This window comes from Ovis canadensis, chromosome 2 (genome assembly GCF_042477335.2).
Source record: "Ovis canadensis isolate MfBH-ARS-UI-01 breed Bighorn chromosome 2, ARS-UI_OviCan_v2, whole genome shotgun sequence".
In the NCBI taxonomy this organism is placed as follows: Eukaryota; Metazoa; Chordata; class Mammalia; order Artiodactyla; family Bovidae; genus Ovis; species Ovis canadensis.
Genome location: NC_091246.1, coordinates 119,357,007 through 120,510,439, shown reverse-complemented (window position 1 = coordinate 120,510,439; position 1,153,433 = coordinate 119,357,007). Strand labels below are relative to the sequence as shown.

Below are 1,153,433 nucleotides of genomic sequence, written 5' to 3'. Positions count from 1 at the left end.
AAAGCCTACATTCTGGACCCTGGGCAGGCTTGTTTCTGACTCTGTTGTTCCCATCAGTATTCACATGGCACTTTCTCACCAGAGTTCAGTCTCCCTTCAGCTGCCCCGACTTGGGCCCTGGGGATGCAGAGGTGAATGGAAAAACAGCCTCCCTCCACCACTGAGCAGTACCCAGGCCAGCAGACCAGAGCTACTTCCATTATTCCTAAGGTTGGGAAGGGCTTGTGAGCAACTGAATGCCAGATTCTCTTTGGGGGACATGTACTCAAGAAAATAGTTGTTTTTGTTCCCAGAAGATCAAAGGGCAACACAAAAAGTTCTTAGAAAATATAAAACACTAAACAAGCGTGTTCATTATTGGCCACAACTTTGCTTTCCACAAAACCACCCAGATGTCCATGCCTCTAGCAGATGTTCAATAACCACAGACCACAGGGCCACACCCAGAATCTCACACCAGACCCTGCATGAAAGGTTTTATGGTTTCTTTAATTCTCACAACAATCCTACAAAAAAGGCCTATAGTTGCCCCAGTTTGTAGAAGAGAAACTGACAAGCAGAGAGTCAAAGTGACCTGCCCAGGAAGGTTATGCAGCTGAGAAATGCAGAGCAAGAATGGAGCCGAGCACATGGCTCCAGTGACTGAGTGCCTAACCACTCTACAACACTGTCCTTTACAAATGCAGCCTGCAAGATACTGCAGAGAACTGCTCCTGCTAGAAAACATACATTGGGCAAACACTATGTAGTCCTGCTACATGCCAAGTCCAGAAATGAGAATATCCAGCCCAGGCATCAAGGAATCCTCATCACAAAGACCAGTCAGATTTGCAACAAGCCAGGATGACTTGGATTGTTGGTGGACTGGCAGTGCTTATCCACACAAGGTTCAGGTGCTTCCTCACAGTTTACATGTGGAGCTTGGCTCACTGATCTACACACATCAAACCTGATCATTTTAATAGAGTTATCTCCCTTCTCCATGGTCACACCAGCAGCCTCCAATTTCCTGTGGCCACTGGGAAGCTGCCCCTGCCCAGCTCAGGCCCTGCAGACAGACACAGAAACACAGAGTATTAGGATGTATCCCCCTCTTCCTGGTCTGAAAAATCTATGCTTTTTACAATTTATTGTTTTTAATATTACCCCAGAAGTGGCAAAATCGCTTCTTTAGTTGGTCTGCAAACAGGAGTTAAATACTCATGAAGTTGTAAGAAAGAATAAATATGTTATAAAATTGATTTTAATAAGCTTCTTTCCTCAAAAAACCAATTTAATGAATACAGTTTGACTTCTATTCCATTAATAATATGCCAAATCACTCTTGCCTTGTAAGAAGTGACTGTATGTAGAGGATATTACTGTAGGACTACATTTTTTTCTGTACAATTAGCTGCACACGTTTTCTGACAGAGTAATTTATGTACTAATGCTTTTTAAAAGCAAAGGCATTTTGCATAGAACTGTACTCCTTGGAATCCATCTGTTGACAAATGTGTGTGTTTCTCACTTTATTTGTTAATGTCGTCCCCTGCTCTGGGATGATCTGGCAGAGGAGTCAGCCTGTTTCCTGGATGAAATAAATACTAAAGGGTAATTAAAGACTAGATGTTGGAAGGTAGGAAAGTGCCCACAAGGTGTGGTGAGTTCTTGGATTGAACTTTTTGCTGCTATTAAGTGGGAATTGAATTAAAACATGATCAAAATTGCTACTTTGGACTTCCTTGTTTGCCTATCACCTTCTCTACCAGATGGAGGTCATTGCAAGTTTGTTAAACTAACCCAAGAAAGCATCAAACCACAGTCCATTAATTTGGAATATGCTGGACTTCGTCAAGCTGGCTTGATATACAGGTAGAACTTGTCATCATCCACAGGGCACAGCTAAAGCCGTCCTCTGAGGGATTCAATCCTTTATCCCAGGAGAGGAATAAGCCTGCCTCATCACTTGTGGAGGGCTTTGAAAGTTACAAAGCACTTTGATTTCCAATATTTTATTTTGGCCCAATCTTAACTGTTGATGCTCACCAGCCAACGACCACCAGAAACAGAAACAGAATTGAGTGCTTTACTTGTTGGAACAAGGGAGGCAGCATACATAGATGACATAAGGTGCTTTGATGCAAGGGAATCCAGAGAGGCTGATTATAGGATTGGGGCTTATATCGGTGACTTTGGAAAACATTCAAGGCAGCAGGAGTGTATTGTAGGTTGAGTGCTACAGGACATGGAAACAATTCAAAAAGCAGATGTCTTGGTAAATTTTATCTGGGAGGCACGGAGAAGAGATAAAGGCTGGAGTTGTTGTGGGAGGAGAGTCAGGAGCCAATGGAGTTACCAGGTCATTGTGTGGCTGCCTAGTGTCGTTTGTCTGTCTGTTCTGGAAGGACTGGGAAGTAGAATCTTGTTCTAGCATGCTCACAGAGTGTTCAAATGTGTGTGCAGCTGGGAGCTGTGGGCTGCTGCCTATGGTCTCATAGCAATCCCCTGGGCAAAGTACAGTTCCTGGGATGGAGCACCCAACAAATGTCAGTCAGATGACAGTAGGGCAGGTAGGAGAAAATAAATGAATGGGTACCTACGATCAACATCATCAGCATATTACCAATGAGGAAATTCAGGCTCTGAAGGGGGTTGGAGGTCACTTTCCTTATTAGGCTTGGGAGGCAGAGAGAAGACCCACTCAGTGCCAACCTCTGGAATCTTATCTTAGTAAACTCTTCACAGAGCTATTAGCACCAACCTACCTTACAGGCCTGGAAACTATGGATGAAGTGATTGACTCATAATCATCACATGATTAGATACATAATTAACAAAAAGTGGCCTGTGGGTAACTCAAATATTCTGGTATTTCTACCACTCCAGCTTGCTCAGGTCAGCTCCTATCTAGACAGAGCTGGAAACTGAACCTCAGGTGACAAATTTGGTGGGTTTCCAGCATCAGTGGAGGTGAGTTTGGGGGTGCCTCCTGTCTGACTCTGCTCCAGTCGGAGTTTGGAAGCCCAGCCAACCCTGGCCCTGTCGTCTGCAGAGCCAGAGACATAGAGAAGGAAACAGGATCCCTTGATCCTGAGGAAGGCCAGGGCCAGATGGCTATGGAAGGAGCCCGAGCTCAACCAGGCAGTTCCCTAGAGGAGGTGTCCATGAGCCAAAGGACAGGAAGAGAGCAGCTGCCCCAAGAGGGCACAGAGCAGCATGATGTTCATGATATTTATGAAACAGCTGCATTGGTGGGGGGGGGGGGGGAGGTCATTCCTGTCCCTGTCACGATGTGAAAAACCTGAACTCTGCAGAGGCACGAGTCAGCAAGTTAGTGTAGCCAATGCTCAAAGTCAGGCTCACCGTGCTCCACAGTGCTATCTGGTACATGACAGATGGACAGTGACTAAGCTTTGCGATGGGAGTTAGAGAGTGCAGAGGGACCCTTCCCTAGCCTCCAACTCTCTCTGAGTTCTGAGGCATCTCTAGGTCTGAAATGGAGCCCTGCCCAACTGAGCACTCCCCAGGCCAGGTTCATGGAGCCCAGGGACACACAGAAACTCAGAGACCAGTGAGGCTTCTTCACCAGGTTTGTCCCCTCTCCAGAACTGCTGCCCTCCAGGCTGGTTTCCAGGTGGGAATGAACTTTGGGTTAAGGTTCTGTTCAGCTGCCATCACTCTAGGATGTTCCTACTCAGATGAGATGCCTCTGGACTGGCTTCCCCACCCCCCAGTCAGGCTCCCCAAGTCTGCAAGGTTTGCCAGTGGGGCTTGTGGAGCCACCCACAGGTTCACCCACTCTCCTTGGCAGCACTGTGGGCACTAAGGAAACACAAGCTACCTCTGCAGCTTTCCTGCCCACGCCACTGCTGCTCTCCACCCCAATCTGGGGAGGGATATGAAGGAGCAGCTCTTCACAGCAACTTCAAATACCCAATTTCTTTACCTGCTCACCTAATACTTGCCCTGCCACCCAGATGGGGAAAATGCACCTTCAGCCAATGACATATGCATCCTCCCACCCTGCACTGATAGGCAGTCACTGCTTTCTGAATCGCTCTCATCTTGACATCCTGGGACATAGGTACACCCTGTCAGTTTTCCTCTGCTTGCTTTGAGACTGAACTTAATCTTATAATTACATAAGATAAACTGATAAACTATTACTGACTTTGGGTAAAAGACCACAGTTAACTTAGAATCCTGTTCCCTCTCACTGAAAGATAGTGCATTTTGATTTGTTTGTGGTTGTTTAGTTTTTTTGTTTGTTTATTTTAAGCAATTGAATTACAATTTCACTGAGCAGCTGGCAACTGTGAAGCAGAAGGTAAAGTGTGCATGTATGAGAAATCACCTTTCATTTTCCTTCCAAACGATCGAAAGCATAAATTTGCTTGAGATAGCATCTTGCAAATAGCAGGACAGCAAAAGGCAAGGAAGTGAATCTTAGCAGCAAAATCCTGGTGATTCCAAGACATGAATTTACCAAATGGTTCTCGTGAACTCCCTCTAAACACAGGTTCCTCCATCTTCTTGAAGACCCACCAGCAGAGGCCAACTCAGAGGAGGAGGAAACCAATGTTTCCAGGGAGAGAAAAGCTAGCCTGTGTCCAGCAACTCTTGCACCAATCACACATCCCACCAACACAGGCTCAGGAGGATTAATCCCCAGATTGTCTACCAGTTTGCTTGCTCCTCCCACAATATGACCACTCCCAACAAAAGTGATTGGATGAGCACAGAAGAAACCAAGTGATCCATTGTCTAATCGTCCATCAATCACCTCCACCTCAAAGATTGGAAATGAGAGACAGAGAAAGCATGTGCAATTGGTGAGAGAATTTTAGTTAACAGGGTTGCATTGAACTCAGGTTGCATGATCATATTAGACAGAGACATAGAGAAAAGGCGACAGAAACAGAAAAGGAAAGAGACAGTGTAAACAAGCTCATACATGGAGGGGAAAATAAAAGCCATGGAAGGGAAGTTGTCACTAAAGGACAAATAGGAGGGTTCCAGCTCCCAGACCTGTACCTATAGTTCTAATGTGTCTCTGCCTGCAGCCTGTCCAATCTTCTTAACAGGCCTGTAGTGCAATAATGAGGAAACTGAGGTATCAAAATTTTAAGTGATTTACCAAAGTTATGCAAAGAATTGTTATTGTTGCTGTTGTTCAGTCACTAAGTCATGTACAACTGTTTGTGACCCCCATGGACTGTAGCACACCAAGCTCCTCTGTCCTCCACTGTCTCCCAGAGCTTGCTCAAATTCATGTCCATTGAGTTGGTAATGCTATCTAACCATCTCATCCTCTGCCTCCCCCTTCTCTTTTTGCCTTCAATCTTTCCCAGCATCAGGGCCTTTTCCAATGAATTGGCTCTTCATGTCAGGTGGCCAAAGTAGAATACCTGATCCCAAGGATATTCTTGATATTTGAAGCCCCAGTCATCCAACCTCAAAAATGAAATTTGTAGGAAAGATCTCTTGGCATCAATCATATGAGTCTTTTTTTTTTTTTTTTTTTTTGCTCATTCAGGCATCCACTCATCAATCTTTGAAAGAACCACCAAGCTCCAAGTCCTTCCAAGGCATTGGGATACTCAGACCCTGATTCTGCCCACTATGTTTCATGAGGAGCTTGTGTCCTGACTGCTAAGTCCCACCAGAGCACTCTACAGGCATTCATCCTTCAGCCCAGCTTGTGTCCCAGTATGGCCTGTCTGGGTCCTGGTCATATATAACTTGGTACTCTTTGTTCTGGCTCATTTTTTAAAAAATTTGAGATTGTCCCCACTTACCATCTTGTGCACTTTACATACTCTCTGTCCTTAGCACTTTCATTCACACACTCACACCTAACTGGAGAGAGACTGAGTGGATAACATACTAACCTCTGTCTTTGAACGGGGATGTCCTGTTTCCCAGCTCTGCATTCATTGGGACCACAGCTCTTGTGTGGTGGGGGTGGTTTCCACCTGGCCTGATCCCATCTGAAAACAAGTCCCTGGAGGCCTGCTCAGTCCCTGAAGGCCTTAAGGAAGCTGACAGAAAAGTGGCTGCAAAAGAGCCATGCCTCCTCCCCACCTCCTCTGTAATGAGGGGCTGTAGAATTCATCTGTGTGGTTACCTACACAGATTAAATGGCTCCCCAGTTCCAACTACAAAATTTGGGACAAGTTAAACCACCCCAACTAGGGCTTCCTAGGTGGCTCCATAATAAAGAATCTGCCTAACAATGCAGGAAACATGGGCTCAATTCCTGGGTCAGGAAGACCCCTTGGAGAAGGAAATAGCAACCCACTTCAGTATTCTTGCCTGGAAAATTCCATGAACATAGGAGCTTGGAGGTCTATAGTCCATGGGTTGGCCAAAGAGTTGGACATGATTTAACAACTAAACAACAAACCAACCTTTAAACTTTAATTTTCTCACTTTCAAAACAGGGGTAATAAGAAGGACCAACTCCTAAAACTAATGAAATAAAAGGGACTAAGCTCTTAACACTCAAGCAGGACCTTGATGGCACTACACCCTCACTCTCCTCATTCTGGCCTCATCGACATCACCCTGGGCTCTCTCCCCACAGCCTTCTGCTGAAGCTTGGTACTGGGAAGGCACTTAACCTTTTTGTGAGGGGAGATACCTCCTGCCTCTCCCTTCACCAGCAAAGAGCCCAGCAGAGTCCAGACACTGTGTCCATCCTAAACCTGCATCCAGGTGTTGGGTTTGTACATATGAAGTCCTGGAGGAGCTTCTCAACCCATGGCTTGTGAAGATGAGAAAAGTGCTTGTAACAAGGAAGACCCCACTTGGAGAACTGAGCTCAATGTATGTCACATACTTAAAATAGAAAAGCTACAGTGTGGGTTCTGACCTGTCTTCACTTTCATCCATCAGTGAACAAAAACAATATAGGTCTTAATATATGGAATTCACTGTACTCTGTCACAAAAGGAAAATCACACCAAAGGGTCACAGCTGCATTGTTTTCAGCCTACACATACCACACACACATACATACATACATACATACATACATACACAAATTCACAGTCAAAGTCCAGGTGAAAAATCAGGCAGAAAACTCTCAATTCACTTAGAGAATATTTGACAGTTAATCAAAGGTGTTATAAAATTAAAATTACCATATGCACACAGTTTTCTCTTAATTTAAAAATAAAATATTGAAGACTTTGGGCAGTGAGTGGTCAAGAAGGCATAGTAAGAAGATCCTGAGCTCACCTCCTCCTATAGGCACAAGAAAATTACAGCTATTTACAGAGTAACTATCTATGAGAACAATCTGAAGGCTAGCAGAAAAGATCTCCTACAACTAAAGACATAAAGAGGGAACCATAAATAAGCATGTAGGAGGGTGGATTCACGGTACAGTCAAGGCCCAAACTCCAGGTGGGCAACTTCCATAAAGAAAGATAATCACAACTGCAGAGGTTTTCCCCAAGGAGTGAGGGGTAGAAACTGCCCAGCCAAATGTCCTGCACTGAGAAGATAAGCCCCCAGAAGGTCTGGCCTTGAAGGCCAGGGGTTTGCTTTAGGAGAGTCAGAAAGCTGTAGGAAACAGAGACTCCACTCTTGAAGGGCAAAATCTCACACTCCAAGACCCAGTGCAGAGGCAGTAATTTGAAAAAAGCCTGGATCAGACCCACTTGCTGATCTTGGAGAGTCTCCAGGAGGCAGCTAACACTCACCCTAGGGACATAGATAGTGGTGAAGCCATTTTGGGGATCTTGCTCCCCTACAAAATCACTGGTGCTGACAAATATCAAATTGGAATCTTCCCTATAGCCTCTTCTTGCCTGGGGTTCACTGCCCACCAGCAAGCTGGAGTCAGTCCTGAGACCAGGTCTCAAGCAGCCAGCCATGAGAAGAACCACACACAGCCACAAATGGGCTGGCATCAGCCCCAGGACTCCCTGGAAGCCCCAACTAGCCACTCCTCTGGGACTAGCCCTTCCTAAAGTGACTGGCAACCTTCACATGAGGAACGGGCTGACAGCCGGTAGGGCCAGGAGCCAGCTCTGTGATTGTGCAATCACATCACCCAGACCCATGCAGCACACACAGGGAGCACCCCTAGAGCATGGAGCTTCAGGAACAGAGGGAACTGCTCTGCTGGGACACACACATCTCCCACATAAGGCGATTCTCCAGGACTGGAAAATGTAACTGATATACCAATGATGTTGTTGTTTAGTTGCTAGGTTGTGTCCGACTCTTTTGCAACCCCATGGACTCTGTTCATGGGATTTCTCAGGCAAGAATACTGGAGTGAGTTGCCCTTTCCTTCTCCAGGGGATCTTTACCAACCCAGGGAGTGAATCAACATCTCCTGCATCTCCTGCATTGGCAGGCAGATGCTTTACCACCTGGAAAACCTGATATACCCAATACGTAGAACTAAAAAGAGAATCAGGCAAAATGAAAATACAGAGGAATGTAGTCCAAACAAAGGAATAAGACAAAAACTCAGAATAGGAACTGAGCAAAGTAGAAATAAGTGATATGCCTAATAAAGAGTTCAAGGTAATGATCATAAAGATGCCCAATGAACTCAGAAGAACTGTGAAAAGTTTAACAAGTTAGAAAATGTAAAGAAGAACCAAATATAACTGTAGTGACTAAAATAAAATAGATATTAGTAAGAATCAACAATAGATTAGTTTCATCCACCTCATTAGAACTGATTCAAATGTATCCTTTTTAATGGGTGAGTAATACTCCACTGTGTATATGTACCACAGCTTTCTTATCCATTCATTTGCGAGAGAGCAAAAGAGACACAGATGTATAGAACAGTCCTTTGAACTCTGCGGGAGAGGGAGAGGGTGGGATGATTTGGAGAATGGCATTGAAACGTATAATATCATATAAGAAATGAATCACCAGTCCAGGTTCGATGCAGGATACAGGATGCTTGGGGCTGGTGCACTGGGATGACCCAGAGGGATGGTGTGGGGAGGAAGGTGGGAGGGGGGTTCAGGATTGGGAACACGTGTACACCCGTGGTGGACTCATGTTGATGTATGGCAAAACCAATACAATATTGTAAAATAATTAGCCTCCAATTAAAATAAATAAATTTAAATTTTTTAAAAAAAGAAAAAATAGATTAGATGATACAGAAGAATGGATCAGAAGGCAGAATAGTGGAAACCTCCCGAGCTGAACATTAAAAAAAAATTCAAAGAAAGAATTTAAAGAGAACTCTGGAACAACATCAAGCATACTAACATTTGCATTATTAGAGGTCCAAAAAGAAGAGAAAGGGAGTGGTTGTGGTGGTTTAGTTGTTAAGTCGTGTCTGACTCTTACAACCTCACAGACTAGCCCACCAGGCTCCTCTGTCCATGGGATTCTCCAGTCAAGAATACTGGGGTGGGTTGCCATTTCCTTCTCCAGGGGATCTTCCCAAGCCAGGAATTAAACCCAGGTTTCCTGTATTGCAGTCAGATTCTTTACCAACGGCGCTATGAGGGAAACTCCTGAGAGAGGGGGAGGGACAGGGAAATATTTGAAGAAATAATAACTGAAAACTTCCCTAACCTGGGAAAAGAAACAGACATCCAGGTCCAGGCAGCACGAAGAGTCCCAAACAAGATGATCCAAAGAGATCCTCATCAAGACACACTGTAATTAAAAGGGCAAATATTAAAGATGGTGAGAGAATATTAAAAGCAGAAAGGGAAAAACAATTAGTTACATATGCAAGTGAAAGTCACTCAGTTGTGTCTGACTCTTTACAACACCATGGACTGTATAGTCCACGGACTTCTCCAGTATACTGGAGTGGGTAGCTGTTCCCTTCTCCTGGGGATCTTCCCAACCCAGGGATCGAACCCAGGTCTCCCACATGGCAGGTGGATTCTTTACCAGCTAAGCCACCATGGAAGTTACATAAGAGGGAACTCCATATGATGAACAACTGATTTTTCAGCAGAAATTTTGCAGATAAGAAGGGAATGGGACAAGATATACAAAGTGATGAAATGAAAAATCTACAACCAAGAATATAGTACTCATTGAAGCTATTATTCAGATTTGAAGGAGACATAAAGAGTTTTAAAGGCAAGCAAAAGCTCAAAGAGTTCAGCTCCTCTAAGCCAGCTTTAAAAGAATGTTAAATGGACTCTTCTAAGCCTTAAAAAAAAAAAAGACCAAAACTAAAAATATGAAAATTATGAAGGGAAAAATCTCACTGCTGAAGGCAACATACACTAAAGGTAGAGAACAATCACTTATAAGGCTAGAAGAAGGTTAAAAGACAAAAGTAGTAACAATCATTTATATCTACAAATAGTTAAGGCATACACAAAATTAAAAAAAATACACAAAACAAATAGTTAAGGCATACACATACAAAAAACACAAAACATGTAAAATATGATGTTAAAAGCTTGAACTGTAAGGAGGGGTGTAAAAATGTAAGATTATCAGAATGAGTTCAAAATTAAGAGATTAGCAACTTGAAATAGCTATTCAATCCCTGGGTCAGGAAGATCCCCTGGAAAAGGAAATGGCAACCCACTCCAGTATTCTTGCCTGGAGAATTCCATGGATAGAGGAGCCTAGCAGGTTACAGTCCATGGGGTCACAAAAAGTCAGACATGACTGAGCAACTAGCATACACACACAAACTATGATTCTGGTGCAAAATTATTAATAGACAAATGGAACAGAATAGAGACCCCATAAATAAGCCCACAGTTACATGGTCAATTAATCTATAGCTAAGGAGGCAAGAACATACAATGAGGAAAAGACAGTCTCTTCAATAAAAGGTGTTGAGAAACCTGTAGAACTACATGCAAAAGAATCAAACTGGACTATTTCTTCACACTATATACAAAAATAAACTCAAATGGATTAAAAACTTTAATGTAAGATCTGAAACCATAAAGCTTCTAGAAGAAAACATAGACAGTACGCTCTTTGACATTCTTAGCAATATTTTGTTGGAAGTCTCCTCAGGCAAGGAAAACAAAAGTAAAAATAAACCAATGGAGCTATAATCAAACTAAAAAGCTTTTGTACAGTCAAGGAAACGTATCAACAAAATGAAAAAGCAGTCTGTTGAATGGGAAAAGATAATTACAAAGATATAGTTGTTAAGGGTTTAATAGACTAAATATACAAAGAACTCACACAACTCAACACAGAAAAATAATTTTAAAGTGAGCAGAAGAACTGAATAGACATTTCTTTAAAGACAACAAACAGATACCCAACAGGTACATTAAAATATGCTTAGTATCAATCATTATCAGGGAAATGCAAATCAAAACCACAATGAGATTTAACTTTATACCTGTCAGAATGGTTATTATCCAAAAGACAACAAATTAACAGGGGTTGGCAAGGATGTGGAGAAAGGCAACACTCTTGCATGATTTGTAGGAATGTAAGTTGGTGCAACCACTAAAGAGAACAGTATGGAGATTTCTTAAAAAACTAAAACTAGAGTTGCCATATGATCCATCAGTTCTGCTCCTGAGCATATAACTAGAGAACACTTTAATTCAAAAAGGTACATATACCCCAATGTTCACAGCAGCACTATTTACAGTAGCCAATACATACAAGCAACCTAAATGTCCATCAATAGATGAATGAATAAAGATGTGCTACATATATGTGATGGAATACCACTCAGCCATTCTTTTTTAAGAATGAAATATTGTGATTTGCAGCAACTTGGAAAGACCTAGAGATTATCATACTAAGTGAAGTAAGTCAGAAAGAGAAAAACAAGTGAAAAGGTATAATTTATCAAAATGGCTAAAATAAAATATAGTAATAAAACCTGGTGAGCATGCTAAGAAACTGGACCATTCGTGCATTGCTAATAGTGATATGAAACAGAACAACCATTCTAGAAAATAGTTTAACAGTTTCTTTTAAAACTAAACATGTGCTTACCAACTGCACTTTTGGATATCTAACCCAGAGAAATGAAAACTTACATTCAAGGACTATTCTTAGCAACTCTAATCATTATAGCCAAAAACTGAGACAATGAAAATTTCCTTCAATAAATGAATGGCAAGAATGGTCCATCCATGGTGCAGTGTAAGACTCAGCAATAAAAATTGAATGAACTAGTGATACATACAGTAACTTGAATCAATATTATGAAAATATGTTGAGTGAAAAAGATAACCTCAAAATTTTCCATCCTGTATGATTCCATTTATATAACAGTCTTGAAATAACAAAATTATAGAAATGTTGAACAGATTGTTACAAAAAGCGGGGTCCAGCTGCTTGCCCCTCAAAAGCCAGAAAGAGGCCTGATAGGTGAAAAGAAGTTTGCTTTATTTTGGACGCCAGCAGTTCGAGGGTAAGTGTGTTGTCTGTCCAAAGTCTGACTCCCACTATTCGACAATCAGAGGGTGAGAGTTATTGTAGACAGAGGGAGAGGGCTCCACGCAAAACCAGCACAGTCAGCTCTGACAGTCATCTTCAGATTGGTGACCAGTGGACTGACCAGTGTCATGTTGGTTGTTCTAGGTACATTTAATCTTCTGTTCCAGCATCAATTTGTTTCCATTTCTTTGAGGCCAGTTCTCAAGGAATTTTGGCAGCTTATGTCATACGGGCTACTTAGGTGGCTCAGTGCAAAAGAATCTGCCTGCCAGTGCAGGAGACATGGGTTAGATCCCTTTGTCAGAGAGATCCCTGGAGAAGGAAATGGCAACCCACTCCAGTATTCTTGCCTTGGAAATACCATGGAAAGAGGAGCCTGGTGGGCTACAGTCCATGGGGTCTCAAAAAGTGTCAGACAGACACAACTTAGTGACCAAACATGTCATGAGTATAATCTAATCATCCTATAGTTATCTTCTTCCACCTGGTGGGGGTTTTAGTATCTACAAGATAGCTCACAAGATACGGCTCAGAATATTATCTATAGCCCTTGAGAAGGAACTAAAAGTCCTTGACAATGCTTAGTGACTACATTATTATTATTATTTGGTCTCCTTTGACTGTTTTCCTTTGTTTCTATATGTTCTAATTTTTCTGATTAAACTTATTCCTTGGCTAAAATTTTTCTGCAGACAAAAAGGTAGGCTAAGGACATGGGAAGCAAAGACCATAGGGTCCTGCTTCATTTCAAAATTCGTGGTTGCAAGGACTGGGAATTGATAGAGAAGAAGTGGCTGTGGCCATAAAGAGAATGAGAGAGCCTTGTCATGTGGTCACTGTCACATGAAATTACACATGTATGTAACTGCACAGAACTGCATACACACATGTATATAAAACTGGTGAAATATAACAAGCTCTTGGGTTGTACCAAGCAATTTCCTTTTAGGTCAACGGTAGATTAATTACTAAATCTTGTATCTCTTGTATTATCTCTTGTACCAAGATAACAGAAAACTGTGGCCTTGGCATGGTGGGATCTGGTAGAGGGAAATCCATCACTTTTTAGCAGATGGAATCCCACATGTGGTCATGACCCACTTCAACAAATGGGTCATGACCCACTTTTTGAATAAATACTTGACCCTCCCCATAGGTACGCTTGGGTATGAGCCCAAGCAAAGCACTGATGTCTTCAGACCCAAGGCTCGGTGCTATTCTCAGCCTACCCTTCCCTTCTTAGAGGGAGGCTCTTGTCTTATGTTATTTAAATACATGACTTTGAGTTTTAATCAATGAGACATCAGAGGACAAACGTGATTTCCACAGAAATTTTCTAGGTCAGCTAGTTCAGATCAATGAGATGACAACTTCTCCAATGACTCGACTGAAACATTAGCACATTATCATGGTTGAGTAGGGAAGCTGGCCTAGGGTTTACAATATCTGTTCCAAGTTTAGAAATACTTCACTCCTTGTGGCTCAATGGTTAAAGCATCTGACTCCAATGCTGGAGACCCGGGGTCGATCCCTGGGTAGGAAAGATCACCTGGAGAAGGAAATGGCAACATGCTGGGAGCCAGCGTGAGGAATCCCACCCTTGGCAAAGGTCATGAGGAAGGAGGCTTGGCATATGCAAATGCGGGATCAAGCCTCAGGGAGTCCCCCTGGTGATTCTCGAGCATCTACCCCCGAAACCAAAATCTGTCTGTTATGCTACAGACATATATAGTATCTGTCTGTTATACTATACTCTTCTGACATTAACAGGGGATATCCCCGACCACCTTTCTCTGGAAAATTAACTTAAGAGCTCCAGATAACAGTCTCCTGCATATGAAAGGAGTGTCTCAGCTCAGACCCCTCTGGTAGCTTTCTAACTTGCCTGACAGGTCTGTCCGGACCTTTTACAACTGCGCAGGTGATTACTCACAGCCTCCCAACCCCGAGAGACACAGGAAGCTTAAAACATCCTAGGAATGTAGGGGCTGCCAAGGAGTCAAAATCACTAGAATAGGACTGATTAAGGGTTTTATTGTTGAGCCAATACTTGCTGCCAAATTTTTATATCTTTTATTTGTTGATATAGTTGGTATATAGAAAAAACAAGTAGCAACATAGATCTTTGAGTTAAGTACCTTCTTTGTTATAACCCACTGCACCTTTGTTCTACAGGGATGTAACTTTATTTAGTGCTTTAAGGGTGATGCAGATGAAAGAAAAACACTCCAGGGGAAATGAGGTTAACATTCATTAAGGAAGAGAGCCATAAAATGTTAACAGGCCTCTTGGCCAGAAGATAATGTAAATCACCTGAGACCTTTTGTATACGGAAAGATTCGCAGAAAGAAAGCCTGGTATCGATAAGGGTCAGGACTGCTGCCCCTGCATGACTCTGTATCTTCCATTATGTAAAACTTAGGGTATATAAGCACCTTTTGAAAATAAAGTTATGGGGGTTTTTGCACAAGCTTGGCCTCCCCCGTGTTGACTCTCTCTCTTTCTCCCTCTCCCTCCCTCTCTTTTTCAGGCTGATCCCTTGGAACGCAGAGGCTCTCCATGTCTACTTATTTGTCCAGGCTTCTAAGACCCACGCGAGAGGGAGCCCAAGGCGGGGCACCCTCCGCTATTCAAGCAGGTGCCTGTGGCCTAACGTAGATGGTGCAAATTTCTTGTCTTGAGACTTTATTAGCTTTCCATGTAAACCAAGGAATATGAGTCTCTTTTCTCCTCTATTTTTTCACTACATTATTCTTCTCTAATCTCTCTTTAAATTTCTAATTACTCTCTCTTTAATTGCCGACTCCTTCCCCGTTTCAAATTACCCTGGATCCACCGGGGCTGGACCCCGGCAGCAATCCACTCCAGTATTCTTGCCTGGAGAATCCCATGGATGGAGGAGCCTGGTAGGCTACAGTCCATGGGGTCACAAAGACTCGGACATGACTGAGAGACTTCACTTTCACTTTTCACTTTCAGACTTGACTAATTTGACTCTGATTAAATCTAGATGGAAACCCTCACAGATCCAAAGATAGAATAAAAAGTAAACTCTGCCAGCTTGACAACTCTGCCCAAATATCCCTGTTCCAGTTTGAACCAAATGTTCTCAGCAGACACTTCCTCACACCTAGATGAGGAGACGAATGCCATTAGTCCAGGTAACATCAGGGTCATTTTGCTCTAAGCTGACTTTACATCTTTATGTAAACAGGAATTTGAGTCCCTATTTTCCATCGCTAGAAATAACAATATCCAAAATCTATGGAGTGTCTTATATGTGGCACCATCACCATTATTATCCCTATTTTGCCAATAAAGATACCTAGATTCACAGCTATTAAGCAATCTTCCTAAGGTCACAAGCCAGTAGGTGCCAGAGCTGGGTCTAACCTCAGGATAACCTGTGTCCAAAGTGCATACTCTTTCTATCCCGCCCATGCCACTGCCCTGTGCCCAGCACCCCAAACACTGTGCAAATGAAAACAAAATTAAGTCCTTGCTATTAAAATTCCCTGGTGGCTGAGATGGTAATGAATCCACCTTCCAATGCAGGAGATGCAGGTTCTATCCCTGCATCAGGAAGATCTCTTGGAGATCTACCCACTCCAGTATTCTTACCTGGAGAATCCCATGGATAGAAGAGCCTGGCAGGCTACAGTCCATGGAATGGCAAAGAGTCAAACACGACTGAGTGACTAGCACTTCACTTTCTTTCTTTCTTAGGGAGTGCAGCTCTGCATATGCATACAACACAAGAGGAGTTGTTGCATTTAGTTACACGTGTGTTCATAAAATCATGAGAGCAGGAGAGTGTCTAAGAAGGGAGTGGTCAGTAGACTAGAGGGCCAGAAGGGAGAGAGATTGGGGGGAACAGTCTCTGTGAGGACAGGCAGCATTTGGGCAGGAATAGGTAGGTTATTGTTATTGTGCTTTGTAACAAAATATATGCACTTTCATTTTATTTCCTACCTGTCTTATTTTGACTTCCCAAAGCTAGTGTCTCTGTGCGTGGGTACATAGGTCAGTATATCAGAAAACAGTGGTTTTCATTGTATTGTTTAATGTATTTATATATTTATTTTTGAGGAAAAGTGAAACTGACTTCCCACCCTGGACCCAGAGCAGCTAATCCTCCAGGCAAGTGAGTCAGGCAGCATCTCAATAAAAACAAGCACTATTTATTGAAAGAGTATGTGGTCTTCATTCTTATTTATTTGCATCCTTTTTTTCCAGGAAGTACATCAGGGGCTGGGTATCTACCTGATGTTTTTATGAGTCTTGTTTCTCAACAACATGCTCTCAACATTCCTAGGAGATTGTTCTAGTTATCAACATGTAGAGGACCAAAATATTGTGGTGCCACTAAACCCTGACACCAAGGTAAACCATTCAATATCACAGTTATCCAAGTCTATGCCCCAACAAGTAACACTGAAGGAACTGAAGTTGAACGGTTTTATGAAGACCTACAAAATCTTTTAGAACTAAAACCAAAAAAAAAGATGTCCTTTTCATTATAGGAGACTGGAATGCAAAAGTAGGAAGTCAAGAAACACCTGGAGTAACAGGAAAATTTGGCCTTGGAATGTGGAATGAAGCAGGGCAAAGACTAATAGAGTTCTGCCAAGAAAATGCACTGGTCATAGCAAACACCCTCTTCCAACAACACAAGAGAACACTCTACACAAGGACATCACCAGATGGTCAACACCGAAATCAGATTGATTATATTCTTTGCAGCCAAACATGGAGAAGCTCTATACAGTCAACAAAAACAAGACCAGGAGCTGACTGTGGCTCAGATCGTGAACTCCTTATTGCCAAATTCAGACTCAAATTGAAGAAAGTAGGGAAAACCGCTAGACCATTCAGCTATGACCTAAATCAAATCCCTTATGATGATACAGTGGAAGTGAGAAATAGATTTAAGGGCCTAGATCTGATAGATAGAGTGCCTGATGAACTATGGAGGGAGGTTCGTAACATTGTTGAAGAGACAGGGATCAAGACCATCTCCGCGGAAAAGATATGCAAAAAAGCAAAATGGCTGTCTGGGGAGGCCTTACAAATAGCTGTGAAAAGAAGAGAGGTGAAAAGCAAAGGAGAAAAGGAAAGATATAAGCATCTGAATGCAGAGTTCCAAAGAACAGCAAGAAGAGATAAGAAAGCCTTCTTCAGCCATCAGTGCAAAGAAATAGAGGAAAACAACAGAATGGGAAAGACTAGAGATCTCTTCAAGAAAATTAGAGATACCAAGGGAACATTTCATGTAAAGATGAGCTTGATAAAGGACAGAAATGTTATGGACCTAACAGAAGCAGACGATATTAAGAAGTGGCAAGAATACACGGAAGAACTGTACAAAAAAGATCTTCACGACCCAGATAATCATGATGATGTGACCACTAATCTCGAGCCAGACATCTTGGAAAGTGAAGTCAAGAGACCTTAGAAATCATCACTACAAACAAAGCTAGTGGAGGTGATGGCATTCCAGTTGAGCTGTTTCAAAGCCTGAAAGATGATGCTGTGAAAGTGCTGCACTCAATATGCCAGCAGATTTGGAAAACTCACCAGTGGCCACAGGACTGGAAAAGGTCAGTTTTCATTCCAATCCCAAAGAAAGGCAATGCCAAAGAATGCTCAAACTACCGAACAATTGCACTCATCTCACATGCTAGTAAAGTCATGCTCAAAATTCTCCAAGCCAGGCTTCAGCAATACATGAACTGTGAACTCCCTGATGTTCAAGCTGGTTTTAGAAAAGGCAGAGGAACCAGAGATCAAATTGCAAACATCCGCTGGATCATGAAAAAAGCAGGAAAGTTCCAGAAAAAGTCTATTTATGCTTTATTGACTGTGTCAAAGTCTTTGACTGTATGGATCACAATAAACTGTGGAAAATTCTGAAAGAGATGGGAATAGCAGATCACCTAACCTGCCTCTTGAGAAATCTGTATGCAGGTCAAGAAGCAACAGTTAGAGCTGGACATGGAACAACAGACTGGTTCCAAATAGGAAAAGGAGTACGTCAAGGCTGTATATTGTCACCCTGCTTATTTAACTTACATGCAGAGTACATCATGAGAAATGCTGGACTGGAAGAAACACAAGCTGGAATCAAGATTGCCGGGAGAAATATCAATATCCTCAGATATGCAGATGACACCACCCTTATGGCAGAAAGTGAAGAGGAGCTAAAAAGCCTCCTGATGAAAGTGAAAGAGGAGAGCGAAAAAGTTGGCTTAAAGCTCAATATTCAGAAAACGAAGATCATGGTTCCAGTCCCATCATTTCATGGGAAATAGATGGGGAAACAGTAGAAAAAGTGTCAGACTTTATTTTTTGGGGCTCCAAAATCACTGCAGGTGGTGACTGCAGCCAGAAATTAAAAGACGCTTACTCCTTGGAAGAAAAGTTATACCAACCTAGATGGTATATTCAAAAGCAGAGACATTACTTTGCCAACTAAGGCCGTCTAGTCAAGGCTATGGTTTTTCCTGTGGTCATGTATGGATGTGAGAGTTGGACTGTGAAGAAGGCTGAGGGCTGAAGAATTGATGCTTTTGAAGAAGAGAACAAATTGATGTTGGGGAAGACTCTTGAGAGTCCCTTGGACTTCAAGGAGATCCAACCAGTCCATTCTGAAGGAGATCAGCCCTGGGATTTCTCTGGAAGGAATGATGCTAAAGCTGAAGCTCCAGTACTTTGGCCACCTCATGCGAAGAGTTGACTCATTGGAAAAGATTCTGATGCTGGGAGGGATTGGAGGGCAGGAGGAGAAGGGGACGACCCAGGATGAGATGGCTGGATGGTATCACTGACTCGATGGAGGTGAGTCTGAGTGAACTCTGGGAGATGGTGATGGACAGGGAGGCCTGGCCTGCTGCGATTCATGGGGTCGCAAAGAGTCGGACACGACTGAGCGACTGAACTGAAACCCTGACACCAGAGGTTCAAGGACGCCTCCTAGAGATCAGCTGTATAATACAGTTAGACCAACACAAGGAAACAAAACACCACCCTAGAGATGCAGATGATTCCTTGAACGAGATTATCTCACTAAAGACAGTAAATTACCCAAAGGTTACAGTTTATGTTCCTATAGAACTTTGAGCAGTGTTGTATCTAGCCCAGGAACTACTTTCTTTATTAAATTACCTATTATACCTAACCCCTCAAGTATTCTTCAGGCTGGCTTTGATGTTTTACTTGTTCCCTCATTAACTGGTGAGCTGAATAAGCTCTTTGATGTATGTTTGGTTTATATTTGCATCAGTCATGGTTTGTAACCTTAGGAAAATTATACTTTAACAGTTTAAACACGCAAAATATAAGATATCTCCATGAAAGAAACAAGGGCTTTGTGTCCAAAATGTGGGCTCAAACTGAAGCCTTTCTACTCATGTCTTGGGACAGAAGTTACTTCACTCTTAAATCTCCAGCTTTCACACTTGTAAAATAAGAATAATATCTACTATCCTAACTTGTTATGAAAATTAATTAAGATAATAAATGCAGGCATTTAACACATTGCATAATCCCATACATGGCATCTATTACTACTGTACATAATGATAATATTATGAATAAATCTTGGGGTATCTGCCCATAGTGTCACCTTGTCCTTGCCTATAACTGACTAGACCAAAGATGAAGACACCAGGGCCCATAAAAATTCCATCTCTCTCTCTCTCTCTCTCTCTCTCTCTCTCTCTCTCTCTCTCTCTCTAAGAATTTAGAATAAGGATTCAAAGATATTAGTTTGCTTTTGTTCATTATTTAAACTAAAGATATGTCAGCTTGGACCTGAGGCTACTTCTGTGGGGTAGCCACGTTCAGCCACATGCTTGAAGTTGTTTTTTAAAGAGACTAAATGCAAATAATGAAAGTGATAAACACTGAGGCAAAAGGAAAAGAGCAGGAAAGAAAGAAAAAAGAAAGGAAGGAAGAGATAAAGAGAAAAAAGGGCCCAGCTCAAAGAGGGTTTCAACTAAGGCAGCCCTAGGCCCTGCCCTCAGTAACACAAATAGCACTTGGGTACTTAACAATAAGTATCTCTTTATTATTAAAGCCGAAGCTATGGTTAAATTGTATCACACACAGTCAGGTAAATTTTGACTAACACTAATGTTATTGTGACTACTGTTATTACTACTATTACTATCATTATTGTTGTTTAGTCGCTAAGTCATGTCCAAATCTTTTTTCTTTTATTTATTTATTTATTTTAATTAGAGGCTAATTACTTTACAATATTGTGCTGGGTTTTGCCATATTCACATGAATCGGCCATGGGTGTATGAATGTTCCCCATCCTGAAACTCCCTCCCACTTCCCTCCCCATCCCGTCCCTCAAGGTCATCCCCGTGCACCAGCCATGAGCATGTGTCTCATGCATCGAACCTGGGCGGGTGATCTATTCCACATATGATAATAAACATGTTTCAATGCTGTTCTCACAAATCATCACACCCTCGCCTTCTCCCACAGAGTCCAAAAGTCTGTTCTTTATATCTGTGTATTTTTCTCTGTCTCACATATAAGGTCAGTGTTACCATCTTTCTAAATTCCATATATATGTATTAATATACTGTATTGGTGTTTTTCTTTTTGACTTACTTCACTTTATAGGCTCCGGTTTCATCCACATCATTAGAACTGATTCAAATGAATTACTTTTAATAGCTGAGTAAGCTCAAACTGCCGCACAAATGCATTCATCTCAAATGTTAGTAAAGTAAAGCTTAAAATTCTCCATGCCAGGCTTCAGCAATAAGTGAACCGTGAACTTCCAGATGTACAAGTTGGTTTTAGAAAAGGCAGAGGAACCAGAGATCAAATTGCAAACATCCGCTGGATCATAGAAAAAGCAAGAGAATTCCAGAAAAACATCTATTTCTGCTTTATCGACTATGCCAAAGCCTTTGACTGTGTGGATCACAATAAACTGTGGAAAATTCTGAGAAAGATGGGACTGCCAGACCACCTGACCTGCCTCTTGAGAAATCTGTATGCAGGACAGGAAGCAACAGTAAGAACTGGACATAGAACAACAGACTGGTTCCAAATAGGAAAAGGAGTACGTCAAGGCTACATATTGTCACCCTGCTTATCTAATTTATATGCAGAGTACATCATGAGAAACGCTGGGCTGGAAGAAGCACAAGCTGGAATCAAGTTTGCCGGGAGAAATATCAATAATCTCAGATATACAGATGACACCACCCTTATGGCAGAAAGTGAAGAGGAACTAAAAAGCCTCTTGATGAAAGTGAAAGAGGAGAGTGAAAAAGTTGGATTAAATCTCTACATTCAGAAAACGAAGATCGTGGCATCTGGTCCCATTACTTCATGGGAAATAGATGGGGAAATGGTGGAAACAGTGTCAGACTTTATTTTGGGGGGGCTCCACGATCACTGCAGATGGTGATTGCAGCCATGAAATTAAAAGACGCTTACTCTTGGAAGGAAAGTTATGACCAACCTAGATAGCATATTGGAAAGCAGAGACATTACTTTGTCAACAAAGGTCCGTCTAGTCAAAGCTATGGTTTTTCCTATGGTCATGTATGCATGTGAGAGTTGGACTATAAAGAAAGGTGAGCACGGAAGAACTGAAGCTTTTGAACTGTGGTGTTGGAAAAAACTCTTGAAAGTCACTTGGACTGCAAGGAGATCCAACCAGTCCGTCCTAAAGAAGATCAGTCCTGGGTGTTCTTTGGTAGGACTGATGTTGAGGCTGAAACTCCAATACTTTGGCCAACTGATGCAAAGAGCTGACTCAATGGAAAACACCCTGATGATGGGAAAGATTGAGGGCAGGAGAAGTGTACGACAGAGGATGAGCTGATTCGATGGCATGGGTTTGGATGGACTCAATGGACATGGGTTTGGATGGACTCTGGGAGATGGTGATGGACAGGAAGGCCTGGCATGCTATGATTCATGGGGTCGCAAAGAGTCAGACACAACTGAGTGACTGAACTGTAACTGAAACTGAATATTCCATTGTGTATATGTACCACAGCTTTCTTATCCATTCATCTGCTGATGAACGTCTAGGTTGCTTCCATGTCCTGGCTATTCTAAACAGTGCTGCGATGAACATTGGAGTACACATGTCTCTTTCAATTCTGGTTTTCTCTGGTGTATGCCCAAGAGTGGGATTGCTGAGTTGTATGGCAGTTCTATTTTCAGTTTCTTAAGGATTCGCCTCACTGTTCCCCATAGTGGCTGTACTAATTTCCATTCCCACCAACAGTGTAAGAGAGTGTCTTTTTCTCCACACCCTCTCCAGCATTTATTGTTTGTGGACTTTTTGATAGCCATTCTGACCGTCGTGAGATGGTACCTCATTGAGGTTTTCATTTGCGTCTCTCTAATAATAAATGATGTTGAGCATCTTTTCATGCGTTTGTTAGCCATCTGTATGTCTTCTTTGGGGAAATGTCTGTTTAGTTCTTTGACCTATTTTTTCAATGGCTCGCTTATTTTTCTGGAATTGAGATTCAGGTGTTCCAGTTCAGCTCAGTTCAGTCGCTCAGTCATGTCCAACTCTTTGCGACCCCATGAATCGCAGCATGCCAGGCCTCCCTGTCCATCACCATCTCCCGGAGTTCACTCAGACTCACGTCCCTCAAGTCCGTGAAGCCATCCAGCCATCTCATCCTGGGCCGTCCCCTTCTCCTCCTGCCCCCAATCCCTCCCAGCATCAGAGTCTTTTCCAATGAGTCAACTCTTCGCATGAGGTGTCCAGTCAGCTTTAGCATCATTTCTTCAAAAGAAATCCCAGGGCTGATCTTCTTCAGAATGGACTGGTTGGATCTCCTTGCTGTCCAAGAGACCCTCAAGAGTCTTCTCCAACACCACATTTCAAACGCATCAATTCTTTGGCGCTCAGCCTTCTTCACAGTCCAACTCTCACATCCATACATGACCACAGGAAAAACCATAGCCTTGACTAGACGGACCTTAGTCAGCAAAGTAATTTCTCTGCTTTTGAATATACTAACTAGGTTGGTCATAACTTTTCTTTCAAGGAGTAAGCGTCTTTTAATTTCATGGCTACAGTCACCATCCGCAGTGATTTTGGAGCCCCAAAAAATGAAGTCTGACACTGTTTCTACTGTTTCCCCATCTATTTCCCATGAAGTGATGAGACCAGATGCCATGATCTTCATTTTCTGAATATTGAGCTTTAAGCCAACTTTTTCACTCTCCATTTTCACTTTCTTCAAGAGGCTTTTTAGCTCCTCTTCACTTTCTGCCATAAGGGTGGTGTCATCTGCATATCTGAGGTTATTGATAATTCTCCTGGCAATCTTGATTCCAGCTTGTGTTTCTTCCAGTCCAGTGTTTCTCATGATGTACCCTGCATAGAAGTTAAGTAAGCAGGGTGACAATATACAGCCTTGACGTACTCCTTTTCCTATTTGGAACCAGTCTGTTGTTCCATGTCCAGCTCTAACTGTTGCTTCCTGACCTGCATACAGATTTCTCAAGAGGCAGGTGAGGTGATCTGCTATTCCCATCTCTTTCAGAATTTTCCACAGTTTATTGTGATCCACAGTCAAAGGCTTTGGCATAGTCAATAAAGCAGACAGATGTTTTTCTGGAACTCTCTTGCTTTTTCCATGATCCAGCGGATGTTTGCAATTTGATCTCTGGTTCCTCTGTCTTTTCTAAAACCAGCTTGAACATCAGGGAGTTCACAGTTCATGTATTGCTGAAGCCTGGCTTGGAGAATTTTGAGCATGACTTTACTAGCATGTGAGATGAGTGCAATTGTTTGGTAGTTTGAGCATTCTTTGGCATTGCCTTTCTTTGGGATTGGAATGAAAACTGACCTTTTGCAGTCCTGTGGCCACTGGTGAATTTTCCAAATCTGCTGGCATATTGAGTGCAGCACTTTCACAGCATCATCTTTCAGGATTTGAAACAGCTCAACTGGAATGCCATCACCTCCACTAGCTTTGTTTGTAGTGATGATTTCTAAGGCCCACTTGACTTCACTTTCCAAGATGTCTGGCTCTAGATTAGTGATCACATCACCATGATTATCTGGGTCGTGAAGATCTTTTTTGTACAGTTCTTCCGTGTATTCTTGCCACATCTTCTTAATATCGTCTGCTTCTGTTAGGTCCATAGCATTTCTGTCCTTTATTGAGCCCATCTTTGCATGAAATGTTCCCTTGGTATCTCTAATTTTCTTGAAGAGATCTCTAGTCTTTCCCATTCTGTTGTTTTCCTCTATTTCTTTGCATTGATGGCTGAAGAAGGCTTTCTTATCTCTTCTTGCTGTTCTTTGGAACTCTGCATTCAGATGCTTATATCTTTCCTTTTCTCCTTTGCTTTTCACCTCTCTTCTTTTCACAGCTATTTGTAAGGCCTCCCCAGACAGACACTTTGCTTTTTTGCATTTCTTTTCCATTAGATTGTCTTGATCCCTGTCTCTTCTACAGTTTCACGAACCTCATTCCATAGTTCATCAGGCACTCTATCTATCAGGTCTAGACCCTTAAATCTATTACTCACTGTATCATCATAAGGGATTTGATTTAGGTCATAGCTGAATGGTCTAGCGGTTTTCCCTACTTTCTTCAATTTGAGTCTGAATTTGGCAATAAGGAGTTCACGATCTGAGCCACAGTCAGCTCCTGGTCTTGTTTTTGTTGACTGTATAGAGTTTCTCCATGTTTGGCTGCAAAGAATATAATCAATCTGATTTCGGTGTTGACCATTTGGTGATGTCCATGTGTAGAGTCTTCTCTTGTGTTGTTGGAAGAGGGTGTTTGCTGTGACCAGTGCATGTTCTTGGCAAAACTCTATTAGTTTTGCCCTGCTTCATTCTGCATTCGAAGGCCAAATTTTCCTGTTACTCCAGGTGTTTCTTGACTTCCTACTTTTGCATCCCAGTCCCCTATAATGCAAAGGACATCTTTTTTGGTGTTAGTTCTAAAAGATCTTGTAGGTCTTCATAAAACTGTTCAACTTCAGTTCCTTCAGTGTTACTGGTTGGGGCATAGACTTGGATAACTGTGATAGTGAATGGTTTGCCTTGGAGACGAACAGAGATCATTCTGTCGTTTTTGAGGGTGCATCCAAGTACTGCATTTCGGACTCTTTTGTTGACCATGATTAATTCTTTGTCAGTTGCTTCATTTGCTATTATTTTCTCCCATTCTGAAGGCTGTTTTTTCACCTTGCTTATAGTTCACTTCATTGTGCAAAAGCTTTTAAGTTTAATTAGGTCCCATTTGTTTATTTTTGCTTTTACTTCTGTCACTCGAGTGTATGTTCCTCGAATCTTTGTCTCGTCACAACAAAGATTTGGAGTGATGGACATTAAAGCCCCCTCGGTGTGTCACAGCTCTCAGGTCTTGGATAGACCATGTTATAGCTCTCGGGTCTCCAGTGAACCGTGTTATATCTCTTAGACAAATCAGTGTTACAGTTCAGTGTTACAGCTCTATTTTATTTAGAAGATAGCAGGAAAGTCCATCCTTCAGGTGTGAGGGCATATCGACCTAAAGAGATGAGGAGAAGAGCACCCCAGTGCGCAGGAGAGAGAGAGCTGGCTCTGGCTCCTCTATTTATATGTTTATCTCTCCCTGGGCCTGTCCTATGTAAATTGGGCCAGCCAGGAGTGTTGTTTGTTTTACCTGAGGTCCTCACTCCGGTCCTCGGACCTTCTTTTGTTTCATTTTCGCAGGCTTTTCCCTTCCTTGTCTGTAGCCACCGCCATTTTGGACTCTTTTTCTCTGTTCTACCTACCTAACATTCCTGCCTCACGAGATGGCAGGCCCATTTCTTTGGGAATAGGGGCATCGAGGTCTTTCTGGCTACTTCCTGCTGAACTGGGGCAGCGAGGGGGTATTGGGCCTCCCCCTCTTGCTAGTCTCAAGCCTCAGAGTCTTTATAGCGGTGTCTATTTAAGGGTGAGTGATATTTTCTGTGGTCGGCTGTAGTTTTACATCTTTGTTGAACTGGCACTGTATGTTGTAGCTTGTTGACCTGGGCAGAGACAAAACAGGTTAGACAATTGACAGTACATGGAATAATCATAAGCGTCATCAATATAGCATAACAAGAACTAGTAGAGGCATTAGTCAGCTTTAAATTCACATCGCCAGGATTGCTCAATCCCTCCTTGTTCAGGGATCAGAAGATCTATTTCCTGTCTGTTTTGGAGTATAATCTCTGTCAAGCTGTGTTGGCTCTTTAGAGCTATCTTGAGAAATCTTATTTTCTCCAGAAACTAGATTTTGGGGGTGTTCATTAGAATGGCACTCATTGGTAGTCTTGAATAGGTGTCTGAGATGCCCCAGGGGTTCACAGGTATATTGAGTGTCCTCTTCTGTTTTTTTCCATGGCTTGACTCGTGAGTATTGAATCCAGGTGTCATGTCCTGGTACCTTGATTGCTGTGGGGGTAGAAAGTATTACAGGGTAGGGGCCCTTCCATGTGGGCTGGAGTTGAGCTTTTGTGGACCCATCTTTCCAGACTTTAATTAGGACTTGAGTCCCTGGAGCATATAGTGGTGACTCCTTAGAATCTTTTGGGTCTTGGTTTATACCCCACAAGTGTATATCCTGTTGGAATGGCCATGGTATAAGACTGTAGGGTCTGAACCTCTGGATCTAGGAAGAGGTCACTGACATAAACGAAAGGTCTCCCATATAGCATCTCATAAGGAGTAAGACCAAGCTGTTCCTTAGGGGCAATGCGGGTGTGGAGGAGAGCTATCGGTAAAGCCTCCTTCCATCCCAGGGAGGACTCCTGGGTTATCTTTTTTGTCATTGATTTTAAGAATTGATTGGCTCTTTTTACTTTTCCCAAAGATTGAGGCCTCCAGGCACAATGGAGATAATAAGTAATGCCCAATGCTTTTGAGACCCCTTGGGTGACCTTAGAAGTAAATGATGTCCCATTGTCACTTTGTAATGACCTGGGCAGACCGAATCTTGGAATGATTTCATGGAGCAGTTTTTTAACCACCTCCTCAGCCTTCTCAGTCCAGGTGGGAAAGCCTTCAATCCATCCTGTGAATGTATCTATCATGACTAATAGGTATTTATACCCTTGAGAAACTGGCATCTGGGTGAAGTCCATCTGCCAGTCCTCTCCTGGGTAGGTCCCACGTCATTGGATGGGCTGGGCCAGCTGGGGTTTTTGAGCTCCTTGGGGGTTGTTTAATTGGCAAGTGGGACAAGAAGACACCACCTGTCTTATAGTTGTTTGGGAGCCTGTTCCTCTGAAGGACCTTTTTAATAATCTCTGGAGGGCCTTTTTTCCTAAATGAGTAGTGGCATGTAAGGAGTTAACCAACTTCCATTAGAGGTTCTCAGGCAGAAAAAGGAGTCCCTCCTTTTGGAACCACCCCATATGATCTTCTTGAAAGCCCTCGCTCTTAGCTTTAAGAGTCTCACCTTCAGTATATGAAGGAGTTTCTGGCAAATTAGTCTGTGGAACTAAGGTGGCAATCCCTATTAGGTCATGGTTTTGTAATGCTGCTCTCCTAGCTGCCTGATCAGCTGCTTGGTTCCCTTGTGCCACTCCTGTGCTCCCTTTTTGGTGTCCTTTACAATGGGAGACTGAAACCTTAGTAGGCAGATGGACTGCCTCCAAGAGTCGAAGAATTTGATCACCATATTTGATTGGGGACCCTCGGGTGGTCAAGTGGCCCCTTTCTTTTTAAATAGCCGCATGTGCATGTAGCACCAGAAAGGCATACTTTGAATCTGTGTAAATGGCTACTTTTTTTCTTTTCCCAGCTCTAAAGCTCGAGTCAGGGCTATGAGCTCAGCTAATTGGGCTGAAGGCTTAGCCTCTGTGGTCTCAAAATTGGAGACTACTGCATACCCGGCTCTTCTTTTTCCATCCAAGACAAAGCTGCTCCCATCGGTGTACCAGATTTTCTCAGGATTAGTCAGAGGATCTTCTGACAATCCTTCTCGGGGTTTTGTCCAGTGGTCCAAGGTTTCTAGACAAGAGTGAAAGGGGAGAGAGCCCTCGGGGGTAGGCAGGAGGGTGGCTGGGTTAAGAACCTCACAAGGGGATATAGTAAGGCCTAAGGATTCTTTGATCAGACATCCATAAATGGCCTCTCCCATTTAGGAGTTGTTTTACTTGGTGGCTGGTAAAAATAGTTTGCCCCCATAGGAGAGTTTTAAAGCATCTTCTATCATGACTGCAATAGCTGCAAGATTTTGAAGGCAGGGAGGCAAGCCTCAGGTAGTTGGATCAAGCTTTTTGGATAAGTAAGCTACAGGCTGGGGTTCAGATCCCAACCTCTGAGTTAATGCTCCCAAGGCTATTCCCTCTCTTTCATGGACATAAAGTTGGAATGCTTTTTCTGGGTCTGGCAACCTCAAAGCAGTTGCCTGAGTTAAGGCCTGTTTTAGTGTAGCCTCTGCCTTCTTTTGAGGAGTTCTCCATATCAGTGGGATTGAATCATCTCGTCCCTTTAAGCTTTCATATAAGGGCTGGGCAATTAGACCATAGTTGGGTATCCAGATTCTACAGTATCCAGTTAGCCCCAGGAAAGCTCACAATTGTTTTCGAGTCGTGGGGGAAGGCAACTGGAGGATTCCTTGTACCCGATCAGAGGACAGCCTCCTGGACCCGTGTGTAATCTGAAGTCCCAGATAGGTAACCTTTGTCTCAATCATCTGTGCCTTAGCACGGGAGACCTTATATCTTCTTTCTGCCAAGAAGTTTAGAACCTGAATTGCATGTTTTTGGGCACTTTTCTCATCTGGAGAGCAGATTAGTAGGTCATCTACGTACTGTAATATTTTCCCATTAGGTCCCAGGCCCAGATCTAGGAGATCCCAGCTAAGGGCCTGTCCAAACAGGTGGGGGCTATCTCTGAATCCCTGGGGTAATACTGTCCAAGTCATCTGTTGGTGTTTTTCTCCTGGGGCCTCCCACTCAAAGGCAAAAAGATATTGGGATTCTTTAGCCAGTGGTATGCAAAAAAATGTATCTTTGAGATTTAAGACTGTAAACCACTTGGCACTGGGTGGGATTTCTCCCAAGATTACATAGGGATTGGGTACTGTGGGGTGGAGGGGGACTACAGCTTCATTTATGATCTGGAGATCTTGAACCATTTGCCAGGTTCCATCTTTTTTTTTCATTGAGAGGATTTGGGTGTTACATGGTGAACTGGTGGGGACCAATAGCCCACAAACAAGGAATTTATTTATTAAAGGCTGTAGCCCCTCTAGAGCCTCTCTTTTGAGAGGGTATTGTTTCTGGTTAGGAAACCGAGTGGGATCTTGGAGGACAATGAGGACTGGTTTAGCTTGGTGGGCTCGTCCAGGAATCCCCTGGTCCCACACCTGGGGGTTAATTTTGTCTTCCCATAGTTTTTGGTCCCTCTCTATTGAAGGTGCAATGGGTTCTTCAGTAGTAACCAGGAGCTGCAGGGCTCTAGGGGCTGAAAAACTTCCCATCACAAGGGTGGTTCCCAGTTTAGTGAGTATATCTCTTCCCAATAAGGGAGTAGGACACTCAGGGACCACTAGAAACTGGTGGGAAAATATTTGTCCATCACAGCAACAAAGAAGTGCTCGGGTGAATCTTTTGGTAGTTGCTTTTACTGTAGCACCCAAAATGGCACAGGTTTGGGAGGAGTAGGGTCTGGAGTAGGAGATCAAGACAGAGTAGGTAGCCCCTGTGTCAACCAAGAAATTTTCGGACCTACCTGCCACATCCAGTTGTACCCTTGTCTCCATCCCCGTGATGGTTATCTGTGACAGGTGGGCTGGCTGGAGCGGGCCGCTTCAGTCCTCTTGAACCATCATGAGGGAAGGCTTGGCGCTTGACCTTGAGGCTCTTGGGTCCCAAGGGCAGAGTGCCGCCCAATGTCCCAGTTGATGGCATTTGTGGCAAGCCGTTCTAGGAGACTTGTCATGGTTTGGACACTCTTTGGCCCAATGCCCTGACTGTCTACAGATCACGCATTTGTCTTGTGCCTTGTCCTTCAAGGACTCAGGGTTTGCCATAGGGCTTCCCTGGAGGGCGACCAGCATCTGGGCATGCCTTGTCTCTTTCTTTCTCTCCTCCTGGGCCTTGGCCTCCTTCTCCTGTTTTCTGTTGTAAAAGGTATTGGTGGCTGTCTGGACCATCTCATCTAAAGAAGCAGCGGGGTCCTGCTGTTGCAGCTGTTGTAACTTAATTCTGATATCTGATGCACATTGGGACCAGAATTTGTCCTTTAAAATCACCTGTCCCTCGTAAGAGTCTAAGTCCAGATTGGTAAACTTTTGGAGTGCCTCTTTTAGCCTTTCCAGAAAGGCAATGGGGTTCTCATTGGGTTCCTGAGTTATTCCTGAGACCCGGGCATAGCTAATTACTTTTTGCTGGGCTGCTTTCAGTCCTGCCTTCACACAGATTAGAAAATGATCTCTTTCCCAGATGTGCTCAGGGTCATTATAATTCCAATTAGGATCAGAGGAGGGGACTGCAGTTTCCCCTATTGGGTATCTATCACTGGACATGTGAAGTCCTGTTGCATACCTCCAGGCCTCCTTTAAGACCCTAGTATGTTCAGGGTCAGATAAAGTTTGACTAAATATGACCATGATGTCTTTCCACGTCAAGTCAAAGGCCAACGTAATATGTTGGAATGTATCTATATATTTGCCTGGGTCATCTGTATAGCTTCCCAGGTCTTGTTTGATCTGTCTTAATTTTAAGAGGGAGAAGGGCTTATGGACCTGGATTGGTCTGAATTTTCTTCCAGTTTTAACTAAGGGACATACTCGAGCTGGCTTTTGTGGAGGGGATGCTCCCGGGTATGGGGGCACGTTTGGATATAGAATTCTTTCCTTAATTTCTCTTTCTGTTTTCTCATTATTAGTGTATAGGAATGCAAGGGATTTATGTGTGTTAATTTTGTATTCTACAACTTCACTATATTCACTGATTAGCTCTAGTAATTTTCTGCTGGTGTCTTTAGGGTTTTCTATGTAGAGGATCTTGATTCTTCTTGTGCTTGTGCTTCTTCCAGTCCAGCATTTCTCATGATGTACTCTGAATCACTGCATATAAGTTAAATGAGCAGAGTGACAATATACAGCCTTGACATACTCCTTTTCCTATTTGGAACCAGTCTGTTCTTCCATGTCCAATCCTAACTGTTGCTTCCCGACCTGCGTATAGGTTTCTCAAGAGGCAGGTCAAGTGCTCTGGTATTCCCATCTCTTTCAGAATTTTCCACAATTTATTGTGATCCACACAATCAAAGGCTTTGGCATTGTCAATAAAGCAGAAATACATGTTTTTCTGGAACTCTCTGGCTTTTTCCATGATCTAGGGAATGTTGGTAATTTGATCTCTGGTTCCTCTGCCTTTTCTAAAACCAGCTTGAACATCTGGAAGTTCATGGTTCATGTATTGCTGAAGGCTGGCTTGGAGAATTTTGAGCATTACTTTACTACACGTGAGATGAGTGCAAGTGTGCAGTAGTTTGAGCATTCTTTGGCATTGCCTTTCTTTGGGATTGAAATGAAAATGGAACTTTTCCAGTCCTGTGGCCACCACTGCTGAGCTTTCCAAATTTGCTGGCATATAGAGTGCAGCAATTTCACAACATCATCTTTCAGGATTTGAAACAGCTCAACTGGAATTCTATCACCTCCACTAGCTTTGTTTGTAGTGATGCTTTCTAGGCCCATTTGATTTCACATTCCAGGATGTCTGGCTCTAGCTGAGTGATCACACCATCGTCATTATTTGGGTCGTGAAGATCTTTTTTGTACAGTTCTTCCGTGTATTCTTGCCACCTCTTCTTAATATCTTCTGCTTCTGTTAGGTCCAGACCATTTCTGTCCTTTATCGAGCCCATCTTTGAATGAAATGTTCCCTTGGTATCTCTAATTTTCTTGAAGAGAGCTCTAGTCTTTTCCATTCTGTTGTTTTCCTCTATTTCTTTGCATTGATCTCTGAGGAAGGCTTTCTTATGTCTCCTGGCTATTCTTTGGAACTCTGCATTCAGATGCTTATATCTTTCCTTTTCTCCTTTGCTCTTCGTTTCTCTTTTTTTCACAGCTATTTGTAAGGCCTCCTCAGACAGCTATTTTGCTTTTTTGCATTTCTTTTCTATGGGGATGGTCTTGATCCCTGTCTCCTGTACAATGTCACTAACCTCCATCCATAGCTCACCAGGCACTCTGTCAGATTTAGTCCCTTAAATCTATTTCTCACTTCCACTGTATAATCATAAGGGATTTTATTTAGGTCATAGCTGAATGGTCTAGCAGTTTTCCCTACTTTCTTCAATTTGAGTCTGAGTTTGGCAATAAGGAGTTCATGATCTGAGCCACAGTCAGCTCCTGGTCTTGTTTTTGTTGACTGTATAGAGCTTCTCCATGTTTGGCTGTAAAGAATATAATCAATCTGATTTTGGTGTTGACCATCTGGTGATGTCCATGCGTAGAGTCTTCTCTTGTGTTGTTCGAAGAGGGTGTTTGCCATGACCAGTGTATTCTCTTGTAAAAACTCAATTAGCCTTTGCCCTGCTTCATTCCATACTCCAAGGCCAAATTTTCCTGTTACTCCAGGTGTTTCTTGACTTCCTACTTTTGCATTCCAGTCCCTTATAATGAAAAGGAAATCTTATTTAACATATATACAGAATACATCATGAGAAACTCTGGGCTGGAAGAAGCACAAGCTGGAATCAAGTTTGCCGGGAGAAATATCAATAACCTCAGATATGCAGATGACACCACTCTTATGGCAGAAAGTGAAGAGGAACTAAAAAGCCTCTTGATGAAAGTGAAAAAAGAGAGTGAAAAAGTTGGCTTAAAGTTCAACATTCAGAAAACTAAGATCATGGCACCTGGTCCCATCACTTCATGGCAAATAGATGGGGAAACAGTGGAAACAGTGTCAGACTTTATTTCGGGGGGCTCCATAATCACTGTAGATGGTGATTGCAGCCATGAAATTAAAATACGCTTGCTCCTTGGAAGGAAAGTTATGACCAACCTAGATAGCATATTCAACAACTTTGCCAACAAAGGTCTGTCTAGTCAAGACCACGGTTTTCCCAGTGGTCATGTATGGATGTGAGAGTTGGACTGTGAAGAAAGCTGAGCACTGAACAATTGATGCTTTTGAATTGTGGTGTTGGAGAAGACTCTTGAGAGTCCCTTGGACTGTAAGGAGATCCAACCAGTCCATCCTAAAAGAGATCAGTCCTGGGTATTCAATGGAAGGACTGGTGCTAAAGCTGACACTCCAATACTTTGGCCACCTCATGCAAAGGGTTGACTCATTGGAAAGACCCTGATGCTGGGAGGGATTGGGGGCAGGAGGAGAAGGGGACGACAGAGGATGAGATGGCTAGATAGCATCACTGACTCAATGGACATGAGTTTGAGTGAACTCCAGGTGTTGACGATGGATAGTGAGGCCTGGCATGCTGCGATTCATGGGGTCTCAAAGAGACCGAGCAACTGACACGACTGAGCAACTGAACTGAACTGAACTGATGTAGAGTATCATGTCTTCTGCAAACAGTGAGAGTATTACTTCTTCTTTTCCAACCTGGATTCCTTTTATTTCTTTTTCTTCTCTGATTTTTGTGGCTAAAACTTCCAAAACTATGTTGAATTGTAGTGGTGAGAGTGGGCATCCTTTCTTGTTCCTGACTTTAGGGGAATTTCTTTCAATTTTTCACCATTGAGGATAATGTTCTGTGGGTTTATCTTATATGGCTTTTATTATGTTGAGATTTGTTCCTTTTCTCTTCTCAAAGAACCAGCTTTTAGCTTTGTTGATTTTGGCTATGGTCTTCTTTGTTTCCTTTGCATTTATTTCTGGCCTAATTTTTATTATTTCTTTCCTTCCACTAACCCTGGGGTGCTTCATTTCTTCTCTTTCTAGTTGCTTTACGTGTATAGTTAGGTTATTTATTTGATTTTTCTCCTGTTTGAGGTAGGCTTGTATTGCTATGAAGCTTCCCCTTAGCACTGCTTTTACTGAATCCCACAGGTTTTGGGTTGTTGTGTTTTCATTTTCTTTCATTTCTATGTATATTTTGATTTCTCTTTTGATTTCTTTTCTCATTGTTGGTTATTCAGAATCGTGTTGTTTAAGTTCCATATGTTTGCATTTTTAATAGTTGGTTTTTTCTCCCCCTATTGCTGCTGCTGCTGCTAAGTCGCTTCAGTCGTGTCTGACCCTGTGCAACCCCATAGACGGCAGCCCACCAGGCTCCCCCGTCCCTGGGATTCTCCAGGCAATAACGCTGGAGTGGGTTTCCATTTCCTTCTCCAATGCATGAAAGTGAAAGTGAAGTTGCTCAGTCATGTCCAACTGTTAGTGACCCAATGGAATGCAGCCTACCAGGCTCCTCTGTCCATGGGATTTTCCAGGCAAGAGGTTATAAGAGTGGGTTGCCATTGCCTTCTCCCACAATAAACCATAATTGTGTAAAATAACTTAATTTGTATACTTTTCCTAAGTAAAGTCTATATTACCCTCTCCTTATCTCACTTTATTCCTCCTAAGCAACCTGACCCTACCCCAAATGTAGGTGTCAGATTCTTAAGAAGTCTGGAGGAAAGCTATGAAAAAATCAGGAGGTATGCAGATTTATGGAAGAAACCAGCCAACCGGTTCAGAGAAAAACTTTCACTGCCAGCTTTATGGTCCAAAATGTAGAGTGAGAAGCGATTACATCTCAGGAAAATTCATCTAATTTTACCGCATTGTAAAATTGTAATTCTTCTCCGTTTTTTTTTTTTGCAAAAAGAGATGTTTGAGATGATTTCAATTTTTTTGAATTTACCAAGGCTAGATTTATGGCCCAGGATGTGATCTATCATGGAGAAGGTTGCGTGTGCACTCAAGAAAAAGGTGAAATTCATTGTTTTGGGTTGAAATGTCCTATAGATATCAATTGTGTCTAACTGGTCCCCTGTATCATTTCAAGTTTCTGTTTCCTTGTTAATTTTCTGTTTAGTTCATCTATCCATAGGTGTGAGTGCAGTATTAAAGTCTCCCTCTATTACTGTGTTACTGTTAATTTCCCCTTTCATACTTGTTAGCATTTGCCTTACATATTGCAGAACTCCTTGTTAGGTGCGTATATATTATAATTGTTATATCTTCTTCTTGGATTGACCCTTTGATCATTATGTAGTGTCCTTCTTTGTCTCTTTTCACAGCCTTTGTTTGAAAGTCTATTTTATCTGATATGAGTATTGCTACTCCTGCTTTCTTTTGGTCTCCATTTGTGTGAAATGTCTTTTTCCAGCCCTTCACTTTCAGTCTGTATGTGTCCCTAGGTTTGAGGTGGGTCTCTTGTAGACAGCATATATAGGGATCTTGTTTTTGTATCCATTCAGCCAGTCTCTGTCTTTTAGTTGGGGCATTTAACCCATTTGCATTTAAGGTAATTATTGATAAGTGTGATCCTGTTGCCATTTACTTTGTTGTTTTGGGTTCAAATTTATAGACTTTTCTATGTTTCCTGTCTAGAGTAGATCCTTTAACACTTGTTGAAGAGCTGGTTTGGTGGTGCTGGATTCTCTCAGCTTTTGCTTGTCTGTAAAGCTTTTGATTTCTCCTTCATATTTGAATGAGATCCTTGCTGGTATAGTAATCTGGGTTGTAGGTCTTTCTCGTTCATCACTTTAGGTATGTCCTGCCATTCCCTTCTGGCCTGAGAGTTTCTATTGAAAGATCAGCTGTTATCCTAATGGGAATCCCCTTGTGTATTATTTGTTGCTTTCCCTTGCTGCTTTTAATATTTGCTGTTTGTGTTTGATCTTTGTTTATTTGATTGATATGTATCTTGGGGTGTTTCACTTTGGGTTTATCCTGTAGGGACTCTTTGGGTTTCTTGGACTTGGGTGGCTATTTCCTTCCCCATTTTAGGGAAGTTTTCAACTATTATCTCCTTGAGTATTTTCTCATGGCCTTTCTTTTTTTCTTCTTCTTCTGGGACTCCTATGATTTGAATGTTGGGGTGTTTAACATTGTCCCAGAAGTCTCTGAGGTTATCCTCATTTATTTTAATTCTTTCTTCTTCTCTGCTTCATTTATTTCCACCAATCTATCTTCAAACTCACTTATCCTATCTTCTGCCTCCATTATTCTACTATTGGTTCCCTCCAGAGTGCTTTTTATCTCAGTTATTGTATTATTCATTTTAACTCTTTTTTAATTCTTCTAGATCCTTGTTAAACTTTTCTTGCACCTTCTCAATTCTTGTCTCCAGACTATTTATCTATAACTCCATTTTATTTTCAATATTTTTGATCATTTTTACTATGATTATTCTGAATTGTTTTTCAGACAGACCCCCTATCTCCTTCTCTTTTGTTTGGTTTGATTGGGCTTTTATCATGTTCCTTTACATGCTGAATATTTCTCTGCGTTTTTTATCTTGTTTAGGTTGCTGTGTTTGGGGTGGCTTTTCTGTAGGCTGAAAGTTTGTGGTTCTTCCTTTTTATGAAGATTCCTCCCTGTGAGTGGGGTTGGACGAGTGGCTTTTCAAGGTTTCCTCTAGGGAAGCTTGCTTCAGTGTTCTGGTGGGTGGAGCTGGATCTCTTCTCTCTGGAGTGTGATGACGTGTCCAGGAGTGGGTTTTGAGGTGTCTACAGGTTTGGTGTAACTTTTGGCCTCTTGTATTTTAATGCTCAGGGTTATGTTCCTGCTTTGTTGAAGAATTAGTTGTGTATGTCTTGCTCTGAAACATGTTGGCTCTTGAGTGGAGCTTGGTTTCAGTGTAGGTATGGAGGCTTTTGGATGAGCTCTTGTTGATTAATGTTCCCTGGAGTCAGGAGTTTTCTGGTGTTCTCAAGTTTTGGATGTAAGCCTTCTGCCTCTGGTTTTCCATCTTATTCTTACAGTTAGCCTCAAGACTTCTCCATCCATACAGCACCAATGATAAAACATCTATATTAATGGTGAAAAGATTCTCCACAGTGAGGAACACCCAGAGAGGTTCACAGAATTACATGGAGAAGAGAAGAGGGAGGAGGGAGATAGAGATGACCAGGAGGAGAACAGGGGGAATCAAAAGGGGAGAGAGCAATGTAGCCAGTAATCAATTCCCTATTTGCCCTCTATGGTCTGGAACACCCAAAAAGACTCACAGAGTTAAGTAGAGAAGAGAATGGGGAGGGAGGAGATAGAGGTGACCTGGGGGAGAAAAGGAAGAGTCTAAAGGGGAGAGAGCAATAAGCCAGTAATCACATTCCTAAGTAAAAATGGTACTGAAAATTGTATTCTTAAATGTACAAAATTGATAACAAATATCAAAAAGCAAAGATTAAAAATCTAGAGTAGAGGTTAGAGTCTCAAAACTACAATATTAAAAAAACAAAATTGCAAAAGTTATTTTTTAAATATATGAAATTTGCTTTAAAAATAGGGTCTTTTTTTCAAGATAATAGTAGGTTTTAAAAATGAAAATTAAGGAGTAATAAAGAACTTAAATTATTTAATTTTTTAATGATAATAGTAAATATATATCTATAAATTTCTCTGGAGTTGTTGACAGCAATGTGGGGTCAGTTCAGTTTCAGATAGTTCCTTGTTCAAGCTTATACTTCTTTTCAAGGTCTATAGGTCCCTTCCAATGTAGCCAACGCTAACTACAGGGTTTTAATCTGTTGCACCTGTCACTTCCAGAGTGCTTCCCTCTTCTTTGTTTATTTTGCCATCCTCTGTTTGCAAACCTCTTCAGTATCTAACTTCCACCTGATACAAGGGGGCAAAGTGGTCATTTATTTAGCCTCACTTGTTCAATTGTGCTGTCGCAGGGAGGAACAGTGCAAGCAAATATCACTGGCATGTATGGGGAATCCTTGCAGTGTCTGGGCCACACTGGGTTTGCCCCAGCTCACGGCGTGTGTGGTTTCCTGGTCTATACTGCTTAGACTCCAGATTGCTCTGCAGGGGAACTGTCTAAGGTGGGTCCTAGGTTGCATGCACTTCCCAGGTCTAAGCTGCTCAGGTTCAGGTTCTCGGGTACTTCACAAAGGCACACACTCGGTTGGGCCTGTGCTTTTTGCCCTTCCCAGGTCAGAGCAGCTCAGGCGACCAGGTGCTTGGAAAGCGCACACTCCCCAGGTGGGTGGTGCATCTTATCACCTCCCCGGTCCCAGCCTCTCAGTTTCCTGGGTGCGCAGTGGGAGCGCTGTCTCAGGTGTGCCGTGTGTCTCCTCTGAGGAGCTGATCTCTGGCTGTGACCCTCCTGGCAGATGTCAACCGTCCAGGATCCTAGGAAGAATTGGTTAGCAGCTGGGAGGCTACTCACTGTTTGGTGGGGGATGCCATCTCTGGGGCAAGTTTGCCCCTTGCCCTCTGGCTCTGGCTGTCCCATGCCTGCCTCTCTGCCTCTGGCAAGGTATGGTCCAGTCTGCTGCAGGCTAGCTTTCCTCTGTTATTCACTCAGTCCTTTGTTCTGTGAGTGGCCCGGCAGTGCCTTAGGTTAGACCTTTTCACAGGAAAGGTCTTTCTCTTTCCTCTTTTTTTTTTTTTTTTAATTTCTCTCTCTGGCTATCTCACAATTTGGGTTGCTATCTCATGGTATTTCCCTCAGACTGCCCTCAGGACATTCAGGCCCAGTCCTTACCCTAAACAGTGCAGCCCACACCTCCCTGTCCAGCCCCCACTTGCTGGTGGTAGACATGAGTGTCTGGGCTACCTCTCCAGTAGGAGTTGCAATTAGGTGCATAATCTGTGGGTTTTATTTATTTATTTTTTCCTCCCAGTTATGTTCCCCTATGAGATTCCAAATCTCCCCAAAGACCCGCCGGTGAGAGGTTTTCTCCTCTTTTACAACTCCCTCCCTGGGATGGGTCTCCATCCCTAACTCTTTTGTCTGTCTTTTTATCTTTTATATTTTGTCCTGTTACTGCTGCTGCTGCTAAGTCTCTTCAGTCATGCCCGACTCTGTGTGACCCCATAGATGGCAGCCCGCCAGGCTCCCCCATCCCTGGGATTCTCCAGGCAAGAATACTGAAGTGGGATGCCATTTCCTTCTCCGATGCATGAAAGTGAAAAGTGAAAGCGAAGTCTCTCAGTCGTGTCCGACTCTTAGCGACCCCATGGACTGCAGCCTACCAGGCTCCTCCATCCATGAGATTTTCCAGGCAAGAGTACTGGAGTGGGTTGCCATTGCCTTCTCCACATTTTGTCCTACCCCCTTTCAAAGACAATGGGCTGCCTTTCTGGGTGCCTGGTGTCCTCCTCCAGCATTCAGAAGTTGTTTTGTTGTATTTTCTCAGCGTTCAAATGACCTTTTGAAGAATTTGTGGGGGAGAAAGTGGTTTCCCCACCTTATTCTTCTGCCATCTTAGGACCACCCCTGCCATGTCCAACTCTTCACAATCCCCTGGACTGTAGTCTGCCAGGCTCCTCTGTCCATGGATTTCCAAGGTAAGAATACTGAAATGGTTTGCATTTCCTTCTCCAGGGGATCTGACCCAGGGATCCAAGCCATGTCTCCTGCTTGGCAGGTGGATTATTTACTATTGAGCCACCAGGGAAGCCATTATTATTATTAAACTCTTACTATTATAATCCCAAGGACACACAGAGGGAATGAGATGAGGCTCCCATTATCAACTGTGGGACCCAGAGAGTCACAGGAAAGGCTGGATGTTGAGTAGGACTAGATACCCTGGGTTCTTCAGCCTCAGCTCAGATTAGTCCTAGAAGCCCAAGTGGGCCTCTGGCAATCTTAGCACCAGGAAGGGTTGGCCTGAGAATCTAGGAGCCAGAGCCTCACTCATTTCTACATCAAGTAGAAATGAAGTTTAAATCCCCTTCCATCCCAAGTGCTACAGCTCACTTCACCGACATGTGCCCTTTTGAAAGTTCACCTAGAAAGGAAAGATCTGGAGGTGATTATGCAAATATCCCATCCTCTCCAGATGAACCCAACTTTAATAAATATGCATGCTCCAGCCTTATGTGTCTGACAAACCAAAGAAGGAGTTTGCTTTATAAATCTCCGTCTGACAGCCAGGTTTCTGAGTTCATTTAAACATGCATCTGGGAGCATGATAAGTTTTTATTTTGCATGCAGCAAATGCACAAATCTTAAGTGTATCTTTAACTTTGACAGATGTATGCATTCACCTAACTGTGGTCTGAATCAAGACACAGAGCATCCTGGTATCCTGAAAACCCTTTCATGATCTGGCCCAGGCTAGCTTTGGCTTCACAAGGCAGACACTGTACTGATTTTTACCAGAAGAGACTATATTTGCCAGCTCTTGAGCTTCAGATACATGGAATGACAGAAAATTGTATTGAGTCTGGTGTCTTTCACTCAGCATAATAGTCTTTTTTTTTTTTTTTGCTGCACATGTCAATAATACATTCTTTTTTATTGCTGAACAATATTCAAATGTATGGAAATAGTTCACACAGTCATCTGTTGATAGACACAAGTTGTTTTCCATTTTGAGCTGCTATACATGAACTTGTTATGAGTGGCCTTGTGTAAGCCCTTGCGTGCATGTGTGCATATCTTCAGTCATGTCCAACTCTGTGAGACCCTATGGACTGTAGCCTTCCAGGCTCCTCTGTCCATGGGACTTTCCAGGCAAGAATACTGGAGTGGAATAGCAGTCCTAAGATGGCCGAGGAATAGGACGGGGAGACCACTTTCTCCCTCACAAATTCATCTAAAGATTATTTGAATGCTGAGCAACTTCCACAAAACAACTTATGAATGCTGGTTGGGGACACCAGGCACCCAGAAAGGAAACCCATTCTCTTTGAAAGGAGGTAGGACAAAATATAAAAGACAAAAGAGATACAAAAGAGTTAGGGACAGAGACCTGTCCCAGGGAGGGAGTCATGAAGGAGGGGAAGTTTCCAAACAGCAGGAAACTCTCTCACCAGTGGGCCTGTAGGGAGTTTTGGAATCTCAGAGGGCAACATAGCCGGGAGAAAAAAAAAAGAAAAAACCCACAGAATAGGCACCTAACCACAACTTCCAGCTGAGAAGGAGCCCAGACGCTCATGTCCGCCACCAGCAAGCAGGGGCTAGACAGGGAGGCGCAGGTTGCATGCTTAGGGTGAAGACCAGGCCTGAATGCCCTGAGGACAATCTGAGGGAGCTAACTTGAGATAGCAACCCAAACTGTGGGACAGCCAGAGAGAGAAAAAAGAGAGAGAGAGAACTTTCCCATGAAAAGCTCTAACCTAAGGTGCAGCCTGGCCCACTCACAGAACAAAGGATTGACAGAATACCAAAGCAGAGCTAGCCAGCTGCAGACTGGCCCATCCCCCCACCAGAGGCAGAGAGGCAGGCATGGGACAGCCAGAGCCGGAAGACAAGGGGCAATCTCGGCCCCAGAGATGGCATCCTCCACCAAACTGTAAGCAGTCGCCCAGATGCTAACCAAGTCTTCCTGGGATCCTGGACAGTTGACATCTGCCAGGAGGATCACAGCCAGAGATCAGCTCCCCAGAGGAGACACATGGCACACCTGAGATGGCAATCTCGTGGCTCACTGGGAAATCAAGCTGCAGGGACCAGGGAGATGATTAAGACGCACGTCTCCCCTGGGACAGTACACTTGCCAAGCACCTGGTCGCCTGAGCTGCTCAGACCTGGGCAGGGCACAAAGCACAGTCCCAGCCAAGTGTGTGCCTTTGTGGAGTACCTGAGAACCTGAACCTGAGTGGCTCAGACCTGGGGAGTCCATACAACCCAGGGCCCACTTTGAACAGTTCCCCTGCAGAGCAACCTGGAGCCTGAGCAGTGTAGACTGGGAAAGCCAATGCCACTGTGAGCTGGGGCAAATCCAGTGTGGTCCATAAACTGCAAGCACTCCTCACACAAGCCAGTAATATTTGTTTGCAGTGTTCCTCCCTCCCCATAGCACAACTGAACAAGTGAGCTTAAGTAAGTGACCACCTTCACCCCCTTGTGTCAGGGCTGAAATTAGACACTGAAGAGACTTGCAAACAGAGGAAACCAAAATAAGCAAAGAAGAGGGAACCACACTGGAAGTGACAGGTGCAACAGATTAAAACCCTGTAATTAGTGTTGACTAAACAGTGTCAGACTTTATTTGGGGGGGCTCCAAAATCACTTCAGATGATGATTGCAGCCATGAAATTAAAAGACGCTTACTCCTTGGAAGAAAAGTTATGACCAACCTAGATAGCATATTCAAAAGCAGAGACATTACTTTGCCAACTAAGGTCCATCTAGTCAAGGCTATGGTTTTCCCTGTGGTCATGTATGGATGTGAGAGTTGGACTGAGAGGAAGGTTGAGCGCCGAAGAATTGATGCTTTTGAACTGCGGTGTTGGAGATGACTCTTGAGAGTCCCTTGGACTGCAAGGAGATCCAAACAGTCCATTCTGAAGGAGATCAACCCTGGGATTTCTTTGGAAGGAATGATGCTAAAGCTGAAACTCCAGTACTTTGGCCACCTCATGTGAAGAGTTGACTCATTGGAAAAGACTCTGATGGTGGGAGGAGTTGGGGGCAGGAGGAGAAGGGGATGACAGAGGATGAGATGGCTGGATGGCATCACTGACTTGATGGACATGAGTCTGAGTGAACTCCGGGAGATGGTGATGAACAGGGAGGCCTGGAGTGCTGCAATTCATGGGGTCGCAAAGAGTCAAGACACGACTGAGCAACTGAATTGAACTGAACTGAACTGAAGCATTGGAAGGGGCCTATAGACCTTGAGAAAAAGTATAAGCTGGAAACTATCTGAAACTGAACTGACCCCAAACTGCCCTCAACAACTCCAGAGAAATTCCTAAATATATTACTATAATCATTTGTTTAATTTTTTTATTTTTAAGTTCTTTATTATTCCTTTAATTTTCATTTTTATAACCTATTATTATCTTGGGAAAAAAAAGACCTTACTTAAAAGCAAATTTCATATATATGTATTTTTTAATTATTGTGATTGATTTTGTTTTGTGTTTTTAATATTGTATTTTTGACAGTCTAACTTCCACTCTAGATTTTTAATCTTTGCATTTTGGTATTTGTTATCAATTTTGTACCTTTAGAAATCCAATCTTCAGTACCCATTTTTACTTAGGGGTGTGATTACTGGCTTGATTGCTCTCTCACCTTTTGACTCTCCCTTTTCTCCCCCAGGTCACCTCTATCTCCACCCTCCCCCTTCTCTTCTCTACTTAACTCTGTGAATCTCTCTGTGTGTTCCGGGCTGTGGGGAGCACTTGGGAACCGATAACTGGCTAGATTGGTCTTTCCACTTTTGAGCCCCTCTTCTCCTCCTGGTCATCTCTATCTCTCTCCTTCCTCTTCTCGTCTCTATGTGACTCCATGAACCTCTCTGGGTGTTCCAAACTCTGGTGAGCACATAGGGAATTGATTACTGCCTGGACTGCTCTCTCCCCCTTTGACTCCCCCTCTTCTCCTCCTGGTGGCTCAGACGGTAAAGCATCTGCCTACAAAGCGGGAGACCCGGGTACAATCCCTGGGTCAAGAAGATCTCTAGCAGAAGTAAATGGCAACCCACTCCAGTGTTCTTGCCTGGAAAATTCCATGGACGTAGGAACCAGGTGGACTAGAGTCCATGGGGTAGCAAAGAATTGGACTCAACTGAGTGGATTCATTCACTCACTCTTCTCCTCCTGGTCACCTCTATCTCCATCCTCCCTCTTCTTTTCTCGATGTAACTTTGTGAACCACTCTGGGTGTCCCTCACTTTGGAGAATCTTTTTACCATTAATATAGATGTTTTATAATTGATGCTGTATGGATGGAGAAGTCTTGAGGCTAACTGTAAGAATAAGATGGAAAACCAGAGGCAGAAGGCTTATATCCAAAACTTGAGAACTCCAGAAAACTCCTGACTCCAGAGAACATTAATCAACAAGAGCTCATCCAAAAGCCTCCATACCTACACTGAAACCAAGTTCCACTCAAGAGCCAACATGTTTCAGAGCAAGACATACACAACTAATTCTCCAACAAAGCAGAAACATAACTCTGAGCATTAAAATACAAGAGGCCAAAAGTCACACCAAACCCATAGACACCTCAAAACTCACTACTGGACATTTCATTGCACTCCAGAGAGAAGATATCTAGCTCCATCCACCAGAAGACACAAGCTTCCCTAACGAGGAAACCTTGACAAGCCACTCGTCCAACCTGACCCACAGGGAGGAACTTCCACAGTAAGAAGAACCACAAACTTCCAGCCTGCAGAAAGGCCACCCCAAACACAGCAACCTAAACAAAATGAAAAGGCAGGTAAATATTCAGCAGGTAAAGCAACATGATAAATGACCACCAAAACAAGCAAAAGAGGAGATAGGGAGCTTACCTGAAAAAGAATTCAGATTAATCATAGTAAAAATGATCCAAAATATTGAAAACAAAATGGAGTTACAACAGACTAGAGACAAGGATTGAGAAGATGCAAGAAATGTTTAACAAGGACTCAGAAGAAATAAAAAAGAGTCAGTCAATGATGAATAATGCAAAAACTGAGACCAAAAGCAATCTAGAAGGAACGAACAGTAGAATAACTGAGGCAAAAGATAGGATAAGTGAGTTGGAAGATAGATTGGTGGAAATAAATGAAGCATAAAGGAAAAAAGAAAAAAGAATTAAAAGAAATGAGGAAAAACTCAGGGACCTCTGGGACAATGTTAAACGCCCCAACATTCAAATCACAGGAGTCCCAGAATAAGAAGAAAGAAAGGCCATGAGAAAATACTCAAGGAGATAAGAGTTGAAAACTTCCCCCAAATGGGGAAGGAAATAGCTACCCAAGTCCAAGAAACCCAAAGAGTCCCTACAGGATAAACCCAAAGTGAAACACCCCAAGATACATATTAGTCAAATAATGAAGATCAAACACAAAGAGCAAATATTAAAAGCAGCAAGGGAAAGCAACAAATAATACACAAAGGGATTCCCATTACGATAACAGCTGATCTTTCAATAGAAACTCTCAGGCCAGAAGGGAATGGCAGGACATACTTAAAGTGATGAAAGAGAAAAATGTACAACTCAGATTACCATCAGCAAGGATCTCATTCAAATATGAAGGAGAAATCAAAAGCTTTACAGACAAGCAAAAGCTGAGAGAATTCAGCACCACCAAACCAGCTCTTCAAGAAGTGTTAAAGGATATACTCTAGACAGGAAACACAGAAAAAGTGTATAAACTCGAAGCTGAAACTCCAGTACTTTGGCCACCTATGCGAAGAGTTGACTCATTGGAAAAGACTCTGATTCTGGGAGGGATTGGGGGCAGAAGGAGATGGGGACAACAGAGAATGAGATGGCTGGATGGCATCGCTGACTCAATGGACATGAGTCTGAGTGAACTCCGGGAGTTGGTGATGGACAGGGAAGCCTGGCGTGCTGCGATTCATGGGGTCACAAAGAGTCGGACATGACTGAGTGACTGAACTGAACTGAACTGAAAACAACAAAGTAAATGGCAACGGGATCACACTTATCAATAATTACCTCAAATGCAAATGGGTTAAATGCCCCAACTAAAAGACAGAGACTGGCTGAATGGATACAAAAACAAGATCCCTATATATGCTGTCTACAAGAGACCCACCTCAAACCTAGGGACACATACAGACTGAAAGTGAAGGGCCGGAAAAAGACATTTCACACAAATAGAGACCAAAAGAAAGCAGGAGTAGCAATACTTATATCAGATAAAATAGACTTTAAAATAAAGTCTGTGAAAAGAGACAAAGAAGGACACTACATAATGATCAAAGGGTCAATCCAAGAAGAAGATATAACAATTATAAATATATATGCACCTAACAAGGAGTTCTGCAATATGTAAGGCAAATGCTAACAAGTATGAAAGGGGAAATTAACAGTAACACAGTAATGGAGGGAGACTTTAATACTGCACTCACACTTATGGATAGAGCAACTAAACAGAAAATTAACAAGGAAACAGAAACTTGAAATGATACAGGGGACCAGTTAGACACAATTGATATCTATAGGACATTTCAACCCAAAACAATGAATTTCACCTTTTTCTTGAGTGCACACGCAACTTTCTCCATGATAGATCACATCCTGGGCCATAAATCTAGCCTTGGTAAATTCAAAAGAATTGAAATCATTTCAAGCATCTTTCTGATAACAATGTGATAGAATTAGATGTCAACGACAGGGAAAAAAAACAATTAAAATATAAACATATAGAGCCTAAACAATACGCTTCTGAATAACCAAGAAATCACAGAAGAAGTCAAAATATGTATGGAAACAAATGAAAACACAACAACCCAAAATGTACGGAATTCAGTAAAAGTAGCACTAAGGGGAAGGTTCATAGCAATACAAGCTTACCTCAAGAAACAAGAGAAAAATCAGTAAATAATCTAACTTTACACTGAACGCAACTAGAAAAAGAAGAAATGAAGAACCCCAGGGTTAGTAGAAGGAAAGAAATCTTAAAAATTAGGCCAGAAATAAATGAAAAAACAAAAACAAAAACAAAACAAAGGAGACTATAGCAAACGTCACCAAAACTAAAAACTGGTTCTTTGAGAAGATAAAATAGAAAAACCATTAGCCAGACTCACCAAGAAAAAAAGGAAGAAGAATCAAACCAACAAAGTTAGAAATGAAAATGGAGAAATCACAACAGACAACACAGATATAAAAAGGATCATAAGAGACTACTATCAGCAACTATATGCCAATAAAATGGACAACGTGGAAGAAATGGACGAATTCTTAGAAAAGTATAACCTTCCAAAACTGAGGCAGGAAGAAATAGAAAATATTAAGAGACCCATCAAAAGCAAGGAAATCAAAACTATAATAAAAAATCTTCCAACAAACAAAAGCCCAGGAACAGATGGCTTCACAGGTGAATTACACCAAAAATTTAGAGAAGAGCTATCACCTATCCTACTCAAACTTTTCCAGAAAATTGCAGAGGAAAGTAACTAGGAAACTCATTATATGAGGCCACCATCACCCTAATACCAAAACCAGAGATGCCACACACACACACACATACACACACACACACACACACACAATCTACAGGTCAATATCACTGATGAACATAGATGCAAAAATCCTTAACAAAATTCTAGCAAACAGAATCCAACAACATATTAAAAAGATCATACATCATGACCAAGTGGGCTTAATTTATCTCAGGGATGCAAGGATTCTTCAATATCTGCAAATCAATCACTGTAATACACTACATTAAAAATTTTAAAGATAAAAACCATATGATCATCTCAATAGATGCAGAAAAAGCCTTTGAAAAAATTCAACATCTATTTATGATAAAAACTCTCCAGAAAGCAGGAATAGAAGGAGCATACCTCAACATAATAAAAACCATATATGATAAACCCACAGCAAATACTATCCCCAATGGTGAAAAATTGAAAGCATTTCCCCTAAAGTCAGGAAGAAGACAAGGGTGTCCACTTTCACCACTACTATTCAACATAGTTTTGGAAGTTTTAGCCACAATAATCAGAGAAGAGAAAGAAATAAAAGGAATCCAGTGTGGAAAAGAAGGAGTAAAACTCTCACCACTTGCAGATTGCATGATCCTCTACATAGAAAACCCTAAAGACACCACCAGAAAATTATTAGAGCTAGTCAATGAATATAGTAAAGTTGCAGGATACAAAATTAATACACAGAAATCCCTTGCATTCCTATACACTAACAATGAGAAAACAGAAAGAGAAATTAAAGAAACAATTCCATTCACCATTGCAATGAAAAGAATGAAATATTTAGGGATAAATCTATCTGAAGAAAAAAAAGACCTATATATAGAAAACTATAAAACACTAGTGAAAGAAATCAAAGAGGACACAATCAGATGGAGAAATATACCATGTTCACGGATCAGAAGAATCAATATAGTGAAAATGAGTATACTACCCAAAGCAATCTACAGATTCAATGCAATCCCTATCAAGCTACCAACTGTATTTTTCAGAGAACTAGAACAAATAATTTCACAATTTGTATGGAAATACAAAAAAACTCAAATAGCCAAAGCAATTGAGAAAGAAGAATGGGACTGGTGGAATCAACCTGCCTAACTTCAGACTATACTACAAAACTACAGTCATCAAGACAGTATGGTACCAGCACAAAGACAGGAATATAGGCCAACGGAACAAACTAGAAAGTCCAGAGATAAATTCACTTACTCATGGACACCTTATTTTCTTACAAAGGAGACAAGAATATACAAGGGAGAATAGGTAATCTCTTCAACAAGTGATGCTGGGAAAACTGGTCAACCACTTGTAAAAGAATGAAACTAGAATACTTTCTAACATTATGGACAGAAATAAACTCAAAATTGATTAAATATCTAAACTTAAGACCAGATACTATAAAACTCCTAGAGAAAAACATATGCAATACACTCTCCGACATAAATCACAGAAGGATCCTCTATGACCCACCTCCTGGAGTAATGGAAATAAAAGCAAAAATAAACAAAGGGGACCTAATTAAACTTAAAAGCTTTGCACAACCAAAGAAACTATAAATAATGTGAAAAGACAGCCTTCAGAATGGGAGAAAATAAGAGCAAATGAAGCAACTGACAAAGACTTAATCTCAAAAATATCCAAGCAGCTCATGCAGCTCAACTCCAGAAAAATAAACAATCCAATTTTTAAAAAATGGGCCAAAAAACTAAATAGACATTTCTCCAAAGAAGACATACAGATGGCTAACAAACACATGAAAAGATAGTCAACATCACTCATTATCAGAGAAATGCAAATGAAAAGGACAATTAGGTACCATCTTACACCAGTCAGAATGGCTGCTATCAAAAAGCCTACAAACAATAAATGTTGGAGAGGGTTGTAGAGAAAAGGGAACCTTCTTACATTGTTGGTGGGAATGCAAATTAGTACAGCCACTAGGAAGAACAGTGTGGAGATTCCTTAAAAAACTGGAAATAGCACTGCCATATGACCCAGCAATCCTACTGCTGGGCATACACACCAAGAAAACTGGAATTGAAAAAGACACATGTACCCCATTATTCATCACAGGACTGTTTACAACAGCTAGGACATGGAAGCAATCTAAATGTCCATTGTCAGACTAATGGATAAGGAAGCAGTGGTACATATACACAATGGAATATTACTCAGCTATTGAAAAGAATGCGTTTGAATCAGTTCTAATGAGGTGGAGGAAACTGGAGCCTATTATACAGAGCAAACTAAGTCAGAATGAAAAACACCAATACAGTATATTAACACATATATGTGAAATTTAGAAAGATGATAATGATGACCCTCTATGTGAGACAGCAAAAAAGACACAGATGTAAAGAAGAGACTTTTGGATTCTGTGGGAGAAGGCAAGGGTGGGATGATTTGAAAGAATAGCATTGAAACATGTATATTACCATATATGAAATAGGTCACCAGTCCAGGTTCAATGTGTGAGACAGGGCTCTCAGGGCCGGTGAACTGGGATGACCTGAAGGATGGGATGGGGAGGGAGGTGAGAAGGGTGTTCAGGGTGAGGAACACATGTACACCCATGGCTGATTCATGTGAAGGTATGGCCAAAACCACCACAATATTGTAAAGTAGTTAGCCTCCAATTAAAATAAATTAATTAATTTTTTAATGTAACTAATACAAAAAGAATACTGGAATCAGTGGCCATGCCCTCTTCCAGGGGATCTTCCCAACCCAGTGATCTAACCCACGTCTCTTATGTTGCCTGCACCGGCAAGCAGGTTTTTCACCACTAGTGCCACCTGGGAAACCTATCTAAGTCCTTGTGTGGATGTATATTTGCATTTATCCTGGGTAAGTATTCTATTAGAGAAACATCCCAAAGCTCACCCATTGTTCATGCAGGGCCACCTGAGCCCACAGAGCTTAGGTTCATCTGGCTTCCTGGGCCTGCTTTGCTCTTGTCCTCATATCCGTCCTGCTTTCTGGCTGGCAATTATAATCCTTTCCCCAGGGACCAGTATCTTGCTCAAGGCCTTGTCCCTTCTGTTTTAGCTGGAAGCTTACTCAAGGAGGACTAATGAAAATTATAGCTATTTATCCACCACAGCTATGAAATCATAAATTATGGCTCCCAAACCCCCAGATCATTGTACTGTGACAAATAGGATTGTTTCCTTGATTGCCCAGAGTGAGAATGGCACAGAAGGAAAGGCATCACACATCTTTCTCTCTGTTATCTGATTATCAAGAGAATAAGCTAGGATATTTTATCAGGAGAATTCAGCTTATGATATTTTAAAAGTATTAATCAGCTGCTTGTTAGGCATTTCAGTGAAAAGAGGCCTCTGCATCAACATACAGCCTGCCAAATTTAACACAGAATTCCAAAGTAAACAGTACTACAGAGAGGCCACCATGAGAGGTAGAAACAGTCTCCCAAACCAGGAGACCCTGGGTTGTCATTTCAAGCTCCTAGAGCTCCCCCTACTGACAGGTTCAGGGGCTGTCGCGAGAAAAACGCGGTCACCGATCATGCAAGGGATGAAGAGCCCAGAAGGTGGGGTACAACTGGGCGCTCATGAATCAGGGAATCAGGTGATGGAGGAATCTCACAGAGTATGGGAGGGGCCTGTCATCTCAGCTGCCCCAAAGGAGGTTTCTCAGAGAAGCCAGCTTTTCAGCAGAGCTTTAACATGTGAGAACACAATTTTATATGTCAACCATATCTTTAAAAAGCTGGGGCGAAAAAGGCATGAGAACCCCATGAGAAAGAGAAATTCTGGTGAAAAAGAGTAGAAAGATCTTTCTGGTAGGAGAAGTGTCTTGTGCAAAACCACAGAATCCTGAGAGACCTATTGTTCAGAAACTTCCCAGATAATGGTGATTGGAGGACAGTTGTTGGAGTGGGGGCCGTGCACAGGAGCCAAGCCAGGTGGGGATGTATGATCCGTGATAATACAGAGAGCCTAGGACATAGGCCAGGTGAGACCCAGGCAGGAGGGTGTGCTCTGCGTGTGTTAGAGAGTAAGTATGTGAGAGTATGTGTGTGTTTCACCATGTGTCAGTTTGTGCAGGTCCATGAGTCTGTGTGAATGTATGTGTGAGAGTGTCTGTGTGTGTGTGTGTGTCTGTGTTTGTGTGCATGCGTTTCTATGGTCTCACCCCTGCTTCTGGCTAGTTTCTCTGCTGATTGCTCACTTTTTAAGATGGAACTGGGGCCAGTTTGTACTCACGGGGTCCCTGGAGAGCCAGAGCTCACGGGGTTACATTCCACCCAGCAGCATTGCTAGCACTTCTTAAACAATGTTCACATTTCTCATTAACCCTCACAGACAACTATACATTTTCACTCTACAGAGGAGCAAACTGAGGCCCAGGGGTGGTGCTAGTCAGGGAAAGAGCTCCATGCTCATTTCTGTCCCATCTCTGGCCATCGGCTTCTTAACACAGCCACTGCACCAAACAAGGACCTTAGCCGTCTCTAAATGCCCTGCCTAAAGCGGAGGGTCAGCTAGGTGCTGGCCAGCAAGCATTGTGCTGAAATGGAAAGAAGCAGAAGGTGGAGGAGAGGCCAGAGGAGAGGAGAGGCTCTACAGCTCCCTTTCTGGCTTCTCACCATCTAACAGGTCAGCCAGGGCAGCTGACACTAAGTTTATGATCCTGAGATGGCTCAGCACAAGTGGCATGAGGCGTGAGGTTGCTGTGTATCCTCAGCCCTTTGGAGCCACATTCAGTATATCATCCAAGAACAGACATCTTCTATTTGTGGGGGCCAGGGAGGCTCTGGATTTCTGATCTAGGAGTGATTGCCCCAGGCTTGGAGGAAGCCTCATGCTACCCAGACACAGAGAAAGCCAGGGCTCTTGCCCAAAAATTCAACCTCAGTCACTGTTTTCTTCTGCCTCTGCCTTTCTTTGTACTTTGGAGATTTTCATTTAAAAATAATTTTCACTGTTTTCAGGCCTGGTTTAATGAATTATTTATTGGAAGTCTTCCAGGTAACCAGGAGCATGCATGTAGATAGAGGAGGCTTGTCACCTCATAGAGTTTTCTCTGGTCTCTGAAGTTTACTGTCAGCTTCCATGGAATGATTTCAAATTCTTTGCTTCTGTGATGAAAACCCTCTGTGGAAGGAGGGCAAACAGTGTCAATGGGGCCCAGGAGCCACTAAGAGCCATGAGATAGTATAAACCCACAAGTCACAGCTATACCAATTCCTCCCCAGGGAATAAGGTGGAGGTTAATTGACTTGAGATTGGCTGGGAAACAAAGTAATGTAATGGGTCATACACTCTCCTGAAAATATATATAATTTTTTAATTTTTAAAAACACAGAGCAATCATTAACCTGCCTCAGGGCAAACCTGTCAGCTCCATCCTAAAGAACCAAAGCTCAAAAGTCAGGTCTCAGCTTCCTTAATGGACAGGATACTAAGCAAGCACCCTGTTATTCAGTCTTTCAGATTTGGCTCAGCTCATCAATTACCAGAGCCATCTGGGTTGCCAGCACAGGTAGGTAACAAACATGAAACCCAGCCTTCACATCTAGTCTTGGGAAGTGACCTGAGACAGAGAGCTCCCTTCATGCCAGTCATCAGTGAATTTAATCTAGTCAACTGATATTTATTGAGCACTTTCTGTATACTTGAGACAATTCAATCAACAGACAAACATTCTGCTCTCATAGAACTTATGTAGAGTGAGAGAAGGCAAAGAATAAAAAATAAAGAAGATAAGCCAGTGGTACAACAAAGGGTGATGTATACCAATTGGAAAGGCAAAACAGGGAAGCAGTAAGGAGTGCCAAGGAGGGGTGGGTGTCGCACATTTAAACATTTCATTTTTCCTTTTACTTTCTTTTTATATTTGCTGGAGTATAGTTGATTCACAATGTTGTATTTGTTTCAGGTAATGAGCAAAGTGAATCAGTTATATACATATATATATCCACTCTTGATTAGATTCTTCTCCCATATAGGTTATTACAGAGTATTGAGTAGAGTTTCCTGTGCTATATAGTAGGTTCTTGTTAGTTGTCTATTTTATATATAGCAGTGTTTAGACATTTTATTTAGAAGGATAGAGGAGTTTCAGTTGATAAACAACATCTGCCAAGCCATGCAAACTATTTGACCCAAGCCCTTACCACGATTTGCTCACTATTGGGAAAAATCCCATGGCCACCGCAGACACCTCCATTTCCGCTGCCAGGGCTGAGACCCGACATTGGTTTGCAAGGCCATGTGGTGCTCAGGGAGCCCCCAAACTCCTGTCATCTAGTAGAGACATGCTGGCCATTGTACTGACATACACCTTATTTTATATTAAAATTGCCTTCATGCCATTTCTCTTTTATGTCACCCAGAGTATAATACAGTTTTTTGAAACTGTGAGTGTAGGTGGGTGGGTTTCATTTCTGGACAGAGAGGAGGATTACCGAGGATTACTGGCAGGGCGAGATCCACTGCCTTAGAGCCTCTGGGCAGAGCAGTAACATATCATGACCTTGCTTGGGTTTGAGCAAAGTTACTACAGGCTGCTCCATGGGTTGGGCACATGGGCAGGAGTAGTGAGAGGTTGGTGCCAAACCTACTGACAGCAGGTAGTGGCCTGAGTGTGAGCAGTGCCTGAAAAGGTGGACAGCAGTGGGAACATTTTGGTCATATCTTAGAGGTAAAATTTATGGATTTGCTGATGGATCAAATATAAATGTGTGAGGGGAAAAAAGGAGTCAAAGACAACTCCAAAGATTTTTTCCTGGGCAATATGAAAGAGTTGTCATAAACTGAGATGGGGAGGATTAAAGAAACACAGGGTGGGACTGAGGATGGGGTCAGAGATTAGATTTGGATTATGAAATTGGGGTCGCCTTTCATGGAAATGGCAAATGGGCAAATGGAACAATTGCAGAGGAGGCTGTAAGAGCAGAGAAGGGAAGCACATGACTCAGCCTGGAAGACGAGTAGCCTCCTGGAGAAGGAGACACTTGGACTGGGTCTTTAAAGAGTCAATAAGAGTTTGCTGGAGTAAGACATCCCAGGCAGAGAAAATAAATAGCAAGACCAAAGGAGGTGACAAAGCAGGTGTGCAGGACCTTCACACCATTCAGGTAGGCAAAGATCTGTGGGTTCAGGACTCAGGGGCAAGAGTGGGAGCTGGAACTGGAGGACCACAGGGCTCAGGGGTTCATCCCACAGTCAAGAGAAGCTCTGAAGGACTCACACAGGTCAAGTTCTTCCATCTCCTTAGACAATAATACTGCTCCAGCCTCCATTTCCTCACTTCTGAACCAACATCTACTTACACATTTTAGGGCATTTTGTTTCATTTTCTCCAACCAGACTATAAGCTCCTTAGAAGGAAGGGGCTGAGTTTTAGGGAGCTTGGAAATGACAACTGCACGGCACTGGAGGGCTTGGAGACCCCCATTGCACAGGGAGCTGCGTGGGGCACAGCCCTCCAGGTGGGGAGGGTGCCCACGATTCCCCAAGTCAATGTGTGTAAGTGCCTGTGCCCAGCACCGAGTGAGGGCTCTCCCGGGTGACCTCCTTGGCTATGTGGGACACAGGCAGGGGGCAGGAGGAGTGGGGAGGGTGGGGAGGCCAGGGAACACCAAGTGCCCCCACTGTCCTTGCAGCCTGAGGACTCCCACGTGTTAGACCCCTTCTGAGTACTTCTCCATCTAACCCTCTCAGCACTGGCAAAGGACAGCCTCATAGGGACAGCCTCATACACCCTGCGTCACAGGGAGCCAGTGAGACCCACAGAAGTTAGGCCCCAGATGATGGCAGATACTAGAAGGCTGGGCAGCGTATGCAGCTGCACAGCTGGGCCACAAGCACGGGGTGGAGCGGTAAGGCCTGCAGGGCCCCATCTGAGGGGGAAGGGGAGGAGGGCTCTGACCACTCAGAGCATTCCTGCCCCCTCATTCAGCCTTCCTATTGGGATGCTGGGGCAGTGCCTGGCTGCAGTGAAGGTTGACTGGGCACAGGGGTACCTGGGAGCTGACCCTCCAGTTGGTGCCTGTGCCCTTCGAGAAAAGAGGGAGCAAGGTGGAGTCAGCCTGGCTTGGGTGCCCTGGGAGTGAACCTTGAAGGCTGAGCAGTAATGATTCTGCTCAACAGGTAGGAGTATGGTGGTTGCATATGAAGGTCAGGGAGTGAAGGCAGAGATGCCACCCCCACCCCTGCCTGCCAAGCATCCCTCCCTCATGCATTCCCTGGGCACAAGCCAAGGGCTGAGAGCCCCATGGACTAGGCTCTGAGCTGACTCCAGGGACCTTGGTGACGAGCAGTCCTGCCCACACAGCATCCCAGCCATCAGAGCTACTCACCTGCATCCATCTCCCTGGGAGGAGCCTTTCTAGACCTGGTTATCCTAATCACCCCCATTACATTTTAACATGACAGACATACTTCATTCTGTCTGCAAACCATGGGTATCTGTGCTTCATACCTGAAAGGGCACAAGCCTCTCCCACTCAATGCCCAGTGTTCACCATGGGAAATGCATCCTGGAGCCCAAGGAGAGAGGCACCTGCCTTCTGGGTGTCATGGGAGCCTTAAGTGCTGTACAAAGGGGTTAAAGTTAGTCCTTTGTCCTGGAGAGCTGGGGGTAGGGGGTGGGGAGGGTGGGCAAAGGGAGGCTGAGAAGAAAGGACATTGGAGCTTCAGTGATTGGGAGAATGGAAATGGAATGAAAGGAACAAGCTAGCTTCGATCACAAGCTGATGCCATGATAAACATTCCTCCCTGAATTCTGTCAGTGGGCCTAGGAGCCACAGACTGTCACTGTCCTCCTTCTGCTGAGAAGGGAACTGGGTGCAAAAGGCCTGGGCAACTGGTCCCTGTAGAAGACAGCCTGAGGCTGAGCCTTAGAGTCCCAGCCCGTGACTGTGAAGTTGCAGAGCAGAGTCAGACTCCAGCCCCAGAGCACACTGCCTTGAGGGCAAATAGATAGTAAACAGGTAAGTCAGGGACCGCGGAGCCCAGGGCACAGGAAAGGGCCTCTGTGAGGACACAAAGACATGTTTAAACTCCTCTGGAAGGAGAAGACTGTGTGCTGGGGGAGCAGAGAGAACAGATTTCCAGGCCAGAGGTCACTGCAGCTATGAGCTGCAGTCTGAGGTCATCCAGGGCTCAGCCAGCATACCAAGAAGAGGACTGAGAAGCCAGACTTGGCAGGACCACTGTGGCCAGGCCCAGAGGAGCAGCCCAGGAAGGACATCAGAGATTGCCAGACAACAGTGTTTCCAGGATGCAGGCATCATAGGAGACACTTGGGGTACAGGAGGGAACTCCTGGAGCTTCCCAGCAGCTCTGAGATTCTGCAGTGGTTCAGGAAACCAAACTCATACAGAGATGCTGAATCTTCCCTGGGGCTGAGTTCCCTTTGATTCAGAAATCAGACTCATGCATTACTGATTACAAATGTGATGCAAACTTTAGCAGCCCAGGGAACAGAACTTGTACAGGTGGGCTCACAAAGTAACAATCCACTGAAAAAACTTTCTGCCTCTTACATATTTGTCATTGCAGCAGATGCCCATGGTATGTGAGGTCACACCGTTTGTCACTCAGTTGTGTGCAACACTTTGTGACTCCATGGACTGCATCACACCAGGTTTCCCTGTCCTTCACCATCCCAGAGTTTGCTCAAACTCATGTCCATTGAGTCAGTAATGCCATCCAACAATCTCATCCTCTGTCATCCCTTTCTTTTCCTGCCTTCAATCTTTCCTAGCATCAGGGTCTTTTCCAATGTGTCAGCTCCTTGCATTAGGTGGCCGAAGTACTGGAGCTTCAGCTATAGCATCAGTCCTTTCAATGAGTCTTCAGGGTTGATTTCCTTTAGGATTGACTGTTTGGATCTCTTTGCAATCCAAGGGACTCTCAAGAGTCTTCTCCAGCACCACAGGACCTGGGGGGTTGCATATTATCTCATAATCCTTAGAGATAAGAGATTGGCGTGATTCCGGTGCAGGGAATAAATACGAAAGGAACTGGGCGGGGCGGGGGGGGGGGGGGTCAGACATTTCTCCAGCAGAGTCAGCAGATCCCAGCCCTAACCACCCCCTCCTGCACCGCCCCAGCCCTGAGTCCCAGGTATAACCTATACTTCTACCATTTCACTTTGCATTTTAAAATATTGCTTTCAAAGTGAGAGTTGTAAGTCACAAGTCATTTTGTCTAATTCTATGGTCTTTCTTTCACTAAACCTCAAATCTCACTGTGTCTGGAGAGACCTTCCACACGGTGGCATGATTCATACACACCATGTTTTCTCTTGGACTGGAAATGATGGGGCTGATTTCTTGAGAGAGAACACGTGGATTTTGAATGCTGGTGAGTATGTGAGTGTGTGTACATGTGCATGAGCAGGTGTGAATGCCTGAGAGTGTGTGAGTGTGTTTTTGTAGGCAGCGTTTGGTAGGAAATGAGACAGGAGGTAGAAGGGCCCCTGGGCAGAGCAGTTGGAGTTTGTCAAACAGAGTAGATTAGAGTTCTATTCTCCCTGACACTCTAAGGACAGAGTTAATGGCAGGGACTGAGAGATAGGAGGACCACATCTATCAATCCTGAGGTCAAGGAAGACTCCCTATCTGCACATGTGCAGTAAAGCTCCTTGAGGCTCAAAAAGGGAGGGGTGCCACTCCGTAATAAGTGTGGACATATTCCCACAGGCCTCCGCACTGGAATCCGTCTTGGCATAAAGTTGCACACGCATGTTGGGGAGGGTCCTGGGGCAGGGCAGGTGTGGAAAAAGAAACCAGATAATTGTCCAAAGGTAATCAAAGACCCAGAATGACTGCCCTATATAAATGATTTAACCACCTCTTTACTGTACTCTTCCTCTTCAGGGAAGATGCCCAAACCCTTTCTCTCCTGTTCTGTAACTCTGCCTTGCTTCTGTCTTAAACAAACTGTGTCTCTGTGTGCCCTCAGGTTGTGCTGTGTCTCTGATAATAAATTTTGTACCTGTTTTTGCAGGTTTTGTGTCTTAGAGAAATTGATTTTTCTAGCAGAGCAAGAGCCAGGGCTACTCTTCTTCCACACTCTGGGCCCTGGTACTCCTGACTTTCCTCCAGGCCTTGTGTGTGCATGCTAAGTTGCTTCAGTTGTGTCCAGCTTTTTGCTACACTATGGGCTGTGGCCCACCAGGCTCTTCTGTCCATGGGATTCTCCAGGCTAGAATACTGGAGTGGGTTTTTGTGCCCTCCTCCAGGGGATCTTCCCAACCAAGGATTTGAACCTGACTCAAGACCACCCTCTGCCATCTCTCTAAGATCAGAAGGTGGTCTTTGCAGGAAAGAGCTATCTGCAGGAGGTCCCTTTGGTCTAGTCACTAACCTTTAACCAGGCACCCTCTCTCCATGCTCTGCTCACATCCTGCCCCACCACAATTTTCAAATCTTTTGATCATACAATATCTTGCCTATATTCTTGGTTCTTTTCTTAGATCAAAGTAGTAGAAATGAAGAATAAGTACCTAAAAGATGATCCGATCTGTTCCCTTGCTTCCCCTTCAGTAATATCTAAACAAACTATGTGAACTTTGAAAGAAATATCACAAGAAGTCCACAGGCCTGAATACAGTGAGGAACGGTGACCACTCTGACCCCCATCTCAATGATTAACTTACTTCCTTTTTTCCCTTTAAAAACCTTCACGGCCTAAGAGAATCTTCATTTTGGAGGGGATACTAAGTCTACTATCTCCCCAGATATCTGGCATCCTGATTAAGAGCATTCTTCCTTTCTACCAACATTTGCCTCTCTCTTGGGTATTGATTTTCCATCAGTAAGCAGTCAGACCTGAGTTGGGTAACATTTTCTCTTCCATGCTTAGGAATTCAAGCAGGCTTTTCATCTCCTCCTCTACCCACAGACACTAATAACTCCACAGCTGGAGAAGTCATTTCTCAGCTGAGTACTGTGAATAACTCATTGATGGAAAGAACAAATGGGCAGTGGAGTTCCTTCCTTGGGTGCTGGGGCAGAGCTGGATGGTCAGGCCCTGCAGGGGCCTGGGCAGGACCATCAGGGGCTCAAAGCCAAAGGCCTGCACCCAGATGTTCCCTCACAGGCCTGTGCAATCCTTATAATTCCTCTAAAAGTGAGAGCCACCACTTTCTGGAAAGCAGAAAATGTGCCAGTGATCCATCTCCCAAACTTCACAATAACCCAGGTAGCAGGAAGGGGAGCCTCAGACAGTCACTGATTTAATTATTGCTTTGTTTGTTCTGGGAAGGCTTTCTGCATTCACTGCAAAGAAAGAAACTAAATGTAGGTGGGGGAAGAGGCAAGAGGAAAACAACTGACAGTAAAAAAGTGTAATGGAGATAAGAGCATACAAAGAAACATTAGTGTCTTGTTGAAAGAGAACCATGGCCAGCAGGCTAAACAGAGAGATGACCCACTAGGGCTGCCTGAAGTGAAGTAAATCTTATGGCCCCTGCTGACAGAGGCTCTTGGCGGCAGTCCAGAGGCAAGATGATGGATATTCTCTACTTGAGCTTCAGGAAACACCTTCCCCCCATGACTCCTCTCTGCACGCAAGACCCTGCAAGATGCCCCAGTGAGCCTATACCACAGAAGACATGGAATGGGTCAGTAGACTTTTGGGTCAGACAGCAGTTTGAGCACAACTTTGGTCCAGGCTTGGTCTCCTGGCTGGTGGCCTCACAGTGTGCAAAGGCTGGGGAACATCACATGAACTTCAAGATGAAGCACAAGCTAAACTGCCTCACTCGTGTCTGACTTATTGCAACCCTGTGGACTGTAGCCCACCTGGTTACTCTGTCCATAAGATTCTCCATGCAAGAATACTGGCATGGGTTGCCATTCCCTTCTCCAGGGGATCTTCTCAACCCAAGAACTGAACCCACGACTCCTGTGAGTCCTGCATTGCAGGCAGATTCTTTACCACTGAGCCACCACAGACCTGGGCTGAACCCCAGCTCCAGTGCTATTGATGGAAAAGGGTTCAACCTGGAACCTCTGCTCCACATCTCTAGGACATAACAGTAGTTTTGCCTGTGATGTCTTCCAGTAGCTCAAAAAATAGTCCTTTCCATCTGCATTTTCCATTGTAAAGAGGCAAGCTTCCAGGAGGGAATGGCATGTGTGGCTAGGGGAGCCCCATGCCTGTTAAATCTGTCTGGCTGGTGAAACCAGTGAGAGAAAATGGAGCATGTTGTTGGGGCACCTTCAAGCCCCCTAGGCATATCTTGCTCATCTCTTCCATCTCCCTGAAGCTGATGATTCAGACGACTCCCCTACTCCTTCATTTATTCAACAGGGATTTTTGAGCTTCTACCCCATGCCAGGTGCTAGGGGAACACAGCAGGGAAGAAGGCCCTGAAGTCCTGTCCTGTGAGCTCTACAGTGTGCTCTTATCCCCACTTTCCAGCCCACCTTCCCATTTGTGTTAGCCCATCTCCTGAACTGGCTTCTCCCATCACTACAAATCAAAAACCCATCTTTCCCTCAAGACCAACTTCAAATGGACCAGCTTCAGTACAAAGTCCTCCCTGACTGTCCCATTGGAAGGGATCTCTCACCCTGCTATCTCAAAAAGACATTTTTTTCTGCCCCCTTTTCATGGCTTTTAGCATTGGGGCATTTTCTTTTTTTAATTTAAAAAGAGTTTCAGCTTCTCCCATGATAGCACCTTGTAAAATTATTTGTTCATCTCATCCCTTGCTCACATCTCAGTCTCTCTCTACCTAGTAAACTCTACTGCTTCCAGAGGACTCCAGGGATCAATCAACAAGCTTGCTGTGAAGACAAGGTAAGTGGAAGTCCCTGTCCCAGTACACAGCCCACAGTGGGCCACCTTGTATTGGGGGCTGGAGAACAGATATATTAACATGGAAATATGTTTCCCCAAAAGAGCTCATTAAAATGAGAATATTAATTTACAGGCTTCTGATTCCTTGTCACAACTGTAGTTAAATAATTCTTGGTGATGATTTTGCTAAGTTTTCAAAGATTCTGTTTTGGTGGTGGGTGCACATCAGGGGCAGAACTGAGCTAGCATTCCATAATCCACAGAACATATCTATATCTTTATTAGTATTTATTTATATTTATATTTCTAGATGTTACATAAACATGTATATGGTTATCTATAACATGTCTATAGACATGTCTATAACATGTCTATATCTATATTAGTATTTATTTATATTTATTTTTCTAGGTGTTCCTAGAAATATAGGAAATATAGATAGCTCCCATTTATCTCTTACTCCCATTCTCATTCCTCAAATGCACTCAGTGAATTTTGATATATGTCCTTAAATATGCACAAATCTTTGTAAAAGATATAGTATTGTTTTATATCTGTATATACATATATCTATGTAAATTACATGAGTTATATTAGCCTTTAAACTTCATTCTGCTTCTTGTTATATTTTCACTTGACCATAAGTTTTGAATTTACATCATTTCACTCTATGCACATCTAGATTACGGCTTCTCAATGCTGTTGACAGTTATTTCACAGCAAGCTTCCTCCTTATTTTATTTCCAGTGGACACCAAGTTGCCCCTATTTCATTCCATCATAAACGAAAAGACAGACGATCTCCCAACAGGCCATCAAAGATTCTCTGAGGCACTTAGCAAGAGTTGGGTTGCTGTTCATAGGGCACATGCTCTAAATTTCACCAAGTTCTGTAGGATACTCACACAGTCCACACTCCAGAGTTCCTGTCTACCCACATCCTTATCAACACTTGATCTTGCCTCCTGTCTAATTTTAACTATTCTGTTGGATGTGAAGTAGTTTTTTGTATTGATTCTAACTTGCACTGTGAACATCTCTTCATGGGTTTGTTAGTCATTGGTGCTTCCATGTCTATGAATTGCCTACTCACTTCTTCCACCCATTTTTCTACTGGAATGTCCCTTCTTTTCCTCGTATTTTGAAGGAATTCCTATTGTCTTTTCCCGCACCTATTGGCTCTCACTACTATTACTCTCGTTGAACAGAAACCCCTAATTTAGAGGTAATGAAAAGTTCTTTTGCTTTATGGTTATTATTTGACAACTTCATTCAAGTAGTTATTTGCTTCACCTTGTTGGCCTCCAAGCATTGGAGCTATGGCAGTTTTGTGTTCCCAGTATCTACAACAGTGCTTGTTACACCAGTTCGTGAATAAATATTTGGGAATGAATGAGGCCAGCACCTGGCTTAGTGTAAGTATTTGATAAATAGAAGATATTATTTTTAGCAAATGAGGTGTTTCCCAAGCAAAGATTCTAAAGAAATGTAATGAAGCAATCTTCTTCAGAGAGAAATACAAAATCAAAACAAGACAAACAAAAGCTAAAATACCAGTGAAGCTCAGAAAATAGGAAGGGTTTCCTCTTAAGAGGTTTGAATGATTTTCTTCAGTGCAGGTGAGGAGTAGATGCAGATTTCTGACTTGGGAACAGCATTGGCACAAAAGAGTTTTGTTTGCTTTCATTTTAATTGGTATTGCTTGTTTTTTTTGATTTGGTTTGATTTGAGATAGAAGTGTTACAGTTATGCTTGAGCAACGTGGAAATTCAGGATAATGTTTCATGTCCCAGTGACTTCAGCACTATGGATTCTTATTGGAATCCACTTAGAATATATGATTAGCTCCCCTAATTTGATAATAGCATCCCATGGATATAGCATTGCCTCCTCTAGATTCTTTGGGAGTCACCTGTGAGGTCTCATGCATTACAGCTGAATTGCCACATGTCTAAAGTTTTATAGCAGAAAAAATAATTGCATCTATAACAGCTTCAAGGAGTACAGCCCTGTACACAAGTTCCCCTAATCGGGTGGGACCCCTACAGCTTTTCTCCCTATTATCTGGAAACTGTCTGAAGTCAAAAATGGACATAAATGTGGGACACAGGTCAAGTCAGTGAAGATAATGATTCTGAAGGTCTGTTCCAGTACAACAGCATGAGGCACTCCACTGAACTGCTCACTAGTAAAAATAATGCAGATTTTTTTTAATATATTCATGTAAAGCCTCTAAAAATGGTCTTAAGGACAAAAAGCCAATGAAGAATTATATATTCAAGAAAATCTATACAAGTTTGGTTAGGGGGTCTGTGGTGTTTCAACATAGACAGTTCCCTTCCTCCCTTCTCCAAGCTCAGCAAAACAAAGACTCCACTCCAGACTACTTGCAGCCAAGAACCCAGGGCTCCCTCTTCCCAGCTCCCTGTTAGAGGGCTTCTTTCCTTGGAGGAGCTGAACATCAGTGTTTCTTATCTTGTCCCCAACCACCTGTTGCTGAATGACTGCAGTTGTCGGGGGGACCTCCATTTTTCCAACCAGTTCCCACTCATGGAATCGAGGCTTTATTGTGGGGGCAGTGAACTGAGATTACCAGGCCTGTGATGGCTCTTTCTCCAGCTCATAGGATGATGTTTCCACATCAGGAGAGGCAAACCAAAAGGAACTCAGTTCACCACCACCTCTTCATCAGGAATTCAGATCCTAGAGCACATGTGTCACTTAGAGAGAAGCTTGACATTGTCCCCACCTCCAGCCCAAAGCTTTAATTAAGAAATTTTCCCTGGTGAAAAATTGGCAGGCATTAAACATACAACTCTTAATTTATTCCCAAAGGAACTGACTATTTGCAACAGAGCATGGAGAAGTTCAAGCTTAAAAGTGCTCACAAGAATGATGGAAGTTATGGTGACAGGCAATTTGAAAAGAAATGCATGAATTTAATGAAGATACTGCCCAGACCATAGGCTGGCTAGTTTGCAAGAGAGAACTAAGCAGTAAGTTAGCAGAGAGAAGCCCTCTTGGTACAGAACAGACATCAACAGACACTAGGTCTTAAAAGAAGCAACAGAGAATAGACTTATGGACATGGAGAGAGGGGAGGAGAGGGTGAGATGTATGGAAAGAGTAACATGGAAATTTACATTGCTAAGTTGCTGCTGCTAAGTTGCTTCAGTCGTGTCCGACTCTGTGTGACCCCATAGATGGCAGCCCAACAGGCTCCCCCATCCCTGGGATTCTCCAGGCAAGAACACTGTAGTGGGTGAAAACTTACATTACCATGTGTAAAATAGATAGCCAAAGGGAATTTGCTGTATGGCTCAGGAAACTCAAACAGGGGCTCTGTATCAAGAGTGGTGGGATGGGGAGGGAGATGGGATGGAGATTCAAAAGGGAAGGGATATATGTATACCTATGGCTGATTTGTGTTGAGGTTTGCCACAAAACAGCAAAATTCTGTAAAGCAATTATCCTTCAATTAAATTTTTTTAATTTTTTAAAAAAGGAGCCACAGTTTTATTGGTTTAGTTTCAAGGTTAATTTATGCCCTAGGGCATTGTTGCAATGAAGACATACAAATGACCAATAAGCACATGAAAAGATGCTTAACATCATTAGTCATCAGGAAAATGCAAGTGATGACAATAATAAATATCACTTCACACCCATTATATGGCTAGAATATAACAGTCAGATAATAACAAGTGTTGGTGAAGGTGTGAAAAAAATTAATATTCATACACTGATGGTGGGAATGTAAGATAATCCAGCTATCTTAGAAAACAGTGTGAAAGTTCCTCAAACAATTAAACCTGGAGCTACCCTATGACTGAGAAATTCCACTAGTAGGTGTATACTCAAAAAAGAAGAAAATGAATGTTCACATAAACACTTGTACACGAATGTTTACAGCAGCATTATCTATAATAATCAAAAAGCATAAACAACCCAAATATGTATTACCTGATGATGAAACCAAATATGGTCTAATCTGAAACCATAAAACTTTTAGAAGAAAACATGAAAACTACACTCTTTGGTATCAGTCTTAGTAATATTTTTCTGGATATGTCTCCTCAGGCAAGAGTGGTTGCTGTTTAGTCACTAAGTCCTGTCCAATTCTTGCAACCACATGGACTACATAGATTGTCAGCCTCCTCTGTCCATAGGATTCTCCAAGCAAGAATACTGGAATAGGTTGCTTTTCAGTTCAGTTTAGTTCAGTTCAGTTCAGTCGCTCAGCCATATCCGACTCTTTGCGACCCCATGAATCGCAGCACGCCAGGCCTCCCTGTCCATCACCAACTCCCGGGGTTCACTCAGACTCATGTCCATAGAGTCCGTGAGGCCATCCAGCCATCTCATCTTCGGTCGTCCCCTTCTCCTCCTGCCCCCAATACCTCCCACCATCACAGTCTTTTCCAATGAGTCAACTCTTCTCATGAGGTGGCCAAAGAACTGGAGTTTCAGCTTTAGCATCATTCTTTCCAAAGAAATCCCAGGGCTGATCTCCTTCAGAATGGACTGGTTGGATCTCCTTGCAGTCCAAGGGACTCCCAAGAGTCTTCTCCAACACCACAGTTCAAAAGCATCAATTCTTCAGCCCTCAGCCTTCTTCACAGTCCAATTCTCACATCCATACATGACCACAGGAAAAACCATAGCCTTGACTAGATGGACTTTAGTCGGCAAAGTAATGTCTCTGCTTTTGAATATGCTATCCAGGTTGGTCATAACTTTTCTTGCAAGGAGTAAGGGTCTTTTAATTTCATGGCTGCAGTCACCATCTGCAGTGATTTTGGAGCCCAGAAAAATAAAGTCTGACACTGTTTCTACTGTTTCCCCATCTATTTCCCATGAAGTGATGGGACCAGATGCCATGATCTTCGTTTTCTGAATGTTGAGCTTTAAGCCAACTTTTTCACTCTCCTCTTTCACTTTCATCAAGAGGCTTTTTAGCTCCTCTTCACTTTCCGCCATAAGGGTGGTGTCATCTGCATATCTGAGGTTATTGATATTTCTCCTGGCAATCTTGATTCCAGCTTGTGTTTCTTCCAGTCCAGCGTTTCTCATGATGTACTCTGCATAGAAGTTAAACAAGCAGGGTGACAATATACAGCCTTGACGTACTCCTTTCCCTGTTTGGAACCAGTCTGTTGTTCCATGCCCAGTTCTAACTGTTGCCTCCTGTCCTGCATACAGATTTCCCAAGAGGCAGGTTAGGTGGTCTGGTATTCCCATCTCTCTCAGAATATTCCACAGTTTATTGTGATCCACAGTCAAAGGCTTTGGCATAGTCAATAAAGCAGAAATAGATGTTTTTCTGGAACTCTTTTGCTTTTTCCATGATCCAGGGGATGTTGGCAATTTGATCTCTGGTTCCTCTGCCTTTTCTAAAACCAGCTTGAACATCAGGGAGTTCACGGTTCATGTATTGCTGAAGTCTGGCTTGGAGAATTTTGAGCATTACTTTACTAAAATGTGAGATGAGTGCAATTGTGTGGTAGTTTGAGCATTCTTTGGCATTGCCTTTCTTTGGGATTGGAATGAAAACTGACCTTTTCCAGTCCTGTGGCCACTGCTGAGTTTTCCAAATTTGCTGGCATATTGAGTGCAGGACTTTCACAGCATCATTTCTCAGGATTTGAAACAGCTCCACTGGAATTCCATCACCTCCACTAGCTTTGTTCATAGTGATGCTTTCTAAGGCCCATTGACTTCACATTCCAAGATGTCTGGCTCTAGATTAGTGATCACATCATCATGATTATCCGGGTCGTGAAGATCTTTTCGGTACAGTTCTTCCATGTATTCTTGCCACCTCTTCTTAATATCTTCTGCTTCTGTTAGGTCCAGACCATTTCTGTCCTTTATTGAGCCCATCTTTGCATGAAATGTTCCCTTGGTATCTCTAATTTTCTTGAAGAGATCTCTAGTCTTTCCCATTCTCTTCTTTTCCTCTATTTCTTTGCACTGATTGCTGAAGAAGGCTTTCTTATCTCTTCTTGCTATTCTTTGGAACTCTGCATTCAGATGTTTATATCTTTCCTTTTCTCCTTAGGTTTCCATCTCTCTTCTTTTCACAGCTATGTGTAAGGCCTCCCCAGACAGCAATTTTGCTTTTTTGCATTTCTTTTCCATGGGGAAGGTCTTGATCCCTGTCTCCTGTACAATGTCACGAACCTCATTCCATAGTTCATCAGGCAATCTATCTATCAGATCTAGACCCTTAAATCTATTTCTCACTTCCACTGTATAATCATAAGCGATTTGCTTTAGGTCATACCTGAATGGTCTAGCGGTTTTCCCTACTTTCTTCAATTTAGGTCTGAATTTGGTAATAAGGAGTTCATGATCTGAGCCACAGTCAGCTCCTGGTCTTGTTTTTGTTGACTGTATAGAGCTTCTCCATCTTTGACTGCAAAGAATATAATCAATCTGATTTCGGTGTTGACCATCTGGTGATGTCCATGCGTACAGTCTTCTCTTGTGTTGTTGGAAGAGGGTGTTTTGCTATGACCAGTGCATTTTCTTGGCAAAACTCTATTAGTCTTTGCCCCGCTTCATTCTGCATTCCAAGGCCAAATTTGCCTGTTACTTCAAGTGTTTCTTGACTTCCTACTTTTACATTCCAGTCCCCTATAATGAAAGGGATATCTTTTGGGGGTGTTAGTTCTGAAAGGTCTTGTAGTCTTCACAAAACCGTTCAACAAGGGGTAAGGAGATACACCTCATCCAAGGTAAGGAGCAGTGGCTGTGCTTTGCTGGTCAGCCGTGAAGAGATACCCCATGCCCAAGGTAAGAGAAACCCAAGGAAGATGGTAGGTGTTGCAAGAGGGCATCAGAGGGCAGACACACTGAAACCATACTCACAGAAAACTAGTCAATCTAATCACACTAGGACCACAGCCTTTTCTAACTCAATGAAACCAAGCCATGCCTGTGGGGCAACCCAAGATGGGCGGGTCATGGTAGAGAGGTCTGACAAAATGTGATCCACTGGAGAGGGGAATGGCAAACCACTTCAGTATTCTTGCCTTGAGAACCCCATGAACTGTAGGAAAAGGCAAAATGATAGGATACTGAAAGAGGAACTCCCCAGGTCAGTAGGTACCCAATATGCTACTGGAGATCAGTGGAGAAATAACTCCAGAAAGAATGAAGGGATGGAGCCAAAGTAAAAACAATACCCAGTTGTGGATATGACTGGTGATACAAGCAAGATCCGATGCTGTAAAGAGCAATATTGCATAGGAACCTGGAATGTCAGGTCCATGAATCAAGGGAAATTGGAAATAGTCAAACAAGAGATGACAAGAGTGAACGTCGACATTCGAGGAATCAGCGAACTAAAATGGACCGGAATGGGTGAATTTAACTCAGATGACCATTATATCTACTACTGCAGGCAGGAATCCCTCAGAAGAAATGGAGTAGCCATTATGGTCAACAAAAGAGTCTGAAATGCAGTACTTGGATGCAATCTCAAAAACGACAGAATGATCTCTGTTCATCTCCAAGGTTGCTTTTAACAAATGTAAAAATAAACAAATGAGCACTCACTTTGGCAGTACATATACCAATAAATTGGAATGATACAGAGAAGATTAGCATGGCTCCTATGCAAAGAGGACATGTAAATTCGTGAAGCATTCTATATATTTCATCACTACTCACAATAGTCAGGACATGGAAGCAACCTAGATGCCCATCCACAGATGAATGGATAAGGAAGTTGTAGTGCATTCATACAGTGGAATAATACTCAGCTATGAAAAGGAGTACATGTGAATCAGTTGAACTGAGGTGGATGAACCTAGAGCCTGCCGTACAGAGTAAGCAAGAGAAAAACAAGTACCATATAATAAGGCATGTGTATGGAATCAAGAAAGATGGTACTAATGAACCTATTTGCAAGGAAGAAATGGAGATACAGGTGTAGAGAACAGACTTATGGGCACAGTATGGGAAGGGGAGAGTTGGACAAATTGAGAAAGTATCATTGACATATATGTGTATAATAGATAGCTAGCTAGTGGGAAGCTGCTATATCACACAGGAAGCCTGGCCTGGTGCTCTGTGATGACCTAGAGGGATGGGATGGGGGGTGGATGAAAGGCTCAGGAGGGAGTGCACATATATATATAATTACAACTGATTCATGTTATTGTATGGCAGAAACCAACACAACATTATAAAGCAATTATCCTCCAATTAAAAAATAAATTCAAAAGGAAGTAAATGGGGCCTCCCTCAGACCCCCCGGCCCGGCGGCGCCCGCCTCCTTCGCAGCCACTCCGCCTCTCCCAACCCGACGTCCCTTCCTCTGCCCCTTCCTCCTTCCCCTCCTCGCCGCCGCCTAGGACCGCCGGCCTGGGACGAGCCCGGGGCAGCAGCCAGAAGTTTCCTAACCACGTAACCTCTCAGAACTGAACCAAAACGACATTGTTGCTGAAGCACTTGTTTTTAAGAAAGCATAACCCCTACTGTCGAGCTAAATGTGCTGTGCATGAAACTTGGGAAGAAACCGATGTATAAGCCTGTCGACCCTTACTCTCGGGTGCAGTCCACCTATACCTACAACACGAGAGGAGGTGCTTATCCCCCAAGGTACTTTTACCCATTTCCAGTCCCACCTTTACTTTATCAAGTTGAACTTTCTGTGGGAGGACAGCAATTTAACAGGAAAGGAAAGACAAGACAGGCTGCAAAACACGATGCTGCTGCGAAAGCCCTGAGGATCCTGCAGAGCGAGCCTCCGCCCCCCCAACCCCCCCCCCCCCGCCCCCGCCCCCAGAGGCTGGAGGTAAATGGAAGAGAGTCAGAAGAAGAAAATCTCAATAAATCTAAAATAAGTCAAGTGTTTGAGATTGCACTTAAACGGAACTTGCCTGTGAATTTTGAGTCTTTCCCTCCAAAACAGGTTGCCCGGGAGAGCGGCCCACCCCACATGAAGAGCTTTGTGACCAGGGTGTCGGTTGGGGAGTTTGTGGGGGAAGGTGAAGGGAAGAGCAAGAAGATTTCAAAGAAAAATGCTGCTATAGCTGTTCTCGAGGAGCTGAAGAAGTTACTACCCCTGCCTACAGTGGAGTGGGTGAAGCCTAGAATCAAAAAGAAAACAAAATCCACAGTCAGGCTACAGAGCCGCCCCGACTATGGCCAGGGGATGACCCCGATCAGCAGACTGGCCCATATCCAGCAGGCGAAGAAGGAGAAGGAGCCGGAGTACCTGCTGCTCGCCGAGCGGGGCCTTCCGCGATGCAGGGAGTTTGTCATGCAGGTGAAGGTGGGGAACCACACGGCAGAAGGCTCAGGCACCAACAAGAAGGCAGCCAAACGCAACGTGACCGAGAACATGCTGGAGATCCTCGGTTTCAAAGTCCCGCAGGCCCAGCCCTCCAAACCTGCCCTCAAGTCGGAGGAGAAGACACCTGTAAAGAAACCAGGGGATGGAAGAAAAGTAACCTTTTTTGAACCTGGCTCTGGGGATGAAAATGGGACTAGCAATAAAGAAGATGAGTTTAGGATGCCTTATCTTAGTCATCAGCAGCTGCCTGCTGGAATCCTTCCCATGGTGCCCGAGGTTGCCCAGGCAGTAGGAGTCAGTCACGGACATCACACCAAAGATTTCACCAGGGTAGCTCCGAATCCTGCCAAGGCCGCGGTAACTGCCATGATAGCCCGAGAATTGTTGTATGGGGGCACCTCACCTACAGCCGAGACCATTTTAAAGAGTAACATCTCTTCAGGCCACGCACCTCACCGACCTCTGAGGAGACCCTCTGAGCAGCTGGACTTTCTCTCCACAGTCCAGGGATTCCAGGTTGAATATAAAGACTTCCCCAGAAACAACAAGAACGAATTTGTATCTCTTATCAACTGTTCCTCTCAGCCGCCCCTGATCAGCCACGGTATCGGGAAGGACGTGGAGTCCTGCCACGACATGGCTACACTGAACATTTTAAAGTTGCTGTCTGAGTTGGACCAACAGAATACGGAGATGCCAAGAACAGGAAATGGACCAATGTCTGTGTGTGGGAGGTGCTGAACTTTATCTGGCCATGAATCATTGAAAAATCCCAACATATATACTGAAAATGCTGAAACTGCTTGGAACATTTGGAATTTCTGATACCTCCAGTGGGCCGAGAGACACGATGGGTAAAAGCCTGGAGATGGCAGTGGTGAAGACCGCGGGGCCCAAGGAGGCAGCGGCGTGGCTGCTGGCGCATGGCAGCGCCTGCTGGGGGCCGGGCGGTCTGCAGCCGCCCCTGGCTCCCTTGGGAAACCGCAGGCCTGTGCCCCAGGCACCCCAGTGTTGGTTTTGGTGGGGTTTTTTTGTTTGTTTGTTTTGGGTGATTTTTTTTCTTACTGTGCGAAAGAAGAAACAAAGCACTGCCCCTTCTCAGACTGGCTCACTCAGAACACTTTGGGACAAACCCTGGACACCCGCGCTAGAGAGAGAGGGCTGAAAGCCCCAGAGAAAATCACATATGCTTCCTGCTGGGCCGCAGCTGACCTCGGCACGCTCTGGCCCACGCCTCCCGCGGTACCCACACTGTCGCCACTGCTCTCTTCCAGGAGAGATACATATTCTTAGTTTCATTATTTTCTTTTGATTGAAATAACACTATATAAATTTTCATTTGAGAGTTTCTCAATTGTATCTAGTTACATAACACAGTTTAGAAGCTTGTCTGAGACTGACTTTATCAGTAATCTAACCGGCAAAGATCATATCCATGTGTATGTGGTTATACATTTTTATTTCATTGGACTTAACCCAGGACCATTTCAGTGATGCAAATTGTGTGCCCTCTGGTTTAGCTGAAACAGCCCTGGCTTTGATGAAACCTTGATGAAGTCTCCCACAGTGGTATAAATGGGACAGCTTAGGAATTTTAAACTTTAACTGATCATTTGGTTCCTTTTCTATTTAATTTTTTTGTTAATGCACCAGGATTTAAATGAACTTTGATCTTTGTTTTAAAGAAAATTGTGTGTATATAATACAACTCTTGAGGACACACAGCTCTCACTACACTACAGGATATGGTCTCCGTGTAGCACATATACAACTGCAGATTGATCTTCTGTGAGTGCTTTATACTGTTGATTACACCTCCATGAGGGCTGGAAAGAATGGCCCATGTTTATCTCTCCAACTGTTGCTTCTGAAGTCGTGTTGCTGTGCACAGAGATGTGTGCGGCGAGGTCCCGCATAACAGCCCACATGACAAGCACGGTAGCCTTGCGAGTTAAGTACTGCTTGGATTCGTTGTTTATGCTGGAATTTTTTCTCCCCATGGAATGGAAGTAAAACTTAGTGTTTGTCACCAATAAATGGTAATACTAAAAAAAAAGGAAGTAAATGGGACTACATCAACTAGAGAGCTTTTGCACAGTGAAGAAAACTATCACCAAAATGAAAAAGGAGCCTAGTCAATGGGAGAAGATATTTGCAAATGATATATCTGATAAGGGGTAAATATCCAAAATATATTTTTAAACGCTAGTGCAACTCAACATCAAAACACACACACACAACTTGATTTTAAGAATGAGCAAAGAATCTGAATAGACCTTTTTCCAAAGAAGACATAAAGATGGCCAACAAGCACATGAAATGTTCAATAGCACTACTTATTAAGGGAAATGCAAATCAAAACCACAATGAGATATCACCTCATACCTGTCAGAATGGCTATGTTTGGAAAAAACAGCATATAATAAACGTTGGCAAGGATGGGGAGAGAAGGGAGCCCTCATACACTACTCATGGGAATATAAATTGGAGCAGTCACTATAGTAGATATTATAATTTTTCCTTGAAATATTAAAAACAGAAGTACCATAGGAACCAGCCATTCCACTGACTCCTTTACCCAAAGAAAGTGAAAATAATCTGAAAAGAATATGCATCCTTATGTCCATTACAACATTTTTTACAAGAGCCAAAATATGCAAGTAGTTTAAGTGCCCATCAATAGATGAATGGATAAAGAATATTACTCAGCCACAAAGAATGAAATCTTGGCATTTGTGACAACATGGATAGACCTAGAGGATGTGCAAAGTGAAATAAGCCAAGCAAAGAAAAAGTACCATATGATTTCATTTCTATGTGGAATCTAAAAAATAATGAGCAAATATAACAAATCGGAAACAGACATAGATACAGAGAACAAACAGGTGGTTGCTGGGGGTTCCTTCCCCTCCCAGAGGGGGAGGGAAGTGAATGGATGACACAAATATGTAAGTGGGATTAAGAGGCACAGACTTCAAGTTACAAAATAAATGAGTCACACGGATGAAATACACAGCATGGGGAACAGTTATTAATGATGCAATATCTTTGTATGGCAGCAGATGGTAACTAGACTTATCATGGTGAACATTTTGTAATATATAAAAATACTGAATCACCATGTGTTCTAGGAACTAACATTGTATTGTAGGCCAATTATACTTCAAAAATAAACAAACTCATAGAAAAAGAGATCCTATTTGTGGTTTCAGAAACAGAGGCAGGACAATTGGATAGTGAAGTGAAAGTCACTCAGTCATGTACAACTCTTTGTGACTCCATGGACGAATTCTCCAGGCCAGAATACTGGCATGGGTAACCTTTCCCTTCTCTAGGGGATCTTCCCAACCCAGGGATTGAACCCAGGTCTCCCGCATTGCAGACAGATTCTTTACCAGCTGAGCCACAAGGGAAGCCCAAGAATACTGGCGTGGGTAGCCTATCCCTTCTTCAGGGGATCTTCCTGACCCAGCAATCAAACCGGGGTCTCCTGCATTGCAGGAGAATTGGATGAAGGTGGTCAAAATGTAAGAATAGTTATAAGACAAATAAGTACTGAGGATATAATATATAACATGATTAAAATAATTAACACAGTGGTTCTTTTCATGTTATATATGAAAGTTATGATAGCAAATCCTGAGAGTTCTCCTCACAAGGAAAAATCACTTTTTTCTTTTTCTTTTCTATCTATATGAGATGATAGATATTCACTAAGTTTATTGTGATACTCATTTCATGATGTATGTAAGTCAAATCATTATGCTATTCACCTTAAACTTATAAAGTGTTATATGTCAGTTATATCTCAATAAAGTGTTATATCTCAATAAAACTGGAATAAAAAATAAAATACATTTTTTAATACTTTAATATGGTCTATCCATAAAATGGTATAATTTTTGGCCATAAATACGAATGTAGTACAAATACGTGCTATATCATGGATAAACCTTGAAAGCATGCTAAGTTAAACAGCCACAAAAGACTACATATTATGTGATTTCATTCATGTGAATAGCCCAGAACACAAAAATCTGAAGAGATAGAAAGTAAAATAGTAGTTGTTTAGGGCTGGGAGATGGGAATTGGAAGATAAGAGCATAGTAGCTAACAGGTACAGGGTTTCTTTCTAAGGTGATGAAAATACTCTAAAGTTAACCAGGGCAATGGTTTGCACATCTATGAATGTACCAAAAACCAATGAATTGTACTTAAATGGGTGAATTTTATGGCATGTGAATTATACCTCAATAAAACTCTCAAAAAGAAAGCCTTGAGATGTATACACACAGAGCAGAACCTGGTAAAGTTGAGCTCAGAAGATTTCTACCAGAATTTTCAAATGATAAGCTGAGGTATGGCCGAGTCTACAGCATGTTACCACTGTGTTCAAATATGAGGATATGCTTGCATTTGTTGGTTTAAAGTATCTGCATATGGATGTATAAGAAAGACACTGGCAAGACACATGTCTCTGAAAGGGGAGCTTCATGACATGCAGACCAGAATGAGAAGAGGTACTCATTTTTCAGTCTACCCTTTGCATATTTGTATTTGAAAGGGCATATTCAAAAGAGCGGTAGCTCAGATGGTAAAAATCCGCCTGTAATGTAGGAGACTCTGATTTGATTCCTGGGTCAGGAAGATCCCCTGGATAAAGGATAGGCTACCCACTCCAGTATTCTTGGTCTTCCCTGGTGACTCAGATGGTAAAGAATTGCCTACAATGCAGGAGACCTGGGTTCAATCTCTGGGTGGGAAGATCCCCCTGGAGGAGGCCATGGCAACCCACTCCAGTATTCTTGCCTGGAGAATCTTATGGACAGAGGAGACTGGTGGGCTACAGTCCATGGGGTCACAAAGAGTGGGACACGACTAAGCAACTGAGCACAGCACAGCACAACACATTCAAAAGAGTAATGAAATCATAAGAAATAAAATTCAGTGGCTTCTTGTGGTATTCACAGTGAAACCACATTTGCAAACTGGCATAAAAGTCCTTTCATGATCTTGATTCTACCCTGTCTTCAGCTTCTCCCCAGCACATCTTCTCTTCCGTTCCCAGACTTGGACACCTCTGAGCTTTGTCTTCAGAATTTGCCCACTCCTTCAATCTCATCTCCCCCTGGCCTTAAAGGAACTACACAAGCACTCCGAGAAGACTCCGCTCACCTGCCAGACTGTATCAGATGTCTGTCTCTGAGCTCTAACATCTCTCTGTGCCCTAAAATTCATCAAAACTGGCTGGGGGCAACCAGGTTTAGAGCTCCTGGCACAGGGCCTGGAGCACAGGAAACAATTACTGTGTGTCAATGAACGAGTGAGTAAGAGAATGAGTAAGTGAGTGAGTGAACAAGTGAATGAAGGGAGAGGAGTGGATACCTCTTAGGACCCACTCCCACAGAATAACCAGCAGACACAGCAGATACACTGAACTGAACAGTCCCCATATGTCTAGAAATGTATTAACACCACTTCTGAGTGAGTCCCCAAAAGAGAATACCTTAATCTATGTCCATGTTGAGGGTTAGCAAATTCACAGAAACAGCCCAAACTACACAGCATCAGCATTTCATCATGGACACGTCTTCTTACACACTTTGCTAACATGCCCATGAAGGTAGCATTCAACTGTACTAACATACCCACGAAGGTACCATTCAACAGGTGAGGATCATACAGAGGTGAAATGACCTGCTCAAAGAGGTGTATCTGGGACTCAGAGCTGACTCCAAGGCTCAGAGTCTTTCTACTCTGCCATGCTGCCTTCCAAAAGCTCCTCAACCCCCTAAAGAAGGAAATTAACAGCTTTTAAGGGATTTTCCTTTGTTTTCTTGGGTGCTCCTCACCAAATTTTTGAATCCTCTTTTAAAACATCTGTGTACATCTTTCATCATTTGGACTGACAGAGGTTTAGAATTTTATTTCCTTAATTATTAGTCCTTTAAAATTCTAGATGGAGAATTTTCTGATAAAAATATCAAAAAATGAAAAAACTCTACTAACCAAGTTGTCAGGTAGTCAGTTCAGTCACTCAGTCATGTCCAAGTCTTTGCGACTCCATGGACTGCAGCATGCCAGGCTTCCCTGTCCATAATCAACTCCCGGAGCCTGCTTAAACTCATTTTCACTGAGTTGGTGATGCCTTCCAACCATCTCATCCTCTGTCACCCCTTCTCCTCCTGCCTTCAACCTTTCCCAGCATCAAAGTATTTTCCAGTGAGTCAGTTCTTCACATTAGGTGGCCAAAGTACCGGAGCTTCAGCTTCAGCATCAGTTCTTCCAATGAATATTCAGGACTGATTTCCTTTAGGATGAACTGGTTTGATTTCCTTGTAGTCCAAGGGATTCTCAAGAGTCTTCTCCAGCACCACAGTTTAAAAGCATCAGCTATTTGGTGCCCATCTCTCTTTATGATACTTATTTCACATCCAAACATGACTACCGGAAAAACTGTAGTTTTGACTATACAGACCTTTGTTGGCAAAGTAATGTTTCTGCTTTTGAATATGCTATCTAGGTTAGTCATAACTTTTCTTCCAAGGGGTAAGCGTCTTTTAATTTCATGGCTGCAATCACCACCTGCAGTGCTTTTGGAGCCTAAAAAGATAAAGTCTGAAACTGTTTCCACTGTTTCCCCATCTATTTCCCATGAAGTGATGGGACCAGATGCCATGATCTTCATTTTCTGAATGTTGAGTTTTAAAACAGCTTTTTCACTCTCCTCTTTCACTTTCATCAAGAGACTCTAGTTCTTCTTTGCTTTCTGCCATAAGGGTGGTGTCATCTGCTTCTCTGAGGTTACTGATGTTTCTTCTTGCAATCTTGATTACAGCTTGTGTTCATCCAGCCCAGCATTTCGCATGATGTACTCTACATATAAGTTAAATAAGCAGGGTGACAATATACAGCCTCGACGTACTCCTTTCCCAATTTGGAACCAGTCCATTGTTCCATGTGCAGTTCGAACTGTTGCTTCTTGATCCGTATCAGGTTTCTCAGGAAGCATGTAAGGTGGCCTGTCATTCCCATCTCTTGAAGAATTTTCCACACTTTATTGTGGTCCGCACAGTCAAAAGTTTTGGCATAGTCAATGCAGCAGATGTTTTTCTGGAACTCTCCTGCTTTTTCCATGATTCAATGGGTGTTGGCAATTTGCCCTCTGGTTCCTCTGCCTTTTCTAAATCCAGCTTGAACATCTGGAATTTCTTGGTTCACATACTGTTGAAGCCTAGCTTGAAGAATTTTGAGCATTACTTTGCTAGTGTGTGAGATGAGTGCAATTGTGTGGTAGTTTGAACATTCTTTGGCATTGCCTTTCTTTGGGATTAGAATGAAAAGTGAGCTTTTCCAGTCCTGAGGCCACTGTTGAGTTTTCTAAATTTGCTGACATGTAAGTGCAGCACAACCAAGTTGTATAATATGGTATTTATTCCAAAAAATAGTGCTGATTTATTTTGGTTGTTATCATTTACTGTGGCTTTCTTATGGGGTGTTCCACCTCCTGATATCTCCTAGGAGAAAAAAAATGCTCACCTGGTCACTTCTAAGTCACGGTCCCAGCCATATGAAAGCACCCTGTGATCTGGCACAGAACAAAAAACACTGGATGAATATGTTATAATGCAGTAAGTGATATCAATGATACTCAGAGAATGTGAAAGCCAAGCATCTCAGTCTAGTTGGGATGCCTCTTAATGCCACTCAAACCCCAGCACTACCTGAGTCAGCAGAAGCTGTCAGCAGCCTGCACAACACTGGATTTGTCCCCTTCCCGCTCTTTGGTTCAGTTCAGTCTCTCAGTCGTGTCCAACTCTACAACTCCATAGACTGCATCACATCAGGCTTCCCTTTCCACCACCAACTCCAAAACTTGCTCAGACTCATGTCCATTGAGTCACTGATGCCATCCAACCATCTCATCCTCTGTCATCCCCTTCTCTCCCTGCCTTCAATCTTTCTCAGCATCAGAGTCTTTTCCAGTGAGTCAGCTCTTCAATTCAGGTGGCCAAATTTGGAGCTTCAGCTTCAGTGTCAGTCCTTCCAATGAATATTCAGGGCTAACTACCTATAGGATTGACTGATTTGATCTCTTTGCTGTCCAAGGGACTCTAGAGAGTCTTCTCAAGCATCATAATTTGAAAGCATCAGTTCTTTGGCACTCAGCCTTCTTTATGGTCCAACTCTCACATCCATACATGACTACTGGAAAAACCTTAGCTTTGACTAGACAGACCTTTGTCAGCAAACTAATGTCTCTGCTTTCAAATTCACTGTCTAGGTTTGTCAAAGCTTTTCTTCCAAGGAGCAAGCATCTTTTAATTTCATGGATGCAGTCACCATCTGCAGTGATTCTGTAGCCCAAGAAAATAAAATCTGCCACTGTTTCCATTTTTCCCCATCTATTTATTTGCCATAAAGTGATGGAACCAGATGCCATGATCTTAGTTTTTTGAATGTTGAGTTTTAAAGCAGCTTTTTCACTCTCCTCTTTCATCTTCATCTAAAGGCTCTTTGCTTACATGAAAGTGAAAGTGAAGTCGCTCAGTCGTGTCTGACTCTTTGTGACCCCATGGACTGTAGCCTACCAGGCTCCTCTGTCCATAGAATTTTCCAGGCAAGAGTACTGGAGTGGGCTGCCATTTCCTTCTCCAGGAGATCTTCCCAACCCAGGAATTGAACCCAGGTCTATGACACTGCAGGCAGGTGCTTTACTGTCTGAGCCACCGGGGAGTATTTTCATTACATGAATATGTCTCAAAAAAGAATATCCAGTTGTTGCAGGAACTTTCTCTACTATATTTCCTTTGTGTTTTTGTCAAAATAAGCTTTGTCTATTTCTTGATTTTTATGGATCCAATTCCATTAACCTTTTATTCTGTGTTTATTGTTTATTACTGTAGTTTTATAATAAGTCTTAAAACCATGGAGTGTTAGCTTTTCTATTCTCTACTTTAAGTTGTTTAGGCTATTCTAGATAATTTGAATTTTAATATAAACTTTAGGATTACTTTGTCATTTTCTATCGAAAAAATTCTAGTACTGTTTTCTTTGGGATATCCTGGAATCCTAAGAATCTATTTGGGGAGAATTGGCTTTTAAGAACATTAAGCCTTTCAACCTCTAAGCATGGTATATTGCTACACTTATTTTGGTCATTTTTATTTCTTTCAGCAACATCTGGTAGTTGTGAATGTACACAGGCCTTGCATATCTTTTATTTTGCTTATGTCTGAGCATTTCATAAGTTTTATATTATGTCAATAGAATAACTTCTGATTAATTATTACTGTATATAAAATTACCATTGATTTTTTTATGTAGATCTTTTATCTTGTAACCTTGCTAAACTCTTTATTAGTTCTGCTAGCTTTTTTGTTGATTCCATTGGATTTTCTTCCTATTCAGGTACACGCCTTCTGTAAAAATAACTTTACTTACTTATTTCCAAACTGGATGCCTTTTATTTATTTCTCACAACATACTAGATGGGCTAGAAATTTTAGTACAACTTGAAGATACAAAATCAGATGTCTTTGGTTTTTAGCTCATCTTTGAGAGAAAGCATTCAGAATTTCAAAATTAATTATGCTGTCACATTTGATCAAATATGCCCTTTATCAGATGAGGGAGTTTCACTTTTATTTTTATCAAAAATGGATATTAAAGGATATCAAATGCTTAGTGATATATAATTACATATGTAATATACACTTCATATATATAATGCATATATTATCCATACATTCATTGGTGGACACTTAGGTTGTTTCCATATCTTGGTGACTATAACCAATGCTGCAATGAACACAGGGGTACATAAATCTTCTTGATTTAGTGTTTTCATTTCAGTTGGGTAAATATCCAGGAGTGGAAGAGCTGGAACCTATAGTGGTTCTATTTTTTACTTTCTGATGACTCTACACATTGATCACTATAGTGCCTGCACCAATGTACCTTCCCACCAACAGTATACAAGTACAACCTCACTACCCCTTGCTATTTGTCTTTTATTTTTTTACCTTCTCTAAATTTATTTATTTATTAATAAAAAGATAATTATTTTACAAAATACTATTGTTTTCTGTCAAACATAGCGTCAATCAGTCATAGGTGTGCATATGACTTCTCTCCCTCTTGAAACTTCCTCCCACCACCCTCTCCATCCCACCCCTCTAGGTCTGTACAGAGCTCCTATTTGAGTTCCTTGCATCATACAGCAAGTTCCCATTTTGCTGTGCTTAGTCATTCACTCGTGTCTGACTCTTTGTGACCCCATGGACTGGGGCAAACCAGGCTCCTCTGTCCATGGGGATTCTCCAGGCAAGAAAACCGGAGTGTGTTGCCATGCCCTCCTCCAGGGGACCTTCCCAACACAGGGATGGAACCCACATCTCCCACATTGCAGGAGGATTCTTTACTCTCTGAGCCACCAGGGAAGCCCAGTTCCCATTGGCTATCTATTTTATATATGATAATGTTAGTTTCCAAGCTACTCTCTCCATACATTTCACCCTCTTCACCTCTTTCTCCCATGTCCATAAGTCTGTTTTGTGTGTCTGTTTCTCCATTCCTGACTGCAAATAAATTCATTGGTACTATATTTCTAGATCTCTGGTCGTTCCCATTATGTTCTTTTCCTCTATTTCATTGCATTGATCACTGAAGAAGGGTTTCTTATCTCTTCTTGCTATTCTTTGGAACTCTGCATTCAGATGCTTATATCTTTCCTTTTCTCCTTTGCTTTTCACTTCTCTTCTTTTCATAGCTATTTGTAAGGCCTCCCCAGACAGCCATCTTGCTTTTTTATGTTTCTTTTCCATGGGGATGGTCTTGATCCCTGTCTCCTGTACAATGTCATGAACCTCATTTCATAGTTCATTAGGCACTCTATCTATCAGATCTAGGCCCTTAAATCTATTTCTCACTTCCACTGTATAATCATAAGGGATTTGCTTTAGGTCATACCTGAATGGTCTAGCGGTTTTCCCTACTTTCTTCGATTTAGGTCTGAATTTGGTAATAAGGAGTTCATGATCTGAGCCACAGTCAGCTCCTGGTCTTGTTTTTGTTGACTGTATAGAGCTTCTCCATCTTTGGCTGCAAAGAATATAATCAATCTGATTTCAGTGTTGACCATCTGGTGATGTCCATGTGTAGAGTATTCTCTTGTGTTGTTGGAAGAGGGTGTTTGCTATGACCAGTGAATTTTCTTGGCAAAACTGTTAGTCTTTGCCCTGCTTCATTCCGCATCCCAAGGCCAAATTTGCCTGTTACTCCAGGTGTTTCTTGACTTCCTACTTTTGCATTCCAGTCCCCTATAAAGAAAAGAATATCTTTTGGGGGTGTTAGTTCTAAAAGGTCTTGTAGGTCTTCATAGAACCGTTCAACTTCAGCTTCTTCAGCGTTACTGGTTGGGGCATAGACTTGGATTGCCGAGATATTGAATGGTTTGTCTTGGAAATAAACAGAGATCATTCTGTTGTTTTTGAGATTGCATCCAAGTACTGCATTTCAGACTTTTGTTGACCATGATGGCTACTCCATTTCTTCTGAGGGATTCCTGCCCACAGTAGTAGATATAATGGCCATCTGAGTTAAATTCACCCATTCCAGTCCATTTTAGTTCACTGATTCCTAGAATGTCGACATTCACTCTAGCCATCTCTTGTTTGACCACTTCCAATTTGCCTTGATTCATGGACCTGACATTCCAGGTTCCTATGCAATATTGCTCTTTACAGCATCAGACCTTGCTTTTATCACCAGTAACATCCACAGCTGGGTATTGTTTTTTCTTTGGCTCCATCCCTTCATTCTTTCTGGAGTTATTTCTCCACTGATCTCCAGTACCTACTGACCTGGGGAGTTCCTCTTTCAATATCCTATCATTTTTCCTTTTCAAACTGTTCATGAGGTTCTCAAGGCAAGAATACTGAAGTGGCTTGCCATTCCCTTCTCCAGTGGACCACATTCTGTCAGACCTCTCCACCATGACCCGCCCATCTTGGGTTGCCCCACAGGCATGGTTTGGCTTCATTGAGTTAGACAAGGCTGTGGTCCTAGTGTGATTAGATTGACTACTTTTCTGTGAGTATGGTTTCAGTATGTCTGCCCTCTGATGCCCTCTTGTAACACCTACCATCTTCCTTGGGTTTCTCTTACCTTGGGCATGGGGTATCTCTTCACGGCTGCTCCAGCAAAGCACAGCTGCTGCTCCTTACCTTGGATGAGGGGTATCTCCTTACCGCCACCCTTCCTGACCTTCAACGTGGGATAGCCCCTCTAGGCCCTCCTGCACCCGCGCAGCCACCATTCCTTGGACGTGGCGTGGCTCTTCCCGGCCGCCACCCCTGGCCTCAGATGCAGGATGGCTCCTCCCGGCCGTTCCTGCACCTTCGCAGCCTGGCACTCTCAGCCACTGCCCCTGACCTCGGACATGGGGTAGCTCCTCTCGGTGGTGCTTAGTGCGCCGGTCACAGCTGCCTGCACTTAACAGAATGGGAAAGACTAGAGATCTCTTCAAGAAAATCAGAGATAACAAGGGAACATTTCATCCAAAGATGGACTCAATCAAGGACAGAAATGGTGTGGACCTAACAGAAGCAGAAGATATTAAGAAGAGGTGGCAAGAATACACAGAACTGTACAAGAAAGATCTTCATGACCAAGATATTCATGATGGTGTGATCACTCATCTAGAGCCAGACATCCTGTATGTGAAGTCAAGTGGGCCTTAGAAAGCATCACTATGAACAAAGCTAGTGGAGGTGATGGCATTCAGGTTGAGCTATTACAAATCCTGAAAGATGATGCTGTGAAAGTGCTGCACTCAATATGCCAGCAACTTTGGAAAACTCACCAGTGGCCACAGGACTGGAAAAGGTTAGTTTTCATTCCAATCCCAAAGAAAGGCAATGCCAAAGAATGCTCAAACTACCGCACAATTGCACTCATCTCACATGCTAGTAAAGTAATGCTCAAAATTCTCCAAGCCAGGCTTCAGTAATACGTGAACCGTGAACTTCCTGATGTTCAAGCTGGTCTAGAAAAGGCAGAGGAACCAGAGATCAAATTGCCAACATCCCCTGGATCATGGAAAAAGCAAGGGAGTTCCATAAAAATATCTATTTCTATTTTATTGACTATGCCAAAGCCTTTGACTGTGTGGATCACAATAAACTGTGGAAAATTCTGAGAGAGATGGGAATACCAGACAACCTAACCTGCCTCTTGAGAAATCTGTATGCAGGACAGGAAGCAATAGATAGAACTGGACATGAAACAACAGACTGTTTCCAAATAGGGAAAGGAGTATGTCAAAGCTGTATATTGTCACCCTGCTTATTTAACTTCTAGGCAGAGTACATCATGAGAAACGCTGGATGGGAAGGAACATAAGCTGGAATCAAGATTGCTGGGAGAAATATCAATAACCTCAGATATGCAGAGAACACCACCCTTATGGCAGAAAGTGAAGAAGAACTAAGAAACCTCTTGATGAAAGTGAAAGAGGAGAGCGAAAAAGTTGGTTTAAAGCTCAACATTCAGAAAACGAAGATCATGGCATCTAGTCCCATCACTTCATGAGAAGTAGATGGGGAAACAGTGGAAACAATGTCAGCCTTTATTTTTGTGGGCTTCAACATCACTGCAGATGGTGACTGCAGCCATGAGATTAAAAGACACTTACTCCTGGAAGAGAAGTTATGACCAACCTAGATAGCATATTCAAAAGCAGAGACATTACTTTGCCGACTAAGGTCCGTCTAGTCAAGGCTATGGTTTTTCCTGTGGTCATGTATGGATGTGAGAGTTGGACTATGAAGAAGGCTGAGCGCTGAGGAATTGATGCTTTTGAACTGTGGTGTTGGAGAAGATTCTTGAGGGTCCCTTGGACTGCAAGGAGATCCAACCAGTCCATTCTGAAGGAGATCAGCCTTGGGATTTCTTTGGAAGGAATGATGCTAAAGCTGAAACTCCAGTGCTTTGGCCACCTCATGTGAAGTGTTGACTCATTGGAAAAGACTCTGATTCTGGGAGGGATTGAGGGCAGGAGGAGAAGGGGACAGCAGAGGATGAGATGGTTGGATGGCATCACTGACTCGATGGACATGAGTTTGAGTAAACTTCAGGAGTTGGTGATGGACAGGGAGGCCTGGCTTGTTGCGATTCATGGGGTCACAATGAGTTGGACACGACTGAGCGACTGAACTGAATAATGAGCAATGTTGAGCATCTTTTCTTGTGTTTGTTAGCGATCTTCTTTTATGTCTTCTTTGGAGAAATGTCTGTTTCAGTCTTTTTCCCACTTTTTGATTAGGTTTTTTGTTTTTCTGGTGTTGATTTGTATGAGTTGCTTGTATATTTAGTAATTAATCCTTTTTGGGTTTTTTCATTTGTTAGTATTTTCTCCCTTTCTGAAGGTTGTCTTTTCACCTTCCTTATGGTATCCTGTGCTGTGCAAAAGCTTTTAAGTTTAATGAGGTCCTACTTGTTTATTTTTGCTTTTATTTCCATTACTCTAAGAGGAGGGTCATAAGGAATCTTGTTTTGATTTATGGCATCGAGTGTTCTGCCTATGTTTTCCTCTAAGAGTTTTACAGTTTCTGGTCTTATATATAGGTTTTTAATCCATTTTTAGTATATATTTGTGTATGGTGTTAGGAAATTTTCTAATTTCATTCTTTTGCATGTAGCTGTCCAGTTTTTCCAGCATCACTTATTGAAGAGACCTTTTCCCATTATATACTCTTGCTTCCTATGTCAAAAATAAGGTACCCATAGATGCATGGGTTTATTTCTGGGATTTCTGTCTTGTTCCATTGACCTATATTTCTGTTTTTGTGCCAGTACCATACTGTATCATGACTGAAGCTTTATAGTATAATCTGAAGTCAGGAAGGTTGATTCCTCCAGCTCCATCCTTCTTTCTCAAGACTGCTTTGGCTATTTGGGGTCTTTTGTGTTTCCATATGAACTGCGAAATTTTTTGTTCTAGTTCTGTGAAAAATGTCATTGGTAATTTGATAGGGATCACATTAAATCTGTAGATTGCATTTGGTAGTATAGTAATCTTCACAATATTGATTCTTCCTACCCAGGAACACAGAATAGCTCTCCATCTATTTATGTCTTTTTTAATTTCTTTCATCAGTGTCTTGTAATTTTCTATATACAGTTCTTTTGTCTCCTTAGGTAGGATTATTCCTAGATATTTTATTCCTTTTGCTGCAAAGGTGAATTTCCTTAATTTCCCTTTCTGATTTTCCACTGTTAGTATATAGGAATATAGGTGATTTCTGGGTATTGATTTTGTCTCCTGCGAATTTGCTAAATTCACTGATTAGTTCTAGTAATTTTCTGATGGTGTCCTTGGGGTTTTCTATCTATAGTATCATGTTATCTGCCAATAGTGAAAACTTTATTCTTCTTTTCCAATCTGGATTCCTTTTATTTCTTTTTCTTCTCTGATTGACATAGATAGGACCTCCAAAACTATGTTAAATAATTGTGATGAGAGTGGACACCTTTGTCTTGTTCCTGATCCTGGAGGGAATGCTTTTAGTTTTTCAACATTGAGAATGTTTGCTGTCAGTTTATCACATATGGCCTTACTCTATTGAGGTAAGTTCCTTCTATGCCAATTTTCTGAAGAAGTTTAGTCATAAATTAGTGTTAAATTTTGTCAAAGACTTGTTCTGCATCTATTGACTTGATCATATGATTTTTATCTTTCAATTTCTCAGTACAGTGTATCACGTTTATTGATTTGCATATATTGAAGATCCTTGCATCCCTGGAATAATCCCAACTTGATCATGGTGTTTGAGCTTTTTAATGTGTTGTTGAATTATGTTTGCCAGGGTTTTGTTGAGGATTTTCATCTATGTATATCAGCGCTATTGGCCTGTAGTTTTCTTTTTTGTGTTGTCTTTCCAATCCCAAAGAAAGGCAATGCCAAAGGATGCTCAAACTACTGCACAATTGCACTCATCTCACATGCTAGTAAAGTCATGCTTAAAATTCTCCAAGCCAGGCTTCAGCAATATGTACACTGTGAAATTCCAGATGTTCAAGCTGGTTTTAGAAAAGGCAGAGGAACCAGAGATAAAAATGCCAACATCCACTGGATCATCAAAAAAGCAAGAGAGTTCCAGAAAAACATCTATTTCTGCTTTATTGACTATGCCAAAGCCTTTGACTGTGTGGATCACAATAAACTGTGGAAAATTCTGCAAGAGATGGGCATACCAGACCACCTAACCTGCCTCTTGAGAAATCTGTATGCAGGACAAGAAGCAACAGTTAGAACTGGACATGGAACAACAGACTGGTTCCAAATAGGAAAATGAGTACGTCAAGGCTGTATATTGTCACCCTGCTTATTGAACTTATATGCGGAGTACATCATGAGAAACACTGGGTGGAAGAAACGCAAGCTGGAATCACGATTGCTGGGAGAAATATCAATAACCTCAGATATGCAGATGACACCACCTTTATGGCAGAAAGTGAAGAGGAACTAAGAAACCTCTTGATGAAAGTGAAAGGGGAGAGTGAAAAGTTGGCTTAAAACTCAACATTCAGAAAACTAAGACTTTATTTTTTGGGGCTCCGAAATCACTGCAGATGGTGACTGCAGCCACGAAATTAAAAGACACTTGTTCTTTGGAAGAAAAGTTATAACCATAGATAGCATATTAAAAAGCAGAGACATTACTTTGTTAATAAAGGTCCATCTACTCAAGGCTACGGTTTTTCCAGTGGTCATGTATGGATGTAAGAGTTGGACTATAAAGAAAGCTGAGCGCCAAAGAATTAATGCTTTTGAATTGTGGTGTTGGAGAAGACTCCTGAGAGTCCCTTGGACTGCAAGGAGATCCAACCAGTCCATCATAAAGGAGATCAGTCCTGGGTGTTCATTCGAAGGACTGATGCTGAAGCTGAAACTCCAATACTTTGGCCACCTGATGAGAAGAGCTCACTCATTGGAAAAGACCCTGATGCTGGGAAATATTAAGGGCAGCAGGAGAAGTGAAAGACAGAGGATGGGATGGTTGGATGGCATCAGCGCCTCGATGGACATGAGTTTGGGTGGACTCTGGGAGTTGATGATGGACAGGGAGGCCTGGCATGCTGCCGTTCATGGGGTCACAAAAAGTCGGACGCGACTGAGCGACTGAACTGAACTGTCTGATTTGGGCATCAGGGTGATGGTGGCCTCATAGAATGAGTTTGGAAGTGTTCCTTGCTCTGTAATATTTTTAAAGAGTTTTAGAATTATAGGCATTAGCTCTTCTGTAAATGTTTGACAGAATTCACCTGTGAAGCCATCTGATCCTGGGCTTTTGTTTTCTGGGAGATTTTTTATCACAGTTTCAATTTTAGTGCTTTTAGTTGGATTGTTCATGATTTCTATTTCTTCCTGGTTCAGTCTTGGAAGATTGAGCTTTTCTAAGACTCTGTCCATTTCTTCCAGGTTATCAATTTTATTGCCATATAGTTGCTCATAATAGTCTTTTATAATCCTTTGTATTTCTGTATGGTCTCTTGTAACCTCTTATTTTTCTTTTCCTGTTTTGTTGATCTGATTCTTGTCTTTTTTTTCTTGATGAGTCTGGCTAAAAGTTTGTCAATTTTGCTTATCTTCTCAAAGAACCACTTTTAGTTTTATTAAGCTTTACTATTGTTTCTTTCATTTCTTTTTCACTTATTTCTGCTCTGATCTTTGAATTCTTTCCTTCTGCTAATTTCAGGGCAGTTTTGTTGTTGTTGTTGTTGTTGTTGTTGTTGTTGTTGTTGTTGTTGCTCTTCTTCTTCTTCTTCTTCTTCTTCTTCTTCTTCTTCTTCTTCTTCTTTTTCCAGTTGTTTTATGTGTAAAGTTATGTTTTTGTTTTTCTTATTTCTTTTTTTTCTTGTTTCTTGAGGTAGGATTGTCTTGTTATAAACTTCCCTCTTAGAACTGCTTTTGCTGCACTGGGTAGGTTTTTAGTTGTCATATTTTCATTTTTAAGAATATTTTTATTTCCCTTTTTATTTCAATAACTTGTTTGTTATTTAGAAGCATATTTTTTATCTCCATGTGTTTGTGTTTTTTATAGTTTTTTTTTTCTTGTAATTAATATTGAATCTTACAGCATTGTGGTCAGAAAAGACACTTGATATGATTTCAACTTTCTTAAATTTACTGAGGTTTGATTTGTGACCCAGGATGAGATCTCTCCTGGAGAATGTTCCATATGCACTTAAGAAAGTGTTTCTTCTGCATTTGGATGGAATGTCCCAAAGATATCAATGAGATCCTTCTTGTCTAATTTATCATTTAAGACTTGTGCTTTCTTATTAATTTTTTGTATTGATGATCTCTCCATAAGTGTAAGTGTTAAAGTCTCCTACTATTATTGTGTTACTGTCAATTTCTCCTTTTATGTCTGTGTTTGTCTTATTATAGAGGTGCTCATATGTTGGGTGCATAGATACTTACAATTGTTATGTCTTCCTCTTGGACTGATCCATTGATAATTGTGTAGTGTCCTTCCTTATTTCCTGTACCAGTCTTTATTTTAAGGACTATTTTTCTGATATGTAGATTGCTAGTCCAAGTTTCTTTTGATTTCAATTTGCATGGAATGTATTTTTCCATCCACTCACATTCAGTCTAAATGTGTCTTTAGATCTGAAGTGGCTTTCTTGTAGACAGCATATATATGGATCTTATTTTTGTATCCATTCAGCCAGTCTGTGTTTTTTGATTGGAGCCTTTTATCCATTTACATTTACAGTAATTATTGATATATATGCTTCTATTGCCATTTTCTTAATTGGGGTTTGTTTTTGTAGATCTTTTTCTTCTCTTATATTTCCTGACCATGTAAGTCCCATAACATTTGTTGTAAAGCTGGTTTGGTGGTAATGAACTCTCAACTTTTGCTTGTCTGTAAAGTTTTGACTTCTCCATCCATTTTGAATGAGATCCTTGCTGGGTAGAGTAATAATTGTAGATTTTTTCCCTTTCAGTACTTTAAATATATCCTGCCATTTCCTTCTGGCCTGCAGAGTTTCTGCTGAATCACCAGCTGTTAAGTGTATGGGGTTTCCTTTGTTTGTTACTTGTTCCTTTTCCCTTGCTGCTTTTAACATTCTTTGTGTTTCATCTTTATTAATTTAATTTGTATGTGTCTTGGCTTGTTTCTCCTTGGGTTTATCCTGTGTGGAACTCTTGACCATTTCCTTTTCTATCTTGGGGAAATTTTCAACTATAATCTCTTCAAAAATTTTCCTATACACTTTCTTTTTCTCTTCTTGTTCTGGGACCCCTATAGTTCGAATGTTAGTGGTTTTAATCTTGTCCCAAAAGTCTCTGAGACTATCCTCACTTCTTTTCAACTTTTTATTTTATTCTACTCTTCAGCAGTTATTTCTACCATTTTATCTACCAGCTCACTGATCCACTCTTCTCCTTCATATATTCTGCTATCAGTTTCTCCTAGAGTATTAACTTCAGTAATTGTGTTGTTTATCCCTGTATGTTTATTCTTTAATTCTCCTTAAGTTAAGTTGCTCAGTTGTGTCTGACTCTTTCCAACCCTGTGAACTATAGCCTACCATGCTCCTCTGTAATTCTCCTAGGTCTTTGTTAATTGATTCTTGCATTTTCTCCATACTATTTTCAATGTTTTGGATCATCTTTACTATCATTATTCTGAATTATTTTTCAGGTAGTTTTCCTAATTGCTCTTCATTTATTTTGACTTGTGCATTTCTAGTTTATTCCTTCATTCATGCTGTATTTCTCTGCATTTTCATTATTTTTTAACTTATTGTGTTTGAGACCTCCTTTTCTCAGGCTTCAGGGTAGAATTCTTTCTTCTCTCTTTTTTTTTTTTTTTTTCATCATAATGTTGGTCCAGTTGTTTATGTAAGCTTCGTGTAGAGCTTGACTTGTGCCTGCATTCCATGGGGAGCAGGTGAGTTTTTTCTTTTCTTCTGATGGGCAGGGCTGATTGAGGTAGTAATGTTGTGTTAAAAATTGGTTTTGTATTTTTGCCTTCTTTGTTTTTTGGATGAGGTGTCCTGCACAGGGTGCTACTGGCAGTTGTGTGATGTCAGGTCTTGTATACTTTGGTTGCCTTCATGGGAGTTATCACTATTTGATACTCACTAGGTTTAAGAGTTCTCTGGTAGTCTAGGATTGTAGAGTCAGCTCTCCCACTCCAAAGTCTTGGAGCTTGAATTCTTGCCACGAACAAGGATTCCACAGGTGGTTTATTATGGCATTAAATGGAATTAAAACAAATAGCTAAAAATAAGAGACAAAGGGCAATTACAAAATAAGGCAAATAATAATTAAAATAATGGAATACATACATAAATGCCCATCAACATAATCAAAAGAGCCCAACAAAAATGAAGTATAATAGATTGATCTGGTGAACAAAGAAAGCCAAAAATTATATCCACCAGTTAAAAGCAAAACTAACTAAACCACTGCTAGTCTGGATGAAGCACAAGCTGGAATCAAGATTGCTGGGAGAAATATCACTAACTTCAGATACGCAGATTACACCACTTTTATTACAGAAAGTGAAGAAGATCTAATGAGCCGCTTGATAAGAGTTTAAGAGGAGAGTGAAAAAGTTGATTTAAAACACAATATTCAGAAAACTAAGATCATAGCATCTGGTCCCATGGTCCATCAATTCATGGCAAATTGATGGGAAAACAATGGAAACAGTGACAGACTTTATTTTGGGAGGCTCCAAAATCATTGCAGATGGTGACTGCAGCCATGAAATTAAAAGATACTTACTCCTTTGAAGAAAAGCTATGGCCAACTTAGCACATTAAAAAGCAGAGACATTACTTTGCCAACAAAGGTCAGTCTAGTCAAAGCTATGGTTTTTCCAGTAGTCATGTATGGATATGAGAGTTGGACTATAAAGAAACCTGAGCACCGAACTATTGATGCTTTTGAACTGTAGTGTAGGAGAAGACTCTTGAGAGTCCACTGAAGTTCCAATACTTTGGCCACCTGATGCGAAGAACAGACTCATTGGAAAAGATCCTGATGCTGGGAAATATCAAAAACAGGAGGAGAAGGGGGCAACAGAGAATGAGATGATTGGTTGGCATCACCAACTCGGTGGACATCAGTTTGAGTAAACTCTGGCAGTTGGTGATGGACAGGGAAGCCTGACATGCTGCAGTCCATGGGGTCACAAAGAATAGGACATGACTGAGTGACTGAACTGAACTGAACTAAAGCACAAGCCGGAAAACAAAACTAAACCAAGGTGCCAACTGGGGAATAAAACAATGAAAACAAAATTAATGACTATGGTGATAAAAAGAAAGGAACAATAGGCCAAAAAAAAAAAAAGAATACAAATGGAAATGTAAATAGAGGTAGATAAAGAAGAGTTATATACATTAAAGATTAGCTGCAAGGAGAAATGAACAGAAGGAAGAGCAAACAAAGGAATAAAGGTATAAAAAATAATAATAAATTTTAAAATATTTTAAATTTTAAAAGTTATATTAAATTTTCTTAAATTAAATTTAAACTTGTAATTAAAATTTTATGAGAGGGAAAAAAAGAAACAAAAAATGAAAACTCCTCAGAATTGCAAAAGGCCAATGTAGAGGCAGAAGTTTATAACAGAAATAAAAAGTGTGATTTTTTAAAATCCCAAAGCTTAGATTTAATAGTACTAATAAAATCGACAATGGGGTAGGGAGGGAAAAAAATGAAAGTAAAACAAAACAAAAATCCAAAAGAAACTACAGAACAATCAAAATTTAAGAATAATAAATATTTTGGCAGTCCTAAGATGGCGGAGGGATGGGACAGTGAGACCAGTTTATCTCCCACAGGTTCATCAAAAGATCATTTGAACAGTGAGCAGATTCCACAAAACAATTTCTGAACACTGGCGGAGGACACCAGGCACCCAGAAAGGCAGCCCACTCTCTTCAAAAAGAGGTCACCTCTATCACCTCCCTTCCCCTGCTCTTCTCTACCCAACTCTGTGAATCTCTTTGGGTGTTCCGGGCTGTGGAGAACATTTAGGGAACTGATTAGTGGCTCACAGAACAAAGGACTGAGCAAATACCAGATGAGAGCTGGCTGGCTGCGGATGGCCCTGCCCCATGCCAGAGGCAGAGAGGCAGGCCAGAGACAACCAGAGCTGGAAGGTGAGGAGCAATCTCAGCCCCAGTGATGGCATCCTTCACCAAACTTTGAGCAGGCTTCCAGTTGCTATCCAAGTCTTCCTGGTGTCCTGGACGGCTGACAACCGCCAGGAGGGCCGAAGCCAGAGATCAGCTCCCCAGACAAGACACACGGCAGACCTAAGATGGCACTCCCACAGCACACAAAGCAAACTGAACGGCTGGAACCAGGGAGGTGATAAGATGCCCTGCCCACCTGGTAAGAGTGCACTTACCAAGCACCTGGTTGGCTGAGCTGCTGAGACCTGGGAAGGGCCCAAAACGTAGGCCCAACCAAGTCTATGCCTTTGTGGAGTATCTGAGAACTTGAACTTGAGTGGCTTAGACCTGGGAAGTACACGAAAGCCAGGGCCTGCTTAGGACAGTTCCCATGCAGAGCAACCTGGAGCCTGAGCAGTGTAGACCAGGAAAGCACACATGCCATGAGCGGGGGCAAACCAAGTGTGGCCCAGACACTGTGAGAACTCCCCAAATACGCCAGTGATATTTGTTTGCCGTGTTCCTCCCTCCCCATAGCACAACCGAACAAGTGAGCCTAAATAAGTGACTACCCTCAACCCTTGTGTCAGGGCAGAAATTAGACAGAGACTTGCAAACAGAGGAAACCAAAATAAACACAGAAGCTGGAACTGCTTTGAAACTGACAGGGGCAACAATTGAAACCCTGTAGTTTGCAATGACTACATTGGAAGGGGCCTATAGACCTTGAGAAGAAGTATAAGTTGGAACAAGGGAGTATCTGAAACTGAACTGACCCCACACTGCCCTCAAGAGCTCCAGAGAAATTTCTACATATATTTTACTATTATCATTTTTTAATTTTTTAAATTTATTTTTTATTTTTAAGTTCTTTATTACTTCTTTAGCTTTCATTTTTATAACCTACTATTACTTTGCAAAAAAAATACCCTATTTTTAAAGCAAATTTCATATATTTTTTTATAATTTTTGTAATTTTTTTTTCAATATTGTATTTTTGAGAGTCTAACCTCTACTCTAGATTTTTGGTATTTGTTATAAATTTTGTACTTTAAGAATCAAGCTTCAGTACCCATTTTTACTTAGGAGTGTAATTACTGGCTTGATTGCTCTCTCCCCCTTTTGACTCTCCTTTTTATGCCCAGGTCACCTCATCACCTCTGTGAATCTCTTTCTGTGTTCCAGGCTGTGGAGAACACTTAGGGAACTGATTACTGGCTAGATCTGTCTCTCTCCTTTTGACTCCTCCTCTTCTCCTCCTGGTCACCTCTATCTCCATCCTCCCTCTTTTCTTCTCTATGTAACTCTGTAAACCTCTCTCGGAGTTCCAGAATGTGGAGTGCACATAGAGAATTAATACTTGCTAGATTGCTCTCTCCCCTTTTGATTCTGCTTCTTCTCCTCCTGGTCACCTCTATCTCCTTCCTCACTCTTCTCTTCTCCATGTAACTCTGCAAACCTTTCTGGGTGTCCCTCACTGTGGAGAATTTTTTCACCATTAGCCTAGATGTTTTATCATTAGTGCAGTATGGATGGAAAAGACTTGAGGCTACTGTAAGAATAAGATTGCAAGGCAAAGGCAGGAGGCTTAAATCCAAAACTTGAAAACACCAGAAAACTCCTGACCAAGGAACATTAATTGACTGGAGCTCATCCAAAAGCCTCCATACCTACACTGAAACCAAGCTCCACCCAAGAGCCAACAAGTTTCAGAGAAAGACATACCAAGCTAATTCTCCAACAAAGCAGGAACATAACCCTGCGCATTAAAATAGCAGCCAAAAGTCACACAAACACATAGACACCTCAAAACTCACTACTGGACACTTCATTGCACTCCAGGGAGAAGAGATCCAGCTCCACCCACCAGAACACCAAAGCATGCTTTCCTAACCAGGAAACCTTGGCAAGCCACTTGTCCAACCCCACCCACAGACAGCAAGATCCACAATAAAGAAGAAACACAAACTTCCAGCATACAGAAAGGCCACCCCAAACACAGCAACATAAACAAGATAACAAGGCATAAAAATATTCAGCAGGTAAATGAACATGATAAATGCTCACCAAACCAAAGAGGAGGAAATAGGGAGTAGGGGGTCTACCTGAAGAAAAATTCAGAATAATCATAGTAAAGATGATCCAAAATCTTGAAAACAAAAAGGAGTTACAGATAAATAAGCTGGAGACAAGGATTGAGAAGATGCAAGAAATGTTTAACAAAGACCTAGAAGAAATAAAAAAGAGTCAATCAATAATGAATAATGCAATAACTCAGATCAAAAACACTCTGGAGGGAACCAACAGTAGAATAACTTAGGCAGAAGACAGAATAAGTGAAGTGGAAGATAGAATAGTGGAAATAAATGAAGAAGAGAGGAAAAAAGAAAAAAGAATTAAAAGAAATGAAGACATCATCAGAGACCTCTAAGCCAATGTTAAACGCCCCAACATTCAAATCACTGGAGTCCCAGAAGAAGAAGACAAAAAGAAAGGCCATGAGAAAATATTTGAGGAGATAATAGTTGAAAACTTCCCTAAAATGGGGAAGAAAATAGCCACCGAAGTCCAAGAAACCCAGAGAGTCCCAAATAGGATAAACCCAAGGTGAAATACCCCAAGACACATAATAATCAAATTAATGAAGATCAAACACAAAGAGCAAATATTAAACACAGTAAGGGAAAAACAACAAATACCACACAAGGGGATCCCCATAGGATAAAACCTGATCTTTCAATAGAAAGTCTTCAAGCCAGAAGGGAATGGCAGAACAAAATTAAGTGATGAAAGTGAAAAACCTACCATGCAGATTACTGTACCCAGCAAGGATCTCATTCATATATGAAGGAGAAATCAAAAGCTTTACAGACAAGCAAAAGCTGAGAGAATTCAACACCACCAATCCAGCTCTTCAACAAGTGTTAAAGGATCTTCTCTAGACAGGAAACACAGAAAAGGTGTATAAACTCAAACCCAAAACAACAAAGTAAAGGCCAACAGGATCATACTTATCAATAACTACCTTAAATGTAAATGGGTTGAATGCCCCAATTAAAAAACAAAGACTGGCTGAATGGATACAGAAACAAGACCCCTATATATGCAGTCTCCAAGGGACCCACCTCAAACCTAGGGACGCATACAGACTGAAAGTGAAGGGCTGGAAAAAGACATTTCACACAAATGGAGACCAAAATAAAGCAGGAGTAGCAATACTCATATCAGATAAAATAGGCTTTGAAGTAAAGGCCATGAAAGAGACAAAGAAAGACACTACATAATGATCAAAGGATCAATCCAAGAAGAAGATATAACAATTATAAATATATATACACTCAATATAGGAGCAATACATAAGGCAAATGCTAACAAGTATGAAAGGGGAAATTGACAGTAATACAGTAGTAGTGGGAGACTTTAATACCCCACTTACAGCCATGGATAGATCAACTAAATAGAAAATTAGCAAGGAAACACAAACTTTCAAGGATACAAGGGACTAATTAGACCTAATTTATATCTATAGGACATTTCACCCCAAAACAATGACTTTCACCTTTTACTTAAGTGCACATGGAACCTTCTCTAAGATAAATCACATCCTGGGCCACAAATCTAACCTCGGTAAATTTTAAAAAATCGAAATCATTCCAAGCATCTTTTCTGATCAAAATGCGATAAGAATAGATGTCAATTACAGGGAAAAAACTATTAAAAATACAAACATATGGAGGCTAAACAAAACACTTCTGAATAACCAACAAATCACAGAAGAAATCAAAAAAGAAATCAAAATATGCATAGAAACAAATGAAAATGAAAACATAACAACTCAAAACCTATGGGACACTGTAAACCAGTGCTAAGGGGGAGTTTCATAGCAGTACAAGCTTACCTCAAGGAACAAGAGAAAAATCAAATAAATAACCTAACTCTACACCTACAGCAACTAGAAAAAGAAGAAGTTAAGAACCCCAGGGTTAGTAGAAGGAAAGAAATCATAAAAATCAGGGCAGAAATAAGTGAAAAAGAAACAAAGGAGAACATAGCAGAAATCAACAAAGCTAAAACCTGGTTCTGTGAGAAGATAAATAAAATAGACAAACCATTAGCCAGACTCATCAAGGAAAAAAGGGAGAAAAATCAAATCAACAAAATTAGAAATGAAAATGGAGAAATCACAACTGACAACACAGAAATATAAAGGATCATAAGAGACTATTATTAGCAACTATATGCCAATAAAATGGACAACTTGAAAGAAATTGATGAATTCTTAGAAAAGTATAACTTTCCAAAACTGAACCAGGAAGAAATAGAAAATCTTAACAGACCCGTCACAAGCACAAAAATCAAAACTGTAATCAGAAATCTTCTAGCAAACAAAAGCTCAGGACCAGACTGCTTCACAGCTGAATTCTACCAAAAATTTAGAGAAGAGCTAACACCTATCCTACTCAAATTGCAGCGGAAGGTAAACTTCCAAACTCACTCTATGAAGCCACTGTCACCTAATAGCAAAACCAGACAAAGATGCCACAAAAAATAAAACTACAAGCCAATATCACTGATGAACATAGATCCAAAGATCCTTAACACAATTCTAGCAAACAGAATCCAACAACATATTAAAAAGATCATACATCATGACCAAGTGGGCTTTATCCCAGGAATGCAGGGATTCTTCAATATCTGCAAATCAATCAATGTAATACATCACATTAACAAATTGAAAGGTAAAAACCATATGATTATCTCAATAGATGCAGAGAAAGCCTTTGACAAAATTCAACATCCATTTATGATAAAAACCCTCCAGAAGGCAGGCATAGAAGGAACATACCTCAACATAATAGAAGCTATATATGACAAACCCACAGCAAACATTATCCTTAATGGTGAAGAATTGAAAGCATTTCCCCTAAAGTCGGGATCAAGACAAGGTGGCCCACTCTCACCACTGATGTTTACATAGTTTTGGAAGTTTAGAAAAGGAGTAAAACCCTCACTGTTTGCAGATGACATGATCCTCTACATAGTAAACCCTAAAGACACCACCAGAAAATTACTAAAGCTCGTCAGTGAATATAGTAAAGTTTCAGGATATAAAATTAACACATAGAAATCCCTTGCATTCCTATACACTAACAATGAGAAAACAGGAATAAATCTACCTAAAGAAACAAAAGACTTATATATAGAAAACTATAAAATGCTGATGAAAGAAATCAAAGATAACACAAATAGATGGAAAAATATACCGTGTTCATGGACCCAAAGAATCAATAGAGTGAAAATGAATATACTACCCAAAGCAATCTATAGATTCAATGCAATCCCTATCAAGCTACCAATGATATTTTTTCACAGAACTAGAACAAATAATTTCACAATTTGTATGGAAATACAAAAAAACCTCGAAGAGCCAAAGCAATCTTGAGAAAGACTAATGGAACTGGAGGAATCAACCTGCCTGACTTCCAACTATACTACAAAGCAAAAGTCATCAAAACAGTATGGTACTGGCACAAAGACAGAAAAATAGATCAATGGAATAAAATAGAAAGCCAAGAGATAAATCCACATACCTATGGACACCTTATCTTTGACAAAGGGGGCAAGAATATACAATGGAGAAAAGACAATCTCTTTAACCAGTGGTGCTGGAAAAACTGGTCAATCACTTGTAAAAGAATGAAACAAATACTTTCTAACACCATACACAAAAATGAACTTAAAATGGATTAAGGATCTAAATGTAAGATCAGAAACTATAAAACTCCTAGAATAAAACATAGGCAAAACACTCTGACATAAATCACAGCAAGATTCTCTGTGACCACCTCCCAGAGTAATGGAAATAAAAGCAAAAATATACAAATGGGACCTGATTAAACTCAAAAGCCTTTGCACAACGAAGGAAACTATAAACAAAGTGTAAAGACAGCCTTCAGAATGGGAGAAAATAAGAGCAAATGAAGCAACTGACAAAGAATTAATCTCAAAAATATACAAGCAGCTCATTCAGCTCAGTTCCAGAAAAATAAACAACACAGTCCAAAAAATGGGACAAAGAACTAAACAGACATTTCTCCAAAGAAGAAATACAGATTGCTAACAAACACATGAAAAGATGGTCAACATCACTCATTATCAGAGAAATGCAAGTCAAAACCACAATAAGGTACCATCTCGTGCCTGTCAGAATGGCTGCTGTCAAAAAGTCTACAAACAATAAATGAAGAGGAGAGGGTGCAGAGAAAAGGGAACCCTCTTACACTGTTGATGGGAATGCAAATTAGAACAGCCACTATGGAGAACAGTGTGGAGATTCCTTTAAAAACTGGAAATAGTACTGCCATATGACCCAGCAATCCCACTGCTGGGCATACACACCAAGGAAACCAGAATTGAAAGAGACGCATGTACCCCAGTGTTCATCACAGCAGTGTTTACAATAGCCAGGACATGGAAGCAACCTAGATGTCCATTGGCAGACCAATGGATAAGGAAGCTGTGGTACATATACACAATGGAATATTATTCAGCTATTAAAAAGAATGCATTTGAATCAGTTCTAATGAGGTGGATGAAACTGGAGCCTATTATACAGAGCGAAGTCAGAAAGAAAAACACCAATACAGTATATTAACACATACATATGGAATTAGAAAGATGATAATGATGACCCTATATGTGAGACAGCAAAAGAGACAGATTTAAAGAAAAGTCTTTTGGACTCTGTTGAAGAAAGCTATGGTGGGATGGTTTGACAGAATATCACTGAAACATGTATATTATCATATATAAAACAGAGCACCAGTCCAGTTTTGATGCATGATACCGGGTGCTCAGGGCTGGTGCACTGGGATGACCCTGAGGGATGAGATGGGGAGGGAGGTGGAAGGGGGGTTCAGGATGGAGAACACATGTACCCCCATGGCAGATTCATGTCAGTGTATGGCAAAAACCACTAAAATATTGTAAAGTAATTAGCCTCCAATTAAAATAAATTAATTAATTTTTAAAAAGAATGATAAATGTTTTTCTTTAGCCTCTGCTGTAAGTGTCCTTTCCCTTACTGGAAGTCACAATCCACCTCTCCTCCCTAGGATGCTTTCCAACAGTGTGATGGTCTCTGAACCTGCCATGGGGGCAGCTCAGACTCTAATCTGGTCCTACTCCCCTGTGTTCTTGCCTCCAATGCCCACAGATATCAGAATTAGTGCATTTTCTATTTTGAGAGCTCTCAATATTCTTTGATATACGCCATAGACACAGAGTCTGCGTAGTTGATGGTATGGATTTAATCTGCCGCTTGTACAGCTGGTGGGAAGGTTTTGGGTCCTTTTCATTAGTTACACTGCCCCTAGGATTCAGTTGTGGTTTTATCTTCATCTCTGCATGCGGGTTGTCCACAGGGTTTTGCTTCTGAGGCTGCTCTGGATGACTTAGATCTGCCCCAGTGAGTGCCGTGTTTGGAGGTGGTGCAGCTGCTTGGGTCACCGGTCCCTGGCAGCACCAGATACTCAGGGTAGTTGGCAGCTAGGGCAGCAGAAAATATGGTGCTCTAGAAGGGGATGGCAACCTACTCCAGTATTCTTGCCTGGAGAACCCCCCAGACAGAGAAGCCTCACAGGCTGCAGTCCACAGGGTCACAAAGAGTTTACATGACCAAAGTGATCCCGTGTGCACAGCCACAGGACTTTTCTAGCCTGTGGAAGCTCTGCCCCAGTGAGGACTGAGCATGAAGGTGGCTCAGCTGCTTGGGTTATGGGGACCCTGGCAGCATCAAGTGTGCAGGGACAAGGACTGCCTCAGCCACAGGAGCTCTGGCCCTATTAGAATATTTTTCTAGCCTCTGGCAGCTGGTGATCAGAAGGCCTCTCTGGTTAATCCTTCTCTGTTGCTCCACCTACACAGGCACTTAGAGGGCTTCCTTCCCTATGGTCCTTCTCTGTTATTCAGCGTGTAAGGCACATAAGGGGGCCCCCTTCTCTGGGGTCCTACTCTGGTGCTCTGTGTGTCAGGCTCTTAAGAGTTTCCCTGGCTGGGGTCCTTCTCTCTGTTGTTCCAAGCATCAGGCCCTTGATGGGCCAGCATCTCTATTGTTCAGCTGCCAGTGCTGGACTGTGGAGAGAGAGAGGCTAAAGTGATGGCTCCACCCTCTATGCATGACTCAGCAGTATTGCCTTGCCCCCAAGACTTCTTGGCTTTCCTCCTCAGGCATTTCCCACCATCTGCCTACAGTCAACAGCAGACCTTACCCTGTGTTTACTCCACAATCCCTACACTCCAGCTCTCAGCCCTGTGCCTTCGAGGGGACTCATGGCCCTGTCTGAGGTACAAAAGGTTGCTACAAGGATTGTTTGTGTGATTCTCATTCCATTTAGGCTGCCACAGATCAACTGCTTCACTCTCAGCCTCAAATGTTTCTCCTCTGACCCAGACAATTGCCTCAATGTGGGAATCAGACCCCTGCTTCAGTTCTCCCACCCACCAAGGGTGGGTCCAGTCCAACTAACTCTCCTATTTTCCCCCTATTTCCATGCATGGTTTTACATATTCTTTTCGTGGTCAGGTACTCTTGCCCCCTCTCAGCAGGTGTTCTGCAAGCACTTCTGTGTCTGAAGGTGTATTCCTGATATATCCATGGAAAGAGATGTACTTCATGGCTACCTACTACTCCACCATCTTGTTCCACTTCTATTTGTTGCAGCCATTATGGCAGGTGTGAAGTGCTATCTCATTGTGGCTTTGATTTGTATTTCTTAACAGAAGTAGAAGATATTAAGTAGAGGTGGCAAGAATACACAGAAGAACTGCACAAAAAAGATCTTCATGACCCAGATAATCACGATGATGTGATCACTCACCTAGAGCCAGACATCCTGGAATGTGAAGTCAAGTGGACCTTAGAAAGCATCACTACAAACAAAACTAGTGGAGGTGATGGCATTTCAGTTGAGCTATTTCAAATCCTGAAAGATGATGCTGTGAAAGTGCTGCACTCAATATGCCAGCAAATTTGGAAAACACCAGTGGCCACAGGACTGGAAAAGGTCAGTTTTCATTCCAATCTCAAAGAAAGGCAATGCCAAAGAATGCTCAAACTACAGACAATTGCACTCATCTCGCACGCTAGTAAAGTAATGCCCAAAATTCTCCAAGCCAGGATTCCAGATGTTCAAATTGGTTTTAGAAAAGGCAGAGGAACCAGAGGTCAAATTGCCAACATCTGTTGGATCATGGAAAAAGCAAGAGAGTTCCAGAAAAACATCTATGTCTGCTTTATTGACTATGCCAAAGCCTTTGACTGTGTGGATCACAATAAACTGTGGAAAATTCTGAAAGAGATGGGAATACCAGACCACCTGACCTGCCTCTTGAAAAACCTATATGCAGGTCAGGAAGCAACAGTTAGAACTGGACATGGAACAACAGACTGGTTCCAAATAGGAAAAGGAGTACGTTAAGGCTGTATATTGTCACCCTGCTTATTTAACTTCTATGCAGAGTACATCATGAGAAATGCTGGACTGGAAGAAGCACAACCTGGAATCAAGATTGCCAGGAGAAATATCAATAACCTCAGATATGCAGATGACACCACCCTTATGGCAGAAAGTGAAGAGGAACTAAATAACCTCTTGATGAAAGTGAAAGAGGAGAGTGAAAGAGTTGGCTTAAAGCTCAACATTTAGAAAATGAAGATCATGGCATCTGGTCCCATCACTTAATGAGAAGTAGATGGGGAAACAGTGGAAGCAGTGTCAGACTTTATTTTGGGGGGCTCCAAAATCACTGCAAATGGTGATTGCAGCCATGAAATTAAAAAATGCTAACTCCTTGGAAGAAAAGCTATGGTCAACTTAGCACATTAAAAAGCAGAGACGTTACTTTGCCAACAAAGGTCCATCTAGTCAAGGCTATGGTTTTTCCAGTGGTCATGTATGGATGTGAGAGTTGGACTGTGAAGAAAGTTGAGCACTGAAGAATTGATGCTTTTGAACTGTGATGCTGGAGAAGACTCTTGAGAGTCCCTTGGACTGCAAGGACATCCAGCCAGTCCATTCTAAAGGAGATCAGTCCTGAGTGTTCATTGGAAGGACTGATGCTAAAGTTGAAACTCCAGTACTCTGGCCACCTCATGCGAAGTGTTGACTCATTGGAAAAGACCCTGATGCTGGGAGGGATTGAGGGCAGGAGGAGAAGGGGACGACAGAGGATGAGATGGCTGGATGGCATCACCAACTCGATGGACATGAGTTTGAATAAACTCTAGGAGTAAGTGAGGGACAGGGAGGCCTGGTGTGCTATGATTCATGGGGTCTCAAAGAGTCGGACACGACTGAGTGACTGAACTGAACTGACTGAATAATTAGTGATATAGAGCATCTTTTTATGTGCCTGTTGGCCAACTATCGAACCTAGACTGGTGATTAAACTCTGTATGCAAGACAGCAAAAGAGACACAGATGTATAGATCAGACTTTTGGACTCTGTGGGAGAGGGAGAGGGTGGGATGATTTGGGAGAATGGCATTGAAACATGTATACTATCATGTAAGAAACGAAGTGCCAGTCTATGTTCGATACAGGATACAGGATGCTTGGGGCTGGTGCACGGGGATGATCCAGAGAGATGATATGGGGTGGGAGGTGGGAGGGGGATCCAGGATTGGGAGCTCGTATACACCCGTGGTGAATTCATGTCAATGTATGGCAAAACCAATGTAGTATTGTAAAGTAAAATAAAGTAAAAATAAAATTAAAAAAAAAGTTGTATATGTTTTTGTAATTGAGGTGTATGAATTAACTATATTTTAGATATGAATTCCTTATTTAATATATGATTGGCAAATATTTTTCCTATTTAGTAGATTACCTTCATTTTGCTGAACGTTTCCTTTGCTGTGGAGAAGCATTTTAGTTTGATATAGTTCCACTTTATTTTTCTTGCTTTGTGAATCAGGGCAAAAAGTTATCACCAAGACAAATACCAGGGAGTCTACTACCTATGTTTGCTTCTAAAACTTTTATGATTTCAGTTCTTACTTTCAAGTCTTTAATCCATTTTGAGTTAATTTTGAGTATGGTGTAAGATAGCAGTCTAATTTCATTCTTTTTCATTTGATTGGCCAGTTTTCCCAAGACCACTTTTTTTACTACCTAATTGCATTTTATTCTTTTATTTTTTAATTAGACAAACTGTTTAAAAATGTTGTGTTCAGTTCTGGCATACAACAGCCAGAATCACTCATAAAGAAGTTAAGAACATACAGTTTCTCCTTTGATATCTTTACTGCCCTTTTGATTGTTTAGTAGCATGTTGTTTAATCTCCACAGATATGTGGATTTTTCCATTTTCTCCTTGTAATTATACTCTAGCTCATACCATTGTCACTGGAAATGATATTTGATGTGACTTCTATCTTTTTTAGTTTATTGAGATGATCCATAGCCTAGTATGTGCTCTATCCTGGAGGATATTTCCCTAGAGAAAAATATATTCTGCTACTTTGGGAAGGTATATTCTACGTGTATCTATTAAGTTCATCTGATCTAATGTGTGTCTTAAGGCCAGTGTTCCCTTATTGATTTTCTATCTGAATAATCCATCCATTTATATAAGTGGGAAAGTAAAGTCTCCTATTATTACTATCAGCATTTCCCCTTCAGTCTGTTAAAATTTACTTTATATATTTAAGTGCTCCAAAGTTGCCTGCATGTTGTTGTACTTTAGTTGCTCAGTTGCGTACAACTCTTTGTAACTCCCTGGACTGCAGCACACCTGGCTTCTGAGTCCTTTACTATTTCCCTGAGTTTGTGCAACTCATGTCCGCTGAGTCACTGATGCCTCCAACCATCTCATCCTCTATTCCCTCCTTCTCCTCCTGCCCTGAATCTTTCTCAGCATCAGAGTCTTTTCCAATGAGTCAGCTCTTTACATCAGATGACCAAAGTACTGGAGCTTCAGTTTCAGCATCAGTCTTTCCAATGACTACTCAGGACTGATTTCCTTTAGGATGAACTGTTTGGATCTCCTTGCTGTCCAAGGGACTCTCAAGAGTCTTCTCCAACACCACAGTTCAAAAGCATCAGTTCTTCAGTGCTCAGCTTTCTCTATAGTCCAACTCTCATATCCATACATGACTACAGGAAAAACCATAGCTTTGACTAGATGGACCTTTGTTGGCAAAGTGATGTCTCTGCGTTTTAATGCACTGTCTAGGTTTGTCATAACTTTTCTTCCAATGATCAAACATCTTTTAATTTCATGGCTGTGATCACCATCCACAGTGATTTTGGAGCCCCAAAATATAAAATCTGTCACTGTTTCCACTTTCTTTCCATCTAAGTGCCATGAAGTGATGGGACTAGATGTCATGATCTTAGCTTTCTGAATGTTGAGTTTTAAGACACCTTTTTCACTCTCCTCTTTCACCTCCATCAAGAGGACATTTAGTTCCTTTTCACTTTCTGCCATTAGGGTGGTATCATCCATGTGTCTGAGGTTACTGATATTTCCCCTGGCAATCTTAATTCCAGCTTGTGTTTCATCCAGCCTGGCATTTCACATGATGTAGTCTGTATATAAGTTAAGCAGGGTGACAACATACCCTTGACATAATTCTTTCCCAATTTTGAACAAGTCTGTTGTTTCACGTCCAGTTCTAACTGTTGCTTCTTGACCAGCATATAAGTTTCTCAGGAGGCAGCTAAGGTGGGCTGCTATTCCCATCTCTTGAAGAAATTTCCGGTTTGTTTGATCCACACAGTCAAAAGTTTATTGTAGTCAATGAAGCAGAAGTGTGTGTTTTTTTCTGTAATTCCCTTGCTTTTTCTTTGATCCAGTGGATGTTGGCAATTTGATTTCTGGTTCCTCTGCCTTTTCTAAATTCAGCTTGTACATATGAAATTTCTCAGTTTATGTACTGTTGAAGCCTACCTTGAAGGATTTTGAGCATAGCCTTGCTAACATGTGAAAGAAGTGTAATTGTGTAGTAGTTTGAGCATGCGTTGGCATTTCCCTTCTTTGGACTGGAATTAAAACTCACCTTTTCCAGTTCTATGACCACTGATGAATTTTCCAAATTTGCTGGCATATTGAGTGCAGCACTTTAACATCATCTTTTAGGATCTGAAGTAGCTCAGCTGGAATTGCATCACATTCATTAGCTGTGTTTGCAGTAATGCTTCCTAAGGCCCATTTTACTTCACACAGAATGTCTGGCTGCAAGTGAGTGACCACACCATCGTGGTTGTCAAGGTTATTAAGACCTTTATTTTATAGTCCTCCTGTGTATTCTTGCCACCACTTCTTAATCTCTTCTGCTTCTGCAAAGTCTATGCCATTTCTGTCCTTTATTTTGCCTATCTTTGCATCAAATGTTCCCTTGGTATCTCAAATTTCCTTGAAGATATCTCTAGTTTTTCCCATTCTATCGTTTTCCTGTATTTCTTTGCATTATTCCCTTAGGTAGACTTTCTCTCTCTCTGCTATTCTTTGAAACTCTGCATTCAGATGGGTATACCTTTCCTTTTCTGCTTGCCTTTCACTTCTCTCATTTTCTAAGCTATTTGTGAGGCCTCCTCAGGCAATCATTTTGCCTTTTTGCATTTCTTTTTCTTTGAGATAGTTGTGGTCACCATCCCCTGTACAATGTTATGAAGTTCCATTGATAATTCTTCAGGCATTCTATCAGATCCAATCCCTTGATCTATTTGTCACTTCCACTGTAAGGGAATTGATTTAGGTCATACTTGAACATCCTAGTGGTTTTCCCTAGTTTCTTCAATTTAAGTCTTAATTTGGCAATAAGGAATTCATGATCTGAGCCACAGTTAGCTTCCAGTCTTGTTTTTGCTGACTGTATAGAGCTTCTCCATCTTCAGCTGCAAAGAATATAATCAATCTGATTTCGTTATTGACCATCTGGTGATGTCCATGTGTGGAGACATGTTTTGGGTTTTCGGAAGAGGGTGTTTGCCATCCAGTTTGGCAAAACTCTATTAGCCTTTGCCCTGCTTCAGAATTTATACTTCAAGGCCAAATTTTCCTGTTACTCCAGATATCTCTTGACTTCCTACTTTTGCTTTCCAAATCTCTATGATAGAAAGGACATCATTTTTGTTGTTAGTTTTAGAAGTCTTGTAGGTTTTCATAGAACCATTAAATTTCAGCTTCTTCAGCAGTAGTGGTTGGGGTATAGACTTGAATTACTATGATACTGAGAGGTTTGCCTTGGAATGAACTGAGATCATTCTGTCCTTTTTGAAATTGTAAACAAGTACTGCATTTCAGATTCTTCTGTTGACTATGAGGGCTAGTCCATTCCTTCTAAGGGATTCTTGCCTACAGTAGTAGGTATAATGGTTATCTGAATTAAATTCTCCCATTCCCATCCTTTTTAGTTCACTGATTTCTAAAATATCACATAAATATTCACAAATGTTATATCTTCTAGCTATTATTAGTAATACCCTTCATGTCTCTTACTATAGTCTTTGTTTGAAAATCTATTTTGTCTGACATAAGTATAGCTATCCTTGATTTCTTTCAGTTTCCATTTATGTGGAACAACTTTTTTCAGTGACTCACTTTCAGATTTAGGGTGTCTTTACATCCGAAGTGAGTCCATTGTGGGCAGTAAAGAGACGGGCCTTCTTTGTTTTTGTTTTTCATTTATCAGGTCTTTTGATTGGAGAATTTAGCCCATTTACATTTAAGTGATTATGGATAGGTATATACTTATTTCCATTTTGTTAATTATTTCCTGACTATTTTGTAGTTTCTCTCTGTTCCATTTTTCTTCTCTCACTCTTCTCTTCCCTTGTTCTTTAATGACTTTGTATAGTATTATGCTTAGATTCCTTTCTCATTATATCTTATATGTCTATTATAGGGTTTTGCTCTATGCTTATCATGAGACTCACATATAAGATCCAAAGGCAACTAAGTTGACAGCAACTTAAGTTTGAATGCATTCTAAACCTCTACATTTTTACTTCTCCCCCTCACATTTGATATCATATCTTTTATTTTATTTATCCTTTAACTAATTTGTTGTTATATTTTTACTACTTGTGTCTTTAACCTTCATATTGGTTTTATAAGTGATTAATTCACTACCTTTATTATATATTTACCTTTACCAGTGAGATATATACTTTCATATGTTTACTTTTTCCTAATTACTGCCCTTTCATTTTAGCTTTAATATTTTTTGGTAGGACCCGTTTAGTGGTGATGAGCTCCTTTGGCTTTTACTTATCTAGAAAAATTCCTTATCTACCCTTCAACTCTGAATGATAACTTTTCTAGGATTAAGTGTTGATGACTAGGATTGTTCTATCTGTACTTTCTACATATAGTGTCACTTCCTTCTGGACTGCAAGGTTCCTGCTGAATAACCTACTAATAGTCTTATTAGCATCCCCTGACATGTCAAAGGTTGCTTTCTTCTTGTTAATTTTTTATAAAGATTGTCTTTTGGGGACCATTTATAAAGTCTTTATTGAATTTGTTACAACATTGCTTCTGTTTTGTGTTTTAGTTTTTTGACATCAAGGCATGTGGGGATCAAAGATCCCTGACCAGAAGTTGAACTGCACCCCCTATATAGGAAGGCAAAGCCTTGACCACTGAACCACCAAGGAAGTTCTTTCTCTTGCTGCTTTTAAGATTCTGTCCTTAACTAGTGACATTTTAATTATAATGGGTTTAATTATAATGTGTAAAGATGTTTTCAGATATTATTTTTAACTTTCTGGAATTAATGAATATGAGGTCTGTTCCTCGGGTTAGAAAATTTTTTAGCCATATTTCTTCAAATAAATTCTCTCTCTCTTTTCTCCTACTGGGAAAATACTATGTGAATAGTGGTCTGACTGATGTACTTTGAGTGCCTTAAGCTTTTTAAATTCCTTTTTTGATTTTTATCTAGTTTATATATATATTCTTTTTTGTATTTGCAACTTCCAGTACAATTTTCCCAGGCAATTCCTTTCTTTTTTATTTTTCTTTTCTACATAATAGCAGGGGATTTAATTACTGACATATAGTAATTATGACAATTTTAAATTAAAACTGATGTAACAATCTTTCAAATATATACAATGGAGTCTATTACAATGCTTGGGTGCCAATTATCCTGATTTTTTTATTTATCTATTTTTTATTGAAGGATAATTGCTTAATAGAATTTTGCTGTTTTCTGTCAAATCTCAAAATGAATCAGCCATAGGTAAACATATAGCCTCTCACTTTTGAAGCTCCCTCTCATCTTTCTCCTCATCCCACCCTTCCAGGTTGATACAGAGCACCTGTTTCAGTTTCCTGAGCCATATAGCAAATTCCTGTTGGCTATCTATCTTACATATGGTAATGTAAGTTTCCATGTTGCTCTTTCCATATGTCTCACCCTCTCCTCCCCTCTCCCCATGTCCAGAAGTCTATTCTCTATGTCTGTTTCCCCATTGTTGCCCTGTAAATTCTTCAGTACTATTTTTTAGATTCCGTATATATGCGTTAGAATATGATATTTATCTTTCTCTTTCTGACTCACTTCACTCTGTATAATAGGTTCTAGGTTCATCCATCTCATTAGAACTGACTCAAATACATTCCTTTATATGGCTGAGTAATATTCCATTGTGTATATGTACCACAATTTCTCTATTCATTCATCTGTCGATGGACATCTAGGTTGCTTCCATGTTCTAGCTATCATATGTAGTGCTGCAATAAACATTGGGATACATATGTCTTTTTCAATTTTGGTTTCTTCAGGGTATATGCCTAGGAGTGGGATTGCTAGGTCATATTGTTTTATTCCTAGTTTTTTAAGGAATCTCCATACTGTCTTCCATAGTGACTGTGTCATTTCACATTCCCACCAACAGTGCAAGAGCTTTCCCCCTTTACTTCACACCCTCTCCAGCATTTATTGTTTGTAGACTTTTGATGATAGCCATTCTGGCTGGTTGTGAGGTGATATCTCATTGTAGTTTTGATTTGCATTTCTCTAATAATGAGCAATGTTGAGCATCTTTTCATGTGTTTGTTAGCCATCTGTATGTCTTCTTTGGAGAAATGTCTGTTTAGGTCTTTTTCCCACTTTTTTGAATGGGTTATTTGTTTTTCTGGTATTGAACCAGAAAAAGGTGGTATGAACCACTTGTATATCTTGGAAATTAATCTTTTGTCAGTTTTATCATTTGCTATTACTTTCTCCCATTTTGAGGGGTGTCTTTTCACCATGCTTATAGTTGCTTTTCAAAAGCTTTTAAGTTTAATCAGGTCCCACTTGTTTAGTTTTGTTTTTATTTCCATTACTTTAGGAGGTGGGTCATAGAGGAACTTGCTTTTATTTATGTCATCAAGTGTTCTATGTTGTCCTCTAAGAGTTGTATAGTTTCTGGTCTTACATTTAGGTCCTGGAATTTTATTTGTTGGAAGATGTTTTTATTACCCTTTTGATTTCCATGATTGTGATGGACCTGTTAAGATTTTCTATTTCTTCCTGGTTCCATTTTGGAATGTTATTCTTTACTAAGAATTTGTCCATTTCTTCCAAGTTTTATTGCCATAATTGCTCATAGCGGTTTCTTATGATCTTTTGTATTTACTTTGTGTATGTTGTCTTTTGTGATTTTTTCATTTTCATTTCTAATTTTATTGATTTGATTCTTCTCCCTTTTATTCTTGATGCGTCTGGCTAACAGACTGTCTATTTTATCTATTTTCTCAAAGAACCAGCTTTTAGTTTTGTTGATCTTAGCTATCGTCTCCTTAAAATTTGTTTTTCAGTTATTTCTGCTCTGATTTTTAGGATCCCTTTCCTTCTACTAACTTTGGGGTTCTTCTTTATCTAGTTGCTTTACATGTAAAGTTAGGTTGTTTATTTGATGTTTTCTTTGTTTGTTGCTGTAGGCTTGTATTGATATGAAACTCCCTCTTTGCACTGTTTTTAAGGAATTCCATAGGTTTAGGGTTGTTATCTTTTCATTTTCATTTGTTTCTTTGATATTTTTATTTCCTTTTTGAGTTTTTCCATACCAGTTGGTTATTCAGGAGCATGTTGTTTAGCCTTCATATGTTTGTGCTTTTTATAGCTTTTTTCCTGTAGTTAACATCTAATCTTCTGCATTGTGATCAGGAAAGATGCTTGAATAGATTTCAATCTTTCCAAATTTACCAAAACCAGATTTTTGGCTCAGGATGTGATCTATGCTGGAGAATGTTCCGTGTGCACTTGAGAAAAAGGTGAAATTCATTGTTTTGGGGTGAAATGACCTATAGATATCAATTAGGTCTAACTGGTGCATTCTGTCATTTGAAGCTTGTGTTTCCTTCCTAATTTTCCATTTGGTTGATCTATCCATAGGTGTGAGTGAGGTATTAAAGTCCCCCATTGGAGAGGGAGGGAAAGATGGCGGAGGAATAGGACGGGAAGATCACGTTCTCCCTCACAAATTCCTCAAAAGAACATTTCAACGCCGAGCAAACTCCACAAAACAACTTCTGTAGGCTGGCAGAGGACATCAGGCAACCAGAAAAGCAGACCATTGTCTTCAAAAACAGGTAGGAAAAAATATAAAAGACGAAAAAGGAGACAAAGGAGGTGGGGAGGGAGCTCCGTCCCGGGAAGGGAAGCCCGTCCCGGGAAGGGAATTTTAAGAAGAGAGGTTTCCAAACACCAGGAAACACTCTCCCTGCCGAGTCTGTGGCGAGCCTTGGAAACACAGAGGGCAACATAACAGGAAGGAAAAATAGATAAATAATTAAAACCAAGAGATTACAAGCCCACCAGTAACTCCCCCAGCGGAAAAGCAGCACAGACGCCTGCATCCGCCATTGGGAAGTGGGGGCAGGGCAGGGACGCGCGGGAGGCGCGGGCTGCAGAGCTTTGTAAGAATCGGGCAGGAACGCCTCACGCTCCACCAGAACGATCTAACTTGGGCTAGCAAACCAGACTGTGGGATAGCTACCACGCGAAAAGCTCGAACATAAGACACCGCCAGGACCCAGCACAGAACAAAGGACGGAACGGAAAAAGCCGGCTGCAGACCATTCCCCGCCGGGGACAGGCAGCCAGAGCCGTAAGGACTGGAAAGGGGCAATTGCAGACCCGGAGAGACTTTACTTACCTAACTGCAAGCAGGCTCCTTTGCTAAGACTTCTGGGGGTGCTGGACAGTCACAGTCTGCCTCACGGGGTGCGCCAGCGGTCCACCCAGAGAGCTGAGCGGCAGCGGCGGAAAAGGTGACAAGCCGCGGCGATTGCGCTCGCCAAACTCCTGAGCTACTCGGACCTGGGAAGGGCACAAAGCGCAGTCCCAGCCGCATTTGTGCCTCTGAGGGCTGCCTGAGGGCCGAACCTGAGCGGCTTGGACCGGGGAAGTGCACGCAGCCTAGGGCCGGCCCCAGACGGTTCCCGGCTGAGCATCGTAGAGCCGGAGCGGTTTGTGCGCCGCGAGGAAGGACAGGTCAAGCGGGGCAGAGATACTGTGTACACACGACAGTGCTATTTGTTTGCAGCATCCCCCCTCCCCACAGCGCGACTGAACTAGTGAGCCTAAAAACCAGCAAACAGAAGAAGTTAAACAGAGGGAACCACCTTGGAAGTGAGCCCACACGGCCCATAACATCAGAGAAGAGCCAGATATATTTTTAATTTTTTAATATTTTTAAAATCATTCTTTTTTTTTTTGCCTTTTGCTTTTTTTTTCCTTTTTTTTCCGAGCTTTTTTTTAATTGTTAAATCTTCTATTTCTCCTCTAATTTTTATTTCTATAACCTAGTATTACTATTTTTTTTAAAAAAAGACTTTTTTTTTTTTAAGGCAAACACCATATATACTCTTTGGATGGTTGTTGGTGTTTTGTTTTGTTTTGTTTTTTTGTTTGTTTGTTTTTTAATAATTCTTTTTTTTTCTTTCTTCCTTTTTCCTTCTGCTTTTCTTTAATATTGTATATTTGAAAATCCAACCTCTACTCCAGATTTTTAATCTTTGTTGTCAATTTTGTACATTTAAAAACCCAAACTTCACTACCCAAGTTTACCTGAGAGCGAGATTACTGGCTTGTCCACTCTCTCCTCCTCTGGCCTCTCCTTTTTCTCCACCAGGTGGCCTCTGTCTCTTTTCTCCCCCATCTCTTCTCTATCCAACTCTGTGAATCTCTGTGTGTTCCAGACGGTAGAGAACACCTAAGGAACTGGTTACTGGCAGGATTTGTCTCTCTCCTACTCATTCCTCTCTCTTATCCTCCTGGTCACCTCTGTCTACTTCCTCCCTCTCCTCTTCCCCGTATAACTCTGTAAATACCTCTGAGTGCTCCAGACTATAGAGCGCACATAAGGAAGTGACTACTGGCTAGCTTGCTCTCTCCTCTCTTGATCTCACCGCATCTCATTCCAGTTACCTCTAACTACCCCCTCCATCTTCTCTTCTCCTTGTAACTCAGTGAACCTCTCTGAGTGTCCCTCAAGGTGGAGAAACTTTTCATCTTTAACCTAGATGTTTTATCATCGGTGCTGTATAGATGGAGAAGTCTAGAGGCTACTGTGAAAATAAAACTGAAAACCAGAAGCAGGAAGCTTAAACCCAAAGCCTGAAAACATTAGAGAACTCTTGAATTCAGGGAACATTAAGCAATAGGAGCTCATCAAAAGCCTTCATACCTACACTGAAACCAAGCTCCACCCAAGGGCCAACAAGTTCCAAAACAAGACATACCACGCAAATTCTCCAGCAACACAGGAACACTCCCCTGAGCCTCAATATACAGGCAGCTCAAAATTATCCCAAAACCTTTGATGTCTCATAACCCATTACGGGTCACTCCACTGCACTCCAGAGAGAAGAAACCCAGCTCCACCCACCAAAACTCCAACACAAGCCTCCCTAACCAGGAAACCTTGACAAGCCACTGATAGAACCCCACCCAAAGTGAGGAAGCTCCATAATAAAGAGAACTCCACAAATTATCAGAATATAAAAAGGCCACCCCAAACGCAGCAATATAACCAAGATGAAGAGACAGAGGAATACTCAGCAGGTAAAGGAACAGGAGAGTTGCCCACCAAATCAAACAAAAGAGGAAGAAGTAGGGAATCTACCGGAGAAGGAATTCCGAATATTGATAGTGAAAATGATCCAAAATCTTGAAATCAAAATGGAAACACAGATAAATAGCCTAGAGACAAGGATTGAGAAGATGCAAGAAAGGTTTAACAAGGACCTAGAAGAAATAAAAAAGAGTCAAAATATAATGAATAACACAATAAATGAGATCAGAAACACTCTGGAGGCAACAAATAGTAGAATAACGGAGGCAGAAGATAGGATTAGTGAAATAGAAGATAGAATGGTAGAAATAAATGAATCAGAGAGGAAACAAGAAAAACGAATTAAAAGAAACGAGGACAATCTCAGAGACCTCCAGGACAATATGAAACGCTCCAACATTCGAATTATAGGAGTCCCAGAAGAAGAAGACAGAAAGAAAGATCATGAGAAAATCCTTGAGGAGATAATAGTTGAAAACTTCCCTAAAATGGGGAAGGAAATAATCACCCAAGTCCAAGAAACACAGAGAGTCCCAAATAGGATAAACCCAAGGCGAAACACCCCAAGACACATATTAATCAAATTAACAAAGATCAAACACAAAGAACAAATATTAAAAGCAGCAAGGGAAAAACAACAAATAACACACAAGGGGATTCCCATAAGGATAACAGCTGATCTGTCAATAGAAACTCTTCAGGCCAGGAGGGAATGGCAAGACATACTTAAAGTGATGAAAGACAATAACCTACAGCCCAGATTACTGTACCCAGCAAGGATCTCATTCAAATACGAAGGAGAAATCAAAAGCTTTACAGACAAGCAAAAGCTGAGAGAATTCAGCACCACCAAACCAGCTCTCCAACAAATTCTAAAGGATATCCTCTAGACAGGAAACACGAAAAGGGTGTATAAACCCGAACCCAAAACAATAAAGTAAATGGCAATGGGATCATACTTATCAATAATTACCTTAAACGTAAATGGGTTGAACGCCCCAACCAAAAGACACAGACTGGCCGAATGGATACAAAAACAAGACCCCTCTATATGCTGCTTACAAGAGACCCACCTCAAAACAAGGGACACATACAGACTGAAAGTGAAGGGCTGGAAAAAGATATACCACGCGAATAGAGACCAAAAGAAAGCAGGAGTGGCAATACTCATATCTGATAAAATAGACTTTAAAACAAAGGCTGTGAAAAGAGACAAAGAAGGCCACTACATAATGATCAAAGGAACAATCCAAGAAGAAGATATAACAATTATAAATATATATGCACCCAATATAGGAGCACCACAATATGTAAGACAAATGCTAACAAGTATGAAAGGGGAAATCAACAATAACACAATAATAGTGGGAGACTTTAATACCCCACTCACACCTATGGACAGATCAACTAAACAGAAAATTAACAAAGAAACGCAAACTTTAAATGATACATTAGATCAGTTAGACCTAATTGATATCTATAGGACATTTCACCCCAAAACAACGAATTTCACCTTTTTTTCAAGTGCTCATGGAACCTTCTCCAGCATAGATCACATCCTGGGCCATAAATCTAAACTTGATAAATTCAAAAAAATCGAAATCATTCCAAGCATCTTTTCTGACCATAATGCATTAAGATTAGATCTCAATTACAGGAGAAAAACTATTAAAAATTCCAACATATGGAGGTTGAACAACACACTTCTGAATAACCAACAAATCACAGAAGAAATCAAAAAAGAAATCAAAATATGCATAGAAACTAATGAAAATGAAAACACAACAACCCAAAACCTGTGGGACACTATAAAAGCAGTGCTAAGAGGAAAGTTCATAGCAATACAGGCATACCTCAAGAAACAAGAAAAAAGTCAAATAAATAACCTAACTCTACAACTAAAGCAACTAGAAAAGGAAGAGTTGGAGAACCCCAGAGTGAGTAGAAGGAAAGAAATCTTAAAAATTAGGGCAGAAATAAATGCAAAAGAAACAAAAGAGACCATAGCAAAAATCAACAAAGCCAAAAGCTGGTTCTTTGAAAGGATAAATAAAATTGACAAACCATTAGCCAGACTCATCAAGAAGCAAAGAGAGAAAAATCAAATCAATAAAATTAGAAATGAAAATGGAGAGATCACAACAGACAACACAGAAATACAAAGGATCATAAGAGACTACTATCAGCAGTTGTATGCCAATAAAATGGACAACGTGGAAGAAATGGACAAATTCTTAGAAAAGTACAATTTTCCAAAACTGAACCAGGAAGAAATCGAAAATCTTAACAGACCCATCACAAGCATGGAAATTGATACTGTAATCAGAAATCTTCCAGCAAACAAAAGCTCAGGTCCAGATGGCTTCACAGCTGAATTCTACCAAAAATTTCGAGAAGAGCTAACACCTATCCTACTCAAACTCTTCCAGAAAATTGCAGAGGAAGGTAAACTTCCAAACTCATTCTATGAGGCCACCATCACCCTAATACCAAAACCTGACAAAGATGTCACAAAAAAAGAAAACTACAGGCCAATATCTCTGATGAACATAGATGCAAAAATCCTCAACAAAATTCTAGCAATCAGAATCCAACAACACATTAAAAAGATCATACACCATGACCAAGTGGGCTTTATCCCAGGGATGCAAGGATTCTTCAATATCCGCAAATCAATCAATGTAATTCACCACATTAACAAATTGAAAAACAAAAACCATATGATTATCTCAATAGATGCAGAGAAGGCCTTTGACAAAATTCAACATCCATTTATGATAAAAACTCTCCAGAAAGCAGGAATAGAAGGAACATATCTCAACATAATAAAAGCTATCTATGACAAACCCACAGCAAACATTATCCTCAATGGTGAAAAATTGAAAGCATTTCCCCTAAAGTCAGGAACAAGACAAGGGTGTCCACTTTCACCGCTACTATTCAACATAGTTCTGGAAGTTTTGGCTACAGCAATCAGAGCAGAAAAAGAAATAAAAGGAATCCAAATTGGAAAAGAAGAAGTAAAACTCTCACTGTTTGCAGATGACATGATCCTCTACATGGAAAACCCTAAAGACTCCACCAGAAAATTACTAGAGCTAATCAATGAATATAGTAAAGTTGCAGGATATAAAATCAACACACAGAAATCCCTTGCATTCCTATACACGAATAATGAGAAAGTAGAAAAAGAAATTAAGGAAACAATTCCATTCACCATTGCAACGAAAAGAATAAAATACTTAGGAATATATCTACCTAAAGAAACTAAAGACCTATATATAGAAAACTATAAAACACTGATGAAAGAAATCAAAGAGGACACTAATGGATGGAGAAATATACCATGTTCATGGATTGGAAGAATCAATATAGTGAAAATGAGTATACTACCCAAAGCAATTTACAAATTCAATGCAATCCCTATCAAGCTACCAGGCACATTTTTCACAGAACTAGAACAAATAATTTCAAGATTTGTATGGAAATACAAAAAACCTCGAATAGCCAAAGCAATCTTGAGAAAGAAGAATGGAACTGGAGGAATCAACTTGCCTGACTTCAGGCTCTACTACAAAGCCACAGTCATCAAGACAGTATGGTACTGGCACAAAGACAGACATATAGATCAATGGAACAAAATAGAAAGCCCAGAGATAAATCCACACACATATGGACACCTTATCTTTGACAAAGGAGGCAAGAATATACAATGGAGTAAGACAATCTCTTTAACAAGTGGTGCTGGGAAAACTGGTCAACCACTTGTAAAAGAATGAAACTAGATCACTTTCTAACACCGCACACAAAAATAAACTCAAAATGGATTAAAGATCTAAATGTAAGATCAGAAACTATAAAACTCCTAGAGGAGAACATAGGCAAAACACTCTCAGACATAAATCACAGCAGGATCCTCTATGATCCATCTCCCAGAATGCTGGAAATAAAAGCAAAAATAAACAAATGGGATCTAATTAAAATTAAAAGCTTTTACACAACAAAGGAAAATATAAGCAAGGTGAAAAGACAGCCTTCGGAATGGGAGAAAATAATAGCAAATGAAGCAACTGACAAACAACTAATCTCAAAAATATACAAGCAACTTATGCAGCTCAACTCCAGAAAAATAAACGACCCAATCAAAAAATGGGCCAAAGAACTAAATAGACATTTCTCTAAAGAAGACATACGGATGGCTAACAAACACATGAAAAGATGCTCAACATCACTCATTATTAGAGAAATGCAAATCAAAACCACAATGAGGTACCACTTCACACCAGTCAGAATGGCTGCGATCCAAAAATCTGCAAGCAATAAATGCTGGAGAGGGTGTGGAGAAAAGGGAACCCTCCTACACTGTTGGTGGGAATGCAAACTAGTACAGCCACTATGCAGAACAGTGTGGAGATTCCTTAAAAAATTGCAAATAGAACTCCCTTATGACCCAGCAATCCCACTTCTGGGCATACACACCGAGGAAACCAGAATTGAAAGAGACACATGTACCCCAATGTTCATCGCAGCACTGTTTATAATAGCCAGGACATGGAAACAACCTAGATGTCCATCAGCAGATGAATGGATAAGAAAGCTGTGGTACATATACACAATGGAGTATTACTCAGCCGTTAAAAAGAATTCATTTGAATCAGTTCTGATGAGATGGATGAAACTGGAGCCGATTATACAGAGTGAAGTAAGCCAGAAAGAAAAACACCAATACAGTATACTAACACATATATATGGAATTTAGGAAGATGGCAATGACGACCCTGTATGCAAGACAGGGAAAGAGACACAGATGTGTATAACGGACTTTTGGACTCAGAGGGAGAGGGAGAGGGTGGGATGATTTGGGAGAATGACATTCTAACATGTATACTATCATGTGAATTGAATCGCCAGTCTATGTCTGACGCAGGATGCAGCATGCTTGGGGCTGGTGCATGGGGATGCCCCAGGAAGATGTTATGGGGAGGGAGGTGGGAGGGGGGTTCATGTTTGGGAATGCATGTAAGAATTAAAGATTTTAAAATTTTAAAAAATAAAAAACTAAAATATTTTATCTTAAAAAAAAAGAAAAATAAACTCAAATGATTAAATTTTTTTAAAAAAAAATAAATAAATAAAGTCCCCCATTATTATTGTGTTACTGTTAATTTCTCCTTTCATACTTGTTAGCATTTGCCTTATATATTGAGGTGCTCCTATGTTGGGTGCACATATATTTTTAATTGCTATTTCTTTTTTTATTGATCCTTTGATCATTATATAGTGCCCTTCTTTGTTTCTTATCACTGTCTTTATTTCAAAGTCTATTTTATCTGATATGAGTATTGCTACTCCTGTTTTCTTTTGGTCTCTATTTGCATGAAATCAAATCTTTTGTCTCTATTTTCATTTTTTATATTTTGTCCTACCTCCCTTCAAAGAGATTGAGCTGCTTTTCTAGGTTTCTGGTGTCCTCTGTTAATGTTCAGAACTTGTTTCCTGGAAGATGCTCAACATTCAAATGATCTTTTGATGAATTTGTTAGGGGAGAAAATGGTCTCCTTGTCCTATTCCTCGGCCATCTTGGGATTGCTCCTCCCTTTTTTTTTTTTCCTCCTCTTGCTGCTTTATTTAGTTTAGTTCTACTATCTTGTCTTCTACCTTGCAAAATTCTTTCTTTTCTTCATCCACACTGCTGTTGAACCTGTCTATTATATTTTTCAGTTCCATTGTGGTATTCTTCAGCTCTGAGGCTTCTATTTGATATTTTCTTATATATTTTTCTATCACTTTGCTGAATTTTTATCTATGTTCATTCATTCTCTCCCAAAATCAGTGAGAATTTTTACGACCATTACTTTGAACTCTTTATCAGTTAAATTATCACTGTTTTACTAAGGATTTTTTATTTTACCTTATTCTTACATTTAAAACATATTCTTCTTTTCTTCATTTTGCTTGATTCCTTGTATTTATTTCTATGTACCAGGTGAAAGAGCTACCTCTCTCCATCTTGAAAGACTGACCTTGTATAAGAGATGAACCTTATGGAACCGTGTCCTAGCTCTGGGTTTTCATTCAAACATTTGTGATTATCTAAGCAACCTGGTTCAGAGAAGGCAACGGCACCCCACTCCAGTACTCTTGCCTGGAAAATCCCATGGATGGAGGAGCCTGATTGGTTGCAATCCATGGGGTCACTAAGAGTCAGACACGATTAAGAGACTTCACTTTCACTTTTCACTTCCATGCAATTGAGAAGGAAATGGCAACCCACTCCAGTGTTCTTGCCTGGAGAATCCCAGGGACAGGGGAGCCTGGTGAGCTGCCGTCTACGGGGTCACACAGAGTCAGACACAACTGAAGTGACTTAGCAGTAGCAGCAGCAGCAGCAGCAGCATGAAAGGGAAAATTGACAGTAACACAGTAATAGCAGAGACCTAAATACCCCCATTCACACCAATGAACAGATCATCCAGACAGACAGTTAAGAAGTAAACACAAGTTTTAAATGACATACTGGACCAGTTACACCTAGTTGATATCTATAGGACATTTCACTCAAAAACAATGAATTTCACCTTTTTCTCAAGTGCACGTGGAATATTCTTCAGGATAGAACATTCTGGACTACAAATCAAGCCTTGGTAAAATTTTAAAACTTGAAAAATTTCAAGCATCTTTACGATCACAATGCTGTAAAATTAGACATCAACTACATGAAAAAAATTGATAAAAACACAAACATATGGAGGCTAAACAACATGCTTCTGAATAACCAACTGATCACTGAATAAATCAAAAAGGAAATCAAAGTATGCATAGAAACAAATGATAATATAAAATGACAACCCAAAACCTATGGGATTCAGTAAAAGTGATGCAGAGAAGAAAGTTCATAGCAATACAAGCCTACCTCAAGAAACAAGAGGAACTTCAAATAAACAACCTAACTTTACACCTAAAGCAATGAGACAAAGAAGAACAAAATAACCCCAAAGACAGTAGAAGGAAAGAAATAATAAAAGTCAGAGCAGAAATAAATGAAAAAGAATGAAGGAGACTATAGCAAAAATCAATAAAACTAAAACTTGATTTTTTAAAGACATATATAAAATAGATACACCATAGGCCTGACACATCAAGGGAAAAAAAAAAAGAGTAGACTCAAATCAGTAAAATTAAAAATGAAAATTGAGAAATTACAACAGACAACACAGAAATACAAATGATCCTAAAAGACTACATTGAGCAACTACATGTCAATAAAATGGACAACTTGGAAGAAACGGACAAATTCCTAGAAAAGTAAAACTTTCCAAAAATGAACCAAGAAGAAGCAGAAATTTTTTCAGACCAATCATAAGCCCTGAAATCCAACCTGCAATCAAAAATTCTCCAACAAACAGAAGCTCAGGGCCAGATGGCTTCACAAGTGAATTCTACAAAAAAAATTAGAGAAGACCTCACACTTATCCTACTCAAACTCTTGCAGAAAATTCCATACGAAAGGAAACCCAAATTCACTCTACAAGACCGCCATCACCCTGATGCCAAAAAAGACAAAGATGCCACAGAAAAGAACAATTACAGTCAAGTATCAATCAAGAACATAGATGTAAATATCCACAACAAAATTTTAACAAACAGAATCCAACAACATATTAAAAAGATCATACATTATGATCACATGGGCTTTATCAAGGGATGCAAGAATTCTTCAATATTTGCAAATCAATCAATGTGATATACCATATTAACAAATTTAAAAATAAAAGCCATTTACTTATTTCAATAGATGTAGAGCAAGCCTTTGACAAAATTCAATGCCCATTTATAATCAAGAAAAAAAATAGAAACACTCTCCAGAAAGTAGGAATGGAAGGAACATATCTCAATATAACAAAAACCGTATATGACAAACCCACAGCAAACACTATCCTCAATGGCAAACAACTGAAAGTATTTCCTCTAAAATCAGGAACAAGACAAGGATGCCCATTCTCACCACTATTATGCAACATAGTTTTGGAAGTCCTAGCCAAAGCAGTAAGAGAACAAGAAAAAATAAAATAAAAGGAATCTAGATTGGAAAAAGAAGAAGTAAAACTCTCACTCTGTAAATGATATGCTCTTCTACATAGAAAGCCCTAAAGATGCCACCAGGAAATTACTAGAGCTAATCAATGAATATAATAAAGTTACAGGACAGAAAAATAATACATAGACATCCCTTGAATTCTGATAAAATAACAACAATATATCAAAAAGAGAAATTAAGAAAACAATCTCATTCACCATTGCAACAAAAAGAATAAAATACTTAAGAATAAATTTACCTAAAAAACAAAAGACCTGTATACACAAAACTATGAAATACTGATGAAAGTAATCAAAGATGACAAAAATAGATGGAGAAATATACTATGTTCTTGGATTGGAATATCAATATAGTGAACATGAATATACTATTAAAAGCAATCTATAGATTCAATGCAATCCCTATCAGACTACCAATATTATTTTTCACAGAACTAGAACAAATAATTTCACAGTTTGTATGGAAACACACAAGATCCCAAATAGTCAAAGCAATCTTGAGAAAGAAGAATGGAACTGGAGAGAAAAACCTTCCTGACTTCAAATTTTCTACAAAGCTACAGTCATCAAGACAGTATGGTATTGGCCCAAAGAAAGAAATATAGATCAGTGGAAGAAAACAGAAAGTCCAGAGATAAATCCATGTACCTTTGACAACCTTATCTTTGACAAAGGAAGCAAAGATTTACAATGGAGAAAAGACAGTCTCTTCAACAAGTGGTGCTGTGAAAACTGGTCAACTATATGTAAAAGAATGAAATGAACACTTTCTAACACCATATACAAAAATTAACTAAAAATGGTTTAAAGACATAAATGTAAGACCAGAAACTGTAAAACTCTTAGAGGAGAACATAGGCAGAACACTCTCCAACATAAATCACAGCAAGATCCTCTATGACCCACCCCACAGAGTAATGGAAATAAAAACAAAAATAAACGAATAAACAATAAAATATAAACAAACAAAATTATAAACAAAATATAAAAAAATAAACAAACTAAACTTAAAAGCTTTTTCACAATGAAGGAAACTATAAGCAAAGTGAAAAGACAGTGCTCACAATGGGAAAAAATAGAACCGAATGAAACAAGTGACAAAGAATTAATCTCCAAAACATACAAGCAGTGCATGCAGCTCAATAGCAGAAAAATGAATCAAAATCAAAAAGTGGGCAAAAAACCTATCAGACATTTCTACAAAGAAGACATACATATGACTAATAAACACATGAAAAGATGCTCAACATCATTCATTGTTAGAGAAAAGCAGATCAAAACCACAACACCAGTCACAATGGCCATCATCAAAATGTATACAAAAAATAAATGCTGGAGAAGGTGTGGAGAAAAGGCAGTGAAGATTCCTTTAAAAAAACTGGAAAAAGAACTGTTGTATGACCCAGCAGTCCCACTGCTGGGCATATACCACAAGGAAACCAGAATTGAAAGAGACACATGTACCCCGATGTTCATTGCAGCACTATTTACAATAACTAGGACATGGAGGCAACCGAGATGTCCATTGACAGATGAATGGATAAGAAATTTGTGGTAATTATACATAATGGAATATTACTCAACTATAAAAAGAAATGCACTTGAGTCAGTTCTAATGATGTGGATGAACCTGGAGCCTATTACACAGACTTAAAAAGAGAAAGGCAAATACTGTATGTATCAGTTCAGTTCAGTCACTCAGTCGTGTCCAACTTTGAAACCCCATGGACTGCAGCACACCAGGCCTCCCTGTCTATCACCAACTCCCAGAGTTTATTCAGACTCATGTCCATTGAGTCGGTAATGGCACCCAACCATCTCATCCTCTGTTGTCCCCTTCTCTTCCTACCCTCAATCTTTCCCAGCATCAGGGTCTTTTCAAATGAGTCAGTTCTTCACATGAGGTGGCCAAAGTATTTGGAGTTTCAGCTTCAGCATCAGTACTTCCAATGAATACCCAGGACTGATCTCCTTTAGGATGGACTGGTTGGATCTTCTTGTAGTCCAAGGGATTCTCAAGAGTCTTCTCCAACATCACAGTTCAAAAGAATCAATTCTTTGGCACTGAACTTTCTTTATAGTCCAACTCTCACATCTATGCACGACTACTAGAAAAACCATAGCCTTGACTAAATGGACATTTGTTGGCAAAATAACAACTCTGCTTTTTAATGTGCTGTTTAGGCTGGTCATAGCTTTTCTTTCAAGGAATAAGCATCTTAATTTCATGGCTTCGGTCACTATCTGCAGTGATTTTGGAGCCCAAAAAATAAAGTCTGTCACTCTTCCAACTGTTTTACCATCTATTTGCCATGAAGTGATGGGCTGGATGCCATGATCTTAGTTTTCTGAGTGTTGCCCTTTAAGCCAACATTTTCACTCTCCTCTTTCACTTTCATCAAGAAGCTTTTTAGTTCTTTGTTTTCTGTGTCAAGGGTGGTGTCATCTGCATATCTGAGGCTATTGATATATAGTGTATGTATATTAATGCCTATATATGGAATTTAGAAAGAAGATCCACATGCAGGGAAGCGAAGAAGACACAGAGGTAAAGAGCAGACTTTTGGACTCAGAAGGAGAACACAAGAGTGGGATGATTTGAGAGATCAACACTGAAACATAAAAAATACCATATGATAAAGGAGCCATGCAAGTTCAAAGCATGAAGCAGGACACCCAAATCCAGTGTTCTGAAACAGCCTAAAGGGTTAGGGTTGGGAGAAAGGTGGAAGGAATGTTCCGGGTGGAGAGGACACATATATACCTAGGGCGGATTCATGTTGCTGTATGGCAAAAAAAAAAAAAAAAAAAAATCACAATATTGGAAATTAATTATTCTCCAGTTAAAATAAATAAAATTTTAAGTTAATTTTTATTCCAATCCCAAGGCAAAGCCAAAAAATGTTCCAACCACTGTACAATTGTATTCATTTCACATGCTAGCAAGGTAATGCTCAAAATTATTCAAGCTAAACTTCAACAGTACATGAACCAAGAACTTCCAGATATATAAGCTAGATTTAGAAAAGGCGGAGGAACCAGATATCAAATTGCCAACATCTGTTGGATCATAGGAAAAGCAGGGGGTTTCCAGGAAAGCATCTACTGCTTCACTGACTACATGAAATCCTTTGACTGCGTTCATCACAAAAAAGCAGGGAAAATCTTATAGAGATACCAGACCATCTTATCTGCCTCCTGAAAAATCTGTATGCAGGTCAAGAAGCAACAGTTAGAACTGGATGTAGAGCAACAGACTAGTTTCAGATTAGGAAAGGAGTACATCAAGGCTGTATTGTCATCCTGCTTATTTAATTTATATGCAGAGTACATCATGTGAAATGCTGGGCTAGATGAACCACAAGTTGGAATCAAGATTGCCAAGAGAAATATCAATTACCTCAGATATACAGACAACGCCACCCTTATGACACAAAGGGAAGAGCAAATAAAGAGCCTCTTGAGGAGAGTGAAATAGCTGGCTTAAAACTCAACTTTCAAAAAACTAAGATCATGGCATCTGGCCCACCACTTCATGGCAAATAGTAACGGAAAAAATGGAAATGGTGACAGACTTTATTTTCTTGGACTCCAAAATCACTATGGATGGTGATTGCAGCCATGAAATTAAAAGATGCTTACTCCTTGGAAAATAAACTATGGCAAACCTAGACAGTGTATTAAAAAGCAGAGACATCACTTTGCTGGCAAAGGCCCATATAGTCAAAGCTATGGTTCTTCCAGTAGTCATGTATGGATGTGAGAGTTAGACCATAAAGGAGGCTGAATGCTAAAGAATTGCTGTTTTCTAACTGTGGTAATAGAGATGACTCTTGAGAGTTCCTTGGACAGCAAAGCATTCAAACCAATCAATTCTTAAGGAAATCAACCCTGAATATTCATTATAAGAACTGATGCTGAGGCTCCAATACCATGGCCACATAATGTGAAGAGCTGACACACTGGGAAAAACCCTGATGCTGGGAAAGTTTAAGGGCAGGGGTAGAAAGTGGCGAAAGAGTTTGAGGTGGTTGGATGCCATTATTGGCTCAATGGACATGAGTTTGAGCCAACTCCAAGAGATAGTGAAGGATAGGGAAGCCTGGCATGCTGAAGTACATGGGGTCAAAAGAGTTGGACACAACTTAGCGATTGAAAAGCGATATCCATATGTCCCCTCCCTCTTAAGTCTCCTCCAAACCCCCCATCCCATCCCTCTAGGTCATCACAGAGCACCAAGCTGAGCTCCCTGTGTTATAAAGCAACTAACACTAGCTAGTTGTTCTACACATGGTAGTGTATATATGTCAAGGCTATTCTCTCAATTCAACCCACCCTCTCCTTCTCCTTCTGTGTCCACAAGTCCATTCTCTACATCTGCATCTCTATTTCTGCCCATAGACATAAGTTCACCAGTACTGCTTTTCTAGATCCCATATATATGTATTAATATACAATGTTTGTTTTTCTCTTTTTGACTTTCTTCACTCTGTGTAACAGTCTCTAGGTTCACTCACTTCAGTTCAACTGACTCAAATTTATTCCTTTTTATGGCTGAGTGATATTCCATTGTATGCATGTACCACAACTTCTTTATCTGTTCATCTGAGAATGGACATCTAAGTTTCTTCCATGTCCCAGCTATTATGAATAGCACTGTAGTAAAACTTTGGGGTACATTATTTTTCTAGTTTCTTAAACTGAAAGTTTATGTCATTAATTTGAAATGTTTCTTCTCTAACATAGGTGCTTTGAATACACCATTATTAATAATACTGTTTCAGCTCTACTCAACAAATTCTGATAAATTGTTTTCATTTATTTTAAATTCCTTCTAATTTTTCCTTTAATTTCTTCTTTGAGCCATGGGTTGTTTAGATGTCTGTTATTTAGTTTCCAAATACTTGGGGATTTTCCAGATATCTTTCTACTGCTAATTCACAATTTAATTTCACTGTGGCCAGAAAAATCCTCTGAATGATATAAATCCTTTCAAAATTATTGAAACTTGTTTTGTGGTCAGGGTATATTTCATCTTGGTAAATGTTCCGTGTGCACTTGAAAATCATGTGTTTTCTGCCACTCAGGAGGGATCTATAAATGTCTATTATACCACATTTGGTTTGTAGTTTGTTTTTGGTTGTTTTTTTTTTTCCATATTCTTACTGATTTTCTGTCAGCCAATTACTTAGAAACGTGGAAACATCCAGGTATATTTATAGAAGTATCTATTTCTCCTTTCAGGTCTGTCCATTTTTGCTTCATGTATTTTGAAGCTCTGTTTTTAGATGAATAAACATTTAAGATTGTTATGTGGTGATTAACTGATTCCTTCATCATTTTGGGATGACTTTCTTTATCCATGGTAAATTTTTTTTGCTCTGAAATGCGCTTTATTTGATATCATTATGATTTCTGATTAGCAATAGCAAGATATATATTTTCCATGCTTGTACTTCTTTTAATCTCAGTGTGTGTGTACCCACGCATGTAAACATGCACTTGTACAGTCGGCTCTTGTTTTTTAATCCAGTTGGAACAATATCTAACCTTTAAATGGTATGTAGTTTAGACTAGCTTTATTTATGTAATTATTGATTTGGTTAGGCTTAAAACTAATTTTTTTCTTCTCACCAAATCTGTTATTTATATTCTTTTTTTTTTTTTTGCTTTTTTATATTAAATGAGTGGGTTTTGTATTTTTATTTTATTATATTTCCTTTGTTGGCTTATCAGAAACAACTTTTGTTGTGCTCTTTTAGTGGTTGTTTGAGCTCTTACAGAATACTTCTTGACCTCCCCAGTCTGCATTCAAGTGATATTCAGTTCAGTTCAGTCACTCAGTCGTGTCCAACTCTTTGCGACCCCATGAATCGCAGCATGCCAGGCCTCCCTGTCCATCACCAACTCCCGGAGTTTACCCAAACTCATGTCCATCGAGTCGGTGATACCACCCAGCCATCTCATCCTCTGCCGTCCCCTTCTCCTCCTGCCCCCAATCCCTCCCAGCATCAGGGTCTTTTCCAATGATTCAATTCTTCTCATGAGGTGGCCAAAGTACTGGAGTTTCAGCTTTAGCATCAGTCTTTCCAATGAACACCCAGGATTGATCTCCTTTAGAATGGACTGGTTGGATCTCCTTGCAGTCCAAGGGACTCTCAAGATTCTTCTCCAACACCACAGTTCAAAAGCATCAATTCTTCAGCTCTCAGCTTTCTTCACAGTCCAACTCTCACATCCATACATAACCACTGGAAAAACCATAGCCTTAACTAGATGGACCTTTGTTGGCAAAGTAATATCTCTGCTTTTTAATATGTTGTCTAGGTTGGTCATAACTTTCCTTCCAAGGAGTAAGCGTCTTTTCATTTCATGGCTGCGATCACCATCTGCAGTGATTTTGGAGCCCCCCAAAAATAAAGTCTGACACTGTTTCCCCATCTATTTCCCATGAAGTGATGATATCATTTCAACTATATGAGCCTTATAACAGTATACATCCATTTTCTTCTCTTAGCCTTTGTGTTATTGTTGTCACATATATGTTGTAAATCTCACAATGTATTGTCATTATTCTTGCTTTAAACAATTGATTCTCTTTTTAATAGATTAAAATAATTAAAAATTGTTCCTCATGTTTAACATTTCTATTGTTTTTCAGTCTTTTATGTAGGCTCAAATTTCCATCTGGTAATTAAATCAGCCCTATTTCTTACAGCACAGACTTACTGGTGATGAATTCTTTCAGATTTTTCACAATGGGAAAAAGAATATTTTGCTTCATTTTTGAGTATTTTTCCCCAATAAAGGGGTTTTTCCCTTTAATACTTTTTTAAAAAAATTTTTGATTGCCTTCCTACTTGCACTGTTTTTAATGAAAATTTTTCTTTCATCTTTATCTCTGTTTCACTGTACATAATGTTTCTTTCTTCTTTGATTACTTTTAAGGTTTTCCCTTTATCACTGTGTTTGAGCAGTTTGACTACAGTGTTTAATATAATTTTCTTCATGTTTACTGGGTTTAAAGTTTGTTGAGATTCTTGAGTCTAAGAATTATAGTTTCATCAAATTTGGAAAATTTGAAGAAAATTGTATTCGTTCAAAATTTTAGCCACCCACTTCCCCTTTTATGACTTTAACTACTTGTGTATTTGGATATAAACCACTTGAAGTTGCTTTAGAACTCACTGATACTCTATTTGTTGTCAGTCTTTTTGTTCTTCTGTTTTGCCTTTTCTCTCTTGTTTGCATTTTTATAGTTTCTATTGCCTTGTCTTCTATTTAAGTAATATTTTCTTCTGTACTTTCTAATTTTTAACTCCCTCCCATGTATTTTTTATCTCACATATTGTAACTGTCATCTCAAGAAATTTGAGTCTTTTAAAAATCTTTCTTGTCTCTAATTAACATATCCAATCTTTTCCTCTATTGCACTGAGTGTATGAAATATTGTTATAGTGGTTGTCTTAATATCCTACTCCATTTCTGGATCACTGTTGACTGACTGATGTTTACCCTTGTTATTGGTCATATTTTCTTCTTTGCAAGCCTGGCAATTGAGTGTCAGACATTGTGAATTTGATTTTGCTGGGTGCTGGATATATAACCCTTGAACTTTGTTTGACATGTGTTTAATTTACTTGGAAACAATTTGATATTTTGGATCTTTCATTAGTGCTTTGTTAAGTGGGACCAGAAAAAAACATTTAGTCGGAGGCTAATTTTGCCTCCACCAAACAAAATTCCTAAATATTCTGTTCAATGCCATGTGATTTATTCTTCTTCACTCTGGTGGTGAGAACAGGCACAATTCCCAGCCTGGTTTGATCTGTGGAGAACGTGTCCTCTAATTCCTCTATGTCCCAAACAGTTTCCTCACACACATGCACTAATCAGTACTCAGCTGAATACTTGGTGGTAACCCTCTGCAGATTTCTTTAGGTCTTTTGCATGCAGTTCTCTCCTCTGGTACTGGTCCTTGTAAATCGTAGCTGCCTTGGACACCATAAACTTTAGCTCTGCTTTGTTCATGTCAGTGAGTCTGCTGAGCTTTGCCTGGTTTCCCTTTTCCTACTCAATAGCCTAGGAAATTTTTGCGAGTAATGTTCTGAAACACTGCAGAACATTGGGTTTACTTCACTCATTTCCCTATCCTCATGGATCACTCTGCCACATTGCCTTGTGCCCAAAGTCTTGAAAATTATTTTTTCAATCATTTGTCCTATTTTTCTTAATTGGGCAAGAAGATAAATCCACTCTATTTTTGCCTGATATGCTTTTGAATTGTGGTGCTGGAAAAGACTCTTGAGAGTACCTTGGACTGCAAGGAGATCAAACCAGTCAATTCTAAACGAAATCAACCCTGAATAGTCATTGGAAGGACTGATACTGAGCTAAAGCTCCAATGTTTTGGCCACCTGATGCAAAGAGCTGACTCAGTGGAAAAGACCCTGATGCTGGTAAAAATTGAGGGTGGGGGAAGTAGATGGCAGAGAATGAAATGGTTAGATAGCATCACTGACTCAACAGACATGAGTTTGAGCAAACTCCAGGAGATAGTGGAGGACAGAGGAACCTGGCATGCTGCAGTCCATGGGTTCACAAAGAATCACACATGATTTAGCAACTGAACAATAACAACATCTTTGCCTGTAGTGGAAGCTATAGATATGTTCATGTCAGGCACAAAATGAATTTTGGCTGTGTCCATTCACACACAGTCTCTAGAAGGTGATACTCTGCCAGAGGACAATTGCATCTGGTTTGACAGATAACCTCAGCCCTGATACGCAGATAAAAGCCTTATGCTCTCTGAGTTTGATGCTCTTTGGAAATTTGCCTTAACAGCAAGGAGAGAATGTGCAAACCAGATGGATGTGAGCATCTGGTACTTGCATTCCTCATAGGCATTAGTAAATTGGCAGCTTTGTGGTTCCAGTTTCTCCTAGGAGCTCTATTATCCCAAGTCAACCTCAGGGACATCAGGATGTGAGGATGATCATGCATCATAATTGCAAGTGGTCTGGGACAGTGTGAGCAATTGACAATGTCAGTTCCTTCCACTTCTGGAAGCACTAAATGGTTGTGTGACTGAGGCTGAGTCTGTGGCCCTTCTGGTTCTGCTTCTTCACCTGAAATGGTGACAACAGTAACTTATCTGCCTGTGGCTCAAATCCTGTGGTAGCTTTCAGTCTTTTGAGAAGCATAAGCTGTAATTCAAATATGTGATGACTCCAAAAGCTCTTGTCTTTGTTAAATGTCACATCCATCATGCCGTCAGCAAAATCAGTCAAGTCATACGATTCCACCATATCAAATAAAACACTTCCCAGTGGAGACCTTTACCCCTACCAATAGTCTGTTTTCTTAATGGAAATATCCTGTTAAATGGTAAAGCATATGGCTTTAAAAAGCAGTCACTCAATGTTGTTATTTCTTTTTCCATACAGGTTATCCCCAAAGGGATAATCTGGGATTTTAGGAAATATGAATAACCAAATAAGTATTAGGTATTTACAAACAGAATTGGGCAAAGGCTTCAGCAACTTCCCCACATGAGTGGGAAACAAGTTACCTTGAAGACATTTTATGGGGAACTCATTGCATCAAAATGAGAGATTGAGTTGATGTTTATACCTCAGAAAACTAAAATCTATCAGCTCCCCATCCAACCCCAACAATCATCTCCTCCTCCTGTAGCCCACCTCTTCCAAAGAATGGTACCACTTGTTCCAGTGGAAGACTGGGAGCCATCCTGGATGGCAGCACCATAGGAAGTGAGTCTGATCTACATCATCTCCCTGGACTATCAATCCCCCCTCACATACAGACACCACAGTCCACCATCATCTCTCACTACCACTCTACCACCTCCTTCTGTCCATCACTTGTTTACAAGTCTATCTCCCTCACCACCTGGGTTTCTCCCTATTCCCATCACACTACTGATAACCTCAGTGTTTGAAGAACACTCACCATCCAAGACAAGTTCAATAAAACCTATCTGACTCCCCTTCTGCTCCTTAAATTCATACTCCTGTGGTTCTAAGAGTGACAATCTGGCAACATCCCTCCTGCTTACCCCCTTCTATGAATCACTCAGACCTTTGGGTGATACTAAAAATCTGCTATGCCTGGTCTCTGCCTTTCACCAGAGTTGCATCTCTTTCTATGGCCTCCTTGAGGTCCCTTCACTCCCAATCACATGCAGCTTTTCAAAAACAGCAGAGCCAAGGTGAATGGAGAGATAGCCCACACTGAATAGATGAAAATGGGTAGAGAAAAGGCTTAAAGGTAGAAAGGAGCACATGTCTTTCTATTTGCAATCAGATCCCATTTACTGAGCACCTACTGTGTGCCAGGACAGGTATGGAGGTGAGGGATAAGCTGTGACTTCCAATCTAAGAGATCAATTTGAGATAGACATTAAGTTGAAAGCAATAATACAGCAATGTGACTCATGTTGGGGACTTAGATGAGGGAAATTAAGTTTGCCTTGGAGTTGGAGAGGTGCTCAAGGAGGTCTTACCATAAGAATGGTCATTGGAATTGTGTGTGAGAGGATGAGGAGGCAGAGGATGGTGGGAGCCCCATGGAGCTTGTAAACAAAGTATGGTGTTTGTGGCACATTCAGGAAAGAGTGAGCACAGGATAAGAAGAAAACTCTTCCTTGTCAAACACTTTCTTTGGCTCAGTTTCCTCCGCTTGCTTCAAGAAGCTTCCATGAAAAAGAGATGTGAAATTTCGTGGGAAAAGAAGTCCTACATATGAGATTCCAAATAACAGTACTTACAGACATGAAAATATCCACCATACAAGGGAGCGAGGTCCAGTTTTTTAAGTGAAAATACAGCAGCCTTCAAATCCTGCCAAGGTGTCTTCTTTGTCCTCTGCTTAGTAAATCAGTCATGTCCAATTCTTTTGCGACCCCATGGACTGTAGCCTGCCAGGGTCCTCTGTCCATGGGGATTCTCCACGCAAGAATACTGGATTGGGTTGCTATGCCATCCTCCAGGGGAACTTCACAACCCAAGGATTGAATCCAGGTCTCCTGCATTGCAGGCAGATTCTTTACTGTCTGAGCCACCAGGGAAGCCCAATGTCTACTTTAATGGTCCCCAAGCTTTACAATGTGAGCTACTTCCAATATGGCCCACAAACTCCTCTCTATCCCCTACCTCTCCCTCCCCATGGTCAGCTGATGTCAATGCCCAGTTGACCTTGGAAGCCTCATTTTGACGACGAGTTCCTGAATGACTCCATGGAGGAGGCCTCCTCTTTGTTGCCCTGTCATTGATCAGACCTTCTATGAGGCATAAATAAATATTGGTTTTGTTAAGCCATTAGGGTTTCCCAGGTGGCGCTATTGGTAAAGAACCTGCTTGCCAATGCAGAAGATTTAAGAGACTGGGGTTCGATCCCTGGGTGGGTAAGATCTCCTGAAGAAGGGCATGGCAACCCACTCAGTATTCTTTCCTGGAGAATCTCATGCACAGAGGAGCTGGGTGGGCTGCAGTCCAGAATCTCAAAAAGTTGGACACAACTGAAGCAACTTAGTGCACACACATGTGATAAGCCACTGAGAGTACAGGGCTTTCTGTGTATCTACTACCATTTTTTTGTAAAGACAGACAAGAAATATCCAGAAGAGCAAAGGGAAAAGGTAAAATCCATGCAGAGACTATGGGGGAATATTCATACAACTTTCAACAGCATACATAATTGCTGCTCTGCATAAGTGTGTTTTTCTAAGAAGAGAGTATGACATTTACTAGCTTTTCCAATGGGGTCAATGATTCATTGTTTTAGATTATCTCACTTAACCATGTGAGTTAAGCATTATTGAGGCTCAGTAGTCTAAGTTTACTGAGCCAGTTCATTCATCAATTCACTCAGCACCATCTATTGAGCTACCTTTCTGCCCCCATCACCCTCTGTGCTCTTGGAATGCACTGGAGAGCAAGAGAATCTAGTCCTTGTGGAGGTATGCAGGAGAGATGGCAGTGCTGGAGGGCCCATGGCCTGGGGGTGTGCCCACTCTCAGGATGATGGAGGGTACTCTGGAAAGGAAGATGTAGCGCTGACCCATTCATACCTGGGCTAGAAGGAAGTTGCCTCCTGTGGGAAGGACCTTGTGGAGGCTCAGCAACAGGAAGGCAGTCAGGGCCATCATGAAGCCAGAAGGCTCTGTGCAGGAGCCTGGAGCTCTAGGGAAGGGGAGGAGCTGGGGAGGTGGCAGTGCTGAGTCAGGGAGGGCCCTGTGGGCCACATAACAGCCCAGAAGCACTCAGAAGGAGAAACCGTGCAAGAGAGTCCTGTGACACAAAGTCAGTGCCATCACTTCTATAAACCAGCTGTGAGCCCCTCAAACCCCAGTGAGTACTCAGTGGAAGCATTCTCCAGGTGATCCTGTCACCTGACCTGAGTCCACATGGACACACTGTCATCTCCCACCCTAGGGCCATCCTGTCTCAGGGGAAAGCTCCAAAGCGACTTAGCACATCTTAGGTGCAACAGGTGTGGGTGAAACACCCAGAACTTAATTCATAATTGGCACCTTTTATCCACATTTTCCTGATCATCAAGAATGAGGAATAGCAGCCTTTTGGACTGTATCTATCTGAATTTCAGGGCTGCCACTCAGCTGCTTTGATGTCTCAGTGCCTAACAGTTTGAAATGGAAAACTGTCACATTAAGAAGATTATGCAGAATTCATTTGTCACCAGCATTTTCCCATGGCAGAGATGTCTACTTACCACCTGCTGTTAAAGTCATACTGTAAAAGACAAAAGTAAGGGAAACAAGTTAAGGTGCCAGGAGCATTGTATGGTTATAGGAAATTTAAAGAAGGGATCAAAGTCCAGTTTTTGGTTTGTTTTTTTTTAATGTGAATACAGCAGGCTTCAAATCCTGCCGTGACCTCTTCCCAACAACAAAGGCTCTGGAGAGAACACCAACCCCCTCACTGGTTACTGTTTGGCTAACCCAGCTTGCCTGCTATACATTGAATTGACAAAAAGGCACTGTGATAGCAGAGATTATCAGCCAGCCCAAATTTGAATTAATGCAATGAAGCTGTCAGGTGAAACTATCTAGTGATACTGATAAAAAGCACATTTGAAAGCTCTCCTCAAAGAGCAGTTCAGGTCATAGTTGCTGAGGCAAGAACCTGGACCCAGTCATATTGTCATATCATGCTTTGGAGCTAAGCCTGACACTAACATGTGGTTGTCCCAGAGCCAGAACAACTGGTTATCCATATGAAAAAATGAGCTTGGGTTGCTACTGAACAGTCAACTGAGGTTTCTATGCCAGGTGGATTAAAGATGTAAACATGAGCAGAGACTACAAAGCATTTAAATTATAACATAGAAGAATGTCTTAAGACTTTGGAATAGGAAAGGATTTTTTTTCTTTTTTTTTAATTGAAGTATAGTTGAGTTACAATGCTGTGTTATTACAATTTCTGCTATACAGAAAAGTGATTCAGTTATATATATATATATTCTTTTTTATATTCTTTTTCATTATGGTTTATCACAGCATATTGAATATCATTCCCTGCGCTATACAGTAGGACCTTGTTGTTTATCCATTCTATACATAAAAGCTTACATCTGCTAACAGCAACTTCCCACCCATTTTTCCCCCAACCCCATGGCAACCAACAGTCTGTTCTCTATGTCCATGATTTGTTTCCATCTCGTAGATAGGTTCATTTGTGTCATATTTTATACTCTACATATAAGTTATATCGAATGGTATTTGTCTTTCTCTTTAGAAGAGCATTCTTTAAACAAGATATTAAAAGCACAAACCATAAAAGAAAGATGGGTAATTTTAACTACGTTGAAGCTAAGAACATCTGCACATCAAATGACATCACAAAGAGAGAGAAAAAGCAAATCATAAACTAAGAAATATGTTCACAATATATATAACTGAATTATCATGGAGTACATACAAAGAATTCTTCTGACTTAATAATTAAAGGCTAACAAGCGTTCCAAAAAAAGTGGGCGAAATACATGAACAGGCGTTTGCCAGGAAAAAGATAACCATGACCCCAAAACACATGAAAATTTACTTAGTCTCATTTGTAAACAAAAATTGGTATAATGGGGCCATAAGAAAAGACCATTTCACATTCACAGGTTTGGAAAAATTAAGGAGCTAAAACTTTCAAGGATGTGGGTTTGCAGGAAGTCTTTACATTGCTTCTGGGTACCATTGGTCCAGTTAAGGCAGAAGTAAGTTAAAGATGCAAAAGTCTCTTTTTCAAAATATACCAAGAGCAGCAGTGCTCACACACTTTATACTCTTATACCATTTACATGCTTGGAAATAATTGAGGAAACCAAAGAAATTTATGTGGATTCTACCTATAGGTAATATATCTACCTATACTTACACCACATCAAAAATTAAAACTAAGAAAGTTTTAAATATGTATTAGTTTGTTTTAAAATAGCAATAATATTCCCATTTTATGTGAGATAACATTTTATGTTTTCCAAAAATATCTGACTTAATAGAAACCCGACATGGTTGGATTCTCATGTCACCTTCTGTTGTGACACATTGTTTTAGTTGACTATAAGAAGAAAATCCAGCCTTGTACAGCTAAGGAGTCAGTAAAGGAAGGAGCTATTATATCTTTCAGACAACTATGGACATTTTTCTTATTTTTATATCAAAACTTGGTCAATGACTGTTCCTGAAAGATTAGCAGTAATGTGGAATCAGAAACTGCACCAGCGAAATTTTTGTACTCAGTTATTTTAAAATCCACTGGTCTAGCTTGACTTCCAATGGCTCTCTTAGCCACATATCAGTTTTGTAACAACATGCAGCAGTCATTTGGAAAGTACTGAGTCTCGGAGTTGTGCAGAGCTTCCAAATGGATACTTAAAAGAAAATGGCAGTGAAAGGGGCAAACAATATTTTAGTTATTATGAAAATGGTTTTGACCTCAGGAAACCCTCTGAAACTGTCTTGGGAACTACAGGTGTCCCCAGACCAACTCTGAGAACCACGCTATCCAGACACTGTTGCAGATCTGCAACCAGGCAATACCAGGTATTACAATGTTCACAGAAGCAGTGTTATGATAGGAAAATATGGCAATGAACCAAATGCTTACCACGACAGCAACAGAAAAATGAATTGTGGTAAGTGCACCCAAAAGAACACTGCACAAAGTAAGGCAAAGTGAACAGCTACAGCTATATGGTCTCCAACGTGTAAAAATGAGCAGAAGGGAATCACAATGGAATACATAATGAGAGGACTATCCCAGGTCCTCAAAGTTCAAAAACAGACAAAGATTAAGCAATGTAGAGTGGGGATGCACATGTGGGTATACAAAGTACTGGATCACAGGCATCTTTTCTGGGGAGGAAGGGGACAGCAAGTTTTTGTAATCTCCTATCTCTTAACCTCTAAGGGTAGGTATGTGAGCATCTGTTTTAGCATTAGTCTTTAGACTGTGAATCCATTTTTTCACTCTTTTGTATAAATGGTACATTTCATAATAAAAAATAAACTGCTGGGGATAAGAGAAGAAAAGAATAAAAAATGAGAGAAGACAAAGGTAGTTTGCTGAGAATTGCTCTCTCTGAGCCTGTTTCACTATGTGAACTCTGTCTTCACGGACAGTTCTCCCCTTTACCTGGGCCATCTTCCTAAGTAAGCCATTAGCAAACCTGTAAACCTTGCTGTTTCCAAGATAACAGAATCTTTGGCAAATGGACCCTTTCTCAGGAATCCTGCTGTGACCTGGCTCTGGTCCTCTCATCAGAGCCCGCCCACTGATGCAGGGCATCTGAGTCTTCCCTGCCTTCCTGTGAGCTCCCCAGTGCAGGACTCATGACTCACCCAGGGTCCCTGCAGAATAGAACTGCTATTGCTGTGCCTGGAGTCCAGTGTCAAATGCAAGCCAATGAACGGTGATGAGATTTCAGAGCAGAGGTGATGCTGCTTCAGGGCAATATGCACACACCCTCTCCCCACAGCATCTCTACACTCAGTTCCACTCTGTCCTGCTCCCTGAGGCAGGGCCTAAGAGACCCCACTTCTCACCACCATCTCTCCCCTGTCCTCCTCCACAAAGGACACTGGAGGTTTCCCAGCCTTGTCTTCACCTGAGCAGGCCATCAACCTGGGCCTGGAAACCCTCTCCTTCCTCTCATCTCTCCTAGATCTAGCCACCTTCAGTTCTCAGTCATTTGTCACCTATTCCAGGTAGCCCTCCTTGTGCCCCACCTCCCCATACTTGTCCCCACACCAAGTTACAGACCATGAGAAAATATCCTCATCTGTCCCCTCTGTGCCCTGAGTTCCCCATATCTCCGGTGCTAAGCATAGGATCTGGCAGGAGTAGATGTGAAATCATTTTTGAATGCCACAAGGAATGGAAGAGACCCTTATCTCTTCTGGTCTTGTTGCAGAGAAGAAGCCAATTCTGACTCCATGTTGGAAACTGTTTCTTTGGCTTGCTTTTTGTTACTTTTGTTATTATAATCATACATAATAACCTGCCTCAAAGGATTCTGTCCCTCTGCCTGACTGTAAACTAAAGTGCCTGTGTTCAGTTTATAGAGAGATAATCTGACCCTGCCCACCTGTGAATAACTACAGCCAAAAGAAGTGATTAACACACCCCTTCCAGAGGCTGGCCATTCCTGGAGATGTTTCAAAAGACAGGACCCTTTCACTTTACTTCCCCACTGCCTCTTCCTCTCTATTCTGCCTTTTGAGTTTAGTTCCTCATTGCCCCTCCCTCTGGCTCTGTAAAAGAACTTGGAATCAAGGCCCTGAGAAGATGGTTACTCTGAGACATTAATCTGCCATCTGCTCTATCAACCAGCTTTCTGAATGCAATGGTATTCCTTGCCTCAACACCTCATCTCTCTGATTCATTGGCCCAATGGCAACCCACTCCAGTACTCTTACCTGGAAAATCTCATAGGTGGAGGAAACTGGTAGGCTGCAGTCCATGGGGTCGGGAAGAGTCGGACACGACTGAGTGACTTCACTTTCACTTTCATGTATTGGAGAAGAAAATGGCAACACACTCCAGTGTTCTTGCCTGGAGAATCCTAGGGACGGGGGAGCCTGGTGGGCTGCCGTCTATGGGGTCACACAGAGTTGGACATGACTGAAGCGACTTAGCAGCAGCAGCAGCAGCAGTGTACAGACTGAGCTTGGACTCAGTAAGTCTTCCCTGGCCCAACTTTGGCAGAAGGACCTATAATCTGCTCATCCCCCAGAGGACTGGAAGCCCAGCCAGCAGGTTCTGTGGGAAGGTGCTAAGAAGACCAAAAGCCACCCATGCTAAATTACGTGGCCCTGAACTGTAGAAGCCCCAGGCCTATAATCTGAGATCAAATCCCCCACATACACACGACTGCCGAGAGCAGCCAGAATCTTAGCTCATCTATCCCGAGCACACCAAGCCTGCATCAGGAAGACAGCCACACCTTTGCCTTCCCCACGCTCTTGTGTCACTCAGGGGACACAGACACAAGATCAGCCCTTGGGGCAGGGCAAAGACACCTCAGGGGACCTCACCACCATTCTCCTCCTCTCTGGTGTGGTTTAAAATGTAGGCAGCAGGGTCTCAGATGCACATACTGGGATAGTTAATTCTATGTGTCACCTTGGCTGGACCAAACAATATTCTGGATGTTTATGTGAGAGTACTTTTGGATACGTTTATCATTTAAATCAGTGGGCTTGAGTAAAGCAGATTGCCCCCCACCATGTGAGTGGGCCCCATCCAACTGTCAACTAGAAATTGGCACTTATCAAGAGCATTGCCAATGACTTAACAACAGAAGAATTTGCCATCTGCCTCTCCAGAGATTGAACCCGATGCTGCTATAGCTTTGACCTTAACAAACCTGAGGGAGTTCAGGGTGGAGTGAGGCACTCTGTGCTCCAGGGAATCTGGTGAGACAGGTCATTAGATAGTTGGATGTTTTCGGGAACAGATTTTATTATGATCTCAATCCTTGCATCTCCCCATATCTAGAGAAGCACGAAACCCCTTCATGGTGACATCAGATCTTCATGACTAACAAAGAAACTTCGTAAAATGAGTGCTTAATGGTATTGAACTCCCCCTTCACCAAACCTTACATATTGACCTTCCCCACCACTGCCCCATCCCCCACCCCTGCTGCTTTGGAGCAGTCTCTCAGAGCTATCTGAGATGCTGCCTCCTGGGCTGCAGTCCTCATGTTGCCCCAAATAAAGCTTAACTTGCAGCTCTCAAGTTGTGCATTTTTTTAGTCAACACATCACCTGAAAGCCCAAATAGAACAAAAGATTGCCCTCCCTCAGAAGAGAGAGGATTTCTAAGCAGGTAGTCTTCAGCCTTGAACTGCAGCACTCACTCTCCCTGATCTCCAGCATGCTGGCTTGCTCTGCATGTTTTGAACTTATGGGCCTCAGTAAGCACAGGAGGCAGTTCCTCAAAATAAGTCTCTATTATATGCATACATATACATCTTGTTTGCTCTATAGTTCTGGAGAACTCTGATCAGTTTGCTAGGATTTCAGGGCCAGGAGCAGCCTCTTTAGGCCTGAATTGCTTACCTGTTATATGGAGTAAGAACGACCTAATGGGAGATCCTGAAAATTAAATGAGCAAGCAGGGATAGCCAGCATTGCTCAGAGGGGCATACAGTGAATGCTGGGGCACTGGTGGGGAGTGGAAGAAAAGTGTGAGAAAGAGGAGTTCAGTTCACTTCAGTTGCTCAGTAGTGTCCAACTCTTTGCGACCCCGTGAACTGCAGCAGGCCAGGCCTCCCTGTCCATCACCAACTCCCAGAGTCCACCCAAACCCATGTCCATCAAGTCAATGATCCCATCCAACCATCTCATCCTCTGTTGTCCCATTCTCCTCCTGCCCCCAATCCTTCCCAGCATCAGGGTCTTTTCAAATGACTCAGTTCTTCACATCAGGTGGCCAAAGTATTGGAATTTCAACTTCAACATCAGTCCTTTCAATGAATGTTCAAGACTGATCTCCTTTATGATGGACTGGTTGGACCTCCTTGCAGTCCAAGGGACTCTCAAGAGTCTTCTCCAACACCACAGTTCAAAAGCATCAAATATTCAGCCCTCAGGTTTCTTTATAGTCCAACTCTCACATCCACACATGACCACTGGAAAAACTATAGCCTTGACTAGATGGACCTTTGTTGACAAAGAAATGTCTCTGCTTTTTATATACTGTCTAGGTTGGTCATAACTTTCCTTCCAAGGAGTAAGTGTCTCTTAATTTCATGGCTGCAATCACCATCCGCAGTGACTCTGGAGCCCAGAAAAATAAAGTCAGCCACTGTTTCCACTGTTTCCCCGTCTATTTGCCATGAAGTGATGGGACCAGATGCCATGATCTTCATTTTCTGAATGTTGAGCTTTAAGCCAACTTTTTCACTCCTCTTTCACTTTCACCAAGAGGCTCTTTAGTTCCTCTTCACTTTCTGCCATAGGGGTGCTGTCATCTGCATATCTTAAGTTATTGATATTTCACCGGGCAATCTTGATTCCAGCTTGTGCTTCCTCCAGCCCAGTGTTTCTCATGATGTACACTGCATAGAAGTTAAATAAGCAGGGTGACAATATACAGCCTTGATGTACTCCTTTTCCTATTTGGAACCAGTCTGTTGTTCCATGTCCAGTTCTAACTGTTGCTTCCTGACCTTCATACAGGCTTCTCAAGAGGCAGGTCAGGTGGTCTGGTATTCCCATCTCTTTCAGAATTTTCCACAGTTTATTGTGATCCACACAGTTAAAGGCTTTGGCATAGTCAATAAAGCAGAAATAGATGTTTTTCTGGAACTCTCTTGCTTTTCCTGTGATCCAGTGGATGCTGCAATTTGATCTCTGTTCCTCTGCCTTTTCTAAAACCAGCTGAACATCTGGAAGTTCATGGTTCACATACTGCTGAAGCCTGGCTTGGAGAATTTTAAGCATTATTTTACTTAAGTGTGAGAAGGGTGCAGTTGTGCAGGAGTTTGAGCATTCTTTGGCATTGCCTTTCTTTGGGATTAAATGAAAACTGCCCTTTTCCAGTCCTGTGGCCACAGCTGCATTTTCCGACTTTGCTGGCAGACTGAGTGCAGCACTTTCACAACATCATCCTTAAGGATTTGAAATAGCTCAACTGGAATTCCATAACCTCTACTAGCTTTTTTCATAGTAATGCTTCCTAAGGCCCACTTGACTTCACATTCCAGGATGTCTGGCTCTAGGTGAGTGATCACAATATCATGATTATCTGGGTCATGAAGATCTTTTTTGTACATTTTTCTGTGTATTCTTGCCAGCTCTTCTTAATATCTTCTGCTTCTGTTAGGTCCGTACCATTTCTGTCCTTTATTGAGCCCATCTTTGCATGAAATCTTCCTTTGGTGTGTCAAATTTTCTTGAAGAGATCTCTAGTCTTTCCCCTTCTATTGTTTTCCTCTATTTCTTTGCATTGGTCACTGAGGAGGGCTTTCTTATCTCTCCTTGCAATTCTTTGAAACTCTGCGTTCAAATGGATATATCTTTCCTTTTCTCCTTTGTTTTCACTTCCCTTCTTTTCACAGCTATTTGGAGGCCTCCTCAGACAACCATTTTGCTTTTTTGCATTTCTTTTTCTTGGGAATGATCTCGATCATTATGTCCTGTACAATGTCAGGAACCTCCATCCATAGTTCTTCAGGTACTCTTGTCTATCAGATCTATTCCCTTAAGTCTATCTCTCACTTCCACTGTATAATCATAATGAATTTGATTTAGGCAATATCTGAATGGTCTAGTGGTTTTCCCTACTTTCTTTAAGTCTGAATTTGGCAATAAGGGGTTCATGATCTGAGCCACAGTCAACTCCCAGGCTTGTTTTTGCTGACTGTATAGAGCTTCTCCATCTTTGACTGCAAAGAATATAATCAATCTGATTTCAGTGTTGAGCATCTGGTGATATCCATGTGTAGAGTCTTCTCTTGTGTTGTTGGAAGAGGGTGTTTGCTATGACCAGTGCGTTCTCTTGGCAAAACTCTGTTAGCTCTTGCCCTGCTTCATTCTGTACTCCAAGGCCAAATTTGCCCATTACTCCAGGTGTTTCTTGACTTCCTACTTTTGCATTCCAGGCCCCTATAATGAAAAGGATATCTTTTGGGGGTGTTAGTTCTAGGTCTAGTAGGTCTTCAGAGAACTATTCAACTTTGGCTTCTTCAGCATTACCTGTTGGGGCATAGACTTGGATTACTGTTATACTGAGTGGTTTGCCTTGAATATGAACAGAAATCATTCTGTTGTTTTTGAGATTGCATCCAAATACTGATTTTCTGACTCTTCTATTGACTATGATGGCTACTCCATTTTTTCTAAGGGATTCTTGCCCACAATAGTAAATATAATGGTCATCTGAGTTAAATTCACCCATTTCAGTCATTTTAGCTCACTGCTTCCTAAAATGTTGACATTCTTGCCATCTCCTGTTTGACCACTTCCAATTTGCCTTGAATCATGGACCTAACATTCCAAGTTCCTATGCAATATTGCTCTTTACAGCATCAGATATAGTAGAATTAATATACTCATCCTTTATTGTGGGACTGTTTCATCATTTCCAATTTGTTTTTCTATTATAGATGATGCTGCATTGAAAATCAATGTACATAAATATTTGATTGTATCTTCAATTACTTCTTTACAGATTGAGCCTGAACCAAGGATTATTGAGTCCAAGAGTAATCATGTGAATTTTTTTTATATAATCCCAAGCAGCTTAAAAGAAAAGATTATTATCAATTTACACTCTCACAGCTGTGTTTCAAAATATTCTTTATATCTTTACCTTTTTAAGAGGCAAAATATTGTATTGTTTCAAATATTTTCTTAGGTTGGAGAAAGAAAGGCATTCCCCAGAAGCTGCAAAGTGATTGTTTGCTATTTTGATATGTCTGTTGTTTTCATTTCAATTATGTATCCTCTGCTCACTGATCAATATGGATTTTTTAACATGTGAAAAATACTATTGCCTTGAAGTACACTGTTATTTTCAGTGTGTACCTGCCTTTAAGTTTTATTTATGGTGTTTTGGAAAAATAAAATTTTCTTTTAATTTTTATATACTTAAATCTTACCATATTTTTTATGCCTTTGGTGATGTGCTAGTAAAATTTACCCTGGCACAGTTTGTATAAAATATTCAATTACATAATCTCTCAATGTTTATGTTTTCTTTCTTTACACATAAATCTTAATTCCACCTAGAATTAATTTTGGTATATGATGCAATGTATGGCTTCTTCTTGATTTATGCCAATGGCTAGCAAACTTTCCAGTGCTATCTTTTATGAAACAGTCTATAGTCAAGTTGAAATGCCAACTTTATCATAAACTAAGTATATGTGTGTATATAACCAATACATTTATGAGTTTATATATATAAAGCATGCTCATGTTTCTGAACTTTCTATTCATCATAATGGTTTCTCTGTAGTTTTGTCCTCATAAAATAATTTCTCAACCTTGTCATGACTGTTTTCAATTTCAATTTTCTTTACAAATTAAAAAAATCTCAATTCTTTTAAATTGTATTAAAAGTGTGTACTAAATTCCATTCTCCACAATATGCATTCTGTTCATTGAGAAATATTACTATTAAGGAACATCCATTTTCTCAAATCTTGCTTGTGTTCATTGGCCAAGTTTATAGTTTTCTTCAACTAGTTTTTCTAACCTGTTTAAGCCACTATTTGGGGGATTTTCTGTTATTCTCAGCCAAACTTAGCTCTACCTAATAACAAATACTTCATTGAAGATCATTTTTATTTCTAGTAAGTTGTTCTATTGTAGCTCTTGGACTCTCTCAGTAGACAAACATGTTGCCTGCAAATGATTAACAACTCACAGAGCTATGTCTGTGCTCTGGTTGATAGAGATGTACCTGGTATCCATCAGGTTGTTCACAGTTATTACTGACTTTGATTCCATTGGAATTTAAGATCCAACACAGAGAAGGGAGGTCAGGCCCTTCTAGTGACTATCTTTGAAGGCAGAAGCCAGCCACCCCATTATTCTGATTGACTATTTTCTTGTCTACATTTTATACTAGATTAACCATTTCCTATGTCACTGACATATAGTAGGTACTTAATAAATATTTGTTAAAGGCAGGAAGGGATGAAGGAAAGAAGAAAAGGAGGGAAGGGGATAGGAGAGCTCTGCATAGAATTCATGCTCAGAATCCCTCATCTTCACTTGTAAAAATCATAGAGAATTACATTTTCCTTAGGGCTGCTATTCACTTAATAAAATAGATACTATTTTCCTGATATAAACTTGCTCATAAATGAATGTTTTAACCAGTGCCTACTTTCAGTATCTTCGAAGACCCTTGCTTTTAAAGAATTCTCTTGGGCACACACTGGGTCCAAAATGGATCAAAAGACAATTCTGGGTCTTCACAGGACATGTTTTCAACAAGGACCTCTGCCCAGAATGATGAGATTGGAGGAGAAAGCAAGAATAATACAGAAAGTTGTGGTTAGAGGTAATGAGCAATGTTTCTGTTGGTGTCTTCTTTCCTGGATTTGACTTGTTGGTGGAGAGGGCTCTAGAATGTGGTATGAGAGACCCCAACTCTGGTCCATGAAGTGAAATATGTAAAAGACTTAGAATAGGGCCTAACATCTAAACAGTACCTAGTGATTAGGGGTCCTGATCACTAGTGACTTTGATTCCATGGGAATTTAAGATTCAACATGGAGAAGGCAGGTCAGGCCCTTCTAGTGACTATCCTTTGAAGACAGAAGTCAGCTACCCATTATTCTGATTGTTTATTTTCTTATCTATATGCCATACTAGATTATAACTCTTTGGTTGCACACAGGCAATCAGTATGCTCTCTGTTGATGTTATTTCAGGAGATTCTTTGGACTATTTCAAAATATTTCTGTATAAGAAAATGCCCTCCCATACTCATAGTAAATTAAGCCAGTTCTTTCTTTCTGTCTGTCTGTCACATGTTGGCAAGTGAGTGGTTGCTCTATGACCATTCCAGCTGCTCAGCACCACTCCTCCAGGGAGTAGGCCTCCATGGAACCATGCTCACTGGGCACTGTCCTGCTGGCAATCCTGTTTTCCTTTAATGTCTCACTGATAATCAAGCTAGTCTTTAAAGCTCAATATTAAGCAAATTAGGCTTACAAAAATGATTTCATTCAAAAATATATTTATATGGCAATCAGATATCCTTGAATTCCTTGATATAATAAGTTTCTACCTTACCTGTCACAGGAGCAGGGTAGAGTTGCATGTTTAAAACTCATGTTACTGACTGCCTGCAGGCTCTGACTTTCCCATGCCCATCACATAGGCAGTCCTGGGCCTGACTATTCAACAACTAGGTGTAAGTCTGTGGTTTGAGCCAGGGGTTGAGCTTCACACTGAAGGTGGAGAAACATGTGCAGATGGTACCCAGCCACAGGGAGCATCCACTCTGCTAAGGGAAGTGAGTGGCCACAGACCATGGTGGGAGCCTAGTGGGGAACAAACACTGGAGCTTGACTGAGTGGGTGATCGGGAGACCACCTGGGAAGATGACTGAAGAACAAAACAAGATTCCCTTGCAAACAGCCAAGAGAAAGTGTCCAATAAAGGCAACCACAGAGTTCCCAGGGAAGGATGAGATCACATTCAGGAACAGGTCAGGTTCCTGGGAGGAAGGGAAGGGAAGGGCTGCTGGGCAGACATGAACAGGGTCTGAGTTATATCTGTCACAAAAGCTGGAGCATTGATGAACATTTTTAAGCCCAGAAGTTGCACAATCTGATTTATATTTTCCAAAGATGACTTAAGCAGCTGTGTGGAGGTGGATTGAAGTAGGGCCTGAGGACAGGGAGTGAGAACAACAGGTTTATTGGCTTAGAACAGTGAGAAATGGCAATGTTTTCAAACCACAAGTTTAAAAGAACAAGATTTTACACTTACACTAATGTAGCAGATGAGATACACCTCCTTCCCACCACAAACAAAAAGAAATAGTAGGTGATATACAGAAAACTGGGGCTTTCCCAATGAATCAGTGGTAAAGAATCCACCTACAATGCAGGAGCTGCAGGAGACATGAGTTTGATCCCTGGTTTGGAAAGATTCCCCTGGAGAAGGGCATGGCAACCCACTCCAATATTCTTGCCTGGAGAATTCCATGGACAGAGGATCCTGGAGAGCTACAGTCCATGGGGTCACAAAGAGCTGGACACAACTGAAGCAAGTTGACATACACACATACATACAGCAAAACGTATTTTTAAAGCAGTGTTGAATATAAACCAAAAAGTAGAGAAAATCTTCAGGAAAAAAAGCAAATGGTAACTAAAAATTAAATTGACAAGTAGGTGAGTGAGCTAATTCTATGGCTACCAGGGCCAGGTGGGTAGAAATGATTGCGCATGTTGGTAACCTAGGAGACTGGGTTTTAACAATCATGAAGAAATAAGAGGCAAAACTTTGGGCATTAGCTAGATGAAGAGTTGGGACTGAGAACCTCTATATGGAGTTAGAAACTTAAAATGGCTGTAACCTCGGGGGGCGGGGGGACAAGAAAATACATCTTCAAAGCATAAAAAGACAAGAAATTTGATTATCTTAGACTAAACACTCCCCTGAGAACTTCTAATCATTTCCCTGCCTTTATGCATGTTTAAGCTTCAAATTATTATACTTATGCAGTCTGAGGACCTCTAAGACAAGAAATGAACATAAAAGTGGTCTTCAGAATATCATATCCCTGGAAACCACCAGAGCAACAAGTGAAAGTTTCTCTGGGAGAATACACAATCAAAGCAGGCTTCGCAGAACCCCTGCAGAAGACAGAATTCTGAGATGCCGCAAGATTGCTATCTGTAGTGTATACACACAGCTTATCCCAGCTATTCAATCATATGCAAACCTACGTGCTGCTGGGAAGAGATGCAACTGTAACCAAGACCTAACTTAATGACTCAGTTGACATTAAGAAAGGGCTATTATCCTAGGTGGACCCTTAGTCAGGGGAGCCCTTAGTTATCAAGGGATAAGGCTTTTACTGGCAAAAGCACTTAAAGGCAAGGAAATTTGATGCATAAGAAATGCTCCATTGCTGATTTTGAAGGAGAAGGGGGCCACATGGAAAGGAATGTGGGCAGCCTCTAAATGCTGACAGCCAGCAGGGAAACAGGGACTCAGATCTTTAAAGAAGTGTGTTGCACCAACAAGCTGGAGGAACTTTTAAGTATCTTATTTCCTGTCAAGAGCCACATTAGGCATTACTGACAAAATGGAGGCATGGTCCCAACCCCCTCTCCTCATCCCATAGGCACGGTCCTGGGATGAAGGAGTTAGGCCTTGTGATTCTGACTTGTTCTTTCTTTTCTTCCATTGAGTTGGCTGGAAAGAATGTTAAGGTGCTTATTGTTCTTGAGAGAAGCATGAGAAAGCACAAAGCGTTCTGCAGTTGTGCCCAGAAAATAATCTATAATCTAGCCATTGACATTTGTTCAAGGATCTTTACAAAGAATGTTCCAGGATGAGCATGTAGGCCACAGCTTGAGGCCATGGAAAGGATTGTTATCTGAGACCTGTTTGTGAGGGAAATGTTTATGGCAAAGGAAGTTTGCTAAACTTAGAGTTTAGGAATAATTAAGGATAGCTAGAAGCCTTTTTAGGAGATAGTGAGCTTAAGATACTAGGGGCAAGCAGGATTTAGAAAGATAAGATATAAACTGAGGAATGTGGTATGCAGCCCAGACGTAAGCCTGAGTTACAATGTAATCACAAGTAAACACGATTCTGAGAGAATCACTGAAGCAGGAATTCTGTTTGAAGGGCAACAAGGAGACAATAAATCTGGGTGAGGGGGAGCTGAAAATGTAAAACCTCTGACCTAATGCTTTTGTCAAAGTATAAAAGAAGACCTGATGCTTGCAGTCCTGCACCTTGAGTCAGAGGCTGCATCATCCTCCGCCAACACCACTCATCCCTTCAGGCTGATTGCCTGGCTGCTGGACTCCGGCACTTTCCCAGAGCTTCAGATGAAAACTCGGCCCAGTCAACACTTTGATTTCAAGCTGGTGAGACTGAGCAGAAAAACCAGACATGCTTTGCCAGACTTCTAACCTTCCGAACGATGCTTCAAATGATTTAATGATTTACATATTTAACTATGTAAAAGATAATAAATAGTACTGTTTTGAGCCTCTAAGTTGGTGGTAATGTGTTATGCATCAATAGAGAACTAATACTGGTTTTGTTACCTGGAAGTGGCATACTGTTGTAATTAATACCTAAAATGGTGATAGTGGATTCAGAATTGGACAGCAAGAAAATGGAATAATGTTGAGAAGCATGACCCAAAAAAGCCTCAGTTGCAGTGACCAGTGGTAAATCTGTATTTGGAGTGTACTATACGTGAGGTTGAGAAGGAAGTGACAAACATGTTATTGAAACTAATGGATGGGGGATACTTACTATTTATTGGCAGAACTTTGGCAAAATTGAGTCTAACAGTTAGGTGGAAAGCAAAATTCATAAGCAATAATCTTGGATATACAGCTAAGGAGATTTTTAAGCAATGTTTAAGATTCAACCAGGTTTTTTATTGCTGCTTGTGAGAAAAGAGAGGTATTGAGAGAACTGTCAACCAAAAAGGAAACAGGAGTGATGATTTGGGAGATTCTCAGCCTATCCAGGTGGCAAAAGCTCATAAAATTAAAAGAGATTGCTATCAAAAGCATGGCATAGAGAAAAAGTTAAGGTGCAACTGTATAACCTTTTGCTCAAAAGGGCACACTGAGGAAACCAGAATTGAAAGAGACATGTGTACCCCAGTGTTAATCACAGCACTGTTTACAATAGCTAGGACATGGAAGCAACCTAGATGTCCTTTGGCAGATGAATGGATAAGAAAGCTGTGGCACATATACACAATGGAATATTACTCAGCTATTAGAAAGAACGCATTTGAATCAGTTCTAATGAGATGGATGAAACTGGAACCTATTATACAGACTGAAGTAAGTAAAAAAAAAAAAAACCAATACAGTATATTAATGCATATATATGGAATTTAGAAAGATGGTAATGATGACCCTATATCGGTTCAGTTCAGTTCAGTTCAGTCACTCAGTCGTATCCAACTCTTTGCAACCCCATGAACGGCAGCACACCAGGCCTCCCTGTCCATCATCAACTCCCAGAATTCACCCAAACCCATGTCCATTGAGTTGGTGATGCCATCCAACCATCTCATCCTGTTGTCCCCTTCTCCTCCTGCCCTCAATCTTTCCCAGCACCAGGGTCTTTTCCAATGAGTTAGCTCTTTGCATCAGGTGGCCAAAGTATTGGAGTTTCAGCTTCAGCATCAGTCCTTCCAATGAACACCCTAAGGACTGATCTCCTTTAGAATGGACTGGTTGGACCTCTTTGCAGTCCAAGGAACTCTCAAGAGTCTTCTCCAACACCACAGTTCAAAAGCACCAATTCTTCAGTGCTCAGCTTTCTTTATACTCCAAGTCTCACATCCACACATGACTACTGGAAAAACCATAGCTTTGACTAGATGGACCTTTGTTGGCAAAGTACTGTCTCTGCTTTTGAATATGCTGTCTAGGTTGGTCATAACTTTCCTTCCAAGGAGCAAGCATCTTTTAATTTCATGGGTGCAATTACCATCTGCCATGATTTTGGAGCCCTAAAAAATAGTCTGTCACTCTTTCTACTGTTTCCCCATCTATTTGCTATGAAGTGATGGGACCAGTTGCCACAATCTTAGTTTTCTGAATGTTGAGCTTTAGAAAGCCAGCTTTTGGGGGGCGGTCCTAAGAGGGCAGAGGAATAGGATGTGGAGACCACTTTCTCCCCAACAAATTCATCAAAAGAACATTTGAACACTGAGCAAATTCCACAAAACAACTTCTGAATGCTAGAAGAGGACATCAGGCACCCAGAAAGGCAGCCCATTGTCTTTGAAAGGAGATAGCCTGGAGAATACCATGGATGGAGGAGCTTGGTAGACTGCAGTCCATTGGGTCGCTGAGAGTCGGACATGACTGAGCATCTTCACTTTCACTTTTCACTTTCATGCATTGGAGAAGGAAATGGCAAGCCACTCCAGTGTTCTTGCCTGGAGAATCCTAGGGACAAGGGAGGCTGGTGGGCTACCATCTATGGGGTCGCACAGAGTCAGACACGACTGAAGCGACTTAGCAGCAGCAGCAGCAGGACAAAAGATAAAAGATAAGAAGAGAGATAAAAGAGATAGGGATGGAGATCCATCCTTGGAAGGGGGTCTTAAAAAGACAGAACTCTCCTAACACCAGGAAACACTCTCTCAGGCAGGTCTTTGTCGAGCCTTGGACTCTCAGAGGGCAAAATAAAGAGGAAGAAAAATAAACAAATAATTAAAACGCACATATTACGTGCCTAACAGCAACTCCCAATGGAGCAGCAGCCCAGACGCTCTCATCCCCCACTAGCAAGCAGGGCTGAACAGGGAGGCATGGGCTGCATTGCTTAGGGTAAGGACCCGGCCTGAATACCCCAAGGGAAATCTGAGGCAACTAGCTTGAGATAGCAACCCAGACTGTGGGATAGCTATCCTGTGAAAAGCCCTAACCTAAGACACTGCCAGGCCTGCTCACAGAACAAAGGACTGAGTAGAGCTATCTGGCTGTGGACCAGCCCATCCCCCGCTGAAGACAGGCAGGGGAGGGCAGCCAGAAGGGGCAATCGCTGCCCCAGAGAGGCATCCTATACCAAACTGCAAGCAGACTTCAATATGCTAACGAAGACTTCTTGGGATTCTGGATGGTCGACATCCACCACGAGGGTTGCTGCCAGAGATCAGCTCCCCAGAAGAGACACATGGCACACCTGAGAAAGTGGGCCCATTGTATACACAAAAAGCCAGGTAGCTGGGATGGGGAAGACGATAAATCACAGCCTTCAACTGGGGGTGACTGTGCTCGCCAAGCACCTGGTCACCTGAGCTGGGCCTGGGACAGGCACAAAATGCAGAGCCAACCAAGTCTGTGCATTTGAGGAGTACCCGAGAACCTGAAACTGAGTGGCTTAGACCTGGAGTGTGCATATAACCCAGGGCCAGCATCAGACAGTTCCCAGCAGAGCAACCTAGAGCCTGAGCAGTGTAGACTGGGAAAGCACCCACAATGTGAGCGGGGGCAAACCCAGTGTGGCTGAATCACTGTAAGCAAATGCCATTGATATTTGTTTGCAGTGTTCCTCCCTCCCCACAACACAACTGAACAAGTGAGCCTTAAAATAGTGACCGCCACCACCCACCTTGTGTCAGGGTGGAAATTAGACACCCTGATTTTTTTGCTGGAAAGAGACCAGCAAACAGAAGAAGCTAAAATAAACAGAGGGAATTACTTTGGAAGTGACAAGTGTAATAGATTAAAATCCTGTAGTTAGCACTGACTACTTAGGAAGGGGCCTCTAGACCTAGAGAAGTACAAGCTGGACCAAGGAACTATCTGAAAATGAACTGACCCCACACTGTCTGCAACAGCTCCAGAGAAAGTCCTAGATATATTTTTACTATTATCATTCATTTTAAGTCCCCTATTACTCCTTTAATTTTCCTTTTTAAAACTTACTATTACCTTAGGGGAAAAAAAAGGCCCTATTTTTAAAGCAAACTTCATATATATATATTTTATAATTTTTGTGACTTTTTAATATTGTATTTTTGAGAATCTCACCTCTATGCTAGATTTTTAATCTTTGCGTTTTGGTGTTTATCAACTTTGTACCTTTAAGAACCCAGTCTTCAATACTCATTTTTACTTGGGAGTGAGATCACTGTCCTGATTGCTCTCTTCCCCCTTTGACTCTCCTTTTTCTCCACCAGGTTGCTTCTATCTCCCCCCTCCCCCTTTTCTTCTCTACCCACCTCAGTGAATCTCTTCGTCTGTTCCAGTCTGTGGAGAATACTTAGGGAACTGATTACTGGCTGGATCTGTCTCTCTCCTTTTGATTCTTCCTTTTGTCCTCCTGACCACCTGTCTTTTTTTCCTGTGTCTTCTCTTCTTTATGTAACCCCGTGAACCTCTCTGAGGGTTCCCAATTGTGGTGAGGACATAGGGAATTGATTACTGGCTAGCTTGCTCTCTCCTCTTTTGATTCCCCCTCTTCTCCTTCTGGTCACCTCTATCTCCCTCCTCCCTCTTCACTTCTCCATGTGACTCTGTGAACCTCTCTGGGTGTCCCCCACTGTGGACAATCTTTTCACCATTAACCTAGCTGTTCTATCATCAGTGCTATATAGACGGAGAAGTCTTGAGTCTACTGCAAGAATAAGACTGAAAACCAGAGGCAAGAGGCTTAAGTCCAAATCCTGAGAACACCTGAGAACTCCTGAATCCAGGAAACATTAATCAATAAAAGCTCATCAAATGCCTCCATACCTACACTGAAACCAAGCACCACCCAAGGGCCAACAAGTTCCAGAGCAAATCATACCAAGGAAATTTTCCAGCAACACAGGAACATAGCCCTAAGATTCAATATACAGCCTGCCCAAAGTCACACCAAACACATTAACATCTCGAAACTCATTACAGGACACTTCACTGCACTCCAGAGAGAAGAAATCCAGCTCCACCCACCAGAACACTGACACAAGCTTCCCAAACCAGGAAACCTTGACAAGCCACCTGTCCAACCCCATCCACAGCGAGGAACCTCCACAATAAAGAGGAACCACAAAATGCCAGAACAGAAAGTCCACCCCAAACACAGCAATATAAACAAGATGAAAAGGCAGAGAAATACCCAGCAAATAAAGGAACAGGATAAATGCTCACTAAACCAAACAAAAGAGGAAAAGATAGGGAATCTACATGATAAAGAATTTCAAATAATGAATAATGGTAGTGAAAATGATCCAAAACCTTGAAAACAAACTGGAGTTACAGATAAATAGCCTGGAGACAAAAATCAAAAAGATGCAAGAAAGGTTTAACAAGGACATAGAAAAAATAAAAAAGAGTCACTATGTAATGAATAATGCAATAAATGAGATCAAAAACACTCTAGAGGGAACAAATAGTAGAATAATGGAGGCAGAAGATAGGATTAGTGAATTAGAAGATAGAATGGTAGAAATAAATTAAGCAGAGAGGAAAAAAGAATTAGAAGAAATGAGGACAACCTCAGAGACCTCTGGGACAATGCTAAATCCCCCAACATTCGAATCATAGGAGTCCCAGAAAAAGAAAACAAAATGAAAGACCATGAGAAAATACTTGAAGAGATAATAGTTGAAAACTTCCCTAAACTGGAGAAGAAAATAATCATCCAGTCCAAGAAACCCAGAGGGTCCCAAACAGGATAAACCCAAGGCAAAACACCCCAAGAAACATATTAATCAAATTAACAAAGATCAAACAAAAAGAACAAATATTCAAAGCAGCAAGGGAAAAACAAGTAACTCACAAGGGGATCCCCATAAGGATAATAGCTGACCTTTCAATAGAAACTCTTCAGGCCAGAAGGGAATGGCAGGACATACTTAAAAGGATGAAAGAAAATAACCTACAGTCCATATTACTGTACCCAGTAGGGATCTCATTAAAATATGAAGTAGAAATCAAAAGATTTTCAGACAAGTAAAAGCTGAGAGAATTCAGCACCACCAAACTAGCTCTCCAACAAATGCTAAAGGTTCTCTAGGTAACACAGAGAGGGTGTATAAACTCGAACCCAAAACAATAAAGTAAATGGCAATGGGATTATACTTATCAATAATTACCTTAAATGTAAATGGGTTGAATGCCCCAACCAAAAGACAAAGACTGGCTGAATGGATACAAAAACAAGACCCCTATATATGTTGTCTACAGGAGACCCACCTTGAAACAAGGGACACATACAGACTGAAAGTGAAAGGCTGGAAAAAGACATTTCACACAAATGGAGACCAAAAGAAAGAAGGAGTAGCAATACTCACATCAGATAAAATAGACTTTCAAACAAAGGCTGTGAAAAGAAACAAAGATGGATACTACATAATGATCAAAGGATCAATCCAAGAAGAAGATATAACAATTATAAATACATATGCTCCCAACATAGGAGCACCACAATAGGTAAGACAAATGCTAACAAGCATGAAAGGGGAAATTAACATTAACACACTAATAGTGAGAGACTTTAATACCCCACTCACACCTATGGATATATCAACTAAACAGAAAAGTAACAAGGAAACATAAACTTTAAATAACAAAATAGACCAGTTAGACCTAATTGATATCCATAGGGCATTTCAACCCAAAACAATGAATTTCATCTTTTTCTCAAGTGCACATGGAACCTTCTCCAGGATAGATCACATCTTGGGCCATAAATCTCAAAATGGATTAAAGATCTAATGTAAGGCTGTCTTTTCACCTTACTTATAGTTTCCTTTGTTGTGCAGAAGCTTTTAATTTTAATTAGATCCCATTTGTTTATTTTTGCTTTCATTTCCAGTATTCTGGGAGATGGATCATGGAGGATCCTGCTGTGATTTATGTTGAAGAGTGTTTTACCTATGTTCTCCTCTAGGAGTTTTATAGTTTCTGGTCCTAAGTTTAGATCTTTAATCCATTTTGAGTTTATTATTGTGTGTGGTGTTAGAAAGTGATCTAGTTTCATTCTTTTACAAGTGGTTGACCGGTTTTCCCAGCACCACTTGTTAAAGAGATTGTCTTTACTCCATTGTATATTCTTGCCTCCTTTGTCGAATATAAGGTGTCCATATGTGTGTGGATTTATCTCTGGGCTTTCTATTTTGTTCCATTGATCTATATTTTTGTCTTTGTGCCAGTACCATACTGTCTTAATGACTGCGGCTTTGTAGTAGAGCCTGAAGTCAGGCAAGTTGATTCCTCCAGTTCCATTCTTCTTTCACAAGATTGCTTTGGCTATTCGAGGTTTTTTGTATTTCCATACAAATCTTGAAATTATTTGTTCTAGTTCTGTGAAAAATGTGGCTGGTAGCTTGATAGGGATTGCATTGAATCTGTAGATTGCTTTGGGTAGTATACTCATTTTCACTATATTGATTCTTCCAATCCATGAACATGGTATATTTCTCCATCTATTAGTGTCCTCTTTGATTTCTTTCATCAGTGTTTTATAGTTTTCTATATGTAGGCCTTTAGTTTCTTTAGGTAGGTATATTCCTAAGTATTTTATTCTTTTCGTTGCAATGGTGAATGGAATTGTTTCCTTAATTTCTTTTTCTACTTTCTCATAATTAGTGTATAGGAATGCAAGGGATTTCTGAGTGTTGATTTTATATCCTGCAACTTTACTATATTCATTGATTGACAGCCTTCTGAATGGGAGAAAACAATAGCAAATGAAGCAACTGACAAACAACTAATCTCAAAAATATACAAGCAACTTATGCAGCTCAACTCCAGAAAAATAAACGACCCAATCAAAAAATGGGCCAAAGAACTAAATAGGCATTTCTCCAAAGAAGACATACAGATGGCTAACAAACACATGAAAAGATGCTCAACATCACTCATTATCAGAGTAATGTAAATCAAAACCACAATGAGGTACCATATCACACCAGTCAGAATGGCTGTGATCCAAAAGTCTACAAGCAATAAATGCTGGAGAGGATGTAGAGAAAAGGAAACCCTGTTACACTGTTGATGGGAATGCAAACTAGTACAGCCACTATGGAAAACAGTGTGGAGATTCTTTTAAAAATTGCAAATAGAGGTGCCTTATGACCCAGCAATCCCACTTCTGGGCATACACACCGAGGAAACCAGAATTGAAAGACACACATGTACCCCAATGTTCATTGCAGCACTGTTTATAATAGCCAGGACATGGAAACAACCTAGATGTCCATCAGCAGATGAATGGATAAGAAAGCTGTGGTACATATACACAATGGAGTATTACTCAGCCATTAAAAAGGATACACTTGAATTAGTTCTAATGAGATGGATGAAACTGGAGCCGATTATACAGAGTGAAGTAAGCCAGAAAGAAAAACACCAATACAGTATACTGACACATATATACGGAATTTAGAAAGATGGTAATGATGACCCTGTATGCGAGACAGCAAAAGAGACACAGATGTATAGAACGGACTTTTGGACTCTGAGGGAGAAGGAGAGGGTGGGATGATTTGGGAGAATGGCATTGAAACATGTATACTATCATGTAAGAAACGAAGTGCCAGTCTATGTTTGATACAGGATACAGGATGCTTGGGGCTGGTGCATGGGGATGATCCAGAGAGATGATATGGGGTGGGAGATGGGAGGGGGATTCAGGATTGGGAGCTTGTATACACCTGTGGTGGATTCATGTCAATGTATGGCAAAACCAAATACAGTATTGTAAAGTAAAACAAAGTAAAAATTAAAAAAATAAAAAATAAATTTAAAGAAAAATCTACTGTAAGACCAGAAACTATAAAACTACTAGAGGAAAACAAAGGCAAAACACTCTCCAACATAAACCACATCAGGATGCTCTACAGCCCACCTCCCAGAATATTCGAAATAAAAGCATTAATAAACAGATGTGACCTAATTAAAATTAAAAGCTTCTGCACAACAAAGGAAACCGTAAGCAAGATGAAAAGACAGCCTTCAGAATGGGAAAAAATAATAGCAAACGAAGCAATGGACAAAAAATTAATCTCAAAAATACACAAGCAACTCCTGCAGCTCAATTCCAGAGAAATAAACGACCCAATCAAAGAACTAAAGAACTTCTCCAAAGAAGACATTCAGATAGCTAACAAACACATGAAAAGATGCTCAACATCACTCATTATCAGAGAAATGCAAATCAAAACCACAATGAGGTATCATTTCACACCAGTCAGAATGGCTGCTATCCAAAAATCTACAAGCAATAAATGCTGGAGAGGGTGTGGAGAAAAGGAAACCCTGTTACACTGGCAAACTAGTACAGCCACTATGGAGAACAGTGTGGAGATTCCTTTTAAAACTGAAGATAGAAATGCCCTATGACCCAGCAATCCCACTGCTGGGCATACACACCAAGGAAACCAGAATTGAAAGAGATACATGTACCCCAATGTTCATCACAGCACTGTTTATAATAGCCAGGACATGGAAGCAACCTAGATGTCCATCAGCAGATGAATGGATAAGAAAGCTATGGTACATATACACAGTGGAATATTACTCAACCATTAAAAAGAATACATTTGAATCAGTTCTAATGAGGTGGATGAAACTGGTGCCTATTATACAGAGTGAAGGCAGAAAGAAAAACACCAATACAGTATACTAACACATATATATGGAATTTAGAAAGATGGTAACAATAACCCTGTATGTGAGACAGGAAAAGATTCACAGATGTGTATAACTGTCTTTTGGACTCTGTGGGAGAGGACAAGGGTGGGATGATATGGGAAAATGTCATTGAAACATGTAAATTATCACATGTGAAATGAATTGCTAGTCCAGGTTCGATGCATGATACAAGATGCTTGGGGCTGGTGCACTGGGATGACCCAGAGGGATGGGATGGGGAGGGAGGTGAGAGGTAGGTTCAGGATGGGGAACACATGTACACCCATGGCAGATTCATGTCAATGTATGGCAAAACCAATACAATATTGTAAAGTAAATAAATAAATAAAACTGAGATTTTAAAAAAAAAATTTTTTTTTCACTCTCCCCTTTCACTTTCATCAAGAGGCTTTTTAGTTCTTCTTTGCTTTCTGCCAAAAGGGTGATGTCATCTGCATGTTTGAGGTTATTGATATTTCTCCCATCAGTCTTGATTCCAGCTTGTGTTTCATCCAGCCCAGCTTTTCTTATGATGTACTCTGCATAGAAGTTAAATAAGCAGGGTGACAATATACAGCCTTGACATACTCTTTTCCCTATTTGAACCAGTCTGTTGCTCCATGTCCAGTTCTAACTGTTGCTTCCTGACCTGCATACAGATTACTCAAGAGGCAGGTCAGGTGGTCTAGTATTCCCTCTTTTAGCAGAATTCTTAAGCTTACATGCCCTCTCTCCATCCTCCAGAGCCAGATTGGGTGCTTTGTCTTCCCTAGGACAGTACTGAATGCTCAATTTTGTTATTTTTCCCAATTTGAAAGACTTGGGATGGCTTTCTGCTTGTGCTCACTGAAAGTGAAGTCGCTCAGTCGTGTCTGACTCTTTGCGACCCCATGGACTGTAGCCCACCAGGTCCTTGTTCATGGGATTTCCCAGGCAAGAATACTGGAGTGGGTTGCTATTTCCTTCTCCAGGGGATTTTCCTGACCCAGGGATCGAACCCAGGTCTCCAGCATTGTGGGCAGACGCTTTACCGTCTGAGCCACCAAGGAATACTAGCCATCTGCAAAGGTTTTCTCCTGCACTGTTGAGAGCATACACAGGAGCTTGACACAAATTGGGAATGGAGTAGTGTTTGGATGAAACGCTCACAGCAGTGGGCCAGTTGGGAGGATTTGCAGGCAAGGCACCCTTACTGGCACATAGGTGGACCTCCTGATGGTGTTTGTGATACAGCTAGTACTACTAGTAGTTCTTTTGATATTTTCTTTTCTGAGCCCTGCCTGCTATTCTTCAAGCCACTCACTGGGTCCCCAGTTATACAGTTTATGACTCAGTCCTCTGAATGGGGCAAGAGAGAAATGGGACTCTTTGGCAGCACTCCACAAAGCTGAGTAAGCCAGACATTCAGTCATATTGTTACTGAGTCCAAGCTTGCTCTGATCATCACACAACAGGCCAATGAATTAGAGACAAGGTGTTGAGACAAAGAATACAACTTTATTCAAAAAGTCAGCAGATCAAGAAGATAGCAGACTAATATCTCAAAATAAACATCTTGTCAAGGTCTAGATACAAGGTTCTTTTATAGAACTTAGAGGGGAAGGAGGTGACAAAGTAAATTTAAAATGCCATTAATCTTGCAAATATCTTCTGGAAAGGCCAGCCTCACAGAGCGGGAGGGTGTTAATTTTTTCTATTCTGCAACTATGTGCACAGGGTCAGATTTTCTCCGTGTAAGCTGAAAAAGGGGCACTTTATTAAAACAATCATACATAGAACCAGGGTTCTCTGAGGCAGACCATTATGTAATCTCACAATAACAAAAGCAAAGGTTAAAGTCAGAGAAGCAGATCCAACATGGAGTTAATATTGGCTCTTCCCTGTAATGTTTCCACACTGTCAGTGTCCATTCCACAATCTTGTGGAAAAGAGGTGACAACGATTCTAACTGCTTGTCACATGGATCCTTCTGAAAATGTCTGCCATCAGTGCCAGTGTTCCAAATACTGAAATATGTCTTCTTTTTTGGTCTTTGGAAAGTGTCCACTTTATACTGTAGACTTAAAAATATTCACAACCTAACAGTTGAGACTTGTGTTTTATTTCGCAGGAATTTTTTTGGACTTCAAACTCATGAGGCAGCATCTCAAGTTAATAAATATTGTGGTTTTCTGTGTATGAGAAGAGGCAAGAGACTGGGCTCACTGAAATCATTCCATTGCTATGTATCTCAGCTATCTGCAGACTGTAATACTAATTCTCATATCCTAAGTTCAGAGCTTAGGATAAGGAGTGGCCACAGTCTGATGGCTATATGGCAAGTATTTGCCTTCCTGCTCCTCAGGGTTCACCAGCTTATGTTGGAGGACTACAATCACTGATGACTGAGATAGCAGCATTTTTCAGATCTTCTACTCTTTGTCAGGAATTTGACCAATATTTGGGATATGTTTCATGATCTCACAGCACTCTGAGGTTCACCTCAGATCAGCTGAAAATTCTTGATATGCAATTCTCGGTGCTAAATTTTCAATTCTTCTTCTTCTTTTTTTTTTTTTTTAGATGCTAAGTCATGTCAGACTCTGCAACCACATGGATTATAGCCCACCAAGCTTCTCTATTTCTCTGGGATTTCCCAGGCAAGAAAACTGGAGAGGGTTGCCATTTCCTTCTCCAGGGTATCTTCCTAATACAGGAATTGAACCTGCATCTCCTGCAAGTCTTTTGCATGGCAGGGGGATTCTTTATCACTGAGCCATTAGGGAAGACCTTAAATTTTAGATTAGATCACCATTAATAATAAAAGATTATATGGATTTTTCATATTATGATCCAGGAGACATTTTCCCTTGTTGCCTCTTCCCAAAGGTAGAATCACCCTATATAAGTTTATCATGTTATAAATGTGATCTGTTTCCTCAAAATGTTTACCCACAGAAATTTCGTTTGAGACCTGGTTACACATTGGATATTGTAAGAGACTGAAGAGGGCAATGGCAAACCACTTCAGTATTCTTGCCTTGAGAACCCCATGAAGAGTATGAAAAGGCGAAGAGATAGGACACTGAAAGGTGAGCTCCCCAGGTCAGCAGGTGCCCAATAAGCTTCTGGAGATCAGGGGAGAAATAAGTCCAGAAAGCTTGAAGAGAGGAGCCAAAGCAAAAACAACTGCTAGTCATAGGTATGACTTTTCTGTAATAAAATTTTGTTAAAGTATAAAAGAGATAAAGAAAGTTTCTGACATAGACATTAGAAGGAGGCAGACTGAGTGCCCCCCTGCTAGTTTTTGGCAGGAAGTTATATACCTATTAGCAGGCTGCTAATTAGAGAAAGGAAATGTCTCAAAACAGAGAGTGGCACCAGGCCCCTCACCTACAACATCCATTTTGAGATAACATTGGCACAGGGTGAGTCATCCAGGGCTATAAAACGATTAATATGAATTTCCAAGCAAATACATAGTCTCATTAACATAGCTTAAGAGAACATTTGCATGAGTAAAACCTACTGGTTTGTTGAGTAAAACCTACTGGTTTGTCGAGTTGGTTCTGAGTCTTAGGTGGAATCGATTTGAAGGAAGTCAGAGTCTAAGGTAAATACATAGTTCATTAACATAGCTTAAGAAAAACATTTCCCTTTAGAAAAATGCATCAGTTAGCTCAAGGTTTGAGGAGAGTTAAGTTCACATGGAAGCAAGTGTCGTCAAACCTCCTTTTAATTTTGTATAGCGAAGGGAAAAAAATCTGACACTTGTAGTTTGCTTCCTAAGAGAGAGAAAAAAACCATCTTATACTCTTTCATCCCCTTCTCTTCCTGCCCTCAAAATTTCCCAGCATCAGGGTCTTTTCCAGTGAGTCAGTTCTTTGCATCAGGTGGCCAAAGTACTGGAGTTTTAACTTCAGCATCAGTCCTTCCAATATTCAGGTTGATGCTGTCCAACGAGCTCTCAAGAGTCTTCTCTAGCACAAAAATTCAAAAGCATCAATCCTTTGGTGCTTAGCCTTCTTTATGGTCTGACTCTCAGGTCTGTACATGACGACTGGAAAAAACATAGCTCTGACTAGATGGACCTTTGTTGACAAAGTCATGTCTCTGTTTTTTGATATGCTGTCCAGGTTTGTCGTAGCTTTTCCTCCAAACAGCAAGTGTCTTCTAATTTCATGGCTGCAGTCATCATCCATAGTAATTTTGGAGCCCATGAAAATAAAATTTACCACTGTTTCCACTTTTTCCCCATCTATTTACCATGAAGTGATGATACTGGCTGCCATGATCTTAATTTTTTGAATGTTGAGTTTTAAAACCAGCTTTTTCACTCTGCTCTTTCACTTTCATCAAGAAGCTCTTTAGCACCTCTTCACTTTCTGCCATTAAAGTGGCATCATCTGCATATCTGATGTTGCTGATATTTTTCTCTGCAATCTTGATTCCAGCTTGTGCTTCATCCACCACAGCATTTTTCATGATGTACTCTGCATATGTTAAATAAGCAGGATGACAATATAGCTTTGATGTACTTCTTTCCCAGTTTTAAATTAGCCCATTGTTCCATATCTGGTTCTAACTGTTGCTTCTTGACAGCATACGGGTTTCTCAGGAGACAGATAATGTGGTCTGGAATTCCCATCTCTTTAAGAATTTTCCACAGTTTGTTGCAATCCACATAAAGGCTTTGGTGTAGTCAATGAAGCAGAAATAGATGTTTTTCTGGGGTTTCCATGCTTCCTCTGATTCAACAGATGTTGGAAATTTGATATCTAGTTCCTCTGCCTTTTTAAAATCCATCTTGTATATCTGGAAGTTCTCAGGTCATGTACTGTTGAGACATAGCTTGAAGGATTTTGACCATTACCTTGCTAGCATGTGAAATGAGTGCAATTGTATGATAGTTTGAACATTCTTTGGCATTGTCCTTCTTTGGGTTTGGGATGAAATCTGACCTTTCCCAGTCTTGTGGCCACTGCTGAGTTTACCAAATTTGCTGATATACTGAGTGTAGCACTTTAACAGTATCATCCTTTAGGATTTTAAATAGCTAGGTTGGAATTCCTTCACTTCAACTAGATTTGTTTGTAGTGATGCTTCCTAAGGCCCACTTGACTTCACACTCCAGGATGTCTGACTCTTGGTGAGTGACCACACCATCATTGCTATTCAAGTCATTAAGATCTTTTTTATACAGTTATTCTGTATATATTTACCTTATGGGACATGGTCTTTTTCACAATTCCTATTAAACTCTTGAGCATTTAATTTACAAAGGAGAATGATGTCTGCTAGAGAATCAATCAACTTGTTCCCACTGTCAAAGTTTCCCAGGGCTCCTGTAGGGAAATTAGAATCAGATGCCTCAAGTCTAAGAGAGTACTCTGACTTTTTCCTCCAGATATAATGGTGTAAATGCTTCTACATATGGAATTTCATCTCTTTTCCCTGCTCTTTTGCAAAACATTTTTAAGTGAAGTGAAGTCACTCAGTCGTGTCTGACTCTTTGTGACCCCATGGACTGTAGTCTACCAGGCTCCTCTGTCCATAGGGTTTTCCAGGCAAGAGTACTGGAGTGGTTTGCCATTTCCTTCTCCAGAGGATCTTCCTAACCCAGAGATCAAACCTGGATCTCCCACATTGTAGGCAGATGCTTTACCATCTGAGCCACCAGGGAAGTCAAAACATTTTTAACTGCAAGATATATAATAATTGAGTGAGACATTTAGAGACTATCACACTTTTGATCTAAACATATCCAATATATGCCCCAAAGAGCTTTCCTTCAGGATAAATGAAATATTTCTCATATTTATAAGTCTGATAACACCAAAACACAGAAGATGTAGACAAATTGCAACACAAACAGCACAAACACATTCTAGTATCAGTGCACACAAAACCAATAAGCAGGTTCCCAAAAAGGGTAAACTTGCCCTATGAAAATAAAGAACCAGTTCCAAAAAAAAATGGTTCCAACTCAGGTAAGTCCAACAATAATTTCCCTCTCCAACAAGGTACCATCAACCAAATTGGTCTGTCCCATAAAGGAAAAGCCTAGACCGAGGGGGGAATATGTTTCTGGTGTGCATACTGTGGTTACTTACCCTACAAAATCCAGTTGATCAGCTCACAACATAAAAGAGCACACAAAACCAAGACAAATGAACTGGCTACAGAATTAAGTAGATTTACCCTACAAAATTCACTTTTTCTTGGGCATGGTCTTGATCCCTGTCTCCTGTGCAATGTCATCAACCTCTGTCCATAGTTCTTCAGGTACTCAGTCTATAAGATCTAATTCCTTGAATCTATTTCTCACTTCCACTGTTTAATCATATGGATTTTATTTAGGTCATATCTGAATGGTCTAGTGGTTGTCCTACTTTCTTCAATTTAAGTCTGAATTTGGCAACAAGGAGTTCATGATCTGAGCCACAGTCAGCTCCCAGGCATGTTTTTGCTCACTGTATACAGCTTCTCCATCTTTGGCTGCAAAGAATATAATCAATCTGATTTTGGTATTTACCATCTAGTGATGTCCATGTGTAGAGTCTTCTCTTGTGTTGTTGGAAGAGGGTTTTTGCTATCACCAGTGCATCCTCTTAGCAAAACTCTATTAGCCTATGCCCCACTTCATTCTGTGCTCCAAGGCCAAATTTGCCTGTTACTCCAGGTCTTTCTTGACTTTCTACTTTTGCATTCCAGTCCCCTATAATAAGAAGGACATCTTTTACGGGTGTTAGTTCTAGAAGGTCTTGTAGGTCTTCATGGAACCACTCAGCTTCAGCTTCTTCAGCATTACTAGACTTAGATTACTCTGATATTGAATGGTTTGCCTTGGAAATGAACAGAGATCATTCTGTCGTTTTTGAGACTGTATCCAAGTCTATTTCAGAATCTTTTGTTGACCATGATGGCTACTCCATTTCTTCTAAGAGATTCTTGCCCACAGTAGTAGATATAATGGTCATCTGAGTTAAATTCACCCATTTCAGTCCATTTTAGTTTGCTGATTCCTAAAATGTTGATGCTCACTCTTGCCATATCCTGTTGGACCACTTTCAATTTGCCTTGATTCGTGGACCTAACATTCCAGATTCCTATGTAGTATTCCTCTTTACAGCATCAGACTTTTCTTCGATTACCAGTCATATCCATGACTAGCTGTTGTTTTTGCCTTAGCTATGTCTCCTCATTCTTCCTGGGATTATTTCTCCACTAATCTCCAGTAGCATATTGGGAACCTATAGACCTGGAGAGTTCATCTTTCAGTGTCCTATCTTTTTGCCTTTTCACACTGTTCATGGGGTTTTCAAGGCAAGAATAATGAAGAGGTTTGACATTCTCTTCTTCAGTGGACCACATTTTGTCAGAAAATGGCTATCTCAGGAGGCCTTACAAATAGCTGTGAAAAGAAGAGAAGTGAAAACCAAGGAAGAAAAGGAAAGATATACCCATTTTAATTCAGAGTTCCTAAGAATAGCAAGGAGAGATAAGAAAGCCTTCCTCAGTGATCAGCGCAAAGAAATAGAGGAAAACAATAGAATGGGAAATACTAGAGATCTCTTCAAGAAAATTAGAGATACCAAGGGAACATTTCATGCAAAAATGGTCACAATGAAGTACAGAATGGGCCTAATAAAAGCATAAGATATTAAGAAAAGGTGGCAAGAATACACAAAAGAACTATACAAAAAAGATCTTCATGACCCATGATGGTATGATCACTCACCCAGAGCCAGATATCCTGGAATGTGAAGTCAAGTGGGCTATAGGAAGCATCACTCTGAACAAAGCTAGTAGAGGTGATGTAATTCCAGTTAAGCTATTTCAAATCTTCAAAGATGATGCTGTGGAAGTGCTGTACTCAATATGCTAACAAATTTGGAAAACTCAGCAGTGGCCACAAGACTGGAAAAGGTCAATTTTCATTTCAATCCCAAAGAAAGGAAATGTCAAAGAACACCCACACTACCACACAATTTCACTCATCTAGTAAAATTCACATGCTAGTAAAATAATGCTCAAAATTCTCTAAGCCAGGCTTCACTAATACGTGAACTGTGAGCTTCCAGATGTTCAAGCTGGATTTAGAAAATCAGAGGAACCAGAGATCAAATTGCCAACTTCTGCTGGGTCATAGAAAAAGCAAGAGAATTCCAGAAAAAAACATCTACTTCTGCTTTACTGACTATGCTAAAGCCTTTGACTGTGTGGATCACCACAAACTGTGTAAAGTTCTTTAAAAGATGGGAATACCAGACCACCTGACCTGGCCCTTGAGTAATCTGTATGCAGGTCAGGAAGCAACAGTTAGAACTGGACATGGAACAACAGACTTGTTCCAAGCAGGGAAAGGAGTATGTCAAGGCTGCATAATGTCACCTTGCTGATTTAACTTATATGCAGAGTACATCATGAGAAAAGCTGGGCTGGATGAAGCACAAGCTGGAATCAAGATTGCCAGAGAAATATCAGTAACCTCAGATATGAAGACGACACCACCCTTATGGCAGAGAGTGAAGAAGAACTAAAGAGCCTCTTGATGAAAGTGAAAGAGGAGAGTGAAAAGGTTGGCTTAAAACTCAACATTCTGAAAACTAAGATCATGGCATCAGGTGCCATCACCTCATGGCAAATAGATGGAGAAACAGTGGAAACAGTGGCAGACTATTTTGGGGGGCTCCAAAATCACTACAGACGGTGACTGCATTCATGAAATTAAAAGATGCTTACTCTTTGTAAGAAAAGTTTTGACCAACCTAGACAGCATATTAAAAAGGAGAGACATTACTTTGCCAACAAAGGTCCATCTAGTCAAAGCTATGGTTTTCCCAGTAGTTTTGAATAGATGTGAGAGTTGGACTATAAAGAAGCTGAGCACCAAAGAATTAATGTTTTTGAACTATGGTGTTGGAGAAGACTCTTGAGAGTCTCTTGGACTCCAGCAATCCTCAAGGAAACCCGTCCTGAATATTCCTTGGAAGGACTGATGCTGAAGCTGAACCTCCACTATTTTGGCCACCTGATGTGATGAACTGACTCATTTGAAAAGGTCCTGATGCTGGGAAAGGCTTAAGGTGGGAGGAGACGAGGACAACAGAAGATGAGATGGTTGGATGGCAACACTGACTCAATGGGCATGAGTCTGAGTAAACTCCGGGAGTTGGGTATGGACAGGGAAGCCTGGTATGCTGCAGTCCATGGGGTCACAAAGAGTTGGACATAACTGAGTGAGTGAATGGTACTGAACCCTACAAAAGTGAGCCCATCAACCCACAGAAGTTTGTCAGTTCCTTGTTTCATCTGCCAAGTGCTGGGGTAGTCAGTGCCATTTCAGGGAATTTTGAAGGGAAGATCCTCAGGACAAACAGTCCCAGTAGCTACTAGGGCCTTGCCCCAATATTCCCTGGCAAGGGCCAGGTAGCCATGAGCAGCATGGCTCCTGGCTGGCTCACCACATTTTTTACTGAGTCCAAACTCACTCTGCTCGCCACATGACAGGCCAATGAATAGGAGATGAGGTGTAGAGACAAAAAATACAACTTTATTCAAAAAGCCAGCAGTCTGAGAAGATGGCAGACTAATGTCTCAAAATAACTGTCTTGTCAGGGTCTGGATGTTGGCTCTTTTGTAGAACAGAGAGGTAAAGGAGGTGAGGGAGTAAAGTAAGAAGGACATTAACCTTGCAAGTATCTCCTGGGATGGCCAGACTTGAGAACAGGGTGCGTTAATTTTTTTCTTTTCTGCAATCATTCACAGATGGACAGGGTCAGATTGTCTCTTTGTGAACTGAACAAAGGCACTTCAGATTAAGTTAGGCAGAGGGGCAGGGTTCTCTGAGGCAGGCCATTATGTATGATTACAATAACAAAGGCAACAGAAAGCAAAGACTGAAGTCAAAGAAAGAGATCCAACATAGATTCAGCATTGACTCTTCCCTGTAACAATATGCTCTCTTTCTCACACAGAGGAAATCACAGGGTTTTCCTGGCACTGACCTGTGCCATTCCTGAATGGCACAGTAAGATACAAATGTTACACTTACCCTTATCAGTGCATCAATGTTGCACTAGTTAGAATGTTCAGAGCAATACTGAGTAGAAGTAGTGATAGTAGGCATTCCTTTCTGGTTGCCAATTTCAGGTAGAAAGCTTTCAATATTTCATTATTAAATATGATTTTGCTTTAGTCATTTAAGATATTTTTCATCATAGTAAGGAATTACCCATTTATTCCTGGTTAGTTAAGAGCTCTTGATATGACCTTATTTATATGTGGAATCTGAAGAAAACAAATTTATAGAAATAAATAACAAATTTATGGTAGGAGTAAGGTGTTGCTGGAGACGTAGGGTTGAGAGAAAGGGTGAAGGTGGATGAAAAGTTTAAACTTCTAGTTTAAAAAATAGAACTTTTGTCATGAAACCCCATGAAATGATTTTTTCATCTGTTTACATAATCATATGAATATTTTCTTTATTCTGATAATATAATGAATTGCGCTTTTTAGTGTTATTCCAATCTTACAACTCTTAAGCAAACCTAAATTAATGTGGTATGTTTTCCTTTGTTGAATACTTTTTTTGGATATTTTGCAACTATGTTTTTCAGTAAAATTACCTTGTAATTTTCCTTTCTTTAAATGTCTTTATCAGGTATTGGTATGAGTCCAAACTCACTCTGTTCTCTGGAGGAGTTTTATAATATTTATATTATTTCTTTTTAAAATGTTTTCAAGAAGTCACCAAAAAAGCTATCTGAACTTGTGTATTTATTTATGAGAAAGGTTTTAAGACTAAAATTTTTAAGAACTATGAGAAAATATATAATTTTGATTTTTCCGTGTCATTTTCAGTAAGCTGATTTTTTTTTCTCTTGGAAATTTATTTCATTTAATTTCCCTTCTTTATTGACATTAAATTTTTACAATCTTTCTTATGATCTTTTTGATGACTTTAGATTCTATAGTGATATTCTATTTCTCATTCTTGTTGTTGGTAATTTTCATTCCTGATATTGGTCAAATCAATCACATGCCTATGCCCAGCTTCAAGGAACCTGAGAAGTACCATTGTCTCATGTACCCAGCAGTAGACAGAGTCAGGTATCAGTGAACATAAATATGTTTATCACTACTTCCAAGAATATGGAAGTGATTAAAAGGAGAAACCAGGATTCAATCTCCTCAGCCATGCTTGCACACAGAGCACTCACTCTCTCCTGGGGGAAAAAAGCAGTGTCCCCAGCCAGACATGATCCCTGCCCTTCCATCCTCTTGAAACAAGTCCCATGGGTTGCTGCCCAGTGATTTTTGGGGCCTTAATCTGGACCCACAGACACAATTGCTTTTGGAGTAGACAATTCTTAGAATATGTTACACCTTTATTTTGTTTCAAAGGTAGCAATCTTCCCTGGCAAAGTTTTGCAGTGAGTGAGCTAGTGTTAAACTTACTGTTAGAAAATTACTCTTGTTAATAATCTGAACTTTCAAAAATCCATTTTCTATTACTGAAATGAGATATCTCAATTTCTTTCCACATATTATTTGTTTCATAGCACAAATTGGAAATAGTATCAATTTTCTACCAGCATATTAAAACATGTTTTTATTAACTAATAATTGAAATGAGACTTGGAAATCAGCAACAAAATGCTTTTGGAGAATTGAATATGTATACTTCTAATTTCATCAATAAAAATTATAACTCTATAGTTAGTTACTGTAGTTTTTTATATTCATCCTTCCTGGTACAGCAGTGCATGGCAAGAATTTTCTCAACTTTTTCCCAACACATTAATTTTGAGAAGTTCAAGGTTATAGATAAGTCTAAAGACCATAAATTAGCCTTACTGTAAGTACACTAACTTTTGGAGAATTTCATAAATATAGCTGATGGCATGGAATGACATTGATTTATTGAAACACAATCCAAACATCTCAACCAGGGAGATACAGTGGAAAAGAAAAAGGGCTAGATGTGAGAGTCTGACATACCAAACCCAAATACCAGCTACCCTGATGTGTTACCTAAGAAAAGCTCAGTCTCACTGAGCATTTGTTTCCTTATCTGTATAGATAGAAGACTGAGCTTAGCTTGCAAATTTGCCATGAAGATCAACTGTGACATATGTAAGTCAAAATAGCATAACGGTTTCTAGACCACAGTACACAACATAATGAAAGTGATAGGGACTATTGTCATTTCCCTTACAGGACCTTCTCCAGGACTGGTTGATGTCTTTGAGGATGGCACAGCCTAAGTACTTGGTGTTAGGTACTAAAGACAGGAGAGATTTATCAGTGTTAGCCAGAAAGTGTCCACAGTCCAACTTCAGATCTGAGCCCAATCAAGAAGTAATGTTGTCTGCTAAATGGATTTCCCAGGGAACAGAGGGTGAGGCAGTTCTAGGCATGTCCAGTGGAGGAGAGGATATTAACCAGATGAAGTCATAAATGCCAATTTCTTCTGAAGAATCTATGAGAAAGAAACCAAGCATCCTTAGTGAAAGTAAAGCTCATTAGTGGTGAGCTTAGGAAAGATGTGCAAGCAAAGACATCTAAAGATTTTTCTGAGAGTACTAATAAGACCTTGAATAAAAGGTGGGATATGTCAGCAGAGGGCACCTACAAGGGATCTGAGAAGAAGCTACTGGCTGACCATTACAGAACCGGGATTCTCTCTGCTGAAGGCTTTCCCCAAGTCCACTAAAGCTAAAGCTTTCTTTAGAGCTTATTGAAGAAGTGTTGGATTTTCACTCTGCTGTGTTCTTCACAAATGCTTTTTTTATTAAGATAAAACTTCCAGGTGTATGAGTCACTCCAAGTATGGACTCAAATAAATGTCTGGGGTGGTCTAATGCTGTATGACTGCTGTGAATACAAGTGTCAGAATGGATAGAGGCAAGGGCTTCATCCAGAAACAGCACATGTCCCAGAACCAAAGAGCTGTGTTGGAACATGGCTCTGCTCACCACCAGCTATGGAACTGCAGGCAAAATCATTAGATGCCAAATCTATAAGGAAATTTCTAAGAAGAGGGATATTTGCATGGTCTTAAGTTTGTCTCTCTGGAAGGCTTCAGAGGGTGCTGCCTGAAGGTGGGGGTGGGGGTGGCAAGCCCCATGTCCCTGGTAAAGAGTCACTGAGCAGGTCTGGGAATTCCAGAGACTGCCCTGCACATGTTTCCAGGTCTCAGACTAGAGAGGTGAGGCGATCTCCCAGAGTCCTTGGGGTTAGGGGCACTAAAACTGGGGTGGGGATGGGGGGACCCTGTCCCCGATCCTGGGACCAGAAGACAACTCCAGGAGGCAGCCCTCCTTTCTCTCCACTCTCTGTCCTGTCCTGAGATCGGCTTGTGATGGTCTGTTGTGATGCCCACACATGGTAAATCTTCGGGCTCCTGGAAGGCAGCTGCCAGTTTGGTGCAAGAATCATCTGTCATTTGTAGACTTTGTGCATCTTACAAAGCCACTGGCCTGTTTCATTGCTATCGTCATGGTACTCAGACAATACCCACCCTTGATCAGAGGCTGCACATGGCAAGTCAGTGGCTCTTGAGGGACGAATCTTCAAGTTTCCTGCTTCTGTACCACGAGGCGAGTAAGCATCCCCTTGGCCTCCCTTGTGGCTCAGTTGGTAAAGAATCCGCCTGCAATGTGGGAGACCTGGGTTGGGAAGATCCCCTGGAGAAGGGAATGGCTACCCACTCCAGTATTCTGGCCTGGAGAATTCCATCGTCTATATAGTCTATGGGGTTGCAAAGAGTTGGACACGACTGAGAGACTTTCACTTTCACAAGTTGGTCTCTACAGATTGCTTATCAGATGAGTTACAAGAAGAAAAAGTGTTAGTGCAAAATGGAAAAACTGGACAACACCATGACCAAATGATTAAAATCAATTTCAGCATTGAGGAATAGATGGATTCTGTATGCTTTTAGATGTAATGTCTTAAGAAGCACATAATATCGCTTTTCTAGTATCCTGACCTAAAATATGCAACCCAAATTCAGCCATGAGAAAATATTTATTCAATCCAAAATAATTATTGTATTCTAAAAGCTGAAAGAGACAGAGAAAGAGAAAAGAAACAGAGGGAAAAGATTTATTATGAAAAATTTGCACATGTGATTCTGCAATCTACCATCTGCAAACTGTTCTAGATTAAAGGACATTAAAGAGATGCTGAAACTAAATGAAATACCTGATCCTAAACAGGAGAAAACTCTTGAGAGTCCTTTGGACTGCAAGGAGATCCAACCAGTCCATCCTAAAGATCAGCCCTGGGTGTTCATTGGAGGGACTGACGTTGAAGCTGAAACTCCAGTACTTTGGCCACCTGATGCGGAGAGCTGACTCATTTGAAAAGACCCTGATGCTGGGAAAAATTGAGGGCGGGAGGAGAAGGGAATGACAGAGGATGAGATGGTTGGATGGCATCACCAACACAATAGACATGCGTTTGGGTGGACTCCGGGAGTTGGTGATGGACAGGGAGGCCTGGCGTACTGTGGTTCATGGGGTCGCAGAGTCTGACAGGACTGAGGGACTGAAGTGAACTGAAACAGGATCCTGTAATGCTCCAATAAAAATGCTATACAGAATATTATTTGGTCAGTTGACAAAACTGGAATATGATCAACACATTAGGAAAAAAGTTAAATTTAATTAAGTGAATAATTGTACTGAAGATTATATGAGAACACCATCTCTTAGGAAACACATACTTAAGTATTTAGAGATAACTAAATGGCTTAGAAATTTTGTATAGAAAAATAGAGAAAGCAAATGGATGAAAATGTTAACAGATGAATCCAGAGATATGAATGCTCTATGTTATATTCCAATCTTGCAACTTTCTGTGTGAAAAATAAAATATTTTTAAGTGACTTTTATTATCACCAGACTCCTTTAAAATCATTTTTCTGACCTATTTGGTTATATCTAAATAGAGAGCTTCAAAGACAAATTTGACCAAGCAAAAGAAAAAAAAAAGTGATTTAAAATTATCTAGTCAGGGGACCAAATAATAGCTGTGGAAGTTAAGCACCACTAGACCCACATATAAGGAATTCCAAAGTGTGTTCTTCAAGAAGAAATAAATATGCTATTTAACATCATAGAAATGTACACATATGTAAAACACATCAGTAAGTGTAAATATATAATCAAGGTAAGCCTATCTAATATTGCAATGGTACATAAATTCCTTAGACAAGGCTGTGATCCTAGTGTGATTAGATTGACTAGTTTTCTGTGAGTATGGTTTCAGTGTGTCTGCCCTCTGATGCCCTCTTACAACACTTACCATCTTACCTGGATTTCTCTTACCTTGGCATGGGGTATCTCTTCACAGCTGCTCCAGCAAGGCACAGCCGCTGTTCCTTACCTTGGACGAGGGGTATCTCCTTACCGCCACCGTTCCTGACCTTTAACGTGGGATAGCTCACCTAGGCCCTCCTGTGCCTGCAGCCACCACTCCTCAGGTTGTTCCTCCCAGCCGCCGGCCCTGGCCTCGGGCATGGGTGGCTCCTCCCAGCTGCTGCCCCTGGCCTTGGGCTCAGGGTGGCTCCTCAAGGTCACTGCCCCTGGCCTCGGGCGTGAGGTGGCTTCTTGTCTAACCTAATGAAACCACACCGTGCCTGCGGGGTAACCCAAGATGGGCTGGTCATGGTGGAGAGGCCTGACAGAATGTGGTCCACTGGAGAAGGGAATGGCAAGCCACCTCAGTATTCTTGCCTTGAGAACCCCATGAACAGTAGGAAAAGGCAAAATGATGGGACACCAAAATAGGAACTCCCCAGGTCATTAGGTGCCCAATATGCTACTGGAGATCAGTGGAGAAATAACTCCAGAAAGAATGAAGGGATGGAGCCAAAGCAAAAACAGTACCCAGCTGTGGATGTGACTGGTGATAGAAGCAAGATCTGATGCTATAAAGAGCAATATTGGATAGGAACCTGGAATGTCAGGTCCATGAATCAAGGCAAATTGGAAGTGGTCAAACAAGAGATGGCAAGGGTGAATGTCGACATTCTAGGAAGCAGCGAACTAAAATGGACTGGAATGGGTGAATTTAACTCAGATGACCATTACATCTACTACTACGGGCAGGAATCCCTCAGAAGAAATGGAGTAGCTATCATGGTCAACAAAAGAGTCCGAAATGCAGTACTTGGATGCAATCTCAAAAACAACAGAATGATCTCTGTTCGTCTCCAAGGCAAACCATTCAATATCACAGTTATCCAAGTCTATGTCCCAACCAGTAATGCTGAAGAAACTGAAATTGAACGGTTTTATGAAGACCTACAAGATCTTTTAGAACTAACACCAAAAAAGATGTCCTTTTCATTATAGGGGACTGGAATGCAAAAGTAGGAAGTCAAGAAATACCTGGAGTAACAGGCAAATTTGGCCTTGGAATGCGGAATGAAGCAGAGCAAAGACTAATAGACTTTTGCCAAGAAAATGCACTGGTCATAGCAAACACCCACTTCCAACAACACAGGAGAATACTCTACACATGGACATCACCAGATGGTCAACACCAAAATCAGATTGATTATATTCTTTGCAGCCAAAGATGGAGAAACTCTATACAGTCAACAAAACAAGACCAGGAGCTGACTGTGGCTCAGATCATGAACTCCTTATTGCCAAATTCAGACTGAAATTGAAGACCATTCAGGTATGACCTCAATCAAATCCCTTATGATTATACAGTGGAAGTGAGAAATAGATTTAAGGGCCTAGATCTGATAGATAGAGTGCCTGATGAACTATGGAATGAGGTTTGTGACATTGTACAGGGGACAGGGATCAAGATCATCCCCATGGAAAAGAAATGCAAAAAAGCAAAATGGCTGTCTGGGGAGGCCTTACAAATAGCTGTGAAAAGAAGAGAGGTGAAAAGCAAGGGAAAAAAGGAAAGATATAAGCATCTGAATGCAGAGTTCCAAAGAATAGCAAGAAGAGATAAGAAAGCCTTCCTCAGCTATCAATGCAAAGAAATAGAGGAAAACAACAGAATGAGAAAGACTAGAGATCTCTTCAAGAAAATTAGAGATACCAAGGAAACATTTCATGCAAAGATGGGCTCAATAAAGGACAGAAATGGTATGGACCTAACAGAAGCAGAAGATATTAAGAAGTGGCAAGAATACATGGAAGAACTGTACAAAAAAGATCTTCATGACCCAGATAATCATGATGATGTGATCACTAATCTAGAGCCAGACATCTTGGAATGTGAAGTCAAGTGGGCCTTAGAAAGCATCACTATGAACAAAGCTAGTGGAGGTGATGGAATTCCAGTTGAGCTCTTTCAAATCCTGAAAGATGATGCTGTGAAAGCACTGCACTCAATATGCCAGCAAGTTTGGAAAACTCAGCAGTGGCCACAGGACTGGAAAATGTCAGTTTTCATTCCAATTCCAAAGAAAGGCAATGCCAAAGAATGCTCAAACTACCGCACAATTGCACTCATCTCACATGCTAGTAAAGTAATGCTCAAAATTCTCCACGCCAGACTTCAGCAATACGTGAACTATGAACTCCCTGATGTTCAAGCTGGTTTTAGAAAAGGCAAAGGAACCAGAGATCAAATTGCCAACATCCACTGGATCATGAAAAAAGCAAGAAAGTTCCAGAAAAACATGTTTCTGCTTTACTGACTATGCCAAAGCCTTTGACTGTGTGGATCACAATAAACTATGGAAAATTCTGAAAGAGATGGGAATACCAGACCACCTGACCTGCCTCTTGAAAAATCTGTATGCAGGTCAAGAAGCCACAGTTAGAACTGGACATGGAACCAAAGACTGGTTCCAAATAGGAAAAGGAGTATGTCAAGGCTGTATATTGTCACCCTGCTTATTTAACTTATATGCAGAGTACATCATGAGAAACACTGGACTGGAAGAAACACAAGCTGGAATCAAGATTGCCGGTAGAAGTATCAATAACCTCAGATATGCAGATGACACCACCCTTATGGCAGAAAGTGAAGAGGAGCTAAAAAGTCTCTTGATGAAAGTGAAAGAGGAGAGCGAAAATGTTGGCTTAAAGCTCAACATTCAGAAAATGAAGATCATGGCATCTGGTCCCGTCACTTCATGGGAAATAGATGGGGAAACAGTAGAAACAGTGTCAGACTTTATTTGGGGGGGCTCCAAAATCACTGCAGATGGTGACTGCAGCCATGAAATTAAAAGACGCTTACTCCTTGGAAGAAAAGTTATGACCAACCTAGATAGTATATTCAAAAGCAGAGACATTTCTTTGCCGACTAAGGTCCATCTAGTCAAGGCTATGGTTTTTCCTGTGGTCATGTATGGATGTGAGAGTTGGACTGTGAAGAAGGCTAAGCGCCGAAGAATTGATGCATTTGAACTGTGGTGTTGGACAAGACTCTTGAGGGTCCCTTGGACTGCAAGGAGATCCAACCAGTCCATTCTGAAGGAGATCAACCCTGGATTTCTTTGGAAGGAATGATGCTAAAGCTGAAGCTCCAGTACTTTGGCCACCTCATGCGAAGAGTTGACTCATTGGACAAGACTCTGATGCTGGGAGGGATTGAGGGCAGGAGGAGAAGGGGACGACCCAGGATGAGATGGCTGGATGGCATCACGGACTCGATGGACGTGAGTCTGAGTGAACTCTGGGAGATGGTGATGGACAGGGAGGCCTGGCGTGCTGTGATTCATGGGGTTGCAAAGAGTCGGACACGACTGAGCGACTGAACTGAACTGAATATAAATTCCTTATGACTCTACTTCAAAAATCTGAAAAGAAATATATAAAAAATAACTATAATAATTTATTGTTGTACACACAAACAAATAAGATGCACATTGTAATATCAAGCACCTAAAATCTGAGGGGAGGTGAGAAATATAGTTTATGTACATTATCCAAGTTAAATTGTTATCAGCATAAAAGAGGATGTAATAACTATAAAATAATTTATGTATAAGAGTAGCCAGAAAAGTAAAGTCTCCACTATGTGTGCAAAAACTTATAATAAAGTCAAAACATACCGGCTAAAAAATTCATCAAAGTACAAGACAGCATGAGAAGAAGCAAGAACAACGGATCTACGAAACAGTGAGAAAGCAATAATATGGCAATCGCAAATCCTTATCAACAGTTACTTTGAAGTAAATGAATTAAATTCTCCAGTCAGAAGACATAATAGCCAAATGGATTTTTTAAAATAAATTGAAAAAGAAAAATCAGGAGAACAGGATGGCGGGGGAGTAAGTGGCCGTGGAGCATGTCTCTCTCCATGGATACATCAGGACTACAGCTTCAGACACAGAAGTGCATGCAGAACACCAGCTGAAAGTGGACAGGAGTGCCTGACTAGTGGAAAGGAATATAAAAAACCACGCAAAACTTGGTAAGACAAAGGAACTAGGGAGAAAAATAGGAGTGTTGGTGGGACTTAACCTGGATGTCCTGATCCAACATCGAGGTCGTAAATCCTATTGTCAATGCGGACTCTTGAATAGGATTGCACTGTTATCCCTAGGGTAACTTGTTCCGTTGATCAAATTTTGGGATCAATAAGTGATAGTGTGATTTGACTTGTGGGTCTAGTCTTTAAAATCGCTGAGGATTTTTTGTTCTCCGAGGTCACCCCAGCCAAAACTGTTAGTCCATAAAGAGTGTTATTACCCCCTGGTGGTTGAGTTTATTTTCTTTGGACTAATTAGTTAAAGCTCCATAGGGTCTTCTCGTTTTATTAGTCTACTCCTGCCTCTTCACAGGGAGTTCAGTTTCACTGATTGGAAGTAAGAGACAGTAAAATCCTCATGTGGCCATTCATACAAGTTCTTATTTAGAGAACAAATGAGTATGCTACCTTTGCATGGTCAGACTACCGCGGTGGTTTAACAATTTTCACTGGGCAAGCAGTGCCTCCAATACTGGGGATGCTGGAGGTGATGTTTTTGGTAAACAGGCAGGGTTTATATTTCCCAAGTTTCTTTTACTTCTTTTAATCTTTCCTTAAGTGCATTCCTGTGTTGGAGTAACAGTATAGTTAATAAATTGCTTATTATTGGGTTATCTTTATTCACTGTTAATAGAGTATTATCAGATACTAACTTAAACTTATGCAAGGAGAGGTGTTTCTTGTCACTCATGTTAACATTATTACTTCTATTTTTTAATAGATTAGTCCAGTATTAGGGATGAAGAAGTGAAGTGAAGTTGCTCAGTAGTGTCTGACTCTTTGTGACCCCATAGACTGTAGCCTACCAGGCTCCTCTGTTCATGGGATTTTCCAGGCAATAGTACTGGAGTGGATTGCCATTTCCTTCTCCAAGTATTAGGGATAGGAGTTGGTTATTTATTTGGGGGATTAGTGTCATTTTTATTGTTGAGCTTTAACACCTTCTTAATTGGTGGCTGTTTTTAGGCTTACTATGGTGTTGTTGGATCTTACTCTCTAGTTAAGATAGTATCCATTTCTAAAAGACTGTACTTTTTTAGACTAACTTTTAAAAATACAGTGGGATCTATTTGGATTTTTTGGTATCTTTAAAGCTGAACTAAGATTCATTACAGGTTCGTTAGGCGTGTCACCTCTACTTACAAATCTTCTCGCTATTTTGCCACATAGATGAGTTGGTTCTTGATAAACTGTTCATAAGTAGCTCCTCTTGTTTTGGGTCACTTATCCAAAATTTGTTTTGTTAAGTCTTATGCTAGCTAATTCATTATGCAAAAGGTACAAGGGATAATCTTTGCTTTTTTGTACTTTTTTCTTTCATCATTCCCTTGTGGTACTTCCTCTATAGCACCATGTTTAAAATTTATACCTCCTATACTTTAAATCAGAGGGTAAATGTTTTATCTTATTTTGGTCATTTAATTAGGAACAGAATTATGGGCTAGGTTTAGTTCGAGATATTCATGATATGTGAAATCTTCTAGGTGTAAACTAGGTGCTTTTTTTAAGCTATATTTTGGTTTGTCCAAGCACACTTTCCAGTATGCTTACCTTGTTACGACTTGTCTCCTCTCATATAGTTGATATATGTGAATAGATTTAAGTGCATCATTTTTATTTGAGGAGGGTGACGGGCAATGTGTGCGTGCTTCATGGCCTAATTCAACTAAGCATTCTGTCCTTAGTTTACTACTAAATCCTCCTTTGGTTATTAGTTCCATAATAACTTTTGTATTGGGTTTTCTTAAAATAGAAAATGTAGCCCATTTCTTCCTATTCCAGAGGTTACACCTTGACCTAACGTTTTTATGTGCTGTTACTGTGCTTTCTTTTATTCCTTTTTAGGGTTTGCTGAAGATGGCAGTATATAGACTGTATTAGCAAGGATTGGTGACGTTTATCAGGGTTTATCAATTATAGAACAGGCTCCTCTAGAAGGGTATAAAGCACTGCCAAGTCCTTTGATTTTTAAGCTGTTGCCAGTAGTACTCTGGCGAATAATTTTGTTTGTACAATTATTTATGTTATGGGGTCACACAGAGTCGGACACGACTGAAGCGACGCAGCAGCAGCAGCAGCAGCAGCAGCAGCAGCAGCAGCAGCAGCAGCAGCAGGGCTAAGCATAGTGGGGTATCTAATCTCAGCTTGGGTCTTAGCTATAGTGTATCAGCTATTATAGAGTTACTTTCATCATTTATTTCTGTTATAATTATGGCTTTTTACAGCTTAATTAGAATTAAACTCTATTTGGTGTAATGCTTTAGCATGCTTTATGCCATATTCCTGTTAACTTGGATTAATCTTATGACCGTGGTGGCTGGCACGAGATTTACCAACCCTAATCAATATAACTTAGTCAAACTTTCATTTATGGCTTAATTTTTATCACTGCTGTCTCCCTTGGGGGTATGGTTAAGCAAGGTGTCATGGGCTACAGGTGTGTGCTTGATACCAGCTCCTCTCAGGAAGGCTGGGACCAAACCCATGTGTTTACGGAGTTGATATACCCATCTAGGCATTTTCAGTGCCTTGCTTTAGCATTTAAGCTGCATTAACTATGCGTCATGGGGCAGACCCAGGCACTTATATACTTACTTTATTTGGAGTGGTAATGTGAGTATTGAAAGCGCAATGAATTTAAATAAGTATTTAGGGGGGAGCATGTTAAAAATGGTGGTAGATATTTAAGGTGGAAGGAGAATGGCTATGGGGAAATGGTTGATGTGTGTAACGTAATGTCTACGTCCTGTGACCATTGACTGTGATGCTTGTGCCTACCATTATGGTGGTGCTCAAGATGTAGTTAAGTCCAACTACAATACATGCTCTGGGTCAGGGCCTCAGACAGCCATAGCTGAGTCCAAGCATCCCCCAAAATTAAAAAATACCAAATGCATGACTTCACAGTTAGGTGTGAGCATGAGCTGATTACCCATTAGTCCATCGAGATGTCTCATTTAAGGGGAAAGAATGGGTGATTCTAGATGAGACGGCCCTGAAGAAAGAACCAGATGTCTGATAAAGTTCATTAAATAGCGACTCCCACAATTCATGGGCCTAGAGCGAGAAGAGGGATACCTGCCAAGTGGGTTGCTCGTTTCACGTGGCATGGTGATCAAGCTTGTGATCCAAGGGGCAAGATATGCATGTTGACGAGGATGGATTTGACTTAATGCACTATGTACGATCAATGACTACATGTACTATGTATTAATAATAATAGAATGTACTTGCTTATAGGCATGGGGCATATAATGTACTATATACATAATTATGTCCTATTACATTAATATTATGTATGTACCCATGTGCAAAGTAGCATTTCATGCACTAACATCCATGAAAATATGTATGTACTATTAAAGGTAGCAGGACTATAACATGTGGTCGTGAAGTGTGAAATTTGTGTCAGGTTGTTGAAGGTTTTGGAAAATTTAATACTAATGAGATTCTTGGTATTTGTGGGGCTATATTAATAGTGTTCCAGGGAATAGTTTAAATAGAACTTCAGCTTTGGGTGTTGATAGTGGGGCTATAGCTTCTTCCTTGAGTCTTAAAGAGGTTGGTTGTTCTCCTTTTCTGGTTTACAACTACATTTCTACAAACTACTTTGTATACTACAAAGACTTGTCTTCATTTTAAGAGATTGTTTTCGATTATGCTAGCTACTGGTATTAGTACTAGGATAAGGAGGAAATATATAATAGAAGCTAGTTGTCCAAAGATGATATATGGGTATTCGACTGGCTGTCCTCCAAGTCTCGTGAGTGTTAGTAGGTATGCTACTAAAATTCAGAATAGACATTGACTGAATGGTCGGAATATCATACTTCGTTGCTTAGATGTGTGGAGTAGGGGTATAAGGATTAGGATTAGGATGGAGAGAACTAAGGCTAAGACTAAGACTAAGACTAAGACTAAGACTCCTCCTGGTTTGTTAGGGATTGATTGTAGAATTGCATATGTGAATAGGAAGCACCACTCAGGTTTGATGTGAGGGGGTGTGTTGAGTGGATTTGCTGGGGTGTAATTGTCTGGGTCTCCAAGTAAGTCAGGTATGAATAATACTAATAGTATTAGGGCTAAGACTAGTAGTAAGGCACCTAGGATGTCTTTAATGGTATAGTAGGGGTAGAATCGGAAAAAGGCAATGGCACCCCATTCCAGTACTCTTGCCTGGAAAATCCCATGGATGGAGGAGCCTGGCGGGCTGCAGTCCATGGGGTCGCAAAGAGTCGGACACGACTGAAGTGACGCAGCAGCAGCAGCAGCAGCAGCAGCAGCAGCAGCAGCAGCAGCAGCAGGGGTGGGAATGTTTTGTCCGTATCTGATGAAATTCCCATTGGGTTGTTAGATTCTGGTTTTTGGAGAAAGAGTAGGTGGACTATGGCGAGTGCTGTGATGATGAATGGGAGGATGAAGTGGAAGGCAAAGAATTGGGTAAGGGTTGCTTTGTCTACTGAAAATACCCCTCAGATCCATTTGACTAAGCTTGTACGGATATATGGAATTGCTGAGAGGAGGTTAGTAATGACTATTGCTCCTCAAAATGATATTCGTCCTCACAGTTAGACATATCCTATAAATGCTGTGGCTATCACTGCAAATAGGAGAATTACTCCGATGTTTCATGTTTCTAGGAAGGTGTATGATCTGTAGTATAGGCCTCATCCTACATGTATAAATAGGCAGATGGAAAACATTGATGCTCCATTTGCATGTATATATCAGATAATTCAGCCATAGTTGATGTCTCGGCAAATGTGGGTGACAGAAGAGAATATTGTTATTGTGTCAGATGTGTAGTGCATTGCTTGGAATAGGCCTGTTAGGATTTGTAGAACTAGGCAGATACCTAGTAGGGAGCCAAAGTTTTATCATGATGAGATGTTTGATGGGGCTGGGAGATCAACAAATGCATTGTTTACAATTTTTATTAATGGGTGGGATTTTCAAATGTTGGTCATTAGTGTTCTTGTATTTGAATGACAACAATGGTTTTTCATATCATTAGTCATGGTTAGATTCCATGAAAGAATAATGATAACATACATTGTATTTAAGTATTATTTTTGTGATTGGTTTTATAGGGTTTTCTTCAAAACCTTCACCTGTTTATGGGGGGCTAGGCCATGAAATTAAAAGACGCTTACTCCTTGGAAGAAAAGTTTTGACCAACCTAGATAGCATATTGAAAAGCAGAGATATTACTTTGCCAACAAAGGTCTGTTTAGTCAAGGCTATGGTTTTTCCAGTGGTCATGTATGAATGCGAGAGTTGGAATGTGAAGAAAGCTGAGTGCCGAAGAATTGATGCTTTTGAACTGTGGTGTTGGAGAAGACTCTTGAGAGTCCACTGGACTGCAAGGAGATCCAACCAGTCCATTCTAAAGGAGATCAGCCCTGGGTGTTCTTTGGAAAGAATGATGCTAAAGCTGAAACTCCAGTACCTTGGCCACCTTATTCGAAGAGTTGACTCATTGGAAAAGACTCTGATGCTGGGAGGGATTAGGGGCAGGAGGCGATGGGGACGACAGAGGATGAGATGGCTGGATAGCATCACCAACTTGATGGATGTGAGTCTGAGTGAACTCCGGGAGATGGTAATGGACAGGGAGGACTGGCATGCTGCGATTCATGGGGTCGCAAAGAGTCAGACACGACTGAGTGACTGAACGGAACTGAACTGAGGGTTGATTGTGGTGGAGTTGGTTGTGGTATCGTATTAAGTTTTGGTGGGTCTTTCTTGGGTTTAATGGTTTTCTTAATTTATTTGGGGGGTATAATAGTGGTTTTTGATTATACAATGGCTATGGCTAAAGAACAGTATCCTGAGATTTGGGTCTCTAATAAGACTGTTTTAGGGGCATTTATTACTGGTTTGTTAATGGAATTTTTGATAGTTTATTATGTGTTGAAAGATGAAGAGGTAGAAATTGTATTCAAATTTAATGGTTTAGGAAACTGAGTAATTTATGACACAGGCGACTCTGGGTTTTTTACTGAGGAGGCCATGGGAATTGCAGCTTTGTATAGTTATGGTACTTGGCTAGTTATTGTAACTGGTTGATCTTTGTTAATTGGTGTTGTGGTTATTATGGAGATTACTCATGGAAATTAAATAGATTATGCTGATGAGGATTGTAACTAGGAAGGAGAGGAAATACTGTTTGATTAGGCCCTTTGGGCTTGTAACCATGGTGGATGTTTTTATTTGAATTAGCGAGGTAGTTTTTGGTAAGATATTTTTTAATCAGATTAGGTCTAGAAGGCAGGACGCTGATTTCTGGCTTATCGTTAGGTTTATGTAAGGGGTCAAGCGGTGTATGATTTTGGGAAAATATCCCAACAGGCTGGAGAATTTGAAGGCACGTGATGGATAATTAAATTTTAGGTTTTGGGTTGTGTTGCTAATTTCTAGTGCTAGAATAAAGTCTAGGATTGTTACTGCTAGAGCTATTATTTTTAGATAGTAAGGTATGGTTATTTGGGGGACTGTTGTTGGAGGAATATTGTTAGAGATAACAAATCCTGTGAAAAGCCTTCCAATTAATAGGCGTTTGATGGAGTTAATTAGAAGGGGATTGTTTTCATTGATAATGAATAGGGTGGGAATTGGGATTGTCCTAGAAGTGTGAAGAAGATAATACAAGTACTATAGATGGCTATGAAAGAGGTGGCAACTAGTGTTATTAAAAGGGCTCAGGCATTGATATATGACGTGTTGATAGCTTCGATGATCAGATCTTTGGAGTAAAATCCAGTAAAGAGAGGTATTCCTTTTAGTGTGAGACTGCCAATGATGAGGGCTGTTGTGGTTAATGGTATAGCTTTGAATAGGCCTCCTATTTTTCGGATATCTTGTTCGTCATTTAGATGGTGAATAATGGAACCAGAGCATATGAATAACATGGCTTTGAAGAAGCCATGGGTGCAAATATGGAGGAATACTAGGTAGGGCTGGTTAATGCCAGTTTTTACTATTATAAGGCCTAGTTGGCTGGATGTAGAGAAGGCAAAAATTTTCTTGATGTCATTTTGGGTGAGGGCACATATTGCTGTGAATAGCGTGGTGATAGCCCATAGGCATAGTATAATGGACTGGGCGAATTTATTGTTCTCTATTAGTGGGTAAAAGCAGATTAGTAAGAAAATGCCTGCTACTACTATTGTGCTTGAGTGGAGTAGTGCTGAGATGCGGGTGGGGCCTCCTATTGGAGGGTAGTCATGGATGTAAGCCAAATTGGGCGGATTTTCCGGTCGCAACCAGTATGAGGCCTATTAGAGGCAGGTTGGAGTTGTCTGGGTTTAATATGAAAATTTGTTGCAGGTTCCAGGTGTTAAGGTTAGTTAGGAATCATGCTATTGCTAAAATAAATCCGATGTCACTGATGCGGTTATACAGGATTGCTTGTAGGGCTGCTGTGTTTGCATCTGCTCGTCCTTATCATCATCCGATGAGCAAGAATAATATAATTCCCACGCCTTCTCAGCCAATGAATAATTGAAATAAGGTTGTTTGTGGTAACAGGATAAGTATGGTGATGAGGTCAGTTCAGTTCAGTCACTCAGTCGACTCCGACTATTTGTGACCCCATGAATTGCAGCACGCCAGGCCTCCCTGTCCATCACCAACACCCAGAGTTCATTCAAACCCACGTCCGTCGAGTCAGTGATGCCATCCAGCCATCTCATCCTCTGTCGTCCCTGTCTCCTCCCATCCCCAATCCCTCCCAGCATCAGAGTCTTTTCCAATGAGTCCACTCTTCGCATGAGGTGGCCAAAGTATTGGAGTTTCAGCTTTAGCATCATTCCTTCCAAAGAACACCCAGGGCTGATCTCCTTTAGAATGGACTGGTTGGATCTCCTTGCAGTCCAAGGGACTCTCAACAGTCTTCTCCAACACCAGTTCAAAAGCATCAATTCTTTGGCACTCAGCTTTCTTCACAGTCCAGCTCTCACATCCATACATGACTACTGGAAAAACCATAGCCTTGACTAGATGGACCCTTGTTGGCAAACTAACGTCTCTGTTTTTGAATATGCTATCTAGATTGGTCATAACTTTCCTTCCATTAAAAGTAAGTGCCTTTTAATTTCATTGCTGCAATCACCATCTGCAGTGATATTGGAGCACAAAAAAAAAATAAAATCTGACACTGTTTCCATTGTTTCCCCATCTATTTGCCATGAAATGATAAGATCAGATGCCATGATCTTAGTTTTCTGAATGTTGCTCAGCCATAAAAAAGGAACATATTTGAGTCAGTTCTAATGAGGTGGATGAACCTAAAACCTATTACATAGAATGAAGTAAGTCAGAAAGAGAAAGATAAGTATCATATTCTAACACATACATATGGAACCTAGAAAAACGGTAATGAAAAATGTATTTACAGGGAAGAAATGGAGAAACAGACATAGAGAATAGACTTAAGGACATGCGGAGAGGGGAGGAGAGGGTGAGATCTATGAAACGGGTAACATGGAAACTTTTATTACCATATGTAAAATAGATAGCCAACAGGGATATGCTGTATGGCTCAGGAAACTCAAACAGGGGCTCTGTATCAACCTAGAGGGGTGGCATGGGAAGGAAGATGGGAGGGAGGTTCAAAAGGGAGGGGATACATGCAGATAGCATATTGAAAAGCAGAGATATTTCTTTGCCAACAAAGGTCCATCTAGTCAAGGCTATGGTTTTTCCACTAGTCATGTATGGATGTGAGCTGAGTGCCAGTGAATTGATGCTTTTAAACTGTGGTGTTGGAGAAGACTCTTGAAAGTCCCTTGGACTGCAAGGAGATCCAACTAGTCCATTCTGAAAGAGATCAGCCCTGGGATTTCTTTGGAAGGAATGATGCTAAAGCTGAAGCTCCAGTACTTTGGCCACCTCATGCGAAGAGTTGACTAATTGGAAAAGACCCTGATGCTGGGAGGGATTGGGGGCAGGAGGAGACAGGGACGACAGAGGATGAGATGGCTGGATAGCATCACCGACTTGATGGACAGGAGTTTGAGTGAACTCCGGGAGTTGGTGATGGACAAGGAGGCCTGGCATACTGTGATTCATGGGGTCACAAAGAGTCGGACTCAACTGAGCAACTGAACTGAACTGAACTGAACTGATATATATACCTATGGCTGATTCACATTGAGGTTTGTTAGAAAACTACAAAATTCTGTAATGTAATTTACTTCAATAAAAAATCAATTTTAAAAAAATAAAATGACATGCTGCCCGCAAAAGACTTGTATTAGCTTTAAGGACTCACATAGATAAAAATGAGGTGGTGGAAAAAGATATTTCAGGGAATTTTAAGCTAAAATAATGCAGGAGAAGCATATACATAAATCATACAAAATAGACTTATAGATAAAAATGGTCAAAATAAATTAAAATGGTCATAAGACACAAAGAAAGTCATTATATAATGATAAAGAGTAAATTCATCAAGTATATAAAACAATCATAAGTATTTATGTACTCAACATCAGACCACCTAATTTAGAAATAAAATACAACAAAACTAAAAGAAAAAATAAACAGCAACATAGTAACAATTGAGGACTTTAAAATTTTACCCTCAACAATGAATAAATTATCCATACAGAGAAAAAAGGAAACAATAGATCTAAACAACAGCATAGAACAAATGAACTTAATAGACATACACTGCTGTCGCAACAGCAGTAGAAAAAACATTCTTCTCAAATGTATGTGAACTGTTTCCTAGAATATATTGTATGTTAGGCCACAAAATAAGTGTCAACAAATTCAAGATAGAAATTATATCAGATATCGTTTCTGAACACAAAGTTATGAAACTAGATATCAAAAAGAGTGGAAGCAACCTAGATGTCCATCAGCAGATGAATGGATAAGAAAGCTGTGGTGCATATACACAATGGAGTATTACTCAGCCATTAAAAAGAATACATTTGAATCAGTTCTAACGAGGTGGATGAAACTGGAGCCGATTATACAGAGTGAAGTAAGCCAGAAAGAAAAACACCAATACAGTATACTAACACATATATATGGAATTTCGAAAGATAGTAATGATAACCCTGTATGCCAGACAGCAAAAGAGACACAGATGTATAGAACAGACTTTTGGACTCTGTGGGAGAGGGAGAGGGTGGGATGATTCGGGAGAATGGCATTGAAACATGTATAATATCATGTAAGAAACAAATCGCCAGTCTAGGTTCAATGCAGGATACAGGATGCTTGGGGCTGGTGCACTGGGATGACCCAGAGAGATGGTATGGGGAAGGAGGTGGAAGGAGGGTTCAGGATTGGGAACTCATGTACACCCGTGGTGGATTCATGTTGATGTATGGCAAAACCAATACAGTACTGCAAAGTAAAATAAAGTTAAAAAAAAAAACCCAACACTGAATAGGATACAGTAGTGAAAAGCTGAATTGCTTTCCCTATGAGCGCATAAAAGGAGGTCTGCTCTTGTCACTTGTATTCAACATTGTTCTTGCAATTTTATTGTGTAATAAGGCACACACAAAAATTAAAATATTATTGAACTAAGAAGAGAAAGAGTAAGAAAGAGGAAAATTTCAGAAATACCTTGAAATTTAAAAACACACTCTTAAACAATTATAAAATTAACTAAACAAGAAGGTCACTAGACTGAGATGGTCAGAAGTAAACCTATGATTCTATAGTAATCCATAACAAAGGAGGCAAGAATCTACAATAGGGAAAAGACAACCTCTTTAATAAATAACATTGGGAAAATCGGACAGCCATGAAAAAGAATTAAACTGGACTATTTTCTCACATGGTATGCAAAGGTAAACTCAAAAGGATTTAAAGACTTAAGTGCAAGACCAGAAACCATAAAACTCTGAGAAGAAAACACAAGCAGTACATTCTTGGCCACTGGTCTTATTTATATTTTACTGGATCTGTCACCTCAGGCAAGAGAAACAGAAGCAAAAATAAACACATTGGATTATATCAAACTAAAATCTCTTGCACAGTGAAGGAAACTACAAAATGCAAAAGCCACCTATCAAACAGAAGAAGATATTTGCAAATCATATGTCTGTAAAAGTTCATATCCAAAATATATAAAGAACTCATACAACAGCATCAAGAAAAACCAAACCCAATTAAAAAGTAGGCAGAGGATTTGAATAGGCAGTTTTCCAAAGAAGACTTAGAGGTGACCAAAAGGCATATGAAAAAAGGCACATCAATCGTTAGCAGTTCAGTTCAGTTGAGTCACTCAGTCGTGTCTGACACTTTGCAAACCCATGAACTGCAGCACGCCAGGCCTCCCTGTCCATCACCAACTCCTGGAGCTTGCTCAAACTCATGTCCATGTAGTCAGTGATCCCTTCCAACCATCTCATCCTTCTACTTCTGACTTCACACTTTCCCAGCATCAGGCTCTTTTCCAATGAGTCAGTTCTTCGCATAAGATGGCCAAAGTATTGCAGTTTAACTTCATCATTAGTCCATCCAATGAATATTCAGGACTGATTTCCTTTAGGATTGACTGGTTTGATCTCCTTGCAGTCCAAGGGACTCTCAAAAGCCTTCTGCAACACCACAGTTCAAAAGCATCAATTCTTCGGTGTTCAGCTTTCTTTATAGTCCAACTCTCACATCTATACATGACTACTGGAAAAACCATAGCTTTGACTAGATGGACCTTTGTAGGCAACGTAATGTCTGCTTTTTACTATGCTGTCTAGGTTTCTTATAGCTTTTTTTTTCCCCCAAGGAGCAAGTCTTTTAATTTCATGGCTGCAGCCATCATCTGCAATGATTTTGGAGCCCAAGAAAATAAATCTGACACTGTTTCCATTGTTTCCCCATCTATTTGCCATGAAGTAATGGGACCAGATGCCATGATCTTAGTTTTCTGAATGTTGAGTTTTAACCCAGCTTTTTCACTCTCCACTTTCACTTTCATCAAGAGGCTCTTCAGTTCCTCTTTGTTTTCTGCCATAACGACGGTGTCATCTGCGTATCTGAAGTTATTGATATTTGTCCCAACAACCTTGACTCTAGCTTCTGCTTCATCCAGCCCAGTGTTTCTCATGATGTACTCTGCATAGAAGTTAAATAAGCAGGGTGACGAAACACAGCTTTGAAATACTACTTCCCCAATTTGGAACTAGTCTGTTGTTTTATATCCAGTTCTAATGGTTGCTTCTTGACCTGCATAAAGATTTCTCAAGAGGTAGGTAAGGTGGTCTAGTATTCCCATCACTTGAAGAATTTTCCACAGTTTGTTGTGATCCACACAGTCAAAGCCTTTGGCATAGTCATTAAGCAGAAGTAGATGTTTTTCTGGAACTCTCTTGCTTATTCAATGACCCAGTGGATGTTGGCAATTTGATCTCTGGTTCCTCTGCCTTGTCTAAATCCAGCTTGAACATCTGGAAGTTCATGGTTCATGTACTGTTGTAGCCTGGCTTGGAGAATTTTGAGTATTACTTTGCTAGCATGTAAGATAATAGCAATTGTGTGGTAGTTTGAACATTCTTTGGCATTTCCCTTCTTTGGGATTAGAATGAAAACTGACTTTTCCAGTCATGTGGCCAGTGCTGAGTTTTCCAAATTTGCTAGCATAATGAGTGCAGCACTTTCACAGCATCATCTTTTAGGATTTGAAATAGCTCAACTGGAATTCCATCATCTCCACTAGCTTTTTACATAGTGATGCTTCCTAAGGCCCACTTGCCTCCACATTTCAGGTTTTCTGGTTCTAGTTTAGTGATCACACCATCGTGGTTATCTGGGTCATGAAGATCTTTTTTGTATAGTTTTTCTGTGTATTCTTGCTATCTCTTAGTATCTTCTGCTTCTGTCTTGACCATTTCTGCCCTTTATTGTGCCCATTTTTGCATGAAATGTTCCCTTGATATCTTTAATTTTCTTGAAGAGATCTCTAGTCTTTCCCATTATATTGTTTTTCTCTATTTCTTTGCACTGATCACTGAGGAATGGCTCTCTTTTCTCTCCTTGCTATTCTTTGGAACTCTGCATTCAGATGGATATATCTTCACTTTTCTCCTTTGCCTTTCACTTCTCTTCTCTTCTCTTCTCAGCTATTTGTAAGGTCTCCTTGGACAACCATTTTGCCTTTTTGCATTTGTTTTTCTTGGGGATAATCTTGTTCACTGCCTTCTGTATAATGTCATGAATGTCCGTCCATAGTTCTTCAGGCACTCTGTCTATCAGATCTAATCCCTTGAATCTATTTGTCGTTTCCACTGTATAATTGTAAGGGATTTGATTTAGGTCATACCTGAATGGTCTAGTGGTTTTCCCTACTTTCTTCAATTTACGTCTGAATTTTCCAATAAAGAATTTATTATCTGAGCCACAGTTAGCTCCTGGTCTTGTTTTTGCTAACTGTATGGAGCTTCTCCATCTTCGACTGCAAAGAATATAATGTAATCAATCTGATTTATGTATTGACTATCTGGTGATGTCCATGTGTAGAATTCTCTCTTGTTAGAAGAGGGTGCTTGCTATGACCAGTGTGTTCTCTTGGCAAAACTGTGTTAGCCTTTTCTCTGCTTCATTTTGTACTCCAAGGCCAAACTTGCCTGTTAAACCAGGTATCTCTTGACTTCCTACTTTTGCATTTCCATCCCCTATGATAAAAAGGACTTTTTTTCATTTTTTGTGTTAGTTCTAAAAGTTCTTGTAGGTCTTCATAGAACCATTCAACTTCAGCTTCTTCAGCATTACTGGCTGGGGCACAGACTTGGATTACTGTGATATCAAATGGTTTGCCTTGGAAATTAACAGAGATCATTCTGTCATTTTTGAGACCGCACCCAAGTACTGCATTTTGGACTCTTTTGTTGACTATGAGGGCTAGCCCATTTCTTCTAAGAGATTCTTGCCCACAGTATAGATATAATGGTCATCTAAATTAAATTTGCCCATTCTAGTCCATGTTAGTTCACTGATTCTTAAACTGTCCATGTTCACTCTTGCCATCTCCTGTTTGACCGCTTCCAATTTACCTTGATTCATGGACCTAACATTCCAGGTTCCTATGCAATATTTTTCTTTACAGCATTGGATACTACCTTCACCAATCACCTCCACAACTGGGCATTGTTTATGCTTTGGCTCCATCTCTTCATTCTTTCTGGAGTTATTTCTCCACTATTCTCTGGTAGCATATTGCACACCTACCAACCTGGGGAGTTCTTTCAGTGTCATATCTTTTTGCCTTTTCATACTATTCATGGGGTTCTCAAGGCAAGAATGCTGAAGTGGTTTGCCATTCCCTTCTCCAGTGGACCACGTTTTGTCAGAACTCTTCACAATGACCCATCCATCTTGGGTGGCGCTACACAGCATGGCTCACAGTTTCATTGAGTTAGACAAGGCTGGTGGCTCAGTGGTAAGGGACCCATCTGCCAATGCAGGAGACATGGGTTTGATCCCTGGGTCACGAAGATCCCCTGGAGAAGGATATGGCAACCTACTACAGTATTCTTGCCTGGGAAATCCCATGGACCAAGAAGCCTATTGGGCCACAATCCATGGGATCACTAAAGAATTGGACACCCCTTGGCAACTAAACAACAACAATAACTATGAATGTTGAGCATCTTTTCATGTACCTGTTGGCCATTGAATCTCTTCTTTGATGAAATGTTTATTTAGGTCTTTGCCCATTTTTTGAATAGGTTGTTTTTTTTCATATTGAACTGTATGAGTTGTTTGCATACTTTAGAAATTAATTCCTTGTTTGTCACATGATTTGCAAAGTTTTTCTCCCACTCCACAGATTGTCTTTTTGTTTTGTTTATGGTTTCCTGTGTTGTGCAAAAACTTATAAGTTTGATTAAGTCCTATTTGCTTATGTTTGCTTTTATTTCTTTTGTCTTGATTGACCTAAGCAAGCATTGGTACAATTTATGTTAGAAAATGTTTTGCCTATATTCACCTTTAAAAATGTTATGATGTCATGTCTTACGTTTAAGTCTCTAAGCCATTTTCAGTTTATTTTTGTGTATGGTGTGAGGGAATGTTCTAATTTCACTGATTTGCATGCAGCTGTCCAGCTTTCCCAACACCACTTGCTAAAAAGACTGTGTTTTCTCCATTGTACATTCTTGCCTCCTTTGTTGAAGATTAATTGACCATAGGTGTGCTTGAGGACACTGTTTGTTTTGCTGCATTGGGTCTTAGTTGCAGTACATGAGTCTTTGTTGTGTCATGCGGTATCTTTCATTGCAGCATATAGACTCTCTAGTTGTGGCACCTGGGCTCCAGAGCATGTGGGCTCAGTAGTGGCAGTGTGATCTTAGTTGCTATGTGAGATCTTAGTTCCCTGACCAGGGATCAAATCCACATTCTCTGCATTGCTAGGCAGATTATTAACCACTGGACCACCAGGGATGTCCTGAGGAAATCCTTATAAACTGAAGCAAGTGCCTAAAAATCTGATCTTCATCAAAAATAGAGTCAGCATCTACTTGTACTAAAAAAAAGAAAGGAAAAAAAAAAAAAAAACCACCTGGGCATGGAGTTTTGTCTGTGTTCTTCAGCTCAGCTCACGGCCCTAACCTGAAAGCAAGATTCAAACAGATGTAGAGAATAGCTTGCTGATGTCTCTAGATGTCACATTATTCACCACTGGAGAGAAAGATCCATTTCATGCAAGCTGGGAATTTGGGCTCTCCCCTGAGAAATACAATCCCTTTGATTCAGTCGGTAGAGAAGAGACAGATGTTCTGTCTATGTGGGAGCATGAGCTGAAGGAAAATCTACCTCACTGCAGTCAGGACACCTTATGTTGTGAAAACCAAGTGCCATCATGCATTTGATCCCTCATTTCTCACAGCAACACTATGGTGGAGGCCAGTGAGCTGTTTACCAAACCCTTTCCTTTCCCTTCTGGGCACAAATAAGAATTACATTTCCCAGAAGCCTTTGTAGTTTATGCTGTGTGACATGGAATGTGAATGGAGGTGAAGTGTGTGCTCTTCTCCACTGTCTGGAGCCAGATGTCAATGCCAAGGGCATTCCAGGAGCTGAGTCCCGCCTGGGTCAGTGGATGACACAGACTGCCATCCACCCTCGCCCTCCATGAATTGACTGGACTTTATGTTAGCAAAGAGCACAGTGCTAAAGTGTTTAGCCAAGCCACCCAGAAGCTGAGGTTTATCTATTGTAACAGCAGACTTTATCTTAACTGATAAAAACTGAGTGACACCCAGGATCACATTCAGCCATAAGCCAAGGAAGAAAGAAAGAAAGTGAAGTCGCTCAGTCCTGTCCAGCTCTTTACGACCCAATGGACTGTAGCCCACCAGGCTCCTCCCTCCATCAGTTTCTCCAGGCAAGAGTACTGGAGGGGGTTGCCATTTCCTTCTCCAGGGGATCTTCCAAGCCCAGGGATTGAGCCCAAGTCTCCAGCATTCCAGGCAGACACTTTAACCTCTGAGCCACCAGGGAAGCCCTAAGCCAAAGAAAACTCAAATCACAGTAGCTTAAACATAAAGGGGTACTTATCTCTAACAATAAATCCCAAAGGGGAAAGTCCTAGGAAAGCATATGCCCCCACTTCTGGCCACAAATAGCTATTCCTCTGACCACATCTTTGCCTACTAACAAGAGGGAAGCAGAGAAAGACTAACCCCAGGTCATAAAACCAAAAGCGTTACTGGAAACCATCAGCTTGTACCTCATCAGCAAGACTGCATCGCTTGGCAGCAGGAGTTGCACAAGAGGCAGAGAAGTGAAGGCTTCATTCAGGCATATTAACAAAACCAAGATTCTGTTACAAAGGAATAAGGGCAACAGATTCTAAAAGACAAACAGCTCTGTCTGCCACCTTAGACAACATAAAGAAGAACTACTCTTGAAGAGCAGCCCAAGCCTCGTGTTGACACTCTGTGTCATGGTTGTCATTTGTAAGGACTAAGCATCTGCCAGATCTGTGGGAGCCTGGCCTGAAAGGGCATGCATGTGGGTTTTATGAATGCATGAAACATATCACAATTTCATTCCATCCTCAAGTTTCCATCTACAGGTGCTGCGTGCACACCACAGAGCATGAAAACAAAGTTTGTGGTCACCTCTATAGGTTCAAAATACCTCAGTAATTACCAGGGTACCACGCAGTTGGCCATACCTCTTGGGGGCCCTCTTTCCCTGTGAGTTTTCTAAGAGGTCCCACAGGTATGAACAACTCAGCTGGTACCACAAATTCTAAAGCTTTCTGGACCACATTTATGTTCAGATTACCTAACTGGTTTCCAAGTATTAATCATACAAGTCAACACCAAAAACAAGGCTAAGAGCAAGGCAGCCATCAAAGAGTCCCTGTGGGAAGAATTGTGGGCATGCAGGGGCACTACCCCAGTGGACACAAGGGCTATGACACCTCTTCACTTGATACCAGGTACAGAGGTTATGAAGAAAACCACTCAGAGGTCGTGCCGAGACCTCCAGGAGTGTGCAATTTGCAGGAACATCTCTGATTCAACCAAGAGAAGTCTAAAGGCAAAGGGTAAGTTCAGGACATCTAAGACAGAACAGAAAGATGAATGCAGCATCAGGAGAGGGCCAAACTTCTTCTAAAAGTGAGGAAAAGTCACAGGTCTCCCCAACATCACAGAAACAAACAAATCTGTAATCTTCTCAAAAGGAAACACACCTAAAAAGTCACCAGGTAGAGGGAGATGGAAAATCCTCTAATAAGGAGTGGTCCAAGGACCCCATTGAGAGATGGAAAGAAGATCTCATGAAACCTCCAAGGTACCCATGAGACAAAGTCAGAAACTGTGCATGACTGATGTCCAGTGCTAGGTGACAACCATACCAGGCAGGTGAGACATCCCTGCCTCTTCTGTCTCATACCAGCCCTGCAGGACCAGAAATAAAAGCTAGCAGGCAAGGTGAAGTAAAGCAAGATAATAGTGAAGATGGCCTCCTAGGCTCTGTCCCCATTTCAGGCTTACAAACCTGGTTGAAGTTCCAGGGTATGGGGAAACAAGGGAGGAAAGAAGATTCAAATTGGATGTATTAGGAGTTTACTATTACAGAGGAACTAAGAGGTATTTTGAAGCCTATCCAAAATACTGAGAGAGGGTATTGAAGGGGGCAGTGAGAAAATGAATAAATGTGATGTCTGTTTTGATTTTATGAAGTACGCTAAGACAATGAAATAGCCAAACTGAATTTACTTATAAATATCTTTCCAGAATCAAAGTAAGGTTACTAGGTTAAAAAAAAATTCTCAAAGCAAAAAATAAAACCAATAGAATTAAATAAAGCCTTCTTCATTTATATTCCAAAATTCATTCTTTAATTTTAAATGTTTCAGTTCCACAGAGTCCAAAAGCTTGAAGAAACTCCACTAAAAGGAGAGATTTTCCAAAATATCTCTACTGGGAAAATTCCAATGAGGTGTGATGCTCATACCTCATCCTTTACAACAGAACAGAGGAATTCCCAAGAAAGATGTCTCTTAAGATTTCAGTTCATTCTTGAGGTATGTGCAACCTCCAAGTATGTGAAGTGAGAATTCAGGCTTCTTTTATACTAAAAGGGGAGTGGGTGTGGTTGGTTGTTTCAGCTTCTTGGTGTCAGACTCCTTTGTTCTTGCTGCTTTCCATGTGGGTCAGGTCATGAATGCTCCTGTGAACCTCCAACAAGACAAGTGTTATTCTCTGTTCTGCAACTTTTTATCCCTATATGAATGGAAGTCTTACATCTTTAAAGGCCGGAGCCTTAAGAATGAGATATCCTGTATATTTCAGGCTATAGACAACATTCTTCAGTTCAGTTCAGTTCATATCATTCGCCCAGTCGTATCCGACTCTTTGTGACCCCATGAATCGCAGCACGCCAGGCCTCCTTGTCCATCACCAACTCCCGGAGTTCACTCAGACTCACGTCCATCGAGTCAGTGATGCCATCCAGCCATCTCATCCTCTGCCATCCCCTTCTCCTCCTGCCCCCAATCCCTCCCAGCATCAGAGTCTTTTCCAGTGAATCAACTCTTCGCAAAGTACTGGAGTTTCAGCTTTAGCATTCCTTCCAAAGAAATCCCAGGGCTGATCTCCTTCAGAATGGATTGGTTGGATCTCCTTGCAGTCCAAGGGACTCTCAAGAGTCTTCTCCAACACCACAGTTCAAAAGCATCAATTCTTAGGCACTCAGCCTTCTTCACAGTCCAACTCTCACATCCATACATGACCACTGGATAAACCATAGCCTTGACTAGACGGACCTTAGTCGGCAAAGTAATGTCTCTTTTCAATATGCTATCTAGGTTGGTCATAACTTTTCCTCCAAGGAGTAAGCGTCTTTTAATTTCACGGCTGCAGTCACCATCTGCAGTGATTTTGGAGCCCAAAAAAATAAAGTCTGACACTGTTTCCCCATCTATTTCCCATGAAATGATGGGACCGGATGCCATGATCTTCATTTTCTGAATGTTGAGCTTTAAGCCAACTTTTTCACTCTCCTCTTTCACTTTCATCAAGAGGCTTTTTAGTTCCTCTTCACTTTCTGCCATAAGGGTGGTGTCATCTGCATATCTGAGGTTATTGATATTTCTCCCAGCAATCTTGATTCCAGCTTGTGTTTCTTCCAGTCCAGCGTTTCTCATAATGTACTCTGCATAGAAGTTAAATAAGCAGGGTGACAATATACAGCCTTAACGTACTCCTTTTCCTATTTGAAACCAGTCTGTTGTTCCATGTCCAGTTCTAACTGTTGCTTCCTGACCTGCATACAGATTTCTCAAGAGGCAGGTCAGGTGGTCTGGTATTCCCATCTCTTTCAGAATTTTCCACAGTGTATTGTGATCCACATAGTCAAAGGCTTTGGCATAGTCAATAGACAACATTCTTAATTTGTAACAAAAACAATAGCATACAAAGGTTAGAGTAAAAGAAACATGCTGTACGGAATCAGATTTGTTTTTCCCTATTACATGGGCTACCCAAGTGGCACTAGAGATAAAGAATCCACTTGCCAATGAAGGAGACAAGAGACACAAGTTCAGTCCCTGGGTCATGATGGTCCCCTCAAGTAGGAAATGGCACCCCACTCCAGTTTTCCCTGATAGCTCAGCTGGTAAAGAATCCGCCTGCAATGCGGGAGACCTGAGTTTGACCCAGGGTTGGGAAGACCCCTGGGAGAAGGGAAAGGCTACCCACTCCAGTATTCTGGCCTGGAGAGTTCCACGGACTATGTAGTCCATGAGGTCGCAAAGAGTCAAACATGACTGAGCAACTTTCACTTTCCAGTATTCTTGCCTAAAAAATTTCAAGGGCAGAGGAGCCTGGCGGGCTACAATCCTTGGGGCTGCAAAGAATCAAACACAACTGAGCACACACATTACATGTATACTTGAGCACACACACATGTGCACATATGTGCTCACGTGCACACATCTCTCAGTTAAGCCATTCAAATATTACACTAAAATTATCAGAGTATTAAGTACTGTCTATTTACCTAGCTGTTATGGTAAGCAGCCCCCCTCATTTCACCACATATTAAGTATTACCAGTTGTCTCCAAGCTGTCTCTTTTACCAAGTAAGTTTAATACCAACTGGAAAAGGGAAAGCTACACACATACACAGAATTTCTTTAAGAATATTGTTATAATTATCTCACTTTGGGAAAAGAGAATGAGACTCAAGAGAAAGCTGAAAATGTTAAGACTGGATTTATTGTTTTGTGGAAAGGGAGTAGCTAAAACCCCATACTGATGAGCAGAATCTTCCTTTTTTGGTTTGTGTTATTACACTGTATTTCGCTGCATAGATAAAGCCAATAAAATGAAAATCCGACTTCTTCTGTTGCCATTCTGGGAGCACTGGAGCTTAACCTTGTGTCTGACCACAGTGATGCACACAGGGCAGAAGGAAAGCCATGGCCTCAGACAAGCCTCAGACAGGCGCCCCCTTGGTGCCTGACCAAGCAGCTGAGGCCCAGACTGGCCGCCTCACCCAAGGGTGAAGACGCCAGCAGTTAGAGATTAGGGGATAAGTGATTGGTGCCTCCTTTGTTCCCTGTGTGCCTAACAACTAGGTCTCTACTTTGAGGACCCAGATCTTAGAATGTTTAATAAATTCAACCCACACACAGGAGTTTTGAAAGGGCTGTTTCACACATGAACATGCAAATAACACCTGCACAGCACAGACACACCTAAAGCAACAATAAGAGCTCTCCTCCTGCTCTCCCCAAGGCCATGACTTGTAGTACACCACCCTTCACGACAGAGGTCCCAAAGCATCTGAAAGGAAAGCCATCCACTTCTGCCCCAACAAAGATGATCCTCATCCTCCTTCTAGAAAGAGATGTATGCCTGGAACACCCATCCCATAGGAGTCTACCCTTTGCATTCGTCTATGCTCAAGTCCCTGACACTTGCATATCTGTTTCCACATTGCTTAATTACAGGACCTCTCTTATTTTACCTTTCTTATTATTTCCACACCCAGAGAAACTACAGTGAATGACTGATGAGTTAAAGGCTTTTTGCCTCCAAATCTCACTTTGTTCCCAAGAAATCTTATTTCTCCTCTCACAAGGTTTGTGTTACAACCAGCACCCCACCCCTAAACCTTGCTAATTTCTATAGTTTACTGCCATGTTTCACACTGCCATTTATACAGATTTCCCTAGAATTTGAAAAAGAATTCATTTTTCCACTGATGGACCCAAGAAAAAAAAAATTATACATTCTAGAAAAAAAGTGCCAAACCCACACTTGAAGGCAGCCACCAACTGGCCAGTTCCTTCTCAGCAAATTGGCATCTGCCACCCAGGGAGGGTAACACTGTAATAGGGAAGAACAAATCTGACTCTATATTAGATCTCTTCTTTTTACTTTAAACTTTATGCTCTGTTGCCTGTGCTTAGTCACGCTGGCTCTGCACTGTTTGTAAAAGAATGTTGCCTCTAGCCTGAAATATACAGACTAGCCTAATCTCAAGAATCTAAACTTAAAAAGAGTCCATTCATATGAGATTTTTAAGTTACAGAACAGAGAATAACATTCGTCTTATTGTATATTTATAGGAACATTGTGACTGATCTACTGCAGACAGCTGAAAGAACAAAGGATTCCTACACAGAGAAGTTTGCAATAACTTAACCACACCCCTCACTCACGTTGCCTTTAAAATGCTTTACCCTTCAAGAAGTTCAGGCCTGTTGGGCACAAGCCAGCTTTCTTCTTACATGGCCTTGCAATAAACCTTTCTTTTCTCCAAACTGTAATGTTTCAGCTTGCTTGGCCTCACAGTGTGTCAGGCACATGAATTTGCATTCAATAACAAATTCAGTGACTGCTACTCTGCACAGTTCACCTTGGCCAAGAGTTGGCATCCTTCTGGCAGGCAAGAAACATATAGCTTCCTTGCTGCACCCAAGCTGTTGCATCTTTCAATATAAACAATTTCCTCAGGGAACAGGATCCCCACTGAATGCTAAGGGATACCCAACTTTACAACTGAGTTTATAATTTAAGTTTTTATCATGAAAATAACTTAAATAGAAAATAACATAAAACACACATTTCAGTTGAGTTCAGCTCAGACGCTCAGTCATGTCCGACTCTTTGTGATCCCATGAATTGCAGCATGCCAGGCCTCTCTGTCCATCACCAACTTCCGGAGTTTACTCAAACTCATGTCCATCGAGTCGGTGATGCCATCCAGCCATCTCATCCTCTGACATCCCCTTCTCCTCCTGCCCCCAATCCCTCATAGAATCAGAGTCTTTTCCAATGAGTCACCTCTTCACATGAGGTGGCCAAAGTACTGGAGCTTCAGCTTTAGCATCAGTCCTTCCAACTGATCTCCTTTAGGATGGACTGGTTGGATCTCCTTGCAGTCCAAGGGACTCTCAAGAGTCTTCTCCAACACCATAGTTAAAAGCATCAATTCTTTGGCACTAAGTTTTCTTCAAGTCCACCTCTCACATCCATACATGACCACAGGAAAAACCATAGCCTTGACTAGATGGACCTTTGTTGGCAAATTAATGTCTCTGCTTTTGAATATGCTATCTAGGCTGGTCATAACTTTCCTTCCAAGGAGTAAGTGTCTTTTAATTTCATCGCTTCACTCATCATCTGCAGTGATTTTGGAGCCCCAAAAAATAAAGTCTGACAATGTTTCCACTGTTTCCCCATCTATTTCCCATGAAGCAATAAGACCAGATGCCATGATCTTCATTTTCTGAATGTTGAGCTTTAAGCCAACTTTTTCACTCTCCTCTTTCACTTTCATCAAGAGGCTTTTTAGTTCCTCTTCACTTTCTGCCATAAGGGTGCCATCACATGTATATATGAGGTTATTGATATTTCTCCTGGCAAACTTGATTCCAGCTTGTGCTTCTTCCAGTCCAGCATTTCTCATGATGTACTCTGCATATAAGTTAAATAAGCAGTGCGACAATATACAGCCTTGACGTACTCCTTTTCCTATTTGGAACCAGTCTGTTGTTCCATGCCCAGTTCTAACTGTTGCTTCCTCACCTGAATATAGGTTTCTCAAGAGGCAGGTCAGGTGGTCTGGTATTCCCATCTCTTTCAGAATTTTCCACAGTTTACTGTGATCCACACAGTCAAAGGCTTTGACATAGTCAATAAAGCAGAAATAGATGTTTCTCTGGAACTCTCTTGCTTTATCAATGATCCAGCAGATGTTGGCAATTTGATCTCTGGTTCCTCTGCCTTTTCTAAAACCAACTTGAACATCTGGAAGTTCATGGTTCACGTAATGCTGAAGCCTGGCTTGAAGAATTTTGAGCATTACTTTACTAGCATGTGAGATGAGTGCAATTGTGCAGTAGTTTGAGCATTCTTTGGCATTGGCTTTTTTTGGGATTGGAATGAAAACTGACCTTTTCCACTTCTGTGGCCACTGCTGAGTTTTCCAAATTTGCTGGCATATTGAGTGCAGCACTTTCACAGCATCATCTTTCAGGATTTTAAATAGCTCAACTCGAATCCCATCACCTCTACTAGCTTTGTTTGTAGTGATGCTTTCTAAGGCCCACTTGACTTCACATTCCAGGATTACTGCCTCTAGATGAATGATCACACCATCATGATTATCTTGGTCGTGAAGATTTTTTTTTTTTTTGTACAGTTCTTCTGTGTATTCTTGCCACCTCTTCTTAATATCTGGTCCATACCACTTCTGTCCTTTATAGAGCCCATTTTGCATGAAATGTTCCCTTGGTGTCTCTAATTGTCTTGAAGAGACCTCTAGTCTTTCCCATTCTGTTGTTTTCCTCTATTTCTTTGCATTGATCGCTGAAGAAGGCTTTCTTATCTCTTCTTGCTGTTGTTTGGAACTCTGCATTCAGATGCTTATATCTTTCCTTTTCTCCTTTGCTTTTTGCTTCTCTTCTTTTCACAGCTATGTGTAAGGCCTCCCCAGACAGCCATTTTGCTTTTTTGCACTTCTTCTCCATGGGGATGGTCTTGATCCCTGTCTCCTGTACAATGTCATGAACCTCTGTCCATAGTTCATCAGGCACTCTGTCTATCAGATCTAGTCCCTTAAATCTACTTCTCACTTCCACTGTATAAGTCATAAGGGATTTGATATAGGTCATACCTCAATGGTCTAGTGGTTTTCCCTACGGTCTTCAACTTAAGTCTGAATTTGGCAATCGGGGGTTCATGATCTGAGCCACAGTCAGCTCCCAGGCTTGTTTTTGCTCACTTTATAGAGCTTCTCCACTTTTGGCTGCAAAGAATATAATCAATCTGATTTCAGTGTTGACCATCTGGTGATGTCCATGTGTAGAGTATTCTCTTGTGTTGTTGGAAGAGGGTGTTTGCTATGACCAGTGCATTCTCTTGGCAAAACTCTATTAGCCTTTGCCCTGCTTCATTCTGTATTCCAAGGCCAAATTTGCCTGTTGTCCCACGTGTTTCTTGACTTCCTACTTTTGCAGTCCAGTCCCTACATTACATTTTACAATTCACCAAATAGTAAAATGAATACCCAACCACAGCCAGCTAAAAACAAAGGACACTACAGTCATTCAAAAGCCCACAAGTCTTTTCCTGATCCTTGCCCCGCATCAAAGGTGCTCATATGAATTTTATGATCATCAATTCCTTGCTTGTATTTTGTTTTTCCACTAAAAACTAAATATGAATGAGATATGAATCTCTAAACTATTTATCATATTTCATAACATCTAAAACTCTGTTGATTATGAAATGTGTCATTATTTATGCTCCTCTCTCCATGGAATTTTCAGAATAGAATACTGGAGTGGGTTGCCACCTCTTCCTCCAGGGGATCAAACCTGTGTCTCCAGTGTCAACTGACACCTTCTTGACTAGAATTTTTATTTTATACTTATTGAAAGAATACATGGCTTATAGGAACATAGATTTTATCACATATTATCCTGGTGCTTACATTGAAAAGAAAAATTAAGCAAAATATATTGGCTAAGGTTGTCTTAAAACTTTTTTTATATTCAGATTCCACACCCATGTTGTCCACCTTTGTTTTACTCATGATACATCATCCTCTGTGCAAAAAGTGTGCTGGGAATTGGGAATTTCCTGTAATGAGCTACTTCACTGTCTCCTGGCTCTGTGCAAATCACTGGCATTCATTCAACAAGCTTGCACGTCAGTCTGTTCATCGTGACCTTCACAGTAATTACCATAATAGTCACGAATATTTGACTTCTTTAGCCAATAGGTGGCATCATCTTCAAACTTGTAACTTCATCACAATTAAAATAAATAAATTTTTTAAAAAAAGACAATTCTCAAACGCTTAAATAGATTTAATACTACTAATGAAATCAATCAATACAACACCTGAAGGGGGAAAAATGGGAGAAGAAGAAAAAAAAAATCTAGAAGTACAGAAGGAGTTAAAATATACAAATAATAAACGTTTTTCTTGAAAAAAAGAAAAAACAAAAAACTCACATAGAGATGCTGCTTGTACCTTTGCTTGATATCTGATTGAGGCCCTTTGCACAGCTGGCCATTTTGGCAGTTTAGGCTACTTAAAAAAAAAAATTAAAGTTCACTTTCTTTTGTGAGGCATTAACGGGTTATTTTCATTTATGCCATGATTTATGGGTCAGGAATTCAGACAGGGCTCAGCTGGGCTATTCTGAGTAAGCTGTTCTGCTTTCTTAGCAATGCTCAGCTGATAAACAGGTTTGTCTTGGAGGTACAAGACCGGTTCACTCACAGTAGGCCACCTTGGAGGGGATGGCTGGAAGACCAGGCTCACCTGAGACTGTTGATCACAGTGTCTACATGAAGTCTCTTCAGCAAGTCATCTTCAGGCTAGTTGGCCTTCTTACATGGTAGCTCAGGGCTCCCAAACAGAATGTTACAGGAACAAGAAGATCAAGAGATATCAGATGAAATTTTTATCTTGATTATTGCTAGAGGCTCTGCTATTATTTTTTCAAATTTTCTAAATAACTTTCTGCTCCCTGCAGTTATTTCCAAGCATGTCCTTAATTTATTAAATAGAGTAAGCAGAGTTGTTTTATATATTTGTTTGATGATTTCAATACCTGAGTCTGAGTCCATTGTTAATTTCTCAGAGTGATGGGATGATGCTTCTAATTTTCATTCATGGTATTGTATTTCCATGTGTATCCTATTGTCTTTGACTGCACGTACGCATTATAGTTGAAAAATTGCTTCAGGACTAATTTTTGAAGTCCTGGATGAAAGTATCTTCCTCCAAAGAAAAGTGAAAATACCTCCTAAAATACTACTTCATGCCCCACAATATCTGCATAACCCATAATATTTTATGTCCTTCTGCTCGGCTTTGCCTGGTGTTTGGTTCTCTTGTGAGGATAGCAGGAGCCCGCTTCTTCACCTCGCATGCTTTGTGATCAACAGGTAGAGTCTGCCAGTTCCTCACTTCCCATGCAGATCTCAGATCTCCAACTATTTTCTAAATCCCTCATAACAAAAACAAAGAAAAAGCTTGTTCCATTTGGATTAACAGCATTCAGCTAAACAATGCCCTAAATCTCAAGTGTTTTATCCCCTAGCTCTATTGTATGAGATTTTTCCACCCAACCCACAATATTCCTTTCCATCAGAGACAGGAGGGACAGGGCAGAACATAGCTGCTAGATACATGAAGAAGAGCACCACTGTTAGGATGCACTGAAAACCAGCTGGAAATCCAGGTGACTTTGAGGATGGCCTGGTCATTGATCTTTAGCTCATTATATTTCATAATAATGCTACAAATCACTCCCCTTTACTCCATGACAGGTCACAGGAAGACCATAAAAAGCCAAAAAGTGGGCAATGACCTAGTTCCTCTGAACCCCGACTCTTTCCCAAATAGCAAAAATATTCCTCTGATTCATTAGCATATGAAATAACTCAGCCGGTAAAAACCAACAACCCCAGGCTCTGAGGCCACTCTCACTTTCTGAGAAGGACCACATTTGGTCTATGCATCTCTCTAAATAAACCTGCTATCATTTTGCTTTGGCTCACTCTTGAATTCTCTCCTGCAGGAAGACAAGGAGCCTCACTTGGCAATTCTCCCTAGTGGGGCAAGCCCTGGGATCCAACATTTCCCTCTCCTGCAACACATCCAACTTCTATTTTCAACCAGAGTGATGTAAACATTTATTTACATAACCATCTTAAATTCAGTGTGACCAAAAATGAGTCCTACAAACCTGCACCCTCATCCAGTATTCCCATAAATGGTGAAAGACACAACTATTTACCCCACAGCCCAGTCCAAAAGTCTAGGCACTTTTCCTAGATGCTTCTGTTAAGGGAAACATTGACTGAAACCACCCACTCTGGCCAAGCACCACAGTAGCAATTTGCATGAGTTATTTTACTACAGGAGATCCTGGTAAAGAACACAGAACTAACAAGCCACCACCAACCAGAAGAATTCAGGAAAGGTCTAAAGGAAAGAGGAGATGCCAGTCCATATGCCCTTCCAGAATCCATCTTGGATTGTCCTTCACTGAAATCCATCTTGACTGAACACTGCCTGTACCACTGAGCCAGAGTAGTTGACCAGAGACCACCCAGAAACTAATCCTATCACCGTAAGACCTGAAGCTGCAAGCCACATGGCAGAGCAGCTACCCTGCTCTCTGCCCAGGCACCCCTTCCCAGTGAAGTCTCTAGCTTTGTCAGCATGTGTGTCTCCTCAGACACATTTCCAAGTGTCACTCTTGGGTCCTGGAAGGGGTCTCCCTTCCCGTTATATTTTCTTCCGTCTCCTTAACCTTCTAGTCAGCACCAAGTACTTTCTTTACATTTATCCCATTTACCCCTGTTCCTGTCCTCACTGCCCAGCCTAAACACAGCCTGCCCCACCCAGCAGGCTTCAATGGCCTCAGTGCCTCCATATCCCACACCCCACCCCCAGCCTCCACAGAGCCAGAATGAATTATTGAAATGAGATGGTGAACTTTTAATGACTTCAGCAAGTCAGCAATTAGTCTCCCTTGAGTTATTTTCACCCCCATTAGTGTTAGAAAACATTTTCTTTTTTTCATTTGCCTCAAGCATGACACACCCAAACACATATTCACTATCAGTATAGATATTCCCATTAAGACCAGTGGCTAATTTAACAGCTCATCTAACAGCTGTGAGTTCCAGGGCTTGGGATGGTTTTATGTTTGGGAGACCATAAGCCACTAAAGTCCTCTGAGGACTGACTGTTACATACAACACTCGCATTTTCCTGTGTGACTCTCACACAGGCTCCACTGGTGAGCAGTATAAGTCAACATTAGGAATAAGAATGTGCGATGAATCAAACCAAGACTGAGAGTTTTCCTCTGCAGCTGTGAGGTGGTCATGTTCACCCATCTGCTCAGGATCTAGCAACAGTGTGGCTGGGTTCCAGAGTTCACCCCTGCCTAGCATCACATAGGATTAGACAATAAGGTCTGCAGCCCACTGACAAGTGTCATAGGAATGTGGAAAACTGCAGTCAGGCCTGGATTCACATGAGGAAGTCAATGTCCCAAAGTCACAACCAGGCACTTTTCAAGCAGAAGCACTGCTGGTGTGATTCCTGAACTCAGCATCCAGAGTACACACAGGTGAGACAGGAGGGGATACAAGATAAACTGGTTAGAACTCACTAGGTCCAAGATGGCAGAAGGTTTAACTTCCAATGGACCTTGAGCCTCCTTTATATGATCTTTGTAATACATCAGCTAAATAACACACCCATGTGTGCCGTGGACAGTTCTGATGCTGACCATAAAAGGCCAAAAAGTGAACCATGGCACAAATACTAGAAATCCCCACCCTTCCCCAAAATAGTTGGAATAATCCTATCATGCGAAGAGTTGACTCATTGGAAAAGACTTTGATGCTGGGAGGGACTGGGGGCAGGAGAAGAAGGGGACGACCAAGGACGAGATGGCTGGATGGCATCACGGACTTGATGGACGTGAGTCTGGGTGAACTCCGGGAGTTGGTGGTGGACAGGGAGGCCTGGCGTGCTGCGATTCACGGGGTCGCAAAGAGTCGGACACGACTGAGCAACTGAACTGAACTGAACTGAATCCTCTCACTCATTAACCTATGGAATTAGCCAGCCTACAAAAACCAACCAACCCCCAGGACTTCTCTGGTGGCACAATGGATAAGAATCCATCTGCCAATGTAGGGAACACAGGTTTGAGCCCTTGTCTGGGAAGAGTTCACATGCCTTAGAGCAACCGGGCCCACAGGCCACAACTGCTAACCCTGCACTCTGGAGCCCAGGGGCCGCCACTGCTGACGCCCGCACACACGGAGACGACACTCCACAAGAGAAGCCACTGCAGTGAGAAACGTGTGCACCACAGCAAAGCTCGCCGCAGCTGGAGAAGGCCCACACAAAGCGGCAGAGACCCAGGGCAGCCAAAATAGAAAGAGAGAAAATCCTTTGAAAAGACTAACCTCCCCCACACTCCAGGGCTGCTCTCTTTGCCTATGGAATGTGTATCTCTGATTTCATTTTACTCTGGTTCACTCTTGAATTCTTTCCTGTGTGAAGCCAAGGACCCTCACTTGGCAGCCCATCCCAGGGACTCACTAGGGTTAAGACATGACCATCCTCTTGTGCCCCATTTTCTAGCAATATCTTTATAGAGGGAGAGGATGAATGCAGTCTCCTCTCCTTCCTCACTTTTCCTTTGCTTATAAAAAGGTAGCCTACTTAGTTCTCAGGGCAGAGTCACCTTGCCTGCTTACATCCTTCACAAGCATCCTGTATTAATAAATCTACTTTTTGCCTAACACTGCCTCTCACTGAATTCCTTCTGTGCTGAAACATAAACAACCTGAGCTTCATTAAGTCCTGAGATGAGTTGTGTGGTTTCAGCTGGAAGATTATGGTGTGAGGTGTGCAGATTCACAGGTAGACAAGCAGTTAATTTGGGTAAGCATAAATTTTGAGTAAGCATACCACCAACAGCCCCCTGTTCTTCTACAGTAAAGATGGAACAGTTTATCAATGAGGAGCTCCTAACACAAGTGTGAAAACAGTACTTGCAAAGCTGGAAACCTTCATTTCTTTGGACCACAGTAAGTAAGCATGAGTGATGCTTGCTGCACCACCTCTGTGAGTGGCTGAGCCTCTCAGAGAAGGCAGGGATCCTCAACGTGGTGCAGTTGCTCCTCGTGGTGGGTCGTTTCATTTGTAAAATAGGTTGGCTTGGGGATGGAACTGTTTTCCACTCAACAACTAATAACAAATATCCCAAATACTTGACATCAGTGTGACGATATTGTAAATTATCTAGGACGGTTTATGTTCTTGAGAGGCTAAAATTTTAGTAAAGCTCAAGTATCTTCTTTACAGGCACAGAAAGTGTTAACTATCTAACTAAGTTTTGGAAAATACATTTTATATACACACACAGAGTTTAACTGATAGGCAAGGGACATAAGTATTTCCTAATGGCCTTGCTTAACGACTCTAATTTACCTTGTGTCTCCTTCATTAAGAAGATGCTTTAATTTTCCCTAGGTTATGAGATGCTCTCTGAAAATTAGTTCAAACAACTCCAGTGAACATGGATTCACTTTTCAGCTTATTAATCTTATTCCAAAAAGATGTAAATTCTCCATCTGAAACATTTCCAAATTCCTTTCAATGTGGTATTTTGATATTCATTTGAAATTACTTACCAGAGTGATCCAAAGAAAATAATTTGCTTTTGTTTGAGTATGGAGGTAAGTTGCAAGTGTCCCACAATTAAAATCCCTGAAGAGGTTTAATTGCCTCAAATAGACACTGAAGAGAAGTTGAATTGGGCCCTGGTGGGTGATCAATTTAAGAACAGCACTAATAACTGAGAAAGCAAAGTAACACTTACCTGTATGCTTGTCTTTCAAAGATCTATCAAAAGATCATGTTTTATGGCCTTTTAAAGTAACTTTGCAATGGGAGCAAGAATGTCTAACACAGAAATCAATTGGTGTCCATCCCTTTTCAATGTATAATTAACAGGGAGTCAGCAAGCACTGCCCAAATGAAGTGAATTATCCAGAAAAGAACTGTAGTAATGGCCAAGGAGAAGTTTCTACAAAAGGTCCCCACTAGTGGATGGAGCCCAGAGTAGAGCACACCCAAATGCTTTCTGGCCAACTGTGATTCCTTGATGCTTCACAATGCGAGGATAAACAGAAACACAAGGCAGCAATTTTAAATACAATTGTGTCTCAATTACCACGCTGACTTGAAGGGTCTGCCACTCTGAAGCCTCTTAGGAATCATTTTTGCTTTCTGCCACCATGGAGTTCAGAACAGCAAGAGAATCAGACAGAAAGAAAATGCTATCACTGCACAACCTGTCAGAATGATTGTGAGGACACTCCAGTCAAGAGGCATCTCAAGATGTGGTTGAAAAGACAGTGTGGCCAAGTCACCTTGCTGATTCTGGAAGAGACTCAAGGGTGCCACCATAACCAGTGTTCCATTTCAGCTGATCAGGCCCTACTTTCAGCCCTGCTCAAGGAAGCAATATTGGACTGCTTGTTGCCTGTGGGTAGTTGTTTTGTGCAGCTGAATGCACATTCCCACAAAGGTAGCCCATCGGTAAGTTATCAGCTACTCCCCAGCTGGACTGCTCATAAAGATCTCACACACAAGGAATGAGTTGACTTACTAAAGTGACCAGAACAGTTCCTTCTGGAATTTGGTCTGAGAGGTCAGTTCAGAAGCAAGAGAACAAGAAGTTACTGTGAGAAGGCAAGAGAGGCTCTTCCTAAATGGTACTACAATTCCAGTTCATAGACATCCTTGCCATAATTCCCCCTGAAATTAGGTTCTTTGCCCGTATATAAGCTCAGGCTTCACCAGGGCCACTCAAGCCACGTTTCTAGGAGCGGGAAACGTACTCTTGGCTTGGACTTTAGACAAGATGGACATTTCCTTGCCTCAGATCCCACTCCCATGGCACCGAAGGGAGAGAGAAAGAGCTTACCATTCCTAGTTATTCTAAATCCTAATAGATAGACCCAGCATCCAGTGCACAAAGAATGGTAGGAAAGCAAACCCACCATGGCAATCAGGTGATTAGGTCTGAGCCCTAAGTGGCCAGGCCAGAGGCATGTGCAGAAGAAAACCAAGATCTAGCTCTGATGCCCCAGAAGGAAGATGTTGGCATCCAGCACCTCCAGACCAAGTATGGAATATAAGAAAACCTCAGAGGAATTCCAACATGCCACAAGTATTCCTTATGTTCTATATGTCCTGACTTGCCAGGGATGATCCAAGTTTATGTCTGTCATTCCAGCATAATTTTATTCTCAGAATTGTTCTAAACAAGGTGGTTAATTATATGGTCTCCCTACTGAAAGCAGATTTACAGGTTCTTGGTAGGAGTAGGAAATGTAATAATTGCTTATTGCTGCCTAAAAAATTATCCCAAAACTTATCTACTTAAAACAACAAGCAAGGAATTCTGTGGCTTCCCAGTGATTAGAACTCTGAATTCCATCCCTGATCAGGGAACTAATCCTGCATGCAGTATGGTACAGACAAAAACAAACAAAAAGGCGAATATGAACTCACAGTTTTTGCAGGTCAAGCATTCAGGTATGGCTTACCTGGGCATCTCAGACTCAAGGTCTCTCTTGAGGTCACCGTTAAGCTATTGGTTTCATCTTGTAGTCTCATCTGAATGCTCAGCTGTGGTAATGGGGTAGGGATGGTGGAGCAACCCAGTTCCAAGGTCATTCACAAGATTTTAGTGAGCTTCACGTCCTCTCAGACTACTGGACTGAAGCCTCAGTTCCTTCCTGTGGTCTCTCCACAGGGTTGCTCACAAGGAAGCTGGCTTCCCCACTGCAAGGGAGAAAGAGAAGGGCAGAGAGAGACAGAGAAGAGAGCCCATGACAGCCACAGTTTTCTTATAACCTTATCTTGGGAGTGACTTCCTAACATTCGGCCATATCCTATTCTTTAGGAGTGGATCACTAGGTCCAGCTGACACACAAAGGGAGGAGATTCCATGAAGGCCCAGCACCAGGAGGCAAGTTATGGAGGCCAGGTAAGAAGCTGCCAGGGCTTCCCCGGGGGCACAGTGGTGCAGAATCTGCCTGCTAATGCTAGAGAGCCTGGAAATGTGGGTCCGATCGCTGGGCTGGGAAGATCCCCTGGAGGAGGAAATGGCAACCCACTCCAGTATTCTTGCTTGAAGTATCCTGTGGACAGAAGACCTTGGTGGGATGCAGTCCATGGGGTCACAAAAAGTCAGACACGATTTAATGACTAATGACAAGAAGCAGCTGCCAACTACAGTGAGTATAAGTCCTTTGTGGTCTTGCATTGTCCCCAGCGATGGTTCTCACCCGTTTCTGTTTCACCTCATTGCTATCACTTCCAGAGCTCTGGATTGAAAGAATCTCTCTGGAGACCACTATTGATGTAAGATGCAACCGGTGGACATCATCTGGCTACTGGAGAGACAGAGGTGCTGTGGCATCACCCTAGAGTGGAAACCGAAATTGGACTACTAGGTTCAAACCCCAGCCCCTCACCATTACCTTTGTGACCTGACCTTGAGCACATTATATTTTCTCTGCCCATCTGTCCATCTTGGTGCTTAATAGTGCCTATTTTTCAGAACCATTCTGAAAATTAATGGACCTACCACACATAAGATGTTTAGTGGACTTTCTTGGCGGTCCTGCTGCTTCTGCTGCTGCTAAGTCGCTTCAGTAGTGTCCAACTCTGTGCGACCCTGTAGAAGGCAGCCCACCAGGCTCCACCATCCCTGGGATTCTCCAGGCAAGAACGGTGACGTGGGTTCTTGGCGGTCCAGTGGTTAAGAATCTGCCTGCCAGTGAAGGCGATATGGGTTCCATCCCTGATATGGAACGATTCCACATTCTGCAGAGTAACTAAGCCCACACACCACAACTACTGAAGCCTGCACACCTAGAGCCTGTGCTTTGCAACAAGAGAAGCCACTTCAAAGAGAGCCCTGCTCACCACAACTAGAGAAAACCGCAGCAATGAAGATCCAGTGTCGCCAAAAATAAATACATAATTTTTTTTTAATGCTTAGGATTATCAGCTCACAGGAAATGCTCAGAGGATGGTTGTCATCCTCATCCTCATCTTTATGGAAAACTGTGCCCCTCGAGTTAGAAGAGCAGGGATCTGCACCCCTAACACGTGGGTCTCAGAAGGGCCAATTTCCAAGTGAATATCTGCACTACTCACAGTGGCTCCACATTTCCTCCCCAACCCAGATGACCCATTCTCTGAGCCCTCATCTCCAGGGAAATGGTCCTAGAAGCTAGCCCTCTGTCCAGGCCCCAGTCACTCTGCTGATTTTCCTGAGATAAGCTCCCAGCTACCCCCCACCCAGCCTCTTTCTCCCCTTTCCTCCTCCCCTGCTCTCTCTAAACCCATAGTTCCCAGACCTGCAGTTTTTTCTCAGCTCTCTCACTATGTCTCTCCCCACCACAAAGATGTACACTCCTGACACCCAGCTCTGAGCTGACATCCCTTTCCAGTGTAGCATGCAAACATCACAAACGATCATCCAATCCTGAGAAGGCCCTTTCTCTGGCAACACTGACTCACTTCAAATCATTTGCCTGCATTTTATCAGTAGAGGGGTAGTTGCCACAAGAGTTCAAACTGACAGATAAGAAAACTGAGTCAATCTGTGAGGGGAATTTGCAAAGCAAAGAAACATGTGCTCCTAACCCAGAAAACCACTCAAATCCTCACCCTTCCTTTTACAGACATACAAGCTGGAGCCTCGACCTTCCCTGCCCTTGCCCCATGGGAGACACACTTCACAGCTCTGTGGGAGGATTAACCAAGGCCATGCCACCAACACACACACAAGCTCAGGCAGGTCCTAAGTGCTTCAGCAGAGCCCCAGAGCAAGGGAAGATACACCAACTCAGACAATGGGTACACTGAGTTCCCTTGCAGGTAACATGGGATTGTAGCATTAGCTATCTTGCTAGCGTTAGAGCAGAGGCCAGAGGACCAAGAGCTGCCCAGCCCCAGGGCTGTGACCCTTGCCTGCTGGTAGTCTCTGATGAGCTCCCAGAGGAATGACACCTACCTGCCCTTGTGACCTCTGCAAGCCTCTCCTAGGCACAGGGCCAGTGTGCTTCCTGTTGCTTTTTTGCTTTTAGTTTCATTTGGTATTTTATTCTAAGAATAACCTGTTTGGATATATAAAATCTAACTTTCCTCTCATTCTGGTCACTCTCCAGTAGTGCAATGGGCCTGGTTGAGCAATAAAATCCATTAGAGGACCAAGTCTGACCCCTGTGTGCTGGTGGCCAGGGCAGCTCCCTCAGTGTCAGGAAACAGGACTTTTGAGCTTTCACTCCTCAGAAACCAGTAAGGGTGGGCTGTTTGGCCACCTGTGACACCTCGTATGGACAGGGGCAGCCCCCACCAGCAGACACACGGACAGGGGCAACCTGTGCCATTAGACTCTTGGACAAGGCAGGCCCCTACCACCAGGCAGCCAACACGTTGGAAAAATAGGAGTTGGAGTAAGGGAAGGCAAAGCCCACCAGTTCCAGATTGATTGCACAACGCCACCTTTTCATCCGGCAGACTGTTTTGAGCTGTGTTCATTGTCTCTCTTTGGTACAAGGAGGCTGGGGCCTCTGGGGGACATGACATGTCCAGAGCTATACAGCTGGTATGTGGCAGATCTCAATGAGTCTGGTCTGAACTCCAAGCCCATGCTGTGATGACCAGGCTTTCTTCAGCTGGATCCAGGGTGGCATTTTCTAAAGCCATCCAGAAGTCCTCATTCTGGGTGTGGTGGAAAGCATTAAACTGAATCCACTGGTTTGTAGCCCACACACAATGCCAGCCTCCTGAAGGCTCAAAATGCACAGCCGTACACTAGCCCCTTGGCCCTCCAGGACTGAAGTCTGTGCAGACAGCAGTGCTTGACAACCAGGGCTACAGGGACAAACCCCAGCTCTGCCTTTGTCAACTATGGGATCCTGGACATTTCACTTTCCCTCCTCATGCTTTCGTTTCATCCTCTATAAAGTGAGGTAAGAACTGCACCTACTCCAAGGAGAAAGTGAGAAAATTAAGTGAACAAAATATGTACAACCCTGGCAGCTGTGTCCATGCTGTATAGCATCTGGAGGCTGGAGAATGGAAATTTATAACAGTAAGCTCGAAGCTTTGAATACATGCTTGAAAATATCCACAGTGTTAAAATAGAGCCTTCAAAATAGTAATACCATACTTCTCATACAAATATAAAATAAACACTTCCCAAAGATTTCACTTATTAATTAATGAAAGATTCAGATGTTGAAATAGTGCAAACAAAACTGACTTACAGAGATTTATATGTTCTCAGTTCAGTTCAGTTCAGTCCCTCGGCCGTCTCTGACTCTTTGTGACCCCATGGACTGCAGCACGCCAGTCTTCCCTGTCCATCACCAACTCCTGGAGCCTACTCAAACTCAAGTCCATCAAGTAAGTGATGCCATCCAACCATCTCATCCTCTGTCATCCCCTTCTCCTCTCGCCTTCAATCTTCTCCAGTATCAGGGTGCTTTCCAATGAGTCAGTTCTTCACATGAGGTGGCCAAAGTATTGGAGTTTCAGCTTCAGCATCAGTCCTTCCAATGAATATTCAGGACTGATTTTCTTGAGGACTGACTAGTTTGATCTCCTTGCAGTCCCTCAAGAGTCTTCTCCAACATCACAGGTCAAAAGCATCAGTTATTTGGCACTCAGCTTTCTTTATAGTCCAACTATCACATCCATACATGACTACTGGAAAAACCATAGCCTTGACTAGATGGACCTTTGTTGGCAAAGTAATGTCTCTGCTTTTGAATGTGCTATCTAGGTTGGTCATAGCTTTTCTTGCAAGGAGCAAGTGTCTTTTAATTTTATGGCTGCAATCACCATCTGCAGTGATTTTGAAGCCCAAAAAAATAAAGTCTGACACTGTTTCCACTGTTTCCCCATTTATTTGCCATGAAGTGATGGGACCAGATGTCATGATCTTTGTTTTCTCAATGTTGAGCTTTAAACCAGCTTTTTCACTCTTCTCTTTCACCTTCATCAGTAGGCTCTTTAATTCCTCTTCACTTTCTGCCAAAAGGGTGGTGTCATCTGCACATGTGAGGTTATCGATATTTCTCCCTGCAGTCTTGATTCTGGCTTGGGTTTCATCCAGCCTGGCATTGTCTATCTGGGCCTTATATTTTTCCCTTTTCCCCAGACAAGAATTCCTGACAGATCAGCAGAGAGACAGAGCAAGTGTGAGATATAACATGTCCTGGCCTCTGTCAGCTATAGAATCATTCATTGCCAGAGGCCAAGACCCCAGCTGTTGGCCCAGGACAGGGCTCTACCTAAAGCAGCAGCAAGGAAAAAGGGAAAAGCAAGGGCTTCATGTTCAAATAAATACAGATACAAATCCCCTCCTCAGCACAAAGGAACTGAGAGATTGTGCCACTGTCATGGAATCATATTCCAAGACACTAAATGAGGTTTTATTCCTCAGATTTCTCTGTACCCCTGGGCCACTCTCAGCCTAACAACTGAGAGAAGCATCCCACGGGTAACAATTGTGTTGGGCATTTCAAATACTCAGGTTCAGGGGAGGAACAAGAGGTTCAGAAGAATATGAAAAAAGTCAGAGCAAATCCTCCCCCCATAATAGATATTGTTTCCTAAATTGAGGGAAGAGAGGAAACCAGAGGGAAAGTAGAGACAGTTTGTTGTGGCATCTCTGAGAAGGGCCACCTGACTGCCCACCAAGTCTGAGGGCTGAGTGCTGCATAGAGGGCAGATGGATAGGCCTTCTAGTCCCATACCAACTTCCAGAGAGCAGAAAGGGGCACTCAATTCATTCTATGAGTCAACGAGAACCTGGATGTCCAAAGCAGGCAAGAACAGTATGGGAAAAAAAGGGAAACTTAAAGAATGATTTCACCTATGAACATAGATTATCTTAAAACGATCATTCATTTTGACCAAATGGGTCTATGCCAGAAACACAAGGTTAGCATAACAGCAGAAAATCAAAACAAAATCTACGTAATAGATCAAAGGAGAAAAACTATTATCTTGTTAAAGTCAGGGGAGAAGCATTTTATAGAATCCCTAAACCTATTTAGTATAAAAGTCTTATAATAATTGGAATGGAAGGGAACTTTTTGGCCCAAAGAGCTCATCCACCAAAAACCCCACAGCAAACATTATTCATCTGTGTGATACAGTCATAGCTTCCCCTTTAAAATTAGGAATAAGACCAGGTTGCCATTATCCCCATTTCATATTTGATTTTATACTGTAGTCAAGGCAGAAAGGCAAGAAAATGAAATTTAAAACTATACAAAATGAAAAAGAAATGGGAAAAATCTCTTTTGATAGCTGACATAACTGCCTTTATTTTTAAAAAGACACCCTCAGATAAAATTTTAGAAATATTAAGGCTTTTTCAAAGTAGTGGTGAAAATAAAATAAAATCAATTATACTTCTTCATATCAGCAACACCCTGTTCAAAAATGTAATTTTTTAAAATATATGCCATTTCCAACAGATATAAAACATATGAGGTACATAAAGATAGATCTAACAAAAGATATTATAAACATATAAAGAAAACCATATAGCTATTAAAAGGAAGTAAAGAAGAAATATCTAAATGGAGAGATATACCATGCTCCTGATCAGGAAAACTGAATATTAAAAAGAGTCTGGTTTTCTCTAAACTGAACTATAGATTCAATAAATTCCAATCAAAATCCCAATATGGTGTTGAAGGAACTTGACAATTTGATTCTAAAGTTTTCAGAAGGTCAGCAAAGACCAGGGAATTCACGAAGAATTGGGAAGGGGAGTTTTCTCTATCAGTTATCAGTTCAGGGACATACAAAATGACCAGTAGAACACAATAGAGCATTCAGAGAAAGGCAAATTATCACAGACTTCATAACTGATGTTAGTGAAACCATAGATCATTGGGGACTATTCAAAACATGGAATAAACAATTCTAAGTTTATCTGTATGGGGGAAAAAACTGACATCTCTTCACTCCAAATGACTTAGTTATTTAAATTTTAAAACTTTTCATTAAAAAATCATAGAAGACTCTTTTCATGACTTTGGAGTAGGAAAGACTTTCTTAAACCTGAACAACAAAACACAAAATATAAAGGGAAAGACTGGTAAATATTGTTGCATTAATACTAAAATTGTCTGACATCAAAAGATACCATAACAAAGGTGAAAAGACAAGACACAAGTTTGGAAAAGATATTTGTGACACATACAACTGACTGATGATGAGTATGCAAAATACACATAAAAAGAATTTCATTAAAGCAAAAAGAAAAACAACCCATAAAAAATAAACAAAAGACATAATAAGCATTTCATAACAAAAGAAACACAAATGGCAAATAAACATATAACCTTTATATATTTTCATATAGATACAAACATATACGTATAGCATCTTTAATCATAAAGTAAATAAAAATCAAGATCACACTGAGATATTACTCTACTCCCACTAGATTGGTAAAGAGTTAGAAATCTGATAATTCTATGTGCTGAGATGTGGAGCAAGCAACAGTTCTATATGCCACCAGAGGGCGAGTACATTAGTTCAACCACTTGGCAAACAATTTAGCACCATCTGATAATGCTAAGAGCACCTTTAAAAAGCAAAATAAAATGACATTGTTTAGTGACAATATATTTAATAAAACTGTTTTAAATAAGGAAATAATAAACAGATTTCAGAATGATGTTACCTCTGGAGAGGCTGAGGATTAAGAAGACAGACATGTGACCCTGGAGACATTTTAGGATGAGCTATGAAGGGCTTCAAGGAAAGTGGTATATTATCGTTGTACTCCACAAACTACAGGTATGTTGCATGTTTTATTTTGTGTACTAAATAGTACATAGTAAATACCCTTTCCTTTTAAAGGGTATCCTTTACCCATAGTAAATACCTTTTCCTAGAAAGTACCCCCACTTTCTAGCTCTGAGGGACACCGTCCCCATCACCCCACTGCAGAGTCTGCACCAGACCCCAGACATGACGCCTGCTGTTCTTCTGCCTCTCCTCCCTGGTCTCACTCGCTGGTTCCTCCCAGCGTCTCACTTCCAGAAGACAAACTTGGCCCCCCTCCTCTCTGGCCGCTCTCAGACCTTTCTGGGGCTCATCCAATCTCCTGGCAACCACACTCACTGAAAACTCCCAAGGCATGAGTCCAGCAGGTGGCTCTCCCTCAATCCATCCCCCTGTCCCCTGAGTCCTTCTGTCTGCTCTCCACCCACAGGCATCGCAGCCCCACAGCCGGAATGGCCTGCCCTGTCCATCCTGGCCATCACCACTCCAGGCAGCCAGCTGCTCAGCCACAAACCACGGTGTTTCAGCTTCAGTCCCACTTGGACTCCTGTACAACCAGACAAGGCATCAGCGCTCTCCGCATTCAAATAGACTCGGGTTTCAAATGCTTCTCACCACCCCTCTGCTAACCCCTGGCCCGAGGCACCTACTATCCTGCTGTGTTCCTGCTCAGCACCCTGTTCCTCCCCCCACCCTTGCACTTTAGTTTCCTCTTTAAATGAAAGTCAGCTCATATCCATCCTATCTGCTCTCTGGAGACTTCCTATTTCACTGACAGCGAGGGCTAAGCCTCTGAACTGGCCCAGCAAGCCTGGTTAATTCTGGCCTTGCCCTCCCACACACTCACCACAGGGCCTTTGCATGTCTCTTTGCCTGGAACACTCCTCCCAGACTTCACACGGTGTGGGGCCCTAAATGGGAAACCTTAAAAAAGAAGGGCTAGCTTTGCCGTTGGAAACTAAGATGGCGCCTGGCAGAAGAGATAGGGGCGTGGTCTGTTACAGCTTTTGATTGGCTCTCTTGATTTCCGTGCACGTGGACAGCACGTGATCACCATAGACTCCTGTTACAATGAAGGCACGTGACGATTTGACCTTTAACGTGATTGGTGCAACTATGGCATATTACAATTTGAGCTTTAACGTGATTGGTGCAACTATAGAAAGTCCCTAGCAAAGCCCCCTTGCTTGCCTATATAAACCAAGATTTCGTGGCAATAAAGCAGAACTGCTTGTATGGAACCCCTGTTGCCTCTGATTGTCTCTCGTTTGCTGAGGGACTGGGTTGGCGGACAGCAGGCTCACGTGAGGGGAAGTTCCACTGCCTCTCTTTTTCCGCGGAGCGCCCCCTGCAGCACCCCCTGCAGCACGGCTTCCTTCCTCATCTTCTTCAGGCTTCTACTCAAACAACTTTTCAGGTCACCTACTTGTAGTCACAAATCTCCTACTTGACACTCCACTCCCTCCACCTTTCCTTCTCTTCTTAGCATTGGGTTGGCCCAAAAGTGTGTTCAGGTTTTTCCATAAGATGTTACAGAAAACACGAGTCAACTTTTGGGCCAACACAATATTATTTTCCATGTCACCTGTTCTACCTTTTATTGACCTGTTTGTTTCTGCACAATATGTCGGCTTCTGGAGGGCAAAGGTGTCTGTTTTGATCACTGCTGAATCTCTAGCCCTTAAAGTGGAGACCTACACCTGGAAGGCCCTTAGTGTGTATTTGCTGGACATGGAACAGCAGCTAATTCGAGCTTTGGGAATGTGATGCAACATCAGTGCAAGCCCCACCCTGGCATCCAGGGAGAATAGGCATTGGGTGGTCATTCCCTTCCAAACTCCCCTCAAAAGACACAGAACTACAGGAGGGGCAAGTGAGACAATGGAGGGGAGGGGGAGAGGAAGGGCAGGTGTCTCAAGAGCCCTGCTAAGAAGCAGAGATCATAGTCAAAATTTTGCAAAGTGAGAAAACCAAGGCTGTGGAAAGGCAGGACCACTCAGACAGCCCATGGACAGGTCACCTTTGCCCCAAACTCTGTCAACAGCAGAGTCTATCAAAATGCACTCATCGCACTCTGCCCACCAATGTCTGGGAAGCTGGTCATCTGTAAGGGAATATTGAGTCTTTTTACACAATCTCATGCAGACAGCTGACCTTGGTTCAGAACCAGAAAGTCTATTGGAGGGAGCATACTGATGGAGAGAAAGCCACAGATTGGGAGACATGTGGCCTCCTTGGACCTGAAAGTCCCTGTAAGACAGGGTGTACATGTGCACCTCACAGGACTTCCCTGAGGACTCAGTGGGGCTGTGTATGGGAAGGGAGGCCAGCTGGCCTCACTCCTCAAGCATGAGTGCAGTCAGCCTCTTGGGCTCCACAGGCCCAGCCTCGTCTCCAGGTGAGGTATCCCCTGGGAGTCAGGAGTCCAAACTCCTGACAGTCTTCATTCAGCCCATAATATTCCACTGGCCCCTCAGTTCATGTCCTTCTTGCAGACAAAGTGCATTCATAATATTTCAACAGCCCCAGAACTGAACTCCAGCATCAATGCTAAAGGCCAAAGTCTCAACTAAACATCATCTAAATCAGACATGAGTGAGAGAGCTTGATAAAATGGTTGGATTTTCCACATCTCAGATGCAGGGGAACCTGATTTCATAAGAGAAGAGAGCTGAAGCAAAACTCTTCTCCAGCTTGACATATGAAACCAGACAAGTTATGCTTCCAAAATACAATGGTAAGACAGGCAGAGGATAGACAATCCCATTCCAAAACAGTGAGGGGGGGGGAGGGTAATGGGAGAGAAGGAAGGGGTGATGGGTCCCAAAGAAGTACAAAACCTAGCAAGGAAGTTCCACCAGATCTCAAGGCTGGGGAACAGCCTCCTTGGTGTGATACTCTGCCCTCCAGGCTCACTGGGTGGCAGTCCCTTCCACAGTGCTGCCCTGAAGGTCTTGTGACCCCAAGGCTGGGACCACCTCTCCCCTAGTGTTCCACAGAATGGTCGCACAGCTTAAGCCAGATGCCATCTGGCCTGTTGAAATGAAGCCATGATCTCTGAAAACCTATAGTTTCTTTGCTGTCCTTGAATTGCTCACATCTGCATCCTAACAGGGCTTCCCTGGTAGCTCAGCTGGTAGAGCATCCTCCTGCAATTCAGGAGACCTCAGTTCGATTCCTGGGTCAGGAAGCTGCCCTAGAGAAGTGATAGATCACCAACTCCAGTATTCTTTGGCTTTCTTGGTGGCTCAGATGGTAAAGAATGTGCCCGCAATGCAGGAGACCTGGGTTCAATCCCTGGGTTGGGAAGATCCCCTGGAGGAGGGCATGGCAACCCACTCCAGTATTCTTGCCAGGAGAATCCCCATGGCAGGCTACAGTCCATGGGGTTGCAAAGAGTCAGACAAGACTGAGGGACTAAGCAAAGCACAGAAGCCTAATAGCTCTAGGTCAGTTCCCCTGAAATACGACTCTTAGTTACATGGCTTACAAAGAAGGAAGAAAGCTTGATAAAAAGACTGGATTTTCTGCCACTCTGGAGGAGGGAAAACTGACTTCATAAGAGGATAGAGTCATCAAGTTTCTGTATTCCAATGCTTTTAAAGTGTGTTTCATAAAAACAGAGGCAATTTAAATAAATTCATGTTAAGAAAGGAGGATTTGGGAGAAGCTTAGCCACATCTCCATGGGAAGGCTCAATCCAATAACAGGCTCCACTTGCAGGAGAGATGTTTATGGCATTTGTGAAACATTTCATTTCAAGGGACTCAACCCCAGAAATATCTAACATTATAACTATAGGAAATTGGAAAGGTCTACTTTAAAAGATCGGTAGTGAGACAGGACATGAAATTAGCAGAGAGAAAAAGTATCCCAGAAGCCACAATATGATCACCTAGGAAATATGGTTATCAGAGAAGTTAAATTCAAATGAGCTCATCCTCTGGGTCTGGTGGTTGTCACCACCTGGATTCTCCACAGTCTCATCAGCGTCATTTCTCTGCAGTTCACTGAAGGACAGCCCAGGCAGGAGGGGCTTCAGTGGAGCATGTGGGTGAGACATGGCAGGTTAAACTCTCCCACCATTGATTTCACTGCATGTGTATCATTGTGCTTCACCCAGTCTTCTCATTTCCGTTTTGAAAATGCACCTAGGCTTTTAGAATCTGCAGACATGTACACAATATTCACAAAGACTAAAAAAAATTGTATGCCCTGAGTAACGTTCTCTGGCAAACGTAGGCCTGGTTGTGAGAGCATATACAGAGATAGAGACTTGACTATTCTCACAGCAGACCCCAGATCACACCTCGCAGAGGCAGGACTTCTCTGGGACCTTGAGTTCCTTGCACAGTGACTGGGCAATCTTAAAGCAGGACTGAATGAAGACCACACAGGGATTTGTTGAAATGGCTGAGCCCAAGTTCTGGAATGAAAACTGTATCATGGTGAGTCTTGCAAACTTAAGCTAGTTAAGCTCTAAGACACTCGGGGCACACCTGGGGCAGTCTCAGTTAAAGTGACTTCATCAGGAAGACGCATCAAACCCAAGGCATTGCTAACCTCACCCCCTACCCATGCATCCTTGGCGGTACCCTCTGCCAAGTGTGGCATCACCAGCAGGCTGAGAGCAGGCCACATCTAGATGTGGAAATCCCTTGAAGCAGAGAGGGGCCTCCTTGCTTCCCTTGCATGGAAGGGGCCTTGACTCAGAGCTAAGACACTTTCCCAGAGTCCCAATATCTGCCTCCCCCACCCAACCCCACTGAGCCTAAACAGCAAGCAGTGGGAGGGCAGCCCCCACATGGGTACTGCCATAAGTGACAGTGACAGCAAGGTTTCTGCTCACATAGGAAGCAGGTCAGGGGACAGGAGCTGAGTGAGCAGAACTTCCCCAACCACCTGTGCCGCTGACTAGTTTTGGGATCTCACATAGGCTAGTTGTCTGAAGGTTTGTGAGATAATGTACAAGAAGTGCTGGTTTATTTGTAAACACTCAAGAATGCATGGCTTCATATTGTCATTTTATCACAAAAAGATCTCATTTAAAAAACTATTTATTATTGTTCAGATCCTCCAATTATTCTCCTACCTGCTGGCTGAGGGCTCAGAGTTTTCTGTAATCTAATCAGGCATGAGACTGTAAATAGAAATCCTGCAGTGAGAGCCTGATGGCTCAGAGGGAGGAGTAAACCTAAGTGATGACAGTAACCTGTAACTGGTCAAAGCAAACCCCACATGAGCCCAGCCCTGCTCCACAAATAAGCCCAACTGGTTCCTGGGCAGGATGTTGTCAAACCCTTGCCTGAACAGATTTATACCTGTGGTTGGGAATGAGACCATCAGAGAAAGGAGGACTCCTGAAAGGGAAGGACAGTGACAGGGACAGTGGTTCTGGTACAAGCCTGAGGTGCTTCTATTTCTGCTGTTTGTGCATTGGGTGGACCGTGGGCTTGCCTCTACCCCAGGTTCTCCATCTCTGAAGCTGGACTTAGCCTGTCCTCTTCCTCCTGCACTAGTGACTATAAGTTGATAGGTTAGAGGGTCCCTGGAGAAAGAAAACCAAGCATGGCTTTCTTGACATAAGAGAAGCCATTTTGGCCTAAGTCATTTGGGAATGGAATCTAAGCCTGGTCATAATGCTTGCCCTTAAACAGGTCTCAGTAATAAAGGATCTTTAAGAGAAGGCAATGGCACCCACTCCAGTACTCTTGTCTGGAAAATCCCATGGACGGAGGAGCCTAGTAGGCTGCAATCCATGAGGTCGCTAAGAGTTGGACACAACTGAGCAACTTCACTATTACTTTTCAGTTTCATGCATTGGAGAAGGAAATGGCAACCCACTCCAGTGTTCTTGCCTGGAGAATCCCAGGGACGGGGGAGCCTGGTGGGCTGCCATCTATGGGGGCGCACAGGGTCAGACACGACTGAAGCGACTTAGCAGCGGCAGCAGCAGCAGCAAGGGAACAAAGGAATGCGGGAATAAAGGGAAAGCAGCCAAGAAACAATAGTTCAGTCATAAAACAGAGTCCTAGTTCCTCCTTAAGTTCTATGTGCTATTCAGGTAGCCACTGTCTTTTTCAGGTGCTAAGTTGCTTCAGTCATGTCTGTCCCTTTGCAAACCCATAGATTGTAGCCTGCCAGGCTCTTCTGTCCAAGGGATTCTCCAGGCAAGCATACTGGAGTGGGTTGCCATGTCCTTTCCTAGGGGATCTTCCCAACCCAGGGATCAAACCCTCATTTCTTATGTCTTCTGCATTGCCAGGTGGGTTCTTTACCACTAGCACCTCCTCTTTGTGATGGAACCAAGGCCCTGACCCAGTGGAGGAGGCAATGATGATGTTGACCCTCCTGATGTCAATCAACTAAAGCTTGGACTCTAGAATTTTGCCGCAATTTTACTCTGAATTCTCTGCTCAAGCCCCGTTCATGAATATGCATGGGCTTTTAGCTTAAAACTTCCCCAGTTTTGATGTTCAGTAGAAGTGACTTAGCAGCAGCAGCAGCAGCAGACACTGCTTTACGAAAGATCCCCAGTGTTTTCCTTACTTGCTGCAAGTCATAATAAATGTTTCCTTCTCACAATTTTTGGCTTGATTTTATCTTTTGGCTTGACACTCACCAAAAAGAAAACCCAGTTTGTGGGGTAACATAACTTGACTGCTCTTTTCTGTCTGCCCGACCAGTGGGGTCCACTGGCTGCAGTCCAGGGAGGTCCTGCCTTCCTCTGGTTACCCATGGAGCAGCTCTGAGTCAGGAGCCCAGCCCTGAACTTCTGCTGCAGCCTCCAGGGTTCTTATCCCTAGAAATTTCCCTGCCGTTCCTGGAGAAGGGTGTGTAACCTTGCCAGGGCCCACAGAGTGAGAGCAGGGAATTGCAGTCTGATGCTCTGGGCCAGACGCCCAGCCAGCCCTGTGTCCTGGGCCCCACACCTGCCCCTAAATCCTTAACCCTTCTGCTTGCATAAGATAGAAAGAGGCCATCTCTTTCTGGTGGATCTGGTATGAGATTTACCCTCTGGCTGTGGGCTGCTTCTGACTCACTGGAAATGCCCCAGCTCATCTTCCATCCACCATTGCATGCTTCTGGGCTCTGCCTGGAGGGCTCACACATCTAGGCAAGCGTGGGGAGAGAGCAAATTAGCCAAAATGGCGTGTTCAGTCTCTCTCACCCCATGTTTTGTAAATAATGACTATGTAAGAGCTGAGATCATTTGTAGCACTGTGCATGCACGTCATGAGGAAGTCGTTTGGTCACGAGATACTTTGTGCTGTACAGATATGTGAGCTCCACCTTAAAAAGCAGCAGCAATTACTGCTGGGTCATGGCCATGTCCACTGTGTCAGCCAGGAGAGAGGTTGTGTGGTGTTATGTTATGGCTGCTGCTATGGCTGCTGAGTCAGCCAGGAGAGAATAAACGTGTCTGCAGTTCCTATGGCTCTTCACATCTCCTTCCAGCCTCTGAGCTTGCACCTTGCCTACCCTGGGTTCAACGAACAGAGTGCACAGGGTGAACAGAGAGACAGTTGGCCTCACAAACAGGATGAGAGACAACACAACTGGTGTAGACGGCAGGATACCCGGCGGATGGAGGGACCTGAGTTTCCACAGAAGAAGAGCCAGCAGAATGCCCAAGATAGGGGAGCCTGAGGCTCCACTGGATGTAGGAAGCCAGTGGCCACCATGTAGCATGTGATACCATTTGGCCACGATTCTCTCAGTGTGGGCTCCAGTTGAAGACTGGGAGGAGGTGGATGGGTCACTGGATAGCACTGAAAAGGCCTTAGAGGCGGTGAGTTCCCATTTGCTGAACAAGGCAGCGTGGACTGCCACTGGCACCGTGGGGTGGATTTTCCTGACTGCCCTGCATGTGATATGGATAGTGCCCTACACGATGCCACACCAGTGCTCCGTGTGCAGTAACACTTGGAAGAACTAGAGCAACATATATTGGTGTTAGAGCAAGAACCCCATGGCCCTGGGCACCCAGTGTCTCTGACAGAGAGGAGGTAAGTGACTGTGATGATGAACGTTATGAGGCTGCGGGTCCCCATTTGTCAGTGAGACCCATTGTACAGCAAAAAGTAAGCCATGAGCAGCCTATGGCCCAGGGCCAGGGGCATCCTCAAGGGGCCCCCAGTGTGACTGAGTTCACGACATATCAACCATATACACAGGCAGAGCTGTTCGACTTGGGTAAGCAGTTTTGGCAAAAGCAAGGGGAAACTTGCCAGCTTGGCTTCTGCGATTCTGGGACACAGGGGTGCACCCAGAACCTGTGGGGGGGTTTGCGGGTCCTTATTGAGAGAAGTAGAAGAATGGCATGAGAGACACCATTTAGAAAGTGTGAAGATCCCGAAGGGGGCCCAAGCTGGCAGGGGTCCCATCCAGGTTATGCAGATACAAATGTGGGCTGATTTGTGAGGAGGTATACTGTATAGGCTGTGTCCTATATAGAACATTGCCATGTCCTCTCTTGCAGATTTAGAACAGAGTACTGTAAAGTCTGTATAGAGCAGTGTATAAAGGCCGTGTCCTATGATACGCTACTACCCTCTAATTCTCTTGCAGATTTAGAACAGTGTGAAAGCATTTTTAATCCCTTCCTTGAAGGGGTGGGCCCAGCACCTGTGGGGGTGTTTTCAGGTCCTTAATAAAAACCCTACAGGGTTGGAGTTGCCCCTGTGGGGCTTTCCCGCAATTTCACAAGGACAGATGGTGAAATGGACTTGGCCATGGAAGATAAAGGCACTCCGCATGTAGTGATTGGCTCTTCTAGCCCCATGAGGGCGAGGACTGCAGCATGAGTTCACGTGATACCTGGCACTGGGTTTTATTATATATTGGGCATGTGTTTGCTGTTGTACCACTGCTGTAGCAAGACATAAATCCAAGGGTCAGTTGTCACTTGCCAAGGAAATATCACAGAAGATGAACTATGCCCAGAATGCAAGGCGAGAGACCCCAAAGGGGTGGAGTGTGGGGAGAGAGCAAATTAGCCAAAATGGCGTATTCAGGCTCTCCCGACCCATGTTTTGTAAATAATGACTACAAAATAGCTGAAATCAATGATAGCGTTGCACATGTGTGTCATGAGGTACTCGCTTGGCCATGGGTTGTGTGCAGTACGCTTGTACAAGCTCCACCTAAAGAGAGGGGGCAATTACTGCTGAGTTACACTCATGTCCATTGGGTCAGCCAAGAGAGAGGTTGTGTTATGTTAGGTTATGTTACGGCTGCTGCTACAGCTACTGCATCCGCCAGAAGAGAATAAACGTGTCTGCAATTCCTATGGCTCTTCGAGTGTTCTTCCAGCCTCTTAGCTCGTGCCATGCCTACCCAGGGTCCAACAAACAGTGTGCACAGTGTGAACAGCGAGACACTTGACACGATGAGAAGCAATACAGCAAGTCTACCAGACTCCCGGGTGTTAATCCTTCTACCTCCAGGCTACACTACTGGGCCTGCTCCCAACAGAGGAGTGCCTCCAAACCCACTTGACACAAGTCAGGATTTCCACCCAGACAGCTCAGGCCACGGAAGACAGAATTGTCTTCTTTAAGCTCATTCTTCAGGGAAACAAAAGCTCATGAGTTTCTACCAACTCAGTGAGAGCAAAGCAGACATTCCCCAGGGCTATGCAAGCAGGCACCTCTTTGCATCCATTTTCAACCAGTCAAGGCTGCATGCTTTCCCTCTGCCACTGCCTTCGCATTTGTTGTGTGAGCAGACACAGTTTCAGAGCTTGTCTCTGGAGTAAGTAGGTCATGCAGTCAAACTGTGGGGAGCATGCTCTCTCCACAACCCTCCCAGGGCAGCAAGAGCACCCTGATGCCAGGGCAGGGTCTGTGTGGATCAGAGTCCCTTGGCACCTGCCCCTCATCTTCCTCCAAAAGCCTGGGGTTGCCGTTGCAGCCCACGCTCTGCTTTGTAAGAATCAGAGGAGAAAAAAAGTAGATCCTCCAGAGAAAAGAAAGTCAAGGAGAGTGATGGAGGAGGCCCATGTCTCCTGCTGGCTTTGCCAGGCCAGTGGCTGATTTAGTTCCATCAGATTGCAGCAGGCCTCCCAAGTCAGCCAAAATCAGTCAACACCGACCATGTCAGGAGAGGAGAGGAGGGCCTCCTTGTAAATTACAGCATGTAATTTTGTAACATTTTTTTTTCTGATTATAAATCTGTGTTCATTGCAGAAAATTAGAAAATGAGGGGGAAGAGGGAAGGTGAAGAAGAAATAAAAGCTATTCATAATTCTCCTGCCCAAAGAAAACCGCTGTTAATAATTCAGTATTTTTCCTACTGGTCTATATGTTTCAAAGGTGAGCTATTGAATATTCAGCTGAGTACCCTGCTTTTTTCAGTTAATACTTTATACTATCATTTCTTACTTCCTTAAATATTGCCTAAAACAAGACCTTTTATAGCAGTGCTACATTATACGAAGTAGATATTTTTGCTAATATCTCACTGCTAAACACCAGTTTTTCACCATTGCAAATGGCAATACAATGCCAATTCATGTTCACAGACAGTTTCTACCATCTCTAAAGCATCCTTTGTAATTGTAGCAGTGGCTAGCTGGTCATCCCTATCCCCCAGTTGCTAGCTGGTCATCCTCTTTGGTACACAGTCAGGCTCCACTCAGCCTCTGTGCCTGTGCCTGCACCCTGGCCACCCTCGAAACCCCCATAACTCCTCTCCTTGGAAGTCACATGTTCAAATGGCAGAACCACCCTCAGCTCTGCCCCTGAGTAGCTACATGGAAAAGAATGACCCTAGAGATCTTCTGAGCAGCCCAGGAGAGCCATATGAACAACAATTCAGCTTCTGTTGTATTGACCCACTTGGGTCTTGTGAACAGTTTAGCTAAGCTACTGCATGGTGCTGCCTTGATAGCCACTTTGCTTGGCCAAGGAGGGGTGATGGGGCCTTAAATTGGCTTCAGTTCAGTTCAGCTGAGTTGCTCAGTTGTGTCCGACTCTTTGTGACCTCATGGACCGCAGCACACCAGGCCTCTCTGTCCATCACCAACTCCTGGAGTTTACCCAAACTCATGTCCATTGAATCAGTGATGCCATCAAACCATCTCATCCTCTGTCTTCCCTTTCTCCTCCTGCCCTCAATCTTTCCCAGCATCAGGGTCTTTTCAAATGAGTCAGTTCTTCACATCAGGTGGCCAAAGTACTGAAGTTTTAGCTTCAACATCAGTCCTTCCAATGAACACCCAGGACTGATCTTTAGGATGGACTGGTTGGATCTCCTTGCAGTCCAAGGGACTCTCAAGAGTCTTTTCCAACATCACAGTTCAAAAGCATCAATTCTTTGGTGCTCAGCTTTCTTTGTAGTCCAATTCTCACATCCATACTTAACTACTGGAAAAACCATAGCCTTGACTAGACAGACCTGTTTTGGCAAAGTAATGTCTCTGCTTTTTAATATACTGTCTAGGTTGGTCAAAACTTTGCTTTCAAGAAGTAAGCATCTTTTAATTTCATGGCTGTATTCACCATATCCAATGATTTTGGACCCCCCCCCCAAAATAAAGTCAGCCACTTGATGGGAACAGATGCCATGATCTTCGTTTTTTAAATGCTGATCTTTAAGCAAACATTTTCACTCTCCTCTTTCACTTTCATCAAGAGGCTCTTTAGTTCTTCGCTTTCTTCCATAAGGGTGGTGTCATCTGCATATCTGAGGTTATTGATATTTCTCATGGCAAACTTGATTCCAGCTTGTGCTTCCTCCAGCCCAGCATTTCTCATGATGTACTCTGCATAGAAGTTAAATAAGCAGGGTGACAACATACAGCCTTGACGTACTCCTTTTCCTATTTGGAACCAGTCTGTTGTTCCATGTCCAGTTCTAACTGTTGCTTCTTGACCTGCATACAGATTTCTCAAGAGGCAGGTCAGATGGTCTGGTATTCCCATCTCTTTCAGAATTTTCCACAGTTTATTGTGATCCACACAGTCAAAGGCTTTGGCATAGTCAATAAAGCAGAAACAGATGTTTTTCTGGAAATCTCTTGTTTTTTTGATGATCCAGTGGATGTTGGCAATTTGATCTCTGGTTCCTCTGCCTTTTCTAAAACCAGCTTGAACATATCGCAGTTCACTGTTCACATACTGTTGAAGCCTGGCTTGGAGAATTTTGAGCATTACTTTACTAGCATGTGAGATGAGTGCAACTGTGCAGTAATTTGAGCATTCTTTGGCATTGCCTTTCTTTGGGATTGGAATGAAAACTGACCTTTTCCAGTCCTGTGGCCACTGCTGTTTTCCAAATTTGCTGGCATGTTGAGGGCTGCACCCTTATAGCATGATCTTTTAGGATTTTTAATAGCTCAACTGGAATTCCATCACTTTCACTAGCTTTGTTCGTTCGTAGTGATGCTTCCTAAGGCCCACTTAACTTCACATTCCAGGATGTCTAGCTCTAGGTGAGTGATCACACCATCATGATTATCTGGATCATGAAGATCTTTTTTGTATAGTTATTCTGTGTATTCTTGCCACCTCTTCTTAATATCTTCTGCTTCTGTTAGGCCCATACAATTGTTCTCCTTTATTGAGCCCATCTTTGCATGAAATATTCCCTTGGTATCTCTAATTTTCTTGAAGAGATCTCTAGTCTTTCCCATTCTATTGTGTTCCTCAGTTTCTTTGCACTGATCACTGAGGAAGGCTTTCTTATCTCTCCTTGCTATTCTTTGGAACTCTGCATTCAAATGGGTATATCTTTCCTTTTGTCCTTTGCTTTTCACTTCTCTTCTTTTCACAGCTATTTGTAAGGCCTCCTCAGACAGCCATTTTGCTTTGTTGCTTTTCTTTCTCTTGGGGATGGTCTTGATCCCTGTCTCCTATACAATACCACAAACCTCCATCCATAGTTCATCAGGCATTCTGTCTATCAGATCTAGTCCCTTCCACTGTATAATCTTAAGAGACTTTATTTAGGTCACACCTAAATTGGCTTAGCCTCTCACATAAGCACTTGTCTCAGACAGCAGCCCACAGGGTCACAAGTAAATATAAGTTACTTGCAGGACTGCCCCTAAGGCAGAAGACAGATGGGTCGCAGATTGAGCAGGTGGAGTCTGTCCCCTGTGGACAGATACTCCAAGATGGAGATAATGGCAAGAATGAGAAGGAGCTGAGTCCTGCCCAGGTCAGATATAAAGAGACCACATATTTCTCATTCTCAAGTTCAAGGAGACCTTCCTGATTACACAAGTACAGAAAGTTTCCTCTGGGATCAAAAATGGAGGATGCACCACTGCTTAGTAGGTAGTGTCAGTCTACTCATAGGCCTCTCCTAGGATCCATCTTGGCTAAGAGATGCATGCATACATTGGAGAACCCTGAGATAAACCAAATATGGGCCCAGAACAAGGCAAAAAAAAGCAAGATGACTGGCCAGAGGAAACTTGGAAGAAATGCCCCATATAAGTGATTTAAACTACTGCAAGGGTGCCACTCTCTCTCTCTCTCTGGGCCTGCGCATGTATGCCTATTCACATGTACACTTTTCCTCCTAATAACCATTTTTACTTGTTTAACCACTTTCCATTTCTTTGCTGAAATTCATTTCTGTGAACAGACAAGCCAGGGCCTTGTCACTGGCCACTGGCCCTCATGGTCTAGTGGCTAGGATTCAGTGCTCTTGCTGTAGAAGCCTGACTTCAATCTCTGGCTGGAGTACTGAGATCCTGCTTCAAGTCACTGCAGACCAAGGTCACCCAAGATCACCTCAGTGACCCTTGGATCAACAGTCTCCCCCCACCTCCAAGGGCTTCCCTTTGTTGGCCTCTTGGGATAAGACCCAGTAGAGCTTTACCAAAACTCCACTCTGGTTCAGACTGAGCAATCCAGACAGCCCAGAAACAAGAAAACACCCTGCCACAGACTCGAGCAAAGGCATGTGCCTGAGGCTTAATCTCACTGTCTGTCTGCACTCTACCTGGACCTCCCTATGTGCCCACTCCCAACCCAGGCCTGCTACGAACATCCTCTAGGACTGGAAGTAACAACTTTCTATTGCACTTCCTCTGCTGCTTTATTGTTGAATCTCAGCTTGCCCTCCAGCAGCCTATGCTCCACTTAAGGAAATTTAATCTAACATTGTCATCAAAATAGGAGGATGCCTCATGAAGACCTCGCATATTACTCAGGAGGCCTTGGAGGGTCTAACACAATGGCCTCCTGAGAAGGAACCATTCATCCAGACTCCCAGGTTTTATAGCTTCAAAGCGGCTTACAACCCCAAGGACAGTCCTCAGGGGGCAGGCCACACAACCCACCTCACAGAGCAGGCTCTTGGCTCCTGGTCCTGGAGCCCTCATGTCACCAAGGTTAGGAGAAAGCACCTGGGGTGGTTCTAACCAGTGGAGGGCCTTATGTTGGCACCTCTGCCAATCGGGATCCCCAACACTCTTATATCTGGGCCGTCCTGGTGCAAGTTCCTCTCCTTAAAATAAGCCATTGCTTCACCCCAGACTCCAGTCTCAAAGGCCCAGACAGACGCCTCAAAAGGCATGTATTAGAGGCCATCAGAGAGTCGTGCAGGCCCCTCTGCTGTAAGCACTTCCCAATCTGCAGCCCCCCGGAGCATTCCCCTGGGAATGTCAGGGATGGTCCCTCATTTAGAACTCCGGTGGTCCACTGGGACAAAGGCCATCATCACCAGACTATTCTGGCTCAGTCACAATGATTTCATAGTGACTCTAAATCCTCCAAGAGAACCTCATACAGCCTAGAAGGCATAGCAGGTAAAACTGGAAAGGGAGTGCCAGTGAAGCTGGGTGTTTCTATCGGCACCATATTTCTAAAATAGTTTCCAGTGGTGGGAGCCACCTCTGGCTCTCTTTTCCTATTAACTCAACCAGAGACATACTTGGAATAAACCTAAATCCCTGGACTTCCTCATCAGTTCAGTCGTGTTCGACTCTTTGCGACCCCATGAATTGCATCACGCCAGGCCTCCCTGTCCATCACCATCTCCCGGAGTTCACTCAGACTCATGTCCATCGAATCAGTGATGCCATCCAACCATCTCATCCTCTGTCATCCCCTTCTCCTCCTGCCCCCAATCCCTCCCAGCATCAGTCTTTTCCAATGAGTCAACTCTTCTCATGAGGTGGCCAAAGTACTGGAGCTTCAGCTTTAGCATCATTCCTTCCAAAGAAATCCCAGGGTTGATCTCCTTCAGAATGGACTGGTTGGATCTCCTTGCAGTCCAAGGGACTCTCAAGAGTCTTCTCCAATACCACAGTTCAAAAGCATCAATTCTTCGTCGCTCAGCCTTCTTCTGAAGAAGGACTTCTTCATAGGAGCTGCCAAACAGGAGCCTTTCCAACTGCCTCCTCCAGTACAAACAGTAAATGCATCACAATATAGGCTAAAATAAGGTGCAGATGACCTTGGCCCATCATTAGAGATAAGTTTGATATTAGGTCATAAGGCCATCATCTCACCCTGTAATAGCCTATCTTGCCAGAGTCAAAACTGACCATCAGTGAAGGAGATTAATAATTGATTAATGATACTCTTAAATGCACAAGTTCCCACCATTAAGGTCCTCATGCCCAGCATCTTAGAGATAGTAGATGTTGTCCAGAAGATTCTAGGTTCCAACTTTGCTGCCCTAGATCTAGCCAGCATGATCTACTTGGTCTTGATAACCGAAGACTCACAGCCTCAAACTGCCTTCAATTTCAAGGATGTCCACCATACCTTACTTGGGTGCCCATGGTTTTCTTGATCTGTATTCACTTAGAATAACCCACTCCTCCTTTTTGCATTATATAGACAGCATTCTACCATGGGGGCCTCATTAGGATGCCATCTGAGAAGGCTTGTACCTAATTACACAATATTTACAGCAGAGAAGATGAACCATTGCTGCCATAAGATCCAAAGACCACCACTTTGTTTGTCAAGCTTCTGGGCAAAGAGTCATCAGCAGGCTGTAAAATTCCTCTTGTTAAAAAATGTCAGCTCCTCACAATCAAGGCTCCAGCACACTATAACAGATATGGCATGTATTAGAGGAAACACCTCTCCACACCTACCCATTCAACTTAGGTTATTTGTGCCATGACACAAAAATTAGCTTCTTTCCACCAGAATTCGGCTAACTGCTTTATGATGGGCCAGCCAGCCACACAGCAGACCCTGGCCTTAGTCCCTCTGGCCCAGACGGCTGAGCTGAATCACTGGTGACATCTGACTACTCCTCTTAGAGTCTGGCTAAGCACAGTTCCACGGAGCTTTGCATGGGGCTCTGGATGAAATGTCCAGCCAGACAGCAGCCACTTCGGTGACAAATCTCAGAGCCTACTGGGCTTGACGCACAACTCCCCACTCAAACAAGACTCTGGAAGGCTCCCATGTGGGGATGCGTGTCTCAGGGTGACAAACTGTATCATAATAGCAAATTGACTTTGTTGGGCCGCTGCTGCCCTCTGCTGGAACTAGAAGGTGTGCACCCACCATCAGAGATACCTTGCCTGGACTTCTCCTGGCTACACCAAGTCACCTTCTTAATCAGGTATGTGCTCACCCTCTTTGGCCCACCAGACATGATAGATTCACATCAGTGTACCCATTTCACCAAGTTGTTCAGCCAGAGGCTCTAGATTGTGGAATCTTGTGAAATTTCCACCTGGCTGACCAGCCCCAAGCAGCTGAAACACGTGCCCCTCACGCTTTCAGACAATAGGTCATCCCTCATATGGACAGAAATTTTACCCCAGATTCTAACCCTGCTCAATGTGTGGGCCTCAGGTCTCCAAACTCCCAACCAATAACCAGTCAACAAAGACTCCTCTACGATTATTTACAGGGACCACCACCTCTTTGACATCAGAGAGGATGCCATTTATATTTGCTCACCAGATGAATACTCCCCTTATATCACGATTTTTCTATCGTCTTACCATCTTCTATGAGCTGGCAACCCAACTGAACTTGGATTATGTGATACGATCCCCTTATAATAGAAAGCCAAGGGGACAAACCCTTCTGATTTGCTTAGAGACTATGATTATACAGATTTCCTTGGCCCACATGGTGGCCTAGCGCCAGCCACAAAGCAGGCTAAGGCTACCAGCTTTGCCTCACCATTTGGGTTATAAGTGAAAGTTGTTCAGTCATGTCCGACTCTTTGAGACCCCATGGACTATACAGTCCATGGAATTCTCCAGGCCAGAATACTGGAGTGGGTAGCCTATCCCTTCTTCCCAATCCAGGAATTGAACTGGGGTCTCCTGCATTGCAGGCAGATTCTTTACCAACTGAGCTATCAGGGAAGCCCTGTATTATAAAGCCTGGCTAATTAAGCCAAATTCATCACAAATTTTGCAGGATAGTGATATTATGGCTTCAGGACAAACAGCAGAATTGTGTGAGTCTCAGAACATGGGAAAAAGTTTCTCCATCAAGAAGTGATGCTTGAAAGAGTTGCTCCCTCCTTATAACAAGCCTCAAATTATATCTCAGACAGGATGGCTGAGATATAATTGGTTACCCTCCCAGGGTAACCGAGGCAGATCCATCTGGCTGACAGGTTTGTGCTTTAATGGTTTTATAGTCTGAACAGGGCTAACTCTGGATTGTAAATCTGTCATCCGCAAAATGTCACTACAGTAGACCAGAATCTATATGCATTGCAGGTGGAGTCCCCACAAAGCTTGGTCATGGACATCACATGCTCTTTTGTAAGGGGCACCCCTGAAGACCTGCTGAAGGAGCAAGAGAGCCTGCACTTGTGGGGCTTCCTGACCCAGGCCTCCAGCACTCACATGCAGTCACCCTGACCTTTCGTGACTCTCCACCTGGGAAGACTCCTCCCCAGTCAGCTCCGATTACCCCCAAGCAGACCAGTGCCCCGGACAACCTGGCCCTGGCCCAAGAGCTCGCTTTGTGAGGCGGCTGTACCAAGGCTTTCCAGAAGGGACCCTCCATTCTGCTCAGCATCCCTGTGTGCTGGCCTCCTCCCTGGATGACTGGGCCTTCCCGTTTTACAGATAGGCTTTTTGTGGACATGATGTTGGTCTGGTTGTGTTCATCATCTTTAGCCAGCGCCCTTCCCTGGCCTCTTCTTAGGCAGAGGTAAACTGACACCATATCATCACCACACACCAAGAATTTGCCACTCGGACTTTCACGGACACTGCTTATAAGGGCCAGCCGGGCACTAGCACTCTAGTCACCACCAGAAGCTGTGGGCAGAAAGTATGGCCCCCAGCAAACTATGGAGTCACCTAGGAGGTTCCTGTACCACCAGGGAACTCGGTAAGCTGCTGTGGGAGACACCGCATCACTCCAGTGCCCTCACCAGCTTCTGAGAGTTCTGGGGTCCTCAGACGTCTGCCTCCATGTGCAGTTCAGATCCACCCACCCCTGCTCCTCCACTGCTGTCTGAGGCATTTAATCAGATTTCCATAGAAACAGTGGCCTAATTCTAGCCTTGGACTTCTGTCTGCAGCTGAATCAACCTTCCAGTCATTGGATTAATCTTTTCATGTGTTGAACCATTTTTGCCTTTTCATTCCGGTTATTTCCACTCCTGCTCCTTGTTTTCTGTCAAGTGGAGGAGGGTGTCTTATTAGTGACTCATCCAACTTTGACTAAGAAATTTGGGGGAAAATAAGAAGGGCAAAGAAACACTCATCCTTAAATCTACTGTGTGCCCTGCAGATTCTTGGAAGGGAAAATGAATTACATGTAGAAGGGAGCATGCTACAGATGCTACCGGCCTCTGGGCTCCATCCCTCAGACCCACACTCAGTGCATCATGCTCCTCCGCCTCATGACTGGGCCATTGCTTTGACAGATGGGGTTCCAGCAGATGCGTCACCCATGTTGACATGGTCAGGCATCCAACTGCACTTCTAGCAGGACTTTGCATCTCTGCTGCCTCCCAGCCTTGGAGCTTAGCCATCCTAGCCAACCCACAGGCCTGAGAGCAAGAAATACATGCTGGTGGCTGTAAAAACATGGAGGTATTATCAATGCATGTTACAGAGCAAAACCTGACTGGGGTGGGGAGCAGTTTCTCCACTACATGAGTTCATCATCATGTCCCAGCGTGGCGACCACAAGTCCCCATACAGCCTGAGGCCAGCAGTGGCATGTGCAGTGAGAGCTTTGACAAGGGGACCTTGAGTGGAAGACTGGGCAGAAGTGTGAGCAGGTGGGTGCGGTGAGGAGCAGTGAACCCGAGACAGGAGGTGTGCGCCTGCATGTGAAGGACGCAGGAGAAGGGCCAGAGTGACAGCAGGAACAGGGGGCAAACAACCAGGAGTCCATCCAGAGGAGCCTTAGGGAGTCCCTGGAGGACAGGAAGTGTCAGAGATTCCAAGGGTCTCCCCACAGACAGGCGGCAGGCAGTAGCAGGACCCAAATAGAACCCGGTGCCCTGGGCCAGGCCAATGGTAAGGAAGGGGGTGCAGCTAGGTCTAGAATCCATCTTGAAGACAGAGGTAAATGCCTTTGCTGTAAGACAAAGAGGGCTGGACAGGAAAGAGAGGGATGAAAGGTGCCAAGGTCTGAAGAGGGGTGTGAAAGAGAGCCTAGCTGCCTTCCACCGGAGGATCTAAGCCTTCCCTTGGAGAAGACAGTGGGATTTGGTGTTCCCTCACTGGGCAGTGACTGAGAGAGCACCCCACAAACCATCGCCACCCTCAGGTGCTTGCCGACACTGCCCAGGCTAAGGCAGATGCATGCGTGTCCCCAAGCCCAAGAATATTAATCTACTCCATCTTCCTGGAAAGCTGCTGGATTCTGCTAACACAGAAAGGACAGCCCAGGAGGACATGGCCAAAGTCACTTTCTTTTCTCATAATCACTACGGCTCATTCCCTCCAGGCAAATATGAGCCAGAAACACCAGTACATGCCCCTTGGAGATCCTAAAAATCAGTCTCTATCACCCAAAACACCGTGGTGTGTTCATTGTATGCCCCTAACTTTGTCGTTCATTCCACAGCCAACGTTCCAGAAGCTTGTATATTACCTGGACAGGCACATAAAAATGGGACCTCAGGTCACATCAGTTCAGAAAGGTCCTAACTCGCGTTGTGCACAGAGAAGGCCACACAGTGCAGCACGGTACAGCACAAGAAAATGCTGTAAGTGCAGAGCCTTTAAGGAGAACTAGGACACACACTCAGATCCTGTGACTTCGATAAGCTACTTAATCTCTCTGATCCTCAGATTATTCACATGGGAAAAACATAAGAGAGCCCATTTCACAGGTACTGGTGAAATTTGATGAATCATATGTGAAACTCCAGCCCATCCCATTCACCACCAGTCCCCACCACAAAAACAGCCTTCACAGAGTGGTCAGGACATCTGATGACAGGCAGAGAGGAAACAATGGGCCCAGAGGATGGAGTGAATGAGCCAGATTCTCCAGGACATCTGCAAGGCCCAAAGGACATCACAATAACATAGTAGGGTCTGCTCCCTAACCACAGACAGCAGATAAGCAGCAGCCGGTGACCACAGCGAGCTGCTCTTATTCACAATTACTTTCTAAGTGTGCATCAATCACCTCCTTTATTCCTCCAGCAACTTCAGGAGGAAAGTGCCGGCGATCACAGCTGCAAAACTCATGGCTGTGGCTCAGCCTCATGGCCCCACATTCAGGCAACAGAGGGCCCATGTGCAGCTCGGGGTCCCCATACCCTGCAGCCAGGCTCCCCACTTCCTGGGTAAACTTTCAGACAGCACCAGGACCCAAGGCACTGATTGAACCCCTAGCTAACTCTCACCTGGGTCAGGCTGACACCTGACCTCTTCTAGACCTGGGTCCTCTGTGAGAGGAAGAGGATCATAGCCTGGCACTGCCAAGGTGTCCTAGAGGAAGGATCAGTGCATGGAGAAGGTGCCAAAAGCCTCCAGGTAATCCTGGACCCCTCTGTTCAGAACACATCATGGGCCTTCTAGCTGCGGCGGTTTAGCACTGGCACAGCCTGGCCCCTCCATCTCCGCCTGGCTCCCACCTCCACCCCCACGGAGCATTCCTCCCCACCAGCACAGTGGGCCCCTCCTCAGCAGCGAGTGCCTGAGCCCCACTCTCCCCCTGCTGTCTCACGCTTGTCAGGAAGGACTATTTACCACGGTGGGAAGAATTCTTCAGTCAAGCTGCCATCCTTCAACAATATTTATGAGGCTGTCACAAGGTGAAACAGAAATATTCACGAATATAAGAGGGCCTGCCTCCTGATACCCATATATTATAGTAAGCTATGGATGCAGACAGTTTTGGCTACACAGAAGAAAAATGACTCTGGCATGATTATTAAACTCATGAAGCAAGTCTTTCCACATTTATCCACAAATGGAGCCTCAAAGTTATCCCAACAAAAGGTGCTCTACAGTGCCTGAATCCACCCCATGGTATCTACCCTACGTGTCATACAAGGTCCTCCCGTGTTCCCAGCAGCCAGCTCCACGGGGGCCAGCAGGGCAGCAAGGGGGAGGGGAAGAGGACACACAGAGGGAATGCCAATGTGGGCCCGCCAAAGGCACTGACTTTCCACACCAAATCAATGCTGCCTGTACTGCTGCTCAATGAAATGTTGCTGCTGCGAGCCATGGGTTACATCGTGATTTGTGACCTCCAGAGGACAGGATTTTGATCCAGGGTCAGAGGCGAGGCTTGACCACTTGGAGCTTTTTGTGTAGCAAAGTTTTATTGAAGTATAATAGAGATAGGGAAAGCTTCTGACATAGACATCAGAAGAGGACAGAAAGAGTGCCCCCTTGCTAGTTTTTAGCAAGGCATTTTATGTCTGTTAGCAAGCTGCTAATCAGATAAGAGAGACTCCTCAAGGCTGAGGGACTTTCACCAGGTCGCTCTCCCGAGCTGTGTCATCCCCGGCCATAAAATGATTGACATGAATACTGGTTTATTGAGCCATTATCAGTCCAAGGGCTGAGAAAAGAAAAAAAAAAAGTTAGTCTTAGGCAGAGCTAGTTTCGTCAACAGAGAACGGGTTGGGGGGCGGGGGTGGGGGGCGGGAATGTCTGCCACTTGCAGTTTATTTCCTCCTGCCACTTGGGGACCTCTGGCCTTCCTACCTGTTACCCTCTCATTTCCCCTTTTCTTTTAGGAGAATTATGTTGCCTAGGGGAAGGGGCAGCGTTCTCATTCCACAATCACTTCTGAGCTGATAAGGAGCATCATCCCTAAATTGGTGAGGCAACATATTCCCCTCACCCTCATATTGGTAGTCTCTGGTCCAAAGGCCCCAGGTAGTAGCTGGAGGAAGCTGTGGCACTCAGTAGGAGTTTGGACAACCTTTTGTAACTTAAAAGCCTTGATGCAGCTATAAGCAAATCAAGCTACACAGTTACATATGCAGGGAGCAAACAGCAAGAACAGAACAATCAGAATTATTACAATTAAGATACTTCTCCACCATGGGGAGCTAGTTAACATCTCCCAAAGTGAAGGGACTGAGACTTCAGGAGTATCCATAGCCTGGATCATCATGTTCATGTGTTCAGTAAAGTGAGTAACATTAGTGCTCATATCTGGTATATATGTACAGCATCGGGTATGAATAATGGCACAAGTTCCTCCTTGTGCAGCTCTTAGAATATCTAAGGCCAATCTGTTTCGTAAAACCACCTTTCTAATTTGTATTTGTTCAGCGTTAAGGGCTGAAACAACTTTTTGAGAATCTTGTAAGGTTTGTTGAGTAAAGGTAGGCAGAGGATCAACTCGTAGCATAACGCCTGTAGTTCCCAGAGAGGGAAGGAATATTGCAGCCAAATAATCATACCAGTAAAATACAGACCTTATCCAATGAGTTCCAAGTTGTGGCAAATCAGCAGGTTTCTTTGGAAGCTCTGAAAATATGAAGCCATGAGTAAAAGCTGGACCTAGGGTGCATCTCCCTATCCAGCTACGGTGAAGCCACGCCCATAGGCAAGAGTCACATATCCAATAGGCCCAGTTTGAAGCAAGCCAGCATGACTGAGGGATCCAGTCCCAATCAGTGCCTGGCCAGGCAAAAGCAGGACCTGTACTGGGGTTAGAAAACACAGGAATTATTATATTGCACATTTCATATGAGGCAAAAACCCCAGTTGTTTCCAATCATTATAATTAAGTTGTCAGCTAACTTCTGGAAATGGTTCTGTTTGTTCCCAGCATATAGGGTCTCTAGACATTAGGCACCCCTTTTCAGGAGTTAGCCATATGACGTCATCCCATATTTGATAAGCATCAGGTAAAAAACCTGACCCGTAAATCTAGACCCATTTGTCTTCTTAAGTACAGCAAAATAGTCATTAAACCAAGACAAAGTATAATCAAAGTTAAAAGTTACAATATGTCCATAGTTAAGCTACAAAGTGTTTCATCAGTCCATTTTAGGATCATTAAATGTGATCAGATTAAGAAGAGGCACCACATACAATTGTTGTTGGCAAAGGTAGTCACAGACTTGGAGAAAGTCCTTCCCCTGAAGTGGAGATGCCCGCCACGGGAAGCCTTCCACTGAGGATGGGGGAAGTGCCCTGCAGATCCAGCAAGTAGACCGATTGTGGAATGCAGCATAGGAGTGAGCCCAGGACAGGAAGGCATTGCCTTGAGAGTCAAATGGCAGGCTCAGGACTTTTGGAGTTAGCAGAAGCAGGCCCATACAGATTATCAGGAACATCTAAAAAGTGAAGAGTAAAATCAAAGAAAATAAAGACATAAAAATGACATGGCTTAGCCTGAGGGGTCAGGATGCCACTTTTTAATTCGAGTATGGTACACCCACGAATTAATTCCTGGCACTTTGACATTTGTGGGAGAAGAAAGAATTACCTCATAAGGGCCTTCCCAGAGGGGCTCTAGAGATTGCCCCTCCAAGGTCCCAATGTCTTTATCAGGACCTCTGCTCCTGGCTCAAACAACAGCTTGTTTGACTCAAAGGCTGAATCAGGAGTCACCTCCCAGAGTTCCCATAAAGTCTGTTGAAAAGCTGAAATTTGAGTTATATAACAAAAACTGATATTTAAGAAGCCAACTGTCTGTCATCCAAATATTAACTTTAGAGTTTAAGATTCTACTCACATCATGAGAAGTCAGTACAAGAAGATTTCACCCATTAGTAAACTAAAGAGCTTTAGGCACTATTAAAGCAATAAAAGCAATTACTCTTAGACGATGTGGCATCCAATTTTCTACTCAGGTATCCTATACATTTCTGGTGAGGCCCTTGGGGTTGTGTCATAACTCCCAAGGCCATACTTTTTCTTTCAGTGACAAACAAATTAAGCTCTGACACTGTGGGCAAGCTCAAAGCAGGAGCTTGCAAGAGAGCAATTTGAAGAGCCTTAAGTGTCTTTTGAGTATCTCAAGACCAAATCAGTTTGTCAGTTTGGGTTTGCTGAGTTTCAGTTATAAGTTTATATAAAGGCCAGGCAAGTTCCACATGACCCGGAATCCAAATGCAGCCGTAGCCTGTGATGCCCAAAAATCTTCTCAATTGTCTTAAAGTAATAGGTAAGGGATGATTTAGCATAGGCTTACTTCTCTGGGGCCTATGGCCCTCATCCCTTTAGCTATGATTAGGCCTTCAAATCAATGACTGAAAAATATTTGGCTCATTCAGAATTTCGGATAATAGATATACCTCACATCCTTTCAAGTAAGGTCATAAAGAAGAGTAGCACCCTTAAAGGCTCTAATATATTTTTCTGGGTCCTCCAAACAGTCTCCCAGGTCCTCCTTAATTCTCTGTATTTCTTGATAAGAAAAGGGCTTATTAACTCTCATCAATTGATTGTTTTTCCCGGTGGGTGCTTCATGGAGAGGCAACAGCTTCTGTAGCTGCTCCTCAGCCCCTCTGGCTGCCCTTCGCATATGATCCCAGGAATAGATTGGAGAAACCTGTTTTTCCTTATCTGTCTGTCTCCTGTCCTCCATCTCAACCTGTATTTCACCCTTCGTTTTACCTGTCTGAGCTTCCCTTACTTCATTGATCTGAGTTTCACTTGAATCCTGTGTAGTCCAAAGTCATACTGAGACAGGAATTTGAATCTCTACTGACGCTGGAGCAGTTTGAATTTCAGTTTGAGTTTCTACCAAGAACAAGGACACCGTCCCCTGAGGGGTGCCCTGACTCTCAGTTTGCTCAGATGGAAGCCCTGGATATGGGGGCAAAGTAGGAGGACAGGAGGGAGCTGAAGGTTTCACACCCGAACCTATACCCTTAGGACAGAAGTCTGGCATGTCACACAGAGAGAAAAAAAGGTAACACCTATGCCATTTCTACCCATTTCCCTTATTTTCTATAGAACCGGTCTAATTGTAAGACAGTATTGTAATTAAGAGACCCTCCAACTAGCCATTGTTCGCTGTCCTCCAATGGAGACTGTGGCCATGCAGTATCACATAGGAAGTTCAGGCGTGTCTTCTTGAAGCTCTGGGGGTCAAATCTATCCCAGTTTCTCAGGATGCAGTTCAAAGGAGTGAGGCTTGAATTCTTAGCTCCCATCAGTAAGAGAGAAAAAGCAGCGTCCAGCAGCCTTTTCTACCGGAGGCATCCCTCCCTACTCTAGATGGGGGTGGAGACAGGTCTTCCACCTAAGCTTCCTTCCCTGGCCAGAGTCAACCTATCTCTTACCAAAGCAGATGTTCACTACCATCCCTTCCTGTTCTATCACCAAGGTGGGCTGGAGATGCACCAGGCGTTAGACCTGGTGGCCTCCCAGATTGATGTCCTGTTCCTCACCATTAAAACTTTGCCTGATTTCTGCTCCTCCTCTGATGCCACCCTGGGTGCAACAGAGTAGCTTTCCAGAATGCCTCTCAAGCTAAGACCACCAGGGGAAACATCTGTCTCCTGCACGGCTGTGCACTGGCCTGAGTATATTCCTGACCATAATAGAACTATACAGTGAAGTCGCTCAGTCGTGTCCAGCTCTTTGTGATCCCATGGACTGTAGCCTACCAGGCTCCTCTGTCCATGGGATTTTCCAGGCAATAGTCCTGGAGTGGATTGCCATTTCCTTCTCCAGGGGATCTTCCCAACCAAGGGATTGAACCCAGGTCTCCCACATTGTAGACAGATGCTTTACCGTCTGAGCCACCAGGGAAGTCCGATAGAACTGGCAAATCATAAAAGGATGAACATAAAAGCCAAGATGTCCCTTTTGAGTGTCACCACACCAGTATATGTGGTAGCAAAAGAGGTGGTGAAGGGCTGGCCAGCAAGGAAAAAGTGATTTTTGTCCTCGAGCTATATAGCTGGCCAGCAAGGAAAAAGTGATTTTTGTCCTCGAGCTATTAGGGCCAATTCTTCCAAAGCCACAAGAGAGCCGCCTCTGGTCCACTAAGAGCTAGCTTTACCAAAGGAAGCATTACCACTGCACCTCCAATCTGACCAGATCCTGGGATTCCAGATCTGTGTCCTCAAAACCTCTGTGTCCTCAAAAGCACTAGTCACCAGCAGTGCTTCTATCCACATAGATCAGAGACACAGCCATAATAAAGACTCACTTTCAGGTCGCTAGCCCCTGAGGCAGGCAGCTAAGAGAACACCTTATAGCCTGAGAGATGTTCTTAGAACTAGAGCTCCACCTAGCTACCAAACGTGCTCTTGTCTGTTGCTGCTGCTGCTAAGTCGCTTGAGTCATGTCCGACTCTGTGCGACCCCATAGACGGCAGCCCACCAGGCTCCCCCATCCCTGGGATTCTCCAGGCAAGAACACTGGAGTGGGTTGCCATTTCCTTCTCCAATGCACGAAAACGAAAAGTGAAAAGTGAAAGTGAAGTCGCTCAGTCGTGTCCGACTTTTCATGACCCCATGGACCGCAGCCTTCTAGGCTCCTCCGTCCCTGGGATTTTCCAGGCAAGAGCACTGGAGTTGGGTATTGCACAATAAAACAACCAACAACACAGAACTGCAAGTCCCTTGAAAGTCTGTGATCTGACAGGTTTGGTTATTAGTTCTAATTCCTCAGGCAGTTACAAAATGGCCAAAGAGACCAGGAAAAGGTGACCGAGAAAGGAATGTTTTGTCCACATGAATCACCCATGTCTGACCATTCCTCTCACAGGGACATTGGGTGCCTCTTGGTATTGGCAGGTTGGTATAAACCCCCAACAAGTCTCCCCTTGGGGGCTGCCTTCAGTCACTACGAGGCACCGCAAAACTGCAGAGCAGGGTTCAACACTCACTTCGTGAAACACTATTTTTAAGTCTGTTAGCAAGCTGTTAATCAGATAAGAGGGACTCCTCAAGGCTGAGGGAGTTTCACTAGGCCCCTCTCCTACAATATGTGTTTTTGAGATAGGATGGCACAAGGTGTGTCATCCCCAGCCATAAGATGATTGACATGAATCCTGGTTTGTTGAGCCATTATCAGCCCAAAATTTGAGGAAAAAAAAAAACCAAAACAAAACAGGTTAGTCTCAGGCAGAATTGGTTTCATCAACAGAGAAGGGGGTGAAAAAACATCTGCCATTTGCAGTTTATTTCCTCCTGCCACTTGGGGACCTCTGGCCTTCCTACCTGTTAGCCTCTCACCAAACAGTGCCCGGAGGCTCAGACAGAAGTGATGCAGGGGACCGGCTGGCAGCCTGCTTGTGAAGCCCACAGTGCTCCAGGCACTTTAAGTGGTAGACTTCTTTTCCAAACGAAGATTTAAAAGGAAGTACCACATATGAACCAGGAATGAGTGACACAGATCTGGATACAGTGGGTGAGGGGACTCAGAGTCCAGCCCCCTCTGCTTTCCCTGCCCGCCTCCAGCCAGCACAGGGACCCCAAGGCAGAAATCCGCAGAGAAAACACTGCTCCTGTCCCCTGCCTCAAGCCCGCTGTCAGTTGCAGTACAATCTGGAGCTCTGTGAACTGCACAGCCTAAGGCTGGCCCCAGGAAACCAGCTGCATTTCTTGTGGAAGACAGTAGCCAGGGCCCTGTCCACACAGCACACAGGGCACCTGCTCAGCCTTTATCCCTGGGACACTGTGACCCATGCCCAGGGCCCCCAGGGAGGCAGACATCAGTCCAACCCATCTCCACCTGAAGCCTGCTGGCCCCACAGCAACAGACCAGGTTTCCCATCTCTCAAAGAGGTCTATTTTTACTAAAGACATAAAAGCAGAAATGTAATCTGCCATCACAATATTGTTATAATCTCTGATTTGAGTTCAACTCCTTTGTCTCTCCCACCTGACCCATAAAGAAAAGAGGTGGTCAAGGCCACACTCAGTACAGCATGGAGGTCCCAGGACAGGACTCCTGTGCTGGGCAAGCAGCAACCCCGTGCCGGGCTCTCACCTGCCCTCAGGACCGCCCCCAGCCTTGGCCTCAGTTATAACAAACGAACGCCTGCAAACAAGCCTTGTGCAGGGATGAAGGGGAACCATATGAAGGCTGAAGGAGCCTTGGCCTTGCAGGGATTCTGTCTAATTCTCAGTAGACAAGGAAATATGAAGGCCACTATCTCAGACCAAGCCCTGCATAGATGCCAGCTCAAGACACTGCACCCCAGGCCCCACCACAAAAACAAATTCCAGACATTTTACCTTTTTCCTTTGACCAGAAGGAACACACACATTGTGTGTGCGGAGCCCCTCATCCTGGCCCGTCTCATTTCCTTCACCAACAGGTCTTATCTGCTTGTTTGTTGTTACCATTGGGCTCTCAGTAAGGAGCCCTGGATCTTCCTAGCATGTGAAGACGGTCAAAGCCCAGCAGCTGAGTGACAGATGAGGCTGGGTCCTGGGAGAGAGGGGTGCACCCTCCATGTGGCCCAGGACTGTGCGCAGGCTGCCCCTGTCATAGCAGGAGCAGCCACGGGAAGACCACACAGACAAGGGGTCAGCTCCCAGGTCTCCATGCAGGACCGGACTCCCTCGGGCGAGGTGGCCCAGCAGGGGCATGGCTTCCCCACATCTCACCCCGCGCTGCCTGTTGGCCCAGTGGCCAGTGTGGGATCTGGGCCCAGGTGAGAGCTGGGACATCACTCACTTCTCATGCCACCCCCACTTCACGCAAGAGAAGTGCAATAATACCACCTCCCAGGGTTGGCTCCTCCCCTCTGGCCCCCTGCTGCAGCCCTCTACACCTCAGACCACCCCAGCCCAGCCCCAGTTGCCACCAGGCCTCCTGCTCTCCCCATTCCAGCAGGAACACAGTCCTTCCCATCTGTGGGCCTGAGGACACGACACAACCCTGGAGGCCACCACACCAGCTGCAGGACCACGTACCCAGTCTCAGTGGGAGGGGATTAGCCCTGCTCAGCTTCCTGTCAGGCTGCCATTTCCAGGTGCTGGGCAGCTCCTGTCAACAGCTGGCACCCCAACCCAGACCACCCAGTGCTGAGCATGTCTGCCGCTCACACGCACAGAGAAGGCTGCTCTCACTCTCACCCTAAAGGATGGCCATCAGTAGGGCAGGGCTCCCTCCCCTGGACTATAACACCCTAGTGGAGGAACAAGAAAATCAGGGGACTCAGGCTTCCTCTTTTCTGGCTTCTCTTCTCTTCTCTCCAGGGTCTATGTGAATGCTCTCTGCCAGGCATATTCCTTGATCCCTATGGAGTGACATCACAAACTGGCCGAGACAGGAAAGCAGCCTCTGCAGTGAGAGCAGAACAGGCCAAGCCCAGGGCATCAGTGGACAGGGCAGTCTCACAGCAGGGGCTCTGCCCTGCCAGTCAGTCAGGAAATCCTCAGGCTGCTTCTGTGATGAGCCAGGCCTGCCGAGGGCAGGGGGAGGGCAGTGCAGTAAACAGAAAAACCCTTGGCCCTCAGGGAGCTTACCTTCTAGTGAGACTGAACAGGCAGTAAACAAAAGATCAAGTGTGTTAAGTGGTCTTCCCTTGGAGAAAAAATACAGCAGGGAACGTGGGGACAGGGAGGGGTGCAGATGCAGACACTCTTCCATCATTGAGGCTTTCTGTGGACTCATCTCAATGAAACAATATTTTGGGGAGTCCTCTGTTGAAATAATATTTGGGGGAGTCCTCTATTTGCCACAGGCATAAATGTCCAACCAACTGGCCAGAGCATAGCCTCCCATAGTCTCAGATTAAGAGAACTGGGAAAAACAGGAACTCAGTTTATTCTATACTTAGAGAAATGCCAAAGAATGACTCTTGTCATAGGAATCTTCTAACTCCCTTTCCATTCGTAAATCAGCATCCTAAACAGCACTGCTGTAGTGAGCTGGTGACAGATGCACTAGAAATGCATTCTCCCGCATGCCCATAAACTGATTTACTGTTTCAATTAATCTGACTCTTCCTCTTCCACAATTCATGTGGCTGCTTTTTAAGTAAGTCATCTTTGGAGCTTAAATGAGCACAAGCATAAACACCAGTTAATTTATGTTTTCACTGTAGATGATTCTACATCCCTCAAGTATCTCTCAGTCCCCTCAATGGGCCAGCAGAAGGGTTCCCCCAACCAGCAATGGGGTGACAGTAGTCCCTTAACCGCTTGGCCAGTGAGAGTACCCAACATATTGTGTCTTGTCTACTTGGAGAGACCAAAATTTCAGATGCCCATATGAAAGAAAAACAATCATTTCCCCCACAGAAAAGAGTGCTGAGCCTGGGCAACCCAGAAATGGAAATAGGAGGAGGCCGAGGGAGACTTGTGGAAGGAGCAGGGAGCAAGTGGCCAGCAGCCTTGCCAGCATAGAAGGTGTGTCAGCCAGCATTGCTGACCTAAGTTCAGCTCTAGACTTGCTGTTCCCTACAGAGAAAACACTGGAAAGCCCCACCGTAACCCCTCTCTGGATCCTGGCAAGGAGATTTCATGTAGGTTAAAGAAGAAAGTCACATGGCCTGTTCCCAGCCTGGCAGGAGAGCTGGGAGGACACTGCAGAAAGGATGGGAAACCAGACTACACGAGACCAGACTACAGTGTGGAGATGCTGGGTGAAAGAGCAGGGCATCCCAGGAGCTGAGTTGGAGAGATCACTCAGGCACAAACCCGCAGTCTCTAGGCTTTGTCCCTCCCTTGCCACCCCTCCCCTGCCTTCTCTGGCACTATCACCCCACCCCCAGAGGACCCGACCTCCTGGACCTTCCTTTGGCCGTCTCTTCAGTCAGCCTCTCCCTTCCCTTCATACCCTTCAGTGACTCCTCAGGGCCTCAGGATAAAGTCCCAAGTCCTCTGATGGCATTCCATGGCCTTCCTTTTTTTTTTTTTTGTGTGTGTGTGTGTGTGTGTGTGTGTGTGTGTGTTTGTCCCATCTTTATTTTTTTTTATTTTTTTTTTTTATGAGTCCAAAGACTTTATTTTTTTTTTAAGTTTAAATCTTTTTTTTTTTGAGGATTTTATTTATTTATTTATTTTTTTATTGGTCTTTGTTTTGTTTTTTTTTTTTTAATTTTAAAATCTTTAATTCTTACATGCATTCCCAAACATGAACCCCCCTCCCACCTCCCTCCCCATAACATCATTCTGGTTCATCCCCATGCACCAGCCCCAAGCATGCTGCATCCTGCGTCAGACATAGACTGGCGATTCAATTCACATGATAGTATACATGTTAGAATGTCATTCTCCCAAATCATCCCACCCTCTCCCTCTCCCTCTGAGTCCAAAAGTCCATTGTACACATCTGTGTCTCTTTCCCTGTCTTGCATACAGGGTCGTCATTGCCATCTTCCTAAATTCCATATATATGTGTTAGTATACTGTATTGGTGTTTTTCTTTCTGGCTTACTTCACTCTGTATAATCGGCTCCAGTTTCATCCATCTCATCAGAACTGATTCAAATGAATTCTTTTTAATGGCTGAGTAATACTCCATTGTGTATATGTACCACAGCTTTCTTATCCATTCATCTGCTGATGGACATCTAGGTTGTTTCCATGTCCTGGCTATTATAAACAGTGCTGCGATGAACATTGGGGTACATGTGTCTCTTTCAATTCTGGTTTCCTCGGTGTGTATGCCCAGCAGTGGGATTGTTGATTTTCCTCTTGAATCTCACTCCCCATCCCCACCTGGAGGTCCATTCTCACTCAGGGGCCTGCAGTCCCTAGGACAGTCCAAGCCTCCAGGTACCTGCAGGCTAAGGCTCAAGTGACAAAACTCTTCCCACCGGTCCTGTGCCTGACAACTCAGACTTGAGTCTGACCTCAATCATGACCAGGTTTTCCACACATCTCCTGATCCTGATGCTCCCCTGGTGCTCAGCACTCCCTTGTGCTTTACCCATCAGAACCTTTCTCATCCAGTCCTGGACTCTGCTTATTTCTCTCCACTACCAGCCTGTGAACTCCCTTAGTAGAGGAATGGTGCCTCCTTACTGACTCAGTAAGACTTGCAGCCACAGACGCCTGTGTAAGGGAAGACTGGATGGATGGAGGGATGGATGGAAAATATATTATAAACCATAAATACTTAAAGAGAGGGACCTAATCACTTTCAGGAAACTAAGTCTTTGAGTCTCAAAGAGCCAAAAAGTGAAATACCATTTAATGTGTGGTGTATTAGGAGATAGCATGTTCTTTTTTAAATATATATTTATTTAGCTTTGGCTGCTAAATAAAGTGAGTCTCAGTTGTGGCCACGGGCTTTTCATTGCAGCATGTGGGCTTTGTAGTTGCAACACACTGGCTTAGATGCCCCCACAGCATGTAGGATCTTAGTTCTCATTAAAAAGTGTGTTAGTCATTCAGTCATGTCCAACTTGCGACCCCATAGACTGTAGCCCACCAGGCTCCTCTGTCTATGGAATTCTCCAGGCAAGAATACTGGAGTGGTAGCCATTCCCTTCTCCAGAGGATCTTCTTGACCCTGGCATTGAAACAGTGTCTTCTGTATTGCAAGGATATTCTTTACTATCTGAGCCTCCAGGGAAGCCCAGACCAGGGATCAAACCTATGTCCATTGGAAGGCAGATTCTCAGCCACTGAACCACCAGGGAAGTCCCAGGAGATAATGAATTCTTTTTCAAACTCTGCCATGGACTTGCTGGTTGATTTTGGCCAAGGCGCTTCCCCACTGTGGACTCAGTCTCCCCATATAAACAAAATACTCTGATTTCCAGGTCTTATAAGATGGTGGACTAAAATAACCTCAAAACCCTTCTAATACAAAAATCAAGAAATACTCAACCGAATATTCAACCAAGAAATACTAAGAGTATAATAATTTTTAAATGCATAACTGGGCTCATAAGATATAAATGAAGGGACTTCCTTGTTGGTTCAGTGGCTGAGACTCTGTGCTCCCAATGCAGGGGGCCCAGGTTCAACACTTGCTCAGGGAACTAGATCCCACATGCTGCAACTGAAAAAAAATAAAAAATGATGCCCCAGCTAATGATCCCACATGCTACAACAAAGATCAAAGATCCTAAGTGCCAGGCACAGCCAAATAAAGAAAGAAATAGAAATAAATGAACATCTTTACATGTCAGAAACAAAAGGAACACCAAAATCTGCACCCTGAAATATATAAGCTGATGCTGTGACTGTCCAGTTAGTGGCTTGAGAGAGTTTTGGATCCAGCTGATTACAGCCTAAAGTGTTTATACCTACCCAAGACTCATGAAGATGATGTAATTCTTCTAAAGCACAGAATTTTGAAAGTTACACAAATAAAACCTCCTGAAATGAAAAATATAATAATTCAAATTAAAAATCCAAAGGGATGGATTCAACAGCAAATTAGATATATTTGAAGAGAAAAATAGTAAAGTAGAAGAAAGAACTGAAAAAGTTAGAATAAAGATCAAAAGATGGCAAGTATGACAATAAGGTTAAGAAACATGGGGTAGAGAATATGAACGTACAACATCCACTGAACAGATGCTCCAGATGAGAGAACAGATAGAATGGAAGAGATACAATTTTTAAAAAGAAAATGGCTGAGAATTTTCTCAAATTTTTATTAAAATATGAATCTTCAGGACTTGCCTGGTGATCCAGTGGTTAAGAATCTGCCTGCCAATGCAGGGGACATGGGTTCGCTCCCTGGTTGAGGAGGATCTCACATGCCACAAGGCAAATAAGTCCATGCACCGCAATTACTAAAGTTGGTGCAGCTAGAGACTGTGCTCTATAACAAGAGAAACCACTGCAATAAGAAGCCCTTACACCTCCGCTCACCACAATAAGAGAAAGCCCACATGCAGCAATGAAGACCCAGCACAGCCATAAATAAATACATAAAATTAAAATAATAATAATATATGTGAGATATATACTGTATTATAATTATTTTTTAAATGAATCTTCAAAAAGGAACCCTCCTTACACTGATGGTGGGAATATAACTTGGTGCAGCCACTATGGAGAACAGTATGGAGAGTCCTTAAAAACCTAAAAATAGAGTTTCCATGTGATCCTATATAGTCACTCCTGGATATATCTGAAGAAAATTCTAATTTGAAAAGATGTGTGCACCCCAGTGTTCATTGCAGCAGTATTTACAATAGTCAAGACATGGAAGCAACTGAAATATCCATCAACAGATAAATGGATAGAGAAGCTCTGGTGTATATATTTGCAATGGAATGTTGTTGTGTTTTCAGTCTCTAAGTCATGTCTGACTCTTCATGACCCCATGGACTATAGCACACAAGGCTCTTCTCTCCTCCACTATCTCCCGGAGTTTGCTCAAATTCATGTCCATTGAGTCGGTGATGTTATCTAACCAACTCATCCTCTGCTGCCCTCTTCTGCTTTTGTCTCCAATCCTTCCCAGCATCAGGGTCTTTTCCAGTGAGTTGACTCTTTGCATCAGGTGGCCAAAGTATTAGAGTTTCAGCTTCAACAACAGTCCTTCCAATGAATATTCAGGGTTGCTTTCCTTTAGAATTGACTAGTTTGATCTCCTTGTAGTCCAAGGAACTCTCAAGTCTTCATCACCACAATTTAAAAATATCAATTCTTCAGGACTCAGCCTTCTTTATGGTTCAGCTCTCATATCTGCACATGACTACTGGGAAAACCACAGTTTTGACTTTGTTGGCAAAGTGATGTCACTGCTGTCTAGGTTTGTCATAGCTTTCCTTCCAAGGAGCAAGCATCTTCTAATATCGTTTAACAGTAGTCAATGTCCACAGTGATTTTGGAACCCAAGAAAAGAAAATCTAAACTGCCTCCATACTGCCACCCTTCTACTTGCCATGAAGAAATGGGACTGGATACCATGATCTTAGTTTTTTTAATGTTGAATTTTAATCCACCTTTTTCACTCTCCTCTTTGACCCCCACCAAGAGGCTCTTTAGTTCCCCTTCACTTTCTGCCATTAGAATGGTATTATCTGTATATCTGAGGTTGTTGATACTTCTCCCAGCAATCTTGATTCTAGCTTGTAATTCACCCAGTCCAGCATTTCACATGATGTACTCTGCATAGAAATTGAACAAACAGGGTGACAATATTCAGCCTTGTCATTTTCCTTTCCCGATTTTGAACCATTCAGATGTCTTATGTCTGGTTCTAAGTGTTGCTTCTTGACCCTCATACAGGTTTCTCAGGAGACAGGTAAGATGGTCTGTTATTCCTATCTCTTTAAGAATTTTCCCTTAGAAGAAATGGGGTAGCCCTCATAGTCAACAAAATTGTCTGAAATGGGTGCTGGCTCTGCAGCAGGGAACAAATACTTACATTGAAAATGTATGATCAACTTTTATTATTTTATTAAACATTCAGTAAGCACACTTGTTTACAACATACCAGATACTAGAGATTGTATAAATTTTTTGAAAGTGTCTGAAATGCAGTACTTGCGTATAATCTCAAAATGGAGTATTGCTGCTACTGCTGCTGCTAAGTCGCTTCAGTTGTGTCCAACTCTGTGCAACCCCATAGACGGCAGCCCACCAGGCTCACCAATCTCTCTGGGATTCTCCAGGCAAGAACCCTGGAGTGGGTTGCCATTTCCTTCTCCAATGCATGAAAGTGAAAAGTAAAAGCGAAGTCGCTCAGTCGTGTCCGACTCTTAGCGACCTCATGGACTGCAGCCTACCAGGCTCCTCCGTCGATGGGATTTTCCAGGCAAGAGTACTGGAGTGGGGTAAAATGGAGTATTACTCAACCATAAGAAAGAATGAAATAATGCCATCTGTCCCAGCATGGAAGGACCTAGAAGTTACTAGAAGTAAGCCAGAAAAAAAAAATCAGTTATATATGACATCTTAAATAAAAGTGATACAGATGAACTTATATATAAAACAGAATCAGACTCACAGACATAGGAAACAAACATGTTTATCAAAGGGGAATGGAGAGGAGAGAAAAATTGAGAGTTTAGGGTTAACATACACATACTAATATATATAAAATATGTAACAAACAAGGGCCTACTGTATAGCGCAGGGAACTACACTCAGTATTTTGTAATAACCTGTAACAGAAAAGAATCTGAAAATATATACATATATATGTATGTATAACAATCATTTTGCTGTACACCTGAAACTAACACATTGTAAACTAACTATACTTCAATTAAAAATAAATAAATATAAATAAATAAACAAAGGAAATCTTCAGATGCTTAAATCATGACTTTCAAAATAAATTATGTTTAAACTATACATGTTGTGATGAAACTGATAAAAAGCAAAGACAAAGAAGAAACAAAGAAGTAACTAGAGAGAAAAGATACATTACTAACAAAATGAAGAGAAATTGTATTGAAAGCAAGCCCCAAAATCACAAACTTTCACAAAAGATTGTGAAATACCTTAAATGTTGATCCAAAAGAAAAAGAATAACTATCAACATAGTGTTCTATTTTAAGTTGCAAACACTCATTCAAGAGTGATAGGAAAATAAAGATATTTGCAGACAAAAGCAGGGGAAGTTTATCATCCGCATACCCAACAGAATGACTACTAAAGGAAAGAGACTGCACATAGAAGGAGAAGGGGATACAAGAAGTCAGGATGAGCAATGAAATAGCAAATGTAGAAAATATAAACATCTGTTTACCATAAAAATAATAATGACAAAAAAGATGGAACTAAAATACTAGACAATAATAGAGAATGGCTGGAAATAATAGGAGTTAAAACATTCTAGGGATCCAGCATCACTGAGGAGGAAAATTTGACTTTATCAAGTCTGTTACACAGACTGAAGAATAAGCACTAAAATCTATAACCTCCAAGTCATGGAGGGGAGAAGGTTAAAAAAATTTTTTTTTAATGGAGAATTCCCTGGTGTTCCAGTGGTTAGGACTCTGTGCTTTCACTGCAAAGGACCCAGGTTCAATCCCTGTTTGGGAAACTAAGATCTCACAACCTGCACAGTGTGGTCAAAATTTTTTTCTTTTCTTATTCACTCAAATAGAGCAAAACAGAAAAGTGTGCTTAATAAAAACAAACAAACAAACAAACAAAAAAAAAACAGAGAGAACTAGTTCTGCACAAGATAGCACAGGCCCAATTCTCCCTGCTTCTCTCCAAGTGTAATTATAAACCCTGGAAATGACACAAAAAGCAGCAAAGGAGAATTCTGAAATGTAGTAAGGAGGAAAGCTAGCCTAGGACCCCAATTAGGACTGGAAGAACATATTTATATCTTACATCCCTCCACCCAACAGAAGGTGCCCCAGACCTGTTGTTTCCCAACCGAATCAGAACAGGTGGCACAGGAAGGTCAGGCCTTTTCTAGATGTAACAGGAATCCCTCCAATCAAGTCAGCACCCCAGGTAAGGTGGCTGATCAAGAAAGAACCCAACTGACAATTAGCGGCAAGGTAGGCCCACTTCTTCCTGGGCAGGCCTGAGACTCTTCAACCCTAGTGGCCAGTTAGAACTAGCAGCCCAGGCCAGGGAGCCTCTTCACTGCCGGGGCCTGAGACTGCCCTGGCCATCAATTACCCAGGGGCAGCAGGGAGGCGTTGGGAAGCACAGGGGAGAGGGCTTCCACTACAATGAGTGAGCTGAGCAAAGATAGGCAATGGGGCTTTTTTATGCCCTTGAACCAGAGAGGCCCTTTCATGACTGGGACACACTGAAACAGCTGAAGGGAAACATTGCACTAAACCGGGGACCCAAAACTCATCTTTGTGCTGGTGGGCCTGAGATGCCAAGATGCGCTGAGAAATTACAAGAAGTTACAGGGAATTCCCTGATGATCCAGCGGTTAGGACTCATCACTTTTACTGTCAGGGCCTGGGTTCCATTCCTGGTCAAGGAACTAAAATTCTACAAGCTTCACAGTGTGGCCAAATAAACAAATAACAATAAATTACAAATTATCTTGAAAAAAGTGAAAAATAGAAAAATTACAATAAAAGCTATTTTGAAAAACAAGTAGAAATTATAAAGTTGAAAATTTCAATAACAGAGAGAAGAAACTCACTGAATTGGCTCAGTAATATATATAAAGATGACAGAAGATAGAATCTGTGAAGCTGAAGACAGATCAATAGAACTTACAAAAGAGAGAATACAGAAAATAAGTCAAACTAATAGAGCCTCAGAGTCCTGTCGGAAAAGATCAAAAGAGCTAACATTCATATCTTCAATGTCACTGAGAGGAGAAAGAAAGTGAGTCTGAAAGAATATTCAAATCAATAATGGCTAAAAACTTGCTAAATTTGATAAACAACACATACTCATAGATTTAAGAAGCTGAGAAAATCCCAAACAAGATAAACCCAAATAAGTCCATTTCAAGATATGTCGTAATTAAACTTCTGAAAACTATAGACAGAAAAGAATCTTGAAAGCACTAAAGAAAAACATGATACCTATAGAGGAACAATCAGAATGACAGAGGACGTTTCAACTGAAACCATAATGGAAAAGGAAGTGGCACAATATCTAACAAGTGCTGAAACAAAAAACTGTCAAGGGTGACTTTTTTCTGAAAGGACAATTTATTTTTTATTGAGGTCACATTGATTTATAAAAGTATATAAACTTTATGTGTACAATATTATATTTCTATTTCTGGATCGCCTACAACATGCATGCATGCATGCCCAGTCACTTAGTTGTGTCCAACTCTTTGTGACCCTCTGGACTATAGTCCACCAGGCTCTTTTGTCCATAGGATTTTCCAGGCAAGAATACTGGTGTGGGTTGCCATGCCCTCCTCCGTCCACAACATGCTAACTACCAAAAATTTACTTTCTATCTATCACCAAATAGTCAATCCCTTTTAACCATTTCACCCTGTCTGCCCCACCCCTTCACCTCTGGTAACCACTATTCTGTTCTTTATATCTACATGTCTGTTTTTGTTTGGCTTGGTATGTTCATTTATTAATACTTTGGTTTTTCATTTGTATTTATACTCCACATTTGAATGAAACCATACATTATCTATCTTTCTCATTTCATTTAGCATAACACCCCCAAGATTCATTTATGTTGTATCAAAGTATAATATTTAATCTTTTATGGATGAGTAATATTCCATTGTACTTAAATACTACATTTTCTTTATCCATTCATCCATTGATTGATATCTAAGTTGCTTCCATATCTTGGCTTTTGTAAGTAACATTTTCAATTTAATGTTTTCATATTCTTCACATGAACTCTCAGAAGAGAGATAGCTGGATCATCTAATAGTTGTGTTTTTAATTTTTTGAGGAACCTCCATACTGTTTTTCATAATAGCCGCATGAACCTATATTCCCACCAACAGTGTACAAAGTTTCCCTTTTCTCCACATCCTGGCACACCCTTTTTTAAATCTTTTTGATAATAGCCATTCAAACAGAAATAAGAAGATACTACATTGTGGTTTGATTTGCATCTCCCTAATAATTAGTGATGTTGAACATCTTTTCCTATGCCTGTTGGCCATCTGTATGTCTTCTTTGGAAAAACATCTATTCAGGTCCTCTGCCTATTGCTTAATCAAATTATTTTGGGGTTTTATTGTTGGGTTGTATGAATTCTTTGTACATATTGCTTAATCAGATTGTTTTGGTTTTCTGTTGCTGCTGAGTTGTAGGAATTCTTTATATATATATATATATCACATGTATGGTTTGCAAATAGTGTCTCCCATGCAATAGGCAGCCTTTTATTTTGTTTATGGATTCCTTTGCAGTGAAGAAGTTTTAGTTTGATTTAATTTAATTTGTTTATTTCTGCTTTTGTTTCCTGTGTCTAAGGAGATATACCTAGAAATATTTTGCTATCACCTATGTCAAAGAGCATACTGCCTATATTTTCTTCTAGGAGTTTTATAGTTTCAGGTCTTACATTATTTAAGCCGTTTTGAATTGATTTTTGTATATAGTGTATAACAGTTGTCTAGCTTCATTTTTTTTACATCTGGTTGTTGAGTTTTCCCAACACTATTTATTGAAAAGACTGTCCTTTCTCCATTGTAGGTTCCTTACTCATAAGTTAGCCATTCCTACATGTATGCGTTTATTTCTGGGCTCTCAGTTCTGTTCTGTTGATCTATGTATCTCTTTTTTCTGCCAACACCATGTTGTTGCTGTTGTTCAGTCGTTCAGTCACGTCCAACTCTTTGTGGACTCCCATGCACTGTAGCTCGCCAGGCCTCCCTGTACCTCACTATCTCCCAGACTTTGCTCAAATTCATGTCCATTGAGTCGGTGGTGCCATCCAGTCATCTCATCCTCTGTCATCCCCTTCTTCTCCTACCTTCAATCTTTCTCAACATCAGGGTCTTTTCCAATGAGTCAGTTCTTTGCATCAGGTGACCTAAGTATTGGAGCTTCAACTTCAGCATCAATCCTTCCAATGAATATTCAGTGCTGATTTCCTTTAGGACTAAAAATGTTATAAGTTAGTTGTTCCTATATGAATGGGTTTGTTTCTGGGCTCTCAATTCTGTTCCATTGATCTATGTATCTCTTTTTTCTACCAATCAACACCATACTGCTTTGATTATAGTATCTTTGAAATATTGCTTAATATTAGGACATAGGATACTTTCAGCTTTGTTGTTTTTCTCAGAATTGCTTTGGCTATTCAGGGTCTGCTGTGGTTCTGTATAAATTTTAGAATTTTTCTTTTATATGAAAAAATGGGATTTTGATAGGGATTACATTTAATCTGTAGATTACTTTTGGAATAAAGGACACTTTTAACAACGTTAATTCTTCTAACCCATGAACATGGGATATCTTTTCATTTATTTGTTTTCCTCAATTTATTTTCATTTATTTGTGTTTTCAACAATGTATAACAATTTTAAGTGTATGAATCTTTCACCTCCTTGGTTAAATTTACTCCTAAGTATTTTGTCTGTTATAATTATGTGAAATTGTTTTCTTAATTTCTCTTTCTGCTAGTCATTGTTAGCATATAAAAATGCAACAGATTTTTAATGCTTATTTTATAGCCTGAAACTTTACTGTATTCATATATTTCTAATAGTTTTCTGGTTGAAATATTTAGGGTTTTCTATATATAAAATCATGTCAAGGTGCTGGTGAGGGACCTCTGACAACCAGGCGGATAGGAGGAACCCCCAAGTGACTGGGGAGGATGTGGGAGGAAGCAAGGAAGGGAGAAGAAATAAGGCCAGACAGGACCAGTGCACATGATGGGTAGCTGGGGGAGGGAAGAGGAGAGGTTTACAAGCCAGAAGAGGAATGCTTGCCAAAGGGGGACCCTTGGGACCTGGAGGACGGGGGAAGGTGCTTGGCATTCCCTGCCCCACCCACTTGATCCCAGGGGGCCTGCTGAGACCCTAGGACTAGTCCCATACACCCTAAGGCCAGAGGTACTCCAGAGGCCCCGCCAGGAGGGGCTGAGCCTGGGCCTTGCCCTCCAACTCACCCCAGGCCTTTCCAGTGGCATAGGTCCTGAACCTAGACCTTGCCCCCACCTTAGGTGACTAAGCCCTTCCCTGGCTAAGGCCTCTCCCCTGGCTTTTTCCTTTTTTTCTTATTGTTGTTCTTTGCTATTGGAGTTCAGTTTTACCCTCAGGTGATTGTTTCACATATAGTCTAATTTTTTTCTGTTATACTTGTTAGTTTCATAAATATATTTTATTTTTATTCTTGGTCATTGTTCTCTTCCGTTTTTTTTTTTTTTCTTTTTTTTCCTGCTGCAACCTGTGGCTTGCAGGATCTCAGTCCATGGGCCAAAGATTGGGTCTGAGTTCCTGTGATGGAAGTGCCAAATCCAAACCACTGGACTAACAGAGAATCTCAGGCTCCAGGGAATATGAACTGCAGTGAGGTATTCCAGAGATCTACATCTCTACCAAGACCCAGCTCTACCAAACTGCCTGAAAACTCCACTGCTGGAAACCTCAGGCCAAACAACTAGTAAAACAGGAACACAGTCCCATAAATCACAAAGAGAGAGAAAGAGACAACAGAAAAATATGTTACAGATGAAGGAGTAAGGTAAAAACCTACCAGACCAAATAAATGTAGAGGAAATAGGCAACCTATCTGAAAAAGAATTCAGAGTAATGATAGTAAAGATGTTCCAAAATCTCAAAAATAGGATGAAGAAAATACAACAAATATTTAATAAGGAGCTAGAAGAACTAAAAAATAAACAAACAGTAATGAACGAAACAATAACTGAAATTAAAAATACTCTAGAAGGAATCAGCAGAATAATTGAGGCAGAAGAATGAATAAGTGAGCTGGAAAACAGACTAATAGAAATAACTGCTGAGGAGTAAAATAAAGAAAAAAGAATGAAAAAAATTGAGGACAGACTCAGAGACCTATGGGAAATATTAATGCAACATTTGAATCATAAGGGTTTCAGAAGAAGAGAAAAAGAAAAGAATCTGACAAAATATTTGAAGAGATTATAGTTGAAAACTTCTCTAACATGGAAAAGGAAATAGCCACTGAAGTACAGGAAGCACAGAGTCTCATACAGGATAAGCCCTAGGAGAAACACATAAAGACACATAGAAATCAAATGTTTAAAAAAATCAAGACAAAAAAGTATTTAAAAAAACAGGAAGGGGAAAGGAAAAAATAACATACAAGGGAATCCCCATAAGGCTATCAGCTGATTTTTCACCAGAAACTCTGCAGGCCAGAGGGAGTGGATATCTTTAAAGTAATAAAAGGGAAAAACCTACAATCAATATTACTCTACTCAGCAAAGATATCATTTAGATTTAATGGGGAAATCAAAAGCTTTCAGTTCAATTCAGTCACTCAATCGTGTCTGACTCTTTGCGACCCCATGAATCACAGCACGGCAGGCCTCCCTGTCCATCACCAACTCCCGGAGTTCACTCAAACTCATGTCCATCGAGTCGGTGATGCCATCCAGCCATCTCATCCTCTGTCGTCCCCTTCTCCTCCTGCCCCCAATCCCTCCCAGCATCAAAAGCTTTACAGACAAGCAAAAGCTAAAAGAGTTCAGCATCACCAAATCAGTTTTACAACAAATGCTAAAGAAACTTCTCTAGGCAGGACACACAGGAAAAGAAAAATACCCACAAAAACAAACACAAAACAATTGATAAATAAACATGTTGATAATTACATTAAATGTAAATGGATTAAATGCCCCAACAAAAAAGACACAGACTGGCTGAATGGATACAAAAACAAGACCTGTATATGTGCTCCCTACAAGAGACCTACTTCATACCTAGGGACATATACAGACTGAAAGTGAGGGAATTTAAAAAGAAATTCCATGCAAATGGAGATCAAAAGAAAGCTGAAGTAGCAATACTCATATCAGACAAAATAGACTTTAAAATAAAAACTGTTACAAGAGATATGGAAGGACAATACATAATGATCAAGCAGCAATAATTATAAATATTTATGCACCCAACATATGAATGCCTCAATACATAAGGCAAATACTACCAACCAACCATAAAAGGAGAAATCAACAGTAACACAATGATAATGGGGAATTTTAACAGCTTCCCTGGTGGCTCAGATGGTAAAGCATCTGCCCACAATGTGGGAAACCTGGGTTCGATCCCTGGGTCAGGAAGATCTGCTGGAGAAGGAAATGGCAACCCACTCCAGTACTCTTGCCTGGAAAATTCCATGGACAGAGGAGCCTTGTAAGCTACAGTCCATGGGGTCGCAAAGAGTCGGGCATGACTGAGCGACGTCACTTATACCAGTGGACAAATCATCTGGACAGAAAATAAATAAGGAAACACAAACTTTAACTGACACAATAGACCAGATAGATTTAATTGATATTTATAGGACATTTCACCTGAAAGCAGCAGAATAAACTTTCCTCTCAAGTGCACATGGAACATTCTCCAGGATAGACCGTATCTTGGGTCATAAATCAAGCCTAGAAAAATTTTAGAAAGTGGAAATTGTATCAAGCATCTTTTCTGACCACAACACTATGATATTAGTAATCAATTATATGAAAAAAAAACTACAAAAAACACAAACACATGGAGGCTAAATGATATGCCACTAAATAACCAAGTGATCTTTGGAGAAATTAAAGGGGAAAATAAAACAATACATGGAAACAAAAGACAATGAAAACACGATGACCCAAAACCCATCATGTCTTTTCTTTTTTTTTTGCTTAGTCACTGAGTCATATCCAACTTTTTGTGAGCCCCATGGTCTATAGCCTACCAGGTTCCTCTGTTCATGGGATTTTGCAGGCAAGAATACTATAATGGGTATCCATTCCCTTCTCATGACTGCAGTTACCGTCTGCAGTGATTTGGGGCCCAAGGAAAAAACTCTAGCACTGTTTCCATTGTTTCCTCATCTATTCGCCATAAAGTGATGGGACCAGATGCCATGATCTTCATTTTTTGAATGTTGAGTTTTAAGACAGCTTTTTCACTCTCTTCTTTGAGCTTCAACAAGAGGTTCTTTAATTCTTCTTTGCTTTCTACGACTAGGGTGATGTCATCTGCATGTCTGTTGTTGCTCAGTCACTCAGTTGTGTCCAACTCTTTGCAACCCATGTACTGCAGCATGAAAGGCTTCCCTGTCCTTCACCATCTCCTGGAGTTTGCTCAGACTCATATCCATCAAGTTGGTGATGCCATCAAACAATTTCATCCTCTGTCATCCCCCTTCTCTTCCTGCCTTCAATCTTTCCCAACATCAAGGTCTTTTCCAATGAGTCAGTTCTTTGCATCATGTGACCAAAGTACCAGAGCTTCAGCTTCAGCTTCAGCATCAGTCTTTCCAATGAATATTGATGGTTGATTTCCTTTAGGATTGACTGGTTTGATCTCCTTGCAGTCCAACGGACTCTCAAGAGTCTTCTCCAACACCACAGTTCAAAAGCATCAATTCTTCAGTGCTCAGCCTTCTTTATGATCCAACTCTCACATCCACACTTAACTACTGGAAAAATCATCACTTTGACAAGATGGACCTTTGTTAGCAAAGTAATGCCTCTGCTTTTTAATACACTGCCTAGGGTTTGTCATAGCTTATCTTCCAAGGAGCAAGCATCTTTTAGTTTCAAGTCTACAGTCACCATCTGCAGTGATTTTGGAGCCCAAGAAAATAAAGTCTGTCACTATTTCCATTCTTTCCCCATCTATTTGCCATGAAGTGATGGAACCAGATGTCACGATCTTCGTTTTTTGAATGTTTAATTTTAGACCAGCTTTTTCACTCTCATCTTCATCAAGAGTCTCTTTGGTTCCTCTTCACTTTCTTTCTCCCAGCAATCTTGATTCCAGCTTGAGCTTCATCCAGCCTGGTACTTCACATGATGTACTCTGCATAGAAGTTAAATAAGCAAAATGACAATGTACAGCCTTGACTTACCCCCTTCCCAATTTTGAACCAGTCCCCTTTTCTATGTCCAGTGCTAACTGTTGCTTCTTGACCTGCATACAGATTTCTCAGGAGGCAGGTCAGGTGATCTGGTATTCCCATCTCTTGAAGAATTTTCCACAGTTTGCTGTGATCCACACAGTCAAAGGCTTTAGTGTAGTCAGTGAAACAGAAGTAGATGTTTTTCTAGAATTCCCTTGCTTTTTCAATGATCCAACAGATGTTGGCAATTTGATCTCTTGTTCCTCTGCCTTTTGTTAATCCAGTTGTACTTCTGGAAGGCCTTGGTTCACATATTGTTGCAGCCTAGTTTGAAGGATTTTGAGCATTACCTTGCTAGCATGTGAAATGAAGAGAATAATATGAAGGTTTTTTAAAAAGCTAAACATAGAACTACCATATAACCAAGCAAGTAATTCCACTATTGGGCATATACCTTGAGAAAATCATAACTCAAAAAGATACATGTACCCCAATGTTCATTCCAGTACTATTTACAATAGCCAAGACATGGAAGCAACCTAGATGTCCATTGAAAGATGAATGGATAAAAAGATGTGATACATATATACAATAGAATATTTACCATAAAAAGGATTGAAAATGAGTCAATTGTAGTGATGTGGATGAATCCAGAGCCTGTTATACAGAATGAATTAAGTCAGAAAGAGAATAACAAACATTATATATTAACATATACATATGGAATCTAGAAAAAATGGCACTGAGGAACCTATTTGCAGGGCAGAAATAGAAAATGCAGACACAGAGAATGGACTTGTGGATACAGGGGGAAGGAGTGGGTGGGATGAACTGAGAGACTAGCATGACACACACACACTGCTATGTGTAAAACAGATTGCTAGCAGGAAGCTCAGCTTGTTCCTCTGTGATGACCTAGAGGGATGGAAAGGAGGAGGGGGTGGGAGGGAGAATCAAGAGGGAAGGAATATATGTATACTTATGTCTGATTCATGCTGTTGTACAGAGAAACTAATACAACATTATAAACCAATTATATTCCAAAAAATAAAAATAAATAATTTTTTTAAAGCATGTCATCTGATTTCTCCAGACATATGGATGGATAATAAACACATGAAGAGATGCTCAACATCACTCATTATTAGAGAAACACAAATCAAAGCTACAGTGAGATGTCACCTCACATTGGTCAGAATGGCCATAACCAAAAAATGCACAAACAACATGTGCTGGAGAGGGTGTGGAGAAAAGGGAACCACCTTGTACTGCGGATGAGAATGTAAATTGATAGAGCCACTATGGAAGACTATATGGAGATTCCTTTCAAAATTAGGAATAAAGCCACCATATGACCCAGCAATACCACTTCTAGGCTTATATCCTGAAGAAACTGAAAAAGACACCTGTACCCCACAGCTACTTATAATAGCTAGGACATGGAAGCAACCTAGATGTCCATCAGCAGATGAGTGGATAAAGAGGCTGTCGTACATATACACAATACAATACTACTCAGCCATAAAAAGGAATGCATTTGAGTCAGTTCTAATAAGGTGGATGAACTTAGAGCCTATACAGAGTGAAGTAAGTCAGAAAGAGAAAAACAAATATCATATATTAACACATATACATGGAATCTAGAAGGATGGTACTGATGAACCTGTTTGCAGTTCAGCAATGGAGATGCAGACATAGCGAAGAGACTTATGGACAAGGGTAGGGGAGAAGAGAGAGAGAGTGAGATAAATTGAGAGAGTAACATGGAAACATATACACCAACATATGTAAACAGATAGCCAATGAGAATTTGCTGTATGACTCAGGGAATTCAAACTGGGGCTCTGTAATAACCTAAAGAGGTGAGAACCTAGGGAGGTGGGAGAGAGATTCAAGGGGGAAGAGACATATGTACACCTATATTTAATTCATGTTGATGTATGAATGAGATGGATGAAACTGGAGCCAATTATACAGAGTGAAGTAAGCCAGAAAGAAAAACACCAATACAGTATACTAACACATATATATGGAATTTAGAAAATGGTAATGATGACCCTGTATGCAAGACAGCAAAAGAGACACAGATGTGTAGAGCGCACTTTTGGACTCAGAGGGAGAGGGAGAGAGTGGGATGATTTGGGAGGACGGCATTGAAACATGTATACTATCATCTAAGAAACGAATCGCTAGTCTATGTTCGATGCAGGATACAGGATGCTTGGGGCTGGTGCACGGGGATGATCCGGAGGGATGATGTGGGGTGGGAGGTAGGAGGGGGGTTCATGTTTGGGAGCTCATGTACAACCATGGTGGATTCATGTCAATGTATGCCAAAACCAATAAAGTATTGTAAAGTAAAATAAAGTAAAAATAAAAATTAAAAAAAAGAAATCAAACCAATATTATAAAGCAATCATCAATCAATTAAAAATAAATATTTTTAAAAAACATGTCATCCACAAATAGTGACAGTTTTACTTCTTTCTTTCCAGATTTGATGACTTTTATTTCTTTTTCTTGCCTTTCACTTTGGCTGAGACTTCCAATACAATTGTGAATAAGAGTGGTGAAAGTCGGCATCCTGGCCTTCTTCCTGACTTTAGAGGGATTGATTTCAATTTTTCAACATTAAGTATAATGTTAGCTGTGGATTTGTCATACATGACCTTAATTATGTAGAGGTGCATTCCTCTATGGGTTTCCCAGGTGACACAATGGTAAAGAATCCACCTGCCAGTAAAGGAGATGCAAGAGATGTGGGTTCAGTTCTTGGGTTGGGAAGGTAAGATCCCCTGGAGCAGGAAATGGCAACCTGATCCAGCATTCTTGCCTGGAAAATTCCATAGACAGAGGAGCCTGGTGGACTACAGTACATGGGGTCACAAAGTCAGACATGACTAAGCAACTGAGTGCACACACAGACATACATTCTTCTATGCCCATTTCATTGAGAGCTTTTTAAAATCATAAATGGGCTTCAAATCTTGTCAGATGTTTTTTTTTCTGTATGTATTGAGATGATCATATGATTTTTATCCTTCATTTTGTTACTGTGATGTAGCATGTAGATTGATTTGTGGATATTGAACCATCCTTGCATCCCTGGAATAAATCCTACTTGATTTTGGGATCCTTTTAGTGTATTGCTGAATTTAGTTTGCTAATATTTTGTTGAGGATTTTTGCATCTATGTTCATTAGAGATATTGACCTGTAATTTTACTTTTTGTCTGATTTTGGTATTAGGCTTCATAAGATGAACTAGGAAGCATTCATTCCTCTAATTTTTTTTGCTATTTTGAGACGTATAGACCTTAAGTCTTCTTTGACTGGTAGAATTCAACTGTAAAGCCGTCTTGTTTGGGGGAAGTTTTTTGATTACCATTTCAATCTCTTTACTAGTGATTGGTCTATTCAGATTTTATATTTATGATTCATCTATAAGGTTGTATGATTCTAAGAATTTTTCCATTTCTTCTAGTGTGTTCAATTTGTTGGCATATAGTTGTTCATAATATTTTCTTATAATCATTTATATTTCTATGAATGTTATTTCTCCTCTTTCATTTCTGATGTTATTTTTCAGTCTTCTCTCTTTTTTAGTCAAAGGTTTTGTCAATTCTTTTTCTTTTCAAAGAACCAATTCTTAGTTACATTGACCCTTTTAATTTTATCTTTAGTCTGAATTTATTACTGCTATGATCTGTACTTTTCCTACCTTCTACTGACTTTGGGCTTTGTCTGGCCTTCATTTTCTAGTTTCTTTAGGTGTAAGGTTGTGTCTGTGTGTGTGTGTGTGTTCACCCATGTGCAACTCTTTGCAACCCCATGGACTGTAGCCCACCAGGCTCCTCTGTCCATGAAATTTTCCAGGCAAGAATACTGGAGTTGCTATTTCCTACTCTAGGGATCTTCCTGACTTCAGGGATCAAATCTCTTGCATCTCCTATATTGGCAGGCAGATTCTTTGCCACTGAGTCACCTGAGAAGTTCCGAGGTGAGCATAAGGTTGGATTGTTTATTTAAAATTTTGCTTATTTCTTATTGTAGGCCTGGACTGTTATAAACTTCCCTCCCAGTACCATTTTTTGCTGCACCCCATAGATTTTTTCCTATGTTGTATTTTCATTTTCACTTGTCTTCAGGAAATGTAGATTTATCCTTTGACTTTTCAATAGCATGGTGTTCAGTCTTCACATATTTGTGATTTTTCCAACTTATTTATAGTCGATTTCTAGTTTCATAACACTGTGAACAGAAAAGATTGATATGATTTCAATCTTCTCAAATTTAATTAGACTAGTTTTGTGTTGCAAGATAGGAATGGCTCTTGAGAAGGTTCCATGGGCACTTGAGAAGAATGTGTATTAGGGTGCATTTAGATGGAATGTTCTGTATAAACCTATTAAGCTCATCTCATCTAATGTTTCATTTAAAGCTGCTGTTTCATTGTTGACTTTCTGTCCAAATGAGCAATCCATTGATGTAACTAGAGTGTTAAAGTCCCCTAGTGTTATTGTGCTGCTGTAAATTTCTCTTTAAGTGTGTTAAAAATTGTTGTATATATTTTGGTGCTTTTATGTTAGGTGCATATATATTAATCACTGTTATTGTCTTATTACTGAATTTTCTCCTTTATTTTTATATACTGTCCATTTTCATCTCTTCTTACCTTCAAAACAGTGTGAACTCTGTTTTGGCTGATATAAGAATGACTAAACCTGGTATATTTATGCTGCCATTTGCTTGGAGTATCATCCCTTCACTTTGAGCCTACATTTGTCTTTAGAGCTGAGGTGAGTTTCCTGGAGGCAGCATTAGTTAGGTCTAATGCTGTGTCTTTTGATTTGTTAATTCTCTTCACTTACATAGAGTAATTATTGCTATGCGAGGGATCAGTACTGCCATTTTATGTTTTTTGGTTGCTCTGTATCTCCATTTCTTCTTTTCTTTGTTTTTCTGTCTACTATTTCAGTTTGGTCTTTTTCCGTGATTGTCTTTTTAGTTTCCTCTTTTTCTGTATTTCATGTCTCTGCTCTAAGTTTATGTTCTGTGATTACCGTAATGTTTGTATAAAACATCTCACAGATGAAACAGTTCTTTTGCTGCTGACAGCAACTTGTCTTCATTTGCCTATTTGGGTTTCATCATTTTCCTTTTCCCCTTTGGCTTTTTTGTTGTCTCAAATTACTCATTTTTATGTTGTGAGTTTGTTACCAAATTTAAGTAGCTATAGTTATTTTTTCTGCCTTTTTTCCTTTAGCTTTTATGGTCTGATAAAGTGTTTAAAAAACCTATTCTGAGGAAGAGTTGCAATTTTCTGATTCTATCTATCACCTTACTCAAAGATTGGGTACTTTTGCCTTTTCATCACTCATAGGAAAGTTCCTTTCAATTTTTCTTACAAATCTAGTTTTGATGAACTCTCAGTTTCTATTCATCTCTGAAAGCCCTTATTTCTCTTTCACATCTAAAGGAAAATTGCTGAAATAGGATATTTTTGGATGACAGTTTTAATCTTTCAATATTTTGAGAATGTCATTTCACTTCCTCCTGGCCTGTAGAGTTCCTGCTGAGTAATCTGCTGATGGCCTAATGGAGGTTCCTCTGTAGGCTACCATCCTTTGGTCCCTGGCTGCCTTCAAAATTTCTTTGTAATTTATTTTTATAATTTTAATATAATGTGTCTTGGAAAGTCTTTTTGCACTGAGGTAATTAGGTATTATTTTAGCTTCATGGACTATTCAATTCCTTCCCCAAGTTTGGGAAGTTCTCAGCTACTATTTCTGGGAACTCTTTCCTCCCTCTGTCTCTTTTCTCTTTCTGGGATGGCCGTTACCATGATGTTTTTCTTCCTAAAAGAGTTTTATAGCTCTTGTAGAATTTTCTCTCTTTTTAGGCCTTAATCTCTTTCCTATTCTGCTTGCATCATTTATAGATTTCTATCCTCAAGCTCACCTAATTCTCTCTTTCATTAGGTTTGTTCTGTTTTAATAATTTTAAAGCATTCATCATCTCATTCATTGAGTTCTTTAGCTCTAGAGTTTCTGTTTGTTTTTTAAGTTTGGTAAAGCAAAGGGAATTTGTTCCTCATCAGCGCATCCAAAGTAGTGAATATCTTTCTACTTTAGATAAAACTTTTAAAAAAAAACTTGATTCTAAGTATTCAGTTCAGTTCAGTTGCTCAGTCATGTCTGACTCTTTGTGACCCTATGAATCACAGCACACCAGGCCTCCCTGTCCATCCATCACCAACTCCCGGAGTTCACTCAAACTCATGTCCATCGAGTTGGTGATGCCATCCAGCCATCTCATCCTCTGTCATCCCCTTTTCCTCCTGCCCCCAATCCCTCCCAGCATCAGAGTCTTTTCCAATGAGTCAACTCTTCTCATGAGGTGGCCAAAGTACTGGAGTTTCAGCTTTAGCATCATTCCTTCCAAAGAACACCCAGGGATGATCTCCAAGGGACTCTCAAGAGTCTTCTCCAACACCACAGTTCAAAAGCATCAATTCTTCAGCACTCAGCTTTCTTCACAGTCCAACTCTCATATCCATACATGACCACTGGGAAAACCACAGTCTTGACTAGACGGACCTTTGTTGGCAAAGTAATGTCTCTGCTTTTCAATATGCTATCTAAGTATTCAACATGCTAGAAATTATGGGCCTTTCTTTTGCTTTTCAGTAGCTGAACATATGTTCTTGGTTTCTCTTACCTGAGAAGCCTCTGCTTAACTGCAAGTCACACTTTCCAACTCTCCACTGTCTCAGAGTTATCACCCAGAGTCATCATCACTGTTCGCTGCTTTGGAGTGATGGGTGCTTGACTGCTGCCAGGTTGCTGACATGCTGCCTGGAGCACCAAGATGGTGGGCTCTACCACCATGTCCATGATCTCCTGGGTCACAGGCTCCACCCCAACAAGGGGAAAGGGAGGGTGGGAAGGTCACAGGAACCTCTGCTGTGTCAGGTATTGCCAGGTAGGCAGATTCTACCACTGTGAGGGACGGGAGTCCCAGGCCCCACTGCTGCTATTACCCAGTTACCACGTCTACAGGCAGCCAGGAGGCCAGAGTCCTGTGCACCGCCTCCCCTACTCCTACCAGGTTCCCTGGGGCTGTGGCTTAGTAGCCTCAGCCAGGGGACCAGGATTGCAGGCATCAACTCCACTGTTCCACTTCCTCTATGTGTCCAGTCCATTTACCTATTCTCTGGCATCCTGGTGTGTTGACCAGAGGTACCTTTCCTGAGTTATGTATGTTTTGCTGGCTATAGATTGAAAGAGAGAGACAAAGAGATCATCTTCCTCTGCCATAATGCTGAGGTAATTCCAAATATAATTTTCTATATTTAGTGAAATTATCTTTCAGAAACAAAGAGGAAATAAAGGTATTTGGAAACGAAAGAAAGTTAAAATAATTTGTCATAAACAGACTTAAAGATAGACTAAGGCTAGTACTTGTAATACTTCAAACATTAAGGAAATGATCAAAGAAGAAATAAAAAAGAAAAACAGTAAGAGAAGAAATTTAAATATATACAATAGATTATACTTCTCTCTAAATAACTTATAAATTATACTTGGTGACTAAAACAGAAATCATTTATATCAAAAACAGCAACATTTTTAAATAGGAGAGGTAAACAGAACTAAAAGGAAGGATGTACAATTATGATTTATAGTTATCAAGATTTTCCTCTGCCTACTCAAATTTGCTGTTGAATGACTCTAGTGATTTTCATTTCAGCTACTGTGCTTTTCACTTCCAGAACATTGGTTTTGTTCTTTTTTATAATTTTATGTTAACTGATATTCTCATTTCGGGAGAAACATATTTCCTTACTTACATTTACTGTCATCTATCTTCATATATATGTGTATATATACACGTTTGTGTGTATTTAGAAAAGTCACTAAATGACGGTCAGCCCTCAGCAGTCTTTAAAGATGGAAGAAACAAATTTCCAGAGTAAACACATTATAATATTCAGGATGCCCAGCTCTCAAAAACACCAACAACAAAATTACAAATCATACAAAGGAAAAGTCGATTCACAGGAAAGTAAGTATTTGACAGAAACCATTCCTGAGGAAGCACAGACAATGGAAGGAAATATCAGTCAAAAACATTAAATAAGCTATCTTATAAAATAAATAAATTTATATATTTTTTAAAAAGCTATCTTAAATATGCTCAATGATTTAAAGGAAACCATGGAAAAGAACCAAAGGAAATCAAATACAACTATGTGAGCAAATTGAGAATATCAACAGATACAATTATTAAAAGGAGTCAAACCAGAATTCTGGAATTGAAAAGCACAATGGCTGAAACAAAAATCACTAGAGGTCTTCAACAGAAGATGTGAGCAGGCAGAAGAAAGGACCAATGAACCTGGAGATACGGCAACTGAACTGAACCCATCTAAGGAACAGACGAAATATACAAAAAAGATCTTCAAGACCCAGATAATCACAATGGTGTGATCACTCACCTAGAGCCAGACATCTTGGAATGTGAAGTCAAATGGACCTTAGGAAGCATTGCTACAAACAAAGCTAGTGGAGATGATGGAATTCCAGTTGAGCTATTTCAAATCCTAAAAGATGATGCTGTGAAAGTGTTGTACTCAATATGCCAGCAAATTTGGAAAACTCAGCAGTGGACACAGAACTGGGAAAAGTCAGTTTTCACTCCAATCCCAAAGAAAAGCAATGCCAAAGAATGTTCAAATGTTGCACTCATCTCACACTCTAGCAAAGTAATGCTCAAAGTTCTCCAAGGCAGGCTTCACTAGTACATGAACCATGAACTTCCAGATGTTCAAGCTGGATTTAGAAAAGGCAGAGAACCACAAATCAAATAGCCAACATCTGCTGGATCATCAAAAAAGCAAGAGTTCCAGAAAACCATCTACTTCTGTTTTATTGACTAAGCCAAAGCATTTGACTGTGTAGATCACAACAAAATGTGGAAAATTCTTCAAGAGACGGGAATACCAGACCACCTGACCTGCCTCCTGAGAAACCTGTATGCATGTCAAGAAGCAAGAGTTAGAACTGGACATGGAACAAAAGACTGATTCCAAATTGGGAAAGGAGTACATCAAGTCTGTATTGTGTTACCCTGCTTATTTAACTTATATGCAGAGTACATCATGAGAAATGCTGGGCTGGATGAAGCACAAGCTGGAATCAAGACTGCTGGGAGAAATATCAATAACCTCAGATATGCAGATGACACCACCCTTATGGCAGAAAGTGAAGAACTAAAGAGCCTCTTGATGACAATGAAAGAAGAGAGTGGAAAAGTTGGCTTAAAACTCAACACTCAAAAAATGAAGATCAGGGCATCTGATCCCATCACTTCATGGCAAATAGATGAGGAAGCAATGAAAACAATGAGAGATTTAATTTGAGGGGCTCCAAAATGACTGCAGATGGTGACTGCAGCCAAGAAATTGAAAGGCACTTGCTCCTTAGAAGAAAAGCTATGACAAACCTAGACAGCATAGTAAAAAGCAGAGACATTATTTTGCCAAAAAGGTCCATCTAGTGAAAGCCATGGTTTTTCCAATAGTCATGTATGGATGTGAGAGTTGGATGATAAGGAAAGCTAAGAACCGAAGAATTGATGCTTTGAACTGTGGTGCTGGAGAAGACTCTTGAAAGTCCCTTGGACTTCAGGGAGATCAAACCAGTACATCCTAAAGAAAATCAGTTCTGAATATTCTTTGGAAGGACTGATGCTGAAACTCCCATACTTTGGAGACCTGATGTGAAGAACTGACTCATTGGAAAAGATCCCGATATTGGGAAAGATTGAAGGCAGGAAGAGAAGGAGATGACAGAGGATGAGATGGTTGGATGGCATCACTGACTCAATGGATATGAGTTTGAGCAAGTTCTGGGAGTTGATGATGGACATGGAAGCCTGGTGTGCTGCAGTCTATGGGGTCGCAAAGAGTCGGATATGACTGAGCGACTGAATTGAACTGCACTAAAGGAGCAACCTAGATAGCATATTCAAAAGCAGAGACATTACTTTGCCGACTAAGGTCCGTCTAGTCAAGGCTATGGTTTTCCCTGTGGTCATGTATGGATGTGAGTTGGACTGTGAAGAAGGCTGAGCGCTGAAGAATTGATACTTTTGAACTGTGGTGTTGGAGAAGACTCTTGAGAGTCCCTTGGACTGCAAGGACATCCAACCAGTCCATTCTGAAGGAGATTAACCCTGGGATTTCTTTGGAAGGAATGATGCTAACGCTGAAGCTCCAGTACTTTGGCCACCTCATGAGAAGAGTTGACTCACTGGAAAAGACCCTGATGCTGGGAGGGATTGGGGGCAGGAGGAGAAGGGGACGACCCAGGATGAGATGGCTGGATGGCATCACGGACTCAATGGACGTGAGTCTGAGTGAAGTCCGGGAGTTGGTGATGGACAGGGACACCTGGTGTGCTGCGATTCATGGGGTCGCAAAGAGTTGGACACGACTGAGCGACTGAACTGAACTGAAAGGAACATAAAGAAAAAAGAATGGAGAATAATTAATAAGCTTGACTGACCTGTGTAATAGCATCAAAAATGCCAACATATGCATAACAGAGTTTCAGGAGAAGATGGAAAGGAACAATACGGAACAGAAAGAATTCTTAAGAAATAATAGCCAAAAACTTCCCAGAGCTGCTGATGCATATACACATTCAAGTTGCTCAACAAATACCAAGCTGAATAAGATATCCACACCAACTCACATTACAGTAAGTTATCAAAGGCCAAACATTAAGAATGCTTAATGCTTAATACAGCCTCATCACATACAAGAGATCAGCTGATATTCCACCTGTACCATGGAAGTCAGAAGACATTGGATGGCATATTTAAAGTCCTGAAAGAAAAGAACTGTCAGCCAATAATTTATATCCAGCAAACTATCCTTCAAAAATGAGAGTGAAATTGAGACATTTTCAGATGAATAAAAACTGAGGGAGTGAATTACAAGTAGACCTACACTACCAGAGATGCTAAGAGACTCCTTCATGCTAATATGAAAAGACCGTAGACACTAACTCAAAGTTAGAAGAAATGAAAAACAATGGCAAAGGTGACTACATAGGTAAATATAAAGGCTGATGTTATTGCACTTTAGGTTTGTAACTTTTCTTTTTTTCTTATATGATTTAAAAGGCAACTATATAAAGCAATAATTAAAAATCAACATCAATGAGAAAATAATCTATTAAGATGTAATCTGTAACAATAATGATTTAAAATGCTTGGGGCTGGTACACTGAGACGACCCAGAGGGATGGTACGAGGAGAGAGGAGGGAGTGGGGTTCAGGATGGGGAACACGTGTTTACCTGTGGTGGATTCATGTTGATGTATGGCAAAACAAATACAATATTGTAAAGTAATTAACCTCCAATTAAAATAAATAAATTTATATTTTAAAAAATAAAAATAAAAAATAAAAAAATAAAATGTAAGGGATGGCAAGGTATACAAGCAGAATATTTCTATATTGTTGATACTAAGTTGATATTATTGAAATAAAATTTGTTTAATTGAAACAATGGCTAATGGTTGTTAATTGTTAAAGGTAACCACTTTAAAATAACTAAAAATTACACAGAAAAATAAAAAAAGAAAGGAATCAAAATGTACACTACAAAAAAAATCAACTAAACACACACAAAAAATAAGGCAGGAACACAATATATGTAAGACACAGGTAAAACAAATAGGCAAATGGCAGAAGTAAATGCTTCCCTGAAGTAGATTTCTTTAAATATTAGTAAACTCTCCTATTAGAAGGCAAAGGTTGGCCTCCCCATAGGGGCAGTGCCAGCTGTTTCCAGACTGGAAGTGGGCCATGCAGTGGGCATGGAAGAAAGCTGACCACACACAAGTCTGGCATTGTGGGGCCTAAACCCCCCATGTGGGCAGTCCTCATGAATGGAGATCCCAAAGATCCCCTTTCAAGCAGGCTTTAAATTTCCTCAGAGTGCCTCTGTGCCATGGTGGGCTCGTCTCTGGTGACTTTCGCTTGCAAGTGATAGGAAGAAAATTGAGATTAAATAAATGGAAGTTCATTAATTCAGTATCTCCAGTCCTCCAACTGCCACAGGAGGCCTGACGCTAGAAAAGGAACAGAGATAAATTCCACTCAGCGACTGACAGTCTTGATTGGATAATTACAAAAATATACATGTATTGAAGGAGCCCCAGAGTAGTAGTGAAGAAAAGGAAAGCACCATAAGAGAAAAGAGATGCTTGTCTCCAAGGTCGGGGCAGGAGGTGGAGTTCCCTGAGAAAGTGCTCTTTTGGTTGAGAGTTGAAAGATGAGCTGCAACTAACTGGGGAGCAGATGCATGCTGTGAGGGAGGCAGAATAGGGTGGGGAATGGGAAGACACTGGGTAGGGAGCAATGTCCACACTGGGAAGACAGTGAGTGAAGAAGGGTTGGGGGACACCGGGGCACAGAATGTTCAAGGGGTAAGAACAGCAAGTGCAAAGAGTGAAGAGGGGTGGGGGAGGGGGACACTGGGACAGGGAACAGAGTCCATGCAGGGGGAAGAAGCCCCCTGTGGCTGAAAAGAAGGGAGGCTTGGGACAGTGCAGTGCTGGGAAGGTGTGCAGCCTGAATCCTGGGGGAAACGGGAAGTCTGCAGTGCCCGAGGACTCCGTAGCTATGGGACCAGAGGCCTTTCCCATTACTTGGTACCAGGTTTCTTGCTGCTTCATGATGTAGTCTGGAAAAACTGGCCAGTCAGTCTACACTGTCTATACACTGGCCGCTTCAGTCCAGGGCAAGCTGACGTCACTCCTTCACCAGCGTGGTCACTCGTTGGCCCAAGTGTTGGTCTAGTAAGATGCTTCTGTTCATCCCTGAATATTCAACAAATGTTAGTGAATTCCACCACTGCTAAGCACCTAGCCCCATGTCAGCCACAAGCACATGCTGGAACCCAGTTCTAAAAGAGGGGACAGTCACAGGAGCCCTGACTGAGTTACCTTCCTGGGCTTCGGTGTCCTCACCTGCGAAAACAGTCCTAGGAGGTGCACACAGGGTGCTCACCTATGCTGGACACTCTTTCAGAGTGTCCTGCATGTTAGCTCTGGGGCAGCTGCTGCCACGTCCCCCTTTTACAAATGAGACTGATGAGACTTCAGAGGGGAGGAGGGCAGGAAAGGAAACAGCTGGGCACATCTCTCTCCAGGGCTCTCCTTCCTGGTCACTGAGCAGGCACTCACCTCCCTGCGCTGGTGATCAGGGCTTCCTTACAGACCTTGCGGCATGTGGCACACAGCCGCCAGGAACAGCCTGGCCCAGACACTCAGAGTGGGTGCAACTCAAGGCCAGACTCGACCCTGGCAGCAAATGACAATAATGGTGATACCCACTTCCAACTTCAGATGTGGAGTGCACCTTGAGGGTGCCATCTGGAGAGCACATACAAACTGTGTGTGCACAGCTGAGCGTCTCGTGGCTCCTCCTGAAGCCAAAATGCGGCCCCTGGACCTCTCATCCTCATGTGCCACAGCCCCCTAGGTGAAGGTCTCAAAGTCGGTGAAGCCCACTTGCACTGCACTCTCAAAGATGCTCAGCTTACATCACCTGGTGTGCTCAGAGGCTTAATCCCCAAAGAAGAAGAGGAGCTTCAGAGCTGGCTGATAGCCCTAATGCCTGAGACCAGGCCCTTGAGATAGGTGCTTGGGGATGGAAAGCTGGGGTGGGAGTGTGGAGAGACGGGGGTGGGAGGGGGTTGTCATGCACAGTCTGTGTGCAGGCCTTGTCCCAAAGCAATACTCCTGCCCTCTCCATCTTCCACTGAAGCATGTCAAGATACTGACCTCCACTTGCCAAACCTCTACGGCCACATCCCCTGACCACCGTGTCCACACCTCCAGTAACCTAGCTACTCTTTACATGCGCCCACCACCCTGTCAGCCCTCCTTATCCCTCACCCTGGCTGGTTGGCTGGCAGGGTGGTTGCTGAGTCCTTGCGGGCTCCACAAGGTGGCGGCCTTATCTGTCTGGCCCCAGGGCTGTGCCTGGCACTGAGCAGGGTGCAGGAGTTTGCTGAGCACATGGGAGAGTAGGCTCTGAGTGGGCTTGAGCCGATTCACACAGAGGAAAGGACAGGGCAAAGACCTCATCCTGTCAAGGCTCAGGGGTGATCTCAGGCAGGCCCCTTAGCCTCTCAGGACCTCCCTGAGGCCCCTTCTCAGCCCAGAGCTCAGGCTCTGGAGGCAGAGCCGTGGAGCAGGTGCTTCAGCCCAAGCCTGTGACAAGGAAGCAAAGCATGGGTACAGGACTTTGAGACACTGCAATCAACCCCATGCCCTGATCCAAGCACTTCCCTTTCTGGGCTAAGTCTGGGAAGCCCCAGGAGACACAGCAGACGTTGGAAGGACCTGAGAGCAGGTGTGACAGCAGGGACATTCCTGGGGCTGCTCTGACACCCAGTGGTGACTCTCAGAACCAGTTGTGGCAAGGAAGAAGTGCAGCTGCTTCCAAGGTGGAGAGAAAGAGCATGAGGGAGAAGGAAGAGAGAATGTGAATGAGTCTGTTCTAGACCAGTGATTCTCAAGATCTGAACATGCAGTGGAATCAATTTAAAGGCCAGTTGGTGACTCAAGTTTCTGAGCTGAGCCTGAGAATGTGTTTCTAATAGGTTCCCATTGGCCACTAAAGAACCACTGTTTAGGAGCGGAATGGAAGAGAAGGGATGGGTGTGTTAACACTGTGTCCTCTGGGGTGGAACTTCCACTATTACCCTTACTTTATGGAAGAAGTGGGCTTCTCTGGTGGCTCAGCTGGTAAAGAATCTGCCTGCAGTGCAGGAGACCTGGGTTCGATACCTGGGTTGGGAAGATCCCCTGGAGAAGAGAACAGCTACGCACTCCAGTATTCTGGCCTGGAGAATTCTATTAACTGTATAGTCTACAGGGTCACAAAGAGTCACACAAGACTCTCAGTAGTTGAGACTTGCAGAGCCCACGCTGTCTACGTTCCCACAGTGCTGGCCCCAATTCCTGCATGTGGTCCCTACTGCATGTCTGTGGGGGTGGTTATTGCCTGCCCTTGTACCTGCCGTACCTACTTGGACAGGTGAGGTGGCTGAAACTGGGATAAACAGTCTCCATGGCACATTGCACAGGACACCTCCCTGCAGAAACTCTAGGCCTCAGTCACCCATTGCACCCAGGATGTATTCCCTGCCCAGGCAGTGCTCACCTGGCCTCTGATGGGTCACTGCAAGAACCAGGCAGGCCCTGCCTGAGAGGACTAAAGAGCACACCAGGTCCACTGCCCACTGGGCAGTGGAATGTCACCTGGAGGCCACTGCATCACCAGCCCTCCTAGGCCCCACAGGGAAGCACTTCTGATTTAACTTCCCATCAGCCAGGCAGAGAAAAGGCCAGACAGACATGCAAAGCCAGTGCCAGGCACCCACCCCTTGCTGTGTCCCACTACATTTCAAGTGAGGTAGGGAGGTCTATTCTTCCCAGTGCAAGAAGAGACCCTGAAAATAACATAGCAACAAGCAAAAATGTGTAACTCACAGAGAATCAGGGGACTGGAAATGGTGAGGAGGCAGGATATAATCTGCCATGATGCTCAATGAATACTTGACAGTAGACGGAATGAATTTAATGTATTAAAGAATGGATGTAATGACTATATTCCTTGTTGGAAAGGGTGAATGTCTTTCTCTAGGTGCAAACCTACCAACCAGTTGGTAAGAAGGGAAAGAAATAATGAAGCAACAAAAAAAATTGTGACGAAACAACATCTGTATTACATGAACCAACAATTTACATGTAATTTGCAACTGTCCACTGTCAACTCAGTTCAGTTCAGTCACTTACTCGTATCCGACTTTTTACGAGCCCATGAATTGCAGCAAGCCCCTCCCCATCCATCACCAACTCCCAGAGTTCACTCAGACTCACATCCATCGAGTCAGTGATGCCATCCAGCCATCTCACCCTCTGTCGTCCCCTTCTCCTCCTGCCCCCAATCCCTCCCAGCATCAGAGTCTATTCCAATGAGTCAACTCTTCACATGAGGTGGCCAAAGTACTGGAGTTTCAGCTTTAGCATCATTCCTTCCAAAGAACACCCAAGACTGATCTCCTTTAGAATGGACTGGTTGGATGTCCTTGCAGTCCAAGGGACTCTCAAGAGTCTTCTCCAACACCACAGTTCAAAAGCATCACTTCTTCAGTGCTCAGCTTTCTTCACAGCCCAACTCTCACATCCATACATGACCACTGGGAAAACCATAGCCTTGACTAGACGGACCTTTGTTGGCAAAGTAATGTCTCTGCTTTTTAATATGCTATCTAGGTTGGTCATAACTTTCCTTATTAACCAGTAATTGCTGTACAAGTGAGGGTGAATAGAAATCTGACTTCCACTGAGTGTTCAGGATAGTTGATCATCAGTAGATAAGCCCTGGGTGTTCTCTGGAAGGAATGATGCTAAAGCTGAAACTCCAGTACTTTAGCCACCTCATGCAAAAAGTTGACTCATTGGAAAAGACTCTGATGCTGGGAGGGATTGGGGGCAGGAGAAGGGGACGACAGAGGATGAGATGGCTGGATGGCATCACTGACTCAAGGGACGTGAGTCTGAGTGAACTCTGGGAGATGGTGATGGACAGGGAGGTCTGGCATCCTGCGATTAATGGGGTCGCAAAGAGTCAGACACGACTGAGTGACTGAACTGAACTGAATTACCATTTACTCTGGCTCATCAGCAGCTGCAGCCAGGGCAACTTCTTCCTGAGCTCAGATTTACACCTCCCCAGACCCCTTGCAGGAGAAGGCAATGGCAACCCACTCCAGTGCTCTTGCCTGGAAAATTCCATGGATGGAGGAGCCTGGTAGGCTGCAGTCCACGAGGTCACGAAGAGTTGGACATGACTGAGTGACTTCACTCTCACTTTTCACTTTCCTGCATTGGAGAAGGAAATGGCAACCTGCTCCAGTGTTCTTGCCTGGAGAATCCCAGGGATGGGGAAGCCTGGTGGGCTGCTGTCTATGGGGTCGCACAGAGTCGGACACAACTGAAGCTACTTAGCAGCAGAAGCAACAGCAAACCCCTTGCATGGCACTAGGGCCCCATGACTAGCTCTCACCACTGGAATGAGAGAAGATTGAGCACCACTGCCAAGCTGAGAAGGGCTCTTCCCCATCGTCTTCCAGCAGGGTGCAGAAGCTCCCTGAGGACTCCAAGGTACCAGATGGAAGCAGCTCTTATCTCCACATGACTACCAGGAGCAAAAGTCTTGCTCCCACACAGGCCTCATGGATGCAGACTTGAGCAAGAGAGATTTTGGCCCTCAGCCCCTGAGGTGGCTTATCACAGCAGTCAGCCTCTGTGCACACCATTCTCCAACTCCCAGTCTCAGGTGTTGGTGTGATCCTGGAGGCACCAACCAATGGAGAAGCTCCAGATATGCTCCAAATAACCTTGTCATCCACTAGTTCCACAAGGTAAAAAAAAACACAATACCTCCACAAGCCCCACACTGAGACAATACATTTGAACTATATTTCATTCCTTGTTAGTGAAAGTACTGGGCTGGTCAAAACCTTTGTTCAGGTTTTTCGTAGCATTTTAGGGAAAAACTCAAATGAACTTTTTGGCCAACCCAATAAAAGGGTATGAATGGGCAAATTCCTTACATGCTGATATGGAAATACCTCAGATACATTAAGTGAAAAAATGGATAAAACAGCATATATCAGCAGTTTTTAAGGTATGATACAAGGATCCCTGAGGGTGCAAAAGACCCTTTTAGAGGGTCTGCAAGGTTCTCCAACTCTGTGTCTGCCGGGGTCCAGCCCCGGTGGATCCAGGGAATTCGAAGGGTGGACGGCGTCGGCGTGGAAAGACTTGTTTATTTATTAAAGTAAGATTAGATTAAGAAATTATAGTGTAGTAAGAAGATTAAGTGGAGGAAGAGGGCTGAATAGCTTGGTTTACGCGGAAGGCCAATAAAATTCCAGACAAGGAATTTGCACCATCTACGTTGGGCCACCGGCGCCCGCTTGAATATCTAAGGGTGCCTCGCCTTAAGCTCCCTTTCTCGCGGATCTTAACAGACGGGGCAAGTAAGTAGACCTGGTGAGCCTCCGCGCTCCAGGTGGAAATTCAACCCGAAATTAAAGTAAAGAGCAGAGAGAGGGAAAGAGAGAGGAGAAGAAAGAGAGACAGAGACACGGGGGGAGCCAGAGTGCCAAGAAACCAGGCCGGGAGACTAGTTAGAGAAGCTGGTCCAAGAAGCTGGCCCCTGGAGCTGGCCCCAGAAGCTGGCCCCCGGCCCCTGGCCCCATCCTTTATTGTTCAGAAGGCCTTTTATACTTTTGATAAAACACAGAGATCAATGGGTAACACAAGATTATGTAGCGTTCGCAGCTCAAGCTCTTTCTATACATCATTTGGTATACAAAAGGTCTCAGGTGATTTACATTATCTTCTGGCCAAGAGGCTTGTTAACACTTTTTGGCTCTCTTCCTTAATGAATGTTAATCTTGTTTCCCCTGAAGTGTTTTTCTTTAATCTACATCTCCTTAAAGCATTAACATTAAAGTTACATCTCTATAGAACAAAGGTGCAGTGGGATATAACAAAGAAGGTACTTAACTCAAAGATCTAATGTTGCTAACACAAGGTCTACTACTTGTTTTTCTAACTATATCTACAACTAAAGGATGTGAAAATTTGGCAGCAAATGTTGACTCAACAAATGAAACCTTTAATCAGTCCTATTCTAAAGATTTTGACTCCTCGGAAGCTCCTACATTCCTAGGATGTTTTAAGCTTCCTGTGCCTCCTGCGGTCAGGAGGCCTCAAACAATCACACGCGCAGCTGTACGAGTCCTGCAGGCAGGCTAGAAAGCCATCAGAGGAGTATTTGGATTGAAACACTCTTTCAAATGCAGAAGACTAAAGCCCTGAATTGACTTTTTCCAGAAAATGTCAGAAGAGTGGAAAAGCAGAGCACAAAAGCCGGCAGATTTTTGTTGGGGTACATGCTTAGGAATTTCCAGAGGGGTCCCTGAAGTCTGAGCACGCCTTGCGTATGTCAGCTTCCTTCCTCATGACCTTGTCACGGGCGGGATTCCTCACACTGGCTCCCGGCATGTGTCTACATGAGGCCTTATTTCCTTCTATCCTTCAATCAAAAACAAAAAAACCAGACTGAATGCATAAGTAGATAAACAAATCCAGCTAATAAGCTAGATGCTACAATCTTTCAAATATAAAAAAAAAACTTGGCCTCACTGATTTTGTATTGGAAAATATTTTTTATAAAATTTATTTTTCAAATACAATGGGTTTACAATTTTGTAAAGTTTTTAAATTTTTCAACTTTATTATCTAATATAGTAAATAATGATAGATATAACTCACCCTAAAGAGTTCTTGGGAGGCCTCAAAACTTTAATCCTATAGAAGGATCCTGAGACTAAAAAGTCTGACTACCACTGGTATATACACTGTTTTCGTTAAAAAAAAAAAGGCAGGAAAATAAGAATTTATCTTTTTACTAGTTTATATATGCATGAAGAAAAACTCACAAAGGATAAATAAATCACTATGAGTAGTTAAGCAAAGAGAAGGTAGGAAATGGGTAGACAGAAGACCCTTTAGTGAATCTTTTTCATTCTGAATCTGTGTGTGTGTATGTGTGTGTGTGTATGAGTAGTTAAGCAAAGAGAAGGTAGGAAATGGGTAGATAGAAGACCCTTTAGTGAATCTTTTTCATTCTGAATCTGTGTGTGTGTGTGCATGACTTCATGTGTGCGTGTGTGTGTGTGTGTGCTTGTGTGTGTATATGACTTCCCTGGTGGCTCAGATGGTAAAATGTCTGTCTACAATGCAGGAGACCTGGGTTCAAGCCCTGGGTTGGGAAGATCCCCTGGAGAAGGAAATGGCAATCCACTCCAGTACTATTGCCTATAAAATCCCACAGGCAGAGGAGCCTGGTGGGCTACAGTCTATGGGGTCGCAAAGAGTCGGATATGACTGAGCTATTCAAAAACAACTAAAATATTTTTAAGAAAAGAGCCAGAGACAGCATGACAGAAGATGAGAATGAAGTCCAGCTGAAAAGTAAAACAGCTTACAAAGTTTGTGTGGAGTGTCACCCCCCACCACCCATACCCAGAAATAACTGTCCCCAGGCAAAATACTAGAGAATTATTCTCTGAAAAAATGAAACCAAGAGACTCAGAGCTTTCAGTATGAAGACTCCTCATCTTAAACTATGACAAGCAACCACACATCATAACTTAATGTAGGTCTGCAACAGAGGAGATAGACATAAAAGCCCAGAGGAGAGTAATTTAGAAACGAAAGAAAATTTTAAATAATTTTTTAAAACAAAACAACAAAAACACAAAGTCGTACCCAAAGATATCTGAAAAGTTACTGAACCCACACTGCCAAGTTGAGGAACACACTGTCAAGTTGAGGAAGATAACTGTGCTCTCAAAAAAAGAATTTTAACTTCTGAGCCTCAGTTTCATGCAGTGTAGCCCAGATAAATACCTCCTTTACAGAGTTAAGACAGGAATTTAATGAGGTATAGTTTTCCGATGTGACAATACATTCCTAGCACTTAGGGAAAGCTCAATAAATGGCATTCTTATTGCCTGTGATGTAGCAGAAAATGCTGTGTTACTACAAAATAATTTTTAAAAAAACAGATCAGTGTTTGCCAGAGGAGACAGTGGGGAATGGGATAAATGCCTGAAATGTTTTTGTCTTTATAGTTTAAATAAACTGAATTTTAAAAAAAACAATAGAAGTCAGTGAAATATGCTTTAAGGTTAACAATCATTTAATGTATTAACATTTTCACTTATAAACATACAATTTGCATATACAGGGAAAAACTGGTTCAGAGGACACAAAAGAATACTGGACACAGGCAAGCAATCAGAAGAGAAAAGAAAAGATCAACCCGAGGGGAAAGAAATGGAACTGCATTCCATGCCGGTGTCTATAAACTTGGGAGGAGAGAAAGATCGCACAGAATCACAATTAATGTAGAAAACAAACGTGGGTCATTCTGTATCAATGGCAGGAACTTCTCCCATGATCCAGATCTTGCATCCCGGTCCACCCCATTTCATGAATGTTGATCTGAAACACAGTCGCTCATCTCTCCCTTCTCTTTAAATCTAACCCTGAAGTTAACTCAAGAAATTAAACACACAGAGCTAAGAAACAAGCAGACTGGCATGTGCGCAATATCAACGGCCAACTATTTAAAAGTGCACGTGGAAATAAAATGCTGACTAAACATTTTACTTTAGTTAAAGTGAACACGTTCCTTCCAACTCACCTAACTTCTTGATTTAGGACTACCTAAGCGAGGTGACCAAAAGATTGGCATCTATGAGAACTGGAGCCAGGGAAATGAAGCAGCTCAGCCCATCATTATGCTGAACATGCATTTCCTCTCAGGATCAAGTCACCAGGGACAGTGAACTTCCAGACTCAACTACAGTTGATCAGCGTGGCTTGCTTGGCGAGGGACAGGGACTGGAGATGGGGGAGCACATGTATGTCAGGACTTCAGTCCACAGCTCCCCCCACTCTGTCAGGGAGCGGAACACAGGGAGACCATCTGCTTTAAGGGCATTTCAGCGACATAACTCAGAATCTGTGGTTCCGGTAATTCCTAATTCAAAATTAACACTCCAGTGCAACATTAAAAACTGAGTTTAGTATTTTGCTTGTAAAGGATACAGCTTGAATAATGATTACCATCTGAACAAAGCTATTCTTATTACATATGATGTAAAATAAGTAACATTTTAACCATCAAAACCAGTATTGTCACAAATCACATGTGGCAACTTTCTACCACATGACACATCCAAAGAGATGACAGCCAAGTATACTTCTTTTCAAGCTGGAAGCAGACTCTCCAGTGTCAAGAGGTACAGTAGAACCGGCTGGGAAACAGACCTGTGGTCACCACAACGTGCATTTGGCATCTAGTTTCCATACAGAGATAGATCTATTTAAGTCTGCCTTAGAGGTGGAGTGGACTGATAAGTGAAACAAAAGACTGTGCCTATAATTGGCCACATAAAATAAAAACAGAATTTGTGCTACCAGGAGTGTACTTTAAGGAAACATGGCCACATGGAGTATACAGGCAGAGACCTTCAATATGCCTTTGTAAATGTACATTTTTTAAAACATGGGAAAACTGGAATAACTGAAGTTTTAAAATTTACATAGCTAAAGAAATAAGAAAATTACAGAAATGCAGGACCCTTGGTTTTTCAGAGCTTCACATATAAGTTGGGGCTCAAAATTAAATGGTTCGAGCTTCTCTGTCACACTAAAGTCAGAAATAAAAGCAAGGCTGGTGTCCTGGTCAGGTGGAGAGGTATCTTGAGCAGGTCATTCATGTCTCTGGGCTGAAATTCCCATCTATAACCTGAGTTTCCCCCACCATGCAGCACAGGCTCAGGGGCAGCACAGTGCCCAGTCCTACACAGGACAGGAGATGGGCTCATCAACAGCCTTCAGAAGGACATGAACACATCCTCCGTGCAGCCCAATCCCCTGAACAGGAACACTGCAACTATGGCTCTCATTTCACTTTCCTCACCATTCTCTTAATAATACTTTCTCAGCAAGTAGAAAAATAAGCTGTAAGTAGGCTGAAGTGGCCATAAAAAATGCCCAAAGCAAACACTAAAACCATGATGCCTCTGAAAAAAATAAATCTACCTCCACACACCTTTTTGTAGTTGTTGTGCCTTCTTCAAGTTTTAAATGATAAAGCCCTAAAATGTTGACACTCAAGTCTACTCCTAATTTGGGATGCTTTCCAAGTATCACTACCAAAAACAAACAAATAAGAATAAAATGAAAAAGAATCATTTTCAAGGGGGGAAACTGCCATCCCATCCATCGTCCTGAGCAGTCAGCTTTGCTGGAGCCCCAGAGGCTGTGGGATATCACACTGCTGCCTAAGGAAGGTTCCAGCCTATTAACTCCTGAAGTAACATGCAGCCAGTTCTGGTCTGAGGTTTCAAAGTCCGACATTAAACCAAAAAAACTGCAGCTTTTCTCGCCACGGTCATTCACTCACTCATACATCACCCATGTTACCAGCAAAACACTAAAATAAATTATCCCTTAAGAAGTAAGATCTAACTCTAAAAAGAAAATGGCCTTTCAAAATGGGTGTGTTCAAATAAAGCATTGAGAGAGTTTTATAAGGAAACCCCTCAAATGAGCCAGTGCTGCCATAGAGTCCACATTTTAGCTAAACAGCAGTCCAAAGCTTTCTCTGCAGTACTTCTATGTACTTATAAGCATTTTGTCACTACTTTCAAAAGAACTATTAAACCTATTACTAAAAACATTTATAACAAACAGAAATGCCCTGCAAATCATATTATTGCACACGGGGTATCAGAAGCTATGCACACCGAGGTTCCACGGACTCTAGAAGACCCAGAACAGAGACCCCAGGGCCATGCCTGTGGCTGCTCCGGCCAGCATGCCCAGCGCCAGGTCGCTATCGTTGTCTCGGTACCGCTCACGAATGATGACTTGGTTGGCAGGCTGCTGTCCATAAAGCCCTGGAAAAGAAGGAAAGAACAGACTCCTGAGGAGCAGTTTGTGAAGCTCAATACTCACTCAAAACGAGAGCTCATTTGCCTGGGACCCTTCCTGAGGTTTCTCCATGCACAGCACTCTTCCTACAGACTCGTCTCCCTCAGAGAGCTGGGCGTGGGGGGGGGTGTGACTTTGGTGAGCGCTCCCCAGCTCTCCTTCACCACAGATGAAGGGGACTCGGCTTGGCCGAGTGAGGGGGACACTCTATATCTAAGATGGAACTAAGAGAAAATCAAGATGCTCAGTTTCCCAAGGTCCACAGTCCCGGACACTACAGAGAGCAGAATCGTAATGAAGTTGCAAACCCCAGCCCACAATGTCTGCTTCAGCCCCCACAGTGTTCATCAGGATGGCAGGCAGACCAGGAACACAGGAGACACACAGAGCCTAGAGACTGTGGGAAAGCCAAGGATCCCCATCCAGAAGTTAAACAGCTTCTTAGTATTCATGGAAACGATATGTAAATTAAATTAAACCTTAAATCTGCTAACATAATCCACTCTTCATTTTTAATGTTATGCCTTTATGGAGAAAAATATTTGTCAGAGGGAAAACATCTAAAAAACAAACTTTAAACAAATTTAAACTTAGCTGCACAATTAAAGTTCTCAACTGGAAATGTTTTCTTCTATATTTCACAATATGTTGTCCAAAAGCTAGTTAGCTTTAAAATTGTTCCCACAGGACTTCCCTGGTGGTGCAGTGGATAAGAATCCACCTGCCAATGCAGGGGACACAGGTTCGATCCCCAGACCAGGAGGAGCCCACACTCCAGAGCCCACAAGCCACAACTACTGAGCCCGCAGGCCGTAGAGCCTGTGCTCTACAACAAGAGAAGAGCCCCCAGTCTCTGCAACTAGAAAAAGCCCACATGAAACCACGAAGACCCAGCACAACTGGAGATAAATTTCCTCACATACAGTGCTAATGTTCCTCCTTAACCCATTATTCTCTTAACAGTTCAACCCTAGGAAAGTGAGAAATTGATCCAATAGTGATATGTCCATAAAGAATGAAGATACTAAATGATAAGTGCTTACCAGTCTAAGCACTTACAGTATTACAAGCATTTATATGTACAGACTCACTTAATCCTCACAACAATCCTTGCAGTTGAGCTTACTGTTACCCTATTCTATAGACAGGGAAAGAGAGAGGTACATGGGGCCTGAGCACACTGAGTGCACGCCAACCCAGGCGCTCTGGCTACAGTGCGCACTCAGACACCAATGCCCCTAATACGATGAAGGAAAGAGAAGCACCAAAGCCACAGAGCAGAAAAATGCGACCATTATAAACCTAGAGTCGTCAGGCAATAACATTAGAAGCAAAGATTTTTTTTTAATGCAATATTTAAACTACATAACTGGTGAACTGTAGCATTCAGAATCACAGCCTTGAAATTTTAAAAATTTCAACTAGGCAACTCCAATTAGTAACATGTAATACAGTAGGACCCTATAGCTGACCTAATTTAAAGACCCCTGGAAAATCTAAATCTGCATTCCAGCTTTAGCTCCACAGAAGGACCCCTCACTCCATGACCAGGAGCCAACTTCTCCTGCAGCTCATCTCTGTTCCTACCAAAAGCTAAGTCTTTACCAAAGTCAGCTGGGGAACATTTCCAAACTGTACTCATTTTAATCATCTAATTTAATCTTTACATAAATGATCCAACCATGAATGTAGAAAAGGAAGATACTGTTAGATATTTTAAGAACAACTAAGTCAGATACTTTTCAGCTTCCCTGGTGGCTCATATGGTAAAGAATCCGCCTGCAATGCAAGAGACCTTGGTTCGATTCCTGGGTTGGGAAGATCCTGGAAAGACTAAATAAAGGCAGATAACTTTTACAAATTACTATCAAACCAAGAAATTGAGAATTACAAAATCTAGAGGTGTTCTCTCAGACTTGGCCCTGGAAACTGCAGAGCAATTACGTGTCATGAGTACCATCTCAACAAGACAGAAACAGAGGACTCCAACCAAAGGAGCCAATTCAAACCAAAGACCTCAAGCTCACATCAACAGACAACTGAACAAATGTCTACTAGTGTGGGAAAATTAAAACAGAATACTTACAGTGTGTACACAGCACTTTTTAAATTGGTTGACTGACCACCAGTTCCAGTAATATTAAAGAGAAGGCCTTTAACCTTCTCTGCACAACAAGGGCCTCTATGGACACTGCAAGGCAGTGCATCATGAAGCTGGCAAAGCACCAGAGTCCTAGAAAGGCCGACTGAAGAGCTCCTGTCTGGTTACCAGCATGATGCTGCTGTGGGACAGCCACAACTAAGCAGCCCTTTCACAGCAAGCACACTTACAGTGTGTACACAGCACTTTTTAAATTGGTTGGTAGGCATTTGGCTGTCATGATGCAAATGCCAAATGCCAACCAACTGCACTCAGCCTTCAGCAGCAAGTTGTCTGAGGTTGCGCTGAGAATGCTATCTCGTTTTTCATGATGAAAGTCAAAGGAAGGGATGGAATCCTATATATAAAAATTCCCTCACAAGCACAAAACTTCCGCTCTTCTACAGAGTAAGAAACAGCTAGGATTATCGCAATCTATGGCCTAGGGGCTGAATAAAAGTCTGGCTCTCATCAGACAAATAGGCTGACTTAAAAACTGAACACAAACCCCAAAATAAATGTGAAAAAAATAATTCATACAAGAAAAGAATTAATTTGTAAACAATGAATTATACAATCTTTATCTTTGCCAGTAATTAGAAATGTAAACTAAGGCAACCTGGTTCCATGTTAAGACCTAATGAGGTTATCAAAACTTTCAGAGCACAACAAAAACAGCAGGCAATCTTGATGCAACTGCAGAGAAACCAGCACATCAGTAACTCCTGCTGCTGCTGCTGCTGCTGCTGCTAAGTCACTTCAGTCGTGTCCAACTCTGTGAGACCCCATAGACGGCAGCCCACCAGGCTGACCCGTCCCTGGGATTCTCCAGGCAAGAACACTGGAGTGGGTTGCCATTTCCTTCTCCAATGCATGAAAGTGAAAAGTGAAAGTGAAGTCGCTCAGTTGTGTCCGACTCTTTTCGAGCCCATAGACTGCAGCCCACCAGGCTCCTCCGTCCATGGGATTTTCCAGGCAAGAGTACTGGAGTGGGGTGCCATTGCCTTCTCTGCAGGAACTCCTAGGGGCATTTATAAACTGCTGAACTACTCTGGGAAATAACTTAGTAAATGCACAGCATCAAGAGTTATTGTAATACTGTCAGATGAAATGAAATAAAGTATAAACTTCCCTCAAAACAATCCAGAGCTGGGGGAAAAAGGTACAGATGAAACAAGATGCTGTAACTGTTAAAGCTGGAACCGGTAGATTTAACAGCTCATTTACTGTCCTTACTGTAAACTTTTATAATTTTAAAATGTATCAAAAACAAAATGTTTATGCCCTTTGACATATTAACATACAGAAATCAAAAATGTATTCTAAGACATACTTAACAGGAATAAAAAACAAACTGATTAGAAACAGTCAAAGCAGTATCTATGAGAGAAAAACTTAAAGAAGAAGTAAACAGCCAGTAAGTACTAGAAGACTTAATATTACCCCATATGATAGGATGTAATCATTAAAAATAGTAATGAAGATTATGTAGCACTCTGGACAAAATATACAAAATTTTTAAATGAGAATGAAATATAAAATCTAATGTAATGCCATTAACAAAACAAAACATAATAAAGCAAACACGCTCCAAAAAAGTAATGTAAGATAACAAAGATGAAACTATTGGTTTACAAGAAGAAAATACTTAAACAAAAATAGCTGTGCTCGGATCAGAGGATAGACAAATAGCTCATTTTTTAGTATCATTATTTCACTGGTTTTCAACTTGACATTGAAAAAAAAAAATCAAGCAAGGCAAAACTTCAGAGTCTACACTACCTTAGTGATCAGCATCAGATTTCCAAAACAGGTTAACTGGAGAAACTCTCCTCTATTAGGTGCTAACGCACCACTAACCACCACTACTGTGAGTCTGGGGAAATCCAGACTCTGTGGCAACCCCACTAGCTTCTTTGCAGCATTAATACCAGTGACCACTCACTCTTGTGGTAACAGTCCTTCCACTGCTTCTGCGATAAGGCACTGTGCTAGACTGCTGATCTCTCAGCGACCTGTGGGCGTGCGTTCCAATCCATGCATCAGTTCCCTCTCACGTGTGTCGCTCTGACATGCCACACTCACTGAGAACTGCCCCTGACTTCACCTGCTCATTGGGGTCTGGTATGGCCTCACTCTTCAGGCCATCAGCCACACAGCTCAGGTCACCACTGCCCTGGCTGCAGGCTCCAGCACCATTCCCCGCATATTCCTGACCTCCACCCTACAGACATCCCTCTGCCCAGGCTGCACCCAGGACTTGACGCTATCTCAGTTCAGTTCAGACACTCAGTCATGTCTGACCCTTTGCTACCCCATGGACTGCAGCACCCAGGCTTCTCTGTCCATCACCAACTCCCAGAGCTTGCTCAAACTCATGTTCATTAAATTGGTGACGCCATCCAACCATTTCATCCTCTGTCATCCCCTTCTCCTCCTGCCTTCAATCTTTCCCAGCATCAGGGTCTTTTCCAATGAGTCAGTTCTTCACATCAGGTGGCTAAACTATTGGAGTTTCAGCTTCAGTATCAGTCTTTCCAGTGAATATTCAGGACTGATTTCCTTTGACACTATCTACACAGGTCAATCGCTCACACCTAACAGTTTCAGGTGAGATGAAAATGAAAGGAGTAAATATAAGCCTTCCCCAGAGTAAATATAAGCCTTTCTATGCCTCTACTTCATCTTCAAAATGAAACATCACCTCCGTAGTGAAAACTTTTGAAAGCTACAACCAGAAGGAAAAAAACAGGAGAAAGACTACCTCTTATTCCTTAAAACAGGACTCTTAGGTTATTTCTTAATGTAAGTGTATTTCAATAAGCACAAATTCTCATCTTGGGAATGAATCTGAATACAACAGTGAAGTTTTAAAAATCAAGCCTACTCTAACTTTGTAAAGTAGTGTGAAAACATATAATGCTTTCTTTTTTTTTTTAAATAGCACAGTGACTTGTCATCTATAACCAGAAAAATTACAGTTCACTTACCTCTAAACTGAGAAACAAAAATTCCTCAGGCTTCACTGATCTACACGCTAAACGACGAGAAACTAGGAATGAAAGGCTAGCATGAGTTACCTGCATACGGGTACTGATAGGGTACAGCATAAGCCTGTCCGTTTGCAGCATAGACAACTTGAGTTCCTGGTGGGTATGCACCACTGTATGGACCATAGCCATATGCCTGCTGAAAAAAAATAAGCCCATTAGAAATACAATTTTAAAACTCAACATCCATTTATAATAAAAACTCTCAACCAAATGGTTATAAAGAGAACATACCTCAACATAAGAAAAGCTACATATGACAGGCCCATAGCTAGCATCAACACTCAATGGATGATGAAAAGCTAAACAATTTCTCTATGATCAGGAACAAGACAATGATGCCTACTGTACCCACTTTTATTCAACATACTATCAGAAGGCCAAGTCAGAGCCATGTAGACAAGAAAAGGAAATAAAAGGCATCCAAACTAGAAAGGAAAAGGTACTGAGTTAGCCAAAAAGTTTGCTGGGGTTTTCTGTAAGATGGTATGGAAAAAAACCAAATGAAATTTTTGTCACTGTTTGCAGATGACAGAATAGTATATACAGAAAACCCGAAAGACTCTACAAAAAAACTAAGAATAAATGAATTCAGTAAAGTTCCAGGATATAAAATTAATACACAGAAATCTGTTGAATTTCAATACACTAGGAACAAACTTTCAGGAAGAGAAATTAAGAAAATCATACTATGTACAATTGCATCAAAACAATAAATTATGATCTTCCCAACCCAGAGAGCAAATCAGGGTCTCCTGCACTGCAGGCAGATTCTTTACCATCTAACACACCATGGAAGCCCATGATAAACATACTACTATATATAAAACAGATAATCAACAAGGACCTACTGTATAGCACTGGGAACTCTACCCAAAACTCTCTAATAACCTATAAGAGAAAAGAACCTGAAAAATAACAGACATACATATATGTACAGATGAATCAATTTGCTGTACACTTGAAACTAATACAATATTGTAAACCAAGTATGTTGTTGTGCAGTCGCTCAATCGTGTCCAGCTCTGCCATCTCATGGACTGTAGCACGCCAGCCTTCCCTGTACTATCTCCCGGAGTTTGCTCAGATTCGTGCCCACTGAGTCAGTGATGCAGTCCAATCAGCTCATCCTCTGGTGCCTCCTTCTCCTGCCCTCAATCTTTCCCAGCATCAGTGTTTTCCAATGAGTCAGCTCTTCTCATCAGGTGGCCAAAGTATTGGAACTTCAGCTTCTGTCCTTCCAATGAATATTCAGGGTTAATTTCCTTTAGGATTGACTGATTTGATCTCCTTACTGTGCAAGACACTCTCAAGAGTCTTCTCCAACATCACAGTGCAAAAGCATCAATTCTTCAGCACCCAGCCTTCTTTGTGGTCTGGCTCTCACACCCTACATAACTACTTGAAAAACCATAGCTTTGACTATACAGACCTTTGTCTGCAAAGTGATGTCTCTGCTTTTTAATACACTGTCTAGGTTTGTCATAGCTTTTCTTCCAAAGAGCAAGTGTCTTTTGTGGCTGCTGTCACCATCCACAGTGATTTTGGAGCCCAAGAATATAAAATCTGTAACTGTTTCCACTTTTTCCCCTTCTGTTTCCCATAAAGTGATGGGACCGAATGCCATGATCTTATTCTTAGTTTTTTGAATGTTGAGTTTTAAGCCAGCTTTTCACTCTCCTCTTTCACAAAGAGGCTCTTTAGTTCCTCTTTGCTTTCTGCCATTAGAGTGGTATTATCTGCATATCTGAGACTGTTGATACTTCTCACAGCAATCTTAACTCCAGCTTAGGATTCATCCAGCCCACGTTTTGCATGATATACTGTGCACATAAGTTAAATAAGCAGGGTGACAATATACAGCCTTGACGTACTCCTTTTGCCAATTCTGAACCAATCCACTGTTTCATGTCTGGTTCTAACTTCCTTCTGAAGCTACTTACAGGTTTCTCAGGAGACAGGTAAAGTGGTCTGGTATTCCCATCTTTTTAAGAATTTACCACAGTTTGTTGTGATCCACACAGTCAAAGGCTTTAGCACAGTCAATGAAGCAAAAGTACATGTTTTTCTGGAATTCCCCTGCTTTTTCTATGATCCAACAGATGTTGGCAATTTGATCTCTGGTACCTGCCTCTTCAAAACCCAACTTGTTTATCTGGAAGTTCTTGGTTCATGTACTCCTAAAGCCTAGATCGAAGAATTTTGAGCATAACCTTGCTAGCATGTGAAATGAGCGCAACTGTACAGTAGTCTGAACATTCTTTAGTGTTGCCTTTCTTTAGGATTGGAATGAAAACACCTTTTCCAGTCCTGTGGCCACTGCTGAGTTTTCCCAATTTGCTGACATAATTGTGTGCAGCACTTTAACAGCATCATCTTTTAAGATATGAAATAGCTCAGCTGGAATTCCATCACCTCCACTAGCTTTGTTTGTAGTCATTAATTCTTCTTAAGACCCACTTGACTTCACACTCCAGGATATCTGGCTCTAGGTGAATGACCACACCATTGTGGTTACCTGGATCATTAAAATCTTATTTGTATAGTTCTGTATATTCTTACCACTCTTAGTTTCTTCTGCTTCTGTGAGGTCCCTGCTGTTTCTGTCCTTTATTGTGCCCATCTCTGGGCACAATACAGATACCATGAAATTGTATCTTCCAATTTTCTTGAAGAAATCTCTAGTCTTTCCCATTCTGTTGTTTTCCTCTATTTCTTTGCACTGTTTACTTTAAAAGGCCTTTTTATCTCTCCTTGCTGTTCTCTGGAACTCTATATTCAACTGGGAATATCTTTCCCTTTGTCATTTGCCTTTTGCTTGTCTCCATTCTCAGCTGTTTGTAAGGCATCCTCAGACAACCACTTTGCCTTCTTGCATTTCTTCTTCTTTGGGATGGTTTTGGTCACCACCTCCTATTCAATGTTACAAACCTCCACCCACAGTTCTTCAGACACCCTGTTTACCAGATCTAATCCCTTGAATCTATTCATCACCTCCACTGTATAATCATAAGGGCTTTGATTTAGATAATACTTGAATGGTCTAGTGGTTTTCCCTACTTTCTTCAATTTAAGTCTGAATTCTTCAGTAAGGAACGTAATCTGAGCCACAGTCAGCTCCAGGTCTTGTTTTTGCTGACTGTAAGAACTTCCCCATCTTTGGCTACAAAGAACGTTATCAATATAATTTCAGTATTAACCATCTGGTGATGTCCACATGTAGAGCTGTCTCTTGTGTTGTGGAAGAGGGTGTTTGCTATGACTAGTGCATTCTCTTGGCAAAACTCAACCTTTGTCCTGCTTCTTTTTGTACTCCAAGCTAAACTTGTCTGTAACAGGTATCTCTTGAGTTCCAACTTTTGCATCCCAATCCTCTATGATGAAAAGAACATTTTTATGGTGTCAGTTCTAGAAGGTCTTGTAGGTCTTCATAAAACTGGTCAACTTCAGCTTCTTTGGCTTTAGTGGCTGGGGCACAGATTGGATTACTGTGATGCTGAATGGTTTGCCTTGGAAACAGACGAAGATCATTCTGTCCTTTTTGAGATTACAACCAAGTATTTCACTCTGAACTCTTTTGTTTACTATAAGGGCTAGTCCATTTCTTCTAAGGGATTCTTGACCACAGTAATAGATACAATGGTCATCTGAATTAAATTCGCCCATTCCCATCCATTTTGGTTCACTGATTCCTAAAATACTGATGTTCACTCTTGGCATCTCCTTCTTGACCATGCCCAATTTACCTTGATTCATGGACCTAACATTTCAGGTTCCTATTCAATATTGCTCTTTACAGCACTGGACTTTATTTTCACCACCAGACACATCCACAGCTGAGCCTTATTTCCTCTTTGGCCAAGCTACTTCATTCTTTCTGGACCTATTTCTCCACTCTTCCCCAGTATCATATTACATAACTACTGACCTGGGAGGCTCATCTTCTGGTGTCATATCTTTTTGCCTTTTCATTCTGTTCATGGGGTTCTCAAGGCAAGAATACTTCAGGGATTTGCTATTCTCTTCTCCAGTACATCACATTTTACCAGAACTCACTACCATGACCCATCTATCCATCACAGTATAGCTCACAATTTCACCGAGTTACACAAGGCTGTGATCCCTGTGATCATTTTGGTTAACTTTCTGTGACTGCGGTTTTCATTCTAGAGGTGGTGGGATTGTAGTCAAGTATATGCTAATATAAGTACACTTGATATCTAAGTGTATAAAGTATACTCTAATATAAAATGAAAATTATAAAACAAAACAAAAAAGCCATAAAATGGCTAGGATAAATTTAACCAAGGAGGTGAAGGGCCTAAACACTGGAAACTATACGACAGTGATGAAAGATACTGAAAATACCAATAAATGAAAATATATCCCAAGCTAATGGATTGGAAGAATAATTAAAATGTACATACGATCCAAAATAATCTATAGATTCAATGCAATTCCTATCAAATTTCCAATGGCATTTTTTGTAGAAATAGAATAATTCTATAATTTGTATGGAACTACAAAAGACCCAACATAGCCAAAGAAAGAAGAATAAAGCTGAAGGTATCACGCTCCCAGATTTCAAACTAAACTACAAAGTAATCACAACAGTATGGTATTGGCATAAAAACAGACACAGAATCAATGGAACAGGAGAGCCCAGATACAAACCCACATATATATGGTAAATTCAGTCAGTTCAGTCGCTCAGTCATGTCTGACTCTCTGCAACCCCATGAACCAACCGCAGCACGCCAGGCCTCCCTGTCCATCACCAACTCCTGGAGTTCACTCAGACTCACATCCATCGAGTCAGTGATGCCATCTAGCCATCTCATCCTCGGTCGTCCCCTTCTCCTCCTGCCCCCAATCCCTCCCAGCATCAGAGTCTTTTCCAATGAGTCAACTCTTCACATGAGGTGGCCAAAGTACTGGAGTTTCAGCTTTAGCATCATTCCTTCCAAAGAAATCCCAGGGCTGATCTCCTTCAGAATGGACTGGTTGGATGTCCTTGCAGTCCAAGGGACTCTCAAGAGTCTTCGCCAACACCATAGTTCAAAGGCATCAATTCTTCGGCACTCAGCCTTCTTCACAGTCCAACTCTCACATCCATACTTGCCTACTGGTAAAACCATAGCCTTGACTAGATGGACCTTAGTTGGCAAAGTAATGTCTCTGCTTTTGAATATGCTATCTAGGTTGATCATAGCTTTCCTTCCAAGAAGTAAGCATCTTTTAATTTCATGGCTGCAGTCACCATCTGCAGTGATTTTGGAGCCCAAAAATATAAAGTCTGACACTGTTTCCACTGTTTGCCCATCTATTTCCCATGAAGTGATGGGATCGGATGCCATGATCTTCGTTTTCTGAATGTTGAGCTTTAAGCCAACTTTTTCACTCTCCTCTTTCACCTTCATCAAGAGGCTTTTTAGTTAACTTACCACAAAGGAGCCAAGAATATTCAAAACAATGGGGAAAGGAGAGTCTCTTCAATAAATGGTGCTGAGAAAGTTAAGATAGTCATATGCAAAAGAATGAAATTTGACAATACATGGTATCTTATCACAAAGAGTTGGACACAACTGAGCGACGTCACCTCACCTCACCTCTGGTATCTTATACCATACACAAAAATTGACTCAAAGTGGATTAAATATGTAAGATCTGAAACCCTAAAACTCCTAGGAAAAAATCATACATGATAAGCTCAATAGTGGTTACAGTGATGATTTTTTTGGATCTGATTCCAAAATCAAAGGCAACAAAAGCAAAAATAAACGTGAGACTACATCAAACTAAAAAGCTCCTGAACAAGAACGGAAATCGTCAACAAAATGAAAAGGCAAGCTATCAAATGGGAGAAAATATTCACAAATCATGTTATCTGATAAGAAGTTAGTATCTAAAGTATCAACATATAAGGAACTCATACAACTCGAAGGCAAAAAACAATCTGATTAAAAAACAGACCAAAGAACTAAACAGACATCTTCCCAAAGAAGAAATACAGATGGCCAACAGGCACATGAAAACGATACTCAACGTTACTAATCATCAGGGAAATGCAAATCAAAACCACAATGAGTATCACCTCATACTTGTTAGAATGACTATTATTAAAAAGACAAAAAATAACAACTGCTGACAAGGATGTGAAGAAAAGGGAACCCTCATACACAATTATGATAAGATTTTATCTTATCTGGTGCCTCCTATATCTAAAATAATAATAGAAAGGAGTTTCTCAATGAGGTACCACTTCACACCAGTCAATGTCTGCGATCCAAAAATCTGCAAGCAATAAATGCTGGAGAGGGTGTGGAGAAAAGGGAACCCTCCTACACTGTTGGTGGGAATGCAAACTAGTACAGCCACTTTGGAGAACAGTGTAGAGATTCCTTAAAAAATTGCAAATAGAACTACCTTATGACCCAGCAATCCCACTGCTGGGCATACACACCGAGGAAACCAGAATTGAAAGAGACACATGTACCCCAATGTTCATCGCAGCACTGTTTATAATAGCCAGGACATGGAAACAACCTAGATGTCCATCAGCAGATGAATGGATAAGAAAGCTGTGGTACATATACACAATGGAGTATTACTCAGCCGTTAAAAAGAATACATTTGAATCAGTTCTGATGAGATGGATGAAACTGGAGCCGATTATACAGAGTGAAGCAAGCCAGAAAGAAAAACACCATTACAGTATACTAACACATATATATGGAATTTAGGAAGATGGCAATGACGACCCTGTATGCAAGACAGCAAAAAAGACACAGATGTATATAACGGACTTTTGGACTCAGAGGGAGAGGGAGAGGATGGGATGATTTGGGAGAATGGCATTGTAACATGTATACTATCATGTAAGAATCGAATCGCCAGTCTATGTGCGACGCAGAATACAGCATGCTTGGGGCTGGTGCACGGTGATGACCCAGAGAGATGTTATGGGGAGGGAGGTGGGAGGGGGCTTCATGTTTGGGAACGCATGTACACCCGTGGTGGATTCATGTCAATGTATGGCAAAACCAATACAGTATTGTAAAGTAAAATAAAGTAAAAATAAAAATTTAAAAAAAAAAAAAAAAGAATAGAATTATCAGTTGATCCAGCAATTCCACTTCTGAGTATTTATTCAAAGGAAACAAACACTAACACAAAAAGGTATCTGTATCCCCATGTTCACTGCAGCATTACTTACAATAGCTAAGATATGAAAACAATGTAAAGTGTCCATCAGTTAACAAACATATAAAGAAAATGTGATCCAAATATACAATGGAATATTATTCTACCATTAAAAAAGGACATCTTGCCTTTTTTGCCTGCATGGATAGACCCTGAGTGTTAGAAAGAAGTCAAAGACAAATACCATATGATCTCATCTGGTATCTCATAGATTCCGTATGTGGAATCTATCTTTAAAACAACAACAAAAAAAGTTCACAGATAGAGAACAGACTAGTAGTTGCCGAAGAGAAGGGGGAACCAGAGAGGTGGGGTTGCAGGGTGGGCAGGGGATGAACAAATTGGTTAAGGGAATCAAAACGCACAAACTTCCAATCATAAAATAAATAAGCCATGGGGATATAATGCACACCACGGTGGTTATAGTTTATACTACTATATTGCATATTTGAAAGTTGCTAAGAGAGTAGATCTTAAAAGTTATCAGCGTTTAAGAAACAATTTTTTACATACGGTGACATGTTAAACAGACCTACTTCAGTGATTATTCTACAGTAACATTATTTTGAAATAATACCAATACAGATTATGCTGTACATTGGAAACTAACATAATGTTGCATGCCAAATATACCTCAATTTTTTTAAACACAATTTGAAACCACTGGCAATGTATTAAAATTGGTTCTCCAAGTTCCAGTCTATAAAGTATGGTAGTCTATTAAAAAAGTAAAGAATATGAGACAGTATGCTTATATACTTTAAGGTTCTAAAAATACAAACCCATAACTGAAATCTACTTTCAGACTATAAAATAAAGAAAGCAGAAAAATACAACAAAAAAGAGAACCGGACTTGCCAGTGATTCCAATTTCAATTCAGCTCTACCATTAACCTGACCTTCAGTAAGTCATCTATCTAACTACTGTAGGCCTTATTTGGTTCATCTCAAAAATGATCAGTTTGGACTAAGTGATAAATGAGATTCATCCAATGTCAGTTTTCTCTTGATAAAACCAACCTAGTAGCAAAACCCTTCCCACAAAACCCTCCCCAGTCCAATTTCCAGAAGTTCCTGTGTGGAGAATACAAAAGACTGAGGCTATTAAGGAGTCTGAAGACAGAGGCCTGGTCAGGTAACTGGCAGTTTCCCAACAGGACATGCCTATGAAAGAACACAGGCAGAAATGAGCAGTGGACTGCTTCCACTGACCAAGTATAGGACTGGAAAGCATGGAGATAAAAGGCCTGGCCTCCCTTACCGGCTCACAGCTGGTGGGAAGGTAGATGTGTTTACAGACAATTACAATTATTGTCACTGCGTGACAAAGGCTACCGCACAGGGACAGGGAGCAGCTGCAGCCTGGCAAATACACAGGTAGATCTGAATCTGTTATCTTACAAAAGCAGGAAATAAGAGTTATGCTTCTGGAGGATAAAATAGATGCAGATGTTTTCCCTATTCTTCCTGCTACATACAACTGAAAACCTGGACATTACACATACAACAAACGTAAGGAGACTCTGAAAGGTGGAGAGAAGGCGGTCAACGTCTGCAGGCTTCATGACCCTAAGAAGGACATGCCGTGAGTCCCCTGAGTTTTCTTTTTGCCTCCTACATCCTAGACTAGATAAAGCAGAAGCGGCAACACAGAAATGCCAGTATGTGCAGACCTTTCTTTGCCTGCCTCAAAGAAAGCCTGCTGTCTCTACCCAAAGAACCTGGGAAGGAAAAGGGTAATCTAGCAAGAGAGACCATCTTTAGGCAATAACTGCTCCACTCCAGCCAAACAACACAAAAACAGCTGTGGCTGTTACTTCCACCAGCAAAGTCAAGTCTGGAGAAAGGCTCTCGCCCACCCCATCCTGAACAGTGTCAGAGAAGGTCAAGTGGGAAGCCGGAAATATCACCCCTGCCAGACAGAAACATGGCAGCCCCAGTTCCATGCCAGTGTCAGTGGAGGCCGTGCAGGGAGCCAGAACTCCCATCTCTGCCCAGCGGGAAGAAGGTGCCCCTTCCCATCCTGCTGGGGTAGGATCAACAGAGACCCAGTGAAGAACAAGTACGCTCACAAACTCCTACTAGTAACCACAGTTACACAGTTACAGAGAGGCTTATGGGAAACAGCAGAAAAAGTCCCTCCAACTCCCAGGCAGGCTGGTGTCAGCAGAGACCTAGAGAAGGGCCTGAATTCCCAGGCCTGCGAGCAATGACAATGAGCTACAGTCAATTGGGACCCAGTGGAAGACCTGGACTTCCACCCCTTACATGGAAGAAACAAAGCAATCCTCACCCACCAGAGAGGCTTTAGAAGGAACTCTGCTAAAATGCAGGACTTGAATAGATTCAGTCTTATAATATTTAAAATTTCTAGGTTTTGATAAAAAATAATTTGTCATACCAAGAACCAGGAAGATCTCAAACTAAAATGAGCAAAGACAAAAGAGACCAACACCAACATAACAAAGATGTTGGAATTACCTAAGAAGGACTTTAAAGCAGCTACCATTAAGAAATTACAGACAGGTAGTAATGACCTTGGCTTTCCGGGTGACGCAGTCGTAAAGAATCTGCCTACCATTGCAGGAGATGCATGCGGGTCCAATCTCTGGGTCAGGAAGACCCCCCCAGAAGAGAAAATAGCAACCCACTCCAATATTCTTGCCTGGAAAACTCCATGGACAGAGAAGCCTGGCAGGCTACCATCCATGGGGTCACAAAGAGTCAGACATGACTGAGAGACTGAGCAAACGTGCACCATTAAAATATTTCAATAAGTAAGAACACATTTGAGATACACTTAAAACAAAAACAGGGTCTTCACAAAACCAGAAAAATCTCTGTAAAAGCTATATAAAGATGTATATCAATAATAACCAAATAAAAACTTTAGAAATAAAAAAATAATGAACTGTTCAGTGAAGAGACTCAACAACAAATAGAGATGATGAATAATCAATGAATATGAATATAAAGAGTAGAAATTACCCAGTTGGAACAGAGATAAAACAGATTAAAGAAAAAAAAATGATCAAAAACTTTTAAACATGTGGGACATCTAACCTCTGCGTCATTAGTTTTAGAAGAAAAAGAGGATGGGGCTAAAAAAAATTCCAGAAATAATAGCTTAAAATTTCCCAAATTTAGCAACAAACATAAACCTGTGTGAAACTGAATGAACACCAAATAAGACTAACTCCAAATGTACACTTCACAGGCAAACCTCTGAAAACCAAAGACAGAGAGAGCAGCCAGAAACTATGCACTGCCTTAAGGGGGAAGAAAATTCGAATGATAGCAAATGTGTCGTCAGAAATCAGGAGGGCCAAAGGAAAAAGCACACATTTCCCCAGTGCTGAAAGAAATGTCAACTCAATTCTATACTAGTGAAAACATTCTTCAGAGAAAAAGATGAAACTGAGACATTCTCAAATGAAGGAAAATGGAGAATTTGTTGCTAGCAGATCTGTCCTAAAAAAATGACAAGAGGAAGTTCACTAAACAGTAAATAATAAAAAAAAAAGAAATCTGGAAACATCAGTAGGTAAGAAAGTATGGTCACACCAGAATACATGTAAATATAATAAAAACCACATATTGATTTTTCTAAGTTTGACAGCCATATTTTTTTATACACCATACTCAATATATGTAAAAGAAATACTTAAAACAATGATACCATAAAACGAGAGAGAAAAACAGAATTTAGAGGCGGTGGTTTGGGCTTCCCTGGTGGCTCAGCGGTAAAGAACCCGTCTGCCAGTGCAGGAGAGACAGGCTCAGCACCTGATCTGGGAAGGTCCCACACGCCACAGAGCAACTAAGCCCACACACCGCAATCCTGAGCCTCTGCTCTAGAGCCCTGGAGCCTCACTTCCAGAGCCCGCGTGCCGCAGCTCAAGAGGCCCCCACACCCCAGAGCTGCTGCTCCGCACAACAGAAGCCACTGCAATGAGAAGCCTGCGCATCACAACTACAGAGCAGCCCCCACTTGCCGCAACTAGAGAAAAGCCTGGGCAGCAACGAAGACCCAGCACAGCCAAAAATAAATACATACACACAATCATAGAGGCAATGGTTTGACACTTCACTGCACTTGATAAAATGCAATCATCTGACTGAAAAACATGTATATATGTATAATAACTAGAACAACCACTAAAATATTAATAGCAACACAAAAAGATACTCAAAACATTACAGATAAGTCAAAATGTAATTCTAAAACATGTTTTATGGGAATTCCCCGGTGATCCAGCGGTTAGGACTCCATGCTTTGACTGCTAAGGGCCCAGGTTACATCCCTGGTCCAGGAAATAAGGTCCCACAAGCTGTGTGTGGTACAGCCCAAAAAAATAAAAGTAAGTAAAATAAAATAAGACATGTTCCAATAATCCACAAAACGCTTAAGACAAAGAACAGAGACATGAAAAAATAGAGCCAAAAACACAATAAAACAGTATGCTTAATGTATCAAAATCACATTATATGCAAATGATTTACAGGAAAGGATGCCTGATGTGTTTTGATACAAACTTGAAACAAGTATTATATAAGCTTTGAGATCCAATTCACCATATAATGACTGGAGACAATAATATTATATTGTAATTATGTAAAGTAACAAATATTGCCACACTGGCACTCATTTACCCTACATAAAGGTCCCAAAGTAACAGGGTACACCTTAAACTTACACAATAAAAATGTAAATGTCCTAAATATACGAACTACAAGTTAGAAATCTGTCAGATGAGGGGGTGAGGGCATGACCCAACTACGTGTTGCCTACAAGAAACTACATGCCGTCTATAAGAAACACGCTTCAGTGTAATATGTACGTTGAAAGAAAAAAGACTAAGCCCATGCGCCACAACCACTGAGCTGTAAAGAATCCGCCTGCAATGCAGGAGACACGGAAAACACAGGTTTGATCCCTGGGTCAGGAAGATCCCCTGGAGAAGGATATGGCCATCCACTCCAGTATTCTTGCCTGGGAATTCTCATGGACAGAGGATCCTGGAGGGCTACAGCTCACGGGCCGCAGAAGAGTCGGACACGACTGAGCACACAGCACAAGCTTTACTTGCATGCCTGCTATGTGTGTGTACACCCTGGAGCCTGGAGCTGGCACTACTGAGCCTGCGTGCTCCGACTACTGAAGCCAGCATGCCCGAGAGCCCCGGCCCCACCACAAGAGAAGCCACCACAATGAGAAGCCCACGCACTACAGGTGGAGAGCAGCCTTCGCCTGCCACAGAGAAGAGCCACACACAGCAGTGAAGGCCCAGCACCGCCAAAAGTAAATGCGAACAAGTAAACAAACACAAATTTAAAGTTAACTGCTAATGGAAATGACACGTATGTAAATGCTAGACTATGAACTACCAGAAGGTAACACAGGAGAAAACCTTGGGAAGCGTGGTCTAGGTGAAGTGTTAAATGTGACAACAAAGCACGATCCATACAAGGAAAGACCAATAAATTAGACTGTGTTAAACACTGTGAAAGGCACTGTCAAGAGGATACAAAGATACGTTACAGATCACACATCTGACAAAGGATTATTCCTATCTCACATATATAAGAACCCTCAAAACTCAACAATAAAAAAATAATTAAAACAATTAGAAAATGAGCAAAAGACAAGAAAACACGGCTTACTTGAACAGCATACACAGATGGCAAATAAGCACAAAAAGATGTTCAGCATCACAGACTACTACGGAAATGCAATTAAGGCCACAATGAAATATCACTACATACCTATTGAACAATTAAAATAAAAAACAGTGACAATACCAAAAGCTGGTGGGATACAAAGAAAATGAATCCTTCACACACTACTGATGGAAAAGTGAAATGGTAGAAAAATTCTGGAAAGTAGTTTGCCAGTTTTTTTAAAAAATAATCATATACTTTAATATATTCAACTTAGCAACAGCATTTTTGGGCATAAAACTTTATGTCTGCACAACAACCTGTACATGAGGGTTCATAGTAGGTTTACTGGTAACAGCCAAAATCTAGCACAATGAAAATGTCCCCCAACAGGTAAATGTCTCTCAATACAAAACGTGGTACACTCATATCATGGCACACCACTCAGCAATAAAAAGGAAAAGACCACTGACACATGTATTTGAGTGCTGCAATTTAACAGTGCAACAAGGGCACTGTGCTGAGTAAAAAAAACATCAAACTCAAAGATCACAGCTATATGATTCTGTTTACACACACTGCAGAAATGACACAATTATACAGACGGCCAACAAATCAGTGATTGACAGCAGTTAAGGAAGGGGAAGGAGGGTATGACTAGAAGAGGGTGTAGTAGGAAGAAGATGTTATAAACAGTTTCACATCTTGACAGGTAGGAGATATATATATCTACATGCATGATAAAATGACAGAACCAGATATAAACACTACACCAATTTCAAACATCTGGTTTTGATTTTATTTACCATGTAACAGCTAGGGAACAGGGTAAAGAGTACATGAGATTTTTCCATATTATCTTTGCAACTTCTTATAAGTCTATAATTATTTCCAAATTAAAAATGAAAAAAGAAAAAAAAAAAGCAGAAGTGCCTCCCGCGAGAGAGGCTTCCATATGCAGCACTGAACCCCTGGCCCTCTAATTAGGGCACACCCAGACCCACTCCAGTGTTCTTGCCTGGAGAATCCCAGGGACGGGGGAGCCTGGTGGGCTGCCATCTATGGGGTCACACAGAGTCGGACACGACTGAAGTGACTTAGCAGCAGCAGCAGAGGGGTTTGGCATGTGACTTTAAGGTTCTGGTTTTGTATCTTCAAATTAAAAAAGCATATTTTTCTGATTATAAAGAGTAAGTAAAAAAATTAAGTATAAACTTAAATCATCAGAATCATATTATTAATACCATGATTCATTTTTGGGTCTATCTTGAAAATATGAACATGAAGATTATATAAAGCAGTTGCTTTATAAAAGCAAAAGACAATAGATAATTTGTTTAAGATAGAAAAAAGTTTAAAGAAGGAAAGGGTTTCAAGTACATTTCTAATTTCTCTAATACTGTTTGGCTCAAAGTTTTCTTTTAGTTTTAAAACGATGGTGGCACAGAGACCCCAAGTTTCCCTCAGTTGGATTCTGTAAAGTGAAGATCGGCTCCCTACCTCAGGGGTCGGTGCAGCATATGCTGTGTAAGGAGGTGGAGAGGAAGCCACAGCTGTCTCATCATACATGACTTCTGAGCCAACGTAAGCCTTAAGAGAGAAATTGTGAAAAAAAAAAAAAAATTAAAGGCCAAAAAGTTTAATCTTTGAAGGGGAAATATAACAACTCTCTGAGAAGCAATGACTAGCAAGATGACCTTCTCCTTGCCCCCAACCCTGCATTTAGTGTCCTTTGAATTAAAGAGGAGTTGGTCCTCCTCAGTCACCAGTAGGGGGTAAAAGAGTTCTCACTGCCCAAGAAAGCCAGAGCCTCCAGTGTTACCCAGGCCCTTTAAAAGATGTGATACCACTCTCAACAAGACTTTTGTTCACAAATAAAAATCCTACAGTCTAAAATGTAGCAGGCAGGGATACATCCTGTACTCACAATCTGGTTTCTACATTAAAAACTTTTTCAATCTTGCATTAAATTACCCCTCAGTGGGAAACAAAAATATATGCGCTCCTTTAAAAAAAATCCACATAGAGAATCACCTTGGCTCTTGTCCCTAATTATATGAATCATCAATACTAAATAACTTCATTCGAGTAGAGGATTTTCATCAGAGAAAAGGTAATGGGAGTTTCAGAGTAAGCTTAGGGGGAAGAATAGTCCTGAGCTAACAAAAGTAGTAAAAAATAGCATTTGAATATTAAGTCTTTTTACTTTCTTCTCCCACCTGTACAAATCATTTAAAAAGCTCCATCTATCTCTTTTCCTCCTAGAGAAATAAAGGAAAAAATAAAATCCTATCTGAAGAATGAAAGAAAATGTTGACCATGGAGGGAACTGCCTTTTACTCCCTGACAGACACAAAGATGGTACCACTATCCTCTACAAATGGGGTTTACTGTCTCAGTTACCTCCTAAAGTCGAAAGAAACTAGAGACAAGTACAAGACTCAAAAATGTTTATTTCACAGGCTGAGATGCTATACATGGAAAGGGCCCTGTAATCCCTTTTGTGCTTTCTCTGCAAACCACAGCAGAATTCAAAGTGCTGTAAATCTTTGTGAGATACAGACATTTCTAAAAAATAAAACTGGGATTAATGTACCTGTGTTAGATTGGCTCCTGCCAAAATGTTTTCCAAAATCCAGCTGTCAGTGAAACTCAGCCTGTCTATCTCTGCTTGCTCATCTAGGGCCAAGTGGCAAAAACACTGCCATTTTCCTTCTCACCCTCCTATTCTCCCATTTTTTACAGCAAGACTATGAGAAAACATTGTAAGTGACTGCCATTAGCAACTTACTGTGTTTGTCCTGGAATCCTGGAGTGTAAATTTCCAGGCCCTAAAGAAAAGAAAAAGAAAAAAAGGTACTTTATCTGAGGCAATCCAACATCCATCTCAAACCTGGAGTGGCATCAGAATTTTTGAAAAACCTTGTTTTAATAACAGACATTTAGCCCTTTTCATATTGTTCGTGGGGTTCTCAGCCACCTCACCTGCCTGCTGAGAAATCGGTATGCAGGCCAAGAAGCAACAGTGAGAACTGGACATGGAACAACAGACTGGTTCCAAATTGGGAAAGGAATACGTCAAGGCTGTATACTGTAACCCTGCTTATTTAACTTATATGCAGAGTACATCATGTGAAAGGCTGGGCTAGATGAAGCACAAGCTGGAATCAAGACTGCCAGGAGAAATATCAATAACTTCAGATACGCAGATGACACCACCCTTACGGCAGAAAGTGAAGAAGAACTAAAGAGCCTCTTGATGAAGTGAGAGGAGAGTGAAAAAGTTGGCTTAAAACTTAACATTCAGAAAACTAAAATCATGGCATCTGGTCCCATCACTTCATGGAAAATAGATGGGTAAACAATGGAAACAGTGACAGACTTTATTTCACGTGGTCCAAAATCACCGCAGATGGTGGCTGCAGCCATGAAATTAAAAGACACTTGCTCCTTAGAAGAAAAGCTATGACAAACCTAGACAACATAATAAAAAGCAGACACGTACTTTGCCAACAAAGGTCCATCCAGTCAAAGCTATGGTTTTTCTAGTAGTCATGTATGGATGTGAGATTTGGACTATAAAGAAGCTGAGCACCAAAGAGCTGATGCTTCTGAACTGTGGGGTTGGAGAAGACTCTTGAGAGTCTCATGGACTGCAAGGAGATCCAACCAGTCAATCCTAAAGGAAATCAGTCCTGAATATTCACTGGAGGGACCGATGCTGAAACTGAAACTCCAATACTTTGGCCACCCCGAGCGAAGAACTAATTTGAAAAGACCCTGATGCTGGGAAAGATTGAAGGCAGGAGGAGAAGGGAACAACAGAGGATGAGATGGTTGGATGGCATCACTGACTCAGTGGACATGAGTCTGAGTAGGCTCCGAGAGTTGGTGATGGACAGTGAAGCCTAGCTAGCATGTTGCAACCCATGGGGTCACAAGAGTCAGACATGACTGAGCGACTGAACTTAGCCCTTGCTTCAAGACTCACTCAGTCAACTCACTTGAGACATGCACTAGGAATATATAATATGTAAAGAAAAAAATCTACAGTACTGATACATATGTAATATTTAAACTATAATCTATACTACAGTTTTTCCTTTTTTTTTTTTTTAATTTTTGGCTGAGCCGCGGGTATATGGGATCTTAATTCCCTGACCAAGGATTGACCCACGCTCCACGTAGTGGAGGCATTGAGTCTTAACCACAGGACCACAAGGGAAGTCCTTCACTTTTTAATAAATGTAAAATGCACCATGCTTAATTAACTACACTAAACAGTCAAGGCTATGGTTTTTCTAGTAGTCATGTATGGATGTGAGAACTGGACTGTGAAGAAAGCTGAGCGCCGAAGAATTGATGCCTTTGAACTATGGTGTTGGAGAAGACTCTTGAGAGTCCCTTGGACTGCAAGGACATACAACCAGTCCATTCTAAAGGAGATCAGTCCTGGGTGTTCTTTGGAAGGAATGATGCTAAAGCTGAAACTCCAGTACTTTGGCCACCTCATGTGAAGAGTTGACTCACTGGAAAAGACTGATGCTGGGAGGGATTGGGGGTAGGAGAAGAAGAGGACGACAGAGGATGAGATGGCTGGATGGCATCACCGACTCGATGGATGTGAGTTTGAGTGAACTCCAGGAGATGGTAATGGATAGGGAGGCCTGGTGTGCTGCGATTCATGGGGTCGCAAAGTCAGACACGACTGAGTGACTGAACTGAACTGAAGTGAATTGAAACCTATATTTATCAGGTCATGTTACATATACAGATCTATTAATATTTGATTTTTTAAATGGCTACATAAAGTTCCACATATGAGATACAGAAGGTCAGCAATATTTTGCACTTAAAAATATTGCTGGTATTTGAGAAGCTGATATATAACAAATTAAGTTTAAGGTGTACAGTATGATGATCTGAATCACATATGACATAATTGATTGCTACAATAAGGGACCTCTACCCCTACACATCTGATTAATTTTTTACTTCTTTGGTGATAACATTTAAGATCTACTCTCTTAACTTTCAAGCATATGAAACAGAACTATTAATTATAACCACTGCTGTACAAGAGATGCCGAGAACTTACTCATCTTACAGCTGGAAGCTTATACCCTTTGTCCAATATCTCATCATTTCCCTCAACCACTGGTAAACACTATTCTACTCTCCACTTCTATGAAAATGAAAGTCTTAGTTGTTCAGTCATGTCCGGCTTTTTTAGATTCTTCACATTAATGAGAAATACAGTCATTTTTCTTTCTTTGTCTGCCTTACTTCACTTAGCATAAGGCCCTTAGGATCCATTTATATTGTTGTGAAAGCAGCGTTTCTTTTTCCATAGTTGATTAACAGTCCATTGCTCACACATGTGCAAGTCTGTGTGTGTGTATATGTATCATTTTATCAATTCATTCATTCTTCAGACACTTAAGCTGCTTCCATGTGTTGGCTACTATGATTAATGCAAGAGACACAAGGTGCGGCTATCTCATCAACACAACCATTTAATCCCCTTCAAATATATGTTGAAAAGCGGCATTTCAGAATCATACGTTAGTTCTAGTTTTGTTTTTTTGAGGAACCTCCATACTGTTATCCATAGTGGCTTCACAAATTTACATTCCCACCAAAAGTGCACAGGATTCTTTTCTCCACATCCTCACCCAACAACTTATGTTTTATCTTTTTGTAACAGCCATTCTAAGGTAGCCATACAATTGCACTCATTTCACATGCTAGCAAGTTAATGCTCTAAATCTTTCAGGCTAGGCTTCAACAGTACATGAACTGAGAACTTCCATATGTACAAGCTGGATTTAGAAAAGGCAGAGGAATCAGTGATCAAACTGCCAATATCCACTGGATCATAAAAAGCAAAGGAATTTCAAAAAAACATCTACTTCTGCTTCACTGACTACCCTAAAATCAGTAAACTGTTGAAATTTCTTAAAGACAGGGGACTACTAGACCACCTTATCTGCCTCCTGAGAACCCTGCAGGCAGACCAAGAAGCAACGTTAGAACTGGACATGGAACAGTGGACTGGCTTAATACTGGGAACGGAGTGCGTCAAGGCTGTGTGTTGTCACCCGTACTTGTTTAACTTATGCACAACGCTGGTGTGGATGAATCCAAAGCTGGAGTCAAGACTGCTGGGAGAGGGCTTCCCAGGTGGTCCGGTGGTTGAGAATCTGTCTGCCAATGCAGGGGATATGGGTTCAATCCCTGCTCCAGGAAGATCCCACATGCCACGGGTGGAGCGACTGAGCCCGTGTGCCAGGCGACTGAGCCAGCACACATGCTTCACACAGGAGAAGCCACTGTGGCGAGAAGCCCGCGCACCACAGCTGGACAGTAACCCGCACTCTCCACAACTAGAGAAAGCCCCAGGGCGGCAGCAAAGGCCCCGCACAGCCGCAGATAGATAAAAGAGTGCTGGGAGAAACATAAACATCAACCACCTCAGATATGCAGCTGACACCAACCTAATGCCAGCAAGTGAAGAGGAACTAAAGAGCCTGTTGGTGAAGGTAAAGCAGGAGAGTGAAAAAACTGTTTTAAAAACAGGGTTCTGTAACAACCTAGAGGGGTGGAATGGGGAGGGAGGCAGGAGCGGGGGTTCAACAGGCAGAGGACATAAGTACACCTATGGTTGATTCATGTTGATAATTGGCAGAAAACAACACAATATTGTAAAACAAGTATCGTTCAATTAAAATAAAGTTAATTTTTTAAAAATTCAGCATTCAAAAAACTAATAAGCTCATGGTCTCCGGTCCCATAACTTCATGGCAAATAGGTGGGGGAAAAATGGCAACACCGACAGACTTTATTTTCTTGGGCTTCAAAATCACTATGGATGGTGACTGTAGCCATGAAATTAAAAAACACTTGCTCCTTGGAAGAAAAGTTATGACAAAGCTAGACAGCATAATAAAAAGCAGATAAGACATCATTTAGCTGACAAAGGGTCTATCTAGTCAAAGCTAAGGTTTTTCCAGTAGTCATGTATGGATGTGAATTACCATAAAGAAGGCTGAGTGCTGAAGAACTGATGCTTAAAATCAACATATTAATAAACCTCTATTTTCCCATACAGATTAAGAAACAACCTCCTCTGACTCACCTAGCTCTTCAAATCCAAACAAGGCAAGTCTTTCAGTGTATTTTTAACTCTTCTCCCTCCTCTATGACAACACCTCCCATGTTTCGTTATTAAACTATTCTAAAATTTTAGTTCTACATGTTTTTTTCCACTACTACTTAAAGGAACAGTCCACACACGACATCTCAGCACACAGCAGAATAGAGCAGTTAAGAACAAAGGGCTATAAAGACAAACACCTTCTTCCAACAACCCAAGAGATGACTCTACACATGGACAACACCAGATGGTCAATACCGAAATCAGACTGATTGAAATCTTTAAAGTCAAAGCAGGAGAAGCTCTATACAGTCAGCAAAAACAAGACAGGGAGCTGACTGTGGCTCAGATCATGAGCTCCTTATTGCAAAATTCAGGCTTAAATTGAAGAAAGTGGGGAAAACTATTTTCTTCCACTCAGGTATGACCTAAATCAAATCACTTATGATTACACAGTGGAGGTGATGAATAGATTCAAAGGATTAGATCTGGTAGACAGGGTGCGTGAAGAACTATGGATGCAGTACTGCACAGGAGACAATGACCAAAACTATTCCACAGGAAAAGAAATGCAAGAAGGCAAAGTGGTTGTTCCAAGAAGCCTTGCAGATAGCTGAGAAAAGAAGACAAGGAAAAGGAAAGAGCGAAAGATATATACCCAACTGAATGAAGAGTTCCAGAGAGTAACAAGGAGAGATAAAAAAGCATTCTGAAGTGACAAATGCAAAGAAATAGAGGAAAAACAGTAGAATGGGGAAGACTACAGAGATCTCATCAAGAAAATTAGAGATACCAAGGGAACATTTCATGCAAAGATGGGCTCAATGAAGTGCAGAAACAGTCTGGACCTAACAAAGGAGGCAATATTAAGAAGAGGTGGCAAGAATACACAGAGAACTGTACAAAAACGGCCTTAATGACCCAGATAACCACGACAGTATGGTCACTCACCTAGAGCCAGACATCCTGGAGTGTGAAGTCAAGTGGGCCTTAGGAAGCATTACTACGAACAAAAGCTAGAAGAGGTATGGAATTCCAGTTGAGCTATTTAAAATCCTAAAAGATGATGCATTAAAGATGATGCACTCAATACGTCAGCAAATTGGGATAACTCAGTAGTGACCACAGGACTGGAAAAATGTCAGTTTTCATTCCAATCCCAAAGAAAGGCAATGCCAAAGAATGTTCAAACTACCAAACAATTGTGCTCATTTCACATGCTAGCAAGGTAATGCTCAAAAATCCTTCAAAGTATGCTTCAACAGTATGTAAACCCAGAATTTCCAGATGTACAACCTAGATTTAGAAAAGGCAGAGGAACCAGAGATCAAATTGCCAACATCTATTGGTTCACAGAAAAAGCAAGGGAATTCCAGAAAAATATCTACTTCTGCTTCATTGACTACACTAAAGTTTTTGACCATGTGCATCACAACAAACCCTGGAAAATTATTAAAGTGATGGGAATACCAGACCACCTTTTCTGTCTCCTGAGAAACCTGTATGCAGGTCAAGAAGCAACAGTTAGAATCAGACATGGAACAATGGACTGGTTCAAAATTGGGAAAGAAGTACAGCAAGGCTGTATTTTGCTACGCTGCTTATTTAACTTGTATACAGATTACATCGTGCAAAATGCTGGTCTGGATGAACCCAAGCTGGAATTAAGGTTGCTGGGAGAAATATCAACAACCTCAGATATGCAAATGATACCACTATAATGGCAGAAAGTGAAAAGGAACTAAACAGCCTCTTGAATTTTTTTTAATTAATTAACTTTTTATTGAAGGATAATTGCTTTACAGAATTTTGTTGTTTTCAGTCAAACCTCAACATGAATCAGCCATAGGTATATATGTGTCTCCTCCCCTTTGAAACTCCCTCTGATCTCTTTCCCCATCCCACCCCTCTAGGTTGATACAGAGCCTGTTTGAGTCTCTTGTTAACTATCAAAGAGGAGAGCAAAAAAGCTGGCTTAAAATTCAACATTCAGAAAACTAACATCATGGCATCCAGTCCCATTCTGTTCAGTTCAGTCGCTCAGTCGTGTCCGACCCTGCAACCCCATGAATCACAGCACGACAGGCCTCCCTGTCCATCACCAACTCCCAAAGTTCACCCAAATTCATGTCCATCAAGTCGGTGATGCCATCCAGCCATCTCATCCTCTGTCGTCCCCTTCTCCTCCTGCCCTCAATCCCTCCCAGCATCAGGGTCTTTTCCAATGAGTCAACTCTTTGCATGAGGTGGCCAACATACTGGAGTTTCAGCCTCAGCATCAGTCCTTCCAATGAACACCCAGGACTGATCTCCTTTAGGATGGACTGGTTGGATCTCCTTGCAGTCCAAGGGACTCTCGAGTCTTCTCTGACACCACAATTTAAAAGCATCAATTCTTCAGCGCTCAGCTTTCTTCACAGTCCAACTCTCACATCCATACATGACCACTGGAAAAACCAGTCTCGACTAGCCTTTGTTAGCAAAGTAATGTCTCTGTTTTTTAATACACTATCTAGCTTGGTCGTAACTTTCCTTCCAAGGAGTAAGTCCCATTACTTCATGGCAAATAAATGGGAAAAAGTAAAACAGTATCAGATTTCATTTTCTTGGGCTCCAAAATCAGTGCAGACAGTGACTGCAGCCATGAAATTAAAAGATGCTTGGTCTTTGGAAGGAAAGCTATGACAAATCTAGACAGCGTACTAAGAAGCACAGACCTCACTTTGTCAACAAAGGTCCATCTAGTCAAAGGTATGGTTTTTCCAGTAGTCATGTACAGACTGAGAGCTGGACCATAAAGAAGGCTGAGCACCGAAGAACTGTTGCTTCAAACTGTGGTGCTAGAGAAGAATCTTGAGAGTGTCTTGGACAGCAGGGAGATCAAACCAGTTAATCCTAAAGGAAATCAATATCATGGAATATTCATTGGAAGGACCGATGCTGAAGCTCCAATACTTTGGCCACCTGATGCAAAGAGGTGACTCCTTGGAAGAGACTCTGATTGTGGCAAAGACAAAGCAGGAGTCATCGACTCATGGACATGAGTTTGAGCAAACTCTGGGTGACAGTGAAGGCCTGGTGTGCTGCCATCCATGGGGTCACAAAGAGTCAGACACAAATGAGCGACTGAACAACCACCACCTACGTTATAAAGTGAGGATTAAACAACATATATAAAGCAGTCAGCACAGAGCCCAGGTCAAAGGATGACTAGTAAAAATACACAGAGATCCAATTCATAAAACAGTAGCAAACTGGCTTGATGTGTTCATGCCTCCATTCGTCTGTATGAAAGCTACATCTCTTCCAGAAAGTGACATTTATGATTCACTAATATAAATAAGAATGTAAAAAAGAAACATCTGGCATTTAAACTAAAAAGTTCAGCATGCCTGTAATGAGGATAAGCATATATGTAAAATGCAGGGTCAGACACTCTAACAAACTGGCCACCTGGATTTTATAAAAATGTCATATACATATGAATATTTTAATATACAGGAATATTATTATAATCTCTGTTAATGAATTCTCAAAATGTCCAGAGTTAACCTATGGTAGTGGTAGAGTGTGGACAGAAAAAAAAAATCCGTTTTCAAGATTCTCATCCTACATTAATGCTATGTATGGGATGTTCTGGGATGAGAATTAATAAAGTTGGGCTTTCCTTCTTGTATTTCTATACTCTTTCTTCAGAGATAGCAAATGAAAGTGAGAACCATCAAAAGAGGGAAAAGGCTATACAGATGTCAGTGCTATTTAAAAAGACATTTACATTAAAATAACAGGATTTAATGGTGATTCCTTGCTAGTCCACAGGTTAGGATTCTGCATTCTCACTGCTGTGGGCCCAGGTCTGATTACTGGTTCAGTCAGTTCAGTCGCTCAGTTGTGTCCGATTCTTTGCGACCCCATGAATCGCAGCACACCAGGCCTCCCTGTCCATCACCATCTCCCGGAGTTCACTCAGACTCCCGTCCATCGAGTCAGTGATGCCAACCAGCCATCTCATCCTCTGTCGTCCCCTTCTCCTCCTGCCCACAATCCCTCCCAGCATCAAAGTCTTTTCCAATGAGTCAACTCTTCACATGAGGTGGCCAAAGTACTGGAGTTTCAGCTTTAGCATCATTACTGGTTAGGGAACTAATATCTCACAAGCCAGGCAGCACAGCCAAAAAAATCACAAGATTTCAGAACCCACTTAAGCCATGCCCAACATCCAGTGCACGTCTAGTAATGAGGAAAGAACGCAAATCCAGGGTATCTAATACTTCCTGCCATACTCACTGTTATCAGCACACTGCATGAGCAGCTCTGCAGAGGCAGAAACCAGCATCAGGGCATCAGATATCGACTAAGACACTGTTAACATTCCTCTCACACACCTCTAAGTCACTTATTATGCTGCCTAAAGGAAAACTTAACTCCTATTCTTTTCCCTTCCTGCAACTGGAAGCTAAAACAGAAAGTACTTTTTAAGTTAAACACATCAGAAAAAACTTACAAACAATCATCTGTGCTTTCTGCACAAAGACTGATGGTTTTTCCATCTCGGCAAACAATCTGCAGCATACAGTCTTTTGGCTTCCCATCTGGTGGCTGAATATCTATAAAAAACATACAGAAATATTAACACCACTTTTTCCCTCCAAGGATTTCTTCTTAGTAGCTCAGATAAGCAAAGGACCAGTACTTCAGAACACTGTAATTATAAAACATCTTTATTCTGCCCTACAGAACCAAACACATGAATCATTACTCCGTACTATTTCGACTGCCTGTAGGAGAAACAAGTAAGCCTCTTCAAGAGGGCATCCACATATGATGACACACAGAACAGGCCAGACATCAGAACAATAAGCACAATGAAAAGTGTTGCAGAGCATCAGTCACTAGAATACTTACTTCTTTTAGTCACACGAAGCATCAAACTACATCAGTGCTTTAGAAGCGGAAATCAGATGTTCAAGTGTCTCTGGGAAATCTCCGGTGGTCCAGTGGTTAAGAACCTGTCTTCCAATGCAGCGAATGGGGGTTTGATTCCTGGTTAGGGAACTAAGATCCCACATGCCACAGGGCAACTAAGCCCGAGCAAAAGCCCGTGTGGCACAACCAGAGAGACTGTACGCCACAACTGCTAAGCCCACACACTCTACAGCTCACCACAACTAGAGAAGTTTGCATGCTGCAACAAAATACCCGGCAACCAAGATCCCATGTGCAGCAGCTAAGACTCGACACAACCAAAATAAATATTTTTTAAAAACAAACTGAAAAACTCATAAAAAGAAATAAAGTATATCTGTGTACCAAGAAGTATAAGGTCTATGATATCTGAGCCTGGTTCAAGTAAGTATTTCAACAACTAGTCCATAGAAACTTGTGTTTCAAGAACTTATATGGGCAGGATGTTACAACACCAATGGTTACTACAGCGGACTCTACTCCAGAGCTAAGAAAACAAACAGAGAAGTCCACATATGCCATTAATTAGAAAAGTCTGTGCTTATTAAAAAACTATTCCTTCAAAATTTATATAAGAGGTAATTCCAGGAAAGACATCAGATTTTTAAGAAACTGACTTGGAGCTGCTATCAATAAGCCAGTTTCTGAGTCACAAAATCTAAACTACCTAGAGTAGCTCCATCCTTCTTGGGGTTCCCAGCACTCTGATTCCTTAGTTCTCCACCACTTTCTTCATGAGAGAGAACAGAAATGTGGACTGATGGATCTATTCAGAGGAGAAAATTAACCTGCCGACGCATATGGGTTATAATCAGGGGTCTGGTTTCATCTGGCTACCTCTTCCTACATGAAACCCTTCTTTGATCTGTAAATGAAAGCAAAGTGGCTAAGAAAGAGGAATCGCTCCCACCAAGAATGGAGAAGGGTAGGTGACAGGAGCTGGACACGGCAAGCCCACTTACCCCGACACTCATGTCCCATGCGAATGTTGATGCAGTCCACTGGCATGTGCACCTTATCTTCTACACTCTGCCGAGTTTGGTCATCATAATAGATCAGGTGACCATCTGACCACAGGTCAAACCAATTCTTCTTCCAGCGCTTCAAAATAGTACCTGAAAAAAAAGTGGAAATGTTGGCTTTGAATGGAAAAGCAAGGACTTTGTCCTCTGACTTACAAGTATCAGAAACAAAAGAAACTTTCCTCTTGCCCCGAAAGTATCCCTGCATATGCCTGCCCAGGGCAGTCTATCAAAACGGAAGTGGAAGTAGACCCGGGCTGCACAAACACTCATGCTACACCAGGGCTGCAGGCAGCACACGCTAAGATGACAATTCCACTCCTACTGAGAACGCTGCCTCTTAAGTTTCAAAACACAAAAGAAAACAAAAGCTGAATAAATTTCGAGCTAATGAAATATGTCTAGCATTTAACTCTCCATGTGGTATATCTAAACCTTCTGAGTAGTATCTAACTGCTAGATCAATTAGAAAATGTTGGACTATAAACTTTCTATAGAAGTAACAGTAATACCTTCCTCTTCTGGAAAGTATATTTCTTTTTCTTGAAAGACTTTCATGTATACTTTTCTCTAACATTCACCTTCCCTTACAGCCCACAGTGTGGGAGAGTCTCCCTGCCTGAGGCTATGCAGAGGCAGGCTCAGATACTGGACACCTCCACTCCCAGGGCCTGGCTCCCGTCCAGCATGCACCCATCACAGTCTATCAGTTTGAGAGAATGCATCCTTTCATTCGTAATCTTGGACTAGGCATTTAACTTCACAAAATTCTCATTTCCTTGTCAGCCAAAAAGGAAAACTAAGTCATCCCCGCACCATATCTATACCTAACAGCTACATCTTTTGTTCCTATAGATCCCAATTCCAGGCCAAACGTGCACAAATTCGATTGCATGTGCCTCTCCATATCTCCCATGTCCACTGCAGGTATCAAAAGAATGCTCATCACAGCAGCCTTCCGAGTTTCTTTTACCACTATCAAGTACCCACCTTGCTGAGAGGGGCAACCACAGCACTTGCCCAAACTGATAAACAACTGGCATCCAGCATCTATTTGATTGGCAGCGCCTGAGCTGTGCAAAAACTACTGAAGAGAGCCACCCAAATACAGACAGGTGTGATCACAAGGCTGGGGAGTGCCAGCCAAGCACCACAGCTGCCGTCAAAGCCCCAACTGCAGAATCCTAAACCAGACTGTCAGGCCCACAAAGATGAGTCCAAGAAAATGAACTCAATCTCACAGGGAAAGAACTGAGTCTCTTCTCCAGAGTCCTTTAGGAGATAAAAAAAAAAGATTCGGCTTTAGGTAAACGCACTCCCTCAGATCAAATCTTAATCTATAATTGAAGACTCCAGTATTTCAGAATCTCATCACTGTTCAATTCCTAGGATGAGACAGCTATTTCCTACAAAGTAAGCAATACTGTCATAGTAATATACCAGCTCAGCTTGGGTAGACTTAAGAACCTCAGATCAGCCATTAATAATAGAGAATGCTAGTAAGAAAAACCAGCAGGGACTACTATCCCCTGGTTTCTGTCAAGGAAGCAAGCAAGAAGAAGCTTCATGTGTGCAGAAAAACAGTTCACAGAAATCTAAAAATCTGCAAGAGGAAATCCAGAGCAACAGCATTAATAAGACTTTGTTATTTGTTTGTAAATGTCAGCAGTATCAGCCACAGAAATAAAAGATGAGTCCTAAGGCAACTCTAAACCCAGACCAAGGGGCTCATGTCCTATACTTACTCTGTCGCAGCAACCATCCACTCTTCACAAATGCCATTTTCTCACCTACAGAAAAAAAACAGGCAGGTTCAAAATCATATTCAGAAAAGAGAAATGACCCATATGAGCTGTTTTCACTCACTTCTGACACCAAATATGTGTGGTTTTTCCATACCAGTAACCAATTCTCCAATTCTCAGGACACCAATTGGATGCCTACTGATTCAGGTGGATTCCAACACTAACTATGTGGAGTGAGCATCAGACCTCACAGCTTAAAGGTTCAGTCCCACAAGAGTGCTCCCACTTTAAAGAAAAGTCCTAGGCCTGTTGTATTTCTGATGTATAAATCGGGAGATTGATACATATAAATTGACTTATTTATACATACAAATTCATATATATATTGACCCCTTCCTGAGATTCAATAATCTGCTATGGCTCACAGAACTCAGGAAAGCACTTTACAATTTTGTTTACTATAAAAGGATTCAACTCAGGAACAGCCAAATGGATGCGATGAAGTGTGCAAGCAGAGCTTCCACTGCCTCTCCAGGCACCACCTCCCAGCATCTCCAGGTGACCATTCAAACTCTGTCACTTATGGGTTCCTAAGGAGATTCCATTAGGTAGCCATGATTATATCACTGGACACTGGTGATTAAGCGGCAGTCTCTCTGCCATCTCTGGAGGTCCAGGAATGGGGTTGAAAGTTCTAACCTCCTCATAACAAGCTTGGTTTCTCTGGCAACGAGCCCCATCCTTACGTCACCTAGGTGCACCCCACACCAAGAGTCATCTCATTAGTATAAACTCAGGTATGGTTGAAAGGGATTTATTGTGAACTAAAGAAAAAACAAAAAAAACAACTCCTAATGCCTCTAATCTCTCAGAAAATGCCAACATTTTAGAAGTTCATATGTTTCTTATCATATCACAAAATCACAGTTGTTTTGGTCTCTCTGTCCTTACTCCGTTCAGCTAGGTAAAGGACCAAAGTCATTTTATGTCACTGGCCATCTGGAATTTACTTAATACCTCGTTAACTGGGCCAATACAACCCCCGACACATACATTCTAGTTTTTAGCCTCAGCACCCTGCCCACCTTTTTAAAAGTAAGACTGATGCTGAAACTCCAATACTTTGGCCACCTGATGCAAACAGCCAACTCATTGGAAAAGACCCTGAAGCTGGGAAAGATTGAAGGCAGAAGAAGAGGGCAACAGAGCTGAGATGGTGGGATGGCATCACCGATTCAATGGACAGGAACTTGGGCAAATTCCAGAGATGGTGAGAGACAGGGAGGCCTCGAATGCTGCAGTCCGTGGAGTCAAAGAGTCAGACAGAACTTGGCAACTGAAAAACAACAATCCTGCCCACCTTACTAAGTCTAACTCCACTTAGGTCTAATAGACATAAAGCAGCTCCAGAACACAAAGATTCAGCTTTGTCAAGAACTTGTGACTTCTCCTAACATGCCTGGAATGGTGGGGCTCTGGGGTCCAGCTGCCTAAACCCTACCCTGGGTGTACCCTGCTGCTGTTGTTGCTAAGTCGCTTCAGTCATGTCCGACCCTGTGCGACCCCACAGACGGCGGCCCACTAGGCTCCCCAGTCCCTGGGGATTCTCCAGGCAAGAACACTGGAGTGGGTTGCCATTTCCTTCTCCAATGCATGAAAGTGAAAACTGAAAGTGAAGTCGCTCAGTCATGCCCTACTCTTAGCGACCCCATGGACTGCAGCCCACCAGGCTCCTCCGTCCATGGGATTTTCCAGGCAAGAGCACTGGAGTGGGCGGCCATTGCCTTCTCTAGGTGTGCCCTAATGACTTTACATAGCCCAGTTACAGCTGGGCGTGCATGGGTGTCAGCCGGTCGAGTGGCCAGGTCAGAGCAGAACAAAAAACTCAAAGAGAAGAACTCACCAAAAAAAAAAAAAAAGTCTAATAACTTTAACTCCATAAAAATAAAAATCTGAGTGGCAAAACTAAAGAAGACCAATAAAAGACTAAGAAAAATACATTTTACAACCATACACATGGCAGCAGTGAGTTAACTTTCCTTCACTTACAAAGCCGACTGACAACAGAAACAGCAATCATTTGACAGTTCAGAGAAAAAGAAACATGAATGGGCAAAAAACTCAAAAGCTACTCCATTTCTCTCTCAATTCAAATAACAAAATTCAAATCACAAGTTAACAACGTTACCTATTATAGGGCCACAAATGAAAGAAACTATGATACCCAGAAAGGAGAAAGCATAATGTCAGGAATGAAAACTGCTGTAACCTTTTGGGAGGAGAATCTGACAATATCCATCCAAACTTTAAATATTCATACACTCTGACCTAGCAACCTCACCATCACCAGGAATATGCCTCCTTGATACACACATGCAGTTTCACCCACATATGCATAACACTGTCCCCAACCAGAGGCCCCTCCACACATGGCAGATGATCATACAGATGTGGAAAGGACTGCAGCAGAACAGCGTGCGCTAATGAACACACAGAGCCGGTATCAACCAGCACAACTGCCTTCTGGAAGGTATCATAAAACTGTTAATAATGTGTACCTCTGAGGAGAGGAATGGGCAATGCTGAGCGTCAGAAAAGAGGGTGAATACTCAGGCCTATTACAACTTTCTGTACTATTCAAGTTTTTAAAAACAACTTGCAAATGTTGTATCATTTCATTTATTTAATTCTTGGCTGCACTGGGTTCACTGCTGCCTGAGGGTTCTCTCTATGTGTGGTGAGCAGGGGCTACTCTCCTCTCGGGGAGCATGGGTTCTGGGGTGCGGGCTGCAGCGCTCCTGGCACACAGGCGCCGTAGCTGCAGCCTACGGGCTCAGAGCATGGCCTCAGCAGTCGTGACACACAGGCTTAAGCTCCCCGCGGCACGTGGGATCTTCCCAGGCCAGGGACTGAACACATCAACAGATACTACTTGGAGGCTGAACTTATGAGCTACTTTTGTTTTCTACTTTAGCATTTTTAGGTATTCTCTTAAGACATATAAGTTTTGGAAGGTTGGCAAAACGGAGCACAAGCCCAAGTAGCCACCTCAAAGGAACAAATGAGCTCTCCCTTGTTTAATGTTTCCCATGCCTAAGTACGGCTCACGAGTCATCCTACACTTCAGCGTCTTCAAAATGAATGTTCTTAGTCTCCCGGAAGTTTTTGCCAATTCATGCTGCTTGTCCTCACCAAGAAAGAAAAGATGTTTTTTCATCTTTCTCTCCCACATTTAGGTACTCAAACATACAGTCCCAGATGAACTAGATGCACAAAGTCAGTCTCTTCCTTCTCCCAGAGGATGTGCGTGCTGCTTACTGCTGCTGCTGATGAGGTTACACGCCGGAGGCAGCTGACTGTTGAGAAGGCAGTGCTAACTGCTGAGCCACTGACTCACCCGACCAGGAAAATTCCCGCTAATGCAAGGCTTTCCATTAAGCAAAATGATGGGTTTCATCATTACTTAAACTGAGTTGAACTAGTTTTCTGAAACTTGCAGCCTATAATAAGGGTCCCAACCCCCAGGAAGCAGACTGGTGTGGTCTGTGACACAGCAGGAGGTGGGTGGCAGATAAGCAGAGCCTGCTACCCATAGCCTGCTGGCCGCTACTCCACGGAAACAGTCCCTGGTGCCAAAAGAATGTTACAGGTGGCCTGTAACATCCCTGAAACAATCATTTACTTCCAAAAGCATTTGAGGCAGAGAAATAATACTATTATATTTTCATTCAACAAATATTCTTTGAATATCTGATGTGTGCCTAGCCTTGCAGCACACACTAAGGATAAAGCAGTGACCAAGCCAAAAGCCCAGCTTTCATGCTAGTTGACACTCCAATGGAAGAAAAAGATTAAACTTGGAAGTTAAAAAGACAGGGGATGGATGTTACAGATGCCATCACATCTCTGCAATGATATTATTACCCCAAACATAAAACTGAAGGGTATTCACTCATACCAAAGCCTGGATATTTATACTAAAACTTCCTACAATCATTAACAGAAACTCGTTTATTTTCCTTTTCATGTGAAAAGGAAAATAGTTCGGATTAGGCCAAAAATTACCTGTAGGTACTGGGAGCCACCTAGTTTACAATACATACATAAAACCTGACTGAAATGCTGCCACACAACTTTGCTGGTGGATGTGGAACCAAGTGAACAGTGTAAAAATGTGGAGCAATAGGCAGGAATTTCCCAAACTTCTGTGGCAAATTCTTTAAAATCTCTAATGATTGATATTCCTTTAGCTATATTTGTTGACATTTATACTGGTCAAAATGGCAGCTCAGCCTAACATTGAAATTAACAGCAGCTTCATTTATTCACAGGTCTTTAAGAATCCGAGACCAGCACCTTTATGTGCCTGTAAGATTAACATCCCAAGTTTGAGCAAGCTCCAGGGGTTGGTGACGGACAGGGAAGCCTGGCATGCTGCAGTCCACAGGGTTGCAAAGAGTTGGAACAACTGAGTGACTGAACTGAACTGAACTGAAAATTAACACCCAGATTAATCCAGAACTGACCATTCACATCCTGGACCCACTAGCACCCAGGAAAGGGAAGAGTAAAAAGAGAGCTCCTTAAGGGCCAAGAAGTTGCCAGTTATTTACTAACTGCATACATTAGCATTCGAGTTGCCAGATGTCGCGCCTACGTTTTCTTTGACATTTGCTTGGGGGTGAGGCTGGGTTTCTTTCACTTTTCAGGTAGATGTGACTGAAGGGGATGTCAACAAGAGAAAACTGAAAACCCAACTTGGAAATCAATTTCAGGCCACTTGAGGCAAGATTTAAAACAGGAATAAAACGGAAAAAAAAAATTCTACATAGATAGGACAACATTATAAATGTACCTCTGGCATGGCTAAATAGTTCAAAACAAATGAAGAAAGGGAAAGGTAGATTATTACAAGGTAGAAAGAAACTGAAATTAGCAACAGAAACTCATTACTTTTTGAAAAAGGGTAATTGTTCTGCAGCCTCAGGTAGCTCCTTATCTGGCATCATCCCGTCTACCCTTAGTCATTACATGGACAGTCTTACATGCCCAGATATTCATCTCTAATACTGGTCTCCTCTAAAAGGAACCTGTACTCCTTGAAAATGAGCTGGTTACAATTCAGGGACAAGATACCTCAAGATGTGCCTAAGATGTCTTACTGTCAAAAAAACAAAGGTGCTCTCAGGAAAAAAGTCAACCAGCTAAAGAAAGGCTATTTAATGGCCAAACTGTGACAACACAAGTGCCAATGTGAAAATAGTAATTACAGTTCATTAAAACCAACTGAGGCTAAAAGGCATCCTAAGTATAAAAATGATTAAAACCATACAGCCACATCACTATAGAATGTGCCTGAGAAAACATACACTGTGACTTCAATTTCACAATGAAGGGGATGGTGGTCACAAAAAACAGGTCAAACTATTTGATTTGTGTAATTCCTTCCCCTTACTAAATAACTCAAAGTTACAGCATTAACCGTAAGAGATATTTGTTATTTACAGCCTAAAATGTTAGAATCTCTTTTTTAAGACAAAAAGTCTAGAGTTCTGAGTTAAGGACTCAAATGTACTGAAACACAGGCAGCAGAGAAGACTGTAGGAACAGGCTACAAACCATCCAAAAACTTAAAAAACAAGCTCTTTATCTCCATTAAAGAGGTGTGCTTCCTTTGTGTCTGCCAGCCTCTTCTGTCAGGTACCATGTCACACCACTATGTGGAGCATATTGCCTCATTTGCAGGAGCATCCTCAACCTCTGGCTCCCAACCTATAAGTGAGACATAACACAATACAGACCCCAACACTGAGCCGCATAAATAAGAGACACCAAGGTAACAAGTACATAAACAGGAGCAGCTGCTTCATCTGCTCCTAAATGACCCACCTTACCAATGCTGGACCACAGCTACATCTTTTTATCTAGAGTCTGTCCCCTGCCAAGCTCCTCCAGCATATCCTGAGCCCTGATCACAGAGCGGAGGAGGAGGCATACTGCCCATCACTCAGCCTACTTGCCCTCAGCCTTGTAAAGCATCCACATGCCACTGCCCAAAACAGGTCCATCATCAGCCTAGACCAACTCAGTGCTCAGAAGGGAAAAGGAAAAAAAGGCAGACTTTAAATATCCATCTTCCCATTTTCCCATCCACAGTATTTAGAAATATTTCTTCAAGTCCATATTTCTTGTCACTAAACACTTCAATTCACATGAGAGTTAGTTTCAAAGAGAGAAAATGCAACAGTGACATTAAAATGAGAATCCAAGACAAACAATCTATTAATAATGTAAAGATCACCCCTCCTGGACTGCTTTGCTATTTTCAACATTAATGACAAATTAAACACCTAATCTGCTTTCTCATGAAATGAATTTTAGTTGCATAAATCCACAAAGGCAAAAAGAATGGCAACAGAAACAAAAGCAGATGAGCTGCTAAGAACATAGTGAAAGGTCTAAAGTAAATGAACAAGTAGTAACTAATAAATATAAAATTTAGCTTTCTCTGCTTTTCATGTGCTAACAATCAAAACACAGCAAGCCAATCCTAGTCACAGAACACTGTGAAGATTCAGGATTTAGAAATATGAGATAATTCTAAAGGTGGGGGAGATTATTAGAATTTACTGAAAGTCTTTAAGAAGAGTCACTAGGCCCTCTAACACATCCAGGCTACTATCCTCCCCAATCCTGAGGATTTCCTTTCTGGAAAGGCTGAAACACAGAGGATTTATCTACTCTTGGTGACATCAGGGATAGCTCAGACTGGAAGTGAGATGCCACACTTAGAGGAGTAACAGAGTAAGTGAACATCCTGAACTTCCTGTTCTCTTCCTTTTCTTAACTCCCAGACTTCAGGTGTGGGCAAACGCCACAGCCCAAGGCTCATTAATACTGAAAAAAATTTTTTTCTATAAAACAACTGACCTCTGCCTAAAACCCTAGAAGAAAGCTCACCAAGTAGTAAACTTTAAACAAACACACAAACCTCCAGGCAGTATTTTTAACATCTTAAGTAGAAACAGCATGTGTGTTCAGGCTTCGCAGGTAGTGCTGGTGGTAAAGAATTCGCCTACCAATGCAGGAGATATAAGAGACACGGATTTGATCCCTGGGTTGGAAAGACACCCTGGAGTAGGAATATCCCCTGGAGTGGCACCCTACTCCAGTATTCTTGCCAGGAGAATCTTTTGAACAGAGGTGCCTAGTGGGCTACCATCAATATGGCTACAGACAGTAGGATCTGACTGAGAGTCTGAGCACAGCATGTATGTTCAGGCATCTGAGGAAGCCTCGAGATAAGAGACTAAAAAATATAAGATTAGAAAAAAAAACCTGACACTTTCACAGGAATTAGAAACAACTGCAGGGAGCAAAGGAAAACTTTTAAGAAAGTTATTACGTTGGTGAAAAAGTAACTACAGTTTTTCACTGTTGAACTTTGCCATTTGATATTGGAATACATCCTTAAATAAAAATAGTTAAGTTATACATCATCTTAATATGAATTTCTCGATTTATGTTTTTTGGCTAATGACTCATCACTTGCTGTTTATTTTATATTTATTTTAGACCATGGAAATGATGTTAGACAAAAAGCAAATTCAAGCCATTTTCTTACTCGAGTTCAAAATAGGTCATAAAATAGTGAAGACAACTTGAAACATCAACAACCCATCTGGCCCAGGAACTGCTAATGAATGTACAGTGCAATGGTGGTTCAAGAAATTTTGCAAAAGAGATGAGAGTCTTGAAGATGAGGAATGCAGTGGCTACCCGTGAGAAGTCGATAATGACCAACTGCGAGCCATTACTGAAGCTGATCCTCTTAAAACTACAGAATAAGTAGCCAAAGAACTCAGCATCGACCACTCTACAGTCATTAGGCATTTGAAGCAAAATGGAAAGGCAAAAAAGCTCGATAAGTGGGTGCCTCATAAGCTGACCACAAACCAAAAAAACGCTTGAAGTGTTTGTCTTCTCTTACTGTACACAGCAACAATAAACAATTTCGCAACCTGATTGTGACATGTGACAAAAAGTGGATTTTATACAAATGGTGAAGACCAGCTCAGTTGGTGGACCAAGAAGCAGTTTCAAAGCACACCCAAAGCCAAACTTACACCAAAAAAAGGTCAAGGTCACTGTTTGGCAATCTGCTGCCAGTATGATCCACTACAGTTTCCTGAATTCTAGCGAAACCATTACATCTGAGAAGTATACTCAGCAAATCGGTGAGGTGCACTGACAACTGTCCCACAGTGATCAACAGGAAGGGCCCAATTCTTCTCCGAGACAACACCCAACTGCATGTCACACAACGAACGCTTCAAAAGTTGAATGAATTGGCCTACGAAGTTTTGCCCCTTGCGCCATATTCACCTGACCTCTTGCCAACCAACTACCATTCTTCACGCATCTCGACAGTTTTTTGCAAGGAAAACGCTTCCACAACCAGGAGGAGGCAGAAAATGTTTTCCAAGAGTTCATCGAATCCAGAAGCATGGATTTTTTTATGCCACAGGAATGAACAAACTTATTTCTCATTGACAAAAATGTGCTGATTGCAATGGTTTCTATTTTGATTAATAAAGATGTATTTGAGCCTAGTTATAATGATTTAAAATTCATGGTCTGAAACCGCAACTACATTTGCACCAACCTAATACTGTTACCAGAGAAATGACACACAATATTGTAGCCAAACAACAAAATATTCTAAAATATAAACATTCAGAGCTCTCAGTTTAAAATGATGAATCAAATCTAAAATACAAGAGCATAAAAGATTGTAATGGGAGAACTCCCTCTGAAAGGGGAAAAAAAAAAGGCCAAGAAATGAAAACAAATAAATAAAGGATAACCCTGGTTATAAAGCATCCTGCTTACAAGAGAGTTACATAAATAAACCACTGGAAAAAAGTAGAAAAAACACTATACAAACATTTTCCAGAAGATGACAATGCATTTCTAGACACAAAAGCTTCACTGAGTGTCCAGCAAGATGAATTTTAAAAGATCCTCAGTAAGATTTAATTGAAACTGCAGACTCTACAGACAAAAAATAGAACTTAAAACTTCCGGGGGGGGGGGGGGGGGGGTACGTCGCAGAGTCACATAATGGATAAACAAAGCATAAGGGCATTTTTATCAACAATACTGGAAGCCAGAAGGCGATGAATCCGTATCTTCAAAATGCTGAGAGAAAATTATTTTCAAGCCAGAATTCCATACCGAATTATTAATCAAATAGATAAAATAAGGACATTTACACACATGCTCAAAGACTTAAGATTTACCTTCCATGCACCCGACTCTGTTTCCAGAACCTAGTGAAGAACGTATTCCACCATAATAAGAGAGGAACTAGGGAGCCAATAATGAACAAAGGGAAAGAAAATGCCCAGGATGAAGGTGAAGGAAGGTCACAGGAAGATAACTGTGCCACAGGCCCAGAAAAGAAACCAGTCCAGATTGGAGGACAGTGGAAAGGGACAGAAACTGACATTATCTAAGAGACTCTGGTAAACTCAAAAAGTGTGTTTACAGGAGGCAAAAGTCCTCCATGGCAGGAAGTCAAAGATTACATCTAAATCAATAGCAATGTTACTATATCTCAAACATAAAAAAGGCAGCTAAAAAAACTAGTTGTCTCTAGTTAATGGAAAGGGAGTGGGTTTTTCACTCTTAGGTTTAAAGTGCTATTTGGATTTTCAATTTATGTATATACATTATTTTGATAAATGTGAACATGTAGGCAATAATTTTTATTATTCTTAATTTTTTTTAATCCCTAAATGAACAGCATTTACCTGAACCTTCCTTCTAATAGTTCTTTGTTTTCAAAATGGAGGGAGAAACTTGTTATATTTTTAGGAATCAAAAATCATAAAGTATGATTCTGATAATATGCTTTTAAAAATTCATAGAACCTAATGCTTCAGAGTACAGGGTTTGAAGTCAAAACAACTGCGTTTAAATCCTGGCTCAATCACTTATAAATCACCTTGGGCAAGTTACTTAGCTTTTCCAAGGCTTAGTTTCTTCATCTATAAAGTGAGAATACTAATTCCTACTTGTATAAGATGTTTCGAAAATTGAGTAAAATAGCTTGTGCTTGCATAGTGTGTGACAGTTACTAAAACCAACAAATGGTAGCTACTCCCACAGCAATTATTACTACTATTTTTGCTATTATTTCCTCACCATCCACCTAAAATTTGCCCAAAACATTCTAGAAGACAGAAGCACATGAGGCTGCTTCTCAAATGGCTTAGGAGACTTACTAAGATGCCCCTGGCTGTCAAAATTTGAACACACAGTAGAAGGGGAAAAAAAAAAAAACAAAACCATAAACCAAAAAACCCTTCCCAGAATACCTAACTAAATCAGTCTCTGAAGAAACAGTAATAGCTTTCTGACATACCTTGCTGAATTTCACTTTCCGTGTGTGTTTGTGTGTGTGTGCACACGCACACAAGCGCTTAATCGCTCAATCGTGTCTGACTCTTTGTGACTTCACGGACTGTAGCCTGCCAGGCTCCTCTATCCATGGGATTCTCCAGGAAAGAATACTGGAGGGTGTTGCCATTCTCTTCTCCAGGGGATCTTCCCCACCCAGGGATCAAACCCACGTCTCCTACACAGCAGGCAGATTCTTTACCTTCTGAGCCACCAGGGAAGCTATACCCTGAAGTAGGATCTAATGCATAAACGAAAACTCTACAGGAGTAGAGTTCTACAGGACAGAATACCTACCAGCAAACTAGCTGCAAAATAGCCACCTTACTCACATACCAATAAAATCTACAAAAAGTTTTAAAAATACAAATCATATTCAACATTTCATTTTTTGGGGGGTGCACCTCTTGCCTTATGGGATCTTAGTTCCTTCCCCATCTAGAGATCAAACCCAGAACACACACCCTGCCCTCACCCCAACCTTGGGGCAGTGAGAGCACCCAGCCCTAACCACTGGACTGCCAGGGAATTCCTCAAGTCACTTTGAATATGAACTCAAATCACTTTAAAAATCATTGAATCTTAAAGGGGACCAATTTAAAAGTTGGAAAGAATATTGCCTTTGGAATCTGACAGTTCTGACTAAAAGCCCACTTTACCTGGCTTATTTAGTTAGCACTGTCTACCTTTCCAAGGAATATGACTACCTCAAGAGTGGTATCTGGAGACTTCCCTCACAGTCCACTGATTAAGACTCCAAGCTCTCACTGCCAAGAGCAGTTCAATCTCTGGCTGGGGAACTAAGATCCCACAGTTGCACAGCTGGACAAAATTTTTTAAAAAGTGATATCTGTTCATTCTGTACCTACACATTTCACAAATTCACTCCCTGAGATTATCAGGAAATTTACCTACTAGGGGCTTCCCTGGTGGCTCAGACGGTAAAGAGTCTGCTTGCAATGCAGGAGACCCTGGGTAGGGAAGATCCCCTGGAGAAGGGAATGGCAACCCACTCCAGTATTCTTGTCTGGAAAATCCCATGGACAGAGGAGACAATCCATGGGATCCCATAAGAGTTGGACACGACTGAGTGACTAACACTTTCACTTTCAGAGGAACTAGTATTTTAGCTGTAAAATTACTTCCTTACCAAAGGAAGGAAAACTTTGTTCTTCAAGGACTCCAAAACAACACAGGGGACAAGGATTGGGTAATCTATTATCATTCAGAGGTCAGTTCATATTTGGTGTTGGCCATTTTACATACTGATCAATTTTTAATAACAAACCCAATACAAGCACCCATCAAAGGACAGACAGACTAAAACAAAGAGGCAAGAAAGTTCAATACTCTGTACTCAGGATCAAATTCAGAAGCAGATATACAGCCAATAAAATAGGACTGATTCAACTAGCCCACTTTTTGTAACTTTTCAAAGAATATTTGTTTGGCTGCACCAGTCTTAGCTGTGGCATGCACGATCTTCCATCTTCATTTTTATTGCAGCGTGCAGGATCTTTAGTTGCAGCATGTGGATCTAGTTCTTTGACCAGGGATTGAACCCCAACTCGTGCATTGGGAGTGCAGAGTCTTAGCCACTGGACCACCAGGGAAGTCCTTTTGTAACATTTTTAATAGTTAATTTTACTCAACAGTTTTTGGTAGTTACTGACACTAATAAAGTAATTCTTTAATTTCTTTAGACATTCAGTAAGAAACAAAAAAACAGGACAGGAGAAAGAACCCAAATATTAATGTAGGATAGCAACCTGGTAAGTACAGCAGCAAACCTTCTAGAGTGAAATCAAGAAAAACCTCTATTTTCCCATGAAGTAATATGACTACCTCAAGAAGGTATCTGTTCTTTCTACACCACTTACACATTTCACAAATTCAGTCCCTGAGATTATCAGGCTACTTACTTACAGAATATGCTAACACCATTAAAAACATGCTAGTAAAGAAACGGCATTAGGTTCTGAGTTCTTTTCTGCAATCTCCTTCAGTAAGCATTTACTGACCACCTATATTGTGCCAGACACTCTCACCTGCCAGGATAATCCTGCAACATATGTTTGATTCCTGCTCTCAAGAGATTTGAGAGGGAGTTGGGGGAAGGGCCGGGGCATTACTTAAGTCATCACTACCAACAAGAGTAAACACTAATCACAGGGAAGACCAGACAAGCACCTGCCCAGCTCTCTCCCCAACAACCACCTTCTATCAATAACCGTCAGACCAGTCCAACCCAGCCCAGGGTTAAGAACTTCCTGGGCCGAGGGGACGTGCTGAGCACAAGAAAACCAGCTGCAGGAGCAGTCTTGCGGCACATGCACGTAACACTTCTATTGTACTTTGGTCATTATTTGTCAGACAAACATTAAGGGTCGTAAACAAACAGGTAGTTAACAGGTAAGTAGCTCGGGGCCCTAATTCCCCCTCCCTTTGTGACTGAGACAAGTCACTTCCTGCACTGGAACTGGTCTCCTCAAAGTTCAACAAGACCCAGGAACTTCCTTTCCTTTATAGACAAAAGCGCTGCTCCCTCTGGCAGTGGCTCTACCCCGTCCTAGACAGAAAAGACATTAAAAAAAACGAGAGCTTCTCAGGAGTCAATTCCAACATGATTTAAGATTAACTATGTCCCCCTAGATTTTTTTTATACTGTGACCGTCTCACCTCATTCCTTTCCCCCGCTCACCCTGGAAACCTGGAATTTTACTATTCGGTCATTTATAAACACGTTCCTGTGTAAGTTACTCTACCTTTCAGTTAAAAGAACAAAAAACCCCTGAGCTCTGAGATTCCTAATGTAACTGGCAGGTGAGACAATCTGTCAAAAAAAGACATAATGCAACTAGGAGCACTTAAAAACTAAGACACTGCAAAACCGAGAGTAGATGAAACCAAGCGGAGAAGGGCCCCACACGCGAGCGCAAAGCTTCAATGCCACTCCAGACTCCTTCTTAAGGAGGACGAGACCTCCAGGTGTGAGGAGAACCAAGGAGTCCAAATCCCCTGGGCTGGCGGGACAGCAGGGGTGGAGTTCTGCGCCCACACTGCAGATGGGCAGCGGGCCGGCGGGGGGCACCTGCAGGAAGGGGGGCAGCAGCAGGAGCTCTCCAGCAGGCCGGGCGGCTCCAGAGGAGGCTCTAGGGAGAGAGGGAAGGAGCCGCTGAGGGGTCAACTCGGATGGGGCGCGGTCGCGCAGCTCCAAGGGAGGCTCCAGAAGGAGAGAAAAAAGGGACGAAGGGAGGGGGGTTTCCTGTGGAGAAGACACAGGCGGACGGCTACAGGGGAGGCTCCGAGGGATCGGAGGGGCGGAGCGCGACGGTCTGGAAGGGGGGTCCGCTTGGAGGAGGCGAGGGCGGCGGCTCTTGGACAAGCTTGGGAGGGCCCGGGGGAAGGAGGGAAGCAGAGAAAGAGGGTGACATGGAGGAGAAAGGAAGGGGAGAGGAAGGGCTCGGGCGGGGCTGGGGGGCGCGGATGGGCCTTTCCAAAGGAGACTCCGGGGGGACCGCCGCCTGGGTGGGGAACGGAGGGCACAGGCCTGGGGTCTCCTCGGATGGGCACAGGGTGCGTGGGCCCGGCCGGAGGGCGTCTGGGTCGCCGATTTCGGACAGGAATATTCACCTGGAAAGCGTCCGGCCACCACCGCGCACAGAAACAGGGCCGAAGCGAAAGGACACTGCCGGGTTACTCGGCACCGGCGGCCTCACGCTGGCGTCCCGGCCGCCGTCAGACGTCACGCCTCCCGGCGCGCATGCGCAGGGCACGCGAGGCAGGCCGGACGTGCGGCGGGGCCCGAACGGGCCTGACTAACGGGGGCGGCGTGGGCAGGGTCAGGCTTAAGTTTCAACTGGAAGGGCACTGTAGACTCCCCTGACATGGCTTGTAAATACCACTTTCCCGCAAAAGGAGCTGGGCAGGGCTCTTGAGAGATACCGGTGACTCTAGAACTGGGACGGGGAAAGTACGACTGAGTCCGCAGCATCCCACAGCGCCATAAGTCAGGAATACCCAAAAATACGTGTAGGTGTGTCAAGGGACAAAGGACTCAACCAGCAACAGCTCCCAGTGCCCAAACCTGGCACAGTTTTATTTAGAATGTAAGGTAAGTATACTAGAGTCTACTCTGCTGTAAGTAAATATATTATTTGGGAAGGGAGCTAAGTCTTCCTTAAAGAAGAATTCTAATGAATCACACTCCATCCAGAAGATTTATTAATCGCCACCCACCCATCCCTGAGCATGAGCTGTGCCTAGTCATTTCCTCCCACGGTAAGTGTTGGCAAAAGGAAAAATTACTTCACGATGAAGAAACCTGTCACACACTGCTCAACCGCATGATCAAGGTTAACATAAACAGCAATGTCTTTTTGGTAGTATTTACCCTTGATATGACATAATGACAAGGTCGCTTTTCCTACAGTCTTACTCCCCCGAAAAAGCATAGCCCTAGTCTAACTATGAGAAGAACATCAGACAAATCTCACTTGAGGAATATTCCGCAAAATGCTTCACCAGTATTCCTCAAAACTCAGGTAGTGAAAAACAAAGAAAGACTGAGAAACTCGCATGCAATGTAGTGTCCTAGATGGGATCCTGTGACAGAAAAAAGGAAAAAAGATGTTAGTGAAAGAATTCATAAATTCCAAATTCTCATTTTAGTTAACAGTAATTATTGGCCATGTTTAGCTCTGACAGTCGTACCATGGTTATGTAAGATGTTAACATTAGGGGAAACTGAGTAATTATTGGCCATGTTTAGCTCTGACAGTCGTACCATGGTTATGTAAGATGTTAACATTAGGGGAAACTGAGTGACAGAAATACTCTTTCAGTATCCTGGGGGATGCTGACCGTCTCAGTAGAGCTACAGGTCTAACTCTGACTACCTTCAGTGTTAGATATCTTGCAGAGCTTGGATTTGGAGGGTCCAAAAAATACACTAGCATATTGCCTTTGAGTGACAGGACTCCAGATGACTTATTTCTTCTTCCTGCTTTTCTGTACGTTCGAAATTTTCTTTAACGAATCAGTGAAACAAAACCACTTGAACAAATGAACAAGAAAAAGTAGTACTTGAGTCCAGTTGTAGGTAGATAGATGTTCTGGGAACTGGAGCAGGTACACCTGTTGAGTAAGTTTTCTGCTTTAGTAAAATTGGCTTTCTGTCCAAGCTTGCTGACAAGAAAAGTACAGTAGGGAGAAAGCTAACCTTGGGTAATTCACACATTTCCCAATACTGAATATGTGGCCAGTACTGAAAGGTGTGCCTCAGGGAACCACACTGAAACTGTTTCCATCAGTTGCCTGACTCTGTCTCCATTGATTGTGGGGTACTCAAGTCAAGCAAACCAAACTATGATCTGATTAGCCCCACTTCCCAGTTACTAGTACTGCTTTATATTGAAAAACTGAAAGTGGAAAGTTCTTGTGGTTAAGAAAGAATGTCTAGATAAGACATGGAACTTGCCTGGTGGTCCAATGGTTAAGAATCCACCTGCCAATGCAAGGGACACGGGTTTGATCGCTCATGTGAGAAGATTCTACATGCTGCAGGGTAATGAAGCCCATGGACCACAACCACAGAGCCCACGCTCTAGAGCTAGAGAGCTGCAAGTACTGAGACCCAAGCCCTGAGAGCCAGTCCTCCTCAGCGTGAGAAGCCACCACGATGAGAGAGCCGTACACCCCAAAGAAGAGTAGCCCCTAATCGCTGAAACTAGAGACCAGCAAGGAAAACCCAGTGCAGCCAAAAATAAATTTTAAAAATTTTAAAAACAGGACATGAAGTAAAATGTCATCTCCCTGCCACACCCCACATAATCTGGAATGAGAATCTTCCAAGCAACAGGAGGTAATAGACATAGAGACGTTCTTTTATTTCCCGCTTCCTTTACCTGTTCTAAATGAATCATAACTGCTCCTGTTCTATTTATGGATTACTGTCCCCCTGCCCACCCCTCACAGTATCTGTCTGTCTATCTAAAGCAGAGGTACCACTTGGGGTAGAGCAGTGGAACTTCACCAGCTTCACAGTTTTCATCAGTACCCCAAATCTCTCCCAATAGACATACAGTTCTAGTGAGAACTGACTGCAGGGCAAGTCAAAGCGAAGTCTAACCCAGAACAGAAGCTCTTCCACCAAACTTGATACACTTTTGCTCCTACTATGAGGAAGTGCAGGAACTGCCGCTAAGAAAGAAGTTTTTGTACGCTTAGATTTGACTTTATTTTGCCCTCAACATCTCCTGAGAAGCCTCGGCTTTCTTCAGTTGAGTTCATTTCTTCTGAGGAGATCAGTTAGGTTTTTGCTCACTATAAACATGAAACTAACATCATATGAGAATGGGGAAGATAGACGAGGTCCAGCTGTGGCACAGGCAGCCTTGCAGTTACTCTTCCTGTTTCCAGCTTCGTTTCTCACCACCTTTCCCCTCTGCCCCCTCACACCTGCTCTGGGTTGCAGCTTTTTCTGCCTATTTGAATTATCCACTTAAAAGTGAGTCCCTTCCCTCCCCAACTGTATGCACCAGGGCCTCTACTGCTGCTTCAGCTTTCTCTGATGTCTATTATTTTTTAAACATTTATCATCTATTTCATGAAAGTGTAAGGAGAAATGGAGAAGTATGTTCTTGATCTGCCATCTTGAATCAGAAGCCTCCGACCCCAATTGCTTACTTTTATGATCAGTTATCTCAAATTTTCAGTTAACTGACAGCGTCCTTTAACTTGTTTTCTGAAACTATTTGGGACTTTAAAAAATACCTTCTTGGGGGACTTCCCTGGTGGTCCAGTGGTTAAGAAGCTACCTGTTAATGCAGGGACACCAGTTTGGTCCCTGGTCAGGGAAGCTTCCACATGCCGCGAGGCAGCTAAGCCCGTGAGCGCACCTGTGTCAGCACACTAGAGCCCTCGGGCCTCAGCAGTGGGACACAGCACAGGAAGAAGCTCGTGCACCACACACTGCCACTAGAGAGCACCCCCCTCTTGCACCCACTAGAAAAAAATCCATACGCAGGACCAAAGACCCAGTGCAGCCAAAAAAAAAAAACTGGGGACTTCCCTGGTGGTCCAGTGGCTAAGACTGAACTCCCAAAGCAGGGGGCCTGAGCTTGATTCCTTCCAAGGAGCAAGTGGCTTTTAATTTCATGGCTGCAGTCACCATCTACAGTAATTACAGAGCCCAGGAAAATAAAATCTGTCATTGCTTCCATTCTTTCCCCTTTTATTTGCTGTGAAGTGATGGGGCTGGATGCCATTAATATTAGTTATTTTTGATGTCAACTTTCAAGCCAGCTTTTGGACTCTCTTTCACCCTCATCATGAGGCTCTTTAGCTCCTCTTCACTTTTTGCCTTTAGAGTGGTATCATCTGCATATCTGAGGTTCTTGATATTTCTCCTGGTTATCTTGATTCCAGCTTGTGATTCATCGCTGAATCACAAGCTGAGTTGCTGGCATTTCACATGATGTACTCTGCATATAAGTTAAATAACCAGGGTGACAATATGTAGTTTTGTCATACTCCTTCCTCAATTTTGAACCAGTCAACTATTCCATGTCTGGTTCTAACTCTTGCTTAATGCACATACAAATTTCTCAGAAGACAGGTAAGGTGGTCTTGTACTCCCATCTATTTAAGAATTGTCCACAGTTTGTTATGATTCATATAGTCAAAGGCTTTAGCCTAGATAATGAAGCAGCATTAGATGTTTTTCTGGAACTCCTTTGCTTTCTGCATGATCCAATGAATGTTGGCAGTTTGATCTCTGGTTCCTCTGCCTCTTCAAAACCCAGCTTGTACACCCAAAAGCTCTTGGTTCACATACTGCTGAATCCTAGCCTGAAGGATTTTAAGCATAACCTTGCTAGCATGGGAAGTAAGTGCAATTGTATGGTAGGTTGAACATTCTTTGGCATTGCCCTTCAGGACTGGAATGAAAACTGACCTTTTTCAGTCCTGCGGCCACTGCTGAGTTTTCCAAATTTGCTGGCATACTGAGTGCAGCACTTTAACAGCATCATCTCTTAGGATTTGGAATAGCTCAGCCCGAATTCCGTCACTTCCACTAGATTTGTTCACAGAAATGCTTCTTTTGGCCTACTTGACTTCAAACTCCACAATGTATGGCTCTAGGTGAGTGACCACACCATCATGGTTATGTGGGTCATTAAGACCTTTTTTGGTATAGTTCTGTATATTCTTGACACGCTTCTTAATCTCTACTGCTTCCAGTAGGTCTTACCTTTTCTGTCCTTCATCATTCCCATCCTTGCATGAAATGTTCCCTGATATCTCCAATTTTCTTGAAAGGATCTCTAGTCTTTCCCATTCTATTATTTTCCTCTAACTCTTTGCATTGTTCATTTGAGAAGGCCTTTTTATCTCCCTTGCTCTTCTCTGGAAGTCTGCATTCATTTGAGTATATCTTCCCCTTTCTCTCTGCCTTTTCTCTTCTTTCCTAAGCTATTTGTAAAGCCTCCTCAAACCACTTTGCCTTTTTGCGTTTCTTTTTCTGTGGGATGGTTTTGGTCACTGCCAATGTGGGAGACCTGGATTTGATCCCTGGGTCGGGAAGATCCCCTGCAGAAGGGAATGGCTACCCACTCCAGTATTCTGGCCTGGAGAATTCCATGGATTACAGTCCATGGGGTTGCAAAAAGCCAGGCGCGACTGAGTGACTTTCACTTTCAGTTTCCTGTTACAAACTTCCATCCATATTTCTTCAGGCACTCTGTTTATCAGATCTAATCCCTTGAATCTATTAGTCGCCTCCAGTGTATAATCATAGGGAATTGACTTATTAATAGGTCATACTTGAATGGCCTAGTGGTTTTCCATTTGCTCACTCAGTCATGTATGACTATTTGTGACCTTGTGGACTTTAGACTACCAGGCTCCTCTGTTCATGAGATTATCCAGGCAAGAATACTGGAGTGAGTTGCCATTTCTTCATCCAAGGGACCTTCCTGACTCAGGGATCAAACCCATATCTCCGGTGTCTCCTACATTAGCAGGCAGATTCTTTACCACTGAGCCACCTGGGAAGCCCAGTGATTCTCCCTGCTTTCTTCAATTTCAGCCTGAATTTTGCAATAACGAGTTCATGATATGATCCACAGTCACGTGGCAGAGCTGTTCTCCTGGGTTCCCTTACCCTACTGCTCTCCACCCGGGTGCCCTTTCCCAATAAAATCCCTTGCTTTGTCAGCACATGTGTCTCCTGGGACAATTCATTTCCGAGTGTTAGACAAGAGCCCAGTTTCAGGCCCTAGAAGGGGTCCCTCTTCCTGCAACAATTTGATCATCTTTTCTCATGTAATTTAACCAACCAAATAAACACAGTTTAATTTCTCTGTTTGGGATGTTTCGGTTCAGTTCAGTCGCTCAGTTGTGTCCGACTCCTTGTGACCCCGTGAATCGCAGCACGCCAGGCCTCCCTGTCCATCACCAACTCCTGGAGTTCACCCAGACTCACGTCCATCAAGTCAGTGATGCCATCCAGCCATCTCATCCTCTGTCATCCCCTTCTCCTCCTGCCACCAATCCCTCCCAGCATCAGAGTCTTTTCCAATGAGTCAACTCTTCGCATGAGGTGGCCAAAGTACTGGAGTTTCAGCCTTAGCATCATTCCTTCCAAAGAAATCCCAGGGCTGATCTCCTTCAGAATGGACTGGTTGGATCTCCTTGCAGTCCAAGGGACTCTCAAGAGTCTTCTCCAACAGCGCAGTTCAAAAGGGGCCCTCTAAATCATCCCAAAGTTAGCTAGAGGTCTAAGGAACTTCAAAAGAATTTTATTTAGGAAGTTTTATCAAAAAGATCAGTTAAAAGCATTTAGAACATTTGGTCAGATTTAGTCAATGTTGATGGGTGTATTATTTAGCTTGTTGATATGTCACATGGGAGTAAATAACAAGACTCCAGGTCTAGTGAAAGTCAGCTCCACCATCTTGGACCTAGTTGACTCTAACCAGTTTTTTTTATGGCTGTGTAATTTTTAACAAAATCCATTTATCTACCTAATTGCAATCCAATTTTAGAAAATCCTGACCATGCATAACTCTTTTTAGTATTTTTTTATACCTTTTACTTTTTTTTTTTAATGAAAACACACTTCCTACTTTCCTTTAGCAACCAAGAACTAACATTTATATTAGCATTTTATAGATTGCTGAGCATAAATACCAGTGATAATTTCTAAAACCCTTGCTTTCTTAGAACATTTTGCTGCTGCTGCTGCTGCTAAGTCACTTCAGTCCTGTCCGACTCTGTGCCACCCCATAGACGGCAGCCCATCAGGCTCCCCAGTCCCCGGGATTCTCCAGGCAAGAACACTGGAGTGGGTTGCCATTTCCATCTCCAATGCATGAAAGTGAAAAGTGAAAGTGAAGTCGCTCAGTCGTGTCCAACTCGGCAAGAGTACTGGAGTGGGGTGTTAGTGCCTTTAGGATGGCACCAACCATTATTTATTTATAGTCCCAAATCTCTTTAGTTTCTCTGTAAAAGGAAATTCGTGTTTAGTAGTAAATGTTTCAAAATCTTATTTTATTTGGAAATGACCTAACTATTTGATAGACTGCCAACACTTAGCACACTTGGCACAACTTTTAGAAATTTAAGTTCCACCAATCTGGAGAGACTATTTTAGACAGATATTTCTAAAGAATAATTATTTTTAATAGCTTTTATATAAAAGCTCATATTCATTTACATTTTTTAAGAAGTTTCTTCACTCGAGGTAATTTCCTTGTTGACAAACTAGTAAGAGGTATAATATTTAACTTATATTAAACCTAGGTACAATGAAAATATTCTACTTAATGTTAATTACTCTAAGACATGTCTATATTCGATAGGTCAACAAACAAACATTAATATCAAGTATTTAATACTAAATATTTCCCAGTTCACATGAACCTGGAATTTATTGTTTAATTTAGAATTATTTGATTTGTAACTGCTTACCTTTTTTTAAGCCAATTAAATAGAGCTCATTTACAAATTAACCTCAAAAATATTACCCAGAGACAAAGACATACCAAGACATATTTAGACAGACACAGTGCAAGATCTAGCTTCATTTTCTAAGTTTAGTCATGAATTAGATATTACAATATAAAATTTACTTGTTTATAAAAAAACAGTTGAAATAAATAAAAATTTTAAAGTCTTTTTCCCCTTTTCCCTCAGTCTCAGGAGTTAGAGATGGTCTAGATAAGTGTTCCTGAGGGCCCTGGTCTCAAGGCACAGGGAAAGAAAATCAAGTTCTAACAAAATGGTGACAGGTCTAAACCAAATGGTGGCCAGACAAAGCAAAATGGCCATCAAAAATCACAACACAGAACACAGAGTTAAAACACACGCATATAAACCTGGCGGTCCTCATCAGACATTCCCTTAAATACAAGAATACAGTCTCTCAGAAAGCCTCCTATAGAGACACAGAACTTCAGATCCAAGTACTAACAGCTTCAAAGATTTCGCAGGGAGCAAAGGAAGCCAGCTTGAAAGAAAAAGGGGGAGGAGGCGGGAGAGCAGGGCAAAAGGGGTAGCCTTACAGACGTCTCCTGCCACCTGTAGCTACCCAGGTGTTATGGGGCTTTCCCCTGGGCCTCCAGAGAATGGAGGACTGGGACTCGGCCCTACCAGAAACCAGACCAGAACGGAACCAGAATTCGAGATCTCTGCCAAGAGGAGGCGCTCAGTCTCCAATCCTCAGCTCAGGCTGAGGCCCTTCAACCAGATTCCTGCATCCAGGACCGGGGAACTAGAAAAACGAGGAAGGATAGGAAGGGTTAAGGAGAGGAAAGAGAGGCAAGGGGAGAGAGGTCAGTAAAGTCTCTTGTTCCTTACCCGGTCGGGGCACTCTAGCCAGTTGTCTGCATCAAGAGGAGACCAGGAACAAAAGGGTCCCAGTTGTGGTTGCTGGGTATGGTCCATTGACAGGCAAGCTGGCCCCTGAGTACCCGGAGTGGTCAGGATGTCAGTCTCAGGGAAGAAGAGTCCCCGCCAGAGTCGCCATTTGTAGAAGGAAGGGGGACCCCGTCCAGGGCCCAAAAGTGGGCTCTTGTCTAACACTCGGAAATGAATTGTCCCAGGAGACACATGTGCTGACAAAGCAAGAGATTTTATTGGGAAAGGGCACCCGGGTGGAGAGCAGTAGGGTAAGGGAACCCAGGAGAACTACTCTGCTGCATGGCTCACAGTCTCATGTTTTATGGTGATAGGATTAGTTTCCGGGTGGTCTTTGGCCAATTACTAATTCAGAGTCTTTCCTGGCAGTGCACGCTTTGTTCAGCCAAGATGGATGCTAGCAGGGATTCTGGGAAGTGGACGGACTAGACCTTTCCTGAACTCTTCCGGTTGGTGGCGGCTTATTAGTTCCATATTCCTTATCATGATCTCCTGTCATAATACAATTCATGCAAATGGGTACTATGGTGCCTGGCCAGGGTGGGCGGTTTCAATCAGTGTGCTTCCCCTAACAATATCACAGAGAAGACAGTTTAGACAACGGAAATTGACGTTCTCACAGTTCTGCAGACTGGAAGTCCAAAGTGCCAACAAGTTAGGCCTCTCCTGAGGCCTTTCTCCTCTCTCCTTGGCTTACAGATGGTCACCTACTCACTGTGTCCTCACTTGGTTGTCCATAGATCTATCTTGTCTGTATCATAATCTCCTCTTATAAAAACATCAATCAGATTGAATAAAGGCCCACCCTACTGACCTCATTTTAACTTAATTACCTCTTTAAAGCCCTATCTACAAATACAGACATTTTGAGGCATTGGGCTTTAGGGCTTCTATACACCAATTGAAAGTAGGTGACATATCTCAGCCCAAAACAACAGTTCTACTCTTTGCTTTGTCCATTTAACAGTTTCAGTTCAGTTCAGTATTCAGTCGCTCAGTCGTGTCCAACTCTTTGCGACCCCGTGAATCGCAGCACGCCAGGCCTCCCTGTCCATCACCAACTCCCGGAGTTCACCCAAACTCATGTCCATCAAGTCGGTGATGCTATCCAGCCATCTCATCCTCTGTCGTCCCCTTCTCCTCCTGCCACCAATCCCTCCCAGCATCAGAGTCTTTTCCAATGAGTCAACTCTTCTCATGAGGTGGCCAAAGTATGGAGTTTCAGCTTTAGCATCAGTCCTTCCAATGAACACCCAGGACTGATCTCCTTTAGGATGGACTGGTTGCATCTCCTTGCAGTCCAAGGGACTCTCAAGAGTCTTCTCCAACACCACAGTTCAAAAGCATCAATTCTTCGGCGCTTAGCTTTCTTCACAGTCCAACTCTCACATCCATACATGACCACAGGAAAAACCACAGTCTTGACTAGATGGACCTTTGTTGGCAAAGTAATGTCTCTGCTTTTCAATATGCTATCTAGGTTGATCATAACTTTCCTTCCAAGGAGTAAGTGTCTTTTAATTTCATGGCTGCAATCACCATTTGCAGTGATTTTGGAGCCCAAAAAAGTAAACTCTGACACTGTTTCCACTGTTTCCCCCTCTATTTGCCATGAAATGATGGGACCAGATGCCATGATATTCGTTTTCTGAATGTTGAGCTTTAAGCCAACTTTTTCACTCTCCACTTTCGCTTTCATCAAGAGGCTTTTTAGTTCCTCTTCACTTTCTGCCATAAGGGTGGTGTCATCTGCATATCTGAGGTTATTGATATTTCTCCTGGCAATCTTGATTCCAGCTTGTGCTTCTTCCAGCCCAGCGTTTCTCATGATGTACTCTGCCTAGAAGTTAAATAAGCAGGGTGACAATACACAGCCTTGATGTACTCCTTTTCCTATTTGGAACCAGTCTGTTGTTCCATGTCCAGTTCTAACTGTTGCTTCCTGAACTGAATATAGGTTTCTCAAGAGGCAGGTCAGGTGGTCTGTTATTCCCATCTTTTTCAGAATTTTCCACAGTTTATTGTGTTCCACACAGTCAAAGAATTTGGCATAGTCAATAAAGCAGAAATAGATGTTTTTCTGGAACTCTCATGCTTTTTCAATGATCTCGCAGATGTTGGCAATTTGATCTCTGGTTCCTCTGCCTTTTCTAAAACCAGCTTGAACATCTGGAAGTTGTTTACCTTGAAGATATTTCCATTTTATTATATAGATAACCTGCTCATTTCTATCTCGAGTTATAGAGTCAACTATTTAGTCAGTCCCAATATGACAAACACTGGGATTGTTTCAGATATTTTGCTACTCCTAGCAAAGCTGCAATGAATAAGCCTGAACCTATTTCATTTTACACTTCAGAGAGTATCACTGTAGACAAACTCCCGGAAGTGAAATTGTAGAATGAAAAGTTTTCTTCTGTATACTTTTCTTGATTTGATGTTGTATAGCTGCTAAATTGTGTTTGACTCTTTTTCAACCCCACAGACTGTAGCCTACCAAGCCTTTCTGTCCATGGGATTTCCCAGGCAAGAATACTGGAGTAGGTTGCCATTTCCTTCTCCAGGGGATCCTCCCCACCCAGGGACTGAACCTGAGTCTCCTGCACTGGTGGGCAGTTTCTTTACCACCGAGCGACCTGGGAAATCTATATTTGTCTTGATATACAACACTGAATGGTCCCCTCTGCAATCCAGCTATGTGTCTGCTTCCCCACAGCCTCACCAATAGAGAGTATTTCTGTTCACATGTCAAAATTTCTTTTTGGTGCTTGTCAATCTAAGAGGGGAAAAGATGCTATCTAAAAGAGTTTTTTTTAAAAATATTTATTCTATTTTTATTTGACTGTACCGGGTCTCAGCTGTAGCACTCGAAATCTTCCATCCTCGTCGACTTGTAGGATCTTTAGTTGTGGCATGTGAACTCTTTGTTGTGACACGTGGGATCTAGGCCTCCGACCAGGGACTGAACCCAAGCCCCCAGCATTGGGAACGCGGAGTCTTACCACTTGACCCCAGGGAAATCCTCTCTCAAAGAGTTTTAACTTTCTTTTTATGAGTGAGGTTGAATCTTTTTATTTTTTATTTTTCATGTAATTAAGAGAAATTTATTTCTTTTTCTGTGAACTTTCCTCATTTTTTGATTGGATTTTAGGGCTTTGTCTTATTGACTTCTGGAAGCTCTTTAAATACTAAGGAAATTAGTTCTTTGCCTATGGTTTGTGTTGGAGCTATTTGTTAATGTTAATTATTTGTCTTTTAATGTTAATCATTTGTCTTTTAAAGTGAAATTGAAAGTTGCTCAGTTGTGTCCAACTCTTTGCGACCCCACAGACTATAGAGTCCATGGAATTCTCCAGGCCAGGATACTGGAGTGGGTAGCCTTTTCCTTCTCCAGGGGACCTTCTCAACCCAGGGATGGACCCAGATCTCCCATATTAAAGTCAATTTGTCTTTTAATGTTAATGTTAATCAAAGACAAATGGTTAATCATTTGTTAATCCGTCTTTTGGCTGTTCTCATGGCACTTTTTTTGTCAAACCAAAGCTTTTCATACCCACGATGTCTAGATTTTGATAGGCAGCTTAAAAAGGTTTTCTTGGAACTCTGCTCAACGTCATGTGCCATGCTGAATGCGAGAGAGGTTTGGGGGAGAATGGTATGTCAGATCAGTTTACTTCTCTTCCTGGGTTCTTGTCTCATTGCAACAAAAATTTGGAGCAATGGGCTAAACGGTCTGACAAGTTACAGCTGTTCAGCTCAAGCAGACAGATCTTTTATTCTGAGAAGGCAATGGCAACCCACTCCAGTACTCTTGCCTGGAAAATCCCATGGCTGGAGCAGCCTGGTGGGCTGCAGTCCATGGAGTCGCTTATTAGACACTTGAATGACATGAGAACAGGCCCACCCCAAAGGAATCCTCCTCATTCTTCCTGTTGATCCCTCTTGGCTTCCTCCTTTCATACTTCCAGTCTCCTCCTTTGGGCCCGTGCAAAGTAGCGCTTATCATGGAAAAAGCAAGAGAGTTCCAGAAAAACATCTGTTTCTGCTTTATTGACTATGCCAAAGCCTTTGACTGTGTGGATCACAATCAACTGTGGAAAATTCTGAAAGAGGTGGGAATACCAGACCACCTAACCTGCCTCTTGAGAAATCTGTATGCAGGTCAGGAAGCAACAGTTAGAACTGGACATGGAACAACAGACTGGTTCCAAATAGGAAAAGGAGTACATCAAGGCTGTGTATTGTCACCCTGCTTATTTAACTTCTAGGCAGAGTACATCATGAGAAACGCTGGGCTGGAAGAAGCATAAGCTGGAATCAAGATTGCCGGGAGAAATATCAGTAACCTCAGATATGCAGATGACACCAACCTTATGGCAGAAAGCAAAGAGGAGCTAAAAAGCCTCTTGATGAAAGTGAAAGAGGAGAGTGAAAAAGTTGGCTTAAAGCTCAACATTCAGAAAACGAATATCATGGCATCCGGTCCCATCATTTCATGGGAAATAGATGGGGAAACAGTGGAAACAGTGTCAGACTTTATTTTTCTGGGCTCCAAAATCACTGCAGAGATGGTGATTGCAGCCATGAAATTAAAAGACGCTTACTCCTTGGAAGAAAAGTTATGACCAACCTAGATAGCATATTGAAAAGCAGAGACATTACTTTGCTGACTAAGGTCCGTCTAGTCAAGGCTATGGTTTTTCCAGTGGTCATGTATGGATGTGAGAGTTGGACTGAGAAGAAGGCTGAGCACCGAAGAATTGATGCTTTTGAACTGTGGTGTTGGAGATGACTCTTGAGAGTCCCTTGGACTGCAAGGAGATCCAACCAGTCCATTCTGAAGGAGATCAGCCCTGGGATTTCTTTGGAAGGAATGATGCTAAAGCTGAAACTCCAGTACTTTGGCCACCTCATGTGAAGAGTTGACTCATTGGAAAACACTCTGATGGTGGGAGGGATTGGTGGCAGGAGGAGAAGGGGATGACAGAGGATGAGATGGCTGGATGGCATCACTGACTCGATGGACATGAGTCTGAGTGAACTCCGGGAGATGGTGATAAACAGGGAGGCCTGGCGTGCTGCAATTCATGGGGTCGCAAAGAGTCAGACACGACTGAGCGACTGAACTAACTAACTAAAGTAGCTCTTGTACTCACCTCCAATCAATGAAAGGGAATGCAAATGGGCATATGCTATATAACAGTAGACTATGCTCTTTATCGGAGAAGGAAATGATATCCCACTCCAGCGTTCTTGCCTGGAGGACCCCAGGGACTGGGAAGCCTCACGGGCTGCAGTCTATGGGTTGCACAGAGTCGGACACGACTGAAGCGACTTAGCAGCAGCAGCCTGCTGTTTATGTCTTTCCATAATTCAGTCTGTTTTAATTAGATGTAGAATATTCATGATCCCTTACTGGGCTCCTAACTGCCTAAGGTTACTTGGAGAAGCCCCTGTGGTCATTTTGTGGTGCCTAAGACACAGATGCAGAAGTTGAAAAGTCTCTGTGTTTATTTTGCAGCCTATCAGTGAGCTCTCCTGGGTGTGTCTAAGATGGAGTTCAGAGATCAGCTTGCATCCATTTCAGCCAGGCCTCCCCTTGTTGCTTTTGTCTAACTTCCTACCTAACAGATACATGTATATGTGAGGCTAAGTCCTTTAGCTGTTCACCTGAAACTGCCACAACATTGTTAATCAGCTATACCCAAATAAAAAATAAAAAGTTTAAAGTTTGATTTTTTAAAAAAGGCTTTTTTATTCCAAGATAAAAAATTTTTATTATTATTTTTTAATAATTCCATTGTTGTACATTGTATCTTTTTTGATTTGGATTTTATTCTGGTATGGTAACCTATAGATTCAATTTTATATTTTTTCAGATGGCTGTTTCTGTCCAAATACCATTTATTTAGTAGTCCATCTTTCTTCGCAGTGACTTGAGATGCTGCCTTTATCAGATATCACTTCTGAAAATAATCTGAGTGTATTTCTGAATGTTCTATTTCACTGATCTGTCTATTCATGTATCCGTGACACACTGCTTTGTTGGTTGAGTGTAAGGCTCAGAGAACCGTGCTCTGAAAGGAACACTGAGGGACAGCCTCTACTGGACTGACAAAGTTTATTATCCAGCTGCACAGTTTTATAGTCTCAGGGAACAGAGCATAAAGCAGACTTGCACGTAGCCTTTCTCGATAAACATCAAAGCATTCAAGCATAAAATACAGTTCCCACCGCCCAAGACATAACATAGCCTTGTCGAAACTCTAAAGGGAGTCTTATCATGAAACAACAGTCCTTGCTCCAAGAAACAGGTGGTCAAAAGGAAGCCTTTGAACGCCTCAAGGCCGGGCGTATTGACCCTTCGTCATCCGTTCCCAGCCTCAGGCACTCAATGAATGCTTATAACCCTCCGTTATGGTTGTTCCAGCTCCCAACCTTCATCATGAGTGGAGCAAATATTTGCTCAAAGCCTTCCAGCTCCTCCACATTGAGGATTTTAAATACATTTTCTTATTTCGATAGGTCTAGTAGCACCCTTACTATTACTCTTTGCCCTCAATGTTTTCCTGGCAAATATTCTATTTTTTGGCTTGAAGGATCTTAGTTTCCCAATCAGGAACTGAGCCTGGGTCCTGGGCAATGAAAGCTGAGTCCTAACTTCTAGGGAATTCTCCAGATACTCTTGCTTTTGATTTTTCTTGTTGATTTTTTCATGTGTAAATCAGAATCACTTTACCTAATTAAAAGTAATTATTGGTGTTTGATAGGAATTGTATTACATTCATAAATTTAGAAAAAATTATCCAAGAATAATATGTTTTTCTCCATGTATTTAAGAGGTTTTTTGTGTGATTTGGTGCATATTTTAAATTTTATTCATATAGACCTTTCACAACTATTATGCAAGTTTTATCTCTGGGTATTATTGTTATTTTTATATATTGTTTTATTTTATCTATAAGTAATCAACCTTGTATAAAATGGATCTTCTCTTCCATCATATCTTCTAATTCGTTGTTAATTTAGATACCTTATATTTTTTCCCATTTTGATAATCACTGGTTGCTCTTGTTAGTATAGTTTTTTAGATGATTCCACTTGCTCCAGATGTGATGTTTAAGTGAGAAATAAACTTCTCTATTGTGTGAAAACACTGAGATCTGGGGCTTGTTACTGCAGCATTTCCTAGCTATCCTGACAGATACAAATGATTTTAAAAAATAGAGAGACTAAATACACAAATATATTAATATTAGGGTTAAATTCTGTGCGGACAGTGGTATGCAAACAGGAGTTTAAGAAGAAAAAGCACAATGGAATTCTGTACTGTTACAGAACTTATTCATGTATTTCTAAATTATCTTTGGCTTATTGGGTCTTCCTTAAACTGCAAGGACTTTTTCTAGTTTCCATGAGCAAAGGCTACTCTTCCTTAGGGTACATGGGCTTCTCATTGCAGTGCCTTCTCTTAAGGTGGAGCACAGGCTCTAGGGCTGGCAGGCTCAGTAGTTGTGCTGCTCTGGCGTAGTTGCTCTTCTGCATGTGGATTTTCCCAGACCAGGGATCTAACTGCATCCCTTGCATCAGCAGGTGAATTCTTAACCATTAAACCACGAGGAAAAGCCCTTTATTCATGTACTTTTAAAATGGAAACTAAGGAAATGGCAACCCACTCCAGTACTCTTGCCTGGAAAATTCCATGGATGGAGGAGCCTGGTGGGCTACAGTCCACGGGGTGGCAAAGAGTAGGACACGACTGAGCGACTTCACTATCACTTTTCAGTGGGACTCAAATCACCATAGTGTCTGTATTACAACGGTTAAGAGTAACATCTAGTTGTATTTAAAACCATCTTCTAACGTGTGACAAAAATCAAGTCCTTTGCAACTATTTTAGTGAATGTGGCTGTCATGTCCGACTGTTTGCAACCCTATGGACTATACAGTTCATGGAATTCTCTGGTCCAGAATACTGGAGTGGTAGCCTTTCCCTTCTCCAGGGCAGTTTCCCAACCCAGGGATTGCACCCAGGTCTCCCACATTGCAGGCTGATTCTTTACCAACTGAGCCACAAGGGAAGCACAAGAATACTGGAGTGGGTAGCATTTTAACATGCACTTCTATCTTAGAAATGTCAACCAGTCTTTAGGAACTGTAGATGTTCTCGGCTTGGTCAGGGAAAGATAGACTGTCTGGACCCTCCCAGCTGAGCAGAGACCACAGGATTCCTCCACCTTTCTCCAAGGCAGAACCACTGGCTCTCAGATCCACGCAGGGAACCTGGGAGCCCTAGTAACGTTACAGAAATAGTTGAGAGCAGCTCTGGGAAAGCGCAAACCCCGAAGTCCCCTTTTAAGAGCAAGTGCCCTGAAGTCAGACGTTCGGGTTTCAATCTGGTCGGCTTCCAAGAAGTTGTCTGCTCTCGAAGGAACTTGTCAGCCTCTTCGTGCCTTAACTGCTTCATTTGTAAAACGACTTATTGTGTCAAGTGACTTAACGAATGCAGAGCACTCAGAACGGCGAACGCGAAGAGCGCCGAGCGCGCGAGCTCGGGAGGTCCCGCAGTTGAGCCGACAGCCGACCACACAGGCCGGGGGACGGAGCCTGGCATTGGGGAGGAGCGCGCCCCCACCGCCGCGCCTGCATTTACACAAGGGTTCCTGTAGTGCGGGGCTATTTAAACACACGAAATCGAATACATTTTTTTTCCCTTAAGAAGTTATTATGTTCCACTATAATTATGTTCCACTGGGCCCTTTCCATACCATGAGAGTAGGAACCCAAAGATGGCCTAAGGAAAAATATTCCACAGGAGCGTTTATTCGAATGAGTCAACAGATATCCTGCGGGCGCCATTTGACTTCTGTCTGAACCCCCCCCGCCCTGGACGCGCCAGACGCCGAGACCACAGAAACTCGGCCCGACGGCCTCTGTACGCGACAGTTCCCGGAGGCCTCCGGCTCCCGTCGCCTCGCGGACGTCGGCGGGAGCGCGCACGCCGACACGGAGCCCGGAAGGCGCCGGCGGGTCACGTGTCGGCGCGCCCCCGCCAAGGCGGGCTCCAGGCGGAAGTGAGGTTTGGGCTAGGCGGCAGCGCAGCGTCGGCGAGCAGCGCGGGCTGCGGAGAGGCGGGCCGGGCAGAGCGGGGCGAGCGGGAGCGCGGGCCGGGTAAGCGGCGGCGGCGGCGACCCGGGCCTCGCGGCTCAGCCCCGCAACGGGCAGGCCTACGCAGCGCGCGCCTCTCACCGACCCCGACCGCTGAGCCCGCCCTGGGCCGGCGAGCTCTGATCACTGAGGCCCAGTCTGCCCTCGCGGCGCGGTGAGTGCGGGCGGGGCGGGCGGCGGACTTGGCGGCGGCGTGCGCGGCCGGAAGTGCGGCGCTTTGTGCGGCCGATTTGGGCGGCGCCAAGGTCGGGCCCGCGGCGGCGCTTTGTCCCGCGGGGCCAGACGGGCGGGTGCTGCCGGAGGGAGGCGGGGCTGGGCTGCAGGGCGCGCTGGCAGGTGCGGCGTGGGCGGCGGGGAAGCTGCCCCTGGGCGGGCGAGAGCGGCGTTTGTTGCACAGCAGTGTTCTCTGGGTCTTTTTTTTTTAAGGTCCAGGTGATCAGATCAGGAAAATGCAAAAAATGGGGAAGCAATGGGGTGGTGTTTCGCTTCGTAGGATCTTATCGTTTCCAGTGTGTAAACTATCCACTTTTCTCACAAAGTAAACATTATTCCATTTGCTTGGCAGAAGCTTTAGCTTGAAAGGGTTTCAATGTTTTATCCAGAAAAGACGTGTCGTGGCCCAGCCTTGGTTCACTTTGAAAGAGAGGTGCGCCTTTACAGCGTCCACGAATAGGGTCTTCCTGTTTTATAGTGTATATAAGCGTGCATCTAATGGATTGTATGAGTTAGTGCTTCATTAAACTCATATATAAAAGTATTTTGGAATGTTTTGCCAAGCAAGGCTTTCTTTAAGTGAAAGGTTTGTCTCCTTCCCCCTCCTTAAATTCTCAAGTCACCCTTGTGTAATTTTTAAGATTATTGTCTCAAGTAGTATATGAAAAACTTGGCAATAATAGTAGGGACACATTTTAGAACTTTGGTTAAGTAAACAAGGATTGGGTTAATTTTGCTCTGACAGGAAAGAATTAGGCCAACTGTTCTGTTGTTGAAGGTACTATGGTGCACATTGTGAAGTTTTTTTGTTTTGAGGTTTATAGGGTGGGCTTGCTTTAGTATGTGTTTGCATAATTACTTCCGTTCAGTCGTATTTGTGACTAAATGGACAAACTAAGGTGTGCCTACAAAGGTGCCTCTAGTCAAAGCTGTTTTTCCAGTAGTCTTGTATGGATGTGAGAGTTGGACTATAATGAAGGCTGAGCGCCGAAGAATTGATGCTTTTGAACTGTGATGTTGGAGAAGACTCTTGAGAGTCCCTTGGAGTGCAAGGAGATCCAGCCAGTCCATCCTAAAGGTCAGTCCTGCGTGTTCATTGGAAGGACTGATGTTGAAGCTGAAACTCCAATACTTCGGCCACTGATGTGAAGAACATCGGAAAAGACCCTGATCCTAGGCAAGACTGAAGGCGGGAGGAGTAGGGGACTGCAGAGGATGAGATGGTTGGATGGCATCACCGACAGGATGGACAGTTTGAGCAAGCTCTGGAAGTTGGCCATGGACAGGGAAGCCAGGCATACTGCAGCCCATGGGGTCGCAAAGAATTGGACACGACTGAGCAACTGAACTGAACTGAAGGTGTGGTAGAGGTCCCTGCAGGCTTTAAGAGTTGGAAACTGCAGCCTTTCTCTAGGTTCTGTGTAGCAGTCACTCTGGACACGCGGAGCAGGTAGCATCCCCTCTTCCTGCCTCCTGCTCTTCAGAATAGGGGAAGGATCCTACAAGCCAGAAGGGCGGAGGAAACTGCTATTGGTATTACTGCCTCTGCCCTCTTATCCAGGCCTGATAGATTTGTTAGATTTTTACTTAGTATTCTACTCTACAACTGCCATTCAACTCATTTCCGTTTTAAGGTTAGACAGAATTGTGATGTCAAAATTATTTCAATTTTCAAATGAGAAAATGAGGAGTGTAATGCCACAGAGGTAGAGGATTAGAGTTGGGAAAAAGAAGCTTAAGTGCGTATAAATAATATTATTTTAAGGTTTTTTTTTAATAGGTTTGGTAGCCTAAAGGCAAATTTTTGCCTCCCAAACTTGTCTTATTTAAACAGCTTCTTTTCACTGATCAGTTGAGAGCAATTTTAAAACAGTAGCACACCAGCCAAATAGAGGTATGGTTACTTTTCTTATGCCTGTGTTCCACTTTATGTCTATATCTTTGAAGTTCTGTGCAGAAATATGTGGATGTCTCCCAGCAGATTGGAAATCTTGATAGTGAAGCTCGAGTTTGGAGGCGTTCAGAGTCTGTCTTATTATGTGCTCTTCTTGATGTTATCAGGTGTTACCTAGACTTTCCAGTGTTGATTGTGTTCGGATTTTATCTTGTGTATTGCTGTCTGAGAGAGAGAATTTAAGCCCCTTGACCTTAGTTTTCTTGGTATGAAGAAAAATAATACACAAGGCCTCTACAGTCCACAGGGTAGCAAAGAGTCAGACACGACTGAGTGACTTCACTTTCTTTTTTTTAAAGTTTTAGAATTACTGTTTTGTGTGGGAACTTTGTGTAGGTCATGGTATATTTTGAGACTAGAGAAATTAGTACAGTGATGGATGCTAAATATACTTTTTTTCTGAGGATTATTAGATTTCAAGTTGAGAAATTTTTGCTGTTATCTTTTTTAAACCCTAATCTGCTGCTGCCAAGTCCCTTCAGTTGTGTCTGACTCTGTGCGACCCCATAGGTGGCAGCCCAGTAGGCCCCGCTGTCCCTGGGATTCTCCAGGCAAGAACACTGGAGGGGGTTTCCATTTCCTTCTCCAATGCATAAAAGTGAAAAGTGAACGTGAAGTCATTCAGTCGCGACCCCATGGACTGCAGCCCACCAGGCTCCTCCGTCCATGGGATTTTCCAGGCAAGAGTACTGGAGTGGGGTGCCGTTGCCTTCTCTGAAACCCTAATCTGAGACTTACCTATTTTGCTGCAGATGTCAAACCACCCATAGGAATTCTGACATTTTCATCATTACAAATGCGAAACTTAAAAAAAAAAGTGACACTAGCTTCCCTGGTGGCTCAGAGGGTAAAGCGTCTGCCTGCAATGTGGGAGACCTGCGTTTGATCCCTGGGTCAGGAAGATCCCCTGGAGAAGGAAATTTGGCAGCCCACTCCAGTATTCTTGCCTGGAGAATCCCATGGATGGAGGAGCCTGGTAGGCTACAGTTCACGTGGTCGCAAAGAGTCGGACAGGACTGAGTGACTTCGCTTTCTTTCTTTCTTTCTGGCTCTAGCCTTGAAATTGGGATTCTTGGACCATACCAAATCAGACTGGGAAATTGGTGGTTTCTGGGTGACCATAGGCACTAAAATCCCAGGCAGAGTGGTGATGGTGGTTTTTTACCTTTAACTTTTCATTACTTAAAAAGTATGCAAATGCAACATACAGCCATGTGCCCAACATACCAATCCCATTATGTAGGTTGCTCAGGGCTGGTGCGCTGGGATGACCTTGAGAGATGGGATGGGGGGGTGGGAGGGAGGGTCAGGATGGGGAACACGTGTGCACGCATGGCTGATTCATGTGAATGCATGGCAGAACCACCACAGTATTGTAATTAGCCTCCAATTAAAATAAAAAGAAAAAAAATGTTTTAGATTACAGACATCGTGTCATTTTTACCCTTGTACAGTTTAATACGCACTTCTAAAAATCAATGCATCTTTACATAACAAAATGCTATTCTCACATATAACAAAATTAATGATTGTTTAATGCCATTTGATATCTAGCCCATGTTTGTTTGTACCCCTCAATCCTTAAAATACCTTTTTATAATTTTTTCCATCTTAAAATCAGGATTCAAACAAAAACCTCCTGTGGCCTTTGTTAAATCTATGTTAATCTAGAACCATCCTTCTCCCTACTGTCCGCCTTTTCCCAGACCATTGACTTACTGAAGAAGTGACCCCTTGCCCTCTAGATTCCCTCCTTTTGGCTTTGTCTGATTGCTTTATGGTGTTCAGTATTTTTCTCTAACTCCTGCCTTTTTCTGTCACCTGGGAGGTAGATGTGTAGGGTGCACTGGATTCAGATTTTAGTATTTTTGTAGCAGTACATCTCAGATGCTGCAGAGTGATTCCGTGGTATGAGGATGCACGTAACAGGTGGCCTGGGGGGGCTTCCCTGGTTGCTTAGTGGTAGTAAAGAGTTCACCAGCCAATGCAGGAGACATGGAGTCAATCCGTGATCTAAGAAGACCCCACTTGCCTATGTGCCACAGCTGCTGAGCCTGTGCTCTAGAGCCCAGGAGTGGCAGCGATGAAGCCCGCACACTCTAGATCCTGTGGCGTGTAACGAGAGGGGCTGCCAGATGAGAAGCCGGAGCAGCAGCTGGAGAGTAGCCACCTCCCAGCACAACTAAAGGAAAGCTCGAGCAGCTGTGAAGACCCAGCACAGCCAAAATAAATAAAAATTTAAAAAAATAAGTAGTTTGCTCTTATTGATGTCAAGATTGGTCAGTGGGTTCAGCATTCATGTCCACTGATCGATAAACTGAGCACAATTATATGGTAGTTTGAACATTCTTTGACGTTGGGAAAACTGTCCATTTCCAGTCCTGTGGCCACTGCTGAGTTTTCCAAATTTCCTGGCATATTGTGTGCAGCATTTTAACAGCATCATCTTTTAGGATTTGAAATAACTCTGCTTGGAATTCCATCACCTCCACTAATTATTTGTAGTAATGCTTCCTAAGGCCTACTTGACTTCACACTCCACGATGTTTGGCTCTTGGTGAGTGACGCCACCATCATGGTTATGTGTGTCATTAAGACCCATTTTTGGTAGTTTGTCTGTGTACTCTTGCCGGCTCTTTTTAATCTCTTTGTCCTTTGTTAGGTCCTTAACATTTCTGTCCTTTATAGTGTCCATCCTTGCATGAAATGTTCCTTTAATATCTACAATTTTCTTGACATGATCTCTAGTCTTTGCCATTCTATCTTTTTCCTCGATTTCTTTGCACTGTTCACTTAAGAAGGCCTGAGTTTAGAAAAGGCAGAGGAACCAGAAATCAAATTGCCAACATTCATTGGATCTTACAGAAAGCAAGGGAATTCCAGGAAAACATCTACATTTGCTTCATTGACAGTGCTAAAGACTCACTTTGACAGTGTGGGTCACAACAAATTGTGGAAAATTCTTAAAGAGATGGGAATATCAGATCACCTTCCAGTCTCCTAAGAAATCTATGTGGATCAGGAAGCAACATTTAGAACCAGACATGGAACAACAGACTGGTACAGAATTAGGAAAGGAGTATGTCAAGGCTGTAATATTGTCATCCTGCTTATTTGATTTTTGTGCGGAGTACATTATTTGAAGTGCTGGCTTGGATGAAGCACAAGCTGGAATCAAGATTGCTGGGAGAAATGTCTACAACCGCAGATAGGCGGATGATACTGCCCTAATGGCAGGAAGTGAAGAGAAACTGAAGAGCTTGATGAGGGTGAAAGAAGAGAGTGAAAAGGCTGGCTTAAAACTCAATATTAAAAAAAAAACAACTAAGATTGTGGCATCTGGTCCCGTCATGTCATGTCAGATAGAAGGGGAAAAGGGGAAAGAGTGACAGATTTTACTTTCTTGGGCTCCAGAATCACTGCAGACAGTGACTGCAGCCATGAAATTAAAAGGCGCTTCCTCTTTGGAAGGAAGCTAAGACAAACTTAGACAGTGTATTAAAAAGCAGAGATATCAGTTTGCCACAAAGGTCTGTATAGTCAAAGCTATGGTTTTTTCAGTAGTCATGTACAGATGTGAGAGTTGGACCATAAAGAAGACTGAGTGCCAGAGAATTGATGCTTTCAGTTGGTGCTGGAGAAGACTCTTGAGAGTCCCTGCACTGCAAGGCTATCAGACCTGTCAATCCTAAAGAAAATCCACCCTCAATATTCATTGGAAGAATTTTAGCTGAAGCTCCAGTACTTTGGCCATGTGATGTGAAGAGCTGACTCATTGAAAAAGACCCTGATGCTGGGACAGATTGAATGCAAAATAAAGGATGAGATGGTCAGATAGCATCACCGACTCAGTGGACATGAATTTGAGCAAACTCTGGGAGATAACGAAGGACAGGGAAGCCTGGCGAGCTGCAGTTCACGGAGTTGGAAAGATTCGGACATGATTTAATGACTGAACAACAACAATCAATAAGCATATATTCCAACAGTTCTAAATTAGATTTTATATAACCATCTCAATTTCATGTTTATTGCTATGCAGATTCCTGTATTTCCTGTTGGACAGTTCTATTTATTAGAGAACATTCAGAGCATATGAACTATCTTTGGACTAGAGAGATGCAGGGGGCCAGGGTTGAATAAGCTGCCCTTGAGGGTCAGCATCTTAGGGGAATCTCATCATTTGAACAAGTAACTTAAGAAGCTGGTACGGTATTGTTCATAGACCTTGTGCAAACCTTTTTGTTGAAGTGGGAACTGCAACTTTTTCTTTCATTAATCCTGTTATTTTTTTACCTGTAAGTTTTAATTATAACTTCTTAATCACTTTAGGAAATAGTTATTAGTCTCTTGGGAAGCATAAATGCTTTTAGGAACTATAACTTCTGGGTAGTTTGGATGTATGATATTTAGAATTCAAGTGTAATTCCGTACATTTTTTTTAGTGGCAAATGTAGAGTAAGATTTTATTAGTCGTTTAGACTGTAAGGTTGTGAAAGGAAAGCCTTTGTGGTATTCAGTGCTTTGAGTTGTCTGCAGTTCTTGGCTGTAATGAATAATTTTGTTACAAACAGTTCAGGTACAGGTTTTTGTGTGGATATGTGTTTTCACTTCTCTAGGGTATATACCTAGGGGTGGAGTTGCCAGGTCAAATGGTAGCTCTTGTCTTTAACTGCTATGCTGTTCATCAGCTTCATTGCCTACCAGATGACATCTCCTGCGCAGCCCCACATTTAAGGGTCTCCATGTGATAGTTCCAACCTAACCTATGTCTCCATAATCTTCTTTGTTGATTCACATGTAGCCCAAGCTCCAAACAAGCCCAGTTGCAAAGTGTCCCTAAAGTGCATCTTGCATTTTCTAATTTCTGTGGCTTTTCAAGATCCTACCTGTTGAGAGCTTATACCACCTTTGCAATCCCAAGTTATTCCTGACCATTCCTCTCCTCCTGCATTAAACTTTTGCCCTTCCCACTCAACCTTCACAACACTTTATTCCTTTATGGCCCTTAACACTCTGGCCCCGAATCATCATTGTTATGTCTTCTGACTTGCAGACCTGCCTGTCCAGTACAGTACCCACCACCTACATGTTACTATTCAGAGTTCAGCTAACGTGTAGGTCCTTGGTCTAGCCACATTTGAAGCGTTCAGGTAGTGACTACTGTATGTGGACAGAGCAGATGTACATTTCCATCTTCACAGAAAGTTCTCTGGGACAGCACTTTTCTAGACGGTGAACTCAGAACAGGGACTGTGACTTGTCTTTTTCCCCCCTCTGTGGCCTTTGTGTAGTGCTTTACGTATTCAGTTAAGAAAATGAAATTAGATCCTGGCACAGAAGAGAGAAATAGTGTTGAAAAGTATTCAGTTTTCCAGAAATGATCGTTGAACCAGAGAAGTAGATGAAATATGTGAAAAATCTCCACATCTTATGTTGTAGATCCACCAAGAATGGGTTAAAAGTGCAAGCTAATGGGGATTGACAAGTTACCGATTTGTTTCTTCTTAAACTGTGATGTAAAATACAGTTGGTTTTCATGTCTACTTCTTAGGCTTTGCTCTCCTTGTTTCTAAACTGTTCTGTAGATTTGCATTGTCCAGTATGGTAGCCTACAGCCAAACCCGACTATTTAAATTCAGACTGAAGTTAAATAAAAAATCAGATCCGATCCTAGCCACATTTTTCAGGTGCTCATTGTTTCCTTGTATTAATAGCTAATGGATGCTCTATCAGACAGCACAGATAGGGAGCATCTTCATCCTTGTTCTTTTGGACAGCACTGATCTAGATTTCTGTCTTAGCTGTGGTTGTGGATGTCATGTCAGATTTTGTTCTGCCTTTTGGTTTGGAAGTTAAAGAAATAAGACAGTTATTTAGGTAATGAATGTCCCAATCACTGATATCTCCAATTAATTTCTACTTTAGAACTTAACTGCGCAGGCTAAGGACTTGACCAGGTATACTTTTGTGTGTACTGAACTGCTTGGTTGTGAATATTCTAAGTCAGTAAGCTGAGGTAGAAATTTGAAGTGGTGTGTTTTTGTATTTTGTCTTTGTAATGGAATTTGATGCCAAGAGTGTTTGGAAGTACATGTGTCTTTTTGAAAGTCAGCAGATAGTGGCACCTTTTTGTGTGTGTCATTGTCTTTGGGGCTCGAGGTACTGCAAACAGGACTAAGTTCCAGTTCCCTGTGTACAATCTAGCTGAGGATGCAGTGGGGCAGGCTGCTGCTGCTGCTGCTGCTGCTGCTGCTGCTGCTGCTGCTGCTGCTGCTTAGTCGCTTCAGTTGTGTCCGACTGTGTGATCCCAGGGACGGCAGCCCACCAGGCTCCCTCTTCCCTGGGATTCTCCAGGCAAGAACTGGAGTAGGTTGCCATTTCCTTCTCCAAGTGGGGCAGGCAGACACTGGCAAATACATGTACACTTTATGTTTTTCTCTTTTTTTGGCCAAACCACACAGCTAGTGGAATATCAGTTCCTCAGCCAGGGATTGAACGTGGGTCATGGCAGTGAAAGCCCGGAATTCTAATGGCGAGGTCACTAGAGAACTGCCTGTTTTTCTTTTTAAATAGATTTAATTTTTTTAGAGCAGTTTTGGGTTGAGAGCAAAACTGAGCAGAAAGTGCAGAGTTTGCATATGCCTGTTGCTCCCTCCCCCATTGCTGTTTTTATTTTTAAATTTAAGATCCCTTTAATCCTTACTACCAAGTAAGTCAGTGATTGACTTACTGGATAAGGAATACTGAATAGTCTTAATTAAGCTCACACTTTAAGAATGCATTGGGTGATAAAATTCAGAGGAAGGGATAAAACCATGGTTGTAGCTGTGCAAATTCTTGGACTTGTCAGGCAAAGAAGATTGTGAATTATAGAACATTGACTGGGTTAGTAGAGTTGCTGTAGTTAATTTGTCTCTTTTAGGAAATACACATAAATTTTATTTATTTTTAGGAAGTATATAATTTAACGTGTTGTTTCAGAAATAGAGAAAGGTGCAAAAAGAACATTAAACCGCTCCATCTAGAGGCAGTCATGGTTCATGCTTCATTCTCCTCCCAGGTAGTTTTCCGTCTGAGCTGGAGGTGTGCATGCCCAGGGCGTAGGTGCGCATTTGGGGTCACACTGCATTTCAGTGTTGCACTGCCTCCCCTTTTACCCCAGTTATCGTTATAACATCCTGTGCTTTTAAACACTTAAAAAAGCAGCTGCATGGTATTTCATGCTCTGGATAGATCTGGTTAAGACTATTCTCTGCAATAAGGACATTTAGATTATTTATAGTTTTTTTTGTTTTTAACTGTTTTAAAAAACAGGGACGTGGAGAACACTTTTTTCCTTAGCTTCTGATGGACGCGAGTGTTATAAAGCAAAGCGTGCCGTGTCCTGGGGGGCACCCGTTAGGGCTTTGGCATTCCTTTTCTGTTCTCTGTTGGTTAGCAGCAGCGTGGAGTGCCTTGTCTCTACATTTCAGAACAGATTAGAGAAGGGCCTCTTGCTACCTGCTCTTTTGAGACTGATGATGGAGAAAAACCTGAGAACAAAAGTGCTTGGCTAAATCCCTTTTTTTCCCTTTTTAGTTCTTGAAATCATGAATCCTGTTTATAGCCCGGGTTCTTCTGGGGTACCCTATGCAAATGCCAAAGGAATTGGTTATCCAGGTAAGCACGTGAAATTTTGTTTCCATTATTAAACTTTGAATACATGGTCCATTTCTGTGTCATTAAGAATGCTGTTGATGGACAGACCCAGCTCACGTGGCTTAGATAAGGAAGAAAATGTGTCAGCTCATGGAACTGAAAAAGAGCCTGATCTGGTGGTTCCAAGGGTAGGGACTGGGTCTGGTTTCTTTGCTTCCTGTGCTCAGCTTCACTTCCTCAGTGTTGTCGCAGTGTGGGTCACAGGTCACACTTCTCCCCGTTGTGGTATGGTGCTCAGCCCCTCCCTTGGCTGTGAGTCTCTTCATCCGGCTCTATAGGAAAGCCCCGTGGGACTTCTTGTTCTCTTCATGCCAGCCCCCTGGATCAGGAAGGGGAGCCCACTGGTGAATTTATGCCTGAGCCACATTCTCCACTTTGATGAAGCCTACTAGTCAAACATGGGCTGAAATAGGGTGAAGCAAAATTTGTGAGAATAGGAATTGATGGTCAAAAATAGCAAATGGTTGCCCTAGTTGAAAGGAATAGTTGTCTGTAACATTACAATTTTGGGTTTAGATAATATGGTGGGACAGATACTCTTAAAGCCCTGTTGCTCAAAACCCCTGAAAAATTGAAGAAACATTTCAAAAATGTTTAACTGAACTTTTGCAAGAAAGCCATTTCTACAGCTAAGTATGAAGGTGACATAAAAACCAGAGTATTTGGCCATTGAGTTGATGTGCCTACCCTAGGGGCATTTGTTCTTTTTGGGTTTTAGCAACCCTTTTGGGGACGAAGTAAAGTCTCTGCTCTTCTTAAGGCTGGGATTTGGAGTGGGACCCCTCGTCAGTCTGATTCCTCCAGAGGGTGATACTCCTCCTTAAGAGAGGTAAGTAAATCAGTCCATACTGGTTCCATGGAGAAGTTCATTTCAGCTTGGGCTCTGGGAAGGAAGAAGTCTTTTCTAAGAATTTGTAACCATTCAAGAATGTTTTGGATTCTGCTTTGAATTACTTGTCCTTCCAAGGGGTCCATAAATTGAGAAACTTAACAAAAAACATAGTCTCTGGGCTGCATTACCGCTGAAGCACCTGACAGCAACAAGCGTAGAGCTGTGTGAAGGCAAGCGCTCCCAGTCCAGGTTGTGCGGGTGGCCCAGAGTTCTGCCTGGTAAGTCAGAGTCATTATGAAACACCGTGCTGCTGTTCATCGTGTCTGCGTCACCAGTCATGATAGACAGCAGGAATGGAACATCAGGTGGAAACCACATCAGACAAGCGTGCTGAAAATAACTGAAGATGCAAGAGAAAGAATCACAGCGAAAAAGAACCAACTGGAACTTTAAAAAAAGCATTTGAACAGAATTCCAGTTAAACCACAGGCAAACACTGCTAGAGGAGGGACCAGTCTGCAGCATAAGGAAGGGGAAGTAGACTGGTTACAAAATAGAGGTGTTAGGTTGAGAAGTTTTGAGGAGAATTAAAAGCTCCAGAAGGACTGAGTAGAGAGACTAGAAGAAAAATAGTGACAGGATTTTCTGGAATTGGTAAAAAATAGTTCAGTGGTGAGACCTCCTGTCTTGAATGTATTTGCACTAGTTTAGACAGAGTTCCAGGTAGTCTGCTGAAGAGAATCCTGTGTAGATCTGAAATCAGGGACTAGGTAAAACCTGATGGTGTTAGCATTGCCTGATAGACTATGTAATGAAATACTGGTTGCCTGCCATATACCAGGTCTGTACTTTTTAGGGTTTTTTTGTTTTTGCTCTTTAAAAGGAAATTTCTGAAACTTTAAATCTTTAACATTTTATAACTGATCCTTATTTTATTCATTTCTTTATACCTTGGAGAAGGCAGTGGCAACCCACTCCAGTACTCTTGCCTAGAAAATCCCCATGGATGGAAGAGCCTGATGGGCTGTAGTCCATGGGGTTGCGAAGAGTCAGACACGACTGAGTGACTTCACTTTCACTTCTCACTTTCACCCATTGGAGAAGGAAATGGCAACCCACTCCAGTGATCTTGCCTGGAGAATCCCAGGGATGGGGGAGCCTGGTGGGCTGCCATCTATGGGGTTGCAGAGTCGGACACGACTGAAGTGACTTAGCAGTTAAACCTATCTCTTGCCTTGCTTTTAGTATTTTGATCTCCTTGACTTTGATAAAACTCTCTGATCAGCAAAAGTTCAGTGTAGAAACTTGTAGCCACTCTAGGTATTTTGATTTTAAGGCTAGGATAACTTTAGTACCAAAAACAAGACATCACAAGGGAAGAAAGTACCTTTATACCATTTTATGCTTACCATTCTATACTTTAATATGAACAGATGGAGAGGCTTGTCCATAATTTTCTAAAATTCACACTTAATGGGAAAAAAGGAACATCTAATTGTAGTTACATGAGAGCTGACATACAGTCCTTCATACCTGTGAATTTTGGGTATCATGTCCTGGAACCTGGGATACTGAGGGATGACAATAATTGTGTTCGTATACACCATCTTACTATTGTTTCCTAATTCATAGCTCCTGTATTTGTTTTGTTCACTTTCTTTTTCTTTTGGATTAACCAAATATTTTACATTAAATTTTTCCTTCTGTTAATTTTTGAAAAAATTACTATTTAGTGATGACTAACAATTACAACACATTTTGCCTCCCCCCTTCTTTTGTATATCATTACCATGCCTTAAGACATTACTGTTTTTATTCTGTGCAGTCAACATTAACTCACACATTATTTTCATTGCTTTCTGTATCTATGTTTTTTGTTTGGGATCATTTTCCTTTTACTGGGATAAATCCCTTTAGTTACCCCTCCTCCCCCACTCTTACTGCATGTCTGCTAGCAGGGAATTTTCTTTGTGAAAATGTTTTTATTTTGCTTTCATTTGAGCCTATTTTTGATGAGTGTACTGGTTTTCTGTGACTGCTGTGACAAATAGCTACAAGGATGGTGGCTTTAAAACCATAGAAATTGATTCTCTCACAGCTGTGGGAGTCAGAAGCCAAAATCCAGGTGTGGCAGGGCCTCACACCCTGTGGAAGCTGGAGGGGAGAATCCTTTCTTGCTTCTTGAAATTTCTGGAGCGTAGATTGCTTTGTGCACACATCATCCCAGCTTCTGTTTTCTTGTTTACATCATTTCCTTCTTATCTGTGTTTCACAGTGTGGACACTTGGGTTTAGGCCCCCACCACCTGTAATCTATGATGAGTATCTTGAAATCCTTAACTTATGTCAACAAAGAACCTTTTCCCAAATAAGGTAACATTTATAGGTTCCAGGGATTTGATGATATTTCTTCTGAGGAGTTCCCCCCCCCCCCTTTTTTTTTTTTGCCTGCCACACTGAGTGTACAATTTCAGGCTGGCAGTTATTTTCTCTCAGCACTTTAAAGGTAGTTGTGTTGTCCTCTGGTTTCTGTCATTTTTGTTTCTTTGAAAGTAGCATTTCCCTGTTCCCTCCTTGCTGCTTTTAACATATCTATGTTTCTCCTGTGGAATGACTAGACGTGACTGTGTTTTGTGTTTATTCTGCTTAGTGCTCAGAGTTGTTTGACTGGCTTTTTTTTTTTTTTTATTTAGGTTATGTCAGGTCTTAGTTGCAACATGTGGGATCTAGTTCCCTCACCAGAGATAGAACCTGGGCCCCCTGAATGGGGAGCGCAGAGTCTTAGGCACTGGACCATCAGGGAAGGAAGGAATGGGAAGAAAAGAATATCTCCTCTGAAGTGAAGGTAGTTTTTCCAAAAGAGTAGAGTTTAGTCTCAATTTAAGGAGAACACTTTTAAATAGCTTGGACAGCTCAAAACTGCTATTTAGGGAACTGAAAACCAAGTAAGCCAAGAACAACATTAAAAAAAATTCTGGCAAAGCAGCAAGAGGATGAAAAGTTGGGTTTGTGTAGTTTTCAACACAGAAGTAAGGGAAGAGGCATCTCTTCTCAAAAGGCTCTGAAAACCTGTGGCATCAATGGATAGTTGCAGGGGCCTGGGGTTTCTTTCTCAAAGGCTCCTAGGGCACTCACCCCTGTCGACCCTACACCGTTACTACATTCACCCTTTCTCCCTCCACTTCCACACCGAAGGGGCAGCACTTTCTAGACTTGAACCTCCAGGGACCATCTCTGCAGCCTAGATTCTCCCTGGAGCCTGGGGAGTTCTGCAGCTGGAAGCCAGACTTGCAAGGCTGCCAGAGGTGCGTCGGACCTGGAGAGAGCTGGATGCGGGCGACTGGAGCCTTAAAGCTCACCCACCAAGGGAGAGAAGGAGCACATCTTTTTATGGAGCAGGATCAGCCTGCTCCCTACCCCTTTTGTGATCGATAGTCACTTGATGAGACAGGGACCACCTTCTGACTGTCCCCCTGGACTCTGCCCTAAGAGGCCTCTGGCATCTGTGATAGTGCGGGTCCCGACTTCAGTCAGCTGAGGCCAGCGCTTCAGGGGTCCCTCCAGTCCCATCTCAGACCCCTCCTCCCTGGAGCACAGAGGGACTTGGCTGAATCAAGGGTTCCATGAGCCTATGGACCAGTTTTAATCCCTAGAGCTTGAGATTCAATTAAATATTACTGGAACCTACTGTAAGGTAGGTAGTCTTCCCTGTAGCCCAGATGGTAAAGAATCTGCTTGCAATGCAAGAGACCAGCTGGGTTGGATTCCTGGGTTGGAAAGATCCTCTGGAGAAGGGAATGGCAGTCCACTCCAGTATTCTCGCCTGGAGAATCCCATGGGCAGAGAAGCCTGGCGGGCTCCGGTCTGGCCGCAAAGAGTTGGACACGACTGAGCGAGTAACACTACTGCTACTTCTGTAAGGTTGGGAGACTAGGAGACTGAGACTCAGCACCGTGGGTGCAGCCCTGGGACTTTGCACAGGGCACCCCCTCAACTTCAGGAGGAGGGCTGCTGCAACTCCGCCAGGCCCTCTGCAGCTCCTGCTCCCAGATTCCCCCTGGACTTGTAGGTTACTGGTGGAGCAAGCCTGGCTGGTGGAGGGCAGGGGCAAGATGAGGGACCAAAGACTTAGACACTGTGCACAGGTCTCCTAAACAGCTGCGGCAGCTCAGAGCGAACCTGAGCTCTAGTTTTCAAAGAAATACAGAGTTACTTTGAAGACCACGTTGCAGTCTCTGGATCCGTGGTCTGTTATCAGTTTATCTTTTTTGTTCTTTTTCACTCATATATGGTCCTATGCCTTAGCATTCCTAGTATTTTTTTCATGGAATGTAATACATGGTGTATTAAAAAGTATAGGTGGTCTGGTTGATGTCTTACCCCCCATTTGAGGTATGATAAGAAAAAAACTGTAAGTATTTAGTTTGTACAGCACTTTTTTAAAAGTGTATGTGATGATTTGATGTATGTATATGTTGTAAAATGACTACCACGATTGAGTTTCCCCAAATACCACCACACTGGGGCTTCGAGTTCCAAACAATAAATTTTGGAGGGCACATTGACATTCAGTCATACCGTGCCCCCCGTCCAACTGTGTCCATATATCCTAACTTATCCTTTGTTATATAAAGGGTGTTGTGCACTGAGATGGAATTAGGAGTGCAGACCTCATTGTGGTGGATGACACCTGTGAAGGATCTGGCGGGTGGAAGCAGCGTTGGGGAGGGGGAGCCTCAGGACTGTGGTGCGCGTGTGCAGTGTCAGCTGGCTCGCTGAGGAGCCCTGCTGAGGAGCCCTGCTTTGGAGCCCTGCGGTAGCATCGGCAGGGGAGGTCTCAGCAGGCGGAAGTGGCCGAGAGTGTGCTGCTGCTGAACGCCAGCCTCCTTCCTCCTTGAGGCTGAAGAGGCTTCTGGAATAGAGGTGCAGGCGGTGGTGTTCACTTTGCTTTGTCAGCTTCATCATTGTTCCCTCAGCTCACAAAGGTTGGCCTTGATCTTTGTGTTTTACATAATACTGCTGCATAAGCCTGCAAGTTGTGGGGTTTCCATAGTTTAATTCAACCAGTTCTTTGGATGGATATGTTGTTTGAAGGATTTTGCTATTCCAGTAATACTGTAGTGGATTGTGTTTGAGGAAATTATCTTCAGGGTGGATTCCTTGCGGTGAAATGGCCAGGGGAGCAAGTGTATGCAGATGTAATTTTTTTCCTGTTCTTAAAAATTTTTTTTAAATTTTATATTGGAGTATAGTTGATTAGCAGTGTTGTGTTAGTTTCAGGTCTACATGTACATGTATCCTTTTTCAAATTCTTTTCCCATTTAGGTTATGACAATATTGAGCTGAGCTCCCTGTGCTCTATAGCAGGTTCTTGGTTACCTGTTTTAAATATAGCACCAACTTTACTCTTGTTTACCATAAGTCCTTCTCTAAGTCTGTGAGTCTGTTTCTGTTGTGTAAATAAGTTTATATCATTTTTTTTTTTTTAAGATCCCACATAGAAGAGATACCCCATGATACTTGTCTTTGTCTTGCTTCACTTAGTATGATGACTTTTGGGTCTGTCCCTGGTGCTGCAAATGGCATTATTTCATTCTTTCAGTGGCTGAGTAATACTTCATAGTACATATACTACATCTTCTAACGCAAATGTAATTTCAAAGGTACTAGGGAAAAATCGTACTTCTTTGTATTCCTACCAGAAGTGTGTGAGTCTGTTGTTTCCCCCACAGCCTTGCCAGCAGAGTGTGTTGTCTCCTTTTGGATTTTCTCCAGTCTGAAGTTAGAAATGTGGTTGGCAGTTCTCTCTGTTCATGTCTTCTGTTGATTGTTTTTTTCTATTTTTTTTAACTTTAAAAATTATTTGCATATTGTGTATTTGCCCATTGTCTAAATAATTTGCAAGTATGTTTCTTGTGAAAAGCTGTCTTTTTTTACTCAGCTAATGGTATTTTTTGCTATTCTGAAGATTTTGTTTTCATGAAGTGATTAGGATTTGAGATCACTTCCAATTTCTTGCAAGAGAGGAGTGCAGTATTTAGCTTTCCAGCCCCTGTGTGCCAGAAGAGAGGTAGAGTAGATGTTGGAGACAGTTTATGGTGCTTGCCAAGGGGCATTTTCAGGAGGACAGTTCTGTGGCCAGTGCAGTGGGCAGGAACAGGAAGGGACAGTGGTTCTCAACCTTGCTGATTGGAGCCTTGCAAATTAGAATCTCCTGGAGGGATTATAGCTCCTCACAGCTAGTTGTGTTGTTAGTAAAGACTAGCAGACCTTGGCTCTGTGTCCTGTAGTGCCCCAGTGACTCGTAACTGGGTCCAGCTGAACTGTGAGGGCCCTAGAGCAGATAACTGAGGCCCCTCTGGTTTTGACCGAAATTTCTTTTGTGTTCACATGATTGATAAGTGGTTATAATTTAGTTATATTAAGGATCCCTCATTTGTGTTAATAAAAGTCAGGTTGCTTGCAAATGGATTGTGAGGTTGGATTTTTCCCAGTTCCATGTGTATATACACTTGTATATGGTTAGAGCCTCTTTAGTGCATGAAGCTCTTAGCGCTCTTATTAATCTTGCTAAGTAATGAATTATGTGAATAAACTCTAGAGTACAGCTGCCAGAAATATTGTGAGTTTTCTGACTTCATTTTGGGTTTTTGTTTTTCCTTCTTCATTTAATTCCACTTCTGTCAAATGTTTTCAGTTATAGAAAGTTGTAAGCAGTTACTCATAGGTTTGAATGACATGTTTGTGATCACGACCCATCACAACTCTGAGGCAAGGAGACACCTAGAGGCAGCCTGCTGAGTACCCACGTGCTGTTGGGCTCCTGAGCTCAGTCTGGGAGTTGTGGTGAAGAAGGTGAGAACAGTCAGGTCTTTGGGAGCCCTGGTTTTAAAATCACACTGTTTTTTATTTTTCTCCAGCTGGTTTCCCAATGGGCTATGCAGCAGCAGCTCCTGCCTACTCCCCCAACATGTACCCTGGAGCGAATCCTACCTTCCAAGCAGGTATGCAAGCCCGCATGTGCTGGGTGGCAAAAGTGTTTTGTTAATGTGACTGTGGGAGAATGCAAAGGGGATGAATTTCAAGAAGAGTGGTTATAGAATTAGAATTTGGGGTTTGTATTGATTTCTTGGTTCATAGGATTAGGCTTCTTGATAAGTAGAATAAAAACTTAATTCGTTTTGCATTTAAAGCTTTGTATATTGCATTTCAGATATCCTTCCACAACACAGAACTTCACTCCAGTCATAGCTTGGTACAAGTAACTGTGCCAGACTTTGTATGTATTTATGAAATAGTGTTATTACTAGAAACTAAAGATCATCTTGCCATATTAATGGGTAGAATTTCCATGTTGCTAACATTTTTAGAGATAACTGATCTCTCTCTAGTACTTTAGCACTTTGATTATGGTTTTAAAAGAAAGTCTTATTTTCTGTGTAAGGTCCATAAGAATATTTTCAGATTTTAGAAATCAGTGGTATGGTTGAAAGTGGAATTTGTTTGAGTCTGAATCTTGTAAAGATAGTTTTTCTTAAATGGGACTTTCCTCTGTGAGCCTTCGTTTTGGTGTTGGCTCATTCCAGGCTTTATTCACCCAGAGTGGACTTTGTGATTGTGCTGCAACTGTGGTGGCCTACACTCTGACCCAGAGGCTCAGCCTCCTGAGTCTGCTGGGGTGTGTTTGTCCCTCGGAACCCATAGCCTCACATAGTTAACTTCACAGGAGAGGAGACAGCAGCAGGGTCGTTGTCCAGAGTTCTTGGTTTGATAATCATAAAATTCTTCCTTCCTTCTGCCCGTGTCTCCCATTCGAGTCCCATCCTTACCGCCTTTGTTCGCCTTGTAGCTCACACCCAAAGGAAGGCCTTCTTGGCGTGGTCTTCTTGCCTCCAAGGTTTCTCTCCTTGACTTCGTATTCCTTGGCCTTATACCAGAGTCATGTTTGCAGGTTGATTTCCCATGACTCTTGAGACACACTGAAGCCTAGAGTCTCCAACTTGGAATTCCTAGGTCTTTGCCACAGTGACCTGTTCTTTCCGAAAAATACTCTCCTTTTGTTTCTGCGTGGCTTTTGCTCGCACTCTTTCGCTTACACCTGGGCTGGAATACCTGCTCCTTCATCTTCTGGGATCTGTAAGGGAACGTCCCTTCCCTGGGATGAAGCAGCATTTTTCCCTGTTACTACTCACTGAATTCTTTAACTGCTAAATGGTACTACTATCTCCTTTTATAAGACATCTTATGGTTTACCTTTCTAAACACAGCTGTCTGCAGGTATGACTGCCTCTCAGTAAACCGCACGTATTTGAAGGGCACTCGATGTGATGTGTGGCATCCTTTCAGTTTCACGTGTTCACTCATTCCTCATCCCCAGAAGTTTTCTCCTGCCCCTTCGTGACCTTGCCTAGGCTCCAGGAAACAGCTCATCTGTTTTCCCTCACTGCAGATTACTTGTAGTTAATCTAAAATTTTGTATAAGTGAATCATATAAAACGTATTTTGGAGGGTGCTGGCTTTCATTCAGCACAATTTTTGACATCCATGTTGTAGTTTATATCAGTAGTTCATTTCTTATTATTTTTCCATTGTACAGAAATTCCACTAATTGCTTATTCGTTCGCCAGTTGATGAACATTTGGCTTGTTTGCAGTTTGAGGCTGTCACAGATGAAACTGCTGTGAATATTTGTGTACATTCTTTATATGAGCATACACTTCCATTTCTCTTAATGAATACTTCAGGCAGGTAGGTATACGTTTAACTTTGTAAGAAACTGCCAAACTATCTTCCAAAGGGGTTGTGACATTGTATGCTGCCACCAGCAGTGAAGGAGAGTTCAAATTCCTTTATATCTCTGCCAATACTTGGTAGTCATTCTTTTTAATTTTAGACATGCTAGTGAATATGTAGTGATATGTTAATGTAGTTTTAACTTGAACTTATCTAATAACTAATAATGTTAAACCTTGATTCATGTGCCTGTTTGCCATTTGACTTTGGTTAACTGTGTACATCTTTTTCTGCCTGTCTGTTTTTAAGTTTGTTTTCTTATTATTGGGTTTGAGAGGTCTTTATCAGATACATGATTTGCGAATATTTTTTCATAGTCTGTGGCTCTTTTCAGTCTCAACATCGTCTTTAAAAGAGCAGGAGGTTTAAAATTCAATGAAGTTCAGTTTATCATTTTGTTCTTTCATGGATCATGATTTTGGTATCATTTCTAAGACATCTTTGCCTAACCCAACATCACAACAGTTTTCTTCTAGAAGTTTTACAGTTTTAGGTTTTACTTCTAGATATATGGCCCGTTTTAGGCTGATGTTTCTAGATGGTGGTACGAATGAATTGAAGTTATGTTTTGCATAAGTACTCGTTTTTCTGCTATATGTGATCATGCTGCAGACCTCCAGAACATGTCATTGTTCTAGAATTCTCCAGTGTAGCTCACTTGTACTCATTTTCTGTGCGGTACAAGTCAATGTAAAAATGTACTAGAAGCTTCCAGTTTTTTCTTACCTTTCACAGAAAGAGCCTCAGGTTCATTTGCGGCTGGTCAAGCTCCTTTGCTTGGCCTGCAGGTATGAAGTGCTCCCCCGAGGAGGAGGTTTGGTGTGTAGAGGGCAGGTACTGCTGTCTGATAGCTTTCTCCTCTTGCCAGCCTGTGGACCAGCTGCCATTCCTCTTCCCTCTTGTAGAGAACTGGGTCCTTTCTTTCCCAAGACTGCTCTTAAGCTGTTCCTCTAACCCAGAAGCTGGGGCCTGCAAGGGGGGAGTAGTGGGCGCAGTGGGCGTGGTGGCTGCCGAGAGGACCTGCCTTTGAACGGGTGTCCCCTGCTGAGTGCTGGATGGCTGTTGACTGCCGCGCTGCTGGCCCAGCATTGCCAGATCTTCAGATTGTTAGGAGATGCTGGGAATCAAGATGTATGTAAAATTTGCAAAAAAAATAAATGGTACTTTGAAAGCCCCACCAGTGTCCTGTTGAGTGCTTTTAGCCACCTGACTGGAGTCTGAGCTACAGCTGTGTCCCTTCTTTTTCTGAGATCCTGTCAGTATTTTTATAACTTGAATTTTTAAATTTCCTTTTTTAGTGGGCCTTTTTTCTTATCTGTTGATTAAGTCAAAATTTGTCACTGTAAAACAATTAAAAATTTTCTCCATTTCTGCTGCTTTCTCAATCTTCTGGTTCTCTCACCACCAGATTTTCAGACAAAGCTGATGTGTAGTATATGGAATGTGTATGTGTATGTGGCCTTTAAAGCACTTTTGAAGCCCTAACACTGTTTATGTCTTAGTTCTTAGAAGTGTGACATAGGGAGGGTTTAGAGAACCTTAACGATGAGACGTCGTATCTTTTGCTGAAAGATTGCATTACTCAGAATCTGGAGATGAGGGTGATATTAGTTGCATTCTCATGAACAGGCATAGTAAGCTGACTGCATGTGCATCCGGAGAGGAATGTCTGGTTTTGGAATCAGAACAATATATTGGGAAGTGTTCAGGCTGTTGTGTTAGCAAGATGTGGCGCAAATCCTGACTGTGTCACTCCTGGGAAAGACGTTTCATTTTTGGCATGTATTTAATGACTCATTACATCTCCTCAGCTATGTTACTTGAGGATTCCAGCCGCAAGCATGCAATTGTACTCGCAAGGCACATTCAGGCACACGTTCAGGATTCTTTTCTACTCCCATTGACAGCCAGCAGTATCTGTAACTAACATCATATCTGCATTGATCATCAAGAAAACATTCAGTTTTTTGTGGTAAGCGCTGTGTAAGAGGTGATTTAGGTACTACATTGACAATGTCTTTTTACAAGATGGAAACATTGCTAAGAGTGATGCAAAGGCTTCTGTGATTGCTTCCGTGCATGGCTTGGTGGTGGATAAATTAGGGAAACATGTTTGGAGAACAGTTGGGCAGTATAATAGAAAGAAGCTTAAAATTGAGATAGGCATGCAAATAGTTATGTGTAAGTGCAAATCTACCTGGTAAAGTAATGATTTGATTAAACTGTTGGTTTATTTCAGTGTTTAACTGGTTTTACTATTTGTTTGAGAGGGATATTAAATAAGTGAAAATGCTTTATGATATGCTGCTTTTTTTCTTTTTAAACTCAGAATTGTGTCCATGAAGTAAGATCCCAGATTTGTTAAAAATTAAGGTTCACTTTGAACTTACGGTTGTTGTGGGGGAGGGGTAGTTAGGGAGTTTGGGATGGACACGTACACATTGCTGTATTTAAAATGGATAGGGCTTCCCTGGTGACTCGGTGAAGAGTCCACCTCCCAGTGCAGGAGAATGTGGGTTTGATCCCTGGTCTAGGAACACCCCACATGCTGTGAAGCAGCTAAGCCCGTGCGCCACAGCTGCTGAGCCTGTGCCCTGGGGCCTGGGAACAGTAACTCCTGAGCCACATATTGCAACTGCTGAAGCCCAAGCACCCTGGAGCCTGTGCACTGCAGCAGGAGAGGCTGCTGCAGTGAGAAGCCTGTGTGCACTGCAGCTGGAGAGGTGCTCCCGCCCTCTCTCTGCTGCGGTGACCGTGTCAGGGTGCACACTGCTGTGAACGTGTGGCTGCTTTCTCCTGCAGTTGCTTGCTTCTTCCCTGGGCCTAGTGTCCTTTATTAGATTTCTGTGACTGCATAGTTAATTCAACCCTCAGCTTCCGCCCAGGTGTGGAATCTCTTCTTAGCTTTTTAGACCATGTAAGGTGTTCGTGTTTTCCCCTCTTGGTGATGTCTTTTTGAAACCTTCTCTCATCTTCTGGCCTTGGCTGCTTGTCTTCTGGGGCTTACGCTGGGTCTTTCTCCTCCATCATCCCAGGGAGTTCGCGCCTCTTCCCTTCCACGTGATTCTTTGTCTACTTTTTTAGTTTATTCCTTGGTGTTAGTGGAGGATCTTTGCTCAGTAATCTCTCAGGAGAATATTAGAAAATCATAGTTTTAAGATTTTTCATGTCTGAAAACAATTTGTTCCGTACTCACAGTTCATGGTTAGTTTGTCTGGATATAGAATTCTAGGCTAACAGTTATTTCCCCTTAGAATTTTGGGAACATCGCTGAATTATTTGCCAGTTTTGTTGTTGCCATTAAGAATGCCATTACCTTTTGAAGAACATTTTATGTATCTATTGGCTGCGCTTGGTCTTTGTTGGTGCACACGGGTTTCTCTGGTTGCAGCGAGCAGGGGCTGCTCTTCACGGTGGTGCGCAGGGCCCTCATTTCAGTGGGTGCTCCTGTGGAGCACAGACTGTAGGTTGTGGCTTCAGCAGTTGCAGCATTCGGCGCTAGGGCCGTTGCTCTGCATGTGGGATCTTCCTGGACCAGGGATTGAACCCCTGACCCCTGCATTGGCAGGTGGATTCTTAACCACTGGACTCCCAGGAAGACCCAGTATCTTTCTGATGCTTGGTTGGCTGAGCTGGGCTTATCTTTGGTGCTCTGTCTCCGGGTTCTGAAATTTCATGATGCTGTGTTTGGTGCAGGTTTATCCTCTTCACATGTTCTATATGTTTCTGAATTTCCATATTTCCTAAGTAAATGTCGTACACTTGGAAAGTTATTATATGAAATCTGTGTGGTATGCAGTACTTTGGGGGAAAAATGATCTGTTTCCAAGTGAAAAGCTTCTGCCCCTCAGAGTTCACAGTTGGAGAGCTATGGCCCTGTCTGTGCGTGAGTTCTGCCCAGAGAGGGCAGCCCGTGGCAGTGTGTGTTTCCTGAGAGTCCTTATGAATGACCTCTAGGAAAGGAGCATGTGGAAAGCCGTTAACTGTTTTTGAAAGACCAAGCAATGAATGTATTTGGTTTTGCATTATGAATCATTGGCACATCTAAAAATTATTTCACAAAAGCTTTGTCTGTTTTTGATATTATGAGATGTATATGCTTTTGTTTGTATTTTTTGATTTTAAGTTTGTAAGACTCCTGTTGAGGTTGTTTGTTGTGATACAATGAATCTAGTGCTATATAAAAGAAAAAGGAATGTGTCTACACACATCTGATTTTTAATTGACTGAGAGACAAGTTTGCATCCCTTGAAATTGATTCACATTTGCCTCCCTTGAAATTGATTTGTCTTCAGTGTTGGATAGAAAGTGATGTAATATTTGTGCCCATACGAAAAGCCAAAATCAATTTCCAAGTTTAGGACATAGTTCACAGTTATAAGAATAAGCAGTAGGATAATATATATATTAGAAATTGTTGTTATAATTAGCAGAAATAGTGGGTGACTGTTTTTCCAATATACAGAGAAGCTGGAAGAAACTCAGTGAACATCGATAAATGGACTGTCAGAGTTCTACAGTTAAACTTTAAAATCAACTTTAAAAATTAAACATTTTACTCCGTCCATCCTAAAGTGTGCCTTGTTTTTTCATGTGTTTTGAAGTAAGCTGTGAACGTTGATAACACTTTCCCCTATTTATTTCAGTGTGCATATTGTTTGTATTTGTTTACAGTTCTTTTAGGTTTTGATTTTAGGTGAAATATACACGTATGAGATGTGTACATTTTAAGTACATCATTAGTCATCTTTTTATCTTCAGTAAAATGTACATATGAGGCAGGTGTTAAAAAGGACACTTCAGGTGATTAAGAGACCTCAGGCCAGCTGGATGGACCTCTGCCACAGGAGGCCTCTGCTGCTGCTGCTAAGTCGCTTCAGTTGTGTCCGATTCTGTGTGACCCCACAGACGGCAGTCCACCAGGCTCCCCCATCCCTGGGATTCTCCAGGCAAGAACACTGGAGTGGGTTGCCATTTCCTTCTCCAATGCATGAAAGTGAAAAGTGAAAGTGAAGTCGCTCAGTCGTATTCGATTCCTAGCAACCCCATGGACTGCAGCCTACCAGGCTCCTCCGTCCATGGGATTTGCCAGGCAAGAGTACTGGAGTGGGTTGCCATTGCCTTCTCCAGTAGGCCTCTAGCGTCTCTTAAAAAAAAGCTTGACATCTTCTGTTGGCCTGTTGTTGATTGTGGTAAATAAAGGACTTCACCTTTTTTCAGTGGGTGTGGTGGGGCAAAAGAGTCCTTCAGAGTCAGAGGGCTCAGACTCTGGAGGGGTGTGTACTTAGATCTTCCTAACTTGGCTTTATACTATGTCCTTGAGGCTTATTTAGGTGGACAGCTTCCTTTTTCTCTTCAGTCCAAGCTTCAGGCTCTTGCTGAAGTTAGAATAGTGACAAAATGGTCATGGACTTTCTTATTAGGAATATTGAACTTTGAATATTCAGTATTGAATATTGAATAGTTTTTCTAGAGGCTCTTTTCTCCTGATTTTTCTCTCAGGTCATGGACATGTTACTTGTATGTTTTCACTTCCTCAGACAGTTTCTCCGTTTTCTGTTCTGTTTATGAAATAGTTTGTCCTGTAGAGCTGTGCCTTTCTATAGAACATTGGCTGTATGTATTGACCATTGGCATATTTTACCTTTATTTGCTTTTGTAGATCAGATAATAATATAGCAGATAATAATAATCCGATCAGGTTATTTTTCAGAACAGATTGCTGAAGACCATGCCGTCCGAAATCACGGCCGCCTTAAGGGCTCAGCAACCTTCCGTGTTTGTTCCTAGTAGTGGTGGGCCTCTGCTTGCTCCTTCCTTGTCCCTTCAGCTCCTGCAGGACTGTTGTCTCCTGGGGCGTTTTCTTAGATCCTCTCTCGGCTGTGTGCCACCGTCTGAAGGCATTATTTTTTTCACTTTATTTTCCTACAGAACGTTTTCAAATATACAGAATAATGGAGTGAACAATATAGTGAATCCGTAATACCAGCACTGAGACTCATCAGTCACTGTTCCGCCACGCGTGCTTTACCTACTGTATAAGAGAGAGAGTGTGTGTGTGTTCCGAACCAGACCAGAGTTACAGTCTTTTAGGCTTTTGTCCCTCGGTATGGCCCTTAACATAATGAAGACATTCCATTGCATGACCACAGTAGTTATCATACTTAGAAGCTGTAATTCTCTCAGTTATTTGATAGCTCATATTTCAATTTGCACAGTTGTCCCAAAAATTAAAAAAAAAAAAAGGAAACAAGATCTATTCAAACTTTACATGTTGAATTTGTTTAAAAAGTTGAATTCATTATGTCTCGTGTATTTTAATCCATAAGTTTACTTCACCTTTGTAAAACACTTTGAAAAACCTTTTATTGTGAAAAATTTCTAATACAAAAATACATAAGTACACAGCAGTATGATGTCCGCTTACCCGCACCCTGAGCCTCAGCAGTTACAATATACCCAAGTACACAGCAGTATGGGGTCCACCTGCCCATGCCCTGGCCTTAGCAGTTAATAGCTTCTAGGTGATTTTTTTTTTTTCCATCTGTATTCCCATCAGTTTCCCCTGTGTTATTTGAAGCCAATGTCAAGACGTCATATTCATCAGTTTTACAGTATTATCTTTAAATGATGAATTTAAAGTATGTATCACCACACCTAAAATATAACATAACAGTAATTCTTGAATAGTATCAAATACTACAGTCAGTGTTTATATGTCCAGTTGTTACATCTGTGTCACAGATATTTTTTAATTGTACAGTGAAGAAGGGGGCCCTTGCTGGTTCTTTTCAACCTGTGAAAACTGGCTAGCCCCAGAGAATGTGATTTTCAAGTTTGAAGTCTTAGCAGTTCTGAAAATATGCAATTTTGTGACTGTTTTGATTGACATTTTTATAAAAAAACTGGTATCCTTTTGGTCAGATGTAAGTTTAGTGACTCCTGTGAGGGTCTCTTAATTCAGGCCATTGGGACCGCATTTAGCAGTGTTCTGTGAGTTACTACCTCAAGGACGCGACTGCTGCATGGTTTTGAGAAGTGGGAAGGAGAGGTTAGTTCTGGGAAGAGGAAGCTGTCCAGACATACTTTGCCTTCGTCCGCAGCCTTCCATTCCTGAGACTGCCTGCTCCTCCTCCTGTCTGCAGGACTGTGTCAGCGCTGCCCTGGGCGTGTTCTCTTTCCCTGTGCTTTCCCCCTGAAGGCGGCACCTTGTCAAGAGGGCTGGGCCTTCTCTGGTGGGCCCTGTTGGCCCTGAGCATGGCAGCTGATGTTGGTGATGAAGAGCCACTCTGCCCTGATACAGTGCTTCCGTCACTGTGACTGGTCATGAGTGTGCCCCCCAGGCACCAGTGTCTCATTTCCGTCTCTGATTAGGAGCTGTTACTGAGCCATCTCCTGGGAGTGTCAGTGCATGGTTAGAAGTTGGTGGCTTTGTAGTTACCTTTTTCTTTATAATTAAAGAAAATGTTTTGCTACCTTATTGTGGTGTAATTGGTGTACAGTTAAGTACACATATTTAAAGCTTCAGTGTGATGGATTTTTACATATCTATACCTGTGAAACCATCACTTTCCTTTTCTGTCTCTCTTAAATACTGGTAGATGAGCAGCTAGAGAGAGGGACTTAACTGCTCTTGTCTTTAAAGTTGCATTTCCAAACCCTGAAAGTCTGTTTATTCTACTCTCTTTTAGCCCAGAATTGGTATTACATTTTGGTGTCTTCAAATTTTGGCATTGTTTTTACTTACATCATATTTAGTGAATTTCAAAATACTGGGTTAGCCAAAAAGCTCCCCCTGCCCCCCCTCCCCCGCCCATAAGGCAAGTTCTGGGAGCACTTAGTTTTTAACTTCATTCAAAACAGTTTTGTTAGATTGTATTGTGACAGCTATCATATCAGCATACGCTTTTTAAGAATCTTATAAAAATTGGTGAATTTTTCCGTAGCCATTTTATTATTGAAGATGGTAGAAAACAACATTTTTGTTATATCATGTTTCATTATTTCGAGAAAGGTAAAAATGCAACTGAAGTGCAAGAAAAGACTTGTGCAGTATATGGAAAAGGTGCCGTGACGGATCGAATGTGTCAGAAGTGGTTTGTGAGATATCAGGGTGATTTCTTGCTGGACAGTGCTCTACGGCCGGGTTTAACAGTTGAAGTTGATAGCAGTCAAATTGAGATATTGAGAACAATGAACATTGTACTACTCAGGAGGCAGCCAACATGTCTGAAGCAAGCACTGACAATCATTTGCACCAGCTTGGTTATGTTCATCTCTTTGACATTTGGGTCCCACATAAGTTAGGATAAAAAACCTCTTGACTGTATTTCCACATGTGATTCTCTACTTAAACATAATGAAAACATTCTGTCTTGTTTTAAAAACAATTGTGATGGGCGATAAAACGTGGATACTGTACAATAATGTGGAACGGAAGAGACTGGGGCAAGTGAAATGAACCATCACCAACCCTATACCAAAGGCCGGTCTTCATCCAAAGAAGCTGATGTTCTGTGTATGGTGGGATTGGAAGGGAGTCCTCTGTTATGGACTCCTTTTGGAAAACCAAACAATTCCAACAAGTACTGCTCCCAGTTAGACCAACTGAAAGCAGCACTTGACAAAAAAGTGTCCAGAATTAGGCCACAGAAAATGCATAATCTTCCATCAGGATAATGCAAGACCATGTTTCTCTGATGACCAGGCACAAATTGTTACAGCTTGACTGGGAAGTGCTAGTTCATCCGCCGTATACACCAGACATTACGCCTTTGGATTTCCATTTATTTTGGTCTTTACAAAATTCTCTTATTTGAAAAAATTTCAGTTCCCTGAAAGACTGTAAAAGGTACCTGGGACAGTTCTTTGCTGAGAAAGGTAAAAGGCTTTGGGAAAATGGAATTTATAAAGTTGCCTGAAAAACAGCAGAAGGTAGTGGCTATATTTTAGTGAATGAGAAATGGTTTCTCAGACTCTTTTGAAAGCACTTTTATTGAGATATAATTTGCAGATGAGCCATCCTTAAAAGTGCAAAGTGTGGTGTGTTTAGACATGTATACAGGTTGTATACAGATGTGTAACAGCACCGCAGTTGAGTGACTTTGTTCCCATGAAAGGTGCCCTCATGCCCTCTGATCCCTGGGTACCTCTAATTGGTTTTCTGTGTAGATTATGTTGATCTTTCTTGGAGTATCATGTCATGTGTTACTGTGTCTGACTTTTGCGTATTTTCGTTTTTTGAGATCTATCCCATGTAATTAACATGTGTACCAGTACTTCTACCTCTTTGATTGTTGAGTAGTATTTTGTTGTTTGGTTGTACCACAGTTTGCTGATGGGCTTCAGTTCAGTTCAGTCGCTCAGTCGTGTCCGACTCTTTGTGACCCATGGACTGCAGCACGCCAGGCTTCCCTGTCTATCACCAACCCCCGGAGCTTGCTCAGATTCATGTCCATCGAGTCAGTGATGCCATCCAACCATCTCATTCTCTGTCATCCCCTTCTCCTCCTGCTTTCAATCTTTCCCAGTATCAGGGTCTTTTCCAGTGAGTCAGTTCTTCGCATCAGGTGGCCAAAGTATTGGAGCTTCAGCTTCAGTGTCAGTCCTTCCAGTGAATATTCAGGGCTGATTTTCTTTAGGATGGACGGGTTGGATTTCCTTGCAGTCCAAGGGACTCTTAAGAGGCTTCTCCAGCACCACACTTCAAAAGCATCAGTTCTTCGGCGCTCAGCTTTCTTTATTGTCCAACTCTCACATCCATACAGGACTACTGGAAAAACCATAGCCTTGCCTAGATGGACCTTTGATGGCAAAGTAATGTCTCTGCTTTTTAATATGCTGTCTAGGTTGGTCATAACTTTTCATCCAAGGAGCAAGTGTCTTTTAATGTCATGGCTGCAGTCACCATCTGCAGTGATTTTGGAGCCCCCCAAAATAAAGTCTGACACTGTTTCCACTGTTTCCCTCTCTATTTGCCATGTAGTGATGGGACCAGATGCCTTGATCTTAGTTTTCTGAATGTTGAGTTTTAAGCCAACTTTTTCACTCTCCTCTTTCACTTTCATCAAGAGGCTCTTTAGTTCTTCTTCACTTTCTGCCATAAGGGTGGTGCCATCTGCATGTCTGAGGTATTTCTCATGGTATTCTTGATTCCAGCTTGTGTTTCATCCAGTCCAGTATTTCTCACGATATACTCTGCATATAAGCATTTATGCATATAAGATATAAGCAGAGTACAATATAGAGCCTTGACGTACTCCTTTCCCGATTTAGAACCATTCTGTTGTTCCATGTCCAGTTATAACTGTTACTTCTTGACCTGCATACAGATTTCTTAGGAGGCAGGTTAGGTGGTCTGGTATTCGCGTCTCTAAGATTTTTCCACAGTTTATTGTGATTCACACAGTCAAAAGCTTTGGCGTAGTCAATAGGGCAGAAGTAGATGTTTTCCTGGAACTCTCTTGCTCTTTTGATGATCTAGCGGATGTTGGCAATTTGATGTCTGGTTTCTCTGCCTTTTCTAAATCCAGCTTGAACATCTGGAAATTCATGGTTCACGTGCTGTTGAAGGCTGGCTTGGAGAATTTTGAGTATTACTTTGCTGGCGTGTGAGATGAGTGCAATTGTGCGGTAGTTTGGGCAATCTTCGGCATTGTCTTTCTTTGGGATTGGAATGAAAACTGACTTTTTCCAGTCCTGTGGCCAGTGTGGAGTTTCCCAAATTTGCTGGCCTATTGAGTGCAGCACTTTTACAGCATCATCTTTTAGGATTGGAATTAGCTCAACTGGAATTCCATTACCTCTACTAGCTTTGTTGGACTTAGTCTGTAGGAATAAATTTGCTGTGAATGTAAAAGCTCAGAGACCCTTCCTGGAGAAAAACTGTTCTCTCCTGGGATGGGGAGTTAGGAAGGGGAGCCAGGCGGTTTACAGCTTACCAGATAGATTCTCAACCACTCTTCCAGATAGTGGTCCTTCATCACTTCCTGGAAACAGGTGCTGATTAGGTCTTGTGTGTGCATGTGCGCGTGTGCGTGTGTGCATGCTTAGTCGCTCAGCTGTGTCTGATTCTTTGCAACCCCTTGGACTGTAGCCCACCTGGCTCCTGTCTCCATGGGGATTCTCCAGGCAAGAATCCTGGAGTGGGTTGCCATGCCCTCCTCCAGGGGATCTAGGTCTTGGGGACGGGGCTTTTCTGTTGTCAGGCTGCTGCTTGCCCCTCTTCACTGCTGGCTAAAAGTGTAGCTTTTTTGAGTTTGCTAAGTCATCTTCCATTTCTGCTTCTTAAAGGTTCTAAGATTTTTAGGTTCCAAATGTCTTTTCTTCCTTTCTTATCTTCGTGCCTTTATGTCTTTTTATTTATTAACCTGCTTTATTGTAATTTTGGGTGGGGACAAAGGCAAGTGTATGTGTTCAACTGCTACCTTAGACCCAGGAGTCTTTACCATAACCCTACTGTTTGACAAGTTTTTCCTTTTATTTTTGCTGCAGTTAACAATGCTGGGGATGAGCATGCTTACCGTTGAGACTTTGTTTAAATCTATGCTTATTTCTTTTTTAATTGAAAATTAATTCACCATTTTTAAAGGTCATATTCCAGTTCTAGTTGCTGTAAAATATTGGGTATATTCGCTGTGTGTTTCCTTGTAGATTGTTTTAGACATAATAGTTTTTACCTCTGAAATCCCCTTCTGCTCTGTTGTCCCCTCCTCCCTTTCCTCTCCAGTGAACCACTGGTTCTGTATCTATGAGTCTGGTTTTGTCAGTTATATTTGCTAGTTTGTATTAAGATTCCACATGTAAATAATATCATGCAGTTTGTCTTTCTGTCTTATTTCATTAAACATAATATCCTCCAAGTCCACCCGTGCTATTGCAAACGACAAAATTTTATCCTTTTTTAATGGTTGAGTAATACTTCCTGTGTGCCTGCGTGTGTGTGTGTGTGCATTTAATACGTCTTCATCTGTTGATGGACCCTTAGGTTGCTTTCATACCTTGACAGTTGTAAATAATTCTGCTGTGAAAATTAGGATCCACGTATCTTTTCAAATTAGTGTTTTCATTTTCTTTGTCACAATACCCAGCAGTGAAATTGTTGGTTTATTTGGTAGTTCTGGTTTTAAGACACTTCCATGCTTTTCCTAGTGGCTACACCAGTCTTCCTTCTTACCGACTGGTGTACGAGGATTCCCTTTCCTCCACATCTTCACCAACAGTTGCTTTTTATGTTCTTAATTTATTAATAGCCATTCTCAGAGGTGTGAGGCAGTACCTCATTGCGGTTTTGATTTGCATTTCCCTGGACAGAGGAGCCTTGCAGGCTCCAGTCCATGGGATCTCGGTCTGACACAACTTAGCGATTGAACAATGACAGTTGTGGTTATAGAGCTTCTCAGGTCCTCAGTGGTAAACATTCTGCCTGCCAAGCAGGGGATGTGGGTTCCATCCCTGAGTTGGGAAGATCCCCTGGAAAAGGGAATGGCAACCCACTCCAGTATACTTGCCTGGGAAATTCCATGGGCAGAGAAGCCTGGCAGGCTACAGTTTATGGGGTCGCAAAGAGTCGGACATGACTTCGCGACTAAACATCGACAGTAGCAACAAAGACTGGCTGTGTTGAGCATCCTTTCATGTGCTTGTTTCTTTAAACAGATTTCTAGAAATAGATGGTGGGCCTAAAAGAAATACATACTTTTAATGCCAATTGTGCTCCAGGAATGGCATGCTAATACATATTCTGACAAGATGGGTGTTTCTTTCCTGTTCTGTATGAATATGTACTCAGTAGAACGTTCTCCCTTGCCTCCGCACCCCCCCCCCCCCCACATACTTGCATATCAGGTTTAAGAAATGAAGCCAGATTGTAGTGGCGGTGTCCAGTATGACTGTGGTCGGGACTGGAATACTGCCTTGCTCCTTGCTGCACACTTGCTGCCTCCCTGGGTCTGGTCATGTGTGGGTTTGAATTAAGGCTTTGGCCATTTTTGTTTCAGGTTACACTCCTGGCACACCTTACAAAGTGTCCTGTTCCCCCACCAGCGGGGCAGTGCCACCGTATTCCTCCTCCCCCAACCCTTACCAGACTGCTGTGTACCCCGTGCGAAGTGCCTACCCCCAGCAGAGCCCGTATGCACAGGTAGGCCTGGGGTGCGCTATGGGTGTCGAGAGGAGTCTCCCGGGCACTGTGTGTGGGAATGGGTCGGCTCCTCGGGGCTCTGACCCAGCGTGTGGGCCCCTGTGGCGTTTGTCTCTTTTCTTTCCCCAGCAAGGCACGTACTACACCCAGCCCCTGTATGCAGCACCCCCTCACGTCATCCACCACACCACGGTGGTGCAGCCCAACGGCATGCCAGCGACGGTGTACCCTGCTCCCATCCCTCCGCCGAGAGGCAACGGGGTCACCATGGGCATGGTGGCGGGCACCACCATGGCTATGTCAGCGGGTGAGTCCTTGGCCCCGGGGCGCCGCCTCTGCGATGGCCTGCGGGCTGCGGGAAGGGAGAGCTCGCCAGGACTCCGACCCTTGGCTTTGACTTTTCATTGCTAGAGTTGTGTGAAAGGACATCTGATCTTTGGGAGGAATGGCATGTTATCTTTTTCTTTACTTCCTCTCCTTTCTTTTCCCTTCTCCTTCAACCGAGTTTGAGTGTGAGATTTAGAACCATAAGCCAAGTACCTTTTCCATAGACATGACTGGCTAGCCCTCTCCAAATTTGGTAAACTGAGTTACCTGGCTGTAGGGACAAGGAGTGGCCAGATCCCTGTGGTGAGCACGTTAAAGCTTGAGCAGAAGGGAGGATATTCTCTGATCTGGGGGACTGACCCTCTGGTCCTTCCCCTTAGTGTGGGCTACTAGCACAGGCCAGCTTGTCTTAATGGGAATGTTCTCATGGATTGCAGAAAGCCAGTCTTGTGTTCACAGAGCTAAGAGCTGCTTATAGAAATCCTTTGGCATACACGTAGACTATTTCCCAAGGCTGCTTCTAGGTCGGGAAAATAAACCACAGAGAGAAGAGATCCTTGGCTTGGACCGGCCTGTCTCCATGGAACCTTGGAGCATTTGAGGGCTTGGTTAAATGTCTAGGAGTGAGGTCACCTCCTGTCGGAATGTAAGCTATCTGTGCAGGGGCGCCAGGTACACACAGTGACTAGATTGCCCATGGCTGTGACTTTTAAAGAATACATTGTTTCCTCTTTGTTTTGTAGACTTTAATTCAGCATAAGGGAAATGTCAGAGAGGAATGTGGTTCAGGATACCATGTGTGTTTCTGTTCAGAGTCTCTGATTTTATTTGGTTTTCCCACACTTACCCCAGAGGCAAAGGAGAGTCTGGCACAGATAGAAACTCAGTGTTCGAGGCACACGGAGGGAGGCGTTGGCGGGCCCTGGTGTGGGTGCCCACAGGGTGCAGGGGGCCAGGTGAGGCTGTGAGGTGTGAGGTGGTTCTTGGCTATAAGTGGACACACATGGCTGCTGAGTTTCCTGTATTTATAGGGAAAATAAGCTTAGCTTAAGGCACTCAGAAGCTTGCACGTTTGGGAACCTCCCTGCTCCCCTCCCTTCTTCCCAGTTAGTTAGTACCATCTCAGCCATTTCCAGGTGTAGGGGTCGCTGGTGCTACCACACTGTGTGCCCCATCTCTGGAGGGCTTCATCTCGCAGAACTGGAGCTCTATATATCGAACACCTCTCCCTTCCCTCTGCTCCAGACCCTGGCAGCCGCCACTCTCCTTTCCGTCCCATCCATTCGACTCTTCTAGGGACCTCACGTGCGTGGGCTCAGGCAGTGTCTGTCTTCCGTGACTGGGTTATCTCACTGAGCATGATGTCCTCAAGGCACAGCCATACTGTGGGACGTGACAAGTCTCCTTCCTGTTAAGACTAAAGAACATGTCTGTTTTGTTTTTGTCATCCCGCCTGCAGAAGTAATTCAGTGCATTTGTGTGAAGGGGAGGCACACAGGCTTCTACAGGCATGCCGTCACTGTGAGCCTGCTGTGTTTACACAGCCTTGGCTTGCATATAATCGGGTTCTGAGAGCACTGTGGGTCACAGGCACCCCGCTTCCTCTCTGCCTCTCTCCTTGCCACGAGAGTCAGGCAGGAGCTCTCTTTGTTGGAGGTACTGGGGCAAGGGGAGTGCTGCCCTCCACTGAGATGCTTGCTCTTCCCTCTAGGTACCCTGCTGACTGCCCACTCCCCAACTCCTGTTGCTCCCCACCCTGTCACTGTGCCCACGTATCGGGCCCCAGGAACGCCCACCTACAGCTATGTGCCCCCTCAGTGGTGATCACCCTGCAAACGTAAGTGACCAATGAAGCCCAGGCCCAGCTTTGTGGCTAAAGTGCATTTTTTCAGTGGAGAATGGGAGATCTATGACAATTTAAACAGTGACAAGGAAACTGATACCTGATGATTCAAAGGCAGTGCCACATTTAACGTTTTGTCTTTCCTGGGACTACAAAGGAAGGAAGAGGAAGCCATTTGAGTTCTTGCTGTGTGCACCCCTGCACTCTGTTACCCGGGCTGCGCTCCGGTCTCCTGCCCGCCTCCTGTAGGAAGTAGCATCCCAGTTGTAATTGGAAGTTCTTAGAAACCAGGCACAGTCACCTCTTTCGCTGTTGCCCTTTCTTGTCTTAGTGATTTCTTCCTCCTCCAGCTGAAATGGCTCCTTTTCAGAGCACTGGTGCCAGAGGAGCTGTGTGTGTGACTGTGTGCCCATCTTTCTCCCCACCCTCAGGTTTGTGGATGGAGCTGTGCAGTCACATCATGGAGGTTCCACAGCTGGTGCTGCAGGCCTTCTGCCTCCAACCGGGACTTTCTTCGTAATGCTCTCGACACTTAGCTAAACACTACTGCAGCCAGCCTAGCAGGTCCCAGCGCCCTCAGTCTCCAGCTGACTCTTTGGGTTCGTCTTACAGCAAATCCTGTTTGGTGGGCTGCCAGGCAACTTTTTAGCTAACTGTAACGATAAAAGGGAGTGTTAATCTATTCTGAATCATATCTAGTTGAATGCATGTTAAAACACAAACACACACACACAAAGCTTGCTCAATCTACCTGCAGTGACTGATGCAGAACTATCATATGCAAAATCCAAAGGAATGGAAAAGTATTTTACAACTTGTATCACTAATGCACTGTTGTAATGTATGCAAAGTCTTAAAGTTATAAGTGTTAAAGTGAATTTCTTCATAGAGCATCTGAGATCTCTTCGATGATTCTTCAGCCTTTGGGGTTGAGGTGGGTTGCCAGTTGGATACGTGGACTTCGACTTTCCAGCCATCTGTTCCTTTCACGCTGACCACAGTGAGAGAGAGTTGCAGGCACGGGGAGAGTGTGGGGAGGCCCAGCACTGCTTGGGGTGCAGTCAGGTTAATGGCTTTCTTTCCATTTAGGCTTGTGGGGTCTGTGTGATGTGGATGTTCTTAGGGATTACCATGAAAGATTAGAGTAGGGTGCCAGTACAGTGAGGTGATATAACAGCAAAACAGTTTTCTCTCAATGCTGTCTAAATTTTTGTTACAAATCACTTACAGATGGATATGATGTTTTCTATATCTTTATTGGAAAAGTCCTATGTAGAGCTTAAATTATTTTCCTGGGATGGAAGAGAAACAGCCACACTTGGAGGAGGTATTGACCTCTCCTTTATTTAGCTTAGGAAAAGTCATCCCTATTTTTTTTCCCCTGAGAAATGTTTTAGTTTCCTGAAAACATGTGTAGGAATTGCTGTTCTCCCTCCCACAAGGAAGGGCAAAGATACCAGCTGCATTACGAAGAAAGCTGTACATTTAAGAACTGTTCAACGGGAACAAAGGATTGACACTGATGGTTTCCTGTAGAGAGGCAGGGCTGCGGCTGTCCTTAGGCGCCCAGCTTGACGGGGACTTGTCCTGAGGCCGCTTGGAGGGGCTTGTGGAGATGGGAGTGGGGGGTGAGGGAGTGACCGGCCTGTCGTCTGTGACCCCTTCGACCATTTCTCCTGTGGCTGAGGAGACTTGGCGCACAGCAGTGGGCAGCAGAGGGCCAGGCAGCGTCGAAACGTGTCTGCCAGTTAGAACATGCTTGCCTGTTACTACAGAAAGGATTTTGTGTTTAAAATCTGAATATTGTACATAAGAAGCCAAGAGGATTTTTTTTTTTTTTTGCTTAAATGTCCCCAGCCTGTATCGATGGTTGTGTGTGTCTGTCTGTCCTCAGATGGAGTCAGAGGGGTTGGGGGTGGGGAGGGTTTGTTGCTCTTCAGCCTGTCGGGGGTGGGGGTGCCCCTGCTCCACCCATCCCGTCGTCGTTTCAAGTGCTGTGGGCCTTGGCTGGGGAGGGGACCCTAACTCTTCTTACAGGTCTGGCAGCTGGTCAGGGCTCTGGCACTGGGATGGCATTCAGGCCTGGTTGGTGAGTGGGGCAACTGACTGCTGAGCCTTGGTAACTGTATTTTCTATAGTAAGTATTCATCATAGTTTTCTTTTTCACATTTTATTTTATAAAAAGTTTAGGGATATTTTTGCATGGATCATTGTACACAGAAGATTTATTTCTACTGTTTGTAACATAGTATGTTTACTGATAAGTACTTTAAATTGGAGAGCACTTAACCCACCTTTGTATGTGTGTGTGTGTGTGTGTGTGTGTGTGTGTGTGTCTGTGTGTGTAGTAGTTGTCTACCCCAGGCACACCATGTCCACCTCAACTCTCTGTTGGTTATTCTGTCTGTTCAGTGGGTGGTTGGTAATGTTCTAATGGTTCCGGGGCAGAACTGATCCAGTAGCAGAGAAGTAGGTTTCCCCAGTTTAGTGTAGTAAGTGAGTTTTGTATAACTCTTTAAAAGTCCCAGTCTTTCTCTCTCTCTCCCTCTTTCTCTCTCTCTCTCTCTCTCACACACACACACACACACACACACACACACACACACACACACACACACACAGACTGCCTGTAAGGGTTAGAGTCATTTGAATTCAGGAAGAAGTTATGAGAAGTTACATAGGCTCTTTCTTCAGTATTGTCTGAGACACACACAGGGTGAGTGTTTTCATGAGCACTGAGTTAAATGGTGTTTTTAAGAGAAAAAAAAGAGTGGGTTGTGTTTTCTCCCCATTTATGTCAACTTATAAATACTACACTCCTTTTAATTTCTAAAAAATCTTACTTCCCTTTTGTGAGGTTGAGCTGGAAAACTTCATCAAATACTTCTGCATTATGGAATACCTATGTGTGGAAATCTTTTCAATTTTGAAACTATCAGGGCATCAGTTATCAAATATGAAAGGTAGAGTGTGTCTAGCAGGTGAGAATCTGGACATAATGAATAGTAACAAAATTGTCATACGTTGTAATTGTAGCAGCATTTAGTTCCAGTAAAATTAAGGAATAGAGCTTCTGTTATAAAATGCATAATTTGATATCTTAAGCACAATAGTAGACTATTCAGAGAAATTTTTCATTTTTTGTATGTGACATTCTTAATTTGAGGGTCTTTTAGCTAAATTACAGTTATTTTAGAAATTGAGACAGGAGAGTAAACAGATACCATCATGGGTATTTTTAAAAAAATTCTGTTCTACAGCCCTCCTCTACGGTTTAGGAGATAATGTTTCTCTTGTTTGGATCTGGGCCAGGTGACTGGACGTTCTCCGATGAGTGATGGTCCCGTCAGCTTGCTGTCTGTGAGGAGTGCAGCCGGCATCAGGGCCAGGGCCACTCATGGGAACAAGCACAGAGGCGCTTCAGGATCTTTTTTGTCTCTTGTGTTGAGTCTTCCCTGAAAATTTTTGTTGGTTTGGTTACTAGGCCTCCCAGTTACATTACATGACTCTGTTTGTTGAGTGCTATGCAAATGTGGTGTTTATAGGAGCCTCGGGCGGTCCTGAGCCTCGGGCTGGGAATCTGGTCAGTGCGTGCCGCATCCCAGACCGCGCTCGCAGTGCCTGTCCCTCCTCTGGCGCTGGCACTGCACACACAGGAAGAGGGTCTGGGGGCTCGGGGTGTGCCCATCTCGCAGTGCTGTCCTGCCAGAGCGTGGTGAGAGCATAGTTGACACTGGATGCATCCATGTTGGGGCCTGCTGTCTAAGGAGGAGACCCAGACTTCTTCACCTGAACTTGGTAGACGTGTGGAAACAGTATTACTCTGACCAGTTGGGCCGCCTTCTCCCTATCTGGCAGCTAATGGCTGGACGCCCCAGTTCTTGCCGGCCTGGGCATCTCCCAGACAGGATAGGACACCTTGTCTGACATCCTCTGGCCATGCAAGGGCAGGCTTGAGGATGTGGGGCTTGAGGTGGGGGACAGCTTCTGGCTCTTCTCTTGGTGCTTTCTAAGGAGGGGGTGTGTCTTTAGAGCGGAGTGGTTGGCATAGGGGAAGGGCGGCCTGCATGACTCCCTCTCTACCACATTTCAAATGTTGGCATGTTTTTTTCTCCTAAGCTGTTTAATACTTAGCCTAAACTTCTGAAAGGAGCCTGCAGATGACATGCTGCAGAGGAGGGTCTAATCTTTTCAGGTAGAAAGTTGCAGAGTTGATGTTTCAGAGGATTTGTCTTTCCCTACCCTATTGACTTGAAGAACAGAAAACCTCTGGTGTGATCTTATTTGAACCCCCAGGACCAACCTCCAGTCACCTGGGACAGAGACAGGAGAGCCTGGCACCTCTGCGCAGGGAACCTGCAGTGAGCACTGGAAGGCTGTGCTTCCAGGACGTGGGTGTTGAGAGATGATGTCTTACTTGGCCTCCTGAGCCCTGAGGTCTCCTATAGGTCCTCGTGCAGACCAGTGGTTAGCAAAAGGCCAGCTCTCCTGTGTTCCTGGGGGGGTTGCTGTGATGGCCACCCAAGAGAGACCTAAGGGAGCCACTGTTACTGACTAGGAAACGGTTGGGGTTTTTTTTGTTTTTGTTTTTAATGATTTTTGAATACTGTTTTTTTAGACCATTCTCTTAGTACTTTTTAAAAACTTAAGTCAGCATTGTCTTCCAGTGTTAAAGGCACCCCTCCCCGCCCCCCCCGCCTTTGCATTGAACTAAGGTGTCAATCGATACAAAGGAATGGAACATCCATCCTGAGCCAATTCCATTATGTGTAAATTCTTACTATTTTAATTTTTTATGCAATCTGATGAGTGGATGAACTCAGATTTAAAATTCTTAAAAGCACGTTTATTGTAAATTGTTATGTATTAATACTGCAGTTTTCAATAAAGATTGACTTGTGTTGCATATTACGATTTTCATGCCTTTTCCCTATAGGTTTTGCCTCCAGGTGGCTTGGCCTGGATGGGAGGTGGTGTAGCGTGTCTCACCTTAGAAAATCCAGGGGGTTCCGGCTCAGCCCCTGTGGCCGTGGCAGTGTGTGCAAGTGTGAAGGCGGCGGGTTGTGGGGAAGGGGAGGGAAGCCACCCTCTCCTGGTCCTGTCGGCTCAGTCCTCCTGGAAAGAAAACACATCCTTCCCCATTTCACCAAAGGGGAAGCTCAGACCCAAAAACATTAGCACTGCCTGTCCCCCAAACTCACATTTCTGATAAGTTCAGCTCAACAGAGATCCTAGAAGCAGCTGGGGACAGAGGTGCTGAGACAGCTCCTAGTTTCCCTGAGCCTCTGAACACTGAGCTGCTCTCCACCAAAGCCTTGGCGGCCTGGCTTATTCCTTTAGTCTAAAGAAAGGCTTGAGGTGGAAAGGTAATAGGAGGGGAGGAGAAAATGGATAGACAACAATAGAAAACAAGGGCTGGCAGCCAGGTTATTTTTCACAGGTTTCTTTATGAAATTAAATGTGGTTTCTGCTTGGAGAAGGTATAGTGCAAGAGTGACTGTACATGCTGCTGAATTCCCATGGGCCACAGGGGCAGCTCTGTGCTCTGCCCCATGCCAGGCCCTGGCCACCCTCTTCGGTGCCCCTCCTCCATGGGATGTAGGCTTCCTTCCAACCTACGTGCCCACCAGCTTCTGGGTGGGTCAGTCCTGGGTGCTGGGCCACAGAATTCAGTCCTTATGGCTTCTCACACTCACTCAGGGTAAGGCAATCTTTCTGTGTCACTAACAATTCTCTATTGTTGGAATTTAACAACAAAATCCAAACTGGAACCAGGTTATAGAATCATCCCACAGCTGCAGGTGGACTGGTTACAAATCCTGACAGAAGTTTTCAGTTGACTAAGGTTCTGTTTTCTTTCCACTATAAACAAACACATCACAAGGGAAGAGAGGGTGTCCAGCAGCCGGGAGTGTCTACAGAGTGACTGGGAGGAAGTAACAGGTGGGCTCCAGGCCAGATGTTTCTGTGCCCAGAATTCCTGGTTCCTGCCCACCAGGGGTGCAGGTTGCCTGGCCCACCAGCTGGGGGCCTGTGAAGAGGGCAGGAGGGCAGAGAGGTACACAGCCTGGCTCTGCAGGTGACTGAAGGCAGAGGCGGTCTCCTGCCCAGAGGAAACAGGAGCAGGAAGGATGATTAGATGTGCAAAGAAGAGGGTCCAGAGCAGCCATTCTCACACACGCTGGCCTGTTGGGTGGTTCTGAGCTGTGGCTCCCAGGAAGCCCGGCACAGGCTTGGAGGGTGTGGGAGGTTCACGTGCCGGGGGCCTGCCTCTCCAGCCAACTTCTTCAGCACCCCAGCACTGGGGAGGAAACTGAGAATGCGGGCACTGAGCGGATCCCACACTCAGCCCTGCTAACTTGCAGTTTGCAGAACAGACAGAGGGCCGGATGCGGTGAGCCTCGGATAGGAAGAGCTGGAGGCCCACCGGCAAGGCAGGTCCAGATGGTGCCACTAGTGGGGCACGGGCTCACTTGCGGAAGGGTGCCAGCCGGCTGATGCTGTGCCAGAAGGTGGATGGCTTTCGCTTGGGCTCTGCCAGCACCAGGACCTGTTGCTGAGGCAGGCTGGTGGGGAGGGTCGGATGCTTCTGACGTGCCAGGTAGTAGGGTCGGCCGAGGGCTGGCAGGGGAAGAGTCAGGGTCAGAGATGCCTCAGGAGTTAGGCAGTACAGGGCAGAGCCTGTAGGGGTGGACTGGGCCATCCCCAGGCTGCTTCAGACATCCCCCTTTGCTTCCCCTGGGGCTGTCCACATCCAAGGGCCTAGGCTGCCCTCCATGGCCTGCAAGGGGTGTAACTAGGGGGAGCTGGAAGGTGTGGGGCGTGGAGTTGCTCTCATGGTGATGTCTGTAGGAATGGGCTGTCGGCTCCTTGGCTAGGCTGGCTGCCAGGAAGCAGTCCTGCCTGGGGAAGAGCACTGGCACTGACGATGCTGCTCGGGGGACCTGGGGGAGGAGAGCAGGAGCATCCGCCAGGGGCCTGCACTGCACGCTTCCTCCGCAGCGGGCCCTCACAACCCACTGGCACCTCCGAAGACCCGGGTGCTGGCCCTGCTTCAGGCCATCGCCCGCTTACCTCTGGGCTTCCCAATGGCCTGCTGCTTGCTGGCGTTCAGCATGGCCTGCTTCCTCTGCAGCTGGGTAATGGAGAAGCCTGGGAGGGGCCACAAATGAGACACCTGCGTCCCGGTGAGAACGCAGCTGCCTTCCCATCTCCCCTGCCCATGGTCCTCTCATTCTGGCACCAGAACAATTTGTGTGTGCCTGAGGGCCCAGCAGGCCACAGGGTCTCACCCACCTGCCCCACCAACTGGCTCTGTCCACCCAGGCAGAGGAGATGCTCTGAGGAGCTTCTCTGGGGGCCTCCTTTGCCCTCCTCCATGACTCAGCCTGACCCATTGGTGGCTACTGTCCTTTCTTGGCACTCTAGGGGAGGCTCTTGGCCAGATCAAGGACTGACCTGGTCACTGCCTACTGTGATGGCCGGGGGACCAAGGACAGAAGGGGGATGCAGTGGGTGGATGCCGTGCTCATGTGAGGTAGGGGGAGGCTCCTGGAGGCCAGGGTCCACCTCCACTCTAACTGAGCAGAGGCCCTGCCCTCTAGAGGGTGTGCATGTGAGTCAGGGGAGCAACCCTCAGGCATGCAGACCCACAGCGAGGGTCGAAACCAAGACATGCCCCAGAGCCTCACCAAACCCCGAGGTATTCCCGGTGTGAGACCTGCCTCTCACAGTTGCAAGGTCATGTTGACTTCCTTGCACCCAGTATGCAAAAAGCGCCGAGTGGGCCCTCACGTGAAGCAAGGCCGAGTGGGGTCTCGCACCTGTCTCCTGGTCCAGCCGCACCTGCTCCCGCTCCCTGGCAAAGGCCTTGAGCCAGCGCTGCTTCTGCTCGGGCTTCTTGGCACACAGCAGGTGGCTCTCGCCCGAGGGGCCACAGCGCAGCCGGAAGGCGTTCCTGACGCTCACGTGGAGCTCTCTGTCCTTCCCGTCCTCCAAGTCCACCACCTGCAGGCTGTCCATGTCCACTCGGCCCTTATAGTAGAGCACATCCCGGCGGAGAAGGTCCTGCCAGAGACAGCATGAGCCCCTGGCCTGCCTACTTGCCCAGCGCCTCGGCCTAAACCACTCTCCTGACCACATCTAAGGCCCTGCCTCATTTTCTCCCCTGAGACTGGAAGGGCCGGTGGGCTATCACCCACCTCCCTGGCAGAAAGTTCTCTCAGGAGAGAGGACAAGCCTGGCTCAGCCCACAGCTGCATGCTGAAACCATGGCCAGGAGCGGCTGTTTCAGTTAACAGTTACTCAGCAGCGTGGGGGTCTCTGAACACTCGTAGTCTTGCGGGGGAGGCAGCCATGGAGACAGGTTGCAGGCAGGACCCGCGCTACACAGCAGAGAAAAGCAGCAGTCTGCCAGGGCCGGGAAGAGCCTGCGCTCAGGAGGGCCGCCCGGCCACGTGGGCCCGTTTTCAAGAGGAAGTAGAAGCCAGCAGCAAAACAGAAGATCCCAGGGTTGGGGAGGGGAAGCTGAGCTTCGCAGGGAGAGAAGAGTTGGCTTGAGGCCCAAACAGGGCTTTATCAGCACAGAGGGTGTTCTTACCAGCACTGGGCCCTGGTCAGACTGTGAGGGTCACCCTCTGGTCCCTGGGGCAGTAGGCTCCCTCTTAGATGCCTCCCTCCCCCCACTTTGGCCCAAAGTGCCTGACCAGGGAAGGGCCTCCTGTACACACGGTCCTGGGGAGAGGAATCGTGTGTGTGTGGCTCGTTTTCTCGGGGCAGCTACTTCTAGCCCTCAGCCTCACTCCTGCCACAGCTGCTCTTAACAGCCCCATCCAGCAGGGAAGAGTGACTCTGGTACCTTCTTACAGTAGATGAGCTGGTGGTCAAAGAGAAAAAACATTCTCTGCTGGCTCTTGGCTTGTGGCTGTGTGACACGGGTCAGTTCCCCTGAGTGGATGAGTTCCGAGCTCCTGACCAGGAGATCTTCCCCCTGCGGAATCCAAGGGAAGCCGTGAGCTGAGTGCCCCCACGCTGGGGCTCAGAGCAAGACTCTGCTGGGCTTTGTGTCCTGCCTCCTGCTGAGTTGGTGTGGTCATTGGCGGTCTTGTCTGCTGTGGCCCCCACTGGGCCAGGGCCTGCAGCAGACCACAGAAATTGGGGGAAAAAAATTAGTGGTGGTTTGGCCTATAAGTTGTCTCTGCTAAGTGAGGACCTACAGCAGCCAGTGGCATATTTGCATTGTGGCTAATCCCTATCGAGATGTCATCAAACTAAAAGATACTCTGATTTCGAAGACTTAGTATGAAATAAAGACTGTGGCTGTTTCACCAATGACATTTTACATGTTGATTACACGAATTGATATTTTAGATATGTTGAGTTAAACAAAACATTGTTAAAGTTTGTTTCATTTTTTTCCCCCCACTTTTAAGATGGCTGTATGCAGCCACCAGGCTCCTCTTTGTCCATGGAATTTTCCAGGCAAGAATACTGGAGTGGGTTGCCACTTCCTCCTCCAGGGGATCTTCCCAACCCAGGGATCGAACCCACATCTCTTGTATGTCCTGCACTGGCAAGCAGATTCTTTATCTGCTACGCCACTTGCAAATGTAAAATTCCCTGTTGTGATTCACATGGTACTTTGATTGGACAGCGCTGCCCTTAGGGAATAATTAAACTTGGCTGAAAGTCACTTCCAAGGCCAGTCTTTTAAAAGAGGTTAAGGAGGTCTTCTTCCAGCTCAGTGTACCTGAAGTCCCATCATCAGACATTACAATTTCAGATGAAGCTGTACCATGTCTGGTTCCTCCAGGAAAATGCAAATCATAGCCAGGTGTTTGTTTGGGATAAGTGAGTTTGTGGGGACCCTTAGCCAGGGCTGGGCCTCAGAACCCATCATCAGGAAAGCAAAACCCAAACACTGAAAACAAAACATAAATCATAGCACTCAGCCCCACTCCTGGGGATTCTAATTCCGTATTTCTAGGGTGGGGCCCAGGAATTTGTGTTTTCATTGATGCTTTGGTTGGTGAGTGAGAGTGGAGAGAACAGGCCAGCAGTGCCATCATTAGTTCAGGCCTCCTTGCTGCCCTAAGAGGTGAGACTGGCCCACACGAGGGGATTGTGTGTGCCCGGAAAACAGAACCGAGAGGCTCTGACCGGTGGCAAGCTGTTTCTGGTCCTGCTGTGGCAAACCTGACCACTTCTGTTGAGAACCCCAGTAGTTAACTCAAACTTGGGGGCCCAGCCTGTCCCTGGAGGCTGGCTGGTTGCATCCTGGGAGGAGCATGTGGCGTATTACACGTGTCCTGAGCCCTTCACCAGGAAGGAGGCCAGCAAGCCTCCTCCGGGAGCAGCGCCTGAGGCTTGGTGCTTGGAGAAGGGCTGGGCTGTCCCAGCAGAGGCCCAGCTCTCTCTCCTGACACCAGCCTGTTTGCTGGTTCCCAGAAGCATGGCACCCTGCTTCAGCTCCCTCTTAGGATTTCTCAGGGGCAAGCATGGTTTTAATGCCAGGGCCAAGCCCTTTGGTATTTTCTGAGGTATTGGATCCTCACCTCCCAGTCCTCTATAGAGCTTTGCCACTGAGCAATCTTGTCGATGTTTTCAAGTCTCCGTTTCCGTTCATTGATGAGCTGGGCCACATTCTTCATGGCATGTAAGGCAGCTTCCACGTCCTTGAAATCCCTGCGGCCAAACAGAGTTGGCAGAGGGCTTATGGATCAAGAGCAGAGGAGGGCTGGGAACATCCTGGAGCCCCCCGTGGAGCCGCTTCCTTCGAGGGCTCTGCCCCTGGGCTATTTCTTCACTTGTCAAGTGCACCCTCCCATCTTCTGCATAAACGAGGCACAGAGCAGAACTTTACATCCTACTCACGCCCTCTCCCTTCATGTCAGGGATAGCTTATGAAGGCAGGGACTGTTACATATTTTAAGCCTGTGCTGTTGCCCCAGTGCCTGCAGCATTGCCCAGCACACTACGAGCCTCCACAAATGGACTGACCCAAGGCCTGGAGAGCCACCCATCTCCCCTAGCACCCTCCTACCTGTGCTGGGGGTGTGTGTACTTGAGCAGCTCTGCCAGTTGCAGAGGGTACTTGCAGATCTTCTGCACAGGCGTCAGCAGGAAGCCATCCAGGGAGATGTCAATCATCTTCTGCAGCAGCCGGCAGGCCTCGAAGAAGTACACGTACTTGCTGAGCTTGGCGAGGCGTGAGAGCTCCACGCAGGCATTGGGGTGGTTGTTGCAGTACTCTGAGTAGATCTGGAAGTCTGCTTGCTGCAGGCACAGCTCAGGGTGAGAAGACAGTCTCCTGCTCCCCCAGGCCATGGGCAGTGTTGGGAAAGGGGTGGGAGAGAGTGCAGGGGATTCAGGCTCTGTCTACCTGCTTCTTTGGGCACAAGCTATGCAGAATCATGCCCAAGGACATGAAAGACCCCAGAAAACTCAGGTACAGAGTGCCTACTGCCAGTTGGCTTTCTCTCCTGGGCTCTCAGCAAATATTCTGACAGTATGCCAGGTACTGGGGTGAAATCAATGATACTAATATGAAAGGCCAAAAAGGAGAGAGGGAGATTGAGATGAAATGGGTGCCAGGGCCAATGGCTGTGCCTCCCACGCTGTCTGTCTTCTCAGCCCAGGGTTTTGTTTCTTCCTTACAAAGCTCTGGCTTCACATCTGAAGACAGCCACTGTCAACTTCTTTCCTCAACACCACGTGACACAGACATACCCATGTTGCACGTGTGTCCTACGGGAGACTCCCTGTGTCTGTTTTTGTGTGTTATCTTTCATCTACCTGGAGTCAGAAGGAGACCAGGGCTGGCATTTAGCAGCCTAGGACTTCGTGAACTTAGGTGGGGAAGGAGGGTGGCAGTAGCTGGCTGCCTGACAGGCCACAGTGACGGTCACACTGGGTAATGCTGATAGCATGCCTTGTTAGACCTGCCCTAGTTCCCACTTCCCTGTCACAACTCTGCCTGTTGATAAATGGACCCAGATCCACAGTCGCTCAGGTGCCCAGACACACCACCTGCTCCTGAGGTCTCCCTCCTCAGCTCTCCACCTGCCACTAGCAAGAGGTGGCAGGGCCTGCCCACCCCCCACTGCTAGTAGCCAGAAAGGAACACAGGTTGTCCTTGATGGGCTGGGCAAGGCGTCTTCTGCTCAACCTCGTGTGACTGCCACAGGAGAGGGTTAGAAATGAGTCCATCTAGCCCAGACCAGTCCAATGAACCTTGGCTAAATGTCAACCGGCATTTAGAGTGGAAATAAGAATTACTTCAACCCAAATTTCAGTGTGCTTACTGTGTAAGGAACCCCAGAATTTGCTAGGAATGTCCTTAGGGTGCCCAGCCCGCCTCTGCCCCAGGCAGTTCCTTTCAGGGCTGAAGCCTAGGCCCTCCTACTTCAAGGAGCATTCTCTTCCTTGGGCCCCAGGCTGACCCCCAGAAGTTGTGACTTCTAAAACAGGGTAGAAGGGAGAGGGCAGTTGGGGCCAGGGCTGGTGGGGTAGGGCGAGCCCCCGGCAGAGATGGGCAGAGCTGGGGCTACTGCCCAGGGAGGGCTTGGGGCCCGGGCCCCAGGGCCAGTGTGCTCACGTGCTCCAGGAAGCAGGCACCCAGCTCGCTCAGGTGCGGCCGCTCCCGGTTGAACTTCTGCTCCAGCGCCTTCACAAAGGCCTTCTGGCACCTGTATATGTCCTCGATGTTCCCGAAGATGGTGCGCAGCTGCTCCTCGCTGAACATGTCTGCCCGCTTGCGGCACTGCCTGAGGTACCCCTGGGGGTGCAGGTGGTCAGGCTCCCCTCTGGGCCCCACCCCGCCAGCCCGCCCACCTGCCAGCAGCCTCACCTCGCAGATGTCTCGCAGGTGCTTGATGTAGTCTCGCTCCGTGCTGAGGATCTCGTTGATGACATTGGTCCGCATCTGGTCCCTGCTGCCCTGTGCCTCGGTGCCCCCGCCATCCCCAGCCCCTCCATGCCCAGGCCCCAGCGCCTCATCGTCTGCAGGCTCGTCCTGGTTCACCCGCAGCTGCGGACAACACGGCCAGTCAAGAGTCCCCCCAGGGTCAGCACCCAGCATCCCACACGCTGACGTCACGGAACTGACCCTTGGAGGACTCACGGCGTCACAGGGGAAGGAAGCTCCCGCATCACCTGAGTCGTGCCCAGAGGGACGGGGAGGGCAGGTCCAAAGGCGGGTACCCAGTCCCCATTTTCTCCCTCACGTTTGGCTCTGCCAGCACAGAGGCTAGAACGGTGCAGATGCTCACTACAGGGGTTCTGCCAGCACCTGCTCACACTGGGCCTGCTGGGGGCTGCGAAGCAAGTGGACAGGTGGTGTGGCCTTGCTGGCCCTGAGACTATAACTAGGAAGGGCTCAGGGGGCAGAGGGGGCTGTTAACCCAGGAGGTCTGGGGCAAGAGAAGCAATGAACCTCAGGGCCTGGGGCCTCCCCTCCCCACTGCCCTCTGCCTGACCTTTTGGAGGCTGCACCAGGATTCCTTCCCTGGAGAGCAAAGGCTGCCTCAGGTCTGGGTTTGCTCCCTGTGATCTCCTGGGTTAAAGACTGAGCTTGTCCTTGCCTCAGTTCCCTAGGTATAGTGACAGTTCCCAGAGTCCAGGACTGTTGTGAAAGTTAGAACTGAGGATCTACGCACATGGTCTGCACAGCTTCTGAAGATCCTGGGAGGCCCAGCTGCCTGTGGCAGTGGTATTCTAACATGCAGACCCTCTGCCCCCAAAGAGACCCATCACTTTTGACCCATTCTTCTCTGGCCTCTGAGGACTCCTGGAGAGAGGGCAGGGGTAAGGTGCAGTTGGTGGTGGCGCAGGAGGAAGGCTGTATCTCAATTCCCAGGCTGGGCTTCCTGGGAAGCTCACCCAGCCCTGAGCCTGCAGTCCCACCCATGGGTGAGACATCCACATCCAGCACCTCAGACCCCAGAGCAGATTCAGGCTTGTGTTTCAGAGCCCGCTGCTGGCTCTTCTCAGGTCTAGGAAAAGCCAGGGCCAGTGCCATACCCGCACAAAGTTCGCTGGAAACCAGCCCTCGCTGTCAGCGACGCGGCCCCACCACCACTCTCTGTTGGTGGCGTCCATCACTTCGATGACATCTCCAGCTTTGAAGCCCAGTTCCTGGTCATCCATGGTGACATGGTCCCAGAGCGCTTCGGCACAGACCACACTGCCATCGCTGATGAGCTGTGGAGAGAGTCAGGGAGGGCATGTCAGGGGGTAGAGGTGCTCCTCTAGCCTCTGTCCCCCTACTCTGGAAAGAGGGAATCCTGGCTTGTTCACAGAGGAGTGGACTGATGGGGGCTCCCCTGAGCTCCTCAGGGGGACGGGGCTGTGCCCAGGGCATATGCCCAGACATGCACTATGTCTAGACTGGCACTGAACTTATCACTGGAATCCTGGTGAGCCATCAAATCTGAGTGCAAGCATGCTGCTCCCCCCGCTGTACAGGGCACACATTCCTCCCGTCCCCACTGGGCCAGGATTCAACTACTGGCTCTCAGCTCCCGCTGTGTCTCTGCTGTGCTCTGTGATGCTGGGCCAGGGCACTGCCAGCTGCATCTCTGCTGTACCCCTTGGACCCCATCAGGGGCTCCTACTGTGGACTTCGAGGGGACCTCAGAGCTGGAGAGAGAGGGGCCTCGCTCCTTCCTAGTGGCTTCTTGTGGACACACAGTACCCGTAAAGCCACCTGACAAACAGCAACGCCTCTTTCCTCGGGTCTGGCAGTGCCCAGCCATTGCAGTAGCTGGATCTGGTCTGCAGTGGTTTTTGAACGCTTGCAGAACCAGTCTCCTGGCACCCCTGGCACCAGCTGAGCAGTACCTCTCCTCAGAGTTCTAGATCTCCAGCCCACAGGATTCTCACTCTTTCTGATTCCACCATTTCCCTTTATTCCCCAGCTCTAAAGAAGGTCCATCTTAAAACTGCCATCTCTAACAGAAACCTCAGGGCTGTTCTTGAGCACGTGGTGACTGAGTCAGCTACTTTAAACCTGCTGAACAATTCTCAACATTAATTTCTCTCTGTGAAAATGACTGGTGTGGTTCCTCTTTCCCACATGATCAGAAATCACATCAGGAGGGATGCTCCCCTCCTATGCAGTCCATGTGCTCAGAGCTCTGTTTCACACTGGGCTTGAGGCAGGAGGTAGACCCCCCACCCCCACCCAGGGTGAGCAATTAAGAGTTTATTCCCTGTGGACAGGAACTCCAAAACATCAATAAGCAGGACAAAGAGAGAAGGCTGAGCCCTGCCGATATACAGATAAGATACCACACATTTCTCATTCTTGACATTAAGGAGACCTTCCTGACTAGAAAGCTCCTTGGAGCTTTCATAGGCCTCTGCAGTGGAATCCATCTTGACTGAGATGTGCAGGCACATGGGAGGGTCCCGAGGTATACCAAATACAGACTCGGAACCAGGCAAATCAAAATGACTGGCCAAAGGAAACTTGGAACAAATGCCCCCTAAAAGTGATTCCAACTACCATGAGGGTGTGACTCTGAGTGTGCCCACGTCTACCCACACGTACTGTACTCTTCTTCCTCCTAGTACACGTTTCACTTATTTTATTACTCTCTTTGTGGGAAATCTTTTCTGCAAGGCTGAAGGGCCAGGGCCTTGTCACCGACCACTGACCTAGTGGTCAGGATGTGGGTCTCTAACGGTTGTGACCCAGCTCAGTCTCTGGCAGGGAACTGAAGCCCTGCTTCAAGCCGCTGCAGGCCGAGGCCACCTGAGATCAGGCCGACTCCTGCTTTTATGTCATGTGGGCTCAGCATCTGCTCCGTGAGTGACAAGCGGCTCTGTGGGCTTTGGGCAGGAGGAGGAGCAGACTGGGGCTGCCCAGGAGGTGAGGTCCGTGCTCCTCTACTAGGGCCAAGTGTTGGCTCTCATTGTCACAGACCTGGGCCAGCTCTTTGGCTAAGCGGTCAAGGCTTTGGGGCATCACCAGACAGGCCCTCTGTGCTGTTTCCTCTTCTGAGCTGCTACCCAGCGAGGGGCCTTCTTTGTTCCAAGGGTGGTCCTCCCACCAAAACAGGAACTAGCGAGACTAGCTGGTCTCTACCTCAGTTCCACTTGCTATCTCCACAGTGTCCCAAAGGGACAGGGTGGGAGGTGGGAGGGGTGCTTAAGCACTGGCGCCCATTCCAGCTGGGCCTTGCCTCCAGGGTAGGGCCTGAGAAAGCATGTTCAGAGACTACCATGAAGTGCTTTATGTTTTGGTGGGTGGGGTTTAAGCCTGTTCCAAACCCCAGTGAAACCACTTTTCAGAATAATCTACAGCTTATATGTACACCCATTCTCATAGTCGCAGCTCTTCATGGGCTGCACATTTCTGTGGTCCACCCAGGGACCCTGGGCTCAGAGCACTGGGCAAATCCTGGGGGTCACAGACCCCCTCAAGACACCACTGTACTCATCCAGCTAAGAAGACCTACTATGGGTTTGTCCTTTCCTGCAGGGAGAAGCCTCCTGGCTGCAGTGAGGCCAGGATGAGACAAGTGGACTTGGCGGGGCCAAACAAGAGGAACTGACCAGCTGCAGCCTGGGAGCAGGTTAGCACAAGCAGGCTGCCGTCCAGGTCTCGGTGGGTCTGGCCCCACACCAGGATGAAGCAGAGTGGCTCGAAGGTGGTGTGGGTGAGCCAGTGTGGACACAGCTGCAGGTGAACATCCCTGCACAGGGACAGTGACCAAAAGTAAGTGTGCCCATCAGGATGGAGGCTATTTGGGAAGATTTGTATGTTTTGAGTGATGAGTTACTGAGACTGGGGAGGATTCACCCCTGGAGCTGCTTAGGTAACCTGAAGTTAGGATCTGGCAGGGAACAAAGCTTCTTGTTTGTTAAGCTTTGTAGATTTGATCCTGGAGAAGTGAGTGTTCTCAGACTTCCTGTTCCTGCAAGTTCCCCAGCGCAAATCTGCCAGTTCACTTTCATAGGCAGGCTAATGGGATGCTACACTCTGATTGGAGAACAATCTGCTAGATGGCAGGTGGATGCTGCCCATCCTCAGGGCACACAAACTGCACACACTGGTCCCCACACAGGGAGGGAGTACTGCAGACACACCAGGTAATTCCCACCAGAGGAACCAGGTCAGGGATCTCCCCTTGTCTCCATATTCCCTCAAATGAGCCCTAAGCAAAAGCCCCTCTTGAATGGCAGTGCTTCCTGCTCTTGCCAGTCTTTGCAGAGAGGTGCGGATCCTCCACAGGTGGTTTTCTGCTCAGCTGGAAGGGCTCCAGCTGTGGGGCAAAGAGGCACAGCTTCCTGGAGAGACCAGGATTCCTGACACCTTTATGGACAATCCCATACTCATCCTGATCCATGGGGGTCACTTTCGAGTCCCAGCACCTTGCTGGGAACAGGGGAGCCATGAGCAACTTTCACAGTTTCCCTGTGCCTTGGCCCCCATCAGCTCAGAGTTCCAGGGAGCTGGATCACCAAGCTCCCCTGTATATCCACAAATGGGAGGTGCTTAGAGGAGTTACAGCTATGACATTAACCATTTGTGTGATGTCACCAATACAGAATGTAGCTCCAAGGGGTCAGAGATGCAGTCTGCCTCCAGGGCAGCCCAGCGGCCACCAGAGCCAACAATGGTGTGCTTCTGGACAGGGGCCCTTCCTGGCACTCTGAAGTGCAGCTGCACGGAAGGCAAAACTCAACCTGGGCAGGCCCAGCGGCGAGGGTTCTGGGCTCAACCTTGGCCTGGTAATGAAGGGCACAAGCTGCCTCTGAGGTGTGAGGTTTTAATGTGGGGGCAGGTGGAGGACTGCACCAGTGGAGGGGGAGTCAACTTCAAGACTAGGATAAGCCAGGGACAGGGGGCAAGATACCTTTTTGTGCTTCTGAGATTTTGACAGGCCTGGGAAAGCCAGGCTCTGCCTCAAAGTGCCCCAGGATCATCACCCATCACCCTCCCCACCCTGCCCCACCTCCTGTCTGTCTCACACATGTGGGTTGTTGGAGGATTCCACTCTGACAGTCTTGGGAACAGGGCTTGGCTCCCACGGCCCCCTGCGCAAGCATCCTGGGTGTGGGGCTGTTCAGAATGCTCACTTGCAAGAGGCAGGGTGGTGGGTGGCCGTGCCTTTGGTGGGGGGCATGCTGACTGAGAGCACTTAAGACCTAAAATGGTAAAAGCAACTGCAGATAACATGAACAGAGGAAACCACTCATCCTCAGACATCTCAACCTATACAGAAAAGCATGTCCAGATCTGCTCACACAGCGGTCACGTGTGCAAGGTTCCCTGACAACCAGATAGCCGCGGCCACAGCTGCATCCGCATCCTCAGTTACACACACAGACGCGCCATTTTACACACACGCGCGCGCGACAGGCGTGGCACATGTGTTACCTCGTCCCTGAGTCACCCACCTGGCCGCACCCCAGGGGAACACACACAGACGGGCCCTAGCACCCGGGACTTGCGGCGGAGGCCTCTCTTCAGCGGCCGGCAGTGCGGCGCTACCCCGGCCGCACCTCGGGCTCTTGGCGACTGCGGGCTGGGGGTGGCAGGGAAGATGCGCACCGGCGCCACTCACCCCGGCGGTCAGCGGAAGGCCAGCAGAAATATCAGCACGACGTTGATGAGCACAAGCAGTGCCAGCACGGCGAAGACCACCACGCGCTGGGCGCCGGGGGGCAGGTTGCAGCGCAGGAGGGCGCGCAGGACGCTCCCGGGCGGCGCGGGGCGGCGCCGGGACTGCGGGGCCCGGGCCATGGCGCCGGGCCTCTCGGCCCCGCGATCCCGCCGCGATAGGGCGGCTGCGGGGCTGCCGGGGCGCCCGGAGTGGGGCGGAGCCGCCGCACTCCCCAGGCCCCGGCTTCTCCCTAGCCGCGCGCGCCGAGGTCCCCCCCCAGTCCCAGCCCCGCGACCCGGCCACCGACGTGGGCGGGGCAGGGGGTGGGGCCGGGCGAGCCGGCGTGCTCCCGGCTCCGCCCGGAGCGCCTCCTCGCCAGTGGTCCCAGTGGTCCCGGTTCCTAGCCCGCCGGGCGCACAGAAGACCAGCGTGCGCTCGGGGCGCCGGAGGCCAGGGATTCTGAGTCCTAACACCAAGGACTCTCCTTGACCCTGACTTCACAGGCTAGTGAGTGCGGCTCTGAAAAGTCAGACAATTTGCTGTCAGAAGCTCGCCCAGGAATTTGAATTCTGGATAGACAGCGATCCATGCAGAGGTGCTCCAGGAAGGCCCTGACTCAGGACATCTGCTTACGACCTTGCCTATCAGCGCAGCATTTTGTTCCTATGAGAAAGCATCTGGCTTCTTCAGCTGCCGACCCTCCTCCCCAGTTTCATTGAGGTATAACTGACAACGATTGTGTATATTTAAGGCGAACGACTGGATATTAGACATACACTATAAAATTACCCCCACAACCAAATTAACTACCATTTCCATCACTTCAAAGAGGTACCATTTTGTCTGTGTGGTGAGAACACTTAAGAGCTAATTACTTAGCAAATTTTAAGTACAATATTGTTAATTATACTCATCATGCTGTACATCAGATCCCCAGAACTCATTCATCTTGTATAATTAAAACTTTGTACTCTGACCAACGTCTTCCCATTTCTTCCCCTGCCCCTCAGCCCTTAGCAACCATTCTACTCTGATTGTATGAGTTTGACTTTTAGATTACACATATAAATGAAATTATGCAGGATTTGTCTTTCCGTGTCACTTAGCATAGGGGTCATTCACATTGTTGCAAAGGGCAGGATTTCCTTCTTTTTTTAAGGCTGAATAATATATATACCACATTTTTCTTCATCCATTCATCTGGATATTAAGTATAATACCTAATACTTAGGTATTAGACTTCCATGTCTTGACTATTGTGAATAATGCCGCAATGAACATGGGAGTGCAAATATCTCTTGAGAGATCCTGATTTCATTTCCTTTGGATATACATTCAGAAATGGGATTGTTGGATCATATAATAGTTCTATTTTAAATTTTTTGAGGAATCTCCATCCTGTTTTCCAAAGTAGCTGTACCACTTTACATTTCCCATCGTCAGTGTGTAAGGGTTTTCGATTCTCCACCTGCACTAACACTATCTTTTGTCTTTTTAATAACAGCCATTCTAATGTGTGAGGTGATACCTCATTATGGTTTTCGTTTGCCTTTCCAATGTTGAGTGACAGTGAGTATTTTCTTTCAAGAAATGTCTATTCAGGTCCCTTTGCCCATTTTTAAATTGGGTTGTTTTTGTTTGTTTTGCTATTAAGTTGTGAGTCCTTTAAGAGATTTTACCTATTAACCCTTTATCAGATACATGGTTTACAAATATATTCTCCTACTCCATAGGCTGCCTTTTCAGTCTGTTGAGGGTTTCCTTTTACTGTGCAAAAGCTTTCTAGTTTGATGCAATCCAATCCCACCTACTTTTGTTTTTGCTGCCTGTGGTTTCCAAATGTGTCATACCCAAAAATCATCGCCCAGACCAATGCCAAGATTTCCCTTTGTTTTCTTCTAGGAGGTTAATGGTCTCAGGTCTTACATTTAAGTCTTTAATCCATTTTGAGTTGACTTTTGAGGGAACAATTTTATTCAGCAGCTAAAAAAAAACACAAACCCTATGTCCAGTACCTAGGGACTTCTATTGCTTCCTGGTCAGAGCCTTCAGTCTTAACCTTGTAAGGCTCAGAGCGCACATGCAAGCCTCTTGTTCCATCCATGTGAGGAGCTCTGTCACAATCACTGTGCCCCTCCGATGGGTCAGAAGGCTGCAGCTGAGGGGGCCAAGGAAACTGAAGAGCATCTCAGATGTGGGCAGAGGTTTCCAGGCTCCATGCTCAGCTCCGTGGCTCCTGGAGTAGGAGTAACCCATGGTGGGATTATGTGCAGTGGCGGGGTGTTCCCTTGTGGGTGACAGTATGTTCAGATTCCGTGTGTATGCCCGCTGTATATGGATGTGAGAGGTGAGGTAACCTGAAGACGTTACCATCCTGCTGAATAGTGCAGGTGAAATACCTGTGGGTGTGGCAGAGGAGGGTTGGGATATGTCCAGATGGGCTGTCTGCTCCCTGCAGCTCTGATGGTTTAGCCTGGCTCTACCTATCTGTCTAGTAGGGGAAAACAGTCTTCTGCTCCTGCCCAGTTCTTCAAAAAACTGGTTCAAGATTTTCTCTCTCAACCTCTTACAAGGATTGTAGGGGCTCCCTGAGCCCCAAATCCCATACCTCTGGTGGGGTATGGCTCAGACCTCTGACCTGGTCATTTTACCCCTATGGTTCTAGAGCCATCAGACACCCAGGAAAGAGGGCACAGAGGGCTGTGTGTCTTCAGGCCACGGGTCAGGGCAGCGCTGAGTGCTGTGGGTCTACAAGACCTACCTGGCCTCAGGGGCCATGCTTTAGGACTTCAGTCATGGCCCAGTTCTGGGATGAGGTTTCTGTCTCCTCTACAGCTGAGCAGCCCAGCAGAGTTTCAGTGGGAGAAGAACCTCTGAACGTGGGCCAGGACAGAGAACTGAGCGGTGGCCTCTGTCCAACCTTGGGCACCCAGGCTTCAGACCCCGGTGTCTGGGTACATGGCAGGAAAGACAATAGCAACAGGCTTTCTGTATTTCATGACCAAAAGCAAAGCCAAAAACAGCTTGAAAGCAAAGGCCTAGGCCGCCGAGGGGTTCAGGCTGGAAGGATCCAAGCCAGGGAGAGGAAGGTAGGTGGAGGAGGCAGCAAGGCCTGGCCCACCAGGCTGGTGGTATGGGTTGGTGTGCAGGTCTGTGAGCAGGCAGGACTGCTGTGGAGATAGGGGCAAGGCTTTGGGAGTTGAGGGAAGAATAAGGCTGCCCTGGGCTGCTGGCCATGGACACTTGCAGGCCTGGAGCACTGACCAGCACTGGGCTCCTCCCTGGGGCTGAGGAGTGGGTGCAAGAACCATGTCAGGTCTGGGGACAGATATCCAGGATCACAGGCACTGGGGAAGACAGAAACTCCTGGAGAGAGGGGGATCAGACCCCCTCCATGGAGCGGTGGTCGCAAGTCGGCCTTGAGTCCTGCGGTGTTCTTTAAATGCTCCACAAGTAAGTGCTGGGAGCAACAGGAAGGCCACACTACCTTCTACCCTTGGCAACTCTGTGGCCCTGTGCGCCAGGCCAGTCCTGCTTCCTACCTGCTGTGCTGCTTGTGTGTGTGAGTCAGTCACTCAGTTGTGCCTGACTCTTTTCAACGTCATGGACAAAGCCCACCAGGCTCCTCTGTCCATGGGATTTTCCAGGCACGAATACTGGAGTGGGTTGCGAGTTCCTTCTCCAGGGCAACTTCCCAATCCAGGGATCAAACCACATGGCAGGCAGATTCTTTACTGTCTGAGTCATCTCAGGGAAGCTGTGCTTGCTTACTTATTGGCAAAACGTTTAAAAAACGTTTTAAGCCCCAGGTTGGAGTACAAGCTTTATGTCTGTCTGCCCTCTAGTCTGGGTGTCATCTTCTCTTGGCGGGATGATCCACGAGCTGCCACCAGGCTACCTTGCCCTCCTGGAGCAGGGCCACCAGAGCAGCTCGATACACAAGTGCTTAGAGGGGAGCCAGACACACGAAGGCCCTTAGTTCCATGCAGGAAGTGGGCAGAGCTGGGGGCAAGCCCCACTCCCCATGTGTGCCATCCTGCAGTGCAGCTTGGCCTGGCCCAGAAGGGAGACACTGTTGTCTGCAGGTTAGTGAGTGGCCACCAGGAGATCCCAGGCCTCCTGGCTGAGAGCTGTGCCTACCATCCTCTGGTTCTATCTCACAACTTGGTGTGGGGGTAAAAATGAAAAGGAAACCATGTCTTCCAAAGACATTGCCTACTTTCAGCCTTCAACTCTTCAGAAAAAAAAAAATCCCTGGGGTAAGAATGTCCTCAAGCCTAACCTCAGGGATGTTGCTGGCTCAGCAGGGCATGGCTGAAGCCATAGAGGCAGGGAGAGAATGGAAGGAGGGTAGAAATTGGGCAGACAAGCAGGCCCAGGCCCAGGCCTGGCCACAAGCATCTGGAGGGGACAATGATGAGAGGGGACACTTCTGGGCCCTGACACTAACTCATCCTGCAGGAACTGGACCATCATGAGCTGTGAGGCACAAGTTAGGTGCGGGAAATACAGGGAAAAGACACCGCTGTGCCCTCTTCTCCTTCCATGAGGGCACATGCAGTAAAATCCAGAGACGTGTACATATGGGCACTGTCTGCCCCCGCCCCCGCCGTCAGCTCCCTGAAGGCAGGGCGGCCTCCCGTGCACAGCTCTGTCCCAAGGCTGGGACACTGCCTGACACACACACTCAGTAAATGTGTGTCTCAGGCATATAACATGAGGCGTACACTCCACATCCAGACCCTCACGTGGCCACACACATGCGCTCCTCACACACTCAGAACACAAAAGGGCTTCACTGTGCCCCTGTGATGTGCCTGCTCTTCAGCCCAGGTGGTCTCCGTTTCCTCCTGCTTAGGAAACAGTGATCACTCCTTCTTAGGTCACCAGGAATAAGAAAGTGTCCCAATTTAGAGCATGACACTCATATGTTCTTAGAAAATCCAAGTGATGTTATTTAGTACGGGCTTTTCTCTGACACCTGTGGCTTCTGTTATTTCCAAGCCTGAAACCCACGCTGAGCCCCAGCAAGCCTTCTGGCCACACACGTGAGCGCCATGAGCATGAGAGGGGCCGGGGACGCAGAGGAGGACGTGCTGCCCTCACAAGGCTGGGTGAAACAGCCTGTCACCGGAGACTCAACTCTTATGTCTCTTTGGAGTTCCGGATAAGGTGAATCTGGTGAATGCTGCCAACAAATCATAACAAATACTGCCTTTCCTGAGTATCCAGTACACCTGGGCACAGTGACTCTGACATGCCAGTGGGCACAGGTGCAACATCTACCCCACATGGAGGAAACAGAGGCCGAGACGGAATAACCTGCAGCAGCTCCTCCACCACCCAGTGTCAGGAAGGGGGTCAGACCCAGGCCCTGCTCTGCGCTGTGCTGCCGGCTTCAGGACTTTGTATGTCGGGGTCTGGGAGTGCCGGTGGGTCTCATGGGGAGAGCAGCCCAGTCTCTGCCCTGAGTCAGCTCACTGCACCACTGGAGGGGCTCTGCAGCTAGCCCTGGCCCTCCTCTGTGGTGTGGTTTGTCTTCCCCCTCCATCCCGGGGGCTCTCACAGGGTCCGGGGAAGACCAGAACCTTGGAAGCACTGAGGGTTCTAAACGTAAGTACAACATCAGCACCCTGTCCACTCAGCAACCTCAAACACCAGGCAGGACCTTTGAACCAAACAAGAAACAAATTCTCTAAGCAGTCAAAATAGGTCCTATACAATTCATAGTCCCAATTGCGTCATTTCCATCAAAATGTGTCCCCCTCCTGCCCCACATCAGAGATTATCTGTTCTTCTAGAGCACTCCTGGCTCTTAGCTTTCCTCATCCAAAGCATCTGAGAGTGGACAATTCGTCAAGGGTTGAAAAGGCACGTCCCCAACCAGCAGCACGATGTGACCGGCCAGATTCCACCACCAGGTAGGAGACGGCTATAAAAAGCAGACACGAGAGCTGTAACAAGGCTGCACTGATGGCCAATCAGATAACCCCACACCTTCTCAGAGTCCTGGAAAGCTTTACGTTACTGTTCCTTCCTCATTATCATCCTCATCATTGGAGACCAAGAACCTACTGCATGCCACGTTACTTCCATTTGTTACTTCAGTCTGTCCTCCTGCAAACACATGGTCACCCTATTTTACAGGTCAGTAAACCAGTGCTCACAGGGCTACCTGCTCAGAGCTGTGTGTCTGGTCACTGCAGGGAGGAGTTCTGATCCAGGGGTGGGAGGCTCTCCCCCACCGTACACGGCCTCCCACCAGGGTTGGGCCCCAAGACTGGGAAGGGCAGCTGAGTCATCAAGGAAAAGCGAAATATTTTCTGTGAATTATGCTTAAAACGACATCATTTTGGAGCCCCTTATACTCAAAACAGCTTATTAGAAGCACTTAAAGAAAGGCTTCAAAAACTGGGAAAATCAACTTATTTGGATGCTGAATCCTTATGAATAATGGATTTTGAAGAAATCATTACTTCATGGCTATTTTAAATCATTTAAGAGGCTAACCCCTGTCCTCCTTCCTCCCAAACAGATCTTCCACTGAGGATGATATTACAGGGGTTATATCATAGGTGCTGGGTACAACACCTACTATTCTGGATTCCCTGGAGGCCCCATGAAGGCAGAGAGGAGGGACCTCGGATTTGACAGCTCTGCTCGTGGACACCACATTCCAAAGTGGGAGCCATAGACTGAAATGGTACCCAGTGCACACCGTGCCACTGTCATCTGCTTGGAACGCAGTCTGTGGCTGTCCGGGCCTGCATGAATGTGCTGAAGTTGCTCTCCTGGCCGGGCCATGCGTCCCAGCCCTGTGCACCCACGCAGCCCCGACTGTACCTCGTTGATGGCCAACTGCTCGCCGCCCCCTCCAGTGTGGCTGTAGTGGTGGCTGGAGCTGTGCACATCCTCATACAGGTCCTCCTCACTGCCCGCCTCATCTCCACGGAGGGCTGTGTCCAGAGCTCCATCAGGGAGGGCTGGAAGGAGAGAGAGAAGCTGCCAAAGAGGACTGACGGAGGGGACACACGGAGAAGCAGACAAGTCTTTCAGGGATAAACAGTCCTTCTTTGAGAGGAGAGAGGGGCTCAGGGAACCAGATTCTCAAACCATTCTTGCTGCAAAAACATAATCTGGTTGAAAGAGTGCACTGGTTGACTTCATACCATCACTATACATCACCTACCATTCAGTCCCCACCAGTTCCATAAACAAGGACACACAATTATGTCCAGTGGCACCCAAGACCCCTCCAGTTGAATCAGATTCAAAATCACATACCAATGTATCAGATATAGATGGTATACCTTACCATACTTTATACATGGTATAAAGCCCTTAAAAATGTTACTATTAAATATATGTATCTCCAAAGAAATATACAGTATATAGATGCAAATATTGTTTGAAAATTAAATACATTTTTATTATCCTGATATTTATCATCCTGTTTAAGAAAATACAGACTCTTAGAATTCAAACTCCTGTATAAAGTAAAAGTAAATGTCGCTCAGTCATGTCCGACTCTTTGTGACCCCATGGACTGTAGCCTACCAGGTTCCTCTGTCCATGGGATTTTCCAGGCAAGAATACTGGAGTGGCTTGCCATTTCCTTCTCCAGGAGATCTTCCCAACCCAGGGACTGAACCCAGGTCTCCCGCGTTGTAGGCAGACGCTTTACCATCTGAGCCACTGGGTGAATCTCAAACTCCTGTATATCCCACTTCAATCCCACTCCCCACTCTCTCCTTTAGAGTTATCCAGTATTTCAAGCTTTTTATAAATTATACCCAGGCTGTCTTTGTTTTAGCATGTATTTCTGTTGACTTTTGCATGGTTTGACCTCATATTAAAGGAACCATCCAGTAGCTTTTCTTCTCTGATTGGCTTTTTTCCCCAGCAGCTCATGTAGCTGTGATTGATTCAGTCTCTCTGATGCACAGTCTTGCATTTTGTGAGTATCTTCAGTTTTGCAGGCAGGCTGCACTGCTGCAGAACAGCCAGTGTTTCCCAGTCTGTCGCTGGTACAAAGGATGGTGATGCAGATCCACATGCCTCCAGGGCACACATCCCAGACTTTCTCCCAGTGTTTCCCAACTCTTTTTCAAGGGACTGTCTCCATCCAAAAAGCCTCTTACACACTGTTTTCCTATTCACCCCAATCAAAACTTAATACCACAAATATACTGTATATTTTAAAGTTCTGTGGCTCTTTGGAGGATCACAAACTATTGTAATAGCTAAGATTTTCACCCCCCTTGGATGAAATCATTACCTGTGCTGTGAAGTCATGCTCCTGGGCATAGACAGCTAGGGGTGACATCCCTAGGTCCTGGGCATACCACACTCTTCCCTAAACTATCCTACGAATTTAGACTTCAGACAGTGTGTATGAATGTTCTCTCCACTCTACATCCTCCCAACTCTTGGGGTGGGCATTGTCAGACATTTTCACTTTTGACAGGCTGATAGGTATGAGATGAGATCTTAATTTTTATTTAAACTTTTAATTAAAAATTTTTAAATTTAAAATTCTTAAAATTTAAGAATTTTAAGATCTTAAATTTTAATTTAAAATTCTCTGCTTACTCATGAGTTGAACATCTATGTTTATGGATTATTTGTATTTCCTTTAATATGAAGTGTCTGTCTGTTGAGTTATCTTTAATATAATCATTAATATAAAAAATATATTTCTATGTGAGTCTAGTTTTATATATATATACTTTCCTCCCTCTATTCTGGATTCTAAATCTTTGTCACCCATCTGTGCTACAAGTATCATTTCCCTGTTTGTAATGTCTTGTCTCTTTAAGGTATTTTTGATGAACAGAAGTTCTTAATTTAATTTATTTACTTATTTTTTAGCCATGCCATATGGCTTATGGGATCTTAGTTCCCCAATCAGGGATCCAACCTAGGCCCTCTGCAGTGAAAGTTCAGAGTCCTCACCACTGGACTTCCAGGGAATTCCCAAGGAGTTCTCAATTTTAATATAGACCAATTTACCAACATTATCATGTATAGTTTATATTTTTTTATCCCTAGTGTATGGAAACACAATTGCTTATCTGTCTCCGGCGACTCTGGGTCTTCGTTGCCATGTGAGGGCTTCTCTGCAGCTGTGGTGTGCATGCTCCTCACTACGGTGGCCCCTCTTGTTGCAGAGCACAGGCTTTAGGGCACACAAGCTTCAGTAGCTACATGACATGGGCTCAGCACTTATGGCGCTCAGGCTCCAGGGCCCAGGGCCCATGGGCTTAGTTGCCCCATGGCATGTGGAATCTTCCTGGACCAGGGATCAAACTTGTGTCACCTGCATTGGTAGGCGGGCTCTTATCTACTGGACCATCAGGGAAATCCTGGTTTATTTTTTTTGTGTGTAGGAACTTCTTTTCTACCTCAAGGTTATAAAGATATTCTCCTTTCATGTTTTATATTTTTCTTTAGACATTTAGGCTTCCCAGGTGGCTCAGATGGTTAAGTGTCTGCCTGCAATGCGGGAGACCTGGGTTCGATCCCTGGGTCGGGAAGATCCCCTGGAGAAGGAAATGGCAACCTACTCCAGGACTCTTGCCTGGAAAATTCCATGGACGGAGGAGCCTGGTAGGCTCCAGTCCATGGAGTCGCAAAGAGCCAGACACGACTGAGTGACTTCACTTTCACTTAGACATTTGAGTTTTTAACACACTTGGAAATGATTTTTGTGTTACCGTGTGTGGCTGGAATCTGTAATACTGTGATTTATAATAAGAAATAGATGCTTGATGTTCAACCTGTTCCTGGCACAGAGCTCCTACAACCCTGGGAATGTCCTATATGTGACAAAGGTGTCTTATGTTATGTTAATGATAGGGTCCTGAACTGACCTGAGCAAACCCATGTCTGTGCCTAAAGACCAAATGGTCTGAGCCCATCTTGGGAGCAGGAGCCTTTTACTGACATACACAGTCAGGAATCCCAAGGAACTCTCATAACTTGTATTTCATTTGCATTTGAAAACTGTTTTAGTATGGAAACTTTCAAATGTGTACAAAGGGAGACATGATAGTATAAGGAACCGTGTACACCCATCACTCAGTTTTGATAATTCTCAACATGTAGGCAGTTTTGTTTCATCATCTGCATAGCTTCCTCACTAGATCCAAGACAAGACACAGTTTCATCTGTAAACACTATAATATATATTTCTAAATAAGATGAGTCCTATTTTTTTTAAACTACAATATATATCTTAAACAGACTATAGTCCATCCAAGGTTGTCTGTTATACCTTCTCTACAACATGAAAAAATCTTTGTATTTTGAAATAAATGTAAAGTATAGGGTGTTGAGACTCTAGTGTAGAGTGATCCTGTCTCCTCTTCACCCAGTTTCCCCCAGTGATTATATTTCATATGACTCCAGGAAACTGCCCTTGGTATATGGCCTGTAAATTGTTCTATGTCATTTTATAGCTGTGTAGATTTGTGTAACAACCATAGCAACCATTATATAAGCTTGGGAGGTTGACTTTTTTCACTCAGGCAAATGTCCTTGGGATTCATCCAAGTGGTTGCTTCTATTTTTACTTCATTCCTTTTTACTGCTTACTAGTACTCCATGCAATAGATGTAAAATTTGTTTAAACATTCACCCATTGAAAGACATCTAGGTAGTTTTCAATTTCCAGGTTCAGTTCAGTTCAGTTGCTCAGGACTCTTTGCGATCCCATGGACTGCAGCACTCCAGGCCTCCCTGTCCGTCACCAATTCCTGAAGTTTACTCAAACTCATGTCCATTGAGTCGGTGATGCCATCCAGCCATCTCATCCTCTGTCATCCCCTTCTCCTCCCGCCTTCAATCTTTCCCAGCATCAGAGTTTTTTCAAATGAGTCAGTTCTTCGCATCAGGTGGCCAAAGTACTGGAGCTTCATCTTCAGCATCATTTCCTCCAGTGAACACCCAGGACTGATCTCTTTTAGGATGGACTGGTTGGATCTCCTTGCAGTCCAAGGGACTCTCAAGAGTCTTCTCCAACACCACAGTTCAAAAGCATCAATTCTTCGGCACTCAGCTTTCTGTATAGTCCAACTTTCACATCCATACATTTCAATTTTAGGCTCTTACAAATAAAGCTACTGGGAACTCTCATGTACAGGTTTTGGGGTGGTCATAAGTTTTCCTTTTTCTGAGATAAATGTGATTGCCCAGGAGTACAATTGCTGAGTCATACTAATGTAGGAAATAGATGAGCTCCAGGTTAGATATTACAACTGGTCTCCTGTTCACATTTCATGAGGGATAAAAGTGGGCTTCAAGCTGGATACTAACTAACTGTCAGCATTTCTTGAGATAAGAGATAGGTGAGCTCCAATTAAGGCATTTACAATCAGCTTCCTATTTGCCCTCCGAAATGGAAGCAACAACAGAAACAGGGTAAACAGCCAGTGCTGGTCTCTTGTAAACACTTTAGTGTAATAGTCATGGCAAGGACAAAGAGGGGAGAAACCCTATTTGAGTAAAGGATTAAGGGATCTCCACACCCCCTTCTCTTGGGACAAGGGAGAGACTACACGTGCACAGAAAGGCTCCTAGTAGGTCAAAAGTGAAAGTCGCTCAGTTGTGTCCGACTCTTTGCAACTCCATGGACTGTTCTCCAGGCCAGAATACTGGAGTGGGTAGCCTTTCTCTTCTCCAGGGGATCTTCCCAACCCAGGGATTGAACCCAGGTCTCCCGCATTGCAGGTGGATTCTTTACCAACTGAGCTATCAGATTATGTGGGTCAAACGTTAAGAGATAATGCCAGGCCATAATGAATCATGTTCCTCCCAGAAGCCTTCATTTCAAGACCTGTCTTGTCTGAGGGGTGTGTGCATACCCCAGGGCAGGGTCCTAGGGTAGGTCAGGTGTGGAAAAAGAATCCAGATAATTGGCCTGAAGGAAAACAACAACTTGGAAGAACTGCCCTATATAAATAACTTAACCACCTCTCTACTGCTCTCCTCATAAGTGGAGATGTCCACACCCTTCCTCTCTGGGTGTGCATCCCTACATTGCTTCTGTCTTAACTAAAAAGACAGAAGTTTCTGTGCTCTCCCACTTGTGCTATGTCTCTAATAATAAATTTTGTACCTGCATTTACAGCTTCTGCCTCCGCGATAAATGCATTTTTCACTGGGGGCAAATATCCAGGGGAAAATAGCTTCTACCTTCTAACCTTGTTGGTCTAGGATTCCTGGTTCTCATCCAGGCTAGCCAGGTTCAACTCCTGGGCAGGGAATTAAGATCTTGTTGTACACCACCACTTGCTGCTGCATTGCTGAGATCAATAGAACAGTTGATTTTTTTTAAAGAAATTGTTGAACTATTTTCCAGAGTGATTGTGTCATTTTACATTCCCACTACAATGGATGGAAGATCCAATTTCTCAGCATCCTTACCAGCATTTGGTATTGTCTGTATTTTATACTGTAGACATTCAGATAGGTGTATAATAATATTGCTTGTTGGTGTTCCGTCACTAAGTTGTGTCATACTCTGCGACCACATGGACTGTAGCAATCCAGGCTCCTCTGTCCTCCACTATCTCCTGGAGTTTGCTCACATTCATATCCATTGAGTTGGTGGTGCTATCTAAGAATATTGCCTCTTGATCTTTATTTGCATTCCCAAAAGGCAGGTGGTGCTGAACATCTTTTCATGTGCCTATTTGCCATTCACATATCTTTTCCAATGAAGTATTTCATGTTTCTGCACATTTTCTATTTTATTATTTATTGTTTTATGTTGAGATTTGAAAGTTCTGTATATATTCTAGGTATGAGTCCTTTTCAGACATATAGTTTGCAAGTATATTCTCTCACTCAGTCTGTTGCTTATCTTTTCACCCTCTTAACAAAGATTTTTACAGAGTAAAGTTTTAAATTTTGACGAAGTTCAATTTATCAATTTTTCCTTTTATGAGTGATGCTCTTGGAATCACATCTAAGAACTTCACCAAATCTTAGTTCCAAAAGATTTTCACTTATGTTTTCTTCTAAAACCTTTATAGTTTTACCTTTTACACTTGAACCTATGATTCATTTTACTTTTTTTTTTTTATAAAATGTGAGATTTAGGTGAAATTTCATTTTTATTGCCTATGGATGTCCAACTGTTCCAGCACTATTTCTGAAAAAAAAAAAAAAAAACAAAAAAACAAAAAACCAACTTTCCTCTACTGAATTGCTTCTGCACTTTTGTCAAAATTCTGTTAGCCAAGTGGGGATATTACTATCAATTTTAAAAAAATAAAAAGAATTATAAGATAATACTATCAACTGACAAATTAGATAAACTAGGTTATATGAATAAATTCTTAGAAAAACACATTACTAAAATTGACTCAAGAAGAAATAGAAAATCTGAATAGATTAGCAGGGAAATTGAATCACAAACTTCCCAACAAAGAAAAGCTCAAGATTTGACAGTTACACTAGTGAATTCTACCAAACATTTAAACAACAATTAGTATTAATCTTTCTCAAACTCTTCTGAAAAAGGATTATATATTAAAAGAATTACACATCTTGACCAATTGGGATTTATTTCTGGGAATTCAAGAGTGGTTTAACATATTAAACTAATTCAGTATAATATAAGACAGTAATAGAATGAAGGGGGAAAGAACCCCACATGGTCATCTCAATTGACGAGAGAGCACTGACTAAGTTCAACACTGTTTCATGATCCTATTCAAAGCAGGATGCAAAGAGAAGGTCCCCAACATGATAAAGACCCTATGTGAAAAATCCATAGCTAACATCATGCTTAACAGTGAGAAACTGAAGGCTTTTCCTTAAGATCAGGAGCAAGACAAGGCTGCCTGCTTTCACTGCTTATATTCAACACAGTGTTGGAAGTTGTGCCCAACTAGGCAAGAAAAAGAAATAAAAATCATTCAAATTGGAAATGACAAAGTAAAATTATTTATGTTCATAGATGATACAATCTTAAATATAGAAAGCTCTAAAGATCCACATCAGAAGCTAATACATAAATTCAACAAAGTTGCAGGATATAAGTCAACACACAAAAATCAGTTTTATTTTTATATACTTGCAGTGAACAATTTGAAAAGAAAAAAAAATTCAAATTCCACTACAGTAGCATTGAAAATAATAAAATACTTAGGAATAATTTTAACAAGAAGGTAAAAGATTTGTACAATGAAAATTGTAACACTGCTGAAAACCATGAAAAGAAAACCTAAATAAATGGAAAGACATTCCATATTTATGGACTGAGAGATTTAATACTGTTAAGATGACAATACTACTCAAAGCAATCTACAGATTTAATGCAATCTCTATAAAATCCTAATGGCATTTTTACAGAAGTAGAAAAACTCATTCCAAAATTCATATGGAATCTCAAGGGACACTGAATAACCAAAAATATCTTGAAAAAAATTAAGCTGGAGGGCTCACAATACTTGATTTCAAAACGTACTACAAAGATACAGTGATCAAACAGTGTGGTACTGGCATAAGGACAGACATATATTCTATTGGTCTAACAGAATAGAATAGAGATCTCAGAAATAAACCATCACCTAAATGGTCAACTGATTTTCTACAAAGGTGCCAAGATAAGTCAGTGAGGAAAAAGACAATCTTTTCAATAAGTTGTTTTGGGAAACTGGATACACACATGCAAAATAATGAAGTTAGATCTTTATCTAACACCATATACAAAAATTAACTCAAAATGAATCAAAGACCTAAACATAAGAGCTAAAACTGTAAGACTGAAGAAAACAGAGGAAAGGTTTTATGACATTGGATGTGGACATTATTTCTTGTATATGACACCAAAAGCACAGGGAACAACAACAAAAAATAGATGAACTGGACAATGTCAAAAATTTGAAGTTCTGTACAATATAGGATACTTTTAAGAAAGTGAAAAGGCAGCCTATTGAATGGGAGAAAATGTTTGCGAATCATCCATCTGATAAGGGAATAATGTCCATAAATACATAGAAGGACTCCTACAATTCAAGAACCACAACAGAAACAACAAACTGCTTTAAAAATGGGCATTAAAAACGGCCATACCACTCTGAATGTGCCTGATCTTGTCTGATCTTAGAAAAATGGGCAAATATCTTGGGTAGACATTTCTTCAAAAAAGATACAGGGCAGTTGCTGTAGAAATGAGTTCAGCAGGTCCTCAAAAAAGCAAAAAATAGAATTACCATATGACCTAGCAATCCCACCTCTAGGTATGTACCCAAAAGAATGAAAATCAGGGACTCAGATTCTAGTATACCAATGTTCATGGCAGCATTATTCATAATAGTCAAAAGATGGAAACAACCCAAATGTCCATCAACAAATAAATGGATAAAAACAAAATGTGGTATTTACATATAATGAAATATTATTCAGCCATAAAAAGGAATGATATTCTGATAATACTGCAACATGGACGAACCTAGAAAATACTCTGTTAAGTGAAATCAGCCAGACACAAAAGGACACATACATGATCCCGTTTATATAAGGTACCCAAAGAAAGGCAATGACAAAGAATGCTCAAACTACTGCACAATTCCACTCATCTCACACACTAGTAAAGTAATGCTCAAAATTCTCCAAGCCAGGCTTCAGCAATACGTGAACAGTGAACTTCCAGATGCTCAAGCTGGTTTTAGAAAAGGCAGAGGAACCAGAGAACAAATTGCCAACATCCACTGGATCATGGAAAAAGCAAGAGAGTTCCAGAAAAACATCTCTTTCTGCTTTATTGACTATGCCAAAGCCTTTGACTGTGTGGATCACAATAAACTGTGGAAAATTCTGAAAGAGATGGGAATACCAGACCACCTTACCTGCCTCTTGAGAAACCTATGTGCAGGTCAGGAAGCAACAGTTAGAACTGGACATGGAACAACAGACTGGTTCCCAATAGGAAAAGTAGTACATTAAGGCTGTATATTGTCACCCTGCTTATTTAACTTCTATGCAGAGTACATCATGAGAAACGCTGGACTGGAAGAAACACAAGCTGGAATCAAGATTGCCGGGAGAAATATCAATAACCTCAGATATGCAGATGACACCACCCTTATGGCAGAAAGTGAAGAGGAACTAAAAAGCCTCTTGATGAAAGTGAAAGAGGAGAGTGAAAAAGTTGGCTTAAAGTTCAACATTCAGAAAACAAAGATCATGGCATCTGGCTCCATCACTTCAAGGGACACAGATGGGGAAACAGTGGAAAGTGTCAGACTTTATTTTTGGGGGCTCCAAAATCACTGCAGATGGTGACTGCAGCCATGAAATTGAAAGACACTTACTCCTTGGTGTTTGGGTCCTTTAATGGACCAGAACCTGGTGGTCCAGAGTCGAAAGTGAAAGAGAGAGCCAGAAGGAGGGAGAGAGCGAGAGAGAGAGAGAAAGAGAGAGAGAGAGAGAGAGAGAGAGAGAGAGAGAGAGAGAGAGAGAGAGAGAGAGAGAGAGAGAGAGAAAGACATGGGGACCCACGCTCTGATGGAGCAAAGGTATTTTATTAGCAGAAATGCAGGCTTATATATCTTTAGTAAGATGATTACTCAACTATTACACAGGATGAAAATTTATCAATAGCCACAATATGGATAGTCTAATACATACAAGGTCGCTGACACTGAAAAGAGTCACAGAAGGGAGTTACTGAAAGGAATCCAAGCAGATACCGTTTCTCATGGTCTCAGGCCTGAAAGCTGCATGCAGCTCTACTCATTCTCGGAATAGGAACTGATAAGGAACAGAGAATTTATGAGAAACAGCACGTAGGAATCCTCCTATTAAACTGACAAGGAAAGTTATGACCCACCTAGATAGCATATTGAAAAGCAGAGACATTACTTTGCCAACAAAGGTCTGTCTAGTCAAGGCTATGGTTTTTCCTGTGGTCATGTATGGATGTGAGAGTTGGACTGTGAAGAAGGCTGAGCGCCAAAGAATTGATGCTTTTGAACTGTGGTGCTGGAGAAACTCTTGAGAGTCCCTTGGACTGTAAGGAGAGCCAACCATTCCATCCTAAAGGAGATGAGTCCTGGGTGTTCTTTGGAAGGACTGATGCTGAAGCTGAAACTCCAGTACTTTGGCCACCTCATGCGAAGAGTTGACTCATTGGAAAAGACCCTGATGCTGGGAAGGATTGGGGGCAGGAGGAGAAGGGGACGACAGAGGATGAGATGGCTGGATGACATCACTGCCTCGGTGGACCTGAGTCTAAGTGAACTCCAGGAGTTGGTGATGGACAGGGAGGCCTGGCGTGCTGCGATTCATGGGGTCGCAAAGGGTCGGACTCCACTGAACTGAACTGAACCTTCCTGCTGCCTAGCACTGCCTCTCACCTGGGACCAGAGGCAGAGCCACTTTCCATATGTACTGACAGCCCAGCCCGACCCAGAAGAGACAAGGAGCGGGTCCTGCAGCCCCCATGCCAGTCTGTCCTCTGCATGAGACTGGCCTCGCCCCAGGGGCCCTTGACTGCACTGCTGCCTCTGCTCAGTGCTGCCATCTGCCTTCCACTCTGTCTAAATCTGGCCCAGCTTTCACGTTAAACAAACAAACAAAAATTATTTTTTTGATAGACTTTACTTTTTCTTTTTAATATACTTCCAAATTTTTTGGCCATTTGCACACAGGATCTTAGTTTCCCAGCTAGAGATCCAACTTGTTTTGCCTGCAGTGAAAGCATGGAGTCCTAACCACTGGACTGTATTGCCAGGGAAGTCCATAGGCTCTACTTTTTCAAACAGTTAGAGACTTATAGAACAGTTGGGCAGACAGTACAAAGGGTTCCCGTATAACTCACACCCAGTTTCTCTCATTGAGATCTTAATTAAGATCTTAATTGATAGGGTACATTACTAATAACTAATGGACCAACATTGATACATTATTAACTAAAGGCTATAATTTCCTCAGGGCTTCCCTGATAGCTCAGTTGGTAAAGAACCCACCTGCAATGCATGAGACCCTGGTTCGATTTCTGGGATGGGAAGATCTGCTGGAGAAGGGATAGGCTACCCACTCCAGCATTCCTGGGCTTCCCTTGTGGCTCAGATGGTAAAGAATCCGTCTGCAATGTGGGAGACCTGGGTTCGATCCCTGGGTTGGGAAGATCCCCTGGAGAAGGGAACAGCTACCCACCCAGTACTCTGGCCTGGAGAATTCCATGGACTGTGTAGCCCATAGGGCTGCAGAGTTGGACATGACCGAGTGTCTTTCACTTCACTTCATACTTTCCTCAGTTTTTCCCTTAATACACTTTCTGTTCCAGGATCCTATATCATATTTAGAGATCCCCTTAACTCAAGATTTTGGATTTAGGTTGCACAAAGTCTGCTTTTTTTAAGCTCCTGAGTACTTTTTCATTCAGCAAAGAAAACTTACCAACATCTATGGCATCAAATCTGAACCCTCTCTGCACTTCAAGGCTTATTTCTCAGGGTTTTCTCACAGGAAAGATTGTGACCTTCTTTTGTCCTCCCCAGCCTCCCTGTTCTCTACAGGTGAGAGTAAAATAACTTTTACTGATAATTTATAATGTTTTGCCTACTAATCTATCAGATTCAAGTCTACCTGTGAAACAGGTATTATTAGACATGTTACACAGATCATTCTTGAGGCTCACAGAGGTTAAGACACTTGCTAAAGTCTCACAGGCAGTCAGCAGCAGAAGCAGGATTAAAATCTGGCCAAATGCCCACACTCTTGCCTGCACCTCTCCAGGGCCTCTGAGCTTCTGGCTTCCATGAGCACACAGCCTCTTGCTTCCCTGTGGCCTTTTCTCCCATGAACCATCCTCCTACATGTGGCTGTTTGCTGCCCCGATTCCCTGTTATTCAAAGCATTAAGTTCCAGGGAAATCAGTCAACTACAGGTCTTCATGTATAAAAGATGCTGTTTGGTTACAATTACTTCAAAAAGCAATTACATTTAAAATGTGTTGTCATGCTTTAGCTGTAAGTGAAACATGATTTTTGATACATGGCTATTTTATGTTCAACAAATATGAAGTGGAAAATTTAGGTAATGACTTTGATTTTTTAATTTAACATATTGAGCCCACAATATAGATCACAGACTTTTAAACTACAAATCCAAAGAAGGCAAATTACAAATTTTGGTAAATCAATATAATACTCTATAATATAATGAAATTATATCACATAATACTTTAATGAAAAATTTCATTTTTAGTTTAATTTTCTGCAATGCAATAAAATCATATCATGCATTACTTTAATAATAATTTTCAGTGCAAAAAATTAAACATGATTGTTCATGGTAAATTTAGCTGAGCAGTTATTTTTTTTTCAAGTGTGCCAGTACATTGTATAAGTGGGATATTGTTGATTTCTAATATTAATTTAGTTTCAGGTATATCATATGCAGATTCAAAATTTTACAGATTATAATTTATTTTAAGTTATTATAAAATATTGGCTATATTCCCTGTGCTGTACAATATATCCCTGCAGCTTATTTATTTTATACATAGTAGTTTGTACCTTGTAAGTCTCTGCTCCTATCTTGCTTCCCCTTCCTCTCCTCACCCTGGTAACCACTAGTTTGTTCTCTATATCTGTGTGTCTGCTTCTATTTTATTATATTTATTTGTTTGTTTTATTTTTTAGACTCCACATACAAGCGGTAACATATAATTTTGTCTTTGACTTTATTTCACTAAGCATAATACCTACCAGGTCTATCTATCTTACTGAAAATGGCATTCTAACATTCTTTTTTATGAGTAATATTCCATATATACACACACACACACACACACACACATATATATATATACACTATACACACACACACACATATACATCACATCTTCTTTATCTATTCATGGACACTTAGGTTGGTTCTACATCTTGCCTATTACAAATAATGCTGCTATGAACATTGAAGTGCATGTATCTTTTTGAATTAGTGTTTTCATTTTCTTCAGATATATACCTAGCAGTGGAATTGATCATATGGTAAGTCTAGTTTTAGTCTTTTGAGGAACCTCCATAATGCTTTCCACAGTGGCTATACCAATTTACATTCCACCAATAGTATAAGAGGTTTCTTTTTTTTAATTTTTAAATTTAAATTTATTTATTTTAACTGGAGGCTAATTACAATATTGTATTGGTTTTGCCATACATCAACATGAATCCGCCATGGGTGTACACGTGTTCCTCATCCTGAACCCCCCTCCCACCTTCCTCCCCATACCGTCCCTCTGGGTCATCCCAGTGCACCAGCCCCAAGCATCCTGTATCCTGCATCGCACCTGGACTGCCGATTCTTTTCTTATATGATATTATACATGTTTCAGTGCCATTCTCCCAAATCATCCCACCCTCTTCCTCTCCCACAAAGTCCAAAAGATTGTTCTATACATCTGTGTCTCTTTTGCTGTCTCGCATACAGGGTTATCATTACTGTCTTTCTAAATTCCATATATATGCGCTAGTACACTGTATAAGAGGTCTCTTTTTCCACATTCTCATCAACATTTGTAATCTGTGGTCCTTTTCATGATAGCCGTGCTGACAGGTAGGAGGTGATATCTCATTGTGGTTTTGATTTGCATTTCTCTGATGATTAACGATGTTGAGCATTCTTCCATGTGCCTGTTGGCCAGCTGTATGTTTTCTTTAGGAAAAAATGTCTATTCAGGTCTTCTGCCCATGTTTAAAAAAGTTTCCTTTCAGGCTCTCCAGTTTCTTTTATCTCTTCCTTCCTTCCTTTCTTTCTCTCCTTTTGGCAGCACTGGGTCTTTGCTGCTGTGCGTAGGCTTTCTCTAGTTGCAGCAAGTGGGGCTACTCTCTACTCGCAGTACGCAGGCTTCTCGTTGTGGTGGCTTTTCTTGTTGCAGAGCCCAGGCTCTAGGGCATGTGGCCTTAGCTGTGGTGCATGGGCTTAGTTGCCCCACAGCATGCGAAATCTTCCCAGACCAGGGATCAAATCCATGTCCCCTGCATTAGCAGGTGGATTCTTTTTTTTAAAATTTTTTCCTCTTTCTTTTTAAATTTTTAAATTATTAAAGTATGATAACACATTTACAGGAGACTTGGAAAATACAGAACAAAGGTCCATGTAGTTCCACAATATCTTATCTGCTTATTTTTTAAGCAGATAAATTAAGATTTTTAGTTGGAGTTTCAGTGTCAAGTTCTCAAAAAATAATAAAATGAATATACAGGAAAGTAGGATATAGTAGACCTGAAAAGCACTATGAACCAATTCAACATAACTACAAGTTTCACACAATAGTAGGACACAAATTCTATTCAAGTTCCATAGACTATAAACTAGGAGACACCGGACAGGGACATAAAACAAGGCGCAAAAATTTCATGGTCTAAAGGTACGGAAGTCATACGGAGTCTGTTCTCTGATCACTGTGGAATTATGTTAGACATCAATATCAAAAGATATTTGAAAATAGCCCACATATTTTCAAGTGCAATGTGACATTTACCAAGAGAAGATCTTTGGCTAAGTCAGAAAAATGAAAAAACACAAAGGGTGATTGCAGAGAAGAAAGCATTTAAGTGAGAAATTGATATCAAAATAGGAAATTAATATCAAAGATACTTAAAATAACCCAGGTATTTGGAAATTAAATGTTGACTTTTAAATGATGAGTGTATCTAAGAACCAATGACAAGGAAAATTAGAAAATACTTGAAACATAATAAAAATGAAAAGAGAATTTACCAGAATTTGTTGCATGCAGCTCAATGCAACTAAATACAGTGTGGAATCTTGAATAAGGTATGAAAACAAATAATGGATACTAGCATGAAATTCTGTGAAATTTGAACAAAATCTGTAGTTAATAATACTGTATCATATGTTAATTTCCTTTTTTTCCCTTTTACAACAGTACCTCTTTATATTTGAAGAACTGGATTAGAAGTTTCAAGCCTAAAATTTATTTTTAAAACCAAATCACTAAGATGATAAGCTTTCTAGACTTTTAGTAGTAATATTAGAGGCCAAAATACGTGGAATGATACCAAACATTTGAGAGGGTATAAATTAAAAATCTAGCATTCTATTCATATTAATTCAAATAAGTGGAATCAAAATGTCAGAAATTTTTTAGATAGTCAAAAATTCATACATTTTCTAAAATATGTATATTATACATACTATTTATATGCATATAAAATGTATACAAAAGCTCTTCTACTACACTTGATAAAGGCTTGAGAAAGAACAACAACAAAAAGAAGAGATGGAGGTACTGGAAAACATAGACTAAATGAAATGGGAGAATATAAAATAGAAAACATGAAAGAAACTGGATAAAAGTAAAAGATCATCATATAGTCCAGTTGTGTCTAAAAAATGGCTGCTCACTAGAAACACATCTGGAGACTCAGAGACTAAAAAAGCAATACCTGGGCATTTGATGTTTCAGAAAAGTCCAAGATAATTCTGGTGTGCATCTGGATTTTGGAAAATGATTACAGTTTTTTCTATTAATGGTAGTTTCAGTGATATAGAACTCTATTATTTTTCAATTGACCAATCATGATACAATGGTATTAAGAGAATGATAGTTACATAATCACAGTAGTAAGAGATGTTTATCAGTTTTCAGAATCAACAGCCAGACAAAAAATAAAAGATAATTACAACTGCAAGTCATAATGGAAACATGATTAACTTAGCAATATAAAATAATTACATATAATTTTGGGGGTTAAGCAGAGTGACGAGGTAAGTCAAAGTGCATACATGCATATGTTTTCATCCACCAGCCAATCTATGTCTTTTGGTTGGCATTTAATCTATTTACATTTAAGGTAATTAGCCATATGTATGATCCTATTACCATTTTCTTGATTGATTGGGGTTTATTTTGTGTAGGTCTTTTCCTTCTCTTGTGTTTTCCTGCCTAGAGAAGTTCCTTTAGCATTTGTTGTAAAGCTGGTTTGGTGGTGCTGAATTCTCTTAACTTTTGCTTGTCTGGGAAAGCTTTTGATTTCTCCATCAAATCTTAAAGAGAGTCTTGTTGGATAGAGTATTCTTGGTTATAGGTTCTTCCCTTTCATCACTTTAAATATATCATGCCATTTCTTCTGGTTTGTAGTTTCTCAAAGAATCAGCTGATAACCTTATGGGAGTTCCCTTGTATGTTATTTGTCATTTTCCCCTTGTTACTTTTAGTATTTTATCTTTGTCTTTTTTTGTCACTTTGATTACTATGTGTCTTGGTTGTATTCCTCCTTGGGTTTATCATGCCTGGGACACTCTGTGCTTCTTGGTTGACTTAGTTGACTATTTCTTTTTCCATGTTAGGGAAGTTTTCAGCTATCATCTTGTCAAATCGTTTTCTGGGTCCTTTCTCTCTCTGTTCTCCTTCTAGGGCCCCAGTAATGCAAATATAAGTGCATATAAAGCTGTCCCGGAGGCCTCTTAGGCTGTCTTCATTTTTGTTTCATTCTTTTTTCTATATTCTGTTTTGTGGCAGTGACTTTCACCATTCTGTCTTCCAAGTCACTTATCCATTCTGCTACTGATTCCTGATATGTTATTCATCTCTATTTGTTCTTTAGTTCTAGGTCTTTGGCAAACATTTTTGCATCTTCTCCATTGTTTTTCTGAGATCCTGGATCATCTTCACTATCATTATTTCTTTTTCTGGAAATTTGTCTATCTCTACTTTATTTAGTTGTTTCTCTGGGATTTTATCCTATCCCTTCATCTGGGACATAACCTGCTTTTTCATTCTGATTAACTTTCTGTGATGCAGTTTTCATTTTAGCTGCTGTGGGACTATGGTTTTTCTTGCTTCTTCTGTCTGCTCTCTGATGGATGAGGCTAAGAGGCTTGTGTAAGCTTCCTGATGGGAGGGACTGGCAGTAGGAAAACTGAGTCTTGCTCTGTTTTTCTGTGGGCAGGGCTGTGCTCAGTAAAATTTTAATTCAATTATCCTCTGATAGGTGGGGTTGCACTCCCTCCCAGGTTGTTTGGTCTGATGTGCCTAGCCCTGGGCTCTATGGTAGGGTTAACGGTGACCTCCAAGCAGCACCTTCCAGGGTTGCTGCTGCCTTTGTCCCTGTCCCTGCTGCAAGCCACACCAACCCACACCTCCACAAGAGACCCTCCAACACTATTAGGTAGGTCTAGTTCAGACTCCTGTGGGGTCATTCTGAGCAGTTATTTTAAACAAATTAAACTTTTAAACGCTTTCTAAAAATGATACAGTTTCCTTTTAGCATGTAAACTGCTAAAGTTAAATGCAAAGGACAATCTTATGTATCTAAAAGGTGCCTTTGCCCCCAAAAGAACTGATGCCAATCCTTCTCAAAATATCCCCCAAAATAGAAGAAAGAACACTTCCAAACTCACTTTATGAGGCCATAACTACCCTGATTCCAAAACCAGGCAAAGACATATTTTTCTGACAAGAAAACTATAGACTAATATCCCTGATGAATATCGATGCAAAAATCCTCAACAAAATATAACACATTAAAAGAATCATGGATCATAATAAACTGAGGAAGACTCTTACAGAGATGGGAATATCAGGCCATCTTACCTGTCTCCTGAGAAACCTGTGTGCAGGTCAAAAAACAACAGTTAGAACTGTATATGGAACAACTGACTGGTTCAAATTTGAGAAAGGAGTACGACAAGGCTGTTTATTGTCACCGTTTATTTAACTTGGACATCAAATGAAATTCCAGGGTGGATGGGTTACAAGCTGGAGTCAAGACTGTCAGGAGAAATATCAACAACCTCAGATATTCAGATGATACCACTTTAATGGCAGAAAGAGAAGAGGAACTGAAGAGTCTCTTGATGAGGGTGAAAGAAGAGAGTGAAAACACCAGCTTAAAACTCAATATTAAAAAAAATATGGTCCCATCACATCATAGCAAATAGAAGGGGAAAAGGTGGAAGCAGTGATGGATTTCCTCCTCTTGGGCTCTAAAACCATTGTGGATGGTGATCGCAGCCATGAAATTAGAAGATAATTGCTTCTTGGCAGGAAAGCTATGACAAACCTAGACAGTGTATTAAAAGGCAGAGACATCAGTTTATCAACAAAGGTCCATATAGTCAAGGTTATGGTCTTTCCAGTAGTCATGTATGGATGTGAGAGCTGGACCATAAGGAAGGCAGGGCACTGAAGAATTGATGCTTTTGAACTGTGGTGCTGGAGAAGACTCTTCAGAGTCCCTTGGCCAGCAAGGAGATCAAACCAGTCAATTCTAAAGGAACTCAACCCTGAATATTCATTGGAAGGACTGATGCTGAAGCTGAAGCTCTAATACTTTGGCCACCTAGTGCAAACTGCCAACTCATTGGAAAAGACCCTGGTGATGGAAAAGACTGAGGGCAGAAGGAGAAGAGGGTATAGAGGATGAGATGGTTGCATGGCATCACTGATTCAATGGACATGAACTTGGGCAAACTCCAGGAGATGGTGAGGGTTAGGGAAGCCTGGCATGCTGCAGTCTGTGGGGTTGCAAAGTGCCGGACACAACTTGGCAACTGAACAATAACAATACCATGACCAAGTAGGATTTATCCCTGGGATGCAAAGATGATTCAACATATGATAATCAATTAATGTGAAAACACATAAACATAATAAAGGATAAAAATCACATGATTGAGGGAGATAGAAGAAGATGGCAGAGGAGTTACGATGGGGAGATTGCTAGCCTCCCCCTAAATACATCAAAAACTCATTAAGATATGGAACAACTCCTACAAAGCAACCTCTAGGCGATAGCAGAAGACTCCAGGCCTCCAGGTGGCATGGCATATAAACCCAGCTGAGTTTGACACAGCAGACAAACCCAACCAGTGCAGACAAACCCAACCAGGGCAGACAAACCCAACCAGTACAGACAAACCCAACCAGTGCAGACAAACCCAACCAGTGCGCACAACCCTTGCAGCACAGAGGGCAAGCCCAGGTAGCTGAGTGTCACTGGCCAGACAAACAGCTGGCACGAAGGGAGGGGCTGGGGTGCCAATAGAGGGGATGCATACAGACTTGGGCAGTACACACAACCCTCCTGGGACAGCTGAAAGAACAAATAACCCTCGCGACAAAGAGTGCAGGCAGTGAAAGGAAACAAGTGCACATAAACCCCATGATGCATAGGGTAGGCACCGGGAGCCGAAACAATTCCACACTAGCCCCGTGACACCGGGGCCAGCTCGGAGAGCTGAAACAAGAGCACACAAACCCGGTGACACAGAATGTGTGTCCTGGAAGCCAAGACAAGTGCACACAAGGCTGCGACGCAGAGGGTGGACCTCAGGAACTGAGCCAAGTGCACACAAGCCCCGCAACACACAGGGTGAGCTTAGGGGGCTGAGGGAAGCCCACACAAGTCACTGCAACGCGAAAGGATCCACACAAGCACATACCTAGCAAGCTTCTGCCAGCAGCGCAGGGGGGGACAGGGGAACAGAAGCACCGGAAATGATCCCAGGGACAAGTAGGGAGCTGGCGACACTGCATTTATGCTGAGAGGGCCACTTTGAAGCAGCTGCGGAAATAGACGCGCCTAACACCGCAAAAGCTAGAATGACTGCCCAAAGGCATACTGAACCCGTAGATACTCCAGACCCTACAACTGGACACTGCACTGCCCTTCAGTGAGAGGAGATCCAGCTCCATCAACCAGAACACAGACACAAGCTCCGCCAACCAGGACACTAACCAACCCCATCCACAGGGGCAAACTCCACAACCAAGAACTACTACCCTGAGAAACTTAAAATTTTATTTTTCTTTTTTCTTTCTCTTATAAATCACAGTTTATTCCCTCAATGTATCTCCACCTTCACCCCAGCCTTTAGCAGTGCTATGGAGTTTTCCTTGTTAAAAAAAAAATTCATTTTAAGATTTCTTTTTCTTTTTTTTTCTTATAAATCACACGGTTTATTCCCCCCTTACATATTTCCACCTCCATATTAGCCTTTTGTGGTGATGTGGAGTTTTCCTCTTTGTGTTTCTTGTCAAAAAAAAAGAGAGAAAAAAAGTCATTTTTAAATCTTTTCTTCTCTTTCTCTTTTTTTTTTCTTTTTTCTTGATGAGTTTTTGGATTTTGTTTTTGATATATTCAACTGCTTTTCCTACTGTTTTTTACTGGCTGTAGCAATTCCTGAATATATACAAATCTTTTCCACACACGTCTATTCATCTTTGCTTTTCTATTTCTACTTTTCTCTCTCTTTTTAAAATTTTTAAAAATCTCTTCTCCACCCCTTCCTTTTCTCTCTTCCCTCCCTTCTCCTCTTTATTTTCTCTCTCTCTTTTTTTAGTCTCCCTTTTTCCTTCACTCTTTCTTCTTTCATCAAGTAAGTTAAATTGCTGAGCTCTCTATGCTACTGCTACTGCTAAGTCACTTCAGTCATGTCCGACTCTGTGCGACCCCATAGACGGCAGCCCACCAGGCTCCCCCGTCCCTGGGATTCTCCAGGCAAGAACACTGGAGTGGGCTGCCATTTCCTTCTCCAATGCATGAAAGTGAAAAGTGAAAGTGAAGTCGCTCATTCATGTCTGACTCTTGGTGACCCCATGGACTGCAGCCTACCAGGCTCCTCTGTCCATGGGATTTTCCAGGCAAGAGTACTGGAGTGGGGTGCCATTGCCTTCTCCATAGCTCTCTATGCTAGCTGGTAAATAATCTGCTTGCAATGCAGGAGACCTGAGCTCAATCCTTGGGTTGGAAAGATCCCCTGAAGAAAGGAAAGGCTACCCACTCCAGTATTCTGGCCTGGAGAATTCCATAGATGTGTAGCCCATGGGGTTGCAAAGAGTCAGACATGACTGAGCAACTTTCACTTCACTTCACATGCTGTATTCCCCAGCTGGCCCTCTGCTCATGCTCAGATTTCCAGATTGAGCATTAGCTAACTCTGCTTTCAGCTGGTTGATATCACCTCTGGTTTCCCTTGCTCACCAAGTCAATCTCTTGTACTCTTTTCTTTAGAACACTCTGGTTATAACTGTATGTGTGGAAGTGTGTGTGTGTGTGTATGTCCCAGTATTCCTGTAATTACCTACTTGATCTTCTCCCACTAGAACACAGGCACAAGTCACCCCCAACAAGAAATCAACACAAACCACCAACCAAAATTTCCCTCCAAGGGCAAAAATCAAAAAGAAGTAATATAACCCTAAAGCTTGGGAAAAGGAGACCTCAAGTGGAGCAAACTAGGAAAGAAAAAGATGAAAAGATGGAGAAATACAGCACAAATGAAAGAGCAAGGTAGAAACTCACAAGACCAAATAAACAAAGAGGAAATAAGTAATCTCCCTGAAAGAGAATTCAGAATAATGATAGTAAAGATGCTCTGAAGACTTAAAAATAGAATGGAGAAGATGCAAGAAGCATTTAACATAGTTTATACAATCACCAAGGACATAGAAGAAATAAAGAATAAGCATACAGAGATGAATAACACAATCGCTGAAATTAAAAATACTCTAAAAGGAACCAAAAGCTGTATAACTGAGGCAGAGGAACGGATAAGTAAGCTGGAGGATAGAATGGTGGAAATAACAGCTGAAGAGCAGAATAAAGGGAAAGAAATGAAAAGAATTGAGAAAAGCCTCAGAGACCTTTGGGACAATATTAAATGCACCAACATTCGAGTTATAGGGGTCCCAGAGGAAGAAGAATAAAAAAAAAGCATTGAGAAAATTTTTGAAGAAATTATAGTAGAAAACTTCCCCAACATGGGAAAGGAAATAGTCAATTAAGTCCAAGAAGTGCAGAGAGTCCCCTACAGGTTAAACACAAGGAGAAACACATTGAGACACATATTAATCAAGCTAACAGAGATTAAGCACAAAGAAAGAATATTAAAAGCAACAAGGGAAATGCAACAAGTAACATACAAGGGAAAATCCATACGATTAACAGCGGATCTTTTAGCAGAAACTCTGCACACCAGAAGGGAATGGCAGGATATATTTAAAGTACTGAAAGAGAAAAACCTACAACCACGATCACTGTACCTGGCAAAGATCTCATTCAGAATTGATGGAGAAATCAAAAGCTTTATGGACAAGCAGAAGCTAAGAGAATTCAGCACCACCAAACCAACCTTGCAAAAAATACTAAAGGGAAGCACAAGAGAAAGGAAAGACCTACAAAAACAAACCCAAAACAATCAAGAAAATGCCAGTAGGAACATATGTATCAATAATTACCTTAAATGTAAATGGATTAAATACACCAACCAAAAGATACAGACTGACTGAATGGATACAAAAACAAGACCCATACATATGCTGCTTACAGGTGACCCACTTCAGACCTAGAGACACATAAAGACTAAAAGTAAAAGGATGGAAAAAGATATTCTATGAGAATGGAAACCAAAAGAAAGCTGGAGTGGCAATCCTTATTTCAGACAAAATAGACTTTAAAATAAAAATATCATAAAAGACAAAGAAGGGCACTACATAATGATCAAGGAATCAATCCATGAAGAAGACATAACAATTGTAAATGTCTATGCACTCAACATGGGAGCACCTCAATACATAAGGCAAACACTAACAGGCATAAGAGGAGAAATCGACAGCAACACAAGTGTAGGGGACTTTAACACCCCACTTTCAACAATGGACAGATCATCAAAACAGAATCAATAAGGAAACACAAACCTTAAATGAAACTTTAGACCAAATGGACCTAATTGATATCTTCAGAACTTTCCATCCAAATGCAGACGAATACACGTTCTTCTCAAGTGCACATGGAACATTCTCCAGGATAGACCACATCTTGGGCCATAAATCAAGCCTCAGTAAATTTAAGAAAATTGAAATCGTATCAAGTATCTTCTCTGACCACAACGCTATGATATTAGATATCAACTACAGGAAAATAACTGCAAAAAAAAACCCCACAAAATTTGAGATTAAACAATACATTACTAAATAACAAAGAGGTTACTGAAGAAATAAGAAATCAAAAGATTCCTAGAAACAAATGACAATGAAAACACGAGGACACAAAACCTGTGGCACTCAGCAAAAGCAGTTCTAAGAGAGGTTTATCTTGTATCTTGAGGACACAATCATACCTCAAGAAGCAAGAAAAGCATCAAATAGACAGCCTAACTCTACATCTAAAGCAGCTGGAAAAAGAACAAAAAAACCCAAAAGTCAGCAGAAGATCATAAATATCAGAGCAGAAATAAATGAAAAAGAAATGAAGGAAACAATAGCAAAGATAATAAAACTAAAAGCTGGTTCTTTGAGAAGATAAACACAATTGACAAACCACTAGCCAGACTCATCAAGAAAAAAAGGGAGAAAAATCAAATCAATCAAATTAGAAATTAAAAAGGAGAGGTTAGAACAGACAACACAAATACAAAGGATCATAAGAGAATAGTATGAGCAACTATATGCTAATATACCGGGGTCCAGCCTCAGCAGAGTCCAGGGATACCCTCAGGATGAACAGCATTGGCGAATGAATGAATGACATGGGGAGACCAAGCTTCGGTGAGCGAGGCCCATAACTTTATTTTCAAAAGGGGCTTTTATACCCTGACTTGTACATAAAGGAAAATGAAAGATGCAAGGTCATGCAGAGTCAGCTCAAACACTCCAGCAGTTTTGCCCTTATCGAAACCAGGATTTTTTTCTGCATATCTTTCCCATAAACAAGGGTCCTATGTTGTGTACATTATCTTCTGGCCTTGGAGGCCTGTTGACATTTTATGACCCTTTTTTGATAAAGGTTGATCAACCAGAAAACTTGTTTTCTCTTGATGTGTTTTTTCTTTATACCTCTAATCTGTGTCAGCCTCAGAAAGTACTAAACAGAGTTACATTCTCATGGAGCAAAGGTGCAGTGGGTTACAACAAAAAAAAAGAACTTATTAGCTCAAAGGTCCAATGTGGTTAATACCAAGGCTACTACTTGTTTTTCTTACATTCCAACTATATTAACTAATGCACTCCCAGGCACACAATGGATAAGGGATATGGGAACTTGGCAGCAAGCATTAGCTCAGCAATGAAACCCTTCACCAGTATTATTTTAATAAAACTTTTTTACACATTGAAGGGCTCTATATTTTTAGAATGTTTAGGCTTCTCGTGTCATGGTTTGTGAACAATCATATGTGTAGTTGCAAGAGTCTGGATAAACCTGCCAAGCAAGCTAGAATGCTAACAGGGGGTTTGAATTGAAATGCTCCTTTCATGCCCAGGAGACTTATCAACTAGAGCCCTAAGCTGATTTTCTCCATAAAAAGGTGGTCGGGGATAGCCCCCTGTTAATGTCAGACGAGTTGGTGAAAGGCATAATATAGTAAACAGTAGACAGACAGATTTTGGTTTGGGGTAGATGCTCGAGCAGGTCCAGGGAATCCCTCGGGTCCTGATCTGCCTTGCCTGTCAGGTCTCCTCCACATGACCTTGTCATGGGTGGGATCTCCCATACTGGCTCCTGGCACTAATAAAATGGACAACCTAGAGGAAATGGACAGATACTTACAAAATATCAGCCTCCCAAGACTGAACCAGGAAGAAACAGAAATTATGAACAACCCAATTACAAACACTGTAATTGAAACAATGATCAAAAATCTCCCCAAAAATAAAAGCCCAGGGCCAGCCACATGGCTTCACAGGGGAATTCTAGCAAACATTTAGAGAAGAGCTAAGACCTATTTTTCTGAAACTCTTCCAAAAAATTGCAGAGGAAGGAACATTTCCAAACTCATTTTATGAGGCTACAATCACCCTGATTCCAAAACCAGGGAAAGACAACACACAAAAAAGAAAACTACAGGCCAGTATCACTGATGTACATAGATGCAAAAATCCTCAACAAAATTCTAGCAAACAGGACCCAACAACACACTAAAAAGTTCATGCACCATGATCAAGTCAGGTTTATTCCAGGGATGCAGGAATTCTTCAATATATGCAAATGAATCAATGTGATAAAATATATCAACAAATTGAAAGATAAAAACCATATGATCATCTCAATAGATGCAGAAAAAGCCTTTGACAAAATCCAGCTTCCATTTATGGTAAAAACGTTTCAAAAAAATGGTCATAGAAGGAACCTACCTCAACACTGTAAAGGCCATATATGAAAAGCCCACAGCAAACATTATTCTCAATGGTGTAAAACTAAGCTTTCCCTCTAAGATCAGGAATAAGACAAGGGTGTTCACTCTCACCATTATTATTCGACATAGTTTTGGAAGTCCTAGCTATGGCAATTAGAGGGCAAAAAAAGAAATAAAAGGAATCCAGATCAGAAGAGAAGAAGTACAACTCTCACTGTTTGCAGATGGCATGATACTATACATAGAAAACACACACACACACAAAACTATCAGAAAATTACTAAAGCTAATCAGTGAATTCAGCAAAGTCGTGGGGTACAAGGTCAATACAGATATCACTTGCACTCCTACACACTGCTGCTGCTGCTGAGTCACTTCAGTCATGTCCGACTCTGTGCGACCCCATAGACAGCAGCCCACCAGGCTCCCCCGTCCCTAGGATTCTCCAGGCAAGAATACTGGAGTGGGTTGCCATTTCCTTCTCCAACACTAATAGTGAAAAATCAGAAACAGAAATTAAGGAATCAATACCATTCACCATTGCAACAAAAACCTAAGGAAACAAAAGACCTGTATACAGAAAACTACAAGACACTGATGAAATAAATAAAAAATGACATAAACAGATAGAGAGATATTCCATGTTCCCGGTAGGAAGACTCAATATGGTGAAAATAACTATACTACCAAATGCAATCTACAGAGTCAATGTGATCCCTATCAAATTACCAATGGATTTTTTTCACAGAACCAGGACAAAAATTTTCACAATTCATATGGAAACATAAAAGGTCCTGACTAGCCAAAGCAGTCTTGCGAAAGAATGGAGCTGGAGGAATCAAACTTCCTGGCTTCAGACTATACTACAAAGCTACAGTCATCAACACAGTATGGTACTGACACAAAAACAGAAATATAGACCAATGCAACAAGACAGAGAACCCAGACATAAACCTGCACCACCTATGAGTACCTTATTTTTAACAAAGGAGGCAAGAATATACAATAGGGCAAAGATAGCCTCTTCAGTAAGTGGTGGTTGGAAAACTGGACAGCTATGTGCAAAAGAATGAAATTAGATCACTACCTAATGCCATACACAAAGATAACATCAAAATGGATTAAAGACCTAAATGTAAGACCAGAAACTATTAAACTCTTAGACAAGAACACAGGCAGAACACTCGGTGACATAAATCAAAACAAGATCTTCTATGACCCACCTCCCAGAGTAACGGAAATAAAAACAAAATTAAATAAGTGGGACTTAATTAAACTTAAAAGCTTTTTGAAGAGCATTACAAACAAGGTGAAAAGACAACCCTCAGAATGGGAGAAAACAACAGCAAGGGAAACAACTGACAAAGAATTAGTTTCCAAAATATACAGGTAGCTTATACAATTCAATACTAGCAAAGCAAACAATCCAATCAAAAAGTGGGAAAGGGACCTGAAGGACATTTCTCCAAAGAAGACATATAGATGGCTAATAAGCACATGGAAAGATGCTCAACATCACTCATTATCAGAGAAATGCAAATCAAAAGTACAATGAGATAACACATCACACCAGTCAGAATGGCCATCATCAAAAAGTCTACAAACAATAAATGCTGGAGAGGGTGGGGAGAAAAGGGAACACTCAAATTGCTGGTGGGAATGTAAACTGATACAGCCACTATGGAAGATGGTATGGAGACTCCTTAAAAAGCTAGGAATAAAACCACCATCAGTTCAGTTCAGTTCAGTCGCTCAGTCATGTCCGACTCTGCAACCCCATAAATTGCAGCACGCCAGGCCTCCCTGTCCATTACCAACTCCCGGAGTTCACTCAAACTCATGTCCATCGAGTCAGTGATTCCATCCAGCCATCTCATCCTCTGTCAGCCCCTTCTCCTCCTGCTCCCAATCCCTCCCAGCATCAGGGTCTTTTCCAATGAGTCAACTCTTCGCATGAGGTGGCCAAAGTACTGGAGTTTCAGCTTTAGCATCATTACTTCCAAAGAACACCCAGGACTGAGCTCTTTTAGAATGGACTGGTTGGATCTCCTTGCAGTCCAAGGGATTCTCAAGAGTCTTCTCCAACATCACAGTTTAAAAGCATCAATTCTTCAGTGCTCAGCTTTCTTCACAGTCCAACTCTCACATCCATACATGACTACTGGAAAAACCATAGCCTTGACTAGACGGACCATCATATGACCCAGCAATCCCACTCCTAGGCATATACCCTGAGGAAATCAAAACTTAAAAAGACACATGTACCCCCAATGTTCACTGCAGGACTATGTACAGTAGCTAGAATATGGAAGCAACCTAGATGTCTATCAACAGATGAATAGATAAAGAAGCTGTGGTACATATATACAATGGAACACTACTCAGCCATAAAAAGGAACACATTTGATTCTGTTCTAATGAGGTGGATGAAACTATAGCCCATTATATAGAGTGAAGTAAGTCAGAAAGAGAAATATAAATATTGTATACTGACACATATATATGGAATCTGAAGAGATGGCACTGATGAATTTATTTTCATGACAGCAATGGAGAAATAGACATAGAGAACAGACCTATGGACAAGGTGGGAGGAGAGGAGGGGGAAGGGGAGAGGTATGGAGAGAGTAACACAGAGATTTACAATACCATTTGTAAAGCAGATAGTCAATGGGAATCTGCTGTATGATGCAGGGAACTCAAACAGAAGCTCTGAGACAGGCTGAAGGATGGAATGGGGAGGGAGATGAGAGGGAGTTCTGGGAGAGAGGGGACATGAGTGTAGCTAGGGCTGATTCTTGTTGATGTATGACAGAAAACCACAAAATTCTGTAAAGCAATTATCTTTCAATTAAAAAAATTTTTTAAATCACATACTCTCATTAGATGCAGGAAAAGTGTTTGAAAAAATTCAACACCCTATTCATGGTTAAAAAAAACTCAACAGACTAGAAATAAAAGGAAAGTAAATTAATAAAATGAAGGCAATGTATGAAAATCCCACAGCCAACATCATACTCAATGGCTAAAATTTTAAAGCTTCTTCTCTAAGATCAGGAACAAGACAAGAATGTCCACTCTCCAGTAATGCAAATCTCAACCAAAGCAAGTAGGGGAGAAAAAAGACATTTAAATTGAGAAAGAAATAAAACTGTCCCTGTTTGCAACTGAACATGATCTTATATACAGAAAACTCTTAATATTCCATAAAAATACAGTTAAAAGTAATAAACAAATTTGATAAAACTGCAGGATATGATGTCAATGTACAAAAATCAGCTGTGTTTGTATATATTTACAAACACTTTCTGAAAAGGAAATTAGCAAAACAATGCCATTTATGGTAGCACCAAAAAAGAATAAAATACTTATTGAGGAATAAAGTTAACTAAGGAGGTGAAAGACTTGTCTACTGAAAACTACAAAACACTGAAGAAAGAAACAGGGATTTCCCTGGTGGTCTAGTGGTTAAGAAGCCATCTTGCAATGCAGGGCGTGTGGGTTCGATCTCTGGTCAGGGAAATAAGATCCCATATGTTGAGTGGCAACTAAGACTGAGTCGGGCAGTTACTTAGCTCAAACACTCCAGAGCCCACGTGTCACAACTAGAGTCTGGACGCGGCAATGAAAGATCCTGAATGATGCAAGGAAAGATGCCACAACTAAGACCCGATGCAGCCAAATAAATAAATATAAATAAAAAAACACTGAAGAGAGAAATAAAAGAAGACACAGTCAGAAAGACTTCCTCTGTTTAGGGATTAGAATATGTAATATTATTGCACTATCCTACCCAAAGCAATATATAGATTCAATGAAATCTCTATGAAAATGTATTAGGCATTTTATTTTACAGAAATAGAAAAGAAAAACCAACCTTGCAACTCACATGGAAGCACAAAAGATTGCAAATAGTCAAATCAGTCCCAAGAAAGAAGAACAGATATCCTGATTTAAATATATTATGAAGTTCTTCAAACAATGCAGTACTGGAATAAAGACAGACATATAGACCAATGGAACAGAATAGTGAACCCAGAAATAATCCTATGCATGTTTGGTTAACTGACCTTTGACAAGAGTGCTAAGAATATACAATATGCATTCCTCAACAAATGATGTTAGGAAAACTGGATTATCCACATAAAAAAGAATGAAACTGAACATTTATCTTATACTTTACAACAAAAATGAACTCAAAATATCTTATACATAATATCTGAAACAGTAAAACTCCTAGAAGAAAACATAGGGGAAAAGCTTCATGATATTTGTCTTGGCAATGATTTCATGGATGTGACACCAAAAGAATAGGCAACAAGACCAAAAATAAACAAGTGGGATTATATCAAACTAAAAAGCTTCTGCACAGAAAAGAAACAATCAACAGGGTGAAAAGGTAAGCTATGAAATGGGAGAAAATATATGCAAACCACATATCTGATAAGGGGTTAATCTCCAAAATATATAGGGAACTCCTACAACTCAATGTCAAAAAGCCTAATAACTCAAAAAAATGGGCTAAGGACTTAAATAGGTATTTTTCAAAAAAAAAAAAAGTCATACAAATGGCCAGTGAGTATGAAAAAAATGCTCAAAGTCTCTAATCATCAGAGAAATGCAAATCAAAACCACAACAATGTATCCCCTCACATCTGTCACCATGGTTATTAGGAAACAAATATACAAACCAAAAGATGATGAGAGGATGTGGAGATACTGGAACTCTACCACACTCTTGGTAGGAATGCAAAATGCTGTTGCTGCTATGGAAAGCAGGATGGAGGGGCCTCAAAACATTAAAAATGGAACTGCCATATCATCTAGCAACTCCACTTCTGAATATTTATCCAAAAGAGTTGAATTCAGGAGCTCAAGAAGGTATTAGATTCCCATGTTCATTGCAACAATAACCAAGATGTGGAAACAAAATGTCCAGCAGCAGATGAGTGAATAAAGAAAATGTGGTGTGTGTGTGTGTGTGTGTGTGTGTGTATACACACACACACACATATATATATACAATGAAAGATCGATTCAATCTTAAAAAATGAATGAAATTTTGCAATATGTAACAAGACAAATGAAGCTTGAGGACACTATGCTAAGTGAACTAGGCCAGTCACAGAAAGACAAAAACTGCGCAATTCTACTTATAAGAATTTGATTCTTATAATTGATTATCTAAAATCAATCAAAGAATGGAATGTAGTTGCCAGTGACCAGGAGGAAAGGCAAACAAGAGTTACTAATAAATGGGCATAAAGTGCCAGTTAAGCAAGATGAACAAGCTCTTGAGATCTGTGAATAGCATTGGACCTAAAGTCAACAATGATACACTTAAAATTCTGTTAGGAGGGCATTGCTGTTATTGTTCAGACACTAAGTGGTGTCCGATTCTTTGTGACCCCATGGACTATAGTAAGCCAGGCTCCTCTGTCCTCCACTATCTCACAGAGTTTACTTAATTCATGTCCATTGAATTGGTGACACTGTGGCTCAGATGGTAAAGTGTCTGTCTACAATGCGGGAGACCCGGGTTCAATCCCTGGGTTGGGAAGATCCCTGGAGAAGGAAATGGCAATCCATTCCAGTACTATTGCCTGTAAAATCCAGTGGACAGAGGAGCCTGGTAGGCTACAGTCCACGGGGTCACAAAGAGTCAGACACGATTGAGCGACTTCACTTTCACCTCACGACTTCACCCTCTGCTGCCCCCTTCTTCTCTTGCCTTCAATCTGTTCAAGCATCAGGATCTTTTCCAGCAAGTCGCCTCCTCACATTAAGTGGCCAAAGTTTTGATGCTTCAGCTTCAGCATCAGTCCTTCCAATGAATATTTAAGGTTGATTTCCTTTAGGATTGACTGGTTTGATCTCCTTGCTGTCCAAGGGACTCTAAAGAGTCTTATCCAGCATCACAATTTGAAAGCATCAGGTTTTCGGTGCTCAGCCTTCTTTATGATCCAACTCTCCCATCTATACATGACTACTGGAAAAACCATAGCTTTGTCTAGATGGACCTCTGTCGGCAAATTGATATCTCTGCTTTTTAATACTCTATCTAGGTTTGTCCTAGTTTTTCTTCTAAGGAGCAAGCGTCTTTTAAATTCTTGGCTGCAGTCACTATCCACAGTGATTTTGGAGCCCAAGAAAATAAAATCTGCCACTGCTTTCACTTTTCCCTCTTCTATTTGCCATGAAGTGATGAGACAGGATGCCATGATTTTAGCTTTTTTAATGTTGAGTTTCAAGCCAGCTTTTGCACTCTCCTATTTGACCTTCATCAAGCAGCTCTTTCTTTCCTTTTCACTTCCTGCCGTTAGAGCGGTATCTTCTGGACATCTGAGGTTGCTGATATTTCTCCTGGCAATCTTGATTTCACTTGTGATTCATTGCTGGATGAATTACAAGCTGGGGTGCTAGCATTTCACATGATATACTCTGCATATAAGTTAAATAAGCAGGATGACATTACACAGCTTTGTCATACTCTTTTCCCAATTTTGAGCCAGTCAGTTATTCCATGTACAGTTCTAACTGCTGCTTCTTTTTCAAAAAATTAATTAATTCATTTTAATTGGAGGATAATTGCTTTACTATATTGATGGTTTTAACCATCCATTAACATGAATCGGCCACAGGTGTACATGTGTCCCAGCCATCATCAACCCCCCTCGCACCTCCCTCCTCACCCTCTAACTGTTGCTTCTTGACCTGCACAAAGGTTTCTCAGGAAGCAGGTAAGGTAATCTGGTATTCCCATCTCTTTAAGAATTTTCCAGTTTATTGTGATCCACATAGTCAAAGGCTTTAGCATAGTCAATGAAGCAGAAGTAGATGTTTTTCTGGAACTCCTTTGCTTTCTCTATGATCCACTGAATCGACAATTGTATCTCTGGTTCCACTGCCTTTTCTAAACCCAGCTTGTATATCTAGAAATTCTCAGTTCATGTACTGCTGAAGTCTAGCTTGAAGGATTTTGAGCATAACCTTGCTAGCATGTGAAATGAGTGCAACTGTATGGTAGTTTGAGCATTCTTTGCCATTGCCCTTCTTCAGGATTGGAATGAAAGCTGACCTTTTCCAGTCCTGTGGCCACTGCTGAGTTTTCCAAGTATGCTGGCATATTGAGTGCAGCTCTTTAACAGCATTGTATTTTATGATTTAAAATAAGCTCATCTGGAATTCCATCACCTACACTAGCTTTGTCATAGCAATGCTTCCTAAGGCCCATTTGACTTCACACTCCAGGATGTCTGGCTCTAGGTGAGTGACCACACTATCATTTTATTCTAGGTCATTAAGATCTTTTTTTGTATAGTTCATCTGTGTATTCTTGCCACGTCTTCATCTCTTCTGCTTCTGTTAGGTCCTTACCATTTCTGTTCTTTATTGTGCCCATCCATGTATGAAATGTTCCCTTGATATTTCCAATTTTCTTGGAGATTTCTAGTCTTTCCCATTCTATTGTTTTTCTCTATTTCTTTGCATTGTTCATTTAAGAAGCCCTTTTTATCTCTCCTTGCTATTCTCTGGAATTCTGCATTCAGTTGGGTATATTTTTCCCTTTCTTCCTTGCCTTTTGCTTCTCTTCTTTTCTCAGCTATTTGTAATGCCTGTTCAGCCAACAATTTGCCTTCTTCCATTTCTTTTCCTTAGGGATGGTTTTGGTCACTGCCTTCTGTACAATGTTGTGAACTTCCATCCATAGTTCTTAGGCACTCTATTTACCAGACCTAATCCTTTGAATCTATTCATCACCTCCACCATATAATCATAAGGGATTTGATTTAGGTCAAACCTGAATGGCTTAGTGGTTTCCCCTACTTTCTTCAATTTAAGCCTGAATTTTGCATTAAGGAGCTCATGATCTGATTTCATGTTAAATGTTCTTAGCCAAGATAAACTAAAATTAAAAATAAAATTGGCTTTGTTTCATTGAGTTGTCCTTAAACAACGTAAGCATGTGAAGCTTTAATGATTAACTCATGGAGGTTGAGCTTGCCAGCACCAGTTTCAAGTAGAAGTAACTTTTCAAAAGTTGCTACATCTTTCCATGCACAGTGGACCCCTAAATGCTTGCTGGTCTTCACATCTAACCTCATTCTATTGGACCTTTTAGTTTGGAAGATCTGAACTTCTCTTTAGCTTAGACTAAACATTCATCTGGCTTTTCTTTAGCCTATTATTAAAAAAATCCTGCCTAATGTAAATTCACACCTTTTAAATAGCAAATATAAATAGATATATTGCTAGATTAGAGAGACCTGAGGAAATTTGTGGTTTACACTAACTGGATGATCATTTCTCTATAATTGCTATTGTGGGTGTCTTTAGGTTCCTTCGTTCAGAGGTTAATTCTTCAGTTTCAGTTCAGTTCAGTTGCTCAGTCGTGTCTGACTCTTTGCGACCTCATGAACCGTAGCATGCCAGGCCTCCCTGTCCATCACCAACTCCCAGAGTCTACCCAAACCCATGTCCATTGAGTCAGTGATGCCATCCAACCATCTCATCCTCTGTCGTCCCTTTCTCCTCCTGCCCTCAATCTTTCCCAGCATCAGGGTCTTTTCAAATGAGTCAGCTCTTTGCATCAGGTGGCCAAAGTATTGGAGTTTCAGCTTCAACATCAGTCCTTCCAGTGAACACCCAGGACTGATCTCCTTCAGAATGGACTGGTTGGATCTCCTTGCAGACCAAGGGACTCTCAAGAGTCTTCTCCAACACCACAGTTCAAAAGCATCAATTCATCTGCACTCAGCTTTTTTCACAGTCCAACACTCACATCCATACATGACCACTGGAAGAACCATAGCCTTGACTAGATGGATCTTTGTTGGCAAAGTAATGTCTCTGCTTTTTAATATGCTGTCTAGGTTGGTCATAACTTTCCTTCCAAGGAGTAAGCATCTTTTAATTTCATAGCTGCAATCACCATGTGCAGTGATTTTGGAGCCCCCCCTCAAACTCAGTTTGGCATGTAATATTTGAAACATTATATTTAGTCATAAGTCCCAAGCAATTGCTGAGGTAATTCTTTTCACAGTGATTATGGTTTCTTGAATCAGAATAGTTTTTCCTGGATCTTGAGAATGTAGAAGGTTTATAAATAAGCCTCTCATATTCTACATGTAAATGAAACATTGGTAGATTTCATGTCCACTATTCTGTCCAAAGAATCAATTAAAGTGTGTTCTTGCAATAAGTCTTGATTTATGCTGTATGAATATGTGACTTCACAGTGTAAGGTGTTTCCACCTCTGTGCTCCAAAGCCTATGAGTGTGTAAGTGTCAGTGTGAGCCAGCTGCTGTTGGCCACAGTCACTCTGGGTTCACATTGGCATATTTGCATATTTGGACATGCCGGTGCTGCAGTCATTGTAACAGCTTCCCTTTGGTGGTTGAAGATGTGCTCTGGAGCCAGTGACCCACTCTGTCAGGCAGTGCCAGGTGACATGAAGCAGCGCCTGCCCTGCCCCAGTCTTTAGTCCTGGTGCTGAAGACTCACTCGAGTTCTCCAGCCTGGAGCTTTCTCTGCAACTCCTGCCTCACAGTTTCAACCACCTGCTTGCTCTTCTGCCTGAAGGCCTGAAAGGTATCTCAAAGTTAATACGCCCAGAGCTGCCCTTCCACCAACACCTGCTCGGCTCACAGGCATCTGTATCTCAACAGCCCACAACCGCATTCTTTCAGTTGCTCAGAAAAAAATACCTTGGAAGAGAACTCAAACAATACAAAAGGAAACCACCAAACCACAAAAGGAAAAAGTAAGGAACAAAGAAGAAACACAAAATCAACTGGAAAACAAGGTTTAAAATGGCAATAAAAACATACCTATCGATAACTATCTTAAATGTCAATGGCCCAAATGCTCTGTCTGATCAAAATACATAGATTGGCAAACAGTATAGTAAAATAAGAACCTATAATATGCTGCCTACAGGAAACCCACTTTATGGTGAAGGACACACATAGATTAAAGGTGAGGGAATGGAAAAAGATATGTTATGCAAATAGAAATGATAAAAAAGGAGGGGTAGCAAAACTCACATCAGACAAGATAGACTTTTAAAACAAATGCCATAAAGAAAGATAAAAAAAGGACACTCTATAGTGACAAAAAGATCAACATATAAGAGGATATTATACTCACTAACAAATATACACTCAATATAAATGATACAAATGAACTTATTTACAAAACAGAAACAGACTCACAGACACAGAAAACAAACTTATAGTTACCAAAGGGGAAATGAGGGAGGGACAAATTAGGAGTTTGAGATTAGCAGATACAAACTACTCTACATAAAACAGATTTTTTAAGAAGGTCCTATTGAATAGCACAGGGAATTATATTCACTGTCTTGTAATAAACTACAATGGAAAAGAAAATGAAATATATATCATATATATATATATATAACTGAACACTTTGCTGTATGCTAGAAACTAATACAATACTGTAAATAAACTACACTTCAATAAAAATAAATATATGCACCCAATATAGGAGGACTTAAATACATAAGACAAATACTAACAAACATAAAAGGAGAAATTGATGAAAATACAATAATAATAGAAGACTGTTACACCCAACTGACATCAATGGGCAGTTCTTCCAGATAGAAAGTCAATAAGGAAACAGACACGCTGAACAACACAATAGAACAATTTGATTTAATTAATATCTTCAGGAATCACATCCCTCCTGCCCCCCCAAAAAACAGAATACACATTTTTCTAGCACACATGGAACATTCTCTAGGATAGATGACATACAAGAACATAAACAAGGCTAAACATATACAATGGCATGAAACTAGTAATTAACCTCAGAAAGAAAAATGAGAAAAAGATGCTTACATGGAGACTAAACAACATGCTATTAAAAACCAATGGATCAATGATGAAATCAAAGAGGAAATTAAAAAATAACGAGACAAATGACAATGAAAACACAACCATATCAAGTCTATGGGATGCAACAAAAGCAGTTCCAGGAGGGAAGTTCATAGTGATACAGGCCCTTCTTAAAAAACAAGAAAAACATCAAGTAAACAACTAAGGTCCCACATAAAAGAGTTAGAAAAAGAAGAACAAACAAAACTCAAAGTCAGCAGAAGGAAGGACTAATAAAGATCAGAGAGAAAATAAACAAAATAGATATTTAAAGATAATAGAAGAAAATCAATAAAACCAAGAACTGTGCTTTTGAAAGTATAAACAAAATGAACAGACTTCTGGCTAGGCTCACCAAGAGGAAAAGAGAGGGGACCCAAATAAAACAATAGATTAAAGAGGAGAAATAACAACTAAGATTGCAAAGATACAAAAAAGCATAAGAGAATACTCTAAATAATCATAAGCTAACAGACTGGACAATCTAGATGAATGAGACACGTTTCTAGAAATATCAGTCAGTTCAGTTCAGTTGCTCAGTCGTGTCTGACTCTTTGCGACCCCATGAATCGCAGCACGCCAGGCCTCCCTGTCCATCACAAACTCCCGGAGTTCACTCAGACCCACGTCCATCAAGTGAGTGATGCCATCCAGCCATCTCATCCTCTGTCGTCCCTTTCTCCTCCTGCCCCCAATCCCTCCCAGCATCAGAATCTTTTCCAATGAGTCAACTCTTCGCATGAGGTGGCCAAAGTACTGGAGTTTCAGCTTCAGCATCATTCCCTCCAAAGAAATCCCAGGGCTGATCTCCTTCAGAATGGACTGGTTGGATCTCCAAGGGACTCTCAAGAGTCTTCTCCAACACCACAGTTCAAAAGCACCAATTCTTCGGCGCTCAGCTTTCTTCACAGTCCAACTCTCACATCCATACATGACCACTGGAAAAACCATAGCTTGACTAGACGGACCTTTGTTGGCAAAGTAATGTCTCTACTTTTCAATATGCTATCTAGGTTGGTCTTAACTTTTCATCCAAGGAGTAAGCGTCTTTTGATTTCATGGCTGTAATCACCATCTGCAGTGATTTTGGAGCCCCCCAAAATAAAGTCTGACACTGTTTCCACATTTCCCCATCTATTTCCCATGAAATGATGGGACCAGGTGCCATGATCTTTGTTTTCTAAATGTTGAGCTTTCAGCCAACTTTTTCACTCTCCTCTTTCACTTTCATCAAGAGGCTTTTTAGTTCCTCTTCACTTTCTGCCCTAAGGGTGGTGTCATCTGCATATCTGAGGTTATTGATATTTCTCCCAGCAATCTTCATTGCAGCTTGTGCTTCTTCCAGCCCAGCGTTTCTCATGATGTACTCTGCATATAAGTTAAATAAGTAGCATGACAATATACAGCCTTGACGTACTCCTTTTCTACTTGGAATATATATGTATACATACACACAACTGAATAATTTTGCTGTACTCCTGAAATTAACACAATATTGTAAATCAACTATACTTTAATGAAAAAATCTTGGCATTCTCCTGGACTCTTCTCTTTCTCTCACAACTCATATCCTAATCTATCAGCTCTGCATTCACGTTGTTATTCAGAACTCAACCATTTTTCTTACTTCTGTCCCTGGTGCAGGTCACATCAACCGCCCCCTCCTCCATGGATGACCCAACAGCCTCCTGGCCGGCCTCACTACTTGAGTCCATCATTCTCTACACAATAACCAAAGTGACCCTTGGTAAAATACAATCAGATCACATCACTCCTCTGCCTAAAACCTTCAAAGGCTGCCATTCAATTCAGAGGAAGAGTCAGAATCCCCACCATGGCACCCAAAGCGTATGGCTTATTTGGTCTCACTTTTTCTTTCCACTCCCACTCACTGCAGCTTCCATGGGCTCCTGACCCATCTGAGACATCAGTTTGGGCACTGAAGTCACTAAGAACTATGTGGTCATTAACAGCATGCAATGCTAGTCAGAGTTGTTAATACAGAGGCACATGTCTAAAGTCTTGACCTTCAGGGCTCAAGTCCTGAAATATTGCTGAAAACATCTAGACTGTCCAGAAATTGCATTTTGTTTCTCGTCTGCTATCATCCCTCCTATCAACACTGACACTGTCTATTCAGATGAACATATCCTTTCGGAGAGACGAAATAAATTTGCCAAAGGCTTCTTTCCTACCCTTGTCAAAATATTTCCCATACAAGTCCTGTCTGTATGGGTTTTCACACTGCTGAAACGTAGAATAAATTGGGAGAGGGGAAGTGGAGTTCAAGTTGGGATAAAGAGGGCTGAAAAGACCAGGTGGGCTAAAATGCCTGGCCTATTTTGTTTTTACTCTCAAGGGAATATAATCTAAAACCTTCAGGTTCACCTTCAAAAAATATTTTTATTTACTCCTCTGTCATGTGAACTATGTTATTTGTCCTCATTTTACATGAGAGAAATGCTGTGCCCTGGAGAGCTTCACCAGGTTACAGAGAAAATGGCAACAGAATTGAGACACAAGGCTGAGTCCTATGGCTTCAAGTTTCTAACACACACACACACACACACACACACACACACACACACACATGCACACTTCTGATCTACTGATTTGTCCATGTCCCTTTTCTTTTCCTTCCAGAAGATCTGTCTTAAATTAACTTTTTAAAAAAGAAATGTTCATTTTGGACCTGCTTTTAAAACACAAACAAGAATTTGATTTTTAAGGTGAACAGATGTAGGGCTCTGTAGAGATGATAAATTCCTTTCACTATATTCTAAACATGCAAATAAATTAATCTTTTACAACAGTAACACTCACTCTGACTTAACCATCCTTGATTATTCTTAGATAGAGGTGTTTGCTTAATTAAAACTTAATTTCCCATGACAGGGACTGTCAAAACATCTCCCTCAACCCCTCCATAAATTAAATACTTATTTTATGTCAAGAAGTTTGTAATAGTGAACAACTGGTACCAGACAAAGCCTTCCATAGATAACTGTAGCCACTAAAAAAATATAAACACTGCTATCAGATGACACTGGGGAACGACCTAAAACAGCCTCTCCCATTACTCTTGCCAGAGGTTTATCAATTACAGACTTAAAAAAGTAACTAGACTTTGCACAGGAACAATTTTTATTTTTTTATCCTATCATATATTTGCTTTTCATTTAATTAATTTCTTCTCTCACATTTAATATTCCCTTCTACCTAATTTTGAATTTAACTTGCTGCCCTTTCCCGAACTTCTTTAGATGGATACTCAGATCTTTGATGTAATACTTGGTGATTCACTGAGGTGTTGGTTTCACTGTGCTCGACAGGACACATTTGGAATACTATTGGCTACAAACTTCCAAGAGGAACCCTGACAAATATGACCACGCCTAGTTGAAGGAAGCTAGGATAATGACACATCTCTGAACATCAGGAAACACTGACGGTTACCCTGGCAAAGGGAATAGTTGGAAGCAGTGGAGATGAGACTGATTTTCAGACATTTGCAAGACTGGCACATTTAAGAAGAATAAAATTTTATTTGAATTACTTCAAAGAATGAATAACAGAAAAAAGCTATAGGAAGGTTGATTTTTGCATCAGGGAAAAGCCTTTCTCAAAGCTGTAAAGTTTCCAAAATTTAGACTAAGAGGACATCCCTGGTGGCCCAGTGGTTAAGACTTCGCCTTCCAATGCAGGTGGTGCAGGTTTGACCCCTGATCAGGGAGCTAAGATTCCACATGCCTTGTGGCCAAAATACCAAAACATAAAACAGAAACAATATTGTAACAGATAAAGACTTTAAAAATGGTCCACATAAAAATATCTTAAAAGAAAAACTTAAGTGTTCAATTAGGGATGAGGGGAGTGACATCTGACAGGAGTAATAATGAAGGGGTTCTTGATTGCCGTTAATGTTAAATGAGAATGGCTTTTAGCTTTCTAGGTGATACTCTTCTCCTAAGTCAGAGACCAGTCTTAGTTCTATGAACAGAACTACCATAGCCTACTTATCTCAGGAGTATAAACATAAACAGTGTCATGGAGGAGGGGACCCCAGGACTGGATCACACAGCCAGGGCCTTCCTAGCAGAGCCCAATACATGCTATGCTCCTAGAAGAAAGCGGGGAGGTCAAGGTGGGGTCAGCCAAGGGGAGTCCTGAGGACAGATTTTAAAAATCAGTTTCTGTTCTCCCATCCTGCCTAGTCCCATTACCAATCAGAATCTAGGGCAGTTTATTAAAAAAATTCTACATTACAAAGTCTTGATTACAGATGATTAGAAGAAGGAAAGGATTTAGAAAAGGATTCATTGCAAGATTTCTTTCAATAGCAGGCAACCCCTTCCCACCTCTAGTACATTTAAAAGACAGTTCAGCTTTGCTCTTATATGAAACAAATCAGTATTTCATTGTGAAAAATTTTAAACAGTGAGTACATAAAATGAATAGTGGAAGACTGCCCACCACAGTCCTGGTATAAAACACTATCAATAATTTGGCATGTATCTTTCTAATCCATATTCTGAACATATACATAGACATACCTGTCAAGATTCAACTTTTCAAAATTTAACATACATATCTGTATGTATATGATTCATGACATTAATCTAAGAAGAAATGAAACCACTGAGTACTGTTTATTAAATGGCAGGCATTAAGCTATGTATTTTACTTCATTTATCTTGCTTAATTCTCCTAACAACTCAGTAAACAAGTGTCATTCAATCTCATTTGAAAGTTGAGAAGTGGAGGCAATGAAAAGTGCTTTTCCTAGTAAGTGCTTGAGGTCAGATTTTGAACACAGGACTGTCTGGATTAAATTCTCTTGCATTCTCTTCTGTTCTGATTCTCTCTCTTGAGGCTTGCAGGTGGCATTGCTCCATCATTGTGCCTTCACAGTCAATCTGCTGATGAAGAAATTTGACCCACATAATAAAAAGAGGCTGGAGTTGTATAAACGAGACAAAACAGTCTCAACAAAATGATATTTGCTTAACGGTTTTTTAAAGAAATGTATTTATTTATTTTTGGCTGTGCTAGTCTTCATTGCTGCACGTGGGCTTTCTCTAGCTGTGGTGAGTAGGGGCTACTCTTTGCAGTGGTGCCCAGGCTTCTCACTGTGGCAGCTGTTTTGTTATGGAGCATGGGCTCCCAGTGTGTGGGCTTCAGCAGCTGCAGCCCTCTGGTTCAGTGGCTGGGGTTCTTGGGCTCTAGAGCGTGGACTCAGCTTAGTGACTGCGGCATGTGGAATCTTCCCAGACCAGGGATCAGACCCAGACCACTGGCAGGCAGATTCTTACCCACTGCACCACCACGGAAGTCCAATATTTGCTTAATGTTTTATTAGACAGATCCTAGAACTCCTTCCTAATGCGTGTGACCATGACTCATGAAATTCAACTTTTCAATCCTTCAAATGCTAAACTGCTAACCTATGGATATGTAGTTTTCCTTCCTCCTCAGTATCACAAGCTCCCCAGCCCAGCATAGCCCACAGCCTCTGGGACACAAATCTTCCTAACTGCTAACAAGGCAGTTCTAAAAGGGGACCCAGTTATAGCTGTATAGAGATCTTGCCACATTTGCTTTGTCTCCCTAGCTGTTTTTTTTTTTTTTAACTGAGATATAATTGACACATAATATTGTGAAAGTTTAAGGTTATAACATGTTGATTTGATATTAATACATTTACATATGGCAATATGATGATCACACTGTAGAGTGTGAAATTACATAACTATAATTTTTTGTGGTAAGAATAATTAAGATCCATGCTCTTGGCAATAAAGCAACTGTTAAGTTTATAACAGTATTGTTATCATAATTACTAATTCTGTGCATTAGATCTCCAGGACTTATTTATCTCCTAGTGGCAAGTCTGTACCTTAAATAATACCCTTCTAGTTCTCTCTCCAACACATTCTCTCCCCACACATATGTGACATTTGTCACACACTTTGCTTTTTGCTGAACCATTTAAAGGTAAGATGTGGCCATGATAACAGTCACCCCAGTACTCAGCATGCATCTACAAGTAAGACATTCTGCTAGATGAGCACCAGTGCCATGATCAAATGTAAGAAAATGAACATTAGTTCAATAATACCTAGATTAGAACTCACATTAAAGTTCCCAGTTATTTCTCAAAGAAGTGTTTATAACTGGTTTGTTGCAAAAACTCCTATATATCCTACCCCTGACCCCTTGCCTCTTAGGAACAGTCTTTCAGAGTCATCTGAAATGTTGCATTCTGGGCTAAAGTCCTCAGTTTTGTCCACCAAATATAACGTAACCCTTAACTTTAAGCTTGTGCATTTTTTGTTCAATTGACAACATCTACACCGGGTTGGGGGCAGGTTGTGAGGGGGTTGATCTTGCCCTTTCTAGAAGGTCTTAACTGAAATGTCCCCTGGATACAGATCATTCTTCATTCTCGAGTTAGCACAGAGATCTGGACCTGGGCTCTGAAAGGACATGGGTGAGACAGAGACCACCATGTGCACTGGGGTGGGAGGAAGAGCTGGCAAGTGCATATAGCCCCAAACACACAGCAGGGAGCAGGACCTGGGATGTGGCCCTGGAAGGACTATGGATACCAGCTCTCAGGGTATGATGAGGAGGGATCAACTTTGCCACTGGGTGAGCTTCCTCACCCCTTTCCCTGTCTGAGCCTTAATTTTTACTCTGAGGGGAAGACAATCATAAAATGGAAACAGTTTAGAATGCGGTTTTAAAATGAACAGATATACAATAATTCCAAAGATGTACCAGGAGCTGGCCCCACGCTTGCCCAGCCTCCTCGATTTCTTATTCTCTGCCCCTTGTCCACCCCAGGCAGGTCTGGGCCCCTGGGGGATTTAGGAGCCCCTATGTGAAGCTCCTTTCCATTGATGGCCTTGAGAGTCCACTGAATAAAAAAATCACAACCTAAAAGTTGAGAATTATATTTTATTCATTGGATATACTGAGAACTTAAGCCTGGAAGACAGCCTTTCTGATCACTCTGAGGGACTGCTCCTAAGAGGTATGGGAAAAGCCAGGATATATAGGAATTATGGCAATAAAAACACAGGAACATCAAAAGATTACTGTTAGTGAAAGAAAACTAGATATCTCCAGTTAAGTAATTTAGCACTTTTCTATGTATGGGAATATGCAAGAGCCTGGGATTATGGAGATGCACTCTTTGATATGCACCTCAGTTATCAGGGGCCAGTACCCTGCTTCCCTCCAGCCTGAACCCCCTCAAGGTGCACAGTTGGAGTGGCTGTGGGGGCTGCTGGCTTCAAGGCTGCAATGTCCTCTCTTCGCTGATATGGCAGGCAACTTTCACAGCCCCTGCCAAAAGCATTCCTTTGTTGAAAGCTTTCAGATGTAAAAAGTCTTATTTTGACAAAAAACTCCTTATAATGGATCCCTACATGACCATTTCTAAACCATTATTGTCCGGTTACTTTAGTTCTTTCTAATGAAGCCCATCGATTTCATAGCAGTCAATTTCCCAGAAGATGGATCTGAAAACTCTCAGCTAATGCATACGTAACTGTGCTTAGGTTTGAATTTCAGGCTAGGTTGTCAGATATTATTTTCTCTTCAATGTCTCTGCATTTCAGTAGCATTCTAGCAACTGCTGTCACATACTATCCAAAGCAAGGCAATGCTGGCTAAATCAGAGTTCAGAAGCGATTATTCCAATTTTAACATCAGAGTCTCTGGGACATGGCAGACCCTGGCAGGCTGCTGTCTCTTTCACTGACGCAGCAATCTGGACAGAGTGCTTTTTAGACATTTTTTTCACCCACCTGCCCACAGGCAACTCATCCTAGTGCTTCTGGGGACTCAATGAACCATGCATGCAATCCCATCAGTCAGTGTTTACGAGTGTCTCACCAATGACCAGAACTCTGCTTAGAGCAGTTGCAGAGCTTACTAGAGAAATTTCAAGAGATGGTTCTCATGCTCAAGAAGGAAGACACTAAAGAGAAGTTATGATGAGAAGTTATGATGCTGCAGGAATTTTAACATATATTATTTTACCTCACACACAGTATAAGACAGGAATCACCATTGTTTTAAAAATGAAGAACTGAGTGAGGGTTGGAGAGGTTGTGTCTTAGAAAAAGTAGGAGGAGGGTATGAAGTCTAGCCACAACCAGAGCAAGCTATTGCCACTGAGAAACCAAGATGAATATATAAGACAGTAAAACCAAGTGACAAGGGATTACAGACATGCCCTTGTACTAGAAACCAAGGGAGATGTTGTGAGCGGGAGGGTGTTTCCAAGAATGAGAGACACTGGAGCTGTACCTTAAATTCAGCTGGGATTTTGGATAGACAAAGGGAGAGGAAAGGCTTAGGGCAGGATCAGGAGTGTGAGGCACTCTGAACTCTCAGGAAGATCCAGAGGGCCCTGCCCCACTGGAGAAGAAAGATTTATTTGGAGAATTTTGGAAAGACAAAGACAGAGAAGGTGGCTACAAATACAAAAGACTCCAAAGCCTTGTGGAATTAACCTGTTTGATGAGAAATATTTTTGGCTCCTGATTTCAACACGGGTTTTGGATTCACACAACCTCATTTCCAGATAAAAGAGTCAGTGGAACGAGGCATTCTTGGACTAACTGTGTACTTCGTATTCCTATTATGACCTATGGAGGTGGAGCAGGCTGCCTAGTGAAACAGCCAATGCATGAGAAACAGTGAGGCAAAAACTCAAACAACTCTAACCAAGCTGGAAATGAGGAACGACAGGTCCTGGCCCTTGCATCACTATCCAAGACCCGCTTCACTGACTCACCTCTGTCCCAGAAGCTGTCTAGGCCTTGTGGGAATGTTATGACTGATCTGTGAAAAACCCAGAGAGAGAGATGAGGGCTGGTACTGCCAGGGGACAGTTCTTGGAGGAAGGGGAGGGCCTCACTGAGCAGTGAAGTGTAAGTACAATTTGGAGACACAGAAAAGAACGGGGAAGGAACTCAAAATGAGGTTACCAAGTACACGAGTGGAGACACAAGTAGGGACAAGCATGCTGATTCTTTAGAGTCTGTTTTGGACAGAGCAATAGCTATATGTCAGGGATTAGAGAAATTGACCTGATGTGGAAAGGTCAACGCAGACTTCTCTCAGGAACAGATGGTAGGCCCTTTGCCACAGATGGTAGGCAAAGTGCCTCTTGATCTTGCTCACCTCATGGTATACAGAGAATTGGTAATGTTGGTATCTGCGTACTTCCTAGGGAAAGAGACAGCACTACTGTATACACACAGGGAACAGATCTCAGAGGTGGCATGGATCTGGCTGAGTGAGCATGGCCACTCTTCTGAACACACTCATCCAGGCTGTTCTGCCTTTCAGACACAGTATCAATAGTATACACATCACCAATGCCCTAGCTATGGCCTGACCAGTCGCTCTATTATCAGACTGCAAATAGCTTGGTCCAACATGGGGAAGAGTGTGCTCATTTGCTCAGTCCCTCCACCCTATTGCTGACTCCTTCAGATGTCAACTGAAGTCTTTTAGCAGCTTTTCTCCTGTGCTACTGTTATGAGCCATATCTCCTATATCTCATCCTGTGCAGTGAGGGTTTTGAAGTTTTAGTTCTTATATTAGGTCTATGATGCATTTTGAGCTAATTTTTGAATATGGTGTGAGGTAGGGCCTAATTACATTCTTTTGCATGTCCATATCCAATTGTCTCAATCCCATTTGTGGAAAGACTATTTCTTCATCCAGCGAATGACCCTTGCTGAAAATTAATTGAGAACAGATATATGGAGCTATATCCGGACTCTCTGATTCCTTTATCCTGTATGTCTATCTATGCCAGTGCTATACTGTCTTCATTCTTGTAGCTTTGTAGTATGTTTTGAAATTGGGAAGTATGAGTCCTCCAACTTTGTTCTTTTTTGAGGTTATTTGTCTATTCTGGTTCCCTTGAAATTCTATATGAATTAATTTCAGGATCAGCTTGTCAATTTCTGCAGCTGAGATTTTTGACAGGGGTGATATTAAATCTGTTGATCACGGCGTGTCTTTCCATTTAGTTAGGTATTATTTCAGTTATGTTTTATAGTTTTCAGTATACAAGTATTGCATGATTTTTGTTAAATTTATTCCTAAAATTTTAATTTTTGACGTAGCTTTCAGTGTACAAGTCTTGCACTATTTTTGTTAAATTAATTTCTAAAATTTTAATTTTTCATGCTATTATAAATGGAATTGTCTTAATTTCATTTTCAGACTATACAGTGCTAGTGTGCAGAAATACTCATTTCTGTGTGTTGATCTTATATTCTGGAATTCGTTTATTAGCTTTAAGTGTGGGTATATTGTATGTATATCCTTTAAAATTTCACAGATGTCATCTGTGAATATAGTTTTACTTCTTCCTTTCCAATCTATATGCCTTTTATTTCTTTTTCTTACCTAATTGCTCTGTCTAGAACTTCTAGGAGTGTTGAACAGAAGTGGTGAGTGTAAACATCCTTGCCTTGTTCCCCTTGATTTTAAGGGGAAAGTTTCAGGCTCTCGCCATTAAGTATTATGTTAGCTGTGGCTTTTCATATGTTCTCTGGGACATTTTCTGGGACACCCAGACTGGTTAGATTTCTCCTTCCTTGATGTACACAGCATCCCATACTTCTCTCTACAGAAATACTAACAATATCACCCTTTGCAATTACTCTTGGTAATGTGTTTTTACCCTCCCTCTTGCTGGTCTTTCCCCAACTAGGGCCAATTTTCTGTGAAGGAACAACTTGTTTCTAACTGTATTCCAACAGCTCACACCAAGCCTGACACACGCTGGGCATGCATGTGTGTTTGGCAAGTGTCTGACACTAGATTCCGGCTCTCAGCTGTGGATCCCGGCCCCCTTGGGCAGGGGCCCTTCAGGCCTGTAGCTTCCCATGAAGGAAGGCCCATCTCCAGCCCTTTCTTCTTGTCACACAGAGTTGCCATTAGTGGTCTCTCTGTTTGCTCTCAGCCATCCTCAGACACCGTGTACAAGAGTAGAAGACAGACTAACCAGGTCCTCAGGAATAAGCCTTCCACCCAAGGAAGGTCCAGGATGCAGAATGCGATCAAGGATGACAATACCTGAGAGCTTGTGGAAGGGTGCAGTGAGGACGTCTGGATGGAATAGGCCAGGATGGAACCTGGCCTGGGTCAAATCCCACGGAACCATTAGCACCATGACCTGACGCATCCATGTGTCTGATGTGTCAGTATCCGTGCTAAAGTGTCTGCCAAGTTGAAGGGTGAGAGGGGGCCCTCCTGTTGACTCTCTTATCATCCGTGAGGCTGGGCATGTGTACTGACGACTTAGGTGCTCTGTTAAGCACTGTGTATTCACACCATATGCCCACTGTCACGGTGACGCCCGGCTTCCTCTTATCCACTCTCAGAAGTTCTTCGTACATTCTGCACACCAATCTTTTGCCACTTACAAGATACTGTAAGTAGCTTCACTAGTCTGTGACTTGCTCTACTTCCTAGTCTGTGAACAGTGACACTGTCTAGAAAGTCTTTAGAAGTAGTGTTATATTTTAATGTTATCACAGTTGTCTGTCTTTTGCTATATACTAGGGTTCCTTCTTTGGCTTTGACTTCCCTGACCATTTAAAGGCATACATCTTCTCCCTCTAGTTACGCTTGTATTTAGTTTTGGTTTCTCATTCAATTCTGAATCTGAACACCTGAGTAAAATGAATAAATTCCTCAAAATGTAAATAAAATGGTGAAATGTACATGAAATGGCATGGGAAAATGTGAACAAGCCATTTGAGAAACGAGATTTAAGAAATTAAAATGGTTAAAAAAAATAAAAACCTTTCTGTCCCAAATCTCTTGGCCTGGATGGTTTTATACAGGAGGCTATCAATCTTTTAAAGAACAGTCAATTCAGGGAATTCCTTGGTGGTCCAGAGGTTAAGACTCTGTGCTTCAGCTGCCCAGGGTCCAGGTTTGAGCCCTATTTGGGGAACTAAGATCCCAGAAACCACAAGGCACAGCCAAAAATAAGTTAATTCATATCTTATACAAGTCCTAGGAAGTAGAAGAAGAACAAAAACTGCTCAACTGAGGCTAGTATACTATGATTCAAAACCAAATAAAAGAATACATGATAATAAAAAATCAGGTTCAGATCTCCTTTGAAAAAGTAGATGTAAAAATCCTAAACAAAACATTAACCCACCAATATAACAGTACATTAAAAATAATGCATAATGCTTAAATAAGGGTTTATCCAGAAGGGTAATGGTTCCACATTAGATAACTGATCAGTGAAGTTCAGCACAATAGTAGACAAAAAGAGGAACAAACCAAAAGATATTTCAATCAGTTCTGAAAAAGTACATTAGAGGCATTAAGTTTATAGCCTACTTATTAAAGAATCTTTTTGCAAAACTGGAATACTAGAGAATTTCTTTCTTTTTACATATTAATTTAAAAAGTAAAAAGAACCCATTTTATTATGAAAATGTCCAAATACAGGTAGTTCTACTATAATGCAACACACGTAATATCACCATGCTATGTAAAAATCATGCAATAAAAGCTACAGGATTTGGGGAAAAGTGAGGCTAGGGGAATAATACTCAAATGACTGGTTGGTAACACACTAATAAAAGTCAGAAGTCCATTAAAAATAAAAATCAAATGAAAAGAAATGAAAAAAGAAGGAAAGAGCAGAATGTCAATAGCTAGCATTGGGAAAACTGGATTACTAGATGGAGAAAAATCAAACTGATTCCTAGCAGCACATTATACAAAAGTGGACTCCAAGTGATTTAAAGACAAAAGAATGGTAAAAATATGAAATCAAATGCTTATAATATGAGAGAAATAAGGCAGTAACTTCTTAATAGGACAAAGCACAAGCCATAGTTCAGTTCAGTTCAGTTGCTCAGTCGTGTCCGACTCCTTGTGACCCCATGAATCGCAGCACCCCAGGACTCCCTGTCCATCACCAACTCCCAGAGTTCGCTCAGACTCACGTCCATCGAGTCAGTGATGCCATCCAGCCATCTCATCCTCTGTCGTCCCCTTCTCCTCCTGCCCCCAATCCCTCCCAGCATCAGAATCTTTTCCAATGAGTCAACTCTTCGCATGAGGTGGCCAAAGTACTGGAGTTTCAGCTTTAGCATCATTCCTTCCAAAGAAATCCCAGGGCTGATTTCCTTCAGAATGGACTGGTTGGATCTCCTTGCAGTCCAAGGGACTCTCAAGAGTTTTCTCCAACACCACAGTTCAAAAGCATCAATTCTTCGGCAAGCCAACAATATTGATCAATTAAGACATTATGAATAAGATTGCAGTAAGATGACAGATTGAGACTATATTTGCAATATTTGTATCCAACAAAGGGTGGTATTTAAATAGAAAAGTAACTCTTGCAATCAATAAGAAAAATGTAGAAACTCAAATTGAAAAATTAGAATCAGATAAATGCAAATTAAAAGGATGAGATCACTTTATTTCCATTAGACTTGAGGTGAATTAGAAAGCTGGTATTTTCCAGGTTTTGGTGATGGTGTGGGGATATGGTACTCTCATACTCCTGGTGGAGGGATGCAATAATCCTGGCAGAACTTAATTAATACAGATTAAGATAAATAGAGATAATCCATGGTCCAACAATTTCTTCCTAGATATATGTTCTCCCAAATGCCACAGTTTATAAAGAAACATTTCAATGTTATATTTTTTGTCCAACCAATTTCGGCAGTAGCCAGTTGAAGGCAATCTGGGTATTCATCAATGGAATACTTGGTAAAATGTGACAAAAAATCGTAGACAAAATCATAGACAATGGTAAGAACAGAACAGCAGCACAGGTAGACCTCGAAAACATAATGATATGGTGTTTCTGCTCCACAGGTGGTGACTGTAATCCACACAAGCCACTTATGGAGAACAGTTAGAAAAATTAGACAAAATGTAAAATACAGGCTTTAAGACATGTGAGAGCTATCCAATGAGGTCAGGATCCAGAGAATAGGCTCAAGCAAATAAACCAAGTATTTATGGGTGTCCTTCCCTTGGAAAAGAGGTGCTGAATCACACATGACAAAGCAGAGGAGTAGCTAGAGGGTGGGACAATACTTGTGATGATCCCAGGAGGTTAGAGGGAGAGAAAATGGATGCAGTAGCTCTCCAAAGAGGGTTAGGGTGGGGACTTTCTCTGCTAGGACTTCAAAAGACTACATGCCTGGAGTGGGGATAAATTAGGTAGGCAGGCCCTTGTAGGACTTGGCTTGGCTTTGAATAATTTGAAACCAGACTAAGGTAAGGCAAAGTACTACTGCCCAGAGTTACTTGGCAGAAGAAAATATGAATCCCCTTTGGGGTAAGATATATCATCCTGAGCCCAATATTATTTCTATAAACAATTCTGTAAATACTTTGTTTGTCATAAATATAACCAGGCACATGTAAAGGAAAGGCAATATAAACAAAAGAAGAACTTCAATAAAAACAAATCCACAGGCAATCCAGAAACTGGTTATTTTCTGGTTATAACCAGAAACTGGTTATAAGACACAGACCTCAAAATTAATATATAGGTTCAAGGAGATAAAAGGCAAGATTGACTATGTCAGCAGGGAGTGAAGATCATAGAAAGAAAGGAACAAATGGTACCTTTAATTCAATATCTGAAATCAAGGGCTCAATAAATGGGTTTAACAGAAATTAGATACAACTGAATAGCGAAACTAGGTCAGACAAACATATTGTGAATAAAATAGGGATAAAATGATGGAAAGCAGAGAGAGAGTAATGGACACAGTAAATTCACTTCTCACTAATGTCCACATGTAATTGAAGTTCCAGAATATGAGAGAACATGCTAGAAGCAATCAATGTTTGAAAAGAATGGCTGAGAATGTTCCAAAATAGGAGACAAACAACAAATCACAGGTTCAAGACACCCAATGAACTCTAAGCTGAATGAATGGAAAAAATAAAACAACAACAAACTATATCTAGGCATATCAGTAACACTGTTGAAAACCAAAGGCAAAGAGAAAATCTTATAAGGAGCCAGGGTGGAGACAGACTGACTTTTAAATGTGCAGAAATTAGGGAATTCCCTAGCAGTTCAGTGGTTAGGACTTGGTACTGCTGCTGTGGGCCCAGGTTTGATACCTGGTTGGGGAATTAAAATCCCACAAGCCTCATGGTGCAGCAAAAAATTAAGAAACAAAATAAAACAAAACTGTAAATGCAGAAATTAGACCAACAGTTGATGTTCAACAAAAACAATGAGAATTAGAACACAATGTAATGATATCTTCAAAGTATCAATTTCTATATGCAGAAAAAAAGGAATTAAAGTAAAAGGAAGGCATTTTCCAACAAAGGAAAACTGAGAGTCTCAAGCAGATATACTTTAAAGAAAATACTCGGCATGTTTATTCTGGAAGAAGGAAAAGGATCCCAAGTAGGAAACTGGAGGTTCAGGAAGAAATGAAGAGCAACGAAAAATCAAAATATATGGGAAAGTAAAAACAAACACTAACTCTACAAAACAGTGATGTTTTGTTGAGTTAAAAATACATAGATTAAAAATATACAATTAAAGTAAAATTAAAATACGTGACAATGATGGCCTATAAGTCAGGAGAGGATTATTCTAGTGTCCTTGCATTGTCTATAAACATGTTAAGAGTATTTATTTTACTTATTAGACTTTTATAAGAGAGTGGTAATTATAATCTCTAGGGCAACCACTAAAAAATAATAACATTTATAACTATCAAGCTAACAGAAGATTAAAAAAGGGAAAAATAAAAAATAGTTAATTCAAAAAAGAAATGAAAAGCAACCCAAAATAGACAGAATAAATGAAGCATACTTATTAAGATGGAAGATCCAAATCCAGATATATCACTAATCACATTGAATTAAATATTCCAATTAAAAAAGAGATTTTCATATTGGATTTAAAAAAAATCACTTACTTGCTATTTATAAGAGATACATCTAAAGTCAGATAAAGGTTAACAGAATGATGTGCCATGCAAATACTAACCAAAAGAAAGATAATGCACTTGTATGTATATCAAGGTAGACATTAAGGCAGTATAGACTGTAAGAGATAAAGAAGAACATTTAATAATGTCAGAAAGGTATTATTTAAGGAAGAGAAAACCAACCTAAATTTCTATGCTTTAAAAAACACAGCCTCTAAGAATACAAAACAAATAGAAAAATTAAAAATGCTAATGGAAGATTTTGGCATACTTTTCTCTGCAACTAAAATAAGCAAGCAAATAAATGCAGCAAGAAGACTTAACTGACACAGCTTGAATCCAATAAAGACAGAATATACATTCTTTACAAGTACATATGAAACACTGAAAATGCTGTAAAAATCAACAAAATGTCAGTAAATTTCAAATGGTTGAAATTATGCAGATCTTTTCTCTGCCAATGCATGTCAGAAGTTAAGAATAAAAACCTAATTAGAAAATCCATGTATATATATATTTAGAAATTAATAATATACTTTTCAATAACACACAGGCCAATGAAGAAATTTCAACAGAAATTAGAATATATTTTAAACTGGAAATTAAAATATGAAAATCTCTAGAATGCAACTTAATCTGCTTAGAGGAAAGTATACTGCCTTAATCTTGTATTAGAAAAGAGGATGGGCCTTAAACTCTTTATTTTAATCTCACTCTTGAATGATGCTTCATTGAGGTAAGAATTTTTGGCACTTTGAAGTGCTCTGAAGTTATTATTAAATTTATTATTTTCCTGGCTTCCACTGTTACTAAGTGAAAGTGAAAGTCATTCAGGTGTGTTCAACTCTTTGAGATCAGATGGAATTCATGGAATTCTCCAGGCCAGAATACTGGAGTAGGTAGCCTTTCCCTTCTCCAGGGGATCTTCCCAACCCAGGGATCGAACCCAAGTATCCCGCATTGCAGGTGGATTACTGGTGTGGGTAGCCTATCCCTTCTCCAGCGGATCTTCCCAACCCAGGAATCAACTGGTGGGTCTGCTGCATTGCAGGCAGATTCTTTACCAACTGAACTATCAGGAAAGCCATTACTAACTAGGCTTTCAATCTAATATAGTTCCTTGGTGGATAATCTGGCTTCTCTCTCTCTCTCTTTCTGGTTGTTTTTAGTATCTCCTACTGACTGCAGCCATGAAATTAAAAGACGCTTATTCCTTGGAAGAAAAGTTATGACCAACCTAGATAGCATATTCAAAAACAGAGACATTACTTTGCCGACTAAGGTCCGTCTAGTCAAGGCTATGGTTTTTCCTGTGGTCATGTATGGATGTGAGAGTTGGACTGTGAAGAAAGCTGAGTGCCAAAGAATTGATGCTTTTGAACTGTGGTGTTGGAGAAGACTCTTGAGAGTCCCTTGGACTGCAAGGAGATCCAACCAGTCCATTCCGAAGGAGATCAACCCTGGGATTTCTTTGGAAGGAATGATGCTAAAGCTGAAACTCCAGTACTTTGGCAACCTCATGCGAAGAGCTGACTCATTGGAAAAGACTCTGATGCTGGGAGGTATTGGGGGCAGGAGGAGAAGGGGACAACAGAGGATGAGATGGCTGGATGGCATCACTGACTCGATGGACGTGAGTCTGAGTGAACTCCAGGAGTTGGTGATGGACAGGGAGGCCTGGCGTTCTGCAATTCATGGGGTCACAAAGAGTCGGACACGACTGAGCAACTGAACTGAACTAACTGAACTGACTGTCTTTAGAGCTGAGTGAAAAAGCTGGCTAAAAACTCAACATTCAGAAAACTAAGATGATGGCATCTAGTCCCATCACTTCTAGCAAATAGATGAGGAAACAATGGAAACAGTGAAAGATCTTATCTTCTTGGGCTCCAAAATCACTGCAGATGGTGACGGCAGCCATACAGACTGAAAGTGAAGGGCTGGAAAAATATATTCCACGCAAATAGAGACCAAAAGAAAGCAGGAGTAGCAATACTCATATCAGATAAAGTAGACTTTAAAATAAAAGCTGTGAAAAGAGACAAAGTAGGACACTACATAATGGTCCAAGGATCAATCTAAGAAGATATAACAATTGTAAATATATGTGTACCCAACATAGGAGCACCGCAATAGGTAAGGCAAATGCTAACAAGTATGAAAGGGGAAATTAACAATAACACAACAATAGTGGGAGACTTTAATGCCCCACTCACACCTATGGATAGATCAACTAAACAGAAAATTAACAAGGAAACACAAACTTTAAATGATACAATAGACCAGTTAGACCTAATTGATATCTATAGGACATTTCAACCCAAAACAATGAATTTCACCTTTTTCTCAAGTGCACATGGAACTTTCTCCAGGATAGATCACATCCTGGGCCACAAATCTAGTCTTGGTAAATTCAAAAAAGTTGAAATCATTTCAAGCATCTTTTCTGACCACAATGCAGTAAGATTAGATCTCAATTACAGGAGAAAAACTATTAAAAATTCCAACATACAGAGGCTGAACAACATGCTTCTGAATAACCAACAAATCACAGAAGAAATCAAAATATGCATAGAAATGAATGAAAATGAAAACACAACAACCCAAAATCTATGGGACACCGTAAAAGCAGTGCTAAGGGGAAGGTTCATAGCAATACAGGCTTATCTCAAGAAACAAGAAAAAAGTCAAATAAATAACCTAACTCTACACCTAAAGCAATAGAAAAGGAAGAAATGAAGAACCCCAGGGTTAGTAGAAGGAAAGAAATCTTAAAAATTAGGGCAGAAATAAATGCAAAAGAAACAAAAGAGACCATAGCAAAAATCAACAAAGCTAAAAGCTGGTTCTTTGAGAAGATAAATAAAATTTATAAACCATTAGCCAGACTCATTAAGAAACAAGGGAGAAGTATCAAATCAACAAAATTAGAAATGAAAATGGAGAAATCACAACAGACAACACAGAAATACAAAGGATCATGAGAAACTACTGTCAACAACTATATGCCAATAAAATTGACAATGTGGAAGAAATGGACAAATTCTTAGAAAAGTGTAACTTTCCAAAACTGAACCAGGAAGAAATAGAAAATCTTAACAGACCCATCACAAGCATGGAAATCAAAACTGTAATCAGAAATCTTCCAGCAAACAAAAGCCCAGGACCAGATGGCTTCACAGCTGAATTCTATCAAAAATTTAGAGAAGAGCTAACACCTATCCTAGTCAAACTCTTCCAGAAAATTGCAGAGGAAGATAAACTTCCAAACTCACTCTATGAGGCCACTGTCACCCTAATACCAAAACCAGACAAAGATGCCACAAAAAAAGAAAACTACAGGCCAATATCACTGATGAACATAGATCTAAAGATCCTTAACACAATTCTAGCAAACAGAATCCAACAACATATTAAAAAGATCATACATCATGACCAAGTGGGCTTTATCCCAGGTATGCAAGGAGTCTTCAATATCCACAAATCAATCAATATAATACTCTACATTAACAAATTGAAAGATAAAAACCATATGATTATCTCAATAGATGCAGAGAAAGCCTTTGACAAAATTCAACATCCATTTAAGATAAAAACCCTCCAGAAAGCAGAAATAGAAGGAACATACCTCAACATAAAAAAAGCTATATATGACAAACCCACAGCAAACATTATCCTAAATGGTGAAAAATTGAAAGTATTTCCCCTAAAGTGAGAAACAAGACAAGGGTGCCCACTCTCACCACTACTGTTCAACATAGTTTTGGAAGTTTTGGCCACAGCAATCAGAGCGGAAAAAGAAATAAAAGGAATCCAGACTGGAAAAGAAGAGGTAAAACTCTCACTGTTTGCAGATGACATGACCTTCTACATGGAAAACACTGAAGATTGCCGGGAGAAGTATCAATAACCTCAGATATGCAGATGACACCACCTTATGGTAGAAAGTGAAGAGGAACTAAAGAGCCTCTTGATGAAAGTGAAAGTAGAGAGTGAAAAAGTTGGCTTAAAGCTCAACATTCAGAAAATGAAGATCATGGCATTCGGTCCCATCACTTCATGGGAAATAGATGGGGAAACAGTGGAAACAGTGTCAGACTTTATTTTTGGGGGCTCCAAAATCACTGCAGATGGTGATTGCAGCCATGAAATTAAAAGACGCTTACTCCTGGGAAGGAAAGTTATGACCAACCTAGACAGCATATTCAAAAGCAGAGACATTACTTTGCCATCAAAGGTCCGTCTAGTCAAGGCTATGGCTTTTCCAGTGGTCATGAATGGATGTGAGAGTTGGGCTGTGAAGAAAGCTGAGTGCCAAAGAATTGATGCTTTCAAACTATGGTGCTGGAGAAGACTCTTGAGAGTCCCTTGGACTGCAAGGAGATCCAACCAGTCCATTCCAAAGGAGATCAGTCCTGGGTGTTCTTTGGAAGGACTGATGCTAAAGCTGAAACTCTAGTACTTTGGCCACCTCATGCAAAGAGTTGACTCATTGGAAAAGACCCTGATGCTGGGAGGAATTGAGGGCAGGAGGAGAAGGGGACAACGGAGGATGAGATGGCTGGATGGCATCACCGACTTGATGGACATGAGTTTGGGCGAACTCTGGGAGTTGGTGATGGACAGGGAGTCCTGGGGTGCTGCAGTTTATTGGGTTGCAAAGAGTCAGACACGACTGAGCAACTGAACTGAACTGAATCAATGAATATAGTAAAGTTGCAGGATATAAAATCAACATACAGAAATCCCTTGCATTCCTATACACTAACAATGAGAAAACAGAAAGAGAAATTAAGGAAACAATTCCATTCACCATTGCAACGAAAAGAATAGGAATATATCTACCTAAAGAAACTAAAGACCTATATATAGAAAACTATAAAACACTGATGAAAGAAATCAAAGAGGACAATAATAGATGGAGAAATATACCATGTTCATAGATTAGAATAATCAATATAGTGAAAATGAGTATACTACCCAAAGCAATCTACAGATTCAATGCAATCCCTATCAAGCTACCAACTGTATTTTTCAGAAAACTAGAACAAATAATTTCACAATTTGTATGGAAATACAAAAAACCTCAAATAGCCAAAGCAATCTTGAGAAAAAATAATGGAATTGGACGAATCAACCTGCTTGACTTCAGGCTCTACTACAAAGCCACAGTCATCAAGACAGTATGGTTCTGGGACAAAGAAAGAAATATAGATCAATGGAACAAAATAGAATGCCAGAAATAAATCAACCCACCTATGGACACCTTATCTTTGACAAAGGAGACAAGAATATACAATGGAGAAAAGACAATCTCTTAAGCAAGTGGTGCTGGGAAAACTGATCAACCACTTGTAAAAGAATGAAACTAGAACACTTTCTAACACCATACACAAAAGTAAACTCAAAATGGATTGAACATCTAAACGTAAGACCAGAAACTATAAAACTCCTAGAGGAAAACATAGGCAAAACACTCTCCAACATAAATCACAGCAGGATCCTTTATGATCCACTTCCTGGAGTAATGGAAATAAAAGCAAAAATAGACAAATGGGACCTAATTAAAATTAAGAGCTTCTGCACAACAAAGGAAATGATAAGCAGGGTGAAAAGACAGCCTTCAGAATGGAAGAAAATAACAGGAAATGAAGCAACTGACAAAGAACTAATCTCAAAAATATGCAAGCAACACCTGCAGCTCAATTCCAGAAAAATAAATGACCCAATCAAAAAATGGGACAAAGAACTAAACAGATTTCTTCAAAGAAGATATACAGATGGCTAACACGCACATGCAGAGAAGGCAATGGCACCCACTCCAGTACTCTTGCCTAGAAAATCCCATGGATGGAAGAGCCTGGTGGCTACAGTCCATGGGGTCGCTAAGTGTCAGACACGACTGAGAGACTTCCCTTTCACTTTTCACTTTCATGCATTGGAGAAGGAAATGGCACCCTACTCCAGTGTTCTTGCCTTGAGAATCCCAGGGACAGGGGAGCCTGGCGGGCTGCCGTCTATGGGGTCACACAGAGTCAGACACGACTGAAGCGACTTAGCAGCAGCAGCAGCAGCAACAAGCACATGAAAAGATGCTCATCACTCATTATCAGAGAAATGCAAATCAAAACCACAATGAGGTACCATCTCACCCCAGTCAGAATGGCTGCTATCCAAAAGTCTACAAACAATAAATGCTGGAGAGGGTGTGGAGAAAAGGGAACTCTCTTACACTGTTGGTGGGAATGCAAACTAGTACAGCCACTATGGAGAACAGTGTGGAGATTCCTTAGAAAACTGGAAATAGAACTGCCATATGACCCAGCAACCCCACTGCTGGGCATATACACTGAGGAAACCAGAATTGAAAAAGACATGTGTACCCCAATGTTCATCACAGCACTGTTTACAATAGCCAGGACATGGAAGCAACCTAGATGTCCATCAGCAGATGAATGGATAAGAAAGCTGTGGTACATATACACAATGGAATATTACTCAGCCATTAAAAAGAATATATTTGAATCAGTTCTAATGAGGTGGATGAAACTGGAGCCTATTATACAGAGTGAAGTAAGCCAGAAAGAAAAACACCAATACTAATAGTATACTAATGCATATATATGGAATTTAGAAAGATGATAATATTGACCCTATATGCGAGACAGCAAGGGTGGGATGATTTGAGAGAATAGCATTGAAACATGTATATTATCATATGTGAAACAGATCGCCAGTCCAGGTTCGATGCATGAGACAGGGTGCTCAGGGCTGGTGCACTGGGATGATCCAGAGGGATGGGATGGGGAGGGAGGTGGGAGAGGGGTTCAGGATGGGGAATACATGTACACCCATGGCTGATTCATGTCAATGTATGGCAAAACTACTACAATACTGTAAATAAGTTAGCCTCCAATTAAAATAAATAAATTTTAAAAAATAAAAGACACTTGCTCCTTGGAAGAAAACCTATGGCAATCCTAGACAGCGTATTAAAAAGCAGAGACATTATGCTGTGACAAAGGTCTGCATGGTCAAAACTATGATTTTTCCAGTGGTCATGTATGGATGTGAGAGTTGGACCATAAAGAAGGCTGAGTGCCAAAGAATTGATGCTTTTGGACCGTGGTGCTGGAGAAGACTCTTGAAACTCCCTTGGACTGCAAGGAGATCAAACCAGTCAATCCTAAAGGAAATCAACCTTGAAAATTCCCTGGAAGGACTGATGCTGAAGATGAAGCTCCAATAATTTGGCCACCTGATGTGAAGAGCCGACTCTTTGGAAAAGACCCTGATGATGGGAAAGATTGATGGCAGTAGGAGAACGCGAAGACTGAGGATGAGATGACTGCATGGCATCACTGACTTAATGGACGTGATTCTGAGCAAGTTCTGGGAGATACTGAAGGATAGGGAAGCCTGTCCTTCCTTGTGTGCTGCAGACCATCAGGTCGCCAAGAGTTGGAAACGACTGAGTGAGTGAACAATTGTCTTCAGGGGTTTCCCTGGTGGCTCAGCGGTGAAGAATCTGCCTGCCAATGCAGGAAACTTGGGTTCAATCCCTGGGTTGGGAAGATCCTCTGGAGAAGGAAATGGCAACCCACTCAAATATTCTTGCCTAGGAAATCCCATGGACAGAGAAGCCTGGCAGGCTACAGTCCATGGGGTCTCAAAACAGTCAGATACTAAACTCAGTCACTAGACTCGACTAAGAGACTAAATAGCAACAACATCTTTAGAGTTCCGTAGTTTCACTATGATGAGTAGTGTGTTGTCATTATTGAGTTACGGATTCATAACCTAATGATTCAAAAGCAGAGACATTACTTTGCCGACTAAGTTCCATCTAGTCAAGGCTATGGTTTTCCCAGCAGTCATGTATGGACGTGAGAGTTGGACTGTGGAGAAGGCTGAGCACCGAAGAATTGATGCTTTTGAACTGTGGTGTTGGAGAAGACTCTTGAGAGTCCCTTGGACTGCAAGGAGATCCAACCAGTCCATTCTGAAGGAGATCAGCCCTGGGATTTCTTTGGAAGGAATGATGCTAAAGCTGAAACTCCAGTACTTTGGCCACCTCATGCGAAGAGTTGACTCATTGGAAAAGACTCTGATGCTGGGAGGGATTGGGGGCAGGAGGAGAAGGGGACAACAGAGGAAGATGGCCGGATGGCATCACTGACTCGATGGACGTGAATCTGAGTGAACTCTGGGAGTTGGTGATGGACAGGGAGGCCTGGCGTGCTGCGATTCATGGGGTCGCAAAGTGTCAGACACGACTGAGCGACTGAACTGAACTGAACTTCAATGAATTTTGGAAAAATTGTAGCTATGCATCTTTCAACTATTTCTCTTATTCTATTTTCTCCTATTTGGACATTCATTAAATATATGAATGTTTCTCAAATGCCCTGGGTTATCACTAAGCAGGGACTAACTTTTAGGTGATTTCCCAATTTGTGGGGTCTCAGCAATGAACTGAGGTAATGTGGAGTCATGTATGGTACAGGCCCAAGATTTCACATTCTCAAGGAGTTTTTTTTCTCAAGAATGTTTTTTTTTTCTCCCTCAGTCAGAATCTAAACAGAGATAACAAGAGCTGAGTATAATAAAAAATCCACTCTTGCACCCTGATGTACACCTCTTAGTGGGTCTCAGTTTTGGATAAGGTTTTTAGTTCCATCTCCCGGCCTCACATCAGTCTAAGGACTGATCTGTTCCCAAGTAAACAACACCAACTCTAGCTGCTACATTTTCCCATTAAATGCACTGCTGTTCCCCATTAGCTGCAGTGCCAGGGAAAAAAATAGAAGAAGGCTATGCTCAGTTGTGTCTAACCCTTTGTGGCCCCATGGCTGGGGCCTGCCATTTCCTACTCCAGGGGATCTTCCCCACCCAGGGATCAGAACCCACATCTCTTGCATCTCCTGCATTGGCAGGTGGATTCTTTACCACCAGCACCACCTGGTGCTGGGAAGCCCCAACGTCAGAAGATATGACTATTAACTCTTGTCTTTAGGGCCTCCTAGTGCTGGCACCTGAGACTTCTCTTTCATTTCTATGAGTTGAGCTGTGCAGTTAATTTTTGTTGTATTTTATCCAGTACATCAAAAAGTTTATAACAGGAGTTTTTCGAGTTATCTCAGCAGAACTGGAAGCTGTAATTTTATTTTTACCAGTATAAAAAAATGCTAGCTGAATTGTGACCTCAAAGCTGTAAACTCATCAAGAAATTAGCAAGAAATTAAATATTTATTTTAACAAAGAATCATGGAATCTTGCTCTGTAAAATGTCAGACTGGTGATTTTTTAAAATTAAAACAATATCCAAAATACTACCCACAAATCTTTTACATACCTCTTTAAATTGTTTATAAATCACACTCTCCCTTCCAGTCACAGAGACTGAAGAAAAAAGAAGCAGAAATGAGCTAAGCAGAAAGAAGTCTAAATTTCAAATATAGTCAATTTTTATTAGGAAAAAAACAAAACAAAACTGCTATTAAGAATTTGTTCAAGAACTTAACCAGTTAATACCTGGAGATCATTATTTATGTGGATTAGCTGCCTATGTTTTTTCCACCCACAACTCTTGGTCACAGTTGGTGTCTCAGGGATGATGGCCTCAGTCTTAGATCATAACCACTGACAATGGTCCTTAGGGAAAGTAGAAGGAAAGTTAAATGCTGATTAGGCATTTAATATGTTCCAAATACTGTTCGGAACTTTACTTTCAATATTTCAGTTAGTTAATCTTGTTCTAGGGATAAGAAAATTCAGGCTCCAGATTAGACGATGCAGCTGAGCCAAAGAGTTCATAAAGGCTGGAGACAGGACTTGACCTCAAACAGGTATGACTTTGAAGCCTGTGCTAGGTCTACTCTATTAGAAAACCTTCTTTAGTATCTGCTGATAAGCAAAGAAGTTAAATCAGCATCTCTAGATTCAACTAAATAAGAAGAAATGGATTCAAAGTGTTTAGGCTGAAAATACAAAAATGTTAAAGCAAAACAGGCTTGCTGTTTAATCCTCAGCTATTCAGTATATTTTTCTCAATAGAGGAAAATCTAGAGACGCTGATTTAGTTTTTCTTTGCTTATTAAGTATCAGGAGATACTGAAAAAGGCTGAACTAGATCTGTATGATATCAATTCATTTTATATATAATTTTTTTTTCCTGAATCTGTCAAACTCTAAAAGCTCACTTCGAAATTTAATATCTCTAGACTCCAAAGCTGCAAATCTGACTGGATCCCAACACATGGCAGAGGTTAGGAAGTCCCAGGTAAAGGTGAACATTTGCAGGGGAAATGATTCACTGTCCATGCTATTTATCTGCATGAGCATCTGCCTGGGGCTCATGACAATGCTGCCTGGTATCAGGAACAAGGAGTTTAGAATGTGCGTCCTGGGAGCAGAAAGCTGATGGAGACAAGTCTAGCATATTTCACTGCACACAAGCCACACCAACACAAGTACCAAACGGGGCTATAGGATGATCCCAGCCTGTGTAAGTGAACGGAAAAAAAATCTGGAAGAAAAAATACTAAAATGTTAAGAATGGATCTAATTGGGAAGAGAGGTTATGGGAAATTTTGTTATATTCCTTTACATTTATTCTTCTCAGATTGTTAAAAATCACACTGATGCTCACTGCTATTTTACAAAATATATTATTTCTAATACAGCATATTTCCCTAACACAAATATACCAGGTCTAATATATTACTGAAATTTTAGAAGATAATCCTGTTCTAGGGAGTCATACCAAATGGTAAATAAAATCACAATCAAGGGACTTCCCTGTGGTCCAGCAGTTGAGAATCTGCTTGCCAGTGCAGGGGACACAGGTTTGATCCCTGGTCTGGAAATATTCCACATATCTTGAAGCAAATAAGCCTGTGCGCCACAAAGTAGTGAAGCCCACATGCCTAGAGCCTGTGCTCTGCAACAGGAGAGGCCACTGTAATGAGAAGCCCACACACCATCACCAGAGATTAGCCCCCACTCACTGCAAATAGAGAAAGCCCATGCACGGCAACGAAGACCAAACAGCCATAAAAATCTTGTTTTCAAAGATCCACAAAATTTAGTTCAAGCATATCAGAAACCTCCAAATTTTACATGTTTTGCTCAGAAAATACAAGTTTATCTAGAAGTTTATCTTAAGAAAATAATGATGAAAGGCTATAAAGATACCCAGTAGAGTTTAAAATACTAAAAAGTTGTAAACAACCTAAATGCTCACGAACAATGTATTAACTAAAAATACCATGACATGTCTATAAAACGGACTAACATGTAGCCATGAAAATCTATTGTTGAGAAATATTTAATAACATCTAGAGAAGCCCACAGCATGTTATAGTGTGTGAGTGTGTGTGTGGGGGGGGCAGGGGGGGAAACAGGTCATGAAACAATACTATGAGTTTCATCTTGTTAATGAAAGGTTTATACACAAAATAAAGATTGGCCAATATATACCATAATGTTAATAGAAATGTTATCTGGGTTGGGAGATTTCAAGTGATTTTTTCTAAAATTTCTATAATGATTATATATTAATTTTGTAATACTAAAAATCAATAAAAATTAATTCTTTAAATCTGAACTCCAGATCAAATTTCATTTCTTTGAGTCCACATATCACAACTTCATGTGTGATACTAATATCCAGCCCAAGATGCTTCCAGATATGGAACACAGCCTACTCAGATGTAGCCTGAACTGGGAGTTCTGACCTCCAAGGCCAACAGGAAGCCTCCAACCTAAGGAAGTCTCTTCCGGTGCCCCTGGGGTGGACTTCAGGGATATGGAATGAGAAAAGCCTCACTTGCCTCTGGTCTCTCTTGGCTGAGTCTGTTGCCAGTGGCCGGCCAGCCTCCCTGGGTACTCACTGGGGCATAGACTGACCTACTCATCCACAGAGGATGTACTCAGCTTGTTTTTCTACCAAGAATTAAATCATTTATTCCATGAATTTATTGAGCATCTACTCCCTCTGTGCTAGGCAATAAATTAGGAACTTTTGCACACAATACTTCCTTAATTCTCATGAACATCCTCAGAATCATGTTATGGTTCTGATTTTACAGATGAGAAGCCCGAGGGCAGAGAATCAGGTTGCTTGCTCACTCCTCACAGTAAGAGACACAGTCGGGATCCAAGCTCTCAAGCCCAGTGCTTCCTACAGGTTATTTCTTTAAAAATAAACAATAAAAGATCAATTTTGATGCTTTGAACATTAATCCACATCTATTACCACATTCATAAGCTGCTTTTCCATTAAAATCCCAGTCAATGTGGCCTTGACATAGCTAATGCCCACTGCTGAGGGTCTGCAGGCTCTGCCAGGAACCCAGTGAGGAGCAGCATCAAAATGTGGAGGTCTGCAAATAAAAACTACAGTGAGGTATCACCTCACACTGGTCAGAATGGCGATCATAAAAAAAATCCACAAACAACAAGTGCTGGAGAGGGTGTTGAGAAGAGGGAACCCTCTGGCACTGTTGGTGGGAATGTAAATTGATACAGCCACTATGGAAGACAGTATGGAGATTCCTTAAAAAAACTAGGAATGAAACCACCATATGACCCAGAAATCCCACTACTAGGCATACACCCTGAGGAAACTAAAATTGAAAAAGACACATGTACCACAGTGTTCACTGCAGCGCTATTTACAATAGCCAGGATATGGAAACCACCTAGGTGTCCATTAACAGATGAACGGATAAAGGAGCTGTGGTACATGGACTATACAATGGAATGTTGTGCTGTGCTGTGCTTAGTCACTCAGTCGTGTCTGACTCTTTTCAACCCCATGGACTGTGGCCCTCCAGGCTTCTTTGTCCGTGGGGATTCTTCAGGCAAGAATACTCAAGTGGGAAGCCCTGCCCTCCTCCAGGGGATCTTCCCAACCCAGGAATCAAACCCAGGTCTCCCACATTGCAGGCAGATTCTTCACCATCTGAGCCACCAGGAAAGCCCCAATAGAATATTACTCAGCCACAAAAAGGAACGCTTATTAGAACATCAGTTCTAATAAGGTGGATGAATCTAGAGCCTGTTATACAGAATGCAGTAAGTCAGAAAAAGAAAAACAAGTATCATGTATTAACACATATACATGGAACCTAGAAAGATGGTTCTGGTGAACCTATTTTCAGGGCAGCAATGCAGATGCAGACACAGAGAACAGACTTATGGACAAATGAGCCAGGGAGGAAGGAGAGGGTGAGACGAACGGAGAGAGTAGCGTGGAAACATATACACTACCATATGTAAACAGATAGCCAATGGGAATTTGCTGTATGACTCAGGGAACTTAAAACGGGGCTCTGTAACAACCTAGAGGGGTGGGAAGGGGTGGAAGGTGGCAGGAAAGTTCAAGAGGGAGGGGAAATATCTGTACCTACGACTGATTCATGTTGATGTATGGCAGAAGCCAAAGCAATATTGTAAAGCAATTATCCTTCAATTAAAAATAAATTTAAAAAATGTGGAGGTCATTCCACAGTGGAAGGAGATTCACCATCAACTGGGTTCTTTGAGGAGCCTCTTCCGGAAGCCAAAGATGCTGGGCTACCTTCTAACTTCCCAGTGCTGCCTCCCTGTGCTTCCCAGCGGGGGAATCTGGGTCCAGGACAGTGAAGCACAGCTCACAGACTCCCTGCTGGCCTGGGACGGCCTGGGCACGGGCCTGTACCAGCACAAGGCAGACTCAGTGCCCAGGCTGGCCCAGCCCTTTGCTGCCCGGCCACATGCAGGTGGCTGCGCCCTTGTCACAGGTTGTGGGACTGCTGGAACTGTGGTAGACACATCAGAAGGAAGACATGAAGAAAGCACAGAAAAGTCTGCTTGCTGTGTGAGATTGGTGACAAGAGGCTAAAAGAGGCTCCTTCTTCCTGGTGCTTGTGCAGGAAGTGCTCTTCCCGCTGAACTGCCCAAAGCAGGAGAGGCTCTGGGAGAAAGAGCAGGTGCGGACACTTATTAAGCACCTCTTGCCAATTATTTTCCCCCAATTTCACCTGGGTCTCACACTAGCCCCTTTACAATCCTGTTTTCTTAGGGACATGGCTGCAGCCTGAACAGGAAGCAGAGGCACTGCTGAAAGGGACTGTGTGGCTAAGGAGATCTCACAGTTGGTTGTGCTGGGCCTCAACTTAGTCTGGTTCTATTGCGGAGGTGGGGGTCCCGAGATTTGTCCTGTGGTCCAGGCCAGCCCTTCTGATGTCTGAGCACAGAACAGCTGCATCTCCACACCACTTCAGCCAGACCCCACTGAGCCCATCTCACCAGCTTTCAAGGAGCCTCTCCACTTCAACTGGCTTAGCAGTCCTGTCTGAGCTGTGCTTTCTAGCAATCAGTGTCTTCATGGCTTCCTGTGTATAAATAGCATCTTTCTAATGAGACTAGAAAGTCCCTTGCAGTAGAGCCCTCTTCGAACATCTGTCTGCCCAGCTCATAGAGGCAATTATGATTGTGCTGGCTTCCTGAGAAGACACTGCTTTCCACAGCAGACAGAGAAGGAAGCTGGCATGGATGAGAGCAGCAGCAAGTACCCTCACAGACCCCCACTACTGCCTGATCCCCAGCTTCTTGCTGGGCCAGGTTGCATCTCAGCTTTCTTATACCACATCTCTTATTTTGCTTAAGGTTATATCTCTCATTTTATATCACTTGCCTCTAGTCTGTGGGTCCTAACTTTTTTTTTTCACTGTATCTTACACAATTCAGGTTCTTAGTTAAGACTAATGAGTTCAGAGAGTTGTCCAGATTATTTTCTGAAACTTTCTGAAATGTTTCCACATCTGCCTTCATCTGCCTTCACCCCTCAAAATGAATTATTTGCTGGCACTACTATCGGCTGATATCAGTGAATGTAATTCAGAAGGCTCTTTTATAACCTCTCACTTGACTATCTAACCATCCTGGCAATAAACTTGGAGCCCAGAGGAGGCTTCCAGCATCCTACGGTTCAGGTGGAGCTGAAAAATGTGAGCACGAGGTCAGCATCTCCCAAATGTGTCCCTCAGATGTACATGTGTGGTGTGCGTACACACACACACACACACACACATTCTGGAGTCAAATGAACTTTGAAAGTGCTACAATGCAGATAAGAAAATCATAGGCTCTGAGATGGTTGACCTGCCTTCCCCAAAGTTATCTGATTGTGGATTCCCTTTTTCACTTAATATTGCTCACAACTGGTGCTGTAGTCTGGAGAAGGCAATGGCACCCCACTCCAGTACTCTTTCCTGGAAAATCCCATGGACAGAGGAGCTTGGTAGGCTGCAGACCATGGGGTCGCTAAGAGTTGGAAATGACTGAGCGACTTCATTTTCACTTTTCACTTTCATGCACTGGAGAAGAAAATGGCAACCCACTCCAGTGTTCTTGCCTGGAGGATCCCAGGGACGGGGGAGCCTGGTGGGCTGCCATCTATGGGGTCACACAGAGTCGGACACGGCTGAAGCGACTCAGCAGCAGCAGCAGTAGTGCTGTAGTCTAGGCCACACTCTGGGATGCGTGTTTCTAGTTTCGCTTTCACAGTAATTGCCTTAAACAACCCCGTCGCACAGCAATTTCCTCACTGCTGAAGAGATCAAATAAGCATTTCAGATGAGACGCAGATGGAATGGAAGAAACATGGTAAACTGATAGACCAGAGGTCAATTTCAAGTGACCTAATCAATCATCTGTGTGACGGGATCACCACTGAGTACACTCTGCAGACTCCCATTTTTCTTCTTTATAAAATAGAACTGTCATGAGGATTAAATAGAACAATTCTTATTTAAAATGGCATTTCTTCTTTCTTTTCCTCATCTGCATTCTTTCAGCAGTGTTCTTTGAGCTACTGACAACAGAGGTGGGTAGAGATGCTTAGATGACAGGTCTGGAAGCCTAGATCACTTAAATTCATGTTTTAAAATGCACCAGGAAACTATAAGTAAGGTGAAAAGACAGCCTTCTGAATGGGAGAAAACAATAGCAAATGAAGCAACTGACAAACAACTAATCTCAAAAATATAGAAGCAACTTATGCAGCTCAACTCCAGAAAACTAAACGACCCAATCGAAAAATGGGCCAAAGAACTAAATAGGCATTTCTCCAAAGAAGACATATGGATGGCTAACAAACACATGAAAAGATGCTCAACATCACTCATTATCAGAGAAATGCAAATCAAGACCACAATGAGGTACCATTTCACACCAGTCAGAATGGCTGCAATCCAAAAGTCTACAAGCAATAAATGCTGGAGAGGGTGTGGACAAAAGGGAACCCTCTTACACTGTTGGTGGGAATGCAAACTAGTACAGCCACTATGGAGAACAGTGTGGAGATTCCTTAAAAAATTGCAAATAGAGCTGGCTTATGACCCAGCAATCCCACTGCTGGGCATACACACCGAGGAAACCAGAATCGAAAGAAACACGTGTACCCCAATGTTCATCGCAGCACTGTTTATAATAGCCAGGACATGGAAACAACCTAGATGTCCATCAGCAGATGAATGGATAAGAAAGCTGCGGTACATATACACAATGGAGTATTACTCAGCCGTTAAAAAGAATTCATTTGAATCAGTTCTAATGAGATGGATGAAACTGGAGCCGATTATACAGAGTGAAGGAAGTCAGAAAGAAAAACACCAAAACAGTATACTAACACATATATATGGAATTTAGAAAGATGGTAATGATGACCCTGTATGTGAGACAGCAAAAGAGACACAGATGTATAGAATGGACTTTTGCACTCTGAGGGAGAGGGTGGGATGATTTGGGAGAATGGCATTGAAACATGTATACTATCATGTAAGAAACGAAGTGCCAGTCTATGTTCGATACAGGATACAGGATGTTTGGGGCTGGTACGTGGGGATGATCCAGAGAGATGATATGGGGTGGGAGGTGGGAGGGGGATTCAGGATTGGGAGCTTGTATACACCCGTGGAGGATTCATGTCAATGTATGGCAAAACCAATACAGTACTGTAAAGTAAATTAAAGTAGAAAATAAAATAAAATAAAATGCACCCAGAATTTGTTTTAATCAAGTACAGTAACACATGCAGACACAGAAATGACCATTATGAAGGAAGAAGTTTATACTCACAGTCCCTAGAAATACGAAGCATGGCACACCATGCAGGGACAATGGGGAACCATCAGGGTCAGTCAGGAGGCACACGGAGAGGGGGAATGTGGGCCAGTCTTTGCTGTGGCTTCAGTGGGAAGGCAAGGTAAGGCAGGGTACACAGGCAGGACTGCCCCATCTGAATCACTTCAGTGGGTTCTGGGGTGTAGAGGCTGGCCTAGTGGTCTGGCCCGTGACCCTAGAGAGGATAAGACAGGGCATAGAGGCACTGAGTGTGACAGTGTGATAAAGGACATGGGGCACTAGATTGGGAATGTGGGCACTAGATTGCTAGATTGCATTTAAAGAATATGGGCTCTAGAAATTAGCTAGACCTTCGAGGGGTATTCTCTCTAGTGTTAGCAAGGCCCCAAGACATCAAAGCATTCAGTTCAGTTCAGTTCAGTCGCTCAGTTGTGTCTGACTCTTTGCGACCCCATGAATTGCAGCACACCAGGCCTCCCTGTCTATCACCAGCTCCCAGAGTTCACTCAAACTCACCTCCATTGAGTTGGTGATGCCATCCAGCCATCTCATCCTCTGTCATCCCCTTCTCCTCCTGCCCCCAATCCCTCTTAGCATCAGAGTCTTTTCCAATGAGTCAGCTCTTCTCATGAGGTGGCCAAAGTACTGGAGTTTCAGCTTTAGCATCATTCCTTCCAAAGAGCACCCAGGACTGATCTTTAAAATAGACTGGTTGGATCTCCTTGCAGTCCAAGGGACTCTCAAGAGTCTTCTCCAGCATCACAGTTCAAAAGCATCAGTTTTTTGGCGCTCAGCTTTCTTCACAGTCCAATTCTCACATCCATACATGACTACTGGAAAAACCATAGCCTTGACTAGACGGACCTTTGTTGGCAAAGTAATGTCTCTGCTTTTGAATATGCTATCTAGGTTGGTCATAACTTTTCTTCCAAGGAGTAAGCGTCTTTTAATTTCATGGCTGCAATCACCATCTGCAGTGATTTTGGAGCCCCCCAAAATAAGGTCTGACACTCTTTCCACTGTTTCCTCATCTATTTCCATGAAGTGATGGGACCAGATGCCATGATCTTCATTTTCTGAATGTTGAGCTTTAAGCCAACTTTTTTACTCTCCTCTTTCACTTTCATCAAGAGGCTTTTTAGTTCCTCTTCACTTTATGCCATAAGGGTGGTATCATCTGCATATCTGAGGTTATTGATATTTCTCCCAGCAATCTTGATTCCAGCCTGTGCTTCTTCCAGCACTCATCAAAGCATTAGGTAATACATAAAGTGAAAACATGATAATCCAACTGATTTTTTGTATAACTTGGGAAAAGGGTACCTGATCCTGTTTATTGATTCCCAAGTTGTCAACATGTCCAGAACATAACCCAGCATCAACCTATTGGTCCTGGACTACTTACCTCAGTGAGAGCATCTCCACCCCTCTGGGCACCCAAGTCAAATGCCTGGGAGGTGCAGGTGCCTCTCTCTTGCTCTCTGTGGGCAGTTGCCCCAGTGCTGGAAATGGATGACAAGTAGCCTTCAGTGACAGTGCCCTCAGAGACTGCTGAACCTTCAGACAGCCATCATAGCCAAGGTCCTGCCCCTTCCTGGAGTGGTCCACAATCAATTTATATGGAAGGATAAAGTCCTCACCATCTCAGCCCAAGCTAAGACAACGATGAAGGGCCATTCTAGCTCCTGTGTAACTGGGAAGTTGGCTGTGGCAGTTGATGGATCTGCATCATAGCTGATTCCTTCCTTTGCCAACTACCCCCTCTTTTCTCTCCTTTCATGCATGTTGATCTCCAGAGACACTCAATAAACATCCTGTGTTCTAAATTCTGTCTGAGGTTGCTTCCCAGGGAATCCAACCTATGACACCAATCTACTACCAAGTCTGGGCAATGCCTCCTACTAAACCTTTTGAAGTTTACTTTCATGTCTTTCCCTACTGTTAGTGTTTCAGTGCATAGCCACCATTACTTCTTGCTTAGATAACCACAGGAAATCTCAGTAGCTCAGTGGGAGGAGAACTGCCTGCAATGCAGGAGACACAGAAGATGTGGGTTCTATCCCTGGGTCAGGAGAAGGAAACTCCAGTATTTGTGCCTGGGAAATCCCAGGACAGAGGAGCCTGGTGGCCTATAGTCCATGGGGTCACAAAGAGTTGGACATGACTGAACACGCATGCAACATCAATGTAGACAACCACAGAAGACTTTAAGGAGTCTAACTCCTGGTCAAAAACCTACAGTGATCTTTTAGGTCTGACCAAAGGGAGTTACACAGACTTTTACCTGGGAAAGGTACCCTATTCACAGCAGAATTGGTGCACAGCAGTCTCTGAGGGGGGTTACAGTCAGGACTCAGGTCTCTTGGCTGGCCATGTTCCACACATAGCTGCATCCTTAGCCCAGGTGCTTCTATATTCAGATTTGGGGAAACCTTGAAGATACTTTTATCCAGTCTTATCCAGTACTCCTATCATTTCCCTGCTGTCTATCCCTGGTGCCCCATCTATAAAATGAGCCCTCTGTTCTGGGGTATCTCTGCAGTGAGACATTCTTTCCATCTGTTCAGATATTCACGAAAAGGGAACATTATGGGAGCCAGTGCTTTCTCCTCTTGCTTACACTATCGTAGTGAGGGGTTAAAGGCTAGACTGTTACTCTCATTTTGGTGTCTCAATCAATTTTGTCAAAGCCTGGCCACCAAGCACTCTCTAGCCCAGTAGAATTCTTGATGGACTCTACTTGTTCTCTGTACCAAAATGACCTTTCAAAGTGAAACTTGCGCCCAACATTAACCAAGATAGATCATGTTTTGAGCCATAAAATAAAACTTAAAATTTTTTAAAGAAACTAAATCAAAGTATGTTTTCTAACCAAATCAAATTAAACTTGAAATCAATAAAAGATATTTGGGAAAATCCAAAGTTTGGAAGTTAAAAACACATTCTAAGTAACCTAAAGATAAAAGAGGCACTCACAAGGGAATCTAGAAAATATTTTTAGTTGAATAAAAATTAAAATCTGACATCAAAATTTGTGAGATACAGCTAAAGCAGTGCTTAGAGGAGGATTCATAGGTTTAAATGATTCTGTTAGAAAAGAAAAAAGGTCTTGAATCAACTGTCTATACTTACACCTTAGGAAACAAGAGAGAGAACAACAGAATAAACCCAAATAAGAAAAGACAGGAAATAAAGACAAAAGAGGAAGTCAATGAAATTAAAAACTGAAAAACAACAGAGAAAAATAAATGAAACAAAATCAGTTCTTTGTAAAGTCAACACAATTGATAAACCTCTTGTCAGATTGACTCAAAAATAAAAGAAAGTACAAATTACCAATTACAGAAATAAAAGAAACAGACTGTAAATGCATTAAAAACACAATAAGGAACATTAGGAATACTCTATGCCCAACATTCAACAACTTAGTTAAAATGAACCAATTCCTTGAAATAGCTTAAACCATCAAAGGTTTATGCCCTGAATAAGCCTGTATCTATGAAGAGAACTGAGTTCATAGTAAAACAAACAAAACAAATAAAAACCTTCTAACAACAACAGCAAAGTCCTCTAGGCTCAGATAGCCTCACTTTGAATTCTACCAAACATTAACAAAACAAAAAATAATCCCAAGTCTACACAATCTCTTTCTGAAAATAGACAAGGAGGCAACAGTTCTGACAATGTTCAAGCTGATCCCTCTGCCCACAGAAAACAGAGAATATGCCTCTTTTGGTGATCTTTCCATGTTCTTTGAAAGGGTGAGTCACAAAGGACCACCCTACTCTCCCACATCCTGAGATAAGACCACGTATGCCCTTCTTTAGTGACTCCCTTGTTCTATAAAACCCCCAATTTTCTCCTTTTTTCTTTGAGACTTTCCTCACTAAAGTGCATTATCCCTATTACAACAGATTGAGTAAAACCACCTCCTCAGTTGCCCAGTGCATCCTGTTGCTGGCGCTTTTGGCGCTGTGACTTGTATAGGGCCAGACCTTGCCTTGATCTCTGCTTACTCCACACAGGTGATGAGCCTCTCCTTCCTGGTCAGTGATGGGGAAAAATGGTGTGTTTCACTCCTGATCTCCAGACTTGCATCCATCAGTAGCATGATAAGGATTTGATTCTGATACCTTTTGAGTAATCACTTGATTGCTGGTGCTGAATTCTTTGGGTTTCATAGTCTGACCATTTGGTGATCTCTGTCAATAGATGAAGATGAAGTTCTCTATAGTTTTATAGAGAACTTGTTTCTGTTGAGTGGAAGATAGCAGGCAATCTGGTTAGTTTTCCACCTTAAGCTCAAATCAAGAATTCCATGCCCAGCCAGAAGTGGGTATCTGGACAGGTGATTTTATATTTCCGGATCACGAGTGACTCATGGTTGACATTGTATAATTGAAGTTTTTGTCTCGATATATCTGTATTTACATGTTTATAATTCAGAAAAGCCTTTCCCTCTCACTGCGTGAACATGTAATATTTCCCTAACTCCAGATAGTATAACAAAATTAGATTATAAGATCTCTTAAAAATTGTTTTATTTTTGGCTGTGCTCAGTCTTCATCGCTGCTTGCGAGCTTACTCTAGTTACAGGGAGCAGGGACTACTCTCCAGTTGTGGCGCCCGGGCTGCTCATTAAGGTGACTCATTGTGGAATACAGTCTCTATGTGTGTAGGCTCAGTAGTTGCAATGGGCTTAGTTGCCCCATGGCATGTGGAATCTTCCTGGACCAGGGACTGAATTCATGTTCCCTGCATTGGCAGATGGATTTTTAACCACTGGACCACCAGGGAAATCAAGATTATAAGATCTCTTAAAGAAGCTTTATTCTGATTGGCCTAAAAATAAATATTTATATAAGTTGAATATTCCAAATATTACCAGAAGTTAAGGAAATTGAATCTCAAATATTTTCAATGTGAAAAATAGCGGTATTCTCATAGAAACTAAGAAACACTTCAAGTAAATTTAGGTAAATCTTTTGACAAATAAGACTAGCTTAATATTTGGTTTAATAAACAGAGCTGTGTCTTCTTTGTGTTAAATAACTATCCATGTTAAATAATATATTCATAAATTTTAATTTTGCCTGGGTATGTTCTTCCTAAACTTATATGAGCTTACTGATTGTATAAGCTAGCATCATATATACTAAATGTTTAAGATTATAAAAAATGTACATTTGCAGCTAACCAAACTGAGTCATTATTCTGACAAACTTTCAACAGGAAGCATGTCAGCTTGAAGATAATTTCTAAGAGCTTTAAGCAACTCAATCTTGGAGTTAACTGTTGAATGGGAAAGGTATCTAGATAATTTCAGTAAAATAGAACACTGCATCATTGATACTAAATGGAAGTTAAGTTTATACACTCTTGCTTTTTATTTTTATATGCTACAGAGACACTGCATATAGTTAGGTCTGTTAATCAATGTGTTCGCTTTTCCCACTTTAGAAGCTCTGCTATAAGAGACGGAGAAGGCACTGGTGACCCACTCCAGTACTCTTGCCTAGAAAATCCCATGGATGGAGGAGCCTGCTGGGCTGCAATCCATGGGGTTGCGAAGACTCAGACGTGACTGAGCGACTTCACTTTCACTTTCATGCATTGGAGAAGGAAATGGCAACCCACTCCAGTGTTCTTGCCTGGAGAATCCCAGGGACGGGGGTGCCTGGTGGGCTGCCGTCTCTGGGGTCGCACAGAGTTGGACACGACTGAAGTGACTTAGCAGCAGCAGCAGCTATAAGAAATATAGCAGAGCTACATCTGTATCTGTAGATACAGAAAGTCTATGTCATGGTCAAAGCTAACTAGGAGTTGATGGGTTTTTAAGTAAGATTTTCAAAAGGAACTTTAGTATATAATATTATACTGATAAAAAAAGATTTTGATGTTCTATTAAAAGGAAAACATTTTATTAGGTTATTGGTCAGTTATTTTTTTGGGGGGGGCGGACCACACCACATGGCCTGCAGCCAGGTCCCTGTCAATGGAAGCATGGAGTGCTAACCATTGGACTGCCAGGGAATTCCCTACTGGTCTGCTCTTAGTAAGAGGTTGTAGAAGGTTATTAATTGCTTTCTGTGTAATCTGCCTACATAGCAGAGATTCTATGTATTACCAAAATCATTCCCTTGTGCTTGATGCTAACTTTATTATAACTTTATTTAAGAAAACAAAAGTTTCTTAGTTAGGAAATAGATAAGGCTCTTTACAATAATGTTTATTTTAGAAACATTTTATAAGTTAGCCAAGTACTATTCTCAGTAACCCAGATCCAACTTAATCAGTGTTCAAATCTTGTGACAATTTTTGATATTTTACGTTTCCAAAATTAAATCCTAAATGATGACTTTTCCACCTAAAACTGTCTTTGTGATTTCCCAGAGGGCTCCTGGAAAATCATAATGCATTTGTTCTCTCACCTTATAAAAAAGTCAAGTGCTAGATATATTTAGGCATATTTGATACTGATGAGTCAAATGGGAAGAGCTGTCAAGCCAGAAGAGTTGCATGGCTTTCCCTTTGCTGTTGTTCAGTCACTAAGTCATATCCAACTCTTAGCAACTCCATGGATTGTAGCACACCAGGCTTCCCTGTCCTTCACTTTCTCCTGGAGTTTGCTCAGATTCATGTATTGAGTTGGTGATGCTATCTAACCATCTCATTCTATGCCGACCCCTTCTCATTTTGCTTTCAATCTTTCCCAGCATCAGGATCTTTTCCAATCAGGTGGCCAAAGTATTGAAGCTTCAGCATCAGTCCTTCCAATGACTATTCAGGTTGTTTTCCTTTAAGATTGACTGGATTGATTTCCTTGATGTCCAAGGGACTCTCAAGAGTCTTCGCCAGCACCACAGTTCAATGCATCAGTTCTTCAGTGCTCAGTCTTCTTTATGGCAACTCTCACATCTATACATAACCACTGGAAAAACCATAGCTTTTACTATATGGACCTTTGTCGGTAAAGTGATGTCTCTGCTTTTTAATATGCTATCCAGATTTGTCATACATTTCAAGGAGCAAGCGTCTTAAGTTTGTGGCTTCAGTCACTGTCCACAGTGATTGTGGAGCACAAGAAATTAGCCTGTCACTGCTTTCACTTTGTCTCCTTCTGTTTGCCACGAAGTGATGAGACCAGATGCCGTGATCTCAGTTTTTTGAAAGTTGAGTTTTAAGCCAGTTTTTTCACTTTACTCTTTCACTCTCATCAAGAGGCTCTTTAGTTCTTTGCTTTATTGATGTTTATTAATATACAGACCTGACTCAGACTTACTGAATTTATATATAAATATTTTTGGCATATTCTAACTGTATACTTGCCAAATTCATAACATAATTTGGTTAGGATTTTTACATCCTGAAGATTTGTCCTCTGCAAAGATCATCCTCTGTACAGATTCCCTGCAAATGTTCATCCATTTTAATAAATTAGATGTGATGTTAATGGCCTTCTTTAAGAATAGAGTTAGTCATTATGTTTATAGTTATGATGTCTCAGGGTTTTTTTGACTGAATTCATTATCTTGCTTTGTACACTGCAAGGAAACAACTAAATTTCCTTGTCCATTACATTATTATTATGAATTCTCATCAGATCTTTCATTTTAATGTTCTATCTCTTAGATGTACAAGAACCCTCTTTTGTTCTTCTCACATTATCTTTAACTCAGAAATTGCCAGTTAGCAGACTATACTCTGTAAAGTTAAGTGAAACATTTATAAATGATATCTTTTTCTCCCTGTCTAGCCCCTCCAGAATTTAAAAATTCTTACTGAGTATTCTTATTTTCAAAGCAATGTAATTATTTGTATAGGTTCAATAAGAATCTATTCTCCTTGTCAATGGAAGGAATACCTGGAACACTGGCTATGCAATCAAGCCCTTGCCTAGAATGACATATTTGGGAATGATTTGATTTAGTCAAATGTAACCAGTCACTGTAAGTAGTTAAGGCTGACTTCATGGAGTCAATGTTTACAAAGCTCTCTTGGAAAAGTGGCCTGATGTCAGGCTAATAGGGTTCCCAGAACAGAATTAGGTGATTTACATACCTGATTTTAACACATACTAGACAGCTACAACAATCAAGAATTATGTGGTATGGGCAAAAGAACAAACCCTTAGATCAGTGGAAAAGAATAGGGAGTTCAGACACAAACAGATTTTTCTGAAAACACAGGTTTTCAGCAAAGGTACAAAGGCAATTCAGTGGAGAAAGAAGTCTTTGAACTAAATGGTGCTACAACGTTTGCGTTTGCACATGCACATGCAAAAAAAAAAAAAAAGAACTTTCACCTTCATCTCAAACCTTAAAAAGCTAACTCAAAATGGATCAAAGATCTAAGTATAAAATGTAAAACTATAAAATGTTCCTGAAGAAAACACAGGAGAAACTCTTCACGTCCTCAGGTTCATCAAGATTTCTTGACTATAACACTAAATGTATGATACATAAAAGAAAAACTATAAATTAAATTGCATTAAAATTACAATTTTTTTCATGCAAAAGAAATTATCAGAGAATTAAAATACAAGCCACAACTGGAAACAATATTTGCAAATCATATATCTGACAAAGTACTTGTACTCAGGACATAGTACACAGAACTCTCAAAACCCAATAATAAGAAAAACTGGCAAAAGACTCAGGTACTTCCACCAAAGAAGATATAAATATAGAAAATAAGCATATGAAAAATGTTCAACATCAATAGTCTTTAGGAAACAAATAAAAACCAAATGAAACATTACATACCTAACAGAATGAGTTAAAAAACTGGCAATACTAAGCATGGACAAGATTCTGAGCAATGGTAACTGTCATACTTCAATGGTAGCTACTTTGAAAAAAAGTTTGGGGTTTCTTATAAATGACAAAATGATCTCTGTTCAAAAATGAAAAATGATCTCTGTTTGTTTCCATTTAATATCACAGTAATCCAAGTCTATGCCCCGACCAGTAATGCTGAAGAAGCTAAATGGTTCTATGATGACCTACAAGATCTTCTAGAACTGACACCAAAAAAAGATGTCCTTTTCATAATAGGGGACTGGAATGCAAAAGTAGGAAGTCAAGGGATATTTGGAGTAACAGGCAAGCTTGACCTTGGAGTACAAAATGAAGCAGGGCAAAGGCTAACAGAGTTTTGCCAAGAGAACACACTAATCATAACAAACACCCTCTTCCAACAACACAAGAGATGACTCTACACATATACATCACCGGATGGTCAATATCGAAATCAGACTGACTATATTCTTTGCAGCTGAAGATGGAGAAGCTCTATATAGTTAGCCAAAACAAGACTGGGAGCTGACTGTGGCTCAGATCATCAAATCCTTATTTCAAAATTCAGACTTAAATTGAAGAAAGTAGGGAAAAACACTAGACCATTCAGTATGACCTAAATCAAATCCCTTACGATTATACAGTGGAAGTGACAAACAGATTTAAGGGATTAGACCTGACAGAGTGCCTGAAGAACTATGGACAGAGGTTCGTGACATTGTACAGGAGGTAGTGATGAAAATCATCCCCAAGAAAAGAAATGCAAAAAGGCAAAATGGCTGTCTGAGGAGGCTGTACAAACAGCTGAGAAAAAGAAGCCAAAGTCAAAAGAGAAAAAGAAAGATATATCCATCTTAATGCAAGGAGAGATAAGAAAGCATTTTTAACTGAACAATGCAAACAAACAGAGGAAAACAATAGAATGGGAAAGAGTAGAGAGTCTTCAAGAAAAATAGAGATAGCAAGGGAACATTTCATGCAAAGATGGGCACAATAAAGGACAGAAATGATATAGACCTAATAGAAACAGAGATATTAAGAAGTGATGGCAAGAATACACAGAAGAACTATACAAAAAAAGATCTTCATGACTCAGATAACCACAATGGTGTGATCACTCACCTAGAGCCAGACATCCTGGAATGTGAAGTCAAGTGGGCCTTAGGAAGCATCACTATGAACAAAACTAGTAAAGTGATGGAATTTCAGCTGAGCTCTTTCAAATCCTGAAAGATGATGCTGTGAAAGTGCTGCACTCAATATGCCCACAAATTTAGAAAACTCAGCAGTGGCCATAGGACTAGAAAAGGTCAGTTTTCATTCCAATCCCAAAGAAAGGCAATGTCCAAAAATGTTCAAACTACCACACAATTGTACTCATCTCACATGCTAGCAAAGTAATGCTCAAAATTCTCCAAGCGAGACTTCAATAGTACATGAACTGAGAACTTCCAGATGTTCAGGCTGGATTCAGAAAAGGCAGAGGAGCCAGAGAGCAAATTGCCATCATCATCAAATTGCTGGATCATAGAGAAAGCAAGAGAGTTTCAGAAAAACATCTACTTCTGCTTTATTGACTATGCCAAAGCCTTTGACTCTGTGGATCACAACAAGCTGGAAAATTCTTAAAGACATGGGAATATCATATCAGACCACCTTAACTGCCTCCTGTGCAATCTGTATGCAGGTTAAGAAGCAACAGTTAGAACTGGACATGGAACAACAGACTGGTTTCAAATCAGGAAAGGAGTACATCAAGGCTTTATATTGTCACTCTGCTTATTTAACTTATATGCAGAGTTCATCACGTGAAATGCTGGGCTGGATGAAGCACAAGCTGGAATCAAGATTGCTGGGAGAAATATCAATAACCTCAGATATGCAGATAACACCACCCTTATGGCAGAAAGTGAAGAATAACTAAAGAGTCTCTTGATGAATGTGAAAGGGGAGAGTAAAAAATTTGGGTTAAAATTCGACATTCAAAAACTAAGGTCATGGCATCCAGTCCCATCACTTCATGGCAAATAGATCAGGAAACAATGGAAACAGTGACCGACTTTATTTTTGGGGGCTCCAAAATCACTGTGGATGGTGACTGCAGCCATGAAATTAAAATATGCCTGCTTTTTGGAAGAAAAGCCTTGACCAATCTAGACAGCATATTAAAAAGCAGAGACATTATCTGGCTGACAAAAGTCTGTCTAGTCAAAGCTATGGTTTTTCCAGAAGTTGTGTATGGATGTGAGAGTTGGACTATAAAGAAAGCTGAGTGCTGAAGAATTGATGCTTTTGAACTGTGGTGTTGGAGAAGACTCTTGAGAGTCTCTTGGACAGCAAGGAGATCAAACCAGTCAATCCTAAAGGCAATCAGTCCTGAATATTCACTGGAAGGACTGATGCTAAAGCTGAAGCTGCAATAGTTTAGCCACCTGATGCAAAGAACTAACTCCTTAGAAAAGACCCTGATTCTCAGAAAGACTGAAGGCAGGGGGAGAAGGGGATGATAGAGGATGAGATGATTGGATTGCATCACTGACTCAATGGACATGAGTTTGAGCAAGCTCTGGGAGTTGGTGATGGACAGGGAAGCCTGGCTTGCTGCAGTCTATGTGGTTGCAAAGAGTTGGACACGACTGAGCAACTGAACTGAACTGAGTTTCTTATAAACTTAAATATTCATTTACCAAATGATCTAACAATTCACTCCAATGTATGTACTCAAGAGAAACATAACTTACATCCATAGAGAGACTCATACACTAATGTTCACAGAAGTTTTATTTGTTATAGACAAAAACTGGAAATAACCCAAATGTCAATCAGTTAGTGAACTAATGAGCAAATTGTGGTACATCCATTCAGTGGAATATTATTTGGCAACTAAAAGGAGAAAATCAATTATTGATACAGGCAAAAACATATACATTATGCATTATGTCAGGGAGAATAGCCAGACTAAAAAGAAAATATGATATAACTCCATTTATATGACATTCTGGAATAGGCAAAGCCATCTGTATAGAGAATAGCCTAGCCAGCAACTGGAGGTGGGTGAAGGGATTGACTGCAATGAGGCAGCTTTAGTTTTCTAGAGAGATGAAAGTTCTATATTTTGATTATGGTGGTGGTTATACAGGTGCTTAAATGTGTCAAAACTCACAGCATTATACACCAAAGAGAGTAACTTCTACTGTGTATAACTTGAAGAAAAATACAGAAAGATGGAAAAAAGTATGCAAGCAATTTGGTCACATCAGTCTTCTGCTTGAAACCTCTGCATGGCTCCAACTGTCAGGCCACATTTTCTAGCACACAGCCACAGCCTGGTCTTCTTTCCTCCAGCCTGATCTCTTGCTGTGCTCCTCGTTCAGCACTATTTGCAATTCCTGCATACTGAGGCACGGTACCTCGCACAGGTGCTCAGTCAGCATAGGTTCCATTCCTCCGTACATCCTTCTGCATTTGTTTATGTTAGCCCTTTCTCCACAAAGCTCTTTCTCCTCCCCACCACAGTTAACTTGCAGGCAGCAAGTCCCAGGCAATACCTCATCCTAACATGTCTCTCTAAACCACTTCCTCCCTGTCTCTGTCCCCCATAATAAGTTGGGTCTGGCACATTGCTTCTGCGCTTCCTTATCTGTAAAGACAAAGATGTTCAAGCCTTGCATATTCTGAAGAAAGGACTGATTTTCAGTTGGCTCCTGGAAGACGGACTCTTAAGCCCTTAAAATATTCCTGTCCACTAACAGAGTCTTTCATACCTGGGACCTTGGAACATGCCAGATAGTTTATACTAATCATATGATTTGTGCTAGGGCCCTTGAGCTACACTGTATTAGTGGCCTCTGGACAGACTGAAGATTAAATAAGTAAGGTCAGTCTTATGGATGCTGCATGCCTAAGTAACTGACTGTGAATGAAAACCCTAGACTTCAAGGCTTGGGTGAACTTCCCTGGTTGGCAACACTTCCTACATGTTTTCACCATGTTGCTGGGAGAATGGAGCATTGTCCATGGGCTTCTACGAAAGGGCATATTTGGAAGCCTGTGCCTGATTTCTCCTGAACTCTGTCCTATGTACCTTTTGCCTAGGTTTTAATTTGAATCCTCTCACTGTAATATATTGGAACTATGAGTATGACCACTTTTCTGTGTTCTATGAGTCCTTCTAGAGAATTATCTACTGAGAGTGGTTCTGGCACATCAAACCATCGTGGTAACTTCAATCAGAGCACTTATGATAATGACCAGACACTGCCTGTCTCTCTGTGCTGTGATTCCTTCAAGGGTAATGACCTTGGATGATTTGTCTGCCATCTCTGGTGCCTAGTGCCGTGCGCAGAAAATGATGTGTTAAATAAATGTCTGATTGCAAGAAAGGCACAGTCTTTTCATGAGTCTGATTCCCTTCTGAGCCAGAAAACCACCTCCAGGGCTTGACGAGGAATGCAGATGTAGCAGAGGTTCTCTCGCAAGAAATCATGCAAAAGCACAGGCAGTAAGAACTGTCAACCCCAGGAGCCTGAATTAAGAATTAAGCCTGTGAGACAACACATCCAGAATAGGAATTTTTAAAAACCTCAGCCAAGTAACAGCAGTGTGATAGTATAGCAGAGGGCTACAGAGGCTATTGGCACTTAAGGGGAGATGAGAACAGGGACCAGAAAGAAGAGCCATGGAAATTTTACTCTGTCAACTACGTTTTATTTTCAAAATTTGCCTTTAAGGAAAGCCTTCTCCAAATCAGGATAAGTAACATTACAGTGGAAAATGTCAAGATTGGATATTTAAAATTCAAGAAGTCTTTGGAAATGAGGAACGTCTCTGCTGGATTCCCTGCTAATGTTCTGCCCTGCAAGTTAGCTGCAATTCCAGTCTCAAGTATTAGCCTTTCTGGCTCTTGCTGACAGCTTTTAAACTGTTTAGCAATATTTTCTATCACAAAAATCACAACACCAATACTTAGGTTTTGCTAAGGCTCTTTTACTGGTAATTCTTAACCTTACTTAAGCAATAAACACAGCTCAATTCAACACACCTGTACTTTGTCTTAAATGCCAACTCACTAGCAGGAAAGTGAAAGTTGCTCAGTCCTGTCTGACTCTTTGTGACCCCGTGGACTATACAGTCCATGGAATTCTCCAGGCCAGAAGACTGGAATGGGTAGCCTTTCCCTTCTCCAGGGGATCTTCCCAACCCAGGGATCGAACCCAAGTCTCCCGTATTGCAGGCAGATTCTTTACCAGCTGAGCCACAAGGGAAGCCACTAGCAGCAACCCAGCTTAAATCAACATCTCTGACTAGAATCATGGAGTTGATTAGAGAAAAGGTCAGACCTTAGATTTCAATCTCCTCGTTTTGAAAATGGGAGTACCTGGGACCGAGAAAAATAGCCCTGGTTGTTGAATAAAGACAACAGTGACCAGGCAAGTAGCCGAGACATTATTCCAATGTGTGAACTGCCCCAGGATTCTGCTTTTCTCTGATGCGCCTGGCATAGGCTTCGCTCCAAACCTAGCAGAGTTCCCTGATAGAACACACCAATCCAGGCCTGAAAGTGAAAGGAGCTCAGTTATGTCCAATTCTTTGCGACCCCATGGATTATATAGTCCATGAGATTCTTCAGGCCAGAATACTGGCGTGGGTAGCCTTTCCCTTCTCCAGGGGATCTTCCCAACCCAGGGATCGAATCCAGGTCTCCCGCATTGCAGGCGGATTCTTTACCAGCTGAGCCACAAGGGAAGCCCAACAGTACTGGTGTGGGTACTTGTCCTTCAACAGGGGATCTTCCTGACCAGGAATTGAACCAGGGTCTCCTGCACTGCAGGTAGATTCTTTACCAACCGAGCTATCCTAGTCAAACATGACCTAGCTGGGAAATTTTGAGTATGTTATTGCATCTCTCTGACCCTATTTTTGTATCTGGATTGTAGGATAGCAATGGATTTTTATGTGGTTAATGAAGTAAGATGGAGCCTTATGCCTGGCATATGTAGAAGATACTCAACAAATGTACCTTCCCTTTCTTTTTTCCATCAAGTTCTCCTCTATGGCAGCCTTTCCGGTGAGATTTCCTCAACTGAACTACAGACACCCCCAAAATTATTTGAATGCTACCAAGGATGTCATATCCATTCCAAAAGAATAGAATTTATTCATTGCATATAATGGGTGTCTCTGGACATCAGGACTTAATTCGATTCAGGAACTCCGTTAAGAGATGGTTCCACGGACTCCCACAGCCATACGGGGTTCATGTACCCTTTCATACCTCTAGTACAGAATACTTCCCATGCAGAGCCTCCCAAAACAAGGCAGAAAGTCAAGGCCTGAGGGTTCTCATGTCAACTCTTCCAGTATCATGTTACTTAAACCCTCCCCTGCCACTGCAGGGGCAACTCTGAGCCCCTTGAGGAGAAGCTTTCTGGGCCTTAGCTTTTACCTTGTCTCCCCTCACCCCACCTTTCTCCAACATCCACCCACCCTACCTCTTCATGCACATACAGCTGTTCTCTCTCAACTCATCCATGCTGCCTCAGTTCTCCTAGCCTAGTCCAGACAGTCCACGGATCTCAGGAGTGTCTAATAAACTTAGGCTTCTGCCATATTCATCTGCCTTCTGCCTGCCCTGGGAGCCACCAGGGCTATACTCCAGACAAACCTCCCTCCTCCCCAGGGGCTCTTTGTACCAGTCTGCCATTGCTGAGGAGGAGCAGTAATTCACTTGACTGTAGAAGTGGAAGGAAAGTTATCTGGGCAAAGAGAAGAAAGGGTTCATCTGCCAATTTGCTTAAAGTTCCCCTTTGGTATTTATCTAGTTTGGTTTTCTTAAACTGAGGGCTATTTAAGCACTCCGGAGAGGAGGGAAAGGAAAGTTTCAAGGGAACTGGGATGGGAGGGAGGAAGAGCTGCAGAATTTTGAAAGCCTTTAGTTGGAGGGTATACCAACAGCTGAGTCATTTAACTTTTCTGAGTTTCACCTGTTTGCTCGGAGACAAGACAGATTAGAGTCCTGGAGTGCTCAATGCAGGTGAATGGGCATCCTTCTTCAAGTCTACTGAGTTCAAACCCTTTATCTGCCATTCTTGGTCCTCTTACACTCAACCCAACCTCTACTCCTCCTCAACCTGGCCTGTGCTCCATCCAGAAATGGTGGGGACAGGCACGGCACAACGAGGGAGCAGGGGATGCCACAAGACAACCCTGTGTATCTGGAGCCCTGCAGCTTTCACAGGCTGCACCCCAACCCCCATCCAGAAGCATAATGGGTGCACTACCTCAGTTTCCCCGGCAGCACCTGTCTTCCTTTATAGCTGTCACTGCAAGGGCTCAAAACTAACTTGAACGTGTCTAAGAAATAAAATATAAAGATTATAGTGTAATAGCTAATCAAGGGTCACCACTCTGGGCTTCCCTGCTTAATTAATATTTAGGGTCAATGTCTTCCTATCAATTTGCACCTAGAACTCGGTCCCTAGGATATGAAAGGGAACCCTAAGAGGAGCCCACTAGTCCCAGGGGACACCACAGCAAACCCATCTCCAGCAAACGCAGTTGCACCAGGTCCAGGAGGAGAGCCCCTCCTCTGGCAGAGAGCCTCAGTCCTGGAGCCAGGACCACACACACACTGAATCCAGTCCACCTTAGCCAGAAAGCCTTCTCCTCTCTCCTATTTTACAGAACCCAAGGAGCTTCAGTTCGGAAAGCCAGACCTGTGACATCGGTCAAGAACGTTTAGAGAAGGGAAAGAGCCCATCAAGGAATCGCATTCTATTCTCACCGTAAACACTCAGTTTCCGAGTTGAGGACGCGCCTGGCTAAGAGTGGGGAGGGGGCCGACTAGGCTCAGCTGTAACAGAAGTGGTTAAAAGAAGGTACGAGGGTGGTGGGCGGTGGTGGTGGTCAATCAGAAAACCCGATAAAACAAAGATTCGGAAGAGCGAAGCAATAGGAACCAAGGAAGCAGAAATGGAAACAAGCAACAGAAAAAGTGCAGGAGGAAAGGGCAGGCGGAGACACCGTCTCGAGGGGGATGGAGAGAAAGCGCTCTAGATGGACTGACGCGGGGAACCGAAGGGGTGCGGCGGCGCGAGGGGCGGCGGCGGCGGCACCCTTACCGGCGGTGGCCGAGCGCAGGCTCTCCAGGCTCCAGGAGCGGGACAGGGCGCCGCGCATGCCCCCGCTGCCGCCGCGGCCCCCGCACACCACGCCGCTGCTGTCCGAGTCGGAGCCCGGCGACAGCCCGGCGCTACTGCCGCCGCCGCTGCTGCTGCTGGTGCCGAGGTCCCCGCTCGTCTGCCCGCTGGACTCGCTCGGGCATTGCTGCGCTCTCGTGCAGGCGGGTCCGAGCTCCAGCCACAGGTTCGCGGGCGACTGGGCCGCGGCGGCGCCGGGGCTGCCGGGCGACGGGGCCAGCGAGCCGGGGCCCGGGCCGGGCGAGGGGCGTGCAGACGGCCGCGCGGCGTCCTCGGCCCCATCCCCGCTGCCGCACGGCCGCCGCTCCGGGCCAGCTGACATCATGGGGCTCCGCTAAGGAGGCTCCCGGCCGCCGCCAACCGCTGGAGCTCTGCGGCCGCGGCGGCTGGGACCCTCAGCGGGCGCGGGGCGCGCGCGGCTCGGGCGAGGCCAGGTGTCCACGGGGCAGGATGCGCGCATGTGCTCGTGGCCCGTTCCCGGCCGCCCGGCGGGCGCTGAGCCGCGGCGCCGGCCCCGGTGCGGGTCGCGGGCTCGGTCAGCACGCGCTCACGCAGGCGCGCACGCAGACTTGGGGCGGCCGCGGCGGCGACGGGCGCGGCGCGCTGGGCCCCGGGCAGTTCTCGGTCCCCGCAGGGCCGTGCCCTGCCGCCGGCATTCGCGCGCGTGGGTTAGGACTGGGGCATCCTTGGAAGGAGGCGTCCCAGACACCTCGCAACCATGGCGGTGAGGAGAGCTGGCGGGCGCTGGCTTTCCCCCTTCCAGGATCCAACGCGTCCTTGCCTGTCTGAGGCAGGAGTGTAGGCTGCAGGCCACGCTCAGCCCTGCAAGCCGGGTCGGGGAGCGCGCTTGGTGGCGTCGCGTGCCTCCTCTCCGGGCCTGCCACGCGGCAGTGCGCTGGGAACTTTCAGCACTGACGCCCCTCGGGCCAGCGGGCCAGCAGGAGTACGGCGGTGGTGCTCTGCCATCAAAAGTTGAGGCACGGTCCACGCCAAATAATTTTAGAAAGTGTCTGGGAAAGTCCAGTGACAGGTACAATCGAAAATAGGAGTCACAAAGCACATGAGCCAAGAGCCAAGGGTTCTAGGGTTTTTCAGATTTTGCTGTTGCGGAGGCAGGGATTAGAGAACGGAGCGTTTCCTCCAACGCTCCCACACACCCGTGAGCATTCTGTAGGTTCTCGGAGTGTGCCTAGAGGGAGGGTGAGATACCTCTACTGCTCCAAACAAGCGCGATGATCAGTGAGAAGTGTGAGAGGACGTCCCAGTAACTACTGACAAGGGCTAAGCAAGGCTGCTGACAGCCCCATTCCCAGGTTCACCACTCCTGCAAGCTCTAGGGAGCTGGCTGTAAAGCAGCATAAGTATTAACGATGGTGAGGATGAAATGAGAGGACCTTGCCATGCCCTAGCATACTAGCTGGTGTAGGGTGAAAGCTGATAAGTGGTAATCCTCTCCGCTTCCCTCCACTTGGGGTCGATTTCCTGTAGCCCATCTCCTTCCCTAAGCAATGTGTGTGCCTAACTGTATCATAAGGGATCCTGCCTCTTCACAGATATCATCTCCTCTTCTTCCAGGCCCTGGGTTATCTTTTCATATGATACCCACCCTAACAACTCCGGGGGCTGGGACAATAGCATGGCAGCGTTTATGTACAAAGTACAGAACTCTGCACAAACACAAGGCAATACTAGTGTTTTGGAAGTTCAATCGATGGGCACTGCAGGGCGACTCAGCTAAATCTGAACCTTGAAGGCCCTCTTCCCCCTTAACTTCTCTGGGAATCCTTCTTGATCATTCCATACCTTGTATGCACACTTCCCACCCATGCCTCCATTCTTTTCTGTCCTTGGGAAGGGCAGCCCTCCTCTGACTCCCCCTTGCTCTTTAGTGAAGGCTTTCTGCAAGGAGAGTCACCATCTGTGTTCTTGTCTGGTTGTCCTGTTGAGGCCTGTGAACCTAGCCCTTGTAGGTAGGAAGAACTGCTGTAGGAGGGATGAGTCACAGATCAGGAGACACCCTCCCAGTCTGTCAGCAAATCTGTGGGTTCTCCCTCCAAAATAAGTGTCCAAGTCCAGCAAGACCCCACTTTCTGTCATCACTTTCTTTCCCTTGCTCTTTGCACTCCAGCTACGGTGGCTTCCTTGCTGTCTCTCATTCCTGCCTCAGGGCCTTTGCACTTAACTGTTCAGGAAAGAGTAGAGTGTCTTCATTGAGTTCTGATATGCAAAAGGGATCCACATTTCTTAAGACCACAGTGGTGATGGCAGCTGAAATTAAGGCTTACTACCTGAGGTTCAGGGAATATCAGGGGACAAAAGTTGTGCAGTGAGATGTAGCTACCCCGCCCCCGCCACAGGAAGTATTCCGTTGTGTATATACCACATACATACTACTGAATCATGAAAAAGAATGAAATAATGCCATTTGCAGCAACATGGATGAATCTAGAGAATATCATACTAAATGAAGTAGGTCAGAAAGAGGAAGACAAATACTTATATGTAGACTCTAAAATATAAAAGAAATGAACTTACGTACAAAACAGAAATAGACATAGAAAACAAACTTACGGTTACTAAAGGGGAAAGGGATAAATTAGGAGTTTGGGATTAATGGATACAAATATATATAAAATAGATAAACAACAAGCTTTTACCGTATAGCACAGAATAGTCAATATCCTGTAATAAAATGGAAAACTTAAAAAATTAAAAAATAAAAACTTTATTTTCATGGAATAATAAATACAGTTGCAAAAGAAGGAGTGAGAAAGTAGTAAGGAATATTAGTTCTATCCCATAGAAATTCTGTGAGAGTCAACTAAAAATTGTTAGAACAAGCGCGTCTTTAAAAACCATACAAAAATAATCAAGTATAGGATAGATATTATAACAGATTTTTAATATCAATTATGTAATTTAACTCAGGTCTTTTATTTGTCTTTTACTTCAGTTTTTTCAACTTAAGCAATTATACTACATGATTTCCATATGACTGTTATTCTAACACTATATACTTCCCCTTTAGCCATGGATTCTAGCTGTTAATATCTCTCACATTACTACCTGTTTAAAAAATCATAAAATATAATCCTAACGGCCTGTAAAAAAAAGTAAAGAGTTCCTACATCAAGCAGAATGGGATAACCTATTTTACTTGGTTTGCAGAAACCTCCAAAAGCTTCAAAATTAAAAAGTAACTTCATTAAATATCTATTGCAAAATACTAATGAAAAATTAAAGACACAGGAGGTACGAGATTGAATCTGGGCTCTTGGCAGTGAGAGCGTGGAGTCCTAGCCACCACCAGGGGTTCCCAAAACTGAGGTGATTTCTACTGCTCCCCTCTATCCTCTTTTATTTGAATGCTCAACCTGGTAATCCTTGTCTGTAGTGCCCATTTGAGAGAGGAAAGTAAAATTTCATCTGCCCTCCCGTCCAAGTCCTCACATACTGGTTATTGATTCTCTCCCAGGGACAACTATTACCTTCTTGTTCATCATTATCTAAGTCTTCCTTTTGGCTATCTTTGGAAGTGGCTCTAAGATCTTGTAAAGATAATATCTTCTGCATTGTCTTTGAGAACACCTTTAAATCTAGTTCAAACTACCAGAAATATTTAGTTTGTCCCAGCTGAAATCTGACAAGACATTTGAAAGGATTTAATAACTATATGATCAGAAATTTGGCCAAAATGGAAGCCAAGGTTCACAGCCTGTCAGGACTTTTCTTAAAGCCTTTTCCCCTAAGTTAATTGTACAGAGAGAGAGAAAAAAATTCCAAAATAGGTGGATGGGTTATTAAATCCTTTCAAATGTCTTCTCAGGTTTCAGTTGGGACAAACAATAAATATAAATCACAAACTTCAGAGAAGTAATTCTAATCTGAAGAATAAAAGAGGGGAAAGGTCATTTGAATTTAGAGAAGTGAAAAAATAATGTGTCTTCTCCACAAATTAGCCAAGAAAGCTTTAGCTATCTGAAACAGAACTTATTCCAATTGTTCTTTTATAAACAGTGATTTTTACATCATTCTATCTGTCTGGTAACTAAAATTTTAAAACAAAGCTATGAGGTCTCTGTTTGCATTTGTATGTTTCTCTGTATTAGGTTGGTGAAAAGTAATTTCAGTTTTGCATTGTTGAACTTTGCCATTTGATATTGGAATACATTCCTAAATAAATTGTGGTTATGGTATATATCATTTTAATGTACATTTCTTGGTTTATTCATTTTTTGCTGATAATTTATTATTTGCTGTTTATTTTATATTTATTTTAGACAATGGAACTGATGTTAGACAAAAAGCAAATATGAGTCATTTTCTTATTTGAGTTCAAAATGGTACATAAAACAGCAGAGACAGCTTGCAACCTCAACAATGCATTTGGCCCAGGAACTACTAATGAACACACAGTGCAATGGTGGTTTAAGAAGTTTTGCAAAGGAGTAGAGAGCCTTGATGATTGGAAATTGATAATGACCAACTGCAAGTCATCATTGAACCTGATCCTCTTATAACTACACACGAAGTTGCTGAAGAACTCAACATGGACCATTCTATGGTCATTTGGCATCTGAAGCAAATTGGAAAGGTGAGAAAGCTTGACAAGTGGATGCCTCATGTGTGCTAAGTTGCTACAGTCATGTCCAACTTTTTGCAACCCTATGGACTGTAGCCTGCCAGGCTCCTCCTCTGTCCATGGGATTTCCCAGGCAAGAATACTGGAGTGGGTTGCCGTTTCCTCCTTCAGGGGATCTTCCTTGATCCAGGGATTGAACTCTCATCTATTATGTCTCTTGCACTGGCAGGTGGGCTCTTTACCACTACCACCACCTGGGAAGCCTCACAAGCTGACTGCAAATTAAAAAAACCTATCATTTTGAAATGTCATCTTCTCTTATTGTATGCAACAACAATGAACCATTTCTTAATCAGATTGTGACATATGATGAAGCGTGGATTTTATACAACAACTGGCAATGACCAGCTCAGTGGCTGGACCGAGAAGAAGCTCCAAAGCACTTCCAAAAGCCAAACTTGCACCCAGAAAAGGTCATGGTGACTGTTTTGTTGTCTGCTGCTGGTCTGATCTGCTATACCTTTTTGAATCCTGGTGAAACCATTACAGCTGAGAAGAATGTTCAGCAAATCAATGAGATACACCGAAAACTGCAACATCTGCAACTGGTGTTGGTCAACAGAAAGGGGTCAACTCTTCTCCATGACAATGCCTGACCACATATCACACAATCAACACTCAAAAATTGAACAAATGGGGCATCAAAGTTTTACCTTAGATGCCAGATTCACCTAATCTTATGCCACTGACTACCACTTCTTCAAGCATCTCAAAAACTTTTTGCAGGGAAAACATTTGCACAACCAGGAAGAGGCAGAAAATGCTTTCCAAGTGTTCATCAAAATTCATAAAAGTTCGTAAAAATCCAAGGCATAGATTTTTATGCTATAAGAATAAACAAATTTATTTCTCATTGGCAAAAATATGTTGACTGTAATGGTTCCTATTTTGACTAATAAAGATGTGATTGAACCTAGTTAAAATGATTTGAAATTTACAGTCCAAAACTGCAATTATGTTTTCATCAACTTAATATATATGTGGTTGATGTGTGGTGTTTCCTACCTCTGGATGATATTACTAAAATTAATTTGTAAAAAGAGCTCTACTTAATTGCCTTAAAAACAAACAAGCACTTACAAACAAGCACAAATTAAGGGTTTGAGAATTATAAACTAACACAAACGCTTTTCATGTTCATGAGATCTGAGAAAATATTCAGTATTAAAACTAGTTTAAGCTCATTGGCGTTGAGTCTGAGGAAACTCCAGTTCAGTTCAGTTCAGTTCAGTTCAGTTCAGTTTGTCGTGTCCGACTCTTTGCAACCCCATAGACTCAGCATGCCAGGATTCCCTGTCCATCACCAGCTCCCAGAGCTTACTAAAACTCATGTCCATCCAGTCAGTGATGCCATCCAACCATCTCATCCTGTGTTGTCCCCTTCTGCTCCTGCCTTCAATCTTTCCCAGCATCAAGGTCTTTTCCAGTGAGTCAGTTCTTCACATCAGGTGGCCAAAGTATTGGAGCTTCAGCTTCAGCATCAGTCTTTCCAATGAATATATTCAGGACTGATTTCCTGGTTTGATTTCTTGGTTGGATCTCCTTGCAGTCCAAGGGACTCTCAAGAGTCTTCTCCAACACCACAGTTCAAAGGCATCAATTCTTCAGGGTTCAGCTTTCTTTATAGTCCAACTCTCACATCCATCCATGACCACTGGAAAAACCATAGCTTCGATTAGACAGACCTTTGTTGGCAAAGTAATGTCTCTGCTTTTTAATATGTTGTCTAGGTTGGTCATAGCTTTCCTTCCAAGGAACAAGCGTCTTTTAATTTCATGGCTGCAGTCACCATCTCCAATGATTTTGGAGCCCCCGAAATAAAGTCTGTCACTGTTTCCATTGTTTCCTGATCTATTTGCCTTGAAGTGATGGGACCAGATGCCATGATCTTAGTTTTCTGAATGTTGAGTTTTAACCCAACTTTTTTACTCTCTTCTTTCACTTTCATCAAGAGACTCTTTAGTTATTCTTCACTTTCTGCTATAAGGGTGGTGTCATCTGAATATCTGATATTATTGATGTTTCTCCCAGCAGTCTTAATTCTAGTTTGTGCTTCATCCAGCCCAGTATTTTGCATGATGTATTCTGCATATAAGTTAAATAAGCAGAGTGACAATATAAAGCCTTGATGTACTCCTTTCCCCCTGGAACCAGTCTGGTTCTAACTGTTGCTTCTTGACTTGCATACAGATTTCTCAGGAGGCAGTTAAGGTGGTCTGGTATTCCCATGATTTTAAGAATTTTCTAGTTTGTTGTGATCCATATAGCCAAAGGCTTTGGTGCAGTCAATACAGAAGTAGATGTTTTTTATGAAACTCTCTTGCTTTTTTGATGATCCAGGAGATGTTGACAATTTGGTCTCTGATTCCTCTGCCTTTTCTAAATCCAGCTTGAACATCTGGAAGTTCACAGTTCATGTACTGTTGATGCTGTGCTTGGAGAATTTTGAGCATTACTTTTCTATTGTATGAGATGAGTGCAACTGTGTGGTAGTTTGAGCATTCTTTGGCATCGCCTTTCTTTGGGATTGAAATGAAAACTGACCTTTTCCAGTCCTGTGGCCACTGCTGAGTTTTCCAAATTTGCTAGCATACAGACTGCAGCACTTTCACAGCATCATCTTTTAGGATTTGAAATAGCTTAACTGGAATTCTACCACCTCCACTAGCTTTGTTTGTAGTGACGCTTCCTAAGGCCCACTTGACTTTGAATTTCAGGATGTCTGGCTCTAGGTGAGTGATCACACCATCGTGATTATCTGTATCATGAAGATCTTTTTTGTGTAGTTATTCTGTGTATTCTTGCCACCTCTTCTTAATATCTTCTGCTTCTGTTAGGCCAATGCAATTGTTCTCCTATATTGAGCCCATCCTTGCATGAAATATTCCCTTGGTATCTCTAATTTCCATGAAGAGATCTCTAGTCTTTCCCATTCTATTGTTTTGCTCTATTTCTTTGCATTGATCACTGAGGAAGCCTTTCTTGTCTCTCCTTGCTATTCTTTGGAACCCTGCACTTAAATGGATATATCTTTCCTTTTCTCCTTTGTCTTTTGCTTCCAGGTTTGCAAGATGGCAGAGTAGAAGGACATGTGTTAATCTTCTCCTGGGAGAACTCCAGAATTACAGGTTGCTGCTGAACAACTGTTGACAGGAAAGATACTCCCACCAAAAGATATCCACATCCAAGGGCAAAGGAGAAGCCCCAGCAAGATGGTATGAGGGGTGAAACTGAGTTTAAAATCAAACCCCATACCTGGCAGAGACACTTGGATGGCTCAAACAAAACTTTGTGCACACCAGAAGACCCCACAGAGACTGAACCAGTCCTGTCTTTGAATGTTTGAGTGTCTCCTGTGGTGGTACGGGTTAGCTGTGGCCTGCTGCAGGGGCAAGGGCTCTGGGTGCAGCAGACCTGGGTATGGCATAAGCCCTCTTGGAGGAGGTTGCCATTAACCACACTATAGAGCCACCAGAATTTACACAGCACTGGGGAAACAGACTCTTGGAGGGCACAGACAACACCTTGTGTGCACCACGACCCAGGAGAAAGGAGCAGTGACCCCACAAGAGACTGACCTAGACTTGCCTCTGAGTATCTGGGAGTCTCTGGTGGAGGTGAGGGTCAGCAGTGGCCTGCTGCAGGGTCAGGGACACTGAGTGCAGCAGTGTGCATGGGACCTTTTGAAGGAGGTCACCATTATTTTCATTACCTACACCATTAGTTTGGCCTCAGGTCAAACAACAGGGATGGAACATAGCCCAGCCCATCAACCGAAAATTGGATTAAAGATTTACTGAGCTTGGCCCTGCCAATCAGAACAAGACCCAGTTTCCCCCTGAGTCAGTCTCTGCCATTAGGAAGCTTCCATAAGCCTCTTATCCTTATCAATCAGAAGGCAGATAGAATGAAAACCACAATCACAGAAAACTAATCAAAGTGATCACAGGGACCACAGCCTTGTCTAACTTGATGAAAGTATAAGCCATGTGATGTAGGGCCACCCAACATGGATGGGTCATGGTGGAGAGTTCTTACAAAATGTCGTCTGCTGGGGAAGTGAATGGCAAACCACTTCAGTATTCTTGACTTGAGAACCCCATGAACAGTATGAGAAGGCAAAAAGATAGGACACTGAAAGATGAACTCCCCAGGTCGATAGGTGTCCAGTATGCTACTGGAGAAGAGTGGAGAAATAACTCCAGAAGGAATGAAGAGACAGAGCCAAAGCAAAAGCAACACCCAGCTGTGGATGTGACTGGTGATGGAAGTAGTACGATGCTGTAAAGAGCAGTATTGCACAGGAACCTGGAATGTTAGGTCCATGAATCAAGGGAAATTGCAAGTGGCCAAACAGGAGATGGCAAGAGTGAACATCGACATTTTAGGAATCAGTGAACTAAAATGGACTGGAATGGGTGAATTTAACTCACGTGACCATTATATCTACTACTGTAGGCAAGAATCCCTTAGAAGAAATGGACTAGCCCTCATTGTCAACAAAAGAATCTGAAATGCAGTACTTGGATGCAATCTCACAAATACCAGAATGATCTCTGTTCGTTTCCAAGGCAAACCATTCAATATAACAGTGATCCAAGTCTATGCCCTGACTAGTAATGCTGAAAAAGCTGAAGTTGAATGGTTCTATGAAGACCTACAGGACCTTCTAGAACTAACACCCAAAAAAGATGTCCTTTTCATTATAGGGGACTGGAAGGCAAAAGCAGGAAGTCAAGGGATACCTGGAGTAACAGGCAAATTTGGCCTTGGAGTACAAAATGAAGAAGGGAAAAGGATAGTTTTGCCAATAGAACGCACTGGTCATAGCAAACACACTCTTCCAGCAGTACAAGAGAAGACTCTACACATGGATATCACCAGATGGTCAACACCAAAGTCACACTGATTATATTCTTTGCAGCTGAAGAAGCTGAGAAGCTTCTATACAGTCAACAAAAAGAAGCCTGGGAGCTGACTGTGGCTCAGATCATGAACTCCTTATTGCCAAATTCAGATATATATTGAAGAAAGCAGGAAAGACCACTAGACCATTCAGGTATGACCTAAATCAAATCCCTTATGATTATCCAGTGGAAGTGACAAATAGATTCAAGGGTTTAGATCTGATAGACAGAGTGCCTGAAACAATTGATTCTTCTAACTTCTTTGCTTTACCCTCTTTCTACCTATAAAAACTTTCCAACTTGTGCAGTTCCTCAGAAACTCCTTTCTACTTGTTTGGTGGGATACTATCCTGATTCATGACTTATTGCTGTTCGGTTGCTAAGTTGTGTCCAGCTCTTTCCAACCCCATGGACTGCAGCATGCCAGGCTTCCACATTCTTAACTATCTCCTAGAGTTTGCTTAAACTCATGTCCATTGAGTTGGTGATGCCATCCAACCATCTCAAAACTCTGTCACCCGCTTCTTCTTCTGCCCGCAATCCTTCCCAGAATCTAGATCTTTTCCAGTGAGTTGGCTCTTTGCACCAGGTGGCCAAAGTATTGGAACTCAGCTTCAGCATTGATTTCCTTTAGGATTGACTTAAGAGTCTGACAGGCTCTCAAGAGTCTTCTCCAGCACCACAATTTGAAAGCATCAGTTCTTTGGCACTCAGCCTTCCTTATGGTTCAGTTCTCACATCTATACATTACTAGTGGAAAAACCATAGTTTTGGCTATAGAGGCCTTTGTTATCAAAGCGATGTCTCTGCTTTTTAATATGCTGTCTAGGTTTGTCATAGCTTTCCTTCCAAGGAGTGAGCATCTTTTAATTTCATGACTGCAGTACCATCCACAGTGATTTTGGAGCCCAAGAAAATAAAATCTGTCACTGTTTCCACTTTTTCCCCTTCTATGAGTAACTGAATAAAGGCAAATAGATCTTCAAATTTATTCAGTTGAAATTTGTTTTTTTAAACACAAGTTGCAGCAAATAGAGAATATCAATAGATAAACAGAAATTATTTTTTAAAAATGGATATTCTAGAGTTGAAGAGTACAATAACTAAAATTAAAAATTCACCAGAGGGTCTCAATAGTAGGTTTGAATCACAGAAAAAAGAAGCAGCATACTTGAAGAGATAAATAGGATTATGCAAACTGAAGAACAGAGAGAAAAAAAGAGTGAAAAAAAATAAATACAGTCTCAGAGAAATAAGGAACAATCCCCTAGCACTGTCACTGTTAGGTGGAAGGATTTCTTAAAGGTGGGTACCAGGCAGGGTCCTCCTTTCCCAGCCATGAGTAGATGTAGGAACCCCATTAACCACACCAACATAACAGGAGCCCCAGAAAGAGAAGAGAGAAAGGAGAAAAAAACTCAAAGAAATAATAGTTGAAAACTTCCAAAATTTACTGAGACCCAAAAATCAAACATGTCTAGGAAGCACTACAAATTCTAAGTAGGATAAATGAAAAGACGCCCCAAAACAGACACATCATCCTAAACATGCTGAAAGCAAAAGACAAGGAGAAAAATCTTGAAAATAGCAAGAGAAAAATGATATATAACTTACAAGGGGACCCCAGAAAGATTAACAGCTGACTTCCCAGCAGAAACTGTGGAGGCCAGAGGCAGTGGGATAATAATAAAACTACTAAGGGAGAGGAAAAAAAAGCCTCTCAATCAAAAGTTCTATATCCAGCAAAGATTTCTTTCAAAAACAAAGGCAAATAGACTTTCTCAGATAAACTCTGAGAAAATTTGTTTCAGGAGACCCAACTTACAAGAAATACCCAAGTTCTTCAGACTGAAAACAAGTTACCCTAGACGGTAATTCAAATGCACATGAACAAAAACAGAGTACTAGTAAAGGTAATTATGTACTCGTAAAAGATACTATAAGTTGTTTTCCCCCTTTTTTTCTTTAACTGATTTAAAAGGTAATTATATAAAATAATATGTATCTAAAGTATTGTTTGTCCTGCAACAAATAGAAATGTAATAAATGTAGGTTATATCTGCTAATACTAGCATAAAGGAGGTATGTGGGAACAAAGCTGTAATAGCTAGGAAAATAATGACAGATGGTAGAGTAATAATTTTAATCATGCATTGTTGAGATTGTAACATTAATAGATATAATATGTGTAACAATAATTCCACAAAGAGGAGAAAAGGAGTAGAGCTATATAGGACAAATATTTAACTATCCTAATGGATTAAGCTAATATACATCTGAAGTTTATTCTAATATGATGTATATGATAAACAACAAGGTCTTACTACATAGAGAACTATATTCAATATCCTGTGATGTATGCATATGTATCCATATGTATAACTGAACCATTTTGCAGTATAAATTAACACAGCATTGTAAATCAGCTACCCATCAATAAAATAAATTTTAAAAGATGTATATGTTAAACCCTAGACCAGCCATTAAAATACTAAAAAATATTGAAAACAAAAAGTAAAAAGGCAAATAGCCATTTCTCCAAAGAAGACATACAGATGGCTAACAAACACATGAAAAGATGCTCAACATCACTCATTATCAGAGAAATGCAAATCAAGATCACAATGAGGTACCATTTCACACCAGTCAGAATGGCTGCAATCCAAAAGTCTACAAGCAATAAATGCTGGAGAGGGTATGGACAAAAGGGAACCCTCTTACACTGTTGGTGGGAATGCAAACTAGTACAGCCACTATGGAGAACAGTGTGGAGACTCCTTAAAAAATTGCAAATAGAACTGCCATATGACCCAGCAATCCCACTGCTGGGCATACACACCAAAGAAACCAGAATCGAAAGAGACACGCATACCCCAATGTTCATCACAGCACTGTTTATAATAGCCAGGACATGGAAACAACCTAGATGTCCATCAGCAGATGAATGGATAAGAAAGCTGTGGTAAATATACACAATGGAGTATTACTCAGCCATTGAAAAGAATACATTTGAATCAGTTCTAATGAGATGGATGAAACTGGAGCCGATTATACAGAGTGAAGTAAGCCAGAAAGAAAAACACCAATACAGTATGCTAACACATATATATGGAATTAAGAATAATGGTAATGATAACCCTGTATGCAAGACAGCAAAAGAGACACAGATGTATAGAACGGACTTTTGGACTCTGAGGGAGAGGGAGAAGGTGGGATGATTTGGGAGAATGGCACTGAAACATGTATACTATCATGTAAGAAATGAATCGCCAGTCTATGGTTGATGCAGGATACAGGATGCTTGGGGCTGGTGCACGGGGATGATCCAGAGAGATGATATAGGGTGGGAGGTGGGAGGGGGGTTCAGGATTGGGAACTCATGTACACCCTTGGTGGATTCATGTCAATGTATGGCAAAACCAATACAGTATTGTAAAGTAAAATAAAGTAAAAATAAAAATTAAAAAAATAATAATAAAATAAAATAATGATGGCCATGAGTACTTAAAGGATAGAAAAAAAAGTAAAAAGGCAGATGTACCTCCAATTATAGCAATAACAACACTAAATGTAAATGAACTAAACAGTGCAATCAAGAGATAGAGTGTTGAGTGGATAAAAAATCTGATCCACATATTTGTTGTCTATAGGAGACACGTTTTAGATTCAAAGACACAAATAAATTGAAAGTAAAAAATGGAAAATGATATATCATGTAAACAGCAACTGCAAGAAAGCTGGAGTGGCTCTGTTGACATCAGATAAAATAAACTTTAAAACAAAAGATGCTGGAGACAAAGAAGGGCATTGTATTACAATAAGAGAGTTAATCCATCAAGAAGATATAAGTATAAACATATATACACCTACCTAAGATCAGAGCCATGCCCGTGATGGGTGGGTCATGGTGGAGAGGTCTGACAGAATGTGGTCCACTGGAGAAGGGAATGACAAACCACTTCAGTATTCTTGCCTTGAGAACCCCATCAACAGTATGAAAAGGCAAAATGATAGGATACTGAAAGAGGAACTCCCCAGGTCAGTAGGTGCCCAATATGCTTCTGGAGATCAGTAGAGAAATAACTCCAGAAAGAATGAAGGGATGGAGCCAAAGCAAAAACAATACCCAGCTGTGGATGTGACTGGTGATAGAAGCAAGGTCTGATGCTGTAAAGAGCCATATTGCATAGGAACCTGAATTGTCAGGTCCATGAATCAAGGCAAATTGGAAGTGGTCAAGCAAAAGATGGCAAGAGTGAACATCGACATTCTAGGAATCAGCGAACTAAAATGGACTGGAATGGGTGAATTTAACTCAGATGACCATTATATCTACTACTGCGGGCAGGAATCCCTCAGAAGAAATGGAGTAGCCATCACGGTTAACAAAAGAGTCTGAAATGCACTATTTGGATGCAATCTCAAAAACGACAGAATGATCTCTGTTCATTTCCAAGGCAAACCATTCAATATCACAGTAATCCAAGTCTACGCCCCAACCAGTAACTCTGAAGAAGCTGAAGTTGAATGGTTCCATGAAGACCTACAAGGCCTTTTAGAACTAACACCCAAAAAAGATGTCCCTTTCATTATAGGGGACCGCAAGGCAAACGTAGGAAGTCAAAGGATACCTGGAGTAACAGGCAGATTTGGCCTTGGAATGTGGAATGAAGCAGGGCAAAGACTAATAGAATTTTGCCAAGAAAATGCACTGGTCATAGCAGACACCCTTTTTCAACAACACAAGAGAAGACTCTACACATGGACATCACCAGACGGTCAACACTGAAATCAGATAGATTATATTCTTTGCAGCCAAAGATGGAGAAGCTCTATACAGTCAACAAAAACAAGACCAGGAGCTGACTGTAGCTCAGATCATGAACTCCTTATTGCCAAATTCAGACTTAAATTGAAGAAAGTAGGGAAAACCGCTAGACCATTCAGGTATGACCTAAATCAAATCCTTTATGATTATACAGTGGAAGTGAGAAATAGATTTAGGGACCTAGATCTGATAGATAGAGTTCCTGATGAACTATGGAATGAGGTTCGTGACATTGTACAGGAGACAGGGATTAAGACCATCCCCATAGAAAAGAAATGCAAAAAAGCAAAGTGGCTGTCTGGGGAGGCCTTAAAAATAGCTGTGAAAAGAAGAGAAGTGAAAAGCCAAGGAGAAAAGGAAAGATATAAGCATCTGAATGCAGAGTTCCAAAGAACAGCAAGAAGAGATAACAAAAGCCTTCTTCAGCGATCAATGCAAAGAAATAGAGGAAAAGAAGAGAATGGGAAAAACTAGAGATCTCTTCAAGAAAATTAGAGACACCAAGGGAACATTTCATGCAAAGATGGGCTCGATAAAGGACAGAAATGGTATGAACCTAACAGAAGCAGAAGATATTAAGAAGTGTCAAGAATACACAGAAGAACTGTACAAAAAAGATCTTCATGACCCAGATAATCATGATGGTGTGATCACTCATCTAGAGGCAGACATCCTGGAATGTGAAGTTAAGTGGGCCTTAGAAAGGATCACTATGAACAAAGCTAGTGGAGGTGATGGAATTCCAGTAGAGCTATTTCAAATCTTGAAAGATGATGCTGTGAAAGTGCTGCACTCAAAATGCCAGCAAATTTGGAAAGCTCAGCAGTGGCCACAGGACTGGAAAAGGTCAGTTTTCATTCCAATCGCAAAGAAAGGCAATGTCAAAGAATGCTCAAACTACCGCACAATTGCACTCATCTCACACGCTAGTAAAGTAATGCTCAAAATTCTCCAAGCCAGGCTTCAGCAATACATGAACTGTGAACTTCCTGATGTTCAGGTTAGCTTTAGGAAAGGCAGAGGAACCAGAGATCAAATTGCCAACATCCGCTGGATCATGGAAAAAGCAAGAGAGTTCCAGAAAAACATCTATTTCTGCTTTATTGACTATGCCAAAGCCTTTGACTGTGTGGATCACAATAAACTGTGGAAAAATCTGAGAGAGATGGGAATACCAGACCACTTAACCTGCCTCTTGAGAAATCTGTATGCAGGCCAGGAAGCAAGTTAGAGATGGACATGGAACAACAGACTGGTTCCAAATAGGAAAAGGAGTACGTCAAGGCTGTATATTGTCACCCCGCTTATTTAACTTCTATGCAGAGTACATCATGAGAAATGCTGGACTGGAAGAAACACAAGCTGGAATCAAGATTGCTGGGAGAAATATCAATAACCTCAGATATGCAGATGACACCACCCTTATGGCAGAAAGTGAAGAGGAACTAAAAAGCCTCTTGATGAAAGTGAAAGTGGAGAGTGAAAAAGTTGGCTTAAAGCTCAACATCCAGAAAATGAAGATCATGGCATCTGGTCCCATCACATCATGGGAAATAGATGGGGAAACAGTGGAAACAGTGTCAGACTTTATTTGGGGGGGCTCCAAAATCACTGCAGATGGTGACTGCAGCCATGAAATTAAAAGACGCTTACTCCTTGGAAGAAAAGTTATGAGCAACCTAGACAGCATATTCAAAAGCAGAGACATTACTTTGCTGACTAAGGTCCGTCTAGTCAAGGCTATGGTTTTTCCTTTGGTCATGTATGGATGTGAGTTGGACTGTGAAGAAGGCTGAGCGCCGAAGAATTGATGCTTTTGAACTGCGGTGTTGCAGAAGACTCTTGAGAGTCCCTTGGACTGCAAGGAGATCCAACTAGTCCATTCTGAAGGAGATCAGCCCTGGGATTTCTTTGGAAGGAATGATGCTAAAGCTGAAACTCCAGTACTTTGGCCACCTCATGAGAAGAGTTGACTCATTGGAAAAGACTCTGATGCTGGGAGGGATTGGGAGCAGGAGGAGAAGGGGACGACAGAGGATGAGATGGCTGGATGGCATCACTGACTCGATGGACGTGAGTCTGAGCGAACTCCGGGAGTTGGTGATGGACAGGGAGGCCTGGTGTGCTGCGATTCATGGGGTCACAAAGAGTCGGACACGACTGAGCGACTGAACTGAACTGAAGATCACAGCACTAAAATACATAAGGCAAAACTGACAGAAATGAAGGGAGAAATAGATAATTCAATAATAATAGTTGAAGATATACACCCAACTTTCAGTGATGGATAGAGCAACTATACAGGAGCTCAAGGAAAGAGAAGACTTGAACTACACCATAAACCATTTAAGCATAATAATCATACTTAGGACACATCACTCAACAATAATAGAGCACATTTTCTTCTTAAGTTCCCTTAAAACATTAGATCACATGTTGGCTCACAAAACAAACTTCCCCAAATTAAAAGAAAAAAGGAAATAATACAAAATGTGTTCTCTGACCACATGGAATGAAATCAGAAATCAAAAATAAGGGAAATTTGAGAAACTCACAAATATGCAAAATTAAATAACAAGCTACTAAATAATTAATGGGTCCAGAAGAAATCAAAATAAAATCATAAAATACCTTGAGATAAATGAAAATGAAGATAAAATAGGCCGAAGTTATGAAGACAGCTAAAGCAGTGCTCAGAGGGAAATTTATAGCTGCAAATACCTATTTTAAGAAAGAAGAAAAATCTGAAATCAACAACTGGATCTGCATCTAATGACACTGGAAAAAGAAGTGCAAAACTAAATCTAAAACAGATTAAACCTAAACTGAAAACAAGCAGAAGAAAGAAAGCAATATGGATTAGAGCAGGAGTTAATAGAGACGCAATGGAGAACAGAAATAAAGACAAGAGAAAAAACATAGAAAAATAAAAGAAACCCAGTGCAGGTTTTCAGGGAAGAGGAAAAATGTTGACAGACCTTTAGCAGGTTTGACCAAAAGAAAGAAGATGACTCACTAGTATAATCAGAAATGAAAGAAGGAACATTACTTCTGACCTTGCAGAAATAAAATAATTATAAAAGAAGACTATGAACAATGGTATACCAACCAGTTAGATGACTTAGATGACATATACAAATTCCCAAAATGACACAAGATGCCAAAACTTATTCAAGAAAAACAGACAATCTGATTAGCTCTATAACAAACAAAGGGATTGAACCAGTAATAAGACTGCCTCCAAGAGACTGTTCTATACATCTGTGTCTCTTTTGCTGTCTCGCATACAGGGTTATCGTTACCATCTTTCTAAATTCCATATATATGCGTTAGCATACCATATTGGTGTTTCTCTTTCTGGCTTACTTCTGCTCGGGGCTGGTGCACTGAGACAACCCAGAGGAATGGTAGGGGAGGGAGGAGGGAGGGGGGTTCAGGATGGGGAACACGTGTATATCTGTGGCAGATTCATGTTGTATGGCAAAATCAATACAATATTGTAAAGTAATTAACCTCCAATTAAAATAAATAAATTTATATTTTAAAAAATGACTGCCTACAAAGAAAAGCCCACACCCCCAAGTGGCTTCACCCTTGAATTCTACCAAATATTGAAAAAAGAATTAATACCAAATTCTTCACAAACTATTGAAGAAGATTGAGGGAAGATTCCTCAATTTATTTTATGAGGTCCAAATCAGACAAAGACGTTAAAAAAAATTATAGACCAGTATCTTTTATGAATATGGACACAAAAATCTTCAACAAAATACTAGCAAACCAAATTCAGCAAACTATAATGAGAATGACATATCTTGACCAAGTGAGATTAATCTCAGATATGAAAGGGTGGTTTAACATCTGAAAATTAATGTAATATACCGTATCAACAGAATTAAGAACAAAAGGTGCATGATTATCTCAACAGAAGGGTAAATGTTTTTAAAAAATCCAACACTGTCTCATGATAAAAAAAAAAACTTGACATACTAGGAATACAAAAACTATTTACTCAATAAAGGGCATCTGTGAAAAAACTATAGCCAACATCTTATTCAAGGGTGAAGATGGGATGCTTTCCCCTAAAATCAGGAAAAAAACAAGGGTATCTATTCTTGCCACTTTTATTAACTGTGCTACAGGCTCTAATCAAGGTAATTAGGCAAGAAAAAAGCTATTCAGATGTGAAAGGAAAAAGTAAAACTGTCTCTGCTTATAGATAACATGATCTTGTATGTAGAAAATCCTAAGGAATCCATTAAAAATCTAGAACTAATGAAGGGTTAATAGAGTAGCAGAGATGTGCCTGCAAATGGGCCTCTCTGCTAGGGTTGGACGTCCTTGCAAACGAGGCGTTCTGCCAAAGAGTCTGGACACAGCCTTGAGTTTAATGGTCCCTTGCAAACGAGGTAGCTTTCCCTTCTTGTGATAAAGAGGGAATAGAGGGCTTTGTACAGACTCTGCAGTAGAGTAGTATTTTACTCCCCTTTGCTATATGATAACATATATGCACCTGCGCTGTGCTGAAAAGGCTTATTCATGCAGTCTGGAATTCTGCCTAGGGGGCTTTTATAATAAATGGCAATTAGTTTTTTGCCCAGTTCTGTTCCTCCGGCTGGAGTGTGCGTGTTGTCTGTCTCTTGTGTGTATCTTGTTCTGTGTCATTTCACTCGTAATTTCCAACATCTGGCGCCCAACGTGGGGCTTGAGTGAAACCGAAAGGGTGAGTAACCCCGGGGGGATTTTACATCCATAGCAAGGGAACTTTCGGGAAAATTACGGGGAATTCCTCACCCTAGCAGACGGGAGCTTTCAAAAAAAATCATGGGGAATTCCTCATCATCAATACGGGCACAATACATGGAGTTAGTCCAAGGACTTCTCCACTCCATAGGCGTTAAAGCCTCGACTTGTCAGTTGAGTGAGCTCTTTCGCTTGGTGGAGCAATATTGTCATTGGTTTCAATATCAAACTAAGTTACAGTTAAACTTGAAGGAATGGAAAATAATTCAAAAGGAATTGAGAAAGCAACATCAGAAGGGTAATGTGATCCCTTTGAAGTTGTGGACTTTGTGTAGTGCTATAACACAGGCTTTGACCTTGCTTTCTACTGAGAGTGAAACTAAATCTAATGCTTCAGGGAGGGGAGAAATAATTTATGAGGATGTGGCAGACGTTGGTGGGGCTTCTGCATCGCCTGAAGGCAAGGATACAAATGAGCCTCCTCCTGTAAATGGTGAAACATCTGATAGTTCAGAATCAGATTCGGAGGCTTCTTCAGTTTTGTCAGAGGAGAGCAAAGAGATTAAAGAAATGACCCATCTATTCCAGGAATGGTGGAAATCCCGTAAGAAGGAGAAAAAATCTACACCTTCTGCTCCTCCTTGTGCTTCTCTTTTCCCCACTGCAGTTAATCGGCCCGATGTGGGCAGGGAACATTGTCGGTTCTCCTTTCCTTTGTCTATGCCTCATGATGATGACTTGTCTGCTCCCCCTGGTGGGTATATCGATCCTCCACAATTGTTTCCCATCCAGAGACAGCAGGATGGCAATGTGATGTTCAATATGCTCCTTTGGAATATAAATTATTTAAAGATCTTAAAACTGCAGTAGCGCAGTACGGTACTCAATCTTCCTTTGTTTTGGCTATGCTGGAATCATTGGGAAAAGGCAAATTAATCATTCCATTAGACTGGGAATCTATTGCCCAAGCTGTCTTGGAGGGTTCTCAGTGGTTGCAACTTTGTAGCTAGTGGGAAGAAGAAGCTAGAAAGCAGGCTCGGATTAATGAGGGACAGAATCCCCCTGGTCCTCTCGAGGACAAAGTAATGGGAGAGGGCCAATATTGGGCTTTAAGAGAACAGGCTCAATACTCTGATCAGGACTTACAACAAGTCCACCAGGTCTTTTTACGAGCATGGCGCCGGGAGGTGCCTACTGGCCACGCCCAGCCCTCCTTTGTTAAAACAATGCAAGGCCCCAATGAACCATATATTGATTTTCTAGCAAGATTGAGGGTAGCTATGGAACAGGCTGTAGGGAGGGATGAGATTTCAGAGATATTATTACAAACTTTAGCATTTGAAAATTCAAATCCTGAATGCAAGCGTATACTGGGAACTTTAAAGGGACAGGGTACATCTATAGCTGAATATATCAGAGCCTGCTCGGGAATAGGAGGGACTGAGCATCAGGCTAATATCTTTGCTCCAGCCTTGGCCAAACTCATGAGACCACCAAAGGGAGGTAACTACTTTCATTGTGGAAAACCCGGTCATATGAAAAGAGAGTGTCAGAAATTAAAAGCTGATCAAGGTGCAATTCCTAAAGACAGATCTCTTGCTGGGAAGAATAAGACTCCTCCTGGACTTTGCCATCGGTGCGGGAAGGGGTTTTATTGGACTAATGAATGCAGATCTAAAACAGACAAAATTGGCAACCCGATACCGGGAAACTATACTGCGGGCCTAAGTCCTTGGGGCCCAGGAACAATACCGGGGACTTCTCCTCCTTGCCCTCCCACTTCTCCTCCCATCCCATCTGCCCCAGCCCTATTCCCTCCCAACAACCGTTACGAGTCGATGCCCCGTTAAAAGGGCCTCAGATGATGATTTCGGACTTACGGTTTACTACTTCAGGGAGTGCTGCTGCTGATTTGCCACTAGCTGATAATGTTCGTCACCAGGGGGAGGCATTTATAAATTAAAAACAAATGTATTTGGACCACTGCCTAAAGGCACTTTTGGCTTGATATTAGGCCGTAGCAGTGTGGCTTTGAGAGGTCTAACCATAATTCCTGGGGTAATAGACTCCGACTATGTTGGGGAAATTTTGATTATGGTCTCTACTTCTACCACACTTTCACTGTTAGCTGGGGAACGTATTGCTCAAATACTTCTCCTACCTTATCACCCCTTTTTGGCTCTTCCTAATGAACGAACAGGAGGATTTGGAAGTACTGGGCAACATATATTTTGGGAAATGCTTATCAAAGATTCCCACCCTGTTCTCTCCTTGATTATACAGGGAAACAACTTTGAAGGACTAGTAGACACAGGGGCGGATGTTTCAGTCATTTCTTCTCAACAATGGCCCCAAGATTGGGAAAAAGGAAAAAGCCCTTTAATGCTGACAGGATTAGGCTTCATTGCAGATGTCTGGAAGAGTACCCATCCCTTGCAATGTCAATTCCATAATAGAAGATCAGTGTTTGTTACCTTTAATATTGCAAATATACCTATTAATATATGGGAAAGAGCTCTTCTCTCTCCTTTGGGGGCTTCTGCAACCATTCCACTGGAAAACTAGTAGCCACTGCTCAAATTCCGCGAGCACTCCCATTAAAATGGTTAACTAATACTCCAAAATCGGTTGAGCAGTGGCCATTACCACAAATGAAGCTCGAGGCATTAGAACAATTAGTACAAGAACAACTCCAACTTGGTCATATAGAGCCCTCTACCTCTCCCTGGAATTCTCCTGTTTTTGTTATAAAAAAGAAATCTGGAAAATGGAGAATGTTAACTGATTTACGAGAAATTAATAAATGTATTGAACCTATGGGAGCCTTGCAACTGGGACTCCCCTCTCCAGCTCTTATTCCTCAGAATGGGTCCTTAATGGTGTTAGATCTTAAAGACTGTTGTTTTTTTTTACCATTCCCCTACAATTGCAAGATAGAGATAAATTTGCTTTTACAGTTCCTGTTCTTAATCATGCTCAGCCTGTTTAAGCGTTATCAATGGACAGTCTTACCACAAGGAATGATAAATAGTCCTACCTTATGCCAAGAATTCGTAGCTCGCTCTTTACAATCCCTCCGTCAAGAATACCCCAATTATATTCTATATCATTATATGGATGATCTCCTACTGGCAGCTCCTAGTATTGCTGAATGTGATGAATTCTTTTTAAAAGTACAGCAGGCTTTAAGACTATACAATTTGCAAATAGCCCCGGAAAAAATTCAAAAGGACTTTCCTATTTCATATTTAGGGACAATATTGGAACAACATAGAATTAGGCCCCAAAATTTGCAAATTAGAAGAGACCATCTCAAAACCTTAAATGATTTTCAAAAGTTATTTGGAGATATTAATTGGCTACACCCAGCACTTGGGATTCCTACTTATCAATTACGACATTTGTTTTCTACTTTAGAAGGAGATACAGCTCTGGATAGCCCCCGGACCTTAACCCCATTGGCTTTACAGGAACTTCAATTTGTTGAGCAATGACTAAATGACAGCTTTTTGACTTACTTACATGCATTTCAAACTATTTCGTTTATAATATTTCATACCTCTTATTCCCCATCTGGTGTAATTGCTCAAGAAAAAGGATTAATAGAATGGGTTTTCTTACCTAACAGTTTTTCCAAAAAATTGACTATATATATGGATAAATTAGCCTTCCTTATATAGAAGGGTTGCCATCGTATTTTACAATTATCAGGATCTGAACCACACCAGATTGTTACTCAGCTAACAACTGCTCAAATATCTCGATGTTTACAATTTAATGAAAACTGGCATATTTCTCTTGCCTCATATCCTGGTTCGTTTTCTAATCATTATCCATCATCTAAATTGATTGATTTTCTCCAGACTAACACTATGATATCTCATTCCCCAATTTCAGATGTTCCAGTTAAGGGATCCACTATTTTTACAGATGCAAATAAAAATACTGCTGGATATTGGACCCCGGAAAATTCCAAGGTTCTCCCCCACTCATTTTCTTCTGTACAGCCCGCTGAATTGTGGGCTATCTATTTAGTTTTGCAAGATTTTCCCCAACTTCCTATTAACATTGTTTCAGATTCTCGATATGCTGTTCTCTCTTGCCTACAGCTTCCCCATGTCTCTCTTCCATTGACTCTCAAAACAGTTATTGATAAATTGTTTTACCAAGTACAACAATTGCTCTTGCAGCATTTCTTTACTCACATCCGTGCACATTCTGCCCTTCCTGGACCCTTATCATCTGGAAATGCTACAATTGATGCCTTACTTTATCCTATAGAAGCAGCAAAACAAGAACATCTCTTACAACATACCAACTCCAAAGGGTTACAAAAATCTCATGCTATTACTCGAAAACAAGCTCAAAATGTTGTTCGTTCTTGTTCCATATGTGCACCCTTTGCTTTGCCATTTACCCCACCATGTGTCAACATAAGAGGACTACAAGCAAATCAGATACGGCAAATGGATGTAATTTACATTTCTTCCTTCGGACAACAAAAATGTGTGCATCATACTATAGATACTTGCACACATTTTCAATGGGCCACTGCATTACATTCTGAAAAGGCTGACGCTGTTATTACTCATTTGTTATCTTGTTTTGCAGTTATGGGATTACCAATTGAATTGAAAACTGATAATGCACCTGCTTACCAATCCGCAAAATTAGCTCACTTGTTATCTCAATACCATATAACTCATACTTTTGGTATTCCTTATAATAGTCAAGAGCAAGCTATCATTGAAAGAGCTAATCGTACCTTGCATGATTATCTTGAAAAAAGACAAAAGGGGGAACAGAGATTTATGAAACCTAAAGACATTCTGAATAAAACCTTACTTACCCTAATTTTTTTTAATGTTTGGAGCAAGGGAAATCTATCAGCAGCAGAGTTGCATTTTCAAGGGAAAGAAGAGGATAAGAAGATCTTGAATACGCCTATTTGGTATAAAGATAAAGAGAAAGGTTGGATCCCAGCATCATTAATATATTTGGGACGAGGGTATGCTTTCATTTCTGTTGATAATTACAGGTTTTGGACCCCAGCAAGATTGATCAAAATCAACAATGGCTGATCCCCTTGTTCAAAAATTCGAAGAGCTTACTATACCGAGAAGCCTTATTTCCCGTACAAGGGAAGCAACACCTCCTATATGGGGTCAAATGAAGAGGTTGACCCAGGAAGCAGAGAAGACGTTAATGAGGGCGGGGCAACCTCTGAATCCTACCAATCTTTTGCTTGCCATGATGGCGGTGGTGACATGTCAGGTAATCAGTGTATCGGCAAGTAATCATACATATTGGGCATATATACCTAATCCCCCATTAGTAAGAGCAGTTTCCTGGGGGGAACCAGAAGTGCAGGTATGTACTAATGAGACTGCCTTCCTTCCCCCACCAGCTTGCAGGGGAATAGAACAACTATCTCATCATAAACAACAATATAATATTAGTAATTTGACCATTGCAGTGGAAGGTATTCCTTTATGTATAGGGGGACACCCCTTTTGTCTGTCCACCAAGGAACATTCTCATCATTCTTAAAATACATGGGGGGTAAAGTATAATAATTACCATTTTGCTACTTTTACTGTGCTTGTTTCCACCAGGGGATTTAGCACCTCGACAGAACTGATAGATATTCATAATGGAAAACACATGTCACTATGTCCTGTTAACTTTTTTGTTCCTTCTCTAGAATCTTTGGAGTGGGAATGTTGCTGAGGTCATCGACCCTTTAAAGTCATGAATTATTCTGGGGCCATCATTGTAGATTGGAGTCCAGATCATGGGCAATTCTTAGAAAAATGGTCAAATAAATCTTTTAGGTGGCATCGTGCAAGTAGCACTTTGATGGGCAATGGAAATGAAACAGTTAAATGGCAGCAATTTGCACTTGTCCCTCCTCAATTACAATTGCAAGGATATCCGCACATTTAAGGGGATATTTGGAAACTATGGGCAGTTTCTGGTAATCTCACTGTCTGGTCAGGAAACTATACTTTGGACAGTGGTAACTCTTCGGGTCCATTCCATGTTAATTTACATGTTAATAAATCTTATTCTGCAATGGCATGTGTAAAATATCCTTTTGCATTGTTATATGGGAATTGGACCTGGAATGATACTGTGGGGTCTGTGTCATGTGACTATTGTAATCTAACTCAATGTGTAAATCAGTCTTGGTGGGAAGAATTTGAAAGACGAGCCTATAATTCCAATTTCTCGCTAGTAATTGTTAAGGCTCGGACAGAAGTATGGTTACCTATAAATCTGACTCGGCCGTGGTCAGATTCTTTTGCTATTTCTCATCTAGTAACCACTGTACAGACTTTGCTACATCGATCTCGACGTATGCTTGGTGTGGTCATTGCTTCGATTCTAGCAGTCACGTCAGTAACTGCAACAGCAGTGGTAGCAGGTCTTGCGTTACACCAAGGAATTCAAACAGCTGATTTTATTCAGGACTGGCATAAAGACTCTCATTTGTTATGGCAAAAACAGCGAGATTTGGATGCCCAACTTGCTACTGACGTGCTCGATCTTCAACACACCATTTCCTGGCTTGGAGATCAATTGGCTGTTTTATCTACACGAAGTGTGTTGAAATGTGATTGGAATTCTTCTCAGTTTTGTATAACACCTGTACCATTTAACATGAGTGAAGGATGGGATAAAGTAAAACGATCCTTGACTGGGCCTCAAAATCTCACTATGGAGATTATGGACCTGGAACGACAAATTCTGTCTACTTTTAGCAGGACTTTACTTGATATTACGGGGTCTGATTTGCTGTAAAGTCTTCAAGAGGGAGTGAATAACTTAAATCCATTAGGACATGTATCCTCACTAATTGGGACTACTTTTGAGAACACTGTGTTTATATTACTTTTATGTTGTGTTGCTTTTCTAGTCTTCCGGTGATGGCGGAAAGGGAAACAACTAAAGCACGAAGCAGAGAAGATCCAGACCATGCTACAATTTATAAAAGCAAATAAAAAAGGGGGAGATGAAGGGTTAATAGGGTAGCAGAGATGTGCCTGCAAATGGGCCTCTCTGCTAGGGTTGGACGTCCTTGCAAACGAGGCGTTCTGCCAAAGAGTCTGGACACAGCCTTGAGTTTAATGGTCCCTTGCAAACGAGGGAGCATTCCCTTCTTGTGATAAAGAGGGAATAGAGGGCTTTGTACAGACTCTGCAGTAGAGTAGTATTTTACTCCCCTTTGCTATACGATAACATATATGCACCTGCGCTGTGCTGAAAAGGCTTATTCATGCAGTCTGGAATTCTGCCTAGGGGGCTTTTATAATAAACGGCAATTAGTTTTTTGCCCAGTTCTGTTCCTCCGGCTGGAGTGTGCGTGTTGTCTGTCTCTTGTGTGTGTCTTGTTCTGTGTCATTTCACTCGTAATCTCCAACAAACTAATAAAGAGGTTCAGCAAGGTTGCAGGATATAAGATCAATATACAAAAGTGAATTGTATTTTTATGCACTTTTAGTGACCATTCTGAAAATGAAATTAAGAAGATAGTTTCATTTTCAAAGCATCAAACATTATATAAAATACATAGGAATTAATTTTCAAAGGAAGTACAAACTTGTATTCTGAAAATGACACACTGTCATTGAAAGAAAAAAAAAGATCTAAATAAATGGGAAAAAATCCTACGTTCATGGATCAGAAAACTCAACACTGTTAAGATGACAATGCTCCCCAAACTCATTTACAGATTCAGTGCAGTCTTCATTAGAATCCCAAATAATATCTTTGCAGAAACTGACAACCTGATTCTAAACATTGAGAACTTCCAGATGTTCAAGCTGGATTTAGAAAAAGCAGAGGAACAAAGATCAAAATGCCAAAATTTGTTGGATCATAGAAAAAGCAGAGACTTCTAGAAAAGCACCTATTTCTGCTTTATTGACTACACCAAAGCCTTTGTCTGTGTGGATCACAGCAAACTGTGGAAAATTCTTCAAGAGATGGGAATGCCAAACCACCTTATCTACCTCCTGAGAAATCTGTATGTAGGTCAAGAAGCAAGAGTTAGAACTGGATATGGGAAAATGGATTGGTTCTAAATTGGGAAAGGAGTATGTCAAGGCTGTATATGGTCACCCTACTTATTTAATTTCTATGCAGAGCACATCATGTGAAATGCTGGGCTGGATGTAGCACAAGCTGGAATCAAGATTGCCAGGAGAAGTATCAATAACCTCAGATATGCAGATGGCACCACCCTTATGGCAGAAAGTGAAGAAGAACTGAAGAGCCTCTTGATGAAAGTGAAAGAGGAGAGTGAAAAAGCTGGCTTAAAATTTAACATTCAAGAAACTAAGATCATGGCATCTGGTCCCATCACTTCATGGCAGATAGATGGGGAAACAATGGAAACAGTGGGCTCCAAAATCACTACAGATGGTGACTGCAGCCATGAAATTAAAAGATGCTTACTCCTTGGAGGAAAAGCTATGACCAACCTAGAAGCATATTAAAAAGCAGAGACATTACTTTGCCAACAAAGGTCCGTCTAGTCAAGACTATGGTTTTTCTAGTCGTCATGTAAAGATGTGAGTGTTGAACCATAAAGACAGCTGAGCCCCAAAGAATTGATGCTTTTGAACTGTGGTGCTGGAGAAGACTTTTGAGAGTCCCTTGGACTGCAAGGAGATCAAACCAGTCAGTCCTAAAGGAAATCAGTCCTGAATATTCATTGGAAGGACTGATGTTGAAGCTGAAACTCCAACACTTTGGCCACCTGATATGAATAACTGACTCATTGGAAAAGACCCTGATGCTTGGAATAATTGAAGGTGGGAGGAGAAGGGGGCGACAGAGGATGAGATGGTTGGATGGCATTACCGACTCGATGGACATGAGTTTAAGCAAGCTCTGGGAGTTGGTGATGGACAGGGAAGCTTGGCGTGCTGTAGTCCATAGGATCACAAAGAGTCAGACACGACTGAGCGACTGAACTGATTCTAAAAGTCACATGGAACTGAAAGGGACTCAAAAGAGCCAAGACATTTCTGAAAAAGAAGGGGAAAGTAGGGAGATTCCACCTCCTGATTTCAAACCTTACTACAGAGTAATGCAAACAAGACAGTGTGGTTACTAGTACAAGAATGGACATAGATCATGGAATACAATTGACAGTCCAGGAATAAATCCATACATCTATGATCAACTACAGCGGCCATGACCATTCAAAGTGGAAAAATAGTCTTTTCAACAAATGTTCTGCAAGTACAGAGGGCTTTATGTGATGCTGTGTGCGGTCATCATGTTGGGGTTCACAGAGTTATATCTGGACCTGTTATTTCCACTCAGAGAGGAGTGGGTGTAGTAGACTTTATCCTGGGCACCAGCCTGTGGGGCAAAACGTGGCATGCTCTCACATCATGCTAATTCTTGACTACTCTATAAAACATAGCTAAGTTCTGAAAAGAGGCAAAGATCTCACTGGGACTGCTTAAAGCTCCCCGACCCCGGGTGATGGAACCTGTGATACACATAATAGGAAAGCTTAAGTTCCTGCTTCAGCTGTGCTTGAAGGATTTTAAGAGGAATCTATAACAATCTCTGAAAGGATGTCTCCAGTGCTACTTGGCAACCAGCCATTGTTGGGGAAGAGCTGATATCTGTAAAGATAAGCAAATAGAGAAATTTCACCTATAAAAAAGTTACCAGTTATAAGAAAAGCATATGAATTTGGAAATGGATTCATAAAACATCAACAGAAAATTTTACAAAATTCCCAACTTTCTGTTTTTAAGAAGCTTCAAGAGGACATTGGAAAGATTGCATGGAGATTAAAAACATCACTGAATCACAAATATTAATGGAGGCAATGAACAGTAGATGAGGTAAACCAGAAAAACAAGGTTGAAGATAAAACTGAGATATCTCCCAGAACCGAGAGGAAAAGGTAAAATAATAAAAATAATGAGAGATTCTAGGGATAGAATCTGGGGTAGAAAGAAATTCCAGAAGTTTGGAATAGAAAAGTTGGAGTAGAAGAAATAATTAAAGAAATGAAAGCTTTCTTAAGCTAAATATTTACAGAGACCCAAGCTACCCCTCATATTAATCTGGTGAATACAGGATTTATACTGTTTATGTAAAAAGAAGTATGAGATAGAGAAATGGAGGGGTGTGCCCAATTTCTCACCTCTATATGACAGACAGCTAAAGGCAGAGCCCTGACTTCTGACTTTCAGAGCAGTGTCCTTGGCATGGGTATGCTGTGCAACTTGTCACGGAGGCTTTTAAAAATCTCTTATTCTGCAATAAATTCATCTGCTAATTAATTCAAATGAGGCCCCGAAATAATAGGAATATGATTATTTAGCATGAATTTGTAAGAATGTTCTCATTTCAAGAGCCAAAATGAGGATTATCCCAGGAAAAATGCTATGCTTACCTGTTACTGTCCCTTCCATAAGCCTCTAAACTATTCCAAGACTTAATGAAGAGTTTATTTTAGAACTATCTTTTTCTTTGGAAGGATTCTTTCAGCAGCTGTCAAATCCATTTTCATGACTTTGCTTATGGTGAATTTGAGATTATAACCTTATCTGGGGAAGAATAAAAGCCCACTGCATGATATAGCATAAGCACAGACATTTGGTAATGGAAAACAATCATGGTAGCTAAACATCTGAGTAGCTAGCTCCTGCAGGACCAGCACCCAGTATGCGCTTAGCAGATTCATAGGTCAGGTCTCATGTCTGCATCAGAGCTGACTCATCAGCACAGCATAGTCCATGCTCTAATGATCAGGACTCACTACTCGGACATATCATCTTTTGCTAACATCACTGGCTTTCCACAGGTCTTTAGCTCCAACAGGACCAAACTACAGACATCCTTGAATACCTGCCCTGTCCCCATCCCCAAGTCTAGAAAAGTACATGTTTGATATGTATAGCCATTTTGTTTTTCCAAACCTGTCTAAGGCTTTTATTCTTACTTACCCTCTTTAAGCACCATATTTGGGCTTCCCAGGTGGCGCTAGTGGTAAAGAACCTGCCTGCCAATACAGCAGACATGAGATGCAGGTTTGATCCTTGCGTCAGAAAAATACCCTGGAGGAGGGCACGGCAACCCACTCCAGTATTCTTGCCTGGAGAACCCTATGAACAGAGGAGCCTGGCAGGCTATATCCACACGGTCACATAGAGTCAGACATGACTGAAACGACTTAGTACGCGTGCACCGTATTTGGCCTCTTCCTTAAGTCAGCTGGATGCCTCTAAACCATAAGGTTGCCATCTAACGTAATCTGTACCTGAGATCTAACATCTGTCCTTGTACTCAGAGCTTTGAGCATTTTCATCATGTCCAGCTGTTCCTGGGTTAAGTTTAGGAAGGGTGGTGGCTGTACATGAACAGGCTGCATCCTGGCTCTCAGTTCAGTTCAGTTCAGTTGCTCAGTCGTGTCTGACTCTTTGCAACCCCATGGACTGCAGCACACAAAGCCTCCCTGTCCATCACCAACTCCTGGCTCTCACTGGGGCCCAATTTCCTTCTGGCACAAAAATCAGCCCTTTTATGGACAAATATGTGATATGATGATATGATGCTTTTGACATAGTTTTGGGGAAAGGGCAGTTGGTAAAGAATCCGCCAACAACCCAACCTGGGTTCCATTCCTGGGTTGGGAAGATACCCTGGAGAAGGGCATGGCAACCCACTCCAGTATTCTTGCCTGGAGAATTCCAAGGACAGAGGAGCCTGGCACAGTACAGTCCACGGGCTTGCAAAGAGTTAGACATGACCAAGTGACTTTCACTTCACTTGGGAAAGGGACTCAGAAAGACTGCCACAAAACCCAAGAGCCTTGTCCCCGAGAAGGGGAAACACCCAAGCCTCGTCACTGGATTAGACAACTCTCTCTGTAATTATTTCTTCTGTAAATTATACCCTATTATAAGTCTCAAGGAATGGTCAGTAGTTCTGCTCAAAATAAATGAATGGAATCAGGGCTAGGAATTTAATAATGGAATCTTCCTCAAGCCAAGAATTCCTTTATCTGGGTACTAGGTACCTCTTCCTAATTGAAAGTGTTAAAGATAGTGATCTATTTCTCACACTCAAGTTACTTCTGCCAGACAAGTAAACACAGCTGTCAACAACATGCTCTCACATCTTGTTCTTTTTGTCAGGACGCTGGAGTGTGAAAAAAAAGAGAGAGAGTCATATAGCTCACCAATGTCAGGTGTGGACTCTGGCCAGCCCATGTGGTTCAATCCTGTCGGGGCACTCTGCGAGAATGGATGGCTTCTTCCAGGGAGATTCAAAGACTCTGGAGAGGTAATGATCATCTTCCTCCAACACTGGGAGAAAAGGAAAAGAGGCAGAGAGTAAATGAAGAAAAGAGATAACATGCTGTCATTGCCACATTCCGATTTTCCTAACTGCCCATGGACTTTGCTGTGAGCAGACCAAGCAGCCAAAATGCACACAGCTCGGGGAGGTGCCATTCACTTCAAAATCCATGTAAAAAGAAAAGTTTCTCTTGGAATCAGTAGTCTGCAATCTGTACAGCCATATGTGACAACCATGGCAGAATAGGTTGTCATTCAACAATGTGAAATGAGGACTGTCAGCAGGTCTCAAAACCCCAAATTATACCAGCTGGTCAGCCCACACAGCCTGACATTTCTCCAAAGCAAGGCTTTGTTTTAGCTATATTCTTGCAGGGGTGCTTAATTAAAATGCAACTCATGGAGTCTCTGACACCTCACAGCTCTACCCTTTAGACAGTAAAGACCAGTGTTGCATGGGGACTTGGTAGGGCAAGAATATTGTCCCTTTCTTTATTATCCCATTATCCAGAAATATACTTGGTCCCTCCAGATTTTGTCTACTTTCATATTAATCATATAAATGTTCCATTTTCTTTTGTATTCCACACAAAGTAAGCAAACAGTGCTTAGAAAATTCTCTTAGTGATTTATGGAAACATAAATATAGAAACAAGGATTAGGGAGTATGATACTTCATTCCATCTCCTCATTTTGAATGCAACTAAAAACCTTGGGAGGATGTATAAGTCAGTTTCCCAAGGGCTATAAATAAATAATAGCATGTGGGTTGGAGTAGAAAGCCAGTATTTGAAACTAAGCTAATCCTGCGGTGAGTTACCTTTTTTTGTTTGTGGTTCTTGACATCAATAGCAGCTTAAGACTGAGTATGGAGCAAACATACTCCAAAAAGTCTTCTCTAGTCTGAAGAAAGGGGAAAGGGACCCTGCGGATATGAATAAGTGGGGAAATCTTCTATGTTATCATTTACTTCCACCCTAGACTTCCAGGAAATCCTGTTATATCCAGTATGTATGGCAGTGATGGCCAGGAAGGCCCCTAAAATTCTGAGCAAGGGGATTCTTTATGACCAGGAGAAATGTAGCCCCAAGAGCATGTGGGAAGAAGACTTATTCCTTTTTTCCCGCTCTGTCCTCCTGCCACTTGGCTCCAGAGGCAGACATAGTTACAGGAAGCATAAGGCAAAGTGGGAAAATGAAAGCCTAGCTTTATAGCAAAAAGTGTAGGCAAAGGGGGACTCCTGGAAGCCAAGAGGTGTCTGGAAGAATACAGAAAGGAAAAAGATCAAGAAAATGATACCATAAAGTTGTTTATGAACACCTGGACTTATGCACAAACTTTGCTTGTGTGGATCTAACGCTAAACAGAATAGTAAAATCACTGAGAACCAAAATTTGAGAACCAAATTATGGAGTAGATCATTTTATAAGTTTCAGACTAGCCACAGAGTGATTCACATTATCAAAATAACACTGAAAACACCTTGAAAATTTTAACTGACATAAGAAATATAGCTCCTGAAAGCCAGTAAGAACTTTTACCCTAAACTGAATCAGTTACTTGAAAATTTTAATTATTATTCTTCATAGAAACTAAGGCTCATAATGTAATATTCAAACATCCAAGATACAACCCAGAATTATTTGATATACAGAGAACTATGAAAATCTCAATAACTTATAAGGGGAAAACAATCAACAGATCCCAGCACCAAGATGACACAGTGTTGGAATTATGAAAGATTTTAAAGAAGTTCATATAACTGTGTGCCAAGAAGTGCATGTGAACACTCTTGAAATGAATTGAAAATAATAGCAAATGAAGCAACTGACAAACAACTAATCTCAAAAATATACAAGCAACTCCTGCAGCTCACTTCCAGAAAAATAAACTACCCAATCTAAAAATGGGACAAAGAACTAAACAGACATTTCTCCAAAGAAGACATACAGGTGGCTAACAAACACATGAAAAGATGCTCAACATCACTCATTATCAGAGAAATGCAAATCAAAACCACAATGAGGTACCATTTCACGCCAGGCAGAATGGCTGCGATCCAAAAGTCTACAAGAATAAATGCTGGAGAGGGTGTGGAGAAAAGGGAACCCTCTTACACTGTTGGTGGGAATGCAAACTAGTACAACCACTATGGAGAACACTGTGGAGATTCCTTAAAAAACTGGAAATGGAACTGCCTTATGACCCAGCAATCCCACTGCTGGGCATACACACCGAGGAAACCAGAATCGAAAGAGGCACGTGTACTCCAATGTTCACTGCAGCACTGTTTATAATAGCCAGGACATGGAAGCAACCTAGATGTCCCTCAGCAGATGAATGGATAAGAAAGCAGTGGTACATATACACAATGGAGTATTACTCAGCCATTAAAAAGAATACACTTGAATCAGTTCTAATGAGGTGGATGAAACTGGAGCCTATTATACACAGTGAAGTATGCCAAAAAGAAAACACCAATACAGTATACTATTGCATATATATGGAATTTAGAAAGATGGTAACGATAACCCTGTATGCGAGACAGCAAAAGAGACACAGATGTATAGAACAGTCTGTTGGACTCTATAGGTTAAGGCGAGGGTGGGATGATTTGGGAGAATGGCATTGAAACATGTATAATATCATATATGAAACCAATAGCCAGTCCAGGTTCAATGCATGATACTGGATGCTTGGGGCTGGTGCACTGAGACGACCCAGAGGGATCGTACAGAGAAGGAGGAGGGAGGGGGGTTCAGGATGGGGAACATGTGTATACCTGTGGCAGATTCATGTTGATGTATGGCAAAACCAATATAATATTGTAAATTAATTAACCTCCAATTAAAATAAATAAATTCATATTTTTAAAAGAAAATAATGGCAGGAAAATAGATAAAAAATAGAATACAATGGAAACATTAGACCTGAAAAAGAAAAAGGCTAAAATTAAAATTTTACATGGGTGGACCTTGAGTGCATTATGCTAAGTGAAATAAGTCAGACAAGAAAGAAAAAGACTGTATGACCTTACTTATATTGAATATGTGAAATCTTAGAAAAGAAGAGTCAAGCTAATAGAGACAAAATAGCCAAAGGCAGGGAATAGGTAGTAGGCAAACTGGATGAGGGAGCCAAAAGATACAAGCTTCCAGTTATAAAATAAGTCCTGTAAGGTGCAGCATGGAAACTACAGTTAATAACAGTGCACTGTATAACAGACACAAAGGAAACAAATTGACAGTAATACAATAATAGTGGGAGACTTTAACACCTCACATCAACGGACACATCATCAAGCAGAAAATCAACAAGGAAACAGTGACATTAAATAACACATTAGACCAACTGGACTTAATAGATATCTACAGGACATTCCATTCAAAAACAGAAGAACACTTGCTTTTCACATGCACATGTAATGTTCTCATGCTGGTCCACAAAACAAGTCTCAACACATTTAGAGGACAGATATTATACCAAGTATCTTTTCAGATCACAATGATATGGAAGTAGAAACCTATTACAGAAAGAAAAGTGGAAAAAATGCAAATATGTAGAGACTAAACAACATGGTACTAAAACCCCAATAAGTCAACCAAAAAAAATTAAAGAGGAAATCAGAAAACACCCTGAGACAAATGAAAATTAAAAACACAACCTTCCAAAGGCTATGGGAAGCAGCAAAAGCTGTTCCCAAGAGGGAAGTTTATATTAATATAGCCTTACCTCAAGAAATAAGAGAAATCTCAAATAGATAACCAAACCTACCATGTAAATGAATTAGAAATATAAGAACAAACAAAATCCAAAGTCAGCAGAAGGATGGAAATAATAAAGATCAGAGTAGAGATTAAAAAAAAAAATAACACCCACAATATGGCAGATTCATGTTGATGTATGGCAAAACCAATACAGTATTGTAAAGTAAAAACAAACAAACAAACAAAATTAGTGGAAAAAAAAAGACTAATGAAAGCAAGATCTGATTTTTTAAAAAGATAAACAAAATTGATAAGCCTTTAGCCAGGCTCATTAAGAGAAAGAGAGGAGCCATCCCTAGTGGTCCAGTGGCTAAGACTCTGTGTTCCCCATGCAGGGAGTTTGGGTTTAATCCCTGGTCAGGGAACTAGGTCCCACATGCCACAACTAAAGATCCCATATGCCACAACTAAGACCTGGCACAATAAAAATAAATAGATAGATATTTTAAAAAAGAAAAAAGAGAGAGGATCCAAATACAATAACTTAGAAATTAAAGAGGACAAGTTGCAACCAGTATCAGAGAAGTATGAACAATCATAAGAGAATACTGTGAACAGTTACATACCAACAAACTGGACAACCTAGAAGGAATGGATAAATTCCTAGAAACATATAATCTTCATAGTTTGAATCAGGAAGAACCAGATAATCTCAACAGACTGATTATTTGTATTGAAACTGAATTGGTAGTCAAAAACTCCCAACAAACAAAAGTCCAAAGCCAGAAGGCTTCACAGGGGAATTCTGTGTCTGTGTGCTTAGTCACTTAGTCATGTCCAACTCTTTGCGACCCTTTGGACTGTAGTCCCAGGCTTCTCTGTACATGAGAATTTTCAGGCAAGAATACTGGAGTGGGCTGCCATTCCTTCCTCCAAGGGATCTTCCCGACCCAGGGATTGAACTCACACCCCTTGGGTCTCCTGCATTGCAGCCAGAATCTTTATTTGCTGAATCATTAGGGAATTCTACCAAACATTTCAGTTCAGTTCAGTTCAGTTGCTCAGCTGTGTCTGAATCTGCGACCACATGGACTGCAGGATGCCGGGCCTCTCTGTCTATCACCAACTGCCGGAGTTCACTCAAACTCATGTCCATTGAGTTGGTGATGCCATCCAACCATCTCATCCTCTTTCATCCCCTTCTCCTCCCGCCTTCAATCTTTCCCAGCATCAGGGTCTTTTCAAATGAGTCAACTCTTTGCATCAGGTGGCCAAAGTATTGGAGTTTCAGCCTCAACATCTAAAGAAGACTTAACATCTAGCCTCAAACTATTTAAAAAATTTTTTAATATAAATTTATTTATTTTAATTGGAGGTTAATTAATTTACAATATTGTATTGGTTTTGCCATATATCAACATGAATCCACCACAGGTGTACACGTGTTCCCCATCCTGAACCCCCCTCCCACCTCCTCCCCATACCATCCCTCTGGGTCATCCCAGTGCACCAGCCCCGAGCATCCTGTATCATGCATCAGATCTAGACTGGCGATTCGTTTCATATATGATATTATACATGTTTCAATGCCATTCTCCCAAATCATCCCACCCTCGCCTTCTCCCATAGAGTCCAAAAGACTGTTCTATACATCTGTGTCTCTTTTGCTGTCTCACATACAGGGTTATTGTTACCATCTTTCTAAATTCCATATATATGCAATAGTATACTGTATTGGTGTTTTTCTTTCTGGCTTACTTCACTCTGTATAATAGGCTCCAGTTTCATCCACCTCATTAGAACTGATTCAAGTGCATTCTTTTTAATGGCTGAGTAATACTCCATTGTGTATATGTACCACTGCTTTCTTATCCATTCATCTGCTGATGGGCATCTAGGTTGCTTCCATGTCCTGGCTATTATAAGCAGTGCTGTGATGAACGTTGGGGTACACGTGCCTCTTTTGATTCTGGTTTCCTCAGTGTGTATGCCCAGCAGTGGGATTGCTGGGTCATAAGGCAGTTCCATTTCCAGTTTTTTAAGGAATCTCCACACTGTTCTCTTCTCCATAGTGGCTGTACTAGTTTGCATTCCCACCAACAGTGTAAGAGGGTTCCCTTTTCTCCACACCCTCTCCAGCATTTATTGCTTGTAGACTTTTGGATCGCAGCCATTCTGCCTGGCGTGAAATGGTACCTCATTGTGGTTTTGATTTGCATTTCTCTGATAATGAGTGATGTTGAGCATCTTTTCATGTGTTTGTTAGCCATCTGTATGTCTTCTTTGGAGAAATGTCTGTTTAGTTCTTTGTCCCATTTTTAGATTGGGTAGTTTATTTTTCTGGAAGTGAGCTGCAGGAGTTGCTTGTATATTTTTGAGATTAGTTGTCTGTCAGTTGCTTCATTTGCTATTATTTTCTCCCATTCTGAAGGCTGTCTTTTCACCTTGCTTAGAGTTTCCTTTGTTGTGTAGAAACTTTTAATTTTAATTAGGTCTCATTTGTTTATTTTTGCTTTTATTTCCAATATCCTGGGCGGTGGGTCATAGAGGATCTTGCCGTGAATTATGTCGGAGAGTGTTTTGCCTATGTTCTCCTCTAGGAGTTTAATAGTTTCTGGTCTTACGTTTAGATCTTTAATCCATTTTGAGTTTATTTTTGTGTATGGTTTTAGAAAGTGTTCTAGTTCCATTCTTTTACAAGTGGTTGACCAGTTTTCCCAGCACCACTTGTTAAAGAGATTGTCTTTTCTCTATTGTATATTCTTGCCTCCTTTGTCAAAGATAAGTTGTCCATAGGTGCATGGATTTATCTCTGGGATTTCTATTTTGTTCCATGGATCTATCTTTCTGTCTTTGTGCCAGTACCATACTGTCCTGATGACTGTGGCTTTGTAGTAGAGCCTGAAGTCAGGTGAGTTGATTCTTCTGATTCCATTCTTCTTTCTCAAGATTGCTTTCTCCAACTATTCTAAAATATTGAAGAGGATAAAACATTCCCAAACTCATTCTATGAGACCAGCATTACACTGATACCAAAACCAGACAAAGACACTACAAAAATTGGAAATTACAGACCAGCATCTCTGATGAACACAGATGGAAAAATCCTCAACAGAATATTCTCAAATTAAATTCAAAAGTAGATAACAAAGGATCATACTGATACACCATGATCAGGTGGGATTTATCCCAGGGATGCAAGGATGATTCAATATCTACAAATCAACCAATGTTATACACCATGTTAATAAAATGAAGTATAAGGGAATTGATCAAGATGGCAAAGTAGGAGAAAGTAGAACTCATCTACCCCCACAAACACATCAAAAATACCTCTACATGTGCAACAACTGCCACAGAAAACTAACTGGAAATTGGCAGAAAGCTTCCTGTACAAACAAGGCTATAAGAAAACACAAAGTATAAAAATCACATGATCTCCCAATAGATGGATAAAAAGCATTAATAAAAATTCAGTATCCATTCATGATAAAAATTTGTCAAAGTTGGTATAGAGGTAAATTTCTTGAGATAATAAATGCCATTTATGACAAACACACCAAACATCATACTGAATGGGGAAAACCTGATAGCTTTTCCTTCAGGATCAAGAACAAGACAAGAATGCCCACTCTCACCATTTTTACTTAACACAGTATAGGAAGTCCTAGCTATAGCAAACAGATAAGAAAAAAAAGCACCAAAATTAGAAGGAAAGAAGTAAAACTGTCATATTTGCAGATAACATGATATTACATATAGAAAACTTTAAAATCTCTGCCAAAAAACTTTTAGAATAGATGAATTCAAAAAGATGCAGGATATAAGATTAATATACAGAAATTCACTCCTTTTATATTATATGCTAATAATTAATTATGAAAAAAGAGAAGCAAGAAAACACTATCATTTACAATTGCATCAAAAGAATAAAATGTCTAAGAATAAATTTACTAAGGAGGATAAAGACATATATTTTGAAAATTATAAGACATTGATGAAAGAAATTGGAGATGATACAAATATATGGAAAGACATTGTGTGTGTGTATATATATATATGAACTGGAAGAAGTAATATTGTTAAAATATCTATACTACCCAAAGGAGTCTGAAGACATAATACAATGCCTATCAAAATATCTATAACATTTTTCACAGAAGAAAAACGAATAAATAATCCTAAATTTGTATGGAACCACAAATGTCCCCAAATAGACAAATCAATTTTGATAGAAAAGAACACAGTTGGAAGTATTATGCTGTCTAACTTCAAACTAATCTTCAAAACTACAGTAAAAAAACAGCAGCATGGTATTGACGAAAACAGACACATGGATCAATGAAATATCACAGAGAGCCCACAAATAAACCCATGTACATGTGGTTAACTAGTCTATGACAAAGGCAGTAAGAATATGCAAGGGAGAAAAAAATATCTTCAATAAACACTGCTGGGAAAACTGGACAGCTACATGTAAAAGAATGAGATCAGAACATTTCCTCACACCATATAAAGAATAAACTCAAAATGGATAAAGACCTATATATAAGCTCAGAAAGTATAAAACTCCTAGAAGAAAATGTAGACAGTATACTCTTTGACATAGGCCTTAGCAGGAATGGGAAATACTAGAGATCTCTCAAGAAAATTAGTGATATCAAGGGAACATTTCATGCAAAGATGGGCACAACAAAGAACGGAAATGGTATGAACCGAACAGAAGCTGAAGATATTAAGAAGCTATGGCAAGAATATACAGAAGAACTATTCAAAAAAGATCTTAATGGCCCAGATAACCATAGTGATGTGATCACTTACCTAGAGCCAGACATCCTGGAAAGTGAAGTCAAGTGGTCCTTAGGAAGCATCACTACCAACAAAGGTAGTGGAGGTGATGGACTTCCAACTGAGCTATTTCAAATCCCAAAAGATGATGCTATGAAAGTGCTGCACTCAGTATGCCAGCAAATTTGGAAAACTCAGCAGTGCCCATAGGACTGGAAAAGGTCAGTCTTAATTCCAATCCCAAAGACAGGCAATGCCAAAAACATGTTCAAACTAGTGAACAATTGCACTCATCTCACCAATACCAAAGTAATGCTCAAAAATCTCCAAGTGAGGCTTCAACAGTATGTGAACCAAAAACTTCCAGATGGATTCCAAGCTGGATTTAGAAAAGGCAGAGGAGCCAGAGAGCAAATTGCCAACATGTTAGATCATAGAAAAAGCAAGAGAGTTCCAGAAAAAAATCTACTCCTGCTTTATTGACTGCACCAAAGCCTTTGACTGTGGATCACAACAAACTGGAAAATTCTTCAAGAGGTGGGAATACCAGATCACCTTATCTGTCTCCTGAGAAACATGTATGCAGGTCAAGAAACAACAGTTAGAACTGGACATGGAACAATGGACTGGTTTCAAATCAGGAAAGGAGTACACCAAAGCTGTATATTGTCACCCTGCTTATTTAACTTCTATGCAGAGTACATCATGTGAAATGCTGGGCTGGATGAAGCACAAGCTGGAATCAAGATTGCTGGGAGAAATATCTATAACCTCAGATATGCAGATGACACCACCCTTATGGCAGAAAGTGAAGAAGAACTAAAGAGTCTCTTGATGAAAGTGAAAGAGGAGAGTAAAAAATTTGGGTTAAAATTCAAAATTCAAAAACTAAGATCATGGCATCCAGTCCCATCACTTCATGGCAAATAGATCAGGAAACGATGGAAACCGTGACAGACTTTATTTTCTTGGGCTCTAAAATCACTGCAGATGGTGACTGTAGCCATGAAATTAAAATACACCTGCTTCTTGGAAGAAGAGATGTGACCAATCTAGACAGTATATTAAAAAGTAGAGACATTACTTTTCTGACAAAGGTTCATCTAGTCAAAGCTTTTTCCAGTTTTTCCAGTAGTCATGTATGGATGTGAGAGTTGGACTGTAAAGAAAGCTGAGTACCAAAGAACTGATATTTTTGAACTGTGGTGTTGGATAAGACTCTTGAGAGTCCCTTGGAGTGCTAGGAGATCAAATACCAGTCAATCCTAAAGTAAATCAGCCCTGAGTATTCATTGGAAGGACTGTTGCTGAAGCTCCAGTACTTTGGCCACCTGATGCAAAGAACTGGCTCATTGGAAAAGACCCTGACACTGGAAAAGATTGAAGGCAGCAGGAGAAGGGGACGACAGAGGTTGAGATGGTTGGATGGCATCACCATCTTGATGGACATGACTTTGAGTGAGCTCCAGGAGGTGGTGGTGGACAAGAAGCCTGGCATGCTGCAGTCCACGGGGTCGCAAAGAGTCAGACATGACTGAATGACTGAGTGACTGAACTGAAAATTTTATATATATATATATATATATATATATATATATATATATATATATATGACACCACCCTTATGGCAGAAAGTGAAGAGGAACTAAAAAGCCTCTTGATGAAAGTAAAAGAGGAGAGTGAAAGAGTTGGCTTAAAGCTCAACATTCAGAAAATGAAGATCATGGCATCCGGTTCCATCACTTCATGGGAAATAGATGGGGAAACAGTGGAAACAGTGGCAGACTTTATTTTTGGGGGCTCCAAAATCACTGCAGATGGTGACTGCAGCCATGAAATTAAAAGACGCTTACTCCTTGGAAGAAAAGTTATGACCAACCGAGATAGCATATTCAAAAGCAGAGACATTGCTTTGCCGACTAAGGTCCATCTAGTCAAGGCTATGGTTTTTCCTGTGGTCATGTATGGATGTGAGAGTTGGGCTGTGAAGAAGGCTGAGTGCCAAAGAATTGGTGCTTTTGAACTGTGGTGTTGGAGAAGAATTTTGAGAGTCCCTTGGACTGCGGGGAGATCCAATCAGTCCATTCTGAAAGAGATCTGCCCTGGGATTTCTTTGGAAGGAATGATGCTAAAGCTGAAACTCCAGTACTTTGGCCACTGCATGTGAAGAGTTGACTCATTGGAAAAGACTTTGATGCTGGGAGGGATTGGGGGCAGGAGAAGAAGGGGACAACCGAGGATGAGATGGCTGCATGGCATCACTGACTTGATGGACGCGAGTCTGAGTGAACTCTGGGAGTTGGTGTTGGACAGGGAGGCCTGGCGTGCTGTGATTCATGGGGTCGCAAAGAGTAGGACACTACTGAGCGACGGAACTGAACTGATATATATATATATATATATATATATATATATATGATTTGTCTCCTCAGGCAAGAATTTGTGGGTGTGTGAATCCTCAGTCACATCTGATTCTTTGCAACCTTATGGATGTAGCCCACTGGGCTCCTTTGTCCATGAAGCTTTCCAGGCAAAAATACTGGAGTATGTTGCCATTTCCTACTTGAGAGGATCTTCCTGACCTAGAGAATGAATCTGCATCTCCTCTGTCTCCTGCATTGCAGGTGGATACTTTACCCACAAACCATCAGGGAAGCCAAAATAAGCAAATGGAACCTCATCAAACTTAGAAGATTTTGCAAAGTGAAGGAAACCAATAAAACGATGAATGGGAGAAAATGTTTCCAGATGATATGTCTGATAAGCAGTTTATATAAGAAATATAAACATCTCATATAACTCTGTATCAAAAAACTCCAAAACACCCAATTTAAAAAAGGGCAGAGGACCTGAATAACCATTTTCCCAAAGATGGCATATAGATGGCCAAAAGGAATGTGAAAATATGCTCAACATGGCTAATAGCTAGTGAAATGTAACTCAAAACCACAGTGACCTCCTACACTGTTGGTGGGATGTAAATTGGTACAGCCACTATGGAGACTAGTATGGCGATGCTGTTAAAAAAAAAAAAAACATAAAAATCAGTTCAGTTCAGTCATTTAGTCGTGTCCAACTCTTTGCATCCCCATGGACTGCAGCACACCAGGCTTTCCTGTCCATCACCAACTCCAGGAGTTTACTCAAACTCATGCCCATTGAGTCGGTGATGCCATCAAACCATCTCATCCTCTGTCATCCCCTTCTCCTCCTACCTTTAAACATTCCCCAAATCTGGCTCTTTTCCAATGAGTCAGTTTTCACATCAGGTGGCGAAAGTATTGGAGTTTCAGCTTCAACATTAGTCCTTCCAATGAATATTCAGGACTGATTTCTTTTAGGATGGACTGGTTGGATTTCCTTGCAGTCCAAGGAACTCTCAAGAGTCTTCTCCAACACCACAGTTCAAAAGCATCAATTATTTGGCGCTCAGCTTTCTATATAGTCCAACTCTCACATCCATGCATGACTACTGCAAAAGCCATAGCCTTAACTAGATGGACCTTTGTTGGCAAAGTAATGTCTCTGCTTTTTAATATGCTATCTAGGTTCAGTTCAGTTCAGTCAGTTCAGTCGCTCAGTTGTGTCCAACTCTTTGTGACCCCATGAACTGCAGCACGCCAGGCCTCCCTGTCCATCACCAACTCCTGGAGTTCACGCAGACTCACGTCCATCAAGTCAGTGATGCCATCCAGCCATCTCATCCTCTGTCGTCCCTTTCTCCTCCTGCCCCCAATCTCTCCCAGCATCAGAGTTTTTTTCCAATGAGTCAACTCTTCGCATGAGGTGGCCAAAGTACTGGAGTTTCAGCTTTAGCATCATTCCTTCCAAAGAACACCCAGGGCTGATCTCCTTCAGAATGGACGGGTTGTATCTCCTTACAGTCCAAGGGACTCTCAAGAGTCTTCTCCAACACCACAGTTCAAAAGCATCACTTCCTCGGTGCTCAGCCTTCTTCACAGTCCAACTCTCATATCCATACATGACCACAGGAAAAACCATAGCCTTGACTAGACAGACCTTAGTCAGCAAAGTAATGTCTCTGCTTTTCATAAATTTTCTTCCAAAGAGTAAGTGTCTTCTAATTTCATGGCTACAGTCACCAGCTGAAGTGATTTTGAAACTCCAAAAACCAAAGTCTGCCACTGTTTCCACTGTTTCTCCATCTATTTGCCATGAAGAGATGGGACCAGATGCCGTGATCTTAGTTTTCTGAATGTTGAGCTTTAAGCCAACTTTTTCACTCTCCTCTTTCACTTTCATTAAGAGACTCTTTAGTTCTTCTTCACTTTCTGCCATAAGGGAAGATCTGCATATCTGAGGTTATTGATATTTCTCCTGGCAATCTTGATTCCAGCTTGGGCTTCATCCAGCCCAGCATTTCTCGTGATGTACTCTGCATATAAGTTAAATAATCAGGGTGACAATATACAGCCTTGATGTACTCCTTTTCCTATTTGGAACCAGGCTGTTGTTCCATGTCCAGTTCTAATTGTTGCTTCCTGATCTGCATACAGATTTCTCAAGAGGCAGGTCAGGTGGTCTGGTATTCCCATCTCTTTCAGAATTTTCCACAGTTTATTGTGATCCACACAGTCAAAGGTTTTGGCATAGTCAATAAGGTAGAAACAGATATTTTCCTGGAACTCTCTTGCTGTTTCTATGATCTAACATGTTGGCAATTTGCTCTCTGGTTCCTCTGCCTTTTCTAAATCCAGCTTGAACATCTGGAAGTTCATGGTTCACGTATTGTTGAAGCCTGGCTTGGAGAATTTTGAGCATTACTTCACTAGCATGTGAGATGAGTGCAATTGTGCAGTAGTTTGAGCATTCTTTGGCATTGCCTTTCTTTGCGATTGGAATGAAAACTGACATTTTCCAGTCCTGTGGCCACTGCTGAGTTTTCCAAATTTGCTGGCATCTTGAGTGGAGCACTTTCATAGCATCATCTTTTAGGATTTGAAATAGCTCAACTGGAATTCCATCACCTCCACTAGCTTTGTTCATAGTGATGCTTCCTAAGGCCCACTTGACTTCGCATTCCAGGATGTCTGGCTCTGGGTGAGTGATCACACCATTGTGGTTATATGGGTCCTGAAGATCTTTTTTTGGACAGTTCTTCTGTGTATTCTTGACACCTCTTCTTAATATCCTCTGCTTCTGTTAGGTCCATACCATTTCTTTACTTTATTGAGCCCATCTTTGCATGAAATGTTCCCTTGGTATCTCTACATTTCTTGAATTTAGTCTTTCCCAGTCTTTCCCATTCTATTGTTTTCCTTTATTTCTTTGCACTGATCACTGAAGAAGGCTTTTTTATCGCTCCTTGCTATTGTTTGGAACTCTGCATTCAGATGCTTATATCTTTCCTTTTCTCCTTTGCTTTTTGCTTCTCTTCTTTTCACAGCTATTTGTAAGGCCTCTACAGACAGACATTTTGCTGTTTTGCAGTTCTTTTTCTTGGGATAGTCTTGCTCCTTGTCTCCTGTACAATGTCAGAAACCTCCATTCATAATTCATCAGGTACTCTATCAGATGTAGTCTCTTAAATCTATTTCTCACTTCCACTGTGTGGTCATACCTGAATGGTCTAGTGGTTTTCCCTTCTTTTTCAATATAAGTCTGAATTTGGCAATAAGGAGTTCATGATCTGAGCCACAGTCAGCTCCTGGGCTTGTTTTTGCTGACTGTATAGACTTTCTCCATCTTTGGCTGCAAAGAATATAATCAATCTGATTTTGGTGTTGACCATCTGGTGATGTCCAGGTGTAGAGTCTTCTCTTGTCTTGTTGGAAGACAACGTTTGCTACGACCAGTTCGTTCTCTTGGCAAAACTCTATTAGCCTTTGCCCTGCTTCATTCTGTACTCCAAGGCCAAATTTGCCTGCTACTCCAGGTATCCCTTGACTTCCTACTTTTGCATTCCAGTGCCCTATAATGAAAAAGACATCTTTTTTGGGTGTTAGTTCTAAGAGGTCTTGTCGGTCTTCATAGAACCATTCAACTTCAGCTTCTTCAGCATTACTGGTCAGGACATAGACTTGGATTACCGTGATAGTGAATGGTTTGCCTTGAAAATAAACAGAGATCATTCTGTCCTTTTTGAGATTGCATGCAAGTAATGCATCTCAGACTCTCTTATTGACTATGATGGCTAGTCCATTTCTTCTAAGGGATTCTTGCTGACCGTAGTGGATATAATGGTCATCTAAGTTAAATTCATCCATTCCAGTCCATTTTGGTTCACTGATTCCTAAAATGTTGATGTTCACTCTTGCCATCTCCTGGTTGACCACTTCTAATTTGCCTTGATTCATGGACCTAACATTCCAAGTTGCTATGCAATACTCCTCTTTACAGCATCAGACCTTGCTTCCATCACCAGTCACATGCACACTGAGTGTTGTTTTTGCTTTGGCTCCATCTCCTCGTTTTTTGGGAGTTATTTCTCCACTGATCACCAGTAGCATACTGGGCACCTACCAACCTGGGGAGTTCATCTTTCAGTGTTCTATCTTTTTGCTTTTTCATACTGTTCATGGGGTTCTCAAGGAAAGAATTCTGAGATGGCTTGCCATTCCCTTCTTCAGTGGACCACATTTTGCCACATTTTGTCAGTATATGATCCAGCAATCCTGCTCTTGGAGAAAATGATAATTCAAAACGATGCATGCACCCCAATGTTTACTGAAGCACCGTTTACAATAGCCAGGACATGGAAGCAACCTAAATGTCCATCAGCTGAGAAACGGATAAAGAATATGTGGTACATATATACAATAGAATATTACTCAGCCATAAAAGAACTAAAAAATGCCATTTGCTTCAACATGGATGGACCTAGAGCTTGTCATACTGTGTGAAGTAAGTCAGACAAAGACAAGTATCATATGATATTGCTTATACATAGAATCTAAAGAAATGGTATGAATGAGCCTATTTACAAAACAGAGGTTGAGTCAGAGATGAAGAAAACAAACTTGTGGTTATCAGGGGGAGGAAGAGAGAGGGATAAATGGGGAGACCGGGACTGACATATACACACTACTATATATGGAATGGGCAAGAGAAATGGATTCGATCCCTAGGTCAGGAAAATCCCCTACAATATGAAATGGAAATCCGCTCCAGTATTCTTGCCTGGAAAATTCTATGGACATAGGAGCCTGGTTGGCTACAGTCCATGGGGGGTCACAAAGAATCAGACATGACTGAGCATAAGCAAACACATATATAGAACAGAGAGGTAGTAAGAACCTACGAATAGCACATGGGACTCTATTGAATACACTGCAATGACCTACTTGGGAACAGAATCTAAAACAGAGTGGATACATGTGTATGTATAACTGACTCACTTGTCTGTACAGCATAAACACAACATTCTAAGTCAACTATATTCCAAGAAAAATTAATTAAAAGACCGCAGTGAGCTATCCCCTCACATCTGTCAGAATGGCTGTTGTCAAAAAGACAACAAATAACAAATGTCGGTGGGGATGTGGAGAAAAGGCCACTGTAATACAGGTTTGGTGGCAATGTAACTTGGTACAGTCATTATGGAAAACCACACAGAAGTGAGAGAGTCAATTCCTAGGTAGGTTGATAAGATGTCCAGTTCAGTTCAGTTCAGTTCAGTTCAGTCACTCAGTCGTGTGTCTGACTCTTTGCGATCCCATGAATTGCAGCACGCCAGGCCTCCCTGTCCATCACCAGCTCCCGGAGTTCACTCAGACTCGCGTCCATCGAGTCAGTGATGCCATCCAGCCATCTCATCCTCTGTCGTCCCCTTCTTCTCCTGTCACCAATCCCTCCCAGCATCAAAGTCTTTTCCAATGAGTCAGCTCTTCTCATGAGGTGGCCAAAGTACTGGAGTTTCAGCTTTAGCATTATTCCTTCCAAAGAACACCCAGGGCTGATCTCCTTCAGAATGGACTGGTTGGATCTCCTTGCAGTCCAAGGAGAGTCTTCTCCAACACCACAGTTCAAAAGCACCAATTCTTCAGCGCTCAGCTTTCTTCACAGTCCAACTCTCACATCCATACATGACCACTGGAAAAGCCATAGCCTTGACTAGATGGACCTTAGTCGGCAAAGCAATATCTCTGCTTTTGAATATGCTATCTAGGTTGGTCATAACTTTTCTTCCAAGGAGTAAGCGTCTTTTAATTTCATGGCTGCAGTCACCATCTGCAGTGATTTTGGAGCCCAAAAAAATAAAGTCTGCCACTGTTTCCACTGTTTCCCCATCTATTTCCCATGGAGTGATGGGACCGGATGCCATGATCTTCGTTTTCTGAATGTTGAGCTTTAAGCCAACTTTTTGACTCTCCTCTTTTACTTTCATCAAGAGGCTTTTTAGTTCCTCTTCACTTTCTGCCATAAGGGTGGTGTCATCTGCATATCTGAGGTTATTGATATTTCTCCCAGCAAACTTGATTCCAGCTTATGTTTCTTCCAATCCAGGATTTCTCATGATGTACTCTGCATAGAAGTTAAATAAGCAGGGTGACAATATACAGCCTTGACATACTCCTTTTCCTCTTTGGAACCAGTCTGTTGTTCCATGTCCAGTTCTAACTGTTGCTTCCTGGCCTGCATACAGATTTTTAAAGAGGCAGGTTAGGTGGTCTGGTATTCCCATCTCTTTCAGAATTTTCCACAGTTTATTGTGATCCACACAGTCAAAGGTGTCCAGGGGTCCTCAAGGAGAGAGGGGTCTGGAATTCTCAAGGAGGAGGAAAGGACAAATGTTTGTGTTTCCTCTACATTCCTTAGGATTATACAACAATAATGTATCCTGCTTGAGCACAGTCTCTGGGAAAACCTTCTGGCTAATCCTGTTGTCTTAAAATGTAAATTATGGGAGTGGGTGTAAGTAAGGTCTTTACAACCTCCAGACATACTTTTTATTCACTGTAATAACTAATTAAAATTATATAATTTAATTATTTAAACTAATTAAAAGTATATAACTAATTAAAAGTATATAACTCCATTGCTAACACTAGTGAGGGGTTACTCTTTCTGTCCCCTTATGAGGTCTGTGTCAGAAGCTTTCTCTATCCCTTTTATACTGTAATAAAACTCTATTGCACAAAAGCTCTGAGTGATCAAGCCTTGTCTCTGGCCCCAGATTGTGTTCTTCTCTTCCGGAGGCCAAGAATCCTGGCATCTTTTCATGGGTCAGCAACAACCTTTCAGAAGTTCCTTAAAAACTTAAAAATAAAACTAGCCTATGATCTAGCAACTCCACTACTGGATATATATCTAAAGAAAACAAACAAAAAATAATCAAAAAAATATATGCACCCCAATGTTCATATCAGTACTGTTTAAAATTGGCAAGGTATGAAAGCAAACTGAGTGTTCATCAACAGATGAATAAAGAAGATGTGGTAAATATGTATATTAGAATAACAGCCATAAAAAGAATGAAATTTTGCCATTTGCAACAATGGGGATGGGCCTGGAGGGTATTATGCTTAGTGGAATAAGTCAGGAAGAGAAAGATAGCTACTGTATATTTTCACTTAGATATGGAATCTAAAACAAAAAACTCAAAGATACAGAAAACACATCAGTGGTTAATAGTGGGGAGAGGATGAATGGAGGGGAAACATAGGGAAAAAAAGGGTTAAGAGGTACCAAAATACTATTTATAAAATAATAAGCAACAAAGATATGTTATACAGTACAAAAATATAGTCATTACTTTATAGTAACTAAATATGGAGTGTAATCTATAAAACCATTGAATCACTGTGTTGTATACTTGACGCTAACATAATATGGGACGTAAATCAATCGTACTTCAAAAAAAAATGTAGGTAGAGAAAACACAAGAGAATTATATTTTAATAGTGGGTAGCTCAGCTGGTAAATCCACTTGCAATGCAGGAGACCCTGGTTTGATTTCTGGGTTGGAAAGATTCTCTGGAGAAAGGATAGGCTACACACTCTAGTATTCATGGGCTACCCTCATGGTTAGATGGTAAAAAATCCACCTGCAATGCAGGAGACCTGGGTTCGATCCCTGGGTTGGGAAGATCTCCTGGAGAAGATCTTGGAGGAGGGCATGGCAACCCACTCCAGTATTCTTACCTAGAGAATCCCTATGGACAGAGGAGCCTGGTGGGCTACAATCCATGGGGTCACGAAGAGTTGGACGTGACTGAGTAACTAAGCACACAGCACAGTGTGGACAGTAAATGAACCTCAGTGGAACTAAGATTACTAAAGGTCGTTGGAAGTGGTAAAATGTTGGTAACAGTAGACTGTGATAGGTTATGTATGTATATAATGCTTTTAATGTAGTAGTGTTAGTTGCTCAGTTGTGTACAATTCTTTGCAACCCCATGGACTGGAACCTGGCAGGCTCTTCTGTTCATGGAATTCTCCAGGCAAGGATACTGGAGGGGTGGTCATTTTCTTCTAGCAACCAGTATGAAAACTATACAGAACAAAATATTCAAAAATACTACAAATAAATTATGATGGAATCCTAAAAACCGTTCATGTAACTTACAGAAAAGAATATTGGGAAACAGAACACAAGTAATAAGTTGGCAGACTTAAGCCCTAATATAATAATTATTTTACATGTTAACTGTCAAAATATACCATATAAAAACAAACATAAGAAGAACGGATAAAATAAAAAGATCCAACAATGCTGCCTATATGGAATTCAAATCAACGACAGGTTGGAAGTAAAGAGACATGAAAAAAGACATGTGTAAATATTAACCAAAAAAGAAGTGGTCATATTAATATAGTGTAGAATTCAGAGCAAAGAAAACCAATTTTACACAATCTATTTAAGAATACAGGAAAAGAGAATGACTTTCCAACTCATTTTGTGAGGTTCATATTATCCTGATACCCAAACTATGGGAAAATAGTACAAAAGTGAAAACTCCAGCTCAATATCTCTTATGAGCTTAGATATAGAAGATCTGGATGAAATATCAACAAATTAATATAAGATTTTATAAAAATTTACATTCTCTATATACTACATGACTAAGTGGGATTTATTCCAAGTAGAGATGGCTGATTCAACATACCAAAAAATTACTATAATCTACCACATCAAGAGGTTAAAGATAAAAACATAAAATGATCACATCAGTAGACACAGAAAAAGCTTTTAAGAAAAGCTAAAACATTCATGATTAAAAAAAAAAGTCTCAGCAAACTAGGAATAGAGAGGAAATTTTTCAACAAAATTCTACAAAAGTTCTACAGCTAACATCATACTTAAGAGTGAAAAAAATGGAAATTTATCCTATTACAACAGGGAACAAGGCAAGGATATCCTCTTTTCCCACTCTTATTCAACACAATATTGGAATTCCTAGCCACTGCAATAAGTCAATGGAAAAAAAAATCATACAAATTAGGAAATGAAAAATAAAATTGTCCCCACCCATAGAAGATATTACTCTTTACATAGAAAATCCCAAGGAGTTTTTAAAAAAAATTTCTGGAACCAATCAATGAATTCTTCAAGGTCACAGGCTATAGTACAAACACACAAAAGTCAGTAATGTTTTATTATACTAAGAATCAACTTGTGAAAAATAAAATTAAGAACACAATGCTGCTTACAACTCCCTAAGAAAATTAAATGCAAAGATATAAATTCTAAAAAATGTATAGGATCTATATCTTAATCTTATATATAGAAATTTCTAAATAATACACAAAGATACTTGGAGTTAATAAACAAAGTCAGCAAATCTGCATGTACAAGATCAATACACAAGTATCCACTGTATTTCTATACACTAGTAATGAACAAATCCCAAAGTGAAATTAAGAAAGCAATTCTATTTGCAATATCATAAAAAGAATAAAATACATAGGAAATATTTTAACCAAGGATGTGTAAGACTTCTACAGTGGAAATTATAAAACATTGTGAAAAGCAACTAAATAATACCTAAAAAATAAAACAACACCCTGTGTTCATAGATTTGCAAATTTGTTATATATATAGGAAGGTAATACTCTCCAGAGCAATCTACAGATTCAATTTAAACTTACCAAAATCTCAATGGCCTTCATTTTTTTTCCCCCAAGAAATGAAACAGCTGACCCTACGATTCATTTGGAATTGCAAGGGACAGCAAACAGGCAACACAATCTTAAAAAATGACAAAAAGGATTCACACACCCCAGCTTCAAAACTTAATAGAAAGTTATGGTAAATAGTGTGATACTGGCAAAAGGACAGACACAAGGACCAATAGAATAGAATTGAGAGTCTGGGAATAAACCTATATGTCTAAGGTCATTTGATTTTTTACAAGAGTGTCAAGATCATTTTGGAGAAGGTAATGGCAACCCACTCCAGTACTCTTGCCTGGAAAATCCCATGGACGGGGGAGCCTGGTAGGCTGTGGTCCACGGGGTCTCTACGAGTCAGACACGACTGATCTACTTCACTTTCATTTTTCACTTTCACGCATTGGAGAAGGAAATGGCAACCCAGTCCAGTGTTCTTGCCTGGAGAATCCCAGGGACGGGGGAGCCTGGTGGGCTGCTGTCTATGGGGTTGCACAGAGTTGGACACGACTGAAGCGACTTAGCAGCAGTAGCAGCAAGATCATTTAATGAGGAAAAGAATAGTCTGTTCAACAAATGGTGCTAAGACAATAAGATATCCACATGGAAAAGTTTGAAGTTGGAATCTTACCTCACATAAACCACAAAAATTAATTCAAAATGAATACAAAACCTAAATATAAGAGCAAAAGCTATAAAAGCTCTTAAAGTATAAAAATAAGCTTTCATGACCTTGGATTTGGCGATGGATTCTTAGGCATTACACTAAATTCACAAGCAACAAAAGACAAACTAGATAAACTGGATTACATCAGAATTAAATACTTTCATGCAACAGTAGACATTATCAAGAAAATGAAAGGTAATCTACAGATGGCAGAAAATATTTGTAAATCATTTATTTCATGGCGTCTAGTATCTGCATATGTAAAGAGCTCTGACAGTTGAACAACAAAGAAAAATAACATAGTTAAAAAATGGTCAAAGGACTTGAATAGACATTTCTCCAAAAAAAGACATACAAATGGCCAATAAATATATGAAAATATACTCAACATTAGTCACTAGGAAAATGCAAATCAAACCACAATTAGGTACCATGGTTTTAGAAAAGGCAGAGGAACCAGAGATCAAATTGCCAACACCCACTGGATCATGGAAAAAGCAAGAGAGTTCCAGAAAAACATCTATTTCTGCTTTATTGACTACACCAAAGCCTATGACTGTGCGGATCACAATAAACTGTGGAAAATTCTCAAAGAGATGGGAATATCAAACCACCTGACCTGCCTCTTGAGAAATCTGTATGGAGGTCAGGAAGCAACAGTTAGAACTGGACATGGAACAACAGACTGGTTCCAAATAGAAAAAGGAGTACGTCAAGGCTGTATATTGTCACCCTGCTTATTTAACTTATATGCAGAGTACATCATGAGAAATGCTGGACTGGAAGAAACACAAGCTAGAATTAAGATTGCCGGGAGAAATATCAACAACCTCAGATACGCAGATGACACCACCCTTATGGCAGAAAGTGAAGAGGAGCTAAAAAGCCTCTTGATGAAAGTGAAAGTGGAGAGTGAAAAAGTTGGCTTAAAGCTCAACATTCAGAAAACGAAGATCATGGCACCTGGTCCCATCACTTCATGGGAAATAGATGGGGAAACAGTGGGAAACAGTGTCAGACTTTATTTTGGGGGGCTCCAAAATCACTGCAGATGGTGATTGCAGCCATGAAATCAAAAGACGCTTACTCCTTGGAAGAAAAGTTATGACCAACCTAGATAGCATATTCAAAAGCAGAGACATTACTTTGCCAACTAAGGTCTGTCTAGTCAAGGCTATGGTTTTTCCAGTGGTCATATATGGATGTGAGAGTTGAACTGTGAAGAAGGCTGAGCACTGAAGAATTGATGCTTTTGAACTGTGGTGTTGGAGAAGACTCTTGAGAGTCCCTTGGACTGCAAGGAGATCCAACCAGTCCATTCTGAAGGAGATCAGCCCTGGGATTTCTTTGGAAGGAATGAGGCTAAAACTGAAACTCCAGTACTTTGGCCACCTCATGCAAAGAGTTGACTCATTGGAAAAGACTCTGATGCTGGGAGGGATTGGGGGCAGGAGAAGAAGGGGACGACAGAGGATGAGATGGTTGGATGGCATCACTGACTTGATGGACGTGAGTCTGGGTGAACTCCAGGAGTTGGTGATGGACAGGGAGGCCTGGCGTGCTGCGATTCATTGGGTTGCAAAGAGTCGGACACGACTGAGCGACTGAACTGAACTGAACAGATCCATTAGGATGGTATAATTTAAACAAAATAACACAACAGGAAGGGACAAGTGTTGGGAAGAATGTAGAGCACTTGCAACCCTCTACATTGTTGATAGAAATATAAAATGGTGTGGCAGAGTCTGGCAGTTCCTCAGAAAGTTAATCATGGAATTACCACATGTCCCAACAATTCCATTCCTATGTATATATCCAAAAGAATAGAAAACATGTATACAAGCAAAAGCTTATATACAGATGTTCCTGACAGCACTATTTAAAACAGTCAAAAAGTGGAGACAACCTAATGCCAATCAATGGAGGAGTGAATAACAAAAACAAACATATCCGCATGATGGAGCAAAGTGCTGCTGTATGCTACGACAGAGAAGAACCTCAAAAGGATTATGCTGAGTGAACAGAGTCAGGCACACAAGATGACACACTATAATTCCATTTGCATGAAATATTTATAGGTAATATGTAAATCCATAGGAATGAAAATCAGATTAGTGTTTGCCAGGGTCTAGGGAGGGGAAATTGGTTGTGACTGTTTAATAGTTAGGAAGTTTCTTTCTGAGATGATGAGAATGTCTTGGAACCAGATAAAGGTAAGTCCTGCAAAATCTTGTGAATCTACTAAATGCCACTGAATTGTACATTTTAATATGGTTCATTTTATGTTATGTAAATTTCACCTCAAATTTTTAAAAAGTGGATATCAGGGATGATGTGAGACTCAGGGATGTGTACTTCACAAATACTTGATAATAAAGACTGCTATTTTATAAAGGGAAAGAATAAGAAACAGTTAGGGATTGTGTAAAAGGTATGCTTTATAAACTATTAAGTCATTTTTAAATAGCTGACAATTTCATGGAAAAATCATGGTGTCACTTAGAGAAAAAAATCTAATTCTCTTTATATGATTTTGTGTAACTGAGATTGTTGTATGAGAATGTCATGCACCTTTGCAAGTATTAGAATTAATGCTGTCCAGCATCTAACACAATGTTTGACACAGAGTGGGCCCTCACTGAATGGTCATTACTATGGGAGGGGCTTCAGGGCAGGCCTCCCTTTCTTCAGTTCTGCTCCATCACCTGCACAGGGGCGGACACTGCAGAGCGGGAAGGGGAAGCCACAGCCTCTGTGGCTCTCAGACAAATCACTGCACAATGTTTGTCCTCCAGACTGTATAGGGCAGAGGTGCAAAGAGGGCAGGAAAGGCAAGCTGATGCATTGGAAGAGGAGGTAACAGGTCATGTCTGATGACTATGGCATGCGAGCAGCTTACTTGCACTCCATCTTTGTGTGCATGAGTCTTCCTTTCAAACTGGGCCTGCTTCTTCAACTTCCTCCTCTGCATCTTCTCCAGCCACAGGTCATCTAAACTGATGTGTGAGTGCTGAGGGATACTCCTGGGTTGTGAAGGAGTCTCCCAGGGGATGTCTTCTGCAGAAATGAAGGGAAGAATCCATGTCCCCACCTCAGCTGTAGAGAATGGCCCCGGAGCTGGCTCAGTGTGAAAAGTTTTCAGACCTTGGAAGCAACTGGGCTTTCTGCCTGGTTGTTCTTCCCACAGCATGTGATTCTAGAGAACAGAGAGGAGAACATATCAAGTGAGCACAGTGTTCTTTCTCTGTTCACTTTCTTTCTATGTTTTGGTTAATCCCCAAAATACAGACCCCAGTGAAGTACTTTGTTCACAGTAATTTTGGAAAGTGTGAAGACTAGAAACAAAAGAAACCTTGTTTCCATTGAAATGTTCTATTTTCAAGACTATTTCAAAGAATCAAGTCTTCCACCTTGATCAAAGAATTAGGTCTTGAAAGTAATTCATTAGAAATATTTTTTCAGGGTCAGTGGTTTGGGCAGAAAGCTCTTGCCTAAACAATGCCCCCTGAGAACAGAATTTGAACGGAGACACACAGGCATCTGTTCCTCCTTACTCAGCACAGACACTAACTAGGCGTGTACACACTGCACCTTCCTTTGGCAGCTATGCTGCCATACTTTGTCTGGTTGCTGCATTCACTCAGGAACCCTAACTGAATTTCAGAGTAACGTTTGTCCACACTAACTTTGGCTTCACGTTGCACAGCCATCTCTCTGTGCTTTCAAATCAAAGGAGCAGAAACCTTTCTTCCCATGTGTTGAGTCTAATGACCACTATCCCCAGTCCCACTCTAGTGGACACCTCCTTCACATCCCCTCTTTGGAATGTCATCCCCAAGTATTTTGTGTATACTATTTGGTGGAAACAAAGGTGAAATTTCTCTTAACTATTTCAAGAGGCTTTGTATATTCACAGATACACACAGACACAGACATGCACATGGAGAAAGAAGGGGAAAGGGAGGCATACTTACTACAGAATGGCTTTGGTGTACAGCCTGGGAACTGGGACTTTTCAAAGCTTGGCAAGTGATTCTAATATGCATCCAAGGTAAAGAATCACTGTGTACTTTTGGTACCAATTTAAAAAGTGCTTTACTTAGTTCCCTCTCCTCAACTTCACTCTAGCTAGAAGCCACAGGCATATTATCCATATCCTGTAAATAAGGTAATAGAAACTCAGAAAACTTAAGTGATAACCCAAGTTCACACAACTTTGTGTGTCATTAGACAGTTAATCCTTGGACAACATGAGTTTGAACTGCATGGATCTACTTGTGGATTATTTTCAATAGTAAATACTACAGCAGTATAGGATCCATGGATGGCTGAATCCCTGGATGTGGAATTGTGAGTATGGAGGGCTGACTGTTAATTTATACTTGGAGGTTCCACTATGCAGAGGGTAGGCGCTATTAACCCTGGCACTGTTAAGTGTCAGCTGTACTCTTTCTGATTCTAAATCCCATATCCTTTTCACAATTCTATGTGGTAAAAATTCCTGTTGTTTTACAAGTGGAAATAACATCTGCTTAACTAAGCAAGGACCACACCTTACGCTCTTTTATAATTCTCAAAGTTCTTGCAAAGGGAATGGAAGTTAGTGATCACATCTTTATGCAAGACTCTCTGTTGCGCATTTTATGTACAGTACATAAAGAAGCGGTTCTCCTAAGGCTTTCAGTGAGCAAATGGCACAAAGCTTCCTGAAAGGAAGCCAAGCTACCCTCATGCTAAGGCTTCCACAGGAATGCGGTTACTGCCACTAGATGTGAGCTCACAAACAAAAGAAACCCAGACTTTTCCAATGCACCGTCACCAAGCCTTCTACCAGCTTGTACGGGAGTTATTGGCTGGGACCTCCTGATGTTGTCAATGATCCTCAACTTTTGCTTTATCAGAATTTTAGAACATTACCATTTTCATAGCTTGGCTATAGGGCTTTAGAGGAAGTCCTGGCTGGAGGATGGTGCTCTCTAAGTGCAAAATTTCACCTTTATTTTTTTCCATTAGCTTAATGGAAAACAGCCCCCCTCCCTTCCCATTTCCCCACCTTGGGGGTGCTACTAGGGCCATATATCCATTCACTCGCCAAGGAATTTTAATTTTCTCAGTAAAAAAGGTTTTTGCTTTGAGGTTATTAATTAGAACAGTATTTGTAAAACCACCAGCATCACCCAGTATGGTGGGCAGCTTCTAAGATGGCCCCAAAGACCTCATCACCTTGATGAAGGCCCTTGTATGAGCCCTTCCCCTTGAATATAGGCTGGACTTAGTGACTTACTTCTAATGAATGACTTTGGCAGAATGAAATATCATTTCCAAGATTAGGTGATAAAAAGGTTGTCACTTCCATTTGGGTGCCTCTCATGGACCCCTTGCTCTGGAAGAAGTAAGATGATATACTGTGAAAAGGGCCATGGAGAAGCTCATGTGGCAAGAAACTGATGTCTCCAAGTCAACAGCCAGCATGGATCTGAAGCCTGTCAACAGCTACCTTAGTGAGTGTGGAAGCAAGACATCTTGCAGTCTGACCTTGAGCTGAACACAGCCCCTTGAAAGAGACCATGAACCCAAGCTTAATCAGCTGGTTTTATAGCAATAGGTAGAAACTTGCTAGACCTGCAGACTTTTAAGCCCCATACTATCCAGCAATTCCACTACTGGGCATATATCTTGAGAAAACAATTCAAAAAGACACATGTATCCCAATGTTCATTGAAGAACTATTTACAATAGCCAGGACATGGAAGCAATGTAGATGTTCACTGACTGATGAATGGATAAAAAGTTGTGATATATATATATATATGAGAAGGCAATGGCACCCCACTCCAGTACTCTTGCTTGGTAAATCCCATGGACAGAGGAGCCTGGTAGGCTACAGTCTGTGGGGTGGCGAAGAGTCGGACACGACTGAGCGACTTCACTTTCACTTTTCCCTTTCATGCATTGGAGAAGGAAATGGCAACCCACTCCAGTGTTCTTGCCTGGAGAATTCCAGGGATGGGGGAGCCTGGTAGGCTGCCGTCTCTGGGGTCTCACAGAGTCGGACACGACTGAAGCAACTTAGCAGCAGCAGCGTATATATATACACCCCCCACACACATAAATATATGCAATGGAGTATTATGCAGCCATTAAAAGGAACAAATCTGAGTCAGTTCTAGTGAGGTGGATGAACCCAAAGCATGTTATACAGAGTGAAGTAAGTCAGAAAAAGAAAAACAAATATTGTATATTAATGCATATATATGGAATCTAGAAAAACTGTACTGATGAACTTACTTTCAGGGAAGGAATAGAGACATAGATGTAGAGAATGGATTTGTGGACACAGTCAGGGAAGGAGACAGTGGGACAAGCTGAGAGAATAGCACTGACATATACACTACCATATGCAAAACAGATGGGTAGTGGGAAGCTGCTGCGTAACACAGGGAGACCAGCCTAGTGCTCTGTGATGGCCTAGAGGGGTAAGATGGAAGGGGTGTGAGGAAGGGAGATAAATGTATACTTATTTCTGATTCACACTGCTGTACAGCAGAAATGAACACAAGCAACTATCCTCCAATTAAAAATACATTAAAATATAACTAAGGCGATAAAATCCTTGTTCACTGAAAACTATAAGACTTTGACAAACAAAATCCAAGAAGATAAATGTCACAAGTAAATGTTAAGATGCTTTATGATCATGGATTAGAAGAACTAGTATTGTTAAAATGGCCATACTACTTATAGCAATCTACAGTTTCAATGTAATACCTATCAAAATTCCAATAACATTTTCCACAGAAATAGCACAAGCAATCCTAAACTTTGTATGGAATCCCAAAAGATCCCAAATAGGCAAAGCAATTCTTTGTGAAAGAAGAACAAAGCTGGAGGTATTGCGCTTCCTAATTTCAAACTATATAATGAAGTACTCTAATCAAAATAGTAGTGACATAAATGCAGACATATAGATCAGTGTAACAGAAAAAAGCCCAGAAATAAACTCACTCATATATAATCAACTAATTTATGACAGACAAGCCTAGAATATATGATGGTGCCAAGAATATATGATGAAGAGGACGGTTTTCAATAAAGGGTGCTGGGAACTAGACATTCACATGCAAAAGAATATCTTTTACCATACACAAAAATCAACCCTAAATGGATTAAAGGCTTGAATGTACAACCTGAAACCATAAAATTCCTAGAAGAAAACACAGGCAGTAAACTCCTTACATTGGGTATAGTGAAGAATTTTTTGGATTTGACACCAAAAACAAAGGAACAAAAGCAAAAATTTACAAATGGGATTATATCAAACAGTAAAGTTTCTGCACAACAAAGGAAACCTTAAACAATACGAAAAGGTAACAATACTCAATGTGAGAAAGTATTTGCAAATACTATATCCAATAAGGGGTTAATATCAAAAGTATATTAATATATAGAGCTTACACAGCTCAAAAATAAAAAAAACAAACAAAAACCATCACAATTCAATTAAAAAGTAGATGGGGGTGGATGTGTGTGAATATACACTTTTTCAAAGAAGCCATAGAAATGGCCAATACGTACATGAAAAGACACTCAACAGGCCTAATCATCAGGGAAATGCACATTCACACCGCAATGAGATATCATCTCACACCTGCTAGAATCATCAAAAAGACAAGAAATACCAAGTGTTGGCGAGTATGAGGAGAAAAGAGAACCCATGTGCAATGTTGGTAGAAATGTAAACTTGTACAGCCACTATAGAAAACAGTATAGAAGTTCCTCAAAACATTAAATGTAGAACTACCATCTGATCCAGAAATTCCACCTTTGGATATTCAAAGAAAATAAGATCAGTCACTTGAAAAGATACATGCACCACTGTGTTCAACTGCAGAGTTATTTGTAATAGCTAAGATACAGAAACAAGCAAGGTGTTATTGATAGATGAATGGATAAAGAAAATGTGGTATATATACAATGGAGTATTATTCAGCCTTAAGATAGAATGAAATCTTTCCATTTGTGACAACATAGATGGTCCTTCAGTACATTAGGCTGTTTTCAAAGTAAGTCAGGCACAGAAAGATTTATGATTTATTTTATAATCTCACTTATATGTGGAATCTAAAAACAAAAGCTCATAGATACAGAGAAAAGACTGGTGGTAGCCAGAAGTAGGGGATGAGAAGGTGCATGAAAGGAGTGAAAGGAGTCAGAAGGTACAAACTTCAAGTTATAAAATAGTTAAGTCTTGTGGATGTAATATAGTGTCCTTGTTGTTCAGTCAGTAAGTCATGTCTGACTCTATACCACTCAATGGACTGTAGCACACAAGGCTCCTCTTTACTTCACTGTCTTCCAGAGTTTGCTCAAATTCATGTCCATTGAGTTGGTGATGCTATCTAAGCATTTCAACCTCTGCTGTACCCTTCTCCTTTCTTCATCAATCTTTCCCAGCAACAGGGTCTTTTCCAATGAGTTGACTCTTTGCATCAGGTGGTCTAAGTATTGGAGCTTAAGGTTCAGCAACAGACCTTCCAATGAATATTTAGGATTTATTTCCTTGCAGCCTGAGGGACTCTCAATAGTCTTCTCCAGTATCACAATTTGAGAACATCCCTTCTTTGGCACTCAGCCTTCTTTAGTCCAACTCTCACATCTGTACATGACTACTGAAAAAGAAAAAACCATACCTTTGACTATGTGGACATTTGTTAGCAAAGTGATGTCTCTGCTTTTTAATATGCTGTCTTAGGTTTGTCATAGCTTTCCTTCCAAGGAGCAAGCATCTTTTAATTTCATGGCTACAGTCACTATCTGCAGTGATTTCAGAACCCAATAATAAGGCCCAATAATAAGTCACTGTTTCCACTAGCCCCCCTTCTATTTGTCATGAAGTAATGGGACCAGACGCCATGATCTTAGTATTTTTAGTAATGAATTTCAAGCTAGCTTTTTCACTTTCCTCTGTTATCCTCATCAAGATGCTCCTTAGTTTCTCTTCACTTTTTGCCCTTAGAGTGGTATCATCTGCATCTTTGATGTTGTTTATATTTCTCCTGGCAATCTTGATTTCACCTTGTGATTCATCCAACCCAGGATTTTGCATAATGCACTCTGCACAGAAGTTAAATTAGCAGGGTGACAATATACTCATTGTAGTCCTTTCCCAATTTTGAACCAGTTAGTTGTACCATGTCTGGTTCTAACTGTTGCTACTTGACCCACATAACAGGTTTCTCAGAAGGTAGGTAAGGGGGACTGGTATTCCCATTTCTTTAAGAACTTTCCAGTTTTTTTGTGATCCACACAGCCAAAGGCCTTAGTGTAGTCAATGAAGCAGAAGTAGATGTTTTCCTGGAACTCTCTTCCTTTCTCCAGATCCAATGAATGTCGGCAATTTGATCTCTGGTTCCTCTGCCTCTTTTGAACAGAGCTTATAAATTTTGAAGCTCTCAAATATGTACTGCTGAAGCCTAGCTTGAAGGATTTTGAGCATGGCCTTCCTACAATAGCATGTGAAATGAGTACAATTGTATGTAGTTTGAACATTCTTTGACATTGCCCTTCTTTGGTATTGCAATGAAAACTGACATTGTCCAATCCTGTGGCCATTGCTGAATTTCCAAATTTGCTGACATACTGAATGCAGCACTTTAACAGCATCGTCTTTTAGGATTTTAAATAAGTCAGCTGGAATTCTGTCACCTCCACTAGCTTTGTTTGAAGTAATACTCCCAATGGCCCACTTGACTTACTAAGGCCACTTGACTTCACACTCTAGGATATCCAGCTCTAGGAGTGACTACACTGTGGGTATCTAAGTCATTAAGACCTTTCTTGTATAGTTCTTCTGTGTATTATTACCACTGCCTCTTAATCTCTTTTGTTTTTGTTAGGTCCTTACCATTTCTGTCCTTTATCATGTCAGTCTTCGCATGAAATGTTCCCTTGATATCTCCAATTTTCTTGAAGAGATCTCTAGTTTTTCCCACTCTATTGTTTTCCTCTATTTCTTTGCATCATTCATTTAAGAAGGCCTTATTATCTCTCCTTGCTATTCTCTGAAACTCTGCATTCAGTTGGGTATATTTTTCCCTTTCTTCCTTGCCTTTCACTTCTCTTCTTTCCTCAGTTATTTGTAAAGCCTCCTGAGACAATCGCTTTGCCTTGTTTCATTTCATTTTCTTTGGGAAGGTTTTGGTCACTGCCTCCGGTACAAGCTACAAACCTTTGTCCATAGTTCTTCAGGCACTCTGTCTACAAGATCTAATCCCTTGAATCTATTCATTATTTCCACTGTATCAAATAAGAGATTTGATTTAGGCCATACCTGAATGGCACAGTGGTTTTCCCTACTTTCTTCAATTTAAGTTGAAATTTTACAATAAGGAGCTCATGAACTGAGCTACAGTCAGTTCCAGGTCTTGTTTTTACTGACTGTATAGAGCTGCTTCATCTTTGGCTGCAAAGAACATAATCAATCTGATTTTGATACTGTCCATCTGGTGATGACCATGTGTAGAGTCATTTCTTAGGTTATTGAAAAAGGGTGTTTGACCAGCGTGTTCTTTTGACAAAACTCTGTTAGCTTTTCCCTGCTTCATTTTGTACTCTAATGCCAAACTTTCCTGTTATTCTGGATATCTCTTGACTTCCTACTTTTGCATTCCAATCCCCTATGATGAAAAGGACATTTTGTTTGTTTGTTTTAGTTCTAGAAGACGTTGTACTTCATAGAACCTGTCAATTTCAGCTTTTTTTGGCATCAGTGATTGGGGCATAGACTTGGATTACTGTGATGTTTAACGGTTTGCCTTGGAAATGAACTGAGATCATTGTTATTTTTGAGATTGCACCTAAGTACTGCATTTTGAATTTTTTTGTTGATTATGGTGTCTATTCAATTTATTCTAAATGATTCTTGCTCACAGTAATAGATATAATGATCATCTTATTTAAATTCACCCATTCCTGTCCATTTTAGTTTACTGATTCCTAAGATGTTGATGTTCGGTCTTGCTATCTCCTGCTTGACCAGGTTCAATTTACCTTGTTTCATGGACCTAATATTTCAGGTTCTTACGCAATATTGTTCTTAACAGCACTGGACTTTCACCACCAGACATATCCATAGCTGAGCACCATTTTCCCTTTGGCCCAGCCACTTCATTCTTACTGGAGCTTTTGGTAATTTCCCTCTGCTCTTCCCCAGTAGCTTACCGGACACCTTCCAACTTGAGGGACTCATCTTCCTGTGCCATTTTTTTCTTTTGCATTTTCATACTGTTCAAAGGGTTTTCCAGGAAAGAATATTTGAGTGGGTAGCCATTTCCTTCTCCAGTGGACCCTGTTTTGTTAGAACTATTCACTATGACCCATTCATCTTGGGTGGCTCTGCATGGCATGGCTCATCACTTCACTGAGTTATGCAAGCCCCTTCACCATGACAAGGCTGTGATCCATGGGAGGGGGGCATGTACTATACACCATGGCAATTACAGTTAACACTGTATTGCATATTTGAAAGTTGCTAAGAGAGTAAATTTTAAAAGTTCTAATGACAAGAAAAAGAATTCTGGCTGGGACTTCCCTGGTGGTCCAGTAGTTGAGAATCTGCCTTGCCACACAGGAGACATGGATTGATTTCTTGTTGGGGAACTAAGATCCCACATGCCGCAGAGCAACTAAATTTGTGCACTGCAACTACTGACCCACGCACCACAAATAGAGTCTGTGTGCCTCAATGAAAAAGATCCTTCAGGATGAAACAAATATACTATATGCTGCAACTAAGTCCAGATGCAGCCAAATAAATAAATAATATTAAAAAAATATGTAATGGCTTAGAATTTCCCAAATGTGAGGAGAGATTTTGATAACCTAGTTCATGAAACTTACAGGTTACCAAACAAAATCTAGTTAAACAGAACCTCTCCAAGACACATTATAATAAAACTGTCAAAAATCAAACACAAAGAGAGAATCTTAAAATAATCAAGAGAAAATAAGCTTGTAACTTACAAGGGAACCTCATAGGGCTACTAGTGGATTTCTCAGCAGAATCTTTGAAGGCCAGGAAAGAGTGGGATGATATATTCAAAGTGCTGAGAGTAAAAGTCTGCCAACCAAGAATACTCTATCCAGTAAAGTTATCCTTCAGAAATAAAGGAAAGATAAAGACTTCCAGAAAAACAAAAGCTGAGATCACTATTAGACCTACCTTATAAGAAATTTAGAAAGGAATTTCACAAGCTGAAATGAAAGTATACTAATTACTAACATGAAAACATGAAAATGCACAACACACTAGTACATTTTAACTGGTAAAGTTATAGTCAAATTAAGAATACTCTGATACTGGAATATGGTGGTGTATTAATCATTTAAATCCAATATAAAAGTTAAAGGACAAGAGTATTAAAAAAACTAGTTACAATAATTTGTTAATAAAAGTACAATATAGAAAGAAGTAAATTATGACATCAAAAACATAAAGAGGCAGGGAATGAAAAGGTAGAGGTTTTGTATATGATTTAAGTTGTTATTAGCACAGAAGAAAATGTAAGCCTCCTTGTTAACCTCAGAGCAAAAACCTACAGTAGATGTAAAAAAGGTAAAGAGAAAGGAATCAAAGCATACCATGATGGAAAATCATCCATTCACAAAGAAAGGGAGAAAGTAACAAAGGAACTACCAAACCCCCAGGAAGCAATTAACAAAATAGGATTAATAAGTCTCTATCAGTAAATACTCTAAATATAAATAGATTAAATTCTTTAATCAAGAGTCAGAGAGTGGTTGAACAGATCAAAAAAGAAAGAAATTTTTGCTGCTTATAAGAGACCCAATCAGATTTAGGGTCACATAGGCTCAGAGAAAAGGGATGAAAAAATATATTCCATGTATGTAGAAATCAGAAGACAGCAGAGTAGCTATACTTATATCAGACAAAATAAAGCTAAAAATTGTAATGAGGTAAAGATAATTTTATAATGATAAAGAGCTCAATTCATGAAGAAGATATAATAGTCATAAATATAAATACACCAACACTGGAGTATCTAAGCATACTAAAGCAATATCAGAAAAACATATCAGAAGGGAAAAGCAGACAATAATACAATAATTGTAGAAGATTCCAATATCCCACTTAAAACTATTGATCCAGAAAATCAATAAGAAAATGTTGGATCTGAACTATACTTTTAGACCAAATGGACCAAACAAACATATTCATAACATTTCATACCACAGTGGCAGAATACACATTGCTCTCAAGTACACACAGAACATTCTCCAGGATAGATCATATGATAAATCAAAGAAAAAAAATCTTAGCAAATTTAAGAAAATTGAAATATTACCAGATATATTTCTAGACAATATTATGACTAAAAATCAATAACAGAAGAAAAACTGGAAAGCTCACAAATGTGTGGAAATCAAATGTCACAGTCCTGAACAATCAGTGAGTCAAAGAAGAAATAAAAACTGAAGTAAAAATATATTGAATGAAATGAAAATGGAAACATAATACTCCAAATCCTGGGTGGTGCAGCAAGAGCAGGTCTTAGAGGGAAATTTACAATTATAAATGCCTACAGTAAGAAAAAAATCTCAAATAAGCAACTTAATTTCATATTTCAAGGAACCAGAAAAAGAAGAACAAGAAATTGAGCCTGAGTTATCAGAAAGAAACAACAAAGATCAGAGCAGAAACAAATGAAATGGAGACCAGAAAAACAATAGAAAAGACAAGGAAACTAAGTGTTGATTTTTAGAAAAGATAAACAAAATTGACAATCCTTTAGCTAGACTAGGATAAAAAGAGCAAAGGCTCAAGTAAAATCAGAAATGAAAGAGCTGACATTACAGGTGATACCACAGAAATAAAAAGGATCATCAGAGACTACTATTGACAGCTATATGCAACTAAATTGAATATACCTAGAGAAAATGGATTGGAGAAGGCAATGGCAACCCACTCCAGTACTCTTGCCTGGAAAATCCCCTGGATGGAGGAGCCTGGTGGGCTGCAGTCCACAGGGTTGCTAAGGGTCGGACACAACTGAGCGACTTCACTTTCACTTTTCACTTTCACAGGAAATGGCAACCCCCTTCAGTGTTCTTGCCTGGAGAATCCCAAGGATGGGGGAGCCTGGTGGGTTGCCGTCTATGGGGTCGCACAGAGTCAGACACAACTGAAGCGACTTAGCAGCAGCAGCAGCAGCAGCAGAGAAAATGGATAAATTCCTAGAATCAGACAACCCACCAAGACTGAATCATGAAGAAATAGAAAATCTGAGCAGACCAAGTCGTGTATTTCCCAACATAAAAGAGCTTAGAACCAGATGGTCTCATCAGTGAATTCTTAGTTCAGTTCAGTGGCTCAGTTGTGTCTGACTCTTTGCAACCCCCATGGACTGCAGCAAGCCAAGCTTTCTTGTCCACTGTTAACTCCTGGAGTTTGTCAAATTCACGTCCATTGAGTTGGTGAATTCGATCAAACATTTAAAGAAGAACTAATGCAAATTCTTCTTAAACTTTTCAAAAAATTGAAGAGAGAACACTTACAAATTCACTTTACAAAACCAGTATTACCCTGATACACTTCAACAAAGAAATTTATCTAAACAACCACATGCAGAAAAATGAAATTAGACCCCATCTTATACTACTCACAAAATTAACTTGAAATGAATTAAGCACATAAACATAAAACTGAATACAGTAAAGCCTCTAGAAAAAAAGGGAAGCAGCTCCTTGACATTGGTCTTGGCAATGATTTTTGGATATCACACCAAAAGGACAAGAAACAAAAGTTAAAGTCAGCAAGTGGGCTATATTAAATTAAAAAGCTTTGCACAGCAAAAACAAATAAAAAATCCAATCACCTAAATGATAAGGCAATCCACAAAATAGTAGAAAATATTTGCAAACCATATATTGGAAAAGACATTAATATCCAAAATATATAAAGAACTCATACAACTCAGTAAAAAAAGAACCAAACAATTTAATTGAAAAATGGGCAAAGAAACTGAATTCATATTTTTTTCCAAAGAAGACATACAAGTAGACAACAGGTACATGAAAAGATGCTTAACATTACTAATCATCAGGGAAATACAAATCAAAACCACAATGAGATATAACCTCACACCTATTAGAATAGCTCTCATCAGGAGGAAAAGTATTGGTGAGGATGTGAAGAAAAGGGAATCCTTGTGCACTACTGATGGGAATGTAAATTTGTTCAGCTACTATGAAATCTAGTATGAAGGTTGCTTACAAAATTAAAAATAAAACTACTCGAAGATTCATCAATCCCATTTCTGGGTATATAGCCAAAGGGAATGGCAATAGGATATCAATGAGTTGTCTGCACTCTCATATTCAAGACAGCATTATTCATAATAGCCTATTTAGGCATCCCTCAATGAATGAGTGGATAAAGAAAATGTGGCATATATTTCAGTTATGAGAAAGGACATCCTGCCATTTCCAACAAGAGTGCAAAATGTTGAGATAAATGAGACAGAGAAAGACAAACACTGTACAATATCATTCATATGTGAAATCTGAAGAGCTGAATTTGTAGAATCAGAGAGTAGAATAGTGGTTACCAGGGGCTGAGGGGCAGGGTAATTTTGGAGATTTTGTGTAAGGATATAAACTTGCCACTAGAAGATGAACAAGTCCTGGAGATCTAATACACAGCATAATGATTGTAGTCAGCAATACTGTATTATAAATTGCAAAGTTGCTACGGGATTAGATCTTAAATGTTATCACAACAAAAAGAAATGAAAATTAGGTGACATGATAGAGATGCTAGTTAACAGTGGTAATCATATTGCAATATAAAATGCAATCTATAATATATAATTCTATCAAACCAACATGTTGTACAGGTTAAACTTATACATGTTCTAATTTATTTCATAAAAAGAACTCTCAAAACTCCACTGTAAAAATCAACAGTTCAGTTAGAGAATGAGCAAAAATATGGAGAGACATTTCACCTAAGAAGATACATAGGTATGGCAAATTCTATAGACTGAATATTTGTGTCCCCCCAAATTAATATGTTGAAATCCTAACCTCTTAAGGTGATGATATAAGCCATATGGGGCCTTTGGAGGTAATTCAGCCATGAGGGCAGAGCCCTCTTGAGTGGGATTAGTGCCCACTGAAGTGCTGTTACAGTGAAACGGGCCACCTAGGAAGAGAGCTCTCAGCAGACACTGAATCTGCTAACATCTCAATCTTGGATTTCCTGGTCTCCAGGACTGTGAGAAATAAATTTCTGCCATTTTTTAAGCTGGAGCCTATGGTGTTTTGTTACAGCAGCCTGAGCTATATGAAAAAAGCACATGAAGCACACGGAAAAAGCTCAACAGCACTAGCCCTCATGGAATGTTATGTCAGAGTCACGAGACCACTACATGCTTATCAGTACAGGTAAAGTGAAAAACATTAAACGTTTCAAATGTTGGCAAGGATGCAGAAAACATAATGGTAAAATGGTACGCCATGCTGGAAAAAAACTGACTCTTGAAAAAAAAAACTAAACATATGCATATCATGCAACTCAGCAGCCACACTGATGGGGCATTTATCCCAGAGGAATGAAAACCTTTGCTCACCAAAAAACCTCTTCAAAAATCTTCATGGGAGCTTTATTTGTGACAGCCTCAAGCTGGAAGTGACCCAAATGTCCTTCAACGGGTAATTAATTAAGGAAAATATGGTAAAGTCATTCAATGGAATAATAATCAGCAGTAAAAAGGAATGGATACACACAACTCAACAGAAATCACTGGATTTATGCTGAGTGAAAAAAGCAAATCTCAGATGGTAATATTTTTGAAATGACAAAATCAGAGAATGGAGATCAGATCAGTGGTTGAAAGTGGTTATGGAAAGGGAGGAAAGTTTTGACTGCAAAGGAGTGCAGTCTGAGGCTGGTGGAATAGTATACGGCTGGTGGTAGCTGTCACATGAATCTACACATGTGATAAAATGGTGCAGAGGTACATACACACATGTTCTTTCAGTGTCAGTTCCTGGCTTTGATGTTGTTCTATAGTGATATAGCATATTACTTTTGGGGAACTGGGTAAAGGGAACACTGAGCCTCTCTGTATTAAATTTCAGCTTCCTGTGATCTATAAATATTTAAAAATGAAAGTTTAAAAAGAACAAGAGGGAGTAAGAAAAAGCAATTGTAGTTAAATGTATTAACAAAACTGAATCAAAATAAGAATATAAAACATCAGCAACAATATCAAACCAAAACCAAGAATTATAAGATTATAATGCTCATTATTCATGGAGATTAGGAGAAATATAAAAAACTAGCAAAAATATTGTAGCCTTTTTGGAAGGCAATCTGGAATCTATTAAAATTCTTATAATCATCACCCATCCCACTACTAAGCTTCTGTTTACTAAAATGTATCTATCTGTATGGTTATACATAAAATGGGATTTTCTAAATCAGTATTTGTAATTTCCAGTAATTGGAAACAAACTGTGTCATTATCCACAGGTGAAATGAGCAAATTTTGATACACTTATACCATAGAATAGTAAAGTTGCTCAGTCTTGTCTGACTCTTTGCGACCCCATGGACTGTAGCCTACCAGGCTCCTCTGTCCACGGGATTTTCCAGGCAAGAATACTGGAGTGGGTTGCCATTTCCTTCTCCAGGGAATCTTCCTGACCCAGGGATCGAACCCAGGTCTCAGGTATTGCAGATAGACGCCTTACTGTGTGAGCCACCAGGGAAAGTTAGATTATACCATGGAATATTATGCAGTTATTATTTAGAATTACAAGTTCTGTGAGGACACTTCCATGAATGTGAATGCTATTTGGTGGTAAATGTAAAACACAGGACAGGTGTTTGTATAGGTGTGTATGTATGTATACACATGTATGCATCTGTTTGTGATTATAATACCTTGGAGAAAATATAGAATGTAATTCACTAGCTTGTAGGCTCATGTTAATGGAGGCCACTGTGCAGTGATGCTGAGGTGGGAGGACAGCAGGGAAAGCATCTGTGATAACACAACACAAATGAGATCCTGTTTATATCAAATTGTGTTTGTGGCTTTGTTAGAGTGTGTTTGTATGAAAGGAATAACAAAATGTTAGGATGACTACCAGAAAAGTGCACGATTTATTGAGGAGTGAGGAAGGGGTAGGGACTGCATGGGGTGGATGAGGATGGGAACTGGACCTCTGGCGTGTTTACAATACAGCTGTATATCCTTGATGGCTCAGCTGCTGTCACCAGTACAGCTGTCTGCTTCGGGAAGTGAGGGCAACAAGAGCAAGAAGAATCTTTAAGAGCTGCCTCACATTGTGACATGTCTGATCCCTTGCTGCAGTCGCTACAGCATGAACAAGAGATCAAACCCTGAGCCTTTGGAGTGGGAGCACTGACTCCAAGACCCTCGACTAACAGAGAACTAACCCTAGGGAGTATCAAATAGAGAACTCACACAAAGGAAACCACTTGAATACAAGACCAGGCATCACCCAACCACCAATGGCACTCTGTGCAGGACACCTCATCTAAACAACAAACTAGACAAAAATACAAACCCAATCATCAGACAGGAGTACCACCTCACTCAGCCTTGCTCATTAGAGGAAAAACAAACAAACACAAACTCAGCACAAATCTCACTGTATGTGAAGCTCACACAAACCACTGGACCAACCTTAGGAAGGCAGAAACCAAAAGGAAGAAAGAATTCAACCTTCTTCAAGGAAAGAATTCAACTTTCCCTGAAGCCTGGGAAAAGGAGACCTCAAACACTTAACTTAAAAAAAAAAAGAAAAGAAAAGGCAGAGAAATACTGCACAAATGAGAGTACAAACTAGAAACAAAGAAGTCCAAATAAATGAAAAGGAAGCAGGAAAATTACCTGAAAAAGAATTCAGAATAATGATAGTAAAGATGATCAAAAACCTTGAAACAAAATGGAGAAAATGCAAGAATGAATTAACAAAGACATAGAAGAATTAAAGAATAAGCATACAGAGATAAACAACACAATTACTGAAATTAAAAATACTCTAGAAGGAATCAATAGCAGAATATCTGAAGCAGAAAAACGAATCAGTGAGCTGGAAGATAAAATGATGGAAATAACTTTTGAAGAGCAGAATAAAGTAAAAAGAATGAAAAGAGCTGAGGACAATCTCAGAGACCTCTGGGACCTTATCAAACGCATCAACATTTGAATTATAGGGGTCCCAGAAGAAGAAGAGAAGAAAGGGTATGAGAAATTTTTTGAAGAGATTATAGTTGAAAATTTCCCCAACATGGAAAAGGAAATAGTTGGTCAAGTCCAAGAGACACAAAGAGTCCCATACAGGATAAACCCAAGGAGAAACACACCAAGACACATACTAATCAAACTAACAAAGACTAAACACAAAGAATATTAAAAGCAGCAAGGGAGAAGCAGCAAGTACCATACAAGGGAAACCCCATACACTTAACAGCTGATCTTTCAGCAGAAACTCTGCAGGCCAGAAGGGAATGGCAAGATATATTTAAAATATTGAAAGGGAAAAATCTACAACCAAGATTACTGTACCTGGCAAGGATCTCATTCAAAACTGATGGAGAGATAAAAAGCTTCTCAGATAAGCAAAAGTTAAGAGAATTCAGTACCACCAAAACAGCTTTACAACAAATGTTAAAGGGACTTATATAGTCAAGAAATACAACAGAAGAAAAAAGATCTACAAAATCAACCCCAAACAATTAGAAAATAGCAATAGGAACATATCTATCAATAATTACTTTAAATGTAAATGGACTAAATGCTCCAACCAAAAGACACAGACTGTCTGGATGGATACAAAAATAAGATCTATATATATGCTGCCGACAAGAAACCCACTTCAGACCTAAAGACACATATAGACTGAAAGTGAGAGTATGGGAAAATATATTCCATGCAAATGGGAGTCAAAAGAAAGCTGGAGTAGCAATCCTCATATCAGGCAAAACAGACCTTAAAATAAACAAGACTACTAGAGATAAAGAAGGACACTACATAATGATCAAGGGATCAATCCAAGAGGAAGACATAACAATTGCAAATACCTATGCACCCAACATAGGAGCACCCCAATATTTAAGATAAACACAGACATAAAAGGAGAAACTGACAGTAACACAATAATAGTAGGAGACTTTAACACCCCACTCACACCAATGGACAGATCATCAAAACAGAAAATTAATAAGGAAACATACATCTTAAATGATACATTAGACAAGATGGAGCTCATTGATATCTTCATGATACTCCATCCAAATGCAGAAGAATACACCTTCTTCTCAAGTGCACATGGAACGTTCTCCAGGATAGACCACATCTTGGGTCACAAATCAAACCTCAGTAAATTTAAGAAAATTGAAATTGTATCAGGCATCTTCTCTGACCACAATGCTAAGAGACTAGATATCAATTATAAGAAAAAAACTGTAAGAAACACAAACACATGGAGATTAAACAACACGTTTCTAAATAACCAACAGGTTACTGAAGAAAAGGAAAATTTTAAAAAAATTCTAGAAACAAATGACAATGAAAAACACGACAACTCAAAACCTGTGGGATGCCACAAAAGCAGGTCTAACAGGGAAGTCTGCTGCTGCTGCTGTTGCTAAGTCGCTTCAGTTGTGTCCGACTCTGTGCGACCCCATAGATGGCAGCCCACCAGGCTCTGCCGTCCCTGGTATTCTCTAGGCAAGAACACTGGAGTGGGTTGCCATTTCCTTCTCCAATGCATGGAAGTGAAAAGTGAAAGTGAAGTCGCTCAGTCGTGTCTGACTCTTCGCGACCCCATGGACTGCAGCCTACCAGGGTCCTCCATCTATGGAATTCTCCAGGCAAGAGTACCGGAGTGGGGTGCCATTGCCTTCTCCAAGAGGGAAGTCTACAGCAATACAATCCTACCTCAAGAAACAAGAAAAGCATCGAATAGACAACCTCACCTTACACCTAAAGCAACTAGAAAATGAAGAAGAAGAAGAGAAAAAAACAAAATTAGAAGAAGGAAAGAAATCATAAAGATCTGAGCAGAAAAAATGAAAAAGAAATGACAGAAACAATAGTAAAGATGAATAAAACTAAAAGCTGCTTCTTTGAGAAGATAAACAAAATTGACAAACCCTTAGCCAGGCTCATCAAGAAAAAAAGAGAGAAGAATCAAATCAACAAAATTAGAAATGGAAAAGGAGAGGTTACAAAAAACAATGCAGAAATACAAAGGACTATAAGAGACTATTATGAACAACTAAACGGCAATAAAATAGATAACCTGGAAGAAATGGACAGATTCTTAGAAAAGTTCAATCTTCTAAGACTGAACCAGAAAGAAATAGAAATTATGAAAAACCCAATTACAAGCATTGATTTTGAAGCTGTGATCAAAAATCTCCCCAAAAACAAAAGCCCAGAACCAGATGGCAGGAGACTTCTATCAAACATTTAGAGAAGTGCTAATGCCTATCCTTCTAAAACTCTTTCAAAAAATTGCAGAGGAAGGAACACTTCCAAATTCATTCTACGAGGCCACCATCACCCTGATACCAAAACTGGACAACGACAACACAAAAAAAGAAAACCAGCAATCCCACTGCTGGGCATACACACTGAGGAAACCAGAATTGAAAGAGACATGTGTACACCAATGTTCATTGCAGCACTGTTTATAATAGCCAGGACATGGAAGCAACCTAGATGTCCATCAGCATGGACATGGATAAGAAAGCTGTGGTACATATACACAATGGAGTATTACTCAGCCATTAAAAAGAATACATTTGAATCAGCTCTAATGAGGTAGATGAAACTGGAGCCTATTATACAGAGTGAAGTAAGTCAGAAAGAAAAACACCAATACAGTATACTAACGCATATATATGGAATTTAGAAAGATGGTAACGATAACCCTGTATGCGAGACAGCAAAAGAGACACAGATGTATAGAACAGTCTTTTAGACTCTGTGGGAGAGGGCAAGGGTGGAATAATTTGGGAAAATGGCATTGAAACATGTATAATATCATATATGAAGTGAATTGCCAGTCCAGATTCGATGCATGATACTGGATGCTTGGGGCTGGTGCACTGGGATGACCCAGAGAGATGGTATGGGGGATGGGAAGGAGGGAGGGGGGTTCAGGATGGCGAACACGTGTATACCTATGGCAGATTCATGTTGAAGTATGGCAAAACCAATACAAAATATTGTAAAGCAATTAACCTCCAATTAAAATAAATAAATTTATATTAAAAAGAGAAAACTACAGGCCAGTATCACTGATGATCATAGATGTAAAAATCCTCAACAAAATTTTAGTAAACAGAATTCAGCAACACACCAAACACCATGATCAAGTTGGGTTTATTCCAAGGATGCCAGGATTCTTCAATATACATAAATCAAACAATGTAATACACCATATTAACAAATTGAAAGATAAAAACCATATGATCAACTCAATAGATGCAGAAAAAGGTTTTGACAAAATCAGCCCTTATTTATTATTCAGTTCAGTTCAGTTCAGTTCAGTCGCTCAGTCATGTCCGACTCTTTGCGACCCCATGAATCACAGCACACCAGGCCTCCCTGTCCATCACCAACTCCCGGAGTTCACTCAGACTCACGTCCATCGAGTCAGTGATGCCATCCAGCCATCTCATCCTCTGTCGCCCCCTTCTTCTCCTGCCCCCAATCCCTCCCAGCATCAAAGTCTTTTCTAAAACTCTTCAAAAAATGGGCATATAAGTAACCTACCTCAACACAGTAAAGGCCATATATAAGCCTACAGCAAACATTAGTCTCAATGGTGAAAAACTGAAAGCATTCCCCCTAAGATCAGGACAAGACAAGTGTCCACTTTTACCACTATTATTCAACATAGTTCTGGAAGTCCTAGCCACAGCAATCAGGGAAGGAAAAGAAATAAAAGGAATCCAGATCGGAAAAGAAGAAATAAAGCTCTCACTGTTTGCAGATGACATGATACTGTATATAGAAAAACCTAAAGATAGTATCAGAAAATTACTAGAGCTAATCAGTGAATTTAGCAAAGTTGCAGGACACAAAATCAATACACAGAAATCACTTGCATTTCTAAATACTAACAATGAAAAACCAAAAAGAACAACTAAGGAATCAATTCCATTCACCATTGCAAGAAAAAGAATTAAACATCTAGGAATTATCTTACCTAAGGAGATGAAAGAACTGTATACAGAAAATTAAAATACACTAATGAATGAAATCAAAGATGACATAAACAGATGGAGAGATATTCCATGTTCCTGAGTAGGAAGAATCAATATTGTGAAAATGACTATACTATCAAATGCAATCTACAGATTCAATGCAATCCCTATCAAATTACCAATGGCATTTGTCACAGAACTAGAACAAAAAATTTCACAATTCATATGAAAACACAAAAGACCCCAACTAGCCAGAGCAGTCTTAAGAAAGAAGAATGGAGCTGGAGGAATCAACCTTCCTGACTTCAGGTTATACTACAAAGCTACAGTCAACAAGACAGTATGGTACTGGTACAAAAACAGAAATATAGTCCAATGGAACAAGGTAGAGAGCCCAGAGATAAACCCATGCACCGATGCATACCTTATTTTTGACAAAGGAGGCAAGAATATTCAATGGGGCAAAGAGCCTCTTCAATAAGTGGTGCTGGCAAAACTGGACAGCTACATGCAAAAGAATGAAATTAGGACACTTCCTGACACCATTCAGTTCAGTTCAGTTCAGCCGCTCAGTAGTGTCCGACTCGTTGCGACCCCATGAATCACAGCACGCTAGGCCTCCCTGTCCATCACCAACTCCCAGAGTTCACTCAAACTCATGTCCATCGAGTTGGTGATGCCATCCCGCCATCTCATCCTCTGTCGTCCCCTTCTCCTCCTGCTCCCAATCCCTCCCAGCATCAGAGTCTTTTCCAATGAGTCAACTCTTTGCATGAGGTGGCCAAAGTACTGGAGTTTCAGCTTTAGCATCATTCCTTCCAAAGAACGCCCAGGACTGATATCCTTTAGAATGGACTGGTTGGCTCTCCTTGCAGTCCAAGGGACTCTCAAGAGTCTTCTCCAACACCACAGTTCAAAAGTATCAATTCTTTGGCTCTCAGCTCTCTTCACAGTCCAACTCTCACATCCATACATGACCACTGGAAAAACCACAGCCTTGACTAGACGGACCATACACGAAGATAAACTCAAAATGGATTGAAGACCTAAAGGTAAGACCAGAAACTATAAAACTCTTAGAGGAAAACATAGGCAGAACACCTGATGACATAAATCAAAGCAAGATCCTCTATGACCCACCTCCTAGAATAATGGAAATAAAAACAGAAGTAAACAAATGGGACCTTATTAAACTTAAAAGTGTTTGCACAGCAAAGGAAAGTATAAGCAAGGTAAAAAGACACCCTCAGAATGGGAGAAAATAATAGCAAATGAAACAATTGATAAAGGATTAATTTCCAAAATATACAAGCAGCTCATACAACTCAATACCAGAAAAACAAACAACCCAATCAAAAAGTGGGAAAAAGACCTAAATAGACATTTCTCCAAAGAAGACATACAGATGGATAACAAACACATGAAAAGATCAACATCACTCATTATTAGAGAAATGCAAATCAAAACCATAATGAGATATCACCTCACACTGGCCAGAATGGCCATCATCAAAAAGTCTACAAACAGTAAACGCTGTAAAGGGTGTGGAGAGAAGGGCACACTCTTTCTGGAACTGTAAATTGATAGGGCCACTACAGAAGACGGTATAGAGATTTCTTAAAAAACTAGGAATAAAATGACCATATGACCCAGCAATTCCACTCCTAGGCATATACCCTGAGGAAACCAAACTTGAGAGACACATGTATCCCAATGTTCATTGTAGCACTACTTACAATAGCTAGCACATGGAAGCAACCTAGATGTCCACTGACAGATGAATGGATAAACAAGTTGTGGTATATATACACAATGGAATATTACTGAGCCATAAAAGGAACACATTTGAGTCAGTTCTGATGAGGTGGATGAACCTAGAACCTCTTATACAGAGTGAAGTGAGTCAGAAAGAGAAAGATAAATACCATATTCTATCACATATATGTGGAATCTAGAAAAATGGTACTGATGAATTTGTTTAAAGGGCAGCAATGGAGAAACAGACATAGAGAATAGACTTATGGACATGGGGAGAGGGGAGGAGAGGGTGAGATGTATGGAAAGAGTAACATGGAAACTTACATTACCACACATAAAATAGATAGCCAACGGGAATCTGCTGTATGGTTCAGGAAACCCAAACAGGGCTCTGTATCAGCCTAGAGGGGTGGTATGGGGAGAGAGATAGGAGAAAGTTGGGAAAGAGTTTCAAAAGGGAGGGGATATATGTATACCTATGGCTGATTCATGTTGAGGTTTGACAGAAAACAGCAAAACTCTACAAAACAATTATCCTTCAATAAAAAATTAATAAATTTAAAAAATTATTATTGAAGTATAGTTGGTTTACAATATTGTGTTGATTTCAGGAGCACAGCAAAGTGATTCAGTTATATATATATATACATTTTATATGTATATACTCAGGTTATTTGTATTATAGGTTATTACAAGATATTGAATATAGTTCTCTGTGCTACAGAGTAAATCTTTGTTGTTTATGTACAGTAGTTTATATCTATTAATTGCAAGCTCCTAATTTATCCTTCCCCAAATCCCTCTCCACTCTGGTAATCATAAATCTGTTTTCCATGTCTGTTTTATACATATTCATTTGTATCATTTTGAGATTATACATATAAGTGACCATATAGTACTTTCCTTTCTCTAACTTACTTCAGTTAGTATGATATTCTCGAGGTCCATTCATGTCCTTCCATCAAGTGGCAATGTTTCATTTCTCATGGCTGAGTAATATTCCGTTGTATATCTGTACCATATCTTTTTAAAACAATCATCTGTTGATGGGCCCTTGGGTTTTTTTCATGTCTTCGCTGTTATCAATAGTGCTGCTATGAACACTGGGGTTCATGGATCTTTTCAAATTAGAGTTTTCTCCTAATATGTGCCCAAGAGTAGGGTTGGTATATTGTATAGCAGCTCTATTTTTTTTTAAAGGAATCTTCTTACTGTTCTTCACAGTGGCTATACCAATTTACATCACCACCTATAGTATACAGGGGTTCCCTTTTCCCCACACCCCTCCAACCTTTATTATTGATGATGACCATTCTGACTGGTGTGAAGTGATACCTCATTGTGATTTTGATCTGCATTTCTCTAATAATTAGTGATGTTGAGCATTTTTCATGTATCTGTTGGCCATCTGTACGTCTTCTTGGGAGGAATGTCTAGGTCTTCTGCCCATTTTTTGATTATGTTGTTTGTTTCTTTGATTTTAAGTTGTATGAGCTGTTTGTATATTCTAACTATTAACCTACAGGGAATTTTTTATGTTCTCTATATTTTTATGTATTGTTGCAATTCTTTATAAGGAGCATGTATAATTAATATGATCCCAAAAGCTTTTTTAACCACAAAATAAAATTAGAGAACAATGAAAAAGATCAATAGGAGTGCTGGCAATAAATGAGTAAAATCTCTCCAAAAAATTAATAAAACAAAGATGAAGAGAGAATGTAGAAATGTGAGGACTATTAGAGCCCTATCATGAAGTTATAACCTCTAACAGGAGTTCCAGGGGAAAAGGAGAGAAGGAAATTATCAAGTAAATAATATATATCCTTTTTCCCAATAGTAAAGGTTGAGTGTCTAGACTGAAGGGTACAATGAATGTTGAGCTCAGTGGATAAAAAGAAACTCAGATCCAGGATTATCACTAAGATATTTCAGAACAACAGGGATAAAAGAAAAACCCTTAGAAACTTCTAAATTAAATATAAAAACCCAAGCCATACACAAATGCCATGGTCCTTCTCACCAGCAACATTCGATGGTAGAGCACAGTGAAGAAACGTCTGCAAGTTTTTTTTACTTTTTTAAAAATTTTAGTTCTTATTCCCTTTTCATTTTATCTTTTGGCTTGCCACATGGCTTGTGGGATCTTAGTTCCTCCACCAGGGACTGAACCCACAGCCTCTGCATTGGAAGCTCTTAACCACTGGACTTCCAGGGAAGTTTTTGAAGGGTAATTTCAATCCAGAATTCTATATAAAGCCTCAGCATCTATCAAGTATGAAAGTTAAAAAAGGAGTTTTTCTTCAGACATTCAAAAAACTCTATACCCCCTACGTACTTTTTCTTAAAGAAGATATTTTTGAGCATAATAAAGAAGTAAAGGTAGATGTAGGATTCAAGAAACAGGAAGTCAGAGAGGAAAATTATGCAGAATTCCTGGAGAACAAGTCATCTGAATTATAGCAGGAGGTCAGAGGTTTCCAAGAGGAAGGCCCCTAGGAGAAATGAGAGACTTGATAGAATACTGACATGTTTGAACACTTAGAAAATGGTTTGTAGATGACCTGATGGAGAGTTAAATTGAAGGACAGACACAGAAAATCACACATGCAAAAAATGCATTCATTATTGACTCCAGGGGAAAAAAATGTCACTATAATCCACTACTTGGCTCTACACTGAATAATATTTTCATGTCCTTGGTAATATAAACACTTGTTACTGATTTAGCCATATACTGGGAAAGATGATATTAGTTAAATAGGAATAGAGAGGAGACAAAAATTTAGATGCTGATTCTTCATGATGACCACAACTGGAGGTTAATAGGTAACATTTTAAATAATAAATCAAAATAGCAGTTTAACATTATTATTAAAATCTAACTGATTGTCTCCGGATGAGGGAGGGACGAGCAGATGGCTGTCTTGTTTTCAGAGGCAGTCTTCTAACTCCTCACTACTCTCGAGTCAGGCTGTGGTGAGGGGATCAGCAGTGTCCTGTCACATGGGAGCTGGTGAGCACTGCATCCTCAGGTCCCACCTGCACATCTAGTCAGAACATGTATCCCAGCAGAGCTCAGGCAATCTAGGGAAACCTTAAACTTTGAGAAGCACAATGTTAGTACCATTTTATTTTATAACTATGCACATGCATAATTTTGATAACTTTTCTTAAAGTAAAAGGAAAAAAAAACCACCCTAAAAAACTGGGTGAATAAAGCATTTTCTAAAGCTTATGCTAAAGCTGAAACCCCAATACTTTGGCCATCTGATATGAAGAACTGACTCATTTGGAAAGATCCTGATGTTGGTAACAATTGAAGGCGGGAAGAGAAGGGGATGACAGAGGATGAGATGGTTGGATGGCATCACTGACTCAATGGACATGAGTTTGAGTAAGCTCCATGAGTTGGTGATGGACAGGGAAGCCTGGCATACTGCAGTCCACGGGGTCACAAAGAGTGGGACATGAGTGAGCTACTGAACTGAACTGAAAGCTTATTTAAAAGGATGTTCACTGTGGCATATTTAAAAAGTTGTGAACAACCTAACTGTTCAAAGCAGTAGAAAACTGATTAAGAATTGGATGCATACATACAAATGAATACCATGTAGTCATTAAACTAATGGTATAAATGTTTTCCTCTAATTAAACTTTTAATTTTGATATAATAATTGTAGATACCCATGCAGATGTAAGGAACACTGCAGAGAGGTCCAGTGTCCTCTGTACACAGACTCTCACAATGGTACAGTACAGTATCACCACCAGGAAGAGACATTGAGACAACCAAGACCTCACCGAGATTCTCTGTTTCTCTCCAGTCATTTCTATGTGGGCTTGTGTGCATGGTATTATATATTCAGTTCTATGTGGTTTTATCACATATGTAGATTCAACTACCTACCACTACATCCAGATACAGAACAGTGTCATCACTTCAGGATCTTTGGGTTGCCCTTTTATAACCTCACCCAACTTCTCCCCTCAAACCTCTGGTAATGACTAATATAGTCTTCATTGCTATATTTTTTTCATTTTAAGAATGTTTTATGGATGGATTTCTATAGTATATAACTTTTTGGTATTGTTTTTTTCCCACTCACAATAATTCTCTGGAGAACCACTGAAGTTGTATTTCACTATTATCCATACTGCGGAATATTACTACTGTGCTATACTACTACTATGACTTTATAATATTATAATACTATTTGATGGTATGGATGTACCACACTTTGTTAACCATCTACCCATAGAAAGATATCTGGGTTGTTTCCAGCTTAGGGCTACTATGAACACTTATGTATTAAGTTTACGTGTAAACTAAGCTTCATTTTCCTGAGATAAAGACACAAGTGCAATTGCTGGGTCATACAATAAACCCAGGTTCAGTTTCATAACAAACTGCCAGCCCTTTTCCAAAGTAACCGTACTGTTTCACATTCCTACCAGAAATGTGCAAGATACTTAGTTTCTTCACGTCGTTACCAGTATTTGGGGTTCTCATATATTTTTATTTTAATCATTCTGATTGTGTTTTTAATTTGCATTTCTTTTTTGGTTAATGGTCTTTTCATGTGTACATTTGCCATCTGTATATACTCTCTGGCTAAATGTCTTTTATCCATTTTCTAGTTGGATTGTTTGCATTTTTACTGTTGAATTTTCAGATTTTATATTCTAGAACTACTCTTTTGTTGGATAGTTCAGTTCAGTTCAGTTCAGTTGCTCAGTCGTGTCCAACTCTTTGTGACCCCATGAATCACAGCACACCAGGCCTCCTTGTCCATCACCAACTCCCGGAGTTCACTCAGACTCACGTCCATCGAGTCCATGATGCCATCCAGCCAACTCATCCTCCGTCGTCCCCTTCTCCTCCTGCCCCCAATCCCTCCCAGCATCAGAGTCTTTTCCAATGAGTCAGCTCTTCGCATGAGGTGGCCAAAGTACTGGAGTTTCAGCTTTAGCATCATTCCTTCCAAAGAAATCCCAGGGCTGATCTCCTTCAGAATGGACTGGTTGGATCTCCTTGCAGTCCAAGGGACTCTCAAGAATCTTCTCCAAGACCACAGTTCAAAAGCATCAGTTCTTCGGCACTCAGCTTTCTTCACAGTCCAACTCTCACATCCATACATGACCACAGGAAAAACCATAGCCTTGACTAGATAGACCTTAGTCAGCAAAGTAATGTCTCTGCTTTTGAATATGCTATCTAGGTTGCTCATAACTTTTCTTCCAAGGAGTAAGCATCTTTTAATTTCATGGCTGCAGTCACCATCTGAAGAGATTTTGGAGCCCCAAAAAACAAAGTCTGACACTGTTTCCACTGTTTCCCCACCTATTTCCCATGAAGTGATGTGACCAGATGTCATGATCTTGGTTTTCTGAATGTTGAGCTTTAAGCCAACTTTTTCACTCTCCTTTTTCACTTTCATCAAGAGGCTTTTTAGTTCCTCTTCACTTTCTGCCATAAGGGTGGTGTCATCTGCATATCTGAGGTTATTGATATTTCTCCCTGCAATCTTGATTCTAGCTTGTGCTTCTTCCAGCCCACTGTTTCTCATTATGTACTCTGCATATAAGTTAAACAAGCAGGGTGACAATACACTGCCTTGACGTACTCCTTTTCCTATTTGGAAATGTTGTTGTTCCATGTCCAGTTCTAACTGTTGCTTCCTGACCTGCATAAAAATTTCTCAAGAGGCAGGTCAGGTGGTCTGGTATTCCCATCTCTCTCAGAATTTTCCACAGATTATTGTGATCCACACAGTCAAGGCTTTGGCATAGTCAATAAAGCAGAAATAGATGTTTTTCTGGAACTCTCTTGCTTTTTCCATGATCCAGCAGATATTGGCAATTTGATCTCTGGTTCCTCTGCCTTTTCTAAAACCAGCTTGAACATCTGGAAGTTCACGGTTCATGTATTGCTGAAGCCTGGCTTGGAGAATTTTGAGCATTACTTTACTAGCATGTGAGATGACTGCAATTGTGCAGTAGTTGGAGCATTCTTTGGCATTGCCTTTCTTTTTGTATTGGAATGGAAACTGACCTTTTCCAGTCCTGTGGACACTGCTGAGTTTTCCAAATTTGATGGCATATTGAGTGCAGCACTTTCACAGCATCATCTTTGAAATAGCTCAACTGGAATTCCATCACCTTCACTAGCTTTGTTCGTAGTGATGCTTTCTAAGGCCCACTTGACTTCACATTCCAGGATGTCAGGCTCTAGGTGAGTGATCACACCATCGTGATTATCTTGGTTGTGAAGATCTTTTTTGTAGAGTTATTCTGTGTATTCTTGCCACCTCTTCTTAATATCTTCTGCTTCTGTTAGGTCCAGACCATTTCTGTCCTTTATCGAGCCCACCTTTGCATGAAATGTTCCCTTGGTATCTCTAATTTTCTTGAAGAGATCTCTAGTCTTTCCCATTCTGTTGTTTTCCTCTATTTCTTTGCGTTGATCGCTGAAGAAGGCTTTCTTATGTCTCCTTGCTATTCTTTGGAACTCTGCATTCAGATGCTTTTATCTTTCCTTTTCTCCTTTGCTTTTTGCTTCTCTTCTTTTCACATTATGTGTAAGGTCTCCCCAGACAGCCATTTTGCTTTTTTGCATTTCTTTTCCGTGGGGTTGGTCTTGATCCCTGTCTCCTGTACAATGTCACGAACCTCATTCCACAGTTCATCAGGCACTCTATCTATCAGATCTAGGCCCTTAAATCTATTTCTCACTTCCATTGTATAATCATAAGGGATTTGATTTAGGTCATACCTGAATGGTTTAGCGGTTTTCCCTACTTTCTTCAATTTAATATGTGGCTTGCAAATAAAGTCTCCCCAATGTGTGGTTTAGCTTTTCATCTTCCTACCAGAGTGTTTCTTTGTACAGCAAAAGGTTTTGATTTTGATGAAGTCCAATTTATTATTGTTTTCCATTATGGATGTAACTTTGGTATTGTGACTAACAACTCTTTATTATCTTCTATATCTCAAAGATTTCTTCCTAAAAATCTTATAGTGTTATGTTTTACATTTAAATGTGTGATTAATTAATTTTGAATTGTTTTTGAATAAAGTGTGAGGTTTAGGTTTAGTTTTTTCCCCTATGGATGTCCAAATACCTTAGCCTTGTTTGTTGAAAAAACTACTGTTCTTCCACTAAATTGCTTTTGCATCAGAAACCAGTTGAGTGTAAGTGTATGCATCTGTTTTGGGGTTCTCTACTCTTTTATTGGGATCTATATGTCTATCCCTACCCCAATACCACAATTGATTAAGTAGCCCTAACTAATTTTGGGTAGATGGATTCCTCTCACTTTATTACTTTTAAAAAACTGTTTTAGCTATTTTAGGGCCTGTGCCTCTCCTCATAAATTTTAGAATACAAAACATTTTTCAAGGCTAGAAAATGTTCACATTGTACTTCCCCACCCTCACTTAAAATCTCTAAGTAGAAACAGCACTTCCCAAGTCAGGGAAGAGAACGGGAGAAGGTTGGGTAAACCACTCAGCATTCATTAAGCAGATGCTCCCACAGTCATTTCTTTTCTTGCTCCCTCTTGATCTCGGTCTCCTTCCAAGCCCCCTTAGCCAGGAGCACAAGCCCATCTATGTACAAATAAGATTATAAATAAGATGCTAAGATTTGCTTTCCCTGGAATCTTGAGTTCTCTGTCCCTCTACCTGAAATTAAAAATCTCTACATGCAAACAGCACCTTTTTACTCCCAAGGATTGCCTCCTCTTGTTCTCCATCATACAGACAAATATGCTAGAATATCCCAGGTGTAAGGTGACACTGTGGAGGGCTAAATTACATGGCTGTCTGTAGTTAAGGAAATTCTTCCTCATCACTGAGAAGTTGGACTGGACCTGAGAGGGCCACCTCAACGGTTCTGTTAGACTTCAGACTTCTAAGCCAAGGAAGCCCTATCCCATTAACCTTTTCGATTTCTTAATTACATTTCAATGTTAATAGTCTTTTCAATATCGGAAATAATCTTATTTGCTCAATTATTTACTCACTCTCACCTCCTGCCCCTCCCTTGAGGACAGAGATCTTTTTATATGCTCTTCAATACTATATCCATAGTGCCTAGGATATTGCCTGGTTCACAGCTGGTGTTCAGTAAATATTTATCAAACTGAAGAAGAACATGGTGAGAGGATGTGGTCACTTGGACAACAACAGTATATACATCTACAGCAATAAAGACCCTGAACTGGCACAAGGATGGACAGAGGCCAATGGAACACAAAAGTCAGCTGTAGACATCTCAGAGACCTACATGTAAACAGTAAGTCCATGAAAGTTTTAAAAAGGTAACTTAAAGAAATCTATTTCTGCTTTATTGACTATTCCAAAGCCTTTGACTGTGTGGATCACAATAATCTGTGGAAAATTCTGAAAGAGATGAGAATACCAGACCACCTGACCTGCCTCTTGAGAAACCTATATGCAGGTCAAGAAGCAATAGTTAGAACTGGACATGGAAAAACAGACTGCTTCCAAATAGGAAAAGGAGTATGTCAAGGCTGTATATTGTCACCCTGCTTATTTAACTTCTATGCAGAGTACATCATGAGAAATGCTGGGCTGGAAGAAGCACAAGCTAGAATCAAGATTGCAGGGAGAAATATCAATAACGTCAGAAATGCAGATGACTCCACCCTCATGGCAGAAAGTGAAGAAGAAATAAAAAGCCTGTTGATGAAAGTGAAAGAGGAGAGCAAAAAAGTTGGCTTAAAGTTCAACATTCAGAAAACGAAGATCATGGCATTTGGTCCCATCACTTCGTGGGAAATGGATGGGGAAACAGTGGAAACAGTGTCAGACTTTATTTCGGGGGGCTCCAAAATCACTGCAGATGGTGACTGCAGCCATGAAATCAAAAGACACTTACTCCTTGGATGGAAAGTTATGAGCAACCTAGATAGCATATTCAAAAGCAGAGACATTACTTTGCCAACAAAGGTCCATCTAGTCAAGGCTATGGTTTTTCCTGTGGTCATGTATGGATGTGAGAGTTGGACTGTGAAGAAAGCTGAGTGCCGAAGAATTGATACTTTTGAACTGTGGTGTTGGAGAAAACTCTTTAGAGTCCCTTGGACTGCAAGGAGATCCAACCAGTCCATTCTAAAGGACATCAGTCCTGGGTGTTCTTTGGAAGGAATGATGCTAAAGCTGAAACTCCAGTACTTTGGCCACCTCATGCGAAGAGTTGACTCATTGGAAAAGACTCTGAAGCTGGGAGGGATTGGAGGCAGGAGGAGAAGGGGACAACAGAGGATGAGATGGCTGGATGGCATCACTGACTCGATGGATGTGAGTCTGAGTGAACTCCGAGAGTTGGTGATGGACAAGGAGGCCTGGTGTGCTGTGATTCATGGGGTCGCAAAGAGTCGGACACGACTGAGTGACTGAACTGAACTGAACTGAGTCATGACCTGGGGGTAAAGAATAGATGGATACTCTTGAAAACAATGAAATTTAGAATTTCTGTTCATTAAAAGATATCACCAACAAAGGAAAAAGACAAACCATGGAGTGGGAAATCATATTGATGGCACATTTAACCAACAAAACGATTGTATCCAGAATATGTACAATCAATAAGTAAAAGACAACTTCTTTGACAAATTGACAAGGTATTAGGTCAGATACATCCCCAAAGAGAATATCCAAATTGTCAAAAAGCATTAAAAGGGTGTATAGAAGCTCTATACAGTCAGCAAAAATAAGACTGGGAGCTGACTGTGACTCAGATCAGCAACTCCTTATTGTAAAATTCAGACTTAAATTGAAGAAAGTAGTGAAAACCACCAGACCATTCAGATATGATCTAAATCAAACCCCTTACGATTAGACAGTGGAAGTGACAAATAGATTCAAGTGATTAACTCTGGTAGACAGAGTGTCTGAAGAACTATGGATGGAGATTTGTGACACTGTACAGGAGGTGGTGATAAAAACTATCCCCAAGAAAAAGAAATACAAAAAGGCAAAATGGTTGTCTGAGGAGGCCTTACAAAGGGCTGAGAAAAGAAGATAAGTGAAAGGCAAAGGAGAAAAGGAAAGACATATCCATCTGAATTCAGAGTTTCAAAGAATAGCAAGGAAAGATAAGAAGGCCTTCTTAAATGATCAATGCAAAGAAAAAGGAAAACAATAAAACAGGAAAGACTAGAGATCTCTTCATGCAAATTAGAGATACCAAGGGAACACTTCATGTAAAGATGGGCACAATAAAGGACAGAAACGGTACGGACCTAACAGATGCAGAAGATATTAAGAAGAGGTGGCAAGAATACACAAGAACTATCCAAAAAATATCTTAATGACCCAGACAACCATGATGGTGTGATCACTCACCTAGAGCCAGACATCCTGGAGTGTGAAGTCAAATGAGCCTTAGGAAGCATCAGTATGAATAAAGCCAGTGGAGGTGATGGAATTCCAGCTGAGCTATTTCAAATCCTAAAAGACGATGCTGTTAACTCAATATGCCAGCAAATCTGGAAAACTCAGCAGTGTCCACAGGACTGGAAAAGGTCAGTTTTCATTCCAATCCCAAAGAAAGACAATGCCAAAGAATGTTCAAACTAGTGCACAATTGCACTCATCTCACATGATAGCAAAGTAATGCTCAAAATTCTCCAAGTGTGGCTTCAATAGTATGTTAACCAAGAACTTCCAGATGTTCAAGCCAGATTTAGAAAGGGCAGAAGAACCAGAGATCAAATTGCCAACACCCGCTGGATCATAGTAAAAGCAAGAGAATTCCAGAAAAACATCTACTTTTGCTTCAATGACTATGCTAAAGCCTTTGACTGTGTGGATCACAACAAACTGAAAGATTCTTAAAGACACGGAACTACCAGACCACCTTACCTGCCTCCTGAGAAATCTGTATGCAGGTCAAGAAGCAACAGTTAGAACCGGACATGGAACAATGAACTGATTCCAAATCGGGAAAGGAGTACATCAAGGCTGTATATTGTTACCCTGCTTGTTTAACTTATATGTAGAGTACATCATGCGAAATGCTGGGCTGGATGAAATAAAGATTGGATGAAATCAAGCTGAAATCAAGATTGCTGGGAGAAATATCAATAACCTCAGATATGCAGATGACTCCACTCCTATGGGGTGGAGTCAGAGAGCAAGGAGGAACTAAAGAGCCTCTTGATGAAGGTGAAAGAGGAGAGTGAAAAAGTTGGCTTAAAACTCAACATTCAAAAAACTAAGATCATGGCATCCGGTCCCATCACTTCAAGGCTTATAGTTGGGGAAACAATGGAAACAGTGACAGACTTTATTTTGGGGGGCTCCAAAATCACTGCAGATGGTTACTGCAGCCATGAAATTAAAAGATGCTTGCTTCTTGGAAGAAAAGCTAATACAAACCTAGACAGCATATTACAAAGTATATTACATTACTTTTCTGACAAAGGTCTGTGTAGTCAAAGCTATGGTTTTTCCAGTAGTCATGCATAGATGTGAGAGTTGAATCATAAAGAAAGCTGAGCATCAAAGAATTGATGCTTTTGAACTGTGGTGTTGGAGAAGACTCTTGAGAGTCCCTTCGACTGCAAGGGGATCCAACCAGTCCATCCTAAAGATCAGTCCTGGATGTTCATTGGAAGGACTGATGTTGAAGCTGAAACTCCAATACTTTGGCCATCTCATGTGAAGAGCTGACTCATTGGAAAAGACCCTGATGCTGGAAGGGATTGAAAGAAGGAAGAGAAGGGGACAACAGAGGATGAGATAGTTGGATGGCATCACTGACTCAATGGACACAAATTTGAGCAAGCCCCAGAAGTTGGTGATGGCCAGGGAAGCCTGGCATGCTGCAGTCCATGGGGTTGCAGCATTGGACACAACTGAGTGACTGAACTGCACTGAACATCTTTAGACATTAGCCAGTGCAGCGCTCAGTTGTATCTGACTCTTTGCAACCCCATGGACTGTAGCCCTCCAGGCTCTTCTGTCCATGCATGAGGTTTCCCAGGAAGAATACTGAGTGGTTTTCCATTTCCTTCTCCAGGGGATCTTACTGACCCAGGAATGCAACCTGCATCTCTTGCATCTCTTGCATTGGCAGATGGATTCTTTACCATTTGTGTCACCTGGGAAGCCCTCTTCAGACATTGGGGAAATGCAGATTATGTCTACCTGCTTAGCAGAATGGTTAAAATTGGTTAACAATATCAAGTAAAGGCTAATGAGACTATGGGGAAAAGGAAACTCTTATGGAGTGAGTGTAAATTGGCATAATCACTTTGGAATGATATCTGGCAGTATCTAGTAAAACTAGTAAAGCTGAAGACAAGCAGCCCCAATGACCAAGCCATTTCACTCCTAGGAGGCACATCCAACAGAAAGGCATATGCTCATGCAGTAGGCACCTGGGCACAAAGCTTCCTGGCAGCAACAGCTGACTGATACATATGCTGTGCAATGCTGATTCAAAGTCATTGTACATAATGATGAAAATGAAAGAACTTTCGACGCACAGCACAAGGATGAGTCTTAACAAAATTAGAGTAAACCAAGTGGATAAGGAATAAAAGAACACATAAGGTGGTATGCACATAAAGTTCAAAAATAGGCAAAAATAAACTACATTGTTTGGAGGCACAAAGGTAAGCAGTAAAACTATAATGAGACAAAGAAGTGAATACCATAGAAGGTGGCACAGAGCCTATGGCCAGCCAGGAGGAAGGACTCTTGGACCAGGAAGGGCTGTAGTGTTCTGACTCAAGGGCAGGTTACTCAGTGTTTGTTTCACAGCAATATATTGTCGACACATTTATGCACTGGGCTTTTCTGTATGATGCTGCAGATCTCAAATTAAAAGAGCTCTAAAGGAGCAAACTGCAGGATGTGAAATCACAGGAAGTTAAAGCGTCTATAGATTACATGGAAGAAAAGTTATGACACATCTAGACAGTGTATTAAGAAGCAGAGGCATTACTTTACTGACAAAGCTATGGTTTTTCCAGCAGTCATGTATGGATGTGGACCATAAAGAAGGCTGAGCGCTGAAGAATTGATGCTTTCAAACTGTGGTGTTGGAGAAGACTCTTGAGAGTCCCTTGGACTGCAAGGAGATCCAACCAGTCAATCCTAAAGGAAATCGGTCCTGAACATTCATTGGAAGGACTGATATTGAAGCTGAAGCTCCAATACTTTGGCCACCTGATGTGAAGAGCCGACTCATTGGAAAAGAACCTGATTCTGGGAAACTTGAGGGCAGAAGGAGAAGGGGGTGATGGATGTTTGAGATGGTTGGATGGCATCATCGACTTGATGGACATGAGTTTGAGCAAGCTCCAGGAGATGGTGAAGGACAGGGAAGCCTGGCGTGCTGCAGTCAATGGGGTTGCAGAGTCAGGCATGACTGAGTAACTGAACATAGATGAACATAGATGACATGATCATAGCCATGTTAAATATATGGTTCCAGAATAAGATCTGGAAGAAAATTTAACAGTGGTAGTTTTGGAATAAAAGAACTCTTGCTACTTAAGAGCACTGTGGAATGAAGAAATGGGAACACCCCTGGATTCCTTGCCAATTTCTCCTGAAATTACAGCCTGCTCTCCCAGGAGCAACCACTAGATGGAGCCTCACCTTTAGCTCTAAATTCAGTTTCTGCCCACGGTTGCCCAGGGCTTCAGCTAGAGAGAGCAAACTTTTCAGAGCTTTTCTTCCCTCCCCTTCCCATGTACATGTATCTGCCACTCGCTTGTATTGGTATTAACATATGTTCTGATGCACAAGGGTGTGATTCTCATTCCTCCTGTGAGGTTTAACATAGAAAGAAGAATATGAATGAACATTTATCCAGCATCCACTTCATGCCTGACTCATTCTTGTGTCCTTTACCATCACAGCGTGCAGGCTGTCTGGGTGTTTGCTGAGGCTCCCCGCACTTGGGGGCTTCCCAGGTGGCACAGTGGTAAAGAATCCACCTGCCAGTGGAGGAGATGCAAGAGAATTGGGTTCAATTCCTGGGTTGGGAGACTCCGCTGGAGGAGGAAATGGCAACCCACACCAATATTATTGCTTGGAGAACTTCATGGGCAGTGGAGCTTTGTGGGCTACAGTCCATGGGGTCACGCAGAGTCAGACACAACTGAGCACACAGCACACATACACGCCCCCGTGCCTGCTCCTCCCATAAACACAGGGACAGTCTGAAGGGAATGCTGTTTCCCACTGCGTACAGATATACACATTAATATGTATAGCACTACTAAATCAGTTTCATGATTATATTATTTAGGCACTAAAAATCTTTTTGGACTACTTGATTTCACTCTGACTGTTTGATTTTACAATATTAATCAATAGAAAAATATTAATCAATATTAATCAATAGAAAAATAACTAAATACAGTATAGCGATACTATGAAACAGCATGCCGGTTTCAACTACAGAACAATGTATATAAAACTCCTGGAGGTCTGTATTTGCTGTTTTATTGAAGTAAACAAGAAAGATACAGGGTAGTATGTGTGTATGACCTGCTGTGTAACCCTCTTTTCCCAAAAGTGAAAGTGAAAGTTGCTCATGCATTGTTGCTCATGCTCTTTGTGACCCCATGGACTGTATAGTCCATGGAATTCTCCAGCCAGACTACTGGAGTGGGTAGCTGGTCCCTTCTCCAGGGGATCTTCCCAACCCAGTGAGCAAACCTAGGTCTCCCACATTGCAGGCGGATTCTTTACCAGCTGAGCCATCCCCCTTATCATCCTGTTGATGTGTGGACACAATGTAGATAACATACATCCAACTGCTGACACTATTTCCTTCTGTGGAATGTGACTGGGGGCTTTAAAGGGAAATTGTTATCTTTTCTCTTCTACATCTGCACTGGCTTTGTTTTTAATTTTTACTAATAATTAAAAATAAGCAAAACAATAGGAAAAAATCTTTGAAAGCTAATATTTAACACTTTACAGATGAGGACATATGTTGAATAAGGTGATGTAATTTCAGCTGGTAGTCCTCACTTTTGAATGCGAAACGTCTAATTCCAGTGTGTTGGGAATACCCTGTGAATGCTCACCTGCCCCAGCTCGTTTCCTCCTAAGCAGCCCACAAAGAGCCTGGTGGCTGCAGTGAGCACCCCAGACTTGTCGGTTATAGCACACAGGGCCTTCAGCTTGTCCTGTGCACAGAAGTGTAGTCTATGGGAAGAGCAGGTGCAGGGGGCCTCAGCAAACACCCGGACAGACTGCATGTGTTTAGCAAACAGTGAGATGATTGTCAAGTGTCCAGGAAAGGACCAGACACTAAGCAGATGCTGAATAAATGTTCATTCCTATTCCTCTTTCAAATCTTAACAGGAGGAGAGAGAAGGCCATATATGCTTGCAAGTCAGAACATATACGTAGGCTGAGCGCCGGGGAAAGGTGCACGCTCAGAGAGGGCGACTGACACTTGCCACAGGGAGACCACAGCCAGTTTGCTAAAGGGCCAGGCTTACCAGGAGCCCGGAGGCAGCACATGAGGGTGGGAGGCTGCATTTGGCCCTGCTTGAGGCTAATGCTGAACCTTTTGCCCTTCCATACCAGCACAGTGCTGGGCACACAGAGACATCACATCTATTTGTCTAAAGAAGCAATGGGACAAGGGCAAATGGGTGCAAGAGTGGACAGGAAAAGGGAGGTCTGCTTTCACAGTCCCAAGACTACTCTTTCTGGAATGTACCTCCTTCAGAGGGCAGCCTGACTTGAGAGAAATCCCAAGCTGGTATCCCTTTTCTTGTGCCTGACCCAGCACCTGTTCCCTATCCTGGATAGACGCCTTTGCTTTGGGGGAGAGACTGTTTTATTTTACTAGGAATTTCAGAAGCACCACTAATCTCTCCTTATATCCAAACAAGTTAAACTGGATCAGGTTTAGATTTCAGGAAAAGAAAAAAACCCATAAACATGCTAGAAAGCAAAGTTGGAAATTTTCCTTTAAAAATTTCACAGTGGTGAAGAATGAAGGCTGAAAGAAAGAAGCCTACATCAACCACCGGATACAAAATAACCAGACTGTGAACAGGCCACTGATACAAAGGGGGATCCAGATAGCTGGAATTACACAGGGAAAATAGAGACCACACAGAATTACAGTAAAATGCAGTTCCCACTTGTTAGTTTGGCAGATTTCAAGAAATCGGTCTGGCTGTGTTGATTCTGGTGGGACCCTCATGTGTGTAAGTGGGGCAATCTCCATGGAAGGCAGAATGGCCTTCCTACTCCTCCCCTCCACTCACTTAGGAAAATGTCCTGCGTGGTACCCTCCTTAAGAGGTAAAAAAACGTGAGTTGATTGATGTGAGTCACAGATAACTCACCTCACTCCCAAGAAGGTTCTTCAGTGAGGGTGCTGTGCTTACGCCACAGGGATGCTGGCTTCTTTTCCTGCTCTCTTCCTTCTGCTCGCCCTGGTCTAATGCCTGCAGAGAAAGCAGGAGGCTTATCCAGGCCTGGGACATCTTGGGGTTTCCAGGGGCCTCTGAGCTGGTGTCCACATGGCTGTAGCTTCCAAGAGAAACCACTGAGATGGCCCTACCCTTTTCAGGGTAGTGGAAATCTGTGCGCTGGGCACCAGGCCTGAGACTCTGGGGCTTGGGGCTCAGGGGCTTACAGGGCACGCTTTGGCTTCCATGTGCCAGGCAACAGGTGGAGCTTGAGGGAAGGGTGCGGCTGATCCCAGCCTGCTGCCTCCCAGGACTGGTGGGTGATAAAGGCCAAGACTTTTCAGGAAAGGTACTCGGAGGTATGTATTCACCACTTTCCTGGGTACTTGTACATTTGATAGTTGGTTCACTTTTTCTCCTGTTATCTGAAGAAGCCAAATTGCTGGATGACAAAGGTATGGGGGAATGTGTGGGTGTCCAGTGATCTCTAAAAACATAGCTCTCCTTGTGTTCCACCACTGTGTTCTCACAGTGGCTATTGGTCTCTGGTGGGAAACGGCTGGGGGTATTCAAGATTTCTGGTCCTGGAATCAGACTTACTAAGGAGGACCTTTTGGAGCCTTGGGCATCTTTGCTTTTCAGGAAAGTGCGCCAGGAAGTCTGGCGCAACCTGCTCTTTTCCTTCTGGTCCTTGGAAGAGCATGAAGAACATTCACCAGTGCTCTCTTTTTCTAAAACTCTTGACTCAAAAAAATTTGCAAAGGTCTTATGAGCTGAGGCCAACCTTGCCCTGAGTCTTTTCTCTGGAGTGTTGAGTCTCTTGGCGTCGCAGCTTTCTGAGGACTGTCGTCTGCTACCGAGGTCCCCAGGCGTCTCCACCCGGCCCCCTTCCATCAGCCCTGGGCCTCCTTGGCTCGATCCCTGGAGGCCGATCCCCGGAAAGGTGCTGGCTGGCGCGTTGCAAGAAGTTCCGGCCCGTCCGGAGAAGCTCTGCGCGCTGCTCCGCTGACTGTCGGAGCACAGTTCCTCGAGGCCGGAAGAACCCCCAGGGTGGCCCCCTCCTGGGCTCTCAGCGGCGGAGGGCTTGCCTTTTCGGAAGGAGATTACCTTGGGAAACGCCAGGCGCTTACCAGGCTCCCGCGATGCTTGGCGGAGCCGGTGGGGCGGTCTGGGCGGTTGGAGTGCACTCTTACGGGCACGGGCCTGGGCCCCGGGCTGCTTGTCGGTGTCTGCATCGCCCTCTGCTGCGCACACCCCTCGCGTGTCCTCCGGGCTCGGTGGCTCTCGGCTGCCCGCGGGGTGAGGGCCCCAGGCCTCGGGCTTCCCAGCAGCTTCCCCCCTGGCTGCTGGAATCCTGGAGCTCTGGCTGGCCCCAGGTTGGTTCTCTTCCATAGGCGCCCCTGTGCTCAGTATGTCCCCCGCGTGCTCCTGGGAAGGCGTTTTTCTCTTCCCCGGGGACCAATCTTCCGAAGCAGCCTGGGGGATCAGAACTATCCCAGGCTCTGAGGCTTGGGCCACCTGCCGAAGAGCCCCATCGTTACCTCGCAGGCTGCAGGCTGCTGGCAGTTCACACTCTTTGCCGCAAGTTTTTGGTTTCCCAGCCAGAGGAGACTCACAGGGGGTCGCTCCAGCACTGTGGGGAGACCCTGGTCTTTGCTCTAGAAACTCACAGGACTGTGTTTTTAGCAGAGGACCCATTTTCTTCCTGGTGGCCTGCAGCCCTTTCTGCTCAACAGCTATAATGATGAGCGTGCCCCTAGAAGATGTGTCTGCTTTGGGCTTTGTCTGGAGGCCCTCTGCAAAGGGTATTGTATCACCCTTATGCCCCTGCTCACATTCCTCATCCCCACAGCTGCAGTGAGACATGGTGGCTGCTGAGACTCCTGAAAACCCCTGCAAGGCATTTTTTGTGAAGCTGGGATCTGGAACCATCACGTCTTCTGCTTCCTTTAAAGTGTCTGCTGTGCTTGATTTCAGGGTTGTCTCTGGAGCGTATGAATTATCCCTCACTCTGGAGCAAACTCCCCAGTCTCTGTTCCACACCAGTGACCCGCTCTTGCTGGGATGATGTGGGAACTTGGCCCTAGCAGATGGCTTTCTTTTTTCGCTGAGGATATACTTTGATGTGTAATTGCTGGTTGGGTTTCCTGGCTCAGCAGAAATGTCCTGAAGGTGCTTCTGTGTATCACTCACGTCCTCAGCATCTGGTGCCTGGCCAGGGCCTTGGGGCTCCTCTGGTCTGCTTTCTGGGCCGTGTCCGGACTTGCACTCTGCTGGCACTGGCACTTCCTCTGTGGTGAGGCTCACCAACTCTGCAGTAAGGCATGAAGAGACTGGGCAGGACCTAGAATCCTGTCCTAACTGGTTTTCCAGCCAGAGATCTTCAGAGGGTGTGTCCTGAGAGGCCCTTTTCCAGTTTAGAGCCCTGAGTTTGTACTGATCCTTCAAAGGAAGAGTCTTCCTTTGGGAAGTAGGAAGTAAGTGAGAAAGCTGGGTGGGAACAGGGTGAAGAGGGGTTCGTGTTATTGGAGCCCGTTCTGCTTCTGTCTCTTCCTTCAGATGGGTCCCAAACGTCACAAAGTTCTGCCCTAAAGGATCCTCAGAGTTTCTTAAGGGAAATTCTGCTATGGACTGGGCCTTGTTCAGAGTCCTTGTGAGCCAACAGCAGTGCCTTGGAAGTGCCCTGCCTTCATCATCAGTATTTTCTGGGACACTATGGTAAAACTTGGCATGTAGGAGGCAGGATGTCCCTAAAGGAAGCCAGCGGGTGGTATCAAAGCTGTACGGGGAGCAGAGCAACCCCGATGTGGGGTCTGGAGGACATTTTTTCCCTGCCCTGGCTCCCAGAGGGGCTGGGCTATTCAGCGGGCTTCTGAGGGACAGCTGGCATCCCCTCTGCCTGTTTTGGATATTCGGCCAGCTCTGGCTCTGTTCAGTGCACCAGAGAAGAAGGGGCCAGACCAGTGGGGTGCCTAGATGACTCTCAGACCTGGATCTCTGAGGAGGAAAAACAGAGAACCCTGTGATGTCTTGGACAGTCACCACCTTTGCTGGTGGGAGGCCGTAACTGCCTGTAAGCCCCCGTGCACAGCCCTGTGTGAGGAGAGCAGCCCTTCCTGGTGGCAGCTCTGGCTCTGGGCCAGCCACATCCTCCTGGAGGATGGCCCTCACTTCTCCAGCAGCTGTAGCAAAGGTTCGTAACCCACTTTTGTGAGACTCTTCCTTGAAGTCAAGGCACAGATCTAGTTCCTCCTTTGGGTCAAGCCCAGGGACATCTGTCAAATATTGCTCCCGAGGGTTCCCAGATGCTGGGGTGTCAAAGAATCCCTTGTGTGCTTCCCTGTCCTCGGAGGTACCACGTGGAGGGAGGCAGATTCCCTCTAGGAGGTCACCAGGCAGGGACTCAGTGTCAGAAGCGCTTTCAAAGGGATCAGTTTTGGTGTCTGATGGACTTTCACTCTGGTGGGACAGTGTCTCCAGATCATCGTGGTCTGTCTTCTGGCTCCACTCCTGCTCCTCTGGTTCTGCAGGAGAAGTGGGGCGCTGCTGACCTTCAGTGTCACTGTGGCCTGGCAGGTGTGCACTGGGCTCTGGAGTCTGGAAGGGCAAGAAGACGAGAGTCAGAGACAAGGCCTGAGGACACCTGTACGCACGCACACTGTCCCTGCCTTTGTCAGAAGGAAGAAGGCTCAAAAGCGTCGCATTAGTTCCCCATGTGCCCTTGAAAGAGAGGTAAATAGGAAAAGCTACTTTTTAGTAACACAGAAAAGAAGTGATGGAGTCAAACCCACACAATAGGGAGAAAGTATAGCACATGGTTAAAACAACCCTAATTAAAATAAGTGGGATGAGCATGGGCAGTTTAGTTAATAAAACGTGTGAGTCATGGTGAGGAGCAAATCTCTGCCTCATGATTTCAGCAAGAAAGAGCAGATGAATATGTGTTTGTTTTGTGTTCTGCTAGTTCTTATGCAACCAGCTGGATTAAAGTCAAAGTTCATTCACTTAGAAGTATTTTCTGATTTAGGTTTGCTGCTGCCAAAGGAAAAAGAGAACACACACACAAGAATTATTGAAACTGCAATCATGTATCAAGATGTTATAAATGCCCAAGATAGCTTTGAGAACAGGAGGAAAAGTAGGTGCTAGTATTTTCATACTTCTCTCATTACACATATTTCAATCAACTCTTTATACATCATTTATATGCATCTCCTTAAAAGTATACAGACCTGAGCTTTTTGACAAATGTATATGCCCATGTAGTGGGTTGGCCAAAAACCAATTAACCTGAAAACCTGAACAAAGATTTTTGGAAAACCCAGTAACTACCAATATGATAAAAATCCTGAGTATTTCCTTTTCCCAGAAATGTCCCTGCTCTTCTCCAATCACTGTTCATCTCCCCTCTTCCTCTCTGTGACCTGTTTCTGTCACACAATCTAGAGTTGCCTTTTCTAAAAGTGTCAGATGATCAGAATATGCAGAATGTATTCTTTGGGACCTGGCTTCTTTCTCTCAGCACAGTATTTTATAGGTTCACCCACATATCCCAGTTGTAACATGTGTTATACATGCAACACTTTGAAATTTGTGATAATGCTACCCAGCATTCAGTTATCTAATGCTCAAAGATTCCCCAGGCCAGGAATAGGACAAACATTTCCAGCTAAGGCTCCTCACACAAATTTTGTACAGAAGTCATTCATTCAACCAGCCTTTCCCAAGTACATATTCTGAGGACCTGTCATTAGAGGTTTCTCAAAATAAATGTGTTTTTAATCTTTTTCAATTGAGAGGAGAAAAGCAGAAAAACATAAAAGAATGTGATGGTGATGTGTAAGCTATATAAGCTATAAGGTAGATTCAGAAAATAAAAAATAATGTGATACTGTATTAGCATCAGATAATTTAGTATCATATAGTTTCAAATATGTTGCAAAGCAGGAAGGAGTTGGGAATAGGAGAGGAAACATTAAAAATCAAACCATCCAGGAAGGAGGGCTTTGTGGTGGCCTTGGGGTACCCAAGACAAGAGAGGAAGTCCCCCTAAGTCTGCTGCGGACACTTGCTTCAGTGGCCCAGCTTCCAGGTGGCAAGCTCCTCACTGTACATCAGGAACACAGCCTATGGCCTACAGACGTCCCACGGCCTGGTAAGGCTAAGAAGGTCAGATGTGAATATACCTTGGCAAGCAGGGAAGGCTGTGTACTGGCAAGTCTGTGTTTCATGAACAGAGAATTGAACAGGGAGCAGGGAGCCAGCTACAGGTTCCTTCTCAGTAACTCCTGCCTTCAAAAGCACCTCTGTTCCCTCACTTTGATGACCTGTTATTAAACTGGGAAGGGACCCCCTGACTTTAGAGCATTTCAGTAGTTCTTTCAACATTGTTATAGTTTGATGTCACCTCATAGACTCATATTGGTATCAATATTCATATGCTTCAGGCCTTTTGGAAAAATTCCAAAATCCCAAATTCCAAATGACCAATGATATGGACATTGACTATGCCAAGATGCTGGGGGTCTCATTCCTGTCCCTGCTTCCTGCTCAGCATCCCTTTACTGGACATTGCCTGGGTCTTGATGAGGGTCAAGCCTTTCTTTGACTTCCAGGTATTCAGGCAAGCGGTCTCACTCTGTCTCAGTAAAAATAAAAATTTTTCTAAACTCTTCCAGGTTACAAAATTGGTACTGGGGCTTGGTTTCCCCAGTGGCTCCGTGGGTAAGGAATCCACCAACAGTGCAGGAAATACAGGAGACATGAGTTTGATCCCTGGGTCAGGAAGATCCCCTAGAGAAGGAAATGGCAACCAACTCCAGTATTCTTGCCTAAAAAAATCCCATAGACAAATGAGCCTGGTGGGCTACAGTCCATGGGGGTAGCAAAGAGTTGGACATCACAGAGCACATAAACGCAAACTCTCCCAGATTACAAAATTGGTATAGTCTATGCAAGAGCACTGGAAGTCCAGCTTTAGTAGTCCTTAAAGTGTATACATCCCTTTCATGGATCACTGCTTTGTCATAGCAAAGGGGCTTGCATAACTCAATGAGGCTGTGAGCCATGCCGTGCAAGGCCACCCAAGATGGATGGGTCATAGTGGAAAGTTCTGACAAAACATGGTCCATTGGAGGAGGGAATGACAAACCACCCCAGTATACTTGCTGTGAGAACCCAATGAACTGTATAGCAAGCAGAGAAGATATGACACCGAAACATGAGAACCCCAGGTCATAAGGTGTCCAATATGCTACTGGGGAAGAGTGGAGGACAACTACTAATAGTCCCAGAAAGAATGAAGCGGCTGGGCCAATGCAGAAACGATGCTCGATCGTGGATGTGTCAGCTGATGAAAGTAAAATCTGATGCTGTTAGAAGAGTATTGCACAGGAACCTGGAATGTTAAGTCCATGAATCAAGGTAAATTGGATGTGATTAAGCAGGAGATGGCAAGAGTGAACATCAACATCTTAGGAATCAGTTAACTAAAATGGACAGGAATGAGTGAATTTAATTCAGATGACCACTATATCTACCACTGTGAGCAAGAATCCTGCAGAAGAAATGGAGTAACCTTCATAATCAACAAAGGAGTCAGAAATGCAGTACTTGAGTGCAAACTCAAAAATGACAGAATGACCTCAGTTTATTTCCAAGGCAAACCATTCAACATCATTGTAATTCAAGTTTATGCCCCGATCCCTGATGCAGAAGAAGCTGAAGCTGATCAGTTCTATGAAGACCTAGTAGACCTCCTAGAACTAACACCAAAAAACGATGTCCTACTCATCATAGTGGATTGGAATGCAAAAGTAGGAAGTCAAGAGGTACTTGGAGTAACAGGGAAGTTTAGCCTTGGAGTACAAAATGAAGCAGGGCAAAGACTAACAGAATTCTGCCAAGAGAACACACTGGTCATAGTAAACACCCTTTTTCAACAACAAAAGAGATGACGTTATACATGGACATCACCAAATGGTCAATACTGAAATCAGATTGATTACATTCTTTGTAGTCAAAGATAGAGAATCTGTGTACAGTCAGCAAAAACAAGACCTGTAGCTGACTGTTGCTCAGATTATCAGCTTTTCATAGCAAAATTCAGGTATAAGCTAAAGAAATGGGGAAACCCACTAGAGCCAGGTATGACTTAAATCAAATCCCCTATGAATATACAGTGGAAGTGATTATTCAAGTATAATCCCTTGATTTATTTATTTTTTATTTTTTTAATTTTAAAATCTTTGATTCTTACATGCATTCCCAAACATGAACCCTCCTCCCACCTCCCTCCCCATAACATCTCTCTGGGTCATCCCCATGCACCAGCCCCAAGCATGCTGTATCCTGTGTCAGACATAGACTGGCGATTCGATTCTTACATGATAGTATACATGTTAGAATGCCATTCTCCCAAATCATCCCACCCTCTCCCTCTCCCTCTGAGTCCAAAAGTCCGTTATACACATCTGTGTCTTTTTTGCTATCTTGCATACAGGGTTGTCATTGCCATCTTTCTAAATTCCATATATATGTGTTAGTATACTGTATTGGTGTTTTTCTTTCTGACTTACTTCACTCTGTATAATCAGCTCCAGTTTCATCCATCTCATCAGAACTGATTCAAAAGAATTCTTTTTAACGGCTGAGTAATACTCCATTTGTGTATATGTACCACAGCTTTCTTATCCATTCATCTGCTGAGGGACATCTAGGTTGTTTCCATGTCCTGGCTATTATATTATAAATATACAAATTCAAGAGATTAAATCTAGTAAACAGCACCTGAAGAACTATGGACAGAGGTTTGTAATATTGTATAGGAGGCAGAAAACAAAACCATCCCAAAGAAAAAGAAAAGCCAGAAGACAAAGTGGTTGTCAGAGGAGGCTTTACAAATAGCTGAAGAAAGAAGAGAAGTGAAAAACAGGGGAGAAAGGGAAATGTATACCCAAATGAATGCAGAGTTCCACAAGAAGGCCTTCTTCAATGAACAATGCAAAGAAATGGAAGAAAACAACAGAAGGGTAAAGACTAGAGATCTCTTCAAGAATATTGGAAATATCAAAGGAATATTTCATTCAAAACTGGGCACAATAAGGGACAGAAATGGCCAAGACCTAACCGATGCAGAAGAGATCAAGAAGAGATGGAAAGAATACACAGAAGAACTGTGTAAAAAAATCTTAATGACCTGGATAACCTTAATGGTGTGGTCACTCACCCAGAGCCAGATATTCTGGAGTGGGAAGTCAAGTGGGCCTTAGGAAGCACTGCTGTCAATAAAACTAGTGGAGGTGATGGATTTCCAGCAGAGCTTTTTCAAATCCTAAATGATGTTTCTATCAAAGTGCTACATTAAATATGTCAGCAAATCTGGAAAACCCAGCAATAGTCACAGGACTGGAAAAGGTCAGTTCTTATCCCAGTTCCCAAGAAGGGTCATGCCAAAGAGAGTTCAAACCACTGGACAGCTGCAGTCATATCCCATGCTAGTAAGGTTGTACTTGAAACCCTGTATGCTAGACTTCAGCATTACGCAAACCAAGAACTTCCAGATGTTCAAGCTGGGTTTAAAAAAGGCAGGGGAACCAGAGATCAAATTGCCAACATTTGCTGAATCATAGAGAAAGCAAGGGAATTCTAGAAAATTATCTACCTCTGTTTCATTGACTATACTAAAGTCATAACAAACTATGTAAAACTCTTAAAGAGATGGGAATACCAGACCACCTTATCTGTCTCCTGAGAAACCTGTTCCATGCAAGTTTCTAACTGTTGCTTCCTGTATGGAACAACTGACTGGTTCAAGATTGAGAAAGGAGTATGACAATGCTGTTTATTGTCACCCTGTTTATTTAACTTTTACACAGAGCACATCATGTGAAATTCCAGGCTGAATGAGTTCCAAGCTGGAATCAAGACTGCTGGAAGAAATAGCAACAACCTCAAATATGCAGATGATACCACTCTAATCGCAGAAAGTGAAGAGGAACTGAAAAATCTCTTAAAAAAAAACTAAGATCATGGCATCTGGTCCCATCACTTCATGGCAAATAGAAGGGGGAAAGGTGGATGCAGTGACAGATTTCCTTTTCTTGGGCTCTAAAAACACTGAGGATGATGACTTCAGCTGTGAAATTAGATGATTGCTTCTTGGCAGGAAAGTTCTGACAAACTTATACAGTGTGTCAAAAAGCAGAAACATCACTTTGCTGACAAAGGTTCATATAGTCAGAGCTATGGTCTTTCCAGTAGTCATGTCCAGATGTGAGAACTGGAGCATAAAGAAGGCAGAGCACCAAAAAACTGATGTTTTTGAACTATGGTGTTGGAGAAGACTCTTGAGAGTCTCTTGGACAGCAGGGTGATCAAACCAGTCCATCTTAAAGGAAATCAACCATCAATATTCATTGGAAAGACTGATGCTGAAAACTGAAGCTGAAGTACTTTGGCCATCTGATGTGAAGAGCCGACTTACTGGAAAAGACCCTGATTCTGGGAAAGATGAAGGCAGAAGGAGAAAAGGACAACAGAGGATGAGATGGTTGGATGACATCGCCAATTCAATGGTCATGAACTTGGGCGAACTCCAGGAGATGGTGAGGGACAGGGGAGTTTTGCTGCAGTCCATGGGGTCACAGAATCAGACAAAACTTGGAGACTGAAGAACAGCAATAACTACGAAGTGTATAAATGCTGAATACGAAGAATATGTTTTTTAAAAAAGCATTTGACTGGCCGTGGTGGATTCATGTCAATGTATGGCAAAACCAATACAGTACTGTAAAGTAAAATAAAGTAAAAATAAAAATTAAAAAAAATAAAAAAGCATTTGATTTGATCAAATATTAGATTCTAAATCTTATGAAGAAAGTTTATTCCTCCTTAGTTGATTCAGGGGTAATTCTCAAATACATAATTTCTCAACTTCAAGGTTGTGCCTAAGGGATGGTGTGAAATGAAATGTTTCTTACCATATCCCATATGTCACAGCTATGAGGGATTCTAGCCTTCCAAATGTAAACTTCTGAGACCAGGAAAAAGAATACTAGCCCTCTAGCAGCCATCAGCCACTTTCTCCCTGGTAAGCACTGAGGAGCTAAGGGGAATGCAAGAAAATGCAAGAGGCAGCCATCTGCTGTACCTGCCACCCCTTACAGTAAATGAGGAATTAAGGATGTGAATAATCAGAAAGCAGGATTTGGCCCACAGACAGCTGAGATGCATATGAAAGAATTGATTTCAGTAAGCCCGGATGCTTGCATCTTCCCTTACATAGAAGAGTGGTAAATCCCTTGATGTGTGAGATCTGGTTTTCTTTAATTAACAGTGATCTTTTAATATTCAGATTATCCACCTGTAGGGAAAGAGCAAGTTAGCAAAGATCGTGGTGGTCAGGCTCTTTTGCCCCATGGCCTCTATCCTCTTGCCCTGCTTTTTATAAATGCGTGGTTATGTAACAGCTGAGATCATTTATAGTATTGTGCACGTGCAATGCCCTATATAAGCATGATCTGAGCAGCCACTGTGGCTTTGTGAGGCTGTGTCCACTGGGTTAACGACAAGAGGACAGAATGCAGTGTGTCTGCTTCTACAGCTGCTGTGCCAGTCAGGAGAGAACAGACGTATCTGCAGAGTTTTCTCCCAGCCTCCCCACTCATGCCTTGCCTACCATGGGTTCACAAACAGTGTGCGCAGGGAGGAACGGTGAGGCAATGCCCCTTGCTGCAAACTTCTGTATAGTTTATCTCTCAGGGTCACCTGAGATGCTGTCTCCTGCGCTTGACGTCCTCAAGACTTCCCCTGAATAAACCCAACTCTCAACTTTTAGTCCAGGCTTATTTTTTCAGTTGACAGTGGTCTGGGGGTTGAATTCACAGGCAAAAGTATTCTTTTTGCTGAAGCTTAGAGTTTTTTCAGGGGATAATGAGTGGATCAACCTTCGTATGTTTTCTGCTTAAAGCAGAAAAACCCTCTCTGTTTTGTCACAGGACTAGCACTTCCTGATTGTGTTATTTCTATAACTTTACGAGGCTTCAAACACTAGGGTAAGCTGTCTAGGCTTTCTTCTGTAAGAACTGGAGAGCTGCATACGGAGGGTTTTGCACAGAGGGTGAAGTGATGACAGACAGTGCATTAGGAAGATGAGAGTGAGTGTTGACAAAGGGGCTCCAGCACCCCACCCCGCCCCTCCTGACTGTCACTTCTTCCATCACCTGCAACAAATCTGCTTTCATCAAAATTCCTGCTCCCATTTCCCACAGCGCCCCAATTTCTTCTCAAACTCCTCAATAACAATTTACATTTTATCTCTACACTTCATCTCCCATTTAGACTTTTAAAAAAATTAGTATTTGATAACAAAACATAATATCTCTTTTAAACACAAATTCAGTGTCAAGACATTAGTATTAATAAGTGGTATTTACATTATCTTGCAATTCTATTGTTTTCTAATTTCCATTATGATTTGCTTTATGACTCATTATTTAGAAGTATGTTTTAGTTATCTTTTTGTTTCTGATTTCTGTTTAATTACATTGTTTTTTCTTTTCATTTTAAATATAAATTTATTTATTTTAATTGGAGGTTAATTACTTTACAATATTGTAATCGTTTTGCCATACATCAACATGAATCTGCCACAGGTATACATGTGTTCCCCATCCTGAACCCTCCTCCCTCCTCCCTCCCCATACCATCCCTCTGGCTCATCCCAGTGCACCAGCCCCAAGCATCCAGTATCATGCATCAAACCTGGACTGGCGATTCACTTCATATATGATATTACACGTTTCAGTGCCATTCTCCCAAATCATCCCACCTCTCCCTCTCCCACAGAGTCCGAAAGACTGTTCTATACATCTGTGTCTCTTTTGCTGTCTCGCATACGGGGTTATCGTTACCATCTTTCTAAATTCCACATATATGTGTTAATATACTGTATTGGTGTTTTTCTTTCTGACTTACTTCACTCTGTATAATAGGCTCCAGTTTCATCCACCTCATTAGAACTGATTCAAATGTATTTTTTTTAATGACTGAGTAATACTCCATTGTGTATATGTACCACAGCTTTCTTATCCATGTCCATGCTGATGGACATCTAGGTTGCTTCCATGTCCTGGCTATTATAAACAGTGCTCTGATGAACATTGGGGTACATGTGTCTCTTTCAGTTCTGGTTTCCTCGGTGTGTATGCCTGGCCTGTATGATTCTTGGAAATTAGTTGAAACTGGCTTTATGGTACAGTACAAGTTCCTGTTGAACCATGGATAATCATTAGTTAAAACTATTTCACATGTAATCTGCATTAATTAATCAAAGTTATTTTAATTGTTGCTACAAAAGACTTGCATGTCTTCCCAGTGGCAATAAACCTAAACAATAAGATTTCTGCCTGGTTGTTTTGCAGAAACTGGGAGTCAGCTGCATCTAGCTCAAGCTGAGCTGGTTAAGACTGGATGGAAGCCTCAGACACTTCAACCAGGAGTGTCTACTCAGTGACCTTTTGAACTTGAAGAGATGGGCAGCTTAGTTACCAATGTACAGATGGCGACACTATCACACCTTTTCCAATCACCTTTCCCTAAGCTTTATTCTTTAGCACCTAAATATCCAGAGGCCCTGGCTTCCCAGATTTGGTCTCCTGTCTTCACACTTGGCTGCTTTGCAAATAAAGGAATAAATTCTCCCCTGCTGCCAACCTCCTGTCTCAGTGTTCTGGCTTGAGACAAAAATGAGACAAAAAATGGACCTGGTTCTGTAACTCTGTTTCATAAATGCTCCATGGGTATTTGGAAAGATCAAGTATTCTCTAATGGTTCATTCAGCGTTTAATAATTGCTCACGAGGCTTGTTATGTGTTAAATCCTTGTTGAAGCCTCAGCAATTTGACTAGTTTTAAATCTGCTATTAAGAGCAGTAGGTTGATTCACCCACTGTAGTGCTAAGGCAGGAGACAGATGGGCCCCAGTATGAAGAGTTTCTCCCCTGTGGAAAAAAACAGTATAAAAGCAGGATGATGGAGGAGGCCAGCCTCTGCCCAGATAAGAGATAAAAGACCACATATTCCTCATTCTTGAGCTCAAGGAGACCTCCCTGGCTACACATGTGCAGAAAGGCTCCTTGGAGGTCAAAAAGGTAGGGGTCGTCCACTCATAGTAAGTGATGTCACCTACCCATCAATCTCTACACTGGGATCCATCTTGGCTAAGATATGAACACACACACTTGAGAAGTTACTGCTGCTGCTGCTGCTAAGTCTCTTAAGTCGTGTCAGACTCTGTGCAACTCCATAGATGGCAGCCCACCAAGCTTCCCCATCCCTGGGATTCTCCAGGCAAGAACACTGGACTGGGTTGCCATTTCCTTCTCCAATGCATGAAAGTGAAAAGTGAAAGGGAAATCGCTCAGTCATGTCTGACTCTTCGCGACCCCCTGGACTGCAGCCTACCAGGCTCCTCTGTCCATGGGACTTTCCAGGCAAGAGTATTGGAGTGGGGTGCCATTTCCTTCTCCAAGAAGTTACTAAGATATACCAAATATGGACTCAGAACCAGGCAAATCGAAAGGATTGGCCAGAGAAAGCCCAGAAGAAATGCCCTAAACGAGTAGTTCAAACTGAAAGAGGAGTAATTCAAACTACCATGAGGGTGTGACTCAGGGCCTCTCTCTTTGAGCCTGCCCACGTTTCTATCCACGTGTACCCTTTTTTTCCTCCTAATAAATACTTTGTGGGAATTCTTTTCTGTAAAGCCAAGGGGCCAGGACCTGGTCACTGACCACTGATCTATTTGTTAGGATTCAGTGCTTTCATTGCCGCCACCTGAATTCAGTCTCTGGCTGGGAACCAAAGGCCATCTCAAGCCACTGCAGGCCAAGGCCACTCAAGGTCAGTGCTGCATTGGTCAATTTCCTTCTCTAATTCCGTCATCTTTCAGTTTACATGTTTCAGTGTTATGTTAGTAGATGCATATACAAATTCTGGCTCTTTTTTATTATCAAATAGGACTGGAAAATGTCAGTTTTCATTCCAATCCCAAAGAAGGGGAATGCCAAAGAACATGAAAGTGAAAGTGACTCAGGCTTGTCCGGCTCTTTGTGACCCTGTGGAGTGTAGCCCACCAAGGCTCCTCTGTCCACGGAATTCATGAGAGAAGAATACTGGAGTGGGTAGCCATTCCCTTCTCCAGAGGATCTTCCTGACCCAGGGATCGAACCAGGGCCTCCCACGTTGCCGGCAGATCCTTTACTATCTGAGCTACCAGGAAAGCCTCAAGAATGTTCAGACTACGTTATAATTATGCTCATTTCAAATACTTGTAAGGTTAGGCACAAAATCGTTCAAGCTACACTTCAGCAGTGCATGAACCAAGAACTTCCAGATGTACAAGCTGGATTTAGAAATGGTAGAGGAACCAAAGATCAAATTGTCAACATCTGTTGAATCATAGGGAAAGCAAGAGAATTAAAAAAAAAAAAAACCTACTTCTGCTTCATTGACTTTGAAAAGCTTTGACTGTGTGAAGTGAAGTGAAGTTGCTCAGTCGTGTCTGACTCTTTGCGACCCCATGGACTGTAACCTATCAGGCTCCTCTGTCCATGGGATTTTCCAGACAATAGCACTGGAGTGGCTTGCCATTTCCTTCTCCAGCAGATCTTCCCAGCCCAGGGATCGAAGCCAGGTCTCCCGCATTGTAGACAGACGCTTTACCATCTGAGCCCAACAAACTGTGGGAAACTCCTAAAGAGATGGGAGTACCAGACCACTTTACCTGTCTCCTGAGAAACCTGTATGTGGGTCAAGAAGCAACAGTTAAAACTGCACATGGAACAATGGACTGGTTCAAATTGGGAAAAAATATGACAAGGCTGTATATTGTCACCCTGCTTATTTAACTTCTATGCAGAGTACATCATGCAAAATGCTGGGCTGGATGAATCACAAGCCGGAATCAAGGCTGCTGGAAAAAATAGCAACATGAAAGAAATATCAACAACCTCAGATATGCAGATGATACCACTTTAATGGTAGAAAGTGAAAAGGAGCTAAAGAGACTCTTGATGAGGGTGAAAGAGGAGAGTGAGAAAGCTGGCTTGAAACTCAACACTCAAAAAACTAAGATCCTTACATGATAGTATACATGTTTCAATGCCATTCTCCCAAATCATCCCACCCTCTCCCTCTCCCTCTGAGTCCCAAAGTCCATTATACACAACTGTGTCTTTTTTGCTGTCTTGCATACAGGGTCATCATTGCCATCTTTCTAAATTCCATATATATGTTTTAGTATACTGTATTGGTGTTTTTCTTTCTGGCTTACTTCACTCTGTATAATTGGCTCCAGTTTCATCCATCTCATTAGAACTGATTCAAATGTATTCTTTTTAATGGCTGAGTAATACTCCATCGAATCATCAGTCTATGTCTGATGCAGGATACAGCATGCTTGGGGCTGGTGAACGGGGATGACCCAGAGGGATGTTGGGGGGAGGGAGGTGGGAGGGGGTTCATGTTTGGGATCGCTTGTACACCCGTGGTGGATTCATGTCAGTGTATGGCAAAACCAATACAGTATTGTAAAGTAAAATGAAGTAAAAATAAAAAAAAATTCTTCAAAGTGAAAAAAAAAAAAAAACAAAACAAAAAAACAAAAAACTAAGATCATGGCATCCAACCTCATCATTTCATGGCAAATAATAAGGGGAAAAAGTGGAAGCAGGGACAGACTATTTTTGTGGGCTCCAAAATCACTGTGGATGGTGACTGCAGCCATGGAATAAAAAGATTCTTGTTCCTTGAAAGGAAAGCTATGATAAACCTAGACAATATATTAAAAAGGAGACATCATTTTGCCAACAAAAGTCTGTGTACTTAAAGCTATGGTTTCTCCAGTAGTCATATATGGATGTGAGAGTTGAACCATAGAGAAAGGTGAAGGCTGAAGAACTGATGCTTTTGAATTGTGGTGCTGGAGAAGACTCTTAAGAGTCCCTTGGAGAAGGAGCTCAAATGGGTTAATCCTAAAGGAAATTTACCCTTAATATTCTTTGAAATGATTGATGCTGAAGTTCTAATACTTTGGTTGCCTGATGCAAAAGCCAACTCATTGGATAAGACCCTGATGCTGGGAAAGATTGAAGGCAAAAGGATAACAGGGTGGGAAAGGGTGAGATGATTAGCATCGCCAACTCAAAGGACATGAATCTGAGAAGCTCCAGGAATTAGTGAAGGATAAGGAAGCCTGGTGCCCTACAGTTAATCTGGTGGCAAAGAGCCAGACACAACTTAGCGACTGAACAGCAACTCTCTTCATCCTTAATAATAAAGTCTATTTTAAATAGCCTATATTTTAAACTAATATATTTTATTTTAACCTATATATTTAGCCTAATATTTTAAACCTGTATTTTAAAGGTTTAAATTAAACCTATATTTTGAAGGTTTAAAATATTTTATATTTTAACCAACTTTCTTTGGGTTAGTATTTGTCTAGTATATATTTTTCCATTCTTTTATTTTCAGTCTTTTTATGTTCCTTAAGTGTGTTTTCCATAACTGATGTGTAGCTGGATTCTTAAGATCCAACATTTCAATCACTTAATCAGAGAGTTTAACCAGTGAGCATTTATTTGGGTTTCTATCTATCACCATATTTCATTCTTTTCAGCTCCCTTTCTCTTTTTTTCTCCTTGAGATTTGTTTATTTTTTAATGTGAACTCAGCAATGGTTTGTTCAACACCATATGTTAAAAGGAATGTATGCTTTATTTCTGTGTGTTTGTTGCAGTGAGTATTTTGATACATAGACGCAGTGCGGTAGAATCAGAAATGTCCTGCTTGCTGCTCACTGCAGTCTGGCTGTCTCTCCATTCACTCACTGAAATCAGTCTGGCAGAGTTCTCTAATAACCTCCGCATTGCCAGATCCAAGACTCTGGCCTGTCTGCCTTCCTTTGTTCTCTGCCTCCTTCTTCTCTCCCTTCCTTCCTTCCCTACTTTCACTATGTTTTTGCAACTTTATTGAGGTAGAACTGACATAAGTAACTGCATATATTTCAAGTGTAAATAATTAATGTGTTTACATACATCTGTGAAACCATGACTACAAGCAAGATAATGAACATTTCTCTTGCTTCTAAAAGTTCCCTTGTGATTCTTGTAATTCCTCCATCATAGCCTCCCTCACTGCATCCCCAGGGAATCTTTATCTGCTTTCTGCTACTATAGATTACTTTTCATTTTCTAGAATTCCATATTAAGAGAATCACATAGAATGTATTTTTTTGTCTGTTTTTTATTTTCACTCAGCATAGTTATTTTGAGACTCATATATGTTTCATTTGTCAGCAACTTGTTTTATTGCTGGGTAGGGTTCTGTTGTATAGATATATCATGATGTGTTTATCCACTCACCTGCTGAGGGACATTTGAGTTGTTCCCAGTTTTTGGCTTTCAAATAAAGCGGTAACAGTTATGTACAGATGTGCGCTTTCATTTGTCTTGAGTCAGTACTGAGGACGGGAGTGACCAGGCCATATGGTAGGTGTATATTTTTAATTTCTTAAGAAACTGCAAACTGTTCTCCATTCTCTTTTACACCACCCTCAGCAGTATATGACAGTCCAGATGCTCCACACTCTCACCCACATCTGCTATGGTCAGTTTTGAAAATCTTAACAATGCTAGTGGGTGTGAAGTGGCATCTCATTGGGGTCTCAATTTGCATTTTCCTATTGGGCTTCCCTGGTGGCTCAGAGGTTAAAGTGTCTGCCTGCAATGCAGGAGACCTGGGTTCGATCCCTGGGTCAGGAAGATCCCCTGGAGAAGAAAATGGCAACCCACTCCAGTATTCTTGCCTGGAGAATCCCACAGACAGAGCAGCCTAGTGGGCTACAGTCCACGGAGTTGCAAAGAGTCGTACATGACTGGGTGACTTCACTTTCACTTTCACATTGAAATATGATGTTGAGCATCTTTTCAAATGCTTTTTTCTATCAGTACATCTTCTTTGTGAAATGTCAGTTCAGATTTTTTGCCAATTTCAAAGAAAACAAAAACAAAAAACAAAAACACTGGGCTGTGTTCTTGTGAAGTTTAAAGACTTCTTTATATATCCTAGATATAAATCTCCAGGGTAAATCACATCTTTGGTTACAAATCAAGCCTCAGAAAATTTAAGAAAATTGAAATTGTATAAAGCATTTTTCCAACCACAATGCTATAGATTTGAAATTAGTTACAGAAAAAAAAAAACAACTAAAGAACACAAATACATGAAGGCGAAACAGTGTACTGCTAAATAACCAAGAAATCACTGCAGAAATTAAAGAGGAAATAAAAATACATAGAAAAAAATGACAATGAAAACATGACATGCAAAACCTATGGGTCACAGCAAAAGCAGTTCTAAGAGAGAAGTCTACAGTAACTAAATATTACCTTAAGAAACAAGAAATATCTCAAATAAACAATGTAAACGTACACCTAAAGCAACTAGAGGAAGAACGAAGAAAACCCAATGTCAGTAGAAGGAAAAAAATTATAAAGATCAAAGTAAATAATGAAATAAATGAAATAGAAATGAAGAAAGTAATAGCAAAGATCAGTAAAAGTTGGTTCTTTGAGAAAAATGAACTTGGCAAATGTTTAGTCAGATTGTTCAAGAAAAAAAAGGAGAAAACTCAAATTAAGAAAATTAGAAATGGAAAAGGAGAATTCACAATTGTTGCCACAGAAATACAAAAGATAGTAAGTGACTATTATGAGCATTTTATACTATAAAATGGACAACCCAGAAATGGACAAATTCTTGGAAATGTACAACCTTCCAAGACTAAACCAGGAAGAATTAGAAAATATAAACAGACCAATCACAAGTAGTGAAATTGAAACTATAAGTAAAAATCTTTCAACAAACAAAAGCCCAGGACCAGATGGCTTCAGAGGTGAATTCTATTAAATTTAGAGAAGAGCTAACACTTTTTATGCTCAAACTCTTCCAAAAAATTGTAGGGGGAGAAACACTCCCAAACTCATTCTATGAGACAACCATTGCTCTGATATCAAAACCAGACAAACATATAACTAAAAAAGAAAATAAAGACCAATATCACTGATGAACATAGAAAAAAAAACCTCAACAAAATACTAGCAAACAAAATATAACAACACATTAAAAGGTCATACACCATGATCAAGTGTGATTTATCCCAGGAATGTAAAGATTCTTCAATAATGTAAATCAATCAATGTGAAACATCGTATTAACAATTAAACAATAAAAACCATATGATCATCTAAATAGATGCATAAAAGCTCTTTGACAAAATTCAACATCTATCCATGGTAATAACCCTCCAGAAAATCGGCACAGAGGGAACCTATTTCAATATAATAAAGGCCATACATGACAAATACACAGCATATATCATTCTCAATGTTAAAAAACTGAAAGTATTTCCCCTAAGATTAGGAATAACACAAGGATATCCACCCTCACAACTCTTTTCAACAAAGTTTTAGAAGTCCTCCCCACAGCAACTAGAGAAGAAGAAGAAGCAAAAGAAATACAAATTGGAAAAGAAGAAGTAAAACTACCACTGCTTCCAGATAACGTGTTACCCTACATCGAAAATCCTAAAGATGCCAGGGACGGTAGGGGGAAGGAGGAGGGAGGGGGGGTTCAGGATGGGGAACATGTGTATACCTGTGGCGGATTCATGTTGATGTATGGCAAAACCAATACAATATTGTAAAGTAATTAACCTCCAATGAAAATAAATAAATTTATATTAAAAAAATGAAAGAAAACTACTGGACCCAATCATTGAATTTGGTAAAGTTGCAAGATACAAAATTAATGCACAGACATCTCTTGTATTCCTATACACCAACAATAAGGGAGTAGAAAGAGAAATTAAAGAAATAATCCCATTTACCATGCCAACAAAAAGAATAACATACCTAGGAATAAGCCTCCCTAAAGGGTTACCCAGGTGGCTCAGTGGCAAAGAATCTGAATGCTAATATAGGAGACACAGGAGACATGGGTTCAACCCTGGGTTGAAACATCCCCTGAAAGAGAAAATGGCAACTCACTCAAGTATTCTTGCTTGAAAAATTCCATGTACAGAGGATCCTGGCAGGCTACAGTCCATGGAGTCCCAAAGAGTTGGACACGACCAAGGATGCATGCATTAAGGAAGCAAAACAACTGTACTCAGAAAACTATAAAATGTTGATTAAAAAAAAGAAAAAACAAACAGGACACAAATAGATGAAGAAATATACCATGTTCTTGGACTGGAAGAATCAATATACTGAGAATGAATATACTATCCAAAGAAATATGCAGATTCAACAATCTGCAAATGACCAATGGCATTCTTCATAGATGTAGAGCAAAAAATTTTACAATTTGTATGAAAATACAAAAGACTCCAAATAGCCAAAGTAAGCTTGAGAAAGAAAAATAGAGCTGGAGGAATGAGGCACCCTAACTTCAAACTATACCACAAAGATTCAGTAATGAAGACAGTAAAGAACTGGCACAAAAATAGAAATATAGACCAGAGAGAGAGGATAGAAAGCCCAGAGATAAACCCACACATATATGGCCACCTAATGTATGACAAAGTAAGCAAGAATATACAATGGAGAAAACACAGCCTCTTCAATAAGTGGTGTTGGGAAATCTAGACAGCTACATGTGAAACATGAAATCAGAACACTACGAATCTGTATGCAGAGTACATCATACAAAATTCCAGGCTGGATGTATTACAAGTTAGAGTCAAGACTGCTGGGAGAAATAACCTCAGATTTGCAGATGGTACCACTCTAATGGCAGAAAGTGAAGAGGACCTAAAAAACCTCTTGATGAAGGTGAAAAAGGACACTGAAGAAGCTGGCTCAAAACTCAACATTCAAAAACCTAAGATCATGGCATCCAGCCCTGTCAATTCATAGCAAATAGAAGAGGAAAAAGTGGAAGCAATGACAGATTTTATTTTCTTGAACTCCAAAATCACTGCAGATGTTCTGCAGCCAAGTAATTTTTAAAACTCTTGTTCCTTGGAAGAAAAGCTATGACAAACCCAGACAGCATATTAAAAAGCAGGGACATCACTTTGCTGACAAAGGTCCATATAGTCAAAACTATGGTTTTGCTGATAGTCATGTACAGATGTGAAAGTTGGACCATGAAGAAGGCTGAGTGCTGAAGAATTGATGCTTTTGAATTGTGGTGCTAGAGAAGACTCTTGAGAGAACCTTGGACTGCAAAGAGATCAAACCAGTCAATCCTAAAAAAAATCAACTCTGAATATTCATTGGAAGGACTGACACTGAAGCTCCAATACTTTGGCCATCTGTTGTGAAGAGTCAAGTGATTGGAAAAGAACCTGATGCTGGGAAAGACTGAAGACAAAAGGAGAAGGGGATGACAGAGGACTAGATGGTTGGATAGCATCACTGAGTCATTGGACATGAGTTTGAGCAAACTCCAGGAGACAGTGAAGGACAGGAAAGCCTGACATGCTGCAGTCCATGGAGCATGGAGTCTGACAGAGTCAGACTCAACCTAGCACAAACAGCAAAAACAATAAAAATAACACCATATACAAAAACAAGCTCAAAATTGATTAAAGACCTAAATGTAAGATCAAACACTATAAAACTGGTAGAAGTAAACATATGAAAAATACGTTTTGGCATAAACCACAACAAGATCTTTTTCAACCCATCTCCTAAAGAAATCAAAATAAGAACAAAATAAACAAGTGGGACCTAATTACACTTAAAAGCTTTTGCACAGGAAAGGAAAACATAAACAAGACAAAATGACAGCCCTCAGAATGGGAGAAAATATTTGCAAACGAAGCAGCAGACATTTGGATTAATCTCCAAAATATACAACCAGCTCACACAACTCAATAAAGAAAACAAAACAAACATACAATCTAATCAAAAAATGGGTGGAAGACCTAAATAAACATCTCTTTAAATGTGACATATAGATAGCCAAGACGTACATGAAAAGATGCTCAACATCACTAATTACTGCTGCTGCTGCTGCTGCTGCTAAGTCACTTCAGTCGTGTCCGACTCTGTGCAGCCCACCAGGTTCCCCCAATTACTAGAGAAATGCAAATCAAAACAACATGAGGTAAGATCTCACACCAGCCAGAGTAGCCATCATAAAAACAAATCTACAAAAAATAAATGTTGCAGAGGGTATGGAGAAAAGAGTACCCTCTTTCATTGTTGTTGGGAATATAAATTGATACAGTCACTGTGGAGAAGTAAAAAACTAAAAAAAAACTAAGCATAGAGGTGCAATATGACCCAGTAATCCCACTACTGGACATATACCCTGAGAAAACACTACCATGTGTAAAATAGCTAGTAAGAAGCTGCTGCACAGGACGCTCAGCTTGGTGCTCTGTGATGACCGAGAGGAGTAGGATGGAGTGGGAGAGAGAAGCTCAGGAGGGAGAGAATATATGTATAATGTGGCTGATTCATGTGGTTATACAGCAGACACTAACGTAATACTGTAAAGTAATTGTATTCCAATAAAAAGAAAACTGATTACATTCTTACTGAGTTGCAAGAGTTGTTTATATATTCTACAGGTAAATCTCTTCTTGGATATATGTTTTTCAAATATTAATAGTTTATTCCATCCTGAAACTTCCCTTTTTATTAACATTTCCTTAAAGCAAAATGTTTTAACTTGATGAAGACAAATTCATGGATTTTTTTTTCAGATTATGGTTTTTTTTTGTGTGTGTTTCAAGTTTTAAGATTTTTGCAACCGAAAGTAACATTTTCCTATCATTTCTTCTAGAAAGAATAATGCCCCCTTTTGCCAAAAATTGTCCATGTTCTAATCCCTAGGGTTTGTGAATGTTACTATCTAGGGAAAGAGGGACTTTGCTAATGTGATTACATTAAAATCTTGAGGAGAATATCCTGAATCAACTATGTGGGCCCAATGCAATCACAAGGGTCCTTATAAGAGGTCAGTGATTATGCCATCCAACCATCTCATCCCCTGATAGCCCCTTCTCCTCCTGTCTTCAATCTTTCCCAGCATCAAGGCCTTTTCTAATGAGTTGGGTCTTCACATCAGAGGGCCAAAGTATTGGGCATCAGTCCTTCTAATGAATATTCTGGGTTGATTTCTTTTAGGATTGACTGGCTTGATCTGCTTGCTCTCCTAGGAACTTTGAAGAACCTTCTCCAGCAACACAGTTCAACTCTTTGGCACTCAGCCTTCTTTATGGTCCAACTTTCACATCCACACCTGACTATGGGAAAACCATAGCTTTGACTGTACAGACCTTTGTCAGCAAAGTGATGTCCCTGCTTTTTAATATGCTGTCTAGGCTTGTCATAACTTTTCTTCCAAGGAGCAAGATTCTTTTAATTTTGTGACTGCAGTCACCATCTGCCTTGATTTTGGAGCCCAAGAAAATAAAATCTGTCATTGCTTCCACTTTTTCCTCATCTATTTGCCATGAAATAATAGGACCAGAATCTAAGATCTTCATTTTTGGAATGTTGAGTTTTGAGCCAGCTTTCATTTTCCTCTTTGACTTTGATCAAGAGGCTCTTTAGCTCCTCTTTATTTTCTGCCATTAGAGTGGTACCATCTGTATATTTGAAGTTGTTGATATTTCTCCTGGCAGTCTTGATTCCATCTTGTGATTCATCTAGCCAGGCATTTCACATGATGTACTCTGCATAGAAGTTAAATTAGTAGGGTGACAATATACAGCCTTGACATACTCTTTTCCCAATTTCAAACCAGTCTGTTGTTCCATGTCCATTCCTGACTGTTGCTTCTTGACCTGCATATAGATTTCTTAGGAGTCAAGTAAGGTGGTCTCGTATTTCCATCTCTTTAAGAATTTTCCAGTTTGTTGTGATCCGCAGAGTCAAAGGCTTTAGTGTAATCAATGAAGCAGAATTTTTTTTCTGGAATTCCCTTGCTTTTTCTATGATCCAATTTGGCAATTTGATCTCTGGTTCCTCTGCCTTTCCTAAATCCCACTTGTACATCTGGAAGTTCTCAGTTCATGTACTGTTGAAGCCTAGCTTGAAGGATACTAAGCATTAACTTGCTAGCATGTGAAATGAATGCAATTGTGTTGCAAAATGTACTGACAAAATGTGGTCCACTAGAGAAGGGAATGGCAAACCTCTTCAGTATTCTTGCCTTGAGAACCACAAGAACAATATGAAAAGGCAAAAAATATGGAACTGGAAGAGGAGCCCCCCAGGATGGTTGGTGTCTAATATTCTACTGGGGAAGAGTGGAGAAAAAAAAATAGCTCCAGAAAGAATGAAGAGACTGAACAAAGGCAGAAACGACCCCCATTAGTAGACGTGTCTGGTGGTAAAAATAAAGTCTTATGCTGTGCAGAACAATATTTCATAGGTCCATGTTAGGTCCATGAATCAAGGTAAATTTGATGTGGTCAAACAGGAGATGGCAACAGTGAACATTGACATTTTAGGAATTAGTGAACTAAAGTGGACTGGAATGGGTGAATTTAATTCAGATGACCATTATGTCTACTACTGTGGGCAAGAAACACTTAGGAGAAATGGAGTAGCCCTCATAGTCAACAAAAGAGTCCAAAATGCAGTACTTGAGTGCAGTCTCAAACAGGACAGAATGATCTCCATTCGTTTCCAAGGAAAACCATTCAATACTACAATAATTCAAGTCTACACTCCTACTACATTTTCTACCATCAGTGGTAGAAACTGAACAGTTCTATGAAACTTTCCTGATGGCTTAGTCAGTAAAGAGTCTGCTTGCAATGCAGGAGACTCGGGTTCAATCCCTGGGTCAGGAAGATCCCCTGGAGAAGAAAATGGCAACCAACCCTAGTATTCTTGCCTGGAGAATCCATGGACAGAGGAGCCTGGCAGGTTACAGTCCATAGGGTCGCAAAGAGTTGGACAGGATTGAGCAACTAACACTTTCACTTTCATGAAAGTGACCTTCTAGAACTAATACCAAAATAGACGTTCTTTTCATCATGGGAGGTTGGAATGCAAAAGTAGGAAGTCAAGAGATACTCAGGATAATAGACAAGTTTGGCCTTGGAGTACAAAATGAAGCAGGGCAAAAGCCAATAGTTTTGTTAAAAGAACACGCTGATCATAGCAAACACCCTCTCCTAACAACCTAAGAGATGACTCTACACATGGACATCACCAGATGGTCAAAATAAAAATCAGATTGATTATATTCTCTGCAGGTGAATATGGAGGAACTCTATACAGTCAGCAAAAACAAGACTGGGAGCTGACTGTGGCTCAGATCATGAGGTCTTTATTGCAAAATTCAGATTTAAATTGAAGAAAGTAGGGAAAACTGCTAGGCCACTTGTGTATGACCTAAGTCAGATCTGTTATGATTATATAGTGGAAGTGACAAAAAGATTCAAAAGATTATATCTGATAAACAGAGTGCCTGAATAATTAAAGCTGAAAGTTCATAGCACTGCACAGGAGGTGGTGACCAAAACCATTCCCCAAAAATAGAAATGCAGAAAGGAAAGTAGTTGTCTAAGGAGGCTTTGTGGGAAATAGATGGGAAAACAGTGGAAACAGTGTCAGACTTCATTTTGGGGGGCTCCAAAATCACTGCAGATGGTGACTGCAGCCATGACATTAAAAGACACTTACTCCTTGGAAGGAAAGTTATGACCAATCTAGATAGCATATTCAAAAGCAGAGACATTACTTTGCCAACAAAAGTCCGTCTAGTCAAGGCTATGGTTTTTCCAGTGGTCATGTATGGATGTGAGAGTTGGACTGTGAAGAAAGCTGAGTGCCAAAAATTGATGCTTTTGAACTGTGGTGTTGGAGAAGACTCTTGAGAGTCCCTTGGATTACAAGGAGATCCAACCAGTCCATCCTAAAGGAGACCAGTCCAGGGTGTTCATTGGAAGGACTGATGTTGAAGCTGAAACTCCAATACTTTGGCCACCTCATGCAAAGAGCTGACTCATTGGAAAAGACCCTAATGCTGGGAAGGATTGGGGGCAGGAGGAGAAGGGGACAACAGAGGATGAGATGGCTGGATGGCATCACAGACAGGATGGACATGGGTTTGGGTGAACTCTGGGAGTTGGTGATGGTCAGGGAGGCCTGGCGTGCTGCGATTCACAGGGTCACAAAGAGTCAGACACGACTGAACGACTGAACTGCACTGAACTGAAGGAGGCTTTACAAATAGCTGAGGAAAGAACAGATGGGAGAAGTAAGGGAGAAAGGTAAAAATATACCCAAATGAATGCAGAGTTCTTGAGAATAGCAATGAGAGATTAAACAACATTTTAAATTGAACAATGCAGAGATATAAAGGAAAACAATAGAATGGAAAAGACTAGAGATCTCTTCAACAAAATTAGAGATATCACTGGAACATTTCATGCAAAGATGGGCACAATAAAGGACAGAGACGGTATGGACTTAAAAGAAGCAGAAGAGATTAAGAAGGTGGGAAGAATACACAGACCTGTCCAAAAGTGTCTTAGTGACCCAGATAACCACAATGGTGTGGTCACTCACCTAGAGCCAGACATTCTGAAGTGTGAATTCAAGTGGTCCTTAGGAAGCATTACTACAAACAACGCTAGTGGAGGTGATGGCATTCCAGCTTAGCTGTTTCAAGTCCTAAAAGATGATGTTGTTAAAGTGCTGCACTCAATATGCCAGCAGGTTTGGAAAACTCAGCTATCACCATAGGACTCAAAAAGGTCAGTTTTCATTCCAATCCTAAAGAAGGGCAATGCCAACGAATGTTTAAACTACCTTGATTTAAGGCCAAGTGACTGTCCAGCCATGGGTGTGTACTGCAACATGGCAAGAAGCGGGAGCACTGTGTAACATGTGCTCATAAGACCCAGACCAAATTTCCATATTGCCAGTCACATTTGCTCACTTAGTAAACCTCACTCCTTACAAATACAAATATCTGACATTTGAAACTGAGCTGATCAGGTTTATCTTCTTACTCTCTGAAAGGTTCTAGTTTCCACATCAGTGATTCACAGTGACAAGGTTCCAAGGGAGATGTATTATTCCTTACACTGTTCAAGGACTCGAGCATTTTCTATCTCATTGTACATAAAGTATGTACCTCTCACCCATTTATTAGACAAGGTGACAGGACTTCACCTGAAAATCCTTTCAGGCAGTCAATGTGAGTTACAATATGACTCTGGGAGTTATACTATTGCGTACTATTAGGTTTATTTAAGAATGTTTCCAGAATTCATTTGGCCTTTCCTTTAACTAGCCCAAACTTTGTACTCTCAGGCTGAATTTCCATATACACCAGAAATTATTTTTCAAAGGCGCTGTAGTTATCTGGTGCTTCATTTGATTTTTCCTTGTAAAGCACAGATGCATTTTTCTGGATTCAGAGTCACTTAGGAAGTTGTCATTTACTAGAAACTATTGTGTGCCAGAAACTATATTAATAAGAGACACACAAGACAAAGTCCCTCCTAATGTAACAGGGGGGAAAGGGGCAGGGCACAACTTTTGAAAGAATGACACATAACTCAAGGACACAACATAAACTGCTTAGAATCAAATGTGTCCAAGATGGCAAACAAGTCAACTTTGATTAGACTTTGATTTCAATCAGCAATCTAAATGACACACCCAAAGGCCATATTAGAAAAGACTCATTAGGAAACTGACTCATTAGAAAAGATGCTGGGAAAGATTGAAGGCAGGAGGAGAAGGGGATGACAGAGGATGAGATGGTTGGATGGTATCACCGACTCAATGGACATAAATTTGAGCAAGCTCTGGGAGATGGTGAAGGACAGGGAAGCCTGGCATGCTGCAGTCCATGGGGCCACAATGTTAAGTAGTTAGAACAAGAGAAAAGAGTCCAAAATGGTGGAGGCCAAAAGATGAAGAAAGGGAAAAGCCCGTGAAAATAGAACAAAAGAAAACCCATGGACCAGAGGGAGAACCTCAGATGAAACAAACACACCTCCTTCCTGGCTAACCCAATTTGCATAGGGCAGGCTCAGTGAGGAGGAGACACATCATTTAAAAAGAGGAAGGCAGGGCAGATTGAGGTTCCTCCTTTGGGGTCGACCTGCTTTCATGCCTCAAAGGTGTACTATCCCTTGTTTTCCAAATAAACCTCTGAGCTGTAACTGAATTGTAACACCGGTCCACCGTTTCAAATGTTTGTTGTGGTGAGACATAACTGAGGAAATTATACACTCTCCATACATACCTGGTGCCATGCCTCTGATGTAACCTGACTGAAGCAACTCCAGCTCAACACCAGTGAGGAGGAGACCTAGCACAGAAGAAGCCCAACTTGGTAAAGGCTCATTCTGTGGAAGCTGAATGTGAAGAAAACCCAGCACAGTGGAACTGACAAGAAGCCCAGAATGCTGGAAACTGGGACAGCAAAAACAAGCTTGGCAGAAACCTCACGCAGTTCAGTCTCAGATTCCAGAAGACCTCTGGTTAAGGTAGGTCCTCGCCCCTATGGCTGGAAGGACATATGGCTAACAAAATCTTAATTCCTTTACAGTCTCTCATTTCTTGCTTCCTTGAACTCCCTGTGAACGAGCAGCACTGGGTGCAACTGAGGGACTCTGGCAGGGGCTACTCCCCAGTGTGTCCTGAAGGCTCCAGTATCCTTTTCACCCTAGTAATAACTGTTGCCCAAGTGGGTTGTAAGGGTTCTTCTGCCCTAATCTCCTTTGTGCCAAGGATCAGGCCAATGAAAACTGAGGCACGGGTCAGGCAGTTAGCAGTTTTCCGAGCAGGTTATGAAGGGAGATCCTCTGCACAATCTTCCCACTGCTTTTCCCTCCCACCCTTCAGCTCCTTTCTCTATGCCACTGTTTACAAAATATTGGGCAGGTCATCATCTTCCCATTTCTGAGAGTTGGGCTTTCACAACTTTCATGACTAAGATTGGGACTAAAACCCACATGGCAGGGACTCTGTGCTGTTCTGCGCTTAGTCCTCAGTTGTGTCTGACTGGGACTCAAGCCCAACCAAAACCCATGGTGCCTGATTTTAGGACCTATTGAAGCTCAGGTTCTTGATGTCTAATTGTAGAAAGAATTCAGTGAGAGACACAGTGATAGATAAGAGGTAGATTTCTTCAGATTCAGACAGAAGCACACTTCTAATTTGGTTGACTTGTATGTAGGCAACATCACTCCATCCACCCTATTAACAAAATACTTTTAATGCCCCTAACAGGACCAGAAAACCCACTCCTTTGTTAATACTTCTGTTATTACCTAGAGTGGGTCTGTGAAAATGAAATGCTTCTCTTATGGACTAGGGGAGAGGGGACTAGGGGAGAAAATCAGCGACTTACATTCCCTCAGAGTGATAAGAGGATTAGGCTTGTGGCTACTCTGCCAGGTTTCCAGTCTCAGGGCGCAGACTTGGATTGCTTTACATCGGGGTATCTATTCCCATATGGTGTAGACAAGCTGGCAACGAGCTAAGATTACAATCCCTTGATTTGACCAAGTATTAGTCATGCTGGAGACCTTGGAGATGCCCAACTCCAGACTGGGAATCCAAGGAGGTCTACCTGCCTTGACCTGCCTAGGGATCTGGTCCCTGGGAGGTTGTCACACCTCAATGTGCTTGGGGGTCTGCCAGTCCAGGGGTCCCAGGAGGTCAACATTCCTCAACCTGTCTAGGGATCTAGTCCCTGGAAAGTTGCCATTCTTCAGCCTGCTCAGGGATCCGCCAGTCCAGGGGTCCCAGTAGGTTGACCTGCCTCGACCTGCCTAGCGATCTGGTTCCTGGGAGGTTGCCATGCCTCAACTTGCTGGGTTCCGCCAGTTCAGGGGTCCCAGGAGGTTGACATGCCCAGGCCTCGACCTGCCAGGGACCTAATTCTTGGGAGGCTGATATGCCTCAACTTGCCTTGGGATTTGACCTCCAGGAGGTTGTCATGCCTCAACCTGCCCGAGATCTCCACCTTGACCTGGGGGCGCCTGGCTCTCAGGTTGCAACAGTACTGGGTAGGATAAGCTTCAGAAAGACTCATCCCTAAGGAAGTCCACCCATGGAAATGGAAGGAAGCCCACCCATGGAAATGGAAGGAAGCCTATTGTGGGGCTGTGCCTTGTCTCAGCAATAACTCAGGAGTCTAACAAGAATCCCATTCCCTTTCTGGAAAGGCTAAAAGAGGCCCTCCAGAAGTTTACCAATCTGGACTTAGACTCTTACAAGGGATAGGTGATTTTAAAGGACAAATTCCTATCCCAATGTGCATCAGATATAAAGATAAAGTTACAACAGCTACAGCAGCAGGTCTCTCCTGCCTCTTTAGAAGAGATGGCCCAGACAGCCACCAATACCTTTTATAACAGAGAACAAGAGAGGGAAGCCAAAGCCCAGAAAAGGGAGAGAAGGAAAGAGACAAGTCACACCCAGATGCTGCCTGCCCTCCTGGGAAGCCCTATGGCAAACGCCAAGTCCTTGAAGGACAGGGCACGAGACGGATGCCTAATCTGTAGCCAGGTGGGACATTGGACCAAAGAGTGTCCAAATTATGGTAAGCCTCCTAAACAGCTTGCTACAAATGCCACCAATTGGGACACTGGGAGGCACTCTGCCCTGGAGACCCAAGAGCCTCAGTGTCAAGTGCCAAGCCTTCCCTCACAATGGGAATCTGCTCCAGCCAACCCACCTGCTACAGATAACCATCACAGGGCTGGAGTCAAGGGTGTAACTGAATCTGCCAGGTAGATCTGAGAATAATTTGGTTGACACAGGGGCAACATACTCTGTCCTGACCTCCTGCTCCAGAGCCTTCTCCCCCCAAACCTGTACCCTTTTGGGTACTATGGGAAAAGCAATTACAGAAAGATTCGCCCGAGAACTTCTTTTTCTCCTGGGATGGACAAAATTTTCCCACCAGTTTTTGGTCATCCCTGAATGTCCTACTCTTTTATTGGGGAGAGATGTGCTCACTAAGCTGGGGACCACCCATGATGGGAAGCCCCTAGAGCCCCACAGCTCCTGGTACTACTGAGGAGTCCATTATACCCTCCTGGGGTATAATAGGGAGGGACCAAAAACTATGGGAGGCCCCAGGAGAAAAACCAACAAAAGACTTGAGAAATATTACCTCAGGTGTTCAGAGATAGCCCCCACCTGTTTGGACAGGCTCTTGGGTGGGATATCCTAGACCTGGACGTGGGATCAACTGGCAAAATATTGCAATATATAGATGACTTGCTAATCTGCTCTCCAGATGAAGGAAATGCTCAACAACATGTGATTCATGTTCTAAACTTTTTGGCAGAGAAGGTATAGTCTCCTGTGCTAAGGCACAGATGGTCCAGACAAAAGTCCCTTACCTGGAAGTTCAGATTATGCATGGGTCCAGGAATCTGTCCTCTGACTGAATACAAGGTATCCTCCAGTTGCCTTCCCCCATGACTCAAAAACACTTGTGAGCCTTCCTGTGGCTAACCAGGTTTTGTAGAATTTGGATACCCAAATATGGTCTAATTGCCCAGCCCTTACATTAAAGCTTAAAGGGACAGGATGACTCAATCCCACTGACATGGGGAACTCCTCAGAAGGAGGCAGAGGCTACACTAAAACAAGTCTTAACTCAAGCACCCGCCTTGAGGTTGCCAGGCCCAGAAAAAGCATGCCAACTATATGTCCACAAAAAGGAAGGAATAGCCTTGAGAGTATTAACTCAAAGGTTGGGACCTGAGCCCCAGCCAGTAGCTTACTTAATCAAGATGCTTGATCCAACCACCCAACGTTGGCCTCCCTGCCTTCAAAGTCTTGCAGCTATAGAAGCTGATAGAAGAGACTTAAAAACTTTCTTGGGGCAAGCTAACTTTTTTTTTTTTTTACCAATCACCAAGTGAAACAACTTCTGAATGGGAGAGGCCATTTATGGATGTCTGATCAAAGGATCTTCAGATATCAAGTAGTGCTGATGGAAAGTCCAGGCCTGACTATATCCCCTTGTGAGGTTTTTAACCCAGCTACCCTCCTGCCTACCACTGAGGGCTTTCTCCCCCTTTCACTATACCCTAGGAACTTTGGACCATTGGACAAAACCCCTAGAGGGATTGTCAGAAGATCCTCTAACCAATCCTGAGGAAATCTGGCACTGATGGAAGCAACTTTGTCTTAGATGGAAAAAGAAGAGCCAGATATATGCAGTAGTTTCCAATTTCAAGTCGATAGAGGTTAAATCTTTCCCACTAGGTACTTCAGCTCAGGTGGCTGAGCTCATAGCTCTGACTCGAGCTTTCAGTCAGTTCAGTTTAGTTGCTCAGTCGTGTCTGACTCTTTGCGACCCCATGAACTGCAGCACGCCAGGCCTCCCTGTCCATCACCAACTCCTGGAGTCTATCCAAACTCACATCTATTGAGTCGGTGATGCCATCCAACCATTTCATCCTCTGTCGTCCCCTTTCTGCCTGCCACTAATCTTTCCCAGAATCAGGGTCTTTTCAAATGAGTCAGCTCTTCGCATCAGGTGGCCAAAGTATTGGAGTTTCAGCTTCAACATCAGTCCTTCCAATGAACCCCCAGGACTAATCCAGGGTGGATTATTAGGATGGATTGGTTGGATCTCCTTGCAGTCCCAGGGACTCTCAAGAGTCTCCTCCAACACCACAGTTCAAAAGCATCAATTTTTTGGCGCTCAGTTTTCTTCACTGTCCAATTCTCACATCCATACATGACTACTGGAAAAAACATAGCCTTGACTAGACAGACCTTAGTTGGCAAAGTAATGTCTCTGCTTTTTATTGTGCTGTTTAGGTTGGTCATAACTTTCCTTTCAAGGAGTGAGTGCCTTTTAATTCCATGGCTGCAGTCACCATCTACAGTGATTTTGGAGCCCAAATGAAGTAAAGTCAGCCACTGTTTCCACTGTTTCCCCATCTATTTCCCATGAAGTGATGGGACCAGATGCCATGATCTTCATTTTCTGAATGTTGAGCTTTAAGCCAACTTTTTCACTCTCCTCTTTCACTTTCATCAAGAGACTCTAGTTCTTCTTCCCTTTCTGCCATAAGGGTGGAGTCATCTGCATATCTGAGGTTATTGACATTTCTGCCAGAAATCTTGATTCCAGCTTGTGCTTCATCCAGCCCAGCATTCTCTGGGCTGTACTCTGGGATGTACTCTGAATTTAAGTTAAATAAGCAGGGTGACAATATACAGCCTTGACATACTCCTTTTCCTCTTTGGAGCCAGTCTGTTGTTCCATGTCCAATTCTAACTGTTGCTTCTTGACCTGCATACAGATTTCTCAGGAGGCAGGTCAGATGGTCTGGTATTCCCATCTTTTTCAGAATCTTCCACAGTTTATTGTGATCCACACAGTCAAAGGCTTTGGCATAGTCAATAAAGCATAAATAGATGTTTTTCTGGAACACTCTTGCTTTTTTGATGATCCAACAGATGTTGGCAATTTGATCTCTGGTTCCTCTGCCTTTTCTAAAACCAGCTTGAACATCTGGAACTTCACAGTTCATGTACTGTTGAAGCCTGCCTAAAGCATTGGGCATTACTTTTTACCTCTATTGTGCCTGGAAGCCTCAGTCTTCAGGAAAAGTAGAAACAGCCAACCAGTTCTTAAAATCATAAAAATGATCTAGGAGACCTTCCTCGGATGGAAGGTTTCACCAATAGCACTCCTCCACTCTTGTATTGCCCGTAAGAATAGTTTGGTGTTAGCCCTTATGAGATGCTATATTGGAGACGTTTTGTTTATGACAATGACCTCTTTCTAGATTCAGAGGCTCGGACCCTCTGGTCTTATGCCGTTGGACAATTCAAACAAGAAATATGCTTATGGTGTGTCAACCAGGACCCAAAGGATTCTAAAGAGCCACCACTATATGGTCCAGGGACTCAAGTCCTAATTAAAGTCTGGAAAGTTGGGTCCCCAAAGGCTCATCTCCAGCCCACATGGAAAGTCCCCTACCCTGTAATACTTTCTACCCCCACAGCAGTCAAAGTACCTGGGCATGACTCCTTGATTCACTACTCATAGGTCAAGTCATGGAAGAAAACAGATGAGGACACTGAATACACCTGTGAGCCCCTGGGAGCTCTCAGGTACTTATTCAGCACTGCAAATGAGTGCCACTCTAGTGAACACTCCCAAAATCAAGTTTCTGTGTATAAGCACTCTCAAGATAGCTCTAAAGAGCCAACACAGCTTGGCATGGGTTGTAGTCCAAAACAGACAGGAGACAGATCTTCTCGCCACTGAACACGGAGAGACTTGAGCCATTTTGAATGAGACATGCTGTTTCTGGGTAAATGCATCCAGCCAAGTTGAAGAAAGTCTCACAGTCCTCAAGAAAAACATTCAGATCCTACAGGATCTCAAAGAAGAGCTGGAGAGTCCTCAGATTGGCTACAGTCTCTCTTTGGGGAATCTTTCTCCTGGGAAGGGGGAATTTGGAGTTGGCTAATGCTCCTACTAACCTGTCTGCAATGCAGGAGACCTGGGTTCAGTCCTTGGGTTGGAAAGATCCCCTAGAGAAGGAAATGGCAATGCACTCCAGTACTCCTGCCTGGAGAATTCCAGGAGGAGTTCTGACAGGCTACAGTCTATGGAATTGCAAAGGGTCAGACACGACTGGTGTGACTAACTTTCACTTTCCTACTAGCCCCTGTTATCACCATATTGATACTGCTTATGATTGCTACAGGTATTATCAATTGTTTACCCACTTTGTCTCTGCCAAAGTCAACAAGCCACAAAATGCAGTGCTAGCTCAACAAGAATATATAAAACTACACCTGATCATGGAATATCTATCACTCACCCTTAGACGAACAGCACTATAAGGACTCTGAGGCTTGAGACTAGCAAGAGGAGGAGGCCCAATGCCCCTCACCATCCCAACTCAGTGGGAAGTAGCCAGAAAGATATCGACATCCCTGTTCCCAAAGAACTGGACCTCCCATTTCTTGTGTGGGGAATGTTAGGTAGCTAGAATAGGAAAAATAGCCACCAAAATAGCGGTGGCTAAAAGACAAAGAAAGGGAAGATCCCACAAAAATGGAACAAAAGAAAATCCATGGACCAGAGTGAGAACCTCAGGTGAAACAAACACACCCCCTTCCTGGCTAGCCCACTTTACATAGGGCAGGCTCAGTTGGGAGGAGACAAAATGTATAAAAAGAGCAAGCCAACACGGACTGAGGTCTCTCTTTGGGAGTCAGCCTGCCTTCATGCCTTGAGGGTGTATTATCCTTTGTTTGCTAAATAAAACTCTGAGCTGTAACCTAGCTGTTACACTGGACTGCCATTTCAAATCTTTGTTGTGAGACAGAACCAAGGAAATTACACACTCTCCTGACAGCAAAGAGTTGGACACAACTGAGTGACTGAACTGAGAGGCACTATGACAGTTTTAAGGCACTGTCAGAAGACCAAGGAGTCGGTAGTGGCCCAATTCCTGGAAATCTCCACCCCTTCCCAAAAATAGTTGGAATAATCCTCCCACTCATTAGCATGTGAAATTACCCAACCTATAAAAACCAAGCACGTCATATTTCACGGCCACACTCGCCCTCTGGGATGGTCCACACTCTGTCTATGGAGTGTGCTCCTCTCTGAATCTGAATAAATTCACTTCTTACCTATCGCTTTATTTCTCAAGGAATTCTTTCTGTGATGAGACATTAAGAACCCTATCTTCATTAGATCCTGAAACCAGGTACCATGGGTTTTGGTTGGGTTTGAGTCCCAGCACATGGGTTCAAGGCATAAACTGGGTTTTAGCTGGGTTTGAGGCCTGGCCATGTGGGTTCAATTCCCAAACTGGGTTTTGGCTGGGTTCCAGTTCCAATCACACGGGTTCAAGTCCCACATTGGGTTCTGGCTGGGTTTGAGTTCCAGCACATGGGTTCAAGTCTCAATCTGATGTAAACGTTTTCACTAGCAGAACAGTTGTGAACCAATAAGAGAACGTTCGTCTCCAAGGCAAACCATTCAATATCACAGTAATCCAAGTCTATGCCCCAACCAGTAATGTTGACGAAGCTGAAGTTGAACAGTTCTATGAAGACCTACAAGACCTTTTAGAACTAACACCCAAAAAAGATGTCCTTTTCCTTATAGGGGAATGGAATGCAAAAGTAGGAAGTCAAGAAACACCCAGAGTGACAGGCAAATTTGGCCTTGGAATGCAGAATGAAGCAGGGCAAAGACTAATAGAGTTTTGCCAAGAAAATGCACTGGTCATAGCAAACACCCTCTTCCAACAACACAAGGGAAGACTCTACACATGGACATCACCAGATGGTCAACACCGAAATCAGATTGATTACATTCTTTGCAGCCAAAGATGGAGAAGCTCTATACAGTCAACAAAAACAAGACCGGGAGCTGACTGTGGCTCACATCATGAACTCCTTATTGCCAAATTCAGACTTAAATTGAAGAAAGTAGGGAAAACCGCTAGACCATTCAAGTATGACCTAAATCAAATCCCTTATGATTATACAATGGAAGTGAGAAATAGATTTAAGGGACTAGATCTGATAGATAGAGTGCCTGATGAACTATGGAATGAGGTTCGTGACATGGTACAGGAGACAGGGATCAAGACCATCTCCATGGAAAAGAAATGCAAAAAAAGCAAAATGGCTGTTTGGAGAGGCCTTACAAATAGCTATGAAGAGAAGTGAAAAGCAAAGGAGAAAAGGAAAGATATAAGCGTCTGAATGCAGAGTTCCAAATAATAGCAAGAAGAGATAAGAAAGACTTCTTCAGTGATCAATGCAAAGAAATAGAGGAAAACAACAGAATGGGAAAGACTAGAGATCTCTTCAAGAAAATTAGAGATACCAAGGGAATATTTCATGCAAAGATGGGCTCGATAAAGGACAGAAATGGTCTGGACCTAACAGAAGCAGAAGATATTAAGAAGAGGTGGCAAGAATACACAGAACTGTACAAAAAAGATCTTCACAACCCGGATAATCATGATGATGTGATCACTCATCTAGAGCCAGACATCCTGGAATGTGAAGTCAAGTGGGCCTTAGAAAGCATCACTATGAACAAAGCTAGGGGAGGTGATGGAATTCCAGTTGAGCTATTTCAAATCCTAAAAGATGATGCTGTGAAAGTGCTGCACTCAATATGCCAGCAAATTTGGAAAACTCAGCAGTGGCCACAGGACTGGAAAAAGTCAGTTTTCATTCCACTCCCAAAGAAAGGCAATGCCAAAGAATGCTCAAACTACTGCACAATTGCACTTATCTCACATGCTAGGAAAGTAATGCTCAAAATTCTCCAAGGCAGGCTTACAGCAATACTTGAACCTTGAACTTCCTGATGTTCAAGCTGGTTTTAGAAAAGGCAGAGGAACCAGAGATCAAATTGCCAACACCGACTGGATCATGGAAAAAGCAAGAGAGTTCCAGAAAAACATCTATTTCTGCTTTATTGACTATGCCAAAGCCTTTGACTCTGTGGATCACAATACACTGTGGAAAATCCTGAGAGAGATGGGAATACCAGATCACCTGTCCTCCCTCTTGAGAAATCTGTATGCAGGCCAGGAAGCAAAAGTTAGAACTGGACATGGAACAGACTGGTTCCAAATAGGAAAAGGAGGACGTCAAGGCTGTATATTGTCACCCTGCTTATTGAACTTCTATGCAGAGTACATCATGAGAAATGCTGGACTGGAAGAAACACAAGCTGGAATCAAGATTGCTGGGAGAAATATCAATCACCTCAGATATGCAGATGACACCACCCTTATGGCAGAAAGTGAAGAGGAGCTAAAAAGCCTCTTGATGAAAGTGAAAGAGGAGAGTGAAAAAGTTGGCTTAAAGCTCAACATTCAGAAAACGAAGATCATGGCATCTAGTCCCATCACTTCATGGGAAATAGATGGGGAAACAGTGGAAACAGTGTCAGACTTTATTTTTGGGGGCTCTAAAATTATTGCAGATGGTAATTGCAGCCATGAAATTAAAAGACGCTTACTTCTGGAAGAAAAGTTATAACCAACCTAGATAGTATATTCAAAAGCAGAGACATTACTTTGCCGACTAAGGTCCATCTAGTCAAGGCTATGGTTTTTCCTGTGGTCATGTATGGATGTGAGAGTTGGACTGTAAAGGAAGCTGAGCGCCAAAGAATTGATGCTTTTGAATTATGGTGTTGGAGAAGACTCTTGAGAGTCCTTTGGACTGCAAGGAGATCCAACCAGTCCATTCTGAAGGAGATCAACCCTGGGATTTCTTTGGAAAGAATGATGCTAAAGCTGAAACTCCAGTATTTTGGCCACCTCATGTGAAGAGTTGACTCACTGGAAAAGACTCTGATGCTGGGAGGAATTGGGAGCAGGAGGAGAAGGGGACGACGGAGGATGAGATGGCTGGATGGCATCATGGACTCGATGGATGTGAGTCTGAGTGACCTCCGGGAGATGGTGATGGACAGGGAGGCCTAGTGTGCTGCGATTCATGGGGTCGCAAAGAGTCGGACACGACTGAGCGACTGAACTGAAGTACATCACCACAGAGCATTGAGTAGAGTTCATACAGAGTGAAGTAAATTAGAAAGAGCAAAACAAATATGATATAATATTTCTTATATTTGGAATCTCCATTTCTTCTAAGTCAAGTTTTTGCTACCCTGTACTCATCTCTGATACCACAACTTTGTGTTATCACTTAAATATTATGTCATAGTTATCAGTGTCATTTAATAACATTGAAGCATGGAGGTGTCCAGGCAAACCAAGCAGATCTCATCACTGCCCCCAAAGACACACATGAACATCAAGCAAGGAACATGTACAAATGTAACTACAAATGGAGAGGAGGGTTAGGAAGGCAGAAAGCCCAGGGTGATGAGAGGCTAGGGAAGTGCTCTTCAGGAGGTGAGTAAGCAGAGTCATAAAGGCTGAGTAGGCCAGCCGGGGGATGCTTGGGGAAGAGAACATTCCAGGCGGAGGGACAGGTCTTGTGAAGATTCTGAGGTCCTGGGACCTTGGCTCAATGGAACAAAAACAATGGGCCTCATGGTGAAAGAAAAAGGAGGCAAAGGCCAGTATTGTGGGACTCATAGGTGGATTGAGGAGCTGGATTGTATTCTGAGTTCAAAGAGACAGCCAATATAGAGTTTAAAACAGTGTGATGAGGAACATCTTTAAAGTAACCCTGGCTACTAGGAGAGAGCAGTCAGAAAGCTCTTGCAGTCATTCAGTTTTCTTCTCTGTTAACTCTGGTGTCTCATTGACAGATATGCCCCCCAAACCTTGCACCACTGAGTACCCCAAGTTGTGAGAAAGTAGCCCAGGGGAAAGTGGGCATTTAATCACAACTTTGAGAGTTAAGAACTTAATGACTTCCCTGGTGATAAGAACTTGAATTTGTGCCAAACTACTACCACAGGGTGACTTTAGGTGGCTTACTTCCCCTTTTGGCACCTCAGCACACTCATTTATAAATGAAGGTAGCATTTCAAAAACTGCATTCTGATTTTACCTTCTGATCTGATATGAAAAAGAGCTCAAAGGAGCATCATTTCACTCTTCTAATAAAAAAGCCAAATTAGCTTAACATTTATAACTTTTTTTGAGCCATCATAGAGCTGAGGCTGCAGAGCAAACTGCTGGCCCAAAATTTGAGGAGAGAGGAAACCCAAACATTCAAGGCCAGTATAAGATGATCCAATAGAGACATAATTGGAATCTTAGAGGAAGAGAGACTAGGGTAGAAGAAATATTTGAAACAGCAAGCCCAATAATTTTCTGACATTAGCAACAGATATTAAACCACAGATCCATATACTTCAAAAAGGATAGATATGAAAGAAAAAAGTTCATACTTAAGCATATCATACTCAAACTGTCGAAAACAAAAGATAAAGAGACAATTTTGAAAGCAGCTAGAGTAAAAAGAAACAATACAGAGAGAAAAAAGAGTAAGAATTAGGGAAAAATTTTTTTATTAAAACTATGCAAGCCAGGAGACAGCAGAGTGATGCCTTTAAGCAGTTGAAAGAAAAAAAAAAAATATATATATATATATATTCAGCAAAAGAAGCTTTTAAACATGAAAAATAAATACTTTCTCAGACTAACCAAAACGGAAGGAATTAATATGCATCAGATCCACTCCATAAGCAATGTTAAAATTTCTTCAAGCAGAAGGAATATGATAGCAGGCTGAAATCTGGATCTATGCCAAGGGATGAAGAGTGCAAGCAAGGAATAGAAGGGAATGTTCTCAACCTGTGAAGGTTAACTACAAGCCACCCCCCCTCCCCCAGCACAAGTCAACATTATACTTAGTGATAAAAGCCTGGACACTTTCTCCCTAAGACCTCAGCAAGGCAGGATGCTTTCTCTCACCACGCTTGGTCAACATTGAACATTGAAATCCTAGCCAATGCTATATGACAATAAAAAGAAATAAAAAGAATGCAGATTAAAATGGAAGAAACTGAACAGTCTCTGTGTAATTTTCTATATAGAAAATCTCAAAGAAACCAGAAAATAAGCCTCTTAGAATTAATCAGTGAGTTTAGTAAGGTAGGAAGAAGTGAGATCAAGAAACAAAATAAATTTCAGATCTATAAAATAGTGGCGAGCAATTAGAATTTGAAGTAAAAATAGCATTTACAATAGTAGCCAAAAATTATATCCTTAAGGTATAAATCTAACGAAATATATTCAGGACACATATACTGGCATTTCATCAGGATGGCTTTTCAATCAGTGAAAGAAATCAAAGAAGACCTAAAGGTAATATGGTGCTTATGGGTTTAAAGACCCGATATTATTTAATATAATTCCCTCATATTAAGTAATATTCCTATTACTAAGAAGCCAATTTCCCCCACATCCAAGGACAAAGGAGAAGCCCCCAATAAGACAGTAGAAGGGGCAAAAGCACATTTAGAATCAAACCCTAAACCTGACCACTTTACTTTGCACTCCAGGATGTCTGGCTCTAGGTGAGTGATCACACCATCATGGTTATCTGAGTCATTAAGATATTTTTGAATAGTTCTTCTGTGTATGTATTCTTTCCACCTGTTAATATCTACTGTTTCTCTTAGGGCCATACAATTTCTGTCCTTTATTGTGCCCATCTTTGCATGAAATTTTCCCTTGGTATCTCTAATTTTCTTGAAAAGATCTCTAGTCTTTCCCATTTTATTGTTTTCCTCTTTTTTTTTTTTTTGCATTGATCACTTAGGAAAACTATCTTGTCTCTTCTTGCTATTGTTTGGAACTCTGCATCCAGATGGATAGATCTTTCCTTTCCTTTTTTCCTTTGCCTTTCACTTCTCTTCATTTCTTAGGTATTTGTAAGGCCTCCTCAGACAACCATTTTGCCTTTTTGCATTTCTTCTTGAAGATGGTTTTGATCACCACCTTCTACAATGTCACGAACCTCCATCCATAGTTCTTCAGGCACTCAGAGCCTGAAGAACCCTTGAATCTAATTGTCACTTCCAGTGGGGATATGGAAGTGTGGGAATAGAAAATCACCAATAGATCACCAGTAAGAGTTGTGTCAGGGATCATCTACAATGAAAGCTAAAATTATGTATAAGGAACAATCAAAAGGGTCATAATTTGACCAAGTAATCTCACTTGAGAGATTCCAGCTTAAAGAAAGATTCTGCAATGGGACATGTTCATGAAAGTGTTATTTGGAAAATTTAAAAAGGAAAGTAACTTGTGTTCAACAATACAGAAATGCTTAACCAAATTAAACAATATGCACTCAATAGAAAATTACACAGTCATTGAAAATCTAATTTATAAGAGATATTGAATAGTAGAGGAAATGCATAACATTATGGGCTAGAATTTTATATAATGTATGATTTAAATCATTTAAAAATATAAATATACACTCCACTGTACCATCATAAGGGATTTGATTTAAGTCACACATGAATGGTCCAGTGGTTTTCCCTGTTTCTTCAATTTAAGTCTGAATTTTGCAATAAGGAGTTCATGATATGAGCCACAGTCAGCTTCCTTTTTTTTTTATGACTCTATAGAGCTGCAAAGAATATAATCAAGCTGATTTCTGTTTTGACCATCTGGTAATATCCATGTGTAGAGTCATCTCTTGTGTTGTTGGAAGAGGGTGCTTACTAGGACCCGTGCCTTCTCTTGGCAAAACTGTTAGTCTTTGCCCTTCTTTTTGTACTCCAAGGTGAAACTTGCCTGTTACTCCATGTATCTCTTTACTTCCTACTTTATTCCATTACCCTATGATGAAAAGGACATCTGTGTGTTTGTGTGTGTGTTAGTTCTAGAAGGTCTTGTAGGTCTTCATATAACCATTAAACTTCAGATTCTTCAGCATTAGAGATTGGGGCATAGACTTGGATTACTGTGATATTGAATTGTTTGCTGGGAAATGAACAGAGATCATTCTATCTTTTTTTGAGATTGCACCCAAGTACTGCATTTTGGATTCTTTTGTTGGCTATCAGGGCTACTCCATTTCTTCTAAGGGATTCTCTCCCACAGTAGTATATATAATGGTCATTTGAATTAAATTCATCCATTTCAGTCCATTTTAGCTCACTGACTCCTAAAACGTTGATGTTCACTCTTGCCACCTCCTGTTTAACCACTTCCAATTTACATTGTTTCATGGTCCTAACATTTCAGATTCCTATGCAATATTATTCTTTAGAGCATCAGACTTTACTTCTATCACCAGCCACATCCACAACTGGTCTTTGTTTTGCTTTGGCTCCATCTGCTTCGTTCTTTCTGGAGTTATTTCTCCACTCTTCTCCAGTAGCATTTTGGGAACCTACTGACCTGGGAAGTTCATCTTTCAGTGTCTTATCTTTTTGCCTTTTCATACTGTTGATGGGGCCCTCAAGGCAAGAATACTGAAGTGGCTTGCCATTCCGTTCTCCAGTGGACCAAGTTTAGACAGAACTCTCCACCATGATCCCATCTAGTCAAAGCTATGTTTTTCCAGTAGTCATGCATGGATGTGAGAGCTGGACCATAAAGAAAGCTGATCACCAAAGAATTGATGCTTTTGAACTGTGGTGTTGGAGAAGACTCTTGAGAGTCCCTTGGACTGCAAGGAGATCCAACCAGCCCATTCTAAAGGAAATCAGACCTGAACAGTCATTGGAAGGACTGATGTTGAAGATGAAGCTCCGATACTTTGGCCACCTGATGCGAAGAACAGACTCACTGGAAAAGACCCCTGGTGCTGGGAAAGATTGAAGGCAGGAGGAGAAGGAGATGACAGAGGATGAGATGGTTGGATGGCATCATCAACTTGATGGATATGAGTTTGAGCAAGCTCTGGGGGTTGGTGATGGACAGGAAAGACTGACATGCTGCTGTCCATGGAGTTGCAAAGAGTTGGACACAACTGAACTGAACTAAACTGAATTTCCCCCAATTTTGGAACAATTTAAGTAATGAAATAGATAACCACATTATTGAATTATAACTTCAAGATACCCATCAGCTCACATTGATATGGATAAGTGACTGAATGCATTAAAAAACAGGGGAGAGTGGAAAGCTCTTCCTTATAGAACATTTCCAGGTAACAAAGGTGGAAGGAATGGGGGAAATGGAATATCACTAATAGATCACCAGTAAGAGTTGTATCAGGGAAAATCTACAGTAAATGCTAAAATTATGTGTAAGGAACTATGAAAAAGGTCATGTTTTGACCAAGTAATCTTCCTTGAGCGATTCCAACTTAAGGAAAGACTCTGAAATGTGACATGTTCATGGAAGTGCTATTTGGAACATTTAAAAAGGAAAGTAACTTGTGTTCAACAATAGGAAAATGCTTAATCAAATTAAACAATATGCACTCAATAGAAAATTACACAGCCATTAAGAATCTAATTTATAAAGGCTACTGAATAGTAGAGAAAATATATAACAATATAAGCTAGAATTTTCTATAATATATGATTATAAATCATTTTAAAAATACAAACAACCCTCAAATGAAATATACATGATGACCCTGTATGCAAGACAGCAAAAGAGACACAGATGTGTAGAGCGGACTTTTGGACTCTGAGGGAGAGGGAGATGGTGAGATGATTTGGGAGAATGGCATTGAAACATGTATACTATCATGTAAGAAATGAATTGCCAGTCTAGGTTCGATGAAGGATACACCATGCTTGGGGCTGGTGCACGGGGATGACCCAGAGAGATGATATGGGGTGGGAGGTGGGAGGGGGTTCATGTTTGGGAACTCATGTACACCCGTGGCGGATTCATGTCAATGTATGGCAAAACCAATACAGTATTGTAAAGTAAAATAAACTAAAAATAAAAATTAAAAGAAAAAAAGAACACACACACACACAAAAGGAACAACAATTTTTTTTTACAGTCAAAATTTTTTCTTTTTCAAAATTATTTGTCACATCAAGTGGTTTGATTAATTATCTCTATAATTTAAAAACATTTGGAAACAATTTTATTTCTTTTATATAATATGAATTGTAGGTAATTCTGTTAATCATTCAAACAAACCTTCAACTCCAGTAAAAAGGGCCACATCAATTACTTCTTTATATTCCCCATAGAGCTTAGTTGCAAGTCTTGATATACAGAATAATCTCAATCAGCATTTTCATACTAATTGATTTCCAATATCATTGCTATCAGTGTCACCTCAAAAACATATAGCGCTTGTTTCTCCTCAGGTGACAGCTTTTACCTCGTCAGTGAGGAACCAGGATTCCCAACCTCACCTGGCAGTAATGAGGTGGAACTCCCTATTCCCTGCCAGGCAGTGTGAAAGGAGGGCTGCCGAGTCACAAGATTTAAATAAGGTCTAGAGTTTGTTCTTAAGTTTTCTTTTTATCTCCGAAATATTCTGGGCTGGGAACCAGGGAGAACGGCAACCTGGAACCATCAACAGGCCAAAAAAAAAAAAAAAGGAAGGAATGAAGGGAGGCAGGGAGGTGGGGAGCAGGAGAGAAGGATGAAAGAAGAGAAGGGAGAAAAGTTTGCTCCCCTTCATGCGTATGCACAGAACTTTAACTCAAGGAGGTGACTGAGTGATGACATGGAGAGGTAAATGCCACTGAAAGAAGATTTAGTTATGTACAGCTTCTGAGAGAAAGAGGCATGCCATGCTACAGAGGGCCTGTGGGGAAGCACCAGTGTGGGTCAGGTGGCAAAAGGAACAAAGGGAAAGTCTAGGCTAGAGCCTTTGCTGGGGTTTCCAAGAGAAACAAGACAAGACAAAGTAAACAGCTTAGGGCTGGCAAGTCTGAATAACTACAGTAGGCTTTGAGATAGTGGTTGGCCCTGGGGTGATTTAGGGCTGGTAGATTTAGGGCAGTGTCAGCATTTGATCAGGAGGTGGTTCAGAGCATGGGCTCTGAATCTTAGGGAAGATGTAAACAATTTAGCCATTAGTTTTTCCCTGTAATTAATGGATGCCAAATAGAAAAATACAGACTTTAAGAAAACACAGAACCTCTGCCCAATGTTCCAGGAAGGGAAAGCCCAGAAGGAAGATACATCCTTGTGGCAGCAGTATCCTGACCTGACTGAAATAGTAGCTACAACAGATGCCAGGTAGTTCAAACCATGACCACCCCTTCCCTCATCCATCAGCAACACAAGGGGTCAATCTGCCAGCAGCAGAATCTGAGCAAGTCAAACCAGCCCCTGCCAGGAGCAGGTGTGCCCTCTGCCTGAACAGATGGTGTCAACAGTCTTGGTGTCTGCTCCTCTACCCAGTGGTAGAAAGCAATGCAGCACTAGTCTCTCCCAATCCTCCACCCAACAGCAGAGAACCTCCCAGATCCCATGGTTCCAGCCCTTTCCAGTGGCAGAACGTGGCCCAGGTAAGCACCTCTTTCTGTCAATGGCAATGGCAAAGAGAGAGAGTGAGAAGCCCACCAGCACTGGGTCACTGGAAAACAGCTAGGGGAAGTACTCTCTTTCCTATGGGTTGGGATTCCTATATCCACCTAACAAAGCCAGGAAGCCCAGGGAAGCCATTTCTGGACACTGCAAACAGTACTAACAAGGATCAAGAGAGAACTCAAGCAGAAGAGTTAAAAAATCAGAACAGCATTGCAAAAGGTTCAGAAAACTAAATTGTCATTGGGACTGCAGCCAATAAAATAGTCCAGACCTATAAACTAAATATAAATAGGGAAAATTCTTGCTAAAGGGATATAAATAGGATCAAGAGTGTCTTAACATAATATCCAGACCGCATGGAATACAATAAAACATCCTTGTCATTCCAAGAACCACAACTTGAGTGAGAAGCCACAACTTAAGTGGGAAAAAAAAAAACATTAAGTTGATACAACTACTGAGAGGAATCAGAACAATTTGTAAAAGATTTTGAAGCGGCCATCATAAAACTGTTTCAACAAGTACTCATAAATATACTTGAAACAAATGGAAACACTGTAAAACCTCAAAAAGGGGTTATAAAAAGAAACAAGTGGAAATAAAATAAATAAATTCCATTTATTTATTGAATTGAAATAAAACTGAATATGTAGGTTAAACAGAAGAATGAAGGGAACAAAAATAGAATCAGGAAACTTGAGGACAAGTTAATAGAATTCTGAATAACAGAAAACATTGAAAAAAATCCTCATAGACTTAGGGACATTTACGTCATTGAAGTCTTGGAAGAAGAGGAGAAACAGGAAGGACTGAAACAGTTTTAAGCAAATAATGCCTGAATGGTTCTCAGATTTGGCAAGAGACAAACTATACATTAAAGAAGCTGAATGAATTATAAATAGGAAAAAATGAAACCCAACCAAAATACATCATAATTAAGCTTCTGAAACCAAATTGAAACCAAAGGGAAAAAACTCTTAAAGCAACCAGAAGAAAGCTTCCACCTATTATCTATAAAGGAAAGCTAACTTGAAAGACAACCTTTTCTCACATGAAACCACAGAGGCCGAATAAAGTGATGGATTTCTCAAATGCTGTTAAAAGAACACTTAACTGAAATTCAATATCCATTTGAACACATTCAGTAATGAATAAGATGAGGGAAAATTAAGAGAATTTGCTGCTAGCAGATCATTAAAAAATGTGTAAATTAAACTCTCCAAAAGAAAAGAAAATGAAAAAAATAAGAAAAGAAAATGATTATAAAAGAAGGCTTGAAACTTTTGAAAGGAAAGAATGAAAGAACAGGCAAAAATAGAGGTAGATATAATAGGCTATCTTCATGAATTTAATAAAGCATACTTGATTGTTGAAGTAAAAACTGTAATTTTATCTGTTATGGTGCTCAGTGTATATGGAGGAAATAGTTGAGACAATTATACTTTAAAAGACACGTTGGTAAAGGAACATAAACAGAAAGTTTCAGTACTGCACAATAAAGAACAGAAACAACAAGGACTTAACAGAAGCAGAAGAGATTAAGAAGAGGTGTCAAGAATACACAGAAAAACTGTACAACAAAGGTCTTAATGACCTGGGTAACCACAATGGTGTGGTCACTCACCTAGAGCCTGATATGCAGGAGGGTGAAGTCAAGTGGGCCTTAGGAAGAATTACTACAAACAAAGCTAGAAGAGGTGATGGAATTCCAGCTGAGCTATTTCAAATCCTAAAAGATGATGCTGTGAAAGTGCTGCACTCAATATGCCAGCAAATTTGGAAAACTCAGCAATGGCCACAGGACTGGAAAAGGTCATTTTCATTTCAATCCCAAAGAAGGGCAATGCCAAAAAATGTTCAAATTACCATACAATTGCACTCATTTGACATGCTAGCAAGTTAATGTTCAAAATCCTTCAAGCTAGGCTTTAATAGTTTGTGAACCGAGAACTTCCAGATGTATAAGTAGGATTTAGAAAAGGCAGAGGAACCAGAGATCAAATTGTCAACATTCAGTGGAACATAGAAAAAGCAAGAGAATTCCAGAAAAACATACTTCTGCTTCATTGACTATGCTAAAGCCTTTCACTGTGTGGATCACAACAAACTGTGGGAAAATCTTAAAGAGATGGGGATACCAGACCACTTACCTGCCTCATGAGAAATCTGTATGCAGGTCAAGAAGTAACAGTTAGAAACAGAAATGGAACAACTGCCTGGTTCCAAATTGGGAAAGGAGTACGTCAAGGCTGTATATTGTCACCCTCCTTATTTAACTTATATGCAGAATACATTATGCAAAATGCCAGGTTGGATGAAGCACAATGTGGAATCAAGATTGCTGGGAGAAATATCAACAGCCTGAGCTATGCAGATGATACCACCGGAATAGCAGAAAATGAAGAAGAATTAAAGAGCCTCCTGATGAAGGTGAAAGAGGAGAGTGAAAAAGCTGGCTTAAAACTCAATATTCAAAAAACTAAGATCATAGCATCTGGTCCCATCACTTCATAACAAATAGATAAATAAAAAATGGAAACAGTGGCAATTTTATTTTCTTGGGCTCCAAAATCACTGCGGAGAGTGACTGCAGCTTTGAAATTAAAAGTAGCTTGGAAGAAAAGCTGTGACAAACCTAGACAGCATATTAAAAAGCAGAGACATCATATTGCTGACAAAGGTCCATATAGTCAAAGCTATGGTTTTTCTAGTAGTCATATACAGATGTGAGAATTGGACCATAAAGAAGTCTGAGCACCAAAAAATTGATGCTTTTGAATTGTGGTGCTGGAGAAGACTCTTGAGAATCCCTTGGACAGCAAGGAGATCAAACCAGTCAATCCTAAAGGAAATCAAGGCTGAATATTCTTTGGAAGGACTGACACTGAAGCTCCCGTACTTTGGTCACCTGATGCCAAGAACTGACTCATTGGAAAAGACCCTGATGCTAGGAAAGATTGAGAGCAGGAGGAGAAGGGGATGACAGAGGATGAGATGGCTGCGTGGCATCACTGACTCAATGGACATGAATTTGAACAATCTCAGAGAGATAGTGAAGGGCAGAGAAGCCTGGTGTACTGTAGTCCATGGGGCTGCAGAGTCAGACATGACTTACTGACTGAACAACAACTCCACTAGAAATGGTAAAATATCTATACAGCATGCAATTTTTTGTTAACATGTGTATATTGTAGTATCTAGAGTAACTTTTAAAGAAAACTGTATAAAGAGATATACTCAAAAACAGTATAAGTAAAATGTTCAAGGAACCCCCAGGAAGGCAAGAGAAGAAAAAGAGTGAAACAGAAAACAATAAAGTAGCAGGGCTTCCCTGGTGGTCCAGTGGTTAAGAATCTGTCTTGCAAGCAAGGGACACCAGTTCGATCCCTGGCTCAGGAAGATCACACATGCCACAGAACAACTTAGCCCATGGGCCACAATTCTGGACCAGTGCTTTAGAGTTCATGAGCCACAACGGTTGAGCCCATCTGTTGCAACTATCAAAACTAGAGCCAGTGCTCCACAAGAGAAGCAACCACAGTGGGAAGCCCGTGCAAAGCAACTAGAGAGTAGACCCCATTCAATGCAAGTAGAGAAAATCTGTATGCAGGAACAAAGACCACAGCCAAAAATAAATACATCTTAAAAAAAAGAAGTAGCAAATTTAAACCCTAACATACCAATGATTGTTTTAATGGAAAAAGTCTGAATATAAAATTTAAAAGACAGATTGGCATAGTGGATAAAACCAATATAATATTGTAAAGTAATTAGCCTCCAATTAAAATAAATAAATTTATATTAAAAAATAAAATTTAAAAAAATGATCCAACTATATATGCTGTCTAGAAAAAGTAAACTTCAGAGAAAAACAGTTATCAGAGGTAAAGAATGAAATTTAATAATGATGAAGAAAACAGATCCAATAGAAAGACCTAATAAGTATATATGCAACATACAGCAGCGCTTCAACCTACATGAAACCAAAACACAGTTCAAACAAGAAATAGAAAAGTCCATAATTATACTTGGGGACTACAAAACTATCAGCAATTTATAGAACAACTAGACCAAAAAAAGCAAAGATGTAGGATAATTGAAAACAACACAATCAGTCAACCAGATTTAACTGACATTTTTAGGACATTCCACAAAACTTCAGTAGAATACATACATATTCTTTTTAAACACCTATGGAACATGTGCCAAGACAGACCTTCTCCTAAGTCACAAAATATAACAAATTTGAAACAACAGATATCATAGAGTGTTCTCTAACCATATTAGAATCAACCGGAAATAAACAACAGAAAAATAAGAAAATGCTCTAACAGTTGGGAAAAAAAACCAAACACATTTCCATGAGTCAAAGAGGAAGTTTCAAGGGAAATTTTAAAAATACACAGAACTGAATGAAAATGAAAATACAACATATAAAAAGCTAAAACAGTGCTGAGACAGAAAATTGTAGCACTAGATTCTTATATTAGAAAGAGGAAAATTCTCAAATCTCTAAGTTCCTACCTTAAGAAACTAGGAAAAATAAGAGCAAAATAAATCCGAAGCAAGCAAAAGGATATAATTTTAAAAGTAAAATTCGATAAAATTAAAACAGGACAAAAATGAAGAAATTCAATGAAACCAAAACTTTTTGTTTAATATCAATTGCTAAACCTCTAGTAAAACCAACGAAAACATAGAAAGAACGCATACACACACAAAACCAAATTCCAGAATGAAGCAGGAGCTATCATGACACATTCTGCAATTCTTAAAGGGGTAATAAGAGAATATTACAAATAACTTTAGGCTCATAAACTCAGTATTGAACAAAAGGACCAATTCCTCAAAAAATACAAACTACCAAAACTCAACCAAAAATAAATAAACCGAATAATCCCATAATCCATTAAGGCAACTGAATTATTATTATAAACCTGGAAACAATCTTCAGGCCCAGATAGTTTCATTGTAAAATTCTGCTAAACACTTAAAGAAGAATTAATACCAATTTTATACAGTGTCTTCCAGAAAAAGAAATAGGAAATCATTTCCCAAATTGTTTTATGAGATCATATTCCTTGATGCCAACCTAGACAAAGAAAATACAAAAAGAAAAAAACTATAGACTAGTGTCACCATAAACTTAGATGCAAAAATTCTAAACAAAATATAATCGAATGGAGTTCAGCAATATGTAAAAAAGAATCACACATCATTAGCCTGAAGGATTTATTCCAGGTACGCAAGTCTGAGTCAACATTCAAAAAGAAATCACTATAGACCAACATATCAACAGGCTACTAAAAACATTATAAACCATATTAATTGATGGAGAAAAGTATTCAGACAAAATTCAATACTTATTTATGATAAAAACTCTCCAGAAATTCGGAATAGCAGATAATTACCTCAACTTTATCAAAAGCATTTTGACGACTAATTTTATATGTCAACCTGACTGGGTTAGAAAGTGCTCAGATATCTGGTAAAACATTATTTCTGGCTGTGTCTGGAACAGATTAGCATTTGATTCAACAGACTGAATAAAAAGCATCTTCTCTCATCAGGCATGATCTGATCTGCTGAGGGCCTGAACAGCATAAAAAAGTGAAGGACCAGTTAATTCCCTGTTATGAGCTGAGATGTCCATCTTCTACTGCCCATGGACATCAAAGATCCTATCAGGCCTTTGGACTCTGGGGTTTACACCATTGGCTCCCCAGGTTCCCAGGCCTTGAGACTTAGACTGAATTACACCACCGACTGGCCTTCCTGATTGTCCAGCCCGCAGGCAGCAAACTGTGGAGCTTCTCCATCTCCGTAACCCTATAAGCCAATTCCTATAATAAATCTCCCCAGATACATATTTCTATACAACCTGTTAGTTCTGTTCCTCTGGAGAAACCTGACTAACAAAATCATCTATAAAAAACTTACAAATAAAATCATACTTGATAGTGGAAGACAATTCATTATCTTCAAGATTGGGTTTATGGCAAAATTTTCCACTCTCACAACTTCTATTCAACATATTTCTAGATGCTCTAGCCAATTCTAGCCCCTACCTTTAACACACACACTAAGAAGAAGAAGAAACAAGGACATACAAATTGTAGAGGAAGAAATAAAAATGTCTTTTTTGTGAATGGCTTGGTCATCTCCTAGAAAATCCCAAAGAATCTACAAAACATTCCTAGAATGAATAAGCAAGTTTAGCAAAGTTGCAACATGTGATTTCAGCACCCACAAATCAATTACATTTCTATATATGAACAGTAAACATGTACAAACTGAAATTAAAAATGCAATATTAGTTATAATTATGCCAGAGAAAATGAACTACTTAATAATAAACTTAACAATATATGTAAAGCATCTATATTCTGAAAATTACAAAATGGTAATGAAAGAAATCAAAGACCCAACTAAATGGAGAGACATAATGTGTTCATGGATCGAAAGACTAAATAAAATAATGACTGTAGCCCTCCAAGCTCCTCTGTCCATGGAATTCTCAAGCAAGACTACTGGAGTAGGTGGCCATTCTCTTCTCAAGGGGATCTTCCCAACCCAGGGATCAAACCTGGGTCTCCTGCATTGCAGGCAGATTCTTTACTGTCTGAGCCACCAGGGAAGCCCAATAATGATGTCATTTTTCCCCAGATTTATTTATCGGTTTAATATAAGTGCTATCAGAATCATAGCAAAGGTTTTTGGACATAGACAATTATTCTGAAATTTATATAGAAAGGCATAGGACCTAGAATAGGCCTTTGAAAAAATCTTAAAAAGGAACGAGATGGGAGGAGTACAGCCTACACTATAGTAAGGTTACTATGGTGCTTCAGTAATCAAGGTACATAGTATTGCAGAAGAATAGACATGTGTATAAATGGAACAAAAGAAGTAAATCAAAAATTGTTGTTTAGTCACTAAGTTGTGTCCAATTCTTTTGTGACCCCATGGACTATAGCCCCCCAGGCTCCTCTGTCCGTGGGATTTTCCAGGCAAGAATACTGGAATGTGTTGCCATTTCTTTCTCCAGGGAATCTTTCCAACCCAGGAATCAAATATGCAGTTTTAATTAGTAGGCAGATTCTTTACCATTGAACCACTGATCTACCAGGGAAGCCTAAAGTAAAAGTAGACCCACACAAATATTTCCGACTGTTTTTTTTTTTTTTTTTGGACAAATGTACAAAACAACTCAAAGGAAGAATACTGATTTCAATAAATGATTGGAATTGGATACCCACAGGCAAAAAACCTATAAAAACCAAACCTGACATAAACTTCATGACTACAGAAAAGCTTAACTAAAAATGATTCAGGTACTAAAAAGTAAAATATAGAGCCTTTAGCAAAAAAAAAAAAAAAAAAAACCCTAAGAAAAAAAGTAGGAGCAAATTTTTGGCCTCTAAGGCTAAGCAAATAGTTCTTAGATTTGACACTAAAAGCCTCATTGGTAAAAAGAAAAACTGATGAATTGAATTTCATCAACATTTAAAACTTTTGATCTGTGGAAGGCTCTACCAAGAAGATGAAAAGAAAACTACAGACAGGGGAGAAAATATTTGCAAATGACGTGTATGACAAAGGACTAGTATCAAGAATATGCGCAGAACACTCAAAACTCCACAGCACAAAACAATTCAGCTAGAAAATGAGATGCACTGAAATTTCACTGAAGGTGATACACAGATGGAAAATGAGTGTGAAATGAACTTATTAGAACAGCTAAAATGAAAAGTTGTGACATCAAATGCTGGTGAGAATGCAGAGAAATTGGATAAATCATCCATGGTTAGTGGGACTATAAAATGGTACAGTCACTGGGGAAAATGGCTTGGCAATTATATTTATTAACATAAAACTAAACAAGCAACTAACAAATGACCCAGCAGTTACATAAAAACCTATACATAAATGTTAATAGCCGAATTATTTATAATAACTCCAAACTGGAAGCAACCTAAATATCCTTCAAAGGATGAACAGTTAAATTGTGGTACATCCATAATGTGGAATGGACTGTTAATAAATTCAATACTTTGGGTAAATCTCCAAAGAATTATTCTCAATGAACAAAACTAAACCCAAAACGTTGTCTGCTACAGAAATGGATTTGTTAAACATTCCTGCAATTATAAAATTATGTAAATAATGAACAGCTTGTCTGTGGTTGTCAGTGGTTAAGGATGAGAAGAGTGAGTGCTTGAGGAATGTGGGTATGGTTTTTTATATGGCAACATGAAGAATATTATGGTGATGGAACTCTTCTGTATTTTGGCGGTGGTTGAGAGTACCCTAATCTACATATGATAAAATTGCATAGAACAAAACACACACACACGAACACAACTAAGTACAAGTAACACTGGGGAGATGTCCTCCAGATCAGTAGAATATTTCCTGTTGTAATATTTTACCATAGATTGATAAACTATTGTTATTGTGGGAAGCTGGGTAAAGTTTCTGTGGGAAATGCTCTATTATTTCTTAAAACTGCATGTGAATCTACCAAATTAAACTCTATAAAGTTACACTTAAAAAATAATTCACAGTCAAGACTAAATAGAGGAAGAAGTATTGAGAAATGCACAGACTCACTATCAACTAAACATGTAAAAGCAGAGACAGCTCATCTACTACCCAGAAGCAAGAGTTTTTCAGACCTGAGCCCAGGCTGCGAGGATCTGATGACACTACAAGCTGTCTTTGTCTCATAAAGTCTCTCTGCAATGTGTGAAAGGAATGGCTACATTTTTTGGACATCTGGATTTTGATTCAAACGCCTGGTCCATCACCTTCTGGCTGAGGGACCCTGAGAAAAGGCGTACACTTTTCATCTCACTTTCTTCAATCTCCAATGATAGGGATGATTACTTACAGCGTTGATGTGCATATTTAACAAGCTTGTGTATAAGAATCTAGTACAGTTCCTGAGAACAAGAAGGCATTCAGTGGCATGTTAAATTCCTTTCATAAAAAGAAAAAGCATCCCATAAAGTACCACACCCTGATGGTTTTAAAGGGACATTCTACCAAAAAAAAATCAAGAAATACATAATTCCAGTCTCACCAAAGAACTGAAAAAGCAGGATTGTTCCTCAGCTCTTTAAATAAAGATGGTATAATGCTGACAGAAAAACTCAACAGGGGTAGCACAAATATAAATGCAAAAATTCTAAACAAAATATTAGCAAAATAAGTCTAATGTTGTAAAAAATATAGCATTAGAAGACCAATTGTTGGAATTATTTTCATAAAAATAGATTACATTTTCCACAAAAATAAAGGGGAAAGAAAACATACTGCTACCTCAATAGATTCAGAAAATGAATATCAAATATTCAACATCTACTCCTTGTATAAAAATGGAAAGAAACTTCAAGATCTAATGGAGGGTATTATAAAAAGGCTACAGAAGATACCATACTCAATTAACCTCTGAGAACATATTTTCAAATTAGAAACAAGATGATGGTTGCTATGACACTTTCAACATTGTACTAAAGATCCTATCCTACACAAAAGACAGAAAGATTCAATACAATATATGAGAACTGCAAAGGAAGAAACAAGCTTATTATCATTCACATGCATTCTGATAGAAATTCCAAAGGAATCTTTAGGCAAATATGTAAGTATTATATGTATTAAGAGCCTATATATAATATATGTTAATAAGATCCACATTACCTGGTATGTTTATATCATAGATTAGTTAGAAAATACAATTTTAAAGATACTTTTTTATAATAGCAATAAAAAACATACTTCAGTACCTAAGAAAATATGTAAAAATATGCCCAAGATCTTGGAAAACATTTTTAAACTTTAAATGTGAAATTTCAATTTGAGCGTCCACCCCTCCCTGCAGCAACAAAGTGGTATGAGTCAGCCCTCTGCTTCTATTCACTTCCAAGCAAGGAGGCAATGTCAGCCAGTGCTCCATTTTCATTTGAGTGCTGTTTTCAAGGCCCAGCAGGAAGCTGACAGACACATCCATGCTACCCTAACAGGACAGCTCAGAGACTGTCTGCCAAAAAGAGAAGGTTAAATTGGATCCAGAGTCATATAATACCTAAAATGTCCTGGATACAGCAGAATATCACCAGTCATATCAAGAACTAGAAAATCACTATGAGAATGAGAAAAGACAACCAACAGATACTAACACCAAAATGAATCAGATGTCAGAATTATTTGACAAAGATTTTAGAGCCATTATAAAAATGCTTCAATTAAAGCAATTATAAATTTTCTTGAAACTAATCAAAAATTTTAAAAAATGATATTTAAAAAAAGGAAAATCTTTTTTTTTTTTTTAATAAAAAAGGAACTGAGACTTCCTTGGTGATCCAGCAGTAAGATTCCATGCTTCCAATGCAGGGCACACAGGTTTGATCCCTGGTCAGGGAACTAAGATTCTTCATGCCACAAGGGATGGCCATAATAATAATAATAATGATAATGATAATAATAAAGGAGCCAGAGTGGAAATTATTGAACTGAAAAATATAATGAAAGAAAGGAAAAATCTGCTGAATAGGCTCAGTATAGAGTGGAGATGACACAGGATAGAATCATTAAGCTTGAGGACAGATCAACTGAATTTTTCCAATCTGAGCAATAGAGACAAAATAGGTTATAAGAATATTAACAGTATTGGGAACCAATGGGATCATATGAAAAGAGTATCATCAGAGTCTCACATGGAGAGGAGAGGAAAATAGTGAGACTGTCTTTCAAGAATGAATAAGAAAGAAGTACACTAGAGAAGACACATAAATGGAGAGAGATTCTATTCTTATGAATTTTAAACACTTTGGCCTGGTTTTTAATGTGATGAGTTTGTAATGCTGTGAGCCATCCCCTGTTCTGTGAATGGAAGGATTCCAGAATATCACTAAAGATGTGGAAAAGCAATCAATCTGAGTCAGAATGTGTGACCAGAAGTATACGCAATGTCTGATCCTTCTACAGGGAGACTATTTTTGGTTTTGGTATCTATAATATTAACCATGTTTTTATGAAGTTTCTTTAAAAATTCTATGTTTTCTATAGAGCCCAGACTATTTAATATAAATACCAGCAGACTCACTTGATATCTTTGTCTTTTGAACAAATAAAATTATTTATTTCAAACAAATACAGATTATACCACATTATATCCTAAATTGTATATAATTGTAGGACACATATTTTGGTTATATTATCAATGGTATTTAACAGTTACTTCATTTATTATATATATATATATATATATATATAATATATATTCTGTCCCAATAAACTCTTTGCTAAAAGGGTCTATAATTAGTTCAGTTCATTGTTTTAATCCTGAAGGCACCGTGACTGGCAAATAGAAGGTACTAAAAACAAATCTTCATGAATGAACAGATTTTTATATTTTTTCAAATTTCAAATAAAATATATATTATTGCTTACAATTATCAATGCCTAGGGAATCTGTGTTTAGTTTTAATAAATAAATGCACCTATCAGATAATTAATAACCCAAGGATAGCAAATTTTATTTCACATCATATTTCAGCTCTTACTGACTGATAACAGCTACCAGAAATAAAATGAGAAGGATTCTAAGGCCTCTAAAAGGAAAGAGTGCCATGCTCAGTTTGGCAAGGTCTCCTGGGGTGAGGGAGGAAGGAATTGGTCGTTCCTTGGCGCAGCCCTTACTCTAATTAAAATATGCAGCAAGGAAGAAATATACTGCTTATGTGGATTACATTGAAACTTCCTTGAAAATCTCTTTTTATTGCACTAAAAAGACTTTTCATGTAGTGGGAAGAATAGGAGTGCTGAGCTCCACAGGCCTGGGCACTCACAGCCGCTCTGTGATCCTCTTCTATTTTCCCAACCAGCGCTCTCCCCCGTTCTCCACAGGCTTCTCCGAGCTTCTCTCTGCCCAGTTCCTGTGCTCCACTGTGTGCAACGTTGCTGCAGTCATGTCTGAATCTATGTTACCTTATTGACTGTAGCCTGCCAGGTTCCTCTGTCCATGGGATTCTCCAGGCAAGAATTATCTCTCCCACATTACAACTCACCTCCTCCTTCACAGAGACTACGAATTTGACACTCAAGAATACCTTGAAATTTTTGTCTTGCATCTTTTACGTTTTCCTGAAATTTTACTCACTGCCTTCTCCTTCCTAGTGCAACTTTAGTTCTGTTCCCTTCCACCTGTCTGTGGTCCAGATCACATCATCTCCTGCTCACCTAGGCCCTCCAAACTCCATTGATTATCTTGTCTTCTCTGTTTGTTCACCTTTCCACTGGCTTCCTCCCAACAGCACTTAAGCATAATCTTTGTTCTTTCATAATAAAACCCTAGAAAAATAATAAAGTATCATCTGCAAAGAAAATAATAAAATAAAATTAACCTCCTCCCAGTTTCCTTGACCTTGATTCTCTCCAGCTATAACACTTACCTCACATGTTAGTCTTTAACGCACTGTCACCTGATCCCACCCACCTCCCACTGGAATTACTCTTCAGTTCAGTCACTCAGTCGTGTCCCACTCTTTGAGACCCCATGAATCGCAGCACGCCAGGCCTCCCTGTCCATCACCAACTCCCGGAATTCACTCAGACTCACGTCCATCGAGTCATTGATGCCATCCAGCCATCTCATCCTCGGTCGTCATCCTCCTGCCCCCAATCCCTCCCAGCATCAGAGTCTTTTCCAATGAGTCAACTCTTCGCATGAGGTGGCCAAAGTACTGGAGTTTCAGCTTTAGCATCATTCCCAAAGAAATCCCAGGGCTGATCTCCTTCAGAATGGACTGGTTGGATCTCTTTGCAGTCCAAGGGACTCTCAAGAGTCTTCTCCAACACCACAGTTCAAAAGCATCAATTCTTTGGTGCTCAGCTTTCTTCACAGTCCAATTCTCACATCCATACATGACCACAGGAAAAACCATAGCCTTGACTAGATGGACCTTTGAGGCAAAATAATGTCTCTGCTTTTCAATATGCTATCTAGGTTGTTCATAACTTTTCTTCCAAGGAGTAAGCGTCTTTTAATTTCATGGCTGCAGTCACCCAGGGGACATTTTTGGTCTTCATCTCACCTGACCTCCCACAAGTACTTGACTTCAACTTCTCTCTTGACACTCTTCTTTTCCACCACCTGAATTTCTTTCTTCCACGCCTTCTGTTTCTTCCCCCTTTGCTGGGTGCTCTTCCTCCCTCCTACCACCTAAAAGTTGTTTTTCAGGTCCTCTACTCTTTCCACACTTGAAGTTCTGGGAGGCGATTTCAGTCATTCACTGATGACTCCCAAACTTTGATCACTATCCTAGATCTGCATACAGGAATCACCCTTCAGTATCTCACAGTCACCTCAAATTATTAAACATCTCTAAAATAGAACCCATGTTTCCCATTGCCCTATTCCTCCTCCAGTCTCCATGAATAATACCATAATACATTTAGTCATCCAGTCAGAAATATGGGACTCACTTGTAACTTGTTACCTTTCACACTCAAGCACAAATCATTTCACATTCACTTCTCTTCCCTCCACTGGCATTTTCACTTTTCAAGCTATCATCAGCTTACCTGGTTACTAAAACAACCTCCTGGTTGGTGTGCCACCCTCCTCTCTAGATAAATTTTCTCCACTTCCATAGTGCCAGCAGACAAGCTTTCTAAAATGAAGATCTCAGCATTCCAGCCTCATGCTAAGAAACTTTGGGGGCTCTCACCTTTCTTTCCACCATCACTTGTCTCTCTGGGTCCCTGAAGTGAGTTCCACAGGTCAGCAGTAATGAACTCCAAACACACAAGCTGCTCTTTCTGCCTGGGACCTGCCCCTCTTGTTAAATTCAGCCCATCATACTAGGTTCAATTTAGATAGTTATCCTCCAGGAAGCTGCCCCTGCTTCACTTAGAGAGACCGTCCCCATCCTGCACAGCACTGTGTGCTGCTCTCCTAGAGCATTCACTAGAGTGTCTTATAACTGCTTGCTATCAATTCTGATTCCCCCATTAGTGTGGGAGCAGGATTCTGACCGCAGGCTTTTGCCTTGGGGATTATGTCCATGAATATGTTATGTTACAGGATAGAAAGGATTTAAAAGATATATTAAGATTACTAATCAGCTGACAAGAAGATAGAGATTACTTGGGCAGGCCCAAAGTAATCATATGCTTAAAAGCAGAAGAGGAAGGCAGAATCTTGGGGCAGGAGTCAGATTCCCAATGTGACAAAGCTCTAACATGCCCTTGCTGCTCTGAACTGCAGGAGCTACAATACAAGCAACAAAGCTGTGCAAAGAATTCTAAGATTCCAGAGACACTGTGCTATTTGAGGAGTACGAGGGACATGCCTATGTTGAGAGCTGGGGGAGATTTCCCTGGGGCACTCCCACACCACTGCACCCACAGCATGCTGCAGGCAAATACAGCAGCCTTCAGTCCCATTGCCTAAACCCAGCTCTACCTAGAGTGGATTGTGTGAGCTGCAGAATCCTTCCCTACTCTTGACTCTGGTTTAATCCAGAGAAAGGAGCAAACTTCTTCTCATCCATCTACCTGTCATTCTCCTGTCTCTCGTACCTGCCACCTCCCTCTCAGATGTGTGTCCTGGTCTTGAAGGGTCTATCCTCTCCACCCTCTCCCTCTTCTCAGATCAACTCATCAACCTAATCAGTGCTGCCACTTCATGAAGCTCTCCCAGACTCAAATCCATAATTACTCTTCCTTCCTTCATTTACCAATTGATTCATTCACCTTCTAGAACTGAGTTTCTATTCCATGCCAGGCTCTGAGTTTGGCACTAGGATATGCAGACAAATACGGAATTCATGTGTACTTCCCCCTTAGACTCCATGATCTGGGCAAGTATTTGACTTCCTTCATCCTGGCCCGTACCTGTGGAAGGCCCATTCCCAGGCCTCCAGGAAGGACTGACATGCGTGTGTAAGCATGCAGCACAGGGCACTTCACCCGAGTGTGCTCTGGCCCCATCAGCCCGCCTGCTGAGGGCTCGGCTGTGTCTACTTCTTACCTTCAACCCAGGACAGTATTCAGAAGAGCTATCCATGTTCCTGGCCCACCTAGGGCTCTAGCCTGGGGGCATAATAATAACAATTTTATGTCCATAGCACAGGGGGAAAATGTAGAATGATAGAATGAAACAACTACCCTACAAATAAAAGAAAATGTTTTTTTTTTTTCTATTTGGGTATTTAAATATTAATCTCAGCATACACACACAAAACCCTCTATTCTGTTTGGACTTGTATATCTCTTCTGGCACATTCACCATACAGTTAATAGAGTGGTTCATTTAGTTTCTTAAATCTAAAAAAACAAACGCAGCTAAAACAGGTCTGTTGCGCCTGACAGTTTGCCATCTGTGTATTCATTATCTCACTTGGTCTTTACAATCACTCTGTGTTTTATTACCATCCCCTATTTTGAATTAGCAGCAGCATGGTGTTTCAGAAAAATTAAAAGACTGTTTTGAGAAGGAGCTACCACCTAACTGTAGGTCTGTGGGAAAGACATTTGACTTGCTTGAAACTCAGTTTTCTTTTCTGTAAGACAGAAGGAAAACAAGCTAGACCATGTATGTATGTTTGAGCATTACATGAAATAGTAGGTGTAAAATGCCCAGCAAACAGTATGTATTCAATGATATTGGACTTTTTACCCTTTTTCTAAAACTAACACAAGTGATGCTGGGGGAAAGTTGGCAAGTCTGCAGGGTGGCCAGATCTCCAACCCCCCGCTTCCAAGGTCACTGTTCTTCAATGCTGCTCCACACGGACTGTCTCCTCCTGTCCCCACATGACCACCCAGGAAAGCAAGCCTTTGGGTCTCAGGAGGCCCCATGCTCCCAGACTATAGCCAGCCCGCCTAAGCTGCTGCAATTCACTTATCCAAACACTGCTTGTCCTTTGTTTCACAGGAGGCAAAAGGCACACCGGTTTTACTGAGTGTGCTGTTGGTTAAAAAAACAAGGCCATGCTCAAGGGCACACAGGAAGTACACTGTTGCAAGAATGTTTGTCTCCTGGTGGCATTAGGGTATGGTAGCTGCCATTTATGGGGTTCACTCTGGGTGCCTCAAACTTTGTATTCTTCCTTTCACTGACATCCTACAGGAACTACAGCTGACCCTTGAACAACATGAGTTTGAATTGCAGAAGTCCACTTCTATGCGGATTCTTTTTCAGTAAATATGCACTAAGGTTGGTTGAATCCATGGATCTGGAACCTTGGATGAGTGGCCAACTGTGAAGCTATATTCAATTTTCAACTGCTTGGAGGGTCAGTGCCCTGAATGCCTCCACTGTTCAGGGTCAACAGTATATTCTTCTTTCCTTCTATATCCTGGAGATCAGGACCATCAGACCAACAACAATTTAGCACCTGTTACATGCCAGGCAATTTACCCACCACCCTGGAAGATAGTTGTCATTTTTCCATACAGACTTAAATTCCACTGAACCAGCATACAGGCCCTGTCATGAGCAGCTGCCAGTGCAGACCCGCAAGGAGCTGAGGACTCTGTTGACCGTGGACAATCCTAGATATGGATGCTCTTCATGGTCTCCAAGGCCCACCCTTAAGCCATCTTCCCCAAGGCCTGGGTTCTCTTTGCAAATGCATCCCCATTTGCTAAGTGATATTTGGTTAGAAAATATCATTATTATGATGGTTTATTTTATGTATCAACTTGAGAGGACTAAGGGATGCCCAGATAGCTGGTGAAACATTATTTCTGGATGAATCTGTGAGGGTGTTTCTGGAAGAGATTAGCATTTGAATGGGTAGACTGAGTAAAGAAGGTTGGTCTCATCAGTGTGGACAGGTGGTATCCAACCTGTTGAGGGCCTGAATAGAACAAAATGGGAGAGAATGGGTGATTGACTCTCTCTGCTTGAGCTGAGACATCTGCCTTTTTCTGTCTTCAGATATTGGCACTCTGGTTCTCAGATATTTGGACTCAGACTGGGATTTACACTGTCAGCTCCCTGATTCTTGGGCCATTGAACTTGGAGTGAATTAAACCACTGGCTTTACTGGTTCTCCAACTGCAGGCAGACAATTGTGGGGCTTCTCAGCCTCCATAACCACATGAAGCAATACCTATAATAAATCTCCTTTCATATATATCTCCATATATACTATTGGTTCTGTTTCTCTGGAGAACCCTGGTAAACACAATTCAGTCAGTCAGTTCAGTCGCACAGTTGTGTCTGACTTTTTGCGACCCCATGGACTGAATTACATACAATTAGTATGGTAAAAAAAAAAAAAAAAAGCGAAGATTTCCAGTAAAATAGAGGCAGCATTACAGAAAGAAAAAAGCTTTATATCCAAGTTCGGATGTGTATTTGCTATGGGTCAGTTAATTATTCTCTCTAAGCCTCCTGTTTGGTCAACTGCAAAATGAGATTCTCATCTCAGGCTGTTATGAAGATTAAATTAGGTACCTGGAAGATAGTATGTACTCACTGAAGAGTAGTTTCCTTCTGATATACACACACAGTCCATACGTTGCGGGCATTGCACAATCAAATATTGTAATGGTTATGGACCATCACTGCCAGGAGAATAGTTTCTGCTTGGACACCAACAAATAGGGTCTACTCTACATAAACACTCTCCCATTCACCAGCCTGGATAGCTCCATGCAACACAAGTGATGGTAAGTTCAGGCTATTGCAAGTATTACAGTAAAGGAGAAAGCACAAAAGATCATCTACCAACATTTTATATGAAGTACCACATTTTATAGCACTTTAGATTAAAAATAATTGAAAATAAGAGATTATAGAAGAGCAAAATCCTGTAATTCAATGTAAAAAGAGAATAGCAGTCTTTTAAATAAACGGTACTAGAACCATAGCCATATGCCAAAATGCAAAATATACACAACTCCCCACCTAATATCATACACAAAGCTTACTCAAAATAGACCATACGTCTAAGTGTCAGAGCTAAATCATAAAACTCCTTGAAATAAATATAACAAAATATTTATGGTCTTGAATGAAGCAAATAGGATGCAAAAATTTGAAACCCTAATCCAAATGTTAAACTTCTGCTGTTTAAAAGTCACTATTAAAGAAATGAAAAAATAAGCCATAGACTGGTAGATAATATTTGAAAAGTATACATTTGACAAGGAATTGTATCCAGACTATACAAAGATCTCTTACAGCTCAATGATAAGACAAACAACCCAATAAAAACATGGGGAAAAAAAGCTCGAAGAGATACTTCATTAAGAAGATTATACAGATGGCAAATGAGCACACAGAATGATGCAGTATCATTAATAATCAGGGAAATATAAATAAAAAACATGATGAGACACCACTTTACACCCGTGGGAATGACTGAAAAAAAAATTGATAATACCAAGTGAGGCGAGGGTTTGGAGCAAGCAGAGCTCTCACACACTGCTGGTGGCAATGTAAAATGGCTATTGGCAGTTTCTTATAAAGTTGAAGAATGCTTACTCTGTGACCTAGCAATTCTCTTCTTAGGTTTAAAAAAAAAAAGGTGGTGGAAGGGACAATGTCTACATAAAGATTTGTAAGCAAATGTTCATAACAGATGTATTCGTAACAGAAGTTCATAGAAGAAGTATTTGTAGCCAAACTAGCAAGAGTTCAAATATTCACAGACTGGTGTGGCAAACAACAAAGTGACACCCCGTGGTACACGACTCAGCCACAACAAAGGAACAGATTTCTCATGCTCACACGCGTGGCTGATTCCCAGAAGCCGTGTATTAAGTGGAAGAAGTCAGGGCACCAAAGGCTCTACACTCTACCATTTCATTTATGTGCAAGTCCAGAGTGAAAGGAGACCAAGAGTGACAGGAGGCGAGATGGATATTTACTAGGCAGGGGCAGAGGGGCGCTCTGTTGCAAGGAGAAAGGTTCTATCCGATGACTGTAGAGACAACTATGCGAAGTGTACACACTTGCCGAAACTCATCAAACTGTACACTTACAGGTGGTGAATTCTATTGTATATAAAGTATACCCCCAAAAGCTAGTTTTTTTAAAAAAAGTTATAATCTCTAGGGAAAAACTCCAGGAAAGGAATAACAGAAGAAGCTAATGGAGGGGGAAAGGACCTTGAACAACCGCACGTGTAGGGACTGCACTTGGTCGGCCTATAAGCCTGGGAACCTGCCCACCCTTGCCTGGAAAGAAAGCCGTTCAGGGAGCTGCAGAAGATGGCATCGGGGACAGGGCAAAATCCAGACTAGGGGAAATTGTTAGGGATTCACACCAGCTCTTCCCCTCCAGAAAAAAAAGTTGCTTTTTCTAAAAATTAGAAAGGCAAATAGATGCTTCATTATGCAAACAAAGCCAAGAATGCAGAAGGAAATGAAATGATGGGGAAATTGCCTGCCTCTCCATCCCTGCTCTTTCTCAAGCCCCCTCCCAGGGGTGACCTCTATGGGCAGGGACCTGCCCCTCACCTGCATTGTCCTCCTGTTTCCTTTCCAGTTGTCTCAGTGGTTCTTCACTGAAAAAGGACTGGAAGTGACTAATGGATTGAGCTTGCAGCCCAGGGGTTCAGAGCTCATTCAATAGTCCTTTGTCTTCTTCATAAACTAAAAATCAAGCATTCTGCAGGGTGTATTTAGAGTGAAGAAGGCCTTCCTGACTGCTATCATTGTAGAAATAAGCAAAAGTTCTGGGTAGGCAACTATTCTTAAAGACAAATAACCTGAATAAATATGTGGGTAGACATCATTAATATCATTTCTGTTTAAGTTAAAGCTTAGTTTAGCTCAATAAACAGCTTTTATAGAAAGGAATCATATCCACAGGCTTCCCAGGGCTTCCCAGGTGGGTCAAGAATCTGCTTGCCTATGCAGGAGATGCAAGAGACTCGGGTTCTATCCTTGGGTCAGGAAGATCACCTGGAATAGGAAATGGCAAACTGCTCCAATATTCTTGCCTAGAAAACTCCATGAACAGAGGAGCCAGGCAGTCCCCAGTACATGGGGTCACAAAGAGTTTGGACATGATTGAGCAGGCACATGTACACACAATCACATTGATAGCAAACTGACATGTTATATCCACAGTTTGTAACACACAGACCCAGGTTCAAACTTCGGACACTATATGCACAGGTCAGATGTAGCCTTAAACGGTCTGTCTGTGCCCTGCCATGGCCCCAGGGGACTGTGCTTGGCACATCTTCCTGATACCCAGGCAGGACAGGGCCATCCACAGGGTCCTGAGAGCACTAACAGGACTTTGTAAACTTTCTAAACCTACTCTGCCATCCAGACTTCATCGGAAAGTCCCTTCCCAGACACAAGAGTAGCCGCCTCTTAAAAGTACTTGTGGCCCTTCTCACCTGCTAGGTCCAGCTGTCCAGGAGTACAAGTAAAATGAAATGTGGCCTCCTCCAGAAGAGCAGCTTCTCCAGAGAACTGGGGAACATGCCCAGACTGGGGAGGGAGGAAGGGACTCTGAGAAGACTAGAAGGAGCCTCTGGGTATTTGTTGCACCCCCATGTGCTTCTGTAGGGCTGTTCTGGTTGGGCTGATTCACCAGGTGTGGCCACAATCCCTGAAGCACAGGCCTCCCTCCCTCAGCTCCACCCTCCTGCTCTGCGGGACTGAACAAAGCTGTGTCTCCTCACCCTGCCCAGGCTACACTGGCTCCTGGGCGGACTGAGCAGCTCAGCCCAATTCAGCCTTATAGTCCCTGAGGTGACACACGTTCCCTGTGCTGCACCAGCTCTGGGAGAAGCCAGAACAAAGCCAGAAAGGTCAAAGCTGGCACAGCATGAGTTATTAGAAAACACTGCCTAACAGTTTACAGACAAGTGGAATTTATTCTTTCTTCAGAATTCAATAATTTATTCAAACTTGGCAACATAACTGGGGAGTAAAAAAAACCCCACCGGATATGCACCAACTGCAATCGCCAGTAGAGAAGTGACTCAGATGCTTGCCTCCCCCAGCAGCGTGTGGGGGCTGGGCAGGGAGGTGCAGGCTGCATCGTTGGTCCTTGGGTAAGGACCAGGCTTGAGTGCCCTGAGGACACTCTGAGAGAATTAACGTGACATAGCAACCCAAACCGTGGGATCATCAAAAAACAACAACAACAAAGACGTTTATTGCAGAAGATTCTAATACCACATGGTGACCCCTGGCATGCTCACAGAATGAAAGATTGTACCTCTAGCAAAAAACAAAGGAGAGAAAGTTGGCTGCCATTTAGCCCCTCCATCCCTGGAGGCAGAGAGGCAGGTGTGCAACAGCCAGAGCAGGAAGGCAAGGGGCCACTGCAATCTCAGCCCCAGAGACTGCATCTTCCAGCAAACTGTGAGCAGACTGCCAGTTGCTAAACAAATCTTCCTGGGATCCTGGGCAGTAAACATCTGCCAGGAGTGTCACAGCCTGAGATCAGCTCCCCAGAGGAGAAACATGGAACACATGGGGCTGTGCCCTCTTGGCACACTTGGGAAACTGAGTGGCTGGGACCAGAGAGATACATAAGATTCAGGGCCCACCTGAGACAGTGCACTCAAAAACACCTGGTCTCCTGAACAGCTTGGACCTGGGAAGGGCACAAAACACACAGCCCATCTGGGTCTGTGCCTTTGCAGAGGACCTAAGAACCCGAGCAGCTTAGACCTGGGGAGTGCATGAAATGCAGGGCCCACTTGGGACGGTACCCTTGCAGAGCACCCTGGAGCCTGAGCAGTGTGGATACGGGAAGTACACACCACCTTGGCCTGTAGCAAACCCAGTGTGGTCCATCCACTGTGAGGATGCCCCACACATGCCAGAGGTATTTGTTTGCAGTGTCCCTCCCTCTCCATAGCACAGTGGAACAAGTGATCCTAAATAAGTGGCCACTGTTGCCCCCTCGTGTCAGGGCAGAAATTAGACACTGAAGAGTCTTGCAACTGGGGAAGCCAAAACAAACAAAGAAGGGGGAACTGCCCCGGAAGTGACGGGTGCAACAGATTAAAACCCTGCAGTTAATGCTGAGACTGTGCATTTGAGGGGCAACTATAGACCTTGAGAACAAGTACAAGCTGGAACAAGGGACTATCTGACACTGAACTGACCCCACACTGCCCACAACATCTCCAGAGAAACTCCTAGATATATTTTTATCATTACCACTTTTTAATTTTTCAAAAAAATTTACTTATTTATTACTCCTTTAACTTTCATTTTTATAGACTACTATAACCTTTCAAGAAAAAAACCACCTTTTAAAAAACAAATTTCATATATATACATATAATTATTTTTTCTTTTTAATTTTTGTGATTGATTTTGTTTTGTATTTTTTATATTGTATTTTTGAGAGTCTAAACTTTATTCTATGTTTTTATTTTTTATTTTTTTTTTATTTTATTTTTTTTTTTAATTTTAAAATCTTTAATTCTTACATGCGTTCCCAAACATGACCCCCCCTCCCACCTCCCTCCCCACAACATCTCTCTGGGTCATCCCCATGTACCAGCCCCAAGCATGCTGCTTTTGTTATCAGTTTTGTACCTTTAAGAATCTAATCTTCAATATCCATTTTCACTTAGGGATTTGATTACTGGCTTGATAGCTCTCTCCCCTTTTTACTCTCCCTTTTCTCCTCTGGGTCACCTTTATCTCCTTCCTCCCTCTTCTCTTTTCTATATAAGTCTGTGAATCTCTCTGGGTGCTCCTGGCTGTGGAGAGTACTGAGGGATTTCATTGCTGGCTTGAATGTTCTCTCCCCCTTTGACTCTCCTTTTTCTCCTCTTGGTTGTCTCTATCTTCCTCCTCCCTGCTCTCTTCTCTATATACCTGTGAATCTCTCTGAGTGTTCCTGGCTGTAGAGAGTTGTTTCACCATTAACCTAAGGGTTTTATCTCTGTGCTCTATGGATGGAGAAGTCTTGAGGCTACTGTAAGAGGACTGAAACCCAGAGGAAGAAGGCTTAACTTCAGAAGTTTAGAATATCAGAGAACTCCTGACTCCAGGGAACACCAATAGACAAAATCTCACCCAAAACTCTCCAAACTGAAACCAACCTCCACAGAAGAGTCAAGTTCCAGTGTAAGACACACCATGCTAATTCTCCAGCAAAACAGGAACACAATGCAAAACATTAAAAGACAGGCTACCCAAAGCCATGCCAAACTCATAGACACCCCAAAACACACTATTAGACACTTCATTGCACTCCAGAAAAAAAAAAAAAGAGATCTAGCTCCACCCACCAGAACACAGACACAGTTTTGCCCAACCAGGAAAACTTGACAGGCCACTGGTCCAACCCACCCACAGGGAGTAGACTTCACAAATAAAAGGAAATACAAACTTTCAGCCTGCAGAAAGGGCACCCCAAGCAGTCTAAACATAATTAAATAGCAGGGAAATAGTCAACAGGTGAAGGAATTTGATAAAAACCCAATAGACCAAACAAAAGAGGAAGAAATAGGGAGTCTACCTGAAAAAGAATTCAGAATAATGATAGTACAGATGGTCAAAAATCTTGGGAACAAAATGGCATTACAGGTAAATAGACTAGAGACAGGGATTGAGAAGATGCAAGAAATGTTTGACAAGGACCCAGAAGAAATAAAAAAGTCAATAAATGATTAACAATGCAATAACTGAAATTGAAAGCACTCTGGAGGTAACCAACAGTAGAATAAATGAGGCAGAAGAGAGGATAAGTGAGGTGGAAGATAGAATGGTAGAAATAAATGAAGCAGAGAGGAAAAAAGAAAAAAGACTTAAAAGAAATGAGGACAACCTCAGAGACCTCTGGGACAATGGTAAACACCCCAACATTCAAATCATAAGTATCCCAGAAGAAGAAGACCAAAAAAAAAAAAAAGTCACGAGCAAATATTTGAGAAGATAATAGTTGAAAACTTCCCTAAAATGGAGAATGAAACAGCTACCCAAGTCCAAGAAACCCAGAGTGTCCCAATCAGGATAAACCCAAAGCAAGACACCCCAAGACACATATTAATCAAACTAACAAAAATTAAACACAAAGAGCAAATATTAAAAGCAGCAAGGGAAAAGCAAGAAAACACACAAGGGGATCCCCATAAGGATTTTTCAATAGAAACTCTTCAAGCCAGAAGGGAGTGGCAGGACACACTTAAAGTGATGAAAGAGAAAAACCCACAACCAAGATTATTCTAACCAATAAGGATCTCATTCAGACACGAAGGAGAAATCAAAAGCTTTACAGACAAGCAAAAGCTGAGAGAATTCAGCACCACTAACCAGCTCTTCAACAAATGCTAAAGGATCTTCTCTAGACAGGAAACACAGAAAAGTTTTATAAAAATGAACCCCCAAAACAAAGGAAATGGTAATGGGATCTTCCTTATCAATAATTACCTTAAATGTAGATAGGTTGAATGTTCCAACCAAAAGACAGAGACTGGCCAAATGGATACAAAAACAAGACCCCTATATATGTTGTCTACAAGAGACCCACCTCAAACCTAGGGACACACACAGACTGAAAGTGAGGGGCTGGAAAAAGATATTTCATGCAAATGGAGAACAAAAGAAAGCAGGAGTAGCATTACTCATATCAGATAAAACAGACTTTGAAATAAAGACCATGATAAGAGAAAGAGAAGGACACTACATAATGATCAATGGATAAATCCAAGAAGATATAACAATTGTAAATATCTATGCATCCAACATAGAAGCACCCCAGTATGGAAGGCAAATGCTAACAAGTATGAAAGGGGAAATTAGCAGGAATACAATGATAGTGGGAGACTTTAATACCCCACTCACACCTCTGGATTGATCAACCAAACAGAAAATTAGCAAGGAAACACGAACTTTAAATGATACAATGAACCAGTTAGACCTAATGGATATCTACAGGGCATTTCACCCCAAAACAATGGATTTCACCTTTTTTTTCAAGTGCACACAAAACAATCCTCAGGATATATCACATTCTAGGCTATATATCTGGCCTTGGTAAATTTTAAAAAATTAAATCACTTCAAGCATCTTTTCTGATCACAATGAGGTAAGATTAGATGTCAACCACAGGAAAACAACTATAAAAAACACAAAGATATGGAGGCTAAACAACATGCTCCTGAATAACCAACAGATCACATAAAAAATAAAAAAGGAAATAAAAATATGCATAAAAACAAATGAAAATGAAAACATAGCAATCCAAAACCTATGGGATTCAATAAAAGCAATGCTAAGAGGGAGGTTCATAGCAATACAAACGTACCTCAAGAAACAAGAGAAACATCAAGTAAACAACCTAACTTCACACCTAACGCAACTAAAAATAGAAGAACAGAAGCACCCCAAAGTTAGTAGGAGGAAAGAGATAAAATCAGAGCAGAAATAAATTAAAAGGAAACGAAAGAGACTATGGCAAAGATCAACAAACCTAAAAGTTGGCTCTTTGAAAAGATAAATGAAATAGACAAATCATTAGCCAGACTCATCAGGAAAAAAGGGAGAAGAATCAAACTGATAAAACTAGAAATGAAAACTGACAAATCACAACAGACAACTCAGAAATACAAAAGATCATAAGAGACTACTATGAGCAATTATATGCCAATAAAATGGACAACTTGGAAGAAATGGAAAAATTATTAGAAAAGTGTAACCTTCCAAAACTGAACCGGGAAGAAATAGAAAATCTAAATAGACCCATAACAAGCACAGAAATTGAAACTGTAATCAAAAAATCTTCCAACAAACAAAAGCCCAGGACCAGATGGCTTCACAGGTGAAATTCTACCAAAAATTTAGAGAAGAGTTAAGAATTCCAGAAAACTGCAGAGGAAAGTAAACTCCCAAACTCATTCTATGTGGCCACCGTCATCCTAATACCAAAACATGACAAAGATGCCACAAACAAGCAAACTACAGGCCAATATCACTGATAAACATAGATGTAAAAATCCTCAACAAAATTTTAGCAGAGTCCAACAACATATTTAAAAGATCATACATCATCACCAAGTATGTTTTATTCCAGGGATGCTAGGATTCTTCAATGTTCACAAATCAATCAATGTGATACACCATATTAACAAATTGAAAGATAAATACCACATGATTATCTCAATAGATGCAGAGAAAGCCTTTGACAAAATTCAATACCCATTTATGATAAAAACTCTCCAGAAAGCAGGAATAGAAGGAAAGCCAGAGATGACAAACCCACAGCAAACATTATCCTCAATGGCGAGACACTGAAAGCATATCCTCCAAAATCAGGAACAAGACAAGGGTGTCCACTCTCACCACTACTATTCAACATAGTTTTGGAAGTCTTAGCCATAGCAATCAGAGAAGAAAAAGAGATAAAGGAATCAAGATTGGAAAAGAAGAAGACAAACTCTCAGTATTTGCAAATGACATGATGCTCTACATAGGAAGGTAGCACTTAAAGATACCCCACCAGAAAATTACAAGAGCTAATCAATAAAATGTATAAAAATTATAGGGGACTGGAATGCAAAAGTAGGAAGTCAAGAAACACCTGGAATAACAGGCAAATTTGGCCTTGGAATGCGGAATGAAGCAGGGCAAAGACTAATAGAGTTTTGCCAAGAAGATGCACTGGTCATAGCAAACACAACTGACAAAGAATTCATCTCCAAAATATACAAGCAGCTCATGCAGCTCAATACCAGAATAATGAACAACCCAATCAAAAAAATGGGCCAAAGAACTAAACAGATGTTTCTCCAAAGAATACACACAGATGGCTAATAAACACATGTAAAGATGCTCAACATCACTCATTATTAGAGAAATGCAAGTCAAAACCACAGTGAGGTATCATCTCACGCAGGTCAGAATGGCTGCCATCAAAAATTAAACAATAAATGCTGGAGAAGGTGTGGAGAAAAAGGAGCACTCTTACACTGATGGTGGAAAGGCAAACTGGTACAGCCACTATGGAGAACAGTGTGGAGTTCCTTAAAAAACTGGAAATAGAACTGCCATATGATCCAGCAATCTCACTGCTGTGCCTACACACTGAGGAAACCAGAATTGAAAGAGACACATTTACCCCAATGTTCATTGCAGCACTGTTTACAATAGATAGGCTGTGAAAGCAACCTAGATGTCCATTGGCAGATGAGTGGATAAAGAAGTTGCAGTACATATACAGAATGGAATATTATTCAGCTATGAAAAAGAACACATTTGAGTTAGTTCTAATGAGGTAGACAAAACTGGAGCCTATTATGCAGAGTGAAGTATGTCAGAAAGAGAAACATCAATACAGTATGTTAATGCACATATATATGGAATTTAGAAAGATGGTAATGATGAGCCTATATGCAAGGCAGCAAAAGAGACACAGATATAAAGAACAGACTTTTGGACTTTGGGAGAAGTCAAGGGTGGGATAATTTGAGAGAATAGCATTGAAACATTTATATTACCAGATGTAAAATAGATGACCAATGCAAGTTCAATGGATGAAACAGGGCACTCAAGACTGGTGTTCTGGGACAGCCCAGAGGGATGGTATGGGGAGGGCAGTGGGAGGGGCATTCAGGATGGAGAACCTCATGTGCTCCCATGGGTGATTCATGTCTCTGTATAGCAAAACCCACCACAATATTATAGAGAAATTATCCTCCAATTAGAATAAATTAATTTTAAAAAACCTTTTAAAAAGAAACAAAAAAAACTTTACTTGCATGCCAATCCCAAACTCCCAATCTATCCCTCACTTCCTACCCTCCCCCCTGGTAACCATAAATTCACTTGCAAAATCTGTGAGCCTCTTTCTGTTTTGCAGATAAATTCATTTGTATCATTCAAACTAACACAAGATTATTAATCAACTATGCTCCAGTGTAAAATTAAAAATTTTTTAATGTACTTGTAAAACACAGTGTGAAGTTATGAGTAATTTAGTATAGTTGGAACATTCACTGGAAATGACTAAAAAATATGATAAAAAATCTCACCAGTAGTCAGGAATCAAGCTGCAAAGGGCTGAGCATGCCGTGCTCAGGGCTCTGGCCTTCACTGGCAAGCCAGTGCCTTTAAATAGCAAAGTAAGCCAACATATTTGAGACTGAGGTGATCCACTCTGGCAGTAGGGTAGGGAATGAGCACTAGAAGGTGAAAAAGAAGGCTGAGACGGGGTGCTTGTGCACGGACCTCAAAGGCTGGGGCCAGTGGCTACAGAGGACTTCCTGAAGGAGTTGGGTCTGGAGTGGACTTTGGATGCAGAAGAATCTACACAGGCCATACATTTTGGGAAGGGGCTAAAAGTCCAGGAGATGGAGAAGGGGAACTTGTGCATAAATGGGCATGGCAGGGTATATGTCTGTGTACTGCTCCTGGGGGGATGATGGAGAGGTAACCTGGTACTGGAATGCAGCAGGGCCACCTCTTGTGGTGGGAAGAAGCACTGAAGCTGATTTTGCCACCTTTCCTTCATCTATCCAAGTAGCTTTTTCCTCCAAATGAGGAACAGTTTTTCCAAGCCCTAACTCTGCAAAGATCTTACTGACTTCTTAGACCTTGGATGTTCATACCTATTGCATAGAATAAGGAAGACATCAGGAAAATTGATTCACTAAGGTGAGGGGATTGAAAGCAGGCAATTTCCAGATTCTAGACATAAGGAAAAATGGGGAAAAGTTTGCAAAAGAGGCACAACCAATATTAATAGTCCTTAATAGTTAATAGTCTTAAAGGACAAGATTAATAGTCCTAACTGCTGCTATAATTTTGGTAATGTACACACGATGAAGTTAAGGTTTTTGTCTACCTTATTCATACCCACCTACCTAGCACTTAGAACTCTGTCTTATACACAGAAGCTGCCCAATACACATTTGAATGAATGAATGAATCACTGAATGGCATGACACAGGTTGGCTCATATACATCTATTGCACCAACTGCATTTAAACGGAGGCTTTGTGTCTCATTCTATAGGAAATAAAAGATAGAACAATAAAATAAAAATTGTTAAGGGCCTACTTACTATCAGTTAGAGCATTAGGTGCTTTTGATAAGTTCAGCCCACATCAGCCTCCAGGGAAGGTTAGGAAGATCAGAAAACACAGCTGGCTCACGGGGGCAAGCTGACCCTGGCTTATGAACTCTCGATCTAGCTCATGCAACTTGAATGAGTCTGGTTTCACTGATATTGCTATTGCAGTAATTTATTAATTTATTCATGCAAGGATATTTGCGTCTCAGCTATGTACCTAGAACACTAAATCATCCAATCACCAAATATTTGCTGAGTTTTGTTTTAAGCACTGTAGTAACAGAGATGTATTTAACACAGTGAGTCTTGGAGACAAAAGTCTTAGCTCCACAAAACCTTATTCCATATAAAACAGCACTGTCTCTTTTTGATATGTGAAGGAAGACCTGTTAGGCAGATGCAACTCCTTTATATATCTTCAGGAGGGATCAAACTCTAAACTTTTCTCTTGTTCAAAGCAATTTCTCTGAGCTTCAGTTTCTAGCTGACAGTAGATGATAGAAAAGGAAACAATAGGCCTTGAAACAAGCATCTCAGTGTTCTTATCTCTGTGACAGGTATAATATTTCACAGAATGGTACTGGGTTGTAAAGGAGACAACAAACGCAATGCATCAGAAAGCACAAATACATTTATTATGTTTAAAGAACCAAAGTGAAAGAAAGTGAAAGTGTTAGTCACTCGGTCATGTCTGACTCTTTGCAACCCCATGGACTGTGTAGCCCACCAGGTTTCTCTCCCACGGAATTCTCCAGGCAAGATTACTGGAGTGGGTTGCCATGCCCTCTCTCCAGGGGATCTTCCAACCCAGGGATCAAACCTGTGTCTCCTGCCTTACAGGCAGATTCTTTACCACATGTGCAACCAGGGAAAGGCAAGCTTAAGTGCATAAAGGGAACAAGAAACCAGAAATTAAAACTCCTTGAAACTAAAAAATAAATGTTAAAAGAACCAAAACCTCAAAAGCTGAACTTCACTGGTGGTCTAGTAGTTAAGCATCCATCTGACAATGCAAAGGACACAGGTTCAATCCCTGGTCCAGGAAGATTTCACACATTGAAGAGCAAGTAAGCCTGTGCATTACAACTACAGAGCCCGAGCTCTAGAGCCTGTGTGCTGCAACTGCTGAGCCTGAATGTTGCAACTAGTGAAGCCTGAGTGCCTAAAACCTGTGCTCTGCAACAAGAGAAGCCACCACAATGAGAAACCCATGCACTGCAAGGAAGAGCAGGCCCCACTCACTGCCACTAGAGAAAGCTTGCATGCAGAAACAAAGACCCAGCACAACCATAAATAAATAAATAAAAATTTAAAAACTCAACAGCTTTAACCAGAAATTAGATATAGCTAAAGAGAAAATTAATGAATCCGAGAATCAATCAAAAGAATTTTAGGGAAAAAAAACACAGCCAAGAGATAAAATGATGGAAATTATGGCAGAGAGGTTAAGAGACATGAAGGATAATGTGAGAAAGTATAACATACATTTAAGTCAAATTTCCAAAAGGAGAGGGAGAGATGATAGCAAGGACAGGGTTTGAAGTATTGTTGTTGTTCAGTGATGCCATCCAATTATTTTATTCTCTGTTGCCCCCTTCTCCTCTTGCCCTCAACTTTCCCCAGTATCAGGGTCTTTTCCAATGAGTCAACTCTTCACATCAGGTGGCCCAGGTACTGGAGCTTCAGTTTCAGACCTTCCAATGAATATTCAGGGTTAATTTCCTTTAGGATTGATTGGCTTGACCTCCTTGCTGTCCAAGGGACTTTAAAAGTTTTCTCCAGCACCACAGTTCGAAAGCATCAATTCTTTGACACTCAGCCTTCTTTGTGGTCCAGCTCTCACATTGTACGTGACTACTGGAAAAACTATAGGAACCTTTGTTGGCAAAGTGATGTCTCTGCTTTTTACATTGTCTAGGTTTGTCAAAGCTATCTTTCCAAAGAACAAGTGTCTTTTAATTTCGTGGCTGCGGTCACCTTCCTCATTGATTTTGGAGCCTAAGAAAGTGAATTCTGACACTGTTTCCACATTTTCCCCACCTATTTGACATGAAGTGATGTGACTAGATGCCATGATCTTTGTTTTTATGACTGTGAGTTTTAAGCCAGCTTTTTCACTCTCCTCTTTCAGTTTCAACAAGAGGTTTTTTAGTTTCTCTTCACTTTCTGCCATTAAAGTGGTATCATCTGCATATCTAAGGTTGTTGATATTTCTCCCAGCAATCTTGATTCTAGCTTGGAATTCACCCAACCCAGCATGATGTACTCTGCATATAAGTTAAATAAGCAGAATGACAATATATAGCCTTGAAGTACTCCTTTTCCGATTTTGAACTAGCCTGTTGTTCCATGCCTGGTTCTAACTGTTGCTTCTTGACCTGCATACAGGTTTCTCAGGAGGCAGGTAAGGTGGTCTGGTATTTCTATCTCTTTAAGAATATTCCACCATTTGTTGTGATCCACAGAGTCAAAGGCTTTAGCATAGTCAAGCCTTTGAAGAATTAATGGCCGACAGTTTTGTAGAACTGATAAAGACACCACCCATCCATACACTTAAGAAATCCAACAAATCTCAAGTTCAATAAATAAAAAGAGAAATCTACTCCTAGAAAAATAAGAGTGAAACTGAAAAACTCCAAATAAGGGGAGTGGAGGCATCTTAAATGCAGTCAGAGAAAGGGAAATGACTAACTATAGAGTTAGACTGATAAGAGAGATAACAGAAACCAGAATACAACCCACAAACTGGAGAATAATTATATTGTAGAGGTTGTCCCACAGGAATGAGAGTTCTGGGCCCTACATATAGTTTTACAGTCTGGGGTCTGACACCAGTGACATGAGCACGGCTTTGAATAGCAGTGGGTCTTAGTTGCAGGAGCCCCACAAGACTGGGGGGAAAAGAGATTTCACTCTAATATGGCACACATAAAATCTCATGCATACTGGGAACAAGGGTAAAAATCATAAATTGATAGGAGTTTTTTTGGTCTTGGAAAGTCTCCTGGGAAGGCTGGGGGCAGCTGTCACTCATGCTGGGGCATAGACACTTATGGCAGACATTTTGGGGAACATTCAGCCATGTGAACACTGATGTTGCTGGCAGATGATCCCTTGGCTCATTAATGCCAAGAGCCTGCCACTAGCCTGCAAGCACTAGTGCTGGAGTGCCTCATGCCAAACAACTAGCCAGTCAGGGACACAGACCCACCCATCAGACAGGCTGCCCAAAGAGTAAAAAGCTGACACCCTTCTATGGACACACCAGCCCTCCCTGCCCCCGCCCCAGACATGGTCCAGCCCACCAGAGGGCCAAGACCCAGCTCTACACACCAATGGATATGCACTGGTTCCTCCTGCTAGGAAGACTGTACAAGTCTCTAGACCAGCCTCATTCACTCAGAGATGGACACCAGAAGTAAGAAAACTATGAAAACTAGGCTTCTGCAGCCAGCCACCTCATGATTAGGCACTGCTTGCTAAACAACACCCAGCAACATACTCATGAGGCAGGACCTGGCAAGCAAACAGTCACCATAACGGCAGGCCCACTAACCCTTCTTAGGGGGACTGTCCAGAACATATAGCTTGGGTGACAAGAGGGGAGAGCATTGCTGGGCTGCACAGGATGCCTTATACAGAGGGCCACTTCTCCAATGTTGAAAAACATAGACAGCCTGCCAAATATATAAAAATGCAGATAGTAAAAAAAAAAATTTAATGCAAATAGTAACTTAGACAAAACGAGGTGACAGAAGAACATGTTCCAGATAAAGGAATAGGATAAAAACTTGGAGGAAGAATGAAGTGAAATGCAGATAGGCAACTTACCAAATAATAGTTTGAAATAATGATTGTAAAGATGATTAAAGATTTTGGGAGGAGAATGGATGCACAGAATGAGAAGTTGGAAGTTTTTAACAATGAGTTAGAAAATATACAGAACAACAAAATGAAGATGAATACAATAACTGAAATGAAAAATACACTAGGAGAAATCAACAGTAGATTAAATGATTCAGAAGAACAGACTGATGGGTTGGAAGACAATGTAGTGCAAATCACTACCACTGAACAGAAAAAAGAATGAAAAGAAATGAAGACAATTTAGAAGACCTCTGGAATAACCACATGCACACTAACATTCACATTACAAGAGTCCCAGAAGAAGAGAGAGAGAAGGGGACCAAGAAAATGCTTGAAGAGGTAATAGCTAAAAACCTCCCTAATCTGGGAAAGAAAACAGTCACTCAACCCATGAAGTGCAGAGAATCCCATACCGGATTAACCCAAGGAAGAACACACCAAGACACATTGTAATTAAAATTACAAAAATCAAATATAAAGAGAGAATACTAAAAGCAGCAAGGGAAAAGAAACAAATAACATAGAAGGGAACTCCCGTAAGGCTATTAGCTGATTGTTCATCAGAAACTCTGTAAGGGAGTGGCACAATATATCTAACGTGATGAAACAGAAAAAACCTACAACCAAGAATACCTAGCAAGGTTCTCATTCAGATTTGATAGATAAATCAAAAGCTTTATAGACAAGCAAAAGCTGAAAAAATTCAGCACCACCAAACCATCTTAGACTTCCCAAGTAGCGCTGGTGGTAAGAATTGACCTACCAATGCAGGAGATGCAAGTGATGTGGGTTCAATCCTTGGGTTTGGAGGATCCCCTGGAGTAGGAAATGGCAACCTGCTTCAGTATCCTTGCCTGGAAAATTCCATGGACAGAGGAGCTTGGCGGGCTGCAGTCCATGGGGCCACAAAGACTCATACATGACTGAGCAACTAAACACACACACAAACCAGCATTATAACCAATGTTAAATGAACTTCTTAGATGAAAAATAAAAGGCCACAATAAGAAACAAGACCATTACAAGGCGGAAAAGCTCACTGGTAAAGGAAAGCATACATTAAAGGTAAGAATTCATCCACAAAAATGTTGGTAGGAAGGTTAAAAGACAAAAGTAGTAAAATCATCTGTATCCACAATAAGTAGCTAAGGAATACACTAAATAATTAGATACAAAATATGACATCAAAATAGTTATCCTGAGGAAAATATTAAAAATGCATGGTATTTAAAATGTAATTGAAATTAAGGGATCAGCAACTTAAGTGTGTGTTACAAAAACTTCAAAGTACAAAGTGTACAAAAACTTCAAAGTAACCACAAACCAGAAACCTTTAATATATATACACACAGAAAAGAAAGAGAAATCCAAACATAACACTAGCAATAGTCATCAAATCATGAGAAGAAGGCTTCCCTGGTGGTCCATTGGTTAAGAATGCACCTTGCATGCAAAGGACACTGGTTTAATCCCTGGTCTGGGATGACCCCATATGCCACAGAGCAACTAAGCCTTTCCACCATAACTATTGAGCCCAAGCTCTGGAGCCTGTGAACCACAACTATTGAGCCCACACGCTGCAAATATTGAAGCCCACATGCCCTAGAGCTTGTGCTCTCCAACAAGAGAAGCCACCAAAATGAGAAGCTTGCACCACAACTAGAGAGTAGTCCCCATTTGTTGCAACTTGAGAAAGCCTAAGCACAGCAACAATGACCCAAAATAAATGTGCATCCAAAACAAATAAATATTTAAAAAGAACTACCTTACAAGACAACCTTTTTTTTAATCATGAGAAGAAAACAAAAGAAAAAAGTGGAGAAAGACCTACAAAACAAATCCAAAACAATAACAAAATGGCAATAAAAACACACATATCAATAATTGCCTTAAATGTAAGCAGACTAAATGCTGCAACCAAAAGACCCAGACTGGCTGAATGGATCCAAAAATAAATTCTGTCTATGTGTTTTCTACAAGAGACTAACTTTGGATCTAGAGACACATACAGACTGAACATAAGGAGATGGAAAAAGGAATTCCACACAAATGGAAATCAAAAGAAAGCCAGAGTAGTAGTAATATTTGTATCAGACAAAATAGACCTTAAAATAAAGACTGTTGCAAGAGACAAAGGACCCTACATAATGATCAAGAGATCAATCTAAGAATAAGAGTAACAATTATTGATATATATTCTCCCAACATAGGAACACCCAATTTTTAAGGAGATAGTAATAGACATAAAAGAAATAATTGATGGTTACACAATAATAGTGGGGGACTTTAACATCCCAATTATGCCAATGGACAGATATACAGACAGAAAAGCAATAAGGATACACAAGTCTTCAATGCCACATTAAATCAAGTGAACTTAATTGATGTTTATTGAGCACATCCCGCAGCCTTTGCTCTGCTTCATTTTGTACTCCAGGGCCAAATTTGCCTGTTACTCCACATATCTCTTGACTTCCTATTTTTGCAGTCCAGTACCCTATAATGAAAAGGACATTGTTTTGGGGTGCTAGTTCTAGAAGATCTTGTAGGTCTTCATAGAACCATTCAACTTCAGCTCCTCTAGCATTACTGGTCTGGGCATAGATTTGGATTACTGTGATATTGAATGGTTTACCTTGGAAATAATCATTCTGTCATTTTTAAGACTGCACCCAAGTACTGCATTTCAGACTCTTTTGTTGACTATGATGGCTACTCCATTTCTTCTAAGGGATTCTTGCCCACAGTAGTAGATATAATGGTCATCTCAGTTAAAGTCACCCATTCCAGTCCACTTTAGTTCACTGATTTCTAAAATGTCAATGTTTATTTTTGCCATCTCCTGTTTGAGCACTTCCAATTTACCTTGATTCATGGACCTAACATTCAAGGTTCCTATGCAATATTGCTCTTTACAGCATCCGACTTTACTTCTATCACCAGTCACATCCACAAATGGGTGTTGTTTTTGCTTTAGCTCTGTCTCTTCATTCTTTCTGGAGTTATTTCTCCACTGATCTCCAGTAGCATATTGGGCACCTACTGGCCTGGGGAGTTCATCTTTCAGTGTCTTATCTTTTTGCCTTTTCATACTGTTTACGGGGTTTTCTCAAGGCAAGAATACTGAAGTGGTTTGCCATTCCCTTCTCCAGTGGACCACGTTTTTTTCAGAATTCTCCACCATGATCCGTCCATCTTGGGTGGCCCTGCACAGCATGGTTCATAGCTTCATTGGGTTAAACATAGTTGTGGTCCATGTGACCGGTTTCGTTAGTTTTCTGTGATTGTGGTTTCCATTCTCTCTGCTCTCTGATAGTTAAGGATAAGAGGCTTATGAAAGCTTTTGGATGGGAGAGACTGATTGAGGGGGAAACTGGGTCTTGTTCTGATGGGAACAAGAGAAGACTCTTCCAACAACACAAGAGAAGACTCTACACATGGACATCACCAGATGGTCAATACCAAAATGAGATTTATTATATTCTTTGCAGCCAAAGGTGGAGAAGCTCTATACAGTCAGCAAAAAAACAGACCAGTAGCTGACTGTAGCTCAGATCATGAAATCCTTATTGCCAAATTCAGATCTAAATTGAAGAAAGTAGAGAAAACCACCATACCATTCAGGTATGACCTAAATCAAATCTCTTATGATTATACAGTGGAAGTGATGAACAGATTTAATGGATTAGATCTGATAGTGACTGAAGAACTATGGACAGAGGTTCATGACATTGTACAGGAGGCAGTGATCAAGACCATCCAAAGAAAAAGAAATACAAAAAGGCAGAATGGTTGTCTGAGGAGGCCTTACAAATAGCTGAGGAAAGAAGAGAAGCTAAAGGCAAAAGAGAAAAGGAAATATATACACATTTGAATGCAGAGTTCCAAAGAATAGCAAGGAGAGATAAGAAAGTCTTCCTCAGTTATCAGTGAAAAGAAATAGAGGGAAACAATAGAATGGGAAAGACTAGAGATCTTTTCAAGAAGACTAGAGATACCAAGGGAGCATTTCATGCACAGATGGGCACAATAAAGGACAGAAATGGTATAAACCTAACAGAAGCAGAAAAGATTAAGAAGAGGTGGCAAGAATACACGGAAGTATACAAAAAGATTTTCATGACCCAGATAACCACGATGGTGTGATCACTCACCTAGAACGAGACTTCTTGGAAAGAGAAGTCAAGTGGGCCTTAGGAAACATGACTATGAACAAAGCTAGTGGAGGTGATGGAATTCCAGCTGAGTTATTTCAAATCCTAAAAGATGATGCTGTGAAAGTACTGCACTCAGTATGCCAGCAAATTTGGAAAACTCAGCAGTGTCCACAAGACTGGAAAAGGTCAATTTTCATTCCAGTTCCCAAAAAAGGCAATGCCACATCTCACACACTAGGAACATAATGCTCAAAATTCTCCACACCAGTCTTCAACAGTACGTGAACCATGAACTTCCAGATGTTCAAGCTGGATTTAGAAAAGTCAGAGGAACCAGAAATCAAATTGCCAACATTTGTTGGATCATTGAAAAAGTGAGTGAGTTCCAGAAAAACATCTACTTCTACTTTATTGACTATACCAAAGCTTTTGACTGTGTGGACAACCACAAATTGTGGAAAGTTCTTAAACAGATGGGAATTCCAGACCACCTGACCTGCCTTCTGAGAAATCTGTATGCAGGTCAGGAAGGAGCAGTTAGAACTGGACATGGAACAACAGACTGGTTCCAAATCAGGAAATGAGTACATCAAGGCTGCATATTGTCACCCTGCTTATTTAACTTCTGTGCAGAGTACATCATGCAAAATGCCAGGCTGAATGAAACACAAGATGGAATCAAGATTGCCGGGAGAAATACAATAATCTCAGATATGCAGATGACACCACCCTTATGGCAGAAAGCAAAGAAGAACTAAAGAGCCTCTTGATGAAAGTGAAAGAGGAAAGGAAAAAAGTTAAAACTCAACATTTGGAAAACTAAGATCATGGCATCTGGTCCAATCACCTCATGGCAAATAGATGGAGAAACATGGAAATAGTGCCGGATTTTATTTTTTGGGACTCCAAAATCACTGCAGATGGTGACGGCAGCCATGAAATTAAAAGATGCTTGCTCCTTGGGAGAAAAGCTATGGCAAAACTAGACAGCATATTAAAAAGCAGAGAAACATTACTTTGCCAAAAAAAGGTCCATCTAGTCAAAGCTATTGTTTTTCCAGTAGTCATGTATGGATGTGAGAGTTGGACTATAAGGAAAGCTGAGTGCTGAAGAATTGATGTTTTTGTGTTGGAGAAGACTCTTAAGAATCCCTTGGACTGCAAGAAGATCCAAGCTGTCTATCCTGAAGGAAATCAGTCCTGAATATTCACCGGACAGACTTATGCTGAAGTTGAAACTCCAACACTTTGGCCACCTGATATGAAGAACTGACTCACTAGAAAAGACCCTGATGCTGGGAAAGATTGAAGGTGGGAGGAAAAGGGAATGACAGAGGATGAGATGGTTGGATGGCATCACCAACTCAATGGACGTGAGTTTGAGTAAACTCTGGGAGTTGGTGATGGACAGGGAAACCTGGCATGCTGCAGTCCATGGGGTCACAAAAAGTCAGACACAGCTGAGCTACTGAACTGATCCCAAAGCGTCATAGTACACACTCTTCAAGTGTACATGGAATAGTCTCCAGGATAGATTGTATCCTGGACCACAAAACAAGGCTTGGTAAATTTGAAAAAAGCAAATCATTTCAAGCATCTTTTCCAACCACAATGCTGAGACTGGAAACCAACTACATGGAAAAAACACGCAGCTAAAATCACACTCAGTGTTGAAAAGATAAAGCCTTCCCTCTAAGATCAGGAACAAGACAAGGATGTCCACTCTCATCATTTTTATTCAACATAGTTTTAGGAAGTCCTAGCCACAGCAATCAGAAGAAAATTCATTTTTAAAAAAATCAAAATTGTAAAGAAAGAAGTGAAGCTGCCACTGTTTGCAGGTGACATGACCCTAAATGTAGAAAATTGTAAAGATGCCACTAGAAAGGTACTAGAGCTCATCAACAAATTTGGCAAAGTTGCAGGAAAAAATTAATATACAAAAATATTTTGTATTTTTATACACTAACAATGAAATGTGAGAAAGATAAAGAAACTATCCAATTTACCATTGCATCAAATAGCATAAATACCTAGAAATAAGCCAACCTAAGGAGGCACAAATCATGTACTCTGAAATCTATAAGATGCTGATGAAAGAAACTGAAGACCACACAAACAGATGGAATGATATATCTGTTCTTGTATTGGAAGAATCAATATTGTTAAAATAACCTTACTACCCAAGGCAATGAAACCACAGATTCAATGCAATCACCATGAAATTACCAGTGGCATTTTTCACAGAACTGGGAAAAAAAAGTTTAAAATTTATATGGAAACACAAAAGACCCATAGTAGCCAAAACAACCTTGAAAAGGAGGACATCTACCTGTAAAAGAATGAAATTAGAATATTCTCTCACTATATACAAAAATAAACTCAAAATGGATGAAAGACCTAAGTGTAAGACTGGATACTATAACACAAAACTACTAGAGGAAACCAATGGCGGAACACTCTTTGACATAAATCACATCAGCATATTTTTGGATCTGTCTCCTAGAGTAACCAGAAACAAAAGCAAAACTAAACAAATGGGACCTAGTTAAACATCAAGAGAAACTATCAACAAAATGAAAGGAAAACCTATAGAGTAGGAGAAAATATTTGAAAATGATGCAACTGACAAGGGCTTAATTTCCAAAATAAATAGACAGCTCATACAACTCAACCCAATTTTTAAAAATAGACAGAAGATGTAAATAGATGTTTCTCCAAGCTTCCCAACCCAGGGATTGAACCTGGGTCTCCCACATTGCAGGCAGACGCTTTACCATCTGAGGCACCAGGGAAGTCCTCCAAGAAAGACATACTGATAGCTAAACAGTACATGCAAAGATGTTCGTCATTGCTAATTATTAGAGAAATGCAAATCAAAACTACAGTGAGGTATCATCTCACACCAATAGGAATGGCCATCTTCAAAAGTCTACAAATAAATGCTGGAGCGGGTATGGAGAAAAAATTGTTGGCTCCCATACTGTTGGTGGGAATGTAAATTGGTATAGCTGGTATGGAGAACAGTATGAATGTTCCTTAAAAACCTAAAAATGGAGCCAGCATGCGATCTAGAAATTGTACTCCTGGGGCATACATCTGAAGAAAATTCTAATTTGAAAATACACAATTCCAGTGTTCATAGCAGCATTACTTAAAATAGCCAGGACATGGAAGTGAAAGTCGCTCAGTCATGTCCAACTCTTTGTAACCCCATGGACTATACAGTCCATTCTCCAAGCAGAATACTGGAGAGGGTAGTCTTTCCCTTCAGGGCATCTAACCAACCCAGGGATCGAACCCAGGTTACCCACATTGCAGGCAGATTCTTTATCAGCTGAGTCACAAGAGAAGCCCAAGAATCCTGGAGTGGGTAACTTATCCCTTCTACAGTGGATCTTCCTGACCCAGGAATTGAACCAGCGTCTCCTGCATTGCAGGCAGATTCTTTTCCAACTGAGTTATCAGGACATGGAAGCAAACTAAATATTGTCTAGGTTCGATACAGGATGCTTGGGGCTGGTGCACTGGGATGACCCAGAGAGATGATATGGGGAGGGTCGTGGGAGGGGGGTTCAGGGTTGGGAACTCATGTACACCTGTGGTGGATTCATGTCAATGTATGGCAAAACCAATACAGTATTGTAAAGTAAAAAAATAAAATTTAAATTAAAAAAATTAAAAATAAAATAAAACTACAATCCTAATAAAAATAAATAAATAAATATCCATCAGCAGACAAATGGATAAAGAAGATGTAAATATATACAATGGAATACTAATCAGCCATAAAAAATGAAATAATGTCATTTGTAATAATGGATGAACCTGGAATATATCATACCAAGGGAATTAAGCCAGACAAAGACAAATATCATATGATATCACTTATATGTTGAATTTAAAAAAATGACCTTACTTATAAAAACATAAGCAAGCTCACAAACATTGAAAACAAATTTATGATAACCAAAGGGGAAAAGAGGGGGAGGGATAGATTAGGAATTTGGGGTTAACAGATTCACACTATTATACATAACATAAATAACCAACAAGGATCTACTGTATAGAAGAGGGACTTATAGTCCATGTCTTGTAATACCTATGACGGAAAAGAGTCTGTGAAAGAAAATATAAATAATATAATTGAATCACTTTGGCTGAACATTGTAAATCAACTAAACTTCCAACTGACAAAACAAAACTATGTACAAGTTAAGAAAACAAAAATCTGAGAAAATTCACCACTAGTAGATTCTCATTAAGGAAAATCTAAAGGATAATTTACAGACAGGAGAGTGACTCTAGTTGAAAGAAAGAATGAAGAACAAAAAATGTAGCAAATAAATGGGTAAATAAAACTGCATATGGACTGTATGAAATAATAATAATAACATCTAGTAGCATTAAGATGAAGACATAGTAGGAAAATACAGAATAACATAAGAGGGAAGTAAAGTTAAAAAATTAATGAGATGGATGAAACTGGAGCCGATTATACAGAGTGAAGTAAGCCAGAAAGAAAAACACCAATACACTATACTGACACATATATATGGAATTTAGAAAGATGGCAATGATGACCCTGTATGCGAGACAGCAAAAGAGACACAGATGTGGAGAGCAGACTTTAGGACTCTGAGGGAGAGGGAGAGGGTGGGATGATTTGGGAGAATGGCATTGAAACATGTATACTATCATGTAAGAAACGAATCACCAGTCTATGTCCGATGCAGGATACAGGATGCTTGGGGCTGGTGCACGGGGATGACCCAGAGAGATGTTATGGGGAGGGAGGTGGGAGGGGGGTTCATGTTTGGGAACGCATGTACACCCGTGGTGAATTCATGTCAATGTATGGCAAAACCAATACAGCATTGTAAAGTAAAATAAAGTAAAAAGAAAAAAGAAAAAATAATAATGATCATTGTACCATATTACCTCTTAGGAAGACAAAGAAATTAAATCATTTAGTTTGGTAAATTAAATATGCATATTATAAATCTTGGACAAATATTAAAAGAATGGAAATGGAGTGTGTATCTTCCAAAAAGAGTAGAGAAAAATATTATAATAATTATAAAGTTCAGAAAGTTGAAGTAATTCAATGTACACTCTCTCTTTCAATGCACTTAAACTAGAAATCAATAATAAAGACTTATCTCCATAAATTTAGAAAGCAAGTAACAATTTAAAATAACTTGAGGATTGGAGAAGGAATACCAGTGGAAATTAGATAATGTTTTGAACTGGATGAATTAGAAAATACCACTGATGAAAACTGAAAATACCACAGATGAAAACATGAGATGTGGGTACAGCATTACTTCAGGAGAAAATTTGAAGCCTTAAATACTATAAAAGAAAGCTTGAAAACTAATACATTAAATATCTTTTTCAAGAAATTGAAAGATGAATAAAAAATAAAAGTTAAGTATAAGAAAGAATGTAACAAAGCTGAGAGCAATAACTAATAATAATAAGATAGAAAACCAGTATATAACAGCAAGGTCCAGCAAAGGAATAAGTTTTTTAAAAATGCTGATGAAAAAATAAATAAATAAAAAAATAAAAAAATAAAATAAAAATGCTGATGAAAATCACTGTAGAATACAGAAGATAGCTGTACAAACCTATTTCTATTCTTTCCCAGGCTCGCAACTCAGTAGTGTTTCCCAGCACTGCCTGAATATTACAGCCTTGCAGCTGAGTTCTGGTTAATGGAATGTGAGAGAAAGTGACATGCAATGTTCTCAACCCTGGCCCATTAACTCTCTTTGGGTATCCTTCATCTTTTTTTTTTTTTTTCATATTATACAGGCAAATAAAGCAACCTGGAAACCATGTTATGAAGATGGCAGAAATACAGAAAAGGCCTGGGTTCCTGAATCATCACCTAGAGGAAAACAACTGCTGACTAGATATGCCTATTTAGAGAAATAAATTATAATATCACATTTTTTGCTTGTTGTTTCAGAAACCAGGAATACCTTAGCTAATACATTCACAAACCCCTCTGAAAAAGTTGGAAATTTCCTTTTCTTCAAGGAAAAGTGAAGGTACACAGAACAAATATGTGGAATGAAAAGGAGGGGGTCATCATACATGTTGCAGACATTAACAATATTCCTAAGAAGCTTTATGAAAACTAATTTTAGCAGTTAGATGAAATGGAAAAATCTTCAGAAAAATATAATTTAACAAAACTAGACTCAATATTGCTAACATCTGTAGTCAGTGTAATCTCACTCAAAATTCTCACAGGCTTTTTGTAGAAATCATAATGTGAATCTAAAATTTATACAGAAATTCAAATTTCCTAGAATAGCTAAAAAGTCTTTAAAAAGAACAAAACTTGGGTACTATGCAACTGGATTTCAAGACTTTCAAGACTAAAGCTATAGTAACCAAAAGACTGTGAAACTGGTATAAGGATACTAGATTGAGGAAACCAAATAGAGACAAAGAATTAAATCATGTGGACCCACAAATAGACCATTTTTTGTTAGTGCCAAGCTAACTCACTGGACACACTTAATATCCACATAGAGATAAATAATCTACCAAAAATAACTCAAATAGAAAGAGAAATTGTGAACACTTCAATGACCAGTAAGTATTTTTTCCCCAAAGGAAATTTCTTTAGCAATTTTTACCAGATATTTAAGAGATAAGTAATCAAAATTTTATATAATCACTTTCAGAAGATTTTTTTTAAAGTAACATGAGTCAATTCCTTTTTATAAGATTAACACATTATTGATCTCAAAATCCTGCAAAAACATTGATGCAAAATTACTGACCAACTTCATACATGAACAAAGATCAGAAATGTAAAACAAAGTATCATCATACCAAATCCAGCAATATAGTAAGAAAAAAAATCCATAATGTCCAATCTGGGTTAATACCAAGAAGGCAAGGTTGACTAAATATAAGAAAAACAATTCAGGTATTGCATGTGTGTGTTCCTTTGCTCAGTTGTGTCCAACTCTTTGCAACCCTATGGACTGTAGCCCACCAGGTTCCTTTGCCCATGGGATTCTCCTGGCAAGGATACTGGAGTGAGTTGCTGTTTTCTTCTCCATCAGGTACTGTAATATAACATTAAAGGAGAAAAATCATATGATCACATGAATAGTTGTAGATAGAAAACCTCCTGATGAAATTAAACATAAGCTCCGATAAGGAGCTCATAGGAGTTTCATGTTGGCAAGTCCTATTTATTGGCTCATGCGGTGATTACAGGGTGTCTGCTTCATCAGTTCAGTTCAGTTCAGTCGCTCAGTCATGTCTGACTCTCTGCGACCCCATGAATCGCAGCACGCCAGGCCTCCCTGTCCATCACCATCTCCCGGAGTTCACTCAGACTCACGTCCATTGAGTCAGTGATGCCATCCAGCTAGCTTATCCTCTGTCAGCCTCTTCTCCTCCTGCCCCCAATACCTCCCAGCATCAGAGTTTTTTCCAGTGAGTCAACTCTTCGCATGAGGTGGCCAAAGTACTGGAGTTTCAGCTTTAGCATCATTCCTTCCAAAGAAATCCCAGGGCTGATCTCCTTCAGAATGGGCTGGTTGGATCTCCTTGCAGTCCAAGGGACTCTCAAGAGTCTTCTGCAACACCACAGTTCAAAAGCATCAATCCTTCAGCCCTCAGCTTTCTTCACAGTCCAGCTCTCACATCCATACATGACTACTGGGATAACCACAGCCTTGACTAGACGGACCTTTGTTGGCAAAGTAATGTCTCTGCTTTTGAATATGCTGTCTAGGTTGATCATAACTTTTCTTCCAAGGAGTAAGCGTCTTTTAATTTCATGGCTGCAGTCACCATCTGCAGTGATTTTGGAGCCCCCCAAAATAAAGTCTGACACTGTTTCTACTGTTTCCCCGTCTATTTCCGATGAAGTGATGGGACCGGATGCCATGATCTTCGTTTTCTGAATGTTGAGCTTTAAGCCAACTTTTTCACTCTCCTCTTTCACTTTCATTAAGAGGCTTTTTAACTGTTTTAAAAACTGTACACATGTCTTATGCAGCTTGGGATATCTTTAATTATACAATGAAAGAAAAGAAGTGTATGTGTGTGTGTTTGTGTGCAGTAGGGACATGCCAGGCTAAAAAAATAAAGTTCCTTTGTCTTTCACTTCCTGTTCAGCTTCTTATCTCTCTAGGTGATATAATTCTTTCTAAATTTCCCAGGAACCTTGGATAAGCCTGCCCTTCAGAGCAGATCATATAATGTGATAGCACATCCTCAAAGGCTCAGTCTAGGAAACACCCAAAGCTCAGAGCTGCTCCAGTGAAGTGGGAGGATGTGCCAGTAATGGGATACAGAAAGGAACAAGTCCATTAAGAGGAAGTGATGTCAATGCTCAGGACAGAGGTAGGAATGTTAAGTGGAGTGAAAGTGGAAGTCACTCAAACATGTCCGATTCTTTGTGACCCCATGTCCTATACAGTTCATGGAATTCTCCAGGCCAGAATACTGGAATGGGTAGCCTTTCCCTTCTCCAGGGAATCTTCCCAACCCAGGGATCGAACCCAGGTTTCCCACATTGCAGGCTGATTCTTTACCAACTGAGCTCCAAGGGAAGCTAAGTGGAGTAGTAACAGTATCAAAAACATGTAAACCACTTCCATTACTTTTTAAAGCTATGTATTTTCAAATACCACAAAAACCACTTCCATTAATTTTTCAAACTATGTATTTTCAAACACCACAGACTTTCTCCACATAGCTTTAGTAGAATTCTCTACTAAAGGGCTATTAGATAGTGGATTTTTTTCCTCATGTTACTGGTGAGGAAACTGAAGGGAGCCTGGAGAGGCCAAGCCTTTTCCTGGTTAGGACAGATTCTGGGGACAGTCCTCAGCCTGCAATCAGATGCTGCTCTTGGGATGTAGCAGGGTTCAAAGCCCCACCCACCTCAGCGACGTCCTGTTGGTTCTGGAAAAAGCACCACATCAACAATATTTCTCAAATTCCTCTGCCACTAGGGCCCTTTCACACACTGCTTTGTGTTATGGTCACCTGTTATGTCTCTCTAAATATTTTACTTTTTTTTTAACAGACAATGGAAAGCCCAGAACAGATATTGTGACCTGCCTTCCAGCCCTCCCCCCCCACTACAGGTATCAAAAATCATGCCAGACACCACATAGCAGGTGCACTATTAATGATCTCAGTTAACACTAACGAGTGCTTTTAATCATAATCACAGCTTCTGACACAGATATTATAATTATGCCCATTTTACAGAGCAATACACTGAGGCATAGTGAATTTGAGTAACTCACGTGATATTATGTAGCTAGTATATGGAAAAGCCAATAATTTTTCAACTGCAGTCTGGTTGCAGAATCTGTACCCTTTTGCCATTAAACCAAACTAAATTGATTTTCTGAATGCTCTTCAGTCTAATTGAGTTTTCTGAAAACATATTTCTTCATGTTCAACTCATTTCTTGCCACCTTCAGAAAGTCTTTCTAAATCACTGGGTGAAATCATTATACTCTTTTCAGAATTTCCATACTACTTTTTGCCTTCACAACATAAAATAAAATTGTTTTATATCAGTACAAAGAGAAATGATGACGATGGTGATAATGATAACTAACCTTTTTTGAGCATTTAAAGTGAGCTCTCCACTATTCTACAGACTTTACATGAATTAACACATTTAAATTTCAGAAGTGCCCCCAGAAACATACACCATTATTCTATATTTAGAGATGAGAAGACTGAGGCTCAGAAAGCGAGACAATTTACCCAAGGCCACCCAGTTCATGACAGAATCAAGTCTCTGTCTGCAGATGACTAGAAGACTGATTTTCTAAGACTTCTTGGAAAACCGCCCTTCTGTGGTCATTAGACCCATCGGAGAGGAAGCACCAAGTACCTGCAGTCATTCCACACAGCCTCTGCCTGCCCTGCTCCATGCCCCCTACAGATACAGGTGGGCCCTGCTACCAGTTCTGTGACTGGGTTGGGCCAGGAGGGTCTGCACTCAAATCTGGTTTCCCCAGGTCTGAAAACCAGAGTCAACAACCAAGCATGAAATTTAGAAAAGTGCTGTAAATAAGAGAATACAGTATTTTCAGCAGGGAGAGAAGGAAAAGAGGCACTAGAGAAATCCATATATCCTTGAGTTAGACATTTTCTTCCTGAAAAAAATTTGTTTGCTCACACAGTGACTGTGTGAGTTTGCTCCCATACCAGTTTAGCATTTCAGAGAAACAGAGATGGAGCTCTGGTGTTCCTGAAAACATCAGGCACCTTCATCATTCAGGGAATGCTCACTAGCCTGAATGTGCTCAATATCACCAGGAAAGGAGAAGCCTCCTTAGAAAACAAGGGGGTCCCCCCCAGATCTCACATGCTTCTTCCTTGAGGCCAGTATGAGAAGATGACATGGTTTCTGCCTCATTGCACTTCAACAAATACTTAAATGCTACTTTTGTGCTCTGATGATACAAAGATGAATAAGATTTCTGAAATCAATTCATTTCTGAAATCCAACTCAAATCTTATAGAGAAGACAGATAGGCAATACTAATTGAGGGGTAAGCACAAAGGTTCTAGCAGTTTGTTCCTGAAAGATTTCAATGCTTAGTGGTATCCAGGAACACAGCTCTTAGGGTGATAGGTGGTAGGGGAATGAAAGGAACTTCACCAGCAGCTCAAGGTGAGGGGTTAATGAAACCTTGGGCTGAAAGGGGAAGACAAAGTCCTTCAAAGTCCTTCACAGTCCCAAAGAAACTGAAATAAAAACAAAGTAAAATGCAGAAAAGCAAAAATCCTAAACAGAATGTCAGGCCCCATGGGACACCGCCGCCCCAGGGGACCTGGCCATTAACGTGGATTGAGGAGGAGCTGCTCCAAAAGGTGTGGCTGAGAAACCAGGGTGATTGCTCCCCTTGTGCTCCCCAAGAGCACCTTTGGGAAGTTATCATGGCCTTGACTGGATTTTGATTTAGAGCCAGGAGCCTCAAGGAGCAGGGCCAGTGTTTTGGACTTTAGGCCGGAGGGCAAGAAAGACAGAGGATTAAGGGAGGACCCTCTCCTACCAAGGCCTGGCCTAGCCGCCTACCACCTCTGCTTCTTTCGTCTTGAATGATCCCCTGTCTGTCCTGGGCAGTGAACTCTCCTTCCCGTTTGCCATTCTCTATATCCAGCTCACACTGGCATTTTTTACTTCTGCACATCAGTTGCCCTTGACACTTGTGAATTCTGCCTGTATACTAGCCACCAGACAGACCAGAGAAGTGTGGACTTTCTTTTCCCAGCCTCTCTGCCTTGGACTCAAACAACCCCCTTGGGATCCACGTGCTGGCTCTCCTCCAGCACATCTGCCCCAGCCAGACTTCCCCCACTGAGTACATTGAGCCTGTGGAGGCCTCCCCACCTGCACCCTGCATCACGGTCTGCCCTTATCTTCAACACACCTACACTTAAGGGCCACCTCCAAGTCAGGAGACTCTGACCACACTTTCCTCTCCCTCCTCAGAATCTCACACAATATAAAAAGGCTTGTATAAGAAGAGCACAAGGCATCTTCATCTTGTGAAAGTGAAAGTTTCTCAGCCATGTCTGACTCTTTGGAACCCCATGGACTATACAGTTCATGGAATTCTCTAGGCCAGAATACTGGAGTGGGTAGTTTTTTATTCTCCAGAGGATCTTCCCAACCCAGGGGTCAGACTTGGGTCTCCTGCACAAAGCAGGCTTGTGAAGATGCCTCCAAAGATAGTTTGTATACAATTGTACTCTGTTTGATGAGCTCCCACCAGCAAAGAAAGAAGCCCAATGTCTTAAGTCATTGAGCCTTGAATATCATATATTTTGACTGTGCTACCCATGATCACACTTACTGTAGCCATACACTGACCTGTGATTACTACCTGCCCTTGCCCCATCCCTTTAAGATTTGGTTTCTATCTCACTGCCAACTCTTCCCAGTGCTAATCCTGACCTAATTATTAACAATTTCAACGTCCTTTTACATACTCCTTTGTGTCAAGCTTTCCGTTCAGTGTTTTACAAATATTTAATCTTCACAACTCATTTCTCAAAGGAGGAAAATTAGAATTGGAGAAAGTAAGTTCTGTTCAGTCACTCGATCAGGTCCGACTCTGCAACCTCATGGACTGCAGCATGCCAGGCTTCTCTGTCCATTACCAACTCCCAGAGCTTGCTCAAACTCATGTGTGATGCCATCCAAACATCTCATCCTCTGTCATTTCATCTTGGAGAAAGTAAGCAATTTGCCAAATTCTACACTGCTATTTAGTGAAGATGGGATTCAAACCAACAGTTTGTATTATAAAACCTGTGTTCTTGACTGCAGTGTTGTGTTGCCTCCTCATTATTAGAAAAATATCCACTTTTTCTTGGAAGGAGCTGAGAACAGCTAAGGGCTAAATGAAAGATAGGATTGGGGGATTATTTTTACATGTCTATCACTGTTTCTGGCCATCTTTCATTTTTACAGTTGTAGGTATTGCCTTCTATTGTGAGTCAGCTCCTTCAATTGTGTTTGTAATTTGTCACTGTAAAGGACTCCTTAAATCTGGGAAGGCAGAATGGTTTTGCAGGAGGTGAACACAGGTGCAAATCCTAGTTTCACAATGTTTCACTATTGTTGGGAAAATTGCTTGCAAGTTTTCTGAGGGAAAAGAAGCTTATGTCAAAGAATGTAGGCTGTGTGATCAAGAAATCCAGGCTCACAGGCATTGAAACATGTATTATATTATATATGAAGCAAATTGCCAGTCCAGGTTCGATGCATGATACTGGATGCTTGGGGCTGGTGCACTGGGACAACCCAGAGGGATGGTATGGGGAGGGAGGAGGGAGGGGGGTTCAGGATGGGGAACACATGAATACCTGAGGCAGATTCATGTTGATGTATGACAAAACCAATACAATATTGTAAAGTAATTAACCTCCAATTAAAATAAATAAATTTATATTAAAGAAATTCAGATTCAAATTCCAGATGTGCAACCAGCTGTGACTTTGAGCAAGTAGTTAAGTCTCAGATTTCTCACCTCTCAAAAGGTTGCACAGGGAGTTAAAAGGGATAAATGAGCTAGTGTATGTGGCAGATTCATGTCAATGTATGGCAAAACCAATACAGTATTGTAAAGTAAAAAAGTAAAAAATAAAGAGCAAAAAAATAAAATAAAATAAAGTTCCAAATCTCAGCACACAGTGTGTGCTCAATAACTTACCTGACAGGCTATGAAGATTAGATGAGTTAATGTATCTAAGTGACAGACTCTTGGGAAATGCTAGTTTCCTCTTTTGTCCCTTCTCTTCCTACCTCACTGCTCATCAACCTCTCCCATATATATCGTGCTTCAGTTACACCCATCTCATCCACATTGCTCAACATACTTCCATGCTTTGGTCTGAAGTGGTTGCTCTACCTGAAAAACTCCTGCGCTGCTTCATCCTGGCATCTTCTAATGATAAGTTCAAAAGCTACTTCCTCTCTCCTGTTTCCCCCAATGCCCAAAAAGTTACCATGCACCTCTTTGTACTTACAGAGCAATCTTAATGTTTCCACTGTGAACACTTTGTATATTACAGTCATTAACAGTTTGTGAGTTTTCTGAGACTGGTGACTATGTTTTATTTCTTTTTGTATTATTAGACCCATGCATGTTTCCTGGCATGTACTAAATCCTATTCAAGCCAATTGAACATACAAAGGGATGAAAATATTGTTGAGAGAAGCAATCCACAATGGGCCCCGAGTATCCCAGCACATACTTATTGGGTAAGCCAAAAATGCAACTCCATCTCTACTCATTTCTCAAGGTTGTTTTTGCAGTGAGCAACCTTGAAAGATGAAGTAATGTCTCCTTCTGGGATAAAAAAATGGGCTTGCTATAAAGGAATTGATTGTTCAAGCTCAGTGTCCCTAAGCAGTGACACAAATCCACAGTTTGCCTAGCATCTACTTAGGCCCTCTGCATTGACCTCACAGGACTTGCGGAGGGTGGAGTGGGGGTGGGCAAAAACAACTGGAGCTGACTTGATGCTGTTGCTGCTTGCTGAGCCATAAGCAATAAAGACCCTTGTCTCTGACCCAGGAGTCTCATGTCTTCTTCCAGTCTCCATGAAACAGTAAAAGGCTAATTTACTATCTCAGGGGTCAGAAAACTATGGCTCTGAGCCAAATCCAGCATATGATCTGCTTTTGTTCAGTCTAAATGCAAGAATGTCTTTAAAAAATATTTTAAAGGACATTAAAAAAAAAGGATGTTGAATATGTGAATATGCTTTTTTAAAAAAAAGCTTTTTTTTTTTTTTAAAGCACTGTGGGCAACTATTGCCCACAGTGCTTAAAATATATTTACGATCTCACTCTTAAGAGGAAATGTTTGGTTGAAAAAAAAGGAGAGGAAATGTTTGCCAGCCCCTGTATCATCTTATAAAGATGGTAAAATTCAATCTAAGTTTCCACAGATATATAGAACAGTCTTTTGGACTCTGTGGGAGAGGGAGAGGGTGGGATGATTTGGGAGAATGGCATTGAAACATGTATAATATCATGTAAGAAACGAATCACCAGTCTAGGTTCAATGCAGGATACAGGATGCTTGGGGCTGGTGCACTGGGATGACCCAGAGAGATGGTATGGGGAGGGAGGTGGGAGGGGGGTTCAGGATTGGGAACTCATGTACACCCGTGGTGGATTCATGTTGATGTATGGCAAAACCAATACAGTATTGTAAAGTAAAAAAAAAAAAAAAAGTAAAATAAAATAAATAAATTTATATTAAAAAATAAAATTCACAGTGAATTAAAAAAAATAAATAAATCTAAGTTTCCAACTAATTGAACTAATTCTTCAATTAGTTTTCTTAGAGTAAGAATGTCGTATATTCCCTTCAAGGTCTTCATAGCACCAAGCAGCGGCTAACACTCAGACAAGGCTCAACCAAAACCAAAGTGTCCCTTTCACAAAGACTTTGTGCCTGTCAAGGCTTCAGGACCCGGGAGTATGGAGGTAAACAAAATGATGAAAATCCCAACCCCATTGAATTGATATCCTAATGGGAAGGGTGAGCAATACACAAATACATCTCAGGTTGTGGTAAATGCTATGGAGAAAACAAAAAGGGGTATAGAAGATGAGGAATTCCAAGGTTTAGTTGGGTGGGTGGGATGGGGTAAAGAGAACTGGCTACTATTTTATGCAAGGTATTCTGGAAAGGCCCTTCTGAGAAGATGGCATGATTAAGTAGGTCAATGCCTATCTGAGATGTACAAACCTGAGACCCTGGGGAAATGAAATTGAAAGCACACTCCATATCCACTTTCCAGCTCATGGTTTTCTGAACTAGGTACCTATTCAGGCTGGACCCCATGCAAGCATGTGCATTGTGCTGTGTTAAGTCACTTCAGTCATGTCTGACTTTTCTGTAGCCCACCAGGCTCCTCTCTCCATGGGATTCTCCAGGCAAGAATACCAGAGTGTGTTGCTATGGCCTCTTCCAGGGTCTTTCTGACCCAGGGATCAAACCCAAGAATGTGCTGTCCCCACCCCCTAATCTTCCCCTGGGAGTGCCACTTCTACACAGGTCCCTAGAGGCCTGAGGTCACTAATTTTGTGCAAGTTAGAGTTTGCACACTTTTTGCATTATATCCTCACTAAAGAGTGCATGCTCATAATCCTACTTTGGCACTAAAGTGAAAGAAAGTGAAGTCACTCAGTCTTGTCTGACTCTTTGCAATCCCACGGACTGTAGTCTACCAGGCTTCTCTGTCCATGGGATTTTCCAGGCAAGAGTACTGGAGTGGGTTGCCATTTCCTTCTCCAGGGGATCTTCCTGAATCAGGGATTGAACCAAGGTCTCCTGTATTGCAGGCAGACGCTTTACCTTCTGAGCCACCAGGGAAGACCACCTTGGCACTAAAAGCCCCTAAATTAGGAATCACTGTATTTTAAGACTCTGATTTATTTTATTCTATCAAATACATACTAATTCCCTGTGATATAATCAAACTTATCTAAAAATAACTGATAAAATGCATATATAGATAAGAACCACTGAACTTTGATAGAAAGAATGATGACACTGAATGGACACAGGCTTTGGGATAATTCAGAGTTGGGTCCAAGACATTCCTTCACCCCTTGTTGCTGGGCAACAGATCTCAGGTAAGTTACTTTAACTAGCATAGATTTAACTCACACATCTGTAAAGGGAAGCTAACAATGTATACCTACGATTGATTAATGTTGATGTATCCCTAGTAACTCGACAGTAAAGCATCCTCCTGCAATGTGGGAAACTGGGTTCAACCCCTGGGATGGAAAGATCCCCTGGAGAAGGGAATGGCTACCCACTCTGATACTTTTGGCTGGAGAATTCCATGGACAGAGGAGCCTGGCAGGCTACATACAGTACATGGGGTCTCAAAGAGTTGGACATGACTGAGCAACTTTCACACATATGGTAGAAACCAACACAACACTGTAAAGTAATTATTCTTCAATTAAAAATCAATTAAAAATTAAGAGGGTATATCTCATGTTAAGTATTCTTGCCAAAATAAAATAATATTTAAGATATTAGATGCCAAGCATAGTCAGCCACACAGAAAATGCTCAGTAATGGTTTTCTAATTCACAGGTAGTACATGTATCCTTCATCCGCTCAATCAGTTTAGTTCAGTTGCTCAGTCCTGCGTGAGATCATTCAGGACTGCAGCACACCAGGCTTCCCTGTCCATCCCCCAGAACTTACTCAAACTCATCGAGTTGGTGATGCTACCCAATCATCTCATCCTCAGTCATCGCCTTCTCTTTCCAGCTTCAATTTTTCCCAGAATCAGAGTCTTTTCCAATGAGTCAGTTCTTCACATCAGGTGGCCAAAGTATTGGGGTTTCAGCTTCAACATCAGTCCTTCCAATGAATATTCAGGACCAATTAACTGGTTGGAACTTCTTACAGTCCAAGGCACTCCCAAGAATCTTCTCCAATGCCAGTTCAAAAGCATCAATTCTTTGGCGCTCAGCTTTCTTTATAGTCCAACTCTCACATCCATACATGACTACTGGAAAAACCATAGCGTTGACTAGATAGACCTTATTAAGCAAAGTAATGTCTCTGCTTTTTACTATGCTATCTAGGTTGGTCATAGCTTTTCTTCCAAGGAGCGAGCATTTTTTAATTTCATGGCTGCAGTCACTATCTGCAGTGATTTTGGAGCCCCCTAGTCAAGGCTATGGTTTTTCCTGTGGTCATGTATGGATGTGAGAGTTGGACTGTGAAGAAGGCTGAGCACTGAAGAATTGATGCTTTTGAACTGTGGTGTTGGAGAAGACTCTTGAGAGTCCCTTGGACTGCAAGGAGATCCAACCAGACCATTCTGAAGGAGATCAGCCCTGGGATTTCTTTGGAAGGAATGATGCTAAAGCTGAAACTCCAGCACTTTGGCCACCTTATGCGAAGAGTTGATTCATTGGGAAAGACTCTGATGATGGGAGGGATTGGGGGCAGGAGGAGAAGGGGACGACAGAGGATGAGCTGGTTGGATGGCATCACGGACTCGATGGACATGAGTCTGAGTCAACTCCGGGAGTTGGTGATGGACAGGGAGGCCTGGCATGCTGCAATTCACTGGGTTGCAAAGAGTCGGACATGACTGAGAGACATAACTGAACTGAACTGAAGATAAAGTCTCTCACTGTTTTCATTGTTTCCCAATCTATTTGCCATGAAATGATGAGACCAGATGCCATGAACTTATTTTCATGAATGTTGAGTTTTAAGCCAACATTTTTACTCTCCACTTTCACTTTCAACAAGAGACTCTTTAGTTCTTCTTTGCTTTCTGTCATAAGTGTGGTATCATCTGCATATCTGAGGCTATTGATATTTCTCCCAGCAATCTTGATTCTAGCTTGTACTTCATCCATCCTGACATTTCGCATCGTGTATTCTGCATATAAGTTAAACAAGCAGGGTGACAACATACAGCCTTGAGGTTCTCCTTTCCTGGTTTGGAAACAGTCAGTTGTTCCATGTCCAGTTCTAACTGTTGCTTCCTGACCTGAATACAGGTTTCTCAAGAGGCAGGTCAAGTGGTCTGGTATTCCCATCTCTTTCAGAATTTTCCAGTTTGTTGTTATCCACACAGTCAAAGGCTCTGGCATAGTCAACAAAGCAGTAGATGTTTTTCTGCTACTCTTTCACTTTTTCAATGATTCAATGGGTGTTTGCAATTTGATCTCTGGTTCCTCTACCTTTTCTAAATCCAGCTTGAACATCTAGAAGTTCACAGTTCACGTACTGTTGAAGCCTGGCTTGGAGAATTTTGAGCATTACTTTACTAGCGTGTGAGATGAGTGCAATTGTGCAGTCATTTGAACATTTTTTGGCATTGCCTTTCCTTGGGATTGGAATGAAAACTGACCTTTTCCAGTCCTGTGGACAATGCTGAGTTTTCCAAATCTTCTGGAATATTGAGTGCAGCATTTTCACAGCGTCATCTTTTAGAATTTGAAATAGCTCAGCTGGAATTCCATCCCCTCCACTAGCTTTGTTCATAGTGATGCTTCCTAAAGCCCATTTGACTTCACATTCCAGGATATCTGGCTCAAGGTGAGTGATCACACCATCGTGGTTATCTGGGTCATGAAGATCTTTTTGTATAGTTCTGTGTATTCCTGCCACCTCTTCTTAATATCTTCTGCTTCTGTTAAGTCCATACCATTTCTGTCCTTTATTGTGACCATCTATCTGTGCATGAAATGTTCCCTTGGTATCTCTCATTTTCTTGAAGAAATCTCTAGTCTTTCTCATTTGATTGTTTTCCTCTATTTCTTTTCATTGACCACTGAGGAAGGCTTTTTTATCTCTCCTTGCTATTCTTTGGAACTCTGCATTCAAATGTGTATATCTTTCCTTTTCTCCTTTGCCTTTAATTTTTTTTTTCAGCTACTTGTAAGGCCTCCTCAGAGAACCATTTTGCCTTTTTGCATCTTTTTCTTGGATATAGTCTTGATCACTGCCTTCCGTACAATGTCATGAACCTCCGTCCATAGTTATCAGGCACTCGGTCTATCAGATCTAATCCCTTGAATCTGTTTGTCACTTCCACTGTTAATCATAAGGGATTTGATTTAGGTCTTACCTCAATGGTCTAGTGGTTTTCCCTACTTTCTTCAATTTAAGTCTGAATTTGGCAATAAGGAGTTCATGATCTAAGCCACAGTCAGCTCCTGGTCTTGTTTTTGCTGACTGTATAGAGTTTCTCCATCTTTGGCTGAAAGAAATAGAATCAATCTGATTTTGATGTTGACCATCTGGTGATGTCCATGTGTAGTCTTCTCTTGTGTTGTTGGAAGAGGGTCATTGCTATGACCAGTGCATTCTCTTGGCAGAACTCTATTAGCATTTTCCCTGCTTCATTCTATAATCCAAGGCCAAATTTGCCTGTTACTCTACATGTTTCTTGACTTCCTACTTTTGCATTCCAGTCCTCTATAGTGAAAAGGACATCTTTTTTGGGTGTTAGTTCTAGAAGGTCTTGTAAGTCTTCATAGAATCGTTCAACTTTAGCTTCTTCAGCATTACTGTTTGGGGCATAGACTTGGATTACTGTGATATTAAATGGTTTGCCTTGGAAATGAACAGAGATCATTCTGTTGTTTTGAGATTGCACCCAAGTACTGCATTTCAGACTCTTGTTGACTGTGAGAGCTACTCCATTTCTACTAAGGGATTCTTGCCCACAGTAGTAGATATAATGGTCATCTGAGTTAAATTCCACTCAACAGGCATTCACTTATTGCTCCTATTTCTTGCCAGGCATTGTCAAGTGAAAGGTCTCTTCCAATCAAAAACACTGTGCCCTCAAGGAGACTACAGAGTGATAGGTAAGACAGCAAAGTAAACAAGCAATGATGATACACAAGTGGGATAAGAGCACATCAGTAAAGGTTTCCCAATATGAACAGTTGAACTCTCAGCCAGAGAGGAAGTAGACATTTCAGAGAGAGGCAATACATTATGAAAAAAGAAGAATATGTAGTTTGGTAGGCTAAGTAATGGGTGATACACAGAAGGGGAAGAATGCTAAGAGAAGTTAAGTCGATCAAAAGGGCCTTGATTGTCATGCTAAGGCATCTGGATCCTAAAGACAACAAAGAAAGAACCTCTGGGCCCCACCTGGGGATGTGATTAGAGTGGGGCAACCTCGAGACAAGATGAGTTACAAAGCTGTCCAGAAGTAGATTTCTGAGTTGGGAGGGATATAAATGAGACTGAGATTGACCTGCTTGTGGAATATCTTAGTAAAGGTATTCAGAAAACTGACAGACTTAAAAGAGTGAAATTTGAGCTGGAAACTGATTTCGGGGCCATCAGTATGTAGATAAAACTATGTGAATGAGATAATCTAAGCTTTCAGTGCAAAGTAAGACTAGAAGAGGGGTGATGGAGGATCCCCAAAAGACATTTATGAGATGTAGAGGCAAAACAGCCCAAGAGGGAAACAGCAGAATCACAGAATTAGTAACAATGAAGATCATAGCATTTTATGATTTTCAAGTCATGTTTCAGATGAGTGATATCAGCAAAATAGCAGACTAGAAAGCTCTGAGCTCTTGTTCCCTGACAAAGATTTATATTGAAAAAAAGCAACCAGAAGCTATCTGAACTGACTTTGTTGATGCTCTGAAAAACAATCAAGAGTTTGAAGCAATCAAGCAAATTCCTAATCAAGAAAAATCCCTATTCAAAATTGTACAAAAATTTTGTGGTGTTTTCACTAACTCCTTCCCCACCCCAAATTTAGTGTACTGGTCTTCTTGGTCTTGAGCAGCTGTACTTAAATTTTCTCCACTTGAATTGGAGAGAGTAAAATGGACATTATTTGCAAATTATTGTCTGTTCTCACCTATCTGGAGGATATCTGAAAGGTCAGCTTTCTTATCTCTGTCTTGCATAACTCAGAAGGCAAGTGGGAAAAGTGGCAGGCACTGTTATTAAATACAAGTGGACTAAAAACTCAAAGATGCCCAGGGCAAGACATTTGGGTGAAGATATATATAGACTATTTAAGACTTGGAGAGAAGCTGGGGTGAGGTGCTTTGGAAAAAGAGGAAATTCAAAAGCAGTTGCACGTGGAGGGGAATTTAGAAAGCCATGCATGCCCAGGCAAGATGCATGCCCAAAACAGACCCAAAAAGACCTTACACTTTTACCTGGAGCTAGCCCCTAGGCTCTGAACAAGTCTAGCTATTTGGTAAAGGACTGCACCAGCAAAGAGCCAGTCTGTAAAGACTATGAGAGGTGGTTGTTCTATCTTTTTTTATTTTTGACAGTTTTGTTTGTCTATCTCAGCTTTTGTTATTCAAGGAAATCTCTTTCAAAACATTAAATGAACATGAGCTAAAAAGAACAGAAACTTCAGTGAGCACACACAAGTACATATGGTTTTTAAAAGTAGTTTGACGGACCTTCAAGATGGCAGAGGAATAGGACAGAGAACAGCTTTTCCCCCACTAATATATTAAAAAATCACCTGCATATAGAACAACTCCCAAACATCTTCTTAACACTTGCAGAGGACCCCACACTTCCAGAAAAGCAAACCAATCTCATTGCAGAGAGGCAGAGTAAGAGAATAAATAGGAGACAGGATTTCCAGACAGGAACCTGTGCCTCAGGGAAAGGAGTCCTGAAGGAGCGGAGGTTCCTGCACACTAGGAAACTCCCTCACAGATGGGATGAGGGGGAAGCTTTGGAACCTCACAGGGGAATTCAGCACAGTGAGACAGGTGCTCCAAACACAAATGGGAGAAAGTTTACCACAGAGATAGTGTGGAAGAGCACTTCCCAATTGAGAAGAAGCTCAAGCGCTCATGTCCACCAGCAGCAAGTGGAGGCTTGTTGTGGAGGCCAGGCTTCTGGGGGTAGAGCTTCAGATGGAGGGCCTGGGCTGACTGTCTCGAAGATAGTCTAAGGGGGCTGGTGCAGCACAGGCAGAGGTGGGTCAGGAAAACTCTGAGTCCTCCAGAGAAACAAAAGATTGTTCCCACAGGAACACTCTTATGCTGAGCTCTGATTCCATGCAAACAGAACAAGAGACCATGCCCAAGTGGATGCCAAAGAAGGATGAGTCAGCTGTGGTCTGTGGCCCCAGAGGCAGAGAGGCAGGCATGATGCAGGAGGCAGAAGGCAGGGGGCCACTATGATCTTGGTTCCAGAGATTGCAACTACACAGATCCAAGCTGTGAGTGGCTGCGGGTCCCTGCCCACATCTTCCTGGGAGCCTGAGCAGCTTGGCTCTGCCAAGGGTCCCACAACCTGGGGCCAACTTCCCTGGTGAAGCACATGCCCCGCTCCCTCAGACTATGGTGACCAAAGCACTGCTCCCACACTCTGTTGAACCCCTCCCTCTCTTGAGCCCAACTGAGCAAGTGAGCCCAAGTAGGCAGCTTCATTCGTCCCTCAAGTCTGGGCGGTGACCCAACACAGGAGACTTAAAAGCAAAGGCAGGCCCAAAATCAAAGCAGAACACCAGAAGCTACATGAGCAAAGGAAGCAAGGGTTAACTGTCTCAGAAGTTAACAGTTGCAGCAGTTTAAATTTCAACATTTAGCCTAAGACTGTGCTTTAGGGGCAACTGTAGACTTTGAGAGAAAATACCAACTGGAACAAGACAAGACCCAAGTCTGAGCAGACCCCACACTGGACCCAAAGGCTCTACTAGATATATTGGGAGGTTTTCCTAGTAGGCAAATCATCAGGAGCAGGAAGATGGAGACATTACTCGGACATTCCTCTCACTAACACTCTATGTATTTCCCCCATTTCCACCCACATTTTATTTTTCTTAATTTTTTCTCATACTGTCCTAATGTGATTCTTTATTACTCCTTTAATTTTTATTTTTATGACCTACTTTTTCCTCTTAAAAAAAAAAGTACTTTTAAAGACTCAGAAAGATGATATGGTGAGGGTGGTGGGAGGGGGATTCAGGATTGGGAACTCATGTACACCCATGGCGGATTCATGTCAATGTATGGCAAAACCAATACTGTATTGTAAAGTAAAAAATAAAATAAAATAAAATAAATTGAACAACAACAACAAATAAATAAAGTAAACTTCAAGTTTTTATTTTTGTTTTATATGTTTTATTTTTTATTTCATATTTTAAAGGCTCTAACTTTCCCCATTTTTTTATCTTTTGCTTTTGATTTTGTGTCTTTGAGAGTCTATTAATAATTTTTAGTATCCATTTTCATTTAGGGGTTTGAATATTGGCTTGATTTCTGTCTTCTCTTTTGAGGCTTCTTTTTATTTTTTTTCTTTTTCTCATTTTTCCTTCTTTCCTTCTCTATATAAGTGTGTGAATCTCTTAGGGTGATCTTGGCTATTGAGAGTTATTTCACCATTAGTCCAGGGTTTTGTCTTCTGTGTTGTGTGGCCTGTGAAATCTTGGTGCTACAGTAAGGGATCAGGCCTGAACAACAGAGGCAAGAGACTTGATTCTAGTACTTTGGACCACTAGTGAACTCCCAACTCCACAGAACATTAATAGGCAACAGTTCTCCCAAAGGCCTCCACTAAGACCAAGCCCCACCCAAAAGCCAGCAAACTCCAGTGAGAAATGCTTCACATCAATCCTTCGGCAAAAAAGGAGCAGAACACTGCATGTTAGCAGACAGGCTACCCAGAATCATACCAAACTATGACACTCCACTACTGGAACCAGCACTGCCCTTCAGAGAGACAAGATCTAGCTCCATCCACCAGAACACAGGCAAAAATTCCCCCAACCAGGAAACATTCACAATGCTTTGAAGAGGAACCATAAAATTAAGGGGAACTATAACCTTCTGAGAGGAATTTAAAAGCCTCTTGATGAAAGTGAAAGAGGAGAGCGAAAAAGTTGGCTTAAAGCTCAACATTCAGAAAACGAAGATCATGGCATCCGGTCCCATCACTTCATGGAAAATAGATGGGGAAACAGTGGAAACAGGGTCAGACTTTATTTTTGGGGGCTCCAAAATCACTGCAGATGGTGATTGCAGCCATGAAATTAAAAGACGCTTAGCCTTGGAAGAAAAGTTATGACCAACCTAGATAGCATATCCAAAAGCAGAGACATTACTTTGCCCACTAAGGTCCGTCTAGTCAAGGCTATGTTTTTTCCTGTGGTCATGTATTGATGTGAGAGTTGGACTGAGAAGAAGGCTGAGCACCAAAGAATTGATGCGTTTGAACTGTGGTGCTGGAGAAGACTCTTGAGAGTCCCTTGGACTGCAAGGAGATCCAACCAGTCCATTCTGAAGGAGATCAGCCCTGGTATTTCTTTGGAAGGAATGATGCTAAAGCTGAAACTCCAGTACTTTGGCCACCTCATGTGAAGAGTTGACTCATTGGAAAAGACTTTGATGCTGGGAGGTATTGGGGGCAGGAGGAGAAGAGGACAACAGAGGATGAGCTGGCTGGATGGCATCACGGACTCGATGGACGTGAATCTGAGTGAACTCCTGGAGTTGGTGATGGACAGGGAGGCCTGGCATGCTGCAATTCATGGGGTCACAAAGAGTCAGACATGACTGAGTGACTGAAATGAACTGAACTGAACTGATAACCTTCCAACTTTTAGAAAGGAGACCCCCAAACACAGTAAATTACACAAAATGAAAAGACAGAGAAACATCCAGCAGATGAAGGAACATGGTAAAAACCCTCAAGACCAAACAAATGAAGAAGAAATAGACAATCTACCAGAATAAGAATTCAGAATAATGATAATAAAGATGATTCAAAATCTTGAAAATAAAATGAAGGAACAAATAAAAAGATGAGGTACAGTTCAAGGAGATGCAAGAAATGTTAAAGAAGGACCTGGAGGAATTAAAGAATAAACAAGCAACAATGAAAAATGCAATAACTGAGATTAAAAATACAATGGAGGGAACCCAAAGTAGAGTAACTGAGGCAGAAGAATGGTGGAAGTAATTGAAACAAAACACAATAAAGATAATAGAATAAAAATAAGGAGGACAGTCTCAGAGATGTATAGGAAACATTAAGTGTAGCAGAATATGAATTATATATAGGGATCTCAGAAGACAAAGATGAAAGGAAAGGCCATCAGGAAATATTTGAGATCATAGTTGAAAACTTCCCTAAAATGGGAGGGGAAATAGCCATCCAAGTCCAGGGAGCTGAAAGAGTCCAACACAGGATAAACCCAAAGACAAACATGCCAAGACACATATTAATTAAGCTAACAAAAATTAAATACTAAGAACAAATATAAAAAGCACCAAGGGAAAAGCAACAAATAACGTATAAGGGGATCTCCATAAACCTAAAAGTTGATCTTTCCACAGAAATGCTACAGGCTAGAAGGGAATGGCAGGACATACTTATAGTAATGAAAGGGAAAAACCTACAATCAAGATTACACTATCCAGCAAGGATCTCATTCAGATTTGAAGGAGATTTAATAAATTTTAGAGATAAGCAAAAGTTAAGAGAATTTGGCACCACCAAACAAGCTCTTGAACAAATGCTAAAGGAATTTCTCCAGACAAGAAACACAAAAAGAAGATGCTTACAAAAAAAAAAAAAAAAAAACACACCAAACAATAAATTAAGTGATAACAGGATCATACATACCAATAATTACCTTAAATATAAATGGGCTAAATGCTCCAACCAAAGACACAGATTGGCTGAATGGATAGAAAAACAAGACCCTTATATATGCTATCTACAAAAAATCCACCTCAGACCTAGGGACACATACAGACTGAAAGTGAGGGGCTGGAAAAAGATATTTCATGAAAATGGAAATAAAAAGAAATCAGGAGTAGCAATACTCATATCAGATAAAACTGATATTAAAGTAAAGGCCACTACAAGAGACAGACAAAGACATTATATAATGATCAAGGGATCAATTCAAGAACAACATATAGCAATTATAATTATATATTCACCCAACATAGAAGACCTCGATACAGAAGAGAAACGCTAACATCTATAAAAGGGGAAATTGACAGTAACACAATAATAGTGGAACTTCAATACCCCACTCACACCAATGAACAGATCATCTAGACAGAAAATTAATAAGGAAACATAGACTTTAAATGATACATTGGACCAGTTGTACCTAACTGATATCTACAGGGCGTTTCATTACCAAACAATAGATTTTGCTTTTTCTTTCTCAAATGCACAAGGAATATTCTCCAGGATAGATCACATCTTGGGCCACAGATCAAGTCTTGCTAAATTAAAAAAAAAAAGAATTTTAAGCATCTTATCTGACCACTATGTTGTAAGATTAGACATTAACTACAGAAAACAGACAATATAAACACAAATTCATGGAGGCTAAAGAACACATTTCTGAATAACCAACAGATCACTGAAGAAATCAAAAAGGAAATAAACATATGCCTAGAAACAAATGACAATGAAAACACAACAACTCAAAATCTTTGGGATGCAGTAAAAGCAAAACTAAGAGGGAATTTTATAGCAGTAGAAGCTACCTCAAGAGATACATCAAATAAACAACCTAACCTTCCACATAAAGCAACTCAAAAAAGAAGAACAAAACCCCCAAAGTTAGCAGGAGGAAATACATCATAAAGATCAGAGCAAAAAATAAATGAAAAGGAAATAAAGGAGAAAATAGCAAAGATCAATAAAACTAAAATCGGGTTCTTTGAGAAGCTAAACACAATTGACAAATAGTTAGCTAGACTTATCAAGAAAAAAAAGAGAGAATATTTAAATCAATAAAATTAGAAATGAAAAGGGGAGGTTAGAACAGAAAACACAGGAAAACAAGGGATGATGAGAGAATACTGTGAGCAGCTATATGTCAATAAAATGGACAACCTAGAAAACATGGATTAATTCTTAGAAAAGTATAACGTTCAAAAACTGAGCCAGGAAGAAACAGAAAATGTGAACAAACCAATCACAAAATGGAAATTTGAATTGTAATAAAGAAATCTTCCAATAAATAAAAGCTCAGAGTCAAATGGCTTCACAGACAAATTATACCAAAAGTTTAGAGAAGTGCTAACACCTATTGTGCTCAAATTCTCCCAGAAAGTTGTAAAGGAAGGAAAACACCCAACCTCATTCTACAAGGCCAACATTACCTTGATACAAACACTAGACAAAGACAAAAGAAGAGAAAAAATTATAGCCCAATATCACTGACAGGGGCTTCCCTTGTGGTTCACATGGTAAAGAATCTGCCTGCACTGCAGGAGACCTAGCTTCTATCCTTGGGTCAGGAAGAAGGGAATGGCAATCCACTCCAGTATTCTTGCCTGGTGAGTTCCATAGGTAGAGGAGCCTGGTGGGCAACAGTCCATGTGGTCACAAAGCATCAGACAAGACTAAGTGACTGACACAAACACACATCACTGATGAAGATAGATGTAAAAATCCTCAACAAAATTCTAGCAAACAGAATCCCAAAACACATTAAAAAGAGAATGCATCCAAGGTGGTGGTGTAGGACATGCGCTCATCTTCTCCCGTGAGAACTCCAAAATTACAACTCGCTGCTGAACAACCATCCACAGGAGAATGTTATATCTCACCAAAAAAATATACCCCACGAGCAAGGGCAAAGGAGAAGCCCCAGAAAAAAGTAGGAGGAGCGAAATCTTGTTGAGAATCAAGCCCCATACCTCCCAGAGATGCTTGGAAGGCTCAAATAAACCTTGTGTGCACCAGAAACTAGAGACCCCCAAGAGACTGACCCAGAACTGTGTTTGAGTGCCTCCTGTGGAGACATGGGTTGGCAGTGGACTGCTTCAGGGGCAGGGGCCCTGAGTGCAGTAGACCTGGGTACCGCATAAACCCTCTTGGAGGAGGTTGCCATTAATCCCACCATAGAATTGCCAGAACTTGTACAGGACTGGGAAACCGACTCTTTGAGGGCACAAACAAAACCTTGTGTGCACCAGGACCCAAGAGAAAGAAGCAGTGACCCCACAAGAGACTGACCCCGACTTGCCCAAGAATGTCCAAGAGTTTCTGGTGGAGACATGGGTCAGTGGTGGCCTGCTGCTGGGTTGGGGTGCACTGAGTGCCGCTGTGAGTGCACGGGACTTTTTGAAAGAGGTCACCATTATCTTCATGACCTCCACCATAGTTTGGCCTCAGGTCAAACAACAGGGATGGAACACAGCCTCACCTAACAACAGAAAATTGGATTACAGACTTACTGAACATGGCCCTGCCCATCAGAACAAGACCCAGTTTCTCCCTCGATCAGTCTCTCCCATCAGGAAGCTTCCATGGGCCTCTTATCCTTCTCCATCAGAGGGCAGACAGACTGAAAACCACAATCACAGAAACCTAACCAAACCGATCACATGGACCACAGCCACGTTTAACTCAATGAAACTATGAACCATGCTGTGCAGGGCCACCCAAGATGGACAGAACATGGTGGAGAATTCTGAAAAAACGTGGTCCACTGGAGAAGGGAATGACAAATCACTTCAGTATTCTTGCCTTGAGAACCCCATGAACAGTATGAAAAGGCAAAAAGATAAGACACTGAAAGATGAACTCCCCAGGCCAGTAGGTGCCCAATATGCTACTGGAGATCAGTGGAGAAATAACTCCAGAAAGAATGAAGAACATTCTTCAACACCCATTTGTGGGTGTGACTGGTGATGAAAGTAAAGTCCTATGCTGTAAAGAGCAATACTGCATAGGAACCTTGAATGTTAGGTCCATGAATCAAGGTTAATTGGAACTGATCAAGCAGGAGATAGCAAGAGGGAATGTTAACATTTTAGGAATCAGTTAACTAAAGTGGACTGGAATGGGTGAATTTAACTCAGATGACCATTATATCTACTATTGTGGGCAAGAATCCATTAGAAGAAATGGAGTAGCCATCATAGTCAACAAGAGAGTCTGAAATGCAGTACTTGGGCGCAGTCTTTAAAATGACAGAATGATCTCTGTTAATTTCCAAGGCAAATCATTCAATATCACAGCAATTCAAGTCTATGCCCCAACCAGTAATGCTGAAGAAGCTGAAGTTTAACAGTTCTTTGAAGACCTACAAGACCTTCTAAAACTAACACCCCCAAAAAATGTCCTTTTCATTATAGGGGACTGGAATGCAAAAGTAGGAAGTCAAGAAACACCTGGAGTAAACAGGAAAATTGGGCCTTGGAGTACAGAATGAAGCCAGGCAAAGGCTAATAGGGTTTTGCAAAAGAATGCACTGATCATAATAAACACCCTCTTCCAAACAACAATAAGAGAAGACTCTACACATGGACATCACCAGGTGGTCAATACCGAAATCATATTGATTATATTCTTTGCAGCCAAAGATGGAGCAGCTCTATTCAGTCAGCAAAAACAAGACTGGGAGCTGACTGTGGCTCAGATCATGAACTCAGATCATATTGGCAAATTCAGACTTGAATTGAAGAAAGTAGGGAAAACCACCAGATTATTCAAGTATTGACCTAAATCAAATCCCTTATGATTATACACTGGATGTGACAAATAGATTCAAGGGATTAGATCTGATAGACAGAGTCCCTGAAGAGCTATGGACCAAGGTTCATGACATTGTACAAGAGGTAATGATCAAGACCATCCCCATGAAAAAGAAATGCAAAATGGCAAAATGGTTGTCTGAGGAGGCCTTACAAATAGCTGAGAAATGAAGAGCAGTGAGAAGCAAAGGAGAAAAGGAAAGATATACACATTTGAATGCAGAGTTCCAAAGAATAGCAAGGAAAGATAAGAAAACGTTCCTCAGTGGTCAATGAAAAGAAATAGAGGAAAACATTCAAATGGGAAAGACTAGAGATCTCTTCAAGAAAATTAGAGATACCAAGGGAACAATTCATGCACAGATGATCAAAATAAAGAATGGAAATGGTATGGACCTAACAAAAGCAGAAGATATTAAGAAGAGGTGGCAAGAATACACAGAAGAACTGTACAGAAAATATCTTCACGACCCAGATAATCATGATGGTGTGATTACTCACCTTGAGCCAAATATCCTGGAATGTGAAGTCAAGTCGGCCTAGGAAGCATCACTATGAACAAAGCTAGTGGAGGTGATAGAATTCCAGTTGCACTATTTCAAATTCTAAAGGATGATGCTGTGAAAGTGCTGCACTCAATATGCCAGCAAATTTGGAATACTCAGCAGTGTCCACAGGACTGGAAAAGGTGAATTTTCATTCCAATCCCAAAGAAAGGCAATGGCAAGGAATACTCAAACTACTGCCCAATTGCACTTATCTCACACACTAGCAAAGTAATGCTCAACAGTCTCCAAGCCAGGCTTCAACAGTACGTGAACTGTGAACTTCCAGATATTCAAGCTGGATTTAGAAAAGGCAGAAGAACCAGACATCAAATTGCCAATATCTGCTGGATCATCAAAAAAGCAAGAGGGTAGCAGAAAACATCTATTTCTGCTTTATTGACTATGCCAAAGCCTTTGACTGTGTGGATAACAACAAACTGTGAAAAATTCTCAAAAAGATGGGAATACCAAACCACCTGACCTGCCTTCTGAGAAATTTGTATGCAGGTCACGAAGCAACAGTTAGAACTGGACATGGGACAATAGACTGGTTCTAAATAGGAAAAGGAGTACTTCAAGGCTGTATATTGGCACCCTGCTTATTTGACTTATATGCAGAATACATCATGTGAAATGCCAGGATGAATGAAATACAAGCTGGAATCAGGATTGTTGGGAGAAATATCAATAACCTCAGGTATGCAGATGACACCACCCTTATGGCAGAAAGCGAAGAAGAACTAAAGAGCCTCTTGATGAGCATGAAAGAGGAAAGTGAAAATGTTGGTTTCAAACTCAACATTCAGAAAAATAAGTTCATGGCATCTGGTCCCATCACTTCATGGCACATCAATTGGGAAACAATGGAAACAGTGAGAGATTTTATTTTGGGGGGCTCCAAAATCACTGCAGATGGTGACTGCAGCCATGAAATTAAAAGATTCTTGCTCCTTGGAAGAAAAGCTATGACCAACCTAAACAGAAGATTAAGAAACAGAGAGACATTACTTTGTCAACAAAGGTCCGTCTAGTCAAAGCTATGGTTTTTCCAGTAGTCATGTATGGATGTGAGAGTTGGACTATAAAGAAATCTGAATGCTGAAGAATTGATCCTTTTGAACTGTGGTGTTGGAGAACACCTTTTAGAGCCCCTTGGACTGCAATGAGATCAAAAGGAAATCATACCTAATATTCAGTCGAAGACCTGATGTTGAAGCTGAAGCTCCAATATTTGGTCACCTTATGTGAAGAATTGCCTCATTGGAAAAGACTCTGATACTGGGAAAGATTGAAGGTGGGAGAAGAAGGAGATGACAAAAGATGAAATGGTTGGATGACATCACTGACTTAATGGGCATGAATTTGAGTGAGTTCTGGGAGTTGGCTATGGACAGGGAAGCCTGGCATGCTGCAGTCCATAGGGTTGCAAAGAGTCGGACATGACTGAGAGACTGAACTAACTACATCGTGATCAAGTGGGCTTTATATTCCAGATATGCAAGGATTCTTCAAAATAAGCGAATCAGTAATTGTGATATACCATGCTGTGCTGTGCTTAGTTGCTCAGTTGTGTCTGACTCTTTGGACCATGGACTGTAGCCACCATACTCCTCTGTCCATGGAATTCTGCAGGCAAGAATACTGAATGGGTTGCCATTTCCTTCTCCAGGGGATCTTCCCCAACCAGGGATTGAATTTGGGTCTCCTGTATTGCAGGCATATTCTTTACCAACTGAGCCACCAAGGAAGTTCAGAAGGAACATACCTCAACATTATAAAGGTCATATAGGACAAAACCATAGCAAACATTTTTCTCAGTGGTGAAAAACTGAAAGCATTTCCTCTAAAATCAAGAACAAGACAAATGTGCCCACTCTCACCCCTATTATTCAATTTAGTTTTGGAAGTCCTAGCCACAAAAATCAGAGAAGAAAAAGAAAAAAAGGAACACAGATTGGAGGAGAAGTAAAACTCTCACTGTTTGCAGATGATATGACTCTTTACATAGAAAGCCCTAAAGATTCCAATGAAAAATTACTAGCATTAATCAATGAATATAGTAAAATCACAGGATATAATACACAGAAACCCTTTGCATTCTTACGCACTAACAATGAAAAATCAGAAAAAGAAACTAAGGAAACAATCCCATTTGCCACTGCAACAGAAAGAATAAAATACCTAGAAATAAATTTACCTAAAGTGACAAAACATCTGTAAGATACTGATGAAGGACATTAAAGAGAACACAAATAGATAGAGAGATATATACCACGTTCTTGGATTGGAAGAATCAATATTGTGAACATTACTACACTACCCAAAGCCATCTGTAGATTCAATGCAATCTCCATCAAACTACCAATAACATTTTTCACAGAACTAGAACAAACAATTTCACAATATGTATGGAAATACAAAACCCTGAGTAAGCCAAAGTAATCTTGGGAAAGAAGAATAGAGCTAGAGGAATCAACCTTTCTGACTTCAGACTATACTACAAAGTATAGTCATCAAGACACTATGGTAATGGCACAAATATATATATATATATATATATATATATATATATATATATATATATATATATATATAGAGAGAGAGAGAGAGAGAGAGAGAGAGCTATGGGACAAAATATAAAAGTCCAGACATAAATCCATGTACCTAAGGGCACCTAATCTTTGACAAAGGAGGCAAGAATATACAATGGAGAAAAGACAATCTCTTCCATAAGTGTTCCTGGGAAAATTGGGCAACTATGTGCAAAATAATGAAATTAGAACATTTCCTAACACATACACAAAAATAAACTCAAAACAGATTAAGCCTAGATGTGAGACCAGAAACTATAAAATTCTTACAGAAAAATAGGCAGAACACTCTTTTACATAAACCACAGGGAAATCCTCTATTACCCACCTCCCAGAGTAATGGAAATACAAAAATAAACAAATTGACCTAATTAAACATAACAGCTTTTGTACAACATAGGAAACTATATGCAAGGTGAAAAGACAATCCTCAGAATGGAAGAAAACTGCAAACGAAGCATCTGACAAAGGATTAATCTCCAAAATATTCAAGCAGCTCATGAAGCTCAATGCCAGAAACCAACAACCCAATTAAGACTTAAACAGACATTTCTCCAAAGAAGACACTGTTGTTGTTGTTCAGTCCCCCAGTCATGTCTGACTTGTTGCAACCTCATGGACTGCAACACAGCAGGCCTCCCTGTCCCTCACCATTTCCTGAAGTTTGCCCAAGTTCATGTCCATTGCATCTGTGATGCCATCCAGCCATCTCATCCTCTGATGCCCTCTTCTCCCTCTGCCCTCAATCTTTCCCAGCATCAGGGACTTTTTCAATGAGTCAGCTGCTTGCATCAAATGACCAAAATACTAGAGCCTCAGTATCAGTCCTTCCAATGAATATTCAGGGTTGATTTGCCTTAAGATTGACCGGTTTTGTCTCCTTCCTGTCCAAAGGACTCTCAGGAGTCTTCTTCAGTACCTCAGTTTGAAGGCATCAATTCTTTGGTGCTCTGCCTTCTCTATGGTCCAGCTCTCACAACCGTACATGACACTGGGAAGACCATAGCCTTGACAATATGGATTTTTGTCAGCAGAATAATGTCTCTGCTTTTCAACACACTGTCTAGGTTTGTCATAGCATTCCAGCCAATCTCCTTCTGATTCCATGGCTGCAGTCATCATCTGTAGTGATTTTAGAGCCCAAGAAAAGGAAATCTGTTACTATTTCCAGATAAAGAAGACCTACAGATGGCTAATAAACACATGAAAAGATGCTCAATAGCACTCATTATTATAAATATACAAATCAAAACACAATTAGGTATAATCTCACAGCAGTCAGAATGGCTATTATCAAAAAGTCCGCAAACTATAAATACTGGAGAAGGTGTGGATAAAAGGGAACCTTCTTTTATTGTTGATGGGAGTGTAAATTTACACAGCCACTATGGAGAACAGTATGGAGATTTCTTTAAAAACTAATTATAAAACAACCATAGAACCCAGAAATCATATTACTGGGCATATACCCTGAGGAAACCAGGATTGAAAAATACACATATACCCCAATGTTCATTGCAGCACTATTTACAATAGCTAGGACATGGAAGCAACCTAGATGTCCATCAATAAATGGATAAAGATGTGGTACCAGAAAAAGAAAACTACAGGCCAATACCACTGATGAACATAGATGCAAAATTCCTTAACAAAATTCTAGCAATCAGAATCCAACAGCACATTAAAAAGATCATACATCATGACCAAGTGGGCTTTATCCCAGGGATGCAAGGATTCTTCAATATCCGCAAATCAATCAATGTAATTCACCACATTAACAAATTGAAAAATAAAAGCCATATGATTATCTCAATAGATGCAGAGAAGGCCTTTGACAAAATTCAACATCCATTTATGATAAAAAAAAAAACTCTCCAGAAAGCAGGAATAGAAGGAATATACCTCAACATAATAAAAGCTATATATGACAAACCCACAGCAAACATTATGCTCAGTGGTGAAAAATTGAAAGCATTTCCCCTAGGATCAGGAGCAACACAGGGGTGCCCACTTTCACCACTACTATTCAACATAGTTTTGGAAGTTTTGGCCACAGCAATCAGAGCAGAAAAAGAAATAGAAGGAATCTAAATTGGAAAGGAAGAAGTAAAACTCTCACTATTTGCAGACAACATGATCCTCTACATAGAAAACCCTAAAGACTCCATCAGAAAATACTACAGCTAATCAACGAATATAGTAAAGTTGCAGGATATAAAATCAACACACGGAAATCCCTTGCATTCCTATACACTAATAATGAGAAAATAGAAAGAGAAATTAAGGAAACAATTCCATTCATCATTGCAACGAAAAGAATAAAATACTTAGGAATATATCTACCTAAAGAAACTAAAGACCTATATATAGAAAACTATAAAACACTGGTGAAAGAAATCAAAGAGGACACTAATAGATGGAGAAATATACCATGTTCGTGGATTGGAAGAATCAGTATAGTGAAAACGAGTATACTACTCAGAGCAATCTATAGATTCAATGCAATCCCTATCAAGTTACCAATGGTATTCTTCACAAAGCTAGAAGAAATAATTTCACAATTTGTATGGAACTACAAAAACCCTCAAATAGCCAAAGCAATCTTGAGAAAGAAGAATGGAACTGGAGGAATCAACCTGCCTGACTTCAGGCTCTACTATAAAGCCACAGTCATCAAGACAGTATGGTACTGGCACAAAGACAGAAATATAGATCAATGGAACAAGACAGAAAGCCCAGAGATAAATCCACACACCTATGGACAACTTATCTTTGACAAAGGAGGCAAGAATATACAGTGGAGAAAAGACAATCTCTTTGACAAGTGGTGCTGGGAAAACTGGTCAACCACTTGTAAAGAAATGAAACTAGAACACTTTCTAACACCATACACAAAAATAAACTCAAAATGGATTAAAGATCTAAACATAAGACCAGAAACTATAAAACTCCTAGAGGAGAACATAGGCAAAACACTCTCCGACATAAATCACAGCAAGATCCTCTATGACCCACCTCCCAGAATATTGGAAATAAAAGCAAAAATAAACAAATGGGACCTAATTAAAATTAAAAGCTTCTGCACAACAAAGGAAAATATAAGCAAGGTGAAAAGACAGCCTTCAGAATGGGAGAAAATAATAGCAAATGAAGCAACTGACAAAGAATTAATCTCAAAAATATACAAGCAACTCCTGCAGCTCAATTCCAGAAAAATAAACTACCCAATCTAAAAATGGGACAAAGAACTAAACAGATATTTATCCAAAGAAGACATACAGATGATTAACAAACACATGAAAAGATGCTGAACATCGCTCATTATCAGAGAAATGCAAATTAAAACCACAATGAGGTACCATTTCACGCCAGTCATAATGGCTGGAATCCAAAAGTCTACAAGCAATAAATGCTGGAGAGGGTGTGGAGAAAAGGGAACCCTCTTACACTGTTGGTGCGAATGCAAACTAGTACAGCCACTATGGAGAATAGTGTGGAGATTCCTTAAAAAAAAAAAAAAAAAAACCTGGAAATAAAACTGACATATGACCCAGCAATCCCACTGCTGGGCATACACAACAAGGAAACCAGAATTGAAAGAGACACGTGTACCCCAATGTTCATCACAGCACTGTTTATAACAGCCAGGACATGGAAGCAACCTAGATGTCCATCAGCAGATGAATGGATATGAAAGCTGTGGTACAGATACACAATGGAGTATTACTCAGCCATTAAAAAGAATACATTTGAATCAGTTCTAATGAGGTAGATGAAACTGGTGCCTATCATACAGAGTGAAGCAAGGCAGAAAGCAAAACACCAATACAGTATACTAACGCATATATATGGAATTTACAAAGATAGTAATGATAACCCTGTATGCGAGAGAGCAAAAGAGACACAGATGTATAGAACAGTCTTTTGGACTCTGCGGGAGAGGGCGAGGGTGCGATGATTTGGGAGAATGACATTGAAACATGTATAATATCATATAAGAAATGAATTGCCAGTCCAAGCTTGATGCTTAATACAGGATGCTCGGGGCTCGTGCACTGGGATGACCTAGCAGGATGGTATGGGAGGGTGGTGGGAGGGGGGTTCAGGATGGGGAAACCGTGTACACCCGTGGTGGATTCATGTTGATGTATGGCAAAACCAATACAATATTGTAAAGTAATTAGCCTCCAATTAAAATAAATAAATTTATATATAAAAAAAGAAGTTGTGGTACCTATACACAATGGAGTATTACTTAGCTATAAAAATGCATGCATTTGAGTTGGTTCTAATGAGGTGAAACAACCTAGAGCCTGTTATACAAAGTGAAGTAAGTCCAAACGAGAAAGATAAATATTACACACATTTATGGAATCTAGAAAGATGGTACTGATGAACCTATTTACAGGACAGCAATGAAGATGCAGACATAGAGAACAGACTTTTGGACACAGTGGGGGAGAAAAAAGGTGGGATGATTTGAGAGAGTAGAAATGAAACATATGCTTTGCCATATGTAAAGTAGATAGCCAGTGAGAGTTTGCTGTATGACACAGGGAACCCAAAGCCAGCACTCTGGGTGGGATGGAAGGGAATTGGGAGGAACATTTGTATACCTATGGCTAATTCATGTTGATGTATGACAGAAAATATCACATTATAAATTAAAGTGAAAGACTAAACAAAAATAAAAGTAGTTTTGAAAAATGTCCAAAAAAATGGACTACTAACTTTTAATAACAACAACTGCAATACAGCAACCATGGGGAAAGTCTGATTTTCAGAGTTGCTACATAATAACAAAATGATCAAATTTGACAAAATTAGAAGATATATACATAGGAACTAGAAAACACCACTCATTCAATGGAACCAAACAAACTGAAATAAATAATCCCTGAGAAATCCTTGACATCAATCCCAGACAAAGTAAATTTCTATAAAAGATACCTTAAATATCAGTCTTAAATATCAATAAAAGATAAGGAAAATGGAGAACTAAAGAAAACAAGGGAAAATATATAAGCAAAATGAGAATATTTTAAAAAGAGAAATTGCAAAAGAACCAAACAAAATTCTAGAGTGGACAAGTACAACTGAAATGCAAATTCACTAGAAAAGTTCAACAACAGAGTTGAGGAGGCAGAAGAAAGAATCAGTGAGCATGATGATAGGATATTTGAAATTCTTGAGTCTTAAGAACACAGAGGAAAAAGAATGGAGAAAAGTGAGCAAAGCCTAATGAATCTGTGAGACACCATCAAGTGATTAACACATACATTTTCAGAGTCCTAGAAAAAGAATACAGGGAGAAAGGAGCAGAAAATTTATTTGAAGAAATAATGGTAAAACTTCCCAAGTTTGATGAAATACTTGAATCTATAAATCTTAAAAGTTCACTGATCTCCAAGTAAAATAAACTCAAAGAGACCCACACTAAGACACATTGTAGTCAAACTGTTGAAAGTCAATGAGAGAATACTGAAAGCAGAAATAGTACAGTAATTTATCATGTACAGAGATTCCTTGTAAGATTATTAGTCATTTGTAGTCAGAGACGGACCAGAGGTAGTAAAATCATATGTTTAATATGCTGAAAGATAAATATTATAAACCTTCTATATAATATATATAATAAACTCTACATATATGTAAATTCTAAATATGGCAAAACTCCTTCAAAAGTAAGGGAGAATTTAAGGCATTTGGACACAATTTGGTGACTGAACAACACCAATATAAACAACTGTTGAGGGACCTCAGTACTGCTAGACTTATCCAACAGAAATGATAAAGGGAGTGCTTCAGCAGAGGATGCTTGATACTGGCTCAAAGTCATATATACACAATCACACAGCAAATGTAACATGGACAAATGCAACAGCCAGTGCTACCATAATCCTGCTTTTAGCTTGAAATTTAATTTTATATAGGATTTAAGATAAAAGGGTCAGCGGAAGAAGACGGCAGAGGAGTAAGGTGGAGAGATCCTCAGCCCCTTCTCCCACAAATACACCAAAAACTCATCAAGAAATGAAACAACTCCTATAAAGCAACCTCCAGGTGACAGCAGAAGACCCCAGGCCTCCAAGGAGACAGGCTAAGCACCCTGAAATGAGGTAAAGGAGGATGGAGACATAAAAAAGGAAAAGACAGAGAACTTGTAGGCTGGAGTTTGTGCCATGAGGGAGTGTGGGAGTGATGAAACAGGAGGAATTCCCATGCACAGTGAAACTCCCTCACAGTCGGGCCCAAGGGGGAGCTGCAGAGTCTTTGAAAACTGGGCAAAGTATGGACTTAGAGGGCAGAAAACAGAGAAAGCTGCACTTCTCAGCCCATGAACGGCTCACGGACGATGGCCCCAACCAGACGGCAGCTCAGAGAACCGAGAGTGGTTCAGTTCAATTCAGTTGCTCAGTTGTGTCTGACTCTTTGTGGCCGCATGGACTGCAGCATGCCAGGCTTCCCTGTCCATCACCAACTCCTGGAGCTTGATCAAACTCATGTCCATTGAGTCAGTGATGCCATCCAACCATCTCATCCTCTTTCGTCACCTTCTTCTCCCACCTTCAATCTTTCCCAGCACCAGGGTCTTTTCCAGTGAGTCAGTTCTTCGCATCAGGTGGCCAAAGTATTGGAGTTTCAGCTTCAGCATCAGTCCTTCCAAAGAATATTCAGGGCTGATTTCCTTTAGGATAGAATGCCTCCTGAGAGTGGGGAGGCATACAAACTGAGAGTGGGGAGCCATACAAACCCAGCCAGTGCACACAACCCTTGCAGCACAGAGGGTGGGCCCAGGTAGCCTAGGGTGGCACAGATACAAATCCCAGTAGTGCACACAACCTTGGCCATGCAAAGGGTGGAAGCAGGGTGCAAATAGAGGGGAGGCATACAAACTTGGGCAGTGCACACAACCCTCATGGCACAGCTGAAAGAAGAACACATAAGCCCCATGACAAAGAGGGAAGGTGGTGAGATGAAACAAGTGCACACAAACCCCACAATGCAGAGCCCAGCCCAGGGAGCCGGAACAAGGCCACACTATCCCCATGACACAGAGGCCAGCCCGGGGAGCTGAAACAAAGGCACACAAGCCCCGTGACAGAGAGGGAGGGCTCTGGAAGCTGAGACAAATGCAAACAAGCCCCACAAAGCAAAGGGTGGCCTGGTGTAAGTGGGGTGTTAAAGTCCCCTACTATTATTGTGTTGCTGTCAATTTCCCCTCATGTGCCTGTTAATGTATTCCTTATGTATTAAGGTACTCCTATACTGGGTGCATAAATATTTACAATTGTTATGTATTCTCGGATTGATCCTTTGATCATTATGTAATGTCCTTCTTAGTCTCATAATATTCTTTATATTAAAGTCTACTTTTGCTTTTAAGATTTTTTCTTTTTTCTTATAAATCACACAGCTTATTCCCCCTAAATATTTCCACCTTCATATTAGCCTTTTGCAGTGCTGCGGAGATTTCCTCTTTGTATTTATTGTCCAAAAAAAAAAAATCATTTTAACATTTTTTTTCGTTTTTTCTCTTTTTCACCTCCTTTTTCTTCCCTTGATTAGTTTTTTTTTTTCCACTTCACAGTACTGTATTTGTTCTGCCATACATCAACATGAATCTGCCACAGGTATACATGTGTTCCCCATCCTGAACCCCCCTCCCTCCCCCCTCCCTGTACCACTCCTCTGGGTCGTCCCAGTGCAACAGCCTGAAGTATTCAGTATCATGCATCGAACCTGGACTGGCGATTGGTTTCATATATGATATTATACATGTTTCAATGCCATTCTCCCAAATCATCCCACCCTCTCCCTCTCCCACAGAGTCCAAAAGCAGATGAATGGATAAGAAAGCTGTGGTACATATACACAATGGAGTATTACTCAGCCATTAAAAAGAATACATTTGAACCAGTTCTAATGAGGTGGATGAAACTGGAGCCTATTATAGAGAGTGAAGTAAGCCTTGATGAGTTTTTAAATTTTTTTTTTTATATATTCAACCGTTTTTTCTATAGTTCTTTATCGGCCATAGTTATTCCTGAACATATATAAATCTTTTCCACATAGGTCTATTCATCTCTGCTTTTCTATTTTTTCTTGTCTCTCTCTCTTTTTAATCCTCTTTTCCACCACTTCCTTTTCTCCTTTCCCTCCTCTTCTTTTCTCTCTTTTTTTTAGTCTCACTTTTTTCCTTTCACTCTTTATTTTCTCACCAAGTAAGTAAAATTGTTCAGCTCTCTTTGCTATTTTCCCAGTTGGCCCTCTACTCACACTCAGATTTCCAGATTGAGCATTAATTAGCCCTGCTTTTAATTGGTTGATATCACTTCTGGTTTCCTTTGCTCACCAAGTCAGTCTCCTGTACTCTTTTCTTTAGAATATTTTGGTTATAACTGTATGTGTGGAAGTGTGTATATATGTCCCATTATTTCTGTAATTACCTGTTTGATCTTCTCCCACTAGAACACAGGCACAAGTCATCCCTAACAAGAAATAAACAGAAACCACCCAACCAACATTTCCCTCCAAGGGCAAAAAGCAAAAGGAAGAAGTAATACAACCCTAAAACCTGGGGAAAGGAGACCTCAAGTAGAGAAGTTAGGAAAAAAAAAATGAAAAGGCAGAGAAATACAGCCCAAATGAAAGAGAAAGTGGATGTAAAGCAAAGCTTTATAGACAAGCAGAAGTTAAGAGAATTCTGCACCATCAAGACCAAATAAATGAAGAGGAAATGAACAACCTTCTGAAAAAGAATTCAGAATAATGATAGTAAAGATGCTCTGAAGACTTGAAAATAGAATGGAGAAAATGCAAGAAACATTTAACACAGTTAATACAATCACCAAGGACATAGAAGAAATAAAGAATAACCAAGCAGAGATAAATAACACAATTACTGAAATTAAAAATATTGGTTCTGGAAAGAACCAATAGCAGAATAACTGAGTCAGAGAAACAGATAAGTGAGCTGGAGGACAGAATGGCGGAAATAACTGCTGAAGAACAGAATAAAGGGAAAGGAATGAAAATAATTGAGGTTAGCTTCAGATACCTTTGGGACAATATTAAATGCACCAACATTTGAGTTATAGGGGCCCCAGAGGAAGAAGAAAAATAGAAAGCACAGAGAAAATTTTGGAAGAAATTATAGTTGAAACCATCCCCAACCTGAGAAAGGAGTCAATCAACTCCAAAAATTGTACAGAGTCCCTTACAGGGTAAACCCAAGGAGAAACAAATCAAGACACATATTAATTTAGCTAACAGAAATTAAGCACAAAGAAAGAATATTAAAAACAGCAAGGGAAAAGCAACAAGTAACTTACAAGGAAAACCCCATACCATTAACAGTGGATCTTTCAGCAGAAACTCTGCAGGCCAGAAGGGAATGGCAAGATATAATTGAAGCACAGAAAGAGAAAAATCTACAACCAAGATTGCTATACTCAGCAAAGGTCTCATTCAAAATTGATGGAGAAATCAAAAGCTTTACAGACAAGCAGAAGTTAAGAGAATTCAGCATCACCAAATCAACCTTGCAACAAATTCTAAAGGGACTTATATAGCCAGCAAACACAAGAGAAAGGAAAGACCTACAAAAACAAACACAATACAATCAAGAAAATGCCAATAGGAACATATGTATCAATAATTACCTTAAATGTAAATGGATTAAATACACCAGCCAAAAGATACAGACTGACTGAATGGATACAAAAATAAGACCCATATATATGCTGCCTAGAGGAGACCCAGTTCAGACTTAGAGATACATACAGACTTAAAGTAAACGGATGGGAAAAGATATTCCATGCAAATGGAAACAAACAAACAAACAAAAAAAACCACGCTGGAGTGACAATCCTTATTTCAGATAAAATAGACCTCAAAATGAAGAATATTATAAGAGACAAAGAAGGACACTGCATAGTGATCAAGGGATCAATTCAAGAAGACATAACAATTGTAAATGTATATGTATCCAACATAGGAGCACCTCAATACATAAGGCAAACACTAACAGGCATAAGAGGGGAAATCAACAGCAACCCAGTAATAGTAGGGAACTTTAACACCCCACTTACAACAATGGACAGGTCATCAAAACAGCGAATCAATAAGGAAACACAAACCTCAAATGAAACTTTAGACCAAATGCACCTAATTGATATCTTCAGAACTTTCCATCCAAATGCAGAAGAATACACGTTCTTCTCAAGTGCACATGGAACATTCTCCAGGATAGACCCATCTTGGGCCACAAATAAAGCCTCAGTAAATTTAAGAAAATTGAAATATCTTCTCTGACAATGGTATGAGGCTAGATAGTAATTACAGGGAAAAAAACTGCAAACAAACAAACAAAAACCCACAAACTTGAATATTAAACAATACATTACTAAATAACAAAGAGGTTACTGAAGAAATAAGAAAACTAATCAAAAGATTTCTAGAAACAAATGACAATGAAAACACGATGACCCAAAACCTATGGGAGTCAGCAAAAGCAGTTCTTAAGAGGGAAGTTTATAGAGATACAATGCTACCTCAAGAAACAAGAAAAACATAGAACAATCTAACTCTATATCTAAAGCAGCTGGAAAAAGAAGAACAACAACAAAAAACCAAAGTCATCAGAAGGAAAGAAATAATAAATATCAGAGCAGAAATAAATGAAAAAGAAATGAAGGAAACAATAGTAAAGATTAATAAAAACTAAAAGTTGGTTCTTTGAGAAGATAATCAAAATTGACAAACCATTAGCCAGACTCATCAAGAAAGAAAGGGAGAAAAATCTAATCAACAAAATTAGAAATGAAAACAGAGAAATCACAACAGGCAGCACAGAAATACAAAGGATCATAAAAGACTACTATCAGCAACTATATGCCAATAAAATGGACAACTTGGAAGAAATGGACAAATTCTTAGAAAAGTATAACTTTTCAAAACTGAACCAGGAAGAAATATAAAATCTTAACAGACTAATCACAAGCACAGAAATCCAAACTGTAATCAGAAATCTTCCAACCAACAAAAGCCCAGGACCAGATGGCGTCACACTTGAATTCCACCAAAATTTTAGAGAAGAGCTAACAGCTATACTACTCAAACTCTTCCAGAAAATTGCAGAGAAAGGTAAACTTCCAAACTCATTCTATGAGGCCACCATCAACCTAATACCAAAGCCAGAAAAAGATGCCACAAAAAAAAGAAAACTACAGGCCAATATCACTGATGAACATAGATGCAAAAACCCTTAACAAAATTCTAGCAAACAGAATCAAACAACATATTTAAAAAATCATAAGAATGCAAGGGATTTCTGTGTGTTGATTTTATATCCTGCAAATTTACTATATTCATTGATTAGCTCTAGTAATTTTCTGGTGGAGTCTTTAGGGTTTTTCATGTAGAGGATCATGTCATCTGCAAACAGTGAGAGTTTTACTTCTTCTTTTCCAATTTGGATTCCTTTTATTTCTTTTTCTGCTCTGATTGCTGTGGCCAAAACTTCCAGAACTATGTTGAATAGTAGCGGTGAAAGTGGACATCCTTGTCCTGTTCCTGACTTTAGGGAAAAGGCTTTCAATTTTTCACCATTGAGGATAATGTTTGCTGTGGGTTTGTCATATATAGCTTTTATTATGTTGAGGTATGTTCCTTCTATTCCTGCTTTCTGGAGAGTTTTTATAATAAATGGATGTTGAATTTTGTCAAAGGCCTTCTCTGCATCTATTGAGATAATCATATGGTTTTTATTTTTCAATTTGTTAATGAGGTGAATTACATTGATTGATTTGCGGATATTGAAGAATCCTTGCATCCCTGGGATACAGCCCACTTGGTCATTGTGTATGATCTTTTTAATGTATTGTTGGATTCTGATTGCTAGAATTTTGTTGAGGATTTTTGCATCTATGTTCATCAGTGATATTGGCCTGTAGTTTTCTTTTTTTGTGACATCTTTGTCAGGTTTTGGTATTAGGGTGATGGTGGCCTCATAGAATGAGTTTGGAAATTTACCTTCCTCTGCAACTTTCTGGAAGAGTTAGAGTAGGATAGGTGTTAGCTCTTCTCGAAATTTTTGGTAGAATTCAGCTGTGAAGCCATCTGGACCTGAGCTTTTGTTTGCTGGAAGATTTCTGATTACAGTTTCAATTTCCGTGCTTGTGACGGGTCTGTTAAGATTTTCTATTTCTTCCTGGTTCAGTTTTGGAAAATTGTACTTTTCTAAGAATTTGTCCATTTCTTCCACGTTGTCCATTTTATTGGCATACAACTGCTGATAGTAGTCTCTTATGATCCTTTGTATTTCTGTGTTGTCTGTTGTGATCTCTCCATTTTCATTTCTAATTGTATTGATTTGATTTTTCTCTCTTTGCTTCTTGATGAGTCTGGCTAATGGTTTGTCAATTTTATTTATCCTTTCAAAGAACCAGCTTTTGGCTTTGTTGATTTTTGCTATGGTCTCTTTTGTTTCTTTTGCATTTATTTCTGCCCTAATTTTTAAGATTTCTTTCCTTCTACTAACTCTGGGGTTCTCTAATTCTTCCTTTTCTAGTTGCTTCAGTTGTAGAGTTAGGTTATTTATTTGACTTTTTTCTTGTTTCTTGAGGTATGCCTGTATTGCTATGAACTTTCCTCTTAGCACTGCTTTTATAGTGTCCCACAGGTTTTGGGTTGTTGTGTTTTCATTTTCATTAGTTTCTATGCATATTTTGATTTCTTTTAAGGAAACAATGCCATTCATCATTGCAACAAAAAGAATAAAATACTTAGGAATATATCTACCTAAAGAAACTAAAGACCTATATATAGAAAACTATAAAACACTGATGAAAGAAATCAAAGAGGACACTAATAGATGGAGAAATATACCATGTTCATGGATTGGAAGAATCAATACAGTGAAAATGAGTATACTACCCAAAGCAATTTACAAATTCAATGCAATCCCTATCAAGCTACCATCAATATTTTTCACAGAACTAGAACAAATAATTTCAAGATTTGTATGCAAATACAAAAAACCTTGAATTGCCAAAGCAATCTTGAGAAATAAGAATGGAACTGGAGGAATCAACCTGCCTGACTTCAGGCTCTACTACAAAGCCACAGTCATCAAAACAGTATGGTACTGGCACAAAGACAGACATATAGATCAATGGAACAAAATAGAAAGCCCAGAGATAAATCCACACACCTATGGACACCTTATCTTTGACAAAGGAGGCAAGAATATACAATGGAGTAAAGACAATCTCTTTAACAAGTGGTCCTGGGAAAACTGGTCAACCACTTGTAAAAGAATGAAACTAGATCACTTTATAACACCCCACACAAAAATAAACTCAAAATGGATTAAAGATCTAAATGTAAGACCAGAAACTATAAAACTCCTAGAGGAGAACATAGGCAAAACACTCTCTGACATAAATCACAGCAGGATCCTCTATGATCCACCTCCCAGAATACTGGAAATAAAAGCAAAAATAAACAAATGGGATCTAATTAAAATTAAAAGCTTCTGCACAACAAAGGAAACTATAAGCAAGGTGAAAAGACAGCCTTCGGAATGGGAGAAAATAATAGCAAATGAAGCAACTGACAAACAACTAATCTCAAAAATATACAAGCAACTTCTGCAGCTCAATTCCAGAAAAATAAACGACCCAATCAAAAAATGGGCCAAAGAACTAAATAGACATTTCTCCAAAGAAAACATACGGATGGCTAACAAACACATGAAAAGATGCTCAACATCACTCATATTAGAGAAATGCTAATCAAAACCACAATGAGGTACCACTTCACACCAGTCAGAATGGCTGCCATCCAAAAATCTGCAAGCAATAAATGCTGGAGAGGGTGTGGAGAAAAGGGAACCCTCCTACACTGTTGGTGGGAATGCAAACTAGTACAGCCACTATGGAGAACAGTGTGGAGATTCCTTAAAAAATTGCAAATAGAACTACCTTATGACCCAGCAATCCCACTGCTGGGCATACACACCGAGGAAACCAGAATTGAAAGAGACACATGTACCCCAATGTTCATCGCAGCACTGTTTATAATAGCCAGGACATGGAAACAACCTAGATGTCCATCAGCAGATGAATGGATAAGAAAGCTGTGGTACATATACACAATGGAGTATTACTCAGCCGTTAAAAAGAATTCATTTGAATCAGTTCTGATGAGATGGATGAAACTGGAGCTGATTATACAGAGTGAAGTAAGCCAGAAAGAAAAACACCAATACAGTATACTAACACATATATATGGAATTTAGAAAGATGGCAATGACGACCCTGTATGCAAGACAGCAAAAACGACACAGATGTGTATAATCGACAGAGGGTGGGATGATTTGGGAGAATGGCATTCTAACATGTATACTATCATGTAAGAATCGAATCGCCAGTCTATGTCTGACACAGGATACAGCATGCTTGGGGCTGGTACGTGGGGATGACCCAGAGAGATGTTATGGGGAGGGAGGTGGGAGGGGGGTTCATGTTTGGGAACGCATGTAAGAATTAAAGATTTTAAAATTAAAAAAATAAAAAACTGAAAAAAAATAAATAAAATGTAACCAAAAAGCAAATAAATAAATAAATAAAATTTTAAAAAATAAAAATAAAAAGTCATACATCATGGCCAAGTGGGCTTTATCCCAGGGACGCAAGGATTCTTCAATATTTGCAAATCAATCAATGAGATACATCACATTGACAAATTGAAAGATGAAAACCATATGATTATCTCAATAGGTGCAGAGAAAGCCTTTGAGAAAATCCAACATCCATTTATGATTAAAAAAAAAAACCTTCAGAAAACAGGCAAAGAGGCAACATACCTCAACATAATGAAAGCCATATATAATAAACCCACAGAAAACATTATCCTCAATGGTGAAAAATTGAAAGCATTTCCCCTAAAGCCAGGAACAAGACAAGGATGCCCATTCTCACCACTACTATTCAACATAGTTTTGGAAGTTTTAGGTACATCAATCAATGCAGAAAAAGAAATAAAAGGAATCCAAATTGGAAAAGAAGAAGTAAAACTCTCACTGTCTGCAGATTACATGATCCTCTACATGGAAAACACTAAAGACTTCACCAGAAAATTACCAGATATAATCATTGAATATAGTAAAGTTGAAGGATATAAAATTAACACACAGAAATCCCTTGCATTGATATACACTAACAATGAGAAAACAGAAAGAGAAATTAAGGAAACAATTCCATTCACCATTGCAATGAAAAGAATAAAATACTTAGAAATAAATCTACGTAAAAAAACAAAATACCTATATATAGAAAACTATAAAACACCGATGAAAGAAATAAAAAAATGACACAAATAGATGGAGAAATATACTATATTCATGGACCAGAAGAATCAATATAGTGAAAATGAGTATGCAATCCCTATCAAGCTACCAATGGTAATTTTCAGAGAAAGATCAAATAATTTCACAATTTGTATGGAAATACAAAAAAAAAAAATACCTCAAAGAGCCAAAACAATCTTGAGAAAGAAGAATGGAACTGGAGGAATCAACCTGCTTGACTTCAGGCTATACTACAAAGCTACAGTCATCAAGACAGTATGGTACTGGCACAAAGACAGAAATATAGATCAATGGAACAAAATAGAAAGCCCAGAGATAAATCCACACACCTATGGACACTTTATCTTTGACAAAGGAGGCAAAAATATACAGTGGAGAAAAGACAATCTCTTAAACAAGTGGTGCTGGGAAAGCTGGTCAATCACTTGTAAAAGAATGAAACTAGAACACTTTCTAACACCATACACAAAAATAAACTCAAAATGGATTGAACATCTAAACGTAAGACCAGAAACTATAAAACTCCTAGAGGAGAACATAGGCAAAACACTCTCTGACATAAATCACAGCAAGATCCTCTATGACCCACCTCCCAGAGTAATGGAAATGAAAGCAAAAATAAACAAATGGGACCTAACTAAACTTAAAAGCTTTTGCTCAATGAAGGAAACTATAAGCAAGGTGAAAAGACAGCCTTCAGAATGGGAGAAAATAATAGCAAACAAAGCAACTGACAAAGAATTAATCTCAAAAATATACAACAGTTCTTGCAGCTCAATTCCAGAAAAATTAACTACCCAATCAAAAAAAATGGGCCAAAGAACTAAACAGATATTTCTCCAAATAAGACATTCAGATCGCTAACAAACCCATGAAAAGATGCTGAACATCACTCATTATCAGAGAAATGCAAATCAAAACCACAATGTGTTACCATCTCACACCAGTCAGAATGGCTGCTATCAAAAAGTCTACAAACAATAAGTGCTGGAGAAAAGGGAACCCTCTTACACTGTTGATGGGAATGCAAACTAGTACAGCCACTTTGGAGAATAGTGTGGAGATTCCTTAAAAAACTGGAAACAGAACTACCATACGACCCAGCAATCCCACTGCTGGGCATATACACCGAGGAAACCAGAATCAAAAGAGACACGTGTACCCCAATGTTCATCGCAGCACTGTTTACAATAGCCAGGACATGGAAGCAACCTAGATATCCATCGACAGACAAATGGATAAGAAAGCTGTGGTACATATACACAATGGAATATTACTCACCTATTAAAAAAATACATTTGAATGAGTTCTAATGAGGTGGATGAAACTGGAGCCTATTATACACAGTGAAGTAAGTCAGAAAGAAAAACAACAATAGTATATTAACGCATGCATATGGGGTTTAGAAAGATGGTAACGAAGACCCCCTATATGTGAGACAACAAAAGAGACACAGATGTATAGAACAGACTTTTGGACTCTGTGGGAGAAGGCGAGAGTGGGATGATATGAGAGAATAGTGTTGAAACATGTATATTATCATATGTGAAATAGATCACCAGTCCAGGTTTGATGCATGAGACTGAGTGCTCAGGGCTGGTGCACTGGGATGATCCTGAGCAATGGGATGAAGACGGAGGTGGGAGAGGGGTTCAGGATGGGGAACACATGTACACCCATGGCTGATTCATGTGAGTGTATGGCAAAAACCACCACAATATTGTAAAGTAATTAGCCTCGGATTAAAATAAATTTTAAAAAACAAAATGAATGATGTAATTTTTACTTAGTATTAGAGACATTTTAAAATATTAGGAACAGATAAGTGATGAGACTTTTACAGTTGTCAAATATGCATTTATTCCATCTCCCTTGATTCTCCAGTCCTTTTAGATTTATTCATGTGATAAGTTCTGTGCTGTGGATATTGATAATAAGTGAGTTATTCCTAGACGAAGGCATTTAAGACCTAATACGTGACCCTCCAGCATACTTTTCCTCTGCTTTGAAGAACTTTGAAATTGTATATTGACATAAAAGACTTATGGGTAGAGCCTGGAAATGAGCAAAAACAGACCTTTATAGTGTTATGCCTTGAAGATTTCAGGGTTAATATTTTACTGCAGTGTAACTTAGCTTGTTGACTAATAAAGATTTTTTGCTGTTGTTGCTGAAAAAAAAATGGACAGAAAATCTTAAACATTTTCCAAAGAATACATATAGATGGTGGCCAACAGACATAAAAAGATGCTCAACATCTGTAATCATCAGAGAAATGCAAATCAAAATTATGATGAGGTATTACCTCACGCATGTCAGAATGGCTATCCTTAAAAAGACCACAAATAAATGTGGGCAAGTATATGGAGGAAAGGGAACCCTAGTACACTATTGTGGGAATGTAAATTGGTGCAGCTACTGTGGAAAACAGTATATAGATTCCTCAAAGAACTAAAAATAGAATTCTGTGATCCAGCATTTCCATTCCTAGGGTATATATCCTAAGAAAATGAAAACTCTTATAAAACATATATGCACCTCCATTTATAATAGCCAAGACATGGAAGCAACCTAAGTGCTTATCAACAATAATGGATAAAGATGTGGGATCAACATGGATGGACCCAGACAGTATTATGCTTAGTGCTTCCTAAAATACGTCAAACACAGCAAGATAAACACTGTATATTATCATGTATATGTGGAATCTAAAAAATAAAGCAAGTGAACAAATACAACAAAACAGACTCACAGACACACAAAACAAACTACTGGTTGTCAGTGGAGAGAGAAACAGGGGGATGAGCAGGTTAGGCTTAAGGGATTAAGAGGTACAAACTACTACATATAAAATGGATATTTACAACACAGGGGAATATAGTTAATTGTTTTACAATAACTTTAAATGGAATATAATCGATAAAAATATAGAATCATTATTTAGTACACTTGAAGCTAATATAACATTATAAATCAACTATACTTCAAGAAAAAGAGGAGTTAACCTTTCTACCCAGCATATTGAATGTATATAATGAAAAATCCGAAGAAGGCATCATCTAACTTACAGTTCAGAATGAGGCCCACAGGAGGATAGCAGAGACCATGATACCATGAGAACCAAATTTGCTGTCATAGATGAAGTGAGTGAAGTCGCTCAGTCGTGTCCGACTCTTTGCGACCCCATGGACTATATAGCCTATCAGGCTCTTCCATCCACGGGATTTTCCAACCAAAAGTACTGGAGTGGGTTGCCATTGCCTTCTCCAGGGGATCTTCCCTACCCAGGGACTGAACCCAGGTCTTTGGCCTTGTGGGCAGACGCTTTATCCTCTAAGCCACCAGGGAAGTCATAGATGAAACCAAGTTTAAGACACCAAGCTTAAGATATTCAATCCCTTGGAAGCAGAGACCAGGGTTACAGAGGAATGAAAAAGTCAGGGAAAGAGGTAATCAAAAGCAGTAAAACTGAGTTCCGGAAAACTCTCTGAAATTCTTCCTTACTCTAGGATGATAAAATGCCACTCAACAAGCATGTGAATTCCATCAAAGCTAAAGAACAGAAAAGAAATGGGTACAAGCGAATGCCGTGTTCCTGCATTTCTCATTTCTGAACACTCATTTCTGAAAACCCACTGCTTAATATAAAATGTGATGTACAATGTCTATAATTTGATCAGGAAATCTGTGAATAATAATGTTAACAAGTACTTTAAACTCCACTGAACACTACTGATACATAAATAAAGCAAAAACTCAACTTTATAAAGCACCTACTGTGTGAGGGGAAGGAACGGTCCAAGATATTCACTTCAGGATTTCCTCAATACACTCACCAAGCTTAAGACATGACTTGATGTTATTCATCAGTAGAATAGAACAATAATTTTGGATCAAATTCTTTTAATTTGACAAAAGTCAAATTAAAGGTGAGAAAGTTATAATAATTAACTTTAAAACATCCATAGTTTTAAAACAAGTAAGGAAAAGCTGTTTTGGGACCCTTACTGGTCCCCAACATTAAAAGCCAAACAAGTCTGTTCTATTTATCCTAGTTTCAAAAATATATTTAAAGGGCTAAAAAAATTTATGCTTAGATACCTGACAAATAATTCTTCGGGACAGTTAGGCTAAAGGCCTGACCACCTCAGCTCAACTCCACTCTGGAGATTCCAGAGCTTTTTATATAAAAGTAGGTAAAACGGACAAGGAACAAAAGAAAGAAAAAAAAAGCCTTCTAAAACTCACTCTCTAAGACCAAAGCTTGTTGATTTGATCCTGATGAAAACTAAAGTTAAAGGTATGAAAGTTAATGGAATTTATATAAAAGCAAATAAAACTGGTATATTTAAAAGGACTTTATATATGATGGTTATAGCTCTTGTTTAATTATATTGTGGGATAGACAAGGCATATAGATTGCCACTAAGGAAATATTAACTGAACATACTAGCCAATAGAGTTACCTGAGCCATACAAAATAGGTAAAAACTGAGAACTAACATCCAAGGGCTAATAAAAATAGTGATTTTGCTTTGGTTTAATTTGTAAACTCAGAAAGGTCTTTGCTAAATGCCTTATACAAACCTTTGAAGGCACGATAAATTAAACTCTAAAACTCTAGAACATACAATTTGTAAAACAAATTTCAGTTTCTAGTATCTTTAGGTGACAGAACTATTCTCTGGGAAACTAAAAGCAATTGTCTTTGTCTTGGAAATGTCTAAAAACTAGAAATGTAAATATAGGCCACAAGGACTTGAATTAGCTCAAGTAGGCAAAACCTAAAACCAAGAGGGGGGAAATGGCAGTTTTAAAATTCAAACAGCTGGAAATACTCCCTTAGCCAAGTTACAGATAGTAAGTCTTAGTCATCTGAACAAGCAACCTTAATGTATTCTGTTTGTAAATAAGTAAATTTACATAGTAATACCTGGTTCACCTGGTGTTTAGAACACCCAAAAAAGATGTCCTTTTCATTATAGGGAACAGGAATGCAAAAATAGGAAGTCAAGAAACACCTGGAGTAACAGGCAAATTTGGCCTTGGAATACAGAATGAAGCAGGGCAAAGACTAATAGAGTTTTGCCAAGAAGATGCACTGGTCATAGCAAACACCCTCTTCCAACAACACAAGAGAAGACTCTACACATGGACATCACCAGATGGTCAACACCGAAATCAGACTGATTATATTCTTTGCAGCCAAAGATGGAGAAGCTTTATACAGTTAACAAAAACAAGACCAGAAGCTGACTGTGGCTCAGATCATGAACTCCTTATTGCCAAATTCAAACTGAAATTGAAGAAAGTAGGGAAAACCACTAGACCATTCAGGTATGACCTAAATCATATCTCTTATGATAATATAGTGGAAGTGAGAAATAGATTTAAGGGCCTAGATCTGATAGATAGAGTGCTTGATGACTATGGAATAAGGTTTGTGACATTGTACAGGAGACAGGGATCAAGACCATCCCCATGGAAAAGAAATGCAAAAAAGCAAAATGGCTGTCTGGGGAGGCCTTACAAATAGCTGTGAAAAGAAGAGAAGTGAAAAGCCAAGGAGAAAAGGAAAGATATAAGCATCTGAATGCAGAGTTCCAGAGAATAGCAAGAAGAGATAAGAAAGCCTTCCTCAGGGATCAATGCAAAGAAATAGAGGAAAACAACAGAATGGGAAAGACTAGAGACCTCTTCAAGAAAATTAGAGATACCAAGGGAACATTTCATGCAAAGATGGGCTCGATAAAGGACAGAAATGGTCTGGACCTAACAGAAGCAGAAGATATTAAGAAGAGGTGGCAAGAATACACGGAAGAACTGTACAAGAAAGATCTTCACGACCCCGATAATCATGCTGATGTGATCACTCATCTAGAGCCAGACATCCTAGAATGTGAAGTCAAGTGGGCCTTAGAAAGCATCACTACGAACAAAGCTAGTGGAGGGGATGGCATTCCAGTTGAGCTGTTTCAAATCCTGAAAGATGATGCTGTGAAAGTGCTGCACTCAACATGCCAGCAAATTTGGAAAACTCAGCAGTGGCCACAGGACTGGAAAAAGTCAGTTTTCATTCCAATCCCAAAGAAAGGCAATGTCAAAGAATGCTCAAACTACCACACAATTTCACTCATCTCATATGCTAGTAAAGTAATGCTCAAAATTCTCCAAGCCAGGCTTCAGCAATACGTGAACTTTGAACTTCCTGATGTTCAAGCTGGTTTTAGAAAAGGCAGAGGAACCAGAGATCAAATTGCCAACATCTGATGGATCATGGAAAAAGCAAGAGAGTTCCAGGAAAACATCTATTTCTGCTTTATTGACTATGCCAAAGCCTTTGTGTGGATCACAATAAACTGTGGAAAATTCTGAAAGAGATGGGAATACCAGACCATCTGTCCTATCTCTTGAGAAATCTGTGTGCAGGTCAGGAAGCAACAGTTAGAACTGGACATGGAACAACAGACTGGTTCCAAATAGGAAAAGGAGGACGTCAAGGCTATATATTGTCACCCTGCTTATTTAACTTCTATGCAGAGTACATCATGAGAAACATGGGACTGGAAGAAACACAAGCTGGAATCAAGATTGCCGGGAGAAATACAAATAACCTCAGATATGCAGATGACACCATCCTTATGGCAGAAAGTGAAGAGAAACTAAAAATCCTCTTGATGAAAGTGAAATTGGAGAGTGAAAAAGTTGGCTTAAAGCTCAACATTCAAAAACCAAGATCATGGCATCTGGTCCCATCATTTCATGGGAAATAGATGAGGAAACAGTGGGAACAGTGTCAGACTTATTTTTTTTGAGCTCCAAAATCACTGCAGATGGTGATTTCAGCCATGAAATTAAAAGACACTTTCTCCTTGGAATAAAAGTTATGAACAACCTAGATAGCACATTCAAAAGCAGAGACATTACTTTGCTGACTAAGGTCCGTCTAGTCAAGGCTATGGTTTTTCCTGTGCATGTATGGATGTGAGAGTTGGACTGTGAAGAAGGCTGAGCGCCGAAGAATTGATGCCTTTGAAGTGTGGTGTTGGAGAAGACTCTTGAGAGTCCCTTGGACTGCAAGGAGATCCAACCAGTCCATTGTGAAGGAGGTCAGCCCTGGGATTTCTTTGGAAGGAATGATGCTAAAGCTGAAACTCCAGTACTTTGGCCACCTCATGCGAAGAGTTGACTCATTGGAAAAGACTCTGATGCTGGGAGGGATTGAGGGCAGGAGGAGACAGGGTCGACAGAGGATGAGATGGCTGGATGGCATCACGGACTCGATGAACGTGAATCTGAGTGAACTCCAGGAGATGGTCATGGACAGGGAGGCCTGGCGTGCTGCGATTCATGGGGTCGCAAAGAGTTGGACACGACTGAGCGACTGAACTGAACTGAACCTGGTTCACATGTAAGTTTTTTTCAGTAAAGGCAAGAGATCTCTTGTTCTCTTGTTTCTGTCTGCGTACACATTTTATACAGGCTCCCAAGGTGGCACTAATGGTTAAAAAAAAACCTGCCTGCCAATGCAGGAGATTAAGAGATGCGGGTTCTGTCCCTGGGTTGGGAAGATCCCCTGGTAGAGGGAAAGGCTACCCACTCCAGCATTCTTGCTTGGAGAATTCCATGGACAGAAGAGCCTGGTGGATTACAGTCCATGGGGCTGCAAAGATTTGGACATAACTGAGTGACTTTCACTTTCAATTAACACATTATACATATGTTTAATGATATAAAGAGATACCTCCACTTTTAAACATTATAAAAATTAATTTTATAATGATTATAAAAATTAAGTTTATAAACAGCTCTATTTAATTTTAATAAAAAGTACTTAACATTTCAAAGAAACTGCCCAAGATTACTTTCAGGTTCATGTGAACTGGGAAATATTCAATATTAAGTTGATACTTGATATAAATGTTTAAGTCTGTTGATCTTTAAGACATGTTGTTAAGATTATTGTATGTAGGTTTAATAAATAAGAACTTACTAGATCTGATGAAACTTTAAGGTAAATGTAAATGAGATAAGAACTTTGTGATAAACTCTTTAAAATAATTATATTTAAGAAATGTCTACTTAAAATCATCTTTCTGGTTATTTGGTAAAGCTCTAAAATTGTTCTAATTTAAGCAATGAAAGTTTATTAAATAGTAAAAAAAGATACTGATATCATTACTAAATTGAAAAACTAAAGGTATTTAGGACTATTAAAGAAAACGTTTGGAATCACCAAGATGTTCTCTATAAGAAAACAAATGTTTTCAGAAATTATCACTTCTGTTTATGCTCACCAATTTATAGAATGCCAATGTAAAGAGAGTTCATAACTGCTTACTTCTTGCTGTTGTTCAGTCACTCAGTAGTGTCCAACTCTTTGTGACCCCAAGGACTGCAGCATGCCAGCCTTCCCTCTCCTTCATCCCCCAAACTTTGCTCAGACTCATGTCCATTGAGTTGGTGATGCCATCCAACCATCTCATCCTCTGTCGTCCCCTTCTCCTTCTGCCTTCAATCTTTCCCACCTTACTTTTTAAGCTTTACTAAAATTAAGGTCTTAAGAGTTAAGGATTCTAATTTAAACATGTAGTTAAAGTTATTAATACAGTAACATTTCAGTATACAATAAAAAGTAAAATTTGTGTTTTCAATAAAGAAGATATGAGGGATGGAATTATATTTTTACTGAGGAAAAAGAAAGAATCAGAGGGAAAATAAAAGAATGGTTAACCTTTTTAAAATTTATTTATTTTAATTGGATGCTAATTACAATATTGTATTTGTTTTGCCATACACTGAATGAATCCACCGTGGGTGTACATGTGTACCCCATCCTGAACCCTCCTCCCACCTCCCTCCCCCTCCCATCCCTTGATTTGGGATAATGACATTGAAACATGTATATTATCATATGTGAAACGAATCACCAGTCCAGGTTCGATGCATGAGACAGGGTGCTCGGGGCTGGTGCACTGGGAAGAATGGTTAATCTTATCTGGATGGAAAATGAGAGACAGGTTGGATACAGAAGGTGATGAGAGATTGTGGAAAAGAAACCCTGAGGAAAAAAAAGTTTTGTATATAGTCAAGATTAACTAAATTTAAAGTTAACTAAATAGATATTGTTGACTGAACTAGTGCATGACTGGAATTTGGTTAAATAAGTATTGTTTCAGTGGCCTATGATCTTGTTTTGTTTTAAATTTTTGATATTTCTAATAAACTTTCCAAATGTCAAGCTCTAACTAAGTTCTTTAGCTGCCAGCTGACTCTGGGATGCTTCAAAGAAATATCTGTGATATATATCCGGAATGTTAAACTAAGTTTCTGTGACATTTAATTCACAAACATTGTCAAATGATTAGAGGTAAACTTTAGGTTTTAATACATGGATAAATGTCATTAATATAGATATCTCAAAATTTTATATGGAATCCCTAACATTTGTGCATGTATGCTAAGTTGCTTCAGTTGTGTCCATCTCTTTGCAACCACATGAACTGTAGCCCACCAGGCTCTTTTGTCAATGGAATTCTGCAGGCAAGAATACTGAATTGGGTTGCCATGCCCTTCTCCAGGGGATCCTCCAACCCAAGGATCAAATCTGTGTCTCATTCATCTGCTACACTGGCAGACAGGTTCCTTACCACTAGCACCACCTGGGAAGCTATGTCCTGATATAGTATTATCAGTCATAATTCTAGTGATTATACTAAAATATATATGTTGCAGAAATATCCACATTTCCTAATTGCATTGTACTCAAATCGTTATCCATGGTATTTTAAGTTTTGTCCTTTATAGACTATCATAATATTATACTGCTTTTACAAAATGAAGATTTCCAAGAAGATTCAGAAAAAAAAAGGAACTTTTAGACAAATGTGTTTCTGATAGCTTTTAGGTAATGAACTGAGTAGCAAATGGCAATGTTTAAGGGAAAACCTGATTACTTTATGCAGATCAATAGGAATCAATTACATGGGACTGAATGAATTGATAAATGTGATTTATTACCTTGACTTTGAAAAATTTTAATATACTAGCTTAAATCTGCTTGCCAGTTGACCTTTTTTTTTCTTTTATGCTGTGACCTAAAACAAGTTGATAAAATATGCCTTTGTAAACAAATATATAACATTCATTTTTTCCTCTCCACCTAACACTGCCAAAATTTGGCTTCTACAGCGGGCTCTCCTATGGGCTTGATGGTTTACTGCAACTGAATTACAACTAGTTATACTAATCATTGTTTTAAATTGTTCTTTGTTTCGAAAATTATTTGTGCTTGTGTGTCTGCTACACTATGATTGTATCAATGTTATTAGATACATTACATATATCTTGTTTGTTTTCAGATTGCTGTCTCTTACAGTGTAACCAGGCCTCCAACAAATGTAATGATGACTAGGTGATTTGAAGGAGCTGATCAAAAATATAGTTCTGTATACCATCAATAATTGTAATAGTGTGATTCTAGGTATGCGAAGAAGCAACAAGGAGAAAACCTCCTGGATCCTAATAGGTTAGAAGATAGAGGATCCAGATAATCTTTTACTATCTATCAATGGTAATCTGGAAATTAACACCTGGAGTGACATATCAACAATAACTTTTGCCTGGTCTGGGATGTGCCTCCCAGTGTTGAGGGACAAAATATGGTCATGAAAAGTCTTCTAAATACTGGTTGAATTTATGACCAGGGGAGGGACTGTGAAATGGAGTATTTCCTGCCGTATCAATAAACAAGGATGTCACAGTTCAGTTCAGTTCAGTTCAGTTCAGTCACTCAGCTGTGTCCAACTCTTTGTGATCTCATGAATCACAGCACGCCAGGCCTCCCTGTCCATCACCAACTCCCGGAGTTCACTCAGACTCACGTCCATCGAGTCCGTGATGCCATCCAGCCATCTCACCCTCTGTCATCCCCTTCTCTTCCTGCCCCCAATCCCTCCCAGCATCAGAGTCTTTTCCAATGAGTCAACTCTTCTCATGAGGTGGCCAAAGTACTGGAGTTTCAGCTTTAGCATCATTGCTTCCAAGAAATCCCAGGGTTGATCTTCAGAATGGATTGGTTGGATCACCTTGCAGTCCAAGGGACTCTCAAGAGTCTTCTGCAACACCACACTTCAAAAGCATCAATTCTTTGGTGCTCAGCTTTCTTCACAGTCCAAATTCACATTTGGACTTCACAGCTTTCTCACATTCATACATGACCACAGGAAAAACCATAGCCTTGACTAGACAGACCTTAGTTGGGAAAGTAATGTCTCTGCTTTTTAATATGCTATCTAGGTTGTTCATAACTTTTAGTCCAAGGAGTAAGCGTCTTTTAATTTCATGGCTGAAAACATCATCTGCAGTGATTTTGGAGCTCAAAAAAATAAAGTCTGACACTGTTTCTACTGTTTCCCATCTATTTCCCATGAAGTAATTAGACTGGATGCCATGATCTTCGTTTTCTGAATGTTGAGCTTTAAGCCAACTTTTTCTTTCACTTTCATCAGGAGGCTTTTTAGCTCCTCTTCACTTTCTGCCATAAGAGTGGTGTCATCTGCATATCGGAGGTGATTGATATTTCTCCCGGCAATCTTGATTCCAGCTTGTGTTTCTTCCAGTCCAGCATTCCTCATGATGTACTCTGCATACAAGTTAAATAAGCAGGGTGACAATATATAGCCTTGACGTCCTCCTTTTCCTACTTGGAACCAGTCTGTTGTTCCATATCCAGTTCTAACTGTTGCTTCCTGACCTGCATACAGATTTCTCAAGAGGCAGGTCAGGTGGCCTGGTATTCCCATCTCTTTCAGAATTTTCCACAGTTTATTGTGATCCACACAGTCAAAGGCTTTGGCATAGTCAATAAAGCAGAAATAGATGTTTTTCTGGAACTCTCTTGCTTTTTCCATGATCCAGCGGCAATTTGGCAATGTGATCTCTGGTTCCTCTGCCTTTTCTAAAACCAGCTTGAACATCAGGGAGTTCAAAGTTCACGTATTGCTGAAGCCTGGCTTGGAGAATGTTCATTACTTTACTAGCGTGTGAGATGAGTGCAATTGTGCGGTAGTTTGAGCATTCTTTGGCATTGCCTTTCTTTGGGATTGGAATTAAACTGACCTTTTCCAGTGCTGTGGCCACTGCTGAGTTTTCCAAATTTGCTGGCATGTTGAGTGCAGCACTTTCACAGCATCATCTTTCAGGATTTGAAATAGCTCAACTGGAATTCCATCCCCTCCACTAGCTTTGTTCGTAGTGATGCTTTCTAAGGCCCACTTGACTTCACATTCCAGGATGTCTGGCTCTAGATGAGTGATCACATCATCATGATTATCTGGGTCATGAAGATCTTTTTTGTACAGTTCTTCCGTGTATTCTTGCCACCTCTTCTTAATATCTTCTGCTTCTGTTAGGTCCAGACCATTTCTGTCCTTTATCGAGCCCATCTTTACATGAAATATTCCCTTGGTATCTCTAATTTTCTTGAAGAGATCTCTAGTCTTTCCCATTCTGTTGTTTTCCTCTATTTCTTTGCATTGATCGCTGAAGAAGGCTTTCTTATCTCTTCTTGCTATTCTTTGGAACTCTGCATTCAGATGCTTATATCTTTCCTTTTCTCCTTTGCTTTTCACCTCTCTTCTTTTCACAGCTATTTGTAAGGCCTCCCCAGACAGCCATTTTGCTTTTTTGCATTTCTTTTCCATGGGGATGGTCTTGATCCCTGTCTCCTGTACAATGTCACAAACCTTATTCCATAGTCATCAAGCACTCTATCTATCAGATCTAGGCCCTTAAATCTATTTCTCACTTCCACTGTATAATCATAAGAGATATGATTTAGGTCATACCTGAATGGTCTAGCGGTTTTCCCTACTTTCTTCAATTTCAGTTTGAATTTGGCAATAAGGAGTTCATGATCTGAGCCACAGTCAGCTTCTGGTCTTGTTTTTGTTAACTGTATAGAGCTTCTCCATCTTTGGCTGCAAAGAATATAATCAATCTGATTTCGATGTTGACCATCTGGTGATGTCCATGTGTAGAGTCTTCTCTTGTGTTGTTGGAAGAGGGTGTTTGCTATGACCAGTGCATTTTCTTGGCAAAACTCTGTTAGTCTTTGCCCTGCTTCATTCTGTATTCCAAGGCCAAATTTGCCTGTTACTCCAGGTGTTTCTTGACTCCTACTTTTGCAATCCAGTCCCCTATAATGAAAAGGACATCTTTTTGGGTGTTAGTTCTAAAAGGTCTTATAGGTCTTCATAGAACTGTTCAACTTCAGGTTCTTCAGCATCACTGGTTGGGCATAGCCTTGGATTACTGTGATATTGAATGGTTTGCCTTGGAAACGAACAGAGATCTTTCTGTCGTTTTTGAGATTGCATCGAAGTACTGCATTTCGGACTCTTTTGTTGACCATGATGGCGACTCCATTTCTTCTGAGGGATTCCTGCCCACAGTAGTAGATATGATGGTCATCTGAGTTAAATTCACCCATTCCAGTCCATTTTAGTTTGCTGATTCCTAGATGTCAACGTTCACTCTTGCCATCTCCTGTTTGACCGCTTCCAATTTGCCTTGATTCATGGACCGGACATTCCAGGTTCCTATGCAATGTTGCTCTTTATAGCATCAGACCTTGTTTCTATCACCAGTCACATCCACAGCTGGGTATTGTTTTTGTTTTGGCTCCATCCCTTCATTCTTTCTGGAGTTATTTCTCCACTGATCTTCAATAGCGTGTTGGGCACCTACTGACCTGGGGAGTTCCTCTTTCAGTATCCTATCATTTTGCCTTTTCATACTGTTCATGGGATTCTCAAGGCAAGAATACTGAAGTGGTTTGCCATTCCCTTCTCCAGTGGACCACATTCTGTCAGGACAATTCCAGTCCTTCAAATGTGAATTTCTGAGCCCAGGACAAACAATGTCTGCTATCTGACAGCCACTGAGCTGCCACCGCAAGCTGCCATCACTCCCTACAGTGAACAAGGAACTAAGGAAGTGAATAATCACCTCACAGAATGCTGGCCCCAGATAGCTGAGATATGTGTGAAAGGAATCATTACAGTAAGCCCAGACTCTTGCATCTTCCCATATATTAAAAAGTACACCCGAGGCGGATGCATGTCAATGTATGCAAAAACCAAGACAGTATTGTAAAGTAAAACAAAGTAAAAATTAAAATTAAAAAAATGCTTAATTCCTTAAGATATCTGGTTTTCCTTAATTAACAATAATCTGATGTTCAGACAACCTGCCCCTTGCTGCAAACTTCTATATAACCTGACTCCTCCCCCTAGCTCTTTGGAATAGGTCCCTCAAAGTCACTTGAGATGCTGTCTCCTGGGCTTCAGGCCCTGAAAATTTCCACCAAATAAAACACAACTCTCAACTTCTAGGTTGTGACTTTTTTTTTTTTTCATATCAACAGTACCCTCTCCTGACTCCTCGGCTCTCCCAAAAGTCCTCCCTTCTTTCCAGGGACCAAGTCCAGTCTCAACTCTCTCATCAGGCTTTTTCCTGGCAGCTTCTGCCAACATCCACCTGCCCCATTCTCTTCTCTCCTACTACTTCTCTAGGGCTGAGGAAGAAGCCACAAGAGAAGAAAAGTAGCAACACACAAGGATGAAGAGTCTCTAGGCCTTTGGTCTCTCCAGCAGCTGTATCTCTCTACAAGGTCCTCATCTGGGAATGGCAGCAGAGGCAAGGGGACTTCTTCCTTTCACCAAAACCTTGAGCCTCTGTGGTGAGTATGTCCAGAAAGGCAGACAATAGAGTCTTGCAGCTGCTGCCAGGGCAAGCCTGAGAGCAAAATGGGTCCTGTTTGCCATGACTGATTCCAGTGAAGGGGCCTCACTTAGACCCTTCAATGTGTGCATCCAGCTAATATCCAGGAATCAATGCAGTTCTTGGCCGAGCCTCTGGACCTCAAGGTTAACAAGCTAAAACACAAAACCAACCTTCACCCTTTTCCTCCAGAGTTTGACTTGATAAGAAGTGGCTGTTCCCCAGGAGAGGAAGGACTCTGTTTGAAACAAAAACGTCAGTCTTTGCTCTGCTGTGGCTGTTTGACGCAGAACACACCTTCCTGGTGCTCCTCATGCATCCCTGGCTTCTTCCCACACCTCTCCTTCCCCCTAACTGTAAAGGTCATTGTTCCCTAAGGCAGCTTCTGTGCCCTTTCTGATTCTAAACACAGTCCCTGAGCCATCTCTGTCTCCTTGGCTTCAAGGACTGCCTGTGAGATAGCCACCACCTTCTTTGCTCTGTAGAACTCATGGGCTAGGTGCTGCGTGACTCTCATCCATGCCTCGAAGTCAGGTTCTGGACAAACTAGGGATCTCTCCCTGCCCTCTCATACTCCCTGTTCACAAATGACACCACCATCACCCAGCTTGTGAGGGCAAAAATGCTGAGTTTTTCTGGACTTCCTCTCTCATCCATCCATATCTTAGTTGGCTCCAAGTCCTTAGGAGGCTCCAAAGACTACCTCTGGAGTCCTCCAGGTAAACTCTCTCCTCCACCCTACTGCCACTGATCCAGCTGTACCTTCTCATGACTGGCATCAATTATTTCCAAGGCTTTCAAATTACTCTTCAGTCCTACACTCCTGACTCTGCTGCCTAACAGATCTTTCTAAACCATAAATTAGACAGCTTATCACATCATCCCCTCCAATCAAAAAGTCTATGAAGTACCCTCTGTGCAGGCTGAATAAGAACCCCCATGATATCCACATTCTAATCTCCAGGATCTGGGAATATTACCTTTTATAAAAGAGACTCTGAAGATGTGATCAGTTCAGGATATTGAAATAAGGAGATTACCTGGGATTATCCAGGTGGGCTCCATGTAATCACCAGGGTCCATACCAGAGAAATAAAGGAAGACTCAGAGTCACAGAAGAAAATCAGCTGATGCTGGAAGCAGAGAATGAAGTGATGTCTTTGAAGATGGACAGGCTATAAGCCAAGGATTTCAAGCAGCCGCTAGAAGCTGAAAAAGGCAATGTAAATAGATTCACCCCTCAGAGCCCCCCAGAAGGAAGTAGTCTGGAGGACAGCTTGACTTTAGCCCACTAAATCTGACTTAGGACTTTTGTCCTCCAGACTTGTGAGAGAATAAATTAAGCTCCTACATTTGTGGTAATTTATTACAGCAGCCATGGTAACTAATGCACTCGCAATGAAATTTTCAACAGAATCCAAGTGCTCTAGCATGATCCAAAGTTCTGCTGTCTGATCTGACCTCTGCCTCTCTTGCCATTTCCTTCACTGTACTGCTGCACACAGTGCTCCAATTGTATAAAACCCTTTGCTTTTGTTTCCTGGAGATACCACACTCTTTCACACATTTGTGCCATTGCTGGTCCTTTTATTCGGAATACCTTTCTCTACCTTACACCTAGCTTAGAGACAGCAAGATCTTACTTCCCCTGAGAAAACTTCCCTTCTCTCCCTTATCTGTCACCAAGGCCAATCCCCCAAATCTGTGCGAGGTGACCCTCTGCTATGTTTCCACATTACTCTGGCTTATTTCTACGGTGGCCTTGTAAGAAATTCGCCAGTTCAGAAAAAGACTTCAGGGAGGTTCTGTTTCTTTTAAGTAAGATGAAATGGTTCCACTTCTAAGTAAGTAAGCACACTCCACCCTACCTCTCCACAGCTGTGAAGGAATGCATGGAATAGCTATTTGAGGATACTTTCAACAGTTGCAATTTGATAGGTGAGAAAGTCAGACTCTGTAATACCACTAAGCTGAGTTTCTCATTTTATGTAAGTTTCTCATTTTATGTAAACTGGCATCCTATACCCAACCTGGAAGTAGGCACCAGGACACAAACAGGGAAATCTCTAGGATAAGAATTTTAGAACGAGCTTGAGGAAAAGGATAGGAACTTGCAAAATTCAGAAGGAGTGGGTGAAAGTCTCCTGTTAATTTACTGTTCTTTTTTCCATTCTCTTATGCTCCAAGGGAAGTTACCACTGAAATTAGACAATATTTTGAACTGAGTGAAAATTAAAATACAACACATAGATATGAAAGTGGCCATCACTACTAGTTCCATGGACATTAAAAGGGTAATAAAGGAATATTATGAACTCCATACTCATACATTTGAAACCTCAGGTGAAATAAAAATGCAGTTGTAACTATCTCTTGTCTAAAAAATTCCCTTTACTGACATTCCCTTTATTTATGTACATTTATTTATGTAGATTTGAATTACTCTCTGGTGTCATCTGGTCTTAGTCTGAAGAACTTATTTTATTATAGCATTTCTTATAAGGAAGATTGTGTGTGTGTGTGTGTGTGTGTGTGTGTGTGCTCAGTCGCTTGATGGTGTCCAACTCTTTGTGACCCCCATGGATTGTAGCCCACCAGGCTCCTCTGTCCATGAGATTTTCCAGGCAAGGATTCTGGATTGGGTCACTATTTCCGCCTCCAGGGGATCTTCCTGACCCAGAGCTTGAACCCAAGTCTCCTGCATCTCCTAGATCATCCATTGGCAGGCTCACTACCACTGAGCCACCTGGAAAGGTAGCTTGGCTAGCAACAAATTCTTTCCATTTTTGTGTATCTGAGAATGACTTTATTTTATCTTTTTCACCTCTTCTGGTACTCCCATGTACAGGCTGTGCACTTAATTGTGGCCAACATTTCTCTAAGGCTCGGTTCATTTTACTTCATTTTTTCCCTCCCTTCTTCAGATTGCATTATCTCAGTCTGCCTTCAAGTTCATTCATTCTTCTGCTAGCTCAAATCTGTTGAGCCACTCTGGTAAGTATTTTAGAAATTAATTTTTTTCTTTTTTAAATTTTTAAGTTAATTAATTTAGTTTTGATTGTGCTAGGCCTTCCTTGCTGTGGACAAGCTTTCTGTAGTTGCAGTGAGAGGGGACTACTCTTTGTTGCAGACCACAGGCTTCTCATTGCAGTGGCTTGTCTTGTTGTGGAGCATGGGCTCTAGAGTGTACGGACTCAGTAGTTGTGGTAGAATCTTCCTGGATCAGAGATTGAACTCATGTCCCCTGCATTGGCAAGAGGATTCTTATACACTGTACCATCAGAGAAATCCCTCTTTGTTATTTTTTTGCTTGGGTTTTAATCTGTTCTTCTTTCTCCAGTTTTTTTTTTTTTTTTTCTTGCACTGTACCACTTACAGGATCTTAGTTTCCTGACCAGGGATTGAATCCTAGGTTCTTGGCAGAGAAAGTGCAGAGTCCTAACCACTGGATTGCCAGGGAATTTCCCCTCTAGTAAATTTTTCATTTTGGTTATTGTACTTTCAACTCCAGAATTCCCATTGGTTAGTATTTATATTCTATACCTCCAATGACATTTTCTATTTGATGATACACTATTATCACACCTTCCTTAAATTCTTTATGCATGATTTCCTTTAGTGCTTTGAACATCTTTATGACAGCTGCTTTGTAGTCTTTGCTGGCTGAGGCCACCATCTACACCCCTTCAAGGTGATGCTATGCTTGCTTTTTTCCCTCGTGTATGGGTCACGCTTTCCTATTTTCTTTGCATGTGTTTTTTTGTTTGTTTGTTTTTTGTTTGTTTGTTGTTGGTTTTTTTTTTTTTTTTGGCTACTGATCTTGTTGAAAATTGGACTTCTCAAATAATATATTGTAGCAACTCCGGATATTAATACTCCTTCTCTGGACTATTAATGTTGTTGTTTGGTCAATTTTTTTTTCTCTTGTTTAGTAACTTGACTGAACAAACCTGCAAAATCCACTCCAGCAGTGCGCAGTCTCTGACATCCGTCTTCAGGACTTTTTTCTCTCTTTTTTTCTTTTAACCAGGTTACATAGGGGTTATACTTATTGGCCAAAGATTGTGCTTAAGTTTTCATGACTTGCTAGATTTTTACGTGTAAAAAATTAATAAACAGAAACTTCAATTAAATAGGGTCTGGAGACCAGAAGAGAGTGGTCTCACACCCTGTGATGACTACAGAGCTCCAGAAGAAGGCTCCTCTTCTATCCTGATAATAACTCAACCAATGAAAAGCCCTGAGCTCTTTATTTGCCATCACCCTCCCAACTTCTTTTCCCCCTCTGTAAAAGTGTCTGCTTCGCTTGCTATGCAGGGACATGCACGTGGCTCACCATGTTTGCAGACCCCAAACTGCAATTCTCTGCTGATCCCAAATAAAATCATCTTTGTTGGAGAAATGTCTGGCTGTCTATTTGCTTTAGGTCAACAACAATTTACCATTAGATGCATGTGGCGTAGAAGCTACCATCACAGTTCAGGGAGTTTACAGTTTTGTCTTGCTTTTTCTTCTCTGATCACTCTTGAGGGGGCACAGCCTTGTGAATGTACACAATCTTCCAGAAGTCCAGAGATGTGTACAGTTATATTTTAAAGCATGGCTTCCTGGGAGTTGTACCTGGGCAAGAATAGGTCTCTGTTCAGTGTTTGGTCACAGGTTCTGCTAGGTCGCTTGTGCTGATGAGGCTTCTACCCTGTGTTGGCAGATCTGTGCGTGACTTGGAGAATGTCCCCGCATCTGCCCACATCCTTCTATGGTTCCTTCTGTGTGCCTGCAGTCACACATGCCCACCGCTTTCCCAACTCACAGGATTTACTGTGATCCCAGGAGGACGCTTCTTAGCTGTCTCTTTATTAAATTTTCCTCCTTCTTTCATTTGCTTGTTTCTTGAAGTCACCAATAAACAGCTGACTTAGCAGACTTGCATCACTCAAACCAAATAAAGAACACTCCAAAGAAAGGACAGTTTCCTGAGAGATAACCTCTGAGTTCTTCCAGTATCCTGCTGGGTAAGAGTGTTTTTGCATGCCTGACCTGTGGCCATGCTATATCCATTTGACCTCTGGGAGACTAGAGCCTGAGTAGCTAAGGTTTGTCATACGGCCACTCCATGCTTGAAGGACACCAATAAAAACCCTGGACATAATGAATTACCCTGGTTGACAACCTCTATACATGTTGTCAGAGAAGGCAATGGAACCCCACTCCAGTACTCTTGCCTGGCAAATCCCATGGACGGAGGAGCCTGGTAGGCTGCAGTCCATGGGGTTGCTAGGAGTCGGACACGACTGAGCGACTTCACTTTCACTTTTCACTTTCCTGCATTGGAGAAGGAAATGGCAACCCACTCCAGTGTTCTTGCCTGGAGAATCCCAGGGACGGGGAAGCCCGGTGGGCTGCCGTCTCTGAGGTCACACAGAGTCGCACACGACTGAAGCAACTTAGCAGCATACATGCCATACATCTTTGCTGGGAGAATTGAGCACTGCATGTGTGATTCCACTGGAGAGGATATCTGGGTTCTTCCCTATGCACCCTTTCCCTTTTCTTCAGGCAAGAATACTGGAGTGGGTAGCCATTGCCTTCTCCAGGGGATCTTCCTGACCCAGGGATTGAACCCAGGTCTCCTGCATTGCAGACAGATCCTTTACTGTCTGAGCCACCCCAACTAACATTTTCTCTGTAATAAACCATAAAAATGAGTACAATAGCTTTTCTGAGTGCCATGAATTCTTCTAGTGAATTATCAAGCCTGAAGGTGATCTTGGGGATTCCAAACTCATGAAGCTACCAGGACAGAGTTCCTGCAACATGGGGTTAGGGGTAGAGAATATCAGAAGTTTGCCCCCGCTGGGGTAAAACCATAGCACCATGCTGGGAGCTGGGGGTGAGAGGAGTTGGAGCCCTGTCTTCTCAGCTATACTTGCCTGGGATAGAGCTTCCCCAGGGTGCACCCCACACCATTTCCTAGGAAGAGGCAGGGTGTAATGCCCTGGGTTTATGGAACCTCCCTCTGTGGAATGTATGTACATTTCTTGCCCACCACCCCCTAGCATAGGATCCCAGGGCAGGGGTTTCAGCCTGTTCCACTAGATTCCCAAGCACCTGAAACAGGGCTTGGCCTGTAGTTTTAGCACTTTAATGTACAGTAGCACATGCACAGATCTTTGTTTCAAATATGAAATTGCCTAACAGTATATTGTGAACATTTTTTCATGTCATCACATATTAGTCTTTAAAAAAACAGAGGAGACTTTTTATTCCAAACTGAATTGACTGTAAACTTTAGGCCAGTATAAAATTGGTGCCATCTAGAGGCACAGAGGATAGGGGCACAGATGATACAGCATCTTTCACCAAAACAAAACAAAACAAAACAAAACATGCTTTTCATTATTTTGTTGTTGCTATTTAGTTACTAAGTCATGTCCACATGACTTTGGTGACCCCATGGACTTGTAGTCCACCACGTTCCTCCATCCAGGGGATTTTCCAGGCAAGAATATTGGAGTGGATTCAGAAGATCTTCCCAACCCAGGGATCAAACCTGTGTCTCCTGCATTTGGTGGGCAGATTCTTTACCCCTGAGCCACCAGGAAGCCTCCTTTTCATTATTTATCCCTCATGAAACCATTTTCTTAAAAAGATTTCTGTCAAACTGCATTTGCTAGGTAATAATACTTTTTAAAAAAAACATGTATAACTGACACCAGGGTCATATTGACTTGATAAAATTCCAATTGATATTTATTTTTCTCTACAGCATTTTTTCTGACATCCACAGGAGATAAGAAATAGAGAAACTCCCAAAAGTGAGGAAGACGATTCAAATTATTGATTCAAGTTCCTAAATCATGAGTAAACAAGAATTCCTCCCATGGTCAAAGGTAACTGAAAAGGCCATAGCAAGAATGTTTGGAAATAAATAAAATATAAGTAATTCTATATAAAAATCGATTCACTCACTGTGGCAAATATACCAGACATATAAAATGTCACCAACAGGGCAGACTGGGTGTAGGGTACACATGAACTCTGTATTGTTGCAATTTTTCTATAATCCTAATTGTTTTTTAGTCACATCTGGCTCTTTGCGACTCCATGGACTGTAGCCCTCCAGGCTCTTCTTTTCCCGGGCAAGAATACTTGAGTGGGTTGCCATTTCCTTCTCCAGGAGATCTTCCCTACCCAGGGATTGAACCCAAGTCTCCTGCTTGGCAGACAGATTCTTTATCACTGACCCACCTGGGAAGCTCATAATCTATTCTAAAATTAAAGCTTTATTACAAAATCACATATAGGAGCCATACACTCCTCTGGCTGAGGAAAGCATGTTAAAGGATAGGCAAGCCCAAAGAGCAGATTTTCACACTGTCAATGGGGAGGAACACAAGTAGTTACAGACACGTGCTGAGTCCAGAACCAAACCTTGGACCACTATTATCTACAGTGAACTTCAGAGAGCACTCGTCCACGCGTCGCCCTGCAGGAGGCATACTACACCCACACTTCTTCACTAGGGGAAAGGTTTTGCCTTCTTCCTGAGAAAAGAGGTCATCAGATAAGACCCCTTACTTCCAGCCTACCCATAAATGCACTTGCCTTAGCAGCCACGCTGCAGCCCTTCAATTGAAAAACAAAACAAAACAAAACAAAAACAAAGGCACCCTCTCACATCAGGCTCTGGGTGTTACTAAGGTTCCTGCAGTGACACCCTGGTCTTCACACTTTGCACTTAGAAAACCCCCGCACCTCTCCTGTAGCTTTACCCACTCTTCTGGCCCTTTCTCCTCAGTGCACATGGTCAGTCCTTCTCTTTACACAACAGTTCACAACTACAGGAAAGCAGGCAGCGGCCCTGTAGGTGCAGGTGCAGGCAGGCGTGCGGGCTGGCCCAGGGTGAGGAAGCCGCCGCCTGCATGACGGGAGGGAGGCGCCCTCCCTGCTGGCATGACCAGAGGAATCCTGAGGGGGCGGCCCCAAGTATTATTTTATGACATAATTTTATTACCATTTTGTTTGGATACCCCATAATTTCTAAAATAATTTCTCTTGTATTGAATATATTTCTTTTTTTCCAAAGTGATTCCCACCTGTGTCATCAGTTGAGTCATCACAAAAACCCATGAGGAGAGCAGGAAAGAGGATGTTCGTATTTGACAGGGGAGAGGACTGAGACTCCTTGTCCCACAGGTTTAATGACTTGCCCAGAATCACACAAAAAGGTAACAGCAAAGCTAGGACTAGGATTCAGAAGTTCTGGCACCAGCCTTTCCATTTTTCAGGGCTGACTTCATTGTATTTTATTACGGCTGTGCCCTCAATTCACCTGACCCACACTGTATTCCCACAGCGGCTGGGATGTTGCTAGGGCTCATGTAGCCTGCACACAACAGTGGACCCAAATGAAGGTGCTCGTGACAGGCCCACTCCCCAAGTTCTGCACCACTCACATTGTAGAGAGGGAGAATGTGCTATGGAGACACAAGACAGCTCAAGAAAAGGCGAGGAATGGCTGGTCCTTAGAGCTGATGCTCACAGACACCTGGGTCAGCCCACACATGTCTCAGCAGCCCCACCCTGGACCGTGATTGCCTCACAGGGTCCAGCGAAAGACTGAAGTCAAAGCTGGCCTCTGTGCTTTGTAGTCTGCCATGTGATGAAGATTGGAAAGGAAAGGCGTCAGCATTACATGCCTCCTTCAAATCTCACCTTGTAGCTAAGTCCAAACAACAAGCTTGTGAAGTAGTGTTTTACAGATGAAAAGGTGGAATTAGGTCAAGTGCTATCTCTGACGGAGAAGGCAATGGCACCCTACTCCAGTACTCCTGCCTGGAAAATCCCATGGACAGAGGAGCCTAGAAGGCTGCAGTCCATGGAGTTGCTGAGAGTCGGACACGACTGAACGACTTCACTTTGACTTTTCACTTTCATGCATTGGAGAAGGAAATGGCAACCCACTCCAGTGTTCTTGCCTGGAGAATTCCAGGGATGGGGGAGCCTGGTGGGCTGCCATCTGTGGGGTCACACAGAGTCAGACATGACTGAAGTGACTTAGCAGCAGCAGCAGCAGCTATCTCTGAAGCCACCCAATTACATCATGAGTAATGGGGTGGCTCAGCCCTCTTCCCTCTGCCATCTATTCTGAATTTTCTGCCATCACACGCTCGTTATCAGCTATATGCCTGTTAGCATCAGAGTGTGGGCTACTGTGTGGAATTCCCTCCAGAAGACCCCAGCCTGGGCCTTAGGATGGCTGTGGGGGAGCCAGGGAGTCCCTTGTGATGCCTTACAGAGATGTCTACTGGAAAATGCCAAACCAGGAAACCCAAGGAACCAGAAACACAGGCTCTTGCCAGGTGAACCATGATGGAAGTTTCCTGATCTGGGTGTGTCAAGCTTCCAGAAGGAGACAGCTGCTTCTCTGAAACCTGAGAAACCTCTTGGCCTGTATAGGTGGCAGGCCCAGGATCCCTAGGGGAGAGGAGCTTGCTCTGGGCCCAGGAGAGCAATGAATCTTCTAATATTGTCCTGTTGGCTGCGGTGGCTCTGCCCTTTTCCCACTAAGCCCTCTTCTGTCCTGCTCCTGGGCTCTGAGCAGGACAAGGACATCCTGCCCTGAGAAGGGGTGGGCTCCTGTGCCCCCCAGCCCTTGCCTCAGGTCTCGGCACATCCACAACTGGTGTCACCCCCTGGGCTCTCCACTGCCCATACAAACGCTCTGCATCCTCACTTCTCGCAGCCTCTCCTTACACCTGGGCGTCTCCTAAGATGCCCCAGCACTGATTCTTTGCCTTCAGGCATGTTGTTCCGCCTCCTTCATAGGCTCCCCTGCTCACTCTTCAGTTTTCCTTGGGTATCAGGAATCCATACAGGTGCATGGGGCTTCACATTAGTGCTTCCTACCCACCTGGCTCCTCAGGAGTCTCCGTCTTCCCAGGCAGGGCTGAGTGCTTCCTCTCCAGGGCTCTCCAGCACCACCACTCCCTGTCAAATCCCTAGCTGTGGAGGTGAAGCTGTTGTTGCCCTTGTTGCTGTCATGGGCCTACCTGTCTCTCCTACCAGACTCCAGGCTCCCCCAGGGGGAGCATGTCAGCCCCTCTAAGACTCTAGCCCCCAGCACTGAGCCTGCCAGAGAGCAGGTACACTCTGAATGAAAATTGTCTCTCCTGTTATGTTTGTCTTTCCTGTTATAAAAACAGGGCTTCCCAGGTGGCTCAGTGGTAAAGAACCCACCTACCAACACAGGAGACACATATTCAACCCCTGGGTCAGGAAGATCCCCCAGAGAAGGAAATGGCAACCCACTCCAGTATTCTTGCCTGGGAAATCCCATGGACAGAGAAGCCTGGCAGGGCTACAGTCCATGGGGTCACAGAAAGAGTCGGAGACAACTCAGCAACTAAGTAACAGCATTATAAAAATAACATGTGATGGCAGATACGCATGAGATGCTATCCATGTACCTTATGTACAGTATTTCATCCTAAAATGTGGCTGGTGTTCCTGTTTTTTCCTGCAGATTTCCTTACTGAAGCTCAGAATAGCTACTTGTCCAGGCTGCTAAGTGGTGGTGTTTGAGTTTGGAAAGGTCTTTCTGACTCCCCGTCTCTGGTACATAGTGGTGTCTCACGTGAGCCTTACTGGGTCCCCAGAGATGGGAAGAACAAGTCTGAATGTCCCCATTATTTTGAGAGCCACGTCCACAGGCCCTGAGAGGGAGGGTGGGTTCTCCAGGTCACAGAGGCTCCGGTAATGGCAGTAGTCGAGAGGCTACAGTGGCTGTGTGTTCATGCATATCCGTGGTGGTGATGTGACTGTGTCTCTTCATGTGAGCACCCTGAGCCAGTCTCTGACCTGCTGCCCTGCAGCTTCCCTGCAGGCCCCCGCCTGCCCTGCCCCATTCTTTTGACCAGAGGCAGTGAGGCCACCCACCCAAGCCCTGGCAGCAGTCCCTTCCTAGCAGGGGTGTGGGACTGGCCTTCCTCACCCGCCATAGAGTGAGTCTCCTCAAGACAAAGGTGTTCCTAGGTCCCGGCTGAAGTACATTCCCGCCCATGGCTCCTAGCTGTGTCTCTTCTGGGGAAGAGCGTAGCCTTCCTTTCCCTGAGAAGACATAACTGCCTGAGAAACAACACCATACAGTTTACTAATGCCAACCAGGGCTGGCCCAGGGGTCTTCACAGGCTCTCTGAAGTGAAGAGACAGAGACCAGCTCAGCCTGCCCACCAGGGACGGCCTGGTGATGCCTGTCACCATCTACAGACGAGTCCTAACTCATGCCCTTTTTGATCTGCTTTTCTCTTGCCATGCCTCCCCCTCCCCTGCCTCACCCAAGAAGAAAAGCAGGGAGATGGTTCCATCCCAGCCTCAGTCAGTACTCAACCTTCTCCGTGTGCAAACACACCTGCATGTCCATAGTGGCTACAAGCTGCACAAAGCTGGAGAACCTCACTTCCTCCTGCCCTCTCTGCAGCCCTGCATAGGGGCTTCAGCAGGTTGTCGTTTCAGTTTCAGAGACAGACCTACTCAGAGGGACTGAGAGAACCTCTCACGGTGGGATGCGGGTGTGGCAGCCCCAGGCAGGCCTGCACCTGGGGGTCCTAGGTTCCTCCAAGGCTCATGGTGGGCCTGGGGCACACCATGCCTGTGCAAGGAGGGGGGTTCTCCATCAGACACAGAAGCACATGTATGGCAGAGGCCTGGTCGCCAAGAACATCATCACAAAGGGTCTCACTGGAAAGCCTAGATTGCTGGAGGCTGCCCAGCGTGGCAGAAAAATGGGGGCATCAATGTAGGGTTTTGTTCTACCTTCACTCCTCTGCTTATCACCCTTGAGAGCTCGAGTTCATTCATCTACAGATGAGGCCTCTGTTAGGAGGGACACTTGCCTGCCTGCTGCACCCCTCCTAGAGGCTGTGCCACCCCTACCACCTGCTCCCCTGCCCACCGACCATGTGCTGTACTCTATGGTCTACTGTGTTAGGCAGACATATGTGCAGCTGCACCAGAGGGAGAGAAGAACATGGCCAATTTGGAGGACCTGGAGTTGGGAATCCAATCAGGAGCCATTTAGCGCTGGTTGGGGGCCACAGACAAGCTGGGGGTGGGTCTCAGAACCAGCCTTATTGGAGGAGAATAGAGCCAGAGAAACAGTCCTTGAATGTGATGACTGGCTGTATCAGCAGCTCTCTGGTAGACACACATGGGTCACCAGAAATGCCTGCTCCCTTGAGGTATCTTGAGAGGTGACTGCCTGCACAAAGAGGGACACAGCGGACGCTCAGCCAAAAGTTGGCCGCTGCTCTGTCCATCAGGCACAAAATCATGGTGATCACACTCACTGCTAGGAAGATGTGGTGCAGGCCCTGGGGCTGGTGGGAGCCTCTCCTGGAATGTTGGGGGACCCCTCCTTCCTCCCTGGGAAAAGTCCCTCCATCCTGGCAAGTCACTCTGAGGACGCCCTGGGAGTGGAGGTTTTTTTAGGAAGTCATCTGCCTCCCCGGTTGGGCTGGGACTGGGAGCTCAGGAGATGCATGCATTGTGTGTCCTGATCACGAGGGGGAGTTACAACTGTTCTGTTTCCTCCGTCCACAGATGCTGCAAAGTTAGTGACAGCTTTTGAGAGGAAGAGGAAATCATTCTTAAATGTGCACATCAATTATAAATGCATCTTGATTTTAGAAGAATCAAGTTGTTTTCTGAGAAGTGTGTCTTAAGTTCCAGGAAAGGTGGTTTGCTGCAGTACATCTCAAGAGAGAGGTTGAGGTGAGCCTCCCTCAGGGTCCTTGGCAAGAAGCTGGCCCAGCCAGTCCTTTGGAGTGACCCCATGAGCAGTGTGGCTGCTGTACCCCCACCTTATTGCTTGGACATGGGGCCCTGGTCAGAGGTGCCTCTGTGAACAGCAAAGGGGAAGACTCTCCAAACAGGGCACAGAAAGCTTGCACATACCCTCTCCCTGCCCATTCCTGTTCCTGGGTGAATACAGGGTGTCTCCCCCAAGGCCCCTGTGACAAGCCAGAGCTTCCCCAGATCCTGGCACCCTCTTCAGGGGCCCCTCCACAGGGTCCGCACTGGACCTGTTTCAGAAAGAAGCAAACTCGAGGGCTACAGACAAGGGGGCAGAGGTGCGGGCAGCAGGCGAGGCCTCGCAGCAGCCCTCTCCTCCCCGCCTCGTGGCGGGCTGGCGCCTGGCCTGCGGTGCACACAGGCAGGCAGTACTTGCTCCCTGGGCAGGCCTGCCTTTCCCTTCTCACCCCTGTGCCTTGGCAAAAACTTTCCGACCTGGCATTGGCTGGGGTGAAGGACCAGAGGTGTCCAGGACCTGGTCAGCCTCTTGAGGCAAGGCCCCCTGTCCTCCAGGCAGCGCCCCTGGCCAGGCCCCGTGAGCACTGCACCCCTGCTTCAGGGCTCAGTGCCTCCCTCCCGACACCTGATCCCCCAAGCACCCCGACCCCACCAGGCCCTCCCACAGCCTCACTGCAGCACGTCCCCCACGGGCAGTGTCTGACTCTGTCCCAATAGCACATAGAGCCACCCATCGCCTCATACCCAGGTTTCAGTTACTGACCTGGTGCTCAGGAGAATTTAGAACCACCTACTGGAGGTGCTTGGACAGCCAGACTCTCTCTCACTCATGGCTTAGCCTCCCCAGCAGAGGGCCTGGGGTGAAAAAGGAGTTGGCAGATGCTGTGGCTAGAATGAATGAAGTCCACTTCTGGGATCAAATCAGAACAGTGGGCCAGAGCCTGGGGCCCTTCAGGTTGGATCTAAGCCTGCCTTTCCAGCAGCTGCTTCCGAGGGTGGTCCTGAGACAGGGTGGGGGTAAGGGAAGCACATTTCCCTGGAGAAAGCTCCTGTCTCACGCAAACTCCACCAAACTGCAAAGTCAGCCCTTCTGCCCGGACACCGAGCCCTCAGTGCTCCTCCCAGCCGACCCTCCGTGTCCGTGTCCAGCCTCCTTCCCCACCGCACTGCCGAGTCCCTGCTCCCACGTGGCCTTTCCCACAACTGTGGTCTCTACTTGGCCAGCAGCTTCAGCCAGAAGTGACCAGCCACAGGCGGCCCTATCCAGAGGCTCAGGCCCTGCCCCGTTCCTGAGACTGAGGCCAGGGGAGGGCCTGTGGGGAGGGGGAGGGCTGCATGGCCCCTGGGATGATCAGGAGGGGAGGGGGAGCTGGGCAGCAGGCTGCGGGCACAGGGGTGGCTGCCCTCCACCTGTCCCGCCATCCTCTGTGTCTTACTCATCACCCTTAGGGTGGAGGCTGTGTCTTTTCTAAGCCAATGTTTTCCCTGATGAATCCTCTCCTGACATTTTATAAACTCCAGAACTCACAAAGAGAGGAGAAACTGAGGCAGCCTCAGAAGGGCCCCGAATACCAAACATGCTCCCACCTTGGGGTCTAGTCCTCTGAGGGGCCTGAGTCTTCTAGACTCAAGGTACACAGGCCACACATTTTACAAATGTGAGCTTACCAACTCGTGATCTGACAGATTGTTACCCTCATTTTATAGGGAAATGAAATTTGGATGACTGAGCCACACCCTGCTCACAGTTAGGATGGGGTGCCCCCCATCCCAAGTCTACCGTGATGGTGGAAACCTCCTGTCTTACAAGGTCTCTCGTATCTCCTTCTGGCTTTTCCCAGTTGAGGAATTCAGACACCAAGTGAGGAGCAGATGCTTTGGGACAGAGGCAGTGTCGCTAGCTGCCCCTGGTCAGCAAGGAGCAGAACACAGACAGCAGCAGGGCTGGGAAGGCCCACTTCCTGGGTGGGAGGGGTGGACTTGCTTCTGGAGGCCGGAGCTGGCTGGGTGGGGGTGAGGGACTCGGAGCACCCGTTCTGCTGGGCTCAGCAAGTTAAGAAGACAAGCCGGGCTCCATGCCATGGTCCACAGCAGAAGCACAGAATCACCCCAAGGCTTTTCCCAAATGCCTTCTGGGCACCGTCAGGAGAGCTGGGTCACTGGGGCCAGGAAGGGCCTTGGCACGCATCTGTGATAAAGCTCTCGGGGGTTGGATATCCACCCAGCTCACTTCCAGTAAGCAAGAAAGACAACAGTGCCCGTGAAATGCAGGAGCGCTCCTGGAGTCACGGTGAAGCCCAGTGTCCTTCTGCGGAATATGAACAACGTCATGAAGCATCAGCATCAGGCAAGGCACTCCGGGGTTGTGACAAAGTCCCCCCATGTTCACACCTGGGCACAGACAGAACACACACTGCAGGTCACAAAGAGGAAACAGCTGGCTATTCTGGGCAATGGCTGCTGCTTCATCAATCCCAGGTTTAGCCTCAGACCAGTCATACTTCCTCCTGGGTGAGATTTACTGAATTACTCAATCGCAGAATTCTTTCTGCTTCCTTACAGCATCCCTGCTGCCTTAAACCCCTCCAAACCCACCTACAAGCCAACTCCAGCAGCAAGTCCTTACCAACATCACCTCACACAGCTGCAGGGAGGTACTCGACACTCCCAGGAGCCCAATGTCTGACTCTCGGGGTGGAGGCACTAGATGACCAGGCACCCCAGGCCCTAAACCTTTTACAGCCAGAAATGACACACCCAGACAATGCACCCTTGATCTGAGGACACATCCACTGACAAAACCAGAATTCCCCGACTCTATCCCAGATGAGGCCTCCATCTCCCTGGCCATCACTGCCCCCGAACCACTGTAGTCTCTATACCCATGGCACCTCAGGAAGGGGGTGAAGAGAGAAAGGGGATCATTTTTAAGCAGGGAGGAGTGTTTTGAGATGCTCTAGCTAAGAGATTTCAGTCCTATTTTGCCAGGGAGAGACCCTGAATCTATCGAGGTAAACTGCCCACATCAGAGGTAGGACTTGAGGGTTTCTGACATGGTATACACCATGAAACCATCACCAGAGAAGGCAACGGATGTCTCATGTCCCCACCAGCTGAGGTCTCTCTGCCATCCCACTCTTCAGCCCCCACCTGTCCCACACTCTGCTTTCTGTCACTAGAGACTTATGAGTATTGTCTGCAATTTTAGATAAATACAACCATGCAGCATTCTGGCCACTCTCAGAACTCTGGAAATCCATCTGGTTGGGTGTGTCCCAGCAGCCCCCTCCTCCCTCACTAAGTGGTATTCTGAGGCAGGGGTGCACCTCGATTCAGTTGCTTCTCACTTTCTCACAAGGCTCAGTATTCACACCCCTTTCCAGGACGTGGGCTACTCCAAGGACTGGCTTCGCCAACTATTCTGGGCATAGGGTCTGAGCTCTTCTGTGAAAATTCAACTTGTAGCTGTGTCAGGAGCTGCAGGCTGGTGTAGCCTGAGCAGCACACCCATGTGGCCGTGTATCAGGAGATGGGCTTCCATTCAGCTCCACTGGTTACAAGAAAAACTATTTGTTTTGAGGAGGAGAGAAACAGAGCTGGGCAAGGAGAAACACAGGAGGTAAGAACTGTTGAGAGCTTAATCTATGCTGGGTGACTGCAGGTTTTTCCATGTTTTTATTATCATTTAACTTTCACAACATCCCTAGAAGTGGAAGAGTTTCAAATGAAGGTGCCTGAGCCCCATGGGAGAGCTGGTCCATACTGCCCCCACCCCCAGGCCCACTACCAATGCCAGGGGCCCAGGAGGAGGGGCAGCACCACACAGTACATCTTCCCAGCCCAGGCCCTGCTCCGTCACTTCTTAGGCTCAGGAAATCTTCACCTCATGGCAAAAGCTGCCAGGAGAGACACATTGCCCATTTGGTACACACGGTACATGGCGAACACCCACAGCACTGGGGCTGCCTGGGGGGAAGTGATCCACAGCAGAAAGCTGCTGGGATTCAGCCATGGCCACTTCCAGCCAACAGGGGAGCATATGCCCCCTCGGGAACATCAGGGCAGTATGAAGGTCACAGGGAAACCTGCGGTCTGGCCTCAGCTTCTCTTCAGTCCAGAGAATCCCTGAGAATGGCCCTGTCCTAGTGGAGAGTGCAGGCAGCGCCAGGGTCTGTAGAGCAGTGCTTCTGAGCTTAGCCACGCCCTGGCATCATCTGCAAGCTCGGGAACTGGGGCCTGGGCCCCGGGTCTGGATTCTGATCCACTCAGTTTGTGTGGCTGCTGATTCCGATGTGCAGCTTTGCTGAAAGCTGCAGCCTCGGATGTCAGGCACGCAGGGCCCTGGCTGCATCAGCCTGAGCCATGAAGGAAGCAGTCCGTTCACCTGTCACTTGTGCTTCAAATAATTTTCTTGTCATTTACTTAATCAGATGCCACTGAGCACGGCTCCATCCAGTCCTGAATGTCACCCTCCTACCTGCAGTGCTCAGCTGTCTAGACGGGAAAGAGATCCAGGGCTCAGCTGCAGCCCATGGGTGATAACTCCTGCCCCACCCCATGCTGGATCCTTCATGGACAGCAGGTCATTAAGAACCAGAAGAGGCTTTCTCTATTTTTTTCCTATTTCCTGTTTGTGCTGATTGGTTTACTAAATGGTCGATTTTTAAATTATGCAATATGTGATACAGGCTTCCTAGGAGGCAGAGTGGTAAAGAATCCTCCTGCCAATGCAGGAGACTCAACAGACGCGGGTTCAATCCCTGGGTCAGGGAAGATCCCCTGGGGTAGGAAATGGAAACCCACTCATTTTCTTGCCTGGAAAATTGCATGGACAGAGGAGCCTGGCAGGCTACAGTCTATGGGGTCACAAAGTGTCAGACACGACTGAGCAGCTTGGCATGCACACATGCAATATATGATACGCAAAAGCAGAAATATATTTATATATGCTATGAAATAATAATAAAATGAACACTCATGAATCTACCTCCCAATATCAAGTATGGTGAGTTTTGAATTAGTATATCCGTTAATTACTAAGTACGTGGAAGCACTGTTGCACATGGGGCATGAAATGGCTTGTTTTTGTGTCATCGTCTGTGGCATGTCATACATGAGAAAAAGCTGGGAACTTAAGGAAAAAAGGAAATCATAATGTGTAGTCATGGAATCTTCTAAGGACAGTACAAAATGAAAATATACAGTCAGTTAATCCTTAGTAAAATTAAATTTAAATGAACATGTGCACGGAGAAGTGAGAGACAATTATAATTCAGTATGCTCCTATGACTGAAGGAAGCTGAGCTGCAAAGACAACACAGAGAAGGGTCCAAAGGGGAGAGAAAGAAGCATCAAGGAAGACTTCCTGGAGGAGGTGGTAAGGTGTGGCAGCTGGTGTGGTGTGGTGGCACCCTTGGCAGGGCACTAGTCCTTGAATGTGGCACATGGATCAACAGATGAGTGGCAGCAAGGCCTCACAGGCAGTGCCCCCCCCCCCACTCCTAAGACAGCTCACATTGGTTACCCAGGAGGGCCTCGGAGCAGCCAATGAACCTCACAGTATTACAACTGGCAAGGAGGAGATTGCCTATATCAGAGGCGAGGAAACCATGAAAGGACTCCCGAAAGACAGAGCGCTTCTCGGGACACTGGGACACTGCCCAGTTCTATCTGGTAGGAGAAGCCAACAAAACATTTGGGGCCAGGAAGCCCTGACAGTACCAAAAGCACCCCCCTGATGTTACAGAGAGTGGCTGAAGTCTCAGGCTGGCCCAGAAAGGACTGCTGCGACTGGCTGGTGGCCAAGGGGAGGATAGCCATCCAGACGTGAGGAGACGAAGCCTCCAGAGTCCAGAGGACCGAGCTGAGCTTGGCCCAAGCTTGCGGTGAAGGTTGTGGGAATACATGTCTCTAGAACCGACAACCCTGGTCGGCCAGCTAAGGTCCCCTGGACAAGGGGATCCCTTGAGACACTGACCTGGCCAAGGTTTTGCTTCTGCAGGTGAACTCCTCAGGTTTGGCTAGCATTTCCCAGGACACTATGCTCCAAACCTCAGCCCTGCCTTCTCAGAGCCTTCATCTCAGAGGGAGACAGCAGGACTCAGAATATGGAGGTGTTTGAGAAGTATATTTTGAACAGCTAGATGAAGAGGAGCTGTTGAGGTCAGGGATGTTCCCTGAGTTGGCAGAGGGAGCAGAAGGAGGCTCTGGAACAAAAGCAGAGGTGGCCTCTGGCCTCTGGCCACGTCTGAGGCTTGTGAAGGGCCATGTGGGAGAGATGGCTCCAGAGCAGAGAAGAAGCACCAGGTCCCTGAGCAGCACCATGGCCGAGGATGGCAGAGTCCTGGGTGGTGGGAAAGCAGCAGCCCTGGGTTGGTACTGAGGGTCTCTTGGCAGGCAGCTGATTCCCAGAGCTGCCCACATCCCTCTCTGTCATCCCAAGGGACCGGCCTCTTTAGGACTCAGGGGACAGCCTCCTCATGACCTCTTCGAGGGGCAGAGTGTCTGTGGTTTCAGGTGCCTAGTGTAACCTTTACCCAGAAGAGCTGAAACATGTGGGTGACTCCCTAGCAAATGCCCCTAGGAACTGGAATACACACCCCTCACCACCAAGGTTGGTAGGCTGAGACCTGGTGGGACTTTTCCTTAACTTCATGGGGGCATTTACTGCTTCCCTGCCCAGCATCTGAACAACAGTCCTGACTGGGGTCAGAGGGGCTCTTCGGACAGTTGAGAAACTGGGACCCACCCGTCTTGGAAACAGAAAGGGGCAGACTCCCTCTGTTCCCACCCTCCAGAGGGCAGCCTGGGCCCAGCTCCAGTGGCTCTTGAGAACAGACCTAACTGCCTGCAAGAGGAAGGTGGAGACACTCTCAGAGAGGAGAGGCAGAGCTGAGTGTCTGGACATAGCCCCGCCAGAGGCGTCCTCAGCAGTTGGCCTGTTGAGCAGGACTGACTGTGCCCCACCTCTCCTGATCCCTGCCCAAGCTGGATCCTGGAAGTTATCCATACCTTGACAGGATAGTTCCTTTTCTTTTTCCACTTAACTGGAGTTCATTTTTGTCTTGCAACCAAGAGCCTTCACTAATAAAGAAACTGTTACTAGGTGATTATAGATAATAAACCCTTAAAGAAAGGAGCAGTGGGAGAAGTGCTAGGATTGGTTAATCCATCAATTTTAGGCCAAAGGCAGTGAAAATATATTGGGCATTAAGTTACAAAACTCCAGTACCTCACCGCATGCATGGCAAACCCTTAATTCAATCAGCTGTGTCTAAGTCTACTAGGGGCTTTGGAGGGAAAAGTGACCTTGCTATGAAAACTGAGGGAAAGGCATGAAGATCTCAAGCACTGTGGGGTGACTGTGTCATTTCTAACTGCCCCAGCCAGATTAAAGACGGAGGACAACAAACTCAAACCCCTGAGCTCCCAGGACTCTCTGACTGAACATGAAGTATTTCCTCTCTTTTGCAGCCCCAGGCCTGAGATAACCCTGCACCAAGACCAGTCTGATTCTCTCAGCGTGTGGACTGGGGAGCTGAATGACTGCTTCCTTGTTCCTTGAATGAAACTCAGAGCATTGTCCAGAAAAGCCTGAGACCCCTGGCCTTAGCAATGGCCATCTATTAGGAGAGTCACAAACTCAGCCCCTGATTCTCTCTCTGACTGCTGCAAGAACCTGTGATCATTTTCCCCTGTGAAGTGAGACCTGTTCCCCTCACATCCACCCCTGCCCCCTTCCCTGCCTCCAGAACAAAATACAGGCTTATCTCAGCATGGCCATGGGAACCAGTTACCAACTCAGACTACGGAGGAAAAGGTTCATGTTCCAGAAAATTATCACTTTGCCAACATGCACTGGCAAAAATCTGGGGAAACAGATGGGAATGGATTGTAAGAGCGTCTGGCCAGGGAGGGAAGAAAAGCACTGTGGGTCAGGAATAATGTTAACTTGGGTGCAGGCACTTGTTCTGGAGGTAGCAAGCTAGTTCCAGTACCCAAGGTGTGCTCCAGCAGGTGACCTGCTGGTTGAATAAAACCTCAGTTTGCTATTGGCTCATGAATTGAAATGGACAAGGCAGAAATTCCTTGAAGGAGTCCAAATACCTTAAGGGACAGAGTGTTGGGGTGGATTTACCAAGAGCAATCTGCTCACAACCCCCTAACTGTGTCCCCTATAAAGCCAAAAGACACAGAGGTACAGACACCTACTTTGGCAAGGAGAATGTCAGCATCTTGGAAAATTGCCATAGACGCTATTCTTTATCCACTGGTGATGCTGATGAGAAATGCGGTCTTTGGTGGTGGCAGATGGGGCAATGGCAGATTGGATGACAGAGGATGAGAAGCAGTGTTACAGTGCCAGAAGCCAAAATGACTGTTCTGATGTCACAGCTCTTTGGGGGTACCAGGACTGAAGTGGACGGGCAACACCAGTGGGGTCCTGCTGGACTTGTGTAATTCTGAAAGGGCTTCCCAGGTGGTGAGGAATCCACCTGCCAATGCAGGAGATGCAGATTTGATCCCTGCATTGGGAAGATGCCCTGGAGTAAGAAAAAGCAACTCACTCCAGTATCTTTGCCTGGAAAATCCCAAAGTCAGAGGAGCCCGGTGGGACACAGTCCATGGCGTTGTAAAGATTCAAACATGACTGAACGACTGAGCTCATTCACAATATTTTGGAAAAAATGCAAAAAAAAAAAAAAGTTCTTACTGTGCCTAAAACAGTGTCTGGAAGATAGTAGATGTTCAATAAATATTTATTGATTAAACTTCACTGTCCCTTGCCTAACTCCCAGGTTTGAGACAACAGATCCAGAATTCCTTCAGTGAGGAGGAGGCTGGTTACCTGCAATAACATCCTAAGCAAGTAGTACTATGAATCTTCTGAAGGCTCCATACAGAGAAACACCTGGACATTTCAGAAGTTAGTGAACACTGGCTCCGTTCTAATATGAATTCGTGGCCTACGAGAAGTGGAAGGCATGCCAGGTCATAAATGGAGCCTTCCCATGCATCCACCTCATGGTAGCCCATTGGAATCCTGAGTCTGTCCTCCAGAGATTTTCCCAGCTCCACAGTGTTCAGTTGGCAAAGACATGCTCAGTCCCTGTGGAAACCCCACCTCCATTCCTTCGCTCATGATGTGGAGAGACTGTGGGAAGAAAGGCTAACTGAAGCTTCTGAACACCCCCACCCATCCAAAACAGGGGATCAAAAGCGACACTTCAGCTCTGGCAACTGAGAAATCGCAGTGGAGGACAGAAACCCCCTATTGCAGCCCTGTTCAACATCCCAGCTTGGCTTGTTCAGAAGACATGGGGCCTTGCAAATGCCGGTGGACCAGTTTACATTTAACTGTTTGGATTCTCCTGTTCTGACCCACAAGCAATCTCCCCAAATGGAACAAATGTATTACAGTCCTTGTCATGGATTTGGCAAAAAGTGTACCTGTGTGTATATGTATTTCTTGTCTCAACTGCTGATATAGGGATCAGCACGAGTCAGTCACTTTCCCTGTGAGAGGCACAGCATAGCTTCATTGCCCTGCTTCAGGGCTCTGCTGATTCTGTGCCATAATTTAGTGAGCAGAGACTTTGACCTTCCTGCTTCTAAAGACCTCATGCTGGTCTATGGTACCACCACACTGACAGGGCTTGGAGAACAGCAATTAGCAAGGTACCCCGATGTGGACTAGAGTGTGGGGCCAAGATTCCTTGAGTCTGTCATACAGAGTGAAGTCACAAAGAGAGAGACAAATATCATATATTAATGCACTTATGTGGAATCCAGAAAAATGGTACAATCTTATTTGCAAATGAGAAAGAGAGACACAGACATAGAGAACAAGCATATGGACACAGGCGTGAAAGAGGGGTGAGAGGAATTGGGAGATTGGAATTGATACATATATATGTACATATACATGATTCGATGGACGTGAGTCTGGGTGAACTCCGGAAGTTGGTGATGGACAGGGAGGCCTGGCGTGCTGCGATTCATGGGGTTGCAAAGAGTCGGACACGACTGAGTGACTGAACTGAACTGAACTGATATATATACTATTGCTACTATGTATAAAACAGATAACTAATGAGAACATACTGTATAGCTCAAGGAACTTTATTCAGTTCTCTGTGGTGACCTAAATGGGAAGGAAATCCACAAAAGAGAGGATATATGGATACATACAGCTGATTCATTTTGCTGTACAACAGAAACTAACACAACATTGTATTCTCCAATAAAAAGTAATTTAAAAATGAAAACAGAGAGGCTTCCCAGGTGGCACAGTGATTAAAAAAAAAAAAAAGAAAGAAAAGAAAAAATCTGCCTGCCAATGCAGGAGACTAAAGAGACGGGGTTTCAGTCCCTGGGTCGGGAAAATCCTCTGGAGAAAGAAATGGCAACCCACTCCAGTATCAATCACTGCCTTGAAAATTCCATGAACAGAGGAACCTGGTAGGCTGTTTTCCATAGGGTTGCAAAGAGTTGGATACGACTGAGCAACATGCTTAGTATGAAAACAGAAAGAACTTCTACTTCAGCGAAACATCCAGGCAGGCAGCAGAGGTATTCAGTTGTCTGGAACATTTTGGAAAGCCTTTTGAAAATGAAAGGCATGCTGCTGGACTTCAGCACCTGACCCTCAAGAGAGATGCACAGCGCTGGGCAGATGTCTGGGTTTTAGAAGAAACCTGTTTTCCCTTAGGTGTGCTGCTCCAACTCATCTGCTGGGTGATCCCAAAGGCCATGAGCAGGTTCTCTCCGCTCTCCTTGCACTGTGAGAAGCTCTGTCACAAGACTGAGTTCACACCGTGCCTAGAGCAGAACAAATCCCAACAGAAGTCTCAGCTGGGGACTGGGGTTTGATGGATTGCTCTTGCTCCTGGCCCTTGGTGGAGACTGTGTCTCTATTATCAGAGACTGACTGTGGGACTCCAGTGATCTGAGTTCCCTAGGATGGAGCAGCATTCTTGATCAGGCAAGTAACCAAGTCAGTTACTTATCACCAAGTGGTCAGTACAGGCCCAGGCTCAGGAGAGGTCAGGAGGTGGTTCCCTCTACTTCCCACTCCTGTGGCCCCATGGGGCATTCGTTATGACCAGTGTCTAAAGGAAACGCATGTGTGAATGGTCTTTACATGGTGGCTCCGCAAGATATACCTGCACAGCCAGAAGTGGACTACCTACCGTGGCATTCAAGGCTCCTCCCAAGGGTGGCTCTGCAGGGCAGCAGAAAGGACATCCTTTGAGAGGCACATCTACTCATTCCCATGGTATGCACAGAGGGAGGTCTGAGATGTGTTAAGACTCTGGGGACCCTAGGGTAGGCAGCGGGTGCTGGGGACAGGCTAGGAATGTGAAGAGAGTGCGTCCCATGAGAATATTTAGTCAAAGGGCCCCCTTCCTAGGAGGCTCCCACTCAGCAGGCAGGCAAGGCCCTGGGAGGCCCAGTGACCTCCTCCCAAGTCACCCTTGCCTGTTTCCTGTGCTCCTGATTCTGCGCAGCAAACTTCCCCTCACCTGGGTGGCCTGTGACCACTGCCATGAGTGGAAAAGGACAAAGGTCCTTGGCTCAGTGCTCTGAAACACATGTATGGTTTGTAATAAGATCCTCATACCTACCTAGAAAGGTGTGGCATTGTTGTCCACACTTGTCAAATAGGCAAACAAAGACCAGCATGGTTAAGTGATGGCACCAAGTCTGTACAGCTTGTCAGTAACAGAATCAGAATGCAAAGGAGGATAAGGGGGGTCTGTGTGTTCAGAGCTACAGCCCTGACACCTGCCACATTCCCCTGTTCTTCAAAGAACACCAAACAACATCACTCACTAATACCAGTTGCTGAAAGGCTCCATCCCTTTCCCCTCCTAATGTATGCATTAATTATTCCTGTGGTGTGAACTGATTCTCAGCCTGCTCTTCCAGACTGGCTGAGGGCAGGGTTCCTGCTAGCGCATCTCTAGGTCATTTGGCTTCCAGCCACTTTCCCCAGGGCTCTCAGAGCCAGAGACCTTTACCTGGACCCTTCAGTCTGCACTCTAGGAGAAAACGGTCTCAGAGCCAAGTAGAGCAACCCCTCCCACCATGGGCAGTTCCATGCTCTGGCAGGCCCCAATGTTTGGCTGCCTACTGAGGGGCTGCCACTCTGTAACAATTCTTTGCCTCTTCTTTTTTATGCAGTTGGTTTCAGGCAGAGCCAACCCCATCCTGCCTCCCACCACGGTCCCAGGCTTCTCACCTGTGGAGGCGGAGGTAGGCAATCTGCAGCCAACTACTCACCACAGGGTCCCCTTCCAGGCATGGAAGGTAAGGGTGCCCCAGAGAAACTTGACTAATGAGCAGTCTGGAGATTCCGGCCTGGGCAGAGGGGCACTTCATGCAGAAGTCTAAAAGTCCCCAGGTTCCTGTTCTCCTTCCCGCGCTTAGACATCCCTTTCTCAAAACGATGCCCCAACCCGGCTGATATGCTCCCTGGGTACCTCGGGTCCCCTCAGCCTGGGTAATAAAAATATCAACGACTTCCTTCCTGGGCACGATTGGATCAGGCACAAGCCGTCCTTCCCGGAATCGGTGGTCCTGCTCGGAGGAGCCTAGGCTGACTTGTGCCCTGCGAGCCGAGCGAGGGTGAGCAGGTGCCAGGGAGGCCGGGCACTCGGCGTCTGTCTCACCAATGCTGACCCTGGCCTGCCGTCCAACCTACCTTTGATGGACACCTCTCCTTTCCCACATCGGGGCGGACACGCTCTCTCGATCGGCACTTTAGAAAGTTGGGGGCGGCAGGGAGCGCCCTGGGTGCCCCTAACCACCCGGCGCCCAGCGGGAAGCTCGGAGCGCAGCGGCGTGCACCAGCTCTGCTCCCAGCGCATAGCCATCCGCCGCCCAGCGCCCGCAGGGGCCAGGGGGATGCCGCGTCTCACCTTAAATAAGCTCCGGAGGAAGTGCAGGACGCTGAGCATGGTGGCCCGCTCGCAGCACCGAAAGCCCAGCGGCCGAGCCAGGCTCCCCTAACGCCGCCGCGCGCCCCGCCCCGTCCAGCGCGCGTCCCGCCCGGGTCGCCCGGACGCCCCGCCTTCCCGCGTCCGGCCGCTCTAGCACCCCAGGGCCGCTGCCGCGGCCGAGACCCACGGACACACGCCGGATCTGGCGGCCGACAAGGCTCTGCGCCCCAGGGAGCACCCCCACGCCCCCCGCCCCCCGTGCCAGCTGAGTTCTTGGGCAGACCCGGAGCCTGGGAGTGTTAATAAGAAAGAACGCGCTCCGCACTTCTGCACAAACACCACACAGAGGCGTGCATTCGCGTTCTACGCGGCGCGCGCGCCAGCGACCTGCGACTCACCTGTGGAGTCCCTGCCCTTCCGTGGGGAGGGCGGCCTTTTCCGTCGAAGACCTCGAGAAATTTCAGGGCGTTTGCCCAGCATTCTCAGTTGCCAGTTGAAGACACTGAATCCCAGAGACGGTCAGCAACACGTAGGCGATCAGGCCCCCAGTGAGAGGCAAGGCCAGTGTGGAATGGAGTCCCTAGACCCAAATTCTGGGTCCAGGACCCACTCTGGCTCCCCTCCTTTCTAGATATATGCTCCGGCAGGTAGGAGGCAAATGGAGAATCCTCTCGTGGGTAGAGGAGAGCTGCCTTCTGCTAAGCAGCAAGGGGAAATCCTGAATGTTTTCTTTGTGGGTTTTAAGGAGATGAGGCCCGCCCATGCCCAGGAGACACGCTCCCATTAGCCACGATGGTCACAAGACTTCTATGCCCAAACACAAGTGAGTTTATTTTAATTTCTTTTCAAATCAAAAGAAAAGACCTGAGAATCACCAGCCAGCCTGGATTTACAGTTGTAAAAAATAATTTTTTTTTTTAGTTTTTTTTTTTTAATTTTAAAATCTTTAATTCTTACATGTGTTCCCAAACATGAACCCCCCTCCCACCTCCCTCCGCATAATATCTCTGTGGGTCATCCCCATGCACCAGCCCCAAGCATGCTGTTTTAAAAGATAGTTTTAAGCTGGAAGAACCCAAAGAAAGACATGTGCCAAGGGCTCATGAGTGTCATACTGCAGTCCTGCTCCAATCCCACCACCTCTGGGATTGTCTCATGGAGGCTTAGCACCTGCTCAGACTGGCTTTGCATGCCCCTGCCCATGCCTGCTGCATCACCCAATTTCTGGTCCCCTTGAATACTGTTCCTGGTCAGCAGGACCTGTCCAGCGTTGCCTGGCAGACTGTGATTTCCCCCGCACCCAACTCTCTCTGCTTCTCCCAGATCCTCAGAGCGTCAGAGTAGGGCAGAAAGTCTGGAGGTAAATGGCTAGAATTTGTGGGGTGTGGGAGCAGAGGGGGCAGCCTTGAGATCACCTGAAAGTTTTGGTTGCCTGTTTCCTGGAATCCATGGACCTTGTGAGAAGATGTCCCTGAGGCCCCTGGTGGTGGGAGCAAAGAAATTGCATAATCTTGGCCTTCCCTTCTAAGCCCTTTTCTTAGGGGAGAGGAAGACCTGCCTTATGGGGTTGCTGTGGAGTTTAAAGGAGAAGTTAAACCTCAGGAAAAAAGTGTTAGTTGCTCAGTCGTGTCTGACTCTTTGCAACCCCATGGACTGTAGCCCTCGGGGCTCCTCTGTCCATGACGTTCTCCAGGCAAGAATATTGGAGTGGGTTGCCATTTTCTTCTCCAGGGGATCTTCCCGACCCAGGGATTGAACCCAGGCAGGTCTCATGCATTGCAGGCAGATTTTTTACCATCTGAGCTACCAGGGAAGCCCTCAGAGGTGCTCAGCAAATGTTAATTCCCTCTTCTTTGTTGCCTTAAGGTGCTGAAGCCCCCAGAGGTCCAGTGAAAATACACATCTCCCTGGCCCCAGAGTCTACAGTTATCGGACCTTTGTCCTTGGATGGCAGGTCCTCAGACTTAAGCATCAGAACCTCCTGGTGGATGTGTTACAACATAGGCTGCCCGGCCCCCCTTAGGGTCTCTGGATGGCAGATCTAGGGTGGGGCCTGGATATTTATTTTAACAAGTTCCCAAGTGACACTCCTGTTGCTTGTCCTGGGACATTCAGAGGCCCAGCAAGTGGGGCCTGCGCCAGCTTCATAGCTTATCAGAGGGACAGACCCCAGGCTAGCAAATTACCATCGTGGCGGTTCCATGTACCGAACTTTTACCATGTCTCAGTCTCGGAACAGGTCCCTGCCACAGTTCGTGCCATTTAATCCCGCAGCAGTCCAAGGGGAAATAAGTCAGCTGTAGTCATTTGTTGTTGTTCGGTTGCTCGGTCTTGTCCAACTCTTTGTGACCTCCTGGGCTGCAGCATGCTAGGCTTCCCCGTCCTTCTCTGTCTCCTGGAATTTGCTCAGACTCATGTCCATACCTGAGTTTTTCACTGAGAACAAGTTTTAGGAGTACTTGACTGCATGATGGAGTTAAAGGGTATGCTCGCTCCTTTGTTATTAAAAGACAAAAAGTTTAAGGATCAGTGGTTGCCAGGGGTTTAGAACAAAGGAGGGATGAATAGGTGGAACACAGAGGATTTTTAGGGTGGTGAAAAGACTCTGTGCGATGCGCTAGTGGCCGGTATATGTCGTCATACATTAGCCAAAACCCATAGAATGTAAAACACCAAGAGTGAACCCTAATTAGTGTGAACTCCGAACTTCAGATGATAATGATGTAAATACATCAGTGTAAATGCATCAGTCATGGTAATTGTGCCACTGTGGTGGTGGATGTTGATAAAGGGGGAGGCTACACGTGTAAGCTCAGGGAGTTGGTGATGGATAGGGAAGCCTGGTGTGCTGCAGTCCCTGGGGTCACAAAGAGTCAGACATGACTGAGTGACTGAACTGAACCCGTGTAGGGGTGGGGTGTGTGGGAGTTCTCTGTACCTTCCTCTCAATTTTGCTGTGAACCTAAAACAGCTCTGAAAATAGTGCTGTTTTGATTTGGTTTTTTTCTAATTTTTCTTTTTACTTTCTTTTACTTTACAATACTGTATTGGTTTTGCCATACATTGACATGAATACACCACGGGTGTACACGCGATCCCAAACATGAACCCCCCTCCCACCTCCCTCCCCACAACATCCCTCTGGGTCACCCCGTGCACCAGCCCCCAGCATGCTGCATCCTGCATCGGACAGAGGACAATTAGGTTTGCGGAGGGATGTGTACAGCAGGTCTCTAATTAGCCAAGCTCCCCATGTTTAAATTCTGTGATTCCAGTTTCAAGACTATCACACACTGCACGTTCAGCAATTTGGGTAGTGGACTGAGTGTTCAAAGAGAAAACACTGCAATGGATGCTGAGGCACTGTAGTAAGGGAAGAGGATGGGCTTGGGCAGACAGTTGGGGATCAGCCTGTGCATCCCTTGGTGTGCCCCACCTCACTTTATTTATTCCTCTGTCCCCAGGTGCACGTAGATATGGGCCTGTGCCCCAGCCAGGGTCTGGGTCACAAAGGGCACAAACTGCTCCCTCCAGCTAGTCTGGCAGGACAGGGGTGTTAGGAGGAATATGGAGTAGGTCCCGGATTCACAGGCAGGTGGAGGGGTGCTGACCCAGGGAACAGGGGGGTGCCAGGAGAGGCAGCCTCAGCAGGTGTGGTTGATTCAACAAGAGAAACCATGTGTTTGGAGAGGCTGATCCTGGTGGCTGAACGCCCTCCCTGAATGTGCTGCAGCCCTGCTTGCAATTGTCTCCCAGCCTCCGGCCTGCCCTTGCCTCTGCCTTTAGGTCCCTGGGCCTCCATCAGCTCCCAAGATGTAAAGTCCAGAATTGCCTGAGTCTCTCATAATGGGCCTGCTGTAAGGAACTGAGGATGGGGAGAGAGTGAACCTTCAGGAGGCTTCAGTGAGCCTTGGTAGGAAGCTGGCCTGCCTGCACTGTTGCCACCAAATGTGGGACAAATTATGCATATATTGGAAACAGAATTTAAGGGAGCTCCTGAAGGCTGGAGAGTGGGTGACAACAAATGACTCCATTCTTTGGCCTGAATTGAAACCAAATGGTCCTTAACATAAGCACAAGTCTGCAAAGGGCCAGCTCAGAGAGCCAGGGAGGCACGACTGTTGGGGGTGCGCCACAGGCAGAGGTGGCAGCATCAGTGTTCTCTCTCGGCTAGCCTGGAAGGCAGTGCTGGGGCAGAGGCTCTCCTGCCCCCACCACCTTGGCCCTCTCACACCCAACTCTGCGAATCAGATTTTCCTTGGGTCATGGGACCATGTCAAAGGCTCTGCAGGGGCCTCCAGACTGAATTAAGATCCTAAAGTTGGTGCATGGGAGGGCCAAGGTGGTGGAGACAGTAAAGCCTCTCTTCCCCTGGGAGAAGGCCCAGGGGAGCCCGCTCCAGCTTCCCTCAAGGGCCATCAGGAAAAGGAAGCAGGTGCACCCTGCTGAGTGCTTAAGGCCAGGGTGGACCTTGATGTCAGAACTCCCCGATGAGCGCAGATGGAGAACACCTGGCCGAGTGTGCAGAGCCTGGCAGAGGCTGACACACCCATGAGGAATTCAGCAAAGCCCCAGGAGGGTCCCTGCACTTCCACGGTTCCAGGAGAACTGTTTTGCATAAAGGAGGGTATGGGAGCCTGGAGGCTGAGCAAAGGATTTGCCCTGTCCTTGGCATTCCCATCCCTTCCTGCCTTTCCCCAAGCACAGGTGCCACAACTGCTGGACAAGGGGCTCCTCCATTCCAGGCAGCTCACACACCTGGTCTCACCACCTCTGCTTGAAGTGAACAAGCACCATCCCGGAGACACAATGCATCTTGTCTGTTACCTGGGGCACCACGGCATCCTAATCCATCCACTCCACTCCCGTAAGAGAGCTTCTTGCCTCACCTTGCTGTCCTCCTGTCTCTCTAAGACCCTTGTGACTCCCCTCATCCCTTTCTTCACATCTATCCCCCATGAAAGGCAGAGGCGTGCCCAGGCACACTCACTTCCTGGGTGCCTTTGCACTGAGGAGGTACCTGGGAAACAACGGAAAGCAACCTTCAGGGGAAGGTGGGCGCACTCCTTGACAACGCACAGAAGATGTTCACACAGAGTAGATGGAAGGGCATGCCAATGAGGAGATTCATCTGCACTTCTATATTACCAGGTGAGGAAATCCAGCTTCTCAGAGATAAAGCACCTGGGTCACGGTACAAGGGGAGGCAGCTGGAGTGTGGTCCCGAGGAGCACTGAGAATAGCTGGAATCTGATGGTCAGGCACAGATGCTCCCAGAGTGGAGCTTGGGGTACAGCCAGGGTCCGTGTGGCCAAGCAAAGCAGGAGTGAACCATGGAGCTGAGGTTTCTGGGAGACTTCCCAGAAGGAACGTTGAAAGGGGCTAGAGATTCAGGCAGGAGGTGCTTCTGGGCGGGGAGCTGGGCTAGGGTGTCCACAGAGCTCCCTGCTGGACATTGGCCTGGCATGGCCCTGAGGGCAGCAGAGCTGGGACGAACATTCCATAAGGATTCCCTTGAGGGTTTGGTCTCAGAGAAAGTGGCCCTTTTGAGCCTGTTTCCAGGGCTGAGAGCTGTTCTGGGACAACTGCTTGGAAGGGGCACAGAGGCACAGAGAGTAAGAGCCAGGCAGGAGAGCCATACTGAGATTCAGGTGTCCCTGTCTCTTCCCCGGTTCACACACCTAGTGAAAATGGAGGCAAGATTCAAGCCCGGAGCTGAGAACTCAGGGCTCCCCATCATGGACCACTTTCCTGAAGCAATGGCTGAGAGTGGACCCCACCCCAGATCAGCACCGGCTAACTTCCTTCTTCCCTGTCTGAGAAGGCGGCTGACGTCATTCCACCCGAGCGGTGGGGACCTCTCCTGCTCCGCACCATCCCGCAGGGTCCTGTGCTGCTTTCCCATGCTCTCCTGCCACCAGCCCCCACCACCTCTGCGTGTGTGCAAGATGGGCTGTTCTGTGTAAGGACGGTGGAGAACCCAGGCTGGGGTGAGAGTGGAAGCCCTGGGATCCAAGAGGCTGGCTCTGCCGCCAGTGTGTGCTTGAGCAGCTCACCCAAGCCCGTGTGCCTCAGTGTTCTCATCCCTGAAATGGGGGCGATGGTAGCCCCAGCTTGCGAGGCTGTTGTCCTCACTGCCTTGACTTCCAGTCATGATGGCTCAGCCCCCTTTAACCCTGAAGTCAGTGGATTTTTTATTGACCGGCATGGAAGAATAACCCGTCCCTTCCAAGGTGGCTGTGAGGGGGTGAATGTGGATGGATGGGAGCGGTAGGGATTCTACCCCAGTTCCCATGCGGCACCTTTGTGTGGCTGCTGAAAGCCCCAGCCAGGCTGCAGACATCTCAGAGGGGGAACTAGGCCTCCCTGTATTCATGGGTACAGTTCATAGTCACTTCAGACCAACCCAGTAAAATGAGCGCATTCCAGAAATATTTATTGAGTGCCCGGTGTGTGCATGCATGATTCAGGCATTGGAAATAGTCTGCTGTGCCACCATGAGAGGATCCTTGCAGACAAATCAACACAAAAAAAATTATAGATTGGATTAAGGACTGTTGAGGTAAAAGGTGCAGGGGTGGGGGAGGAAAGGAAACTCAGGCAGACCTCTCTGAATGCTGGAGCAGAAGCTAGTCACAGAAAGTTCAGGAAAAGAGGGCCCTTAAAGAGGAGATGCGTGCAAAGGAGCCCGAGCATCTGTACCTCAGGGAGCAGGTAGGAGAGGGGTGGGAGGTGAGGGGAGAGCCTCGGTGTGAGGACAGTTCCTGAGGACTCCTCCAGGAAGCTGGTGCTATGGACTGCTCTGCCCATCCAGTGGTCAGGTGGTGACTGGTGCTCTGGGCACTGGATCCAAGCAGGGGCTGGCCAAGCATTGAGGGCAGCTGCTCCAACCTCTGTGCTCCCAACCGTCCTGGGATTGAGGGGCCTGTGCAGCTATTGGATGTGAAAGCCTCATGGAAGAACAGGCTTCAGGTGCTTCTCTATCGTGGCACCTTCCTCCTCCTGAGCACGAGCCTTCCCTTTGCCACGGAGGACCTGCGCTGCCTAAATAAGGCTTCTGAGGCCCTTCAAGCACTGAGCACCCCTCAGGTGGCAGACTGGGGCCACACGAAAGACAAGACTGCCAATTCTAGGAACAACGAATCCTCCCCACACTCCCTTACTGAGATCAGTATTTTCCGGGGCACCTTGGGAGTGGGGACCTGTGCCAGGGGCCTGGGGCTCTTCGAGCCCATGCTTCAATCCCTCTGCACCCAAGAGGCCCCGTCCCGCTGGGGGAAGTGCAGTTATCTCTGGGCAGGGACACCCAAGCTCTGGTGGACCATAGCAGAAGGGCCTGTTCCTGCTGAGAGGTGAGCCTTCACGTGGAGAAGGGGCTTGTTGTGTTGCAGGGCAGCTGGGAGTACGTAAGGCTGGGACACTCTGGAAGCAGCGACAACAAAACCAGATATGAGTTACTCCAACAGGAGTAAGCACTGTGAGCGGGCAAGTGGATGGGGCACACACCCGCAGCCAGGTTGGCAAGGACAAGACCTCAGGCGCCCTGAGACTGGGAGGGTGTCTGTGTCATTCTATTGTTCCCTGGGTTCGGGCGTGGACACAGGTGAGCACTCGCAGGACCACACAACTCAGGTCTCCCATCAGCTGCCCTACACACACCATCCCTGCTCTGTGATCCCTTATCTCCCCCAGGTATGAGCTTCAAGAGGGCAGGTACCCTGCTGTCTGACCCTCTGAGTCCCTTGGGACTGGACCCCAAACTTCACACTGGACCCCAAACTTCACACATTCAAAACTGAATCCTTGTTCCCCATACCGCCCAAATGGGACCTTCCCTAGGGCTCCTCCTGTGTCACTGAGTAACACTCTTACTCCTCTACCTAATCAGGCAAAAAATCAGTTTCCTCCCTTTCCCAAAGCCCTGCAAGTCACTTTACCAGCACTTCCTGTGGGTTGCACCTCCCGAATTCACCTCAGTCCTACCCTTCCCAGCTACCCCTACTACTTCTGCCCTGCTCCAACCATTTTCCCTGCTGAGGCCCCCAAAGTGGCCTCGGAAGCTGATTCCTTCAGTGCCGCATTCAGTGGCTTCTCTTTGCCCTACAAACAGTCCACGCCCGTCCCGGGGCCTCCGGGTGCTCATGTGTGTCCCTTCCTGGGGAAGAAGCCGCTCTTCAGAGAGAAGGGACAGGGCTTGGTGCTTGGCTCAGAGGCCTTCCTTCAGGAGAGCCCTTCAGGGAGGGCTGTGTCATGTCTCATGCAGAATGTCACTGGTGTCCCAGGAAGAGCCAGCCCGGGCCCTACGGCAGGACTGCGCCATGCTTTCTGCAGAGCTGGGAGGTAAATCTCTGGGGAATTGACTCAGGTGCAGACCAGGGCTCTGGGCACCTCTGGCAGGATGCTGCCTGCCTCCAACTCCCCGCCACCAGGCGCCAGGACAGGGCTGAATGCCGTGCAGGTGAAGCTGGGGCATTCTGAACCCGGACAGCTAGAGAATTTGGCAAGAGTATGACCAACTTGGTGCCCTCCCCCATCTCTCCCCCAAGCCTTCAACACCCTCAGCAAGCCTCTGTGCAGCTCCCTGAAGTCACAACTTGTGTACAACAAAAAAACACGTCCGTGCAGTCTTTGGCTGACCCTGTGGATGGTTTATTACAAAGTGAAAGAGAAGAAAAAGAAACGCAAAGGGACAAAGTGGGAAGGAGGAGCCCACAGTCTTTATTTGGGAACAACAGCAGCCTTCTCTTTCTGTCTTTGCTGGTGGAGCCCTGAAGCCGGGAGCAGGGTGGATGTGTCTCAGGAACCCCTCTCTCGACACCCCTCAAATCCTCAGGGAAATTACTAAGGGTCACAAGACAACTTGACCCTGGGTGGAGAGGGGCTCACAGGGCTGGTCAAGGCTGAGGAAGGCCTTCTAGCGGTTGAGCTGGGATGAAAGGCAGATAGGGGTGTGTTGGAACCTGGACATGCAGGAGCCTCAGAAGCAGGATGGATGCCCTGGCCCACAACCCCTCCTTCCGTCCCCCTACCCCTTCTCTTCTTTGTGTCCGGCACTGCGGTCATCCCTCATGTGCTGGGATGGACTGTCCTGTCATTGTCTGGGACCACCTCCCCTCATCCAACCCCTGAATTTCTGGAGCGGGGCTGGTGTGTGCCCCTGCTGGGGGATGCCTGTGCCACCTCTGGGCATTACTTTTCTCAATTCACGGTCACAGCTGATTTTAGCAGGAAGAGGACTACCGCTGACAGTGGGCTACCACTGACAGTGGACAGAGTGAGGGTGGGCGTGTGAGAAGGATCATCAGAAGGTATGCCTGGTAGCCAAGGTCTGCATGTGACACAGAGCTGTGACTTCAGGATTCTGAGGCAAATCCTGATTGGTGATGCTCTGTGGTGGGGTTCACAGGTATCGGGCCCCCCAAGTGCACCGGCTACCCTGGGTGCTGTGTCAGAGGCAGCCTGGAGACCTGCTGAGGGCATGGTTCTGGGTTCAGCCAAGACTGGCTGTGAGGCTGGAGGCAGGTTTTTGCTATTGGTGATGTTGAGGCGCTAAGTCGTGTCTGACTCTTTTGTGACCCCATAGACTGTAACCCACCAGGCTTCTCTGTCCATTTCCCAGGTAAGAATACTGAAGTGGGTTCAGTTCAGTTCAGTCACTCAGTTATGTCTGACTCTTTGCAACCCCATGGACTGCAGCACGCCAGGCCTCCCTGTCCATCACCAGTACTCAGAGCTTTCTCAAACTCATGTCCATTAAGTTGATGATACCATCCAAATATCTCATCCTATGTCGTCCCCTTCTCTCCCTATTGTCAGTCTTTCCCAGCACCAGGGTCTTTTCCAATGAGTCAGCTCTTCACATCGGGTGGACAAAGTATTGGAGCTTCAGCTTCAGCATCAGGCCTTCCAATGAATATTCAGAACTTATTTCCTTCAGAATGGACTGGTTGGATCTCCTTGCAGTCCAAGGGACTCTCAAGAGTCTTCTCCAACACCACAGCTCAAAAGCATCAGTTCTTAGGCTCTCAGCTTTCTTTATGGTGCAGCTCTCACATCCATACACGACTACTGGAAAAACCATAAATTTGACTATATGGACTTTGTTGGCAAAGTAATGTCTCTGCTTTTTAATATGCTGTCTAGGCTTGTCATAGCTTTTCTTCCGAGAAGCAAGCATTTCACAGCTGCAGTCACCATCCACAGTGATTTTGGAGCCCAAGAAAATAAAGTCTGGCACTGTTTCCCCATCTATTTGCCATGAAGTGACAGGACTGGATGCCATGACCTTAGTTTTTTGAATGTTGAATTTTAATCCAGCTTTTTCTCCTCTTTCACTTTCAGGAGGCTCTTTAGTTCCTTTTCACTTTCTGCCATAAGGGTGGTGTCATCTGCATATCTGAGGTTATTGATATTTCTCCCAACAGTCTTGATTCCAGCTTGTGCTTCATCCAGCCCGGCATTTCTCATGATATACTCTGCATAAAAGTTAAATAAGCAGAGTGACAATATACAGCCTTGATGTACTCCTTTCCCAATTTGGAACAAGTCCTTTGTTCCATGTCCAGTTCTAACTGTTGCTTCTTGACCTGCATACAGATTTCTCGGGAGGCAGGTAAGGTGGTCTGGTATTCCCATCTCTCGAAGAATTTCCAGTTTGTTGTGATCCACACAGTCAAAGGCTTTAGCATAGTCAATGAAGCAGAAGTAGATGTTTTTCTGGAACTCTCTTGCTTTTTCTGTGATCCAACAGATGGCAATTTGATCTCTGGTTCCTCTGCCTTTTCTAAAACCACCTTGAACATCTGGAAGTTCTTGGTTCACGTACTGTTGAAGCTTAGCTTGGACAATTCTGAGCATTACTTTGCTCATGGGTGAAATGAGTGCAATTGTGCAGTAGTTTGAGCATTCTTTGGCATTGCCTTTCTTTGGGATTGATATGAAAACTGACCTTTCCTAGTCCTGTGGCCACTGCTGAGTTTTCCAAATTTGCTGAAATGGATTGCCATTTCCTTTTCCAGGGGATCTTCCCAACCACAGGATCAAACTCACGTCTCCTGCATTCGCAGGCAGATTCTTTTCCACTGCACCACTGGAGAGGCCATTGAGGCAGGTTACTTGACTGTTCTGTGCCTCTGTTTCCTCATCTGTAAAATGGGACCATCATTACACCTGCCTCCAAGGGCTGCTGTAGATGTATGTGGAGGTGTCAGCATAAGCCTCAAGCCTTGGGTGAGGTAAATGCATTCCACTCAGCTGGGAGTCCCCTCCCAGGACCTGGCAAAAAGAGTGGGTGCTGATAAAAGAAGGGATGACAGACAGAGTCAGCTTTGATACCCACCTGTTAGGAGTGGTTACTTCTGGGGCCAGGCTCTTCTGTTTAAATACACCTGTATGTTTTGATTCATCTTATTTTTGCTTTGGTGATAAATGATACCAGTGAGAAGTGGTATCTTTAGTGTGCATGGCAGGCCCTCTCCTGAGCAGCTCAGCTCACTGGGCCTGGCCTCCCCACTCCTTCATCCTCACCATGAACCTCTAGCTGGTTCCTGTCAACCCCCAGAACTGGGAAAGGTAATAATAAAAGATTGCATTATACCCCTACATTTTGGGGTGCTTCTGCTGCTGCTAAGTCGCTTCAGTCGTGTCCGACTCTATGTGACCCCATAGACGGCAGCCCACCAGGCTCCCCCGTCCCTGGGATTCTCCAGGCAAGAACACTGGAGTGGGTTGCCATTTCCTTCTCCAATGCATGAAAGTGAAAAGTGAAAGTGAAGTCGCTCAGTCGTGTCTGATTCTTCTCGACCCCCGCCTACCAGGCTCCTCCATCCATGAGATTTTCCAGGCAAGAGTTCTGGAGTGGGGTGCCATTGCCTTCTCCTTTGGGGTGCTTACTGCTTCCTATTGTTGAGGCCTTAGTCACTATACAAAGGCGGGTGCACCAGTCATCCCAGCATGTCCAGCTCCTGTGTTGCTGTGTCTGCATGTATTACAGAATTACGTTACTACCAGCATGTGTCATGATCCTCAAAGAGGTGATGCCACGTGCATCTGTGGCCATGTACCCTGGCATGTAGTGCAGGCTGTGGCTTGAGAAGAGGGAGTAAGGTTTTGGAGCAGCTCTTGGGTGACATTGTTGGGAGGGGGCTGAGCTAGAGGCCTGGAAGGACTGGAGAGGGGACCAAGCACAGGGCTGAGAGCAAGTACAGAGCAACATCAGCAAAGGAAATGACCCTGATCTGGGGCCAGCAGGGCCCCTGGAGGGACCAGGAGACACATCAGATTCCAAGCTTCACAGGAGAGGACCCATAGCAGCTGGACTGAGGACCGCAGGCAGGGCTCCTGTGGCCTGGGAGCTTACTTGGGACTGAGTTGGGCCAGCAGGCAGACTGGACTGGGCAGAGGAGGGCATGGAGGAGTTGGGCCAGAAGGCGCCGGTCTCCAGGGAGATGCCACTGCTGCCTGGTCTCAAAGAGAGAGTCCAGAATGGGCTTTTGTGTGCAGCAGATGCAGAGGGGAGGGTGTGGAGGGTTGTTCCCAGGCCTGATGGGGAGAGAGCGCTGGGGGGAGGAGATGACTGCATGAGAGAAAGGGGCCATGAGACATGATGAAGTTGCCCACCTCATACCCACTAGGAAACAAGTGGCTTTTATTTCAGGCTCAGAAGACCAGGGGCTGCGTGCTCTGAATACGGTCCAGGCTAGGGTTCTGGGGTCTGAGAGAAGCACCCAATTCAGGGTGGAGAAGGCTCAGCCTGTGCTGATTCGGGGGTGCAGCAGGGCTGTGGCCACATTTGCAGGCTGATTGGCCTTGTCCCCATGACAGGGCTTTCTGCCTCCTCCAGGGGGACCAAGAGGGCTCCCAGGTTCAGTTGGAAGAAGAATAAGTCAGGATGAGAAGCCCAGGTCCTCTGAGCTGCAGCCTTACCTCCCACAGTGGGTCTGCCCAGGCTGTAAACTCTGTCTTCTGTCCTGGGAGCAGTCCTGGCCCTGAGGGGAGCATCAGTCGCATAGGAGGGACTCCTGGCACCATAGGTGGACAGAGTGAGACTGGGTCCTCCTTTGAGGAAGACCATGCTGGGGAGCAGAGGGCCCGTGTTCTACTGCTCTGTGTGGCAGAACCCAGTCCTTATGGGCCAGGCCAGGAAGCTAATCTTGAGCTGAGCAGCCCACCTGCCCTGGAGGCCAGCCTGGGGTCCATGGGCAGGGGATGGGTGGAGCAGGTACCCGAGGCAGGGTTAGTCCACAGCAGTACTCTCTCCTCACACCCTTACCACACGGTGGGCCCCTCAACACCCTGCCCCTCCCCATCCCCATGGCCCAGGGCCAGCAGTAGGTCAGACTTGGGTCCCTACACCTGGGATCCAGGCCAAGGCTGCTCTTAGCAACAGGGCACACAGGGAACATCTGCTCATAATTCATGCTGTGCCTGGCTGCCAGCCACCATGGTTATGCACTTGTGTGAGATAGCGTTACAGAGGGGCAGTGTGTGCGTGTGTGTGCGTGTGTGTGTGCCTGTGTGTGTGCGTGTGTGTGTGTGTGACTCATTCCTGCCTATACATAAGATGGGAGCTCAAGCAGAACAAAAAGACTGAATGAGGGCCCACCCACCCCGTTCACCACAGAGGTGTGCACTTGAAAGTCCTGGTGACTCATCCTCCTGTACAAAGCAGGAAACTGAGATGGAATCTAGAAGGTTCTGCCCAGTGTGCATTTGGGCCTTTGTGAATCAATTCTCTCACTCAGAAAGCACAATTTTCAAAAATGCCAGCAATTTAGCAACAGTTGATGCTGTGTTCACAAGAACCTTTAGATTCGGGTGAAGAAATAACATGCAGGGTCTTGCTATGGGCTGTTCAGGATGTCCTGTCTATGTGGGTGTGTGATGGCCCCTGGCTCATGGCCCTGGGGACCTGTCCATGTCCACACAGACAGGATTAGGGCCAGCCCTATTGGCCTTCTACCAGCCACCCTCCCCAGCGCCCAGACCCATACCAAGCTGCACTTGACCAGCATCAGTAGCCCATTTCACAGATGAGGAAACAGAGGCTCAGAAGTAAAAATCATCCCCTCTGTTGTAGGAGTGATAGGCTTAATATTTCATCCCAGGGAAGACTGACTTTGTACTGCATGAAGAGAGGATGAGGGTTGTATTGTGAACCTACTGGGCTCAACTCATGAGGAGGGGGCTTCCCTAGGGATGCAGCCAAGTCAAAGGGCATGACGGGGCCTCAGCATTCATGGAGGTAGCTGGTGCTGCACTGCCAGAAGAAAGGCCCAGGGCAGGTCCTCTCCCCTCACCACTGGAAAGTCTGCCAGATAGAACAGAAGCGATGTCAGGGCTGGGGTCAGCGTGTGCTTCAACCCCAAGTCTCCTGTGGCCTGAGGAAGATTCCAGCCTCTATGGGATCAGGTTTCTCACCAGGGACCTGTAGGTGGAGGGGGTCCTGAATGAGTGTATGAGGGAACAGACATGAAATAGGACCCCTGGGTGCTTGACCTAGTCCCTGCCCTGACACTGTCTGTGCCCTAGCAGTCATCCCAGGAGACTGGCTGATCAGCAGAGTCCACACAGCTTTGCCTTGGTGAGGCAGGCATACACCACACAGCATGGAGGCCATGGGCTGACCCACAGGCAGCCATTGCCTGGCCATGAGGTGACAGCAGGGACTCCGTCCTCAGGAGTACTGTAAGTCCTGCACAGGAACAGCCCAGGGAAGGTCCAGTGAGGATGTTTCCTTGGTCCCTCAACAGCCAGACCCCAAACTTCTTTGGGGGCAGGATGGCCCAGGAGCCTACCCATCAGAAGCTCCAGTGGCCTTCATCAGTGGGCAGCCTGCTGCCCTGGTTACATTCTTCCCCCACACTCCTCCCACCCTTCCCTCACCACAGCAACTGCTCCCAGGTGTGGAGAGTGTCCCTGGAACCAGACGTGAACAAATACTTACTGTAGTTGTTGAGTTTCTTGGATTTCTTATCCACCTTCCAGAGTGTGGTCTAGGAAAACTGCTCCAGTGTTAACTTTACTCACACAGTCAAAATACTTTTGAACCATGCATGTAAGTGTTCACATACCAAGCAAGTCTCTGAAAAACCAGGGGGTGTCCCACAGTTTAATTCAGTCCAGACACTCAGTTCAGTTCAGTTCAGTCACTCAGTCATGTTCAACTCTTTGCGATCCCATGGACAGAAGCACATCAGGCCTCCCTGTCCATCACCAACTCTCAAGAGTTTACTCAAACTCATGTCCGTCGAGTTAGTGATGCAATCCAACCATCTCATCCTCTGTCGTCCCCTCTCCTCCCACCTTCAATCTTTCCAAGCATCAGGGTCTTTTCAAATGAGTCAGTTCTTCATATCAGGTGGCCAACTATTGGAGTTTCAGCTTCAATGTCAGTCCTCCCAATGAATATTCAGGACTGATTTCCGTTAAGATGGGCTGGTTGGATCGCGTTGCAGGCCAAGGGACTCTCAAGTGTCTTCTCCAAAACCACAATTCAAAAGCATCAATTCTTCAGCTGTCTTTATAGTCCAACTCTCACATCCATACATGACTATTGGAAAAACCATAGCCTTGACTAAATGGACCTTTGTTGGCAAAGTAATGTCTTTGCTTTTTAATAGGCTATCTAGGTTGGTCATAACTTTTCTTCCAAGGAGTAAGCATCTTTTAATTTCAAGACTAAATTCATCATCTGCAGTGATTTTGGAGCCCCCCCCCAAATAAAGTTCTGACACTATCTACCCATCCATTCCATTCCACTAGGCAAGGGCTCAGTCTCACTAAACTGTCCCTCCCTCTTCAGAGGACAGTTGCAAGACCAGACTGTCCCCATGGTGCTGACACCCTGCCTACAAATTGATGTGCCTGCAACTCCTTCCCTGGGTTGGATGATTTGCCAGAAGCCTGGCAGAACTCAAGAAATGCAAGCTGAATCCCATTCTTCTGGGATTTTTATGGAGGTGTGACTGAATATTAATTCCATTTCCAGTCCCTCTCTCCTCGGGAGAATAGAGGATGGGGCCAAAACTTCCAAGCTTTTAATCACGGCTTGTTTTTTCTGGTATAAGCAGCACAGTCTTGGAGCCCACTCAGATTCACTTCATTAGAAGAAAAGTCTCTCCTATCACCCAGGAAATTCCAAGGGATTTAGGAGCTCCGTGTCAGAAACAAGGAGCAGGGTCCAACCCATATATTACTCAGGAGCGTGTCCTCCACAGCTCCCCATCCTCACCTCAGGAGTGGGCATCCTATGTGAACCAGGCTGGCTGCTCTTGCTCACCTTTGTCTGCCCCCACGCACAGCCTCTGAGGCTGGTACATTGGTCCCTTTTGCCACCCCAGTCAAGGTGGGGAAGAGGCTGAGGTGGATGTGGCCTGATCAGCTGCACCTGCCCCACACAGATGATCTTGACCCCATGCCACTGCAGCCTTCCCCGTGGGCCTCCAGCCTGCATGTGGGCTCCCACTCCCTAGCCAGGTGTGTCCTTCAGAAGCACAGGGCTTGCTTTTCCTCCTGAACTGAGCTCTCATCTCAGGAGCCGCTGCTGGGGCAGACTCAGCCACCCTGGAGCATCCTCCCAGGTGCCAAGACTGGCCTTGCAGGTGGAGAGGGGCGACCACTTGGGGCAGAGGCTGGCTTCTTCTGTCTAGGATTTCCAGGAGTTCAGATGCATAGAGCCTTTGGCTAAAGGTGGTAGTGCCTGGGGAGAGAGGAGATCAGTGAGAAAAGACGGGGAGGGGTTTCAGCTCTCTGGGGAGCAAGGCTCAAGTTTTGGCTTTGGCCAAGGGAGACGGGGTGACCCAGATGGGCTTGGGGAGACCCAAGTTTAGGAGGCCCAGCTTAGGGTAAAGAGACACAGACATGGGGGTATAACCATGCCCGCTGGCCACTGGTCCCATGCAGCAAGGCCTTCATGGTGAATGGACCACAGGAGCCATCTGTGTTTTGACAGTCACCAGAGACAATGTGCAGTTTGGGATGTGGAAGCAAAGCAATGCCACGCCCTTTTCACAGTCACAGAAGGGTGCAAGTTCTCACAAGTGCTGGCATCCCCTCTGGCTCACCAGGGTGTGGGCAGCAGCTCCTGCAGGACCCTCACTAACTTTGGGCCAGAGGGTTCTCCCCCGGAGAAGGGAACCAGTTTTGCCCGCAGGATGGCCAGTCATACACACTGGAGATTTGGGTTCCAGCTGGTCTCAGAAATTCCATTGGGTTCCTGCTCCCCTTGCTTTCCCCCTGCACACCCATTTCCTCCCTACCCACTGACTGTAGGCTTCCACTCTAGGGGCACAGACATGAGCCTTACAAATGCTGATCACCCAGCTTCAACCAGGCAGGATCACACACCTAAAATGAGCCCTGATCTCCTCAAGTGGTTCTGGTCACTGTCTGCCCCTCCCTTCATCTGCCACAGAGCCCCAGCAGACTCCAGTGCGCCTGGAAGTCCTAAGCCCTGAAATGAGAGGCTGTCTGATAAGCACAGCTCAGACACATAATTACTGTACAACCTGGAGCAAGTTTCTCACCCTCTCTGTATTTCAGTTCCCTGTGAAACAGGGAGAATAGTAATACTCCCCTTATAGGGCAATTGTGAGGATTAAGATAGACAATGGATCTAAAGAAAATGTTCCATATATGTTAGCTACATAATTACTTGGGCTTCCCAGGTGGCACTAGTGGTACAGAACCCACCTACCCATGCAGGAGACAGAAGAGACACAGGTTCAATCCCTGGGTTGGGAAGATCCCCTGGAGAAGGGCATGGCAAGCCTCTCCAGTATTCTTGCCTGTAAAATCCCATGGACAGAGGAGCCTGGTGGGCTACCGTCCATAGGGTTGCAGAGTTGGACACGACTGAAGCAACTTAGCACACATGCACACTATTCCTTACCTTTACCTGATGTAACAGTCTTCTCCTAAGACCCCAGTAGGGCCTGGAGTTGGTAACTGACCCAGGTTGAAAAGCCTGTGTGGAGGGGCCTCTGTTTCCAGTGCCTGCTGTCTCTTGGAGAGCTCCTTTTCTGACTCACAGAGGCAAATGCCTCCTGAGCATCTGGGAAATTCAAGCTGAAGCTCCAGGCTGAAGGTGCTCTCTCTTATGGCTCTGGGAGAAAATTTGTCCTTACGAGCAGCGGCCCCGGGCCAGCTTCCTCTCCTTCTAAGGAGAGTTGACGGCCAGCTGGGGGGTGTTTTCTTCGGCCCACAGTACGGTCTGTCTGTTCATTCTGCAGCTCCCAGCAAGAACATTGCTTTTTCCGAGTTGCGCATGCTTTTCAGTGCCCAACATGCCTGCCAGCTGTTGAGCAGGGGAGGAAAAGAGCCATAATGACTCTACTTCCCTAGTCTAACTGTGATTAGAAACTTTCCTAAACATGTTAAGAAACTGAAGGCGCTTTTGGCAAAAAAAAGAAAAGAAAAGTAGCAGCAGCCTGCGGTGCTGGGCAGTCACCCAGCAGCACCGCAGAGGCGATCAGCTGGCCTGGGGGTTGGGGCCATTTCCAGCCTGCTCTGCCCAGACCCCACGGGTGACCACAGGCCCTCCAGTCAGGCAGTTCTGGCAGGGGAGGTGTCAGGAAGCACCAAAGTCACCTGGTTGTACTCCTGGGCCCCTAGACACTCACGCTAGCATGTGTCTGGGTCTGCCACATGTGCAGGGACTGGTGAGGAACAAGGCAGCAGCTGGAAGCGATGCCTCCTTTCTCTGGACCCTGATTAAGTCTGAGTTCTTGCTAATAAATACAGCTCAGGAGGCTTTCTACTCAGAATGGATGCCTATTTCGTGGGCTTTCCCAGCACATGTGGCTCCAACCTGGGCTGGGCTGGGTGTCTCCAGGACTGGCAGAGAATAGCTAGGGCTATCCTTGGGCTCTGACCACCAGGCATCTCAACCACTGGCCCCGACCTCAAAGTCCCTCAGAAGAACCTAGTGGAGCTACACAGCCCTGGCCTGGAGTCCCAACCCCCTACTTTGCAGTTGCTGCGTTTTCAAAGTGGGACAGCACATCAGTCACAAACAATTGGGAGGTGCATGGGGAAAGATGGTGTTGAGTGTATGCATTGATTTGTTCAACACCTATGTGACCTCCGCGGAGGAGAAAGGGACTGGAAGTTGAATTAATCATCAGTGGCCAGAGATGTTATCAATTATGCCTATGTAATGAAGTTTCCAAAAAAATGAATCACTGAAGGATGAGGTTCGGAGTTTCTGATTTAGTGAACCATCTGGAGCTCTGTGCCCAGAGAGAGCAAGGGACCACCCTCCTACTTCCCATCTGCATCCTGTGCACCCCCCACCTGGCTGCTCCTGAGCTGCCTCCTTTTGTAATAAACTGGTTTCTAATAAGTATTGTTTTCCTGAGTTCTGGAAGACACTCTAGCAAATGGTTGAACTTGAGGAGAAGGTCTTAGAAACCTTTGATTTACAAACATTTGGTCAGAGTCACAGGTGACAGCCAGACTTACGATTGAGGTCTGAAGCAGGAGAAAGTCTTATGGGACTGAGCCCTTGACCTGCATAGAGTCCTCATTAACTGCAGGTAGATGATGTCAGAATTGAACTAAATTGTAGACACTCAGCTGGAGCTGAGAATTGGTGGTTGGTTAGAAAATCCTGCACGTTGGATGACTGGCATGGAGTGTTGTGTGTCAGAAGAAGGCAAAAGAGGAGCAGGGCTCTTTCCTTTCACTGCCCAAAGGTGGTCTGCTACTGCTGCCCCAGCGGGATTCATTCATTCCTTCTACAAAACCAACCCTAGTGTTCTCCACATAGGACGCCTAGGACAGCTTCTAATAAGGCTCTTTGCATTCAATATTCTGCATGTCTGTGATGAGGACTGCTGCCCAGGACAGTATAGGAGATGAGGGGCTTGCATGGAACAGGGAGTCACCAAAAATGTTTACAGCATAACGAAGACATTCACATCAATGGATTCTGATTCTGAGTATGTGAGGCTGTGTTTATTTCCCTGAGCCCTAGATCAAACACTGTGGAATTTTCCAGCTTTCCTGCAGGGAATGAGGGGCAAGGCCTAGAAGCAACATTGCTCTGGCACTGACTTAGCATTCAGGTCACTGAAAAGGCAGCAGCAACCCTGGAGGCCCAAGGAGGAGGCAGCAGAGCCCAGCCAGGGGCAGATCACAGACATGGAACCAGGACCATGACCATCGACTCCCACTAGAAAGTTCTGATGCTGAGCTGGGAGGCTCCTGGTCCTGCTTGTAATGAAAGTGACCTCCTGTCCAGTCAACAAAGTGCCTCTGACTCCTGCATGCCACACAAGACAAGGTTTGGAACAGGAATACAAGGTGTGTGTACCCTCTGCCATCTTACTTTCAACTTTTTAAACCCCTGGGTTAGGTTTTAGGTGTATCTCTTATAAGCAGCATACAGTGGTTTTCTCTTTTTAAAAATCTAGTGTCTTTTAACTGGAACATTTAATACATTTGAACTTAATGTAATAAATTACGTTCTTTCTTCTGTTATATATATTCTTGTTTTTAGTTGTTAGCCTAAAAATTATGACATACCTTTTAAAAGCATCAAAACATAATGTTAACTGATAACATTACTCTCCTCCTAGATAATGAAGGATCTTAGAACTTAAACTCCATTTACTCTTCTGCCAACAGTATCTATTGTTGTCACGTATGTGAATTCTTCAGTGTTTTAAATGCCTCAGACAGTACTATTCTTGCTTCATGTAGTTCATATTCGTTTAGATGCCCTCATGCCATTCCCACTGCCTTTCATTGCTTTCTGCATCTCTACCTGGGGTGATTTTCTTCCTATCAAATAGTAATTTCCGAATTCCCTATAGTGTATGCTTGCTAGAGGAGAATTTTTATTTTTGTGTATCTGATGATGTCTTTATTTCACTAAGATTCTTTTTTTTTTATTAAAATGCTTTTAAAAGAATGCTTTTAACTGGCATAGAATTCCAAGTTGACATTTATATCCTTTCAGTACACTGTACTGGCTTCCCATGTTCACTACTGCTGTTGAGAAATCTGTCACTTTAATTCCTGAAGGTCATCTATGTATTTTTTTCTGCTTTCTTTTAATGTTTGTTCTTTGCTTGGTTTTCTTAAGTTTCACTATGACGTGTATATGATTTCTTTTTATTTATCCTGCTTCATACTGATTAAGCTTCCTGAATATGATTCATATTATTAATGAATTTTGGTAAATTCTGCCTTTATTTCTTCAAATATTGCTCCAGTCCCATTTCCCCCTCTTTCTTTCTGCTAGTACAATAAAATATTCATCCTACCTGCTTATTGTATCATCTTCTGTAATTTCCATTTTGTTGCCTCTCTGTTATATTAGTTTGGAAAGTCTTTTTTGTTGTTGTAGTTCTCTTTTCCCTCTGTATCTTAAGTCTTTTATCTCACAGCAATTTAATTTTCAGCTGTTATTTCTGTCCCTGGCTCATCTTGTTTCTCTTAGTCAGTTTAGATACAGGGAACTGAGTCATTCATGCTTCTCAACTTGTGGTACGCAGAGTACCACCAATATGGTAAGAACCTTCTCTTATTTATTTTAAATTATTAGAAATTATTTTAAGTTATTTTATTTGTCCCTTTCCCCTGAATACTTACGCTCCTTCCCTCAGTTTGTAGGCAACTGATAGCATATATTTAAAATATGTTCTCTTTCAGTTCAGTTCAGTTGCTCAGTCGTGTCTGACTCTTTGCAACCCCATGAATCACAGCACACCAGGCCTCCCTGTCCATCACCAACTCCCAGAGTTCACCCAAACTCATGTGCATCGAGTCAGTGATGCCATCCAGCCATCTCACCCTCTGCTGTCCCCTTCTCCTCCTGCCTTCAATCTTTCCAAGCATCAGGGTCTTTTCAAATGAGTCAGATCTTCACATCAGGTGGCCAAAGTACTGGAGTTTCAGTTTCAACATCAGTCCTTCCAATGAATATTCAGACTGATTTCCCTTAGGATGGACTGGTTGGATCTCCTTGCAGTCCAAGGGACTCTCGAGAGCCTTCTCCAACACCACAGTTCAAAAACATCAGTTCTTCTGCACTCAGCTTTCTTTATGGTCCAACTCTCACATCCATACATGACTACTAGAAAAACCATAGCCTTGACTAGACGGACATTTGTTGGCAAAGTAACGTCTCTGCTTTTGAATACACTATCTAGGTTGGTCATAACTTTTCTTCCAAGGAGTAAGTGTCTTTTAATTTCAAGACTAAATTCATCATCTTCAGTGATTTTGGAGCCCCCAGAAATAAAGTCTGACATTGTTTCCACTGTTTCCCCATCGATTTCCCATGAAGTGATGGGACCAGATGCCTTGATCTTAGTTTTCTGAATGTTGAGCTTTAAGCCAACTTTTTCAGTCTCCTCTTTCACTTTTATCAAGAGGCTTTTTAGTTCCTCTTCACTCTCTTCTATAAGGGTGGTGTCATCTGCATATCTGAGGTGATTGATATTTCTCCCGGCAATCTTGATTCCAGCTTGTGCTTTCTTCCAGGAAAAGTTTGTAGATGTACAAAAACAGATTCAGTGAGGGTCAAAGAGATTCAAGGCACTAGTAGAGTAATTTCATTTAGTTATATTCCTCAGTTACTGACGTTACAAATTTGTGCTTTGAAGGTATTGTCTATTCCACATCGTATTTATTTACTCCATATATTTATTTTCCATATATTTTTCCAAAAAGTGAAATAAATATTTCATTTATTGGAGAAATATATTATTAACTAAAATTAAATATATGGAGTAAATAAAGTAAATCTATGTGGGAGAAGACCAAAGGCCTTGTAATGTCTATGATCCCAACAGAGACACACACATGTCTATGTATTTATATGTATTATTCTGTGTGTGCATATGTAGCATTGAGTTTACTGAGTTTCACTGAGACGCAATCCACATCCATACTGACTTTTTAAATTGCACAAGTCAGTATTTCTAGTATAGTCACAAAGTCGTGCAATTGTCATCACCCTCTAATTTTCAACTTTCCCAAATGAACTACTTCTCTCTTCTCTCCCCAGTTCCTGGCATTGATTTCTCTATCTGTCTCCCTGGATTTGCCAGTTCTGCTGCTGCTAAGTTGCTGTAGCTGTGTCCGACTCTATGTGACCCCACCAGGCTCCCCCGTTCCTGGGATTCTCCAGGCAAGAACACTGGAGTGGATTGCCGTTTCCTTCCCCAATGCATGAAAGTTCTGAGTACTTCACATAAATGGAATCCTGCAATGTACTGTCTTTTGTGACTGACGGGCTTCTTCCACTTAGATAATGTTTTCAGGATGTATCTATTTTGTAGCTTGCCTCAGCGCCGTTCCTTTCTGTTTCTGAGTAGTTCTCCAGCGTTTGGACACACCTTGTTTCCTGATGTGCTCATTGGCTTACGGATGTTGGCTCGTTTCCCTCCTTTGGCAATGCTGACTAACGCTGCTCTGAACATCTGGGTACAAGTTTCTGTGAGGATGTGTTTTCATTTTCCTTGGGTATAACTCCAGGAATAAAACTGCTGGCCAAACGGTAGGTCTGTGTTTACTATTTTCAGGAACTGCCCAGCATCTTCTCTGAGCATGATCCACGGGAGCAGGTTTGCTCTGAATGGAGCTTGCTGCGGTTACCAACTTCAGGAGGGCCCCCAGCAGGAATTAAGAGTAGTGGGGACTAGGAGCAAGTTAAGGTCTTGGAAAAAGGGCTATCAGAGTAAACCCTGGAGGCAAAACAAACCTGAGAGCTGAGAGACACCGGGGAGAAACATGTTCCAAATCTTTCAGAAAATGGCTAGGAATTGGGGGTTATGCTTCTAATCCACTGCTCTCGATCTTTCTTTGAACCCACGCGCTCCCGTTGGAAATGGAGTCTCAGTGTGGCTTGCAGTACGTCATGTGAAAGCCTCAAAGTGGGTGTGTCCACGTGGGTGTGTGTGAGGGGCAGCAGCTGAGAAAGTTCTGCTGGAGGACTGTCCCCACCTGCTTGAATGATGTTCTCCTATCTAGTGGAGAATTACAGTGGGATTTGAGGTTCTTCACAGAAACACCCAGACCTCCTCTCTCTCGGGGACGACATGGAGAAGTCTACTTGGTGCTGCCCTCTACCCCAGCCTTCTGCTTCTCTCTCTACCCTCCTCCTCTTTCTCAGGTCCCAGCCTAACCCAAGCGTGTTACAGTGGCATTCCCCTCACAAGCAGGGACTTCTGCCAACGAGGCATTGTCTGTCAGGTGCCATCAGACTTTTCATGTTCAAGCTCCATCAGACTTTTACTTTTCTTCCAGGGGTCTGAGTTGATGTTTGTTATTTGCAGTTATGATCCATGCCTAAAACAGTAGCCATCTCTGTGTGTGAGCGCCCAGGTGGGCAGATGAGTGCAAGTTTGTTACATGCGTAAACGTGCAGGTGACGGAATGTTCTTTCACAATGGCTCATGTGCATGTGGGTGGAAGGGGTAGGGCTTCTCAAGGTGTAGGAGTGAGCCTGGGGGATTTGAAGGGAGGGGGAAAAGGGGACTTCCTGTGCATCAACCGAGGGAGTCCAAATCCCAGGTTCCAGGCCCAGGGAGGTGCCATGAGGCACTCTCCCTCATTACTGGCCCTGTCTGGGTGTGGTCAGCTTCCACCACCATTGTCAGTCACATCCTCTCCTTGGCAGTGAGCTTATGCTGGTGGAGGTTGGGCGTGTCAGGATGTAGCTAAGACCTGAAGTCATGCTCTCCCTCTCAGCTCCTTCCCCCAGAGCCTGACTAGACCTGTCCTCTTCAAAGGTCAGATCTTTTCTTCTACCCACTTTTCAGATTCAAAGAATGCTCTTAGTACTTCTGCTGGTCTCCACTGTGAAACTCATGATGGGATGTGGTCCATGTAGGAGAAAGACTGCCACAAAGAGTCTCTCTGCACTACCATCACCCAGCAGGATCTCGAATTCTGCAGTTAAAGACTTTAATACGTTGAACCTTGGAGGATGTGAGGTTTTCATTAAATTAAAGGGGTGGGGAAATCTCTGGAGCAGAGATCCGGGTTCATGTCTGGATATCCCACTTACACACGTGTGACCTTGGGGAAATCACTTACGCTAAATTGAGATCCTAGTAGTTTTCATTTTGTGTAGTTTATTGTTGTGAGTATTAAATGAGAGAAATAGGTGACACATCTGGCAAGGTGTTTAGCACAGGCAGGTGCTTGATGAAGAGATATTTCCTTCCCAGTAGAAGGCCGGGCTCCTGAGAAAGGTAACATCAGTCCTTTGTTGGAAATCAGCAGAAGATAATTTGGGAAAAACAGGCAAGGAAAGTACCATTGCACAGGGGAGGCTACAAATTCTCTGTTCTAATCTTGCTAGAGGAAGCCTGCTGTCCTCCAAGCAGACTCTGAACAACACAGAGAATTTAAGAGACTTCATTTTTTCACTCATTCACTTATTCATTCTTCAAATTAACTAACAGTATTGAGTACCTACAACAAGCCAAATGCTGTATTAAGTCGGGGGGAGGTACGAGGATCACTGGGTCTCCTTGAGGTCACAGTCAGCAGTCGTTACATCCAAAACACACATGCAGACGCAATTCCTAAAGCATATGCAAATAATGTAGATTTCACTGAAGTTTTTATAGGTGAACATTAGATTATACCACACGTGAAAAGCAAAATTTGTGAACATCACTTTTAATATAGTCCACTTTCTCTGGCTCTTATCATATTACGCCTAGCTCTTCTCTCTCTTCACAGCTGCCCTCTACCCATCTCCTCCTCATTCCAATGGCACCCATTTCCTGATCTCACTATGACACCCTACCCTTTTTAAACAACTTTATTGAGATATAATGGACAAACTACATAATTCATCTTAGAATTGTGCAACTGTCACCATAGTCTAATTCTACATTTTCTTTCCTTCCCACTCTCCAGAACACCATAGTCTTTAGCGGTTTCTCCAAATGCCTACCCCACTCCTGAGTCCTAGGAACAACTAATCTACTTTCTGTCTCTTTCAGTTCAGTTCAGTCACTCAGCCATGTCCGACTCTTTGCGACCCCATGAATCGCAGCACGCCAGGCCTCCCTGTCCATCACCATCTCCCGGAGTTCACTCAGACTCACATCCATCGAGTCAGTGATGCCATCCAGCCATCTCATCCTCTGTCGTCCCCTTCTCCTCCGGCCCCCAATCCCTCCCAGCATCAGAGTCTTTTCCAATGAGTCAACTCTTCACATGAGGTGGCCAAAGTACTGGAGTTTCATCTTTAGCATCATTCCTTCCAAAGAAATCCCAGGGCTGATCTCCTTCAGAATGGACTGGTTGGATCTCCTTGCAGTCCAAGGGACTCGCAAGAGTCTTCTCCAACATCACAGTTCAAAAGCATCAATTCTTCGGTGCTCAGCCTTCTTCACAGTCCAACTCTCACATCCATACATGACCACAGGAAAAACCATAGCCTTGAACTAGATGGACCTTAGTCGGCAAAGTAATGTCTCTGCTTTTGAATATACTATCTAGGTTGGTCATAACTTTTTTTCCAAGGAGTAATGTCTTTAAATGTCCAGAATAAGGAAATCCAAAGAGACAGAGGGTGTTTGTCTCTTTGGATTTCCTTATTCTGGACATTTCATGTATGGATCATATAATACGTTGTCTTTAAAAAAAATGTAAGTTGTGATTAACAAAAATCCCCGTTAAAATTATCATCTCAACCATTTTTAAGCATACAGTTAGTATTACCTATATCATATTGTGCAATGAATTTCTAGAAGTTTCTCAACTTGCAAAACTAAAACTCTATACCCATTGAACAACAACTCTTCATTTCCCCCTCCTCCCAGCTCCTGGCCACCATTATTCTACTTTCTATGAGTTTAACTACTCTAGAGGTCTCATAAATTCATACAGTATTGATCTTTTTGCGACTGGATTTCACTTAGCAAAATGTCCTCAAAGGTCATCCATGTTGTTATGTGTGACAAAATCTCCTTCCTTTTTAAAAATATTAATTTATTTATTATAATTGGAGGATAGTTACAATATTGTGGTGGTTTTTGCCATACATTGACATGACTCAGCCATGGGTGACAAAGGTTGACAAATTTTTCTTTTTTTAAATAATATTTTTCTTTAGTCCGTAAAACTTAAAAAAAAATTTTTTAATTTTTATTTTTACTTTATTTTACTTTACAATACTGTATTGGTTTTGCCATACATTGACATGAATCCACCACGGGTGTACATGCGTTCCCAAATATGAACCCCCCTCCCACCTCTCTCCCCATAACATCTCTCTGGGTCATCCCCGTGCACCAGCCCCAAGCATGCTGTATCCTGCATCAGACATAGACTGACGATTCATTTCTTACAATAGTATACATGTTTCAATGCCATTCTCCCAAATCATCCCACTCTCTCCCTCTCCGTCTGAGTCCAAAAGTTCGCTCTACATATCTGTATCTCTTTTGCTGTCTTGCATACAGGGTCATCATTGCCATCATTCTAAATTCCATATATATGTGTTAGTATACTGTATTGGTGTTTTTCTTTCTGGCTTACTTCACTCTGTATAATCGGCTCCAGTTTCATCCATCTCATTACAACTGATTCAAATGTATTCTTTTTAATGGCTGAGTAATACTGCATTGTGTATATGTACCACAGCTTTCTTATCCATTCATCTGCTGATAGACATCTAGGTTGCTTCCATGGCCTGGCTATTATAAACAGTGCTGCGATGAACACTGGGGTACATGTGTCTCTTTCAATTCTGGTTTCCTCAGTGTGTATGCCCAGCAGTGGGATTAGTGAAGTATAATTAATTAACAATGTGTTAGTTTTAGGTGTGCAACAAAGTGATTCAGTTATACACACACATGTGTTTATTCTTTTTCCAATTTTTTTCCCACTTACATTATTATAGAATGATAAGAGTTCACTGTGCTATAAAGTAGGTCCTTGTTGGATTTCTATTTTAAATATAATAGTGTGTACATGTCAATCCCAAACTCCCAATCTATCTCTCCCCCAAACCTTCTCTCTGATAACCATGTTTGTTCTCTAAGTCTATTTCTATTTTGCAAGTCAATTCATTTGTACTGACACATTTTTTGCGTATGGTTTTGTTGTTGTTTTTGTTTTGTTTTTGCTGTTACTTAGTCATGTCTAACTCCTTCCAACTCCACGGACTGCAGCATGCCAGGCTGTCCTGTCTTTCACCATCTCCTGGAGTTTGCTCAAACTCATGTCCATTGAATTGGTGATGCCATCTAATCATCTTGTCCTCTATCCTCCCCTTCTCCATCTGCCTTCAATTTTTCCCAATATCAGCGTCTTTTCCAATGAGTCAGCTCTTTGCATCAGGTGGCCAAAGTATTGGAGCTTCAGTTCCAGCATCAGTCCTTCCAATGAATATTCAGGTTGATTTCCTTTAGGATTGACTGGTTTGATCTTGCAGTCCAAGGGATTCTCAAGAATCTTCTCCAACACCACAGTTCTAAAGCATCAATTCTTCAGTGCTCAGCTTTCTTTATGGTCCAACTCTCACATCTATACACAACTACTGGAAACCATAGCTTTGACTGTATGGACTTTGTCAGCGATGTAACATCTCTGCTTTTTAATATGCTGCCTAGGTTTATCATAGCTTTTCTTCCAAGAGGCAAGAGTCTTTTAATTTCATGGCTGCAGTGATTTTGGAGCCCAAGAAAATAAAGTCTTTCACTTCCATTGTTTCCCCATCTATTTGCCATGGTGGGACGAGATGCCATGATCTTAAAGTTTTCTGAATGTTGAGTTTTAAGCCAGCTTTTTCACACTCCTTTTTCACCTTCATCAAGAGGCCCTTTAGTTCCTTTTCGCTTTCTGCCATAAGGGTGGTGTCATCTGCATATCTGAGGCTACTGATATAGTTCCCGGCAACCTTGATTCCAGCTTGTGCTTCATCCAGCTAAGCATTTCTTATGATGTACTCTGCATATAAGTTAAATAAGCAGAGTGACAGTGTACAGCCTTGATGTACTCCTTTCCAAATTTTGAACCAATCCATGTTCCAGTTTTTATATTATATATTTGTTTCTTTGCCTGACCTACTTCATTTAGTATGACAGTCTCTATCTAGATCCATCCATGTTACTGAAAATGGCATTATTTCATTCTTTTTAATGGCTGAGTAACATTCCACTGTGTATATATGCTCATCTTATCCATCTATCTGTCAATGGACATTTAGGTTGCTTCTGTGTCTTCTCTATTGTAAACAGCACTGCTATGAACATTGGAGTGCATTTATCCTTTTGAATCTAGGTTTTCCTCTGATATATGCCCAGGAGCAGGATTACTGGATCATAAGGTAGTTTTATTTTTTTAGAAAACTTTCATACTATTCTGTATAGTGCCTGCAGCAATTTACATTCCCACCAGCAGTGTAGGAGTGTTCCTTTCTCTCCACACTCTCCCGAATATTTATTGTTTGTAGACTTTTGATGATGGTCATTCTGACCAGTGTGAGGTGATATGTCATTGTAGCTTTGATTTGCATTTCTGTAATAATAAGCAATGTTGAGAATCTTTCATGTGTTTGTTAGCCACCTGTATGTCTTCTTTGCAGAAATGTTTGTTTAGGTCTTTTTCCCGCCCTTTAATTGGGTTGCTTGTTTTTATGGTATTGACTTGTATGAGCTGCTTGTATATTTGAGTCAGTTCTAATGAGGTAGATGAACCTAGAGCCTATTATACAGAATGAAGTCAGTCAGAAAGAGAAAAACAAATATTATACTAATGCATATATATGGAATCTAGAAAGGTGGTTCTAATGAAATTATCTGTAGAACAGCAGTGGAGACACAGACATAGAGAACAAACTTATGGCCATTATAGCAGGGAGGTAGGACAGGGTGGGATATATGGAGAGAATAACATGGAAACACACATTACCATATGTAAAATAGATAGCTAATGGGAATTTGCTGTATGACTGAGGAAACTCAAACTGGGGCTCTGTAACAACCTAGAGGGGTGGGGTGGGGAGCGAGGTGGGAGGAAGGTTCAAGACAGAGGGGACATTTGTACACCTATGGCTGATTCATGTTGATGTTTGGCAGAAACAAACACTGTAAAATAATTATCCTTCAATTAAAAATAATAAAGTTTAAAAAATTCAGTCTTAAATTGAAGAAAGAAAGGATAACCACTAGACCATTCAGGTGTGACCTAAATCAAGTGGATGTGATGAATAGATTCAAAAAATTAGATCTGGTAGACAGAGTGCTTGAAGAGCTTTGGATACAAGTTCATAACATAGTGCAGGAGGCAGGGACCAAAACCATCCTAAAGAAAAGAAATGCAAGAATGCAAAATGGTTGTCTGAGGAGGCTTTACAAATAGCTGAGGAAAGAAGGGAAGCAAAAGGCAAGGGGGAAAGGGAAGGATATACTCAACTGAATGCAGAGTTCCAGAGAATAGCAAGGAGGGATAAGAAGGCTTCTTCAATGAACAATGCAAAGAAATAGAGGAAAACAATAGAATGGGAAGACTCAAGGGCACATTTCATACAAGGATGAGCACAATAAAATACAGAAACCATAAGGACCGAACAGAACAGAAGAGATTAAGAAGAGGTGGCAAGAATACACAGGAGAACTATACAAAAAGTTCTTAATGACCTGGTTAACCATGATGGTGTGGTCACTCTCCTACAGCTGGATATCCTGGAGTGTGAAGTCAAGTGGGCCTTAGGAAACACTACTATGCACAAAGTCAGTGGAGATAATGGAATTCCATTTGAGCTATTTAAAATCCTAATAGTTGATGCTGCTAAAGTGCTATGTTCAATATGTCAGCAAATTTGGAAAACTCAGTAGTGGCTACAGCACTGGAAAAGGTCAGCTTTCATTCCAATCCTGGAGAAGGGCAATGCCAAAGAATGCTCAAACTACTATGCAGTTGCACTCATTTCACATGCTAGCAAGGTTATGCTCAGAATTCTTCAAGCTAGGCTTCATACGTACGTGAATCAAGAATTTCCAAAAGTACAAACTGGGTTTCAAAGAGGCAGAGGAACAAGAAATCAAGTTGCCAACATTCACATTCATTGAATCATGAAGGAATCAAAGGAGTTCCATAAAAACATCTATTTCTGCTTCATTGACTATACTAAAGCCTTTGACTATGTGGATCAGAACAAACTGTGGAAAATTATTAAACAGATGGGAATACAGACTATCTTACCTTCCTGAGAAACCTGTATGCAGGTCAAGAATCAGTAGTTAGAACCAGATGTGGAACAACTGACTGGCTCAAAATTGGGAGAGAAATATGACAAGCTATATGTTGTCACCTTGCTTATTTAACTTCTATGCAGAGTATATCATGTGAAATGCTGGGCTAGATGAATCACAAGCTGGAAGCAAGATTGCCTGGAGAAATATCAACAACTTCAGATATGCAGGTGATATCACTCTAATGCAGAAAGTGAAGAGGAATTAAAGAGACTTTTGTTGAGGGTTAAAGAGGATAATGAAAAAGCTGATTTGAAACTTAACACTAAAAAATGAAGATCATGGCATCCAGTCCCACAACTTTATGACGAATACTAGGGGAAAAAGTGGAAACAGTGAGAGATTTTATTTTCTTGGGATCCAAAATCACTATGGATGGTGACTGTAGTAATGAAATTAAAAGACACTTGCTCCTTGGAAGGAAAGCTAGGACAAAACTAGACAGCATATTAAAAAGCAGAAACATCAGTTTGTTCAACAAATGTCCATGTAGTCAAAGCTATGATTTTTCCAATAGTCATGTATGGATGTGAGAAATGGACCATAAAGGAGGCTGAGCACCAAAGAATTGATGCTTTTGAATTCTGGTGCTGGAGAAGACTCTTGAGAATCCCTTGGACTGCAAGGATATCAAACCAGTCAATCCTAAAGGAAATCAATCCTGAATATTTATTGAAAGGACTGATGCTGAAGCTGAAGCTCCAATACTTTGGCCACCTGATGTGAAGAGCCTACACATTGGAAAAGCCCCTGATGTAGGCAAGATTGAAGGCAATAGAAGAAGGGGATGGCAGGGGATAAGATGTTTAGATAGCGTCACTGGTTCAGTGGACAGGAATTTGAGTAAACTCAAGAAGATAGCAGAGGACAGAAGAGCCTGGTGTGCTTTTGTTCATGGGGTTGTAGAGCTGGACACGACTTAGTGACTGAACATCAACAGCAAACCTTATGGGAATTCCCTTATATGTTTTGTTTTTATTTTTGCTCTTGCTTTTAATATTTTTCTTTGTTTTTTTTTCTTTTAAAAAAATATTTAATTTAATTTTTTTTTTTTTTACTTTACAATACTGTATTGGTTTTGCCATACATTGACATAAATCCACCACAGGTGTACTTGAGTTCCCAATCCTGAACCCCCACCCCCCCCCCACTTCCCTCTGCATATCATCTCTCTGGGTCATCCCAGTGCACCAGCCCCAAGCATCCTATATCCTGTATCGAACCTAGACTGGCTATTCATTTCTGACGTGATAGTATACATGTTTCAATGCCATTCTCCCAAATCATCCCACCCTTTCCCTCTCCCACAGAGTCCAAAAGTCTGTTTTATACCTCTGTGTCTCTTTTGCTAATTTGATTACTATTCTCTTGGTATGTCCCTTTCTGTGTTTATCCTACCTGAGACTCTCTGTGCTTCCTGGAGCTGGGTTACTGTTTCCTTTCCTAGGTTAGGGAAGTTTTCAACAATTATCTCCTAAATATTTTCTCAGGTCCTATCTCTTTCTGTTCTTCTGGGACCCTTATAATATGAATGTTGCTGTGTTTATTGTTGTCCCTGAGGTCTCTTAGGCTGTCTTCATTACTTTTTGTTCTTTTTTCTTCATTATGTTCTGCAGTAGTGATTTCCACCATTCTATCTTCCAGGCCACTTATCTGTTTTTCTGCCTCAGTTATTCTGCTATTGATTCCTTCTAACGTATCTTTAATTTTGGTTTTTGTATTCTTTTGTATTCATCTCTGTTTGCTTTAGTTCTTCTAGATATTTGTTAAGATATGTTTTATGTTCTGGATCTATGCCTGTATTCATTTTCTGAGATCTTGGATCATCTTCACTGTTATTACTCTGAATTCTTTTTCTAGTGGATTGCCTATTTCCATTTCAGTTAGTTTTTCTTCTGGGGTTATATCTTGATCCTTCATCTGTAATATATTTCTCTGCTGTCATATTTTGTTTACCTTTCTGTGATTGCAGTCTCTATTCTGCAGGCTGCTGGGTTGTATAGATTTTCTTGCTTCAAAGTCTGCCCTCTGGTGGATGAGGCTGTTTAAGAGGCTTGTGCAGGCTTCCTGGTGGGAATGACTGAAGCCTGCCCGCTGGTGGATGGAGGGGGATCTTGTCCTCCTGATGAGCAGAGTCATGTTAAGACATGTGTTTAGCAGACAGATGTATGCTCAGGGAGACAAAGCAGCCCACTTGTTGGTGGGTGGGGCAGCGTTCATGCCCTGTGAGCTGCTTGGCTTGAGTTGTCCTAGTACGGAAGCCCATAGGCTGTTGGGTGGCATCAGGTCCTGGCAAGGAAATGGCAGCCTCCAGGAGGCTCACAGCAGTGAGTACTACCCAGAGCTAGCACCACCACTGTCCTTGTCCCACCAGCGAGCTAGAGCCACACACTGCCTCTGCAGGATCCCCTCCAGTACTAGCAGGTAGATCTGGCTCTCTCTTTTATGAGGTCACTGCTCTTTTCTGTGTGTCATAGTGCACAGACTTTGTGCGTGACCTCCAAGGGTGGAGTTTCTGATGTTCCAGTCTTGTGGAATTCCTACAGTCAAGCCCTGCTGGCCTTCTTAGCCATGTTCCCTGGGAGCTCCACCTCTTTTTCCAGACCCCAGGCTGGGGATTCTCATGTGGGGCAGCTCAGAACTCTCACTCCTATGGGAGAATATCTGTGGTGTGATTTTTTTTCCCAGTTTGTGTGTTTCTCAGTGAGTATGGGGTGTGATTTTGTTATGACTGTGCCCCTCCTACCATCTTGCTGAGGTTTCTTCTTTATGTCTGGATGTACAATATCTTTCCTGGTAGGTTTCAGTGTTTTCTTTCAGTGATCATTCAGTAGTTACAGTAAGTCCCCTACATATAAATAAGCTCTGTTTTGAGAATGTGTTCATAAGTCCAATTTGTTCATAAGTTTAGCAAAGGTAGCCTAAGCCCCCAACTAACACAGCTATATAGTACTATACTGTAATAGGTTTATAATACTTTTCACACAAATAATACATAAAAAACAAACACAAAAAATAAAGAAAACACTTTTAATCTTACAGTACAATACCTTAAACAGTACAGTAGTACAGTACAACAGCTGGCATTCAGGGGCTGGCATCAAGTGAACAGGCAACAAGAGTTACTGACGGAGGAGGGAAAGGGGGCGGGAGGTGGTAGAAATGCAGATCATCAACAATAGGAAACGGAGGGCAAACTGCAGTTCATTCGGAGAAGGCAGTGGCACCCTACTCCAGCACTCTTGCCTGGAAAATCCCATGGACGGAGGAGCCTGGTGGGCCGCAGTCCATGGGGTCTCTAAGAGTCGGACACGACTGAGTGACTTCACTTTCACTTTTCACTTCCATGCATTGCAGAAGGAAATGGCAACCCACTCCAGTGTTCTTGTCTGGAGAATCCCAGGGACAGGGGAGCCTCATGAGCTGCCGTCTATGGAGTCGCACAGAGTCGGACACGACTGAAGCAGCAGCACAGTTTCATTCATGCTTGACATTGATGGCACAAGTTCTGGTTCCTTGATGGATTAAATTCTATCTACAGTCTTGAAAAAATGATCCAGTGATGTCTGGGTAGAAGCTGTTTTTTTCTGATCATTGATGACACAGTAGCACTGGATTGCATCCTCAATGGCTACTGCAAGCTTCCTGTCCTGTCCTCAGTTCAGGTCCTATGTCTCACAAACTAACAGTGCCTCCTCAGATAATCTTCTTGCTCTTTCCTACATCATGAATCTCTTCAGTTTTTCAGTTACTTCTTCCTTTTGTCTCTTTTCATCCTTTCTCTGAACATGTTGACATCTTTGAAACTTCACAACTTGAAGGTTTGTATATAGAGGACTTAACTGTAGTTTTATTTTTGATGTTTTCAGAAGAAGAGGTGAGCTTATGTTCTTCTATACTGTAATCTTGTACATCTCTCCCTTAATCCAAAATTTCCTTCTTTTTAAAGGTTGAATTAGTATATACTAATATGTAATGGAGTGTGTGTGTGTGTGTGTATGTATATGTGTGTGTGTTAATAGCTCAGTTGTGTACAACTCTTTGCAACTCCATGGCCAGGCTCCTCTCTCCATTGGAATTCTCCAGGCAAGAATACCGGAATGGGTAGCCATTCCCTTCTCCAGGGCATCTTCCTGACCCAGGGATCAAACTCAGGTATCCCGCATTGCAGGCAGATTCTTCACCATCTGAGCCACCAGGGATGCCCATAATGTAATATACACATTGTGGGGAGAGAGGAAATTAGCCAAGATGGCATGTTCAGGCTCTCTTGCCCCATGTTTCATAAATAATGACTGTAATATTGATATCACGTATATCATGAGGTGCTCACTTAGTCACAGGTAACTTTGTGTGGTTCACCTGTAGGAGCTCCACTATGAAGGCCCTGATTACCGCTGCATCACGGCTGTGTCCGTTGGGTCAGCCACAAGAGGAGAGCATATAGCATGTCTACTGCGGCAGCTGCTGCTTCAGCCAGGAGAAAGTACTGTTCTGGCCGCTGTGCCAGCCAGGGGAGACTTTGCATTGTGCTGGGTTATGCTATGGCTGCTGCCATGGCTGCTGCATCAGCCAGGAGAGAATAAATGTGTCTGCAGTTCCTGCAGCTCCTAAGTCTTCTTCCAGCCTCTTAGCTCGCGCCTTGCCTACCCTGAGTTCAACAAACAGTGCGAACAGTGTGAACAGCAAGACAATTGGTGCTGTGAACAGTATCAGCAATACAGTTGATGTAGTTGGCAGGATACCCATCAGGTAGAGGAGCCTGAGGCTCTCCTGAATGGAGGAAGCCAATGACCACCAGATAGCATGTGGTACCATGTGGCTGTGATCCTCTCAGCATGGGCTCTGCTGGAAGACTGGGAGGCAGTGGATGGTTAGCCAGGGAGCATTGAAAAGGTGTTACAGGTGCTTTGCTGAACAAGGTGGCACTGACTGCTGCTGGCACCATGGATTTTCCTGACTGCCTTGCAGGCAAATACGTATAGTGCCCTACACAATGGCACACTGGTACACAGTATGCAGAGACACTTGGAAGAACTAGAGCAAAGTATATTAGCATTAGATCAAGAGCCCCGTGGCCATGAAGAACCCAGCATCTCTGACAGTGAGGTGGTAAGTGACGATAAGGGGAAACCTTGACAACTTGGCTTTTGTGACTCTGGGACCCAGGGGTGGGCCTGGCACCTGTGGGGGTTTTGTGGGTCCTTACTGAGAGAAGTAGAAGGATGGATGTGAGATGTCATTGTGAAAGTGCGAAGACCCCAGAGAGGGCCTGAGCTGGCAGGGGTGTCCAAAGAATCAGAATAGGTGTTGGTCCCATCTAGATTATGCAGATGCAGCCGTGGGCTGATTTGTACGAAGACAAGCTGTGTCCTGTGATGTGCTACTACCCTCAGACTCTCTTGCAGATTTAGAACAGTGTGAAAGCATTTGGAATTTTGTGGGTTGGCTGTGAATGCCACAAATATCCCCTTCTTGAAGGGATGGGCCCAGTGCCTGTGGGGGATTTTGTGGATCCTTAATAAAAAACCCTCAGGGGTGAAGCTGCCTCTGTGGAGGCTTTCCTGTGATTTCTAAGGACAAACAGTGGACTGGACTTGTCCATGGAAGATAAAGGCACTCCGCATGTGGTGATTGGCTCTTCTAGCCCCATGAGGGCAAGGACTGCAACATGAGTTCCATGTGATACCTGGAGCTGGGTTTTGTTATGTACTGGGGATGTAACTATTTGTTGCTGTAGCTACTGCTGTTGCAAGATGTAAATCCAAGGGTCAGTGTTACTCTCCAAGGGAATATCACAGAAGATGGACTGCATGTAGGATGTGAGGCCAGAGACCCTGAAGGGGGGTGGAGTGTGGGTAGAGAGCAAATTGGCCAGGATGTCATGTTCAGGCTCTCTCTCTCCCCACGTTTTCTAAATAATGACTCTAACAGCCGAGATCGTTTATAGCACTGTGCATGGGTATCACGAGGTGCTCCCTTGGTCGTGGGTTACTTCCTACAGTATGTCTGTAAGAGCTTCACCATGAAGGCCCCGATTACTGCTGCGTCACGGCTGTGTCCGTTGGGTCAGCCACAAGAGGAGAGGATATAGCATGTCTACTGCTGCAGCTGCTGCTTCAGCCTGGAAAAAGTACTGTTCTGGCCGCTGTGCCAGCCAGGAGAGAGTTTGTATTGTGCTGGGTTATGCCATGGCTGCGGCCATGGCTGCTGCATCAGCCGGGAGAGAATAAATGTGTCTGCAGTTCCTGCAGCTCCTCAGGTCTCCTTCCAGCCTCTTAGCTCGGCGCCTTGCCTACCTGGGTTTCAGCGATCAGTGCAAAGAGTGTGAACAGTGAGACAACTGGTGCTGTGAACAGAATCAGTGATATATATATATCGCTAGATACACTTTCTTCATTCGTCTATCTGTAAAATGACATTGAGTTGCTTCTACCTCTTGGCTCTGGTGAACAATTCTGTGCAGTGAATATGCGTGCTTGAGAGCTAAGTTGCTTCAGTTGTGTCCAACTCTTTGCAACCCCATGGGCTGTAGCCCACCGGGCTCCTTTTCCCATGGGATTCTCCAGGCAAGAATACTGGAGTGGATTGCCATGTCCTCCTCCAGGGGATCTTCCCAACCCAAGGATCAAGCCTGCATTTCCTGTGACTCCTGCATTGCAGGCAGATTCTTTACACTGAGCCACTGGGGAAGGCTATGCAATGAATATGGTTCTGCAAATATCTGTTAGAGATCCCGCTTTCAGTTCTTTTAGATAAATGCCCATAAGGAAGTTTATTGGATCATTTGATAATTCTATTTTTAGTTTTTTGTGTAACTTCCATACTGCTTTCCAAATTGGCTGCACCATTAAAATTCTCATCAACAGTGTACAAGAATTCCAGTTTCTCCATATCTTTACCAATGTTCTCATTATTTTCTTTTTTAAAAATGGCCATGGATGTAAGGTGATATCATACTGGGGTTTTGATTTGCATTTCCCCAATGATTATATTTCAACCACTTTCTCATATACCTGTTTGTCATCTGTATGTTTCTTTTAGAAAAATGTTTATTCCATTCCTCTATCCATTTTAAAATCAGATTGTTTGTTTTTGCTATCGAGTTGTACAGTTCTTTATATATCAATATAAGATACATAAGTTTCAAATATTTTATCCCATTTGCAGATTGCACTTTCACTCTGTTGACTGTTTGCTTTCATGCAAATGTTTTATATATATATATATGTATGTATATATATAATTGAAGTATAGTTGACTTACAATATTTCAGGTGCACAGCAAGTTGATTTGGTTATACAAGTGCACATATATTATTTTTGAAATTATTTTCCATCAGTTCAGTTCAGTCACTTAGTCGTGTCCAACTCTTTGCAACCCCATGAATCGCAGCACGCCAGGCCTCCCTGTCCATCACCAACTCCCGGAGTTCACTCAAACTCACATCCATCGAGTCGGTGATGCTATCCATCCATCTCATCCTCTGTCGTCCCCTTTTCCTCCTGACCCCAATCCCTCCCAGCATCAGAGTCTTTTCCAATGAGTCAACTCTTCGCATAAGGTGGCCAAAGTACTGGAGTTTCAGCTTTAGCATCAGTCCTTCCAAAGAACACCCAGGGCTGATCTCCTTTAGAATGGACTGGTTGGATCTCCTTGCAGTCCTAGGGACTCTCAAGAGTCTTCTCCAACACCGCAGTTCAAAAGCATCAATTCTTCGGCACTCAGCTTTCTTCACAGTCCAACTCTCACATCCATACATGACCACAGGAAAAACCATAGCCTTGACTAGACAGACCTTTGTTGGCAAAGTAATGTCTCTGTTTTTCAATCATAGGTTACTATAAGATATTGACTATAGTTCCTTATGCTATACACTAAACCTTTGTTGCTTGTTGCATATCTATTTTTTAATTAGAAATCTAGCATTCTTGCTAGGAGCCACCACAGGAGATCCCACTCATGACAAAGGTCATGCGGAGAAGACCTGATAGGCAAAGGGGGATCAGGATTCGAGGGGCTCCCTGGACCTGCTCGAGCATCTACCCCAAAACCAGAATCTGTCTGTCTTACTATTTTGTGCCTTTCACCAACTCTCCTGACATTAACAGGGGGCTATCCCCGACCACCTTTCTCTGGAGAAAATCAACTTAGGGCTCTAGCTAATAAGTCTCCTGGACATGAGAGGAATATTTCAAATCAAACCCCCTCTGTTAGCATTCTAGCTTGCTTGGCAGGTTTATCCAGACTCTTGCAGCTACGCATATGATTGTTCACAGCCTCCCAACTGTGAGAGGTATGGGAAGCCTAAAAATATAGAGCCTTTCAAAGAGTTAAAAGTTATTAGAATAGTGCTGGTGTAGGATTTCATTACTGGGCCAATGCTTGTTGCTAAGTTCCCATATCTCTTATCCACTGTGCACCTGGGAGTGCATTAGTTAACATAGATGGAATGCAAGAAAAACAAGTGTAGCCTTGAAATTAACCACATCAGACCTTTGAGCTAATTGGTTCTTTCTTGTAACTCACTGCACCTTTGCTCCCTGAGGAATGTAACTCTGTTTAGCATTTTCTGAGGCTGACATAGATTAGAAACATAAAGAAAAAACACTTTGAGGGAAGATAAGTTTTCTGGTTGAGCAGCCTTTATCAAAAGAGGGTCATAAAATGTTCACAGGCCTTCAAGGCCAGAAGACAATGTATACAATATTGTTTATGGGAAAGGTATGCAGAAAAAAATCCTGGTTTTGATAAAGACGAAACAGATGTAATGTTTGGGCTGACTCTGTATGACTTTGCATCTTTCATTTCCCTCTACATACAAGTGAAGGTATAAAAGTCCCTTTCGAAAATAAAGTAATGGGCCTCGATCACCGAAGCTTGGTCACCTTGTCTCTTTCTTTTTTTCCTTTCTTTCTTTCTTTCTCTCCTCTATTTTCTTATCTGCAACATTCTTTATCTGTCTCCAAATCATTTTCTTCACTGACACCATTTCTCCTTCGGGTTCTCCTGGATCCTGCAGGGGCTGGACCTCAACACATCCTATTAATACTAAGTCAAACAAATGAAATTAAAATGTCATAATATTTAAATTAGGCAAAAATTCACAAGTTTTATTATAACTATTTCTTTTCTACTACACTCAACATTCAGAAAACTAAGATCATGGCATCTGGTCCCATCAGTTCACGGCAAATAGTTGGGGAAACAGTGGAAAGAGTGTCAGACTTTATTTTGGGGAGCTCCAAAATCACTGCAGATGGTGACTGCAGCCATGAAATTAAAAGACGCTTACTCTTTGGAAGAAAAGTTATGACTAACCGAGATAGCATATTCAAAAGCAGAGACATTACTTTGCCAACAAAGGTCTGTCTAGTCAAGGCTATGCTTTTTCCAGTGGTCATGTATGGATGTGAAAGTCAGACTATAAAGAAAGCTGAGCACCGAAGAATTGATGCTTTTGAACCGTGGTGTTGGAGAAGACTCTTGAGAGTCCCTTGGACTGCAAGGAGATCCAACAAATCCATTCTAAAGGAGATCAGCCCTGGGTGTTCTTTGGAAGGAATGATGCTAAAGCTGAAACTCCAGTACTTTGGCCACCTCATGCGAAGAGTTGTCTCATTGGAAAAGACTCTGATGCTAAGAGGGATTGGGGGCAGGAGGAGAAGGGGATGACAGAGGATGAGATGGCTGGATGGCATCACCAACTCGATGGACAGGAGTTTGAGTGAACTCCGGGAGTTGGTGATGGACAGGGAGGCCTGGCGTGCTGCAATTCAAGGGGTCGCAAAGAGTCGGACATGACTGAGCGACTGAACTGAACTGAACACTTGATTAAGGCTTGAGAAAGAACATAGAAAAAGAGATGGAGAAATTGGAGAACATAAACTAAATGAAATGGGAGCACTGAATATGAAATTTAAAAAGTGAAACTAAGTAAAAGATCATCATATAGTCCAGTTTATAAACATGACTGCTCATTAGAAATACGTTTGGAGCTCTGGAGAAAAAAAAAAAAAACAATATTGGAACATTTATATTTTTCAAAAAGTTTTCAAGATAATTTTGATATGCATCTGGATTTTGAAGAGTGATTACAGGTTTTTCTATTAGATCCTAGCTTTGGTAATATAGAGTTCTACTATTTTTCTGTTGACCAATCATGATACAATGGTATTAGTGAAGTGAAAGTGAAGTCGCTCAGTCGTGACCAAATCTTTGTGACCCCATGGACACCAGGCTCCTCTGTCCATGGGATTTTCTAGGCAAGAGTACTGGAGTGGGTTGCCATTTCCTTCTCCAGGGAACTTCTCGACCCAGGGACCGAACCCAGGTCTCCCACATTGTAGACAGATGCTTTCCATCTGAGCCACCACTTGATCTTAAGTGAGTAATATTGCATAATCACAATAGTAAAAGATGTTTATCATTTTCACAATCGATAGCCAGACCAAAAAAATACAGATAATTACAATTGCAAGACATAATGGGAAAGAATGATTAACTTAACAATATAAAATAATTACATATAATTGAGAGGTCAAACAGAGTGATGTGGTAACTGGGAGTGCATATATGCATAGGTTTTTGTCCACCCAGCCAGTCTATGTCTTTGGTTGGTGCACTTAATCCATTTAAGCTTAAGGTAATGATTAATAAGTATGATTCTATTAGTGTTTTCTTAATTATTTTGGGTTTATTTTCTGTAGGTCTTTCCTCCTCTTGTGTTTTCTGCCTAGAGAATTTCCTTTAGCAGTTTTTGTAAAGCTGGTTTGGTGGTGCTGAATTCTCTTAACTTTTGCTTGTCTGGAAAGCTTTTGATTTCTCCATCAACCCTGAAGTAGAGTCTTGCTGGGTAGAGTATTCTTGGTCGTAGGTTCTTCCCTTTCATCACTTTAAATATATCATGGCATTCCCTTCTGGCTTGTAGAGTTTCTGTTGAGAAATCAGTTGATAGCCTGATAGGAGTTCCCTTTTGTGTTATTTTTTCCTTTGTTGCTTTTAATATTTTCCTTTTTGCTTTTAATATTTTCTCATCTGTCTTTAATTTTTGTCAGTTTGATTACTATGTGTCTTGGTGTGTTCCTCCTCGAGTTTATCCTCCCTGGGTCTCTCTGCACTTCCTGAACTTGGTTGACTATTTCCTTTCCCACGTTAGGGAAGTTTTCACCTATTATCTCCTCAAATATTTTCTCAGGTCCTTTCTCTCTCTCTCTTCTCCTTCTGGAACACCTATAATGTGAATGTTGGTATATTTAATGTTGTCCCAGAGGTCTATTAGACTGTCTTTATTTCTTCTTATTCTGTTTTCTATATTCTGATCTGTGTTAGTGATTTCCACCATTCTGTCCTCCAGGTCATTTATCCATTCTTCAGGCTCAGTTATTCTGCTATTGATTCCTTCTAGTGTATTATTCTCTGCTGCTAAGTTGCTTCAGTCATGTTCGACTCTGTGCGACCCCATAGACTGAAGCCCACCAGGCTCCTCCGTCCCTGGGATTCTCCGGGCAAGAATACTGGAGTGGGTTGCCATTTCCTTCTCTAAGGCATGCATGCATGCTAAGTTGCTTCAGTCATGTCCAACTCTGTGCAACCTATGGACAGCAAGCCACCAGGCTCCTCTGTCCACAGGATTCTCCAGGCAAGAATACTGGAGTGGGTTGCCATTTCCTTCTCCCTATTCATCTCTGTTTGCTTGTTTTTATTTCTTCTAGGTCTTTGGTAAACATTTCTTGCATCTTCTCATTCTTTGCCTCCATTCTTTCCCCAAAATCCTGGATCATCGTCACTATCATTATTCTGAATTCTTTTTCTGAAAGGTTGCCTATCTCCATTTCATTTAGTTGGTTTTCTCGGGTTTTATCTTGTCCTTTCATCTGGGGCATAACTTTATGTTTTTTCATTGTGATTAACTTTCTGTATATTGTCACCCTGCTAATTTAACCTATATGCAGAGTACATCATGAGAAATGCTGGACTGAAAGAAGCATAAGCTGGAATCAAGATTGCCAGGAGAAATATCAATAACCTCAAATATGCAGATGACACCACCCTTATGGCAGAAAGTGAAGAGGAACTAAAAAGCCTCTTGATGAAAGTGAAAGTGGAGAGTGAAAAAGCTGGCTTAAAGCTCAACATTCAGAAAACAAAAATCATGGCATCTGGTCCCATCACTTCATGGGAAATAGATGGGGAAACAGTGGAAACAGTGTCAGACTTTATTTGGGGGGGCTCCAAAATCACTGCAGATGGCATTTGCAGCCATGAAATTAAAAGACACTTACTCCTTGGAAGAAAAGTTATGACCAACCTAGATAGCATATTAAAACACAAAGACATTACTTTGCCAACAAAGGTCCATCTAGTCAAGGCTATGGTTTTCCTGTGGTCATGTATGGTTGTGAGAGTTGGACTGTGAAGAAAGCTGAGCACCGAAGAATTGATGCTTTTGAACTGTGGTGTTGGAGAAGACTCTTGAGAGTCCCTTGGACTGTAAGGTGATCCAACCCGTTCATTCTGAAGGAGATCAACCCTGGGATTTCTTTGGAAGGAATGATGCTAAAGCTGAAACTGCAGTACCTTGGCCACCTCATGAGAAGGGTTGACTCATTTGAAAGGACTCTGATGCTGGGAGGGATTGGGGGAAGGAGGAGAAGGGGACGACAGAGGATGAGCTGGCTGGATGGCATCACTGACTCAATGGACATGAGTCTGAGTGAACTCTGGGAGTTGGTGATGGACAGGGAGGTCTGACGTGCTGCGATTCATGGGGTCGCAAAGAGTTGGACACGACTGAGCGACTGAACTGAACTGAACTGAACTTACTGTAATATGATTTTTATTTTAGCTGCCGTGAGAAGCGTCTTGCTTCTTCTGTCAGCCTTCTGATGGATGAGGCTAAGAGGCTTGTGTAAGCTTCTTGATGGTAGGCACTGGTAATGGGAAAACCTGGGTCTTGCTCTGGTGGGCAGTGCTTTGCTCAGTAATGCTTTAATCTAATTATCTGCTGATGGGTGAGGTTACGCTCCCTGGTAGTTGTTTGATCAGAGGTGACCCAGCCCTGGGGTCTATGGGCTCTATGGTAGGGTTAATGGTGAACTCCCAGAGGGTTTATGTCAAGTAGGACCTTCCAGTGCCCCGTCCGTGTGGTGAGCCCTGCCGACTCACACCTCCACAGGAGGTTCTCCAACACTAGCAAGTAGTTTTGTTTCAGTCTCCTGTGGAGTCACTATTCCTCTCGGTCTTGGTGTGGTCAAAATTTTGTTTGTGCTCTCCAGGACTGGAATTTCTGTTTCCCCCGGTCCTCTGGAAGTCCTGTAATCAAATCTCGCTGGCCCCCAAGGCTGGATTTCCTGAAGATTCCCTGTAACTTTGTCAGATCCCCAGGTTGGGAAGCCTGACGTGGGGTTCAGAACATTCACAACAGTGTGAGAACTTCTTTGGTATTATTATTCTCCAATCTGTGGGTCACCCACCTGGTGGGTATAGGATTTGAAATCATTACCGAGTCTAATGTCATAAAAGTTTCTCCCTATGTTTTCTTTTAGGAGTTTTACATCATGAAGTCTTTTTTTAGGTATGTAATCCATTTTGAGTTAATGTTTGTATAGGTAAGGGTTTAACTTTATTCTTTTGCATGTGGATATCCAATTTTTCCATCACCACATTAGTTGAAGAGGTTTTCCTTGTTGATCTGTCTTCACATCCTTGTTAAAAATCACTTGACTATATATGTGATTCCACAAACAACAAATGCTAGAGAGGGCTTGGAGACAAAACAACTCTCCTGAACTGTTGGTAGGAATGTAAATTGGTACAGTCACTATGGAGAACAGTATGGAAGTTCCTTAAAAAACTAGAAATAAAGCTGCCATATGACCCTGCAATTCCACTCCCGTCCATATACCCAGAGGAAAACATGGCCTGAAAATACACATGCACCCCGATGTTCATTGCAACACTGCTTAAAATACCCAAGACATGGGAGCAACCTAAATGTCTAACAATAGTGGAATGGATAAAGAAGAAGTGGGACATATATGCAATGGAATATTACTCAGCCATTAAATGTGAAATAATGCCATTGCAGCAACATGGATGGACCTAGAGAGTGTAATACTGAGCAAAGTAAGTCAGACAGAGGAGAAATATCATATGATATCCCTTATATGTGGAATATAAAAATAAATGATACAAACGAATCTACTTACAAAGCAGGAAGAGTTACAGACTTAGGAAATGAACTTAATTTGTGAGAGGAAGGGATAGTTAGGGACTTTGTGAAGGTCATGCACACACTGCTATATTTAAAATGGATAACCAACAAAGATCTATTAAAGTCCATGGAACTCTGCTCAATATTATGTGCCAGACTGGATGGGAGGGGAGTTGGGGGAGAATGGATACATATATGTGGATGGCTGAGTCCTTTCACTGTTCACCTGAAACTACCACGACATTGTTAATTGGTTATGCCCCAATCACAATGTTTTGAGTGTTAAAAAATAAATAAATAAATGAAATTTTTTAAAACATCACAGTTTTCATTCCAGTCCTACAGAAAGGCAATGGCAAAGAATGCTCAAACTACCACGCAATTGCACTCATCTCACACACTAGTAAAGAAATTCTCAAAATTCTCTAAGCCAGGCTTCAACGATACATGAGCCATGAATTGCCAGATTTTCAATCTGGTTTTAGAAAAGGCAGAGGAACCAGAGATCAATTGCCAACATCCACTGGATCATCAAAACAGCAAAAGAGTTCCAGGAAAACATCTATTGCTGCTTTATGGACTATGCCAAAACCTTTGACTGTGTGAATCACAATAAACTGTGGAAAATTCTGAAAGAGATGGGAATAGCAGACCACCTGACTTGCCTCTTGAGAAACCTGTATGCAGGTCAGAAAGCAACAGTTAGAACTGGACATGGAACAACAGACTGGTTCCAAATAGGAAAAGGAATATGTCAAGGCTGTATATTGTCACCCTGCTTATTTAACTACTGTGCAGAGTACATCATGAGAAATGCTGGGCTGGAAGAAGCCCAAGCTGGAATCAAGATTGCCAGGAGAAATACCAATAACCTCAGATATGCAGATGACACCAGTCTTATGGCAGAAAGTGAAGAACTAAAGAGCCTCTTGATGAAAGTGAAAGAGGAGAGTGAGAACGTTGCCTTAAAGTTCAACATTCAGAAAACTAAGATCATGGCATCTGGTCCCATCACTTCATGGCAAATAGATGGAGAAACAGTGGAAACAGTGGCTGACTTTATTTTGGGGCTCCAAAATCACTGCAGATGGTGATTGCAGCCATGAAATTAAAAGACGCTTACTTCTTGGAAGGAAAGTTATGACCAACCTAGACACCATATTAAAACACAGAGATATTACTTTGCCAACAAAGGTCCGTCTAGTCAAGGCTATGGTTTTTCCAATAGTCATGTAAGGATGTGAGAGTTGGACTATAAAGAAAGCTGAGCTCTGAAGAATTGATGCTTTTGACCTGTGATGTTGGAGAAGACTCTTGAGAGTCCCTTGGACTGCAAGGAGATCCAACCCATACATCCTAAAGAGATCAGTCCTGGGTGTTCATTGGAAGGACTGATGTTGAAGCTGAAACTCCAATACTTTGGCCACCTAATGCAAAAGTTTGTACATCTGATGTTTTATTTTACAGTGTCATGTCTATCCTTTAATTGTCTATTGTAGTTATTTTGATTTTACAGGTTTTGTCTTTTAACCTTTGTATTAATCATTTAAGTGCTTGATCTTATATAAGTGCTTTTATTTGATTTTTATTTGATTTTACAGCTTTTGTCTTTTAACCTTTGTACTAACTTATTTAAGTGTTTGAACTTATTTAAGTGCTTTTACTATATATTTCCCTTTACCTGTGGGATTCCTCCCTCCTGTAATTTCTTATTGTAGCCTTTTCTTTTTTACTTAAAGAAGATCTGTTAGCACTTCTTGTAAGATCTTTAGTATTTATGAACTTAACTTTTGCTTCTCTGAGAGATTCTTGGTCTCTCCTTCAATTATGAATGATATCTTGCTAGGTAGATTATCCTAGTTATATTTTCCACTTTCAGCACTTTGACCATATCATGCCACACACCCTTCTAGCCTGCAACATTTCTACTGAAAAATCTACTATTAATAGCCAATGCCCTATGTGTTTCCTCTGTATGTGACAGTTTTTCTTTTGCTGCCTTTAAAATTCTCTCTTTAAGTTATTGCTTTCATGTATCATATATTGCATTCATGCATGCTCAGTCATTTCAGTCATGTCTGACTCTTTGTAAACCCACCAGGCTCCTATGTCCATAGGATTCTCCTGGCAATAATACTGGAGTAGGTTGCCATGCCCTCCTCCAGGGGATCTTCCAAACCCAGGGATCGAACCCCATCTCCTGTGTCTCCTGCACTGCAGGTGGATTTTTTACCACTGATCTACCGGCGAAGGCCTTCTTTATCACCTAGTCTATTATTAATTTCCTCTAGTATATTTTTCTTTCAGTTATTATTTTCTTCAGCTCTGACTGGTTCTTCTTTACATTTTAAAATTTGAAGTTAAATTTTCACGAGTTCGTCTATTGTTTTTCCCAGTTCTGCCAGCATTCTCATTACTTCTTTGAACTCTATCTGGTAAAATTTTTATGTCTGTTTCACTAGGGATTTTCCCCCAGGTTTTAATTTTTTCTTTCACTTGAAGCATATCCCTCTGTCTTCTCATTTTGTTTTCACTTTCTCTATCTCTATGAAATTAGGTGAAACTGTTATTTATCTCAGTTGGAGGTGTGTCCTTGTGTGGGAGTGTTGCTGTGCAGTCTGTGTGTGCCCAGTGGTTTGGGCAGGAAAGCTAGATCTGAAGTGAGCACAGCTGCATTTTCCCCTGGACTGTGTTGGCAGCTACTGCCTTGGTGGGAGGTAGGGCTGGAGTTGGAGGGGCTACAGCCAGAGCCCATTGCTACCAAGGCTTCTTCCTTGCTCATTGGCATCACCACCCATAGGAGTGGGGTCAAACTGAAGTTTCTGGAACAGGAGCCCTGAGGGAGTGTTGTTTCTCTCCAGTGTGAAGGCAGTTGAGAAGTAGCTGGGGCCTGAGTGCTTGGGCCTGTACTTGTGCGCCAGCTTTACTTTTCCCTCAGTGTCTTGCCCTGGTGAGAGGTTGGGTCTGGTCCAGAGCGGCTGGTGCCATGCCACTGAACTGACCCTGCCTTCTCCCAAGTGTGCACAGTGAGGGGAGCTCCGGTAGTGGCAGTCACCATTCTGGGAGCTGGCTGCACCCTTCTGGAGTGTGTACAGGAATGCCCCCAAGCTGGTACTGGCTCAGCCTTGGTTGTAGAAGAGCTGCTCTTCTAGTCCCTGGGTTAATTTCAGCAAGGGTACTTCTGTATGTAGTTGTAATTTTCATGTGTTCATGAAGGTTAGTGAGCCTCCTACCCTGCCATTTTGATCTGCCCCCTTCAACACTACTATTCTTTAGCCTAGCTTCCCAATCATGCTTGCTGGGAATAATGGCCACCAGGAGCCAGAATCTGACCCCCACTATGTCCAAGGGTGGCCTGGCCCATATAGCATGTTAATTCTTGATGCTTGGGGGCCCCATTCATCCTTTTCCCCCATAGCTGGCCATTAAGGAACAAGCCAGGTGGCAGGAAGCCTCTTTTGAATTGCCTTGTTAATGACATAAATAAAAACATCAGCATGGTTTAGGCTTTTGAGTGAGATAGGATTGGTGGAAGCCATCTAAATTATTTGGAACAAAGTCTGATTGATGAAGTTTTAATACTTAAGGTAGTGATCAACTTGGTAGAGCTGTTAATATACTAGAGAGTAGAATTATAAGCTCAAAATACTGTGATTCTGCCTTTGTTAAAATCATAGTCAAAACCACAGATCACAATAATATTTAAAGAGAAAAGCAGAGAGTAAAGAAAAAATTGATAACTGAGTGGTTTTGGGAATGCCACCTGCCTTAGTCACCTCAGGCTCTCATAACAAAATATTACAGACTGGGTGGCTTAAACAACATTTTATTTCTCATAGTTCTGGAGGCTGGAAACTCAAGAATGAAGTGTCTGCAGGTTTGGTTTCTCCTGAGGCCTCTCTCCATGGCTTACACACAGCCACCTTCTTGTTTTATCTTCAGTTGGCTTTTCCTTTGTACATGGAACTGCCTGGTCTCTTCCTCTTATTATGAGGATACCAGTTAGATTACAATAGAACTCACTTGAACAGCCTAATTTTACCTCAATTATCTTTTTAAAGGACCTATCTCCAAATATAGGATAACTGGATTAGAGAGTCAACATAGGACATTTGTCATCACAGTTCAGCTGATGACACCAATTCTTTGAAATGAAATAAGAAGGTTTGGAAATACTTCTTAGTTACTATAGAGGAACAAGTGATAAAAATTAAATATTTCATTTTATTATGTTATCTAATTCAGTAGCTCTTATACACTACTTGTAAGTCAGGCACTGTTTCAAGAAATCTATAATATTAGTTCATAGTGTGAAGCACCTATTTAAGGTGATTTTTTTTTCTTTTCATAAAGTTAACATACCATCCCATGACCTATATGATTGTTATAGGAAACTGCATTTCTCAGAATGTTTGCTGTAGAAAATTGCCTCATCTCATGCCAAGCTATTTACTATGTTTATCTCAGAAAACTGAATTTGCTTACCAACTTATAATTAACCTACTATTACTTCATTGTTCTTGCTATAATTTCCTTCCTCTAAATATAAATTGTGTAAATATTGCTCCTTGCTAGGAAAAATACTTCTAGGATTGTTTTCTGCTTAGATTCCAATGAATAAATTTGAAAGCATGATATATACTTTTTATTTTTAAATGTCGAGTTTTAGGATACACTGAAAATTATATCCTTTATTTAGCTTCCCTAGTGGCTCAGACAGTAAAGAATTTGCCTGCAATGCAGGAGACCCATGTTTGATCCCTGGATCAGGAAGATCCCCTGGAGAAGGGAATGACAACCCACTTCAGTATTCTTATCTGGAGAATCCCATGAACAGAGGAGCCTGTCAGGTTACAGTCCATGGTGTCGCAGAGTCAGACATGACTGAGCGACTAACATGCACACACACACACATACACATACAGATATTTAAAAATCTCTGAGATAAAAAGACATGTTGGGTTTCTACTTTAAAATGTTTGGTGGACATAGATAGATTTTCACAAAAAAATGGGCCACATTTTGAAGATAGATTGCCCACTGACCAACAATGCTCAGTCCGGGGCTGTGCCATCAGCCAGTGGTTCAATCTGCATGACTGTGCCACACATGTGAAGTGATGGAAGCAGCAAAATGTGGAGAGCAGAGCCTGAGTCCCTGACTCATGACATTAAAAAAAAAAATACTACCTTTATGGACGACTTTCTGTCCTTGAGCCCCAAATCCTGATACCTCTTTGAGGTAGGTAATATGCTGGCCACAGATTGTAAAAGGAGACCAGACTTTAGTACTTTCTTCCTAAGATCACTGAGTTAGAAGTGACGAGCCAGTTGGCTGCCAAAGCCTGGTCATTCCTATCTCATTGTAGGGAACATGAGTACCACCAACCAACAAACACACACAAAAAAAACCACCCATAGATTCACCTACCAACTGTCAATGCCCTACTATGGGCCAAATGTTGTCTCCCCAAATTCATATGTTGAAATTCTAACCCCCTCTCAATATGATGGCATTTGGAAACAGAACCTTAAAGAGGTTATTGAGTTAAAATGAGGCTGTTTGGGTGGGCCTTAATATAACCTGATTGGTATCCTTCTAAGAAGAAGAAATTAGGACACACAGAGAGACATAAGGGATGCAGAAGGAAGGAAGGAAGGGAGATCACAGAGGATACAGCGAGAAGGTGGTCATGTGCAAGCCAAAAAGAGAGGCCTCAGGGGAAACCAACTCAGCTTCCAAAACCGTGAGAAAATACAATCCTGGTGGTTAGGCCAGTCTGTAGTATTTTGTTATGGAAGCCTAAGCTGACTAACATATGGGTGGATATCTTAGTGGTGACAGGAAGTAAATGATTTCTCTCAGAAGACAGGTGTAATTCCACTCACATACACAGAGAAAGTAAGAAAGAAACCTCCTTGGCAATAAGTGTGAGTGTTGAATCTTGAGCTATCATTATTTGTAAAAAAAAAAAAAAATTGTTTTTGTCTAACCTAAACGGCACAGATGTGCTATATAGGAGGAGGCCTGTCTCTACATTGGGCATGCTAACAAGTGTAGTTGAGATCGTGTCTGCCTTCTCCATCAAATAATTATCTCATTTAATATGCCTGTTGCCCACAATAGGACTGTGTATTCACAATCAGGAGCAGTATCAGCAGATTTACTCCTTGTTGTCATTTATGGGCAGAAGGTAGTGGTGCTAGTGCTAGCTTTTAAAAAAATGTACACTTAAATTTTTATTTTTATTTCAGAAGTTTCATATTTATAGAAAAGTTGCAAAAAATTACAATAGTGCAGAGAATTTCCATATATGCTTTACACTGTTTCCCTAATATTAATATCTTATATTACTATAGTACATTTATAACAACTAACTAACCAATATTTAAACATCACTGATAACTAAACTTTATCCAGATTTCCTGAGACTTTTCTTAATGTCCCTTTCCCTGCTCCAGAATCATCCAAGATACTACATTCATTTAGTTGTCCTGTCTCCGGAGTCTCCTCTGGGCTATGGCAGTTTCTCAGACTTTTCCTGTTTTGATGATCTTGACAAGTGTTTATAGAGTGTCCCTCAGTTTGGGCTGGTCTGATATTTTTCTTGTAGTTAGACTGGATTTGTGGGTTTGGGGAGGGAGATCACAGAGAATTAGTAAGTTCTTACCATCTCCTGTCAAGGGAGCATGCTCTCAACAGGACTTCTCCTGGACCACCTGGCTAAGATAATACTCACCAGGTTTGTCCACTATAAAGTTACTTTTTTGTATTTATTTATAATTTTGTTGTTTTTAAAATTTTTAACAATGTTGTGTTGGTTTCTGCCATACAACAATGCAAATCAACCATGATTATACACTCTCCCTTTGAAGCCTTCCTCCCTTACCCCGATTCCACGGCCATAAAAAAGAAAGAATTTGAATCAGTTCTAGTTAGGTGGATGAGCCTAGAGCCTGTTATATAGAGTGAAGTAAATCAGAAAGAGAAAAACAAATATAGTGTATTAACACGTATATATGGAATCTAGAAAAATGATACTAATGAGCTTATTGTCAGGGAAGGAATGGAGACACAGATGTAGAGATTAGACTGTGGACACAATGAGGGAGGGAGAGCGTGGGTTGAATGGAGAAAGTAGTATCAACATATATACACTATCGTGTGTAAAGTGGATAGGTGAGGAGAAATTGCTGTATAATACAGGGAGCAAAGTTACTTTTTACTCTCTTTCCACAGTTAACTTAAGAAGCAAGTCCTAAGTACAGCTCACACATCTTTGAGATATAACACAATATTGCATTCATTTTATGGCTCAACTTGCTCCCGCTTTGGCCATTGGGAGCACTTTCAGTGGTTTTCTGTGTCCTCCTGGCAAACTGCATCATAGTGTGTGCGTTTGTGAGTCCTTTCTTATTTTATGTTGCTCTGGGTTTTGTATATTCTCTCTCCAGACCTTGAATTTAATCATGGAGATAAAATCAGTTAATCCTAAAGGAAATCAACCCTGAATATTCATTGGAAGTACTGATAGCTGAAGCTGAATCTCCAATACTTTGGCCATCTGATGCAAAAAACTGACTCCTTGGAAAAGACCCTGACACTGGAAAAGATTGAAATAAGGAGGAGAAGGGAATGACAGAAGATGAGATGGTTGGTTGGCATCACCAACTCAATGGACGTAAGTTTGAGCAAGCTCTGGGAGTTGGTGATGGACAGGGAAGCCTGGTGTGCTGCAGTCCATGGGGTCATAGAGAGTTTGACACAACTGAGAAACTGAACTAAACTGAACCAGAGAGGAAAAGTCTTTTATGAGAGAATAGTATTTAGAGAAGGCAATGGCATCCCACTCCAGTACTCTTGCCTGGAAAGTCCCATGGACAGAGGAGCCTGATAGGCTGCAGTCCATGGGGTCACTAAGAGTCGGACACGACTGAGCGACTTCACTTTCGCTCTTCACTTGCATGCATTGGAGAAGGAAATGGCAACCCACTCCAGTGTTCTTGCCTGGAGAATCCCAGGGACGGGGGAGCCTGATGGGCTGCCATCTCTGGGATCGCACAGAGTCGGACACGACTGAAGCGACTTAGCAGCAGCAGCAGTAGTTAGGAAACAAGGTCTAGAGGCTGAGTGTGGTTTTTGCTACTAAGATGTGCTTGCTTCTTTGCCCTCTCAATGGACAGAGAGGAAATATATGTATGTATACTACTAGTTCATCTATATACACACATATAATTACTTTTGCATTTATCCATGAGCACCCACAATAAGCTAAGCATGAGTGGGTACCGGTGTCTCTGACGCCAATCCTTCTCCATGTTTCGTGTCAGCCTTCTTTACTTGCTTATTTGTCACCTCAGCTCTAACACTGGGGACCTGGCTCCCACCATCTGCCAGCTACCATCCCTTTACTTATCTGTTCACTCCTAGTAAACATGTATAGTGAGTTCTGAGTTATTAACCTATACCCCTATGGAAACAGGTTTGTGTGATTATTGTTCTTTTCAATTTGTTAAAATGTTTCATGGCCCAGGTGTGATCTATTTTTGGCATGTTCCATGTGAGCTTGAGAAAAATGTGTGTTCAGCTGTTGGATGAGGTGCATACGAGCTCAGTCATGTCCGACTCTTTGTGACCCCTCTGTCTATGGAATTTTCCAGGCAAGAATACTGGAGCTGGGTGCCATTTCCTACTCCAGGGGATCTTCTCAGCCCTGGGATTGAACCCACATCTCTGCCACCTCCTGCACTAGCAAGCAGATTCTTTACCACTGTGCCACCTGGGAAGCCCCGGGATGTTGGATGGGGTGTTCTATAAATGTCACTTAGATCAAGTTGATCGATAGCACAGTTAGAAGGCAGAACACCAAAGAACTGATGCCTTCGACATGTGCTGGAGAAAACTCCTAAAAGTCCCTTGGACAGCAAGATCAAACCAGTAAATCTTAAGGGAGCTCAACCCTGAATATTCACTAAAAGGACTGATGCTGAAGTTGAAGCTCCAGTATTTTGGTCATCTAATGCAAAGAGACGACTTATTGAAAAAGTCCCTGGGAAAGATAGAAGAAAGAAGAAAAGGGTGTCAGAGCATGAGATGGCTGGACAGCATCACTGACGCAATGAACGTGAACTTGGGAAAACTCCTGGAGATGTTGAGGGAAAGGAAGGCCTGGTGTACTGCAGTCCACGGGGTCCCAAAGAGTCGGACATGACTGGGCGACTGAAAAATAATATAGGTCATCTAAATATCCTTGCTGATTTTCTACCTATTTGATCTATTAATATCAGTTACTGACAATGAAGTGTTGAAGTGTTCAAGTCTAGTATTTTAGTTCTATTAGTTTTTGTTGTATGTATTTTGATGCTTGTGGGGAGAGAGCAAATTGGCCGAGATAGCATGTTCAGGCTGTCTTGCCCCACATTTCGTAAATAAGACTATGTAACAGCTGAGATCATTTGTAGCACTGTGCATGCATGTCATGAGGTACTTGCTTGGTCCCGGGCTACTTCATGCTGTACACATATGTGAGCTACATCTAAGAAAGTGGTGGCATTTATTTTCTGCTGCGTCACGGCTGTGTCCATTGGGTCTGCCATGAGAGGAGAGAATACAGAGTATCTACTGCTAGGGCTGGTGCTTCAGCCAGGAAAGAAGCTGTGTTGTGGCTGCTCTGCCAGCCAGGAGAGAATAAATGTGTCTGCAGTTCCGATGGTTCCTTGATGGCTCCTTCTTAGCTCGAGCGTTACCTACCCTGGATTCAGCAAACAGTGTGGACAGTGAGATACAGCAATACAGTGCTCTATTGTCAAGTGCATATGATTAGAATCATCATGTCCTCTCAGAGAACTGAATCTTATAATTTACAAACTGCCCTCCATATCTGTGAAAGTGAAGTTGCTCAGTCGTGTCTGACTCTTTGCGACCCCATGGACTGTAGCCTACCAGGCTCCTCTGTCCATGGGATTTTCCAGGCAATAGTACTGGAGTGGATTGCCATTTCCTCCTCCAGGGGATCTTCCCAACCCAGGGATTGGACCCAGGTCTCCCACATTGTAGACAGACGCTTTACCACCTGAGCCACCAGTGAAGTCCCTAACATTTGCAGTTTCAACCGAGGATCAAATTTGATTGAATCTGAAGATGCAGAACCCACAGATGTGGAGGGCCTACTGTATAAAGCCACTGTGTATAAGGGACTTGAACATCCATGCATTTTGGTATCCACTATGTGTGTATGTGTGAAGGGGGTGGTCCTGGAGCCAATCTCCCATGCAGTCCAAGGCATGACTGTATATAAAGACTATCTTGGACAGTCTTCCTTGTTCTAAAATCAGACTGCCTGAAATTAACAAGCTCTCGTTTTCTTTTCATTACTGCTAGTATGATATATGGGAGAAGGCAACGGCACCCACTCCAGTACTCTCTTTTTTTTTTTTTTAGTTTTTTATTTTTTAAATTTTAAAATCTTTAATTCTTACATGCATTCCCAAACATGAACCCCCCTCCCACCTCCCTCCCCATAACATCTTTCTGGGTCATCCCCATGCACCAGCCCCAAGCATGCTGCATCCTGTGTCAGACATAGACTGGCGATTCAATTCACATGATAGTATACATGTTAGAATGTCATTCTCCCAAATCATCCCACCCTCTCCCTCTCCCTCTGAGTCCAAAAGTCCGTTATACACATCTGTGTCTCTTTCCCTGTCTTGCATACAGGGTCGTCATTGCCATCTTCCTAAATTCCATATATATGTGTTAGTATACTGTATTGGTGTTTTTCTTTCTGGCTTACTTCACTCTGCAGCACTGTTTATAATAGCCAGGACATGGAAACAACCTAGATGTCCATCAGCAGATGAATGGATAAGAAAGCTGTGGTACATATACACAATGGAGTATTACTCAGCCACTCCAGTACTCTTGCTTGGAAAATCTCATGGACGGAGGAGCCTGGTAGGCTGCAGTCCATGGGGTCACTAAGAGTTGGACATGACTGAGCGACTTCACTTTCACTTTTCACTTTCATGCATTGGAGAAGGAAATGGCAACCCACTCCAGTGTTCTTGCCTGGAGAATCCCAGCGACGGGGGAGCCTGATGAGCTACTGTCTCTGGGGTCACACAGAATTGGACACGACTGAAGTGACTTAGAAGCAGCGTGATATATATTTCTCTATACTTTTACTTCTAAGGTTTAGATATCATTATACTTAGAGTGAGTTTCTTGTAGGCAGATGTATGAGTCTTTTTGTTTTGCTCTCTACAGTCTCATGATCTTGTTCTCACCTGGTGTTCACAACTAAAGCGATTGCTGAGATAGCTGAAGGAAAATCTACCATTTTTTGGTAAGTGTGTATATATCCATTGCATTTTTTCTTTGTAGCATTCCCACCACTTTTTCTGCCTTCTCTGGTTTTAAATATATGATTCAATTGTGTCTCCATCTTAGTATATCATTCCTACTTTTAACAGCTTTTCTAGTGGTTACCTTGGGGTTTAAAATATGCATTTAAAAATAATCTAAGTCCACCTTCAGATCACATTAACTGCTTCATGTGGACTGCAGCTACTCATAACAGAGTTTGCTCAATTCTTCCCCCCACCATGCCTTGTGACATTGCTGTTATTCATTAGACCAATTCATATGCCATAAATATGCAATATGTTGCTGCAATTATTGTTTTAAGTAAATCTTGTATATCAATTAGTGACAAAGATAACATAATTTATTTTACCATTTCTTCCTTTTCCGGTTTCTTTGTCTTTATGTAGATCCAAGTGTTTGATCTGTACTAATTTCTTTCTGTCTGAAAAACTTATTTTAACATTTCTTTCATGATTTTCTAATGAGAAGTTCAGGTGATTCTTATTCTTGATCCTCTGTAGTTAAGTTGTCCACTTTCTGTCACCTCTGATTTTCTTCAGATTTCTCTCTTTGCCTTTGGTTTCCCCAATTTCAATATGCTATGCCCAGTGGTGTGTGTGTGTGTTTGTACTTGGTATTTGTCCTGCCTTTGGTATTCTTTTCCCAAATAGGTCATTCAGTTCAGTCACTCAGTTGTGTCTGACTCTTTGTAACCCCATGAACCTCAGCACGCCAAGCCTCCCTATTCATCACCAACTCCTGGAGCCTACCCAAATTCATGTCCATTGAGTCGGTGATGCCATCCAACCATCTCATCCTCTGTCGTCCCCTTCTCCTCCTGCCCTCAATATTTCCCAGCGTGAGAGTCTTTTTAAATGAGTCAGCTCTTTGCATTGGTGGCCAAAGTATTGGAGTTTCAGCTTCAAACAGGTCATTACAGAGTGTTATGATGGGTTCCCTGTGCCATACAAGTAGGTCCTCATTAGTTATCTATTTTATACATAGGAGTGTGTATACATCAATACCAATCTCCCAATTCATCACTCCCCTATTTCTCCCAGTAACCATAAGTTTGTTTTCTGTATCTATAACTCTATTTCTTCTTTGCAAATAAGTATATTTGTACCTTTTTTTGGTTCCACATATAAGTGATAGCATATGATGTTTGTCTTCTTTGACTTACTTCACACAATATGACAATTACTAGATCTATCCATGTTGCTGCAAATGACATTATTTCATTCTCTTGAATGGCTGAGTAATATTCCATTGTATATATGATCCACTTCTTCTTTATCCATTCCTCTGATGGTGACATTTATGTTGTTTCCATGTCCTGCCCATTGTAAATATGGCTGCAATGAATATTGGGGTTCATGTATCTTCAAATTATGGTTTTCTCTGGATATATGCCCAGGAGTGGGATTGCTGGATTGTATGGCAGCTCTATTTTTAGTTTTCTTAAGGGAACTCCATACTATTCTCCATAATGAGAACATACCAATTTATATTCCCACCAATGAGGTATTTACCAAGAATTTACCAAAATAAATCTCTCCATAACAACTTACATTCCTACCGAGGAGGTTTCCCTTTTCTCCACATCCTCTCTAGCATTTATTGTTTGTGAAGTTTTTGATGATGGCTATTCTGACTGGTGTAAGTTGATACATCACTCTAGTTTTGATTTACATTTCTCTAATAATCTGTGGTGCTGAGCATCTTTTCATGTGCCTCTGGTCCAGCTGTATGTCTTCTTTGGAGAAATATCTATTTAGTTCTTTTGTCCACTTTAAGTGAGTGGTTGTTTTTTGATATTGAGCTGCATGAGCTATTTTTTGTATTCTTGGAGATTAATCTTAATCCCTTGTCAGTTGTTTAATTTGCAAATATTTTCTCCCATTCTGACAGTTGTCTTTGTTTAAGTTGCTGTTCTTTTAATTTCAAATGCAATTCCCATTTCCTGCTTCTTTATTCTCCTCTTTCATGGTTGCTGCTTATGATAACATATTTATATGTGGATGATTTCCTACTTTTGGAAGGAATGGTGCTAAAGCTGAAACTCCAGTACTTTGGCCACCTCATGCGAAGAGTTGACTCGTTGGAAAAGACTCTGATGCTGGGAGGGATTGGGGGCAGGAGGAAAAGGGGACGACAGAGGATGAGATGGCTGGATGGCATCACCAACTCGATGGACAGGAGTTTGAGTGAACTCCGGGAGTTGGTGATGGACAGGGAGGCCTGGCGTGCTGCAATTCAAGGGGTCGCAAAGAGTCGGACACGACTGAGCAACTGAACTGAACTGAACTGATTTCCTACTTTACAGTGTGTCTGCCTTTATCAGTGATCTTTCCCACTTCTGATTTGCTTATTTCTAGTTGTGGCTGCTTTTGCTGTGCAAAGGAAATTAGGTCCCATTTGTTTATGTTTGATTTTCATTACTCTAGGAAGTGGATCAAGAAAGATCTTGCTGTAATTTATGTCATTATATCAATGTTTTTCTGTAAGAGTTTAATAGTACCTGGCTTTACATTTAGGTCTTTAATTCCTTTTGTGTATGGTGTTAGGGAGTGTTCTAATTTTATTCTTTTCAAGTAGCTCTCCAGCTTTCCCAGCACCACTTATTGATGAGATGGTCTTTTCTCCTGTGTATATTTTTGCCTCCTTTGTCATAGATTAGGTAACCATAGGTGCATGGGTTTATCTCTGAATTTTATTCAGTTCCATTGATCTATATTTCTGGTTTTGTGCCAGTATAAAAAAATTTGATTACTGTAGCTTTGTAGTATAGTCTGAAGTTAGGGAGTCTCATTCCTCTAGCTTTATTTTTCTTCTTTAAGACTACTTTGGCTAGTCAAGGTTTTTTGTATTTCCATATAACTTGTACACTTTTTGTTCTAATTCTTCAAGAAATGCCATTGATAATTTGATAGGGACTGCACTAAATCTGTAGATTGCTTTGGGTAGTAGAGTCATTTTGAAAATATTAACTCTTCTAATCCAGCAACATGGTATATCTCTCTATCTGTTTATGTCATCTTTGATATCTTCCATTGTTATCAGAGTTTTCTGAGTACAAGTCTTTCGTCTCCTTAGGTAGATTTATTCCTAGGTATTTTATTCTTTCATTTCAATGGTAAATCGGATTGTTTCCTTGATTTCTCTTTCTGATCTTTCATTGTTAGTATATAGAAATGCAAGTGATTTCTGTGAATTAATTTTGTATCCTGCAACTTTACCAAGTTCATTGACGAGCTCTAGTAATTTTCTGCTAGCATTTTTAAGATTTACTATATATAGCATAATGTCATCTGCAAACAGGGACAGTTTTACTTTTTCTTTTCCAGTTTGAATTCTGTTTACTTCTTTTTCTTTCTGATAGGTGTGGCTAAGACTTCTAAAACTATGTTGAATAAAAGTAGAGAAAGTGGACATCCTTGTCTTGTTCCTGATCTTAGAGGACATGTCACAGTTTTTCACCATTGAGAATGGTGTCTGCTGTGGGTTTGCCATATATGGCCTATATTATATTGAGGCATGTTCCTTCTATGCCCACTTTCAGGATAACTTTTCTCATAAATGAGTGTTGAATTTTGCCACAAGCTTTCTCTGCATCTATTGAGATGATCACTTGGTGCTCATACTTCAGCTTGTTAATATGGTGTATCACACTGAGGGATCTGAATATACTGAAGAAAACCTCCATCCTTATGATAAATCCCACTTGATCATGGTGTATGGTCCTTTTAATGTGCTGTTGGTTTCAGTTTGCTAGTGTTCTGTTGAAGATTTTTACATCTATGTTCATCTAGGATAATGGCCTGTAATTTTCTTTTTTGTGATATCCTTCTCTGGTTTAGGGAGAAGGCAATGGCAACCCACCCCAGTATTCTTGCCTGGCAAATCCCATGGACGGAGGAGCCTGGTAGGCTGCAGTCCATGGGGTCACTAGGAGTTGGACATGACTGAGAGACTTCACTTTCACTTTTCACTTTCATGCATTGGAGAAGGAAATGGCAACCCACTCTAGTGTTCTTGCCTGGAGAATCCCAGGGACAGGGGAGCCTGATGGGCTGCCGTCTCTGGGGTCGCACACTGGGGTCGTCTCTGGGGTACCACTGAAGTGACTTAGCAGTCTCTGGTTTAATGTCAGGCTGTTATTGGGCCTAATAGAATGAGCTTGGGAATGCAGCTTCCTCTGCAATTTTTGGGAAGAGTTTCAGAAATGTAGGTGTTAACTCTTCTCTAAATGTTTAACAGAATTTGCCTGTGAAGCCACGTGATCCTGGACTTTTGTTTGTTGGAAGATTTTTAATCACAGTGTCAATTTCATTACTTTTGATCCGTCTGTTCATATATTCAGTTCTTCCTGGTTCAGTCTTGAAAGTTTGTAATTTTCTAAGAATTTATTCATTTCTTCTAGGTTGTCCATGCTATTGGCATCTATTACTTAATCGTTTGTATTTCTGTGGTGTACACTGTAACTTCTCTGTTTTCATTTCTGATTTTATCTATTTGAGTCCTCTCCTTTTTTCTGTAGGAGTCTGGCTAAAAGTTAATCAATATTCTTTTATCCTCTCAAAGGACCAGCTTTCAGGTTTTTTAATTAATTAATTTTTTATTGATGGATAACTGCTTTATAGAATGTTGCTGTTTTCTGTAAAACCTCAACATGAATCAGCCATCAGTTCAGTTCAGTTCAGTCGCTCAGTCGTGTCCAACTCTTTGTGACCCCATGAATCACAGCACGCCATGCCTCCCTGTCCATCACCAACTCCCAGAGTTCACTCAAACTCATATTCATCAAGTCGGTGATGCCATCCAGCCATCTCATCCCCTGTCGTCCCCTTCTCCTCATGCCCCTAATTCCTCCCAGCACCAGAGTCTTTTCCAGTGAGTCAACTCTTCGCATGAGGTGGCCAAAGTATTGGAGTTTCAGCTTCAACATCAGTCCTTCCAAGAACACCCAGGACTGATCTCCTGTAGGATGGACTGGTTGCATCTCCTTGCAGTCCAAGGGACTCTCAAGAGTCTTCTCCAATAGATATACATATATCCTCTCCCTTTTGAAACTCCCTCCCATCTCCCTCCCCATCCCACCCCTCTAGGTTGATACAGAGCCCCTGTTTGAGTTTCCTGAGCCATACAGCAAATTCCCGTTGGCTATCTTATTTTACATATGGTAATGTAAGTTTCCATGTTTCTCTTTCCACACATCTCATCCTCCCCTCCCCCCTCCCCATGTCCATAAGTCTATCCTCTATGTCTGTATCTCCATTTTTGCCATGTAAATAAAATCTTCAGTACCATTTTTCTAGATTCTGTATATATGTGTTAGAGTATGATATTTATCTTTCTCTTTCTGACTCACCTCACTCTTTATAATAGGCTCTAGTTTCATCGACCTCATTAAAACTGACTCAAATCTGCTCCTTTTTATGGCAGAATAATATTACATTGTGTATATATACCACAACTTCTTTATCCATTCATCTGTCGGTGGACATCTAGGTTGTTCTAGCTATTGTAAATAGTGCTGCGGTGAACAATGGGATACACATGTCTTTTTCAGTTTTGGTTTCCTCAGGGTATATGCCTAGGAGTGGGATTGCTGGGTCATACGGTCGTTTTATTCCTAGTTTTTCAAGAAATGTCCATGCCATCATCCATAGTGGCTGTATCAATTTACATTCCCACTAAAAGTACAAGAGTATTCCATTTTCTCCACACCCTTTCCAGTACTTATTATTTGTAGAATTTTTGATGAGGGCCATTCTGACTGGTATGAGGTGATATCTCATTGAAATTTTGATTTGCATTTCTCTAATAATGAGCAATATTGAGCATCTTTTCATGTGTTTGTTAGCCATCTGTATGTCTCCTTTGGAGAAATATCTGTTTAGGTATTTTCCCCACTTTTTGACTGGGTTGTTTGTTTTTCTGGTATTGAGTTGTATGAGCTGCTTGTATATTTTGGAAATTAATCCTTTGTCAGTTGTTTCATTTGCTTTTATTTTCTCCCGTTCTGTGGGTTGTCTTTTCACCTTGCTTATACTTTCCTTTGCTGTGCAAATGCTTTTAAGTTTAATCAGCTCCCACTCGTGTACTTTCATTTTTGTTTCCATTACTCTAGGAAGCAGGTTATAGAGCATCTTGCTTTGATTTATGACATCGAGTGCTCTGCCTATGTTTTCCTCTAAGAGTTTTATAGTTTCTGGTCTTACATTTGGGTCTTTAATCCATTTTGAGTTTATCTTTGTGTATAGTGTTAGGAAGTGTTCTAATTTCATTCTTTTACATGTAGCTGTTCAGCTTTCCCAGCACCATTTAATGAAGAGGTTGTCTTTGTCCCATTGTGTATTCTTGCCTCCTCTATCTAAATAAGGTACCCATAGGTGCATGGGTTTATTTCTAGGCTTTCTATCTTGTATTTCTGTTTTGTGCCAGTACCATACTGTCTTGATGACTATAGCTTTGTAGTATAACCTGAAGTCAGGAAGCTTGATTCCTCCGGCTCCATTCTTCTTTCTCAAGACTGCTTTGGCTATTCAGGGTCTTTTGTGTTTCCATATGAATTGTGAATTTTTCGTTCTAGTTCTATGACAAATGCCATTGGTAATTTGATGGGGATTGAATTAAATCTGTAGATTGTGTTTGGTAGTATAGCCATTTTCACAACATTGATTCTTCCTACCTAGGAACATGGAATACCTTTCTATCTGTTTATGTTGTCTTTGATTTCTCTCATTAGCATCTTTTAATTTTCTGTGTAAGTTCTTTCATCTCCTTAGGTAAGTTTATTCCTAGATATTTAATTCTTTTTGTTGCAGTGGTGAATGGGATTGATTCCTTAATTGTTTTTTTCTGATTTTTTCATTGTTAGTATATAGAAATGCAAGTGGTTTCTGTGTATTGATGTCATATCCTGCAACTTTGCTAAATTTGCTGATTAGCTGTAGTAATTTTCTGATACTATCTTTAGGCTTTTCTATGTACAGTATCATGTCATCATGTCATACTTTTTCTTTTCTTATCTGGATTCCTTTTACTTTTTTTTCTTCTCTGATTGCTATAGGTAGGACTTCCAGAACTATGCTGAATAATAGTGGTGAAAGTGGACACCCTTGTCTTGTTCCTGATCTTAGGGGGAATGCTTTCAGTTTTTCACCATTGAGAATAATGTTTTCTGTAGGCTTATCATAGTGAAGTGAAAGTGAAGTTGCTCAGTTGTGTCTGAATCTTTGCGACCCCATGGGCTGTAGCCTACCAGGCTCCTCTGTCCATGGGATTTTCCAGGCAATAGTACTGGAGTGTATTGCCATTTCCTTCTCCAGGGGATCTTACTGACCCAGGGATCAAACCCAGGTCTCCCAAATTGTAGACAGACACTTTACTGTCTGACCCACCAGGGAAGTCCAGTCCAGGCTTATCATATATGGTCTTTAATATGTTGAAGTAGGTCCCTTCTATGCCCATTTTTTGAAGAGTTTTAATCATAAATGGATGCTGAATTTTGTCAAAGGATTTTTCTGCATGTATTGAGATTATTATATGGTTTTTATCTTTCAATTTGTTACTATGGTATATCACATTGATTGATTTACTTATATTGAAGAATCCTTGCATCCTTGGAATAAATCCAAATTAGTCATGGTGTATGAGCTTTCTGGTGTGTTGCTGAATTCTGTTTCCTAAAATATTGTTCAAGATATTTGCATCTACATTCATCAGTCGGCCTGCAGTTTTCTTTTTTTGTGTTGTCTTTGTCTGGTTTTGGTATCAGGGTAATGGTGGCCTCATAGAATGAATTTGGAAGTATTCCTTCCTCTGCAGTGTTTTGAAAGAGTTTTAGAAGGATAGGCATTAGCTCTTCTCTAGATGTTTGATAGAATTCTCCTGTGAAGCCATCTGGTCCTAGGCTTTTGTTTTTTGGGGAGACTTTTTAATCACAGCTTCAATTTCAGTGCTTGTAATTGTTCATAATTTCTATTTCTTAATGGCTCAGTCTTGGAAGACTAAATGTTTCTAACAATCTGCCCGTTTCTTCCAGGTTATCTATGTTATTGCCATATAGTTGTTCATAATAGTCTCATGATCCTTTGCATTCCTGCATTGTCTGTTGTAACCTCTCCTTTTTCATTTCTAATTTTGTTGATTTGCTTCTTTTCTCTTTTTTCTTGATGAGTCTGACTAGGGATTTGTCAGTTTTGTTTATCTTCTCTAAGAACCAGCTTTGAGTTTTATTAATCTTTACTGTTGTTCCTTTCATTTCTTTTTCATTTATTTCTGCTCATATCTTTATGATTTTTTTCCTTCTACTAATTTTGGGGTTTTTTGTTGTTGTTGTTGTGGTTCTTTTTCCAGTTGCTTTAGGTGTAAAGTTGGTTATCTATTCAATGTTTTTCTTGGTTCTTGAGGTAGGATTGTATTGCTATAAATTTTCCTCTTAGAACTGCTTTTGCTGCATCCCATAGGTTTTTAGTTGTCGTGTTTTCATTGTCATTTGTTTCTAGAAATTTTTTTATTTCCCTTTTGATTTCTTCAGAAACTTGTTGGTTATTTAGAAATGTTTTGTTTAATCTCCATTTGTTTGTGTTTCTTACCGTTTTTTTTTTCTTGTAATTAATATCTAGTCTCATAGCATTGTGTTCAATGCTATGAACACAAGACGCTTGATACGATAATTTTAAATTTACTGAAGTTTGATTAGTGATGCAAGATATGGTCTAGCCTGGAGAACGGTCCATGTGCACTTGAGAAGAAGGCATATTCTTCTGCATTGGGGTGGAACATCCTGAAGATAACAATGAGATCTGTCTCATCTAATGTATCATTTAAGACTTGTGTTTCCTTACTAATTTTCCATTTTGATGATCTATCCATTGGTGTGATTGGGGTGTTAAAGTCTCCTACTATCATTGTGTTACTGTCAATTTCTCCTTTTGTGTCTGCTAGTGTTTGTCTTATATACTGAGGTGCTTCTATGTTGGGTGCATAAATATTTACAATTGTTATGTCTTCCTCTTGGATTGATCCCTTGACCATTATGTAGTGTCCTTCCTTATCTCTTGTAATATTCTTTATTTTAAGGTCTATTTTTTCTGATATGAGGATTGCTACTCTGGCTTTCTTTTGCTTCCCATTTGCAAGGAATATATTTTTCCATCCTCTCACTTTTGGTCTATATGTGTCTTGAGGTCTGAAGTGGGTTTCTTGTAGACAGCATATATATGGGTCTTGTTTTTGTATCCATTCAGCCAGTCTGTGTCTTTTAGTGGGAGCATTTAGTCCATTTACATTTAAAGTAATTATTGATAGATATGTTCCTATTGCCAGTTTCTAATTGTTTGGGGTTGATTTTGTAGATTTTTTTTTTCTTCTGTTGTATTTCTTGACTACATAAGTCCATTTAACATTTTTTGTAAAGCTGGTTTGGTGGTACTGAATTCTCTTAACTTTTGCAGGTCTGAAAAGCTTTTTTATTTCTCCATCAGTTTTGAATGAGATCCTACAGTAATCTTGGTTGTAAATTTTTCCCTTTCAGTACTTTAAATATATCCTGCCATTCCCTTCTGGCCTGCAGAATTTCTGCAGAAAGATCAGCTGTTAAGTGTATGGGGTTTCCCTTGTATGGTAGTTGCTGCTTCTCCCTTGCTGCTTTTAGTATTCTTTCTTTGTGTTTAGTCTTTGTTAGTTTGATTAGTATGTATCTTGGTGTGTTTCTCCTTGGGCTTATCCTGTATGGGACTTTTTGTGCCTCTTGGACTTGATTGGCTATTTCCTTTTCCATGTTGGGGAAACTTTCAACTATAATCTCTTCAACAATTTTTTTCATACCCTTTCTTTTTCTCTTCTTCTGGGACCCCTATAACTCGAATATTGGGGCATTTGATATGGTCCCAGAGCTCTCTGAGACTGTCCTCAGCTCTTTTCATTGTTTTTACTTTATTCTGACCTTCAGAAGTTATTTCCACCATTTTATCTTCCAGCTCACTGATTTGTTCTTCTGCTTCAGATATTATGCTATCGATTCCTTCTAGAGTGTTTTTAATTTCAGTAATTGTCTTGTTTGTCTCTCTATGTTTATTCTTTAATTCTTCTTCTGCTGCTGCTACTAGGTCACTTCAGTTGTGTCCGACTCTGTGCGACCCCAGAGACGGCACCCACCAGGCTCCCTCATCCCTGGGATTCTCCAGGCAAGAACACTGGAGTGGGTTGCCATTTCCTTCTCCAATGCATGAAAGTGAAAAGTGAAAGGGAAGTCGCTCAGTCATGTCCAACTCTTCGTGACCCCATGGACTGCAGCCTACCAGGCCCCTCGATCCATGGGATTTTCCAGGCAAGATACTGGAGTGGGGTGCCATTTAATTCTTCTAGGTCTTTGTTAATTCATTCTTGCATTTTCCCCATTTTGTTTTCAAGGTTTTTTTTTTTTTAATCATCTTTACTATCATTATTCTGACATTTTTTCAGGTAATTTTCCTATTTTTTCTTCATTTATTTGAACTTCTGTGTTTCTAGTTTGTCCCTTCATTTATGTAGCACTTTTCTGTCTTTTCTTTTTTTGATATAAGTTATTGTGTTTGAGGTCTCTTTTTCCCAGGGTTCAAGGAAAGTTGAATTCTTTCCTTGAAGAAGGTTGGATTCTTTCTTCCTTTTGGTTGTTCCAGTGATTTGTGTGAGCTTCGTATAGAGTGAGATTAGTGCTGAGTTTTTGTTTGTTTGTTTGTTTTTCCTCTGATGAGCAAGGCTGAGTGAGGTGATACTCCTGTCTGCTGATGACTGGGTTTGTAGTTTTGTGCTGTTTGTTGTTTAGATGAGGCATCCTACACAGGGTGCTTCTGGTGATGCCAGGTCTTGTATTCAAGTGGTTTCCTCTGTGTGAGTTCTCACTATTTGAAACTCCCTAGGATTAACTCTCTAGTAGTCTATGGTTTTGGAGCTAGTGCTCCCACTCCAAAGGCTCAGGGGTTGATCTCTGGTCAGGAACAAAGTTTCCACAACTGGTTTGTTAAGGAATTTAGTGAGATTAAAATAAATATCTAAAATCAAGAAACAAAAGATGAATCCAAGACAAATGGCAGTTACAAAATCAGGCAAATAATAATTAAAATAATGGAATATACACATATACATATACACCCATGACCAAAGTGAAAACAGTCTAACAAAAATAAAGTACAGTAGATTGATCCAGCGAGCAAAGGAAATAAAAAATTGTATTTACCAATTTAAGTTAAGAACAAAACTAACTTAAGGACAAACTGAAAAACAAAACTAAAGCAAGGTGCCAAGTGGAGAATAAAACAATGAAAACAAAACTAACAAATATGTTGAAAGGAAAGGAAAGAAAGAATAGATACTCAAAGTTAAATAGAGATAGATGAAGAAGATTTAAATACATTAAAGATTAACTGCAAGAGGAAAAGAACAGTAGGAAAGGCAAACAAAGGAATAAATGTAGAAAAAATATAATAGGTTTGAACAAATTAAAAATTAAAATTATAAAAAAGAGAAAAGAGAAAAAAAAACAGAAGAAGAAAGAAAAAAAGGAAAACTCCACAGAACTTCAAAAGCCCAGTGTAGAGACAGAGATTTTTAGCAATAGAAAATATGACTGAATATACACATATACATATACATATACACCCTTAAGCAAAATCAAAACAATCCAACAAAAATAAAGTACAATAGATTGACCCAGCAAACAAAGGAAACCAGAAATTATATCTACCAGAACAAAACTAGTTAAAGCACAAATGAAAACCAAATTAAAGCAAGATGCCAATAGGGGAATAAAGCAATGAAAATAAAACTAACAAATATGTTGAGAGGAAAGTAAGAATAGATATATAAAGTTAAATAGAGATAGATAAAGAAGATTTATATATGTTAAAGATTAACTGCAAGGAGAAAGCAACAGTAGGAAAAGCAAACAAAGGAATAAATGTAGAAAAAATAATAATAGGTTTAAAAAAAATTTTTTTTAAGAAAAAAAAAAGAGGAAAACTCCACAGAACTGCAAAAGCCCATCATATAGGCAGAGGTTTATAACAACAATAAAAAAATGTGACTGAGGGGGGGAAAAAAAGTTCAAAAGCTTACTTAGATTTCTTACTGCCAATAAAATCAAAAACTACAACAGCCGGGGTAGGGGGGCAGGGGGTGGTAGAGAACAAATCCAAAAGAATCTACAGAACAAGTCAAAAAATAAGAATAATAAATATTTTTCTTGAGTCACTGCTGTCAGAGTCCTTTCCCACGCTGGGAATCCCAGTCTACCTTAACTACCTAGGATGCCCTCCAACCCTGTACTGATCTCTGGACCTGATGTGGCAGCAGCTCAGATTCTAATCGGGTCCTAATTCTGTATATTCTTACCTCCAATGTCCACAGCTGTCAGAGCTAGTGCATTTGCTTCTGTGGGCACTCTCAATGGCCTTTTATATATCCCATAGACACAGAGTCTGCTTCGTTGATCATGTGGATTAATCTGCAGCTTGTACAGCTGGTGGGAAGGTTTTGGATCTTCTTCCTTAGCCACACTGCCCCTAGGTTTCAACTGTGGTTTTATTTCCATCTCTACGTGTGGGTTGTCCACTAGGGTTTAGTTCCTGAGCATGCTCTGGAGGGCTTGGGTTTGCCCCTGTGAGGGCTAGGTGTGGAGGTGATGCAGCTGCTTGGGTCGCAGGGGTTCTGGCAACACCAGGAACTCAGGGGAGTTGGTGGCTAGGGTAGTAGCAAACATAATGCTCTAGAAGGGTATGGCAACAAGTCTTGGCCAACAGCTCCAGTATTCTTGCCTGAAGAACCCCCTCTCTGACAGAGAAGCCTGGCAGGCCAGTCTACAGGGTTGCAAAGAGTCAGGCACAACCGAAGCAACCCTGGGTGCATAAATGCAAGAGCTTTTTTTTTGCCTGTGACAACTCTGCCCCAGTGAGAGTTGAGCATGGAGGTGGTGCAGCTGCTTGGTTTGCGGGGACCCTGGTGGCACCAAGTTGCAGGGACGCGGACTGCCTCTGCCGCAGGAGTTATGGCCCTATGAGAGTCGTTTTTCGAACCTCTTGCAGCTGGTGATCAGAAGGCCTCTTTGGCCAGTCTTTCTCTGTAGCTCTGCCCATTCAGGCACTTAGAAGTTTCCCTTGCCTGAGGTCCTTCTCTGTTGTTCAGTATGTCAGGCACACAGAGCTCCCTCCCCATCCTCCGCCCCCGACTGGGGTCCTACTCTGTAGTTCAGTATGTCAGGCGTTTGATGGGCCAATCTCTCTATTGTTCAGCTGCAGATGCTGGCAGTGTGGGGAGAGATAGAGGCTATGGTGATGGCTCCACCCCCTACACGTGACTCAGCAGTATCACCTTGCTTCCATGGCTGCCTGACTTTCCTCCACAGGCATTTCCCAGGATCTCCTCCCTTACACCCCCTCAATCCATCTCTCCAAAGTCAACGGCAGCCCTCACCCTGCGATTGCTCTACAATCCCTAACTCCAGCTCCCAGCCACTGCCACTTCCAGGAGACCAGCATTCCTGCCTGGTGTGTGTATGGCTGTGCAAGGACTGTCTGATTCTCATTCCATTTAAGCTGCCACAGATCAGCTGTTTCATTCTCAGCCTTAAATGTTTCTCCTCTAACTTGCCCTTCTGTGACGATCAGACCCCTGCTTCTGTTCCCCCACCCTCTGAGGGCAGGTCCAGTCCTACTAACACTCCTGTTTTTCCCCCTAGTTCCTTTGTCCTATCGAGTTTTGCATCACTGTGTATATTCTTTTCCAGTGGTCAGGCACTCCTATCCACTCTCAGCTGGCATTCTGCATGCACATCAGTGTCTGAAGGTGTATTCCTGATGTATCTGTGGAGAGAGATGTACTGCACATCCACCTACTTCTCCATCAGTCTTGTTCTCCCTATGCATTCTCTTTAATGACTGCATCCAGCTTTCAGTTTTATTGATCTTTATTTTTGTTTTCTTCATTTCTTTTTCATTTATTTCTACTCTAATCATTATGATTTCTTTCCTTCTACTAGCTTTGTGTTTTGCTTCTTTTTCTCTAGTTGCTTCAAGTATAATGTTAGATTACTTATTTGAGATTTTTCTTATTTCTTGAGGTAGGATTTCATTGTTACAAATTTCCTTCTTAAGGCTGCTTTTGCTGCATCCGATAGGTTTTGGATCATCATATTTTCATTGTAATTTGTCTCTAGGTAATTTTTTGTTTCCAAATTTATTTCTTTGGTGATCATATTTTTGTAGTTTTTTCCCCTGTATTTGATTTCCAATCTTGTATCATTGTATTTGGAAAATATGTTTGATATGCTTTCAGTTTTTTAAGATTTACCAAGCTAGATTTCTGACCCAAGATGTGATCTATCCTGGAGAGTGTTCTGTGGGCACTTAAGAAGAAAGTATATTCTGCTGCTTTCAGATGGAATGTCCCATAAATATCAGTTAAGCCTATCTGGTGCAATGTGTCATTTAAGGCTTGTGTTTCCTTACATATTTTCTGTCTGGATGATCTGTTCACTCATGTAAGTGAGGGGTTAAAATTCCCTCTATCATTATATTACTATTAAGTTCCCCTTTTATGACTCGTAGCATTTGCCTATATTTGCCTATGTTCAGTTCAGTTCAGTTCAATCGCTCAGTCGTGTCCGACTCTTTGCGACCCCATGAATCACAGTACGCCAGGCCTCCCTGTCCATCACCAACTCCCGGAGTTCACTCAGACTCACATCCATCGAGTCAGTGATGACATCCAGCCATCTCATCTCTGTTGTTGCCTTATCCTGCTGCCCTGAATCCCTCCCAGCATCAGAGTCTTTTCCAATGATTCAACTCTTCTCATGAGGAGGCCAAAGTACTGGAGCTTCAGCTTTAGCATCATTCCTTCCAAAGAAATCCCGGGCTGATTTCCTTCAGAATGGACTGGTTGGATCTCCTTGCAGTCCAAGGGACTCTCAAGAGTCTTCTCCAACACCATAGTTCAAACGCATCAATTCTTCGGCGCTCAGCCTTCTTCACAGTCCAACTCTCACATCCATACATGACCACAGGAAAAACCATAGCCTTGACTAGATGGACCTTAGTAGGCAAAGTAATGTCTCTGCTTTTGAATATACTACCTAGGTTGGTCATAACTTTTCTTCCAAGGAGTAAGCGTCTTTTAATTTCATGGAGGCAGTCACCATCTACAGTGATTTTGGAGCCCCCCAAAATAAAGTCTGACACTGTTTCTACTGTTTCCCATCTATTTCCCATGAAGTGATGGGACTGGATGCCATGATCTTCGTTTTCTGAATGTTGATCTTTAAGCCAACTTTTTCACTCTCCTCTTTCACTTTCATCAGGAGGCTTTTTAGTTCCTCTTCACTTTCTGCCATAAGGGTGGTGTCATCTGCATATCGGAGGTGATTGATATTTCTCCCAGCAATCTTGATTCCAGCTTGTGTTTCTTCCAGTCCAGCACTTCTCATGATGTACCCTGCATATAAGTTAAATAAGCAGGGTGACAATATACATCCTTGATGTCCTCCTTTTCCTATTTGGAACCAGTCTGTTGTTCCATGTCCAGTTCTAACTGTTGCTTCCTGACCTCCATATAGATTTCTCAAGAGGCAGGTTAAGTGGTCTGGTATTCCCATCTCTTTCAGAATTTTCCACAGTTTATTGTGATCCACGCAGTCAAATGCTTTGGCATATCAATAAAGCAGAAATACATGTTTTTCTGAAACTCTCTTGCTTTTTCCATGATCCAGTGGATGTTGGCAATTTGATCTCTGGTTCCTCTACCTTTTCTAAAACCAGCTTGAACATCAGGGAGTTCACGGTTCTCGTATTGCTTGGTTCATGTATGGCTTGGAGAACGTTGAGCATTACTTTACTAGCATGTGAGATGAGTGCAATTGTGCGGTAGTTTGAGCATTCTTTGGCGTTGCCTTTCTTTGGAATTGGAATGAAAACGGACCTTTTCCAGTCCTGTGGCCACTGCTGAGTTGTCCAAATTTGCTGGCATATTGAGTGCAGCACTTTCACAGCATCATCTTTCAGGATTTGAAATAGCTCAACTGGAATGCCATCACCTCCACTAGCTTTGTTCGTAGTGATGCTTTCTAAGGCCCACTTGACTTCACATTCCAGGATGTCTGGCTCTAGGTGAGTGATCACTCCATCATGATTATCTGGGTCGTGAAGATCTTTTTTGTACAGTTCTTCTGTGTATTCTTTCCACCTCTTCTTAATATCTTCTGCTTCTGTTAGGTCCAGACCATTTCTGTCCTTATTGAGTCCATCTTTGCATGAAATGTTCCCTTGGTATCTCTAATTTTGTTGAAAAGATCTCTAGTCTTTCCCATTCTGTTCTTTTCCTCCATTTCTTTGCATTGATCGCTGAAGAAGGCTTTCTTATCTCTTCTTGCTATTCTTTGGAACTCTGCATTCAGATGCTTATATCTTTCCTTTTCTCCTTTGCTTTTCGCCTCTCTTCTTTTCACAGCTATTTGTAAGGCCTCCCCAGATAGCCATTTTGCTTTTTTGCATTTCTTTTCAATGGGGATTGTCTTGATCCCTGACTCCTGTACAATGTCACGAACCTCATTCCATAGTTCATCAGGCACTCTATCTATCAGATGTAGACCCTTAAATCTATTTCTCACTTCCACTGTATATTCATAAGTGATTTGATTTAGGTCATACCTGAATGATCTAGGGGTTTTCCCTGCTTTCTTCAATTTGAGTCTGAATTTGGCAATAAGGAGTTCATGGTCTAAGCCACAGTCAGCTCCTAGTCTTGTTTTTGTTGACTGTATAGAGCTTCTCCATCTTTGGCTGCAAAGAATATAATCAATCTGATTTTGATGTTGACCATCTGGTGATGTCCATGTGTAGCATCGTCTCTTGTGTTGTTGGAAGAGGGTGTTTGCTATGACCAGTGCATTTTCTTGGCAAAACTCTATTAGTCTTTGCCCTGCTTCATTCTGCATTCCAAGGCCAAATTTGCCTGTTACTCCAGGTGTTTCTTGACTTCCTACTTTTGCATTCCAGTCCCCTATAATGAAAAGGACATCTTTGGGGGGGTTAGTTCTAAAAGATCTTGTAGGTCTTCATAAAACCGTTCAACTTCAGCTTCTTCAGTGTCACTTGTTGGGGCATAGACTTGGATAGCTGTGATATTGAATGGTTTGCCTTGGAGACGAACAGAGATCATTCTGTTGTTTTGAGATTGCATCCAAGTACTGCATTTTGGACTCTTTTGTTGACCATGATGGCTACTCCATTTCTTCTGAGGGATTCCTGCCCACAGTAGTAGATGTAATGGTCATCTGAGTTAAATTCACCCATTCCAGTCCATTTTAGTTCACTGATTCCTAGAATGTCGATGTTCACTCTTGCCATCTCTTGTTTGACCACTTCCAAAATGCCCTGATTCATGGACCTGACATTCCAGGTTCCTATGCAATATTGCTCTTTACAGCATCAGATCTTACTTCTATCACCAGTCACATCCACAACTGGGTATTGTTTTTGCTTTGGCCCCATCCCTTCATTCTTTCTGGAGTTATTTCTCCACTGATCTCCAGTAGCATATTTGGCACCACCTGGGGAGTTCCTCTTTTGGTATCCTATCATTTTGCCTTTTCCTACTATATTTGGGGGTGGGGGATGGGAAGGGCTGCACTGGATCTTCTTTTTGCAAACTTTCTCTGCAGAATGGGAGCTTAGTTGTCCTGAGGCATGTAGGAGCTTAGTCCTCCAACCAAGGGTTGAACCTGCATCCCCTACATTGGAAGGCAGATTCTAAACCATTGAACTGCCAGGGAAGTCTTTATTTGCCATTTTTATATCTTCTTTTTGCATTGATCCCTTGATCATTATGTATTTTCCTTCCTTGTATTTTTTAATGGTCTTTATTTTTAAAGTCTATTTTGTCTGATATTAGTATTGCTACTCTGGCTTTCTTTTCATTTCCATTTGTATGAAATACCTTTTTTCATCCCCTCACTGTCTACATGTGTCCCTAGGTCTGAAGTGGGTCTCTTGAGACAGCATATGTATGAATCTTGTTTTTGTATCCATTAAGCCAGCCTGTGCCTTTATCCATTAAGCCAGTCTGTGTCATTTGATTAGAGCATTTAATCCAGTTAATTTTGAGGTAATTATTGATACCTTAGTTCCTATTGCTAGTCTCTTAATTGTTTGGGGTATGTTTTTGTAGGTCTTTTTCTTCCCTTCCTCTTTTGTTCTCTTCTTTTGTGTTTATATGAGCATCTTTAGTATTGTGTTAGAGTTGCTTTTACTTTTTTGTATGTGTACCTATTGTAAGTTTTTGATTTACATTTCCTATGAGGTTTTGATGTAGCAGGCTATATATATGGTTTTAAGTGGCTGTTCTTTTAATTTCAAGTGCAATTCCCATTTCCTGCCTCTGTACTCTCTTCTTTTCATGGCTGCTGCTTTTGATAACATATTTATATGTGGGTGATTTCCTGCTTGTGCAGTGTGTCTGCCTTTACCAGTGATCTTTCCCATTTCTGATTTACTTATTTCTAGTTGTGGCCTCTTTTGTCCCCTCTCTGGTGAACAGTGCCCTGTCACAGAATGTGTTGGGGATGACTTTGAGCTGAGAAGGACTTGAGGCAACCTGTCTGCTGATAGGTAAGGCTTTGTTCCTGTCTTGCTGGAACCTGTAGGCTGTTGTATGAGGTTGGGTCTTGCTGAAATGGGGACTTCCTAACGAGCTCATGCCAATTAATCTTCCCTGGGGACTCTGATACCAGTGTCTTTGCCCTTGTAGTAAGCTATAGTCAACTCCTGCCTGCCTAGGAGTCCCTCTAAGACCCCTGGATAGGTTTAGCCCAGGTTCCTATGGAGGTACTGCTTTGTGCTGGGTCCCAGTGCATGTGAGACCTTGTTTGCACCCTCCAAAAGTGGAATCTCTGTTTCCATCAGCCCTGTGGAACTTCTGCCCTCAAGTCCCACTGGCCTTTATAGCTAAATGCTCTGAGAGTTCTTCCTGCCATACCCTCAGAATGTCTTGGAGGGTTATTTTTATGTGGGACTCTCCCAGTGTAGCCTGCATGGGTTTTTTTATTTTGGGGGTGTGAGGTCTATTTTTAATATAGATGCCTGCCACCTCTTTTTTTTAGTGTATACTGGCTGTCATCCCCTTGAGAGGGGGTTTGACTGGCATTGTGGTGACCAGAGTCTGCCCTGGATATTGAGTGGTACCTCCCCTTTTCTCTGTGGTTTCCACTACCCTGTCAGGGATGCAGTTTGACCTCTAGTTTTTGGGAGGGGTAGATCTGCTCCCCACATCTGTTTCCATGCTGCTTCTGATTTTTGGTGTGAGGTAGGAGGGATTGGAGCATTCTCAGTGGGAGAGAAGTCATTGAGTATTCCTCTTCTAGAAATGTTCACGTGTGAGTGTGCTCTATTGTGTCACCTTTCACCCATTGTCTGTGCTCATTAGTTACTCTGCTGTTGTCACTGCTCTTGACCCCATTTTAACAGTGGGCATGCTGGCAATTGGCCCTGGCGCCTCTTGGGTGCTATTTTTACCAGGCCACCAGCACAGATCCACTAAAGTCAGGTCCCAGAATTGCAGTAATCATGAATCTGGGCTTGCTGTGGGCTCTATGGGGGCAGCTCAGATCCTGAATGTACATGCTCACAAGTCCACAGTTGCTAAACTTAGACCCATCTTGGCTGCAAGAGCACTTGATGACTGTTCAGATGTTCTACAGGGAATGAGATTTTAAAGCTGGTTGTGGTGATATAATTCTCAGGTTTGTATAGCTTTGAGGAGAGATTCCAGCTCTTCTTCCTTAGTTCCACTGCCCCTGGGGCTCAGCTGTGATTTCACCTCCACCACTGTGTGTATGACCCAGATCCTATAGTCCCCAACCCCCAAATGAAATAAGTATGTCTCCAGAAGGGGTTATGGATAGGCAGATACTCTAATATATCAATTAAGTTTCATCAAAAATTTCTTAATGCACTTTTAGCTTCTTTGGTGATTGGTATATGATTGCTTCCCAGAAAAATCTTTCTCAGAGAGAAGACCCATTATCTCTGCCCCAGTCACAACTCCCTGCCATCTTTTATTGTTAAGATAATCATTCATTCATTCAGTTAACAAATATTTAGTGAACACTCATAACATCTCTTGCACTCTTTTAGGTATTAGATACAGAGTGGACAAGACAGATTCATAGCAGTTAATTTCACTTAAGTGGATAATGGGTATAAGGGAGCTGGGACAGGATTTGAGAAAAAAAGTTAAGGCTTCTCTGGTGGCTCAGATGATAAAGAATCTGCCTTTAATGTGGGAGACCTGGGTTCGTTCCCTGGGTTGGGAAGATCCCCTGAACAAGAGCATAGCAACCCACTCCAGTATTCTTGCCTGGAGAACCCCCATGGACAAAAGAGCCTGGCGGGCTCCAGTCCATGGGGTCACAAAGAGTCCAACATGACTGAGCAATAAAAACACAGTGTGTGGGCCACTCACAGATGTCTGCTCCAGAGGCTGCTCCTGGAGCACATGAGCATCCCTTGGTGGGAATGGGTCACATGGGGGAGCCAGTGGCATGTGGGATGGGGCATGTGGGAGTGGAGGGAGACACAAGGGTGGCAACCATGGGCATGAGAGAGCCAGCCTCAGTGGGGACAGAGCATGTGGAGGAGACAGCACCTGCAGTTTCAAGAGAGCTGGCTTCGTAGTACCCCAAGAGCCCTTCCTAGCACTCCAGGAATCAGGGGCTGGAACATGGGGAGAGAGGATACAATGGTAGCCCCATCTTTTGCATGTAACTTAACTAAGGTGCTTCATTTCTATGGCTGTCTGAGCTTCCTCCATGAGCATTCCTAGTTGTGGAGCTCCTTTCTCCTGTCCCCTCATCCTGTCTCCTCAGGGCCAAGAGCAGTCCTCTCCCTGGATATGCTCTCCAAATCCTACATTCCAGCACCCAGCCCCCATCCACACTGATGGACACACTTTTCAAGCTGGGACACACATGGTCGTGGCTTGGACCTTCTATACAGGTCTGTCCTGCCTGCCACTGGTTGCTTTGCTCTCCTTTGAAGCCCCAGAGCTACTCTTCTGTCCCAGCTGATCTGTCTGCTGATGAGGGGCCTCCCTAGTTGCAGGAACCTCTCCTCTTCTTCAGCTCCCTCCTCAGGAGTATGGGTTCTGTCCTGCTTCCCTCTCTCATCCTTTTCCCTTCTTTCTTTGATCCTATCTAGTTACGTAGGGAGCTTTCTTGTCCTTTTAGATGTCTGAGGTTCTATGCTAGTCTTTAGCAGGTGCTTTGTGAGAACTGTTTCATTTATTGCTGCGTTCTTTTTTTAAGACATTAATTTTTTAAAGATTTGTTTATTTTTGACTGTTTTAGGTCTTTGCTGCACATGGGCTTTCTCTGGTTTTGGTGAGCAGGAGCTACTCTTCATTGTAGTGTGTGTGTGCTTATCATCACCAGTGGCTTCTTTTGTTGTAGAGCGCAGGTTCTAGACAGGTGGGTTTCAGGAGTTTCGGCACAGTTGTGGTGCATGGGCTTAGTCACTCCTTGACATGTGGTATCTTCCTGGAGCAGGAATTGAACTCATGTCCCCTGAATTGAGAGGCAAATTCTGAAGCACTGTACAACCAGAGAAGCCCTCTTGATGTATTTTTGATGAATATGTGGGGAAAGGTGAACTCCACATCTTCTTACACTTCTGCCATCTTGACTCAATTCTCTTTTATCCGTTTTGAATTAATTTTTGTGTGTGGTATAAGGTTAACACTGAAATCAGACTGATTATATTCTTTGTAGCCAAAATTGGAGAAGCTCTATACAGTCAGCAAAAACAAAACCAGGACCTGACTGTGGCTCAGATCATAATCTCCTTATTGCCAAATTCAAACTTAAAATGAAGTGGGAAAACCTCCAAACCATTCGGGTATGACCTAAATCAAATTCCTTATGATTATACAGTAGAACTGACAAATAGATTTAAGGGACTACATCTGATAAAGAGAGTGCTTGATGAACTATGGACAGAGGTTCATGACATCGTACAGGAGACAGGGAGCAAGACCATCCCCATGGGCAAGAAATGCAAAAACAGCAAAATGGTTGTCTGGGGTGGCCTTACAAATAGCTGTGAGAAAAAGAGAAGTGAAAAGCTAAGGAGAAAAGGAAAGATATACCCATTTGAATGCAGAGTTCCAAAGAATAGCAAGGAGAGATAAGAAAGCCTTCCTCAGTGATTAATGCAAAGAAATAAAGGAAAACAATAGAATAGGAAAGATTAGACATCTCTTCAAAAAAATTAGAGATACTGAGAGAGCATTTCATTGAAAGATGGGCTCGAAAAAGGCAGAAATGGTATGGACCTGATAGAAGCAGAAGATATTAAGAAGAGGTGGCAAGAATACACAGAGTTCAGTTCAGTCACTCACTCGGTTTACTTGCCCGGGCTTCTGAGACCCACGCGAGAGGGAGCCCAAGGCGGGGCACCCTCCGCTATTTAAGCAGGCACCTGTGGCCCAACATAGATGGTGCAAGTTCCTTGTCTGGAGCTTTATTGGTTTTCCATGTAAACCAAGTTAATCAGCCTCTTTTCTCCACTCTTTATCCTACTACACTATTCTTTCCTAATCTAACCTTATATTTCTAATTAAATAAATAAATAAGTTTTTCCTCTCCTATCTGTCTCCCCTTCAAATCACCCTGGATCCACCGGGGCTGGATCCTGGCACCCTTAAATCTATTTCTCACTTCCACTGTATAATCATAAGGGATTTGATTTAGGTCATACCTGAATGGTCTAGTGGTTTTCCCTGCTTTCTTCAATTTGAGTCTGAATTTGGTAATAAGGAGTTCATGATCTGAGCCACAGTCAGCTCCCAGTCTTGTTTTTGTTGACTGTATAGAGCTTCTCCATCTTTGGCTGCATAGAATATAATCAATCTGATGTCGGTGTTGACCATCTGGTGATGTCCATGTGTAGAGTCTTCTCTTGTGTTGTGGGAAGAGGGTGTTTGCTATGACCAGTGCATTTTCTTGGCAAAACTCTATTAGTCTTTGCCCTGCTTCATTCTGCATTCCAAGGCCAAATTTGCCTGTTACTCCAGGTGTTTCTTGACTTCCTACTTTTGCATTCCAGTCCCCTATAATGAAAAGGACATCTTTTTTGGGTGTTAGTTCTAAAAGATCTTGTAGGTCTTCATAAAACCATTCAACTTCAGCTTCTTCAGCATTACTGGTTGGGGCATAGACTTGGATAGCTGTGATATTGAATGGTTTGCCTTGGAGATGAACAGAGATCATTTTGTTGTTTTTGAGATTGCATCCAAGTACTGCATTTTGGACTCTTTTGTTGACCATGATGGCTACTCCATTTCTTCTGAGGGATTCCTGCCCGCAGTAGTAGATGTAATGGTCATCTGAGTTAAATTCACCCATTCCAGTCCATTTTAGTTCACTGATTCCTAGAATGTAGACGTTCACTCTTGCCATCTCTTGTTTGACCACTTCCAAAATGCCTTGATTCATGGACCTGACATTCCAGGTTCCTATGTAATATTGCTCTTTACAGCATCGGACCTTGCTTCTATCACCAGTCACATCCACAGCTGGGTATTGTTTTTGCTTTGGCTTCATCCTTTCATTCTTTCTGGAGTTATTTCTCCACCGATCTCCAGTAGCATATTGGGCACCTACTGACCTAAGTAGTTCCTCTTTTGGTATCCTATCATTTTGCCTTTTCCTACTGTTCATGGGGTTCTCAAGGCAAGAATGCTGAAGTGGTTTGCCATTCCCTTCTCCAGTGGACCACATTCTGTCAGACCTCTCCACCATGACTCTCCCGTCTTGGGTTGCCCTGCGAACATGGCTTGGTTTCATTGAGTTAGACAAGGCTGTGGTCCTAGTGTGATTAGATTGACTAGTTTTCTGTGAGTATGGTTTCAGTGTGTCTGCTCTCTGATGCCCTCTTGCAACACCTACCATCTCACTTGGGTTTCTCTTACCTTGGACGTGGGGTATCTCTTCACGGCTGCTCCAGCAAAGCGCAGCTGCTGCTCCTTATCTTGGACAAGAGGTATCTCCTTACCGCCGCCCTTCCTGACCTTTAACATGGAATAGCTCCTCTAGGCCCTCCTGCGCCCGCGCAGACATCGCTCCTCGGGTTGCTCCTCCCAGCCGCCGCCCCTGGCCTCGGGTGCCGCCCCTGGCCTCCAGCATGGGGTGGCTCCTCCCGGCCACCACCCTGGGCCTGGGGCACAGGGTGGCTCCTCAGGGCCACCGCCCCTGGCCTCGGGTGCGAGGTGGCTTCTCCCAGCCGCCCCTGACCTTGGACTTGGGTAGCTCCTCTCGGCCGTTCCTGTGCTGTCACAGCCTGGCACTCTGGGCCACTGCCCCTGACCTCGGACGTGGGGTAACTCCTCTCGGCCATCCTTAGTGTGCCAGGTTGCAGCCGGCAAAGAACTGTGCAAAAAAAAATCTTCATGACCCAGATAATCACCATGGTGTGATCACTCACCTAGAGCCACACATCCTGGAAAGTGAAGTCATGTGGACCTTAGGAAGCATCACTATGAACAAAGCTAGTGGAGGTGATGGAATTCCAGTTGAGCTATTTCAAATTCTAAAAGGTGATGCTGTGAAAGTGCTACACTCAATCACAGCCAAAGGACTGGAAAAGATCAGTTTTCATTCCAATCCCTGAGAAAGGTAATGCCAAAGAATGTTTAAACTACCACACAATTGCACTCATCTCACATGCTAGTAACATAATGCTCACAGTTCTCCAAGCCAGGCTTCAATAGTATGTGAACCGTGAGCTTCCTGATGTTCAAGCTGGTTTTAGAAAAGGCAGAGGAACCAGAGATCAAATTGCCAACATCCACTGGATCATGGAAAAAGCAAGAAAGTTCCAGAAAACATCTATTTCTGCTTTATGGACTATGCCAAAGCCTTTGACTGTGTGGATCACAGTAAACTGTGGAAAATTCTGAAAGAGATGGGAATACCAGACCACCTGACCTGCCTCTTGAGAAACCTGTATGCAGGTCAGGAAGCAACAGTTAGAACTGAACATGGAACAACAGACTGGTTCCAAATAGGAAAAGGAGTACGTCAAGGCTGTATAGTGTCACCCTACTTGCTTAACTTATATGCAGAGTACATCATGAGAAATGCTGGGCTGGAAGAAGCCCAAGCTGTAATCAAGTTTGCCGGGAGAAATATTAGTAACTTCAGATATGCAGATGACACCAGTCTTATGGCAGAAAGTGAAGAAGAACTAAAGAGCCTCTTGATTAAAGTGAAAGAGGAGAGCGAAAATGTTGGCTTAAAGCTCAGCATTCAGAAAACTAAGATCATGTCACCTGATCCCATCTCTTTCTGGCAAATAGATGGGGAAATAGTGGAAACAGTGGCTGACTTTATTTTGGGGAGCTCCAAAATCGCTGCAGATGGTGATTGCAGCCATGAAATTAAAAGACACTTACTTCTTGGAAGGAAAGTTATGACCAACCTAGATACCATGTTGAAAACATGCCAACAAAGGTCCTTCTAGTCAAGGCCATGGTTTTTCTCATAGTCATGTATGGATGTGAGAGTTGGACGGTGAAGAAAGCTGAGAGCTGAAGAATTGATGCTTTTGAACTGTGGTGTTGGAGAAGACTCTTGAGAGTCCCTTGAACTGCAAGGAGATCCAACCAGTCCATCCTAAAGGAGACCAGTCCTGGGTATTTATTGGAAGGATTGATGTTGAAGCTGAAACTCCAATACTTTGGCCACCTGATGTGAAGAACTGACTCATTTGAAAAGACTCTGATGTTGGGAAAGATTGAGGGCAGGAGTAGAAGAGGATGACAGAGGATGAGATGGTTGGATGGCATCACTGAATCAATGGACATGAGTTTGGGTAGGCTCCAGGATTTGGTGATGGACAGGGAGGCCTGAGGTTCATGGGGTCGCAGAGTCAGACAACACTGAGCAACTGAACTGAACTGAACTGATAAGGTTAAGATTCACCTTTGTACTTTTGCCTCTGGTATCCAATTTTTCCAGCATGATTTGTGGAAAAGATGGTCCTTTCTCCTTTGAATGGTTTTGACATTCCTGTCAAAGGGTGCCAAATATGTGAAAGTTTTTTCCTGGGCTCTCTATTATATTCCATTTATCTACATGCCTGTCCTTATGCCAATAGCACCTGTTTTGTTTACTGTAGCCTTTTAGTAAGTTTTCAAATTATCTTGTATGAGTTTTCCAGCTTTCTTCTTTCTCAGAATTGTTTTGGGTATTTTTGATCCCTCAAGATTCCATGTGAATTTCAAGATAGATTTTTCTATTCCTGAAAAAGAATCTATTGGGATTTTCATAGGTATTGCATTGAATGTCTAGATTGCTTAGGTAGCATTGTCATTTTAGTAATATTAAATTTTCCTAGGCCAGACCTTCAAAATGGTGGAGGCGTAAGTGTTAGTGATCACCTTTCTCACCACAAATACATCAAAAATATATCTGCATTTGGAACAATTCCTAGAGAACTGAATGCTGACAGCAAGACCTCAGACTTCAAAAAAAGCATGCTAATCTCCACATAATGTGGTAAGGTAAAAGAAATAAGAAAAAGAAGAGACAAAGGAATCAAGATGGGACCTCAGTCTTTGGGAGGAAGCTGTGAAGGAGTAAAAGTTTCTGCACACACTCAGAAACCCCTCATGGAAAAGGATGGGAAGGGGCTTCAGAGCCTCAGAGGAGAGCACAGCAGCAGGTTTGTTGAAAGCAAAGGGGAAAGAATTCTGTACAGAGATCATTGCTGACCAGCATTTCTCACTTGAGATGCTTGTCCGCTCACCGTTGAGGCAGGTGAAGGCTGGGTACTGAGGCTCAGACTTTGGAGGTCAGACCCCAGGGAGAGGACTGGAGCTGACCGCCATGAAGAAAATCTGAGGGTGCTAGTATGACACAGCTGAGGAAATCCAGGAAAAAACCTGCACTTGCCAGAGAGGCAAGACACCACTGTCACTCAGACACTCTAACCCCGTTCCCTCACAGGTGGAAAGGTATCACCTTTGCAAGTGTCAGAAGTAGGATGAATTGTGTCTGCAGTCTCTGATCCAGGAGGTGCGCAGCCCAGCTGCTGCCTCCACCCGCACCAGTGTCAGAAGTGCAGCAAGCCACAGCTGTGTTCTCCAGTCCCAGAGGTGGACATGTCAGCTGCCACATCTGCCTATAACAGTGCCAGAAAGGGGCGGGATGCAGCTGCTGTTCCCAACCCCAGAGATGGGTCTGATGGATACCAGGGCTGCCACCAAGCTGTGAGCAGACTCAGATCACTGTCAACACTTTTGCGAGCCTGTGCAGCCTGGCACTCCTGAGGAACCCACAACCTGGGGCCAATTCACAACACGCCATAGGCTGTAGCAACTCCGTGCAGGACTCTGCCAATGCAGGCACTCCTCACACATCTCAGCTGTGTCTGCCATAACCCTCCCTCTCCCTGGCCCAGCTGAGCAAGTGAGCTGTAATCAGCCACTGCTTTCACATCCTCTTGTCTGGATGGGGAACAGATGATGGAGGGTGGCCTACAAACAGAGGTGGGACCAACCCAAAAGTGAGCACCAGGAGCTATGTGTCCAAAAGAGAGGAAGGAAATTTGCTAGTACCACTATATGAGCAGTGGATTAAATCCTTGCAATTGGCTTGGTAAACCACACATCTGTAGAATATCAGAATAAAAATGAGTGTTCCCGCTTTTGAGGTTGTGGGCTTTGAGGGCAGCTGTGGACTCTAAAAGCAAGTATAAGCTGGAATGGGGCTTCTCTGGTAGCTCAGCAGTAAAGAATCCTCCTTCAGTGCAGGAGCCATTGGAGACATGGATTCAATCCCTGGGTCAGGAAGATCCCCTGGAGAAGGCATGGCAATCCACTCCAGTATTCTTACCCGGAAAATCCCAATGACATAGGAGCCTGGTGGGCCACAGTCCATAGGGTCACAAAGAGTTGGACATGACTGAAATGACTGAGCATGCAAACATAAGCTCAGTTCAGTTCAGTAGCTCAGTCGTGTCCAACACTTTGCGACCCCATGGACAGCAGCATGCCAGGCTTCCTTGCCAATCATCAACTAGGAATTTACTCAGATTTATGTCTATTGAGTTGGTGATGCCATCCAACCATCTAATCCTCTGTTGTCCCCTTCTCCTCCTGCCTTCAATCTTTCCAAGCATCAGGGTCTTTTCAAATGAGTCAGATCTTCACATCAGGTGGCCAAAGTATTGGAGTTTCACTTTCAACGTCAGTCCTTCCAATGAATATTCAAACTGATTTCCCTTAGGATGGACTGGTTAGATCTTCTTGCAGTCCAAGGGACTCTCAAGAGTTCTCCAACACCACAGTTCAAAAACATCAATTCTTCTGCACTCAGCTTTCTTTATGGTCCAACTCTTACATCCATACATGACTACTAGAAAAACCATAGCCTTGACTAGATGGACCTTTGTTGGCAAAGTAATGTCTCCACTCTTCAATATGCTATCTAGGTTGGTCATAACTTTTCTTCCAAGGAGTAAGCGTCTTTTAATTTCATGGCTGCAATCACCATCTGCAGTGATTTTGGAGCCCAAAGAAATAGTCTGCCACTGTTTCCACTATTTCCCCATCTATTTGTCATGAAGGGATGGGACCGGATGACATGATCTTCGTTTTCTGAATGTTGAGCTTTAAGCCAACATTTTCACTCTCCTCTTTTCACTTTCATCAAGAGGCTTTTTAGTTCTTCTTCACTTTCTACCATAAGACTGGTGTCATCTGCATATTGAGATTACTGATATTTCTCCTGGCAATCTTGATTCCAGCTTGGGCTTCTTCCAGCCCAGCATTTCTCATGATGTACTCTGCATATAAGTTAAATAAGCAGGGTGACAGTATACAGCCTTGACATGCTCCTTTTCCTATTTGGAACCAGTCTGTTGTTCCATGTTCAGTTCTAACTGTTGCTTCCTGACCTGCATACAGGTTTCTCAAGAGGCAGGTCAGGTGGTCTGCTGTTCCCATCTTTTTCAGAATTTTCCACAGTTTATTGTGATCTGCACAGTCAAAGGCTTTGGCATAGTCCATAAAGCAGAAGTAGATGTTTTTCTGGAACTCTCTTGCTTTTTCCATGATCCAGTGGATGTTGGCAATTTGATCTCTGGTTCCTCTGCCTATTCTAAAACCAGCTTGAACATCAGGAAGCTCGCGGTTCACATACTGTCGAAGCCTGGCTTGGAGAATTGTGAACATTACTTTGCTAGCATGTGAGATGAGTGCAATTGTGTGGTAGTTTGAGCATTCTTTGGCATTACCTTTCTTAGGGATTCGAATGAAAACCAAACTTTTCCAGTCCTGTGGCCACTGCTGAGTTTTCCAAATGTGCTGGCATATTGAGTGCGGCACTTTCACAGCATCATCTTTCAGGATTTGAAATAGCTCAACTGGAATTCCATCACCTCCACTAGCTTTGTTCGTAGTGATGCTTCCTAAGGTCCACATGACTTCACCTTCCAGGATGTCTGGCTCTAAGTGGGTGATCACACCATCGTGTTTATCTGGGTCGTGAAGAACTTTTTTGTACAGTTCTTCTATGTATTCTTGCCACCTCTTCTTAATATCTTCTGCTTCTGTTAGAGCCATACAATTTCTGTCCTTTATTGTGCCCATCTTTGCATGAAATGTTCCCTTGGTATCTCTAATTTTCTTGACAAAATCTCTAGTCTTTCCCATTCTATTGTTTTTCTATTTCTTTGCACTGATCACTGAGGAAGGCTTTCTTGTCTCTCCTTCCTGTTCTTTGGAACTCTCAGTTCAAATGGGTATATTTTTTCTTTTCTCCTTTGTCTTTTGCTTCTCTTCTTTTCACGGGTATTTGTAAGGCCTCCTCAGACAGCCATTTTGCTTTCTTGCATTTCTTTTTCTTGGGGATGGTCTTGCTCCCTGTCTCCTGTATAATGTCACGAACCTCCATCCATAGTTCATCAGGCACTCTGTCTATCTTATCTAGTCCCTTAAATCTATTTCTTACTTCTACTCTGTAATCGTTAGGGATTTGATTTAGCTCATCTCTGAATGGTCTAGTGATTTTCACTACTTTCTCCAATTTAAGGCTGAATTTGGCAATAAGGAGTTTATGATTTGAGCCACAGTCAGCTCCTGGTCTTGTTTTTGCTGACTGTATAGAGCTTCTCCATCTTTTGCTGCAAAGAATATAATCAATCTGATTTCAGTGTTGACCATCTGGTGGTGTCCATGTGTAGTCTTCTCTTGTGTTGTTGGAAGAGAATGTTTGCTATGACCAGTGCATTCTCTTGGCAACTCTATTAGCCTTCGCCCTGCTTCATTCTGTACTCCAAGGCCAAATTTGCCTGTTACTCCAGGTGTTTCTTGACTTCCTACTTTTGCATTCCAGTCCCCTATAATGAAAAGGACATCTTTTTGGGGTGTGAGTTTTAGAAGATCTTGTAGGTCTTCAAAAAACCGTTAAATTTCAGCTTCTTCAGCATTACTGGTTGGGGCATAGACTTGGATTACCATGATATTGAATGGTTTTCCTTGGAGACGAACAGAGATCATTCTGTCATTTTTGAGATTGCATCCAAGGACTGCATTTTGGACTCTTTTATTGAGTGTTGAGAAAGTCATTTCCTAGGCAGATTGATAAGAAGTCTAGGGGTCCCCAAGGAGAGAGGAGTCTGGAATTCTCAAGGAGGAAGAAAGGACAAACTTTTTTCCTTCTCTACATTCCTTAGGATTATATAACAATAATGTATCCTGCTTGAGTACAGTCTCTGGATTAAACCTTCTGGTTAATTCTGTTATCTTAAAATGCAAATTATGGCAGTAGGTCTGGTGAGGTCTTTACAACCTCCAGACATTCTCTGGATTCATTGGCGAGTATAACTTCATTGCTAACACTAGCAAGGGGGCACTCTTTCTGCCCCCTTCTGATGTCTATGTCAGAAGCTTTCTCTATCTCCTTTATACTTTAATAAAACTTTATTACACAAAAGCTCTGAGAGATCAAGCCTCGTCTCTGGCCCTGGATTGAATTCTTCTCCTCCAGGGGCCAAGAATCCCGGTGTCTTCACGTGATTTAACAACAACTTTTCACTATGATGGCTACTCCACTTCTAAGGGATTCTTGCCCACAATATTAGGTATAATGGTCATCTGAGTTAAATTCACCCATTCCAGTCCATTTTAGTTCACTGATTCCTAAAATGTCGACGTTCACTCTTGCCATCTTCCGTTTGTCCGTTCCAATTTGCCTTGATTCATGGACCTAACATTCCAGGTTCCTATGCAATATTGCTCTTTATAGCATCGGGCCTTGCATCTATCACCAGTCACATCCACAACTGGGTGTTGTTTTTGCTTTGGCTCCACCTCTTCATTCTTTCTGGAGGTATTTTTCCACTGATCTCCAGTAGCATATTGGGCACCTACCAACCTCAGGAGTTCATCTTTCAGTGTCTTATCTTTTTGCCTTTTCATACTGTTCATGGGGTTCTCAAGGCCAGAATACTGAAGTGGTCTGCCATTCCCTTTTCCAGTGGACCACATTTTGTCAGAACACTCCACCATGACCAGTCCATCTTGGGTGGTCCTACAGGGCATGGCTCATAGTTTCACTGAGTTAGACAAGGCTGTGGTCCATGTGATTAGATCAGTAAGTTGGAATAAGACAAAACCTGAGTGAGTCTGAGCTGAACCCACAGTGCCCACAGTAAGTCCAGAGACCTTCCTGTTAACAGAAATATTGAAGGACTTCCTGAGTAGGTAGATTGGCTGGTGCTCACAGTGGGGTGAGGGTACTGACAGCTGAGGAAAATACTTACTATATCTCTTTCTATGTATATTTTTCTCTCTTTTTTTGTTTCATTCTATTGTTTCTCTTTTATAATTGTTCCTTTAATATTTATTATTTTACTTACTTTTTTATTTTTTATTCTTTTAATTCTAAATAAATTTACTTATTTTATTTTTTGCTATTTATAAAGTACTTTTTCATTACATTGCATTTCCCACATGTTTTAGATTTTGTGTGTTTGCTATTCCACTTTCTAGTGTTTGTTTTCATTTATGGGTTTGTTCATTGGTTTGATTGCTCTCCTCTTCTTTGGTTCTTCTTTTTATTCTTTCTCTTTTCTCTTTTCTTTTTGTGAGTGTATGTTTGTGGGTTTCTCTGTGTTTTTGTTTGTTTAGCTTTGCTCTTACTGTTTGTCTTGGGGTTTTATCTGTCCTTTTTGGTTTGTATGTTTGTTCAGTTTTTTTTCCTCTTCTTTCTTGCTCTTTCTCTTCTATACTGTGTGACTTGTGGAGTCTTTGTGCTCCAGCCAGGTGTTGTACCTGAACCTCTGAGGTGGAAGACCTGAGTCCAGGATGTTGATCATTGGATCACTCCCAACTTCATGGAATATTCATTGGCAACAGCTCTCTCAGAGGCCTCCATCTCAACTCCAGGACCTGGTTCCACTCAAAGTCCAGCAAGCTACAGTGCTAGATGCCTCACACAGAAAAACTAGCAAAACAGGGGCACAAACTCACCCAGTAGACAAGCTTCCCAAAGCAATACTAAACTCACAAACACCCCAAAACACACCGCTGCACATAGCACTGCCCTAAGAGAGACAAGATCCAGCTTTACCCACCAGAACACAGACACCAGTCCCTCTTCAGCAGGAAGCCTTTGCAAGGCACGAGGCCAACCCGACAAACTTAGGGTAGACTCCACAAGTAAAGGGAACTGTGACCTTGCAGCCTGCAGAAAAGAGACCACAAACACAGTAAATTAAACAAAATTAAAAAGGGAAACATGCAGCAGATGAAGGAAAATGGTGAAAACCCACAAAAGCAAATAAATAGAGGACAGAGGCAGCATACCTGAAAAAGAATACAGAGTAATGATAATAAAGATGATGTAAAATCTCAGAAATGAAGTGGAGGCACAGATAAATAGAATGAAGGCACAAATTGAGAGGATATTTAACAAGGACAAAGAAGAAGTAAAGAATATACAATCAGCAATAAACTACACAATAACTGAAATTAAAAATACTCTAGAGGGAACCAATAGCAGAGTAACCGAGGCAGATGAATAGATAAGTCAGTTGGAAGATAAAATGGTAGAAATAACAGAAGCAGAGCAGAATAAAGAAAAAAAAAGAATGAAAAGTAATGAGTCTCAGAGACACCTGGGACAACATTAAGTGCACCAATACTCAAATCATAGGGGTCCCAGAAAAAGAGAAAAAGAATATGAGAAAATACTTGAGATTTTAGTGAAAAACTTCCATAACATGGTAAAGCCACTAGAGTTGAGGAAGCCCAGAGAGTCTCATACAGGATAAACCCAAAGAGACACACATGAAGGCACATATTAAGCAAACTAACAAAAATTAAACACAAAGAACAAATATTAAAATAGCAAGGAAAAGGCAACAAATAACATAAAGGGGAATCCTCATAAGGTTGACAGCTGAGCTTTCAGCAGAAATTCTGCAGGCCAGAAAGAAGTTATAGGATATACTGAAAGTGATGAAAGGAGAAAAAAAAACTACACCCAAGATTACTCTACCTAACAAGGATCTCATTCAGATTGGAAGGAGCGATCATCTACATACAAGCAAAAGTTCAGAGAATTCAATGCCACCAAACAAGGTTTACAACAAAGGCTAAAGGAACTTTTCTAGACAGGAAACACAGCAGAAACACAAGATAAAGAAAAGACTTTTTTAAAAAACCCAAACAATAAAGTAAATGTTAATATGATCATACATGACTGAGCAACTAAAAACATTGTACATATCAATAATTACTTTAAATGTAAATGGATAAAATGTTCCAACCAAAAGACACAGACTGGCTGAATGGATAATAAAATAAGACTCATATATGTGCTGTTTACAAGGGACCCACTTCAGACCTAGGGACACATACAGACTGTAAATGAGTGACTGGAAAAAAAGATACTCCATGCAAATAGAAGTCCAAAGAAAGCATGAGTGGCAATACTCATATCAGATAAAATATACTTTACAATAAATACCATTGAGAAACACAAGGAAGGATACTACATAATGATCAAAGACCAATCCAAGATGTAGATATAACAATTATAAATATACATGCACCCGACAAAAGAGTACATCAAAATATAAGGCAAATACTAACAATTATAAAAGGGAAAACTGACAGCAACATAGTAATAGTGGGAACTTTAATACCTCACTCATACCAAAGGATGGATCATTCAGAGAGAAAATAAGGAAATACAAGCCTTAAATGACACACTGGACCAGATGAACTTAACTGATATCTACAAGGCATTCCACCCAAAAGAAGTAGAATGCACTTTATCTCAAGCTCACATGGAACATTCTCTAAGATAGATCACATTTGGGGTCACAAAACAAGGCTTGGTAAATTTAAGAAAATTGAAATGGTATCAGGCAGTTTTTTGTACCACAAATGCTATGTGACTGTATATCAGTTCTAGGAGAAAATTTGTTAAAAACACAAACAAATGGAGGCTAAACAATACACTTCTAAAATACCAAGAGGTCACTGAAGAAATTAAAGAGGAAATAAAAAATATCTTGAAACAAATTACAGTGAAAAAACAAATACCCAAAACCTATGGGACACAGCAAAAGCAGTATTAGAGGGAAGTTCCTAGCAATAGAAATCTACCTTAATAAATGAGAAAAATATCAAATAAACAATCTAACCTTACACCTAGAGCAACTAGAAAAAGAAGAACAAAATTCCCAAAGGTAGTAAAAGGAAAGAAATATAAAGATCAAAGAAGAAATAAATAAAAAAGAAAACAATAGGAAAGATTAATAAAACCAAAAACTAATTCTTTGAGAAGATAAACATATTTGAGAAGCTATTAACCAGACTCATCAAAAAACAAGGATAAAACTCAAATCATTAAATTTATAAATGAAAAAATAAGTTATAATAGACAATGCAGAAATACAAAAGATCATAAGAGTATTATGTGCAACTAAATGCCAATGAAATGGACAATATTGAAGCAATGGACAAATTTTTAGAAAAGGTAAACTTCCAAGATTGAACAAGAAAGAAATAGAAAAAATGAACCAATCAATCACAAACACTGAAATAAAAGCTGTGATCAAAAGTCTTCCAAAAGCCTAGGGCCAGATGGCTTCACAGGTGGTTTCTATCATATTTTTAGAGAAGAGCTAACATCTATTCTTCTCAAACTCTTCCAGAAAAGTTTAGATGGAGGAAAACTCTCAAACTCATTTTATAAGGTCACCATCACCCTGATAACAGAACCAGACAAAGATATCTCACACACACACACACACACACACACAGAGACAAAAGACAATTACAGGCCAACATCACTGAAGAACATAGGTGCAAAAATGCTCAACAAAATCCTAGCAAGCAGAATACATATAATATGATCAAGTGAGGTTCATCCGAGGGATGCAAGGATTCTGCAATATACACAAATCAATCAATGTGATGACACACATTAACAAAGTAAAACTTAAAAACCATACGACGGTCTCAATAAATTCAGAGAAACCTTTTGACAAAATTCAATGCCATTTTATGATAAAACACTCTCCAGATATGGGCATAGAAGGAAACTTCCTCAACATAATATAGGCCATATATGGAAAACCCACAGCAAACATTATTCTCAATGGTGAAAAACAAAGTGAAAGTGAAGTCACTCAGTCGTGTCCGACTCTTTTCCTCTTATATCAGTAACAAGATAAGGATGCTCACTCTCACCACTGTTATTCAGTATAGCTTTGGAACTCATAACCATAGCAATCAGTGAAGAAAGAGAAATAAAAGGAACACAGATTATAATAGAAGAATTAAAACTCTGTTTGCAAATGACATGATACTATACATAGAAAACCCTAAAGATGCCATGAGAAAATCACTAGTGCTAATGAACGAATTTAGTGAAGTCACAGGATACAAAATTAATACACAGAAATCACTTGCATTCCTATGTGCTAACAATGAAAAATCAGAAAAAGAAATTAAGGAAATATTCCCATTCACCAACAACAAAAAGAATAAAATACCTAGGAATATATCTACCTAAAGAGACAAAAGACCTGTATGCAGAAAACTATAAAATATTGATGAAGAAATCAAAGACAACACAAACAGATGGAGACACACATGATGTTCTTGGACTGGAACAATCAATATTGTGAAAATAATAGTACCCAACGCAATCCTTAGATTCAATGCAACATATATTAAATCAACAGCATTTTTTCATAAAACTAGAACCAAAAATTTTGCAATTTCTATGGGAAAACAAAAGACCCTGAAGAGCCAAAGCAATCTTGAGAAACAAAAATGGACCTGGAGGAATTAACTTACCTGACTTCAGACTATACTACAAGCTACAGTCATCAAAACAATATGGTAGTGGTACAACAACAGAAATATAGACAAATAGGCAGGACACTTGATGATATAAACCAAGCAAGATGCTCTATGACCCACTCCCTAGAGTAACTGAAATTAAAACAAACAAGTGGGACCTGATTAAACTTAAAAGCTTTTGCACAGCAAAGGAAAGTAAAAGCAAGGTGAAAAGACAACTCTCAGAATGGAAGAAAATAATAGCAAATGAAAAACTGACAAAGGATTAATTTCCAAAATATACAAGCAGCTCATACAACTCAATACCAGAAAAACAAACAACCCAATCAAAAAGTGGGAAAAAGACCTAAACAGACATTTCTCCAACGAACACCTACAGGTGGCTAAGAAACACATGAAAAGATGTTCAACATCGCTCATTATTAGAGAAATGCAAATCAAAACTACAATGGCTTCACACTGGTCAGAACGGCCATCATCAAAAAGTCTACAAACTATAAATGCTGGAGAGGGTGTGGAGAAAAGGGAATGCTCTTGCACTGTTGGTGGGAATGTAAATTGATACAGCCACGATGGAAGATGATATAGAGATTCCTCGAAAAACTAGAAATAAAACGACCATATGACCCAGCAATCCCACTCCTAGGCATATACCCTGAGGAAACCAAAATTGAAAAAGACACATGTATTCCATTGTTCACTGCAGCACTATTTACAATAGCTGGAACATGGAAGCAACCTAGATGTCCATTGACAGAGGAATGGATAAAGAAGTTGCTGTATATGTACACAATGTTATATTATTCAGTCATAAAAATGTACGCATTTGAGTCAGTTTTGATGAGGTGGATGAACCTAGAGCCTATTATGCAGAGTGAAGTGAGTCAGAAAGAGAAAGATAAACATCTTATTCTAATGCATATATATGGAATCTAGAAAAATTGTACTGAAGGTTTTATTTACAAGGCAAAAATGGTAAAAAAGACATAGGGAATAGACTTATGGATATGGGGAGAGGGTGAGCTATATGGAAAGAGAAACATGGTAACTTACATTAGCGTATGTAAAATAGATAGCCAACAGAAATTTGCTGTATGTCTCAGGAAACTCAAACAAGGGCTCTGTATCAACCTAGAGGGGTGGGATGGGGAGGGAGATGGGAGGGAGTTTCAAAAGGGAGGGTATATATTCATACCTGTGGCTGATTCATGTTGAGGTTTGACAGAAAACAGCAAAATTCTGTAAAGCAATTATCTATAATAAAAAATATTTTTTTTAAGAAAAGAATATAGACCAATGGAATAAGATAGAAAGTTGAGAGATAAGCTTTTGCACTTATGGGGATCTTACGCCTGTCATAAGAGGCAAGAATATACAAAGGAAAAAAGACAGCCTCTCCAATAATTGGTGCCTGGAAAACTGGACAGCTACATGTAAAAAAATGAAAGTACAACACTTCCTAACACCATACACAAAAGCAAACTCAAAGTGGATTAAAGACTTAAATGTAGGGCCAGAAACTATAAAACCCTTAGAGAAAAATATAGGCAGACCACTGCAGCAGATATATAGCAAGAACCTCTTTGAACCCACCTCCCAGAATAATGGAAATAAAAACAAAATAAAGAAATGAGGCCTAATTAAACTTAAAGGCTTTTGCACAGAAAATGAAACTATAACCAAGATGAAGCAACAGCCCTCAGAATGGGAGAAAATAATTGCAAATGAAGTAACTGACAAAGAATTAATCTCCAAAATATATAAGCAGCTCATGTAGCTCAAATCAAATAAATGAACAACCCAATCAAAAAGTAGGGAAAAGACCTAAACAGACATTACTCTAAAGAAGACATACAGATGGCTAACAAACTCATGAAAAGATGTTCAACATTGCTCATTATTAGAGAAATGCAAATCAAAACTACAATGAGATTTCACCTCACACCAATCAGAGTGGCCATCATAAAAAATATCTACAAACAATAAATGCTGGAGAAGATGTGAAGGAAAAGGAACCGTCATACACTGTTGGTGGAAATGGAGAATAGTATGGAGATTCTTTAGAAAACTAGGAATAAATCTATCATATGACCCAGCAATCCCACTCTCTGGGCATATATCCTGAGAAAACCACAATTCAAAAAGACACATGGTACCCAATGTTCATTGCAGCACTATTTCCATTAGCCAGGTCATGGAAGCAACCTAGATGTCCACTGACAAATGAATGGATAAAGAAGTTGCGGTACATATATATAATGGAATATTGTTTTTGTTGTTTGGTTGCAGAGTAGCATCTGACTTTTGCAGCCCCATGGACTATAGCCTACCAGGCTCCTCTGTCTGTGGGATTTCCCATGCGAAAATACAAGAGTGATTTGCCATCTGTTTCTCCAGAGGACCTCCTTGACCCAGTGATTGAAACTGCATCTCCTCCATTGGCAGTCAGAATCTTTACCACTGAACCACCAAGGAAGCCTCAAATGGAATATTACTCAAGCCATAAAATGAACAAATTTGAGTTTGTTATACAGAGTGAAGTAAGTTAGAAAAACAAATATCATATGTTAATGCGTATATATGGAATCTAGAAAAATGATACCGATGAGCCTATTTATAGGGAATAAATGGAGACACAGATGTAGAGAAGGAGCTTGTGGACACAGCAGGAGCAAGAGAGAGTGTAGTGAATGCAGAAAGTAGCATTGACATACATATACTACCATGAGTAAAATAAATAACTAGTGGGAAGCTGCTATATAACACAGATAGCCCAGCACAGGGAACTCTACTCTATATTCCGTATTAACCTATATGGGAAAAGAACCTAAAACAGAGTGAATTTATGCATAGGTATAATTTATTCACTTTGCTCTATGCCTGAAACTAATACAGTATTGTACATCAACTACACTCCAATAAAAAATTTTAAACACATAAAATATTTCAGAATTAAGAAAGTGAAAGCCTTCTACTATGAAAACTATAAAACATAAATTAAAGAGAACCTAAATAAGTGGAAAACAGCTTGTGTTTAAATATTTGAACACTTTATATTGTTCAAATAGCAATACTTTTCATAATAAAGACAGATTCAATTCAATTCCTAAAAATAAATTAATAAATTTTCCAGTCCAAGAATATGTTATCTTTCTACTTATTCGTGTTCTACAATATTTTCAGCAATATTTTATAATTTTCAATGTACGATTGTTTTGCCTCCTTGGTTATATTTATTCCTAAGTATTTTACTTTTATGCTAAAATTTTTTTTATTAATTTCCTCTTTGGATTGTTCATTTTTAGTGTATTTTCAAAATTTCCAAAATTTCAACTGATATTTGTTGATTTTTTTTATCCTTCAACTTTGCTGAATTAATTTATTAGCTCTAGCAGTTTTTTTGTGGGTCTTTAGAATTTTTTATTTTTAAAATCATTTTGTCTGCAAACAGAAATAATTCTACTTTTCCAATTTGGATGTACTTTATTACTTTTTCTTTCCCAGTTGCTCTGGCTAAAACTTCCAATATGTGTTCAATAGAAGAGTGAAAGTGGGCATCCTTGTTTTATTTCTGATCTTAAGAAAAAGTTTCAGTCTTTTACCATTGAGAGTAATGTTAGCTGTGAGTTTTAATAAATTCTCTTTATTGTATTGAGGATATTTCTTTCTATTCCTAGTGTTCTGAGTATTTTTATCATGAAAGGCTGCTGGATGTTATCAAGTTGTTTTCTGCTTGAGTTGAGATGATCACATGCTTTTTTCCTTCATCTTATTAATGGCATAGTATTACATATTTTGTTTTTTGTATATTGAACCATCCTTGCAGTTTAGGAACAAAACTCGCTTGGTCTTGGTGTGTGCAATCCTTTTACTGTGCTGTTGAATTCAGTTTGCCTCTATTCTGTTGAGAATTTTCGTATCATATATTCATAAGAAATATTGGTATGTAGTTTTCTTGTAGTGTCTGTCTGGCTTTGGTATCAGGGCAGTGTTGGCCTCATGGAATGAGTTACAAACTGTTCCCATCTCTTCAAAGGTTTGGAAGAGTTTCAGGGTGATTGATGTTAAATCTTCCTTGAGCATTTGATGGAATTCACCAGTTAAGTCATCTTGTCCTGAGCCTTTTGTTATTGAGAGGTTTTTTAAAAGTTACTGACTCAGTCTCTTTGCTAGTTATAGATCTATTCTCCTCAGATTTTTAATTTCTTCATGATTCATTTCTGATAGGTGTATATTTCTAGGAATTTGTCCATTTCATCTAGATTATTCAATTTATTGATACAAATGTCTATAGCATTCTTTTATTATCTTTTTTATTTTTATAAAATTGATAATATCTCCACCTATGTATTTCTGATTTTAATACTTTTAAGTCTTCTCTCTTGCTCTCAGTCTAAACTAAAGGTTTGTCTATTTAGTTGATCTTTTCAAAGAACCAACTTTGATTTTGATGACTTTTTTCCTGTTTTTTTTTTCTCTTCTGCATTGTATTTATCTCCATTCTAAGGCTTATTATTTCTTTCATTCTGCTGGGTCTGGGTTAGTTTTCTCTTCTTTTTCTACTTCCTTAAATTATGAATATAAAGTTAGGTTATTAATTTGAGATTTTTATTCTTTTTTAGCATAGGCATAGCAGCAATAAATTTTCTTCTTAGTACTGCTTTCTCTGTATCCCTTAAGTTTGGGTATATAGTGTCTCATTTTTATTTGTCTCAGGTATTTTCTAATAAAACTCACAGATTCTTAGTTTTTATTTTTAAATTTTAAAATTTATTTATTTTGATTTCTTTTTGGCTGCAGTACATCTTCATGGCTGTGCTCAGGCTTTCTCTGTTTGTGGTGAGTGGGAGAGACTCTTCCTTGTGATGCATGGGCTTCTCACTGTGATGGCTTCGCTGGTGGTGCACGAACTGTAGGCACATGGGCTTCAGTAGTTACAGCGGCACGTGGACTCAGTGGCTGTGGTGCATGTGCTTACTTGCTCCATGGCATGTGGAATCTTCCTGGACCAGGGATTGAACCCATGGCCCCTGCATCAGCAGGTGGATTCTTAACCACTGGACCCCCAGGAAAGATCAAAAACTCAGATTCTTTACTAAACTATGGTGAGTCTACTGATGAGCTCATTTATGGGATTCTTCATTTAATGTACAGTGTTTCTGACGTCTAACAGTTTCTTTTTATCTCTTTCTTGAAATTTTTCCTGTCAGCTGTATTACCGCCTTTGTCTACTTTTTTCATTAGAACTCTCAGCATATTAATCACTCATTTTATAAGCTTTAATGTGATAATTCCAACACCTGTGACTAGTTCTGGTAATATCTTTTTTCCTCAGACATTGTTTCCTTTTGCCTTTAGCAAATAGTTTTTGGCTGAAAGTCAGAGACTGTATAGGGTAACAGGTAGTGAAGTAAATAGGTTTTTAGTGTGCGGGTTTCTGTTAATCTGGCTAAGAGGTGGGCTATTTCCTTATTTCTTATATAAGCACCAGAGGCTTTGTATTACTGTAATGGGCGTATTTTCCCTCCCTCCATTTCTCTGTGGCTCCCCTTTCTTCTGATCTTTAGTGAGTCTTTGTCTCATAGCTCTTTTAGTTTTAATCCACAGTTCTTATGACTAAAGCTGTTTAGTGTAGAGATAGGTTTAGTTGGAATCGGGAGAACGTGCCCTTCTAAGCTTCTAATCAGTCTCAATCTTTTGTATACCTGTGATGCCGGGGTGGGGTAAAGCCTTCTGAAACCCTAGTTCCTTCTGGCTCACCATTTCCGGTTTTTATTTTAGAATCCTCTTCTGGTTAACTATCCCTTTCTTTCTCTTTCTATCTGTCTATGTTTTTCTTAAGTGAGACAGAAAGGCTGGAAATGTCTGGGATTGGGTAGAATTCACTTCTTTCATCTTGGAAAAGGCTTCAAAATATCCCTCTAGGAAGTCTCTCCCCTTTACATAGGCCTGTTAGGGAGAAGGATATGGAGGGTTTCACAATGGCTATTCTCTCTTTGCCAGGCCCATGAGGGGATGTTTGTTCCCAGCCTGAAAATATAGAATGGTTTCTGGAAGAAAGCCATGAATGTATGGGCACCCCATTTACTTCCAAGCCCCTTATCCCTGCCTTCTCAGTCATAGCAATTTGTCAAAATTACTCCCTAAATGCTCCTACCAGTTCTTCATAATCTTGAAGCTTCTGCTCCAGGTCTCAGTTGCCTCATTCTTTGGATGTACCTATGTCTCCAGGCTTCAGAGAAATTATTTGCTCTGTGATCTCATTCTCTGTGATCTCATTCTCTAACAGGTCAGGAAAATCATAGATTTTCAGTTTGTCCACCTTTTTCTTGTAAGGAGGAAAATGACAAATTCCAAGGCCTTACACATAATAACAAAAGAACCAACCTATCCCCTTCCAAAGATGAAGGCATGTAGTATGTTTGTATGAGCATGAAACTCAGGCCATTAACAACATCAGGACCTTAAGATAGTTTGGCACTGGGGTGGGGATATGGAATCAGGATTCACTGGTCATTTTTAAAAAATGCATCTTTTCCTTGTTAAGTTTCATTTTCATAGTTTTAAAGAGGACTTTCAGAGAGAACATTTAGCCAAAAAGAGAAGTGCAGTATTGTTTGTAACAGCTAAAATTGAAAATTAACTTGAGTATCCATCGGCAGCAGAGTGTCTAAATTACTTGCCACCTATAGGAGACTGCTGTGCAAGCTGTTCAAGAGAGTGGAGAACCTGCATGCTGCTAATGCCTGCTAAGCCCAAGGAAGATGTCTATGTTACAGTGTGCAGTGAAAAAAAAAAAAAGGTGCAAGTCACGTGTATTTATGTCATGGGCACATAAAGGGTCTGAGGACACACCCAATTTCAAGAAGGACAGGGAAGCTAAGGCTCTGCACTTGGCATTGTTTGGATTGCTTGTAGTGAATGGAATTTTGAATCAAAACAACAGGGATAAGAGAGGAAGTAGAAGAAACTTAGTTTTCATTGTTCTGTATTCAGTATATCAGTCCTCACTTCATATAAATAAGCAAGTAATCAAATAAATAAAATGAAGAGCCAGGAAATGTAAGAAGTACCCCCAATGTAGTTTGCAGGGTCTTCCCCAACCTGTGCTGGCCTTCACCCCCTTTTCCATTCTAGCACCTTCTGCTCACTTCCCTGCCCTCCTGGCCCACCCAGCCACCCTACTGTCAGGCTCAGTTGCGAGGCTGCCTGGATCCCTTCCAGCACCTCCCATTTTTGAATTCAACCTCAGAAGGTTGGAAGGGCAAAAGCACAGTGCACAGGCGCCAGGGTGAGTCCCAGTTCCCCCACCACTGTGTGACCCTGGGACAGCTGTGAGCTGGGGACAACTGGACTTTCTTCTCAGGATTTTACTTTACATGGGAAAAACTTTCTATAACTTCTACAGCCATGTGTGAATAGAAGGACTGGAAATTGACCAGAGTTCTGAGAATGCCCCACACAGAACTGTTCCACACTCATCACTGGGTTTGACACCTGTCCCAGGAGCTGACTCCCAAAGTTCCCCTCTTCCTAGCAGTGGGTCACTCAAGGACACACTTGAGACCTGTGGAGTCCAGTCAGACTGGCACTGCCTGGATCCCTCTTTCTGGGAAAGGCAGCCTGAAGAGTGGGGTACAGAAAGGGAGATGGGCTGAGGGAACCTTGACTCACAGAACACGAGAGGAAGACCACATGGCCTCCTTCATTCTCCCAGCAAGATGTCTCGTAGACCACTGCTGGGTCTGCTACTCAGATTGCTGAAGGATAATCTGCGGTGCCAGCACTGCTTAAGATCCTCCACAGATTGTGAGCCACTGGGAAGGTATTCATGGCCCAGGTCTTTATATCTGCTTCCCTGCTGTTGGGTCATTGTACATCCTCTTTGCCATGGCCTCTGAGTCCTGGAACCACCTTGGTTCATACCCTTCCCAGTACTTCTGGGCTGGGCTGGTTCTTCTACGTCTCCATGAGTCACTGCGTCATATCAAGGAAGTCTTCATCAGAAGTTCAACCAAGTTAAACTCAACTCTGTTGCTCTCTAGACCCCAGGCCCACAGGCAGCAAGAAATCAGAAAACCATGCACAACTTTTTGGTATTTCATTCTTGCAGCAGTATTTACTGGGTACTCGCTCTGCTCAGGTGCAGTACAAAGTAAGAGGGAGGTGTACTCCTGGCACCCAGAGGCCCCAGACATCTGTATCCTGAAAGAAGGGACGAGTGGAGGCCTTGAGAAGGGTGTTCACAGTGGGGGCTGCCAAGAACTGGGCCCCACTTGCTGGCTGAGGATGATGTGGGCAAGTCACAGCCACACCATGGCCTACGTTTCCATGTCAGAAACCAGGAAAGCAGCTGACATGCATCACCTACTCGTGTCAAGGCCCCCAAAACTGTCACTTGTGACAGTCCTAGGAGGAAGGGTCAAGTGTGGCTTCCCAGGAAGGCGGGCCCTGGCCTTCCATGTGTCCTGTCTCAATGGGCCTGGTCAGGAGACTTGTCATGCCCCTTTGAGCCTCCCATTTGCTGCCCTCATCTGCCCATAGCAGGCCCCAGGGAATTATTAATGAGAGCCGCGGAGCATGTTCCAGCCTGAAAACAACACCTAGGACAATCAGGAGTGGCCCCAGCCTGTGGTCAGACGGCATCTCTCTGTCTGGAATCCCTCCCTCATCACTGGGCCCATGGCACCTCTTCAAGAAACAGCTCTATAGCTGCCTGTAGCATACTCCCCCCTCTCCCGGCCTGGCAACTCAACAAAACAGGGCACCTGAGGCAGGATCTAATCGGAGGACCCTGTCAAGGAGCTTGCTGTTGGTCTGCTGCCCTGAGGCTAGCCAGACAGACACCTGCCCTTCCTGAGATACAAGCCACCTTTCCTTTTAAGATTCTGAATGTTTGGTGCTCTGCAAATATTGTGATTTTTTTGAGGGGTTGGGGGATACAGCTTCATTCAAAAATGAGCCTTCCTGCAAGAGGCAGCTAGGATGCTGGCAGCACGGAGGGTGAAAATGGCAGTGTGGAGAATCAGATAGTTTCTTCCCCAAGAGCGTCTTGCCACCCACAGATCTGTTAGAGTGCGCAAATGGGGGGAAACCATTGTTTGTGTGGGATGTTTTGTGACCGGGAACACCCATTGTTCAGGGTCTCAGGGTCTGGCCAGCCCTGGCAAGGTTGCACAAGAATGCATGGCATCCGCTGGTTCAAGGCTCTTGCTAAGATGGCTGGTCCTGCTTCTGATTCCCTTAGCCCTTCAGGGCCCTTCAGCCCTTCAGCCATAGGTTATGGCTGCTCATTCTGGAGGTGGGGTGACTAGACACTACTGAGCTAACCCCTAGTCTCAAGCTTCTACCCAAGTCTCAGATTCCTCACTCACATTTATTACTCTCAATTCTTGAGCAGACTTATCAACACAATATGTGCCCTTTACAATATGTACTGTTTCCATTCCCGAAAGTTTCAAGCCCGAGTTCCTCTCTCCAACATACTGTATGGTAAGTGGCCGAGGGTATGTTTAGACACCTGGGTTTAGACTATTCATTTGTGTGAGTGTGTGAGGAAATCGATGAGGAACATTTTGAGAGCGCTGGCAGCTTTGCAGTTGTCCTTGGTCCTGGGCTTCCCAGGACCTCTTCTGGCAGAGCTGTTGGGTTTAGGCACGGATGCCCCCATGTTAAAATGCCCCAGTCTGCCTGTCTGAATACTGACACTCCCTTCCCCCCCAGTACAGTCCTCCAGTCCTCACATCAGGAACAAAGGATGGAGATTTGGGTCTTAGACTCTCCTGAATGTGATCCCAAGGATGCAAAACTGTTCCAAAGCTGGGGCTCGGTTGTGCTGTCCTGATAGCCCCTACTTCCTGCTGGTTGCAGAGAATCCCTTGTGATCCGAAAAGCTGCAGTGGTTTTCTGGGCACTTGCAGAAGGGGGCCCCCTCTCACTAGTTGTTGGAAGTGAGGGCCAGAATTCCTGGCAGGTGATCCCAGGCAGAGGCACACTACAAGTCCAGCTGGCCCCTCTGCGCAGCCTGCTCCATAGCCCTTGAGTTGGACTGCAGGGGCCGGTCCTCCACAGAGACACAGGCCTGGACATTCAGCATGGCAGGCTCCTCCTTGAGCTGACTCAGGTCCAGAATGCTGCCTGGGCATCTCTGGTCCTGTGGGATGTGGAGTGGGTTGGCCAGGGAGGGCAGGCCACAGATGGCAGCCAGGTTAGGGAAGCCATTAGGCTGTTCCTGTTGCAGAATGTCAGGGTCCCTGGCCTGAGGCTTCCCGCAGAGCCCATTACCTGTGTTTTGTCTTGGGGGCTGAGCAGCAGGGGACTGGCAGTCTGGGTTGATCTGTAGGGCTTCTACCTGGGCCACACAGCCTGTCAGGGTGAGTTTTGAATCCATGGTGCTTCCCCCAGGACCTGGCCTCCAGGGACCTTGGAAACACCCGAGGTTCCTAGGCAGCCTGGGCTCCTGGGAGCCAGGCCAAACAGATGGGTGTGGGACCTTGTTCTTCCTGGATATGTTGGTTATCATGGCGGCTGCAGACCCTACAGGGGAGAACGAGCCTTCAGGGTGGCCTTGTGTCCCTCGTTCCCCAGAGACCGGCACACGCTCCAGACAGGGGTCACAGGATGAAGACTTGGTCTCCTGCTTGGCCCCAGCTAGGACCTTGCTCACTCCAGCAAGCAGGCCCTTGGGACCTGAACATGCCCACAGCTCCTTCCTGCTGGGTACAGAGCTCATAGAGATTCTACCTGCATCTAAAGCCTGGGTGCCCCTGCCATCCAGTTTCACTGGACCTAGGCCCATCTTCTCAGAGCCAGCTCCTGGTTTCTCCACCAGTCTTCCTGAGGGAGTTGCCGGCTCTCTGAGAGTGGAGGCAGGCAAGGCACGGAGCTCCGGGCCCCGGCGGAGCCAGTTGATAATGCCCATGGTGATGGCAAGCTCGGTGTCACAGAGCTTCAGCAGGCACTCTTTGCCCCTCCAAGAGCTCTGCAAGAAGCCCTGGCTGAGTAGGTCTGGGCCTGGAACAGGAGCCAGGTTCTCCTCTGCACCGACATGGAAGCTGCACATGGACAATGGGGCTCCCGCTGCAGGCCCCGATAGACTCTCGGACCCACACAAGTCATCATCCAGGCTCGGACTCCCAGGGCCCTCAGCAGGGTCATAGAAGAGCTCATAGAGGGCGTCTCCACTGTAGCTGTCCCGGGGGAAGGTGGCTGTGGCTGTGCCTGGGCTCAGGGCCTCCTTCTTGTCCTCCTCGAGGCCTGGTGAGAAGGCGTCATAGTAGCCCTCATCGCTCGTGGACACAGACTCCGGCCGCTCACTCTTGGGGGTCCCTGTGTCTGTGGAGCTGGCTTTGGAGCTGCTGCGGGGATCCCTGCATGGGCACAGGGGGAGCTCAGCCAGCCTAGCTGCATCTGGCCTGGGCTGGTCTGTGTCTGATGCCTGGGGGCCTCCCAGCCATGGGCCTAGCAGGGAATGCTGCTGCTGCCTCACTGAGTGATTCACATGGTCCCAGAACTTGGCAAAGTCAGACATCTCATTCTGGGCAGGCGATGCCAGCTGCTCTATACTGCCTTGGAAGGGGCCCCTGGAAGCCTTGCTGTCAGAAGCCTGTGATCTCTGGGCAGGGCTCGCCAGGCCCTCGTTCAGCTCCAGGGATGGCACTGAGCTCTCATCTGCAAAGATCTCCCCACAGCCTGTGAGTGAGTCAAAGCTCTTCAGTGAGGCCACGTCCTCACACAGGGCCCTGCAGAGGTCAAAGGAAGAATCGGGCAGGAACTCACTGTCAGACAGGTCCTGGCACTGGCCATCCAGTCCCAGTTCCTCGCCCAAGGGGAGGAAGGCTATGCCTTGCTGCCCTCCAGTCTCTGATGGGCCCTTGGGAGAAGACAAGCCCTGCCCCTTGGTTGCCTGTGAGGGCAAATTCTCAGTCTTGTTTCTGCGGATGTGGAATAGGTTACGAAAGCACTTCTTGGGTCGTTTCAGGGAAATCCTCTTCCTTGGGATGCTCTTGGCCACAGCTGGTACGAAGGGCATCTGGGGCACAAAGTGGCGGTAGTCAATCATGCGCTGGCTGCCGGGGGTCCCTGGGAAACTTGCGCTGCCCACCAGCTGCCCTGTAGCTGTGGCTGCCCTGTCAGCCCTCGGCACACTGTCGTGATTCTTGCTCTTCCGAACCAGTTTGAAGGTGGCCCCACAGAGAGCTGCAGGCCCTCCATTGGTGTCTGGCTGGGCTTCCCGATCAAGGCATCTGTCGTATCCTTGGGTGCTGGGACCAACCTGGGGACCCCTCTCACTGTGGGGCAGCTGCTGCCCTCCCAGTGAGATTGCATCCTCTGTGGTCAGGGCAGTCGCTGCTGGGTCTGGAGGTTTCTCATGGTCAATCTGCAGGCTAGATTTGATGAAGGTCTTTCCTCTCTTCAGCTCCATTCTGCAGTGTCTCCGCTGCTATGGGGGAAAGCAGGAGACACTCAATATCTAGGATGGAGGCTTGTGATTCTAGAAAACCCATACCCCACCTGCTGCCCCACTCACACAGGCATGGGAGCTGAGCTCTGATATCTGAGCTTGGATCCTCTGCGGAGGCAAGAAGAGGGGGAGATAGGAACGGTCCCACCCCTACACTTACTGCTCCAGCCTTTGTAGATAACTGATACTCAGAGAAGTTAAGTCACATGCTTAAAGGCACAGAGTTGGAGCCAAAATGAGAGCAGACAGGGTCTGGTGTTCCTGTAACTGTGATCTTGTGACTCACTCAAGAATCCTTTCAAAGCTTGTCTGGGCAAGTTAGCCTCCCATATCCAGGCCCTACACTCTACCAATAGCACCATATCCTTAGGGGGAGTATCATGGCCCTTCTGAGTGGATGAAGCAGAGAAGTCAATAAGTAACTTGCTTCCTTCACGTAAGCAGCAAAGCTGAAAGGAAATCTGCTTCCAGGGCTGGGTGCCGTGGGTCATCAGTGGAAGAGGAAGACACATGTGTGCCCTTCAGGACTGATATAACCAGCAGGCAAGCAAGGCACAACCAAGCATTTCATGGTGCACACAGAGCTTGAGCAGAAGAAGAGAGACAGCAATGAGGCAGAAAGCAAAAGAGAGGAGACAAGCATGAGACCAGGAATGGACAGACTGGCCATACACAGCTCATCATGTGCTGGAGGAGCAGGCAGGTGGTGTCTTTTGTGCATATCCTAACTGACACACATTGCTACCTGGAGTGCCATCCAGAGAAAGTTTCTGATGCCCAGTCTGAGTTCAATGGGAAAGAATGCTGGAATCGCTTATTGATGTCTTCCCTGGACTTGAGAGTAGGGAGGTGGTAAGAATGTTAACAAGTTGATCATAGTTGGCACAGCTGGGGAGTCTGGCCTTACCCTGAGTCAATAAAGAGCTATAGAAGTCTTCTGAGGGAGCAGGTGGAAGCAATGGCATAATGAATTTGGTGGTCTGAGACCATTTATCTGATGTCTGAGTGGAGGATGAACTAAACCATGAGAGGGGTTCTGAACAGAGGGGACTCACAAGAGTCAGTAAAATGGGCCGGGTGTAAGGAGATAAGGTCTAGATGGAGGCTGCAACTATAAGCACGATAAAGAGAGTAAAGCCATACTATCTTTCAAAGGAAGAAACACCAGGATTCAGCAACTGAAGAAAGAAAGACAAACAGTCTAGAAACCTGAGGCCTGAATACATGCCATTAGGGGGATAAACACTGAGGCCTGGATACAAGCCATTAGGGGGATCATAAAAGAGGGGAAGCTGAAGTGGAGAGGATGAGAGGTGAATGAAGGCAAGGAAGTGACCTGTGCTAAGAGCTGGTTTGGGGGAGAGAAGCAGTGGTCTAGTTTGGGGTGAGTTTGGAAACCCATGAGAACACATGAAAAGAAGGCAGTACTGTGTCAGTAACCAGAGGATGTCACAGTCATCAGTGATTGCAGCACTCCAAGAGGAGCCAGTGAGGAAAGTCAGGATGTGAAAACACAGGATACTGGCCCCAGATAGCTGAGGTGCATATCAAAGGAATGATTTCAGGGAGCCCAGACTCTTGCATCTTCCCATACCTAGAAAAGCACTAAATTCCTTAACTTGGGATATCTGGTTTTCTTTAATTAACAATAATCATTTGACACTAATACTACCCGCCCCTTGTTGCAAATCCTCTATATAACCTGGTTCCCACTCTCGATTCCTTGGAGCAGTTCTCTAATGGTTACATGAGATGCTGCCTCCTGGACTTGAAGTCCTAAAAATTTCCACTGAATAAAATGTAACTCTTTTAAAAAAAAAAAAACTAAAAGTAGGCAGGGGTGAAGAGCACCCCGTTAGAGCCAATCCCTCCATCCTGGTTTACTGGACCTCACAGGAATCCAGCTCTCAGGCTCCACCTGTCTCACTGTCTCCACATGTCCTTGGCAGGGAGGGACTGCCAGTTGGTCTTCTGGCAGTTTGACCAGGGAGAGAGTATAGAGTTCGAGCTGATTTCTTTGGTTCTCCATAGGGAGCACCTAGATTCACTCTCCCTTAGTCCACAATCTGTGAGGAAGGAATAGAGCAGGTGTACAAGCAAGTGGCTCTGTTAGTATGCATGCCTTTCACACCCACTGCCAAAGAGGCTTACCAGCCCCCTCCAGAGAGTCTCAGAAATGCTTTAACATGAGGTCTGGGAGGTGAGTGGAGGGGCTGCCTCCCAGCCCAGCTGGCAACATTAAAGCCAAAGAGGATGAGAAGAGGTGGCAGAGGTGGCACTGCACAGGCTCACAGGGGCAAACATCACCACCTCCATCCCACCCCCACCCCTTAGCAATGCTTCCTCCCCAGTAGAGGAACACCTGGGACTTTTGACCAGAGGAGAGCAGAAGGAGCAGGCACCATGCAAGGGAAAGTTGCAGAACCCAGGCTTGTCTCTGGCTATAGCCCAGTTCTTTGTGGCAGCACCCTGGACAGTGGGTCAGCTGCCTTTCTGCCTCCTATTGGGTAGCATGTAGCATGTGCCCAAGCCTTTCCCAGCCCGTAGCTGCAGACCCCATTCTTACTTCTCCCAAACCTTTGTAGTCCAGCCCTGATGGGTTTTGGGGCACACAGCATAGTGGTAACCAGGCAGAATGCTTAGCCCATAAGCTTATAAGGGACACACTGCTGTAACCCCTTTTAACAAAGGAGAATTTAACATCCAGAAAAGTCAATGGATTGACCCTCACACAGGTGGCAACAGAGCTAGGATTTGAACCCAAGACTGTCTGATATTAAACCTGTGCTCTTAACTGTGATAGACATTCTATGAACCAACTCAATTTCCCCTTCATGGGAAATCTAAAAATTGAAGAATAAATATGTTTTGTAAGAAATTTTGGAAAGTAAAATGAAAATGAAGATTAAAAGCAAAGTATAGCTCATGCAAACTTAGAAAAATTGTAACTGAAGGTAGCATAATTTCTATGGCAAGAAATTTTGGAGATATTGATTATGATTATGCAGTTACTTTTCTTATGTTTTAGAAAAATATTTTTCTTACTGTACTCTCAAAAATAACTTCAACCAGGCATGATAAAGATTATTTCACTGAAATTCAGTGTGTGTTCAGTCCATTCAGTTTCCATGTTAAGATGTTTTACCAGATCCTGACTCTTTGGAAATCTGCAATCCATATGCGACATGGGTGGGAACTCCCTAAATGGTCAGAGGATCCACTACCCAACTGGAGACAGGCTGAGCAGTCATCTTTCTTGATAATTCTCAGGGACACACTAGGATTTATCTAGACACCCAGGTGCTGGCACTCTCATTTCCTGAGGGCAGAGGCCATATGTGTCCAGGTTCTCAGTTTTAAAAATGCACATTCTGCTTTGTTATCCTGTGGCTAAACATCCTTTTAGGGGGGAACCTGAGAGATACTCTCCCATTATTTGCCAGCCATGGCACTCTAGTTGTGAAAAGAATGTAAAGTAGAAGCAAAAAGGCAGAGAGGTCAGTTAGGAACCAGAGGAGGGCCCAGTGGAAAGAAAGTGGTGGCAGAGACTTCCCACATGTGAAAGCTTCCCCTGAAGCGTCTTACACAGAGCGTGCACATGCATGTGAACTTGTTGCAAATTGAGAAAATGAAGCAATTTCATTTGCTGCTTTTCTACATTATGACCAACTAGCTCAACTGCCTGGAATTTTCTTTTCTTTTTGGTAAGGTAATTCTATGCTTTCCTTTCATTTTTGAACATGAAAATGGTTGAGTATTTCATGGAGCAACATAAAAACATTGGAGTTACACATATGCAACAGAAACAGTTTGGAAATACGAAAATCTTGGCTGATAGTTTTGGTATTTACCCTGATTTCCCCTGCCCCACCCCCCAATATCCAGGAGATCACAAACATGAAACACAAAGGGGTGAGTGGTGATAAGAGTAGGAGCTTCTGAGGAGAGCCCCACCCAGGGACATCTTGGACACTGGGGTGGAGAGGGTATGTATGGAGCAGTAGTTTATCTCTGTAATAGGCTATCTTGTCGAAGCCAAAACCTTCCATATGGATGGAGTGAAGGCCATGGTGGGGAGGGACAGTCTCTGTGTTCTGGGGTGGGTGTGAGACTGGGGATAAAGCAGAAACAGAAACTGCACTGTTTTGAACATTACCAATTCACTCAACCCTCATGTTGGGGAGACAAAGGGACCTTTGGGGACCGAAGGTCCTGGTCCACTTTTTATAAGGGAGTGTCTGGATATTCCTGGCCTGCCCAGTGGAGAGAAGATGGGCCTCCAGTCTTACTCGTCCGTTCCCAAGAGCCCATCCGCGAGAAGGTTTCCCCCTTCCCTCGCTCAGACTGATCATCTCTCCCGGACACCACATTATCTTCGCTGGGCACCGGGGAGTGGACAGAGTGCAGACACTGGTTCCTCCACTCAGCCCGCCCATTGCACGAAAATCGCACAAAAATTCCCCAATCACTCCCTTCCCCCACTCCACGCACGCCTACATCCTCGGGGCTTTGGCTACTTACCGCTGAGGCCGGGAGTGTCGCGGTATGCGGTCTTGGCAGGTCTGGGAGCCGCGCCCGATACCGAGCTGCGCGCTCAGCACCACGGCCAGTTCCCGGCGCCTGGCGCCCACTCAGGACCCGGGGGAGGCGGAGGGCCCGCGTCCTTCCTTCGGCGCTGGAGGCGCTGGGCAGCCGTTCCAGGAAACGGGCCCGCAAGGGTTAACCGCGAGAGGGCAGCTAGGCCTGGGCGGGGCAGAGGTGGGCCGGGAGCCTGTCCGCCGCCACGCAGTAGTCGGAGAGGTGACGCGCGCGGGCCGAATGGGGGCTGCTCTGGCAATGCCTCCGTCTCGCTTTGTTTATTCTGATATCAGCCTCGGTGCTTCTCTGCCTCCCCGCGGGGCTATGATTTTGCATCCCTGAGGCCCAGCCTCTTGTGCACCCCAGACTGACAGTCATCCAATCATGACTGTCGGCCCCGACCATACACTGTATTCCACAGCCACGGTCAGAACTCCTTAGAGTGCGCAGGTGTGGGTACCCCTAACCCCCACATCCCACAGCGCCTGGCAAGTTTAACCCCAACCATCTCGGAAGGGCCTAGCCACGAGTCCTACCCAGTGTTCAGAGAGGATTTGGAAGAAGGAGAAGGCCAGTCTCGATATGAAGGCACTCTTCCCGGAATCTTCCTTATGGAGTACCTTTCTTGGGCCCCGATTAGATTATTAATGAGAAGTAAGGAGGCGCTTCCCTTTCAGGTAGTCACAGTGTGGGGGTTGCTGGCACTGTGGGCCACCAAAGTCTTGCAGGAGGGGCAAAAGTGTTTTGAGGGCTCTCTCCCCACTGAGCGGAGGGCAAAGGGTTTGCACACTGGCTGTAGGAATAAAATATGGATTATGCAATTCTGGGATGTCTCAGAGAGAAGTGCCAGGAGCATGTGTGAGGCGCACAGCACAGGGCTGGTGGGGCAGGGTGCGGGGTGCGATGAGGGGACTGATCCCAAGCAGCACAGAAGAGTGCAGGAGGGGAGCTCTGGGAGGAAGAATGAAGGAGTCTTTCAGCCAAGGCTTGGGCTGAGTCCCCGGAGAGGTGAGGGGTTCGTGGATGATGAAGGCCTTTCCTTTCTTTGAGCATGGTGAACTCCCTCCTTGTTCCTATTTCAAAAACAAACAAACAAAACCTGAATACTACCTTTGGTCTGCGCTGAATTTGTCACAGGGCAGCAGCCTTCTTTAACTTCAGTCACCTTGAGATTGTCCCACCCCAGTCACCCCATTCAAGAGCTCCACCACAGGCCCCTCCTTCAGTGAGGGTCATCACCCACGTTTGGGTGAGCCCCCTTCTTACATTTCTTGGAGTTGAACCATCTTTCTACCCAGTGACTGACTCACTGTTATCCCAGAAGTCCCCCTCCACTCATGTTGATAGTATAGTCCTGAACTTCCCAGCAGTTTCTGGCCTTCAGTTGTCCCTGAATCAGTTTTTGCCCTATTAGGTAAAAACAGGTGGATCTGTGCCTTATCACCTAATAACCCTGAATCATGTGTCGGAACCCCTAGACTCCACAGTCCTCACCAGCTAAAGTTAATAAACACTTGTTATTGTTGAGCTGCTAAGCTGTGTCCCACTCTTTGCAACCCCATGAACTGCAGCACACCAGGTTCCTCTGTCCTCCCCTCTCCCCAGAAGTTTGCTCAAATTCATGGCCATTGAGTTAGTGATGATATCTAACCATATCATCTTATGCTGCCTCCTTTTCCTCCTGCCCTCAATCTTTTCCAGCATCAAGGTATTTTCCAACGAGTCAACTCTTCACATAGTGTGGCCAAATTGCTGGAGTTTCAGCTTCAGCATCAATCCTCCCAATGAATATTCAGGGTTGACTTTCTTTAGGATTGGCTGGTTTGACCTCCTTGCAGTCCAAGGAACTCTCAAGAGTCTTCTCCAGCACCTCAGTTTGAAAGCATCAATTCTTCAGTGCTCAGCCTTCTTTATGCTTTAAGTCTCACATTTGTACATGACTACTGGTAATAAAGTAAAGATCTGTACACTCAAAGCTATGGTTTTTCTAATAGTCATGTATGGATGTGAGAGCTGAACCATAAAGAAACTTGAGCACTGAAAAATTAATGCTTTGAACTGTGGTGTTGGAGAAGACTCTTGAAAGTCCCTGGGACTGCAAGGAGATAAAACCAGTCAATCCTAAAGGAAATTAGTTCTGAATATTCATTGGAAGGACTGATGCTGAAGCTGACGCTCCACTACTTTGGCCACCTGATAGGAAGAGTTGACTCACTGGAAAAGACCCTGATGCTGGGAAAGATTGAAGGTAGGAAGAGAAGGGGATGACAGAAAATGAGATGATTGGATGGCATCACTGACTCAATGGACATGAGTTTCAGCAAGCTCCAGGAGATGGTGAAGGACAGGGAAGCCTGGCGTGCTGCAGACCGTGGGGTCAAAGAGAGTCAGACATGACTGAGCAACTGAAAAACAACAACTGGTAATAAACATTTAGCCTCTCCAACTATGGTCTCCCTTCTTCCAAATTACAGCATTACAAAGACGTTTTATATTCCTTAAACTTGTCACCTTTTGATTAACTTCTTCCAATGAGTGATAATTGATCTAGTCAATGCTCTGCTTGCCACCCTTTTGTCAGTGAGAGCTATTCTAAGCCATCTACTTCCTTCTTTTAGAGAGTTTAAAAACATCTTTGCTTTCGAGTATTAAAAACCCCAAAGCAAAACAATATGTGTGTATACATAAACATATAAATAACATAAATATGTATCTACATGTAATAAAAAACTATATAATTATACATGATTTTATATATATATATGTGTGTATATATATATATATATATATATATATATATATATATATATATATAACCTATATGTATGGAGAAGGCACTGGCACCCCACTCCAGTACTCTTGCCTGGAAAATCCCATGGACGGAGGAGCCTGGTGGGCTGCAGTCCATGGGGTCGCGAAGAGTGGGACACGACTGAGCAACTTCACTTTCACTTTTCACTTTCATGCATTGGAGAAGGAAATGGCAACCCACTCCAGTGTTCTTGCCTGGAGAATCCCAGGGACAGAGGAGCCTGGTGGGCCGCCATCTATGGGGTCGCAGAGTCAGACACGACTGAAGTGACTTAGCAGCAGCAGCATATATAGTTCAGAACAAATTGTGGAAAATTCCTAAAGAGATAGGAATGCCAGACCACCTTGCATGCCTCCTGAAAAGCCTGTATGCAGCTCAAGAAGCAACAGTTAGAACTGGACACAGAACAATAGACTGGTTCAAAACTGGGAAAGAAGTATGTCAAGGCTGTATATTGTCAGCCTGCTTATTTAACTGATAAGAAGAGTGCATCATGCGAAATGCTGGGCTGGATGAAGCATAAGCTGGAATCAAGATTGTTAGGGAAAATATTAATAACCTCAGATATGCAGATGACACCACCCTTATGGCAGAAAGTGAAGAGGAATTAAAGAACCCTTGATGAAGGTGAAAGAGGGAAATGAAAAAGCTGTCTTAAAACTCAACATTCAGAAAACTAAGATCATGGCATCTGGTCCCATCACTTCATAGCAAATACATGGGGAAACAATGGAAACAGTGACAGACTTTATATTCTTGGTCTCCAAAATCATGGCAGAGGGTGATTACAGCCATAAAATTAAAAGACACTTGCTCCTCAGAAGAAAAGGTATGACAAACCTAGACAGTGATTAAAAAGCAGAGACATTTCTTTGCTAGCAAAGGTCCATATTGTCAAAGCTATTCTTTTTTCCAGCAGTCATGTATGGATGTGAGAGCTGGACCATAAAAAAGAGTGAGCACTGAAGAACTGATGCCTTAGAACTGTGATGCCGGAGAAGTCTCTTGAGAGCCCTTTGGACATCGATGAGATAAAACCAGTTCATCCTAAAGGAAATCAGTCCTGAATATTCATTGGAAGGACTGATGCTGCAGCTGAAGCTCCAATACTTTGGCCACCTGATGTGAAGAGCTGACTCACTGGAAAAGACACTGATGCTGGGAAAGATTGAAGGCAGGAAGAGAAGGGGATCACAGAGGATGAGATGGTTGGATGGCATCACTGACTCAATGGACATGAGTTTGAGCAAACTCTGGGAGATACTGAAGGGCAGGGAAGCCCCGTGCTGCAGTCCATTGGAAGGCAAAGAGTCAGACTCTACTGAACAACTGAACAACAACATAGTAAAGAATTTTCAAAAGATCAAAAATAGGATGAGAAAATGCAAGAAATTTTTAACTCATTTAACAAGGACCTAGAAGAAATAAAACATAAGCAAACAGCAATGAACAACACAATTACTGAAATTAAAAATAATCTAAAGGAGTTGTTGATTTAAAAAATATGCAGAATGTAAGAGTCATGAGTTTTATTTGGGGAAAAATGATGGCCAGAGCCCAGGGGATAGTACAGATAACTCTGAGAAACTGGCCCAAGGAGGTAGTTGGGGAATGTCAATATATGTGATTTTGGTGAAGAAGGAGTTCATGCAATCAGGCACTTATTTTGCAAAAGGTTTGCTGCTAATCGTGAGAAGCTGATGTCACCATGCAGGGATTTAGTGCTTTTCCAGTTATGAGGAGACACAAATATTGTGGTTATGAAGTCAGTTCCTGGAAATATCTAGCTACCTAAAGACCTGTCCCACTAGTTTACCAGGAGCACAGAGTGTGCTTGTTCCCCATCCTGAACTTCCTTCAGGACACGTTGCAGGTCGATAGCTGCAGCAGCACAGGAGTCAATCTCCAGAGAGACAAATGGCAAATGCCCTTGGCAAGCACCAATTTGTAGTTGATAGGGCCCGCCTCACAGTCATAAATTTGACCAGAATTTGGGAGACATTTAATGACTATTTCATCCCACGTTGTTAGGATAGCTCATTCCTAGTTCTGGAGAAGATTTTGCTGATAGGCCACTCAATGTGCTATTACTGGACTGGGTCTTTAATAATTAAAGGTCTCTGGACACCTGTCTTCTGTCCAGGAAAATATTCTCTCTTATTACATTTTCCCATATCTAGAGTTCAGAGAAGGCAATGGCACCCCACTCCAGTGCTCTTGCCTGGAAAATCCCATGGACGGAGGAGCCTGGTGGGCTGCAGTCCATGGGGTCACAAAGAGTGGGACACGACTGAGCAACTTCACTTTCACTTTTCACTTTCATGCATTGGAGAAGGAAATGGCAACCCACTCCAGTGTCCTTGCCTGGAGAATCCCAGGGATGGGGAGCCTGGTGGGCTGCTGACTATGGGGTCGCACAGAGTCAGACACGACTGAAGTGACCCAGCAGCAGCAGCATATCTAGAGTTACACTACTACAATCATTGATGGTGTACAGAACTACATGTTTCATCAACCACTGCAAGTCTCCTAGTCATCATTATTTTCACTGGGGACTCAGTTACATATTTGGTAATTGCAAGAAACAACAGTCTTGTAAAACTGGCAAATACAAATAATATCATTGGCAGTATTATTAAAGATTTAAGTGAGAATTAAGCCGAGAACTTACATTAGGTATACCACAGTACATTCTTGGTCATTTTACTTAGTCTATTCTGTACCAATATTTTTTATTTTTAGGAAAATTATATAAGACTCTTAGACCAATTTCCTAGTGTTACTAGGTTGATTATTCTAGTATAATTTACTTGTTCCCAAGATAAACAGGGGGCCTTAAACCTTAAATGACCACAGACTGATGCTAACCATATAGGTTCATCCCATTATCATGGGAGTTTTCCTTTAAACAGATGAGAGGTTACAGTGTTTGATTGAGACTTAGGTCATCATTCTGACTGAGTTTGAGTGACCTGAAAAGAAACTTTGAATCTATGGTCAGGGTCAGAGCAGGTATTATCAACAGGCCATCTGAGAGGATCCCATCTAGTAATATGAGTAGATAGAACAGGACTGAACTCTCATTCTTCTAAAGTAAATTTCTTAAGGGTCATCCAATTAGAGCCTTGGAGTGGAGAAATTCACCAAAGTAATTTAGAAGTATTAGACGCAGGTAATTAGCCACAAACCCAACAATTGGATTGGGTTTTAAAACTAGCATAAGATGATGTCCATGATAGAAAACATTTTGTGTGTAAAGCCCCAAGAAGTCAAGAAAACATTATAAATTATCATGAGTCGGGTCCAGCGTCTTGGGCAAACTGCCTGCTTCTGATATCTTCCTCTTGTCCTGGTGTAATGTAGTTTCCTTTGACTAAAAAAAAATCCTTCCATTTGGGTTGGAGACAGTCCCTTAAATTATTTTCCAGTCCTGGTTGCAGGTTGTGAGGCATCTGATCTTTGTCCAATGATACATTACTGAGATAAGCTTCAAAAACCAACTTAGAGTGTCCTTTAATAACTCAATTAAAGTTATGTTAATATAGTAAAGAACTATCTAGGAAATGAGCCTTAGTAGATACCGACCTCCATTAACAAAACTAGGACTTAACATTTATTGAAACATCTTTTTCTCCCTAAGGTTACCCTCATTTTTATCAAATATAACCAAATTAAGATGACATTTTCGGGAAAATGTCCAGTCTCAATAAACTTGACCTGATAATTTATATAGCCATAATTGATTATCATTTCAGTTCAGTTCAGTTCAGTCACTCAGTAGTGTCCGACTCTTTGCGACCCCATGAATTGCAGCACGCCAGGCCTCCTTGTCCATCACCAACTCTCGGAGTTCACTCAGACTCGCATCCATCGAGTCAGTGATGCCATCCAGCCACCTCATCCTCTGTCATCCCCTTCTCCTCTTGCCACCAATCCCTCCCAGCATCAGAGACTTTTCCAATGAGTCAACTCTTCACATGAGGTGGCCAAAGTACTGGAGTTTCAGCTTTAGCATCATTCCCTCCAAAGAAATCCCAGAGCTGATTTCCTTCAGAATGGACTGGTTGGATCTCCTTGCAGTCCAAGTGACTCTCAAGAGTGTTCTCCAACACCACAGTTCTTATAGACTTTTTTTTTTTTTGCTTTGCTGAGTCTCAGGCTGAACTTTAAAAAAAAACTCAAGGCTAAGAAAGTTATGCCAAGGGCTTATTACAGATTTTGCTTAATAAATTTAGGTGAATTTCTCCCTTCTCAAGAGCTCCAAGAGTCTTTGAGATTTCTGTACTTGTTAGTGAGATAGCCTTCCTAACTTATCTGATAAAGCTACTGGAAATCTTAGAGTTCCCAGTCTCTAGAGGGATCAGAGAGAGAGAAAAGATAAATGTTTTACCTTTGCTTACAAAAGAATAATTTTACCAAATTACTGTAAGTCATAATTAGTTTGAGGGGAAGGTTTTCCTTATACCTAGAAAACATATATTCAAACCAGTAAATTTTTCAGATAGAAACCATAAAAGTTATAAGCATATTCACCAGTTCATTAAGTCCTTTTGTTAATTTTTATGAAACCATCAGGTTTCCCATTAGAATCCTTAAATTTCCTACCCAGTTCAGCATTATGGTCTGAAAGTAAGAAACACATGTTTATCCAAAAGTTCTTTCTATAAATCTTCTTGAAGAGGAACCATTTTGCAAAAGCAATATTATTTCTTTATTAAAATAAATAATAAATAACCATAACTGCCTATAATGATAAAAGACTTAAGAAGGCACATTTACAATGAGGTACCATTTCACACCAGTCAGAATGGCTGCTATCCAAAAGTCTACAAGCAATAAATGCTGGAGAGGGTGCGGAGAAAAAGGAACCCTCTTACACTGTTGGGAATGCAAACTAGTACAGCCGCTATAGAGAACAGTGTGGAGAGTCCTCAAAAAACTGGAAATAGAACTGTCATATGACCCAACAATCGCACTGCTGGGCATACATACCGAGGAAACCAGAATTGCAAGAGACACGTGTACCCCAATGTTCATCGCAGCACTGTTTATAATAGCCAGGACATGGAAGCAACATAGATGTCCATCAGCAGGCGAATGGATAAGAAAGCTGTGGTACATATACACAATGGAGTATTACTCAGCCATTAAAAAGAATACATTTGAATCAGTTCTAATAAGGTGGATGAAACTGGAGCCGATTATACAGAGTGAAGTAAGCCAGAAAGAAAAACACCAAAACAGCATACTAACCCATATATATGGAATTTAGAAAGATGGTAACGATAACCCTTATGTGAGACAGCAAAAGAGACACAGATGTATAGAACAGACTTTCGGATTCTGTAGGAGAGGGTGAGGGTGGCATGACTTGGGCGAATGGCATTGAAACATGTATAATATCATATGTGAAACAAATCACCAGTCCAGGTTCAATGCATGATACAGGATGCTCGGGGCTGGTGGACTGGGATAACCCAGAGGGATGGTATGGGGAGGGAAATAGGAGGGGGGTCCAGGATGGGGAACACATATACACCCATGGCGGATTCATGTTGATGTATGGCAAAACCAATACAATATTGTAAAGTAATTAGCCTACAATTAAAATAAATAAATTTATATTTAAAAATAAAATAAATAAGGAATACAAAAACTTTAAAAAACAAAAAAAAAGAAAAAAATCTGACTACAATATAATTGACAAAGAAATCTGGTTACTGCTGTAACAACACTTTAAGATAATAACTGGAATCATGACTGATAATATTTTGTCAGGACATATCTGAATTTTAGAAACTATATAGAATTTCTAGGATATCTGTATTAGTAACATTTACCATACTATATAACCTGAGGATATTTATTACTCATTTGGCAATACTTCCTTGCAATTCAATGTACCAGATGAACCTAATTAGTTTAACATCTCTCTTAGGATGCTTCAGAGGCCCTTTGAAGCATCCCAAAGTTAGCTATAGGTCAAAAAATGTTTCATTAGAATTTGGTTCACTTAGCCAAAGAAACAATAAAAGATTTCAAGGGCAAATACGGAACAGATCATTTAAGAGGTAAAGAAACATTTAAGAGGTAAAGAAACTGTTATCAAAGGCAGTTCAACATCTGAAGAAAGCTCATCCTCTTAATACAGAGAAAAGTCAAATTCACATTTTGCACCTACTTACTTTTACTTTACTCAATTACATTTATTTTAAACTTAGTCATTTCTGAGCATGCACAAAACTCTTTTCTCAGGGTCAACTTTCCACAAACCTTTTTTTTTAAATCATTTTCTGTATCCATTAATTTGTTCTCCTATACTGAAAAAGCCACCTATAAGTCAAACCTACTTCTTTTTCCCTTAACAAAATGAAATTCCATTCATCATACCTTGTTTACTAAAAACACACATCCTACTTTCCTTAAGCAACTATCCTCTATATTACCATTCAATAGACTAGTGAACATAAATACCAGAGATAATTTCTAAAAACATTTGCTTCCTTATAGAGAACATCTCAGGATGGCATCAAACATATTAATTAATTGTCCAAAACCTTTTCAATTTATCTGTAAGAGGAAGATACTATTCAGTAATTGCTCTTATAACAAGATTGTATTTAACTTTTATTAAACCAAGACACAATGAAAATACTATGCTTAATGTTAATGACCCTTATATTAATTAGATCAACAAACACATTAATACCAGTTCCCTGGTAGCTCAGACGGTAAAGCATCTGCCTACAATGTGGGAGACCCGGGTTCAATCCCTGGGTTGGGAAGATCCTCTGGAGAAGGAAATGGCAACCCACTCCAGTACTCTTGCCTGGAAAATCCCATGGACAGGGGAGCCTGGTAGGCTACAATCTATGGAGTCTCAAAGAGTCGGACACGACTGAGCGACTTCACCTCACCTCACCTCATTTAATGCTAAATTTTTTCCAGTTCATGTGAACATAAAATTCATTTAGGTTAATTTTTCTTGTATTTATAATTGTTTGAGTTGTAAGTGCTTACGTTTCCTTTTTTTTATTTTTTTTTAATTTTTATTTTTACTTTATTTTACTTTAAAATACTGTATTGGTTTTGCCATACACTGACATGAATCCACCACGGGTGTACATGCGTTCCCAAACATGAACCCCCCTCCCACCTCCCTCCCCATAACATCTCTCTGGGTCATCACCGTGCACCAGCCCCAAGCATGCTGTATCCTGCGTCGGACATAGACTGGCGATTCGATTCTTACATGACAGTATACCTGTTACAATGCCATTCTCCCAAATCATCCCACCCTCTCCCTCTCCCTCTGAGTCCTAAAGTCCGTTATACACATCTGTGTCTTTTTTGCTGTCTTGCATACAGGGTCGTCATTGCCATCTTTCTAAATTCCATATATATGTGTTAGTATACTGTATTGGTGTTTTTCTTTCTGGCTTACTTCTCTGTATAATCGGCTCCAGTTTCATCCATCTCATCAGAACTGATTCAAATGTATTCTTCTTAACGGTTGAGTAATACTCCATTGTGTATATGTACCACAGCTTTCTTATCCATTCATCTGCTGATGGACATCTAGGTTGTTTCCATGTCCTGGCTATTATAAACAGTGCTGCGATGAACATTGGGGTACATGTGTCTCTTTCAATTCTGATTTCCTCAGTGTGTATGCCCAGAAGTGGGATTGCTGGGTCATAAGGTAGTTCTATTTGCAATTTTTTAAGGAATCTCCACACTGTTCTCCAAAGTGGCTGTACTAGTTTGCATTCCCACCAACAATGTAAGCGGGTTCCCTTTTCTCCACACCCTCTCCAGCATTTATTGCTTGCAGATTTTTGGATCGCAGCCATTCTAACTGGTGTGAAGTGGTACCTCATTGTGGTTTTGATTTGCATTTCTCTAATAATGAGTGATGTTGAGCATCTTTTCATGTGTTTGTTAGCCATCCATATGTCTTCTTTGGAGAAATGTCTATTTAGTTCTTTGGCCCATTTTTTGATTGGGTCGTTTATTTTTCTGGAATTGAGCTGCATAAGTTGCTTGTATATTTTTGAGATTAGGAAAATATAAGTGCTTACTTTTCTTAAAGCCAATTAAACAGAGCTCATTTACAAATATCAGCAACAATATCCAAAGACAAACACACATACTGAGACATACATATATCCAAATGGAAACAAGAGATTTCACAGCTTTGTTTTCCAAACTTAGTTATGAATCAGATAGCATAATATAAAACTCACTAGATTATAAATAACAGTTGGAATTTAAAGAAGTTTTTAAAGGCTTCTTTTCCTAGAATTTTTTCCCTCTGTTTCAGGAATTAGATATTGCCTAGATAGGTGTCCCTGAAAGCCATAGTCTCAAGGTGCAAGAAGAGGAAGACGTCTTCTCCTAGTAGGACAATTTCAAAAAAGTTTTAATCAGTTTTCTCTGGAATCTAAAGAATATCATGCCACACTGTCAAAAATCTTTATTTTTCTGTGATCATAGTTTCATAAACAAAATTTAGACCAGATAGTTCTCAAACTGGCCCTGATAACAAAGGCAGACTAATAAAATGTTCTATCAGGAATTGTCCCTCTGGGAGGTAAGGATCTTATTTTGATCAGCCCCATGCCATTGATTATAGGAGAAAAGTCCTGAACATAAGGGAACGTCTGTCCATTTTCCCATCCTGTGGCAATAAAGATCTAATATTTTTAGGCCATTTTTCTTTGTCATTGGATCATAAGCTATAGGTTGACCAGCCATTTAAAATTTTTCCCAAAGGGTTCTTAGGTGTGGGGTGGTGGTGGAAGCTTAGAGGAAGCACTTCCTATATAAACTGCTCAAGCAGTTTGTACAGATGTCTGCACAATCAAGCCAATCTGTGTGCTCAAACCAAAATAACCATGCCGTACCAAAATATCACCAGCCAAAATTTACACTCCAAATAAAACAAATGGCAAAGAGATGCCCAGAAATCAAAAGCCAAATGGAACAAATGGAAAGACGATGCCCAGAAATAGAAAGCCACACAGCATAAATGCCCTAAATATGACTTTCCAGTCCCACTAGACCTGAGTCACTGCTAGTGGCCTTTTTGAGTTCTTATATAGTTTCATGCAGTTTCTTGTTAGTTTCCTGCAAAGAAGTTACTCTATTGTTTCGTCTTTTAGAATGTTCTGCATACCGAAACAAGCATTTCATTCAAGCTATCTGATCTTACAGCCAACTTTTTCTAACTATGTGCACAAAAATATCAATTTTGGAATATCAAAAGACCCTCAATTTGGATATTTTAAGTTGAGATCTCCTTTAGTATAACTTTCTCAATTAAGTAGGTACTTGCAAGTATAAGTTTTGTATGCACATAACCCTGGCTGGAGATAGAGGCTGCTTTCTGATGTCCCTCATTTCTGTGTTTGAGAGGCTCTACTTATTTTAAGTTGAACTTGTTGGGGGTAAAATTCACTCATGAAACTGTGGTGAGCCAGTACACTGTGAACTTAACTCCCTCCACGAGTCACTCCAGAGTCACTTGAGCCCTCTTACACGTCTTGGTTATTCACTTTGGCAGTCTAAGACCACCACAGTGCTCAGATCACTGAATGATCAGTTCTTATCTGTGACCCCTGGGTAAGCAAGTGTTTTAATTAATGAGTGAGTTTCCCTATGGGATCATTGCATGGTAAGAGGCTTCGGCTTCCACCCCTCCTAAAAACTTCTCATCACCTGAGTAAGCTGTAACCAGCTGAGAGGAGTTTTGTCCCTTTTCTATGATGTAAAGCTCTCATGTAATATCTTCACTTTTATCCCCCAAAATTCTATTAAGGCAGCCAATTTGAGGAAAAGCATCAGAATAGCCTCTTAACTACTCACTACAGACCACTTAGTCTCCTACAACTGAGCAACCTGAGGATCTTTCAGTCGAGCCCTGCATATTCCTCAGTATCTTTCAACCAAGCCCTGCCCCCAGATCTTTCCACTTAGTGGGTATTACCCTGGTGTCTTTCAACCAGCCCAACCCAGTATCTTTCCACTCAGTTTCTATACACTGAGTGGGTATGCTCTGGTATATTTCAACTACCCCTACTCCCTGCCCAGTGCCTTTCACCTGGGAGGGAATAAGTAATCTGCTCCACTGCCAAATAAAATTCATGACCATCAACCAATATGGGATATCTGAGAACCGGGAAAGGCTTAGCCAAATTCGTCTCGACTACCTGAGAAGGTAGATGGGTGCAAGGGGCTGCTGCTGGTATCATAGCTCCAGTTCCTTGTAGAGTTAAGGTGAAGAAGGGATGTTCACTCTGGGTCCCTTCACAGTTGCCATAACTGTAAACTAAAAAAAGATGTACAACGTGAGAGTTGTGAGTTAAGTTTTATCTGGGGCAAAATGAGGACTACAGCCCAGGAGATGGTACCTCAGATAGCTTTGATAAACTGTTCCAAAGAGGTAGTGGGTGAAGGCCAATATATGTGAATTTGGTGAAGGGAGAGTTCATGCAATCAAGAAATTATTTTATAAAAGATTTCCTGTTAGTCAAGAGGACCTAATATAACCATGAAGAAATTTAGTACTTTTCTAGATATGAGGAGATGAAAGGATTGTGCTCATGAAATCAGTTCCTAAAATATCAAACTATCTAAAGACCTGTTCCATCAGTCTCCCTGGAGCACAAAGTGCCTCATTCTCCACCCTGAACTCCCTTCACTTCTGTCGCTCAGTCGTCTCCGACTTTTTGCGACCCCATGAATCGCAGCACATCAGGCCTCTCTGTCCATCACCAACTCTCGGAGTTCACTCAGACTCACATCCATCGAGTCAATGATGCCATCCAGCCACCTCATCCTCTGTTGGCCCCTTCTCCTCTTGCCCCCAATCCCTCCCAGCATCAGAGTCTTTTCCAATGAGTCAACTCTTCGCATGAGGTGGCCAAAGTACTGGAGTTTCAGCTTTAGCATCATTCCTTCCAAAGAAATCCCAGGGTTGATCTCCTTCAGAATGGACTGGTTGGATCTCCTTGCAGTCCAAGGGACTCTCAACAGTCTTCTCCAACACCACAGTTCAAAAGCATCAATTCTTCAGTGCTCAGCCTTCTTCACAGTCCAACTCTCACATCCATACATGACTACTGGAAAAACCATAGCCTTGACTAGGCAGACTTAGTCGGCTAAGTAATGTCCCTGCTTTTGAATATGCTATCTAGGTTGGTCATAACTTTTCTTCCAAGGAGTAAGCATCTTTTAATTTCATGCCTGCAGTCACCATCTGCAGTCATTTTGGAGCCCCAAAAAATAAAGTCTGGCACTGTTTCCACTGTTTCCCCATCTATTTCCCATGAAGTGATGGGACCAGATGCCATGATCTTCATTTCTGAATGTTGAGCTTTAGGCAGGCTGTGTCGAAGGTAAGTAGCTGCAGCAGCATAGGATTAACTCTCTGCACAGGCAGATCACAAATGCCCTTGGCAAACATCAATCTGTAGTGGGCAGAATAACTGAGGCAGAAGAATGGATAAGTGGGCTGAGAGATAGAAAATTCGAAATAACTGCAAAGGAGCAGAATATAGAAAAAAGAATGAGAAGAATTGAGGACAATCTTAAAGACCTCTGGGGCAATATTAAATGCACCAACATTTGAATTAGTGTTCCCAGATGAAGAAGAAATAAAGAAAGTATATGGGAAAAACTTGAGGAGATTATAATCAAAAAATTTCCTAATATGGAAAATGAAATAGTGACCCAAGTCCAGGAAGCTCATCGAGTCTCATACAAGGTAAACCTAAAGAGAAATATGCCACAAAACATCTTAATCAAACTAACAAAAATTAAACACAAAGGAAAAATATTTAAAGCATCAAGAGAAAAGCAACAGATAATATACAAGGGAATACCCATGAGATTAACAGCTGAACTTTCAGCCAAAACTCTGCAGGCCAGAAGGGAGTGGCAAGATACATTTAAAGTGACAAAAGGTAAAAACCTACAAGCAAGATTATTCTATCCAGCAAGGATCTCATTCAGATTTGACGATGAAATCAAAACTTTATGGACAATCAATAGCTAAGAGAATTCAGCAGCATCAAAACCGCCTTACAACAAAAGCTAAAGGAACTCTCCAACACACACACACACACACACACACACACACACACAATAGAAGAAAAGGACCCACAGAAATAAACCCCAGGTTCTTCCCTGGTGGTCCAGTTGCTAATACTCCAAGCTCCCAATTCAGGGGCCCCAGAATTGATCTCTGATAGGGAACTAAGTCTACCATGCCACAACTAAGAGTCTACATGCCACAACTAAAAGATCTTGCATGCTGCAACTAAGACCCAGCATAGCCAAAGAAATAGATATTTAAAAACCCAAATATTAAGAAAATGGTAGTAAGAACATATATATTGATAACTATCATAAATGTAAATGGATTAAATGCCTCAACCAAAAGACTGGCTGAATGGATACAGAAAAAAAGATCCATATATATGCTGCCCACAAGAGACCCACTTCAGACCTAAGGACACATACACACTGAAAAGGGATGGCAAAGCATAGTCCATGTAAATAGGAAATAACAAAAAAAGCAGGAGTAGCAATACTCATATGAAACAAAATAGACTTTAAAATAGATACTGTTATAAGGGATAAAGAAGGGCACTACATAATAATCAAGGAGTCAATAAAAGAAGATGAAACATCAATATTTATGTACCCCGCATAGGAACACCTCAACATATAAGTCAAATGCTAACAATACAAAAGGGAAAAGTGACAATAGCATAATAATAGTAGGGGACTTTAATACCCCACTTATACCACTGAACAGATCATCCACACAGAAAATTAATATGTAAACACAAATCTTAAGTCACTTATTAGACTAGATGGAGTGAATTGATATCTTTAGCATATGCTATCCAAAAACATCAGAATATACTTTTTTCTCAAGCGCACACAAAACATTCTCAAGGATATATCACATCTTCGGTTCATAAATCAAGCATTGGTAAATTTAAGAAAATTGAAATCATATCAAGTATCTTTTCTGACCACAATGCTAAAGAAATGCTATGAGATTAGATATTGATTACAAGAAGAAAAAAAGGGGGCGGGGGGGGGTGCTTCCCTGGTGGCTCAGACAGTATAGAATCTGCCTGTGATGCAGGAGACCTGAGTTCGATCCCTGGGTTGGGAAGATCCCCTGGAGAAGGGAATGGCAACCCATTCCAGTATCCTTGCCTGGAGAATTTCATGGACAGAGGAGCCTGGTGGGCTACAGTCCATGCAGTCACAAAGGGTCAGATGTGACTGGGCAACTAACAAAACAGCAACAGGAAAAAAGAAAAACTGAAAAACACAAACACAAGAAAGCTAAAAGCATACTTCTAAATAAGCAAGAAGTCCCTGGAGAAATCAGAGGAAATAAAGCAAAACCTACAAAAAAATGACAGTGAAAACACATGACCCAAAACCTATGGGATGCAGCAAAAGCAATGTTAAAATGAAGTTTATAGCAATACAAGCCTACCCCAAGGAATGAGAAAAACTTCAAATAAACAGCATGACCTTACACCTAAAGCAATTGGAGAAAGAAGAACAAAAAACACCTGAAGTTAGTTTAAGGAAATAAATCATAAATATCAGAGCAGAGATAAATGATAAAGAAATGAAGGCAACTATAGCAAAGATCAATAAAACCAAAAGCTGGTTCTTTGAGAAGATAAACAAATTTGACAATTAGCCAGACTCATCAAGGAAAAAAGAGAGGAGGACTCAAATCAATAAAACTAGAAATGAAAAAGGAGAAGTTACAACAGATAATGCAGAAATACCAAAGATCATAAGAGACTTCTATGAGCAACTATATGCCAATAAAATGAACCACATGGAAGAAATCAACAAATTCTTAGAAAAGTACAACCTTCCAAGACTGAACCAGGAAGAAATAGAATTCATGAAGCAATCATAAGCACTGAAATTGAAAATGTGAGAAAAATCTTCCAACAGACAAAAGCCCAAGACCAGGTGGCTTCCCAAGTGAATTCTGTCAAAAGTTCAGAGAAGAGCAAATACTTGCCTTCTCAAACTCTTCCAAAAAATTGCTGATGGAGGAGCACTCTCAAACTCACGTTATAAGGTCACCAGCATCCTGATACAAAAAATCAGACAAAGATGCCATAAAAAAAGAAAATTACAGGCCAATATCACAGATGAACATAGATACAAAATTCCTCAGCAAAATTCTAGCAAACAGAATCCAATAACACATTAAAAGAATCATACACCGTGATCAAGTGAGGTTTATCCCAGGAATACAAAGATTCTTCAATATATGCAAATCAGTCAACGTGCTACACCATATAAACAAATTGAAAGGTAAAAATCATGTGATCATCTGCATAGATGCAGAAAAAGCTTTTGACAAAATTAAACACCCATTTATGATAAAAAAATTCTCCAGGAAATAGGCATAGAAGGAACCTATCTCAACATAATAAAGGCCACATATGACAAACCCACAAAAGCCCTATTCTCAATGGGGAAAAATTAATACATATTTTCTAAGATCAGAAACAAGACAAGGGTGCCTATTCACACCACTATTATTCAATATAGTTCTAAAAGTCCTAGCCAGGGCAATCAGAGAAGAAAAAGTCTAAAAAGGAATCCAGACTGGAAAGAAGGAGTAAAACTATCACTGCTTACAGATGACATAAAACTATACTTAGAAAAACCCAAAGTAGCACCAGAAAATTACTAGAGCTAATCAGCAAATTTATTAAAGTTGCAAAGTACAAATTAAATACAGAAATCCTTTGCATTCTTATACATTAAAACAAAAAATCAGAAACAGAAATTAAGAAAGCAATCCCATTCCCAAATGAAGCAAAAAGAATAAAATACCTATGAATAAACCTACCTAAGGAGACAAAAGACCTGTATACAGAAAACTATAATCACTAATAAAAGATATCAAAGGCAACACAAGTAGATGGAGAGAGATACCATGTTCTTGGATTGAAAGAATAAATATTGTAAAAATGACCATACTACCCAAAGTGATCTACAGATTCAATGCAATCCCTAACAAATTATGAATGTCTTTTTTTCCTAGAACTAGAACAAAAAAATTTTAAATTCGTATGGAAGCTCAAAATTTTAAATTTGTATAGTGCATCCTGACTAGCCAAAGTAATCTTGAGAAAGAAGATAGAAGCTGAAAGAATCAGGGTCCTTGACTTCAAATTACAGTACAAGCTACAGTAAACAAGAATGAAGAAAAGATTTAAAAAGATGGACTATTACTGGCACAAACACAGTAATATAGATCAATAGAAGAGGATAGAAACCCAGAGATAACCCACGCCTACAGTCACCTTGTCTTTGACAAAGGAGGCAAGAATATACAATGGAGAAAAGATAGTCTCTTTGATAAGTGGTCCAGATGCATATAAAAGAATAAAAATTAAAAACTTCCTTACATTATACACAAAAAATAAACTCAAAATGAATTACAGACCGAAATGTAAACCCAGAACCTATAAAAACTCTTAGAGGAAAACAGGTAAAGCACCTTTTGATATAAATCACAGCAAGATCCTTGTTGGCCCACCTCCTAGAGTAATGAAAATAAAACGACTACAATATTGTAAAGTAATTAGCCTCCAATTAAAATAAATTAATTAATTTACAAAAAAAGAAAAGCAAAAATAAACAAGTGGGACCTAATTGAACATAAAAGCTTTTTCACAACAAACGAAACTGTAAACAACATTAAAAAGACAACCCTCAATATGGGAGGAAATCATTGCAAATGAAACAACTGACAAAGGATTAATCTCCAAAATATAGAAGCAGCTCATTCAGTCAATATCAGAAAACTAAACAATCATACCAAAAAGTGGGTGGAAGACCTAAACAGACATTTCACCATAGACATTCAGATGGCCAAGAAACACAGGAAAAAGTGCTCAACACCCCCCATTATTAGAGAAATGTAAGTCAAAACTACAGAGAAGTATCAGTTGAATTGATACAGCCAGTATTTATTCCATGTCCTGGCTATCGTAAATAGTGCTGCAATGTCTATTAGAGTACATGTGTCTTTTTCAGCTATGGCTTTTTCAGGGTGTGTGCCCAGTAGTGGAATTGCTGGGTCATATAATAGATTTGTTCCTAGTTTTAAAAGGAATCTCCATACTGTTTTCCATAGTGGTGGGGTCAATTTACATTCTCACCAAGAGTGAAAGAGGGTTCCCTTTTCTCCACATCCTTTCCAGCATTGTTTGTAGATTTTTGATGCTAGACATTGTGATGGGGTTTGACATGATACCTCATTGTAATTTTAATTTGCATTTATCTATTAATGAGGGAAATTTAACACCTTTCCATGTGTTTTTTGGTCATGTGTGTGTCTTTTTTGGAGAAATTTCTGTTTTGATCTTCTGCCCATTTTTTGATTGGGTTGTTTACATTGAGCTTCTTATATATTTTGGAGATTAGTCCTTTGTTAGTTCCTTAATTTGCAAATATTTTCTTCTATTCTGAGAGTTGTTTTTTCATCGTTTATGATTTCTTTTGTGGTTCATAAGTTTTTGAGTTTAATTAGGTCCCATTTGTTTAATTTTGTTTTTATTTTCATTACTCTAGTAGGTGGGTCAAAAAGATCTTGCTGTGGTTTATTTCCAAGAGTGCTCTGCCTATGTTTTAATCTGGGTTTTATAGTGTCAAGCCTTACATTTATGTCTTTAATCTATTTAAATTATATGAATTTATTTTGTATGCTTCTAGAGAATGTTCTAATTCTACTCTTTTACATGCAGCTGTCCAATTTACCTGGCCCCACTTATAAAGAGACTGTCTTTTCTCCATTCTACATTCTTGCCTCCCTTGTCATAGATAAGGTCACCTAGGGCACGGGTTTATCTTTGGGCTGTCTATCCTGTACCATTGGTCTATATGTCTGTTTTGTGACAGTACTATACTGTCTTGACTACTGTAGCTTTTTAGTATAGTTTGAAGTTGGGGGGCCTGATTCCTTTTGTTTTCTCAAGATTACTTTGGCTATTCAGTGTCCTTAGTGTTTCCACAGAAATTGCAACCAAAAAAAAAAAAAGTTCTAATTCTGTAAATAATGCCATTGGTGATTTAAGGGGAACTGTGTTGAATCTGTAGATTGCTTTGGGTAGTATATTCATTTTCACAATATTGACTCATCCAAATCCACCAACATGCTAATCTCTCCATCTGTGTCAGCCGTGGTTTCTTTCATCAGTGTTTTATAGTTTTCTGAATAGAGGTCTTTTGCCTCTTAAGGTAGATTTATTCCTAGGTATTTTATTCTTTTTGTTGTGACAGTAAATGGTATTGCTTCCCTGATTTCTCTTTATGATATTTTATTATTAATGTATATGTATACACTCAGGAGAAGGGGACGACAGAGGATGAGATGGCTGGATGGCATCACTGACTCAATGGACATGAGTCTGAGTGAACTCCGGGAGTTGGTGATGGACAGGGAGGCCTGGTGTGCTGCGATTCATGGGGTCGCAAATAGTCAGACACGACTGAGTGACTGAACTGACTGAACTGTTACAAGAGATTTGCGTGCATTAACTTAATATCTTGCACCTTTACCAAATTATTTGAGTAGCTCCAGTACTTTTCTTGCGTTATCTTTAGTATTTTCTATGTGTTAGCAACATGTCATCCATAAACAATGATGGTTTTACTTCTTTTTAAAATTGTCTTCTGTTTATTTCTTTTTCTTCTCTGATTTCCGTGAGTAGGACTTCCAAAACTATGTTGAATAAGAGTGGCAAGAATGGACATACTTGCCTTGTTCCTGATTTTAGGGGAAATGCCTTTAATTTTTCACCACTGAGAATGATGGTTGCTGTGAGTTTGTTGTATAAGGCCTTTTTTATGCTGGTTAGATTACCTTGATGCCCATATTCTGGAGAGCTTTTTTCATAAATGGGTGTTAAATTTTATCAAGTTTTTTCTACATATATTGAGATGAACATATGGTTTTTATTCTTCAAGTTGTTAATATATTGTATCACATTGCTTGATTTGTATGTATTGAAAAATCTTTACATTCCTGATATAAATTCCACTTGACTATGATTTATGATCCATTTAATGTGTTGTTAAATTTTGTTTGCTAGTATTTTGTTGAGGATTTTTGTGTCTATGTCTATCGGCAATATTCGTCTGTAATTTTATTCTTTTGTGATATCTTTGGCTTTGATATCTGGTGATCGTTACCTAGTAGAATGAATTTGGTAGTGTTCCTTCCTCTGCAAGTTTTGGGAAGAACAGGAGCTTAGAAAAAGAACAAGCATTAGATCTTTCCTAGTTGTTTGATAGAATTCTCCTGTGAAGCGCTCTAGTCCTAGATTTTAGACTGTTGGAAGGTTTTAAATTATAGTATCAATTGCATTACTTGTGATTTGTTTGTTTGTATTTTCTGATTCTTTCTAATTCAGTCTAGGAAAGTTGTACGTTTTCAAGAATTTGTCCATTTCTTCCAGGTTGTTCATTTTATTATATATAGTTGCTTTCAGTAGCCTTTGAGCAAGATGGTAGGTGAAAAGAAGAGAAGCAACAGGCAAAGGAAAAAAAGAAAGGTATACCAATTTGAATGCAGAGTTCCAAAGAATAGCAAGGAGAGATAAGAATGCCTTCCTCAGTGATCAATGCAAAGAAATAGAGGAAAACAATAGAATGGGAAAGACTAGAGATAGCTTCAAAAAACTTAGAGATACCAAGGAACTTTTCATGCAAAGATGAGCACAATAAAGAACAGAAATGGTATGAACCTAACAGAAGCAGAAGATATTAAGAAGAGGTGGCAAAAATACACAGATGAACTATACAAAAAAGATCTTCATGACTCAGATAATCACAATGGTTTGATCACTTACCTAGAACCAGACATCCTAGAATGTGATGTTGTCACGTGGGCCTTAGAGCATCAGTATGAACAAAGGTGGGGGAGGTGATGGAATTCCATCTGAGCTATTTCAAATCCTGAAAGATGATGCTGTAAAAGTGCTGCACTCAATATGCCAGCAAATTTGGAAAACTCAGCAGTGGCCACAGGACTGGAAAAGGTTAATTTTCATTATGATTCCAAAGAAAGGCATCACCAAAGAATGCTCAAACTACTGCGCAATTGCACTCATCTCACACGGTAGCAAAGTAATGCTTAAAATTCTCCAAGTAAGGCTTCAGCAGTATGTGAACCATGAACTTCCAGATATTCAAGCTGGATTTAGAAAAGGCAGAGGAACCAGAGAGTAAATTTCCAACATCTATTCAGTTCAGTTCAGTCCCTCAGTCATGTCCGACTCTTTGAGACTCCATGAATCACAGCACGCCAGGCTTCCCTGTCCATCACCAACTCCCGGAGTTCACTCAGACTCACGTCCATTGAGTCAGTAATGCCATCCAGCCGTCTCATCCTCTGTCGTCCCCTTCTCCTGCTGCCCCCAATCCCTCCCACCATCAGAGTATTTTCCAATGAGTCAACTCTTTGCATGAGGTGGCCAAAGTACTGGAGTTTCAGCTTTAGCATCATTCTTTCCGAAGAAATCCCAGGGTTGATCTCCTTCAGAATGGACTGGTTGGATCTCCTTGCAGTCCAAGGGACTCTCAAGAGTCTTCTCCAACACCACACTTCAAAAGCATCAATTCTTCAGTGCTCAGCCTTCTTCACAGTCCAACTCTCACATCCATACATGACCACTGGAAAAACCATAGCCTTGACTAGACAGACCTTAGTCAGCAAAGTAATGTCTCTGCTTTTGAATATGCTATCTAGGTTGGTCATAACTTTTCTTCCAAGGAGTAAGCGTCTTTTAATATCATGGCTGCAGTCACCATCTGCAGTGATTTTGGAGGCCCAAAAAATAAATTCTAACACTGTTTCCACAGTTTCCCCATCTATTTCCCATGAAGTGATGGGACCAGATGCCACGATCTTCTTTTTCTGAATGTTGAGCTTTAAGCCAACTTTTTCACTCTCCACTTTCACTTTCATCCAGAGGCTTTTTAGTTCCTCTTCACTTTCTGCCATAAGGGTGGTGTCATCTGCATATCTGAGGCTATTGATATTTCTCCCGGCAACATCTATTGGATCATCAAAAAAGCAACAGAGTTCCAGAAAAACATCTACTTTTGTTTTATTAACTACTCCAAAGCCTTTGACTATGTGGATCACAATAAACTGTGGAAAATTCTTCAAGAGATGGGAATACCAGACCACCTGATTGCCTCCTGAGAAATCTGTATGCAGGTCAAGAATCAACAGTTAGAACTGGACATGGGGACAACAGACTGGTTCCAAATCGGGAAAGGAGTATGTCAAGGCTGTATATTGTCACCCTGTTTATTTAACTTCTATGCAGAGTACATCATGAGAAACGCTGGGCTGAAAGAAGCACAAGCTGGAATCAAGATTTCCGGGAGAAATATCAAGAACCTCAGATATGCAGATGATACCACTCTTATGGTAGAAAGTGAAGAAGAACTAAAGAGCCTCTTGGCAAAAGTGAAAGAGGAGAGTGAAAACATTGGCTTAAAACTCAACATTCAGAAAGCTAAGATCATGACATCCAGTCCCATCACTTCACAGCAGATAGATGGGGAAACAGTGGAAACAGTGGCAGACTATTTCTTTGTGCTCCAAAATCACTGCAGATGGTGACTGCAGCCATGAAATTAAAAGATATTTGCTCCTTGGAAGAAAAGTTATGGCCAACCTAGACAGCATATTAAAACACAGAGATATTACTTTGCCAACAAAGGTCCATCTACTCAAGGCTATGGTTTTTCCGATAGTCATGTATGGATGTGAGAGTTGGACTACAAAGAAAGCTTCGAGCTGAAGAATTGATGCTTTTGAATTGTGGTGTTGGAAAACTCTTGAGAGTCCCTTGGACAGCAAGGAGATTCAACCAGTCCGTCCTTAAGGAAATCAGTCCTGAATATTCATTGGAAGGACTGATGGTGAAGCTAAAACTCCAATACTTTGGCCACTTGATGGCAAGAACTGACTCATTTGAAAAGGTCCTGATGCTGGGGAAGATTGAAGGTGGGAGGAGAAAGGGACATGGCATCACCAGCTCAACAGACACGAGTTTGAGTAAACTCCGGGTTTGGCGACAGACAGGGAGGCCTGGCATGCTGCAGTCAATGGGGTCGCAAAGATTCGAACACTACTGAGTGACTGAACTGACTAACTGATTAGCCTTAATGATCCTTTGTATTTCTGTCTTGTCAGTTTTATTTTTTTATATTAAAAATTTATTTTATTGAAATCTAGTTGATTTACAATGTTGTGTTAATTTCTGCTGTACAGCAAAGTGATTCAGTTTTATGTCTACATATATATCTATACATACATTCTTTTTCTTATTTTTTTTTACTCTATTTTACTTTACAATACTGTATCGGTTTTGCCATACATTGACATGAATCCACCACGGGTGTACATGAGCTCCCAAACATGAACCCCACCTCCCACCTCCCACCCCATATCATCTCTCTGGATCATCCCCATGCACCAGCCCCAAGCGTCCTGTAATCTGCATCGAACATAGACTGGCGATTCATTTCTTACATGATAGTATACATGTTTCAATGACATTCTCCCAAATCATCCCACCCTCTCCCTCTCCCTCTGAGTCCAAAAGTTCACTCTACACATCTGTGTCTCTTTTGCTGTCTCGCATACAGGGTCATCATTACCATCTTTCTAAATTCCATATATATGTGATAGTATACTGTATTGATGTTTTTCTTTCTGGCTTACTTCTCTGTATAATCGGCTCCAGTTTCATCCATCTCATTAGAACTGATTCAAATGTATTCTTTTTAATGGCTGAGTAATACTCCACTGTGTATATGTACCACAGCTTTCCTATCCATTCATCTGCTGATGGACATCTAGGTTGTTTCCATGTCCTGGCTATTATAAACAGTGGTGTGATGAACACTGGGGTTTTAATTTATCCATTTTCATTTTTAAATTTACTAATTTGAGTCTTCTTCCTTTTTTTCCCAAGGATTCTGTCTAAAGGTTTATATTTTAAATTTTTTTTTAATTTACAATATTGTATTGGTTTTGCCGTACATCGTTATATTTTTATCTTCTCAAACAACTGACTTTTATGAATCTTTGCTATTGCTTTCTTCATTCCTATTTCATTTATTTCTGTTCTGATCTGTATGATTTTTTTCCTTCTACTGACATTGGGGTTTTTTTATTCTTCTTTCTCTGGTTTCTTAATACGTACATTAGATTGCTTATTTGTGATTTTTTGTTTGTTTGTTTCTTGAGTTGAGATTGAATTGCTATAAATTTCCATCTTAAAAGTGCTTAAAAGTGCTTTAAAGTGCTCTGGCTGCACCCCACAGGTTTTGGTTCTTCATGTTTTCATTGTCATTTGTTTCTATGTATTTTTTACTTTCCTCTTTAATTTCATCAGTGTTCTCTTGGTCATTTAGCAGCACACTACCCTCCTTGTGTCTGTTTTTACAGCTTTCTCTTGTAATTAATAACCTCATAGTATTGTGGTTGGAAAAGATGCTTTGGACAATTTTAATTTTCTTAAATTTTCTGAGGCTTTTGCTCTGCCCTGCATGTGTGCTCTGTTTCAGCTAATAAGTTAGTCACAACCTGAAAGTAGACAGTGTTTTATTTGGTGGGAATGTTTAGACTTGAAGCCTGTGAGACAATATTTCACATAGTCCCGAAAAAGTGCTCCAAGGAGGCTGGAGAAGGAATCAAGCTATATACAAGTCTGCAGTATTGTGGCAGGCAGTCTGAACATCAAAGATTATTTTAAGTAAGGAAAACAAGATATTAAGGAATTTGGCATTCTTTTATGTATGGGAAGATGCAAGAATATGGAATTGTTGGTCTTTGCTATCACATGTATCTAAACTATCTGAGGCCAGCATCTAGTATATTTACAGAGATATTTTTCTCTTTCTTAAATTCCCTTAGAACCTTCCTGCTCACCAGAGAGGGATGTAATTGCTAATGATTTTATCATCCTTAACTTTCTCATGTAGGGAATGGTGCTGCTTATCTGCATGATTCAGAAATTCATATTGGATGGCTGAAATTGTGGATGGCTATTGTTGCCACCAAAATCTTGGCTTTCTTTGCCCAGTGGAGCTGAATAAGAAACTACAGAGACAGTGTTTGGAGGAACTCAGAGGATGGCTTTAATCCTCAAGCTGTCAGAGTAGAGAACACAGTAGGCTGCTGTCTCAAGAATTGTGCCTCTCTCCATAGGGAATCTAGGGAATCGTATAGTTGGGGCTTGCAGTCAGGGTTGGAAATAAAGAACAAAGGTGTGGGGATCCTATATTCTTTCTTTTTGCATTGTTTTGAAACAGTCATTAGGCCAGCATCAGGTAGCCTGGGTGTGGCAATCAGTCCTGGTAACTGGGTCCATTGTCCTTTGTGGATGTCACTGTGACTTTCTTTCTGCAATGCAAGAAGAGAAAAAGAAGAAAAATAAACTACAAAGGATGGTTTCCAAGAGTGCCATAAAGTTAAGCATCAAGATATGGTTAGCTTAAAGGAAAAAGAGGGAAAAACAAACTACAAGGGGTCGTTTACAAAGAGAGAGAGTACCATAAAGTTAAGCATCAGTATGTGGCTAGCATAAAATTAAAAGATGCAGAGTGTAGCCCATTCAGAGTTGGAGGGTGATAGGTGTGGGATGTAGTTTACATAACAGGTTAGTCTTCTGAAAAAAAGAAACAGTTATCAATGAAGACTGTAGATTAGGAACAGGTAAAATAGAGAAGGACTCAAAGTGCAAAAGAGAAAAAGGAAACTTTTCTTAATTCACTGCAACACTATGACGTTCTTGTTTATTGATATGGCAGGAGACATTCCATTTCATATCTGCATGTCATAGAGATGGGCTGAAGATTAGGGCTCTCTCTGCTCTGAGACCAGCAGAAAGCCCCTCCCAGACTCTGGCTGTCAGTGTTCTCCTTCACAGGTCCCTGTCTTATAGTGCAAAATCCCAGGAAGAGGGAAACCCAATATACGATAATCCTTCAGTAAAAATCTGGCTGGGAGCTCAACCCTTCCAATAGCCAGCAATAGGCAACAGCTGGAAGGAAACAGAAAGGGGCTAGTTTCCATGATGAGTGAACTCCTATGTGTTAACGAATTTGCCTTCCTATTAGACCAGCTCAAAATGCCCTGGCTGCCATGGGGATGACCTAGCACTACCTGTTCCTGGCTAGTGACCCTAGAGGCTTAAAATGCTCTGTCCCTTCCATTTCTGCAATTATTACGGGTCAGAATGGCCTGGCCTGTCAGCCTTGTGGAGGGCACTCACCACGTGCTGACACAGGGCAGATGTGCAACTCAGGTTAGTCATCTACATGTCACTTTGGAAACAAGTCTTCACATTTGTGTCATTTCAAAGGCCTTGGGATTCTGGGACTCTCCTTGTTCTGGGACTGGTCAGAAGGTAACATCCAAGAAGCTGGAACTAAACAGAAACTGTGGAAAGCTCAACGCAAACAGATTCAAACTGCAGTAGATGGACACCTTGATCCTGCCCCCAAGGGAGAGGTAAGCTAAGAGAGACTGCACACCACCTCATTGTGGAGCATCCACTTATGCGCAATCTCACAGGAAGCAACCTTAAGCTGCCGAACTGGTTTCAGATGAGAAACGGACCAAGCAAGGTTAAGTACCTTGCCAAGTGTCACATTTTGAGGAGACTTAGGATTTTTCCCTAGACATGCGGAGTCTCCATTGCTGTGTCCCCCTGAGTTGTGAGGGGTAGGGGTTGCTCACTGTGCTAAAAGGGTGAGACCAGCAGGCAGTGGATGAGGTACTGAGATACTCCCAGCAGAGCTCCCAACTCGCAACTGTTCCCACAGACAACAGGACAGCCAATTTGGAGGAGATTATCTAAACAGGAGCTTTTAGTTTATGATGTCCCTCAGTCTCTGAGCGTGTCACCTGACCAGGCTGCAGAATTGAAGCAGTGGAGGGACTCTCCACACATAGGCTCTCATTGTCTCAGGCCTGGCTGCATGTATGTGTGTGTCACGGAGACACTAGGGAGCTAACTTTGCAACTACTGGGTGCCTACATCACTTCATCTTCGGGAAGCCTTCTGAGGATAAATAAATTGAAGCACACATGAGCTCAAAGGATTTTCTCATTCCAACCAGCAAATAAGTGGCAGAGTATCAGGTGTGTCTCCCTTCAAATGATGTGTTGTTTCCATCCTCATTCCTGCCTTCTTAACTTAACAGGTAGTGGTACTGGACCCTTCATTATCTGCACCATCCCATCAGCATCTCAGTTAACAGCATCATCATTATCACCATGTCATTATCATTTTTGCTGTCCTAGTCACTCTCATCCTTATGTAAACAACCTCATTACTATCATTATCCTCACCATCACCATAGTCATCTACCATCATCACTGTCACCATCACCTTCCTTCTCTTCTTTACCATCTTCACCACCACCCTGACCACCGTCACACCATCAGCATGCTGCTTCCATTAAATAAAACTCTCCACTGGTTCCTCATTGCTCTTAACATAAAGACTAAGATCTTTAACCTAACACCTGAGACCAAGAACAGCCCATCCTTGTCCCTCCCTCCCTCTTTCAGTCCCTATGATCTCCAGCTCACTTGCCTCTTTTTGACTCCTTAAATGGCACAAGAACCATGCCACCTGGGAACATTATTGCCCACATTGCAGATCAACCAATGTCAGTTTGAAAGATTCTTCAGGTAAATATCCCTTAGTACCTAGAACGGAACACAGCTCTCTGTTTTTTACTCATATATTGCTCTTTATTTCTTTCATATGGTTTACCACAATTTGTCTCAGTTTCCTTGCAGGACTCATGTCTAACTTTGCTATCAGAATTAGCTCCATGGAAGTAATAATTCAGTCTGTCCTGCTCTCCAGCATATTCTTACGGCCAGTCATGCAGAGGGCTCATGTAAATGCAAAGCTGGGGGTTAAAAGGCTTGTTCTTAAGGCCAGTGGACTCATGTAAAGGAAGAAAAAATGAGAAAGCAAGTTTCCGCTTGATAGGGGAAGGCAACTAGGGGGTCTGGGACAGTGCAGATGGTAGGAATGTTCAGGGGCCACAGCTAACAATAATAAAATAGTAGGTACAAGGAAACCTGTGTACCCAAGAGTATGAACACCATGATTTTAGGTACTAGGTCTGAACATACAAGCTTGCTAAGACAATGACAGTTTAATACTGCCACCTCATGGCAAGGCTCAGAGCAACATATTCTTGAAGGAAAGAGAAGGGGAAACCCGATGAAAATGCAAAAAGGGGAGAGAGATAAAGAAGCAGAGAAAGGGACTCTGGGCTCATCTCCCATCAAAAAACACATCAAAACTACAACTACATGTAGAGTGACTGTTGCTGCAATTGATCTATGGACTAAAAGAGCAGCTCTTCTACAACCAAAGAAAAGACAGATCTACATGGAGTCTGGTAGGAAGGGAGGAAAAGGGACACACTGGGGGACACAGAAGATGAAGGGATATTGGGAGCTTGGGAATCGTCCTTGGGAAATGAGGTGTTCAAGTCACTTCAGCCCTGGGATCCAACACTTTGAAAACCACTGGGCTAACCTGAGGGCTGTTAAAAACTAAGATTCCACTTTTCAAGAGGGCACACACAGAGTTGCTTTTTCCCCATTACAGTGCTAAGGCAACATATTGAAAATTGCCTGGTGATCTCCCAGGGCCTCCCCAGTGAAGCTTCCAGCTAGTGTCAGGGTCCTCCATCCCCTCTTTTTCTGGCATTTCCCTGCACTAAAGCAGAAGCTACTGTTGCCAAGGAGAATGCATATACATGCAAGGAACATATCTGGTTCTAACCCTTGCCTTACCTCTGAACATGCCAGAGGCAGCCAGTGACATCTTGGGATTTGTGAAGTGGGAATGGGGATCCCTGCATATACTCCAGAGGGGGTGAAGTTAGCTCCAGGGCAGAGAACACCAACACCAAGTCCAATATAGATGTATATAGATGCAAAAATTCTCCATAAAATATTAGCAAACAAAATTAAACAATGTATAAAAGAATCATGCACCATGATCTAGTGACATTTATTCAGGGATATAAGGATGGTTCAATACCCACACCAATCAATGTGATACAGCATATTAATGAAAGGAATGACAAAAAGTCACATGATATAGATGGAACATAACTCAACATAATAAAGGTCACTTATGACAAACCCAGAGCTAGCATTATACTCAAAAGGTAAAAAGTGGAAGTGTTCCCTCTAAAATTAGGAACAAGGACAAGAATGTCCACGGTCACATTTCTATTTTACCTAGTACTGGAAGTCCTAGCCACAGGACTCAGATAAGGAAAAGAAATTTAAAACGTATTCAAATTGGAAGGGAAGAAATAAAACTATTTGCAGATGACACTAGGTATGTGTATGTGCTAAGTCATTTCAGCCATGTCCATCTCTTTTTGATCCTATGGACTGTCAGGCTCCTCTGTCCATGGGGATTCCCTAGGCAAGAATACAGGAGCAGGTTGCCATTTCCTCCCCCAGGGGATCTTCCCAGGCATTGAATACATGTCTCTTATGTCTCTTGCATTGGCAGGTAGGTTATTTACCACGAATGCCACCTGGGAAGCCCAATTGAATAGAAAACCTTGAAATCTCTATCAAAAACCTATTAGAACTAATGAATGAATTCAGTAAAGCTACAGGATATTAGATAAATATACAAAAATCAGTTGTTTTTTATATAGTACTGATGAACTATCATACTGTTCATGGGGCAAGAATACTGAAGTGGTTTGCCATTCCCTTCTCCAACGGACCACATTCTGTCAGACCTCTCCACCATGACCCGCCCATTTTGGGTGGCCCAGTGGGCGTGACTTAATTTCAAAGAGTTAGACAAGGCTGTGGTCCTAGTGTGATTAGATCAACTAGTTTTCTGTGGTTATGGTTTCAGTGTATCTGCCCTGTGATGCCCTCTTACAACAACTACCATCTTACTTGGGTTTCTCTTACCTTGGACGAGGGGTATCTCCTCACCGCCGCCCCTCCTGCCCTTGAACTTGGAATAGCTTCTTTAGACATTCCTGTGCCCACGTGCCACCGCTCCTTGGGTGTGAGGTTGCTTCTCCCAGCCACCACCCCGGCCTCAGGCAGTATGAAAAGGCAAAATGATAGGATACTAAAAGAGGAACTTCCCAGGTCAGTAGGTACCCAATATGCTACTGGAGATCAGTGGAGAAATAACTCCAGAAAGAATGAAGGGATGGAGACAAAGCAAAAACAACACCCAGTTGTGGATGTGACTGGTGATAGAAGCAAGGTCCAATGCTGTAAAGAGCAATATTGCATAGGAACCTGGAATGTCAGGTCCATGAATTAAGGCAGATTGGAAGTGGTCAAACAAGAGATGGCAAGGGTGAACGTGGACATTCTAGGAATCAGCAAACTAAAATGGACTGGAATGGGTGAATTTAACTCAGATGACCATTATATTTACTACTGCGAGCAGGAATCCCTTAGAAGAAATGGAGTAGCCATCGTGGTCAACAAAAGAGTCTAAAATGCAGTACTTGGATGCAATCTCAAAAACAACAGAATGATCTCTGTTCGTTTCCAAGCCAAGCCATTCAATATCACAGTAATCCAAGTCTATGCCCCAACCAGTAATGCTGAAGTAGCTGAAGTTGAACGGTTCTACGAAGACCTACAAGACCTCTTAGAACTAACACCCCAAAAAGATGTCCTTTTCATTATAGGGGACTGGAATGCAAAAGTAGGAAGTCAAGAAACACCTGGAGTAACAGGCAAATTTGGCCTTGGAGTACAGAATGAAGCAGGGTAAAGGCTAATTGAGTTTTTCCAAGAGAACGCACTGGTCATGGCAAACACCCTCTTCCAACAACACAAGAGAAGACTCTACACATGGACATCACCAGATGGTCAACACCAAAATCAGAATGATTATATTCTTTGCAGCCAAAGATGGAGAAGCTCTATACAGTCAGCAAAAATAAGACTGGGAGCTGACTGTGGCTAAGATCATGAACTCCTTATTGCCAAATTCAGACTTAAATTGAAGAAAGTAGGGAAAACCACTAGACCATTCAGGTATGACCTAAATCAAATCCCTTATGATTATACAGTGGAAGTGAGAAATAGATTTAAGGGCCTAGATCTGATAGAGTACCTGGTGAACTATGGACTGAGATTCGTGACATTGTACAGGAGACAGAGATCAAGACTATCCCCATGGACAAGAAATGCAAAAAAGCAAAATGGCTCTCTGGGGAGGCCTTACAAATAGCTGTGAAAAGAAGAGAGGTGAAAAGCAAAGGAGAAAAGGAAAGATATAAGCATCTGAATGCAGAGTTCCAAAGAATAGCAAGAAGAGACAAGAAAGCCTTCTTCAGCGATCAATGCAAAGAAATAGAGGAAAACAACAGAATGGGAAAGACTAGAGATTTCTTCAAGAAAATTAGAGATACCAAGGGAACATTTCATGCAAAGATGGGCTCGATAAAGGAGAGAAATGGTATGGACCTAACAGAAGCATAAGATATTAAGAAGAGGTGGCAAGAATACACAGAAGAACTATACAAAAAAGATCTTCATGACCCAGATAATCACAATGGTGTGATCACTCACCTAGAGCCAGACATCCTGAAATGTGAGGTCAAGTGGGCCTTAGAAAGCATCACTACAAACAAAACTAGTGGAGGTGATGGAATTCCAGTTGAGTTGTTTCAAATCCTGAAAGATGATGCTGTGAAAGTGCTGCACTCAATATGCCAGCAAATTTGGAAAACTCAGCAGTGGCCATAGGACTAGAAAAGGTCAGTTTTCATTCCAATCCCAAAGAAAGGCAATGTCAAAAATGCTCAAACTACCACACGATTGCACTCATCTCACACGCTAGTAAAGTCATGCTCAAAATTCTCCAAGCCAGGCTTCAGCAGTACATGAACCATGAACTTCCAGATGCTCAAGCTGGTTTTAGAAAAGGCAGAGGAGCCAGAGATCAAATTGCCAACATCCGCTAGATCATCAAAAAAGCAAGAGAGTTCCAGAAAAACATAATCGACTCCTGCTTTATTGACTATGCCAAAGCCTTTGACTGTGTGGATCACAATAAACTGTGGAAAATCCTGAAAGAGATGGGAATACCAGACCACCTGACCTGCCTCTTGAGAAACCTATATGCAGGTCAGGAAGCAACAGTTAGAATTGGACATGGAACAACAGACTGGTTCCAAATAGGAAAAGGAGTACGTCAAGGCTGTATATTGTCACCCTGCTTATTTAACTTCTATGCAGAGTACATCATGAGAAATGCTGGACTGGAAGTAGCACAAGCTGGAATCAAGATTGCTGGGAGAAATATAAATAACCTCAGATATGTGGATGACACCACCGTTACGGCAGAAAGTGAAGAGGAACTAAAAAGCCTCTTGATGAAAGTTAAAGTGGAGAGTGAAAAAGTTGACTTAAAGCTCAGCATTCAGAAAAAAAAGATCATGGCATCCGGTCCCATCACTTCATGGGAAATAGATGGGGAAACAGTGGAAACAGTGTCAGACTTTGTTTTGGGGGGCTCCAGAATCACTGCAGATGGTGATTGCAGCCATGAAATTAAAAGACGTTTACTCCTTGGAGGAAAAGTTATAACCAACCTAGATAGCATATTCAAAAGCAGAGACATTACTTTGCCAACAAAGGTCCGTCTAGTCAAGGCTATGCTTTTTCCAGTGGTCATGTATGGATGTGAGAGTTGGACTGTGAAGAAAGCTGAGTGCCGAAGAATAGATACTTTTGAACTGTGGTGTTGGAGAAGACTCTTGAGAGTCCCTTGGACAGCAAGGAGATCCAACCAGTCCATTCTGAAGGAGATCAGCCCTGGGATTTCTTTGGAAGGAATGATGCTAAAGCTGAAACTCCAGTACTCTGGCCACCTCATGCGAAAACCTGACTCATTGGAAAAGACTCTGATGTTGGGAGGGATTGGGGGCAGCAGGAGAAGGGGACGGCAGAGGATGAGATGGCTGGATCGCATCACGGACTTGATGGACGTGAGTCTGAGTGAACTCCGGGAGTTTGTGATGGACAGGGAGGCCTGGTTTGCCGTGATTCATGGGGTTGCAAAGAATCGGACATGACTGAGCAACTGAACTGAACTGAACTGAATGAACTCTCAGGAAGAGAAATCAAGGAAACAATCCCACCCACAGTCACATCAAAAAGAATAAAATACCTAGGAATAAACAACCAAGGAGATAAAATACCTATTGTTTGAAAACTATAAGACACTGATAAAGAAAATTGAAGGTGATGCAAATAAATAGATATCTTGTGTTCATGACTGGAGGAATTAATATTGCTATAACATGCATACTACCCAAAGCAACCTACTGATTTAGTACAATACCCATCCAATTACCCAGAGCATTTTTCATAGAACTATAGCAAATAATCCTAATTTATGGGTGAATTTTACTCTGAATGGTCAAAGCAATCTTGAGAAAAAGCAAACAAAGTTAGAGGTGTCACTCTCCTTGACTTCAGAGTATAATTCAAAGCTACGGTAATCAAAACAGTATGGTACTGGCATAAAAACAGACACAAACATCAGTGGAATGGAATAAACAGCCCAAATATAAACCCACATATCTATTGTCAATTAATCTACAACAAAGGAGTCAAGAATATACAATGGAGAGAAGATACTTTTTTCAATACGTGGTGCTGTGAAAACTGGACAACTACATGCAAAAGGATGAAATTTAAACATTTTACTACACTGCATATACAAATAAAATCAAAATGATTTTAAAACCTAAGTGCAAAATGACATCATAAAACTAGACAAAAATACACAATCTTTGATATAAGTCTTAATAATATATTTTTGGTTTTGTCTCCTCAGGCAAGGGAAACAAATGCCAAAATAAACAAGTGGGACCTAATTAAAACTAAAAGCTTTTGCACAACCAAAGAAACCATCAAAAAGAGCCAAAAGGCAACCTACAGCATGGGATACCATATTTGCCAATGATATGTCTTATAAGAGATTAATATCCAAAATATATAAACAACTCAAAACCAAATCATCCAAACCAAACAATCCAATTAAGTAATGGGCAGAAGACCTGAATAGATAGTTTCCCAAGAAACACATACAAATAGCTAACAGGAATATGAAGAGATGCTCACCACTAATTATCAGGGAAATGCAAATCAAAACCACCATGAAATATCACTTTACACCTGTCAGCATGGCTACCATGAAAAAGTCTACAAGTAGCAAATATTGCCAAGAATGAAGAGAATAGATGGAATTTTAGTTCATGGTTGGTAGGAATGTAAACTGGTACAACTGCTATGGAAAACAGTATGAAGTTTCCTTAAAAAAATTAAAAGTAAAATTATCATATGGATTAAGCAATTCTACTCATGGGTAGATATCTGAAGAAAATGAAAATGCTAATTTGAAAAAATACATGCACTTCCCTGATATTCAAAACAGCATTACTTACACTAGACAAAATATGGAAGCAACCTAAGTGTAAATTGACAAATCAATAAAGATGTGGCATATATACATACAATGGAATATTACTAAGACAAATGGAAAATGTGGTTGACCTCAGGGTATTACATGCTTTGGAAGTAACTTAGATAAAGATGCTGGGAGGGATTGGGGGCAGGAGGAGAAGGGGACGACAGAGGATGAGATGGCTGGATGGCATCACTGACTCGATGGACATGAGTCTGAGTAAACTCCAGGAATTGGTGATGGACAGGGAGGCCTAGCGTGCTGCAATTCATGGGGTCACAAAGAGTCGGACATGACTAAGCGATTTAATTGAACTGAACTGAACTGAGACAAAGATGCAAAATTGAAATCTAATTTCATAAGATTGTGGTCAGAAAAGATGCCTGTTATTTCAGTTTTCTTAAATTTACCAAGACTAGGTTTGTGACCCAAGATGTTATCTATCCTGGAGAATGTTTTGTGTGCACTAGAGAAAAAAAGTGTATTCTGATGTTTTTCTATGGAATGTCCTGAAGATAACAATTCATACCATCTAATCTAATGTGTGATTTAAGGCTTGTACTTCCATATTAAATTTCTGTGTGGATGATCTGTCTATTGTTGTAAGTTGGGTTTAACATCTTTTATTATTATCATGTTACTTTGATTTCCCCTTTTATACTTGTTCAGTTCAGTCACTTTGTCATGTCCAACTCTTTGCAAATCATGGACTGCATCAAGCCAGGCCTCCCTGTCCTTCACCAACTCCCAGAACTTGCTCAAACTCATGTTCATCAAGTTGATGATGCCATCCAACTATCTCTGCCTCTGTCATCCCCTTCTCTTCCTGCCTTCAATCTTTCCCAGCATCAGAATCTCTTCCAATGAGTCAGTCCTTCACATCAAGTGGCCAAGTATTGGAGCTTTAGCTTCAGCATCAGTCCTTCCAATGAATATTCAGGACTGATTTCCTTTAGGATTGACTGATTTGATCTCCTTGCAGTACAAAGAACTTGCAGGAGTCTTCTCCAACACCAGAGTTCAAAAGCATCAATGCTTTGGTACTCAGCTTTCTTTATGGTCCAAGTCTCACATCCATACACGACTACTGGAAAAACCATAGCTTTGACTAAACAAGCCTTTGTTGGCAAAGAAATGTCTCTGCTTTTTAATATACTGTCTAAGTTGGACATAGTTTTTCTTCCAAGGAGCAAGTGTCTTTTAATTTCATGGCTACAGTCACCATGTGCAGTGATTTTGGAGCCCCCCAAATTTTTTTAATAAAAAAAAGAACAGTCTCTCACTGTTTCCACTGTTTCCCCATCTATTTCCCATGAAGTGATGGGACCAGATGCCATGATCTTAGTTTTCTGAATGTTGAGTTTTAAGCCAACTCTTTCATTCTCCTCTTTCACTTTCGTCGAGAGACTCTTTCGTTCTTCTTCACTTTCTGCCGTAAGAGTGGTGTCATCTGCATATCTGAGGTTATTAATATTTCTCCTGGCAAACTTGATTCCAGCTTGTGTTTCATCCAGCCCAGCGTTTCTCATGATGTACTCTGCATATAAGTTAAATAAACAGGGTGACAATACACAGCTTTGACATACTCCTTTCCCGATTTGGAACCAGTCTATTGTTCCATGTCCAGTTCTAACTGTTGCTTCCTTACCTGCATAGATTTCTCAAGAGGCAGGTCAAGTGGTCTAGTATTCTCATCTCTTTAAGAATATTCCAGAGTTTGTTGTCATCCACACAGTCAAAGGTTTTGGCATAATCAATAAAGCAGAAGCAGGTGTTTTTCTGGAACTGTCTTGCTTTTTCAATGATCCAATGGATGTTGGCAATTTGATCTCTGGTCCCTCTGCCTTTTCTAAATCCAGCTTTAACATCTGGAAGTTCATGGTTCACATACTGTTGAAGCCTGGCTTGGAGAATTTTGAGCATTACTTGACTAGCATGTGAGATGCGTGCAATTGTGCGGTAGTTTCAGCATTCTTTGGCATTGCCGTTCTTTGGAATTGGAATGAAAACTGACCTTTTCCAGTCCTGTGGCCACTGCTGAGTTTTCCAAATTTGCTGGCATATTGAGTGCAGCACTTTCACAGCATCATCTGTTAGGATTTGAAACAGCTCAACTGGAATTCCATCACCTCCACTAGCTTTGTAGTGTTGTTTCCTAAGGCCCACTTGACCTCACAATCTCAGATGTGTGGCTCTAGGTTGATAATCACATCATCATGATTATCTGGGTTGGGAAGATCTTTTTGTATTGATCTTCTATGGCCAGCACACAAAGCTGAAATTCTCCTTAAATTATTCCTTGAAAAATTACACATGAACAGTGAGACATTATTACCATGTGCTGTGCTAGTGTTAGGAACATATTCTAGACAAAGAACTTTATACCTTTCACATAAATTAACTCAAAATGAATCACAGATCTGTAGAATGCAAAACTATAAGACAGAAGAATATGTATGACAATATACATAACTTTTGAGTTTGGTGATAACTTTCTAGATATAGCACCAAAGGCACAAACAATTAAAGAAGTAATTTATAAGCTGTACTTCATTAAGAGAATGTGAACAGAATTAAAGGCCAGCTACACTCTGGGAGAAAATATATGCAAAAGACAAATATTTGGACAACAGACCAAAAAATGGACAGTTATCCAAAATATACAAAAAACTCTCCAACAAGAAAACCAACAACTTGACTGTTAGAAAATGAGCTAAAGATTTCAACAGACATCTCGTTCAAGAAGAGAGACAGATGGCAAGTAAACATATTAATAGATGCTCCACATCATTTGTCTTAAGAGAGTGATTACCAGCCTTTTAGGCACCAGGGACCAGTTTCATGGAAGATAATTATCCCACCACACATTGCATTTATTGTGCACTTTATTTCTATTGTTATTACATTCTGATGTATAATGAAATATGCAACACACCAAAATGCAGAATCATAGTGAACCTGAGCTTGTTTTCCTTCAACTAGACAGTGCCATCTAGAGGTGATTGGAGACAATGACACCCTAAGTGTGTTGCTTATGTCCAATCATAGTTTTGGTTGCTGTCACTGCAGCGAATTCTACCTCACAAAAATGGGATGCTGGAAATGGAAGCAGGCTTTTTAGTGCTTTTGTGTCAATCTCAGGATATTACACCTTGACTTTAATCCAGAGTATATGGATATTTGAAGTTGTCTTAAACATACTTTCAAGGCCACCACCATTTGTGACCTCAAGCAGTTGATCTAGCATGAACAAAGTTGATTCACCTGACTTATCCACAAATGGGTCATAGATCCATTTCTCCCCAGTTTGGGGGTCTCTTGTGGTTGGGAAATAATGCTCAAACTCTTTTGAAACCTGAGATAGGTTCATGCAACAGCTGGGAGAAAGAAGGCCTTAGCTCAGTAGTCTCCTTCAAAATCTCTGCTAATGTTTCAGTCAGTTCAGTCACTCAGTCCTGTCCCACTCTTTGCGACCCCATGAACTGCAGCACACCAGGATTCCCTGTCCATCACCAACTCCCGAAGCTTGCTCAAACTCACGTCTGTTGAGTCAATGATGCCATCCAACCATCTCATCCTCTATCGTCCCCTTCTCCTGCCTTCAATCTTTTCCAGCATCAGGGTCAAAATTTTCCAGTAAGTCAGTTCTTCACATCAGGTAACCAAAGTATTGGAGTTTCAGCTTCAGCATCAGTCCTTCAAGTGAATATTCAGGACTGATTTCCTTTAGAATCAATCTCCTTGCAGTCCAAGGGATTCTTAAGAGTCTTCTCCAACACCACTGTTCAAAAGCATCAATTCTTTGGCACTCAGCTTTCTTTATAGTCCAACTCTCACACCCATTCATGACCACTAGAAAAACCATAGCCTTGACTAGACAGACATTTGTTGGCAAAGAAATGTCTCTGCTTTTTAATATGCTAAGTTAGTCATAGTTTTTCTTCCAAGGAGCAAGTGTCTTTTAATTTCATGGCTGCAGTCACCATCTGCAGTGATTTTGGAGCCCAGAACAAATAACATGTCTCACTGTTTTCATTGTTTCTCCAACTATTTGCCATGAAGTGATGGCACCAGATGCCATGATCTTTGTTTTCTAATGTTGAGTTTTAAGACAGCTTTTTCACTCTCCACTGTCACTTTCATTGAGGCTCTTTAGTTCTTCACTTTCTGCCATAAGGGTAGTGTCATCTGTGTATCTGAAGTTATTGATATTTCTCCCAGAAATCTTGATTCTAGCTTGTGCTTAATCCAGCACAGCATTTCACATGTGTACTCTTCATTTAAGTTAAATAAGCAGGGTCCATATACAGCCTTGATGTACTCTTTTCCCAATTTGGAACAAGTCTGTTGTTCTAAGTCTGGTTCTAACTGTTGCTTCTTGACCTGCATACTGATTTCTCAGGAGGCAGTTAAGGTGGTCTGATATTCCCATCTCTTGAAGAATTTTCCAGTTTGTTGTGATGTACACAGTCTAAGGCTTTTGGCGTAATCAATAAAGCAGAAGTAGATGTTTTTCTCTTCTGTTTTGATTTGAATTTCTCTAATAATATGTGTTATTGTTCAATTGCTCTTTTCATATTTATTAGCCATCTGTGTGTCTTCTTGGGAGAAATGTCTTCTGCCTGCTTTTTGGCTGGGTTGTCTGTTTTTCTAATATTGAGCTGCATGTTTTGAAGATGAATTGTTTGTCAGTTACTTCATTTGCAATTATTTTCTCCCATTCCAAGGGTTGTCTTTTCATCTTGCTTATGGTTTACTTTGCTGTGCAAAAGCTTTTAAGTTTATTTACACCTCATTTATTTTTGTTTTTATTTTTATTTATCTGGGAGTCAGAGAGAATCTTATTGTGATGTATATGAAAGAGTGTACTGCCTGGGTGTTCCTCTAAGAGCTTTATAGTTTTTGGCTTTACATTTAGATCTTTAATTCATTTTGATTTTTTGTTTGTTTGAATCTATGGTGTTAGGGAGCATTCTAAACTCATTATTTTATACCTAGCCATCCAGTTTTGCCAGCACCAATTATTGAGGAGGCTGTCTTTTCTCCATTGTATATTCTTGCCTCCTTTGTCAAAAATACGGAGTGCATAGGTATGTGAGTTTATCTCTGGGTTTTCTATCTTGTTCCATTGGCCTTTATTTCTGTTTTTTGTGCCAGTACCATACTGTCTTGATGGTTGTAGTTTTGTAATATAGCCTGACATCAGGGAGGTTGATGCCTCTAGTTCTGTTTTTCTCTCTCAAGATTGTTTTGGCCATTTGGAGTCTTTTCATGTTTCCAAACAAACTGTGAAATTTTTTGTTCTAGTTCTGTGAAAAATGCCAGTGAAAATTTAATAGGAATTTCAATGAATCTGTAGATTGCTTTGGGTAGTATAATCATTTTCACAGTATTGATCTTCCAATCCAAGAACATGGTATATCTCTCCATTTGTTTGTGTCATCTTTTATTTTTTTCATCAGTTCAGTTCAGTTCAGTTCATTTCAGTCGCTCAGTCGTGTCCGACTCTTTGTGACTCCATGAATCGCAGCACGCCAGGCCTCCCTGTCCATCACCAACTCCCGGAGTTCACTCAGACTCATGTCCATGAGTCAGTGATGCCATCCAGCCATCTCATCCTCGGTCGTCCCCTTCTCCTCTTGCCCCCAATCCCTCCCAGCATCAGAGTCTTTTCCAATGAGTCAACTCTTCGCATGAGGTGGCCAAAGTACTGGAGTTTCACCTTTAGCATCATTCCTTCCAAAGAAATCCCAGGGTTGATCTCCTTCCGAATGGACTGGTTGGATCTCCTTGCAGTCCAAGGGACCCTCAAGAGTCTTCTCCAACACCACAGTTCAAAAGCGTCAATTCTTCGGTGCTCAGCCTTCTTCACAGTCCAACTCTCCCATCTGTACATGACCACAGGAAAAACCATAGCCTTAACTAGACGGACCTTTGTTGGCAAAGTAATGTCTCTGCTTTTGAATATACTATCTAGATTGGTCATAACTTTTCTTCCAAGGAGTAAGCGTCTTTTAATTTCATGGCTGCAATCACCATCTGCAGTGATTTTGGAGCCCCAAAAAATAAAGTCTGAAACTGTTTCCACAGTTTCCCCATCTATTTCCCATGAAGTGATGGGACCAGATGCCATATTCTTCATTTTCTGAATGTTGAGCTTTAAGCCAACTTTTTCACTCTCCTCTTTCACTTTCATCAGGAGGCTTTTCAGCTCCTCTTCACTTTCTACCATAAGGGTGGTGTCATCTGCATATCTGAGGTTATAGGTATTTCTCCTGGCAATGTTGATTCCAGGTTGTACTTCTTCCAGCCCAGCATGTCTCATGATGTACTCTGCATATAAGTTAAATAATCAGGGTGACAATATACAGCCTTGACGTACTCCTTTTCTTATTTGGAACCAGTCTGTTGTTCCATGTCCAGTTCTAACTATTGCTTCCTGACCTGCATACAGATTTCTCAAGAGGCAGGTCAGGTGGTCTGCTATTCCCATCTCTTTCAGAATTTTCGACAGTTTATTGTGATCCATACAGTCAAAAGCTTTGGCATAGTCCATAAAGCAGAAATAGATGTTTTTCTGGAACTCTCTTGCTTTTTCCATGATCCGGCAGATGTTGGCAATTTGATCTCTGGCTCCTCTGCCTATTCTAAAACCAGCTTGAACATCAGGGAGTTCACGGTTCACGTATTGCTGAAGTCTGACTTGGAGAATTTTGAGCATTACTTGACTAGCATGTGAGATGTGTGCAATTGTGTGGTAGTTTGAGCCTTCTTTGGCATTGCCTTTCTTTGGAATTGGAATGAAAACTGACCTTTTCCAGTCCTCTGGCCACTGCTGAGTTTTCCAAATTTGCTGGCATATTGAGTGCAGCACTTTCACAGCATCATCTTTCAGGATTTGAAACAGCTCCACTGGAATTCCATCACCTCCACTAGCTTTGTTCATAGTGATGCTTTCTAAGGCCCACTTAACTTCACATTCCAGGATGTCTGGCTCTAGGTGAGTGATCACATCATCATGATTATCTGGGTCGTGAAGATCTTTTTTGTACAGTTCTTCTGTGTATTCTTGCCACCTCTTCTTAATATCTTCTGCTTCTCTTAGGTCCAGACCATTTCTGTCCTTTATCGAGCCCATCTTTGCATGAAATGTTCCCTTGGTATCTCTAATTTTCTTGAAGAGATCTCTAGTCTTTCCCATTCTGTTGTTTTCCTCTATTTCTTTGCATTGATCACTGAAGAAGGCATTCTTATCTCTTCTTGCTATTCTTTGGAACTCTGCATTCAGATGCTTATATCTAACATTTTCTCCTTTGCTTTTGCCTCTCTTCTTTTCACAGGTTTATTTCTAGGTATTTTATTCTTATTGATGCAATGGTGAATGGGATTGTTTCCTTAACTTCATTTTATAATTTTTCATTATTAGTGTATAGGAATGCAAGTCATTTCTGTGTATTAATTTTATATCCTGTAACTTTACTAAATTCATGGATTAGCTCTAGCTTTTTGGTGACATGTTTATGATTCTCTATGTATAGTATCATGTCCTCTACAAACAGTGAGTGTTTACTTCTCCTTTTCCAATCTGAATTCTGTTAATTTCTTTTTCTTCTCTGATTGCTGTGACTAGGACTTCCAAAATTATATTGAATAATAGTGATGACAGCGGATACCCTTGTCTTATTCTTGATCTTGGAGGAAATGGCATTTATAATATTAATGGCATGGCCTACAGTTGACATCTGGTTAACAGCTGTGATATCCTGACCATTCAAAGGTAGTATGATAAGGACTTGTTTGTATGGCATCCTGAGGTTTTACTGTCTCTTACCTTGAATCAATGAAATTGACCAGTCTGTGAACAGGCAGGAATGACCAAATATGATGAGAAGACTCTGTGGAGTTTTAATTAGTCCAAAAACAACAAATAACAACCAAAATAAGTGATAACAAAACTTTACATGGGGTAATAATTTTGGTTGGGGAGAACGAAAAATAAAATGATCTTTCAGTTCATTTCAGTCGCTCAGTCGTGTCCGACTCTTTGCGACCCCATGAATCGCAGCACGCCAGGCCTCTTTGTCCATCACCAACTCCCAGAGTTCACTCAGACTCACGTCCATCGAGTCCGTGATGCCATCCAGCCATCTCATCCTCTGTCATCCCCTTCTCTTCCTGCCCCCAATACCTCCCAAGCACCAGAGTCTTTTCCAATGAGTCAACTCTTCGCATGAGGTGGCCAAAGTACTGGAGTTTCAGCTTTAGCATCATTCCTTCCAAAGAAATCCCAGGGCTGATCTCCTTCAGAATGGACTGGTTGGATCTCCTTGCTGTCCAAGGGACTCTCAAGAGTCTTCTCCAACACCACAGTTCAAAAACATCAGTTTGATTAAAATCTACACCAGTTAGCCACATATTGATCTAAAATAATGATCAGTGGAAGAAGCTGCCACCTAGAGTTTATATCAGTAAAAGAGTTCAATCCCACCTAGAGTTTATATCAGTAAAAGAGTTTATGACCTTGAAGTTAAATCAGGACATCTCAGTGGTACAGCCACTATTAATGGTTTAGTTGTACAGCAGTTAGAGTTCAGCATGATTCAAGTTCAGACCAAAGCAATGCAGATCAATTTCTATCAATTCTACATTTCTTCTAGTAGGAAAAGGCAAGAGAAATATGACCTCCTTTACAAAAGTGCCTTCAACCTAACAATGTTATAATGTATAATCTTAATCTAACTAATTTTTATATTGTCCTGCCAAAGAACAGGGTTTGTTGTAGTGGCAGAGACCAGTAACTGCATGAAATTTAAACCTTTATTACCAGAAGGTCAATTCTTCTCCCTAACAGAATGTCCATAACCAATTTTCTTCCATTTTGTCCATATTGTCACAGCCTTCCTTAGACTAATTGACCCAAAGTGTTAGGTTATATCCAACTCTTTAAAGGACCTGATGTTACAACATATCCCTTATGAGATCAAATTATTCAGTAAAAACCTCTACAACCACTATCATCCATGTCTGTGTTCACTGTGCCAACCCTAACTTTCACTCTAGCCCTAATGATATGACTCAATACTGTATCCCATACTACATGCATTTATTAACATAAACCTAGGCATAGTATTTACATTTGATATATTTAGTTGGCTGGGATTCAAATTTAAGATATTTTTTAAATGTTTCAAATTTTTTAAGTTAATTTAAAGTTGGGAATATCAAATATTTTGCAATAAAAAATGAAATATGACAAAAATATTCTCGTGTCCCAGAGATAAATCCCACCCAATACTGGTATATGGTCCTTTTTAAGTGATGTTGAATTCAGTTTTCTCGTATTTTGTTGAAGATTTTTGAATTGCTATTCATCAGTGATATGCGCATGTAGTTTTCTTCTAGTGCCTTTGTATGGCTCTAGCACTAGTATAATGGCAGTCTCATAAAATGATTTTAGAAGTGTTTCTGCTATTTCAATTTTTTGGAAGAGTTTGAGAATGATTGGTCTTAATTCTAAACAAAATGATCACGTGGATCACAGCTTTGTGTAACTTAATGAAACTATGAACCATGACATGTAGGGCCACCCAAGATGGATGGGTCAAGGTGGAGAGATCTGACAAAACATGGTCCGTTGAAGAAGGGAATGGCAAACCACTTCAGCATTCTTGTCTTGAAAGCCCATGAACAGTATGAAAAGGCAAAAAGACATGACACTGAAAAATGAACCCCCCAGGTCAATAGGTGCCCAATATGCTACTGGAGAAGAGTGGAGAAATCGCTCCAGAAGGAATAAAGAGGCTGAGCCAAAGCAAAAACGCTGCCCAGTTGAGGATGAGTCTTGTGGTGAAAGTAAAACTCAAAGCTGTAAAGAACAATATTGCTTAGGAACCTGGAATGTTAGGTCCATGAATCAAGGTAAATTGGAAGTGGTCAAACAGGAGATGATGGCAGGAATGAACATCGACATTTTAGGAATCAGTGAACTAAAATGGATGGGAATGGGTGAATTTAATTCAGATGATCATTGGTGTAAAGCCAAGTGGGCCTTCAGAAGCATCGCTATGAACAAAGCTAGTGGAGGTGATGGAATTCCACCTCAGCTATTTGAAAACCTTAAAGATAGTGCTGTTAAAGTGCTGCACTCAATATGTGAGAAAATAAATTTTATCTTATAGTATTATGTGGATTACAACAAACTGTGGAAAATTCCTAAAGGGATGAGAATACCAGACCACCTTTCCTGCCTCCTGTAAAACCTGTATATAGGTCAAGAAGTAATAATTTGAGCAAGCTCTAGGAGATAGTGAAAGACTGCAGCCTGGTGTGCTGCAGTCCATGGAGACAAAAAGAGTCAGACACATCTGAGCTACTGAACAACAACAAGTATGTACCATGGAGATTCCTTAAAAATCTAACAGTAAAGTTAATATATTTTCCTGCAATACAATCCTGGACAGAGATTCAGAGAATACATGAAAAAATACATGCACCCCAATGTCCTTTGCAACAAGCAACTTGAATGTCCATTGACAGCTGAACGGATAAAGAAGATGTGATATATAATGGAATGTTACCAGCCATAAAAAAGAAAGAAATAATGCCATTTGCAGCAATATGAATGGGTGTAGGTTATCAAATAGAGTGAAATAAGTCAGATGTAGAAAGACAAATACTATAAATCACTTATATGTGGAATCTAAAATAGTGATACACATAAACTTACTTACAAAACTGAAATAGACTCTCAGACATGGAAACCAAATATGGTTAACAAAGGGGATAAAGGGCATGGGGAGACACATAAATTAGGAGCTGGGATTAACATATACACAGCACCATATATAAAATAGATAACCAACAGGGACCTACTGTATAGCACAGGAAATTATTTAATATTCTTGTAGGAAACTTTATTATTTTAAATAAAGACTAAGTATTTTTTTAATTGATGTGCTGTTGATTTACAATGGTATGTTAGTTTCTGGAGTACAGCAAAGTGATTAAGTTATACATATATATATATTCTTTTTCATTATGTTTTATTACAAGATATTAAATATTGTCCCCTGTACTACACAATAGGACCTTGTTCTTTTTGCATTCGATATATGTACTCTGCATCTGCTACTCCCAAACTCCCCGTCCACACTCTGTCAACACCCCATCCTGCTTGAAAACCACAAGTTTGTTGTCTTTGTGAATCTGTTTCATAAATAAGTTCATTTGTTCCATATTTTAGGTTCCACATGTAAGTGACATCATATGGTATTTCATTTCTCTTTCTGACTTACTTTGCTTATTGTGATAATCTCTAGGTTCATCCAAGTTGCTGCAAATGCCATTACTTTGTTCTTTTTTATGGTTGTATATCTGTACCACATTGTCTTTATCCATTCATTTGCTGATGGACATTTAGGTTGCTTCCATGTCTTGGCTATTATAAACACTGCTGCTATGAATATAGGACATATATCTTTTTGAATTATACTCCTGTCTGGATACATGTACTGCAGTAGGAATGCTGGATCATATGGCAATGCTATTTTTGTTTTTTAAAACTCATTTTTATTTATATGCTTTGGCCGAGCTGTGCAGCATGCAGGATCTTTTCCCCAGCCAGAGACTGAACCCATGCCCCCTGCAATGGAGGCATTTGAATAACTTTTAATGGAAATGTCAGAAAAAGAATTTGTGTAAACTCTACATTGAGATTCTGAGGACTGAGAATCTTTTTACCGTGATAGGACTCTTCCAAAGTGGGATTGTGATGGAGACACAGCTCTGTGCTTTAACTGACACAAGAATCAAAGAATTGTGTATTAATGCATGATTATATGGCATGTAAATTATACCTCAAGAAATCACCTGCATAAAAAAGAGTATATTTCTTTAGCACATATCTACTAAATAGTGCTACTCCCAACTATTCTTTACCCAGGGAAAATAAAAACATATTTTGAAAAAAAGATACGTGCATAAATATGCAAAAAACTATTAACAGTTCTCCACATTTCAGCTAGCCCAAACATCTATTATTAAGATAATAGATGAGGATTTTGTTATATACTTTTACAAGGAAAAGTTATTCAGCCCTAAAAACAGAAAGAACTGCTTTCTCAAATAAAACTATGTGACTCTTAAAAAAAAAAAAAAAAAACCTTACTTGAAGCCAAAGACACAAACATCAAAGTGTACACTGTGATTTATTTCGTGTTTGTTAAGTTCAACTACTGCCAAACTGATCGATGTTTGGAAAAACTGAAACTGAGACAGCATGGCCTTAAAGTGGATGTATTTCAACTGAAATGTGACAGAGAGGTCTTTTCTGTTCCAGTGGATAGGACTGATATTTATGTTGATACATTGAACTTTTAGATACTGTAGAACTTATAAATTTTAAAGATTTGTGAAGCTATAAAGACTGACACATTTCACTATATTGCCATTATATATTGATATAAGCACTGTAAGAAAGAGGTAAACAAAAATTACCATTAGAAAATAACAGAATCACATTTTATTTACAAATCTCCCTGTGACACCTACTTCCCCTAAATACTGTCCATTCCAGGATGCTGGTTGCTGGTTGGGTTCCAGGTGGAATGTTGGGTTTGCTGTGACTGGTGGTCCCATGGTAACTGGGCACCATGGTGAGTGCCATGGGAGGGGCTGCCATCCTCCATGAAGCCTGCTTTGGCCTGATCCTTGGGAAGCTGAGTGAGATGGTGATGTTGCTGCTGCCAAACGGCCAGAGTTCACAGTTCACTTTCCAGAGCCTCCAGTGGGAGACAGTGGTGTATCTGCCTGTCGTCAGCTTATTGGTGGGTTTCTTATTTACATTCAGACTTGTTCAGTCTGTTAGAAGTCGATTGAATGTAAGACATGAAAAGCAGCTCGCAAAAACACTGGCTGCACAGATTGATGAGAAATGTCAACTCATTGACAAGTACTGTGCTGCCAAAAATGAGTATGCAGAGATGGAGACATCTTTAGAGAATGCCAAGCTAGAGAGTGAGTCAATAAATGTATTCAGTCTTACTGACAGTTGCAGAAAATTGAGAAGGGTCAACTTGATTTTGAGACAGGAACTCAATTCTCTGGTTCAAGAACTGATCAAAGAGAGATTGATGCAGTCTAAACAAGAAGAGGAGATGGAGGAGATGCTAAAAATCCTCAAGTCCCTGGAAGTGGTAATGAGAACCACCAGATCCCAAGGCCTTTTCCAAACCAGCCAGGAGGCCAAGCACCAAGCCCTGATGGTCTCTTCCCTAGGAGTGGACCTGAGTATCAACTGTGCTGTTCCCTACCCTCCTCTCAGGCCTCCCAACATGCCAGGCTGCATTCACCAACCTCCATCACATTCCACAGGAGCTACACTCAGACCAGTGGATGCATGAGAGCCTCCTTAGGCTGCAGTTCCTCAAACTTTATATGCTGAGCACAGTGGTGAGCTCCTCCATGGTTAACTTCTTTCATCCAAATATATTGGAATTCCTAGGACGTGCCAAAATATGTGGGACTTTCTCCATTTACAGAATGCTTGGATTATCTCTTATTATAGTGAAATAAAAGTACTTTATAGACTAATCTTTTACTCAGTTTGAATCTTCATTAAGTCACAATTCTTGATAGTTTTGCTTATCTATATCAATCTTATAGGATATATATATAATATATATAATATTTTCTGTATAAATATTGCACTGTAGTGTGAAAATACATATAGCTCATCAATATTGACTTTTAGCTGGCAATATCAATACTTATAGAGCTAAATTCCCAACAGTTATAAGCTTAATTCAAAGGACCTTGTCTGCCTTTTTGTTATTAAAAAGTGATAATCCCTCTTTGAGAGGCTCTTACATAGGTCACATAGAAATAAATTTCTATCACTTAATATTTCTATTTCAATTTAACAATGGCTACATTTGAAAAATTAGATGGAGATTGTTTCCTTTCATTGCAAGAGTGTTAGTATGAGTTTTTTGAACAAGAAGAAATCCAGCTGGACAATCTATGGGAATTGCCAGTTGCTACTCCTCATCCTTCACTCCCCATCATGCACTTATGTCTCATTAGAAAGCTAGGGAATCCTCAAGGGTTTTTTCCTCACATAATTAAGTCCAAGCTCCATAATTAGCATCTTTATTCACAAATGATGTCCTCTCATTAGACAGATGCCAGGAGCCAGCACGGGAGATCCCACCCATGGCAAAGGTCATGTGGAAGAGGCCTGACGGGCAAGGCGGATCAAGACTCAAGGGGTCCCTTAGATCTGCTCGAGCATCTACCCCCGAAACCAAAATCTGTCTGTTATACTACTCTCTTCTGACATTAACAGGGGCTATCCCTGACCACCTTTCTCTGGAAAATTAACTTAGCGCTCCAGTTAATAGTCTCCTGCAAATAAAAGGAGTGTCTCAGCTCAAACCTCTCTGCTGGCAGTCTAGCTTGTGTGACAGGATTATCCACACTCTTGCTACTATGCACATGATTGTTTATAACTTCTAAACCATAAACAGCACAGAGAGTTTGGAGTATTTCGAAAGTCTTAGTTAGCATAGGGCTTTTCTAAAGATAAAAATCATGTTGGTGAAGGTTTTCATTGCTGAGTTAATGATTGCTGCCAGGCCTCCATATCCTTAGGCGCCTGGGAGTATGTTAATCAATGTAATTGAAATGTAGAAAAAGAAATATCGTAGTTTTGATGCTAGCAATACTAGACTTTTGAGTTAATGAATTTTCTCTTTGTTATAAATCACTGTACTCCTCTTTCTTTGTTATAAATCGTTGTGTCCTTGCTATGTAAGAATGTAACTTTATCACTATCTTAAGACTAAGCAGATCCTAAGGGAAAACAAGTTTTCTGATTGACTAACTTTTATCAATAGAAAGAAAGCTGGGGCCATAAAATGTTAATTGGTCTCCAGACCAGAAGATATGGTAAACAAATGTAGGACCCTTGTAAGAACAAAGGTATGCAAAGAACACTCTGACCCTGTGTGACTCTACTTCTTACATTTATCTCTATGTACAACTTAAAGTGTAAAAGCTTCCCTGAAAAATAAAGAGACGGACCAGGACCAGGACCAGTTCCATGAAAGCCTGGTTCTCCTGTGTCGTCTTTTCTTTCTTACTCTCCTTTTCAGGCTAATTCCCATCTGGAGCACAGAGATCTGCCGTGTTTACTTATTTGTCTGGCCTTCTAAGACCTGAAAGGGAAGCCACCCTGCATCTTCACTTCTTCGGGAGACCAGGAGGGCACCTATGGCCTACGTAAATGGTGCAAGTCTCTTGTCTCAAGACTTTATTGACTTTCTGTGTAAACCAAGGAATATAAGCCTCTTTCTCTCCTTTATTCTCTTAACTCCAAGTTCTTTCCTTATCTCTCTCTACATCTATATATCTCTCTCGCCTCACCGTCCACACTTCAGATACCCTGGATCCAACCGGGGCTGGACCCCGGGAGACAATGAGCACAAACTGGTTTTTATCATGGTGTAAGGAAAGCAACACATAACATTTTTGTAATTAGAGGGAATCACATGAGTAAATGACAGAGCATCAAGATATGATAATGGTAATTCCTTACAATTGATTGGAAAAATTGTGCTTGGATTGGAGCAGATTAATAAAAACCATAAAGAAAGTCCATGTCTTTTTACTGGTGGTAAGGTCAGAAGAGAAAGATTTTAGACATGAAAATTAAACTGAAGATATGGTTTATGTTTGAAAGGTTGTTGTTGACTCACACAAAGATGCCGGGATTCTTAGCCCCTGGAGGAGAAGAATTCAATCCAGGGCCAGAGACGAGGCTTGATCGCTCAGAGCTTTTGTGTAATAAAGTTTTATTAAAGTATAATGGAGATAAAGAAAGCTTCTGACATAGGCATCAGAAGGGGGCAGAAAGAGTACCCCTCTGGATGTACTCCCCTAGTCTTCAGCTGGATGTTGTATAGTCACTAGCAGTCTGTTAATGAAAGAAAGGAATGTCTTAAAACTCAGAATGGCACCAATACCCATAAGATGTATTTTGGGATAATCTTGGCACCAAATAGTTCATCCTGGGCCATAAAATGATTAACTTGAATCTTGAAGAAGGGCAAATCACCATACAAATAGTTTTATTTACACAGATTAGAGGAACAATATCTGAGTATAACATACTGGTTTGTCAAGTAGGTTCTGAGCCAAGAGGGGGAACCAACTTGAAGACAGAGTTTGGGGTAAATGCATAGTACATTCGCACAGCTTAAGACAAACATTTCCATAAGAAAAAGGCATTGGTTATCTCTAGGTGTGAGAACAGTTACCTTTAGGTGAAACCAAGTGTCATTATGGCAACACAGTATTTTAAGAGAAACCACCTTTTAAATTTGTATAGAGAAGGAAAAAATATCACTAGTTTGTTTCCTCCTGCTGCTTAAGAGAGATAAAAATGTCTGACACTTGCAGGCTATTTCCTCCACTTGGAGACCCCTGGCCTTCCTGCTTGTTACCCTCTCATGTTGGGATGTGATAGGTTTTCTGAAGAAATATGAAAAGGGAAAGTGGAAGCAGTGGAATGGAGGAGTAGTCTTGGTAGAAGTGGTCCTGGAAGGCTGCTCCGAAGAAGGGCCACTTGAAATTTGAGGACACCTGGGTAGAAGCTTTGTAATCTGGGGACAGTTACAAGTGATACCTCTGAAAGAGGCAGGATCATGGTGGGTATGAGGACTAGCCAAAATGCAAGGTGGTCAGAATGCAGTGAGGGGATGGCAGAAATGGGGGTACGAGGCCACCAGGTGGCAGAAATGGAGGGAGCTGACACCACAATAAAGAGTATGATTTCCTTTTAAAGAACATTGGCTGCCATTTTGAGAAAGGTTTAAGCCAACGGGATTCTGTGACAATGATCTGCAGCTGAGAACAGGGATGCCTGGACCAAGGGGAGAAATGAAGGGGAGATGGAGGGATAGAATCAAATCCAGGATAGATCCTACAGGCAGAGAACATGAGCTATGATGATGCCTGTGGTTTCTATGGCAGAGAAGAGTTGGGATGAAGTCAATAGTTCCTACCTGAGCATCTGCATCAGAGAGGGTGCTTTCTAGTGAAATGCAGCTGAAGGCAGAGGAGTGTAGTTGGACGGGAAATTGAGAAGAGATTGTTTAGAGGAGACTACACCAGGTCCCATGGCACCAGAGCAGAAATACCAATGTAAAGAGTGATACAAGGGCCTTGGGGCTTAGGAAGTGATTACAGATGTAGCTATTGGTATGAAGGGTCATCAAGGAGTAAAGTTACTTTAACAGAATTAGTCCAAGGGGCAGGCCTGTTTGTGCCCAGAGGCCAATTTGGGTTTCCAGGTATCAACACCAAAACAAGTTTCTGCAATAGTGGTTTCCTTGATTCTGTCCCCACATGTTTGAGCTTCAGTTGTGCAGAATCCCCATCCTAGTCCCTTTTCACAGCATGGGAAGGGACATATCAGGTAGCCATAGAGCCCTGAGAGAAATGAGGAAAATGGTCTGAACCATCATACAGAGTTTTGGTACAGAAAGTGCTGCTCTTGTCTTTGCCCCTTGTCAAATGAATCCAACCAGTGTTTGACCTTGAGAATCAGCCTCCAATTGGGTTTTGAACTCTGGTCTGTGTCTGTGTATCCTAACCCTCATGATCAGGTGATCTTTGGATGATAAGAGTTCTCACCTTCCCTTATGCTTCTGAGGGAAATTTCCAGCCATATAAGCCTATGAACCATTAAATCCATTCCCTTCCACTTCCCAAGACTGGAATTCAGTATTCTTTAGGCAGGAAGTCAGAACCCATGGAAGCCACATGAGTCTTCTAATCCTGTCGAGCAACTGGCCACAAACATTCAGATGAGAAAAGAAATTAAAAGCATACGTTATCTGGATCTCAGTCAGTCCTCATGAGGACAAAATAAGGTAATTTCTGCTATAATCTCGTATCATAGAGATGTAAACTGATATGCAGGAAAATTCAGTCATCATTCCCAGTTGACCACTCAGGCAAGTCAAGGCCAGCTTTCAGGGCTCTAATATGAAGATCCTGCATGTGAATGCTAGTCACATGGGTCCCCTGGGAGCCAACAGACAAGGGAGCAGAGGGGGATTTTCTAAACTGCCCCGAATATATAGTTGACAATAAAACCATTTGTCCTGAGAGTGATGGGGGTACGCATGATGACGTATGTACTGAGAGTGCGTTTTCAGTGTATACTGTAAATCCTAGTGGTTCTGTTCAAATTCTCCAAGGTGAGTCAGGAGCTTTCTATTCCATGTAGGTATGTAGAGCTGCAAATGAGGGTAACAAGCCTCTTGGTGGAACTTTCTGGGTTGTTGTGAAACCACATACATATGCATATTATGTATCCACATATACCTAAATGTACATATGTACTCATACATACATATGTATAGTTGCAGCATATGTACACGAGAGTGCTCAGTGGATAGAATATATTCCCTGTTTTCTAAAATACATTAATAGATAGTTTATCATGTTTTCCTAAGAGTTTTTCTTTTTTTTTTTTCTGTTCTTTAGGGGACCGCTCTGCACATTTTTTTTATCATCTTTCATACTAGAAGATGCCCTCCCCTGCTTACTCACATCTGTGTGCAGGATAGGAATCAGCTGACTATGAACTCTATGTGCCTGGATGATAGCCTGGATCTCTCAGTGCTCCTCATTGTGTTAACTGATGGGAAGCATGAAACTGGAGGTCTTTGACCTGGTTGTCTCCAAATGTCCATACAAGTGTTCTTTAGTCTCCTGCCTGGCAGGATTAAGCATGGGTGTCAGGATTCTGGAAGCTGATCAGGGAAAGAAGAGGTGGGATCCCATTTGTAATATGTGATTAAGGTTCTTGTTTTCAACAGGACAGTTTCTCCCCCTACCTCACTTTTGCTCTTCATGATTTTCATGAGATTTAACCAATTGTTGTATTATAAAACTGACACATTTTAAAACTGAGTTTCCCAATTTAAACCTTTATATAGCTATACAGTATTATACCTTTTCCTGTTGCTGAATATGTAATGTGTCTCCACTTTAGGAAGGAATTTTAAAAGCTACTGTAAACATTCAGTCACACAATTTTGTGGACCAATTTTTTCTCTTGGATAAAACTTGGAAGGCAAAATGGCTGGTTCATGAAAAAGCTGTGTGTTTAAATTAATTTTTTTTATTACCAGTGTAAGAACTTAAGTTATTCCATATCATTCCCAGTATTTGCTATTTTTTTCTTAGCTATTACAATGGATCTGACTGTTACTGTTATTTAGCATAAAAGTTGATATGTTTTGGTGGGGTTTACCTGTATTTTCTAAAAGAAGATGTTACTCATTAATTCACCTACCTGGTCAGGTAAATTTCAGTGATGGATTTGTGTACCACATGCACACTGAAGCCCATAGTTGATATTTCGTAGTTCTAGTGGGTGAGCCCAAAGCACCAGTAAAAATTGGTTGACTCTTTGTTGTTGTTGTTGTTGTTGTTGTCAGTCATTCACTCATGTCCGACTTTTCAACCCATGGACTGATGCTCGCCAGGCATCCCTGTCCTTCACTGTCTGCCAGAGTTTGCTCAGACTCATGCCCACTGATTTGAGGATGCCATCCAACCATCTCATCCTCTTTTCCCCTGACCTCAGTCTTTCCCAGCGTCAGAGTCTTTTCCAAGAAGTCAGCTCTTCACATCAGGTGGCCAAAGTATTGGAGCTTCAGTTTCAGCATCAGTCCTTTCAATGAATATTCAGGGTTGATTTCCTTTAGGATTGACAAGCTTGATTTTCTTGCCATCCAAGGTACTTTCAAGAGTCTTCTCCAGCACCACAGTTTGAAAGCATTATTTCTTTGGCATTGAGCCTTCTTTACAGTCCAACTCACATTTGTACATGACTTCTGGAAAAACCTTGGCTTTGACTATATGGACCTTTGTTGCCAGAGTGATGTTTCTGCTTTTTAATACACTATCTAGGTTTGTCATAGCTTTCCTATGGAGCAAGTGTGTTTTAATTTCATGGCTGCAGTCACCACCCACAGTGATTTTGGAGCCCAAGAAAATAAAGTCTGTCACTGTTTTCATTTTTTCCCTATCTATTTGCCATGAAATGATGGGAAAAGATGTCATGATATTCATATTTTGAATGTTGAGTTTTAAGCCAGCTTTTTCAATGTCCTCTTTCACACTTATCAAGAGATTATTTAATTCCTCTTTGCTTTCTGCCATCTGCATATCTTAGGTTATTGATATTTCTCCAGGCATTCTTGATTCCAGCTTTAATTCATCCAGCGCAGCCCGTGATGTGCTCTGCATAGAATAATAAGCAAGATGACAACATTCAGCCTTGACGTACTCCTTTCCAAATTTTGAACTGGTCCATTGTTCCATGTCCGGTTCTAACTGTTGCTCTTTGACAGGATTCTTAGGTAAGGTGGCCTGATATTCCCAACTCTTTAAGAATTTTCCACAGTTTGTTGTGATCCACACAAAGGCTTTAGCGTAGTCAATAAAGCAGAAGTAGATTTTTTTTTTCTGGAATTCTCTTGCTTTTTCTATGATCCAACGGATTTGGCAAATTGATCTCTGGTAATCTGAGTCCTCCTCAGAGCTGATTTCAACTCTTAAGCAAACATATATGGGACATTCATGCTATTTCTAGCTTCAATCTTATCTTGCTGGCAAGACATTCCCCTCCTTTTTCTACAATTTCCACTTGTAAGACACTTATTTTCCAAACCTTGTTTGACATAGGAAATATCATGATGTCTGTCATTTGCCTATAAAACTTCAAGAGAAAAAGTGCTGGGGATAATCAATGAAGTAAGATTGGCAATGGTTGCCTGTTAAACCCAATTGATTTAATGTCATAAATGTAATCACTTTTGTATATAACTAAATTGTACAATTAACAAGCACTAACCATTACATTTAAAAGTATATTTGTCTTGACTCTCATTACAGATGTTTCATGAAGTCATGAGAGAACCTCCTCTCTATGTTTTGTCTGCTTAGATCCATGGGTCCCGGTCCTGGAAGCTCATGGACCCAACTTTTGGGAGGCCTCATGGCAGCCAGGCTCATCAATTCCCTACTAACTTATTTCACAGCCTCTTTATTTTTTTAATTGTATTTTTTTACTTTACAATACTGTATTGGTTTTGTCATACATTGACATGAATCCACCACAGGTGTACATGAGTTCCCAACCCTGAACCCTCCTCCCACCATCCTCCCCATATCATCTCTCTGGGTCATCCCCGTGCACCAGCCCCAAGCATCCTGTATCCTGTATCAAACCTAGACTAGCGATTTGTTTCTTACATGATAGTATACATGTTTCAATGCCATTCTCCCAAATCATCCCTACATCTGTATCTCTTTTGCTGTCTCGCATACAGGGTTATCATTACCATCTTTCTAAATTCCATATATATGACAGCCTTCGGAATGGGAGAAAATAATAGCAAATGAAGCAACTGACAAACAACTAATCTCAAAAATACACAAGCAACTTCTGCTTGTTTCAGCATCAGTTCAGAAAAATAAATGACCCAATCAAAAAATGGGCCAAAGAACTAAATAGACATTTCTCCAAAGAAGACATATGGATGGCTAACAAACACATGAAAAGACGCACAGCCTCTTTAATTAATCACCCATCTAAAGGTTTAAAACATTTAATCAATATCAAAGACTATTTCATCTCTGAAGGAAGCATATCATTTTTAGAAAGCAGTTTTTATACTAAAACCATAGAATAATTTGTATTAGAGTTGTAAGGCATCCTCTGTACTGTGATACAAGAGCCCCAGGCCCTATTTTGGGAATTAGAAAAATTGAAAGTTAGCAAGTCCCGGAAAATTTAGTTAGTTAAGTCGCTCAGTCGTGTCTGACTCTTTGCGATCCCATGGACTGTAGCCCACCAGGCTCCTCCATCCATGGGATTCTACAGGGAAGAATACTGGAGTAGGTTGCCATTTCCTTCTCCAGGGGATCTTCCTGACCCATAGATCGAACCCAGGTCTCCCACATTGCAGGCAGACGCTTTAACCTCTGAGCCAGCAAGGAAGCCCAGAAGAAGCCCCCAAACCACTCCTCTCTTGGTTCAGAGCAGACTCCTCATCAGACACTAGTGAAACATGAGGAAGGGGACAGGGTGCAATCTTTGAAAAAATGAGAGTACAGTGGGTCCAGGATAGCAGACAGGTCAACTTGGATGAGACCTTGATTCTCAGTATAGGCTCAGTTTAATACATCAGCAAGCTAAATGACACACTCAGAGACACCATGACAGTTCTAAGGCCAACCCTCAAAGATCAAAAAGTGGTGCATGCCATCACTTCAGTCATGTCTGACTCTTTGCAACCAAATGGACTATATAGCCTGCCAGGCTCCTTTGTCTATGGGATTCTTCAGCCAAGAATACTAACGTGGGTCAGAAGATCTTCCTGACCCAGAGATCAAACCCATGTCTCTTGTCTCCTGCATTTGCAGCTGATTCTTTAGCAGCCACTAGCACCACCTGGGAAGCCCCTCAGTTCAGTTCAGTTCAGTTCAGTCGCTCAGTCGTGTCTGACTCTTTGTGACCCCATGAATTGCAGCACGCCAGGCCTACCTGTCCATCACCAACTCCCGGAGTTCACTCAAACTCATGTCCATCGAGTCAGTGATGCCATCCAGCCATCTCATCCTCTGTCGGCCCCTTCTCCTGCTCCCAATCGCTCCCAGCATCAGAGTCTTTTCCAAGACTGATAAGTCAGCTCTTCGCATGAGGTGGCCAAAGTACTGGAGTTTCAGCTTTAGCATCATTCCTTCCAAAGAAATTCCAGGGCTGATCTCCTTCAGAATGGACTGGTTGGATCTCCTTGCAGTCCAAGGGACTCTCAAGAATCTTCTCCAACACCACAGTTCAAAAGCATCAATTCTTTGGCACTCAGCTTTCTTCATAGTCCAACTTTCACATCCACACATGACCACTGGAGAAACCATAGCCTTGACTAGATGGACCTTTATTGGCAAAGTAATGTCTCTGCTTTTCAATATCCTATCTAGAATGGTCATAACCTTTCTTCCAAGGAGTAAGCGTCTTTTAATTTCATGGCTGCAGTCACCATCTGCAGTGATTTTAGAGCCCCAAAAAATAAAGTCTGACACTGTTTCCAGTGTTAATGGCCCTAAAAAGTGGGTGGTGGCCCAATTCCTAAAATTCTCCAACCCTTCCCCAAAAGAGTTGGAATAATCTCCCGACTCATCAGTCAATGAAACTACCCAGTTTCTCTCCTTGTGAGATCACCCACACTGTTTGTGGAGTGTGTTTCCTCTCTAAACATATCCACTCTCACTCTGTCTCTAACTCAGTTCTCTCTGCAGTGACACATCAAAAACCTGAGCTTCATTAGGTCCTGAAACCAGGTCTGTGATCTCAGTTGGAAGACTGTGGATTTTGACTGGATTCGAGTCCTACCCATGAGGGCTTGTTATGTAGATAGAATAGGGAAACAGGGTTCGAGATAGCTGTCAGAATAAGCAGCATCTAAAAAAAAAAAGTTGGGGGCCACAGACGAGAGTAAGAAACTCTGGCAGGAATACACATCCCCTTCCCTGACTGGTCCTGAGTGTAACCAATCAGGAAAACACTGGTACAATCTCCTAGTTTGCATAGGAAATGTCACGCGAGTGTATGTTCCTCGATTCTTTGTCTCATTAGCAAAGATTTGGAGTGATGGACATTAAAGCCCCCTCGGCGAGTCACAGCTCTCAGGTCTTGGATAGACCGTGTTATAGCTCTCAGGTCTCAAATGGACCGTGTTAAAGCTCTTAGACAAATCAGTGTTACAGCTCAGTGTTACAGCTTTGTTTTATTTAGAAGATAGCAGGAAAATCCATCTTTGAGGCGTGAGGGCACGTCGATCTAAAGACACGAGGAGAAGAGCGCCCCAGCGCTCAGGAGAGAGAGAGGGAGCTGGCTTTGGCTCTTCTATTTATATGTTTATCTTTCCCTGGGCCTGTCCTATGTAAATTGGGCCAGCCAGGAGTGTTGTTTGTTTTACCTGAGGTCCTCACTCCAGTCCTCGGACCTTCTTTTGTTTCATTTCGCGGGCTTTTTCCTTCCTTGTCTTTTAGTCACCACCATTTTGGACTCCTTTTCCCTGTTCTACCTACCTAACATTCCCCCCTCAAGAGATGGGAGGCCCAATTCTTTGGGAACAGGGGCGTCGAGGTCTTTCTGGCTACTTCCTGTGGAACTGGGGCAGCGAGGGATATTGGGCCTCTCCCTCTTGCTAGTCTCAAGCCTCAGAGCCCTTATAACAGTGTCCATTTAAGGGTGAGTGATATTTTCTGTGGTCGGCTGTAGTTTTACATCTTTGTTGAACTAGCACTGTATGTTGTAGCTTGTTGACCTGGGCAGAGACAAAACAGGTTAGACAATTGGCAAGTACATGGAATAATCATCAGTGTAGCATAACAAGGACTAGAAGGGGCATTAGTCAATTTTAAATTCACATCGCCAGGATGCTCAAGTCCCTCCTTGTTCAGGGATCAGAAGATCTATCTCCTGTCTGTTTTGGAGTATAATTTTTTTCAAGCTGTGTTGGCTCTTTAGAGCTATCTTGAGAAATCTTATCCCCAGAAACTAGATTCTGGGAGTGTTCATTAGAATGGCACTCTTTGGTAGTCTTGAATAGGTATCTGAGATCTCCCAGGGGCTCACAGGTGTATTGAGTGTCCTCTTCTGTTTTCTTCCATGGCTTGACTCATGAGTAGTGAATCCAGATGTCATGTCCTTGTACTTTGATTGCTGTGGGGGTAGAAAGTATTACAGGGTAGGGGCCCTTCCATGTGGGCTGGAGTTGAGCCTTTGGGGACCCATCTTTCCAGACTTTAATTAGGACTTGAGTCCCTGGAGCATGTAGTGGTGACTCCTTAGAATCTTTGGGGTCCTGGTTTATACCCCACAAGCGTATATCCTGTTGGAATTGCCCAATAGCCATGGTATAAGACTAGAGGGTCTGAACCTCTGGATCTAGGAAGAGGTCATTGACATAAACGAAAGGTCTCCCATATAGCATCTCATAAGGGCTAAGACCAAGCTGTTCCTGAGGGGCAATATGGGTGTGGAGGAGAGCTATTGGTAAAGCTCCTTCCATCCCAGGGAGGTCTCCTGGGTTATCTTTTTTGTCACTGATTTTAAGAATTGATTGGCTCTTTCTACTTTTCCTGGAGATTGAGGCCTCCAGGCACAATGGAGATAATAAGTAATGCCTAATGCTTTCGAGACCCCTTGGGTGACCTTAGAAGTAAGTGATGTCCCATTGTCACTTTGTAATGACCTGGGCAGACCAAATCTTGGAATGATTTCATGGAGCAGTTTTTTTACCACCTCCTCAGCCTTCTCAGTCTGGGTGGGAAAGCCTTCAATCCATCCTGTGAATGTATCTATCATGACTAATAGGTATTTATACCCTTGAGAAATTGGCATCTGAGTGAAGTCCATCTGCCAGTCCTCTCCTGGGTCCCACGTCGTTGGATGGGCTGGGCCAGCTGGGGTTTTCGAGCTCCTTGGGGGTTGTTTAATTGGCAAGTGGGACAAGAGGACACCACCTGTCTTATAGTTGTTTGGAAGCCTGTTCCTCTAAAGGACCTTTTTAGTAATCTTTGGAGGGCCTTTTCTCCTAAATGAGTAGTGGCATGTAAAGAGTTAACCAACTTCCATTGGAGGTTCTCAGGCAGAAAAAGGAGTCCCTCCTTTTGGAACCACCCCATATGATCTTGAAAGCCCTCGCTCTTAGCTTTAAGAGTCTCACCTTCAGTATATGAAGGAGTTTCTGGCAAATTAGTCTGTGGAACTAAGGTGGCAATCCCTATTAGGTCATGGTTCTGTAATGCTGCTCTCCTAGCTGCCTGATCAGCTGCTTGGTTCCCTTGTGCCACTTCTGTGCTCCCTTTTTGGTGTCTTTTACAATGGGAGACTGAAACCTCAGTGGACAGATGGACTGCCTCCAAGAGTTGAAGAATTTGATCACCATATTTGATTGGGGACCCTCGGGTGGTCAAGTGGCCCCTTTCTTTCCAAATAGCTGCATGCGCATGTAGCACCAGAAAGGCATACTTGGAATCAGTGTAAATGGCTATTCTTTTTCCTTTTCCCAGCTCTAAAGCTCAAGTCAGGGCTATGAGCTCAGCTAATCGGGCTGAAGTACCTGGTGGCAGAGGCTTAGCCTCTATGGTCTCAAAATTGGAGACTACTGCATACCCGGCTCTTCTTTTTCCACCCAAGACAAAGCTGCTTCCATCAGTGTACCAGATTTCCTCAGGACTGATCAGAGGATCTTCTGACAATCCTTCTCGGGGTTTTGTCCAGTAGTCCAAGGTTTCTAGACAAGAGTGAAAGGGGAGAGAGCCCTCGGGGGTAGGCAGGAGGGTGGCTGGGTTAAGAACCTCACAAGGGGATATAGTGAGGCCTGGATTTTCCATCAGCATTACTTGATATCTGAGGATTCTTTGATCAGACATTCATAAATGGCTTCTCCCATTTAGTTGTTTTACTTGGTGGCTGGTAAAAATAGCTAGTTTGCCCCCAAAGGAGAGTTTTAAAGCATCTTCTATCATGATTGCAATAGCTGCAAGATTTTGAAGGCAGGGGGGCCAGCCTCGGGTAGTTGGATCGAGCTTTTTGGATAAGTAAGCTACAGGCTGGGGCTCAGATCCCAACCTTTGAGTTAACACTCCCAAGGCTATTCCCTCTCTTTCATGGACATAAAGTTGGAATGCTTTTTCTGGGTCTGGCAACCTCAAAGCAGGTGCCTGAGTTAAGGCCTGTTTTAGTGTAGCCTCTGCCTTCTTTTGAGGCGTTCCCCATATCAGTGGGATTGAATCATCTCGTCCCTTTAAGCTTTCATATAAGGGCTGGGCAATTAGACCATAGTTGGGTATCCAGATTCTACAGTATCCAGTTAGCCCCAGGAAAGCTCGCAATTGTTTTCGAGTCGTGGGGGAGGGCAACTGGAGGATTCCTTGTACCCGATCAGAGGACAGCCTCCTGGACCCATGTGTAATCTGAACTCCCAGGTAAGTGACCTTTGTCTCGACCATCTGTGCCTTAGCACGGGAGACCATATATCCTCTTTCTGCTAAGAAGTTTAGAACCTGAATTGCATGTTGTTGGGCACTTTTCTCATCTGGAGAGCAGATTAGTAGGTCATCTACATATTGTAATATTTTCCCATTAGGTCCCAGGTCCAGACCTAGGAGATCCCGGCTAAGGGCCTGTCCAAACAGGTGGGGCCTATCTATGAACCCCTGAGGTAATACTGTCCAAGTCATCTGTTGGTGTTTTTCTCCTGGGGCCTCCCACTCAAAGGCAAAAAGATATTGGGATTCTTTAGCCAGCGGTATGCAAAAAAATGCTTCTTTGAGATCCAAGACTGTAAACCACTTGGCACTGGGTGGGATTTCTCCCAAGATTACATCGGGATTGGGTACTGTGGGATGGAGGGGGACTACAGCTTCATTTATGATCCAGAGATCTTGAACCATTCGCCAGGTTCTGTCTTTTTTCTTTACTGAGAGGATTTGGGTGTTACATGGTGAACTGGTGGGGACTAATAGCCCACAAGCAAGGAATTTATTTATTAATGGCTGTAGTCCCTCTTAAGCCTCTCTTTTGAGAGGGTATTGTTTCCGGTTAGGAAACCGAGTGAGATCTCGGAGGACAATGATGACTGGTTCAGCTTGGTGGGCTCGTCCAGGAATCCCCTGGTCCCACACCTGGGGGTTAATTTTGTCCTCCCATTGTTTTTGGTCCCTCTCTATTGAAGGTGCAATGGGTTCTTCAGTAGTAACCAGAAGCTGCAGGGCTCTAGGGGCTGAAAAGCTTCCCATCACAAGGGTGGTTCCCAGTTTAGTGAGTATATCTCTTCCCAATTCGGGAGTAGAACACTCAGGGACCACTAGAAACTGGTGGGAAAATATTTGTCCATCCCAGCAACAAAGAAGTGCTCAGGTGAATCTTTTAGTAGTTGCTTTTCCTGTAGCACCCAAAATGATACAGGTTTGGGAGGAGAAGGGTCCGGAAAAGGGTCCGGAGTAGGAGATCAAGACAGAGTAGGTAGCCCCTGTGTCAACCAAGAAATTCTCTGACCTACCTGCCACATCCAGTTGTATCCTTGGCTCCAGCCCAGTGATGGTTATCTGTGACAGGTGGGCTGGCTGGAGCGGGCTGCTTCAGTCCTCTTGAACCATCGTGAGGGTAGGCTTGGCGCTTGACCTTGAGGCTCTTGGGTCCCAAGAGCAGAGTGCCACCCAATGTCCCACTTGATGGCATTTGTGGCAAGCCGTCCTAGGAGACTTGTCGGTTTGGACACTCTTTGGTCCAATGCCCCACCTGTCTACAGATCAGGCATTTGTCTCGTGCCTTGTCCTTCAAGGACTCGGGATTTGCCATAGGGCTTCCCTGGAGGGCGACCAGCATCTGGGCATGCCTTGTCTCTTTCTTTCTCTCCTTCTCTTGGGCCTTGGCCTTGGCCTCCTTTTCCTGTTCTCTGTTATAAAAGGTGTTGGTGGCTGTCTGGACCATCTCATCTAAAGAGGCAGCGGGGTCCTACTGTTGTAGCTATTGTAACTTAATTCTGATATCTGATGCACATTGGGACAGGAATTTGTCCTTTAAAATCACCTGTCCCTCGTAAGAGTCTAAGTCCAGATTGGTAAACTTTTGGAGTGCCTCTTTTAGCCTTTCCAGAAAGGCAATGGGGTTCTCATTGGGCTTCTGAGTTATTGCTGAGGCCCGGGCATAGCTAGTTACTTTTTGTTGGGCTGCTTTCAGTCCTGCCTTCACACAGATTAGAAAATGATCTCTTTCCCAGATGTGTTCAGGGTCATTATAATTCCAATTAGGATCAGAGGAGGGGACTGCAGTTTCTCCTACTGGGTATCTTATCACTGGGCATGTGAAGCCCTGTTGCATACCTCCCAGCCTCCTTTAAGACCCTAGTATGTTCAGGGTCAGATAAAGTTTGACTAAATATGACCATGATGTCTTTCCATGTCAAGTCAAAGGCCAAGGTAATATGTTGGAATGTATCTATATATTTGCCTGGGTCATCTGTATAGCTTCCCAGGTCTTGTTTGATCTGTCTTAGTTCTAAGAGGGAGAAGGGCTTATGGACCCGGATTGGTCCGAATTCTCCTCCAGTTTCAACTAAGGGACATACTCAAGCTGGCTTTTGTGGAGGGGATGCTCCGGGTATGGGGTCACATTTGGATATAAGGAAGAAGCACCAGGCAACTCGGGAGCTGTGGGAGGTGAGCCTTCACGAGGGGGTTCCTTTTTTTGGTTGCCTGTGCCTAACACCATTTGCCTAGTGGGCTCACTTTTAAGGCATACATCAATCCCATACTTAAGACAGAGTTCCTTCATATCTCTTAGTCAGAAGAAAATTTGGACATAGGGGATCTCTGTCCATTTCCCTTGTCTTTTACAGAATAACTCTAACTGCAGGATGGTATTGTAATTTAAAGTCCCACCCTCAGGCCAGTGTTCCTCGTCCCCCAGTGGATACTGTGGCCATGCAATGGCACAAAAGAACTTCAAGCGACTTTTCCTTAGAGATAGAGGGTCGAACAGCTTCCAGTTATCAAGGATGCATCTCAAGGGCGTCTGCCAGGAAGTGGATTGGTTATTTCCTATCTGAAAGACAGTCATGACAGGGAGAAAAGAAAAAGACCTCTTTCGATTTTCATGGGTGGACTTCCTTAAGGGTGAGTCTTTTTGAAGCTTATCTTACCCAGAACTGTTGCAACCTGAGAGCCAGGCATCCCCGGGTCAGGGTGCAGATCTCCAGGCAGGCTGAGGCGTGACAGCCTCCTAGAGATCGAATCCCCAGGCAGGCCGAGGCGTGACAGCCTCCCGAGAATTGGGTCCCTGGGCTGGTCGAGGCGTGATGACCTCCTGGGACCCCTGGGACTGGCGGATCCCCGAGCAGGTTGAGGCATGACAACCTTTCGAGGACCAGATCCCTAGGCAGGTCAAGGTGTGATGACCTCCTGGGACCCCTGGACTGGAGTTGGGTGTCCCCAAGATCTCCAGTGTGACCAGTACTGGGTAGGATTAGGGGTTTGATATTATAGATTTATTTCCCTCCCAAGGCCAGCTATTTTCTGGTTGTCTCTCCAGAAGATTGTAGAGGCAACCTTGTGGGTCTGGATGGGGCTCAGGCAAAGAGCATGAAACAGGAGGGAAGAGGGCAGAGCACAACCTTTGAAAGAATGACATAGCACAAGGGTATAATGTAAACCAATTAAAATCAATTGGGTCTAAGATGACAAGTCAAATTCAAGTAAAACTTAATCTCCAATCTATAAGCCAACAGACACACCCAGAGATGGCAGGACAGCTCCAAGGCACTGTGAAAAAGATGGAGGAATGGGTGGTTCCCCAGTGGCTGGGATGATCCTCCCACTCATTAGCATATGAATTTACCCCTCTCACAAAACGGAGCCAGGCCTCATTCAATGGCCAGTACCCTGTAGAGCGCAGCGCTTTTCTCTGAATCTAACAAGTCTACCTCTTATCTATCGCTTTGACTCTCAATGAATCTTTGTAATGAGACCTCAGAGACTGAACCTTATTAGTTTTGACTGGGCTTGAGTCCCGGAAGAGAGCTGAAGGACAGGAGGAAAAAGCAGTGGGAAAAACATGCCAAGGAATCCCCTTCATAGCCCGCTAGAAAATTTGCTAAATATCTGACCGGTGCTCACCGTTTCTTTGGTCTGATCCTTGGCACAGAGAAGAGAAAGGACAGAAGAACCCCCACCGGCTTGTGTAACAGCTACTGGGGCTCAGCACATAGCACCTTTGGGACATGCTGAGGAGTAGCCTCTCCAGAGTCCCTTTAATTGTGCCCCCTGCCGCCTGCCTGTTCACGGGAGGTTCGAGGAAACAAGAAACGAGAGATTGTAAAGGGATTAAGATTTTGTTAGGCATGTGCCTCCAGCCAGAGGAGCGAGGACCTCTTACCTTAACTGGAGGTCTTCTGGGATCTGAGACTGGGCAGCGTGGGCTTTCTGCTGTCCCGGTTTCCAGCACGATGGGCCTTCCCCTGCGCTGGATTTTCTTCACGTTCCACCTCTACCATGGGAGCTTCACTGAGTTGGGCTCTGGCTGTGCTTGGCCTCTTCCACGTGGAGATTGTTTCAGCCAGGTTACATCCGAGTCATGGCACCATAGATGTCACGCGAGTGTAGGTTCCTCAATTCTTTGTCTCATTACAACAAAGATTTGGAGTGATGGACATTAAAGTCCCCTCGGCGAGTCACAGCTCTCAGGTCTTGGATAGACCGTGTTATAGCTCTCAGGTCTCAAATGGACCGTGTTATAGCTCTTAGACAAATCAGTGTTACAGCTCATGTTATGGCTTTATTTTATTTAGAAGATAGCAGGAAAATCCATCTTTGAGGCGTGAGGGCACGTCGATCTAAAGACACGAGGAGAAGAGCGCCCCAGCGCTCAGGAGAGAGAGAGGGAGCTGGCTTTGGCTCTTCTATTTATATGTTTATCTCTCCCTGGGCCTGTCCTATGTAAATTGGGCCAGCCAGGAGTGTTGTTTGTTTTACCGGAGGTCCTCACTCCCGTCCTCAGACCTTCTTTTGTTTCATTTTCACGGGTTTTTCCCTTCCTTGTCTGCAGCCACCGCCATTTTGGACTCTTTTTCCCTGTTCTGCCTACCTAACAGGACATAACCAATCAAACCCCAGGAACTCGCTCAGAAAAGGAAACCAGGGGTATAATGAGGGAAGGTTAACTGGGACAGGGCCACTCCTATGGGGATTGGTCCACTCTCTCATCTCGAGAGAGTATTCTTGCTGCTTGCCCAATATATCTTGCCTGCTTGAGGTGAACACTAGTTTGTCATTTCAATTCTTTGCTACCATGAGCCAAGAACTAAGGAAGAAGAACTAGCTTGACATCTTGGTGCCATGACTCAGATTGCTTACGTCACATCAGCAAAGGAAAGGATCCTTGACCCTATGGCTAGAAGGACCTTAACCTCCTTTCATCCTTATGACCCCCCCACCCCCACCCTGCCATCTATGCTACCCTATGCAATGCATTGGGAAGGCCACCCTCTAAGTTCTCATACAGTTGTTCATCTCTTATCTCCTCAAACTCTGCAAACAGATGAGAGGCAGTGGAAGTAATTGAAGAACCTTGTCCACTACCGCTGGCAATGCCCCATTGCCCATTGCTCCCTAGTGACTGCTGCCAAAACGAGCAAGAGTTCTCATTTCCTCTTTTCTCTTTCTCCTTTAAACTGGATTAGGCCGATTGAAAGTCAGGCATTTAAACTCCATTAGGGCACCTGCCACTGGTAGCCTCTTGTGACTGTTATGCCCAGAGTCCAAGCCCCCAAAACTGAGAGAATAAGACGTCCACAGCAATGCAAAAGCATAAAGGGGTTTATTGCTAGCTCGAGTTAGGGCCCAGGTCTCATCCAGCACAGTGGAATCCGACAAGAGCCCCGAGCTCTGAATCACATCTACTTTTATACAGACGGTTCTTTGTTCCTGTAACAGCTTAGCTGATTGGTTAAACCGTACACGCACGCAGGACTTTTAACCTCACATCCCTATCCAGACTGGCTCAGGTCTGGCGCGGGCGGGGGGCTATGGGTATTTTTTCTGATTGGTTGAGCTACACTGCCTGCGGGAGTTTCCAGTGCCTCAGCCTTCCTAGAGACTAAACCTCAGGCCTAGCCTGCCCCTTAGAGCCTGTCCTGGCTCCAGTTTGGTCCTAACAGTGACAGGACAAGGGAGTCACAGAATGGACCGGATATCCCCACCATGGCTGGACTGGGTCCTGACACAAACAAGGGCACATCACCACTAGGGATTGCAGATACACTGCTTTAGTAAGGGGCCCTCTAGGTGCCTAGGTTGCCTTGAGACCTGCATTCTGACCCAGGATGCTGGCTCACAGCCTGCAACCAAAATGGTCACACTCACTGATCTGGGAACACCCAGCTCTCAGTCAGTGTACAAGGTTGAGGAGGCCTTCCATTCAAACTTACCTGACATTGACCAAGCTAGAGACCTTGGGGATGTTTGGCTTTAGTTGGGGATCCCAGGAGTCTGGTGAGCTGCCTTGGAATCTGCACCTAGACCCAGGGATGCCCAGCTCTCAGGCTGAAAACCTTACTGTCAGGGAAGGACACCCTGGGATCCACCCCAAGGCTAAGAGGCTGACTAGTTTTTCTACATCCTTGCCATTGTTCCAGATGGGAAACAAGCAATCAACTCATCAACAGATGCTCTTAAGATGTATCCTTAATAAATGGGAGCTATTTGGCCCTCAGACTCTGAGGTGAAGACACTTGAGATTCTTTTGAAACTCAGCATGGCCACAATATCCTCTGGAGGGTAGGGAACACTGGCCCAAAAATGGGAGCTTAAGTTACAATATTATCCCACAATTAGATTTGTTCTGTAAGACACAAGGGAAATGGGTGGATTTTCTATGTTCAAATTTCCTGCCATTAAGAGACATGAAGGAACTCTGCCTCAAGTGAGGAATTAAGTGCGAACATGCTAAACAGATGGTGTTTGACACAGACAACCAAGAAAAAGAAGCCCCCTTGAAGGTTCACCTTCCACCGCTTTAAAATCACCTAGTGCTACCCCCTCAATATAGTCAGAATCACCCCCATACCCTAAGCACCCTCTCCACTGGCTTGAGTATGCCCTTTAGTCAAAACTGGAGGGGAATTCGGACCAACCTGGATCCATAAGCTCTTCTCACTCCTAGAGCTAAGGGAAATCAAACTGGATTTGGAAAGCTACATAGATGATCCATGTAAACACATGGATGCATTTTAATATACCTCCTTGGCTTTCAACCTAACATGAAAAGATGTCATGGTCATATTTAATCAGACCTTATCTGACCTGAGAATGCTAGAGTCATAAGGGAGGCTGAAAAATATGCTACAGAATATCTAATGTCAAGCAGTAAATACCCACTGGGGGAAATAGCAGATCCCTCTATGACTACCCGACCTGTCCCTTTCCATGGTGTGAAAAAGGACTAAGATGGGGATTCTGCACAACTGAAGCCCAAACATGTGGGGACAGAGTCAAGGAATCCACCATTGCAGAAACTGGTTTTATTGTTGATACTGGGAAAGCCAAATAGGCCTCTGAGCACAAACAGGCCCACAGAGTTCACCCCGTGAAATTAACCCACCCTTGGACTACTTCTCTGCTAATTAACTTTATTCCCAATGACACTTCATATTTATAGCTATATCTGTAATCACTTCCTAACCCCCAGTGTATCACCCCGTGGACTTGGTATTTCTGCTCTGGTGCCATAGGACCTTGTCTAATGTCTCCTCTAAATAATTTCCCCCCAATTTCCCATCCAACTACACTCCTATGCCTTCTTCCTCATTTCACTAGAAAACACCAAATCTGATGCAGATGCTCAGGTAGGAATTCTTGACTTCATCCTGATTCTTCTCTTCCCTGTGACCCACAGGAATTATTATGTCTCACAGTATCTGCTTTTAGGACTCAACCTGGATCTGATTCCATAACTCCATGTCCACTTTCATTTCTCCCTTTGGTCTAGACATCACTGTTCTTAGACTCTAACCACTATCATAGTCTCTCACTTGGGTTAAGCTTTTGGCAAGATGGCAGCCAATGTTCTTTTAAAAAGAAATCAAACTCTTTACTGCTGTGTCAGCTCCCTCCATTTTCTGCCACCTGGTGGCCTTTACCCCATTTCTGCCATTCCCTCAGTACATTCTGGCTATCTTGCATTTTGGCTGGTCCTCACACCCACCATAATCCTGCCCCCTTCAGAAACATCACTCGTAACTGTCCCTTCAGATTACAAAGTTTCTACCCATGTGGCCTCTCCATGGAGCAGCCTTCCAGGACCACTTCTACCAAGACCACCATGCCATTCCACTGCTTCCACATTCCCTGTTCACTTTTGTGCATAAAACCTATCAGATCCCAACACATGCTATGTCTTCAGTTTAATTTTCATGTCTGGAGTCTTCCTCTCCCCTCTCCCATCCTCACTCCTGACCAAAAAAATGGGCTTTCTTTTTGGTTTTCAGGGTCGCAAAGAGTCAGACATGACTGACCGACTGAACTGAACTGAATCTTCTGCAATCCAAGCACACCTTTTTTCAAAAATTGTGAAGAAATGCCATTTATCGTATCTTAATGTTCTCTGTCATTTACTCATGTGATTCTCGCCAGTTATACAAATGTTTGACTCTGCTTCCCTTCAGTTAAGTTCAGTTCAGTTCAGTTCATTCGCTCAGTCGTGTCCGACTCTTTGCGACTCCATGAATTGCAGCACGCCAGGCCTCCCTGTCCATCACCATCTCCTGGAGTTCACTCAGACTCATGTCCATCGAGTCGGTGATGCCATCCAGCCATCTCATCCTCTGTCAGCCCCTTTTCCTCCTGCCCCCAATCCCTCCCAGCATCAGAGTCTTTTCCAATGAGTCAACTCTTCTCATGAGGTGGCCAAAGTACTGGAGTTTCAGCTTCAGCATCATTCCTTCCAAAGAAGACCCAGGGCTGATCTCCTTTAGAATGGACTGGTTGGATCTCCTTGCAATCCAAGGGACTCTCAAGAGTCTTCTCCAACACCACAGTTCAAAAGCATCAATTCTTCAGCACTCAGCCTTCTTCACAGTCCAACTCTCGCATCCATACATGACCAATGGAAAAAGCATAGCCTTGACTAGATGGACTTTTGTTGGCAAAGTAACGTCTCTACTTTTTAATATGCTATCTAGGTTGGTCATAACTTTTCTTCCAAGCAGTAAGAGTCTTTTAATTCCATGGCTGCTTCCCTTACACCATGATAAAAGCCAGTTTGTGCTCATTGTTTATTAAGAGGTCGTAACTTGTGAATAATTGTGCTAACTGTGGAGTTTGGACTTAATCACGTCAGGAAAAAACTCTTGAGAATTTCCTAGCTTTCTACTGAGGAGTGAGTGCAAGATGGGGAGTGAAAGATGAAGAGCAGCGACTGGCAATTCCCCCAATTGTCCAGCTGGATTTCTTGTTCAGAAAACTCATACTGCAGCAATCTTGAAATGAAAGGAAACAATCTCCATGTCATTTTTCAAATGTAGCCACTGTTAAATTGGAATATGAATATTTTATGATAACAATTTCTTTCTGAGTGTTCTATTTAAGAGCCTCTCAAAGAAGGATTATCAGTATTTAAAGACAAAAAGACATAAAAGCTGCTTTGAATTAAACTTGTAACTGTTGGGAATTTAACTCTATAAATATTGCTATTGCCAGCTAAAATCTATATTGATAAGTTGCACGTATTTTCACATTATTTTAATTTTTACACAATATTATGCAATATTTACACAGAGAATGTTATATATATTATACATATATATATTCTATAGGATTGATATATAATACTCAAACTATCGTGAGAATTGTGGCTTAATGAAGTTTCAAACTAAGTAAAAGATTAGTCTCTAAAATACATTAATTTCACTGTAGGAAATAGGAGATAATCCAAGCATTCTGTAAATGGAGAAATTCCCACAGTTAGATGAAAGAAGTTAAACATGAAAACCTATTGCCATGCTCAGCATATGAAGCTGGAGAAATGCAGTTCAAGGTGGTCTGAATGTAGCTCTGGTGGAGAGTCATGGGGGTGGGTGAACGCAGTCCAACAGCTTGGGAGGCCTGAGAGGAGGGTAGGGAACAGCACAGTTGATACTCACGCCCACTCCTAGGGAAGAGACCATCAGGGCTTGGTGCTTGGCCTCCTGGCTGGTTTGGAAAAGGCCTTGGGATCTGGAGATTCTCATGACCTCTTCCAGGGACTTGAACACTTTTAGCACCTCCTCCTCCATCTCCTCTTCTTGTTTAGGCTGCATGAATCTCTCTTTGATCAGTTTTTCGGCCACAGAATTGAGCTCCTGCCTCAAAATCAGGTTGACCCTCCTCAATTTTCTATAAGTGTTAGTAAGGCTGGGTGTATTTATTGACTCACTCTCTAGTCTGGTTTTCTCTAAAAATGTCTCCATCTCTGCATACTCATTTTTGGCAGCACAGTATTTGTCAGTGAGTAGGCATTTCTCATCAATCTGTGCAGCCAGTGTTTCTGCAAGCTGCTTTTCGTGTCTTACAAACAGTCAACTTCTAACAGACTGAACTAGTAAATAAGAGACCACCAATAAGCTGATGACAGGCAGACACACCACTGTCTCCCACAGGAGGCTCTGGAAAGTGAACTGTGAACTCTGGCCACTTGGCAGCAGCAATACCACCACCTCACTCAGCTTCCCAAGGATCCGCCCAAAGCCAAGCTCCACAGAGGATGGCAGCCCCTCCATGGCACTCACTCACCACAGGTGCCCAGTTACTGTGGCACCACCAGCCACAGCAAATCCAACATGCCACCTGAAACCCAACCAGCAACGACCATCCTGGAATAGACAGTATTTAGGGGAAGTAGGGGTCACAGGGAGATTTGTAAATAAAATGTGATTCTGTTGTTGTCTAATCGTAATTTTTCTTTAACTCTTTCTTAAGAGTGTCTACATCAATACACAATTGAAATACACATAATGAAATGTGTCAATCTTCACTTTCAGTTCAGCTCAGTTCAGTCGCTCAGTCATCCCCAACTCTTTGTGACCCCATGAATCGCAGCACACCAGGCCCCCCTTCTATCACCAACTCCCAGAGTTCACTCAGACTCACAACCATCGAGTCAGTGATGCCATCCAGCCATCTCATCCTCTGTCGGCCCCTTTTCCTCCTGCCCCCAATACCTCCCAGCATCAGAGTCTTTTCCAATGAGTCAACTCTTCTCATGAGGTGGCCAAAGGACTGGAGTTTCAGCTTTAGCATCATTCCCTCCAAAGAAATCCCAGGGCTGATCTCCAGAATGGACTGGTTGGATCTCCTTGCAGTCCAAGGGACTCTCAAGAGTCTTCTCCAACACCACAGTTCAAAAGCATCAATTCTTCAGTGTTCAGCCTTCTTCACAGTCCAACTCTCACATTCATACATGACCACTGGAAAAACCATAGCCTTGACCAGATGGACTTTAGTTGGCAAAGAAATGTCTCTGCTTTTGAATATGCTATCTAGGTTGGTCATAACTTTTCTTCCAAGGAGTAAGCATCTTTTAATTTCATAGCTATTATCACCATTTGCAGTGATTTTGGAGCCCAAAAAAATAAAGTCTGACACTGTTTCCACTGTTTCCCCATCTATTTCCCATGAAGTGATGGGACCGGATGCCACGATCTTCATTTTCTGAATGTTGAGCTTTAAGCCAACTTTTTCGCTCTCCTCTTTCACTTTCATCAAGAGGCTTTTTAGCTCCTCTTCACTTTCTTCCATAAAGGTGGTGTCATCTGCATATCTGAGGTTATTGATATTTCTCCCGGCAATCTTGATTCCAGTTTGTGTTTCTTCCAGTCCAGGATTTCTCATGATGTACTCTGCATAGAAGTTAAATAAGCAGGGTGACAATATTCAGCCTTGAAGTACTGCTTTTCCTATTTGGAACCAGTCTATTGTTCCATGTCCAGTTCTATTGCTTCCTGACCTGTATACAGATTTCTCAAGAGGCAGGTTAGGTGCTCCGGTATTCCCATCTCTTTCAGAATTTTCCACAGTTTATTGTGATCCACACAGTCAAAGGCTTTGGCATAGCCAATAAAGCAGAAATAGATGTTTTTCTGGAATTCTCTTGCATTTTCCATGATCTAGCGATGTTGGCAATTTGATCTCTGGTTCTTCTGCCTTATCTAAAACCAACTTGAACATCAGGGAGTTCACGGTTCACGTATTACTGAAGCCTGGCTTGGAGAATTTTGAGCATGACTTTACTAGCATGTGAGATGAGCGTAACTGTGCGGTAGTTTGAGCATTCTTTGGCATTGCCTTTCTTTGGGATTGGAATGAAAACTGACCTTTTCCAGTCCTCTGGCCACTGCTGAGTTTTCCAAATTTGCTGGCATATTGAGTGCAGCACTTTCACAGCATCATCTTTCAGGATTTGAAACAGCTCCACTGGAATTCCATCACCTCCACTAGCTTTGTTCATAGTGATGCTTTCTAAGGCCCACTTGACTTCACATTCCAGGATGTCTGGCTCTAGATGAGTGATCACATCATCATGATTATCTGGGTCGTGAAGATCTTTTCTGTACAGTTCTTCCATGTATTCTTGCCACCTCTTCTTAATATCTTCTGCTTCTCTTAGGTCCAGACCATTTCTGTCCTTTATCGAGCCCATCTTTGCATGAAATGTTCCCTTGGTATCTCTAATTTTCTTGAAGAGATCTCTAGTCTTTCCCATTCTGTTGTTTTCCTCTATTTCTTTGCATTGATCGCTGAAAAAGGCTTTCTTATCTCTTCTTGCTATTCTTTGGAACTCTGCATTCAGATGCTTATATCTTTCCTTTTCTCCTTTGCTTTTCGCCTCTCTTCTTTCCACAGCTATTTGTAAGGCCTCCCCAGACAGCCATTTTGCTTTTTTGCATTTCTTTTCCATAGGGATGGTCTTGATCCCTGTCTCCTGTACAATGTCACGAACCTCATTCCATAGTTCATCAGGCACTCTATCTATCAGATCTAGGCCCTTAAATCTATTTCTCACTTCCACTGTATAATCATAAGGGATTTTATTTGGTCCACTGGAGAAGGGAATGGCAAGCCACTTCAGTATTCTTGCCTTGAGAACCCCATGAACAGTAGGAAAAGGCAAAATGATAGGATACCAAAAGAGGAACTCCCCAGGTCAGTAGGTGCCCAATATGCTACTGGAGATCAGTGGAGAAATAACTCCAGAAAGAATGAAGGGATGGAGCCAAAGCAAAAACAATACCCAGTTGTGGATGTGACTGGTGATAGAAGTAAGATCCGACGCTGTAAAGAGCAATATTGCATAGGAACCTGGACTGTTAAGTCCATGAATCAAGGCAAATTGAAAGTGGTCAAACAAGAGATGGCAAGGGTGAACGTCAACATTCTAGGAATCAGCAAACTAAAATGGACTGAAATAGGTGAATTTAACTCAGATGACCATTATATCTACTACTGTGGGCAGGAATCCCTCAGAAGAAATGGAGTAGCCATCATGGTCAACAAGAGTCCGAAATGCAGTACTTGGATGCAGTCTCAAAAACGACAGAATGATCTCTGTTCATCTCCAAGGCAAACCATTCAATATCACAGTTATCCAAGTCTATGCCCCAAACAGTAATGCTGAAGAAGCTGAAGTTGAACTGTTTTGTGAAGACCTACAAGACCTTTTAGAACTAACACCCAAAAAAGATGTCCTTTTCATTATAGGGGACTGGAATGCAAAAGTAGGAAGTCAAGAAACACCTGAAGTAACAGGCAAATTTGGCCTTGGAATGAGGAATGAAGCAGGGCAAAGACTAATAGAGTTTTGCCAAGAAAATGCACTGGTCATAGCAAACACCCTCTTCCAACAACACAAGAGAAGACTCTACACATGGACATCACCAGATGGTCAACACCGAAATCAGATTGATTATATTCTATGCAGCCAAAGATGGAGAAGCTCTATACAGTAAAGAAAAACAAGACCGGGAGCTGACTGTGGCTCAGATCATGAACTCCTTATTGCCAAATTCAGACTTAAATTGAAGAAAGTAGGGAAAACCGCTAGACCATTGAAAAGTATATATATGTATACATATATATAACTTAATCACTTTGCTATACTCCAGAAACTAATATAACATTGTAAATCAACAACACATCAATTGAAAAATACTTAGTGGTCAATTAAAAAATAAAAGTTACTACCAGAATACTGAATACATTTCCCTGTGCTATACAATAGGTCACTGTTGGTCACCTATTTTATATATGGTGGTGTGTACATGTTAAGCCCAAGCTCCTTATTTAATCTCTCTCCATATCCACTATCCCCCTTGGTAACTATAATTTGGTTTCCATATCTGAGAGTCTATTTCAGTTTTGTAAATAAGTTCATGTGTATCACTATTTTTGATTACAAATGTAAGTGATATATGGTATTTGTCTTTCTACATCTGACTTATTTCACTCAATATGATAATCTACGTCCATTCATACAGCTGAAAATGACATTATTTCATTCTTTTTATGGGTGGTAATATTCCATTACATATTATATCTTCTTTATCCACTCAGCTGCTAATGGACATTTAGGTTGCTTCCATGTCTTGGCTATCGTAAATAGTCCTGCAAGGACTACTGAGGTGCATGTATCTTTTCTAATTTAAGTATTCTCTGAATCTATGTCCAGGATTGGATTACAGCATCATATGTTAACTCTACTGATGATTTTTAAGGAACCTCCATGGTACATACTTGCTGCAGTTGTTGTTCTTGAGTCACTCAGACATGTCCGACTGTTTCCAACCCAGACTCTTTGCAATCTGACTTCTGCAAAGGACTGCAGCAAGCCAGGCTTTCCTGTCCTTCACTAGGTCCTGGAGTTTGCTCTAACTCATGTGCGTTGCGTGATGCCATCAAACTGTCTCATCCTCTGTAGTCCTCTTCTCCTCCTGCCCTCAATCTTTCCCAATATCTGGCTCTTTTCCAATGAGTCAGCTCTTCGCATCAGGTGACAAAAGTATTGGAGCTTCAGCACCAGTTCCTCCAATGAATATTCAGAGTTGATTTCATTAGCATTGACTGGTTTGATCCTCGTTGCTGTCCAAGAGACTCTGAGAGTCTTCACCAGCATCAATATTCGAAAGCATCAATTCTGCAGCGCTGAGCCTTCTTTACAGTCCAAATCTCATATCTGTATGTGACTCCTGGAAAAAAACATAGCTTTGACATTAAGGACCTTTTTCAGAAAAGTGATGATGCTGCTTTTTAATACACTATCTAGGTTTGTCATAGCTTTACTTCCAAGGAGCAAGCATCTTTTAATTTCATGGCTGAGCCACCATCTGCAGTGAACTTGAGCCCAAGAAAATAAAGTCTGTCACTGTTTACAGATGCTCAACCTGGCTTCAGAAAAAGCAGAGGAAGCAGAGATCAAATTGCCAACATCCACTGGATCATCGAAAAAGCAAGATCATTCCAGAAAAACATCTATTTCTGTTTTATTGATTATGCCAAAGCCTTTGACTGTGTGGATCACAATAAACTGTGGAAAATTCTGAAGGAGATGGGAATACCAGACCACCTGACCTGCCTCTTGAGAAATCTGTATGCAGGTCAGGAAGCAATACAACTGGACATGGAACAACAGACTGGTTCCAAATAGGAAAAGGAGTACTTCAAGGCTGAATATTGTCACCCTGCTTATTTAACTTCTATGCAGAGTACATCATGAGAAACGCTGGGCTGGATGAAGCCCAAGCTGGAATCAAGATTGCCATGGAAAGATCAATAACCTTAGATATGCAGATGACACCACTTTTATGGAAGAAAGTGAAGAAGAACTAAAGAGCGTCTTGATGAAAGTGAAAGAAAAGAGTGAAAAAGTTGGCTTAAAGCTCAACAACATTCAGAAAATGAAGATCATGGCATCTGGTCCCATCACTTCATGGCAAATAGATGGGGAAACAGTGGCTAACTTTCTTTTTCTGGGCTCCAAAATCACTGCAGATGATGACTGCAGCCATGAAATTAAAAGATGCTTACTCCTTGGAAGGAAAGTTATGACCAACCTAGACAACACATTAAAAAGCAGAGACATTATTTTGCCAACAAAGGTCCGTCTAGTCAAGGCTTTGGTTTTTCCAGTGGTCATGTATGGATGTGAGAGTTGGACTATATATAAAGCTGAGCACCAAAGAATGATGCTTTTGAACTGTGGTGTTGGAGAAGACTCTTGAGAGTCCCTTGGACTACAAGGAGATCCAACCAGTCCATCCTAAAGGATATCAGTCCTGGGTGTTCATTGGAAGGACTGATGTTGAAGCTGAAACTCCAATACTTTGGCCACATGATGCAAAGAGCTGACTCGTTTGAAAATACCCTGATGCTAGGAAAGATTGAGGGCAGGAAGAGAAGGGAATGACAGAGGATGAGATGGTTAGATGGCATCACCGACTCAATGGACCCGGATCTGGGTGGACTCCAGGAGCTGGTGATAGACAGGGAGGCCTGGCATGCTGCAGTTCATGGTGTCGCAAAGAGTTGGACACAACTGAGTGACTGAACTGAACTGATTTGCCATGGAGTGATGGGCCCAGATGCCATGATCTTCATTTTTTGAATGTTGAGTTTTAAGCCAGCTTTTTCACTCTTCTCTTTAACCTTCATCAAGAGGCTCTTTTATTCCTCTTCACTACCTGTCATTAGGGTAGTTTCAACTGCATATCTGAGCTTATGGATAAATCTTCCATCAATCTTGATTCCACCTTCAGCTTCATCCAGCCTGGTCTTTCTCATGATGTACTCTGCATATAAGTTTAATAAGCAGGGAGACCACTTGCAGCCTTGATGTACACCTATCTCAATTTTGAGTTGTCAGTTGTTCCATGTCTGGTTCTAACTATTGCTTCTTGACCTACATATAGGTTTCTCAGGAGATAGGTAAGGTGGTCTGGTTTCCATCTCTTTAAGAATTTTCAACAGTTTATTGATCCACACGGTCCACACAGTCAAAGGTTTTAACACAGTGGTATTTATCTGGAATTCTCTTGCTTTTTCTATGATCCAATGGATGATGACAATTTGACAACCAGTCCTCTCCTTTTCTAAATCCAGTTTGAACGTCCAGGAGTTCTCGGTTCACAGACTTTCAACGTTCTGTTTGAATGATTTTGAGCATTACCTTGCTAACGTGAAATGAGTGCAATTATGTGGTAGTATTAACATTTTTTGACAATGCCCTTCTTTGGGATTGGAATGAAAACTGACCTTTTCCAGTCCTGTGGCCACTGCTGAGTTTTCCAAATATTTTGGCATATTTTGCAACACTTTAATAGCATCATCTTTCAGGATTTTAAATAGCTCATCTTGAATTCCATCACCTCTACTAGGTTTGTCCGTGGTAATGCTTCCTAAGGCCCACTTGACTTCACACTCCAGAATGTCTGACTCTAGGTGAGTGATCACACCATCATGGTTATCCTGGTCATTAAGCCCTTTTTTGTATAGTTCTTCTGGGTATTCTTGCCACCTTTTCTTAACATCTTCTGCTTCTGTTAGGTCCATAATATTTCTCTCCTTTCTTGAGCCCATCTTTGCATTAAATGTTCCCTTGGTGTCTCTAGTTTTCTTTAAGAGATCACTAATTTTCTCATTCTATTGTTTTCCTCTATTTCTTTGTATTGTTCAGTTAAGAATGGTTTCTTATCTCTCCTTGCTATTCTTTGGAATTCTGCATTCAGATGGGTATATCTTTCCTTTTCTTCTTTGCCTTTCAATTTTCTTCATTACTCAGCTATTTTTAAGGCCTCCTCAGGCAACCATCTTGCCTTTTGGCATTGCTTTTTCTTGGAGATAGTTTTTTTCTTTTTTTTTCCTTTTACTGTATTTTACTTTACAATACTGTATTGGTTTTGCCATACATCAACATGAATCTGCCACGGGTGTACACGTGTGGAATCCTGAACGCCCCTCCCACCTCTCTCCCCATACCATTCCTCTGGGTCATCCCAGTGCACCAGCTCCAAGCATCCTGTATCCTGCATCAAACCTAGGCTGGCGATTCATTACTTATATGATATTATACTTGTTTCAATGCCATTTCTCCCAAATCATCCCACCCTCTCCTTCTCCCACAGAGTCCAAAAGACTGTTCTTTATATCTATGTCTCTTTTGCTGTCTTGCATACAGGGTTATCATTATCATCTTTCTAAATTCCATTTATATGTGTTAGTATATTGTATTGGTGTTTTTCTTTCTGGCTTACTTCACGTTGTATAATAGGCTCCAGTTTCATCCATCTCATTAGAACTGATTCAAATGTATTCTTTTTAATGGCTGAGTAATACTCCATTGTGTATATGTACCGCAGCTTGCTTATCCATTCTTCTGCTGATGGACATCTAGGTTGCTTCCATGTCCTGGCTATTATAAACAGTGCTGCGATAAACATTGGGGTACATGTATCTCTTTCAATTCTGGTTTCCTCAGTGTGTATGCCCAGCAGTGGGATTGTTGAAACTGTAATCAGAAATCTTCCAGCAAATAAAAGCCCAGGTCCAGACAGCTTCACAGCTGAATTCTACTAAAAACTTAGAGAAGAACTAACACCTATCCTACTCAAACTCTTCCAAAAAATTGCAGAGGAAGGTAAACTTCCAAACTCATTCTGTGAGGCCACCATCACCCTAATACCAAAACCTGACAAAGATGCTACAAAAAAAAGAAAACTACAGGCCAATATCACTGATGAACATAGATGCAAAAATCCTTAATTGGTGATAGTTTTGATCACCGCCTCCTATACAGTATTGTGAACCTCCATCCATAGTTCTGCAGACACTCTATCAGATCTAATCCCTTGAATTTATTTGTCATTTCCACTGTATAATCATAAAGGGTTTGATTCAGGTCATACCTGAATGGCCTAGTGGTATTGCTTCAGTTCAGCTCAATCACTCAGTCATGTCCAACTCTGTGATCCCATGGACTGCAGCACGCCAGGCCTCCCTGTCCATCACCAACTCCCAGAGCTTACTCAAACTCACATCCATTGAGTTGGTGATGCCATCCAACCATCTCATCCCCTATCATCCCCTTCTCTTCGTGCCTTCAATCTTTCCCAGCATCAGGGTCTTTTCAAATGAGTCAGCTCTTCACATCAGGTGGCCAAAGTATTGAAGTTTCAGCTTCAACATCAGTCCTTCCAATGAATATTCAGGACTGATTTCCTTTAGGATGGACTGGTTGGATCTCCTTGCAGTCCAAGGGACCCTCAAGAGTGTTCTCCAACACCACAGTTCAAAAGCACCAATTCTTCAGTGCTCAGCTTTCTTAAAAGAAATGGAATAGTCCTCACAGTCAATAAAGGAGTCTGAAATGCAGTACTTGGGTACAATCACAAAAACAACAGAATGATCTTAGTTCATTTCCAAGGCAAACCATTCAACATTGGAGAATTCAAGTCTATGCCTCAACCACTAATGCTGAAGAAACTGAGGTTAATTGGTTCTATGAAGCCCTACAAGACCTTCTAGAACTAACACCAAAAACAAAGATATCATTTAATCATAGGGGACTGGAATGCGAAAGTAGGAAGTTAAGAAATACCTATAATAACAGGCAAATTTGGCCCTGGAGCACAAAATGCAGCAGGGCAAAGGCTAACAGAGTTTTGCCAAGAGAACACACTGGTCAGAGGAAACACCCTCTTCCAACAACAACACAAGAGATCACTATACACATGGACATCACCAGAGGGTCAATACAAAAATCAGATGGATTATATTCTTTGCAGCCAAAGATGGGGAAGCTCTATACAGTCAGCAAAACAAGACCTGGAGCTGACTGTGGTTCAGATCATGAACTCCTTATGGCAAAATTCAGATTTCAATTAAAGAAAGAAGGGAAAACCACTAGCCCTTTCAGGGATGCTGCAAAGTCTGCTAAGTCGCTTCAGTCGTGTCTGATTCTGTGCAACCCCGTAAGACGGCAGCCTACCAGGCTCCCCCGTCCCTGGGATTCTCCAGGCAAGAACACTGGAGCGGGTTGCCATTTCCATCTCCAATGCATGAAAGTGAAAAGTGAAAGTGAAGTCACTTAGTCGTGTCCGACTCTTCCTGACCCCATGGACTGCACCCTTCCAGGCTCCTCCGCCCATGGGATTTTCCAGGCAAGAGTACTGGAGTGGGGTGCCATTGCCTTCTCCACTTTCAGGGATGACCTAAGTCAAATCCTTTATGATTATACAGTGGAAGTGACAAACAGATTCAAGGGATTAAATCTGACAGACAAAGTGCCTGGAGAACTATGGGGGGAGGTTCATAACATTGCACAGGAGGCTGTGATCAAAACCATCCTCAAGAAAAACCAATGCAAAAAGGTAAAATGGTTGTCTGAGGAGGCCAAATAGCAGAGAAATGAAGAGAAGTGAAAGACAAAGGAGAAAAGGAAAGATATACCCATCTGAATGCAGAATTCCAAAGAATAGCAAGAGATAAGAAACCATTCTTATATGAACAATGCAAAGAAATAGAGGAAAACAGTGGAATAAGAAAGACTAGAGATCTCTTAAAGAAAATTAGAGACACCAAGGGAACATCTCATCCAGAGATGGGCACAATAAAGTATGGACCTAACAGTAAGGACAGTATGGACCTAACAGAAGCAGAGGAGATTAAGAAGAGGTGGCAATACACAGAACTATACAGAAAAGGTCTTAATGGCCAGGATAACCATGATGGTGTGATCACTCACCCAGAGCCAGCCATCTTGGATTGTGAAGTCAAGTGGGCCTTAAGAAGCATTATCACAAACAAACATGGAATTCTAGTTGCTGAGCTATTCAAACACGAAAAGATGATGCTGTTAAAGTACTGCACAATATGTCAGCAAATTTGGAAATCTCAGCAGTGGCCACAGGACTGGAAAAGGTCAGATTTCATTCCAACCCAAAGAAGGCCAGTGCCAAAGATTGTTCAAAATACCACATAATTGCACTCATTTCCCATGCTAGCAAGGTAATGCTCAAAATGCTTCAGGCTAGGCTGCAACAATACACGAACTGAGAATTTCCAGATGTACAAGCAGGATTTAGAAAAGGCAGAGGAATCAGTGATTAAATTGTCAACATCCATTGGATCAAAGAAAAGACAAGAAAATTCCAGAAAAACACCTACTTCTGCTTCACTGACTGTGTTAAAGCCTTTGACTATGTGGATCACAACAAACTGTGGAAAATTCTTAAAGAGATGGAAACCAGAACACATTACCTGTCTCCTGAGAAACCTATATGTAGGTCAAGAAGCAATAGTTAGAACCGGACATGAAACAACTGACTGGTTCAAATTGGCAAAGTAGTACACCAAGGCTGTATATTACCACCCTGCTTCTTTAACGTATATGCAGAGTATATAATGCAAAATGCCAGGCTGGATGAAGCTGAAGCTGGGATCAAGATTGCCGGGAGATATATCTGTAACCTCAGATATGCAGATGACACCACCCTTATGGCAGAAAATGAGAGGAACTAAAAATCCTCTTGATGATGGAGAAAGAGGAGAATCAAAAAGCTGGCTTAAAACTCAACATTCAAAAAATGAAAATCATGACATCCAGTCCCATCACTTCATGGTAAATAGATGGAGAAACAATATAAACAGTGACAGAATTTATTTTCTTGGACTCCAAAATCACTGCAGATGGTGGCTGCCGCCATGAAATCAAAAGATGCTTACTCCTTGGAAGAAAAGCTATGACAAACCTAGACAGTGTATTAAAAAGCAGAGATATCACTTTGCTGACACAGATCCATAGAGTATTCACATATGGATACGAGAGTTGGACCATAAAGAAGGCTCAGTGACAAAGAATTGATGCTTTTGAACTGTGATGCTGCAGAAAACTCTTGAAACTCCTACGGACAGCAAGGAGGGTGAAACCTGACAATCCTAAAGAAAATCAATCCCTAACATTCATTGGAAGGACTGATACCGAAGCTGAAGCTCCGATATTCTGGACACATGATGCAAAGGGCTGACTCATTGGGAAAAACCCTGATGCTGGGAAAGATTAAAGCAGGAGGAGAAGGGGATGACAGAGGATGAGACGGTTGGATGGCATCACCAACTCAATGGACATGAGTTTGAGCAAACTCCAGGGAATAGTAAAAGATGGGGAAGCCTGGCATGCTGCATGCCATTGGGTCAAAAAGAGTCAGACATCTGAGCGACTGAACAACAACAGCAACACGTATGTACTATGGATGTTCCTTAAAAATCTATCAGTAGAGTTAACATACAATCTAACTGTGAACATAGATTCAAAGAATACTTGAATTAGAAAAGATATTCTTTGCAGCACTATTTACTGTAGCCAAGACATGGAAGCAACCTAAATGTTCATTGACAGGTAAATGGATAAAGAAGATGTGGTATACAATGGAATATTTCCAGCCATGAAAAGAATGAAATAATGCCATCTGCATAATATGAATGGACATAAATTATCATATTGAGTGAAATAAGTCAGATGTAGAAAGACAAATACCATATATCACTTATATGTGGAATCTAAAATAGTGATACACATCAACTTATTTACAAAACTGAAATAGACTCTCAGAAATGGAAACCAAATTATGGTTACCAAAGGGGATAGTGAGCATGGGGAGAGACATAAATTAGGAGCTTGGGCTTAACATATACACACTACCGTATTTAAAATAGGTGACCAACAGTGACCTACTGTATAGCACAGGAAATTGTATTCAATATGCTTATAGTAACCTTTATTTTTTAACTGAACACTAAGTATTTTGTATTGATGTGTTGTTGATTTACAGTGTTATGTTAGTTTCTCAAGTACAGAAAAGTGATTAAGATATACATATATATATTCTTTTTTATATTCTTTTCATTATGTTCTATTGCAAGATACTGAATATTGTTCCATGTACAACACGATAGGACCTTGTTGTTTATCCATTCAATATATAACACTTTGCATCTGCTACTTCTAAACTCCTAATCCACTCTCTGCCACTAGCCCACCTCATTGGCAACCACAAGTCTGTTGTCTTTGTAAATCTGTTTCATAAATAATTTCATTTGTGTCATATTTTAGGTTCCACATATAAGTGATATCATATGGTATTTGCTTTCTCTTTCTAACTTACTTTTCTCAGTATGATAATCTCTAGGTTCATCAATGTTGCTGTAAATGCCATTTCTTTATTCTTTTTCATGGTTTTATATATGTACCATATCATGTTTATGAATTAATTTTTCAGTGGACATTTAGGTTGCTTCCACATCTTGGCTATTATAAACATTGCTGCTATGAACAAAGGGGTGCATTTATCTTTTTGAATTATAGTTTTGTCTAATACAGGTGCAGAAGTAGGACTGCTGGATCATGTGGTAATTCTATTTTTGTTTTTAGTAACTCATTTTTATTTACGTATTTTGACTGAGCTGTGCAGCATGCAGGATCTTTTCTCAACCAGGATTGAACCCATGCTCCCTGCAATGGAAGATTATAATAACCTTTAATGGAAATGTCTGAAAAAGAATGTATATACATATACATATTACTGAATCACTGCTCTGAGCTTGAAAATAACACAATGTTGCAAATGAATGATCTATCAACTAAGAAACAAAATGTTGTGCAGAGAGGAGGAATTAACATAATCCATAAATTGCAATGTCTTGGATTTTACCTTTTTCTGCAAAGGAAAAAGAAAACCCTGACTGAAGATTCTACCAGGGACACACCTAGGAAGGGCCAACACTAATGAGGGGCCACCACACAGCAGAGAGAGAATAGTCATGTCAAGTGAAGAACCAAGGGCCTTGAGACCAGAATCAGCCTTGGACCCTGTCCCAAATTCCATTACCATAACTTGTACTGTCTTGCACAACGAGGAGCTGACTCCATTTCTATGGTACTTCTTTTATAATCTGAGTTTTGTGTACGCAGAGTATATTTTCATGTGGGCCCAAAATCTCTAGTTCTTCCTTTCTCATGAGATGAGCCATGTGGTTTGTTCACTAACTGTTGTGCCAGGGGGAAAGGGCTGCATGTGAAATGAGTGCAAATGTGTGGTAGTTTGAGCATTTTTTGGCATTGCCCTTCTTTGAAAGTGAAAGTGTTAGCCGCTCAGTCATGTCCAACTCTTTGCAACTCCATGGACGAGGCTCCTCTGTCCATGGGATTCTCCAGGCAAGAACACTAGAGTGGGTTGCCATTTCCTCCTCCAGGGGATCTTCCCCACCCAGAGATGGAACCTGGGTCTCCTGTACTGCAGGTGGACCACTTACCATCTGAGCCACCAGGGAAGCATCCTTTTACCATCTGAGCCACCAGGGAAGCCCTTCTTTGGGACAGGAATAAAAACTGACCTTTTCCAGTCCTATGGCTGCCTCTGAGTTTTCCAAATTTGCCGACATATGGAATGCAGCACTTTAACAGCATCAGCTTCTAGAGTTTGAAATAGCTCAGCTGGAATCCCATCACCTCCACTAGATTTGCTTATAGAAATGCTTCTTAAGGCTCACTTGACTTCACACTCCAGAATGTCTGGCTCTTAGTGAGTGACCACACCATCATGTCTATCTAGGTCATTAAGGTTTATCTAGGTCATTAAGGTTGTTCTTGTATGGTTCTGTGTTTTCTTGCCACCTCTTCTTAGTATCTTCTGCTTCTATTATGTCCTTACCATTTCTGTCCTCGTGCCATCTTTGCATGAAATGTTCCCTTGATATCTACAATTTTCTTGAAGAGGTCTCTAGTCTTTCCTGTTCTATTGTTTTTCTCAATCCTTTTGCAGTGTTCACTGAAGAAAGCCTTCTTATCTCTGCTTCCTATTCTCTGCAACTCTGCATTCAGTTGGGTATATATTTCCTTTTCTCCTTTGTCTTTCATTTCTCTTCTTTCCTCAGCTATTTGTAAAGCCTCCTCAGACAACCACTTTGCCTTCTTGCATTTCTTTTTCTTTGGGATGTTTGGGGTCACTATCTCTTGTACAATGGTACAAATCTCCGTCCATAGTTCTGCAGGTACTCTGTCTACTAGATCTAATCCTTTGAATCTATCTGTCATCTCCATTGTATAATCATAAGGTATTTGATTTAAGTCATACCAGAATGACTTAGCGCTTTTCCCTACTTTCTTCAATTTAAGCCTGAATTTTGCAATAAGGAGTTCATGATCTGAGCCACAGTCAGCTCCAGGTGTTGTTTCTTTAACTGTATAGAGCTTCTCCATCTTTGGCTGCAAAGAAAATAATCAATCTGATTTTGATATTGACCATTTAGTGATGTCTATGTGTAGAAATATCTCTTGTGTTTTAGGGAAAGGATGTTTGCTATCACCAATGTGTTCTCTTGATAAAACTCTGCTAACTTTTGCCTTGCTTCATTTTGTACTCCAAGGCCAAACTTGCCTGTTACTTCAGGTATCTCTTGATTTGCTAATTTTGTACTGCAGTCCCCTATGATGAAAAGGACATCTTTTTTTGGTGACAGCAAAGCTGTTTTAACTGATTGTTGGGTTTGTCATCAGATTCCTTGGTCAGTACAAGGCCAATATAAGTCCTTCATAATTCTTATCACTGACTCTTCAGATATTCCTATGATCTGTAAAATGTTTCCACAGCAGCATATACATTCATGTTTCTTTCCTACATTCAGTTCACTTACTTAATTAATTCTGAAGTTTCTATGATGACAAAATGTTGCAAAACCAAACAGTTCTTAATTTTCAAAATTACTTTGCAGGGGAAAACATACTATAACCCAGACAATGTTGTGCTTCTCTAATATAACCATCTAATGACTCACATACAGAATAAAATTTCTGCATTGAAGGATCCCCTTTCTAATCTAAATGAAATCTTGGGTAGATGGTTCAATTCTGGGGATTCATGGATTCAGTCTCTGCTTCTGATTTTGTTATTGTTGTTAGCTATATTGACTGTGTCCTATATCATCTATAGAATAACAACCTCTCATGCCTCCCAATGTATATTCAAAACTCCAACTAAAACAATGATGTCTAAATGACTTGATCATATCTATGTTGTTGTTGGTTAGTCACTAAGTCATGTCTGACTCTTTTGTAATCCCCATGGACTGTATCCTGCCAGGCTCCTCTGTCCATAGGATTTCCCAAGCAATACTGGAGCGGGTTGCCATTTCCTTCTCCAAGGGATCTTCCTGACCCAGAGCTCAAACATGCATCTCCTGCTTGATGGGTGGATTCTTTACCACTGAGCCACCTGGGAGGCGTGATATAAAATGATGGGCATCATCTGAATGGGAGAAAATAATAGCAAATGAAGCAACTGACAAACAACTAATCTCAAAAATATACAAGCAACTTCTGCAGCTCAACTCCAGAAAAATAAACGACCCAATCAAAAAATGGGCCAAAGAACTAAATAGACATTTCTCCAAAGAAGACATACGGATGGCTAACAAACACATGAAAAGATGCTCAACATCACTCATTATTAGAGAAATGCAAATCAAAACCACAATGAGGTACCACTTCACACCAGTCAGAATGGCTGCGATCCAAAAATCTGCAAGCAATAAATGCTGGAGAGGGTGTGGAGAAAAGGGAACCCTCCTACACTGTTGGTGGGAATGCAAACTAGTACAGCCACTATGGAGAACAGTGTGGAGATTCCTTAAAAAATTGCAAATAGAACTACCTTATGACCCAGCAATCCCACTTCTGGGCATACACACCGAGGAAACCAGAATTGAAAGAGACACATGTACCCCAATGTTCATCGCAGCACTGTTTATAATAGCCAGGACATGGAAACAACCTAGATGTCCATCAGCAGATGAATGGATAAGAAAGCTGTGGTACATATACACAATGGAGTATTACTCAGCCGTTAAAAAGAATTCATTTGAATCAGTTCTGATGAGATGGATGAAACTGGAGCCGATTATACAGAGTGAAGTAAGCCAGAAAGAAAAACACCAATACAGTATACTAACACATATATATGGAATTTAGGAAGATGGCAATGATGACCCTGTATGCAAGACAGGGAAAGAGACACAGATGTGTATAATGGACTTTTGGACTCAGAGGGAGAGGGAGAGGGTGGGATGATTTGGGAGAATGACATTCTAACATGTATACTATCATGTGAATTGAATCGCCAGTCTATGTCTGACGCAGGATGCAGCATGCTTGGGGCTGGTGCATGGGGATGACCCAGAAAGATGTTCTGGGGAGGGAGGTGGGAGGGGGGTTCATGTTTGGGAATGCATGTAAGAATTAAAGATTTTAAAATTAAAAAAAATAAAAAATAAAAAATAAAGTGAATGAAAAAAAAATAAATAAATAAAATGATGGGCATGAACAATGCACATAGAGGATAAAATTGGTGTGCATCCTATTGGACAACCTAGAATTGACTATCAGTCCTTGCCAAGCATTCCACTAGATTAACCCCTAAAAGGAGAGAGAGAACTGAGCTATAAAGACTGGGCATTGAGGGACATGATGGAGCCAGGGCAGGTAAGTAACTACTTTGGTATCAGGGGACTAAATATTTGATCACTAATGCTTTCTATCGAAAGATTAATGACCGAAAGATGTCGAAAAAAAGTGTATATTTTAAAGCAGGACAAGAAAAGATTAAGCATAAAATTCCCTCTGTGTGTTTGTCTGGATCCCCTCCCTTCCTCCCTAATGCACAATGTGTGTCTGCATTACACATTAACTAGAGCTCCTCAAAGGTGGGAGCACCTATTCACCTGTAAAGATCAATTGCTTTTATTTTTTCTTCTGACATTAGCACTATAACTTCTAAAATCACTATTCTGTTTTCTGCCCATGGACACCACAAAGTAAGTATCATTAAAATTTTCACCCTCTACTGCTGTCAGAGTCTCCTAAAGAGCCCAAACAATTTGGCAAATTCTTCATCAGAGGTTTGAGCTTTGAAACAACTGATGTAAGTCTGAGGAACCATTTTGAGCAGTGGGGAACCCTCACAGCCTATCTGTGGTGATAAAGGATCCAAACACCAAGTGCTCCAGAGGCTTCAGGCTTCTCACATATGCCACTGTGCAGGAGGTGGGTGCAGAGAGGAGCACAAGGCCACACAAGGTGGATGGAAGTGTTGTGGAACCAAAGACAGCCGTCTCAAGAGAAGACTCTCAAAGACCTGGTGCCCACTTAACTATGAAAAAGACTTTTGTTGGTGGTATTAAAGAAGACACTGAAGAACATCATGTAAGAGTTTATTTTAAACAGTGTGGGAAATTTGAAGTGATTGAAATCATGAATGATTGAGGCAGTGGCAAAATAAGATTTTGCTTTGATGACCATGACTCTATGGACAAGACACAACTCTATAGACAATGACCCCTATAGTCATTCAGAAATATACCGCAGTGTAAATGGAATTCCCAGGTAGTGCTAGTGGTAAAAATCTACTTGCCGATACAGGAAAACCTGGAGATGCAGTTTCGATCCCTGGGTCAGGAAGATCCCCTGGAGAAAGAAACAGCAACCCACTCTAGTTTTCTTGCCTGGAGAATCTCATGGACAGAGGAGGCTGGTAGGCTACAGTCCAGGGGGTCACAAAGGGTCAGACATGACTAAAGTGACTTAACATACACGCTGTGAATGGCCATAACTATGAAGTATGGAAAGCCCTATCTAAGCAAGAAATGGCTAGTGCTTCATTTAGTCAAGGAAGTCACAGTTGTTCTGGAAACTTTGGTGGTAGTCACAAGTGGTTTTGATGGGAATGACAAACTTTGATTTTTTTTTTAATTTTTATTTTTACTTTATTTTACTTTACAAGGAACTTCAGTGGTTGAGGTGGCTTTGGTGGCAGCCCTGGTAGTGGTGAATATGGAGGTCATGGGATGTCTATAATGGGTTTGGTAATCATGGTAGTTATGGAGGAGGCAGTCCTGGTTATGCTGGAGAAGGCAGACGCTGTGGAAGTGATGGACAGGGTTATGGGAAGCAAGGCAGTGGCTATGGTGGGAGAGGCAGCTATGACATCTATAATAACAGAGGATGTGGAAGTGGTTTTGGTGGTGGTGATAGAAGCTATTTTGAATATGGTGGAAGTTACAATGATTTTGGCAATTACAACAATCAGTCTTCAAATTTAGGAACCGTGAAAGGAGGAAACTTTGGAGGCAGAAGTCCTGGCCAAGGTTCCAGCAGTACCTGTAGTTATGGTGGTGGCAGGTTTTAATTACAGCCAGGAAACAAAGTTTAGCAGGAGAGTCAGAGATGTGACAGGGAAGCTACAGGTTACAACAGATTTATCAACTCAATGAAACACAGTGGTGGCAGGGCCTAACTGCTACAAAGTAGACTTGTTTTAGACAAGGCTCACTGTGTATGCGCAAAAGAAAAAACTTGAGTACTCTATGTGTGACAAACTGTACAACAGGTTAGTTTCGTTTCTGTTCTGTGTTAAGTGTAAAGCAGTCCAAAAAAGGGTTTTAATGTAGCTTTTTTGTGTACCCATACTGTTAATTGCTGAATGCAATAGTTTGATTACGATGCTGAATAACTGTGTCTTTTTTTTAAACGTGCTGTATAAAGTTAGTCTACTCTGAAGACATTTTGGTAAATTATATCAACAGTGTAAAGTTAGAATTCCTTCAGGGTGATGCCAGGTTCTATTCAAAATTTACTTACAACCTGCTTGAGTGTAGAAACCATTGTCTTCAGAAACCTTGATGTAGTTGAACTGACAGTTAGTTACCATGTTGTGACCTGGAGTTTACCATTAAAAGGGTCACCCAAGCAGAGTCATGGAGTTTTTGGTTATTAATATGATTGTTGACACATCCTATGCAATATATCTAGTTGAATTATGGTACCAGATAAAGTTCTAGATGGGAATGAAGTTTGTGTATAATCCATTATCATGTGTAATCAATAAATTATTTAATATCTTCTTGAAAAAAAAAGGGTAGAGTTCCTTCCTAGCTCTGTAAGAGTCACGCTGACTTGTTGCTCTCTTTGCATGTGTTTGCCTGCAGCATGTATGTATCCTTGATGACTTTTATGTAACATATCAGTATGTCATTTTGATGTATGATCCTTTGTCTCAAAAATGCATATGACTATGCCTTATGCATATGACTATGCCTTCAACTTCTAACAGGTGGAAGAGTTCTCAGAGCTTTCTGAGAATCTGCCTCCCAAGTTATAATCCTCAGTTTGGCTCAAATAAAATCCTCTTTTTTCTTCTTAACTTGATAGCTAATTGAATAAAAAATCTGAAGATGGAACACAGTCTATATGTCCAAAATAGGTATTTACTAAACCTAAGCACTTAGCAAATTTATAGAAGAGTCTGAGGTAATGTTATGGTCTTTATTAGAGACCCAGGGCCTTGGGCCGTTTCCCAGAGGAGCCCCTAGGTGTGGAGGAAAAGTCTGCCCCTGGGGTCAGGTAGTCAGTTCCTTCCCACTCATGCAATCTGGACTGGTCCTTGAATGGCTCACGTTTCATCTTATCTACACATGGGTGATGATATTTACCTCTCAGAATTTCTAGGATGATTAAACAAGAGGAGAAAAATCCTAGACCTAAGACACTCTTAGCATATTAGTCACAACCAGGTCCCAACCTCCCCCTCCTCTCTCACCAGTCACCAAAGGATAAAAAAGTTAGTTTCTGGCCCAAATGTTCTAGACTGAGAGCCTCTGTGATCAGGCTGTAGTTTCCCTCAACATCCAAAAATCCTATATAATGAACATAAATATGAGGAAAGTTACTTCAGCATATGACCTCTGAATATTTTTTGTTATAGAGCTTTTCTGTTATAGAGCTTTTTCTATGGGCTAGATACATTGCACACATTCTTATATAATACTGTTAGGATACATTTTTAAACAAATTATTTCCGTTTTCTCCCTTTCCTAGACCATTTCTACGAGAAACTTAGTGACTATGAGTCTTTTGACATCTGTATAAATTTTTATAAAGATAAGCCACTTGCTGGTTTTATAGCCCAGAACTATTTCACAATCATTTGGGGTTCATCCTTTTGAAATGTAAACACCTGAGGTGACACCTCACTCTGCCTGTCACTGTAGAGTGTAACCTAAGTACCTTTCTTGGAACTGTAACCATCTGGGAAGATTGCAATAGAAATTTATGATTCCATTGGATAAAGGTATTTAGCTAGTGCAAGTGGTTTTCTGATTTCCAAGTGAGTTTAGATGCTGTCAAGTCCTCTAATGGGAAGGTGAGGTGCATTAACTGTGAGAGTTTATGTATGTCGTGGTTAAAAATAGAGTGTCACAGAATGGCTGTGGCAGCTCAGCTGTATAAGTGGGTAGAATATCCTTTGCTATCTCTTTTCACAGATAACCTGAAATGCACTGTACACTGATATGCATATTCACTAGTAAAACTGCTTTCTACTTCTCTGTTTTGTGGAGAGGACTCTATTTTGGAAGGAACTTACTTCCTCGACAATACACACTGTTGTTGTTGTTGTTGTTGTTGTTGTTGTTGTTGTTGTCATTTAGCCACTCAGTCGTGTCCAACCCTTTTGCAACCCCATGCACTGGAGCCCTCCAGGCTTCTCTGCCCAGGCTCCTCTGGGATTTCCCAGACACGAATACTGGAGTAGGTTGCCATTTCCTTCTTCAGGAGTTTTTCTTGACCTAGGGATTGAACCCACATTTCTTGCATTGGCAGGTGGATTCTTTGCCACTGAGCCACCAGAGAAGCCCACAATAATCATTACGACCCTCATTTTACAGATAAGAAAAGTGAGGTGAGGAGGTGAACAGGCCGGGGAGCATCAGAGCTCAATAAGGTTTCTGAACAGAAGTTCACCCACGGCTTTCATATGGCACTGCTGATTACGCTGACAGCACATTTCACGTTCCTGTGACTGGACTTAATAAGATCTGCATTTGGAGAAAACCAGTGGAAAAATTGCTCTGTAAATTGTGAAGTGCTACCAAAGACATCAGGCCTTCTTATGATGCAGGGCTTCAGACATCATGAACTCAAGAATCCCTTCATCCTATGCAATAAGATGCTTCCAGAAGGATGCTGGGCATTACAAACAAAATCAATGGAGTTGTTTTTAGTTAATTATTTGTATATTTATAATTTAATGATTTGTAATAAAAATCAAGCTATTGTAAAATTAAGTTTTCTCTTAGGTAAGCTACTAAATTTAGCTAGACTTCAGTTTTTTAACCCAAAAACAGTAGACAAATTGTAGCACAGCTAAACAAAACTCTATTAGAGGGTTCTAGGTACTTTCACCCGAAGCATTTTGCTGCAAACATTTTTGCCTCATAACTGATAGGCCATAAGGCATTTTTTCCATGAAAGATAAAATAACTGTTTGGCAGTTTAATTTCAACTGGTTCAAATCCATTAGGATTTCTTCCAGTTAATGACATTATTAGTGGTTTATCAAGCTGACAAATGACAATGATCTGCCCCAGAAGTTGGTATACTTTGAAACACACTACATTGCATGAGAAAGAGGCCAGGGGTCTTGAAGGCACAGAGTTGAAATCACATTTCCCGCAGAACTTCAGAATGTCTGTCAATGAACATATGACAATCTGCCAGGAACAAGCAATGTAGAAGGGTTCACAGTGCAACACAGAGAATGAACAAACACACATCCTAGTGTTTGGAAACTGACACCTCTCTTAAGGAAGGAAGACATTTCAGTGAAAATGTGCAATGACAAATAAACAAGTAAAAAATATATATTTATAAAATACTGTGAACAAAAGACCTAGAAAATAAGTGCTTAGGTACAATCCACAAAATAAAATAGTTATGTGTGCAGTATTGCCATGGATACATACACTATTTACTTATTGTTACTTTAACTTTTAAGGTAAAATTGCCTTATCAGTTATTTGACAAGAATGTTTGTGGCAAAGATGTTTACAACAGCAACAAAAAATGATGTTTACAGCAAGGTGCTTACCCAGATAGGACATTAGAGATCCCAAACCTCTCAATTTTCACCTGGTGTTCTGGTAGTAGGACACATTGTCAGACCTTTGGAAATCATGAAAACACAGATGAGGAAACAAAGTCTCCTGATTAGTCACCATCTAGTACTTTCTAAGTAAAACTATATTCCATGCCTTTCTGAGAATGACTGAAAAGTCAAGCTTCTCACCTTGGTTCTCACTGGCATCCTCTGTGTGGGACTGGCCCAACTTCCAGAGGTCCTGGTTAGTTGGTCTGAAGTACTCCCTTCAGTTCAGTTAAGTCACTCAGTTGTGTCCAGTTCTTTGTGACCCCATGGACTGCAGCATGCCAGGCCTCCCTGTCCATCACCAACTCCTGGAGTTTACCCAAACTCATGCCATTGAGTCAGTGATGTCACCCAACCATCTCAGCCTCTGTCATCCCCTTCTCCTCCTGCCTTCAATCTTTCCCAGCATCAGGGTCTTTTCCAATGAGTCAGTTCTTCACATCAGGTAGCCAAAATATTAGAGTTTCAGCTTCCATATCGGTCCTTCCAATGAATACTCAGGACTGATTTCCTTTAGGATGGACTGGTTGGATCTCCTTGCAGGCCAAGGAACTCTTGAGAGTACCATAGTTCAAAAGCATCAATTCTTTGGTGCTCTGCCTTCTTTATAGTCCAACTCTCACATCCATACATGACTACTGGAAAAACCATAGCTTTAACTAGACGGACCTTTGTTGGCAAATGTGGGTATTTTTTTAAACAATGATCTCTCTAGATAATTGTAATCTGCATCACCTTGCTAAGCCTTGTCTGCCCCCTTCCCAGTGGCTCCCTTCCATCTGAAGGAACCCCTTGGTAAGGCAGTGCAGAACAACTTCATTTTTAATCTGGCAAATCCATTATTCTGAGTCAGGACATGTTCATGGGCTGACTTAACTGACTATCTAAGAGGTGCAATCTGGGCCAGGGAGGAGACCAGGAGAGGAAAGAGAGAAGAGCAGCTGCTCACAGCTCAAAGGTCATAAGCTGCAGATGAGGAGTTTTGGAGTCCAGCTCCAGCAGCCAGGGAATCAGCCTGAAGGGATGGGTGGTGTGGGCAAGTAATGATGCAGACTCTCATTTAGTTTTCTTGGACAGCATGTTTATTTCAAGCTTTAGGTTTTCTTTTATACTTTGACAAAGCATTAGGTCAGAGGTTTGACATTTTTAATTTCCCCTCACCCAGATTTATTGTGTCTGTCAATTATTGTTGCCCTTAAGCCGAGTTTCTGCTTCAGTGGTTCTCTCAGAATTGTGTTTACTTTAACTTGTGATTACATTGTAGCTCGTGCTTATATCTGGGCTGCATACCACAAACCTCACTTTCTTATCTTTCTAAATCCTGTTTGCCCCTAGTACCCTGATCTCACTATTTCTTAAGAAGGCTTCTAGCTATTAATATCTCTAAAATTCCTAATCTCTATAAGCTATAGTAAAATATGCTAACATTATAACATTCCTTAAATCTTTAGCTTCTAACTATTTTTAATTATTCCTAAGCTATAAATTCAGCAAACTCTTTTACCATAAACATTTCCCTCACAAATAAGTTGCAGATAACAATCCTTCCCATGGCCTCAAGCTGCGGCCTACATGCTCATCCTAGAACACTCTTTTGTAAAGATCCTTGAACAAATGTCAATGATTAACCTTATGAATTATTTTCTGAGCACAACTGCAGAAGGCTTTGTGCCTTCTCATGCTCCTCTCAAGAATAATAAGCACTTTAATATTCTTTTCAGTCAACTTAGCTGAGGAAAGGAAAAAACAAGTCAGAATCACAAGACCTAGCTCCTTCATCCCGGGTCCATGCCTGTGGGACAAGGAGAGGGAGTTGGGGCTGTGTCAGTAATTTTGTCAGTAATGTCTAACGCGGCTCCCAACAAGGAGTCAAGCTTGAGGAAGTGATCAGCCTAAAATCAACTGGAGACGTTTGGATGGTGGTAGAACCTAAGCAGATCTGACTCCAAAATCTTCCTGAATCCAACAGTTATGCAAATAGCCTTAAACATTGTGAGTCTATGATGACCCATTTGTGGGAAAGCTGCTAAGTTGCTTCAGTCGTGTCCAAATCTGTGCGACCCCATAGACGGCAGCCCACCAGACTCCTCTGTCCCTGGGATTCTCCAGGCAAGAACACTGGAGTGGGTTGCCATTTCCTTCTCCAATGCATGAAAGTGAAAAGTGAAAGTGAAGTCGTTCAGTCATGTCTGACTCTTCGTGACCCCATGGACTGCAGCCTACCAGGCTCCTCCATCCATGGGATTTTCCAGGCAAGAGTACTGGGGTGGGGTTCCATTGCCTTCTCCTTGTGAGAAAGGGTTCTTCCATTTTATCTTCTCCACAACCTTATGAAACTGATACTTTTCCTCCATTTTCCGCACAAGAAAAATGGAGACATTGAGATGTTAATGATGTGCCTGACACAATCAGGAGCAGGCCCAGTAACTGTGGCTCTGGAGTCATGGCATCCAAGGTGGCAGCCAGCACCCACCTGAGGCATTGAGATGTGCTGTAAGTGAAAATTCTCACCAAATTTTTAAGATAAGTAAGATGTGTTAATATAATAAGTGTTTGTGTCAATTACACAATTAAATGATAATATTTTGATACATTTGTTTACACGAAATACGTTATTAAAAGTAATTCCAGGTCTTTCTTTTTGCTTTTCTAATGTGGATACTGAGCCACCAGGGAAGCCCAATGTGGATACTAGAAGATATAAAATCGTGGGTTGAATTTTATTTCTAGTGAGTAGTGCTGCTCAGGATCCTGTCCTCCTAATCCCATATGGCACTCAGTGCAGAGGATGCTGGTATTTCTGGGCTTCATCACCAAGTAACTTCATGATCCTGAGTAAGGCACTTTATAACCCTAGAGTGAATTTCTTAGTCTGAAAAATCGGGGAGCGGGGATGAAATACCCTCACCACAAGATCTGCAAGAACCAAGCATGATAACATACACACACAGAGGCAGTGACAGATCCTGGCACTGATGGAAGGCTGGCAGTGCTAGAAGTGCAGGACACACTCCCTTCTGAACAGCACTCCATGCAAACAGCTCCAGTCATGTAACCCAGGGCTTATGTGCTTTTCAAACTGCTGGACACCCACCGGTGTACTGTGAAATCAAGTTTGGGGGATATTACCAGTGTTAAAAAAAAAAAAAAAACACAGAAAACATTAAAACACTTCTCCAGTTAAGGGAAAGAATAGTTCTCAGGAAGTTTTGATTTTGTATTCGGGGGTGGGGGTAAGGAGGGTTGCTGTAAATGAACTAAGAAAACCCTTTCTTCCTGTGGAGAATGGAGGTGGCTCAGATGGTAAAGAATCTGTCTATAATTCAGGAGACATGGGTTCGATCCCTGGGTCCGGAAGTTCCCCTGGAGAAAGGAATACCTACTCGGATATTCTGGCCTGGAGAATTCCAATGACAGAGGAGCCTGGTGGGAAACAGTCCCTGGGGTAGCAAAGAGTCGGACACGACTGTGCAACTAACACACACACACACACACACACACATACACACAAACTCTTTAAGGGACTGGCAGAGGAACTACATAGAGAACAAACTCATGAAGGGCTAGGAGGAAAGTCGGCAGGGAGCCGGGACAGGGGCTCCTGTGGGTGCGGGAAGGCAAGGGCTTTAGGGCAGCCACCAGGTCGGCCTGAACCATGTCCCCTAAGGTGGCAAGGTGCAGGGGTGATCAGGGGCAGTGGCCAGCGACCAGGCCACTGACAGAGCCTCACCCTGAGAGCACAGACTGCGCTCCCCTGGCTCTGTCCCTGCAAACCCCACCCTCACCAGGTCCTAGCAGTTATTGTGCCTGCTGGTCTTACCACTACGCCCCCATCACTGGAAGTCTCTTTCGGGGAGTAGGTATGGCAAGATGGCAATCTTATGCATTTAGTGAATCAACAGCCACTGTTCAGAAAGTACCACTGCCTTCACGGGAGCAGGCTTCACTTAGCAGCTCTGTGGATGCACGTGGAATCTCGCGTCTGCTGCAGGTGACCAGGAGGGCGCCGGAAAATTGGGATGAGGAGAGCTTCTAACAGGGCATTGCACAGGCTGTAGGTCTGCACCGGAGGTGGCTGCAGCCTGGGCTGTCAGAAGCACAGAGCCGGTGGGCGGGAGCCCTCCCTGCGGACCTGCTGGAGTAGGTGGGAACAGCTGTCCCCGGGCTGTCTCACCAGCCTCCTAGCCAGGAAGCCCTAGCCAGTGGCTTGCACGTGGCTTCCTGGGTTTCAGGCAGGTGTGGAGGTAGGTGTTGATCTGACAAAAGACCCCATCACTTTGGAGAACGCTTTTGAAAAGATTCAGCGTCCCTTAGGGTATCAAAGCCTCTTGTGTTTATTTGAAAATAAACTTTTCAACAGAAAACTTCATTCCTCTTTTTCATGTAATAGGAATTGACATCTGTAGTAGGCACATTAACAGCCCTCCTAACATGTCCCTATCTAAATCCTAGAAGTTGTGAATATGTTAGGCTATACAGCAAAGGGGAAATTATCCTGGATTATCTAAGATATGGAATCACAAGGCTCCTCAAATGTGGAAGAAAGAGGCAGAGAAGAATCTATGGGGATGGAAGCAAGGTCAGAAAGAGAGATCTAAAGATGCAATGCTTCTGGCTTTGAAGATTGGAGAGATGGAAGAAAGGGTCAAGATTCAAGGAATTCGGGAAGCCTCAAAGCTGGAAAAGGCAAGGAAATGACCCTCTAGATCCTCCAGAATATAACACAGCCCTGTTAGCACTTTGATTTAGCCTGTGAGAGCTAAATCAGACTAATTTAGCTAATCAGCTAAATTCAGACTCCTGAAGTACAGAACTGTAAGATAAGTTGTGCTGTTTTTAGCTACTAAGTTTGTGGTAATATGTCACAGCAGCAACAAGAAACTGAAGCAACATCCTACTTGAGGAAACACTGAACTACAGCATACTCCAGATCTACCTAATCGCCCAATCAAAAAGGAAGACAGATACCAGTCCTGCGTGACCCTGGGTCCTGGTAGCCATCACTGCTCTCTGCGCATTCACAAGCCACCATTCATAACTCATGTCTGGGATCCTGCCTTCATGTCCCTTGGGTGCACAAAGAAAGCCTGACTCATCTTGGTTAGTGCCAAGGTCACACTGTACATAAAAATTGATGAGCATAGAATGTCCCAGTTGTTTAAACAAAAGGGTTATACATACAACTTGTACACACTTGAATATTTCTGAAAGGATGAATGAGAAGCTTGCTAAAGAGAGGGCCTTGGTTTGGGGTCTGAACTAGGAGGGAGATTCTTCGTACTGTACACACTTTTGTGTGTGTGTGTTTTTCAGTATTTCTATAGTTTTATCTGGTACCACTTCTTTACATGATCACGTGCTCTTTCCCTACAAAACGCAAACAACTAAGGAAAGAGAAAACAGGCAGAACACAGGTGGAGGCATGTGGATCAGGAGCAGCATACAAGAAAAAGCCTGGGCGAGTGAGTCCTCATTCACTTGTGGGTGCTACGTGGGCCAGTGTGGCAATCTATCTGTTATATTGCCACTGGGAGTTTCCCTTACTAAGCCATGTTGTCCTTTGTTGGAAGACAGGATATTCAGGGTTCTGCAAAGGCACTGGGACTCACATAAGCATGGTGGTAATTGATGAAACTGCTCTGCTTGGCAGCCCCCCTGTGAAAGAGAGCAGGTATGAGAATCCAGATGTCATACTCTCCCATGGATGCTCCTTTACAGACAGTGTGTTGTCTAGGCCTCCAGCTTCTTACCTCAACTTGAGAAATGCTGGATATTCAACATCAGGTTAAAATAGAAAATAAGACCAGATCAAAAGACCAATGTGAAAAGGTTCTGGTAATGAGAATTTTTCAGCATTGACCAAAATCACAAAAGGAAGTGGTAAAAATTCATTTCCAAGGGACTCAGTAGCAATAAGGTAGAGCTTTGCCTGCTGGGACTCTCAGACCAATGTGTGAGGTGGGTCATCCCCACAGACACCCTCTACTGTGTAGTGGAAACATCTGCAACAGCTGTTGTGGACAGACAGTCATGAGCTTGTGCTTACCATTTCCACAGTGTGAACTAGCTTCATCACATTCACTTCTTCATCCCAATGTTAAGATCACTGGGGGAAAAAAGTTGTCAATGAAACTGTGTGTTAATGCAAACAAATGGGGGGAAAAGGTAAAAGTAATAAGTAAAATCTACTGAATGACATTTGATTGGAGAAGAGCCCTTTTATAATGATTTATTCTCCAGGCTAACATATCCTTGGCTCTCTGTATATGCACTAATTTTCTAGAGGAAAAGAGTGGAGCCAAATAATGTAGAAATAGAAGGCAGGACAAGTATCCTCACCTTTAGTATTAAATAGTAATTATGAGATGGTTGGATGGCATCACCAACTCGATGGACATGAGTTTGAGCAAGCTCCAGCAGTTGGCGATGGACAGGGAAGCCTGGCATGCTGCAGTCAATAGGGTTGCAAGTGCTCTGGATACTGCGGCAGCTACAGCTAAATTTGGATCCTGCATCTAAGTGCTCTTTGTTTCTAAGTGTTCTTCCAAGGTTGATGTTTTGGTCCAGAATTCCAAAGAATTATTACCCAAAAACTCTTACCCAAAAAATTATTACCCAAAAAATCTTACCCAGTACTTAATTTGGGCTAACAGTCTTTATAAGGAAAGAAACAACCTCTCCCATCCTTGTGAATAAATTCTTGCTAGCCTAACCATCATCTCTAACTTTTAGGAGAAGCACACTGACTGAAACCACCCATTCTGGCCGGAAACCACAGTAACTATTTGCATGAGGTATTTTATGACAGGAGGTTCTAGTAAGGAACACGGAACTAACAAGCCACCACCAACTGGAAGAATTCCAGAGAGGTCAACAGGAGATGCCAAGTGTCCTACCACCTCCCAGAACCTTTCTTGCTGGCCTCCATCTTGGCTGAGCCATGTGTGTGCCACCAGGAAAGACCCTGAGTCAGAATGATTGGCCAAAGACAACACAGAAACTAATCCCGTCACCATAAAAGCCAAGACTTTGAGCCACATGACAGAGCAGTCCTCCTGGGTTCCCTTACCCTGCTGTTCTCCACCTGGGTGCCCCTTCCCAATAAAGTCTTTTGCTTTGTCAGCAGATGTGTCTCCTTGGACAACTCATTTCTGAGTGTTAGACAAGAGCCAATTTTTGGTCCCTGGGAAGGGTCCCCCTTCCTGCAACATAACCCCTGGGTTTTCTGCCTGATGTCTGTTGCTGAGAACCGTGCTAGAGCTAGAGGGCCAGCACTTGTCCAGAGCAGCTTCTAGCCTTTTGCAGATTTGCTAACCAGGCATACGGCTCAGAAGCAAAGCCACAAAGAGGTTGTGTCCCAGAAATATCTCTGCTGATTAGAATCTTGTCTAAACTTAGTTTATTAACAGAATCAATGTTTCAAGCAAAAATGCAATTCCTCCGGTCTCCTGTGTTCCCTGGCCTGTGATGTGTTCCTGGAGGTGATGAGTTGATTACAGAGACTCTGATGAAAAATTTTTTATATTAATAGTTTGCTATTAACTTTTATATGCATTTAAGAAACTATTACTAGCAAAATATTGCTATTAAGCAACCAAGTAGAATGAATGGTTATATTCAAAGTCAAATTAGAAAAAATATTAAGAAAAATAGATTTAAAACATAGCCATGAAAAATACCATGAGTCATAGGCCAGTGACTGATGCTGGGAAGTGCAAGGAGTGTGTGAGGGTGGTCCTTTGTGGGTCTTGCACAAGCCAGTACATCAGACAGCACATAGCAAGCTCCTTCACTCTAAAGACCCTGCTTCCATCCTCTCTAGCTCCCTAGACTTTATCTGTTGATTTGTTCACTGTTTTTCATTGGAAGAGTCTCCGGCAATTTTACCTCTCTTACACACCATTGTTTTCACTTTTCCATATTCTCTTCCAGGAAGAGCTTCACTTGCATGAAGCTATTTGCATGCATATTTTTCCATGGTTGTTTTTATCATGCAGATAGTTTACATTTTGGCTTTATTTCATTCAGTAATATATCAGAATTATTTTCCATTTGCAAATAGTTTTCATTTTTAAGGGTTAGTTGTTTCCATTTCTTAGAAATGAGTACCATTGGACACATAGCTCTTGCCTTCTACTGAACTTTTAGGCTTTTTTAGAGAATAAATTCATGTAAGTGGCATGAATGAGTCAGAGCATATAAGTTTTCATTGGTCCTTTTTTTTTCCTATTTATCTGATTTCTTTTATTATTTAAGAAAAATGGAAAATCAAAGGTGCAATTTTCATTCAATAAATATCATTTGATCCTTAGGCAGTTTTGTTGCAGAAAGTGAAGTCCATGATTTTAGAATGATGGTAGCAATTCATCAACCAAGTAATCAGTTTTCACACAGTTTCAAAAATTGCAGCAATTGCCTTGAACTGTCTGTAGAAATCCTGACACTGTGGAATTGTCATTTCAAAGGACTTGTTCTTTGCTTGGCCTAAATGATCTGCCACCTTGAGCATCACTGTAACATAAGGATACTTAAGTGATCTGCAGCTGTCCAAGCTCACAGCCATACCCAGCTTCCACTGAAAATCTACGAGTTGGTTGGTGACGTTTGGACTTAGCATCCATCTGTGGCTCACTAGACACCTCCATTGTATGGTCCAGGGTTCTCACCATTCACTCAGGTGGAAGCTCCTGGGGCCATCTCATCATCAGTTCTGAACTGTCCACACCATTAAGCTTGAGTCTTCTTAGACCCTAAAAATAATGATTGCTTTTATTCTTATAGGCAAAGAACATTTTCAAAGAAAGGGGTAAAATGTTCAGTGGAAAAATGACAAAGGATATGAATATTTTCTCAGAGAAGAATGAATACACTTGGCTGTAAGCATATGATAAATTCTCAACCTAATCGATCATTAAAAATTTGCAAATTCAAGCAAAAAAAAGATACCTAGCAAGGTCTGAAAAGTTTGAGGACAGATCCTGAATTTAAGGTTGGGGAAACAGCCACTTTCATTAAATTTCTGCAGATATGTTAACTGACAAGATTTGGGGGGAGGATAATTTGATAATCACCGCCAAAACTTAAAATGTAAATGCTTTCTGATCCAATAATTCTAAGACTAGATCGTGGAGACTTACAAAAGTTCACAAGGGTAAATAAACAACTGTATTTATGTCAATATAATGTTTAATAGTGAAAACTGGAAGGATTTTAAACCTCCACCCACAGAAGACCTGGTTGAATAAATCATGATACATGTACCTCAAAGCACTGCCACTGACAGAGGAGAGGTCTGAAATATAGTACAGACATCTGCCAGGGTCAGTCCCAAGAGACACAGTTGGTGCAAACTCTTAGTTGCATGATGTAGGATCTAATTCCCTAGCCACGGATTGAACCTAGGTCCCCTGCATTGGGAGTGTGGAGTCTTAGCCACTGGACAACCAGAGAAGTCCTCACAGTATTTCCTTTCTCAATAGAACTAGCCAATGAGTTCATTCTTTTTCCCTTAGTGAGTCTTCCAGTGACCAAAATACTAGTCTAGGTACCAGAAAACTAGCATTCTAATACTTTCACTGAATGAGTCACTGGATTACACACTGTGCCAGAAGCTGGCCAGGAAATAAAATCTTGTCATTTATGGATGAGAAAAAATGCATCACAAAGAGTACAGATGACTGCCAGAGGGTGTTGAGAATGCAGTCTGAGAAAACTGGCCAGCACTGGGTCCAGGACTTCTCCAGCCTTGCTCTCTGCTTATGGAAACAGAGCTTGTGCCACAAGCCCAACTTCCCATGCGTGACAGCCTCCACACTCTGACCGCTGTCCACAGAGGTTAGATGCAAGCCCACATGCAAACATTGCTGTGCCTTTGTCCTGAGACCTACTGCTACACCTCTGACTGACTCTACCCAGATCCGTACCTGCCGAAGGCCAGCTTCCAGAGCAGGGCCTCTGGCCATGATGGAATGTTCTGGACATGCACTCAACAGGCCACCACAAACCACAGATGCTTACTGAGCACTTGAAATGTGACTACTACAACTGACAGACGAGGTTTTTCTTGTATTTCTTTTAATAAACATACATTTAAATAGTCACGCATGGTTACTTGCTACTGTGTTGGGTAAATGACACTCTAAAGATACAGCCTTTGCTTTAAGAACTCTGACAAATCTGACTACAACATGTTGGATTGTGGTTAGCTGGACCATGTAAAACTACTTATGGGGAATTTTATGTGCAATACAAGAAGGAAGAATAGAAAACAAAGAAAGCAGGAGAAACAGAAGAGAGGAATGAGTGCCTGTTTTTGAAGTGTGGCAAAATGATAGGGCCGCCAGGGTCTGTGGTTGCATCTGAATGGCCGTGGTCAGTGCCCCGGGCATGTGTGAAGTCTGGCTTTGCAGCCACTAAGAGGGGGATTTGCTGCTTCCAGCTTCTCAGTACAACCTGCCACAAGTGGAAGCTCATTCCCGTGCTTTGCTATGGGCCCAGCTTAACCAACACTCCCGGTACCTACATGTACACCCAAAATGTTATTGGATATGATGGCTTACAAATCTTGATGTACATAGAATGGATTGGCACAAAAAGAAGCAAGCTTAGTTTCTCCATGATCTAGCATAGAGTGGGGTTGAGGTTTGCAATAACAATAGGCTGACCTGCTCTGCTGGTCAACTCTCATTTCTCCCTTGGGTTCCTCTACCATCTGTGGTATGCATCAATATATCCCAAAATGAGCAACAAAACGGACCATTTTCAGGGCAAGTACTCTCAAAAACACCTACAAATTCATGTGGGGGACCCCATTTGGGATTAGATTTCTCTAATTTCTTAGAGCATACTATTGTAAGTCAATTTCAGTTTACATATTTTTTTCACCTTTAAAAAACACATCCATTCTTTTTCATTTGTTTTAGTCACATATGAAACTTACAAATATAGTCATAAAATAGATGATAGGTATTATGGATAGCCATTTTCTACCCCAAAGATATAATATTCCCCTATATTTTCTAATGTACATTTATAATTTTTTGAGTGTTTAATTTTTTAATATTTGTGAAATTTAAATTTGCTAATAATGAGAAAAAGAGCTGCCAAATTTTTTATCAGTTCTTTAAATATTGATATATTTCTTTTTTTCCACCCATGTAAAACACTTTCTTCAATATTTACCATATTCCTAGATGTACATCAGCTTTTTCTAGATCTGAGATTTCTGTTTCTTGTTCCATCTATCTCTATCAATTTAATTAATACAGTTTTCAAAATTCCTAAAATTCTTCTTACTGTTGCTGTACATTTTCTCTTCTAGATGAATATTAGTATCAGTTTGTCAAGTTTAATTCTAAAATCCTTTAGGTAATTTGGTTGCTTATTTTCTAAGCCTGTCACTCAGTCATGTCTGACTCTTTGCGACTCCATGGATTGTAGCCCACCAGGCTCCTCTGTCCATGGCAAGAATACTGGAGTGGATTACTAAAGATCCTCCTCCAGGGGATCTTCCTAACCCAGGGATTGAACCCAGGTCCCACATTGCAGGCAGATTCTTTACCAACTGAGCCACCAGAGAAGCCCATGAATACTGGAGTGGGTAGCCTAACCATTCTCCAGGGGATCTTCTCAACTCAGGAATCTAACCAGAGTTTCCCACATTGCAGGCAGATTCTCTTCCAGCTCAGCTACCAGGGAAGCCCAAGCCTAAACAATATAGTGGGGAGTTAAATGTTACCCACTATGAATCTTGCCTTCTCCCTGCCCTTACCAACCACATTTCCATACCACACATTGCTGGCAGAAAACAGCACTCCTCACACAAACATACCCTATTTCCACTCATCCTGTGTTCTGCCATGATGCCAGGCCAATCCCTACATGTTATGGCTGCTGTGGTCTTCCTTGTTGCCTTTTAACCCAAGGAGTCCACTTTGGAGGATCAGTCCAAAGCAAATAGATATGCATTCAAGTGGAAATGTATGTATACCTCAGCATTATTACTAATAGAGAAAATAGCCCTAAATATAGGCATAGAAAAGATCTGTGAAGCAAATACATGCCACTAGCCATGCCAGGCAGACCAAGTTTGGACTAGCTGGTAGAGTGCTCAGCCATAAGTGGCCACTGTCAGCTTGGTGCTACCCTCATAGCGATGTCTACAAAGACTTCAGGTGACCCAGAGACACTTCAAGAAAAATGTTAAATAGAAAAGTGAAGCATATAGCTACAGGTATAAATATATATAATCTTAACAGCAATGTAAAAGGAACTTATATATTCATTCAATGAATGTCTCTTGAGCATTGACCCTCTAGGGGAGATATCCACTCTTACTCCGTCTTTTTCTCCATGACTTATGGTGATGTTAAAGGGGGATGGCATAGAATATCCTTAAGGAGAGGCTAGCTAAGCCCCTGGACAAGGCTTCGAAAGGTGTTACCACACATGTTCAGGTCCAGAGACTGGATTTTTCCCCCAGATACCCAAAATTGACGAGGCTTATGAGGATCAAATAATGATGATAATTTATGAGTCAATTGCCAAGATGCCTGTGTACCACTTTCTTCAATGCCAATAAGGATAGAATTCTCCAATAAGTGGAGAATTCAGTGATCCCTCTGGAGCTTTCTGATCCCAGAAGAACCTAACTCAGCCTTGAAAAAGCACTGGCTGACCCAGAATTGGAGCCAGATGTGTGTCTTGGAGAAAAGCCAGCCAGATCCCAGTGAGAGAGCCATGGCAAAGCTAAAGGGTCCACTTTGAGGGGTTTCCAAACAGGCCATATCCTCTCAGCTAACATTTTGTGTTTTATCTCTACTGTATAAAGCATACCCAAACTTAAAAGCTTAAACAATAACTTCTTATCTCAGTTTCCCCGAGTCAGGAACCTGGCTGTCGCTGGGCCAGGACAGAGTGGCTCCAGTGGCTCAAGCCATACATGGGTCTTTGTGCATACATCCCCTACAATGTGTATTTTATACTTTGCATACTTATTCCCAGCAAAGCCTTTCTATGACTAGACATCTAAGCACAGGAACTTTCAATGCTAGCTTTTAAAGTCTGAGTATTCAAATAACTCCTGACCTGACCACTGGATTTGATGAGATTAGGCCACACAGGAGGCAGGTGAGCAGTGGGGCCACAGTCTGTCCAGTGGGGTCTGTGTGGGTGTGCTGAAGTGGGCTTCCCCAGCCCTCTGCACAGCACTGTCTTCCTCCCAAGCTTCTCTGAGACAGTAGAACTTGCTCCTGGAGTGTGCCTCTTGCCTGAGGCCTTCTTTCTTTTAATGCCAACATACCCACCCCTCACCCCACCCCACCCTCACCTCCCCAAGCCCCCACCCCCATCTTACAGATCAGAGGCCAGATTGGTGCAGGGGCTGAGCACAGTGCCCTGCCCCACAGTTTCACCGCACATGTGAGAACCCCACCTCCAGCCCTCCGGGTGCCACCTCCTAGTGCCTGGCACTCTTCCTTTCACATAACTGAGGCACTGGCCCTGTGCGTGTGAATGTGGGGACAAGACTCAGCGTGGTCAAAGCCCCTGAAGCCAATTCTATTCCTTAACCTAGAGTACACCCCATGGAACCAGATACAAGGCTGGCGACTCTGACACTGCAAGCCCCCTGTGACTGCTCTGCCGTCCCTCCGCTGGGACTCAGGCACAGCCTTACTGGGCATACTACAAGAGGCCACCAAGGATGTGGGCTTCTCGCCTGTCATGTGCTGGGAACATCTTCCCTGGTCATCCTCAAAACACACACAAATGGCAGCTCTATAAACAAGACTGCATTAATCAGTCAGACCTGCTAGTCCTAGACCCACAGGACCATACTGCCTGCTCTTTCCGCCAGAGGGACAAAGATGGTCTCTTGATAAACACATCCTGCCTCTATCAATGTCAGTTGCCAGGAACTCGACTGGAACCTGTTTGCCTACAAGTGACCTGGTAAAGCAACCAGGAACCAGGTTCCTTTCCAGACTGCATCTGCACTCCTGCGGCTGTACCTTCATCTTTGTTCACATTGATTGATGCCTGTCTCCCAAATGACGTGTTTGTCACCTCTACCTGCCTCCTTCTCTTCTTTTCCTTCTTCTAGAAAATATGGTTCTTGATATTGATAGTTCTAACATACCATGATTTTTTATCTTTCCCTTCCCCAAACACCATGCCTTCAATTCCACATTAGAGCTAAAAATTATCTCTTTGTCTTAGAATCACAAAACTCAATTGCTTAAAAGAAACCATAACATGGGTCTCTTTGAAAAAACTGAGCATATAAAGAAATTCAGAATATGGGGAAAATGCAGAAATAGCTAATATTGGGAAAAGTGTGTGTATGTGTGTGTGTATAGGTGGGGGGAGTAGGGGAAAGAACCAAAAATTGGTAGGGAAAAGCCATGAGACATATTTTATCTTCTTCCAGCAAATAGTAAAGGCATTCTACGAATGTACTCATTGTTCTCCAAGAGGACACTCAGTTCTGGGGAATCTAGACTTCTTTTAATGCATCCTCAAATGAAGCATTTTGTATACATGAAATTGTCTAGACATCTAAACTTATCTTTTCCAAAAAAAGGAACAATTATATAATTGAATGCTAATCTTATATAGAAAAATGGGTGCTAACGATGAGAGCTGGGTGTTAATTTTAAATTTCATAAGGTCTGGTTATATTAGTGCAATCAAAATTTTCCTCAACTCAACAATCTGTTGTTCAGGTCCCCACCAATCATTAAACTCTCTGAAAAGCAGGGAAGTTCAGAGCCACTTAAAGACTGTTTCTTAGATATTTTATTCTATGGCTGACATGTGTACTGTGTGAAAGGCACATAGTTTGATTAAATAAGTGTGCTTATGTGGTTAAGATCATCTATGTGAAACAAACAAGTAAATAAAAGACTAGGAGAAATAGTTGCCAGAGGCCTACTCTTCCTACCCAACTTGTCCTGCTGCCCACCCAGCACCATGGACTGTGCTCCTGTACAGCAAGGTTGGGGTGGGTTCTGCCCAGTCTCAGTGTCCCACGTTCAAGGAGGAGAGCATGAGACGCCCCCATTTTCCAAATATACATGCTGGGTATGGTGCATGTGCAGTGGGCACATCTGGGGGGAAGTCAGGTATCCCAGGAAGAAGCCTTGAAGTTTCTGGACGGAAAAGCACTCAGTGTAAATAAATGAGGGAACATAACCATGTTTCAAATGCCACTTCCTGGCCATTCATTCTTACCAGTCCCTGTGGTGTCCTTTCCATGCTCACAACTTTGCCCATAAAAGTAGAGCATAGCCACAGAAGGACACCTGTGTAGGAGCCCCTTAGATTTTAGCTCCTCATCTGAAATAGGAGAGAAAAGTGGGAAACAAGTGATGGCTGATTCAATGCACACTGAGTCTCCCCAGCGGGCCGCCAGCTCAGACAGACAAGCATGCCTTTCATGATCCTCCCAGGAGAGCTTTATTTGATTGATCTTAATAATCACACAGCACTATCCCCAGAGGGTGATAGCCATCTTCACAGACAGACCACCCCCCTCAAGTCCAGAGAAAACCATGTTTAGTGAACTTTTGAGAATATATCTGGAGAGTAGACTCCTAATGAACTGGTTTGCTAAAGGGCAGCCATTATCAAATAATGATGAAAATTGTTACTTCAATATATTTTCCCATTGGCAACACATGAAAGGAGCAATTTGCACATTATGGGGGTCTCTGTGGCTCCGTTTCAATGACCCCAGGAGAACATGAATGTCAACTCTCACTGGTAATTAACAGCCACAAGAAACTGAACTCAGTGAGTACAGCTCTGTCAAGGTGTGATTTCCTCGAGAGGCCCCTCCTGACTCCTCCTTCCTCATTTGTTACTGGACCAAGACATACCCACCCTTGCTCCCCCCTGCATGGTTTATTGTACTTTTCACCTAGATAGGACAGTGCTTCCTTCTCTTTCTGCTCCCCTCCTTCCTCTGTGCTGTGCATACTATAGAGGTTTCCCCAGTATACCACCCATGTTGGTGTCCTTTTGCTCATATCTAAATACACCTGCCAAATTTGAGAGAAACAGAAATATGGCTGAGTCTTCTCTCCTAAGCTCAGATGTCTTGATCATGAACATTTCTCCCGCCGCCAAAACAAACCCAAATTAAGGAACACGAAGCCGACTAGAGTATTCAAAGCAACTGTTTCCAATGTGTTTTTTCCAACCCCACCAAATGATTCTGCAGTTCTCAGTAGACAGTGATTGCGTGCGTGCTAAGTCACTTCAGTCATATCAGACTCTTTACAACCCCATGGACTGTAGCCTGCCAGGCTCCTCTGTCTATGGGATACTCCCAGCAAGAATACTGGAGTGGGGTTGCCATGCCCTCCTCCAGAGGATCTTCCCAACCCCAGGAATAGAACCTGAGTCTGTCTCCTGCATTGGCAGGTGGGTTCTTTACCACTAGCACCACCTGGGAAATCTCAGACACTGAATAGGTGTTTCACAAATTGAGCTCAATTTTGACATCTACCGCAGAAGGCATCAGATCCCACAGGTTGCTGCTAAGTCGCTTCAGTCACGTCCGACTCTGTGCGGCCTCATGACGGCAGCCCACCAGGCTCCCAACATCCCTGGGATTCTCCAGGCAAGAACGCTGGAGTGGGTTGCCATTTCCTTCTCCAATGCATGAAAGTGAAAAGTGAAAGTGAAGTTGCTCAGTCGTGTCCGACTCATAGTGACCCTATGGACTGCAGCCCATCAGGCTCCTCTGTCCATGGGATTTTCCAGGTAAGAGTACTGGAGTGGGGTGCCACTGCCTTCTCCATCCCACAGGTTAAGTCCTACTTAATCAGTCCTACTTTGTATTCTCCTGGGGTCATAACTTGGCTCAGTCCTACCAAGACTACCCCACTTTAAATGTCAGGGCAAGGCCGGGTTGTTACCTGTGCTTCTGACCAACTAGCTATCAGTTGAAGGTTCCCCAAACACCTATGATTAATTTGCTGCAGTGCCTTACAGAACTCAGGAAAACAGTTTACTTAATTAGGTTACTGATTTATTACAAAGGACAGGAATGAACAGTCAAACAGAGATACACGGGGTGAGATCTGAAAAGGTCCTGAGCGCAGGAGCTTCTGTGCCTGAGGAGTTTAAGGTGTGTCACGCTCTCAGCATGATGGTGCATTCTGGTTAACCGATCTGGAAGCTCTACAAAGTCAGAAGTTCAGGGATATTTATGGAGGCTTCATTACATGGGCATGACCAATTGAGTCTTTGGCCATTGATGACGGAACTCAATTTCTAGCCATCGCCCATGACCCCACATTCCCAGGTGGGAGGTTGGTGCTGAGTGTTCCAACCCTCTAATCATCTTAGTGGTTTCCCAGACAACCAGCGTCCAACCTCGGTGCATGCAAAGTTGCTTCAGTCATGTCCGACTCTTTGCAATCCCATGGACTATAGCCCACCAGCCTCCTCTGTCCAAGGTATTCTCCAGACAAGAATACTGGAGTGGTTGCCACTTGCTACTCCAGGGGAATCTTTCTGATCCAGAGATTGAACCCACGTCTCCTGTGTCTCCTACACTGGTAGGCAGGTTCTTTACCACTAATGCCACCTGGAAAGACCTCAGGGGTTTTCCAAAAGTCACCTTATTAATGTAAATTCAGGTATGGTAGAAATGGGTTTGTTATAAATAACATGACACTTATTTCACCTTTATGGCTCTGAAGCACTTTTAAGAACTGAGGACAAAAGATCATATCTTATAACAAAAGCGTTCCCCTTGCTCTTACTGCTTAGGAAATTCCAAGGGTTTTGGGAGCTGGGAGCCAGGAACAATAGATGAAGTCAAAAATAAATATTTGTTACAAATCACAATATCCCATTGCTGATATTTTTGATGTTGCTTGATTTTAAAGCATCTACTGTATACATAATGCAAATTTGAACCAGATCCTGGTAGCTGTAGGGCTGCTGATCCCACACTCTCATGGGGGCTTTGACCTATTTAAAGGTCAGGGTGGAAGAAGTTCAACTTTAGGCTTTTAGGCATGATCACACTGTAGTGCTCTTTCTTACCAACAGTTTCCATTCTTATTAAATTCGATAAATATTTATTTACTAACCCCAAACTCTGCTGAACCCGTGGAAGAAAACAAAAATTTTTGAAACTGGCATCTTGCTTACCACGGTAAGTTTAACAAGATAAGGCAAAAATTCCTACTCCTTGGGATTTCCCTGGTGGTCCAGTGGCTAAGACTCCATGTGGCCAATGCAGAGGGCCTGGATTCAACCCCAGATCAGGGAACTAGATCCCACACACCACAGCTAAGAGTTTTCATGCTGCAACTAAGAGTCCACAGGCCACAACTATGGCAAGACTCAATGCAGCCAAAAAAATATTTTTAAAAATTTTCCTACTCTTGGCACTTAAAAAAAAGTCATGGTAGTCACCCTGTTGACCTTATCAGTCATCAATCCCCAAATAGCCAATCAGATACATAGACTTCTTAGGGAAGTCATCCTCAAAGAGAAGGCTGCAGGCCGTATGTTTACTTGAGACCTGTGGAATCCATTGAAATCACTTCTCAAGAGAATTTTGTGTTTATGTTTGGACCATCTTAGCTGTCAAAGCCTCTGAAACTGATTAGAATGCTGACGTGGCTTTTACAAACCCTTGTCTTTCTCATATTTTCTTAAGGATTCATATCCTCTGGAGCAATTTATATATTCTACAAGAAATATGCCATAAAATAAGTAAATAAAATAATTCCCACTTACTAGATAATTTATTCATATGTTGACCTTATATTTGGACTAAATTTAGCTGTTATCAAACTTTGACCAATGAACAATAGCTGCTTAGTGATTTCTTTCATGACTTTCACTGAGGCCACAATTGGCATCTGCAGGCTTTCCAACAAGACCATTTTGCAGGAGTCTCCAAAATTTACAAACAGCTTATGACAACCCACTTAAAAACTGAGAAGAAGACCTGAATAGACATTTCTCTAAAGAGGACATACAGATGGCCAATAGGCACATGAAAAAATGCTCAACATTGCTGGAACTGCAAATCAAAACTACAATGAGATATCACCTCACACCGATCAGAATGGCTATTATCAAAAAATCTGCAAACAACAAATGCTGGAGAGGGCATGAAGTGAAGGGAACTCTCCTGCACACTTGGTGGGAATGTAAATTGGTACAGCCACTATGGAGAACAGTACAGAGGTTCCTTAAAAAACTAAAAATAGAACTACCATATGACCCTACAATCCCACTCTTGGGCAGAGAAAAACATGGCTGAAAAAGATACATGCACCCCCCATCTTTATCTCAGCACTGTTTACAATAGCCAAGACATGGAAACGACCTAAATATCCATCAACAGTGAGTGAAAGTGAAAATCACTCAGTCATGTCTGACTCTCTGTGACCTCATGGACTATACAGTCCATGGAATCCCCAGGCCATAATACTGGAGTGGGTAGCCTTTTCCTTCTCCAGGGGGTCTTCCCAACCCAGGGATTAAACCCAGGTCTCCTGCATCACAGGCAGATTCTTTACCAGCTGAGAAAGATGTGGTATATATATACAGTGGAATATTACTCTGTCATTAAAAAAGAGTGAAATAAGGCCATTTGCAGCAACATGGATGGACCTGGAGAGTGTAATACTTAGTGAAGTAAGTCAGGGAAAGAGAAATAGCATATGACATGCCTTATATGTAGAATCTAAAAAGAAATTATACAAATGAACTTACAAAACAGAAGGAGACTCACAGACTTCAAAAACGAACTCATGGTTGTTGGTGGGGGAAGGGATAGTTAAGACTTTGGGAAGGTCATATCAGATCAGTTCAGTTCAGTCGCTCAGTCGTGTCCGACTCTTTGCAGCCCCATGAATCGCAGCACGCCAGGCCTCCCTGTCCATCACCAAATCCCAGAGTTCACTCACACTCACGTCCATTGAATCAGTGATGTCATCCAGCCATCTCATCCTCTGTCATCCCCTTCTCCTCCTGTCCCCAATCCCTCCCAGCATTAGAGTGTTTTCCAATGAGTCAACTCTTTGCATGAGGTGGCCAAAGTACTGAAGTTTCAGCTTTAGCATCATTCCTTCCAAAGAAATTCCAGGGCTGATCTCCTTCAGAATGGACTGGAAGGTCGTATATACACTGCTATATTCAAAATGGATAACCAACAAAAATCTATTGTATAGCACATGGAACTCTGTTCAATGTCATGCGGCAGACTGGATGGAAGGGGCTTTCAGGGGAGAATGGATACATGTATATACATGGCTAAGTCCTGTCCTTTCACTGTTCACCTGAAACTCACAAGATTGTTAATTGCCTATACACCAATGCAAAATGTTTTTGGTGTTAAAAAATTAAATTAAAATTTTAAGAAAAGACCAATTTGCAGGACATGACTGAGCAATTCCACTCGCTGAACTGAAATCCACATGTACTGAGCACTGCTGTGTACAGGGTATGCTCCAAGCATATAGGCAGCAAAGAAGAGAAATACGCATCCCTGACCCACAGAATTACCCTGCAGTCCCAGAATCATGCCAGCCAGGGAGGGATATTACAAGAGCTAACACCAGGTTTTCTGGGAAATAGAGGCCAAAGGGTAGGGCAGGTGAGAGAATGTTCCATCCTTTCCCTGAGCAGATGAGATAGGAGCTGGGTCCTGTGGGATGAGGGAAGCTGTAACTGAAGGAGAGTAGGGAGCTTTGGGGAAGGCAGTGCATTTTGCTGGGACCACTGGCTTTGCGTGTGAGAGAAAGTAGAAGGTGGGAAAAATAAGTGGGATGGGGCCAGGCAGCCCAGATGCCAAAAGCCATTAGATTCTTAGCAGCCCTAGACCTCAGAGACTCCCTTCTGTGTAAGATTTGAGAAGTTCACGGAGGACCTGAGACCTAAAGGGAAATTCTTCACCTCTTCTGGCTGCGTGAGATCAGCTACCCATTGCCCGATGTCCAGCAGCATCTTTCAGTACCACATTTTGGTGGCGGGCAGTGCAGAGGGAGGTGAGCAATAAGAGCATTGAATTAAGAGTTGAGAAACTGGGACTTCGCAGGCAGTCCAGTGGTTAAGACTGTGCTGGCAAGGCAGGGGACATGGGTTCAATTCCCGGTCAGGGAACTGAAATCCCACATGCTGTGTGATGTGGCCAAAAGACAGTGTTAGGAAACGAAAACAAAGTTTCCATCACTGTGTAAAACACCTCTACACCACTGGGGTTAAAAGTAACACATATGACAAATGGATAAGAAAGCTGTGGTACATATACACAATGAAATATTACTCAGCTATTGAAAATAATGCATTTGAATCAGTTCTAAAGAGGTGGATGAAACTATTATACAGAGTAGAACAGGATGTAGTATAGTATAGTATGTAGGATAGTAATAGGATGGAGCCTATTATACAGAGTGAAGTAAATCAGAAAGAAAAACACCAATACAGTATATTAATGCATATATATGGGATTTAGAAAGATGATAATGATGACCCTATATGTAAGACAGCAAAAGAGACACAGATGTAAAGAACAGACTTTTGGACTCTGGAAGAAGGTGAGGGTGGGATGACCTAAGAGAATAGCATTGAAACATGTATGTTACATATGTGAACTAGATCACCAGTCCAGGTTCGATGCATGAGACAGGGTGCTCAGGGCTGGTGCACTGGGATGACCCTGAGGGATGGGATGGGGAGGGAGGTGGGAGGGGGGTTCAGGATGGGGAGACGCAGGTACACCCATGGCTGTTTCATGTCAATGCATGGCAAAAACCACCACAACATTGTAAAGTAATTAGCCTCCAATTAAAATAAATTAATTAACTTAAAAAAATTTTTTAAATAAAACATATGGCCACAGATAGGGCCTTATATTTTCCCAGAGACATCACAATCTAAACCAATAACAAATACAATACATAGAGGAGGAGTAAAGTCAGATGTGGAACTCAGAAAGGAAAGAGGCTTCACCGAGGGGAGAGCGGAGGAGGTGTCACCTGATACCACCCTACTTAAACACGGACCACAGCTTGTCCCTGTTTCACTGGTGCTGGCAGAAGGCACGAGATTGCTGAGTCAGCGACCACGGGACACCCATCATTCTTGCATGTCCTGCCATGACATCCCACTGGAGAGGGATGTGTGAGAGACAGGTGCCACTCACACAAAGGGCGGAATCACAGCTGAGGAACACTGAGTGCAGGGAACATTCCAGAGGGAGCCGTCGCCCCTCTGAAAATTTCCTGCTGCAAACACAACTCTGAGGATGGCCTGGGGAAAGAACGGTCCAGGCTCACATTCTTGGTACACCCAGTATTTGAGTTTCTGGTGGCTGCCATAACAAATGATCATAAACTGGTGGTTTAAATCAACAGGTCTGGGATCCAAAGGTTTTAAACAGAGGGGTTCGCAAGGCTGGTTTCTTCTGGAGGCTCCATGGGAAAATCCACTCCAGGTCTCTCCGCCAGCTCCTAGTGGTTTTCTTTGGTGTCGCTCAGCTTGTAGATGCATCAGTTCAATCTCTGCCTCCATCTTCAATGACCTTCTCTCTGTCTCTCTGTCACAAATCTCCTTTCTTTTATAAGAACATCAGCCAATCCTAAATCCAGGATGATCTCAGGGTGCTTAACTTAATTATACTAGCAAAGATCCTTTTCCCAAAAATGTCAGCTTCATAGGTTCCCAGAGCTAGGAATTAGACATTTTGGGAAGGAGGAGCAATATTCCACTCAGACTCAGCAAAGATATTCAGGAAAGGAAGAGGCCCACAAAGGATAGCTCTCTCAATGCTGAGAAAGTTCTCAATAAGAGGAGGGCTGTGTGTCAACCTGAGGCAATCACTAACATGGAAAGACTTAAGGCACATTTGAGACAAAGCATCATATTTTACTAAAAATTGGGAAGCTATTAGTTTGGTGCAAAAGTAATTTTGGTTTTTCAGTTGTTGAAATTTGCAATTTGACATTGGAATACATCCTTATAATTCTTATATAAATGTATCTATGTTATACATCATTTTAATGCACACTTCTCTCTATATTTTCTTGCTAATGACTTACTTTTTGCTGTTTCTTTTATATAAATTTTGGACCATGGAAATGATATTAGACAAAAAGCAAATTCAAGTGATTTTCTTTTTCAAGTTCAACATGGGTCACAAAGCAGCAGAGATACCTCTCAACATCAACAACACACTTGGCCTAGGAACTGCTAATGAACGTACAGAGCAGTGGTGGTTCAAGAAGTTTTGCAAAGGAAGTGAGACTTTTGAAGGTGAGGAGCATAGTGGCCAGCTATTGGAAGTTGACAATGATGAGCTGAGAGAAATCATCAAGGTTGATCACCTTAAAATTACACAAGAAGTTGCCAAAGAACTCAATGTCCACCATTCTATGGCTGTTCAGCATTTGAAGCAAATGGGAAAGGTGAAAAAGCTCAATAAGTGGGTGAAAAAAATTATCGTTTTGAACAATGAACCATGTCTCGATTGGATTGTGACATTCTACGAAAAGTGGATTGTATACACCAATCGGTGACCACCAGCTCAGTGAGTGGTTAGACTGAGAAGAAGCTCCATAGCACTTCCCAAAGCCAAACTTGCACCAAAAAAAGGTTCTGGTCACTGTTTGGTGGTCTGCTACTGGTCTGATCCAATACAGCTTTCTTAATCCTGCCTGATGAAACCATTACATCTGAGAGGTAAGCTCAGCAAATCGATGAGATGCACCGAAAGCTGCAACACTGCATCCACCATTGGTCAACAGAGTGGGTCCAGTTCTTCTCCATGACACTGTCCAATAGCACATCACACAACCAATGCTTCAAAAGTTGAATGAATTCGACCACAAAGTTTTGCCTTATCCACCATATTCACTTGACCTCTCATCAACTGACTACCACTTCTTCAAGCATCTCAACAACTTTTTGCAGGGAAAACATTTCAACAACCAGCAGGAAGCAGAAAATGCTTTCCAAGAGTTCACTGAATCTTGAAACATGGATTTTTACACTACAGGAATAAACTTATTTCTCATTGGCAAAAATATGTGGATTGTAATGGTTCCTCCTTTGACTAATAAAGATGTGTTTGAGCCTAGTTATAATGATTTAAAATTCACAGTCCGAAACCACAATTATGTTTGCACCAACCTTATTAGGAATAGACAATGGTTCAAAATTGGGAAATGAGTATGTCAAGGCTGTGTATTGTCACCCTGCTTATTTAACTTAAATGCAGAATACATCATGCAAAATGCTGTGCTGGATCGCGTGGAATGAGACTCCAGGGGAAATACCAACAACCTCAGATATGCAGATAATACCACCTTAATGGCAGAAAGCAAAGAGGAACTAAAGAGCGTCTTGATGAAGGTGAAAGAGGAGAGTGAAAAAGCTGCTTTGAAATGGAACATACAAAACACTAACATCATGGCATCTGGTCGCATCACTTCAAGGCAAATAGATGGGGGGAAAAAATGGAAACAGTGACAGACTTTATTTTCTTGGGCATATAGTAACTGTAGCCATAAAAACATATCTATACATGTTCATGTTCATATAAAAATACTTTTCCTCTTTTTAATATAAATTAAATCACATGCTCTTTTTTTTTTTTTCCATTTTACAATGTAATTTGGAGATTCCAACACACCAGGGCATAGAGGTGCTTTCACTCCCTTTTTCAAATAGCTGCATAAAATTCCATCACAGCGTTTATTTAACCACGATCCCAGGGAGAACAAATGTTTCTAGTCTTCTAGTCTACTACTACAGTGAATAACATGGTGTAACAGTCATTGTGGAATTCTGTGACTACCTACGTAAGATAAATGCCTAGAAATGAAATTTCTGGTTCAAATTGCATGTGCATTTTAAATTTTAATAGCTATTGTTACAGTGCTCTCCATAGAGGCTGTATGAATTTATACACTTTCTGGCCTTGTATGAGAACATCTGTTTTCTCACATCTTAGTCTACATACTTCATTAAACTTTTTGACCTTTGCTAACATAAGTGAAGACAGTGATCTCAGTATAATTCTAATTTTCATGGTTTTTATTACACATGAAATAGGGAATCTCTGCACATTTTTGAGTCTGGGGGCTTTATTTACTGATTCATAGAAACGTTTTACAGCTCAGAAATTCAGCCGTTTGATCTCATATGTAATTTTTTTCAAGTTTGTCATTAATTTTCTGACTATGCTTATGGTAATTTTTGTGAGGTTGAAACCTGCATTAAAATTTATCAGTATTTCTGGGCTTCTGATTTACATTTCCATAGCTAGCAAGGAGTGTGCAGTCCAAAATTTAAAAGAAATCTTCCCATAATTTATTCTAAGATTTTTATGGGTTAATATTTTACACTTAAACCTTTGATGCATTTGGAATTTATCTTGCCGTGAAGCATATGGCTCAATCTTGTTTTTCCTAAATGGCTCACTGCACCCTGCTCACTCTGCTCCAATTGTCTTGCTGTATCTAACTGTTCGCTGAACCCAGGGTTCAGTTCAGTTCAGTTCAGTCACTCAGTCATGTCCAACTCTTTGTGACCCCATGAATCGCAGCACACCAGGCCTCCCTGTCCATCACCAACCCCCAGAGTTCACTCAGACTCACGTCCATTGAGTCCGTGATGCCATCCAGCCATCTCATCCTCTGTCAGCCCCTTTTCCTCCTGCCCCCAATCCCTCCCAGCATCAGAGTCTTTTCCAATGAGTCAGCTCTTCGCATGAGATGGCCAAAGTACTGGAGTTTCAGCTTTAGCATCATTCCTTCCAAAGAAATCCCAGGGCTGATCTCCTTCAGAATGGACTGGTTGGATCTCCTTGCAGTCCAAGGGACTCTCAAGAGTCTTCTCCAACACCACAGTTCAAAATAGGCAAGCACAAGTGGGGAAGCTGGAAGAAGACTCAAAGAGCTGTAGAACTGCAGACAAGTTTATTCTCTCTGGGCTGGACAACAGCCCCAGTGAAGTAGACATTGCTAGGCAGTCAGTATAGAACACTGAGACCTCCGTCTTATTTTCAGTAAACATCTCACTCCATTAGCATAAAACTATATCCTTTGTCTAGAATTCCTGGAATGTGTCTTTGGTCTGATAAATTATCAGCACTCAGATCCAGGGAAAGGCAGTAATTAGCTTCTATTCCATATGCTTGAGGGGAAAACAACTGTGATCATTAATCTTAAACCCATACATCTGATCCAGCAAAATGGCCAGGAGGCAAGAAAAAGGGTGAGGAGAGAAGCAATAAAGATGTTAAGTATCTTGACCTTTAAACTGATTGGTTAGAAATAACATGATTTAAGAACAGGAGCCAACTGAAAAAGGAAGAGATTAATACTGGTAAAGATACAAAACTGCTGTAATCCCCACTTTTTGGGGGACTCTTTACACCTCTCAGAGTAAAAAGCTCAGAGCTTTATACTTTCCTCCTCTCTAATAAATCGTATTCACTTGCTACCATGAGTGTTTATGTGTTCCTCCAGTCCATACTTCGGCTTCATGAACAAGAGCTCAGATTCCCGTTTCAGTAGCAGCAGACACAACACAACTCACAATCTCCAGGGCTTTCCAGGTAGAACTTAAATATGCTTACAGAACAAAAGTAGCCCTTGGCCAAGTACCTCCTCAAGCACAAGCACAATGTTCTAAGTGGTCTCAGCTGTTACATAATCATTATTAACAGGAGAGGGAGGGTGTGGGGTGAGAGAGCCTGACCTGCCATCTTGGCTAATTTGCTCTATCCCCACAACTACTTAATTATATCAATAACCTATCTTGAATAAATGATTTTTCTGCCCACTGATTTAGAATGCAACAGTTATTGAAGACTAGAGCCACTAGATGTTAAGCAGGAGAATATATAATTAAATTTACTTTCGTTTATTTTTGTTTTAGGTACATGTTTTTGGTTTTGTTTTTGTTTTTGAGGATCATAGTTTCCTGACTAGTGATCAAATCAGTGCCCCCCTGCAGTGGAATTCTAACCACTGGACCACCAGGGAATTCCCATGACTCAAGTAGAGCTTTTGATATTATCATCTCAACTATATGGAATTCTGTTTGATTCTAGGGATAATCAAAAAAAATTTAAGAAATTTTTTTTTCTTAAAAAATTTTCTGTGTCTATTGTAAAAATCTAGATTCACAGTGTAGGAGCAAAGTAGCCAAGATGGCATGGCCAGGCTTTCTCACCCCATTATTTTGTAAATAATGATTACAGAACAGCTGAGATCACTAACCGCACTGTGTGTGCGCATCATTGTGAGGAACATGTGGGGTACTCTCTTGGCCACGAGCTACTTTGTTCTGTAAGCATATGTAAGATCCACCTGAAAAAGCCCTTCTGGCTGCATTATGGTGGTGAAGATGCATTATGGCTGTGTCCACTGGGTCAACCACGAGGGGAGAGAATATAGCACGTCTGCTGCTACAGTTGCTGTGCCAGTCAGGGAGAATAAACGTATTTGCAGTTCGTAGAACTCCTTGAGTTTTCTTCCAGCCTCTTAGTCCGTGCCTTACCTACCGTGGGTTCAATAAACAGTGCACACAGTGAGGAAGGGTGAGACACACAGTTATATATGTAGCAGCAATATGATAAATATAATTTTACAGTCCTCATTTTATAGACTGGAAAACTGAAGCACTGAGGAATTAAGAAGCTTGCTCAAGATCACACTAGTAAGTGACTGACTCCAAGCTATTCATCACTATGATATAGCCCAGCTTAAAGAAACAATCAAATGATGGAAAGACACCTCTTCCTTCTGCCATAGGCCCCCTCTCCCCTGAGACACTACGTTTATCCCCTTCTGGTCTCCAGAGCACAATGACAATGTTTCTGGCTTTGAGGTTGGTTTACACTCTAAACACCACCTTTAGCCTTCTTTACTTTAGCAGTTCCAGGGCCTCCTTTCTGCCTATCTAAATCAAGATTAGCTCCAATTTTCTCCTGTGGCCCATTAAGCTAGGGACTCCCTCGTTTCTCCGCAGTTCACAGTTTCTGCTGGTTGAACTGCTTCTTGTGCATAGCCTATACACACTTGAAAAGCTGAGTCACTCTCAACAAGCACTGCTGCGGTGAAGGAAGGCAAATTTCATGCTCCTTCCACCAACACTCAAAGGGCAAATGACTTGTCTCATTGCCTATAGTGAATGCAGGGGCCTGGACTTAATTATGGTTGAACATTTTTTGAACAGAGGCTAGGCTCTTTACATTATCTTTCACTGAATTCTCATAGTTATTGTGTGAGGGATGTGGCATGGTTAGGCAGGTGGAAGGTGGTGGTCCGTGCTCATCACAGACACAGGGTAGCCTTCCAACAGCTTGGGGCACATGGTGCATTAGGGAGGAATAGCTGGCCATCCATCTAGATAAACCTAACATTGTTGGACAGACACTGCCAGAAGGAAGATCATGTCAGGAAAGGGGCTCACAGAGCAGGATCAGGGTTTTGGAGCATCAGGTGTAAATTTACTCATCTTTTTTTCTACCGTGTGTTCTGTCTGGTTTGACAGTTTTATATATCTGGCTGGATAACCCATTTGTCTGTCCAGCTAGAGCTTTGTATGGCTCACCCAGTGTCTGCTGTCTTTCTGGCTGGAGGTCTGCATGTCTGTGCTATGGGTTTGTGCAAGGATCTTTTCAAGCTGGCAGTCGGTCTGTCTGGGGTTTGTTTTTCCAGCTGAGTCTACTTGGAGGTTCACCAGTCTATCAGTCTGAGGTGAGTACATCTATAAGGCTAGTGCGCTGTCTTGCTGACTGCAGATTTGTTTGCCGTGCTGGTGATCTGTGTGCATCTGCTGTCCAGCTCAAGGGCTGGGGCTTGTGTGGCTAGCAGCCTGTGCGAACAGCTAGGGGTCTGACTTGTTGGCATCCTTTCATCTGTCCAGATGGGAGTCTACCTGTTCGTCTGGTTCTGGGGTCTCTTCATCTAACTTGGGATATAGCTGGCCAGGTGCTTTGGGATCCATCTATTTCTCTGGTTGAGGATGGTGTCTCACTGTGGCTGAGAATCTTATCTGTCCAACTAGGGGTCCATCCAACCAAAGGGATCCTATGTATCTGAGGGCTAGGAGCCCATCTGGCTAGCAGGGAGTCCAACTACCTGAAGGATTTGCAGTGTATGTCCCACTGGCAGATGGTCTGTGTAGTGGGGAGGGGTCCATCTGACTCCTGTTGCTTTTTCTATCTGCTTATCTGACCAGCTGATCACCTGGGAGTCCACCTGGCTGTCTTCCCAGCAGGAGATATATCGATTTGTCTGCCAAAATACGGATTCTGTATAGTTGGTGAGCTGGTAAAGTCTGTCCACTTGTCTGCCTAGTTGGAAGTCTGCCTGGCTAGGTGAAGTGTGTGCAGTCAAAGGTCTGTGTGGCTGGTATCTGTCTGACTGAAGTACATTTGGCTACCTGGGAGTCCATGTGATTAGGCCTATCAGTCTGTCTGCCCACATGGTAGGTCTATGTAGCTGAAGGCCTGTCTAACTCAGAGGACATCTGTGTCTGTTCAGCTGGGGATCTGTTTATGGCTGCCTGGGAGTCTGTCCAGCCAAGGGTCTGTCTGTCTGGTGTCTGTCTAGCAACCTAGCCGGAGGAGAGGGTCTGTCTGTCTGGTGATGTCTTTTGCACGGGGTGGTCTGTTAAGACTGTTGGTGTGTCGCTCTCCCTGACTGGAGGTCTACCCAGGGAATGGACTATCCCTCTGAAGCTCTGGCTGTCAAGGGGAATGGCCTGCCTCTCCAGGTTGGAATTCTATCTGCTTACCCATCTGGGGATCTCCTTACTTGTCTGTCTGAAATCAGTCTGCTTGGCTGTTGTTACGCATGGCTTCCATCTGTCTGAATGGTAGTGGGGGATGAGGGTCCATCCATCTCTTTGTGTTGTAAGCTGAATGTCTGAGTGAGGGAGTCTCAGATACTGAAATGAACCAATCTTTCAGGTGGTCTCCAGAAGCCTATCTATCCATCAACCCCTTCACAATGGGGGCCCCTACCAGACCCTTAGGGTTGAGTTTATTCTTGAGTATGCTCAGTGTGACCTCACTAGCCATCATCACCCAACTACCTCCCCAAGTCTCATGGTGTTGCTAACTTGGCCTCTGTTTACTGGTGCCAAACAGAAATGCAGAGAGTTTTGGGTGAAGTAGAAAAGAATAGCTTTTATTGCTTTGCCAGGCAAAGGGGGCCACAGTGGGCTAATGCCATGAATACCATGTGACCCACCCTAGAGGGGGTAGTGAGGGGTTTTATAGTGTTCAAGGAGCAGGGGGTGATCATGGACCAAGCTCATGGACAATCCTTGGTTGGCATCAAGGTGAAGTTTCAGCATCTTCAGCCTCTGCTTGCACCAGTCTAGGGTCGATGTTCTTGTTGTCAGAAGTTTTTATCTTGCGGGGGTGTGCTTCCTATAAACACAGCTTAGGAGTGTGTGTGCGTCAGGTCTTTATCCCTTTCAGGAAACTGGGAGTCCAGTGATTCTACTATGTGGCAGAATTATAGTCTAAATTGTTACCAGTTCCCTAGCTCAACAACTATTCTTTGTTTCTGCATCTTCACATTTCCAAATCATTAACTCTTGAGTCAGCATTTTACTTCAAAAGATAAGGACACAGGGACTTGAACATGGTTTCAGTGCCTTGAATGCTATGATAACTAAGGCAGAGCCCCACATCTTCCACGCTAAGAAACGTTCATTTTTATTCAGCCCAGCACCCCCATTCCCAACACTTCATAAAGCAGAGCATGACCCTCAGCAGTCCAGGCACCCATGTGGAGCAACAGACAGGCAGGGGTGCAGCGCTCACACCCGGGTCCATTCAGCAGGCGGATCTCGGGGTCCTTTAGGCCTCCCAATGCGCAGGTTAAAGCCTGGAAGAGGAAGGGCACCATAAGGCTCATAAGAGAAGCTGAGGTGTGGATAGGAAGGCAACCGGTGGAAAATTATTCGCAGGCCTCCAGGCCCTCCTTGTTTGCTGCAGCCACGTCCACAGGGCTCTGAGGATGTGAGTCCCCTGCCACCATACCCGCCCCATCCCCGTCGCAATTGCAAACGGCCCCAGCAACCGAGTTTATCTGACTTACCTAGCCCACCAGTCTGAGCTCCATCCGCCACGTCCTCATAGGCGCCAGGCCCAGCCACGCTTTCGTCAACAGGAACTGCGGGCAGAAAACCACCCGAACAGGTCAACTCAGACGGCCCTTCAAATTCCGGCATCCTCCCTGCGCAAGAAGGCTGGCTGGGGGCCGCAGGTCCGGGCCCAGGGGCCAGGGGCGTAACCAAGACGGAGCCCTCTGCCCAGACCAGGTGACCGGGTCAGAGACTGCGGCGGGGCCAGAGACCACAGCGTGACCGGAGACGCTTCCGGGCGTGACCTGAGGACCGGCAGCAGTCCTAGAGGCATGGCCGGGGAAGCCCGAACCTCAGCCCTCCAGGGCGTGCCCCGGCCAGACTCGAGCTGGCGGGAGGGGAGGTCATCGCGGCCTCCAGGCTCTCCAGAACCTGGCCAGAGAGGATCTGCAGGAACAGGTGGGGGACGATCCAACCCAGCCCCGCCCCCGGCCTCCTAGACTTACCGCGGCCCGGCTGCGCGCCGCGCGCGTCCTCAGCTTGCGCTTGCTGCCGCCAGGCGCGCGGCGTCACCTGGCTGTAGAGCGGCGTGTCCTCCGTGCTGCGCGCCCGCGCGCCCGCGCCTGCCCCGGTGCCCACGGGGGCCGCACGCCTCTGTACCACCGCGTAAGTGTCGGCCATGGAGAGGGCCGGAGGCCCGGGCACCGAGATGCTCCTGCGGGTGGGGAGGGCGGGGAGGAAGTGAAACTGCAGCGCCTAGGCGGGGGAGGGAGGGAGCTCGCTGCGCGAGCAAACCACCGGCTTCCTTCCCGCCTGAGGCGGCTCGCAGTGAAGGAGCACTGAGATGGAGGCGGTTGGTCTCTGGAGAAGGGGGTCTCGTTTCTGTGTCCCTAGGGCCCAGCAGGTTGGATGGATGGAGGAAGGAAGGGCCCAGCTGGCAGGTGAATGGGACGAGGTGTTATTGAGGAGTGGTCATTTCTGTGTAGTTGTTTATCGAATAAATGAATGAGGAAGTGACATCTAAAGGGAAGGAAGCTGCTAAGTCACTTCAGTCATGTCCGACTGTGTGCAACCCCGTAGACGGCAGCCCACTATGCTCCGCCGTCCCTGGGATTCTCCAGGCAAGAACACTGGAGTGGGTTGCCGTTTCCTTCTCCAATGCATGAAAGTGAAAAGTGAAAGAGAAGTCGCTCAGTCGTGTCCGACTCTTCGCGATCCCATGGACTGCAGCCCACCAGGCTCCTCTGTCCATGGGATTTTCCAGGCAAGAGTACTGGAGCGGGGTGCCATTGCCTTCTCCAAAGGGAAGGAAGGGAAGGTGTCAAAATGAAGAGCTGGTCTCAGACCAAGGGCTGAAGTCTGCCGCACCGGACATGAGGCCTGACAGTTGGGCAGCATCAAGAAATATCTGCTGAATTAATGACTTGGGGGAATGAAGAAAGTACTGACACCGGAATGTAGGGGTAGGGGCAGAGACAGTGTCATCTCTGGTATTAAAGAATCATCTTCGGAAAGGTTCCCAGAGCTCAGTTCAAAGAAAGGGCTGGTGAACATTTGGTGAACTGAACGACAAGGATGGTCCAGTGTTTCAAGGGTGAGGAAAGGGCTAGCCACCAAGAAGAAGAAACTGGAAAGGGAAGACTCCAGGGATGGGGCTAGGTACCTAAGGACTCCGCTGGATGGGCGAGCGATGGCATTCAGGGTCTGGGAAGTCCAGAGGGAGAGGGCGTCATCGTAGAGTGGGACACAATTCTGGAGGAAAGACAGGAGGGGAAGGGCATGAGGCTTCAGAGGACACTGTCCAGGCTCCTAGTGGAGATCCCTGTGGTCTCTGTGGGGGCAGCTTAAGAGGAGACACTCTGATAAGGAAGCAAGGAGGATGACAAAGGTAGATATCAGAGTCCGTCCCTGCTACTGGAAGGAGTCCAAGGGCTAGATGCTGCCATAGTGGTGGCCATAGACCTCTGCTCTGGGTCCTGGTCTCTGAGGGTTGGAAGGGGGCCTTGGTACCTCCTTGAGGTTCTGGTAATGAGGGCTGGCATTCTGTATCGCTGAGAGAAACATCTGAGCCACTGTGTGGTACAGGAACCTGTACTGCTCCTGGGGTAGTGGGTAGAGGGGAAGATAGGTCATTGAGAAGGGAAGAGTAAGAGGGATGTGTCCCTGGCATGGGGAGACCCTGCTCACACCTCTGTCTGTATGGCCATAGGCCGCTGCTTCCGAATCTCGAGGACCACACTGAAGAGGCTGAAGTTAGGTGGGATCATCTAGGGCAGAGAGACGGGCACATGAGAAGGAGCTGTGGGCACAGGATGCACACTTCACGCGCATGCCCTCTTCATACCTGGGTCAGAAGCAACTGTCTCACATAATCCACAGTGCACAGGACACCTGTTCGCCCGCAGCCAGCACTGACAAGCAAGAATCAGAATGAGCTCGACCAGGGCCTTCCTGCAACCCATTTTAAAGGGGACATTTGGGGTGGGAGGTGAAGGACTTAATTAATGGAGGGGCCCCTGCAGCACTTTTTGGTTCCCAGTATCCCAGGTTATAATTTGAAAGGAAAAACTTTTTAATTGCTGATATTTGTTTAGCATCAGCTGTGTATTTATTCCCCAGCAGACAGTCTGTGTTCAATAAATACTGACAATTTCAGTTGCAACTTTAACGAGTGTGGCCTCAGTTTTCTTAAAATAGGCATTCGAGAAACTGCAAGACTGGCTCCAAGTCCTGCACTATTCTTCCCTGCCTCCCTCCCCAACTACCATCCCCTCTGTCTCACCAGATCCCCATAAAGCCCATTTATTAAACCTGCAGTGGACACAAAGGGGGTTGGAACCAGATCCCTGGAGGTGCCGAGCTTCCTCAACCATGGCAAGCACATGGTCAGGACTGCTGGGGACCCCTCTGTCTGGCCAGGACATATACTGCAGCTGGGACACTGAGCGGGATTCCTGAAACACGGAAAATGAGAGGCAAAGAATAAAAAAAGAAAGAAAAGCATATATTGAGCAACTACTTCATGTCAGCCCTATTCTGCACATCTTCTATTTAAATGAAACAGATAATAACTAAAGAGATGGGTACTATTGTTATGCCCATTTTACAGATAAGAAAGCAGAGACAGGAAGCTCTCACTATGTGGAAGTCTCCTCCTCCCCTTTCAGTACCTTCTGGAAGGTGACCTGCAGGATCCTGAGTGTGATGTCTGGATTCAGCCACATCTCCCTTGTCTGTGGATATGGGGCATGTGGGAAGAGGGCAGAGAAAAATGATCACAGGTGCCAGTTCAGTTCAGTTCAGTTCAGTCGCTCAGTCGTGTCCGACTCTTTGTGACCAAAAGACACGTTTTCAGGAAACTGCATTTCTGATTTAAAATTTTAAAAAAGTCGTTCCCTGGTGGCCTAGCGGTTAGGATTCTGGGCTTTTACTGCTATGGCCTGGTTCAGTGCCTGGTCATGGAACTGAGATCCTGCAAGTCCTACAACACAGTCCTCCCCAATACCACCCCCCCCCAAAAAAAAACACCTATTCCTAAAAATTCATTTAGTCTAAATATCCCCCATGACTTCTGTGAAGGAAACATTTTACATAAGGGATAAAGAGAAACTATGAGCTAGTTCCAACAAGCTCATTTACAATGAAAGAAAGAAATGTCTTTTGTTTTAAAACAAAAGTTTGCTTGTATTTATCAGTACCAATTGTTTTTATAACCTATGAGAGATTTTTCTGAGTTCTTTTGAAATGGTAAGGGAAATAAGAATTTTAAGAACCTAACCAGGTACATTTATATTTACAGAGATAACCGTGATAGTAGTTAAAATGCAAAATCAGTGTATAATGAGTTCTGACTATTTGCATGCTAATACCAGAGAGCTCCCTGCAGTGTGATGGGGACTGTGGGGAAATTGCTCATTCTTTCAAGCCCAGCCCAAAAGCTTTCCACTCAGAATCTTCTGTGAAAGACAAAATCCAAGATTTCCGTAAAGTGCTGTTTCCACCTCTGCCCCAACTCACCAGAGTGATGCAGAAAGGCCCAATCTGCAGTGGTTCCTGTTGTAGGGCCCAATAACGCTCACACTTTTTCTGCAAAAAACAAGGGGAAAAGGGCAGGGACTGAAGAGGGGGAGTCTGCCTCAAGAGTTCATATTAACATGTTTACAACCCCTTGGAACAGCCCAGCTTGCTGGTGGAAGCACAGAGAGCAGCAGCGTCTCATCAGATTAAACACAGACTCAGTGGAGATGTGAGCTTCTGACTGTGCAGGAGCAAGACAGTCCAGAATATTTTACTGTAAGCACCTAAAACCCTGGAAAGAAATGTATGAGCCACTATTTTCAGACACTGGTCCACATGCATTTGCAGGACTGTGATCACTGAACAAAGGGAAACACAGGAGTGAAACCCTATGAGTTCCCAAGGTTACTGCCTAGAGGCAGTAACCAGGCTGCAGACCATGAAGGGTCTGATGATTCCGCTCATTGAGAAACCAGAAATCTTGGCTCAGGGAGGCCAAGACAGAGTTCTTGAAAGAACAGTACTATGCAAACAAAAGCAAAGAACACCAGAAGTCTGCATGAGGTCCCCTTGAGTCTGAGCACATATGATATGAAACCCCATGAAGCTAGGAAAGAATAACTTTCCATGAAAGCATAATAGCTATGGAACTATAAGATGAACATTTCCTAGAGCTCACAATGGAACAAATAATTTACACTTCCTCCAGCCAGAGTGGAGACCTGATTGATTAAAAAGGGCATTCAGTAAGGAACAAGACACCACACATTAGTAAGTAGAATGAACTCAGTTCTAGAATAAAGGCTTCTTTAGACATACCCCTAAAAAGCTTAAAAATAAACCTTAAAAAGATCAAATATCCAAAAATAACTGCCTTCCAAAAAAAGTTCCAACACTTTTTTTTTTAAATTCCTTTTTAAAGCAAAATAAGATCTAAAATTTATCAATACTTGTGTAAAATTTGGGCTTCCCATGTGGCACTAATGGTAAATAACCCACCTGGCAATGCAGGATACATAAGAGATGTGGGAAGATCCCCTGGAGGACGAAATGGCAACCCACTCCAGTATTGCCTGGAGAATCCCCATGGACAGAGGAGCTTGGCAGGCTACAGTCCATAGGGTCATAAAGAGTCAGACATGACCCAAGCAACTTAGCAAGTGTAAAATTTAAAATATTAAGCATCCAATAAAAATTTACTAGACATACAAAGAAGCAAAAAATATGACCTACACCCAGGAGATAAGTCAGTCAATAGAAAAAGACCTAATACAGATGAGGAAAAAGGCAGACAAAGACTTTAAGACAGCTTTTATAAATACGTTCAAAGATGAGAAGGAAAAACATGAATGTGATAGAAAAAAAAAAGATATAAAAAAGACCTAAATGGAACTTCTAGAGAGGAAAAATAAAATATATGAAATAAAAAATTCACTGTCTAAGGTAAATGAAAAGATGTTCAACATTGGTAATTATTAGAGAAATGCAAATTAAAATCACAATGAGGTACCACCTCACACTAGTCAGAATGGCCATCAGTAAAAAGTCTACAAATAACAAATGCTGATGCGGGTGTGGAGAAAAGAGAACCCCCATACATTGCTGGTGGGAATGTAAATTGGTGCAGCCACTATGGAAAACAGTATGGAGGTTCTTTAAAAACTAAGAAGAGTGGCTATATGATCCAGAAATCCTACTCCTGGGCATATATTTGGACTAAACTATTATCTGAAAAGATACATGCACACTGTGTTCATAGTAGTAGTACTCACAATAGCCAAGACATGGAAACAACCTAAATGTCAATTGACAGATGAATGGGTAAAGGAGATGTATGTATATATACACAAACACAATATACTCATCCATAAAAAAAGAAATAATGCCAATTTCAGTATGATAGAGATTATTATACTAAGTCAGAAAGAGAAGACAAATACCATATGATATCACTTATATGTGAAATCTAAAATCTGACACAAATGAACTTATCTACAAAAGAGAAACGGACTCACAAACACAAAGAACAGACTTGTAGTTACTGGGGGAAACAGGGATGTGGAGGGAACAATCGGGAGTGTGGGATTAGCAAATGCAAACTATTGTATATAGAATGGATAAACAAGGTCCTACTATATACGCAGGGAACTATATTCAGTATCCTGTGATAAACCATAATGGAAAAGAATATGAAAAAAACTCACTGTCTAATCACAGATTAGGGGCGTCCCTGGTGGTCCAGTGACTAAAACTCTATCTCCCAACACAGGGGGCCTGGGTCAGGGAACTAGACCCAGCTGAAGATCCTGAGTACCACAGGTAAGATCTGGCATAGCCAAATAAATAAATAATTTTTTTAAATAGCAGATTAGATACCAGATCAGTGAACACAAAGGCATAGCAATAGAAACTATTAAAAGTGAAAAAGAGAGAGAAAAAGTGGAGGAAAAAAACTAACAGAATCATATATCTGTGGAAATATATCAAGTGGCCCAATGTATGTATACTTGGAGTTCAGAAGGAGAGGAGAGGGGAGAATGGAAACTATTTTTGAAGAAATAATAGCTGGAAATTTTTCCAAATTTCATGAAACTATGAATCCACAGACCCAGAAAGTTCAATGAACCATAAGGAGAATAATCCAAGGATTATTAACACCAAGTTAGATCATGATCAAATTGCTGAAAAATCACAATAAAGAAAAAAAAATCTTAAAACCATTATACACAAAAAGACATTAAATTTGAGAAATAAGAATGACAGCAGAATTTTGTCAGAAGCTTGCAAGCCAGAGGTCAATGGTATTATGCCCTAAAAATGCTAAAATTAAAAATTCAGAAAAAAGCTGAAAGACTTTATCATAAGCAAAACTGCACTATGAGAAATATTAAAGTAAGCTTTTCAGGAACTTCCCTAATGGTCCAGTGGTTAAGACTCTGCACTTCCACTGAAGGGGGTATGGGTTTGATCCCTGGACTGGAACTAATATCCCACATGCTGCATGGTGAGGCCAAAATAAATCAATAAAATTCTGATTTCTTCTTTAACAAAAAAGTAAGCTTTCTATACAAAAGAAACATGATATCAGGTGGGATTATGACCTACACAAAGGGATGAAGAATAAAGAAAAAAAGTAAGTAGGTAGCTAAGCACAAAAGGTATTTCTCATTTTTAACATCTTTAAAAGATAATCTAGTGAATTTTACCAAAAAAAGAAGGAATAGCAATCCTTCACAAATTTTTCCAAAAATTTGAAAAAGGAATATTTTATAAGACCAGTATTATTCTGGTATCAAAACAAGACAGATATCACAAGAAAACTATTCAACATCTCAAGAATATAGACAGAAGAATTATTAACAAAAGATTATACACAGTACACAAGATTGGTTCAAGATATGAAAGCCAATCAATGTCATATACCATAATAACAGAAAATAAAACAGAAACACATGATCATCTCAATAGATGCCGAAAAATGAACAAAATCCAGTACCTCTTCATACATAATAAAAACATGAAAAGCACTAGACATAGAAAAGAAATTCCTCATTTCAAATTAAAAAGCAAAACCAACAACAAGTATCTAAAAAAACCCTACAGGTAACTTAACACTTAATGTTGAAAGACTGAATGGTTTGTGCTTAAGATCAGGAACAAGACAAAGATGTTTGCACTTTCTGCTTCTGAACAATTTCATATTGGAAGTTGTAACCAGTGCAATTAGGAAAAAAGAAATGAAGCAAAGAAGCAAAGAAAGGAGAGGAGGTGGGAGGGAAGAAGAAAGAAAAGGACAGGAAAGAAAAAAGATGGGAAGGAAGAAGAAACAAAGGGAAGTTACCCAGATTGGAAAAGACAAAACTATCTCAACTTGCAGGCAGCATGATGTTATATATAAAAGTGATATTAGATAAAGTGTTAATCGCTCAGTTGTGTCCGACTGTGACCCCATGGAACGTGGCCCGCCAGACTCCTCTGTCCACAGATTTTTCCAGACAAGAATACTGGAGCAGGTAGCCATTCCCTTCTCCAGGGCATCTTTCTGAGCCAGGAATCGAACCTGGATCTCCTACATTGCACGCAGATTCTAGCCACTGGGAAAGCTCTATAGAAATCATATATAAAAAACCCTGAAGAATACACACACACATACACTATATTAGAGGTAAAAAGTGAGTTCAGCAAGGTTCAGAATACAAAATCAATACAGAAAAATCAATTGTATTTTCATGTAAAGAAAACTCGTTTGCAATATCTACCCTGAATTGATAGATTCAGTGCAATCCTTATCAAAATCCTAGGCTTTTTGATGATATTGGCAAGCTGATCTTAAAATTAATATGTTAACATTAATAAATGTGTTCTGGATACCCAAGACTGCCCTCAGGTTTGATGATTCAATAGGAGGACTCACAGGACTCTGTACAGAGTTGTACTCATGGCTACAATTTATCACAATGAAAGGATACAGAATAAATTGGCAAAGGGAAAAGGCACACAGGGTGAAGTCTGCAGAAAACAAGGTGCCAGCTTCCAAGGGTCTTCACCCAGTAGAGTCACTTAGGATGTGCTTAACTCCTCCAGCTATGAGTTGTGACCACACATGTGAAATGTCCACAGGGAAGCTCCTTAGGAATTCAGTGCCCAAGATTTTTACTGGGGGACTCTGTGGTATGTAGGCACCTCTGACTAGCATGGGCCAAAACTTCAGAAGGAAAGCAGGTATCATATAAACCTGCTGTCACTTAGACACATTGCTTATATAAATACTTTAGCAAAGTCGACCACTCTCATTGGAAATCGGATTTCCAGTTAAGAGCCAACATTGCAGGAAGGCCTTTCTAAGCATAAGCACTTACGCTTGCTATGTTAACTCTTCCGTACAGCAACTGACCAAGAATAGACAAAACAATCTTGAAAATAGAACAAATTTGGAAGACTCACCCTTATTGATTTCAACACTTAACTACAGACCTACATATATTGTAGTACTGGTATAGTACTACAATCAATGGAATAGAATTGACAGTCCAGAAATCAACCTTTACATGTATGGCTCGTCAATTGATTTTCAACAAAAGACCAAGACTATCCAGTGGAGAGAGCAGTCTTTTAACAAGTAGTACTGGAACAACTGGATATCTATATGAATTTGGATCCCCTATCTTACACCATATACAAAAATTAAGTCAAAATGAAAATGAATCAGAGACCTAAGCATAAACACTTAGAAGAAAACATAGGAGTAAATCTTTTTGACCTCTGGTTAGACAATGACGTGTTAGAAACAGCACCAAAAGTACATCAAAACAATAGACTGGAAGTCTTCAAACTTATAAAAGGTTTGTGCTTCAAAGGACACTGTAAAGAAAATGAAAAGACACCCATACAATGAGACAAATATTTGTAAATCATGTACTGATAAGGGACTTGTATTCAGAAGAATTCTCCAATAATAAAAAGAAAAATAATCCAATTAAACAATGGTAAAGGAACTAAACAAATACTTGTCCAAAGAAGACATACAAATGGAAAAATAAGCACATGAAAAGATATTTGGTAAATCCACATCATTAGGCAAATGCAAACCAAAACCATGAGACACCACTTCCCACCCATTAGGATGGCTAAAAAACAAAAACAAAAAGTAACATATATCTTGGTGAGTGTATTGAAAAAAATAGAACCCTTGTGCATTGTTGGTGAGAATATAAGTGGTGCAGCCACTGTGGAAAACAAAACAAATCAATACAACATTGCCACATGATCCAGTAATTAATTCTATTACCCCCAAAAATTGAAAACAAGGACTCAAAACAGATACTTATATATTAATATTTATAGCAGCATTATCACAATAACCAAAAGGTAGAAACAACCCAAATGTCCATCAACAAATGAATGGATAAACAAAATGTGATACAAAAATAAAACAAAATGTTATTCAGCCTTAAAGAGAATGAAATTTTGATATGCTCTGCAACATGGATGAACCTTGCAAACATGATAAATGAAATAAGTAAGACACAAAAGGACAGGTATTATATGATTCCACTGAGATGAGGTACCTAGAATAGGCAAATTAATAAAGTCAGAAAGTAAAATAAAGGCTACCAAGAGCTACAAGAAGAGTAAACGGGAAGTAATTATTAAATGGATAGAGTTTCTGTTTTGTATGATGAACAAGTTCTGGAATTGGATATTGATAATGGTTTGAAACATTGTGAATGTACTTAATGTTTCTAAATTGTACATTTGAAATCATTAAAATGGCAACATTTATGTTATGTATATTTTACCACAACTGAAAAAAGAAAGACACGATGAATACTACTTCACATCCAACAGGATGGCTATAATGAAAAAGACAAAAATAACAAATTTTGCTAAAAATGTAGAGAAATTGGAAGACTCATATATTGCTGGTTGAAATGTAAACTGGAAAACAGTTTGGCAGGTGCTCAAAAGGTTAAAAATAAAGCTTACCATATGACCCAACAATTCCACTTCTAGGTATATACTGAAAAGAAATGAAAACATACTTCTATACAGAAACTTGCACATGAATGTTTATAGCAGCAATATTCATAATCACCAAAAAGTGGAAATAGCTCAAAGTTTATAAAATGATTGTGCTGTGTGTGCTTAGTCACGCAGTTATGTCCAACTCTTTGCAGCCCCGTGGACTGCAGCCCAGCGGGCTCTTCTGTCCTTGCAGACTCTCCAGGCAAGAATACTGGAGTGGGTTGCCATGCCCTCCTCTAGGGGATCTTCCCAACCCAGAGATCAAAGTCAGGTCTCCCACTTTGCAGGCGGATCCTTTGCTGACCAAGCCATGGAAATATAAAACGGAATGTTATCCAGCAACAAGAAAGACTGAAGTATTGACATGGGCTTCCCTGGTGGCTCAGCCAATACATGCTACACTATGCATGAATCTGAAAAACACTACCTGAAGTGTCTGAAGCCACTCACCAAAGGCAATGTGTCATATGATTGCAGCTATATGAAAAGTCCAGAGTGGGCAAATCTAACAGAGTAGATAGATTAGTAGTTGCTTAGGATGTAGTTTGGTCGGAAATGGAGTATGACTGCTAATGGATATAGGGTTTCTTTATGGGGTGATGAAAATATTCTAAAATTTATTGTGGTGATGGTTGTGTGATTCAGGAATATACTAAAAACAACTGAACTGCACACTTTAGATGGAGGAATTATATCTCAATAAAGTTTTTTTTAATCTACATGAAAATAATAGCAGTATGTTGTGTAGTATATTTTAAGTTTAGAACTAAACCTGTGGCAACAATAGCCTGAAGCATAGAAAGAGAAAATTGAAATATGCTGTTGTAAAGTTCTCACATTTTACCTGAAATGGTATCATAATAGTATTTGACCATACACTGTGATAAGTACATATTTCACTAAACACATAAGCACATAATACAGAGGTAAAACTAATAAGGTAGTAATGACTATTATTTTCATTACACGGGACTGGAATGCAAAAGTAGGAAGTCAAGAAACACCTGGAGTAACAGGCAAATTTGGCCTTGGAATGTGGAATGAAGCAGGGCAAAGACTAATAGAGTTTTGCCAAGAAAATGCACTGGTCATAGCAAACACCCTCTTCCAACAACACAAGAGAAGACTCTACACATGGACATCACCAGATGGTCAACACTAGATTGATTATATTGATTATATTAGATTGATTATATCATATGCAGCCAAAGATGGAGAAGCTCTATAGAGTCAACAAAAACAAGACCAGGAGCTGACTGTGGCTCAGATCATGAACTCGTTATTACCAAATTCAGACTGAAATTGAAGAAAGTAGGGAAAACCGCTAGACCATTCAGGTATGACCTAAATCAAATCCCTTATGATTATACAGTGGAAGTGAGAAATAGATTTAAGGGCCTAGATCTGATAGATAGAGTGCCTGATGAACTATGGAATGAGGTTCATGACATTGTACAGGAGACAGGGATCAAGACCATCCCCATGGAAAAGAAATGCAAAAAAGCAAAATGGCTGTCTGGGGAGGCCTTACAAATAGCTGTGGAAAGAAGAGAGGCAAAAAGCAAAGGAGAAAAGGAAAGATATAAGCATCTGAATGCAGAGTTCCAAAGAATAGCAAGAAGAGATAGCAAGAAAGCTTTCTTCAGCGATCAGTGCAAAGAAATAGAGGAAAACAACAGAATGGGAAAGACTAGAGATCTCTTCAAGAAAATTAGAGATACCAAGGGAATATTTCATGCAAAGGTGGGCTCGATAAAGGACAGAAATGGTACGGAACTAACAGAAGCAGAAGATATTAAGAAGAGGTGGCAAGAATACACAGAAGAACTGTACAAAAAAGATCTTCACGACCCAGATAATCATGATGATGTGATCACTCACCTAGAGCCAGACATCTTGGAATGTGAAGTTAAGTGGGCCTTAGAAAGCATCACTATGAACAAAGCTAGTGGAGGTGATGGAATTCCAGTGGAGCTATTTCAAATCCTGAAAGATGATGCTGTGAAAGTGCTGCACTCAATATGCCAGCAAATTTGGAAAACTCAGCAGTGGCCAGAGGACTGGAAAAGGTCAGTTTTCATTCCAATTCCAAAGAAAGGCAATGTCAAAGAATGCTCAAACTACCGCACAATTGCACGCATCTCACATGCTAGTCAAGTAATGCTCAAAACTCTCCAAGCCAGGCTTCAGCAGTACATGAACCGTGAAATCCCTGATGTTCAAGCTGGTTTTAGAAAAGGCAGAGGAACCAGATATCAAATTGCCAACATCCGCTGGATCATGGAAAAAGCAAGAGAGTTCCAGAAAAACATCTATTTCTGCTTTATGGACTATGCCAAAGCCTTTGACTGTGTGGATCACAATAAACTGTGGAAAATTCTGAAACAGATGAGAATACCAGACCACCTGACCTGCCTTTTGAGAAATCTGTATGCAGGTCAGGAAGCAACAGTTAGAACTGGACATGGAACAACAGACTGGTTCCAAATAGGAAAAGGAGTACGTCCAGGCTGTATATTGTCACCCTGCTTATTTAATTTCTATGCAGAGTACGTCATGAGAAACACTGGACTGGAAGAAACACAAGCTGGAATCAAGATTGCCGGGAGAAAAATCAATAACCTCAGATATGCAGATGACACCACCCTTATGGCAGAAAGTGAAAAAGAACTAAAGAGCCTCTTGATGAAAGTGAAAGAGGAGAGAGAAAAAGTTGGCTTAAAGCTCAACATTCAGAAAACAAACATCATGGCATCCAGTCCCATCACTTCATGGCAAATAGATGGGGAAACAGTGGAAACAGTGGCTGACTTTATTTTGGGGGGCTCCAAAATCATTGCAGATGGTGATTGCAGCCATGAAATTAAAAGATGCTTACTTCTTGGAAGAAAAGTTATGACCAACTTAGACAGCATATTAAAAAACAGAGATATTACTTTGTCAACAAAGGTCCGTCTAGTCAAGGATATGGTTTTTCCAGTAGTCAGGTATGGATGTGAGAGTTGGACTGTGAAGAAGGCTGAGCACCGAAGAATTGATGCTTTTGAACTGTGGTGTTGGAGAAGACTCTTGAGAGTCCCTTGAACTGCAAGGAGATCCAACCACTCTATCCTAAAGGAAATCAGTCCTGAATGTCCATTGGAAGGACTGATGTTGGAGCTAAAACTCCAATACTTTGGCCACCTGATACGAAGAGCTGACACATTTGAAAAGACCCTGATGCTGAGAAAGATTGAAGGCAGGAGGAGAAGGGCACGACAGAGGATGAGATGGTTAGATGGCATCACTGACTCAATGGACATGAGTTTGGATAAACTCTGGGAGTTGGTGATGGACAGGAAAGCCTGGTGTGCTGTGATTCATGGGGTCACAAAGAGTCGGACACGACTGAGCGACTGAACTGAACTGAGACAAAAAAATGTGAATAATACAATTTGAGTAATACTATTCACAAGCTTGTACTAATTGACAGTTATAAAACAGTTGAAGGTTTCAACACTCCTGTTGGGAACTGACAGAGCATTTAGAGAAAAGAAATCAGTAAAGATCTATCAGTTCAGTTCAGTTCAGCTCAGTCACTCAGTTGTGTCCGACTCTTTGTGACCCTATGAATCGCAGCACGCCAGGCCTCCCTGTCCATCACCATGTCCCGGAGTTCACTCAGACTCACGTCCATAGAGTCCATGATGCCATCCAGCCATCTCATCCTTAGTCGTCCCCTTCTCCTACTGCCCCCAATCCCTCCCAGCATCAGAGTCTTTTCCAATGAAGATACAATAAAGATATAAAATATTAAAGTGTCTTTCAAAAAGACACAATCAATTTGACCTGATATTTATAGAATACTCAACCAAGCAGAATACAAATTCTTTTCAAGTGCACATAAAACATTTACCAAGATAAATCGTATTCATGGCCACAAAACAAGTTTCAATACATCTGGAATAATATAAAATTGTTCTTTGACCACAATGGAACTGAAATTTAATAACAGGAAGATATATGGAAAAGTCCCCAATATTTGGAAATTAACCACAGCTATAGTCAAATACCATGTCAAAGAAGAAATCACAAGGGCAACTAGAACACATGTTGAATTAACTGGAAAAAAAAGACAACATCGTTTATGGAATGTAGCTAGAGCAGTGTATGGAGAAAAATGAATGGCGTTACTTATACATGATAAAAATCTTTTATCTAAGCTTAAAGAACTAGAAAAAAGCAAGTTAAACCTAAACCAGAAGAAAGGAAATGATAAAGATAAAAGAAATTAATGAAATAAAAATTTAAAATTAGAGAAAATGAATAAAATTCAAAGCCGCTTCTTTGAAAAAAATAAAACTAATAATCCTCTAGCCCAGAGATTGGCTAACTTTCTATAAATGGCCAGATAATAAATCTTTTAGACTTTGGGAGCCATACAGTCTACTTAACTTGCAACTACTGAACTTGACAATTGTGGCATGTATACCCTATGTAAACCAATGAGCATGACTATGTTCTAATACATTTTTATTTACAAAAACAGGCAGCAGGACAGATTTAGTACAACAGTTAAAAGTTTGATTCTTTATTCTAGCCAGACCCAATAGCCAGGAGAGAAGATATCACAACTACCAAAATTAGAGATGAAAAATGTACATCACTATAGATTGCATAGACTCCATGATCAGCCAGCTATCCCAGCCGGCCAGGATGCAGAAACCATGTGCCTTCAGTGATAATACACATTTATTGAGTAACTAATTTATACTTATGGGCAAAGCAAAGATCCCTGCTCTCCTGGAACTTTGCTTCTACTCAGGGAGACAGAATAAACAATATACACAATGCATTTGTAGATTATCTTATATTTCATTCAGAAGTTGCTAAGAACTGTGAAGGAAAAGGAAAGTAGGACCAGGGAAGGAGAGTGGGAGTTTCAGAGGGGGTGAGGTCCAGGAAGATCTCATCGAGGAAGGAGCATTTGAGCCAAGACCTGAGGGTGGTGATGCAGCAGCCCAAGGGGAAAAATGTCCCAGGCAGAGGGAACAGACGGAGCATAGGACTCGAGGCAGAACAAAGGCCCCAGTGGTCGGAGCACAGTGAATAAGTGGGAGAAACATGGGGAAAGACATCAGACTTGTACTGGGGAAGCCACAGTTCTAGGGTCTTATGGTCTATGGGGCAGGAAGTCCAGCAGGAGAGGGTTGCCAACACTGGAAGGATGAACCACACGAATAAAGGGAAAATGATCATTTAAAAAATTAAAGCCAGTAATAGTGGGCTTGGCAGAGCTACAGTGGGGTCACTCCAAGAACCCGTCCCTTGAGTCATGGGATCAGGGGAGAGCTAGTGAGATTTCTCCTGTCTCCTGCATAAGGACATGCACTCCAGAGGCTGAGCACACCTACCCGTCCGTTCTCCATCTCCTGACAGGCCATCAGGATGACCTAGACATAGGGGTAAGGGAGGAGAATCAGTTTAGGGGGTGCAGTTATCAGGGCCAAGGGAGGACCCAGAATACTGGCCACACCTCCCCCTCCCCCAAAGCTGACCTTGACCCCAAATTCCCAGATGAGGCGCCAGAAGTCTAGCAAGGTGTGAGGCAGGGGTCCTTGCGTGGCGATGTAGGCCTGGCTTCCGTCTGCACCCTGGTAAAGTCTAAGTTCACTATCGAGGTTCTGCTGTCACCTCCACCACCTCTGCCCCTTTCCTGACTCCCAGCCTGACCCTGATGAAGTTGCCATTGATGTAGTCGCCATGTCCCTCTTCCTGGAGCAGGGAAAGGATCACTCGTGTCTGATCGTCTGCCAGCAGAAGTGAGAAACATGGACTTTGTGGATGACAGCCCTGATGGCCTCCCAGATGAAAGCCAGCAGGGGACGGCACACCTGGGGGGATCCCATCAGGGTGCACTGGTGGGATGCTGGGGATAAATGCAGCCAGAGCAAGGCTCCTGGAGGGAGAGTTCTGGGAAGCCAGTAGGACACAGGGACCCTGGTTAGCACCTGGATCCCACAGCGTGGGGGCACCGACTCCTCCGGAGGCCCCACCCCCACCCCCGACTTACAAGGCAGCACATCCTTGTAACGGTTCTTCCTCAGGTTCTCGGGGCGACTGCCGGCCTCCGTTGAGCACACGCTTTCCGTCTTCCAGGCGGCTGAGTGGGCCCGGATGTCCTGGTGGGAGGACCGCAAGAAGACCCGGGGGTGGGAAGAGAGAGTAAGAGAGGAGCCAGATCAGAGGCCTGGGACACGGAGGCTCTCAAAGGGATATGCGGCACGTGCCCTATGAAAGGTGAGTGCTGCGTCCAGATAGTGTTGCTGCTGCTAAGTCGCTTGAGTCGTGTCTGACTCTGTGCGACCCCATAGACGGCAGCCCACCAGGTTCCCCCGCCCCTGGGATTCTCCAGGCAAGAACACTGGAGTGGGTTGCCATTTCTTCTCCAACGCATGAAAGTGAAAAGCGAAAGTGAAAGCCCTCAGTCGTGTCCGACTCTTAGCGACCCCATGGACTGCAGCCTACCAGGCCCCTCCGTCCATGGGATTTTCCAGGCAAGAGTCCTGGAGTGGGTTGCCATTCCCTTCTCCAATATTGATTCAATAACAGTAGCCATTCAGAGTGCCCTCTCTATGCTAAGCCCTGTGTAAGGGCATTGAACTATCTGCAAGGTGCCTCCGAAGTTGGTATTATTGACTCCCCGTTGTGCAGTAAGAAAGCTGAGGCACCACATGTGTCAGTGACTTTCTGAAAGTGCCACCCAGGAAGTGGGTGAGTGTTGAACTCAGACCTCTGAGCATCTGTCCCCATACCCTCAGTGTGTATTTACATCTTATCATGAACAATAATTGTAATATATTATGTACTTAACATAACAAACATGATACACAAGAGGATAATATACAATGTATATGAATTAAATGTATAACATTACTTATGTAGATACTATTAGGTGCTTTAATACTGTTAGATTGTTATGATCAGTGAATAGTATTGCCATCATCACCAGGCATTCATAATCATGACAATAATAAATAACACCTACCAAGCCACCGTGACTGTAAGCCACCATTCTAAGTGTTCTTACACCCATCAGGTAGGTTATTTAAGTCTTCATGGACACATTTCTGCAGTAGATACCACTATGGATATTTCTACTATGTAGATAAGGAAACCAAGGCCCAGAGAGGCCTTGGAAGATTCTTGTGAGCGCAGGAGATTGCAGGAGGCTGGCCTCCAGCAACTGGCACTGCTCACCACCCAGCTTCTGCATAGGGATCGTCAGCACTGCTCACTGTCCCAAACTGGACCCAGACCTGGATGGATATGATGTCATGTACTACCTGGGTATCATATGTTTAGATTTATTATGCACATTTTCATATTGCATAAATTATATATTCTGCATTTATTACACAGTTCTTATACATAATATTTATTTTATATTTGTATAAAGATGTATACTTTTATTATTGTTTCTTAGAAACTTGAATAACTGCTAATTTTATAAATGAGTTTTCATGTTTATTCTGTTCTATGAAATTAATGTATAAGTTATAGTTTATGACATATTTATACATATACACTATATATTTTATATTAATACAATTACTTCATAAGTCTGTTCTCTATTTCTATTGTTCTTAATGAATATATAGTCATTTATTACTTACATATATTTATCAGACATTTCTAAATTTAAGATGTAACCATATATGATTCTAACACGTTTCTATGTTATTATATTTAAAATATCTCAGTACTTGTACAGTGCGATGCCTACGACGCTGCTGCATTAGCACTCCTTACGTATAGCTTGCACTACCCCACTGTAAAGTTTAGGATTATTTATAACTAGTGGCAAAGCCGCCTATAAAGTAAGCGCTCAAGATGTGCTAAGCGCGGTTTACCCACACTGGCTATTTTAATCCTCAGGTCAGTTTCGTCACATTTCACCCTAGGAGAAACAGAGGCCACAGAGACCGGATAAAGAGCCTCAGGCCACATCGCCTGTAAGAACTGGCCTCCATATCCTCACTGCAGTGGGGCCTCTTGGTTCCTCTTTTCCCAGCCCCTTCCTCCCCAGGACCACAGTGGGGACAGTGACCACCCGGTCGCCTGGAGCGGCCGAGCATCGCGTGAGCGCTCGCCTTCGCTCAGCAACCCAACGATACCGGGAGCGCAGCTAGCGCGCAGGGACCCGAGGGCGTGTGCGGCCCCGCCCGGGCCGGCAGTGGACTTCGCCCTCTGGGGCTCTGCAGGCAGAGGGTGAAGACGGGCAGGGAGAGAGAGAGTGCGACAGAGAGAGGTGCTGGGGAGAGAAAAACAGAGAGATCTCGAAGTGAGAAGACGACCCTGGACGCCGAGAGAGAAGCAAAGTGCAGCAGGGTGCACAGAACAGACGGAGGTCCGAACTGTCCAGGGCGAGGAGCAGGAGCTCGGCAGTCCACACTCGCCCACTCACGCTGAACTCGCCGGCGAAGACCACCCCATCCCTGCCGCCTAGTGCTTCCAGCTGCTCCAAGAAGCTCCGCGCAGCATCCAAGCTGCTGCTCATGGTGCCGCCTGGGAGTGAGGTGCAGTCCACCTGCACCTCCGCTCTCTCGGCTGGGGTAGACTCCGCTGAAGGCAGCCCAGGCCCCACCTCAGATCTCGCCGGCCAATGGGAGTGCTCAGCGGCAGACAGGGCGCGCCCCTCAGCCAATGACACTCAGAGCCCGCCCCAGCCCCGCCCACAGGCTACCGGACTGGGGGCGCTAGGTTCCCCTGGCTGCGCGTGGGGCTAGAAAACTGCGCCGGCGCTTCAATTTTTTTGTCTCCGCGCGGGCTGGATGAGTCCCTATGGTCCTATGGACACCGCCTCTAGCTTGGGCCCGGGGTCCACGCCCTGGCATGGCGGATGGCTACATGCCCTCGCCCGGCCTCCAGGGAGCTGGACGTATCCGGATGCCAACCGGGGTGGCGTGTCAGCTGTGAGTAAAGACGGCTGCCTAGATGAAGCTGAAATTCCTGACTGGGAAACCCTATGTGGAGACCTTACCCCGCTCTGCGCTCCGGCAGAGTCCAAGGGAGGTTGGGAGAGGTTGCCGCGGGGGGAAATGACAGCCGGGCACCTGAGCTGTGAGAAAGACAAAATTTCTTGAGGTTCCTTCTTTTTCTGGGTCGGGCCAGGAGGAGCCGAGGGAGCCAGGATCATCCTAATTTGGGAATCTCAAGCTGTATAAAACTTCCAGGAAACTGAGAATTGAGGTTTTGGGAGTGGGTTCCAGGGATCTAGATGTTCTCAACGCTTTTAAGGATTTTTTTTTTTTTTCATTCTCATACTGTCGTCTTCAGAAAATGGGGAGAAGGCCAGAGGACAGCTGCTGCCCGGGGGCCACAAAGGGAGAGAGTAGGTAGGAGCCAGGGGCCCCTGCCAAGGGCCGTTCAGTGTAGGTGAGCTACCCCATCCTTCACTTTGGAGGTAAGGAGTGTGAACCTAATTCATTAGGGAGTTATCAGAATGTTGTCACAGACAGGCAAACTGTTTCTTAAAGGACTGAGGTCTCTGGTTCTTGTCCCAGCCACTCAACTTCGACAGGCAGGATGAAAGCAACCATAGGTCATATGTAAAGGGATAAGCATGGCTGTATTCCAAACTTTATTTGTGGACTTTAAATTTTAATTTCATGTGTCAGTCTTTTTTCTTTGGTGGGCTGCAGGCTGTAGGTTGCCAATCCCGGTTTAAGTGACTGAGAAGGCAAAAAGCAGGTCAGTAGGGATGTTTCACTTATTGAGGGATTGAGTCACTGCTGACTCACTGTCATCTTTGAAAGTTCAGAGGTCAGTAGTGGCCACCAAGGATTGACGTTATCAGTGAGTTCATTGCAGGCCAGTGAGAGGTCCTTCGACGTTCATGAGACTGTCAGTAGATGTCAGTGGCAGTTACTGGGAGGTCAGTGATAGACTGAAAGTAACCAGGGAGCCATTGGGACTTGGAGTGTTAGTTTACCAAGTAATTGAGGGGTCAAAAGGGTCAGACAAGTTCATTGAGGACCCCTAACCAGGGCTCGATAGTGAATGTCAGTGTAATCACTGAGATTTCTTGGATGGTCTCAGGACTCAGTTGTTGCACTCAGGGTGGTGGGATAAAGAAGCATCACTGAACTTTGAGAAAATATGGAGGTCCATTGGAGGAGTCACAGAGACACTTGAGCCCCTGAGTAATCATGGACACTAATAGCAATCATTTGGGGATAGTGGACACCAGGGTGAAGGAGGAATATCCACTGCGGATCACAAATGGGCTTTCTGAACCCTGCTAGTAGTGAATGTCATTGGATGTCAGTAGTCACTGGAAACTGTCAACCTGGAGAGCAGAGGCAACACTGAGGCTCAGTGAGCCCTGCGTATCTGTGGTGGTGACCAGGAAACAGGGAAGCTAATGCAGCAAATGGGTTCTGGCTAGCTGGGGGATCTCTGTTCCACTAGGGGCTGGAGGTGTGTTTGTCCAACAGGATGGGGTGTCTATATCTATCTGTCCCCCTGGTTTAGGGGACATCTGTCTATCCTGAGCACCTTTCTGATAGGCTGGGGTCTTTCTTACTGGCAGAGTTAAGTCTGCCAAGCTAAAGATCTGGCTGGATAGTTGGCTGGGTAGTAGGATGTCTTTCCACTGTCTCTCTGTCCAGTGGTGGTACTTTGTCTATTCCTGAAGGATTCTGTCTTTCCGTTGGCTGGAAGCAGGGTGGGAGGGGTGTCCTGTCTGGACACAGGTCTCTCTGGATGCCTGGCTGGTCATCTTCCCACCTGTCTAAGAATCTGTCCATTGTTTGGCTGTCTTGCTATGTAGTCTTTGCCTGGGACTTTATCTGGAAGTCTGTCTTACCAGAGGTTTGTGTGTCTGTCTGCCTGTCTGGGGATCTATCTGCCTATCTGGCCTGTGAACAGAGTGGCTGAGACTTCAGTCCACCTGCCCTGCTTCCGCCATGGTTCACTGTTTCTGGGTGCACATTCACCCACAACTCCAACCTTCCTCCCTGGCCCACTCTATGTCCTGCTCTTGTGAAGTGGACTGCCATCCTGACACTGGCCACCCCTCCATGTCTCTTCAGCATCCAGACTCTCCTGGCTTGCCCTCCACTCAGCTCGGGCACTGGGTGTGGGGGGGTGGGAAAACCAGCAAGACCTCCTCCAGCAGCCGTGGCTCACCCCTCTCCATTCTCCCAGAGAACTGCAAGCTGTGTTCTTGCAATGGGACTCACTGCTGCTGCTTGCCCTCTTGCACACACTCCTGGAGGCAAGCAGTGGGAACAACTGGCACTGTCCTACAGGTCCTGGGCACTCCAACACCCACATGCCAGTCTGCCACCTGCTTGCCAGCTCAGAGGCCAGCAACAGAGCCAAGTGGACAGGGTGCTGGAAGGTGCTCAGGGAAGCTTTCACAATACTGTGCAGAGCCCAGCCTAGGCTGTTGTTACAAAGGGGAAATCGTAAACAGGAGAGACCACCTTCACCTAGAAAGCTTGTGAGGAGACAGTCTGAGACTACTGAATTCCCTACTGAAAAGTTCCTCTCCAAATTCCTTGTTTAACTAGGCCACAAGAGGGAAGAAGAAATTTGAAAAAATTCTCCCACTGCTCTTCTCTGTTAAGAACCTTTGGTTGGGTGGGCTTACCTATTGGCCCACCTACAAGTCTGCCATTTGGCAAACAGAAAAATGCCACTCACTCAAGTTATAAATGGCAGTTTGCATTCACCAGTAACTGGTGGTAACTGTCTCTGTGAGGGCTTTTATTCCAGACTCTGGAAACTCTACAAGACAAACCAATTTCCTAACAGAATAAATCACAAAGAAAAAAGTTAAAGAGAACACAAATGCTCATAGCAGCATTATTCAAAACAGCCCCAAAGTGAGAAACCAAATTTCATAAACTGATGGATAAAGAAAATATGGTGTACACTGTTAGGGTCCACAAGGGGCTCATGGCGTATTGTTAAAAAAATGGCCCATTGTAGGTGACCCGACAAACAAGAGACGGAGTCACAGTGACCACAGTGCCCTGGTGGTGGGCTGTTTTTCCCTTAAGGCAATATCCTGTTTTTCCCTGCTGATGCCAGTGTCTCAAGACTACATGGCCACCAGTCTCTGCAGGGTCTCTGGTCCTGGCACACACAAGGTTGATTTGAGCCTTCTGAGCATCTCTGCCGGGTATGGGGTTTGATTCTAAGCGTGAATTCGCCCCTCCTACCATCTTGCTGGGGCTTCTCAGCCCTCGGACGTGGGGTATCTCCTCACAGCTGCTCCAGCGCCACGCAGTGGCTGCTCCAGAGCCTACTGTCTTGCTGGGGCTTCTCCGACCTTGAACATGAGTTCAAGGGTTCAAGTGTCTCCAGTGGAGGTACGGGTCAGCAGTGGCCTGCCGCAGGGGCAGGGGCTCTGGGTACAGCAAACCTGGGTGTGGCATAAGCCCGCTTGGAGGAGGCCGCCATTAACCCCACCACAGAGCTGCCAGGACTTACAAAGCCCTTGGAAATAGACTCTTGGAGGGCACAAACAGAACCTTGTGCATACCAGAACCCAAGAAAAAGGAGCAATGACCCCACAAGAGACTGACCCAGACTTGTCCGTGAGTGTCCAGGAGTCTCCAGTCGAGGTATGAGTCAGTGGTGGCCTGCTGCAGGGTTGGGGGCACTGAATGTAGCAGTACACGCCTGGGGCCTTTTGAAGGAGGTCACCATTATCTTCATTGGATTCCCTGGTGGCTCAGACGGTAAAGCGTCTGCCTGCAATGCGGGAGATCCGGGTTTGATCCCTGAGTCGGGAATATCTCTAGAGAAGGAAATGGCAACCCTCTCCAGTACTCTTGCCTAGAAAATTCCATGGATGGAGGGGCCTGGTTGGCCTGCACCATAGTTTGGAAGTGAAGCAGCTCAGTTGTGTCCAACTCTTTGCGACCCCATGGACTGCAGCCTACCAGGCTCCTCTGTCCATGGGATTTTCCAGGCAATAGTACTGGAGTGGATTGCCATTTCCTTCTCCAGCGGATCTTCCCGACTCAGGGATGGAACCCAGGTCTCCCGTATTGTAGACAGACACTTTACCTGAGCCACCAGGAAGTCCGAACTCCACCATAGTTTGGCCCTAGGTAAATAACAGGGAAGGAACACAGCTCCACCCATCAACAGAAAATTGGATTAAAGATTTACTGAGCACGGCTCCATCCATCAGAACAAGACCCAGTTTCCCCCTCATCAGTCTCTCCCATCAGCAAGCTTGCATAAGCCTCTTTTCCTTTTCCATTTGAGAGCAGACAGACTGAAAATCACAATCACAAAAAACTAACTAATCTCATCATAAGGACCACAGCCTTGTCTAACTCAAAGAAACTATGGGCCATGCTGTGTAGGGCCACGCAAGACGGATGGATCATAGTGGAGAGTTCCGACAAAACGTGGTCCATTGGAGAAGGGAATGGCAAACCAGTTCAGTACGCTTGCCTTGAGAACCCATGAACAGTATGAAAAGGCAAAAAGATAGGACCCGGACAGATGAACTCCCCAAGTCGGTAGGTGCCCAATATGCTACTGGAGATCAGTGTAGAAGTAACTCCAGAAAGAATGAAGGGATGGAGCCAAAGCAAAAACACCACCCAGTTGTGGATGTGATTGGTGTTGGAAGCAAGGTCTGATGCTGTAAAGAACAATATTGCATAGGGACCTGGACTGTTAGGTCCATGAATCAAGGCAAATTGGAAGTGGTCAAACAGGAGATGGCAAGTTAATGTCGACATTTTAGGAATCAGCGAAATAAAATGGACTGGAACGGGTAAACTGAACTCAGATGACCACTATATCTACTACTGTGGGCAAGAATCCCTTAGAAGAAATGGAGTAGCCCTCACAGTCAACAAGAGAGTCTGAAATGCAGTACTTGAATGCAATCTCAAAAATGACAGAATGATCTCTGTTCATTTCCAAGACAAACCATTCAGTATCACAGTAATCCAAATTTATGCCCCAACCAGAATGCTGAAGAAGCTGATGCTGAATGGTTCTATGAAGACCTACAAGACCTTCTAGAACTAATACCCCCAAAAGATTGCCTTTTCATTATAGGGGACTGGAATGCAAAAGTAGGAAGTCAAGAGATACTCAGAATTAACAGACAAGTTTGGCCTTGGAGTACAGAAAGAAGCAGGGCAAAGGCTATAGAGTTTTGCCAACTGAACGCACTGGTCACAGCAAACACCCTCTTCCAACAACACAAGACTCTACCCATGGACATCAACAGATGGTCAATACTGAAATCAGACTGATTATATTCTTTGCAGCCAAAGATGGAGACGCTCTAAACAGTCAGCAAAAAGAAGACTGGGAGCTGACTATAGCTCAGATCATGAACTCCTTATTGCCAAATTCAGACTTAAATTGAAGAAAGTAGGGAAAACCACTAGATCATTCAGGTATGACCTAAATCAAATCCCTTGCAATTATACAGTGGAAGTGACAAATAGATTCAAGGGATTAGATCTGATGGAGTGCCTGAAGAACTACGGAGGTTTGGGACATTGTACGGGAGTCACGGATCAAGACCATCCCCCCAAAAAAGAAAAATGGCTGTCTGAGGAGGCCTTACAAACAGTTATGAAAAGAAGAGAAGCAAAAGGCAAAGGAGAAAAGGCGAGATACACCCATCTAAATACAGAGTTGCAAAGAACAAGGAGAGATAAAAAAGCGCTCCTCAGTGATCAATGCAAAGAAATAGAGGAAAACAACAGAATGGGAAAGACTAGAGATCTCTCGAAGAAAATTAGAGATACCAAGGGAACATTTCATGCAAAGATGGGCTCAATAAAGGACAGAAATGGTATGGACCTAACAGAAGCAAAAGATATTAAGAGATGGCAAGAAAAGATCGTCGCAACCCAGATAATCATGATGGTATGATAACTCACCTAGAGCCAGACAACCTGGAATGCAAAGTCAGGCGGGCCTTAGGAAGCATCACTACGAACAAAGCTAGTGGAGGTGATGACATTCCAGTTGAGCTATTTCAAATCTGAAAAGATGATGCTGTGAAAGTGCTGCACTCAATATGCCTGCAAATTTGGAATACTCAGCAGTGGCCACAGGACTGGAAAAGGTCAGTTTTCATTCCAATCCCAAATAAAGACAATGCCAAAGAATGCTTAAATGACTGCATAACTGCACTCATTTCACATGTAAGGAAAGTAATGCTCAAAATTCTCCAAGCCAGTATGTGAACCATGAACTTCCAGATGTTCAAGCTGGTTTTAGAAAAGGAAGAGGAACCAGAGATCAAACTGCCAACATCCACTGGATCATGGAAAAAGCAAGAGAGTTCCAGAAAAACACCTATTTCTGCTTTATTGGCTGCGCCAAAGCCTTTGACTGTGTGGATCACAAGAAACTGTAAAATCCTTAAAGAGATGGGAATACCAGACCACCTGACCTGCCTCTTGAGAAATCTGTATGCAGGTCAGGAAGCAACAGTTAGAAATGGACACGGAACAACAGACTGGTTCCAAATAGGGAAAGGAATATGTCAAGGCTGTATATTGTCACCCTACTTAACTTATATGCAGAGTTCATGAGAAATCCTGGGCTGGATGAAGAACAAGCTGGAATCAAGATTGCTGGAATAAATATCAATAACCTCAGATATGCAGATGGCACCACCCTTATGGCAGAAAGTGAAGAGGAACTAAAAAGCCTCTTGATAAAAGTGAGAGGAGAGCGAAAAGGTTGCCTTAAAGCTCAACATTCAGAAAACAAAGATCATGGCATCCTGTCCCATCACTTCATGGGAAATAGATGGGGAAACAGTGACAGACTTTATTTTCGGGGGCTCCAAAATCACTGCAGATGGTGACTGCAGCCATGAAAGTAAAAGACACTTGCTCCTTAGAAGAAAAGTTATGACCAAGCTAGACAGCATATTAAAAAGCAGAGACATTACTTTGCCAACAAAGGTCCATCTAGTCAAAGCTATGGTGTTTCCAGTAGTCAAGTATGGATGTGAGAGTTGGACTATAAAGAAAGCTGAGTGCATAAGAATTGATGCTTTTGAACTGTGGTGTCAGAGACAACTCTTGAGAGCCCCCTGGACTGCAAGGAGATCCAACCGGTCCATCCTAAAAGAAATCAACCCTGAATATTCATTGGAAGGACTGATGCTGAAGCTGAAACTCCAATACTTTGCCCACATGATGCAAAGAAGTGACTCTTTGAAAAGTCCCTGATGCTGGAAAAGATTGAAAAGATTGAGGAGAAGGGGACAACAGAGGATGAGATGACTAGATGGCATCAAGGACAACGGACATGAGTCTGAGTAAACTCCAGGAGTTGGTGATGGACAGGGAGGCCTGGTGTGCTGCAGTCCATGGGGTCGCAGAGTTGGACACAACTGAACGACTGACCTGAAAACTGAAACATGACTACCGGCCGTGAGAATGCTCCAAATACATGATCACAAGACCCCAGCTGTGAGCTGAACTAAGGACCCCTCCCTTCCAGGCACAATTTCCCATTGATAGGGTGTAAGAAGGGTTGGCTATAAAAGGAGAGCCCTGGTAAAGGTAGATCCCTTTCTCTCTTCCTATAATGTATCTTTCTCTGCCACGGTCACCTTACATACACATATAATAGAATACTATTTAGGGACAAAGAGGAATGAACTAGTGATACATGCTACAACATCAATTTTGAAAACAACACTGAGAAATGTGAAATATTTCCTGCTGTATTAGTGGGCAAGAATGTCACTGCCATCAGTGATTTCAAGCCTCTAAACATGAATGAGAACTCCCAAAAGGGAAAACGATGCCTGTGATCCAGTAGATACTGCTACCTTGCCCCCCACAGCGATTGCTAAGGAGCTTGGAGTGGGGCGAAGGGTAGGGGAGGGCATTGCTGGATGTGAGCAAAAGCAGCAGTCTTCTGCCACCCCTTATGGTGAAAGAGGAATTAAAGATGTGAACACTCAAACAGCAAGATTGCGGGATTTGGTCCCAGATAGCAGGAGTGCATATGAAAGGAAAGAGTTCAGGGAGCCCAGAAACTTGCATCTTCCCATATAAAGAAGAGCACTAAATTCCTTGAGACATCTGGTTCTCCTTAACTACAATAATCTTTGATGTTCAGACTGCCTGCCCTCTTTGTTGCAAACTTCTATATACAGCCGGCCTCCCTCTCCATCGTCTTCAAAGCAGCTTCTCAGGGCTCCCTGAGATGCTGCTTCCCGCGTTCGAAGTCCTAAACATTCCCACCAAATAACTTTTTATTCTCAGGTTGTGACTATTCTTTAGTCGACAGAAGCCAGTCACAAAACACTACAAATTATATGATTCCATTCCATTACTGAGTATAAGCTCATACTAAGCTTGCGGCACAACAGGCAGGTTCAAGAGATGAGTCACTGAGACAAGGAATAGAGACTTTATTCAGAAAGCCAGGAAACGAAGATAATGGGTTTGAACCATCTTGCCTGAGTCTGAATTCAGGCTCCTTTATACCAAAAGGGGAGGGAGAAAAGCCAAACACTTCCTGGTTCCCATTCGCCTCCAGAGGGGATATGTTAATTTCTTCCTCCCTGCAGTCACTCACAGCTGGGCCTGGTCACGATGTTTCCTGGAGCTAAACAAAGGTATTTCAGCCTAACACTCATTACCTGGAAGCAAGGTTCCCAGAAGTGGGCCATTATGTATAGTTTAAGCTTGGAGGCAACATCCCTTTAGTGAATAACTTGTAACGGAATACAAGATTCTTTTCTATCACAGTTCCTATGCAATGTCCAGAGTAGCCAAGTCTATAGAGACCAAAAGTAGATTAGTGGTTACAAGGTGCTGAGAGTTGGGGGAAGGTTGGAAAGGAATGCGAAGTGACAGCTAAAGGGTATGGAAGTTTCTTTCAGAAGGGACAAAAGTGGCCTAAAATTAGATTGTGGTGATGACTGTGCAACCCTGTGAATATAATAAAAAAATATTTAACTGTATACTTTAAACAGATCAATGGTGTTGACATGCATTATATCTCAATAAAGCTGTTTTTAAAAGGACAAGAGAATTGTCAACCATTTGCAATGAAATGCACCTAAGTTGTATCCTGGTTCAAATGAACATACCATATCAGGGAAAACTGAACATTAACTGGATATGTAGAGTAGAATCTGGAATAACTACTGATTTTTTTAAGTGTGACAGTGCTATATTATTTTTGTTGAGTCTTATTTTTTAGAGCTATATGGAAATATTTTTGGATGAAATGATATGTATCTGGGATTTGCTTCAAAATAAACAAGTGGAGCAGGTATCAGGAGAGGGTGCAGCTACAAAGTGGGTTGTCGTGTAGTTGCTAAATCCTTTGCGACCCCATGGACTGTAGCTGGCCAGGCTCCTCGGTCCAAGACATTTCCCAGGCAAGAGTATTAGAGTGGGTTGCTGTTTTCTTCTGTAGGGGATGTTCCTGACTCAGGGATCAAACCTGTGGCTCCTGCGTCTCCCGTGTCCTGCACTGGCAGGCAGATTCTTTACTGCTGAGCCACCAGGATACTGGTCAATGAGATGGGCTTCGTGGACTCACTGTACAGTCCTCTCTGCTCTTATTTTGGAATTCTCCACAATTAAAAGACTTTAAACAATCTATCAACGAAAAGGTAAACAAGTTTCTATAAAGAGCTAACAGGTCACAGAGAACACACATATAGCCAATGAATATTTGAATATGTATGACATCTGTTATGAGCTCCCCTGGTGGACTAGATGGTAAAGAAGCCGCCTGCAATGCAGCACACCCGGGTTCAATTCCTTGGCTCAGGAAGATCCCCTGGAGGAGGGCATGGCTATCCTCTCCAGTATTCTTGCCTGAAGAATCCCATGGACAGAGGAGCCAGATGGGCTACGGTCCATGGGGTTACCAAGAGTCAGACATGACTGAGCAACTAACACTGGCATCTGTTATAATTTTCAAAATACATTCAACTGAGGAACAATTTTGCACCCAGAGCTTGACCAAGTCTGACAATCCCCAGTTATGGCAAGAACACAGGAAACACTCAGATCTCCTGACAGTGGCTGGACGAGACAGCCTCTTGGAGGACAATTCAGCAGCATCTATAATCATTTTCAAGACACAATTCCACTTGCAGCAGTTTACTCATCAGATATACTTGTATAAATATGCACAGACGTTATGTTCAGTGTTCCTGAAGCAATATTTGTGGCTGTTAAAACAGGAAACCAGTTGAGTTTGTGCCCATCAAAAAGTGGTGAATTCATATACCAGACATCCTTGATAACTTAAGAGAGATCCTCGGTAATCTAGGGAGATCCTAAAGAGATTCTTAAAGGGAAAGATGACCATATAAAGCTTCCCACTGCTGGTGAACCCAAGTGCACTGGGTTCTCTGAGGAGCTTGAATTACACTCAAAGGAGGCCACAATGAAATGAATAAATGGTTTGCATCTTGTTTATTTTCTGCCTGCCCTGGCTGAAAGCTGGTCCCCAGGGCCAACCTCCGCTATGAGACTTCTGGGCTCACGCTTTTATTCCCATTCCCAGATGATGAATGTTCACGGCCACTAACAGCAGCACCAGATCTCCCAGGGTAGCAGCAAACCCTCCCAACAGCCCAGGAGCTAGTCACTGCCTCAGGTCTGCCTTGTCCTACACACAGTGTCACTACCGGGCCTGAGGACGTCCCAGAGCTGCCAGGTCCGCACCTGAGGAGACCCCCACACCTTTCACACTCAACCCAACAGACCTGCCCTGACCACTTAAGAGGTAAACAGGGTGCTACAGCAATTAGATTTTATCTGACCTCTCCCCACCTCCCAGGTCCAGGTCCACATCCTCATTAGCGAGTGGGCTACTCAGCACTCAGGAAGACTCTCTTGTGTGCGGTGTTGGTGTAGGGGTGCCAGCGCCATTCTACGTCTGCAGTGGCCTCTTGTTCCAGCGTGCCCAGGCGGATCATGTACACTGGGGGAAGGGGGTGAGATATGGTCACCTACATATCCAGCACTGCCCCCACCAGATGCAGGAGAAAGCCCCAAACTCACACTTCAGCTCAAAGCGCGGCCCAACCTCGGTCAGCTCCACGTTGCGGTGGTTGGTCTTCTTGTATACATGGTGCCTGGGGCAAAGGGGGCAGGGCAGGGTTGAGCGGAGGCAGGGAGCAGCTACAGGATAAACAACAGACAGCACAGGGGCATAAAGGCTGGGACATCACTTGAGCCCAGCCAACAGACCCACCGGAAGGAGATGTAGTCGTCCTGGTTGGCGAAGGTGATGACCCGGTGGCTGTCATCTTTGGGCACAGGGAACAGGTAGCGGAGTATGTCAGAGACCTAGGGCAGCAGGAAGAAAAGCCTCAAATGCCTGGCCTCGCACCCCCAGCTCCCAGCCCCCAGCCCCTAGCCCATGGCCACAGACTCACCCGCTTACCCAGGCGGGAGGAGAAGCCGTGTATGATGAGGTGCGGTTTGGCCTCTGATGCAGTGCCCAGGTCAGGGATGTCATGCCTCATGACTACGTTGCACAGTGTGAAGTACGCAGTTGGGCCAAAGGGCAGGTGGCTGACAATGAGCCCCACTGGCAGGACCACACAAGCCGTCAGAGACCCTCTGCTCCTAGCCAGCCACCCTCGCAGCACCGAGCTCCCTCCCACCAGCCTTACCGGGTGTGCCTCGATGCTCGTGGACAACCAGCAGGTCAGTGACCCCATTGGCTTTGCAGGCTCGCACCAGAGCTCCTACCTCATGCCGGCCACGGTTCATGCGCTGGGCACCAGGGAACACCAACTTCAGCTCCTGCAGGTGAACTCCTCTGGTTAGGATGGGGCTCCGAGTCTCTGAACACCTCCCACTCACGCCTGTCGTCATACCTTTGCAAACATCTTAAGGCGGGAACTGGGATCTCGGGAGGTAGTAATCATGACCTTGGGATCCTCAACCCCTGCCCAGCGATACTCATCATCTACGTGGTTGGTCACACCTGTGAGGAGCGTGAGGCACGAGAACACGATATTGCCGAGGGAAGTGAAATGCTAACGCCCAGCGGCCAAATCCACCTAGAACAACACTGTCTTGACAATACCAGCAAGAATGGAAACGCTCTGTACCTGCTCTGGGCAACAGGGTGGCCCCTGGCCAAACTGGCTACAAGCACAAGTGTGATCGAGGAACTGAATCTTTATATTTGATTCTAGTTCATTTAAGCTCCGGTAATCACATGGAACAAGTAGCTACCATGTTAGCACAAGTCCAGATTCTGTTAAGGCCCAGAGTAACAGACTCCTTTACCTCACAACAAATATTTATGCTGTGATTCCTTTCATATTTGTTGAATAATGCAATGAATCAAACATCTGGATACCAATGAAGTACTGGTAGCTGGGGACACAAATGAAAATAACGACACTGTTCTGTCCCAGCAGAACCTACATTCCTAGTGAGAAGGCCAATTAACAGACAAAACAAAGTACAAAGTGGGGTAATACTGTGCCATGTAAACAGAACTGGGAGCACTCAGTGAGAGGTCCCCTGAGGTGTCATCTGTGCACAGCCATGAGGGTGCCTGGAAGACCGTTTCAGGATCAGGAGCTTCACAGCCTTTCTTCAAGGTGTCTCAGGAATGACACAGAAGTTAGTGGACTCAAGTGCAGGAAGAGAAGCTGGCCCATAGAGTCAGGGAAGGTCACCTTCACCGCCGGCATCCTCAAACTCCAGAGACCCCTGTAAGGCCAGAGCTTCCTTGCGTAACTCGGTGGGAATCAGGCGGTTCTCTGCAGGGGGAAAACAGAGAGGTTGAGAAAGACATGCATAGAACCTTCAGTTTTTACAACACTGTACAGACTTGATGGAAAAACACCCCTTTACTCGTTTCTGAGCAGAGAGCTGATATGTAATTAGAGGTGGAGGTGGTAATGAAACAATTATTTTTGGCTATATGCCACCTTGTTAAGAGTGTTTATAGGTGATTTCATTTACTATGGGTCCTGAGTGTCAAGACTTGAGAGGTTTCTAAACTATGTATCCACAAGTATGCATTCCCTTTGTAGTCAGAAAAAAATTAACAATGTTAAAAAAATAAATGGAAACTACTCATTCTGTATTAAGGTGGATCAGAAACCCTCAAATCCTCTGACATTAAAATCATTAATTGTGATGCTCTGGGTCAGAGGTTCCCTCTGTGAACTAAGGCTAGATTTGGCAGAACGGCTGGGCTGTGTGGCCATGCCCACTTTGGAGCATGTCCTTTGAACCCAGCACTTCTAACATACCCTGGACAAACTCTTGCACACTGAAGACAGTGTTCACAGCAGCAGGGCTGACCCAAACTAAAAATAAGCTGTCCACCCCCAACAGTGAATTGGATGAAGACCCTGTGGAATATTCACCTGCAGGAGCCTCACCTACACTCAATGTATCTTAGTAACAATGCCAAACAAAAACATAACGTGGCAAAAGAATACACAAAACCTAATACTACCTAAAATCAACCAATGTGATATAGTATTACAAACAAGCATGATACAGGCAAAAAAGAAGAGGAAGGAAATGGCTTATTTTTAATCAATATTCAATACTGTGGTTCTCTAGGTCGGCGAAAATATTTCTGAACTTCAATATATTTATCAGTTTCATTTTTTAACATGAGTAGATAGCTCATTACAGCAGGAGCTCAGTCCCAACGGGATCCATGGGCAGCAGTCTGCCAGGTTCCTCTGTCCCTGGAATTTTCCAGGCAAGGATACTGGAGTGAGTTGCTGTTTCCCACTCCGGGTTTGAACCCACACCTTTGCATCAGCAGGGTAGATTCTTTTACCACTAGCACTGAGAAGCTCTGTTTTACATTATGCTTGACATAAATATACATATACATACCACAATACTTTACATGTCTAAAACCTAAGACAATCAAAGTGAATTTAAAACAGAAGTATTGAGTTGATGTACTATCAGGAAACAGAGCTCCACCAACACAAGAACCAACAAGATACATATAAATAAAGCATTTCCAATCAGGCATGTGTGACAGACTGCTTTAACAGCAGGGCAAATGGAAAGTGGGCAAAATATTGCAAAGTTAAATTCCTAATTTACAACGCAAATAAAATCAAGTCCTACACGAATTAACAGTTTTCAAATACAAGGGACTTGTAACAGTAGTAAAAGACAATCAGATATTACCTTGTAGTGAAAACAGGTAGCAAGAACAGAAACGATGCAGGGGAAATAGGTATAGGACCACGCGAAATGTTTAAATCTGGAAAGGCCTAGACACTGCAACTTAGCGACTAAACAACAATAAAGACACTGTAAATAAAATTAATAAGCAAGCTGTAAAATCTGGATACTGTAACATAAATGACAAGTAATTCATACCATCTTGAAAGGAACATTTGCAAACCATGAGGAAGATCGAACAGTTAGGAAAATGGCCAGTAAATACGTGAAAGGATAGTCACCACCCTAACAAAGTAAATGCTAATTAAACGCGTTTTACAGCATTGGGGCCTGTTTCTTGTTGGGTTTTAAAACTACGGTCTCTAGAAAAGATCGGAGAGCGGGGGACACACGTACCCTCAAGCGCGCGCCGAACCTTGTCTTTCCTCTCCTGGGCCGTTCGCTCAGCCTCCTCTCGTGCCTTGCGGTACAGGTACTCGCGGCGAAGGCGGGCCTCGCGGCGCAGCTGGGGAAGAGCGGGCCCATTCAGACGACCCGTTTTCGCCAAGCAAAGCAGGCTCCAGAAACATACGCCCCGACCTCACCGGCCACAACCCCAGCTTCCACGAGCCCCCGACCTCCAAAACAGGAGTTTAAAACATCCCTCCTACCATCCTGAGCGCAACTTCCACGTGGGTCCAGGAGAATCTTTGGATACCGCTTGCGCAACGCAGTCCTCGCTTCCGCCGGCCTCACTTCCGCCCTTAATCAAAAGTCGGTACAGACCTCATTGGATTCCGCTGATTCCTACAGTGCCCGAAGTTAAAATGGCTAACAGGTGGGAGTCGATTGGCCAGACTGAAGGGCGTGCTCACTGAAGCAACCAATAGGCAGGATAGGGCAGCAAGGTGCTGTCACGCGCTTAGACCGGCAGTTAATAAAGGCGACAGCCCGGCTTCACTACCTACCGCGAGGAGGCGAATGTTCGATTTGAAGGTGAGGAACCCCTAAAATAATCATAACTGTAGGCTCCAGCAGGTGTAAAAGCTGTTCAGCGATTGACCAGATGATCGCCTACCCGCCCATTCTGAAATTAAAGCCGCCCCTCCTTTAAAATGGACGCCTCGTTTCATCGCCACTCCAACAACCCTACGTTTAAGTCGCGGCCGCTTCCAGAAGTGATTCGGAGATACCCACCGCTCTTGCCGACTGTCCGGGTGGCTGGTCCCCTTCGGATGCTTGCCTGACGAAGGTTATCACTTCCAGGGTCGCAGCTCTGAGGCCGCGCTGATCCTGAAAAGCGCAAAGCAGCCAGCCACAATCCACCCAAGACTGGGAGCCCCAGAGAGGGCGGGCCTCGCACGCCTATTGGCTGTCCTGCTAGGCCGGCGGACACTGATTGGGCGACCCGTCAGGAGCCGGCTCTCGACCCTGCGTAGCAGATGGCTTCTCGGGATCTGCGGGCAGAGCTGGACTTTCTTCTCCTGCAGCTCCTCGAAGACCTGGAGCAACTGGAGGCGAAGCGACAAGCGCTAAACGCCCGGGTGGAGGAGGTGGGAGCTTCGGGCGGGAGGGCGGACTGGCCAGCGCACGGAAGTTACCTTGTTTCACCTCTCTCTTCTCTCTTCCCAGGGCTGGCTCTCGCTCTCCAAAGCGCGCTATGCAATGGGTGCCAAGTCAGTAGGGCCCCTGCAGTATGCGTCCCACATGGAGCCCCAAGTCCGCGTCTGCACCGGGTGAGGAGCCTTGCATGCTGCAGCGGGTGGGCGGACAGAGGGCCGGGCCGGCGCCGCCAAAGGTCCAGTCTCCCTTCTCGTTCTGTAGCGAGGCTCAGGACGGACTCCAGAAGTTCTGGATGGTGAGAGCCGGCACCCAGACTCCAGAAGAAGTGGGATCCCGCGAGGCAGGTGAGCTCCCCCTCTTCTTCCCGTCGGGTCCCTTCCCATATAAAAGATAAAATGCATGGGACGTCTGAGGAGATGATTTTATTTAGGCTGTTGCGATAGAGCGCGCCCCAGTTCTGAAGATCTGAATCTCTCAGCAGAGCGGGTTTTTTGCCTTAGATTTATAGGGGGAATAGAAAGTTATGAGTGAGTCCTTTACCGTTAGAACTGTTTTGCAGTCAGAGGAAGTCTCAGCTGAACAGATGTTTATTTCTGTGTCTAGCTAGTTTCAGGGGGACAAATTTCTAATCCCAGTTAATCATTCATGAGACAGTGGGGAGTTGAAGGGTGTGTCTGGCTTTTCAGCAGGTTCAGGCAAAATGGCAAAAAGTCTGTGTACCTTTTTCACAGGAAAACAAGGGGGGTCATTTGCTGATTTTAATGTCAATAAAAAAGAGTGTACAGATACAAGGGGCTTGTAAAAAGGTGTTTTCCAAAACATAAAACGGATTTTACAACAGTTGGTATTTTCTGGGATCTTGAGCTTAGATCAAGTTTAACATTGTCGCCAAGAAGACGGCCAGGTATTAATAACAAGACCCCCAGCCTTTGTTTCTTCAGCTCTGCGCAGGCGCAAGGGTCTCCCAAGGACCCCAGAGCCAGACTCCTCCCCAGCTCCCCAGAACCCTTTGAAATGGTTTGGAATCCTGGTGCCTCACAGTCTGCGACAAGCTCAAGCCAGCTTCCAGGAGGGTGAGTGACCCTGAAAGGGACCTTCTATCTACAGGGAGTGCTAATGCCAGGCTTGGGATTAGTCTGCAAAAGGCTTTGCAGGTTTTCTCCATTTCCGACTTGTTGCACACCTACGGTTTTTTAAAAAAGCATTTATTGGCTGTTGGCAGAGTTCAGGTTCATAGGAGGTGCTGGGGATACAGCAGGAAACAAAAGGTATAACACCCTCATTGGATCTTTATTGAGTGCAGAAAAACAACATGCATGAAAACAAATAAGTAGGCCCTAAAATACCAGGCAATGAAAGTTGCTATGAAAAAATAAGGTAGAGCACAATGGATGGCATAGCCTAGGGGAGCTGTTGTATATTTGGTAGCCTGGAAAGGCCTCTGAAGAGATGAAGGAAAGAGCTTTGTTGGTGATCTGGGGAACAGTGTTCTAGGTGCCAGGGACCAACCAGGGCAGATCTCTGAGGTGATGTTGCATCTGGTATGGCAGAGAGGAGGCCAGTGGACAAGAGTGGAGGTGGTCTGGACAGTGGAAGACAGGGGAAGTCGGGGGAAAACTGCATGTTTTTTCTAGTGGAAACCACAGGATTTGCTGATAGATCAATTCAGGAGTAAGGGAAGGAGGCGCCCAGTCTGTAGTCAGAATGCCTGAAAAGGTGAGGCGGGAGGGCCACAGAGCCGCAGCTGAGGTAAAGTCAGGAGTGGTGTGGGGTGTGTTCCTGGTGTGGTGGAGATTTTGAGTGGATGGTTGGGTACATGTATCTGGAGTTTGGAAGAGGCCTGGACTGGAGAAAGTGATTTGAGAACTCACTGCATAACACTGGTTTTAAATTCCCAAGTTGCTGACACAGCCACAGCATTAAAGTTGAAATGGGATGAGGTCAGCAGAGGTCCCAGGAATGTGAACAGGAAGTACGGGGAAAAGAAGGGAAGAGGCCAGTCAAGAAGACTAAGGAGTGGGGCAGAAGCAACATCAGGAGGGTAAAGTGTTACCTGGAGGGAGTGATCAGTGGGACCAGGCAGTATGGCAGAAGACAGGACTGGCCAGTGGACTGGGTGGTGTGGAGGGCCCAGAGGACTTCCCAACAGCTATTCCAGGAGAGATATCAAGGGAAGCAACGTAGGTGTGGATCCAGAATGTGGACCACTCTTGGGGGCAGAGAAAACAAGTAGAAGGAGAGAGGGCAAGAGTAGGGAGGGCCTGTGATAATGGAGAAAAGAAGGAATGATATAAGGACAGAGACTATGTTATGATCTGTGAATTTTTAGTTCCTGGTGGGTGCTGTAAGAGGGCCAAGGAAATTTGAGGGGGAAGGAACATTTTAGCAATGACCTGAAGGACTTGAGAGTATGAGTCCAGTGAGGTTCTCAAGGAGTCAATGCCAGCTGTACCTGGAATGTTTTAGGAATAGTTTGAAGGCCAGAGTGGCCTGAGGGTGTCCAGAGGCCCTTGAGACATGTGGCACCATAGATACCACAGTGACAATCTCTTCTCCTCCTCTAGGTCTGCAGCTGGCTGCAGACATGGCCAGCCTTCAGAGCCGCATCAGCTGGGGTCGAAGCCAGCTCCAGGAACTCCAGGAGAAACTCAAGCAGCTAGAACCCAGGGCTCCCTGACCTGTCACCACAGAAGCAAGGCAGTGGGAACAGCTATTCTTCGATGTGGCTCCCTTATCAGCCCTTCCTCCTTCACAGATTGCCCGCCACCCGAACTAACCCCTGCTCCTTAATACTTCTCTGGTCTGCATGTTTCCAACTTTGTTAGGTGGGGAAGGCTGAAGAGGCAAACTGCATAATGTTGAAAGTTACTACTGTGAAACCACTTGTAAACTCACATCCATGTAGAGCAGTCACAAAGCTGTTAGGTTAGTTCATATTATTGAACAATAACAACTTCATGCATCAGTTAGCTGTGGTTTTTCATTACTGGATGAAATACTACACAGCTAGTGGCAGGGAAGGACAAGAAGTAGGTGCTTCAGTTTCTCTAGATCCTTAAAACTGACTTTGATGGAGGAAAAAAAAACATACATAGCTACACAGATCAGGACAGAATGATTCTGCACTGATAGAAAAACACACATACCTAAGTAGATGGGGAATGCTTAGCAGGTTTTAAGCCAGAAAGTAAAAAGGATCTGACCTAAATTTTCAAGGGAACTCTTTCAAGAGACCATTCAGGTTTTTAAACGACTGCTTTTGCCTTTCAAGAATGAGTCTTTTAATTTGTTGTGGGGCCAGAAACTCTGTGTCCTGGCTTCATTTTTCTGTGGGCTTGTTGATATTTTTAGCAGTTTCTAGGAGCTTATGGGGATGTTAGTTTTTTGTTTATGAGATGTATCTTTTTTCCCAGTTTTTGTGTTTTAACTTTACTTATGGTGGGTTTAACTTTTTGTTATAAAACGCATTAAACTGCACAGAACAGTTGAATAGCGTAATGAGTAAGGTGAAAGCTCTCTCAGCTCTTGGGTGTTTAAATCAAGTTTCTTAGAACAGTTGAAATTATCAGGTAGCTATTTTATGATTTCTGGCTTTGGGATTGCGGTTGATGGGATAATAAGGGAATTCTCCAGTGTTTTCCTCAAGAACTTTTGTATTCAAGTGAAGTATGGGGTGAGTCCTGCAGTCAACTTCCTCTTTTCTACCATAGTTCATACAGTGGACCATCCTTAGCGCTGATTTGAAATGCCACCCTTTTCTTTCGATTAATCCCAGTGTTGTATACCCCTACCATATTTTGGCATTTCCATTTTTTTCATTTATCTTAATGTAAGTTAAGACACAGGTACCAGTGTCTTAACACAGACACTGGTTTAATTCTTGAGCCTTTAATAAAAATACACCTGAATCGCAGTAGGGCAAATTTTCTGGTTGGACTGGAGGAATTTTGGAGAGGGGGCACCCTACCTTTGTCTGAAAAACTTAATTGAAGCACTCGAAACAATGTGACTGAAGGGGAAAAGGGCATCCGGCCCCCAACACAAAGGTTGCATTTCAGAGATTCTCAAGCCAAAACGAGCGAAGGTGAACACCCTGTTTTCGCCATTCTAGGGAAAGATTTTCTCTGGGAACCTGGTCCTGAGGCGGCTGCCGGGGGAGGGGGGTGGCCACGGGGAGAGAAGTCTTTTGTTTTAGACGTGAGTTGACAACGAAGGTCAAGCAATAGCCCTCCTTCGTTTACTGTTTGAAACTAGGCTTCCGGGGCGCCCAAGGTCCAAGAGGGACGCAAGCGCCTCGTCATCCACTCTCGCTCGGGTCCTAGAGGGCGCTTTCCGGAGAAAGTCCATACCTTCAAGAGACGCCCGGATACGCGGACAAACACTGCGTAGGCAGACCCGAGCTCGCGCAGCCGCAGTCAGGCCGAGATGCTACAAGCGCGCGCAAAGTGAAGCGCGCAGGTCTGTGGGTGCGCTGACGACAGGCTGACGCAGATGATATAGATACGAATAAGGGAGCAGTTCTCTCAGTGGTTCCCATATGGTCTAGCGGTTAGGATTCCTGGTTTTCACCCAGGCGGCCCGGGTTCGACTCCCGGTATGGGAACTTCAAGTGTACTTTTATTTAGAGTTATTTGCCAAAGTTTCAGTTTTTTGCCTTTAGTACATCTCAAGTCCGATTACCTGTTTCTTTCCATTTAATCCTAGCGAAATCGATGCCCAGGAAGCTCCAAGGCCCATTCTTAAATGTTTTAATCATTGTCAGTTTTCATCACATTATTAGCTGCTGCTGCTGCTAAGTCGCTTCAGTCGTGTCCGACTCTGTACGACCCCATAGACGGCAGCCCACCAGGCTCCCCCGCCCCTGGGATTCTCCAGGCAAGAACACTGGAGTGGGTTGCCATTTCCTTCTCCCATACAGGAAAGTGAAAAGTGAAAGTGAAGTCGCTCAGTCGTGTCTGACTCTTCGCGACCTCATGGGCTGCAGCCCACCAGGCTCCTCCGTCCATGGGATTTTCCAGGCAAGAGTACTGGAGTGGAGTGCCATTGCCTTCTCCGACATTATTGGCTAGTTGTTCTCTAACAGTTACATAAGATACCTTATATACTACATAAGATACCTTATATACTGCCTATATAATACAGTGCCTTAATACTACAGAATTAATAATATTATTATTTACATATTAAATATTTAATTTTTAAATATTAAACCTCCGCTGTGCTGGGCGTCCCTGCTCTCTGGCTCCTCCCTGAAGGGCTGTGCGGCAAGTAGAGGTGGAGCCCCACCGCTGCAGATTGGCCCAAGAGACTTCCGGCAAGCCAGGGTGAGCTGCTGCTGACCTGAGTCCGCGGAGGGGCAATGTGCTGGGTGCGGGGAGGAACTGGAGAGTTCCCTGAAAATTTTAACTTTCTTAGCCCTGTGGCTGCTGTGTTCCTCCTGTGATCCAGTGGCTAGGGTTCCTGATAAGAGGGTAACAGGCAGGAAGGCTCAGTGCCCTTCAGTTCAGTCGCTCAGTAGTGTCCGACTCTTTGTGACCCCATGAATTGCAGCACGCCAGGCTTCCCTGTCCATCACCAACTCCCGAAGTTCACTCAAACTCACGTCCGTGGAGTCGGTGATGCTCTCCTGCCATCTCCTCTGTTGTCCTCTTCTCCTCCAGCCTTCAATCTTTCCCAGCATCAGGGTCTTTTCCAATGAGTCAATTCTTCGAACCAGGTCGCAAAACTATTTTTAATATGCTGTCTAGGTTGGTCATAACTTTTCTTCCAAGGAGCAAGTGTCTTTTAATTTCATGGCTGCAGTCACCATCTGCAATGATTTTGGAGCCCGCCAAAATAAAGTCTCTCACTGTTTCCATTATTTCCCTATTTGCCATGAAGTAATGGGACCAGATGCCATGATCTTAGTTTTCTGAATGTTGAGTTTTAAGCCAACTTTTTCACTCTCCATTTTCACCTTCATCAAGAGGCTCTTTTGTTCCTCTTCAGTTTCTGCCATAAGGGTGGTGTCGTCTGCATATCTGAAGTTATTGATATTTCTCCCAGCAATCTTGATTCCAGCTTGTGTTTCATCCAGCCCAGCATTTCACATGATATATTCTGCATAGAAGTTAAATAAGCAGGGTGACAATATACAGCCTTGACGTACACCTTTTCCTATTTGGAACCAGTCTGTTGTTCCATGTCCAGTTCTAACTGTTGCTTCTTGACCTGCATACAGTTTTCTCAGGAGGCAGGTCAGGTGGTCTGATATTCCCATCTCTTTAAGAATTTTCCGTAGTTTGTTTGTGATCCACACAGTCAAGGGCTTTGGTGTAGTCAATAAAGCAGAAGTAGATGTTTTTCTGGAATTCTCATCCTTTTTCAATGATCCAATGGATGTTGGCAATATGATCTCTGGTTCCTCTGCCTTTTCTAAATCCAGCTTGAACATCTGGAAGTTCTCAGTTCACATACGGTTGAAGCCTCACTTGGAGAATTTTCGGCATTACTTTGCTAGCGCGTGAGATGAGAGCACTTGTGTAGTAGTTTGCACATTCTTTTTCATTGCCTTTCTTTGGGATTGGAATGCAAACTGACCTTTTCCAGTCCTGTGGCCACTGCTGAGTTTTCCAAATGTGCTGGCATATTGAGTGCAGCACTTTCACAGCATCATCTTTCAGGATTTGAAATAGCTCAACTGGAATTCCATCACCTCCACTAGCTTTGTTCGTAGTGATGCTTTCTAAGACCCACTTGACTTCACATTCCAGGATGTCTGGCTCTAGGTGAGTGATCACACCATCGTGATTATCTGGGTCATGAATATCTTTTTTGTACAGTTCTTCTGTGTATTCTTGCCATCTCTTCTTAATATCTTCTGCTTCAGTTAGGTCCATACCATTTCTGTCCTTTATTGAGCCCATCTTTGCATGAAATGTTCCCTTGGTATATCTCTAATTTGCTTGAAGAGATCTCTAGTCTTTCCCATTCTATTGTTTTCCTCTATTTCTTTGCATTGATCGTTGAAAAAGGCTTTCTTATCTCTTCTTGCTATTCTTTGGAACTCTACATTCGGATGCTTATATCTTTCCTTTTCTCCCTTGCCTTTTGCTTCTCTTCTTTTCTCAGCTATTTGTGAGGCCTCCTCAGACAACCATTTTGATTTTTTGCATTTCTTTTTCTTGAGGATGGTCTCGATCACTGACTCCTGTATACTGTCCCAAACCTCCATCCATAGTTCTTCAGGCACTCATCAGATCTAATGCCTTGAATTTATTTGTCACTTCCATTGTATAATCCTCCTAGATATGGATGGCTCAGATGGTAAAGTGTCTGCCTGCAATGCGGGGGACCCAGTTTCAATCCCTGGGTCAGGAAGATCCCCTGGAGAAGGAAATGGCAACCCACTCCAGTACTCTTGCCTGGAGTATTCCATGGACAGAGGAGCCTGGTAGGCTACAGTCAATGAGGTCTCAAAGAGTCGGACATGACTGAGCAACTTCACTTTCACTGTATAATCATAAGGGATTTGCTTTAGGTCATACCTGAATGGTCTAGTGGTTTTCCCTACTTTCTTCAATTTAAGTCTGAATTTGGCAATAAGGAGTTTATGATCTGAGCCACAGCCAGCTCCTGGTCTTGTTTTTGCTGACTATATAGAGCTTCTCCAACTTTGGCTGCAAAAAATATAATCAATCTGATTTCGGTATTGACCATCTGGTGATGTCCATGTGTAGAGTCTTCTCTTGTGTTATTGGAAAAGGGTGTTTGCTATGACCAGTGTGTTCACTTGGAAAAACTCTATTAGCCTTTGCCATGCTTCATTTTGTACTCCAAGGCCAAATTTGCCTGTTACTCCAGGTATCTCTTGACTTCCTACTTTTGCATTCCAGTCCCCTATAATGAAAAGGACATCTCTTTTGGGTGTTAGTTCTAGAAGGTCTTGTAGGTCTTCATAGAACCGTCAACTTCAGCTTCCTCAGCATTACTGGTTGGGGCATAGACTTGGATTACCGTGATATTGAATGGTTTGCCTTGGAAATGAACAGAGATCATTCTGTTGTTTTTGAGACTGCATCCAAGGACTGCATTTCAGACTCTTTTGTTGACTGTGAGGGCTACTCCGTTTCTTCTAAGGGATTCTTGCCCACAGTAGTAGATATAATGGTTATCTGAGTTAAATTTACCCATTCCAGTCCATTAGTTTGTTTGACACTCAGAGGGCCGAAACAAACCTGTGTGTGCACCAGGACCCAGAGACTGCACACAGACTGAACCAGATCAGTGCTTGAGCGTCTCCTGCGGAGGTTTGGATCAGCAGTGGCCTGCCGCAGGGGCAGGGGCACTCATTTCAGCAGTGTATGCAAGGGACATTTTGAAGGAAGTGGCCATTATATTCATTACTTCCACCATAGTTTGGCCTCAGATCAAACAACACAGGGAGGAAACACAGCCCCACCCATCAACAGAAAATTGTATTAAGAATTTACTGAGCATTGCCCTGCCCATCAGAACAAGACCCAGTTTCCCCCTCAGTCAGTCTCTCCCATCAGAAAGCTTCCATAAGATCCTTATCCATCAGAGGGCCAACAGAATGAAAACCACAATCACAGAAAACTAATCAAACTGATCACATGGGCCACAGTCTAGTCTAACTCAATGAAACTATGAGCCATGCCATGTAGGGCCACCCAAGACGGATGGGTCATGGTGGAGAGTTCTGACAAAATGTGGTCCATTGGAGAAGGAAATGGCAAACCACTCAGTATTCTTGCCTTGAGAACCCCATGAACAGTATGAAAAGGTGAAAAGATAGGACACTAAAAGATGAACTCCCCAGGTCGGTAGGTGCCCAATATACTACTGGAGATCAGTGGAGAAATAACTCCAGAAAAAATGAAGGGATGGAGCCAAAGCAAAAACAACACCCAGCTGTGGATGTAACTGGTGATAGAAGTAAATTCCGATGCTATAAAGAACAACGTTGCGTAGGAACCTGGAATGTTAGGTCCATGAATTGGAAGTGGTCAAACAGGAGACGGCAAGAGTGAACATCGACATTTTAGGAATCAGTGAACTAAATCTATGTTAAGGAAACTATATATTTACTTGGAAACATGCCTTTCTTCAAGATTCACGTCAATTGTTTTACGGCCCAGGATGACTCACCTTTTGCCACTATTATCTCAGAATGTGTGTTGTGGGTGAGGGGCCTGGTGCCAGTTTCTAGCTTTTGAGACATTCCCTTTCTCTAATTAGCAGCCTGCTGTTAGCTATATAACATCAGCTAAAGACTAGCAGTGGGGCACTCTTTCTGCTTCCTTCTGATGTCTATGTCAGAAACTTTCCCTGTCTCTTTTATACTTTAATAAAACTTTATTACACAAAAGCTCTGAGCGATCATGCCTCATCTCTAGCCCTGGATTGAATTTCTCTCCTCCAGAGGCAAAAATCCCGGTGTCTTTCATGGCTCAGCAACAGCCTTTCACTGGTTTTCCAGGGGAGCAATCCAGGCTTGTCAGCCATGCCCCACTCCACCACCCCACTATCCACCCCCAACCTGCGCACACTTTCCATCGAGAGGAGAGTCAAACCCACAGACACAAGTCAGTAAGTCCCTTCTTCATTCCACCCCTTTACTTTGATTCAATCAGTTAATCTGGAAAAGCTTTGTGCAGCCTGAGGTCCTGAGACAGGAGTGTACTGCCCCACTTGTTTATTCAGTCACATTTGGGTAGAAATTATATCTATAATCATATTAATTTTTTCAGTGTAGAATTTAAAGTAGGATACAGTGGTCTCTGATGTGGCATGAAAAGAGCCTGGATGTCATTTCTGACCTCACAATAAGGAAAAAGCTGAATAAACTATGGTTTAGCAGCTCTTCCCAGATCATGAGAAAATTGAGGTCACAGGGAAAACTGCTGCCTTGAAAACTGTAGAGAAGAGTGAATACAGAATCATACCTACCCAGGCCCAGAAGCTGCTGCTACAGTCAGCAACTGGTAGGAAAACTTAAAATCTTGTTCATCCTCACCCTCTTGTGGGTTTTACCTCCAGCAGCCCTACCAGCTGCTCAGGGTCAAGACTGGAGAAAAATCCCCAGGTGCTTCTGGCAAAGGGAGGAAGATAGAAACTACTTTGAAACGTACCAGAGCACCCAGTTCCCTTTAACAAAATCTTATCCTCAGGAAAACTTTTACCAGAGCCTGCCCAACCTGGAGGAAGGGAAATAACCAACTCCAGCCCACACTAGCCATCCTGTGTCACAGGAAATGAGGAAAAAAGCTTAGAAGCACTTGCGAGGGTCACAGCCCAGGGACAGAGGCTCAGTAAAAGACTGAGTCTAGGGATTCCCTGGCGGTCCAGTGGTTAAGACTCAGTCCTTCCACTGCAGGGGTCAAGGGCTCACCCCTCATGCCCTGTGATGTGGGCCCAAAAAAGGGAAAAAAAAATTTTTGAGAGGAAATAAAAATGGACTTACCTTTTGGGGAAGGTATAGTATAGTTGCTTTACAATGCTGTGTCAGTTTCTGCTGTACAACAAAGTGAATCACTATATGTATACATACCAGTCTATCTCCTCCCTCTTGGCCCGCCCTCCCATCATTCCCATCCTCTTCCCACCCCTCTAGGTCACCATAGACTACCAGACTGGGCCCCCTATGCTATGGAACAGGTTCCTATTAGGAACCTCATCTTACAATTCATCCCACCCCTCCCGCCATGCCCACTTGTTTGTTCTCTACCTCTGCATCTCTATTTCTGCCCTGCCCATACATAGAAGAGCACAAAATCCCTTAATTTGTGATATCGGATTTTCCTTAATTAACAGTGATCTCTTAAAATTCAGATTACCTGCCCCTTGCTGCAAAGTTCTACTCTACATTCTCCCCGCCTCCTCAGAAACAGTTCTCTCGGGGTCACCTGAGATGCTGTCTCCTGGGCTTGAAGTCCACATGATTCCCACCAAGTAAGCCTAAATCTCAACTTTTAAGTCACATGCATTTTTCAGATGACAGCCCATGTCTTCGATCAGCTGCTGGCTCACCAGTAGTTGGTTCACACCCTCAGGAGTTTCTTGGGTAAAATCTAAAATGGGCCTCCATACACAGAAGCTAGGGAAAGACTAAAGAAAGAGCAGACGCTCTAAATTGGTAGGTGGAAGGTTTAATAAGCAATGGAACTTGCATACAAGTCTTGTCTTGGATGGCCACGAGTAGACCTCCATATTCACCCACCAGAATCTTAAAAACTTACAAAGAAGTCTTCACTGAGTTCCATCAGACTTATGCCATCCAGATGGTCTCAACAACACTTTATTATTAGAAATTTGTGTCCTTGGATGGGGGAGGCAAGTGAATAGGAGCAGGTGAGGAGCCTCATTACTTGGGTCTAGCTCATAGGTGAGTGATATCATCTCAATGAATTCCTCCAACACATTTTGTGGAGGGTTTTTGCATCAATAGTCATAAAGAATATTGGTCAGTAGTTCTCTTTTCTTACAGTTTCTTAGTCCAGTGATAGTATAAAAGAAATTGCTAGTATTGCTGAATCCAGGCTCCGTCTGCTCATACAACAGGCCAGTAATTGGGAGATGAGGTGCTGAGGCAAGGAATGGCAACTTTATTTGGAAAGCCAGGCGTCTGAGAATTTGGTGGGCTAGGGCTTCCCTGATAGCTCAACTGGTAAAGAATCTGCCAGCAATGCAGGAGATCCCAGTTCAATTCCTGGGTCAGGAAAATCCCCTGGAGAAGGGATAGGCCACCCACTCCAACACTCTTGGGCTTCTCTTGTGGCTCAGCTGGTAAGGAATCTGCCTGCAATTCAGAAGATCTGGGTTCGATCCCTGGGTTGGAAGATCCCCTGAAGAAGGGAAATTCTTCCCATTTCAATAATGGGGTCATAAAGAGTTGGACATGACTGTGACTCTCAGTGTCCTAGAGTACCATCTTCTCAGGGTCTGGATGCTAGTTTCTTTTACAGAACAGAAAGGGAGAGGTGAATAAATAGAGTAAGAAGGCCATTTGTTGCTGTTCAGTCACTCAGTCGTGTCCAACTTTTTGCAACCCCATGGACTGCAGTATGCCAGGCTTCCCTGGCCTTTACCACCTCCCAGAGCTTGCTCAAATTCATCTGCATTGAGTCAGTAATGCCATCCAGCCATCTCATTCTCTGTCATCCCCTTCTCCTCCTGCCTTCAATCTTTCCCAGCATCAGGGGCTTTTCCAATGAATTGGCTGTTTGCATCAGGTGGCCAAAGTATTGGAGCTTCAACTTCAGCGTAAGTCCTTCCAATGAATACTCAGAATTGATTTCCTTTAGGATTGACTGGTTGGATGTCCTTGCAATCCGAGGGACTGTCAAGAGTCTTCTCCAATGCCACAGTTCAAAAGCATCAATTCTTTGGTGCTCAGCCTTTCTTACATCCATACATGACTACTGGGAAAACCATCTTTGACTATATGGATCTTTGTTGGCAAAGTAATGTCTCTGCTTTTTAATACACTGTCCAGGTTGGTCATAGCTTTTCTTCCAAGGAGCAAGTGTCTTTTAACTTCAAGGCAGCAGTCACCATATGCAGTGATTTTGGAGCCCAAGAAAAAGGCCATTAGTCTTACAAAATATCTCTTGGCTTGGCCAACATCAGGAAGGGGATGTGTTAACTTCTTTTCTGTAGCCATTCACAGGTAGGGAGGGACAGAATCTCTCTCTTGCAGCTGAACAAAGGCATATTAGTTTAACATTCAAGCAAAGGGCAGGTTCCCCAGGAAGGCCATTGTGTACACTTAGGGCTATAGACAGCATCCTTTTAGTGATTATAATAACAGAAGCAAAAAAAAAAAAAAAAAGTAAAGGTTAGAGTAAAAGAAACAGATCTATCTTGGAGTCATATTTTGCTCTTTTCTGTTACACTGGTTTCAGAATGAGTTTAGAAATGTCCCCTCCTCTTCAATTTTTAAAAGAGTTTGAGAAGGATTGGTGTTTATTCTTCTTTAAATATTTGGTAGAATTCTGCCAGTGAGGTTATCTGGTCCAGGGCCTTTCTTTGCTAAGAGTTTTTGGTGACTTTCTTTTTAAATTGTGGTAAAATACATTCTTTCTTGAGAAGTTTTTGATGAGCATTTCAATCTCCTTGCTAAAATAGGTTCTTTCAGATTTTCTATTCTTCATAATTCAGTCTTGGTAGATTGTTTTTCTAGGAGTTTGTCCATTTCATCTAAGTTATTCCAATTTTTGGCATACAATTGTCCATGGTACTCCCTAATAATCCTTTCTATTTCTGTAAAATTCTATTAATTGTCTCACTTTTCTTATTTGAATTTTTTGTTTTTCTTATCTGATTCTTCTCTTTTCTTCTTAATCTAGTTTTGTCACCTTTGTTGTTCTGTTCAAAGACCTGACTTATGGTTTTATTGATTTCTCCATCATTTTCCTATTTTCTATTTTATTTATCTCTGAACTGTTTTTTTGTTTTTGTTTTTTTACTATTTCCTTCCCTCTACTATCTTTGAGTTTAGTTTTTTGTTCTTCCTTTTTCTAGTTTCTTGAGGTGTGAAGTTAAGTTATTGATTTGAGATCATCCCTCTTTTTTAATGTGAGCATTTATAGCTATAAATTTACTAGTTATCACTGCTTCTGCTGCATTCAGTAAGTTTTTTTTTTTTAGTTTATTGATTTGGCCACACTGGGTCTTAGTTGCTACACTCAGAATCTTCAGTCTTTGTTGCAGCATGCAGTATCTTTTAGCTGAGCCATGTGATCTCTTAGTTGTGGCATGTAGGATCAGGTTCCCTGAAAAGGGATTGAACCTGGGTCCCCTGCACTGGGAGTGCAGTCGTAGCCCCTGGACCACCAAGAAAGGCTCTCCATGAGGTACTGTGTGCTGGGTTATTGTTTTATTTTGTCTCAAGATATTTCCTAATTTCCCGTGTGATTTTTTCTTTGACTTGGTTGTTTAAGAGTATGTTGTTCAACTTCCACATATTGTGAAATTTTTAGGTTTCCTTTTGCTATTGGTTTCTAGTTTCATTCCATTGCAATCAGAAAGTATACTTTGTATGGCTTCAATCTTTCTAAATTTTAAAACTTATTGTATAGCCTAATATATGGTCTATGCTGGAGAGTGTTTTATGTGTACCTGAGAAGAATGTGCATTCTGCTTTTCTTAGGCAGAGAGTTTTATATATATATATTATATATATATATAATATATATATATATATCTGTTAGGCCTAATTAGTATAGCATTGCTGAAATCCTCTATTTCTCTATTTATCTTCTGTCTATATGTTCTAACCATTATTGAAAGTAGGGGTATTGCAGTATCCAACTACTGCTGTAGAACTATTTCTCATTTCAATTCTGTTAATGTCTGCTTCACAAATTTAGGAGTGTTGAGGTTTGGTGCACATATATTTATAATTGTTATTATCTTCTTGGTGATTTGACCCTTTTACCAATATAATGTTCTTCTTTGTCTCTTAGAACAGTTTTTTAATTTAAAGTATATTTTGTCTGTTATTAGATAGCCACTTCTGCTCTCTTTTGATTACTGTTTGCAAGGAATATCTTTTTCTATCCTTTCACTTTCTGCCTATAAGTGCTCAGTCACTTCAGTCGTGCCCAACTCTGTGTGATGCTGTGAACTGTAGCCTGCTAGGCTCCTCTGTCCATGGGATTCTCCAGGCATGAATACTAGAGTGGGTTTCCTTGCCTTCCTCCAGGGGATCTTCCCAAGCCAGGGATCAAACCCTCATCTCTTACATCTCCTGCATTAGCAGGCAGGTTCTTTACCACTAGTGCTACCCGGGAAACCATACATGTTTTAAACACAGATATGCAGGCCTTGCTGTATGGCAAAGTAGAAGAGATCAAGAAGAGGTAGGAAGAATACACAGAAGAATTATACAAAAAAGGTCTTAATGACCCAGATAATCACGATGGTGTGTTCACTCACTTAGAGCCAGACATCCTGGAGTGTGAAGTCAAGTGGGCCTTAGGAAGCACTACAACAAGCAAAACTAGTGGAGGTGATGGAGCTCCAGCTGAGCTATTTCAAATAATAAAAGATGATGCTGTGAAAGTGCTGCACTCAGTATGCCCACAAATTTGGAAAACTCAGTAATGGCCACAGGGCTAGAAAAGGTCAGTTTGCATTACATTCCCAAAGAAGGGCAATGCCAAAGAACATTCAAAATACCACACAATAGCATTCATTTCACATGCTGGCAAGGTAATGCTCAAAATCCTTCAAGCTAGGCTTCAACAGTTTGTGAATCTAGAACTTCTAGATGTACAAGCTGGATTGACAAAAGGCAGAGGAACCAGAGATCAAATTGCTAACATCTGTTGGATCATAGAAAAGCAAGAGAATTCCAGAAAAACATCTACTTATGCTTCACTGATTACGCTAAAGCCTTTGACTCTGTGGATCACAACAAGCTGTAGAAAAGTCTTAAAGAGATGGGAATACCAAACCACCTTATCTATCTCCTGAAAAACCTGTATGGGGGTCAAGAAGCAACAGTTAGAACCGGACATGGAACAACAAACAGGTTTAAAATTGGGAAAGGAAAATAAAAATAAAATAAAATAAAATAAAATTTGGGAAAGGAGTATATCAAGGCTGTATATTGTTACACTACTTATTTAACTTTTATGAAGAGTACAGCATGTGAAATGCCAGGCTGGATGAAGCAGAAGCTGGACTCAAGATTGCCAGCAGAAATATCAACAACCTGCGATATGAGGATGTTACCACTTTAATGGCAGAAAGCGAAGAGGAACTAAAAAGCCTCTTGATGAGAGTGAAAGAGCATAGTGAAAAGCTGGCTTAAAACTCAACATTCAGAAAACTAAGATGATGGCATCTGGTCTCACCACTTCATGGCAAATAGAAGGAGGAAAAGTGGAAGCAATGACAGATTTTTCTTTATTTGGGCTCCAAAATCACTGTGGAAGGTGACTGCAGCCATGAAATTAAAAGACTTGCTCCTTGGAAGAAAGCTCCAAAATCACTGCAGATGGTTCTTTACCATTAGCACCACCTGGGAAGCCCTCCTAGGTGTATGCCCAGAGAAATAAAAGCATATATACACACAAAAACTTGTACCCAATTGTGCATAGCAAGATTATTCATAATAGCCAGTAAGCAGAAATAACTCTATTAATCAACAACTGGATATATAAAAAATGGCATCATAAAATGATTTGGGAAAAACAGAAATTAAGTATTGATGGTTGATACATGCTATGTGGATAAACCTTGAAAACATTTTGTCAAGTGAAAAAAGTCAATTATCAAGGCATGAACAGAGAGTTATGTGACTTGTCCAGAACAAGCAAATCTATAAAGACAAAAAAGTAGATCGAAGGGAATGGGAGATTGGGAGATAACAGATGTTCAGTTCAGTTCAGTTCAGTTCAGTCACTCAGCCGTGTCCGACTCTTTGTGACCCCATGAATCGCAGCATGCCAGGCCTCCCTGTTCATCACCATCTCCCAGAGGTCACTCAGACTCACATCCATCGAGTCCGTGATGCCATCCACCCATCTCATCCTCGGTCGTCCCTTTCTCCTACTGCCCCCAATCCCTCCCAGCATCAGAGTCTTTTCCAATGAGTCTCAACTCTTTGCATGAGGTGGCCAAAGTAATGGAGTTTCAGCTTCAGCATCATTCCCTCCAAAGAAATCCCAGGGCTCATCTCCTTCAGAATGGACTGGTTGGATCTCCTTGCAGTCCAAGGGACTCTCGAGAGTCTTCTCCAACACCACAGTTCAAAAGCATCAATTCTTCGGCACTCAGCCTTCTTCACAGTCCAACTCTCACATCCATACATGACCACAGGAAAAACCATAGCCTTGACTAGACAGACCTTAGTCGGCAAGTAATGTCTCTGCTTTTGAATATGCTATCTAGGTTGGTCATAACTTTTCTTCCAAGGAGTAAGCGTCTTTTAATTTCATGGCTGCAGTCATCATCTGCGGTGATTTTGGAGCCCAAAAAAATAAAGTCTGACACTGTTTCCACTGTTTCCCCATGTATTTACCATGAAGTGCCAGATGCCATGATCTTCGTTTTCTGAATGTTGAGCTTTAAGCCAACTTTTTCACTCTCCTCTTTCACTTTCATCAAGAGGCTTTTTAGCGCCTCTTCACTTTCTGCCATAAGGGTGGTGTCATCTGCATATCTGAGGTTATTGATATTTCTCCTGGCAATCTTCATTCCAGCTTGTGTTTCTTCCAGTCCAGCGTTTCTCATGATGTACTCTGCATAGAAGTTAAATAAGCAGGGTGACAATATACAGCCTTGACATACACCTTTTCCTATTTGGAACCAGTCTGTTGTTCCATGTCCAGTTCTAACTGTTGCTTCCTGACCTGCATACAGATTTCTCAAGAGGCAAGTTAGGTGGTCTGGTATTCCCATCTCTTTCAGAATTTTCCACAGTTTATTGTGATTCACACAGTCAAAGGCTTTGGCATAATCAATAAAGCAGAAATAGATGTTTTTCTGTGTGGATAACAGATGAGAGGTCTAGAATTTCTTCTAAAAAATTAACTTTTCTAAAATTGTTTATGGTGAGGATGCCCAACACTGTGAGTATATTAAAATAGCCATGAATCATATCGTTTAAGTGGGTGAAGTATATGTAGATGACTTATAGTTTACTAACAGTTGTTTAAAAAAACAGTGGTAGATGAACCTATGAATACAAAAATAGGTTTAAAATAGACAAATGAACAGAAAGATCAGTGAAGGACATACAGTTAGATATACAAATAGTGTAAAGGCAGACAATGATATAGATGGACAAGTGGACAACTAGAAACCAGACAGAAAGAGAAATAGATGATAGAGGGATGGTGGGTAGTGGGTAGATACTGTATACTTGCATAGGTAGTTAGATAGTAATAGATAGAGAGACAGAGAAAGAGCTAGATAGATGGATATGCAAGCATTCATACAGACAGAAAGGTAGGTAAACAGGAAGAAAGACATAAAAACAGAGATGATAGAAAAATAGACATAAATATAGACAAAAATGTAGAAAGTCAAAAAGACAGACATACAGAGACCTACAAATAGACAGTTACTAGGACTGACAAATACATGAGATGGATACATAGAGATATTGACAGGTGGACAGACAGACATACTGACAGCTATGATAGGGAGTAGAGAGAGACTTTGAGAGAAATATAGAAACAAAAATAAGCAGAGAATCAGACAGAAAACCAACAGATAAACAGACAGTCAGACAGGCAAATGGAAATTAAGACATCTAGGCAGACAGAAAACAGATGTTTGAAAGTAATATAGACAAACAGATGTATAAATGAATGGATAAAGACTATAGACATGGATAAATAGAAAATAAATAAGTATCCCGACACACAGACAAGCATATAAATCAGGAAGAAAGATAGACAAGACAGGGTTCCACTTGTGTGGTGCTAGCACAAGGATCTCTAGGGGCCAGTAAAACAAGGGGAGCTGTGAACACATTTCCAATATCTGAAAATAGTCCTAAGGACATACAACAAATGACAAACTTTGTTTTAAAAAAATTTCTGGCCATGCCATGCAACTTGGAGGATCTTAGTTCCCTGACAAGGGATTGAACCTGTGTTCTTGGCAGTGAAAACAGAGTCCTACCCAATGGACCACCAGGGAATTCCCAACACTTATTCTTTTAATTAACTAAAACTCAATAGAAAGAGCCACAGTCTACAGCATCTGAGGCACAACCAGCTCTCTTCCTCCCCCACCTTCTTGGTGTGCTGAAAGCTCTCCTCCAGGTGGTGGCCAAGAAGGCAGCGCTCTTCCCCGTCAGCTCCCCACTGACCAGTGTTTCACTGGGAGGATGAGCATTTCTCATTCCCTGCAACTCCAATAGAAGAAGCTAACTTCCTGATTTGCGCAGCTGAGCGTAGGGGATCCTTTTCCTTACCCAGCACCCAGAGAGGTAGCCAAGGACCCCTAAAAACAATCACTCTCTTAATTAAGGGCGAGGAGTAAACTATTGCCCTGCCCACTTACCACCCAAAGCAGAGTGGAGACAGCTGAAAGAGAACCCCTGGAGTCAAAACATAATGAGTACAAATACACAAACCACTCAATACAGTGTGTCTCTCTCTCTTTTTCACACGCTCCTCCCACCCCATAAACTTAGTGCCCTCATTCATTCACAGTGTTTCACACACAAAGCCCACCCAACAGTGTCCGCCACAAATGCATGGCACTAAACACAGTGTCATATACATGTGTCTCTAAACAGTGTTTCACAGACTCACACCAGACTGTCTCACACAAACCTAAGAAACAGTGTCTCACAAATAAGCAAGGCACTACTAAACACATTAGCTCTCTTACAGACACACACGGCTAAATACAGTAACACACCACCATTCAAAACACTGTCTCACACACATGGCAAACATACGTCACGTGCACATACTCACATGAAACAGTCTCACACGCATCCCCCACTATACTTGCGTCTCACTGTTGTCCAATGGCTATAATTACAGACCCATTGTTTGGATGTACAATTGTACAACATGTATATTATTGGTATGACTTTATAGTACAGTTTCCCTGGTGGCTCAGTTGTTAAAGAATTTGCCTGTAGTGCAGGATACCCAGGTTCGATTCTTGGGTTGGGAAGATCCCCTGAAGAAGGGAATCTCCAGTATTCTTACAGGGCGAAATCCACAGACAGAAGAGCCTGGTGGGTTACAGTCCATGGGGCCACAAAGAGTCGGGCATGGCTGAGAGACTGGCACTATAGCATAGCTCTGTTGCGCAAGAAACGTAAGTTGAACAGCACAGAGGATAAATGGGGCCCGCTGGCTCTGTGAGGAATTAGCTGGAACATCACCTGTTGAGCCTGCAAGAGAGTTCGGGATGAAAAAAAAAAAAAAAAGGATGAGGCACTCATCCTGATAGATAGATAGATAGATAGATGCATATCTCTGAAAGAATTTCAGGACTTCCCTGGTTTTTCCAGTGGTTAAGAATACTCCTTCCAATGCAGGGGACGCAGGTTCCATCCCTGTCCATGAAGATCCTACATGCCTTCAGTTCAGTTCAGTTCAGTTCAGTCGCTCAGTCGTGTCCAACTCTTTGCATCCCCATGAACCACAGCACGCCAGGCCTCCCTGGCCATCACCAGCTCCTGAAAATTACCCTAACTCATGTCCACTGAGTCGGTGATGCCATCCAACCACCTCATCCTCTGTCATCCCCTTCTCCTGCTGCCCTCAATCTTTCCCAGCATCAGGGTCTTTTCAAATGAGTCAGCTCTTCACATCAGGTAGCCAAAGTATTGGAGTTTCAGTTTCAACATCAGTCCTTCCAATGAACACCCAGGACTGATCTCCTTTAGAATGGACTGGTTGGATCTCCTTGCAGTCCAAGGGACACTTGAGTCTTCTCCAATATCACAGTTCAAAAGCATCAATTCTTCGGCGCTCAGCTTTATTTATAGTGCAACTCTCACATCCATACATGACTACTGGGAAAACCATAGCCTTGACTAGACGGACCTTTTTTGACTAAGTAATGTCTCTGCTTTTCAATATGCTGTCTAGGTTGGTCATCACTTTCCTTCCAACACACGCCTTAGGGCAACTAAAAATGAGTGCCGCAACTACTGAGGCCCACAGCCTCCAGAGCCCATGCTCCCCGATAAGAGAAGCCACTGCAATGAGAAGCCTACACGCTGCAACAATGATCCAGCAGAGTCAAAAATAAATAAATAAATATTTTTAAAAAATCTTTAAGAAAGAATTTCAATGAGCCAGATTCTTGCATGTTCCCATACATGGGAAAGCACCAAAATCATTACCTTGAACTCTCTTTGTGGCTAGCAGTAATCTTTTAACCACACTTTGGGTAGCAAGGTCCACTTTTTGGGAATGTTAAATTCTTTGCTACTTGTTTTGGGAATTTCGTTTGTTTTCTTTTAGCAAACCAAAGCTAGTGGCTTGGTTGTCAGAAGGAATATTTAAGCTCTTTCCTGTAATGTAATTTGGCCAGTTGGCATTCGAGCTAGGTTGAACTTGAGTTGGATTTTTATTTAGGTCTAAATAGTTTCATAATTAATAATTTTAAATTGTATAGCACTGAATTTTTACAATCAAAGAGAATTGTTCTTTATTTTCCAACATTTTCTTGTGGTAGTCATAGTTATGTCTTCTTTGGTCCTCTATTTCTGCCCTTTTTCTTTCTTTTAATTCTTTAACAACAGAAGGAGGATCCCTTAGGTCCTTGCACTCTGGCTATTGATTCTTATATATTTGTCTCTTGTCTTCCTTTTAACTTGTATTTTTAACTGCAGAAGGCCTCCGTTTCTGATCTCTAAATTATTGCAGCTTGCCTTTGATGTATTTGGTAATGTTAGTTAATGGATGACCAGGAGGAATGTTTTGAAGTTGTAAGATGACATGAGTATCTTAAAGGGTTGAACTTTCTAGCTTCTGAACAATTTGTTGAGATTAATAAAGTGCTTTCTTTAAAAAAGTTCTTTTTAGTTGTGATGAAATACACATGACATAAAATTTATCTTTTTAACCATTTCTTAAGTGTACAGTTCTGTGGCATTAAGTGCATTCTCTTAGTGTGCCACAGTCATTTCCATCATCTGCAGAACCTTTCTCATCTTGCAAAACTGAAACTCTCAAGCCATTGAATAGTAACTCCCCAATTCCACCCTCCTTTCGGCCCCTGACAACCATCATTCTACTTTGTGGCTCTGTGAGTTTGGCTATTCTTAAATACCTCATATAAGTGGATACAAACAGTATTTGTCCTTTTATAACCAGGTTATTTTATTTAGCATCATATCCTCAAGGTCCATCTTATTGTAGCATGTGTCAAAATTTCCTTTGTAAAAATAAATAATATTCTGTTGTATGCATATTTTGTTTACCCATTTATATGTTGATGGATACATGTGTTACTTCCACCCTTTGACAGTTATGAATAATGCTGCTGTGAACATTGATGTACAAATACCTATAGAAGCCTGCTTTTTTAATTTTTAAAATTTAAAGTATAGTTGATTTTACATTGTTGTGTTTCAAGTGTATAGCACAGTGATTCAGTTGTATGTATATTATGTAAATATGTATAACACATATATGTGTGCCTGTGTTCTTTTCTCTTATAGGTTATTATGAAATATTGAGTATAGTTCCCTGTGCTATACAGTAAGTCCTCAAGTCTTTGCTTTTAATTCTTTTAGGTATATCCCCCTAAGTGAAATTGCTGAATCATATGATGATTCTACTTTTAATTTTGAGGGGTCCTTTATTTTTATTATTCTATTTAGATATTATTCTTAGTATTGCTTCAAACTGTAGGCAAGCTTTTGGTGCATTATAATTAGCTTAGTGTCACCCACACACTGAACAAATGAACTCAAATGTCAAGTTTCTACCTCAAAGTTTCGTTATTTCTGCTTCCAATATTTGTTCAGTCACTGACCTTATATTGAGAGCTTCCTTTGTGCCAGGTACTGCAGACTAAGTATTAATGAAACTTCCTCTCCTGTCCTTGGAGTACCAAGTATCATTATCATGTATTTTGAAATTTTGATCCATGTTTTCTGCTAACTGACTGGTCTTGTGTCCTGTTCTCCTTCAGTTAGGAACCCAGAGACACCGCTGGCCAGCCTGGGACAGGTGGTGTGTAGTCAGGGACCCTTGGGCTGGAATAGGCCCGGTGCTGGGGCCAGGCTGCTCTCTGCTCTCTGCTGCTTTCTCAAAGCAGCTCTGCCTGTCCGCGGAACTTCTCCCTATTCCTCCTTCCTTTGGCCCATCCTCTGTATATCTCTAGTCCAAATTCCAGAGGAAACCTGTCTGACTGACTTGAGTAGCTGCTCTTGTCCTTTCTGGGCAGCGCCTGGCCTCAGCAGTTCCTGATCAGCCTGTTAATTAGCCCCTCTTGAATCAGAGCCTGTTGCTCCCATCCAGAGGGTAGCCATCTCGACATTCCTCTTCCTACTTCTGATACAGGAGCTGTTACAGCCAAAAGGAAGTTCCCCTGTCTGTTCTGTACCTGGGGTAGTGCTGGGTTTAATGGATATTTGCTAGCAGATGCCCAAATGGGAGACAAATTGTCAGGCCCTGGGGATGATGGTCTGGTTCATGTTTTGAATCAAAATTGGAAAAACAGTCACATAAAATAGCAGATCTTTTTTGAAGAGCTTATTAGACAAGGTTGATAGTGAACTGTTTGATTTCCATCAAGGACAAAAACTCTCTCTTAATGGGGTAACATGTGTACTTGAGAGACAGAAAAGAGGATCCCCAGTTTGCAAGAGGTCTTATTAAAGCTTTAATCTCTGTGAACCAGAAAGATTTCCAAGTCTAAACATTTTAGTTATTTAGAAGGTATCTACTAAGCATTTGAGCTTCCTAGGTAATGCTAGGGATAAACAACCTGCCTGCCAATGCAGGAGACATAAGAGATGCAGGTTCAATCTCTGGGTCAGGAGATCCCCTGGAGGAAGGCACAGCAGCCGACTCCAGTATTCTTGCCTGGAGAATCCCTTGGAAAGAGGAGCCTGGTGGGCTACGGTCCATAGGGTCGCAAAAAGTCAGACACAACTGAAGCAACTGAGCATGCATGCATCTCTTCTTGACTAGCAGTAACCTTTTAACCAAGATATATGCTCGAATACATATATTTCCCTAGCCAGAAAAAGAAAAAAAACCACCTCATTTTTATACAGGCTCCTTCCCTACCTCTTTGGCACAGTTTCCCACAGTATATCTGATTTTCTTCAAGTCAATAGTTTACAAGGAGAGAAAGTTGAATGGCACCCATGTGGGTGTTCATGAAGTGTATGTTGAATGGTACAGGTGGATGAGTAAGAGGTGGCCACTGAACCACACAGAGTAAGTGTGCAAAAGTGACATCTGGATGGCAAAGCAGGCGGGCAAGATGCAGTCTTAGATTGATGCACTGTAGTGTTCAGACAGTGGTTTTGAATCAACACAGCACAGATGCTGAAAGTGAGTGTCCAAGGAGTGGAAGTGGATGATCAAAGAGCCGAAAAATCGTGTATAACACCTGGAAGGGAGGAGGCTCACAGTGGGTATGAGAGTCATATAAGCCAGATGACTTGGTTGGTATGTAGACTAGTAGGTGCATGAAACACCCAGATGTGCAAGGAGTCATGTTAGGATAACGTGGAATGGGTGAGCAAAGAACTATTATTTCTCTGCAAGGAGCTGTAATTGAATTGCACAGTCTGTGTGAAAAGTGTGGAAATGGAGAGAACAGCCTGATTGTGCAGCAGCTGTCAGGTGAGTAGCACAGAGGGGGCTTGTCAAACAAAAGCTGGCTGGAGTATAGTGGATATGCAAGGAGTGTCACTGCTGCAGGTCTTAGTGACCACCGGAAAACATTCTTATGTCTCCTCTCCAGTGGCAGCCAGAAGAAGGTGGCGGGGGTGGGGGGTGGGGCTGTGGGGTGGGGAGAGGCAGGGCAGCCACAGGATGTGCCTCCTGAGAAACTGCCTAAGCCTCCCCATGAAGGTAATGTCCACCAGGCTGGAGAGTCTTAAGGAGGATGTCTTGGGCTGCCCTCGTCATTGCATGCACTTCCCAAAACCTTTCCACCACCTCTGGCCAAGTGGGTCTGGCCTAGGTTAATCTGGTCCAGCCAGATGAGATCGCTTATGATACTCAATCATGGAAGCACCTCCTGAAAATACTTTCTAAGTGTTCTCTGACATACAGAACCTGCCTGAGCCTCATCCGATATAAACATCTTGAAAAATCTTTTAAAATTCTTCTCCAGAGGACTGAACCAGCATTTCCCCCAGAGGACTACTCCAGAAATGTTCTAGGAAGCATGTAGTTTCTTTTCCCAGGGAAAGATGGTCCTGGCAATGTCCATTTCTGCAAATGAGTTAGAAATATCTTGTAAAGGTGGTTCAAAACCAAGGGCCACGTGGTCCTTCCGTGATGCCCCTCCACACCTTGGCTAGCTTCATTTCCCCTCCAAAGTGACACAGAAAACCTTTTGAAGGTGCATCCTACAACAGAGTCCTGTGCCTCCTATAACCAACCCAGACTTACTTTGGTGAAGTCCTAGTGCTTTCCACAGAACTTCCTGGACCCTGTTCCAGAGGGAGACAGAAACATCTTCATGGGGCACAGCCTCTTGCACCCCATGAAGGGTCGTGGCGAGACTGCGGCACCTCCACTGGCCTAATGGTGCAAACCAAACAGTCCTGGCCCCATTCCCCACATTTAGACATTTTTTGGTGGGGGCTACCCATTACTTTGGCCACCTCATGCAAAGAGTTGAGACTCATTGGAAAAGACCCTGATGCTGGGAGGGATTGGGGGCAGGAGGAGAAGGGGATGACAGAAGATGAGATGGCTGGAAGGCATCACTGACTTGATGGACATGAGTTTGGGTAAACTCCGGGAGTTGGTGATAGACAGGGAGGCCTGGCGTGCTGCGATTCATGGGGTCGCAAAGAGTCAGACACAAGTGAGCGACTGAACTGAACTGAACTGAAACCATTGCTGAGAACTCACATGATTGAGGCACGACCAGGTGTGCAACCTATGGCCCCCTGCTCAACCTAGACCACTGTACCCACTCCAGGGGGTGAATTTGAATTGGAAATGGTAAGGGAGATTCATACAATTACCATACCCTGCTGCTGCCTAACATGACTGTGACCAGACTTGCTGCTCGCAGGGCCTGCCTGTCTACCCTGGGTTGTCCCCACCACCACAGATGCCTAGAAAACACTGGGAGACACACTGACCAAGCAGAGTCAGCCAGGCCCAGGTACTCCCTGTAAAAGAGCCAGACATTAGTTAAAGCCATGAAAACAGGTTTTACTAGTAACTTTTGACAGTATACCACTAAGCTGTATAGGAATACAGGAATACAGCTAAACTCTGTTCCAGTGAGTGTGTTTTAGGGGAGTACAAGGGAGGGGAGAGTGGTTGCTGGGCAGAGAGCTGAAGAAGCACACAGGGCTCTTCAGTACAGATGCAAACTGTTCTACACGCAAAGTAGTTCACTGGCAGTTAGAGATGTTACGACAAAGACTGGAAGACAAAGACCTTATCCTCAGCAATTACATTTCCAAGGAATGGCTCTCAGGTCATTGACAGAGATGCTTCTGAGTTGCAAGTGATACTGTAGAAACAATTACAAGCCTGTTTTAGTAAGGACTCTGGAAAGGGAGGGCAGGGGCCAATCATCAGGTGTTGGCTGGAATGAATAGTATAATTCCTGTCAGCATTGAGCTTTATCAAGCAGGTATTTTATGTGGGGTGGGGGTTGGGGAGGATCAGGGGTCATCCTAGAGACACATGCTGCCAAAAGACAAGCTACAGCTCCATCAGGTCTTTCAGTGAAAGTGTTCTGTGCCAGGAGTTCTTACCATTCTTACCCTCTGGGCCTCCCAGGACGACCATTTCCCACCAACACAGGAGGCAGGCCCCATGCAGCAGTGTGGGTGGGCATGGACAACTTCCACAGTCATCCCTCTCTGACTGCATCACTTCAGGACTGTAGGAAACCTTGTGTGAGGTGCTTCAACTCCGGGAGTAGGAAGCCAGTCCCAGACACCCTCTCCATGGGTCCAGAAGTGGACATGGAAACGTTTTCTAAAGGGGCATGTGATGACAGGGGCCCATGTGGGACTGTGACTGAACCCTCTGCCCCTCCACAGGCATCTCTGGCCAGCCATTCTACAGATATGGAAAAACTTTTCAGACGCACGTCTGGCCACTGAGCCATACCTAGGACTGTGGCTAGGACAGTGCCGTCACTGGGCCTCCCTGTCCATCCTAGGTCAGTCTCTGTCTCCAAAAGGAGCTTAGAAAAATTTCAACAGACACATATGATAAACGGGCCAGACTGTGTCCGGGCCCCAGAACCACTTCATGGCATCCCTACCCAGCACTATGCACAGAGACAACTTGGAAACATCTCCCACACATGACCAGGGCCCATGCCTGACCATGGTTGGGACACCTCATGAGGCTCCCTGGCCATTTCAGGCCAGTCTCCACCATCTGTGAGAGTTTAAGAAAGTTGTTGGGTGCTGCCTCCAGTGACCAGGCCCTTGATGACCTGCCCTGGGTGTGATTTCAGGCTGCATCCAACCCGCCTGCAGCGCCTCCTCTGGTTGGGGACAGGAAAACATTTGGAGGGGCTGCACACAATGACCGGGCCCACATGGGATACCACCAGGCCTGCGTGTGCCCTTCTTGATTCTCAGTGGTTCCCATTCATTGGAATGGGACTTAAGAATATTTTAGAAGAGACTTCTATGACTGGGTCCCACAAGGCGCCTTTCCAGGGACCTCTCTGGCCAGCTCAGTCCAATCCCCATTTGTAAGGGAGATCCAGCAACCACGGCTGAGACTAAGGCACCCTCCTAGAGCCTCCGTATCAGTCACAGGCTGGTGTCCACCACCAAAATGGGACAGAAACAGTTTCTGGGGGCACATCAAAAATGACCTCACACAGTTGAGGATGTGACTCATAAGCTCCTTTTGGAGACAGAGACTGACCTAGGATGGACAGGGAGGCCCAGTGACGGCACTGTCCTAGCCACAGGACACACATAGGATGAAGCCATCCAACGTACAGACCCACAAAGGATCAGGGCCTGGCCCTCAGTGTCTTCTCAGGCCTCCCTGGCAGGTTCATGGTGGCATGCCCCTCCCCTTGAGGGGAGGTTAGAAATGTTTTTGGAGGCACACTAATGACTTGGGCCCATGCAGGACCATAGCTGTGTCCACTCTACCTACCCCTGCTTCCAATTTGGCTTGGGACTATGAACATTCAAGTGGTGCTGCTGACTGCCATGCTTTCGTGGGACTGTGGAAGAGCCCAGAGCCCTCCCCAGGCCTCCCTGGCAGGCTGTTTACTTCTCAGTCACTGGAGGGGGACCGAGAAACATTTTGGGAAGGCACCTTTTCCTTTAGAGTCAGATGCTAGCCCTGTACCAGGTCCTGAGGGCACCTCAGTTCTGGCCATGGTCCCACTAAGATACTAAAAGGTGGATGTACATTCTGAAGATATTGATGTCTCCCTCTCGAGGGTGTCACCACCAACACCAGTCTGGAGACTGTGGAGGCACCCTGAACTTGGCTGTCCTCCTGCCTGAGGACTGGTCTTTGGAGACACCCCAAAACATTCCTAAGCCTCTCTGTGATGTAGAAAGACATGGGAAGGACAGAAAGACCTAGAAGTGGAGTCTAGTTAGGTCCTGGTATTGGGAGCCCCACCCTCAAAGTTTCTAATGCCTCCTCCAACAGGCCCAGGGAGGGTACAACAGGCCCAAGGAAGGTACTCTCACTGGCCACAATCCTGCGTCAGTCCTGTTTATTGGCTATATTTCCCTCAAACATTTCCAACTCCCCCGTCCCAGAGGCGGGCATCACTTTGTGCTTGACATGAATAAAGGGATGAGCATTGCACACACATACCCCTATTCTCAATTTTTGAAAGTTCCCTCTAAAGGCCAGGACAAACTTGGCTGGGCATGTAGATCTACAGTAGGCCTCTCTAGACTGGCACAGTCCCATAAGTGGCACATTCCCAGAGATACCCCTTAAATATCTCTAAGTCCCGCCAAAGAGGTTATTGGGACAAGCTAGGCAAGGAAGATGGGGATGGCACCCTTAGCCAGGCTACAGTAGTGCCTGGGGCCTGGTCTTTGCATCAGTCAGTTCAGTCGCTCAGTTTTGTCCATCTCTTTGCGACCCCATGGACTGGCGTGCCAGGCTTCCCTGTCCATCACCATCTCCAGAGCTTGCTCAAACTTATGTCCATTGAGTCTGTGATGCCATCCAACCATCTCATCCTCTTTCATCCCCTTCTCCTCCTGCCTTCAATCTTTCCCAGCATCAGGGTCTTTTCAGATGAGAAAGTTCTTTGCATCAGGTGGCCAAGTATTGGAGTTTCAGCTTTAGCATCACTCCTTCCAATGAATATTCAGGACTAATTTCCTTCAGGATTGACTGGTTTGATCTCCTTGCAGTCCAAGGGACTCTCAAGGGTGTTCTCCAATACCACAGTTCAAAAGCATCAACTCTTTGGCGCTTTGCTTCCTTTATAGTCCAACTCTCACATTCATACATGACTACTGAAAAAACCATAGCTTTGACTAGATGGATCTTTATTGGCAAAGTAATGTCTCTGCTTTTTAATATGCTATCTAGGTTTGTCATAGTTTTTCTTCCAAGGAGCAAAATGAAAGTGAAAGTGAAGTTGCTCAGTCATGTCCGACTCTTTGTGACCCTGTGGATTGTAGCCCACCAGGCTCCTCCGCCCATGGGATTCTCCAGGCAAGAATACTGGAGTGGGTTGCCATTTCCTTCTCCAGGGGAACTTCCGGACCCAGGGATTGAACCCAGGTCTCCTGCATTGTGGGCAGATGCTTTAACCTGACTTCAGTCACTATCTGCTGTGATTTTAGAGCCCAAGAAAATAAAGTCTGTCACTGTGTCCGTTGTTTCCCCATCTATTTGCCATGAAGTGATGGGACCAGATGCCATGATCTTTGTTGTTTTGAATGTTGAGTTTTAAGCCAGCTTCTTCACTCTCCTCTTTCACTTTCATTGAGGCTCTTTAGTTCTTCTTTGCTTTCTGCCATAACGATGGTGTCATCTGCATATCTGAGGTTACTGATATTTCTTCCAGCAATCTTTATTTCAGCTTGTGCTTCATCCAGCCTGGCATTTTGCATGATGTACTCTGCATATAAGTTAAATAAGCAAGGTCTTTGAGTACACGTTCAGAAAATTTATACAGAGGCCACTCTGGAGGACTGCGTTGGCCTAGACCAGTAAATGACATGTGGTAGTGCACCCAGCCTGTTTGCTGTTCTTGCTTCGCATATTCTTTCCAAAAGTATTTCCATGTCCCCAGCCTTAGAGGCCCACAGAGGACACCTGGGGCCCAGTGGTATTCTGAATGAGGCTCCAACTCCTTTTCTTGAAAGGGAACATTGGCCTACGCCAGCCAGGGAGGTGTGTGAGAGTAGCTCAGTCCCTACTGGGTCTAAGTCATTGGGAGCACCCTATGGAAAGTTTTCTAGGTCTCCCTCCAGAGGTCAAGACCAACTGGCTCGATAGGGAGTCAGGAGAGACACATGCTAAGTGTGTATGTTCATTTCTGGAAGTGTACAATAAGCAATTTTAGATTTGGAGTGCTAAGAAAAATGTGGGTTGCATATGCAAATCTGAGAGTTATAAACACACAGATGATAGTTGAGACTGGAGTAGAAAAGATTGCCCCAGGGAGAAGGTATAAATTTCTTCACGGAATCATTTCTACTCCTATGATTTCCCCCTTCTTATGGGATTTATTCAGTTGTGTGCAGTCTATGTTTTAGGTAGTTGCTATAGTCTGGGTGTTTGTGCACCCTCAAAATTAATAATTTGACATCTTAATGCCCAACATGATGGTATTTGAGAGGTGTTTAGAAAAGGATGGTGGAGGTCTTGAGAATGGAATGAGTGCCCTAGTAAGAGACCCCAGCGAGTTCCCTTGCCCGTTTCATCATGTGAAAACACAACCAGAATTCTGATTCCAGGAAGAGGGCCCTCACTCAATCATGCTGGCACGTGGATCTCAAATTGCTGCCTGCAGAACTATGAGAAATAAACTTCTGTTGTTTTCAAGCCATCCAGTCTATGGTATTTTGTTATGACAGCCCAAACAGCTGGAGCGATGCAATGTAACAAACCACATGAAAACCTAGTAGATCCCTAAAAGAAAAAAAAGTTAAACGTTTTATGCAACAAGTCTTGTAATGGTTATGAGCAATCCTTTACATAAACAGTTTAAAAGTACAGTTTTAATTACGAACAACAACAAAAGCACTACTCCACTTTCGGCCAGTGTTGTTTAATAAGTCCTCCTTGGCCCACTGGGAGTCGCAGGAGGCAAGGCGCTCAGTCTGTGTGCGGGACAACGCGCTTTCTTTACATCTGCTGTAGTGTGTGCCACGTAGTGCGGCCCATGTAGGCAGAGCGGAATCCAAAGACCACTGGATATCACCTCTAGGAGAAACTGAATGATGGACAACTGACGAAGGGTGGTAGCTAAAAACTGTGCAAACCGATACACTGAATGAGAAGTGGCTGTTCTTGAAACACAGGCGTTAGACCATCAACCAAAGTCAGTCAAAGACTATTATCAATAAATTAATAATAACTGCTTCTCCTTTGACGACACTCACAACCCTGCCACCGACCAGAACCAGACCCAAGGCTCAACGTGACTGCAGCGCGAACTCTCGCGAGGGAGACGCGCAACGCGGCCGCAGCTCGAACTCGCGCGAGAGCTGGCGCAACCTCGCGAAGGACGGCGGGAGCGCGGGAGGTATGGCGTCCCTGCCGCCGTCCTGGAGTCGGCTGGATAGACGACAAGAGCGCGACGTGCGCGAGCTCGTTCGCCTTGTGGCGGGCGTCCAGGACGAAGCGGACCCCAACTTCCAGCTCGCTTTGCACTTCGCCTGGTCCAACTTCAGGTGTGGACGCGGCATCGCAGCCGGGGAAGGGAAGGGGTCTGGCGAGTTGTGTTGCACGACCGGCAGAGTCCCGGCGCGCTTTGCCGCTCCAGCAGCTTAGTGCCTTCGTGCATTCTGGATGCCCGAGGCGGTGATCAGTTCAGTCGCTCAGTCGGGTTCGACTCTTTGCTATTCCGTGGACTGGGACACGCCAGGCCTAGCTCAGTCAATGGGTTGTGGGTTGCTGGGGGTCGTCCTCCGATCTTTCTCCTAGTGAAGAGTTCTGGCAATCCGGTTCCCTGCTCCGCCCACTGCGCTTAGCGAGGGCCCCTGCCCATCAATTTTTTGAGTGGTTGGTTGAGTAAAATTTTAGAGCAAAGTAATGGTCACACCCTATTCTCACTGACTCCCTCTCTGCTCGGACCACTCCGTATTTCTTACCCTGCTCTTTTTTTCCAAAACGCGAAGCATAACACATTGGATAACTCATTTGTTGTTATTGTTTGTCTCCACCCCCACCGTCATGCAGTATATAAGCTCCACCAAAGTAGGGATCTTCGTTTGTTCTGTTCATTTCTTATCCCAGCGCCTAAAACAGTTCTTGGCATAGAGTATGCGAGGTCCAATGCAACTTTTAATACGGTTTTTTATTTAATTAATTTTAAAAGATTTATTCAGATTAGGTACTTAGGTGAAATCAGTGGTATAATTTTCCCTTATGGGACATGTAAATCAGTTATGATCATTACCTGTAATAAAATTTTTATTAGAAGAATGGTAGTCATTGTTAATCTTCTGCCTAATGTCGAAAGAAGTCTCCTTGAATGGTAAACAGTTTTTCGAAATCGGTAATCTTTTTATCAACCTTAATGATCACACATAAAGTGCCCACTTGGTTTATAATAAGAATAGATGAGTCTAAACGGCCCCGTTTTTGAAATAAAATACTCAATTCTTAAGTGTAACATAAGTATAACAATTCCTTAATAGGTGATATTCAGAGAATAGGTCATATTAAGAGAAACTTAAATGTTCTATCCCAAATAATTTTTCTGTTAGTATGTCTAAATGACAGTAGGTAAGCAGACATCATTTTAGAGTTAGGAGAGCTTAGCAGTTACTAACGCCTTTTACACATTGAGAAACTAAATTTATAGGTAAAATGGTATTCCATTCAGCCATTTGCTAGGTTAGAATTAGATATTTTAATTAGTAGTGTAATTTACTTCTTTTAGGTACAGGTTGTGTGGTTTCCACTAAAAGATGGAAAACAAGAGTTGAGTGAGCTATATTGTAATTTTGTGATGCTTTAATCCATCAGAAAAATGAACAATTCATATTTATATTTTTAAAAATTGAGGCCACATTCTAGGCCTTAGAAATTCACAGACAGGTGCAATACAGCGACTATTCTTAAATAAGACAGATAAAAATTATTACATATGATGTAGAACAGAACTTCTTAACCTGAGGGTCTGAATATATTAATAGTAGAATTCAGATATAACAGATTTGGACAAGAAGAAAATTATACTAATCTCTAGCTGAAAAGTAGCATTTCCTTCAATTATGAGTGAAAGCAACAAGAAGTAATAGCTTATGTACTGTGTCACCAGTAGAAATCACATATTTCACTGTCATATTGTAATTACTGCAGATATTTCTAATAAATCTTATTTACTGTTGCATGTAGTTATGAACCCACTTCTAGATCTTGTTATTTAATGTTTTAACAAAAACATCACAGACTATATCACAGACTTCAAAAAATATTTCAAAAGTGTATTTCAGTATGCTTGGCTTCCTTTCTATTTCATTTTATCCTGAGACGGGATCCCTAGGATTCATAGGCCTTCACAATGGCATAAAAAGTTTAGGAAACCCTGCTAACAGGGATGTGCTGTGCTGGACTTACACACAGGGCATTATGGAAAGAGAGAGGAGCCAGAGGACAGAGTTGGGAAACTCAAGACAATCTGTGTCATAAGGAAAGGATGCTTGAGCAGTCTTAGGTTGACTGGTTGTTTGCATGAATGACAGAGGTGATACAGGGAGAGAGGTGCACTCACTGGAAACACATAACTGAGTATAGTGTGTTTGGGGGGCAATGTGTTGGACCGTGAGACTAGTCAACTTAGCTTTATGACACGATTGATATAAGAATCACATTTTCTCTTTTAGATTTCATCGTTTCTTAGATGTCAATAGCCACAAAGTACAAAAGACAATAGAAGGGTAAGTCAGTTTATATGTATATATATATACATATGTATATATGTGCATGTTCAGATATCTATGTATCTTACAGACCTTTTTATTAATACAGCTTTTTAGTTGTTAGTTGATTTTTTTTAACATTCTAGGATTTATGAAAAATTCATTATTCATTCCGATCTAAGCAAAGCTGCTAGTTGGAAGAGATTAACTGAAGAATTTCTAAATGCATCGCTTCCAAGCATAAAGGAATTCAAGGTATGCTATATTGTGAAATCTCTGCTGTTTCTAATCTGATTATTGTCAGCCTGATTCTATTAACATTTAGACATTCATTCTATTTTACTATTGTCCACCGACTAGAATCACCATCTGCTGGAAATTGACATAAAATCCACTGTGTCTCAGGCTTGTGATTAAAGAAGTATATTCATGTTTAATCATGTTGGCCCCAATCTACTGTGGAAATTGAGATCAAAGATTAGAAGAAATAATAGCACTTCTAGCTTTCTTAAAACTTTTCAATGACTTCTCAGCACTTTGCAATATAATTATTGGTATATCGCTCACTAGATGCTAGGTGCTGTTCTAAGCTCTTCCATATTCAGTCATGTGTCCCTAAAACCACCCCTTAGGCTCAATGATTCACTAGGATAACTCACAGAACTCCAGAAAGAAAACTGCTATCCTTATTGTATGGCTTATTGTAGTGAAAGAATACAGATGAGCAAAGGGGAAAGGTGTGGAGCAAAGTCCAGGAGAAACCAGGTACAAGCTTCCAGATGTCCCTTCCCAGTGAAGTTGCAGAGGGATGCACTTGATTTTCTCAGTGACAAAATGTTGCAAACCAGGGAAACTCCCCTGAGTCTTGGTGTTCAGGGTTTTTTTGGGGGTCAGTCACATGAATATGCTTAGCTACTCAATCTCCCCAGAGGTCAAGCCAAGGACTTCAGGCCTGCAAAATTATTCACCATAAGTCACATTGTTAGCATAAACTGTCTGGTCAGACTGATACAGTGTGGCCCAAAGACTGCCATACAAATACACTGTACTAACAGGGTATTCCAAGGGCTAGGAGAATATCTCAGGAGCCAGTCAAGGATCAGTCCTGAAGATCTTTGAGATGTGCAGGGTTTGGACAACCCAGTCCTCCCAAATTAACTCTTTGTGCCTACATATGTCAAGTCAGTCTTCACAGTCCTTGTGGAATAGTCTGTTACTGATAGGCTTTCTCTCTCTTTACACTGAGTTGGTGACCTAAGAAAGAGCTTTAGATAGTTTTTAAAACTGTCCATCAATTTTAGGAAGGGCTATAAAGGTATTTCTGGAAGAGAGAGAACTGCAGTGCTATGAATCCATGCCCTAAAGATTAGTAAAACACTTCCATGTATTGTTCCTGCAAGGACCATTTTAAAAAAGGAGACAAATCTTTTTTTATGTCTCTTCTTGATTCACTTTGTGTAGCTTTCTGAGTGGACTGTAGAGCTTAATAATTTAGGCACTTCTTGTTCTTCAGTCACTAAGTCGTGTCTCACTCTGCAGCCCCACGGACTGCAGCACACTTGGCTTCCCTGTCCTTCATCTGCTGGAGCTTGCTCAAATTCATGTCTATTGAGTCAGTAATGCCATCCAACCATCTTGTCCTCAGTCATCCCCTTCTCCTTGTGCCTTCAATCTTTCCCAGCATCAGGGTCTTTCCCAATGAGTTGGCTGTTCACATCAGATGGCCAAAGTATTGGAGCTTCAACTTCAGCATAAGTCCTTCCAATGAATATTCAGAATTGATTTCCTTTAAGATTGACTGGTTTGATCGCCTTACAGTCCAAGGGACTCTCAAGAGTCTTCTCCAACACCACAGTTCAAAAGCATCAATTCTTTGGTGCTCAGCTGCCTTTATGGTCCAGTTCTTACATCAATATATGACTACCAAAAAAAACCATATCTTTGACTGTATGGATCTTGGTTGGCAAAGTAATGTCTCTGATTTTTAATACACTGTCTAGTTTGGTCATAGCTTTTCTTCCAAGGAGCAAGCATCTTTTAATTTCATGGCTGCAGTTACCATCCACAGTGATTTTGGAGCCCAAGAAAAGAAAATCTGTCATTGTTTCCACTTTTTTCCCTTCTGTTTGCCATAAAGTATTTGGACCAGATGCCATGATCTTAGTGTTTTTTGAATGTTGAGTTTCAGGCTAGCTTTTTTTCACTCTGCTCTTTCACCTTCATTAAAAGGCTCTTTAGTTCCTCTTCACTTTCTGTCATTAGAATGGTATCATCTGTATATCTGAGGTTGTTGATATTTCTCCTGACAGTCTTGATTCCAGCTTGTGATTCATCTAGCCCAGCATTTCCCATGATGTACTCTGCATTTAAGTTAAATAAACTAAGTGAAGTATATAGCTTAGGCACTGTGACACCATATTAATAATAAACATAATGGCAAGCATTTTTAGTGCATTTACTACGTGCCAAGTACTGTTATGTTAGTCCCATAAGACCATGATCAGTACTTACTGGTTTCTGTCATTTTTTTTGCCAGGCAAATCTCAGTTTCATCTGTACCAGTGAAAATACCAGAGTGGTGCAGAATAATTAAATGAAAAGATGAGTGTTACTTCTGATTCCTATTTTGACTTTTTCATTGGCCATCTCTGGTTATTTTTCTGTACACCCCCACCTTAGGGCTCACTGAATACAGTGGGACCATATTCCCTAATTCTTCTGTGGCACATGCTATGTCCTGTACCTGACCTTCCTTTTCTGCCTGAGGAATCTCATCATTGATTATCAAAATTCAAATACCATCTATAGATTCTATATATTTAACTTTTTATTGTGTTTGTTATTGTTTATTTCCTATCTCCTCAATAGCGTTTTACAGGTGTGGGGCTTTGCTTCTGATTTGTTCTCAGCACCTAGACGAGAGTAGACAATAGATACTGCAGGAATAATCTGACTGTTCTTTTTGGCCTTGCTATTCATCTCTGTCCTTGGCTCCTGCCCCGCTTTCACAGACAGAGTTGGTTGCCCTTTTCTCCTTTGCTGTGGCATCTCTGACATGTATGTTGGGGTACAGCAATAACTTCATTTTTTTTTTCAGCTTTACTGATATACAGCTTACCATGGAGGAATTTATTTTTAATAAATAAAGTTATGCAACCACAGTCCAGTTTTAAAACATTTCCATCACCCCAGAAGTTCTTCTTAAATCAGTTTTTTCTTTTTTTTGCAATCAGTGCCTGCACCCAACCCCAGACGAGTACTGACCTAATGATTTTTTTTTTTATCTGCCTCTGTGATGTTCACTCAGTTCTTCTAACCATTCTAAAGTCAGATTGCTTGTCTTATTAATTGTCAGAGTTCTTTATGTGGTTCTCATGCAAGTTCTTCATCAGGAAAGTGACTTACAGGTATTTTCTTCTAGGCCCTACCTTATCTTTTCATTCTATGAGTGTTTTTTTTGTTTGTTTGTTTTTCATTTTATGGGTGGTTGTTTTTGAAACTCAAAAGTTTTTCATTTTAATGAAGTCCATTTTACTTATCATGCTTTTGATGTCATATCTTTGCCTAACCCAAAGACTTTTCTTTGAGGTTTTCTTCTAGTAGTTTTAGCACTTGCATTTAGATTCATGGTCCATTTTGAGTAAATTGTTGTATATGTTGTGAGGATGGGATTTACAGTTTTTTGGTTTTTGCTTGAATGTATTTATCCATCCTATTACCATTTGTTGAAAAAACTGTTCTTTTCCTTTTGAATTGTCTTGGCAACTTTGTCAAAAACAAATTGACCATGTGTGTAAGGATTTACAAGTTCTCAATCGTTTGATTAATCAGTATGCCTATCCTTACATAAATGCCATACTGTTTTGTTACTGTAGCTTTTAAGCTTTGGAATTGGGTTATAAAAGTCCTCCAGTTTTCTTCTTTTTCAAAACTGTTTTGTCTATTTTAGAGCCGTTGAATTTCCATACACATTGTAGGGTCAACTAAATTTCTGCAAAAGCCAGGTGGATTTTGTCAGGGATTGCATTGAATCCATAGATCAATTTGGAAAGTATTGTCATTTGTTAGGTTGAATTGTGTCCCCCAGAAAGATGTGTTCAAGTCTTAGTCCCTGATAATCTTACTATAGGGTCTTTGACAGTGTCAGCAAGTTGAAATGAAGTTAAACTGGATTAATTCAGTGATTGATATCCTCATAAGAAAATAGGAATTTTAACACAGAGATGCACATAGTGTTACACTATGCAGTGAAAGAGGCAGAGACTGGAACAATGTGGCTACAAGTCAAGGAAAGCCAAAGATTGCTAGCAACCATGAGAAGCTAGGAAGAGTCAAGGAAGAAGTCTTCCCTTGAGCCTTCATAGGGAGCTTGGACTGCCAGCACGTTGACTAAGACGTCTAGCCTCCAGAACTGAGAGAGAGTAAATCTCTTTGTTTTAAGCCGCATGATTTGTAAAATTTGGTAAGGAAGGCTTAGGAAACTAATACACAATCTTACCAATATTATATCTGTTAATCTGTGAATATGGACTCTTCATTTACTTAGATCATTTAAAATGTTTTTCATCATTTTTATTTTTTCATGTACAAATCTTGCATTTCTTTTATATACATTTCTAAATATTTTATTCTATTTGGTGCTATTATGAGTGGAACTTTTCTTCTTAAATTCATTTGCAGTTTGTTTATTATATACCTAGCCTTGTTAAACTCATTTATTCTAGTAATTTTCTTCTAAATTCCTTAGTATTTTCTGCATATAGGATTGTGTCATCTCTGAATAAAGGCAGTTTGACTTCTTCCATTCCAGTGGGAGATTTTTTTTTTGTTTTTTGTCTTATTGCAGGTGGTCCAATACAATGCTGCCCAGAAGACAAAGTCCGCATATTTGCCTTGTTCCCAATTTTAAAGGAAAAGCTTTAGTTTCAGGTTTTTTACAGGTGTGCTTTATCAGAAAGAGGATATTCCTTTTTATTTTTAATCAACCGCAAGGTTTTTTTTTAATTGTGAATTGTCAAATCTTTTTCTGTGTCTTTGAGATATTCCTATGTTTTTTGCCTTGAATTCTGTTCATATGCCTTAGTAAGCTCAGATTACCATAACAGAATTACCACACACTGATCTTTCAGTGACTTAAAAACAGGAATTTATTTCCTTATACTTTTGGAGACTGGAGATTAAGAGCAAGGTGCTGGCCACTTTGGGATTGCTGGTGAGGACTGTTCCCAGCTTGTCAGTGGCTGCCTTCTCTCTGTGTCCTCATGTGAAGACAGGAGCTCTCTGCTTTTAGCCTGTTGGACCAGTGCTCCACCCTCAGGAGCTGATTACCTCCCAAAGGCCCCTCCTCCAAGTACCATTGCATTAGGAGTTAGTTTCAGCACATAAATTGAAGGGGATATTGAAGAAGTTTGAAGTGAAGTCGCTGAGTCATGTCCTACTCTTTGAGACCCCATAACTGTAGCTGGTCAGGCTCTTCTGTCCATGGGATTTTCCAGGCAAGAATACTGGAGTAGGTTGCCATTTCCTTCTCCAGGGGATCTTCATGTTTGCCATGAAGTGATGTTACCAGATGCCATAATCTTAGTCTTTTGAATCTTTTGAGTTTCAAGACAGCTTTTTCACTATCCTCTTTCAGTCTCATCAAAAAGCTCATTAGTTCCTCTTCACTTCCTGCCATTAGAGTGGTATCTCTGCATATCTGAGGTTGTTGATAATTCTGCCAGCAGTCTTGATTCCAGCTTGTGATTCATCCAGCCTAGCATTTCGCATGATGTACTCTGCATATAAGTTAAATAAGCAGGGTGACGGTATACAGGCTTGTTGTATTCCTTTCCCAATTTGGAACCAGCCCGTTGTTCCATGTCCAGTTCTAACTGTTGCTTCCTGACCTTCATACAGGTTTCTCAAAAGACAGGTAAGGTGGTCTGGGACTTCCATCTCCTTAAGAATTTTCCACAGTTTGTTGTGATCCACATAGTTGAAGGCTTTAGTGTAGTCAATGAAGCAGAAGTAGATGTTTTTCTGAAATTCTCTTGCTTTTTCTGTGATCCAACAGATGTTGGCAATTTGATCTCTGGTTCTCTGCCTTTTCTAAACCCAGCTTGAACATGTGGAAGTTCATGTACTGCTGAAGCCTCATGTGAAGGATTTTCAGCATAACCTTGCTAGCATATGAAATGAGCACAATTGTATGGTAGATGCAACAGTCTTTGTCATTGCCCTTCTTTGGCATTGGAATGAAAACTGACCTTTTCCAGTCCTGTGTCCACTACTGAGTTTTCTAAATTTGCTGACATTTGTAACACTTTCACAGCATCATCTTTTATGATTATAAATAGCTCAGCTGGAATTCCATCACCTCCACTAGCTTTGTTTGTAGTGATGTTCTTAAGGCCCACCTGACTTCACACTCCAGGATTTCTGGCTCTCAATGAGTGACCACATCGGTGTGGTAATCCAAGTCATAACCAGTCCATCTAAAGGAGATCAGCCCTGGGTGTTCTTTGGAAGGAATGATGCTAAAGCTGAAACTCCAGTACTTTGGCCACCTCATGCGAAGAGTTGACTCATTGGAAAAGACTGTGATGCTGAGGGATTGGGGGCAGGAGGAGGAGGGGACGACCGAGGATGAGATGGCAGGATGGCATCACCGACTTGATGGACGTGAGTTTGAGTGAACTCCGGGAGTTGGTGATGGACAGGGAGGCCTGGCATGCTGCGATTCATGGGGTCACAAAGAGTCAGACATGACTGAGTGACTGAACTGAAGACCTTTTTCTATGATTCTTTGTAATCTTGCCACCTCTTTTTAATCTCTTTTGTTTCTGCTAGGTTCTTAACAGTCTCTCTCCTTTTTCATGCCCATGCTTGTGTGACGTGTTCCATTGATATCTCCTGTTTTCTTAAGAGATCACTAGTCTTTCTGCTTCTTTTGTTTTCCACTATCTCTTTGCATTGTTCATTGAAGAAGGCCTTCTTATCTCTCCTTGCTGTTCTCTGAAACTGTGTATTCCATTGGGTATATCTTTCCCTTTCTCCTTTGCCTTTCATTTCTCTTCTTTCTTCAGCTGTTTGTAAAGCCTCCTCAGACAGTCACTTTACTTCCTTGCATTTCTTTTTCTTTGGGGTGGTTTTTTTTTGGTCACTGCCTCCTGTACAGTGTTACGTACCTCCTTCTGTATAGTTCTTCAGGCCCTCTGTCTACCAGATCTCATCTTGAATCTATTTGTCACTTCTACTGTATAATCATGAAGGATTTGATTTAGGTCATACCTGAATGGTTTTCCCTACTTTCCTCAATTTTAGCCTGAATTTTGCAATAGGGAGTTTATGATATGAGCCACAGTTAGCTCCAGGTCTTGTTTTGGCTGACTGTATAGAGCTTCTCCAATTTTGCCTGCAAAGAACATAATCATTCTGATTTTGGTATTGACCGTCTGGTAATGTCCATGTGTAGAGTCATCTCTTGGGTTGTTGGAAGAGGGTATTTCCTTTGTTCTTCTGTTAGTCTTTGCCTTGCTTCATTTTGTACTCCAAGGTCAAACTTGCCTGTTATCTGGGTATCCCTTGCCTTCCTTCTTTTGCATTCAAATCTCCTGTGATGAAAAGGAGATCTTTTTTGTTGTTAGTTCTAGAAGGTGTTGTAGGTCTTCATAGTGTAGTAGTAGTCCTATTTGCTCAGTCATGTCCACCTCCTCACAGCTCCATGGACTGTAGCCTGCCAGTCTCCTCTATCTGTGGAATTCTCCGGGCAAGAATACTGGAGTGGATAGACGTTCCCTTTTTCAGTGGATCTTCCCAGCCCAGGGATTGAACTGGGGTCTCCTGCATTGCAGACAGATTCTTTACTAACTGGGCCACCAGGGAAGCCCCAATAGGTCTTCATAGAACTGATCAACTTCAGCTTTCTTGTCATCAGTGGTTGGGACATAGACTTCGATTACTGTGATGTTGAATGGTTTGCCTTGGAAATGAACTGAGGTTATTCTGTTGTTTTTGAGATTGAACCCAAGTACTGCATTTTTGACTCTTGTTGACTGTGAGAGCTAATACATTTCTGTAAAGGGATTCTTGCCCACAGTAGTAGATAAAGATGAGATTCCCAAGTGGCTCAGTGGTAAATAATCTGCCTGCCAAGCAGGTGATGTGGGTTTGATCCCTGGGTCAGGAAGATCCCACAGAGAAGAAAATGGCAAACAGCTCCAGTATTGCTGCCTGGGAAATCCCAAGGACAGAGGAGCCTGATGGGCTACATCCCATGAGGTTGCAAAGAATCTGACATGACTTAGCAACTAAACAACAAAAGTAGATATAACGGTCATCTGAATTATAGTTCCCATCCATTTTAGTTCAGTGATTCCTAAGATGTCAGTGTTCAGTTTTGCCATTTCCTGCTTGTCCACATCCAATTTACCTTGATGCATGGACCTAACATTCCAGGTTCCTGTGCAGTATTGTTCCTTACAGCATCAGACTTTAATTTCACCACCAGACACATCCACAGCTGAGTGTCATTCCCACTTTGACCCAGCTGCTTGCTTCACTCTTACTACAGCTACTAGTATTTACCCTCCGCTCTTCCCCTTCATGGATCACAGCCTTGTCGTGTTGAAGTGCCTTGTATAACTCAGTGAAGCTATGAGCCATGCTATGCAAGGCTACCTAAGATGGAAGAGTCATACTGAAGAGTTCTGACAAAATGGCATCCCCTGGAGAAGGAAATGGCAACCTACTCCAGCATTCTTGGCTGGCGAACTTCATGGTCAGTGTGAAAAGCTTAAGAGATATGACACCAGAAGATGAGCCCCCCAGGTTGGAAGGTATCCAGTATGCTGGGGAAGAGCAGAAGGCAGTTACTAATAGCTTCAGTAAGAAGGAGCATAAAAGAACAATTAGCCCATGTTATAATGAATTGAAGTGCAGTTAACCTACAACACTGTGTTAGTTCCAGGTGCACAACACAGTGATTTGGTATTTCTAGTTACCCTGTGTCACCATACAAGGTTATTGTCATATTATTGACTGTTCCCGCTATTATTCATGTCTTCCCCATGACGACTCATTTCTTGTGTAGGTGAAAGTTTGTTCCTCTTACTCTCCCTCACCTATTTCACTCATTCCCCATCCCTCTCCTCTTTGGTTAGCTGCTATTCTCTGTATCTTTGACTTTGTTGCTGTTTTTTTTATATTAGATTTGGTTTTGTTCATTTGTTTTGCTTTTTAGATTCCACGTATAAGTGAAACGATACAGTCTTTGTCTTTGTCTCTCTGACTTATTTCACTTAAGCATGTTCATCCCTAGGTTCATCCCTACTGTCAAAAAGGTCAAGATTTCATTCTTTTAAATGGCTGAATAATGTCCATTGTATTTATATGCCACTTCTTTTTTACTCACTCATGTATCTGTGAACATTTACGTTTCTTCCATGTCTTGACTGTTCAATGAGCATAGGGATGATGCATCTATTCTTTCAATTTAGCATTTTTGTTTTCTCCACATGAATACCAAGAGCAGTGGAGTTGTTGGATCTTATGGGGTTTTTTGTTTGTTTGTTTGGGCTACACAGCCTGGCTTCCAAGATGTTAGCTCTCCAACTAAGGATTGAACTTGGGCCATGGCCGTAGACGCCCAGAATCCCAACTACTGAATCCACCACAGAACTCCCTATTTTTATTTTTTTAGGATGCTCCATACTGTTTTCCATAGTGACTGTACCAATTTTCACTCCCGCCACCAGTGTACAAGATTTCTTTCTTTTCCACATCTTTTCCAGCACTTCTAATTTTCTTTTTCATATGACCGTTCTGACAAGTGTGAGGCAATATCTCATTGTGATTTTAATTTGTATTTCCCATATGCTGACTGATGTTGAGCATGTTTTCCTGTGTCTGGCCCTTTGTATGTCTTCTTTGGGAAAATGTATATTCAGATCCTTTGCCCATTTTTTTAATCTGATTTTTTTTTTTTTATGTTGAGCTCTGTGAGTTCTTTGTGTATTTTGGATATAAACCTATTTCAGGTATATTGTTTGTAAGTATCTTCTCATATTCAGTAGATGGCCTTTTCAGTTTGTTATTTTCCTTTGTTGTTTAAAAGTGTTTAAGTTTGATGTAGTCCCAGTTGTTTATTTTTCCCTTTGTTTCCCTTGCCTAAGAAGCATCCCCCAAAATATTGCTAAGGCTGATGTCAAGCAATGTACTCCCTGTTTCTTTTTCAGGGTTTTATGGTTTCAGGTCTTCTATTTGATTTTTAATCCAGTTTTAATTTACTTTTTGTGCATAATGTAAGAACGTTGTCTGCCTTGGTTCTTTTGCATGTAGCTGTCCAGTTTTCCCAACACCATTTATTGAAGAAGCTGTCTTTTCCCCGTTGTATATTCTCGTCTTCTTTGTCATAGAATAATAGACCATATACATTTGGGCTCGACTCTGGGCTCACTGTTCCATTGATCTGTGTGAGTATTTCTCTGTCATTATCGTGCTGTTTTGGTTACTGTAACTTTATAGTGTAGTTTGAAATAAGGGAGTGTGATACCTCAAGCTTTCTTTTTCCTTAACAAAATTGTTCTGGCTATTTAATCACATTTATTTGTGATTCCATACAAATTTCAGAATTATTTGTGGTAGTTCTGTGAAAAGTACCATTGGTATTTTGATAGGGATGCATTGAATCTGTGGATTGCTGACTAGTGTTGTCATTTTCACAGTATGAATTCTTCCAATATGTAACAACTGTAGACCTTTTCATCTCTTTGTGTCATCTTCAGTTTCATTCACCAGTGTGTTTTTTCCAAGTATAGGTGTTACGCATTCTCAGTTAGATTCATTCCTAAGTGTTTCATTCTTGATGCAATTGTAAATGGGATTGTTTTCCTAATTTTTCCTTCTCATAGTTTGTTGTTCGTGTATAGAAATTCAACAGCTATCTGTATATTAATTTTGTGTACTGCATCTTTAGTGAATTCATGAAATAGTTCTAATAGTGTTATTATGGCATCTTTAGGATTTATATATATTATCATGTAATCTGCAGTAACAGTTTTACTTCTTCCTTTCCAGTTTGGATTCCTTTTATTTCTTTGCCTTGTCTGATTGCTGTGGCTAAGACTATGTTGCATAGAAGTGACAAAATTGGTCATCCGTGTCTTTTGTCTGATGTTAAGAGAGTATGCTGTCACCTTTGATATTAGATGTGGACATATCATATGTGGCGTTTATTATGTTGAAGTATATTCTGTCTATACATGTTTTTTTCACAAGTTTTTATCATAAATGGATGTCAAATTCTGTCAAAAGCTTTTTTCTTCTTCTGTTGAAATGATCATATAATTTTATTTTCCAGTTTATTAATGTGATGTATCATATCAATTTGCAAATTTGAATCATCCTTAATCCCTGGGATAAACTCCAGTTGATCATGATGTATGACCCTTTTAATGTATCATTTGAATATTTTGTTGAGCATTTTTACATCTGTGTTCATGAGTGATATTGGCCTGTAATTTTCTTTTTGCGTGTGATATTTTTCTCTGATTTTGGTATCAGGGTGATGGTGGCCTCCTAGAATGATGTCAAAAGTGTTCCTTCCTTTGTAGTATTTTGAAATAGTTTCAGAAGGATAGATTTTGACTCTTAAACATTTGGTAGAGTTCACCGGTAAACCCATCTAGTCCTAGACTTTTGTTTGTTGGAAACTTTTTGGTTACCAGTTGAATTTAATTACTGGAAATCGGTCTGTTCATATTTTCTATTTCTTCCTGATTCAGTCTTGGGAGACTGTGCATTCCCAGGAATTTGTCCATTTCTTCTAGATTGTTCATTTTATTGGCGTATACTTCTTTGTGTAGTGTCTTATTACCCTTTGTATTTCTGTGGTATGGGTTATAGCTTCTTCATTTCTGATTGTATTGACATGGGTCGTCTTTCTTTTTTTGATGAGACTGATAAATTATTAAATTTGTTTATTTTTTCAAGGAACCAACTCTTAGTTTCACTGGTCTTTTCTATATTTTTTTTGTCTCTATTTCACTTATTTTTGCTGTAAATCTTTATAATTTCTTTCCTTTTACTAACTTTGGGTTTTGTTTGTTCTTTTTTTTTCTAGTTCCCATAAGGTGTGAGGTTATGTTGTTTACTAGATATTTTTTGTTGTTTACTAGATACTTTGAAGTAAGATTGTACTGCTGTAAACATCCCTCTTAGAACTGTTTGCTGTGTTGCATAATTTTTGAATCATATCCTTTTTTCGTTTGTCTCTAGATATGTTTGATTTCCTCTTTGATTTCCTCAGTGACCCATTGGTTCTTTAGTAGCATATTATTTAGTCTCCCATGGCTTTGTTTTTGTTCTTGTTTTTTGCAATTTTTTTTTTGTAGTTGATTTCTAGTCTCATAGCATTGTGGTCAGAAAAGATGCCTGAACTGATTTTTAGTCTTCTTAAATTTACTGAGTCTTATTTTGTGGCCTAGTATGTGATCTTTCCTGGAGAATGTGTATTCTGCTTTTTTTGAATGAAATGCCCTACATATATCTGTTAAGTCCATCTGACCTAATGTATCACTTAAGGCCAATGTTTCCTAGTTTATTTCTGTCTAGATGATGTGTCCATTATGTATGGAAAGACGTCCCCTACAATTATTGTGTTACTGTCATTTTTTTCTATGTTTGTTATTTGATTTCTGTATTTAGGTCTTCCTAAGTTGGTTTCTTATGTATTTACAGATGTTGTATCTTCTTGGATTAATCTTTTGATCATTACGTAATGTCCTTTGTCTCCTTTTGCGGTCTTTGTTTTAAGGTCTCTTTTGTCTTGTTTAAATTGTACTACCACAGCTTTAATTTCCATTGTATGGAAATCCTCTCTCCATTTCCTCACTTTCCATCTACATGTTTCATCTTTAGATCTGAAGTGAGACCGTTATGAGCAACATCTATATGGGTTTTGTTTTTGTATCCATTCAGCCACACTTTGTCATTAGATTGGAGCCTTTGTAGTCTATTAATATTTAAAGTAATTACTGAGGGGATTCCCTGTTGGTCCAGTGGTTTTGCTTTCACTGCCAGGAGCATGGGTTCAGTCCCTGGCCAGAGAACTACGATCTGGCAAGCTGCACAGCACAGCCACAAATAAATAAGTTATATAGGTGTGTTCTCATTGCCATTTTGGTAATTGTTCTGGGATTTTTTTTTTTTTTGGTTGTCATTCATTTCTTCTTTTCTTGTGATTTGATGACTATCTTTAGTGTTAATATTTGAATTTCTTCCTCTGTGTGTGTGTGTATTATAGGGTTTTGATGTGTGATAACCATGAGATTTTTATATAGCAGACTTTATATATTCATGATTATTTTAAGTTTCTGATCTCTTAAGTTGGAACACATTTCACAACCCTGTGTTATTCCCCAACATTTAATGTTTTTGACATTTTAATATTTTAAAATCTTTCTGTTTTGTGTGTCTCTTAATTACTTATTGTAGATATGGATCATTTATCAGAGGAGCCTGAAGAGCTACATTCCATGGGGTCACAAAGATTTGGACACAACTGAACGACTAATACTAATTACTAATTGTAGATATAGACCATTTTATTATTTTTATCTTTTAACCTTCCTACTAGCTATATAATTGGTTGATCTACTACCTTTAATGTATATTCATCTTTATCAGTGAGACTTTTCCTTTTGTAATTTTCTATCTCTAGTTGTGATCTTTTCCATTTAAAGAAGTCCCTTTAACAATTCTTGAAAAGTTGGTTTGGTGTTGCTGAACACTTTAAGTTTTTGCTTGTTTGTAAAACTTTTGATCTCTCCTTTAAATCTGAATGTAGCCTTGCTGGGTAGAGTATTCTTGGTTGTAGGTTTTTTTTTTTTTATTATTCCATCACTTTAAATGTATCATGCTACTCTATTCTGGGCTGGAAAGTTTCCACAAAAAAGCCAGTTGATAGCCTTAAGAGAATTTCTTCATAAATAACATTGATTTTCCTTTATTGACTTTAAGATTGTCTCTTTAGCTTTAATTTTTTGTATTTTAATTACAGTGTATCTTCGGTTGGATCTCTTTGGGTTAATCTTGTTTAGAACTCTGTGTTTCTGAGCTCGATGTCTGTTTCCTTTCTCATGTTAAAGAATTTTTCAGCTGTTATCCCTTCAAATAAGTTTTCTGCCCATTTCTCTTTCTTCTTCAGGGACCTCCCCCTATAATATGAATGTTAGTATTCTTGACATTGTCCCAGAACTCTCTTAAACCATCCTTGTTTTAATTTTTTTTTGTTGTTGTTCAGCTTACATGATTTCCAGTAATCCATCTTATACTTCATCAATCCATTCATTCCTCTATATCATCTCATCTACTGTGAATTACTTCTAGTGTATTTTTAATTTCAATTATTGTATTCGTCACCTGCGTTTGGTTTTTCTTTGTGTTTTCTAACTTTTTGTCATGCTTCTCATTGTGTTCATTCTTTCTTCTCCAGAGTGTGGGAAACTCTACCAGGTAGATTGCTTATCTCCACATTGCTTCTTTTTTTTTTTTTGGCATCTTATCTTGTTCCATCATTTGGAACATATTTTTCTGTCACCTCATTTTCCCTAATCCTCTGTTTTTATTTCTGTTCATTAGAACAGAATTAGTAGAATTAGTAGAATGCTCATATTTCCCAGTCTTGGAAAAGTGGCCTTGTGTAAGAGATGTCTTTGGGCCCCTGGCAAAGTACTGCCGTCTGGTCACCAGAGCTATTTGCTCTGGCCTCTCCCTCTCTGGGCTACATGGACGCATGTGTTGTGGGCTAATTGTTGTAGGCACAGTAGTACATAGGGCTGATCCTCAGCATGGTTGGCTGCACGAGCTGGCCTCATCTAGGTCTGCCAGCTGCTGGTGGGCAGTGCAGGCGCCTGGCACAGCTGGCTTCAGGACCCAGGAAGTCCCTATGCTGGTCCACTAGTGGGTGAGGCAGGGTCCTGAACACACTGGTAGTTGGGCCTTGGTCTCCACATGGCTGGCAGCTTGTCTAGGGGTCCTAGGATTGTTACTGATTGGCTGTTGGGCAGGTAAGCCCCATGTGCTAATAGGCTGGAGAAATACTCCAAGATAGTGCTTGCTTGCACTCATGTCCTCATAGAACAAGCTCTCCAAGATGGCTACCACCAGCATCTGTGTCCTCAGGGTGCTCTCCAAGATCAGCACGTGGGTTTGACCAAGGCTCCTTTGAAATTGCTGCTTATGCCCTGGGTCCTAGAACATGGGAGATTTGTGTGTTCACCCTTTAAGAGTGAAGTCTATTTTCCATAGCCTTCTGAGTCACTTGAATATAAGCTTTCAGTTCAGTTCAGTCACTCAGTCATGTCCAACTCTTTGTGACCCCATGAATCGCAGCACACCAGGCCTCCCTGTCCATCACCAACTCCCAGAGTTCACTCAAACTTACATCCATCGAGTTGGTGATGCCATCCAGCCATCTCATCCTCTGTTGTCCCCTTCTCCTCCTGCTTGCAACCCCTCCCAGCATCAGAGTCTTTTCCAATGAGTCAACTCTTCGCAAGGGGTAGCCAAAATACTCGAGTTTCATCTTTAGCATCATTCCTTCCAAAGAAATCCCAGGGCTGATCTCCTTCAGAATGGACTGGTTGGATCTCCTTGCAGTCCAAGGGACTCTCATGAGTCTTCTCCAACGCCACAGTTCAAAAGCATCAATTCTTCGGTGCTCAGCTTTCTTCACAGTCCAACTCTCACATCCATACATGACCACAGGAAAAACCATAGCCTTGACTAGATGGACCTTTGTAGGCAAAGTAATATGTCTGCTTTGCAATATGCTGTCTAGGTTGGTCATAACTTTCCTTCCAAGGAGTAAGCATCTTTTAATTTCATGGATGCAGTCACCATCTGCAGTGATTTTGGAGCCCCAAAACATAAAGTCTGACACTGTTCCCACGGTTTCCCCATCTATTTCCCATGAAGTTATGGGACAGGATGCCATGATCTTCGTTTTCTGAATGTTGAGCTTTAAGCCAACCTTTTTGCTCTCCTCTCACTTTTATCAAGAGGCTTTTTAGTTCCTCTTCACTTTCTGCCATAAGGGTGGTGCCATCTCCATATCTGAGGTTATTGATTTTTCTCCCATCAATCTTGATTCCAGGTTGTACTTCTTCCAGCCCAGCATTTCTCATGGTGTACTCTGCATAGAAGTTAAATAAGCAGGGTGACAATATACAGCCATGACGTACTCCTTTTCCTGTTTGGAACCAGTCTGTTGTTCCATGTTCAGTTCTAACTGTTGTTTCCTGACCCGCATACAGATTTCTCAAGAGGCAGGTCAGGTGGTCTGGTATTCCCATTTCTCTCAGAATTTTCCACAGTTTATTGTGATCCACACAGTCAAAGGCTTTGGCATAGTCAATAAAACAGAAATAGATGTTTTTCTGGAATTCTCTTGCTTTTTCCATGATCCAGCGGATGTTGGCAATTTGATCTCTGGTTCCTCTGCCTTTTCTAAAACCAGCTTGAGCATCTGGAAGTTCACGGTTCACGTATTGCTGAAGCCTGGCTTGGAGATTTTTGAGCATTACTTTGCTAGCATGTGAGATGTGTGCAATTGTGTGGTAGTTTGAGCATTCTTTGGCATTGCCTTTCTTTGGGATTGGAATGCAAACTGACCTTTTCCAGTCCTGTGGCCACTGCTGAGTTTTCCCAATTTGCTGGCATATTGAGTGCAGCACTTTCACAGCATCATCTGTCAGGATTTGAAATAGCTCCACTGGAATTCCATCACCTCCACTAGCTTTGTTCATAGTATTGCTTTCTAAGGCCCACTTGACTTCACATTCCAGGATATCTGGCTCTAGGTGAGTGGTCACACCATCGTGATTATCCAGGTTGTGAAGATCTTTTTTGTACAGTTCTTCTGTGTATTCTTGCCACCTCTTAATATCTTCTGCTTCGGTTAGGTCCATACCGTTTCTGTCCTTTATTTTGCCCATCTTTGCATGAAATGTTCCCTTGGTATCTCTAATTTTCTTGAAGAGATCTCTAGTCTTTCCCATTCTGTTCTTTTCCTCTATTTCTTTGCATTGATCGCTGAGGAAGGCTTTCTTATCTCTTCTTGCTATTCTTTGGAACTCTGCCTTCAGATGCTTATATCTTTCCTTTTCTTCTTTGCTTTTTGCTTCTCTTCTTTTCACAGCTATTTGTAAGGCTTCCCCAGACAGCCGTTTTGCCTTTTTGTATTTCTTTTCCATGGAGATGGTCTTGATCCCTGTCTCCTGTACGGTGTCACAAACCTCAGTCCATAGTTCATCAGGCACTCTATCAGATATAGTCCCTTAAATCTATTTCTCACTTCCACTGTATAATCATAAGGGATTTGATTTAGGTCATAACTGAATGGTCTAGTGGTTTTTCCTCCTTTCTTCAATTTAAGTCTGAATTTGGCAAAAAAAAAGCTCATGATCTGAGCCACAGTCAGCTCCCGGTCTTGTTTTTGCTGACTCTATAGAGCTTCTCCATCTTTGGCTGCAAAGAATATAATCAGTCTGATTTCGGTGTTGACCATCTGGTGATGTCCATGTGTAGAGTCTGCTCTTGTGTTGTTGGAAGAGGGTGTTTGCTATGACCAGTGCGTTCTCTTGGCAAAACTCTATTAGTCTTTGCCCTGCTTCATTTCACATTCCAAGGCCAAATTTGCCTGTTACTCCAGGTGTTTCTTGACTTCCTAGTTTTGCAATCCAGTTCCCTATAATGAAAAGGACATCTTTTTTGTGTGTTAGTTCTAAAAGGTCTTGTAGGTCTTCATAGAACCGTTCAACTTCAGCTACTTCAGCGTTACTGGTTGGGGCATAGACTTGGATTACTGTGATATTGAATGTTTTGCCTTGAAAACGAAGAGATCATTCTGTTGTTTTTGAGATTGCATCCAAGTATTGCATTTCAGACTCTTTTGTTGACCATGATGGCTATTCCATTTCTTCTAAGGGATTCCTGCCCACAGTAGTAGATATGATGGTCATCTGAGTTAAATTCACCCATTCCAGTCCATTTTAGTTTGCTGATTCCTAGAATGTCGATGTTCACTCTTGCCATCTCTTGTTTGACCACTTCCAATTTGCCTTGATTCATGGACCTAACATTCCAGGTCCCTATGCAATATTGCTCTTTACAGCATCAGACCTTGCTTCTATCACCAGTCACATCCACAGCTGGGTGTTGTTTTTGCTTTGGCTCCATCCCTTCATTCTTTCTGGAGTTTCTCCACTGATTTCTCCACTGATCTCCAGTAGCATATTGGGCACCTACTGACCTGGAGAGTTCCTCTTTTGGTATCCTATCATTTTGCCTTTTCATACTGTTCATGGGGTTCTCAAGGCAAGAATACTGAAGTGGTTTGCCATTCCCTTCTCCAGTGGACCACATTCTGTCAGACCTCTCCACCATGACCCGCCTGTCTTGGGTGATGCCCCAGGGCATGGCTTAGTTTCATTGAGTTAGAGGAGGCTGTGGTCTTAGTGTGATTAGATTGACTTGACTAGTTTTCTGTGAGTATGGTTTCAGTGTGTCTGCCCTCTGATGCCCTCTTGCAACACCTACCTTCTTACTTGGGTTTCTCTTACCTTGGGCATGGGGTGTCTCTTCATGGCTGCTCCAGCAAAGCACAGCCACTGCTCCTTACCTTGGAGGTGGGGTATCTCCTCACAGCCACCCCTCCTGACCTTGAACATGGAGTAGCTCCTCTAGGCCCTCCTGCACCCGTGCAGCCACTGCTCCTTAGGTGTGAGGGAGCTCCTCCTGGCCGCCGCCCAGGGGCGGGGGGTAGCTCCTCTCAACAGCCGCCCGTGACCTCAGACATGGGATAGCTCCCCTCAGCCATTCCTGCACCGTCGTAGCCTGGCACTCTGGGCCACTGCCCCTGACCTCGGACGTGGGGTAGCTCCTCTTGGCCGCCACCCCTTGGGCATGGGGTCCTCCCGGCTTCTGCCCCTGACCTCGGACATGGGGTTGCTCCTCTCGGCCGCACTTGTGCACCGTCACAGCTGCCCGTGAATATAAGCTTTACTGACCTTAAAAGCCAAAAGTTCTAGAGGCTCATCTTCCCAGTGCAGAGCTCCAAGGCTGTAGAGCCAGATGTGTGGCTCAGACCCCTCACTCCTTGGGGAGAACTCCCATTTGTGGGAGGATAATTCTAACTGGGTGCATGGATCTTGACTGTGCCATGTCCCCACCTCTTTTACCCATCTCATTGTGATTCCTTCTTTGTTTCTTTAGTTGCAGAAGATCTTTTCTGCTAGCCTGCAGGGGCATTCTCACCAATTGTTGTTGTTTAGTTGCTAAGTCATGTCTGACTCTTCTGCAACCCCATGGACTGTAGCCCACCAGGCTCTTCTGTCCGTGGAATCTCCCAGGCAAGTATACTGGAGTGGGTTGCCATTTTCTTCTCCAGGGGATCATCCTGACTCGGGGATTGAACCTGCATCTCCTGTGTTGGTAGGCAGATTCTTTACCACTGAGCCATCATTCTCACTATTAGTTGCTCTGTAAATAGGTGCAATTTTGGTGTGCCTATAGGAGATGAGCTTTCCAATCCACCATCTTAGACAGTCTCCTATGTCATCTAAAAGTTAACTTCCAGAGTCCTAACTTAGCAGCATTCTTTTTTCCTTAATATCATCAGTATGTTATTACTAATACATGAAACTGTAGTTTCAGGTGTACAGAGTTCTTTCAGAATAAGCAATCTGACGTAAGTGATTACCACAAAATAATAGATTTATATATTGGGAGTTATTTTCTTCAAGTATTTACATTTTAGACCACTTTTCTCTACGGAATTAAAGTTTCATTTTTTGTTTTTCTTTTTTTGGTTAAAAGAAGTTAAGGCATTTCCAAGCAGAGAAATTATCTAAAAAGAGGCAGCTCTTGTAGTCTTATTAGCCATACATTGCCTTATACCTAGGGAAGTTTACCAAGTGCCTTCTGTGTCCCTGGTGTCACTGGGTTGTAGGAATACAGAATAAACAATGCATGATCATCACTAGCCAAGTAGTTATTGAATAGCTATTTAGTTATAATTATGGTAAACCCTATAAAGATATACATGAAGTACCACACATTATATAATAGGGAGAGGTCACCTGAAACTTCCCTTCCATTCCTTGAATTTAATTCATTTCCTCTCTCCTTTCCATGCATAGTTTATAGTACATAGTTTCCATGCATAGTGTGCTTATTTGGAGTGTTTTTAACTTTGACACCTTTTTAAATGTGATTTTTATGAATACAATTTAAATTTTAAAAAAGTATAGAAGTTGAAAAATAGTAAAAGGAACATCTGTCTACTTTTTGTTCAGGTTCACCAGTTGGTATCCTTTGATCCAGAACATTCCTCACCATTTTTTTTCTGACCTTGACATTATTGAAGAGAGCAGGCTAATTATTCGGTAGCTTGTCCTTCAGTTTAGGTTTGTCTGACAGTTCCTCATTATGATTCACGGAGTGCATTATTTCACAGGTTCCTCTGTCTGTACATGTTTGAACTATAAAAGCAAGTTTAGAGATTGAGATTTATTTAGGTATGATTGTCTTCTTGATGCACACAAAAAAATTGAGGACATAACTGTCATGAGGTAATCTGTTCTTTTTTTGAGAAAGGAGCCTGCACCAAATTGGCATACAGGAACTTAGTTCCTCACCCAGGGATCAAACCCATTCCCCCAGCAGTGGAAGTTCCAAGTCTTAACTACTGGATGTCCAGGGAAGTCCCAGGGTGAAGTTTTATTTACTCAAACTGGTTTAGAAAGCTCTTACCAACCTCAGTGATTCATATTTTTCATTTCTTGTTTTAAAGACAGATGTACATTATTCCATACTGTCACTTCTTCTGTGTCTGTCTGATTCTCCTTCGAACAGCAATTATGTGGAAACACCAAGAGATAAAGAAATGGGTATGTTACCAAATAAGAGAGAAATTGTTTTATGATAAAATTACTAGACATTGAGAGTTTATAAGAAGCTGTAAATAAATGTATGAAATAAATATTTCTATTGTCTTTAAGTGCAATTGTAATTATAAATTTTCATATAAAATATAAACTATGACTTTGTAAGTTAAACTACTTTCAATTATGTAAAGAGAAAAATCAGAACTGAAGATAAAAAATTAAAATTTTAAATATATTAGAATGTCAATTTATTGTCAGTATTTTTGAACTTTAATTTCTCAAGTGTGTTTTATTTTGAGTTTTGCTAAACTTTTTACTATAATTTGGAGTTTCTTTCCCATATATTTCTGATAAAACTGATGAGATTCTTCTGTTGTATTTTAGAAAAGAAGGATGATTTTGACTGGGGAAAATACTTGATGGAAGGTGAAGAGATTGACCTTGGCCCAAATGTAAACACACCGGTGAGTGGCAGTAGTTTTGCTGTATAAATACATCCCAGGTCATTTAGATTATTTTTATGGGTCCTTCTGCCTTATAGTAACGTATCTAAACTAGGAACACTCTTCACTAAATTAGAGTAGTTTATTATGGAATTTTTATTAAGATTTTGCACCAAAAAACTGGGACTAGAAAGTTGATCAGAATGAATATATGTATCCCTTAAGCAGCTGTAAATCTAGGGATTTTTGCCACCAGAAATAATTCCATCCTGTAATAGTAACTTTCAACATGTATTAAAAGTTTCATTTGATACAGTTTTTGCTTTTCTTTCTGAAATTTTCATAATCTGAATAGGTCCATTTGTTAGGTGCTCTAAGGTTAAGGTTTATTTCCTTCTTTTAATCAGAATTGGTCTGAAGAAAGTGAAGATGAAAATGATCAACAATCCTTAAGCAGAGAGGACTCTGGGATTCAGGTGGACAGGACACCCTTAGAAGAACAAGATCAAAACAGAAAACTGGGACCTCGAGTCATCTGGAAAGGTTCTCTGTGTTCTTGAATGCTGGCATCTCTCTAATAGAATTCTCTAAAAGGAAAGGCAGGCTTTGAGAAGCAGTCCCATGTGATTTATAACATTGGTAAGCTCTGCCTTCCTAATAAAACAAACCTTTTTAAACCATTGGCAGATCTTCTGTAATGCATTATAAGTATTATAGCTCTATAGAATTAATGTTGAAAAGGCATTTACAGTGCAATTTTGGTCTTTTTTAATAGGTTTGAGAACTTTTTAGTCTTAAATGGTTTGTTTATATTTATACTGAAGAAAGATTGGCTTTGATAAAGTTGTTATTCAGTTGCTCAGTCGTGTCCAACTCTTTGCGACTCCATGGACTGCAGCACGCCAGGCTTCCCTGTCCTTCACTGTCTCCCGGAGTTTGCTCAAACTCATGTCCATTGAGTCAGTCATGCCATCTAACCATCTCATCCTCTATCATCCCGTTCTCCTCCTGCCTACACTCTTTCCCAACATCAGGGTCTTTTCCAGTGAGTTTGCTCTTCGCATCAGGTGGCCAGAGTATTGGAGCTTCAGCTTCAGCATCAGTCCTTCCAGTGAATTTTCAGGATTGATTTCCTTTATGATTGACTGGTCTGATCACCTTGCAGTCCAAGGAACTCTCAAGAGTCTTCTCCAGGACTACAGTTTGAAAGCATCAATTCTTCAACTCTCAGCCGTCTTTATGATCCAACTCTCACATCCATACATGACTATTGGAAAAACCATAGCTTTAAATAGACAGATGATGTCTCTGCTTTTTAATACGCTGTCTAGGTTGGTCATAGCTTTTCTTCCAAGGAGCAAGCGTCTTTTAATTTCATGGCTGCAGTCACCCTCCAGCAGTGATTTTGGAGCCCCAGAAAATAAAGTCTGTCACTGTTTCCATTGTTTCCCCACCTATTTGCCATGAACTGATGGGGCCAGATGCCATGATCCTAGTTTTTTGAACGTTGAGTTTTAAGCCAGCTTTTTCACTCTTTCACCTTCATCAAAAGGTTCTAAAGTTAGTGACTAAATAAAAGAAAAATAATGTATAATAATTTTTTGTATACTTTGATTTAGTTTGCTGTTTCCATTTGTGTTTGTCTAACTACTCAGGATAAGTACTTCGGATCCCTTGGTTCCCTCAGGCTTGTCCCTTATATGATGTGTCCATTGATGTCCTTTCCTTGCTTTTCTTTGGAGTTTCATGTCCTTCCTGCCCATCCCCACCAGAGTTCTTTATATATAGATAGTAATTCCAAGGTTTTATACATTGCTATTTTCTTCCCTTAGTCACCTGTTAACATTTTCATGGTATCCTTCAAACAGAATCTGATTTTTAAAAATATTTTGTTGTACTTAAATCTGTGAATTTTTCATGATATGGTTAGAATTTAGACCTTGATATTTTTCTTTATGAAAACATTCCCCTGTATTTTCCTTCTCTTTGCTTTTTTATAGCTTTTGTGTAGCTCTTCAGTGACCACCAGATCTTCTCCTATATATGAAATGAAGAACAGCTTACTTTTCCTCTTATATATGAAATGAAGAACAGCTTACTTTTCTCCACTGTCAGCAGCAAATTTCTCAGCAGTGTCTAGTGAACAGTCCATTCTTTCCACATTGCTTTGTGGTTCTAAAATTATTGTATATTGATACACTTACTTCTGAACATTCAGTTCTTTGTCCTGAGTGTGAGTTGTGGAAGCCCAGACTGTTTATGTCTTTGTAATGTGTTTCAACGCACAGAAGGCAAGTTTTCCCTTCACCTCCTTTACTCTTTTTCAAAATTGGCTTAGCTATTTGTAGACTTCATTCTTCTGTAGACATTTTGGGAGCAGTTTGGTAAGTTCTTTTTTAAAAATCCAGCTGGAAAAAAAATCCACCTGTGATTTTTATTGGGATTGCATTGAATTTATATATTTAGCTTGGGGAGATTTGACATCTTTTCTGTGGAAATATCTATATTCTAATTCTTTTATGTCTTACTAGATTTTAGAAATTTTCTTTGTCAAGATCTTAAGTTATTTGTTGATTTCTATGTGTGTTAATAGTTGTTGTGGTTAATAGTGTCTTTTTTTGTTTTATTTATTGCTGACATAGGGGACACTTGGTTTTTGTAAATTGTTTTCTTTTCCCCAGCATTCTTGCTGAACTCTTGTATTAATTATATATTGTTAATTCCCAAAATATTGGGTTTTTTAAATAGATGATCAGTATTCTTTGCAAATATTGACAGTTTTATCCACTACTAGTTCTTAATATCCTATTAATGAAATGTTAACCATGTCTCTTTTCTGGCCAGCCCTCTAGTCTGCAGAGGAAGCAGTAGCAATGGGCGTGGATTTCCTGGAGTGGTTTTTATCCCAAGAAGGTTGCCCATGAAATTCTGTAGTTAAGTGTGATGGTTTTGGCATAGGTTCTGGATATGTGGCCTTTGCAAAATTAAGAATATTATTCCTGTTTTTCTGGGAGTCTTTAATCATAAATAAATATTAAACTTTATCAAATGCTGTTCTTCATCTGTGAGGTAATTCTATAATTCATCTATTTTGCTCTACTACTTTACTGATAGATTTTTTTTGATAGTGAATCGTTATTGTATTCCTAAGCTAAACTTCTTTTGACTACATCATGGGATTGGGTTATTAGCTTTTTTTAAATGGAAATTTGTAATCTTTATTCTTTGATGAGTTACTTTCTCATATTATGTTTTCCTTTGGTTTTAGAAGCAAGGTTATATTAGCCTCATAATGTTAGGTAGCTTTCCCTTTTTCTGTTTTCTGCACCAATCTGTATAAGATGGGTAATCCTTCAAAGCTTAGTACTAGTCCTGAGGCTTTGGGGCTGCTTGGAAATATCTTTACTTACCATTTCAATGTCTTTCATGATTATTAAACTATTCAAATATACTATTTGTGTTTTTTTATTCATGGGGTCATTTTAAGATTGAGTAACTTTTTAAATTTGTAGCAATGACATTAATTAAATTTTATATATATGTCTCTTTATAGTTTAAACTGCTTTTTTATATATATATATGTATATATATATATATAAATGTCAGATATCTGTTATTTTAAAGAGCTTTTTTCAATTGAATATTTGAATGGAATCCTAAGTCTGGCTATCATAGCAAAGTTGATCGAGTATTCTTTTCTTAACTCTTATAACTTAAATGTAACTAAATTTCTTTCCACTAGATGAGCCAGATGTCCGAAGCTGGTTGGAACAGCATGTAGTCCATCAGTACTGGACAGTCAGGTCCTCAAGATTTCCTCATAGTTTGCATTTGCATTCCAATCTAGCTACTGTCTGGTAAGAAGTTAGTTTTCATTTCATGTGTTGATAGAAGAAACTTTATGTTTTAAATTTGGTTTTGAGTTGTGATTTAAATCAAGTAGTTCCTTAAACTTTTTAAAAATTGAAGTATACTTAATTTACAGTGTTGTATTAGTTTCAGGTATGCAGTTATGCATACAGACATTACATGTGTGTATGTATATATTTTTTTCAGAGTCTTTTCCACTGAGTTGTTATAAGATGTTGAATATTGTTCCCTGTCCTATATAGTAGGTTCTTGTTTACCTGTATATATGTTAATCCTAAATTCCTGATGTATCTCCCCCCTCCCCCCTGCTATCCCCTTTGGTTACTGTAAGTTTGTTTTCTATGCTTATGAGTACATTTCTGTTTTATAAATAAGTTCATTTGCATCTTTTTTTGTTTATATTCCACATATAAGTGATATCATATGATATTTGCATTTGGCTTTCTTACTTACTTCACTTAGTATGTTAATCTCTAGGTCTATCCATGCTGCTGCAGATGATGATTTTTTTTTTTTAATGTCAAATAATATTCCAGTTAGTGTGTATGTGTGTACCACATCTCTATCCATTCATTTGTCAGTGGATATGTAGGTTGATTCCATGTCTTAGACTATTCCATGTCTTGTACTATTGTAAATAGTCTACTGCTATGAACATTGGAATACATGTATCTTTTCAGATTAGAGTTTTCTGTGGATATATGCTCAGGAGTGGAATACAGGATCATATGGTAACTCTGTTGTTAATTTATAAGGAACCTCTATACAGCTCTCTTTAGTGGCTGCAGCAGTTTGCATTCCCACCACCAGTGGAAGAGGGTTCTTTTTCTCTGCACCCTCTCCAACATTTATTATTTGTAGAATTTTTAATGATGGCCATTCTAAATGGTATGATCTGATGCCTCATTGTAGTTTTGTTTTGCATTTCTCTAATAATTAGTAGTATTGGGCATCTTTTCATATGTCTGTTGCCCAACCATGTATCTTCTTTGGAGAAATATCTGTTTAGGTTTTCTTCCCATTTTTTGATGTTTTGTTTGTTTTTTTTATACTAAGCTGTAGGAGCTGATTATAGATTTTGGAAATCAATTTCCTCCCATTTGCTCAGTTGTCTTTTAGTTTTGTTTATGCATTCCTTTGCTGTGCAAAAGGTTTTAAATTTAATTATGTATCATTTGTTGGTTTCTGTTTTTATTTTACTGTAGGAGACAGATACAACAAAATATTGCTGGGATTTATGTCTGAGAATATTTCAATATGTTGTCTTCTATGAGTTTATGATGTCATATCTTATACTCAGGTCTTTAATCCATTTTAAGTTTCTTTGTGTACATGGTGTTACAGAATGTTCTAATTTCATTTTTTTACATCAGCTATCCAGTTTTCCAAGCACCACGTATTGAAGAGACTGGTTTTCTGCGTTGTTTATTCTTATCTCCTTTGTTGTAGATTAACTGACCGTGAATGTGTGGTTATATTTCTTGGCTTTCTATCCTGTTCCATTGATCTGTATGTACACTTTTATGTCAGTATCATACTGTTTTGATTACTGTAGCTTTGTAGTATAGTCTGAAGTCCTCCAGCTCCATTTTTCTTTCTCAAGATTGTTTTGGCTATTTTGGGTCTTTTTGTGTTCCCATACAAATTTTAAGACTTCTGTTCTGTGAAAAATGCCATGGGTGATTTGATAGGGATTGCATAGAACCTGTAGATTGCTCTGGGTAGTATGGTCATTTTAACAATATTGATTCTTCCAATCCAAGAACACTATATATCTTTCCAGCTGTTTGACTTGTTTTAAATTTCTTTCATCAACATCTTTATAGTTTTCAGAGTATGGATCTTTTGCCTCCTTAACTGGGTTTATTCCTAAATATTTTAGTCTTTTTGATGCAATGGTAAATGGGATTGTTGCCTTACTTTCTCTTTCTGACATTTTGTTGCTAGTGTATAGAAATGCAACATATTTCTGTATGTTAATTTTGTATCCAGCAACTTTACTGAATTTATTGATAAGCTCTAGTAGTTTTCTGGGGGCATCTTTTGGAGTTTCTATATATAGCATCATGTCATCTGCAAACAGTGACAGTTTTACTTCTTTTCCAATTTTGATTCCTTTTATTTTTTTCTTCTCTGAATGCCACAGGTAGGACTTCCAAAACTATGTTGAATAAAAGTGGCAAGAGTGAACATCCTTGTCTTTTTCCTTATCCTAGAGGAATGCTTTCAATTTTTCATCTTTGAGTATGATGTTACAATATGACTTTTATTATGTTAAGGTGTGTTCCTTTTATGCCCACTTTCTGAAGAGTTTTTATCATATTTTGATGTTGAACTTTATCAAAGATTTTTTCTTCATCTGTTGAGATGATCATATGGTTTTTATTTTTCAGTTTTTTAATGTGGTGTATCACATTGACTGATCTGCAGATACTGAGAAATCTCTTGTATCCCTGGAATAAATACTACTAAATCATGATATATGATCCTTTAAATGCATTGTTCAAGTCGGTTTGCTAGTATTTTGTTGAGGACTTTTGTATTAATAAGCTGTGTTCATCAGATGATGGCCTGTTATTTTCTTTTTTTGTGTGATATCTTTGTCATATTAGGGTGATGGTGGCTTCATAGAGTGAGGTCAGAAACGTTGCTTCCTCTGCAATTTTGTTGGCATAGTTTCAGAAGGATAGATGTTAACTCTTCTCTAAATGTTTGATGGAATGCATCTGTGAAGCCATCTGGTCCTGGTCTTTTGTTTGTTGGGACTTTTTCTGAGTACTGATTCAGCTTAATTACTGGATGTTTGTTTGTTCGTGCTTTCTGTTTCTTTGTGATTCAGTCTTGGGAGATCGTACATTCCCAGGAACTTGTCCATTCCTGCTAGGTTGTTTGTTTTGTTGGCATATAGTTGCTCATAGTATTTTCTCATTACCCTTCATATTTCTATGGTGTCAGTTTTAACTTCTCCTTTTTCATTTCTGACTATTGATTTGGGCCTTCTCTCTGTTTTGTTTTGGTTGTGTGTGTGTGTGTTTTTCCTCCACTGAGTAATTAAATAGAGGTGTGTCAAATTTGTTTATCTTTTCAAGGAACTAGCTCTTAGTTTCATTGGTCTTTTTTATTTCTTTGTCTCTATTTCATTTATTTAAAGTCTCCCATCATTATTGTGTTACTGTCAATATCTTCTTTTAGATCTGTTAACATTTATTTTATGGTTTCTTTCCTTCTACTAACTTTGTGTTTTATTTGCTTGTCTTTTTAATCTAGTTCCTTTAGGTGCAAGGTTAGGTTGTTCAAGACTTTTCTTTCTTCCTGAATTAGGTTTGTATCACTGTAAACATTTGTCTTAGAACTGCTATGTCCAGTAAATAGACTTTGGATTAATATATTTGTGTTTTCATTTGTCTCCAGGTATTTTTTATTTCCTCATTGATTTCATCAATGACCCATGATCCACTTTTTTTTTTTTGCAGCTTTTTTTCCCTCATGGCATTGTGGTTGAAAAAAATGCTTTGTATGATTTCGATTTAATTTACTGAGTCTTGCTTTGTGGCCCAGCATGTGATCTGTCCTGGAGAATGTTCCATTTGCAGTTGAAAAAATGTGTGTTCTCCTGCTTTCAAATGGAATGTTCTATAAATATCAGTAAGGTGATCTACTGTAATGTGTAACTTAAGGCCTATGTTTCCCTATTTATTTTCTGTAAGGATGCTCTGTCCATTAATATAAGTGGGTATTAATAGCTCCCATTATTATTGGGTTGCTATCAGTTCTCCTTTTAGATTTGTTAACATTTTAGTTGTACATTCAGATACTTTTATGTTGGCTGCGTATGTGCTTACGCAGCCATTATATCTTATTGGATAGATCTTTTGGTCGTTGTGTAGTGTCCTTTTTTGACTCTTGTAACTCTTTATTTTAAAGTCTGTTTTGTTTCATATAAGTATTGCTACATCAACTTTGTGTTGATTTCCATTTTCATGGAATACTTTTTTGCATCCCATCCCTTTTAGTATGTGTCTCTAGATCTGAAGCAAGTCTCTTGTAGGCAGAATGTATACAGGTCCTGTTTTTGTACCTGTTCATTCAGACTGTGTGTTTTGGTTGGAGCATTTAGTCTGCTTACGTTTAAGGTAATTATCAATATATATGTTTCTGTTGCCAGTTTATTAACTGTTTTGGATTTGTTTCTGTAGGTCTTTTTTTCCCCCTTTCTTTTGTTCTCTTATGATTTGATGACTGTCTTTAATGTTATGTGTGGATATCTTTTTCCTTTTTTTTGTGTATGCCTATTAAAGATTTTTGTTTTGCAGTTACCATGAGGTTTTTGTATAGCAGTCTGTATACATACATGCTTGTTTTAAAATCTGTTAATTTCAAATGCATTTTAGATACCATGCCTTTGTATTCTCTTCCCTTCTGCCTTGCAGATTTTCTGTTGAAAAATCAGCTGATAGCATATAGGAGTTCCCTGTATGTTGTTGTTGCTTTTCGAGTGTTCCTTTTCATACTCTATCTTTAAGTTTTTGTCATTTTGATTATAATATATCTTGGTGTGTTCCTCTGTGAGTTAATCCCATAGGAAACTGTGCTTCTTGGACTTGGGTGACTGTTTCCGTTCCCAAGTAGGAAAGTTTTCAAATATTTTTTTCAAGCCCTTTACTCTCATCTCTTTTTGGGGCCTCTATCCTGTAAATATTAGCACACTTGATGTTGTCCCAAAGGTCTCTTAAAAACGGATCTCCTATCATTTTATTCTTTTTTCTGTTCAGCAGCAGTGATTTCTACTACTCTGTCTTCCAGCTCACTGATCTGTTTTTCTGCCTCATATAGTCTGCTGTTGACTTCTTCTAGCGTAGTTTTCAGTTACTGTATTTCTCAATTCTGTTTGGTTGTTCCTTATATTTTCTCACTTTTTTCCTAAAAACTTCTAATTTCTTTCTCTGTACATCCATTCTCCTTTCACATCCTTTGATCATCTTTACAGTCATTACTTTTAACTCTTTCTAGGATGAATTTTCTATCTCTATGTCACTTACTCTAATGGGGTTTTATCTTATTCCTTCATCTGAAACATATTCCCTCTGTCACCTCATTTTGTTTACATTGGTATTTATATTTTTATGAATGTGGTACCTTGGTTACATTTCTCAGCCTTGTAGAAGTGGCCCTGTGTAGGAAATGTCCTATGTGCCCCAATAGTGCACTCCCCTTTTAGCATACAAGGGCCAGGGGCCAGCTGGTCCCAGGGTGTTGTCTGGCTTGCATTTGTGGACTCAGTCTACAGGCTGCAGGACTGTGGTTTTCTTACTTGTGATGTCCCCTGGTGGTTGAGGCTGGTCTAGAGGCTTGTGCAAGCTTCCTGCAGGAGGGGCTGGTGCCTGCCCCTTGGTGAGTAGAACTGGGTCTTGTCCCTCTTGTTGGCAGGGTCATATCTTAGAGCATGTATAGAAGTGGCTATGGGCTCAGGAAGTGGAAGTCTTTGGGTAGCCTGTCTCCTGGTGGGTGAGATTGTATCCCTGCTCTGTTTGTTATTTTGTTTGAGGTGTCCCTGCACTCCCTGGAGTCTATAGGCTGTTGGCTAGGGCCAGGTCCTGGTGCCAAAATGTCAGCCTCCATGAGAGCTTATGCAGGTGAATGGTCCCTGATATATCCACCACCAGTGTCTGTCCCCAGTGTGAGCCACCAACCATCTCCCGCCTCCAAGACCAGCAAGTAGGTCTGGCCCAGGTTCCTATCATATTGCTACTTTTGTCCCCAGTCTTGGTCTGCTTGAGATTTTGTGTGTGTCTTTAAGAATGAAGTCTCTGTTTCCCTCAAGGTTACAGAGATCGTGTAGCCTTTGAAGCCACTAGCCTTTGAAGCTAAATGTTCTCTTCTTTCTGGTGCCAGGCATCCAGCAAAGGCTCATGTGTGGGAGAACCTCTGTAATAATTCTCCAGTTTGTGGGTCACCTACCTAGGGGTTAAATGGATTTGATCATACTGCAGATCTACCTTTCCTACCTGTCTTGTGGTTCTTTCTTTAATATTTACTTAATGTTGAGTAATATTTACTTAATATTTATTTAATACTGGTATGTTCCAGTGCTTTTCGTCAGGCTTTCTGTCTGCAGTAGCTGTCATTCTGATGTGCTTATGAGAGGATATTGTTAGCTTAAGGTCCTACTCTGCCGTCTTGGCCACTCTCCTGAGTCACTTACTCTTCATAACACTTCACACTTGCCGCTTATCCTGTGGTCATTTCCTCGACTGACTAGGTCTATTCGCTTAACAAGCAGCATGCCAAATTCTGAAACACCAAGGTTGCAGCAGAAAAGGGTTTGTTCCCAAGGCAGCCAAGTGAGAAGGGAAAACAGATCTCAAATTTTCTTGAAATTTTTGTCAGTTTTAATTGAATTGATAAATTTAGCTTTTAATTAATTACTTTATTATTTAATTTAATTTCATAATGAAGTTATTATTTAACTATAGTCTTTGATTTGCTTATTTTCAAAGTGGATGGATTGGTATATATTATTTGATTTCTGTGTTCATGCACTTACTGTAAAAATATTTAATAATTTTTCCCAAAACAACAATACATAATTTTAAATATTTGCTTAAGTCAGCAATAAACAGAACAGAAATACTCTGAAAGTGCTTCTCTGAGAGTATTTCAGTTGACTTGTGAAAATGAATATGGGAGGAAAATTAAAGTGTGTTATGTTTTATTAGCTTATCAAATACTTGTTAAATTGCTAATAAATTACTTATATTCTTTGAGACTTCTAACTTTACTTAATGAGACATCTTTTCATTGGCATTTGATGTTTGTTATCTAATAGGGACCAACATTTGTACAGCAGTGACCCGTTATATGTTCCAGATGACAGAGTTTTTGTTACTGAAACACAGGTTATTCGGGAAACCCTATGGTAAGATCCATTAACCTAATTCATAGTCTAAAGACTTTATTAATAAGAAGCAGAATTTTGGTTTTTCAAAGAAAGATGTTTGAGGGTATTTCACATGCATATTAAAAACAGGCCATTAGATTTGAACCCAAAACAGGTCCTCAGGCACCTAATCTAGTGCTTTTACCTGCTGAGATTTCTAGATTCTGGTTCTCAAAAGTGGGAAGATGTGTTTTGACCATCACCTGTGTGAGGAAATGCTTTAACAACACTGTTTTGGACTTTTTTAAAGACGAAATTGGAATATGTTGAGTCTTAAAATAGTCAGATAAAAAGACTGGTGTCTTATTTTCTAATTATCTTACCTCTTTGCCCTCCCTCACCTTTCTCTTCAGAATCTTTATTTAAATTTCCTAGACATTACTGTAGTGAATATTTTTTTAGACTTATATTCATCTTTTTATTTCATTTCAGGTTACTTTCAGGGGTAAAAAAGCTCTTTATATTTCAGTTGATTGATGGAAAAGTAACTGTGAGGAACAATATTATAGTAACTCATTTGACACATGTAAGTTATTTGTGCTTGTTGTAATTAAGATTTATATAAACCGTGGTAATGTAATTTTATAACATTTTCCAATATTGAAATTAACTACTAAATGTATTTGAGTTTCAGAAGGCAAAATTAAGTTTGTATTTTTAGAATGCTTGGAGAATTCTTTAATATTGTTTGTGGTATTCATATGTAGCTTTGTATTTTCTGTCATTTCGTATTGGGAAAGCTATCTACTGTAACTTTTTGCCTGTAATACATATACCCTTTGTTTGTGTGTTTTGAAACAGTATAAGCCACAGTTCTATATCATATACAATTTAATACTTATGCTGTTTCCTCTGAATATAAAGCTAAATATTTACTGTATTACTTTGCCTTTTGATAAGCATACTGTTTCAAGCAGTCACAAAAGAAATATTTTATAGTGAGGAAAATACTCATTAGAATTCCTGTAGAAGTCTGACTATAAATCATTGTGGTTTGCTTCTGTTGTAGAGCTGTTTACGATCAGTGCTAGAACAAATTGCAGCATATGGCCAGGTTGTGTTTCGACTCCAGGAGTTCATTGATGAAGTCATGGGGCATAGTTCTGAAAGCATGTTACCTGGAAATGGTTCTGTTCCTAAGAAGTCAACAGAAGCACCTTTTAGAACATACCAGGCTTTCATGTGGGCCCTATACAAATACTTCATTAATTTCAAAGAGGAACTTGCAGAAATTGAGAAGTGCATCATCAATAATGGTATTTAAATATTCTTCCTTTAATAATTGATAGAAGATTTGAAATTTACATGGCAAATAAGTAATTGTCCTGAATACACTCATTTTTTTAAATTATTTTAAATTTGTATTTTTAAGCCATTCATATCTCTAAAAATCCAAACAGTATAGAAAGATTTACAGCAAAAATTTTTCCTCCTATACTGGTTCCCCAGTCCAGAGGCAACCAAGTGATCCATTTCTTGAGCATCCTTCCAGGTATAATTTAAACATATAAAAGCAATACATATTCATATCCACAGGCCTAGTAGTCTTTTCACTACTGTCTTCAGATTGTTTTCAATTTAAATTTTGAGAATTAAATCATACAAGTATTTAATTAAAGAGCCTCCTCATTCCTTTTTTTTTTTAACCAACTGAGCATTTTGTCGTATGGATGTATCGTAGACCAGTACCCTTTTCACGGACAGCTGGGCTGTGTCTGATCCTTTCCTGTTGCCAGCTTCAGTGATAACCACTTACATATCAGTGATTGTGCACATGTATAGCAAGTTATCTATAGCACAAATTTTTAGAGTGAAATTGCTGAGTCAGAAGGTATGTGATGGCTTATGTGACTTTAGTAGTTACTGTCACATTGTCCTCCGTGGCAGTGTAGATAAATAACTTTACACCCTTGCTGGCAATATATATGAGTATGCATTTGTTCAGTCTTGTCAGCAGTGTGTTATCAAACGTTTGGATCTTCACCAGTATGTTAGGTGAAAATGGTAGCCCAGTGCAGGTTTTTCTCCCTTAATTTTTATATGCGACTATTGTAAAAAACAGTACATCGAGGTTCCATGTTCACTTGACCCAGCATCCTTCGTGTTGACGCTTTTAAATAGAGTAATCAAAGCTAGGAAGTTGACGTTGACACAGTACCATCACTAGTCTGCAGGCCTGACGTGGGTTTCACCAGTTTTGCAGGTGCTTGCTTTTCAAGGAGGTAAATAAATCTTTCTCCAGTTCTTTGGCATTTTACCACATGTGTAGATTTGTATTACCACCTCCATATTTAGGATTCAGAGCTGTTCCTGACCAGGGAACTCGCTCTTGCTGCCCTTATTAATCACCCTTTTCTGCCTCCCCTCAATGAAACAGGAGCCCACTATACTCTGTTTTATTTGCCCAGTATAGTTTTATTTTGCAGTCTTTTTTTTGTGAGGTTGAACATCTTTCTGTATGTTTGAGAATCGCTTGAATTTCCTCTTCTGTGAATTGTCAGTTCCTTTAATTATTTTTCTGCTGAGTTGTCTTTTCCTTCTTTTAGGGAGTTCTTTCTTGGGGAAATTAGTTCTAACATGAGATTAAAACCCACCATCGTGGACTCACCTCGTGGTCCAGTGGTTAAGAGTCTGCTTGCCAGTGCAGTGTACACAGGTTCAGTCCCTGGTCTGGGAAGATCCCACACGCTGTGGGGCAGCTAAGCTCGTGCTCACTAGAGCCATTGCTCTGCAACAAGAGAAGACACCCAATGAGAAGCCACAACGAGAGTAGCCCCGTGTTTAGCGCAACTAGACGAAGGTTGCATTCAGCAATAAAGACCCAGTGCAGCCAAAAGTAAATTAAAAAAAAAAATCCTCCAGTGTGCCATGCTTTTCCATAAGTGGCTTAACATTTATATCACATTTCAGATGCAGATATTTTTCCTTGCTAAGGAGTTTGATTTCTTGATATTTGCAGATACTACAGTAACTCTTGCAATAGTGGTGGACAAGTTGTCACCTCGATTGGCTCAACTCAAAGTTCTGCACAAAGTGTTTAGTACTGGAGTAGCAGAAGTTCCACCTGACACTCGAAATGTTGTCCGAGCATCTCATCTGCTCAACACCCTGTACAAAGCCATCCTTGAATACGACAATGTTGGAGAAGCCTCTGAGCAAACTGTAAGTGGGACCCACGTCTAGTCCACTGTGTGTGACTCATTCTGCTCAGCATAAGAGTGGTGGATAGCCTGTTGTAGATCTTTGTAAAACTGGTGTGTCAGACAGTTGTGAGTTTTTAAATTAGCTTCTAAATTTGAGGCTGCATAAAACAAGCTTTTCAGCTATAATTGCCAAGCTCACCAGATGAATGTGGCAAAAATAGAGCAAAACATAAAAGCAAGATGGGAAAAATACCTAGCTGACTTCGATATAGATACTCACCATACCCTTTGTTAAATACAAATACAAATTTATTATGTGATGTATCTAGAGCAGCCAAACTCATAGAAACAGATAGGAGGATGAGAGTGTTGGTTACTAGGAGCTGGGGAAGAGGAGAAAAGAGGATAGTTAATGGGTACATAGTTTCAGTTTGGTGGCATGCAGGAGATTAGAAAGGCCTGTTTCACAGCAATGTGAATATACTTAAAACTGCCAATCTGTGTACTTTGGTTAAGATAGTATATATTTTTACTATAATTTAAAAATGCAAATCTAACTGGAGACTTTGATGTGGATAGCTCCACGTTTGTTTCAGCACATAACTTAGGTGTTTTGCCTAGTTTGTTGGTGTGATCCTTTTTTCCTCAGCATTTTGGTACTGCATTTCAGTTAAAAGGAAGTTGATTTCTTTCATCTCTGTACCTTCTTTTTTATTAGTAACTATATATAGTAGAATGAAATCACTTCCTTGTTGTTAATGGACATTTTGCTAACAGCACTACATGGATGGAGTTTGGATTGTCCAGTTTAGAGCTGTTGTGCCTGTGTAACTTTCACTACTAAGAAAGTGCTGTTATGGAGAAAAAGGTTTCTTATAGTTAGGTGAGGTTTTTCATAAGTATTTTATAGCATGTATCTTGGGTTTTTAATTTCTTACTTTGTTTCAAAAAACGTAGATGGATTTCCCTGGTGATCCAGTGGTTAAGACTCTGTGCTTCCACTGCAGGGGACGTGGTTTGATCCGAGGTTGAGGAACTAAGATCCCACGTGGCCAGTGTTGCAAAAAACAAAACAAAACAGGAATCACTTTTTAAAAGGTGCTTCAGAAATGCTTGAGCCTCATCTTATCCAAGGATGAGGGAGTTCTAAGAATGGATGCGCCTCTCTTCAGGTCTCTTTGCTGTTCTCCCTCTGGGTGGAGACTGTGCGGCCCTACCTGCAGACTGTGGATGAGTGGATCGTGCATGGGCACCTGTGCGACTCTGCCAGGGAGTTCATCATCCAGAGGTGAGGGAGGTGCACCAGACATTGGCTCTTCTCCCCAATATTTCCATTAGCCTCAGATGATACTGGGGGTGGGGGACAGTTCCAGTAATAGAGCTGTGTTGTCACCATAGGCAAGTTCTCTTGCATTTTTATATAAAAGTACCACCCGCCAAAAAATTTTTTTCCAAGGTTTTGTCAATTCACAGCTTTCGGTATTAGCAAATTGCATTTTTTGAATTATAATATGTTTATGGATGGTTGGTATGGTGAAAGGCAGACCGAGTCCTTTGAAGTGAATTGTTGTTCAGTCACTAAGTCGTGACTTTGCACCCCATAGACTGCAGAACACCAGGCCTCCTTGTCCTTCACTGTCTCTGAGACTTGGGTCAAATTCATGTCCACTGAGTCGGTAATGCTAGCTAACCATTTCATCCTCTGCCGTCCTCTTCTTTTGCCTTCAGTGTTTCCCAGCATCAGTCTTTTCCAATGAGTTGGCTATTCGCATCAGGTGAACAGAGTATTGGAGCTTCAGCTTCAGCATCAGTCCATCTGGTGCAAATTTAGGGTTGATTTCCTTTAGAATTATTGGTTTGATCTCCTTGCAGTCCAAGGGAATCTCAAGAGTCTTTTCCAGCACCACAGTTAGAAAGCATCGATTTTTCGGCACTCAGCCTGCTTTATGGTCCAACTCTCACATCTGTACATGACTACTGGAAAAACCATAGCTTTGACTAGATGGACCTTTGTAGGCAAAGTGATGTCTTTGCTTTAAAATACGCTGTCTAGCTTTGCCCTAGCTTTTCTTCCAAGGAGCAAACGTCTTTTAATTTCATGACTGCAGTCACCATCCACAATGTTGTTTAATTTCATGACTGCAGTCACCATCCACAGTGATATTGGAGCCCACAAGAAGAAAACCTGTCACTGCTTTCAATTTTTCCCTTTCTATTTGCCATGAAATGGTGAATTAGGTGATGTCAGATGGCTTCAGTAATGGGAATCAAGGAGAATAAATTAATGATGAGATTAAAAATGTGAAAATATTACCAAATATACCTCTAATATACTTATTTCTCCTAGTTAGCTACTCTTTTTTTTTTTAACCTTTTTAGTATATTATTTAATAAAACAGTTAAGGAGAATCTTAATCATCACGAATCCACTTGTGATGATTCCCCTTCACTTAATTGATTTTTCTGAACAGAATCATAGAAGCTGCAATGTAGAACTGTTTGCACTCTCTTATCTCAGTCTTAAATTCTGCAGTGTGTAGAAGTACGTGTTTTAATTGATGGCTATCCACTTAACTCATCAGGGAGAATAGCTTTCTTAGAGTTACAGAAAGGTAGCCCTGTTTACACAGTGATTATATCAAATGAACTGGGCTTTCTTTTATCTGAATCTTCAGTCTCTCGTAATGTCCTGCTTCTTCTATTTCACATGAGGATTACTGTAAAATCAGGATTCTTAATCTCCTTAGAGGGGAATGAGTAACCCTCGTTTCATTGTTAAACAGTCCAGCTAGGAAACTGTGGAAAAAAAGATGTCGAAGTCTGGAGTTTACTTTCATAGGAGATAGCAAAATAGGTAACTTATTCTACCTTTAAAGAAAACCAAATTAATCAAATTTTGTTTAATTCCAGTTCAGGAAACTTTCTGCTTATTAGATTTTACCAATGCCATTCAGAATATTAATCCATTTTTCTGTGTTAAACTGAAGTCAGGTAAGTCCCATTTTACCTAAAGATTGCATCATTTTACTAATAGTTGATATTACTGTATTTTGGAATGTCTGGAAAACATGCATAAGTTAGAGCAGATATATTGTTTTTAAGAAAGGTTAAAGTTTAAAATTCTTTTGAATCCCTGTAGAAACAAAAATGTTCCAGTAAATCACAGAGACTTCTGGTATGCAACCTATACACTATACAGTGTATCTGAAAAGACAGAAAATGAAGAAAAGATGAGTGATAATGCTAGTGCCAGTTCTGGCAGTGATCAAGGGCTCTCCAGCAGGCAGCACACCATGGTGTCCTTCCTGAAACCCGTCCTCAAGCAGATCATAATGGCTGGCAAGTCAATGCAGCTGCTGAAGAACCTGCAGTGCACAGAGAGCACCACGTGCCAGGCCACAGCCAGAGGTACCCCCTTGGTGGTGGGGCAGCAGTTCCCTCTTGATACTTGCCATCCTGAGATACGTCATTATTTTGCACTTTGGAAATGCTCAAAGCCTTTTATTTTCATGAAAATCATCATCATGATCAAATTAATAGATCATGCTGCTCTTGGCTAAAAACAGATTGTCCTCATTGGAGCCTTTGAGCATGGTGTTTGAAAGGCAGTGATGATGTGTTCCACGTGCGTCTTCCTTATCCTTGTTGCTTCAGGACTGGTCCTTTATAGTAATTCTCTGGCATTTCTTAATGTAGTGCAGCATTTGGCATCTGAGGACATGAACTCTGGCAGGTAGGAATTTGTTGGTGAGCAGTTCCGACTTGACCATAGATTTTGAGGAAATCTTGATATACTTTTTTATATTATATAAAATTTATATTATATATGGTCTTTTTTCAGCAGTGTAATTTAAGCAATATACTGAAGGTTTTATCATCTGACTAAAAAGGCTCTGAGAGGTATAGGTGTGACCTTACTTGTTTTGTTTGTAAATCACCTTAATGCTATGTTAATTATTTTGAATTATTTTATGTCTGCTTTAATATTTTCTCAGTTTGTGGACTATTTCCTTTCTTACTGAGTAATAAAACGTAAAGAACTTTACAGGGCCACTGTTGGAAGTGTTTTTCCCAGTGAATTATGACTCCTGTTAGTGTTATCATAGTGCTGTCTAATACGGTGGCAACTTAACTTTCAGCCATCCTGTTTGGTCTGTTACTCTGTTCAGAAAAAAACAAGTTTGTATTTTGAATGTTTGACCATGAGCTTTGCAGCTGTCTAACAGAGGGTATAAAAATGTTTAGTTGTACTAAAGGTACTATACTGGAAGGCTAACATAACAAAACAGGGATAGACCTTCACAGGCTGAAGGAAAAATACCAGGCTATATTTATATAAAGTTTACTTAATAATTCTTACAGTTCCTTATTTACTAAAACATAGCTCACCCTACACATTTTTGTTTCAGATGCAGAAAGAAAAAGTCTGTATACCCTCTTTTTGGAGTCTGTACAGTCTCGTCTTCGACACGGAGAAGACTTCACTGCACAGGCCCTTACTGAGCAGCAGGCCACCAGAGAGACCCTGATAAAGATGCAGTCCATCGCCGAGAGGCATCTTGAATTGGATGATGTTCATGATCCACTGCTGGCAATTAATTTTGCAAGGTGTGATACATACCTGCTGGATTTTTGATATTTAAAATGGCAGAATCTGTTTATTTCTGCCAGGTAGGGCTTTCCAGCCTTTAAAATAGAAACATTTATTCTCTCCTTTTTGATGAATGAAATATGAGAATGTATTGTGTTAATTGTTTCAAATACATAATTTGGCATCCTTGTTATTTGTGAAAGTCCATAGCCTGTCCTGTGCCTTGAGCCCATGGGCAGCACTGCCACTCATACAGAAGAGGCTCGTAGAAGTTGCAGTCCTGGGACATGCTGAGTCAGACCCTCCCTGTGTATCTTGGCTTTTTAGAAAGTGTTTTTAGGTACTTAGCCTGAGGCAATAAGTTGTTGATATCCACACAATAAATACCCTGTTTATTGTGTAGTGGCCGTCATTCACTGTCTTCAGCCTAATGGCTAGAAAGGCCTCCTCTGTACTTGATCTTCTAGGGCAAAAGCAACGTGTGAAGGACTATTTCACACAAAGAATATTTTGAGGAGAAAGGTTTCTATTTCTATAATAATTGGCATTTTTAAGACTAAAGATAAAAATGGGACTCTGGAGTTTTGATTAAAGAGAATTCTGGTGAACGTATAGACGAGGTGTGGTGTATTAAAAAGAATGAAAATTTTCAATTTGCAGCAGAATAGACAGAGTTAGAGGGTATTATACTTTAGTGAAATAAGTCAGGGAAAGACAAATAATATATGATATCACTTATATGGGAAATCTAAAAAATACAACAAACTGATGAAATAATAAGAAACAGACTCATAAAGAACAAAATATTGGTTACCAGTGGAGAGCGGGGTAGGGGAGGTGCTACATAGGAGCAGGGAATTAAGAGGCACAAACTACTGTGTATAACATAAATAAGCTACAAAGATACAGTGTACAGCACAGACAATATGTTGATATTTTATAATAGGTATAAATGGAATATCACCTTTAAAAATTGTGAATCACTGTGTTGTACACCTAAAACTTATATTAATAAAATATTCTAAATCAACTATACCTCCATTGAAAGGAAAAAAGGAACTGAGTGTTTTTTTTTTTTTTAAAGAGAGAATTCTGTTGACAGCAGCTCTTAAAAAGAAGACTTATGTTTTTATATTAAAGGTTGTATTTGGAACAGAGTGACTTTCATGAGAAGTTTGCTGGTGGAGACGTATGTGTGGATAGATCATCAGAATCTGTGACTTGCCAGACTTTTGAATTAACGCTGAGATCTTGCCTCTATCCCCATATTGACAAACAATATCTAGACTGCTGTGGAAACCTCATGCGAACTCTAAAAAAAGATTATAGGTATGAGGAATGGTTAAGTTTGGGAAGTAGTTGGTAGTTTTTTATACTTGAAAAATAGTTGAAATTATTTTTAAACCTAGATTTCGAACTAATTTTTGTTAGAGTAGGGAATGGATATGCAATGAACACTTTTCTTTTGAGAGGATCAATTAATCATCAGTGTTTTCGTAACTTTATGTGAAATTTGTTTCTGAGAATTTATCCCAAATGAACACAGAAAAAGCTTGTTACACAAAATGGCTTGTCACAATGTTCACTATCAGAGGGAAAAACATGAAATTGCTTAATAATGGATAACTTATATTTTAAATTATGGCATATCCATATTAAAATATGGCATATTTATCTCCATGTATGAACTTTGTAAAGTTCATGTAAATTACATTTATATAGAGTTGTTTTTTTTTTATTTTAAAATCTTTAATTCTTACATGTGTTCCCAAACATGAATATATAGAGTTTTAAATAATGTAAAGTTTCTTAAGTTGTAAAAAAATCCAGGATGTATAAAATGATAAGAACCTTTTTTTTTTTAATGCATAGATTAAAAAGACTGGGGGAAAAAAAATGCCCTGAATATTAACAGTGGAAATTCATCATGATTTTGGATTAACCTTTTTTGTAACAGTTTAGTAAGTTCGCCAGATTTTTTCAGTTACAGGAAAATAACATACCTCTCTGATTATTAAAAGTAAGCTATATGCTGTTTTATTATTTTTGAAAGTATTTAAAATGTTTTAGTATTTCTGATTTTAGTAAATGTAGTATGTAAACCTGTTTCACTAAAAATGATGTACAAAACCTGGTACTGGTCTAGAATCCTATTTTATGAGCCTGAGATCTTTCTGTGACTTTTCTCTTCTTTCAGGCTGGTTGAATACTTGCAGGCCATGAGGAATTTCTTCTTAATGGAAGGGGGAGATACCATGTATGACTTCTACACATCAATTTTTGATAAAATAAGGGAAAAGGAAACCTGGCAGAATGTGTCTTTTCTTAATGTGCAGCTCCAAGAAGCAGTAGGACAACGTTATCCTGAAGACAGTTCACGGTAAAATATGGGAGGCACCTTTTAAATGTTACAAAATAACCCATATGCCCCAGCTCTTCTGTGACTTCTTTATGCTATCTTATTTTATCCTCATACTGATCCCTATGAGTTTTATTAATGTTATTTTGCACATTAGAAAACCAAGGCAGCAGCCACTTGCCAGCTGAGTGAGAGGAGATGTGAGATGGGAGCGTGTGGCCTCTCAGGATCTGGTGGCCTTGCTCACGTGGCTGGGGTCCACGCTGGCCGCCTTCCTGCCCCATGGTTCTTCCTCTCCAGCCAGCTGTTCCAGCATTCATGGTGGTGTCACAGGGAGTTTTCTGAGAGAGTGAGAGCAGGGCCTTTGGCACTGCCAGGGCCTGAACTCCAGGCCTCACAGACCCTCACTTCCACCACAGACCAAGTCAGAGTCCAGCCCAGTTAGGAGAGGAAGAGAGATCTCACCACTCTTCGTGGGCAGGGCTGCCTGTTTTCAGAGTGTTGTCCTGGCTTTTCCTTAGTCGGGGAGCTCACCTTCCCTCCTCCTTGTCCCTCCTCCTTGTCCCTCCTCCTGCCTGCTAAGCACCTTGGCCAGGGTGGTGCCAGTAAATACTTAGATGGCAGAGGCTCATCTTCCATCCTATTTGGTAGTCCTTTTTCCCATTCTGTGTCCCTACTTGGCTGCGTTTCTTGGCACCCTCATTGGCCCTTGAAAAGTTATAATGATAATAATTAACATTTGTTTCATGCCACTTAGAACATTGTTTTCCCCACAGCCATGCCAGATTGTACTTCTTAGTAGTACATAAAATAATTCCTTTTATTTTTATGTGATGTATTACCTTTGATTTTTGCACAGAAGCAGAATTTTCATCAAAAACTTTGGTTAGTATAAGCAGGGTAACTGCTAGATTCTTTTCATAGTAAAAAATTAATGCCTAGTAGTCCCCAGAGGGGGCCAGGGAAAGTTAAGGTTATATTTTCCACTACAAATAGAAACTCGTGAATTTTGTTTTTTTTAGAATGCTTCAATCTATTACAGTTATTCCTTTTTCTTGCTTTGACTGTCCCATTTTCACTCAAAGGGAACTCCTTCACTTGACCTTAGTAATCTTGGAGAGCATCCTTGTTTTTAGGACTGGATATCTGGGCTTGTCCTGTGCACTTCCCGCCCAGGCAGTACACCTCCCCGAGGAGCACCAGTCCCATCTCTTCTGAGACTTTAAAGGCCCTTGCTCAGTGTCCCAGAGTGTTCATCTGTTCTGGATTATCAATATTCTGGACTTACTTAGTGGTTGGAGCTAGGAAATATGTAGAAAAAGGAAAATGAATCATATGCTCATATTGGTATTTCCTATATTTATTAAAGATTACAAGATTTCACCTCTTTGATTTTCTTTTGTATCTTTCCCCTTGAGTGATTACCAACACATAAATATAAATATTTACATGATTTATTCTATAATAAATCATAATAGTTCCAAAGTAACAGTAGCAGCAACAAACCCGCTGAGAAGTTAGAACATGCTTGTGACTTTATTCTCTTCTTTGTACTTTGAAGTCGTCAGAATCCTGTCTTTCAAGGTCACTTGGACTAATTCTCCATGTGATTATAGCACTGATAGAAGGTTGGGTTCATTTGTTCTATCTTTTACTTTTAGGAATTGCCTTGTTTTTGTTTTTCTTGATTTAATTGTATAAAACAGGTCTATTTTTTAAGTTAAGATCATTAATGCAGAGGCACTTCTAGTCTGGCTGCTAGTGGACTCAGTCTCAGCCACCGAACCACCAGGGAAGTCCCTAGAAAGGCTGTATTTTTTTCTGACTCCCACCAACATAGCTTTCGCCACAACCTCACTAACAGAATATGTTGTCAGACTTTTGGATTTTTGCTTGTCTGATGATAAAAAATGATGTCTCAATATAGTTTTAATTTACATTTTTCTTAGTCATCTTCTCATATGTTTATTTTTGCCTTTGTTTTAAAGTGAACTGTCCATATTTTTTGCCACTATTTCTGTCAGTATCAAGTTATTTATTGGTCTTTATCCTCTTTGTTTTTAGAAGCTCTCTCTTTCTTTTTGTTTGGCTATGCTGTCAGGCTTGTGGGATCTTAGTTCCCTGACCAGGGATTGAGCTCACGCCTCCTGCAATGGAACGCACAGAGTCCCAGCTTCTACGAGACCACCAGGGAGTTCCTTAGTAGCTCTTTCTATAGGTTGCCCAGCTTGACATTTGTCCTTTTGTTCTGCTTATGATATAACAGTTTCTTGTTTTGTCGTGCAGTCATTTTTCAGTGTTTGTATCACGTATCATAGTGTATTTACCATGTATCAGTCTTTTCTCTTACTACTTTTGGACTTTGAATCATAATTAAGAAAGTTTTACTCTTTCCTAGTTACAAAGAAATTCCACCCATGCTTTCTTTTAATGATTTAATGGATTTTTTTAACATTCAGATGTTGATCCATTTAGTGTTTACTCAGCTAAAAAACATGAGAAATAGATTCAGTTTTATGTTTTTCCAGATGGCTGACTGGTTGCCATTGCTTATTTCTTTTTTAAAAAACTTCTTTTCCCTGTGTATTTGATTACCCCTTTGTCATTAAATTTTCATATGCACTCATTATATGCATTGTGTCTCTAGATTTTTCGTCCTGTTTCACTGTTCTTTTATTCACATTGCTAGTAGCATTCTGTTTTAGCAATAAGGTTTTCTTGGCTATTCTTGCTTATTTATTTTTCCAAGTGTATTTTGTCATTTTGTCTAGTTCTACCCAGAAAAAATGAGAGCAAAACCCTTGGTGGTATTTTTATTGAGTTTCTCTTTCATAGATTTAACTCAAGACAGATGAGCCGTCACTTTGGGACCCTTCTCCTGTGGCTTCCGTGTGTTCTAGGTGCCTGTCTGTGCCCTCAAGCTTCCTGAGTCTGAACCCATGAGTTCCCTTGGTTCCAGGCTCCCCTGCCCTGCTCACAGCTCTCCCATGTCATTGGCGCTCCACCTACAACTTCCCTGCGGATCCTTTGGCCTCCACCCACCCTTGGTGTAGCTTTCTGCTCTCCTGCCTTGGGCATCTTCATTCCATGTTTATGGCTTCAGCAGCCCCTAATGACCTGCAAATCTGTATTTTTGGCCCAGGTGACTTCACTCGAATGTCGTGTTTGCATCATTGAGCTCATCGTTTTCTGAGCCCTTTGTTTCTCCTTGATGGACACTGCTGTTCATCCCAGTGCCCAGTGAAGCTCACCTTAGATTCCTTCCTCTCTGCCAGCCTTCACACACCCCTAGTTCCTCAGTTCTGCCTCCTGGATAATATTCCCCATCTCAGTGCTCACTCCAGTACTCCCTGCCACCTCCTAACCAGCTGTCTCAGAGTCTCTCCCTTCCATTTGGCCCTACAGGGCCACTCAGAACGTGAGTCACCCCACTACCACTCATGCTCAGGCTCCTTTGTGCCTCAGGGCAGATAGGCTGAGCTTTTCATGAGGGAGAAAACTTTTCACTGTTTGGCTCCCCACCTTGTTTCTTATACACACAAAGGTACAGACATATTGTGTACTTTCTCCACCATACTCTCCATTTCAGAGATTTGGAAATTCAGAGATTTCCATTTCAGGAATATTTCTGGTTTCCTTGAGAACTATACCCTCTCTCCCAGGAGCCTTCACGTTTTTCTGTACTCCCCAGTTACTTAAGTTACCTGCTTTCCCGTGGGCATGGCCAGCAGTGATCTGCCCATCTGGCTTGGTGCAGCACCCTGTGCCTGCTTGGTAACAAGAGGGTGACTGAGCTTTGCTCTGGGCTATGAACCTCTCGAAGAGGGGGAGGGATTGATTTCTTTATCACCTGCTTGTACAGCACTTGACCAATAAGGTATTCAGTAGGTGACTACTAAGTACTCAGTGGATGCACATGTGTACTAAAAAGTTCTAACTAGCTTGTGACATGGAATGAATTGGCTAAACTCATAAAGCACACACTGCCCTTTATATTTCTGGTTGTAAGGCCTTACAGTTAATCTTTTGTGGGCTGCATACAAGCATTGTCAGAGGTGCTTTGTAATCATGAGAGAGTCCTGTCATTGCTCAGTCCACTGACAGAACTGTTCTGAGGACAAGTGCCTGGCTCAGGGACGTTTCCATGCCCTACGGTAGCTGCATTTTATTGAGAGTTACACTCAGGCTTATTAGGAAAGTGGATAAAGCAGTCTGTGACACCTTTGCTTTAGAGGCAGCCTCCATGCTTGCTCACACATTGCCTGTGTGCTCTCCAGGGTAAGGAGAACAGTGCCCCCCCCAAGACACACACACACTCACACCACCCTCAGCAGAGGGTCTGTCTCCTGAGCCTATTGCTGAACTCTGCCATGTTTAAGCACATGGCAGGTTAACCTTCCCTGACTTCATCTTTTTTCCTAAGTAGGTTTACTCTATCTTGTTTTTTATAGTTAAACACATTATTTTAAAATTTTGCCCCCTTTCCCTAATTCTAAAACCTGATTTCTATTCGGCAACATATGCTTAGAAAATATACTTTTATTGGAATATTTGTGTTCCTTTTATGAAATATCTTTTTGTAATGTATAAATTAAATTAAAATGCTAAATAGCTAAAACTGATATCTCTTTATCTAGTCTGTCTATATCTTTTGAGAATGTTGACACAGCTAAGAAGAAACTCCCTGTTCATATCTTAGATGGTCTGACCCTGAGCTATAAGGTATGTGCTGATATTCTTTATAATAACATTTTCTGTTAAAATTAAGTCATACAAGTAACAAGTTACTTTCTGTTCGGAGTCTAAACGGTGAAAATTCTGTTTTTGCTTTCATAGGTCCCATGGCCTGTGGACATTGTTATAAGTTTGGAATGTCAAAAAATTTATAATCAGGTGTTCCTTCTCTTACTGCAAATAAAATGGGCAAAATATAGCCTGGATGTTTTATTATTTGGTGGTAAGATTTGTTTTCAACAGATAAATTATACTTTAATTTTAGCTCTCTTTCCAGAGAGGTTGGTGGTCTTAGGTCATTTTTTATGTATACACAGGTACCAGAATGACATAAATTTATGGCATTGCATAATAGTTTTACAGATAATCAGAATTAACTTCCTTGAATCAGTACAGTTAATCTGAAATACAATAACTAAATTAGGAATTTAACCAGAATTTAACCAGAAATAAAATTTTGGGGTCATATGAAAAAATTTTAATGACAAGTTAATGGGACTTTGTTTTTACATTTTTGATGACATTGATAATCAGAGTGATATGGCAGCTTTTATTGCTTCACCTTCCAGATGGGGAAGGTAGTGTCCCTGCTGTGCATCCAGACAAGTGCCCTTTAGAGGGCCAGTGATCACACCATCACAAGCCCTAGGGCAGTAGTGTAGGTGAGGTCTGAGCGGATGCTCTTCCCACCCCCTCTCCTCTTTGTTCCTTTACAGAACTAGCTAATCCTGCTGACAAATCACAACGTAAAGAAGGACTTTTAGGTAACCCAGGCACAGCTGCTCATTTTGGCCCACAGAAGGAGCCAGTAAGACTGCAGGTTCATCGTATGTTCCTCTTAAGAGTGAAGCTCATGCACTTTGTGAACAGCTTACACAACTACATCATGACCAGGGTTTGTGTCTGTCAGTCCATTCAGTTCTATCGCCGTATGTACATATGTTTATGGAGAATTGTAATATATTTATAAATACAAAGAAGCATGCAGAATACTTAGAGGCTGTAAATGTGAAGATATCAGATACTAAAACCTTGATCATAAAATAACATGGCAGCAGGTTAAGTGTTGGCTTTTCTTTCTTTTTTTTAAACATGCCAGAGCACGTGTATCCAGAGACTGCTCTTTCTCTTGTCTAGTGACCCCTTGGAATGACGCACCCAGAGCTCCTCTTTTGGAACTGCCATCAGAACTTGCCATGTATTCCTTTAAATTTCACCAGTGGTAACAGGGCTATCCCTGGAAAATGGCTTCAATTTTTAGTAATGGAAGCCTAAGAAAAGTTTGTCAGGCTAGTATGGAGTGTAAGAGGGAAAATGCAGCCAGATTATGTAATTTTTTCTTATATATAAGAAGTAACTCAGAGTAAATAAAATTGCTTTTCTCACACATATTAAAACCAGTTCTAGAGGAAGTTCTGAAGAGAAAAATCAGATGTTTGAACAGTGGCAGTGTTATTAGAGGACAATATTCACTTGGGGTTTAAAATGGTTGCTAAAAAAAATTTGTAGTCACTCTGGTAGATAGGTTCTAGGGCCCACTTGTATGTGGATGAAGTGCGCCTTTGAAGCCTTTGTTTTAGACATGGTCCACATGGCAATGGTGCCCTCTGTTTCCTGTACACTAGTGACCTTCAGAGGGCAACCTTAATCTCTTAATTGTTCAGTCTTTTTTCTCAATTTTTTTTTGAAGTTTAGATGATTCAAAGTGTTGTGCCAATCTCTGCTGTACCCCAAAGTGACTCAGTTCTACATATATATGCCGTCTTTTTTTAAGCCCTTAATTGTTGAGGGTAAATGGTAAGAGATTGTTTTTGTTTGTTTTGTTTTGTTTTGTTTTGTTTTCTACTTAAAGTACAGTTAAAGAAGGACCATTATGTAAGTAGTGTAATTTATTGAAACATATAAGTTCAGTTTACCTGATGACTTTTAAAAAATCAGTGCGTTTTCTATACAGTTTCCTATACTTGTCTCTCTGTGCAGGAGCAGTCAGTTAGTCCAGAGTGAGGCATTCCCTCCCTGTGCAAGTGAATGTAGAAGTTGGTAAAAAAGTTTTGTGTATTATATACAAATTCTCACAGAAAAGATATGCTGATTAAATTTATCATCTTTCTCTTTGAAGATTCTTCACAGTACAGGGCTGGAGTTTCAACATCAAGTCGAAGAAGCCAAGGATTTAGATCAGTTGATTAAAATTCACTATAGATACTTATCAACCATCCATGATCGATGTCTGCTGAGAGAAAAGGTACATGAACTTGGCCGTTGAGGCAGGAATGAAGCCAGCCAAGGGAAACTGTCTGTGTCCTTTGGAGTTTTATGCTTAGTAAGCTTCTGATATGCAGAATATTCTTTTAAGGAAGCACCAGATCCAGTGAGACTATAAATGTGTGCCATATTACCAGAAATTAGGTCTAAAAGAAACAGTTCACATTTTTATTGTGACAGTCTATACTCACTCAGCACTGTGTTTGAATTCAATTAGAAAATTTTATCTGCTGTTATGGAATAGTAGTACTTTGTTTAGAAGTGTATCCAGTTTGATGTGAATATATGGGATTAGGTCATCATACAGCCACTGGAATGACTTGCCCCATTCACTGGTGACTTTAAACTCCTGTCTCAGGAAATGGTAGCTTACTGGCTCTGCTGGTCAGATTGCACTGCTGATGCACCTTTACATGGGTGCAGTGGACATGGGCCCAGTTCCGCCTGTATTGTGTTCAGAGCCTAGCACCCTTCCTTATACTTTGTTGTTGTTGTTGTTCAGTCGTTAAGCTGTGTCTGACTCTTCGCAACCCCACAGACTGTAGCACGCCAGGCTCCTCTGTCCTCCAGTGCCTCCCAGAGTGTGCTCAAATTTGTGTCTGTTCAGTCAGTGATGCTATCTAACCATCTCGTCCTCTGCTATTCCCTTCTCCTTAGACCTGGAAGGCAGTTATTGCATTAATGAACTTTTTCTGTGACATTTAAATTAGGTAAAAGTGTTGGTGTCTGTGTTCAAACATGGTCACAAGGTTTGTGTTCTTCCATGGCTTTCTCTCCAGGTCAGCTTTGTGAAGGAAGCCATCATGAAGGTGTTGAACTTGGCTCTCATGTTTGCAGAGGGGTGGCAGGCTGGCCTGGGGGCATGGCAGTAAGTATGCAGCTTGTGGAGCTCTATGCTGTGACCATTTCAGTTTTGCTTTTAGCTGGCTTCATCTGGCAGTCTTGTTTTTTCATCATGACAACATATCACATATAATTATGGAAAGAATTAAAAATTGTCTAGTCTAAAGAATAGACAGCATCAAAAATCATGCAATTAATTTCTGGCTGGTGAAACAGTAAGAAAAATCTGAAGTCTTGATTAGCAGAAGCAAATATCTTTAAATTACATTCATGTTGTATAGCAGTGCTAGTTGCTCAGTTGTGTCTGACTCTTTGCGACCCCATGGGCTGGAGCCCGCCAGGCTCTTCTGTCCATGGGATTCTCCAGGCAAGAACAGTGGAGCAGGTTGTCATTTCCTTCTCCATCCTGTTGTATATGTTTGCTAAGTTTCTGTTACAGTTGCCTCCAGATATACTCAGAAGTGGGTGGGGGGGGTGGTGGAGGGGAAGCATAAGAGACCCTGGAGTCCATTACTCCACTTCAGCAGATGACAGTGACACCCAGTTTTGTTTTGTGTTCACTGCTCACTCCCACACACTCAGTTATTTTAAACCACATTTGGGACATTATGCTAGATTGTAGTCCAAAATCATATTTTAGAGAGCTCTAAAAGAATGATTGTATATTTTACTGTTAGGGTGTTTATTGTTAGAGAGCTCTAAAAGAATGATTGTATATTTTACTGTTAGGGTGTTTATTGTTCACACCTATCACATAGAAAGTCAGAGGACACTTGAAAACCAGGAGCTCTTTCTTCCTATCCAGAATACCATCTTCTACAGTTACCTTGAAAGTGTAGCTCAACAGCTTGTCCTTGTCTTGTTTATAAAATTAATGTTATGCTGCTGGTATTACTGGCCTGAAATAAAAGTGTTAAGTCTGGTTGACTAGACTGTTGAGATAAGAGTTAATAGTTTATAGGTAATTGGTATTAGTAAGGAACTGAAAGTTCATTATAGCACTAATCTAAAATTCTCTTTATGACCAACCTACACAGCATATTAAAAAGCAGAAACATTCCTTTGCCAACAAAAGTCCGTCTAGTCAAGGCTATGGTTTTCCGAGTAGTCATGTATGAATGTGAGAGTTGGACTATAAAGAAAGCTGGGCACCAAAGAATTGATGCTTTTGAACTGTGGTGTTGGAGAAGACTCTTGAGAGTCCCTTGGACTGCAAGGAGATCCAACCAGTCCAAGGGACTCTTAGTCCGATTCTAAAGGAAATCAGTCCTGAATATCCATTGGAAGGACTGATGTTGAAGCTGAAATTCCAATACTTTGGGCCACCTGATGCGAAGACTTGACTCATTTGAAAAGACCCTGATGCTGGGAAAGACTGAGGGCAGAAGGAGAAGGGGACAACAGAGGATGAGATGGTTGGATGGCATCACCTGCTCAGTGGACATAGGGTTGGGTGGACTCCAGGAGTTGGTGATGGACAGGGAGGCCTGGTGTGCTGCAGTTCGTGGGGTCACAAAGAGTCGGGCATGACTGAGTGACTGAACTGAACTGAGAATCCTAACCTATAGGGCTTTATCAAAGTGCTTTCAATGAAGAAACTCCAATGGTAGGTGAAATCCCTAATTGCAGGGGTGAAAATAGGAGTCTTACTTGCCTTATTGTTGCTGTTTCCAGTGTGTGAAGCAGGCTTCTCCCTCCATATCACTGTCAGATGGAGGAGAAGGTAATAATACTGCTGTGCACGCATGGCTAAAATAGAACTTCAACAAGTAAATTGTAAGAAAAAAACAGGATGTGAGGAGGACTTAAGCATATTAACTATCACAGTTTGTGGAAATTAATTGATCCTGAGTCAAATTTAGAGCAAAAAAGTGAAAAAAATTTAAAGATCGGTATGATTTGAACAGTATTATTTCATGATATTTTTTAAATCATTAAGAATTTTGAAACACGTGGTATTGTGGCTATGGATTTAAAGGAGTCTTTGTGTTTAGTGTGATACTGAAATATTTATGCCTGAAATGCTGTGATGTCAACTTTGCTTCTGAAGATGTGGGGCTGGGTGTATCAATACTGAGGGGTGACTGCTGAAGCTGGATGTGGATGTTTGCTATTGCCCATATTAACAAGTTTTTAGTAATTTTTAAACAAAATTTTTATATCTTTAATGTGCTATTTATTTCAAAAGAAGGTATGCTTTTGAAAAGTAAAAATATAGAATTGTGCAGTAGAAAAGGGAGGGACTTCCGTGGGAGTCCAGTAGTTAAAACTCCACTAACAGGGGGCCCAGGTTCAATCTTGTGTCAGGGAACTAAGATCTTCTAAGCCATGTGGCCAAAAAAAGGGGACTATCCCCAGTGACCCTCACTTTGGAACTCAGCAGCATGCTGAAGCAGCAGTTTTGTGTCCTAATGACACTGTCCTTCAGACTCTTTGAAAGTTTGGCAGATTTTATATTTTATTTTAGAATCTTTAGACTTAGGAATCTAAATAAATTAAGCTGAAGCACATTTGTAATTACTCCAAAGGTATTTTATAGCCTGCTTAATAACTCCTTGTACTCTTTACTTAAATTGAAATTTACTCTTTCCTAGGATGGAATCTATAGAGAAAATGGAGTCTGATTTTAAAAACTGCCATATGTTCCTTGTAACCATTTTAAACAAAGCTGTCTGTAGAGGATCCTTTCCCCATTGTGAGTATTACGTTAAAATATTCCTTTTATATTTTCCGGTAACTGAGTTTGTTACTGTTTGTTACTGATCTCATGAAGATTTAGAATTTTTCACTTCTTCAAACCTGGAAAGCCCTCAGCAGTTGATTCCCAAGTAAGTGGGGTGAGTGAATCAGATGTAAAATATTGAGACTGAAGATACTGCTTCCTAATATATCATGTGTAACACCAATAGATTTCTAAAACCATAAGTAAAGCAGATGGCAAAATAGGTTTCAGTCACATTTCACTATCATGCATAGCTTTTGTAACTATTCCTTTCAAAAAATAGGCTTGGAGGTCGGTTTGCTTTGTTTTTTTTGTTTGTTTGTTTTTTTAAGCAATTTTAAAACTCCCAAGGCTGCCTCTTACACAAAGAAATGCAAGCCTGACAGTTCAAAACAGCGTGAAGCAAACAGAGATCTGTGTGGCGAGTCACAGGGAGAAAAGAGCTGTGTGTTTATAGACACAAAGGACAAAGTAGTATTTCTTGCACAGCTTTTTTGGAAAAAGTATGCTGGGCTAATTTTTTCCTATTTCTGTATATTCAGATTGTGATATGCTCATTAAGAGTAGGTGAACATTTTTAAAAACACTATTAGAGTAACAAGACAGAACACTGGGAATAAACAAAAATATATCATCAAAAAGTTGTTAATGCAAGGACATCTAAGTAAATTAAGTTCTGGTGTGAGATGAGCCTTTCAGTGCTAACCTGCTATACCCACAGAGCAGGTAGGTGGGGCAGTGACTGACTAGAGGCACATAGACTTTGCCAGAAACCCATTGTTGGTGTAGCAGACTGGAATCCTAGATGCCCCCACAGAGGGCCAGTCTTCCCCACTCGAAGCTTACCCTATAAGTAGTGATGTGGAAGCTGAGGGCCCGCAGGGCTGGAAGACAATTCTAATCTCACAGATCCCTAATTTCCTGTGTTGAGTTGACTCTTCTACAATGAAGAGGCTTTCATCTGTTATGCAGGTATATAGAAACTAATGTTGTAAACCCCTACTGACACCTCTCAGCCTCCCCCATTTATACCCTTAACCCCAAAAAAGTACTGTGTTAAAAATGTGTTGAAACAGATTCCATTCATAGCTTAGAACATGGTGTTATGTTATGAAGTGAGTCCAGGTTTTATGATATTTCAAAAAATGTGATTTGTTTAGTGTAAAACCCAGAGTTTTTTTTGTTTGTTTTCAAAACTAAAATGTTATGAAATAGAAGTAAATCATAGTTTTTCAATTTGCATTTAATAAGTGAAGATTATTATCTTTAGTATATGTTAAAGATAATTAGTATTTTCATTAAAAATAGAAAATATCTAATACTTTTTGGGACATTGGTTAAAGCTTATTCAGCCATTGCCATTTAAATCTATCTTGTTAACCTATTTTTATTCTTCCTACAGTGGAATCTCTAGCACTATCACTCATGGCTGGCATGGAACAAAGTTAAATATCTTCAGTATAGTAAATACCTCAGATTTAATCTTTATACATATACATTTCCACCATATGGAGCTAAGAAATGGGACTCTTATTTTGGTTTATTTTTAAACTGTTGTCTACTGTCTAAACAAGTGGGTTTTATGTGTTTTCTCTTGGGATTATTGGTTGGTATATCGAGTTATGTGTATAAAACTTTATCAATGCAAAGTGAATACAGTCTGTTTACACTTATATTTCCTACTGTAAGCAATAGCTTTATGATATTGGTACCTTTAAATGTAAAATATATCATTTTTGAAAATGTAGTTAATATTAAAAATACAGCACTTTATTCCCCTTTTGCTTAGTCACAGAAGTTTTTTATAGTTTTACATACTATCTTCCCTAAAGGTTGTCTTAGATTTGGTGGTCTGAAAAATGTATTTTTATATGCTTGGAAAGTTCCAAGATAGAAAACAGCTTCAGCCAATGTCAATAAATGTAAAAGCCAGCTGTGGTACAAAATCCTATTATATGGCTTTCGTGAGCTAACCATAATTGATTAAAACTATATTTACTGTTCAGTGTTCCCACATTTTCTTTGCACAGTTGTATTTCTCTAGCAGTTATGACTCAGCACTATATTTACTACTTATTTTTTGAAAACAGCTATTTTTTGGGCTCCAAAATCACTGCAGATGGTGATTACAGCCATGAAATTAAAAGACGCTTACTCCTTGGAAGGAAAGTTATGACCAACCTAGATAGCATATTCAAAAGCAGAGACATTACTTTGCCAACAAAGGTCCATCTAGTCAAGGCTATGGTTTTTCCACCAGTCATGTATGGATGTGAGAGCTGGACTGTGAAGAAAGCTGAGCACCAAAGAATTGATGCCTTTCAACTGTGGTGTTGGAAAAGACTTTTGAGAGTCCCTTGGACTGCATGGACATCCAAACAGTCCATTTTAAAGGAGATCAGTCCTGGGTGTTCTTTCGAAGGACCGATGCTGAAGCTGAAACTCCAATACTTTGGCCACCTCATGTGAAGAGTTGACTCATTGGAAAAGACTCTGATGCTGGGGGGGTGGTGGTTGGGGGCAGGAGGAGAAGGGGACGACAGGATGAGATGGCTGGATGGCATCACTAACTCAATGGACATGCATTTGAGTAAACTCCAGGAGTTGGTGATGGACAGGGGGGCCTGGCGTGCTGCAGTTCATGGGGTCGCAAAGAGTCGGACACGACTGAGCGACTGAACTGAACTGAAGTCCAAATAGCCTCCGAGCTGAGCATCAGTGGCCCCTACCCTGTACACAGTTTCAGTCGTTTTACAGCATGCAGGTGGCAAAGTCAGCTAACCAGACCTCCTGGAAACCAGCCCAGGTCTCAGACTTTACTCTGAAGTCTTGGAAACAGTTTGCTGAGGAGGCCTTCAAATACCACCAATGAATAAGTTATTACTTTCAGGTCTCAAGAAAAGACTGCAGTATAGCCTAACAGTTGTAAAATGTGAGAAGTATTTCTTAATCTGATCCTACAAGTAAAAACTGTGGAAACTGATGGAACCACATGCCCATATAAAGCAGTTATGATGGAGTCAAGGTCCAAACAATGATGGCCTGGCTGTTTTGGTAAAGTTCTTCATGCATAGCAAAAATCATATCAGACATACCAAACCATAACTTCTTTCATAAACCGACTTACATTTATTGTCTGTGTCACTAAACCTGGAATAGAAGATACATTTATTTATAGGATACTTAGGAAATGTTTTCACTTTAAAAAATGAGTGTTTAGAATTTTTGTTGCCACAGACTGGTTTTATACTATATTTGTTCTTTTCTCAAGACTTTAGAGTTTCCAAGGAAAGATTAGCAAAGTTTAAATTGAGGGAAGGATAGACTTTACAAACTGTCACCAATTTCTTTGGGAAGTAGCCTCCAAAGTACAGAGTACCCAGTGAAAAGGGAAAGGGAGATGGACTGGCCAGAGAGAAAAGCTGTCCCAGGTGGTTGTCCCATGTTGGGCTGAGATAATTGGCTTCTGTTCCCCATCTCCATCAGTCATTTGTTGTGTGACCCTAGGGCAAGCATGATCTCTGTAGCTGAGGCTACCCAAGGAGCAACACCGAAGCTGTCTGCCGGAAGTGCATCAGTGCATCAGCTACACTCATCTGGTGATTCTTGAGTTGTGTGGGAAAGTTAATGCTTGATGTACATTAAACTACCTTCTCCTATATATGGAATTTGATGGGCTCTCTTTTAATTTTTCTGCTGGTTCTGTTTGGACCTTTGATCTTAAACAGTTTTCCAGTTGAGCATGTTAGGAGCTTGGAAGTCATTATTCATCTTCTGCAGGAACCAGAACCAGGCTGAGGGAGCTTAAATTATAATTGATAAATCACTAGAGACTCAATGTGGATGAAACTTAGTTAAAGACTCCAGGGGACCTAGATACAAGGGATGAGGCACACTTTTGTGAGTTTTAAGACCACTGCTAGTTTCTCACAGTGAAGATCAGAGAGAAGTCCCCTTGTGCTTCTGCCATGCGGAAGGGAACAGTTTCCATTTCATAATATGCCCAGAGAATTATAGTCAACTCCAGCCCCTTCTAGCCTTCATGTGTCACCTCTGTGTGTGTGTGTGTGTGTGTGTGTGTAGGAGCAGAGGGAGGAGATAACCAAGAAGTACTTGTAAAGGTCATAGCACAGGGGCACAGACTGACTGCAAGAATAACAGTCATACTACAAAATGCTTTTCTTCCCCTACACCCAGTACTTCATAGCACAGGGGCACAGACTCACTACAAGAATAAGAATCATACTACAAAATGCTTTCCCTCCCCTACACCCAATACTCTGCCACACCAGTAGGGCTCCTGTGTAACTGAGGAACACGATAAATTACAACTGTGTGCTAAAACCTTACTTAGCAATAAATCCAAGGAAACCTGACTACAACAGAACACAAAAATCAGAACACCAGAGGAAGTTTTAGCCTCTGACACCTACAGCTAGAGTAAACAGTAAAAGTGTAACCACCACCCAGGTAAACTTGAAATGTTACACCAAAGGCCTGTTTGACTCATTTCCTTTCACCCAACACATGTCTAGCTCCTATCAAAAAAATTTACACAGCATGCTGAAAAAAACAACAGTTTGAAGAGAGCAAGCAAGCATCTGAACTGGATTCAGAATTGGCAGAGTTTAACATACCAAGGCTTTCTTATCTCTTGCTATTCTTTGGAACTCTGCATTCAGATGCTTATATCTTTCCTTTTCTTCTTTGCTTTTCGCTTTTCTTTTCACAGCTATTTGTAAGGCCTCCCCAGACAGCCATTTTGTTTAGCCTTTGAGTGGATCACAATAAACTGGAAAATTCTGAAAGAGATGGGAATACCAGACCACCTGACCTGCCTCTTGAGAAACCTGTATGTAGGTCAGGAAGCAACAGTTAGAACTGGACATGGAACAACAGACTGATTCCAAATAGGAAAAGGTACATCAAGGCTGTATATTGTCACCCTGCTTATTTAACTTCTGTGCAGAGTACATCATGAGAAACGCTGGGCTGGAAGAAGCACAAGCTGGAATCAAGATTGCTGGGAGAAATATCAATCACCTCAGATATCCAGATGACACACCCTTATGGCAGAAAGTGCAAAGGAACTAAAAAGCCTCTTGATGAAAGTGAAAGTGGAGAGTGAAAAAGTTGGCTTAAAGCTCAACACAGAAAACAAAGATCATGGCATCCAGTCCCATCACTTCATGGGAAATAGATGGGGAAACAGTGGAGACAGTGTCAGATTCTGTTTTTGGGCTCCAAAATCACTGCAGATGGTGACTGCAACCATGAAATTAAAAGACACTTACTCCTTGGAAGAAAAGTTATGACCAACCTAGATAGCATGTTGAAAAGCAGAGACATTACTTTACCTACAGAGGTCTGTCAAGGCTATGGTTTGTCCAGTGGTCATGTTATGGATGTGAGAATTGGACTGTGAAGAAAACTGAGCACTGAAGAATTGATGCTTTTGGACTGTGGTGTTGGAGAAGACTCTTGAGAGTCCCTTGGACTGCAAGGAGATCCAACCAGTCCATTCTGAAGGAGATCAGCCCTGGGATTTCTTTGGAGGGAATGATGCTAAAGCTGAAACTCCAGGACTTTGGCCATCTCATGTGAAGAGCTGACTCATTGGAAAAGACTCTGATGCTGGGAGGGATTGGGGGCAGGAGGAGAAGGGGCTGACAGAGGATGAGATGGCTGGATGGCATCACGGACTCGATGGACGTGAGTCTGAGTGAACTCCTGGAATTGGTGATGGACAGGGAGGCCTGGCATGCTGCGATTCATGGAGTCACAAAGAGTCAGACACAACTGAGTGACTGAACTGAACTGAATATGCTAAGGGCTATTAATCAACTATGATTAATAAGCTAAGGGCTCAGACTTACCTGGTGGTTCACTAGTTAAGAATCCACCTGCCAATGCAGGGAACACATGTTTCATCCATGGTGTAGGAAGATCCTACATGCCGCAGGGCAACAAAGTCTGTGTGCCACAACCCCTGACGCCTGAGCACTGCAACTAGAGAGTAGATCCAGCTTGCCACAACTAGAGAAAGCCTGTCTACAGCAACAAAGACCCAAGGCAACCAAAACAATTTTCAAAATATGCTAAGGGCTGTAATGGAAAAGGTGGATACCACAGATAGGCAGTTTATTAATAGACTCCTTCAAAGATCAGAGCCTTGTCTTGCTGAAGGAACTTGCAAAACTCACTGAGGCCATGCCATGCAGGGCCACCCATCATGGACTGGACATAGTGGAGAGTTCTGACAAAATGTGGTTCCCCTGGAGAGGGAATGGTAAACTGCTCCAGTATTCTTGCCTCAAGAACCCGATGAACACTATGAAAAGGCAGAAAGTTATGACGCCAGAAGATGAACTTCCCCAGGTCAGAAGGTGTCAGATATGCTACTAGGAAAGAGTGGAGGGCAATTACTAATAGCTACAGAAAGAATGAAGAGGCTAGGCCAAAGTAGAAACAATGCTCAGTTGTCAATGTGTCTGCCAGTAAAAGAAAAGTCCAATGCTGTAAAGAACAGTATTACATAGGAACCTGGAACGTTAGGTCCACGAATGAAGGTAAGTTAGATGTGGTGAAACAGGAGATGGCAAGAGTGAAATCCACATCTTAGGAATTAGTGAACTAAAATGGGCAGGAATGGGCAAACAATTCAGATGGCTATTACATCTACTACTGTGGGCAAGAATCTTAGAAATGGAGTAGCCCTCATAGTCAATAAAAGAGTTCAAAATGCAGTGCTTGAATGCAAGCACTTCTCATAAAAGATTGTTCTCAGTTCATTTCCAAGGCAAACCTATTCACAGTAATCCAAGACTATGCCCCAACCACTAATGCTGAAGAAGCTGAAATTGACCAGTTCTATGAAGATCTACAAGACCTAGAACTAACACCCCAAAAAGGATGTCCTTTCTTGGTGATTGGAATGCAAAAGTAGGAACTCAAGACATACCTGCAGTAACAGGCAAGTTTGGCCTTGGAGTACAAAGTGAAGCAAGGCAAAGGTTAACAAATTGCCAAGAAGACACACTGGTCATAGCAAACACCCTCTTCCAACAACACAAGAGACGACTGTACACACGGACATCACCAGATGGTCAATACCAAATCAGATTGATTATATTCTTTGTAGCTGAAGGTAGAGAAGCTCTATACAGTCAGCAAAAACAAGACCTGGAGCTGACTGTGACTCAAACCATCAGCTCCTTATTGAAAAAATCAGGTTTAGATTGAAGAAAGTAGGAAAAAGCACTAGCCCGTTCATGTATGACCTAAATAAAACCCTTTAGGTTTATACAGTGGAGTTGATGAATAGATTGAAGGAATGAGATCTGGTGTACAGAGTGCCTGAAGTACTATAGGCGGAGGTTCGTAACGTTGTATAGGAGGCAGTGACCAAAACCATTCCAAAGAAGAACAAATGCAAAAAGTTAAAGTGGCTGACTGAGGAGGCTTTACAAATAGCTGAGAAAAGAAGTAAAAATCAAGAGAGAAACGGAAAGATATATCCAACTGAATACAGTTTCAGAGAATAGCAAGGAGAGATAAGGAGGCCATTTTAAATGAAAAATGCAAAGAAATAGAGGAAAACAATAGAATGGGAAAGACTAGAGATCACTTCAAGAAAATTGGAGATATCAAGGGAACATGTCATGCAAGGATGGGCATGGTAAAGGCAGAGATGGTAAGGAGCTGACAGAAGCAGAAGAGATTAAGAAGAGGTGACAAGAATACACAGCAGAACTATTCAAAAGGTCTTAATGACCTAGATAACCATGGTGGTGTGGTCACTCACCTAGAGCCAGATATTCTGGAGTATGAAGTCAAGTGGGCCTTAGGAAGCATCACTACAAACAAAGCTAGTTTCCAATCCCAAAGAATGGCAATGCCAAAAAATGTTCAAACTACTGTACAGTTGTGCTCATTTAACATGCTAGCAGCGTTATGCTCAAAATTCTTCAAGCTAGACCAGCAGCACTTCAGTCAAGAACGTCCAGATGTACCAGCTGCATTTAGAAAAGGCAGAGATCCAATTTCCAACATTTGCTGTATCATGAAAAAAGCAAGGTGATTCCAGGAAAATACTGACTTCTGCTTCACTGACTATGCTAAAGCCTTCGTGTGGATCACAACAAACTAAATTCTTAAAGAGATGGGAATACCAGACCACTTTGCATTCATGTGTATCACAACAAACTGAAAAATTCTTAAAAGATGGGAATAGCAGACCACCTCACTGGCTTCCTGAGAAACCTGTATGTAGATCAGGTCAGTTCAGTTCAGTCACTCAATTGTGTCCGACTCTTAGCAACCCCATGGACTGCAGCATGCCAGGACTCCCTGTCCATCACCAACTCCTGGAGTTTAGTCAAACTCATGTCCATTGAATTGGTGATGCCGTCCAACCATCTCATCCTCTGTCATCCCCTTCTCCTCCCACCTTCAATCTTTCGCAGCATCAGGGTCATTTCAAATGAGTCAGCTCTTTGCATCAGGTGGCCAAAGTATTGGAGTTTCAGCTTCAGCATCAGTCCTTCCAGTGAATATTCAGGTCTGATTTCCTTTAGGATGGACTGGTTGGATCTCCTTGCTGCCCAAGGAACGCTCAAGAGTGTTCTCCAATAAAAGCATCAATTCTTCAGCGCTCAGCTTTCTTTATAGTCCAGCTTTCACATCTATACATGAGTACTGGGAAAACCATAGCCTTGACTGGATGCACCTTGCTGGCAAAGTAATGTCTCTGGTTTTTAATAAGCTGTCTAGGTTGGTCATATCTTTTCTTCCAAGGAGCAAGCATCTTTTAATTTCATGGCTGCAGTCACCATCTGCAGTGATTTTGGAGCCCCCCACAATAAAGTCTGCCACTGTTTGCACTGTTTCCCCATCCATTTGCCATGAAGTGATGGGACCGGATACCATGATCTTCATTTTAAGGCAACTTTTTCATTCTCCACTTTCACTTTCATCAAGAGGCTCTTTAGTTCTTCACTTTCTGCCATAAGGGTGGTGTCATCTGCATATCTGAGGTTACTGATATTTCTCCTCGCAATCTTGATTCCAGCTTGTGCTTCATCCAGTCCAGCATTTCTCATAATCTACTCTGCTTATAAGTTAAATAAGCAAGGTGACAATATACAGCCTTGACATATTCCTTTCCTGATTTGGAACCAGTCTATTGTTCCATGTCCAGTTCTAACTGTTGCTTCTTGACCTGCATACAGATTTCTCAGGAGGCAGGTCAGGTGGTCTGATATTCCCATCTCTTGAAGAATGTTCCACAGTTTGTTGTGAGCCACACTGTCAAAGGCTTTGGCATAGTCAATAAAGCAGAAGTAGATGTTTTTCTGGAACTCTCTTGCTTTTTTGATGATCCAGTGGATGTTGGCAATTTGATCTCTGGTTCCTCTGCCTTTTCTAAGTCCAGCTTGAATATCTGGAAGTTCTAGTTCACATACTGTTGAAGCCTCACTTGGAGAATTTTGAGCATTACTTTGCTAGCGTGTGAGATGACTAAACTTGTACAGTAGTTTACATTCTTTGGCACTGCCCTTTGGGATTGGAATGAAATCTGACCTTTTCCAGTCCTGTGGCCACTGCTGAGTTTTCCAAATTTGCTGGCATATTGACTGCAGCACTTTAACAACATTATATTTTTTAATATTTGCAGTAGTTCAGCTGGAATTCCATCACCTCCACTAGTTTTGTTCATAGTGATGCTTCCTAAGGCCCACTTGACTTCTATTCCAAGATATCTGGCTCTAGGTGAGTGATCACACCATCATGATTATCTGGGTCATTAAGTCTTTTTTGGATAGTTCTTCTGTGTATTCTTGCCACCTTTTCTTAACATCATCTGCTTCTGTTAGGTTCATACCATTTCTGTCCTTTATTGTGCCCATCTTTGCATGAAATGTTCCTTTGATATCTCTAATTTTCTTGAAGAGATCTCTAGTCTTTCCCATTCTATTGTTTTCCTCTTTTTCTTTACGTTGATCACTGAAGAAGGCTTTCTTATCTCTTCTTGCTATTCTTTGGAACTCTGCATTCAAATGGGTATTTCTTTCCTTTTTGCCTTTGCCATCTACTTCTCTTTCCATAGCTATTTTTAAGGCCTCCTGGTGGGCTGCCTTCTATGGGGTCACACACAGTTGGACACAACTGAAGTGACTTAGCAGCAGCACCAGCAGACAACCATTAGCCTTTTTACATTTCTTTTTCTTGGGGATGGTCTTGATCGCTGTCTCCTGTACAATGTCACGAACCTCCGTCCATAGTTCCTCAGGCAATCTATTTATCAGGTCTAAGCCCTTGCATCTAGTTGTCACTTCCACTGTATAGTCGAAAGGGATTTGATTTAGGTCATACCTGAATGGTCTAGTGGTTTTCCCTACTTCAATTTGAGGCTGAATTTGTCAATGAGGAGTTCATGATCTGAGCCACAGTCTGCTCCCAATCTTTTTTTTTTTTTTTTTTTGCTGACTGTATAGAGCTTCTCCATCTTTGGCAAAGAATATAATCAGTCTGATTTTGGTGTTGACCATCTGGTGATGTTCATGTGTAGAGTCTTCTCTTGTGTTGTTGGAAGAGGGTCAAGAAGCAACAATTAGAACCAGACATGGAACTACGGACTGGTTCAAAAATGGGAAATTAGTATGACAAGGCTCTATATTGTCACCCTGCTTATTTAACTTATATGCAGAGTACATCATGCAAAATGCCAAGTTGAATGAATCACAAGCTGGAATCAAGATTGCCAGGAGAAATAATTTCAGCTATGCATATAATATCACTCTAATGGCAGAAAGCAAAGAGAAACTAGAATTTCTTGATGAGAGTGAATGAAGGAAATACAGCTTGAAACTTAACATTCAGAAAACTAAGATCATGGCATCTGGTTCCATCACTTCATGGCAAATAGAAAGGGAAAAAGTGGAAGCAGTGACAGATTTTCTTTTCTTGGGCTCCAAAATGACTGCTGAAAGTAACTGTAGGCATGAAATTTAAAGGCAGTTGTTCAAATTAAAAGACACTTGCTCCTTAGAAGAAAAGCTATAACAACCTCAACAGCGTATTAAAAAGCAGAGACATCACTGCCAACAAAGGTCTGTATAATCAAATCTCTGGTTTTTCCCGTAGTCATGTATGTATGTGAGAGTTGGACCATAAAGAAGGCCGAGTGCCAAGGAATTGATGCTTTGAATGGTCATGCTGGAGAAGACTCTTGAGAGTCCCTTGGACAGCAAGGAGATCAAACCAGTCTATCCTAAAGGAAATCAACCTTGAATACTCATTGGAAGGACTGATGCTAAAGCTAAAGCTCCAATACTTTGGCCACCTCATGCAAAGAGCCGACTCATTGGCAAAGATGCTGATGCTGGGAAAGATTGAGGTTAGAGGAGAAGGGAATGACAGAGGATGAGGTGGTTAATACAGTATCACTGACTTAATGGACATGAGTTTTGCAAATGTCAGGAGATAGTGAAGGACAGGGAAGCCTAGCTTGCTGCAATCCATGGGGTTGCAGAGTCAGACACAACTTAGGAACTGAACAACAAAAACAAGTAGAGAGATGGAAACTCAGTAAAGACATGGTTGTACTGAACATCAGCTGGATGAAATGGTCACTTTTAAATTACTTCAGCAGAATACAACTCAAATGTATAGAACATTCACCATTATAGGTCACATTTTGGCCATAAACTATATTTTAACAACTTTTTAAAAATAGAAATCATTTAAAATATGCTCTCAGACCACAATGTACATAGGCTGAACAAGCAGGGGTGACAAGAGGCAGACTTTGTAGTAACTGGACGTGGAGGAGACAGATGTGATTGGTTTGGATAATTCTGTGGACTGGCAGGGAAATGAAACCAGTTAGTTTGAGGACAGGTAGGGTGCTGTGATGGAGAAGGCAATGGCACCCCACTCCAGTACTCTTGCCTGGGAGATCCATGGATGGAGGAGCCTGGTAGGCTGCAGTCCATGGAGTCACTAAGAGTCAGACACAACTGAGTGACTTCACTTTCACTTTTCACTTTCATGCATTGGAGAAGGAAATGGCAACCCACTCCAGTGTTCTTGCCTGGAGAATCCCAGGGATGGGAGAGCCTGGTGGGCTGCCGTCTGTGGGGTCGCACAGAGTCAGACACAACTGAAGCGACGCAGCAGCAGCAGCAGCAGCAGCAGGGTACTGTGAGTTCAGTGGACAGGGGAACAAGCTTGGTGGGGGTTTATCTAAGGAGCAAGGGAATTCACAGTTAGGCTTTTCTAAGGCCCATCCTGGAGTGTGAAGTCAAGTGGGCCTTAGGAAGAATTATCAGCAGTATAAAAGATGATGGTGTTAATGTGCTGTACTCAATATGTCAGCAAATTTGGAAAACCCAGCAATGGCTACAGGACTACACTATCCATTTACAATAAAAACTCTCATCAAAGAAGTTAGAGAGGGAATATATCTCAACATAATAAAGACTATAAAGACAAAAATCACAGCCAACATCATACTCAGTGGTGAAAAGTCCAAAGCCTTCAAGGATGTTAATTCTGTGGCTTCTATTTAACATAATATTGGAAGTCCTGGCCATAGCAATCAGACAGGAAAAAGAAACAGAAGATATCCAAATTGGAAGGGAGGAAGTAAAATTGTCTCTATTTGTAAATGTTATGATACTCTATATATAGAGAACCCTAAAGTCTCCACCCCAAACTACTGGAATTAATAAATGAATTCAACAAGTTTGCAAGATACAAGATTAATACATAGAAATCTTATATTTCTATACATTAATAATAAATATCAGAGTAAGTTTCTTAAATCCCCATTTAAAATTGCAAGAACAACAACAATAAAAACCCACCAAGGAATAAACTTAAACAAAGAGCAAAAGACCTATATATTGAAAAGTATAAAAGTGGATGAAGGAAACCAAATATGATTCTAAGAAATGGAAAGAAATCCCATGCTCTTGGATGGAAGAATTAATGTTGCCAAAATTTCCATACTACCCAAAGCAATCTAAAGATCTAATGCAACCCTTATCAAAATACCCATGTGTTTTCACAGAAGTAGAATAATCCTGAAACTTATACAGAATCACACAAAGATCCCAAATTGGCAAAGCAATCCTAAAAAAAAAAGAAAACCTGGAGGTATAACCTTCCCAGACTTCAGGATGTACTACAAAGGGCTACAGTAATCAAAACAGCATGGTAGGTAGTGGCACAAAAACAGATCAACAAAACAGAATAGTGAGTCCAGAAATAAACCCATGCACCTATGGCCAGTTAATCTATGACAAAGGAGGCAAGAATACACCATGGAGAAAAGACAGTCTTCAGCAAATGGTGCTAGAAAAACTAGACAACCACATGTTAAAAATCAGAGTAGAACACTCCTTAATACCATACGCAAAAATAAAATGGTTTAAAGACCTAAATTAAGACCTGAAACCATGAAACTCCTAGAGGAGAACATAGGCAAAATTCTTTGACATTCATAGCAATATTTTCCTGATCAGTCTCCTAAGACAAATAAAAGGAAAAAATAAACAAATGGCACCTAATTAAACTTTAAAATTTTTGCACAGCAAAAGAATCCATTGATAAAGTGAAAAGGCAACTACTGGGTGGGAGAAAATATTTACAAATGATGTGACTCACAAAGGCTTAATATCCACAGTTCATACAACTCGATGTCCAAAAACTAAAAAACAATTTAAAAATGGACAGAAGACCTGAATAATCATTTCTCCAAAGATGTACAAATGGTTAACAGGCACATGAAAAGATGCTCAATATCATGAATCATTAGAGAAATGCATGTCAAAACCAAAAGATATCACATCACACCTATCAGAATGGCTGTCACCAAGAAGTTTAAGTAACAAATGTTGGAGAGGATGTAGAGTAAAGGGAACACTAGTACATTTCCACTACTGGTGAGAATTTTTAATTGGTGCAGTCACTATAGAAAACAGTATCAAAGTTATTCAAAAAATTAAAAGTAGGGGATTCCTTGGTGATCTGCCCTGGTGGCTCAGAAGTTAAAGCATCTGCCCGCAATGGGGGAGACCTGGATTCGAACCCTGGGTCTGGAAGATCCCCTAGAGAAGGAAATGGCAACCCACTCCAGTATTCTTGCCTGGAGAATCCCACGGACAGAGGAGCCTGATGGGCTACAGTCCACAGGGTCACAAAAAGTCGGACACGACTGAGTGGCTTCACTTTCTTTCTTGGTGGTCTAGTAATTAGGACTCCATGCTTTCACTGCCAAGGAAATCCTTGGTAAGTGAACAAAGATCCTGCAAGTCATGCAGCATGGCCAAAACAAGCAAACAAAAAACCCAGCAATCTAAAAATACAACCACCATATGATCCAGCAATTCAACTCCTGGGCATATACTTGAAAGAAAAAAAATGTTAGTACATTCACCCCAATGTTTGTAGCAGCACTGTATACAATAGCCAAAACATGGAAGAAACCCAAGCGTCCATCCACAGATGAATAGATACACACCACACACACACACACACAACACACACAACCCATGAAATATTACTCAGCCATAAAAACGCCATTTGCAGCAATGGAGATGGACTTAGAGAAGACTGTGCTTAGTGAAATAAGTCAGACAGAGAAAGACAAATACTGTAAAATATCAGTTACATGCAGAAACTAAAAATTAATACAAACGAATGCATATTTAAAGCTGAAACAGACTCATAGCTGTAGAGAACAAATTTGTATTTACCAAAGGGGATAAAGAAGAGTAGAGGAACAAGTTAGGGAGGGATATGGGATTAACAGATATAAATACTATATATAAAATCAGAAACAAACATATTAGGTAGGAAATTATACCCATTATTTTGTCATAGCCTGTTGTTCAGCCACTCAGTTTGTGTCCCCACAAACTCTGACTCTTTGTGACCCCATTACTGCATCAGGCCAGGCTTCCTTCTTCATGAACTCCTGAAGGTTGCTCAAACTCATGTGCATTGAGTCGGTCGTGCCATCTAACCAAGTCATCCTCTCTAGTCCCGTTCTCCTACCTTCACTCTTTCCCAGCATTAGGATCTTCTCTAATGAGTCAGCTCTTCATATCAGGTGACCAAATTAATGGAGCTTCAGCTTCAGTATCAGTCCTTCCAACAAATATTCAGGATTGATTTCCTTTAGGATTGACTGCTTTGATCTCCATGCTGATCAAGGGACTCTCAAGAGTCTTCTCCAACACCACAGTTCAAAAGCATCAATTCTCCAGTGCTCAGCTTTCTTTATGGTCCAACTCTCAGGTTCATACATAACTGCTGGAAAAACCATAGCTTTGACTAGACAGATTTTTGTCAGCAAAGTAATGTCTCTGCTCTTTAATAAGCTGTGTAGGTTGGTCATAGCTTTTCTTCCAAAGAGCAAGCGTCTTTTAATTTCAAGGCTGCAGTCACCATCTGCAGTGATTTTGGAGCTCCCCAAAATAAAGTATCTCACTGTTTCCATTGTTTCCCCATCTATTTGCCATGGAGTGATCGAACTGGATGCCATGATCTTCATTTTATGAATGTTGAGTTTAAAGCCAAGGTTTTCACTCTCCTCTTTCACTTTCAACAAGAGGCTCTTTAGTTCTTCACTTTCTGCCATAAGGGTGGTGTCATCTGCATATCTGAAGTTATTGAGAGTACATTATTATATGCAGAGTACATCATGTGAAATACTGGATTGGATGAAGCACAAACTGGAATCAAGATTGTCAGGAGAAATATCAATAACCTCTGATATGAAGATGACACCACCCTTATGGCAGAAAGCAAAGAGGAACTAAAGAGCCTCTTGATGAAAGTGAAAGAGGAGAGTGGAAAAAAAAAAAAAAACGTTTAAAACTCAACATTTAAAAAACTAAGGTCATGGCATCCTGTCCCATCACTTCACGGCAAATGGATGCGGAAACAGTGGAAACAGTGACAAACCTTATTTTCTTGGACTCCAAAATCACTGCAGCCATGAAATTAAAAGATGCTTGCTCCTTGGAAGAAAAGCTATGACCAACCTAGACAGCTTATTAAAAAGCAGAGACATTACTTTGCTGACAAAAGTCCATCTAGTCAAAGCTATGGTTTTTCCAGTAGCCGTGTATGGATGTGAGAGTTAGACTATAAAGAAACCTGAGCACTGAAGAACTGATGCTTTTGAACTGTGGTGTTGGAGAAGACTCTTGAGAGTCCCTTGGACTGCATGGAGATCCAACTAGTCAATCCTAAAGGAAATCAGTCCTGAATACTCATTGGAAGGGATAGCTGACTCATTTGAAAAGACCCTGTTTATGGGAAAGATTAAAGGTGGAAGGAGAAGGGGATGACAAAGGATGAGATGGTTGGATGGCATCACTGACTCAATGGACATGAGTTTGAGTAAGCTCTGGAAGTTGGTAATGGACAAGGAAGCCTGGCATGCTGCAGTCCATGGGGTCAGAGAGTCGGACACAACTCAGCAACTGAACTGAACTGAACTGAACTCTGCATATAAGTTAAATAATCAGGGTGACAATATACAGCCTTGACATACTCCTTTCCTGATTTGGAACTAGTCTTTTGTTCCATGTCCAGTTCTAACTGTTGCTTTTGACCTGTATACAGATTTTGCAGGAGGCAGGTCAGGTGGTCTGGTATTCCCATCACTTTAAGGGTTTTCCAGTTTGTTGTGATCCACACAGTCAAAGGCTTTAGTGCAGTCAATGAAACAGAAGTAGATGTTTTTCTAGAATTCTCTTGCTTTTTCCATGATCCAATGGATGTTGGCAATTTGATCTTTGGTTCCTCTGCTTTTTCTAAATCCAGCTTGAACATCTGGAAATTCTCAGTTCACATACTGTTGAAGCCTCACTTGGAGAATTTTGAGCATTACTTTGCTAGCGTGTGAGATGACTAAACTTGTACAGTAGTTTGAACATTCTTTAGCACTGCCCTTCTTTGGGATTGGAATGAAATCTGACATTTTCCAGTCCTCTGGCCACTGCTGAGTTTTCCAAATTTGCTCGCATATTGACTGCAGCACTTTAACAACATTATGTTTTTAATATTTGGAATAGTTCAGCTGGAATTCCATCACCTCCACTAGTTTTGTCCATAGTGATGCTTCCTAAGGCCCGCTTAACTTCTATTCCAAGATGACTGGCTCTAGGTGGGTGATCACACCATCATGATTATCTGGGTCATTAAGTCTTTTTTGGATAGTTCCTCTGTGTATTCTTGCCACCTTTTCTTAACATCTTTTGCTTCTGTTAGGTTCATACCATTTCTGTCCTTTATTGTGCCCATCTTTGCATGAAATGTCCCTTTGATATCTCTAATTTTCTTGAAGAGATCTCTAGTCTTTCCCATTCTTTTGTTTTCCTCTTTTTCTTTACATTGATCACTGAAGAAGGCTTTCTTATCTCTTCTTGCTATTCTTTGGAACACTGCATTCAAATGGGTATTTCTTTCCTTTTCTCATTTGCCTTTTGCCTCTCTTCTTTTCTCAGCTATTTGTAAGGCCTCCTCAGACAACCATTATGCCTTTTTGTTTTTCTTTTTCTTGGGGATGCTTTTGATCAACTACCTGCTGTACAATTTTATGAACCTCCACCCATAGTTCTTCAGGCACTCTATCACATCTAATCCCTTGAATCTATTTGTCACTTCCACTGTATAATCATAAGGAATTTGATATTTCCCCAACTTTCTTCAAATTAAATCTGAATTTTGCAATAAGGAGTTCATGATCTGAGCCACAGCCAGCTCCTATTCTTGTTTTTGCTGACTGTATAGAATGTCTCCATCAGCAACTGCAAAGAATGTTATCAATCTGATTTCAGTATTGACCATCTGGTGATGTCCATGTTTAGGGTCATCTCTTTTATTGCTGAAAGTGGGTGTTTGTTATGACCAGTGCGTTTTCTTGGCAAAACTCTGTTAGCCTTTTCCCTGCTTCATTTGTACTCCAAGGCCAAACCTGCCCATTACTGAAGGTATATCTTGAGTTCCTACTTTTGCTTCCCAGTCCCCTATGATGAAAAGGACTTTTTTTTTTTTTTTCGGTGTTCTAGAAGGTCTTGTAGCTCATCAGAGAACCATTCAGCTTCAGCTTCTTTGGCATTAGTGGCTGGGGCATAGTCTTGGATTACTGTGATATTGAATGGTTTGCCTTAGAAACGAACAAAGATCATTCTGTCATTTTTGAGATTGCACCCGAGTACTGCGTTTCAAACTCTTTTGTTGACTATGATGGCTACTGCATTTCTTCTAAGGGATTCTTGCCCACAGTAGTTTATATAGTGGTCATCTGAATTCAGTTCTTGCCCACAGCAGTAGATATAATGGTCATCTGAATAAAATCCACCCATCGGAATTAAACTCACCCATTCTGGTCCATTTTATTTCACTGATTCCTAAAATGTCTATGTTCACTCTTGCCAGTTTCTATTTGACCACTGCCAATTTACCTTGATTTATATAACATTCCAGGTTCCTATGTAATATTATTCTTTATAGCATCGGACTTTACTTCTGCCACCAGACACATCTGCAGCTGGGTGTTGTTTTCACTTTGGCTCTGCTTCTTCATTTCTTCTGAAGCTATTTCTCTGCTCTTATCCAGTAGCATATTGGGTACCTACCAACCTGGGGAGTTCATCTTTCTGTATCATCTCTCTTTGCTCTTTCATACTGTTCATGTGGTCCTCAAGGCAAGAATACTGAAGTGGTTTGCCATTCCCTTCTCCAGAGGACTACATTTTTGTCAGAACCAGCCACCATGACCATCTGTTTTGGGTGGCCCTGTACGGCATGGCTCATAGTTTCATTGACGTAGACAAGGCTGTGATCCATGTAATCAACTTGGTTAGTTTTCTGTAGTTGTGGTTTTTATTCTGTCTGCCCCATATAGATGAGGATAAAGAGACTTGTGGAAGCTTCCTGAAGGAAAGGACTGGCTGTGGGGGAAACCCACGTCTCTCTAGGGGGTAAGGCCATGCTCAGTATATCTTTAATCCAATTTTCTGCTGTTGGTTGGGACTGTGTTCCCTCCCTGTAGTTTGGCCTGAGGCCAAACTATGACAGGGGTAATGGTGATAATGGCACCTTGTGAAAAAGATTTATGCCATGATACTGTGGCTCTCAGGACTCTTGTAGTCAGTTCCCCCTGGCCTGGCAGCAGACCACTGTCAACCCATGCTTCTCCTGGAGACTCTGTGACACAGGCAAGTCTGGCTTTGTCTCTTGTGGGGTCATTGCTCCTTTCTCCTGGGTCCTGGTGTGCACAAGGTCTTGTGCCCTGCAAGAGTCTGTTTTACCAGTCCTAAGGAAGTTCTGTAATCATATCCCATTGGCCCTCAAAGTCAAATTCTCTGGGTGTCCTCAGTCCCTTTGCCAGATCCCCAGATTGGAGAATCTGTTGTCGGCCCTAGAACTTTGGCAGCAGTGTGAGAACTTCTTTGGTATAATTGTTCTCCAGTATGTGGGTTGTCTGCTCAACATCTCTATGGTGGGACTAATGGCAACCTTCTCCTAGTGGACTTATGCCACATGCTGCACCTCCCAGGTCTGCTGCAGCCACAGCCCCTGTCCCCGTGGCAGGCCACTGGTGGTCCATTCCTCTGCGTGAGACACTCAAACACTCAAAGGCAATTCTGGCTCAGTATCTTGTGGAAGTCACAGCTCCTTTCCCTGGGTCCTGGTGCACACAAGGTTTTGTTTACACCTGACCGTCTCTGGCAGGTATGAGGTTTGATTCTAAATGTAGTTGCCCCCCTCCTACTTTCTTGTTAGGGCTTCTTTGCCCTTGGACACAGGGTATCTCTTTTTTGGTGTGATCCAACATTCTCCTATTGATGGTTGTTCAGCAACTGGTTGAGATTTTGGTGTTTTCGCAGAAGATGTGAGTAATAGCCTATAACAGAGTGTAGTATAGATATAGATATATAGATATAAAATCAGTTGATTTCTCACCATAAACAGTGGAGAGCAGAAGGTAATGTGATGGCATTTTTTCAATGTTGAAAAAAAAATATCCACCAAAATTTTTATATCTGGCAAAATTATCCTCGAAAAATAAGGAAAAAGACATTCCCAGATAAGCAGAACCTCAAAGATTTTTTTGTTGCAAGGCCTTCCCATTCTGGCTGAAATGACTTTCATAGTCCTTAAAAAGCTAGTGCCCTTCCCCTTTCATTTTTCACTTCTTCCTCTGTAGGAGCCAGACATTGAAAAGCAACTGCATATATGGAAGAAAATGACCTTTCATGCCCAAGGTGTAGGTTCAGAAAAGACCTGAAAAGACTTTAAGTTTACACGTCAAGCTGACATCTGGCACAGAAACAGGCCAGAGAAATCAAGGGGGGGAAGAAACATAATAACAAAAAGCAGCAAACCCAAGGAAACAGGAGGATCTGATTTAAGATTCAAATGTCCAGGGTTCAGTAAAAATCACAAGCATATAAAGAAACTGGGAAATATGGCCCATTCAAAGAATGGAGAAAGCAATTACAACCCACTCCAGTACCTTTGCCTGGAAAATCCCATGGACAGAGGAGCCTGATAGGCTGCAGTCCATGGGGTCGTGAAGAGTCGGACACGACTGAGTGACTTCACTTTCACTTTTTACTTTCATGCATTGGAGAAGGAAATGGCAACCCACTCCAGTATTCTTGCCTGGAGAATCCCAGGGATGCGGGAGCCTGATGGGCTGCCGTCTGTGGGGTCTCACAGAGTCGGACATGACTGAAGCGACTTACCAGCAGCAACAAACAAAGAATAAATCAAGAGACTGTCCTTGAAAGAGATGTAATGGCAGATATACTAAACAAATACTTCATTTTTAAAATTTTACTTTAATTGGAGGCTAATTACAATATTGTGGTGGTTTTTGCCATACATCAACATGAAACAGCCATGGGTATACATGTGTTCCCCATCCTGAACCCCACTCCCACCTCCCTCCCCATCCCATCCCTCAGGCTCATCCCAGTGCACTGGCCCTGAGCTCCCTGTCTGATGTTTTGTACCTGGACTGGCCATCTGTTTCATATATGATAATATACATGTTTCAATGCTATTCTCTTAAATCATCCCACCCTCACCTTCTCCCACAGAGTCCAAAAGACTGTTCTATACATCTGTGTCTTTTGCTGTCTTGCATATAGGGTCATCATTACCATCTTTCTAAATTCTATATATATGCATAGGTATACTGTATTGGTGTTTTTCTTTCTGATTTACCTCACTCTGTATAATAAGCTCCAGTTTCATCCACCTCATTAGAACTGATTCAAATATATTATTTTTAATAGCTGAGTAATACTCCATTGTGTATACTTCACTGTAATATTCCATTGTGTACCATGGCTTTTTTATCCATTCTGCTGATGGACATCTAGGTTGCTTCCGTGTCCTGGCTATTATAAAGAGTGCTGCCGTGAACATTGAGGTGCATGTGTCTCTTTCAATTCTGGTTTCCTTGGTGTGTATGATCAGCAGTGGGATTGCTGGCTCATATGGCAGTTCTGTTTCCAGTGTTTTAAGGAATCTTCACTCTGTTCTCCATAGTGGTGATACTAGTTTGCATTCCCACCAACAGTGTAAGAGGGTTCCCTTTTCTCCACACCCTCTCCAGCATTTATTGCTAGTAGACTTTTGGATAGCAGCCATCCTGACTGGTATGAGTTGGTACCTCTTTGTGGTTTTGATTTGCATTTCTCTGATAATGAGTGATGTTGAGCATCTTTTCATGTTAGCCATCTGTATGTCTTCTGTAGAGTAACGTCTGTTTAGTTCTTTGGCCCATTTTTTGATTGGGTCATTTATTTTTCTGGAATTGAGCTGCAGGAGTTGCTTGTATATTTTTGAGATTAGTTGTCAGTTGCTTCATTTGCTATTATTTTCTCCCATTCTGAAGGCTGTCTTTTCACCTTGCTTATAGTTTCCTTCGTTGTGCAAAAGCTTTTAAGTTTAATTAGGTCCCATTTGTTTATTTTTGCTTTCATTTCCATTCCTCTGGGAGGTGGGTGATAGAGGATTTATGTTAGAGAGTGTTTTGCCTATGTTTTCCTCTAGGAGTTTTATAGTTTCTGGTCTTATGTTTAGATCTTTAATCTAATTTGAGTTTATTTTTGTGTATGGTGTTAGAAAGTGTTCTAGTTTCATTTTTTTACAAGTGGTTGACCAGTTTTCTCAGCACCACTTGTTAAAGAGATTGTCTTTTCTCCATTGTATAGTGTTGCCTCCTTTTAGACAAATACTTTAAAACAACTGTTTTAATTTCATGGCTGCAGTCACCATCTGCAGTGATTTTGAAGCCCCCAAAAATAAAGTCTGACACTGTTTCTACTGTTTCCCCATCTCTTTCCCATGAAGTGATGGGACCAGATGCCATGATCTTCGTTTTCTGAATGTTGAGCTTTAAGCCAACTTTTTCGCTCTCCTCTTTCACTTTCATCAAGAGGCTTAAAAGAGGATATGGTGAAAGTCAAGAAAGTGATGTGTGAAAATAAATAAATAAATACATAAGTGTGAACAAAATGGCAAAATCAATAAAGAGATCAAAACCTAAAAAGAAATTATGGAACTAAAAAGTATATTAACCAAAATGAAAAATTCACTAGGGAGTTTCAATGGCAGAATTGAGCAGGAAAAAAAGCTAATCAGTGAGCTTAAAGGTAAAACAATGGAAACTATCCAGTCTGAGGAAATTTTTTAAAAATTAAAGAAAAGTGAACAAAGCCTAGAAACATCCAGAGGACCAACATGCATATTATGCACTCCCAGGGGAGAGGCAAGAGAAAAGGCAGAGAGACTATTTGAAGAAATAATGCCTGAAAACCTCCTAAATTTGATAACAGACACTAACATAAGCATCCAGGAAGCTCAGTGAACACTGGGTAAGATGAACTCAAGAGACCCACACCAAGACACATTATAATTAATTTAAAAGAGAAAGACAAACAGGAACTCTTGAAAGCAGTGAGAACAAGAAATGCTCAAAGTAATGTTTCAAGGCGAAATGAAAAGACACTAGATAGTAACTCAAGGTATGTTAAACAAATATAGATCTGAATAAAGAAAAATACATGCTAACGTTATAGCAATGGTTTCTCAATGCACTTTGTTTTCCACATGATTTAAGAAACTAATACAGTTAAAGAAAAAATACAGCTATTAGTGTAAAAGTTAGTATCACTGCAACTTTGGATTTTAACTTCAAATCTTATTTTCTACATAATTTAAGAGACTAATGCATTTAAAAGAAGTGCTAGTTTATGTTTTAGGGCACACAGTGTATGAAGATATATTTTGTGCCATCAACAACTGAAAGAGACAGGGACAGGGCCATCAAAAAGAAGAGGCTTTTTTAAAATTGACGTATAATTGATTTATAATGTGCCAATCTCTGCTATACAGCAGAGTGGCTTGGTTGTGCACATATGTGTTTTTTATATTATTTTCCATTATGATTTATTATAGAATATTGAATATAGTTTTCTGTGTTGTACATTAGGACCTGTTGTTTAGCCATTCTAAATGTAATAGTTTGCATCTACCAGCCCCAAACTATTGGTCCATCCCTTTCCCTCCTCCCCTTCTCCTTGGCAACCACAGGTCTGTTCTCTGTGACTGAGTCTGTTTCTGTTTTATATACAGGTTCATTTGCACCATATTTTAGCTTTTAAGTGATATCATATAGCATTTGTCTTTTTCTTCTGGATTACTTCACTTAGTATGATCATCTCTAGTTGCAGAAGAGTTTATGTTATTGAAGTTAAAATGGCATAAATTTGCTAATAGCAAATAGTGCCAATAGCTTTAGCAGGTTAAATGTAATCCCAATGGTAACCACCAAGAAAATAGCTAGAGAATATACACAAAAGGAAACGAGAAGAGAATTAAAAATTCTGCCACAAAAACTCAACAGAAAAGAAGACAGAAATTCAGGAAATGATAGATAAGCTATGACAAAAACAGCAGCATAATGACATAAGTATATGTATATGCATGCTAAGTCACTTCAGTTGTGTCCAAATCTTTGTGAGCATCATCCTTATAAGTAATTACTTTAAATGTAAAAGGATTAAACTCTCCAATCAAAAGACATAAATTGGAAGGATGGATTAAAAACACATCATCTAACTACGTGCTGTCTACATAATGCTCACTTGAGATCCAAAGACAAAACAAGTTGAAAGTGAAAAGCTGCAAAACAATCTTCCATACAAGTAGTAACCAAAAGAGAGCAGGAGCAGCAATGCCATAATATCAGACAAAATAGAATTTAAATTTCAAAGGATAATAATAGGTTAATAAAAGTTGTGACATTTCAAGAAGATATGACAATTATAAATATTCATGTACCTAGTGTCAGACCATCAAAATATTAAGCAAACACCGACAGAATTGAAGGGTGAAATAGTTGTACAATAAGGACTGGAGACTTCAATACCCCATTTTCAATAATGGGTGAAACAGCCAGACAGAACATATGTAAGGAAGTAGAGAACTTAACACATCAATCTAACTAGATCTAACAGACATAATAGAGTGTTCACTCTAGCCCACGATAGCCTGTAATAGAGTGTTCACGCTACACATTCTTCTCAAGTATGCATGGAACATTTTCCAGAACAGACCATCTGTTAAGCCCCAAATTAGTCTGAATACATTTCAAAAAGATAAATGTCCCACAAAGTATGTTCTCCACTCAGAATGAAGCTAGATATCAATAACATAAAACAGAAAGACTTTTAAATAACCAATAGATCAAAGAAGAAATCCAATGGGAACTTCTAAAATACTTAGAGATGAATGAAAATAAAAACGCACCATAGCAAAACTTGTAGATGCAGGGAAAATTGTGTTAAGAGTAAAGGTTTTGCTATGGTGTTTGCTATCTCCCAGAGTAATGGAAATAAAAGCAAAAATAAATAAATGAGACATAATTAAACTTAAAAGCTTTTGCACAACAAAGGAAACTATAAGCAAGGTGAAGAGTAAGCCTTCAAAATGAGAGAAAATAACAGCAAACGAAACAACTGACCAAGAATTAATCTCCAAAATATACAAGCAGCTCATGATGCTCAATACCAGAAAAATAAAGGACCCAGTCAAAAAACGGACCAAAGAACTAAACAGACATTTCTCCAAAGAAAACATACAGATGGCTAACAAACACATGAAAAGATGCTCAACATCACTCATTATCAGAGAAATGCAAGTCAAAACCACATGAGGTACCCCCAGTCAGAATGGCTGCCATCAAAAAGTCTACAAACAATCCTGGAGAGGGTATGGAGAAAAGGGAACCGCTCTTATGCTGTTGGTGGGAATGCAAACTAGTACAGCCACTATGGAGAACAGGGTGGAGATTCCTTAAAAAACTGGAAATAAAACTGCCATATGAGCCAGCAATCCCACTGCTGGGCATACGCACCGAGGAAACCAGAATTGAAAGAGACATGTGTACCCCAATGTTCATCGCAGCACTCTTAATAACAGCCAGGACATGGAAGCAACCTAGATGCCCATCGGCAGAAGAATGGATAAGAAAGCTGTGGTACATATACACAATGGAGTATTACTCAGCCATTAAAAAGAATACATTTGAATCACTTCTAATGAGGTGGATGAAACTGGAGCCTATTATCCAGAGTGAAATGAGTCAGAAAGAAAAACACCAATACAGTATACTAACGCACATATATGGAATTTAGAAAGATGGTAACAATAACCCTATGCAAGACAGCAAAAGAGACACAGATGTTTAGAACAGTCTTTTGGACTCTGTGGGAGAAGGTGAGGGTGGGATGACTTGAGAGAATAGCGTTGAAACATGTATATTGCCATATGTGAAATAGATGACCAGTGCAAGTTCGATGCATGAAATAGAGCACTCAAAGCTGGTGCACTGGGACAACCCAGAGGGAAGGGATGGGCAGGGACGTGGCATGGCTAGGGAGGTGGGAGGTGGGGTTCAGGACGGGGGAACACATGGCTGATTCATGTCGATGTATGGCAAAAACCACCACAATATTGTAGCCTCCAATTAAAATAAATAAAAATTTTTAATATATTTTTAAAAATAAGAAAAATCTCAAATCAACATGTTACTTTTTTTTTTTTTCCCAGCTGCACTGGGTCTTTGTTGCTGCACTTAGGCCTTTTCTAGTTGCAGTGGGCAGGGGCTACTCTCTAGTTGTACTGCATGGGCTTCTCATTGTGGGGGCTTCTCTTGTTGCAGAGCATGGGTTCTAGGCATGCAGGCTTTGGTAGTTGCAGAATGTGCGCTCAGCAGTTGCGGCTCACAGGTTCTAGAGCATGGACTTCAGTAGTTGTGGAGCATGGGCTTAAGTTGCCCCTCAGTATGTGGCATCTTCCTGGACTAAACCTAACCCTAACCCTAACCCTAGACATAGGAATCTAACCTATGTGCCTGCATTGGCAAATGGATTCATCACCCCTGGACCACCAGGGAAGTTCAACATTCTATAAACTCAAAAAGCTAGGAAAAGAAGAACAAACCAAACTCAAAGATAGAAGAAAAAATAATAAGAGTAGAGCAAAGAAAACAAACAGAAAAACAGTCGAGAAAATCAATGAATCCAAAAGTTGGTTCTTGGAAAACATCAACAAAATGGATAACTTTGCTAGGTGAACTAAGGGAAAAAGATAGGAGACCCAAATTATTCAATTTAGAGATGAAAATGGTGGTCCAGTGGTTAAGATTCCATGCTTGCATTGCAGGAGCTGTGGGTTCCATCCCTGGGCAGGGAACTAAGATCCCACATGCCACAGGGCACAGTAAAAAAAAAAAAAAAAAAATTGTATAAATTTTTTTATTTAAAAAAGAAATGAAAATGGATACAGTACCACCAAATCTACAGAAATAGAAAAGGTTTTAAGAGTGCTATAAAAAGGGCTTCCCTGGTGGCTCATTGTTAAAGAATCTGCCTGCCAATGCAGGAGACAAGAGTTCCATCCCTGATCCAGGAATATTCCACATGTCATGGAGCAAATAAGACTGTGCCACGACTATTAAGCCTGTGCTCTAGAGCCCAGGAGCAGCAATTACTGAAGCCCTCTTGCCCTACAGCCCATGCTCCACAACAAGAGAAGATATCACAATGAGAAGCCAAAACACCACAACTAGAGAGTGGCCCCTGCAGCAACAAAGACCTGCACAACCAAAAAAAGTACTATTAGGTTGGTGCAAACATAATTACAGTTTCAGACTGTGAATTTTAAATCATTATAACTAGCATCAAACACATCTTTATTAATCAAAATAGGAACCATTGTATTTTTGGACATGAGATATAATTTTATTTATTCCTGTAGCATAAAAATTCATGCTTTGGGATTCAGTGAACTCTTGGAAAGCATTTTCTTCCTCCAGCTGTTGTAAAAGCATTTTCTCTGCAAAAAGTTGTCAAGATGCTTGAGGAAGTAGTAGTCCTTTGGCAAAAGATCAGGTGAAAACGAGATATGAGGCAAAACTTTGTGACTCAGTTTGTTCAACTTTTGAAGCATTAGTTTTATGACATGCAGTCAGGCATTGTCTCAAAGAAGAATTGGGCCCATTCTGTTGACTGATGCTGGTTGACCATTGTAGTTTTCGGTGTATCTCATCAATTTGCTGAGCATACTTCTCAGATGTAATGGATTCGCCAGGATTCAGAAAGCTATAGTGGATCAGACCAGCAGCAGATCAACAAACAGTGAGATCCTTTTTCTGGTACAAGTTTGGCTTTGAAAAGTACTTTGGAGCTTCTTCTCAGTCCAGCCACTGAGCTGGTCATTGCTGGTTGTCATATAACATTCACTTTTAGTTGCACGTCACAATCCAATCAAGAAATGTTTTGTTATCATTCAGTTCAGTTCAGTTCAGTTCAGTTCAGTTCAGTCACTCAGTCGTGTCCGACTCTTTGTGACCCCATGAATCGCAGCACGCTAGGCCTCCCTGTCCATCACCAACTCCCGGAGTTAACTCAGACTCACGTCCATCGAGTCAGTGATGCCATCCAGCCATCTCATCCTCTGTCGTCCCCTTCTCCTCCTGCCCCCAATCCCTCCCAACATCAGAGTCTTTTCCAATGAGTCAACCCTTCACATGAGGTGGCCAAAGTACTGGAGTTTCAGCTTTAGCATCATTCCTTCCAAAGAAATCCCAGGGCTGATCTCCTTCAGAATGGACTGGTTGGATCTCCTTGCAGTCCAAGGGACTCTCAAGAGTCTTCTCCAACACCACAGTTCAAAAGCAGCAATTCTTCGGTGCTCAGCCTTCTTCACAGTCCAACTCTCACATCCATACATGGCCACAGGAGAAACCATAGCCTTGACTAGACAGACCTTAGTCGGCAAAGTAATGTCTCTGCTTTTGAATATGCTATCTAGGTTGGTCATAACTTTTCTTCCAAGGAGTAAGCATCTTTTAATTTCATGGCTGCAGTCACCATCTGCAGTGATCTTGGAGCCCCCCAAAAATAAAGTCTGACACTGTTTCCACTGTTTCCCCATCTATTTCCCATGAAGTGATGGAACCAGATGCCATGATCTTCATTATCTGACTGTTGAGCTTTAAGCCAACTTTTTCACTCTCCACTTTCACTTTCATCAAGAGGCTTTTTAGCTCCTCTTCACTTTCTGCCATAAGGGTGGTGTCATCTGCATATCTGAGGTTATTGATATTTCTCCCAGCAATCTTGATTCCAGCTTGTGTTTCCTCCAGTCCAGCATTTCTCATGATGTACTCTGCATATAAGTTAAATAAGCAGGGTGACAATATACAGCCTTGACGTCCTCCTTTTCCTATTTGGAACCAGTCTGTTGTTCCATGTCCAGTTGTAACTGTTGCTTCCTGGCCTGCATACAGATTTCTCAAGAGGCAGGTCAGGTGGTCTGGTATTCCCATCTCTCTCAGAATTTTCCACAGTTTATTGTGATCCACACAGTCAAAGGCTTTGCACAGTCAATAAGGCAGAAATAGATGTTTTTCTGGAACTCTCTTGCTTTTTCTATGATCCAGAATAAAAGAAGACAACACTTCAAAATGACGATTATTTTGATATGTGGTCAGCTCATGAGACACCCACTAAAGTTTTTTCACCTTCCAATTTGCTTCAAATGCCAAACTACCATAGAGTGGGAGACATTGAGTTCTTGGGCAACTTCTATAGTTGTAAGAGCATCAGCTTCGATGATCCTTTCAGTTGGTCGTTGTCAACTTCTGATAGCCAGTCACAGTGCTCCTCATCTTCAAAGCTCTAGTCTCCTTTGCGGAAATCTTGAACCACCACTGCACTGCACGTTCATTAGCAGTTCCTGGGCCAAATGTATTGATGCTGCAATTTTCACTGCTTTATGACCCATTTTGAACTCAAATAAGAAAGTCAATAGAATTTGCTTTTTGTTTAACATCATTTCCATAGTCTAAAATACATATAAAATAAACAGCAAGTAATCGTAAATTTCATATTCCGTGGTGGCTCAGATGGTAAATAATCCACCTGCAATGCAGGAAACCCTAGTTCAATCCCTGGGTCGGGAAGATCCCCTGGAGAAGGGAATGGCTACCCACTCCAGTATTCTTGCCTGGAGAGTCCCATGGACAGAGGACCCTGGCAGGCTACAGTCCATGCAGTCACAAAGAGTCAGACATGACTGAGTGAGAGAGCACACAATTCATTAGTAAAAACCATAAAGCAAGAAATGCATATTAAAATGATATATGACATAACCACATTTAAGAAAGTATTCCAATATCAAATGACAATTTCCACAATGCAAAACCAAAATTACTTTTGCACCAACCTAGTGTAAACAATTGTATGCCAACAAATTGGATAACCTAGATGAAATGCACTAATTCCTAGAAACACATAGCCTTTCAAAGATTAAATTATGGGGAGATTAGAAAATCTGAATAGATTTGTAACTATTAAGAACATTGAAACAGCTATTAAAACTCTCCCAACAAAAACAGCCCTGGACCAGATGTTTTCAATTGTGAATTCACTTCCTAACTCATTCCACGAGGCTAGCATTACCCTGATACCAAAATCAGAAAAAGGTAATACAAGAAAACTACAAATAACTATCCCTTAGAAACATTTATTTAAAAATCCATAATGAAATACTAGAAACCAAATTCAGTAGCCTATTAAAAGGATTACATACTGTGACTATGACTATACATACTATGACTATTACACACTATGATTACATAAGTAAGATTTAGTCTTGGAATGCAAGTTTGATTTAATATACAAAAATCTATCAGTAAAATATATGACATGAACAGAATAAAGGGGGAAACATACAATCTCCATGCAGAAAACAGATTTGACAAAATCCAACACACTTTCCTGATTTTAAAAAAAAAAAAACACTCAACAAACTAGGAAAAGAAGGAAACTAAACTTAACAAAAGCTATATATGAAAAAAAAAAAAAAACCCACAGCAAATATCGTACTCAGTGGTGAAAGACTGAAAGTTTTCCCTACAAGGTCAGGATGGTTTCTTGTTTAAATGCTTTCACATTGTCATGAAACCATCACCAGCATCCATCTCCATAACACGTTTTGTCTTAATAAAACTGAAACTCTATACTCATTAAACATTACCTCCATTGAACTTACCTCCCCTCTGTCCATGGTAACCTCCAATATAAGTACTGTCCTTTTGATTCTGACTAAAATTCATCCTTGTTGTACACATACTGAAGAATTTCCTTCCTGTTAATGCTGAATAATATTCCATTATATGGATATTCCTCATTTTGTTATCTACTCATCGCTTGGTAGACTCTTGGGCTCATTTAGCTGTTACGATCAGCTGCTATGAACTGCAGCTGAATAAATATCTCTTCGAGACCATGCTACATATATATAAAGCAGATATATAGATATAGGTCTCTAGAAGTGGAACTGC

At 41.9% G+C, this 1,153,433-nt stretch overlaps 8 protein-coding genes, 3 long non-coding RNA genes, 2 other non-coding genes and 2 pseudogenes across 30 annotated transcripts; 7 read left to right on the top strand and 8 right to left on the bottom strand.

Moving 5' to 3' along the window:
* The first annotated feature begins 68,693 nt into the window (after nt 1-68,693).
* Nucleotides 68,694-68,802, top strand: LOC138434821 (U6 spliceosomal RNA). Its single transcript, XR_011254899.1, has one exon. It is a non-coding gene; the product is annotated as a U6 spliceosomal RNA (small nuclear RNA).
* A 594-nt stretch (nt 68,803-69,396) lies between these two features.
* Nucleotides 69,397-72,501, top strand: LOC138432732 (double-stranded RNA-binding protein Staufen homolog 1 pseudogene; annotated as a pseudogene).
* Nucleotides 72,502-239,715: 167,214 nt separating this feature from the next.
* On the bottom strand, nt 239,716-244,781 carry LOC138432731 (uncharacterized). Its single transcript, XR_011253963.1, has 3 exons — nt 241,467-244,781; nt 240,845-241,075; nt 239,716-239,976 (listed from the first exon to the last, which is right to left on the bottom strand). It is a non-coding gene; the product is annotated as an uncharacterized lncRNA (long non-coding RNA).
* A 39,751-nt stretch (nt 244,782-284,532) lies between these two features.
* Nucleotides 284,533-334,533, bottom strand: PLEKHB2 (pleckstrin homology domain containing B2). Of its 3 annotated transcripts, none has more exons than XM_069574232.1 (8): nt 334,402-334,533; nt 320,305-320,349; nt 318,500-318,652; nt 317,077-317,179; nt 308,208-308,247; nt 306,917-307,006; nt 292,583-292,691; nt 284,533-287,328 (listed from the first exon to the last, which is right to left on the bottom strand). In XM_069574232.1, the coding sequence occupies exons 2-8, from the start codon at nt 320,339-320,341 to the stop codon at nt 287,192-287,194; spliced, it is 669 nt and encodes a 222-aa protein (XP_069430333.1). In that variant the 5' UTR covers nt 320,342-320,349; nt 334,402-334,533; the 3' UTR covers nt 284,533-287,191. The 3 variants fall into 3 exon arrangements, with proteins under 3 accessions (XP_069430333.1, XP_069430334.1, XP_069430335.1); XM_069574233.1 differs by having other exon boundaries at nt 292,583-292,688; XM_069574234.1 differs by lacking the exons at nt 306,917-307,006; nt 308,208-308,247 and having other exon boundaries at nt 334,402-334,524.
* Nucleotides 334,534-351,678: 17,145 nt separating this feature from the next.
* Nucleotides 351,679-391,567, top strand: FAM168B (family with sequence similarity 168 member B). Of its 2 annotated transcripts, XM_069576861.1 has the most exons (7): nt 351,679-352,012; nt 361,607-361,687; nt 369,478-369,561; nt 384,349-384,491; nt 384,621-384,798; nt 386,530-386,655; nt 387,093-391,567. In XM_069576861.1, exons 2-6 carry the CDS (start codon nt 361,618-361,620, stop codon nt 386,640-386,642), a joined length of 588 nt encoding a protein of 195 aa, XP_069432962.1. In that variant the 5' UTR covers nt 351,679-352,012; nt 361,607-361,617; the 3' UTR covers nt 386,643-386,655; nt 387,093-391,567. The 2 variants fall into 2 exon arrangements, with proteins under 2 accessions (XP_069432962.1, XP_069432963.1); XM_069576862.1 differs by lacking the exons at nt 351,679-352,012; nt 361,607-361,687 and adding an exon at nt 362,492-362,555.
* On the bottom strand, nt 385,550-387,406 carry LOC138433737 (uncharacterized). The gene is made up of 3 exons (XR_011254450.1): nt 386,762-387,406; nt 385,937-386,235; nt 385,550-385,837 (listed from the first exon to the last, which is right to left on the bottom strand). It is a non-coding gene; the product is annotated as an uncharacterized lncRNA (long non-coding RNA).
* A 521-nt stretch (nt 391,568-392,088) lies between the features above and the next one.
* ARHGEF4 (Rho guanine nucleotide exchange factor 4) lies at nt 392,089-764,200 on the bottom strand. Its single transcript, XM_069576860.1, is given in 15 exon segments — nt 392,089-393,188; nt 393,191-393,282; nt 393,736-393,813; nt 394,485-394,728; nt 395,519-395,650; nt 397,215-397,344; nt 397,703-397,935; nt 399,257-399,436; nt 399,509-399,688; nt 400,681-400,860; nt 412,116-412,255; nt 529,757-529,883; nt 554,008-554,304; nt 592,505-596,167; nt 764,152-764,200. Coding segments are annotated over 15 exon segments (5,955 nt in total). The 5' UTR covers nt 764,191-764,200; the 3' UTR covers nt 392,089-392,948.
* A 102,631-nt stretch (nt 764,201-866,831) lies between these two features.
* AMER3 (APC membrane recruitment protein 3) lies at nt 866,832-869,830 on the bottom strand. The gene has a single exon (XM_069579443.1). It carries the CDS (start codon nt 869,828-869,830, stop codon nt 867,401-867,403), a length of 2,430 nt encoding a protein of 809 aa, XP_069435544.1. The 3' UTR covers nt 866,832-867,400.
* A 108,138-nt stretch (nt 869,831-977,968) lies between these two features.
* On the bottom strand, nt 977,969-978,227 carry LOC138434644 (COMM domain-containing protein 6 pseudogene; annotated as a pseudogene).
* Nucleotides 978,228-999,736: 21,509 nt separating this feature from the next.
* PTPN18 (protein tyrosine phosphatase non-receptor type 18) lies at nt 999,737-1,019,850 on the bottom strand. 4 transcript variants are annotated; one of them, XM_069576856.1, is made up of 15 exons: nt 1,019,660-1,019,850; nt 1,017,266-1,017,374; nt 1,016,926-1,017,002; nt 1,016,751-1,016,846; nt 1,016,607-1,016,645; nt 1,004,689-1,004,757; nt 1,003,842-1,003,904; nt 1,003,483-1,003,625; nt 1,003,016-1,003,082; nt 1,002,861-1,002,938; nt 1,002,682-1,002,771; nt 1,002,335-1,002,423; nt 1,001,178-1,001,386; nt 1,000,686-1,000,760; nt 999,737-1,000,472 (listed from the first exon to the last, which is right to left on the bottom strand). In XM_069576856.1, the coding sequence occupies exons 1-15, from the start codon at nt 1,019,750-1,019,752 to the stop codon at nt 1,000,405-1,000,407; spliced, it is 1,365 nt and encodes a 454-aa protein (XP_069432957.1). In that variant the 5' UTR covers nt 1,019,753-1,019,850; the 3' UTR covers nt 999,737-1,000,404. The 4 variants fall into 4 exon arrangements, with proteins under 4 accessions (XP_069432957.1, XP_069432956.1, XP_069432958.1 ...); XM_069576855.1 differs by having other exon boundaries at nt 1,000,686-1,000,823; nt 1,019,660-1,019,836; XM_069576857.1 differs by lacking the exon at nt 1,002,682-1,002,771 and having other exon boundaries at nt 1,000,686-1,000,823; nt 1,019,660-1,019,836.
* On the top strand, nt 1,001,487-1,003,339 carry LOC138433734 (uncharacterized). Its single transcript, XR_011254449.1, has 2 exons — nt 1,001,487-1,001,612; nt 1,002,881-1,003,339. It is a non-coding gene; the product is annotated as an uncharacterized lncRNA (long non-coding RNA).
* Nucleotides 1,019,851-1,028,618: 8,768 nt separating the features above from the next.
* Nucleotides 1,028,619-1,036,527, bottom strand: IMP4 (IMP U3 small nucleolar ribonucleoprotein 4). Of its 8 annotated transcripts, none has more exons than XM_069576845.1 (12): nt 1,036,467-1,036,527; nt 1,035,561-1,036,301; nt 1,035,035-1,035,126; nt 1,034,781-1,034,889; nt 1,032,896-1,032,979; nt 1,032,080-1,032,189; nt 1,031,873-1,032,005; nt 1,031,633-1,031,787; nt 1,031,449-1,031,543; nt 1,031,256-1,031,329; nt 1,031,015-1,031,175; nt 1,028,619-1,028,832 (listed from the first exon to the last, which is right to left on the bottom strand). In XM_069576845.1, the coding sequence occupies exons 3-11, from the start codon at nt 1,035,035-1,035,037 to the stop codon at nt 1,031,063-1,031,065; spliced, it is 876 nt and encodes a 291-aa protein (XP_069432946.1). In that variant the 5' UTR covers nt 1,035,038-1,035,126; nt 1,035,561-1,036,301; nt 1,036,467-1,036,527; the 3' UTR covers nt 1,028,619-1,028,832; nt 1,031,015-1,031,062. The 8 variants fall into 8 exon arrangements, with proteins under 8 accessions (XP_069432946.1, XP_069432947.1, XP_069432948.1 ...); XM_069576846.1 differs by having other exon boundaries at nt 1,031,025-1,031,175; XM_069576847.1 differs by having other exon boundaries at nt 1,028,619-1,030,417; nt 1,035,561-1,036,526.
* Nucleotides 1,035,215-1,039,839, top strand: CCDC115 (coiled-coil domain containing 115). 2 transcript variants are annotated; one of them, XM_069576854.1, is made up of 6 exons: nt 1,035,215-1,035,359; nt 1,035,630-1,035,916; nt 1,035,996-1,036,099; nt 1,036,188-1,036,270; nt 1,036,868-1,036,999; nt 1,038,491-1,039,839. In XM_069576854.1, the coding sequence occupies exons 2-6, from the start codon at nt 1,035,806-1,035,808 to the stop codon at nt 1,038,601-1,038,603; spliced, it is 543 nt and encodes a 180-aa protein (XP_069432955.1). In that variant the 5' UTR covers nt 1,035,215-1,035,359; nt 1,035,630-1,035,805; the 3' UTR covers nt 1,038,604-1,039,839. The 2 variants fall into 2 exon arrangements, with proteins under 2 accessions (XP_069432955.1, XP_069432954.1); XM_069576853.1 differs by having other exon boundaries at nt 1,035,250-1,035,359; nt 1,036,853-1,036,999.
* Nucleotides 1,039,840-1,040,457: 618 nt separating this feature from the next.
* On the top strand, nt 1,040,458-1,040,529 carry TRNAE-UUC (transfer RNA glutamic acid (anticodon UUC)). Its single transcript has one exon. It is a non-coding gene; the product is annotated as a tRNA-Glu (tRNA).
* Nucleotides 1,040,530-1,067,264: 26,735 nt separating this feature from the next.
* Nucleotides 1,067,265-1,126,139, top strand: TUBGCP5 (tubulin gamma complex component 5). 4 transcript variants are annotated; one of them, XM_069576843.1, is made up of 24 exons: nt 1,067,270-1,067,445; nt 1,069,606-1,069,659; nt 1,069,788-1,069,896; nt 1,088,899-1,089,035; nt 1,090,482-1,090,574; nt 1,090,956-1,091,035; nt 1,091,422-1,091,557; nt 1,094,757-1,094,871; nt 1,101,711-1,101,800; nt 1,102,254-1,102,347; nt 1,102,831-1,103,077; nt 1,104,781-1,104,983; nt 1,106,137-1,106,252; nt 1,108,104-1,108,372; nt 1,109,374-1,109,572; nt 1,110,696-1,110,884; nt 1,111,753-1,111,935; nt 1,116,552-1,116,636; nt 1,116,751-1,116,871; nt 1,117,365-1,117,543; nt 1,118,768-1,118,893; nt 1,119,693-1,119,781; nt 1,122,351-1,122,451; nt 1,123,881-1,126,139. In XM_069576843.1, the coding sequence occupies exons 5-24, from the start codon at nt 1,090,571-1,090,573 to the stop codon at nt 1,123,925-1,123,927; spliced, it is 2,673 nt and encodes an 890-aa protein (XP_069432944.1). In that variant the 5' UTR covers nt 1,067,270-1,067,445; nt 1,069,606-1,069,659; nt 1,069,788-1,069,896; nt 1,088,899-1,089,035; nt 1,090,482-1,090,570; the 3' UTR covers nt 1,123,928-1,126,139. The 4 variants fall into 4 exon arrangements, with proteins under 4 accessions (XP_069432940.1, XP_069432944.1, XP_069432942.1 ...); XM_069576841.1 differs by having other exon boundaries at nt 1,067,272-1,067,445; nt 1,088,899-1,089,039; XM_069576842.1 differs by having other exon boundaries at nt 1,067,285-1,067,445; nt 1,090,478-1,090,574.
* The last annotated feature ends 27,294 nt before the right edge of the window (nt 1,126,140-1,153,433 follow it).

What these genes read in the sequence shown, in the direction of transcription:
- PLEKHB2 (XM_069574232.1), bottom strand. Translation starts at nt 320,341, where the DNA reads ATGGCATTTGTGAAGAGTGGATGGTTGCTGCGACAGA. An exon ending in GAAAGCACAGATGATTGTTT is followed by an intron (nt 308,248 to 317,076) that starts GTAAGTTTTTTC and finishes TCTTTTCTTTAG; the next exon opens with GGCCTGGAAATTTACACTCC. An exon ending in CTATCAGTACCCGTATGCAG is followed by an intron (nt 287,329 to 292,582) that starts GTAACTCATGCT and finishes CTTCTTTTCCAG; the next exon opens with GGCTTTATGGACAGCAGCCT.
- CCDC115 (XM_069576853.1), top strand. Translation starts at nt 1,035,806, where the DNA reads ATGGCTTCTCGGGATCTGCGGGCAGAGCTGGACTTTCTTCTCCTGCAG. An exon ending in AGTGGGATCCCGCGAGGCAG is followed by an intron (nt 1,036,271 to 1,036,852) that starts GTGAGCTCCCCC and finishes CAAGACCCCCAG; the next exon opens with CCTTTGTTTCTTCAGCTCTG. An exon ending in TCAAGCCAGCTTCCAGGAGG is followed by an intron (nt 1,037,000 to 1,038,490) that starts GTGAGTGACCCT and finishes CTCCTCCTCTAG; the next exon opens with GTCTGCAGCTGGCTGCAGAC.
- FAM168B (XM_069576861.1), top strand. Translation starts at nt 361,618, where the DNA reads ATGAATCCTGTTTATAGCCCGGGTTCTTCTGGGGTACCCTATGCAAAT. An exon ending in CAAAGGAATTGGTTATCCAG is followed by an intron (nt 361,688 to 369,477) that starts GTAAGCACGTGA and finishes ATTTTTCTCCAG; the next exon opens with CTGGTTTCCCAATGGGCTAT. An exon ending in CACCATGGCTATGTCAGCGG is followed by an intron (nt 384,799 to 386,529) that starts GTGAGTCCTTGG and finishes TCTTCCCTCTAG; the next exon opens with GTACCCTGCTGACTGCCCAC.
- AMER3 (XM_069579443.1), bottom strand. Translation starts at nt 869,830, where the DNA reads ATGGAGCTGAAGAGAGGAAAGACCTTCATCAAATCTAGCCTGCAGATT.
- TUBGCP5 (XM_069576839.1), top strand. Translation starts at nt 1,067,300, where the DNA reads ATGGCGTCCCTGCCGCCGTCCTGGAGTCGGCTGGATAGACGACAAGAG. An exon ending in AGGGAGTTCATCATCCAGAG is followed by an intron (nt 1,106,253 to 1,108,103) that starts GTGAGGGAGGTG and finishes GAATCCCTGTAG; the next exon opens with AAACAAAAATGTTCCAGTAA. An exon ending in TAGAGGATCCTTTCCCCATT is followed by an intron (nt 1,122,452 to 1,123,880) that starts GTGAGTATTACG and finishes TTCTTCCTACAG; the next exon opens with TGGAATCTCTAGCACTATCA.
- PTPN18 (XM_069576855.1), bottom strand. Translation starts at nt 1,019,752, where the DNA reads ATGAGCAGCAGCTTGGATGCTGCGCGGAGCTTCTTGGAGCAGCTGGAA. An exon ending in AGGAGATGGAGAACGGACGG is followed by an intron (nt 1,004,758 to 1,016,606) that starts GTAGGTGTGCTC and finishes TGTTTTTTGCAG; the next exon opens with AAAAAGTGTGAGCGTTATTG. An exon ending in CCCCTTTGTGTCCACTGCAG is followed by an intron (nt 1,003,083 to 1,003,482) that starts GTTTAATAAATG and finishes CTTGCTTGTCAG; the next exon opens with TGCTGGCTGCGGGCGAACAG.
- IMP4 (XM_069576845.1), bottom strand. An exon ending in GGTTCGGCGCGCGCTTGAGG is followed by an intron (nt 1,032,980 to 1,034,780) that starts GTACGTGTGTCC and finishes TTCCCCCTGCAG; the next exon opens with AGAACCGCCTGATTCCCACC. An exon ending in CGAGCATCGAGGCACACCCG is followed by an intron (nt 1,031,788 to 1,031,872) that starts GTAAGGCTGGTG and finishes TGGTCCTGCCAG; the next exon opens with TGGGGCTCATTGTCAGCCAC.